This window comes from Chroicocephalus ridibundus, chromosome 3, assembly GCF_963924245.1.
Source record: "Chroicocephalus ridibundus chromosome 3, bChrRid1.1, whole genome shotgun sequence".
Taxonomy (NCBI): Eukaryota; Metazoa; Chordata; class Aves; order Charadriiformes; family Laridae; genus Chroicocephalus; species Chroicocephalus ridibundus.
In genome coordinates, this window is record NC_086286.1 from 100,356,401 (window position 1) to 101,450,875 (window position 1,094,475).

General features: G+C 42.9%; 2 protein-coding genes across 7 annotated transcripts; one reads left to right on the forward strand and one right to left on the reverse strand.

Annotated features, from left to right (window-relative positions):
• Positions 1–99,311: 99,311 nt before the first annotated feature.
• KHDRBS2 (KH RNA binding domain containing, signal transduction associated 2) lies at positions 99,312–736,064 on the forward strand. Of its 4 annotated transcripts, XR_010070438.1 has the most exons (14): positions 99,312–99,746; positions 418,334–418,461; positions 473,356–473,472; positions 526,384–526,530; positions 585,263–585,390; positions 587,943–588,138; positions 667,254–667,336; positions 683,532–683,590; positions 702,220–702,393; positions 704,352–704,403; positions 715,195–715,399; positions 721,498–721,602; positions 731,377–731,545; positions 735,098–736,064. XR_010070438.1 is itself a non-coding variant. In XM_063330276.1 (9 exons), exons 1-9 carry the CDS (start codon positions 99,656–99,658, stop codon positions 702,315–702,317), a joined length of 1,047 nt encoding a protein of 348 aa, XP_063186346.1. In that variant the 5' UTR covers positions 99,312–99,655; the 3' UTR covers positions 702,318–703,240. The 4 variants fall into 4 exon arrangements, 1 of the variants encoding a protein (XP_063186346.1); XR_010070437.1 differs by lacking the exon at positions 731,377–731,545 and having other exon boundaries at positions 735,098–736,062; XR_010070439.1 differs by lacking the exons at positions 721,498–721,602; positions 731,377–731,545 and having other exon boundaries at positions 735,098–736,062.
• Positions 736,065–973,151: 237,087 nt separating this feature from the next.
• Positions 973,152–1,091,027, reverse strand: PRIM2 (DNA primase subunit 2). 3 transcript variants are annotated; one of them, XM_063330277.1, is made up of 14 exons: positions 1,090,976–1,091,027; positions 1,090,628–1,090,801; positions 1,089,825–1,089,928; positions 1,089,459–1,089,538; positions 1,083,047–1,083,167; positions 1,066,585–1,066,680; positions 1,066,065–1,066,202; positions 1,026,692–1,026,759; positions 1,019,021–1,019,093; positions 1,017,695–1,017,880; positions 994,863–994,989; positions 993,928–994,010; positions 978,756–978,824; positions 973,152–974,100 (listed from the first exon to the last, which is right to left on the reverse strand). In XM_063330277.1, the coding sequence occupies exons 2-14, from the start codon at positions 1,090,782–1,090,784 to the stop codon at positions 973,873–973,875; spliced, it is 1,530 nt and encodes a 509-aa protein (XP_063186347.1). In that variant the 5' UTR covers positions 1,090,785–1,090,801; positions 1,090,976–1,091,027; the 3' UTR covers positions 973,152–973,872. The 3 variants fall into 3 exon arrangements, with proteins under 3 accessions (XP_063186347.1, XP_063186348.1, XP_063186349.1); XM_063330278.1 differs by having other exon boundaries at positions 1,090,628–1,090,849; XM_063330279.1 differs by lacking the exons at positions 973,152–974,100; positions 978,756–978,824; positions 993,928–994,010; ... (3 more) ...; positions 1,026,692–1,026,759; positions 1,090,976–1,091,027 and adding an exon at positions 1,060,175–1,060,369 and having other exon boundaries at positions 1,090,628–1,090,939.
• Positions 1,091,028–1,094,475: the final 3,448 nt, after the last annotated feature.

Consider the following 1,094,475-nt stretch of genomic DNA (forward strand, 5'->3'; position numbering starts at 1 on the left):
GTCTTCTGCCAATTTTAGCAAGCATGCTGTCCTGCCATTTACACTTGCAACTGCTGTCTAAGCTCTGTGGCAAGTCAGAGCTGGGGCCAGGGCGGGGGGGGGTGGGGCGGTGTGGTTGAGCATTAACCTTCTAGGTCTTTAAAGTAATTCTTAAATGAAACAGAGAAACAGGAGTCATTTCAACACACAGCACAGAGGTTATTTTGCAAAATAGGGAGGGAGGGGCACAAAGGAGGTCTCAAGGAGGAAGAAAGTATTGGAAGAAAGTATTTTGCACAATAACTTACACTGTGGCCAGCGCACTCGTGCGGGGACCAGGAGCCTGGGATTCCAGATTCACTAGTTTTATCCTTCAGGTACCGAAAGTACTTGAATGCCCATCTCCCAGGGGGTTGATCCTGTCATTAGATGAGTGGTAAAGGGCAAAGGGTACATTAACCTTAACCAACTTCTATACATGGAGCAAAGACTGCTTTGCTCAGATCTAGGCTATGGTTGGTTGGTTGAGACATGATAATTCAAATCCACTCTGGACAAGCAGGAAGACATAGAAACTCTACCTCCTACTTTTCAAGTGCCTTTAGATAGCTGTGCAAGAAGAATCGTGCTATTTCTTTCTCTAGGTGCTCTACCACAATAGAGTGTTCTGACTGCAAATAGGCAGCTGATTTTAAGATTTGAGTTAGATAGGTAGACATAGCCCTGAGCTTCAAATTTCCTTTTAGACGGTTCCAAGTGTCAGTGCATGGGTACCAAACCGCAAATTGCCCTTCAAAGCTGCCTGCAGTCCCCGTGCAGCCAATGAACGAGATAGGGCACCCTATGTGGACATTCCCCATTTGCTTACCATTAATATATGCTCTCCATGGGCAATTGAGGCTTCTGCCTTAATTGCTCTGAATCTGAATTGCTCTGCTGGTGATTCACCCAAGTTTACCTGTGAATCTAGCTCATCACGTTGAAATATCCACATTTTAATTGGATTAAAGTCCTGTAGATTTGGATCTTGTTGTCTAATTGAAAGATCACTGCTGAAATAGCTGAAGTCCCTGCATAGCATCCGTATTTAAACTTCTGGAGACTTGCAGTAGTTTAACCTATAGGTTATCCTTGACTTTAGTATTGTTAAAGGGTGTTAAAATCCACTCTGCTGTGGAAAGGAAACTATGTAATTCTCAGTCATTTATTTGGATGACAATATTTGTAATAAAGACATTACCTCTGTGATAACATGGTTAGACCAAAGGCCTATTTTTCCTCTTCAGATTAGTATTATACAAAATTGATTCTAAGCAAAGATGGTTTTTAGGGACTAACAAGAGGAAGGAATTCTCATTCTTCATTTAGCACAAAATTTTAAGGCAACAGAAATTTTAATAAGGAAGAAATCTAATAAGGAAGGTAATATCCACAGTTTTCAACACAGCTTTTACTGCATCGTGATGCATATAACATCTGAAATGAAAGAGGAATCAACCTCTATTGTCATGTTTGGTGAAAGTCTGTCACAGCTTGATTTTCCAAAAGCTAGAAGTAAAAGTGTTAACACCGTTTTTCTGAATCTTTGAAAGACAAGCAGATGAACCAAGACAAACAAAGAGGTTTGTTCTCTAGGTTTCCAAAATGTAAAGATTTAACAGAAACTTTAGTCATCAAAACTATAAAACAGTAAAGAAATAGAAATCATGGGTAAGTACTACTACAAAGAAGTGTGAGAGAGACATAAATCCTAAAATATTCCTAGTTAATTAAATACTCTAATTATTAAGGAATCTGTAGTTAAAGTGGTTTTATACTTTGATTATTCACCATAAATTCCATTTGTGGTTTCACAAATATTATTTTATAAAAAAGAAATTTCTAATGGTGACAGGAATTTGTAAGGAAAAAATCACATACTTGGAATCTGACTTTTATTTTGTCTTCTTCCAACTTTGCTCCTCATACTTTACTTTACTTTCTCATTTAAGTAACTTGAAAGAAAATATGAATTTCAGAAACCGAGTCTTAAATGCCCCCATTCCAGCAGTACGTATGCCTGTTCAGAACAAGTTTCATATTCTACAATCTTTTTGTGGAAAGGTAATTTTCCCATAGTGAAATTCCATACATATTAAGGAATTAAGGAGTGTTAGGATGTGGACTTGAATGCTCTCAGATCAGCTCTCCAAGTAGGAGATCCCACTAGGACAAGAAGAAATAATTGGTATCAGCACACAGTAATATTTTTTAGTGGTTTGGTTTTGGTTTGTTGTTTTTTTTCAAAGGAAGGAAGAGATTCAAGACTTCCTGATACACTTCCCGGTACACTTCCCGATGATTAAAGATGTTTGAGAAAGAGGCATCATCTACAGAAATTAGGAAGGAGGCTTGTGCTAAGGAATGCAAAGTGGTCTAGAAGTGCCAAAATAATAGGAGGGCATTTGCTCTGTTTGACTCGAAGCAGCCTAGGGATATTCAAGCATTTTAAATAGCAGGTCTTTCCCACAGAGCCCATTCTGACCAAAGTGAATGACAGCTTGGAAGGCACAACTCTGACTATGGAGCAGCAATGAGTGGGTGGGGAAGAGATCACCTCATTTGAGGCAATTGCAGCCAGAAGATGTATAATTTCATCGTCATTTGACCTGATTTTTGAGTTAGAATCCATTTACTCTTCATAACAAGTTTCAAAGGAAAGTTTATCTTTCCTTGTGAGTTCCCCACTTCTCAGCAAAGTTACTTTGTTAGTGTAGAGGAGAGGGGGAGAGGCTTGCCCTTTCTGGAAGGTTTCTCACATATTTTTTCTTTTCTTTCATATATTTTTCAGAAGCACCTGCTCTTTTCAAACTGCATGTTGGACATGTTTTTTTCCACCTTTACTAAAAATAATGTTCTCTGGGTCACTGCAACATGTAAACCTACACCCAGCAAGGATATCTTTGCTTTTGCAGTGCACTATGTCTCTCCCACTCTTATCCGTTCTGTTAAGACTCATCCCTCTACAGCTGTGGCAAGTGGCTGTGGTGGAAATAACATGTGGCTCTGCCTGACTCTGTGTGAAGGCAAAGTAGACAACAACGACACATCCCTGCATTGGTCTCCATTCTGTCCCTTTCACAACTGCCTCCTCTGGCCAACTTTTGCTGCAGAGATGCAGTCATGTGGATGGCCTTTCCAAAATTATCTGTCGAGCTGTATATTTCTATCTTCACATGCCCCTCCAGCCTACAAGCACAGGGCTGGGGCATGACTCTCAGAACTGTGACTTCCTGCAATAGGTGAAAGCAATACCCTCCCCATCTGTGGTGACTGGGAAGGCTCATACCCCATGTGTCGGTGTCAGGTTATGAGTAGAGGCCAGTCAATCTGGTCTTGCAGAGGACGTGTCGGAGCAAGGAGTGGGGAGCGCTGGGTGCAGGTCACCCAAGTGGCAGGCTTCCTCTGCACTGCCATGTCGCTCTGATTTCCACCTCGGTGCTCCAGGAGGACCAAGCTCCATAGGGCTCATCAGGGTCTCCAGGGATGCTCAGGTGAGTTGTCATGCAAGGTCTGTAGCAAGGTCACATTAAACACTGTAGGAGCACTGGTTATAAGGAAATATTTTCTGTGGATGTTATTGACCCAAAAGCAAGATGGTGTATTTTTGTCAGCAGTATCCTTTGTATTCAACATTGTAGTACCTAGAATAAAATTTTCCAACATTTACTTCTTTTTTCTCATGTATGGATGGGGAGAAAGTCAAAGGACTTACTTACATTTCTTTAGCCTGTGCATCTTTACCTTGTGCCTTTGTACATAGGTTTATGTAGGAACGTGCTCCCTAGTTAACACAACACTAGAGCAGCACAGGATCTTTGCACAAATGCTGGCAAAAAGCTCCATTAAAGATTACACAGGAACACACTTTCCCTGCAAATCTTACTTCAGCCATATAGCTAATTATACAAATGTAGGAATCTTTGATAAGATCAAATATCAACTACTGCGACTTCAGAGCATGACTGGTTATACAACTTTAACAAACATTATTTCAAACATGCATTTAAGCTTGACTGTTCTCTCTGCCTCTAATATCTGCGACATTAAAAACAGCAATGAATGCATATGATATTCAAACTCCTACTGATTTTATGTACAGGGCAATGTCAAACAAAAACAACTAGTGCATTCAGGCTTCCTTAGGAACACCACGCTGAATCAAAAATAGGCTAATGCAGCAAAGAGCATGAATGGCAGTTCGTCTCTGTCTTCCACACACTGATCATGCATAGCAGCACACTGACAGTTCTGGTTGCTGATGGCCATGAGCTATAGCCCGGTACCCATAAACAAAAGACAAATGTATTAATTCTTCATGTTAGATCAGCTCACTAATGAGCACCAAGCTGCATAGTTTTTCATTTTTTGCGATGTTTTTAACTTTGTATTGGATTATAAAAAGGAAAATATAAAGGAGAATGAGAAAGTAGCACAATGTGCTTGACAGGCAGTATTCTTCTCCAGCAGCCTTCTCAGACCGGGGGGATGCACACTTTCACCTCCAGGCTAATGGAACAGATGAAGGGCAGAGAAACAATAGCAACAAAGCACCAGTTTAGTGTCCCAAGCATTTCCAGAGAGTGACAGTGCAGCCGCTCTGCACCTATTTGACCGCACTTGTATTCTTCCAAACATGGGAGTAAATAGTCACATAATGAATCCCTTAGTTACAGAGAGAGCACAACTTTTGGCACTAAACAGTCCACTCCCTTTTCTGTCTTGTTGATGCTGTTCTCTCCTATCTTATCTAACAGGCTAGAAAAACTTACATTGTCATTAAGCTAGGTTTTTGTGTTTGCCCAAGTAGCTCAAGAAGGAAAGTTTACTGAGGATTTAGTTGCAGAAGCAGTTGACAGTGGTCAAAGCTGAGGGAACTCAGACAGACATCTATGATTCAAACATAAAACCCTTCCTCTGCTTTATTGAACCCTAATGCATTCATGCTTAGCAGAGTGATGGTTTACTATCAGAGTATTGGTGTGTTATTTGTTAATACCATGCAATTATTTTCCTTTGGGTTTTTTTTGCACAAAATTATATTCCTAGAGGAGTGGAGAAAGAGACAAAATCTGGTTGTGTTGTTCTCTGTACCATGATTCAGCATAAATGGGTAAAATACATTCAGTTAATACAATGTTCTGCTGTTCATCATTATTGTTGTAGTGATTGTGCTTGTTCCTAGAGAACATTGCATAGCACCGCTTTGTATTATAGTACCTCTTGTTCTCTGTGGGCAAACATATCACTTTGCGGCAGGTTGCCATGTGTTTGCGAACTGCCCTGTGCAGGTCAGAAAAATGAGAACTTTTAACCACAGTAAAATGCCCACACGCTTAACACAAAAATAGATTGTTGAATTTGGGGCCACACACCTGAGTTTGTAGAAACTGCCGATGTTTATTTCTAAAAAAAATTTATATATTAAAAAGTAGTAATAACACGCTATATGATTATTTGCCTTCTTTATGCCTTTGCTGACAAACATAATTTATCACTTTTTCTTACCCTTCACAGGCCTGAGAATTTTGTAGGTTAAGAGGAAATTCTTCAAGTAAAAGCAAAATGTTTCCCCATGTTATTTTCCTGTTCATAAACATCACTGACAGCTGTCATCTTCTGTTAATAGGAGAACTAGTTTAGGCTTAGAGTTTCTGTTTGTGTGTGCCAAGATTTCTTTATAAACAGAATAGGTTCATTTTTAATGACAACCGAATTAGGAAGATGTAGACATGCTTTCAGCAGGTGTTGATTTTTTCTATCATCTGTGTCAGATGTATCTTCAAATTTATGAAGATTGTTAAATAATTTTTTTGTTTAGCTGCAATATACTTGGGCAATTTGGCAGAGTAAGGAATATAGCTACATGATCTCTACAAGGATGCAATTGCCGATCCACCAACCAAAGAGTAAAGACTTGCTCATGTTTATGGTTGTGTAAGGAGCCAGACCCTTCAGAAAATGCACCTTGTTCTGCACCCAGTTTTCACCATAAATATGCAATAGGTCTCAGCTCAATAGCAAGGTAGATGCATCTTTCTAGATCTTAAACCTTTTTCATCTTTTTCCAGTGACTGTCTCCACCATAAAGAATAATTGCATAACACCACTTCTTACTTTAGTGTATATGCAGTCATTTTGGATCCTCCTGTGCATATACAAAATTTAAGTGCAGTTGCACACGATGCAAATGTTCTTTTGTGGGGAATCTGCTGCAAAATGATAATTTTATCAATAGCATTGCATTTACAATAATACAGGAAGAATCTTCACTTTCTCTTTAAAAGCAGAGGCAGAGAAAAAGGAAGAGGAAGTTTCTTGCTCTTCTTGTAAATTTAGGCTTCCCTAGATTCAGAGTTCAAGAGGAGCCCAGGCAACGTGAATGAAGCAGCACAACAAAGTCCTGCACAGTCCATGCCTGTTGTTCATGCTGTGCACATCCCTGAGATTATAAAGTAATGTAAAGATATCTCAAGAGTAATTGTTATTATTAGCTACAAAAAAAGGAATTAAGTGTCATTTTATTTTGGTCAGAAGCAGATGTTTAGAAAAAAACCCTCTTTTGAGCTTAGAGATTTATCTTTTTGACTTTTTGCAAGTACCTATTCTTTTTTTTTTTCCCAGACTATAATTTCTTTATCCTTACTCAGAGAAGACACATCTATAGAACATAAAAGTGAAGATATTTTTGTTTTTTTATTTTTCCTAGATTCTTAGCCATATGGAGAGTCTGTTTTATTGATTGTTACAAAGTATTCACTCTTTCTAAATCTAAATTTTTATTTTGACACATACTATGCATAAATTACCAGTAAGTTGACTTCAAAAAGAGCTATGTCTTAATCAATGGCTGTAAATCTATGCTAAGGTCTTTATAGCACTTTAAACTTATTCACTAAATTTCTCTTCTTTGAATTATAGAAAAGCCTCCAAGCACTTTCTAAACACTGACAGTAAATTTTTTTTGCTTTGCAAGTCAGTGCTCCCTTGTCATTGATTCTTGCTACTGTGTTGATGCCATCAAGTTACACCAGTGTTATATACCATTCTATTGTTAATATGTTTTTTGTACATTGAGTCCTTGAAATTTTATTATGGTTTTGTCCAGAGTTACTGAAAGGCAGAAAATTGACTCAGGAGTAATTGCATTATTCTGAAGGTTCCATAGCTAAGGTAGCCTTTTACCTCTAGTGTTAAAATGTTTCCCCAATCTGTCAAAAGAATGATAAAAAATAGACTGTCAGACATTACTTGATTTCCACCTAATGATGTACTACATCAATAAGATGCTCCAGGGCTTGCATTGCTGTTCTATGTGTGCACTCGTAGGTAGACTGGGAGGTCAGAGACTGAAGGCCAAGTGCTTTCATCCATGCAGGAAGTGCAAATTAGACAACACTACTGCACACACAAACTAGAATTCAGTTTTTGTGGTGCTAGAATATACAACTTCCTTGTCCTACAGCAACTAGATCATATGCTGGCTGAAGCTTTTAAAAATTCCAGTGTCAGTATTCTCCCAGCAAGGGTTACAATGGGGTCATAACTGTGGGAAGCAGTACTGTAACCATATGACAATAATTCACTAAAAAGCAAATTACAATACTGACTTCCTTGTTCCATTCACTAATGAGCTGTAATGGCACAGTTTTCTAATGCATGTCTTGGGTACACTGCAAGCAATTCTGCGCATTCAAACAGGAGAGGTGTTGCCTCAGCGGACAAAAAAAGTTTTCTTGATGTCCTTATCTCCCTACATTTTAAAGAATCTTAGCAAGCAACTTTCTATATAGTGATTTAGGACTCATCAGGGGGTGTTCACCCTTCAAATGCCATTAACAGTTCAGTAGTGTGACAAGTACAGTTCTCATTTACTTTGAAATAATAAAACACTGCCAAGCAAATTAAAAAACTCTGCAAAGTGCTCACTCTTTCTCTAATTTTGTGCTAGTGACGGATATAGTGTTCCACGGGGGTGTCTGTCCATCAGCTCTACTTTTCACAACCACAGTCCCACAAATTCCAGTGTGGCATAAAACCAAAAAGTTTCTTACGGTCCGTTTGCATCATTAGTTTCAGACAAAATCTAGTTTGCACTTCTCATAATTTGAGCTGGCTGGATGGTAGCAAGCACTGCTGCGGACACCGTTTACATGTATTAGTAGAGAATGGTGATTCAGCTAAGAAAGCCTAATTTCTCAGCAGACATTTTTAGTTCAGCACAATGTCAGGCCAAAATAGATAAATGGCTTTGGTTTCAGAGCTGTTATGCATCAAGCCATGTCGCAGCACAAAGTCACCCTTTTGGGCCTATCACTGAGTACAGACAAATATTCCTGGCTTTGAAAATCCTTTAAACACTGTTTGAATAGCCTTGCCTGCTTCCGAGAGTTTACCTTTAAATACAATCATACTTCTACACATATATCTTTACCTAATGATTTCAAGAGACATTTGATCCAACCAGTGTCAGACAGAATGGATTTGTGCCGGAAGTCATAGCTAAGGCATTAACTGAGTAACACGATAAAAATGGTTCTTTATGAAGTTACTGCATTCATGTTCTGGGATTCCTTTTCTGGAAGGCACTTAAAAACACTTACAAGTAGTTTGCTGTAAATATTTAAATCATAGAATAATTGAATCATTTTGGTTGGAATAGACCGTTAAGATCATCAAGTCCAACCATTAACTTAATACTGCCAAATCCATCATTAAACCATGTCCCTAAGCACCACATCTACATGTCTTTTAAATACCACCAGGAATGGTCACTCAACTATTTCCCTGGGCAGCCTTTTCCAATGCTTGACAACCCTTTTGGTGAAGAAATTTTTCCTAATATCCAATCTAAAACTCCCCTGGCACAACCTGAGGCCGCTTCCTCTTGTCCTATCACTTGTTACTTGGGACAAGAGACCGAAATTTACCCATTACAACCTCCTTTCACATAGTTGTAGAGAGTGATAAGGTCTCCCCTCAGCCTCCTTTCCTCCAGACTAAACAATCCGAATTCTCTCAGCTGCTCCTCATAAGACTTGTTCTCCAGACCCCTCACCAGTTTCATTGCCCTTCTCTGGACCAGCTCCAGCACCTCAATGTCTTTCTTGTAGTGAGGGGCCCGAAACTGGGCACAGTACTTGAGGTGCAGCCTCACCAGTGTTGAGTACATGGGGACGATCACTTCCCTAGTCCTGCTGGCCACACTATTTCTGATACAAGCCAGGAAGCTGTTTGCCTTCTTGGCCACCTGGGCACACTGCTGGCTCATATTCAACTAGCTGTTGACCAACACCCCCAGGTCCTTTTCTGCCAGGCAGCTCACCAGCCACTCTTCCCCAAGCTTGTAATGCTGCATGGGGTTGTTGTGATCCGGGTATAGGACCTGCCACTTGGCCTTGTTGAACCTCATGCAATTGGCTTCAGCCCATTGATCCAGTCTGTCCAGATCCCCCTGTAGAGTCTTCCTACCCTCACCAGGTCAACAATCCCACCCAACTTGGTGTCACCTGCAAACTTACTGAGGGTGCACTTAAACCTCATCCAGATCATTGATAAAGACATTAAACAGAACTGGCCCCAATACTGAGTCCTGGGAACACCACTGGTGACTGGCTGCCAACTGAATTTAACTCCATTCACCACAACTCTTTAGGCCCAGCCATCCAGCCACTTTTTAACCCAGTGAAGAGTACTCCTGTCCAAGCCATGAGCAGCCATTTACTCCAGGGGAATGCTGTGGGAAACAGTGTCAAAGGCTTTACTAAAGTCTAGGTAGACAGCCTTTCCCTTGTCCACTAGTCGTGTCACCTTGTCATAGAAGGAGATCAGGTTGGTCAAGCAGGACCTGCCTTAGATAATCCCATGCTGACTGGGCCTGATCACCTGGTTGTCCTCTACGTACTGTGTGATGGCACTCAGGATTATCTGCTCCATAGCATTCCTTGGCATCAGTGTCAGACTGACAGGCCCGTAGTTCCCCATATCCTCATTGCATCCCTTCTTGTGAACAGGGTCACATTTGCTAACCTCCAGTCAACTGGGACCTCCCTGTTAAGCCAGGACTGCTGATAAATGATGGGAAGTGGCTTCGTGAGCACTTCTACAAACTCCCTCTGTCACTAATCACTTCCCCTTGGATTATGGGGGTTTCATTCTGCTCCCCATCCCGGTCTTCCAGCTCAGGGGGCTGGGTACCAGGAGAACAACTGGTCTTACTATTAAAGGCTGAGGCAAAGAAGGCATTAAGTACCTCAGCCTTTTCCTCATCCTTTGTCACTGTGTTTCCTCCCACATCCAACAGAGGACAAGATTCTCCTTAGCCCTCCTTTTGTTGCTAATGTATTTAAAGAAACATTTTTTGTTGTCTTCTTTGTGAGTAGCCAGATTAAGTTCTAGTTGGGCTTTGGTCCTAATTTTCTCCCTGCCTAACCCTACAACATCCCTGTAGTCCTCCTGAGTTGCCTGCCCTCTCTTCCAAAGGTCATAAACTCTCTTTTTTCCCCTGAGTTTCAGCCAAAGCTCTCTGTTCAGCCAGGCTGGTCTTCTTCCCCACCAGCTTGTCTTCCAGCACATGGGGATAGCCTGCTCCTGCGCCTTTAGCATTTCTTTCTTGAAGAATGTCCAGCCTTCCTGGACTCTGTTGCCCTTCAGGACTGGCTCCCAAGGGACTGTTGTGAACCAGGCCCCTAAACAGGCCAAAATCTGCCCCCAGGAAGTCCAAGGTGACAGTTCTGCTGCTCCAAGAATCAAAAACTTGTTTTGTGATCACTATGCCCAAGACAGTCTCCAACCATCACATCATCCGCAAGTCCTTCTCTGTTCACAAACAACAGGTCCATGAGGGCAGCTTTCCTATTTGGCTCACTCACCAGCTGTGAATCCTCTGAATCCCTGACTGCCTCAGAAATCATAGCTGTGATAAAATGGGGGATGAAAAAAAAAAGCACAAGTTTTCAAAAAGCATTTTTTGTGGTTTCGTTTTCATTGAGCTGCAAGATTTTTGCTTAACTTTATCATTAAAATATTATATTCAAAAATACTACTAGAATAGGAAAGAATTTTCCAGCTTCATGAATATCAGCTTTAATTTCCTATTTCTCCTTATTAACTGAGTCATTTGGAGGTTAAGATTCCAGAAAACTGATTAGCAGTTGTCACAGTGGTTTCCAGGCTTGAACATCAAGGGACATCTTCTGGAAGCTGTATCTTCTTCTGGTGCTGCTGGTGAGGGATAGCTTCTGGAGGCTAAACTTTTTAATCTGACAGGTTGGAATTTTGTTTTTTTACCATGAGGCTAGATAAACCCTGGAACAGATTGTCCATCTGTCCATTGTCTCCATCTTTGGAAACATTCAAAGTTTTACTGGACAAGACTCTGGCCAACCTTACTTAACTGGGCCTGCTCTGAGTGTGGATTTGATCAGATGACCTCCAAAAGCTCTTTCCAACTTTTTTCTGTGAGCTAACATACCTTTATTCAAGACATGTTGTACCTTTGGAGAGAGACCTTTGTGTGAAGGTACAGATCTTGTCTAAAATCCTGGCACTCCTGAGTTTAATGGAAAGTACCTACTGAATGTTCAGCACCTAAAAAGTCACCATCATAGTCTATAATGTTGGTGCTCTATGGCTGAACACAATCCACTACAACTTTAACTCAGGGTTGTTTAGTGCTGCTTTGCTGTTACTAGTTGCATTTCAGTTAGATTGCTGCACTGTCGTTTCAGAGCATGATTGAAGTTCCTTATCGCCAGAATCAATGACAAAAAAGTAAACAACAGTTTGTTAACATAATCACTCCCTGTTATAAATTTTCTTGATTAGGCATAGAAAACTGTTGGACGTGTAAATCTCTGGTGTCTACTGTTGGCGTATATTAGGAAAAAAGATTATGCTTTGCATTTATGCAGCTGCTGAGGACAGAATCCTCCAGCAGATATGGGTTTTATGGCTCTGCACTTTTTGCAGAACAGCTGCAACTCAGATCTTTCCCTGTTTCTCTGGTTCCTCATGGGTATTAAAAGAGAAAATATCCTCTTCCCTCCCCTTTTTCCCCTTTTTCCCCTTTTCCAAGGTGAGAAAGTAACTTGCACAACAAAAGTATATGCATGGAGGAATACTATGTTGCTTAGGTTTTGGAAGCTATAATTTTGCATCACAGAGCATGCAAAGAACATGACTTTTATTCTAACAGAATTCAACTTCATATATTCAAAAGAGTGTAGGCACTAGTCCCAGAGGCTTCACTGAATCAATATTCATTATTGCTTTTCTTTGCATATGAGCTACACAGACAGGTATGAAATGATGTAAGACTCACTGTAGCGTGGAATACTGTTTCTGTAGCTGGTATGACTGAACTCTGATATGGTTCCACACCCGTCACAGGCTTTGACACCAAAATAGGGCTGCTCTTATTTCCATCCAAACACCTTCTCACTCCAGCTATTTTCTCAGAGACATCTTTGGTATATTTAGTAAATCTTTTAAATGTTTGTCTCCCCCTCTGACATCTGACTGGAAGATAAGAGGTGCAAGGAGGTAAGCTATAAGTCAGTGGAAGAATAACCTGTTTTTACACCCTTATTTAATATTTTTGAAAGAACTTCTTAACTTCTCTGAAACCTCTGTGTCTGTTTCAAGCTTGAAGACACTGTAGAATATATTGTCTTCACCTAGCAGACCAGGATACACAGTGCTGTCAAAACACAGTCTTAGCAGAGCTCATTTTCCTTTTTATTTCTTCAGGTTTAATTAAAAATGCAAATACTACTGATACTAGGTTGCTAATTGGCACGCTGTTTTCATGAAGGTGTGAAATGCTCTTATGGAAGAAAAAATATGGAATATATAAAAGATTTGCCTGTCATTCACAGCAGATTCACCACTGTGTAAAGGGCTTGAGAACCTAACTTGGACTGAGGGAATTCTTCAAGTATGAGAGATTTCAATTTCAAGAAGTCTTTGTGCACCTAGCCTGCAGTGCCTTCAAAAGTCAAGAAATGTTTTCCACTCCTTAAGGTAGTGGGTAAGGAAACGTTTAAAGTCCGGTACAGCATTTTTTAATTTTTTTTTATTTTTTTTTTTAATGAGGAATTAGCAACAAATAATCACTGGTATATTCTTCAGGCAAACCTCTTTACCCAAAACCCAGCAAAGATGAGACAATGCTGCAAACAATGATTTCTTGTGTGAAAGTGGGTTATGATCAAGTTCTATGGAATTTGTATTCTAAGAATATTTGCTTAAGTATACTCCAGGTACGATTACAGGTAAAAAAATATCTGTGGATTTGTGAATCCAACAGAGTTGAAGCATAAATAGTAGCAACACAACTGAACTGCTTCTAGGGCAAACTTGAAGCAAGTCTGTGTTAGGTGATGGCTAAATGGGACTTATGCATTTAAGTTTAAGATACAGAAGTCTGTGTTCAGGTCCCTTCTCCCAAGTGATGTAGAGGACAGGGGTTCTTCCAATAAGAGTTGAAAGGTACTGAGTACCTTGACAAGACATTAATCAAGGTCCTGCACTGCTAGAGGTATTCAAGTATGTGTTGGAGACCCCATCTCTGATCTTTGTATAATAGCACAAAGCTCTGGCATTCAATTATCATTCATCTGTGGTTATAGATAGGCTTGTACTGTGATGAAACAGACCAATATTTCACCAATGGTTAGGCTTCATTTGCCTTGAGTTGTTTTGACAAGTTAAGCAGCAATCCATAACTAACTGTGTTTTTTCAAGATCATAACTTACTCTAAAGTCATTATTTTGTAAAGGACACAAAAGGGGCAAAATAAATCTCTTGCTACAAGGTGGTGAATGGGTGAGAGGACACAGAGCTTAACTCCCTGGCATGCTAATGTTCCAACCCACTGTTCTGCTAGGTTCTGCATTTGTAGTGGGTCAGCCGTATTCAAGTTACAGAATTACATTAATTTAATGATAGTTAGCTTATTACAACAGGAGAAAAAATTATAAAATAGCATTCCTGTCCTTATGAGAATTTTGTGCTTGTAAAGATTAGGCATTTGTAGACTGCTTAGGGATCTGTGGCAACTGCTGGAAGTATTTGACAGTTACCAATTGCATCCCATCTATTACTTTTTTCTTTTTCACTAGTACTTTCAAAAGACAAAAAAATCATCTTTGCTTTTATAAAATAATGATTTCTCATTATTTTCCCTGTGAAAAACTGCTAAGCTATTTTCTCTTTTCATATCAACTCATCTTCCAATTTCTATCTTATATGTATTAGAGAAGTAACTTAAATGAGGCAAGTCTAGAGAGATCAGAAAGAAGGCAGTTCTAACAAGGCCAACAGAGTTAGTTCAGGAGAGTGTTTCTCAGAAAGAGATAAATTAAGAGACTTTAAAAACAAAATAAGCCTCTGGAAACACAAGTGTAAGTTTGGAAGGAAAGGTAGGAGAAACCTGGAATATCTTTACTAGTTAGTGAATGGCTAATAGACTCTTCTTAGAACAAAGAAATGACGAAGGTAACAGTAATTTGAGGCTATATATGCAAAGACAAAGTTAAATTGAACATTATATCATAATCTGGTACATTTTAAAAAATGCCATATTTAATGTTGAGCTCAAGAATTTGTTTCTGGACCATCACCATTCAACATACTAAGTGATGAGTAAAACACTAAATAAGATAAACAATAAGTAACCTTATAGTGGAATACATAGGCAGTATGAATGTCAATGTGACTGCACACAAGAAAGCAAAAATTCTTGAAGCATAGGTAAAGGTATTAGGGAAGTTGCACTTTATAACTAAAATGAGACCAATTTTAGAAATATGCCGATTCTTACAATGAAAAAACCCCTCTGAAACAATGATAATCTATGGAATGAAAAACTCAGACTATAAAATACAAAAAAGGTAGGACTATAGGAATGTAATATAGCCAAAAAAAAAAAAAAGAAAAAAGGAAGTAAGTGGCATTTCGGCCTTTATATCAGAAGGAGTAGTGAGTTCAAGGATTTTTTTTTTCAAAATCTATAGTTATATCTTGTTGTTTCCCTAGGCAAATTAAACCGGTCGGTCAGCATGGAGGTAAAACACCTTTTCATTCAGTTGTGATGAAATCAAAGTTGGTCATCTTCCTCCTGTTCAAACTGAAGTTCAGCCTTTGAAACATTATAATCTGAGAATAGTTTGGAGAAAAGAATAAGAAAGGTCAGAGAACAGAATAAATTAAAACATTTGTTAGTGTCCTATCTAACAGCAATTCCCTAACTTAGTAAGAAATACTAAATTTTTAATTTATCAAATACTTCACTTTATACTTGCTTTTAAACCTTGTGTATGTTGAAACTGTTGATGTCCCAGAACACAAAGATTAAAAACACCTGCAAGTCTTTGCTAGGAAATCTCCATTTATCTAAAAGTATAATATTTGGCTGAGGGTGCTGAAAGAGTATACAATGGGGCCTGTGTAATTTCAGTGGTATAGATATCTACAAGGGAAGAAATAATTTAGGGCAGCATAAAGAGTCAACAGGTAGCAATATTGTAAAATGAGCTTTAAAATGAGGTATATTAGGTCTTCTCTTGCATTACCCATTACCCATTACATTGGATAATCTCCTAATATTGTGATTTATTTAGCCGTGTAAGTTTCCCAAGGGAATCATAGAAACCCCATCATTTAGGAGAGAAATCTAGACTGGACCAGGATAAATGGGTGCATATCTTGGGGACAATGATCCTGTCCCAGAAGGGAAATCATCAGGCCTTGTTGGCTCTGCACTTCTCACTGTTTCTCTCAGTCACTATAGAGGTGCCTCGGTATTACGGAGTACTGTCAGCAATCTCTCTTCTTAGTTAAAAGCACAAATCTTTGTACTTATTGCTGTTGTTAACATTCTTGTCTAATTATTTAAATTAAAAATTAGACCAACACGTAAAAATAGAAGTGTATACTATCAACTCCTCCACTTTTTTCTGCACTAGTGATTCAGTTTTCAACTCCATAAGCAGAAAGTGATAAAGTAGTATCTAAGGATGCATTTAAGATAATTAATTAATTTTTAATAAATTGCCTAAATGCAGATTTATCTCCATGTTAACTACCTAGAGACTTTTCTGTAATGAACAAGTTTATCTGGCTGATGATCTTCAGGGATTTATTTGACCATTCAGGAGATGTTGAGTATTTCTTCATTTTTATGTGGAACATCAGCATTCTGCAATATTTACAAATTACTTGAAATAAGGTGGAAAGTAAATCAGCTCACACAGAGAAACTAAGCTTTTTTCATTGATGTGTCCTGTTAGAATTTTTATAGGGCTACTGAGAGAGTTTTTAGACTTTCTTTAGCAAACATATCTGGCTAATTGCTCCAAATAAAAGGTGCAGAAGTGCTCTATTTGGAGAGGATTCAAGCTAGGTTCCGTAGTGAAGCTACGAAAATAATTTAGATTAAGGCTTATTGTGGAATGACTTGCTCTCTTACTGCCATAAAGGTAATATGGCTCTTGGTTACAGGCACAGCCTAGGTACCTTAACATGGCTCGGTGCATAGGCACAACCATCGTCTGGAATGCTATTTTTAGGCATAGTCGTATAGTTTAACTTGCCAGCCATAAGCCTAAATGCATATGTTCCTTTTTAAATACAGAATACCAAGAACAGTGTTTCCCGAAGAGATAATTTTTACTGATTTAGAGGCTGTACTCCATCTAAACATTAGCCTTAACTTGCCAGCCTTGCCAGCTGAATACATGGCGGAAAAATGTTTTAAATCCTTTCTTTTCTTTTTCTAGGGTTTCAGAGCTTTACAAAATGCTCTGAGCAGGTAATTTTCTCCACTCGGGTTTTAAAGGTCTTAATCTTCTCTTCAAGGCTTTTCTTTCAAAATGTGTGGGTGGCTGGAAGGCTAAAATAGTGCCTGTGTGACTTGGACTGTTTTTATATTTTTCACTTTGAACAAGTGTAGGATACAGGGTGTATGATACCGGAATAGACCATACATCAAGGACAAAAAGTTGTGACTTTCTCTGAAGCCAGTTGACAGTCCCCACCTGCAAGGCTGTCGTTCTTTTTCTGTGGTCTCTTATTCAAATTGTATCCACAAAAATCTTGCAGTTTTAGTCTGGGAAGTCTGATGTACAGTTCATGCCCCTTGATCACATGAAGTCCCTACAACAGGGACTCCAGGCTCCAGGTCCTTTCCTTCTCCAAGAATTTTTAGGTAAAGTAGCAGCAAACATTCTTTTGATTCTAAAGAAGCATTATTAAGTCCCTCATTCAGTACACATTGAGGAACTCAAGTTTCCTGGTCCTAATGGAGTTTAGGCTTGAGATAGCCCTGAGCTACCCAGTCCAGTCAAGCTGACACACGCATGCCCATCAATCATGGCACAAACGGGCAGTTGCAGGTGGCTGGGAAATATTACTGTCTTAATGGCAAATATACGGCAACACAATCCCAAATTAGAAAGGCAATCCTTTTTTAAAGCTTGTTCTCCCTTCAAGGTTGCAGAAAGTTACGACTTTGTGAGAGTTTGAAGCTGACGACTCTTGCTGCTCACTCCAGTTTATTTAAGACCTTGCTGCTGCTTGTTACTTGAAGGTCTGATGCAACACTGACAGTCTCTACTTTTACAAATAATATCGGTGTTTGCAATACAAAACAAATATTTGTCAACAGGCGGAACTGATAGTTAGCCAAGAGCTTTCAGGTGATTGTTTCCTGGCTTACCCTCTTGGCCATGTTACCATTGGCTAGTGGCTACCGTTCATGTGCACGATGAGCCCAGTTAGGAACACACTGATATTAATTCGCCCACTGTCAGTGCTGAGCGATGGAAGGGATTGAATCTTCTGATGTGCAAAGTTTTCTGACCCTCATCCTACAGAATACTTTACATCCTTATGTGCAAACCCACAGATAGATACGCTAACTTCAATAGTAAGATATATTTTCCTAAATTCAATTTCTACTTGAGTTTTTTTCCTAAAATACTCCTTATTCTTTGTGATCAAGGAAAAAATCCAAGATGCAGAAGGTGACACTCTTCCCATAAATGTGTACTGAATTGTTTATACACTGAAAAATAAAACAAACAGCCCAAAGGGTATGCCTTTCAGTGTTGCATATTAATTTTGTGTGCTGTCCCATAAGAAGCTACTTCAGTGCAACAGCCTGTTATATCCAAAGATCTCAAAGTGGTGAACAAACATATAAATCCCCAAAACATTCTACTAGGCATACCTTACAGGTGGGGAAACTGACATACAGGCAGTTAAATAACCTGCCTACCATTATACAGTAAGTTAAATGCAGAAACAGAAATCAGCGCTTTTAGTGCCACAGTTAATGCAAAGATGGCCTCTGCTCGTACTGTAATGCCGTTGTAGATGTCAATTTCCCTTTTTTCCTTTCTCTTTTTATTTGTATCTGGTTGAGGTTTTTTTAATGCAATTTGAAATTAGCACCAGTTTTGTAGCTATTGAACATGGTTATTTGGGGAAGAAAATTAAGCTGTTTAAGGTTTGGGTGTTGTTTTTTTTTTCTGAAAAAAAAAAAAAGGAGGACCAGCAAATTTCAACAATAAAAAGGAAAACAAAAGCTTATTTTTCCTTCAGACCACTTCCGAACTGTGTCATTTTAAGAATTGACTCCGATTCTTAGCCAAAGGTATTCTTGGAGGAGAGAGAGGCTCCGGTACACAGTAACATCCCGTCATTGATTAATATTTCAAGTTTATGGAAGCATGATTTCAATTTTCCCTTAAAAATGCAGATCAAGCAATTTTGCCAACACCTATTCTTCTCTGTCAAACATTTAACTTACTCTCAGCTTTGCAGACAGCTTGTGAGTCATGTCTATTGCCCACGCTTCTGCAGCTGTATGTGCCTTTGATCATCAAATCGAGCTTGGATTTTCTCCAACACAACACCTAAAACTGTGTACTTTACCCTATGGGTAGTAGTGTCTACAGCAAAGGTACATCCCATGGGGCACATGGGTGAGACCAGGACCAGTAAGGACAGCAGGAATCTGACATCCTGATTATTTTGACATCCTTCCCATCTACTGTTTATAATAGTATCTGCCTTGGTATCACGAGAGCAGTTAGGCATAAAAAGATATAACATTGAGCCAAAACAATTAAATGAAAATAAAAGTGTAACAAGAGCTGCAAGGAGAAGAAAGTGCAAAGAGGGAACTGACTGTTCTCCATAATTTTTTTTTTAAATGAACGCTGCCAACAGTGAAAATAGCCAGCCTTCCTTTCCTGTAACAAGTGAGAATTCCTTCCTGTGCCAGGGAACAGAGAAGAGAGTTCAAATAGAGGTTGTTGCATTACTGACAATATTTGGAATATTACTTCTGTAAAAGAAAAGGTTTTCAAAGACCTTGAGGACTGGCATGAAGGGGAGAGAGAAAGGCAGGGCAATTTGTCCTATTGACAAGCAACTTGGAAATGGCACAAGCAGAATCAAAGGGGGCATTTTCTTTCCCTGTGAGCAGGACAGAAGAAAAGCAATTTGTGCCTTGAGAGTGAATATCTGTAAAGAGAGTACACAAAAGAACATCTGCTCTTAGAAGGCACTTGACAAAATAACCCTGCACTTCTGTGAAGAAATACCTGTGTAGCCAACAGACCGTAGGTAGCTCACCATGAGAAAGCCATTGGAATTTCATGGAATGGTTGAGGTTGGAAGATGTCTCTGGAGGTCATCTTGTCCAATCCCCCTGCTCAAGCAGGGCTGCCTAAAGCCAGTTGCCCAGTACCATTTGGGAATATTCAATTAACAAAAATAATAACTTAATACACTGGGTCCCATAACCAAGTCTCCTTTTCTAATAACCGCAATTTAGTGACAGGCAGGCAAAATTCCTAAACAAGAATTATCCTGTGTAGTTGCGTGCAACCAGCCATTGCAAAAGCACTCAAAAGAGATGCGTTGAACAAGCAGAAATATTCCTGCATCTCTTGATCATTTTTCTTCTGAAATTTATTTGTTTTTAATTCATTTATTCATTTATAGCAGAGGATCTTTCAGACTGAAGGAAATGCAGTTTTCATACCTGTGGCCACAGATGGTGAGAAGTGAGTTTAGAGACGCATCCGGCAATAGTGTTTGAGCCAATGTATGCATATGCTGCAGAGTGGTGTATCTCATTTCCATTCATGTCATTATATGTTCCATGCCTATTGACTATCATTTGTTGATATTTGGGAGGTACGCTTAATCCCTAGCTGAGCAATGCCAAGGAAAACTGAAGCAGCAATACAACGTTGTAAAATGTCTTAGTGGTCATACATAGTGTATTTTGTAGAAATCTCACGTGTCTGTTACTAAATGGCTTGATTTTTTGCCAAGATTCTCATCTCTTGGGGTTTGGGGAAGTTGAGAGATAAGAGATAAAGGAGGAAAGAAGCACAGTGCTTTTCTCCACATCTGCTTTCAGAGGAATAACCAGGTTTGTACGAACCTAGCTTGTGGCTTTTGTTGACTGTGCAGTGTGTCAGCTCGCCTCACTGGCTAGACACCTGCTTGGCCATTTAGCTGGCTACATTACAACCCCACTTATATGGTAGCTTATATGAAACAGACACACATGAATGAAACCATAAGCGCACAACTGGACTTTCTCTTAAGAGGCCCCTGGTGGGCAACATCCTCAACAGACTTGTGGATGAACACCATGTAAAAGAAATGGTTTAGTACTAGGAATGTCTCTTCCTGAGTGTCCACCAACAGGTACCGCCTAGAGGACTTTATTTGATTTACATGATGACAAGCACCATCACTCTAAATGTCCACCACCTCCTCCTTCTTCTCTCAGCTTTATGTATTGAGCATGATGTCATAAGGTATGGGAGATCCTTTTGGTCAGTTGGGGTCAGCTGTCCTAACTGTGTCCCTTCACAACTTCTTGTGCATCCCCAGCCTACTCACTGGTGGGGTGGTGTGAGAAACAGAAAAGACCTTGACTCTGTGTAAGCATTGCTCAGCAATAACAAAAAAACCCCTGTATTATATCAACACTGTTTTCAGCACAAATCCAAAACGTAGCCCATACTAGCTGCTATGGAAAAAATTAACTTTATCCCAGTGACAACCAGCACACCATTTCAATCCAGTAAACTGCTGCTGTGGGCCTGAATCTCAACCAAGATGTTTTGTGGAATTTTGCTTCATTTTACAGCACAAATTCCATCATTTGTCTCCATAATAAAAACAATACTTTCTTCAACAAAACTATTTTCTTCTGCTATAAAACAACGAAACACCTGCTGAGACATGCTCTGAACTTTGATCAAATAGGTCTTACTAATAAGTAACCTTTGCTAGTTTGTAGGCGTAGGTCAGAAGAAAATTTAGAGTCAGAAAGAAGAATTAACTGAAAAATCACTCATGCACACAGGTAGTAGCATAGAATAAAGAAATCCTCCCATGGCCTAGATGCAGCTAAAACAAGCTGCAGAATAGCGACTGTTCATATCTCATTGAAGCAGTCCTTCTCAAGAAACTGCAAATACAGTATTTAATTTTTGCCCCTGTTGTTTCCTTCATCTGCTGATTGCTCAGTTGTACTATGTCTGAGACATGTTCAGATGAGTCTTACGAGGCCTTTTCAACAGTGTGCAGAACATGAGAATGCTGACCTTAGCTCATGCTCCTCATTTTCTGGCTTTGTTGAAAGGTCAGTTCAGTAACCCGGGTAACTTCTCAGAATTAGGTCATCACAGGGACTTGTTAGATTTTAAATAAAAAACACACTTTGCTCTACTGTGAAATGAGGTGTTATGCTAGGGGTGAAAAGATAGCGCTTGAAATAGTATTTTGATGTGACTTATAATGATATTGAGGTGCACTTGGTTGTTTTGAGATGTGTGTAAGTCCAGCATGGACTACTCATCTTTTGCAGTGCTTTAAACTATAGGAAGTTCATATCCAGTGTGTACTTTTACGAATAAATACTGTAGCAGTTATTTATTTATACAAAGGATTTAATGTCTCTAATTGACTAAAGGGTCCAATGAGCTTTAAATCAGAGTCTGGGTTATTACATACCCCAATGTATGAGAGAATAACTTAACATGATAGACATTTGTAAAGAATCATAGCCATCACTTATCTTTGTTTTTAAATTCTAGAATCATAGTCACTGAAGCCTGTGTTTAGACCACAGTCTAATTCTTTCAGAATTTTTTATATTGGAGGTTATTTACAAGGTGGATCATGATACTTCACCTAGCAGGGGTTGCTACTGTTTATTGTTTCCCCAGCCTTGTTCACGTTCTCATAAACAGAGGAAAACCAAGTAGGTCTATTTTGGGACAAAGATCTATAGAAGACTGAAATGCAGAAAAATTAAAAACTATTGTGCTCTGCAGTTTTATATTAGACGGAGTTTATCATTTGAGTAATTAATCCGCTGAAATGAAGATACATTCAGAAATTATGAGTTGGTGAGGAAAGCCAGATTAATTTCCTTATGATAATCACTCACTCCTAATTCTTTTACCATTTTTCCCTCCCCCACCCTCTTTCATGATGAGAGATAAAATAAATGTATAATATATGTTAAATGGTAAAACAAAGATTTGGATTTCAGCCTGAACATTCCCCAGCCATCCTAAATTTGGCAGGAAAAGGGGTTTGAAATGCCAGAGCTTTAAGTTATCTGATACCAGTCAAACTGAGTTCAGAATGTGTCCATGATTGTTTTCATGTGTAAATTTCTTGTTGAGAGGAAAATCTCCTTGTTACTCTCTGTGTGACTTATCTGATGGATAGTATTAATCATCAGGAAGTGTACTGAAAATGGGGTTGCATATAAGTTTTAATTCTAATCTTTATTCTACTCACAGTTGTTCAAACTTCTTCAGATTTACTTTCTGTACTTGAAGAAGACAGAATTAATTAACACTTATACATTTTAGTCATTTTTCATTTAAGGATATTAGAAACGCTTACCCCTATTATGCAGGAAGACTGGAAGGAAACCAGACTTTTCTGAACCTTTTTAACATTGACATTTTGGGATAAAGGACTCTTGCCAAATTGTCAGAGGTGTCAATCCTATAATGGTTTAGCTAACTGGACACATAACTATACCTGATGTATTTTGTACTTGGTGAATGTATTTTTAATACTTGCAGAAGGCTCCATCTGAACATAAGGAAACCCGTTCTTGCTGCGAGGTTGACCAAGCGCTGGCACAGGTTGCCCAAAGAGGCTGTGGAGTCTCCCTCCTTGGAGATATTAAAAAGCGGTCTGGACGTAGTCCTGGACAACCTGTTTAGGGTGAAACTGCTTGAGCAGGGTGATTGGACCAGGTGACCTCCAGTGATCCCTTCCAACCTCAACCACTCTGTGATTCTATTATTCTACATACTGCTCTGTAGTGAATTTTGTATTCCCTACAGGGTAATGTACCACACTTTAGAAACAGTTTATAGCTGGACACTGTCACAAACCTGCTCTTTATCTAGGGACTGGTGAACATACATACACAGAGATTCTTAGTAGCAGGGACTAGAACGCCGGGCTGCCACTTTGACCATGAACACCTTTCTTACTGGGCAGCAAGTGGCTCTTCTTGGCTGTTGTCCTTTGGCTCCAGTGTTGGCTGGATTAGTAAGACTCCCTCCCTCCTTCCTTGTACTCCACTGAAAGAGCCAAAGGTTAAAGCACTGTCACAGTATGTGAATTCTGAGCAGACTACGAGAGGAATTTAATCCAGGTTGTCCATTTTGGGGATAATTCTCTAGGCAAAAAGGCTACTTGATGTGTCTTCTGACCTTTGAAAAGCTTCATCTCTGCTTAGTTGGATAATTATCCTTGTAGAAAGGCGCAGCTGCCTGGATCCAGATTGCAAGAAATGCAGCCTGACTCATAAAACACAAGCTCTTGGAAGGGTCACAATTAAATATATTCTGTGCTTAGCACTTTCTTCTCATTTACACCAGTTCACTCTCCTTTCATCATGAAGATTTTCCTCATTTCCACTTGGAAGAATCTAATTCAGCCCAGTGTCTCCACAAGGAGCCTCGGAATCTAATTTAGGTTTTCTGAGGAGTTTTCTGACCTTACACAGGAGGTACGCTCCATTTATCTTCTGTTCTGGAAAGTTACGTTAGAATTTGAATGCCGGTGTTTGGGCCACCGGGTCACTGCAACTGCATATATCTTACTGTTGTGATGGCAACAAGACTGCTTAAGGGATAGCTGTTACAATATATAGGGTGGCAAACCTCCCACTGAATGTATATGACAATGCCCAATGCGCGGAAGTGGTATCATTGCGTAAAACACTTCTTTTTCCTATGTCTGACCCAGGGGAAAATATTTCATTGTTTATGCCCTGCTACAGACAATAAAGAATTGATCAGGCTGATGGACAACTTTGATTGGGAGAAGTTGGGGATGTCCTCTATGGTTTGACAAAACATAATTGTGTAATGGGGTGTTCCCCACACTGTTGCGGCTTTTGCAGCAATTGGAAAGGCAAGAGTTACTTGGGCTAATAGTTCTGCTTTGTGGGCCATCCGTTGATCTCAAAGACTCTATAGAAGTCTGGTTTTTCATTTTTGGCTTGTAGCAAATGGAGATAGAATGGTGAAGATGCTAAATAGGTAAATCAACCATGTGCCTTTTGCTTTCATTAAGATCCGTCCTTCAGCAAAAACACAGACAACACAATTGCTTTTTATTATTCTCTACCTGGGATCTATCCTTTTGAATAAATTTTAGTGTTTTTAATTCCTTTCCTATTTATGACTTACAAAAATCTTGCCTTGTTAGGTACCACCTAGCCCATTCTCTCCAACAGGTAACAAATATATAAGTATGAATTAATTTCTCATCAAAGAGGCAAAGTAATTCTGACTACAGGATTTGAGCCACACTCCACAAATGATGAGTGCTACTTTTCTGTTCTGTTGTCTCTCCATGGACAAGAAAATCTGAACATTTTCCCTCACCCAGTCGTCTCTATTCACTTTGTGTCTTGGACTGAGAGTTGGCACAATATTGTAAATAACAAGAGACCATGATGGGGGCAGGGAAAGCTGTGGCTTTCTAAATGCTGGAGGACTGCATTTCTTGGAGTTAAAAGTGCCGAATCCTCTCTGAACTGTTGCAAACATACAAGGAAGTCCTCTAAGCCAATGAAGGTCCAATCCATTTTCAACACACTCTTGTCAAGATCTCTAAGCCTATGCTTCACAGAAGTAGAAATGGATTATGCTGATATAAATACCTTGCCTACCATTTGATGTTTCTTATGCTTCCTGTGCATTGGTGTCCTATGGGTTGAATGAATGCCCAACCCCTGTGAAAATAATGGGTTTATCTCTAGTTTGCTCTCTGGAACAGGTACATACATAAAATCTATTCCCTTGTTTTTGAAACAAACATACCTTAAATTAAAGAGCGGTCTGTTATGCTGGAAAAAAAAACAACAAATGACAAACAGAAGCTCTCTATACCTAGAGAAGGTTCTTATGAAGAAATTTCAGAAGTGAAGAAACAAACAAATAAAACACTACTGTAAGTTTATACATTCTTATTTCAAGGGAGATTTATTTATCAATTTGTTTGCTAATCCTATGAGCAAAGCAGCACAGCCCATAAACAAGAAACTATTTGCTTTAGAATACGATTCATCCAACCCATACCAATGAGTACTCTTGCCATACAATTTTATAGGCCGTGTTCATCTACTTTTAATGCTAAACTTTGAAAGTAATCTTGTGATGTCTAATTTGGGAATAATGGGACATGAGTTACTCAGCAAAATACGAGCCAGCAGGATTCTAAACCCAGAAAAACTATTCATTTGTATGAAACAGCATAAAAGAGGTTTATATAATCCTACAGTAAACATCTAAAATGGAATACAGGAAATAAGAAATCCTAAATTACTTGTCAGCTGTCAGAATTCATAGTTGAGCAACTGTATTTCTAAGGCTGTAAATCTCTTTGGCTAGTATATGACAGTTTTGTGAAGGGTAGTTAAAGACTAAGTCCACCTGTAAGCAAGGAGTTAAGTCCAAACAATCACCTTTTTGCACTTTAGTCTTTCAGCTAACACAGCTCAGACAACTCCATCAGAAAGTAAACAGAAATTCTCTGACATCCAGTTACTCATGTAATCATAATCCAACAGGAATAACAAATCTTTCTTAAATTGTACATACAGTTTTTAGATGATCTAGCAAATCTATCATAAGACAGAAATTTGTTAAAACAAATTTTAACCATATTCTTGACATTGAAAATTGTGTCTGAGTAAGACAGTATTCCAAGGTAGAGCCTACTGAAAGTTGGAAGCAAAAAAAGCTGAAGGTCTTATATTAGCTATAGATAATCATACATGCACCTAGATGTTATTAGAGCAAGAAAGAACAATGTGGGCCTTGCAAAATGATTTTTATTTTACAGATCCCTATCTCAACCTGCTGCTTTTTAAGGACAGTGATACTAGACTTAAAGATCAGCTGCCTTTTGTGTGCTTTGTATTATTTGTTACAAGTGAAGCTTGCAAACGTGGTCTCTGACATCCATTGAAATGACCTTAAGAGAACGTCATAAATAGTTGAGCACTTGCAATTGATTAAACGCGAAATACCAATTTCTGTTGCTGTTTCTTTCTCTGAAGGACAATAGTTGTCCCTCATTAATCTTTCATTAAAATACTAATCCTTCATTAAAAGGGCAATACTCCTTAATTCAGTTGAAGAACAATGGCTTGGACAAGAAAGGTTTCTTACCTGGTTAATCAGAATGCTCTAAGTATATACACTCCAGAGCTTAACTATCATGGATTTTCTAATTTTGTTGATGTTGGCTTGTTTTAACAGCAGAGGAAATGAGCAGCTCAATGAAATTTAAAAAAATCTGACTAGTTTCATGGCTGCACAGAAAATATCTGATTAACTCTTCTCATGATAATACTAACTCATACCCTACAGGTTTGTCCAACTATGGCTCCTAATTATGCACAAAAAATCTTCCTTATTCCAGAAACACAGTTTTTCAAGCATATCTTGTGTTTTATATAACTTTTAATTTTGGTGCATGCCTGTGAGCTTTGCCTTCTGATCTAAAATCAGCTCCTGTGACTGATACATCAAAACTCTAGTAAATATTACAGGTCTCTTCTCCTGAACAACTGTAGGGTGGAAGGGTGCTACAGGGCACAGATGTTCTGAATATTTCTGTTTTCTACTGACCTGTTTTTCTGTGATTTTTTTTCCAGGTTTTTTTTCCCCAGTATTTCTGTCCTCATTATGTGAAGTCTTTGGTTTTTTTCCTGCAGCCAGAATGACTCCCTGACTCCACAACCTGCCTGGAGGTTTGTGACTGCATGTTCCTGTCTCTTCTCACTTACTCAGCCAGCAAGTTTCTAGCTTCTTTGATTAAGGGATGAACAATTTATTCTCTGTGCATACCACTCATAACGGCACTTTTCTTTCTTAGTCTTCTTTCAGGGAGTCCTAAGAGATAGTCCAAGAAACTTCAATCACACATTGAATAAGCACAGTACTAGAAGTTCTTTGCAAAAAAAATAGGATTACAGAATTTCATTTTGCTTCCCCTCTGCTTGTAAGCAAATCCTTTTTGATTCTGTTTTTTTCTTGTGTTTTTCAATGCAAATATATACCCAGAATGGATGTTGGTGAATGGTTTCAGTGAGACCAGAGATTCAGTAACTGCTGGAAGGACTACTTCTGAATTTCACAGGTGGCAGTTCATTCTTAACACTTGAAAAGGAAAAAAATAAAGGCATAGAGAACTCACTTCTCTCTTATCATTTCTTTATATAAGAAAAGGTCATGTTGGTGTTCTGCTTTAACCTGTGTCTTATATCTATGTGTGTATGAATGAATACTTAATAAATTAGTACATTTTTCTTTTTAAATCACAAAGTTCCATATCATTTAAAGGTTATTACCAACAGAAGTTTTCAGAAAGCCAACTCACTTTTACTATATTAAATATTCACTGTTTCTTCCAAATGCTTTCTTTGTGTGGGCAACAAGATACCGGTGGACAAGATGAAAAGGGTATTGAATTGAACAAGTTCAGTACAGCTTCCTGAAATTGCCTTCTCCTACTTTGGTTTATATTACTCAAAAGTGCAGTGTTAAATTTTTAATTATTCCCCCCTAAGTCATTAGTAAGGTGGCTGCTTATACGAAATTTTTCACAATTAAGAAGTCAAGAAATTCTCATTCCAATCAACTCCCTTTAGACTTCAGTAAAAGTGTGCCTGAACAGAACTTTAGGATGTAACTTTCTTAATTACAGAAACAAATCTGTAAGTCTGATCCTTTTCTCCGTGTTGCTACTGCACATTTTTGCTTTAAAATACAGCAAAGTACCCCAAATGCTTACTAGCTTACTAGTAAATTCCTTATGACACGGAGAAGTATAAAAATGAGGAAAAAAAAGTCATATGACTGATGTAGAAATCAAACAGTAACAATAACCCACAATGATTTGGGTAGGCTGTAACTTTCTTCATTCTGGAGCACATAATTTTGGTGTAATTTTGTCATTGGCAAGGGCGAGAGAGAAGGCACATTACAAAAACAGTGACAGTACTGCCAGCATTGCATTACCTGAGAATCGTGGCTCACAGTAGAAAAATAGCAATGTATCACACCAAACGTGCTGGCCTGGCACCCCTTTGACAGGTAAGATGTAGGAATATAACCAGTACTCAAAATACCGGCTTGCAGCTAGTGGCAAATCACCATAGCAACGACCGCATTAAAAAAAAATAAAAATGAGTGAACCGCTAGCAGTTCAAACTAACTTGGGAGGATTTCTCCTTTTTTTAAGAGAAACGCATTTTATAAACAACAATCGTTCGTAAGAACAGGTAGTGGTATGTCTCACTATATATTTTCTTACAAAGGTGTTTAAAGAAACTGGTCACAAACTGGGAAATGGGATTTCCTAGTGCTGCTCTGTATTCCACGCGTTAGATGTAGGCTGCGTTCATTGATAGCCGTCTATACTTCAGTTCGACTTGGCTCGCAGCACCGGCCGCTGCTATGCTTAGTACTTTTTGCTGCAATGGAATAATTCAGATTCATTGTTTTAGCTGGAATACATGGCCTGTCATCCCACGGATATTCAATTTTTGGTAAATGCCAAGAGTCAAAATCAAATGAAGTCATTAACTGAACTTTAAGAAACTATACAACACTAGAGGCATGAGAAGTATCTTTTATTTCTAATGGCTTTAAAATTTCAGAAGTGTTATATCATTGGCATCAGCACTGAGGGTTTTTTCCTTATAACAAGGAGTTATCTAAGCCCTCATTTCTCTTTTCTGAACAAATGGCTGCCCAAGGTGAATGCATTAGCAATGTGTAGCACTGAAATGAGTGATAATATTGCAATCAACTGTCTGATTATTCAACCAAGGAAATACTCTTGGTTGAAAATGAAGGAAAAGCATGTTGAACTTTGACAGCCTGTATTTCATAGAAGCTCTGCACCTAGCCGAAAGCTGCCACTAGTACGTTGCCTGAGGAGGTTATCAGCTTTGATATTCTGGGACACTGAAGTTCTGTATAATAGGGATAAACCTCTTCAGGGCAGGAGAGAAGATCTTTCTAAGGGCTCACCCACAAGTGTGGAATGGACTCACATAGGAACCAATGATGATGGAAAATAAATTAGAAAATAGATGACTGTATCTTTCATCCTGTTGCCTTTAATGTCCACAGTGAGTTACAATCAATTAAAAATGCTGATAATTATTGAAAATTCTTATAGACTATCCTGTATTGAATATATTTCCCCAGCCCATATAAATTCGTGAGCTAATGTTGCGAATAATGTTACCACCAGATTTAAGATACTGTCTCACGTGGGATGTGAAAATGAGTTGTATTGATAAAAGATCTTTTACACCTCTCTAATATATGTCATATGCTTTCCCTAATGCACTTATTTGGGAACTATCCTTTGTGGGTGAATGGCAATTCTCAACTAAGAACAACTCTGGTAAGATCTTTTTCACACAAATCACATGCCTGGAAAACATTGTGCCCTGCCTCTTGCGTGTGTGTACAGTCAAGAGTGGAACAAAATGTTGCTGCTGTTCCTAGTTCCTCACCATCCTCTTTGTTGTACTTTTGTGCCTTATTTTAGCAGCACACCGAAGCAGAGGTATTTTGGGAGAGTCAAGAACAGCACCACAGAAATGAGTTTTACAGGCTGTTTTGTTCTTTTGGTGGGTTTTACCTGTCCAAAGTCTGCTTTTAAATATAGCAAACTCATCAAAACCACTAGTGCTTTATATGCTTAAGGTGATACCTCACAACTGCAATGGTGTGTTATACATTGCTTGTAAAATTTACAGAATAAAAAAAAAAAAAAGAAAGAAAAGTACAACACAGAGCGACACAGTATAAGAAACACTAACATATTTTAAGGGTGCTAAAGGGTAAAGTCAGCCTGGTATAGTTCACGTACTTTCTCATAGAAGTAGTAAATTATATTTAAGGTTTATTATTTCATTTTTTTCCCCTTTAAAATAAAACTGTTCTTTTGAAAAATGCACTAGGATATCTGTTTGCTGTGTGTGTGACTGGCTGGATAAATGAGCTCTTTTTAGCATCAGAATAATTTATGTTTTGGCATTTAAAATGCAGGGGTTTAAAAAAGTGAAAGCTGAAAGCAGGAGAGAAATGGGGGCATTTTAAAAAGACTTACAGCAATTAGTGGTCTGTTATTTAGTGAACAGTATCTCAGTGGAATTACAGTGAATTACATACTTGTGATAATTATTATTTATTGACTCGGGCACCTTCTGCACAACCAAAAGGAAATGTAAGGAAGCCAAACAATCTTAGGTTTTGGTGTCTTAGCCATTTATTGATAAAGGAAATAAATCACATTCTTAATTTTCCCCAAAAAGAAAGATTTTGCAACAAACCTGACCCATGGTACTGATGTGTAAAATTTTTATTTTGGTTTTCATTCCTTTAAGAACACTTTAAAGTGCATATTTCACTAAAATATCTTTCATATTGTTGCATTTGTCAGCTACAATTTAATCAGTATGCATGAGATCATTACATTTCTTGTCACAATGGATACTGTGCATGTCCCCTAATATTTTTAGAAAGAATCCCTTCAATTAAAATTGGCAGATTTCGAAAGAAATTTTCAAACACATGTCTTGTTTAAAAGGTGTGGGTTTCTATTCAGTCATCATTTTGATATGGAAATGAGTACAGAATTCACACAACGTTCTTCCATTAGAAACAGAAAGGCATAGCATTGGAAGTGTCCAAATTTTTTCCATGGGTGATAAGACTCCCTAAACCTTTTCTTTCTTGTGCACTGCACTAAGACGACAAGTACAGGCAGAGAAGGGTAAATGTGCCTTGTAAGTCATTTACCATTTTTTCCCCCCGTCTGAAATCATGCAAGCATTGTTACCTTTCAGGCAAAAAATAACTCTGAAATTTTTGCAGTACTTCAGGATAAATTGATACTGAGCTTCCAGATGTATTCTGGTAGTTTCCATTAGTTCTGTTGACACTATGGGACTAAAAAGTAAGCTACACGCTTCTTCTGAGACACTATGTTTTATTAAAACAGCTATGTTAACTGACGGATGTGAAAGCCACAGCTATCTCTGACAGCATATTACATTTTGGAACTCTGGTCTCATTAAGGCAGTTATTCTGGAAAACAGTATGAGTATTTAGTGACAATAATGACACTGGACCTGGTAGATGATTGTGGCACACGCACCATCTCTTTCTGTGGCTGACTGTGTCTGCATTAAATAACAGTATCATTACTGTACACTTCGACTGCTAAGTGAAAAATATTTTTCTAATTGGCACATAAGCACTAAACCCATGATACTCTCCTGTCAAGGAACTAGGAGAAGGAAGCGAGACTGATATTTTTCTGCTTTCACAGAAACTCAGTTGAACAGCAAAACATATTTGTAGAACATCACTCATGTATTAACTATGAGAGTGTGACCATGACAAACGACTCACTGCGTACGCCATCCACCCTGGGTTGGTGTGAGACTGTGAGAGTTCCTAGCTCTTTACACACCAATTTTTCAATTTTTAAGTGTTAGGTTTCTAGCAGAGTGTGGGAGAGTCTTGTTCCTTTGACAAACAAAGTCTTTTATGCCAATACTAGGCTCATCATTTCGGCAGAAGTTTTGTAATACTTTTGGTAAATCTTAAACACAGTGCTATGAATTCCTCTGCCTTCTAAATATCACACCACTGTAATACGCAGCCAAATCTAAACAAGAAGAAGCTCAGCCAAACTCGTGCAAAATTTAAAACTTCCAGCTGGTGAACTTACACACTGGTTTGATCTGGTTGGGACTTAATAATTTAGAAAAATGCTATGATGTAGCTTGCACTCAATTATGCTAATTTATACGTGGAATATGTTTTGTAAAAAACGAAACCATCTAGGGATTTATATTTTACAATATTTTCCAGTCTTGTGTCTTCCTTCTGGGTTATTTTTGTTTTTGTATTTCCAGCAAGCAGCAAAACAAAACCAAACCACAACTGCCCTGGGAGTAGAGACTGGAACTGGCTTCTCTGACTTCTCAGGTGAACCTCCTGACTCGTAAACCAGAGAGGTGTCTTTAGGCCAATTCATCTTTGTTTTTCAGAGACAGGGTGATACAACTTCCACATAAGGGATTAAGATTTTGTGCCCTTTTTCTAACAGATAAAAAAACCACCTGTGTGAGGATGTAAAGAAAAAGTTTCTGTTTTTAAAACACCTTTACTAGAGACTTGTATTATTATTGTTGTTGTCTCTATTTCTGACTGTACTAAGTATCATAGATGAGTACCTTACATCCGACTACTACTGTTTGTGATCTGAAAGTTTGGTGTGAAGTATCAGCATAAAGAACATTCAGGAAGGAGTAGAGCTGTAAGGAATTTTTTTATCTTATTTATGGCTGCAAGGATTTTTCACCTTAAAAGGGAGCATCTCCTTCCTCTCTCTTCTCCTGGAATTTGCACATAAACAGGCTGCTATCCTGCTGGCTCCTCCCAATTAAAAGCCTTTTCTCACCATCCTTTTTCACTAAACAAATGGCATGAAACGTTAATAATTTATCGAGCAGGGAATACATAAAATCTCCAAAGGTGGAATCAGTTCTACAATATACATGGGCTCTATGTTTGCCACAGAAAGGGTGCATTCTGTGATCTCAATGGGGAAAAAAGTGCTTTTTTTTAACCCCTTTTAAACATTAAGCATCTTTAAAGTATCCAGTGAAATTGCTTCCACTCTAGCTCCAGAGGAAACCAGGCACGTTACATCTGGGCGCAATCTGAAGATAATAGCAAGACCCTCTCAAGGGTTGATGGTTATTATCTCTTACGTTTTAGGAACAGAACAAAGAAGAAGGTGGAGTCACTAAGTTTATGTTGTCAGGGGCTGAGTTATCTGGTAGAATAGTCCTGATCATGCTGTTTTTCCTGGTCATACTGACTATAAGGAGATTGGCTGCCAAGGCTAATGCTGATGGGACACTAAGAAGGGATCCACACTAAAGCCCATTGAAACCCACGAGAAGGCATCCATGGGCTTTGATTCTGTGCTGCAGTTAATCAAAAACGAAAGCAATCACCTGCTTTGTTAAGGTGTTTTTAAAAACACTTAAGATGTCTTTCTCGCGAATATACAAGGGTTGATAATGTGAACTTTGATTTTTACTTTTATTGTTATAAAGTTTGACTCCATTTACATCATGCCTTCAGACTGGAGAATGACTGAGTGTGTATTTCCTAAGATATGGCAGAAAAAAAACTAGTTAACATGCAAACCATTACAAAGTAGGACGGCACAATGCAAATGCCTGAAGCTATTAAAGGGAAATGTCTGCTTTGTTCTGATCTCTTAAGCCCCTGGCACTTTCTAGCAGGTGACAGTGTAAGAATATATTTAGCATTGCTCTTTGTTCCTGCATTAATGTTTCCACTACTGTATTTGTTCCATAATAACACTCTGGAACATTTTGCACATGAACAACAATGAGGAGAAAATGGAGTATATTATTTGACTGTTGAAATGGTAAGAATATACATCAATCGGACAACGTTGTGCTGTAATGGAGGACCTTGAGGTGGCTGGTACAAGTGGGTAGTACCTGCAATAGTGTGGTGAAGTGCCTCCCTCATAGAGCAGAATAACAAGGGACATCAGAGTAATTGCTTCTTTGCAAATATATTAGGATATAATTTTATAGCTCTTGAGAATTGCATATACCTACAGCTGCGCCGGAAGTTGCATTCTAAAAATCTGTGAAGTCAGAGTATGCTGGTCTTAGAATGGTAAATTGATAAAAACATTAACTTTTATCAACAGTTAGTCTAAACTTGCAATATACCAATGTACATATTCATCTCAAGCTTTTTCTTGTCTTGTACATTTCACTATGCAAATTAGTCTAAATTAAGTCGTTAACCCTTTGTTGAGGATTTCTTCTACAATATTTATATAAATATTTATATTAAAAAAATTACAAAAACTCAAACCCAGATATTTTGGAGGTATCGGTATGTTTGTTATAGAGTAATAGTGTAGAATTATCTTGTTAATGGCATCTTGCAATTAATTATCTGAAATCATCTTGAAGGAACTGAATGAAATTCAGGGGAAGTAAATTCAGGATACCACATATAAACAGGAATACTTAATTATGCACACTCATGATGGGACCCAGCAGGTTCTCAAGCGGTTCTTAAGAAAAAGGTGAGAGTTGTATATTGTCATGCTGCAAAGAGGCAATCCTCATCGGCATTTATACATAACCCATAGGAGCTATGAAATACACTCTTTGTATTGCTGATAAGGCCTCAGCTATGTTACAAATGAACATAAATGAAAATACATGTATGTATAAGGGAATTTGAGATTGCTTTGACTGGATTGTTCAGAAGTCTGACAAATTCAAAACAATTTTGAAACAAAACTTTATCAGGCTGACACTGATTAACAACACATTTTGTGCTAACAGTTCTTTTATGTTATTAGTACTTATGTCTGCCTATGTGAAACTTCTAGTTGCTGACACCTGTATCCTACATTCGCTGTGAGTATACAGCACCCGGGTGCCGATGCTGCGTATTGAGCAGTGACAGCTGTGGATCTGGGTGGTTCTCAGCCTCCAGGCTTATTTGCGGAGCCTGCTTCTTTTATTGTTTTTTTGTTATCTAACAAAATCCATTGCTTGGGTCACTGTCTACACCTTTTCCATTGCCTGCTGCGTACAACTGCATAGATCTCTGTTTGATAGGTCAAGGTGCTCATGCTCTTCAGTAAAGCAGCCATACTTTGGGTATGCCAGCACAATGGTACAAAATATTTAGAAACTGCTCTTGTTTACATTATTTTAGTACGTGTACATTTCAATTTGAGACAAGCTAATACTAATTATATCCTAATTAAGATTCTTTTAATTTATAGATGTCACAAGCCTCTCCTTTGATCACAGCCAGAAATCCCTGTCTGGTTTTGGGCATGACATTTAAAGAGAGATGTGGATTAACAGGGAAAATCAAGAAAAGAGCAATGGAAATGAACAGAGGTTTAGGAAATGTGGCTTACGAGGAAGCTTTAGTAGACGAGGGGTTGTTTAGCCTAGGATTTTATCATGGTACCTTTGTGCATTCTCTACGAGTGTTATCAAACATGGGCAGGGCACTTACTAGCACCAAGCCTGGCACCGCAGCACCTGGGAGCCAAAGGCACTGCTGCCGAAAGCACACCACGCTGGGGCAGCAGTCCTTGGAGGGGACGTCACAGGATTTATAGCAAACATAAAGGTTATAGGCTAAAGTTTATTCTTCACACACAGACACACAGGTGCGTGTATGACAACTCAGCTGGAGGACGAAATCATGGGAGGTAGGAGAACGCTGGAAGGTTCATAAATCCCGGCTCTTTGGAGATTTCCCTTGTGATTTGACTGACATCACTCTAATTGTGTGCTTCAGCTCTCCTTTCTGTGTTGAAGTTGAACAAAATAGGCTTCTTTGTGAAGAAAAGCATTTTCAGTAAATGAGTTACGGAACTCTTATTCACCTGCGCTGAAGCCCTCTGTGGACTTTGCTGACTGTCCTCTTGCTGGGAGGGGTGGGTGCGTGTCAAAACGAGCTTAGCAGAAAGGAGGGCACACAGAAGGGAAACACTGACGAGGCCTTCGCAAGGTTATGGCTACTTATTTTCTATTTTCTCATGTGCAACAACTACGTATTCTCATTTTGTTAATTATTTAATTATTAATTAACTTGTTAATTATTTTATTATTGTAGGTTATTTATTATGTTGACAATAAATAGCCAATTCTCTTCTTGTTTGGTATAATACTTCACTTATAACCCTCTGCTGTGTTCTGTGCATGCGTGCATGCACATACACATCTACTACGACATTTCTTTGTTAAAATACCCACAAGCTAAAAAAGCATTAGAGTTTTCATTTTTTCTAGTAATTAAGATCATGAGTTAAATGCCTAGGCTGAGGAACCTCCATCATTGTGGTGTACGAAGCTGGACTTTCATGCTGTAAGAGTTTATAAGGATAGGGGGAAGAAAAAACCTGTTAAACATAAAAATCAGTATCGTTGTTCATGATGAGCAAGTGTTTCCATGTCTCATCTTCCTACAATTCAATGTTTATAATCCACAGTCTTCAATGAGACTTCTGTACACTTACCTGAGGTTAAAACATGACTTAAAATCTTCAAGTTATGACATAAATAAAATAGTTTTGAGGACAGCTATACAATTCTTTCTTCTGTAGGAAATGGCTGAGTTGTTGTTGAAATAAGACAGTTTGAGAATATTGTCTTTCTGCACATCACCTGGACATTTCTTTTTGGAAAACTTTAAAATGTCTTTTACATGACACTAAATGACGCAAACCTGCTCTTTTCAGTAATCTGTCCTACCTAAAATATACCCTGGAGTTGGCAGATTATAGTCGTGTATAGATCTAATACTATTTTTCAAGAGACTGAAACAAAAAATGTTTTTATAGTCTATCCTCACATAGGACAGGCACTTTAGATGGGAAAGGCTATGCTTCAGCCTGTAACCTTTATATCGGCTATAAGCCACTTACAGATCTTGGATGGATGCATATGAATATACCATTGCCAGCAATTGTTGAACTGATCTCTACTGTACTTCTACCAAAGCTATATGAAGCCCTGAGAATTTGTTTAGTTTAAATCATATAAACCTTTTCATCTGCACAGTTTGCAATACTATTCTAAAGCTTTTGTCTTGGAAATCATTGCAGTAGATGGAAACGTAACTGCCCCAGTAGTGAAACCTGGGTAATACGTTCTGACCTCACTCCCCAAGACAAGCTTTTAAAAGCCTTTGCAATATAAGGAAACCCATGTCACCTGTTAGGAATATAAATATTTTTCCTTCTTCCTCTCTATGGAAAATCTGACACAAAGAGGTGGAATGCTGTGTATATACAGCAGTTATCCTACACTAATTTTTAATGAGAACTTTCCACAGACTTTTGATCCTTTTGCCATTGCATGTTTCCTTCTCTGACAGTTACCTGTTGCTGCTTTCCCCCTTTTTTCCTCAGCAATATTACAGCTCTTTCTGAACATCCTTCTCAGTTGAACAGGGTTTTTTTTGGTTTTTTACTTGTTTGTTTTTCCATTATGGCTATGAAATCTTCTGTGTTTTGTCAATAATATTTAAGAAAGACTCACGTTTGAAAGCAAAGTCTAAACCAAATGTAGTAAGTACATTTTTATACACTATCTTATGCCCTCTCTTGGCAGTAAAAGTCAATTCTAGATTGCTTTAGCAAGAGCTATAAAAATGTAAATTACTAAGATCTGATTTGGTCTTATTGCCTTAGCTGAGTTCTAACAGTTAAATCTAGAATATATAGCTGCTGAAGCTTATTAATAGAGGGTAATTTACATATTCAGAAGGATCCCGTTGTACTGTCTCTCTCTCAGTTAATGTAAGATGAATGAGAAAAAGCTCCAGAGGACATTTAAATAAGGTTCTGAATTTGAAATTTTTGCCTTCATTTAAATTTCTAGAATTCCTTTAGAATGGTATCAGCTAGTGTGGTGTTTCATTCCCCCTCTTTTATTTTTGGCAGAGGGTTACCAAGAATGAAGCATGTTATATTTTGGAAAAAATCTGTATATAAAGGCTATTGTTTTGTCTTTTGATCTTTTAAGATTTGATTAAAATGTAATAAAACTTGCAAATCATATCTCTATGATGTCACAAGGGACAGGTATATGTACACAAAGAGTAACAGTCTGTATTTTTGCAGGGCTTTTGCAAAATGATTACAGCTTATGCTGCAATTTAGCAAAGTAGAGAAAATTATGGGGTTTTTTCTATATTAACTGTTTGATATTAGATTCTGATCCAACCAGTTACATAAGTGTATACTCTCTGCACATGAGTAGCCATTAGCAAAAGAAATGTGCAAGTATGCATAAAGAAGATAAGATTATACATTTCACATATTGTATATAGTAGTTGTATCAGTAGTGATATTTTCTTCCCAAGTGGGCTTTCTTTTAATTTAAGCAAGCTGCTTAAATCCTGTATATCTTTCAGTAGAAAAGGCTTGTCTTGTCAGTAATAATCTGATTGATTTCAATGTGGAGAAGATAGTCTCTACAAAAAGCTCAAGATGTTAGACAAATTTCATGGTCCAATAAACATAAATTTGACAGATGGAACTTGCTGGCAGGGGATCTTTTCAATCTTATGACTCAAAATAGATCAGACTTTTGTGTAGATGCTATCACCAGTCCAGCTACCTAGAATGGAATTAACAAATACAGTGAAATCCCATAAACTGTTTACCAGCTGTAGTCAATGATATGGTTTTGATATTGTTGGATATTTGTGGATAGTGCAGCCAGAAGGCAGAATTGCATGCAGCTAATCTAATACTACCTGGGTCACAGATCACATTGAATGATTCCAGTAACAGGCTCACAGCTTCAGCAGAGCTGCCCAATATTTTTCAGAGATACCACTTCTAATGACATTGGTGATAAAGAACCTATCAGACCTCTAGGCATCCTCAAGAGGAGAGAAACAGATTGGTATTGGAGAGAATATACTTTCATTTAAACCATTTGGTGATCTTTCCAATATCTTCTTTAGATAAACTTAACTTTTACCATAATAATTGCTCAGTGAGCTTCAAGTTAAGAAAATGACTGCAGGTGTAACAAGTATGATCAAGCTGCAGATTAAAATCTGAATTCTGTGATTACTTCTGTGGTTATTGGAATTTTTGTGCAAGGAAAGACTGTATGATTGGCCTTCATCCTGAAGTAATTTGTTACCAGTACACAAAGATGAACAAAATTCAAGCTAAGCCATCTGTACATACATTATGAAAAAAATTAGATAGATGTGAAGTCTAGTAAGGCCATGGATATTTAGATTTGCCAGGGTGTGCAACAGTACTTTCTAAATGCCATGGAATAAGTTAGCCTAAACTTATTGACCTAATTTGTCATTTCTCATAATATTAACACTGAAGAGAATTCTGGTTAATATACCCTGAAAATTTTCCAGAAAACAAAGATAATCATCTTTTCCAAATTGTCACTAAAACTGCAAAAACTATTCATACTTGGAAAAGAAAGGACCTACATTAAAATATTTGGCAAATTTAAATAAAATCTTAATTACTTTTAGAAGGTATAATACAATATGTAACTATTGTAAGACCAACTTGAAATATCAAATTATTCTTCCTCTTAATTCACATTTATACTACTTAATTAATTTTGTCATCTGTCTACTATGCCATAAAGCTAGCTGTTGGCTGTTAAGAAAATTGATATAGCAGGAGCAAAAAAACAATGGTGGTGATATAAAGCATTTGTGTTATATATTGCACCCCCACTCTATGGGTATGTCATATTTCTACAGATCCACTAGCTGATATCAGGTAACATATATTTTGTACTGTAAATTACACCAAAGGGATCTTTTGTAATGCCTTCAAATTTTTGTTCACAGAGAAACAAGCAATCAGAGACTCTGTCAGAATTGCAAAAAACCTCAGCATCCCACAAGTCACTCAGAAAACTGCATACTACCAGCAACAAGATGTCTCAGGTCCTTTAACTTGACCATGTTTAATCAAAGATCCAGCATCTGTGTCTCATATTAAAAAAACCCACACTTGACCCAGGAGTTTTGGTTAGAGGAGCATTCTTTGCTACTGGAGTTTATGGTATCTTGGTTATATCTCTTTCTGACACTTTAATTAGAAACTTAGACTTAGTGTTTTTATCTTTTCTATTCTGTGATAAATGCAAGTATTAGTTCACTCAAGGTTTCTAAAGGTATTCAGATACTTCAAAATGCAGACAGTACTGTAGCAGGATTTACAAAAGCTCATAGAAACTAATCAGGAATTTAATAGCCAGGTGCTTTCGAAAAATCTCACTGGGTGGATATTTGCATTTTTAGCAGCCTCAAAACCCAAAATCTGAGCTTTATAGGCTCTAGAAGAAAAATAAGGATATTTATTTAATCTTCTAAATTCAATAAAATTGAATACCCCTTGAAACTTTATTTATTTTGTTGTTTATATCACTGATTCAGATTGCTCTGCTGTTTATGTAGCAGTGCAGTGAGGATCTTCACATGCGTTAATGCAATTCAGTGCAATTTATTTTTCATAGTGGCTTTTATATCATGTACTCTGAAACCATCAATTTTCTGAATGATAGACTGTATGACATTGAACAACACATGATAAAGAAAACATGTTTTCTTTTGGGAATAGATAATTTGTGACATTTTGAGAGGAAAGGCAGCATACTGTATTTCTAGCGTAGTAATGCATTCTTTTGATGTTCCCAAAGCAAAGTGAAAAAAAGTAATAAAGACATATGTAATAAGATTAAAATATGAAAATCATGTAATAGATTTGGTTATATGGGTGCATATAACCATATAACAAAAATCAGGAAAGATTTTTTGACCATTAAATTAAAATCTCCTTGTTCTAAAAATGTAGTTTAAAAGTAGGAAAATAAGTTTGGTGTTTGGTAGAGGGGTAGTTTGCCTTTTTGTGAACAGTTAAGTGAAATTTCCTGGCAACATTAAGAATAGATCCGGTGGATAAATTTTCAGCAAAATGACCTCAACTGGAAAATTATTTTTTGTGATCACATTGTTAATGGGAAAATATCTATCTGTGAAGAGATACCTATGGATAAGGGTGAACTATTGGTGAATATGAAAGAGAGAAATGTCTCAAGATTTAAAATTAGGCCCTGGAAAGCAGTGATGGATGTTCAAATCCACTAGTACGGTCAGCGCAGTATGTTCTACATTGATTATCTGATTACAGGACTATTGAATGTCATAGGAGGATTTTCTCTCAGTCTCTTCTCTTGACTTGTTCCATTCTACACATTCTACATAGAAGATGCACTATTCCTTTGGATCAGGTTAGTGTAATCAACAGAGATTTGAAAGAATCTAGCAGAGACAGATCTTGAATTAGAAAATATCACACCCACTAATAGTGCTTTTAATCATTTCGTTGTAGGATGTTTCAGCTTTTTAGTGAAAAATAGCAAGCTGGTGAGTTTTGGTTTTCTTTCTTTTTTTTTTTTCTTTTGTAGTTTTGATCAGTGGTGAGAGATTTTAATAACACTTTATGTCAATAAAGTAGAAATGTTGTCTTCTGAAAGCTCTCATTAACAGCCCCTTAATTCCCAAAAATGTTCACTTAGTCTCAAAAAACAATGGCTATGAGGAGATATTTCATTTATTATTAAATCTGGGCGTTCTGTAGTCTCTGACATTTCATGTAATGTGAAATTGCATTTTCAAGGTTACAAGAGCTGGAACATCTAGAATCCAATAGGAATAACTTCTCTTTGCTGCTTTGTTTCTATCTCAGATGAGAATTACTGAGCGTTCTTTCTTCTTCTAAAATCAGAGAGTGGGAAGGAGGGAAATGGAAACGTACTTCAGACAAATGGGGAAACCTGGTACAAGTATGCAAAAGTAAGAAGTTTGACTGCCTCCATCCGTCACAAGACTAGATATGTTTAACTCTTCAAGTGCTCAAGAAAAGTAAAGAAATGGTATCTTAATTTCTCATGGGCAGATATGTCTATTCTTAAAATAAAAAATAAAAGCTACCTTTACAAAGTTATCAAAATGCTACTTTCCCAAGGAGAATTTTGACCACTTAGTTCCTGAGGTTCACAGATGTGAAATTGGATTTGTTTGTTTTCCAAAACTGTTAAAGAAGATCATTGCTCTGGACTGATCGGCTGATGTATCCAACAATCATGACACCACTGATAAAAAAAAATAATAATAAAATTCTTGAGACAAACTAGGTAAACAGACTTCAGCAATGAAGTAAAACTCGTTAATTGCAGCTGAAAACTGAAACAGATGCCTCCATGACAGTGTGACTTCTAAATTTTGCTAAGCTTGTCTAGGGCTGTATTTAACTTGTGGGATTTGATCCAACACTCTGTTCACAGCCTATGGTATTATTATCTTCCACATATTCCAATATACATTTGAGACCCAACATGGCTGACCAGAAAAAACAGCTGGAAATACCTGTTATAAAACAGGCATTCTGGTAACACGCATCTTGAATTTTGATGGTATGATACTGATTCCGCTGATTGAAGGTGTGCATTATTACAGACTAAGGAAAAACTTCTATAAAAGCAGCCCAAAAATGGAGAGTTTGCCCAGAGAGCAGGTTGTGCATCCTCCATCCTTGGAGGTTTCCAAGACACATCTGCGCAACCTGGTCTGACCCTGTAGTTGTCCCTGCTTTGAGAAGGGGTTGCATTGGAGACCTCCTCAGGTCCCACCTGAATTATCCTGTGATCTTGTGGGTATCATCAAATCTATTTGCACTTTGCAATGGTGCAAATTTCTCCATTGGGGTTGGTTCCCAGCATTTTTGGTCTTATTGCACAGACACGCACATACAGATCGCTTGAAAAAAATTATAAGTCATGGGATTTTGAATGGGGTGATGCTCAGTGCCTGAAATCAGTCCACTGGCTCATCTATGCAGAGTCTAGCTGGGGAATTACCAGTGCGCAGGGTGGGTATGCACAGTGCCACAAACCCCTAAAAACTGGCTGCGCTATAGTTGCAATTTTTAAAAAATCTCGGCTTTCATCCTTATATCACAATTATAAATTCCATATATGTTGCCACAGTCTTTTTGAAGAATGCATCTTTTATCTTCAAGTAGTTAGGATACATACCTTAGGTAGTTAGGATACATACCTTAGTAGTTAGGATACATATCATATCTTAGAATTGAAAGCATACATGCTTTTAGGACAGATCATTGCAATCCGATACATTTAGGCTTGAAATTATCAGCTCTGAAAAGCAAGATGATCTTTTATGGAGTGCAGCAGTTTACCTCCACTGTAACACAGGGACAAAGAGCACTTACTCCACTGTTTCCATAAGGAATGCTGCATCCATCATAAACAGTTTTAATCTGAGAAACCCCTCTTCAGTCCATCCACCGAGAAGAAAGTTCTTTGGAGATATTTTAATATTTTTATCCATATATAACAAATCCGGTGTAATATACGCTCAAAATGAGTTAGTGATATTTAGCAGAAAAAAAAAATAATCAAGATATTTTTCTATTTGCGCCAGGGAGATAAGTCTCTCAAGCTTGTTCAACAAAGAGCACAGCTTTGTCTCTCTACGTGTCCACTCTCAGAAATAGAGAACTGTAAGAACAGACTATGGTATAGCCTACGTTTGACCTGACTGGCACGAAGAAAGCTGCAATTAGGAGAATGCATTCTAACTCCATTTTTAGATCATCATGTAATACACATTATTTTACAAGGAAGATTAAAATATCACTTTCTTGCTTATTTTAAAAATTAAGTGGATAAAATGCAGTCTTTTATATAACCTGTGGGATGTGTATAGTCTTTGGGACTATGGACTCTCAAGGTATCGGATGTAGCTAAAGACAGGCTGATTGAATGCATTTTGAAGCTTAGTTCAGCCTTCTAAATAGCTGAATACAGGGTGTGAAGGTTATTGTAGAAAATATTGTGTGCTTGCAAGAGTTGAGTAATACTCTTCATTACTAATATTGCATCAGAACCAAATCCTAACAGTCATTTTAGTCACAGCCCTTTATATTACTAAAATAATATAATTAATAGGTTTTAGAAATCTTTCATAAATATGCATGTGAACATGAAATTCCAATTTATACTGTTATTTCTGAACTATTTCTCTTGGTGTACACCTTATATCTTATTTAATGCAACGTCCTCTATTAGTTAACATTACACCTACATTACTCATACTATAATACCACTCTCACACTGGACGGATTTATTCCTCAGGCTTTATATATGTGTGTGTGTGAGCCATTCACCCTTGACTCTATTATAACAGTGGAGACAAGTCAGCACTTTTAGGGTGCCAGTCATCTTGATCTGTTTTCAGTGACTGCTTTAGTAGGAGATGAATTACACTGAAAAAGTACTCATTTGCCCAGTTCATTTTAAGCATGCAAAAGGTGACTGGCTCAGATGTAGATGTTCTCACTGTAAATGCTGATATTTGATTAGAAGTACACCCCCCCCCAAACCCCAACTGTACCTGTATAAATCATTTCCAACAATCAGGAGGCATACTTGCAGCCCAGTTATATCTGGTTGTCATTCAAAGTAAAAAGAGAATAAATTATCTATCAATAAATAATAAAATGAAATAAATAAAACTCCTACTAATTATCAAGTAAAGTCAATCAAGTATTTTTGTCCTGTAATATATTATGCATGTATTTAATGATTAAATTAATGTAATTCTAAAAGTGCTTATTTCCTTCCATTACAGGGAGTTTAGGAACGTATAGGACATCTACTCTCTCGAGCTTTATGTTTAATTAGATTAATCTCAACCATAACCTTGCAAGTATCTTGAAAAACCCTTCTTGATACTTGATTGCAATTCATTATTACTTCATTATTAACAAACTTTTTACAAATATAATTGTCTTGTGTTATTTTCATTAATGATATCAATCTCTTCATTCCTATATAAAAATATCCCATTATCTATTTAACTTTTATGACCAAGACCAATACTTTATATAGGAAGGTCTATGTCAACTTTAGCAATGAACATAACATTTAAGCAAACCTCTCAAAAACTTAATTAACTTCTGTTTGAATGCCTCTATTAACGATTGCTGAAATCTTTGATGAAACGATAAACACTTCAATGTAGTTGCCAAACTTAAAGTGACCAGGGTTTTAGGATGATAGATGTAGTAGGTCATGTTCCAGTCTTTTTTTTCTCCCTTTGACAAGAGCTAGTTAGCATTTCCATCAACTAGGAATTAGGAACTTTGAGGACCATGGACATGCATCAGTACTAACCACTGACTTTGCCAACACTGTAGCTAAATTTCTGAAGCTCTCTGTCTATAGAACATCTCCGTCAGCTCTGCAGCAAATGTCAGTCTCCATCTCTGCATTGAAAATAGACTGTAAGGAAAAGGATTCATTGCAACCAACTTTCCATCTGAACTGGTGGCTGTAGTACCTTAAACAGTATGTATTTTGCTCACTTAAAATATATCATTAAAAAAAAAAAAAAACAAAAGCAAAAAACTTAAACGCTGGACAACAAATTGCATTTTGTTTCATATATACCAGATTTCTTAGAGCAGTAAGCTTGGTCAGCAAGCTGCAGTCTTTAGGTTTTGTGGTAACAGAGGAAACTTCAAGTTTGAAGCCTGCTGTGAAATGGGTGTTGTGGATTTACTGTCATCTGATAGTTCTGCTGGGTAGAGACTTGAGCCTTAGCAGAAAATACCTGTCTTAAATTCAGATCTATTTATAGTTCTCAAATTTAAAAAAAAAAAGTAGAGCTCAATTTAAAAAAAAAGTCATATGACCATCGGTATTCCTTTCTTCTCATCCTGCAATACAGTAGTCTGAGGTGTTATTTTGAGAATAAGTGGTAAGACCAGAGACTCCCTGAGTTAAGTTGTCTCCACGCTCCCTCTGCAAAAGGTCACTTACTCACATGCCTCCTGTCACCCCATGAACCTCTGGGGTGGTGGAGCATGTGCTGGGCACGGATGGCGTGGGACAAGGGGAGGCAACATCCCAGCTTGTCACCTACTGATCTCATTGGCACCTTCTGCAGCCCTGTGGACGCGGGAATGGAAATTGCAGAAGTGCCCAGAGAAATGAGCTATGCTTTAGCTCAGATAATGCATTCAACAAGCCATGTGGCTTGTGCCACGTGGCAGATCTGTAGATAGGAATGAAAAGTTAAAGCTCTCCAGGCACCCTGTGGATTAGTTCAGAAAAGAAGCCTTTGTAAAATGGGGAAAAATCTTTCTGATAATCAGACTGTACTTTGGACATGATTACCTCTGTAGAAATACACTGTGGCATGAGATCTGCATTGGGTTTTTTGGTGGGATTAAATTCCCGTACAAGGTGAGTAATACAGCATTTTTTCTTCTTGTAGAAATTACAGCCCAAAAAATTACTACCCCTGAATGAACAGAACCAAAATTTATGAGACAAGATATAACCCAAGAGAAAAAATACATTTCAGGAGCATGCCTTCCTTCTACAGAGGCATGAAATACTGGTACGGATCTAGCTCGTATTGCACTTCCTGCCATTACAGAGAAAGTTTATACTTTGGGGATTTTTCAAAGACAAATAGCAATAACATGTAAATAAAATATAACCTATTTACTTTTGTACCATGTTTTTCCTTGGTAGGTCCTGTCTTCTGCTTCAACAAAATGACAGGCTGACACACAATAATTTTCTATTTTTCAGAGTTTCTTTTGTTCCTTCTTTCATATCTGATATGTCATTTTAAATGGTGGAAACCTTTTTCTTTGTTATTGATCTCAAAGATTTTTCTTTTTTTTTTAAGTAGAGAGATTTGTAACAAAACGTGTTAGAAGGGCCTATGCAGCAGTGGTCTTTTCCGAGCTCTTTGCTTGCTGTGGAAAGAGAGGACAGTGACACAATGGGTACAGGTGAGATATCCCTGTTGTGAAGATGTAAGAAAGCTGACTTCTGCAAGTTCCAATGATCCTAAAGTGCATTCCCGGCCATCAGCCTTTCCTCTACCTGCTAAAAATTGAAGAAATCCCTCTTTGTTCTTCCCTCTCATCCTGGCTGCCACCAGAGTAGTGGCAGAGGCTCTTTGCTCGTGTGTGCTTGCCTGGCAGGCGGCGGAGTTTGTGTGCTGCTCCCAGGAGGGACGGCTTTCTCTGCCTGCATACACAATGCTCAGCACCTCCCAGGCAGCGGCGGAGGGGAAATGACCTGATCCAGCTCAGTTTCAGGGCTGACCGGAGGGTCTGCAGCAGCAGCAGCAGCAAAAGCTGACACATCCAAGCAACCGCAGAGGCTGGGGAGTTGTTTGTCTGAGCTCTCAGGAAGACAGTTTTCTTCCCACTTAATTCGCATTTAGACAGTTATCCTCACAACTGGAAGGGGTGAAAAGTATGTTTTGAATTGAAAGCCTGACCTTTGCAGAGGTGATGACATTTGCCAAGGGGAAGATGCCTTTTTTCTTAATGTGTGAGTATTTTTCAAGCCCTGATTACAGTGTACTTAATATTGTCCATAGTTTGTAGGAGAGAGAGAGAGAGAGAGAAAGGAAAGGAAAACGGAAGGGCGCAGCAAGTGTGGTTTTAAACATGCACACAAATTTGAACACTAGTGCTGCATCTATAGCTGGATTTAGGAATTACAGTTTGAGAGGGTCTCTGAAGTCATTAAGATAAATCCCCTCCTGTCAGACACATTTTATTTTGCATTAGCACGGTAGCACCTTGCTTACAAATAAGCAGTAGCACATTCACATGCAGTAACTCTCTGTTGATTAGAGATGTATATTATACATTCTTCTCATCATGTATTTATTGACTAATGGAGATTCACTGTGTTGTAGAACTTTATTAAAGGTTTATTTTTCAAATAAAATTATTATTCATTAGACATCCAAATTGACAGAAAAGTATTGAATGAATAAAGAGGTACCTGTGAAAATATCCTTTCTTCAGATGATATAAACAGATTTAAGTCCATCAAAGCCAAAGGGTCTAAGCTGATATTCACCGATGTACATCTCAAACAATTTTAAAATTCTAGAAATTTAGTTAAACCCTGACCATTGCCAATTTCTTTGGCTTTCTTTCTGCTTACCCCTCCACAGTCTTTTGAATGACATGTGACATTACCTTGTATGCCGTAATGACAGATAAATAAATTTACTGTTGATTAGAAGAACCATACTTAAACTGGACTCCTTCTCCTGCCTACTGTCTTACTTTCCCTCTTGTCCTCTCTGTTCATACATTCTTGGCCAGCTGCAATAGTCCCACCTGTACCTTGACCTCAGACTGTGCTGCTGAAGTCTCTGTGGCTACGCTTGGTGAGAGACCCAGTGGTGTTCATACAGTTTTACAGAAGAAGAGAAAATTAGTTGCATTTGTCAGTTGAAGTATTAAGAACTTCATCCCAATCAGATCCATTTTTAAAATATTTCTAGTGAGAAATTAAACTCCATTATTCTTATTCATCATTACATCCAGGTACAATTGTGCAGGTAAGTTTTGGTCAAAAGGTAGAGCACTTGTGAAAGAGATTAGCTGGTATTGTTTAGTTATATATATGAATAAACATCATCTAACTCTGCCAATATTTGACCTTCACCAGTTTCCTGGATGTGTTTGCTTTAGGCTTCAGCCACAGAGAAGGAATTCATTGTTCTGGTGTTAGATTTCCTCAGCTGTAGGTCATGGACAGACAACTGTGATCACCCCATTTGATCACCAATGCTTTCAGCACACTTGCCGTTAAAGGTTGAGCTCCTGGCCCATCCTTGCAATACGATACAGTTTTCCTGTTTGTTTTGGAAAATGCCCAGACCATCATGATGAGCAACTGCTCCTTTGTTCTGATAAAGCTTACACAAAAACTTAGAGCTTTGATACTGTTTTCTCTTCTACCTAACATATGGTTGGCAACCATGGAAAAAAGAAAAATGTTATTGATATGAATGCATTTCATATGATTCCTCATACTTATTTGAGGCAATGTCCTGACTATCTAACTTACACCTATTCAAAATCTCAGCTCCTATTCAACCACACTGCTAAAAGCCTCTGTTTGATAATGTTTATCTTAAGGTATCCTCATGTTCTGTCCTTGCAACTGTTAGTGGGATTGAACCCGTCCATCCAAGCCAAGTATTTTCCCTGCCCAGCTCTGTTGCTGCAGCTTCAGTGGCGGCACTGTGATGGGAATATGGGATCAACAACTAAGCTAGTATGCTGCTGAAATAACGGTATATGGAAACACAACTTCCGTTCCTCAAATAACCGGTGAAGCGGAGGAGGAAGCTTTGAATATCTCCAGAGTGAGTGCTTCCATTTTAGTTAGGAGTTAAAGTATGTCACTTGGGCAAACAGGATCTTTCTTTGGGAACTTAAAGTCACTGTGTCTGGTCCTTGACTATATGTAAATACTGTGGATGCTTCCTTGAGAAGGACAGCTTCAGTGAAGGTAGATGGATCCTAATTTTGTTTCTTTCTGTTATTAAAGCACTGTCCTCTCTGCAATCTCCCATACTGTCTGAAAAGAATCACAGCTGAATGAAAGCAGATACTAAGTTGGAAAGTCTGAGCAAAGCTTGTCCATGGAGGGAAGCAAAGATCCCTCCAATTACCATTCTGAATCATGAAAGTGCCGGAAAATCTCAGAAGTCTGATTTACTTCTTTCCTTCTGAAATACCAAAGATCGATGGTGGCCACATATCCCTGAGGCTTTCAATAGCAAAGAAGTTGTGCCTTCTGTTCCTGGGGCAAACATACACATCATAATAGCTCTTTGTTTCATCACATGGAATCGTTGCAGTTATTCATAGAATCATTTAGAATTGTTTAGGTTGGAAAAGAACTTTAAGATCATCAAGTCAAACAGGATATTTTGGGAAATGTTAATGTTCTAGCATCTATTATCTCTCCACTTGCTGTGAGAGAATACAGCAGTAGTATATGCCCTATTCCTCATCTTTGTGCTCAAGACCCCCTCAAAACCCAACTCCATTATCCTTGACTTCATAATTTCTTAACATTTATTTCTTTTCTTCTCATTCTAATTAATTAAGGTCCTTCTCATGTCTGGCATTTTGGTATTTGATGTTTCTCCTGACGCAGAATTACTAACACATTTTTATTTACAACCTTTCTTGAAAAAAGAATCATATGAATAAAATATCCGCACATGCTTTTCCTTATCCTAGATAAGTTCCAGCTAGTAAAACACATATAAATATGATGAAAGTTGAAATAACATGCCAATATTAATTATTGTATTTGATACTTAGACACTCTTGTGAAAGGAACCATATGAATATGCATATAGGAAATCATTTACTATTTATCATCACTTTGGCAGTCACAGCTTCTTGTAGAGAACTTCCATGCTTCCCCATTTTGCAGTTTCTGGCTCCTAATTAAACAAATGAGGTGAATAATGTAGTAACACAAGCTGAATATTCAAGTAAAACAAGTAAAAATCCTTTTTCTCATAGAGAGATGTATTAGTTTTTGTATTACTCTCCCATAATAAAAGATGTAAAATCTATTACTTCAGGCACTGAAAATAGACATCCCACAATGATAGAAAAAGCATTACAAGGAAAAAAAAATCTTTCTTTTTAGAAAAGACGCGATAAGGACTAGAGAGAGTCTTTTTCCCCATTTATATTGCATATTATTTCCCTCCTGCAGTCAGTGAGATGAAGCAAAAGTGAGATATATAAAGCTCCCAGTAATTAAGTTGTCTTGAACTGGTGAGCTAGTACATCAAAAGATAAAATGACCATAAACTATAATGCAGTCCACTCCAAACTACTTTCATTATACTTGTAATGCAGAGAAAGAATGCTGTTAAATTAAAACGGGTTTGCTTGAATAAATTTAATCAGTGTGCACACAGTATGTTATTGCTCATTTTCAGAGCTTTCATGTCTAACTCTGTAGCCATTTAATTTTTGTTGTTAGGGTTTTTTTCCTTTAAATCTCTACTGTCCAAAACAATTTCCAGCTTTTGATATTGCATTTATGAAGAATGGCCACTAGAGTGCTGCAGGTACCCATTGAAGCCGCATTTGTGTATATTTACAATCAGTATTTCAGTTTCAGATGTATTTTTAATATATATATCACACATATGTTTTTTAAAAAGTAGCTTTTGATGCTAACTATATACCTAAAATCCTTTAGGATGGCTTTGAGTATAAGCAAACTCAGATCTGATATTTTTGTATGTATAGAAAAGAAAGGTATCACTGCTTACCAGGCTGTCTACAATTGGAAAATGGTTTAGAGGATGTAGAGTCACATTATTTGTCATTGTCTTTTAAAGGGCTACCAAGTAAAAACTGTTACATACCTGTAAGCTGTCTATAACATTATTGATGTAACTACAATGTATATGTTTGTATAACTAATTAGTTATCCTCAGGTCTAGTGTCCATTTCTGAATTAATATAAGTAGAAGATACAGACAAAACTTGTTTCTGAAACCTGTTTGAGCGCTGATATGAAACTCATCCTAGAGATCTGAGTCCGTACTCAAAGATTTGGCTGAATGTGTCAAGCAGAACCAGTCCAACAAGGAGCCACAGCTTTCTGTGCCAAAAGGGATATACTCACACTCCCTGAAACAAGCCCTGAATCCAGTAAGAGGCACTCACCCCTAACACAGCACCGTACTTGTTCCTCCCTCCCAGTGATTAGTCCCTTTTACGGCAGCAGTTGTAAGAGTAGGGGCCTGACCGGGAGAGATGGTACGAGACCCTCTGCTAGAGCCTATTAAGTGTTGAGGAGAAGCCACGTGCCATCTCATGTTCATGTGGTTTCAAGGTTGACCTTGGCCCTGTCTAGTACAGCAAAAGTCTCTTGGTCAGACTCCTTCACAGCCACAAGTCAGAGGATGGGAGTGAAGTGAAAAAAACTGGCAAAAGCAGTTTAAGATACTGCAGTTCTGACTGTCTGGTTTAACTCAGTCTAAAAGAGCTGTAAAAATAACACTTTAAAGCTACACGAAGACAAGGCCAAAATATTACTCAAAGGTTAGGAAAGGAAAGATTAAAGTCGGGAAGTCTTGTCAGAAAGAAATAGATACCGGGGTGAAGATGAAAACTGAGCACTTCCAGCCTGCTCGGAGGAGTCTGTCAGGACACAGCACAGGAAAGGGGGACTGCTGGAACAAATAGATTAAGAAATGCAATAACAGTTAAAGAATTGGACAAGCGGGATTGCAAAGCACTGTTACAAGAGAAAGCTTAAAAAAATCCTTGTAAGACCCTGAAAGATGAGGAAGACTGAGGTCACTGTAACTATGACGACCAGCAAAATGGACAGAGGAAAAGAACAGGCAAAGAAAACCGAAACCAGAATGATTTGACACACACACATGCTCTTTCTGATCACTCAGGGGAAAAGGAGAGTGGAAGGAAGGAGGAAAAGCATTTCAATGATAAGCAGAGAAGGGCAGGGTTTCTTTTACCTTCCTCCTTTGGCTCGTATTAAATTCCTTTCCATTTCACACTCTCCGTCCTAAATTGGCAGTGTCAAACTCTGCTGTAAAGCTAATGAAGGATGTAGTTTTAAAGTGTTTGATGTTTAATATATCTTCTAAATGTCATCATGTGCCAGGAATTTCTAAGCATACTGCTAAGTCTTTTATCAACCTTGCAATCTTCTTTTTCCACTTTTATACTGATCTTGCATGGTAAACTCAAAGACCAAGCATGGAAATTTCTGAAAATCCACAGATGTCAGGCTATCTCAAACACAAGGATTAATAAGGATTTACCTAATCACCAGTGTGGAATTAATCCATGGAAACCTATGAGAACAGGTTGGCTCAGAAAGTGTAACCAGTATGCCAAATTCTTCTTTCATTCAAGTGCATGCCAGCTCATTGACTGATGTCATACTATCAATTTATCCATTCAAGACATTTGTACTTAAAGTGGTTTGATATTTTAGTGAAGAATATAATCACCTGTAATTGTGGTGAGGTAGGGGAAAGTGAAATAGGACATAGACATGCTCTATGTCCTAAAGAGGGAGAAGGGGGACTCTATGACCCAGATCTTGACATAGAGACAGGGAGCTCTTTATGGCCACATGAACACCTGTGAAGTCAAAGATGTCTTGTCTGGGCAAAACACCCTTGGTCTGTGGAGTACTCTGAAGAAACAGAGCTCAAAAGGGCCCATCAGCCTTGTTGCCACAATGGCTCATGTTCTGTGCAGTGTGGCACGCCAAAATACTTGGTGTCAAATGTTTCTGGTTTAGGTTGGCTAGGAAAACCTCTTAGCACAAGGCACTGTCAGGCTATCACAAAATAAGAGGACTTCATAGTTTTTAAGGAGCAAGATAGCTGTTCAACCACAATGGAGTTTTTAACCTTTGCAAAGTCTACATTGGTGCCAAAAGGTACTCAATGACTTAGTTTCACAGAAGTTTTCTTCTGGGGCTTGGCAAAGTCCGATTCTCAGAAATTCGTGAAAAACATTTTTCTGTTGTAAGACTTCATAAAACAACAATATATGGCTTTGCTTAGCTGCAGCTCTAACTGCCAGTTTGATCTCTCTCAAGACAACCAGTACTGAGATACATCTATCAGTCAAACTTCTCCAGTGTTTGTGCTAAGCCTCTGCTCAGACAAAAGTGGTCAGTTTACCTTACTCAGCTGCATCTGTTGCTAGGAGTGGGGTTAACTTTGATTTCTTCTTTACTTTTTTTTACAGATAATGGAGAATCCAGAATGTGAAGGAGTAGTGACATGAAAAACTATAATTAGGCCTACAGAGGTCTTCTCACAGGTTATTATGTGCTTGGAATCGTGTACTGATAAAATCACTTTTAAAAATTCTATGAGACTTTGACTTCCATGACAAAGAGTGACAAGCTCTTGTCTATATGCATTCAGGACCTTATGTATATCCCTCTGAATAACATAAATTGCTGCATCTGTTGCATTTCACAAAATAGCAGAAGGGATGGTTTGTTCAGAATAAAAAGAAATATTTTTTTTCCTTTTAATTTAGGGCTAGTTGAAAGTCCAAGCACTCTGTAAGTTCCTCTCTAATTCCCCCAGGTGGCTTAAATTTTCTGACATTTTACACATAGCTGGATTTCACTCCAGGTGCAGTAGTAGGTGATTGCTGAAGGAGCTCTAAGCAAACTGCATTGCTGTACTTAAGAGACTCTTTGGTGGAGAGGGAGAAGCAACAAGAACCAAGGATCAGCAAAGGTGTGCTGAGAATTTTTGGTGATCTGCAACTAAGTGCAGACAAAACTTTAGGGCCAAAGTTGTATTTGTTAGCACTCATATTCAGTTGGCATCTATACATGTGTAATTCTCAAAATTGGTTCTATTCTAAACATCTCCCTGCATGCCAAGATTTTAATTGACATGTTTCTTCCGCAGGATGTTTAGTCAGAGATTAGCAGTGATATAACAGGTTTTCCTTTCCCCCTACTTGTCTGTGTTATCTTCTTTTTTGTTCTTGGTAGAACTCCTGGGTCTGTAACATGGGGATCATTGCTTTAAAAAAAATTCTTTAGATTTCCTTGTGTATGTTGCACTGAACAAATCTGCAAGGTTTAGCGACTAAGCAAAATCTTTAGAAATCTCAAGTCCCTCTGATTTGCTAGAAGCCCAACAAATATTTTTCATATCTATCCAGGACAGTGATGCAAAGACTATTGTTACTCCTCCTTTTGACCATATCACCTCTTACAGCGTATTGCTTCTCTCATTCTTTCTGCTTTATAATGTAAAACATAATAGGCTTTTTCATTTTCAGGGTCTTCCATGATCTCTTCTATCCTATCTATCATTTTACATTTACCATGAAGATGTCAGTCCTGTCCCTGAGTCTCTCTCCCATCTCATTTTTCAAGTAATTTTCTTTCAAAATATCTTCCTTCCTCTTTCCCCAGTGTTTCAAAGGAACTCCCTGACAACGCCTACAGGAAAACTTTGCTGATCTCCTTTAAAAGTCCCTTAAGCTTCTCTTTTTGGCATAATGCCTGCAGGATTTTTGCAATGGCTGTGTACCACTACTACTACGTAAAGTTACGAAGTTTCTTAGTTTCCTCAGATTTTCCTTCTTTCTGCCTCTGTAAACTATTTTTTATGTTCAAATTCATAATTCCTGATCTGTGGGGCAAAGATCACCTCTTTGTTTGGTGTTTGCACTAGGCTTAGAACGATGCACTTCTGGATGCAATGCTGATTTGTGACTAGTAAAAATAAAAAAGCTCACAAAGAATGGTAGGAAGAGTATCTTTGAAGAAAGAGCTGGTTATGTCCCAAATTCATTTGCTTTAGCTTGTATGAGCGCACATAGCTGTTGAACAGCCATTCCAGGAAGCCCAACTAAATAACTACTTCAGCAAAAGTAGTTGTGTGGTCTAGAAATTGTGCCAGAGGTTCGACAGTTCATTATTACAATAACATAAATTTTAATGGAGTTTTTTAGAAGCTCCAGAGAAAACAAGGGCTCTATAGTGCAGTCAATTAAATCTCTACTTGTGATACAGTAATCTCAGAGAAGACCCGTTGGGTCTGTTGACGACTGCTTAGACTTCAGTTCTCAGTAGTATTTGTTGAATCAGAATATGTTATTTTTCTAAGAAGTAGAAACAAAATGAGGTATATTCTATTTTTATTGCACAGATGCCCTCACATAATACAAAATAGGAAATTTGTAAGATGAACAATATGTAAATAAAACATCAAATCGCTAATTGGGACATCCTGAACAAAAACTAAGGACAGATAGCAAAGGAAACACTAAATGGGAAATCAGCTAGAAGAATTCAGTAACCATTGAACATTTGCAGACAAAAGGTAATCTTTTTTTAAAGTACCTTTTTCAGACAGGATAAAAACAGATTAAAGTATATTAGTATCACAAATCCAGTCAAAAAAAAAAGTAAAATCACGTTGTTTTATAAACAAGGGTAGTATTTCTGTCTGAATGTGCAAGTTATTTTACAATTACTCTAATCTAGTCTTGCAAGCAAAATTATGAAAATGACTCATTATTATGTTCTACATTGTGTAACATTTTATTAATGAGGTTTTAGTTTAAGTCCCATGCCATCAAAACCAGAGCCGACTTTTTACAGAAAAGGTGTTTGATCCTGTAAATATTTCCTTCATGCACAGCCCACTGAATTCCAGCAAAATGTTCAGGACCAGATTAAAATACAGTTTTTTAAAACTGTAGAGAAACAAAAACAAAAGCCTAATTAAAAGATAGGTAAACCACAAACTTTGGTTTGAGGTGATATTAATTAACACAGAAATGCAGTTTAACTCATTTTCTCAATATAGGTGTAATTTTAGCGGCTCATACTATTAAAATGTCATTAAAATCCCTCTTGTTAATGCCTCATAATATTTTAGAGTTATGTTTTCCTGTAAAGCTTGGTAAAAGACAATGGAGGAATTTATTTTGCAGTCATAATGTTGAATTTAAATAAAATATAGGTTCGAATACACAATTGTAACCTAGCCAGTGAAATGTTTGCTGTCTCAGTCATGAATTTCTTATTTAGGATTTGCAGTGATGAGACTGAACAAGAGTTTCTTGATTGAATGCAAATTAGTCTTGGTCCTTTTTGTGGCCACCCTGTCTTTCAGAATATGTCTGAACTGCAGTGAAGGAATTACTTCAGCAGGGTGCTACGATATCCAAACCTGTGCTGGCCTTAGACTGGTCATCTTGACTACTGGTAGGTGTCTGTCCCCAACACCACACAGGTACTAGAGAAACTGCATTTAAAGCCAGTGGTTCTTACAACCCTGCTGAATGCCAGATCTCAAACCGGGTGAATGTGCATTGCTCTTTCCTTCCCCAACGTGCTTCTGGGCTGAGGCTTGGAAAGGCACTCTCACCTCTCTGTAGACAGACTTAATTATTCCATTATTTCATGCTATTGAATCAGTATAATGGAGGAAAAAAATCAGTCTCCAAGTCACTAAATTAGAATGAACAGCTTTTTTTACTTGAGAAATTAGCACAACAGAACTTGAGTAAATATGATATATTCATAATTACTTTCCACAAGAATGATAACAGCTACAAAAAGCTAAGAAACTGCTTACATATAAAGCCCAGTTTGGGCAAGACTTCCTGAAAAAGAGGGTAGCCAGGACTTAGTTCAGCATAGCGTTTAATCACATGTGTACCATTTAATGTTGACCTCATGCAGAGATGCTTTGTGGTTTTGGGATCTAAATGGGAAAAAAAAAAAGTAACAAATAAATGAAATATTTTTCTTTGACATTTCTCTTTTCTATTTGGAGATATGTTAAGCAGCCTTTTATTATGGAGTAGAATGTTTTTGACAAAGTCTGTCAAACTAAGCAAACAGAAACAAGCACTTTCAACTACTTCACATAGAAGAGACTGGACTGCATGATTTATTTGAAGGTAACCACTGAGTCACCCTCACAGAGGATTTGACTGTTCACAAAAAAATCCTCTGTCTTTTTTTTTCATTCTGGACATCTGAGGGCTTCTCTGGTGTCACCAGATGATTCCTTTTCATCAGCTTGTTGGGAGATGTGACTCTCCTCCCAAAAGCAGTGCTTCCAGCAGTCAGGAAAGCAGCTTGATGCCACCACTGCCTGCTTGGTGGTCCAGAGAGAGGGATGCCTTGGGAACAAAGAAGGGTAGAAAGGTGCCAGAAGGGAGAGCAGCCACTGATGACAACAAGGCATGTCAAAGACTGTAAATTGTGGTAAGAAGCAGACCCCACAGGGGGTGAGAAGATCTGTGTGCTGTCCCTGAGCCCACACCAGAGCAGGGACAATTATGGCTCTCAGCCTCGTAATTCCATTGCCACAGACTTCACTAACGTGCAAATGCAGCGAAGGGTGGCCAAATATGCTCAGAGAAAATACCAGTGAGCAGATAAAAACAAGTCTGAATTAGCTGCCAGGCCCAGAGAAATTGTTCTCCTGTGTCTATTAGCTGGGAAATATTTAGATGCTTGAAAGGCCATTACTGGCTTGGGAATAATTAATTAGCTTAATTTCATGGTGCTGCCTTCCTGAATTTTTGTCAAAATAAATATTGATTTATAAAGTTTTAAATGCCTAAAAATGCCTCTTCTGTTTCATATCTTAGACTTCATCATTAGCTTAGTTCTAAGTTTGAATACTCTTTGAACACCTGGATTATAGGCAATAACAAGTAGTGGAAAATTTTTTCCTGAAACGTACACACCTGTGCCTCTTGCACCCTTACTGAATTACTGTTTCCCTTCTGTCTATGACAAGAATCTGAACTGTACTTGATCACTCAAATGTGCAGTAGTTCTGATGATGTTTCTCAAATACATAAAATTAAATATATACACAAATCTTTCCACGTTTAAGATCCTAATTAAAAGCGAAATCAGCAGACCAAAAGAAAGAAGAGAGTGAGGAACGGGAAGAAGCTTTAGTTTAAAAATTAAGAGTAAAACCGTTAAATAATTGACTACCAAACCAAAGAGTACTGTTATAGAAATTTTTACTGTAACTTGCCTGGGTACAGGACGGATGTTTTTTAACAGAACACTGATACTGCTTTCTAGTCATGGCATAGATATTCTGCTTTTGATTTGTTCCTGGTGACCTCAAATTATAAATTTAGCAGTGTGTCCTGGCCTGGAGTAAAAGAATACTGACATTGTGTGGAAGAAACAAAACACCCAGTAAATGAAACCCACCTGAAGACTGCAGTAGTGGTGGGTCATAGCCCGTGTGTCTGTTCTGTTGATTGCTACCTTAATCACTGCAGATTTTAACTGATTATATGCTGGATAGAAAGCAACAAGTAGAAATGGGTGTTCAGAGGTGATCTGAGTGGAAAAGGACATCAAGAGAGTTGTCGACGTGTATCATATAATAGGACAACTCTTAGAAAGAAGTGAATTAGAAAGAAATGAATCACAAGATTTTGTAGCCCTAACAAGAGTAACAGAACATCTACTAACAGCAAAATCCTGAAGGTGATAAAACATTGATTTGCAGAGCAAAAGAGCAAAGCTTTTTTGAAACTGAGTTATTAGAAATTAAACAATATATCTTCTGTTTAAGAAATTCACACATATTACCTGTGACAGTCATTCTGATGAATAATGTGAAGGTAACTTGCTATCTTCAAGCATCAGGTTTTTCCCTTTTAAGTTCTCAGAAGTTCTATGAGGTTTCCCTTGAATTTTCTCTCTTCCTGGTGAGCACTGCTGTTCTGTATTGTCTGGACTAAAAGGTCTTGAATAGTATCTTACAGTTCTAATTCTTGCAGTTGAAAAGATTGTAAAATGAATCACTGAATGTTGTTCAAAGAGCTGACCTCAGAATTGTACTGTTTTTCAAGAAGCAAAGTGAGGTATGAAGCCAATCTTTAACAAAATAAATTCATTTAAAAAAAAATAAAATTTGAAGAAACAGAACATTCTTATAATTGAATCCAGAGTATTGGTAGCCCTGGACTGTGACAATGTTAGGACCAACACATGGAACTCAATCCTGTTTTATTTTCATGGGTTTGAACAAAAAAATCAACAGGGTTCTATGATGTGGCTGAATTCACTAAAGTCAGTAGTATTGACTGTGAAAGCCGATGTTGAGCGCCCAGTGAACATTTTTCTGTAAGGGTCAATTTAGTTATTGGCTTTCTGATAGCTCTAACTGTGGTATCATTTTGACATGACAGTGCCCCATCTTTACAATTTAACATTATAATGTAGCATTTTGAAACGCTCTCGTAGCATCAACTGTCAGGAAACTTGCCTATGGAAATGTCTTTGAGAAGAGGCATGGAAATGTGCACGGTGATCATAAATTATGCTGGTCCAATGCCTACGCTGTGAATCTAGTAGACTATAAAGACAGCTTAAAGCTATTTTAACTCCCTCAATTATTTCTGTGCCAAAGAATAGGATGGCAGATTTGAGAAGAAGCCTGCATAGACATAGATTGTGATAATATGGGAAAAATTCAAAGTTGTATGTTAGGGTTTTTCACCAGTAATAACAAGTTTCATGTACTTTCAATATCTTAAACAGTTTTATTTTCTGAAATGCTCACTCAGTGTGTTGACTTCAGTGATGACTATGAGCAGCCATTATCTTTGATGACCCCTGGTCTTGACAACTAGCATTGAAAATATTCATTTAGATTGATGTAGAGGCATACACAACAGATTTTTAAGATTTCTTAAGAATTAAAAAATAAGTCACCTTTGCAGGAGCTGCTAAATCTGTTGATTTTCTGTTTGTTTCTTTTTGGCTTTTTGCTAAACACATTTTGTCTTGCTATAGTGCTCTCCTCAGACTTTTGGTAAAAAGCCTATAGGTCCAATGGAGGCCTCTGTGTTTTATGAATAGCTGGCTCATTTCTATTCCATAGCCTACAACTGCAGGATTGAAGGATTCCTTGAAACTACTGGGAAAGTAGTAGAAAGGGCAGAAAAGCCCCATCAGGAGGAATAAAGAGCTGCCTACTTCAAGTATTCAACAACTCGGGCACCAGGGAAGACTGGTCCATTATTGTAGACACTGGTGCAGTTTATCTGCATGGCAGAGTGCGGCATTGGCAGTACCAAAGGTATCCTGGGAAACAGGGAAGAGCTGAACTCTGCTGAAAAGATGCTCTGACCTAGGCTACAAAAATCTGCTGAGAAGCACAGTGTATTAATTTAGGTGAAGTATCTACACCTGTGCTAACGCACTCCATGTTAGAATAGTCATCCTCACTGTGCAATGTCTTGTGGTGTGTAGGTGCAAAGAAAGTGATTTGCTTGCCAATTGAAAATTAGAGGAGGAAGACAGCCAGGTTTCCTAGGCACTGAGCTAATGGCCTGACATCTAGACCACCTCTCACTTTCCTTGTAGAACAAGAGGTAGAGAACATGTGTAAAAGTGAAACATATCTTTCAGCACACTTGCCATCTATTGCTTTCATTTCACAGTTCAGTCTGGTTTTGAGGTGCTTTTTGGGGTTTTTGTGATGTGTGAACCTTAAGCTGCTGTTCTAGATGAAATTTCACTTACGCTTCCTGGTCTTACCAAGGCTGCACCATGCCATAGTATCTCAGGGTTTATCATTGTATTTTGCCTTCCATATCATTATGACTGGTTCTGAAATGCATGCTTGATATTATCTTCTGCTGCTACTGAGCACAGAGGAATAAAAATATGTAATCTAATGGAGCAGCCTTTGAGCATTACAAATGTATCTCACTGGTATGTATCTGGTAGCTCAAACCTCTGAATCCCTGGTACAACACACCATACTTGTTTACAGTAGTTTCTGTATGATGCTCACTAATTGGTATTACCAGCAGGGCATGTAACAATTATTTCTGGTTTCTGTCTGTTGATTTCAATAAAAACAAGAGTTGTTCATGCTGAGGTTTTACTGTTTGGTTGTCAAAACATAACACAATGTTATTAAAAGAGTTAAGGTTAATTATGCATCCTTTTGAACCAAGTATTTACAGCAGTCAAATTTTAGCTTCCAGATACAGTCCAGGAGAGTAATATTAAAGTAATAAATTTCCTTGTAAAACTCTAAAGCTCCATTAGTTTTGATTTTTTTTAAATAACTGGCACCAGCCTAAGAAATTTCTGAGACCAAAGATGTAAAAGAAAAAAACACTCTGGACTTTCATTCCCCAGCCACCCCCCCCCCCCCGCCCCCCCGCCACACACACGCACGTTTCAAAGACCGGACTGAAATTTTTAGAAGAAAAAAAATTTATGGATGCCTTTTCTTACATAGTATGGACTCAGAATCATACCAATCTGGCACAAACAGGAACTCTCTTTGCTTTTCTGTCAAACCAATTTGGAGGACACTGCATATCAGCATACCAGGAAATGTCCACAAGATATAGAGAATTCAAAGGAAAAAAACCCCACAAAACAAACCAAAAAAGAAATATTTAATGGGACAATATTTTAAAAATAGACTGATGGATTAATACAGCAATTCTTTTTCCTGGGTTTCTTCTCTTGTTAATGATTGTCAAGATCAGATACAAAGATTATTTCTGGGGAAAAACTGATTAGTTCTCTGAAAATCACAGGGGTAAAGTAGCGTTTTGTAGGATGAATGATTAGAAGATCAGGTTTACAGTTGGACTCGATGATCTTAAAGGTCTTTTCCAAGCTAAATGATTCTATGATTGTATGATTTGAGAAAAAAAAGGCAAAAGCCAAATCATCAGTTTAAAGTCATCCATAAAATAATAATTTTTAGGTCTTTCTTTGCTGTGTAAAATTTTTGGATATTTATATCCCTGTTCTACTGTTTTACCAAACAATTCTTACACAAGTCTGCTTCCTTGTTTACCAGGTTGTTTATTTGTAGATGGCTGTTCTTTATTCACTGATGTCCAAATGGCTGAACCTCTTTAGGGCAGCAGCTGTCTTTCATACTGACAGTTTTCTGATCTTTTTGTCTCTACTGTTAAATTAGCAGTGGCCCACAAGCAACATCCTGTAGCCTGCAAAGAGTACGATTACGCAGATAGCTATTTACAGCTAAAACAGATGTTTTGTTTGTTTGCTTGTTTATATTTATGGATATTTCATCTTTTCTCCATATTGTCTTCAGGTTGGCCAGGCCAACCCTACCCTTTACCTTTCTCGTAATCATGAGAAAAACATGTGTTGAACATGTTTTTCACTTCCTGACACAACTATTTCGATGTTTGTGCAATTTTCATCATTGACTTGTTCTAGAGGGAGAATAAGCCTGCTTTTGCAGTCTGGATACTGCAAATTGATGTCGTCAGCCTGTTACTTCTCTGCTAGATTCTGCATTACTGTCAGTCATTCTTTCACGGTGAATCAGAAAGGTGTTGTGAAGTAATCCATCATTCAAGTGACTAGCAGAAAAGTGTTGAAGTTCTAGCTAGACCGGGATGGGGCATACAATTTTATGCTGAACTCCTCTTCATATTTCTCAAATAATTACTAGACTTGAGGAAATTAGAATATTGAAAAAATGTTGCTGAAAATAGGCTTCCACTTCTTTGCTGTTACCACCTTATGTGACTAAGAGTAGCCCAGACACTTAAGTGTGAAGGATGAAACCCTGTCAGTGGGAGTTTTGTCACTGACTTCAATTGAAAATGGAATTTGCTGGCGGTTGTGTCTCAAAATGTCAGTGTAGGAAATAAGCATGGCATGTGCTATTTATCTTAGAGGGATTAGAATGTCACCCTCTTGCCACAGATCCACCAAAAATATGTAGCGTCACAGGTGTCTCTCCTGTATGGCAATTCATTGTTGCAAAACGTCAGACATCTGATAAATCTATTACCCTATTTATCTAAAATACCCCATATTTTAGTTTTGGACTTCTGTTACTGAATAGTAGTGTGAAAATTTAATTCAGCAAGTCTCATATTTATTTTGAAACAAAGCTTTCAAAATCCAAAATTCTTTATATGTATTAAATTCAGTACTAAAAATAAGATTTTTTTAAAAAATTTATTATTGAAAGAATAGAACCTCTCTTCTTTCCATTTCTGTTCTGTTCACAACTAGCTTCGAGAGTTTCATGTGATGAAGTTTCCTATATTATGCAAAAAGCCTGGGAGAAGATGGTAAGTCTTTCATTCATAAACTAATTCAAAGCAGGCAGTTCACTGTGAGAAGTTAATCTTGCAAGGAACAGATTAATCCTGATTTTGTGACCCACCTGGGAGTATAATATGACTACTATCTATATTCCTACTTGAATTGTAGGAGTATATTCATATTGATTTGTAACAGTCAAAACCATGGTAACATATCAGTGTTCACTCTTTTGTATCAAACAATTACTTTTAGAAATAATCTTTTGAAAAAACTAGAAGGTATTCAGTTGAATGCATCAGAATCTAATGTTCTGTAAATGTAAATTTAATGTAAAAAGTAAGTGACCAGTACTTAGGAGCATCATATATATTTTCTATGTAGTAAAATTATGAAAATGTCCCTCCAGGTTCTGAGTTTTAATACTGATTACAGGAAAACATCACTTGCATTTAGAATCATAGAATCATTTAGGTTGGAAAAGACCCTTGGGATCATCAAGTCCAACCATCGGCTCCACTCTTCTTTGGCATAAATTAGGTATGTTTGAAAGATTACTGTTTCGTATACAAATGCCAGCAAGGTGATGTATTCAGTATAAGTCTCTATTTATGCAGGAATTTCAAGCTCATTTTAGGGACATAAGTAAAGCAGTTGAAGTGGAATCATTTTATGCAAAGTAAAACTATAAAGATAAGGAGTCAGGATTAAATAGAGCAAATGAATAAACTAAGTGGGAAATAAGCACTGGCCAGAATAACTCCTCTACACAAAATAGTTTTTCCACCATTCAGTGTTTTACTTTGGAGAATATTAAGAACTACTTTAGTGTCCTCCATTAGTAAGCATGAAATAATACTGGCAGGTATTATAAAAAGTAAAATTTATAATGGTATATTTAATAATATAAATTGGCAGCATAATCAACAAGTGTCTGATTCAAAATAGTTGTTCCCATCAGTAAATTCAATGAATCACAGATGCCATTCTTTCATATACAGAATAGGATCTAAACACTATAGGCATCTGAACGTAGATAGAACCCAGACAAGAAAATCGTTTATAATTATGTATTCATTTATACCTTCTACAACACTGAAATCTTCAGGTTAGAAACAATTTGTTTTATCTTCTTGAGAACTTGCCACTCATAAAGCAGACATAAAGCTAAATCTACTTTAGGACATAGCCACCACTTATGCACCTGCAATAAAATCCAAAATAACATTTAACAGTCCCTAATGCCAATCTTTATAATGAAATTTCCTCAGATGTTTAAAACTCTGTTCCATGTATGCCAAGGGCATAAGTTTTAATTCCTATCTGCCTTCTAAGGCCATCTGAGATTCACAAACTCTGGGTCTTGGTGTCTCTAAGGAATTTGGTAGACATGTTTTGAGTATAGTTAGGAAATGGCTTTGAGTTACAGATAGTACAACCTACTTTTCAGTGAAAATTCATTCAGTGATGCCTAAGGTTTGGCATAACAATCTATCCATTGAAATGCTTACCCTTACTTAGGAAATAACTGAATTTAGTTCTAGAACTGTTTCAACGTGAGACTACAATTCCTGTTTTCCATGGTGTGTCCCAATAGCTACGCTATTTGTTGACTGCTAATTCTATGAAATGCAACTCTGTCAAAACTCCATGGAATCAGCAGTGCGAACCACTGGGGTGGAAGGCAATCAGCAGCCTGTCTTTTTTTCCTAATTCTCAGTCTGGAGACCCTCTTCTGGGGTGAGATTGTAAAATCACAATTTTAAGATTAAGTTTGAGGGCATTTTTATTTCCAAAGAACTGCTTGATGGTTTCTCAAATTGCCTGGGAAAGTTACTTCATTTCCCAGCTCAGAATTCAAATTCTGTTTTTGAATGCTTGTCTGCTAGACATTTCAATGTGAAGAATTACAGCGCTTACTGCCTTTTTCTGTCTGCCTCTGATCTCCTGAGTGGAATACGGAAAACAGGAACAAGGGATATGAGTGTTGGTGTCTTATTTGAACCACAAGAAAACCATATGTTTCCAAATGTGTCATCCTATGAAAGTTCTTCAGTGGCTAGTATGAGAAGAGAAATGAGAACACCAGTTTATAGCGTAATGGACATATTACCTGGGAAGTCTCTGGTCTCTGTTTCCAATACTACTTCTGCATTTTACTTAAAAATTTCTTAGGAAAAGATGTGAGCAGGGTCTTATCTCTCAGGCATGGACTTTTGTTAACAGTTCCAGCAATACTTCCTTTCACTTTGTCATCTTCTCCAGTAAACCTTGAATTCCTTGCCACACATCAGGCAAATTTTAGCAGCAGTGAACAATTTCCTTTACAACAAAACTGCTTATAAACTAGTACGTCGCTAAGAAATAGCAGACATGGGCTGAATGCTTTTATAAGGCTGAATCTCTTTTAGATGTGCGTAAGCCACTAAATTATTAAAGTTTTTAAAATTGGGATGTTGCCATAGAGTACAGAATCTGCTCCTGTGAATTGTGTTAAGAAGGGTCTGAGAAAATCTACTAAGTAGAGCAGATCTGTTTTCTGAATCTTAAATGGGTTTAGGTGCTGAGATGTGCAGAAGCAGAACACACAGTTGCCTTTCAGTTCAAACTTTATATTCAAAACCTGAGACGCATGTGAAATTAAGGCAGCAGGCATTCTTTATTTCTGAAAAAAACTTTCATTTAAATGCCATTTAAAGTCCTTTTATTGGATTTAATTCATAAAGATTAACCTTGAGGATTATTAGGTTGGATTGGGATCTTTAAACTGTAAGGTAGTAAAGGTAAGTCATATCAAGCACATCTGAAGACCTTAAAACAAATTATGTGTTAGCAGTTATACTCACCAGAAATCACATTTTCTTTCTATTGATTTTTCAATTTAATTATAAAAAATGTATACTAAGAAAAATAGGCTAAGGAAAAAATTAAATCTAAAACCCCAAAGGTTGATTCAAATAAGAGATGCAAAGAAAAAGACTGTGAATGATGCGTGATGGAGAGTTCCCAAATGAACATACACAACTTGCCATGAAAAGTCAAATTGTGTGAGCAATAGGATTTCCACTCCTATGATGAGCGACTCAGCTGATGAGACCTAAGTGACTCTTAATTGGAGTCCACCTTAGAATTTTCTTTGAGGCTTCCAAGTAATCATCCTTATGTCTACAGTTTGGGGATATTAATAAACTGAAATGCACTAATTCTCTTCAACGGCACAGGTAGGTCATCTGAAGAGATAGTTAAAAGCTACTTTTTTGCAGTTGTTTGTATATGTGCACAAAACCAGAAATTTGTTGCAAATCATTATTTTCATCACTGCCCTTTACAACATCTTACCATGATTTTCAGTTGTGAATGTGTATGCGTGCATGATTATCTCAGACTTTTAAAGACTATGTTTCTCAAAACGTGCAGTGGATGTGTTTACGTATTTGCGTTTCTTTAATTCTTCAAGTTGTCACTGAAACTCACTCTTGCACCACACAACTGAAGTAGCCATATTACCATGTTAGGAAATACCCATGAAGTTTGCAAGTACTGCTGAACTTTGATGTACAATATGTCAAATACTTTATTTTACAGAATGGCACAGACACTTAAGAGTCTAAGAAACATGTGCTTGGAGATTATAGAGAAATTTCATTTTATATTTCCAGAGAGCTACTTGTTTCCAGTATTTTTCCTGTGAATCCAACAAAACCTACTCAGCACAGAAAGTGACCTTTAATAAATACCTTCTAAACCTTTACAAATATCACAACTGAATTTCAAAATCAGGAAATCCAATTTTTCCACATAATAAAGCTTTTGATGGCTGTATCTGAATGCTTTGAAGCCTTTCAAGAAGTTAGAAGTTGGGAGATAAAATTTCTCTTTCCTTATAAGCCATTTTCTTTCTGTGTGACTGCACTGTCTCTTCTTCCTACAATAAATCTGTTTTATTAATGGCTAATAGTACTCCATGAATTTGTCATTAGATGTCAATTCAACAGTGACCAATTTCTGGCTCAGCCATTACAGGTTTGTCATGATACTTGAACTCCCTTTATTCCCTCACTTTCAGAAAGAGAAACCCATGTTCTCTGTTGACTTATGCTTTCAGGAAATGTGTTGGTGCGTACCTAAGGATCTGTCGGATTTTCTGTATTGGGGAAAATTACAATGCAAGTTGTTTATTCCCTTGCTTAGGATCACAGAGATGTCTGGGCCACTCAAGCTAAAAGGGAAGTAAATGACAAAGTATAGCACTAGCAATCTTCTAAGTCATTTGTTTCCCCCTTCCCATTTAATTCCACTGTCTCTGGCAAAATGAAACACTGTGTTATCACAATTTGGAATTAGAATTCTGTAAATAATAAATTAATAAAAGGCTATTTCTTTCCTTAGAAATCTCTTGAGTGGAAATATGTAACACAAACACAATGAGTTGACTCTCACTTAAAAAAAAAAAAAACAAAACCAAAATGATCGCACTGATCCTTTCTGATTTTAAAGTTCATTAATCAATCTTTCATTATCAAGTGGAGTGCAGTTAGATATGCATTGTGGGTCTTCCCATTTTCTGCTTAGACAATGCTGCTCAGTATTTTCCCTCATAAGACCTTTTCTTTCACCCTGGTAATCAGTGAATTAAGGGTTAAATATTTGAGCTAGTGCTACCACATGAGGTAACAAATTCTAATGATGCTTTTTTAAAAGCATTTATGCAGATTTTGTTTATAAATGATAACCTTTGATAAATTGTAGTGGTAACACAGTAATAATAATTATGTTCTTAATGATAATACCTCCCGTATATTTTCGTGTTATGGCATTTGAGCTTTGCATATCTGTTGATAAGAAGAGATCTTTAACACATACTAGGAATCAATATATATATTCATTATGTAAGTGTACCGTTAACAAATAGCTCATTATCTTCCCTTGATTAAATTATGTTATGTAGGGCCTTAAGATCTCCTTATAATTGGAAAACTATGTAACAAGAAGTAATCCATCTGACCTATCTTACAGAGTCCCTTTGGATAAGATGCTTTAGATGCTGTTGTTCCAGTCATCTACTGAATGTCCATGGCATTAGATGCAAATCTGTAACTTACTGGATAATACACGGTAGAGATCATCTCCATATGCCTTGTTGAAATGGAAAGACTTTGCCTGGCAGAAACTTGCTAAAGTCACTTTCGTGTCATTTGGCCCAGAAGAGTTCACTGACTCATACGTTGGCATCAGCTCACTTTGAGAGACATGCAGATGACGAGTGTATTCCTGCAATTTTCTAAAAGAGCTAATGAAAGCTTCCATGACACATAGAAAACACACAGTAATAACAGTGCTCCCTTCTCATCCGCTTTTAACCTTCAGCTTTTTCTTGGGTATGATAGAAATAGCAATGTTACATTCCAAAAAGTCCTCTTTATGACTTTTTAAAGCCTGATTTTGTGGTTGGAATGACATTTATAAGACCACCTTCAATTCACCTTGGAAAAAATACTAATCTGGGGAGATTATCGCTTGATTAAACTATGCAAATGAATGTGAATGGTTCAAATTTAACTGATTTAGATTATATTGTCTCCAACTGATGAACTGATGGAGTTCTGGAATCATCTGGTTATCAGCCAATTGTCAGTCATGTGTACATGAAAGACAGCCAAGTTCTGAAATCTGCTTGTGGGTTCAGGTGGATCTGTTATTTTTCCACTAAAAAAAAAAAAAAGAAAAAGAAAAAAGATTCTTTTTGAGATTTATTTCCCCCAAAGTTATTACATTATTTTTATTTACAGTTGCACTTCACATCTTTTTCTGTTCAGCCATGAATAGCTGACAAAACAAAAAATAAAGAATTATTATTAAAAGTTTTGCTTAAAATTCCACTTACTTTATAAAAAACTTAACTTGAAGATCTATTCTTCAGCTAAACTATGACTGATGATTTACATCTGATTCATGCAGGAGAATGTCCAGGTTTATAAATTTTTAAATCAAAGTAATAATTGGGAGAAATGCAGTAGATACATTTCATATTTCATCTTCTTAATGGACAATGTTTCTCTTTTATACTGGATCATAACGTCTCAGTAGACAACAAAACAGACACAGTTGTTTTTTTCTTCAGAATCTATGAAATAGAACTTCCTTTGCTTCTATGTACTGTGCATATCAAATTTCCAATTTTGCATACTTATTTTAAAAATGTGACTTGCTGTATTTCTGACTAGTATTGCAGAGATGGATGTTTTGTATCTGCTGATGTTTTGATTGTAAATTACTCTAAACATCTAAGCAAAGTAAATCAACTTAGTCTTATGGAGACAGGCCACAGGACCTCTTCTGGGCTACAATGAGCTTTTGGATATTGCCACTCTTCTAATGGTTAAAACTTTTCTTGTGATTTCCAGCACAAAGGGAATGTATCATTAATGCTCTTTTCTTGAGTTACTGTTGTCTAGTTCCTAGAGTAATGCTGTATTTTATTTTTAATGACTCATTTTTTACCCTTATGTTAACGGCATATGTTATTTATTAAGAGTGATCGGCTTAGTAAGGTCTTTCAGCTGTCATGTTAAATTCAACAAGCCAGGTTTTTTGATCATTTTTCTCTGGGTGGATTCTCTATTCCTATCACTATTCCAGTAATTCTTTCATTTTTTAGTTTAACTTTTTTAAACTCTATAGGAAAGATAAAATTGCAGGGTAGCAGGATATGTGCTGAAACATTATTCTAAGTTTTAAAGTTTGGGGTTTTTTTTGGTCGGGAACCTTTTGGTATTTAAAGAAATAAGATGATGAATGCAAAATGATATTGTTTCTGTATACTTTTCCGCTGTACTTCAATGTGACTGATTTCAGTTTCACCTTAATCACATTTTATGGAACTGCTGCTGTTTAGCTGAGCTGTCTTTTCTAAAGTGATCTATATTATGCTCCACATAGAAAAAAATGAATCTTTTCTTTCGACAAAAAAATTCCAAAAAGAAATTTTAATATATTTTATAAGTGTTTCGTTCCTAACAAATCAGAGCAAAGCAAAGCACAGAATTGTGAAACTTTGTTTAGTTTGTCCTCCTATGAGAGAGGATTAACTCTACCTAGCTCATTCTGGTAGATGTTGGTTTAACCTTCTTTTAAAGAGCTTAAATGAGATTGCCAAAGCCTCCCTGGGCATTCCCTTTCACCATTTTCACTCTTGCGCTAGATGAAGTTTGTTTAGTCATTCTTGTGGTGGATTAACCTTGCATAACAGCAAAATGTCCACCCAGCTGCTCACTCACTCAGCGTGATAGAGGGAGAAAATAAGGTGAGAAAGGTCATGGGTTGAGGTAAGACAGGGAGATCACTTGCCAATTACTGTCATGGGCAAACCAGACTTGACCTGGGCAAAATTAATTTATTTTATTGCCAATTAAAATAGATTTGGGTAGTGAGAAACAGAAAGACAAACATTGTAACAACACCTTTTCTCACCCTTTTCCAAGGCTCGCCTTCACTCCTTCACTCCAGACTCCTAAACAACCCCCAACCTACTGAGTGGCGCAGCAGGATGGGGGGCTATGGTCAGTACACAGTGGTTTCTCTCTGCCACTTCTTCCTCCTCACACTTCTCTACTCAGGCATGGGCTCTCCACAAGCTGCAGTTCCTTCAGGAGATAATTACCTGCTCCAGTGAGAATCTCTGCTCTGGTGTCTGAAGCACCTCCTCCACTTCCTCCTCTGACTTTCTTGTTCCCTATGCTGCTTCTCATATTTGTTGTTCCCTCCTCCTCTGCCTGTGGGCTATTTTTGCCCTTTCTTAAGGACTTTTTCCCCAAGGCGCCACCACCTTGGCTGTGGGCCTCAGCCATGCCCTGCAGTGGGTCGGTTGGAGCTGGCTGGAACCATCTGTTTCCAGCACAGTTCCTCCTCTCAGAGGGGCTGCCCTGTAACGCTCTGCTAGGAAAACATGGAAATCTACAACCAATACAGTTTATTTTTTCAATTTCAAATTAAAATCTTTGTGATGAAAATTTTGAATCTATTAGTTCTGGTACTTTTCTCCACAAATAAGGTTGATAAGTTTTTTCCTAGTCTTGTTTCCTAGACTTAAAAAATTCTACTCACTTTGTTTTCCCCAGAAATCATGTTTTATAAATCACAGTGCTCTCTAGATTCTTCAATTAATCCATGTCTTTCTCAAAGTACAGCACACCACAGTCCACTTGAGGCCTAAACTGAGCGAGAAAATTTTTATGGACTACAGAAAAGGCATTTTTAGCAGCTAGCCCGCTGCCCACCCTCTCGCTTACCTCCTGATTGCCCCTTCTGGGAAAGCATGATATCAGCTTGAGCTCAGGATACAATACAACTGCCAGAATTGCCCTGAAGAAAACAAAATTGTTTCCTCAGATTTTATCCATGCAATTGATTATTCCCATATAATTAAGATGCTTGGCTGAATCTTGTACTTGGGGCTCCAAAAAGGGAAGAAAGCACTGTGTCTGACTTATGTCTGTGCTCTGGAAACATCAGAATTACCTCTGTAGGTCAGCCTGTTAAGAGGCTGAATACTATCTGATTTCATTGTAGCAAGCCTAAAACTAAAAATATCTACTGTTTAAAAACTAACATTCTTGGAGATGTTTATATTTTCTGATGTCTGAATGCGCTCTATGAAACAATTCAATTTTGTATTCGTGTGAAGGAAAGGTTTTCTGAAGAAAAGGACATATTTAGAAGTAAATGACTCAACAATTTAAGCTAACAATAAAATAAATACCTTCAATGTTTTGATTGAAATGATAGTGATAGAAGAACTAACAGCATGTTGAAACAGTTCATCAAAAACATGTATAACATTACCAAACTCAATATAAGAAATGTACTTGATTAACCCCATGAAGAAAAACATTGTGTTATGTATCCTGTTACTCACTGAAGACGTTTGTCTTGTGTTGCCTAGACAGGCTGTCACCATGTTCTCATCCATCTTGGTTACTCATAGGATACAACAGAACTATTGATTTGTATTCATTCTTATACAAATTGGGAAGAGATTTCAGCACTGATAGACAGTTCTGTTGTATTCCTGTGCGTAATAATTGCTAAGGAAGGTAAAATTACTTATCAGGCAGCTGCAGTATATTTTACTGTGTCTGTTGTTCACCACGCATTCAAATAAGAAAATATCAAGTTCTGGTATACTGATTCCTTAATGCGATTATTCCATTTTGTACACATTTGTGATTAGTGTTCACAGTACCTCATTTGAAAGAAACACGCATGCAGAAACTTCTGACACTATTATATACGTCACTCCTAATTTAGCTCAACTGATTAATTGAGATTTTTTACACTGTACCTTAAGTTAATAAAACCAATTTATTTGTCTCTAAAGCACAAGTTTAAGCAACTTGGAAAACAGAAGAGTCAGGCTGTGCGTTTGACTACTTACTTTAACTTTGTAACTTAAAAATACCTTTTTGATATTTAAGTAGATCTATGTATTTTCCTGTCGTATTCAGTGCAAGTGCATACTCAAGCCACACTAAGTGAACAATTTACAAATTCTAACATTAAGCAGCCCACAGGGTGAGCCACTATTAAGTCTTTAAAGTTCAGACTCAATGACCTGTATGTGCGGCAGGTACATATTTTCTCAAATGAAAACACAATGGAAACTAATTCATGCTTATTAACAATACCCTTCATTTCATGTCTTACAGCAAAGAAGAGTCACTTTCTTGGACACTTTTAACAGAACTTCAACAACTACACAGCGGTTTCAAAGCTACCCCTTCTGAGCCTACACATTCTGCCTCAAATAGGCAAAGAAAGCATTACAGACAATGCTGCTTGAGCATCACACAAATTACAGAATCACACACAGAATCACAGAATGGTTCGGGTTGGAAGGGACCCTAAAGATCACCCAGTTCCAACCCCTCTGCCGTGGGCAGGGACACCTCCCACTAGACCAGGCTGCTCAAAGCCCCATCCAGCCTGGCCTTGAACACTTCCAGGGACGGGGCATTGTCAACTTCCCTGGGCAACCTGTTCCAGTGCCTCACCATCCTTACAGTGAAGAATTTCTTCCTGACATCCAATTCTTAAAGTTGACCAATTTTAACTTCATTAACACTTGAAAATACCAAATGTTTGATGAGCTGCATTTATGTGAAGGAAATAAGAGCTCATAGTTTAGAGAGAGGGAGATAAATATGTTGCACAGACTGCACAGCTAGAACTCTACCAGTACAGGGAAGCAGCCTAGGCCATTCTTTGGCCCTGGGAGCAGCCAGCATTGTACCGCCTGCACTCACAGCAGTAAAGATGCTCTCTCCAGATGTCAGTCTCATGCTATGGAGCAATTAGCACCAGCCTCCACCCCTGCCGAGGGCTGATCCCTGTCTGGCTGGGAGAGGGCTTGCTGCCCCAAAACCTTCACATGGTCTAATACGGCCAAAAAACGCCTAGCAGTGCAGCATGCCAGTAACATATAGATTTCCAAATGCACTGTTTACCTTGTCATAAAATAGTTATGATACTAACAGGCTTTTTCAGCAGACACAGATAATATTCAGGGTGCGTAAGCAGTGACTCAGGACATTTATACTGATCAGTCTCTGCCAAGTCAAACAAATGAGAGTGTTTTCACTGTTGTTTCAGATCAATATGTATTTCATTTCTGGAAACTGTTGGCCTACATCTCAGCAGAAGTTATCTATGAGGCATGTGTAATCCCAGTAAGGAAGCCATAAGAATTTTCAGGAATAAATCCTATAGCTGTGAATTGCTGCTTCTTCCCTAGCTGTACTTTGGGGTCCCCAAGTACAGCCCTGACTGTCACGGCCTGCTCCCTGCCAGGGCTCCCCCCACCTGCCCACGGCCCAGGACCCCATGTCACCCCCTGGGGACCATCAACCCCTGCCCCAGTCAGGCTGCAGCAAGCGCTGCTCTGCAGCTCCCCACGGCCCAGCCCTGCCCAGCCATGGGCCCACGTGGAGGCCGACATCCCAGCCTGGCCTCAGCCTGTCCCCATCCCCAGGGAGGTGCCTGATGACCCGAGCTGGGGCTGCCCCGGTGCCCCCGGCCGCCCCGGTGCCCCCGGCCGCCCTGCTCCTGTGTGGGGCGGTGGGACGGGCCCTGGCTGCCAGGCCCTGCCCTGACGGACCCTCCATGGGGAGACCCCGCCGCCCCCAGCTCCCAGCCTGGGGAGCCAGCAGACCCCGCTGTGCCTGTACGTATAAAATCTTCTGCAGAAACCCACTAATCCCATCATTTTATGGCATTTCAGATCACTCCAAAATATTAGATCCACTTCCAAAATCCTCTTCCCCATCTCGAAGACACAAGATCTGAACGTGCATGAAAGGAACAGTTTACTTCCCACATGCAGAAAAATCATCTATAATGCCAAAGATATAAAAACTATTCTGACATCAGATGAGGCGTTACTGAAGTTTTCGTTAAATAATCTGAGTGAACAAGGTATGTGTGCATGTGTATGAATATACACTTATATAAAAATATATATGTGCACATGCTGCATTTATATGCACAGTAAGCTATGCATCTCCTGCAGCATAATTATTGACTTGTTATACTGATGGACTTCTAAAGAAAAATAACATTTGTTAAACAACAATTAAGTGAACCCTAATAAGAATCCAGTATATTCAACATAAGCCACAGATGTAACAAGTAGGGACAGTATTGTGTTAGAACTTATGCTTCAAGCTGAGGTTAATAATGAGATTTTTCTAAAAAGGAAAGTGCATAACATTAAAATGGAACTATCATCTGGTCTGTTCCTCGCAGACTGCAGTCCTCTAAGGTTTTCAGTATCCTCAGCATGCATTGATCATCACAGCCGGTAAGAGCTGTGTTGGTTTACTGCTTTGTAAGGGATTCTCAGCAATTTGCCTTTTAGGTGAGAGTGCTTGAAATTTTTGGCTGAGGTTTTCATCCAAACAATGACTCATCATAACACAGAATGAGAAGAAAAAGGTTCATTATTAGATACAAGGAATCAATCATTGATGGGTAACACGCTGCAGTACTGTTATCACACTTAACAACGAAAGTCAAGCCAAAGTGTTATTTATAAATGTCTTGCAATATATAGCATTCAGACGTAGATGAGGTTTCTTTTATGTATACACAAGTCTAAGTGCTGTTGCAGTTCTGCATGTTGAATATACATGAGCATCAGCAAATACTTCTTTGCATGTATTATTAGCAGAATCAAAACTGTGTCTTTTTAAGTCTTCAAGTAAACATTTCTTGATTTGCCACATATGCTTTTAAAACCTTAATATTCCCTATAATGGAATACATATATTCTGTAGTTACAGTGCAGTTAGACATGTCTTTATCTTTCACAAGTAGTTTTCAGTGGCCCATCATCACCATATAGGCTTTTTGTGTGACATCAACAGTGTTTCCCATACATGCTAACAAGGTATGTCTAAATGTTAACAGTTAATATCCCTTGTTTGTCCCTGTCTCAGTACACACATACTTGAGACAAGAAATTGAACTGCTCCAACTACTTGGCATTCCAACATTCACATTTGAAATTACAATGTGACTGGGCATGCACTGTCTTGACACTGAAGGAGATTTGGTCTTCTTTTCATCCCAGTCTTCCCTGATGCTTAAAATGAGTTCAAACTATTTCCCCCAAGGGCAGTTTTAACATGATCATTTTTAGACACTCTGTTCTTCCTGTCACGCCCACAGCCTCTCCAGCCCTTTCATTCTAACAAAGCCCTATGCATTCATTTGCATGTAAGAGAGTATTAAATTACTCTACAATTCAAATATTTCAGAACAGGGGATGAGAGACACAAGTCATATTAAATACAGAAGGCAACTGTATCACATATAGTATGCGTGTCCATGGCTTTTTTTTGTTATTCCAATCAAAACAAAAAAATCCTTCTCTTTTGTTATCTTCTAATTTAATCAATCATACCAGTTTGTTTTTTTTAATTTTTCCGTTTAAATTGAATTATCTTTCTGAAGAATTTACTTTAATCAGATGTAGTGCAACACAGCATAATTTCTTCTCAATATAGCTTTGGTTGAACCCTGTTTCTAACATTTCAGATCTGCCTATCAGTTGTTATAAACTGATCAGCTTGAATTAGGAGGATTTGTACCAGCTGTTTTTTCCTACTTTTTGCATACATTACATAGATAAATAGTATAACTTAGAGACAAAAAACCATAATGTTGATACTAACCCATTAAAAATAAAATGAAAGTTAATAATTCACACTACTAACATAAGCAGTGGATTCCCTAACATTAGATATCCTAACCCAAAACTCACTGATTTTCTGAAATTCATCCACAATGACTGGACTTTGTAAAGGAACAGATGAGTAAAAATATTGCACTTTTTTACCTTGACAATCAAACTATCTCTTTAAATGTTCTGTCTGGTCTTCATAACAGTCTATGACAACTGGTTCATAAAAACTGCTTGTTTTATGTTTGCAACTTTTTTTGAGAAAGGAAATGAATGATATTTCAGTTTGGAGTTGCCATTTTATATAGTTTCTCCTTACAAAAAAAGAGGGGAGGTAAATAGTGGAAATAACTTAGATCTCTGAAATAGATCCATTCTAAAATACAAAACAGTGAAATGCTACAATACCAGCTCTACCAATTTGTCCCACTACTCCACACGTAGACTTCAATTTGCAAAAGGTCAGCCAGCACAAAGTAAACCTCTGTATCTTGCAATTAAAAATCACAGGGGGGACAAGCTAAAATACAGAATTTGTTTCAGGTCACAACACTTTTCAAACAAACGTAATAAATGCAAACTGCTTGAATATTTGAAAGCTCCGAACACTGACCTCAATGGGACTGGATCAATAGCAGTCAAGGAGAGGCCACTATTCTGTTCCCTGCTGGGCCAGATGTTTCATTTCCTGCCAAGCCTGCTACTGCTAATCACTACTGAGTCTGGCCTTATTATAACTAGCTCAATGAAAGACTACAGAGAAAAATAATGACATTACAAAAAATGTAAGAAGCATTCCTATGTCCTTTCCGTGATAACGGTGCTTTATCCATAGATATTTTACAAACTTTTGAATGAATGACTACATAGGATCTCAGCAGCACATGCTAATACACAGAAGTAAGAATTAGTAACCATGACAGATTTTGTCATGTGCAACCGTAATAATTCCCCCTTCTTTCATATGCAACATCAATTCAGATTTAGATTTGACACTTGCCACTGACCTTGATCGCTACTACTGATGATATAGGATTAGCTGTGCTAAAAAGTAGGGAGAAAAGATTGGCATCTGATATACATCAGTCACTACAAAAGGGTTTTGGAAAAGTAAGTAGCTCTTTTGTAAAAGGTGGCACAAACAGAAATTGTATTCTCTTCAAGAAATAATGAAATAATATAAAATCATAAGTATAGTTTGAATTTCAGCTTGGGAAAATTCAGTGGAATATGAAATGCCTTTTGGAAACCATGTTTATTCCTGTCAGTTGTCCAATGTAATGAACTGTAATTCATGCTTTCCTTCCTATTATATGTATTTGTCTATATCTGAGTCGTGATCCTCCTAATCTTCAGAAGTGAAGAGGCTGCAAGTAAGAGATTCTAGATATCCCTCCCAGATCTCTATAATTATGCCCATATCTCCTTTTCTTATAACTACCTTCTGGATATCCCACCCAGATTTCTATAATCATGCTCATACCTCTTAGAACTACCTTTGCCCTGGGAAGCGAAGGGTTGAGGTTTTGCTTCCAGTGCTTCTCACTGCAGTGGACGTTAATGTGGCTGCAGGAGGAGCAGGGTTTCATGCTTAGATCGTCTGTGGCTTTGGTATGCTGCCAGTCAAAAAGCAATAATGGAAACCCCAACAGGAAAACAGCAATTCTTTGTAGTTTATTGCCCAGTCAAATCCGAAGATAATTTCCTGGCATCATCCATTGGTATTTCCCTGGCGCCAGAACTTTTCCCCTGTCAGAGTTACTACAAATAATGTAGGCATACGAGCTACCCCAAAAAAAGACTCCAATGTTGTTTCATGATGAAAAATGTTTCTTAGTTAACCAAAACAAAAGATCACTATACATATGGTAAAAATGAGATCTTACTACTAGTTCTGTAATACTGAGCCATCTTGGAACTGGAAAGCTGTCCTGGTTTGAGGTAAAACAGAACCAATTTTCTGCTCAGTAGTCTTACTTTGCAGTTAAGTCTCTTCTTACTAACTTCACTCTCTGAAATTAGTGGTATATTTTTCAGACAGTGTCTGCTTCCAGAGTGATAAGACCTGATGTTTATAGTTAATACCAAGGAATGGTATGCAGAGAGGTTTTGCTTATACCTATTGCTATAACAACCAAGGTCAGATAAGTTTGTTATTCTTCTCATTGGAGGGTTGGAAACAGAAGAACATAGAGAGGTTGCACCTGCGGGGAGGAGCAGACAGGACAGGTGACCCAAAACTGACCAACAGGGTATTCCATCCCATCTGCATCATGCTCAGCATAAAAGCTGAGGGATCAAAAGGGTCAGTTTCTTTCTTCAGTGGCCAGCATCCAAGGAGGACTCTGTCTGTTCTTCTGCCTTTGATCCCAATCCATGCATTCCTGAATCCAGTTCCTAAGTTCAGCTCCTGTCTGTTGCTGAGTCCAGCCTGGGACTTTCCCAGTGCTTGCCAGTGACAGGATCATCATCCTAGGAGTTTGTGTATATTGTATACCTTTCATTATTTTCTTCTTTGATATCATTATCTTTTCTTTTTATTATCAATATTTCATTAAAGTAGTTTAGTTTATTTTCAGCTCGTAAGTCCCTCTCTCATTTTCTCTCCCCTACTCTGAAGGGAGATGCTCTCCCTTCTCTGAAGGGGATAGAAGTAAAAGAGAGCTTCTGTCATTCATTTCAGTGGCCAGTCAAGCCCACACCATGACAAAGACTAAGCAATTTTAATTTATTTCTGTTCCCTTTAGGATAGAACTACTATTTGTAAAAAGGGTTTGTGATATTATGTATGCAAAGTACCATACAATCACATACAAAAACAATGAGAAATCTTTCTGTTATTTCTCCAAAAATCTGAAAACATATTGCATTAAAAATGACGAAATACACTAACATGTTATAAAAAAATTTTTCGGTACATTAGCTACTATGTCATGTAGATTGTTAAGATGGTTATATACATTTTATTTTTTGGTCTGTTTTAAGTGTTAAAAGCCCACTGCTTGTTAGCTGCAACTGGTACAGGCTTGCTGTAAACTCTGACAATATCTGGACTAGAAAAAAATGGCACATCCTAAATCCTTTAGTTTGTAGAGACATAACACAGAACCACCAGTCAGGAGGCTGATCATGCATTTTGTTTCTGTACATACACTTTTTAGATTGGGAAAACTGGGTGCTTGGCATTTCAGAAAGAAGAGTTGGTGTTGAAAATTAGATTCATGAAAAGAGGTGGTCTCAGAAAGAGGAACGGGTCCAGGAAAGAAGAAGGTGAAGAAGTACAAGCAGCATCACAACACAAACTGGCACAACTTTCTGCCTGAGCTTCCCAGACCAGCAGTGATCTGCCTGCTGGGATGGAAAGTGGAGACCCAGTGAACAAAGCAAGTTAGTGAGTAGGTGCATGAGATAGCCAAGTAGGGTAAAAGCTCTAATTTTGTTGGTTCTCAAGTAAATCACAGTATCCAGAACCAATATGGGCTGTTGTTTATTCTACTTGTGTAACAATATTTTTAAGGATTAGTTTGGCTTCAGAATATAACATTGAACAATATAATGAAAGGGTGAAGAAAAGAAAGAAAACTAAATTTAAAAAAACACTCTACTTTTACAGTAAAAGGCTTGATATGGGCTTTGGGGCCTCTGAAGTAAGGGACACTCTTTATTTTGCTTGGAAAAAATCCAGGTATAAAATACTGAAGTGGATAGGGGATCAATACCACTGGAACCTCTTAAGCAATCTCCCTCTCAAACTCTAAAGGAATAGTAAAAGAGAATGATAAAAGAGCTGTGAATTTCAAGAGCAGGTCCACAGAGTAATTCTTCCTCGAGCTACTATATCTATTAGCATAGTTCTTTTGTTTCATAGGTTGAAATCTCTATTTGTGGGATTTGTGGAGGAAGAAGAGGAAGCTGTGCTGAAGTTCCCAGGGTAAGATATACTCAGGACAGGTGTGTCTGTAAAATGGCCTATGGCTGAATCATCAGTGGTCAGCCTCAGCTCTTCCTAAAGTTACCTGAACTGTAGTTTACAGTGACCTGAAAAGGTCTCTCTGTGAATATGAATCACATATGATCTGAAGAAGCTTTACTGAATTTAGACACAGAGGCTGGTATTCATCTAACCTCAGGTAGTATCTGAAAATTTGTCACCTAAATCTGCTTTAATAACCTGAAGCTCACTTTGCAGTCAATGCAGATAAATATATATCTAAGGTAAATGAGATGAATCCCCTTCTAGAGGTGCTTATTTCTCTCCATTAACTATAAAGGAACGTAGCACTAACTAGCTTAAAGTCAGGTAGCTGGCTTTGAGACATATAATTTCTGTTGAAATGAATCCCAGAATCTTAAAACACAATCTAGTTCTACAAAAGCTATTTTCTGTATTGTCTAATCTGTATTTTGACAGCAGAGTCTTCAGGTCTCATCAGTATACCCAGATTTTTTATACAATCCATGAGTAAGGACTTCATGAGTGGACCCAAGTCAACTAATATGATGATTGGAAAGCAAACCAATATTAAAGGCTGTAGGTTATACTTTAAATCCTACCCCCTTCTCAAGTACTTTTATAGGACTGAACTAAACAGAAGTGTTCATTTCACAAATATTTTCCTGGTGCTTGGCACCTAAAAATGAACACAGAGATCAGACCTTTTAAATGGCAACTGGAAGACATGACAGTGTTGCCTTTTTTTCTGTAGTTGAGTGGCTAATATATTAAATCAGTACATGTCTTTATTTTATTCTTTATTTGAGGAACATGCATCTTGCACCTTCCATAGTCACTAGACTGTAAAGTCTTATAGATAAATAAAAGCTTTGTTAAAAATTCCAGAACAATAAAGTATCTTCAGTATTTCCCAGCCCAAGGGAAAACGAGACTCTAGTCAGGCAGTTTAGGGCATTCATTTGAAAGAAGAGACTGGGGTTACAGTCCCTCTTTCAGTTATAGTCTCTGTATTAGACGTTTAGCATTTGCTCAAGTGAGAGTTGGAACTGTACTATCTTATTCTCTGGAAAGTGCCCTAATCATGAGGCTACAGTCACACACCCTGGCTGATAGATATGTAATTGCTCCAAACAGTGAAAAAGCTTCAGCAGAAGGGATTCTAAGGAAGCTTTACCACGGAAGGCAATGAAAAGACGAAGATAGACTTGGCAAGCGTTTTCAAGTCTAGACTAGTGTTTGCAGGACTTTCCTGAAAATAAGTGTATATAGGGAAGAGGAGGTGGACCCCATATTCCACGTTATGGAGGATGGATAGCTGCAACTAACATGGAAGTGACTAAGCAGTGCTGCCACCACTAACGCTCTATGGGAAAGGGACACTGTTCAAGGAAAGGGTTTTTAAGACTTTGGAGAGGCTTCCCTGCACCATGGGAACTAACCACCAAAGACGATAAGGAGACAAGGGATAAGAGACAGCCTTGCAGTCAGCTCTCACTCAGACTGCTAGTCCTTGGGCATGCCATTCTCAGATGCTTTATCCTTCACGTATTGCATAGGAAACCTGCGTACCTCATGACTGGCTCCTGCTCCGAAGCAGCAACACGGTTTGTGCAGTTCCAGGCACTTTCCTGAAATTGTGACAGAATCAAAAAAATACTGGAAGCTAAGGGATTACTTTCTGAAACTGTCTTGAACTGACTACTAATTAGTGTTTTGTTTGATAGCCCTTTCATAGCTGGATGCAGCTGGATGAAAATAAACCACAAAGGGAGCATATTTATGCTTATCATTAATTTTTACTTAGTTTTGTAGACACTTGTGAGACACTGCAGTAATCTTCTTAATTTGTCATATGTTGTAAACTGATTTACTAAGTTTATTCATTTCAATAGTCTTTTTTTGTTGCTTCTCAAAAGTCTATTCAAATGAATACATTTTATAATGAGTTGGATCATGTGATATTGCTCAAACTAATCTGGTGAACTTCTGCTTTTTTACAATATCAGATATCATTAAAGTTTACTATTAAATTTTCCAATGCCCTGAGGGCATTTTCCATATTGTAGAGAAGCAGGGCTCTGAGGTGACTCATTTAGATTTTGAAAATCAGGCTCATCTTCCTGCAACATTTACATGAAAAAATAATGACTACAGTTTGCAAAGTAAATGACCAGAAATATATAGCTTTTCACACTCTTGCTTTAATACCTACACTCATAAACTGTAACTAGACTATGGCACATGTGAGTGCTTCGCAGTTCCAGGGTCCAGTTATCTGCCCTTGCTGCATCCTGCATCTGTATCAGGTCCAAATGCACTACTGCACTACTACAATGCACTACTGCACCTACTGAATGATGGTTTCCAGACCCAGGAAACTAGGCTGTATAGGCCAGATGGAAGTGTAGGTGCAAACCATCCTAAAGGGCAGGAACCCAGGAAAGTTCTATATTTTAGGAAGCAAATTTTGATTGTTCTAAAGATGCGTCCTTTTAGCCAGCAGTAGGATTATTTTTTTTGTGACAAACCCCATGCAGCCTTTGCTTCTCTCCTAGTGCTCACAGGCTTAAAGCCTGTTTTGTTCTTAACAGATGTTTGAGACATCTCTCCTCTCAGCAGCTTAAAGAATTGATGTTTTGGCAGTATCCCTTGCAGACAGTTTAGCTACTATCTTGGTTTCAAGTTCAGGCACTTAAAAGGGTACTTAAAAATGTGTCACTACTGACATATTAAATAAAAAAAATTGCTTTTACCTATAAGCTGATCTCCTTAATTATGTTTTAGTGACTGAAGTATGGCTTTCTCCTAGGCTTTAACTCACCTCCAGCAACAAAATATTTTTCAGGAAAAGCTTGCTTTTGCCTTCACAAGGATCTTAGGACATGTTAATGCTAGTGCTCTGACAGGATCTAACAATAACACTTCTGAGTGAAGCAGTTCCACTCTGCAGGGTAGACTCTTATCATCTTGAATGTGTGATCAACCATGACTCCAGAATTTCAATGAGAAAATAGACTTTTACAGAGCTGTGTGAGGGGCTAGCCCACATACGTGGGATGAAAATCTTCAGTTCGAAGAACCTGTGCTTGTACAGAAATGGGTCATTCTTCTCAACTGTACTGCAGCGTTAGCAGTACAGTCAGACATCAAATTGCTGTGGTACTAGGTTTGCAGCACGACTCTTTAAATGTTTTTTTACATAGATACTTACATTAGGAGCATTCTTGGGACTACAGCTTGCTTTCAGAAAATGGGGGCTCTCAAATCACGTTGAGGTCACTGACAGCACGTATGTATTTAGTTTCCCTCTCTTAAATGGAAGCCTGTCTGCCAAGTAATAGGGATAGCTCTCACTGCTACCACAAGCATTGGCAGATGGAAAGGTCTTACAAAACTATTTGAATACAAATGCAGTAAATAGCATATGAATAACTTGGGCCTGCGGCACCCAGTGGAAGGATAAAGAAAAATATATTTAGAAGGACAGACCCGGGGCAGTTTTTGCTAGGCTTCAAAGACACTGCATATCTATCAGTGATGCATTTAAGCATACAAGGAACATGAGGCATCCTGTGTAGGCATATGTCTTAGTAGCATATATAAGGTTCCTAGGTGACCCATTGAAAAATATACAATAACAGAACACAAGGTAGAGCTTAACCAGGAAAGCAATACACATATTTTTAAAGTATTTTGTACACAGCCTAGACCTGAATGCCTATAGAATACCTGTGAAGAAGGGACTGTTTTAGTTTCTGAGGAGTGTAATTTTATGGCCTACACCACTGGTCTTTTTTTTGGCATGTTTTTAACTACAAACCTGTGTTTATCTGTTTTGACTCATGAGGTACCAGTTAATTCCTTTTTATTTTCAATTGAATTGTTTTTATCTGATGCTGCAATAAATTATTTTGGCATAAATACAGTTATTGAGTTCCTTTTTAGCTTGGCATCAACTTCATATAGTAATTCACTAAACTAACAGTATCTGAGGAAGTCAAAAGAATAGCACAGTCAGACCAGCTGCTTCTTAAATAAAAACAATTTCTTCTTAAGCCTAAATCAAAGCATAGAACTGTAGGGAAAAAAAGTCACGCATTCAAAAAAAAGGTCCACAAAAACCAGGATGACATCTATTATTTGCTAGGCTCTTATTTATTTTCCTTTTCCCTAATATGTACATAGAGATTTTGGGTAAGGTCTATTTCCTACCCCTCCCACTCTGGAATTGCTTACTCTTTATCCCAAAGCTGAATTTCCTGTCCCTGAGAAGCCTTTAGCAGGTACATGCACAGAGTAGGAGAATACTGGTACGTGAAGGGTTCATATGGACCTGTGGTGAACAACTTACATGAGTACCAGATCTTCTCCTTTCACCCTGGCCTGGACCTCCCTAATTCTCTTCCTTAATTTACATGCAGGTGATGTGCCTTTATCAATCTTACAGGGACTCTTTAAAAATGAGTCTGATAACAGCACAACATATGACTTTGCCTCAGTTCTTCACCAGCAAGGACTCTAACCACATCATCCAAGTCGCAGAAGGCAGTGGGGCTATGAGAATGAAGAGCTGCCCGCTGTAGGTTAAGATCAAGTATAAGACAATCTAAGGAACCTGAAGGTATGCAAGTCCATGGGACCTGATGAAATCCATCCGCAGGTCCTGAGGGAACTGGCTGATGAGGTTGCTAAGCCACTTTCCATTATATTTGAAAAGTCATGTCAGTCTGGTGAAGTTCCTGTGGACTGGAAAAGGGGAAACATAACCCCCATTTTAAAAAAGGGAAAAAGGAAGACCTGGGGAACTACAGGCCAGTCAGTCCCACCTCTGTGCCCAGCAAGATCATGGAGCAGATCCTCCTAGAATCTCTGCTAGGGTACATGAAAAAGAAGAACAGGATCAGTGACAGCCAACATGGCTTCAGTAAGAGCAAGTCATGTCTGACAAATTTGGTGACCTTCTGTGACAGGGTTACAGTGTTGGCGGATAAGGGGAGAACAGCAGACGTTGCCTACCTGCACTTGTCCTGCATGACATCCTGGTCTCTCAATGGGAAAGACATGGGTTTGATGGATGGACCACTTGGTGGATGAGGAATTGGCTGAATGGCTGCACTCAAAGGGTTGTGGTCAATGGCTTGATGTCCAAGTGGAAACAAGTGATGAGTAGTGTTCCTCAGGGGTCAGTGCTGGGACCAGTGCTGTTTAACATCTTTGTCGTTGACAGGGACAGTAGGATTGAGCGCACCCTCAGCAAGTTTGCGGATCACACAAAGCTCCATGGCGCAGTCAACACGCTGGAGGGAGGGATGCTATCCAGAGGGACCTGTACAGGCTTGAAACATGGGCCCAATCCAACCTCATGAAGATCAACAAGGACAAGTGCAAGGTCCTACAGGTGGTCGGGACAATTCAAGCACAAATACAGGCTGAGTAGAGAACGGATTGAGAACAGCCTGAGGAGAAGGACTTGGTCGTGCTGGTGGATGAGAAGCTCAACATGAGCCGGCAGCCTGCACTTGCCCCAGAAAGCCAACTGCAATCTGGGCTGCATCAAAAGAAGCGTGGCCAGCAGGTCGAAGGAGGTAATTTTAGCCCTCTACTCCACTCTGGTGAGACCCCACCTGGAGTGCTGTGTCCAGCTTTGGATTCAGAACAGGAAGGACATGGTCCTGTTGGAGTGGGTCCAGAGTGAGGCCACAAAGACGATCTGAGGGCTGGAGCACCTATGCTATGAAGACAGGCTGAGAGAATTGGGGTTGTTCAGCTTGAAGAAGAGAAGGCTCCGGGAAGACCTTATCGAGGCCTTACAGTATCTGAAGGGGGCCTACAAGAAAGCTGGAGAGGATGAAGGGTAATGGCATCAAACCGGAAGAGGGTAGATTTAGATTAGGTATCAGGAAGAAATTTTTCACAATGAGGGTGGTGAGGCACTGGAACAGGTTGCCCAGAGAAGTTGTGGATGCCCCATCCCTGGAGGTGTTCAAGACCAACCTGGATGAGGCTTTGAGCAACCTGGTGTGGAATAATTACTAAATTGGCCAAAAATACAAAAGTACAGCATTGTTCACACATTAAGGAAAAGTATAAAGTCAAGAGGCTTCCGAGGTAGAAAACAGCTGCGGCTGGCATGCGAAAAAACGCAACATCTGCCGTTCTCTGTACGATGTTTGCAAAGTTACATGAGATACGGGATGGAAGATAATTATTCTGTGGCTTTGTCTTATGCAGATACAGGAACGGGATGGTACCATGAAACAGATAAGCTGCCAATTAGCTGCCCGGTCGCTACCCTGAGCCAACACTTTGTCAAATTTTGATGAAATGCTATCCTTTGTGCGAACTTTGCTCATTATAATGTCATTATAATACCAAAACACACCTCCATCCCAAAGGCTACCCAACTCCAAGGTGCGACCACTCCTTCTTGAGTCTGCAGCCTGAATTTCTCGTAAACTATACCTTTAAGAACCTATATATCTGTTGTTTAAATAAACTGCACTGTTTAAGTAGCTAGTCATTTTGGTTTCTCACTGAATGCAACCAAAGACTCGAGAGTGGCCATGCTAGTTCATGAGCATGACTAGACTGAAGGTGCAGTCCACTACTAGTGTATCCAAATCGTAATAGTTTAATATATATTAAACGCAATTGGACTGATAGTGGTGAATTGGGCATCACTCAGAATTTAAACCTAGCCACATCTAGCCTCCCACCTCGGTGAGGGGTGTTAGAATGCAAGGGGGTTTATTTTCTGCCAAAACCGCTTTGCCCCTTTCACGCAACACCTGCTCTAGTGGGAGGTGTCCCTGCCCATGGCAGGGGGTTGGAACTAAACGATCTTTGAGGTCCTTTCCAACCTAAACCATTCTACAATTCTGTATCTCAAACCTAACTTTTAGCAAGTTACTGATGTAAACCACAGACTTTTCCCATCATCTAGTTTGATCAACCTGAATTCCTGCAATACTGAAAAGACCCCCTCAGAGTGTGGGAAAATTACAAAGAACTTTGATGAACAGATGAAGCCAGTGTTGGGTAATTGATAGTTACAATTGCTACTTATCCTTTCCCGTTGTGTCAAAGCAGAATAAATTTCTTGTGAAAGGTCAGAAGGCAACCAGATAAAATCAATTTACAGGAAGGGGGAACTTGATAAGGTTAAGAGGACTTGAAAAAATCCACTGTTTTCCAAGTGAGAAATCTCTTTGAAATTGCCTAAGAAAGGTAACAACAATTTCATGACTGTAGCACGAAATTGTTTCTTGAGAAGGGAGGAAGTGTTATCCCTTTTTGGTTTTGTGATAAGTATAATTTGGGGAGAAGAGGGGAAGTAAACAATTGGAAGCCTCTTCCTTAAGTAATTAAAATCTTATTTATAAAATTATAACATGGTTTCTAATCAGAACATAGCCTACAGTCCTAAATAAGAAATGCAGACAACTTTTCCTATTACTATCAAAGGATTTTCTCTCTATCTAACCAGATGCAGCCATCTGATTCGTATGTCCAAAGTCATGCACCTTGGGGGAACAGGGAGCAAAGGTAAGCTAGCTGATGCAGAATTCCATAGTTGGCACCTGGTCTTTCTCGAAGTTGCCTACTTCCAACCTTATGAAGTATTCCTTATTGTAAATACAGTGTACTTAAGCCAGCACAACTCTCTCTGCTTAAACGAGGAAATTTATAAACCAGAAACAAATGTGGCAGGCAAAATTGACAGATTTTATGGGGATATGTGCAGTTTTTCTGCTAAATGAGTGGCTGTTTCCAGCTATATGTGATCAGGTACTAGGCTTTGTAGGGTAAGGTATCCACATCTGCGTTCAGCAGAAATACATAACCTCAGTATAGAAGTTGGATTAATTACTTTTTCCATCATATAGTTTAATGACTCCAGAAAACTGTACTATCAACCAAGAGAGATTACTTTCTCTGAGTCTTACAGAGAACAATTTCTTAGTTTGGTAAGACATCTACCCTCTCATGAAGAGTAACTGCCAATACATTATTTAGTACAGCTTGTGCACCTATCTAAGTACTGAGTTTGTTAAGGAGCCCTTCTTGTCCCTTCCTGTCCCCTGCCTTCTTCCTGTTTATTTTTTCTTGTAACTAAATGTAAAATCTGCTATTCATGGTACAAAAATATATAAGCAGAAATGAACTGAAAAGTAGAAGCAAAGATATATTGCCGTTATGCATTCAACATTCAGCGGTCTCTTTCCCTCAGCTACACACGTGCTCTTTGTAAATTTCTCTGAATACAGATTTATACAAGAGGGTAAAAATCAGTGCAGTTTAGGAGAAGACAGATGTTCAGCAGAAGACAGACAGCAATGCAGAGACTAAGCATAAGAAGTCCAGTTATTTAATTCATAGGGGGAAAAAAAAAAAAAAGAAAAGAAAAGAAAGCAAAGTAAGACTTTGTAATTCTGCAGAGTTAGAAGAGACATGGAATTATTTTTAAGAGTCACTGGTCAAGATGACCCCAGTCATCTGATATACAAATTGAATGGTATATAATGGAGAAGGGAAAAGGGTGGATGGAATGGAAATTGTTCTGAATTACTTGGAAAACAATAAATTAGATGACCAATCTAACATAGTCTGATCCAACAACATTTTCTTTTGAGAAAGGCTGAAGGTCCCAAAAGAAAGTGTCTAAATAAGCTTATCCTCAGGAGAAAAAAAAAAAAAAAGTCTACTTTATTTTCTATGTCAGAGAAATACTCCTCCTACAGTTTTAAACACCATCACAAAACTAGGTATTTACCTAGAGTCAGTGGAAGGTAGTGCTGGTAGACAGCATGATAGCATTTCCACCAGATTGGAGAGCATCTTCTGCAGTGTCCTTGTGCCTGATTGAAAGTCCATTGACAATCACAATACTCATATTAAAACCAATGGTCATTCAGGTAAGAAAGCCAAAAAAAAAAAATTAAAAGAGGAAAAAAAATCAATTTTTTGATATTTTAAAAACTGCATTCATGACAATTTGTTTATTTTTCTCTTTTTAGTGGGCTTATCAGAAAACTTTTGGAAACATTAAAGGATTCAATTAACATTTTAAATTCTATATTCATTTTGTGCTTGCACAGGTCTTTTATAGTGTGGGCAGTCTGTTCTGGGAAATGATTCCAAAGGTCCTCAATAGATGTCCATTTTGTATTTAAAATATTAATGTTTTGTTGTATTGTTATAAGCAAGTTATGTTTAAAATAAGGTGTACAAGGATGAAAAACTAAATTGCAAATACAGGAGGAGAGAAAATTAGCTTTGCATAATTCATCAAAAATATTATTTTTAAATAAGTCTCTTCAAATCCATCAGGCTTTGTAATTTTGATATTCCTAAAAAATTAATTTAATTATGGCTTAGGTACTTTTAGGTAGCTGAAATTTACATAGTTTAGGAAGTATCGTTGCATTATAGATTTCTCACAAGTTTTTATTTTAACAGCTGCTGTTTCACATTTGTACACGGTACACTAAATTTATAGAAATGCAGAGTAATTATTAAAAATGCTTTGTAAATCTGTAAGTTTGAATTGCCCCTGAGACACCAAAGCTTAAAATAATAAAATAAAATCCTATAAAATTAAGATCAGAAGGCAATATTATTATTCAGTGATTACATAAAATTAATATGATACCGACTGAACTGACACAGTGCTTGAACACAGGTAACAGTGGTATAACCTGTCCTTAAATTTCTTCCTCTCCTGAAAAAAATATATAATCATGGAGTTCATAGAGCTTTGGAATGACTTATTTGGAAAATTAAATAATTGCGAGATGAGACTGCACTTAATGCTCTATCCAGAAAAAGAATGACTCATCATCCATTTGCTCCATGGGTGAACTGAGCTTTGCAATAGTTGAGACTAATACAGCACAGTTCCTGAAATAAAGCAAATCCATTTGCTCTGGCACAAATGGCAAATAAACTCCATCATTATGAGCAGATTTAACAACATTTGCTGAGCTTTTAACATTTTCATTCTTATTACTTTGGAGCTGGTCAGACACTGAAAACATTTTTTTTCACAGACTTGCTGAGTGTTTGCCTGCTTTTTAAATTATTTCCTCACTTTTAAGTTTCCTGGCCTTGTCCATTTATTTTGCACATGTCTAAGAGACCTATTATGAATACAGCTAAATACTGACGACTTCTCCAAAAAGAAACTGCTGGGAACATTAAATGGCTTTGCTACTGTTAAGAAGTAAGGAGAAGGGAAAACTTGCTAAAAGTTTTGAAACTATTCATGATCTGAAGGTTTTAAAATTTGGGTACATACTGATTTTTCTAAATCTTATCAATGAGAATGGTCAGTGTGCACTAAGTATATTTGAGGAATCAGAATGCTTTTACCTAAAAAGAGAAACTGGGAATTCAAAAGCATTTTCATAGAGGACTTTTTCTCTAAGGAAAACTGACTCACAAAGCTGGTATAGTTTGTTTGTTGCAAATGTCTGTATTTCCTAACACCCATTAAAAAATTGCATTCAGATATGCTCAGTTTTGATCAAATAAATTGTGAAATTATTTATAACATTTTTGCATGGTTTACAGTTAATAAAATGCTAACTTCATTTTCAAATAATTTTCTGTCTCTACACACATTTTTTGTATACTGCTAAGAGCTTTAAAATCATTCAGTGACTTTTCCAGAAAATGTTTGTGCTTTGATCCAGTAAGATTGAAATAGATGTGAAGTATTGATTCTATGATTTCTTTAAATACAGACAAATCTTTACGAGTGGGATGAGTACCACTTCACAGCCATCTGCTGAACTAGAATATACATTGTCAAAAGAAGATATTTTCTGTGGGGTTTTTGTTTCATACTGGTGATAATACCTGCATTTAATCCTAAATTCGACACCTAACTGGTTTCTAAGTTTTAGGTTCCTACTGAAATGTTTTGCCTAGAATAGTTCTCTACATAGAAAGTGGAGAGATTTATGTTCTTCTAAAGCTCCAAAGCTTCTCTCTTTCAAGGTCCTGGAGGACGGTTATTTCCAAAAGTATATTTAACAAGTAGTATTTTTCTTGAACTGTTGAGTTACTGGTATTATATGCTTTAAATGCGTTTATAATAAACAATTATATAAGTTCATACTTAAGAGTATTTAAATTGATAAAGATGCTGTACAGTGTCAAACCCTTCCCCATGTCATGCTTCATTTTGAACAAAATTTCTGTAATGTTTGACTATGGTTTGGAGAGTTAGTTGAACTCCTTCTGACCTTTTAATATTGTGAAGTATCTTGAAACTTGTTTAGTGAAGAATTTTCTTTTCTGTTCCAGTTTGTTGATGATTTGTATGTCTTGTAGTTTTATATATTTGGATTTAAGATTGCCAGGTGGACACCATCCATAGGTGATCTGTCTGGGAATATCTTTGTGTCCTTCTACACTTCTGGTAAGTAACTGGGGACTGGACGAATTCTGTAGAGCTATATATTGTAAATGCATAGGTATATGTTAAATCATATGCTGAATGTGCTCCATTTCAGTTGTTGGAACATTGCAATAGACCAATGGATTAACAAAGTATAATTTCATCTTGTTGTCTGGCTATGGGCTTTGTGTACCCGATCAATAAACTAATGGAGCTCAGACAGTTGTCTCCATTGTATCCTTCTTAAGGAAGCAAAGTTAACAAAATCAAGCTGCTAATTAATCTATTACAGATAAATATTCTCTGAACAAAACTTGAACTAAAACCAAACTGGATAAAAAGCTACAAATGCATCACAAAAGACAAACAAAACAACCAACCACAAAACCCCACCATATCCCCAAAACAAAAAAAAATCCACAAAAAAGAGCAGAATTAGATCGTATTATCAGATTTCTTGTATCCATACCTATAAGCTTCTCTTTCTTTGCTTTCTACATCTGATGAAAGTTCACTTCCTAAATTAAATGGCAAATGTATCTTGTTACATTCAGTCTACATTTTCCCATATGTAATTTAATCTCCTTATTTCTAGTTTATATCCTTTGCATCCTCTAAACAATTCTGTTCTCACTTGGGTATAATACCTTTTTGGGTATTTGGAGATTTACTTACATCTTAAATAAACAATATAGACATATATATACGCATGTCTCATCTTTTTTACTCAAAAAAACCCCACAACTATCATTTTATTTTGGGCACGGTCTGCCTTTCTACCTCTGTAAGCCTGAAGCAGACTACATTTTGTCATGCAAATCACATGCACTTTTTGGAAGACTTATTTTTCTGTTCCATCGTCTGTTACATAACAACCAACTCCTCTGGCCTCTTTATTGTTTTACACTCCTGAAATCTGTTGGAATTCATTTGTATTAATGTTGTTCCATACAAGCTAGATTTTTACATCTATTCTAGCTACTGACTTCATATCCAGTGGAGAGAAATCAGATTTTGCATAGGATGACTCCTAAACCAAAGATAGGTGCCTGCAGGTCATATGAATAAACTGCTGGAAGAGCCTATTTCAACCTAGTGACTATAAAGGGTGTCTGTGGTGACTGGAGCAGACTTGGACGTTGGACTTTTACATGCCTAAAGGTAGGTGAGACTGCCAACTTCTGTAACTTGTTGTGCTGAATAACCGGTGCTTAGCTATAAACGGAAGGATTAGCTCAAATAAGAGTCCTAGGAGTCTGGAAACTGTAGCTGAATTATTTAATAAATCATGTATCACTTTCTTTGTACCTCAGTTTCTCCATCAGTTTTTATTATTGTTTTTGTTATCCTTCAAGGGATAAATTCACATTAAAGGGAGATACTGGAAAAGGATGGCAGAAACAATCAGCAGAAAGGGAGAAAGTAAATGAAGGGTACAAAAGGAATAATTTTGCGTCATGTGTAAAGGAAATTTAGAAAGCAAAGTAATCCGAGGTTTTGTATGAAAAGGAGCAGTTCTAAACCTTGGAGGTCAGTACGGAACAGAAATTCATACGTCTGTTACTTATTGGCTGTAGTAAGGTTAGAGGAAATGGGTGAAGAGGAGACTGTGCTGTGATCATGGAGAAGATTTTTGTGAAAGTGCTTGAGCTACCTGCAACAGATAAGCTGTTATATAAAGGTCAGAAGGAACAGCAGAGGTGGAACTTCAAACATGGGGAAGTAAAATGTAAGATCTGGTGTTTACCTACATGTGGAGAGCAGAAATGATAGACTCACAACTTCTCTGTCAGTTTTGGTAGTATCTGGTAGGCTTGGTAGTATCTTGGTAGTATTTGGTAGGCTGAAGGAAGAGAACAGACATTCTAAACTGTTACTCTTTGCTGTTCATTTCTATCTAAGCATTTTTTCTGTCTTCAACTGCTGTTTTATAGTTTATTAGAGGTTATGCTTCCTTCCACGGCATTTATCCTGTGTCACCTTTCCAGTTACTTCTTCTTTACATCTTGAGAATGCTAAATACAAAATAGAGCTGTCATACACATAATTTTATTTGATGTGTGTTTTGATGAACTAAGAACTTGTAATGGGGGCATTGTAAGGCAAGTTATAGCATAAGCCAGCATTTGTTGTATACCTGAAACTCATACCGAACCCTTCTAGAGTCCTAGGCTCACCAAGTATATGAAACCATTTAATGTCATGGAAGGAAATAAGTAACATAAGATGTATGTAATTTATGTAGATTAAAGTCCAATCTGTATGATTTATCTCTGTTTAAGAACACCAGTGTTTATTCAGTTGTATAAGTGGAGAGGTCAAAACTCTTCTGAAATCAGGACTTGCCACAGAGATCAATCAGCTGTGGGTTGAACTGTACGGCTGAGACTTTTGCTGTGCTCGGGGTAGTCCGAAGTTGATCTACAGTGACTTGTGTACTTGCTGATGCACTCTTCCATTCTGGATAATGTGGCAAGGTGTCAGCAGTGGGGGGGGCTGCTGGGGTGACCTCTATGAGGAGAGGGCACAGCCAGTTCCAGCCAGACCCACTGCTGGCCAAAGCCCAATGCGTCACCCCAGTGTTGTTACATGGAAACAAGCTTTGCATCAACAGCTTGCACGTGTTCACATGCCCCATTATCAGTGAAGACACATGGTCCAAGAACTAGTATCCACAGTCCAGGGTGCAGAGATTAGATGGAGTCTGGATATAGACAGTATCCCAAGAAGGAATTAAATAAACTAAAGTCAAGGAGGTGGGGACATTTCCAATTTCTTGCACAGGTATTGCTGCTTCTTTATTCCTTATATCATCCATTATAATTACACTTTAAGGGAAGGACACAGTTAACATAGATGGTAGGGGAAACTCCCTAGTTTTTTTGTCCTGATCTGTAGTCAGTTCAGGAACCAGATAACCCTTACCCATAGCTAAAGCTAGTGAAACAGTGAAGAAATATGAAAGCAAATGGAATTTCTGAAATTTAAAACTCTTGAAAAATCTTGTCTTTAGCATATGAGGTCCTCACACATGTGTACTCACACATACATAGATAACTGTATTGATTTAAATTATGATATTGACTTTAATGTGATGCATCAGAAGGGTAATTCATTGTCTTTGTGGTCACACTGACCATTTATTCCACTGCATATTCTCAAAAGATTTCATTATTTTTAAATAAGCATTTGGAAAGTCTGGAGATTTTCCTGCAATTTTTTGCATCCACTGCCTTTTGACTTCAGTTCTACATGACAATACACCTATATTTAGTTGGCACTGGCAAAACCAGATAATGATTGGTACCTGTTCTATCTTCAAATAAGCTATAATGTGGTATGCTGTGATACACTTCAGTATCAGACTCAGTAATAAAATATAGTACAGATAAACTTTAATTTGGCATGACACTTCAAACTAAAAAGTTGTAAAATGTGTCTTTGGTTTTTAGTAGCTATGAAAAAAAATTGATCTCCAACTAGCAATGAAGTCGTGTTCAATGTCATTAGAGGTCTATATTTCCAGTCTGACAGATTTTAATGCTTTTATTTTTTATTTTTTTTTTAATGAGGTATAAGGCAAAATTCAGAAAAGCATCTCAATGGCTTTGCAGCCAAATTATCACTGAAAGTCAATTTAACTTTATAACTTTCGAAAAATGAACTTACAGGAAACTTGTCTCTGTCTACTTTGCTGTAAAAAGATGTGCAAGCAAACCTGCTCTCTGCTCCTTTGACCAGACAAAATGAGTTTGATGAATGTAGCACTTCCCACTGTTTAATAAACTTAAAGGTGTTTAACTCAAAGCTTCCTACGATCTAAGTAGGTTAAGTCCAATTAAACATACTAAAGTAACACTATTCTTCTAACACCACAGATGGAAGGCCCCCGAAACTCATTTTCCGTATACATGACCATATGGTATGTTTTGAAAGCTACCAGACCAGGATTGCTTCTGAATGAGGATGGCTTAGGTTCATCTTGAAGGTGCTTTAGGAGAATACACCTATCACAAGTCCTGTCTCTTTCTGAACTGCAGGGCACCTGAATTATTCTGATGAAGAGAAATATGATCTGAAGACACACGTGATCTCTCCAGCAAGACAGTCCTGAGCTATGTTGCAAACAGTATGCCATTTATCTCCTGCTACACTGTTAACTGGGAAAGAAGAACTATTCATGCGGTAAATTGAATCAGGGTAAATTATTAATAAAATATCTTAGTTCTATGCTTCTCTTTGTTTTATTTGTTTTTTTAAAAGGAGGACTTATGCCTTCCCTTTATCCCGACACAAAATTTGTAGTAAAAGCTGACTGCCAATTAAACCTTTAGATTCTTTTATCAGTCTTCACAAGTTTGCTGAAATCAACTGTTTTCCTGCTACTACTCTTTCCCAGCAGGGAAGTTAGTTCTCAGGTTCTTTATTCTCCACCCCTGGAAATACTATAGAATAATAACACATTGGTCACTGTACATTTTCTACATATTCTTGTAATCACGTGTAGTACTTCAATTGTCTGCATGCTGAGTGGAAATTGCATAAAGGTTGCCTGCACATACAAACACCACAACAAAAAAAATCTTAGGAACGGTAGTAGGTGATTTACAAGTGTATTATTGCAGCATCCACCTATTTCATTACACTAAATACTAAGTTAGTAGTCTTTGTGCTAAGTACTAAGAAAGAGTCTCTCATAGGGGTGTTGTGTGGTAGACTGTTGCTCTTGAGGTCCCACAAATAGAGTTTTAATGGCTTGAGATGTACTCTCAAAATCAAAACCATGTTACTAAATTGTCTGTTGGGGGAAAATCCAGAATAAATATAATCTATAGTAAATGTATACTTAAAGCTAAATTCTAATTAAAATCAGTTTTATTTACTCCAGCTGTAGACATGTTAATTGCATAATAGCTTTAATTCTGCAATGTGGGGCCGTAGGAGCTGCAGAGAGCTGCTCCTGGAAGTGCAGTTTGGCGTTCCTCGGCAGAGATGTCCCCGTCCGCTCAGGACCGCCAGGCACCTCCTGCGCTCTCTCCAGCTGCGCGCACCCGCCACCGGGCAGACATTTTTCGCGCACCGTGCGATCAGCCGTGCGTGATTGCTGATGCTCTGATCCCATCCTCAGGGGAGACGCTGCCTCGCAGCTCCAACACAGGCACCCCTTTAGCAGGGCACCTCCCCGGACCCCGAGAAGAGCTGGCGGGCCGAGGAGCACGGCGGAGCTGGGGGAAGGCCCTCCGTGCTCCGCGAGAACGCCGGGGCGGGAGCGGGGCGGGAATCGGCGGGCAGCGCCATCGCCCTGGCCCGGCCCGCTGTTTCAGCACAGCGGACAGCGCCTGGCGCCCGGGAGGGGCGGGGAGCAGCGGGCCGGAGCGGGGGCGGGCAGACGGACGGACAGACACGGAGCAGCAGCGGGCACACAGCCACAGACACACACTAAGACACGGCCACGGCCACAGCCGGCCACAGTGTAGGAGCAGTTACAACCCGCCGGCACAGGCACCGAGGCCCACGCAGAGACACGGGCGCGCCCACGCATAGATGCACACTGGGACACGCGTGAACATGCAGGCACCGGGGGCACAAACCCATGTCTGGGACACAGACACACATGTGTGCACACACACACACATAGACACAGACACACAGAGGCACACAGACACCTACAGGCGCACACACACGTGTGCGTCCACACACACACATAGACACAGACACACAGACAGCCCACAAGCCCCCACACCCCACCTTCACATGCATGGCAACACATATGCTTGCAGTCCCACAGACACCCCTCACGGGCACACACGCAGTCAGGCAGACAGTGACAAGCTGGCACAGGCACACATGCACGCACCTGCACACGCACACACACCACGGAGGTGTATGCACACACATATCACACATGCTCACACTGCCACTGACAGGAACAGACACACAGAGACACACACGCGCAGAGTTGCACATGGATACACACACAGACACACACACGTGTGCACAGACACACACAGAGAGAGACACACACATGCACACACGCACATAGACACACGCCGTAGCCTGGAGAAGGGAAGGCTCCAGGGAGACCTTATAGCAGCCTTCCAGTACCTAAAGGGGGACTACAGGAAAGATGGAGAGGGAATCTTTATCAGGGAGTGGTGTAATAAGACAAGGGGTAATGGTTTTAAAATGAAAAAGGGGAGATTTAGATTGGATATTAGGAAGAAATTATTCACTATGAGGGTGGTGAGGCGCTGGAACAGGTTGCCCAGAGAAGTTGTCAATGTCCCATCCCTGGAGGTGTTCAAGGCCAGGCTGGATGGGGCTGTGAGCAGCCTGGTCTAGCGGGAGGTGTCCCTGCCCATGGCAGGGGGGTTGGAACTGGGTGATTTTTAAGATCTCTTCCAACCCAAACCATTCTATGACTCTATGACATAGACACACACAGACACACGCACACACAGGCACACATATAAACACAGACATGCAGATACACACGCAGAGACGCAGACACACACATAAACATACAGGCACACAGACACAGACACACAGGCACACACAGACACCTGCGCATGCAGATGTGCACAGACACATACACACAGAGACACACACACCTGTGCGTGCACACACACACACACACAGACACACACACGTGTGCGCACACACACACATAGAGACAGACAGACACACACACACACACACACACACACACGATCCTTCACGCGCGCCCCCCGCCCCGCTCCCGCCGCCCGGCCCCGCCGCCCGGCCCCGCCCCCCTGGCGACAGCCAATGGCGCGGCGACTCTCCCGCCCGGGCCCCCCCCTAGCGGGGCGCATCTACCAATGGGAGCGGCGGGGGGGCGGGGCGCGCCTGGCCCCGCCTCCCTAGTTAGGGCGGCCGGTGGGAGCGGGTCGCTGCCTGGCGGGAGGGGAGGGGAGGGGAAGGGGGGGAGAAAGCAGGCAGCGGGAGGCGGGCGGGCGGCAGCACGCGCTGACTCGCGCGCGCCCCCGGCCCCCTCCCCGTGAGGGCAAGGCGGAGGCGGTGCCGGTGCCTTCCCGCCGCGGGCAGGGCAGGGCAGGGCCGGGCCGGGCAGCGCCGCGCCCCGCCCCGCCGCGGGAGTGGCGGCCGGCGCGAGGCGAGGCGAGGCGCGGCGGCGCACCGCACCGCTCCACATCGCACCTGCCAGCCGCGGGGCGCTGAGGGGAGGCGGGCGGAGGAGCCAGCCGGCGGCCGCGCAGCCCGCCCCGGCGTGCCCAAGGCGCGGCGGCCCCGAGGCAATGGAGCAAGAGAAGTACCTGCCCGAGCTGATGGCGGAGAAGGACAGCCTGGATCCCTCCTTTGTTCACGCCATGCGTCTCCTGGCCGACGGTAAGCTTCCGATCCCCCCCAACTCCCCTCCTCGCCGCGGCCCAACGGTCGCCCCGGGGCGCTTGGCGGGGCGGGGGCCACCCTCTGGGTCGGCCGTCCTGTGGGAAGAACTGGAGGTCTCCGGGCAGGCGCGGAGCCGAGGGGCCGGGCAGCGGCAGTTGCGCGCCCCGGAGCCCGCGGCGGGAGCCTGTCTGACAGGACGGAGCCCGGCTGCGGCCGCTGGTGCTCCCCGCGCTGGGAAATGCCCTTCGGTGGCTCTCGGTGGGCGACGCGTCGCCACTGCCGCGGGTGGTTGGGCTCTGCGGGAAGGGCTTCCATGGTTCCCGGTTTTATTTGCACACAGACAGATGCTGGTTTCTCGTTAAAGTCGCTGTATCTTGTTTCCCGTGCTTAAGTAATACGGTTTGTATGGTAATACTATTACGCCGTTTAATGTGGCACTATTTTAGTTGACTACGCAATGTCAAGCATTGATTGGATATGGCTTATCAGTTTCATGACACTATTTCATCTAGGACGTGATGGTTTTCTCTTTGTTTTCTACGGTGATCCTGAAAACACTGCTTGTAACATTATTCATTGTAATTCACCCTGCTTTCCTTTCTCCAGTTGAACTAGTTCCACTGCAGATTCTTTAAAAAGTTTATAATTTAGTCTCTCTTAATAACTGCTCAGTATAGTTATTGAGTGCAGGTCTTGTGGTACGGCATTTCAACTTTTGCTGAAGTGTAATCCAGTAAGTTCCCCTCGTACTTCTGTCTCTTCTGAGGCATATAACATTAATTTTAAAAATGTTAAACTTGGAACCTGATGTCAAAAAGAAGTAGCAAAGAATGATGCATAAATCAAAACAACCTATCAAGCCCTTAAATAAGACTAAGGCAAAGAAATGTATGGTTAGGCCCTTGAGAGACTCACAAATTCAAATAAGCTCACATTCAAAGGTGGTGAATAATTTCCAAAGTTCTGTTATGTTGTAAGGAAAATCATAGCAAATTAAAACTTAAAATCATAGCAGTAAGTGTCTTTCTCTTTAGCAGTCTTTGTATTGTCTTTCCTTAATATATGTTCTATTGATTTGAATGAAGATACTGAGTTCAGGTTTTGTTAGAGTGCTGCTGTTTGATAGCTGGGAAACTTAGTATGAATACTGACACATTTAGTACACTTTTGTCATAGCTACCTGCTGAAAAGGCAGCCATGCTACTTTTTGTGTTTGTTTTTCTAATAAACATTCGATAAACAAAGTCAGTATTTTTTAGAGGGATGTATTTTTTGCACCTTGCAGTTCGATCTTTTCCCAGAGGGGGGAGGTATCTACTGAGAGTGTGCGCCTATGCATGGGAAAGAAAGAAAATGCGTGAAGGGCAAAATCGAAAGCGTGCAAAGTAAAGTTAAAAAAAGGAGAATAAAATAGGTGATTCTAGGCGTCAAGTCCATGCAGAAGTTGCATTTTGGGGAACCGTGAGACTGAATAAATGATTAGTTTTCTCATTCCTTCTCAGCATAACTAGGACTCTGTATATTTTAGTGGATTTTTAAAAGATGAAGGTGAGTTGTCTGTAGGGAATGCTAATGTCAGATTCACACCAGATACCTGGCATTATCCTTCAAAACACCATCTGTCAAGCTTTCTAGAGATTCATTTTAGAGTCTAACATATGATGACTGTTAAAACACTTTCATCAAGGTAACAGTATAACTACTTAAGGAAACAAGAAATAATGCACTGGTTGCTGCTGTGTATAAATAGAAACAAAATATATAGAGCTGGCAGAATTTTGGGTGCCCACAGAACACGGGACAGTGGTGCAAGGATCTCTGTAATACTGTATTTCTAGGATATGTCCGCGATGAAGCATGCTTCCAGACTGAATTTCTATTCTTTAAAATATAATGTATGATCAGCTACAAACATAATAATTGCAGCCAGGTGTTATTTTTATGGTATACTAAGCTTTTTTGATTGCCAGTAGATTTTGTATAAAATGCATAAGTGTAGATTCGAAGGGTTTTGCTTCAGAGTTGAGAGCCTCAAGCATTCACTCTGACTTGAAAGTGCTGTGATTTTTCATGTCAGTTGCGAGAATCTGAGGTTGAGAAGAGACATGCTGCTGTGTGAAACTGCAGAAGGACACACAAGTGATAAGCATTCCGGAAATATGGTTTCAATTTATGACACCAGATTTACTTGTAAAGATAAGACGCCGTGTTTTTCCCTGTTAAAGTGGGGGGGTGTGTTTGTTTGCTTGAAGGTTTTTTGTTGTTTTTTTTTTTTTGTGTGTGTGTTTGTGTGTGTTTTGGTGTACTTAAGTAATTTGTTGTTTTTAAAATAAGTTATGTTTTTAATATGTAGATCTGTGTCCTACAACTTGACCTGTGTCAGGTGTGTACTTGAATCAGTAGCTCTTTAGCCCTCACCAATGGGGGATGAATAGAAATTATTTACTTTAGTCCTTATTTGGGTAAGAGCCTCCGTGGTGCAATGTGTGGTGAAACCCACAGAAAAGGGACATTTCCTGTGGCAGAGAATTTGCATACTTACCAAAAAAAAACACAAAGAAAGGTGAGGAAAAAAGGTACTAGCGCTTCTTAGATACCAAGTGTGAAGGTATAAACCAAATAATTTCTCTAAAAATCACCAAGGGAATCTGTGGTTGGTTCTGAAAATGAACCCAGTCTCTAAATGACTAATCTAGTACCTTAATCAGAAGATACTTTATTTCCCTATGGGTCATTACCTGTTTTATACAGAAGTAGCTCCTATATGATTATTACTGTATTAGAAATGGAAAAGCCATTTGTAAGTCATCTGTTAGAAGAACTTGTGAAGTGTGAATGGTTGGTGATATTTACCTCAGTCTGGTTTATCCAAACTTTTGCAAAATATATTGAACACGTTTATTCTGACAATATAATCTAGTCAGCAACGAAAACAAAAGACCTCTTTTAATTGTAATAGGTAGCCAAACCACTAGAAAATGGGCAAATCTGTATCTGTTGGAGAGGGCTTTTCTGTATTAATTGAAGTATTTTGAGGGCTTTTCTGTATTAATTGAAGTATTTTGTGTACCACGCTGTTATAACATCGATGGTTTTAAATGATTTTATTGTATACTGGTTACAGGTAGTTATTTTCTTAGGTAAGATTGTACTGCTTCTAGTAAGGAGATAGCCTGATCAATGTATGAAGTTAGATAATGCTTGGTCAGTTGAAAAATGTGAAAAATGAAAAGCGTATTGTTGAGCAGTACCTTTTGTACCTAACTTGTGCTTCTGCCACGGCACGCTCTAAAGCTCCAGTAGGAACTGACATCCTTTCTGTTCTACCACTGCCTTCCATGGTAGCTAATGAGCTGCTTATGTGTGCTGTTTTTGCATGTATGTAAATATTTATTGCTTTGTGTCAGATGTCTATGATTATGAATATAAAAAGTGTGTGGCTTTATCTGTGGAGGTGTGGGTGACATAGAGAGCTGCAACTGGCTGGAATGGTTTGGTAGTTGAAAACTTGTTTTTATATCAACGTTATTTTTAATCAGCTAAAGTGTCAGCTAATTGTCTATATACTTTTTGGGACCAGCAAATTTTATATATATATGTGTGTGTGTATTTATAGGTATGTAGCTTTAGAATATCTTGCATAGTATATTATTCAAACCAGCTATGTGTGTTGTAATATAAACATAAAGGAAAAAGACCTATTGGAAAGAGCTGGCCAAAGTAAGAGCATCTCTCCCCATGGAAATATCAGCATTACTTGGGTAATGAGGTAGCTAATTTCTCTCTATGTAATGACAGTACAATTGACCTCAGACTTTCAATTGGCATTCCAAAGGCAATGAGAATCAGGCCTTTAACTTTAATCTTGAGTTAAGTCTCTAGATTATTCCACGTGGCATAGCATGAGTTTGTTAAACCTCCAGTCGTGTCAATTAGACTCATATAGCTCAGCGTCATAAAGCTCCTTGTAGGACAGGGCATGATTATTCAAAAGGTATATAATTGCTTAGCCTTTACACTCAGTGAGCATTAGTACAGTCTTTCATACAAGCCTGCAATACTTGTTCTAGCTAGTCTGAAAACTGTTGATGTAATGCAAATTCATTTTGTCTTATGTTCAGGATTTCAACTAATTTATTGGCTTACGTGGGTTTTGGATTTCTTTGGACTCTTGGACATTCAGTTTCTTTTCATATAGAAAGGCAGATTTAGTTCATAAGTATATGTTTCTATTAAAAACCTAGGGCAATAATGAAGTCGCTATATGAAAATTATTTGTCTTGTCAATACAGAATATGACAGTCACATCCTTAGTCCAAAGTGTGAAAGGCTGTTGGTCAAGCCTGTGACCTGCTAAAGTAAGGCCTCTGACACTTTTTAATTTTTATCAAATTTTCCATTGAAAACTACTTGTGAAAATACACTTGCAAATTTATTACTTTAGTCTGTCTAAACAAGCCTTTGGATTAAAATTAGATTAATGTAAAATTTTAAGTAAATTCATACATTAATATTAATCTGTGAGCAGTCACTTTTCTGCTTATTGTTTCTTTTTTTTCTTGAGGTTTACATCAGATGAGAAGAAAAAAAATAGTGTTCACAAAATAGTTTGTATTAATCATTGTTTACTTTGCTGTCCCAAGAAATGCAGTGTAAATAACTGGAAGATTGACTCAGGAAACATGCTAATGTTTACAGCATGTATTTTAGGTATCTTGCTTTCATTAGAAACTAGATTTGTATATGTATCATTTGGTTCTTTTTCAATAAAAAAGGAGTAATATCAGGGCGAACTCCAGATGAATACAAACTACTTATGATTTCTATAAAGAAGTTAATGGGAATCTTTCTATTGCCATTAGTAGGCTATCAGGCAGTCCTTATACAAATATAATATATTGGCTGATGCAGCCAATATCTTTGCAATCATGAAAATCAGTAAAATATATTGCAGGTTTAAGAACTGACTGAGTTTTGCTTTGTTAAAGTTTTTTTTAAAGGTGAATAGGTTTGTTTTTTATCATGGTGTGATAACATGTTATGTTCATATGTGTTCATAATCTTAGGAAGTGCTTTTGCCTTGCAGAATGTAACACAGATGAATCTCAGGCAATAACCAGATTTAGGGAAAACAAAATGCTGTAAAGTGTTAGAATGAGTATAACAAAGCAACCTTTGTGTTTATATTGACCCTAAGTTGTTAGTCATAAAAGGTGGACTTGCTTAAAAGCAGAAAAAAAGATAGATGGGATTAAAAAAAGCCACAATAAAATGTCTGCCTTTTAAATACATCTGAAGCAGCTTAGGACCATTTGATCTGTGATCTTAGAAAATATGTACTTTGAAACACAGTAAATACTCTTGCAAAGAGGGAACAATATAAATGCAATAACTGAAGGTTAGATTCTGATACCCTTGTGGTAAGAAAAAAAAAATAAACAGGGCTTCGTTCTTTAATTCAGTGCGAATGGCAGAATTTAGTACCAACTGTTTAAGGGAAGGTCAAAGGCATTTGTTGAGGCTTATCTGGATGACCATAGCCTCATCAGCAGAGTGCACTGGTTTTTGGCAATATGTGTTTTCCCTGGAAGGAAAAGAGTGTTTTTTTATTTGTCCTGGGAATTCTTTTAGTAAATTCCTTTCATACTGAGTCTCCTTGATGTATTCGTTCAGGGAACACCTACTGTAATTGTCCATCTCTCTTCCTTTATGCCTCAAAGTAGATATTTTTAAGCTCAAGAATTTGGAAAACTGATAATATTGCAGTCAGTACCAAGAGAAGGCAGAATAGCTGGGTAGCTGAGTAGAAAATCCCAGTCAACTATTAACTTCCCAGGTACGGAACACCTGTGTAATGTGTAGAATAGAGTGGCCATTCCTAACCAGGAGGTGGCATGATTGGGCTCCACATGCCAGAATAAAGCTTCATATCCTAGTACCTTCTGGGAAAAGGCTAGTCTGGCCCAACACGTGTATCAAATTTTTGTGCATTGGATGCATGTTTTTCTCCCATAAGCAATATGCAGACAATATATACTGACTGCCATATTTTCTCGGCTATTTCATATTCTATAATATCTGATATGATCAGTAGTGACCAATGCATAAGACTCCTAAGAAAGGCTGAATGTTCACCTAGCCCACCAAAGCCATGCCATAACAATAAACCTGATCCTCCATGACAACCAAGGACACAGGTTTCAAGCTCGACGTATGCGATGTGTTGGCATTTACGTGTTTAGAACACATAAATGTAGCTGTTGTTTGGTAGTTCCTCTCCAAGCTTTATTAAAATAGGAATATGCTACGCCTCTCTGTGCCTTGCAGCTGTACCGTAAGCTAAACGTACTACCTAGATGAGACTGTTTTCTTGACCTGCAGAGTCACTGCAGTTATCCAGCATTTCAGTTCAGGGTAAGAGTGCCTTTTCAAAAACAAGCAGGTTTTAACTGTTCCAATTTAAATCTCTTTTCTCCAACAAACTGCTGAATTTGAAGTAAAATTCAGTGTTCTCACAGCTGACCTCAGAATATATGTTTTTCTTTTAAAAATTTCGAGAATAAATAAGGAGAGTGTTTTCCTTAAGAATTTGAGGTCTTAATAAACATGCATGACAGAAAAAAAAATAATGCTGGTTTGCATGCTGATCCTGCCTAAGCAATGTGAATGTATGCATTCATCTTTTGTTCACCTTGCACTTTTCAGTTCTTGGATGGGTATCATGGCACAGGGTTAGGAATATCAGCGCACCATATCAGAATAAGTGAGGAAGCAGACAGTTTTTAAAATGAAGTGTGTAAAATAGGGACCTTTAATGATGCTACAGTGTAGTCTTTGGCTGTATAAACAAATAAGGACTATGCAGTCTGAGCAGAGAAATGGAAAACCTTGACACTCGGGTGAAGGTCTGAGGTGCATAGTAGATGGAGTTTTGACTTGTTTCTTCCTTGTACGCTATACTTTCAATGAATAACTTCTAAAATCACCATCTGTAAGATATAGACTAATGCTGATTATAATTCTTTGAGATCTCTAAGTGAAAAGAGCTTTATAAGAAAATGTGTGTTATTACTTTTAATATGAAGTTATTATTTTTAAATTTGCAGGCAAAAATAATCCTGGTTATTACAGTCCTCTGTAAATCCTGTCATGTTGTAATTAGAATCCTGCTGGAAATGAGGACAACTATTTCCTTATCCTATAAGGGACTGGAACTAATAAAAACTATGAAGAAAAAATATCTAAGACTTTCAGCAGATTAAAAATCTCCAACCCCCCAAAAAAACCTCCTGGAATAATTTATGCCTGTTCCTGATTTCACAAGTTTTGCTGATAAAATGGAGTTTTTTAGTTTGAATACCGAAAAATTTATCAAGTGAAACTCATAATAATGCTAGTATGGTAATATTGAGGATCATCCTCATTTGAATAAGACGATACAAATTTTTGATGCTCTTATATGGCTGCGTGTGATATAACCAAAGGTATCTTTAACATTTCGCACGCTCTGCTGTCAATGGGCATTCGTGTTTGTTCTTCTTGGATTAGCTTGATCCAAAGCCTAAAAGAAGACACGGGGCAGGTCACTCCTGCCTTTGAATTTCTCTGCACCTGCTGAAGTGTTCATCAGATACTCTAGCATCTATTTCTTGTTGTAAAGGTTACACGAAAAGTTGTAAACCTCAAAAGTTTTTGATTTATAAAATACTTTGAATTCTGTGAATTGATGTAGCTATTGGAGAAAGTAATACTTCATGCTAGTCTATAAAATATTTGTTAAAATGTGCATTCCTCCTTTTAGCTCTGCTTTGGTTCTGGAATGAAAAGAATTCTACTATTATAGTAGAAGCAGTTTAGATTTGCTAACTGAAGGCAGGTATGTCTTCAGGAAAAACAAAGGTAGGGATCAAAGCCCATGGCTCATAATAAGTCAACTTCCGAAGAGCAGCACTTTGAATTAGAAGAAAAAATAGTTTTCCTAGGAGGTGTGAGCACTGGAGAAAGAAAACAAATCCCCTCTTGGCATATTCCCCTAGTTTAATGCTCCCTAGGATTCAAATGTACATTTCAAAGCTCTTTCAAATGCTTGAAGTTAAAGGACTTGCTGTGAAATCAAGGACTACGTGTATGTTTTGAAAATGTTTTTTTGGTGTGGAAAGATTTAGAGTTACCTTCCTACCTCTCATGGTGTAAATTTTTATGCTCTGTATTTCTGATAATGTCGGCTCATATTGCTGATTTTTCTGAATATTTCTAAGCAAATTTGTTTCATGCTCTTTATCTTTTTCAGATTGTGTGAAGAACTTGTTGGTGTTGTCTGGGGGTTATATCATGTATCCTCTGGGGTCAGAGCTCTAGCTGGGGAAAGAGTGAGACTTTATTTTTCCTAAATATTTAGGACTATGCTGATTTGCTGCAGCTATGAAGCTAGCTCCTTGACTTTCCAATTTGCAACTTAAACATTTTTTCCCAGTTCTGCTGAAATGAGCAGCACCAAACTCTCAAGTGACTTACTGACTTCTATGTTGATGTTTGAAGGGTAAATTAAGGAATGATAAAGTGAAGGAGAATTCCAAGAGACCTTTCTCCCTTCTTGTATTCAGACAGCTGTTCAACAGGAAAATGGAGAGTTAATTTTGGTAAATGATGCTTATTATCCTGCTGTATCCGTAGGACTGTAGAGTTATCTAATAGCTTTAGCTTACACACAGATACATATTTGCAATTATTTCACTAATATTTGTATGCAAACTAGTGTGCTTTACTCTAGCCCATTGTAAAATTTGAAAGAACTTCCCCCTCATACTCGTAGATCAAGGTAAATATGTGAATTACAAATCCATTTATTGTTATGTTCAAAAGCCATTGGCGCATAATTTGCCATGCTCAAATCTTACATTGCATGGATTCTTTTTCCTGATCCTACACACTCCTATTTAACAAGAAGATTGTCCTGTCTCTGTAAATACACTATTGCACAATGTCCTGTAAGTTATTCTAATTCAGTTTTGTTTGTTGGGGTCTTCCAGATGCTGTGTTGCTGCTGTTACTGGGATGAATCATAGAATCATAGAATCATAGATGGTTGATTTGTTCTTTGCTTGCTGCAAATGGTTTAGTATAAACACCAACAGATCAGGTTGTGCAAAATCCTGTATTTTAGTGACCAGTGGAAAAGCAAAGGGGTCTGTAGATCAGCAGGGGATGTGAGAAAACAGATGCTCATGTTACCTATTTTGTTACTTTTCTTTTTCTGGAAAATTAAACTGCAAGATAACATTGATATACAATAGTTTAAGTTGAATCGTGCATGACAAAAAGCTGTTCATGCCGTATCAGTGTGTTAGAATACAAAACCCATCTATTCCAGCATGAAAATACTCTTCCTACCCCAAAGTGTGTCAGTAATCTGAAATACGCCTGGTGCAAGGGAGAAGACTAAGTTTGTACTGTCAACCATCCAAGTGCTTCTTGTGGTGGAAGTGGGAGATGTCTTCATCAGAAAGTGGAAATGGACCAGCTCAGTTTAGACAGAAAGCATGAGCTTGATGTGATTCTGCATCCGTCCAAATACTAGGAAGTCCTCAGTTGGAGATAGAAAATAATTAGAAGTTAATACCAGCTTTCCAGTTCTTGACAGTTCACCTCTGTCCCTTCTCACAGCCTTTAAAGGTTTTTTATAAATAATGAAAAAGTAGGATGGAGAGAGGGAAGAATGGGGAAAAAGGAACAGAAAATGCAGGAAAGGTGGAAAAAGGAGAGAAAAAATAATGGGAGATTGTAAGCAAAGTGGAGAAGGGGGTAGCAGTACAGAAAAGGATATAGAGAAGAAAATTAAAACAATAAAGGTAAGAATTAAATTCTGGTTTAACAGGTGTAAAAGTGTTCAGTTACTTTATCCCTAAGAAACTGATGAAAGCTAGAAATATTGAAAATTATGCAGTAATTAAACACAACAATCTATTTTGCAGAGATCCTCCTAATTTTATACTAAACAGCAACTGGGACCTTCCTTGTAGTAACATTTACAGTCTTTTTGGAATACTATGGTTAGCTTGTTAATAGTTTATTTATGGTTTTTGTTTTAAAAGGTAGTATTGTAACATTGAACGGATTGAAGTTTTAGAAATGGAATTTCCTTTCTTTACATAATGGAGCCTTCAAACTTTGGATTGGAGTGTGTTAGTGCTACAAGCTGTGAACTTGGACTTTTATTTATTTATATCAGTGGTTTTCTCATTACAGATGAGAAGGATTGTCCAGATTCTGCCTTTTCAGTGCTGCTCTCCCAGCTTGTTCCTTTGCATTGCCTTCCCCTGGTAACTGATGCCTTCCCCAGCCTTCCTCTGAGCAGCAAATATAATTAGTGAACTTCCCACCCTTGGCCACTTTCATTTTGTTTTATATTATTCTCCTGTCCTCAGAAGCTCCGTGAAGAGGAGGAGGTGGTTTATTTTTTTCCATAGAGACTTGAGCTGGAAGTAAAGCTGGCAGCTTTACTGGAGAAGGATGTCAGAAACGATGAGCAGAAGGCGTTATGGTGAGGAAAAAGGCAGGTGACCGCATAGTGTATCTTTAGGAGAGAGGAGGGTTAGTTGCGGGGGAACTCAGAAAGACAGAGCAAAGCACATGGAAGATGTTGGAATGAAAATTAAATTGGATACTTTTTTCCCCCCTTTAAAGGAGGGAATAATGTTTATCTAAGTAATATACTTCACTTGCTACATACTCTAGTTATCCATATAAGCAGATAAATAGTTACTGGGTGTATATATTTTTTCCTACCGAAAAAAGTGATGTATATAATATAATAGCAGTAGCATAGTGCACTATTTTATGGAAAAATCTGCGCTTCCACCATTTGATTATTCATGTTTTAGGCCATAACCCTTTGTCCATACCTCAGCGCATGCATAATTCAGTGTAACACTGCTAATGCTGCTTTGAGAAGAAGACGGTATTCTCATGGTGATGCATGCTTCAAGGATGACTGTTCCAGAAATAGTGACTCTGTATGTCTTACATCCATAGAGATAAACTTTCTCAGGTGTTGGAATTTCCAAAAATTCTGATGTATCCCCCAAATTAAATGTAATACATCTTCTCATGGAAATGTGGTTCAGAGTACCTGAGTATTGCCACACCTGGAATTACTTAGAAACTCCTCAGGCCAAGGATGAGATGATGGTGAACATTTTATCCAGCCTTACGGGGTTTCACAGAAGAAAGGTTAGATATGCTGAGATTATACTGTTCAGTTGTGGAGTTCGCAACTGATTAGAGCGCAGCAACCTTCACAAAACCATGGCACACAAGCAGCAAACTGTCCCATGTCTTTAAAACTAACTCTGTGCTATCCATAAACTGAAATAAAAATTTTGGAGATGTTAAAACCAGCTTCAAACTGCAAACAGTAAAAAGATTGCATAAAGCAGATTAGAAAAAGGGGACTTGATTGGCAATTCTGAGGTAAGACTGTTTCGCTATAATATGAGGTTTTGCTTCTTTCTGGCTTGCATGGCAGAACAAAACAACTGAAGGACTGTAATTGGGTCATTTAATTTTCAGTTAACATTAATTTTATCTTATGTAATAAATGTCATTTAAAAATATACATACACATTTCATAACACATTGGAAGGTTGTGTTACAATTTATTGTAAGGCTTTTCTGGTTAACTTTAGCACTAGCAGTATTACTCAGTAAAGGATAATTCAGGTTCATTCACTAGTTTAAAACAGAGAAGTGAACTGAAAATTAGGAAAAGTTCCAATGCAATAAGACTATTTCCCCCCTCTCCCCTACCCCTCGTTGCTTAGCAGACTCTACTGTGGTTGTCAGAGACGCGAAACGTGTGACCTAACGGAGATTTCAGGTAAAATGTTTGTCTCCCTGTTGCTGGCATTGACACATGTAGATACGTGCTGCTTGCGTCTCATTTGTGAGGCAGGTGTATTGCAGTGTAAGCACTGCAGTCTTATTTCCCCTGGTTGTGTAAGTCAGCCTACCTCTTGGAATATAGTGTTAGTCTCTTCCCTCTCACACGCTTTTGTTTGTTTCTCAAGAAAGCAAGGATTTACCATAGTGAGAAGTGATGGTGCATGTTGTAGTCTTGTCCCAGCATTGAGCTGGGTGAAGACCAAAGCTGGGACTTAAGGACAGATTTAATGAGTTAGACTTAAATGAAGTATTGACCACATCTAGCATTCCAAGTCAAATTGTGGTGTTTGTTCACTTTTCTTTCCTTTTATAAATTAAAATCCCGAGGAATAGATTCCTGCATTAGTTTCTGGCAGTGTGAGCCTTACTGCTAACAATTTTTGTTCAACTGTTACCTGCTCAAGTTTTCTTCACCATTTGTACCATTTTTTAACAGTATTGAATGTGGATCAGAGTCAAACTCCAGAATCATTTTAAGAGGCATATTTTTATTTTAACATTATTTTTTTCACTTTTTGAAGTTGGAGATATTGACTATTTGAGAACTATCTTGAACCATACTTCGCTATACATTACTTAAACAAAACCACTGAACAATGGCTTACTACAGAACACCCTATGTCAGATACAACAGATTAATAAACTAATGGAGTTGATCTGCAAGATCATATTATGCATAATAGCATCTTCTCAGGAGGTTATTTCAGGAAAGGGAGAACAATCATCTAGGAAAAAAACCTTAAACCTTATGGTTTGATTTCTCCTGCCCCCTTGCCGCCCTCCCCAATCATCTTAATCAAAATTTTGCCTGTGGCACTGGGAGATGGCCTGTGGCAGGGAGATGATTTTTCATATGACAACAATAAGGGTGTTTTCCTTTCATTTGATGTTATTTTTGACATGGGCTATAAACCTTAGTGCTTTCCTCAATAAAAACAGTTTGATAAATTTCAATGGATGTTTCATAACCGGTAATCATGGTGATGTTCCTGTATATCTTTTAGCATATATTTTTAAGAAATCATGATCTTGGCAACTTGGACCAAAATTTTCTTTTGTACCAAGGGCTTTACCTGAAGTCCTTAAAGTGCTTGGCCTTAATGCTTTACTTTAATATAGCAGGTGAAAATCTATTCTGACAGACATCTTGTGATAAGCATTCTTCTCTTCAGTGACGCTGGCAATAGGAGTCCCTGTTTTACATGGAACCACATTATTTATGGATTTCACTCCACTGTGTTTTTCCTCAAATTCTGAAGAATTGTAACTGTCAGATCTTTCCAGACTGATTTATTGTGACTTTTAGCTCAGATTGCCATGAGAACATGTAGTTTGATATTTGTGTCTCCTATTGAATCCTGCTTATGTATAGTAATAGTTTGTTTTCATTACACCCAAAATACAGATACTGTTGTCCCTTAAACTGTTGTAGGCGGGCTATTTCAGTACTCTCCAATATGTCACATGGCTATTTTAGTCACTTTTATTCCACAAGACTTAGAAAATGGAGATTGTTTCACTACATAATTTCTCTTCTTGTTACTCTGCATTTAGATTTGCTCTGTATTTTGGACAGGAGTGGTCATCATTGGTTGCTTCAGATAGCTGGAGGAGGTGGGATTTTGTTACACAGTTCACTACCCCAAGGCACCTTTGTACCTTTCTATGTGTCTTGTGGGGCACACAGATTAGTTATTGTCTCTTTCTTACAGTGATCTCTGTTCAATTTACTGTGTTGATTTTTCTCCTGAACAACCTACAGTTGCTTTTTGAGTCCCTTCTTTTCCAGGGATGTTCCAAATCTGTGGGGATTTGTATAGTTTATCTAAATTTTATTGTCCTCAGCCTCATAAAAATGGATCATCTAGTCCAACCCCCCTGCAGTAAGCAGGGACTTCAACTAGATCAGGTTGCTCAGAGCCTCATCAAGCCTGGCCTTGAATGTCTTCAGGGATGAGGTTTCTGCCACCTCTCTGAGCAACCTGTTCCAGTGTCTCACCACCCTCATTTAAAGAACTTCTTCCTAATGTCTAATCTAAACCCACTCTGCTCTAGTTTAAAACCACTGCCCCTTGTCTTATCGCTACATTTCCTTGCAAACAGCCCCTTCCCAGCTTTCCTGTAGGCCCCCTTCAGGTACTGGTAGGCCACTATAAGGTCTCCTCAGAGCCTTCTCTTCTCCAGGCTGAACAACCCCAACTCTCTCAGCCTGTCCTCAAAGGAGAGGTGCTCCAGCCCTCTGATCATCTTCGTGGCCCTCCTTCTTGTAGCTAAATCCAAAGTGGATGGATTTATGTGCCAAATTCAAGCTGTTCCGTTGAAACCTAATACTAGCTCTTCAAACAGTCTTTTTCTGAGCATCTTTCCTCAGATTTGAATTTCAGTTTCTCTTACTGTACCGTGGTTAGTCTTCCTACTGTTGAAAAACAGGTTCTTCGTTCTTAGGTAATATTCACATTGTTCTACATTGTCAATCTTCTTTTAAACTGTAAAGAAAAATATAATTAGGGTTTGGTATTCTTCATTTTTTTTAGCAGCCTCATGTTTTCTTTCCGTTGCTTGAGTTAAATGAAAACTGTTAAAAATGTCAAGAGCTTATGAAGATGGGTTTTGGGGGATATGACCTCACTGACATTTTATGGGGGGGAAAAAGCCAACTTCAAAATTTTTTTTTTATATTCTTCTTATGCTAGAAAGCACTGAGTTCTATCAGATTCTAGGAGTGGTGGAAATTAAGTTTGGCAGTATTTAAGAAGATAATAAATGTCAAATAAAAATAATGAGTTCGGATGTTTCTCAGCTCAGAACAGAAGGCACAGATAAGAAAACCTGAAGCTTTTTGGTAAAACGAATAGGAAAAAACTTAACCTTTTCTAAAAGATGCCTCTAAAATTCTGGAGGAGGAAAGTCAGTGAAATGCTGGTTATCAAGTGTTTGTTGCATCAAACTTGTCAGATGTCACTCCAGTGCAGTAAGAAAGAAGCTTACAATGGGACATTTCATCAGCATACATAGGGTTTGTGCATGAAGAAAGACTATGCTAAAAACTGAATTAGGACTTAGAGTTAAATGGCTAATATATGCCAAATTGCTGTCCCAAGTAGCTCTTCTCATAGCTGACAGCTTTCTGGGAGGATTCTGTTCAGGTTGACCATTCACTGGGAATAGAATTTAACAGTACTTTTTTTTTTAAAGAAAAATTGATCTGTAGAGCAAAATGCTAAATTTCGGTCACACTGTTAAGAGTGATTTAACTGCTTTGCTAATGCTAGTTTTCTGTTTGAATTTGAATTTTTGAACTGTTTTCCATTTTTCACATTGCAGTATTTAATACTAGTGTTTGTTCTTTTTAAAGTCAGAATAACAAAAGGTAGATTTAATCTGTACTTTTTAAGTGGGATATTATACTTTGCTAGTCCACAATACAGGGAAAATAAATTGAGCCACACTTGAATGTTGTGAGTTTTTTGCTTTGAGGGTGTTTTGTTACTTTCCTGAGCTTAAGCATAACTGTGAATATCTTACAGATATTATTGTGGTATTCATGTCATCTGAGACAAAATCTTATTTTGAATGAATTTTGATTACAGCTACTTTAAATATTTTCACCTCCTCTGCCAAAGTCTAACTTTAAAAATACAAAACTCTCAGAGAAGAGAAGGCTCCGTGGAAACCTTATTGTGGCCTTTCCATATATAAAGGGGGATCTTAAGAAAGATGGAGAGAGAGCCTTTTTACCAGGGCCTGTAGTGCCAGGACAAGGGGCAATATTTTAAAACTGAAAGAGCCTACATTCAGATTGGACAGAAGGAACACATTGTTTACAATGAGACAGGCGAGACAGTGGAACAGGTTGCCCAGAGATGATGTGGATGCTGCATCAATGGAAGTGTTCACGGTCAGGTTGGACGTGGCTTTGAGAAACCTGATCTGGTGAAAGGTGTCTCTGCCTATGGCAGAGGGGTTGGACTAGATGATCTTTGAAGGTCCCTTCCAACCCAAGTCATTCTATGATTATTACACCATTTGCTTTGGGTCAATTTAACTAACAGCGAAACAGAGAAAAATGTTTACACATTCAAATACAAAAAAGAAGGCATCTGCTCCTAATGAGTAGTATTAGACACCAGGAGAGAAGAATTGCATAGAATGATCAGAGTAACCTATAGGATGTAGCTTTTTTCTTTTATGCATAGTTAATAATTTAATTTGGATATTGGAAAGAGTAAGGCTTTTCTAAATCAGGCTATTCTAAATCTAACACCACTGTTACTGATTCAGAATAAGGGGATTGCGCTGTACAATATACAGTCATCTGAATATTGTGGATTGCAGTACAAATTCACCACACAATTTAAATTTGCAATATCTGTCTGGTCCTTGATTCTTCAGTGTTAAGTGCATTATTTTATTGCCTGTTTTAAACTGCACTGTGATATGGGCTACCTCAAATAGCTGTCCATCAAGAAACACTTCATTGAGTAGTGGAATTCGGGTAGAAGATACAGGGTGTTAATGAGAAGTAAATAAAGTATTTTGGGCATGGTTTTTTTTTTTCTATTTGCTACTTACTTGAAAATGACATTTTTTTTTCAGTGGGGTCTCTACCCATAGGTAGAGACGAGGACAACAACATTTTAACTCTCCCTTTTTTTTTTTAATATAACAAAGCCTTTCCCAAAGATTAACAAAAATGGTATTAAATAATGATATCATATACCTAAGTTGGAAAATTAAATCATTATTCTATTATGGCTTATCACTTATAAAACTTTGCTAAATAGCACAATATTTCTCAGTAAAAGCAAGTTCTCTTAACTCTGAAACTACTGAATATCTACGTTATATTGCTTTTGCCTTCAACGACAGTTTGTGTGGCACGCTGACAGTGATATCAAAGTGAATTTAGGTTTTGAAAGACTAAAGTGTTTTTGAGCTGATCACATGCCAAAACGTGAAGTTTTGGGTACTCTTTTTTTTTTTTCAACACCAGCTTTTCTCATTAATTCATTATTGGGGGTTGTAATTTCAACCATTAAACGTTTCAGTGTTATTGTGTGTTTTTCCTAGAAGCTTTCAGTCCAGGCAGCAGCTCACTGTCCATCTCTTTCCATGGAAAAAGTGAGTGAATTAAGGTAAAATTGTCTCACAACCTGTGAGGTATCTCTGTTTTTTATGGTATTCCATAAGGAACTTTTTGATCTGGCTGATAGAAGGTCCCCTGGAATTTAGTCCCTCATTTGAAAAAATGCTGAGTAGTGTAAATGCCATTACAAGCTCATGACCTGTGAATTCTAAAACTTCCCCATCTCTCATGATTTAAATGTTTATAGCTTGAGGTGCATGGACTGGGAAATGATGTTTGGTCCAGAGGCATTTCACAGTACTGCCAAGATAAGAGTTATTCTGAAAGAAAAACAGTACCATTTTGCTGTAACAATTTATTGGAGACCTTTAAAAAATAATTTTCAGGTGCTAGCTGAAATGGAGTTAAATGAGCTTAGATGCCTAGAATTAGGAGTCTTGTAGGATGAGAGTATGTCTCAGTACTTAAGCAGGCAGAAATCCAAAGATAACTTACCATAAAAATATTACCATCCTTTTAAGAAAACCTGACAGGGGAAAAAGAAATAGTCTTTGATGTCCACTTGGGTTCATTCCTGAAGAGATATATTTCAGATGTTTTGTACAACTTTACAAGCAAACCAGTTGTTAGAAAACATAGGTACTGATGATTTGGCAGTTCAAAGTTTAAAGTTATTTTTTAAGATTTTTCTTTTGTGCCTGAACATGAGTCATAACTCATGTTCAAGTCTATTATTTCTAGCCTCATGGAAGTATAGAATTAACCTTATGCTGTAAGTAAATTGCATGAACATCAGACTGAGAGATGATGCAGCACGTGCCTTATTGAGAAAACCTGGGAAGACATGTTTGAGGAATGTAATTACTGCTCGTGAACAAAAGAAGTATTCTTCAGAGGCTGAAATATATAGTCTCTTTGATTGTTGGTATTGTTTCATTGGAAATGGCTGAATAGCCCATGCCCACTAACCATCTTTTCTGGGTGCCGTCTTTTCTGGGTGCCGTCTTTTCTGGGTGCCGTCTTTTCTGGGTGCCGTCTTTTCTGGGTGCCGTCTTTCTAAGGGTGCCTCACTCAATGGGCCTGTTGGGTGCAAAAGCCCTGTAGTGCTTTCTTCCCGTGAACTGGATGTATGGAAGCCTGTTACTTAGGCTGTATAGTGGATAGAGGAGGGGGGAAAAAAGAGTCCTAGTATCTGCTGCTTACTATGTATGTATATTTGCACAATAAGTCACTCAGTCTTTTCTACCTTTTTGTGAGGGTCTTGCACCTAATAGTTCTTAATATTTACTTTGTTTTTCTTAATTCTTGCACTTTCCCTTTCCTGAATTGCTGTCCTATGCCATGTGATGCCCTTGTCTACTTAAATAACAAACTCTAGGAGGCAGGTGTGAGGTGCTATGTAAATATAGTATGACAGTACATATAAATGTTTTTTATCACTTGTTTGTCAGGAAACTGATCACTGCAAAATAGATTTGACTGTAAAAGCCATCATCAATTTTGGAGCCTGTTCTGGAGTGCCCCCTGACCAAGTGCCACTCAGTTCATATTACCTGCTCATTCAAAGTTTTAATTCGGTTGAGCTCTTTCCTATGGGCATGTCCATTAAGATCCTTTCCACTGACATCTGTAATAGGCCTGTTTGCTTTGGTAACCTTTGATCTTTTCCAGTTAAGTATTGACACATCATCTTTCTAACTGTTCTCTCCATTAATATATTTGGAAGTTGTTCTTGATTATCTCTGCAAGTGTACCAACCAATAACAAGTGGATCCTGGTCTGGGTAGGAAGGGCTTCCTGCCCTCACAATAGGGTCTAGACCACACTGCCTTTTGTTTTTTTCTTCAAAATAATATAATCCAGTCATTCTTAACGTACCTCTTGCAACACAGTCATGTTTTTCTAGGCTTTTCTTTGTTTCTTCAATAGCAAGCTGCTTCTGCCCACTTCTGACTTAATTCTCCCTTTTGTGCACCCACACATTGTATTTTGACTTCAACAAATGTCAAACACATTAAGTTGTAAAACACGTATCTTAATCACTCTTCTATCACTCTTCTTGCTTTTATTTTTGGAGATGAGGTACTAATTTCACAATCTCATAGAATTAAGCAAAGCTACAGTAGCAGCCTGCATGCTTATCAAATGTGCTTCTTTTAATACCAGTATCCTGGTTTTTTTCAAGTTAAATAAACACTGATGTATTCAAATTATTAATTTACAGGGTTTCAGCAAAAAAAAATGATAATGGATTGGCAAAACAGTGGTAAAAGAAGAGAGAATGCTGGGCTGGAGAATATTGGTTTCCTTGTGAGGAAATAAAAGTTTTTGAGCAGAGAAAACCAGCATGTGTCTAAGGCACCAGAGATTACTTGAATAAATGGCCCAAAGCGCAAGTAAACCCATGTGAATTGAATTGTATGAATAAACAATATTTAAAGAAAAATCTACAAAATCTCAAACTGCTAGATTCGTCGTCAAAGATGGAGAATGGCAGTAGAAGGATAGGCTGAGTTATCATTGAAGAGCTACCACAGCTTGGGATAATAGAGGAGAGTTGACATAGGAGACAAGCTAGAGAATTAAGCTTGAAATAATTGTAAAGGAAGCTAGCCTAAGAGTACAAGCATGTAGGAAGTAAATACAAGACAGCATATAGCTGAAATGAATTAAAAGAGAAAAAAAAGTGAGAACAGGTGAGAAAATTGAGGAATAAGGGAGGAGTGATACTCATATTGCTGTTTGCAATCATGAAAAGATTACAAAAATAAGATAGTAGCAGCAGCAAAGTCTAAGGGCAAAAACAGGCTTTCAGTAAGGTCACAGAAGCAGGAATTTTTTTACACATATGTTATTAGTGTTATGTGATGGAAGCTGCAAGGGAAAAATTACTTGCATCAACTGCAGGAGGAAGTTCTGAAAATGCGTTCTTATCGTGCTGAGAAAATGTTAACAGTGGTATGCAGGAGCATGCCACACAAATGTACACCTGACATGGCTTTTGGCTGCTTGACAAAAGCCAGAACTATACTTTTCTTGAAAAATGTTACTTTGCTGCCATTAAATCCTCTCCATGATAAGTTAAATGATTTAGCTAGAGATGGTGTCAAGTTGTTATATGTTACCTTATTGGCTGTTAATCACACCTTAATATTCCAGCTTTCTCCATAATAGAAGATACTCTTTTTTATTAACTGTGATTTGTCAGGCATTTGTTTTATAACATATATTCCTGATGCTCTTATCTTGCTACTGCTACTTGCTCTTTTAGTGGGAAAGGGCAATTCAGGGAAGATTTACCAAGGACCCAGCTGTGAACGTTTTAGCACCAGACTGCCATGAGCATTTCTCTGTCATTGACATGGTATGGTCGCTACACAGCTCCCTTTGAAAAAAGTCTTTGTCTGCCTCTGTAGAATTTTTGCTTTGACATTAGGCAATGCATTTTTTTTTTCCCTTGGTGTCTGAAAACTTCTGAGCTTTGCGTTGTTTTATTAGAACATTCGCTGTTGATGCTCAAGCTAGGAGCATGGTCATGGTGACAATGTTCTAGCTCTAAACATCTGGTGCAGAGCGTGCACGGAAGAGTGGAAGCTGAGTGTATACACAGAAAACAAGTGTTTTTCACTCTTGGGAGTCCTCAGTTTCCATTACATTTCATATCACTTTTCTTCTAGAACTGTATAAAATGTGAAATAGGGAGAAGTCTTCAGCCATATAATGCAATGCAAAGGCAAGTACCAAATTATACTTTAGAAACCAAACTCCATCACTAAGGAATGCAGTTCATTGCTGTACTATAGTGGTAGAGTCATAATGGTAATGATAAAATGATACTGTTAGGGCAAGTGGAGTTAACTCTGTACAACTAGTTGGTTTCAGGTGGTCTTTGCAAGTTCTGGAGGTTGTGGGGAGGAGAGAAAGATCTTCTTTGGTGTTCCCTTTTTTATCATTTAACAGACTCACACAGAATGGCAAAATGTACATAAAACACAAAACTCCATGTGAAGACCACCTGATTCAAAAGAATGAAAGGCAAAATACTTTAATGGAGCAGGCAGAAAAAACAATTGTAGCATTTTTTTACATTTAAGTGGAATTTCCTGTATGTGGATTTGTCCTCACTGCTTCTTGTCCTGTCTGTCACTGGGTACCACTGAGTCTAGATCCATATTCTTTACACCCTTCCTTCAGCTTTTTATAGACATTGATGAGAATCCCCCCTGAACTTTCTCTTCTCCAGGATAAAAAGCCTTTCCTCATATGTGAGGTCCTCCAGTCCCTTAATCATCCTTGTGGCCCTCTGGTGGACTCTCCTGTATATCCACGGCTCTTCTGCTGGGTAGCCCAGAACAGGACATAGCACTCCAAGTATGGCCTTGCCAGTGATGAGTAGAGGGGAAGGATCACCTCCCTCGACCTGCTGGCAATGCGCCTCCTAATGCAACCCAGGAGGCTGTTGGCCTTTTTTGCAGCAAAGGCATGGACTGGCTCAGGGTCATCTTGGTGTCTGCTAGAACTGGTAGCAGTTTTGCAAAGCTTGTTTTGCAAAGCTGCTTTCCAGCTCTTTGCCTCCTACCTTGTACTGGTGCATGGGGTAATTCCAGATGCGGGACTTGGCATTTCCCGTTGTGAGGTTCGTGTTGATGCATGTCTCTAGGCTGTTGAGGCCCCTCTGAATGGCAGCACAACCCTCTGGTGTATTAGTCACTCCTCCTACTTGTGTGTCATTTGCAAGCTTGCTGAGGGAGCACTCTGTTCCGTCATCCAGGTGAAGATGTTAAATGGTATTGGACCCAATATTTGAGTCTTAATTATTTGCCTTAGTCTTGAATTGAATGCTACCCTTACATAGATTCCAAATGTGAATATATTAAGTAGGAAGAATATGGAGAACATATGCAAATATTGTCAAGATAAGCGAGTAGACACTTTTTCCTTTTTTATAATCTCTGTATGGTTAATGGAGTTAGGAAGATTAGTATGACAAGTAGAACAGCAGGAGTCTGCCTGCACTTAATTTGACACAACTTGTTCTTCGCGAGTTGTTCGTAATACATCTTTGTCTAATAGTTAAAAAGCTACTTTCACAGGAAACATTTAATTTCCTGTAATTTTTTTTGTATTTTCCTAGTAGTTTCTCCTTTTGCTATGAGTTTTTTTTTCTGGATTTTCCTAAGTACTCATCTCTTTCAGTCCAGTAGTCTGGATTCAGCTAGTAGCCTCATTTTGAACTTATTATTTTGTTATGACTTAATTTTCTGTATTAGAATGTCTTCTTTTTTTTTTGATAGTTTTGTCAGTGATGTCACCATATGGTTGTTGTTTTTTTTTTTTTTGTAGTTCATCTGATCTTACCTTGAAATTTAACCTGCAAATCACTCGCTTTTTGTTTAAGTAAAAATACTTTTCATAACTGTGTTTATATCAGCTAAAGGCTGTCTGGTTACCATGAATTGTGTAAGGTATACAGTTTTCTTTGTACCTGGGAGCAAGGCTACAATATTACACAGATTCAAGAGTTTTTGTGGGTACCAGAGAGCTAATTTTGAAGAACTGATGTTTTCGTGGAATGAAGAATTAATAGTAAGCAAAAGATAAGCAGAACATTAGCCCTTTGGAATAATAAGAAGGTATAGAAGATTTATAGGAAATATACTCACTCAAGGAATAGGCAGATCAAAATGGGATACCCTCTAATAAAATTCTGTTATTGCAGTACTGTGAAGCTGTTTCTTTTTTCTCTCCTTCACAGGAAATGGTAAATAAGAGTGTGCAGAAATGTTGGGCAGCTGTCATGGTTTCAGCTGGGATAGAATTGACTTTCTTACTGGCAGCTGGTATAGTGCTATGTTTTGCATTTGGGATGAAAATAGCGTTGTTAAAACAGTGATATTTTTGATTGTTGCTAAGTAGTCTCTGCTTCTCACACCACCCTGTCAGCAAGTAGGCTTGGAGTGCACAAGAAGTTGGGAGGGGACACAGCCGGGACACCTGACCCCTGCTGACCAAAGGGATATTCCATGCCATATGACATCACGGTCAGTGTATAAAGCTGTGGAAGAAAGAAGGAAGGGGGGAATGTTTGGAGTTACGGCATTTTGTCTTCCCAAGTAACTGTTATGTGTGGTGGAGCCCTGCTTTCCTGGAGATAGCTGAACACCTGCCTGCTGATGGGAAGCAGTGAACAAATTTCTTGTTTTGCTTTTCTTGCATTGCATGGCTTTTGCTTAACCTGTTAAACTGTCTTTATCTCAGCCCATGAATTTTTTCCCTTTTACCCTTCTGATTTTCTCCTCCACCCCACCAGAGTGGGGGGGATTGGGTGAGTGGCTGTGGGGTCCTAGCTGCCGGCCAGGGTTAAACCATGACAGCGCATGAGTTTGGGACTCACTGAGCAACACAAAAGGGAAAGAAGGGAAATGAAAGGACAGAAGCTGTAATGCTATTCTGGGTCAAAGTCTTGAGTATTAAATTCCAAGGGAGTTCTGCACCACTGTGTGCACCATTAAGAGGGTGTCCTGCCCAGGGAGGTGGTTGAGTCACCATCCCTAGAGGTGTTTAAGAAACGTCTAGATGTGGCACTTCAGGGCATGCTGTAATGGCAGAGATTGTAGGTTGCTTGGTTGGACTCGATGATCTTAAAGGTCCTTTCCAACCATGAAGACTCTATGTGGGATGAAAGTGGACTACTCCTGCAAGTCTGCAGACTGAATAAAGCAGTACTGCCTCTAATACATGCCATTTGAGACTCTCATGCTACTATATATGGATGGATGCAGAAAGGGAATGGTCTAATTTTACCAAGAACTGTAACACGGTGACTGCAGCTGTTTTTCCTGCTCACGTAATGGTGCTGCAGAAGTGAGGAGCACCCCAATTTGACTCCGCATTGTGGATGCCTCTTCTGTGGGCTATCTGCTCTCTTCCCACATATCTTTTTTTGCTTAAAATGAGATCAGTGTTGTTTAATTCTATTCATTTGACACTGGAACTCTGTCTTCAGGTTCAGCTAAGCCGAATGTTAACCTAGTGCAGAATCTTGAAAAATAGTTTCATATTAAATATAATATATTTAATATAATATAATATACTTAGCATAATATATTAATCTCTAGTGATGATTGTATTTGCCAGCTGGGTGCCTGTTCTTGTTTGGCATAAGAGCCTTCATATGCAGTATCTTGTTATTTTTTTTCCTTACAATATCTTGACTTCTTTATGCTGGAGTTCTTTTCTGCAGGAAGGCAGCCTGCATTTCATCTATATAGTTTTATTTAAAAAAAAGTATTATGTCTTTTAAGGCATGATGGGCTGCAGGCAGTGTTTAAACTGCCACTTGCCAAGTCACATTTTGCTAATCATTTATACATTTAGGTCAGATAATAAAATTGCTACTGGAAGTTCTTACAGCTAGCAAAGAAAATCAAATGCAATTATCTCAATGACACCAATAAATATGCGCTCCTTAACCTGAGCTCTTAAAGGATACTGACTATAAGCCCATATTCATAGCAGTCTAGAAGATAATTGCATTTTGAATAAGTCAAATGTCTGTTTTATGTTTTACAAACTGCAGTAGTAAAGCTTTGTTTGATCATCAGCCTGAAGAGTCTCCATCAGATCATCTCTAAGGTAGTGGAGAGACTACCTTTTGCACCAAGGCAGTGGAAAACTACAATGCAGAGATTAAATTATGAGGAATTAAGAGAAAAAATAGGATTGGAAAGGATGAAACTTTTATATTATTTTTTTTATACTGTACAGTCACCTTTCAAATTTAAGTGTGGTACTGGAAGCTCGACAGAGTGCCCAGAAGGTCTGGATATCTTCTGTGCATGCAGTTTCAGCTTAAATCTGTGTATATTACTGACAGAACCCTTATTCAAGTAAAATAAAACTAATTCCTAGCTGTTGTATGCATTTCGTCTCACTTTTAGTGCATTGTTCCAAGTTCTTCATAATGTTTACAAATATTTTGATAGTTTCTACTACTAATCTATTATTTCACTTTAATTTATTATCTCCTTTTCTCCTTTTGAAGATTGGTAGTATTCTAGCTTTTTTAGTCTTTTGAAATCTCATCTTGAATTTTCAAAAATACTTGCTAGCAGCATTAGTGTTATCTCAGCTGGTTTTCCAGTCCTTTTCAGTGGTGTCTTCTAAACCTTTGATGTGTGCTCCATGTCCCATTAGGTGCAGTCCCTTTCCTTCTTTTTCTTCCCCAGAGACTTCTGTCAGTGTTCCTTGCCTCCCTCTTCCATTGTTACCAGCTGCCACAAAGCTGTTGCAATCTCTTTGGCCCCATTTGCAGTGGCCGTGCTGACAGCTGAAGAAGGGATATAAAGATGCTCATCCTTACTAGAAAGATTTGATGTTACTGATACACAGTTCCTGGACCGTGCAGCAGACAGAGAACTGCCTTATGTGGAGCAAGTACAACTTTAGTTGGGATTGTGTGCTTAAGCTTTGTCCCACGTCTTACGAACTTAGTATAAATTTCATGAGGTTCAACCAATCTGAAAACATCTGATTGATCTAAGTAGACTTTGACGCAAAACTATCCCAAGATCTTTCACTTCTTAAGATAATCTTACTGTTTTAATCATGTAATCAAAGCAACTTTTTTTCTTTAACAAAAGCTGAAATAAAAAAGGAACTCACTAGCTCTGGGTGTCTTAATGTCATCTGTTACTAGCTTTAAAGTCCCTTTTTGCTAATAAGGAATGTGCTTAGTAGTGTTAGTAGTTAAATTTCAGCTTAATCTAAATGTGTGACTTGGTTTATGGTGCCAAGAATTTTAGAAGAAATGAATACTACCATTTCTAAGCCACATTGCTAGTAAATCTAGATTTCTTCCATAAGGACAAAAATATACCTATGAATTTTTGGGGTTTGATAATTATATCTTTTTAAGGTATCATCTTTCATATATTTTAGAGCACCAAATTACATTATAAAGTAGATGAATACGAAAAATTACAACATTGAACTAACATAGATGAAGTAGTCATTTTAGACGATTTTTCTACTCTAATGCAACTACTTTATTCTACAAACTCATTTGTTTGTAATTTTGAGAATTAAATTCACAATGGGTTTTTATGTTCTGAATTAAAATGAAAACAATTTTGCTGTTCTGCAGATGCCGTTAGCTCCCTGCTTCCTCTACAACTTCCTTCTCCAGAGTTGACTCTCCACACATTTACATTCTTTTACAAGTATCAGTGATGGGGAAACTGAGTCATATGTATATTTGAGATATATTTCTGTCTTGTACTTCTAGTCAGTAAGTGAGAATGCCAACAGAGAGTTCAGATTTGACAGAAGAGTTGCAAAGACATGTCAAGCAATCAAGAAACTTGGAACACCGTCTTTATTTAGAAGCAAGTAAGTGTTAGTGTAGCTCAGAGACCAGAGTTTACATAGAAATATGCTCATAGATAACTGCAAACAGAAATCAATGTCATTAGCAAGCTGTTTTCTTTGTTCCTTGTCACAACCTACCGAAAAAATCATGGAATAGTGAATGCTGTTAGCCACAGTAGTGGTGATAAAAATAAATATAATAAAACCAACCCAATGAGATAAAACGGATACTTCCATCCTATCCACCTGCTCCCCAACCCCAAATTTCCCTTCCTATTTCTAACTCCGTTACTAAAGCTTTACTAAATTACGCAGGGATTCAGTTTTACACTGCTTTGAACACAGGAGGGGGCTGTCAGTGTGCATTCTCCATGTGGTCAACTATTGCTAGTTTTCCTATGCCTAATATTTTTTTATAAAGCAAGCCAATTGTTTTCTTTTTCACTTTAATTTTTCCCCATTCATTCTGGAAATAAAGTGTGTGTACGCACATATATGTATTTTTATGTATGTATGTACATATGGAAAAAGCAATGGAGAAACAGTAGTTAGCCAAAGAACTCCTAAAAAGCCCACAACAAATCAGTTCTGTATAAAGGTGGCATAGCAGATAGTATAAACTGGGGTAGTATAGTTCAGCAGTCAGTTACCAGCAAAAAATGTAGAATCTGTTTCCAACGAGCAGTAACGTCTTGGCATAACTATGCAGATATTGTAGCTTTTTGCTCCCAAACAATTCCTCCCCAGTAATCACATATATATTATTTTACTTGGAGGTAAAACTGCCAGCTTATTTCTCTTCTGTGCTGCTTCAGCTCATTTTCCCCCAGCTAGCGTTTTCAAGAATGACTGCCAGAGAAGGCTGCTATTCCCTAATCTGCTAGGATCTGCAGAGGCATTTTGCCTCTGCTCCAAGCCACTTTCTCTTATGTCAATAGGCCAGAGAGATGCCGGTAAGGAAAAAGAGAGAAGGGGGAAAAAAAAAATCTACCTCTAAGTATAATGTGTACCTTAGCCCATCAAGTACTAAGGAAAAATAAGGTTTGAGCATGAGCTTCATGTTTTCTAACAAGGAATCAATTCCAGTTTCAAGCCTGATATTTGAATTACACCATTGAGAACTGCCATGACATTGTAGTGAACAAACTGGTTTGGGAATGTATTTTGACATGGATGGTCTCATTTTGAATACAATAGTTTAACATCAGCTATTGTTATATATGATTTTATTTTTGTTTTAAATAATTCCCTAATCTTCTAGAAAGTAATTATCAGTCATTCATGTTATGGGAGATTGTATTGGTGATATAACTATATATATGTGTGTGTGCATATATATATATATACACACACATATACACACACACATATAATACAGCTTTCTAGTTGTATACTTTAATTGTTTCACTTCCACTGTCTGTGGTTCCCTGAAGTGAGAATCAAAATTACTATTTCATAAAACATCTGATTGAGTAATGTATTATTTCTCTCTATAGAAATACTCATATGAAATAAAGCAGAAATGAATTAGATCTAGATAATGTTTCTTTAAATAGCTTTATGAACTAGGTTATAAATTTCACAGGACAGAGACTTTGCCTTTTTTTTTTAATGTATTTATGAAGTGTCATATATACTTTAGAGCATTATACAAATTTTAAATTTTCTGAACAAAGCCACTTTTGAAAATGGAGAATTGGTAGAGCACACTATGTTTCTTAACCAGTAATCATTGCAGAAGACTGCAGCTCCACTACTGTGATACTGTCCGTATCAGAACAGGCAGGAGATTGTGGGTTGCAGGTTTCTTGAGAATTTTAGGTAAACTGAAGATTATAAAGACAGAATAGTACATTTATGTAGTATGATGGGGTGAAAGTATCAGATTCCCTCTAAGGAAGATTATGCTTTTTCAGCCGGCTGGAATTCGGGGGGGGGGATGCGGGGGGGAAGTAGGTAAAGTACCTAAAGGTTACCCGTCAGATATAATGTTCTAGGATTTTCACAAAGCCTTTGATAAGATTCTTCGTGGTAGACTGCAAAGAAAATGAATAATGACTGAGGAAGGAACATAACTTAGGTATGGTTTAAAAACTGATCATGCTGAAAACAATTGTAGAAGTAGTCTGCTTCTGAAACAGCAGTAGGACCAGAATTAACGACCACTACTGATTCTGATGAAGCAGGGGGCTGCACGAGGGTGAAATTTCCTTTTATGTGTAACTTCTGATGAGGAACAGCTGTTCAGAACTATATGAAATGCCAGACTATAAATGTGACACAGTCAGATGCACCTACATTTGGGTAACTAGCTTAATGGGTAAGGCTTTTTGGACAGGATGCCATCATTTGCTGTGGATATTTAGTGTGGGATGAAGTACTAAGGGACCAACTGTGTTTATGCAACTAATTGCTAACAGAAAATAATTATAACATATTGTCTGAATATTTTACTTGGTAAGGATGAGATATGAAAACACATTAATTCTACCAGAAGCAATGGTGCATTTAAAGATTTTATTTTAAAGAACCAGTGAAGTACGAAATGCAGTTAGCCATGACATGACTGACTTTCAATGAATTATGAAAAAACAACTTCATTTTACAGGAAGGTTAAAGAGTTATAGAACAGCCCATGTTGGAAGGCACCTCAAAGGCATCTGGTCCAACCTTTCGTGGGGAAAGGGAGCCTATATGAGACTATCTGGCACCCTGTCCAATCACATATTGAACACTCCCAGTGATGGGGACTCTACCACGTCCCTGGGAGGTTGTTCCAGTGGTTGAAGTGTGAATACCTTTAGTGAGGTATTCAGGAAAATTGATTGATTGTATCTTTTTACCCTTTCAAAAAAATAATAAAGCAAGCAGACAGCTGTAAAATTAAGGAGTGTATTAAAAACCTATAAAATGAGATAATTATGCACTATAGTCATCCCGTAAAACTAATTAACTCTACAGGGCATTTAATCAAAAACTGAGGCTTGACTTTAATTTTCTGTAAGTACTGCATACCTAGCAACAAATAAATCAAGATGACTCTCCATTACAGAGTGCTTTATATTTTCTTTTAAATCTGTATAAGGTTGCTGGAAAACAATGGTATCAGATCAGGAAAACAGTATTTTACTGTTCCCTTTCTCAGGTGGTAATGACTAAGCAAGTTCATGATCAGTGGAACTTCAGGCTGCATCTGTTCATAAGTTTGAGTAGTCTAAACTGCTAGTCTTTCAGTGTGTCGTAGCTTCTGAGAATTGTTGGGTTCATTCGGGAATCTCACTGGGAACAATTGGATGTGTGAATGCTTCTAAAAGTTGACTCTGTATGTCCCTCTTTATGTTGTCCCTCTTGATCATGAAATGATCCTGGTCATTTCGTAATCTACAAGTCCCACATTGTTACTGTGAAGGAATGTGAAGAGATGGTTATATCCCTATATCTGTACATATATAAAAATATTAACACCAAGTTTAATTCCGAACTGAATTCACATAGTTTGAGTGCAGTGTTGTGGATTTTGTGGAACAGACTCAATGTAACACTTAATGACCACCACCATGCACTGGATCACGTTTGCCTGATGTACTGTCAGAAGAATGAGGCTTGGATGGAGGGAGCTGAAACCTCCTCACTTTAAAGTGAATGCATCTGTGCTAGGGAGCCTGCAAGGATGTGCAAAAGTGGTGAGGGAATCGAAGAGTGCACATACTTCTGCAATACCCTGCCCATTCTTCCTGCCATACACTGTATCTATAGTAGTAAATGAAATGGGTCCGGGACTGAGGCACAAGGACTGGAACTTTTACCCACTCTGTTAAATTTGTGGGATGTTTCCTGACATGGTTTTGGGCTACTCCAGCTGGAATTCTCCCAGACAAGGCTTGGGCATGGTTCAGAGTTTAGCACAAGCTAGAAACTATTCAGGATAGACATTTACCTTGGTTAGAAGAGTTTAAGTGAACAGATGTAAGTTGTGTATGACAGCTCTGGACCAGAGAAAGGTTGTTAGCCCTATAGTATTTAGTTAGTAGGTGTAAATTGAGATGTTGATAATGTCAAATCCATTTCATTTGCCCTTTCTCCCGCTGTCAGGTTTGTACAGCTCCACATCATGAGACTACATCCATCATCATACACTTTCCCTCTCCATTCTCCACAAAACAGTTTTCATACTACAGTTATTACTTTATCCTGCTTTTGCTCTTGAGTGCATTTTAGGTGATTCTTTCCACCCTATTTCCCTAAGCTGCTGTGTTTGCTGCTCCCTCCTTAAAACCTCAGTTATTCTATGTTATTTAATAAATGATTCAGAACTGTTACAATTTGAAAGAACAATTTAAAAAGCAAAGCACATACAACGTCTTTCCTGGTTTCCTAATTTTCTCTGTTCTTCCCTTACATACAAACACTCCAACATGGTTTTACTTTTGCTATATTTTAGGTTCTAATTTCCTTAGGCAGGAAACATCTGTGCCTTGTTCTGGACTTTATTAATGAGTAATGGGAAATGGTGATAGGAGCATCTTGCTTTTCAGAAGTTTCTGATAATCTTTCTAAAGACATAATGCTACTAATGGCCACAGAGTTGTCCATACATATTATTTATAACTAGGATGAGCTAAGGTCAGTTTTGTGTTGGAAGGAGATAACAGAGAAACAGGATGTTAGAGAAGAGCTTCAAATGGTATTACATGCAAAAACCAGCCTTGCTGCTTCCAATTTACTCTTCCTTGCAGAAAATAAAAATAAAGGTTGAAGATATTGGAAAAGAAAATAAATTCAAGGTAACTTTGGTTTTTAAATTATGAATTACTGATTCTGAAGATGAAGAGTAGGCTGCTTGTAAGAGTACAGTTGTTTCCATTGACTGCCTGCAAACCATTAACACAAGTAAAAGCCACTCAAACTTCCTTGCAGACAATAGCTGAAGGGAAAGCGTGTTTTGTTGGGTGTAATCACAGTGGCTGTAGAATACACACACAAAAGGAAAGTGAAGGAACCTTGCTGTTTTACATTGGTTTTGGATTTCCTGGATTGTGAACACAGGGTTAATCTCAGTGTTTGCACATCAAAGGAATGGTCCAGAAGCTGTGGAGTTTATGCTTGCTTAAAGCTGCTGATGTTGTACTGGAGATATAAAATTTCAAACTGTTAAATTTGACAACGGACAATATGTGCAAGATAGAATGCTGTCCACAGCATATTTTTTTAGCAGTGCTTGTCCATGTGCAAGAAAGGCTGGGATGACAGGCTTTAAGAGTTAAGGGCCTCTGAAATATAAGCAAACCAGGAGACTACGCATGGCAGCACAAGACAACAGAAAATCCGCTAAACTTAGCTATTGAAATACATGCTTTTTTCTTAATCTTTTTAGATCTCTTGAAATGTACATATATAACATATATTTATATAACTAGTTTTCAACATTGCATCTGCCCATGCAGATTCTTAAAAATTATTCCTTCTAAAGTCATTTCAGGGCTCAGTACCAGCAACTGCTCAATTCTGAATAGATGTGGTGTCCATACACCCTTCTCTGCGTAGTTACCAATTTCTACATTAACTTTCTGCCAAAGTCATGCTCTAAGGAGACTTTCTGATTCAAAACAAATTGCTAGGGCACCCTGAGTAGACTGAGAACTGAAGCTTTGAATAAAATCTTCTTTATGATAGTACCTGAAAGATAGAAAATTAAGTCCTAAAAATTGTCAAAGAATTTGAACAGGCTGCTGTAAAAGCTTTCAATAATCTGTATTGCTCTAAGAAGACAAAAAGGAGTTAAATGGAAATAGATTTTGCCAAGGACTGTTAATTCTTTAGTTAATACATTTCTTTTTGTTTAGGATGAGAAAATAGATTTTTAAAAAGTTTTATTGTGAACTATAAATATACTTGGTTTTGTTTTCTGTAATCACTGTGAACTTGCTGTTTTCTTGGGGTAGGGATGGGAAGAAAATTCTATTTCACTTGCTGTGTGTTGCTAAAATTAAGAACAAACGTATTATGTAAGTCTTGCATTGATTGGCCAATCTGTCTTTTAGTATATTAAAACAGATTGGTGTTTATAATTTTTGTTCAAGTCAAGGTAATAGACTAGAAGAAAATGCAGTACATTGTTATTTTTGTTGTTATGTTATGTTTTGTTATGTTGTTATGTTATAACATTGCTATGTTATGATTAATGATTGAAAAATACATAAAGAGGTATTTCCCACCTGTAAAAATGTCTGTCTGACAGTTGGCTGTCTTGGATGTTTTGCAACCCACTTGAAGTCAGACTGTGCTTTGTATCTGTTGCTTGTGTCTTGTGGTGGCTTCCTTCTTTCAAGAACAGTAAAGGCAGTACAGACAGATAACTCAGTCCCTGTGCTACCATGGTCCTATTAACATTTCATGAATTTTGAGTATCTAGGAGACCACGGAATGGCAATGCAGGTATTCCGAGGCATTAAGTTAGCCTGAAGAACACCCTGCTGCTAGAAACATGGTTTTCCTTAGAAGAAAATGGTGTGGTGTTTCTTTGTAGTGCAAAGGTAAAGTAAGGTTCTTTTCTCTGTAAGTTGAACAGGGAAATGTATGTTTTTGCCTCTTCTATTACAAAGACTATGAAGACTGTATTAAAACTGCTTTATCTTGGCATATGAAACAATTCAGAGCACTGGAAGGAAATAGACTTAACTGGGAAGAGTTCATCTTGAGTGTCTAGCCCCAGAAACAGAGATAAGAAATTTCTGAATCTAATGGTTGCCATCTAAGGATTGGAGCTGACGTGCCTCCACAGTTATCATCTTGTATACAAAGAGGCTGTTGTTCTCTAATGTAATTTGAGAATGAAAAATGAACTGAAATCATCACGTTCACAGGGACAGTGTTGCTTTACAAAGAGTGCTTAGAAGGACTGCCCTGCAATGTATCTTAAGATTAATTGAAATATTAGGAAGCTGAGTGGGAATTTGTTGATGGGTATTAATATCCCAAAGTAAATGTTACTACTCAAAAACTTCGGCTTGGTTATGAGTGCTTTCTAGATGAGATAATTTTGAAACGCTGGGCAGAAATTGGGCTGAAAATAGTAATGTCAGAATGACATCTTCCTTCTGAAATATATTTTACTTTATATCACAAAAGAAATGTGATACTACTTTTTGAATCCATAAAATATTTAAAAAAACTGGGAAACCCACAAATTGTTAAAACTTTTAAAAAAACCTGACAACTCAAAGAGGTAACTAACAGCCAATTGTTTTCTTCAAATTCTGAACCATGCCACTAGATACATGTGCCATAACCCCCTCTCATTTAAAATTGCCATTTCCTGCTGAATTAGGTGCCAGGCAGTGTCTGTCAATCCAGCATGGCCTGTCCAGACCCTGCCTACCTCTAACTGGGGTAACTGTAATTCTCTGTCACTGTTCTCAGATTTGCACTTCTAAGACAATATTTCATTACGTTTTGTAAGTCACAAGATGTGTTCAACCTGTTTGTTTTTTTTTTTTTTTTTTCTTCTGGTTAGTGGGGCCTGGAAATAATTTAGGGTCAAAAAGCCCACCAGGAGAATACTTTCAGATGCTGGGACAATCTGCAAAGTGGGGATGACACATTCACATTCTACCTTGCAAAATGAGTTGTTTGGGAGGATATTTTCCTGGCTGTGTGTAGTATTTGGGTTCTGTTTAGTTCTTTACTAAGGCACCTACATTTATGCATCTACGTGTACCTACATTTATCTATCTAAGCTCTAGGCTCTCGTTACAGTTATGGAGAGCTAGTTAATGCAGTCTGGAAATGGGGAGAGGTTCAGCTCAATGACCACTTCACTATGATGAGCTATTTTCTTGGCTTCATTATCTCTGTTGATAAGATGTCTCAGGTGGGATTGGTTCATTTATCTGAACATGGTCCAGTGCCATTTTAGATGTCCTGTCGTATCGGAGGCATCGCTAGATCTGACAGGTAGCGGTATGACCCAGGGCCTATGGGAGACCTGTACCTTTCCAGAGTGGCAGCTGGAGGCTAGAGAAGGTATCTGACACCTTGCATTAATAATAAATTGCTGTATTTAGTTAACTGAATAAAATCCTTACATTTTCAGTAGACATCAAAATTTAGGTATCTTAATCTGAAGCTGAATTCCACTCAGGCCTGAGATATCCATGAAAGGCTTGTAAGACAGACATGGAAACCTACAGGAGATTTGCATTCTGATGCATTGGCAGCTTCAGGGCAGATAGGGTGTCCCTTGATATCTCAAATTGTGCTAGGGGCTTAAGTTTAAGCGACTGAAGGAAGGATAGAGTATGTACTATAGTGTAACTTTCTCAGAGTTTTAATAAAAGTAAAAAATGATAATAATATAAAGACAATTGGTAAAATCAGTTAAATATTATGTGGTTATTCCAGTCCAGGCAAGTCTTTGCGATGAAACTATTTGAAATCTGAACAAGAGTGGTGTTGCTATTTTGTATTCCAGAATTATATAATTCTGCCCTCAAATAAAATGTTTATACAGTGCAATTTACTTTTAAATTTTATCTTACAACTGAGACTGAATTTCTAACTGTGGTTACCAGGACTTTTAAGCTTTATTTCATGTAAAATCTACTTTAAAACCTATATTGTGATATGTGTATCAATTTTTTTTTAAAATGTTTGATTTGAATATTGAATAATATATGAACCTTTGTTTCAAAAATTATCCCATATACTTGCTAATAATGTATGTCAGTATAAGGAACTATGGGTTGTTATTTTTTTTAACAAATACTATGTGCGGCTTGAGTTCCTATTTGATATTGACACGCCCGATAATCAGTAAGTATTAAGTGAGAAACTAGCAGGAAAGTAAAAAGTGGAAATGATAAAATTCCCCTGATAAACAACTTCAAATGAATTAAGATGGCACTGTCTGCAGTATCATTTTGGAAGTAATTACTCACTTGGCTCTGTCCAGGCTGGCATATTTTATTATTCCCAGGGCTGGCAGCCTAGGAACTAAGGGGATCCTAAACCTTAAAGTGATATGTTAGGTAAACAGAAGAGTTGGTGTATTAAAACAGTCAAAGTAACTGGCTTGTATAAACAGAGTGTGTTGGCAGGACTGGGTGGCCATCCTTACGGTAATAGTCAACTGCTTTGAACTCTTTGTAGGAAGCTTAAGAATAAGAAAGGGATCATGGATTGAATTGTTTTGTTGCCCTATTTTTTCAGTCTTTGCTTTGTAGATGTTCAGTCTTTGGGTAAAAGAATATTTTCTCCTTTGTTGTTGTTGAAGACTCTATAGATAAGTTCTAATGAAAGGTAGTAATTTTAGCTAGTAATTTTATTAATTAGTCAAACTATTAAAATTAGTTCCAGAAAAAGCAAATTTATGGCACTATGAAGTAATTAGGTGCAGGATAACCACAAGCCTTTTAACATTCACGTACAAGAACAAAATGATCTAACTGTGGATGCTTTTGTAGTCTAATAGATTCAACTTGAATTTCTGTGTTGGAAGATTTGTTTTTTAAAATGCTGCATAGAACTAAGCATATTCATCCATGTATTCAAACTGTGCATAATATCTGTCCATTTAATAAAATGTTTCATTTTTGGAGGCTCTGAAAGTTTTCAAATTGGCCATCGAAGGGTAATGGGGCCATCTGTAGTGCTAGACTGAAGCTTTATAATTATGATCTACGTTAAAGAGGACATAAACATTTGAAGTTATCTCTTCACAGCATCCATGGGATTTGCAAAGGGTGAAATAAAAAAAAAGCCAATACATATCAAAAAGAGTTGTGGAGAAGTGCAGAATGATTACAGTTAATTTGGTATTCTGATATTGTGGACAGGTATTTTCTTTGTCATTGATGTAATATAAAGCAGTATTAAGCTTTTCAATAAGATTAAAAGTAGCCATGGATAAGCCTTATTGAAATTCATAGCTGGATCTAATTATTTTTTTTTAATTAAAAATGAGAATGGAGATTAAATTCAGATTTTAAGTTCTGCAGGCAAAACAGTTAAGGAGTCTAAATTAGATTTCATTGCTATTTGGACAAAAAAGAGGCCTAGCGTCTTCATAAGATTGTGCTTATGTTTTGAGCTCACTTTCATATACTCAGAAATCCACAGAAATACTAGAAAGGAGAGACGTGATAAATAGCCATACTTCATCTGCCATTCTGTTATTACAGGGCTAAGAATCAACAGACTAATGCAATTGCAAAACTAATGTTTTCATTGAGATCAAATTATGGAAATCTTCTTTGTCTTTGTGTTTGATGTCAAAAAATAGTCCAGAAAACCTTATGGCAGGCTTTTATCTCAAAATACAGGGGATTCATTGCTGCTATTTTGGCAAACTTTTCTAATGGCATCAAAGGGCCATTGTAATGAACGTAGGACAGTCTTTAGAGAAGTATATGTCATTATTAAAACTCGTTAGGTTGAAAGATAATATAAATGGAATATATTCCAGTAAATAAAATGTGGTTGTAATTGGCAAATGTTTAGTAATGGTCACGATAGAAGTGAAAATTGCTTTATAATCCTACATTAATTAACTTATTGGGAATGAAGAAGTTTGTTTGTATTTAATCCATAAGGGAAAGTATTCATGAGTTTTTCTAAAATATTGAGCCGGTCACTGACTCTTTGGGTAAAGGTGCTCAGCCTCTGCTTCTGTTAGCTCGTGTTTTCTAAAAGGGTGGATTGTACGCACTGCTGAGACCTATTGCTTGTTGTTGACACGTTTAACAAATGTATCAATATATGTAATTCAGTGTTTCCAAATACCTCTAAATATACCATAATTTGTCTTTTGACTACTTGATACCACTGATACACTGAAATAGTGCTCAGATTTAACTTCAATATGTTGTGCAAGACTGCTTTATATTATTTAAATCTCTTAAATCCTATTAGTGCCAAGAGGAAATGCCTCAGAGCCAATTTGGTTTTCAATGCAAACAAAATGCAGGCATCCTACTCGGAACAAATTACTCTGTGAATCTTTATCATTGTAAAGATCGATTACAAGAAAGATGTAATTTTTCAGAGTTTTATGGGAAAGAATGGGAAGGAACTGAGCTAGCCATAAGATGAGAGCAACTGCATATCAGTCTTCTGCTTCCTAAGAGTTACTGTTTTGGGAGAAATATTAGTGCCTTGGTCACGGACCCTTAAAAATTTACAGTTGAATTAAAGAAATTATAATAACAACTGTGGGTTTTTCTGGGAAAAAAAAGAATGCTTCTTAAATAGTAATCTGTAAACATCTTGATGTTACTCACTTTGCTCTCTTGTGACCTACATAGAAAAACAGTACAATTATTACCAACACATTTATCTTTATACCAAGAATATTGGACCTTAAATCAGTTACCAAATCTAGAAGTAGTGTAACATGAATGTTAACACATAATATACATAAACATCTCTCTGACATATCCTCTTCCCAATTCACCTGGACTTACCCGTTGAAATAAATTTCATTTTCAGATCAGTAATGCTTTTAACATACTGTGAGGCTGTTGTATTTCCATGGGACTGTGGCATCTAAATGTAGGATTGTGCAGTCTTATTGTCTTCAACAAGAAGGAGAAACAGAATAGAACAAAAAGGGGAACCTGAAGTTTCAGTCCTTTTTTTTTATTTCAGATGAGGGGGGAGGGGAAAGAGATACATTGCGTCAGGGGAAGTTTAGGTTGGATATTAGAAAAAAAATCTTCACTGAAAGGGTTATCAAGCACTGGAACAGGTTGCCTAAGGAAGTGGTTTTCCAGCCTAAATGATTCTATGATTAGGGCAACTTGCATTTTTTTTTTTTTTGTATGTCCTTAATCACAGGTATCTTGCCCCTCTAGGCTTTACATTTTAAAAGACATAGATGTCAATAGTTTAAACTATATCAGTCACCATCATCAGCCTGTCTGCACTGTGCATCTCATTACATGTATATGTATCAATTACTATTAATTCAGAAGGCTTACAGCATTCCCTTCACTCAACTTCAGTGATTCTATTAGCTTTCCAATCTCTTTAAGACTTCTGTTGGTGGTGTTTAAATGGTAATTCTTCATTATGGAATGCAATTTGGAAAAATTACATTAACTTACTTAAATATTTTTATTAGTCTGATTAGGTAAAGAGGTTGATCTATAGGCCTTAGTCTGATGAGGCTGTGTACATGCTTAAGTTCATGAATTGTAATAGTGAGTCAGTTATGAAAAAGAATCTAAAAGGTGCTATTTGTCCCTAAATTGTGACAACTCAGTTATAAAACTTAATCTAGTAAGAGAAAGGTGCCTGCCAGGCTGAAGGTGATGGGAAATCTTGGGCAATTAGTCATTTCTGTGATGGAAGGATGCCAAATGTACACTTTAGATTAGGCAGTCTGTTCATTCCTTTCTTGATTACCTGATGTAGAAACTAGTTGTCCCAGTTCATCAGTGTGAAAAGGTGAGCTCTCCATTTTTTTTTTCCCCCAAGAGATTTAATATTTTTTTAACACAGAAAACAGATTTTGTTGATGTAGTAATCTTGTTTCTTTCAATCAACCTGTTGTTCAGCCAGCTGCAATTTTGGGGAATTACTTAGTGCTGAAAAAGCCACAAATATTTGCTTTCCTTCTGGCTAAGAGGATACGAATCTCTCAGGGAAGGTTTAATATGAAATATTTTTTGACATTTCATTAAATCTGTAATCCATGCAGAGCAATCTAGTTTAACATATTTTAGGTAATTCATATAGATACCAATTAATGATAGGTATCATAGCCTTTTGACAATCATTTAAATTTGGAGACTGAGAAATCAACCTGTGTTAGAACTGTAGCATTGTCTTTTTATTACTGTGACTGCTTTCCATTTTCTGTCTTGTCTCAATGTCAATGCACAGTGTGAAAAGGAACTGTAAATTGTCACACTGTGGAAAGATGAAAGATATTCTATAATCAACTTTCTCATTGGGCTGAGGGTATTGCTTATCTGGACTTTAACTTCAGTTACGGTCTTGGAATCCATTGTCAAACCCTACTTTTATCATGCAGCATGCGGTGGTGCTCTAGTACAACAGTGTATGCATGCTGTGGTTGCAGTAGCCTGGGTTTTGACTATTATTCCTACATATGTTGGGCGAATTGTTTGGCCTTTACTGCTTTATTTACTGTAGATAACACTGACCAGTTATGTCAAAGGCTTTTTGTGTCAACAGAATCACAAGGAAATCCTTTTTTAATGAGGCCGCGGCGCATATATGTATGAGTTAAACATGAGTAGTATGTGATTGAGCTGTCATCTAACATTCCTTGCAAACTTAAAGTAAAATAAACATACAGAAAACTTAGACTAGATTTGGGAGTAATTTCTTTGAAAAAACTTCTGTGGTCAAGTGTGAATCTGAACAATTTCAAAAGAAAATATTTGGGGTTTTTTTTCACTTTATTGAATATGTTGCTGTTTTTACAGAAATTTCTTTCTGTGCCCTAGCTCTAACTGACTTGCACGTTCACAGTTAGAGGAGAGATGTTTAAAAAACAGTGCCTACTAGGTCTGTGTTGTTTTTTGAATTATTTCAGATTGACTATTGCCAGAGGACATGTTTAAATTAGAGCTACATTTATTAAAACTTCAAAATTACCTGTGTACAGTCTATAGTAATACAATAGTTCTAGTAGTAGTATAGTTCTAGTAATACAATAGATACAAGATTTATTTTTATTTTGACATTTGATGACATGAGTTTGAGGTACCTGGATGTCTAATATACAAAGAATCTAATTTAATAATTTAAATATAGGGAGAATAGCTCTTTATAATGGCATGATTATGTAGCGCTATTCAAGAAAACTCTCTAGTCCTTATTATCTTTACTGATGTCTTTGTTTTTCCTTATACATTCATTATAGTGGCAGGGTTTTTTTAGTAAAAAAGCTTTTAAGGGAAACAACTACTAATTTTCAAGAGTTTTAGAAAGGATTCACCATTTTGCCTCTTCCACAAAATGCATTTCATACCATATTCTTTGTGTAATCACCATAAGCAATCCCTATGCAGTCGACCAGACTATAAAAAACAGTGAGTGCTTCTCTACCTTCATTTAGAGGGAAATTATATAATGCTGTGCACTGATTTCAGCAGAAGACATTAAGAAATGCCTTCTGCAGTTCCAAAGTAGCCTCCTCTTAGAATTCGTAGATGTATATTTGTATCCCTTCAGACTGAAGAGATAGTTAATCAATGAATGAGGCTGTCTGCCTGAAAACCTCCTAAGTCTCAAATGGCAGTTTAGTTCACCTCCTTTCCTTTAGCACGAGGTGCTTCCCTGCTAAGTCTGAAAGCTTTCTGCCAACGTTACTGCACTCATCTGTAAAAGCTCAGAAAAATTACATTTGAGATGGTTAACACTGCTATCATACCCCGGAATTATATCCTGTGGGTATGCATGTAGTTAACAGTTTCTTGGATGGTCAGTAGGGAGCAGTGGGCCCTGAAATTCAGTGGATCAGACTCTTGTCTTGCTCTAGGCAGTGTATGAATAGAAAATGAGGGTTGTCTCACTTGTGTGGACTGCCCATCTTTGCAAGTATTCCATCACATCTGCTGCTTTCCACTGACTGGAGAGGAGATTTAGATGCCAATTCCAGGACATTCACTTCACGACCTATTTACCTAAAGCTTAGACAAAGCAAGGCAGCCTACATTTAAACAAGTGGATCCTATTCCATGGTTTCTACATCTTATGCGAGTGGTGTAATTATTGAGATGTTGAACTAGAAGAACAGTAATTGCTTTTACTGCATGCGTTTCTTTTGCCCATCTAGCCCTCATCAGCTATGAAGATTTAATCCACACCCATATTTCAGTCTCAGTTTTGAAATCAAGATCTTTGACTTTTACTTACTATGTAGTTAGCGAGTGCTTTAATGTCTTCAGACTGAAAAGGCCACTACTTTCTCTAAGATGGACAGCTTGAGAAGAAGTGTTGACTTCTGGGCATTGGTTTGTGCTAGTTTTCCATTCATAATAGTGCAGTAATTAGTAAAGCTGCTAATGCCTGCAGAGCCAATGGCAGATCTCTGTTCTAGGTTTGGTAATAACATTATCAGAGCCTGAAACGCGTAACCAGGCTACCTCACAATTTTATCTAACACAGCCAGAGAGTGCTGCATAGTGCATGCTTCATCTGATTAAGTACAAAATAATAATAACCACAGAAAACATAGGAAAATAAATAAATACTACTTTTAGGTCTTCGCAAGAAAAGTTAACTTCTAAACCTTTCATAACTATATTGCTATTAGTCATTTATGCTTAAATTCATTCACCTTTATTAAATTTCCATGGCCACTTTAAATTATATGTATTAGTTGTGCACAGTGAGAAATACTTTTGTTTCTTGATTGCCTTTCTTCCGCTGTTACTTACTCTGCCCCTCTCTAGATTCATTATATTTTAACAATTTTTCTTTGGAAAGTATTTTTTTATGTTGTAAATACACGTTTTTGATTTTTAAAGAAATGCTAGGAAACACTGCAGGCAGAACTCCTGGAGGAGAAGCTGTGGCGTTGGGGGCAGCTGGGGCTTAGCAGCCAGGGATGTGACAGGGTCAGGTGACTGATGCAGTGTGTTGCTTCAGAATATTTGGGAGGTACTATTACTGCAGCTTATTAATCTGTTAAAGCTACTTTGCCTCTCTAAATAAGCACCCAAAGATGCTACTTTATTGCTGAGTTTGTTTTTACTGCATTCCTAGATGTTCCAAATTTCTACCAAGTTCTGCATTCTTTCCCTGTGGAACATCTCACCTCTGTCTTCGTACACATTAATGTTTCAAGTTGATATTTCTCAAGTGCATATTTTATGAATGTGCTGATTTATCAAAGATATGTAAACTAGTGTTAACTTATTTTCAGACCGATGATGGTACATGCAATATCTTATATTACAGCAAACCCCATGCAAATTTTGGCTTAATAGAAATGTCTCAGCAGCCTAAAATACTAAAAATATGTTGAATTACAGAAAAATAAGCTCTTTGGAAAGCTGCATCCTCTGTATCACCATGCCCTAGACTGAATCAGCTATGTTGTTATAAGATTTCTGTCCAGATTGATCTTGAAAATGCCAGGTGATGGAAATTGCCTGACCTGTTTCCCTGGATACTCTATGCCACTGCTGTTTTGGGGAAATACTTGTTCTCCAGTGGTAGCTTTTGCGGATATCTTTTCTATAGTTTAAACTACTGTCATTTCTTCATTCAGTTATTCCTTCTTAGCTCTGCACCTTTGATTCCTTACGTTGAGCCCCCTCAGTGCAGATTGGAGAGCAGTTCAGTAAATTAATTCTGCAAACGCTGGGTGTGTACTGGTCAGCTTAGTAGTCAGTTTTTCCAGCTTTATATGGGATAATGGGTATGTACTCTCTGTATGTATTGTACTCTCTGACTGTGAACTCATTAAAAAGGTGGTCAGGCACGTGTATTTTCATTTGAATATCTGCTGATGAAAAAATTCTATTGCAAACATCAGTCAAAAATTATGTGGATTAGGGACACTCTTGGGAGGATTATATGTCCATAAAATAAATTGGTGCTTTGTGATATATATGATCTTTCGCCCATAAGTTTTAAGTAATTCTAAATGAATTTCCAATTAATTGCAGCATGATGAAATTCCAATGTAGTGTATATAAAAATTAACTTGACAGCATCCTTGAAATTTCGGTCCAATACTGTTCCTGATCAGTGATAGTGCAAATGCTTTTTAGCTGATGAGAATCTCAACAGGAGCTGGTGCAGTAGGGATGTGGATGTGTGCATCTGCATGAGTGCAACACAGCAGAAAGAAGAAAGACTATGCAGAACAAGAACACCATAGTTTCTTTTATTGTCCAGATAATACTAATAAAGTTAGAATATTTAGTTTTAATAAATTAGAAGACAGAAAATGTCCGTCACCTTGTAGATGACTCTGTACCCGTCTCCCATATGTTCCTTTTGACACTTAGCCTTAGACTGGCAGTGTACACAATGCTGCGGTCGTCGGGGTGGCAAGGGAAGGACAGCGTGAGCTCCCGTGCAGGTGCTGGGCATCCTTTGCTGCAGTGGGTCATCACTGGTCTGGTAGGAACTCCAGCTCCAGTGTGCTGTGGTGCCAGCCTTGGTGCTGGCATGTGCACTCTCTGCGCCTTGTGAAAGAGGGGAACAACACTTGAAAGGGTTTTATTGGGGGCTGCAAAGTTGTGAAGGTGGGCTGTCCACGCAATAAAAACTGACCCTGCTTCTGACCGTCATGCAGCAAACTCGGCATACATAAAAGCTGTTAATAATTTCTGTTTCCCACCATATATTTTGACGTTATTCCACTATCATAACAGTAGCATGTTCTTTCAAACATCTAAAAAGCAGCTATTTAGAATTTCTTCTTGTTTTGTCCATGCAGTGTTCCGTCACATGTTTTAACACTTGTCATTTTGTTCTCAATCTCCAGGAGGAAACACAGATCCTCTCCTGTTTACATAATTTCACATGGGTAATCAAAAATAACACAATGTGTAGGAAGATCCAAGAATTAGAATCTATTGTTGCTTTAATTAGTGCTTTAACAATCTAATCAAAATATAACAACCCCTTATTTTTACTCCAGTTGTAACAATGCTAACACAATCAAAATAATACCGTTTGTATTAAGATTAGTTAGTAATACAATGAAATCAATAGCTGCAAATATCTGTTCCTTTATTCTGATTTCTCACCTCTGATCATCCATAGCCCTAGGTCAAGGGCAGGATGGTTTAGTGGGTTGTCAGCATCCCAGTTCTTCATCAGGAATAGAGTATCAGTGGTGGTGGAGGATTTCCCCTGATACTGAATTTGCTCAGGGTTATTTTTATCTTTTTCAACACCATATTCGGTAATGGATTATACTTTTTACTTTTCTGTTGATCTGTAGGGCTTCTTATTGCATGATTGCTGAGGTTTGTTAGTCTTTTTCCTATATGGTATTATTTCTTTTGGCAAAGGAGAACCATGCATGTGGAAAGCTAAGGAATAGTTAAGCTTAAAAAAACGTTAGGTGATAACCAGCACAGCTTATACAAACTCAAAAGCACAGAGTACATGCCTGATTTTTGGGTACTCTTGCTGTTTTAGCTAGGAGAAGCTAGACAAGATTTACCTGATCTTAGAGCGAGGCACAGCAAAAGTTTCTCAAATAATTTGTGTGGATACAGCTAAAATCAAACTAAAGTAAGTTCAAGATGAGACAAGGGCAGTTAAGGCTTGCACCCTGGTATGACTAGTCATTGTTATAAAATTGAAAGCTTATTGCTGCCACTTGGCAAAACCAAATTTCGTGATCCACAGGGCGACACCACTACTGATCTGTGATGTTAAAGCAGATCTGTCCAGGAGTTTACCATTGGAATGGACAAATTTAACCTTGGGTTACCGTAATAGTGGCATTTCAGAGATGCTTTACTCTTTTTCTGTAGTTAAAATTAATAGAGCTGCCAGTAAAATACATGCTTATTTCCTAGATATATAATTCTACAAATTTTCTGTTATAATTTATTTTAATAATTAACAATTCATGAAACAGTATGTTTTTAGCAACTATCATACATTGTTACATACCATTGATATGATTGCACAGAGTGTAAATCATCCTGGGGAAGCAGAATAACTCCTTCTTCCTTAGTACCAATAAAACATCACTTCAAAGTCTTCCATCGTATTCATACATGCTTGTGACTTTTTCCACAGTCCAGCTCTCCCTTTGGCTCCCCACCTGTATTTTCAGTGTCAGACAAGCCAAAGAGTGAAAAACGAGGGGGAAGCATTGTGCAAGTCAGAAGAGAGTGGGGACAACTTGAGTTGGATACTCTGCTGGTATCCAGTGACAAGACATGTGGGAATGGTTCAAAGCTGCACCAGGGAAGGTTTGGACTGGACAATAGGAAGCATTTTTTTACGGAGAGGGTGGTCAAACACTGGAACAGGATTCCTAGAAAGGTGGTCAATGCCACAAGCCTGTCAGTGTTTGAGGCATTTGGACAATGCCCTTAACGACATGCTTTAGCTTTTGGTCAGCCCTGAATTGGTCAGGCAGTTGGACTAGATGATCATTGTAGGTCCCTTCAGTCGATTCTGTTCTATAGCCTATTCCATAGGAATGTGAAAGGAGCCAAAAGCACGTGTCAGTTGAAGCTGGATGACGAGTGCTGTATATAGCTGGCCAGGAGACTTGTTCTAGGGGACTTTCAGGGCTCTCTTCTCCAGTCTTGCCAGCCAGCTCCTGGTCTGTGCCATTCGATCACTGTATTGTCCTCCCTCTCAGGCCCTTCTGCTGCCTCATCTGCCTCCTGGCTTTTGCAGCAAGCGGACTTGTAACTGTGCCCTTTGAGCCACAATAAGCATGTAATGAGTAACGTGAAAATAAATGTCTTCAAAAATGTTTTCCACGTGAGGTGTTAGATGCTTTTTTCATTAATTGTGGTAGTGTTTCATGATGTCATTAAAAGGTGGAAAACCTCAATAGTGTATTTCCGTAATTCGGATTAAAGGGATTACATCTAAGACTGGCTTTAGAAGTATTCCTCTAAGCCTGTTTGAGTGCTGATGTTTGTTAATAATGACCATATGGCTGTCATCTCTATTATCCTTATTTTACTGAGAAGTCCTAGGATTTTCCTGTCTCCCATTGTTCTGTTTTGATATCTTTTTATCTTTATTGTGGCATGTGTCTGCATTTAATTCACTTTCTTCTTCAAATATTTTTTTCCCCTTGTTAGTAAATGTCCTACTAGTTATTCTGCTCATTTTACTTTGACATTTACTTAAAGGTCCTGTATTTTTTCACATTAATTTCTTCAGAACTCTTGCTATCAGTGAAAGATATGCTCAAACAAATTAAGGTGATTTTGGTTGTATATTTAAGCAGTATGTGTAAAGATTTGCTGATAGACCCTGAAGAACTGATTTAAAATCAGTGAGATTACATATTTCTATGACTTATATAATGTTATACACATCTGAGATGATCAAATTCATTTTTCAAGGAGCAATAAACATCATATTCAAGTTTTAGTAACCTAACATTATGTTTCAGCATTAGGTTGCATCAGACAGTCAAAAGATATCAAAATACATTCATGTATTCAACAGTGCATATATTCATTATGAAAAATGGCATATTGATGTTTATAAGAAATATTTATAACATCACACTATAAAGAATTCATCATCAGGTAATCAAGACAGATTAGTAGCTGAGGAGTACATAAAAATAGCAATGCAATTTATTTTAACCTTATCACAATAAACATAAGTAAATGCTTTTTCAGTAAAGCATAGATCTACTGTCATTGGGAAAGAGAAAACATACAGTAGAGAAATTATGTTCATTGTATTTGTTTTGCCTGACCGTGAGAATTGAAAAGAAATCTGTGTGACAAAAGGTGTAAATTGCACGGACAGGTGCTGTATTACTGTCTGTTATTATTCTGCTGATTACACCATGACATGCTTGCTAGGTATACGTACACAGATGTAGTGGACTTTAACCTACTTACTCAACACTTTTTGCTTGTACTTTGATAGTCAATGCTTCGTGTTGTTTTTTTAATTATTTTTTTTATTTATTTGAAGAATCATATGATTTTATGAAAGTGTATTAAAACATTGCTTTTTTTCCATGGTATGGTTTAGACTTGTTGGAAGATACGTGGGTAGGATTATATGTTACTGATTGTATGCATACTCATTTTTGAAATAAATTTACTTACCTTCACGTATCTGCTGAGGTCCTAGACACTGTGAGAAACCATCTTCTGGGTGTTGTTAGACATCTTCTAAGCATAGTCTCTGCCAGAAACTGCTGCTAAAATTCACTTTTCCAAATGTTACTCTCACATTGGTGTACAAAGGCCAAGATGATGCGATCTTTAGTCATTTGACTCTTCTTTGAAGATTGGGGTATTGTGGGGTTTATTTACATACACCTGTGTTATGATGTGAGGTGTAAGTTGTCATAATTCTAGTGAAAGCATAGTAATTATACTGCCTGAAAGTGCAGCTTCTAGTATCTATCAAATGATCTGTGACGCTCTGGACATAAACGGGTGTTTGAAAATCTAGATCTTTTTTATCGAAATATCTCTATATCAGCTTTTTCATAAAGCCAAATTATACGTAAAATAGACAATGAATGTTTTCTGTCTCCTTCGACAAATGAATTTGTAAATACTGAGATTTTTTTGAGGCAAAAGTGTAGATAAAAATAGTGTACTTTATAACAGAAGGCTATAAAGGCAGTGAAGAGACAACAGATCTACTATTCTGAGCCTCATATGAAGTAGCAAACCTTGCCATTTTTCACCTTTATTTCATGTGATGTCTTCACATTTTGCATCGGTTTGCATTCCAGCCTTCTTTGCTATCTTCAGTGACACTAAGATAGAGTGATTTATCTGTATGGTATCACAGAATCACAGAAAGAAGTTTTTCCGTGTATTTGAATGGAACTTCCTATGTTCTAACTTGTGCCTGTTGCCCCTCGTCCTGTCACTGGGAACGATTGAAAAGAGTCTGGCACCATCCTCCTTCAGCCCACCCTTTAGATACTTGTATGCCATAATAAGGTCTCCCCTCAGCCTTCTCTTCTCCAGGCTAAAGAGTCCCGGCTCTCTCAGCCTTTCCTCATAAGGGAGGTGCTCCAGTCCCTCAGTCATCTTAGTTGCCCTACGCTGGACCTGCTCCAGTAGTTCCCTTTCCCTCTTGAACTGGGGAGCCCAAAACTGGATGCAGTATTCCAGTTGTGGCCTCACCAGTGCAGAGTAGAGGGGGAGAATGACCTCCTTTGACCTACTGGCCACATTCTTCCCTATGCAGCCCAGGATGCCATTGGCCTTTCTGGCAACAAGGGCACATTGTTGGCTCATGGATAATTTACTGTCTACCAGGACCCCCAGATCCTTCTCCTCAGAACTACTTCCCAGCAGGTCCACCCCTAACCTATACTGGTGCTTAGCATTCTTCCTCCCCAGGTGCAGGACCTTGCACTTGCTTTTGTTGAACCTCATTAAGTTCTTCTCTGCCCAGCTCTCCAGCCTGTCCAGGTCACGCTGGATGGCAGCACGGCCCTCTGGAGTGTCAGCCACCCCTCCCAGTTTGGTATCATCAGCGAACTTGCTGAGGATACACTCTGTCCCATCATCCAGGTCATTAATGAATATACTGAACAAAATTGGACCGAGTATTGACCCCTGGGGGACACCACCGGTTACAGGCCTCCAACTAGACTCTATGCCGCTGATCACAACCCTCTGAGTTCTGTCACACAGCCAGCTCTCGATCCACCTCACCGTCACCTCATCTAGCCCATACTTCCTCAGCTTCCTAATGAGGATGTTATGGGAGACAGTGTCAAAAGCCTTGCTAAAGTCAAGGTAGATGACATCTACGGCTCTCCCCTCATCTAGCCAACCCATTATAACATCATAGAAAGCGATCAGATTGGTCAAGCATGATTTACCCTTGGTAAATCCATGTTGGCCACTTCCAATAACTTCCTGTTCCTCTATGTGTTTGGAGATGACATCCAGAATGAGTCGCTCCATTACCTTCCCAGGGACAGAGGTGAGACTAACCGGTCTGTAGTTCCCTGCGTCCTCCTTCTTGCCTTTTTTAAAGATTGGAGTGATGTCAGCCTTCCTCCAGTCCTCAGGCACCTCTCCTGTTCCCCATGACCTTTCAAAGACGATGGAGAGCGGTCTAGCAATAACATCTGCCAGCTCTCTCAGCACTCGCGGCTGCATCCCATCAGGGCTCATGGACTTATGAATGTCCAGATTGGCCAAGTAGTCTCTGACCCGGTCCTCCTCAACTGAAGGAAAATCTTCCTCTCTCCAGACCTTCCCCCTTGCCTCCAGGGTATGGGATTTGTGAGAGGCAGCTTTAGCAGTGAAGACCGAAGAAAAGAAGGCATACAGTAGCTCTGCCTTCTCTGTGTCTTCCACCACTAGGGCACCCGTCTCATTCATCAGTGGGCCTACATTTTCCCTAGTCTTTCTTTTTCTATTGATATACTGAAAGAATCTGTTCTTATTGTCTTTAACTGCAGTGGCCAAGCTGAGTTCTGATTGAGCTTTGGCCCTTCTAATTTTCCCCCTACATAGCTTTGTTATATCTTGATAATCCTCATAAGTTGCCAATCCCTTTTTCCAGAGAATGTAAGCTTTCCTTTTTTTCCTGAGGTCCAGCCAAAGCTCTCTATTTAGCCAGGCTGGTCTTCTTCCCTGTCGGCTTGTTTTTCGAGACATGGGGATGGCCTTCTCCTGTGCTTCTAAGAGCACCTGCTTGAAGTATGACCAGCCTTCCTGGGCACCTTTGCTCTTCAACGCTGCCTCCCAAGGGATACTCTCGACCATGCTCCTAAACAGGCTAAAGTCTGCCCTTCGGAAATCCAAGGTGGCAGTTCTGCTGGCTCCCTGCCTTGCCTCACCAAGAATTGAAAATTCTACCATTTCATGGTCACTCTGCCCAAGACGACCTCCAACCTTTACATCCCCTGCAAGACCTTCTCTGTTAACAAACAGTAGGTCCAGTAGGGCACTTCCCCTAGTAGGTTCCTTCACCAGCTGTGTTAGGAAGTTGTCTTCCACACACTCCAGGAACCTCTGGGACTGTTCCCTCTCTGTTGTGTTATATTTCCAGCAGACGTCTGGGAAGTTCAAGTCTCCCACAAGGACAAGGGCAAATGATTGTGAGACCTCTGCCAGCTGCTTATAGAATACTTCATCAGATTCTACATCCTGATTAGGGGGTCTATAACAAACTCCCATCACGATGTCTGCCTTGTTGGCCTTCCCCTTAATTCTTATCCATACACACTCAACACTGTTATTCACACTGTTAAGTTCCAGACATTCAAAACTGTCCCTAACATAGAGGGCCACCCTGCCACCTCTCCTTCCGTGCCTATCCCTTCTGAAAAGTTGGTAGCCATCGATTACCGCACTCCACTTGTGTGTGTCTTCCCACCACGTTTCTGTGATGGCAACCACATCATAGTTTCCTTGCTGAACAATGGCCTCCAGCTCCTCCTGTTTATTCCCCATGCTGCGTGCATTAGTGTAGATGCACTTCAGATGGGCTAACTGTCCTGCTACGTCCCTGGGGGGACAAGCCCTAATGCTAACACTTTTACCCAGAAGCACTGGTATGCTGCTCCCGGGCACCACTTTTGTAGTCCTGGTTTCATCCCCATCCCCCTTCAAACCTAGTTTAAAGCCCTATGAATGAGTCCTGCTAATTCTTGTCCCAGGATCTTTCTTCCCCTTCAGTTAGGCTTCCCCCACCTGTTGCCAGCATGCCTGGTTTCCTGTAGATCAGCCCATGATCAAAAAAGCCAAAGTCCTGCCGGATACACCAGTCTCGGAGCCAGGAGTTAATTTGCTGACTCCTCCTATTTATTACCTCATCTACCCCTACAAATAGTGGTATAGAGGAGAACACTATTTGTGCTCCCAATCCCTTAACCAGCCGTCCCAGGGCCCTAAAGTCATTCTTCATTGCCCTTAGACTTCTGGTACCTACCTCATCACCACCTACCTGAAATATCAGTAGTGGGTAGTAATCTGATGTCTGAACCAGGGAAGGGAGTTTTCTCCGTATGTCCTTAATTCTGGCCCCAGGGAGACAGCTGACTTCCCTGTGGGATGGGTCCGGTCTACAAATAGGGCCCTCTGTTCCCCTCAGAAGGGAGTCACCTACTACAATTACCTTTCTTTCTTTCTTGGTTGAGGAAGTCCTAAGGCGTGGGGGTGAGTCACTAGCACTGGGCATTTCACTGGATGGATCATCCTCTCCATCCTCAATCGCCTGGTCCTCGATTTCCAAAGCCCCATACCTATTATGCAAGGGCACTTGGGGTGGTGAGGGGGGCCGTGAGGGGTTGCGCTTGCCTCTCCAAGGAGGGATCTGACTCCACTCCCCCTTATCCCTTAAGTCCTCTTCTTCTGCCTGGTGACAGGAGGGAAGGGGATCATTCACTTCCAATAGAGTCTCTTCCTCCTGCCTTTGCCTCAGGGTATGGCTCCACCAATCTATTAAATTTTCAGTCTCTAATACTTCTTAACCTTTCTACCTCTTCCCTCAGTTCAGCCACCTGCCTGAGCAAATCATTTATTTGATCACACCGTATACAGGCAGTGTCTCCGGCTCCCTGTGAGAGCAGTGCCAGGCTCAGGCATTCATTGCAGCCCGAGACCTGCACAGACACATGCTTGCACAGGGACTCAGTCTGAGTTCCCACATTCTTTCTTGCGGCGGCCATGTTCTTCTCTTGTGCCGGGAGGTGATCAATCTCTGCCGTCAGCTTCCCGCATGCCGTGAGCCCGTGCCCCTGCACGCCGATGCTCCTCTGCTTGCGCTTGCCCAGCTTGTGCTCAGCTTAGATGCAAGGCTTTCAGTGGCCCACCGTGCGAACTGCTGCGCCCCGTTCGTTCGTTCGCTCGCTCGCTCCCGCCGCGGTGACGCCCACTGGCTGCCCGCGTGCTGGGTGCGCAGCCGGCCGCTGCGCTCCGGGACCGCGCGTTTAGAACTGCCGCGTGTGACGTTGTCTCCGCCCCTGCCGCGTCACAGCCCGCCCCCGAACTGCCGCTTCCGGCACGAGGCAGCCGCTTTTCCCGGCTACGAAAGCCCTCAAAAGAGCCCTTTTGCCGGCCTTACCCGCCGCGATCCCCTTCCCCAGTGAGGCCTTACCTGCACTGGAGCTGGTCTCCTCGGCGACTGTATCAATATAATTGCAGACTGTACAGAAAGCATATAACACTTGGAATATTTGGAATAATTCTGATTTTGCTTAGGGACTTCTGGAAGTATATATTGTAGTATAGAGATGGCTGCCAAATGTCAGCCTTCAACAAGTACGTCATGTTTTTCACTGAAAATAAGGTAGCATCGAGAATGCAAACACCTCATATCTTTTTAGAGTATCTGGTAATCGGTGGAGTAGAAAATCAGATGTCATCATTCTTATCACGATTTAAGTGATTTATGTGGAGCCATTCAGCTGAAGTGAGCTTGTTTTGAGGGTGGTGACAGAAAGTAACTGGAATCTAATGTGTGTGAATGAGACATTGATGGTGAAACTTGGGACCCAGGGAGAGCAACCAGAAGGCTCTGCACAGTGCGAATCCAGTGCGGTCCTCGGCAGTGCTGCTCTTAGGGTACGAGTAATAGGAGCAAAGCAAGGATATAATAATCTCTCTAAGAATTAGACTGATCTTTTGAAGATTCAGAAGTAGTACTGTGTTCAAGACCCCAGATCTTTAGATTTTTATTATTCACTACCATTGCAGCAAATGAAAATAAAAATTAAAAAGCATATTTAAATTAGAAAAATAACCAAAATATGGAAGATACTTTTGTGTAGGTGGGTAGCCAGTTTTTGCCATGCTGATTTTGGCTTTGTTGGGAAGTGACTACCGTTATGGTCAGGTTACTTTTTGCTTCCTATCATTGCAGAATCACCACTCTGATTAAGGGATTAACATCTGCTGTGAGGTCTTTTTCTTCTTTCTACGTTACCCATGACTTAATCAATTTTGGACTATGATAAACACAAAACAGTGCAGACTAATTCATAACATTGGCTATATTTGACAGCTATAATGTTTACATTATTGTTTTTGTAATTTATTTATGCATCTTGCCTAGCTAATAGCAAGACTGGACTATTAAAATGTTTACTAATGCTTCCTTCAGCTTACTTCTTTAAAATTACAATTCTAACACAATTACTATAAATAAATATGTCTCTAAATGAAAAAAATAGTGATCATTACCCTATTAGTTTATTTTCCAGTTGAATCTAGAATTCAAAATTAATTTAACTTGAACACATAGTACTCATATTTCCTGCCTCAGTTCAGTATGAATTCATACACAATGAGTAGCGGAATTTACTCAGCAATCTTGATGCAAAATTACTGGCATTATTTAAGGCCACCCTAGGACAAAGATTTGATGGCCCAGTAAAAATATTTCAGAAAATTGAATGATTTGCTAAAGAACGGTTACTTTTATTTATGAAACCAAAATTCTATTGTGCTTGATGAACTTTTGCATCTAGAAATAATTTTAGAAAGTGCAGTAGAAAGCGTGTCCCAGAAGCATACAGAATGATGTAATTCACTTCAGAATTTCACTGATACTGCACCCACAATACCTTATGTTCTATAAAATAATTTGAGAACTATAATCATCATTAAGAATGTAGAGTTGTAACTGCAGTACTAGCTTTTCACAGAGAACCATGGAGATTTAAAAGAAAGGAAAAAAAAAAAAAAGAAAAGAAAAAGAATGATTTCATCTTCATTTTTGCTTGCCTTTATTAGGTATATGGAAGCTACTCATCTGCTAGCAGGAAAAGGAGTAAAGCATTATAAAATGTGCCTGAACTATAAATAAAATCAGTGACTATTAATAGAATACGGTTATTAACATTCTGTTATGAAACAGTTTAATTTTTAACCATCTGTATTTATGACAATTCATATACAGGAGAAACTTTGTAAAATTAGGAATAGCTTTTGCTTGCACTGCATAATGCAATGCAAGATGAATATTTAAGGGTATGTGAGTATGATCTCAGGTTCTGACTCAGGAATATCACGTTGCCTTCAGTGCCAAATACATACAGGACAATTCAGGGTGCTACCCAAACCCAGGGGTGTCAGGAGAGAATGCGGGTTCACTTCCTTCTTTCCTGCCATAGGTCTTCCGTGTTAACACCTGTAAACTGCATCTCAATCCCTATGCCTCTGGTTATTACAAAACATTCTCCTCGCTCACTATAGGAACAAAATTACTGAGAAGCAGTGGCTGAATTGTTATATTTAAAACCTGTTATTTCTCTGGTGATATATACTGTTCTATTATTGTAAATTGAGGAGCTTCCCATTTACCTTTTTACATAATTTAATGTATTGTTATAAACAGATTGGTTCATCAGTTTCTTATCAGAAAACATTTCTTAAATTTTAAACAAATGGTTGTATTTGTTTTCTAATGTCTTTCCTAATATTTAATAATGAAGATTTAATAGGAAAAATAATATATAAACTGGCATTGAAATAAAAGCTGATAATGTTTACTAGAGGCAACCGCATTTTACAAATCCTGAAAAAATGCTGGAAATAGACAAGCAAAGAAATTATTTTTATTGTGCATGTAATAATAGTAGTATTACTTTTTTGTATTAGTTTGTGTATTAGTAGTTATTATTATTAGTTTGTGTATTAGTATTTATATTTATATAGATAGTGAGTCTGTAAATACTCAGAGTGTTACATAATGGCTCCTTTTTAAAGGATGTGTGCGGCAGCGTGGATTTTAATTCTTGATCCTTATGTTTGAATAGCATCCAGGTTAATGTGAATGCCTAAGGGAAATTATATTTTAAGTAGAAATTTTAAGACAACTCCTGATTGTCACTTTGCTAATGATCTCCTTTTTGTTTGTCTGTGTTGCGCTTTTCATGTAGTCCTTCATACGTGGGATGAAATTCCTTTAAAAGTTATGATGCCATTACCTCATCCTTCTGCCAATGCTTTCTGAAGTATCACCTCCACCTCATCCCCCCAGAACGCTGCGGCATGACATTCTGTAGGCAGGTGGCAAACAGATTTCCCCTGCCATGCAAAATAGGCCGGTTTTGATGTAACTGCAAATTCCCATTCCTCCATCAGCATCTTCGGTTTTGTTCTCCTCATATGTCTTATTTGATAACTTGATTAGGAACTAACAGGAACAGGTTCAGTCTGTTGTGGGTTTTTTTTCCTTGCTGTAATGGAGACCGGATTTATGCCTGTACTCAAACTTGTAGTCTTAAGAACATTATTATCAAACAGCTTTACTTTAATATTGTCCTATGAGATTAACACTATTTAGAATAGTTAAACCCTTTCAGACGTTTATTATACTTTGTAAATATTTAGTCTAAGTCCAGGATTCATGGAGTTGAATTGGGTGCTCACCTTATTAGATACTTGAATTCCTTAAAAAATCTGGCTACTAGAAGTCAATAGCCAGTCATTTGAGCTTAAGGTAAGCATTAGGTGCCTTTTCTTGAGTGTTGAGGATAGGAACTACGCTCCTAAATAATGGCATGGTTTTGAAAGTGTCGCCCTTCCTGTTTAGCACCAACATAAAAAAGGTTCTGATTTGGAAAACATTTTGTGCATTTTTTTCCCAGTAAAAGAAAACCAAAAAAGATCTGGTTCTGACCACTGCAGAGAGACTTCTGCTCCAACATGACGAGTGTATTTAGAATCCAGACATGGGTTTATCCTTTGGTTGTTAGGAAATAAGCAGATATCCATAAGGGTTTCCTTCTTCCATAAGTACAAAAATAAATTGTAAATTAATAATAAAGATAATAACAATAAAAATTAAGGTTTTCAGTATAAACGCAGCAGTTCTTTGTGTTTAGACATCAACAGTAGAAGAAAAAAGTATTGTTACTATGTGTGGAAGATTTTTTACCTCAACAATTTCTTACTGTGATTACAATATAAACAAAATTTAAGATGAGTCCTTTCCTTTCTTTAAACAATAGATTGAAGAGTGTATTAGGTGTATGTTCATTGCTCAAATACCATTGTTTGTGTTGAATTTTGCATACTGGGAAAAACAGACAAGCAAAACCAAGAAATGGATTATCTCATATTCACTGAAAACAAGTCATGTATTTTTCCTGTCTTATTCCCATTGGTTTCCTAATGGCGTATTGCTTGATCTGAGCGTATGTGGTAGAATCTGAGTCTCAAAAGAGCCCTTTCATCCTACAAATGAGACCGTGTGGGCACAACGCAGGGGATCATATGCAAGTTTCACAGTGCTGGATCTAGTGCTTTACTTGTCTGTAGGGATCTCCATGATCCAGCATTAAGGATGAGGCTTCAAAAGATATTTAGTCATCTGACTCCTCTTAATTTCAGGATGAATTAAGATCTTAAATATCTTTGAAATCCAGGGCTAAATTAATTTTTCTTTAAACATGACAGTTTTAGAACGTATCTATTAGCACTAGTGTTTTTATATTTCTCTTTTATTTAGGGTTTTCACAACATGTTTTATGCTGATCCCCATGGCATACAGTTGTTAGAGGTGCTGTCACATGAGCAAAAGATTCTACTCCAGTTTCATGCTGTCTTTTGTTTGCCCCATTCTGCCCTGCTTATGATTTGATTGTGACAGTTAAGTGTTTCTTCGGACTCTTACACATAGCTTTCTCAGATGCTTCCCCTTTAAAAAAAACAGCATCGTTTCTTCTGAAACATTTATTTTCAAATCCATAGAATTTGTCTTTATGAAATGTTTTCCATATGGTATGAGGGAGAGAAGATTAAGAGAGGACAATAGACAATACCCAAAATATAGTGTACATCACAAAGGTAAATCTGCATATTTTCCATTTCTTCTTGGCAGATAGCCAGGCAACCACTTATGAAAAGTTACATTATTCCAAGATTTTCAGTTAACTACATGAATAATTACACCGTTTTTGTTTGCACATCATAACAATAGCCTAGACTTTAATTTCTGTGCTGCAGTTTTAATTGTAGCAGCATACATCTTCTGAAATAGAGCAGCATACACCTTTTGATTAATGAAGGCTGTCACTGGAGTGTTCATGTTAGCAGCATCAGTTTCTAGGCAGAAAAGCTAGAAAAGAATGCAGAAAGAATTACAGGCCTGTTATTATTCCATGTCACTTTAGTTATATGTTGATGTTCCAAAATTTGAATTTTTACCTGACAATGTGCCATTCAAAGAATATTTTCTATTAGCAAGTTGTTGATATTTTTTGGTTTGATTACAGAATGATGTTTTTTCCTGCATTGTTCTAAACTACTGGTAGATAGATGCGTGGACTCAAATGTAGCATTTTTATTTCTTTCTCTCCAAAAGCTGAAATTAATAAATTATATGGAAAATTCCTTTAATGACCATCTGTGTAATTTCAATGTAGGCTCCCTTTAGGTACTGGAAGGCTGCTATAAGGTCTCCTCGGAGCCTTCTCTTCTCCAGGCTGAACAACCCCAACTCTCTCAGCTAGTCCTCCTAGCAGAGGTGCTCCAGCCCTCGGATCATCTTCGTGGCCCTCCACTGGACCTGCTCCAATAGTTCCATGTCCTTCTTGTGTTGAGGACTCCAGAGCTGGACGCATTACTCCAGGTGGGGTCTCACCAGAGCAGAGTAGAGGGGCAGAAGCACCTCCCTTGACCTGCTGGCCACGCTTCTTTTGATGTAGCCCAGGATGTGGTTGGCTTTCTGGGCTGCAGGTTCTCATTACCTGCTCATGTTGAGCTTCTCGTCTACCAGCACCCCCAAGTCCTTCTCCTCAGGGCTGCTCTCAATCCATTCTCTGCCCAGCCTGTGTTTGTGCTTGGGATTGCTGTGACCCAGGTACAGGACCTGGCTGAACTTCATGAGATTTGTGTGGGCCCACGTCTCAAGCCTGTCCAGGTCCCTCTGGATGGCATCCCTTCCCTCCAGTGATGAGGGTAATATGTAGCCATGCTTAAATTGGATTTATATGAAGAATATAACCTGATGTAATGGCTTGTTTTTGTTTAGTTTCACGCTTGGTAGGTTCCTTGCAGGACCTGATCTTTACACCCTCATTTCTTTCATCTGCTACAGCGTCCTTTACCAGGTATTGCTTCTTTGCAGTAACGCTAACTATATTGTGTACTGCAGGGTTTCTTCTCCAAAGCTTTGCTGCGTTGCCCTTTCATTTTTTTCCCCCCATCTCTGAGATATTAGAGCTATTTTTGAAAATTTGCAAAGACTAGCAGAAAGAATAGATATGACATTATCTTTCAGGTTTTACTTTTTGTTTTTAAACCTTCTTGTATAAAGCCCCTAAGAAGAGAGGCTCTTAAGGAAATGACATGGCCATAGGGAAAAGGCAAAATGACCTAATCTCAGAGTGAACCCCACCCATTATATTCTATGGAATCGTCAAACTGTCTAGGTTGGAAGGGACTTTTCAGATCATCGAGTCCAACCACCATATTTAATCTCAAAAAAACTGAAACGACCTTCAGAATCACTTAACTGGAATTCTCAATGCATCAGGCTCTGATCTATGCAGACATAACCTATGCCTATGTAAGGATATTAAGAATACCCAGGACCATTCTTTCGTACTGAAACTAACTGGCATGAAAGTGGCTGTATCCATGCTATTAACGTCTCCTACCCTCCAAAACAGAGGGTGCATGCAGACTTTTTATCGTGAATGGTCCCAGGTCTTCGATAGTGTTGCTCCTCAGCTGTGCCCCAATATTGTCTAGGAGAATGCTAGTGAGTCTAAGTCCTGCCAGGTCCATTCTGGCCATTGGGTCGTATAGTTGGTCAAGCTGCAGTTCACAGAGAGGCTCCCTGTCACTCAAGGATTTTGTGATTTGAAGAAAGCACTGGCTAGCTAGTAATATAAAACCATCACCCACTCTTCTGCCTTTTTTGCAGTAGTTTGGGCTCCAGTGGAAGAAGATAGACTCTTCAGTGACCTTTAATGTCCCCTGCACCTCACTCCCATTTATTGACATGCCTGAGTATATGCTCCTAGTCATCATTGTTCTGTATGTTCCCACCCTTCCAAGAGGCGGGAAGAATTGCCAGGCTGTGGAGCGTTTGGCAGTTTCCACTTTGATGCCTGAGAATCACCAGCCTCAGCTTTTCTCCATGGTGGCATATTTAGATTGAAAGGCACCATCTAAACCTAAGAATATTCAACAAGGAGGAAGGTTTGCTAGCAAGTTTGGTTTAGTTCACAGAGACAAAAATTAATGTGTATTAACGTTTCATATATATATATAAATCCATATGTATTTTTATATGGATAGATAGCATAAATTAATATTTAACATCAAGAGTTCAAAGTGTGCTTAATCAGTGAGAGGGTCTACATTTGCGCTTTTCTCTTTTAGCTCCCGTTCAGAACAATTCTGTGTCTCCTCTCCATTTGAAATCCCTGCTTGTTCTCCACCTGAGGCACAGTCTTCAGATTTGTTCCCTTGATTTCTCATGTCCTGCCTGATAACTAGCTGTCTTCTTCAAGCAGAAGATTGGCAAAATATGAAATGAACTTTTGCCTTTCCTCTCCTTTTTTTTTTTTTGGGGGGGGTGGGGGGGTACCTTGATTGATCCTGTCATCTCTTTTCTTGTTTTTCTGCTTCTTATTTCCTTGAGTGTCTCTGTGTCTCTTGGCCATCTCCTGACACCTTTCTCTCTAGATCCACAGATTTCTTACCTTCAGGCTTTATCGCTGGGTTCCTTTTTTTCCAGAAAAATTTTATAATGAAAATGAAGCTGTATCTATAGACTGTCTAATGCCATCTTTTGTACAATTCTTTGCAAGCTGTCAGAGTGCTTCATTTTACTTTCTAGAATGAAAGAAAGTCTTTTCGGCCAAGAAAGAGTTTCAAGCCATTGGAGGTTTCTGAGAAACCAGAAGAAAATCTAAGTGCATGTCTTGTCTATCCTACCCCCCTCTCTTTTTTTTTTTTTTAATATTTTAATTATTTAGTTATTTTTCTTTTAAAATTGCTTGCACAATTTTGTATTTTTGTAGGTGCATTAAAAGACCCATATTTCTTTCTTGGAATAAGTACTTTTAAAAGGGACATTAATATTCTCAGTCATCCATCTGGGCATCCGTGAAGCTGTGTGTGTGTAAGAACGGACATGCTCGCAATGATTATCAACAGTTCTACCTCCCCAGTACTAAGACTGCTGGATATTTTCTGACTGAAAAAGAAAATCTGTCTTCAATTTTCATTATTTCATACAATCGAAATGATGAATCTGTGGGTGCTGTCAGCTGTTGCTGTTGGTGGCATCCATCCTAAAACAAAGGGAAACTGAATGATTTTTATCAGCATTAGAAAACCTCAACAATATACATACCAAGTCCTGAGGGAAAGTTTTTTGTGTAAAAAGGTTATAATTTGTTTAGAAAAGAAACACTTCCACAAAAATATTGAATTCCTTATTAGCTTAGCATCAAATTGCAGTTCTTCTGTTGGTCTGGGCCTGAGCAGACCTGTTTTGCAATAGAACAGATTGTCTTGCAACACGGTGTGCTCCTGGAAATTTTCTCCTTCTTCGAGCCTGTGGCATTTTCTGAACTCAGGAGGCTGTTTCCTGTGCTAATCAAGGCAGCTGACAAACTCTTCAGCATGCTTGAATCAATGCTGGTTTGCCCAAGTTCTTTCTCTGCCCTGTACATCCTTAGGAACAGATTGACAGATGTTTCTTTTTACCAGCTGCTGAGATCGTCAGTGACAGACGTGTAACCAGATGAAAGGCTTGTTAGTCTGAGACCTAAAATGCTGGCAAACCGAGCAAGTTCCTTTAACATTTTCATTGTGAATTGCATTTTTCCCTGTTTGTTTAACATTTCATAATACGTAAGCCGCAGCAGCGTAAGCCTTTTCGTCTGGGCATGGTTAATGAGGATGTTTGTTGTGAAGCAGGACAGTTCTCAAATCTGGCCAGCCTTAGAGAGCTCACTACTCTTTCACCAGTGTGCTGGGAAAAAAAGAGATTTCAGCAGAAGGACTTCTTTGTATGCCTGTTAATGAACAGTAATAGTGAGGTAATTCACAAAGGTGACATAAAGTAGAAGAGACAGGAAAGAAGAACAGATGTTACCAGATACACAGAAGTATAACGAGCATTTTCGCTAGCTTGACAATTCCAAGTATAGCAGTTGTTCTTTTTCAACACTTACAATCTAAGGCTTACCTGTCAGCTACCTTTACTGGAGGAAAGAATTGCTTTTAAATAAAAGCAGGACATGCGCCAGATTTGTACGGCCAGCTTCTGGATAATAAAAATAAAACATTATTCAAATTGGTGAAAAAAACAAGCTGAAAAGTACTTCTGCTTTTTCAATGAAATTTAATGTCTCTATTTACTTAATTTCCTGAATTCTATTCTAGTTCTTTATCTTGTTCTGTGCACGTATTCATATTGGGCTCATAGTGCCTTATCAGGCTGCTGTAGATTATTCAATAAACAGTTTAATTATAGATACACTAGGAAGGAGAAAGGTAATGAAGAGCCTGCATAGTGGCAGCCTATGGGCTTGTACATCAAATGTCATTTCACTACATTTCCCTCCCATTCATGTAACCTGTGCTTCTACATTTTTCAGGTATTTAGTGTTCTCAAGTCCTAGGGAAAAACAAGAGTATTGAATTGTCTTTTATGGGAATTTTAAGGAAAACGTTCCAAGGAGATACACTTAGTTTGTACAATTAAGTGGTCTATTTGTCTGCCAGGCTCTTTTTCCCAAATAAGTTTTTAACATGTTGGCTAATTTCAGCCGTATTTGCTGTAAGGATAAAAATCCACACATGTGAAGTTCCTATGTGTTGTTAAGAAGAAAGACTGGTCATTGTGTCTTAGAGGAGGTATTCCAAATAATGTTGAGGGAAACCATGGTAGCTCAGCCCCACATCCATTCTGAAAGGCAGCAAACAGATGATTTAAACTAACCTCTGAGTCAGACAGAATATCTGTTGCCTCCTTATCCACCTAAGTAGATGAGAGATCTGGGAGTAACGTGAGATGAAAAGGACACAGGGAACAAATAAGGATATTGTGTGCAAGAACAGGTGATGAAAGATACTGTTCACAAATCTATAGGAAACAAAAATTCATTACTTGTTGTCTTTTACCATATATTTGTGGTAGTGACAACAAGGTAAAAGCAATGCATGAGGTCAGGTATTTGGAAAAGAGTCATAACACACCTTAGTCTTCTGGAAAAGCTGTTATCTCCCATAGAGCCAAACCCAATCTTTTCCACAGTGATAATATAGTGAGATGCACTGTGCTTGAGGAGTGAACTAACTTCTCACAGAGTCTGGCATAGGCTTTTAGGCATAGACTTTTATATAGCCTGAGCCACAGGCTAGGAAGTGCTTTGAAAATGGGTGCCGTTGCTTTGAACTTGACTTGAAACAATGAAAAGCCACACTTGGGAGCTGGGAATATATTTGGGTTTATGCTATGTTGTTGCTATAGCTGCAGCACTTTGAAGTGGAGTTGAGAACAAGAAACGCATCTTTTTTACAGGGTGAAAAAATGATACCTGGCCATTTGATGCCAGCGTGGGGTCTTCCAGCCAGCTGGACTTAGGAGTATAATGCCTAGGTATCACTTATGGATATCCACTTGTGTAAGGGCTCAGCAAGGATTTAAATTTACTGCTAGACTGTAACAAATTAGGCATCTGTGTAGATTCATCACAAGCAGGTTTCACTGCCATTGGGAGCTTCTCAGGTTGTTCACTGAGTTTCCTGACTGTCAGCACTCCTACTTACTCTAGATTCAGTTTCATCTACTGGTCTTTGTTAGTGAGCTTGTCTGTGATATGTGTATTCTTAGCGTGTGAATCCACACTGTCTGTTTAGTACAGCTGCTGACATGGATCTTAACTCACAATGGTTTTGTGGTGGTGGTTTGGTTTTTTTTGTGTTTGTTTTGTTTTCTGGGTTTTTTTTTTTATTGAATAAGAAGCAAAGGAGGTAGTGTAAAAAAAAAAAAAGGAGGCTTCCCACCATTGATTTTTGGATATATGCCAGGAGCACACACTGTTCTCATATTATTTGAAAACATTATCCTGGGCCCCTTTTTTCCCTTGACAAGATAACAGGCTTTCATGTTTAGCAGTGATAAAGTGGGTTGTAGACAGGTTCAAACAGGTCTTCTTCACCTTTTAAAATTAATTCCTAGAAACATAGTTGGAGGAATTGAAGGATATTTGCAGGAAATGAAACAAGTCTCCTTGACATCTGTACATTTTCATTGTAGAGGCCCCAGCAATAAATTAAGACAAGTACTCTTAAGGCAAGGTCACAAGCCTGTGAAAAACATGCATCTTGTTTGTTGCAATGTGAGGCTGTAATGCCACTCTAGGCTGAGTTTTAATTCCCTATGTCAAGTAACCTAGTGTAACGAAATCACGTTACCTGGTGCTAACGTGTTTTCTTTCCTATGAGTACAAGTTCCCTTGCTTAAAATTTTCTTTTCTAAAGTTGCCATAGAGAATCCTATTTCCAGACAGGACTCAGGTTTCTTGCTTTTTGATGAATAGTTTGTAGATACTTGGTTTATATTCAGTCATAACAATGGCCATAATCTTGCCTTAGTAGCTCTTTCCTGCATAGATAATGGTAGCCATTGGTAGCCAAGAACACTTGGGGTGACTTAACTAAAACTAATATGTTCCTGCATAAACCATGTATTTTTAGATTTTGCTGACAATTTCTCCTGAAGAGGCAGTACAGGAAGGTTGGTCATCTTTTAGCGTACGTTACTGATCCTCTGGAGCAAGGATCTGTTTGTACAGACTTCAAAGCGGAGGTTCAGAGCAAAGATAAGCTCTCCACTGCATTTGTGAGTGAAGGCTTACATACGTTTCTGCTGTTAGATATCACTAGCTTAGTCCTTCAATTAAAATATTAATTTACCCAAAAGGTATTATTTGTAATTGTTGCTCTCAGTTTGAAATAAGGTAAATTAAAATGTACCACAATGGAATCAGATCGGTTATCTTCCATTGTGATAGGAAACAGTGTTCTTTTGGATGAATTATGAAATCCTGGTAACATATAGCGAATCTTTGAACATCATTAAACTTGACATTTGCCAGAAACAAACTTGAGTGTATGTTAGCTATATAGTATTAGTGAGCATCTGGATGCAACTTTTCTGTAAATGAACTCTTTTGTGATGAAACAATGAATGTTTAAGAGATAATGTCACTGTGGGGAGGTAGATATGACATATATTATCATATATACCAGCACTGAATCTTTGTTTTCCTTCTTTCATGCTTTTTTAACAGTTATGAATAAAAAGTATATTTATTTTATATATAACTATTCATTTTATAGATGAGTATATGTATACACACAGAGTATTTTGCTGTTTGTATAGCAGTCAGAGCCAATCTTTTCTATTTGCTGACAGAAACACAGTAGGAAGCAAAGGCTATATTCTGAGACACTTTACATCTTTTCCACCTCTCAGCAATTCTTCACATTTACTTGGGGTTTCATCGTCTCTTCCCCAGTGAACTTCAGTTTTCCTGTCCCTCTTTCAGATACAGCAAACTTTCTGAGCCCAAGATCTGAAATCACATCCTAAATGGAAACTACCATTTTGAAGGTTTGTAGACTCCTTTTGGATACTTTGATAATGGCATGAGCAGAGGTTATTAGCTCATTAGCCGCATTGCTAACTGGAAAACCAAAAGAGGTCAGTGAAAAGCCTGAACTCCAAGCAAAATTTTAAACCAGTTCTCAGCTTCAGTAAGTGGCATCTTTTCATAATTTTCAATACCGTGTACTTCCAGATGTCGGTCTTATTCTGTAGCTGTTCTACCTCACAGTACTGGAAAACCCTAAAAAGGCAAAGTAAGAGCAGAAAAAAAAAAAAAAAATTGCCTGCTGTTCATCTTTCCCTGAGGACAGACATTCTTATCACTAATAAGTTCTTGGACTGAAGAGAGAAAAAGAAAGTATTTCCTCCTTTTACAGAAACTGTGACGAGACAGAAAAGCTTCCTTTTTGCTAGTTGCTCCAGCTAGGCAGAGCCACCCGCTCAAGAGCTTTCAGATAGGCAGGGATAGGTAATGAATATCTCACTGGGGGACTTACGGGTGACTTCACTGATTGATCCATCTTTCACCCCTACTTACCTGTTCCGCACCATACAATATGTAGCACAGCATTGATGTTTTCTCTTTAGATTAATCCAGGAGAGCACTTCAGCCTGTCTTTAAGTGCCTTGTTGAATGGACTTTAACACAGTAGAAGCTACAAAAATCTTTGTTGACAAAGAACTACTTTCTTTTTCTTACATATGATAGCAACACAGTTTTCTAGGATGTTAAATTCAAGGACACCTAGAGATACGTTCAGAAATAAATACACTCTTGATATTTTTGGTGGGTTTTGCTTTCTTTTTTTTTTCTGGTCTGAGTAAATCTTCATGCTCTCTACTTCCTCTTTTTATGAGTAGTTTCATTCTCAGATGAAAGAAAACCAGATTTAAATAAAAAATATATCAGCAACTTTCAAGTTTGCCTTTCATCTGACTGGTAGCATATTCATAATACTGCCTAAGCTGCTCTGAAGGTAAGAGGTAAGATGTGAGATCTGTGCTGAGTTCAGATACTTAGTGAACTGCACACCGTAGTTCTAGCAATACAACAGCTGCCAACACCAAACTTTCATCACAGCCTATGCAGGCTAACTCCCCAAAGATATGTTGGACTTCAGAGACACTTTTGAAAGAGCCTTAGTCTTTAAAATCTTACCCAGTGGCTTGCTGCCTTTTTAACAATTTGATAAAAAATATATTTAATCACTGTTATAATTGCTCAGTTCTTTTAATAGCAATGTTTTCACAAATGCAATAAAAGAACCTCATAGAAGAATCACACATTGCTGTGACTCTTTAATTTTATCAACAACTGTATTTAGTAGGCCATTGCACTCAAAACGCATCTCAGATCTTTTCAGCACGTGCTGATCTGACCTTGAATGATTGCTGTTTTTCTTTTTACTGAGGAAAGAAAGACTCCACCAATTTGCTACTGTAAATTTAATCATAAATACTAATTCATTGTGATTACAGTTGGTATGTATCTAGAATTACACGCAACAGTGTATTAAGGAACTGCTTGGCAATCAGGCTTAAAATTCTCACTCAAAAGCTATGTGTCTGAGCAGATGGTGTTCATAAATTTAACAAGAACTGATATTTCCACTTAATAACTTTTCTAGTTCTTTAACAGTATTAATATTCTTTTGATAGCTTTCCTAATCTATACTGATATAGCTATAGATCAGTAGTTAGATACATTAGGTAATTTTATTTCTACCAATACTATAATTTCAAGAGGAAAGAACCCCTTTGGCATACCTTTGCAAGTTGCTGAGAGCTCTATGGGTACAGTCAAAATAGTAACCAGGCAGTAAAAATCAGTTAAATATATACAGAGGAGGATAGGAAATCTAAGTTCAGTTTTATTCAGTCTGTGCTCACTTTCATTTTCTCCTTTGTTTTCTTGTTAATTCTTTTTGGGTTTTAGTCAATTAGAAATATGAAGTTCTTTAGATCTTTAATTTCTTTTCTACCTATATTATTACGTATTCTTAAAAAACTTTCCTAAGGATACAGGGCTTATGTAATCATGCTGTTTCTATGTCCTTTTCTAACTTTATCTGCAATAACACTTAAATCTTTTGGATAAGTTCAAGCAAATTTGATAGACAATTATAGGTCTGAAAGGTATTGCATTTATAGGGTCTAGGATAGTTCATGCGTGAAGGGAACTCAGGAGGTCTCTAGTCCAACCTCCTGCTCAAAGCAGGGCCAGCTATGGGGTCAAACTGGGTCATTCAGGGATTTATCCAAGTGGGTCTTGAAAGCCTCCAAAGGAAGAGATGACACATCATCTCTGGGCAACCTGCAGCATTGCTGGGCTGTCCTCATGGTGAGAAAGTTTTTCCTTATGCCCAGTTGAAACTTTTTTTGTTTCACCTTTTTCCTGTTGTCTCTCATCCCTGTTACACACTGCTATGAAGAGCCCAACCCTGTCTTCCCATAGGCACTGGGGAGCTGCTGTTAGGTCCCCCAAAGCTGTCTCTTTTCCACATAAACAGGTCCAGTTCCCTCAGCCTTTCCTCACAAGGCTTGTGCTGCAGCCCCAACCACCTTCGGTGGCCTCTGCTGAGCTCACTGCACTTTGTCAATGTCTTTCCTGTTGTGGGAAAGAGGGGGGCAAATCTGGACCCAACATTCTAGATATGGTCTAATGAGTACTGACTAAAGGATATGGTCCCTTCCCTACATTTCCTCTATATTTTGTAAAATAGACAACTTGGTAGATATGGTCATTAGGACCAAAAGTGACAAAAGTCTGCAGTATGAATGAAACTTTTAATGGACTGCATTTTCAGATGTGCCCAACTTGGACATCTTGCTTTATGGGACACGATGGAATCTAATCATAAGAGAAAAATGTGTAAAAGACTTGATTTTATCAGTATGGATGCTTTCAGTAGTTCCACAATGGAGTTACTTGTTGTACATAAAAGTAATTTTTTTGTTTGTTTTCAATCTGTAACATGACAAATTGATGCTTTCCCCTCCTGAGAAACAGTGAATACCCATTTTCTGTTCCTTCTTATACCATTCATGATTTTACAGGTCTCTGTCATTCCTCTTTGACTTGCATTTTAGAACTCTTTCCCAAATTATTTTAATAGCCACTTCTCTTGTCTGAGAGCCAAGGTATTTCAGCTTGAGTTAATACAATTACAAAGCTTCTGATGATTTTGGGTGTAGACAAATTCAGTTATTATCTGTCTACAATAGAGAACATAAACATGTAGATTTGACCCACAGTTTTCTTACAGGTAATTAAATTCATCACTGGTAGTGGTATTGCCTTACTTGTGTCTGTTGTAATAGGAATTACTCCTTTATCCTCCCTGAACCATCCCAACTAGCTGTGTGAGTTAATAAGTATGTGCACATATAGTGGAGGAATGTTGTTAACAGATGCCTGTGTTTCTGAGTGAATGTAGTGAGCCACTGGCAAATTTTTCAGAACTTGTGGTAGATTGTGCTGTCCTCATAACCCCTCCCAACTCCTATTAGACACTGAGTGTTTTTACTTTTAAATTACTTATCCTTAGGGGTTTGGATATCGTTTTCATGACTGTAAACCTCGTAGGATGTTCCCTTCTCATGTACTGACTTCACTTGAATTTGTCCAATTGTTATTATAGAGCCATCTGCTTATTCTTCTTTTTTCTCTCTCAAAATCCAATAGCCCTGCTTTCAATTAAAACTCAAACACCTTAGACTGAAAATAAGCCTTCAGGTATCTTTTTAGTATTTGCTGTTTTAAAAATATGCTGAGATTTTATGTGATTTACAATATCATTGTAGGCATTCAGAGTTACAACTGCATAATTTTTTAATGATCTTTAATTTAAAAAGTTCTTTTTAAAATAGAGATGTCAGTGATTTACCAATTTTTGTTTTCTACTGGCATTGTCTCATTTTTTCTCTTTCAGTTCAAACATTCTTCCATTCACCTGCAAAAAAAGTGTACCTCTCAGAGTACTACATAACCTTGCTATGCATAATACTACATACAGGCTAGAGGCTGGTGATATTCCCATTCTGGATATCACTCCCATTAATGGAAATCTATCATCCTTTGAAAGAGCCTGACTTTGTAACAGCAGCTCATGTTTCATTAATGAAGTAATGCTAGTACTGCAAAAAAAAGAATGAGAAAAGTCAGATGGCTGAGGTGCAAGGTAGGCTTGTGGAATTCCTTTAAGTGGGAAGCAAATGCTGACAGTGGAAGGGGATGTGTGGATTTCATTTTTGTAGGTTGGACGGGCTGGGAAGAACATCATTATTTTTTGATGAGTTTTGACATGACTCTAAGTGTAGCAAAAGGATGGTTTTGCTGTGAGATGCCTAATTTTAATGGAAAAACTAAATTAATGACAGAAGTTTTGTAATAGCTGTCAAGTACTCTGAAGTGAACTATAATTAAAATCATTTTATTGGCACTGTAAGCATAAAGCAGATAGTTTTGAAAAAGTAAGAGCTACTCACTCAGCTATTCCATTTTATGTTAAATAAGTGAAGAGAAGGAAGAAGAAGCTATTGCCCTCAAAAAAATCGTAAATGAGCTGACAGTGTTTCCAGAATTTTACAGCTCCAAGTTGTAAGAGAGATGAAGATCAATTTTACATAGGTAAGAGTATCTATAAAAATATGTTAGAAATGCTTTTAGGCTCTGACACTTCTCTAGTGGTGACATTGTTTGTGTGACTGTGATATGCATGTTCTCTTCCAATTAAAAGGGATGAGATACAAGTGTATTATACAGAAGCAAGTCTGAGAGTACGGTGTTTCTGATGAAAGACAAGAATGAAGCGTGCTTGGGGACTGACAGGTACTACAGGAGCTAATTGAATAGCTGTGTCTCACTGCCTTAATTCAGTTAGCTAAGAGTAAAAGTGAGTGCAAAATGTATGAAGTTTCTTCTCAGGGAATGCTTTCTTTTCTCTTTTTGCCTAAGGTGAGTGCTGTTCAAAATGTACTGTTGGGTTCCTTGTATTTGTCTCACTGGAAGAATGCTGCACATCACAGACCGTGTTTTTTGATTGTTCCCCAAATCCTGTACTAACTCTGGCTTATAGTAAAAACAAAATGTGTAATGGTTGCAATCATAAAAATACTCATGTACTTTTAAAAGCAAAAGGTACCAGTTATGTTTCTATAGTGTGTATTAGATGTGACCATAGTTTTCCCAGTTGGTTGGCAGATTAAGCTTTGCAGGTAATACCACTTGCTCCAAGTCAGGGCCAAGGGACAGAAAGTCAGCAATTTGATCCTAATCTAAATTCCTTCATGGCAGCATCCTGCTCCTTTTGATCTGTGTTGAAGCTAGTCATGGAGCAACACGAGAAGCGTAGAGAATAGAGGGCGACTTCAGTTAAACAAAAGCATTTACTACACCATTTACTCCATTTTGTTGGGGTCTGGTAATTGATTTATTGTGTCACCTCTGTCTTTTGAGAAAGCTCCTCTTGCCACCAGTCTTACTAGAAAGTCAGAATGTTCTTGGTGCGCCGTTGTTTTCTAATGACGTTGGTAGTCTTTGGAGGTGGTCTTAAGGGTCTGTAACATGTCTTCCCACTGCGGGCATTCAACGTGAGGCTCTGTACGGGGGCAAATTTCTCCATAAGGCTTTGGGGGTTACTTTTCAAGTCTCTGAGGAGGAGGGAGAAGAAAGTAAGCATTTCAAAGGCTTGCTACCGGCCCTTAAACTTGGACTGGCATTGTGCGCGGTCCCTTTGCCATAGAGCAGAGCAATCGTAAATTGACTTCACTTCTCAGTGCCGCCTTGTGAGAAGAGTGGTAACAGGAAAAGATCTTCTGGGGAGTATTTGGGGTGAACTGTGAGAAAAGGGGTGATGTAGAAGGACAAGAGGTTTTCTACTACGCCGCTGGCGTCATTGGTAGCAGGGCAGACTGGAGAAAAAGCGCTAACATCTTCCCTTGATGGTACTGTGGAAACGCAACAGAAGGAGAAAAAGCACACCTCTATGAAATGTTCACTCCAACTTTTAATAGACAAGTGTAAGATAGAACAGTATGAGAAAACCAACACCCAAGTTCCTATCCTATTATCATCCTACCCCTAAAAGGCCTTGTAAGAGTCCCTGTAGATTTTCAGCTGCGGGACCTCCGCCGCGATTGGCTCCTGGTGGCCCGCCGTTCTGTGGAGGGAAGGCGACTTCGTCGCTGTCGGCGGTCGCTCCTTCCGGGAGAAGCTGAGACTCGCCGTTCAGGGCTGAGAGCTCGGCCCTCGTCGCGATCCCTTCTCCTTTGGTGCCCCGGCTGTGTTTGGCGGTGAGTGCTGCGGGATCTCCTCTGGGACGGGCTCCGTGTGGCCTGGCGGTCCCTGGAGGAAACCCGGCCTCCCCGCTGACGGTGCTCGCCCCTCCGCGAGGAGGCCGGGGCGTCCCGTTCAGCCCTTGGAGCTCGGCCCTCGTCACGAGCAGTGTCCTGAGCCCTGCTCTGCTGCCGTCTCCTGGTGCTCGAGGGGTCGTGCTGAGCCCTGCTGTGGCCACCACGGTGTCGCCTCGGGGTCCCGCTTCGGCCTCTGTCTGAGGCCCCGGCATGGCCCCTGCCACGGGCTCTGCTGGAGGAGCTGCGGCGCTGGCGGCCTGAGGAGTGGCGCCGCCTCCTTTCCGCAGGTCGGGCCCGAGATCTCCTCCTTCTTGCTGCCCGGCTGGCGGAGGCGTTCTCCTGCGCGATGTGGTAGACCTCGTAGTTACTGGGTCCCACCTTGCGGTAGATGTGGTGGAAAGGCTCCTGACAGATGGGGCACACAGATCTTATGCGCGCCCAGTTGAATATGCAGGGAAAACAGAAAACGTGTCTGCAGCAGGCCATGGAGCCTTGGTCGCTAATCCTGTCCAAGCATATTGGGCATTGTAGGTCCTCCGCAGCATCCGTTGCCGTGGCCTGGGGCACCTGAGTGTTGCTGGCAGCAGGGGAGGAGGTGTTGTCTTCTGGCACGTCCTCTTCCAACGCCATCTCGCACTGCAAGCAAAAGAGGTACAAAACTCATGACCTGCCCTGGAGATGCAACCTGCACGAAGCGGCAAAGCTGTGGAAGTGGAGCGCTCAAGAGTTGCCCCCTCTGCCTCGGGGCTGTGCTTGTGCTGCCGCAAACAGCAGGGACTGTCCCCGGGCAGAGGAGTGACACCAGAGGCATCTTTGGATGTTGCTGCTGTCAGGGCAGGGTGGTGTCTCACCTCTACGCCAGGTGCAGAGAGGAACTGGGAAGGCCGGGAAGCGGTTGCTGGCCTCTCATCAACAGCAGTCCGAGCCTGGGGTGGTGGCAGGTGAGGCCCAACACCCTGGGCCCTGCCGGTGTCCCTGTCCGGCAGATCCTCTCTGTGGCTTCAGAAGGGAGCCTGCAGGACTAGGGGTTCTTCGTCCCCTCAGCTGCAGACGTCTATCCCCGGCGGACGAGGACAGCACTGTGGGCCTTCGGGGCTGCCCCAAGCCCCAAAAGGATTGATGTCGCGGGCGTCACGACGACTCCCTGGTGACATCCCAGAGCTTTTGGGGACCACACCCAGGAGACACAAGCCGTGGCCTCGGGGAACAACAATTTCCCCGACAGCTCTCATCTCCCGCGACCGCCCCCCTGTCCAGCAGAACCCCGTTGCCGTATTTTTCATAGCAATTTGGACACCAGGTCTCAGTGTTCAGATGCAGCACTACGTTCTGTTTTAGAAATAAAGCAGCTCAAGGCATTTCTTACTCGTTGTCCGTCCTTGCAGGTGGAGGGAGGTGGTCCTTCCCCCTCTGCTTAGCACCGGTGAGGCCACAGCTGGAGTACTGTGTCCGGTGCTGGGCTGCCCACCCAGCACAAAAGAGAGATGGACATAGTGGGGAGAGTCCTCTAAAGGTCCATCAGGATGATGAGGGGACTGGAGCACCTCTCCTGTGAGGGAGGGCTGAGAAAGCTGCCTGCAGGCAGTTCAGCCTGGAGAAGAGAAGACTTTGGGGGAAATAATTTTCAAAGCATATCAGTAGCCAAAGAGTGAGCGCAAAGAAGAGAGAGCCAGGCTCTTTTCAGGGGCGCGCAGTGGCATTGGGCACAAACCGAAACCCAGGAGGTTGCCTCTGACCATCAGGAACCCCTTTTTTACCGTGAGGGTGACTGAGCACTGGCACAGATATGCCACGCCAGGCAGCTTGTGGAGTCTCCCTCCTTGGAGATACTCGAAAGCTGTCTGGCTGCGGTCCTGGGCCACCGTCCGTAGGCGACTCTGCTTGAGCAGGGGAGCTTGGGCGAGATGACCTCCGGAGGTCCCTTCCCACCTCAACCATTGTGTGAATCTGTGCCTCAAAGCACACTTTGTGCAAGTCGAGAAAGCATAGTCGTGGAGTGACACACGGAGCGTGGGGAAGGAGGGCGACTTCAGTTAAACACAGCCATTTACTCCATTTTGTTGGGGTCTGGTAATTGATTTATTGTGTCACCTCTGTCTTTTGAGAAAGCTCCTCTTGCCACCAGTCTTACTAGAAAGTCAGAATGTTCTTGGTGCGCCGTTGTTTTCTAATGACGTTGGTAGTCTTTGGAGGTGGTCTTAAGGGTCTGTAACATGTCTTCCCACTGCGGGCATTCAACGTGAGGCTCTGTACGGGGGCAAATTTCTCCATAAGGCTTTGGGGGTTACTTTTCAAGTCTCTGAGGAGGAGGGAGAAGAAAGTAAGCATTTCAAAGGCTTGCTACCGGCCCTTAAACTTGGACTGGCATTGTGCGCGGTCCCTTTGCCATAGAGCAGAGCAATCGTAAATTGACTTCACTTCTCAGTGCCGCCTTGTGAGAAGAGTGGTAACAGGAAAAGATCTTCTGGGGAGTATTTGGGGTGAACTGTGAGAAAAGGGGTGATGTAGAAGGACAAGAGGTTTTCTACTACGCCGCTGGCGTCATTGGTAGCAGGGCAGACTGGAGAAAAAGCGCTAACATCTTCCCTTGATGGTACTGTGGAAACGCAACAGAAGGAGAAAAAGCACACCTCTATGAAATGTTCACTCCAACTTTTAATAGACAAGTGTAAGATAGAACAGTATGAGAAAACCAACACCCAAGTTCCTATCCTATTATCATCCTACCCCTAAAAGGCCTTGTAAGAGTCCCTGTAGATTTTCAGCTGCGGGACCTCCGCCGCGATTGGCTCCTGGTGGCCCGCCGTTCTGTGGAGGGAAGGCGACTTCGTCGCTGTCGGCGGTCGCTCCTTCCGGGAGAAGCTGAGACTCGCCGTTCAGGGCTGAGAGCTCGGCCCTCGTCGCGATCCCTTCTCCTTTGGTGCCCCGGCTGTGTTTGGCGGTGAGTGCTGCGGGATCTCCTCTGGGACGGGCTCCGTGTGGCCTGGCGGTCCCTGGAGGAAACCCGGCCTCCCCGCTGACGGTGCTCGCCCCTCCGCGAGGAGGCCGGGGCGTCCCGTTCAGCCCTTGGAGCTCGGCCCTCGTCACGAGCAGTGTCCTGAGCCCTGCTCTGCTGCCGTCTCCTGGTGCTCGAGGGGTCGTGCTGAGCCCTGCTGTGGCCACCACGGTGTCGCCTCGGGGTCCCGCTTCGGCCTCTGTCTGAGGCCCCGGCATGGCCCCTGCCACGGGCTCTGCTGGAGGAGCTGCGGCGCTGGCGGCCTGAGGAGTGGCGCCGCCTCCTTTCCGCAGGTCGGGCCCGAGATCTCCTCCTTCTTGCTGCCCGGCTGGCGGAGGCGTTCTCCTGCGCGATGTGGTAGACCTCGTAGTTACTGGGTCCCACCTTGCGGTAGATGTGGTGGAAAGGCTCCTGACAGATGGGGCACACAGATCTTATGCGCGCCCAGTTGAATATGCAGGGAAAACAGAAAACGTGTCTGCAGCAGGCCATGGAGCCTTGGTCGCTAATCCTGTCCAAGCATATTGGGCATTGTAGGTCCTCCGCAGCATCCGTTGCCGTGGCCTGGGGCACCTGAGTGTTGCTGGCAGCAGGGGAGGAGGTGTTGTCTTCTGGCACGTCCTCTTCCAACGCCATCTCGCACTGCAAGCAAAAGAGGTACAAAACTCATGACCTGCCCTGGAGATGCAACCTGCACGAAGCGGCAAAGCTGTGGAAGTGGAGCGCTCAAGAGTTGCCCCCTCTGCCTCGGGGCTGTGCTTGTGCTGCCGCAAACAGCAGGGACTGTCCCCGGGCAGAGGAGTGACACCAGAGGCATCTTTGGATGTTGCTGCTGTCAGGGCAGGGTGGTGTCTCACCTCTACGCCAGGTGCAGAGAGGAACTGGGAAGGCCGGGAAGCGGTTGCTGGCCTCTCATCAACAGCAGTCCGAGCCTGGGGTGGCGGCAGGTGAGGCCCAACACCCTGGGCCCTGCCGGTGTCCCTGTCCGGCAGATCCTCTCTGTGGCTTCAGAAGGGAGCCTGCAGGACTAGGGGTTCTTCATCCCCTCAGCTGCAGACGTCTATCCCCGGCGGACAAGGACAGCACTGTGGGCCTTCGGGGCTGCCCCAAGCCCCAAAAGGATTGATGTCGCGGGCGTCACGACGACTCCCTGGTGACATCACAGAGCTTTTGGGGACCACACCCAGGAGACACAAGCCGTGGCCTCGGGGAACAACAATTTCCCCGACAGCTCTCATCTCCCGCGACCGCCCCCCTGTCCAGCAGAACCCCGTTGCCGTATTTTTCATAGCAATTTGGACACCAGGTCTCAGTGTTCAGATGCAGCACTACGTTCTGTTTTAGAAATAAAGCAGCTCAAGGCATTTCTTACTCGTTGTCCGTCCTTGCAGGTGGAGGGAGGTGGTCCTTCCCCCTCTGCTTAGCACCGGTGAGGCCACAGCTGGAGTACTGTGTCCGGTGCTGGGCTGCCCACCCAGCACAAAAGAGAGATGGACATAGTGGGGAGAGTCCTCTAAAGGTCCATCAGGATGATGAGGGGACTGGAGCACCTCTCCTGTGAGGGAGGGCTGAGAAAGCTGCCTGCAGGCAGTTCATCCTGGAGAAGAGAAGACTTTGGGGGAAATAATTTTCAAAGCATATCAGTAGCCAAAGAGTGAGCGCAAAGAAGAGAGAGCCAGGCTCTTTTCAGGGGCGCGCAGTGGCATTGGGCACAAACCGAAACCCAGGAGGTTGCCTCTGACCATCAGGAACCCCTTTTTTACCGTGAGGGTGACTGAGCACTGGCACAGATATGCCACGCCAGGCAGCTTGTGGAGTCTCCCTCCTTGGAGATACTCGAAAGCTGTCTGGCTGCGGTCCTGGGCCACCGTCCGTAGGCGACTCTGCTTGAGCAGGGGAGCTTGGGCGAGATGACCTCCGGAGGTCCCTTCCCACCTCAACCATTGTGTGAATCTGTGCCTCAAAGCACACTTTGTGCAAGTCGAGAAAGCATAGTCGTGGAGTGACACACGGAGCGTGGGGAAGGAGGGCGACTTCAGTTAAACACAGCCATTTACTCCATTTTGTTGGGGTCTGGTAATTGATTTATTGTATCACCTCTGTCTTTTGAGAAAGCTCCTCTTGCCACCAGTCTTACTAGAAAGTCAGAATGTTCTTGGTGCGCCGTTGTTTTCTAATGACGTTGGTAGTCTTTGGAGGTGGTCTTAAGGGTCTGTAACATGTCTTCCCACTGCGGGCATTCAACGTGAGGCTCTGTACGGGGGCAAATTTCTCCGTAAGGCTTTGGGGGTTACTTTTCAAGTCTCTGAGGAGGAGGGAGAAGAAAGTAAGCATTTCAAAGGCTTGCTACCGGCCCTTAAACTTGGACTGGCATTGTGCGCGGTCCCTTTGCCATAGAGCAGAGCAATCGTAAATTGACTTCACTTCTCAGTGCCGCCTTGTGAGAAGAGTGGTAACAGGAAAAGTTCTTCTGGGGAGTATTTGGGGTGAACTGTGAGAAAAGGGGTGATGTGGAAGGACAAGAGGTTTTCTACTACGCCGCTGGCGTCATTGGTAGCAGGGCAGACTGGAGAAAAAGCGCTAACATCTTCCCTTGATGGTACTGTGGAAACGCAACAGAAGGAGAAAAAGCACACCTCTATGAAATGTTCACTCCAACTTTTAATAGACAAGTGTAAGATAGAACAGTATGAGAAAAGCAACACCCAAGTTTCTATCCTATTATCATCCTACCCCTAAAAGGCCTTGTAAGAGTCCCTGTAGATTTTCAGCTGCGGGACCTCCGCCGCGATTGGCTCCTGGTGGCCCGCCGTTCTGTGGAGGGAAGGCGACTTCGTCGCTGTCGGCGGTCGCTCCTTCCGGGAGAAGCTGAGACTCGCCGTTCAGGGCTGAGAGCTCGGCCCTCGTCGCGATCCCTTCTCCTTTGGTGCCCCGGCTGTGTTCGGCGGTGAGTGCTGCGGGATCTCCTCTGGGACGGGCTCCGTGTGGCCTGGCGGTCCCTGGAGGAAACCCGGCCTCCCCGCTGACGGTGCTCGCCCCTCCGCGAGGAGGCCGGGGCGTCCCGTTCAGCCCTTGGAGCTCGGCCCTCGTCACGAGCAGTGTCCTGAGCCCTGCTCTGCTGCCGTCTCCTGGTGCTCGAGGGGTCGTGCTGAGCCCTGCTGTGGCCACCACGGTGTCGCCTCGGGGTCCCGCTTCGGCCTCTGTCTGAGGCCCCGGCATGGCCCCTGCCACGGGCTCTGCTGGAGGAGCTGCGGCGCTGGCGGCCTGAGGAGTGGCGCCGCCTCCTTTCCGCAGGTCGGGCCCGAGATCTCCTCCTTCTTGCTGCCCGGCTGGCGGAGGCGTTCTCCTGCGCGATGTGGTAGACCTCGTAGTTACTGGGTCCCACCTTGCGGTAGATGTGGTGGAAAGGCTCCTGACAGATGGGGCACACAGATCTTATGCGCGCCCAGTTGAATATGCAGGGAAAACAGAAAACGTGTCTGCAGCAGGCCATGGAGCCTTGGTCGCTAATCCTGTCCAAGCATATTGGGCATTGTAGGTCCTCCGCAGCATCCGTTGCCGTGGCCTGGGGCACCTGAGTGTTGCTGGCAGCAGGGGAGGAGGTGTTGTCTTCTGGCACGTCCTCTTCCAACGCCATCTCGCACTGCAAGCAAAAGAGATACAAAACTCATGACCTGCCCTGGAGATGCAACCTGCACGAAGCGGCAAAGCTGTGGAAGTGGAGCGCTCAAGAGTTGTCCCCTCTGCCTCGGGGCTGTGCTTGTGCTGCCGCAAACAGCAGGGACTGTCCCCGGGCAGAGGAGTAACACCAGAGGCATCTTTGGATGTTGCTGCTGTCAGGGCAGGGTGGTGTCTCACCTCTACGCCAGGTGCAGAGAGGAACTGGGAAGGCCGGGAAGCGGTTGCTGGCCTCTCGTCAACAGCAGTCCGAGCCTGGGGTGGTGGCAGGTGAGGCCCAACACCCTGGGCCCTGCCGGTGTCCCTGTCCGGCAGATCCTCTCTGTGGCTTCAGAAGGGAGCCTGCAGGACTAGGGGTTCTTCGTCCCCTCAGCTGCAGACGTCTATCCCCGGCGGACGAGGACAGCACTGTGGGCCTTCGGGGCTGCCCCAAGCCCCAAAAGGATTGATGTCGTGGGCGTCACGACGACTCCCTGGTGACATCCCAGAGCTTTTGGGGACCACACCCAGGAGACACAAGCCGTGGCCTCGGGGAACAACAATTTCCCCGACAGCTCTCATCTCCCGCGACCGCCCCCCTGTCCAGCAGAACCCCATTGCCGTATTTTTCATAGCAATTTGGACACCAGGTCTCAGTGTTCAGATGCAGCACTACGTTCTGTTTTAGAAATAAAGCAGCTCAAGGCATTTCTTACTCGTTGTCCGTCCTTGCAGGTGGAGGGAGGTGGTCGTTCCCCCTCTGCTTAGCACCGGTGAGGCCACAGCTGGAGTACTGTGTCCGGTGCTGGGCTGCCCGCCCAGCACAAGAGAGAGATGGACATAGTGGGGAGAGTCCTCTAAAGGTCCATCAGGATGATGAGGGGACTGGAGCACCTCTCCTGTGAGGGAGGGCTGAGAAAGCTGCCTGCAGGCAGTTCAGCCTGGAGAAGAGAAGACTTTGGGGGAAATAATTTTCAAAGCATATCAGTAGCCAAAGAGTGAGCGCAAAGAAGAGAGAGCCAGGCTCTTTTCAGGGGCGCGCAGTGGCATTGGGCACAAACCGAAACCCAGGAGGTTGCCTCTGACCATCAGGAACCCCTTTTTTACCGTGAGGGTGACTGAGCACTGGCACAGATATGCCACGCCAGGCAGCTTGTGGAGTCTCCCTCCTTGGAGATACTCGAAAGCTGTCTGGCTGCGGTCCTGGGCCACCGTCCGTAGGCGACTCTGCTTGAGCAGGGGAGCTTGGGCGAGATGACCTCCGGAGGTCCCTTCCCACCTCAACCATTGTGTGAATCTGTGCCTCAAAGCACACTTTGTGCAAGTCGAGAAAGCATAGTCGTGGAGTGACACACGGAGCGTGGGGAAGGAGGGCGACTTCAGTTAAACACAGCCATTTACTCCATTTTGTTGGGGTCTGGTAATTGATTTATTGTATCACCTCTGTCTTTTGAGAAAGCTCCTCTTGCCACCAGTCTTACTAGAAAGTCAGAATGTTCTTGGTGCGCCGTTGTTTTCTAATGACGTTGGTAGTCTTTGGAGGTGGTCTTAAGGGTCTGTAACATGTCTTCCCACTGCGGGCATTCAACGTGAGGCTCTGTACGGGGGCAAATTTCTCCATAAGGCTTTGGGGGTTACTTTTCAAGTCTCTGAGGAGGAGGGAGAAGAAAGTAAGCATTTCAAAGGCTTGCTACCGGCCCTTAAACTTGGACTGGCATTGTGCGCGGTCCCTTTGCCATAGAGCAGAGCAATCGTAAATTGACTTCACTTCTCAGTGCCGCCTTGTGAGAAGAGTGGTAACAGGAAAAGTTCTTCTGGGGAGTATTTGGGGTGAACTGTGAGAAAAGGGGTGATGTGGAAGGACAAGAGGTTTTCTACTACGCCGCTGGCGTCATTGGTAGCAGGGCAGACTGGAGAAAAAGCGCTAACATCTTCCCTTGATGGTACTGTGGAAACGCAACAGAAGGAGAAAAAGCACACCTCTATGAAATGTTCACTCCAACTTTTAATAGACAAGTGTAAGATAGAACAGTATGAGAAAACCAACACCCAAGTTCCTATCCTATTATCATCCTACCCCTAAAAGGCCTTGTAAGAGTCCCTGTAGATTTTCAGCTGCGGGACCTCCGCCGCGATTGGCTCCTGGTGGCCCGCCGTTCTGTGGAGGGAAGGCGACTTCGTCGCTGTCGGCGGTCGCTCCTTCCGGGAGAAGCTGAGACTCGCCGTTCAGGGCTGAGAGCTCGGCCCTCATCGCGATCCCTTCTCCTTTGGTGCCCCGGCTGTGTTTGGCGGTGAGTGCTGCGGGATCTCCTCTGGGACGGGCTCCGTGTGGCCTGGCGGTCCCTGGAGGAAACCCGGCCTCCCCGCTGACGGTGCTCGCCCCTCCGCGAGGAGGCCGGGGCGTCCCGTTCAGCCCTTGGAGCTCGGCCCTCGTCACGAGCAGTGTCCTGAGCCCTGCTCTGCTGCCGTCTCCTGGTGCTCGAGGGGTCGTGCTGAGCCCTGCTGTGGCCACCACGGTGTCGCCTTGGGGTCCCGCTTCGGCCTCTGTCTGAGGCCCCGGCATGGCCCCTGCCACGGGCTCTGCTGGAGGAGCTGCGGCGCTGGCGGCCTGAGGAGTGGCGCCGCCTCCTTTCCGCAGGTCGGGCCCGAGATCTCCTCCTTCTTGCTGCCCGGCTGGCGGAGGCGTTCTCCTGCGCGATGTGGTAGACCTCGTAGTTACTGGGTCCCACCTTGCGGTAGATGTGGTGGAAAGGCTCCTGACAGATGGGGCACACAGATCTTATGCGCGCCCAGTTGAATATGCAGGGAAAACAGAAAACGTGTCTGCAGCAGGCCATGGAGCCTTGGTCGCTAATCCTGTCCAAGCATATTGGGCATTGTAGGTCCTCCGCAGCATCCGTTGCCGTGGCCTGGGGCACCTGAGTGTTGCTGGCAGCAGGGGAGGAGGTGTTGTCTTCTGGCACGTCCTCTTCCAACGCCATCTCGCACTGCAAGCAAAAGAGGTACAAAACTCATGACCTGCCCTGGAGATGCAACCTGCACGAAGCGGCAAAGCTGTGGAAGTGGAGCGCTCAAGAGTTGCCCCCTCTGCCTCGGGGCTGTGCTTGTGCTGCCGCAAACAGCAGGGACTGTCCCCGGGCAGAGGAGTGACACCAGAGGCATCTTTGGATGTTGCTGCTGTCAGGGCAGGGTGGTGTCTCACCTCTACGCCAGGTGCAGAGAGGAACTGGGAAGGCCGGGAAGCGGTTGCTGGCCTCTCATCAACAGCAGTCCGAGCCTGGGGTGGCGGCAGGTGAGGCCCAACACCCTGGGCCCTGCCGGTGTCCCTGTCCGGCAGATCCTCTCTGTGGCTTCAGAAGGGAGCCTGCAGGACTAGGGGTTCTTCATCCCCTCAGCTGCAGACGTCTATCCCCGGCGGACAAGGACAGCACTGTGGGCCTTCGGGGCTGCCCCAAGCCCCAAAAGGATTGATGTCGCGGGCGTCACGACGACTCCCTGGTGACATCACAGAGCTTTTGGGGACCACACCCAGGAGACACAAGCCGTGGCCTCGGGGAACAACAATTTCCCCGACAGCTCTCATCTCCCGCGACCGCCCCCCTGTCCAGCAGAACCCCGTTGCCGTATTTTTCATAGCAATTTGGACACCAGGTCTCAGTGTTCAGATGCAGCACTACGTTCTGTTTTAGAAATAAAGCAGCTCAAGGCATTTCTTACTCGTTGTCCGTCCTTGCAGGTGGAGGGAGGTGGTCCTTCCCCCTCTGCTTAGCACCGGTGAGGCCACAGCTGGAGTACTGTGTCCGGTGCTGGGCTGCCCACCCAGCACAAAAGAGAGATGGACATAGTGGGGAGAGTCCTCTAAAGGTCCATCAGGATGATGAGGGGACTGGAGCACCTCTCCTGTGAGGGAGGGCTGAGAAAGCTGCCTGCAGGCAGTTCAGCCTGGAGAAGAGAAGACTTTGGGGGAAATAATTTTCAAAGCATATCAGTAGCCAAAGAGTGAGCGCAAAGAAGAGAGAGCCAGGCTCTTTTCAGGGGCGCGCAGTGGCATTGGGCACAAACCGAAACCCAGGAGGTTGCCTCTGACCATCAGGAACCCCTTTTTTACCGTGAGGGTGACTGAGCACTGGCACAGATATGCCACGCCAGGCAGCTTGTGGAGTCTCCCTCCTTGGAGATACTCGAAAGCTGTCTGGCTGCGGTCCTGGGCCACCGTCCGTAGGCGACTCTGCTTGAGCAGGGGAGCTTGGGCGAGATGACCTCCGGAGGTCCCTTCCCACCTCAACCATTGTGTGAATCTGTGCCTCAAAGCACACTTTGTGCAAGTCGAGAAAGCATAGTCGTGGAGTGACACACGGAGCGTGGGGAAGGAGGGCGACTTCAGTTAAACACAGCCATTTACTCCATTTTGTTGGGGTCTGGTAATTGATTTATTGTATCACCTCTGTCTTTTGAGAAAGCTCCTCTTGCCACCAGTCTTACTAGAAAGTCAGAATGTTCTTGGTGCGCCGTTGTTTTCTAATGACGTTGGTAGTCTTTGGAGGTGGTCTTAAGGGTCTGTAACATGTCTTCCCACTGCGGGCATTCAACGTGAGGCTCTGTACGGGGGCAAATTTCTCCGTAAGGCTTTGGGGGTTACTTTTCAAGTCTCTGAGGAGGAGGGAGAAGAAAGTAAGCATTTCAAAGGCTTGCTACCGGCCCTTAAACTTGGACTGGCATTGTGCGCGGTCCCTTTGCCATAGAGCAGAGCAATCGTAAATTGACTTCACTTCTCAGTGCCGCCTTGTGAGAAGAGTGGTAACAGGAAAAGTTCTTCTGGGGAGTATTTGGGGTGAACTGTGAGAAAAGGGGTGATGTGGAAGGACAAGAGGTTTTCTACTACGCCGCTGGCGTCATTGGTAGCAGGGCAGACTGGAGAAAAAGCGCTAACATCTTCCCTTGATGGTACTGTGGAAACGCAACAGAAGGAGAAAAAGCACACCTCTATGAAATGTTCACTCCAACTTTTAATAGACAAGTGTAAGATAGAACAGTATGAGAAAAGCAACACCCAAGTTTCTATCCTATTATCATCCTACCCCTAAAAGGCCTTGTAAGAGTCCCTGTAGATTTTCAGCTGCGGGACCTCCGCCGCGATTGGCTCCTGGTGGCCCGCCGTTCTGTGGAGGGAAGGCGACTTCGTCGCTGTCGGCGGTCGCTCCTTCCGGGAGAAGCTGAGACTCGCCGTTCAGGGCTGAGAGCTCGGCCCTCGTCGCGATCCCTTCTCCTTTGGTGCCCCGGCTGTGTTCGGCGGTGAGTGCTGCGGGATCTCCTCTGGGACGGGCTCCGTGTGGCCTGGCGGTCCCTGGAGGAAACCCGGCCTCCCCGCTGACGGTGCTCGCCCCTCCGCGAGGAGGCCGGGGCGTCCCGTTCAGCCCTTGGAGCTCGGCCCTCGTCACGAGCAGTGTCCTGAGCCCTGCTCTGCTGCCGTCTCCTGGTGCTCGAGGGGTCGTGCTGAGCCCTGCTGTGGCCACCACGGTGTCGCCTCGGGGTCCCGCTTCGGCCTCTGTCTGAGGCCCCGGCATGGCCCCTGCCACGGGCTCTGCTGGAGGAGCTGCGGCGCTGGCGGCCTGAGGAGTGGCGCCGCCTCCTTTCCGCAGGTCGGGCCCGAGATCTCCTCCTTCTTGCTGCCCGGCTGGCGGAGGCGTTCTCCTGCGCGATGTGGTAGACCTCGTAGTTACTGGGTCCCACCTTGCGGTAGATGTGGTGGAAAGGCTCCTGACAGATGGGGCACACAGATCTTATGCGCGCCCAGTTGAATATGCAGGGAAAACAGAAAACGTGTCTGCAGCAGGCCATGGAGCCTTGGTCGCTAATCCTGTCCAAGCATATTGGGCATTGTAGGTCCTCCGCAGCATCCGTTGCCGTGGCCTGGGGCACCTGAGTGTTGCTGGCAGCAGGGGAGGAGGTGTTGTCTTCTGGCACGTCCTCTTCCAACGCCATCTCGCACTGCAAGCAAAAGAGATACAAAACTCATGACCTGCCCTGGAGATGCAACCTGCACGAAGCGGCAAAGCTGTGGAAGTGGAGCGCTCAAGAGTTGTCCCCTCTGCCTCGGGGCTGTGCTTGTGCTGCCGCAAACAGCAGGGACTGTCCCCGGGCAGAGGAGTAACACCAGAGGCATCTTTGGATGTTGCTGCTGTCAGGGCAGGGTGGTGTCTCACCTCTACGCCAGGTGCAGAGAGGAACTGGGAAGGCCGGGAAGCGGTTGCTGGCCTCTCGTCAACAGCAGTCCGAGCCTGGGGTGGTGGCAGGTGAGGCCCAACACCCTGGGCCCTGCCGGTGTCCCTGTCCGGCAGATCCTCTCTGTGGCTTCAGAAGGGAGCCTGCAGGACTAGGGGTTCTTCGTCCCCTCAGCTGCAGACGTCTATCCCCGGCGGACGAGGACAGCACTGTGGGCCTTCGGGGCTGCCCCAAGCCCCAAAAGGATTGATGTCGCGGGCGTCACGACGACTCCCTGGTGACATCCCAGAGCTTTTGGGGACCACACCCAGGAGACACAAGCCGTGGCCTCGGGGAACAACAATTTCCCCGACAGCTCTCATCTCCCGCGACCGCCCCCCTGTCCAGCAGAACCCCGTTGCCGTATTTTTCATAGCAATTTGGACACCAGGTCTCAGTGTTCAGATGCAGCACTACGTTCTGTTTTAGAAATAAAGCAGCTCAAGGCATTTCTTACTCGTTGTCCGTCCTTGCAGGTGGAGGGAGGTGGTCGTTCCCCCTCTGCTTAGCACCGGTGAGGCCACAGCTGGAGTACTGTGTCCGGTGCTGGGCTGCCCGCCCAGCACAAGAGAGAGATGGACATAGTGGGGAGAGTCCTCTAAAGGTCCATCAGGATGATGAGGGGACTGGAGCACCTCTCCTGTGAGGGAGGGCTGAGAAAGCTGCCTGCAGGCAGTTCAGCCTGGAGAAGAGAAGACTTTGGGGGAAATAATTTTCAAAGCATATCAGTAGCCAAAGAGTGAGCGCAAAGAAGAGAGAGCCAGGCTCTTTTCAGGGGCGCGCAGTGGCATTGGGCACAAACCGAAACCCAGGAGGTTGCCTCTGACCATCAGGAACCCCTTTTTTACCGTGAGGGTGACTGAGCACTGGCACAGATATGCCACGCCAGGCAGCTTGTGGAGTCTCCCTCCTTGGAGATACTCCAAAGCTGTCTGGCTGCGGTCCTGGGCCACCGTCCGTAGGCGACTCTGCTTGAGCAGGGGAGCTTGGGCGAGATGACCTCCGGAGGTCCCTTCCCACCTCAACCATTGTGTGAATCTGTGCCTCAAAGCACACTTTGTGCAAGTCGAGAAAGCATAGTCGTGGAGTGACACACGGAGCGTGGGGAAGGAGGGCGACTTCAGTTAAACACAGCCATTTACTCCATTTTGTTGGGGTCTGGTAATTGATTTATTGTATCACCTCTGTCTTTTGAGAAAGCTCCTCTTGCCACCAGTCTTACTAGAAAGTCAGAATGTTCTTGGTGCGCCGTTGTTTTCTAATGACGTTGGTAGTCTTTGGAGGTGGTCTTAAGGGTCTGTAACATGTCTTCCCACTGCGGGCATTCAACGTGAGGCTCTGTACGGGGGCAAATTTCTCCATAAGGCTTTGGGGGTTACTTTTCAAGTCTCTGAGGAGGAGGGAGAAGAAAGTAAGCATTTCAAAGGCTTGCTACCGGCCCTTAAACTTGGACTGGCATTGTGCGCGGTCCCTTTGCCATAGAGCAGAGCAATCGTAAATTGACTTCACTTCTCAGTGCCGCCTTGTGAGAAGAGTGGTAACAGGAAAAGTTCTTCTGGGGAGTATTTGGGGTGAACTGTGAGAAAAGGGGTGATGTGGAAGGACAAGAGGTTTTCTACTACGCCGCTGGCGTCATTGGTAGCAGGGCAGACTGGAGAAAAAGCGCTAACATCTTCCCTTGATGGTACTGTGGAAACGCAACAGAAGGAGAAAAAGCACACCTCTATGAAATGTTCACTCCAACTTTTAATAGACAAGTGTAAGATAGAACAGTATGAGAAAACCAACACCCAAGTTCCTATCCTATTATCATCCTACCCCTAAAAGGCCTTGTAAGAGTCCCTGTAGATTTTCAGCTGCGGGACCTCCGCCGCGATTGGCTCCTGGTGGCCCGCCGTTCTGTGGAGGGAAGGCGACTTCGTCGCTGTCGGCGGTCGCTCCTTCCGGGAGAAGCTGAGACTCGCCGTTCAGGGCTGAGAGCTCGGCCCTCATCGCGATCCCTTCTCCTTTGGTGCCCCGGCTGTGTTTGGCGGTGAGTGCTGCGGGATCTCCTCTGGGACGGGCTCCGTGTGGCCTGGCGGTCCCTGGAGGAAACCCGGCCTCCCCGCTGACGGTGCTCGCCCCTCCGCGAGGAGGCCGGGGCGTCCCGTTCAGCCCTTGGAGCTCGGCCCTCGTCACGAGCAGTGTCCTGAGCCCTGCTCTGCTGCCGTCTCCTGGTGCTCGAGGGGTCGTGCTGAGCCCTGCTGTGGCCACCACGGTGTCGCCTCGGGGTCCCGCTTCGGCCTCTGTCTGAGGCCCCGGCATGGCCCCTGCCACGGGCTCTGCTGGAGGAGCTGCGGCGCTGGCGGCCTGAGGAGTGGCGCCGCCTCCTTTCCGCAGGTCGGGCCCGAGATCTCCTCCTTCTTGCTGCCCGGCTGGCGGAGGCGTTCTCCTGCGCGATGTGGTAGACCTCGTAGTTACTGGGTCCCACCTTGCGGTAGATGTGGTGGAAAGGCTCCTGACAGATGGGGCACACAGATCTTATGCGCGCCCAGTTGAATATGCAGGGAAAACAGAAAACGTGTCTGCAGCAGGCCATGGAGCCTTGGTCGCTAATCCTGTCCAAGCATATTGGGCATTGTAGGTCCTCCGCAGCATCCGTTGCCGTGGCCTGGGGCACCTGAGTGTTGCTGGCAGCAGGGGAGGAGGTGTTGTCTTCTGGCACGTCCTCTTCCAACGCCATCTCGCACTGCAAGCAAAAGAGATACAAAACTCATGACCTGCCCTGGAGATGCAACCTGCACGAAGCGGCAAAGCTGTGGAAGTGGAGCGCTCAAGAGTTGTCCCCTCTGCCTCGGGGCTGTGCTTGTGCTGCCGCAAACAGCAGGGACTGTCCCCGGGCAGAGGAGTAACACCAGAGGCATCTTTGGATGTTGCTGCTGTCAGGGCAGGGTGGTGTCTCACCTCTACGCCAGGTGCAGAGAGGAACTGGGAAGGCCGGGAAGCGGTTGCTGGCCTCTCGTCAACAGCAGTCCGAGCCTGGGGTGGTGGCAGGTGAGGCCCAACACCCTGGGCCCTGCCGGTGTCCCTGTCCGGCAGATCCTCTCTGTGGCTTCAGAAGGGAGCCTGCAGGACTAGGGGTTCTTCGTCCCCTCAGCTGCAGACGTCTATCCCCGGCGGACGAGGACAGCACTGTGGGCCTTCGGGGCTGCCCCAAGCCCCAAAAGGATTGATGTCGCGGGCGTCACGACGACTCCCTGGTGACATCCCAGAGCTTTTGGGGACCACACCCAGGAGACACAAGCCGTGGCCTCGGGGAACAACAATTTCCCCGACAGCTCTCATCTCCCGCGACCGCCCCCCTGTCCAGCAGAACCCCGTTGCCGTATTTTTCATAGCAATTTGGACACCAGGTCTCAGTGTTCAGATGCAGCACTACGTTCTGTTTTAGAAATAAAGCAGCTCAAGGCATTTCTTACTCGTTGTCCGTCCTTGCAGGTGGAGGGAGGTGGTCGTTCCCCCTCTGCTTAGCACCGGTGAGGCCACAGCTGGAGTACTGTGTCCGGTGCTGGGCTGCCCGCCCAGCACAAGAGAGAGATGGACATAGTGGGGAGAGTCCTCTAAAGGTCCATCAGGATGATGAGGGGACTGGAGCACCTCTCCTGTGAGGGAGGGCTGAGAAAGCTGCCTGCAGGCAGTTCAGCCTGGAGAAGAGAAGACTTTGGGGGAAATAATTTTCAAAGCATATCAGTAGCCAAAGAGTGAGCGCAAAGAAGAGAGAGCCAGGCTCTTTTCAGGGGCGCGCAGTGGCATTGGGCACAAACCGAAACCCAGGAGGTTGCCTCTGACCATCAGGAACCCCTTTTTTACCGTGAGGGTGACTGAGCACTGGCACAGATATGCCACGCCAGGCAGCTTGTGGAGTCTCCCTCCTTGGAGATACTCCAAAGCTGTCTGGCTGCGGTCCTGGGCCACCGTCCGTAGGCGACTCTGCTTGAGCAGGGGAGCTTGGGCGAGATGACCTCCGGAGGTCCCTTCCCACCTCAACCATTGTGTGAATCTGTGCCTCAAAGCACACTTTGTGCAAGTCGAGAAAGCATAGTCGTGGAGTGACACACGGAGCGTGGGGAAGGAGGGCGACTTCAGTTAAACACAGCCATTTACTCCATTTTGTTGGGGTCTGGTAATTGATTTATTGTGTCACCTCTGTCTTTTGAGAAAGCTCCTCTTGCCACCAGTCTTACTAGAAAGTCAGAATGTTCTTGGTGCGCCGTTGTTTTCTAATGACGTTGGTAGTCTTTGGAGGTGGTCTTAAGGGTCTGTAACATGTCTTCCCACTGCGGGCATTCAACGTGAGGCTCTGTACGGGGGCAAATTTCTCCATAAGGCTTTGGGGGTTACTTTTCAAGTCTCTGAGGAGGAGGGAGAAGAAAGTAAGCATTTCAAAGGCTTGCTACCGGCCCTTAAACTTGGACTGGCATTGTGCGCGGTCCCTTTGCCATAGAGCAGAGCAATCGTAAATTGACTTCACTTCTCAGTGCCGCCTTGTGAGAAGAGTGGTAACAGGAAAAGTTCTTCTGGGGAGTATTTGGGGTGAACTGTGAGAAAAGGGGTGATGTGGAAGGACAAGAGGTTTTCTACTACGCCGCTGGCGTCATTGGTAGCAGGGCAGACTGGAGAAAAAGCGCTAACATCTTCCCTTGATGGTACTGTGGAAACGCAACAGAAGGAGAAAAAGCACACCTCTATGAAATGTTCACTCCAACTTTTAATAGACAAGTGTAAGATAGAACAGTATGAGAAAACCAACACCCAAGTTCCTATCCTATTATCATCCTACCCCTAAAAGGCCTTGTAAGAGTCCCTGTAGATTTTCAGCTGCGGGACCTCCGCCGCGATTGGCTCCTGGTGGCCCGCCGTTCTGTGGAGGGAAGGCGACTTCGTCGCTGTCGGCGGTCGCTCCTTCCGGGAGAAGCTGAGACTCGCCGTTCAGGGCTGAGAGCTCGGCCCTCATCGCGATCCCTTCTCCTTTGGTGCCCCGGCTGTGTTTGGCGGTGAGTGCTGCGGGATCTCCTCTGGGACGGGCTCCGTGTGGCCTGGCGGTCCCTGGAGGAAACCCGGCCTCCCCGCTGACGGTGCTCGCCCCTCCGCGAGGAGGCCGGGGCGTCCCGTTCAGCCCTTGGAGCTCGGCCCTCGTCACGAGCAGTGTCCTGAGCCCTGCTCTGCTGCCGTCTCCTGGTGCTCGAGGGGTCGTGCTGAGCCCTGCTGTGGCCACCACGGTGTCGCCTCGGGGTCCCGCTTCGGCCTCTGTCTGAGGCCCCGGCATGGCCCCTGCCACGGGCTCTGCTGGAGGAGCTGCGGCGCTGGCGGCCTGAGGAGTGGCGCCGCCTCCTTTCCGCAGGTCGGGCCCGAGATCTCCTCCTTCTTGCTGCCCGGCTGGCGGAGGCGTTCTCCTGCGCGATGTGGTAGACCTCGTAGTTACTGGGTCCCACCTTGCGGTAGATGTGGTGGAAAGGCTCCTGACAGATGGGGCACACAGATCTTATGCGCGCCCAGTTGAATATGCAGGGAAAACAGAAAACGTGTCTGCAGCAGGCCATGGAGCCTTGGTCGCTAATCCTGTCCAAGCATATTGGGCATTGTAGGTCCTCCGCAGCATCCGTTGCCGTGGCCTGGGGCACCTGAGTGTTGCTGGCAGCAGGGGAGGAGGTGTTGTCTTCTGGCACGTCCTCTTCCAACGCCATCTCGCACTGCAAGCAAAAGAGGTACAAAACTCATGACCTGCCCTGGAGATGCAACCTGCACGAAGCGGCAAAGCTGTGGAAGTGGAGCGCTCAAGAGTTGCCCCCTCTGCCTCGGGGCTGTGCTTGTGCTGCCGCAAACAGCAGGGACTGTCCCCGGGCAGAGGAGTGACACCAGAGGCATCTTTGGATGTTGCTGCTGTCAGGGCAGGGTGGTGTCTCACCTCTACGCCAGGTGCAGAGAGGAACTGGGAAGGCCGGGAAGCGGTTGCTGGCCTCTCGTCAACAGCAGTCCGAGCCTGGGGTGGTGGCAGGTGAGGCCCAACACCCTGGGCCCTGCCGGTGTCCCTGTCCGGCAGATCCTCTCTGTGGCTTCAGAAGGGAGCCTGCAGGACTAGGGGTTCTTCGTCCCCTCAGCTGCAGACGTCTATCCCCGGCGGACGAGGACAGCACTGTGGGCCTTCGGGGCTGCCCCAAGCCCCAAAAGGATTGATGTCGCGGGCGTCACGACGACTCCCTGGTGACATCACAGAGCTTTTGGGGACCACACCCAGGAGACACAAGCCGTGGCCTCGGGGAACAACAATTTCCCCGACAGCTCTCATCTCCCGCGACCGCCCCCCTGTCCAGCAGAACCCCATTGCCGTATTTTTCATAGCAATTTGGACACCAGGTCTCAGTGTTCAGATGCAGCACTACGTTCTGTTTTAGAAATAAAGCAGCTCAAGGCATTTCTTACTCGTTGTCCGTCCTTGCAGGTGGAGGGAGGTGGTCGTTCCCCCTCTGCTTAGCACCGGTGAGGCCACAGCTGGTGTACTGTGTCCGGTGCTGGGCTGCCCGCCCAGCACAAGAGAGAGATGGACATAGTGGGGAGAGTCCTCTAAAGGTCCATCAGGATGATGAGGGGACTGGAGCACCTCTCCTGTGAGGGAGGGCTGAGAAAGCTGCCTGCAGGCAGTTCATCCTGGAGAAGAGAAGACTTTGGGGGAAATAATTTTCAAAGCATATCAGTAGCCAAAGAGTGAGCGCAAAGAAGAGAGAGCCAGGCTCTTTTCAGGGGCGCGCAGTGGCATTGGGCACAAACCGAAACCCAGGAGGTTCCCTCTGACCATCAGGAACCCCTTTTTTACCGTGAGGGTGACTGAGCACTGGCACAGATATGCCACGCCAGGCAGCTTGTGGAGTCTCCCTCCTTGGAGATACTCCAAAGCTGTCTGGCTGCGGTCCTGGGCCACCGTCCGTAGGCGACTCTGCTTGAGCAGGGGAGCTTGGGCGAGATGACCTCCGGAGGTCCCTTCCCACCTCAACCATTGTGTGAATCTGTGCCTCAAAGCACACTTTGTGCAAGTCGAGAAAGCATAGTCGTGGAGTGACACACGGAGCGTGGGGAAGGAGGGCGACTTCAGTTAAACACAGCCATTTACTCCATTTTGTTGGGGTCTGGTAATTGATTTATTGTATCACCTCTGTCTTTTGAGAAAGCTCCTCTTGCCACCAGTCTTACTAGAAAGTCAGAATGTTCTTGGTGCGCCGTTGTTTTCTAATGACGTTGGTAGTCTTTGGAGGTGGTCTTAAGGGTCTGTAACATGTCTTCCCACTGCGGGCATTCAACGTGAGGCTCTGTACGGGGGCAAATTTCTCCATAAGGCTTTGGGGGTTACTTTTCAAGTCTCTGAGGAGGAGGGAGAAGAAAGTAAGCATTTCAAAGGCTTGCTACCGGCCCTTAAACTTGGACTGGCATTGTGCGCGGTCCCTTTGCCATAGAGCAGAGCAATCGTAAATTGACTTCACTTCTCAGTGCCGCCTTGTGAGAAGAGTGGTAACAGGAAAAGTTCTTCTGGGGAGTATTTGGGGTGAACTGTGAGAAAAGGGGTGATGTGGAAGGACAAGAGGTTTTCTACTACGCCGCTGGCGTCATTGGTAGCAGGGCAGACTGGAGAAAAAGCGCTAACATCTTCCCTTGATGGTACTGTGGAAACGCAACAGAAGGAGAAAAAGCACACCTCTATGAAATGTTCACTCCAACTTTTAATAGACAAGTGTAAGATAGAACAGTATGAGAAAACCAACACCCAAGTTTCTATCCTATTATCATCCTACCCCTAAAAGGCCTTGTAAGAGTCCCTGTAGATTTTCAGCTGCGGGACCTCCGCCGCGATTGGCTCCTGGTGGCCCGCCGTTCTGTGGAGGGAAGGCGACTTCGTCGCTGTCGGCGGTCGCTCCTTCCGGGAGAAGCTGAGACTCGCCGTTCAGGGCTGAGAGCTCGGCCCTCGTCGCGATCCCTTCTCCTTTGGTGCCCCGGCTGTGTTCGGCGGTGAGTGCTGCGGGATCTCCTCTGGGACGGGCTCCGTGTGGCCTGGCGGTCCCTGGAGGAAACCCGGCCTCCCCGCTGACGGTGCTCGCCCCTCCGCGAGGAGGCCGGGGCGTCCCGTTCAGCCCTTGGAGCTCGGCCCTCGTCACGAGCAGTGTCCTGAGCCCTGCTCTGCTGCCGTCTCCTGGTGCTCGAGGGGTCGTGCTGAGCCCTGCTGTGGCCACCACGGTGTCGCCTCGGGGTCCCGCTTCGGCCTCTGTCTGAGGCCCCGGCATGGCCCCTGCCACGGGCTCTGCTGGAGGAGCTGCGGCGCTGGCGGCCTGAGGAGTGGCGCCGCCTCCTTTCCGCAGGTCGGGCCCGAGATCTCCTCCTTCTTGCTGCCCGGCTGGCGGAGGTGTTCTCCTGCGCGATGTGGTAGACCTCGTAGTTACTGGGTCCCACCTTGCGGTAGATGTGGTGGAAAGGCTCCTGACAGATGGGGCACACAGATCTTATGCGCGCCCAGTTGAATATGCAGGGAAAACAGAAAACGTGTCTGCAGCAGGCCATGGAGCCTTGGTCGCTAATCCTGTCCAAGCATATTGGGCATTGTAGGTCCTCCGCAGCATCCGTTGCCGTGGCCTGGGGCACCTGAGTGTTGCTGGCAGCAGGGGAGGAGGTGTTGTCTTCTGGCACGTCCTCTTCCAACGCCATCTCGCACTGCAAGCAAAAGAGATACAAAACTCATGACCTGCCCTGGAGATGCAACCTGCACGAAGCGGCAAAGCTGTGGAAGTGGAGCGCTCAAGAGTTGTCCCCTCTGCCTCGGGGCTGTGCTTGTGCTGCCGCAAACAGCAGGGACTGTCCCCGGGCAGAGGAGTAACACCAGAGGCATCTTTGGATGTTGCTGCTGTCAGGGCAGGGTGGTGTCTCACCTCTACGCCAGGTGCAGAGAGGAACTGGGAAGGCCGGGAAGCGGTTGCTGGCCTCTCGTCAACAGCAGTCCGAGCCTGGGGTGGTGGCAGGTGAGGCCCAACACCCTGGGCCCTGCCGGTGTCCCTGTCCGGCAGATCCTCTCTGTGGCTTCAGAAGGGAGCCTGCAGGACTAGGGGTTCTTCGTCCCCTCAGCTGCAGACGTCTATCCCCGGCGGACGAGGACAGCACTGTGGGCCTTCGGGGCTGCCCCAAGCCCCAAAAGGATTGATGTCGCGGGCGTCACGACGACTCCCTGGTGACATCCCAGAGCTTTTGGGGACCACACCCAGGAGACACAAGCCGTGGCCTCGGGGAACAACAATTTCCCCGACAGCTCTCATCTCCCGCGACCGCCCCCCTGTCCAGCAGAACCCCGTTGCCGTATTTTTCATAGCAATTTGGACACCAGGTCTCAGTGTTCAGATGCAGCACTACGTTCTGTTTTAGAAATAAAGCAGCTCAAGGCATTTCTTACTCGTTGTCCGTCCTTGCAGGTGGAGGGAGGTGGTCGTTCCCCCTCTGCTTAGCACCGGTGAGGCCACAGCTGGAGTACTGTGTCCGGTGCTGGGCTGCCCGCCCAGCACAAGAGAGAGATGGACATAGTGGGGAGAGTCCTCTAAAGGTCCATCAGGATGATGAGGGGACTGGAGCACCTCTCCTGTGAGGGAGGGCTGAGAAAGCTGCCTGCAGGCAGTTCATCCTGGAGAAGAGAAGACTTTGGGGGAAATAATTTTCAAAGCATATCAGTAGCCAAAGAGTGAGCGCAAAGAAGAGAGAGCCAGGCTCTTTTCAGGGGCGCGCAGTGGCATTGGGCACAAACCGAAACCCAGGAGGTTGCCTCTGACCATCAGGAACCCCTTTTTTACCGTGAGGGTGACTGAGCACTGGCACAGATATGCCACGCCAGGCAGCTTGTGGAGTCTCCCTCCTTGGAGATACTCGAAAGCTGTCTGGCTGCGGTCCTGGGCCACCGTCCGTAGGCGACTCTGCTTGAGCAGGGGAGCTTGGGCGAGATGACCTCCGGAGGTCCCTTCCCACCTCAACCATTGTGTGAATCTGTGCCTCAAAGCACACTTTGTGCAAGTCGAGAAAGCATAGTCGTGGAGTGACACACGGAGCGTGGGGAAGGAGGGCGACTTCAGTTAAACACAGCCATTTACTCCATTTTGTTGGGGTCTGGTAATTGATTTATTGTATCACCTCTGTCTTTTGAGAAAGCTCCTCTTGCCACCAGTCTTACTAGAAAGTCAGAATGTTCTTGGTGCGCCGTTGTTTTCTAATGACGTTGGTAGTCTTTGGAGGTGGTCTTAAGGGTCTGTAACATGTCTTCCCACTGCGGGCATTCAACGTGAGGCTCTGTACGGGGGCAAATTTCTCCATAAGGCTTTGGGGGTTACTTTTCAAGTCTCTGAGGAGGAGGGAGAAGAAAGTAAGCATTTCAAAGGCTTGCTACCGGCCCTTAAACTTGGACTGGCATTGTGCGCGGTCCCTTTGCCATAGAGCAGAGCAATCGTAAATTGACTTCACTTCTCAGTGCCGCCTTGTGAGAAGAGTGGTAACAGGAAAAGTTCTTCTGGGGAGTATTTGGGGTGAACTGTGAGAAAAGGGGTGATGTGGAAGGACAAGAGGTTTTCTACTACGCCGCTGGCGTCATTGGTAGCAGGGCAGACTGGAGAAAAAGCGCTAACATCTTCCCTTGATGGTACTGTGGAAACGCAACAGAAGGAGAAAAAGCACACCTCTATGAAATGTTCACTCCAACTTTTAATAGACAAGTGTAAGATAGAACAGTATGAGAAAACCAACACCCAAGTTTCTATCCTATTATCATCCTACCCCTAAAAGGCCTTGTAAGAGTCCCTGTAGATTTTCAGCTGCGGGACCTCCGCCGCGATTGGCTCCTGGTGGCCCGCCGTTCTGTGGAGGGAAGGCGACTTCGTCGCTGTCGGCGGTCGCTCCTTCCGGGAGAAGCTGAGACTCGCCGTTCAGGGCTGAGAGCTCGGCCCTCGTCGCGATCCCTTCTCCTTTGGTGCCCCGGCTGTGTTCGGCGGTGAGTGCTGCGGGATCTCCTCTGGGACGGGCTCCGTGTGGCCTGGCGGTCCCTGGAGGAAACCCGGCCTCCCCGCTGACGGTGCTCGCCCCTCCGCGAGGAGGCCGGGGCGTCCCGTTCAGCCCTTGGAGCTCGGCCCTCGTCACGAGCAGTGTCCTGAGCCCTGCTCTGCTGCCGTCTCCTGGTGCTCGAGGGGTCGTGCTGAGCCCTGCTGTGGCCACCACGGTGTCGCCTTGGGGTCCCGCTTCGGCCTCTGTCTGAGGCCCCGGCATGGCCCCTGCCACGGGCTCTGCTGGAGGAGCTGCGGCGCTGGCGGCCTGAGGAGTGGCGCCGCCTCCTTTCCGCAGGTCGGGCCCGAGATCTCCTCCTTCTTGCTGCCCGGCTGGCGGAGGCGTTCTCCTGCGCGATGTGGTAGACCTCGTAGTTACTGGGTCCCACCTTGCGGTAGATGTGGTGGAAAGGCTCCTGACAGATGGGGCACACAGATCTTATGCGCGCCCAGTTGAATATGCAGGGAAAACAGAAAACGTGTCTGCAGCAGGCCATGGAGCCTTGGTCGCTAATCCTGTCCAAGCATATTGGGCATTGTAGGTCCTCCGCAGCATCCGTTGCCGTGGCCTGGGGCACCTGAGTGTTGCTGGCAGCAGGGGAGGAGGTGTTGTCTTCTGGCACGTCCTCTTCCAACACCATCTCGCACTGCAAGCAAAAGAGGTACAAAACTCATGACCTGCCCTGGAGATGCAACCTGCACGAAGCGGCAAAGCTGTGGAAGTGGAGCGCTCAAGAGTTGTCCCCTCTGCCTCGGGGCTGTGCTTGTGCTGCCGCAAACAGCAGGGACTGTCCCCGGGCAGAGGAGTGACACCAGAGGCATCTTTGGATGTTGCTGCTGTCAGGGCAGGGTGGTGTCTCACCTCTACGCCAGGTGCAGAGAGGAACTGGGAAGGCCGGGAAGCGGTTGCTGGCCTCTCGTCAACAGCAGTCCGAGCCTGGGGTGGTGGCAGGTGAGGCCCAACACCCTGGGCCCTGCCGGTGTCCCTGTCCGGCAGATCCTCTCTGTGGCTTCAGAAGGGAGCCTGCAGGACTAGGGGTTCTTCGTCCCCTCAGCTGCAGACGTCTATCCCCGGCGGACGAGGACAGCACTGTGGGCCTTCGGGGCTGCCCCAAGCCCCAAAAGGATTGATGTCGCGGGCGTCACGACGACTCCCTGGTGACATCCCAGAGCTTTTGGGGACCACACCCAGGAGACACAAGCCGTGGCCTCGGGGAACAACAATTTCCCCGACAGCTCTCATCTCCCGCGACCGCCCCCCTGTCCAGCAGAACCCCGTTGCCGTATTTTTCATAGCAATTTGGACACCAGGTCTCAGTGTTCAGATGCAGCACTACGTTCTGTTTTAGAAATAAAGCAGCTCAAGGCATTTCTTACTCGTTGTCCGTCCTTGCAGGTGGAGGGAGGTGGTCGTTCCCCCTCTGCTTAGCACCGGTGAGGCCACAGCTGGAGTACTGTGTCCGGTGCTGGGCTGCCCGCCCAGCACAAGAGAGAGATGGACATAGTGGGGAGAGTCCTCTAAAGGTCCATCAGGATGATGAGGGGACTGGAGCACCTCTCCTGTGAGGGAGGGCTGAGAAAGCTGCCTGCAGGCAGTTCATCCTGGAGAAGAGAAGACTTTGGGGGAAATAATTTTCAAAGCATATCAGTAGCCAAAGAGTGAGCGCAAAGAAGAGAGAGCCAGGCTCTTTTCAGGGGCGCGCAGTGGCATTGGGCACAAACCGAAACCCAGGAGGTTGCCTCTGACCATCAGGAACCCCTTTTTTACCGTGAGGGTGACTGAGCACTGGCACAGATATGCCACGCCAGGCAGCTTGTGGAGTCTCCCTCCTTGGAGATACTCCAAAGCTGTCTGGCTGCGGTCCTGGGCCACCGTCCGTAGGCGACTCTGCTTGAGCAGGGGAGCTTGGGCGAGATGACCTCCGGAGGTCCCTTCCCACCTCAACCATTGTGTGAATCTGTGCCTCAAAGCACACTTTGTGCAAGTCGAGAAAGCATAGTCGTGGAGTGACACACGGAGCGTGGGGAAGGAGGGCGACTTCAGTTAAACACAGCCATTTACTCCATTTTGTTGGGGTCTGGTAATTGATTTATTGTATCACCTCTGTCTTTTGAGAAAGCTCCTCTTGCCACCAGTCTTACTAGAAAGTCAGAATGTTCTTGGTGCGCCGTTGTTTTCTAATGACGTTGGTAGTCTTTGGAGGTGGTCTTAAGGGTCTGTAACATGTCTTCCCACTGCGGGCATTCAACGTGAGGCTCTGTACGGGGGCAAATTTCTCCATAAGGCTTTGGGGGTTACTTTTCAAGTCTCTGAGGAGGAGGGAGAAGAAAGTAAGCATTTCAAAGGCTTGCTACCGGCCCTTAAACTTGGACTGGCATTGTGCGCGGTCCCTTTGCCATAGAGCAGAGCAATCGTAAATTGACTTCACTTCTCAGTGCCGCCTTGTGAGAAGAGTGGTAACAGGAAAAGTTCTTCCGGGGAGTATTTGGGGTGAACTGTGAGAAAAGGGGTGATGTGGAAGGACAAGAGGTTTTCTACTACGCCGCTGGCGTCATTGGTAGCAGGGCAGACTGGAGAAAAAGCGCTAACATCTTCCCTTGATGGTACTGTGGAAACGCAACAGAAGGAGAAAAAGCACACCTCTATGAAATGTTCACTCCAACTTTTAATAGACAAGTGTAAGATAGAACAGTATGAGAAAACCAACACCCAAGTTTCTATCCTATTATCATCCTACCCCTAAAAGGCCTTGTAAGAGTCCCTGTAGATTTTCAGCTGCGGGACCTCCGCCGCGATTGGCTCCTGGTGGCCCGCCGTTCTGTGGAGGGAAGGCGACTTCGTCGCTGTCGGCGGTCGCTCCTTCCGGGAGAAGCTGAGACTCGCCGTTCAGGGCTGAGAGCTCGGCCCTCGTCGCGATCCCTTCTCCTTTGGTGCCCCGGCTGTGTTCGGCGGTGAGTGCTGCGGGATCTCCTCTGGGACGGGCTCCGTGTGGCCTGGCGGTCCCTGGAGGAAACCCGGCCTCCCCGCTGACGGTGCTCGCCCCTCCGCGAGGAGGCCGGGGCGTCCCGTTCAGCCCTTGGAGCTCGGCCCTCGTCACGAGCAGTGTCCTGAGCCCTGCTCTGCTGCCGTCTCCTGGTGCTCGAGGGGTCGTGCTGAGCCCTGCTGTGGCCACCACGGTGTCGCCTTGGGGTCCCGCTTCGGCCTCTGTCTGAGGCCCCGGCATGGCCCCTGCCACGGGCTCTGCTGGAGGAGCTGCGGCGCTGGCGGCCTGAGGAGTGGCGCCGCCTCCTTTCCGCAGGTCGGGCCCGAGATCTCCTCCTTCTTGCTGCCCGGCTGGCGGAGGTGTTCTCCTGCGCGATGTGGTAGACCTCGTAGTTACTGGGTCCCACCTTGCGGTAGATGTGGTGGAAAGGCTCCTGACAGATGGGGCACACAGATCTTATGCGCGCCCAGTTGAATATGCAGGGAAAACAGAAAACGTGTCTGCAGCAGGCCATGGAGCCTTGGTCGCTAATCCTGTCCAAGCATATTGGGCATTGTAGGTCCTCCGCAGCATCCGTTGCCGTGGCCTGGGGCACCTGAGTGTTGCTGGCAGCAGGGGAGGAGGTGTTGTCTTCTGGCACGTCCTCTTCCAACACCATCTCGCACTGCAAGCAAAAGAGGTACAAAACTCATGACCTGCCCTGGAGATGCAACCTGCACGAAGCGGCAAAGCTGTGGAAGTGGAGCGCTCAAGAGTTGTCCCCTCTGCCTCGGGGCTGTGCTTGTGCTGCCGCAAACAGCAGGGACTGTCCCCGGGCAGAGGAGTGACACCAGAGGCATCTTTGGATGTTGCTGCTGTCAGGGCAGGGTGGTGTCTCACCTCTACGCCAGGTGCAGAGAGGAACTGGGAAGGCCGGGAAGCGGTTGCTGGCCTCTCGTCAACAGCAGTCCGAGCCTGGGGTGGCGGCAGGTGAGGCCCAACATCCTGGGCCCTGCCGGTGTCCCTGTCCGGCAGATCCTCTCTGTGGCTTCAGAAGGGAGCCTGCAGGACTAGGGGTTCTTTGTCCCCTCAGCTGCAGACGTCTATCCCCGGCGGACGAGGACAGCACTGTGGGCCTTCGGGGCTGCCCCAAGCCCCAAAAGGATTGATGTCGCGGGCGTCACGACGACTCCCTGGTGACATCCCAGAGCTTTTGGGGACCACACCCAGGAGACACAAGCCGTGGCCTCGGGGAACAACAATTTCCCCGACAGCTCTCATCTCCCGCGACCGCCCCCCTGTCCAGCAGAACCCCGTTGCCGTATTTTTCATAGCAATTTGGACACCAGGTCTCAGTGTTCAGATGCAGCACTACGTTCTGTTTTAGAAATAAAGCAGCTCAAGGCATTTCTTACTCCTTGTCCGTCCTTGCAGGTGGAGGGAGGTGGTCGTTCCCCCTCTGCTTAGCACCGGTGAGGCCACAGCTGGAGTACTGTGTCCGGTGCTGGGCTGCCCGCCCAGCACAAGAGAGAGATGGACATAGTGGGGAGAGTCCTCTAAAGGTCCATCAGGATGATGAGGGGACTGGAGCACCTCTCCTGTGAGGGAGGGCTGAGAAAGCTGCCTGCAGGCAGTTCATCCTGGAGAAGAGAAGACTTTGGGGGAAATAATTTTCAAAGCATATCAGTAGCCAAAGAGTGAGCGCAAAGAAGAGAGAGCCAGGCTCTTTTCAGGGGCGCGCAGTGGCATTGGGCACAAACCGAAACCCAGGAGGTTGCCTCTGACCATCAGGAACCCCTTTTTTACCGTGAGGGTGACTGAGCACTGGCACAGATATGCCACGCCAGGCAGCTTGTGGAGTCTCCCTCCTTGGAGATACTCGAAAGCTGTCTGGCTGCGGTCCTGGGCCACCGTCCGTAGGCGACTCTGCTTGAGCAGGGGAGCTTGGGCGAGATGACCTCCGGAGGTCCCTTCCCACCTCAACCATTGTGTGAATCTGTGCCTCAAAGCACACTTTGTGCAAGTCGAGAAAGCATAGTCGTGGAGTGACACACGGAGCGTGGGGAAGGAGGGCGACTTCAGTTAAACACAGCCATTTACTCCATTTTGTTGGGGTCTGGTAATTGATTTATTGTATCACCTCTGTCTTTTGAGAAAGCTCCTCTTGCCACCAGTCTTACTAGAAAGTCAGAATGTTCTTGGTGCGCCGTTGTTTTCTAATGACGTTGGTAGTCTTTGGAGGTGGTCTTAAGGGTCTGTAACATGTCTTCCCACTGCGGGCATTCAACGTGAGGCTCTGTACGGGGGCAAATTTCTCCATAAGGCTTTGGGGGTTACTTTTCAAGTCTCTGAGGAGGAGGGAGAAGAAAGTAAGCATTTCAAAGGCTTGCTACCGGCCCTTAAACTTGGACTGGCATTGTGCGCGGTCCCTTTGCCATAGAGCAGAGCAATCGTAAATTGACTTCACTTCTCAGTGCCGCCTTGTGAGAAGAGTGGTAACAGGAAAAGTTCTTCCGGGGAGTATTTGGGGTGAACTGTGAGAAAAGGGGTGATGTGGAAGGACAAGAGGTTTTCTACTACGCCGCTGGCGTCATTGGTAGCAGGGCAGACTGGAGAAAAAGCGCTAACATCTTCCCTTGATGGTACTGTGGAAACGCAACAGAAGGAGAAAAAGCACACCTCTATGAAATGTTCACTCCAACTTTTAATAGACAAGTGTAAGATAGAACAGTATGAGAAAACCAACACCCAAGTTTCTATCCTATTATCATCCTACCCCTAAAAGGCCTTGTAAGAGTCCCTGTAGATTTTCAGCTGCGGGACCTCCGCCGCGATTGGCTCCTGGTGGCCCGCCGTTCTGTGGAGGGAAGGCGACTTCGTCGCTGTCGGCGGTCGCTCCTTCCGGGAGAAGCTGAGACTCGCCGTTCAGGGCTGAGAGCTCGGCCCTCGTCGCGATCCCTTCTCCTTTGGTGCCCCGGCTGTGTTCGGCGGTGAGTGCTGCGGGATCTCCTCTGGGACGGGCTCCGTGTGGCCTGGCGGTCCCTGGAGGAAACCCGGCCTCCCCGCTGACGGTGCTCGCCCCTCCGCGAGGAGGCCGGGGCGTCCCGTTCAGCCCTTGGAGCTCGGCCCTCGTCACGAGCAGTGTCCTGAGCCCTGCTCTGCTGCCGTCTCCTGGTGCTCGAGGGGTCGTGCTGAGCCCTGCTGTGGCCACCACGGTGTCGCCTTGGGGTCCCGCTTCGGCCTCTGTCTGAGGCCCCGGCATGGCCCCTGCCACGGGCTCTGCTGGAGGAGCTGCGGCGCTGGCGGCCTGAGGAGTGGCGCCGCCTCCTTTCCGCAGGTCGGGCCCGAGATCTCCTCCTTCTTGCTGCCCGGCTGGCGGAGGTGTTCTCCTGCGCGATGTGGTAGACCTCGTAGTTACTGGGTCCCACCTTGCGGTAGATGTGGTGGAAAGGCTCCTGACAGATGGGGCACACAGATCTTATGCGCGCCCAGTTGAATATGCAGGGAAAACAGAAAACGTGTCTGCAGCAGGCCATGGAGCCTTGGTCGCTAATCCTGTCCAAGCATATTGGGCATTGTAGGTCCTCCGCAGCATCCGTTGCCGTGGCCTGGGGCACCTGAGTGTTGCTGGCAGCAGGGGAGGAGGTGTTGTCTTCTGGCACGTCCTCTTCCAACACCATCTCGCACTGCAAGCAAAAGAGGTACAAAACTCATGACCTGCCCTGGAGATGCAACCTGCACGAAGCGGCAAAGCTGTGGAAGTGGAGCGCTCAAGAGTTGTCCCCTCTGCCTCGGGGCTGTGCTTGTGCTGCCGCAAACAGCAGGGACTGTCCCCGGGCAGAGGAGTGACACCAGAGGCATCTTTGGATGTTGCTGCTGTCAGGGCAGGGTGGTGTCTCACCTCTACGCCAGGTGCAGAGAGGAACTGGGAAGGCCGGGAAGCGGTTGCTGGCCTCTCGTCAACAGCAGTCCGAGCCTGGGGTGGCGGCAGGTGAGGCCCAACATCCTGGGCCCTGCCGGTGTCCCTGTCCGGCAGATCCTCTCTGTGGCTTCAGAAGGGAGCCTGCAGGACTAGGGGTTCTTTGTCCCCTCAGCTGCAGACGTCTATCCCCGGCGGACGAGGACAGCACTGTGGGCCTTCGGGGCTGCCCCAAGCCCCAAAAGGATTGATGTCGCGGGCGTCACGACGACTCCCTGGTGACATCCCAGAGCTTTTGGGGACCACACCCAGGAGACACAAGCCGTGGCCTCGGGGAACAACAATTTCCCCGACAGCTCTCATCTCCCGCGACCGCCCCCCTGTCCAGCAGAACCCCGTTGCCGTATTTTTCATAGCAATTTGGACACCAGGTCTCAGCGTTCAGATGCAGCACTACGTTCTGTTTTAGAAATAAAGCAGCTCAAGGCATTTCTTACTCGTTGTCCGTCCTTGCAGGTGGAGGGAGGTGGTCGTTCCCCCTCTGCTTAGCACCGGTGAGGCCACAGCTGGAGTACTGTGTCCGGTGCTGGGCTGCCCGCCCAGCACAAGAGAGAGATGGACATAGTGGGGAGAGTCCTCTAAAGGTCCATCAGGATGATGAGGGGACTGGAGCACCTCTCCTGTGAGGGAGGGCTGAGAAAGCTGCCTGCAGGCAGTTCATCCTGGAGAAGAGAAGACTTTGGGGGAAATAATTTTCAAAGCATATCAGTAGCCAAAGAGTGAGCGCAAAGAAGAGAGAGCCAGGCTCTTTTCAGGGGCGCGCAGTGGCATTGGGCACAAACCGAAACCCAGGAGGTTGCCTCTGACCATCAGGAACCCCTTTTTTACCGTGAGGGTGACTGAGCACTGGCACAGATATGCCACGCCAGGCAGCTTGTGGAGTCTCCCTCCTTGGAGATACTCGAAAGCTGTCTGGCTGCGGTCCTGGGCCACCGTCCGTAGGCGACTCTGCTTGAGCAGGGGAGCTTGGGCGAGATGACCTCCGGAGGTCCCTTCCCACCTCAACCATTGTGTGAATCTGTGCCTCAAAGCACACTTTGTGCAAGTCGAGAAAGCATAGTCGTGGAGTGACACACGGAGCGTGGGGAAGGAGGGCGACTTCAGTTAAACACAGCCATTTACTCCATTTTGTTGGGGTCTGGTAATTGATTTATTGTATCACCTCTGTCTTTTGAGAAAGCTCCTCTTGCCACCAGTCTTACTAGAAAGTCAGAATGTTCTTGGTGCGCCGTTGTTTTCTAATGACGTTGGTAGTCTTTGGAGGTGGTCTTAAGGGTCTGTAACATGTCTTCCCACTGCGGGCATTCAACGTGAGGCTCTGTACGGGGGCAAATTTCTCCATAAGGCTTTGGGGGTTACTTTTCAAGTCTCTGAGGAGGAGGGAGAAGAAAGTAAGCATTTCAAAGGCTTGCTACCGGCCCTTAAACTTGGACTGGCATTGTGCGCGGTCCCTTTGCCATAGAGCAGAGCAATCGTAAATTGACTTCACTTCTCAGTGCCGCCTTGTGAGAAGAGTGGTAACAGGAAAAGTTCTTCTGGGGAGTATTTGGGGTGAACTGTGAGAAAAGGGGTGATGTGGAAGGACAAGAGGTTTTCTACTACGCCGCTGGCGTCATTGGTAGCAGGGCAGACTGGAGAAAAAGCGCTAACATCTTCCCTTGATGGTACTGTGGAAACGCAACAGAAGGAGAAAAAGCACACCTCTATGAAATGTTCACTCCAACTTTTAATAGACAAGTGTAAGATAGAACAGTATGAGAAAAGCAACACCCAAGTTTCTATCCTATTATCATCCTACCCCTAAAAGGCCTTGTAAGAGTCCCTGTAGATTTTCAGCTGCGGGACCTCCGCCGCGATTGGCTCCTGGTGGCCCGCCGTTCTGTGGAGGGAAGGCGACTTCGTCGCTGTCGGCGGTCGCTCCTTCCGGGAGAAGCTGAGACTCGCCGTTCAGGGCTGAGAGCTCGGCCCTCGTCGCGATCCCTTCTCCTTTGGTGCCCCGGCTGTGTTCGGCGGTGAGTGCTGCGGGATCTCCTCTGGGACGGGCTCCGTGTGGCCTGGCGGTCCCTGGAGGAAACCCGGCCTCCCCGCTGACGGTGCTCGCCCCTCCGCGAGGAGGCCGGGGCGTCCCGTTCAGCCCTTGGAGCTCGGCCCTCGTCACGAGCAGTGTCCTGAGCCCTGCTCTGCTGCCGTCTCCTGGTGCTCGAGGGGTCGTGCTGAGCCCTGCTGTGGCCACCACGGTGTCGCCTCGGGGTCCCGCTTCGGCCTCTGTCTGAGGCCCCGGCATGGCCCCTGCCACGGGCTCTGCTGGAGGAGCTGCGGCGCTGGCGGCCTGAGGAGTGGCGCCGCCTCCTTTCCGCAGGTCGGGCCCGAGATCTCCTCCTTCTTGCTGCCCGGCTGGCGGAGGCGTTCTCCTGCGCGATGTGGTAGACCTCGTAGTTACTGGGTCCCACCTTGCGGTAGATGTGGTGGAAAGGCTCCTGACAGATGGGGCACACAGATCTTATGCGCGCCCAGTTGAATATGCAGGGAAAACAGAAAACGTGTCTGCAGCAGGCCATGGAGCCTTGGTCGCTAATCCTGTCCAAGCATATTGGGCATTGTAGGTCCTCCGCAGCATCCGTTGCCGTGGCCTGGGGCACCTGAGTGTTGCTGGCAGCAGGGGAGGAGGTGTTGTCTTCTGGCACGTCCTCTTCCAACGCCATCTCGCACTGCAAGCAAAAGAGATACAAAACTCATGACCTGCCCTGGAGATGCAACCTGCACGAAGCGGCAAAGCTGTGGAAGTGGAGCGCTCAAGAGTTGTCCCCTCTGCCTCGGGGCTGTGCTTGTGCTGCCGCAAACAGCAGGGACTGTCCCCGGGCAGAGGAGTAACACCAGAGGCATCTTTGGATGTTGCTGCTGTCAGGGCAGGGTGGTGTCTCACCTCTACGCCAGGTGCAGAGAGGAACTGGGAAGGCCGGGAAGCGGTTGCTGGCCTCTCGTCAACAGCAGTCCGAGCCTGGGGTGGTGGCAGGTGAGGCCCAACACCCTGGGCCCTGCCGGTGTCCCTGTCCGGCAGATCCTCTCTGTGGCTTCAGAAGGGAGCCTGCAGGACTAGGGGTTCTTCGTCCCCTCAGCTGCAGACGTCTATCCCCGGCGGACGAGGACAGCACTGTGGGCCTTCGGGGCTGCCCCAAGCCCCAAAAGGATTGATGTCGCGGGCGTCACGACGACTCCCTGGTGACATCCCAGAGCTTTTGGGGACCACACCCAGGAGACACAAGCCGTGGCCTCGGGGAACAACAATTTCCCCGACAGCTCTCATCTCCCGCGACCGCCCCCCTGTCCAGCAGAACCCCGTTGCCGTATTTTTCATAGCAATTTGGACACCAGGTCTCAGTGTTCAGATGCAGCACTACGTTCTGTTTTAGAAATAAAGCAGCTCAAGGCATTTCTTACCCGTTGTCCGTCCTTGCAGGTGGAGGGAGGTGGTCGTTCCCCCTCTGCTTAGCACCGGTGAGGCCACAGCTGGAGTACTGTGTCCGGTGCTGGGCTGCCCGCCCAGCACAAGAGAGAGATGGACATAGTGGGGAGAGTCCTCTAAAGGTCCATCAGGATGATGAGGGGACTGGAGCACCTCTCCTGTGAGGGAGGGCTGAGAAAGCTGCCTGCAGGCAGTTCATCCTGGAGAAGAGAAGACTTTGGGGGAAATAATTTTCAAAGCATATCAGTAGCCAAAGAGTGAGCGCAAAGAAGAGAGAGCCAGGCTCTTTTCAGGGGCGCGCAGTGGCATTGGGCACAAACCGAAACCCAGGAGGTTCCCTCTGACCATCAGGAACCCCTTTTTTACCGTGAGGGTGACTGAGCACTGGCACAGATATGCCACGCCAGGCAGCTTGTGGAGTCTCCCTCCTTGGAGATACTCCAAAGCTGTCTGGCTGCGGTCCTGGGCCACCGTCCGTAGGCGACTCTGCTTGAGCAGGGGAGCTTGGGCGAGATGACCTCCGGAGGTCCCTTCCCACCTCAACCATTGTGTGAATCTGTGCCTCAAAGCACACTTTGTGCAAGTCGAGAAAGCATAGTCGTGGAGTGACACACGGAGCGTGGGGAAGGAGGGCGACTTCAGTTAAACACAGCCATTTACTCCATTTTGTTGGGGTCTGGTAATTGATTTATTGTATCACCTCTGTCTTTTGAGAAAGCTCCTCTTGCCACCAGTCTTACTAGAAAGTCAGAATGTTCTTGGTGCGCCGTTGTTTTCTAATGACGTTGGTAGTCTTTGGAGGTGGTCTTAAGGGTCTGTAACATGTCTTCCCACTGCGGGCATTCAACGTGAGGCTCTGTACGGGGGCAAATTTCTCCATAAGGCTTTGGGGGTTACTTTTCAAGTCTCTGAGGAGGAGGGAGAAGAAAGTAAGCATTTCAAAGGCTTGCTACCGGCCCTTAAACTTGGACTGGCATTGTGCGCGGTCCCTTTGCCATAGAGCAGAGCAATCGTAAATTGACTTCACTTCTCAGTGCCGCCTTGTGAGAAGAGTGGTAACAGGAAAAGTTCTTCTGGGGAGTATTTGGGGTGAACTGTGAGAAAAGGGGTGATGTGGAAGGACAAGAGGTTTTCTACTACGCCGCTGGCGTCATTGGTAGCAGGGCAGACTGGAGAAAAAGCGCTAACATCTTCCCTTGATGGTACTGTGGAAACGCAACAGAAGGAGAAAAAGCACACCTCTATGAAATGTTCACTCCAACTTTTAATAGACAAGTGTAAGATAGAACAGTATGAGAAAACCAACACCCAAGTTTCTATCCTATTATCATCCTACCCCTAAAAGGCCTTGTAAGAGTCCCTGTAGATTTTCAGCTGCGGGACCTCCGCCGCGATTGGCTCCTGGTGGCCCGCCGTTCTGTGGAGGGAAGGCGACTTCGTCGCTGTCGGCGGTCGCTCCTTCCGGGAGAAGCTGAGACTCGCCGTTCAGGGCTGAGAGCTCGGCCCTCGTCGCGATCCCTTCTCCTTTGGTGCCCCGGCTGTGTTTGGCGGTGAGTGCTGCGGGATCTCCTCTGGGACGGGCTCCGTGTGGCCTGGCGGTCCCTGGAGGAAACCCGGCCTCCCCGCTGACGGTGCTCGCCCCTCCGCGAGGAGGCCGGGGCGTCCCGTTCAGCCCTTGGAGCTCGGCCCTCGTCACGAGCAGTGTCCTGAGCCCTGCTCTGCTGCCGTCTCCTGGTGCTCGAGGGGTCGTGCTGAGCCCTGCTGTGGCCACCACGGTGTCGCCTCGGGGTCCCGCTTCGGCCTCTGTCTGAGGCCCCGGCATGGCCCCTGCCACGGGCTCTGCTGGAGGAGCTGCGGCGCTGGCGGCCTGAGGAGTGGCGCCGCCTCCTTTCCGCAGGTCGGGCCCGAGATCTCCTCCTTCTTGCTGCCCGGCTGGCGGAGGCGTTCTCCTGCGCGATGTGGTAGACCTCGTAGTTACTGGGTCCCACCTTGCGGTAGATGTGGTGGAAAGGCTCCTGACAGATGGGGCACACAGATCTTATGCGCGCCCAGTTGAATATGCAGGGAAAACAGAAAACGTGTCTGCAGCAGGCCATGGAGCCTTGGTCGCTAATCCTGTCCAAGCATATTGGGCATTGTAGGTCCTCCGCAGCATCCGTTGCCGTGGCCTGGGGCACCTGAGTGTTGCTGGCAGCAGGGGAGGAGGTGTTGTCTTCTGGCACGTCCTCTTCCAACGCCATCTCGCACTGCAAGCAAAAGAGATACAAAACTCATGACCTGCCCTGGAGATGCAACCTGCACGAAGCGGCAAAGCTGTGGAAGTGGAGCGCTCAAGAGTTGTCCCCTCTGCCTCGGGGCTGTGCTTGTGCTGCCGCAAACAGCAGGGACTGTCCCCGGGCAGAGGAGTGACACCAGAGGCATCTTTGGATGTTGCTGCTGTCAGGGCAGGGTGGTGTCTCACCTCTACGCCAGGTGCAGAGAGGAACTGGGAAGGCCGGGAAGCGGTTGCTGGCCTCTCGTCAACAGCAGTCCGAGCCTGGGGTGGCGGCAGGTGAGGCCCAACACCCTGGGCCCTGCCGGTGTCCCTGTCCGGCAGATCCTCTCTGTGGCTTCAGAAGGGAGCCTGCAGGACTAGGGGTTCTTCGTCCCCTCAGCGGCAGACGTCTATCCCCGGCGGACGAGGACAGCACTGTGGGCCTTCGGGGCTGCCCCAAGCCCCAAAAGGATTGATGTCGCGGGCGTCACGACGACTCCCTGGTGACATCCCAGAGCTTTTGGGGACCACACCCAGGAGACACAAGCCGTGGCCTCGGGGAACAACAATTTCCCCGACAGCTCTCATCTCCCGCGACCGCCCCCCTGTCCAGCAGAACCCCGTTGCCGTATTTTTCATAGCAATTTGGACACCAGGTCTCAGTGTTCAGATGCAGCACTACGTTCTGTTTTAGAAATAAAGCAGCTCAAGGCATTTCTTACTCCTTGTCCGTCCTTGCAGGTGGAGGGAGGTGGTCGTTCCCCCTCTGCTTAGCACCGGTGAGGCCACAGCTGGAGTACTGTGTCCGGTGCTGGGCTGCCCGCCCAGCACAAGAGAGAGATGGACATAGTGGGGAGAGTCCTCTAAAGGTCCATCAGGATGATGAGGGGACTGGAGCACCTCTCCTGTGAGGGAGGGCTGAGAAAGCTGCCTGCAGGCAGTTCATCCTGGAGAAGAGAAGACTTTGGGGGAAATAATTTTCAAAGCATATCAGTAGCCAAAGAGTGAGCGCAGAGAAGAGAGAGCCAGGCTCTTTTCAGGGGCGCGCAGTGGCATTGGGCACAAACCGAAACCCAGGAGGTTCCCTCTGACCATCAGGAACCCCTTTTTTACCGTGAGGGTGACTGAGCACTGGCACAGATATGCCACACCAGGCAGCTTGTGGAGTCTCCCTCCTTGGAGATACTCCAAAGCTGTCTGGCTGCGGTCCTGGGCCACCGTCCGTAAGCGACTCTGCTTGAGCAGGGGAGCTTGGGCGAGATGACCTCCGGAGGTCCCTTCCCACCTCAACCATTGTGTGAATCTGTGCCTCAAAGCACACTTTGTGCAAGTCGAGAAAGCATAGTCGTGGAGTGACACACGGAGCGTGGGGAAGGAGGGCGACTTCAGTTAAACACAGCCATTTACTCCATTTTGTTGGGGTCTGGTAATTGATTTATTGTATCACCTCTGTCTTTTGAGAAAGCTCCTCTTGCCACCAGTCTTACTAGAAAGTCAGAATGTTCTTGGTGCGCCGTTGTTTTCTAATGACGTTGGTAGTCTTTGGAGGTGGTCTTAAGGGTCTGTAACATGTCTTCCCACTGCGGGCATTCAACGTGAGGCTCTGTACGGGGGCAAATTTCTCCATAAGGCTTTGGGGGTTACTTTTCAAGTCTCTGAGGAGGAGGGAGAAGAAAGTAAGCATTTCAAAGGCTTGCTACCGGCCCTTAAACTTGGACTGGCATTGTGCGCGGTCCCTTTGCCATAGAGCAGAGCAATCGTAAATTGACTTCACTTCTCAGTGCCGCCTTGTGAGAAGAGTGGTAACAGGAAAAGTTCTTCTGGGGAGTATTTGGGGTGAACTGTGAGAAAAGGGGTGATGTGGAAGGACAAGAGGTTTTCTACTACGCCGCTGGCGTCATTGGTAGCAGGGCAGACTGGAGAAAAAGCGCTAACATCTTCCCTTGATGGTACTGTGGAAACGCAACAGAAGGAGAAAAAGCACACCTCTATGAAATGTTCACTCCAACTTTTAATAGACAAGTGTAAGATAGAACAGTATGAGAAAACCAACACCCAAGTTTCTATCCTATTATCATCCTACCCCTAAAAGGCCTTGTAAGAGTCCCTGTAGATTTTCAGCTGCGGGACCTCCGCCGCGATTGGCTCCTGGTGGCCCGCCGTTCTGTGGAGGGAAGGCGACTTCGTCGCTGTCGGCGGTCGCTCCTTCCGGGAGAAGCTGAGACTCGCCGTTCAGGGCTGAGAGCTCGGCCCTCGTCGCGATCCCTTCTCCTTTGGTGCCCCGGCTGTGTTCGGCGGTGAGTGCTGCGGGATCTCCTCTGGGACGGGCTCCGTGTGGCCTGGCGGTCCCTGGAGGAAACCCGGCCTCCCCGCTGACGGTGCTCGCCCCTCCGCGAGGAGGCCGGGGCGTCCCGTTCAGCCCTTGGAGCTCGGCCCTCGTCACGAGCAGTGTCCTGAGCCCTGCTCTGCTGCCGTCTCCTGGTGCTCGAGGGGTCGTGCTGAGCCCTGCTGTGGCCACCACGGTGTCGCCTCGGGGTCCCGCTTCGGCCTCTGTCTGAGGCCCCGGCATGGCCCCTGCCACGGGCTCTGCTGGAGGAGCTGCGGCGCTGGCGGCCTGAGGAGTGGCGCCGCCTCCTTTCCGCAGGTCGGGCCCGAGATCTCCTCCTTCTTGCTGCCCGGCTGGCGGAGGTGTTCTCCTGCGCGATGTGGTAGACCTCGTAGTTACTGGGTCCCACCTTGCGGTAGATGTGGTGGAAAGGCTCCTGACAGATGGGGCACACAGATCTTATGCGCGCCCAGTTGAATATGCAGGGAAAACAGAAAACGTGTCTGCAGCAGGCCATGGAGCCTTGGTCGCTAATCCTGTCCAAGCATATTGGGCATTGTAGGTCCTCCGCAGCATCCGTTGCCGTGGCCTGGGGCACCTGAGTGTTGCTGGCAGCAGGGGAGGAGGTGTTGTCTTCTGGCACGTCCTCTTCCAACGCCATCTCGCACTGCAAGCAAAAGAGATACAAAACTCATGACCTGCCCTGGAGATGCAACCTGCACGAAGCGGCAAAGCTGTGGAAGTGGAGCGCTCAAGAGTTGTCCCCTCTGCCTCGGGGCTGTGCTTGTGCTGCCGCAAACAGCAGGGACTGTCCCCGGGCAGAGGAGTGACACCAGAGGCATCTTTGGATGTTGCTGCTGTCAGGGCAGGGTGGTGTCTCACCTCTACGCCAGGTGCAGAGAGGAACTGGGAAGGCCGGGAAGCGGTTGCTGGCTTCTCGTCAACAGCAGTCCGAGCCTGGGGTGGCGGCAGGTGAGGCCCAACACCCTGGGCCCTGCCGGTGTCCCTGTCCGGCAGATCCTCTCTGTGGCTTCAGAAGGGAGCCTGCAGGACTAGGGGTTCTTCGTCCCCTCAGCGGCAGACGTCTATCCCCGGCGGACGAGGACAGCACTGTGGGCCTTCGGGGCTGCCCCAAGCCCCAAAAGGATTGATGTCGCGGGCGTCACGACGACTCCCTGGTGACATCCCAGAGCTTTTGGGGACCACACCCAGGAGACACAAGCCGTGGCCTCGGGGAACAACAATTTCCCCGACAGCTCTCATCTCCCGCGACCGCCCCCCTGTCCAGCAGAACCCCGTTGCCGTATTTTTCATAGCAATTTGGACACCAGGTCTCAGTGTTCAGATGCAGCACTACGTTCTGTTTTAGAAATAAAGCAGCTCAAGGCATTTCTTACTCCTTGTCCGTCCTTGCAGGTGGAGGGAGGTGGTCGTTCCCCCTCTGCTTAGCACCGGTGAGGCCACAGCTGGAGTACTGTGTCCGGTGCTGGGCTGCCCGCCCAGCACAAGAGAGAGATGGACATAGTGGGGAGAGTCCTCTAAAGGTCCATCAGGATGATGAGGGGACTGGAGCACCTCTCCTGTGAGGGAGGGCTGAGAAAGCTGCCTGCAGGCAGTTCAGCCTGGAGAAGAGAAGACTTTGGGGGAAATAATTTTCAAAGCATATCAGTAGCCAAAGAGTGAGCGCAGAGAAGAGAGAGCCAGGCTCTTTTCAGGGGCGCGCAGTGGCATTGGGCACAAACCGAAACCCAGGAGGTTCCCTCTGACCATCAGGAACCCCTTTTTTACCGTGAGGGTGACTGAGCACTGGCACAGATATGCCACGCCAGGCAGCTTGTGGAGTCTCCCTCCTTGGAGATACTCCAAAGGTGTCTGGCTGCGGTCCTGGGCCACCGTCCGTAAGCGACTCTGCTTGAGCAGGGGAGCTTGGGCGAGATGACCTCCGGAGGTCCCTTCCCACCTCAACCATTGTGTGAATCTGTGCCTCAAAGCACACTTTGTGCAAGTCGAGAAAGCATAGTCGTGGAGTGACACACGGAGCGTGGGGAAGGAGGGCGACTTCAGTTAAACACAGCCATTTACTCCATTTTGTTGGGGTCTGGTAATTGATTTATTGTATCACCTCTGTCTTTTGAGAAAGCTCCTCTTGCCACCAGTCTTACTAGAAAGTCAGAATGTTCTTGGTGCGCCGTTGTTTTCTAATGACGTTGGTAGTCTTTGGAGGTGGTCTTAAGGGTCTGTAACATGTCTTCCCACTGCGGGCATTCAACGTGAGGCTCTGTACGGGGGCAAATTTCTCCATAAGGCTTTGGGGGTTACTTTTCAAGTCTCTGAGGAGGAGGGAGAAGAAAGTAAGCATTTCAAAGGCTTGCTACCGGCCCTTAAACTTGGACTGGCATTGTGCGCGGTCCCTTTGCCATAGAGCAGAGCAATCGTAAATTGACTTCACTTCTCAGTGCCGCCTTGTGAGAAGAGTGGTAACAGGAAAAGTTCTTCTGGGGAGTATTTGGGGTGAACTGTGAGAAAAGGGGTGATGTGGAAGGACAAGAGGTTTTCTACTACGCCGCTGGCGTCATTGGTAGCAGGGCAGACTGGAGAAAAAGCGCTAACATCTTCCCTTGATGGTACTGTGGAAACGCAACAGAAGGAGAAAAAGCACACCTCTATGAAATGTTCACTCCAACTTTTAATAGACAAGTGTAAGATAGAACAGTATGAGAAAACCAACACCCAAGTTTCTATCCTATTATCATCCTACCCCTAAAAGGCCTTGTAAGAGTCCCTGTAGATTTTCAGCTGCGGGACCTCCGCCGCGATTGGCTCCTGGTGGCCCGCCGTTCTGTGGAGGGAAGGCGACTTCGTCGCTGTCGGCGGTCGCTCCTTCCGGGAGAAGCTGAGACTCGCCGTTCAGGGCTGAGAGCTCGGCCCTCGTCGCGATCCCTTCTCCTTTGGTGCCCCGGCTGTGTTCGGCGGTGAGTGCTGCGGGATCTCCTCTGGGACGGGCTCCGTGTGGCCTGGCGGTCCCTGGAGGAAACCCGGCCTCCCCGCTGACGGTGCTCGCCCCTCCGCGAGGAGGCCGGGGCGTCCCGTTCAGCCCTTGGAGCTCGGCCCTCGTCACGAGCAGTGTCCTGAGCCCTGCTCTGCTGCCGTCTCCTGGTGCTCGAGGGGTCGTGCTGAGCCCTGCTGTGGCCACCACGGTGTCGCCTCGGGGTCCCGCTTCGGCCTCTGTCTGAGGCCCCGGCATGGCCCCTGCCACGGGCTCTGCTGGAGGAGCTGCGGCGCTGGCGGCCTGAGGAGTGGCGCCGCCTCCTTTCCGCAGGTCGGGCCCGAGATCTCCTCCTTCTTGCTGCCCGGCTGGCGGAGGTGTTCTCCTGCGCGATGTGGTAGACCTCGTAGTTACTGGGTCCCACCTTGCGGTAGATGTGGTGGAAAGGCTCCTGACAGATGGGGCACACAGATCTTATGCGCGCCCAGTTGAATATGCAGGGAAAACAGAAAACGTGTCTGCAGCAGGCCATGGAGCCTTGGTCGCTAATCCTGTCCAAGCATATTGGGCATTGTAGGTCCTCCGCAGCATCGGTTGCCGTGGCCTGGGGCACCTGAGTGTTGCTGGCAGCAGGGGAGGAGGTGTTGTCTTCTGGCACGTCCTCTTCCAACGCCATCTCGCACTGCAAGCAAAAGAGATACAAAACTCATGACCTGCCCTGGAGATGCAACCTGCACGAAGCGGCAAAGCTGTTGAAGTGGAGCGCTCAAGAGTTGCCCCCTCTGCCTCGGGGCTGTGCTTGTGCTGCCGCAAACAGCAGGGACTGTCCCCGGGCAGAGGAGTGACACCAGAGGCATCTTTGGATGGTGCTGCTGTCAGGGCAGGGTGGTGTCTCACCTCTACGCCAGGTGCAGAGAGGAACTGGGAAGGCCGGGAAGCGGTTGCTGGCCTCTCGTCAACAGCAGTCCGAGCCTGGGGTGGCGGCAGGTGAGGCCCAACACCCTGGGCCCTGCCGGTGTCCCTGTCCGGCAGATCCTCTCTGTGGCTTCAGAAGGGAGCCTGCAGGACTAGGGCTTCTTCGTCCCCTCAGCGGCAGACGTCTATCCCCGGCGGACGAGGACAGCACTGTGGGCCTTCGGGGCTGCCCCAAGCCCCAAAAGGATTGATGTCGCGGGCGTCACGACGACTCCCTGGTGACATCACAGAGCTTTTGGGGACCACACCCAGGAGACACAAGCCGTGGCCTCGGGGAACAACAATTTCCCCGACAGCTCTCATCTCCCGCGACCGCCCCCCTGTCCAGCAGAACCCCGTTGCCGTATTTTTCATAGCAATTTGGACACCAGGTCTCAGTGTTCAGATGCAGCACTACGTTCTGTTTTAGAAATAAAGCAGCTCAAGGCATTTCTTACTCCTTGTCCGTCCTTGCAGGTGGAGGGAGGTGGTCGTTCCCCCTCTGCTTAGCACCGGTGAGGCCACAGCTGGAGTACTGTGTCCGGTGCTGGGCTGCCCGCCCAGCACAAGAGAGAGATGGACATAGTGGGGAGAGTCCTCTAAAGGTCCATCAGGATGATGAGGGGACTGGAGCACCTCTCCTGTGAGGGAGGGCTGAGAAAGCTGCCTGCAGGCAGTTCAGCCTGGAGAAGAGAAGACTTTGGGGGAAATAATTTTCAAAGCATATCAGTAGCCAAAGAGTGAGTGCAAAGAAGAGAGAGCCAGGCTCTTTTCAGGGGCGCGCAGTGGCATTGGGCACAAACCGAAACCCAGGAGGTTGCCTCTGACCATCAGGAACCCCTTTTTTACCGTGAGGGTGACTGAGCACTGGCACAGATATGCCACGCCAGGCAGCTTGTGGAGTCTCCCTCCTTGGAGATACTCCAAAGCTGTCTGGCTGCGGTCCTGGGCCACCGTCCGTAGGCGACTCTGCTTGAGCAGGGGAGCTTGGGCGAGATGACCTCCGGAGGTCCCTTCCCACCTCAACCATTGTGTGAATCTGTGCCTCAAAGCACACTTTGTGCAAGTCGAGAAAGCATAGTCGTGGAGTGACACACGGAGCGTGGGGAAGGAGGGCGACTTCAGTTAAACACAGCCATTTACTCCATTTTGTTGGGGTCTGGTAATTGATTTATTGTATCACCTCTGTCTTTTGAGAAAGCTCCTCTTGCCACCAGTCTTACTAGAAAGTCAGAATGTTCTTGGTGCGCCGTTGTTTTCTAATGACGTTGGTAGTCTTTGGAGGTGGTCTTAAGGGTCCGTAACATGTCTTCCCACTGCGGGCATTCAACGTGAGGCTCTGTACGGGGGCAAATTTCTCCATAAGGCTTTGGGGGTTACTTTTCAAGTCTCTGAGGAGGAGGGAGAAGAAAGTAAGCATTTCAAAGGCTTGCTACCGGCCCTTAAACTTGGACTGGCATTGTGCGCGGTCCCTTTGCCATAGAGCAGAGCAATCGTAAATTGACTTCACTTCTCAGTGCCGCCTTGTGAGAAGAGTGGTAACAGGAAAAGTTCTTCTGGGGAGTATTTGGGGTGAACTGTGAGAAAAGGGGTGATGTGGAAGGACAAGAGGTTTTCTACTACGCCGCTGGCGTCATTGGTAGCAGGGCAGACTGGAGAAAAAGCGCTAACATCTTCCCTTGATGGTACTGTGGAAACGCAACAGAAGGAGAAAAAGCACACCTCTATGAAATGTTCACTCCAACTTTTAATAGACAAGTGTAAGATAGAACAGTATGAGAAAACCAACACCCAAGTTTCTATCCTATTATCATCCTACCCCTAAAAGGCCTTGTAAGAGTCCCTGTAGATTTTCAGCTGCGGGACCTCCGCCGCGATTGGCTCCTGGTGGCCCGCCGTTCTGTGGAGGGAAGGCGACTTCGTCGCTGTCGGCGGTCGCTCCTTCCGGGAGAAGCTGAGACTCGCCGTTCAGGGCTGAGAGCTCGGCCCTCGTCGCGATCCCTTCTCCTTTGGTGCCCCGGCTGTGTTTGGCGGTGAGTGCTGCGGGATCTCCTCTGGGACGGGCTCCGTGTGGCCTGGCGGTCCCTGGAGGAAACCCGGCCTCCCCGCTGACGGTGCTCGCCCCTCCGCGAGGAGGCCGGGGCGTCCCGTTCAGCCCTTGGAGCTCGGCCCTCGTCACGAGCAGTGTCCTGAGCCCTGCTCTGCTGCCGTCTCCTGGTGCTCGAGGGGTCGTGCTGAGCCCTGCTGTGGCCACCACGGTGTCGCCTCGGGGTCCCGCTTCGGCCTCTGTCTGAGGCCCCGGCATGGCCCCTGCCACGGGCTCTGCTGGAGGAGCTGCGGCGCTGGCGGCCTGAGGAGTGGCGCCGCCTCCTTTCCGCAGGTCGGGCCCGAGATCTCCTCCTTCTTGCTGCCCGGCTGGCGGAGGTGTTCTCCTGCGCGATGTGGTAGACCTCGTAGTTACTGGGTCCCACCTTGCGGTAGATGTGGTGGAAAGGCTCCTGACAGATGGGGCACACAGATCTTATGCGCGCCCAGTTGAATATGCAGGGAAAACAGAAAACGTGTCTGCAGCAGGCCATGGAGCCTTGGTCGCTAATCCTGTCCAAGCATATTGGGCATTGTAGGTCCTCCGCAGCATCCGTTGCCGTGGCCTGGGGCACCTGAGTGTTGCTGGCAGCAGGGGAGGAGGTGTTGTCTTCTGGCACGTCCTCTTCCAACGCCATCTCGCACTGCAAGCAAAAGAGATACAAAACTCATGACCTGCCCTGGAGATGCAACCTGCACGAAGCAGCAAAGCTGTGGAAGTGGAGCGCTCAAGAGTTGTCCCCTCTGCCTCGGGGCTGTGCTTGTGCTGCCGCAAACAGCAGGGACTGTCCCCGGGCAGAGGAGTGACACCAGAGGCATCTTTGGATGTTGCTGCTGTCAGGGCAGGGTGGTGTCTCACCTCTACGCCAGGTGCAGAGAGGAACTGGGAAGGCCGGGAAGCGGTTGCTGGCCTCTCGTCAACAGCAGTCCGAGCCTGGGGTGGCGGCAGGTGAGGCCCAACACCCTGGGCCCTGCCGGTGTCCCTGTCCGGCAGATCCTCTCTGTGGCTTCAGAAGGGAGCCTGCAGGACTAGGGGTTCTTCGTCCCCTCAGCTGCAGACGTCTATCCCCGGCGGACGAGGACAGCACTGTGGGCCTTCGGGGCTGCCCCAAGCCCCAAAAGGATTGATGTCGCGGGCGTCACGACGACTCCCTGGTGACATCCCAGAGCTTTTGGGGACCACACCCAGGAGACACAAGCCGTGGCCTCGGGGAACAACAATTTCCCCGACAGCTCTCATCTCCCGCGACCGCCCCCCTGTCCAGCAGAACCCCGTTGCCGTATTTTTCATAGCAATTTGGACACCAGGTCTCAGTGTTCAGATGCAGCACTACGTTCTGTTTTAGAAATAAAGCAGCTCAAGGCATTTCTTACTCGTTGTCCGTCCTTGCAGGTGGAGGGAGGTGGTCGTTCCCCCTCTGCTTAGCACCGGTGAGGCCACAGCTGGAGTACTGTGTCCGGTGCTGGGCTGCCCGCCCAGCACAAGAGAGAGATGGACATAGTGGGGAGAGTCCTCTAAAGGTCCATCAGGATGATGAGGGGACTGGAGCACCTCTCCTGTGAGGGAGGGCTGAGAAAGCTGCCTGCAGGCAGTTCATCCTGGAGAAGAGAAGACTTTGGGGGAAATAATTTTCAAAGCATATCAGTAGCCAAAGAGTGAGCGCAAAGAAGAGAGAGCCAGGCTCTTTTCAGGGGCGCGCAGTGGCATTGGGCACAAACCGAAACCCAGGAGGTTCCCTCTGACCATCAGGAACCCCTTTTTTACCGTGAGGGTGACTGAGCACTGGCACAGATATGCCACGCCAGGCAGCTTGTGGAGTCTCCCTCCTTGGAGATACTCCAAAGGTGTCTGGCTGCGGTCCTGGGCCACCGTCCGTAGGCGACTCTGCTTGAGCAGGGGAGCTTGGGCGAGATGACCTCCGGAGGTCCCTTCCCACCTCAACCATTGTGTGAATCTGTGCCTCAAAGCACACTTTGTGCAAGTCGAGAAAGCATAGTCGTGGAGTGACACACGGAGCGTGGGGAAGGAGGGCGACTTCAGTTAAACACAGCCATTTACTCCATTTTGTTGGGGTCTGGTAATTGATTTATTGTATCACCTCTGTCTTTTGAGAAAGCTCCTCTTGCCACCAGTCTTACTAGAAAGTCAGAATGTTCTTGGTGCGCCGTTGTTTTCTAATGACGTTGGTAGTCTTTGGAGGTGGTCTTAAGGGTCTGTAACATGTCTTCCCACTGCGGGCATTCAACGTGAGGCTCTGTACGGGGGCAAATTTCTCCATAAGGCTTTGGGGGTTACTTTTCAAGTCTCTGAGGAGGAGGGAGAAGAAAGTAAGCATTTCAAAGGCTTGCTACCGGCCCTTAAACTTGGACTGGCATTGTGCGCGGTCCCTTTGCCATAGAGCAGAGCAATCGTAAATTGACTTCACTTCTCAGTGCCGCCTTGTGAGAAGAGTGGTAACAGGAAAAGTTCTTCTGGGGAGTATTTGGGGTGAACTGTGAGAAAAGGGGTGATGTGGAAGGACAAGAGGTTTTCTACTACGCCGCTGGCGTCATTGGTAGCAGGGCAGACTGGAGAAAAAGCGCTAACATCTTCCCTTGATGGTACTGTGGAAACGCAACAGAAGGAGAAAAAGCACACCTCTATGAAATGTTCACTCCAACTTTTAATAGACAAGTGTAAGATAGAACAGTATGAGAAAAGCAACACCCAAGTTTCTATCCTATTATCATCCTACCCCTAAAAGGCCTTGTAAGAGTCCCTGTAGATTTTCAGCTGCGGGACCTCCGCCGCGATTGGCTCCTGGTGGCCCGCCGTTCTGTGGAGGGAAGGCGACTTCGTCGCTGTCGGCGGTCGCTCCTTCCGGGAGAAGCTGAGACTCGCCGTTCAGGGCTGAGAGCTCGGCCCTCGTCGCGATCCCTTCTCCTTTGGTGCCCCGGCTGTGTTCGGCGGTGAGTGCTGCGGGATCTCCTCTGGGACGGGCTCCGTGTGGCCTGGCGGTCCCTGGAGGAAACCCGGCCTCCCCGCTGACGGTGCTCGCCCCTCCGCGAGGAGGCCGGGGCGTCCCGTTCAGCCCTTGGAGCTCGGCCCTCGTCACGAGCAGTGTCCTGAGCCCTGCTCTGCTGCCATCTCCTGGTGCTCGAGGGGTCGTGCTGAGCCCTGCTGTGGCCACCACGGTGTCGCCTCGGGGTCCCGCTTCGGCCTCTGTCTGAGGCCCCGGCATGGCCCCTGCCACGGGCTCTGCTGGAGGAGCTGCGGCGCTGGCGGCCTGAGGAGTGGCGCCGCCTCCTTTCCGCAGGTCGGGCCCGAGATCTCCTCCTTCTTGCTGCCCGGCTGGCGGAGGTGTTCTCCTGCGCGATGTGGTAGACCTCGTAGTTACTGGGTCCCACCTTGCGGTAGATGTGGTGGAAAGGCTCCTGACAGATGGGGCACACAGATCTTATGCGCGCCCAGTTGAATATGCAGGGAAAACAGAAAACGTGTCTGCAGCAGGCCATGGAGCCTTGGTCGCTAATCCTGTCCAAGCATATTGGGCATTGTAGGTCCTCCGCAGCATCCGTTGCCGTGGCCTGGGGCACCTGAGTGTTGCTGGCAGCAGGGGAGGAGGTGTTGTCTTCTGGCACGTCCTCTTCCAACGCCATCTCGCACTGCAAGCAAAAGAGATACAAAACTCATGACCTGCCCTGGAGATGCAACCTGCACGAAGCAGCAAAGCTGTGGAAGTGGAGCGCTCAAGAGTTGTCCCCTCTGCCTCGGGGCTGTGCTTGTGCTGCCGCAAACAGCAGGGACTGTCCCCGGGCAGAGGAGTGACACCAGAGGCATCTTTGGATGTTGCTGCTGTCAGGGCAGGGTGGTGTCTCACCTCTACGCCAGGTGCAGAGAGGAACTGGGAAGGCCGGGAAGCGGTTGCTGGCCTCTCGTCAACAGCAGTCCGAGCCTGGGGTGGCGGCAGGTGAGGCCCAACACCCTGGGCCCTGCCGGTGTCCCTGTCCGGCAGATCCTCTCTGTGGCTTCAGAAGGGAGCCTGCAGGACTAGGGGTTCTTCGTCCCCTCAGCGGCAGACGTCTATCCCCGGCGGACGAGGACAGCACTGTGGGCCTTCGGGGCTGCCCCAAGCCCCAAAAGGATTGATGTCGCGGGCGTCACGATGACTCCCTGGTGACATCCCAGAGCTTTTGGGGACCACACCCAGGAGACAGAAGCTGTGGCCTCGGGGAACAACAATTTCCCCGACAGCTCTCATCTCACGCGACCGCCCCCCTGTCCAGCAGAACCCCGTTGCCGTATTTTTCATAGCAATTTGGACACCAGGTCTCAGTGTTCAGATGCAGCACTACGTTCTGTTTTAGAAATAAAGCAGCTCAAGGCATTTCTTACTCGTTGTCCGTCCTTGCAGGTGGAGGGAGGTGGTCGTTCCCCCTCTGCTTAGCACCGGTGAGGCCACAGCTGGAGTACTGTGTCCGGTGCTGGGCTGCCCGCCCAGCACAAGAGAGAGATGGACATAGTGGGGAGAGTCCTCTAAAGGTCCATCAGGATGATGAGGGGACTGGAGCACCTCTCCTGTGAGGGAGGGCTGAGAAAGCTGCCTGCAGGCAGTTCAGCCTGGAGAAGAGAAGACTTTGGGGGAAATAATTTTCAAAGCATATCAGTAGCCAAAGAGTGAGCGCAGAGAAGAGAGAGCCAGGCTCTTTTCAGGGGCGCGCAGTGGCATTGGGCACAAACCGAAACCCAGGAGGTTCCCTCTGACCATCAGGAACCCCTTTTTTACCGTGAGGGTGACTGAGCACTGGCACAGATATGCCACGCCAGGCAGCTTGTGGAGTCTCCCTCCTTGGAGATACTCCAAAGCTGTCTGGCTGCGGTCCTGGGCCACCGTCCGTAAGCGACTCTGCTTGAGCAGGGGAGCTTGGGCGAGATGACCTCCGGAGGTCCCTTCCCACCTCAACCATTGTGTGAATCTGTGCCTCAAAGCACACTTTGTGCAAGTCGAGAAAGCATAGTCGTGGAGTGACACACGGAGCGTGGGGAAGGAGGGCGACTTCAGTTAAACACAGCCATTTACTCCATTTTGTTGGGGTCTGGTAATTGATTTATTGTATCACCTCTGTCTTTTGAGAAAGCTCCTCTTGCCACCAGTCTTACTAGAAAGTCAGAATGTTCTTGGTGCGCCGTTGTTTTCTAATGACGTTGGTAGTCTTTGGAGGTGGTCTTAAGGGTCTGTAACATGTCTTCCCACTGCGGGCATTCAACGTGAGGCTCTGTACGGGGGCAAATTTCTCCATAAGGCTTTGGGGGTTACTTTTCAAGTCTCTGAGGAGGAGGGAGAAGAAAGTAAGCATTTCAAAGGCTTGCTACCGGCCCTTAAACTTGGACTGGCATTGTGCGCGGTCCCTTTGCCATAGAGCAGAGCAATCGTAAATTGACTTCACTTCTCAGTGCCGCCTTGTGAGAAGAGTGGTAACAGGAAAAGTTCTTCTGGGGAGTATTTGGGGTGAACTGTGAGAAAAGGGGTGATGTGGAAGGACAAGAGGTTTTCTACTACGCCGCTGGCGTCATTGGTAGCAGGGCAGACTGGCGAAAAAGCGCTAACATCTTCCCTTGATGGTACTGTGGAAACGCAACAGAAGGAGAAAAAGCACACCTCTATGAAATGTTCACTCCAACTTTTAATAGACAAGTGTAAGATAGAACAGTATGAGAAAACCAACACCCAAGTTTCTATCCTATTATCATCCTACCCCTAAAAGGCCTTGTAAGAGTCCCTGTAGATTTTCAGCTGCGGGACCTCCGCCGCGATTGGCTCCTGGTGGCCCGCCGTTCTGTGGAGGGAAGGCGACTTCGTTGCTGTCGGCGGTCGCTCCTTCCGGGAGAAGCTGAGACTCGCCGTTCAGGGCTGAGAGCTCGGCCCTCGTCGCGATCCCTTCTCCTTTGGTGCCCCGGCTGTGTTCGGCGGTGAGTGCTGCGGGATCTCCTCTGGGACGGGCTCCGTGTGGCCTGGCGGTCCCTGGAGGAAACCCGGCCTCCCCGCTGACGGTGCTCGCCCCTCCGCGAGGAGGCCGGGGCGTCCCGTTCAGCCCTTGGAGCTCGGCCCTCGTCACGAGCAGTGTCCTGAGCCCTGCTCTGCTGCCGTCTCCTGGTGCTCGAGGGGTCGTGCTGAGCCCTGCTGTGGCCACCACGGTGTCGCCTCGGGGTCCCGCTTCGGCCTCTGTCTGAGGCCCCGGCATGGCCCCTGCCACGGGCTCTGCTGGAGGAGCTGCGGCGCTGGCGGCCTGAGGAGTGGCGCCGCCTCCTTTCCGCAGGTCGGGCCCGAGATCTCCTCCTTCTTGCTGCCCGGCTGGCGGAGGTGTTCTCCTGCGCGATGTGGTAGACCTCGTAGTTACTGGGTCCCACCTTGCGGTAGATGTGGTGGAAAGGCTCCTGACAGATGGGGCACACAGATCTTATGCGCGCCCAGTTGAATATGCAGGGAAAACAGAAAACGTGTCTGCAGCAGGCCATGGAGCCTTGGTCGCTAATCCTGTCCAAGCATATTGGGCATTGTAGGTCCTCCGCAGCATCGGTTGCCGTGGCCTGGGGCACCTGAGTGTTGCTGGCAGCAGGGGAGGAGGTGTTGTCTTCTGGCACGTCCTCTTCCAACGCCATCTCGCACTGCAAGCAAAAGAGATACAAAACTCATGACCTGCCCTGGAGATGCAACCTGCACGAAGCAGCAAAGCTGTGGAAGTGGAGCGCTCAAGAGTTGTCCCCTCTGCCTCGGGGCTGTGCTTGTGCTGCCGCAAACAGCAGGGACTGTCCCCGGGCAGAGGAGTGACACCAGAGGCATCTTTGGATGTTGCTGCTGTCAGGGCAGGGTGGTGTCTCACCTCTACGCCAGGTGCAGAGAGGAACTGGGAAGGCCGGGAAGCGGTTGCTGGCCTCTCGTCAACAGCAGTCCGAGCCTGGGGTGGCGGCAGGTGAGGCCCAACACCCTGGGCCCTGCCGGTGTCCCTGTCCGGCAGATCCTCTCTGTGGCTTCAGAAGGGAGCCTGCAGGACTAGGGGTTCTTCGTCCCCTCAGCGGCAGACGTCTATCCCCGGCAGACGAGGACAGCACTGTGGGCCTTCGGGGCTGCCCCAAGCCCCAAAAGGATTGATGTCGCGGGCGTCACGACGACTCCCTGGTGACATCCCAGAGCTTTTGGGGACCACACCCAGGAGACACAAGCCGTGGCCTCGGGGAACAACAATTTCCCCGACAGCTCTCATCTCCCGCGACCGCCCCCCTGTCCAGCAGAACCCCGTTGCCGTATTTTTCATAGCAATTTGGACACCAGGTCTCAGTGTTCAGATGCAGCACTACGTTCTGTTTTAGAAATAAAGCAGCTCAAGGCATTTCTTACTCCTTGTCCGTCCTTGCAGGTGGAGGGAGGTGGTCCTTCCCCCTCTGCTTAGCACCGGTGAGGCCACAGCTGGAGTACTGTGTCCGGTGCTGGGCTGCCCGCCCAGCACAAGAGAGAGATGGACATAGTGGGGAGAGTCCTCTAAAGGTCCATCAGGATGATGAGGGGACTGGAGCACCTCTCCTGTGAGGGAGGGCTGAGAAAGCTGCCTGCAGGCAGTTCAGCCTGGAGAAGAGAAGACTTTGGGGGAAATAATTTTCAAAGCATATCAGTAGCCAAAGAGTGAGCGCAGAGAAGAGAGAGCCAGGCTCTTTTCAGGGGCGCGCAGTGGCATTGGGCACAAACCGAAACCCAGGAGGTTCCCTCTGACCATCAGGAACCCCTTTTTTACCGTGAGGGTGACTGAGCACTGGCACAGATATGCCACGCCAGGCAGCTTGTGGAGTCTCCCTCCTTGGAGATACTCCAAAGCTGTCTGGCTGCGGTCCTGGGCCACCGTCCGTAAGCGACTCTGCTTGAGCAGGGGAGCTTGGGCGAGATGACCTCCGGAGGTCCCTTCCCACCTCAACCATTGTGTGAATCTGTGCCTCAAAGCACACTTTGTGCAAGTCGAGAAAGCATAGTCGTGGAGTGACACACGGAGCGTGGGGAAGGAGGGCGACTTCAGTTAAACACAGCCATTTACTCCATTTTGTTGGGGTCTGGTAATTGATTTATTGTATCACCTCTGTCTTTTGAGAAAGCTCCTCTTGCCACCAGTCTTACTAGAAAGTCAGAATGTTCTTGGTGCGCCGTTGTTTTCTAATGACGTTGGTAGTCTTTGGAGGTGGTCTTAAGGGTCTGTAACATGTCTTCCCACTGCGGGCATTCAACGTGAGGCTCTGTACGGGGGCAAATTTCTCCATAAGGCTTTGGGGGTTACTTTTCAAGTCTCTGAGGAGGAGGGAGAAGAAAGTAAGCATTTCAAAGGCTTGCTACCGGCCCTTAAACTTGGACTGGCATTGTGCGCGGTCCCTTTGCCATAGAGCAGAGCAATCGTAAATTGACTTCACTTCTCAGTGCCGCCTTGTGAGAAGAGTGGTAACAGGAAAAGTTCTTCTGGGGAGTATTTGGGGTGAACTGTGAGAAAAGGGGTGATGTGGAAGGACAAGAGGTTTTCTACTACGCCGCTGGCGTCATTGGTAGCAGGGCAGACTGGAGAAAAAGCGCTAACATCTTCCCTTGATGGTACTGTGGAAACGCAACAGAAGGAGAAAAAGCACACCTCTATGAAATGTTCACTCCAACTTTTAATAGACAAGTGTAAGATAGAACAGTATGAGAAAAGCAACACCCAAGTTTCTATCCTATTATCATCCTACCCCTAAAAGGCCTTGTAAGAGTCCCTGTAGATTTTCAGCTGCGGGACCTCCGCCGCGATTGGCTCCTGGTGGCCCGCCGTTCTGTGGAGGGAAGGCGACTTCGTCGCTGTCGGCGGTCGCTCCTTCCGGGAGAAGCTGAGACTCGCCGTTCAGGGCTGAGAGCTCGGCCCTCGTCGCGATCCCTTCTCCTTTGGTGCCCCGGCTGTGTTCGGCGGTGAGTGCTGCGGGATCTCCTCTGGGACGGGCTCCGTGTGGCCTGGCGGTCCCTGGAGGAAACCCGGCCTCCCCGCTGACGGTGCCCGCCCCTCCGCGAGGAGGCCGGGGCGTCCCGTTCAGCCCTTGGAGCTCGGCCCTCGTCACGAGCAGTGTCCTGAGCCCTGCTCTGCTGCCGTCTCCTGGTGCTCGAGGGGTCGTGCTGAGCCCTGCTGTGGCCACCACGGTGTCGCCTCGGGGTCCCGCTTCGGCCTCTGTCTGAGGCCCCGGCATGGCCCCTGCCACGGGCTCTGCTGGAGGAGCTGCGGCGCTGGCGGCCTGAGGAGTGGCGCCGCCTCCTTTCCGCAGGTCGGGCCCGAGATCTCCTCCTTCTTGCTGCCCGGCTGGCGGAGGCGTTCTCCTGCGCGATGTGGTAGACCTCGTAGTTACTGGGTCCCACCTTGCGGTAGATGTGGTGGAAAGGCTCCTGACAGATGGGGCACACAGATCTTATGCGCGCCCAGTTGAATATGCAGGGAAAACAGAAAACGTGTCTGCAGCAGGCCATGGAGCCTTGGTCGCTAATCCTGTCCAAGCATATTGGGCATTGTAGGTCCTCCGCAGCATCGGTTGCCGTGGCCTGGGGCACCTGAGTGTTGCTGGCAGCAGGGGAGGAGGTGTTGTCTTCTGGCACGTCCTCTTCCAACGCCATCTCGCACTGCAAGCAAAAGAGATACAAAACTCATGACCTGCCCTGGAGATGCAACCTGCACGAAGCAGCAAAGCTGTGGAAGTAGAGCGCTCAAGAGTTGTCCCCTCTGCCTCGGGGCTGTGCTTGTGCTGCCGCAAACAGCAGGGACTGTCCCCGGGCAGAGGAGTGACACCAGAGGCATCTTTGGATGTTGCTGCTGTCAGGGCAGGGTGGTGTCTCACCTCTACGCCAGGTGCAGAGAGGAACTGGGAAGGCCGGGAAGCGGTTGCTGGCCTCTCGTCAACAGCAGTCCGAGCCTGGGGTGGCGGCAGGTGAGGCCCAACACCCTGGGCCCTGCCGGTGTCCCTGTCCGGCAGATCCTCTCTGTGGCTTCAGAAGGGAGCCTGCAGGACTAGGGGTTCTTCGTCCCCTCAGCGGCAGACGTCTATCCCCGGCGGACGAGGACAGCACTGTGGGCCTTCGGGGCTGCCCCAAGCCCCAAAAGGATTGATGTCGCGGGCGTCACGATGACTCCCTGGTGACATCCCAGAGCTTTTGGGGACCACACCCAGGAGACAGAAGCTGTGGCCTCGGGGAACAACAATTTCCCCGACAGCTCTCATCTCACGCGACCGCCCCCCTGTCCAGCAGAACCCCGTTGCCGTATTTTTCATAGCAATTTGGACACCAGGTCTCAGTGTTCAGATGCAGCACTACGTTCTGTTTTAGAAATAAAGCAGCTCAAGGCATTTCTTACTCGTTGTCCGTCCTTGCAGGTGGAGGGAGGTGGTCGTTCCCCCTCTGCTTAGCACCGGTGAGGCCACAGCTGGAGTACTGTGTCCGGTGCTGGGCTGCCCGCCCAGCACAAGAGAGAGATGGACATAGTGGGGAGAGTCCTCTAAAGGTCCATCAGGATGATGAGGGGACTGGAGCACCTCTCCTGTGAGGGAGGGCTGAGAAAGCTGCCTGCAGGCAGTTCAGCCTGGAGAAGAGAAGACTTTGGGGGAAATAATTTTCAAAGCATATCAGTAGCCAAAGAGTGAGCGCAAAGAAGAGAGAGCCAGGCTCTTTTCAGGGGCGCGCAGTGGCATTGGGCACAAACCGAAACCCAGGAGGTTCCCTCTGACCATCAGGAACCCCTTTTTTACCGTGAGGGTGACTGAGCACTGGCACAGATATGCCACGCCAGGCAGCTTGTGGAGTCTCCCTCCTTGGAGATACTCCAAAGCTGTCTGGCTGCGGTCCTGGGCCACCGTCCGTAAGCGACTCTGCTTGAGCAGGGGAGCTTGGGCGAGATGACCTCCGGAGGTCCCTTCCCACCTCAACCATTGTGTGAATCTGTGCCTCAAAGCACACTTTGTGCAAGTCGAGAAAGCATAGTCGTGGAGTGACACACGGAGCGTGGGGAAGGAGGGCGACTTCAGTTAAACACAGCCATTTACTCCATTTTGTTGGGGTCTGGTAATTGATTTATTGTATCACCTCTGTCTTTTGAGAAAGCTCCTCTTGCCACCAGTCTTACTAGAAAGTCAGAATGTTCTTGGTGCGCCGTTGTTTTCTAATGACGTTGGTAGTCTTTGGAGGTGGTCTTAAGGGTCTGTAACATGTCTTCCCACTGCGGGCATTCAACGTGAGGCTCTGTACGGGGGCAAATTTCTCCATAAGGCTTTGGGGGTTACTTTTCAAGTCTCTGAGGAGGAGGGAGAAGAAAGTAAGCATTTCAAAGGCTTGCTACCGGCCCTTAAACTTGGACTGGCATTGTGCGCGGTCCCTTTGCCATAGAGCAGAGCAATCGTAAATTGACTTCACTTCTCAGTGCCGCCTTGTGAGAAGAGTGGTAACAGGAAAAGTTCTTCTGGGGAGTATTTGGGGTGAACTGTGAGAAAAGGGGTGATGTGGAAGGACAAGAGGTTTTCTACTACGCCGCTGGCGTCATTGGTAGCAGGGCAGACTGGCGAAAAAGCGCTAACATCTTCCCTTGATGGTACTGTGGAAACGCAACAGAAGGAGAAAAAGCACACCTCTATGAAATGTTCACTCCAACTTTTAATAGACAAGTGTAAGATAGAACAGTATGAGAAAAGCAACACCCAAGTTTCTATCCTATTATCATCCTACCCCTAAAAGGCCTTGTAAGAGTCCCTGTAGATTTTCAGCTGCGGGACCTCCGCCGCGATTGGCTCCTGGTGGCCCGCCGTTCTGTGGAGGGAAGGCGACTTCGTCGCTGTCGGCGGTCGCTCCTTCCGGGAGAAGCTGAGACTCGCCGTTCAGGGCTGAGAGCTCGGCCCTCGTCGCGATCCCTTCTCCTTTGGTGCCCCGGCTGTGTTCGGCGGTGAGTGCTGCGGGATCTCCTCTGGGACGGGCTCCGTGTGGCCTGGCGGTCCCTGGAGGAAACCCGGCCTCCCCGCTGACGGTGCTCGCCCCTCCGCGAGGAGGCCGGGGCGTCCCGTTCAGCCCTTGGAGCTCGGCCCTCGTCACGAGCAGTGTCCTGAGCCCTGCTCTGCTGCCGTCTCCTGGTGCTCGAGGGGTCGTGCTGAGCCCTGCTGTGGCCACCACGGTGTCGCCTCGGGGTCCCGCTTCGGCCTCTGTCTGAGGCCCCGGCATGGCCCCTGCCACGGGCTCTGCTGGAGGAGCTGCGGCGCTGGCGGCCTGAGGAGTGGCGCCGCCTCCTTTCCGCAGGTCGGGCCCGAGATCTCCTCCTTCTTGCTGCCCGGCTGGCGGAGGTGTTCTCCTGCGCGATGTGGTAGACCTCGTAGTTACTGGGTCCCACCTTGCGGTAGATGTGGTGGAAAGGCTCCTGACAGATGGGGCACACAGATCTTATGCGCGCCCAGTTGAATATGCAGGGAAAACAGAAAACGTGTCTGCAGCAGGCCATGGAGCCTTGGTCGCTAATCCTGTCCAAGCATATTGGGCATTGTAGGTCCTCCGCAGCATCGGTTGCCGTGGCCTGGGGCACCTGAGTGTTGCTGGCAGCAGGGGAGGAGGTGTTGTCTTCTGGCACGTCCTCTTCCAACGCCATCTCGCACTGCAAGCAAAAGAGATACAAAACTCATGACCTGCCCTGGAGATGCAACCTGCACGAAGCAGCAAAGCTGTGGAAGTGGAGCGCTCAAGAGTTGTCCCCTCTGCCTCGGGGCTGTGCTTGTGCTGCCGCAAACAGCAGGGACTGTCCCCGGGCAGAGGAGTGACACCAGAGGCATCTTTGGATGTTGCTGCTGTCAGGGCAGGGTGGTGTCTCACCTCTACGCCAGGTGCAGAGAGGAACTGGGAAGGCCGGGAAGCGGTTGCTGGCCTCTCGTCAACAGCAGTCCGAGCCTGGGGTGGCGGCAGGTGAGGCCCAACACCCTGGGCCCTGCCGGTGTCCCTGTCCGGCAGATCCTCTCTGTGGCTTCAGAAGGGAGCCTGCAGGACTAGGGGTTCTTCGTCCCCTCAGCGGCAGACGTCTATCCCCGGCGGACGAGGACAGCACTGTGGGCCTTCGGGGCTGCCCCAAGCCCCAAAAGGATTGATGTCGCGGGCGTCACGACGACTCCCTGGTGACATCCCAGAGCTTTTGGGGACCACACCCAGGAGACACAAGCCGTGGCCTCGGGGAACAACAATTTCCCCGACAGCTCTCATCTCCCGCGACCGCCCCCCTGTCCAGCAGAACCCCGTTGCCGTATTTTTCATAGCAATTTGGACACCAGGTCTCAGTGTTCAGATGCAGCACTACGTTCTGTTTTAGAAATAAAGCAGCTCAAGGCATTTCTTACTCGTTGTCCGTCCTTGCAGGTGGAGGGAGGTGGTCCTTCCCCCTCTGCTTAGCACCGGTGAGGCCACAGCTGGAGTACTGTGTCCGGTGCTGGGCTGCCCGCCCAGCACAAGAGAGAGATGGACATAGTGGGGAGAGTCCTCTAAAGGTCCATCAGGATGATGAGGGGACTGGAGCACCTCTCCTGTGAGGGAGGGCTGAGAAAGCTGCCTGCAGGCAGTTCAGCCTGGAGAAGAGAAGACTTTGGGGGAAATAATTTTCAAAGCATATCAGTAGCCAAAGAGTGAGCGCAGAGAAGAGAGAGCCAGGCTCTTTTCAGGGGCGCGCAGTGGCATTGGGCACAAACCGAAACCCAGGAGGTTCCCTCTGACCATCAGGAACCCCTTTTTTACCGTGAGGGTGACTGAGCACTGGCACAGATATGCCACGCCAGGCAGCTTGTGGAGTCTCCCTCCTTGGAGATACTCGAAAGCTGTCTGGCTGCGGTCCTGGGCCACCGTCCGTAGGCGACTCTGCTTGAGCAGGGGAGCTTGGGCGAGATGACCTCCGGAGGTCCCTTCCCACCTCAACCATTGTGTGAATCTGTGCCTCAAAGCACACTTTGTGCAAGTCGAGAAAGCATAGTCGTGGAGTGACACACGGAGCGTGGGGAAGGAGGGCGACTTCAGTTAAACACAGCCATTTACTCCATTTTGTTGGGGTCTGGTAATTGATTTGTTGTATCACCTCTGTCTTTTGAGAAAGCTCCTCTTGCCACCAGTCTTACTAGAAAGTCAGAATGTTCTTGGTGCGCCGTTGTTTTCTAATGACGTTGGTAGTCTTTGGAGGTGGTCTTAAGGGTCTGTAACATGTCTTCCCACTGCGGGCATTCAACGTGAGGCTCTGTACGGGGGCAAATTTCTCCATAAGGCTTTGGGGGTTACTTTTCAAGTCTCTGAGGAGGAGGGAGAAGAAAGTAAGCATTTCAAAGGCTTGCTACCGGCCCTTAAACTTGGACTGGCATTGTGCGCGGTCCCTTTGCCATAGAGCAGAGCAATCGTAAATTGACTTCACTTCTCAGTGCCGCCTTGTGAGAAGAGTGGTAACAGGAAAAGTTCTTCTGGGGAGTATTTGGGGTGAACTGTGAGAAAAGGGGTGATGTGGAAGGACAAGAGGTTTTCTACTACGCCGCTGGCGTCATTGGTAGCAGGGCAGACTGGAGAAAAAGCGCTAACATCTTCCCTTGATGGTACTGTGGAAACGCAACAGAAGGAGAAAAAGCACACCTCTATGAAATGTTCACTCCAACTTTTAATAGACAAGTGTAAGATAGAACAGTATGAGAAAAGCAACACCCAAGTTTCTATCCTATTATCATCCTACCCCTAAAAGGCCTTGTAAGAGTCCCTGTAGATTTTCAGCTGCGGGACCTCCGCCGCGATTGGCTCCTGGTGGCCCGCCGTTCTGTGGAGGGAAGGCGACTTCGTCGCTGTCGGCGGTCGCTCCTTCCGGGAGAAGCTGAGACTCGCCGTTCAGGGCTGAGAGCTCGGCCCTCGTCGTGATCCCTTCTCCTTTGGTGCCCCGGCTGTGTTCGGCGGTGAGTGCTGCGGGATCTCCTCTGGGACGGGCTCCGTGTGGCCTGGCGGTCCCTGGAGGAAACCCGGCCTCCCCGCTGACGGTGCTCGCCCCTCCGCGAGGAGGCCGGGGCGTCCCGTTCAGCCCTTGGAGCTCGGCCCTCGTCACGAGCAGTGTCCTGAGCCCTGCTCTGCTGCCGTCTCCTGGTGCTCGAGGGGTCGTGCTGAGCCCTGCTGTGGCCACCATGGTGTCGCCTCGGGGTCCCGCTTCGGCCTCTGTCTGAGGCCCCGGCATGGCCCCTGCCACGGGCTCTGCTGGAGGAGCTGCGGCGCTGGCGGCCTGAGGAGTGGCGCCGCCTCCTTTCCGCAGGTCGGGCCCGAGATCTCCTCCTTCTTGCTGCCCGGCTGGCGGAGGTGTTCTCCTGCGCGATGTGGTAGACCTCGTAGTTACTGGGTCCCACCTTGCGGTAGATGTGGTGGAAAGGCTCCTGACAGATGGGGCACACAGATCTTATGCGCGCCCAGTTGAATATGCAGGGAAAACAGAAAACGTGTCTGCAGCAGGCCATGGAGCCTTGGTCGCTAATCCTGTCCAAGCATATTGGGCATTGTAGGTCCTCTGCAGCATCGGTTGCCGTGGCCTGGGGCACCTGAGTGTTGCTGGCAGCAGGGGTGGAGGTGTTGTCTTCTGGCACGTCCTCTTCCAACGCCATCTCGCACTGCAAGCAAAAGAGATACAAAACTCATGACCTGCCCTGGAGATGCAACCTGCACGAAGCAGCAAAGCTGTGGAAGTGGAGCGCTCAAGAGTTGTCCCCTCTGCCTCGGGGCTGTGCTTGTGCTGCCGCAAACAGCAGGGACTGTCCCCGGGCAGAGGAGTGACACCAGAGGCATCTTTGGATGTTGCTGCTGTCAGGGCAGGGTGGTGTCTCACCTCTACGCCAGGTGCAGAGAGGAACTGGGAAGGCCGGGAAGCGGTTGCTGGCCTCTCGTCAACAGCAGTCCGAGCCTGGGGTGGCGGCAGGTGAGGCCCAACACCCTGGGCCCTGCCGGTGTCCCTGTCCGGCAGATCCTCTCTGTGGCTTCAGAAGGGAGCCTGCAGGACTAGGGGTTCTTCGTCCCCTCAGCGGCAGACGTCTATCCCCGGCGGACGAGGACAGCACTGTGGGCCTTCGGGGCTGCCCCAAGCCCCAAAAGGATTGATGTCGCGGGCGTCACGACGACTCCCTGGTGACATCACAGAGCTTTTGGGGACCACACCCAGGAGACACAAGCCGTGGCCTCGGGGAACAACAATTTCCCCGACAGCTCTCATCTCCCGCGACCGCCCCCCTGTCCAGCAGAACCCCGTTGCCGTATTTTTCATAGCAATTTGGACACCAGGTCTCAGTGTTCAGATGCAGCACTACGTTCTGTTTTAGAAATAAAGCAGCTCAAGGCATTTCTTACTCGTTGTCCGTCCTTGCAGGTGGAGGGAGGTGGTCGTTCCCCCTCTGCTTAGCACCGGTGAGGCCACAGCTGGAGTACTGTGTCCGGTGCTGGGCTGCCCGCCCAGCACAAGAGAGAGATGGACATAGTGGGGAGAGTCCTCTAAAGGTCCATCAGGATGATGAGGGGACTGGAGCACCTCTCCTGTGAGGGAGGGCTGAGAAAGCTGCCTGCAGGCAGTTCAGCCTGGAGAAGAGAAGACTTTGGGGGAAATAATTTTCAAAGCATATCAGTAGCCAAAGAGTGAGCGCAGAGAAGAGAGAGCCAGGCTCTTTTCAGGGGCGCGCAGTGGCATTGGGCACAAACCGAAACCCAGGAGGTTCCCTCTGACCATCAGGAACCCCTTTTTTACCGTGAGGGTGACTGAGCACTGGCACAGATATGCCACGCCAGGCAGCTTGTGGAGTCTCCCTCCTTGGAGATACTCCAAAGCTGTCTGGCTGCGGTCCTGGGCCACCGTCCGTAAGCGACTCTGCTTGAGCAGGGGAGCTTGGGCGAGATGACCTCCGGAGGTCCCTTCCCACCTCAACCATTGTGTGAATCTGTGCCTCAAAGCACACTTTGTGCAAGTCGAGAAAGCATAGTCGTGGAGTGACACACGGAGCGTGGGGAAGGAGGGCGACTTCAGTTAAACACAGCCATTTACTCCATTTTGTTGGGGTCTGGTAATTGATTTATTGTATCACCTCTGTCTTTTGAGAAAGCTCCTCTTGCCACCAGTCTTACTAGAAAGTCAGAATGTTCTTGGTGCGCCGTTGTTTTCTAATGACGTTGGTAGTCTTTGGAGGTGGTCTTAAGGGTCTGTAACATGTCTTCCCATTGCGGGCATTCAACGTGAGGCTCTGTACGGGGGCAAATTTCTCCATAAGGCTTTGGGGGTTACTTTTCAAGTCTCTGAGGAGGAGGGAGAAGAAAGTAAGCATTTCAAAGGCTTGCTACCGGCCCTTAAACTTGGACTGGCATTGTGCGCGGTCCCTTTGCCATAGAGCAGAGCAATCGTAAATTGACTTCACTTCTCAGTGCCGCCTTGTGAGAAGAGTGGTAACAGGAAAAGTTCTTCTGGGGAGTATTTGGGGTGAACTGTGAGAAAAGGGGTGATGTGGAAGGACAAGAGGTTTTCTACTACGCCGCTGGCGTCATTGGTAGCAGGGCAGACTGGAGAAAAAGCGCTAACATCTTCCCTTGATGGTACTGTGGAAACGCAACAGAAGGAGAAAAAGCACACCTCTATGAAATGTTCACTCCAACTTTTAATAGACAAGTGTAAGATAGAACAGTATGAGAAAACCAACACCCAAGTTTCTATCCTATTATCATCCTACCCCTAAAAGGCCTTGTAAGAGTCCCTGTAGATTTTCAGCTGCGGGACCTCCGCCGCGATTGGCTCCTGGTGGCCCGCCGTTCTGTGGAGGGAAGGCGACTTCGTCGCTGTCGGCGGTCGCTCCTTCCGGGAGAAGCTGAGACTCGCCGTTCAGGGCTGAGAGCTCGGCCCTCGTCGCGATCCCTTCTCCTTTGGTGCCCCGGCTGTGTTCGGCGGTGAGTGCTGCGGGATCTCCTCTGGGACGGGCTCCGTGTGGCCTGGCGGTCCCTGGAGGAAACCCGGCCTCCCCGCTGACGGTGCTCGCCCCTCCGCGAGGAGGCCGGGGCGTCCCGTTCAGCCCTTGGAGCTCGGCCCTCGTCATGAGCAGTGTCCTGAGCCCTGCTCTGCTGCCGTCTCCTGGTGCTCGAGGGGTCGTGCTGAGCCCTGCTGTGGCCACCACGGTGTCGCCTCGGGGTCCCGCTTCGGCCTCTGTCTGAGGCCCCGGCATGGCCCCTGCCACGGGCTCTGCTGGAGGAGCTGCGGCGCTGGCGGCCTGAGGAGTGGCGCCGCCTCCTTTCCGCAGGTCGGGCCCGAGATCTCCTCCTTCTTGCTGCCCGGCTGGCGGAGGTGTTCTCCTGCGCGATGTGGTAGACCTCGTAGTTACTGGGTCCCACCTTGCGGTAGATGTGGTGGAAAGGCTCCTGACAGATGGGGCACACAGATCTTATGCGCGCCCAGTTGAATATGCAGGGAAAACAGAAAACGTGTCTGCAGCAGGCCATGGAGCCTTGGTCGCTAATCCTGTCCAAGCATATTGGGCATTGTAGGTCCTCCGCAGCATCGGTTGCCGTGGCCTGGGGCACCTGAGTGTTGCTGGCAGCAGGGGAGGAGGTGTTGTCTTCTGGCACGTCCTCTTCCAACGCCATCTCGCACTGCAAGCAAAAGAGATACAAAACTCATGACCTGCCCTGGAGATGCAACCTGCACGAAGCGGCAAAGCTGTGGAAGTGGAGCGCTCAAGAGTTGTCCCCTCTGCCTCGGGGCTGTGCTTGTGCTGCCGCAAACAGCAGGGACTGTCCCCGGGCAGAGGAGTGACACCAGAGGCATCTTTGGATGTTGCTGCTGTCAGGGCAGGGTGGTGTCTCACCTCTACGCCAGGTGCAGAGAGGAACTGGGAAGGCCGGGAAGCGGTTGCTGGCCTCTCGTCAACAGCAGTCCGAGCCTGGGGTGGCGGCAGGTGAGGCCCAACGCCCTGGGCCCTGCCGGTGTCCCTGTCCGGCAGATCCTCTCTGTGGCTTCAGAAGGGAGCCTGCAGGACTAGGGGTTCTTCGTCCCCTCAGCTGCAGACGTCTATCCCCGGCGGACGAGGACAGCACTGTGGGCCTTCGGGGCTGCCCCAAGCCCCAAAAGGATTGATGTCGCGGGCGTCACGACGACTCCCTGGTGACATCACAGAGCTTTTGGGGACCACACCCAGGAGACACAAGCCGTGGCCTCGGGGAACAACAATTTCCCCGACAGCTCTCATCTCCCGCGACCGCCCCCCTGTCCAGCAGAACCCCGTTGCCGTATTTTTCATAGCAATTTGGACACCAGGTCTCAGTGTTCAGATGCAGCACTACGTTCTGTTTTAGAAATAAAGCAGCTCAAGGCATTTCTTACTCCTTGTCCGTCCTTGCAGGTGGAGGGAGGTGGTCGTTCCCCCTCTGCTTAGCACCGGTGAGGCCACAGCTGGAGTACTGTGTCCGGTGCTGGGCTGCCCGCCCAGCACAAGAGAGAGATGGACATAGTGGGGAGAGTCCTCTAAAGGTCCATCAGGATGATGAGGGGACTGGAGCACCTCTCCTGTGAGGGAGGGCTGAGAAAGCTGCCTGCAGGCAGTTCAGCCTGGAGAAGAGAAGACTTTGGGGGAAATAATTTTCAAAGCATATCAGTAGCCAAAGAGTGAGCGCAGAGAAGAGAGAGCCAGGCTCTTTTCAGGGGCGCGCAGTGGCATTGGGCACAAACCGAAACCCAGGAGGTTCCCTCTGACCATCAGGAACCCCTTTTTTACCGTGAGGGTGACTGAGCACTGGCACAGATATGCCACGCCAGGCAGCTTGTGGAGTCTCCCTCCTTGGAGATACTCCAAAGCTGTCTGGCTGCGGTCCTGGGCCACCGTCCGTAAGCGACTCTGCTTGAGCAGGGGAGCTTGGGCGAGATGACCTCCGGAGGTCCCTTCCCACCTCAACCATTGTGTGAATCTGTGCCTCAAAGCACACTTTGTGCAAGTCGAGAAAGCATAGTCGTGGAGTGACACACGGAGCGTGGGGAAGGAGGGCGACTTCAGTTAAACACAGCCATTTACTCCATTTTGTTGGGGTCTGGTAATTGATTTATTGTATCACCTCTGTCTTTTGAGAAAGCTCCTCTTGCCACCAGTCTTACTAGAAAGTCAGAATGTTCTTGGTGCGCCGTTGTTTTCTAATGACGTTGGTAGTCTTTGGAGGTGGTCTTAAGGGTCTGTAACATGTCTTCCCACTGCGGGCATTCAACGTGAGGCTCTGTACGGGGGCAAATTTCTCCATAAGGCTTTGGGGGTTACTTTTCAAGTCTCTGAGGAGGAGGGAGAAGAAAGTAAGCATTTCAAAGGCTTGCTACCGGCCCTTAAACTTGGACTGGCATTGTGCGCGGTCCCTTTGCCATAGAGCAGAGCAATCGTAAATTGACTTCACTTCTCAGTGCCGCCTTGTGAGAAGAGTGGTAACAGGAAAAGTTCTTCTGGGGAGTATTTGGGGTGAACTGTGAGAAAAGGGGTGATGTGGAAGGACAAGAGGTTTTCTACTACGCCGCTGGCGTCATTGGTAGCAGGGCAGACTGGAGAAAAAGCGCTAACATCTTCCCTTGATGGTACTGTGGAAACGCAACAGAAGGAGAAAAAGCACACCTCTATGAAATGTTCACTCCAACTTTTAATAGACAAGTGTAAGATAGAACAGTATGAGAAAAGCAACACCCAAGTTTCTATCCTATTATCATCCTACCCCTAAAAGGCCTTGTAAGAGTCCCTGTAGATTTTCAGCTGCGGGACCTCCGCCGCGATTGGCTCCTGGTGGCCCGCCGTTCTGTGGAGGGAAGGCGACTTCGTCGCTGTCGGCGGTCGCTCCTTCCGGGAGAAGCTGAGACTCGCCGTTCAGGGCTGAGAGCTCGGCCCTCGTCGCGATCCCTTCTCCTTTGGTGCCCCGGCTGTGTTCGGCGGTGAGTGCTGCGGGATCTCCTCTGGGACGGGCTCCGTGTGGCCTGGCGGTCCCTGGAGGAAACCCGGCCTCCCCGCTGACGGTGCTCGCCCCTCCGCGAGGAGGCCGGGGCGTCCCGTTCAGCCCTTGGAGCTCGGCCCTCATCACGAGCAGTGTCCTGAGCCCTGCTCTGCTGCCGTCTCCTGGTGCTCGAGGGGTCGTGCTGAGCCCTGCTGTGGCCACCACGGTGTCGCCTCGGGGTCCCGCTTCGGCCTCTGTCTGAGGCCCCGGCATGGCCCCTGCCACGGGCTCTGCTGGAGGAGCTGCGGCGCTGGCGGCCTGAGGAGTGGCGCCGCCTCCTTTCCGCAGGTCGGGCCCGAGATCTCCTCCTTCTTGCTGCCCGGCTGGCGGAGGTGTTCTCCTGCGCGATGTGGTAGACCTCGTAGTTACTGGGTCCCACCTTGCGGTAGATGTGGTGGAAAGGCTCCTGACAGATGGGGCACACAGATCTTATGCGCGCCCAGTTGAATATGCAGGGAAAACAGAAAACGTGTCTGCAGCAGGCCATGGAGCCTTGGTCGCTAATCCTGTCCAAGCATATTGGGCATTGTAGGTCCTCCGCAGCATCGGTTGCCGTGGCCTGGGGCACCTGAGTGTTGCTGGCAGCAGGGGAGGAGGTGTTGTCTTCTGGCACGTCCTCTTCCAACGCCATCTCGCACTGCAAGCAAAAGAGATACAAAACTCATGACCTGCCCTGGAGATGCAACCTGCACGAAGCAGCAAAGCTGTGGAAGTGGAGCGCTCAAGAGTTGTCCCCTCTGCCTCGGGGCTGTGCTTGTGCTGCCGCAAACAGCAGGGACTGTCCCCGGGCAGAGGAGTGACACCAGAGGCATCTTTGGATGTTGCTGCTGTCAGGGCAGGGTGGTGTCTCACCTCTACGCCAGGTGCAGAGAGGAACTGGGAAGGCCGGGAAGCGGTTGCTGGCCTCTCGTCAACAGCAGTCCGAGCCTGGGGTGGCGGCAGGTGAGGCCCAACACCCTGGGCCCTGCCGGTGTCCCTGTCCGGCAGATCCTCTCTGTGGCTTCAGAAGGGAGCCTGCAGGACTAGGGGTTCTTCGTCCCCTCAGCTGCAGACGTCTATCCCCGGCGGACGAGGACAGCACTGTGGGCCTTCGGGGCTGCCCCAAGCCCCAAAAGGATTGATGTCGCGGGCGTCACGACGACTCCCTGGTGACATCCCAGAGCTTTTGGGGACCACACCCAGGAGACACAAGCCGTGGCCTCGGGGAACAACAATTTCCCCGACAGCTCTCATCTCCCGCGACCGCCCCCCTGTCCAGCAGAACCCCGTTGCCGTATTTTTCATAGCAATTTGGACACCAGGTCTCAGTGTTCAGATGCAGCACTACGTTCTGTTTTAGAAATAAAGCAGCTCAAGGCATTTCTTACTCGTTGTCCGTCCTTGCAGGTGGAGGGAGGTGGTCGTTCCCCCTCTGCTTAGCACCGGTGAGGCCACAGCTGGAGTACTGTGTCCGGTGCTGGGCTGCCCGCCCAGCACAAGAGAGAGATGGACATAGTGGGGAGAGTCCTCTAAAGGTCCATCAGGATGATGAGGGGACTGGAGCACCTCTCCTGTGAGGGAGGGCTGAGAAAGCTGCCTGCAGGCAGTTCAGCCTGGAGAAGAGAAGACTTTGGGGGAAATAATTTTCAAAGCATATCAGTAGCCAAAGAGTGAGCGCAGAGAAGAGAGAGCCAGGCTCTTTTCAGGGGCGCGCAGTGGCATTGGGCACAAACCGAAACCCAGGAGGTTGCCTCTGACCATCAGGAACCCCTTTTTTACCGTGAGGGTGACTGAGCACTGGCACAGATATGCCACGCCAGGCAGCTTGTGGAGTCTCCCTCCTTGGAGATACTCCAAAGCTGTCTGGCTGCGGTCCTGGGCCACCGTCCGTAAGCGACTCTGCTTGAGCAGGGGAGCTTGGGCGAGATGACCTCCGGAGGTCCCTTCCCACCTCAACCATTGTGTGAATCTGTGCCTCAAAGCACACTTTGTGCAAGTCGAGAAAGCATAGTCGTGGAGTGACACACGGAGCGTGGGGAAGGAGGGCGACTTCAGTTAAACACAGCCATTTACTCCATTTTGTTGGGGTCTGGTAATTGATTTATTGTATCACCTCTGTCTTTTGAGAAAGCTCCTCTTGCCACCAGTCTTACTAGAAAGTCAGAATGTTCTTGGTGCGCCGTTGTTTTCTAATGACGTTGGTAGTCTTTGGAGGTGGTCTTAAGGGTCTGTAACATGTCTTCCCACTGCGGGCATTCAACGTGAGGCTCTGTACGGGGGCAAATTTCTCCATAAGGCTTTGGGGGTTACTTTTCAAGTCTCTGAGGAGGAGGGAGAAGAAAGTAAGCATTTCAAAGGCTTGCTACCGGCCCTTAAACTTGGACTGGCATTGTGCGCGGTCCCTTTGCCATAGAGCAGAGCAATCGTAAATTGACTTCACTTCTCAGTGCCGCCTTGTGAGAAGAGTGGTAACAGGAAAAGTTCTTCCGGGGAGTATTTGGGGTGAACTGTGAGAAAAGGGGTGATGTGGAAGGACAAGAGGTTTTCTACTACGCTGCTGGCGTCATTGGTAGCAGGGCAGACTGGAGAAAAAGCGCTAACATCTTCCCTTGATGGTACTGTGGAAACGCAACAGAAGGAGAAAAAGCACACCTCTATGAAATGTTCACTCCAACTTTTAATAGACAAGTGTAAGATAGAACAGTATGAGAAAAGCAACACCCAAGTTTCTATCCTATTATCATCCTACCCCTAAAAGGCCTTGTAAGAGTCCCTGTAGATTTTCAGCTGCGGGACCTCCGCCGCGATTGGCTCCTGGTGGCCCGCCGTTCTGTGGAGGGAAGGCGACTTCGTCGCTGTCGGCGGTCGCTCCTTCCGGGAGAAGCTGAGACTCGCCGTTCAGGGCTGAGAGCTCGGCCCTCGTCGCGATCCCTTCTCCTTTGGTGCCCCGGCTGTGTTCGGCGGTGAGTGCTGCGGGATCTCCTCTGGGACGGGCTCCGTGTGGCCTGGCGGTCCCTGGAGGAAACCCGGCCTCCCCGCTGACGGTGCTCGCCCCTCCGCGAGGAGGCCGGGGCGTCCCGTTCAGCCCTTCGAGCTCGGCCCTCGTCACGAGCAGTGTCCTGAGCCCTGCTCTGCTGCCGTCTCCTGGTGCTCGAGGGGTCGTGCTGAGCCCTGCTGTGGCCACCACGGTGTCGCCTCGGGGTCCCGCTTCGGCCTCTGTCTGAGGCCCCGGCATGGCCCCTGCCACGGGCTCTGCTGGAGGAGCTGCGGCGCTGGCGGCCTGAGGAGTGGCGCCGCCTCCTTTCCGCAGGTCGGGCCCGAGATCTCCTCCTTCTTGCTGCCCGGCTGGCGGAGGTGTTCTCCTGCGCGATGTGGTAGACCTCGTAGTTACTGGGTCCCACCTTGCGGTAGATGTGGTGGAAAGGCTCCTGACAGATGGGGCACACAGATCTTATGCGCGCCCAGTTGAATATGCAGGGAAAACAGAAAACGTGTCTGCAGCAGGCCATGGAGCCTTGGTCGCTAATCCTGTCCAAGCATATTGGGCATTGTAGGTCCTCCGCAGCATCGGTTGCCGTGGCCTGGGGCACCTGAGTGTTGCTGGCAGCAGGGGAGGAGGTGTTGTCTTCTGGCACGTCCTCTTCCAACGCCATCTCGCACTGCAAGCAAAAGAGATACAAAACTCATGACCTGCCCTGGAGATGCAACCTGCACGAAGCGGCAAAGCTGTGGAAGTGGAGCGCTCAAGAGTTGTCCCCTCTGCCTCGGGGCTGTGCTTGTGCTGCTGCAAACAGCAGGGACTGTCCCCGGGCAGAGGAGTGACACCAGAGGCATCTTTGGATGTTGCTGCTGTCAGGGCAGGGTGGTGTCTCACCTCTACGCCAGGTGCAGAGAGGAACTGGGAAGGCCGGGAAGCGGTTGCTGGCCTCTCGTCAACAGCAGTCCGAGCCTGGGGTGGCGGCAGGTGAGGCCCAACACCCTGGGCCCTGCCGGTGTCCCTGTCCGGCAGATCCTCTCTGTGGCTTCAGAAGGGAGCCTGCAGGACTAGGGGTTCTTCGTCCCCTCAGCTGCAGACGTCTATCCCCGGCGGACGAGGACAGCACTGTGGGCCTTCGGGGCTGCCCCAAGCCCCAAAAGGATTGATGTCGCGGGCGTCACGATGACTCCCTGGTGACATCCCAGAGCTTTTGGGGACCACACCCAGGAGACAGAAGCTGTGGCCTCGGGGAACAACAATTTCCCCGACAGCTCTCATCTCCCGCGACCGCCCCCCTGTCCAGCAGAACCCCGTTGCCGTATTTTTCATAGCAATTTGGACACCAGGTCTCAGTGTTCAGATGCAGCACTACGTTCTGTTTTAGAAATAAAGCAGCTCAAGGCATTTCTTACTCGTTGTCCGTCCTTGCAGGTGGAGGGAGGTGGTCCTTCCCCCTCTGCTTAGCACCGGTGAGGCCACAGCTGGAGTACTGTGTCCGGTGCTGGGCTGCCCGCCCAGCACAAGAGAGAGATGGACATAGTGGGGAGAGTCCTCTAAAGGTCCATCAGGATGATGAGGGGACTGGAGCACCTCTCCTGTGAGGGAGGGCTGAGAAAGCTGCCTGCAGGCAGTTCAGCCTGGAGAAGAGAAGACTTTGGGGGAAATAATTTTCAAAGCATATCAGTAGCCAAAGAGTGAGCGCAAAGAAGAGAGAGCCAGGCTCTTTTCAGGGGCGCGCAGTGGCATTGGGCACAAACCGAAACCCAGGAGGTTCCCTCTGACCATCAGGAACCCCTTTTTTACCGTGAGGGTGACTGAGCACTGGCACAGATATGCCACGCCAGGCAGCTTGTGGAGTCTCCCTCCTTGGAGATACTCCAAAGCTGTCTGGCTGCGGTCCTGGGCCACCGTCCGTAAGCGACTCTGCTTGAGCAGGGGAGCTTGGGCGAGATGACCTCCGGAGGTCCCTTCCCACCTCAACCATTGTGTGAATCTGTGCCTCAAAGCACACTTTGTGCAAGTCGAGAAAGCATAGTCGTGGAGTGACACACGGAGCGTGGGGAAGGAGGGCGACTTCAGTTAAACACAGCCATTTACTCCATTTTGTTGGGGTCTGGTAATTGATTTATTGTATCACCTCTGTCTTTTGAGAAAGCTCCTCTTGCCACCAGTCTTACTAGAAAGTCAGAATGTTCTTGGTGCGCCGTTGTTTTCTAATGACGTTGGTAGTCTTTGGAGGTGGTCTTAAGGGTCTGTAACATGTCTTCCCACTGCGGGCATTCAACGTGAGGCTCTGTACGGGGGCAAATTTCTCCATAAGGCTTTGGGGGTTACTTTTCAAGTCTCTGAGGAGGAGGGAGAAGAAAGTAAGCATTTCAAAGGCTTGCTACCGGCCCTTAAACTTGGACTGGCATTGTGCGCGGTCCCTTTGCCATAGAGCAGAGCAATCGTAAATTGACTTCACTTCTCAGTGCCGCCTTGTGAGAAGAGTGGTAACAGGAAAAGTTCTTCTGGGGAGTATTTGGGGTGAACTGTGAGAAAAGGGGTGATGTGGAAGGACAAGAGGTTTTCTACTACGCCGCTGGCGTCATTGGTAGCAGGGCAGACTGGAGAAAAAGCGCTAACATCTTCCCTTGATGGTACTGTGGAAACGCAACAGAAGGAGAAAAAGCACACCTCTATGAAATGTTCACTCCAACTTTTAATAGACAAGTGTAAGATAGAACAGTATGAGAAAAGCAACACCCAAGTTTCTATCCTATTATCATCCTACCCCTAAAAGGCCTTGTAAGAGTCCCTGTAGATTTTCAGCTGCGGGACCTCCGCCGCGATTGGCTCCTGGTGGCCCGCCGTTCTGTGGAGGGAAGGCGACTTCGTCGCTGTCGGCGGTCGCTCCTTCCGGGAGAAGCTGAGACTCGCCGTTCAGGGCTGAGAGCTCGGCCCTCGTCGCGATCCCTTCTCCTTTGGTGCCCCGGCTGTGTTCGGCGGTGAGTGCTGCGGGATCTCCTCTGGGACGGGCTCCGTGTGGCCTGGCGGTCCCTGGAGGAAACCCGGCCTCCCCGCTGACGGTGCTCGCCCCTCCGCGAGGAGGCCGGGGCGTCCCGTTCAGCCCTTGGAGCTCGGCCCTCGTCACGAGCAGTGTCCTGAGCCCTGCTCTGCTGCCGTCTCCTGGTGCTCGAGGGGTCGTGCTGAGCCCTGCTGTGGCCACCACGGTGTCGCCTCGGGGTCCCGCTTCGGCCTCTGTCTGAGGCCCCGGCATGGCCCCTGCCACGGGCTCTGCTGGAGGAGCTGCGGCGCTGGCGGCCTGAGGAGTGGCGCCGCCTCCTTTCCGCAGGTCGGGCCCGAGATCTCCTCCTTCTTGCTGCCCGGCTGGCGGAGGTGTTCTCCTGCGCGATGTGGTAGACCTCGTAGTTACTGGGTCCCACCTTGCGGTAGATGTGGTGGAAAGGCTCCTGACAGATGGGGCACACAGATCTTATGCGCGCCCAGTTGAATATGCAGGGAAAACAGAAAACGTGTCTGCAGCAGGCCATGGAGCCTTGGTCGCTAATCCTGTCCAAGCATATTGGGCATTGTAGGTCCTCCGCAGCATCGGTTGCCGTGGCCTGGGGCACCTGAGTGTTGCTGGCAGCAGGGGAGGAGGTGTTGTCTTCTGGCACGTCCTCTTCCAACGCCATCTCGCACTGCAAGCAAAAGAGATACAAAACTCATGACCTGCCCTGGAGATGCAACCTGCACGAAGCGGCAAAGCTGTGGAAGTGGAGCGCTCAAGAGTTGTCCCCTCTGCCTCGGGGCTGTGCTTGTGCTGCCGCAAACAGCAGGGACTGTCCCCGGGCAGAGGAGTGACACCAGAGGCATCTTTGGATGTTGCTGCTGTCAGGGCAGGGTGGTGTCTCACCTCTACGCCAGGTGCAGAGAGGAACTGGGAAGGCCGGGAAGCGGTTGCTGGCCTCTCGTCAACAGCAGTCCGAGCCTGGGGTGGCGGCAGGTGAGGCCCAACACCCTGGGCCCTGCCGGTGTCCCTGTCCGGCAGATCCTCTCTGTGGCTTCAGAAGGGAGCCTGCAGGACTAGGGGTTCTTCGTCCCCTCAGCTGCAGACGTCTATCCCCGGCGGACGAGGACAGCACTGTGGGCCTTCGGGGCTGCCCCAAGCCCCAAAAGGATTGATGTCGCGGGCGTCACGACGACTCCCTGGTGACATCCCAGAGCTTTTGGGGACCACACCCAGGAGACACAAGCCGTGGCCTCGGGGAACAACAATTTCCCCGACAGCTCTCATCTCCCGCGACCGCCCCCCTGTCCAGCAGAACCCCGTTGCCGTATTTTTCATAGCAATTTGGACACCAGGTCTCAGTGTTCAGATGCAGCACTACGTTCTGTTTTAGAAATAAAGCAGCTCAAGGCATTTCTTACTCGTTGTCCGTCCTTGCAGGTGGAGGGAGGTGGTCCTTCCCCCTCTGCTTAGCACCGGTGAGGCCACAGCTGGAGTACTGTGTCCGGTGCTGGGCTGCCCGCCCAGCACAAGAGAGAGATGGACATAGTGGGGAGAGTCCTCTAAAGGTCCATCAGGATGATGAGGGGACTGGAGCACCTCTCCTGTGAGGGAGGGCTGAGAAAGCTGCCTGCAGGCAGTTCAGCCTGGAGAAGAGAAGACTTTGGGGGAAATAATTTTCAAAGCATATCAGTAGCCAAAGAGTGAGCGCAGAGAAGAGAGAGCCAGGCTCTTTTCAGGGGCGCGCAGTGGCATTGGGCACAAACCGAAACCCAGGAGGTTCCCTCTGACCATCAGGAACCCCTTTTTTACCGTGAGGGTGACTGAGCACTGGCACAGATATGCCACGCCAGGCAGCTTGTGGAGTCTCCCTCCTTGGAGATACTCCAAAGCTGTCTGGCTGCGGTCCTGGGCCACCGTCCGTAAGCGACTCTGCTTGAGCAGGGGAGCTTGGGCGAGATGACCTCCGGAGGTCCCTTCCCACCTCAACCATTGTGTGAATCTGTGCCTCAAAGCACACTTTGTGCAAGTCGAGAAAGCATAGTCGTGGAGTGACACACGGAGCGTGGGGAAGGAGGGCGACTTCAGTTAAACACAGCCATTTACTCCATTTTGTTGGGGTCTGGTAATTGATTTATTGTATCACCTCTGTCTTTTGAGAAAGCTCCTCTTGCCACCAGTCTTACTAGAAAGTCAGAATGTTCTTGGTGCGCCGTTGTTTTCTAATGACGTTGGTAGTCTTTGGAGGTGGTCTTAAGGGTCTGTAACATGTCTTCCCACTGCGGGCATTCAACGTGAGGCTCTGTACGGGGGCAAATTTCTCCATAAGGCTTTGGGGGTTACTTTTCAAGTCTCTGAGGAGGAGGGAGAAGAAAGTAAGCATTTCAAAGGCTTGCTACCGGCCCTTAAACTTGGACTGGCATTGTGCGCGGTCCCTTTGCCATAGAGCAGAGCAATCGTAAATTGACTTCACTTCTCAGTGCCGCCTTGTGAGAAGAGTGGTAACAGGAAAAGTTCTTCTGGGGAGTATTTGGGGTGAACTGTGAGAAAAGGGGTGATGTGGAAGGACAAGAGGTTTTCTACTACGCCGCTGGCGTCATTGGTAGCAGGGCAGACTGGAGAAAAAGCGCTAACATCTTCCCTTGATGGTACTGTGGAAACGCAACAGAAGGAGAAAAAGCACACCTCTATGAAATGTTCACTCCAACTTTTAATAGACAAGTGTAAGATAGAACAGTATGAGAAAAGCAACACCCAAGTTTCTATCCTATTATCATCCTACCCCTAAAAGGCCTTGTAAGAGTCCCTGTAGATTTTCAGCTGCGGGACCTCCGCCGCGATTGGCTCCTGGTGGCCCGCCGTTCTGTGGAGGGAAGGCGACTTCGTCGCTGTCGGCGGTCGCTCCTTCCGGGAGAAGCTGAGACTCGCCGTTCAGGGCTGAGAGCTCGGCCCTCGTCGCGATCCCTTCTCCTTTGGTGCCCCGGCTGTGTTCGGCGGTGAGTGCTGCGGGATCTCCTCTGGGACGGGCTCCGTGTGGCCTGGCGGTCCCTGGAGGAAACCCGGCCTCCCCGCTGACGGTGCTCGCCCCTCCGCGAGGAGGCCGGGGCGTCCCGTTCAGCCCTTGGAGCTCGGCCCTCGTCACGAGCAGTGTCCTGAGCCCTGCTCTGCTGCCGTCTCCTGGTGCTCGAGGGGTCGTGCTGAGCCCTGCTGTGGCCACCACGGTGTCGCCTCGGGGTCCCGCTTCGGCCTCTGTCTGAGGCCCCGGCATGGCCCCTGCCACGGGCTCTGCTGGAGGAGCTGCGGCGCTGGCGGCCTGAGGAGTGGCGCCGCCTCCTTTCCGCAGGTCGGGCCCGAGATCTCCTCCTTCTTGCTGCCCGGCTGGCGGAGGCGTTCTCCTGCGCGATGTGGTAGACCTCGTAGTTACTGGGTCCCACCTTGCGGTAGATGTGGTGGAAAGGCTCCTGACAGATGGGGCACACAGATCTTATGCGCGCCCAGTTGAATATGCAGGGAAAACAGAAAACGTGTCTGCAGCAGGCCATGGAGCCTTGGTCGCTAATCCTGTCCAAGCATATTGGGCATTGTAGGTCCTCCGCAGCATCCGTTGCCGTGGCCTGGGGCACCTGAGTGTTGCTGGCAGCAGGGGAGGAGGTGTTGTCTTCTGGCACGTCCTCTTCCAACGCCATCTCGCACTGCAAGCAAAAGAGATACAAAACTCATGACCTGCCCTGGAGATGCAACCTGCACGAAGCGGCAAAGCTGTGGAAGTGGAGCACTCAAGAGTTGTCCCCTCTGCCTCGGGGCTGTGCTTGTGCTGCCGCAAACAGCAGGGACTGTCCCCGGGCAGAGGAGTGACACCAGAGGCATCTTTGGATGTTGCTGCTGTCAGGGCAGGGTGGTGTCTCACCTCTACGCCAGGTGCAGAGAGGAACTGGGAAGGCCGGGAAGCGGTTGCTGGCCTCTCGTCAACAGCAGTCCGAGCCTGGGGTGGCGGCAGGTGAGGCCCAACACCCTGGGCCCTGCCGGTGTCCCTGTCCGGCAGATCCTCTCTGTGGCTTCAGAAGGGAGCCTGCAGGACTAGGGGTTCTTCGTCCCCTCAGCTGCAGACGTCTATCCCCGGCGGACGAGGACAGCACTGTGGGCCTTCGGGGCTGCCCCAAGCCCCAAAAGGATTGATGTCGCGGGCGTCACGACGACTCCCTGGTGACATCCCAGAGCTTTTGGGGACCACACCCAGGAGACACAAGCCGTGGCCTCGGGGAACAACAATTTCCCCGACAGCTCTCATCTCCCGCGACCGCCCCCCTGTCCAGCAGAACCCCGTTGCCGTATTTTTCATAGCAATTTGGACACCAGGTCTCAGTGTTCAGATGCAGCACTACGTTCTGTTTTAGAAATAAAGCAGCTCAAGGCATTTCTTACTCGTTGTCCGTCCTTGCAGGTGGAGGGAGGTGGTCCTTCCCCCTCTGCTTAGCACCGGTGAGGCCACAGCTGGTGTACTGTGTCCGGTGCTGGGCTGCCCGCCCAGCACAAGAGAGAGATGGACATAGTGGGGAGAGTCCTCTAAAGGTCCATCAGGATGATGAGGGGACTGGAGCACCTCTCCTGTGAGGGAGGGCTGAGAAAGCTGCCTGCAGGCAGTTCATCCTGGAGAAGAGAAGACTTTGGGGGAAATAATTTTCAAAGCATATCAGTAGCCAAAGAGTGAGCGCAAAGAAGAGAGAGCCAGGCTCTTTTCAGGGGCGCGCAGTGGCATTGGGCACAAACCGAAACCCAGGAGGTTGCCTCTGACCATCAGGAACCCCTTTTTTACCGTGAGGGTGACTGAGCACTGGCACAGATATGCCACGCCAGGCAGCTTGTGGAGTCTCCCTCCTTGGAGATACTCCAAAGCTGTCTGGCTGCGGTCCTGGGCCACCGTCCGTAGGCGACTCTGCTTGAGCAGGGGAGCTTGGGCGAGATGACCTCCGGAGGTCCCTTCCCACCTCAACCATTGTGTGAATCTGTGCCTCAAAGCACACTTTGTGCAAGTCGAGAAAGCATAGTCGTGGAGTGACACACGGAGCGTGGGGAAGGAGGGCGACTTCAGTTAAACACAGCCATTTACTCCATTTTGTTGGGGTCTGGTAATTGATTTATTGTATCACCTCTGTCTTTTGAGAAAGCTCCTCTTGCCACCAGTCTTACTAGAAAGTCAGAATGTTCTTGGTGCGCCGTTGTTTTCTAATGACGTTGGTAGTCTTTGGAGGTGGTCTTAAGGGTCTGTAACATGTCTTCCCACTGCGGGCATTCAACGTGAGGCTCTGTACGGGGGCAAATTTCTCCATAAGGCTTTGGGGGTTACTTTTCAAGTCTCTGAGGAGGAGGGAGAAGAAAGTAAGCATTTCAAAGGCTTGCTACCGGCCCTTAAACTTGGACTGGCATTGTGCGCGGTCCCTTTGCCATAGAGCAGAGCAATCGTAAATTGACTTCACTTCTCAGTGCCGCCTTGTGAGAAGAGTGGTAACAGGAAAAGTTCTTCTGGGGAGTATTTGGGGTGAACTGTGAGAAAAGGGGTGATGTGGAAGGACAAGAGGTTTTCTACTACGCCGCTGGCGTCATTGGTAGCAGGGCAGACTGGAGAAAAAGCGCTAACATCTTCCCTTGATGGTACTGTGGAAACACAACAGAAGGAGAAAAAGCACACCTCTATGAAATGTTCACTCCAACTTTTAATAGACAAGTGTAAGATAGAACAGTATGAGAAAAGCAACACCCAAGTTTCTATCCTATTATCATCCTACCCCTAAAAGGCCTTGTAAGAGTCCCTGTAGATTTTCAGCTGCGGGACCTCCGCCGCGATTGGCTCCTGGTGGCCCGCCGTTCTGTGGAGGGAAGGCGACTTCGTCGCTGTCGGCGGTCGCTCCTTCCGGGAGAAGCTGAGGCTCGCCGTTCAGGGCTGAGAGCTCGGCCCTCGTCGCGATCCCTTCTCCTTTGGTGCCCCGGCTGTGTTTGGCGGTGAGTGCTGCGGGATCTCCTCTGGGACGGGCTCCGTGTGGCCTGGCGGTCCCTGGAGGAAACCCGGCCTCCCCGCTGACGGTGCTCGCCCCTCCGCGAGGAGGCCGGGGCGTCCCGTTCAGCCCTTGGAGCTCGGCCCTCGTCACGAGCAGTGTCCTGAGCCCTGCTCTGCTGCCGTCTCCTGGTGCTCGAGGGGTCGTGCTGAGCCCTGCTGTGGCCACCACGGTGTCGCCTCGGGGTCCCGCTTCGGCCTCTGTCTGAGGCCCCGGCATGGCCCCTGCCACGGGCTCTGCTGGAGGAGCTGCGGCGCTGGCGGCCTGAGGAGTGGCGCCGCCTCCTTTCCGCAGGTCGGGCCCGAGATCTCCTCCTTCTTGCTGCCCGGCTGGCGGAGGTGTTCTCCTGCGCGATGTGGTAGACCTCGTAGTTACTGGGTCCCACCTTGCGGTAGATGTGGTGGAAAGGCTCCTGACAGATGGGGCACACAGATCTTATGCGCGCCCAGTTGAATATGCAGGGAAAACAGAAAACGTGTCTGCAGCAGGCCATGGAGCCTTGGTCGCTAATCCTGTCCAAGCATATTGGGCATTGTAGGTCCTCCGCAGCATCGGTTGCCGTGGCCTGGGGCACCTGAGTGTTGCTGGCAGCAGGGGAGGAGGTGTTGTCTTCTGCCACGTCCTCTTCCAACGCCATCTCGCACTGCAAGCAAAAGAGATACAAAACTCATGACCTGCCCTGGAGATGCAACCTGCACGAAGCGGCAAAGCTGTGGAAGTGGAGCGCTCAAGAGTTGCCCCCTCTGCCTCGGGGCTGTGCTTGTGCTGCCGCAAACAGCAGGGACTGTCCCCGGGCAGAGGAGTGACACCAGAGGCATCTTTGGATGTTGCTGCTGTCAGGGCAGGGTGGTGTCTCACCTCTACGCCAGGTGCAGAGAGGAACTGGGAAGGCCGGGAAGCGGTTGCTGGCCTCTCGTCAACAGCAGTCCGAGCCTGGGGTGGCGGCAGGTGAGGCCCAACACCCTGGGCCCTGCCGGTGTCCCTGTCCGGCAGATCCTCTCTGTGGCTTCAGAAGGGAGCCTGCAGGACTAGGGGTTCTTCGTCCCCTCAGCTGCAGACGTCTATCCCCGGCGGACGAGGACAGCACTGTGGGCCTTCGGGGCTGCCCCAAGCCCCAAAAGGATTGATGTCGCGGGCGTCACGACGACTCCCTGGTGACATCACAGAGCTTTTGGGGACCACACCCAGGAGACACAAGCCGTGGCCTCGGGGAACAACAATTTCCCCGACAGCTCTCATCTCCCGCGACCGCCCCCCTGTCCAGCAGAACCCCGTTGCCGTATTTTTCATAGCAATTTGGACACCAGGTCTCAGTGTTCAGATGCAGCACTACGTTCTGTTTTAGAAATAAAGCAGCTCAAGGCATTTCTTACTCGTTGTCCGTCCTTGCAGGTGGAGGGAGGTGGTCCTTCCCCCTCTGCTTAGCACCGGTGAGGCCACAGCTGGAGTACTGTGTCCGGTGCTGGGCTGCCCGCCCAGCACAAGAGAGAGATGGACATAGTGGGGAGAGTCCTCTAAAGGTCCATCAGGATGATGAGGGGACTGGAGCACCTCTCCTGTGAGGGAGGGCTGAGAAAGCTGCCTGCAGGCAGTTCAGCCTGGAGAAGAGAAGACTTTGGGGGAAATCATTTTCAAAGCATATCAGTAGCCAAAGAGAGAGCGCAAAGAAGAGAGAGCCAGGCTCTTTTCAGGGGCGCGCAGTGGCATTGGGCACAAACCGAAACCCAGGAGGTTCCCTCTGACCATCAGGAACCCCTTTTTTACCGTGAGGGTGACTGAGCACTGGCACAGATATGCCACGCCAGGCAGCTTGTGGAGTCTCCCTCCTTGGAGATACTCCAAAGCTGTCTGGCTGCGGTCCTGGGCCACCGTCCGTAAGCGACTCTGCTTGAGCAGGGGAGCTTGGGCGAGATGACCTCCGGAGGTCCCTTCCCACCTCAACCATTGTGTGAATCTGTGCCTCAAAGCACACTTTGTGCAAGTCGAGAAAGCATAGTCGTGGAGTGACACACGGAGCGTGGGGAAGGAGGGCGACTTCAGTTAAACACAGCCATTTACTCCATTTTGTTGGGGTCTGGTAATTGATTTGTTGTATCACCTCTGTCTTTTGAGAAAGCTCCTCTTGCCACCAGTCTTACTAGAAAGTCAGAATGTTCTTGGTGCGCCGTTGTTTTCTAATGACGTTGGTAGTCTTTGGAGGTGGTCTTAAGGGTCTGTAACATGTCTTCCCACTGCGGGCATTCAACGTGAGGCTCTGTACGGGGGCAAATTTCTCCATAAGGCTTTGGGGGTTACTTTTCAAGTCTCTGAGGAGGAGGGAGAAGAAAGTAAGCATTTCAAAGGCTTGCTACCGGCCCTTAAACTTGGACTGGCATTGTGCGCGGTCCCTTTGCCATAGAGCAGAGCAATCGTAAATTGACTTCACTTCTCAGTGCCGCCTTGTGAGAAGAGTGGTAACAGGAAAAGTTCTTCTGGGGAGTATTTGGGGTGAACTGTGAGAAAAGGGGTGATGTGGAAGGACAAGAGGTTTTCTACTACGCCGCTGGCGTCATTGGTAGCAGGGCAGACTGGAGAAAAAGCGCTAACATCTTCCCTTGATGGTACTGTGGAAACACAACAGAAGGAGAAAAAGCACACCTCTATGAAATGTTCACTCCAACTTTTAATAGACAAGTGTAAGATAGAACAGTATGAGAAAAGCAACACCCAAGTTTCTATCCTATTATCATCCTACCCCTAAAAGGCCTTGTAAGAGTCCCTGTAGATTTTCAGCTGCGGGACCTCCGCCGCGATTGGCTCCTGGTGGCCCGCCGTTCTGTGGAGGGAAGGCGACTTCGTCGCTGTCGGCGGTCGCTCCTTCCGGGAGAAGCTGAGGCTCGCCGTTCAGGGCTGAGAGCTCGGCCCTCGTCGCGATCCCTTCTCCTTTGGTGCCCCGGCTGTGTTTGGCGGTGAGTGCTGCGGGATCTCCTCTGGGACGGGCTCCGTGTGGCCTGGCGGTCCCTGGAGGAAACCCGGCCTCCCCGCTGACGGTGCTCGCCCCTCCGCGAGGAGGCCGGGGCGTCCCGTTCAGCCCTTGGAGCTCGGCCCTCGTCACGAGCAGTGTCCTGAGCCCTGCTCTGCTGCCGTCTCCTGGTGCTCGAGGGGTCGTGCTGAGCCCTGCTGTGGCCACCACGGTGTCGCCTCGGGGTCCCGCTTCGGCCTCTGTCTGAGGCCCCGGCATGGCCCCTGCCACGGGCTCTGCTGGAGGAGCTGCGGCGCTGGCGGCCTGAGGAGTGGCGCCGCCTCCTTTCCGCAGGTCGGGCCCGAGATCTCCTCCTTCTTGCTGCCCGGCTGGCGGAGGTGTTCTCCTGCGCGATGTGGTAGACCTCGTAGTTACTGGGTCCCACCTTGCGGTAGATGTGGTGGAAAGGCTCCTGACAGATGGGGCACACAGATCTTATGCGCGCCCAGTTGAATATGCAGGGAAAACAGAAAACGTGTCTGCAGCAGGCCATGGAGCCTTGGTCGCTAATCCTGTCCAAGCATATTGGGCATTGTAGGTCCTCCGCAGCATCCGTTGCCGTGGCCTGGGGCACCTGAGTGTTGCTGGCAGCAGGGGAGGAGGTGTTGTCTTCTGGCACGTCCTCTTCCAACGCCATCTCGCACTGCAAGCAAAAGAGATACAAAACTCATGACCTGCCCTGGAGATGCAACCTGCACGAAGCGGCAAAGCTGTGGAAGTGGAGCGCTCAAGAGTTGCCCCCTCTGCCTCGGGGCTGTGCTTGTGCTGCCGCAAACAGCAGGGACTGTCCCCGGGCAGAGGAGTGACACCAGAGGCATCTTTGGATGTTGCTGCTGTCAGGGCAGGGTGGTGTCTCACCTCTACGCCAGGTGCAGAGAGGAACTGGGAAGGCCGGGAAGCGGTTGCTGGCCTCTCGTCAACAGCAGTCCGAGCCTGGGGTGGCGGCAGGTGAGGCCCAACACCCTGGGCCCTGCCGGTGTCCCTGTCCGGCAGATCCTCTCTGTGGCTTCAGAAGGGAGCCTGCAGGACTAGGGGTTCTTCGTCCCCTCAGCTGCAGACGTCTATCCCCGGCGGACGAGGACAGCACTGTGGGCCTTCGGGGCTGCCCCAAGCCCCAAAAGGATTGATGTCGCGGGCGTCACGACGACTCCCTGGTGACATCCCAGAGCTTTTGGGGACCACACCCAGGAGACACAAGCCGTGGCCTCGGGGAACAACAATTTCCCCGACAGCTCTCATCTCCCGCGACCGCCCCCCTGTCCAGCAGAACCCCGTTGCCGTATTTTTCATAGCAATTTGGACACCAGGTCTCAGTGTTCAGATGCAGCACTACGTTCTGTTTTAGAAATAAAGCAGCTCAAGGCATTTCTTACTCGTTGTCCGTCCTTGCAGGTGGAGGGAGGTGGTCCTTCCCCCTCTGCTTAGCACCGGTGAGGCCACAGCTGGAGTACTGTGTCCGGTGCTGGGCTGCCCGCCCAGCACAAGAGAGAGATGGACATAGTGGGGAGAGTCCTCTAAAGGTCCATCAGGATGATGAGGGGACTGGAGCACCTCTCCTGTGAGGGAGGGCTGAGAAAGCTGCCTGCAGGCAGTTCAGCCTGGAGAAGAGAAGACTTTGGGGGAAATCATTTTCAAAGCATATCAGTAGCCAAAGAGAGAGCGCAAAGAAGAGAGAGCCAGGCTCTTTTCAGGGGCGCGCAGTGGCATTGGGCACAAACCGAAACCCAGGAGGTTCCCTCTGACCATCAGGAACCCCTTTTTTACCGTGAGGGTGACTGAGCACTGGCACAGATATGCCACGCCAGGCAGCTTGTGGAGTCTCCCTCCTTGGAGATACTCCAAAGCTGTCTGGCTGCGGTCCTGGGCCACCGTCCGTAAGCGACTCTGCTTGAGCAGGGGAGCTTGGGCGAGATGACCTCCGGAGGTCCCTTCCCACCTCAACCATTGTGTGAATCTGTGCCTCAAAGCACACTTTGTGCAAGTCGAGAAAGCATAGTCGTGGAGTGACACACGGAGCGTGGGGAAGGAGGGCGACTTCAGTTAAACACAGCCATTTACTCCATTTTGTTGGGGTCTGGTAATTGATTTGTTGTATCACCTCTGTCTTTTGAGAAAGCTCCTCTTGCCACCAGTCTTACTAGAAAGTCAGAATGTTCTTGGTGCGCCATTGTTTTCTAATGACGTTGGTAGTCTTTGGAGGTGGTCTTAAGGGTCTGTAACATGTCTTCCCACTGCGGGCATTCAACGTGAGGCTCTGTACGGGGGCAAATTTCTCCATAAGGCTTTGGGGGTTACTTTTCAAGTCTCTGAGGAGGAGGGAGAAGAAAGTAAGCATTTCAAAGGCTTGCTACCGGCCCTTAAACTTGGACTGGCATTGTGCGCGGTCCCTTTGCCATAGAGCAGAGCAATCGTAAATTGACTTCACTTCTCAGTGCCGCCTTGTGAGAAGAGTGGTAACAGGAAAAGTTCTTCTGGGGAGTATTTGGGGTGAACTGTGAGAAAAGGGGTGATGTGGAAGGACAAGAGGTTTTCTACTACGCCGCTGGCGTCATTGGTAGCAGGGCAGACTGGAGAAAAAGCGCTAACATCTTCCCTTGATGGTACTGTGGAAACGCAACAGAAGGAGAAAAAGCACACCTCTATGAAATGTTCACTCCAACTTTTAATAGACAAGTGTAAGATAGAACAGTATGAGAAAAGCAACACCCAAGTTTCTATCCTATTATCATCCTACCCCTAAAAGGCCTTGTAAGAGTCCCTGTAGATTTTCAGCTGCGGGACCTCCGCCGCGATTGGCTCCTGGTGGCCCGCCGTTCTGTGGAGGGAAGGCGACTTCGTCGCTGTCGGCGGTCGCTCCTTCCGGGAGAAGCTGAGACTCGCCGTTCAGGGCTGAGAGCTCGGCCCTCGTCGCGATCCCTTCTCCTTTGGTGCCCCGGCTGTGTTCGGCGGTGAGTGCTGCGGGATCTCCTCTGGGACGGGCTCCGTGTGGCCTGGCGGTCCCTGGAGGAAACCCGGCCTCCCCGCTGACGGTGCTCGCCCCTCCGCGAGGAGGCCGGGGCGTCCCGTTCAGCCCTTGGAGCTCGGCCCTCGTCACGAGCAGTGTCCTGAGCCCTGCTCTGCTGCCGTCTCCTGGTGCTCGAGGGGTCGTGCTGAGCCCTGCTGTGGCCACCACGGTGTCGCCTCAGGGTCCCGCTTCGGCCTCTGTCTGAGGCCCCGGCATGGCCCCTGCCACGGGCTCTGCTGGAGGAGCTGCGGCGCTGGCGGCCTGAGGAGTGGCGCCGCCTCCTTTCCGCAGGTCGGGCCCGAGATCTCCTCCTTCTTGCTGCCCGGCTGGCGGAGGTGTTCTCCTGCGCGATGTGGTAGACCTCGTAGTTACTGGGTCCCACCTTGCGGTAGATGTGGTGGAAAGGCTCCTGACAGATGGGGCACACAGATCTTATGCGCGCCCAGTTGAATATGCAGGGAAAACAGAAAACGTGTCTGCAGCAGGCCATGGAGCCTTGGTCGCTAATCCTGTCCAAGCATATTGGGCATTGTAGGTCCTCCGCAGCATCGGTTGCCGTGGCCTGGGGCACCTGAGTGTTGCTGGCAGCAGGGGAGGAGGTGTTGTCTTCTGGCACGTCCTCTTCCAACGCCATCTCGCACTGCAAGCAAAAGAGATACAAAACTCATGACCTGCCCTGGAGATGCAACCTGCACGAAGCGGCAAAGCTGTGGAAGTGGAGCGCTCAAGAGTTGTCCCCTCTGCCTCGGGGCTGTGCTTGTGCTGCCGCAAACAGCAGGGACTGTCCCCGGGCAGAGGAGTGACACCAGAGGCATCTTTGGATGTTGCTGCTGTCAGGGCAGGGTGGTGTCTCACCTCTACGCCAGGTGCAGAGAGGAACTGGGAAGGCCGGGAAGCGGTTGCTGGCCTCTCGTCAACAGCAGTCCGAGCCTGGGGTGGCGGCAGGTGAGGCCCAACACCCTGGGCCCTGCCGGTGTCCCTGTCCGGCAGATCCTCTCTGTGGCTTCAGAAGGGAGCCTGCAGGACTAGGGGTTCTTCGTCCCCTCAGCTGCAGACGTCTATCCCCGGCGGACGAGGACAGCACTGTGGGCCTTCGGGGCTGCCCCAAGCCCCAAAAGGATTGATGTCGCGGGCGTCACGACGACTCCCTGGTGACATCACAGAGCTTTTGGGGACCACACCCAGGAGACACAAGCCGTGGCCTCGGGGAACAACAATTTCCCCGACAGCTCTCATCTCCCGCGACCGCCCCCCTGTCCAGCAGAACCCCGTTGCCGTATTTTTCATAGCAATTTGGACACCAGGTCTCAGTGTTCAGATGCAGCACTACGTTCTGTTTTAGAAATAAAGCAGCTCAAGGCATTTCTTACTCGTTGTCCGTCCTTGCAGGTGGAGGGAGGTGGTCGTTCCCCCTCTGCTTAGCACCGGTGAGGCCACAGCTGGAGTACTGTGTCCGGTGCTGGGCTGCCCGCCCAGCACAAGAGAGAGATGGACATAGTGGGGAGAGTCCTCTAAAGGTCCATCAGGATGATGAGGGGACTGGAGCACCTCTCCTGTGAGGGAGGGCTGAGAAAGCTGCCTGCAGGCAGTTCAGCCTGGAGAAGAGAAGACTTTGGGGGAAATAATTTTCAAAGCATATCAGTAGCCAAAGAGTGAGCGAAGAGAAGAGAGAGCCAGGCTCTTTTCAGGGGCGCGCAGTGGCATTGGGCACAAACCGAAACCCAGGAGGTTCCCTCTGACCATCAGGAACCCCTTTTTTACCGTGAGGGTGACTGAGCACTGGCACAGATATGCCACGCCAGGCAGCTTGTGGAGTCTCCCTCCTTGGAGATACTCCAAAGCTGTCTGGCTGCGGTCCTGGGCCACCGTCCGTAAGCGACTCTGCTTGAGCAGGGGAGCTTGGGCGAGATGACCTCCGGAGGTCCCTTCCCACCTCAACCATTGTGTGAATCTGTGCCTCAAAGCACACTTTGTGCAAGTCGAGAAAGCATAGTCGTGGAGTGACACACGGAGCGTGGGGAAGGAGGGCGACTTCAGTTAAACACAGCCATTTACTCCATTTTGTTGGGGTCTGGTAATTGATTTATTGTATCACCTCTGTCTTTTGAGAAAGCTCCTCTTGCCACCAGTCTTACTAGAAAGTCAGAATGTTCTTGGTGCGCCGTTGTTTTCTAATGACGTTGGTAGTCTTTGGAGGTGGTCTTAAGGGTCTGTAACATGTCTTCCCACTGCGGGCATTCAACGTGAGGCTCTGTACGGGGGCAAATTTCTCCATAAGGCTTTGGGGGTTACTTTTCAAGTCTCTGAGGAGGAGGGAGAAGAAAGTAAGCATTTCAAAGGCTTGCTACCGGCCCTTAAACTTGGACTGGCATTGTGCGCGGTCCCTTTGCCATAGAGCAGAGCAATCGTAAATTGACTTCACTTCTCAGTGCCGCCTTGTGAGAAGAGTGGTAACAGGAAAAGTTCTTCTGGGGAGTATTTGGGGTGAACTGTGAGAAAAGGGGTGATGTGGAAGGACAAGAGGTTTTCTACTACGCCGCTGGCGTCATTGGTAGCAGGGCAGACTGGAGAAAAAGCGCTAACATCTTCCCTTGATGGTACTGTGGAAACGCAACAGAAGGAGAAAAAGCACACCTCTATGAAATGTTCACTCCAACTTTTAATAGACAAGTGTAAGATAGAACAGTATGAGAAAAGCAACACCCAAGTTTCTATCCTATTATCATCCTACCCCTAAAAGGCCTTGTAAGAGTCCCTGTAGATTTTCAGCTGCGGGACCTCCGCCGCGATTGGCTCCTGGTGGCCCGCCGTTCTGTGGAGGGAAGGCGACTTCGTCGCTGTCGGCGGTCGCTCCTTCCGGGAGAAGCTGAGACTCGCCGTTCAGGGCTGAGAGCTCGGCCCTCGTCGCGATCCCTTCTCCTTTGGTGCCCCGGCTGTGTTCGGCGGTGAGTGCTGCGGGATCTCCTCTGGGACGGGCTCCGTGTGGCCTGGCGGTCCCTGGAGGAAACCCGGCCTCCCCGCTGACGGTGCTCGCCCCTCCGCGAGGAGGCCGGGGCGTCCCGTTCAGCCCTTGGAGCTCGGCCCTCGTCACGAGCAGTGTCCTGAGCCCTGCTCTGCTGCCGTCTCCTGGTGCTCGAGGGGTCGTGCTGAGCCCTGCTGTGGCCACCATGGTGTCGCCTCGGGGTCCCGCTTCGGCCTCTGTCTGAGGCCCCGGCATGGCCCCTGCCACGGGCTCTGCTGGAGGAGCTGCGGCGCTGGCGGCCTGAGGAGTGGCGCCGCCTCCTTTCCGCAGGTCGGGCCCGAGATCTCCTCCTTCTTGCTGCCCGGCTGGCGGAGGTGTTCTCCTGCGCGATGTGGTAGACCTCGTAGTTACTGGGTCCCACCTTGCGGTAGATGTGGTGGAAAGGCTCCTGACAGATGGGGCACACAGATCTTATGCGCGCCCAGTTGAATATGCAGGGAAAACAGAAAACGTGTCTGCAGCAGGCCATGGAGCCTTGGTCGCTAATCCTGTCCAAGCATATTGGGCATTGTAGGTCCTCCGCAGCATCCGTTGCCGTGGCCTGGGGCACCTGAGTGTTGCTGGCAGCAGGGGAGGAGGTGTTGTCTTCTGGCACGTCCTCTTCCAACGCCATCTCGCACTGCAAGCAAAAGAGATACAAAACTCATGACCTGCCCTGGAGATGCAACCTGCACGAAGCGGCAAAGCTGTGGAAGTGGAGCACTCAAGAGTTGTCCCCTCTGCCTCGGGGCTGTGCTTGTGCTGCCGCAAACAGCAGGGACTGTCCCCGGGCAGAGGAGTGACACCAGAGGCATCTTTGGATGTTGCTGCTGTCAGGGCAGGGTGGTGTCTCACCTCTACGCCAGGTGCAGAGAGGAACTGGGAAGGCCGGGAAGCGGTTGCTGGCCTCTCGTCAACAGCAGTCCGAGCCTGGGGTGGCGGCAGGTGAGGCCCAACACCCTGGGCCCTGCCGGTGTCCCTGTCCGGCAGATCCTCTCTGTGGCTTCAGAAGGGAGCCTGCAGGACTAGGGGTTCTTCGTCCCCTCAGCTGCAGACGTCTATCCCCGGCGGACGAGGACAGCACTGTGGGCCTTCGGGGCTGCCCCAAGCCCCAAAAGGATTGATGTCGCGGGCGTCACGACGACTCCCTGGTGACATCACAGAGCTTTTGGGGACCACACCCAGGAGACACAAGCCGTGGCCTCGGGGAACAACAATTTCCCCGACAGCTCTCATCTCCCGCGACCGCCCCCCTGTCCAGCAGAACCCCGTTGCCGTATTTTTCATAGCAATTTGGACACCAGGTCTCAGTGTTCAGATGCAGCACTACGTTCTGTTTTAGAAATAAAGCAGCTCAAGGCATTTCTTACTCGTTGTCCGTCCTTGCAGGTGGAGGGAGGTGGTCGTTCCCCCTCTGCTTAGCACCGGTGAGGCCACAGCTGGAGTACTGTGTCCGGTGCTGGGCTGCCCGCCCAGCACAAGAGAGAGATGGACATAGTGGGGAGAGTCCTCTAAAGGTCCATCAGGATGATGAGGGGACTGGAGCACCTCTCCTGTGAGGGAGGGCTGAGAAAGCTGCCTGCAGGCAGTTCAGCCTGGAGAAGAGAAGACTTTGGGGGAAATCATTTTCAAAGCATATCAGTAGCCAAAGAGTGAGCGCAAAGAAGAGAGAGCCAGGCTCTTTTCAGGGGCGCGCAGTGGCATTGGGCACAAACCGAAACCCAGGAGGTTGCCTCTGACCATCAGGAACCCCTTTTTTACCGTGAGGGTGACTGAGCACTGGCACAGATATGCCACGCCAGGCAGCTTGTGGAGTCTCCCTCCTTGGAGATACTCCAAAGCTGTCTGGCTGCGGTCCTGGGCCACCGTCCGTAGGCGACTCTGCTTGAGCAGGGGAGCTTGGGCGAGATGACCTCCGGAGGTCCCTTCCCACCTCAACCATTGTGTGAATCTGTGCCTCAAAGCACACTTTGTGCAAGTCGAGAAAGCATAGTTGTGGAGTGACACACGGAGCGTGGGGAAGGAGGGCGACTTCAGTTAAACACAGCCATTTACTCCATTTTGTTGGGGTCTGGTAATTGATTTGTTGTATCACCTCTGTCTTTTGAGAAAGCTCCTCTTGCCACCAGTCTTACTAGAAAGTCAGAATGTTCTTGGTGCGCCGTTGTTTTCTAATGACGTTGGTAGTCTTTGGAGGTGGTCTTAAGGGTCTGTAACGTGTCTTCCCACTGCGGGCATTCAACGTGAGGCTCTGTACGGGGGCAAATTTCTCCATAAGGCTTTGGGGGTTACTTTTCAAGTCTCTGAGGAGGAGGGAGAAGAAAGTAAGCATTTCAAAGGCTTGCTACCGGCCCTTAAACTTGGACTGGCATTGTGCGCGGTCCCTTTGCCATAGAGCAGAGCAATCGTAAATTGACTTCACTTCTCAGTGCCGCCTTGTGAGAAGAGTGGTAACAGGAAAAGTTCTTCTGGGGAGTATTTGGGGTGAACTGTGAGAAAAGGGGTGATGTGGAAGGACAAGAGGTTTTCTACTACGCCGCTGGTGTCATTGGTAGCAGGGCAGACTGGAGAAAAAGCGCTAACATCTTCCCTTGATGGTACTGTGGAAACGCAACAGAAGGAGAAAAAGCACACCTCTATGAAATGTTCACTCCAACTTTTAATAGACAAGTGTAAGATAGAACAGTATGAGAAAAGCAACACCCAAGTTTCTATCCTATTATCATCCTACCCCTAAAAAGCCTTGTAAGAGTCCCTGTAGATTTTCAGCTGCGGGACCTCCGCCGCGATTGGCTCCTGGTGGCCCGCCGTTCTGTGGAGGGAAGGCGACTTCGTCGCTGTCGGCGGTCGCTCCTTCCGGGAGAAGCTGAGACTCGCCGTTCAGGGCTGAGAGCTCGGCCCTCGTCGCGATCCCTTCTCCTTTGGTGCCCCGGCTGTGTTCGGCGGTGAGTGCTGCGGGATCTCCTCTGGGACGGGCTCCGTGTGGCCTGGCGGTCCCTGGAGGAAACCCGGCCTCCCCGCTGACGGTGCCCGCCCCTCCGCGAGGAGGCCGGGGCGTCCCGTTCAGCCCTTGGAGCTCGGCCCTCGTCACGAGCAGTGTCCTGAGCCCTGCTCTGCTGCCGTCTCCTGGTGCTCGAGGGGTCGTGCTGAGCCCTGCTGTGGCCACCACGGTGTCGCCTCGGGGTCCCGCTTCGGCCTCTGTCTGAGGCCCCGGCATGGCCCCTGCCACGGGCTCTGCTGGAGGAGCTGCGGCGCTGGCGGCCTGAGGAGTGGCGCCGCCTCCTTTCCGCAGGTCGGGCCCGAGATCTCCTCCTTCTTGCTGCCCGGCTGGCGGAGGTGTTCTCCTGCGCGATGTGGTAGACCTCGTAGTTACTGGGTCCCACCTTGCGGTAGATGTGGTGGAAAGGCTCCTGACAGATGGGGCACACAGATCTTATGCGCGCCCAGTTGAATATGCAGGGAAAACAGAAAACGTGTCTGCAGCAGGCCATGGAGCCTTGGTCGCTAATCCTGTCCAAGCATATTGGGCATTGTAGGTCCTCCGCAGCATCCGTTGCCGTGGCCTGGGGCACCTGAGTGTTGCTGGCAGCAGGGGAGGAGGTGTTGTCTTCTGGCACGTCCTCTTCCAACGCCATCTCGCACTGCAAGCAAAAGAGATACAAAACTCATGACCTGCCCTGGAGATGCAACCTGCACGAAGCGGCAAAGCTGTGGAAGTGGAGCGCTCAAGAGTTGTCCCCTCTGCCTCGGGGCTGTGCTTGTGCTGCCGCAAACAGCAGGGACTGTCCCCGGGCAGAGGAGTGACACCAGAGGCATCTTTGGATGTTGCTGCTGTCAGGGCAGGGTGGTGTCTCACCTCTACGCCAGGTGCAGAGAGGAACTGGGAAGGCCAGGAAGCGGTTGCTGGCCTCTCGTCAACAGCAGTCCGAGCCTGGGGTGGCGGCAGGTGAGGCCCAACACCCTGGGCCCTGCCGGTGTCCCTGTCCGGCAGATCCTCTCTGTGGCTTCAGAAGGGAGCCTGCAGGACTAGGGGTTCTTCGTCCCCTCAGCGGCAGACGTCTATCCCCGGCGGACGAGGACAGCACTGTGGGCCTTCGGGGCTGCCCCAAGCCCCAAAAGGATTGATGTCGCGGGCGTCACGATGACTCCCTGGTGACATCACAGAGCTTTTGGGGACCACACCCAGGAGACACAAGCCGTGGCCTCGGGGAACAACAATTTCCCCGACAGCTCTCATCTCCCGCGACCGCCCCCCTGTCCAGCAGAACCCCGTTGCCGTATTTTTCATAGCAATTTGGACACCAGGTCTCAGTGTTCAGATGCAGCACCATGTTCTGTTTTAGAAATAAAGCAGCTCAAGGCATTTCTTACTCGTTGTCCGTCCTTGCAGGTGGAGGGAGGTGGTCCTTCCCCCTCTGCTTAGCACCGGTGAGGCCACAGCTGGAGTACTGTGTCCGGTGCTGGGCTGCCCGCCCAGCACAAGAGAGAGATGGACATAGTGGGGAGAGTCCTCTAAAGGTCCATCAGGATGATGAGGGGACTGGAGCACCTCTCCTGTGAGGGAGGGCTGAGAAAGCTGCCTGCAGGCAGTTCAGCCTGGAGAAGAGAAGACTTTGGGGGAAATAATTTTCAAAGCATATCAGTAGCCAAAGAGTGAGCGCAAAGAAGAGAGAGTCAGGCTCTTTTCAGGGGCGCGCAGTGGCATTGGGCACAAACCGAAACCCAGGAGGTTCCCTCTGACCATCAGGAACCCCTTTTTTACCGTGAGGGTGACTGAGCACTGGCACAGATATGCCACGCCAGGCAGCTTGTGGAGTCTCCCTCCTTGGAGATACTCCAAAGCTGTCTGGCTGCGGTCCTGGGCCACCGTCCGTAGGCGACTCTGCTTGAGCAGGGGAGCTTGGGCGAGATGACCTCCGGAGGTCCCTTCCCACCTCAACCATTGTGTGAATCTGTGCCTCAAAGCACACTTTGTGCAAGTCGAGAAAGCATAGTCGTGGAGTGACACACGGAGCGTGGGGAAGGAGGGCGACTTCAGTTAAACACAGCCATTTACTCCATTTTGTTGGGGTCTGGTAATTGATTTATTGTATCACCTCTGTCTTTTGAGAAAGCTCCTCTTGCCACCAGTCTTACTAGAAAGTCAGAATGTTCTTGGTGCGCCGTTGTTTTCTAATGACGTTGGTAGTCTTTGGAGGTGGTCTTAAGGGTCTGTAACATGTCTTCCCACTGCGGGCATTCAACGTGAGGCTCTGTACGGGGGCAAATTTCTCCATAAGGCTTTGGGGGTTACTTTTCAAGTCTCTGAGGAGGAGGGAGAAGAAAGTAAGCATTTCAAAGGCTTGCTACTGGCCCTTAAACTTGGACTGGCATTGTGCGCGGTCCCTTTGCCATAGAGCAGAGCAATCATAAATTGACTTCACTTCTCAGTGCCGCCTTGTGAGAAGAGTGGTAACAGGAAAAGTTCTTCTGGGGAGTATTTGGGGTGAACTGTGAGAAAAGGGGTGATGTGGAAGGACAAGAGGTTTTCTACTACGCCGCTGGCGTCATTGGTAGCAGGGCAGACTGGAGAAAAAGCGCTAACATCTTCCCTTGATGGTACTGTGGAAACGCAACAGAAGGAGAAAAAGCACACCTCTATGAAATGTTCACTCCAACTTTTAATAGACAAGTGTAAGATAGAACAGTATGAGAAAAGCAACACCCAAGTTTCTATCCTATTATCATCCTACCCCTAAAAGGCCTTGTAAGAGTCCCTGTAGATTTTCAGCTGCGGGACCTCCGCCGCGATTGGCTCCTGGTGGCCCGCCGTTCTGTGGAGGGAAGGCGACTTCGTCGCTGTCGGCGGTTGCTCCTTCCGGGAGAAGCTGAGACTCGCCGTTCAGGGCTGAGAGCTCGGCCCTCGTCGCGATCCCTTCTCCTTTGGTGCCCCGGCTGTGTTCGGCGGTGAGTGCTGCGGGATCTCCTCTGGGACGGGCTCCGTGTGGCCTGGCGGTCCCTGGAGGAAACCCGGCCTCCCCGCTGACGGTGCCCGCCCCTCCGCGAGGAGGCCGGGGCGTCCCGTTCAGCCCTTGGAGCTCGGCCCTCGTCACGAGCAGTGTCCTGAGCCCTGCTCTGCTGCCGTCTCCTGGTGCTCGAGGGGTCGTGCTGAGCCCTGCTGTGGCCACCACGGTGTCGCCTCGGGGTCCCGCTTCGGCCTCTGTCTGAGGCCCCGGCATGGCCCCTGCCACGGGCTCTGCTGGAGGAGCTGCGGCGCTGGCGGCCTGAGGAGTGGCGCCGCCTCCTTTCCGCAGGTCGGGCCCGAGATCTCCTCCTTCTTGCTGCCCGGCTGGCGGAGGTGTTCTCCTGCGCGATGTGGTAGACCTCGTAGTTACTGGGTCCCACCTTGCGGTAGATGTGGTGGAAAGGCTCCTGACAGATGGGGCACACAGATCTTATGCGCGCCCAGTTGAATATGCAGGGAAAACAGAAAACGTGTCTGCAGCAGGCCATGGAGCCTTGGTCGCTAATCCTGTCCAAGCATATTGGGCATTGTAGGTCCTCCGCAGCATCCGTTGCCGTGGCCTGGGGCACCTGAGTGTTGCTGGCAGCAGGGGAGGAGGTGTTGTCTTCTGGCACGTCCTCTTCCAACGCCATCTCGCACTGCAAGCAAAAGAGATACAAAACTCATGACCTGCCCTGGAGATGCAATCTGCACGAAGCGGCAAAGCTGTGGAAGTGGAGCGCTCAAGAGTTGTCCCCTCTGCCTCGGGGCTGTGCTTGTGCTGCCGCAAACAGCAGGGACTGTCCCCGGGCAGAGGAGTGACACCAGAGGCATCTTTGGATGTTGCTGCTGTCAGGGCAGGGTGGTGTCTCACCTCTACGCCAGGTGCAGAGAGGAACTGGGAAGGCCAGGAAGCGGTTGCTGGCCTCTCGTCAACAGCAGTCCGAGCCTGGGGTGGCGGCAGGTGAGGCCCAACACCCTGGGCCCTGCCGGTGTCCCTGTCCGGCAGATCCTCTCTGTGGCTTCAGAAGGGAGCCTGCAGGACTAGGGGTTCTTCGTCCCCTCAGCGGCAGACGTCTATCCCCGGCGGACGAGGACAGCACTGTGGGCCTTCGGGGCTGCCCCAAGCCCCAAAAGGATTGATGTCGCGGGCGTCACGACGACTCCCTGGTGACATCACAGAGCTTTTGGGGACCACACCCAGGAGACACAAGCCGTGGCCTCGGGGAACAACAATTTCCCCGACAGCTCTCATCTCACGCGACCGCCCCCCTGTCCAGCAGAACCCCGTTGCCGTATTTTTCATAGCAATTTGGACACCAGGTCTCAGTGTTCAGATGCAGCACCATGTTCTGTTTTAGAAATAAAGCAGCTCAAGGCATTTCTTACTCGTTGTCCGTCCTTGCAGGTGGAGGGAGGTGGTCCTTCCCCCTCTGCTTAGCACCGGTGAGGCCACAGCTGGAGTACTGTGTCCGGTGCTGGGCTGCCCGCCCAGCACAAGAGAGAGATGGACATAGTGGGGAGAGTCCTCTAAAGGTCCATCAGGATGATGAGGGGACTGGAGCACCTCTCCTGTGAGGGAGGGCTGAGAAAGCTGCCTGCAGGCAGTTCAGCCTGGAGAAGAGAAGACTTTGGGGGAAATAATTTTCAAAGCATATCAGTAGCCAAAGAGTGAGCGCAAAGAAGAGAGAGCCAGGCTCTTTTCAGGGGCGCGCAGTGGCATTGGGCACAAACCGAAACCCAGGAGGTTCCCTCTGACCATCAGGAACCCCTTTTTTACCGTGAGGGTGACTGAGCACTGGCACAGATATGCCACGCCAGGCAGCTTGTGGAGTCTCCCTCCTTGGAGATACTCCAAAGCTGTCTGGCTGCGGTCCTGGGCCACCGTCCGTAGGCGACTCTGCTTGAGCAGGGGAGCTTGGGCGAGATGACCTCCGGAGGTCCCTTCCCACCTCAACCATTGTGTGAATCTGTGCCTCAAAGCACACTTTGTGCAAGTCGAGAAAGCATAGTCGTGGAGTGACACACGGAGCGTGGGGAAGGAGGGCGACTTCAGTTAAACACAGCCATTTACTCCATTTTGTTGGGGTCTGGTAATTGATTTATTGTATCACCTCTGTCTTTTGAGAAAGCTCCTCTTGCCACCAGTCTTACTAGAAAGTCAGAATGTTCTTGGTGCGCCGTTGTTTTCTAATGACGTTGGTAGTCTTTGGAGGTGGTCTTAAGGGTCTGTAACATGTCTTCCCACTGCGGGCATTCAACGTGAGGCTCTGTACGGGGGCAAATTTCTCCATAAGGCTTTGGGGGTTACTTTTCAAGTCTCTGAGGAGGAGGGAGAAGAAAGTAAGCATTTCAAAGGCTTGCTACTGGCCCTTAAACTTGGACTGGCATTGTGCGCGGTCCCTTTGCCATAGAGCAGAGCAATCGTAAATTGACTTCACTTCTCAGTGCCGCCTTGTGAGAAGAGTGGTAACAGGAAAAGTTCTTCTGGGGAGTATTTGGGGTGAACTGTGAGAAAAGGGGTGATGTGGAAGGACAAGAGGTTTTCTACTACGCCGCTGGCGTCATTGGTAGCAGGGCAGACTGGAGAAAAAGCGCTAACATCTTCCCTTGATGGTACTGTGGAAACGCAACAGAAGGAGAAAAAGCACACCTCTATGAAATGTTCACTCCAACTTTTAATAGACAAGTGTAAGATAGAACAGTATGAGAAAAGCAACACCCAAGTTTCTATCCTATTATCATCCTACCCCTAAAAGGCCTTGTAAGAGTCCCTGTAGATTTTCAGCTGCGGGACCTCCGCCGCGATTGGCTCCTGGTGGCCCGCCGTTCTGTGGAGGGAAGGCGACTTCGTCGCTGTCGGCGGTCGCTCCTTCCGGGAGAAGCTGAGACTCGCCGTTCAGGGCTGAGAGCTCGGCCCTCGTCGCGATCCCTTCTCCTTTGGTGCCCCGGCTGTGTTCGGCGGTGAGTGCTGCGGGATCTCCTCTGGGACGGGCTCCGTGTGGCCTGGCGGTCCCTGGAGGAAACCCGGCCTCCCCGCTGACGGTGCCCGCCCCTCCGCGAGGAGGCCGGGGCGTCCCGTTCAGCCCTTGGAGCTCGGCCCTCGTCACGAGCAGTGTCCTGAGCCCTGCTCTGCTGCCGTCTCCTGGTGCTCGAGGGGTCGTGCTGAGCCCTGCTGTGGCCACCACGGTGTCGCCTCGGGGTCCCGCTTCGGCCTCTGTCTGAGGCCCCGGCATGGCCCCTGCCACGGGCTCTGCTGGAGGAGCTGCGGCGCTGGCGGCCTGAGGAGTGGCGCCGCCTCCTTTCCGCAGGTCGGGCCCGAGATCTCCTCCTTCTTGCTGCCCGGCTGGCGGAGGTGTTCTCCTGCGCGATGTGGTAGACCTCGTAGTTACTGGGTCCCACCTTGCGGTAGATGTGGTGGAAAGGCTCCTGACAGATGGGGCACACAGATCTTATGCGCGCCCAGTTGAATATGCAGGGAAAACAGAAAACGTGTCTGCAGCAGGCCATGGAGCCTTGGTCGCTAATCCTGTCCAAGCATATTGGGCATTGTAGGTCCTCCGCAGCATCGGTTGCCGTGGCCTGGGGCACCTGAGTGTTGCTGGCAGCAGGGGAGGAGGTGTTGTCTTCTGCCACGTCCTCTTCCAACGCCATCTCGCACTGCAAGCAAAAGAGATACAAAACTCATGACCTGCCCTGGAGATGCAACCTGCACGAAGCGGCAAAGCTGTGGAAGTGGAGCGCTCAAGAGTTGTCCCCTCTGCCTCGGGGCTGTGCTTGTGCTGCCGCAAACAGCAGGGACTGTCCCCGGGCAGAGGAGTGACACCAGAGGCATCTTTGGATGTTGCTGCTGTCAGGGCAGGGTGGTGTCTCACCTCTACGCCAGGTGCAGAGAGGAACTGGGAAGGCCAGGAAGCGGTTGCTGGCCTCTCGTCAACAGCAGTCCGAGCCTGGGGTGGCGGCAGGTGAGGCCCAACACCCTGGGCCCTGCCGGTGTCCCTGTCCGGCAGATCCTCTCTGTGGCTTCAGAAGGGAGCCTGCAGGACTAGGGGTTCTTCGTCCCCTCAGCGGCAGACGTCTATCCCCGGCGGACGAGGACAGCACTGTGGGCCTTCGGGGCTGCCCCAAGCCCCAAAAGGATTGATGTCGCGGGCGTCACGACGACTCCCTGGTGACATCACAGAGCTTTTGGGGACCACACCCAGGAGACACAAGCCGTGGCCTCGGGGAACAACAATTTCCCCGACAGCTCTCATCTCACGCGACCGCCCCCCTGTCCAGCAGAACCCCGTTGCCGTATTTTTCATAGCAATTTGGACACCAGGTCTCAGTGTTCAGATGCAGCACCATGTTCTGTTTTAGAAATAAAGCAGCTCAAGGCATTTCTTACTCGTTGTCCGTCCTTGCAGGTGGAGGGAGGTGGTCCTTCCCCCTCTGCTTAGCACCGGTGAGGCCACAGCTGGAGTACTGTGTCCGGTGCTGGACTGCCCGCCCAGCACAAGAGAGAGATGGACATAGTGGGGAGAGTCCTCTAAAGGTCCATCAGGATGATGAGGGGACTGGAGCACCTCTCCTGTGAGGGAGGGCTGAGAAAGCTGCCTGCAGGCAGTTCAGCCTGGAGAAGAGAAGACTTTGGGGGAAATAATTTTCAAAGCATATCAGTAGCCAAAGAGTGAGCGCAAAGAAGAGAGAGCCAGGCTCTTTTCAGGGGCGCGCAGTGGCATTGGGCACAAACCGAAACCCAGGAGGTTCCCTCTGACCATCAGGAACCCCTTTTTTACCGTGAGGGTGACTGAGCACTGGCACAGATATGCCACGCCAGGCAGCTTGTGGAGTCTCCCTCCTTGGAGATACTCCAAAGCTGTCTGGCTGCGGTCCTGGGCCACCGTCCGTAGGCGACTCTGCTTGAGCAGGGGAGCTTGGGCGAGATGACCTCCGGAGGTCCCTTCCCACCTCAACCATTGTGTGAATCTGTGCCTCAAAGCACACTTTGTGCAAGTCGAGAAAGCATAGTCGTGGAGTGACACACGGAGCGTGGGGAAGGAGGGCGACTTCAGTTAAACACAGCCATTTACTCCATTTTGTTGGGGTCTGGTAATTGATTTATTGTATCACCTCTGTCTTTTGAGAAAGCTCCTCTTGCCACCAGTCTTACTAGAAAGTCAGAATGTTCTTGGTGCGCCGTTGTTTTCTAATGACGTTGGTAGTCTTTGGAGGTGGTCTTAAGGGTCTGTAACATGTCTTCCCACTGCGGGCATTCAACGTGAGGCTCTGTACGGGGGCAAATTTCTCCATAAGGCTTTGGGGGTTACTTTTCAAGTCTCTGAGGAGGAGGGAGAAGAAAGTAAGCATTTCAAAGGCTTGCTACTGGCCCTTAAACTTGGACTGGCATTGTGCGCGGTCCCTTTGCCATAGAGCAGAGCAATCGTAAATTGACTTCACTTCTCAGTGCCGCCTTGTGAGAAGAGTGGTAACAGGAAAAGTTCTTCTGGGGAGTATTTGGGGTGAACTGTGAGAAAAGGGGTGATGTGGAAGGACAAGAGGTTTTCTACTACGCCGCTGGCGTCATTGGTAGCAGGGCAGACTGGAGAAAAAGCGCTAACATCTTCCCTTGATGGTACTGTGGAAACGCAACAGAAGGAGAAAAAGCACACCTCTATGAAATGTTCACTCCAACTTTTAATAGACAAGTGTAAGATAGAACAGTATGAGAAAAGCAACACCCAAGTTTCTATCCTATTATCATCCTACCCCTAAAAGGCCTTGTAAGAGTCCCTGTAGATTTTCAGCTGCGGGACCTCCGCCGCGATTGGCTCCTGGTGGCCCGCCGTTCTGTGGAGGGAAGGCGACTTCGTCGCTGTCGGCGGTCGCTCCTTCCGGGAGAAGCTGAGACTCGCCGTTCAGGGCTGAGAGCTCGGCCCTCGTCGCGATCCCTTCTCCTTTGGTGCCCCGGCTGTGTTCGGCGGTGAGTGCTGCGGGATCTCCTCTGGGACGGGCTCCGTGTGGCCTGGCGGTCCCTGGAGGAAACCCGGCCTCCCCGCTGACGGTGCTCGCCCCTCCGCGAGGAGGCCGGGGCGTCCCGTTCAGCCCTTGGAGCTCGGCCCTCGTCACGAGCAGTGTCCTGAGCCCTGCTCTGCTGCCGTCTCCTGGTGCTCGAGGGGTCGTGCTGAGCCCTGCTGTGGCCACCACGGTGTCGCCTCGGGGTCCCGCTTCGGCCTCTGTCTGAGGCCCCGGCATGGCCCCTGCCACGGGCTCTGCTGGAGGAGCTGCGGCGCTGGCGGCCTGAGGAGTGGCGCCGCCTCCTTTCCGCAGGTCGGGCCCGAGATCTCCTCCTTCTTGCTGCCCGGCTGGCGGAGGTGTTCTCCTGCGCGATGTGGTAGACCTCGTAGTTACTGGGTCCCACCTTGCGGTAGATGTGGTGGAAAGGCTCCTGACAGATGGGGCACACAGATCTTATGCGCGCCCAGTTGAATATGCAGGGAAAACAGAAAACGTGTCTGCAGCAGGCCATGGAGCCTTGGTCGCTAATCCTGTCCAAGCATATTGGGCATTGTAGGTCCTCCGCAGCATCCGTTGCCGTGGCCTGGGGCACCTGAGTGTTGCTGGCAGCAGGGGAGGAGGTGTTGTCTTCTGGCACGTCCTCTTCCAACGCCATCTCGCACTGCAAGCAAAAGAGATACAAAACTCATGACCTGCCCTGGAGATGCAACCTGCACGAAGCGGCAAAGCTGTGGAAGTGGAGCGCTCAAGAGTTGTCCCCTCTGCCTCGGGGCTGTGCTTGTGCTGCCGCAAACAGCAGGGACTGTCCCCGGGCAGAGGAATGACACCAGAGGCATCTTTGGATGTTGCTGCTGTCAGGGCAGGGTGGTGTCTCACCTCTACGCCAGGTGCAGAGAGGAACTGGGAAGGCCGGGAAGCGGTTGCTGGCCTCTCGTCAACAGCAGTCCGAGCCTGGGGTGGCGGCAGGTGAGGCCCAACACCCTGGGCCCTGCCGGTGTCCCTGTCCGGCAGATCCTCTCTGTGGCTTCAGAAGGGAGCCTGCAGGACTAGGGGTTCTTCGTCCCCTCAGCGGCAGACGTCTATCCCCGGCGGACGAGGACAGCACTGTGGGCCTTCGGGGCTGCCCCAAGCCCCAAAAGGATTGATGTCGCGGGCGTCACGACGACTCCCTGGTGACATCCCAGAGCTTTTGGGGACCACACCCAGGAGACACAAGCCGTGGCCTCGGGGAACAACAATTTCCCCGACAGCTCTCATCTCCCGCGACCGCCCCCCTGTCCAGCAGAACCCCGTTGCTGTATTTTTCATAGCAATTTGGACACCAGGTCTCAGTGTTCAGATGCAGCACTACGTTCTGTTTTAGAAATAAAGCAGCTCAAGGCACTTCTTACTCCTTGTCCGTCCTTGCAGGTGGAGGGAGGTGGTCCTTCCCCCTCTGCTTAGCACCGGTGAGGCCACAGCTGGTGTACTGTGTCCGGTGCTGGGCTGCCCGCCCAGCACAAGAGAGAGATGGACATAGTGGGGAGAGTCCTCTAAAGGTCCATCAGGATGATGAGGGGACTGGAGCACCTCTCCTGTGAGGGAGGGCTGAGAAAGCTGCCTGCAGGCAGTTCAGCCTGGAGAAGAGAAGACTTTGGGGGAAATAATTTTCAAAGCATATCAGTAGCCAAAGAGTGAGCGCAGAGAAGAGAGAGCCAGGCTCTTTTCAGGGGCGCGCAGTGGCATTGGGCACAAACCGAAACCCAGGAGGTTCCCTCTGACCATCAGGAACCCCTTTTTTACCGTGAGGGTGACTGAGCACTGGCACAGATATGCCACGCCAGGCAGCTTGTGGAGTCTCCCTCCTTGGAGATACTCCAAAGCTGTCTGGCTGCGGTCCTGGGCCACCGTCCGTAGGCGACTCTGCTTGAGCAGGGGAGCTTGGGTGAGATGACCTCCGGAGGTCCCTTCCCACCTCAACCATTGTGTGAATCTGTGCCTCAAAGCACACTTTGTGCAAGTCGAGAAAGCATAGTCGTGGAGTGACACACGGAGCGTGGGGAAGGAGGGCGACTTCAGTTAAACACAGCCATTTACTCCATTTTGTTGGGGTCTGGTAATTGATTTGTTGTATCACCTCTGTCTTTTGAGAAAGCTCCTCTTGCCACCAGTCTTACTAGAAAGTCAGAATGTTCTTGGTGCGCCGTTGTTTTCTAATGACGTTGGTAGTCTTTGGAGGTGGTCTTAAGGGTCTGTAACATGTCTTCCCACTGCGGGCATTCAACGTGAGGCTCTGTACGGGGGCAAATTTCTCCATAAGGCTTTGGGGGTTACTTTTCAAGTCTCTGAGGAGGAGGGAGAAGAAAGTAAGCATTTCAAAGGCTTGCTACCGGCCCTTAAACTTGGACTGGCATTGTGCGCGGTCCCTTTGCCATAGAGCAGAGCAATCGTAAATTGACTTCACTTCTCAGTGCCGCCTTGTGAGAAGAGTGGTAACAGGAAAAGTTATTCTGGGGAGTATTTGGGGTGAACTGTGAGAAAAGGGGTGATGTGGAAGGACAAGAGGTTTTCTACTACGCCGCTGGCGTCATTGGTAGCAGGGCAGACTGGAGAAAAAGCGCTAACATCTTCCCTTGATGGTACTGTGGAAACGCAACAGAAGGAGAAAAAGCACACCTCTATGAAATGTTCACTCCAACTTTTAATAGACAAGTGTAAGATAGAACAGTATGAGAAAAGCAACACCCAAGTTTCTATCCTATTATCATCCTACCCCTAAAAGGCCTTGTAAGAGTCCCTGTAGATTTTCAGCTGCGGGACCTCCGCCGCGATTGGCTCCTGGTGGCCCGCCGTTCTGTGGAGGGAAGGCGACTTCGTCGCTGTCGGCGGTCGCTCCTTCCGGGAGAAGCTGAGACTCGCCGTTCAGGGCTGAGAGCTCGGCCCTCGTCGCGATCCCTTCTCCTTTGGTGCCCCGGCTGTGTTCGGCGGTGAGTGCTGCGGGATCTCCTCTGGGACGGGCTCCGTGTGGCCTGGCGGTCCCTGGAGGAAACCCGGCCTCCCCGCTGACGGTGCTCGCCCCTCCGCGAGGAGGCCGGGGCGTCCCGTTCAGCCCTTGGAGCTCGGCCCTCGTCACGAGCAGTGTCCTGAGCCCTGCTCTGCTGCCGTCTCCTGGTGCTCGAGGGGTCGTGCTGAGCCCTGCTGTGGCCACCACGGTGTCGCCTCGGGGTCCCGCTTCGGCCTCTGTCTGAGGCCCCGGCATGGCCCCTGCCACGGGCTCTGCTGGAGGAGCTGCGGCGCTGGCGGCCTGAGGAGTGGCGCCGCCTCCTTTCCGCAGGTCGGGCCCGAGATCTCCTCCTTCTTGCTGCCCGGCTGGCGGAGGTGTTCTCCTGCGCGATGTGGTAGACCTCGTAGTTACTGGGTCCCACCTTGCGGTAGATGTGGTGGAAAGGCTCCTGACAGATGGGGCACACAGATCTTATGCGCGCCCAGTTGAATATGCAGGGAAAACAGAAAACGTGTCTGCAGCAGGCCATGGAGCCTTGGTCGCTAATCCTGTCCAAGCATATTGGGCATTGTAGGTCCTCCGCAGCATCCGTTGCCGTGGCCTGGGGCACCTGAGTGTTGCTGGCAGCAGGGGAGGAGGTGTTGTCTTCTGGCACGTCCTCTTCCAACGCCATCTCGCACTGCAAGCAAAAGAGATACAAAACTCATGACCTGCCCTGGAGATGCAACCTGCACGAAGCGGCAAAGCTGTGGAAGTGGAGCGCTCAAGAGTTGTCCCCTCTGCCTCGGGGCTGTGCTTGTGCTGCCGCAAACAGCAGGGACTGTCCCCGGGCAGAGGAGTGACACCAGAGGCATCTTTGGATGTTGCTGCTGTCAGGGCAGGGTGGTGTCTCACCTCTACGCCAGGTGCAGAGAGGAACTGGGAAAGCCGGGAAGCGGTTGCTGGCCTCTCGTCAACAGCAGTCCGAGCCTGGGGTGGCGGCAGGTGAGGCCCAACACCCTGGGCCCTGCCGGTGTCCCTGTCCGGCAGATCCTCTCTGTGGCTTCAGAAGGGAGCCTGCAGGACTAGGGGTTCTTCGTCCCCTCAGCGGCAGACGTCTATCCCCGGCGGACGAGGACAGCACTGTGGGCCTTCGGGGCTGCCCCAAGCCCCAAAAGGATTGATGTCGCGGGCGTCACGACGACTCCCTGGTGACATCCCAGAGCTTTTGGGGACCACACCCAGGAGACACAAGCCGTGGCCTCGGGGAACAACAATTTCCCCGACAGCTCTCATCTCCCGCGACCGCCCCCCTGTCCAGCAGAACCCCGTTGCCGTATTTTTCATAGCAATTTGGACACCAGGTCTCAGTGTTCAGATGCAGCACTACGTTCTGTTTTAGAAATAAAGCAGCTCAAGGCATTTCTTACTCGTTGTCCGTCCTTGCAGGTGGAGGGAGGTGGTCCTTCCCCCTCTGCTTAGCACCGGTGAGGCCACAGCTGGTGTACTGTGTCCGGTGCTGGGCTGCCCGCCCAGCACAAGAGAGAGATGGACATAGTGGGGAGAGTCCTCTAAAGGTCCATCAGGATGATGAGGGGACTGGAGCACCTCTCCTGTGAGGGAGGGCTGAGAAAGCTGCCTGCAGGCAGTTCAGCCTGGAGAAGAGAAGACTTTGGGGGAAATAATTTTCAAAGCATATCAGTAGCCAAAGAGTGAGCGCAGAGAAGAGAGAGCCAGGCTCTTTTCAGGGGCGCGCAGTGGCATTGGGCACAAACCGAAACCCAGGAGGTTCCCTCTGACCATCAGGAACCCCTTTTTTACCGTGAGGGTGACTGAGCACTGGCACAGATATGCCACGCCAGGCAGCTTGTGGAGTCTCCCTCCTTGGAGATACTCCAAAGCTGTCTGGCTGCGGTCCTGGGCCACCGTCCGTAGGCGACTCTGCTTGAGCAGGGGAGCTTGGGCGAGATGACCTCCGGAGGTCCCTTCCCACCTCAACCATTGTGTGAATCTGTGCCTCAAAGCACACTTTGTGCAAGTCGAGAAAGCATAGTCGTGGAGTGACACACGGAGCGTGGGGAAGGAGGGCGACTTCAGTTAAACACAGCCATTTACTCCATTTTGTTGGGGTCTGGTAATTGATTTGTTGTATCACCTCTGTCTTTTGAGAAAGCTCCTCTTGCCACCAGTCTTACTAGAAAGTCAGAATGTTCTTGGTGCGCCGTTGTTTTCTAATGACGTTGGTAGTCTTTGGAGGTGGTCTTAAGGGTCTGTAACATGTCTTCCCACTGCGGGCATTCAACGTGAGGCTCTGTACGGGGGCAAATTTCTCCATAAGGCTTTGGGGGTTACTTTTCAAGTCTCTGAGGAGGAGGGAGAAGAAAGTAAGCATTTCAAAGGCTTGCTACCGGCCCTTAAACTTGGACTGGCATTGTGCGCGGTCCCTTTGCCATAGAGCAGAGCAATCGTAAATTGACTTCACTTCTCAGTGCCGCCTTGTGAGAAGAGTGGTAACAGGAAAAGTTCTTCTGGGGAGTATTTGGGGTGAACTGTGAGAAAAGGGGTGATGTGGAAGGACAAGAGGTTTTCTACTACGCCGCTGGCGTCATTGGTAGCAGGGCAGACTGGAGAAAAAGCGCTAACATCTTCCCTTGATGGTACTGTGGAAACGCAACAGAAGGAGAAAAAGCACACCTCTATGAAATGTTCACTCCAACTTTTAATAGACAAGTGTAAGATAGAACAGTATGAGAAAAGCAACACCCAAGTTTCTATCCTATTATCATCCTACCCCTAAAAGGCCTTGTAAGAGTCCCTGTAGATTTTCAGCTGCGGGACCTCCGCCGCGATTGGCTCCTGGTGGCCCGCCGTTCTGTGGAGGGAAGGCGACTTCGTCGCTGTCGGCGGTCGCTCCTTCCGGGAGAAGCTGAGACTCGCCGTTCAGGGCTGAGAGCTCGGCCCTCGTCGCGATCCCTTCTCCTTTGGTGCCCCGGCTGTGTTCGGCGGTGAGTGCTGCGGGATCTCCTCTGGGACGGGCTCCGTGTGGCCTGGCGGTCCCTGGAGGAAACCCGGCCTCCCCGCTGACGGTGCCCGCCCCTCCGCGAGGAGGCCGGGGCGTCCCGTTCAGCCCTTGGAGCTCGGCCCTCGTCACGAGCAGTGTCCTGAGCCCTGCTCTGCTACCGTCTCCTGGTGCTCGAGGGGTCGTGCTGAGCCCTGCTGTGGCCACCACGGTGTCGCCTCGGGGTCCCGCTTCGGCCTCTGTCTGAGGCCCCGGCATGGCCCCTGCCACGGGCTCTGCTGGAGGAGCTGCGGCGCTGGCGGCCTGAGGAGTGGCGCCGCCTCCTTTCCGCAGGTCGGGCCCGAGATCTCCTCCTTCTTGCTGCCCGGCTGGCGGAGGTGTTCTCCTGCGCGATGTGGTAGACCTCGTAGTTACTGGGTCCCACCTTGCGGTAGATGTGGTGGAAAGGCTCCTGACAGATGGGGCACACAGATCTTATGCGCGCCCAGTTGAATATGCAGGGAAAACAGAAAACGTGTCTGCAGCAGGCCATGGAGCCTTGGTCGCTAATCCTGTCCAAGCATATTGGGCATTGTAGGTCCTCCGCAGCATCCGTTGCCGTGGCCTGGGGCACCTGAGTGTTGCTGGCAGCAGGGGAGGAGGTGTTGTCTTCTGGCACGTCCTCTTCCAACGCCATCTCGCACTGCAAGCAAAAGAGATACAAAACTCATGACCTGCCCTGGAGATGCAATCTGCACGAAGCGGCAAAGCTGTGGAAGTGGAGCGCTCAAGAGTTGTCCCCTCTGCCTCGGGGCTGTGCTTGTGCTGCCGCAAACAGCAGGGACTGTCCCCGGGCAGAGGAGTGACACCAGAGGCATCTTTGGATGTTGCTGCTGTCAGGGCAGGGTGGTGTCTCACCTCTACGCCAGGTGCAGAGAGGAACTGGGAAGGCCGGGAAGCGGTTGCTGGCCTCTCGTCAACAGCAGTCCGAGCCTGGGGTGGCGGCAGGTGAGGCCCAACACCCTGGGCCCTGCCGGTGTCCCTGTCCGGCAGATCCTCTCTGTGGCTTCAGAAGGGAGCCTGCAGGACTAGGGGTTCTTCGTCCCCTCAGCTGCAGACGTCTATCCCCGGCGGACGAGGACAGCACTGTGGGCCTTCGGGGCTGCCCCACGCCCCAAAAGGATTGATGTCGCGGGCGTCACGACGACTCCCTGGTGACATCCCAGAGCTTTTGGGGACCACACCCAGGAGACACAAGCCGTGGCCTCGGGGAACAACAATTTCCCCGACAGCTCTCATCTCCCGCGACCGCCCCCCTGTCCAGCAGAACCCCGTTGCCGTATTTTTCATAGCAATTTGGACACCAGGTCTCAGTGTTCAGATGCAGCACCATGTTCTGTTTTAGAAATAAAGCAGCTCAAGGCATTTCTTACTCGTTGTCCGTCCTTGCAGGTGGAGGGAGGTGGTCCTTCCCCCTCTGCTTAGCACCGGTGAGGCCACAGCTGGAGTACTGTGTCCGGTGCTGGACTGCCCGCCCAGCACAAGAGAGAGATGGACATAGTGGGGAGAGTCCTCTAAAGGTCCATCAGGATGATGAGGGGACTGGAGCACCTCTCCTGTGAGGGAGGGCTGAGAAAGCTGCCTGCAGGCAGTTCAGCCTGGAGAAGAGAAGACTTTGGGGGAAATCATTTTCAAAGCATATCAGTAGCCAAAGAGTGAGCGCAAAGAAGAGAGAGCCAGGCTCTTTTCAGGGGCGCGCAGTGGCATTGGGCACAAACCGAAACCCAGGAGGTTGCCTCTGACCATCAGGAACCCCTTTTTTACCGTGAGGGTGACTGAGCACTGGCACAGATATGCCACGCCAGGCAGCTTGTGGAGTCTCCCTCCTTGGAGATACTCCAAAGCTGTCTGGCTGCGGTCCTGGGCCACCGTCCGTAGGCGACTCTGCTTGAGCAGGGGAGCTTGGGCGAGATGACCTCCGGAGGTCCCTTCCCACCTCAACCATTGTGTGAATCTGTGCCTCAAAGCACACTTTGTGCAAGTCGAGAAAGCATAGTCGTGGAGTGACACACGGAGCGTGGGGAAGGAGGGCGACTTCAGTTAAACACAGCCATTTACTCCATTTTGTTGGGGTCTGGTAATTGATTTATTGTATCACCTCTGTCTTTTGAGAAAGCTCCTCTTGCCACCAGTCTTACTAGAAAGTCAGAATGTTCTTGGTGCGCCGTTGTTTTCTAATGACGTTGGTAGTCTTTGGAGGTGGTCTTAAGGGTCTGTAACATGTCTTCCCACTGCGGGCATTCAACGTGAGGCTCTGTACGGGGGCAAATTTCTCCATAAGGCTTTGGGGGTTACTTTTCAAGTCTCTGAGGAGGAGGGAGAAGAAAGTAAGCATTTCAAAGGCTTGCTACTGGCCCTTAAACTTGGACTGGCATTGTGCGCGGTCCCTTTGCCATAGAGCAGAGCAATCGTAAATTGACTTCACTTCTCAGTGCCGCCTTGTGAGAAGAGTGGTAACAGGAAAAGTTCTTCTGGGGAGTATTTGGGGTGAACTGTGAGAAAAGGGGTGATGTGGAAGGACAAGAGGTTTTCTACTACGCCGCTGGTGTCATTGGTAGCAGGGCAGACTGGAGAAAAAGCGCTAACATCTTCCCTTGATGGTACTGTGGAAACGCAACAGAAGGAGAAAAAGCACACCTCTATGAAATGTTCACTCCAACTTTTAATAGACAAGTGTAAGATAGAACAGTATGAGAAAAGCAACACCCAAGTTTCTATCCTATTATCATCCTACCCCTAAAAGGCCTTGTAAGAGTCCCTGTAGATTTTCAGCTGCGGGACCTCCGCCGCGATTGGCTCCTGGTGGCCCGCCGTTCTGTGGAGGGAAGGCGACTTCGTCGCTGTCGGCGGTCGCTCCTTCCGGGAGAAGCTGAGACTCGCCGTTCAGGGCTGAGAGCTCGGCCCTCGTCGCGATCCCTTCTCCTTTGGTGCCCTGGCTGTGTTCGGCGGTGAGTGCTGCGGGATCTCCTCTGGGACGGGCTCCGTGTGGCCTGGCGGTCCCTGGAGGAAACCCGGCCTCCCCGCTGACGGTGCTCGCCCCTCCGCGAGGAGGCCGGGGCGTCCCGTTCAGCCCTTGGAGCTCGGCCCTCGTCACGAGCAGTGTCCTGAGCCCTGCTCTGCTGCCGTCTCCTGGTGCTCGAGGGGTCGTGCTGAGCCCTGCTGTGGCCACCACGGTGTCGCCTCGGGGTCCCGCTTCGGCCTCTGTCTGAGGCCCCGGCATGGCCCCTGCCACGGCCTCTGCTGGAGGAGCTGCGGCGCTGGCGGCCTGAGGAGTGGCGGCGCCTCCTTTCCGCAGGTCGGGCCCGAGATCTCCTCCTTCTTGCTGCCCGGCTGGCGGAGGCGTTCTCCTGCGCGATGTGGTAGACCTCGTAGTTACTGGGTCCCACCTTGCGGTAGATGTGGTGGAAAGGCTCCTGACAGATGGGGCACACAGATCTTATGCGCGCCCAGTTGAATATGCAGGGAAAACAGAAAACGTGTCTGCAGCAGGCCATGGAGCCTTGGTCGCTAATCCTGTCCAAGCATATTGGGCATTGTAGGTCCTCCGCAGCATCCGTTGCCATGGCCTGGGGCACCTGAGTGTTGCTGGCAGCAGGGGAGGAGGTGTTGTCTTCTGCCACGTCCTCTTCCAACGCCATCTCGCACTGCAAGCAAAAGAGATACAAAACTCATGACCTGCCCTGGAGATGCAACCTGCACGAAGCGGCAAAGCTGTGGAAGTGGAGCGCTCAAGAGTTGTCCCCTCTGCCTCGGGGCTGTGCTTGTGCTGCCGCAAACAGCAGGGACTGTCCCCGGGCAGAGGAGTGACACCAGAGGCATCTTTGGATGTTGCTGCTGTCAGGGCAGGGTGGTGTCTCACCTCTACGCCAGGTGCAGAGAGGAACTGGGAAAGCCGGGAAGCGGTTGCTGGCCTCTCGTCAACAGCAGTCCGAGCCTGGGGTGGCGGCAGGTGAGGCCCAACACCCTGGGCCCTGCCGGTGTCCCTGTCCGGCAGATCCTCTCTGTGGCTTCAGAAGGGAGCCTGCAGGACTAGGGGTTCTTCGTCCCCTCAGCGGCAGACGTCTATCCCCGGCGGACGAGGACAGCACTGTGGGCCTTCGGGGCTGCCCCAAGCCCCAAAAGGATTGATGTCGCGGGCGTCACGACGACTCCCTGGTGACATCACAGAGCTTTTGGGGACCACACCCAGGAGACACAAGCCGTGGCCTCGGGGAACAACAATTTCCCCGACAGCTCTCATCTCCCGCGACCGCCCCCCTGTCCAGCAGAACCCCGTTGCCGTATTTTTCATAGCAATTTGGACACCAGGTCTCAGTGTTCAGATGCAGCACTACGTTCTGTTTTAGAAATAAAGCAGCTCAAGGCATTTCTTACTCGTTGTCCGTCCTTGCAGGTGGAGGGAGGTGGTCCTTCCCCCTCTGCTTAGCACCGGTGAGGCCACAGCTGGAGTACTGTGTCCGGTGCTGGGCTGCCCGCCCAGCACAAGAGAGAGATGGACATAGTGGGGAGAGTCCTCTAAAGGTCCATCAGGATGATGAGGGGACTGGAGCACCTCTCCTGTGAGGGAGGGCTGAGAAAGCTGCCTGCAGGCAGTTCAGCCTGGAGAAGAGAAGACTCTGGGGGAAATAATTTTCAAAGCATATCAGTAGCCAAAGAGTGAGCGCAAAGAAGAGAGAGCCAGGCTCTTTTCAGGGGCGCGCAGTGGCATTGGGCACAAACCGAAACCCAGGAGGTTCCCTCTGACCATCAGGAACCCCTTTTTTACCGTGAGGGTGACTGAGCACTGGCACAGATATGCCACGCCAGGCAGCTTGTGGAGTCTCCCTCCTTGGAGATACTCCAAAGCTGTCTGGCTGCGGTCCTGGGCCACCGTCCGTAGGCGACTCTGCTTGAGCAGGGGAGCTTGGGCGAGATGACCTCCGGAGGTCCCTTCCCACCTCAACCATTGTGTGAATCTGTGCCTCAAAGCACACTTTGTGCAAGTCGAGAAAGCATAGTCGTGGAGTGACACACGGAGCGTGGGGAAGGAGGGCGACTTCAGTTAAACACAGCCATTTACTCCATTTTGTTGGGGTCTGGTAATTGATTTATTGTATCACCTCTGTCTTTTGAGAAAGCTCCTCTTGCCACCAGTCTTACTAGAAAGTCAGAATGTTCTTGGTGCGCCGTTGTTTTCTAATGACGTTGGTAGTCTTTGGAGGTGGTCTTAAGGGTCTGTAACATGTCTTCCCACTGCGGGCATTCAACGTGAGGCTCTGTACGGGGGCAAATTTCTCCATAAGGCTTTGGGGGTTACTTTTCAAGTCTCTGAGGAGGAGGGAGAAGAAAGTAAGCATTTCAAAGGCTTGCTACCGGCCCTTAAACTTGGACTGGCATTGTGCGCGGTCCCTTTGCCATAGAGCAGAGCAATCGTAAATTGACTTCACTTCTCAGTGCCGCCTTGTGAGAAGAGTGGTAACAGGAAAAGTTCTTCTGGGGAGTATTTGGGGTGAACTGTGAGAAAAGGGGTGATGTGGAAGGACAAGAGGTTTTCTACTACGCCGCTGGCGTCATTGGTAGCAGGGCAGACTGGAGAAAAAGCGCTAACATCTTCCCTTGATGGTACTGTGGAAACGCAACAGAAGGAGAAAAAGCACACCTCTATGAAATGTTCACTCCAACTTTTAATAGACAAGTGTAAGATAGAACAGTATGAGAAAAGCAACACCCAAGTTTCTATCCTATTATCATCCTACCCCTAAAAGGCCTTGTAAGAGTCCCTGTAGATTTTCAGCTGCGGGACCTCCGCCGCGATTGGCTCCTGGTGGCCCGCCGTTCTGTGGAGGGAAGGCGACTTCGTCGCTGTCGGCGGTCGCTCCTTCCGGGAGAAGCTGAGACTCGCCGTTCAGGGCTGAGAGCTCGGCCCTCGTCGCGATCCCTTCTCCTTTGGTGCCCCGGCTGTGTTCGGCGGTGAGTGCTGCGGGATCTCCTCTGGGACGGGCTCCGTGTGGCCTGGCGGTCCCTGGAGGAAACCCGGCCTCCCCGCTGACGGTGCTCGCCCCTCCGCGAGGAGGCCGGGGCGTCCCGTTCAGCCCTTGGAGCTCGGCCCTCGTCACGAGCAGTGTCCTGAGCCCTGCTCTGCTGCCGTCTCCTGGTGCTCGAGGGGTCGTGCTGAGCCCTGCTGTGGCCACCACGGTGTCGCCTCGGGGTCCCGCTTCGGCCTCTGTCTGAGGCCCCGGCATGGCCCCTGCCACGGGCTCTGCTGGAGGAGCTGCGGCGCTGGCGGCCTGAGGAGTGGCGCCGCCTCCTTTCCGCAGGTCGGGCCCGAGATCTCGTCCTTCTTGCTGCCCGGCTGGCGGAGGTGTTCTCCTGCGCGATGTGGTAGACCTCGTAGTTACTGGGTCCCACCTTGCGGTAGATGTGGTGGAAAGGCTCCTGACAGATGGGGCACACAGATCTTATGCGCGCCCAGTTGAATATGCAGGGAAAACAGAAAACGTGTCTGCAGCAGGCCATGGAGCCTTGGTCGCTAATCCTGTCCAAGCATATTGGGCATTGTAGGTCCTCCGCAGCATCCGTTGCCGTGGCCTGGGGCACCTGAGTGTTGCTGGCAGCAGGGGAGGAGGTGTTGTCTTCTGGCACGTCCTCTTCCAACGCCATCTCGCACTGCAAGCAAAAGAGATACAAAACTCATGACCTGCCCTGGAGATGCAACCTGCACGAAGCGGCAAAGCTGTGGAAGTGGAGCGCTCAAGAGTTGTCCCCTCTGCCTCGGGGCTGTGCTTGTGCTGCTGCAAACAGCAGGGACTGTCCCCGGGCAGAGGAGTGACACCAGAGGCATCTTTGGATGTTGCTGCTGTCAGGGCAGGGTGGTGTCTCACCTCTACGCCAGGTGCAGAGAGGAACTGGGAAGGCCGGGAAGCGGTTGCTGGCCTCTCGTCAACAGCAGTCCGAGCCTGGGGTGGCGGCAGGTGAGGCCCAACACCCTGGGCCCTGCCGGTGTCCCTGTCCGGCAGATCCTCTCTGTGGCTTCAGAAGGGAGCCTGCAGGACTAGGGGTTCTTCGTCCCCTCAGCTGCAGACGTCTATCCCCGGCGGACGAGGACAGCACTGTGGGCCTTCGGGGCTGCCCCAAGCCCCAAAAGGATTGATGTCGCGGGCGTCACGACGACTCCCTGGTGACATCCCAGAGCTTTTGGGGACCACACCCAGGAGACACAAGCCGTGGCCTCGGGGAACAACAATTTCCCCGACAGCTCTCATCTCCCGCGACCGCCCCCCTGTCCAGCAGAACCCCGTTGCCGTATTTTTCATAGCAATTTGGACACCAGGTCTCAGTGTTCAGATGCAGCACTACGTTCTGTTTTAGAAATAAAGCAGCTCAAGGCATTTCTTACTCGTTGTCCGTCCTTGCAGGTGGAGGGAGGTGGTCGTTCCCCCTCTGCTTAGCACCGGTGAGGCCACAGCTGGAGTACTGTGTCCGGTGCTGGGCTGCCCGCCCAGCACAAGAGAGAGATGGACATAGTGGGGAGAGTCCTCTAAAGGTCCATCAGGATGATGAGGGGACTGGAGCACCTCTCCTGTGAGGGAGGGCTGAGAAAGCTGCCTGCAGGCAGTTCAGCCTGGAGAAGAGAAGACTTTGGGGGAAATAATTTTCAAAGCATATCAGTAGCCAAAGAGTGAGCGCAAAGAAGAGAGAGCCAGGCTCTTTTCAGGGGCGCGCAGTGGCATTGGGCACAAACCGAAACCCAGGAGGTTCCCTCTGACCATCAGGAACCCCTTTTTTACCGTGAGGGTGACTGAGCACTGGCACAGATATGCCACGCCAGGCAGCTTGTGGAGTCTCCCTCCTTGGAGATACTCCAAAGCTGTCTGGCTGCGGTCCTGGGCCACCGTCCGTAGGCGACTCTGCTTGAGCAGGGGAGCTTGGGCGAGATGACCTCCGGAGGTCCCTTCCCACCTCAACCATTGTGTGAATCTGTGCCTCAAAGCACACTTTGTGCAAGTCGAGAAAGCATAGTCGTGGAGTGACACACGGAGCGTGGGGAAGGAGGGCGACTTCAGTTAAACACAGCCATTTACTCCATTTTGTTGGGGTCTGGTAATTGATTTATTGTATCACCTCTGTCTTTTGAGAAAGCTCCTCTTGCCACCAGTCTTACTAGAAAGTCAGAATGTTCTTGGTGCGCCGTTGTTTTCTAATGACGTTGGTAGTCTTTGGAGGTGGTCTTAAGGGTCTGTAACATGTCTTCCCACTGCGGGCATTCAACGTGAGGCTCTGTACGGGGGCAAATTTCTCCATAAGGCTTTGGGGGTTACTTTTCAAGTCTCTGAGGAGGAGGGAGAAGAAAGTAAGCATTTCAAAGGCTTGCTACCGGCCCTTAAACTTGGACTGGCATTGTGCGCGGTCCCTTTGCCATAGAGCGGAGCAATCGTAAATTGACTTCACTTCTCAGTGCCGCCTTGTGAGAAGAGTGGTAACAGGAAAAGTTCTTCTGGGGAGTATTTGGGGTGAACTGTGAGAAAAGGGGTGATGTGGAAGGACAAGAGGTTTTCTACTACGCCGCTGGCGTCATTGGTAGCAGGGCAGACTGGAGAAAAAGCGCTAACATCTTCCCTTGATGGTACTGTGGAAACGCAACAGAAGGAGAAAAAGCACACCTCTATGAAATGTTCACTCCAACTTTTAATAGACAAGTGTAAGATAGAACAGTATGAGAAAAGCAACACCCAAGTTTCTATCCTATTATCATCCTACCCCTAAAAGGCCTTGTAAGAGTCCCTGTAGATTTTCAGCTGCGGGACCTCCGCCGCGATTGGCTCCTGGTGGCCCGCCGTTCTGTGGAGGGAAGGCGACTTCGTCGCTGTCGGCGGTCGCTCCTTCCGGGAGAAGCTGAGACTCGCCGTTCAGGGCTGAGAGCTCGGCCCTCGTCGCGATCCCTTCTCCTTTGGTGCCCCGGCTGTGTTCGGCGGTGAGTGCTGCGGGATCTCCTCTGGGACGGGCTCCGTGTGGCCTGGCGGTCCCTGGAGGAAACCCGGCCTCCCCGCTGACGGTGCTCGCCCCTCCGCGAGGAGGCCGGGGCGTCCCGTTCAGCCCTTGGAGCTCGGCCCTCGTCACGAGCAGTGTCCTGAGCCCTGCTCTGCTGCCGTCTCCTGGTGCTCGAGGGGTCGTGCTGAGCCCTGCTGTGGCCACCACGGTGTCGCCTCGGGGTCCCGCTTCGGCCTCTGTCTGAGGCCCCGGCATGGCCCCTGCCACGGGCTCTGCTGGAGGAGCTGCGGCGCTGGCGGCCTGAGGAGTGGCGCCGCCTCCTTTCCGCAGGTCGGGCCCGAGATCTCCTCCTTCTTGCTGCCCGGCTGGCGGAGGTGTTCTCCTGCGCGATGTGGTAGACCTCGTAGTTACTGGGTCCCACCTTGCGGTAGATGTGGTGGAAAGGCTCCTGACAGATGGGGCACACAGATCTTATGCGCGCCCAGTTGAATATGCAGGGAAAACAGAAAACGTGTCTGCAGCAGGCCATGGAGCCTTGGTCGCTAATCCTGTCCAAGCATATTGGGCATTGTAGGTCCTCCGCAGCATCCGTTGCCGTGGCCTGGGGCACCTGAGTGTTGCTGGCAGCAGGGGAGGAGGTGTTGTCTTCTGGCACGTCCTCTTCCAATGCCATCTCGCACTGCAAGCAAAAGAGATACAAAACTCATGACCTGCCCTGGAGATGCAACCTGCACGAAGCGGCAAAGCTGTGGAAGTGGAGCGCTCAAGAGTTGTCCCCTCTGCCTCGGGGCTGTGCTTGTGCTGCCGCAAACAGCAGGGACTGTCCCCGGGCAGAGGAGTGACACCAGAGGCATCTTTGGATGTTGCTGCTGTCAGGGCAGGGTGGTGTCTCACCTCTACGCCAGGTGCAGAGAGGAACTGGGAAGGCCGGGAAGCGGTTGCTGGCCTCTCGTCAACAGCAGTCCGAGCCTGGGGTGGCGGCAGGTGAGGCCCAACACCCTGGGCCCTGCCGGTGTCCCTGTCCGGCAGATCCTCTCTGTGGCTTCAGAAGGGAGCCTGCAGGACTAGGGGTTCTTCGTCCCCTCAGCTGCAGACGTCTATCCCCGGCGGACGAGGACAGCACTGTGGGCCTTCGGGGCTGCCCCAAGCCCCAAAAGGATTGATGTCGCGGGCGTCACGACGACTCCCTGGTGACATCCCAGAGCTTTTGGGGACCACACCCAGGAGACACAAGCCGTGGCCTCGGGGAACAACAATTTCCCCGACAGCTCTCATCTCCCGCGACCGCCCCCCTGTCCAGCAGAACCCCGTTGCCGTATTTTTCATAGCAATTTGGACACCAGGTCTCAGTGTTCAGATGCAGCACTACGTTCTGTTTTAGAAATAAAGCAGCTCAAGGCATTTCTTACTCGTTGTCCGTCCTTGCAGGTGGAGGGAGGTGGTCCTTCCCCCTCTGCTTAGCACCGGTGAGGCCACAGCTGGAGTACTGTGTCCGGTGCTGGGCTGCCCGCCCAGCACAAGAGAGAGATGGACATAGTGGGGAGAGTCCTCTAAAGGTCCATCAGGATGATGAGGGGACTGGAGCACCTCTCCTGTGAGGGAGGGCTGAGAAAGCTGCCTGCAGGCAGTTCAGCCTGGAGAAGAGAAGACTTTGGGGGAAATAATTTTCAAAGCATATCAGTAGCCAAAGAGTGAGCGCAAAGAAGAGAGAGCCAGGCTCTTTTCAGGGGCGCGCAGTGGCATTGGGCACAAACCGAAACCCAGGAGGTTCCCTCTGACCATCAGGAACCCCTTTTTTACCGTGAGGGTGACTGAGCACTGGCACAGATATGCCACGCCAGGCAGCTTGTGGAGTCTCCCTCCTTGGAGATACTCCAAAGCTGTCTGGCTGCGGTCCTGGGCCATCGTCCGTAGGCGACTCTGCTTGAGCAGGGGAGCTTGGGTGAGATGACCTCCGGAGGTCCCTTCCCACCTCAACCATTGTGTGAATCTGTGCCTCAAAGCACACTTTGTGCAAGTCGAGAAAGCATAGTCGTGGAGTGACACACGGAGCGTGGGGAAGGAGGGCGACTTCAGTTAAACACAGCCATTTACTCCATTTTGTTGGGGTCTGGTAATTGATTTATTGTATCACCTCTGTCTTTTGAGAAAGCTCCTCTTGCCACCAGTCTTACTAGAAAGTCAGAATGTTCTTGGTGCGCCGTTGTTTTCTAATGACGTTGGTAGTCTTTGGAGGTGGTCTTAAGGGTCTGTAACATGTCTTCCCACTGCGGGCATTCAACGTGAGGCTCTGTACGGGGGCAAATTTCTCCATAAGGCTTTGGGGGTTACTTTTCAAGTCTCTGAGGAGGAGGGAGAAGAAAGTAAGCATTTCAAAGGCTTGCTACCGGCCCTTAAACTTGGACTGGCATTGTGCGCGGTCCCTTTGCCATAGAGCAGAGCAATCGTAAATTGACTTCACTTCTCAGTGCCGCCTTGTGAGAAGAGTGGTAACAGGAAAAGTTCTTCTGGGGAGTATTTGGGGTGAACTGTGAGAAAAGGGGTGATGTGGAAGGACAAGAGGTTTTCTACTACGCCGCTGGCGTCATTGGTAGCAGGGCAGACTGGAGAAAAAGCGCTAACATCTTCCCTTGATGGTACTGTGGAAACGCAACAGAAGGAGAAAAAGCACACCTCTATGAAATGTTCACTCCAACTTTTAATAGACAAGTGTAAGATAGAACAGTATGAGAAAAGCAACACCCAAGTTTCTATCCTATTATCATCCTACCCCTAAAAGGCCTTGTAAGAGTCCCTGTAGATTTTCAGCTGCGGGACCTCCGCCGCGATTGGCTCCTGGTGGCCCGCCGTTCTGTGGAGGGAAGGCGACTTCGTCGCTGTCGGCGGTCGCTCCTTCCGGGAGAAGCTGAGACTCGCCGTTCAGGGCTGAGAGCTCGGCCCTCGTCGCGATCCCTTCTCCTTTGGTGCCCCGGCTGTGTTCGGCGGTGAGTGCTGCGGGATCTCCTCTGGGACGGGCTCCGTGTGGCCTGGCGGTCCCTGGAGGAAACCCGGCCTCCCCGCTGACGGTGCTTGCCCCTCCGCGAGGAGGCCGGGGCGTCCCGTTCAGCCCTTGGAGCTCGGCCCTCGTCACGAGCAGTGTCCTGAGCCCTGCTCTGCTGCCGTCTCCTGGTGCTCGAGGGGTCGTGCTGAGCCCTGCTGTGGCCACCACGGTGTCGCCTCGGGGTCCCGCTTCGGCCTCTGTCTGAGGCCCCGGCATGGCCCCTGCCACGGGCTCTGCTGGAGGAGCTGCGGCGCTGGCGGCCTGAGGAGTGGCGCCGCCTCCTTTCCGCAGGTCGGGCCCGAGATCTCCTCCTTCTTGCTGCCCGGCTGGCGGAGGTGTTCTCCTGCGCGATGTGGTAGACCTCGTAGTTACTGGGTCCCACCTTGCGGTAGATGTGGTGGAAAGGCTCCTGACAGATGGGGCACACAGATCTTATGCGCGCCCAGTTGAATATGCAGGGAAAACAGAAAACGTGTCTGCAGCAGGCCATGGAGCCTTGGTCGCTAATCCTGTCCAAGCATATTGGGCATTGTAGGTCCTCCGCAGCATCCGTTGCCGTGGCCTGGGGCACCTGAGTGTTGCTGGCAGCAGGGGAGGAGGTGTTGTCTTCTGGCACGTCCTCTTCCAACGCCATCTCGCACTGCAAGCAAAAGAGATACAAAACTCATGACCTGCCCTGGAGATGCAACCTGCACGAAGCGGCAAAGCTGTGGAAGTGGAGCGCTCAAGAGTTGCCCCCTCTGCCTCGGGGCTGTGCTTGTGCTGCCGCAAACAGCAGGGACTGTCCCCGGGCAGAGGAGTGACACCAGAGGCATCTTTGGATGTTGCTGCTGTCAGGGCAGGGTGGTGTCTCACCTCTACGCCAGGTGCAGAGAGGAACTGGGAAGGCCGGGAAGCGGTTGCTGGCCTCTCGTCAACAGCAGTCCGAGCCTGGGGTGGCGGCAGGTGAGGCCCAACACCCTGGGCCCTGCCGGTGTCCCTGTCCGGCAGATCCTCTCTGTGGCTTCAGAAGGGAGCCTGCAGGACTAGGGGTTCTTCGTCCCCTCAGCTGCAGACGTCTATCCCCGGCGGACGAGGACAGCACTGTGGGCCTTCGGGGCTGCCCCAAGCCCCAAAAGGATTGATGTCGCGGGCGTCACGACGACTCCCTGGTAACATCACAGAGCTTTTGGGGACCACACCCAGGAGACACAAGCCGTGGCCTCGGGGAACAACAATTTCCCCGACAGCTCTCATCTCCCGCGACCGCCCCCCTGTCCAGCAGAACCCCGTTGCCGTATTTTTCATAGCAATTTGGACACCAGGTCTCAGTGTTCAGATGCAGCACTACGTTCTGTTTTAGAAATAAAGCAGCTCAAGGCATTTCTTACTCGTTGTCCGTCCTTGCAGGTGGAGGGAGGTGGTCGTTCCCCCTCTGCTTAGCACCGGTGAGGCCACAGCTGGAGTACTGTGTCCGGTGCTGGGCTGCCCGCCCAGCACAAGAGAGAGATGGACATAGTGGGGAGAGTCCTCTAAAGGTCCATCAGGATGATGAGGGGACTGGAGCACCTCTCCTGTGAGGGAGGGCTGAGAAAGCTGCCTGCAGGCAGTTCAGCCTGGAGAAGAGAAGACTTTGGGGGAAATAATTTTCAAAGCATATCAGTAGCCAAAGAGTGAGCGCAAAGAAGAGAGAGCCAGGCTCTTTTCAGGGGCGCGCAGTGGCATTGGGCACAAACCGAAACCCAGGAGGTTCCCTCTGACCATCAGGAACCCCTTTTTTACCGTGAGGGTGACTGAGCACTGGCACAGATATGCCACGCCAGGCAGCTTGTGGAGTCTCCCTCCTTGGAGATACTCCAAAGCTGTCTGGCTGCGGTCCTGGGCCACCGTCCGTAGGCGACTCTGCTTGAGCAGGGGAGCTTGGGCGAGATGACCTCCGGAGGTCCCTTCCCACCTCAACCATTGTGTGAATCTGTGCCTCAAAGCACACTTTGTGCAAGTCGAGAAAGCATAGTCGTGGAGTGACACACGGAGCGTGGGGAAGGAGGGCGACTTCAGTTAAACACAGCCATTTACTCCATTTTGTTGGGGTCTGGTAATTGATTTATTGTATCACCTCTGTCTTTTGAGAAAGCTCCTCTTGCCACCAGTCTTACTAGAAAGTCAGAATGTTCTTGGTGCGCCGTTGTTTTCTAATGACGTTGGTAGTCTTTGGAGGTGGTCTTAAGGGTCTGTAACATGTCTTCCCACTGCGGGCATTCAACGTGAGGCTCTGTACGGGGGCAAATTTCTCCATAAGGCTTTGGGGGTTACTTTTCAAGTCTCTGAGGAGGAGGGAGAAGAAAGTAAGCATTTCAAAGGCTTGCTACCGGCCCTTAAACTTGGACTGGCATTGTGCGCGGTCCCTTTGCCATAGAGCGGAGCAATCGTAAATTGACTTCACTTCTCAGTGCCGCCTTGTGAGAAGAGTGGTAACAGGAAAAGTTCTTCTGGGGAGTATTTGGGGTGAACTGTGAGAAAAGGGGTGATGTGGAAGGACAAGAGGTTTTCTACTACGCCGCTGGCGTCATTGGTAGCAGGGCAGACTGGAGAAAAAGCGCTAACATCTTCCCTTGATGGTACTGTGGAAACGCAACAGAAGGAGAAAAAGCACACCTCTATGAAATGTTCACTCCAACTTTTAATAGACAAGTGTAAGATAGAACAGTATGAGAAAAGCAACACCCAAGTTTCTATCCTATTATCATCCTACCCCTAAAAGGCCTTGTAAGAGTCCCTGTAGATTTTCAGCTGCGGGACCTCCGCCGCGATTGGCTCCTGGTGGCCCGCCGTTCTGTGGAGGGAAGGCGACTTCGTCGCTGTCGGCGGTCGCTCCTTCCGGGAGAAGCTGAGACTCGCCGTTCAGGGCTGAGAGCTCGGCCCTCGTCGCGATCCCTTCTCCTTTGGTGCCCCGGCTGTGTTCGGCGGTGAGTGCTGCGGGATCTCCTCTGGGACGGGCTCCGTGTGGCCTGGCGGTCCCTGGAGGAAACCCGGCCTCCCCGCTGACGGTGCTCGCCCCTCCGCGAGGAGGCCGGGGCGTCCCGTTCAGCCCTTGGAGCTCGGCCCTCGTCACGAGCAGTGTCCTGAGCCCTGCTCTGCTGCCGTCTCCTGGTGCTCGAGGGGTCGTGCTGAGCCCTGCTGTGGCCACCACGGTGTCGCCTCGGGGTCCCGCTTCGGCCTCTGTCTGAGGCCCCGGCATGGCCCCTGCCACGGGCTCTGCTGGAGGAGCTGCGGCGCTGGCGGCCTGAGGAGTGGCGCCGCCTCCTTTCCGCAGGTCGGGCCCGAGATCTCCTCCTTCTTGCTGCCCGGCTGGCGGAGGCGTTCTCCTGCGCGATGTGGTAGACCTCGTAGTTACTGGGTCCCACCTTGCGGTAGATGTGGTGGAAAGGCTCCTGACAGATGGGGCACACAGATCTTATGCGCGCCCAGTTGAATATGCAGGGAAAACAGAAAACGTGTCTGCAGCAGGCCATGGAGCCTTGGTCGCTAATCCTGTCCAAGCATATTGGGCATTGTAGGTCCTCCGCAGCATCCGTTGCCGTGGCCTGGGGCACCTGAGTGTTGCTGGCAGCAGGGGAGGAGGTGTTGTCTTCTGGCACGTCCTCTTCCAACGCCATCTCGCACTGCAAGCAAAAGAGATACAAAACTCATGACCTGCCCTGGAGATGCAACCTGCACGAAGCGGCAAAGCTGTGGAAGTGGAGCGCTCAAGAGTTGTCCCCTCTGCCTCGGGGCTGTGCTTGTGCTGCCGCAAACAGCAGGGACTGTCCCCGGGCAGAGGAGTGACACCAGAGGCATCTTTGGATGTTGCTGCTGTCAGGGCAGGGTGGTGTCTCACCTCTACGCCAGGTGCAGAGAGGAACTGGGAAGGCCGGGAAGCGGTTGCTGGCCTCTCGTCAACAGCAGTCCGAGCCTGGGGTGGCGGCAGGTGAGGCCCAACACCCTGGGCCCTGCCGGTGTCCCTGTCCGGCAGATCCTCTCTGTGGCTTCAGAAGGGAGCCTGCAGGACTAGGGGTTCTTCGTCCCCTCAGCTGCAGACGTCTATCCCCGGCGGACGAGGACAGCACTGTGGGCCTTCGGGGCTGCCCCACGCCCCAAAAGGATTGATGTCGCGGGCGTCACGACGACTCCCTGGTGACATCACAGAGCTTTTGGGGACCACACCCAGGAGACACAAGCCGTGGCCTCGGGGAACAACAATTTCCCCGACAGCTCTCATCTCCCGCGACCGCCCCCCTGTCCAGCAGAACCCCGTTGCCGTATTTTTCATAGCAATTTGGACACCAGGTCTCAGTGTTCAGATGCAGCACTACGTTCTGTTTTAGAAATAAAGCAGCTCAAGGCATTTCTTACTCGTTGTCCGTCCTTGCAGGTGGAGGGAGGTGGTCGTTCCCCCTCTGCTTAGCACCGGTGAGGCCACAGCTGGAGTACTGTGTCCGGTGCTGGGCTGCCCGCCCAGCACAAGAGAGAGATGGACATAGTGGGGAGAGTCCTCTAAAGGTCCATCAGGATGATGAGGGGACTGGAGCACCTCTCCTGTGAGGGAGGGCTGAGAAAGCTGCCTGCAGGCAGTTCAGCCTGGAGAAGAGAAGACTCTGGGGGAAATAATTTTCAAAGCATATCAGTAGCCAAAGAGTGAGCGCAAAGAAGAGAGAGCCAGGCTCTTTTCAGGGGCGCGCAGTGGCATTGGGCACAAACCGAAACCCAGGAGGTTCCCTCTGACCATCAGGAACCCCTTTTTTACCGTGAGGGTGACTGAGCACTGGCACAGATATGCCACGCCAGGCAGCTTGTGGAGTCTCCCTCCTTGGAGATACTCCAAAGCTGTCTGGCTGCGGTCCTGGGCCACCGTCCGTAGGCGACTCTGCTTGAGCAGGGGAGCTTGGGCGAGATGACCTCCGGAGGTCCCTTCCCACCTCAACCATTGTGTGAATCTGTGCCTCAAAGCACACTTTGTGCAAGTCGAGAAAGCATAGTCGTGGAGTGACACACGGAGCGTGGGGAAGGAGGGCGACTTCAGTTAAACACAGCCATTTACTCCATTTTGTTGGGGTCTGGTAATTGATTTATTGTATCACCTCTGTCTTTTGAGAAAGCTCCTCTTGCCACCAGTCTTACTAGAAAGTCAGAATGTTCTTGGTGCGCCGTTGTTTTCTAATGACGTTGGTAGTCTTTGGAGGTGGTCTTAAGGGTCTGTAACATGTCTTCCCACTGCGGGCATTCAACGTGAGGCTCTGTACGGGGGCAAATTTCTCCATAAGGCTTTGGGGGTTACTTTTCAAGTCTCTGAGGAGGAGGGAGAAGAAAGTAAGCATTTCAAAGGCTTGCTACCGGCCCTTAAACTTGGACTGGCATTGTGCGCGGTCCCTTTGCCATAGAGCAGAGCAATCGTAAATTGACTTCACTTCTCAGTGCCGCCTTGTGAGAAGAGTGGTAACAGGAAAAGTTCTTCTGGGGAGTATTTGGGGTGAACTGTGAGAAAAGGGGTGATGTGGAAGGACAAGAGGTTTTCTACTACGCCGCTGGCGTCATTGGTAGCAGGGCAGACTGGAGAAAAAGCGCTAACATCTTCCCTTGATGGTACTGTGGAAACGCAACAGAAGGAGAAAAAGCACACCTCTATGAAATGTTCACTCCAACTTTTAATAGACAAGTGTAAGATAGAACAGTATGAGAAAAGCAACACCCAAGTTTCTATCCTATTATCATCCTACCCCTAAAAGGCCTTGTAAGAGTCCCTGTAGATTTTCAGCTGCGGGACCTCCGCCGCGATTGGCTCCTGGTGGCCCGCCGTTCTGTGGAGGGAAGGCGACTTCGTCGCTGTCGGCGGTCGCTCCTTCCGGGAGAAGCTGAGACTCGCCGTTCAGGGCTGAGAGCTCGGCCCTCGTCGCGATCCCTTCTCCTTTGGTGCCCCGGCTGTGTTCGGCGGTGAGTGCTGCGGGATCTCCTCTGGGACGGGCTCCGTGTGGCCTGGCGGTCCCTGGAGGAAACCCGGCCTCCCCGCTGACGGTGCTCGCCCCTCCGCGAGGAGGCCGGGGCGTCCCGTTCAGCCCTTGGAGCTCGGCCCTCGTCACGAGCAGTGTCCTGAGCCCTGCTCTGCTGCCGTCTCCTGGTGCTCGAGGGGTCGTGCTGAGCCCTGCTGTGGCCACCACGGTGTCGCCTCGGGGTCCCGCTTCGGCCTCTGTCTGAGGCCCCGGCATGGCCCCTGCCACGGCCTCTGCTGGAGGAGCTGCGGCGCTGGCGGCCTGAGGAGTGGCGCCGCCTCCTTTCCGCAGGTCGGGCCCGAGATCTCCTCCTTCTTGCTGCTCGGCTGGCGGAGGTGTTCTCCTGCGCGATGTGGTAGACCTCGTAGTTACTGGGTCCCACCTTGCGGTAGATGTGGTGGAAAGGCTCCTGACAGATGGGGCACACAGATCTTATGCGCGCCCAGTTGAATATGCAGGGAAAACAGAAAACGTGTCTGCAGCAGGCCATGGAGCCTTGGTCGCTAATCCTGTCCAAGCATATTGGGCATTGTAGGTCCTCCGCAGCATCCGTTGCCGTGGCCTGGGGCACCTGAGTGTTGCTGGCAGCAGGGGAGGAGGTGTTGTCTTCTGGCACGTCCTCTTCCAACGCCATCTCGCACTGCAAGCAAAAGAGATACAAAACTCATGACCTGCCCTGGAGATGCAACCTGCACGAAGCAGCAAAGCTGTGGAAGTGGAGCGCTCAAGAGTTGTCCCCTCTGCCTCGGGGCTGTGCTTGTGCTGCCGCAAACAGCAGGGACTGTCCCCGGGCAGAGGAGTGACACCAGAGGCATCTTTGGATGTTGCTGCTGTCAGGGCAGGGTGGTGTCTCACCTCTACGCCAGGTGCAGAGAGGAACTGGGAAGGCCGGGAAGCGGTTGCTGGCCTCTCGTCAACAGCAGTCCGAGCCTGGGGTGGCGGCAGGTGAGGCCCAACACCCTGGGCCCTGCCGGTGTCCCTGTCCGGCAGATCCTCTCTGTGGCTTCAGAAGGGAGCCTGCAGGACTAGGGGTTCTTCGTCCCCTCAGCTGCAGACGTCTATCCCCGGCGGACGAGGACAGCACTGTGGGCCTTCGGGGCTGCCCCAAGCCCCAAAAGGATTGATGTCGCGGGCGTCACGACGACTCCCTGGTGACATCACAGAGCTTTTGGGGACCACACCCAGGAGACACAAGCCGTGGCCTCGGGGAACAACAATTTCCCCGACAGCTCTCATCTCCCGCGACCGCCCCCCTGTCCAGCAGAACCCCGTTGCCGTATTTTTCATAGCAATTTGGACACCAGGTCTCAGTGTTCAGATGCAGCACTACGTTCTGTTTTAGAAATAAAGCAGCTCAAGGCATTTCTTACTCGTTGTCCGTCCTTGCAGGTGGAGGGAGGTGGTCGTTCCCCCTCTGCTTAGCACCGGTGAGGCCACAGCTGGAGTACTGTGTCCGGTGCTGGGCTGCCCGCCCAGCACAAGAGAGAGATGGACATAGTGGGGAGAGTCCTCTAAAGGTCCATCAGGATGATGAGGGGACTGGAGCACCTCTCCTGTGAGGGAGGGCTGAGAAAGCTGCCTGCAGGCAGTTCAGCCTGGAGAAGAGAAGACTTTGGGGGAAATAATTTTCAAAGCATATCAGTAGCCAAAGAGTGAGCGCAAAGAAGAGAGAGCCAGGCTCTTTTCAGGGGCGCGCAGTGGCATTGGGCACAAACCGAAACCCAGGAGGTTCCCTCTGACCATCAGGAACCCCTTTTTTACCGTGAGGGTGACTGAGCACTGGCACAGATATGCCACGCCAGGCAGCTTGTGGAGTCTCCCTCCTTGGAGATACTCCAAAGCTGTCTGGCTGCGGTCCTGGGCCACCGTCCGTAGGCGACTCTGCTTGAGCAGGGGAGCTTGGGCGAGATGACCTCCGGAGGTCCCTTCCCACCTCAACCATTGTGTGAATCTGTGCCTCAAAGCACACTTTGTGCAAGTCGAGAAAGCATAGTCGTGGAGTGACACACGGAGCGTGGGGAAGGAGGGCGACTTCAGTTAAACACAGCCATTTACTCCATTTTGTTGGGGTCTGGTAATTGATTTATTGTATCACCTCTGTCTTTTGAGAAAGCTCCTCTTGCCACCAGTCTTACTAGAAAGTCAGAATGTTCTTGGTGCGCCGTTGTTTTCTAATGACGTTGGTAGTCTTTGGAGGTGGTCTTAAGGGTCTGTAACATGTCTTCCCACTGCGGGCATTCAACGTGAGGCTCTGTACGGGGGCAAATTTCTCCATAAGGCTTTGGGGGTTACTTTTCAAGTCTCTGAGGAGGAGGGAGAAGAAAGTAAGCATTTCAAAGGCTTGCTACCGGCCCTTAAACTTGGACTGGCATTGTGCGCGGTCCCTTTGCCATAGAGCAGAGCAATCGTAAATTGACTTCACTTCTCAGTGCCGCCTTGTGAGAAGAGTGGTAACAGGAAAAGTTCTTCTGGGGAGTATTTGGGGTGAACTGTGAGAAAAGGGGTGATGTGGAAGGACAAGAGGTTTTCTACTACGCCGCTGGCGTCATTGGTAGCAGGGCAGACTGGAGAAAAAGCGCTAACATCTTCCCTTGATGGTACTGTGGAAACGCAACAGAAGGAGAAAAAGCACACCTCTATGAAATGTTCACTCCAACTTTTAATAGACAAGTGTAAGATAGAACAGTATGAGAAAACCAACACCCAAGTTTCTATCCTATTATCATCCTACCCCTAAAAGGCCTTGTAAGAGTCCCTGTAGATTTTCAGCTGTGGGACCTCCGCCGCGATTGGCTCCTGGTGGCCCGCCGTTCTGTGGAGGGAAGGCGACTTCGTCGCTGTCGGCGGTCGCTCCTTCCGGGAGAAGCTGAGACTCGCCGTTCAGGGCTGAGAGCTCGGCCCTCGTCGCGATCCCTTCTCCTTTGGTGCCCCGGCTGTGTTCGGCGGTGAGTGCTGCGGGATCTCCTCTGGGACGGGCTCCGTGTGGCCTGGCGGTCCCTGGAGGAAACCCGGCCTCCCCGCTGACGGTGCTCGCCCCTCCGCGAGGAGGCCGGGGCGTCCCGTTCAGCCCTTGGAGCTCGGCCCTCGTCACGAGCAGTGTCCTGAGCCCTGCTCTGCTGCCGTCTCCTGGTGCTCGAGGGGTCGTGCTGAGCCCTGCTGTGGCCACCACGGTGTCGCCTCGGGGTCCCGCTTCGGCCTCTGTCTGAGGCCCCGGCATGGCCCCTGCCACGGGCTCTGCTGGAGGAGCTGCGGCGCTGGCGGCCTGAGGAGTGGCGCCGCCTCCTTTCCGCAGGTCGGGCCCGAGATCTCCTCCTTCTTGCTGCCCGGCTGGCGGAGGCGTTCTCCTGCGCGATGTGGTAGACCTCGTAGTTACTGGGTCCCACCTTGCGGTAGATGTGGTGGAAAGGCTCCTGACAGATGGGGCACACAGATCTTATGCGCGCCCAGTTGAATATGCAGGGAAAACAGAAAACGTGTCTGCAGCAGGCCATGGAGCCTTGGTCGCTAATCCTGTCCAAGCATATTGGGCATTGTAGGTCCTCCGCAGCATCCGTTGCCGTGGCCTGGGGCACCTGAGTGTTGCTGGCAGCAGGGGAGGAGGTGTTGTCTTCTGGCACGTCCTCTTCCAACGCCATCTCGCACTGCAAGCAAAAGAGATACAAAACTCATGACCTGCCCTGGAGATGCAACCTGCACGAAGCGGCAAAGCTGTGGAAGTGGAGCGCTCAAGAGTTGTCCCCTCTGCCTCGGGGCTGTGCTTGTGCTGCCGCAAACAGCAGGGACTGTCCCCGGGCAGAGGAGTGACACCAGAGGCATCTTTGGATGTTGCTGCTGTCAGGGCAGGGTGGTGTCTCACCTCTACGCCAGGTGCAGAGAGGAACTGGGAAGGCCGGGAAGCGGTTGCTGGCCTCTCGTCAACAGCAGTCCGAGCCTGGGGTGGCGGCAGGTGAGGCCCAACACCCTGGGCCCTGCCGGTGTCCCTGTCCGGCAGATCCTCTCTGTGGCTTCAGAAGGGAGCCTGCAGGACTAGGGGTTCTTCGTCCCCTCAGCGGCAGACGTCTATCCCCGGCGGACGAGGACAGCACTGTGGGCCTTCGGGGCTGCCCCAAGCCCCAAAAGGATTGATGTCGCGGGCGTCACGACGACTCCCTGGTGACATCCCAGAGCTTTTGGGGACCACACCCAGGAGACACAAGCCGTGGCCTCGGGGAACAACAATTTCCCCGACAGCTCTCATCTCCCGCGACCGCCCCCCTGTCCAGCAGAACCCCGTTGCCGTATTTTTCATAGCAATTTGGACACCAGGTCTCAGTGTTCAGATGCAGCACTACGTTCTGTTTTAGAAATAAAGCAGCTCAAGGCATTTCTTACTCGTTGTCCGTCCTTGCAGGTGGAGGGAGGTGGTCGTTCCCCCTCTGCTTAGCACCGGTGAGGCCACAGCTGGAGTACTGTGTCCGGTGCTGGGCTGCCCGCCCAGCACAAGAGAGAGATGGACATAGTGGGGAGAGTCCTCTAAAGGTCCATCAGGATGATGAGGGGACTGGAGCACCTCTCCTGTGAGGGAGGGCTGAGAAAGCTGCCTGCCGGCAGTTCAGCCTGGAGAAGAGAAGACTTTGGGGGAAATAATTTTCAAAGCATATCAGTAGCCAAAGAGTGAGCGCAAAGAAGAGAGAGCCAGGCTCTTTTCAGGGGCGCGCAGTGGCATTGGGCACAAACCGAAACCCAGGAGGTTCCCTCTGACCATCAGGAACCCCTTTTTTACCGTGAGGGTGACTGAGCACTGGCACAGATATGCCACGCCAGGCAGCTTGTGGAGTCTCCCTCCTTGGAGATACTCCAAAGCTGTCTGGCTGCGGTCCTGGGCCACCGTCCGTAGGCGACTCTGCTTGAGCAGGGGAGCTTGGGCGAGATGACCTCCGGAGGTCCCTTCCCACCTCAACCATTGTGTGAATCTGTGCCTCAAAGCACACTTTGTGCAAGTCGAGAAAGCATAGTCGTGGAGTGACACACGGAGCGTGGGGAAGGAGGGCGACTTCAGTTAAACACAGCCATTTACTCCATTTTGTTGGGGTCTGGTAATTGATTTGTTGTATCACCTCTGTCTTTTGAGAAAGCTCCTCTTGCCACCAGTCTTACTAGAAAGTCAGAATGTTCTTGGTGCGCCGTTGTTTTCTAATGACGTTGGTAGTCTTTGGAGGTGGTCTTAAGGGTCTGTAACATGTCTTCCCACTGCGGGCATTCAACGTGAGGCTCTGTACGGGGGCAAATTTCTCCATAAGGCTTTGGGGGTTACTTTTCAAGTCTCTGAGGAGGAGGGAGAAGAAAGTAAGCATTTCAAAGGCTTGCTACCGGCCCTTAAACTTGGACTGGCATTGTGCGCGGTCCCTTTGCCATAGAGCAGAGCAATCGTAAATTGACTTCACTTCTCAGTGCCGCCTTGTGAGAAGAGTGGTAACAGGAAAAGTTCTTCCGGGGAGTATTTGGGGTGAACTGTGAGAAAAGGGGTGATGTGGAAGGACAAGAGGTTTTCTACTACGCCGCTGGCGTCATTGGTAGCAGGGCAGACTGGAGAAAAAGCGCTAACATCTTCCCTTGATGGTACTGTGGAAACGCAACAGAAGGAGAAAAAGCACACCTCTATGAAATGTTCACTCCAACTTTTAATAGACAAGTGTAAGATAGAACAGTATGAGAAAAGCAACACCCAAGTTTCTATCCTATTATCATCCTACCCCTAAAAGGCCTTGTAAGAGTCCCTGTAGATTTTCAGCTGCGGGACCTCCGCCGCGATTGGCTCCTGGTGGCCCGCCGTTCTGTGGAGGGAAGGCGACTTCGTCGCTGTCGGCGGTCGCTCCTTCCGGGAGAAGCTGAGACTCGCCGTTCAGGGCTGAGAGCTCGGCCCTCGTCGCGATCCCTTCTCCTTTGGTGCCCCGGCTGTGTTCGGCGGTGAGTGCTGCGGGATCTCCTCTGGGACGGGCTCCGTGTGGCCTGGCGGTCCCTGGAGGAAACCCGGCCTCCCCGCTGACGGTGCTCGCCCCTCCGCGAGGAGGCCGGGGCGTCCCGTTCAGCCCTTGGAGCTCGGCCCTCGTCACGAGCAGTGTCCTGAGCCCTGCTCTGCTGCCGTCTCCTGGTGCTCGAGGGGTCGTGCTGAGCCCTGCTGTGGCCACCACGGTGTCGCCTCGGGGTCCCGCTTCGGCCTCTGTCTGAGGCCCCGGCATGGCCCCTGCCACGGGCTCTGCTGGAGGAGCTGCGGCGCTGGCGGCCTGAGGAGTGGCGCCGCCTCCTTTCCGCAGGTCGGGCCCGAGATCTCCTCCTTCTTGCTGCCCGGCTGGCGGAGGTGTTCTCCTGCGCGATGTGGTAGACCTCGTAGTTACTGGGTCCCACCTTGCGGTAGATGTGGTGGAAAGGCTCCTGACAGATGGGGCACACAGATCTTATGCGCGCCCAGTTGAATATGCAGGGAAAACAGAAAACGTGTCTGCAGCAGGCCATGGAGCCTTGGTCGCTAATCCTGTCCAAGCATATTGGGCATTGTAGGTCCTCCGCAGCATCCGTTGCCGTGGCCTGGGGCACCTGAGTGTTGCTGGCAGCAGGGGAGGAGGTGTTGTCTTCTGGCACGTCCTCTTCCAACGCCATCTCGCACTGCAAGCAAAAGAGATACAAAACTCATGACCTGCCCTGGAGATGCAACCTGCACGAAGCGGCAAAGCTGTGGAAGTGGAGCGCTCAAGAGTTGTCCCCTCTGCCTCGGGGCTGTGCTTGTGCTGCCGCAAACAGCAGGGACTGTCCCCGGGCAGAGGAGTGACACCAGAGGCATCTTTGGATGTTGCTGCTGTCAGGGCAGGGTGGTGTCTCACCTCTACGCCAGGTGCAGAGAGGAACTGGGAAGGCCGGGAAGCGGTTGCTGGCCTCTCGTCAACAGCAGTCCGAGCCTGGGGTGGCGGCAGGTGAGGCCCAACACCCTGGGCCCTGCCGGTGTCCCTGTCCGGCAGATCCTCTCTGTGGCTTCAGAAGGGAGCCTGCAGGACTAGGGGTTCTTCGTCCCCTCAGCTGCAGACGTCTATCCCCGGCGGACGAGGACAGCACTGTGGGCCTTCGGGGCTGCCCCAAGCCCCAAAAGGATTGATGTCGCGGGCGTCACGACGACTCCCTGGTGACATCCCAGAGCTTTTGGGGACCACACCCAGGAGACACAAGCCGTGGCCTCGGGGAACAACAATTTCCCCGACAGCTCTCATCTCCCGCGACCGCCCCCCTGTCCAGCAGAACCCCGTTGCCGTATTTTTCATAGCAATTTGGACACCAGGTCTCAGTGTTCAGATGCAGCACTACGTTCTGTTTTAGAAATAAAGCAGCTCAAGGCATTTCTTACTCGTTGTCCGTCCTTGCAGGTGGAGGGAGGTGGTCGTTCCCCCTCTGCTTAGCACCGGTGAGGCCACAGCTGGAGTACTGTGTCCGGTGCTGGGCTGCCCGCCCAGCACAAGAGAGAGATGGACATAGTGGGGAGAGTCCTCTAAAGGTCCATCAGGATGATGAGGGGACTGGAGCACCTCTCCTGTGAGGGAGGGCTGAGAAAGCTGCCTGCAGGCAGTTCAGCCTGGAGAAGAGAAGACTTTGGGGGAAATAATTTTCAAAGCATATCAGTAGCCAAAGAGTGAGCGCAAAGAAGAGAGAGCCAGGCTCTTTTCAGGGGCGCGCAGTGGCATTGGGCACAAACCGAAACCCAGGAGGTTCCCTCTGACCATCAGGAACCCCTTTTTTACCGTGAGGGTGACTGAGCACTGGCACAGATATGCCACGCCAGGCAGCTTGTGGAGTCTCCCTCCTTGGAGATACTCCAAAGCTGTCTGGCTGCGGTCCTGGGCCACCGTCCGTAGGCGACTCTGCTTGAGCAGGGGAGCTTGGGCGAGATGACCTCCGGAGGTCCCTTCCCACCTCAACCATTGTGTGAATCTGTGCCTCAAAGCACACTTTGTGCAAGTCGAGAAAGCATAGTCGTGGAGTGACACACGGAGCGTGGGGAAGGAGGGCGACTTCAGTTAAACACAGCCATTTACTCCATTTTGTTGGGGTCTGGTAATTGATTTATTGTATCACCTCTGTCTTTTGAGAAAGCTCCTCTTGCCACCAGTCTTACTAGAAAGTCAGAATGTTCTTGGTGCGCCGTTGTTTTCTAATGACGTTGGTAGTCTTTGGAGGTGGTCTTAAGGGTCTGTAACATGTCTTCCCACTGCGGGCATTCAACGTGAGGCTCTGTACGGGGGCAAATTTCTCCATAAGGCTTTGGGGGTTACTTTTCAAGTCTCTGAGGAGGAGGGAGAAGAAAGTAAGCATTTCAAAGGCTTGCTACCGGCCCTTAAACTTGGACTGGCATTGTGCGCGGTCCCTTTGCCATAGAGCAGAGCAATCGTAAATTGACTTCACTTCTCAGTGCCGCCTTGTGAGAAGAGTGGTAACAGGAAAAGTTCTTCTGGGGAGTATTTGGGGTGAACTGTGAGAAAAGGGGTGATGTGGAAGGACAAGAGGTTTTCTACTACGCCGCTGGCGTCATTGGTAGCAGGGCAGACTGGAGAAAAAGCGCTAACATCTTCCCTTGATGGTACTGTGGAAACGCAACAGAAGGAGAAAAAGCACACCTCTATGAAATGTTCACTCCAACTTTTAATAGACAAGTGTAAGATAGAACAGTATGAGAAAAGCAACACCCAAGTTTCTATCCTATTATCATCCTACCCCTAAAAGGCCTTGTAAGAGTCCCTGTAGATTTTCAGCTGCGGGACCTCCGCCGCGATTGGCTCCTGGTGGCCCGCCGTTCTGTGGAGGGAAGGCGACTTCGTCGCTGTCGGCGGTCGCTCCTTCCGGGAGAAGCTGAGACTCGCCGTTCAGGGCTGAGAGCTCGGCCCTCGTCGCGATCCCTTCTCCTTTGGTGCCCCGGCTGTGTTCGGCAGTGAGTGCTGCGGGATCTCCTCTGGGACGGGCTCCGTGTGGCCTGGCGGTCCCTGGAGGAAACCCGGCCTCCCCGCTGACGGTGCTCGCCCCTCCGCGAGGAGGCCGGGGCGTCCCGTTCAGCCCTTGGAGCTCGGCCCTCGTCACGAGCAGTGTCCTGAGCCCTGCTCTGCTGCCGTCTCCTGGTGCTCGAGGGGTCGTGCTGAGCCCTGCTGTGGCCACCACGGTGTCGCCTCGGGGTCCCGCTTCGGCCTCTGTCTGAGGCCCCGGCATGGCCCCTGCCACGGGCTCTGCTGGAGGAGCTGCGGCGCTGGCGGCCTGAGGAGTGGCGCCGCCTCCTTTCCGCAGGTCGGGCCCGAGATCTCCTCCTTCTTGCTGCCCGGCTGGCGGAGGTGTTCTCCTGCGCGATGTGGTAGACCTCGTAGTTACTGGGTCCCACCTTGCGGTAGATGTGGTGGAAAGGCTCCTGACAGATGGGGCACACAGATCTTATGCGCGCCCAGTTGAATATGCAGGGAAAACAGAAAACGTGTCTGCAGCAGGCCATGGAGCCTTGGTCGCTAATCCTGTCCAAGCATATTGGGCATTGTAGGTCCTCCGCAGCATCCGTTGCCGTGGCCTGGGGCACCTGAGTGTTGCTGGCAGCAGGGGAGGAGGTGTTGTCTTCTGGCACGTCCTCTTCCAACGCCATCTCGCACTGCAAGCAAAAGAGATACAAAACTCATGACCTGCCCTGGAGATGCAACCTGCACGAAGCGGCAAAGCTGTGGAAGTGGAGCGCTCAAGAGTTGTCCCCTCTGCCTCGGGGCTGTGCTTGTGCTGCCGCAAACAGCAGGGACTGTCCCCGGGCAGAGGAGTGACACCAGAGGCATCTTTGGATGTTGCTGCTGTCAGGGCAGGGTGGTGTCTCACCTCTACGCCAGGTGCAGAGAGGAACTGGGAAGGCCGGGAAGCGGTTGCTGGCCTCTCGTCAACAGCAGTCCGAGCCTGGGGTGGCGGCAGGTGAGGCCCAACACCCTGGGCCCTGCCGGTGTCCCTGTCCGGCAGATCCTCTCTGTGGCTTCAGAAGGGAGCCTGCAGGACTAGGGGTTCTTCGTCCCCTCAGCTGCAGACGTCTATCCCCGGCGGACGAGGACAGCACTGTGGGCCTTCGGGGCTGCCCCACGCCCCAAAAGGATTGATGTCGCGGGCGTCACGACGACTCCCTGGTGACATCCCAGAGCTTTTGGGGACCACACCCAGGAGACACAAGCCGTGGCCTCGGGGAACAACAATTTCCCCGACAGCTCTCATCTCCCGCGACCGCCCCCCTGTCCAGCAGAACCCCGTTGCCGTATTTTTCATAGCAATTTGGACACCAGGTCTCAGTGTTCAGATGCAGCACTACGTTCTGTTTTAGAAATAAAGCAGCTCAAGGCATTTCTTACTCGTTGTCCGTCCTTGCAGGTGGAGGGAGGTGGTCGTTCCCCCTCTGCTTAGCACCGGTGAGGCCACAGCTGGAGTACTGTGTCCGGTGCTGGGCTGCCCGCCCAGCACAAGAGAGAGATGGACATAGTGGGGAGAGTCCTCTAAAGGTCCATCAGGATGATGAGGGGACTGGAGCACCTCTCCTGTGAGGGAGGGCTGAGAAAGCTGCCTGCAGGCAGTTCAGCCTGGAGAAGAGAAGACTTTGGGGGAAATAATTTTCAAAGCATATCAGTAGCCAAAGAGTGAGCGCAAAGAAGAGAGAGCCAGGCTCTTTTCAGGGGCGCGCAGTGGCATTGGGCACAAACCGAAACCCAGGAGGTTCCCTCTGACCATCAGGAACCCCTTTTTTACCGTGAGGGTGACTGAGCACTGGCACAGATATGCCACGCCAGGCAGCTTGTGGAGTCTCCCTCCTTGGAGATACTCCAAAGCTGTCTGGCTGCGGTCCTGGGCCACCGTCCGTAGGCGACTCTGCTTGAGCAGGGGAGCTTGGGCGAGATGACCTCCGGAGGTCCCTTCCCACCTCAACCATTGTGTGAATCTGTGCCTCAAAGCACACTTTGTGCAAGTCGAGAAAGCATAGTCGTGGAGTGACACACGGAGCGTGGGGAAGGAGGGCGACTTCAGTTAAACACAGCCATTTACTCCATTTTGTTGGGGTCTGGTAATTGATTTATTGTATCACCTCTGTCTTTTGAGAAAGCTCCTCTTGCCACCAGTCTTACTAGAAAGTCAGAATGTTCTTGGTGCGCCGTTGTTTTCTAATGACGTTGGTAGTCTTTGGAGGTGGTCTTAAGGGTCTGTAACATGTCTTCCCACTGCGGGCATTCAACGTGAGGCTCTGTACGGGGGCAAATTTCTCCATAAGGCTTTGGGGGTTACTTTTCAAGTCTCTGAGGAGGAGGGAGAAGAAAGTAAGCATTTCAAAGGCTTGCTACCGGCCCTTAAACTTGGACTGGCATTGTGCGCGGTCCCTTTGCCATAGAGCAGAGCAATCGTAAATTGACTTCACTTCTCAGTGCCGCCTTGTGAGAAGAGTGGTAACAGGAAAAGTTCTTCCGGGGAGTATTTGGGGTGAACTGTGAGAAAAGGGGTGATGTGGAAGGACAAGAGGTTTTCTACTACGCCGCTGGCGTCATTGGTAGCAGGGCAGACTGGAGAAAAAGCGCTAACATCTTCCCTTGATGGTACTGTGGAAACGCAACAGAAGGAGAAAAAGCACACCTCTATGAAATGTTCACTCCAACTTTTAATAGACAAGTGTAAGATAGAACAGTATGAGAAAACCAACACCCAAGTTTCTATCCTATTATCATCCTACCCCTAAAAGGCCTTGTAAGAGTCCCTGTAGATTTTCAGCTGCGGGACCTCCGCCGCGATTGGCTCCTGGTGGCCCGCTGTTCTGTGGAGGGAAGGCGACTTCGTCGCTGTCGGCGGTCGCTCCTTCCGGGAGAAGCTGAGACTCGCCGTTCAGGGCTGAGAGCTCGGCCCTCGTCGCGATCCCTTCTCCTTTGGTGCCCCGGCTGTGTTCGGCGGTGAGTGCTGCGGGATCTCCTCTGGGACGGGCTCCGTGTGGCCTGGCGGTCCCTGGAGGAAACCCGGCCTCCCCGCTGACGGTGCTCGCCCCTCCGCGAGGAGGCCGGGGCGTCCCGTTCAGCCCTTGGAGCTCGGCCCTCGTCACGAGCAGTGTCCTGAGCCCTGCTCTGCTGCCGTCTCCTGGTGCTCGAGGGGTCGTGCTGAGCCCTGCTGTGGCCACCACGGTGTCGCCTCGGGGTCCCGCTTCGGCCTCTGTCTGAGGCCCCGGCATGGCCCCTGCCACGGGCTCTGCTGGAGGAGCTGCGGCGCTGGCGGCCTGAGGAGTGGCGCCGCCTCCTTTCCGCAGGTCGGGCCCGAGATCTCCTCCTTCTTGCTGCCCGGCTGGCGGAGGTGTTCTCCTGCGCGATGTGGTAGACCTCGTAGTTACTGGGTCCCACCTTGCGGTAGATGTGGTGGAAAGGCTCCTGACAGATGGGGCACACAGATCTTATGCGCGCCCAGTTGAATATGCAGGGAAAACAGAAAATGTGTCTGCAGCAGGCCATGGAGCCTTGGTCGCTAATCCTGTCCAAGCATATTGGGCATTGTAGGTCCTCCGCAGCATCCGTTGCCGTGGCCTGGGGCACCTGAGTGTTGCTGGCAGCAGGGGAGGAGGTGTTGTCTTCTGGCACGTCCTCTTCCAACGCCATCTCGCACTGCAAGCAAAAGAGATACAAAACTCATGACCTGCCCTGGAGATGCAACCTGCACGAAGCGGCAAAGCTGTGGAAGTGGAGCGCTCAAGAGTTGTCCCCTCTGCCTCGGGGCTGTGCTTGTGCTGCCGCAAACAGCAGGGACTGTCCCCGGGCAGAGGAGTGACACCAGAGGCATCTTTGGATGTTGCTGCTGTCAGGGCAGGGTGGTGTCTCACCTCTACGCCAGGTGCAGAGAGGAACTGGGAAGGCCGGGAAGCGGTTGCTGGCCTCTCGTCAACAGCAGTCCGAGCCTGGGGTGGCGGCAGGTGAGGCCCAACGCCCTGGGCCCTGCCGGTGTCCCTGTCTGGCAGATCCTCTCTGTGGCTTCAGAAGGGAGCCTGCAGGACTAGGGGTTCTTCGTCCCCTCAGCGGCAGACGTCTATCCCCGGCGGACGAGGACAGCACTGTGGGCCTTCGGGGCTGCCCCAAGCCCCAAAAGGATTGATGTCGCGGGCGTCACGACGACTCCCTGGTGACATCCCAGAGCTTTTGGGGACCACACCCAGGAGACACAAGCCGTGGCCTCGGGGAACAACAATTTCCCCGACAGCTCTCATCTCCCGCGACCGCCCCCCTGTCCAGCAGAACCCCGTTGCCGTATTTTTCATAGCAATTTGGACACCAGGTCTCAGTGTTCAGATGCAGCACTACGTTCTGTTTTAGAAATAAAGCAGCTCAAGGCATTTCTTACTCGTTGTCCGTCCTTGCAGGTGGAGGGAGGTGGTCCTTCCCCCTCTGCTTAGCACCGGTGAGGCCACAGCTGGAGTACTGTGTCCGGTGCTGGGCTGCCCGCCCAGCACAAGAGAGAGATGGACATAGTGGGGAGAGTCCTCTAAAGGTCCATCAGGATGATGAGGGGACTGGAGCACCTCTCCTGTGAGGGAGGGCTGAGAAAGCTGCCTGCAGGCAGTTCATCCTGGAGAAGAGAAGACTTTGGGGGAAATAATTTTCAAAGCATATCAGTAGCCAAAGAGTGAGCGCAAAGAAGAGAGAGCCAGGCTCTTTTCAGGGGCGCGCAGTGGCATTGGGCACAAACCGAAACCCAGGAGGTTCCCTCTGACCATCAGGAACCCCTTTTTTACCGTGAGGGTGACTGAGCACTGGCACAGATATGCCACGCCAGGCAGCTTGTGGAGTCTCCCTCCTTGGAGATACTCCAAAGCTGTCTGGCTGCGGTCCTGGGCCACCGTCCGTAGGCGACTCTGCTTGAGCAGGGGAGCTTGGGCGAGATGACCTCCGGAGGTCCCTTCCCACCTCAACCATTGTGTGAATCTGTGCCTCAAAGCACACTTTGTGCAAGTCGAGAAAGCATAGTCGTGGAGTGACACACGGAGCGTGGGGAAGGAGGGCGACTTCAGTTAAACACAGCCATTTACTCCATTTTGTTGGGGTCTGGTAATTGATTTATTGTATCACCTCTGTCTTTTGAGAAAGCTCCTCTTGCCACCAGTCTTACTAGAAAGTCAGAATGTTCTTGGTGCGCCGTTGTTTTCTAATGACGTTGGTAGTCTTTGGAGGTGGTCTTAAGGGTCTGTAACATGTCTTCCCACTGCGGGCATTCAACGTGAGGCTCTGTACGGGGGCAAATTTCTCCATAAGGCTTTGGGGGTTACTTTTCAAGTCTCTGAGGAGGAGGGAGAAGAAAGTAAGCATTTCAAAGGCTTGCTACCGGCCCTTAAACTTGGACTGGCATTGTGCGCGGTCCCTTTGCCATAGAGCAGAGCAATCGTAAATTGACTTCACTTCTCAGTGCCGCCTTGTGAGAAGAGTGGTAACAGGAAAAGTTCTTCCGGGGAGTATTTGGGGTGAACTGTGAGAAAAGGGGTGATGTGGAAGGACAAGAGGTTTTCTACTACGCCGCTGGCGTCATTGGTAGCAGGGCAGACTGGAGAAAAAGCGCTAACATCTTCCCTTGATGGTACTGTGGAAACGCAACAGAAGGAGAAAAAGCACACCTCTATGAAATGTTCACTCCAACTTTTAATAGACAAGTGTAAGATAGAACAGTATGAGAAAAGCAACACCCAAGTTTCTATCCTATTATCATCCTACCCCTAAAAGGCCTTGTAAGAGTCCCTGTAGATTTTCAGCTGCGGGACCTCCGCCGCGATTGGCTCCTGGTGGCCCGCCGTTCTGTGGAGGGAAGGCGACTTCGTCGCTGTCGGCGGTCGCTCCTTCCGGGAGAAGCTGAGACTCGCCGTTCAGGGCTGAGAGCTCGGCCCTCGTCGCGATCCCTTCTCCTTTGGTGCCCCGGCTGTGTTCGGCGGTGAGTGCTGCGGGATCTCCTCTGGGACGGGCTCCGTGTGGCCTGGCGGTCCCTGGAGGAAACCCGGCCTCCCCGCTGACGGTGCTTGCCCCTCCGCGAGGAGGCCGGGGCGTCCCGTTCAGCCCTTGGAGCTCGGCCCTCGTCACGAGCAGTGTCCTGAGCCCTGCTCTGCTGCCGTCTCCTGGTGCTCGAGGGGTCGTGCTGAGCCCTGCTGTGGCCACCACGGTGTCGCCTCGGGGTCCCGCTTCGGCCTCTGTCTGAGGCCCCGGCATGGCCCCTGCCACGGGCTCTGCTGGAGGAGCTGCGGCGCTGGCGGCCTGAGGAGTGGCGCCGCCTCCTTTCCGCAGGTCGGGCCCGAGATCTCCTCCTTCTTGCTGCCCGGCTGGCGGAGGTGTTCTCCTGCGCGATGTGGTAGACCTCGTAGTTACTGGGTCCCACCTTGCGGTAGATGTGGTGGAAAGGCTCCTGACAGATGGGGCACACAGATCTTATGCACGCCCAGTTGAATATGCAGGGAAAACAGAAAACGTGTCTGCAGCAGGCCATGGAGCCTTGGTCGCTAATCCTGTCCAAGCATATTGGGCATTGTAGGTCCTCCGCAGCATCCGTTGCCGTGGCCTGGGGCACCTGAGTGTTGCTGGCAGCAGGGGAGGAGGTGTTGTCTTCTGGCACGTCCTCTTCCAACGCCATCTCGCACTGCAAGCAAAAGAGATACAAAACTCATGACCTGCCCTGGAGATGCAACCTGCACGAAGCGGCAAAGCTGTGGAAGTGGAGCGCTCAAGAGTTGTCCCCTCTGCCTCGGGGCTGTGCTTGTGCTGCCGCAAACAGCAGGGACTGTCCCCGGGCAGAGGAGTGACACCAGAGGCATCTTTGGATGTTGCTGCTGTCAGGGCAGGGTGGTGTCTCACCTCTACGCCAGGTGCAGAGAGGAACTGGGAAGGCCGGGAAGCGGTTGCTGGCCTCTCGTCAACAGCAGTCCGAGCCTGGGGTGGCGGCAGGTGAGGCCCAACACCCTGGGCCCTGCCGGTGTCCCTGTCCGGCAGATCCTCTCTGTGGCTTCAGAAGGGAGCCTGCAGGACTAGGGGTTCTTCGTCCCCTCAGCTGCAGACGTCTATCCCCGGCGGACGAGGACAGCACTGTGGGCCTTCGGGGCTGCCCCAAGCCCCAAAAGGATTGATGTCGCGGGCGTCACGACGACTCCCTGGTGACATCCCAGAGCTTTTGGGGACCACACCCAGGAGACACAAGCCGTGGCCTCGGGGAACAACAATTTCCCCGACAGCTCTCATCTCCCGCGACCGCCCCCCTGTCCAGCAGAACCCCGTTGCCGTATTTTTCATAGCAATTTGGACACCCGGTCTCAGTGTTCAGATGCAGCACTACGTTCTGTTTTAGAAATAAAGCAGCTCAAGGCATTTCTTACTCGTTGTCCGTCCTTGCAGGTGGAGGGAGGTGGTCCTTCCCCCTCTGCTTAGCACCGGTGAGGCCACAGCTGGAGTACTGTGTCCGGTGCTGGGCTGCCCGCCCAGCACAAGAGAGAGATGGACATAGTGGGGAGAGTCCTCTAAAGGTCCATCAGGATGATGAGGGGACTGGAGCACCTCTCCTGTGAGGGAGGGCTGAGAAAGCTGCCTGCAGGCAGTTCAGCCTGGAGAAGAGAAGACTTTGGGGGAAATAATTTTCAAAGCATATCAGTAGCCAAAGAGTGAGCGCAAAGAAGAGAGAGCCAGGCTCTTTTCAGGGGCGCGCAGTGGCATTGGGCACAAACCGAAACCCAGGAGGTTCCCTCTGACCATCAGGAACCCCTTTTTTACCGTGAGGGTGACTGAGCACTGGCACAGATATGCCACGCCAGGCAGCTTGTGGAGTCTCCCTCCTTGGAGATACTCCAAAGCTGTCTGGCTGCGGTCCTGGGCCACCGTCCGTAGGCGACTCTGCTTGAGCAGGGGAGCTTGGGCGAGATGACCTCCGGAGGTCCCTTCCCACCTCACCCATTGTGTGAATCTGTGCCTCAAAGCACACTTTGTGCAAGTCGAGAAAGCATAGTCGTGGAGTGACACACGGAGCGTGGGGAAGGAGGGCGACTTCAGTTAAACACAGCCATTTACTCCATTTTGTTGGGGTCTGGTAATTGATTTATTGTATCACCTCTGTCTTTTGAGAAAGCTCCTCTTGCCACCAGTCTTACTAGAAAGTCAGAATGTTCTTGGTGCGCCGTTGTTTTCTAATGACGTTGGTAGTCTTTGGAGGTGGTCTTAAGGGTCTGTAACATGTCTTCCCACTGCGGGCATTCAACGTGAGGCTCTGTACGGGGGCAAATTTCTCCATAAGGCTTTGGGGGTTACTTTTCAAGTCTCTGAGGAGGAGGGAGAAGAAAGTAAGCATTTCAAAGGCTTGCTACCGGCCCTTAAACTTGGACTGGCATTGTGCGCGGTCCCTTTGCCATAGAGCAGAGCAATCGTAAATTGACTTCACTTCTCAGTGCCGCCTTGTGAGAAGAGTGGTAACAGGAAAAGTTCTTCCGGGGAGTATTTGGGGTGAACTGTGAGAAAAGGGGTGATGTGGAAGGACAAGAGGTTTTCTACTACGCCGCTGGCGTCATTGGTAGCAGGGCAGACTGGAGAAAAAGCGCTAACATCTTCCCTTGATGGTACTGTGGAAACGCAACAGAAGGAGAAAAAGCACACCTCTATGAAATGTTCACTCCAACTTTTAATAGACAAGTGTAAGATAGAACAGTATGAGAAAAGCAACACCCAAGTTTCTATCCTATTATCATCCTACCCCTAAAAGGCCTTGTAAGAGTCCCTGTAGATTTTCAGCTGCGGGACCTCCGCCGCGATTGGCTCCTGGTGGCCCGCCGTTCTGTGGAGGGAAGGCGACTTCGTCGCTGTCGGCGGTCGCTCCTTCCGGGAGAAGCTGAGACTCGCCGTTCAGGGCTGAGAGCTCGGCCCTCGTCGCGATCCCTTCTCCTTTGGTGCCCCGGCTGTGTTCGGCGGTGAGTGCTGCGGGATCTCCTCTGGGACGGGCTCCGTGTGGCCTGGCGGTCCCTGGAGGAAACCCGGCCTCCCCGCTGACGGTGCCCGCCCCTCCGCGAGGAGGCCGGGGCGTCCCGTTCAGCCCTTGGAGCTCGGCCCTCGTCACGAGCAGTGTCCTGAGCCCTGCTCTGCTGCCGTCTCCTGGTGCTCGAGGGGTCGTGCTGAGCCCTGCTGTGGCCACCACGGTGTCGCCTCGGGGTCCCGCTTCGGCCTCTGTCTGAGGCCCCGGCATGGCCCCTGCCACGGGCTCTGCTGGAGGAGCTGCGGCGCTGGCGGCCTGAGGAGTGGCGCCGCCTCCTTTCCGCAGGTCGGGCCCGAGATCTCCTCCTTCTTGCTGCCCGGCTGGCGGAGGTGTTCTCCTGCGCGATGTGGTAGACCTCGTAGTTACTGGGTCCCACCTTGCGGTAGATGTGGTGGAAAGGCTCCTGACAGATGGGGCACACAGATCTTATGCGCGCCCAGTTGAATATGCAGGGAAAACAGAAAACGTGTCTGCAGCAGGCCATGGAGCCTTGGTCGCTAATCCTGTCCAAGCATATTGGGCATTGTAGGTCCTCCGCAGCATCCGTTGCCGTGGCCTGGGGCACCTGAGTGTTGCTGGCAGCAGGGGAGGAGGTGTTGTCTTCTGGCACGTCCTCTTCCAACGCCATCTCGCACTGCAAGCAAAAGAGATACAAAACTCATGACCTGCCCTGGAGATGCAACCTGCACGAAGCGGCAAAGCTGTGGAAGTGGAGCGCTCAAGAGTTGTCCCCTCTGCCTCGGGGCTGTGCTTGTGCTGCCGCAAACAGCAGGGACTGTCCCCGGGCAGAGGAGTGACACCAGAGGCATCTTTGGATGTTGCTGCTGTCAGGGCAGGGTGGTGTCTCACCTCTACGCCAGGTGCAGAGAGGAACTGGGAAGGCCGGGAAGCGGTTGCTGGCCTCTCGTCAACAGCAGTCCGAGCCTGGGGTGGCGGCAGGTGAGGCCCAACGCCCTGGGCCCTGCCGGTGTCCCTGTCCGGCAGATCCTCTCTGTGGCTTCAGAAGGGAGCCTGCAGGACTAGGGGTTCTTCGTCCCCTCAGCTGCAGACGCCTATCCCCGGCGGACGAGGACAGCACTGTGGGCCTTCGGGGCTGCCCCAAGCCCCAAAAGGATTGATGTCGCGGGCGTCACGATGACTCCCTGGTGACATCACAGAGCTTTTGGGGACCACACCCAGGAGACACAAGCCGTGGCCTCGGGGAACAACAATTTCCCCGACAGCTCTCATCTCACGCGACCGCCCCCCTGTCCAGCAGAACCCCGTTGCCGTATTTTTCATAGCAATTTGGACACCAGGTCCCAGTGTTCAGATGCAGCACTACGTTCTGTTTTAGAAATAAAGCAGCTCAAGGCATTTCTTACTCCTTGTCCGTCCTTGCAGGTGGAGGGAGATGGTCGTTCCCCCTCTGCTTAGCACCGGTGAGGCCACAGCTGGAGTACTGTGTCCGGTGCTGGGCTGCCCGCCCAGCACAAGAGAGAGATGGACATAGTGGGGAGAGTCCTCTAAAGGTCCATCAGGATGATGAGGGGACTGGAGCACCTCTCCTGTGAGGGAGGGCTGAGAAAGCTGCCTGCAGGCAGTTCAGCCTGGAGAAGAGAAGACTTTGGGGGAAATAATTTTCAAAGCATATCAGTAGCCAAAGAGTGAGCGCAAAGAAGAGAGAGCCAGGCTCTTTTCAGGGGCGCGCAGTGGCATTGGGCACAAACCGAAACCCAGGAGGTTCCCTCTGACCATCAGGAACCCCTTTTTTACCGTGAGGGTGACTGAGCACTGGCACAGATATGCCACGCCAGGCAGCTTGTGGAGTCTCCCTCCTTGGAGATACTCCAAAGCTGTCTGGCTGCGGTCCTGGGCCACCGTCCGTAGGCGACTCTGCTTGAGCAGGGGAGCTTGGGCGAGATGACCTCCGGAGGTCCCTTCCCACCTCAACCATTGTGTGAATCTGTGCCTCAAAGCACACTTTGTGCAAGTCGAGAAAGCATAGTCGTGGAGTGACACACGGAGCGTGGGGAAGGAGGGCGACTTCAGTTAAACACAGCCATTTACTCCATTTTGTTGGGGTCTGGTAATTGATTTATTGTATCACCTCTGTCTTTTGAGAAAGCTCCTCTTGCCACCAGTCTTACTAGAAAGTCAGAATGTTCTTGGTGCGCCGTTGTTTTCTAATGACGTTGGTAGTCTTTGGAGGTGGTCTTAAGGGTCTGTAACATGTCTTCCCACTGCGGGCATTCAACGTGAGGCTCTGTACGGGGGCAAATTTCTCCATAAGGCTTTGGGGGTTACTTTTCAAGTCTCTGAGGAGGAGGGAGAAGAAAGTAAGCATTTCAAAGGCTTGCTACCGGCCCTTAAACTTGGACTGGCATTGTGCGCGGTCCCTTTGCCATAGAGCAGAGCAATCGTAAATTGACTTCACTTCTCAGTGCCGCCTTGTGAGAAGAGTGGTAACAGGAAAAGTTCTTCCGGGGAGTATTTGGGGTGAACTGTGAGAAAAGGGGTGATGTGGAAGGACAAGAGGTTTTCTACTACGCCGCTGGCGTCATTGGTAGCAGGGCAGACTGGAGAAAAAGCGCTAACATCTTCCCTTGATGGTACTGTGGAAACGCAACAGAAGGAGAAAAAGCACACCTCTATGAAATGTTCACTCCAACTTTTAATAGACAAGTGTAAGATAGAACAGTATGAGAAAAGCAACACCCAAGTTTCTATCCTATTATCATCCTACCCCTAAAAGGCCTTGTAAGAGTCCCTGTAGATTTTCAGCTGCGGGACCTCCGCCGCGATTGGCTCCTGGTGGCCCGCCGTTCTGTGGAGGGAAGGCGACTTCGTCGCTGTCGGCGGTCGCTCCTTCCGGGAGAAGCTGAGACTCGCCGTTCAGGGCTGAGAGCTCGGCCCTCGTCGCGATCCCTTCTCCTTTGGTGCCCCGGCTGTGTTCGGCGGTGAGTGCTGCGGGATCTCCTCTGGGACGGGCTCCGTGTGGCCTGGCGGTCCCTGGAGGAAACCCGGCCTCCCCGCTGACGGTGCTCGCCCCTCCGCGAGGAGGCCGGGGCGTCCCGTTCAGCCCTTGGAGCTCGGCCCTCGTCACGAGCAGTGTCCTGAGCCCTGCTCTGCTGCCGTCTCCTGGTGCTCGAGGGGTCGTGCTGAGCCCTGCTGTGGCCACCACGGTGTCGCCTCGGGGTCCCGCTTCGGCCTCTGTCTGAGGCCCCGGCATGGCCCCTGCCACGGGCTCTGCTGGAGGAGCTGCGGCGCTGGCGGCCTGAGGAGTGGCGCCGCCTCCTTTCCGCAGGTCGGGCCCGAGATCTCCTCCTTCTTGCTGCCCGGCTGGCGGAGGTGTTCTCCTGCGCGATGTGGTAGACCTCGTAGTTACTGGGTCCCACCTTGCGGTAGATGTGGTGGAAAGGCTCCTGACAGATGGGGCACACAGATCTTATGCGCGCCCAGTTGAATATGCAGGGAAAACAGAAAACGTGTCTGCAGCAGGCCATGGAGCCTTGGTCGCTAATCCTGTCCAAGCATATTGGGCATTGTAGGTCCTCCGCAGCATCCGTTGCCGTGGCCTGGGGCACCTGAGTGTTGCTGGCAGCAGGGGAGGAGGTGTTGTCTTCTGGCACGTCCTCTTCCAACGCCATCTCGCACTGCAAGCAAAAGAGATACAAAACTCATGACCTGCCCTGGAGATGCAACCTGCACGAAGCGGCAAAGCTGTGGAAGTGGAGCGCTCAAGAGTTGTCCCCTCTGCCTCGGGGCTGTGCTTGTGCTGCCGCAAACAGCAGGGACTGTCCCCGGGCAGAGGAGTGACACCAGAGGCATCTTTGGATGTTGCTGCTGTCAGGGCAGGGTGGTGTCTCACCTCTACGCCAGGTGCAGAGAGGAACTGGGAAGGCCGGGAAGCGGTTGCTGGCCTCTCGTCAACAGCAGTCCGAGCCTGGGGTGGCGGCAGGTGAGGCCCAACACCCTGGGCCCTGCCGGTGTCCCTGTCCGGCAGATCCTCTCTGTGGCTTCAGAAGGGAGCCTGCAGGACTAGGGGTTCTTCGTCCCCTCAGCTGCAGACGTCTATCCCCGGCGGACGAGGACAGCACTGTGGGCCTTCGGGGCTGCCCCAAGCCCCAAAAGGATTGATGTCGCGGGCGTCACGACGACTCCCTGGTGACATCCCAGAGCTTTTGGGGACCACACCCAGGAGACACAAGCCGTGGCCTCGGGGAACAACAATTTCCCCGACAGCTCTCATCTCCCGCGACCGCCCCCCTGTCCAGCAGAACCCCGTTGCCGTATTTTTCATAGCAATTTGGACACCAGGTCTCAGTGTTCAGATGCAGCACTACGTTCTGTTTTAGAAATAAAGCAGCTCAAGGCATTTCTTACTCGTTGTCCGTCCTTGCAGGTGGAGGGAGGTGGTCGTTCCCCCTCTGCTTAGCACCGGTGAGGCCACAGCTGGAGTACTGTGTCCGGTGCTGGGCTGCCCGCCCAGCACAAGAGAGAGATGGACATAGTGGGGAGAGTCCTCTAAAGGTCCATCAGGATGATGAGGGGACTGGAGCACCTCTCCTGTGAGGGAGGGCTGAGAAAGCTGCCTGCAGGCAGTTCAGCCTGGAGAAGAGAAGACTTTGGGGGAAATAATTTTCAAAGCATATCAGTAGCCAAAGAGTGAGCGCAAAGAAGAGAGAGCCAGGCTCTTTTCAGGGGCGCGCAGTGGCATTGGGCACAAACCGAAACCCAGGAGGTTCCCTCTGACCATCAGGAACCCCTTTTTTACCGTGAGGGTGACTGAGCACTGGCACAGATATGCCACGCCAGGCAGCTTGTGGAGTCTCCCTCCTTGGAGATACTCCAAAGCTGTCTGGCTGCGGTCCTGGGCCACCGTCCGTAGGCGACTCTGCTTGAGCAGGGGAGCTTGGGCGAGATGACCTCCGGAGGTCCCTTCCCACCTCACCCATTGTGTGAATCTGTGCCTCAAAGCACACTTTGTGCAAGTCGAGAAAGCATAGTCGTGGAGTGACACACGGAGCGTGGGGAAGGAGGGCGACTTCAGTTAAACACAGCCATTTACTCCATTTTGTTGGGGTCTGGTAATTGATTTATTGTATCACCTCTGTCTTTTGAGAAAGCTCCTCTTGCCACCAGTCTTACTAGAAAGTCAGAATGTTCTTGGTGCGCCGTTGTTTTCTAATGACGTTGGTAGTCTTTGGAGGTGGTCTTAAGGGTCTGTAACATGTCTTCCCACTGCGGGCATTCAACGTGAGGCTCTGTACGGGGGCAAATTTCTCCATAAGGCTTTGGGGGTTACTTTTCAAGTCTCTGAGGAGGAGGGAGAAGAAAGTAAGCATTTCAAAGGCTTGCTACCGGCCCTTAAACTTGGACTGGCATTGTGCGCGGTCCCTTTGCCATAGAGCAGAGCAATCGTAAATTGACTTCACTTCTCAGTGCCGCCTTGTGAGAAGAGTGGTAACAGGAAAAGTTCTTCCGGGGAGTATTTGGGGTGAACTGTGAGAAAAGGGGTGATGTGGAAGGACAAGAGGTTTTCTACTACGCCGCTGGCGTCATTGGTAGCAGGGCAGACTGGAGAAAAAGCGCTAACATCTTCCCTTGATGGTACTGTGGAAACGCAACAGAAGGAGAAAAAGCACACCTCTATGAAATGTTCACTCCAACTTTTAATAGACAAGTGTAAGATAGAACAGTATGAGAAAAGCAACACCCAAGTTTCTATCCTATTATCATCCTACCCCTAAAAGGCCTTGTAAGAGTCCCTGTAGATTTTCAGCTGCGGGACCTCCGCCGCGATTGGCTCCTGGTGGCCCGCCGTTCTGTGGAGGGAAGGCGACTTCGTCGCTGTCGGCGGTCGCTCCTTCCGGGAGAAGCTGAGACTCGCCGTTCAGGGCTGAGAGCTCGGCCCTCGTCGCGATCCCTTCTCCTTTGGTGCCCCGGCTGTGTTCGGCGGTGAGTGCTGCGGGATCTCCTCTGGGACGGGCTCCGTGTGGCCTGGCGGTCCCTGGAGGAAACCCGGCCTCCCCGCTGACGGTGCTCGCCCCTCCGCGAGGAGGCCGGGGCGTCCCGTTCAGCCCTTGGAGCTCGGCCCTCGTCACGAGCAGTATCCTGAGCCCTGCTCTGCTGCCGTCTCCTGGTGCTCGAGGGGTCGTGCTGAGCCCTGCTGTGGCCACCACGGTGTCGCCTCGGGGTCCCGCTTCGGCCTCTGTCTGAGGCCCCGGCATGGCCCCTGCCACGGGCTCTGCTGGAGGAGCTGCGGCGCTGGCGGCCTGAGGAGTGGCGCCGCCTCCTTTCCGCAGGTCGGGCCCGAGATCTCCTCCTTCTTGCTGCCCGGCTGGCGGAGGTGTTCTCCTGCGCGATGTGGTAGACCTCGTAGTTACTGGGTCCCACCTTGCGGTAGATGTGGTGGAAAGGCTCCTGACAGATGGGGCACACAGATCTTATGCGCGCCCAGTTGAATATGCAGGGAAAACAGAAAACGTGTCTGCAGCAGGCCATGGAGCCTTGGTCGCTAATCCTGTCCAAGCATATTGGGCATTGTAGGTCCTCCGCAGCATCCGTTGCCGTGGCCTGGGGCACCTGAGTGTTGCTGGCAGCAGGGGAGGAGGTGTTGTCTTCTGGCACGTCCTCTTCCAACGCCATCTCGCACTGCAAGCAAAAGAGATACAAAACTCATGACCTGCCCTGGAGATGCAACCTGCACGAAGCGGCAAAGCTGTGGAAGTGGAGCGCTCAAGAGTTGTCCCCTCTGCCTCGGGGCTGTGCTTGTGCTGCCGCAAACAGCAGGGACTGTCCCCGGGCAGAGGAGTGACACCAGAGGCATCTTTGGATGTTGCTGCTGTCAGGGCAGGGTGGTGTCTCACCTCTACGCCAGGTGCAGAGAGGAACTGGGAAGGCCGGGAAGCGGTTGCTGGCCTCTCGTCAACAGCAGTCCGAGCCTGGGGTGGCGGCAGGTGAGGCCCAACACCCTGGGCCCTGCCGGTGTCCCTGTCCGGCAGATCCTCTCTGTGGCTTCAGAAGGGAGCCTGCAGGACTAGGGGTTCTTCGTCCCCTCAGCTGCAGACGTCTATCCCCGGCGGACGAGGACAGCACTGTGGGCCTTCGGGGCTGCCCCAAGCCCCAAAAGGATTGATGTCGCGGGCGTCACGACGACTCCCTGGTGACATCACAGAGCTTTTGGGGACCACACCCAGGAGACACAAGCCGTGGCCTCGGGGAACAACAATTTCCCCGACAGCTCTCATCTCCCGCGACCGCCCCCCTGTCCAGCAGAACCCCGTTGCCGTATTTTTCATAGCAATTTGGACACCAGGTCTCAGTGTTCAGATGCAGCACTACGTTCTGTTTTAGAAATAAAGCAGCTCAAGGCATTTCTTACTCGTTGTCCGTCCTTGCAGGTGGAGGGAGGTGGTCGTTCCCCCTCTGCTTAGCACCGGTGAGGCCACAGCTGGAGTACTGTGTCCGGTGCTGGGCTGCCCGCCCAGCACAAGAGAGAGATGGACATAGTGGGGAGAGTCCTCTAAAGGTCCATCAGGATGATGAGGGGACTGGAGCACCTCTCCTGTGAGGGAGGGCTGAGAAAGCTGCCTGCAGGCAGTTCAGCCTGGAGAAGAGAAGACTTTGGGGGAAATCATTTTCAAAGCATATCAGTAGCCAAAGAGTGAGCGCAAAGAAGAGAGAGCCAGGCTCTTTTCAGGGGCGCGCAGTGGCATTGGGCACAAACCGAAACCCAGGAGGTTCCCTCTGACCATCAGGAACCCCTTTTTTACCGTGAGGGTGACTGAGCACTGGCACAGATATGCCACGCCAGGCAGCTTGTGGAGTCTCCCTCCTTGGAGATACTCCAAAGCTGTCTGGCTGCGGTCCTGGGCCACCGTCCGTAGGCGACTCTGCTTGAGCAGGGGAGCTTGGGCGAGATGACCTCCGGAGGTCCCTTCCCACCTCAACCATTGTGTGAATCTGTGCCTCAAAGCACACTTTGTGCAAGTCGAGAAAGCATAGTCGTGGAGTGACACACGGAGCGTGGGGAAGGAGGGCGACTTCAGTTAAACACAGCCATTTACTCCATTTTGTTGGGGTCTGGTAATTGATTTATTGTATCACCTCTGTCTTTTGAGAAAGCTCCTCTTGCCACCAGTCTTACTAGAAAGTCAGAATGTTCTTGGTGCGCCGTTGTTTTCTAATGACGTTGGTAGTCTTTGGAGGTGGTCTTAAGGGTCTGTAACATGTCTTCCCACTGCGGGCATTCAACGTGAGGCTCTGTACGGGGGCAAATTTCTCCATAAGGCTTTGGGGGTTACTTTTCAAGTCTCTGAGGAGGAGGGAGAAGAAAGTAAGCATTTCAAAGGCTTGCTACCGGCCCTTAAACTTGGACTGGCATTGTGCGCGGTCCCTTTGCCATAGAGCAGAGCAATCGTAAATTGACTTCACTTCTCAGTGCCGCCTTGTGAGAAGAGTGGTAACAGGAAAAGTTCTTCTGGGGAGTATTTGGGGTGAACTGTGAGAAAAGGGGTGATGTGGAAGGACAAGAGGTTTTCTACTACGCCGCTGGCGTCATTGGTAGCAGGGCAGACTGGAGAAAAAGCGCTAACATCTTCCCTTGATGGTACTGTGGAAACGCAACAGAAGGAGAAAAAGCACACCTCTATGAAATGTTCACTCCAACTTTTAATAGACAAGTGTAAGATAGAACAGTATGAGAAAAGCAACACCCAAGTTTCTATCCTATTATCATCCTACCCCTAAAAGGCCTTGTAAGAGTCCCTGTAGATTTTCAGCTGCGGGACCTCCGCCGCGATTGGCTCCTGGTGGCCCGCCGTTCTGTGGAGGGAAGGCGACTTCGTCGCTGTCGGCGGTCGCTCCTTCCGGGAGAAGCTGAGACTCGCCGTTCAGGGCTGAGAGCTCGGCCCTCGTCGCGATCCCTTCTCCTTTGGTGCCCCGGCTGTGTTCGGCGGTGAGTGCTGCGGGATCTCCTCTGGGACGGGCTCCGTGTGGCCTGGCGGTCCCTGGAGGAAACCCGGCCTCCCCGCTGACGGTGCTCGCCCCTCCGCGAGGAGGCCGGGGCGTCCCGTTCAGCCCTTGGAGCTCGGCCCTCGTCACGAGCAGTGTCCTGAGCCCTGCTCTGCTGCCGTCTCCTGGTGCTCGAGGGGTCGTGCTGAGCCCTGCTGTGGCCACCACGGTGTCGCCTTGGGGTCCCGCTTCGGCCTCTGTCTGAGGCCCCGGCATGGCCCCTGCCACGGCCTCTGCTGGAGGAGCTGCGGCGCTGGCGGCCTGAGGAGTGGCGCCGCCTCCTTTCCGCAGGTCGGGCCCGAGATCTCCTCCTTCTTGCTGCCCGGCTGGCGGAGGTGTTCTCCTGCGCGATGTGGTAGACCTCGTAGTTACTGGGTCCCACCTTGCGGTAGATGTGGTGGAAAGGCTCCTGACAGATGGGGCACACAGATCTTATGCGCGCCCAGTTGAATATGCAGGGAAAACAGAAAACGTGTCTGCAGCAGGCCATGGAGCCTTGGTCGCTAATCCTGTCCAAGCATATTGGGCATTGTAGGTCCTCCGCAGCATCCGTTGCCGTGGCCTGGGGCACCTGAGTGTTGCTGGCAGCAGGGGAGGAGGTGTTGTCTTCTGCCACGTCCTCTTCCAACGCCATCTCGCACTGCAAGCAAAAGAGATACAAAACTCATGACCTGCCCTGGAGATGCAACCTGCACGAAGCGGCAAAGCTGTGGAAGTGGAGCGCTCAAGAGTTGTCCCCTCTGCCTCGGGGCTGTGCTTGTGCTGCCGCAAACAGCAGGGACTGTCCCCGGGCAGAGGAGTGACACCAGAGGCATCTTTGGATGTTGCTGCTGTCAGGGCAGGGTGGTGTCTCACCTCTACGCCAGGTGCAGAGAGGAACTGGGAAGGCCGGGAAGCGGTTGCTGGCCTCTCGTCAACAGCAGTCCGAGCCTGGGGTGGCGGCAGGTGAGGCCCAACACCCTGGGCCCTGCCGGTGTCCCTGTCCGGCAGATCCTCTCTGTGGCTTCAGAAGGGAGCCTGCAGGACTAGGGGTTCTTCGTCCCCTCAGCTGCAGACGTCTATCCCCGGCGGACGAGGACAGCACTGTGGGCCTTCGGGGCTGCCCCAAGCCCCAAAAGGATTGATGTCGCGGGCGTCACGACGACTCCCTGGTGACATCACAGAGCTTTTGGGGACCACACCCAGGAGACACAAGCCGTGGCCTCGGGGAACAACAATTTCCCCGACAGCTCTCATCTCCCGCGACCGCCCCCCTGTCCAGCAGAACCCCGTTGCCGTATTTTTCATAGCAATTTGGACACCAGGTCTCAGTGTTCAGATGCAGCACTACGTTCTGTTTTAGAAATAAAGCAGCTCAAGGCATTTCTTACTCGTTGTCCGTCCTTGCAGGTGGAGGGAGGTGGTCGTTCCCCCTCTGCTTAGCACCGGTGAGGCCACAGCTGGAGTACTGTGTCCGGTGCTGGGCTGCCCGCCCAGCACAAGAGAGAGATGGACATAGTGGGGAGAGTCCTCTAAAGGTCCATCAGGATGATGAGGGGACTGGAGCACCTCTCCTGTGAGGGAGGGCTGAGAAAGCTGCCTGCAGGCAGTTCAGCCTGGAGAAGAGAAGACTTTGGGGGAAATCATTTTCAAAGCATATCAGTAGCCAAAGAGTGAGCGCAAAGAAGAGAGAGCCAGGCTCTTTTCAGGGGCGCGCAGTGGCATTGGGCACAAACCGAAACCCAGGAGGTTCCCTCTGACCATCAGGAACCCCTTTTTTACCGTGAGGGTGACTGAGCACTGGCACAGATATGCCACGCCAGGCAGCTTGTGGAGTCTCCCTCCTTGGAGATACTCCAAAGCTGTCTGGCTGCGGTCCTGGGCCACCGTCCGTAGGCGACTCTGCTTGAGCAGGGGAGCTTGGGCGAGATGACCTCCGGAGGTCCCTTCCCACCTCAACCATTGTGTGAATCTGTGCCTCAAAGCACACTTTGTGCAAGTCGAGAAAGCATAGTCGTGGAGTGACACACGGAGCGTGGGGAAGGAGGGCGACTTCAGTTAAACACAGCCATTTACTCCATTTTGTTGGGGTCTGGTAATTGATTTATTGTATCACCTCTGTCTTTTGAGAAAGCTCCTCTTGCCACCAGTCTTACTAGAAAGTCAGAATGTTCTTGGTGCGCCGTTGTTTTCTAATGACGTTGGTAGTCTTTGGAGGTGGTCTTAAGGGTCTGTAACATGTCTTCCCACTGCGGGCATTCAACGTGAGGCTCTGTACGGGGGCAAATTTCTCCATAAGGCTTTGGGGGTTACTTTTCAAGTCTCTGAGGAGGAGGGAGAAGAAAGTAAGCATTTCAAAGGCTTGCTACCGGCCCTTAAACTTGGACTGGCATTGTGCGCGGTCCCTTTGCCATAGAGCAGAGCAATCGTAAATTGACTTCACTTCTCAGTGCCGCCTTGTGAGAAGAGTGGTAACAGGAAAAGTTCTTCCGGGGAGTATTTGGGGTGAACTGTGAGAAAAGGGGTGATGTGGAAGGACAAGAGGTTTTCTACTACGCCGCTGGCGTCATTGGTAGCAGGGCAGACTGGAGAAAAAGCGCTAACATCTTCCCTTGATGGTACTGTGGAAACGCAACAGAAGGAGAAAAAGCACACCTCTATGAAATGTTCACTCCAACTTTTAATAGACAAGTGTAAGATAGAACAGTATGAGAAAAGCAACACCCAAGTTTCTATCCTATTATCATCCTACCCCTAAAAGGCCTTGTAAGAGTCCCTGTAGATTTTCAGCTGCGGGACCTCCGCCGCGATTGGCTCCTGGTGGCCCGCCGTTCTGTGGAGGGAAGGCGACTTCGTCGCTGTCGGCGGTCGCTCCTTCCGGGAGAAGCTGAGACTCGCCGTTCAGGGCTGAGAGCTCGGCCCTCGTCGCGATCCCTTCTCCTTTGGTGCCCCGGCTGTGTTCGGCGGTGAGTGCTGCGGGATCTCCTCTGGGACGGGCTCCGTGTGGCCTGGCGGTCCCTGGAGGAAACCCGGCCTCCCCGCTGACGGTGCTCGCCCCTCCGCGAGGAGGCCGGGGCGTCCCGTTCAGCCCTTGGAGCTCGGCCCTCGTCACGAGCAGTGTCCTGAGCCCTGCTCTGCTGCCGTCTCCTGGTGCTCGAGGGGTCGTGCTGAGCCCTGCTGTGGCCACCACGGTGTCGCCTCGGGGTCCCGCTTCGGCCTCTGTCTGAGGCCCCGGCATGGCCCCTGCCACGGCCTCTGCTGGAGGAGCTGCGGCGCTGGCGGCCTGAGGAGTGGCGCCGCCTCCTTTCCGCAGGTCGGGCCCGAGATCTCCTCCTTCTTGCTGCCCGGCTGGCGGAGGTGTTCTCCTGCGCGATGTGGTAGACCTCGTAGTTACTGGGTCCCACCTTGCGGTAGATGTGGTGGAAAGGCTCCTGACAGATGGGGCACACAGATCTTATGCGCGCCCAGTTGAATATGCAGGGAAAACAGAAAACGTGTCTGCAGCAGGCCATGGAGCCTTGGTCGCTAATCCTGTCCAAGCATATTGGGCATTGTAGGTCCTCCGCAGCATCCGTTGCCGTGGCCTGGGGCACCTGAGTGTTGCTGGCAGCAGGGGAGGAGGTGTTGTCTTCTGGCACGTCCTCTTCCAACGCCATCTCGCACTGCAAGCAAAAGAGATACAAAACTCATGACCTGCCCTGGAGATGCAACCTGCACGAAGCGGCAAAGCTGTGGAAGTGGAGCGCTCAAGAGTTGTCCCCTCTGCCTCGGGGCTGTGCTTGTGCTGCCGCAAACAGCAGGGACTGTCCCCGGGCAGAGGAGTGACACCAGAGGCATCTTTGGATGTTGCTGCTGTCAGGGCAGGGTGGTGTCTCACCTCTACGCCAGGTGCAGAGAGGAACTGGGAAGGCCGGGAAGCGGTTGCTGGCCTCTCGTCAACAGCAGTCCGAGCCTGGGGTGGCGGCAGGTGAGGCCCAACACCCTGGGCCCTGCCGGTGTCCCTGTCCGGCAGATCCTCTCTGTGGCTTCAGAAGGGAGCCTGCAGGACTAGGGGTTCTTCGTCCCCTCAGCTGCAGACGTCTATCCCCGGCGGACGAGGACAGCACTGTGGGCCTTCGGGGCTGCCCCAAGCCCCAAAAGGATTGATGTCGCGGGCGTCACGACGACTCCCTGGTGACATCCCAGAGCTTTTGGGGACCACACCCAGGAGACACAAGCCGTGGCCTCGGGGAACAACAATTTCCCCGACAGCTCTCATCTCCCGCGACCGCCCCCCTGTCCAGCAGAACCCCGTTGCCGTATTTTTCATAGCAATTTGGACACCAGGTCTCAGTGTTCAGATGCAGCACTACGTTCTGTTTTAGAAATAAAGCAGCTCAAGGCATTTCTTACTCGTTGTCCGTCCTTGCAGGTGGAGGGAGGTGGTCGTTCCCCCTCTGCTTAGCACCGGTGAGGCCACAGCTGGAGTACTGTGTCCGGTGCTGGGCTGCCCGCCCAGCACAAGAGAGAGATGGACATAGTGGGGAGAGTCCTCTAAAGGTCCATCAGGATGATGAGGGGACTGGAGCACCTCTCCTGTGAGGGAGGGCTGAGAAAGCTGCCTGCAGGCAGTTCAGCCTGGAGAAGAAAAGACTTTGGGGGAAATAATTTTCAAAGCATATCAGTAGCCAAAGAGTGAGCGCAAAGAAGAGAGAGCCAGGCTCTTTTCAGGGGCGCGCAGTGGCATTGGGCACAAACCGAAACCCAGGAGGTTCCCTCTGACCATCAGGAACCCCTTTTTTACCGTGAGGGTGACTGAGCACTGGCACAGATATGCCACGCCAGGCAGCTTGTGGAGTCTCCCTCCTTGGAGATACTCCAAAGCTGTCTGGCTGCGGTCCTGGGCCACCGTCCGTAGGCGACTCTGCTTGAGCAGGGGAGCTTGGGCGAGATGACCTCCGGAGGTCCCTTCCCACCTCACCCATTGTGTGAATCTGTGCCTCAAAGCACACTTTGTGCAAGTCGAGAAAGCATAGTCGTGGAGTGACACACGGAGCGTGGGGAAGGAGGGCGACTTCAGTTAAACACAGCCATTTACTCCATTTTGTTGGGGTCTGGTAATTGATTTATTGTATCACCTCTGTCTTTTGAGAAAGCTCCTCTTGCCACCAGTCTTACTAGAAAGTCAGAATGTTCTTGGTGCGCCGTTGTTTTCTAATGACGTTGGTAGTCTTTGGAGGTGGTCTTAAGGGTCTGTAACATGTCTTCCCACTGCGGGCATTCAACGTGAGGCTCTGTACGGGGGCAAATTTCTCCATAAGGCTTTGGGGGTTACTTTTCAAGTCTCTGAGGAGGAGGGAGAAGAAAGTAAGCATTTCAAAGGCTTGCTACCGGCCCTTAAACTTGGACTGGCATTGTGCGCGGTCCCTTTGCCATAGAGCAGAGCAATCGTAAATTGACTTCACTTCTCAGTGCCGCCTTGTGAGAAGAGTGGTAACAGGAAAAGTTCTTCTGGGGAGTATTTGGGGTGAACTGTGAGAAAAGGGGTGATGTGGAAGGACAAGAGGTTTTCTACTACGCCGCTGGCGTCATTGGTAGCAGGGCAGACTGGAGAAAAAGCGCTAACATCTTCCCTTGATGGTACTGTGGAAACGCAACAGAAGGAGAAAAAGCACACCTCTATGAAATGTTCACTCCAACTTTTAATAGACAAGTGTAAGATAGAACAGTATGAGAAAAGCAACACCCAAGTTTCTATCCTATTATCATCCTACCCCTAAAAGGCCTTGTAAGAGTCCCTGTAGATTTTCAGCTGCGGGACCTCCGCCGCGATTGGCTCCTGGTGGCCCGCCGTTCTGTGGAGGGAAGGCGACTTCGTCGCTGTCGGCGGTCGCTCCTTCCGGGAGAAGCTGAGACTCGCCGTTCAGGGCTGAGAGCTCGGCCCTCGTCGCGATCCCTTCTCCTTTGGTGCCCCGGCTGTGTTCGGCGGTGAGTGCTGCAGGATCTCCTCTGGGACGGGCTCCGTGTGGCCTGGCGGTCCCTGGAGGAAACCCGGCCTCCCCGCTGACGGTGCTCGCCCCTCCGCGAGGAGGCCGGGGCGTCCCGTTCAGCCCTTGGAGCTCGGCCCTCGTCACGAGCAGTGTCCTGAGCCCTGCTCTGCTGCCGTCTCCTGGTGCTCGAGGGGTCGTGCTGAGCCCTGCTGTGGCCACCACGGTGTCGCCTTGGGGTCCCGCTTCGGCCTCTGTCTGAGGCCCCGGCATGGCCCCTGCCACGGCCTCTGCTGGAGGAGCTGCGGCGCTGGCGGCCTGAGGAGTGGCGCCGCCTCCTTTCCGCAGGTCGGGCCCGAGATCTCCTCCTTCTTGCTGCCCGGCTGGCGGAGGTGTTCTCCTGCGCGATGTGGTAGACCTCGTAGTTACTGGGTCCCACCTTGCGGTAGATGTGGTGGAAAGGCTCCTGACAGATGGGGCACACAGATCTTATGCGCGCCCAGTTGAATATGCAGGGAAAACAGAAAACGTGTCTGCAGCAGGCCATGGAGCCTTGGTCGCTAATCCTGTCCAAGCATATTGGGCATTGTAGGTCCTCCGCAGCATCCGTTGCCGTGGCCTGGGGCACCTGAGTGTTGCTGGCAGCAGGGGAGGAGGTGTTGTCTTCTGCCACGTCCTCTTCCAACGCCATCTCGCACTGCAAGCAAAAGAGATACAAAACTCATGACCTGCCCTGGAGATGCAACCTGCACGAAGCGGCAAAGCTGTGGAAGTGGAGCGCTCAAGAGTTGTCCCCTCTGCCTCGGGGCTGTGCTTGTGCTGCCGCAAACAGCAGGGACTGTCCCCGGGCAGAGGAGTGACACCAGAGGCATCTTTGGATGTTGCTGCTGTCAGGGCAGGGTGGTGTCTCACCTCTACGCCAGGTGCAGAGAGGAACTGGGAAGGCCGGGAAGCGGTTGCTGGCCTCTCGTCAACAGCAGTCCGAGCCTGGGGTGGCGGCAGGTGAGGCCCAACACCCTGGGCCCTGCCGGTGTCCCTGTCCGGCAGATCCTCTCTGTGGCTTCAGAAGGGAGCCTGCAGGACTAGGGGTTCTTCGTCCCCTCAGCTGCAGACGTCTATCCCCGGCGGACGAGGACAGCACTGTGGGCCTTCGGGGCTGCCCCAAGCCCCAAAAGGATTGATGTCGCGGGCGTCACGACGACTCCCTGGTGACATCCCAGAGCTTTTGGGGACCACACCCAGGAGACACAAGCCGTGGCCTCGGGGAACAACAATTTCCCCGACAGCTCTCATCTCCCGCGACCGCCCCCCTGTCCAGCAGAACCCCGTTGCCGTATTTTTCATAGCAATTTGGACACCAGGTCTCAGTGTTCAGATGCAGCACTACGTTCTGTTTTAGAAATAAAGCAGCTCAAGGCATTTCTTACTCGTTGTCCGTCCTTGCAGGTGGAGGGAGGTGGTCGTTCCCCCTCTGCTTAGCACCGGTGAGGCCACAGCTGGAGTACTGTGTCCGGTGCTGGGCTGCCCGCCCAGCACAAGAGAGAGATGGACATAGTGGGGAGAGTCCTCTAAAGGTCCATCAGGATGATGAGGGGACTGGAGCACCTCTCCTGTGAGGGAGGGCTGAGAAAGCTGCCTGCAGGCAGTTCAGCCTGGAGAAGAGAAGACTTTGGGGGAAATAATTTTCAAAGCATATCAGTAGCCAAAGAGTGAGCGCAAAGAAGAGAGAGCCAGGCTCTTTTCAGGGGCGCGCAGTGGCATTGGGCACAAACCGAAACCCAGGAGGTTCCCTCTGACCATCAGGAACCCCTTTTTTACCGTGAGGGTGACTGAGCACTGGCACAGATATGCCACGCCAGGCAGCTTGTGGAGTCTCCCTCCTTGGAGATACTCCAAAGCTGTCTGGCTGCGGTCCTGGGCCACCGTCCGTAGGCGACTCTGCTTGAGCAGGGGAGCTTGGGCGAGATGACCTCCGGAGGTCCCTTCCCACCTCAACCATTGTGTGAATCTGTGCCTCAAAGCACACTTTGTGCAAGTCGAGAAAGCATAGTCGTGGAGTGACACACGGAGCGTGGGGAAGGAGGGCGACTTCAGTTAAACACAGCCATTTACTCCATTTTGTTGGGGTCTGGTAATTGATTTATTGTATCACCTCTGTCTTTTGAGAAAGCTCCTCTTGCCACCAGTCTTACTAGAAAGTCAGAATGTTCTTGGTGCGCCGTTGTTTTCTAATGACGTTGGTAGTCTTTGGAGGTGGTCTTAAGGGTCTGTAACATGTCTTCCCACTGCGGGCATTCAACGTGAGGCTCTGTACGGGGGCAAATTTCTCCATAAGGCTTTGGGGGTTACTTTTCAAGTCTCTGAGGAGGAGGGAGAAGAAAGTAAGCATTTCAAAGGCTTGCTACCGGCCCTTAAACTTGGACTGGCATTGTGCGCGGTCCCTTTGCCATAGAGCAGAGCAATCGTAAATTGACTTCACTTCTCAGTGCCGCCTTGTGAGAAGAGTGGTAACAGGAAAAGTTCTTCCGGGGAGTATTTGGGGTGAACTGTGAGAAAAGGGGTGATGTGGAAGGACAAGAGGTTTTCTACTACGCCGCTGGCGTCATTGGTAGCAGGGCAGACTGGAGAAAAAGCGCTAACATCTTCCCTTGATGGTACTGTGGAAACGCAACAGAAGGAGAAAAAGCACACCTCTATGAAATGTTCACTCCAACTTTTAATAGACAAGTGTAAGATAGAACAGTATGAGAAAAGCAACACCCAAGTTTCTATCCTATTATCATCCTACCCCTAAAAGGCCTTGTAAGAGTCCCTGTAGATTTTCAGCTGCGGGACCTCCGCCGCGATTGGCTCCTGGTGGCCCGCCGTTCTGTGGAGGGAAGGCGACTTCGTCGCTGTCGGCGGTCGCTCCTTCCGGGAGAAGCTGAGACTCGCCGTTCAGGGCTGAGAGCTCGGCCCTCGTCGCGATCCCTTCTCCTTTGGTGCCCCGGCTGTGTTCGGCAGTGAGTGCTGCGGGATCTCCTCTGGGACGGGCTCCGTGTGGCCTGGCGGTCCCTGGAGGAAACCCGGCCTCCCCGCTGACGGTGCTCGCCCCTCCGCGAGGAGGCCGGGGCGTCCCGTTCAGCCCTTGGAGCTCGGCCCTCGTCACGAGCAGTGTCCTGAGCCCTGCTCTGCTGCCGTCTCCTGGTGCTCGAGGGGTCGTGCTGAGCCCTGCTGTGGCCACCACGGTGTCGCCTCGGGGTCCCGCTTCGGCCTCTGTCTGAGGCCCCGGCATGGCCCCTGCCACGGGCTCTGCTGGAGGAGCTGCGGCGCTGGCGGCCTGAGGAGTGGCGCCGCCTCCTTTCCGCAGGTCGGGCCCGAGATCTCCTCCTTCTTGCTGCCCGGCTGGCGGAGGTGTTCTCCTGCGCGATGTGGTAGACCTCGTAGTTACTGGGTCCCACCTTGCGGTAGATGTGGTGGAAAGGCTCCTGACAGATGGGGCACACAGATCTTATGCGCGCCCAGTTGAATATGCAGGGAAAACAGAAAACGTGTCTGCAGCAGGCCATGGAGCCTTGGTCGCTAATCCTGTCCAAGCATATTGGGCATTGTAGGTCCTCCGCAGCATCCGTTGCCGTGGCCTGGGGCACCTGAGTGTTGCTGGCAGCAGGGGAGGAGGTGTTGTCTTCTGGCACGTCCTCTTCCAACGCCATCTCGCACTGCAAGCAAAAGAGATACAAAACTCATGACCTGCCCTGGAGATGCAACCTGCACGAAGCGGCAAAGCTGTGGAAGTGGAGCGCTCAAGAGTTGTCCCCTCTGCCTCGGGGCTGTGCTTGTGCTGCCGCAAACAGCAGGGACTGTCCCCGGGCAGAGGAGTGACACCAGAGGCATCTTTGGATGTTGCTGCTGTCAGGGCAGGGTGGTGTCTCACCTCTACGCCAGGTGCAGAGAGGAACTGGGAAGGCCGGGAAGCGGTTGCTGGCCTCTCGTCAACAGCAGTCCGAGCCTGGGGTGGCGGCAGGTGAGGCCCAACACCCTGGGCCCTGCCGGTGTCCCTGTCCGGCAGATCCTCTCTGTGGCTTCAGAAGGGAGCCTGCAGGACTAGGGGTTCTTCGTCCCCTCAGCTGCAGACGTCTATCCCCGGCGGACGAGGACAGCACTGTGGGCCTTCGGGGCTGCCCCAAGCCCCAAAAGGATTGATGTCGCGGGCGTCACGACGACTCCCTGGTGACATCACAGAGCTTTTGGGGACCACACCCAGGAGACACAAGCCGTGGCCTCGGGGAACAACAATTTCCCCGACAGCTCTCATCTCCCGCGACCGCCCCCCTGTCCAGCAGAACCCCGTTGCCGTATTTTTCATAGCAATTTGGACACCAGGTCTCAGTGTTCAGATGCAGCACTACGTTCTGTTTTAGAAATAAAGCAGCTCAAGGCATTTCTTACTCGTTGTCCGTCCTTGCAGGTGGAGGGAGGTGGTCGTTCCCCCTCTGCTTAGCACCGGTGAGGCCACAGCTGGAGTACTGTGTCCGGTGCTGGGCTGCCCGCCCAGCACAAGAGAGAGATGGACATAGTGGGGAGAGTCCTCTAAAGGTCCATCAGGATGATGAGGGGACTGGAGCACCTCTCCTGTGAGGGAGGGCTGAGAAAGCTGCCTGCAGGCAGTTCAGCCTGGAGAAGAGAAGACTTTGGGGGAAATAATTTTCAAAGCATATCAGTAGCCAAAGAGTGAGCGCAAAGAAGAGAGAGCCAGGCTCTTTTCAGGGGCGCGCAGTGGCATTGGGCACAAACCGAAACCCAGGAGGTTCCCTCTGACCATCAGGAACCCCTTTTTTACCGTGAGGGTGACTGAGCACTGGCACAGATATGCCACGCCAGGCAGCTTGTGGAGTCTCCCTCCTTGGAGATACTCCAAAGCTGTCTGGCTGCGGTCCTGGGCCACCGTCCGTAGGCGACTCTGCTTGAGCAGGGGAGCTTGGGCGAGATGACCTCCGGAGGTCCCTTCCCACCTCAACCATTGTGTGAATCTGTGCCTCAAAGCACACTTTGTGCAAGTCGAGAAAGCATAGTCGTGGAGTGACACACGGAGCGTGGGGAAGGAGGGCGACTTCAGTTAAACACAGCCATTTACTCCATTTTGTTGGGGTCTGGTAATTGATTTATTGTATCACCTCTGTCTTTTGAGAAAGCTCCTCTTGCCACCAGTCTTACTAGAAAGTCAGAATGTTCTTGGTGCGCCGTTGTTTTCTAATGACGTTGGTAGTCTTTGGAGGTGGTCTTAAGGGTCTGTAACATGTCTTCCCACTGCGGGCATTCAACGTGAGGCTCTGTACGGGGGCAAATTTCTCCATAAGGCTTTGGGGGTTACTTTTCAAGTCTCTGAGGAGGAGGGAGAAGAAAGTAAGCATTTCAAAGGCTTGCTACCGGCCCTTAAACTTGGACTGGCATTGTGCGCGGTCCCTTTGCCATAGAGCAGAGCAATCGTAAATTGACTTCACTTCTCAGTGCCGCCTTGTGAGAAGAGTGGTAACAGGAAAAGTTCTTCTGGGGAGTATTTGGGGTGAACTGTGAGAAAAGGGGTGATGTGGAAGGACAAGAGGTTTTCTACTACGCCGCTGGCGTCATTGGTAGCAGGGCAGACTGGAGAAAAAGCGCTAACATCTTCCCTTGATGGTACTGTGGAAACGCAACAGAAGGAGAAAAAGCACACCTCTATGAAATGTTCACTCCAACTTTTAATAGACAAGTGTAAGATAGAACAGTATGAGAAAAGCAACACCCAAGTTTCTATCCTATTATCATCCTACCCCTAAAAGGCCTTGTAAGAGTCCCTGTAGATTTTCAGCTGCGGGACCTCCGCCGCGATTGGCTCCTGGTGGCCCGCCGTTCTGTGGAGGGAAGGCGACTTCGTCGCTGTCGGCGGTCGCTCCTTCCGGGAGAAGCTGAGACTCGCCGTTCAGGGCTGAGAGCTCGGCCCTCGTCGCGATCCCTTCTCCTTTGGTGCCCCGGCTGTGTTCGGCGGTGAGTGCTGCGGGATCTCCTCTGGGACGGGCTCCGTGTGGCCTGGCGGTCCCTGGAGGAAACCCGGCCTCCCCGCTGACGGTGCCCGCCCCTCCGCGAGGAGGCCGGGGCGTCCCGTTCAGCCCTTGGAGCTCGGCCCTCGTCACGAGCAGTGTCCTGAGCCCTGCTCTGCTGCCGTCTCCTGGTGCTCGAGGGGTCGTGCTGAGCCCTGCTGTGGCCACCACGGTGTCGCCTCGGGGTCCCGCTTCGGCCTCTGTCTGAGGCCCCGGCATGGCCCCTGCCACGGGCTCTGCTGGAGGAGCTGCGGCGCTGGCGGCCTGAGGAGTGGCGCCGCCTCCTTTCCGCAGGTCGGGCCCGAGATCTCCTCCTTCTTGCTGCCCGGCTGGCGGAGGTGTTCTCCTGCGCGATGTGGTAGACCTCGTAGTTACTGGGTCCCACCTTGCGGTAGATGTGGTGGAAAGGCTCCTGACAGATGGGGCACACAGATCTTATGCGCGCCCAGTTGAATATGCAGGGAAAACAGAAAACGTGTCTGCAGCAGGCCATGGAGCCTTGGTCGCTAATCCTGTCCAAGCATATTGGGCATTGTAGGTCCTCCGCAGCATCCGTTGCCGTGGCCTGGGGCACCTGAGTGTTGCTGGCAGCAGGGGAGGAGGTGTTGTCTTCTGCCACGTCCTCTTCCAACGCCATCTCGCACTGCAAGCAAAAGAGATACAAAACTCATGACCTGCCCTGGAGATGCAACCTGCACGAAGCGGCAAAGCTGTGGAAGTGGAGCGCTCAAGAGTTGTCCCCTCTGCCTCGGGGCTGTGCTTGTGCTGCCGCAAACAGCAGGGACTGTCCCCGGGCAGAGGAGTGACACCAGAGGCATCTTTGGATGTTGCTGCTGTCAGGGCAGGGTGGTGTCTCACCTCTACGCCAGGTGCAGAGAGGAACTGGGAAGGCCGGGAAGCGGTTGCTGGCCTCTCGTCAACAGCAGTCCGAGCCTGGGGTGGCGGCAGGTGAGGCCCAACGCCCTGGGCCCTGCCGGTGTCCCTGTCCGGCAGATCCTCTCTGTGGCTTCAGAAGGGAGCCTGCAGGACTAGGGGTTCTTCGTCCCCTCAGCTGCAGACGCCTATCCCCGGCGGACGAGGACAGCACTGTGGGCCTTCGGGGCTGCCCCAAGCCCCAAAAGGATTGATGTCGCGGGCGTCACGATGACTCCCTGGTGACATCACAGAGCTTTTGGGGACCACACCCAGGAGACACAAGCCGTGGCCTCGGGGAACAACAATTTCCCCGACAGCTCTCATCTCACGCGACCGCCCCCCTGTCCAGCAGAACCCCGTTGCCGTATTTTTCATAGCAATTTGGACACCAGGTCTCAGTGTTCAGATGCAGCACTACGTTCTGTTTTAGAAATAAAGCAGCTCAAGGCATTTCTTACTCCTTGTCCGTCCTTGCAGGTGGAGGGAGGTGGTCGTTCCCCCTCTGCTTAGCACCGGTGAGGCCACAGCTGGAGTACTGTGTCCGGTGCTGGGCTGCCCGCCCAGCACAAGAGAGAGATGGACATAGTGGGGAGAGTCCTCTAAAGGTCCATCAGGATGATGAGGGGACTGGAGCACCTCTCCTGTGAGGGAGGGCTGAGAAAGCTGCCTGCAGGCAGTTCAGCCTGGAGAAGAGAAGACTTTGGGGGAAATAATTTTCAAAGCATATCAGTAGCCAAAGAGTGAGCGCAAAGAAGAGAGAGCCAGGCTCTTTTCAGGGGCGCGCAGTGGCATTGGGCACAAACCGAAACCCAGGAGGTTCCCTCTGACCATCAGGAACCCCTTTTTTACCGTGAGGGTGACTGAGCACTGGCACAGATATGCCACGCCAGGCAGCTTGTGGAGTCTCCCTCCTTGGAGATACTCGAAAGCTGTCTGGCTGCGGTCCTGGGCCACCGTCCGTAGGCGACTCTGCTTGAGCAGGGGAGCTTGGGCGAGATGACCTCCGGAGGTCCCTTCCCACCTCAACCATTGTGTGAATCTGTGCCTCAAAGCACACTTTGTGCAAGTCGAGAAAGCATAGTCGTGGAGTGACACACGGAGCGTGGGGAAGGAGGGCGACTTCAGTTAAACACAGCCATTTACTCCATTTTGTTGGGGTCTGGTAATTGATTTATTGTATCACCTCTGTCTTTTGAGAAAGCTCCTCTTGCCACCAGTCTTACTAGAAAGTCAGAATGTTCTTGGTGCGCCGTTGTTTTCTAATGACGTTGGTAGTCTTTGGAGGTGGTCTTAAGGGTCTGTAACATGTCTTCCCACTGCGGGCATTCAACGTGAGGCTCTGTACGGGGGCAAATTTCTCCATAAGGCTTTGGGGGTTACTTTTCAAGTCTCTGAGGAGGAGGGAGAAGAAAGTAAGCATTTCAAAGGCTTGCTACCGGCCCTTAAACTTGGACTGGCATTGTGCGCGGTCCCTTTGCCATAGAGCAGAGCAATCGTAAATTGACTTCACTTCTCAGTGCCGCCTTGTGAGAAGAGTGGTAACAGGAAAAGTTCTTCCGGGGAGTATTTGGGGTGAACTGTGAGAAAAGGGGTGATGTGGAAGGACAAGAGGTTTTCTACTACGCCGCTGGCGTCATTGGTAGCAGGGCAGACTGGAGAAAAAGCGCTAACATCTTCCCTTGATGGTACTGTGGAAACGCAACAGAAGGAGAAAAAGCACACCTCTATGAAATGTTCACTCCAACTTTTAATAGACAAGTGTAAGATAGAACAGTATGAGAAAAGCAACACCCAAGTTTCTATCCTATTATCATCCTACCCCTAAAAGGCCTTGTAAGAGTCCCTGTAGATTTTCAGCTGCGGGACCTCCGCCGCGATTGGCTCCTGGTGGCCCGCCGTTCTGTGGAGGGAAGGCGACTTCGTCGCTGTCGGCGGTCGCTCCTTCCGGGAGAAGCTGAGACTCGCCGTTCAGGGCTGAGAGCTCGGCCCTCGTCGCGATCCCTTCTCCTTTGGTGCCCCGGCTGTGTTCGGCGGTGAGTGCTGCGGGATCTCCTCTGGGACGGGCTCCGTGTGGCCTGGCGGTCCCTGGAGGAAACCCGGCCTCCCCGCTGACGGTGCTCGCCCCTCCGCGAGGAGGCCGGGGCGTCCCGTTCAGCCCTTGGAGCTCGGCCCTCGTCACGAGCAGTGTCCTGAGCCCTGCTCTGCTGCCGTCTCCTGGTGCTCGAGGGGTCGTGCTGAGCCCTGCTGTGGCCACCACGGTGTCGCCTCGGGGTCCCGCTTCGGCCTCTGTCTGAGGCCCCGGCATGGCCCCTGCCACGGGCTCTGCTGGAGGAGCTGCGGCGCTGGCGGCCTGAGGAGTGGCGCCGCCTCCTTTCCGCAGGTCGGGCCCGAGATCTCCTCCTTCTTGCTGCCCGGCTGGCGGAGGTGTTCTCCTGCGCGATGTGGTAGACCTCGTAGTTACTGGGTCCCACCTTGCGGTAGATGTGGTGGAAAGGCTCCTGACAGATGGGGCACACAGATCTTATGCGCGCCCAGTTGAATATGCAGGGAAAACAGAAAACGTGTCTGCAGCAGGCCATGGAGCCTTGGTCGCTAATCCTGTCCAAGCATATTGGGCATTGTAGGTCCTCCGCAGCATCCGTTGCCGTGGCCTGGGGCACCTGAGTGTTGCTGGCAGCAGGGGAGGAGGTGTTGTCTTCTGGCACGTCCTCTTCCAACGCCATCTCGCACTGCAAGCAAAAGAGATACAAAACTCATGACCTGCCCTGGAGATGCAACCTGCACGAAGCGGCAAAGCTGTGGAAGTGGAGCGCTCAAGAGTTGTCCCCTCTGCCTCGGGGCTGTGCTTGTGCTGCCGCAAACAGCAGGGACTGTCCCCGGGCAGAGGAGTGACACCAGAGGCATCTTTGGATGTTGCTGCTGTCAGGGCAGGGTGGTGTCTCACCTCTACGCCAGGTGCAGAGAGGAACTGGGAAGGCCGGGAAGCGGTTGCTGGCCTCTCGTCAACAGCAGTCCGAGCCTGGGGTGGCGGCAGGTGAGGCCCAACACCCTGGGCCCTGCCGGTGTCCCTGTCCGGCAGATCCTCTCTGTGGCTTCAGAAGGGAGCCTGCAGGACTAGGGGTTCTTCGTCCCCTCAGCTGCAGACGTCTATCCCCGGCGGACGAGGACAGCACTGTGGGCCTTCGGGGCTGCCCCAAGCCCCAAAAGGATTGATGTCGCGGGCGTCACGACGACTCCCTGGTGACATCACAGAGCTTTTGGGGACCACACCCAGGAGACACAAGCCGTGGCCTCGGGGAACAACAATTTCCCCGACAGCTCTCATCTCCCGCGACCGCCCCCCTGTCCAGCAGAACCCCGTTGCCGTATTTTTCATAGCAATTTGGACACCAGGTCTCAGTGTTCAGATGCAGCACTACGTTCTGTTTTAGAAATAAAGCAGCTCAAGGCATTTCTTACTCGTTGTCCGTCCTTGCAGGTGGAGGGAGGTGGTCGTTCCCCCTCTGCTTAGCACCGGTGAGGCCACAGCTGGAGTACTGTGTCCGGTGCTGGGCTGCCCGCCCAGCACAAGAGAGAGATGGACATAGTGGGGAGAGTCCTCTAAAGGTCCATCAGGATGATGAGGGGACTGGAGCACCTCTCCTGTGAGGGAGGGCTGAGAAAGCTGCCTGCAGGCAGTTCATCCTGGAGAAGAGAAGACTTTGGGGGAAATAATTTTCAAAGCATATCAGTAGCCAAAGAGTGAGCGCAAAGAAGAGAGAGCCAGGCTCTTTTCAGGGGCGCGCAGTGGCATTGGGCACAAACCGAAACCCAGGAGGTTCCCTCTGACCATCAGGAACCCCTTTTTTACCGTGAGGGTGACTGAGCACTGGCACAGATATGCCACGCCAGGCAGCTTGTGGAGTCTCCCTCCTTGGAGATACTCCAAAGCTGTCTGGCTGCGGTCCTGGGCCACCGTCCGTAGGCGACTCTGCTTGAGCAGGGGAGCTTGGGCGAGATGACCTCCGGAGGTCCCTTCCCACCTCACCCATTGTGTGAATCTGTGCCTCAAAGCACACTTTGTGCAAGTCGAGAAAGCATAGTCGTGGAGTGACACACGGAGCGTGGGGAAGGAGGGCGACTTCAGTTAAACACAGCCATTTACTCCATTTTGTTGGGGTCTGGTAATTGATTTATTGTATCACCTCTGTCTTTTGAGAAAGCTCCTCTTGCCACCAGTCTTACTAGAAAGTCAGAATGTTCTTGGTGCGCCGTTGTTTTCTAATGACGTTGGTAGTCTTTGGAGGTGGTCTTAAGGGTCTGTAACATGTCTTCCCACTGCGGGCATTCAACGTGAGGCTCTGTACGGGGGCAAATTTCTCCATAAGGCTTTGGGGGTTACTTTTCAAGTCTCTGAGGAGGAGGGAGAAGAAAGTAAGCATTTCAAAGGCTTGCTACCGGCCCTTAAACTTGGACTGGCATTGTGCGCGGTCCCTTTGCCATAGAGCAGAGCAATCGTAAATTGACTTCACTTCTCAGTGCCGCCTTGTGAGAAGAGTGGTAACAGGAAAAGTTCTTCCGGGGAGTATTTGGGGTGAACTGTGAGAAAAGGGGTGATGTGGAAGGACAAGAGGTTTTCTACTACGCCGCTGGCGTCATTGGTAGCAGGGCAGACTGGAGAAAAAGCGCTAACATCTTCCCTTGATGGTACTGTGGAAACGCAACAGAAGGAGAAAAAGCACACCTCTATGAAATGTTCACTCCAACTTTTAATAGACAAGTGTAAGATAGAACAGTATGAGAAAACCAACACCCAAGTTTCTATCCTATTATCATCCTACCCCTAAAAGGCCTTGTAAGAGTCCCTGTAGATTTTCAGCTGCGGGACCTCCGCCGCGATTGGCTCCTGGTGGCCCGCCGTTCTGTGGAGGGAAGGCGACTTCGTCGCTGTCGGCGGTCGCTCCTTCCGGGAGAAGCTGAGACTCGCCGTTCAGGGCTGAGAGCTCGGCCCTCGTCGCGATCCCTTCTCCTTTGGTGCCCCGGCTGTGTTCGGCGGTGAGTGCTGCGGGATCTCCTCTGGGACGGGCTCCGTGTGGCCTGGCGGTCCCTGGAGGAAACCCGGCCTCCCCGCTGACGGTGCTCGCCCCTCCGCGAGGAGGCCGGGGCGTCCCGTTCAGCCCTTGGAGCTCGGCCCTCGTCACGAGCAGTATCCTGAGCCCTGCTCTGCTGCCGTCTCCTGGTGCTCGAGGGGTCGTGCTGAGCCCTGCTGTGGCCACCACGGTGTCGCCTCGGGGTCCCGCTTCGGCCTCTGTCTGAGGCCCCGGCATGGCCCCTGCCACGGCCTCTGCTGGAGGAGCTGCGGCGCTGGCGGCCTGAGGAGTGGCGCCGCCTCCTTTCCGCAGGTCGGGCCCGAGATCTCCTCCTTCTTGCTGCCCGGCTGGCGGAGGTGTTCTCCTGCGCGATGTGGTAGACCTCGTAGTTACTGGGTCCCACCTTGCGGTAGATGTGGTGGAAAGGCTCCTGACAGATGGGGCACACAGATCTTATGCGCGCCCAGTTGAATATGCAGGGAAAACAGAAAACGTGTCTGCAGCAGGCCATGGAGCCTTGGTCGCTAATCCTGTCCAAGCATATTGGGCATTGTAGGTCCTCCGCAGCATCCGTTGCCGTGGCCTGGGGCACCTGAGTGTTGCTGGCAGCAGGGGAGGAGGTGTTGTCTTCTGGCACGTCCTCTTCCAACGCCATCTCGCACTGCAAGCAAAAGAGATACAAAACTCATGACCTGCCCTGGAGATGCAACCTGCACGAAGCGGCAAAGCTGTGGAAGTGGAGCGCTCAAGAGTTGTCCCCTCTGCCTCGGGGCTGTGCTTGTGCTGCCGCAAACAGCAGGGACTGTCCCCGGGCAGAGGAGTGACACCAGAGGCATCTTTGGATGTTGCTGCTGTCAGGGCAGGGTGGTGTCTCACCTCTACGCCAGGTGCAGAGAGGAACTGGGAAGGCCGGGAAGCGGTTGCTGGCCTCTCGTCAACAGCAGTCCGAGCCTGGGGTGGCGGCAGGTGAGGCCCAACACCCTGGGCCCTGCCGGTGTCCCTGTCCGGCAGATCCTCTCTGTGGCTTCAGAAGGGAGCCTGCAGGACTAGGGGTTCTTCGTCCCCTCAGCTGCAGACGTCTATCCCCGGCGGACGAGGACAGCACTGTGGGCCTTCGGGGCTGCCCCAAGCCCCAAAAGGATTGATGTCGCGGGCGTCACGACGACTCCCTGGTGACATCCCAGAGCTTTTGGGGACCACACCCAGGAGACACAAGCCGTGGCCTCGGGGAACAACAATTTCCCCGACAGCTCTCATCTCCCGCGACCGCCCCCCTGTCCAGCAGAACCCCGTTGCCGTATTTTTCATAGCAATTTGGACACCAGGTCTCAGTGTTCAGATGCAGCACTACGTTCTGTTTTAGAAATAAAGCAGCTCAAGGCATTTCTTACTCGTTGTCCGTCCTTGCAGGTGGAGGGAGGTGGTCCTTCCCCCTCTGCTTAGCACCGGTGAGGCCACAGCTGGAGTACTGTGTCCGGTGCTGGGCTGCCCGCCCAGCACAAGAGAGAGATGGACATAGTGGGGAGAGTCCTCTAAAGGTCCATCAGGATGATGAGGGGACTGGAGCACCTCTCCTGTGAGGGAGGGCTGAGAAAGCTGCCTGCAGGCAGTTCAGCCTGGAGAAGAGAAGACTTTGGGGGAAATAATTTTCAAAGCATATCAGTAGCCAAAGAGTGAGCGCAAAGAAGAGAGAGCCAGGCTCTTTTCAGGGGCGCGCAGTGGCATTGGGCACAAACCGAAACCCAGGAGGTTCCCTCTGACCATCAGGAACCCCTTTTTTACCGTGAGGGTGACTGAGCACTGGCACAGATATGCCACGCCAGGCAGCTTGTGGAGTCTCCCTCCTTGGAGATACTCCAAAGCTGTCTGGCTGCGGTCCTGGGCCACCGTCCGTAGGCGACTCTGCTTGAGCAGGGGAGCTTGGGCGAGATGACCTCCGGAGGTCCCTTCCCACCTCACCCATTGTGTGAATCTGTGCCTCAAAGCACACTTTGTGCAAGTCGAGAAAGCATAGTCGTGGAGTGACACACGGAGCGTGGGGAAGGAGGGCGACTTCAGTTAAACACAGCCATTTACTCCATTTTGTTGGGGTCTGGTAATTGATTTATTGTATCACCTCTGTCTTTTGAGAAAGCTCCTCTTGCCACCAGTCTTACTAGAAAGTCAGAATGTTCTTGGTGCGCCGTTGTTTTCTAATGACGTTGGTAGTCTTTGGAGGTGGTCTTAAGGGTCTGTAACATGTCTTCCCACTGCAGGCATTCAACGTGAGGCTCTGTACGGGGGCAAATTTCTCCATAAGGCTTTGGGGGTTACTTTTCAAGTCTCTGAGGAGGAGGGAGAAGAAAGTAAGCATTTCAAAGGCTTGCTACCGGCCCTTAAACTTGGACTGGCATTGTGCGCGGTCCCTTTGCCATAGAGCAGAGCAATCGTAAATTGACTTCACTTCTCAGTGCCGCCTTGTGAGAAGAGTGGTAACAGGAAAAGTTCTTCCGGGGAGTATTTGGGGTGAACTGTGAGAAAAGGGGTGATGTGGAAGGACAAGAGGTTTTCTACTACGCCGCTGGCGTCATTGGTAGCAGGGCAGACTGGAGAAAAAGCGCTAACATCTTCCCTTGATGGTACTGTGGAAACGCAACAGAAGGAGAAAAAGCACACCTCTATGAAATGTTCACTCCAACTTTTAATAGACAAGTGTAAGATAGAACAGTATGAGAAAACCAACACCCAAGTTTCTATCCTATTATCATCCTACCCCTAAAAGGCCTTGTAAGAGTCCCTGTAGATTTTCAGCTGCGGGACCTCCGCCGCGATTGGCTCCTGGTGGCCCGCCGTTCTGTGGAGGGAAGGCGACTTCGTCGCTGTCGGCGGTCGCTCCTTCCGGGAGAAGCTGAGACTCGCCGTTCAGGGCTGAGAGCTCGGCCCTCGTCGCGATCCCTTTTCCTTTGGTGCCCCGGCTGTGTTCGGCGGTGAGTGCTGCGGGATCTCCTCTGGGACGGGCTCCGTGTGGCCTGGCGGTCCCTGGAGGAAACCCGGCCTCCCCGCTGACGGTGCTCGCCCCTCCGCGAGGAGGCCGGGGCGTCCCGTTCAGCCCTTGGAGCTCGGCCCTCGTCACGAGCAGTGTCCTGAGCCCTGCTCTGCTGCCGTCTCCTGGTGCTCGAGGGGTCGTGCTGAGCCCTGCTGTGGCCACCACGGTGTCGCCTCGGGGTCCCGCTTCGGCCTCTGTCTGAGGCCCCGGCATGGCCCCTGCCACGGGCTCTGCTGGAGGAGCTGCGGCGCTGGCGGCCTGAGGAGTGGCGCCGCCTCCTTTCCGCAGGTCGGGCCCGAGATCTCCTCCTTCTTGCTGCCCGGCTGGCGGAGGTGTTCTCCTGCGCGATGTGGTAGACCTCGTAGTTACTGGGTCCCACCTTGCGGTAGATGTGGTGGAAAGGCTCCTGACAGATGGGGCACACAGATCTTATGCGCGCCCAGTTGAATATGCAGGGAAAACAGAAAACGTGTCTGCAGCAGGCCATGGAGCCTTGGTCGCTAATCCTGTCCAAGCATATTGGGCATTGTAGGTCCTCCGCAGCATCCGTTGCCGTGGCCTGGGGCACCTGAGTGTTGCTGGCAGCAGGGGAGGAGGTGTTGTCTTCTGCCACGTCCTCTTCCAACGCCATCTCGCACTGCAAGCAAAAGAGATACAAAACTCATGACCTGCCCTGGAGATGCAACCTGCACGAAGCGGCAAAGCTGTGGAAGTGGAGCGCTCAAGAGTTGTCCCCTCTGCCTCGGGGCTGTGCTTGTGCTGCCGCAAACAGCAGGGACTGTCCCCGGGCAGAGGAGTGACACCAGAGGCATCTTTGGATGTTGCTGCTGTCAGGGCAGGGTGGTGTCTCACCTCTACGCCAGGTGCAGAGAGGAACTGGGAAGGCCGGGAAGCGGTTGCTGGCCTCTCGTCAACAGCAGTCCGAGCCTGGGGTGGCGGCAGGTGAGGCCCAACACCCTGGGCCCTGCCGGTGTCCCTGTCCGGCAGATCCTCTCTGTGGCTTCAGAAGGGAGCCTGCAGGACTAGGGGTTCTTCGTCCCCTCAGCTGCAGACGTCTATCCCCGGCGGACGAGGACAGCACTGTGGGCCTTCGGGGCTGCCCCAAGCCCCAAAAGGATTGATGTCGCGGGCGTCACGACGACTCCCTGGTGACATCCCAGAGCTTTTGGGGACCACACCCAGGAGACACAAGCCGTGGCCTCGGGGAACAACAATTTCCCCGACAGCTCTCATCTCCCGCGACCGCCCCCCTGTCCAGCAGAACCCCGTTGCCGTATTTTTCATAGCAATTTGGACACCAGGTCTCAGTGTTCAGATGCAGCACTACGTTCTGTTTTAGAAATAAAGCAGCTCAAGGCATTTCTTACTCGTTGTCCGTCCTTGCAGGTGGAGGGAGGTGGTCGTTCCCCCTCTGCTTAGCACCGGTGAGGCCACAGCTGGAGTACTGTGTCCGGTGCTGGGCTGCCCGCCCAGCACAAGAGAGAGATGGACATAGTGGGGAGAGTCCTCTAAAGGTCCATCAGGATGATGAGGGGACTGGAGCACCTCTCCTGTGAGGGAGGGCTGAGAAAGCTGCCTGCAGGCAGTTCATCCTGGAGAAGAGAAGACTTTGGGGGAAATAATTTTCAAAGCATATCAGTAGCCAAAGAGTGAGCGCAAAGAAGAGAGAGCCAGGCTCTTTTCAGGGGCGCGCAGTGGCATTGGGCACAAACCGAAACCCAGGAGGTTCCCTCTGACCATCAGGAACCCCTTTTTTACCGTGAGGGTGACTGAGCACTGGCACAGATATGCCACGCCAGGCAGCTTGTGGAGTCTCCCTCCTTGGAGATACTCCAAAGCTGTCTGGCTGCGGTCCTGGGCCACCGTCCGTAGGCGACTCTGCTTGAGCAGGGGAGCTTGGGCGAGATGACCTCCGGAGGTCCCTTCCCACCTCAACCATTGTGTGAATCTGTGCCTCAAAGCACACTTTGTGCAAGTCGAGAAAGCATAGTCGTGGAGTGACACACGGAGCGTGGGGAAGGAGGGCGACTTCAGTTAAACACAGCCATTTACTCCATTTTGTTGGGGTCTGGTAATTGATTTATTGTATCACCTCTGTCTTTTGAGAAAGCTCCTCTTGCCACCAGTCTTACTAGAAAGTCAGAATGTTCTTGGTGCGCCGTTGTTTTCTAATGACGTTGGTAGTCTTTGGAGGTGGTCTTAAGGGTCTGTAACATGTCTTCCCACTGCGGGCATTCAACGTGAGGCTCTGTACGGGGGCAAATTTCTCCATAAGGCTTTGGGGGTTACTTTTCAAGTCTCTGAGGAGGAGGGAGAAGAAAGTAAGCATTTCAAAGGCTTGCTACCGGCCCTTAAACTTGGACTGGCATTGTGCGCGGTCCCTTTGCCATAGAGCAGAGCAATCGTAAATTGACTTCACTTCTCAGTGCCGCCTTGTGAGAAGAGTGGTAACAGGAAAAGTTCTTCTGGGGAGTATTTGGGGTGAACTGTGAGAAAAGGGGTGATGTGGAAGGACAAGAGGTTTTCTACTACGCCGCTGGCGTCATTGGTAGCAGGGCAGACTGGAGAAAAAGCGCTAACATCTTCCCTTGATGGTACTGTGGAAACGCAACAGAAGGAGAAAAAGCACACCTCTATGAAATGTTCACTCCAACTTTTAATAGACAAGTGTAAGATAGAACAGTATGAGAAAAGCAACACCCAAGTTTCTATCCTATTATCATCCTACCCCTAAAAGGCCTTGTAAGAGTCCCTGTAGATTTTCAGCTGCGGGACCTCCGCCGCGATTGGCTCCTGGTGGCCCGCCGTTCTGTGGAGGGAAGGCGACTTCGTCGCTGTCGGCGGTCGCTCCTTCCGGGAGAAGCTGAGACTCGCCGTTCAGGGCTGAGAGCTCGGCCCTCGTCGCGATCCCTTCTCCTTTGGTGCCCCGGCTGTGTTCGGCGGTGAGTGCTGCGGGATCTCCTCTGGGACGGGCTCCATGTGGCCTGGCGGTCCCTGGAGGAAACCCGGCCTCCCCGCTGACGGTGCCCGCCCCTCCGCGAGGAGGCCGGGGCGTCCCGTTCAGCCCTTGGAGCTCGGCCCTCGTCACGAGCAGTGTCCTGAGCCCTGCTCTGCTGCCGTCTCCTGGTGCTCGAGGGGTCGTGCTGAGCCCTGCTGTGGCCACCACGGTGTCGCCTCGGGGTCCCGCTTCGGCCTCTGTCTGAGGCCCCGGCATGGCCCCTGCCACGGGCTCTGCTGGAGGAGCTGCGGCGCTGGCGGCCTGAGGAGTGGCGCCGCCTCCTTTCCGCAGGTCGGGCCCGAGATCTCCTCCTTCTTGCTGCCCGGCTGGCGGAGGTGTTCTCCTGCGCGATGTGGTAGACCTCGTAGTTACTGGGTCCCACCTTGCGGTAGATGTGGTGGAAAGGCTCCTGACAGATGGGGCACACAGATCTTATGCGCGCCCAGTTGAATATGCAGGGAAAACAGAAAACGTGTCTGCAGCAGGCCATGGAGCCTTGGTCGCTAATCCTGTCCAAGCATATTGGGCATTGTAGGTCCTCCGCAGCATCCGTTGCCGTGGCCTGGGGCACCTGAGTGTTGCTGGCAGCAGGGGAGGAGGTGTTGTCTTCTGGCACGTCCTCTTCCAACGCCATCTCGCACTGCAAGCAAAAGAGATACAAAACTCATGACCTGCCCTGGAGATGCAACCTGCACGAAGCGGCAAAGCTGTGGAAGTGGAGCGCTCAAGAGTTGTCCCCTCTGCCTCGGGGCTGTGCTTGTGCTGCCGCAAACAGCAGGGACTGTCCCCGGGCAGAGGAGTGACACCAGAGGCATCTTTGGATGTTGCTGCTGTCAGGGCAGGGTGGTGTCTCACCTCTACGCCAGGTGCAGAGAGGAACTGGGAAGGCCGGGAAGCGGTTGCTGGCCTCTCGTCAACAGCAGTCCGAGCCTGGGGTGGCGGCAGGTGAGGCCCAACACCCTGGGCCCTGCCGGTGTCCCTGTCCGGCAGATCCTCTCTGTGGCTTCAGAAGGGAGCCTGCAGGACTAGGGGTTCTTCGTCCCCTCAGCTGCAGACGTCTATCCCCGGCGGACGAGGACAGCACTGTGGGCCTTCGGGGCTGCCCCACGCCCCAAAAGGATTGATGTCGCGGGCGTCACGACGACTCCCTGGTGACATCACAGAGCTTTTGGGGACCACACCCAGGAGACACAAGCCGTGGCCTCGGGGAACAACAATTTCCCCGACAGCTCTCATCTCCCGCGACCGCCCCCCTGTCCAGCAGAACCCCGTTGCCGTATTTTTCATAGCAATTTGGACACCAGGTCTCAGTGTTCAGATGCAGCACTACGTTCTGTTTTAGAAATAAAGCAGCTCAAGGCATTTCTTACTCGTTGTCCGTCCTTGCAGGTGGAGGGAGGTGGTCGTTCCCCCTCTGCTTAGCACCGGTGAGGCCACAGCTGGAGTACTGTGTCCGGTGCTGGGCTGCCCGCCCAGCACAAGAGAGAGATGGACATAGTGGGGAGAGTCCTCTAAAGGTCCATCAGGATGATGAGGGGACTGGAGCACCTCTCCTGTGAGGGAGGGCTGAGAAAGCTGCCTGCAGGCAGTTCAGCCTGGAGAAGAGAAGACTTTGGGGGAAATAATTTTCAAAGCATATCAGTAGCCAAAGAGTGAGCGCAAAGAAGAGAGAGCCAGGCTCTTTTCAGGGGCGCGCAGTGGCATTGGGCACAAACCGAAACCCAGGAGGTTCCCTCTGACCATCAGGAACCCCTTTTTTACCGTGAGGGTGACTGAGCACTGGCACAGATATGCCACGCCAGGCAGCTTGTGGAGTCTCCCTCCTTGGAGATACTCCAAAGCTGTCTGGCTGCGGTCCTGGGCCACCGTCCGTAGGCGACTCTGCTTGAGCAGGGGAGCTTGGGCGAGATGACCTCCGGAGGTCCCTTCCCACCTCACCCATTGTGTGAATCTGTGCCTCAAAGCACACTTTGTGCAAGTCGAGAAAGCATAGTCGTGGAGTGACACACGGAGCGTGGGGAAGGAGGGCGACTTCAGTTAAACACAGCCATTTACTCCATTTTGTTGGGGTCTGGTAATTGATTTATTGTATCACCTCTGTCTTTTGAGAAAGCTCCTCTTGCCACCAGTCTTACTAGAAAGTCAGAATGTTCTTGGTGCGCCGTTGTTTTCTAATGACGTTGGTAGTCTTTGGAGGTGGTCTTAAGGGTCTGTAACATGTCTTCCCACTGCGGGCATTCAACGTGAGGCTCTGTACGGGGGCAAATTTCTCCATAAGGCTTTGGGGGTTACTTTTCAAGTCTCTGAGGAGGAGGGAGAAGAAAGTAAGCATTTCAAAGGCTTGCTACCGGCCCTTAAACTTGGACTGGCATTGTGCGCGGTCCCTTTGCCATAGAGCAGAGCAATCGTAAATTGACTTCACTTCTCAGTGCCGCCTTGTGAGAAGAGTGGTAACAGGAAAAGTTCTTCTGGGGAGTATTTGGGGTGAACTGTGAGAAAAGGGGTGATGTGGAAGGACAAGAGGTTTTCTACTACGCCGCTGGCGTCATTGGTAGCAGGGCAGACTGGAGAAAAAGCGCTAACATCTTCCCTTGATGGTACTGTGGAAACGCAACAGAAGGAGAAAAAGCACACCTCTATGAAATGTTCACTCCAACTTTTAATAGACAAGTGTAAGATAGAACAGTATGAGAAAAGCAACACCCAAGTTTCTATCCTATTATCATCCTACCCCTAAAAGGCCTTGTAAGAGTCCCTGTAGATTTTCAGCTGCGGGACCTCCGCCGCGATTGGCTCCTGGTGGCCCGCCGTTCTGTGGAGGGAAGGCGACTTCGTCGCTGTCGGCGGTCGCTCCTTCCGGGAGAAGCTGAGACTCGCCGTTCAGGGCTGAGAGCTCGGCCCTCGTCGCGATCCCTTCTCCTTTGGTGCCCCGGCTGTGTTCGGCGGTGAGTGCTGCGGGATCTCCTCTGGGACGGGCTCCGTGTGGCCTGGCGGTCCCTGGAGGAAACCCGGCCTCCCCGCTGACGGTGCCCGCCCCTCCGCGAGGAGGCCGGGGCGTCCCGTTCAGCCCTTGGAGCTCGGCCCTCGTCACGAGCAGTGTCCTGAGCCCTGCTCTGCTGCCGTCTCCTGGTGCTCGAGGGGTCGTGCTGAGCCCTGCTGTGGCCACCACGGTGTCGCCTCGGGGTCCCGCTTCGGCCTCTGTCTGAGGCCCCGGCATGGCCCCTGCCACGGGCTCTGCTGGAGGAGCTGCGGCGCTGGCGGCCTGAGGAGTGGCGCCGCCTCCTTTCCGCAGGTCGGGCCCGAGATCTCCTCCTTCTTGCTGCCCGGCTGGCGGAGGTGTTCTCCTGCGCGATGTGGTAGACCTCGTAGTTACTGGGTCCCACCTTGCGGTAGATGTGGTGGAAAGGCTCCTGACAGATGGGGCACACAGATCTTATGCGCGCCCAGTTGAATATGCAGGGAAAACAGAAAACGTGTCTGCAGCAGGCCATGGAGCCTTGGTCGCTAATCCTGTCCAAGCATATTGGGCATTGTAGGTCCTCCGCAGCATCCGTTGCCGTGGCCTGGGGCACCTGAGTGTTGCTGGCAGCAGGGGAGGAGGTGTTGTCTTCTGGCACGTCCTCTTCCAACGCCATCTCGCACTGCAAGCAAAAGAGATACAAAACTCATGACCTGCCCTGGAGATGCAACCTGCACGAAGCGGCAAAGCTGTGGAAGTGGAGCGCTCAAGAGTTGTCCCCTCTGCCTCGGGGCTGTGCTTGTGCTGCCGCAAACAGCAGGGACTGTCCCCGGGCAGAGGAGTGACACCAGAGGCATCTTTGGATGTTGCTGCTGTCAGGGCAGGGTGGTGTCTCACCTCTACGCCAGGTGCAGAGAGGAACTGGGAAGGCCGGGAAGCGGTTGCTGGCCTCTCGTCAACAGCAGTCCGAGCCTGGGGTGGCGGCAGGTGAGGCCCAACACCCTGGGCCCTGCCGGTGTCCCTGTCCGGCAGATCCTCTCTGTGGCTTCAGAAGGGAGCCTGCAGGACTAGGGGTTCTTCGTCCCCTCAGCTGCAGACGTCTATCCCCGGCGGACGAGGACAGCACTGTGGGCCTTCGGGGCTGCCCCACGCCCCAAAAGGATTGATGTCGCGGGCGTCACGACGACTCCCTGGTGACATCACAGAGCTTTTGGGGACCACACCCAGGAGACACAAGCCGTGGCCTCGGGGAACAACAATTTCCCCGACAGCTCTCATCTCCCGCGACCGCCCCCCTGTCCAGCAGAACCCCGTTGCCGTATTTTTCATAGCAATTTGGACACCAGGTCTCAGTGTTCAGATGCAGCACTACGTTCTGTTTTAGAAATAAAGCAGCTCAAGGCATTTCTTACTCGTTGTCCGTCCTTGCAGGTGGAGGGAGGTGGTCGTTCCCCCTCTGCTTAGCACCGGTGAGGCCACAGCTGGAGTACTGTGTCCGGTGCTGGGCTGCCCGCCCAGCACAAGAGAGAGATGGACATAGTGGGGAGAGTCCTCTAAAGGTCCATCAGGATGATGAGGGGACTGGAGCACCTCTCCTGTGAGGGAGGGCTGAGAAAGCTGCCTGCAGGCAGTTCAGCCTGGAGAAGAGAAGACTTTGGGGGAAATAATTTTCAAAGCATATCAGTAGCCAAAGAGTGAGCGCAAAGAAGAGAGAGCCAGGCTCTTTTCAGGGGCGCGCAGTGGCATTGGGCACAAACCGAAACCCAGGAGGTTCCCTCTGACCATCAGGAACCCCTTTTTTACCGTGAGGGTGACTGAGCACTGGCACAGATATGCCACGCCAGGCAGCTTGTGGAGTCTCCCTCCTTGGAGATACTCCAAAGCTGTCTGGCTGCGGTCCTGGGCCACCGTCCGTAGGCGACTCTGCTTGAGCAGGGGAGCTTGGGCGAGATGACCTCCGGAGGTCCCTTCCCACCTCAACCATTGTGTGAATCTGTGCCTCAAAGCACACTTTGTGCAAGTCGAGAAAGCATAGTCGTGGAGTGACACACGGAGCGTGGGGAAGGAGGGCGACTTCAGTTAAACACAGCCATTTACTCCATTTTGTTGGGGTCTGGTAATTGATTTATTGTATCACCTCTGTCTTTTGAGAAAGCTCCTCTTGCCACCAGTCTTACTAGAAAGTCAGAATGTTCTTGGTGCGCCGTTGTTTTCTAATGACGTTGGTAGTCTTTGGAGGTGGTCTTAAGGGTCTGTAACATGTCTTCCCACTGCGGGCATTCAACGTGAGGCTCTGTACGGGGGCAAATTTCTCCATAAGGCTTTGGGGGTTACTTTTCAAGTCTCTGAGGAGGAGGGAGAAGAAAGTAAGCATTTCAAAGGCTTGCTACCGGCCCTTAAACTTGGACTGGCATTGTGCGCGGTCCCTTTGCCATAGAGCAGAGCAATCGTAAATTGACTTCACTTCTCAGTGCCGCCTTGTGAGAAGAGTGGTAACAGGAAAAGTTCTTCTGGGGAGTATTTGGGGTGAACTGTGAGAAAAGGGGTGATGTGGAAGGACAAGAGGTTTTCTACTACGCCGCTGGCGTCATTGGTAGCAGGGCAGACTGGAGAAAAAGCGCTAACATCTTCCCTTGATGGTACTGTGGAAACGCAACAGAAGGAGAAAAAGCACACCTCTATGAAATGTTCACTCCAACTTTTAATAGACAAGTGTAAGATAGAACAGTATGAGAAAAGCAACACCCAAGTTTCTATCCTATTATCATCCTACCCCTAAAAGGCCTTGTAAGAGTCCCTGTAGATTTTCAGCTGCGGGACCTCCGCCGCGATTGGCTCCTGGTGGCCCGCCGTTCTGTGGAGGGAAGGCGACTTCGTCGCTGTCGGCGGTCGCTCCTTCCGGGAGAAGCTGAGACTCGCCGTTCAGGGCTGAGAGCTCGGCCCTCGTCGCGATCCCTTCTCCTTTGGTGCCCCGGCTGTGTTCGGCGGTGAGTGCTGCGGGATCTCCTCTGGGACGGGCTCCATGTGGCCTGGCGGTCCCTGGAGGAAACCCGGCCTCCCCGCTGACGGTGCCCGCCCCTCCGCGAGGAGGCCGGGGCGTCCCGTTCAGCCCTTGGAGCTCGGCCCTCGTCACGAGCAGTGTCCTGAGCCCTGCTCTGCTGCCGTCTCCTGGTGCTCGAGGGGTCGTGCTGAGCCCTGCTGTGGCCACCACGGTGTCGCCTCGGGGTCCCGCTTCGGCCTCTGTCTGAGGCCCCGGCATGGCCCCTGCCACGGGCTCTGCTGGAGGAGCTGCGGCGCTGGCGGCCTGAGGAGTGGCGCCGCCTCCTTTCCGCAGGTCGGGCCCGAGATCTCCTCCTTCTTGCTGCCCGGCTGGCGGAGGTGTTCTCCTGCGCGATGTGGTAGACCTCGTAGTTACTGGGTCCCACCTTGCGGTAGATGTGGTGGAAAGGCTCCTGACAGATGGGGCACACAGATCTTATGCGCGCCCAGTTGAATATGCAGGGAAAACAGAAAACGTGTCTGCAGCAGGCCATGGAGCCTTGGTCGCTAATCCTGTCCAAGCATATTGGGCATTGTAGGTCCTCCGCAGCATCCGTTGCCGTGGCCTGGGGCACCTGAGTGTTGCTGGCAGCAGGGGAGGAGGTGTTGTCTTCTGGCACGTCCTCTTCCAACGCCATCTCGCACTGCAAGCAAAAGAGATACAAAACTCATGACCTGCCCTGGAGATGCAACCTGCACGAAGCGGCAAAGCTGTGGAAGTGGAGCGCTCAAGAGTTGTCCCCTCTGCCTCGGGGCTGTGCTTGTGCTGCCGCAAACAGCAGGGACTGTCCCCGGGCAGAGGAGTGACACCAGAGGCATCTTTGGATGTTGCTGCTGTCAGGGCAGGGTGGTGTCTCACCTCTACGCCAGGTGCAGAGAGGAACTGGGAAGGCCGGGAAGCGGTTGCTGGCCTCTCGTCAACAGCAGTCCGAGCCTGGGGTGGCGGCAGGTGAGGCCCAACACCCTGGGCCCTGCCGGTGTCCCTGTCCGGCAGATCCTCTCTGTGGCTTCAGAAGGGAGCCTGCAGGACTAGGGGTTCTTCGTCCCCTCAGCTGCAGACGTCTATCCCCGGCGGACGAGGACAGCACTGTGGGCCTTCGGGGCTGCCCCACGCCCCAAAAGGATTGATGTCGCGGGCGTCACGACGACTCCCTGGTGACATCACAGAGCTTTTGGGGACCACACCCAGGAGACACAAGCCGTGGCCTCGGGGAACAACAATTTCCCCGACAGCTCTCATCTCCCGCGACCGCCCCCCTGTCCAGCAGAACCCCGTTGCCGTATTTTTCATAGCAATTTGGACACCAGGTCTCAGTGTTCAGATGCAGCACTACGTTCTGTTTTAGAAATAAAGCAGCTCAAGGCATTTCTTACTCGTTGTCCGTCCTTGCAGGTGGAGGGAGGTGGTCGTTCCCCCTCTGCTTAGCACCGGTGAGGCCACAGCTGGAGTACTGTGTCCGGTGCTGGGCTGCCCGCCCAGCACAAGAGAGAGATGGACATAGTGGGGAGAGTCCTCTAAAGGTCCATCAGGATGATGAGGGGACTGGAGCACCTCTCCTGTGAGGGAGGGCTGAGAAAGCTGCCTGCAGGCAGTTCAGCCTGGAGAAGAGAAGACTTTGGGGGAAATAATTTTCAAAGCATATCAGTAGCCAAAGAGTGAGCGCAAAGAAGAGAGAGCCAGGCTCTTTTCAGGGGCGCGCAGTGGCATTGGGCACAAACCGAAACCCAGGAGGTTCCCTCTGACCATCAGGAACCCCTTTTTTACCGTGAGGGTGACTGAGCACTGGCACAGATATGCCACGCCAGGCAGCTTGTGGAGTCTCCCTCCTTGGAGATACTCCAAAGCTGTCTGGCTGCGGTCCTGGGCCACCGTCCGTAGGCGACTCTGCTTGAGCAGGGGAGCTTGGGCGAGATGACCTCCGGAGGTCCCTTCCCACCTCACCCATTGTGTGAATCTGTGCCTCAAAGCACACTTTGTGCAAGTCGAGAAAGCATAGTCGTGGAGTGACACACGGAGCGTGGGGAAGGAGGGCGACTTCAGTTAAACACAGCCATTTACTCCATTTTGTTGGGGTCTGGTAATTGATTTATTGTATCACCTCTGTCTTTTGAGAAAGCTCCTCTTGCCACCAGTCTTACTAGAAAGTCAGAATGTTCTTGGTGCGCCGTTGTTTTCTAATGACGTTGGTAGTCTTTGGAGGTGGTCTTAAGGGTCTGTAACATGTCTTCCCACTGCGGGCATTCAACGTGAGGCTCTGTACGGGGGCAAATTTCTCCATAAGGCTTTGGGGGTTACTTTTCAAGTCTCTGAGGAGGAGGGAGAAGAAAGTAAGCATTTCAAAGGCTTGCTACCGGCCCTTAAACTTGGACTGGCATTGTGCGCGGTCCCTTTGCCATAGAGCAGAGCAATCGTAAATTGACTTCACTTCTCAGTGCCGCCTTGTGAGAAGAGTGGTAACAGGAAAAGTTCTTCTGGGGAGTATTTGGGGTGAACTGTGAGAAAAGGGGTGATGTGGAAGGACAAGAGGTTTTCTACTACGCCGCTGGCGTCATTGGTAGCAGGGCAGACTGGAGAAAAAGCGCTAACATCTTCCCTTGATGGTACTGTGGAAACGCAACAGAAGGAGAAAAAGCACACCTCTATGAAATGTTCACTCCAACTTTTAATAGACAAGTGTAAGATAGAACAGTATGAGAAAAGCAACACCCAAGTTTCTATCCTATTATCATCCTACCCCTAAAAGGCCTTGTAAGAGTCCCTGTAGATTTTCAGCTGCGGGACCTCCGCCGCGATTGGCTCCTGGTGGCCCGCCGTTCTGTGGAGGGAAGGCGACTTCGTCGCTGTCGGCGGTCGCTCCTTCCGGGAGAAGCTGAGACTCGCCGTTCAGGGCTGAGAGCTCGGCCCTCGTCGCGATCCCTTCTCCTTTGGTGCCCCGGCTGTGTTCGGCGGTGAGTGCTGCGGGATCTCCTCTGGGACGGGCTCCGTGTGGCCTGGCGGTCCCTGGAGGAAACCCGGCCTCCCCGCTGACGGTGCCCGCCCCTCCGCGAGGAGGCCGGGGCGTCCCGTTCAGCCCTTGGAGCTCGGCCCTCGTCACGAGCAGTGTCCTGAGCCCTGCTCTGCTGCCGTCTCCTGGTGCTCGAGGGGTCGTGCTGAGCCCTGCTGTGGCCACCACGGTGTCGCCTCGGGGTCCCGCTTCGGCCTCTGTCTGAGGCCCCGGCATGGCCCCTGCCACGGGCTCTGCTGGAGGAGCTGCGGCGCTGGCGGCCTGAGGAGTGGCGCCGCCTCCTTTCCGCAGGTCGGGCCCGAGATCTCCTCCTTCTTGCTGCCCGGCTGGCGGAGGTGTTCTCCTGCGCGATGTGGTAGACCTCGTAGTTACTGGGTCCCACCTTGCGGTAGATGTGGTGGAAAGGCTCCTGACAGATGGGGCACACAGATCTTATGCGCGCCCAGTTGAATATGCAGGGAAAACAGAAAACGTGTCTGCAGCAGGCCATGGAGCCTTGGTCGCTAATCCTGTCCAAGCATATTGGGCATTGTAGGTCCTCCGCAGCATCCGTTGCCGTGGCCTGGGGCACCTGAGTGTTGCTGGCAGCAGGGGAGGAGGTGTTGTCTTCTGCCACGTCCTCTTCCAACGCCATCTCGCACTGCAAGCAAAAGAGATACAAAACTCATGACCTGCCCTGGAGATGCAACCTGCACGAAGCGGCAAAGCTGTGGAAGTGGAGCGCTCAAGAGTTGTCCCCTCTGCCTCGGGGCTGTGCTTGTGCTGCCGCAAACAGCAGGGACTGTCCCCGGGCAGAGGAGTGACACCAGAGGCATCTTTGGATGTTGCTGCTGTCAGGGCAGGGTGGTGTCTCACCTCTACGCCAGGTGCAGAGAGGAACTGGGAAGGCCGGGAAGCGGTTGCTGGCCTCTCGTCAACAGCAGTCCGAGCCTGGGGTGGCGGCAGGTGAGGCCCAACACCCTGGGCCCTGCCGGTGTCCCTGTCCGGCAGATCCTCTCTGTGGCTTCAGAAGGGAGCCTGCAGGACTAGGGGTTCTTCGTCCCCTCAGCTGCAGACGTCTATCCCCGGCGGACGAGGACAGCACTGTGGGCCTTCGGGGCTGCCCCAAGCCCCAAAAGGATTGATGTCGCGGGCGTCACGACGACTCCCTGGTGACATCACAGAGCTTTTGGGGACCACACCCAGGAGACACAAGCTGTGGCCTCGGGGAACAACAATTTCCCCGACAGCTCTCATCTCCCGCGACCGCCCCCCTGTCCAGCAGAACCCCGTTGCCGTATTTTTCATAGCAATTTGGACACCAGGTCTCAGTGTTCAGATGCAGCACTACATTCTGTTTTAGAAATAAAGCAGCTCAAGGCATTTCTTACTCGTTGTCCGTCCTTGCAGGTGGAGGGAGGTGGTCGTTCCCCCTCTGCTTAGCACCGGTGAGGCCACAGCTGGAGTACTGTGTCCGGTGCTGGGCTGCCCGCCCAGCACAAGAGAGAGATGGACATAGTGGGGAGAGTCCTCTAAAGGTCCATCAGGATGATGAGGGGACTGGAGCACCTCTCCTGTGAGGGAGGGCTGAGAAAGCTGCCTGCAGGCAGTTCAGCCTGGAGAAGAGAAGACTTTGGGGGAAATAATTTTCAAAGCATATCAGTAGCCAAAGAGTGAGCGCAAAGAAGAGAGAGCCAGGCTCTTTTCAGGGGCGCGCAGTGGCATTGGGCACAAACCGAAACCCAGGAGGTTCCCTCTGACCATCAGGAACCCCTTTTTTACCGTGAGGGTGACTGAGCACTGGCACAGATATGCCACGCCAGGCAGCTTGTGGAGTCTCCCTCCTTGGAGATACTCCAAAGCTGTCTGGCTGCGGTCCTGGGCCACCGTCCGTAGGCGACTCTGCTTGAGCAGGGGAGCTTGGGCGAGATGACCTCCGGAGGTCCCTTCCCACCTCAACCATTGTGTGAATCTGTGCCTCAAAGCACACTTTGTGCAAGTCGAGAAAGCATAGTCGTGGAGTGACACACGGAGCGTGGGGAAGGAGGGCGACTTCAGTTAAACACAGCCATTTACTCCATTTTGTTGGGGTCTGGTAATTGATTTATTGTATCACCTCTGTCTTTTGAGAAAGCTCCTCTTGCCACCAGTCTTACTAGAAAGTCAGAATGTTCTTGGTGCGCCGTTGTTTTCTAATGACGTTGGTAGTCTTTGGAGGTGGTCTTAAGGGTCTGTAACATGTCTTCCCACTGCGGGCATTCAACGTGAGGCTCTGTACGGGGGCAAATTTCTCCATAAGGCTTTGGGGGTTACTTTTCAAGTCTCTGAGGAGGAGGGAGAAGAAAGTAAGCATTTCAAAGGCTTGCTACCGGCCCTTAAACTTGGACTGGCATTGTGCGCGGTCCCTTTGCCATAGAGCAGAGCAATCGTAAATTGACTTCACTTCTCAGTGCCGCCTTGTGAGAAGAGTGGTAACAGGAAAAGTTCTTCTGGGGAGTATTTGGGGTGAACTGTGAGAAAAGGGGTGATGTGGAAGGACAAGAGGTTTTCTACTACGCCGCTGGCGTCATTGGTAGCAGGGCAGACTGGAGAAAAAGCGCTAACATCTTCCCTTGATGGTACTGTGGAAACGCAACAGAAGGAGAAAAAGCACACCTCTATGAAATGTTCACTCCAACTTTTAATAGACAAGTGTAAGATAGAACAGTATGAGAAAAGCAACACCCAAGTTTCTATCCTATTATCATCCTACCCCTAAAAGGCCTTGTAAGAGTCCCTGTAGATTTTCAGCTGCGGGACCTCCGCCGCGATTGGCTCCTGGTGGCCCGCCGTTCTGTGGAGGGAAGGCGACTTCGTCGCTGTCGGCGGTCGCTCCTTCCGGGAGAAGCTGAGACTCGCCGTTCAGGGCTGAGAGCTCGGCCCTCGTCGCGATCCCTTCTCCTTTGGTGCCCCGGCTGTGTTCGGCGGTGAGTGCTGCGGGATCTCCTCTGGGACGGGCTCCATGTGGCCTGGCGGTCCCTGGAGGAAACCCGGCCTCCCCGCTGACGGTGCCCGCCCCTCCGCGAGGAGGCCGGGGCGTCCCGTTCAGCCCTTGGAGCTCGGCCCTCGTCACGAGCAGTGTCCTGAGCCCTGCTCTGCTGCCGTCTCCTGGTGCTCGAGGGGTCGTGCTGAGCCCTGCTGTGGCCACCACGGTGTCGCCTCGGGGTCCCGCTTCGGCCTCTGTCTGAGGCCCCGGCATGGCCCCTGCCACGGGCTCTGCTGGAGGAGCTGCGGCGCTGGCGGCCTGAGGAGTGGCGCCGCCTCCTTTCCGCAGGTCGGGCCCGAGATCTCCTCCTTCTTGCTGCCCGGCTGGCGGAGGTGTTCTCCTGCGCGATGTGGTAGACCTCGTAGTTACTGGGTCCCACCTTGCGGTAGATGTGGTGGAAAGGCTCCTGACAGATGGGGCACACAGATCTTATGCGCGCCCAGTTGAATATGCAGGGAAAACAGAAAACGTGTCTGCAGCAGGCCATGGAGCCTTGGTCGCTAATCCTGTCCAAGCATATTGGGCATTGTAGGTCCTCCGCAGCATCCGTTGCCGTGGCCTGGGGCACCTGAGTGTTGCTGGCAGCAGGGGAGGAGGTGTTGTCTTCTGGCACGTCCTCTTCCAACGCCATCTCGCACTGCAAGCAAAAGAGATACAAAACTCATGACCTGCCCTGGAGATGCAACCTGCACGAAGCGGCAAAGCTGTGGAAGTGGAGCGCTCAAGAGTTGTCCCCTCTGCCTCGGGGCTGTGCTTGTGCTGCCGCAAACAGCAGGGACTGTCCCCGGGCAGAGGAGTGACACCAGAGGCATCTTTGGATGTTGCTGCTGTCAGGGCAGGGTGGTGTCTCACCTCTACGCCAGGTGCAGAGAGGAACTGGGAAGGCCGGGAAGCGGTTGCTGGCCTCTCGTCAACAGCAGTCCGAGCCTGGGGTGGCGGCAGGTGAGGCCCAACACCCTGGGCCCTGCCGGTGTCCCTGTCCGGCAGATCCTCTCTGTGGCTTCAGAAGGGAGCCTGCAGGACTAGGGGTTCTTCGTCCCCTCAGCTGCAGACGTCTATCCCCGGCGGACGAGGACAGCACTGTGGGCCTTCGGGGCTGCCCCACGCCCCAAAAGGATTGATGTCGCGGGCGTCACGACGACTCCCTGGTGACATCACAGAGCTTTTGGGGACCACACCCAGGAGACACAAGCCGTGGCCTCGGGGAACAACAATTTCCCCGACAGCTCTCATCTCCCGCGACCGCCCCCCTGTCCAGCAGAACCCCGTTGCCGTATTTTTCATAGCAATTTGGACACCAGGTCTCAGTGTTCAGATGCAGCACTACGTTCTGTTTTAGAAATAAAGCAGCTCAAGGCATTTCTTACTCGTTGTCCGTCCTTGCAGGTGGAGGGAGGTGGTCGTTCCCCCTCTGCTTAGCACCGGTGAGGCCACAGCTGGAGTACTGTGTCCGGTGCTGGGCTGCCCGCCCAGCACAAGAGAGAGATGGACATAGTGGGGAGAGTCCTCTAAAGGTCCATCAGGATGATGAGGGGACTGGAGCACCTCTCCTGTGAGGGAGGGCTGAGAAAGCTGCCTGCAGGCAGTTCAGCCTGGAGAAGAGAAGACTTTGGGGGAAATCATTTTCAAAGCATATCAGTAGCCAAAGAGTGAGCGCAAAGAAGAGAGAGCCAGGCTCTTTTCAGGGGCGCGCAGTGGCATTGGGCACAAACCGAAACCCAGGAGGTTGCCTCTGACCATCAGGAACCCCTTTTTTACCGTGAGGGTGACTGAGCACTGGCACAGATATGCCACGCCAGGCAGCTTGTGGAGTCTCCCTCCTTGGAGATACTCCAAAGCTGTCTGGCTGCGGTCCTGGGCCACCGTCCGTAGGCGACTCTGCTTGAGCAGGGGAGCTTGGGCGAGATGACCTCCGGAGGTCCCTTCCCACCTCACCCATTGTGTGAATCTGTGCCTCAAAGCACACTTTGTGCAAGTCGAGAAAGCATAGTCGTGGAGTGACACACGGAGCGTGGGGAAGGAGGGCGACTTCAGTTAAACACAGCCATTTACTCCATTTTGTTGGGGTCTGGTAATTGATTTATTGTATCACCTCTGTCTTTTGAGAAAGCTCCTCTTGCCACCAGTCTTACTAGAAAGTCAGAATGTTCTTGGTGCGCCGTTGTTTTCTAATGACGTTGGTAGTCTTTGGAGGTGGTCTTAAGGGTCTGTAACATGTCTTCCCACTGCGGGCATTCAACGTGAGGCTCTGTACGGGGGCAAATTTCTCCATAAGGCTTTGGGGGTTACTTTTCAAGTCTCTGAGGAGGAGGGAGAAGAAAGTAAGCATTTCAAAGGCTTGCTACCGGCCCTTAAACTTGGACTGGCATTGTGCGCGGTCCCTTTGCCATAGAGCAGAGCAATCGTAAATTGACTTCACTTCTCAGTGCCGCCTTGTGAGAAGAGTGGTAACAGGAAAAGTTCTTCTGGGGAGTATTTGGGGTGAACTGTGAGAAAAGGGGTGATGTGGAAGGACAAGAGGTTTTCTACTACGCCGCTGGCGTCATTGGTAGCAGGGCAGACTGGAGAAAAAGCGCTAACATCTTCCCTTGATGGTACTGTGGAAACGCAACAGAAGGAGAAAAAGCACACCTCTATGAAATGTTCACTCCAACTTTTAATAGACAAGTGTAAGATAGAACAGTATGAGAAAAGCAACACCCAAGTTTCTATCCTATTATCATCCTACCCCTAAAAGGCCTTGTAAGAGTCCCTGTAGATTTTCAGCTGCGGGACCTCCGCCGCGATTGGCTCCTGGTGGCCCGCCGTTCTGTGGAGGGAAGGCGACTTCGTCGCTGTCGGCGGTCGCTCCTTCCGGGAGAAGCTGAGACTCGCCGTTCAGGGCTGAGAGCTCGGCCCTCGTCGCGATCCCTTCTCCTTTGGTGCCCCGGCTGTGTTCGGCGGTGAGTGCTGCGGGATCTCCTCTGGGACGGGCTCCGTGTGGCCTGGCGGTCCCTGGAGGAAACCCGGCCTCCCCGCTGACGGTGCCCGCCCCTCCGCGAGGAGGCCGGGGCGTCCCGTTCAGCCCTTGGAGCTCGGCCCTCGTCACGAGCAGTGTCCTGAGCCCTGCTCTGCTGCCGTCTCCTGGTGCTCGAGGGGTCGTGCTGAGCCCTGCTGTGGCCACCACGGTGTCGCCTCGGGGTCCCGCTTCGGCCTCTGTCTGAGGCCCCGGCATGGCCCCTGCCACGGGCTCTGCTGGAGGAGCTGCGGCGCTGGCGGCCTGAGGAGTGGCGCCGCCTCCTTTCCGCAGGTCGGGCCCGAGATCTCCTCCTTCTTGCTGCCCGGCTGGCGGAGGTGTTCTCCTGCGCGATGTGGTAGACCTCGTAGTTACTGGGTCCCACCTTGCGGTAGATGTGGTGGAAAGGCTCCTGACAGATGGGGCACACAGATCTTATGCGCGCCCAGTTGAATATGCAGGGAAAACAGAAAACGTGTCTGCAGCAGGCCATGGAGCCTTGGTCGCTAATCCTGTCCAAGCATATTGGGCATTGTAGGTCCTCCGCAGCATCCGTTGCCGTGGCCTGGGGCACCTGAGTGTTGCTGGCAGCAGGGGAGGAGGTGTTGTCTTCTGGCACGTCCTCTTCCAACGCCATCTCGCACTGCAAGCAAAAGAGATACAAAACTCATGACCTGCCCTGGAGATGCAACCTGCACGAAGCGGCAAAGCTGTGGAAGTGGAGCGCTCAAGAGTTGTCCCCTCTGCCTCGGGGCTGTGCTTGTGCTGCCGCAAACAGCAGGGACTGTCCCCGGGCAGAGGAGTGACACCAGAGGCATCTTTGGATGTTGCTGCTGTCAGGGCAGGGTGGTGTCTCACCTCTACGCCAGGTGCAGAGAGGAACTGGGAAGGCCGGGAAGCGGTTGCTGGCCTCTCGTCAACAGCAGTCCGAGCCTGGGGTGGCGGCAGGTGAGGCCCAACACCCTGGGCCCTGCCGGTGTCCCTGTCCGGCAGATCCTCTCTGTGGCTTCAGAAGGGAGCCTGCAGGACTAGGGGTTCTTCGTCCCCTCAGCTGCAGACGTCTATCCCCGGCGGACGAGGACAGCACTGTGGGCCTTCGGGGCTGCCCCAAGCCCCAAAAGGATTGATGTCGCGGGCGTCACGACGACTCCCTGGTGACATCACAGAGCTTTTGGGGACCACACCCAGGAGACACAAGCTGTGGCCTCGGGGAACAACAATTTCCCCGACAGCTCTCATCTCCCGCGACCGCCCCCCTGTCCAGCAGAACCCCGTTGCCGTATTTTTCATAGCAATTTGGACACCAGGTCTCAGTGTTCAGATGCAGCACTACGTTCTGTTTTAGAAATAAAGCAGCTCAAGGCATTTCTTACTCGTTGTCCGTCCTTGCAGGTGGAGGGAGGTGGTCGTTCCCCCTCTGCTTAGCACCGGTGAGGCCACAGCTGGAGTACTGTGTCCGGTGCTGGGCTGCCCGCCCAGCACAAGAGAGAGATGGACATAGTGGGGAGAGTCCTCTAAAGGTCCATCAGGATGATGAGGGGACTGGAGCACCTCTCCTGTGAGGGAGGGCTGAGAAAGCTGCCTGCAGGCAGTTCAGCCTGGAGAAGAGAAGACTTTGGGGGAAATAATTTTCAAAGCATATCAGTAGCCAAAGAGTGAGCGCAAAGAAGAGAGAGCCAGGCTCTTTTCAGGGGCGCGCAGTGGCATTGGGCACAAACCGAAACCCAGGAGGTTCCCTCTGACCATCAGGAACCCCTTTTTTACCGTGAGGGTGACTGAGCACTGGCACAGATATGCCACGCCAGGCAGCTTGTGGAGTCTCCCTCCTTGGAGATACTCCAAAGCTGTCTGGCTGCGGTCCTGGGCCACCGTCCGTAGGCGACTCTGCTTGAGCAGGGGAGCTTGGGCGAGATGACCTCCGGAGGTCCCTTCCCACCTCAACCATTGTGTGAATCTGTGCCTCAAAGCACACTTTGTGCAAGTCGAGAAAGCATAGTCGTGGAGTGACACACGGAGCGTGGGGAAGGAGGGCGACTTCAGTTAAACACAGCCATTTACTCCATTTTGTTGGGGTCTGGTAATTGATTTATTGTATCACCTCTGTCTTTTGAGAAAGCTCCTCTTGCCACCAGTCTTACTAGAAAGTCAGAATGTTCTTGGTGCGCCGTTGTTTTCTAATGACGTTGGTAGTCTTTGGAGGTGGTCTTAAGGGTCTGTAACATGTCTTCCCACTGCGGGCATTCAACGTGAGGCTCTGTACGGGGGCAAATTTCTCCATAAGGCTTTGGGGGTTACTTTTCAAGTCTCTGAGGAGGAGGGAGAAGAAAGTAAGCATTTCAAAGGCTTGCTACCGGCCCTTAAACTTGGACTGGCATTGTGCGCGGTCCCTTTGCCATAGAGCAGAGCAATCGTAAATTGACTTCACTTCTCAGTGCCGCCTTGTGAGAAGAGTGGTAACAGGAAAAGTTCTTCTGGGGAGTATTTGGGGTGAACTGTGAGAAAAGGGGTGATGTGGAAGGACAAGAGGTTTTCTACTACGCCGCTGGCGTCATTGGTAGCAGGGCAGACTGGAGAAAAAGCGCTAACATCTTCCCTTGATGGTACTGTGGAAACGCAACAGAAGGAGAAAAAGCACACCTCTATGAAATGTTCACTCCAACTTTTAATAGACAAGTGTAAGATAGAACAGTATGAGAAAAGCAACACCCAAGTTTCTATCCTATTATCATCCTACCCCTAAAAGGCCTTGTAAGAGTCCCTGTAGATTTTCAGCTGCGGGACCTCCGCCGCGATTGGCTCCTGGTGGCCCGCCGTTCTGTGGAGGGAAGGCGACTTCGTCGCTGTCGGCGGTCGCTCCTTCCGGGAGAAGCTGAGACTCGCCGTTCAGGGCTGAGAGCTCGGCCCTCGTCGCGATCCCTTCTCCTTTGGTGCCCCGGCTGTGTTCGGCGGTGAGTGCTGCGGGATCTCCTCTGGGACGGGCTCCGTGTGGCCTGGCGGTCCCTGGAGGAAACCCGGCCTCCCCGCTGACGGTGCCCGCCCCTCCGCGAGGAGGCCGGGGCGTCCCGTTCAGCCCTTGGAGCTCGGCCCTCGTCACGAGCAGTGTCCTGAGCCCTGCTCTGCTGCCGTCTCCTGGTGCTCGAGGGGTCGTGCTGAGCCCTGCTGTGGCCACCACGGTGTCGCCTCGGGGTCCCGCTTCGGCCTCTGTCTGAGGCCCCGGCATGGCCCCTGCCACGGGCTCTGCTGGAGGAGCTGCGGCGCTGGCGGCCTGAGGAGTGGCGCCGCCTCCTTTCCGCAGGTCGGGCCCGAGATCTCCTCCTTCTTGCTGCCCGGCTGGCGGAGGTGTTCTCCTGCGCGATGTGGTAGACCTCGTAGTTACTGGGTCCCACCTTGCGGTAGATGTGGTGGAAAGGCTCCTGACAGATGGGGCACACAGATCTTATGCGCGCCCAGTTGAATATGCAGGGAAAACAGAAAACGTGTCTGCAGCAGGCCATGGAGCCTTGGTCGCTAATCCTGTCCAAGCATATTGGGCATTGTAGGTCCTCCGCAGCATCCGTTGCCGTGGCCTGGGGCACCTGAGTGTTGCTGGCAGCAGGGGAGGAGGGAGGAGGTGTTGTCTTCTGGCACGTCCTCTTCCAACGCCATCTCGCACTGCAAGCAAAAGAGATACAAAACTCATGACCTGCCCTGGAGATGCAACCTGCACGAAGCGGCAAAGCTGTGGAAGTGGAGCGCTCAAGAGTTGTCCCCTCTGCCTCGGGGCTGTGCTTGTGCTGCCGCAAACAGCAGGGACTGTCCCCGGGCAGAGGAGTGACACCAGAGGCATCTTTGGATGTTGCTGCTGTCAGGGCAGGGTGGTGTCTCACCTCTACGCCAGGTGCAGAGAGGAACTGGGAAGGCCGGGAAGCGGTTGCTGGCCTCTCGTCAACAGCAGTCCGAGCCTGGGGTGGCGGCAGGTGAGGCCCAACACCCTGGGCCCTGCCGGTGTCCCTGTCCGGCAGATCCTCTCTGTGGCTTCAGAAGGGAGCCTGCAGGACTAGGGGTTCTTCGTCCCCTCAGCTGCAGACGTCTATCCCCGGCGGACGAGGACAGCACTGTGGGCCTTCGGGGCTGCCCCACGCCCCAAAAGGATTGATGTCGCGGGCGTCACGACGACTCCCTGGTGACATCCCAGAGCTTTTGGGGACCACACCCAGGAGACACAAGCCGTGGCCTCGGGGAACAACAATTTCCCCGACAGCTCTCATCTCCCGCGACCGCCCCCCTGTCCAGCAGAACCCCGTTGCCGTATTTTTCATAGCAATTTGGACACCAGGTCTCAGTGTTCAGATGCAGCACTACGTTCTGTTTTAGAAATAAAGCAGCTCAAGGCATTTCTTACTCGTTGTCCGTCCTTGCAGGTGGAGGGAGGTGGTCGTTCCCCCTCTGCTTAGCACCGGTGAGGCCACAGCTGGAGTACTGTGTCCGGTGCTGGGCTGCCCGCCCAGCACAAGAGAGAGATGGACATAGTGGGGAGAGTCCTCTAAAGGTCCATCAGGATGATGAGGGGACTGGAGCACCTCTCCTGTGAGGGAGGGCTGAGAAAGCTGCCTGCAGGCAGTTCAGCCTGGAGAAGAGAAGACTTTGGGGGAAATCATTTTCAAAGCATATCAGTAGCCAAAGAGTGAGCGCAAAGAAGAGAGAGCCAGGCTCTTTTCAGGGGCGCGCAGTGGCATTGGGCACAAACCGAAACCCAGGAGGTTCCCTCTGACCATCAGGAACCCCTTTTTTACCGTGAGGGTGACTGAGCACTGGCACAGATATGCCACGCCAGGCAGCTTGTGGAGTCTCCCTCCTTGGAGATACTCCAAAGCTGTCTGGCTGCGGTCCTGGGCCACCGTCCGTAGGCGACTCTGCTTGAGCAGGGGAGCTTGGGCGAGATGACCTCCGGAGGTCCCTTCCCACCTCACCCATTGTGTGAATCTGTGCCTCAAAGCACACTTTGTGCAAGTCGAGAAAGCATAGTCGTGGAGTGACACACGGAGCGTGGGGAAGGAGGGCGACTTCAGTTAAACACAGCCATTTACTCCATTTTGTTGGGGTCTGGTAATTGATTTATTGTATCACCTCTGTCTTTTGAGAAAGCTCCTCTTGCCACCAGTCTTACTAGAAAGTCAGAATGTTCTTGGTGCGCCGTTGTTTTCTAATGACGTTGGTAGTCTTTGGAGGTGGTCTTAAGGGTCTGTAACATGTCTTCCCACTGCGGGCATTCAACGTGAGGCTCTGTACGGGGGCAAATTTCTCCATAAGGCTTTGGGGGTTACTTTTCAAGTCTCTGAGGAGGAGGGAGAAGAAAGTAAGCATTTCAAAGGCTTGCTACCGGCCCTTAAACTTGGACTGGCATTGTGCGCGGTCCCTTTGCCATAGAGCAGAGCAATCGTAAATTGACTTCACTTCTCAGTGCCGCCTTGTGAGAAGAGTGGTAACAGGAAAAGTTCTTCTGGGGAGTATTTGGGGTGAACTGTGAGAAAAGGGGTGATGTGGAAGGACAAGAGGTTTTCTACTACGCCGCTGGCGTCATTGGTAGCAGGGCAGACTGGAGAAAAAGCGCTAACATCTTCCCTTGATGGTACTGTGGAAACGCAACAGAAGGAGAAAAAGCACACCTCTATGAAATGTTCACTCCAACTTTTAATAGACAAGTGTAAGATAGAACAGTATGAGAAAAGCAACACCCAAGTTTCTATCCTATTATCATCCTACCCCTAAAAGGCCTTGTAAGAGTCCCTGTAGATTTTCAGCTGCGGGACCTCCGCCGCGATTGGCTCCTGGTGGCCCGCCGTTCTGTGGAGGGAAGGCGACTTCGTCGCTGTCGGCGGTCGCTCCTTCCGGGAGAAGCTGAGACTCGCCGTTCAGGGCTGAGAGCTCGGCCCTCGTCGCGATCCCTTCTCCTTTGGTGCCCCGGCTGTGTTCGGCGGTGAGTGCTGCGGGATCTCCTCTGGGACGGGCTCCGTGTGGCCTGGCGGTCCCTGGAGGAAACCCGGCCTCCCCGCTGACGGTGCCCGCCCCTCCGCGAGGAGGCCGGGGCGTCCCGTTCAGCCCTTGGAGCTCGGCCCTCGTCACGAGCAGTGTCCTGAGCCCTGCTCTGCTGCCGTCTCCTGGTGCTCGAGGGGTCGTGCTGAGCCCTGCTGTGGCCACCACGGTGTCGCCTCGGGGTCCCGCTTCGGCCTCTGTCTGAGGCCCCGGCATGGCCCCTGCCACGGGCTCTGCTGGAGGAGCTGCGGCGCTGGCGGCCTGAGGAGTGGCGCCGCCTCCTTTCCGCAGGTCGGGCCCGAGATCTCCTCCTTCTTGCTGCCCGGCTGGCGGAGGTGTTCTCCTGCGCGATGTGGTAGACCTCGTAGTTACTGGGTCCCACCTTGCGGTAGATGTGGTGGAAAGGCTCCTGACAGATGGGGCACACAGATCTTATGCGCGCCCAGTTGAATATGCAGGGAAAACAGAAAACGTGTCTGCAGCAGGCCATGGAGCCTTGGTCGCTAATCCTGTCCAAGCATATTGGGCATTGTAGGTCCTCCGCAGCATCCGTTGCCGTGGCCTGGGGCACCTGAGTGTTGCTGGCAGCAGGGGAGGAGGGAGGAGGTGTTGTCTTCTGGCACGTCCTCTTCCAACGCCATCTCGCACTGCAAGCAAAAGAGATACAAAACTCATGACCTGCCCTGGAGATGCAACCTGCACGAAGCGGCAAAGCTGTGGAAGTGGAGCGCTCAAGAGTTGTCCCCTCTGCCTCGGGGCTGTGCTTGTGCTGCCGCAAACAGCAGGGACTGTCCCCGGGCAGAGGAGTGACACCAGAGGCATCTTTGGATGTTGCTGCTGTCAGGGCAGGGTGGTGTCTCACCTCTACGCCAGGTGCAGAGAGGAACTGGGAAGGCCGGGAAGCGGTTGCTGGCCTCTCGTCAACAGCAGTCCGAGCCTGGGGTGGCGGCAGGTGAGGCCCAACACCCTGGGCCCTGCCGGTGTCCCTGTCCGGCAGATCCTCTCTGTGGCTTCAGAAGGGAGCCTGCAGGACTAGGGGTTCTTCGTCCCCTCAGCTGCAGACGTCTATCCCCGGCGGACGAGGACAGCACTGTGGGCCTTCGGGGCTGCCCCACGCCCCAAAAGGATTGATGTCGCGGGCGTCACGACGACTCCCTGGTGACATCCCAGAGCTTTTGGGGACCACACCCAGGAGACACAAGCCGTGGCCTCGGGGAACAACAATTTCCCCGACAGCTCTCATCTCCCGCGACCGCCCCCCTGTCCAGCAGAACCCCGTTGCCGTATTTTTCATAGCAATTTGGACACCAGGTCTCAGTGTTCAGATGCAGCACTACGTTCTGTTTTAGAAATAAAGCAGCTCAAGGCATTTCTTACTCGTTGTCCGTCCTTGCAGGTGGAGGGAGGTGGTCGTTCCCCCTCTGCTTAGCACCGGTGAGGCCACAGCTGGAGTACTGTGTCCGGTGCTGGGCTGCCCGCCCAGCACAAGAGAGAGATGGACATAGTGGGGAGAGTCCTCTAAAGGTCCATCAGGATGATGAGGGGACTGGAGCACCTCTCCTGTGAGGGAGGGCTGAGAAAGCTGCCTGCAGGCAGTTCAGCCTGGAGAAGAGAAGACTTTGGGGGAAATCATTTTCAAAGCATATCAGTAGCCAAAGAGTGAGCGCAAAGAAGAGAGAGCCAGGCTCTTTTCAGGGGCGCGCAGTGGCATTGGGCACAAACCGAAACCCAGGAGGTTCCCTCTGACCATCAGGAACCCCTTTTTTACCGTGAGGGTGACTGAGCACTGGCACAGATATGCCACGCCAGGCAGCTTGTGGAGTCTCCCTCCTTGGAGATACTCCAAAGCTGTCTGGCTGCGGTCCTGGGCCACCGTCCGTAGGCGACTCTGCTTGAGCAGGGGAGCTTGGGCGAGATGACCTCCGGAGGTCCCTTCCCACCTCAACCATTGTGTGAATCTGTGCCTCAAAGCACACTTTGTGCAAGTCGAGAAAGCATAGTCGTGGAGTGACACACGGAGCGTGGGGAAGGAGGGCGACTTCAGTTAAACACAGCCATTTACTCCATTTTGTTGGGGTCTGGTAATTGATTTATTGTATCACCTCTGTCTTTTGAGAAAGCTCCTCTTGCCACCAGTCTTACTAGAAAGTCAGAATGTTCTTGGTGCGCCGTTGTTTTCTAATGACGTTGGTAGTCTTTGGAGGTGGTCTTAAGGGTCTGTAACATGTCTTCCCACTGCGGGCATTCAACGTGAGGCTCTGTACGGGGGCAAATTTCTCCATAAGGCTTTGGGGGTTACTTTTCAAGTCTCTGAGGAGGAGGGAGAAGAAAGTAAGCATTTCAAAGGCTTGCTACCGGCCCTTAAACTTGGACTGGCATTGTGCGCGGTCCCTTTGCCATAGAGCAGAGCAATCGTAAATTGACTTCACTTCTCAGTGCCGCCTTGTGAGAAGAGTGGTAACAGGAAAAGTTCTTCTGGGGAGTATTTGGGGTGAACTGTGAGAAAAGGGGTGATGTGGAAGGACAAGAGGTTTTCTACTACGCCGCTGGCGTCATTGGTAGCAGGGCAGACTGGAGAAAAAGCGCTAACATCTTCCCTTGATGGTACTGTGGAAACGCAACAGAAGGAGAAAAAGCACACCTCTATGAAATGTTCACTCCAACTTTTAATAGACAAGTGTAAGATAGAACAGTATGAGAAAACCAACACCCAAGTTTCTATCCTATTATCATCCTACCCCTAAAAGGCCTTGTAAGAGTCCCTGTAGATTTTCAGCTGCGGGACCTCCGCCGCGATTGGCTCCTGGTGGCCCGCCGTTCTGTGGAGGGAAGGCGACTTCGTCGCTGTCGGCGGTCGCTCCTTCCGGGAGAAGCTGAGACTCGCCGTTCAGGGCTGAGAGCTCGGCCCTCGTCGCGATCCCTTCTCCTTTGGTGCCCCGGCTGTGTTCGGCGGTGAGTGCTGCGGGATCTCCTCTGGGACGGGCTCCGTGTGGCCTGGCGGTCCCTGGAGGAAACCCGGCCTCCCCGCTGACGGTGCCCGCCCCTCCGCGAGGAGGCCGGGGCGTCCCGTTCAGCCCTTGGAGCTCGGCCCTCGTCACGAGCAGTGTCCTGAGCCCTGCTCTGCTGCCGTCTCCTGGTGCTCGAGGGGTCGTGCTGAGCCCTGCTGTGGCCACCACGGTGTCGCCTCGGGGTCCCGCTTCGGCCTCTGTCTGAGGCCCCGGCATGGCCCCTGCCACGGGCTCTGCTGGAGGAGCTGCGGCGCTGGCGGCCTGAGGAGTGGCGCCGCCTCCTTTCCGCAGGTCGGGCCCGAGATCTCCTCCTTCTTGCTGCCCGGCTGGCGGAGGTGTTCTCCTGCGCGATGTGGTAGACCTCGTAGTTACTGGGTCCCACCTTGCGGTAGATGTGGTGGAAAGGCTCCTGACAGATGGGGCACACAGATCTTATGCGCGCCCAGTTGAATATGCAGGGAAAACAGAAAACGTGTCTGCAGCAGGCCATGGAGCCTTGGTCGCTAATCCTGTCCAAGCATATTGGGCATTGTAGGTCCTCCGCAGCATCCGTTGCCGTGGCCTGGGGCACCTGAGTGTTGCTGGCAGCAGGGGAGGAGGTGTTGTCTTCTGGCACGTCCTCTTCCAACGCCATCTCGCACTGCAAGCAAAAGAGATACAAAACTCATGACCTGCCCTGGAGATGCAACCTGCACGAAGCGGCAAAGCTGTGGAAGTGGAGCGCTCAAGAGTTGTCCCCTCTGCCTCGGGGCTGTGCTTGTGCTGCCGCAAACAGCAGGGACTGTCCCCGGGCAGAGGAGTGACACCAGAGGCATCTTTGGATGTTGCTGCTGTCAGGGCAGGGTGGTGTCTCACCTCTACGCCAGGTGCAGAGAGGAACTGGGAAGGCCGGGAAGCGGTTGCTGGCCTCTCGTCAACAGCAGTCCGAGCCTGGGGTGGCGGCAGGTGAGGCCCAACGCCCTGGGCCCTGCCGGTGTCCCTGTCCGGCAGATCCTCTCTGTGGCTTCAGAAGGGAGCCTGCAGGACTAGGGGTTCTTCGTCCCCTCAGCTGCAGACGCCTATCCCCGGCGGACGAGGACAGCACTGTGGGCCTTCGGGGCTGCCCCAAGCCCCAAAAGGATTGATGTCGCGGGCGTCACGACGACTCCCTGGTGACATCACAGAGCTTTTGGGGACCACACCCAGGAGACACAAGCCGTGGCCTCGGGGAACAACAATTTCCCCGACAGCTCTCATCTCACGCGACCGCCCCCCTGTCCAGCAGAACCCCGTTGCCGTATTTTTCATAGCAATTTGGACACCAGGTCTCAGTGTTCAGATGCAGCACTACGTTCTGTTTTAGAAATAAAGCAGCTCAAGGCATTTCTTACTCGTTGTCCGTCCTTGCAGGTGGAGGGAGGTGGTCGTTCCCCCTCTGCTTAGCACCGGTGAGGCCACAGCTGGAGTACTGTGTCCGGTGCTGGGCTGCCCGCCCAGCACAAGAGAGAGATGGACATAGTGGGGAGAGTCCTCTAAAGGTCCATCAGGATGATGAGGGGACTGGAGCACCTCTCCTGTGAGGGAGGGCTGAGAAAGCTGCCTGCAGGCAGTTCAGCCTGGAGAAGAGAAGACTTTGGGGGAAATAATTTTCAAAGCATATCAGTAGCCAAAGAGTGAGCGCAAAGAAGAGAGAGCCAGGCTCTTTTCAGGGGCGCGCAGTGGCATTGGGCACAAACCGAAACCCAGGAGGTTCCCTCTGACCATCAGGAACCCCTTTTTTACCGTGAGGGTGACTGAGCACTGGCACAGATATGCCACGCCAGGCAGCTTGTGGAGTCTCCCTCCTTGGAGATACTCGAAAGCTGTCTGGCTGCGGTCCTGGGCCACCGTCCGTAGGCGACTCTGCTTGAGCAGGGGAGCTTGGGCGAGATGACCTCCGGAGGTCCCTTCCCACCTCAACCATTGTGTGAATCTGTGCCTCAAAGCACACTTTGTGCAAGTCGAGAAAGCATAGTCGTGGAGTGACACACGGAGCGTGGGGAAGGAGGGCGACTTCAGTTAAACACAGCCATTTACTCCATTTTGTTGGGGTCTGGTAATTGATTTATTGTATCACCTCTGTCTTTTGAGAAAGCTCCTCTTGCCACCAGTCTTACTAGAAAGTCAGAATGTTCTTGGTGCGCCGTTGTTTTCTAATGACGTTGGTAGTCTTTGGAGGTGGTCTTAAGGGTCTGTAACATGTCTTCCCACTGCGGGCATTCAACGTGAGGCTCTGTACGGGGGCAAATTTCTCCATAAGGCTTTGGGGGTTACTTTTCAAGTCTCTGAGGAGGAGGGAGAAGAAAGTAAGCATTTCAAAGGCTTGCTACCGGCCCTTAAACTTGGACTGGCATTGTGCGCGGTCCCTTTGCCATAGAGCAGAGCAATCGTAAATTGACTTCACTTCTCAGTGCCGCCTTGTGAGAAGAGTGGTAACAGGAAAAGTTCTTCTGGGGAGTATTTGGGGTGAACTGTGAGAAAAGGGGTGATGTGGAAGGACAAGAGGTTTTCTACTACGCCGCTGGCGTCATTGGTAGCAGGGCAGACTGGAGAAAAAGCGCTAACATCTTCCCTTGATGGTACTGTGGAAACGCAACAGAAGGAGAAAAAGCACACCTCTATGAAATGTTCACTCCAACTTTTAATAGACAAGTGTAAGATAGAACAGTATGAGAAAAGCAACACCCAAGTTTCTATCCTATTATCATCCTACCCCTAAAAGGCCTTGTAAGAGTCCCTGTAGATTTTCAGCTGCGGGACCTCCGCCGCGATTGGCTCCTGGTGGCCCGCCGTTCTGTGGAGGGAAGGCGACTTCGTCGCTGTCGGCGGTCGCTCCTTCCGGGAGAAGCTGAGACTCGCCGTTCAGGGCTGAGAGCTCGGCCCTCGTCGCGATCCCTTCTCCTTTGGTGCCCCGGCTGTGTTCGGCGGTGAGTGCTGCGGGATCTCCTCTGGGACGGGCTCCGTGTGGCCTGGCGGTCCCTGGAGGAAACCCGGCCTCCCCGCTGACGGTGCCCGCCCCTCCGCGAGGAGGCCGGGGCGTCCCGTTCAGCCCTTGGAGCTCGGCCCTCGTCACGAGCAGTGTCCTGAGCCCTGCTCTGCTGCCGTCTCCTGGTGCTCGAGGGGTCGTGCTGAGCCCTGCTGTGGCCACCACGGTGTCGCCTCGGGGTCCCGCTTCGGCCTCTGTCTGAGGCCCCGGCATGGCCCCTGCCACGGGCTCTGCTGGAGGAGCTGCGGCGCTGGCGGCCTGAGGAGTGGCGCCGCCTCCTTTCCGCAGGTCGGGCCCGAGATCTCCTCCTTCTTGCTGCCCGGCTGGCGGAGGTGTTCTCCTGCGCGATGTGGTAGACCTCGTAGTTACTGGGTCCCACCTTGCGGTAGATGTGGTGGAAAGGCTCCTGACAGATGGGGCACACAGATCTTATGCGCGCCCAGTTGAATATGCAGGGAAAACAGAAAACGTGTCTGCAGCAGGCCATGGAGCCTTGGTCGCTAATCCTGTCCAAGCATATTGGGCATTGTAGGTCCTCCGCAGCATCCGTTGCCGTGGCCTGGGGCACCTGAGTGTTGCTGGCAGCAGGGGAGGAGGTGTTGTCTTCTGGCACGTCCTCTTCCAACGCCATCTCGCACTGCAAGCAAAAGAGATACAAAACTCATGACCTGCCCTGGAGATGCAACCTGCACGAAGCGGCAAAGCTGTGGAAGTGGAGCGCTCAAGAGTTGTCCCCTCTGCCTCGGGGCTGTGCTTGTGCTGCCGCAAACAGCAGGGACTGTCCCCGGGCAGAGGAGTGACACCAGAGGCATCTTTGGATGTTGCTGCTGTCAGGGCAGGGTGGTGTCTCACCTCTACGCCAGGTGCAGAGAGGAACTGGGAAGGCCGGGAAGCGGTTGCTGGCCTCTCGTCAACAGCAGTCCGAGCCTGGGGTGGCGGCAGGTGAGGCCCAACACCCTGGGCCCTGCCGGTGTCCCTGTCCGGCAGATCCTCTCTGTGGCTTCAGAAGGGAGCCTGCAGGACTAGGGGTTCTTCGTCCCCTCAGCTGCAGACGTCTATCCCCGGCGGACGAGGACAGCACTGTGGGCCTTCGGGGCTGCCCCACGCCCCAAAAGGATTGATGTCGCGGGCGTCACGACGACTCCCTGGTGACATCCCAGAGCTTTTGGGGACCACACCCAGGAGACACAAGCCGTGGCCTCGGGGAACAACAATTTCCCCGACAGCTCTCATCTCACGCGACCGCCCCCCTGTCCAGCAGAACCCCGTTGCCGTATTTTTCATAGCAATTTGGACACCAGGTCTCAGTGTTCAGATGCAGCACTACGTTCTGTTTTAGAAATAAAGCAGCTCAAGGCATTTCTTACTCGTTGTCCGTCCTTGCAGGTGGAGGGAGGTGGTCGTTCCCCCTCTGCTTAGCACCGGTGAGGCCACAGCTGGAGTACTGTGTCCGGTGCTGGGCTGCCCGCCCAGCACAAGAGAGAGATGGACATAGTGGGGAGAGTCCTCTAAAGGTCCATCAGGATGATGAGGGGACTGGAGCACCTCTCCTGTGAGGGAGGGCTGAGAAAGCTGCCTGCAGGCAGTTCAGCCTGGAGAAGAGAAGACTTTGGGGGAAATCATTTTCAAAGCATATCAGTAGCCAAAGAGTGAGCGCAAAGAAGAGAGAGCCAGGCTCTTTTCAGGGGCGCGCAGTGGCATTGGGCACAAACCGAAACCCAGGAGGTTCCCTCTGACCATCAGGAACCCCTTTTTTACCGTGAGGGTGACTGAGCACTGGCACAGATATGCCACGCCAGGCAGCTTGTGGAGTCTCCCTCCTTGGAGATACTCCAAAGCTGTCTGGCTGCGGTCCTGGGCCACCGTCCGTAGGCGACTCTGCTTGAGCAGGGGAGCTTGGGCGAGATGACCTCCGGAGGTCCCTTCCCACCTCAACCATTGTGTGAATCTGTGCCTCAAAGCACACTTTGTGCAAGTCGAGAAAGCATAGTCGTGGAGTGACACACGGAGCGTGGGGAAGGAGGGCGACTTCAGTTAAACACAGCCATTTACTCCATTTTGTTGGGGTCTGGTAATTGATTTATTGTATCACCTCTGTCTTTTGAGAAAGCTCCTCTTGCCACCAGTCTTACTAGAAAGTCAGAATGTTCTTGGTGCGCCGTTGTTTTCTAATGACGTTGGTAGTCTTTGGAGGTGGTCTTAAGGGTCTGTAACATGTCTTCCCACTGCGGGCATTCAACGTGAGGCTCTGTACGGGGGCAAATTTCTCCATAAGGCTTTGGGGGTTACTTTTCAAGTCTCTGAGGAGGAGGGAGAAGAAAGTAAGCATTTCAAAGGCTTGCTACCGGCCCTTAAACTTGGACTGGCATTGTGCGCGGTCCCTTTGCCATAGAGCAGAGCAATCGTAAATTGACTTCACTTCTCAGTGCCGCCTTGTGAGAAGAGTGGTAACAGGAAAAGTTCTTCCGGGGAGTATTTGGGGTGAACTGTGAGAAAAGGGGTGATGTGGAAGGACAAGAGGTTTTCTACTACGCCGCTGGCGTCATTGGTAGCAGGGCAGACTGGAGAAAAAGCGCTAACATCTTCCCTTGATGGTACTGTGGAAACGCAACAGAAGGAGAAAAAGCACACCTCTATGAAATGTTCACTCCAACTTTTAATAGACAAGTGTAAGATAGAACAGTATGAGAAAAGCAACACCCAAGTTTCTATCCTATTATCATCCTACCCCTAAAAGGCCTTGTAAGAGTCCCTGTAGATTTTCAGCTGCGGGACCTCCGCCGCGATTGGCTCCTGGTGGCCCGCCGTTCTGTGGAGGGAAGGCGACTTCGTCGCTGTCGGCGGTCGCTCCTTCCGGGAGAAGCTGAGACTCGCCGTTCAGGGCTGAGAGCTCGGCCCTCGTCGCGATCCCTTCTCCTTTGGTGCCCCGGCTGTGTTCGGCGGTGAGTGCTGCGGGATCTCCTCTGGGACGGGCTCCGTGTGGCCTGGCGGTCCCTGGAGGAAACCCGGCCTCCCCGCTGACGGTGCCCGCCCCTCCGCGAGGAGGCCGGGGCGTCCCGTTCAGCCCTTGGAGCTCGGCCCTCGTCACGAGCAGTGTCCTGAGCCCTGCTCTGCTGCCGTCTCCTGGTGCTCGAGGGGTCGTGCTGAGCCCTGCTGTGGCCACCACGGTGTCGCCTCGGGGTCCCGCTTCGGCCTCTGTCTGAGGCCCCGGCATGGCCCCTGCCACGGGCTCTGCTGGAGGAGCTGCGGCGCTGGCGGCCTGAGGAGTGGCGCCGCCTCCTTTCCGCAGGTCGGGCCCGAGATCTCCTCCTTCTTGCTGCCCGGCTGGCGGAGGTGTTCTCCTGCGCGATGTGGTAGACCTCGTAGTTACTGGGTCCCACCTTGCGGTAGATGTGGTGGAAAGGCTCCTGACAGATGGGGCACACAGATCTTATGCGCGCCCAGTTGAATATGCAGGGAAAACAGAAAACGTGTCTGCAGCAGGCCATGGAGCCTTGGTCGCTAATCCTGTCCAAGCATATTGGGCATTGTAGGTCCTCCGCAGCATCCGTTGCCGTGGCCTGGGGCACCTGAGTGTTGCTGGCAGCAGGGGAGGAGGTGTTGTCTTCTGCCACGTCCTCTTCCAACGCCATCTCGCACTGCAAGCAAAAGAGATACAAAACTCATGACCTGCCCTGGAGATGCAACCTGCACGAAGCGGCAAAGCTGTGGAAGTGGAGCGCTCAAGAGTTGTCCCCTCTGCCTCGGGGCTGTGCTTGTGCTGCCGCAAACAGCAGGGACTGTCCCCGGGCAGAGGAGTGACACCAGAGGCATCTTTGGATGTTGCTGCTGTCAGGGCAGGGTGGTGTCTCACCTCTACGCCAGGTGCAGAGAGGAACTGGGAAGGCCGGGAAGCGGTTGCTGGCCTCTCGTCAACAGCAGTCCGAGCCTGGGGTGGCGGCAGGTGAGGCCCAACACCCTGGGCCCTGCCGGTGTCCCTGTCCGGCAGATCCTCTCTGTGGCTTCAGAAGGGAGCCTGCAGGACTAGGGGTTCTTCGTCCCCTCAGCTGCAGACGTCTATCCCCGGCGGACGAGGACAGCACTGTGGGCCTTCGGGGCTGCCCCACGCCCCAAAAGGATTGATGTCGCGGGCGTCACGACGACTCCCTGGTGACATCACAGAGCTTTTGGGGACCACACCCAGGAGACACAAGCCGTGGCCTCGGGGAACAACAATTTCCCCGACAGCTCTCATCTCACGCGACCGCCCCCCTGTCCAGCAGAACCCCGTTGCCGTATTTTTCATAGCAATTTGGACACCAGGTCTCAGTGTTCAGATGCAGCACTACGTTCTGTTTTAGAAATAAAGCAGCTCAAGGCATTTCTTACTCGTTGTCCGTCCTTGCAGGTGGAGGGAGGTGGTCGTTCCCCCTCTGCTTAGCACCGGTGAGGCCACAGCTGGAGTACTGTGTCCGGTGCTGGGCTGCCCGCCCAGCACAAGAGAGAGATGGACATAGTGGGGAGAGTCCTCTAAAGGTCCATCAGGATGATGAGGGGACTGGAGCACCTCTCCTGTGAGGGAGGGCTGAGAAAGCTGCCTGCAGGCAGTTCATCCTGGAGAAGAGAAGACTTTGGGGGAAATAATTTTCAAAGCATATCAGTAGCCAAAGAGTGAGCGCAAAGAAGAGAGAGCCAGGCTCTTTTCAGGGGCGCGCAGTGGCATTGGGCACAAACCGAAACCCAGGAGGTTCCCTCTGACCATCAGGAACCCCTTTTTTACCGTGAGGGTGACTGAGCACTGGCACAGATATGCCACGCCAGGCAGCTTGTGGAGTCTCCCTCCTTGGAGATACTCCAAAGCTGTCTGGCTGCGGTCCTGGGCCACCGTCCGTAGGCGACTCTGCTTGAGCAGGGGAGCTTGGGCGAGATGACCTCCGGAGGTCCCTTCCCACCTCACCCATTGTGTGAATCTGTGCCTCAAAGCACACTTTGTGCAAGTCGAGAAAGCATAGTCGTGGAGTGACACACGGAGCGTGGGGAAGGAGGGCGACTTCAGTTAAACACAGCCATTTACTCCATTTTGTTGGGGTCTGGTAATTGATTTATTGTATCACCTCTGTCTTTTGAGAAAGCTCCTCTTGCCACCAGTCTTACTAGAAAGTCAGAATGTTCTTGGTGCGCCGTTGTTTTCTAATGACGTTGGTAGTCTTTGGAGGTGGTCTTAAGGGTCTGTAACATGTCTTCCCACTGCGGGCATTCAACGTGAGGCTCTGTACGGGGGCAAATTTCTCCATAAGGCTTTGGGGGTTACTTTTCAAGTCTCTGAGGAGGAGGGAGAAGAAAGTAAGCATTTCAAAGGCTTGCTACCGGCCCTTAAACTTGGACTGGCATTGTGCGCGGTCCCTTTGCCATAGAGCAGAGCAATCGTAAATTGACTTCACTTCTCAGTGCCGCCTTGTGAGAAGAGTGGTAACAGGAAAAGTTCTTCTGGGGAGTATTTGGGGTGAACTGTGAGAAAAGGGGTGATGTGGAAGGACAAGAGGTTTTCTACTACGCCGCTGGCGTCATTGGTAGCAGGGCAGACTGGAGAAAAAGCGCTAACATCTTCCCTTGATGGTACTGTGGAAACGCAACAGAAGGAGAAAAAGCACACCTCTATGAAATGTTCACTCCAACTTTTAATAGACAAGTGTAAGATAGAACAGTATGAGAAAAGCAACACCCAAGTTTCTATCCTATTATCATCCTACCCCTAAAAGGCCTTGTAAGAGTCCCTGTAGATTTTCAGCTGCGGGACCTCCGCCGCGATTGGCTCCTGGTGGCCCGCCGTTCTGTGGAGGGAAGGCGACTTCGTCGCTGTCGGCGGTCGCTCCTTCCGGGAGAAGCTGAGACTCGCCGTTCAGGGCTGAGAGCTCGGCCCTCGTCGCGATCCCTTCTCCTTTGGTGCCCCGGCTGTGTTCGGCGGTGAGTGCTGCGGGATCTCCTCTGGGACGGGCTCCGTGTGGCCTGGCGGTCCCTGGAGGAAACCCGGCCTCCCCGCTGACGGTGCCCGCCCCTCCGCGAGGAGGCCGGGGCGTCCCGTTCAGCCCTTGGAGCTCGGCCCTCGTCACGAGCAGTGTCCTGAGCCCTGCTCTGCTGCCGTCTCCTGGTGCTCGAGGGGTCGTGCTGAGCCCTGCTGTGGCCACCACGGTGTCGCCTCGGGGTCCCGCTTCGGCCTCTGTCTGAGGCCCCGGCATGGCCCCTGCCACGGGCTCTGCTGGAGGAGCTGCGGCGCTGGCGGCCTGAGGAGTGGCGCCGCCTCCTTTCCGCAGGTCGGGCCCGAGATCTCCTCCTTCTTGCTGCCCGGCTGGCGGAGGTGTTCTCCTGCGCGATGTGGTAGACCTCGTAGTTACTGGGTCCCACCTTGCGGTAGATGTGGTGGAAAGGCTCCTGACAGATGGGGCACACAGATCTTATGCGCGCCCAGTTGAATATGCAGGGAAAACAGAAAACGTGTCTGCAGCAGGCCATGGAGCCTTGGTCGCTAATCCTGTCCAAGCATATTGGGCATTGTAGGTCCTCCGCAGCATCCGTTGCCGTGGCCTGGGGCACCTGAGTGTTGCTGGCAGCAGGGGAGGAGGTGTTGTCTTCTGCCACGTCCTCTTCCAACGCCATCTCGCACTGCAAGCAAAAGAGATACAAAACTCATGACCTGCCCTGGAGATGCAACCTGCACGAAGCGGCAAAGCTGTGGAAGTGGAGCGCTCAAGAGTTGTCCCCTCTGCCTCGGGGCTGTGCTTGTGCTGCCGCAAACAGCAGGGACTGTCCCCGGGCAGAGGAGTGACACCAGAGGCATCTTTGGATGTTGCTGCTGTCAGGGCAGGGTGGTGTCTCACCTCTACGCCAGGTGCAGAGAGGAACTGGGAAGGCCGGGAAGCGGTTGCTGGCCTCTCGTCAACAGCAGTCCGAGCCTGGGGTGGCGGCAGGTGAGGCCCAACACCCTGGGCCCTGCCGGTGTCCCTGTCCGGCAGATCCTCTCTGTGGCTTCAGAAGGGAGCCTGCAGGACTAGGGGTTCTTCGTCCCCTCAGCTGCAGACGTCTATCCCCGGCGGACGAGGACAGCACTGTGGGCCTTCGGGGCTGCCCCACGCCCCAAAAGGATTGATGTCGCGGGCGTCACGACGACTCCCTGGTGACATCCCAGAGCTTTTGGGGACCACACCCAGGAGACACAAGCCGTGGCCTCGGGGAACAACAATTTCCCCGACAGCTCTCATCTCCCGCGACCGCCCCCCTGTCCAGCAGAACCCCGTTGCCGTATTTTTCATAGCAATTTGGACACCAGGTCTCAGTGTTCAGATGCAGCACTACGTTCTGTTTTAGAAATAAAGCAGCTCAAGGCATTTCTTACTCGTTGTCCGTCCTTGCAGGTGGAGGGAGGTGGTCGTTCCCCCTCTGCTTAGCACCGGTGAGGCCACAGCTGGAGTACTGTGTCCGGTGCTGGGCTGCCCGCCCAGCACAAGAGAGAGATGGACATAGTGGGGAGAGTCCTCTAAAGGTCCATCAGGATGATGAGGGGACTGGAGCACCTCTCCTGTGAGGGAGGGCTGAGAAAGCTGCCTGCAGGCAGTTCAGCCTGGAGAAGAGAAGACTTTGGGGGAAATAATTTTCAAAGCATATCAGTAGCCAAAGAGTGAGCGCAAAGAAGAGAGAGCCAGGCTCTTTTCAGGGGCGCGCAGTGGCATTGGGCACAAACCGAAACCCAGGAGGTTCCCTCTGACCATCAGGAACCCCTTTTTTACCGTGAGGGTGACTGAGCACTGGCACAGATATGCCACGCCAGGCAGCTTGTGGAGTCTCCCTCCTTGGAGATACTCCAAAGCTGTCTGGCTGCGGTCCTGGGCCACCGTCCGTAGGCGACTCTGCTTGAGCAGGGGAGCTTGGGCGAGATGACCTCCGGAGGTCCCTTCCCACCTCACCCATTGTGTGAATCTGTGCCTCAAAGCACACTTTGTGCAAGTCGAGAAAGCATAGTCGTGGAGTGACACACGGAGCGTGGGGAAGGAGGGCGACTTCAGTTAAACACAGCCATTTACTCCATTTTGTTGGGGTCTGGTAATTGATTTATTGTATCACCTCTGTCTTTTGAGAAAGCTCCTCTTGCCACCAGTCTTACTAGAAAGTCAGAATGTTCTTGGTGCGCCGTTGTTTTCTAATGACGTTGGTAGTCTTTGGAGGTGGTCTTAAGGGTCTGTAACATGTCTTCCCACTGCGGGCATTCAACGTGAGGCTCTGTACGGGGGCAAATTTCTCCATAAGGCTTTGGGGGTTACTTTTCAAGTCTCTGAGGAGGAGGGAGAAGAAAGTAAGCATTTCAAAGGCTTGCTACCGGCCCTTAAACTTGGACTGGCATTGTGCGCGGTCCCTTTGCCATAGAGCAGAGCAATCGTAAATTGACTTCACTTCTCAGTGCCGCCTTGTGAGAAGAGTGGTAACAGGAAAAGTTCTTCTGGGGAGTATTTGGGGTGAACTGTGAGAAAAGGGGTGATGTGGAAGGACAAGAGGTTTTCTACTACGCCGCTGGCGTCATTGGTAGCAGGGCAGACTGGAGAAAAAGCGCTAACATCTTCCCTTGATGGTACTGTGGAAACGCAACAGAAGGAGAAAAAGCACACCTCTATGAAATGTTCACTCCAACTTTTAATAGACAAGTGTAAGATAGAACAGTATGAGAAAACCAACACCCAAGTTTCTATCCTATTATCATCCTACCCCTAAAAGGCCTTGTAAGAGTCCCTGTAGATTTTCAGCTGCGGGACCTCCGCCGCGATTGGCTCCTGGTGGCCCGCCGTTCTGTGGAGGGAAGGCGACTTCGTCGCTGTCGGCGGTCGCTCCTTCCGGGAGAAGCTGAGACTCGCCGTTCAGGGCTGAGAGCTCGGCCCTCGTCGCGATCCCTTCTCCTTTGGTGCCCCGGCTGTGTTCGGCGGTGAGTGCTGCGGGATCTCCTCTGGGACGGGCTCCGTGTGGCCTGGCGGTCCCTGGAGGAAACCCGGCCTCCCCGCTGACGGTGCCCGCCCCTCCGCGAGGAGGCCGGGGCGTCCCGTTCAGCCCTTGGAGCTCGGCCCTCGTCACGAGCAGTGTCCTGAGCCCTGCTCTGCTGCCGTCTCCTGGTGCTCGAGGGGTCGTGCTGAGCCCTGCTGTGGCCACCACGGTGTCGCCTCGGGGTCCCGCTTCGGCCTCTGTCTGAGGCCCCGGCATGGCCCCTGCCACGGGCTCTGCTGGAGGAGCTGCGGCGCTGGCGGCCTGAGGAGTGGCGCCGCCTCCTTTCCGCAGGTCGGGCCCGAGATCTCCTCCTTCTTGCTGCCCGGCTGGCGGAGGTGTTCTCCTGCGCGATGTGGTAGACCTCGTAGTTACTGGGTCCCACCTTGCGGTAGATGTGGTGGAAAGGCTCCTGACAGATGGGGCACACAGATCTTATGCGCGCCCAGTTGAATATGCAGGGAAAACAGAAAACGTGTCTGCAGCAGGCCATGGAGCCTTGGTCGCTAATCCTGTCCAAGCATATTGGGCATTGTAGGTCCTCCGCAGCATCCGTTGCCGTGGCCTGGGGCACCTGAGTGTTGCTGGCAGCAGGGGAGGAGGTGTTGTCTTCTGGCACGTCCTCTTCCAACGCCATCTCGCACTGCAAGCAAAAGAGATACAAAACTCATGACCTGCCCTGGAGGTGCAACCTGCACGAAGCGGCAAAGCTGTGGAAGTGGAGCGCTCAAGAGTTGTCCCCTCTGCCTCGGGGCTGTGCTTGTGCTGCCGCAAACAGCAGGGACTGTCCCCGGGCAGAGGAGTGACACCAGAGGCATCTTTGGATGTTGCTGCTGTCAGGGCAGGGTGGTGTCTCACCTCTACGCCAGGTGCAGAGAGGAACTGGGAAGGCCGGGAAGCGGTTGCTGGCCTCTCGTCAACAGCAGTCCGAGCCTGGGGTGGCGGCAGGTGAGGCCCAACGCCCTGGGCCCTGCCGGTGTCCCTGTCCGGCAGATCCTCTCTGTGGCTTCAGAAGGGAGCCTGCAGGACTAGGGGTTCTTCGTCCCCTCAGCTGCAGACGTCTATCCCCGGCGGACGAGGACAGCACTGTGGGCCTTCGGGGCTGCCCCAAGCCCCAAAAGGATTGATGTCGCGGGCGTCACGATGACTCCCTGGTGACATCACAGAGCTTTTGGGGACCACACCCAGGAGACACAAGCCGTGGCCTCGGGGAACAACAATTTCCCCGACAGCTCTCATCTCACGCGACCGCCCCCCTGTCCAGCAGAACCCCGTTGCCGTATTTTTCATAGCAATTTGGACACCAGGTCTCAGTGTTCAGATGCAGCACTACGTTCTGTTTTAGAAATAAAGCAGCTCAAGGCATTTCTTACTCGTTGTCCGTCCTTGCAGGTGGAGGGAGGTGGTCGTTCCCCCTCTGCTTAGCACCGGTGAGGCCACAGCTGGAGTACTGTGTCCGGTGCTGGGCTGCCCGCCCAGCACAAGAGAGAGATGGACATAGTGGGGAGAGTCCTCTAAAGGTCCATCAGGATGATGAGGGGACTGGAGCACCTCTCCTGTGAGGGAGGGCTGAGAAAGCTGCCTGCAGGCAGTTCATCCTGGAGAAGAGAAGACTTTGGGGGAAATAATTTTCAAAGCATATCAGTAGCCAAAGAGTGAGCGCAAAGAAGAGAGAGCCAGGCTCTTTTCAGGGGCGCGCAGTGGCATTGGGCACAAACCGAAACCCAGGAGGTTGCCTCTGACCATCAGGAACCCCTTTTTTACCGTGAGGGTGACTGAGCACTGGCACAGATATGCCACGCCAGGCAGCTTGTGGAGTCTCCCTCCTTGGAGATACTCGAAAGCTGTCTGGCTGCGGTCCTGGGCCACCGTCCGTAGGCGACTCTGCTTGAGCAGGGGAGCTTGGGCGAGATGACCTCCGGAGGTCCCTTCCCACCTCAACCATTGTGTGAATCTGTGCCTCAAAGCACACTTTGTGCAAGTCGAGAAAGCATAGTCGTGGAGTGACACACGGAGCGTGGGGAAGGAGGGCGACTTCAGTTAAACACAGCCATTTACTCCATTTTGTTGGGGTCTGGTAATTGATTTATTGTATCACCTCTGTCTTTTGAGAAAGCTCCTCTTGCCACCAGTCTTACTAGAAAGTCAGAATGTTCTTGGTGCGCCGTTGTTTTCTAATGACGTTGGTAGTCTTTGGAGGTGGTCTTAAGGGTCTGTAACATGTCTTCCCACTGCGGGCATTCAACGTGAGGCTCTGTACGGGGGCAAATTTCTCCATAAGGCTTTGGGGGTTACTTTTCAAGTCTCTGAGGAGGAGGGAGAAGAAAGTAAGCATTTCAAAGGCTTGCTACCGGCCCTTAAACTTGGACTGGCATTGTGCGCGGTCCCTTTGCCATAGAGCAGAGCAATCGTAAATTGACTTCACTTCTCAGTGCCGCCTTGTGAGAAGAGTGGTAACAGGAAAAGTTCTTCTGGGGAGTATTTGGGGTGAACTGTGAGAAAAGGGGTGATGTGGAAGGACAAGAGGTTTTCTACTACGCCGCTGGCGTCATTGGTAGCAGGGCAGACTGGAGAAAAAGCGCTAACATCTTCCCTTGATGGTACTGTGGAAACGCAACAGAAGGAGAAAAAGCACACCTCTATGAAATGTTCACTCCAACTTTTAATAGACAAGTGTAAGATAGAACAGTATGAGAAAACCAACACCCAAGTTTCTATCCTATTATCATCCTACCCCTAAAAGGCCTTGTAAGAGTCCCTGTAGATTTTCAGCTGCGGGACCTCCGCCGCGATTGGCTCCTGGTGGCCCGCCGTTCTGTGGAGGGAAGGCGACTTCGTCGCTGTCGGCGGTCGCTCCTTCCGGGAGAAGCTGAGACTCGCCGTTCAGGGCTGAGAGCTCGGCCCTCGTCGCGATCCCTTATCCTTTGGTGCCCCGGCTGTGTTCGGCGGCGAGTGCTGCGGGATCTCCGCTGGGACGGGCTCCGTGTGGCCTGGCGGTCCCTGGAGGAAACCCGGCCTCCCCGCTGACGGTGCTCGCCCCTCCGCGAGGAGGCCGGGGCGTCCCGTTCAGCCCTTGGAGCTCGGCCCTCGTCACGAGCAGTGTCCTGAGCCCTGCTCTGCTGCCGTCTCCTGGTGCTCGAGGGGTCGTGCTGAGCCCTGCTGTGGCCACCACGGTGTCGCCTCGGGGTCCCGCTTCGGCCTCTGTCTGAGGCCCCGGCATGGCCCCTGCCACGGCCTCTGCTGGAGGAGCTGCGGCGCTGGCGGCCTGAGGAGTGGCGCCGCCTCCTTTCCGCAGGTCGGGCCCGAGATCTCCTCCTTCTTGCTGCCCGGCTGGCGGAGGTGTTCTCCTGCGCGATGTGGTAGACCTCGTAGTTACTGGGTCCCACCTTGCGGTAGATGTGGTGGAAAGGCTCCTGACAGATGGGGCACACAGATCTTATGCGCGCCCAGTTGAATATGCAGGGAAAACAGAAAACGTGTCTGCAGCAGGCCATGGAGCCTTGGTCGCTAATCCTGTCCAAGCATATTGGGCATTGTAGGTCCTCCGCAGCATCCGTTGCTGTGGCCTGGGGCACCTGAGTGTTGCTGGCAGCAGGGGAGGAGGTGTTGTCTTCTGCCACGTCCTCTTCCAACGCCATCTCGCACTGCAAGCAAAAGAGATACAAAACTCATGACCTGCCCTGGAGGTGCAACCTGCACGAAGCGGCAAAGCTGTGGAAGTGGAGCGCTCAAGAGTTGTCCCCTCTGCCTCGGGGCTGTGCTTGTGCTGCCGCAAACAGCAGGGACTGTCCCCGGGCAGAGGAGTGACACCAGAGGCATCTTTGGATGTTGCTGCTGTCAGGGCAGGGTGGTGTCTCACCTCTACGCCAGGTGCAGAGAGGAACTGGGAAGGCCGGGAAGCGGTTGCTGGCCTCTCGTCAACAGCAGTCCGAGCCTGGGGTGGCGGCAGGTGAGGCCCAACGCCCTGGGCCCTGCCGGTGTCCCTGTCCGGCAGATCCTCTCTGTGGCTTCAGAAGGGAGCCTGCAGGACTAGGGGTTCTTCGTCCCCTCAGCTGCAGACGCCTATCCCCGGCGGACGAGGACAGCACTGTGGGCCTTCGGGGCTGCCCCAAGCCCCAAAAGGATTGATGTCGCGGGCGTCACGACGACTCCCTGGTGACATCACAGAGCTTTTGGGGACCACACCCAGGAGACACAAGCCGTGGCCTCGGGGAACAACAATTTCCCCGACAGCTCTCATCTCACGCGACCGCCCCCCTGTCCAGCAGAACCCCGTTGCCGTATTTTTCATAGCAATTTGGACACCAGGTCTCAGTGTTCAGATGCAGCACTACGTTCTGTTTTAGAAATAAAGCAGCTCAAGGCATTTCTTACTCGTTGTCCGTCCTTGCAGGTGGAGGGAGGTGGTCCTTCCCCCTCTGCTTAGCACCGGTGAGGCCACAGCTGGAGTACTGTGTCCGGTGCTGGGCTGCCCGCCCAGCACAAGAGAGAGATGGACATAGTGGGGAGAGTCCTGTAAAGGTCCATCAGGATGATGAGGGGACTGGAGCACCTCTCCTGTGAGGGAGGGCTGAGAAAGCTGCCTGCAGGCAGTTCAGCCTGGAGAAGAGAAGACTTTGGGGGAAATCATTTTCAAAGCATATCAGTAGCCAAAGAGTGAGCGCAAAGAAGAGAGAGCCAGGCTCTTTTCAGGGGCGCGCAGTGGCATTGGGCACAAACCGAAACCCAGGAGGTTCCCTCTGACCATCAGGAACCCCTTTTTTACCGTGAGGGTGACTGAGCACTGGCACAGATATGCCACGCCAGGCAGCTTGTGGAGTCTCCCTCCTTGGAGATACTCCAAAGCTGTCTGGCTGCGGTCCTGGGCCACCGTCCGTAGGCGACTCTGCTTGAGCAGGGGAGCTTGGGCGAGATGACCTCCGGAGGTCCCTTCCCACCTCACCCATTGTGTGAATCTGTGCCTCAAAGCACACTTTGTGCAAGTCGAGAAAGCATAGTCGTGGAGTGACACACGGAGCGTGGGGAAGGAGGGCGACTTCAGTTAAACACAGCCATTTACTCCATTTTGTTGGGGTCTGGTAATTGATTTATTGTATCACCTCTGTCTTTTGAGAAAGCTCCTCTTGCCACCAGTCTTACTAGAAAGTCAGAATGTTCTTGGTGCGCCGTTGTTTTCTAATGACGTTGGTAGTCTTTGGAGGTGGTCTTAAGGGTCTGTAACATGTCTTCCCACTGCGGGCATTCAACGTGAGGCTCTGTACGGGGGCAAATTTCTCCATAAGGCTTTGGGGGTTACTTTTCAAGTCTCTGAGGAGGAGGGAGAAGAAAGTAAGCATTTCAAAGGCTTGCTACCGGCCCTTAAACTTGGACTGGCATTGTGCGCGGTCCCTTTGCCATAGAGCAGAGCAATCGTAAATTGACTTCACTTCTCAGTGCCGCCTTGTGAGAAGAGTGGTAACAGGAAAAGTTCTTCTGGGGAGTATTTGGGGTGAACTGTGAGAAAAGGGGTGATGTGGAAGGACAAGAGGTTTTCTACTACGCCGCTGGCGTCATTGGTAGCAGGGCAGACTGGAGAAAAAGCGCTAACATCTTCCCTTGATGGTACTGTGGAAACGCAACAGAAGGAGAAAAAGCACACCTCTATGAAATGTTCACTCCAACTTTTAATAGACAAGTGTAAGATAGAACAGTATGAGAAAACCAACACCCAAGTTTCTATCCTATTATCATCCTACCCCTAAAAGGCCTTGTAAGAGTCCCTGTAGATTTTCAGCTGCGGGACCTCCGCCGCGATTGGCTCCTGGTGGCCCGCCGTTCTGTGGAGGGAAGGCGACTTCGTCGCTGTCGGCGGTCGCTCCTTCCGGGAGAAGCTGAGACTCGCCGTTCAGGGCTGAGAGCTCGGCCCTCGTCGCGATCCCTTATCCTTTGGTGCCCCGGCTGTGTTCGGCGGCGAGTGCTGCGGGATCTCCGCTGGGACGGGCTCCGTGTGGCCTGGCGGTCCCTGGAGGAAACCCGGCCTCCCCGCTGACGGTGCTCGCCCCTCCGCGAGGAGGCCGGGGCGTCCCGTTCAGCCCTTGGAGCTCGGCCCTCGTCACGAGCAGTGTCCTGAGCCCTGCTCTGCTGCCGTCTCCTGGTGCTCGAGGGGTCGTGCTGAGCCCTGCTGTGGCCACCACGGTGTCGCCTCGGGGTCCCGCTTCGGCCTCTGTCTGAGGCCCCGGCATGGCCCCTGCCACGGCCTCTGCTGGAGGAGCTGCGGCGCTGGCGGCCTGAGGAGTGGCGCCGCCTCCTTTCCGCAGGTCGGGCCCGAGATCTCCTCCTTCTTGCTGCCCGGCTGGCGGAGGTGTTCTCCTGCGCGATGTGGTAGACCTCGTAGTTACTGGGTCCCACCTTGCGGTAGATGTGGTGGAAAGGCTCCTGACAGATGGGGCACACAGATCTTATGCGCGCCCAGTTGAATATGCAGGGAAAACAGAAAACGTGTCTGCAGCAGGCCATGGAGCCTTGGTCGCTAATCCTGTCCAAGCATATTGGGCATTGTAGGTCCTCCGCAGCATCCGTTGCTGTGGCCTGGGGCACCTGAGTGTTGCTGGCAGCAGGGGAGGAGGTGTTGTCTTCTGCCACGTCCTCTTCCAACGCCATCTCGCACTGCAAGCAAAAGAGATACAAAACTCATGACCTGCCCTGGAGGTGCAACCTGCACGAAGCGGCAAAGCTGTGGAAGTGGAGCGCTCAAGAGTTGTCCCCTCTGCCTCGGGGCTGTGCTTGTGCTGCCGCAAACAGCAGGGACTGTCCCCGGGCAGAGGAGTGACACCAGAGGCATCTTTGGATGTTGCTGCTGTCAGGGCAGGGTGGTGTCTCACCTCTACGCCAGGTGCAGAGAGGAACTGGGAAGGCCGGGAAGCGGTTGCTGGCCTCTCGTCAACAGCAGTCCGAGCCTGGGGTGGCGGCAGGTGAGGCCCAACGCCCTGGGCCCTGCCGGTGTCCCTGTCCGGCAGATCCTCTCTGTGGCTTCAGAAGGGAGCCTGCAGGACTAGGGGTTCTTCGTCCCCTCAGCTGCAGACGCCTATCCCCGGCGGACGAGGACAGCACTGTGGGCCTTCGGGGCTGCCCCAAGCCCCAAAAGGATTGATGTCGCGGGCGTCACGACGACTCCCTGGTGACATCACAGAGCTTTTGGGGACCACACCCAGGAGACACAAGCCGTGGCCTCGGGGAACAACAATTTCCCCGACAGCTCTCATCTCACGCGACCGCCCCCCTGTCCAGCAGAACCCCGTTGCCGTATTTTTCATAGCAATTTGGACACCAGGTCTCAGTGTTCAGATGCAGCACTACGTTCTGTTTTAGAAATAAAGCAGCTCAAGGCATTTCTTACTCGTTGTCCGTCCTTGCAGGTGGAGGGAGGTGGTCCTTCCCCCTCTGCTTAGCACCGGTGAGGCCACAGCTGGAGTACTGTGTCCGGTGCTGGGCTGCCCGCCCAGCACAAGAGAGAGATGGACATAGTGGGGAGAGTCCTGTAAAGGTCCATCAGGATGATGAGGGGACTGGAGCACCTCTCCTGTGAGGGAGGGCTGAGAAAGCTGCCTGCAGGCAGTTCAGCCTGGAGAAGAGAAGACTTTGGGGGAAATCATTTTCAAAGCATATCAGTAGCCAAAGAGTGAGCGCAAAGAAGAGAGAGCCAGGCTCTTTTCAGGGGCGCGCAGTGGCATTGGGCACAAACCGAAACCCAGGAGGTTCCCTCTGACCATCAGGAACCCCTTTTTTACCGTGAGGGTGACTGAGCACTGGCACAGATATGCCACGCCAGGCAGCTTGTGGAGTCTCCCTCCTTGGAGATACTCCAAAGCTGTCTGGCTGCGGTCCTGGGCCACCGTCCGTAGGCGACTCTGCTTGAGCAGGGGAGCTTGGGCGAGATGACCTCCGGAGGTCCCTTCCCACCTCACCCATTGTGTGAATCTGTGCCTCAAAGCACACTTTGTGCAAGTCGAGAAAGCATAGTCGTGGAGTGACACACGGAGCGTGGGGAAGGAGGGCGACTTCAGTTAAACACAGCCATTTACTCCATTTTGTTGGGGTCTGGTAATTGATTTATTGTATCACCTCTGTCTTTTGAGAAAGCTCCTCTTGCCACCAGTCTTACTAGAAAGTCAGAATGTTCTTGGTGCGCCGTTGTTTTCTAATGACGTTGGTAGTCTTTGGAGGTGGTCTTAAGGGTCTGTAACATGTCTTCCCACTGCGGGCATTCAACGTGAGGCTCTGTACGGGGGCAAATTTCTCCATAAGGCTTTGGGGGTTACTTTTCAAGTCTCTGAGGAGGAGGGAGAAGAAAGTAAGCATTTCAAAGGCTTGCTACCGGCCCTTAAACTTGGACTGGCATTGTGCGCGGTCCCTTTGCCATAGAGCAGAGCAATCGTAAATTGACTTCACTTCTCAGTGCCGCCTTGTGAGAAGAGTGGTAACAGGAAAAGTTCTTCTGGGGAGTATTTGGGGTGAACTGTGAGAAAAGGGGTGATGTGGAAGGACAAGAGGTTTTCTACTACGCCGCTGGCGTCATTGGTAGCAGGGCAGACTGGAGAAAAAGCGCTAACATCTTCCCTTGATGGTACTGTGGAAACGCAACAGAAGGAGAAAAAGCACACCTCTATGAAATGTTCACTCCAACTTTTAATAGACAAGTGTAAGATAGAACAGTATGAGAAAAGCAACACCCAAGTTTCTATCCTATTATCATCCTACCCCTAAAAGGCCTTGTAAGAGTCCCTGTAGATTTTCAGCTGCGGGACCTCCGCCGCGATTGGCTCCTGGTGGCCCGCCGTTCTGTGGAGGGAAGGCGACTTCGTCGCTGTCGGCGGTCGCTCCTTCCGGGAGAAGCTGAGACTCGCCGTTCAGGGCTGAGAGCTCGGCCCTCGTCGCGATCCCTTCTCCTTTGGTGCCCCGGCTGTGTTCGGCGGTGAGTGCTGCGGGATCTCCTCTGGGACGGGCTCCGTGTGGCCTGGCGGTCCCTGGAGGAAACCCGGCCTCCCCGCTGACGGTGCCCGCCCCTCCGCGAGGAGGCCGGGGCGTCCCGTTCAGCCCTTGGAGCTCGGCCCTCGTCACGAGCAGTGTCCTGAGCCCTGCTCTGCTGCCGTCTCCTGGTGCTCGAGGGGTCGTGCTGAGCCCTGCTGTGGCCACCACGGTGTCGCCTCGGGGTCCCGCTTCGGCCTCTGTCTGAGGCCCCGGCATGGCCCCTGCCACGGGCTCTGCTGGAGGAGCTGCGGCGCTGGCGGCCTGAGGAGTGGCGCCGCCTCCTTTCCGCAGGTCGGGCCCGAGATCTCCTCCTTCTTGCTGCCCGGCTGGCGGAGGTGTTCTCCTGCGCGATGTGGTAGACCTCGTAGTTACTGGGTCCCACCTTGCGGTAGATGTGGTGGAAAGGCTCCTGACAGATGGGGCACACAGATCTTATGCGCGCCCAGTTGAATATGCAGGGAAAACAGAAAACGTGTCTGCAGCAGGCCATGGAGCCTTGGTCGCTAATCCTGTCCAAGCATATTGGGCATTGTAGGTCCTCCGCAGCATCCGTTGCCGTGGCCTGGGGCACCTGAGTGTTGCTGGCAGCAGGGGAGGAGGTGTTGTCTTCTGGCACGTCCTCTTCCAACGCCATCTCGCACTGCAAGCAAAAGAGATACAAAACTCATGACCTGCCCTGGAGATGCAACCTGCACGAAGCGGCAAAGCTGTGGAAGTGGAGCGCTCAAGAGTTGTCCCCTCTGCCTCGGGGCTGTGCTTGTGCTGCCGCAAACAGCAGGGACTGTCCCCGGGCAGAGGAGTGACACCAGAGGCATCTTTGGATGTTGCTGCTGTCAGGGCAGGGTGGTGTCTCACCTCTACGCCAGGTGCAGAGAGGAACTGGGAAGGCCGGGAAGCGGTTGCTGGCCTCTCGTCAACAGCAGTCCGAGCCTGGGGTGGCGGCAGGTGAGGCCCAACACCCTGGGCCCTGCCGGTGTCCCTGTCCGGCAGATCCTCTCTGTGGCTTCAGAAGGGAGCCTGCAGGACTAGGGGTTCTTCGTCCCCTCAGCTGCAGACGTCTATCCCCGGCGGACGAGGACAGCACTGTGGGCCTTCGGGGCTGCCCCACGCCCCAAAAGGATTGATGTCGCGGGCGTCACGACGACTCCCTGGTGACATCCCAGAGCTTTTGGGGACCACACCCAGGAGACACAAGCCGTGGCCTCGGGGAACAACAATTTCCCCGACAGCTCTCATCTCCCGCGACCGCCCCCCTGTCCAGCAGAACCCCGTTGCCGTATTTTTCATAGCAATTTGGACACCAGGTCTCAGTGTTCAGATGCAGCACTACGTTCTGTTTTAGAAATAAAGCAGCTCAAGGCATTTCTTACTCGTTGTCCGTCCTTGCAGGTGGAGGGAGGTGGTCGTTCCCCCTCTGCTTAGCACCGGTGAGGCCACAGCTGGAGTACTGTGTCCGGTGCTGGGCTGCCCGCCCAGCACAAGAGAGAGATGGACATAGTGGGGAGAGTCCTGTAAAGGTCCATCAGGATGATGAGGGGACTGGAGCACCTCTCCTGTGAGGGAGGGCTGAGAAAGCTGCCTGCAGGCAGTTCAGCCTGGAGAAGAGAAGACTTTGGGGGAAATCATTTTCAAAGCATATCAGTAGCCAAAGAGTGAGCGCAAAGAAGAGAGAGCCAGGCTCTTTTCAGGGGCGCGCAGTGGCATTGGGCACAAACCGAAACCCAGGAGGTTCCCTCTGACCATCAGGAACCCCTTTTTTACCGTGAGGGTGACTGAGCACTGGCACAGATATGCCACGCCAGGCAGCTTGTGGAGTCTCCCTCCTTGGAGATACTCCAAAGCTGTCTGGCTGCGGTCCTGGGCCACCGTCCGTAGGCGACTCTGCTTGAGCAGGGGAGCTTGGGCGAGATGACCTCCGGAGGTCCCTTCCCACCTCACCCATTGTGTGAATCTGTGCCTCAAAGCACACTTTGTGCAAGTCGAGAAAGCATAGTCGTGGAGTGACACACGGAGCGTGGGGAAGGAGGGCGACTTCAGTTAAACACAGCCATTTACTCCATTTTGTTGAGGTCTGGTAATTGATTTGTTGTATCACCTCTGTCTTTTGAGAAAGCTCCTCTTGCCACCAGTCTTACTAGAAAGTCAGAATGTTCTTGGTGCGCCGTTGTTTTCTAATGACGTTGGTAGTCTTTGGAGGTGGTCTTAAGGGTCTGTAACATGTCTTCCCACTGCGGGCATTCAACGTGAGGCTCTGTACGGGGGCAAATTTCTCCATAAGGCTTTGGGGGTTACTTTTCAAGTCTCTGAGGAGGAGGGAGAAGAAAGTAAGCATTTCAAAGGCTTGCTACCGGCCCTTAAACTTGGACTGGCATTGTGCGCGGTCCCTTTGCCATAGAGCAGAGCAATCGTAAATTGACTTCACTTCTCAGTGCCGCCTTGTGAGAAGAGTGGTAACAGGAAAAGTTCTTCTGGGGAGTATTTGGGGTGAACTGTGAGAAAAGGGGTGATGTGGAAGGACAAGAGGTTTTCTACTACGCCGCTGGCGTCATTGGTAGCAGGGCAGACTGGAGAAAAAGCGCTAACATCTTCCCTTGATGGTACTGTGGAAACGCAACAGAAGGAGAAAAAGCACACCTCTATGAAATGTTCACTCCAACTTTTAATAGACAAGTGTAAGATAGAACAGTATGAGAAAACCAACACCCAAGTTTCTATCCTATTATCATCCTACCCCTAAAAGGCCTTGTAAGAGTCCCTGTAGATTTTCAGCTGCGGGACCTCCGCCACGATTGGCTCCTGGTGGCCCGCCGTTCTGTGGAGGGAAGGCGACTTCGTCGCTGTCGGCGGTCGCTCCTTCCGGGAGAAGCTGAGACTCGCCGTTCAGGGCTGAGAGCTCGGCCCTCGTCGCGATCCCTTCTCCTTTGGTGCCCCGGCTGTGTTCGGCGGCGAGTGCTGCGGGATCTCCGCTGGGACGGGCTCCGTGTGGCCTGGCGGTCCCTGGAGGAAACCCGGCCTCCCCGCTGACGGTGCTCGCCCCTCCGCGAGGAGGCCGGGGCGTCCCGTTCAGCCCTTGGAGCTCGGCCCTCGTCACGAGCAGTGTCCTGAGCCCTGCTCTGCTGCCGTCTCCTGGTGCTCGAGGGGTCGTGCTGAGCCCTGCTGTGGCCACCACGGTGTCGCCTCGGGGTCCCGCTTCGGCCTCTGTCTGAGGCCCCGGCATGGCCCCTGCCACGGGCTCTGCTGGAGGAGCTGCGGCGCTGGCGGCCTGAGGAGTGGCGCCGCCTCCTTTCCGCAGGTCGGGCCCGAGATCTCCTCCTTCTTGCTGCCCGGCTGGTGGAGGTGTTCTCCTGCGCGATGTGGTAGACCTCGTAGTTACTGGGTCCCACCTTGCGGTAGATGTGGTGGAAAGGCTCCTGACAGATGGGGCACACAGATCTTATGCGCGCCCAGTTGAATATGCAGGGAAAACAGAAAACGTGTCTGCAGCAGGCCATGGAGCCTTGGTCGCTAATCCTGTCCAAGCATATTGGGCATTGTAGGTCCTCCGCAGCATCCGTTGCCGTGGCCTGGGGCACCTGAGTGTTGCTGGCAGCAGGGGAGGAGGTGTTGTCTTCTGCCACGTCCTCTTCCAACGCCATCTCGCACTGCAAGCAAAAGAGATACAAAACTCATGACCTGCCCTGGAGATGCAACCTGCACGAAGCGGCAAAGCTGTGGAAGTGGAGCGCTCAAGAGTTGTCCCCTCTGCCTCGGGGCTGTGCTTGTGCTGCCGCAAACAGCAGGGACTGTCCCCGGGCAGAGGAGTGACACCAGAGGCATCTTTGGATGTTGCTGCTGTCAGGGCAGGGTGGTGTCTCACCTCTACGCCAGGTGCAGAGAGGAACTGGGAAGGCCGGGAAGCGGTTGCTGGCCTCTCGTCAACAGCAGTCCGAGCCTGGGGTGGCGGCAGGTGAGGCCCAACGCCCTGGGCCCTGCCGGTGTCCCTGTCCGGCAGATCCTCTCTGTGGCTTCAGAAGGGAGCCTGCAGGACTAGGGGTTCTTCGTCCCCTCAGCTGCAGACGCCTATCCCCGGCGGACGAGGACAGCACTGTGGGCCTTCGGGGCTGCCCCAAGCCCCAAAAGGATTGATGTCGCGGGCGTCACGATGACTCCCTGGTGACATCCCAGAGCTTTTGGGGACCACACCCAGGAGACACAAGCCGTGGCCTCGGGGAACAACAATTTCCCCGACAGCTCTCATCTCACGCGACCGCCCCCCTGTCCAGCAGAACCCCGTTGCCGTATTTTTCATAGCAATTTGGACACCAGGTCTCAGTGTTCAGATGCAGCACTACGTTCTGTTTTAGAAATAAAGCAGCTCAAGGCATTTCTTACTCGTTGTCCGTCCTTGCAGGTGGAGGGAGGTGGTCGTTCCCCCTCTGCTTAGCACCGGTGAGGCCACAGCTGGAGTACTGTGTCCGGTGCTGGGCTGCCCGCCCAGCACAAGAGAGAGATGGACATAGTGGGGAGAGTCCTGTAAAGGTCCATCAGGATGATGAGGGGACTGGAGCACCTCTCCTGTGAGGGAGGGCTGAGAAAGCTGCCTGCAGGCAGTTCAGCCTGGAGAAGAGAAGACTTTGGGGGAAATCATTTTCAAAGCATATCAGTAGCCAAAGAGTGAGCGCAAAGAAGAGAGAGCCAGGCTCTTTTCAGGGGCGCGCAGTGGCATTGGGCACAAACCGAAACCCAGGAGGTTGCCTCTGACCATCAGGAACCCCTTTTTTACCGTGAGGGTGACTGAGCACTGGCACAGATATGCCACGCCAGGCAGCTTGTGGAGTCTCCCTCCTTGGAGATACTCGAAAGCTGTCTGGCTGCGGTCCTGGGCCACCGTCCGTAGGCGACTCTGCTTGAGCAGGGGAGCTTGGGCGAGATGACCTCCGGAGGTCCCTTCCCACCTCAACCATTGTGTGAATCTGTGCCTCAAAGCACACTTTGTGCAAGTCAAGAAAGCATAGTCGTGGAGTGACACACGGAGCGTGGGGAAGGAGGGCGACTTCAGTTAAACACAGCCATTTACTCCATTTTGTTGGGGTCTGGTAATTGATTTGTTGTATCACCTCTGTCTTTTGAGAAAGCTCCTCTTGCCACCAGTCTTACTAGAAAGTCAGAATGTTCTTGGTGCGCCGTTGTTTTCTAATGACGTTGGTAGTCTTTGGAGGTGGTCTTAAGGGTCTGTAACATGTCTTCCCACTGCGGGCATTCAACGTGAGGCTCTGTACGGGGGCAAATTTCTCCATAAGGCTTTGGGGGTTACTTTTCAAGTCTCTGAGGAGGAGGGAGAAGAAAGTAAGCATTTCAAAGGCTTGCTACCGGCCCTTAAACTTGGACTGGCATTGTGCGCGGTCCCTTTGCCATAGAGCAGAGCAATCGTAAATTGACTTCACTTCTCAGTGCCGCCTTGTGAGAAGAGTGGTAACAGGAAAAGTTCTTCTGGGGAGTATTTGGGGTGAACTGTGAGAAAAGGGGTGATGTGGAAGGACAAGAGGTTTTCTACTACGCCGCTGGCGTCATTGGTAGCAGGGCAGACTGGAGAAAAAGCGCTAACATCTTCCCTTGATGGTACTGTGGAAACGCAACAGAAGGAGAAAAAGCACACCTCTATGAAATGTTCACTCCAACTTTTAATAGACAAGTGTAAGATAGAACAGTATGAGAAAAGCAACACCCAAGTTTCTATCCTATTATCATCCTACCCCTAAAAGGCCTTGTAAGAGTCCCTGTAGATTTTCAGCTGCGGGACCTCCGCCGCGATTGGCTCCTGGTGGCCCGCCGTTCTGTGGAGGGAAGGCGACTTCGTCGCTGTCGGCGGTCGCTCCTTCCGGGAGAAGCTGAGACTCGCCGTTCAGGGCTGAGAGCTCGGCCCTCGTCGCGATCCCTTCTCCTTTGGTGCCCCGGCTGTGTTCGGCGGCGAGTGCTGCGGGATCTCCGCTGGGACGGGCTCCGTGTGGCCTGGCGGTCCCTGGAGGAAACCCGGCCTCCCCGCTGACGGTGCTCGCCCCTCCGCGAGGAGGCCGGGGCGTCCCGTTCAGCCCTTGGAGCTCGGCCCTCGTCACGAGCAGTGTCCTGAGCCCTGCTCTGCTGCCGTCTCCTGGTGCTCGAGGGGTCGTGCTGAGCCCTGCTGTGGCCACCACGGTGTCGCCTCGGGGTCCCGCTTCGGCCTCTGTCTGAGGCCCCGGCATGGCCCCTGCCACGGGCTCTGCTGGAGGAGCTGCGGCGCTGGCGGCCTGAGGAGTGGCGCCGCCTCCTTTCCGCAGGTCGGGCCCGAGATCTCCTCCTTCTTGCTGCCCGGCTGGCGGAGGTGTTTTCCTGCGCGATGTGGTAGACCTCGTAGTTACTGGGTCCCACCTTGCGGTAGATGTGGTGGAAAGGCTCCTGACAGATGGGGCACACAGATCTTATGCGCGCCCAGTTGAATATGCAGGGAAAACAGAAAACGTGTCTGCAGCAGGCCATGGAGCCTTGGTCGCTAATCCTGTCCAAGCATATTGGGCATTGTAGGTCCTCCGCAGCATCCGTTGCCGTGGCCTGGGGCACCTGAGTGTTGCTGGCAGCAGGGGAGGAGGTGTTGTCTTCTGCCACGTCCTCTTCCAACGCCATCTCGCACTGCAAGCAAAAGAGATACAAAACTCATGACCTGCCCTGGAGATGCAACCTGCACGAAGCGGCAAAGCTGTGGAAGTGGAGCGCTCAAGAGTTGTCCCCTCTGCCTCGGGGCTGTGCTTGTGCTGCCGCAAACAGCAGGGACTGTCCCCGGGCAGAGGAGTGACACCAGAGGCATCTTTGGATGTTGCTGCTGTCAGGGCAGGGTGGTGTCTCACCTCTACGCCAGGTGCAGAGAGGAACTGGGAAGGCCGGGAAGCGGTTGCTGGCCTCTCGTCAACAGCAGTCCGAGCCTGGGGTGGCGGCAGGTGAGGCCCAACGCCCTGGGCCCTGCCGGTGTCCCTGTCCAGCAGATCCTCTCTGTGGCTTCAGAAGGGAGCCTGCAGGACTAGGGGTTCTTCGTCCCCTCAGCTGCAGACGCCTATCCCCGGCGGACGAGGACAGCACTGTGGGCCTTCGGGGCTGCCCCAAGCCCCAAAAGGATTGATGTCGCGGGCGTCACGATGACTCCCTGGTGACATCACAGAGCTTTTGGGGACCACACCCAGGAGACACAAGCCGTGGCCTCGGGGAACAACAATTTCCCCGACAGCTCTCATCTCACGCAACCGCCCCCCTGTCCAGCAGAACCCCGTTGCCGTATTTTTCATAGTAATTTGGACACCAGGTCTCAGTGTTCAGATGCAGCACTACGTTCTGTTTTAGAAATAAAGCAGCTCAAGGCATTTCTTACTCGTTGTCCGTCCTTGCAGGTGGAGGGAGGTGGTCGTTCCCCCTCTGCTTAGCACCGGTGAGGCCACAGCTGGAGTACTGTGTCCGGTGCTGGGCTGCCCGCCCAGCACAAGAGAGAGATGGACATAGTGGGGAGAGTCCTGTAAAGGTCCATCAGGATGATGAGGGGACTGGAGCACCTCTCCTGTGAGGGAGGGCTGAGAAAGCTGCCTGCAGGCAGTTCAGCCTGGAGAAGAGAAGACTTTGGGGGAAATAATTTTCAAAGCATATCAGTAGCCAAAGAGTGAGCGCAAAGAAGAGAGAGCCAGGCTCTTTTCAGGGGCGCGCAGTGGCATTGGGCACAAACCGAAACCCAGGAGGTTCCCTCTGACCATCAGGAACCCCTTTTTTACCGTGAGGGTGACTGAGCACTGGCACAGATATGCCACGCCAGGCAGCTTGTGGAGTCTCCCTCCTTGGAGATACTCCAAAGCTGTCTGGCTGCGGTCCTGGGCCACCGTCCGTAGGCGACTCTGCTTGAGCAGGGGAGCTTGGGCGAGATGACCTCCGGAGGTCCCTTCCCACCTCAACCGTTGTGTGAATCTGTGCCTCAAAGCACACTTTGTGCAAGTCGAGAAAGCATAGTCGTGGAGTGACACACGGAGCGTGGGGAAGGAGGGCGACTTCAGTTAAACACAGCCATTTACTCCATTTTGTTGGGGTCTGGTAATTGATTTGTTGTATCACCTCTGTCTTTTGAGAAAGCTCCTCTTGCCACCAGTCTTACTAGAAAGTCAGAATGTTCTTGGTGCGCCGTTGTTTTCTAATGACGTTGGTAGTCTTTGGAGGTGGTCTTAAGGGTCTGTAACATGTCTTCCCACTGCGGGCATTCAACGTGAGGCTCTGTACGGGGGCAAATTTCTCCATAAGGCTTTGGGGGTTACTTTTCAAGTCTCTGAGGAGGAGGGAGAAGAAAGTAAGCATTTCAAAGGCTTGCTACCGGCCCTTAAACTTGGACTGGCATTGTGCGCGGTCCCTTTGCCATAGAGCAGAGCAATCGTAAATTGACTTCACTTCTCAGTGCCGCCTTGTGAGAAGAGTGGTAACAGGAAAAGTTCTTCTGGGGAGTATTTGGGGTGAACTGTGAGAAAAGGGGTGATGTGGAAGGACAAGAGGTTTTCTACTACGCCGCTGGCGTCATTGGTAGCAGGGCAGACTGGAGAAAAAGCGCTAACATCTTCCCTTGATGGTACTGTGGAAACGCAACAGAAGGAGAAAAAGCACACCTCTATGAAATGTTCACTCCAACTTTTAATAGACAAGTGTAAGATAGAACAGTATGAGAAAAGCAACACCCAAGTTTCTATCCTATTATCATCCTACCCCTAAAAGGCCTTGTAAGAGTCCCTGTAGATTTTCAGCTGCGGGACCTCCGCCGCGATTGGCTCCTGGTGGCCCGCCGTTCTGTGGAGGGAAGGCGACTTCGTCGCTGTCGGCGGTCGCTCCTTCCGGGAGAAGCTGAGACTCGCCGTTCAGGGCTGAGAGCTCGGCCCTCGTCACGATCCCTTCTCCTTTGGTGCCCCGGCTGTGTTCGGCGGTGAGTGCTGCGGGATCTCCTCTGGGACGGGCTCCGTGTGGCCTGGCGGTCCCTGGAGGAAACCCGGCCTCCCCGCTGACGGTGCTCGCCCCTCCGCGAGGAGGCCGGGGCGTCCCGTTCAGCCCTTGGAGCTCGGCCCTCGTCACGAGCAGTGTCCTGAGCCCTGCTCTGCTGCCGTCTCCTGGTGCTCGAGGGGTCGTGCTGAGCCCTGCTGTGGCCACCACGGTGTCGCCTCGGGGTCCCGCTTCGGCCTCTGTCTGAGGCCCCGGCATGGCCCCTGCCACGGGCTCTGCTGGAGGAGCTGCGGCGCTGGCGGCCTGAGGAGTGGCGCCGCCTCCTTTCCGCAGGTCGGGCCCGAGATCTCCTCCTTCTTGCTGCCCGGCTGGCGGAGGTGTTCTCCTGCGCGATGTGGTAGACCTCGTAGTTACTGGGTCCCACCTTGCGGTAGATGTGGTGGAAAGGCTCCTGACAGATGGGGCACACAGATCTTATGCGCGCCCAGTTGAATATGCAGGGAAAACAGAAAACGTGTCTGCAGCAGGCCATGGAGCCTTGGTCGCTAATCCTGTCCAAGCATATTGGGCATTGTAGGTCCTCCGCAGCATCCGTTGCCGTGGCCTGGGGCACCTGAGTGTTGCTGGCAGCAGGGGAGGAGGTGTTGTCTTCTGCCACGTCCTCTTCCAACGCCATCTCGCACTGCAAGCAAAAGAGATACAAAACTCACGACCTGCCCTGGAGATGCAACCTGCACGAAGCGGCAAAGCTGTGGAAGTGGAGCGCTCAAGAGTTGCCCCCTCTGCCTCGGGGCTGTGCTTGTGCTGCCGCAAACAGCAGGGACTGTCCCCGGGCAGAGGAGTGACACCAGAGGCATCTTTGGATGTTGCTGCTGTCAGGGCAGGGTGGTGTCTCACCTCTACGCCAGGTGCAGAGAGGAACTGGGAAGGCCGGGAAGCGGTTGCTGGCCTCTCGTCAACAGCAGTCCGAGCCTGGGGTGGCGGCAGGTGAGGCCCAACACCCTGGGCCCTGCCGGTGTCCCTGTCCGGCAGATCCTCTCTGTGGCTTCAGAAGGGAGCCTGCAGGACTAGGGGTTCTTCGTCCCCTCAGCTGCAGACGTCTATCCCCGGCGGACGAGGACAGCACTGTGGGCCTTCGGGGCTGCCCCAAGCCCCAAAAGGATTGATGTCGCGGGCGTCACGATGACTCCCTGGTGACATCCCAGAGCTTTTGGGGACCACACCCAGGAGACACAAGCCGTGGCCTCAGGGAACAACAATTTCCCCGACAGCTCTCATCTCACGCGACCGCCCCCCTGTCCAGCAGAACCCCGTTGCCGTATTTTTCATAGCAATTTGGACACCAGGTCTCAGTGTTCAGATGCAGCACCACGTTCTGTTTTAGAAATAAAGCAGCTCAAGGCATTTCTTACTCGTTGTCCGTCCTTGCAGGTGGAGGGAGGTGGTCGTTCCCCCTCTGCTTAGCACCGGTGAGGCCACAGCTGGAGTACTGTGTCCGGTGCTGGGCTGCCCGCCCAGCACAAGAGAGAGATGGACATAGTGGGGAGAGTCCTGTAAAGGTCCATCAGGATGATGAGGGGACTGGAGCACCTCTCCTGTGAGGGAGGGCTGAGAAAGCTGCCTGCAGGCAGTTCAGCCTGGAGAAGAGAAGACTTTGGGGGAAATAATTTTCAAAGCATATCAGTAGCCAAAGAGTGAGCGCAAAGAAGAGAGAGCCAGGCTCTTTTCAGGGGCGCGCAGTGGCATTGGGCACAAACCGAAACCCAGGAGGTTCCCTCTGACCATCAGGAACCCCTTTTTTACCGTGAGGGTGACTGAGCACTGGCACAGATATGCCACGCCAGGCAGCTTGTGGAGTCTCCCTCCTTGGAGATACTCCAAAGCTGTCTGGCTGCGGTCCTGGGCCACCGTCCGTAGGCGACTCTGCTTGAGCAGGGGAGCTTGGGCGAGATGACCTCCGGAGGTCCCTTCCCACCTCAACCATTGTGTGAATCTGTGCCTCAAAGCACACTTTGTGCAAGTCGAGAAAGCATAGTCGTGGAGTGACACACGGAGCGTGGGGAAGGAGGGCGACTTCAGTTAAACACAGCCATTTACTCCATTTTGTTGGGGTCTGGTAATTGGTTTATTGTATCACCTCTGTCTTTTGAGAAAGCTCCTCTTGCCACCAGTCTTACTAGAAAGTCAGAATGTTCTTGGTGCGCCGTTGTTTTCTAATGACGTTGGTAGTCTTTGGAGGTGGTCTTAAGGGTCTGTAACATGTCTTCCCACTGCGGGCATTCAACGTGAGGCTCTGTACGGGGGCAAATTTCTCCATAAGGCTTTGGGGGTTACTTTTCAAGTCTCTGAGGAGGAGGGAGAAGAAAGTAAGCATTTCAAAGGCTTGCTACCGGCCCTTAAACTTGGACTGGCATTGTGCGCGGTCCCTTTGCCATAGAGCAGAGCAATCGTAAATTGACTTCACTTCTCAGTGCCGCCTTGTGAGAAGAGTGGTAACAGGAAAAGTTCTTCTGGGGAGTATTTGGGGTGAACTGTGAGAAAAGGGGTGATGTGGAAGGACAAGAGGTTTTCTACTACGCCGCTGGCGTCATTGGTAGCAGGGCAGACTGGAGAAAAAGCGCTAACATCTTCCCTTGATGGTACTGTGGAAACGCAACAGAAGGAGAAAAAGCACACCTCTATGAAATGTTCACTCCAACTTTTAATAGACAAGTGTAAGATAGAACAGTATGAGAAAAGCAACACCCAAGTTTCTATCCTATTATCATCCTACCCCTAAAAGGCCTTGTAAGAGTCCCTGTAGATTTTCAGCTGCGGGACCTCCGCCGCGATTGGCTCCTGGTGGCCCGCCGTTCTGTGGAGGGAAGGCGACTTCGTCGCTGTCGGCGGTCGCTCCTTCCGGGAGAAGCTGAGACTCGCCGTTCAGGGCTGAGAGCTCGGCCCTCGTCGCGATCCCTTCTCCTTTGGTGCCCCGGCTGTGTTCGGCGGTGAGTGCTGCGGGATCTCCTCTGGGACGGGCTCCGTGTGGCCTGGCGGTCCCTGGAGGAAACCCGGCCTCCCCGCTGACGGTGCTCGCCCCTCCGCGAGGAGGCCGGGGCGTCCCGTTCAGCCCTTGGAGCTCGGCCCTCGTCACGAGCAGTGTCCTGAGCCCTGCTCTGCTGCCGTCTCCTGGTGCTCGAGGGGTCGTGCTGAGCCCTGCTGTGGCCACCACGGTGTCGCCTCGGGGTCCCGCTTCGGCCTCTGTCTGAGGCCCCGGCATGGCCCCTGCCACGGGCTCTGCTGGAGGAGCTGCGGCGCTGGCGGCCTGAGGAGTGGCGCCGCCTCCTTTCCGCAGGTCGGGCCCGAGATCTCCTCCTTCTTGCTGCCCGGCTGGCGGAGGTGTTTTCCTGCGCGATGTGGTAGACCTCGTAGTTACTGGGTCCCACCTTGCGGTAGATGTGGTGGAAAGGCTCCTGACAGATGGGGCACACAGATCTTATGCGCGCCCAGTTGAATATGCAGGGAAAACAGAAAACGTGTCTGCAGCAGGCCATGGAGCCTTGGTCGCTAATCCTGTCCCAGCATATTGGGCATTGTAGGTCCTCCGCAGCATCCGTTGCCGTGGCCTGGGGCACCTGAGTGTTGCTGGCAGCAGGGGAGGAGGTGTTGTCTTCTGCCACGTCCTCTTCCAACGCCATCTCGCACTGCAAGCAAAAGAGATACAAAACTCATGACCTGCCCTGGAGATGCAACCTGCACGAAGCGGCAAAGCTGTGGAAGTGGAGCGCTCAAGAGTTGTCCCCTCTGCCTCGGGGCTGTGCTTGTGCTGCCGCAAACAGCAGGGACTGTCCCCGGGCAGAGGAGTGACACCAGAGGCATCTTTGGATGTTGCTGCTGTCAGGGCAGGGTGGTGTCTCACCTCTACGCCAGGTGCAGAGAGGAACTGGGAAGGCCGGGAAGCGGTTGCTGGCCTCTCGTCAACAGCAGTCCGAGCCTGGGGTGGCGGCAGGTGAGGCCCAACACCCTGGGCCCTGCCGGTGTCCCTGTCCGGCAGATCCTCTCTGTGGCTTCAGAAGGGAGCCTGCAGGACTAGGGGTTCTTCGTCCCCTCAGCTGCAGACGTCTATCCCCGGCGGACGAGGACAGCACTGTGGGCCTTCGGGGCTGCCCCAAGCCCCAAAAGGATTGATGTCGCGGGCGTCACGATGACTCCCTGGTGACATCACAGAGCTTTTGGGGACCACACCCAGGAGACACAAGCCGTGGCCTCGGGGAACAACAATTTCCCCGACAGCTCTCATCTCACGCGACCGCCCCCCTGTCCAGCAGAACCCCGTTGCCGTATTTTTCATAGCAATTTGGACACCAGGTCTCAGTGTTCAGATGCAGCACTACGTTCTGTTTTAGAAATAAAGCAGCTCAAGGCATTTCTTACTCGTTGTCCGTCCTTGCAGGTGGAGGGAGGTGGTCGTTCCCCCTCTGCTTAGCACCGGTGAGGCCACAGCTGGAGTACTGTGTCCGGTGCTGGGCTGCCCGCCCAGCACAAGAGAGAGATGGACATAGTGGGGAGAGTCCTCTAAAGGTCCATCAGGATGATGAGGGGACTGGAGCACCTCTCCTGTGAGGGAGGGCTGAGAAAGCTGCCTGCAGGCAGTTCAGCCTGGAGAAGAGAAGACTTTGGGGGAAATAATTTTCAAAGCATATCAGTAGCCAAAGAGTGAGCGCAAAGAAGAGAGAGCCAGGCTCTTTTCAGGGGCGCGCAGTGGCATTGGGCACAAACCGAAACCCAGGAGGTTCCCTCTGACCATCAGGAACCCCTTTTTTACCGTGAGGGTGACTGAGCACTGGCACAGATATGCCACGCCAGGCAGCTTGTGGAGTCTCCCTCCTTGGAGATACTCCAAAGCTGTCTGGCTGCGGTCCTGGGCCACCGTCCGTAGGCGACTCTGCTTGAGCAGGGGAGCTTGGGCGAGATGACCTCCGGAGGTCCCTTCCCACCTCAACCATTGTGTGAATCTGTGCCTCAAAGCACACTTTGTGCAAGTCGAGAAAGCATAGTCGTGGAGTGACACACGGAGCGTGGGGAAGGAGGGCGACTTCAGTTAAACACAGCCATTTACTCCATTTTGTTGGGGTCTGGTAATTGGTTTATTGTATCACCTCTGTCTTTTGAGAAAGCTCCTCTTGCCACCAGTCTTACTAGAAAGTCAGAATGTTCTTGGTGCGCCGTTGTTTTCTAATGACGTTGGTAGTCTTTGGAGGTGGTCTTAAGGGTCTGTAACATGTCTTCCCACTGCGGGCATTCAACGTGAGGCTCTGTACGGGGGCAAATTTCTCCATAAGGCTTTGGGGGTTACTTTTCAAGTCTCTGAGGAGGAGGGAGAAGAAAGTAAGCATTTCAAAGGCTTGCTACCGGCCCTTAAACTTGGACTGGCATTGTGCGCGGTCCCTTTGCCATAGAGCAGAGCAATCGTAAATTGACTTCACTTCTCAGTGCCGCCTTGTGAGAAGAGTGGTAACAGGAAAAGTTCTTCTGGGGAGTATTTGGGGTGAACTGTGAGAAAAGGGGTGATGTGGAAGGACAAGAGGTTTTCTACTACGCCGCTGGCGTCATTGGTAGCAGGGCAGACTGGAGAAAAAGCGCTAACATCTTCCCTTGATGGTACTGTGGAAACGCAACAGAAGGAGAAAAAGCACACCTCTATGAAATGTTCACTCCAACTTTTAATAGACAAGTGTAAGATAGAACAGTATGAGAAAAGCAACACCCAAGTTTCTATCCTATTATCATCCTACCCCTAAAAGGCCTTGTAAGAGTCCCTGTAGATTTTCAGCTGCGGGACCTCCGCCGCGATTGGCTCCTGGTGGCCCGCCGTTCTGTGGAGGGAAGGCGACTTCGTCGCTGTCGGCGGTCGCTCCTTCCGGGAGAAGCTGAGACTCGCCGTTCAGGGCTGAGAGCTCGGCCCTCGTCGCGATCCCTTCTCCTTTGGTGCCCCGGCTGTGTTCGGCGGCGAGTGCTGCGGGATCTCCGCTGGGACGGGCTCCGTGTGGCCTGGCGGTCCCTGGAGGAAACCCGGCCTCCCCGCTGACGGTGCTCGCCCCTCCGCGAGGAGGCCGGGGCGTCCCGTTCAGCCCTTGGAGCTCGGCCCTCGTCACGAGCAGTGTCCTGAGCCCTGCTCTGCTGCCGTCTCCTGGTGCTCGAGGGGTCGTGCTGAGCCCTGCTGTGGCCACCACGGTGTCGCCTCGGGGTCCCGCTTCGGCCTCTGTCTGAGGCCCCGGCATGGCCCCTGCCACGGGCTCTGCTGGAGGAGCTGCGGCGCTGGCGGCCTGAGGAGTGGCGCCGCCTCCTTTCCGCAGGTCGGGCCCGAGATCTCCTCCTTCTTGCTGCCCGGCTGGCGGAGGTGTTTTCCTGCGCGATGTGGTAGACCTCGTAGTTACTGGGTCCCACCTTGCGGTAGATGTGGTGGAAAGGCTCCTGACAGATGGGGCACACAGATCTTATGCGCGCCCAGTTGAATATGCAGGGAAAACAGAAAACGTGTCTGCAGCAGGCCATGGAGCCTTGGTCGCTAATCCTGTCCAAGCATATTGGGCATTGTAGGTCCTCCGCAGCATCCGTTGCCGTGGCCTGGGGCACCTGAGTGTTGCTGGCAGCAGGGGAGGAGGTGTTGTCTTCTGGCACGTCCTCTTCCAACGCCATCTCGCACTGCAAGCAAAAGAGATACAAAACTCATGACCTGCCCTGGAGATGCAACCTGCACGAAGCGGCAAAGCTGTGGAAGTGGAGCGCTCAAGAGTTGTCCCCTCTGCCTCGGGGCTGTGCTTGTGCTGCCGCAAACAGCAGGGACTGTCCCCGGGCAGAGGAGTGACACCAGAGGCATCTTTGGATGTTGCTGCTGTCAGGGCAGGGTGGTGTCTCACCTCTACGCCAGGTGCAGAGAGGAACTGGGAAGGCCGGGAAGCGGTTGCTGGCCTCTCGTCAACAGCAGTCCGAGCCTGGGGTGGCGGCAGGTGAGGCCCAACACCCTGGGCCCTGCCGGTGTCCCTGTCCGGCAGATCCTCTCTGTGGCTTCAGAAGGGAGCCTGCAGGACTAGGGGTTCTTCGTCCCCTCAGCTGCAGACGTCTATCCCCGGCGGACGAGGACAGCACTGTGGGCCTTCGGGGCTGCCCCAAGCCCCAAAAGGATTGATGTCGCGGGCGTCACGACGACTCCCTGGTGACATCCCAGAGCTTTTGGGGACCACACCCAGGAGACACAAGCCGTGGCCTCGGGGAACAACAATTTCCCCGACAGCTCTCATCTCCCGCGACCGCCCCCCTGTCCAGCAGAACCCCGTTGCCGTATTTTTCATAGCAATTTGGACACCAGGTCTCAGTGTTCAGATGCAGCACTACGTTCTGTTTTAGAAATAAAGCAGCTCAAGGCATTTCTTACTCCTTGTCCGTCCTTGCAGGTGGAGGGAGATGGTCGTTCCCCCTCTGCTTAGCACCGGTGAGGCCACAGCTGGAGTACTGTGTCCGGTGCTGGGCTGCCCACCCAGCACAAGAGAGAGATGGACATAGTGGGGAGAGTCCTCTAAAGGTCCATCAGGATGATGAGGGGACTGGAGCACCTCTCCTGTGAGGGAGGGCTGAGAAAGCTGCCTGCAGGCAGTTCAGCCTGGAGAAGAGAAGACTTTGGGGGAAATAATTTTCAAAGCATATCAGTAGCCAAAGAGTGAGCGCAAAGAAGAGAGAGCCAGGCTCTTTTCAGGGGCGCGCAGTGGCATTGGGCACAAACCGAAACCCAGGAGGTTGCCTCTGACCATCAGGAACCCCTTTTTTACCGTGAGGGTGACTGAGCACTGGCACAGATATGCCACGCCAGGCAGCTTGTGGAGTCTCCCTCCTTGGAGATACTCCAAAGCTGTCTGGCTGCGGTCCTGGGCCACCGTCCGTAGGCGACTCTGCTTGAGCAGGGGAGCTTGGGCGAGATGACCTCCGGAGGTCCCTTCCCACCTCAACCATTGTGTGAATCTGTGCCTCAAAGCACACTTTGTGCAAGTCGAGAAAGCATAGTCGTGGAGTGACACACGGAGCGTGGGGAAGGAGGGCGACTTCAGTTAAACACAGCCATTTACTCCATTTTGTTGGGGTCTGGTAATTGATTTATTGTATCACCTCTGTCTTTTGAGAAAGCTCCTCTTGCCACCAGTCTTACTAGAAAGTCAGAATGTTCTTGGTGCGCCGTTGTTTTCTAATGACGTTGGTAGTCTTTGGAGGTGGTCTTAAGGGTCTGTAACATGTCTTCCCACTGCGGGCATTCAACGTGAGGCTCTGTACGGGGGCAAATTTCTCCATAAGGCTTTGGGGGTTACTTTTCAAGTCTCTGAGGAGGAGGGAGAAGAAAGTAAGCATTTCAAAGGCTTGCTACCGGCCCTTAAACTTGGACTGGCATTGTGCGCGGTCCCTTTGCCATAGAGCAGAGCAATCGTAAATTGACTTCACTTCTCAGTGCCGCCTTGTGAGAAGAGTGGTAACAGGAAAAGTTCTTCTGGGGAGTATTTGGGGTGAACTGTGAGAAAAGGGGTGATGTGGAAGGACAAGAGGTTTTCTACTACGCCGCTGGCGTCATTGGTAGCAGGGCAGACTGGAGAAAAAGCGCTAACATCTTCCCTTGATGGTACTGTGGAAACGCAACAGAAGGAGAAAAAGCACACCTCTATGAAATGTTCACTCCAACTTTTAATAGACAAGTGTAAGATAGAACAGTATGAGAAAAGCAACACCCAAGTTTCTATCCTATTATCATCCTACCCCTAAAAGGCCTTGTAAGAGTCCCTGTAGATTTTCAGCTGCGGGACCTCCGCCGCGATTGGCTCCTGGTGGCCCGCCGTTCTGTGGAGGGAAGGCGACTTCGTCGCTGTCGGCGGTCGCTCCTTCCGGGAGAAGCTGAGACTCGCCGTTCAGGGCTGAGAGCTCGGCCCTCGTCGCGATCCCTTCTCCTTTGGTGCCCCGGCTGTGTTCGGCGGTGAGTGCTGCGGGATCTCCTCTGGGACGGGCTCCGTGTGGCCTGGCGGTCCCTGGAGGAAACCCGGCCTCCCCGCTGACGGTGCTCGCCCCTCCGCGAGGAGGCCGGGGCGTCCCGTTCAGCCCTTGGAGCTCGGCCCTCGTCACGAGCAGTGTCCTGAGCCCTGCTCTGCTGCCGTCTCCTGGTGCTCGAGGGGTCGTGCTGAGCCCTGCTGTGGCCACCACGGTGTCGCCTCGGGGTCCCGCTTCGGCCTCTGTCTGAGGCCCCGGCATGGCCCCTGCCACGGGCTCTGCTGGAGGAGCTGCGGCGCTGGCGGCCTGAGGAGTGGCGCCGCCTCCTTTCCGCAGGTCGGGCCCGAGATCTCCTCCTTCTTGCTGCCCGGCTGGCGGAGGTGTTCTCCTGCGCGATGTGGTAGACCTCGTAGTTACTGGGTCCCACCTTGCGGTAGATGTGGTGGAAAGGCTCCTGACAGATGGGGCACACAGATCTTATGCGCGCCCAGTTGAATATGCAGGGAAAACAGAAAACGTGTCTGCAGCAGGCCATGGAGCCTTGGTCGCTAATCCTGTCCAAGCATATTGGGCATTGTAGGTCCTCCGCAGCATCCGTTGCCGTGGCCTGGGGCACCTGAGTGTTGCTGGCAGCAGGGGAGGAGGTGTTGTCTTCTGGCACGTCCTCTTCCAACGCCATCTCGCACTGCAAGCAAAAGAGATACAAAACTCATGACCTGCCCTGGAGATGCAACCTGCACGAAGCGGCAAAGCTGTGGAAGTGGAGCGCTCAAGAGTTGCCCCCTCTGCCTCGGGGCTGTGCTTGTGCTGCCGCAAACAGCAGGGACTGTCCCCGGGCAGAGGAGTGACACCAGAGGCATCTTTGGATGTTGCTGCTGTCAGGGCAGGGTGGTGTCTCACCTCTACACCAGGTGCAGAGAGGAACTGGGAAGGCCGGGAAGCGGTTGCTGGCCTCTCGTCAACAGCAGTCCGAGCCTGGGGTGGCGGCAGGTGAGGCCCAACACCCTGGGCCCTGCCGGTGTCCCTGTCCGGCAGATCCTCTCTGTGGCTTCAGAAGGGAGCCTGCAGGACTAGGGGTTCTTCGTCCCCTCAGCTGCAGACGTCTATCCCCGGCGGACGAGGACAGCACTGTGGGCCTTCGGGGCTGCCCCAAGCCCCAAAAGGATTGATGTCGCGGGCGTCACGACGACTCCCTGGTGACATCCCAGAGCTTTTGGGGACCACACCCAGGAGACACAAGCCGTGGCCTCGGGGAACAACAATTTCCCCGACAGCTCTCATCTCCCGCGACCGCCCCCCTGTCCAGCAGAACCCCGTTGCCGTATTTTTCATAGCAATTTGGACACCAGGTCTCAGTGTTCAGATGCAGCACCATGTTCTGTTTTAGAAATAAAGCAGCTCAAGGCATTTCTTACTCCTTGTCCGTCCTTGCAGGTGGAGGGAGGTGGTCGTTCCCCCTCTGCTTAGCACCGGTGAGGCCACAGCTGGAGTACTGTGTCCGGTGCTGGGCTGCCCGCCCAGCACAAGAGAGAGATGGACATAGTGGGGAGAGTCCTGTAAAGGTCCATCAGGATGATGAGGGGACTGGAGCACCTCTCCTGTGAGGGAGGGCTGAGAAAGCTGCCTGCAGGCAGTTCAGCCTGGAGAAGAGAAGACTTTGGGGGAAATAATTTTCAAAGCATATCAGTAGCCAAAGAGTGAGCGCAAAGAAGAGAGAGCCAGGCTCTTTTCAGGGGCGCGCAGTGGCATTGGGCACAAACCGAAACCCAGGAGGTTCCCTCTGACCATCAGGAACCCCTTTTTTACCGTGAGGGTGACTGAGCACTGGCACAGATATGCCACGCCAGGCAGCTTGTGGAGTCTCCCTCCTTGGAGATACTCCAAAGCTGTCTGGCTGCGGTCCTGGGCCACCGTCCGTAGGCGACTCTGCTTGAGCAGGGGAGCTTGGGCGAGATGACCTCCGGAGGTCCCTTCCCACCTCAACCATTGTGTGAATCTGTGCCTCAAAGCACACTTTGTGCAAGTCGAGAAAGCATAGTCGTGGAGTGACACACGGAGCGTGGGGAAGGAGGGCGACTTCAGTTAAACACAGCCATTTACTCCATTTTGTTGGGGTCTGGTAATTGGTTTATTGTATCACCTCTGTCTTTTGAGAAAGCTCCTCTTGCCACCAGTCTTACTAGAAAGTCAGAATGTTCTTGGTGCGCCGTTGTTTTCTAATGACGTTGGTAGTCTTTGGAGGTGGTCTTAAGGGTCTGTAACATGTCTTCCCACTGCGGGCATTCAACGTGAGGCTCTGTACGGGGGCAAATTTCTCCATAAGGCTTTGGGGGTTACTTTTCAAGTCTCTGAGGAGGAGGGAGAAGAAAGTAAGCATTTCAAAGGCTTGCTACCGGCCCTTAAACTTGGACTGGCATTGTGCGCGGTCCCTTTGCCATAGAGCAGAGCAATCGTAAATTGACTTCACTTCTCAGTGCCGCCTTGTGAGAAGAGTGGTAACAGGAAAAGTTCTTCTGGGGAGTATTTGGGGTGAACTGTGAGAAAAGGGGTGATGTGGAAGGACAAGAGGTTTTCTACTACGCCGCTGGCATCATTGGTAGCAGGGCAGACTGGCGAAAAAGCGCTAACATCTTCCCTTGATGGTACTGTGGAAACGCAACAGAAGGAGAAAAAGCACACCTCTATGAAATGTTCACTCCAACTTTTAATAGACAAGTGTAAGATAGAACAGTATGAGAAAACCAACACCCAAGTTTCTATCCTATTATCATCCTACCCCTAAAAGGCCTTGTAAGAGTCCCTGTAGATTTTCAGCTGCGGGACCTCCGCCGCGATTGGCTCCTGGTGGCCCGCCGTTCTGTGGAGGGAAGGCGACTTCGTCGCTGTCGGCGGTCGCTCCTTCCGGGAGAAGCTGAGACTCGCCGTTCAGGGCTGAGAGCTCGGCCCTCGTCGCGATCCCTTCTCCTTTGGTGCCCCGGCTGTGTTCGGCGGTGAGTGCTGCGGGATCTCCTCTGGGACGGGCTCCGTGTGGCCTGGCGGTCCCTGGAGGAAACCCGGCCTCCCCGCTGACGGTGCTCGCCCCTCCGCGAGGAGGCCGGGGCGTCCCGTTCAGCCCTTGGAGCTCGGCCCTCGTCACGAGCAGTGTCCTGAGCCCTGCTCTGCTGCCGTCTCCTGGTGCTCGAGGGGTCGTGCTGAGCCCTGCTGTGGCCACCACGGTGTCGCCTCGGGGTCCCGCTTCGGCCTCTGTCTGAGGCCCCGGCATGGCCCCTGCCACGGGCTCTGCTGGAGGAGCTGCGTCGCTGGCGGCCTGAGGAGTGGCGCCGCCTCCTTTCCGCAGGTCGGGCCCGAGATCTCCTCCTTCTTCCTGCCCGGCAGGCGGAGGCGTTCTCCTGCGCGATGTGGTAGACCTCGTAGTTACTGGGTCCCACCTTGCGGTAGATGTGGTGGAAAGGCTCCTGACAGATGGGGCACACAGATCTTATGCGCGCCCAGTTGAATATGCAGGGAAAACAGAAAACGTGTCTGCAGCAGGCCATGGAGCCTTGGTCGCTAATCCTGTCCAAGCATATTGGGCATTGTAGGTCCTCCGCAGCATCCGTTGCCGTGGCCTGGGGCACCTGAGTGTTGCTGGCAGCAGGGGAGGAGGTGTTGTCTTCTGGCACGTCCTCTTCCAACGCCATCTCGCACTGCAAGCAAAAGAGATACAAAACTCATGACCTGCCCTGGAGATGCAACCTGCACGAAGCGGCAAAGCTGTGGAAGTGGAGCGCTCAAGAGTTGTCCCCTCTGCCTCGGGGCTGTGCTTGTGCTGCCGCAAACAGCAGGGACTGTCCCCGGGCAGAGGAGTGACACCAGAGGCATCTTTGGATGTTGCTGCTGTCAGGGCAGGGTGGTGTCTCACCTCTACGCCAGGTGCAGAGAGGAACTGGGAAGGCCGGGAAGCGGTTGCTGGCCTCTCGTCAACAGCAGTCCGAGCCTGGGGTGGCGGCAGGTGAGGCCCAACGCCCTGGGCCCTGCCGGTGTCCCTGTCCGGCAGATCCTCTCTGTGGCTTCAGAAGGGAGCCTGCAGGACTAGGGGTTCTTCGTCCCCTCAGCTGCAGACGCCTATCCCCGGCGGACGAGGACAGCACTGTGGGCCTTCGGGGCTGCCCCACGCCCCAAAAAGATTGATGTCGCGGGCGTCACGATGACTCCCTGGTGACATCACAGAGCTTTTGGGGACCACACCCAGGAGACACAAGCCGTGGCCTCGGGGAACAACAATTTCCCCGACAGCTCTCATCTCACGCGACCGCCCCCCTGTCCAGCAGAACCCCGTTGCCGTATTTTTCATAGCAATTTGGACACCAGGTCTCAGTGTTCAGATGCAGCACTACGTTCTGTTTTAGAAATAAAGCAGCTCAAGGCATTTCTTACTCCTTGTCCGTCCTTGCAGGTGGAGGGAGGTGGTCCTTCCCCCTCTGCTTAGCACCGGTGAGGCCACAGCTGGAGTACTGTGTCCGGTGCTGGGCTGCCCGCCCAGCACAAGAGAGAGATGGACATAGTGGGGAGAGTCCTCTAAAGGTCCATCAGGATGATGAGGGGACTGGAGCACCTCTCCTGTGAGGGAGGGCTGAGAAAGCTGCCTGCAGGCAGTTCAGCCTGGAGAAGAGAAGACTTTGGGGGAAATCATTTTCAAAGCATATCAGTAGCCAAAGAGTGAGCGCAAAGAAGAGAGAGCCAGGCTCTTTTCAGGGGCGCGCAGTGGCATTGGGCACAAACCGAAACCCAGGAGGTTCCCTCTGACCATCAGGAACCCCTTTTTTACCGTGAGGGTGACTGAGCACTGGCACAGATATGCCACGCCAGGCAGCTTGTGGAGTCTCCCTCCTTGGAGATACTCCAAAGCTGTCTGGCTGCGGTCCTGGGCCACCGTCCGTAGGCGACTCTGCTTGAGCAGGGGAGCTTGGGCGAGATGACCTCCGGAGGTCCCTTCCCACCTCAACCATTGTGTGAATCTGTGCCTCAAAGCACACTTTGTGCAAGTCGAGAAAGCATAGTCGTGGAGTGACACACGGAGCGTGGGGAAGGAGGGCGACTTCAGTTAAACACAGCCATTTACTCCATTTTGTTGGGGTCTGGTAATTGGTTTATTGTATCACCTCTGTCTTTTGAGAAAGCTCCTCTTGCCACCAGTCTTACTAGAAAGTCAGAATGTTCTTGGTGCGCCGTTGTTTTCTAATGACGTTGGTAGTCTTTGGAGGTGGTCTTAAGGGTCTGTAACATGTCTTCCCACTGCGGGCATTCAACGTGAGGCTCTGTACGGGGGCAAATTTCTCCATAAGGCTTTGGGGGTTACTTTTCAAGTCTCTGAGGAGGAGGGAGAAGAAAGTAAGCATTTCAAAGGCTTGCTACCGGCCCTTAAACTTGGACTGGCATTGTGCGCGGTCCCTTTGCCATAGAGCAGAGCAATCGTAAATTGACTTCACTTCTCAGTGCCGCCTTGTGAGAAGAGTGGTAACAGGAAAAGTTCTTCTGGGGAGTATTTGGGGTGAACTGTGAGAAAAGGGGTGATGTGGAAGGACAAGAGGTTTTCTACTACGCCGCTGGCATCATTGGTAGCAGGGCAGACTGGCGAAAAAGCGCTAACATCTTCCCTTGATGGTACTGTGGAAACGCAACAGAAGGAGAAAAAGCACACCTCTATGAAATGTTCACTCCAACTTTTAATAGACAAGTGTAAGATAGAACAGTATGAGAAAACCAACACCCAAGTTTCTATCCTATTATCATCCTACCCCTAAAAGGCCTTGTAAGAGTCCCTGTAGATTTTCAGCTGCGGGACCTCCGCCGCGATTGGCTCCTGGTGGCCCGCCGTTCTGTGGAGGGAAGGCGACTTCGTCGCTGTCGGCGGTCGCTCCTTCCGGGAGAAGCTGAGACTCGCCGTTCAGGGCTGAGAGCTCGGCCCTCGTCGCGATCCCTTCTCCTTTGGTGCCCCGGCTGTGTTCGGCGGTGAGTGCTGCGGGATCTCCTCTGGGACGGGCTCCGTGTGGCCTGGCGGTCCCTGGAGGAAACCCGGCCTCCCCGCTGACGGTGCTCGCCCCTCCGCGAGGAGGCCGGGGCGTCCCGTTCAGCCCTTGGAGCTCGGCCCTCGTCACGAGCAGTGTCCTGAGCCCTGCTCTGCTGCCGTCTCCTGGTGCTCGAGGGGTCGTGCTGAGCCCTGCTGTGGCCACCACGGTGTCGCCTCGGGGTCCCGCTTCGGCCTCTGTCTGAGGCCCCGGCATGGCCCCTGCCACGGGCTCTGCTGGAGGAGCTGCGTCGCTGGCGGCCTGAGGAGTGGCGCCGCCTCCTTTCCGCAGGTCGGGCCCGAGATCTCCTCCTTCTTGCTGCCCGGCTGGCGGAGGCGTTCTCCTGCGCGATGTGGTAGACCTCGTAGTTACTGGGTCCCACCTTGCGGTAGATGTGGTGGAAAGGCTCCTGACAGATGGGGCACACAGATCTTATGCGCGCCCAGTTGAATATGCAGGGAAAACAGAAAACGTGTCTGCAGCAGGCCATGGAGCCTTGGTCGCTAATCCTGTCCAAGCATATTGGGCATTGTAGGTCCTCCGCAGCATCCGTTGCCGTGGCCTGGGGCACCTGAGTGTTGCTGGCAGCAGGGGAGGAGGTGTTGTCTTCTGCCACGTCCTCTTCCAACGCCATCTCGCACTGCAAGCAAAAGAGATACAAAACTCATGACCTGCCCTGGAGATGCAACCTGCACGAAGCGGCAAAGCTGTGGAAGTGGAGCGCTCAAGAGTTGCCCCCTCTGCCTCGGGGCTGTGCTTGTGCTGCCGCAAACAGCAGGGACTGTCCCCGGGCAGAGGAGTGACACCAGAGGCATCTTTGGATGTTGCTGCTGTCAGGGCAGGGTGGTGTCTCACCTCTACGCCAGGTGCAGAGAGGAACTGGGAAGGCCGGGAAGCGGTTGCTGGCCTCTCGTCAACAGCAGTCCGAGCCTGGGGTGGCGGCAGGTGAGGCCCAACGCCCTGGGCCCTGCCGGTGTCCCTGTCCGGCAGATCCTCTCTGTGGCTTCAGAAGGGAGCCTGCAGGACTAGGGGTTCTTCGTCCCCTCAGCTGCAGACGCCTATCCCCGGCGGACGAGGACAGCACTGTGGGCCTTCGGGGCTGCCCCACGCCCCAAAAAGATTGATGTCGCGGGCGTCACGACGACTCCCTGGTGACATCACAGAGCTTTTGGGGACCACACCCAGGAGACACAAGCCGTGGCCTCGGGGAACAACAATTTCCCCGACAGCTCTCATCTCCCGCGACTGCCCCCCTGTCCAGCAGAACCCCGTTGCCGTATTTTTCATAGCAATTTGGACACCAGGTCTCAGTGTTCAGATGCAGCACTACGTTCTGTTTTAGAAATAAAGCAGCTCAAGGCATTTCTTACTCCTTGTCCGTCCTTGCAGGTGGAGGGAGGTGGTCCTTCCCCCTCTGCTTAGCACCGGTGAGGCCACAGCTGGAGTACTGTGTCCGGTGCTGGGCTGCCCGCCCAGCACAAGAGAGAGATGGACATAGTGGGGAGAGTCCTGTAAAGGTCCATCAGGATGATGAGGGGACTGGAGCACCTCTCCTGTGAGGGAGGGCTGAGAAAGCTGCCTGCAGGCAGTTCAGCCTGGAGAAGAGAAGACTTTGGGGGAAATAATTTTCAAAGCATATCAGTAGCCAAAGAGTGAGCGCAAAGAAGAGAGAGCCAGGCTCTTTTCAGGGGCGCGCAGTGGCATGGGGCACAAACCGAAACCCAGGAGGTTCCCTCTGACCATCAGGAACCCCTTTTTTACCGTGAGGGTGACTGAGCACTGGCACAGATATGCCACGCCAGGCAGCTTGTGGAGTCTCCCTCCTTGGAGATACTCCAAAGCTGTCTGGCTGCGGTCCTGGGCCACCGTCCGTAGGCGACTCTGCTTGAGCAGGGGAGCTTGGGCGAGATGACCTCCGGAGGTCCCTTCCCACCTCAACCGTTGTGTGAATCTGTGCCTCAAAGCACACTTTGTGCAAGTCGAGAAAGCATAGTCGTGGAGTGACACACGGAGCGTGGGGAAGGAGGGCGACTTCAGTTAAACACAGCCATTTACTCCATTTTGTTGGGGTCTGGTAATTGATTTATTGTATCACCTCTGTCTTTTGAGAAAGCTCCTCTTGCCACCAGTCTTACTAGAAAGTCAGAATGTTCTTGGTGCGCCGTTGTTTTCTAATGACGTTGGTAGTCTTTGGAGGTGGTCTTAAGGGTCTGTAACATGTCTTCCCACTGCGGGCATTCAACGTGAGGCTCTGGGCATCACAGTGACTCCCTGGTGATATCTCAAACCCTTTGGGACTGAAGTGGCGCCAGGAGAGGTTTAATTTGAAAGTTTCTTTCCCAGAAGTTTTGTCAAGGATTGGAACAGGCTTCCCAAGAAAGTGGTTGAATCATCATCCGTAGAGATATTTTAAAAAAATGAGGCCGTGGTGTTTAGGTACATGGTTTAATGGTGGACCTGCCAGTGTTATCTTAACGGTTGATCTTGATCTTAAGGGTGTTTTTCGATTGAAATGATTCTAGGATCCTATGATTCTGATTTAATATATACATACAGATAGATTCACACTTTTTTCACTTGCCTTTGAGAATTACTCACTTATTAGTGTTCACAATGGATCTGTGAAATTCATTCCTTCATTTCATTACATTCCAACACAACACGTTTCCTTCCATCGTTCACCTTTGTCTCTTCCCTCTGTACCCCAAAAGCAGAAACCTTTGTATAATTGTGTCGGAGCTATCTTAAAAGAACTTCACATCTGTTTAACCTGCTTTAACTGTGTATTTTACTACAGAATATTGCTTTTTAAGCTCATGCTTAATTGATGGTTTCTCCCACTGGATGCAACATACCACATATTTTCCAGACATATTAAGATATTTTATAGAAATGAAACTTCTCTTCCTTATGCTTTTAGTTACTATTAAAATAAGTTTTTAATGTTAAATTAGGGAAGGTGTATCCCATGTGAGTTCCTTTAGGTGTGTTCTCTGAGTTGTTTCAGAAGAGCTTATAACAGTGGCGTTTGAGATCTGTCTGCTCTTGCAGGCTTTAAATAAATTATTTGATCTAGAAGATGCTGCATAAACATTTATTAACAAATTGTGATGCGGGCTGTTTCCTTACGTACATTTTTCATAATGCTTGTTTTAAGTCAAAGTGATTTGTATATGTGTTAGAGATTTCTGTCACTGTGTTACTTTTTTCCATGCTTGTTTTCTGTGCCTTGAAACTGCATGTTTCTCATAGCCACAGCTGTCCCTTTACAGCTATGATTCAATTATAATTAACTCTTTATAAGCATTGCCATTTTCTTTGCTGTTAATAATGACACTGCTGCAAATGCAGCTTTTTCAATAGTACCTGTAGTATCAGGGAGCTCTCTGGCACTGCATTAGGTATTCTTTGCAGGGTAATAAATTCAATCATTCGTTATTATCTGTTGCTTATAGAGCTGTAGGGAACAAAGAGCAAAAACCTACTCAACCTTGTCGACGCGGAAGGCTCGGACAATAACATAACGACCAATGTGATCAGGTTAATGCCAGTTTATTGCACAGATAGCTCAGTTATTATAGACGTTCTGATTCCGCATCACGTACCGACAATTTGCTGATTGGTTGCACGAGCTGTGCATGCGGTAAGCAACATATTATAATTGGCTTAAAGCATCTGTCCACGCAGACAATCACCCCTCCTATATCCTGGCTGAAGTTCTACATTTCGCAGGCTGAATTCAGCACACTTTCTCATATCTTGTTGTTCTCAGCATTTCTAACATCGCTACAATGTTTTCACATAGCCTTCAAACTAACAAAGCCTACATAGTTGTTAGCAATTCTTCGGTGCTTGGAGTGTTCACAGGATGACCCCTTTGTACTAAAAATCCTCCAACACAACCTGAATTTATTTTGGGGTTGTTTTTGTAAATTCTATCAGATGTTACACATAGCATCATTATTATGTATATTATAATTACTTACTGCATTTCTTTGATGAAGCACCTTTTTGTGCAAGTTAACTTTATTTCTTCTATTATTTTGTACAACCTTTAAATAATTCTGATGCATTTGAAATGAAACTCAGTAACAACAAGAAGTTTCTTCAGTTTTTTACTATTTTTACTGAAAGTTAGCCATTGCAATTAGAATCTGACTTAATTCTCGCAGGTCACGTGTACAAAATAGCATCAGGCTGTGATGATGTGATCCTCTCTAAAAGACTGATAGACCGATTCATAAGCCTCATCTGTTCCATCTCCCACTGAATTCATTCGGCTTCAGTTTCAGGTGGGGAAGAATTAGTGGAGGAGAACCTGTGGACTGTCGCCAGCGCTGAGAGGCAGAGGTGACAGTCCACATTTCTTCAAAGATGACAGTACATGTCACATGAGTGCGAACAGCACAGGTGTTCAGTGCACAGTCTGTATTACAGTGTGTAAGTTTAAAGTTTCTGAGGATGACAAATATGGTGTCACTGATTGCTCTCTTTTTTAATGTTTTTCAGAAATTGAAAAATTTCAGGGTTCTGAAGGCAAGAAGGAAGATGAAGAAAAGAAATACCTTGATGTGATCAGCAACAAAAACATAAAGCTGTCAGAAAGAGTTCTGATTCCTGTCAAACAGTATCCAAAGGTACTGTAACTATAGTCTAACGCTTGTTTAATCTTTCTTAATGGCATGATGAAAAAGTCATACACTTAAACATTTTTTATTGACTCTTCGTATACAGGCTTCACGTTATTAAAAAAAGCCAAACAAACTAAAAATGAAGCTCCTATTTGAATTTACCTGTTACTAGCTATTATATGTTCTAACTCCTGTCTTGGGGCTTTTCAGAAAAACTATTGAAGTGAATGAGTTGTTTGTTTTTTTTTTTACTTCAAGTAGGTTTTGTAGCTGATCCTTTGGCAAACTGTTGAGGTGTTTTCTTATAGTTGTTTTTTTCACATGTACTATCTTTTTAGAAAGTAAAAGACCAGTTAACAAAAAAATATATTCTATCAGAATAAAGAAAAAAAGTTTCAGTAACTCTGAAAAGCCAACTTAAGTGTGCTGCAGCTTCTTCGTGTAGGAGTTGGGGGATTTTCTCGAGTGTAGTAAGTTTTAAAAGATAAAGCAGCAGGGCTACTGCAGGCTATGACTTTGACAACGTTTGTCCCTGTTTATAAAATACAGATGTCTTTCTGCCACATACTTTGTTCATATTGTGTATTGTTCTCCACACTGCTACATACTATGATTAAAAAAGCATTTTTTTTTTCTTGCAAAAGAGCCCTAAATTCAGCAGCTTGGGTGAAGTTTTAGTTTTTATTTTGCATGAAAGAAGAGAATGTTTTGGGGGTTTTTTTTGTGTGTGTACAGTGTTGTATTTTATATAAACAGTTGTTCTAATAGTATTCAAATTGAAATAGTAAACATCTCCTTTTATATCTATTTTTTTTCTTGCTGATTTATTATTACATGGTATTTGGTTCACCATTAGCCTTGATTACACTCTCAGCTTTTTGCTTTATACTTTCATCAGTAAGAGCACTAAATTACAGTGAGTAAAAAGCCTGTCAAACAAAATGAGAGGTGTAAAAAAAAATAAAATTGAGATTCTATGATTCCAGCTGACATTTACCTCCTGACTAGTGAATATAAAACTGAGATAATGTAATCATCTAAATGGTAAAGACCTGAGAAATGCACATAGTGCTATAGGGAATTACTTTCTTGCTACATAGCCTGAGGTGCTTTGACTAGATTTGTGGTATTTTGTGTAAAAGCTATAGGTGACCTGAAGTTCTTAATAAGAATGTAACAGTGCTGTAACTTTATAACGGCAATGTGATAATTATTCAGAATACTATTTGATGAAGATAGTAGAATGAAAGACAAACTATTTAAAAGACAAATGTAATCTATCCAATATAGTGCATGAATATGATTAAATTAACCTTCATTTACTTTAATGAGCTTGTTATATTAATGAGTAGTAAAAAATATAAAGCATTTCTACAGGTGTTGAGCAGTGAAATAAAAAAAATCAGTGTTGTGGAAATGAAATACATATTCAGTAATGCAAAATATACTCTTGGAAAGTTTCAGTAGTTGATTTGCTAGCAATATTCCGTGCTTAGCATGGAATTATTCCCAGGACTGCAGGTAGTAACAATCCTTCAAGGACTGCATTTGCCATTTGTGTCAAACCACTGATTGCTGGGTTCTACTGTCTTATCTTTTCTTGATGAATAGTAGACACTAGGTTAATCAAAATTAGTACACAAAGTTTGCTTCAAATTGCTTTATAAATACGAAAAAAATCTAGAAATCGCATAAAAAGACCCCACGGTAATTTTATATATTTAGCTGAATATGGTAATAAGAGCAGTTGATCAGACCTGTACTTATTAACAGCTAGGGACATTGCCATATGATTTCATCTGAGAGGCATTCATATTTTAAAGAACGTTATTTTAAATTATTCATTCAGTGTTTGCTGATAAGCTTTTTTGGGAAGTGCTGGGTGTGCAGGGTTCTGTAAATCTGAATAAAGTGTCTATGAGTAATGAGTATAAAATTTTGGGAAAAAAAATCTGACTAATTAAAAAAAAAATTATGTGGTTTACAGACTCTCTATTTAGGAATGAGATCAATCCTTTAAAGACATTTGCTCTTATTTTAACTACATGTAGAAATATAAATTGCTTCAAGGGAACCCTTGGCCTAAAGGTTTACTACGGTCAGTAGGTTTAGCTGCAGTGAGGGTAGATCCCTTCAGTGACAGCTGTAGAGTCAAATGCTGCTGCATTTTAGCTTTAAGCAAAAGTTAACTGAACACAAAAGGCTTCTAGTGGCTAAAGAGCTCTTGAAGTTGCAGAATACGTATTATAAAATTGTCTCTACTCAAGTGTCTGTGGTCTGATTTCTGAAATTGCTGGTGCAGACAACAGGAAAATAAAATCAAAGACTGTGATTAGCAACAGCTGTCTTATGTTACCGGCTCTGTTAAAGATACAGGCCTCTCTCCTCTTCTGTTAAACAAGGATCTAAAAAAGAGATAAGGGTGTTACTTGATAGTTCAGCGGTGATCTTTTCTGAGATTAATTATTTTAAATCTCAGCAGCCCAAGTAAAAACAGCGTCTCATTTACACATACTCCTCTATGCAGCAGATATGGTTAATGCCCTCAAAATTTCTTCTGAAACAGTGATGCAGTGTCCTGTGTTCGTTGATCCTTTTCCCCGTCCCATACTGCCATTTTTTTTACGTTCATGATACGTGAATTACAGCTAAGGCAGACTAACAAAAATACTCAGAAGACTATTTGTTCCTGACTTTCCATTTTCCAGCTTTTGTAGCTGTTCAACTTAAAACTTGCATGAAAATACCTAGGGCTTGTATATAAAAACTTCGACATTTATCAGTTGAATGTTGTATTTTGAATATATCAAATAAGGGAAAAGAGTGGGTTATTTAAAAAAAAAAAAGAAAGAAGCTAACAGACTCTGAAATGATCTTGTTGCTGAAAATCAAAAGCCACAATTTAGAGGCTTGATGGGCAACTTTGTCATTTGCATTCCAATACCTAGTGATCAGAGAGTCTGTGTTACTGTATGGGCTTAGGGTCAAAACACCGAAACAAATGTAACTTGCACCTTCACTCATTGTCGTGAAATTTTTTCCGGAAAACCTCTGATTTTTAGTAAGCGTTTTCTCTTCATTTGAATTTAAAAAAAAGAGTTACTTTGGTTCGAGTTACTACCTCATCAACTCCCCAAACCACTATTGTATGTTCAAGATGAAGGAACTCAGTTGAAATAAATAGATTTTATGATTTCTTTCCAGTTGTTCATTCTAGAAATTAAGTATTTATTTGGTTAAATCTGCTTTTGGGTATTTCTTTTCCTTCTGATCTAGCAACAGGTAAATTAGTCTAAATTTAATGGAGTTGAAATAACATGCACAAATTTAGATCCAAAATGCAGTTGTTTAGCTGTATGACAGTTCACTTTCAAGTTAAATAATTTCCAGTTTTATCAAATTTCAGTTACATTGAAATTGCACATTCTGGAAAAAACCCAAACAACAGTTAAGTAAGGAAGAAATTTTCCAAGTTACTTAGTTACTGAAGATGGGGAGGTGCAGTGAAGTTGGAGGTGATGACACCTGGAAATAATGAACACTCCTTTTTTTCAGTGAGGGACAGAAATCAGTACAATGTCTGTCTTCTGAAGAAAATACTGTGTTTAATAATTTTCTAATGATATGATTATTGAAATTAGACAGATTTGTCTATAAATGAGAACAGGATATATTACATAAATATAATTATATATGTATAATACTAAATGAAATTAATTACAATTTGCTCTGATGCTAGAGTGAGTCATAAAGTTAGAAAGTTTTTTAAAAAAATCTCAGTTTAAGTACAGAATTACATTTCGATTTTCCCTCTGCTGGTTTCTTAGATAATGAAAACTATTGAAATATAAGATACTGGAAGCATGTCCTGCTAACTACCAGGATCTGGTAGGGGTGACAAAGATGACAAGCAGGTTGATTCTTCTGAATGACTTCTGTGATGTAGAGTTATAAACTTTGAGGCGCTGTCTCCAGAGGATGCAGTGTAATAAAGCCTCCTCCCTGCACAAAGGGTTTAGCTGATGGTCAGTAATGGTCTCATTCAGAAATATGGTCTGGCTTCAGCTGAGCTTCCTAACTCCTGCTGGCTTTCTCCTGGATGTTTAACTACATTTTTTTTGGGGAAAAAAAAGAATAGAATCCAGCCCCTTCCTTTGATAGGCTGGCACCCTGCTTTAGAGTCTGTGTTTCTGGGGAAGAGACTTAAGCTAGTGCTGGTGAATACTGTAAATTAAGTTAAATTCCAGATTCTTGATATTCTTTGTTTTGCCTGTCTCAAGACAGTTCTTTGAAAAATGAAAGAATTGAATGAATTCACCTTTCTCATTCTTGGTCATTTTTTAAACTGGTTATGTTGTATATAACATGCCAGGTTGAATACAATGCTCTTGAAATGAAATTTATTTGTTCAACTAAATTCTTGTAAGGTATTTTAATCTCTGTGATGTATTAAAACAGAATTCACAGGTGATTTGAATGACAAAGTACTGTATTTCTTTTGTATATTTTACACCTCAGAGTGAATCTCTCCACTAAAAACTTTCTTAGAGGACATTTTCAACAATTTTTGGATTATATAAACATTTGCAGGAGAAGAATTTGTTTTGTACTTTTCTTCTTTCTACTAAATGTAGCATAAATCAATGGGATTATTTTATTTGTTTTACATACTCCCCTATGGAATTACAAATAATTCCAATGGGTTTGAACACAGAGGTTGTATTAATGAAAGGCACGGTATAAGTAGAAAAAGACTCTCATTAATGAGGAGAGAGTGAAAAAGGATAGTCATGCCTCAGACACAGGGAAGACAGAAAGTTCAATGCACAAAAAGGAAATACTGTATGTGCAGTGATGTTTCATTACTTGGGGAAATAATTAGAAAGAGGAACATAAAAGAGGTAAAAGGAAGTGTAAGAGAAATTAAATGATTGAACTCAAAGGCAAGGCAAATGAGCCATTCATAAATGCTTTAAAAGAATGTTCAGGAGTGGGTGTGGAGGCAGGGGCCAGTCTGAACTGGTGGATATGCTGGTTCTCTGTCAAGCAGTTATCTATTGATTGATATCTGTTGCTAAAGAAAATGCTATTTTCCAACATATTGGACCTCCTTTGTTTTTTGTTTTTAGTTCCTTGTACAAAGCCTTTTGAGAAATAAGTGAACTACTTTTCTCTTGGCATGAATTTGTGAATTATTTTTAAGTATGAAAACAAAATTTATTACATACATAGTTCTTGATGCAAGTGGGTGAGCAAATTAATAAGATCTAGAGTAGAGGCAGTTCAGTTGCCTGTTAGTATTTTCAAGTGTGTATGTTTCTCTGTATATATTAAGAATTTATTTGGTCTGATCATTTACTTCTCTCATGTAAGATAAATTCATCCAAGCGTGCTGGTTGTAAAAACAGTATATGACTTAAGCAGCTTTATATACCTAAGCCTCTGCCATTTGCTAACTGATAGTTGAGCTTTCATTATTTTGTAGAGTCATCGCCTTGTTTTGTGATAACACGCTTAAGGAGCTTATAAACCTGGCTTTGCAAATTTGTTCCTTTGTACTATTTAAGAATATGAGACCTTGTTTAAAACCTTAGCTTTATGTAGCACATAATATAGAAATTGTTTGCAAGCTCGTCTGGTGCACAGTGTAAATTAAAATGGTGTTGACTTTCATGAAATTCTGCCCCCTTTGTGCTTAGCTTCAGTTTAGCTGGATTTCAGCCTTTAACGCGTGGCTCGTTTTGTTCATTACTTTTGCTTTCGATAAGGGTAGTACATAAAGCGTCTGACAAGTCAGAAAAATAAACAGTAAGGATATAAAAAACATCTTTAAATTGCAGTGCATCTCTTACTATTTTTAAGATTCAAATAAAAATACAAAAAAATTCACAGCTCTGAATAATCTTTGTTTACATCATTTTATACTTCATAAACCCGTGACTTCAAGCAAGTAACTCATACAAACTCACCAGTGCTAAAGAATTCATTGTGAAGAGTGAGCTTTTCTGATTTTGTTCTGTCTTTAACGTTGGGCTCAGACAATTAATATGGTGATTTTTATTTTTATTTAGCATCCACCTTCTTTTATGTTTTGTTTCTCTCAAACCTGACAGTTGCTATTCTGCTTTCAAAGCAATTGTCATATTAATCATCTCCAGGTGATTTGTGTGTTTAGTTCCCGTTTAAGTAAGACAGGAGGAAACAGTTACAGTGATAGTCCATTAGATGGATGGACAAGAAAATATAAAATTTCTAGGGAAAATGGGACCTGGTCTCTCAGTTCCGTGAGTAGCCAGGACTTCAAACTGTGATTTATATTGGTGTAATGAAATGAGTACCTTGTTGATGCATAAGGCGAAAGGAAAATTTGATCTGTCACTCAGTCGTGGAGATGTTTCAGGAGACTGGAAAAAAACCTCCAATATTTTTAATAAAAAAGAAACAGAGCTAAGTGTCTAACTATAGAATAGCAATTTTTTACCTTCCCGACGAGCGTTTTTTTCTCCTGTGTAAGACAAGAAAAGCCTTTATACTTGGAAGGATACTAGAACTTAGACTGATGCCAAATTAAATCTAAAGGTTATGCTTGTTCTGTCTTTCAACTGAATTCTTTAAAGAGAAGCCTGAACAATGGGAGGCAGAAAATTAATAATTTAGATAAAGTGTAGCACACTGAAATTGCTGCTGTGAACAGTTGTTTAAATAAATTCTTTCTCATATATCTTGAAAGACTTCTACCCCTACCAGGTCTTGATGAAGTAACTGAATGTGCATCTTTGTAACAAAATACCACTTTTTATTTTATAAATTTATGGAGGGAGATTCAAACTTCCTTTTAAATTAAAGCCATTTTCATTTTCATATTCAAGTGTAATTGTTGCCCATAATCTTTCATCCACACACCACCAGGAATAACAGGGGCAAAAAATTGCTTACATTCTGTGTTTAATCTGGAATTTAATAGTATTTGATACTTTCATTAAACCTCTGGTTCTTAGAGTCACTGATATACAGAAAAGTATTAAAGAAAATTTACATTTTATAATCAAATAAAGTGTTTAGTACTTAAGGTTCAGAAAAATCTCTTGAAAACATACCTGAATAAAAATGATTCAGTGATGAAAGACCAGGCCCTAATTAAGTTGCTCAGATATTAGAAAAAGCATCTTTGAGTTGTACACTATTTCGTTTCTGTTTCCATACCAAATTTCCTATTAATCTATATTTTCCATCCTGAGCAATAATTTCATTTCAAATACAGTAGCAGAAGTATTTCAAAATTCAAATTATAGTTTTTCGGTATTGTTGACTTCTTTGCTACAAACAAATAGCTGTTTGTAACCAAGGTATTTGCTTTAAATCACTTCTGTATGAACTGTCCAATTAATTCTGAAAAATGAAATCAAGTGTGTGAACACTTGACTAGAGAAAAAGCAGTATCTTTATTTTTCTTTTTCTCGATATCTTCCTGCATTCCAGCTGAAAAGACAAAACCTCTCAAACCTCAAAACCTCATTCCACCTCTCCAAAATTTTATTACAAGTGATGTAATTCTGCTATTCAGTACCGTTTTTCATTATTTCCAACTGTACTCAAAAACCAAAAGACACATGAATCTTCTGTCCTGCATTTAATGACAACAGGTATTTGGAAAATTTGGACAAATACTTTAGGTGTATTTTAAGTAAAATACACAAATAAAGCATCACACGCATTTTTCTTTTCTGCCTTATTTAGGACCTGACCTTTCATCCGTCTCTCTGTACTTATCTTCTCCATCAGGGGATGAACCCGGACTCCAGTGTTTCCAGGGCCTATGCCAATCTTGCAGAACTCTTCAGTGGATACAGAAAGTAGCTTGATTTTAATAGTCCCCCATTTTTGTTAATGATTTATTTGTTTTCATAACACTGATGTTGAAATCAGCTCCCACAACATCAGCTAATCTCTTTGTCATGCTGAGAAATTTTGCTCTGTAGAAATTGCGTCATAAAATAGTTCCTGAATGCAGAGAATAACATGTATTCCAGAAGACATCATAGAGATTAGTCTCTCTGTGTCATTTAACCATCCATGGCTGTATAAATCTTTAGGAAGGTAATTAATACAGCAGCGACATAATTAAAAACAAATGGCACAAAAGATATTCCCAACATTAAACATTTTTTCTGCTTTGATTATGTGATTTTTGAAGGATTTTTCGCAGGATATCTTTCCTTTATTTATACATTCAGATATATAGTTCAGCCTCCAGCTTTTACTGTTTTCTTCCTTGAACTCATCCTTAAAATTATGAACAGGGGAACTAAATTGCCGCTTTGTGATTTACAAGAACTTAACTCTGTGCTATTATAGTGGAACGCAGTATTGCTTTCCATATTTCAAGGTAGGCTTTTAGAGTAGTTATAATTTAACATTTTGTATTGCAGGGCACTCAAAGCCCAACACTGAGTTGGAGACACCCTTTGTACTCAACATGTTCAATAAGTAAACTAGCCTTGCTCCAAGGAGTTGTCAGGCTGGAAAATTCAACATAACTAGGAAATGAGACAAATAAAAAAATCGTCAAGTAGCAGCAGGGTGGAACACAGACAAGTCCTAGCCACTCGCCAGTGGGAACATTGGTCATGTTTCTTGTTTTCTAAGCCACCAAAACTCTTGCGTTCCTCTCTATTCTTCTGTTATTCCTATTTGGGGGCAGGGGGGGAAGAGGCAAAATATACTTCTTAACACGACTTTTATAAATAAGTTTGAGAGCAGACAGGAATTCAGCCTGCATTAACAGACAATTGTAATCAGGAGCCTGACTTTGTGTTAATGGTACACGGATTGTGTATGATTGATTGCAGAGGTGTGCTCCACTTACACCAAAAGATATTTGGGGTTTTGTTTACAATTACAGCAGCGTTGTTTGTTCCTCTGCTATTTGTATTAATTGAGGATTTGGGGACTAAAATCTGCCTTCAGTATCACGAGTGCAAGTTCAACATTTTCAGAGGCCCTGGCTTTTCGAATCTGAGGAGTGTTCCACAAGCAAGTCTGTTGGTGGTTTGTGAAAAGAAATAGAATCTAGCTCGCTTCCACTTACCTGTGTTGCTGCTTAAGGACTAAAAAGGGTAGTGAACAGTAAAAATTGAATTTTGTCTCTAAATACACCGTGAGTCAGATCTAGTAAAACTTTCAAATTGGACCTATGTTTCATGAGAAAAATAAAGCAAACGGTTAGTTAGGGTGGGATTTATCAAAGTACTGTTGACCTCAGTCAGAGCAGAACTAAGACAATGATGTGCCCTGATTAAAAAGCTCATCTACTCTGTGATCAGTTTTGGATGACTTGTTATTTCCTTTTTTCCTTCTAGCTTTTAAGAGAATGAGTTAGCAGTTATGTTAGCATTTAGAATCATAGAATCATAGAATTGTTAGGGTTGGAAGAGACCTTACAGATCATCTAGTCCAACCCCCCTGCCGTGGGCAGGGACACCTCCCACTAGACCAGGTTGCTCAGAGCCCCATCCAGCCTGGCCTTGAACACTTCCAGGGATGGGGCTTCCACCACCTCTCTGGGCAACCTGTTCCTGGGTCTCACCACCCTCATGGTGAAGAACTTCTTCCTAACGTCCAGTCTGAATCGTCCCATCTCTATTTTAATCCGTTCCCTCTAGTCCTGCCATTACCCGACATCGTCCCTCGCCAACTTTCTTGCAGGCCCCCTTAAGGTACTGGTAGGCCACTACAAGGTCTCCTCAGAGCCTTCTTTTCCCCAGACTGAACAACCCCAACTCTCTCAGTCTGTCCTCATAGGAGAGATGCTCCAGCCCTCTGATCATCCTTGTGACCCTTCTCTGGACACGTTCCAGCACGTCTGTATCTTTCTTGTGGTAGGGGCTCCAGAACTGGATGCAGTACTCCAGGTGGGGTCGCAGTACTCCAGGTATATTTATAACATTAATATCTTAAAGTTGCAGGGGAATAGAAGAAAATACTTTATGATAAACTGGTTCTTTTGCATGTTTTTTTTTTATAATGTTAAAAATGGCAAGTTTAAAAAAAATACACAGAAGTCTATTCTCTTTTCATGGGCAATGAGAAAGAAATGTATCCTGTGGAAGACAGTTTGTATAATATGGTAAGTTAGGTAAGAACAGAATGTATACGATATATATTATGCTACACCTTGATGAAAGAGAAAGATGCTTTTCCTAGGAGTGCAAAACAAAATACTTGTTGCAAGAAGGTTAAAGCAGATGAAAAGGCTGTTGTGGTGGGTTAACCCTGGTAGGCACCTAAGCCACATGCTCACTCCCCCACAGTGGGATGGGGGAGAGAATCGGGAGGGTAAAAGAGCAATCCTGTGGGTTGAGGTAAAGACAGTTTAACAGGTAAAGCAAAAGCTGCATGCGGAAGCAAACACGGAGTTAATTTGCACAAACCAAAAAAGGAATTCATTCACTGCTTCCCATCGGCAGCCAGGTGTTCAGCCATCTCCAGGAAAGCAGGGCTCTGTCACGCATAATAGCTACTTGGGAAGACAAACACCATCACTCCAAAATTTCCTCCTCTTTTCCTCCAGCTTTTTTTGCATGGTGTCACATGGTATGGGATATCCCTTTGGTCAGTTGGGGTCAGCTGTCCCACGTGTGTCCCCTCCCAGCTTCTTGCTCACCGCCAGCCTACTTGCTGGCAGGGCAGAGTTACAAACACAGATGGCCTTGAAGCTGTGCAAGCAATAGCTAGGACATTGGTGTGTTATCAGCACTGGTTTGGTCACAAATCCAAAACACAGCACCATACCGTCTGCTATGAAGAAAATTAACTCCAGCCAGCAAGATCCAATACAGCTTTTCACTTTGAAATGGTACTATCATATAGGATATGAGATTTACTTTCTTTTATGTGGTACTGTTTCATATAGATATTGTTAGTAATACTAGTAATGTTTTTAATAGGGGAATCTACTGCAGTATGAATATCATATGCTGAATTTTTTTCTCTTATAGACAGTCTACTTGGGTGTTAGCAGAGAAATAAAGAACAATGAACTGGTAATTTTAAGTTCAGTAGTAGAGTTTAAGGAGTGTCTTAGCAACTTGCTAAAGCTATTAAAATAAATATTTACTTTCTTACAAACAATGAAAAAAAATATATTTAAGGGAAAAAATTCACAAGGGGCACTTGAGAATTAATGCAACAGGTAGTTGCATGTCATTTTTTATATGCCTCTGCTGTTCTAGTCTAAACTGGTCAAATGTGCTGTAACTGCAGAATCTGCAGTTCTTGAAATCAAATGTACTCTTTTGTCTTACACAAACACTCCTGAAGAATGTTTCTGCCTCTTGAAGCTGAAGATGAAATCTGTTTTATGTCTCTTTGGGCTTTTTTCCTCTGCTCAAGTGGGTTATGAGGTCACTTCAAAATAGTTATTAATGTAATTTATAATAACTCTCAGCTAAAGTTAGCTAAAAATTTTGAAAATTCCTTATGAAATTTGTTAACACAAAAGCTAATACTCTGCTTTGATCCCTTTGCAATAGACCTAATCATTAGTCAAGAGGTAACACAGCTCCCCATGGAACAATTCAAGTTTCAGCAGTACCTAAAGACACAAGCAGTTCGTTGAACACCAGAGCTAAGGAACCTCTTTCTGCACATCTATGCCATGTGGTTAGCTGTGAGCTCTGATTTGACATTATTCCCATGGCTATATGGTGACAAAAGCTTTCTCTTCTTTGGAACTTCAGACCTCCTATGATGTGAGCTTATGGCACAGGCTTCCTTTTAGTTTGGATGTGTCCTTCTATCCAGCTCCATGCTCTCCCCAAACTTCAAAGATCTTACCTGTCTTCAAAATAGTTACTTGGGAAAAAGACTACACAAGACACATGGTTACCTTGCCTTGGTTTCCTATGAAAGGCTTGGAAGGGACATGGGCTGAAAATCTGCAGGTCATTTCTCTCCTCGCACAGGGCACGGAGAAAGCCTAGGACAAGTACGGTGACAGAGACATACAAGCAACCTTCTCCAGAGTCAGTCACCCCCAAGCAATGTGAATGTGAGTCTATCTGGGCCAGTTAGTTCGGCGACAAGTGTTTTCTCACATTTTAAGATTGTCATTTGAATGGTTTTGTAACTCCATTGCAATTTGCCATTGATTTTGGTGGCTTCTTCCCTATTTCTCAAGCTTCCCACATATCATCAGAGATCTTTAAAATATAATTCTGTGTTGCTATATAGAGGGCTATGATGATGAAAGGAATTTAGGTTCAGAACGCCCTCTTACTTGCTGAATTGCAGCTGTTTAGCCTGGAGTCTGTTTGACCTCAACCTACTACTTTCCTATTTTGTTTTTATTTACGTTGAGCAAACAAAATAAACAGGTGATGCTTTCATATGATAAGCATGCAAAGGATGTGTGCTAATTTTGAAGAATTCGGTTTCATAAATACAGCTTTCAAGGGTTTATTAGAATATATATTTTATTGTATTTTATTAAGACTTACTAAAAATATGTCTCCTATTTTCAGCCTTTATAGCCCAGTAGTAGCATCAGTATATAAAAATTCTCAGGAATTCAAAGAATGACTTGCAAGCCTGTTCAGTTGATAGTTTTATATTTTCAATTAATAGGAGAACCACAGGTTTATTCAGAAACTATTATGTTTCCACGGTTTGGGATTGTGAGTCAGAAGGAAAATACCACAAACTGTGAGGAAAACATGTTCTCCCTCTTTTATTTGAAGAAATGTAGCAATTCACAGTGCTGTCACTCATACATTCTTAAGAAGGCAAGGGGGAGGGGAGAATTCTTCCGTCACTTTTCCTAGATATGAAATCATAGTTTTGTTCCAACAGAATGGATTTAGAATGAGTGACGAATATAGCAAAGATATGTTTCCATTTACTTAGTGAGATTATAGTCCTTTTATTTAGGTAAGGAGTAAGTAGCACTAAGGTAAATACTATCCCATATGAATTACTCTGATGCAGGAAATGTACCCCATGGCATATATAGCGTGATTGCACACCATTTGCTCACTAATCACAGGTTTCCAAGCTGATAGACCATCTACTGTCTGATGAAAGAAACTGTTTATTGTTTATGTCAACTCAGCAAGAGAGAATTAAATCTTCTTCAGCTGGTTATTTTTAACCAAGGAAAATTCACTGGAGCAATACTTAATGAAATATTAAAAGAAAAGTGATACAGGGTCTAGAGAATCCTTCAATAATGATAGTAATAATGAACCTGTTTCTTAGAAATTAAAGAAATTTAGTTTTAGTTTGGAACAAGGTATTTCTCCACCATTTATTGAGAAACAAACTGGTGAATAGCAGAGAGCCAGAAAAAAAGTTCTTTCTGAAAGAGAACAATTTGTTACTGCTTTTACTGGCCAGGAATTCTTTCTGGCTTTTTGTCTTTTTTCTTTTCCTGATATTCTGTCAATATTATTTCAGATTGGGTAAAAGAGAACCCTGTCTTAGGCTACTCCTTATCTCTTGCTTTAAATAGTGATTTTTTGATTGAGTGAAAGCAGCCTTTGGAAGAAATAGAAATTTTTTTGTGTAAGCTATAAAACTTTAGCTCAATTACTCATATAGGTACTAGATACTGTAAATACATAGCTTTATATATCAATCAAAATGTGGCTATAGTGTAAGACCACATTCTATGTCACGTCTCAGCATGATGCAAGACAGCACTTTTTTATTTTGCTGGTTTTCAGACCTCAGAGTCTGGATTCTCAAGAGTGTCCAGTGAATTTGTCATGTTGCCTAAAATAATCAACATACTTAAGTAGGTAGATTATCTGCAGATTTCCGGGGTCTGTAAGTACTTTTACAGGTACCAGAAAGCACACCAGATATTTGCTGAATGACTGTGTTCACATTTGGAACTTATAACACTGAAGTATGATGATTATATTGCCAAAACTTTGTTTGACATCTAGTGTTTATAAAAATCCCTTCTTACTCATGATTGTATTAAGGTTTTTTTCATGAGAACCTCACTTCTTTTTCCAGAAATCCCCAATATCATGTCTGAGGGTGAAGATACTGAAGGTGGTTAGTATATACAGCAACTCTTGTCTCCAAACTTTTCAAAATATACATTTTAAGATTCAAGCTTAGAAATCACATTTCGCATGGGTTTTGTCTTACTGCATTGTCGTACTGCGTTGTCTTACTTTAGTCACAAGTTGCTTGTGATTTGCACCATGTAAAAGACAAGGGAGTTACAAAATTTCAAACTGAAATTTAAGGCATTTTTAGGAAAATGTCACTAATAAAGCCATTAACTACCGTGTTGTGCATTCCCATAAGAGCAGCTAGCTCATGCAAAACAGAGTTATAAACCCCTGAAATGAGGGGTTCATAATGTAAGCACTGACACTAACAGAATTCTAGAGGCATGAGTGGTGTCACTGTAATTAGCTTACTGCTAGTACAGATCATGTTTTAGTATTCTTTTCAGCCTCTGCAAGAAGAGATGGTTTATTTCTTTTCAGGCATAATTACATTTGTCACATTTTTTGAGATTGCAAAAATCATACTAGCGTAAAAAGGCAAGATGACTTTCAGAGCACTTAACATCACATTGTTCATAATATCATTAGAGTGAAGAGATGATAGGTGGAAAACAGAGCTTTCTACTTTTCAGATAATTCCTCTGTCTTCTGCCCCTTTTCTTTAAGGATTTCTTTTCTGAAGAGTTTATAGGATAGTGGGAACAGAAAATGTTTTCTCCCTTGGATATGCCTGAAGGATGAGATATAGGGAAGAGGGAATCTCTATGAATACTCTAATGATTGTTCCCTCAATGAAGGGAGAAAATTCTGTTTTTTTCCTGGGAGATGGTTCCCAGAGCTTGCCATGTCTCGTCAACGATGTGTTTTGGTAGTAGGCTTAGGATCAAGCTCCAAGTACATGGAGTCAGTTATATCTGCAGGCGCAGAGCTAGGCGCACATCAGCGCTCCACAATGATGAGTTTGTCTGCTTAGTAAGCACGTTGACTCAATCTGCTCCAGAGCGAGAGTACCAAGATTTTCTTCACATTCAAAGTAAGGGATATGTAGGCTGGGAAGGGAACGATGATGGGGCAATCAACATGTCCATCTGCTGGCAATACAAAATGTTTACCTACGTGCCTATGTCCAGCTTTAGTTCTCAAATGCAAGAAAGACATGAACAAACTGGAGGAAGTTCAGCGGAGGGGTCACCAAAATCATCAGGGAATGGAGCACTTTCCCTGTGTGGAAAGGCTGAGGGAGCTGGGTCTGAACAAGTCAGGAGAAGAGTTGGCTCCAGGAAACCTAAGAGCAGCCTTGCTAGTGTCTGCGGGGAGGATGTTGCAGACGTTCTTCACAGTGGTGCATAGTGGGAGGATAAGAGACAGTAGGCATAGCTTGAAACAAGAAATGTTCAGACTGGATAAAAGGAGAAACTTCATCAGCATGAGGACCATGAAGCTGCGGAGCAGGTTGCCTAGAGGGGTTGTACAGATAGAAGACATTCAGATGGTATTTGACTGCAGCTCATTGAAACGTACAAACTATCTTTAAATTAGCTTGTTGGATTTTTTTTCAGTACGTTTTCCTTTTTGTTCGCCCTAGTAATCTAGTTGCAATACCTCAGAGTTCAGTAGGGGATTGCCAACTGCAGACCGAGACTTCTGAGTGGGCTGAGTAGTTCAGGTCACCTTCAGTGCTCCTGTATCTTCGTGAATTTAAAGGTAATTTAGGTATGGCCAAAAGTGCCCATAGCTGTTGCATACTTAGAAATACTCTTAATTCCGTCCGGGATAATGTTACTGTGGTTTTAGTGTATACAAGAGGCTCAGCATATGATCCAAAGAAATGAAGAAAAGAAAAAAAAAATCTTTTCTTCCACTGTCAAAAAGTAGCATTCAGAATACGGAGAGAAACTAATGAAAGAGATACCAGTATAAGAAGAGCCTTATTACATATGCAGTTGCAGAGACTTGGTTACTTTCATATAACAGCTGGCAAGAGAAAACTGGCAAACAAATCACTTTTCATGGTAGATGTTCAGTGGAATGAAGAAACAAGACTATTTTTAAATAATATATGACTTTTTTATTTGCATTTCTGATGTATTAGGAGTACTGTAATCTCAAACCGCCTATTTAGTCAGACAAGAAAATGAATGCTAATAACATGAGGCATCTATGCATGTGAGCTTTCTACTGCAAATGGGATCATAAGGGATGAATTAACTAGTACCACAGAGGAAGATAGTTATGTTCTGGGGAAGGAGATTCAGAAGTCATTTTTGAGATAACAGTTTGACTTTGAATTTATCACGGAACAAAGTGATCAATCATTAAAGTGCTTTGGAAACTGTAAAAGATTCTGTGAATGCATTGCCTTTTCATGCTTGTCAAGTTTGGCTAAAGGTAATGCTGGAATAACAGTGGGACAAGTCCCTTCACTCCAATCAGAGAGGGAAGGAAAAGCAGAGAAGGGATCTTCCTAGAAAGGATTCCATCTCAACTATGTCCCCTGCATCTGCCGAAACGCACATGTCTGCAGACTGTATGATGTACAATTTTAGAGGGAGCCACTCAGTAAAAGAGCACTTTTTTTTTTACTGAGAACACTTGCATTGGTTGTAGATGATTGGGGTTAAAATGCTACCTCATCCTCATAAGACTACTTAGAGAAAGAGAAAAACAGGCTCTTCCAGGGCGATTAATCTAATCATAGAATCATAGAATCATAGAATTGTTGAGGTTGGAAGGGACCTTTAAGATCATCGAGTCCAACCTTTAGCCTACCCTGACAAGAGCCACTTCTAAACCATGTCCCTCAGTGCCCCATCTACCCTTTTTTTAAACACCTCCAGAGATGGTGAATCCACCACCTCCCTGGGCAGCCTATTCCAATGTTTAATAACCCTTTCAGTGTAAAAATGTCTCCTAATATCCAATCTAAACCTCCCCTGACGTAACTTGAACCCGTTTCCCCTCGTCCTATCACTTGTCACCAGGGAGAAGAGGTCAGCCCCCATCTCTCTACAACCTCCTTTCAGGTAGTTGTAGAGGGTGATAAGGTCTCCCCTCAGCCTCCTCTTCTCCAGGCTAAACAACCCCAGCTCCCTCAGTCGTTCCTCATAAGGTTTGTCCTCCAGGCCCCTCACCAGCTTTGTAGCCCTTCTCTGGACACGCTCCAACACCTCAATGTCCCTCCTGTAGCGAGGGGCCCAAAACTGAACGCAGTACTCGAGGTGGGGCCTCACCAGTGCCGAGTACAGGGGGATGATCACTTCCCTAGTCCGGCTCACCACACTATTCCTGATACAGGCTAGGATGCTGTTGGCCTTCTTGGCCACCTGGGCACACTGCTGGCTCATATTCAGCCGGCTGTCAACCAACACTCCCAAGTCCTTTTCTGTCGAGCTGCTTTCAAGCCATTCTGCCCCAATCCTGTAGCACTGCATGGGGTTGTTGTGACCCAAGTGCAGGACCCGGCACATGTAAATAGGTTTCCTAAAAGCACCATTTGGTCTTTTTTGGCTAGAAAGCAGACAACCTGATCCAGTGGGAGGTCTCCCTGCCCGTGGCAGGGGGTTGGAACTAGATGATCTTTAAGCTTCCTTACACCTCTAACAATTCTATGATTCTATGATAACTTCAACTCTAAAGTTAGTGAAATGAAGCCACCTAAGAAAAAGTAGTTACTGCACTCTTGGAAGTACCACCAAAATATAGAACCTGATCAAAAACATTGAAAGCCATTGGAAAAGTCTCTCCAGTTCAGTTGTTTCTCTAAAGGTGTTCTTTTGAAGATGCTAGCTCTCTTGACCCATGTATCTTCTTACACCTTAGAAGAAGAGGTTTTATTCCCTGGTATTTGCACATCTTCTGAAGGCAACACCTCATAGGTCCGCTTTTCTTTCCAAATTTCTACGTAACGTTAAAGAAAGTTACTATGGGATAAAAGATACTGAAAACCAAATGTTTGTTGTATAAAGCAAGCACATGGGCGCACACACATACAACCACCTTTTAAGATGAGCAATTCACATGACAGATCAACTGACAAAATATGGCTAATTTTACCAGCATCAGCCTGGGAAAGATTTGAGTTGCACAGAGACAGTAGGCAAAGGCTGCACAAACTACCAAAGAGATTATCATAAGAAAACTGGCTTATTCATGTCTAGTGCTATCCTGTACCAAAAAAAAAAAAGAATTCACGCTAAACCGTACATTACATTAGGCTTTTATGACAAGATAGATTGTATTTTCTAAAAGAAATATGCTCCAAAGTTTTTACTGTAAAACCAAATATCCTTATATCTAGAAAGCTGGATCACTTTCAGCTCCCCTGTCTTACCCCCAAAAAGGCATATATATATGGCTTTTTCTTGTGACAGTGAGAAAATAAAAGTCAGTTTTGCTTATAGGCTAATTTCCTGATCTAGAATGATGGGGATATGCTGATGGGGTGTAGAACAAGCTAGTTCATGCATTTAAGAAAGGCGCATGAGTCATATTACAACTGCTACAACCAAGGCTCAGAACAGACTAAAGAGTTGTGGAGATCTTTAACTCATGTTACTGTGTTGTTGCACCAGCAGCACTCATACTTGGTCTGATCTTTTCCAGTAGTCACTGTTAGCTTCAGCTGTTAAGTGAAATATTTTTTAGTACTCTGGCAGTAGTGACTTTGATGTGGGTAAAGGTCAAGTGTCATATTTTAGGTTTTTACATACTCTGTTTAGTTTTACTGAAGACAGTGAACGTTTTCTTAGGATGCATTAAAATAGAAATTTCTTTTTAGAATAAAGACTTCACTTATAGCAAGGAAAGTAAAAAAAGAAAAAGAGTTATATTGTAGAGTCTGTGCCTGAAAAAATATCTACACAAACCTTCTTTCCTAAAATCATACACATTAAGGTACTGTTCAAGCTTATCATGAACATATTCTCTTCAACAGTTAATTTCAGCCTGGAAATAAATGACTGTAGCAGCGAGGCCTTCAAGTTACCTCAAGTAACTTGAAATCTGTTGAAAAATACAGTCTCTAACGCGATTATTTTTATTTTTTTCAGTTAGTATGCTGTTTCTCATTTTCTGAATAATTGACTTCCACATACTTTTATAACTAGGAAAATAAAAAGAAAACATGGGCTATTTCAGTCTGGTACAATAGCTGCATATAGTATGTTATGGTAGTTAATGTTATTGTATGTATATAGTAGTTAATGTTATGGTTGGACTCAATGATCTTAAAGGTCCCTTCCCACCTAGACAATTCTATGATTCTGTAACAGGTGTGTCAGAAATATCAAATGTTCCTTTCAGGGCTTGAATGGTGAAAATATATAGGATTTGATTCACTAATGTACAACTTCACTTTTTTTCACTTTTACATTACTTGATTTCGTGGCCTCTGGAGTCTATTAATTATTCAAGAAATGAGCTTAGGTAAAGCTGGAGGTTTATCATCCAACGCAATGGCTTACAATGAAAACTAGCAAGCATAGGACTCAGGAGATACTGTAATATACCTATTAACTGTCCCTTTTGATTTTTAGGGAATTTTCAATTAAAATCTTCCCATAACACTCATTATTACACTGTTATATAACTTACAGGGGGAATGAGGTACTCTGTTTTGGTGGGGTGCTGCCCATGGACACATCTTAATTCTTTTTTCTGTATGAAAGGAGGAGTATTCTCTGAAACTTACAGAAGAATAGCAGTAACAGTACTTCCAACAATTACTATCGACTAACTTTGCAGTAAGTCTTAAAGGAAAAGAGTATCCTGGTCTTAAATTAAAAGTAAATTTCTCGTCTAGTGAGAGGAGGACTGAAAAGATGATGAGAAAACAAAAAAGGTATCATACAGTTTTTCTTTCCAGGGTACCGAAGGCCAATGGTTATTTTGAAGCGTCAAGGATTATTTTTTTAGGAGTGTGGTTAGAAGATGTAGTAGATTTCATGGGAATTGTTATTACTCTGTTATTTTGGCATCCAGTGTATTTGTCAAGTTTTAAATGAAATTTCCAACGCAGGAAGTTTAAGGTCATCATTTGACATACATCTTGTGTTAATTCGAAAAACAATGAAAAGTGGTTGTTATTGTATCCATCTGTAGCAGTGTAAAGCAATTTTACTAGGCTTTGGAATAAATACATATATGATGATACACATTTTTCAGCTGAGTCTGACATCTAACTTCATGAATAAAAAATACCCTATTAATCATGAGGTGATAGAGTCACATACATCGTATTTATCACTCTAGTAAGAGAGTTGTCTCTTGTTAATGTTCTGAGGAAATGCATAGTAATTATACAGAACAAACAAGTCAAGAAAGTAAAAAATACAGTTAACTTGTACAGAAGCTTAAATGTTGGTCTCTAACTTTTGTTGATACTCTGTGCATACCTGGGTTTGCCATTCTCAGACCCCAGAGAGATGAATGTCTTCTTTCATTCTTAATAATTCCTCACTTCCCTCATCCTTCTCTTCACGTAGAGGCTTGTCACCAATTAGTTATTCAAAAATCTGCCCCCCCCCCATATACAATGTAAACTGTATAAATTGGCAATGAAAGTGAAGTATTCCCTGCCAGAATGTCTTTTTGACACAATTTTCTTCAAAATTTAATTTTAAAAAGATACTAAAACTATTTTGCGAACATAACCCTTGCAAATTTGGCATTTTGAGGGCGTCTGGTCAAACTGTGTGTAGGATAGTGCATTAGGTCCTGCAGACAGAAGCCACTGTGACCATTAGGGTTGTATCCTGTGCGTTACATCCTTGGCGTTAAAATCCTGTATGTTCAGAAACTGCTCTTTTCTTCCCAAGAAATCCTACTTTCTTCTTGGCCTATTCCTGCTGTGTCAGATAACACATCAAGAACTAGTTATTCTTTCAGCCAAGCATATGGGTGTCCTGAGGATGCCTTCCTCCAAGCATTGTTCTGTTGCTTGTAGACAATAACTGTGTATCTTCACTACCTATGTCAATACTAACAGGCTCCTTAAAACAACACTAACTTCATAAATTCATTAGAAGAGGATCTGCATTACCAGTACATTACCAGTTTAACTGACGTTCATTCACTTAAAACACAGGAAATTAAATAAATGCAATGGAAAAAACCTCACATGCACTTAACCATGCAAATAATTAGTGTAATTAAATATGTCTTTTTGGGATTATTAGTGGAAAATTGTTGCAGAAAAATCTATGAAAAGCATTATAAAATGTAAGGCTATGCATTATGCTCGTGGGATTGGTATTTTATTTTATTTTATTTTATTTTATTTTATTTTATTTTATTTTATTATTTATAATTGTTTTGATTTGTATCTTTAATTTTATATTAATTTAGATGGTACAGTACATGCAATGAGTCTGTGTTTGTCTTTATATCAGTCTCTCTAATGCACTTTTGGTCTTAAATTGTTACAAGAATGCTTTTATACTGCAGAATGATATACTATAGCTGCATCTTTTCATGTTGAGCTCAGAGGATTTTTTGTCTGTCTTCCCTACACTTACTGTGCAAGTGAGTTAAACACACACAGGAGGGAAGTACCAGACATCTGTGTTGTCACTGCAGGATACTCCTCAGCGTCCATTAGATGACTTAAGAACTGTTTTTTTGCAACGTGACTAGATCAGTTTGTGTAGGGAAATACGGATAAAAAATGGATCTATTTAGCATTACCAGAAGGCATCTTAACACCTGGCAGTGGTCAGGGTGAGGGGGATGTGACATGGAGCTGTTCGCTCTACCCACTTCTCCATTTTTTAATCAGTCTGGATTTTTTTTATTCTTTCTCTCCTTAGTTTTTTCCCTTTTAATTCCGTAATGATTAAACAAGTGTTCTTAGGCAGATAAACTATGCTCTCCCAGGGAGGGGGAACGACATTTGGTATTGTTTCTTTTTGGATTAGAAAGAAGGGGGAAAAAAGTGTTCAAATTTCTGTATAAGATTTTGATACGCTTTATTCTTCGTAAGGGAACAGAAATCACTATATTGCTTCAATGGGAAGTAATTTGTGGGCTGGAGATTAGAGCAATGGTGTATTTCATTCAATCAAACCCTATGGATTTATAAACAATCGATACATTTAAGACCTCAAACAGAGTTAGCGACTTATTGTTGCAGCAGCAGCATATTTGTGGAGATAATAAGGGGCCATATGCCACTTCTGAACTGCACCTGCAATTTGCACTGATGTCTGCTCAAGGTGCACCCGAATGGGTTTAGTCTATATGCCCTCTGAAACTGAGGTCAGCCAAAAAATTATCTGTGCAGTTCAGTGCCCCATAAAGATTTTGTGACTTGAAAAGTCCCTGCCTTTCTAAGCAGGGCAGATCAAAGAGAAAATGACGATGTGGCTATAGAGATATTATACTTGGTTGAGAGAAGCCATTAACATGAATTCCCCATCCTCTGAGCAGTTTCGTGACTCTTGGCCACACAGCTTGCGATTCCTGCTTTTTAAGCCTACTAAAATAATTCATTTTCTCCCAAGCAGACTAATCCACTGAGCAGTTACTAACCTTGAAAGTCGTATCTTTTTTAATATATTTTTAGGAACCTCTTCTTGACATACTTCTTATTCCCTTCTTGGTTATACCAAATGCATTATAGTTTCATTTTGTAGAAATAAAGATACAATTTTCTGCACTTGATAAGCTCAACTGATAGAACAAGAATAAACTGTCCTCATTCACTTTTGAACCTAGAAAGATTTGTTGACAAGTAGTCCGTCACATTCTGTCATTTCATAGAAATTTCCATCTTGTATAACGATCCCTTGTTAATACAGGAGGATGAATGCAGAAGCAGTACATTCCTACATAATATATAGTACATCTGTAGAAAGTTCAGATGTCTTTTCCACTAAGATTATTTTTCCGTTGTTCCATTTGAATTCCTCATGCCTTCATTGCTTTCTTAAAAGGGTTTTCTGTTTCAGTGGATGTTGTAATTGAGAGAAACTAAATGAACCCCCGCTATCCCCATTTGTCTTTAAGGCAAGATTATGCAACTTATGCAACTTTCTGTCCAATTTTGGTCACTGAAGCATTTTACTGATTCTGATTAGTCCCACAGAGTGGGAGCATCCTCATCTTGTCAGTTCAGAAGAGTCATTAAAACTTGTGTAAGCTGTGGTGATGCATGAGCTTGGGGTATGTAAATTCCCTGTTAGCAAATGCATTCTTCATCTTGTCAATTTTTTGCTACCTGCTGTTAACTCTGTAGGTAACCCAGTGCAGCTGATAGAGGAAAAAATATGGAAAGCAGATTGCTTGAAAAGAAATAGCAGAGGTGATCCTTACACATTCATAATCAAGCTTCTTTGGAAGACCATGTATTAAAACTGATTTTCTCGTAATTTGTACAGAACAACAATGCAATGTAGCTTCTGTAAAAGTATGTTATAACAAATCTGAATTTTTCCCTGGGTATAGAAGGAAAAAAAACAGAGGAATTAGCACAGCAATTGAGTAACACCACTTACTAAACCAACATATTTTAAGAGGAAGGGTTCGAGTAGTATCTTTCTTTTGAGCTGTTTTCACTTGTTCTGCTAGCACTCCGTGCATGAGGTTGTTCATCTCAGCTGACACCAGTTCAGAGTTACAGGGGTGATGTACATTTGAGCTGACCTTGAAGAATATCTCCATCGCAACTGAACAAAGCAAAATACTTACGGTCTGTTTTTGTTGTTTGTTGGTTGATTGGTTGGTTGGTTGGTTGGTTTTTTAAATTTGCAGTGATTTTGAACAGTTGGGGTTTTTTATAGTAAATGCAAGGTCAAGTAATAATATTCAAGCACTTCTCATTTCTCCAATGACTACCCATCAGCTTGGCAGGACTGTGATACTATATAATAAAATTCAGTACGGAACCCTACCAGAGTTTGATTTAATGTAAAAATTTTTGACAATACTTAAACTTGAGTGTCAGTGCAATCCACATTATAAAAAGGAACAATTGTATTTAAACTGATCAGTATTACCAGTATACAAAAATTAACTGTGATATTTTTTCTCAGTCCAAATCACTTTCCAAAAGCAATCCACTTAGCGAGTACCTGCCAATTTTCATATAAATTTGTTCATTGGTCTTGTAATGCACATACCAGCTGCATTGTAATGTGCTTTCAATAATATTTGAGTGAGTACAAATCTTAAATCAAGGCTTCTAATTCTGTTTCAAAAAAGTAAAGGCTAACTTTTTTTAGTTATTTCAAATCAGAAATTGTGGGAGTATGTGACTTAAATGCCATTAACAATATGAACAACAAAACTTGACATTTTGAATTTATTCACCAATATATATATAATAGTGGGTTTGCATTGAATTGGACTTCTTGCATTGAAAATTACATTTGGTACTGTAGGAAAACAAAGAGTAATATACTAATGCCACACCATGTTCCCGTATTTTTCTTTGTCATTGTGCACATATCTAAGAAGAGGCAAACGGACTACATAGGTTACTGGGTTAGATTCTATGCAAAATACTGAAGACGGGGGATAGTGGTGGTGTGTGTTTAGAAGTGTTACTGTCGAAAACGTTTGTCACGTTGTTCTTGTACATGAGCTCAGAGAGCTGGGGTAATCTACCTCTGTTGACAGCGTGAAATAGGGCTGGCATTCCTTCAGTGTCACCGGTTACTTCTATAAGCAAGGACCTAAGTGGAATTGGTTTGCCTCACCACAGGCATTTGACACCATAGCAGATGCTTTAGGCATTTTTCAGATCTGACAAACAAAATTGAATCAATGGTAAAGATGCCTGCCAAGACCCAGTTTTAAGTATCTGTAGATATCGGTGCTCAGGCATGTCAATCCCATGTCCTCACCAAGTCCCATAGTCGAGATTCCCATGGCTTACCTATTTGTTAGCTAATAACTGCTACTTGTTTTTGAATGATGATGTGTTTGTATGTGTCAATGTTATTTTTTTCAGAATCTGGCAGTGGTATACAAGACCACTAGAAATTGTCATTCAGCATAACCGAAGTAGAATCAGACCCTTACTTGTAAGTCTCTGTGTAAAAGGGCTATACTTTCCTGTAATAGACACACACCAAGGCACTGCTGAGTCAGACAAAGAATTTAACTACCTAAATTGACTTGGTACCTCAAAGAGTGGGAATGGCCACACTTGCTTCTTTTCAAATCTTGCTTTGTTATCTGACTGTCGCCAGTGGACACCTCAGTACCCTGCTGGGCTTTCCAAAGTGTATGTGTGTTTAGAGATTCCTGATGTTGGAAACGGTAAACTAGTATATCCTAAGGTATACTTTGTTGATCTGCTAGAAGCTGATGGCTATGTAGAAGACTTCTAAGTCTTAACGACTCACAGATGTTTTCCTTTAGTAAGGCGGGCTCTTACCTAACTGCCATTTTAACTCTTTATTTCATCATTTGCAGGTCAAAACAGCAAAACAATAGCTAATAATCTGTTCAGAAATTTTGTGTCATCTTTAATGTACATCTTTATTTAAAAGCTGTTAACAGCAAAGTTTTCTCAGTGCATTCACTTTCAATCCAATTTGTGTTTGCACGTTTTATAAGTTATTATGCAGAGCAGAATTCCTTCTTCCAGGTGGATTTTGGTCTACAGACTCTTTGATTCTGAGAAATAAGAATTCATGTCAGGAGCAATATCTGAATGAGCAAATAGAAATCAAACAAACAAGGAAATCTTTACCAAACAGCCTGGGACATAATGCTTTCTTTTTGTTTTCTCATCAGCTTTTCCTTGTATCATAATCACCCATTTAGAACAAAAGTTAGTTTTTCCTTTGTGGGTCAGTACACTGAGAATGAGATATTTGGCTATTGCAGCTAAAACGTAAGAATGAAAGAAATTAATGCTTTCCTTATTCAAGGGGTTTCTCTTTTACTTTTTAATGTCTGAGCAATGAGCTCAGATATTTTGTAGTGCTTTATTGAAGGCTATAGGCAGCTTTTTTGTAGCAACATCATACTTTAAGCTTTCTATCTCTCTATCTCGCCACAGAAAATCTATGATGCTACTTAATAGACTGTTTTAAAATAGAATAAATAGTATAGAACTGGCAAGCTTGAGATGCGCATTATATGTGATCGTATTGCTGTATATTTAAAAAAGATTTTCAGAGTAATATAATGTATTCAGATATTGTGAAGTATTGCTCACAATTTCTTGTATGTTATTAATTCACAATATAGCAGTTCCTCACTGGAACTGTGTTGGTTTCTTTTTAGAAGTTCCAACAGCATAAACCTATTCCTACTGTCGTTTGGAGTGACCTGCTGTATCGGTAATTTGTTTTCTAGACAATGAAAATTGGGTTTCCTCTTATCTGTAATGATCCTTATACACACAATGAGTGTACAGTGGTACTACTAGAGCGGAGCCATGCAATCAGCACTTTTTTTGAGCATCACCAAAATGACAGCATTGTGAAGGGGTTTGCCTGGCAGTATTATACTTTTTATGTTCAATTTAGCAGGACAATTGAGGGTGGCTTTTTTGTTTTCATTACTGAAGATTCTTTTCCATTTTGCTTGTTTTGGATTCCTAATAAAGTTAAAATTTTATGAGCATTTTTTAAACATTTTGTGTGTGTGTGTGTGTTCAAAAAAAATACAGTACATAATTCTGATGATTATCATTTGCTTACTGGTCTCTCAGATTGTTTCCTGTAAAGACAACTTTTGTGAAAGCCATGATGATTAGCAAGTGAAAGTAAACAAAGGGCTATTTTAGTTTCAAAGAGCATGTTTTGCAGGGTTCTGCCTCTGCTTCAATACTTTTTGATTATTACTCTTTTTTTTTAACTTATTTTAAAATAATAATAATATGTGGTGATTTTTTTAATTTCAAATAATTATCATTATTGGTTTGTTTCTCCCAATCACTCTGTCTTTCAGGTATTCCCTTTTCTAAAATGCTTTTTTAAGGTCATGAACCTTCAGTCTTAATCAACTGGGCTATAAATGCACCCATAAAAAGCTTCATCCACTTCATTGTGACTTCACACTGGAAGTGTATTACATTCTAGTATTGAGTTTGATTCAGAAACAAGTAGAATTCAGAAACAGGACACATTATTCCAGTATTTTCAGAAACAGCAATATAGAATCTGCAAGAAGTTATAAAGAAAACAAAAAGAACATTCAAAAATCAGTCTTTGTGTGTTCTCCCAGCTGTCTTTCCTCACAGAGAGGAGGGGCAAGAAAACACATATTTGGAAAACATGAATAAGAAAAGGCATTAGGTTGACCTAGTATATCTATTTATATACTGGTAACATCAGTAGACACTCTTTGCGCTACTTTTCTTGTGCCCTTATTCTAAGGCAGCATCAGCGATATCTTAATCTGTACTGACAGATTTTGCCTAATATGATCTTAAAAATAGTTTTGTTTTACTGAATCCTTAATGCATGGGATGTAAACTTGTTGTTGCTTTTTTATGGATATTCTAATTATTTTATAATTTCTTTCTCTTTGCATTATCCAGTACAAATGGATATGGTCAGAGCTTCCACGTTGTGCCCTGTTCTCACAGCTTCTCATGTTGCTTCTTCTTCAGTCCTGCTGCATGATTTATAAGCATTGGGGTAGCTCGAAGTCAGGGATGGGGAGTAATTCTTTTACTTTTTCATAACTGGCAAGAAGGAATAGTCTTTCACTCATGATCACCCAGCTTCATATCCAGCCAGTCACTTCACGAGCTTTATTCCCCATCTGCTGTTCCAGCACCTCTAGAGATCAGTTTTCAAATCCTCATTTCCACTGTGGTAACTTGAAGATGCTCTCAGACATCTTTAATCATATATCCTAACTTTGCTACTTAGACAGGCCTCTGAATAAGATGTTTCTAAACTATGTAAGTAAAAGGGAAGTAAATAAGACAGAAAAAAACAGAGTGTGCAGTTAGAAAAATATGACTGAAATTTATTGCATTTCTCATTAGCAACAATATATGCTTTTAGCAGTCATTCAATTATCAGTATATTACATTTAATGAAATCCACATTATTGTTTTATTCAGCCTGAACTGAGAGACACTCTGCACACAGTTACCTGGTTGGTTGTAGAAGAGCCTCAAATAGTGGGTGAATATTTTACAAGTACTCTTTATAGTTCCTGAGGCATTACCATACAATCATTCATGAATCAGAGCAGAACTATTTCCATCTGCATGGCACAACAAATCGTTTTGAGAAGGTTTTCATAGAATGGTTATTTTCTGTAGAGATTGTTGCAGTTATTAGTGTGAGGTTTTTTGCACAGCCAATGAACTTTTCTAGGGGTATGTATGGGTGACTATCCATCACTCGCTTGATTGGCAGAGACAATACTTTAATGGAAAAAGCAAACTTTTGTTAAAAATCATTGAAATGAAAATCTGCCCAACTACATTCTTTCTTTTTGTTGATTACTATAAATTAATAAAAATAACAGTGCACTTGCAGATTTTTCTCTCAAAACATTGACGTCAGTATTGCCTGAAGAGGTGCCAACTGCTTTGTTTTATTCTATACTTTTGCAGTTGTGGAGTACTTAATTAGTTATGTTAAAAATATGTCTATTGGACAGTAAATATCTAATGTTTATTTTTTTGAAAAAGGTGTTCTGTGTGTGAAGTTGTTAGTTCCCATGTTTTCTGGTTAATTTCTTTTGGAAGAAGTGTCTTATTTTTGAACCAAGCTTTGCCTCATGGCAACATGAGATCCACTAACCATATATGTTAAGATTAGTACATAGGTCGGTCAGAAGAAGGGGCAATGAGATATTTTTAGATTTTAAGAAAAGCTAAAATCAGTTCATAATAGGCATGATACTAGACAGTCACTTATCAGAATCTGCAAAATGGGTTTTTAATGCATACCGTGACGCATGTATTTTGAGATGATATTAACAGACTTGGGTTGTGCAGTACTTCAGACCTTAAATTAATCTCTTTGTGAATGTGTCAAAAAAACATGGCTTGAAAATAGAGGCATGAAGTTTGCCTGGGTGTTTCTTGATGAAATACGCAAAGAGCTACTGAACCCATATTAAAGAAAGCTCTGCTATTCTTCGATTTCAAAAAGATTAATAGTTTCTCCTAGTATTTACTATCAGCTGTTCAGTTCTTTTTGAGTGAAAGATCTTAGGATATGTGCATGTTCGAGCATGAGATTATGCTGAAATTCTTTGGTGTCATTTGCAGACTCTCACTTAAAATTACCTAGTATCTCTTCCATTTTTAACTATGTTTACATCGGTGTCTTTTCTGAAGGTGACACCTTTTGGCTATGAGGAGAAAATTATTGAACGCTATCACGAGGTTCTGTTGCGTATTATACATATTGCTCTTGCTGGAGAAGAATTTTGAACTGCCCAATTTAGGAATAATAGAATTTTGCAGGCGAAGATTATTGCCAAAACTCACAGTGTTATGTGTCTGTATGTTTATATAATAAGCTTGTACTGTAATTAAAATCTTCTGTAAAAATAAGTAAATAAATAAATCACTTCTAAACAATGATCTAGATTCTTAGCGGTATTTTGATTAATTTCAGCTAAGGTTAAGCGGGAAATTTTTGAAGTATTGAGCTTCAACTTCTTCATCCTGAATTTGTTCCTTCATTCTCCCTAGCCAGTGGACACTGGAATAACTTAAAAATTCATTTAAGCCACAATAGTAGGAATTGTCCCCTAGGCCAGAACTAGTCTGTTAAATGAATAAGTGCTAGAGGATACTGCCAGGCACTTGAGCCAAATTGGACGTACTGTTACACTGTAAAATGCTCCCCAACTTGTTTTTGGCCTGGACACCTTTCACTCTCCCAAATAGGACAATATTTCACTGAAATTCGAATTCTATCAGATTTCAATTCAACAAGATTTCTTGAGTTTGCATTGTGTGCAAATTCCAGAAAACTGATTAGTTTTTATCAGATTAAATGCCTTCTGTGACAAGGCTTTATCTTCTAGTCTCATCTTACATGAAAAATGAAACTGCTTCCTCAGTGTAAAAACAGGAAATTAATGGTTTCAAACTGTTTATGAAATTATTTCTAATAACTTTTGTTATGTGAAAATTCATCATTGATCTATAGGTTTTCCAATATTTACATATCATTGCTAACTTATTTTTAGGTTATATATTTAAAGCAGCACATTTAAAAAATAAATTAATTTCTACAATTATTACCTCTGTGTGTGTATATGTGTGCATATATGCTTTTTTACAGCATAGAATTGTAAGTAATTTTCTTTCTATGTGAGTCCATTTATAATAGTAGTGCATTAGACTAGGAACCCGTTGATTGAATTGTTTGCTCTCCACGCAGTTTTCATGTTGTACTCTGATAATTGCTGGTTCTTTTTGTTAGTGATACTGTTGCTCTTGAGCAGCAAATGAAAGAGAAGTGGAAGAATATACAGAAGTTAATATACAGTGTTGAAGTCATCTAGGCTACAGAACAGCGCTCTAGGTGCGTGCCTTGCTCCAGGGAGCCCAGCATGAATGAGGCATCAAACCTCTGAAGCACTGAGTGGCAGGTGCTCAACAGCAGCTGGATATTAGCCGGCTCAGTGCCCTTCTTGTGATGACTGTAGAAATGCAGTTGTCACATGATTTAGTATTGGAGCCACTTAATTTTCTAACTGTATGAAATGGAGCAGATAGCATGGCTGTACTGAAGGACAGCAAATACTCTACAAACAGGACATCCAGACTCTTGTTCTGCCAGGACTCTCGTTGCTGAGGACTAGTTGGAGGATACACAAAGGTTACTGCTCAGTCGTTTCCTACCACTGTGGTGGCTTTGTAATGTATGGTGGATTTCACCAGTGACGATTACCCAGAGGTCACTGAGGTAGTGGAGAGCAGGTGTAGAATGAACCAGATTGTGCTGTGTAAATCTGCAACGCCATTTAATGGCATCACCCCAGGACTGATTAGTAGCAACCAGCTGGCGTTCATAGATAGCACAGGTTTAAGTGTAGCGTTGGGCCGAACGACAAGACGAAATGTTGACGAGAAGAGCAGATAAACATCTACTGTTCTTTTTAAAAGGCTCCTGGTGTATTATTGCAGAAATCCTCTTGTTTTCAAGGTCTGCTATGAAAGATCTTTGCTTAACATGAATTCATTTTAATGGCCATGAGTAGCTGAATGTCTGTTTTATGTGCATTTAGATGATGGAACTTTATCTTGTAATGCTGTATTAACATAATTGGCATAACAGGAAAGGAATTCCTTGACAAATTATTTGCCTTTATATTGTCTGCTATTTGCTTAACCAGCTTTTCAAGAATACTAAAAAAGTTATTGCAAAATATTCCTTCATACAAAGAAGGGTAGCATTACTGAATGGCAAGACCAGCTGTTCTGGACAGTTTTCAAAGGAAGAATCTAATGCTTTGAGGCACCAAGCTTCTGCAGCATCTTTTAACTTTGCTTTGTTTGAGGGCATTAAACACATTGCTGTAAGAGAGATAATTTTGTTTTGATTTTTTTTAATTATAAAAATAAGTTTATAGCCTACACTGTGATGTTAGTTTTCTTCTGTCATTTGGCTAGCTGAATTATTCCAGATATTAGTGACCCTTTCTCTGCCCTACATTTTAATCTTCGCTTCATTCTCCAATGCTTTATTTGAAAACATGCAGAGGAAATGATCTTACAGAAACGGCTTAGTACTTCTGAGCAATCATCTGAAAGAGCACTGATTTCTCTGAACACTCATTGCTAAAACTTGTCGCTACCTTTCTCTCAAACAGCTTTTTATTCAGAAAAAAATATTTTTTCTACTCAAAAGAAAAATCTGTTTCAATGAAACCACTTTTTTCCTCTTAAAGTTGTATCAAGATTGTTCCAGGTTGCCTGAAACTGTGCAATGATAGGCAGGGACTTGAAGCTGCAAAGGCTCAGAAGTCAAAGAATGGCAAAAGGTCAAGAAATGTCCACGTTGGCAATTTCCCCCATAAGGTGTCCTTGACACTTTCCTTGGGATCCAATTTCTTTTGCCATGCTCTGAATGAAGCCAATTGTCAGAAATGGTTTTGAGATACAGGAATTTGTTAAGGGCTAGAGATTTGTGCAGGGTTTACCAAACATGGAAATCAAAGCTAAATGTTATTCTCACAGAACCTGCCTAGGTTAAAAAAAAATTGCCCTCCTTTTGTAATAGCAAGAAAACTGTGACTGCAAATAGGAGAGAGTAGTATTGGAAGGATTTTTTGTCATTTTTTCCCAGCCAGGTCTTTAACGGAGGAAAACTTGTCTACATTCATTATCTTTCAGCTTGTACTCCCACTCAAATTAATGGTTTGTTTTGGTTTGGGTTTTTTTTTGTATTTACTAATTTCAGCTGCATCTTAAAGGGGGCAGTCAGCTAAATTCTTGCAAATTCTGTGGACAGTGGAGATGGGATGGAGACCCCATTCGGAGAACACGTGCAAGTTCTTTCCATAACGAGGACCACAGTTAGGAACTGAGGCTGTTACAGTGCAGACTGCAGGGAACCAGGGTACAACAGCAACGCAAATATGATGTTATTCTTCATCAGCTTTGTGGAACAACTTTCTCTGAAACACCAAGCTTAAAATAAAATTATAACTATGCAAATTAGATCTGACTCATAAGAATCATACCATGACTTGAATGAGAAAAGATAAATTCCAAAGTTAATAATGTAGTTATTTCTTCATATTGAGTAGACCATTACCTAAGCTCTGACTACAAAGCATAAAACACCATCACATTGGTGCTGTTAAGACAAAAAGTTCATGAGCCTAAGAGATTTTACAGCAATTATGTGTTGGAATGGAATGGAATGGAATGGAATGGAATGGAATAGAATAGAATAGAATAGAATAGAATAGAATAGAATAGAATAGAATAGAATAGAATAGAATAGAATAGAATATTTCAGTTGGATGAGACCTACAGTGATCATCTAGTCCAACTCCCAGACCCAACAGGGCTGACCAAAAGATAAAGCATATTTTTAAGGGCATTGTCCAAATGCTTCTTAAACACTAGCAGGCTTGGGGCATCAACCACCTCTCTAGGAATCCTGGTGCACTGTTTGACTGCCCTCTCGGTAAAGAAATGCTTCCTAATGTCCAGTCTAAACCTCCCCTGGTGCAGCTTTCAACCATTCCTATGCGTCCAGTCACTGGATACCAGGGAGTAGATATCGGCACCTCCCTCTCCACTTCCCCTCCTCAGGAAGCTGTAGAGAGCAATGAGGTCACCCCTCAGCCTCCTTTTCTCCGAGCTAGACAAACCCAAGGTCCTTAGCTGCTCTTCGTAGGACATTCCTTCTATCCCTTTCACCAGCTTTGTTGCCCTCCTCTGGACGCATTCAAGGACCTTCACATCCTTCTTAAATTGTGGGGCCCAGAACTGCACACAGTACTCAAGGTGAGTCTGCACCAGCGCTGAATACAGCGTGATAATCCCCTCTCTTGACCGGCTGGTGGTGCTGTGTTTGATGTACCCCAGGATGCGGTTTGCTCTCTTGGCTGCCAGGGCACGCGGCTGACTCATATTGAGCCTGCTGTTGACCAGCACCCGCAGATCCCTTTCTGCAGGGCCGTTCTCCAGCCGCTCCTCTCCCAATTTATACTTATGCCTGGCATTACTCCGTCCTAGGGTGCAGAATCCAGCATTTTGACTTGTTAAATTTCATCCCATTAATCACAGCCCAATGCTCCAATCTATCTAGGTCCCTCTGCAAGGCCACCTGTCCCCCAAGAGAGTCAACAGCACTTCCTACTTTGGTATCATCAGAAAACTTGCTAATGGTGCATTTGATAATTGCTAAAAAGTAATTCTGTTGGTCTGGAGACTATTTAGATTACTTTTTTTAAAAATTGAGAAATCTGTTTCTAATTTGTTTTATAATTGCATTTTGAATGTATTAAACCATTCATGGCAGTGCATTAATACTGTCTGAGAATATGAATCAAAACCATAGTTGAAATACTTTTTTTAAATATTTAAGTTGTGACCGCTTCTAATGAATATTGGTTGAAACATCTCCAATGTGAAATAATAAAAATATAAACCTGAAACAAAAAAGTCAGATTTCAAATAATTTTTGGGAAAAAACAAACAAACAAACAACTCTTATTGAGAAAAAAGGTAGAAAGAAAGGTGGGAACACAATTGAAACAAAAACTAAATCCCCAAAAGTGGTGTAGAATGCAGTTAAAAAGGAACAAGAAAAAAAACTTTGTAGATATTTTGATTTTCAAAACATTTTTATGTTAAGCATTCTGAATGGCTTATTGGTAGGTGTTGTTTCTATTTCTATATGGGGACATCTCTTCCTACTTCCAGTTTAACGTTTTTTCTCTAACTCTTACGAGACCCCTATCAGAAAAGAAATCAAACATTTATAATAATTTGCCTGGTAATGAGAATCATGCTCTTTAAGACGTGCAGTGCAGGTAATCAGATTCTTAGTAGGGTATGTGCTGTTTGAAATAGGGATGGTGTATTTCTTAAGCCTAAGGTATCACAGCTGTAAATCTCTATGCTTCCTCATTAAGACTGTTTATTGAAAATAATTTTTTCTTCCTAAAAATTGCATTGATGTTGTTTGGTATCCTCACCGCGTGTTTGCCTTCTGTTGAAGTGCCTTCGTTTCAATAATTATGTTGTTTCAATGAAGTAAGAAGTATTTGTTATTTAAACAAATTATTTGATGCTTCCAAATTGAGGAGAGGTTAATACGATGAATATGAAATAAATGTTAAAGAATCTGACTAATACTACAGTTGATGCAGCAGTGATTGCTGTAATTAATTTTTTTCAAATATTCTCTGTTACACAGCATAACTTTCCAAAACCTATACCATCTGGCTGAAAAATTTCCCATTTAGCTGTGGTGGGAATGTGGTATTTTGTCTTTGACATAACACTGTTAATTTATCAGTACTGCAAATTAATCAATCTCAATAGAGATATAAGACAGCTTTAACTTCAGTGTCAGAAAGGGTTTATAAGGTATTTGGTGTCCCTGTGGCCAAAAAAAAAAAAAAAGGCATAAGATTTAGACTTCTACCCTTTTTGACATGAAAGGGGCATGTTTGCTCTGTGATTCTTAGGAAAATTAAGTGCAATGAATTTTGTTGTCCTAATTAGTTCTATATTTATTTGGTTCAGAAATTAATTCAAATTAAGACCACATCAATTTTGAATAAATGTGTCCAAACAAGAGCTAAAGGCAGTTTAAATGGTCCACTTTGTAATTTGTTTTAAATACATTTTTTAATACCACCATGTAAACAAAGCCTCAATCTTTTAACTAGCACCTTCTTCCACAGGGGCATCTAGCAGTTGTTTATATTGGGTTTTCTTTGCTGTTTTAAATATAGAGAAGATGTGATTGCAATGCATGATCTTGAGTTGTGAGGTGTCCCCAGGCTGGGTAGCACTGTCTGCAGTGAAGGCTGGCATCCCTTGGATGAGACCGGGAGCAGACTGAGTAGCTACCAAGCCTGTATGGGTGCTGGGTTAAGCCTTCCACCTGCTAGTGGTACGTTTTGCAGCTGCTGTTCCCAAGGGTCTTCTTTCTGTATCATTTGCCTCTTGCTTTCAGCCTTCCCATTGACCCGTATTGTGGGTTTATAACAGCAGAACTCATAACCTCCATAGCTGCAGCACTCCCCACAGGTATTCTGACGCTGGCAGAACTTCTCTGTGTTCCATTGGAAGTCCGGACCAAAGTAAAGCTCTGTTCCTTGCCTAAGTGTACAAATGCCTTCTACAACAGAAAATCTGTAGTGGAAAAACTCAGTATTAGCATGGGACAGTCCATCTCTTCCAGTTACCTTCTTCCTTAACTCTTGCCCTGTGTAGTCCACAACAAGAAACTTCACCTCCCGTCTTGTGGTTTCTAAGCTTCTTCATTAGCATCTTGAGAGACCCTAAGCCCAGCACATCCAGGAAGACAAAATATACTTATCCACAGTTTTCCCGAGTCATCTAAATATTTCTAATAGGTTAAATATGTTCCTATGAAGCATCAGTCAGACACTGTGAAATATTACTTCATTTTTTTTTCCAAAATACATGAATTAACATTCACTTGATCCATAGAATTCTTGGTCTTCACCTTGATTTGTGGTTTGTACTGAATGCATGTTTTTCATTTCACATAATGTTTTTAATGAGATAGTCTACTTTATTACCAAGGTGTTGCAAAATGTGGTTTAACAAAAGTCCTTAGGTTTGGTGATGCGCTCCAAATTGTTTTTTCAGTCTGCTGCTACAGCTCACAGTAACATCGTGGTTGACTTAGCTGGGTAGAAAGAGGGAAATCATATTTTGTTGTTCTTCTTTTAAAACGCTTTAATTACATTTATTTGGAATGTTATGCTTCCTCTCTTACGGTTTTTAAAAAGTGCTTTAGGATAAGGAGTGAGTTCATGCCTTCTCTCTCATAAGGATATAATAGTAATCGATAATCTTGTCCCAGCCTTAGAGGGAAAGAAATTTAATTGATTAATATTTATGTGTAATACTTTAAACACTGAATGATCTTGTATATAGGAAATTCTATTTTAATGCAAACATTTCAAAGGGTTTTAAGATCGTATAACATTAATCTAATCAAAATGAAACTTTAGTACAGCAGAGACAATAAATATTTTGCTGTTGGATTTCTACTGTAACCACAGTGCACGTGGCTGCATCTACACTAGGAAATTATGCCGTGCCAATCCCATTATGCTGTGCGGCCAGCTGTTGTGGTCTAGCCACATCCGTAGCATTAAATCTCCTATCCTCTGTAACAAGACGGCTTCATAAAATATGCATCTTGGAAGTCATTCCTGGCCCAGTTAATTCCCAATGGCTGCTTGGAGGTTGCTTGGGAGAGGGCTCGTTGACTGGTCCAAAGCCTTCCCTGGACAGCCGTAACGATGTTAGCAGGACCGATGCCCAAGTACAGTGCTGAGTTTGTCTCCTGGCATGTGTACGTGCATATATGCAGCCTGTGCATCCTCGTCTGCTCAGGGCTTTAATAATTTCAGAAGTCTATCTAAGGCGGAAGCAAGTGCTGCTTGACCGCGGAACCGAGAGCGGTGCTCTGCCTGCTTGCTTCAGTGTGGAGAAATGGGAACACGTGTTTTGCACGTCTGCGCAGACACATAATCCAAATCACAGTATGGTCATTACATTGCAATTATTTTGAATGAAATTAGCTGGAACTCATCAACAGGAGTCTTTCGAACATAGAAAACTGTTTTGTGTTGCATATGATATACTGTGTAATGTATGTTTTAGCTTAAAGTTGAAATTCTTCAGTGTATGGTTCTTACACAATTTCCTTTGGGACACTGCTCCCCAGTGTAATATAGCCCACTAGCTTTTGGCAATTTTTAGCTTCCTCGTATACATCTATATGAGCTAATTTGGACTGGGCCAAAATGGAATTAATGAAATGAAACAGAAATCAATTATTTGGCAAAGCTAGAACAGAGTCTTTATTCCCGAAGTTTGTCCTGAATAGCGTTCTATTTTAATAATTTTAATATGTAGTGGGTTTTATTTTTAATGGGATAATGGGGTTTGAAATTGCAGTTGCAACTAAAAGGAAACCGATCTGATTAGCTGTGTACAGTCACTTTAACTAAGTAAGGATTCATAGTAATTAGCTAAATATGTTAGAATTGCTAATGATACAGGCTAAGACAAAGAGCTAAGGAAGAAACTGCTTAAAAGGGGAAATATGCCCAATATGTTTTTAACTGGTACTTTTTTTTTCTGGCTTGCATTTTCCAGTAGAGGGAAATCTCAGTTATAAGGAACCATTTTGTATAGAATGGGGAGATATTTATAGCTTCTAATAAATTATTGTTTCTGTTTAGTGCTTGATTTAAAGTATTTGTTTTCAGATACGCTGTACTAAATTTTGCTTGGAGACACTGGCACATTGATTACCTCTAGCTTTCAGGTCAATGGGGACTGTGCTCTGCTTACAAAGAAACGAGAGATTACAGTAATAGAATTTTGATGGAGTTCATTTAAGGTACACATACTTATCTGTATACATGCAGGTCTACTGACAATGGCATTTAAAAAATTCCTTTTAGTATAAAACAAAAAATATTGATTAGCTCTGAAAGCTGTCATTTAGCAGTTTACATCAGAGCACTTTAAAACTATTTACATGAAAATAAGGAAAAACTGAGTACATTGAATGTTTCATTAATTTTCTTTAATGACATATTTTTCTTCAAAGTATACAGTAGACTCAGATTGTGCAAATTAAGAGTAATTGTGATAGTGACAGGATATTTTGGTCGTGTTTCTTTAAGATTTGCCAAAAATCCCATGCTGTAAACATCACTGAATCACTTTCTTTTTGACTCATTGCTCATCTTCTCCATATCCTGTAATTTTATATAAACCAGCTTGATTGCTGTTATGTTAATAATAACCAGTTCTTCATCACATTGTAGCTACCTCTCAAAAATAATTACTAGGGAGTTTGCCAGCTACATCATAGCTACAGTTTATAATTGTCTCAAAACATTGTAAAGATAAAATAAATATTAAAAAATACATATTTTACAGATAAACCTTGATGTTTACATCCAATATCAAAAACATTTTCACTTCTTCACTCTGTCATGGTGAATTATGTTATATAATAAATAAATCTGATGTTTTGCAATGACAAAGTAGAAGTAAGGAATTTTAATTAATGTTCCTACTTGAAAAGGCTATTTCACAAATATATTTCTTTCACTTTAGTTATTAATCTTTGTCTACATGGCAAGGCTATAAACTTCTATCTTTGAAAATCATATTTACAAGAGATGAATAATAGCTTTGTTTAAGATTTATTCTATAAAGTATACATCGGACCAATTAATCATTGTAGTTTTAGAAAATCAATAAGAAGAAACAGAGAGGGACCCATACTGCACTGTCTTTGTTTTTTCCATCTGAAGCAGACCAATACGAGTGTGAGAGTTTTGTAAGAATCTGAGTGTTCAGCTATAATTGGTGCCCAGCAACAGGACAAGAGGTAATGGGCACAAACTTGAGCATAGGAAGTTCCACCTGAACATGAGGAGGAACTTCTTTCTTTTGAGGGTGGCAGAGCACTGGCACAGGCTGCCCAGAGATGTGGTGGAGTCTCTGTCTCTGGAGACATTCCAAACCCGCCTGGACACGTTCCTGTGCAACCTGCTCTAGGTGACCCTGCTCTGGCAGGGGGGTTGGACTAGATGATCTCCAGAGGTCCCTTCCAACCCCTACCATTCTGTGACTCTGTAATTTTGTGACAGGGTTACTTCCATATTAGTTACATTACTTCCATTTATTATTCATAAAAATATGGTCATTCATGAACAAATAGGGAAGTAAGATTAGGTCTTCAGCCTAGTTATATGTATTGCATCTGAAGAAACACAAGGAATTAATTTATTCATCGTATTCTGTCTGCATGAAATAAAAAATACACGCTGACAGCTCCTACTGAATAGCATAAGGAAACATGCTACCATAGATGGATGTAATACATGTTTTGGGGATGATAATTTATTTAACCTAAGAAAGTAGTTTATTTAATTGCCATCACTGTTGTAAATTGCTGGTTTTGCATGTGAACAAAATCTTGGAGGTCCAACTCCAGAGGACTGTCAAAAATTGTATCTTTAAAGATTAATATTTGTATCAAAGACTACTGCAAATGTGTGTTTTTTACTGTATCTGTTTAAGACAATTCTGTTTGGACTAAAATAGAACAATTCTGTATATATGCCTTACATACGAAAGGAGACGAGTTAGAATGAGCACAACATTTTATTTATAAAGGCAGGATGCTTTTCAATGTGTTTTATGCTTATTTACATTGAATTTCAGCTGTTGTTTTATCACCAAGAATCATAACGTGTTTTTTTATAGCCAGTCTTGCCTTCAGAGCCCTGACATACTTTACATCATCAGTAAAGTTTCATTTCTCACTGTTCCCTGCTTTTTCCAGCTTGGGTCTCCCACTGTATCCCTGAAGGACTCAACTAATGACTTCCTCCCACTCTGAATACAGACCATGTACTACAAATTTTTCCTATCATTTAAACATTTTTTTTTTTTGATCCGTGAGTGGGCCTTCCTTCAAATCCCATGTCAGGCTGGTTTCATCAAGAGTCTTTGGTAAAGGACCTTGTGAAAATTAATGTCTTTTGGAAATCAGGTCTATGGTATCAGATTACTTTCTTTTCTGTGTTTGTTTTTTTGGAGAACACCGGTATATTGCTGAGAAATCATTTCCCTTTAAAATAGCCACATAAGCTCTTCACCTCTCTAATGCATGCATTTTCCTGTTCACTAATTTTATCGTTTATTTAGATTTTTGGTAATTTAATTGGAAAATCCTAGAAAATTTTTCTTGCACTACCTTCCTCTTAACCACCTGTCACAGTTTCCTCCATTATGAACCCAGATGGAGAAAAAGCATTTTATTTTTCTGTTCTGACCTCATCTTTCTTGAGTACTCATTTTATAGCCTGAACAGCTGTTATCCCTACCAGCTCACTGTCTGGCTTCCAAATCTTTGAAAAATATTTTATTTTCATTTTTTATACTTTCTCCAAGCTTTTCCTCAAACTTCGTCTCTTACCTGCTTTTTGTGGATTTGGTTTTTTGGGTTTTTTTAGGCTGGTGGTTTATGGTCATTATTTTTTTCCTTATTTTATTACAACTTCAGAATTTTAAAAGATCTTTTTCTTGATTTTAATATTCAAGTGAGTTAAATATTATTCCATATCCTGCACATATAATCTCTTTGAATTTTAGGCATATCCACAGCTGGATACTTTATACTTCAGATGAGGTCTTTTCCGCTTGTACAGATTCTCCCTATCCAAGATGTGTCCTTAGTTCCAGGTGAATCTCAATTTTTCCTGCTAACACCATTATTTCAGCCCATGACTGCAGCTTTGCTTTGGCACGTCCCCTTCTCTCTGCATATGTACATGGTGTAATAAGAATGTTGCAGAGTGCTGCTATGCAGGTCCCAGCTTTCAGCTCCCAAACAACCTGCATTTGGTCTCCAGAAGTTCTCTCCAGCATTCCTCACTTTTTGTTTTATGTAAGGACTGCAAATTGCTACAGCTAGTATGTCTTTGGAGTCTGCACAGACTTCTTGTGAGGTCTACAGGATGCACGTTCCCTTCAGAGCCACCAGTACAGGTCTCTGTCCCTCTCATGGTAGCTGGGACATGGCATGTTGTCACTCCATGTGTTCCACATGGCCTCTCTTGAGAACATGGAAGAACTAAATTGGCTGGGGCTAGCAATTTCCCTATACATGTCCTCTTTCCCATTGTAGTCTGCAGACTGACATCCAAGATAGAGTATTTCAGTTCTTTTTTTCTCCCCCCTTTTTTTCCCCATAATTCTATGATTTGGAAATAGGACTTCCATAGAACATTCCTTTGCCTAATTTATTACTGTTGTTTTTCACAGTAATTTTTCCTGTCATTTCATTTTTTTTTTTCATAGTACTTTTTTTGTGTGGATGAACTAAATCAGAAACTTTGATGTGATAAATATTCTCTGGTATTTCTTAGAGAATAGTAAAGTTTGAGGCTCACTAGGCTCAACTGCTGTGAAACTGGAATTCACCAGCTGAAAACTGTTCTAGGATTTGGGCATCTGTGTTTGCTTGCACACTTGCAGTTCATTTGTTTTGTGTTTGTCAAAGATTAACGAGAAGGCTATTTTCTGTTATTCTAAGTGTGGGATGGGCAAGCCTAAGAATAAATAAACAACATGTAATGTCCATACTCTCCATCTACAAGCATTTGACAAACCTTAAGTCTGGAAATTATACTGTTAAAATACATTCAGAAATATCCATTTGCTGATGGACTATAAACAAAGCAGGATGCTACATGTCATAAAAAAAGACCTGGCAAAGATGGAAGTTGTCATCTGAGGCAAATATCTATGAACTTAGGTGCTTCAAATGAAACTTACAGTTATGTGCTGGCTTTTAAATTAAATAAGCTTTTCATAAGGCAGTTTTAGATCTGAATCTAGTGATGAGAACGTACAGTTTTAATTGTGGGTTTGTGGATGGTACTTAAATGTGTGAGTACATTAGCTAGGTTGTCAACATCATTGTATAGCACTTTAAATGGAGAAGATTACCTCAATCAGTAGTTCCCTACTGATTTCATTGTTGTTTCACGTTGAAGTGCACTGGCATGTTCTTATTTTGGTGCAATATTATTTACAGATGTTTTCAATTTTAAGGGGAATAGGACTATTTTTGTAAATAAACTTGCAGTGGGAAAACATTCCCAGAAACTTACATGTGTGGAACAAATCCTTAGTTTTTATCTTTAAGAATGTAGCAGTTTGTTTCCTCTACTTTGCTATGATCTAAATGATTTAAGAGAGATACGGTGTTTATTAAATTAAGAATGTTGAAGGACTTTTGAGATTTCCACAGAATGTAATGTTCCACGAGGAGTTACACTTACATTTTCCCCAGTGTCTGTTGAAAGTTAATTTTGCTTACTGTTTCACATATTTTTTTGTCACAGCAGTTGTGGGTTTTCTTTAGTTTGTTTCAGTGGCTACAGAATTTGCAGAGAGACAAATATAAGGGATCCATTAGGGTATAAATGCTTGAGGGCTGGAAATCAAAACACTTCATCATTTATAACTCCACGAAGGAACTTGAATGCTGTGATTTCCTAGAGGAACATAAAAGCATACTGTAAGATGCCGGTTCCCAAGAGGACTAGATATTGCTCTTCTGTCCATGCAGGACCTAGGCATTGAATACCTAGCTCCAGACCTGGAATTTATGGATTTCATAAATTTGTGTGAGATATCAAAGTTCATGCAGTTAATGCAATGAATGAGGCAGCTCAGCTGGGCATTTACAGCAGTCTCCACTGAGTGACTGAGGCTCAAGGCAGACAGCAGCAATGAATGGGCTGATAATGCACTTGAAATTCTGCAGATGTAGACACCAGCCACCCAGCTGGGTCAGATGCCAATGCGAAAGTGAGTTTTAAAGGCTGTAACATCTACCTAGATACCAAGGTAATTACTTTGGTATGGTTAACCCTTCCAGGAGAGATCTCCTGGCTCCCTTAAACATCTGGAGCTGTGGATGTAATGATTTGACAACATGAATGGAAAATATTCAGTGCCCTTTTTTTTTGCATTGATTGATTTCTTTAATATGTATTTTGGAAACACATTCATCATTCTTGAAGACTGTAGATGTGCTGTAGCACAGTAATTACAATGGAATAAATATTAGATAAACTAGATAGTTATTAAAACTAGGTAGTTATTAAATATACCTGAGGCATTTCTTAATCTTGTGTTAGAGGAGAATTCAGTATTACTTCTATAATATTCTTTTAAGTGAGAATCAGATCTTAGCCTGGGTTGCGGGGATAAGAAAAAAGGTGCAAGTGAAAAAAGTTATCAGATTATTTAATATTTTATCAGGTAGGAGCATGTTAGCCACAGTTTTGTTCACAGTTGCTGTACTGCAATGTCGAGACTTCCTTCTTGGGTACAGTTAGATATTGCAGTCTGTGTTATTCAAAGCCATTGGGGCCCTCCAGCTCATGCTTGCCAGCTCATTTGTCACGTACAGTATGTGGTGGTGTTCTTTCAAGGTGTTGCCCTGAAAGTACTTTTTTCTGTTTTACATTAACTAAGTCTGAAGCACAGTTATGCTGCTTGCAAAGGGATGCCATCAGCAAAGCAGTCTCAGGTTTTTAGTTGCTTTTGTCACTCAAGTGTTATAAAACTGTAATTTCTAGTTTTGTGATGAGACTGAGGAGGTATTCTAAATCGCAATTAGTGCGTACTATAGGCTATCAACTTGGCAAATTAGAAGCATTGACAAATACTGATAATGGAAAAAAATCGCATTCCTTGTATGCATATCTAGCACAGTGATTGATTCTTCACGGTTAAGAAATCTGTTACGTTTATATCAAATTACAGAGTGATTACTCTCTCTATATATATATGTTAAGCTTGTTTTTATAATCAGCAGTGTTAAATGAAATGTAAATTCAGGGATCCGCTGCATTGGTGACTACTGTTGCAATTAGCCCTGTATACTGTGGAGGAGGAGGCTCTGCAGACCCTCTGGTTTACATGCTACAGCGCAAGCCAGGACAGTTTCAGTTTGGTAAATGGAAAAGATCTTTATGAGCCCAGTATGTTTGCGATGTAAACCAATGGAAAGCCGTCTGTGCCAGATATCAAGTTAACGCTGGTTATTTTCCTTCCATAACCTCATCACAGTGAGCAAAAAAACTAAGAAAAAGTCTATTCGGTTAACGTGCAATCTGCTCATGGAACGTAGTGCTGCCGTATGCGGCTTTTGAGAATAAGCTCCTGAACAGTGGCAATATATCCAATAGTATTTATTCTGCATTGTCTGAGTTTGTATTCTGTCCTGCCATATTTGATCAAATGGACAAGTAGAGGACAGTATTGGTTGTCTTAGATTTGTACAATTTTCACTTGAAACACAGTTGAAATTTAAGTATGAGTTGGACAGAAGTCCTACCTGAACACCTTGGGCACACAATTCAGCACCAGTTCAGGTCTTTGAGTTAACACAGTATTACTTAACTGTTTTCACCTTGTCCATGTTGTTTTGGAACACTTTGCTCCTCTTAAAATATTTTATTGCATTACCATTTCAGATCAGCCAAGTCCTCCTTAAAAAATCTTGAAAGATACTTGGTTTTCCTCTCTAAGTGTAGAAAAAGTAGAAAGTAATGAGGTCTAAGGAAGAAAGATTGTATTTTCTTGCATTTTTCCTTAGTAATAAAGAAAAAAAAAAAAACAGTATAGAAAATGGGGGGGGGGGGGAGGAGGAAGAACCAAAATTTTGTAAAATGTTTTTGAGTGCTTTTGCAGACTGGCTTAATTTCCATAGAGCTACGTGAGTTTGCATATGTCAATCAACATAAAGTAATGCTTTGCTTTGATTATGAACATGACTTGAGAATAAAATTAATGTTTGCGTAGTGCTCAGTATATGTAAATTGATATATAAATGCTGCTGTAAGTATAATTACTTTAATAATGCAAGGCAAAATCAAGTTGACTAACAGAGTTTTTAATTAGATTAACATAAACCATTTGTGATTTAATACAATGCTGTCTACAAAATTAGATACTATATGCATGTATTTTAAATCAGTTCATTTACATGCTGGGTCCAAACTAACTGTTGTTATAATTTCCGTGACTGAAGAGAAATTTGAGTTTTATGCTACATTTTCACTAGTCCAGTATCACTAACATATGTATGGAAAGATGGAACATGTATGGAAAGATACATTAGTTTTATGGTTGGGTATTCAACACTAACTTATCCTGGTTCATGTTGACTTAGAACTTAACTTTGCAAATATAGCATCTGGCAAAGAGAAATCTTTCACCTAATATGAAATCATATTCAGCTCAGTAAGAGTAAGACGATGTGCTTGGAAATCCTGCTGTATTACAATTCCTTTAGATCTTCCTTCTATGCTCCAAACTCTTCAAGATAGAAAAGAATTGGTAGGTTGCTGCCAGTTAGCAAAGAGCAGATGGTGTTTATTAGTGTGACCAGTAAATTGTGTATCTGTGGGGGTAATAAGCCCAATTAGCCAAATGTTGATTGTGCTTTTCAGTGTTGTATTCTTAGTACCTATATCCATACCTGTGCATATGCTCTATATAAACTTATTTAATTGTGCACTTTGGAAAAAGATTAGTGGTGCATTTCTGCAGTCTGAACTGTTAGCATTCATAGAAATATCATTTTAGATAATGTCCTTCAAATGAGCCGGTCTTCGATACACAGTTCCAATAACTCCTTAGTACTTACCTTGTATTTTATTTATTTCCTAATAGTGAAATAGTGAAAGTTGACTACTTCAGGCTTGGCTAGGATGAATGTTAAAAGGCAGGTGACTTTTTGTCCTAAAGAGGCCCCTTGCCCTTGATTCAATAGAAAATGACTTAAATAGAAGAGCAAAATCATTGCTAGCTCAGCATACTCTGCAGTTTTTAAAAACATTGGTCTTCTTGAATAGCTTTCCATTAAGGAGCAGTCAACCCTCAAAAAACTTCCCGATTCTTTTCTAGACATGGGTTGGGATCGGTCATGACCTCTGACTGGCGACTAGTTTGCTAACAGTTCTGACCTCCCCAACAAAAAAAGCAAAAAAGCCTGAGAGCCGTTCCTCAGCCCCCCACCACCACCCCATCTGGGCTGGCCAAATAGGGATAAGCCTTGGAAAAAGCAGTTTATTCCAAGTTGCAGAAGAATTATAAAAAATGCAAAAGCCAAAGATGAAAAGTGACATTAGGATCCTCTTTTACATTTCTGTGTGGAAAAAGTATGCTCCAGCATGGTCCTCCTGTCAGCAGAACCTGGTCCTGTCGCACTTGCTTCGAGCAATACCAACTTTCATAACTGAGCCCAGGGATTTTCCTGGCAGTAGTTTCTGCAGTCACTCCCTGTCCATCCAAATAAACAGTAGCAGCCACATATATTCAACATGGTTTGTTTAATTTTTTTAACATACTTGACCACTCTTCAGGGTCAGGATCACGTCTCCCTGCGTGTCTGTGCAGTGCCTGGTACGCTGAGTCTCTCTGGATATCTCTGCAATTAAAATAATAAACACCTTGGACTTGTTAATTGCAGATTTAATATAGATCTGCAGCTTCAGCTGGTTTCTCGGCTTTTCCTCAATTACCTCACGTCAGAGTTAAAAACAGAATCACACAAAATAAAATGTTTGGGCGTCTGACAGATTAGCAGAATATAGTAAATCGTACTGCTAATGCATATGTTAGAGAAATAGCTATTCAGATTTTCCTGAGTTAAGAAAGTTTAACTGAGTAAAGATACATCAGACCAAACTTTTTTTTTTTTCATCAGAAAATTAATTTTAATTTTAAGGCTCATTTAAATTGCTCTATTTAAATGACACAACTTGTTACCAAATTCTGACAGAAAACTGCTAAAAAAGTGAGGGAATATTTTTGCTATCTCAATGTGGACTTGTATCTGGAAGATGTTTGTCTGGAGTCACTGACCATCTGTTTCATGGAGTTATGCCAAAAGTATATTTTCACTGTAGATTTAGATGCTTGCTATAAGCTAGTAAATAGCCAGACAAATATTGCGGCATCTTCTTCAAGCACACCGTAAATATGAACTCCCGGCACTTTTCAAGATAAAAAAAATGTGTAATAAAAAATGTTTATTTCTTAGGTAAATCCTCTAGTCACAGTAGCTTTAATGATTCTAACTTTGTTACTCGGATTTAATTTATTCTTGAGGTAATTCTATTGATTTAAACCAGAAATTAATTTGGCTGGGAGTTTTCAAGAAGCTGTATTTTCCCTTTGAGCATTTAATTTTGAGTCCATTTTTCTCCCCACAGCCTGGCATCGGGTTATTTTTTAAAGTGTAATGAAGAGATGAGACCCAGTGAGCTCTGTAGGAAAGGGCAGCCTTCTCCTTTGGTTCTGGGACCGCTGCAGTGAAGTTTCAGTGGTGCAATACTTTAAGAAAGCATTAGCACGTATCCTTTGAAGTAGATCTCCAGAGCCCCAGTGAAGCAGTACATTCATTTTCTGCTTCTGCTGTTTGCTGTCTCCTGACATGCCTTGCTAAAGTAGAGCCTTCCAAAGTTCAGTCCTACCAAACAGGTTTCTTGGAAGCTCCTCTCCAGAGACAGCAAACATCACATCGCTGTAATAAAAAATAATGTTGCATCCTTATCGGGAACATTAAGTTCATTTCAGAAAAGGCAAAAAGTACTAGATATTGAAGAGGTATTGAGGAAAGCAGCTACATACAGTGTGAGGCAAATCTGAACTCCGCAGAACCTGCTGAGGAATGGAATGGAATGGAATGGAATGGAATGGAATGGAATGGAATGGAATAGAATAGAATAGAATAGAATAGAATAGAATAGAATAGAATAGAATAGAATAGAATAGAATAGTTCCAGCTGGAAGGGACCTGCAAAAATCTAACCAATCAGTCCAACTGCCTGACCATTCCAGGGCTGACCAAAAGTTAAAGCATATTATTACAGGCATTGTCATGCTTACAAAGTGTTGAGAAAAATAAAATTTGCCTTCGTAATCATCCAGTACTACATGAAGGGAATTCCCTTGTGCGTATCAAAAGGTGAGATAAATGCTATTCTAAAATAAATTAACAATCAGAAGTCCTAGAATAGGACCAGAAGAAAACTAATTTATAAGCAGGTCTCAATCAGTAAGGTTTTATTCAGAAGTGAATAATATCTTTGTCTCCTCCCCTTTTCTTTAGCACAGGACTGCATTTAGGATTTTTTTTTCCCCCATGAATAAGGAAAGGTTTTTGTGAGGATAAGTAGCTCTGAAAATGGAAAGATACTTTATCTCCCCACAAAGGAGCTGATAGCAATGGTGAACAGAACACACTAAGAAATAACAATCCCATTTCATGTTGCCAAGCCTGTGCTATTTCTGTTTTGCTGTTTCTAGAAGAAATTAATTTATTCTCCCAGTTCAGGGCTTTGTGCTGCTTTATCTTACAGCTGGAAACATTTGTCTGTCCCATTCCTGATTTATCTAGGTTTTGTTACTATTCTGAACACTGATCTGTGTATAAAACAGAAAGTCACTGACACAAACACTTTTTCTGAATGGCAAGCATATTCCTTGTTTCTGCTTATAAAACCCTATTAAAATAGTGTTTATAAAATAAGAAATGTTACAGTTCTCGTAGGGATGTATTTGGGCTATATCAAACAGGGAAACAAATATTCTTCTAAATGTAAGCATGCATTTTCAATCAATCATTGTATTTAGTTTGCGGCTTGAATGCTAATGCTGTAAACTATGTGTTAGATTTGTTATACCTACGGTATGCTGTCCTGAGGTAGTCAAAATCCTTACTCATAGTAAATGGAGTTTATAATCTTGAAAGAACTGCAGGTTAGAGCTTCAAGTTGCAACATAACAGCTAATTATATGACTTTTTGCTTAATTGGTTACCAGCATTCTTGCCCCCATGTGCAGAAGGGAGTTGGGGAGGAAGATAGGTGTGGTTTTAAATGGGATAGGTTTTATGGGGAGCACTTAGTGCTGCTGTATGGTGGAGTAGCTTCTCATCTACTTCTGATGGTGCCACATGGCCAGGCAGGTGAGACAGTGTCCCAAGTGCGCGTGACTGTTCTCAGCCTGAATCTGCTGCTGTCTTTGGGGACCCCCCTATCAGACACCCCTGGTGACCCTGCCAGACCTTGCAGCCTGTGTCCCAGCTCTTGGGAGGCTCACAGTACACCTTGGCACCCGTAAGCAGAGCAGGAATGCCAGCCCACCAGTGTGATGAGTCTCAAGAGAACTGACCATTCTATGGCTGTCCACTTATTGAAAGGCCAGTTATCACATACTGAGAATAAAGTGAGTCCCACGTATACAATCGAGGTAAGGATCAATGGTTGATACAGTCTTCAGCATTAAAAAATGAGGTAGTGATGAAAGTCAACAGCTTCTGTCTGCCTAGCTCCGTTAGCCCTGTTTGCCACTGTCAGCGTGGGCTCCTCCCCAGGGAGAGGACTCTGATGCAAAGAGCCAAGGACATTTAAAATGCTAGTATTAGCTACAGATTCTCTACAGCACAAATTCACTATCTTTCTTTTCCCCGCCTTTTATGCAACACAGACACAATAATGGAACCGTGTCTATTTGCCTTTGATGCCCACTTCAAAGTTCCAGCTCCCATTGCGCTCATCTCCTGGACAGTTTGGTTTAACGTGCCATACTGAAGAAACTTTCCTCTGAGTTTGCAATATTATATCAATCAGATGTTATGTAAATAACAACTTATAAATGTGTGTATGTGTTTAATTTAAATTCTGTGATAATTCTGCTGATATTATGACTTCTGAGAAAAAGACTTGGCATGTCCATATTAAAGGAGGTAAGTTCAAGCATGGCAATGAGAATAAATACAAATGGCGATCTTCTTGAGATGCTGCAGGACAGTTAAGACTATCACGACATTATGAGTAAACTGAAGGATATATTTTAAGAACTAGTTATTGTACACATTTTATTTACAGAACAGCTTACAATTAACCTCTGGCCTTTCATAGAAACCATCTATGATATATTATCGCACTAAATGCTGACACTGGGAGACAGACTGCCTGTGCTGTGATTCAGCTTGACAACACTTGGTTAGTTTTAGGGATTTTCTTCTCAGTGTCTTAGCCTGAAGCAAGTGAGGTGTGTTGATGTGCAGCATGTTTTACTGCAAGCGGTTTTGGAGGCAAGCAAGTCTGTGATTATATATGTATTCATGCATGTAGCACAACCCTAAGCTTCTCATTAACGTAGGCAGTTTTTTGGTAAGAAATTTCACGTAATTAGTTTTTAAGAATTCTTCATTTTCTGTGTACTTGTTGGGTATCTAATCTTTGGATTTGGATTCAGTCCTAGCATATAGACTTAAGCAGAACGTCTCACACTGTCAGTAAGTATTCTCTGCGAGTAAGCACAAAGCTTTGTAGATGGATGGGAGCAGCACAGTTTGGGGAAAGAGAATAATTTCTGTGTGTCCACATGTGCAGTATCATTTTTGATTATTCCCAGGTGAGCATATGACCCGATTATTGGACGAGGGAAAGGCTGTGGATATTGTCTACCTAGACTTTCGAAATGAATTTGATACTGTTCCCCATAGAATTCTTATGGAAAAACTGGCTGCTCATGGCCTGGATGAGCATACAATCTCCTGGATCAAGCACTGGTTGGATGGACAGTCCCAAAGAGTGGTGGTCAATGGAGTTAAATCCAGCTGGCGGCTGGCCACAAGTGGTGTCCCTCAGGGCTTAGTGTTGGGACCATTTCTGTTTAACATCTTTACTGATGATCTTGAGGGCAGGCTGAGGGGAGACCTCATCACTCTCTACAACTACTTGAAAGGACATTATAGAGAGTTTGGTGCTGGTCTCTTTTCACAGGTCATTAGCGATAGAAGAGGGAATGGCTTCAGGCTGCAACAGGTTAGGTTTAGACTGGACACTAGGAAAAAATTCTTCACAGAAAGAGTGGTCAGACACTGGAATATGCTGCCCAGGGAGGTGGTGGAGTCACCATCCCTGGATGTGTTTAAGAGTCATTTAGATGCGGTGTTGGGGGATATGGTGTAAGGGAGAACTTTGTAGAGTGGGGTTGATGGTTGGACTCGATGATCTCAAGGGTCTTTTCCAACCTGAATGATTCTATGATTCTATTAAAAAAAGGTTTATGAACAAAAACTTTGGTGGAGACCGAGAAGCCAGAGTGTTGGCTTTGCGCACTTTACAGTCAGATTGCTTGTGCGGAGTGGAGTGTGAAAGTAATGGAGATGCAGATAAACCTGGTAAAACTGGGTGTATATTGGCTGGGGAAGACGTTGGGGAGACTGGCAGTGCATACTTGAAAGATCTGTCAAGCTATATTCTCTGTCAGGTTTTATTCTGCACAGGAGAAAGTTTATTGCCCAGCTGTTGACACACAAAGCATCATGTGCATTTGATTATAAGTAAAGCATCCCCGGCTATCAGCTGATCATTTTTCTCTGAAGACATGCATCTGTCTTTCCCCAGGCAAATCATAAAAAATCTAAGAAAATGGTATGCAAAATCTTTGTCATAATCCAGGAGGGGTTTCTACAAGCACACAGAAAGCCTAGTTCACATTCATAAATATGATCGAGAAGTTGAGCCACCTATAAAAACATCCAGTAACACAACAATAACCATATTTTTCAAGTGGAAGTCTGTTTTCTGCCCAGCAATGAAAGCTTTCTGTTAAAACTTTCTCTTTTGTATGTCATAATTTCTCAGCTATCTGCTCCTAATATGACCAGATATTATCCCAGAGACTTAGACCTACTATTATTTGGAGAAAAATTGTACACATGGCGGGACTGCATCAGAACTAAGGTTGCCAAATGAGATCTGCAGTTACAGTAGCTGTACCAGGAATGTGTGTTTGAGGGCAAGGGTTGTCATTATGTGCAGTCAAACTCCCTGAGTTTTCACATTTTCCTTCACTGTAGCTGTATGCTTTGGCTGTGTCTGTGACCGTAACTGGAGCTTAATCTTTCCAGTATTAAAAGTAGTTCTGCTCAGGTTCTTATCCAGCATAGCTTAATAAAATAAATAAGATGAATAAAGTTGTGATTCAAATTTCTTACAATTTATGCTGTTCACTGAAACTTTCTCGTACTTGTCTGCTGTTTTTACCCACATGTGAACATAAAGGATTTAATTTTTCATAAGTTACTGAGCCGAAGTTACTCTATCAGTATTTTCAGACTTTTAGGAGTTTATTATAGACTGGTTCTGGGCATAGACAGTGGCCCTAGAGCTTACTGATACTGGGAAGACCCAGAACAACAGTTGAATCTCTGATATAGTGCACTGGCTTTTCTGCAACTTTAGACAAAACTGAATTAAGAGCAATTCAGTTATTCAGTTGTAAGTAACTGCTTGCTTCCTGATTTGTGTTTTTTAAGAAGTGGATAAAATGTGTGTCTGTCTGCTACATAATCAATAGAATTAAAATCCCCAACCACTTATTTCCTCTGAAGTGATTAAAATCCACTTTGTACATAGTTTATGCTGGCCATACCGCTCCTTTGCAGCCATATGTCAAGGTAATTATTAGACAGTTTATGAAGTGCTTAAATCTAAATGGTCAGCATAAATCTTCATAGTGTGTATTTTAATAGTTTTATTCCATTCAGAGAACAAATGAAGTCGAGCTTTGGCTGGCCTTCTTGTAGTCTCCTCCAAACTTATGTAGTGGTATAGTGCTTTCAGCTTTCGAGGGGCAGCTTTTCTTAATATTAAGAAACACTGAAAGAATGTAGCAGTAAGTGGTTCTTCTCTGATTGGTGATGTATACGTGGCACAAAGGATTTGGTGTTGTAACTTGTGAACAGCCATTCTGCACGTAAGGGGGTCCCTGCAGAGGAGCAAGAGCTCTGCTGTTCGCTCAGTCGTCTCTTATAAACCTTCACATACACAAGATGTGTATTTTTTGAAATCTTATTTCTATCAATAGATTAAGTCAAAGTTTTAGGATTAACATTGAAATTCAGTCTTTGCCATTCCTTCCTCACTATTTGGTTTATTTTCATATGAAGTGTAATAACCAATTTGAAGCCAGCAACAACTTCTATCCTAGGTTGTCCCAGGAAGGAGCATAGCTACAGTTTCAGGACACAGGGTTGTTGATGCCATGATTGGCCATCATCTCTAGATCCTACCCCCAAAATGGGGTAGGATTTATTGAAGGGGTGATAACTTTTGTTAAATCAACAGATAGAGTTGGAAAAAAATACATGCGTACAAGCTTGGAAAATCTTTTTTTGGAGCTTCAAAGATTGATGTATCTTTCTGCAACATTGTCACTTACCACTTGCCCCTAGACATGTTATCTTGCTGAAATCAGTTATGTTCGTTTATGTGGCATTAGATGTCACCTTACCCATTTATTTTTCCTGTGATTTCATATTATTTTCTTTGATGGTTTAACCAATATTTGAAGGAAGTTACAAGTGACTTGTTATTAAGACGCTGGACTGAAAGCCAGCTTGGGTTCTGGGGTATCTGGCTCAATTCCGAGTTTGGGTGTTACTAACATGGCTGATGCGTTTGTGTTTTTATATCCTTGCCGGCTAAAGTGGAAAAAAGAATATTTCCCCATTTTTTACATTTTTAAAATAGAAGGTAATGCAAAACAAAGCATGTTATAACATCTTTCTGGACATTCAGGTGTATTTTTGACAGCAGCATATTCTTTTCCTATTTCTTATTGTTATGTTCTTTATCTCTGAAATAAAAGAAAAGGAAGTGTTGATACAGTTACACACCTTTTTCCTTGGCTAAGCTTATTCTTTGTTGAAAGCTAGGCCAGGTCTGTTCAGACTTGAACATAATTTAGAACTGTCCTAAGCAAGCGCTGATGGTTCTCAGATAACTTACAAAGACAGCATGCCATAGAGTTTTTAAAAGCCTTTGGAATTCATAAAAAATAATAAAATGAAAGACTATTGACTACAGAATAAACAAATTACTTAATAGACTCCCCCTTTTTTGCTATTTGTGTTGACGTAATATTAACACCTCCTTTATTTATTGTTCTGTCCTCTGATTTTCATGTAGACATCTGTCCTCTTCATACAGAAAAAACAATATTGCATGTCTCACATGAACTGTGCAGTGTTTAAGAATATTAGCAGCATGTCAGACAAAGCCCAGCATTCTTCAGAAACCTCTCAGAAAATAGCCTTGAATATCTACAGTAATCTATTGTTTGTGATTTGTTCTGTTGCTGGTGAAACAGATATTTGAAGCTGATACACAAAATAGCACTTATTTTAAAATCAATGTGTAAAACATCAATTCCTGAAAATCCATCTAAAGCTCCAACTTTGCAGAATATATTACTTTGCCAATAAAGCTGGCAAACTCAGAAAAGAATGTATGCATTCTCTGGGTTTCACCTATACCTTCTGATAAGCAAAGATTTTGTTGAGCAGTTAGCTAAACCTGAGCAGCCACTGGCCATTTTTTGTCCTTGAGAGAAGTCTCCTGGGGTTCAGATAAACCGTGAATGCTTTTACTGCATTTTGTGCTGAATGAGAAGGTACCTCGGTTCTCCAGGCTTGTATCCAATGAATTAGGCTCAGAACAAAGTAGGAGTGCTTTTTTGAAAGGAAAGTAAACTTTTCTCTTTTAAGCAGCTTGTTTATAAAGATTTATTAAGTTTTTGGAAAAGTACCTCTTGGTCTAAATAGTTATTTTATTTGCTTTCTAGTTCAATTTTGTTGGGAAATTGCTTGGACCAAGAGGAAACTCCTTGAAGAGGTTACAAGAAGAAACAGGTGCAAAAATGTCCATCCTGGGGAAAGGATCCATGAGGGATAAAGCTAAGGTACTGTGTCTGGATTCCAATAGCAGTTATTGTCAAAACAATTGTGCTTCAGCTGTTATGCATAGACTGCCTGTCTACTTATTAATGACTCAGTTAATACTCGTAATAGACTCCGGCTCCAAGGCAACTGTATTTTTTTCAAGTTACATCAAATACTTAAATGCAAGTTTTCTCTTGCTACGCAAACCTTGCTTCCCATGTAATTGCAGACCTCCACAGTTACTATATTACCACTGTTATTTAAATAATTCATCTAAAAGAGAAACCACCTCAAAGTTCATTTCTTCTGAGAGAAGTGCGTTTCTCCTGAGAAAGTATAGCTTGTATAGATTACTGCTGTAATATTAGTGTACGTGAATAGGTTTTCTCTTTTATTTAGTGTTTCTTTAGAGATGGGACTTTTTTAAAACATTGTATATTTATTCAGGGCAAAGTTCTAAAAAAGATAACAGCGTGGATGTTTTGCTTAAATGTGTGTAAAAACGCAGTATAGATAAAAGAAAAAAAAAAGTTTTTGGAATCACTGCCTGGTCAATGCACCTAAGGTAATTATTTGTAAGCTAAGGCAGCTTCATATATACGGTACCCAAAGAATAAGTACTGATTGCATAGTTGAGTCTTACTTTACAGCCTGTAAAACAGCAGTATTATGGTCAATACAGAAATAACGACTGCTAATTTCACTGAACTGTATATTGCTTTTAGTAATGTTGTGCATTATTCTGCTTTCCTTTCTGTCACCTCTGTCATTCAGCTCAGTGGCTAAAATAATGAAAGCAGTAATATGCCAAAATCAAGGAAAGACTAACCAGGATTTTATGGTTGGCATTATTCAGTGTTGGTAATGCGTATCAGCAGTCATACTTGCGTTATGAGGTCTCCAATTGCAATATTGAAAAAAAAAACAACCCACAAAACAGACAAATTAGGCACATAGAACATATTTCATTTTTTTCAGAGATTTCTTTATGACATTGGGCATACTGACACTTCAATTATCTATTTAACATTATATTTTATGGTAATAAATGTTGAATACACTACAGATTTTATTCCTAGGTATTGACAAGTAAAATATTTTATGACTTTCGGCTTACTTCTGGAATGATAGAAAATGACTCCCTGGATGAATGAATGCATGTGCTGCTAAGTAGCAGTAATTTGCATCAGTACTGCATCTGCCAGCTCCATCCTCAGCCACCCACTCAGATTATTATTGCCAAGAGCAGCAATTGCCGAGACAGGGGAGAGTGAAGGGCTTGTCACCACCTAAACACGTTCAAACACACACAAATAGGTAGACTAAGTCCTCTGATTTTGAGACTGGTCACTCTTCTTATCATATCATTTGAATTTCATCTGATCATAATGAGCAGTGCCAGCATGCCAGTTATTACATTCACTCATGAGTATGTCAAAAAACGCAAAATTCAGCGTATTTTTTTTCCTCTTCATAAAGTATTTGGTCTTTAATCTGAAGTTAAGTATGAACTTCGTAGAAACTCATTCATATGAGAATGGTGTAAAGGAAGTTCTAGAGTAAAACAGCATTAAATATAGCAGCGATGAAAGCAACTTCTGTAGAGAAGGCCTTGTAAGTGACTGTTACCTTAATCCAATTTAGACATTACCAACTCAAAAGAAAACAAAGCCCCTGTGCAATTACAGTGATAGAAAGAAATTATCTGACCCATGTACGTCACTGTTACCAGTTCCAAGCAAAAGAGGCTGAGAATGATCACGGGATGGGTAATAGTTACAATTACCACGTCAGAGAGGATATTCTAGGCTGAGATGCTGGTATAACCTAAAGAAAATATATTTGACTGTGAGCATAAATAATACAGTGAAGTGCTACATCACTAGGGAAAATCCAGCTTGCTCTGATTAACACAGGTTTCTTGCCATAAACCAAGCTGACTAGTCTCATTTACGTAGGGTTTTTTTTTTTTTTTACTGATTTAAATATGAATTACCAAAGTCTGGGGGATTGTTGTGGTTATTTTTTACCATACAAGAAATCAGTTTATGTATATTACCGAATGAGTCTTCCTTCTGGAGGAGTTTTCTAAGAAAAATCCATGTAATTTCTCTCTGTAAACTAGAATTTCCTTAAAGCTGTCTGTATTATGCCATGAACCATAATAGTCCCTAGACAGACTGCAGGCACGTGTGCTTTTCTCCTCCAGTCCAGTGCAGCTGGATGCTGAGCTGCATCAGAGCAGCAGAAACAGAATTTCTGCTGGAAAATATTAAATACATTTACACCCTAAATCCTTAGGTACTTAGTGCTTGAAAAGAACTGATCCACTGATTTAGGTGGGTTTTAGTGCCAAAATGACAGTAGGCAGTAGGCAAATGCTTGGCTCTACAGTGAACCACTCTGATCGTACTCTATAATTTTGGGCATATGGAAGGGCAGTTACCACTTCTGGGAAGCGCAGTCTGTCAAGTGAGGTATTTCTGCTTTTCAGAATTTCCTTATGTCGTGGTTTAACCCTAGCTGGCAACTAGTACCACGCAGCCGCTCACTCACCGCCCTCCCCCCAGAGGGCAGGAAGAAGAGGGAGAAAAGGAGGGGAAAGGAAAAAGGAAAAAAAAAACTCACGGGCTGAGATGAAGACAGATTAATAGAACAATACTGGAAAAGGAAAATGACAATAATAACAATAATAATAATGACAGAAGTCACTCTCGCCACCCAGTGAATTGTCACTGTGTGGAGCAGTGATTGCTGACCCCCTCACACACTCCTCTGGCCAACCCCTGTTTATATACTGAGCATGACGCCTATGGTATGGAATATTCCACTGGATATTCTGTTGTTCTGTCTGTGCTCTTTCTCAGCTTCTATGGGAAGCTGAGAAGAGTCCTTGAAAAGTATAAACATTGTCTAGCAACAATTAAAACAATATGTGTTGTTGACATTCCTGTCACTGCAATCACTAGAAAGAAAATTAACTCTTTCCTGACTGAAACCAGGACACCTTATCTTTAAGAAAAGAAATGTGTGGATAAATTTCAGAGACTAAAGAATTTGGGCTGTTCCTTTCCAGAGCCTCAGGGGAAACTTGTTAAGAATGACTTGAGATTTTTGAGTGTCCGCTGTGCCTACAGTGTGGGAACAGGGTAGATTAATTTGAAAAGGCAATGAAACTTACTTAAAATAAATAGTATGAGCAACTCCAGCTGTGCACTAAATACCACAGAGCTTATATATGTGTCACAGAAAGTTGTGTTAGAAACTGTTGAAGAGATGCCCAGGTGTAACTGCAGCAGTTTTGCAGAATGTTATTTGGGGTGTAAGGCAAACCTATGATTCTTCCAGAGCAGCGTGGCTAATGTGAGTACTTAAATCTCTATGCTTAAGCTAATGCCACTGGCTCAGCAGAAGTTTAGTTTTCGGTAACAGGAGAAAGATCCTACAGTGTGCTGACAGGAAAAATAAGCACGGACATGGACAGTCCACTAGACACAACAGAAGATGATGCTGGCTTTTAGATACTTCTTCCTTTTGATTTGGAATGCAAAACTGTAGCTAAAATGTGAAATATTTATTAGCTGACTAAGTCCCATTTATTTTTAAATCATAGAGAAGGTGTTGTTCCACATGTTGAGCATAGCCATGACCATTGACAATTGCGCCCACCATAAGAGCACATCTAGTTTCCAGTGAGTTCTTCGAACAGGTTGAGCTCTTACTATCTTGCTGGCTTACATACCGCCACTAAAGGTTGTCATTCCTGCAGTAATATAGTATTATAAATATGCAAATGCATTCTTCAGAGCAGGTAGTGATGAAATTAAACATAGTCATGTTGAGCTGCTTAGCTTTTGATTCTTTCCCATTTCTTTTTCTTCTTTTTCCAAACAGCATGGGAGGCGATTGTAAAGGTAAACAATCAAACTAAAGTGACAGGAAAAATCTCATTACAAGTGGAATGAATTGATTGCTTTCATACATAGATGCAGATTTTCTCCTTTTCAACCATGCAATGAATGCTTTTCACTGTGCCATTAAAAAAAAAAGGTATGCAGTGAGCTGGAATAGCTTTTTTTTTACATAAAATGTAGCAGTAAGAGCATGAATTCTGCTTTAAAAGAAGCAAAAAAATATGTAGCAATGTTTCTTAAACACTTCTATTTCTTGGGCTAGTTACCTGCCAGAGTTTTGTAGGAGAGAGGACATTCTTGGGACTTGCACGATTTCCCCATACTCCCTTGTTTTAAATTATTTATGTGAGCAGCATTTTTTTTATTCAGATAAATTATACACCAATGTGCAAAAAACATGCTCTAGATAGTATATGTAACTTGGTCTTTGTGTTTTGTGGAACTTCAGAACATCATATGTGAGAAAGCAAAATGGCAATGATTTCATGCAAATGGGAGCGAAAGGAAAATTTCTGTAGGAAAACCAAGAACATTTAGGACCAGAGATAAAATAACCCCACTGGTATCATTAGAATTGCCTTTAAAGACTGCACGACCTGACTGTAGATTGCTGGAGCTTGGGGAGAGTATGTGAGAAGAGTCAGAAACATACTCCTCCCCTTCCACATTTCCCTAAGAACCCTCTACTGACTGGAGACAAAATCTAAGGGACGCTTGTCTGAGGTGGGACCTCAGGCTTAATAACAAGAATGAGAGCAGATTAACATCAATAATTATAGTCCAGCCACGTTACTTCTCTACAACATGACTTCATCTCTTTTTTTATTTTTTTTTCATAGATGAATTATACCAGAGTAGATGAGACTGTATATGGTGAGGCTTGCCTGGAACGACTATATGTAGCACGATACCAGTAATTAATTGGTATGGATAATGCTGGTAAAAGAGAGCAAATGAAGGCGATGATCCCAGATTAATAACTGAAATGGTGAACAAGGCATAGAAAAGACAAAAACATAGTGAGAAAGGGAAAAGGACTGGCTTGAAAATAAAAGAAAATGGCAGGTATAAATCTTTTGCAAAAGAAAAACTCCATCTTGTACAGAATTTCATCTTTTGTCTTTTGTCTTTCCCATTGCATGTGTAACTTTATGGTGGGAAACATTCAAAGAAAGATGATAGAAGTTTTCCAGTGAACACAAAATTAATAGAAAAGAGACATGTAGAGGCTCCAAAATTCTGAAACAAAGCATTGTGAGAGAAATCTTGAAAACGTGCAGGTGTTGTAGTTGAAAATTTTTCAGGGTAAAATGTTTATGTTTTTTTTCTTTTAAAATTACTTTTTTATTTAAAATTTAACCTAAGTGAGCATGTTTGGAAGAGCTGAATAAGCTGAGAACAACAAAATGTTTTGATTTTGCTTTAATAACATTTTGAGTGTTACCCAAAGGAAGATTTTGATTGCTTTTCATTGTATTAAAAAAATGAAAAATGGATTTTTAACCTGATTATTTTTTCCTGGAAACCCATTGTTCATCACCTTCAAGACACTTCTTGCAAGACAGATTAACTGAAGAGGCTCAGATTGTCTTTGCAGAAGTCACAGACACTCCAAACATCTTTTTGAACCACTCTTTGCTTACATAAAGTAGAATTTGGAAATTAATTTATAGCCTGATAACAAGGCTATATATTAGATAAAAGAAAGCTAAAACATCAATTGCTATAGTAGCACATGGGCTGTCAGCCACATGTGAAGGAAAATAGAAGTCATCGTACTCGAGTTAAATCTCCTGAATGCTAATGTATAATTGCAACCCCAATTTTAAATCTTACTTTTCACCTAGAGAAATCCTGTCATCACCAATTCCCCTTTTGCACAATTTCTGTTTATTACCCATTTCTTTCATTTTTTGAACTTTCATGTACTTAGGTCTTTTGTCCTGGCTATTTGGAGGATGCTGTTATTAAAGATTCCTGTTTCTTTCTTATAAAATGTGAGAAATTAAATAACAAACTGCGGTCTGAAAAAATCACATAAACTATTTGTCCATGACTCAGTGTTTTGTCAGCTACTGAGTGAACTTTTAACTTCTTTCTTCTTCAAGGTTCAGTTGTTTTAAAATAGTTATTAAAAAAAGAAAGTTTAATCACAGAAGAGTTAATTGCAGTAGAACTATCTGCCTTTCATTAATTTGTGGTTTAAGTACTTTACAAAGAAGCTCCACTGCCACTGGACTGGCTTGTCACGTTAAATGTGATTTTTTGCGTTAGTGTTTCTTTTTAAAAAACACAGGTCTTAAGAACTTGTTGGCAACCATAAAGATCTGAAGTCGACACGCAGAGAACCTACCCAGATTCAGTGATTAACATATCAGCTTTAGTGTGGTTTTTAACAGCCATATTATGCAAGTAGTTTATAAACGTTTTTGAAAGTACGGGAGAGTTGCGGTGCACACCGGTCTGTGGTGTCAGTGGCCTGACTTCAGGGCAAATGCTAAGTGCCCTGGCTTCAGTCTCGCAACCTTTAAATATATGCTTAAGTATCTTACAGGATGAAATCCATATATCTGTAATGTGAATAGTGCCAAATAATTTTTTTGGTTTGAAGCATAATACATTTTTTCTTTAGGTCATGTCTACCACGAGCATAGTGTCCTAATAGTGGAGAGTTAATTTTCTGATAGCATTCTCTTGACTTCGTTGATTTTTCAAGATAGCTCAGATAGCCCAAAAGGGAAGAGAACAGTTGCAAGTTTTGTCTATAGAAGATGATCCAAGTATTGCATTATATTATTTCCCAATCCTGTTGCTTTACTGAAACATGAGAACAAAAGCATCTTCTTTGGTGTCCTGAGTTTCAAAAGCCTTTGAGTGTCGTTGCCTGTTATAATGATTTAAGCTTATGCAGTATGGTTACGTATGTAGTATTTCCTTCCAAATGAGAGTGGCAGCATTCTGAACAAGAATAAGAAATTATGAAAGACACGGAAAGTAAAAATCAATCAATCAATCAATCAATCACCTAGTGGTCTGTTGCACCAGGTTTTACAATGGTGCCACTCCACTCATGCCGTTGAGGTTACTCGCTCTCACTTACGGCTATGGATGCTCATCTTTTCATTGCTTCTCTTAGGTGTCTCATCATGTCCACACATGCTGTCTGACCCCTCTTATGTTTCACCAGCTCCTCAGAGCTGTACAAATCAACTTGTTCCCAGAAGGATGTTCCTTCTCTTTCCTTCCAGAAGACTTCATGTTACCCAGAGTGCAACAACTAGGAAAAACATGTCATCTTCTCTGCTTCCCAGACACATCCTTTTAACTAAGTTTGTATATTTTAAAGTCACAGTAAACTGAGGGCTTTCAGTTATATATCTTCCCTCTGGCACAAAACACTGCTTATTCAGTAAAGATATTTTTAGCTGGGGAATCAATAAGCTCTTAATTTTTTTGACATATCCTTGCATATTTTGGGTTATTTTCCTCTTGCCTCTATACTCTGTGGGAAAACTGTCCTTCCCCAGATCATTTGTTAGCACCACAATCCTGGCAGATGGGAGTATCTTTTGCTTGGTAGTTTTTGCAGTTTCCATTGGTTACTTCTCTGACTCGCTAGCTGAGGTGGGAACAAACTCAAAAATATGAGGCCATTGAACCAAGACACAGTCAACTGGCCCTACTGGGATAGATTCATCCCTTCCTGATATTCAGATGTTCCTCTCTGCATACCTAATCAACAAAATGCCTTCTGATAGATAGTCCCTTATCTATCGGAAAGCTCATCTTTGTTAACATGCATCTCCTTAATATCATTGACCAGTAACTTTGGATTTGGAACCTGGCGAGAAAGATAAATGGCCTGTTATCCTTCAATTTATGCGGTTTCAAATAATCTGCAACACAGTAACTCCTGGCTGTTTCAGTTTGTGCCATAAAATTTTGGGAAAGTCCATTTATTTCCATTTCTGTCAAGTTTATTTGTTTTCTTGCAGTATGGGTTTTTCCTTCTGAAGTTAGTTTGTCATATATATGTCAAAGACTTAAGATGTTTTCTCTGACTTCTCTCTGAGTTTCAGAACCCATTTAAGTACATAGCCCATATTGCTGCAGAGAAAACAGTCTTCTCCCTTGTCCCTCTTGGGTTAAGAACAGGTCTCCTTTGTTTTGGCTGGATGGCTTAACCACTCTGACCTTGCTTAGAGGAGTCAGGCTTGAGGAAGGCTTTTTATCTGTACGTATATGTGGAGAGAGAGAGAGAAAGAGAGAGAGAATGAGGGGGGTGCGTGTGATATATAGCTGCAATTCATGGTTGAGCATAAGTCAGTCTGTGTTACTCAGTTCTTCCTGGCGTCTTCTACACATTGAGTAGGGATGTCTGTCTTTTACCGACAATTTAAAAGTCCCATGCTATTTAACGTTGAACTCTTCTATCCACAAAAGATGCATAATTGCTTCCAAAGTTTCAAGATTATTTCATAAACCATTTCCTAAATTTTTCTACAGATTGGTAGGAAATTACTGGTAGATGACACCACTTGCACTTTAAGAGGAGTATAGCTAAAGTAGCATTACTCTCCCATCATCGCCAAATTATTCAACAGTGTTCCTTTCATCTTGTTATGAAACTTACTGTCTTCTCAAGCCATACTTGAAGTAGCCTCTGTGCCATTCTATGTCCTAAATGTGGATGATGTGTCACCTTTTTTTCCATTCTGAGTTTCATGCAGCAGGTAAAGAAAAAGCGTCAATACCAAACCACCCTTTATACCACAGAAACATATCCGTATCACTCAAGGTCCTCAAACCCCCCAAATTACAGTTTCCTGCCTGTGTATGAGACACTGCGGCTGCTTCTCTCTGCCACAGTGAGTTCCACCTTTCTTCAGTCTCCCGAGTTCTAGAAAATTCTCTTCTCTAGAGATGTGGTTTGTGGCTTATGCTGCTTGTCAGCTTTGACCTGGATTTCAGGATCTAGGTCTGAAGATCGGGCAGTGGGGGACATCTCTTGAATTCTCTAGTGTAGGTTCCAGTTCTTCTCTGCATCTTCTGCCTGGCCACTGCAGGAGTATATGAACAGTTCTTTGTTGTCCCATTAGAGAAGTTATTTATGTCTCAGTAAGCAGCCTGTTCCTATCTTCACGGCAGCTGGAAAGTTTTCAGTTGCACTTTTGTAAAAAATGTTATTTGTGCATGAGGACATCAAATTTGTGTCAGTAGGCTTTCACAATTTGCTTATGAAAACAAGTATTACAATATTATAGATAGAGAGCAATTTACTGCAGCTTATTTTCATATAATTAGATACTTACCTGTATGCAGTGTCCCCTCTTGAAAAGGGACACAGGTCACAAGGGAGCTGTTGTTCCTCAGTATTGGAGCTTATTTTCACTGGTGAAAGATCTGGCCTACCATCAGAGTCAAGAATTAGCCATAAGGAATTGCTGGATCGCAGAAGCACCATATTTGTCTCCTGACCATCTCTCAGCCAGTCCCTCCCTGAAGCAACAGTAACAAAAAGACCTCGGTGAAGACTGCTATACTGGCATTTTGCTCATTTCTCTCCCCAGGAGAGAAAAATCCTAAATTGAGCAAATGAAGAAACCACAACTTTATGGCCTTTTTGTCTCTCAGAGTCAAATTTTGGACTATAAATTTTGGGCTGTAGATATTGGAAGCAGTCTGCCTCATTGATTCTATAACTTATTCACCCGTGATTTGTTTGAAAAAGCTATAAATACCAAACAATTTGTGCAAACTTGTGTGCTTATTAAAGGAAACTGAACTGAAGCCTCTGACCTTGTTGATATGCTGGGTTTTATGGAATTATTTGGTGTTATATAACAAAGATTTATGCTTCTGCATACACACGGAAAATTGGAACACAAGGTTTTATTTTAAATTGGAAAGATGGCAGAAAAATCGAGATTACCATGTCTTCCTAATCTTGACCTATATTAATTATTGATGAAAAATTAAAGTTCATAGGTTGGTTACGTGCAAAGGTAGATTAAAACAATGTTTGTGATTTAAATAGCATTTGAAAGTTGTTGGAATGATCTCCTGTGATTCCTAGGGAAATCTATAAGATCTCCTCTAATACTCTCAAGTATCCCAGAAGTGCAGTTCCTGTATTGCTGAAGCCAGTGACAGTTTTGCTAATGACCAGTGAGAGGAATACATCACTCTTAGCATTTTGCTGATTGGGCAAATGAAATTCAAATGCAATCTCCAAACATTTCTCTTAGTTTTTAGACTAAAGTCCCAGTCTGAAGAGTGAGATGTTAGAACAGTTGCAGAGATTCAACCAGATATATCACTTTAAGTATTTCCTGCTAACTTGATTCATGGAGTGATATGATACCTCCATGTAATTAGCGATGGCATTTTCAAAACGGAATAACCAAGAGGGCAAGTTAACTCTGTGTTAAAAATTTCATGGTCTAAGGCTGATAGTTAAGAAAATTACATTGTCCTCACAAAAGAATTATATCAGACCTCAAACAGATGCTGAAAAATCCCTCTTTTATTACTGATACAACACAGTTGTGGTATTAAAAGACTCCATCGCCTCCCTCGCATCCAATGTTAAAACAGATTTACATATTTCTTAGCTCTGACAGGACATTTGTAAGACACATAGTGCTGTTTTTAAAAAGGTGGGACACATTCTTCTTTTTCTGCTAAATGCCAAGTGGCGAAACATTCACATAGCGCTTCAGGTTTATTCTTTCTCTTATGAGTTAAAAGTGATGGAGGACCATGGAACTTCAAAGGAGGCAAAGTAAATGAATAGCAAAAGAGAGGAATGTGGGAAAGGTAAAGATGGCCCGTAGTGAAGAAAAACTATGTATTATTTGAAGTAGTGAAAGATTACATGCTTTCTGTTTTTTCAACTTGTAAATGTTTAGTAAATTTTTGAGCTGAAAACAGTTTAATTTTTTTGTTTGTGGAATATTGCAAGGTTTTCTAAATACCCCAGCGAAGTACGCAAAGCTGTGTACACATGTATTATGTATTAGAAACAAGCTGCCAAGTGACTCAGCTGCGATCCCTCGGTACGTAATAGTGCCAATTTGACACCCAAAAGTCTGAGTTTGTCATCCAGATCTGTGCCAAACTCTTCTTGATCTCAGGTCATTCAGATTTCATTGGCCAGATAATCATTTGGTGCTTGTTGGTGCCATTCAGTTGCTGCCACTGTCCTTGGGGGGACTCTGGTGCCTCATCTTGCCAAACACAGTTTGATTGTGAGACTGTACTGCCAACTGGGAGACTCCCTGCTCCGCCCCATGGCATTTGCAAACCTGGACGACATAGTCAGTCTGAGTCCTGACACTAATGTCTGTGCCCTTGGAGCAGGCAAGAAGTTTTCTTAAAAAAAAAAAGCTTGGGAAGAAAAAAAGCAGCACATTCATGTGTGAGAGAGAGGAAGATAAAAAAGAGACAAGGAAATTATACGTAAATGAACTCAATGGCTTACAGCAATTTGAGGGACTGCAGATCTTTCCAAACTCATGTTTTTTCCCATCTGTACTTTTTCAGAACAGTGATTTATATTCCAAAGTATTTTATTTGTCTGCATGCAGCTTCATAAAGACCAGGTTTGATCTTGCTGAGTTTTGTTTTACGATTATTTTTCTTGCTGCTTTGCATATAGATAAATGCAGAAAGAACTGCTTTAAATTATTTGTAGCAATTACGTTAAATCCCAGTTTTCTGTGCATAATGTTATCTGTACTCTTGAGGATCATGATAAATACTTTTAATACACTTTAATGGGTTACTGTTACAAGGAATTTTGCATTGCCACAATAGAGGCAGCATTACAGTAAATTAAATTACAGTGCACACAATTAAATAGAATAATGAAAAAAATCAAACTCGGAGCAACAACTCTTTGGAGTCCTCTGAAATTCAATTCCACAATAAACATAATAGGAGAAGGTGGTGAGTGGAATTTAGATAGCTAAGCTAGATACTATTTTGTTTGTAATATCTCCATCAGGGATTAATGTTCTCTTATTCAGAGACATTGATTAGTCTCTGGTTTATTTTTCTGATTGATTACTGTTGTAATGTAGCATTTCTTTTTCATTTATCTACCCAACATCAATATAACTTTAGAGCTATAACTTCATCGTGGTACAGTTGTTATGCAATCTGCAATAATTTGTGGCTTCTCAATAACAACTTTAAGGAAATCTGTACAGATTTAACTTGAGCTCATAGCCATATACTAAAAAAAAAAAAAAAAAAGCCCCACGCCTTCCTTTCATCTTCCCTGAAAAAGAGAAATATTGATTTTATCTATTCTCTGAAAACAGCTCCTTTCCAAGAACACTTGAGCATGAGATACGTTTCTGTTTTATCAAACATAGCTAAAGCAACGTGTGTAGCTCTGGACAGTCATTATTTTGAATGTGCAATGCAATCAGAAGGTATGATATTAACATTGCAAATTTTATTATTGGTTTTTTCCTTATTTTTCTTATTTCTGTTATTTTTATTGGAGATGAACATTCATTCAATCCAATATGGAGCTGGCATTTGAAGTCAGGAGGAATATAAGTTTTGCATTTAGTTCCCATCACTGCGTGGCTCTGGCTTTCTTTCCTAGATTCTTCTTTTCCCCACAATAAAGGATAACAGTCCTTACACATCTAGTTTAGAGGTGTCTACAGAGAATTAATTCATTGATAATTATAAATCTCTTTACAAACACTGCATATTATTGAACTAAGTTCAGATGAGTGGGCTGTTGTCCCTGCAGAATACTTCCCACTTCTAAGGACACCTGCAGTTGTGCTCAAGTCTTTCAGGTTCTTTTCCCTTTTTTGTACTGGTATGATATTTTACCTATTTATAAAGTCAGATATTCCATTGTTTTAAATCAGATCATTTATAATCCAAAAAAGAATGACTTTTTTTTTTTTTTTACAGAATTTTGGGAGGAAGTGGGAGGGGTAGCAGTTTGCAGTTAAAATACGCACACAAAGCGTTACCCTGATCCCCTTTTGCCTTTCACGCTATTTGAGAAGCTTCTTTGAAAACAAGCCTTTAGAAGTAGCCCTGGCACTTAACGCCAGACCCTGCTCTCATAAGCTGTGTTCAGAAGACATAGAAACATGGTCAGGATTTTTTTAGCTTATGGATGTGCAAATGCTTTGCTGAATTTAGGCCTTACAGGCAAGTCCTCCTTTCCTGTGATTACAAACCCTTGCTGTGAAAGTCAATCGCTGCCTGTTGTGTGTTTGTTCTTTGGTGCTCCAGCAGATGAATGATTTAGGGGATATCTATAAACTTGGAAGAATTCACTTAAGAGTAATTTTTTGAAGTGGTAAAAAAAACCAAACAAAAAAAAAAAAAACAACCCTTTTGTCTCTTCAGCTACAGGTCCCACTTCATCTCCTGTTATATTAAAGAAGTCTGTTACCAAATGTTTTTTATCTGGCATGAGAGGGAAAGAAAAAGGATGTTTACTTTGTATTATGTTGTTAATCCTTCTCTGGAGGTCAGTAGGGAGATATAGGGAATGGCCAGCAAGCCTTACTCCCTTAATTAAAAACATAATTAACCATGCATATAACTCTCTCAACTCTAAGGTAACACTGGTAATATTGAGTCTCTGGCTACTAAGAGACTTGATTCACAGGTACATATGTAAGTCCAAAAATAATGTTTCACATTCCTTTAAATTGATGTAGCAAACATGTACTCCTGAATAGTTTAACAATAAATTATTCAGTTTTACTGTTTCAAGGCCAAACTGTTGGTGTCAACTGTTGCAAACAGAATTAATATTTTAGTTTGTTCTTTCAAAGATTTAGCTGTAATTGCTAAAATACGGAAATGGATCTCTCCCAATCATCACACAATGAAATATAGGAAGTTTTTTTTTAAACTGTTTTTAAGTAGAAGGCTCAATCATGGTGCTAAAGGGTCCACGGTAAAAAAATTATGTGATATTGAACCTCTCAATCAAAATCTCTTTTTTGTCCCCCTGATGGTCCAGACCCCAGATTATTTGTAATGAGGATCATATGAGTCTCTATCTTGTACGGTTCCTGTACTGGCAATAGCTACCTTTAGTTTTGTCTGGTTTGTGCCATCTTCTCTTTCTTATTACATAAGCAGGGCAACGTAATGAGTCTGCAGATTTACTTTCTCCTCCCATGACGGCAGGCAGCTATCACAGGGAATGACACAGTGGTGTCATTCTCACACTGCTAGCTAGATTATATACAGTGTTTGATTGATAATATAGATGGATAATGCCTATTATATACAGCAGATATTTTGGGGAGAGATGTCTTATCACGAGTTTTCCACTATTCCAGTTTTGAGTGGTCTGTGACTACTGCCTAGCACTGCCACCCGCTCGAAAAGATGGATAAATTCTCACTTGTGAACTCTTTTGAACATCACAGAACGTACATGGGGAGAGAGATTGCTCCTTTTGCTCTCTAATGCAAGCTACTCCGTAGGCCCGCTGTATAGTGAATGTCAGCCACTTCCATAACACAGTCTATTCCCTCTTTGGACATCTACATCTCTTAGATAGATGGGATGAATCCCACTGTCTTCACTGAATTACACAACTAGATTAGCCTCCACACCTGACTTTTGGGGAGCTAGGAGCAGGTGAGATGGATACGGGCTGTTCCTGATCCCACAGTCACTAAGGGATTGAGACTGTTCAGAATTCCTGTTTTGGTTTGAGGAATCCAATTCTGTTCCAAGTTCTAGAAATAAGAAAGGAAAGCGTATGTCAAAACTTTTCTCTTGAGAATCCACTTTTCTTCAGGTTTTTAGGGCAGAACTAGTCATTCAGCTTTTATGTGTGAATGGGAATTTTATTAATTTCACCCACCTGTATGTATTTCTTACATATTTGTTACATCCCTACAGCTTGAGAACTTAAGCCTCCTCCTGTGTTTAACTCTGAATTCATAGAAAATATTTAATGGGTGTTTCAATCCAAATAGGTGTATGAAACAGAATTTGCAAACTGTTCCTTCACACTAGAGGACACATACCCTACTGTGAACTTTGGTCAAAATTAAAAAAAAAAACAAAACAAACAAGCCAAAAAACCCACAATGCCCACAATGTGACTCCCAAAGGAAGTAGGAGAGATTGAGGGCAACAGTCTGTTCTAAATTCATTAAATAATTCCAACAGAATTGAAGAACATGTATTGAAACAGAAGAACATTTACTGAATATGATGAATATATAATGCCATATGATTAAGTACACGGTGCAAATTTTTTTCTCAGGAATACAAAACCAGCTATTTCAAATGCCAGCTTAGCTGTTCTTCGAAATTGTAATTGTTCTGTGAGTTGTAGTGAAAATATTGAGAATTTTGCAGATCTCAGCTGGTTGAGGCACTCAACTCATTATCCATAGATAATGTGCAATACGAAGGAAATTTCACATACATTCAGAGTACATTATGCATATAAGCGTCCACGAATTTCAAGGTAGCTTTTTGATGTGTTGAAGAAAACTGCAGCTAATATAATCTTCTGCATGTGGAAGTAAAATTAATATTTCTCATTAACACACACCCCTATCTTTTTCAGATTTTGTTTGGTAAGGGAACTAGAAACATTGGTGTCATTGAAAAAATTACCTAACATACTGCATACGTAGTGAGGAATTTGTGGTATCCCAAATACTATTCATATGCAGTTGTTGCTGTTGACTTTATGGTGGTGGCTATATTCATTGGAATAACACTTGTAATAATATTGCTGGCTTCTTATTTTGAAGTATTTAGGTGAAACATTGCTATTGTATATTCTTCATCATATTTAAAATAATGTAGAGAATGAACTTCTAAGTTATGTATTTTTTAAATGAGATTCACATAGCGTAGCTGCTAACTTTTTTTTCCTTTGGGGTTTACCATTTATTACTTTCCTGCCTTAGTCTACCAGATATACAATATATATTATTATCTATAGATACATATTCAAATACAGTAATTTTAGTGCAAATTCACAATTAAATGAAAATGTTTACATTTTTTGCATTGAAGTATATCAGTATTAAGAATTGCTAGAATATTTTATAAATAAGATTCCGAAATCTATTCACAAATAGATTTAAACTGTTCACACATGACTGGGAGCTCATATCCAGTACTTCAAGTATAGTTAATAAGATGTCATTTATCATCAGGACTATATGGAATTTTGGCCTTATACATATACAGAAGTATATTTCAAATGTATCCTGGAATCTATTAATGAAGGGAATAGTCTAGAATCATAAATAGATGGAAGGATTTTACATATATAGCTTAATAATAAAGCAATAAACCCTTCTACGTAAACTTAGTTACTTTTTTCATGTGGGCTTCAGTGAGAAAGGGCTTATGATAGATCATAGACCATGTTATTTGTTGTGGGGGATTTTGTTTCCAAACTGGTCTTCTCCATGTCTCAACTGTAAAATTTGCTCATATTATACAGCAATAAGGGCAAATCTTCACATTTTCTATTATATTATTTGTAGAATGTAGTACAGCACTGAAATCCAGGAGTTTTCATTCTACACTGAATTATTAACTCATCTGGTGTTATTTCCTGTCTCTGGAAATAGTATTCAGTGTTTTAGAAAATTATGAGGGGGGAAATAGGGACAAATAATATTTCTGGATAATTGAAAAAGCTAATATGATTGAGGGGAGAATTCCTTTCTATCACACCTTATACCATGATATAAAAGATCAAATGAGCCTTCATAATACGCTAGCTAGCATAGAAGTATATGTTATGCTTTTCCATTCAGCATGCCTAATTAAATCTTGCAAAGCTATTTGTGCAAAGATTTCTTGTTGTGTTGTATCAAGAAATGTCATTAGAAAAAAAATATATTTTGTGTCTTTGGAATCGATTGTATATATGGGACTGAAAGTATGGCAACAGTATTGCAGGCAAATATTAGAAGAGATTCCTGATACTTGAAAGAAAATCTAAGAAAGAATATGTTTAGGTAAGAGTTGCAACAAAGTTCTGACAGGTGATACCAGCCTTAACGGGTTTCAGTATCTTGAGTTTGATTTATTTCTTTCATTTTCTGTAAGTTAAAGAAAAGGGTTTGTAGACTTCAAGGAAGTGTCACTGCTTTAAGACTCAAATATTATGGGGCATGAAAAACTGGGACTTCTTCCGTGTACCGTGATATATTTGTGATAGTTTGTTCCTTTATTTCTGTGAATGATTCATGATGTATGCTCTCATTTTAATTTTAAATATAGAAAAGTCATTCATTATATGTTGAATAGGCCACAGTTGAGTGTCATTAAGGAGATGAATGTGCTTCTGGACTGATAGGAGTGTATCTGAGTGATTTGAAATGTTAGAAATTATCTTGTCAGCTTTTGGCATCTCGGGATAAAAACAAAAATGCTGAGACTACACATAAAGTGATACTTTTATATTGTTTATTCTTTTCTACTTTCTTTAGATGCCTTTGGTGTCTGGATGGCTGTAGTCATTAGTTGGATCTTTGAGCTGCTTGTAGTTATTTACGTGTATTTGTGGATTTTTTTAATGTAGGATTTTATTTCTCTCCTTGGTTCATGTAGGTTGTGTTATTAAATCTGTGCAATTTCTAACCCTTTGGATGTTTATTCTTTCTGTACCTGCACAGCCCCTGACGTGGGTCTGACGTGGAGACACTAAATTCTGCAAGAGTCGAAGGATATGTGTGTCTGAAGTTTGAGGAAGCTCAGGGATAAAAGCAGGGGAAACTTCACTTTGTTCCATGCATTGCAATTCACATCACCACAGGTGAACTCCTGCATTGTGCCGTCCTCCAGGAGTCTCCACTGGCTATAGCCCAGGGGACATCTGTCTTCTCATTTAGCTGGCTAAGATCCATGCTTGAAATTGGGTGGTGTAAATACTACTTCAATGTACACAACATAAAATTTTCATAAGAAGGAGCTCAAACTGCTGCTGTTTGAGCAATGGTTATATGGCAACGATTATATGATCTTGCTGCAGGGTATAGTGAAATATAAGGATGAAAAATTGGACATGAGCTGGAAGTGTGCAGTTGCAGGCCAGAAAACCAATCATACCCTGGGCTGCATAACAAGAAGTGTGTCGAGCAGGTTGAGGGAGGTGATTCTCTCCATCTACTCCACTCTCATGAGACCCCCCCTGGAGTACTGCATCCAGCTCTGGAGCCCTCAGCACAAGAAGGACATGGACCTGTTGGAGCGGGTCCAGAGGAGGGCGATGAAAATGGTCAGAGGTCTGGAGCACCTCTGCTATGAAGAAAGGCTGAGAGAGTTGGGATTGGTCAGCTTGCAGAAGAGAAGGCTCCAGGGAGACCTTTTTGTGGCCTTTCAATATAAAAAGGGAGTTCACAAGAAAGACAAATAAATACTTTTTACCAGGGTCTGTAGTGACAGGGCACAGGACAACAGCTTTAAACTAAAAGAAGGTAGGTTTAGATTGGACATAAAGAAGAAATTTTTCACTATGAGGGTGGTGAGGCACTGGAACAGGTTGCCCAGAGAAGTTGTGGATGCCCCATCCCTGGAAGTGTTCAAGGTTAAGTTGGATGGAGCTTTGAGCAGCCTGATGTAGTGGGAGATGTCCCTGCCCATGGCAAAGGGGTTGGACTAAATGATCTTTAGGGTCCCTCCCAATCCAAACCATTCTATGATTCTGTGATTCTATGATATAAATGCAGACTTAATTTGAGCTGGCATAAAGATATCTAGGTTTGCAACATCCAACCTGAATGTTTATGTCTGTCTTAAAGGATAGCATGACCATAAAGTGTTCAGTTTCTTAAGATCCAAAGACTTCACAGGTATATGCTGGAGCTTGAGTTTGAATTTGAGTCCATATTTAAATAAAATCTAGATATAGATAGCTTCTTCAGTGACTTTGGATGGGATTGAGTAGATCTCAAAATTCACTTACTTGTATTCCACTGTTACTGCTCAAATAGATACAGATGTGGGAAATCTCCGTTGTCTCAGATTTTGTGTCTGAAAAAAAAATCAGTAGCATAGTTTTTAGTTTTGCACACAATTCTTATATAATTAGATTATTATGCTTTCCAGAATATTTTCCCACTTCTTTGTCCTGTTACATAGTTTTTAATGTATGCATAGGCATACTGAAATCTCATTAAGAAGTTTGGGTGGGATGAATTTTTGACAGGCTATAATGTCATCATGGTAGAAAACTTCTTTATTGAGTCTGAGAAAGACATGGGTTTTCTGAAAAAAAAAAAAAAAAAAAAGTAAGTTTTTTCTTACATTAATGAAACATTTAGATCAGAGTTACCAAGATGAGTAAGAGTAATAGTTCCTAAATACTAGATTGCTGTTTATAGTTTTCTAAATTTTCATCTAAAAATAAAAAATAGGCTACTTGGCTGTTATCGATTATGTTCCTGTTTAAAAGAACATAATGTCGCATTGCAGTTACTACATAATTATATCTTACTATCTTATTATGTCTTGTTTTAACTTTCACTGTCTTACACGACGAAATATGTTTTTATTGTCTCACCATTCCTAATTGCTTCACTGGCCTTTATTTTTCTATTCTTCCAAAATCTTATGAATATGAATATAACTTCAAAAGTGGTTCTTTTTAAGCATTTCATAAACATGTTTCTAGCAGACTATTGGTTCAGGTGAACAACTTTTAAATGCTGCATTTCAGTTTAGTTTTGATATAGATGAGAAAGATTTATCAAGTAGGTTTTGTAAAAATGACACCACCAAGTATTTTATGCAACATTATATAAATGGAATACTGAAACACAAAGTAAGGTGACATTTTTCTAGAGGGTATGCAGATTGCAATGTGGTATAAAATATTCTGCAGAACAGCATGTAATTGTCTTTTGAATTTATATGTAAGCTCTGAAACAAAAAGTGTTCATGAAAATGGAAAATAATCAGCTTCTTAATAACATAATTCATCAAAGATAATCTTTTGAAAGAAGTATCATGACCAACATATTTAGCCACAGTTAAAAGAAGTAAGTTAGTTAATATAGGTACAGTTTTATCTCTGACATAGCGTAACAGAGAACAAAGATTTAAACAAAATTTAAAAATTTCCTCCTAGAAGCTAGAAAATGCATGCGGATTTCATCCAAGAAAAATAATACTGTTTACTAGACATTGAATAGTGTATAATTTGGGAAAAGATAAACATCCCTCTTCCTGCCAAGGCCGCACAAGCCTTGGCAATGATGTTTATATCATTTTCCTGCTTCACCAGTCCATCTTCTGCATTGCCATTGACCACACAAAACTTCATCCATCTCATCTAAATCCATGCTATGGGTGAGTACAGCACATGATTCAGATGCATAAATGTACGTGGCTACATGGAAACAAAGTGCGTAAACTCCTATTGGAATCGGTGGAGATTTAATGAGCACCGCCACTGGGGTGCAATGATCTCTTCACCTGACTGAATCCAGGTGTCTTACTTAAAGCAAGCTGAATTGCTCCCTAGACAGTGCTGAGTATTGATTTGCTTAAACATGGGTGTCTAGTGCCATTTAAAGTCCCCTAGGGTATCTCACCTGCCCTGTACTGTGAACTTAGACCTTAGCACATGCTTGCCTCCCACCATTTATATTTGTGAAACTTCAGGTATCCACTGGTGTGACCTGTCACACTCTGTGTTACATGCCTTGTACTGCCTGGACGATTACCATCCAGGTAGTTGTGAGTAACATGGCTTTTGGCATATGGGTATGGTTGTGGACCAAGTATTTCTTCAAAGTTGAGGGGTTTAATGTTACTCCTGTGACTACGCCTAATTTCTTAAATTCTTCTGTATTTCTTCTGGCTAGATTTTTTGCCTGGTTACTCTTTACTGGGCATACCTTTGTTCCATATAATGTTCTGTTTCAGAAGCAGTTTAGCTGGAATATAGTGTGGAATTTCTAAATCCTTCTTGTGCCTCTGGTATCTATCTGCTATGAATGCCAGTTTCGTCACATGTGGATGTTTAAAACAGAGCTGCTTTAATATCTGGTTCTGTAGTTTCTCAGTGTTTTCAGTCCCCAGTTTTGCTGCTAGACTGAACTTCTGAGTCTTCTTAAACATTTTGCCAACTGTTCAGTAGTATCCATTTCAGGTCACCAGTGGCTGCTACTGTGTACACAGCAGTTGTCTTACTTGCTATGTCCTTTCTTGTTGTGCTTGAGAGCTCTTTTCTCTTCTCTAATTGCTGGGCTTTGGCAGCCTGGGGCTCTGAAGAGCAGGCATGGTGCCAAGCTCTCACAAGCTGTCGGTCTTGATTTCCAGAGTAAGCACCATAACGAGGGCGCTATGGATAACACTGCCAGCGTTAGGAAGCATGGCTCAATGCTTTTTCACATGCATACAGTATTCTCATTAGCAAAACCTGGCATCGGTAAGCGTGATGTCAATTAAAGCAGACACAGCAGTCATTGGGGATTGGCAGCAGCCCCTGCATCATTCTTCTGACGTCTCTCCTCTCCCTGGCCTGAGGGGGTTGTCTCCAAAGCGTGTGCAAGAAGAGATGGCTCCGTCTAGTTCACAGAGCTTGTACTTTCATTGAGAAAGTTGATGCATGTGAAATTGTCTTTTAAAGCATAATATTCCCCATGGGAATACAGATTTTCCTCCAAGAATTTGGTGCTTCAGAAAAGAGGTACAGAGTGGCGGTGGCTTGCTTGGTGAGGAAGGGGTAGCCAGTCCGACAGTTGCCTGCAGCCTCGCAGCCAGTCTGCAGTGCCATAAAAATCACACAGGGAAATTCAGGAAGTTCTGGAAAGATGAAGTGGCAGATGATGGCTTGAAATCACATAATTCATTAGCTATGAGGCACCGTTTCACAAAACCAGAATATACAAATAAACTTCCAAGCCCTGTCAGAAGTGTTGTCTTCTGACCTGGGCCTGTCCCACTGATGAGCTTTTCCATATTTTGAGTTTCAGTTTCTCAATAGACAGAAAGCAGGCGCCGCTTCCTGGCCACACACACTCATTCTAGAAACTTCTAAGTTGTTATAAAATACTTAATTCTTTTCTTTTTTTCTTTTTTTTTCCTAAATAGAATAACAGGGAAGGGATATTAAAGAATACCCAGTAGTGCTGTAGTGAGGAAAATCTTCATAACATTTGCTTGGGAGCATAGCTGATAAACCATTCTCGTGAATTAAACATTTTTCTGCTTGCTTTAGTTTTGAACAATTCTTCTCCTCAAGCATGCATCAGATGTTAATGCTATCTTTCCAGTCTGGGTGATAAAGATAAAATCATATTTTTCTCCTAAGTCAGAGTATTCACCTGAGTAATCATCCATACCGATTTTTTCCATTCCCTCTAAACAGGAGGTGAGGAAAGAGATTTTTAATGTCTGTTGGTATACACTGAGATGTATTTCTGTCTGAGGAAAAATTTCATGCCACAATATCCAGTATTTATATTGGAAGTGGTTTGACATGCTGCGTCTTCACAACCATGGTGTAAGGCCATAGGAAAGACTCAGGCATGCTCTCCTGACTCTCCTTTTCTGGTCGTTTGAAACATGTTGTAATAAAGGGATAACTTCAGAGAAAGCTCCTCTCAAACCTCAGGCATGCTTAGATCAGAAGGTATTGTTCTTTGTTTTCCCTCCGCACATCAATTTTCTACTAATGCAAATCTGCCAGGTGGACTTCAGCCCCATCATCTCCTCCTATCCCACAGATCGTCCAAGAGGCTCATTCACCTGTCCATTGGAATGCTGCGCCTGTTCTATCATTGCCCTTGTGTTTTCTGTAATGTTTCGCATTAGATCTTCAAGTCAATTTTGGATTCATTAAGAACAGAAAGAAAGTGTGGGGCATGAGACATAGGGCTTCATGAGCCTGGAAGGGAGTATGATAAGAATGCTTGCATGATGTAAAAAGAGGGATTTGCCTTTTAAAAGTAACTAGTTAGAGCATAATTTAAAAATAAACTGAGAAGAATTAATGACCTTGGGCCACGTTCACTTAACTTCCAGAAAGCTGCTGTCACTCCAGTAGCGTCAAGGGGAACTCAGAGTTTTGATGTCTCCCTGAGAGCAGGTGGATTTAGAGAACCACGGTACAAGGCAGGGTGCTGGGGAAAGGTAGGCTGGATATTTATTTAAACAGTGAACCAGGGGGACAGGCACAGGTTGAGTTAATCAGTCTCCTGTATTCATTCCTTTTCTATTAACTTCTTTAGTATTTGAACAATCAAGTTTTGCAAGAAAATTTTAGAATCACATCCGGAAATATTCTTGGTAGTCCACGTTTTCTAATTCCCTGTGCCCAAAATGCTTATCCACTCAGGGAAGTGAAATAACCTTGTGGTCAATAAAGACTAGGGAAATTCAGCTCACTGGCTAATCTCATGTAAAAGGCATTGACATCAAAAAGAGTGCTGCTACGTACTTTGGGAGGAAAAAGCAAAGGTCAAAATTCAGTAAATTAAATACTCATTGCAGATTATTTACATATCTCTACTTCATTCCCATAAATTAGAGACCTTTCAAAACAAAATCTGTGCCATTGCTGACATGTTATCATATTTGTGTATGCAACTTAATATAAGCAGTAAGGTCAAATTTTATTGTTTTTTATTTTACTTCAGACAAGACTAGTGATATTTTCCTTTTCTTTAGAATGCTCCTAGAAATCTGAAAGGTGTTAAGCCCTGTGGTGTCTAAAGGAGGCTTTACTTTGTCTGGCCTGCTCTCAGTGAACCCAGGAACATAGTATTTGTGTTGAAAATTGCTGCACGTTGGATTTCATTAATTATTGCTTGTGCAGCTTGATATGTTGTTTCCGTTTTCCTTGCACTTCTACTGATCAGATAAATTTCAGGCAATTTAAGAAACCACTTAAGAAAGGTTAGCCATTTAAGAAGAGTTTTGTTATCCTTTAAGTATTTAAATTGCTATGACCTTCTCAGCAGTTAACATATCAGACTTTCCTAAGTGCTTAGAAGGTAACTGGGTTTTACCTTTAAGAAAAAAAGAAATATTAATTTCAAAACCTTTCAAGTGTGGATCCATTCACTTCTGAAAATGAAGAAAAACTTCTCAACAAAAATTTAATGGCATTTATCCTCTGGAAAATAGCATAATGAAATGAAGTCTCAGGTGGCAGAGCCCAGAGTCTATAAGCCCAGCCAGCCTGCTGTGACACGGAGACTTTTCCTGTTTGTATTTGTACGCTGTCCAGTTTTGGCAGCGTGGCATTGACTAGATCCAGACTTACACCAGCCAAGTCTGCACTTCACCAAGATGTCCCATGAAGTGTTACCAATTTGTCTTGTCATTTTGAAGTTCCTTGGTCCAGGGAACTTATTTCCACAGTACGTATATTCTCTTGGATCTAAGGTAAAAAGAAAAAGGAGAGGAGAGGAGAGGAGAGGAGAGGAGAGGAGAGGAGAGGAGAGGAGAGGAGAGGAGAGGAGAGGAGAGGAGAGGAGAGGAGAGGAGAGGAGAGGAGAGGAGAGGAGAGGGGAGGAGAGGAGAGGAGAGGAGAGGAGAGGGGAGGGGAGGGGAGGGGAGGGGAGGGAAGGGGAGGGGAGGGGAGGGGAGGGGAGGAGAGAAATTGGACTGGGGCAGCTTCCTTTCACATCCATTTCATAGGGAGGATTTTTGAGATACTGTGGGACACAGCAGCTGTGCAAAGTCCAGGGTACTTCCCCTCAGTGGCACTTCCCTCCCGTGACCCCAAGGCAAAATTCAGTTGCATGCAGATGAGAAGAAGAATGGAGGATGACAGGCAGACGTGGTCAATGGGGTGTTTATAAAGTCCACAGAGGATCAATGCTATGGCGGATAATCCTATGGTCGTACGGATGCTTATTTTCCTAACCGCCGCTTCCATTTTTTCTCCCCAAAGGACTGTAGGGCATAATGCAGGAGTAAAGATAACATACAGGGTTGTTTGAGTGGGCAGTTGTCCATCCCCTGCAGCTTCAGGCTGCACCTTATGTGCCCTCAGAGCAGGCAGGGCCTTCATTGCCAGACCTCCAGCCAGCGGGCTCTGGAGGCTGTGCTGGTGTCTGTGCCGGACCCTGAGAAAACTCAGCTCCCTGCTGGTTCAGAAGAAGTTATAATTGAACGTATGACTAATTGTTACAGGATCAATAACCAACCTATTTAGGATTCTTCTATTTCATTAATTTTCAATGCAGATGTTTGGCTGCGTTCAGCAGTTCTGTGAACCTGTTTTACCTTTCAAATAAGCTGTCAATGGTAACCTTTTCTCCTAATAACCTCTGGAAAAAGAGGGTCCCTTAGCCAGGCTATACCCCGTACTACCCAAGTTCTACACTGGTGTAGGGAAACCTGCATGTTTTCATTACCAAAAGCAGATTTTCTTAAACAAACCACGTACACTTTTGCTATTAAAATACTTTGTAGGAAATGCTTTTTAAAAGAAGCAAGCATGTATCATCTTAATGCGCATAACCTAAAGAATAATTGTAGTCTTTTGGAAAGCACTCAGTATTGTAGCCTCTCTTCGATGCTTCACTATATAGGAAATAACTCTGTGACAAAAGATGCTACCAGTTATTCCTTGTCACTCTGTATTTCTGGTGCTTTCCTAGTCTGCCGTTGGCCACTCTTCTTGCTGGCTTTCGCCACACGGACAGTTCTCAGACCATCCCCAAGCAAACCTGAAAGCTCTCCTGAGATGGAGATGGGTCCTTACCAGAGGCAGTCTCATCCTAGAGCAGTGCTCTGATTCATTTTGCATTGTTTAAAGATGGAATGTGTAAGCATTATGTGCTACATGGTATTTTCTTAGGCCTTGTGTGCTTTTAAGGATTACCTATGTTTTATTTCTCCACGTACAAGCGGAAAATTTTCCCATTACCTTTCAAGAAAAAACAGACTGTGGAACTGCAATTTTCTTTCCCCTAAGGATGGTAGCCTGTCATCTCTCTTAATCTTCCACGCATTATTGTCACCTGCATGCTTTGTTCCAGTATTATGAATTTTTACACCAAATACAGAAAATATTTGAGATACAGTGATATTTGAGAGAAATTAATCCCCCTGATAGAAGGTTGTGGACAGAAAGATGGAAGTGGACAGGGTTAAATTTTTGCCATATGGTGAGTCCTATGGCCTGTTTTGTTTTTCTTATCTATTTTGGTTGCTGAGGGACTTCTGAATCTCAGTAGCAAAGTACCTGGGAATGTTCCCCTGTTTCTTTCTTTTTGTTGGAGGTGATTTTATATACTTTGTAAATGCAAGTCATCCTATGGACTTCCAAGGGATGCTTGTCCATTTGAAGTTGTACATATTTGTTAGAGTCCACATTAATGAGGCCATTTGTAGCACAGCACCCAATGCATCTAATCCAAATGAGAGCTCTGAGAATCATCAGAATAGAAAAGGATAAATAGTGACTGTTCCCATCCATGTTGCTGTTTTTCTTTCACAGTTTTTTTTTCCAATTACTTTCATAGAATCATAAATTGTCATGGCAGTTATTTTAGTACTGCCTCTAGCTGAAAGCAGTGTTAATTTTCAAAATTAAGAGACGGAGATGTTAATGCTTCTTCTCCCACTAAGTTGTTTATTATTAAATGTAATTAATAGCTGCATTAAGTATTCTAGTTCAAAATATTCTCCTGTTTGTTTTTTTTTTCTTAGTCTTCTATCTGTCAGTATTAAAAATGTGTTTTGATTAGGATCATTTTTGCCGAGGTTTCAGTTATAGTGCCCTACTGACTTGTTTTTTGTTGCTGAAATTGAGTTTAATACCTGTATTCCAAATTAGTGCACAGGTATTCCTTAAAAGTGTCATTGTCTATAAAAATGCAATATTTTCTTACGTATTTTGCAGTTTACTGTTTTACTAGCAAGTTACAGAATTATTGCTCCAAGTTGAAAGAACCCTGTGTTGAAAACAGTGAAATATAAATGGCCAATTACATCTCCTCGTGGTACTGCAAACTTGAAAACTTTGGAACCAATTTGTTCCTTTCAAAGAAGTACAGTTTTTTGTACCAGTCCTGCCAGCGTTACAGAACCAGGTACAGAGAACAATAGAGTATTCCTGGGGAAGAAAACCTTAAAATGGCAAGCAAAAGGAAAATGTTTAGCTTTGATATGAATTAAACACTTAAAATTTTCTTTGTAAATATATGGATATAAAATTACCCTCCATACCCCTCATTTTCCTTTGACACCATTTAGTATTATCCCATTGGGATTAGAAATATGACTAAAAACAATGAGAAAAAAAAAAAACACATTAGCAAACTCATCATCTCGTACGTTCTCGTTCAGGAGATGGAGAACTGTCCTAGCCCTGGAGCAGGTGACTCAGCCGGGTCCCCTTGGCTGGGAGGGGGCGTTCCCCAGCGTGATGCTCTGCTGTATCAAAGCCAGAGATGTCACAGTTTGCTGTTCCTGGAGGGTGGCGTGAAAGCATTTCCTTCTTGGGATGGGAAATAAGGAAGGAAATCGGGTCTCAGAAGTAGTCTCTGAAATGGAGTACTTTTTGGGGTTCTTCCTATTTCTGAAGCAGCTTGTGGTGCGTGCTGTGTTCAGGTTGACTAAATCCATCACCCCTTGCTAGATGACTAGTGCAGGACCACAAAAAGAGTTCAAGTCACAGCAGAGCTTAGAGTACACATGCTCTTAGGTCTTTGTCCTTCCCTCTAGGTCTGAAAAATGGTGAATTTCTAAAAAGAAAATCAACATACACCTACATTCACCTCTGTAATAAATGAATTGAAATTAAGTCAAGCAAGCAAGAGAGTAGCACATTTCTTTTCAGATAAAATTCATTAGAACATATAAGGAAATGAAGAAAGTGGAATACATCCATGTATAACTAGAATGGAATGTGTTTTTTTAAATGTAATACAAAATAATGTTATGAATAGAAGATATTTCACTATCGGCTGAGGAAACACACCATGCATGAACTTACTGTAAGTACAGAATTATTTTGCTAGTTAAACGTGATTAAATAAGCAAATTAAAGTAGGAGAAAGTGTTTCAAATTCAGTGTTCTAAAATTCCTGCCCTATTTTTCTGATCTTGTCATGCAAATCAAAATGAAACTTAGAGACACTTGATTCTTTCGGTTCCTGCCAATTTCAACTGCTGGCAGCCAGAGCCTATTTTTTGGCCTCTTCATTGGAGAAAGATTCACTAAAACAAGTAGCAAATTTAAATGGTTGGATTATTTCTTTTCTAAAACTAACATAGCCTCAATTTTAAGACTGAGATTTCACCCTAGAGTCTAGGGTGAAGAGTCCTAGAGGAGTCTAGATTTTTGAATCATTCCTTACAAAGCTAAGCTAAGATGAAATGCATGCTATAATACGTATATATATGTAACTCCTCTAAATGAACAAGGTCGTTTTACACAAACCATATTCTGGCTGTCATTATCTTTCTTTTCTCACTATAAGTATCTTTACGTATGTAAAAATACAATGAAAACATGAAGCATGCAATGTAAGTCGTATCCTATATAACAGCATAACATTGTGATGTCCTGATATAATGTACTTGAAAATCAGATCATTTTCTGTTGTTTTATTTCATGTTGGAAACAGAAAAGTGTATACAACATAGGTCTAACCATAAGCTACTCCATTCTGCAAAAGAAGCAAATACTCCGGTTTTAGTTATCCATCATACCACGATAGCCATCCTTATTCCTGCCACGGAGTTTTGTTGGTCTAAATGGTTATGAAGGATAATGACCTCAAATAAGTTTGCGGGTTACAGAAGTGGTCTCACAGTTGATTAATTCATTTTTATTTCATACGTACTGGCATGCTACATAAAAAGTGAGCATTATAGTTCATCTTGATAATATAGTAATTACTGTGATTGTCTTAATTGAAAGAGTCATTCTTTAATGCCAGAAAGCTGTCAGCTTTGCCTAACGAGAAATATAGAAAAAACACGATGGCCATTTGAAAAATTCAGTAGCAAAATAATCGGTGTAAAATTGCAATTCAGCAAAGCACTAATCAGCATGCGCATAATCTGTTGAAATGCCTATTATGCCCCCTTTATGTTCAGTGCATGGGCTTTACAGATTCACTGGGGGTCAGACGTGAGAATAAGCTGTACGGCGTGTGCACAGGGGTTTGGTCGTTGGGGCACGGTTTAAATCACAGCACACCTCTAATCACTGATAGGGGTAAAAAGAGTAAACCACCGCAGTGTCTGTCCCTTACGGTGAAGTCAGTTTTATTCTGGATGTGTCGTGACGTTGATCTGCATGGGCTCTCAAATGCAGGCATTGTTTTTGGTGTCACTGGGAAGTTGGCCCAGTAAAACTCCCGGGCAGGACGGATTCAGTTACAGGGGGAGGAGAGGGTGACCAGGGGAACCCAGGCACTCAGTGATCCTGTAATGAACACGGTTGTATCTGTGTGGGCATGTTAAGTATGCTTTGATGAAATACCTAGAGAGAATTTGCTTCTAATATTAGCATTAAATTTAAAAATTATATGCATCAAACGTAAGGTCCTACTACAGTTTCTTATTCTCCATTTAACTCCATTGTTATGGAGCAATATTATTGCTGCAGTACCATCCATTTTTCTTTCCTTGGAGCTCATGGGAAATTGCATGGTAAAAACAAATTTAGAAATGCGTATATTTCATGTATTTTGGAAAAAATACAAATACAGGAGGATGTAAAAATACTGATATTTTGGAAAAACGCAAAACAAATCAGTATGTCTGGCCTTTATTTTTTCCCTAACAAAAGCATTCTATATTTAAGCAGTTCACATGTCAGTAATAATAATCTGGCAATGTACTGCTGCTAAAAAAAAGGATACAGCAACTATCTCTTACATTAGCCTGAAGCTCCAAATGCTCTCTGACTGGCTGTCTTGGTAGGAAACAGAGATTGTGAATGTTCCAGGAAATCAGTGAAGCTTCAAGCATATGTTTAATGCTGAAGTACTAACCCAAAGAAGGATGAAGTTAAGGCTGAGCATAACAACTCTGTGTCAGAAGATCACACTTCCTTGCTCTAGAAGGGGCCTTGCTGATCCTGCTCTGTCTGTAATCATATTACATGGCCATTTTAATGACCTGATTAAACTCATTGTAAGAGTTTTGCTGCCATTACTGGCATCTGAAGGCTCTCTCCAGACAAAAATAGCCTCTGGTAGTTAGAAAAGTAGTCCTTCGATTTTATTTATTTTCCTTCCTCAATGTTAACCTTTTTTTTCTTCTTTTTTTTTTCTTTTTTGTTTTATAGAGAGAACATATGTCCCTTCTAAGTCTTGGCTTTGGCTAAACAAAAAGCCCGAGCTATTTTAATTTCCTTTCCTAAAATAGAGTCCCAATACTCCTGAACATCCTAGTCATTTTTCTTTGTACCTTTTCCAGCTTGAATACTAAGCTCATCCATGCTGCATTGGCTGCAGTAGCTATTTTCAAGGAATGATTTTTGTTCAATATGTCTTGCTTTGCAACAAACAGACTTCAGTACAAAGAGTCCAGTGAACGACTCATTTAATTTATGATTTGGTTTAGAAACATAAAGCCAGATTATACTAGCACTTACATAGAACATTGTCCAAGGATATAAGGAAAAGACTAAGTGGTTGTGCCACCAGAAATACAAACAAGGATCTAAATAAAAATGGTTATTTTTCAATACAGTATAATTTAGATAGTGCACAGTAATACATATTTAGAAATAAAGGATAAAATAGAAAATATTAGAATTAATAATGTATAGTGCTGGAGGGAGTTCCGGTATTTTGAAGCTATAAATTTATTAATTCAATATATACAGAAAAATATTATGTACCTTTACCAGAATTGAGTATTGACGTTTGTATTTTCTGAGGCCACTTGCAGTTTTACTTTTGTGTTGGGTTCATTTTGTAGATATGCTTTCAGAGATACAGTGCCTAAAGAGGGATTAGGGTGAGAAAAAGTGTGTACTTATCTTACCTACGTAAGCCTAGTAAAGCATTGCATAAGTCCTTTTAGTCCTGTGATAGAGTATGCGGATGCTTTCAGGGACTGGCCAGGAGAACATTAATACATTAAGCTCTGTGATCCCAAGCCCTGCGGCTGCTGTGTTGGTGAATAATGCAGAAGATATAGCACATTTTGCTTCTGGCCTTCGTGATTTCTTTCTGTTGCTTCTGTATTTAGATCTTTTTGGTTTACAAATCTTTTTTCATTTAATTAAACCTTAGCATAAGCAGCGCATTCAAAGAGAAATCAATTTGAGCTGTGGTAGAACCTGAAGTGTAACTCTTTTATCACTCACTATCTTAAATATTTTTACTAATTCGTATCCAATTCACAGCTGTGGAGTAGACATTACCAATTATCTGGATGGTTCTAATGGAGCTACTTTCTTCTCACTCCTCAATCTCACTCTCTTCTCCAGACAGGCTAAATCCAACACTGTAAGTCCATTTTCCAACTGTGTGCTCTAAGGAACATATTATAGTTTATTTTTTGAGAAGTAGCCATCTGGTCACAGCAAGAGGATTATGGGTACTTAATTCAGGAGACTGAGTTTTATATATAATTAATGGAGAAGGCAGGACAGCCCTCCAAAGGAAAATAATCTTCTTTGTATTGTTCTGTTCTCAGTACAGAGTGGATGGGCCGTGGTACTGTGCCTAAAGCCAGGCAGAAGGCCGGGTACACTGGAATGTCTGAAGTCATGTCAGATGTGGGGTTTCACAACTTCTCTCCAGTTGAGATTTAGATACTGCGCTGTCTTTGGAAGAATAAGTATCCCCCTGAATGAAAAGAGTAGTGGCCTTTGGGGAAGTATGGATGTGATCTGACTTTGGTAGACAAACTTGCAGTTGTGCATTTTTAGAATAGTTGTGTACCCATGAACTGGAAGAAGGACATGCTTGAGGAGCTTTGCAAAGTCAGGGGGAAAAGGATTTTTTCTGCTTATTTTGGGTCACTCTGAAAGAAGGGGTGCTCTACTTGTGCCATGAGAGAGACAAAATAAGAGAGAGCAACACTGATGGTGGCTGTGGGGACTTTTTTTTCCCCCCAGAAAAGCAGCATGCCAGCTCTGCTCAGTCAGTGGAAGTGAACTCCGAATAGAAAACATCAGCCCTGTGCTGAGCCTGAGCTAATGCATCTGCTTCCCAATAGACGGCGTGAGCATGGGGTCTCTGCTGTGCTTATTGCAGCTGTTCGGCGCCTGGCTTTCAGCTGATGTGCGTGTGTTCATCTTGTACTGTGGGCAGGGCACACCATTTAAACACGTTCACCTTGGCCAAACGAAAAGGTGACTCCTGGGAGGATGAGTTGTGCCTCCTGGTCACTCTGCAAAGAAGTTCCTGTTTTTTTCTAGCAATTTCAGGTTTCTTCAGAAGTCAGCTGGTGCAGCCCGTACTGCTCTTTGAGACCTTGGGCATACAACAAAGCTCATCATGTCCTTGCCTTTCATTTTCGAGTAATGACGACGTTAATGACACAGGAGCTCAAAACATGATTTTTCAGATGGAAAGCACAAAGGCAAATCTACGAGTATAGCTGTCAAACATAGTTACAGATTTATGAAGATCCATGGCATCATATTCAGTGGAATTATCCTAGACTACAAAGGGCAGGAAAGCTTATTCAAATAGAAAATCATTCTTAAAAGCCATTTAAACTTTTTGAAGTCATGAGAGAGTCAAATTTTTGAAGTGAGACTGTAACTCTTTATCGATATTCCGTGGCTATTTCTTAAACTTATCTAGCCAGAATGAGAAGTACTTCTAGACATTGTTACTGGTGCTCCTTTGTTAGATAATATCAGGCCTCCCTCTCTGCTTCTTTTAGAGGAAGAAATAACTAGCATTTCCCCAGTTTGTTCACGCATAATTTGTGCCACACCCCCTTTACCTGAACATAATAGGAAATAGCAGAAAACAGACAGTTTTCTTGTTCAGAAACTCAAGCTTTCCTTTAAAGATCCTACCTCCAAACGGGACCTTTTTCTTGCTTCCTCCTATGAACCTATTCAAATGCCTGCTTTGTCTCTTGGCTCTGTTTTTCTTTTGCTGGGAGGCAAACAGAGCTCTAGCTGCAGCCCAATGTGTATACTACCTCCTGCTTTCTCCGATGGTTTGCAGGAAAAAAAACCACACTTGATTTGATTGTTTCATTTTCTGTTCAGGATGCTTGTATGTCTGCTGGTTGTAACCTTTCATTAATCAATGTCGTAATTGCATGTTCGCTCATGTAGGCCAAATGAGTGATGCCGAGCATGCCCACCAGATCTGATAGCCATTGGTGAAAGTTACAAGCACTGGCAAGCATAAGCTGTATCCAGCATCCAGCACAGACTATATTTTGTTGAATAACTCTCATAGCTATTCTACCAGGGGTTTGTTGGCAGTACTACTGATGGCACATGTATGTCCGTCCATGTTTTTGTCTCCAGCTAGCTCTCCACGGCTGCCACAGAGGCTCTGCCAGGCTGCTTCTGCGGACCCGGAGCTGCCTGAAGGACAGCAGACGACTGTCAGCAAAACAGCGTCGCACAGCTGATGGCTGTGCCTGGTCTGTGTCTTACCGTTTTCAATTTGTCAGAAACCAGAGCAGAACAGAATTAATTCTCATACCGAGCAACAGTGAAGTAGCTGCAGTTATCTCCTCAAAAGACAAAAAAAGGTGTGAGAAAATCTAGTGCTGTCCTCTAAAACCACCATTGTCCATTACACAGAGCACAGTCACATCCCTTTGCCAATCTACTAGTAGCAGAATATCAGCAACGAAGATCTTACGGGCCTTCAGGTAGCTTACACAAACCTGAGTAAAAAATGTACCAAAAAAAGAGAAATGTATTATTTTCTGCCTTCGTTACTGCGTACTGTTTTATGTACCCTTTCCTTCTAGCCCTCTGTCTCTTTTTCTCCTGAGAATGCAAGCTAAATTTCCGTAAGCAGGGAACAGAAGGATTCTGTTTCTAAGTCACTTGTTTCTTGATGAACACACTAGGGAAGCAGCTAAAAAGATTCCCCAAAGTGTATGTTTGCAAATATGTTTGACCCATCTGGATAGAAGGAATGAGTGGAAATAAGAGAAATAAAATACAAAGCAGTCTACTGAAAATAAGCAAGACAAAACCCACACTATTTAGATGAACATTGTAATGAATTCTACTGGAAACACTAAAGGAGACTGCTGTGCATAAACCATTCATTGATCATTCAGATTGCATAATGTTGACAAAAAAGCATTGTAAACATAGAGGATGCAGGTTTTCAAATCCAAAACCAGAATATTTTGATTTTCCAGTGCAGAAGACCAAGTCTGAATTAAAGCACTTGCATGCTGTGCTTAGATTCAAAAAATGATAGAAACAGTGGGTGGCTGGCTCAAAAGTTATGTCATGAATAGATTATAAAACTAGTCAACAGTCACAGGCCTCATGATGATTTATTTCATCTTGGACCTTGTTTCTGCACTGACTCTTTGTGCTCTGGCCTGGAAGTAAATGACACTCAAAACCATGCTTTCATTTTTTTTTTGACAGTATTTGTGGTTTGTAGTCGTCTATTTTGTGTATTGGTGGGGATGCTATAAGACAAAGGAAAATCCTTCAGATTTAAGATTAATGCATAGCACTTTATAGGAACACATTCCCCTAAGTCCTGTACGTTCAGAAATTAAAATTAAACTTACAGCTAAACCAGCACATTACATCAGCATGTACTCCAAAGGCTTCCTTTGGCTCAGCAGAACCTCAGGGAGCCCTGGCTGTTGAACTCATGTTGGACTGGCTAGGTCTGGCAGGCAGCCTGTCTGCTCCTCCCCTTCGATCTGCTGGGAGTATTTCCAACTCAGCATCAATTTTTTTAATTATTTTTCTCAGAAACATGTTATGCAACAGTGTGCAATATATTGTGTAGCAATAGCAATAACATTTTCTTGGTTCTACGTTCATTTAAAGAAATATATCCTCTATCATCAGAGTTTCTTAACCTCTTAAATCTTTCTGTATTGTTACTACTATGGCTAGTTACTACTATGACTACTACTAGTACGGCTTCATAAGGTAAGCAAGAATCAAACATGCTGGGCCTCCTCAAAGTTAGAAGTATTTGTCACATGTGCTGACTTAGGGAAAAAGACTCTTTCGGAACTTTGAAGGTAAACACCCTGCATTCCTATAGCTGCGAACATCTGTCCAGCTACTGATCTCTTGATACTCTTGATAATCTGAAAAAAAAAACGGTAGCCTTTTCTGTTTTCTGTGGAAAGGAAAACTGGGGCACCTCAGTTAGAAAAGTCCATTTTATTAACCTCATCTTCCTACACGTGGTCTGGAATCCTATACCATCCTGTGTGATAGAAGGTGCAAGCAACACTTACCATAGAATCAAAGAATTGTTAGGGTTGGAAGGGACCTTAAAGATCATCTAGTTCCCACCACCCTGCCATGGGCAGGGACACCTCCCACTAGACCAGGTTGCTCAGAGCCCCATCCAGCCTGGCCTTAAAAACTTCCAGGGATGGGGCTTCCAGAACCTCTCTGGGCAACCTGTTCCAGTGCCTCACCACCCTCATGGTGAAGAACTTCTTCCTAACGTCCAGTCTGAATCGTCCTATCTCTAGTTTTAATCCATTCCCTCTAGTCCTGCCATTACCCAACATCCTAAAAAGTCCCTCGCCAGCTTTCTTGCAGGCCCCCTTAAGATACTGGTAGGCCACTACAAGGTCTCCTCAGAGCCTTCTTTTCTCCAGACTGAACAACCCCAACTCTCTCAGTCTGTCCTCATAGGAGAGATGCTCCAGCCCTCTGATCATCCTCGTGGCCCTTCTCTGGACACGTTCCAGCACGTCCATATCTCTCTTGTAGTAGGGGCTCCAGAATTGGACGCAGTACTCCAGGTGGGGTCCCACGAGAGTGGAGTAGAGGGGCAGAATCACCTCCCTTGACCTGCTGGCCATGCTTCTTCTGATGCAGCCCAGGATACGATTGGCATTCTGGGCTGCTAGTGCACGCTGACGGCTCACGTTGAGCCTCTCGCCTATCAGCACTCCCAAGTCCTTTTCTTCAGGACTGCTCTCAAGCCAGTCACTGCCCAGCCTATATCGGTGCTTGGGATGGCCGTGACCCAGATGGAGGACCTTGCACTTGATCTTGTTGAACTTCATGAGGTTGGCATGGGCCCACCACTCCAGCCTGTCAAGGTCCTTCTGGATGGCATCCCTTCCCCCCTGCGTGTCAGCCGCCCCACACAGCTTGGTGTCGTCGGTAAACTTGCTGAGGGTGCACTCAATGCCACTGTCCATGTCACTGACAAAGACGTTAAACAAGACCGGTCCCAGTACTGATCCTTGAGGGACTTCACTTGTCACTGGTCTCCACTTGGACATGGACCCATTGACAGCCACTCTTTGGGTGCGGCTGTCAAGCCAGTTCTTTATCCACTGAATTGTCAGTCCATCAAAGCCATATTTTATCAGCTTGGAGACCAGGATGTCATGTGGGACAGTGTCAAAGGCTTTGCTTACGTCCAGATAAATGACATCAGTTGCTCTCCCCTTGTCTATTGATGTTGTGACCTTCTCATAGAAGGCCAGCAGCTTTGTCAGGCATGATTTACCCTTGGTGAAGCCGTATTGATTGTACCCAATCACCTCTTCGTTATTCGTCTGCCTCAGCAGTGCCTCCAGGAGGATCGGCTCCATAATCTTACCAGGCACAGAGGTGAGACTGACTCGCCTATAGTTCCCTGGTTCATCCCTCTTCCTCTTTTTGAAAATGGGGACTATGTTTCCCCTTTTCCAGTCTGTGGGGACCTCATCAGACTGCCACGACTTTTGGAATATAATAGAGAGCGGTTTAGCAAGCTCATCCGCCAGTTCCCTCAGTACCCGTGGGTGTATCCCATCGGCCATATACCAAATATATTCACACCGTAGGAATGGCAGAACAGCAATTCCTAAGCACAGAACTGAGCACAGAACCAATGTTTTGGGGGGTTTAATTCAGACAACAGTCTGAAGCTGTGGTTTAAATAGTCCAGGATCATTGCTGCATTATATGCAGATGGTTGGTTACATTTATTTTCCATATTATCCACCTGAAAATGGCATTTAATTTCTCTTCCTGCACAGCAGGCAGCAGCCTGCTGCTACAGTTGCTGATCTGCATTTCCACAGATACGGAAGGATCGTCTCTCCTGGCTCTATGGCGAACATGACAGTGTGTCTCATTTGTCACCCTCCATGTGTCTGAGGAGACGGTGGCAGAAAGATTGAAAACCAGCATGAGAGGGAATTAGAAGAGTTGTGGGAAGTGGACTCTCAGGGCCACCGTGCCCCAGGGGCAGATGCTCCATCACCCCTTGTGCCTTTCTCACCGGGTGCTTACCAGCCTTGCTGACGGTGTGGTTCCAACACCAGGGGCAGGCAAAGGCAGGCAGCACTGGCAAAGGCAGGCACTGGTGAAGGCAATCTGCCAAAACAGCAGCAGCAAGGAATGGTCAACAGGAGGACTTCTTTGCCGCTGCACATTTGTAGCTGAAAACAGAAACAGCCTTTGGCAGAATGGGGTTCAGAGAGCTACTGTGAGATAGCATGCTAATAGCAACATTTAATTAAAAACACAAAAAGAAAGAAACAAACAAAAAAGCCGTTACCCTTTTCCCTACAAAGGAAGGAAGGAAGGAAGGAGGGAAGGAAGGAGGGAGGGAAGGAGGGAAGGAAGGAAGGGAGGGAGGAAGGAAGGAAGGGAGGGAGGGAGGAAGGGAGGGAGGAAGGGAGGGAGGGAGGGAGGGAGGGAGGAAGGAAGGAAGGAAGGAAGGAAGGAAGGAAGGAAGGAAGGAAGGAAGGAAGGAAGGAAGGAAGGAAGGAAGGAAGGAAGGAAGGAAGGAAGGAAGGAAGGAAGGAAGGGAGGGAGGGAGGGAGGGAGGAGGGAAGGAAGGAAGGAAGGGAGGAAGGAAGGAAGGAAGGAAGGGAGGGAGGGAGGGAGGGAGGGAGGGAGGGAGGGAGGAAGGGAGGAAGGGAGGGAGGGAGGGAGGGAGGAAGGGAGGGAGGAAGGGAGGAAGGGAGGAAGGGAGGAAGGAAGGAAGGAAGGAAGGAAGGAAGGAAGGAAGGAAGGAAGGAAGGAAGGAAGGAAGGAAGGAAGGAAGGAAGGAAGGAAGGAAGGAAGGAAGGAAGGAAGGAAGGAAGGAAGGAAGGAAGGAAGGAAGGGAGGGAGGGAGGGAGGGAGGGAGGGAGGGAGGAAAGCCTCTTTCCTTCCTGTTAGTCATGTTACACGTATGTCCCCAGGTGGTGGAGTGCTCTCTGTGAGGGTATGGCGGAAGGACATGCCAAGGAAACACATGTGCAGTGTGGTGCTGGAGGAGGCGCAGACCCAAGGGTAGGTGGCAAGGACCCAGGGAGGGACAGTACAGGACCTGGAGGCGAGTGACCAAGCCAGCAGCAGTTCCCAGTCAGGGCCGAAAGTCGAGGAAGACTGTTAATGGAAAAGACGTCACGCTCTGGTTATCGGAGAGGCATCTCAAGCGCTTTCCCAAACTGCTCAGTGCATCTTAGGTCTCTCAGTAATATAATGTGATAGCCACGATGCCGTTATTCAGACTGCAGAGGGGCAGAACCTGTCCTTGTGTGATGGATTTACTGGTGGTGAAAGTATATAGCTGGTAAACCACAGCGGAGAGCGGTTTAATTAATCAGCTGTTGTTGCGTAGCAGCATTCCCACATGTCCCAGCAGAAAGGTTAAAGCCCGAACACCACATGGCTTTTCTGCTGGGAAACTCTATCACTGTCAAACCCCTTTGTAACCTACGTAAAATGGAAATAAAACAAATGGAGTTTCTCATAATTAGATACATCATCCCTCTTAAATCATACCAGGATCTGTTCCTCAGTGTTGCTTTTGCAAACACTGACTGTTTCTGAGTGGAATAAAAATTACACCATGCAGCAGAAAAAATATGTTTGAAGCTGGTATTAGTAGCATCTCAACCAGCGCTTCCCTGATTGCTTACGTTTCCACCTCCTTGTTTGCCCTCTGTGGCACCAGCAGCGAAAGATCTAGGTTACTTGTAAAATAGTGCAATTTTCAGCCAGCTTACCCAGTAAAAACAGGTAATGCTTAAATGTGTGTTTGAAGGAGAAAATTGACATATACAATGTTTCAGATTCATGCTGGTTCTGTTAAGCTTTTTCCAGAACAGTTAAAATGATGTCTATAATCCTTCAGCCAGTTTCAAAAGTGATGCCTAGCAGCCTTTAAATTTGTCTAGCATGGCTCCAGTACATTTTTTTCCCCTCACGCTAATAATTTTTATAAAAGAAACCAACAGATGCTAGGCCTGTTTTTAACATTTTTAGAGTTGCCAATTGTACTTTGTTTACTTCTTTATTAGCATAGTTTGGGCAGATCTAAAAAGATATCTAGAGTCTTAAACTGATTTATTCACCTAAACTTCCAAATCATCTTGAACACAACCCTCAGCTTGAGATGAGTCACCCTGTGAAGTGATTGTTTCTTTCCATTGAGAGTTATGCCTGACTAGTTTAGGCTTAAATACCTAGCTTCTGGACACCTAAGTCAAGTCAAATGAATCCTACTCAGGGAACTCAACTAATTGTCCAGCTCCAGCTGTCCTTTGACTACCTTTTCAGAATGGGACCTTTGTCTGGGGTTCAGCACCTCAGAAAAGATTTGGGGTTGAGCACAGCCCAGGGAGCGTAATTATGTCCTCAAAGAACTCGAGTTGTTCTTTGCACACTTTCAATGACAAAAAAAAAACATTCAGATGGAAAATGTAGCACAAGGAGCTAAGTCTGTTAGGAGCTGAAGCTCTGCTGAATTTCTGTGGTGCACGTATTCCTGATTTAGGATTTTTTTTTTTTTTATTTTACCCGCTTTTCAATTTAGGAGGGAAGAGAAGAAATGAAAGGAAAACGTGTTTTTTTCAGCATTTAATATCAGTCTGAACATTTGAGGATGCTCATACAACAATAAAAATACCTTCATCTTTTGACTCAAAGCTATGGAAAAAGTCTGCTGTTCAATTTTATTTTATGTTCATTTGTACTGGTATTGAAAATGAGCAACAAGGGAGACCACAGGTGTTCAAGCACTAAAGAACTGGAAAAGAAATGCAATGCTTCATTTTCAGCCAGAGGCAGGTTACAATGTTTCCTGGGAAAAGGCTTTTAATAGGAGGAAAATATGTGGTAAACTGATGGTGACATTAAGCAGAATTGGCTATAATTGATTAATGTAATCTGCATATTTTATGATTATCTGAGATATGGCTACCGCACAATGAAAATTTTGCAACACTCAAAGCCTGTGCACAAGGTTATGTCTTCTTGCATAAATCTGAGAGCGTAAAGGGGGGTGGAGGAGTGCTTTAAATTGCCAAGGATGATCTGGATGATAAAACTTAAGTGCAAATGAATATTAATTTTTAGTGCAGTAAAATTAGCTGACTCTTTGAAGATTGCTGGTACTTAACCTTTTCTGGAGTACAATGATCTGCTTTAAACTGAATTTTTAAATTATTTTACTCTTGCAATTTTATGTTGATTTGGTGTGTTTGTGATAGTCCGCTCTGGTTTGGACCCCATAAGAGCACTCGTGGGAGATGGGGAGTTCTGGGGAGGGGAGCAGGAGCTGCATGCTGTGAGATTTTGGAAGAAATGCCCTCTTTGCACTTAGTCACTGACATCTTGGCCAGGCCAATTTAGTACCATTGACCTCTTCAGCTGGGGGTAAGCTCCCCTGAAATGAACGCATACCTGATGTTCCCTTTGGGGCAGTACAAGGAACGACATGAAATTTTGAACACTGGACTTCTCAGAGGAAAGCCCTTGTTGTCCTCCAGGCTGCTTTCTCTATTGATACTAGGATTTTGTGTACCTTGCCAAAGGGGTCACTCTGCCCTCCAGTGAGGATACATCATTGTTCTTCTTGGGTAAATAACATATTCCAAAAATTTGCAATGAGAAACACTGGAGTTTCTGTTGGAGTCACAGACTAAGCTACCCCAACCAAAAATTACCGTCATCCTCCCCACCCCCAGGCCAAGTTATCTTAAGATAAACAAACTTGTCAGAACTCATTTTGACTTCCTTTACTTTTCCTTTAGGAGTGGTAACTTCTTAAGTCACTCTCTTGTGGTTCAGAGTTCAGGTCAGGTCTAGACTGCACAGTCAAGGAGCCAGATGTTACCTGAATTGTCCATGGTTCAAGTACTCTGCACATTTCATGAGCCTTCTCGTAAATTGCTATTAGAATTGCCATAATCACGACTCATTAAAAAATTTGGGGTTTTTAGTCGGACTCATTTACAGATTATATTGGACTAATATCCTTATAGCTTTCCATTATGAGATGATTAGAAAATGTGTTCTTCCATCGTGGCAGAGCAAATCACCATCATAGCTGAGATGACTGAGAATCTTTTTGCAAGCGATTTTATTTGTGTTCAGTAAATCTGTCAGACATAAAATCATGATATATGTAATGTAGCTATAACATATTCATCTTTTAACTACTTCTGACACTTGTGTGAGAAATTGTCCAAGAACTTGCACTCTCAGTAAAATTTATTTATCTAGATTAATATGATGTGAGTAGTTAGATTTTCTGGATAGAGGAAAAAGTAATTTTGCCATCGAAATGCCTGTTTGTGTTCTTTGTCATGATACAAACCCTAATCCTACAAGAAAAGAAAAAGCAAGCCATGTGTGACTCTCATATGTGAAAGGAAATGTCTCATTTGTGAGACATTAAAATTCCAGCTCAGAAAAAGAATGTTATTGAAAAACAGCTTGACACACTGGCTGTTTTTTCAGGTATTTGATTTATCTGTTATTTGAAATACTTTTTCAGAAGATAGTGCATTAAGTCATTTCAGATATTGAAACATTTTAGTCTGTGTAAATGCCATTAGAGCTACAGTGTTTGCCAATTATTTATGAACTTCCTTTTCCTCTTATGTTCCCCAGCGTTCAGTTTGCCTTCGTCAATGTGGCTTCCCTCCACCATTGTGGTTTCCACATCAGTGCATGAGAATCAAGGGGATATAGAAAATAGTTGTCTCTTTCTATATTCGGTGGTGGGATCCTCAATTCCATTTGCTGCTTTCATTTGCAATGTTGTGGTTAATCAAGGGACAGCCTTTAGGAAATAATTATTGGCAATCAGCCCAGTTGCAAGAAAATGAACTTTATAATACAGTTTATCAGCCAGGTCTTTAAACTGCTGGAAGCCAAACCATCCTGTTCACCTGCCCAGGCATATACGGCCATCAAGGAGAAGTCCCTTCCCTTATCCCAGGTGTTTAGGGAAGGACCTTTCCTGAATCATGGTACCGTTGCATTTCAGGGTACAAACGGTTAAACATGGAAACCTTCTCAATGGTGGGGACTCAATAGAAAAAGCAATGAGGAGTTAAATGGAGTGATCATTTCTAGCTTTTAAACCTTTCACTTATTTGCACGGGCTTCCCAGTTGAACTTCAAAGGGTTGGTCAGAGCCTGCAACAACATTATCCTTCAAAAATTCCCTCTGCTCTGCGTGGGAGGGTCGGGGGAGGCTGCCGCCACAGGAGGTGAGGAGGGGAAGGCAGCAGTCGCTTCTCCACACATCTTGTGGCAGGCATGATTCCTGAATTTGCAGCCGAAAGTGGCTGTAAATCTCTTTCCTCTGCACTCTCTCAGCTCTGATTATAATGAGCAACCAGAGCGGCTGAAGTGTTGCCTTGCTTTCTAGATGAAGCACTTGTAATACTACATTGAGCACATTTGAATACTAATTAGAGTAACAGGATCTTTTAAACAAAATGTGCAGCCTAGAGAGAAATATTATTAGAAGTGAGTTCCATATTTGACACATAACTTAAACGCACGCATCTATGTTATAGGTGTTTTTTAATAAAAAAGATGCACCTAACACATCAGCAAGCAATTACAAATATCATAGCACAAAATCATGTTAGATTTGCATGTTGTTTTACTCTGTATGTATACAACATGTCATGCCCCACTAGATGCGTTCACGTTTCCAAATGAGACAGAATAACGTAAGAATGGGCTCAGCCTCCAGCTCCTGCAAGTTGCAGGACTGAAAGCTTGGCTAAGAACATAAGAACTAGTGAAAGCTGAGAGGTCTTCCAATAATTTGTTGTTTAAGGGCATCCTGAACTGCAGGAACATCAAGATGTCCAAGACTTTCATGTTCGGCTTCTCATATGGAAATATTTCCGTACTCATAATCATCCTTTTCATCTTGATCTGGTTTTGGTTCTAATACTTTTTCAAATTGGGGCACCAGAACAGTCTTCAGTATTGAATGTGGGGGAATAGTACAGGTTTTGCAGCATCATAATTCTGTTTGATGTTTCATTTCTTTTGCTTTCTTAAAAATACCTGATCGAGGATGTCCTTTTTATTGTTATTGGACACTGAGCAAATTCTTTCTGTAGAACTGAGTGTAATGCCTCCAAGATCTTTCTCCTGAAATAACATCTAGAGTCTTTCATTGTGCACACAGATAGAGCTGGTTTTTGTCACTGGAGAATTTTTATTACTGTTCAACTCATTTTCTGGATCACTTATGAATAGTTTAACAGAACATGTCCCCACATGGTTCTTGTGGGATTCATCTAGCAACTTCCCTAAAATGAACACCTATTTCCTAACTTTTGTAATGCGTAACTTGATGAGCGCTCCAACTGCTACCTCATTATGGAAAAGGGCAGCAGTGCTGCTCTTTTATTCAGCAGGAGTGTGTTCAGAACATCTATCTTATTTAGTCCCTTGCTAGTTTTTATGGATACCAAAGAAGCTTAAGCCTGAAATAACTATGAGATCTCCTTCACCCTAATGCGGCGCTGCTGGTCAGATGCTTCAGTGTCTGGGGAGTATTACTGTGGACAACTCTGGTGTCTATGGATTTCAGGAATAGGAAGCAAATAAACAGGAGTTTAGATGGCCACAATCTGGTGTTTAGGATCAAAATCATGCCTAAATCCTGGGTGTTTTAGTTCTTTTGCAGCTATAAGCTGAGTAAGTAGGCTACACAGTTAGATCAGTAAAGGTTTGGAAATGTCTTTATGTAGGCACCAACAATAGCAATTAGGGACTGGAGCAAATCAGTGGATTTATTCTCTAGGCTGGTATTTGGGGAAGCATCCTTCATCAAATGGGTGGTTAAGCAAGTAGTTACCTTTAAGTGTGTACTTGGAACTTTCATCATGAAATTGGTTTTATATATACAAATAAATGAATTCCCAAAGTGAAACTTCAGTTTCTTTCATAGTCAAAGGTAAGTGCACAAATTAGCCCTCTGCTGCTTGACCCTTTGGAAATACAAGTTTTTCATTCTGCTTATACATAAAATACCTTAGGCGTGGATTTTTCCCTCCAGAATTTTCTCTGTGATAGAAATACTCTTTCTACTATTTCCTTCAGGTGACCAAAACCAAACTCTTTAAAGTACTTGACTACAATGCAACTGGAATTGACTTATATTTCAACTCCATATATATTTCCATATAGTTGACTTATGTTTCAACTCCATATATATTTCCATAGTGCATAGCAAAAGAATTCATTCAGAACCTTGAGAATTTCAAAACATTTCTTGTCATACAAGCCTCTATACTTAGAATCATAGAATCATAGAATCGTAGAATCATTTAGGTTGGAAAAGACCCTTGGGATTGAGTCCAACCATCAACCCCACTCTACAAAGTTCTCCCTTACACCATATCCCCTAACACCACATCTAAACAAGTCTTAAACACATCCAGGGATGGTGACTCCACCACCTCCCTGGGCAGCCTATTCCAGTGTCAAAATAAAAACTTAAAGAGTGTCAAAAACTTAAAAGACAGAATGCCCTTTGCAAATCTTATGATACAAATATTCTGTCTATTTACTTATTGGAGAAAATGCTGCGTTCTCATAGGACCAATAATAATAATAAATGTAATGACAGAGAAGGAAAAAAAAAAAGAGAAAAAGAGGATATAGATATTGAATTTAACTTTTCCTGTTTGTATATTTTTAATGGCAAATATTCTTTTTGATTAAACACAGCTTTTGCGAACACTCTTTATACTTCACAGATATCAAGATGAATGTTTCCTGAAGAATAATTGACCCTGAAGAATAAGAATTGTAGATAAATAAATATCCTACTATTATTGTCAGTGTACAGAGTTCTTAGCATAAATACAGTTCTTTTCAAGATGTCTGATAATTTGTCATCAGCTAGCTTTTTGAATTACCTAAATAATTAGCAGAGCTTTTTAGTGTTTATAACATTTGTATCTCTGTCTCTGAAAAAAAGAGATTAAAATTTATAAAACCAAGATAACTTGGTTACACAATTCAAACACAGTGAAATAAATAGATCTAGAAAGATGTAATAGAACAACTGAAATGATTTCCAGACAGTAAGAATGACAGCAGAGGAAAAGAAAGTACGTTTTCCTCTGACCAGTGTAAACAAAGCTATGACTGCTTTGCTCAAAGGGTCTTTCTTCCTTGTGCCACAGGCTTTATTTTTGACACAGTAAGCTCTTAAAGTTCTTACAATGTCATCAGCCATTATAAAATCTCTCTAGTCTTACTTTTTTTAATCATTAAATAACTGTATTTATCCTTTTGAATGTGTAGATTTGGCACTTGACTGTCAGCAGCCTGGTGTAGTTGAACAAAGCCCTGTATCATAGCGAGGAGCTCTTCCTAAAGTGATGGTGAGGTTTGGGAACGTGGTCTGTGCTCATTAGTGTTGGTCGCTTTGTGCAGAGACTCATCCTCAGCAGTAGCCCTAGCAGCCACAGCTCACACTGTGGCAGAGCCCAGATGATTGTTTTTAAACCTTGAGGTAGTCACGTGTATCACCTAGCGTTCAAATCTGGTCATTGAACTAGGGAATGCATTGAAAGCAGCAGGCCTCATCCAGGTATGTATTTCAGATGAAAATTAGACATTTATAGCTGAAAAAACAATCTCTGTATCCCAGGAGTGTTTTTCAGACCTGTTCAGCAAAGGCAGTAATTTATGTTTTCTTTTACTGACACTTGTACCCCTGTGTCCCAGAAAATGGTGGTGTTGCCATCACTTGTCGCAGGCAGCAGGCTTTGTGCAGAGGCAGCAGCACAGGGCTTGGGACCTGACTGGCGTCCTCTGGACTGGCCTTGGTCTGCCCCTGGCTCCCTTGGAGCTTGCTTACTTCTAGCAGCAGTCGCCTAATACTTGAGTGATTCTTACCTATGTTGGTTTAGCTTTTGCCTAGATTTGTACTATATTTTTAACTAATAGATAGCGATAATAAGTCATTATTCTGTGTAGAGGGTGCTGCTATGGCCCTAGAATAAAACTGCAGCATAGGGGAGTACAGGGGTGGGATGGAGGTGGAGGCCTTGAAAGCAAAGGCACGGGATGATGAGGAGGGCTCGAGTGCTGTTTATAAGAACATGGCGTCAAGGCCAGTTACTGGTCATTAAAGGAGTGCAACCTCGGGAGCTGGGCAAAATCGTAGAATCATGGAATGGTTTGTGTTGGAAGGGACCTTGAAGATCACCTAGTTCCAATCCCCCTGCCATGGGTAGGGACACCTTCAACTAGACCAGGTTACTCCATCTGACCTGGTCTAAATAACTTTATGAGTAACATAAATCACTTCATGAGTAACAAAGAAGGCAAAGAAAAAGTACATAGCATATGTAAAACTTAAAATATATCGTGAATTTGGATGGGGATTGGAGTTGCAAAATGATGGAGAAAGAGCAATTTATGTAGCAGGTTTACAAACCTAAGAATCACTCCAAATGCTTCCTGGAGAGAGGTTGAAGAAATTACCACCATTGGTATTACACATCCTGCAGCAAAGGACTCAAGGTGCTGCCAGGTCCCAGCAATGACCCCCCGCAGCTAGCTGAAGCCATTCACCTTAGGACCCCCCAGGACAGTGGAAGAGCGAATGTAACACCAGGGAAAGGGTCAGACACTGGAATGTTTGTGTATATGTCATTTTACCTGCATGGAATTTGAGCTGCAAGTGTTAGTATGGAACTAGACTACTAATAATTCTTTGATTAGACTTCTAAAACTTCATTAAGAAAAAAAAAAGACTTCGTCTAAGATATGGTTTTGCCCATAGTAAGAGTGTAACAGCTTGATGTGAGTTCAAACAACCTACTTTGTAACTTGGTTGCAACAAATTGGTAATTACCCTCTCATAAAAAATGACATGACATTTTGTACTCACTAATTATGGCAAAGTCGTCTTGCTGAATCTGAAGGCACCCTGAACGCAGTGATCCCTAGTTGTGATCATAAGTTTTAAGATGAACATAATATTCTTAGGGAGACTCCTTAGATAAGGTAATTTCTTGAGGATCTTTAATTTCCTACATTAGCTTTGCAAACTTGCAATTCATTGTTTATATTCATTGAACATCTTTGGCTTGTTTATTTCTAGCAGCAGTTGTCTAATGACCCTCTTACCTATTCTGGTTTAGATTTATACAAGAGTAGGAAAATTTCTAGGTTCGTGAACTCTATCTCTGCTTTCTGGTAGGTCATTTATACATAGATCATTAGTCATTGGTCACAGCGGTCACTGGTCGTAGCCTCAGTTTTGGCACACACCACTTTAATGTGTTAACCTTTCTCCTAAACATTTATTTTCTTTTACAGAATTTGTATTTTTTGTTCATTTGACATTCACCCCAGGTATTCAGGCTCTGTCGATAGTGATTCAATGGTTGTGTTATCATCACCTTCTTCCACTGATTTGTCTTTGTTTTTTTTCTCACCTATCTAAACAAAAATATGATGTAGGTACAGCTTAGTACCTCTTTGCCATTAAGATGTTGATGTATTTCATTATGAAAAGCATCAGGGAATAAAGCACCCTTGAATTGAAGGGCCTGTTTGCCCAAGGCGGTACTGAACGTACACAAATCTCTGCTCCGTTTCACCAAAGTAACTACGAGAATTTTAATGATGCATCGACTATAGAAAAATAATTGCTGTCACCTGTGTCTCCAAAAATTTCCTCTGTTGTAAGCAGTGTTCTTTCTATGTGCCTGTGTTTCATTATGGGGTCTCTGTGACTGACCGCAGGTGTTGCACACCCACTCTTAGCGCTGCTGTGGGGGCTCTCCTCATGTACTCACCATCTCCATCTTCTTTATTCTTCTTCCTGGAGCGAGAATAACTGATTTGAAAGCAAGAGTCAAGGGATGCTAAGCTCTTTTAGCTTCACTCTGTACTCTGCTGAAAACTGTTCCATTCCACCTCATCCATTCTCAGATTGTTCCTCTTTTTTTTTTTTTCTTTTTGTTCTCTGTTTCTCCACTGACTTAGGACCTGAAAGCTTTTTAACCCCAAAACAGGTACCACCAAGAAATTACTTCTATTCTGATTTACTTGTTACGGTACGGTTCACTTGTTACTTTTACTATAACCAATGTTGCAGACAACATCTTCATTTTTGCATTTATGTCCAGATTAAAAATTAATAGGTTTGCATTTGCCAAACTGCATGCTCATTGTTTTTCTCCTGTAGAATTGTCCATTGATCTTATTAATAATGCGTCTGCAGCAATAGCACTGTGATTATCATCTTTGCCTAGTCTCTGTTTTTTGGTTTTATTTGCCAATTCTTGCAAGATATGAAATCCACTGCAATTCTCATATTCTTTTTCAAGTACTCATTGTTTCTTTTCATAGCTGTATTTGTTACTTTATAGGAAGTTCTATGTAATTGCATTGACGAAATCTATCTCCGAGATCTCCGCAATTCCTGCTGCAGGTTTCTTTTCTATTATTCTCGGATATTCTGTTATTTCAATTTTATGAGGACACTTTTTATTCATCAATCTGGATTGTGTAATTTTGTTTGCTATGCAAACTCCATTTGTTCTTTCAAGTTCCTTCCAGTAGTTTTATTCAAGCCTTTTGGCCGGGGTTACAGACAGAAATCAGTTCTCTGTCAGCAGACATCCTTTTAAAATGGTAAGGCTGCTTTGTCCTCCAGAGATAATTTCATTGCTTTTCTTGGCCTTTATGTTCTTTCTTATCACTCACATGCTTCACTTTTGGGGGGGTCAGTATTCCTCAAATTTCTGCTATAGAGTTTTATAATTCATTTTCCCTGCTTTGGTCAACTGTAAATTATAAAGTGTTTGAAAATATCTGTTATCTTTCATGAGGGAGTGGGTTATGGAGCTACGCATCAGGTTAAGGGCGGGTGGGCTTCAGCACCATGTGGCAGACATGCTGTAAGGCAGCAGAGGAGGATGACGGAGGCCTGAAGCACATAGCGTGAGAGGAGCTGGGTTTGGGTATGGAATATAGTACCGTCAGTCTTGAGAGATGAAAGGAATTGGCATGCAGAAGGGAGTGTAAAAGGATCAGGACAAGGGGACAGTCGTCTCTGGAGGACGGTGTGTGTTTCCTCTGCTGTGCTCAACCCACAGCGGAGTTAAACATCATCACCATGCAGTAAATAAGAAGCATATTATTAACCTGAGGGTCAGTACTAAGAGAGATTGCCATCACTGACCCAGAACCCCATGGAATCTATTCCATTCATTTTATAAATCAGAACTGATCAGGTCCCAGGTCTGGGGTTTCCTCCTCAGATCCAGCGCCTAAGACTTACCTGCATTTTGATTGTTTTCAGAGTAGTTGTCTACAGTGAATCCATCAGGCTTTCAATGCACATTGTTTTTCACTGCGATGTGGTTCATGTCTACGGGAGTAGGCTTAAGCAGTTACAGTTCCCGTGCTAGGGCTGTGGGCGAATGACTGGACTGCTGTGTATACCCAGGCCAAGGCTGTGCGAGCTCAATAGGGTCTGGAAAACTGCTGGACGTGACACGGGAAATCATAGACCATATAAAGCTGTGAGAATCTGACAAAAGTTCCAGACAGCACCATGGGGAATAGCTGGACAACACAGGTGGTTAAGGCAGAATTGTATGAGAAACAGACAAAGTCCGCAGGTAATTGGACTGGTGCGTTAGAGACCTTTGGGGGTACAGAGTCTTGCAAGGCCAACAGCACCTAGATAACTTTATAAATAATACCATATAAGATGGATTTATGATACTGTCACTCATTTTGCCACTCATGTAACAGATGCTAGGAAGACTCATAATCCGTCTCGGTTCTTACGAGTATGTCATGAGGTGTTTGTTCATTAGTGTTTCAGTTTGAATCAGAAGCGCAGTTTAGAGGAGAGGCTCTAAACTAAACCAAAATTTGGCTCCAGAAAGGTTCTCTGTCTTCTAACGGGAACTCAGCTTTGTGCAACCATGCTACAGCTACAACTAGCAGGAAGCAAAACCCACTGAAGTGCTAGAGAAGGAGTCGTGCTGTCATCCTAAATGCAGATGTGGATGTTGGGTCTGCGGCACTGACCGTTTTGCTCTGCAGTTGGGCTGTGCTTCTTGCTAATGAAGACTTACAAAGGTGTTGTCCAACTTCACGTGCTCCTGGGAGAGCCCGTTCATCCTTCCTGCACTTGGAAAGCTGTATTACCTGCCAGTGGGTGTAAACTTCCTTATCAACGAGTGTCTCCTCGACAGTGTGAGTTATGTCTGTTGTTTTGTTTGTTAGCAGCCCGATACCTGACATACAATTAAATGCAAGGCTACATACGGTCTTAAAATACTCAGTCATATTCACTGGTTTTGGAAAGCAAAGCTTGGTACAGTGCTCACGTGGTCTATTAGTTCTTACTCTTCCATATTTTTCCTGAAGTGATTTAAGTTTCTCTGTATCAACACACACACTTGCAATAAAAGAAGCATTTCTCTGACATTTTACCCTGCTGTGGGAAGAGGTAAATGTGAAAATTTAGTCTTTTATCCTATGCGTTCTACAAGACAAAACGTCATTAGACATCCTCAGAAAGAAATGCTGAGGATCTCGCGGTCCTAGCTGGCTGTTTCCAACAGCTATAGAAATGACTGCTGAGTAGTGACAGAAAGCATGTGCTGAACTGAGAAGGAAGGTTATAAAATCATGTGGTTTAGGAATTCCTGAGTTTGTCAAGAAAATAAAAGAGAAACATTGTCACTGTTGTTACCACCATAAAAGCATATACTTAAATTTCTGTAAGACGGGTCTGCATTATAAAATCTTGTGGCTGATGTCCTATCTGTGCAAAATTCTCATCAAAATAATGAGCCAAACATTATTTGTTACTCTTTCTACATTTGAAAAGAAGATTCAGTTTATATTTTTTTCCATAGTTCGTTGGTAGTCTTCTCCCAAAAGACAACTTAAATCTTAGAATCTTAAAAATCTTAAGAAAAAAAATCTTAAGAATCTTAAAAAAGTAATATTGTAAAAAATAAACTTTCTGCAATTGCTAGGATGTCTCTTTATAACTATTAAAACTTAATTCTTTTGAAATACTTCCTGTCAAATTATTCCAGAAGCTGCAATCAAATGTTTATTTCCATAAGACTAAAAAGTACTGTAACATCTCACGATAGACTGTCATATTATGCTCTGGTTCTAATGGATATTTCAATGAGATTTCAAAGATAAGCTAAAATGCCAAAGATACTTTAACAGTAAAGATAAAAATATTCTACCATCTGTGCTGCTAATCTTAATTTTTAGTTTTTAGTTGAAAACAATTATGTAAATTTTCAACTTTTTAAAATAAAATGATGGATCATAATTTATTGAGTTATGATTTTATCATCATCTGCAGAACCTTGACTTATCATGGAGTCAGATCGAGCGCTCTGGAGCTAAAGGATGTAACCGTTGTGTATTCTGTGAAAAATCAGAAAGTCCTTGGGTCTGGATCTTCTACTGTAGATAAAATTAATTGTATGCATAATGTTTGAAGAATGGCATTGTGCAGACATTTTTGGCGTCAAGCAATGGTGTAAATCAGGCAAGGCTAAAATAAGTGAAGTTAATGCGGAATTAAATAAGCTAAGTAAATAAGAATTGTAATCTGTTGTTACAATTTTTATCTTAGATATCTAAATGTTCACAAAGTATTATTTTAGTATATACTACTAAAAAGCTATAATTTCTTAGCCAATTTTAAGCAAATTAGTTTACTTCTTTTTCTGTGATTATGTTTTCCATCTATAAAATGCAGATATACGTACATATTTTCTTCAAAATTACATTTCTCAAAATATTTTTGAGAACTGAGTTTTCAACTCATCATTTCTTCAGCATTACTTATTGCTGTCTTGTGTAGTAATGACATAAAATTTTCATTATGTTGTCATAGCCAATGCCATTAACATGATCAGTATTTTATATCTTTGCTCTTTATGCAGAGGTAACTACTATGAATGTGTGTTACAATTTACATTCACTATCTCAAAGCCTTGTATAAGAAAGCGGATTGACGTTTCAGAGCATTACTCTAACATAAAGCAGGATTATTAGGCTTATTTTATAGCTGGAAAACTGGGACCCAAAGATTGTCAAGATAAATCTAGGTGAGGTGAATCACCATCTTAACCAGTGTACACTAGATTGCATAGGTACCATACATCAGAACTGGGACTGAAACTCAGGCCTCAAGTACTAGGGCATACTCTCCTTCAGCGATACTAAAATGTACAGCCTTCAGATTTTCATTAAGTAACTTAAAGACTTTAATAAACAAGAGCATTTGTTAAGGTGCTCCAAAATGGTTAAATGGATCTTAATATTTTAATGTTTTTTTTGTGAAGAGCTAAAATTCAGACAGATTAATGCAGCTTTTCCATTATGGATTTAATATTTCAGTACTAGCTTCTGGAGTGTTTCACATTTTTCACTGTGCTGATTAAAATCTGTTGTAGATGATAATTATGCTGGTTTAATCATTCAAACACTCAAAATTGATTTTTAAATCTTTAAGTGGCTTGTACTAGACTTTTATTTCTCAAAGGGTTTAGAAGTCTGCTTGTATTATGTCCTTCCGTCATGTTCTCTGTAAATGCTAAATCAATGCAAAATTAGTAGATTCCCAGTTCTAAAAAAAAAAAACCACCCTTTTTTCGTAGGAGGAAGAACTAAGGAAAAGTGGAGAAGCCAAATACGCACACTTGAGTGATGAGCTTCACGTATTAATTGAAGTGTTTGCTCCACCTGGGGAAGCATATTCTCGTATGAGTCATGCCTTGGAAGAAATAAAAAAATTCCTCGTTCCCGTAAGTGGCTTATAGCATTCTTCTGTGACTGGTTATGGTTTTGCTGCATTGAATTTGTGCCTTCTTTAAGGATTTTTATCTAACGGGGAAAAAAAAAAAGTTCTGTTGAACATTCATCTTTTGTTGTTTCATCTCATGGAGATGCCAAACAGGCCATTAATTGTCATAGTTGATCGCCTGATATATTTTCTAGATGTTTTATTATTTCCATTTGTCATTGTTTTTTGCTTTTCTTTCTTGGTTTTTGGAGGGAAGGGTGGATTACTTTTTCTCTGGTTGCAGACATTAGTCATTAGTATGGGAGTACACTTTCAAGTTTTTTGAATATTCAAGTCTAAAAAAATTTTTGTATATGTAGTGACTTACCTAAATAGCTTGCTAATGAACTTAATGAATTTCTTGTGGGACAAACAGCATGAGCAAAACATTCCTCAGGCATTTCTGTTCAGGCAGCTCGTCATGACTCAGACCACAGTTTAGCAATCCTCCATCAGCTAGGAGAGCACAGAAACATATCCTGAAGTGGGGAACTTTTCCATTTGATTTATAATATACTAATATACTATATCACTTTCTGAAATACTTACCTTTTTTTCTATTGATTTTCCATCAGACTCTCTGAAATTTATTTTCTCCACGTCTATACAGTATTCCATTATATTTTCATACTTAAAATTTGCCCTAGAATTTAAGCATATGCATACTAAATGCTACGTAATGGTTGCTTTGTGTAGTACTAGAATTATGTGAGTTATCGTCTGAGGTCTATCCTGAGACTATTTAGCCCTCTAAAAATGTTCATAACTTGCATTCCTAAAAAAAAATGTAATGGGAGCTTGTTTCTATTTGTGATAAAAAAATGAAGTGCAATAACTGTTCATATCTCTTGATAATAATGGAAGGATTCAATGAATGCCTTTTTATTATGAGGAATATGAAGCCAAGGTAAGAGATGTTCAGGTGAGGCATGTGCATATTTGCATGGCAGAACTTTAACTTAAAATTAACTTAAGTAAAAGTAACTTAAAATTGTTAAAAATAAACAGCTGGATATTTGTTTTAAATAATAAAGTTTATTGGCACCAAGTGAGTGCCCATAAATGAGCTACATTTTAAACAAGTTGACTCCTTCTGATTCTTCCTTTCCATCCCCTTATGCTTCCAGTTTGGGAACACTGGTAATAAAATGCTATTTCAAATTCTGGGAAGTAACCATGAGAGAATAGAGCATTTTTTTCATTATTTCTGACTCTGTGTTGAACATACAGTACAAGGGACAAATAAGGTCAGTGTCATAATCCTGGCAACATAATGTGGAATGACATTTTGGGTACAAGTTAAGGGCAAAGATCCACCAACCCATAACACTGGAAGAAAATTTATAGTTAAGTGTCATGTTCCTGAAAAGTCTGGAGTGTTACACCTGGATATGGTAACCGGGCTAATTACAAAGATTGCCAGTCTCTCTCCTTTGGATAACTCTCATTTCCAGTTGTTAGTGAATTTGCCGAACTTCAATTTGTTTCTGTAAGAGGTTCCTGTTTAAAGTTATCTTTGTACATCCTTTTTATTCTGGAAGAGAGCTCCTGCATTATAGCATTACGCAGTGATGAGGGTACCGATTCCTATGCCCCCTGGTTTTTTAACAGCCATTGCGTATTCTGTCCAGCTGGAGAAATCTGCTCTGGGTGGTAAGGGAGAGAGAGCAGCGCGTGATGACACTGGTGTTAAAATTTGTGGCATGTTGCTGTTGTAAATATTCAGCATCTGCGCAAGCACATATTTTGTGTGACACATTATTTATTGATAAGGATTATATGTATTTTCCAGCACAAGTATAATAGCTACACTGGAGGATATATAAAACCAGGTTCTTTGTTACAAGATTTTGAACTTGGTTGGCAGCGGCAATAATCACTCCAAACAAGTAAGAATTGTACTTTATGACTTGTGTGTTAGTTTTATCCCCTCTGCTTCATTTCAGATTTACAACAATTTACAAAGCAATTATTAACTGGCTGGTTATAACATGTGTCAAGGGGTTTACACTCAAAAAGCTTGCACCGGATAATTTCCTTTTTGTTCCCTATTTACAGCATATCTTGAATTTGTTTTATGATGTTTTGTTGTTTATAAGACCTAATTTATTGCCGCAGTGAATACTAGAATTGCATGACAGGGATGAAAGCAGTAGAATCTAACAGTTTTATTTATACCAAATCAAGGATGTAATAAACTATTCAAATGAGTTTTCACATTGCTTATGAATTTTGTGAAGTTTAAGTGAAATATTGCCCTCAGAAATTACACTGGTTGTGTCAGTAAGATGGAAGAATGTTTTTATACTTTATGCATAAGTTTTAATGAGACTGAATTTTTAAATAAATGTCTAGAGAACATAATAATAGAAAAAGAGAAACATGTAGAATAGGACTGAGAAAAAAAATGTTCATTAATTGAAGCAAATTTTGGTGAACAAAGACTTTTGATTTAAATGCAATTACTTAATTACCACCTTTGACCTTGCCCAATAGTATAAAAATTTTCACTAGTGAAGATTTTGCCTCCAAGGCAGAGGCGGAGACTAAGTACGGCTATTTACAGTGGCTGTTCCACATGTTAGCAGGTTTCAAAGCTGCAGTGGGCTCGGCCTCAGGGGGTGCGTTGGGATCCCTCCAACAGGCATTTCAGGGAATGACTGAACGCCCAATGTCTGCAGCCTTCGGCAGTTTGCCGGCCGACACACTTTTAAAGCCAAGCCGCTTCATTTACTGTCTGCTGCTTCCATTTTGCAAACGGCTTGAGGTCTCCGTGGGAGCTGCCATCGGGGCGTTGCTGACTGGTGGATAAGATTTGTTTTGCAGCAGACTTTGCAAGATCTTTTGTGAGATTTATGCAAAACTTTGGCTTTTGGGGGGTTCTTATATCCAATTACTAGTTAGATACTATGCTCCGTTTTATTTTGATGTTTACTTTCAATATGAAAATTTGAATATAGTGGAAATATGATCAAAAGACCTATGAATAAGAAAAAAGGATTAATACCTCAGGGTTTTGAAACACAACTACCAGCTCCACTATTCTTTTTCTTTTTTTTGGCAACCTAGTAAAAATAAAAACCGAAATGTGCTCCCCCAAGTCAAGGTTTTAGGGTAAAAATCAAATTTGAAACTGACTTTAATGTAATATAAGTTATCCAGTATTAGCTATGTGGAAAGAACAAACAGTAGGATTACATAGGAGGAGGACATGTGTTTTGCAGATTCACCTCTGTGGCCAACACAGATTCAATAGAATTCATAGGAATCTGCCTGCCAAATACTTCTGACCCCATCTGCCGGGGACCTAGGTCTGGTTGAGGAACCTAAGGCTGATGTTATATCTCAGTGCCTCAGAGTGGCATGTAGGGTTAGTGAACTGGAAGGGGAGATGTTTAAAATGGCCAATATGGGGGGGAAATAGCTTATTTTAAAAGGTTCATATGTATTAAATGCTTGAAACTTTCTTCACCATTAATGAGTAATGAAATGCTATATCATTCTTATCAGATATGATTTACATCCAAACATACAAATATATTTTCTGACCAAGCTATTATTTCCATATAGTAAGGGGCTATGCCATCTTTAGGAGTCTGTGCTGCCTAACACATGCTACATCTTTTTCTGATAACCATTTTTATCCCTTTAAGCAGAGCATTTTTATTTGACATGGTTAGCATCCCTTGGGACGAGGCGGGAAGCAGATACTGATCATTCATTTTATGTGTGAGTGCTCTGTATTAGGGAGCTATTATGTAGAGGGCAGGTTGCAGCTGCAGTGACACAACCGCTTTAAAAAGATTGTTTACAACTGTGCGGTCAGATGATCAGAAATCGAACCAATTACCACTTTAAGAGCTGTTGTTCAACTTATTTGCATACATTTTGCTAACCACTTGTGTCTGCTTTAAATTGAGGCATATTGGCACCACTCAAGGGCTGGGAGTAAACACGTGGTCGTTTAATGCAGTCCAGTTGATGAGCGATTGCTCATGATTATCTGCCGGTACCCTTCGGAATTTTCTGAGGCTGTTTACCAGATTGGATCAAATCAGATCAGATTCCTTTATTAGGAAATAGCCTGATATCAAATCAGATCAGATTCCTTTATTAGGAAATAGCATGATAAGGCAGCAGGTGAATGCACGTTTTTATGTTGTTGTTGTTGTTGTGAATTCAGGGTACAGTGTCTTCCAGAGTTTCTTGTAGGTGCCTAAATCTCATCTTGCTCCATACCATTGATTAAAATAATCTTCTTACCAATCATTTAAGAATAGTAAGTGTTATCACTGATCCAGCTTCCAGCATGAGTTCTTCAGTCTTCCTAACTAGAGATGGAAAATTAATGAGGAAAACGAGCCTTTCAGTGAAATAAAACATTACTAACGTCATACTGTAAGTTATTCATACCAGAAGTATGTATGAAAAAATTGAGATTTGGGGGGAATTGAAAACAAACTTTCCCAGTTTCTTTCATTGGAACAATTACATAATCTTACAGTAGAGTTTAATCCCTTGAAGGTCTTTCTCTAGCTAGTGTTTCAAAATGAATTTTTTTACTTCAACCATACATTTATATACATATAAATATATACGTATAACAACTCGTATATACTACAGACCAAAGTTACTAATGATGACTTATGCCATGTTGTGCTGGCTATATTGTAGTATATACAACACACGGTGGCAATTTTTTGTCACAACATGGCTTTGACTGGTTTATAACAAGTATGGGTAGGTATATGACATTTATTTTGACATTTTTTTATTAGCCATCTGAATTTCTTCTGTGCTACAGTATAATATGAAATCTCTATTTACATACCATTTCACACTCCGTGGTTTTGTAATCTTACTTTTGTTTCTAAATAAGATATACTGTTGGGGGGGGGAGGATTCAGTCTTTTTGTCTTTTTTCAAAGAACCTCAACAGGCAAAATATTTCCCTGACTAAGATGGTGAGCAGTGGCACAGCTCCATCTCTAAAAGAGACATCTTTTATACCTGTCAAAGTAAATAATAATTTATACTTGCACATTCTGCAAAGGTACTTGCGATAATAAATAATTACTACCGTAATTATTTAAAAACTGTGATAAGAAAATTATTTGAGCAGCTGTTTCAGTTGTTCTGTGTTCTGGTTTTCCCAGTGTGCAACGTCTCCTGCAATTTCACACACAAGTTTTGACAATCAAGAAAAAAAATTCAGAGATTCCATCAAGGCCCAAAATGTCATAGAGTTTTACCTGTTCACAGCTTTTTTTTCCCTAAATTTTACTTATCAAATCAAATTATTATAACTATGTTAAAACACAAGTGTACTCAAGAGAGTTATCATAGCTTGTGGACAGTGGTTCTTGACTCTTGACAGACTCTGGAGTTTTTCTTAACCATGATATTTGCCGATTGAGCAGCAGCACGTGCATAGTTTAAATTTTAAGTTTGATGGAAATAACCCTAGAGCTATGCCTCAAAGTGAAGGTTTGGCAGGGGAGATGTACACTAAAATGGCCTTTTTAATTGAAAATTAAACTCCGCTATTTCTCAACTGACTGAATTTTTATGTAGCTACTGATACACAGTATAGACTACTGTTTCTTTCTGCAGCGAAGCTATGAAATGGATAGCAATACGAAGAGCACATAATTCCTCAAATATCTTTAAAATTGTGTCGTGATGAGCAGGTCGCCTGTTGGTATGCCAGACCAACAAGTATCTTCTGCCTAGGCTTAGCTGCCCAGCTGCTTCCAGGCGGTATAGCTACTTCGTCGCCTCACCTGTGCTTTAAGGGTTGATACTCCCACTCTGAGTGGATTAAGACCTTTTTAGATATGCCAGAGACATATTTAGTCTGTGAAAGCAATCCCTTGCTGATCTTTCTCTGACACACAAAGGAATCAATATAAAAGGCACAGCCTTATTGCCAGAGCCAGCCCTTTGTTTTGCCTTTCAGATTAACTGGAGACATTAACCTGATCAGGGATTTTACACTGATGATTAATCTGAATATACTATGGAGACATTGCTGTAGTTTAAAGAAATATTTACAACTTGCTCGGTGAGTCTGTATTCATCAGCAATTTTATAGGCTTGTCTTGCTGCTTCCTCTTGCTAGGGTGTAGGATTTTCACCAGTGTCAGATCAGAAGCAATGATTTGGGTGTAGGTGATAAAATTCATGCCGAGAAATTTGAATTCTACAGTATCGCTCCTGGTTTCATAATAGCAGGTCTGTAATATGTAGCAAGAAGTGGGCTGTGGTATTGTGCATTCGGCTCTACAAACCCCTTCACCTCAGAGGGACCACCAGACCCTCCTACACATCTGGCATTTCATTTAAGAGCTGCGTGTGTGAGTACGGATTTGGCCAATCGTCTCATCAACAAAGGCTGGGTATTTGGCCCAGTGAAGCAGCTGCAACTTCATGGTCTGAAAACAAAATTCCACGTGGTTCTATATAAAAGTAGGCATGAAAAGTGTATCTAAAACAATTGTTGTTCATGCAAATAATTACTTTGTAGTGGAAAAAAAAAATGTGCAAGATATTTTTATGTGTTTCCATCATATATAGTAGTCTCTTTTTCAGCCATCAATACGAGGAAAGAAAAGACAATATTTGGATAATAATTATAAGACTGAAAGCAAGGAGATTAGTTATTATTAATTATTATTTATTTATTTTGACTCTTTCAAAGAATTGGTTTGTGGCTTAGCCAGGTTACTTTATTGTGTTTTGCTTATGTCAGCAAAATGCCAATGGGATTTTTAAGGTTTAATTCACTTGTGGAGGTAGACTCAAAGAAAAAATTTATTTTCCTGCTTTAATTCAAATTGAAAAGCAGATAATACCCAGGCAGTGTATTGGGGTTTGGGATTTGTTTTGGGTTTTTGTTTCGTTGTTTGCTTTTAAAAAAGGGGGAAGAGAGAAGGTTTTGGTGGCATTTGTAAACTTTTTATCCTTTTTTTTTTTTTTTTTAATGCTGCAAAGGTCAGTGTAGCCAATTTTGAGGATGCCGAGTTATGCTTGCTTAGGAAAGCATGAAAGAAAAAGCACAAATACAGAGTAATCTTTTCTCTGTTGTGTTCTTTCAGCTTCCAGCAATCAAAAATTGAATCTCGTCAAGGCCATATCCAGACCATCTTGCCTTATGCCCTGTGGTAGATTGTTCTTCTCTTCCCTGAACTTGTCAAATTCTTTTTTGAACCTTAGTTAAGTTTTTGGCCTCAGAAAACCATCAGACGGCAATGAGTTTCACGGTTAATTTTATGCACTGGGTGTAAATCAAAAACCCAAAAGCCCACTTACTCTTGTTTGTTTGAGGGCAGCTGCGTAACACTTTATGAGTGCCCTCATCTTCTTGCATGGCTCAAAGCAATGGATAATCTCACAGCAATCCTCACTCTTACATTGTTCTGGATTTGTTTCTTTTCTAAGCTCTCCATGTTTTCTTGTACAGAAGCAGACGTAGCTCTGATTATCCATGTGACATACCTCTGACTATCCTTCCCCCGTCTTTCTGTGTTCTCCTTAGCACACCCCTTTGGTTTTCTGTTGGGATGGGGCGGCCGGGATGGCACACAGTAGCCTCATCTCGGTAACCAGGAAGCAGTGCATCAATTACATGGATCTTCTGTTGTGTTATGGCTTAGTGTCATGTTTTTTCCTAATACTATCTACCATTCTTCCCACTTGCACTGTTTTGATGTTTTCCAACTGGCATTTGTAAAAAATCCAGGGCATCTTTCTTGAATCTTAATAACTAATTTAGAGCTATTTACTTTCAGTATTTTAATCTTTAGCAATACTTAGGTTTAATTATTTTCATGTGCATTATTTTGCTTTTATCAACACTCAATTTTTTCTGCCAGTTTTGTTTCTAGTAATTGAGTATAATGAGATATTTCAGCAATTCTTTGCAGTAACTTTAGATATTATTGTCCTGCATAACTTTAAATGAAATGCTGTCACATCACTATTCATTTTTTAATATATATAATTTATAACTAGGATGGGCAAAACAGATTTTTTTTATCACTTAACAAACTCTTCCCCTCAGAAAATAGAAAATTATAAAAACAGCCCAGCTATTCTTAATATTCTTTTTCCTTTAATCAAAGCAAGAATTATTAATCAAAAAGCTGCTTTCTCTTACCTTTTGACAACTTTTGGTGCAGCTGATGAGAGTTTTGATCTGCATCTATGGAGATCTTTAAAAATGGATGTCTCATTTGTTCTGTGCCATGCTATATGACATAAACCTGTTCAGAAATAACCTGTATGAAGGATAACGGTACATTCATCCACAGAATGGATGTCTACAAGACCAGGGAAAACAACCTGAGCACATTCGGCATGTGCAAACATGAGAAGGTTTCAGTAAGTGAAGGGTATCTATTTGTATATATTCCTGATGTTTTGAAAGGTTTAAAGTGTCCTAATGGCAAGGAATAATATGACAAAACTGCACTGGCATGAGAGATTTTTTTAAAGAAAAAATACCTTCAAATATCAAGTTGAAAAGATTGTTAATTGGCTATGAAAACAGCTTTCTACAGAAAAACCAACACCTTTAGCTTAATATGGTTTTGGTGCATCCTCAGTGATGAAGGGATGGCAAGAAATTATAAAGAATCACTGTATAAAAATCAGGAAAAGATGCAGAAGGCAGATTAATAGCAATTCAATTTATAAAATAAAAAGTCCATATTTAATTGAATAGTTGTGAAGGAAATATGTGGCCAACAATGCAATGATAATACAAATGATTTCAAGGAACATTAGAAATAAAAGGAATCCTGAAAAAGATATAGACTTCAATCCCTGGAGATATTAACTTTATGAATAACTTTAATGATGCAGAAAAAGCAGAATGTTTCCTTAAATATCAGCTGTTTAGCTGGAAAAATATCGGATGGAGTAGTTGTATCTTACCGAAATGATGCAATACTTTGCAGTTACTAGTCGAGTAATGTTAATTTCAAGAAAACTTGTTTAGAAAAAAGGCAGGAAACCGGAGAAGAGATCATAGTGTGCTGGTCTGAGAGCAGTTCTGCGAGCGGCAGAGCTAACGAAGGCTGGTTTCTAATGACTTCATGTCTCGTATTTAGATTTGGGGGGGGCAGGTAGGAGATGTGTTCTCTGTCTGAAACTTTCATGCATTCCAGACATTCACGACTTCATTCATTTGTGGAGTTTTTTGTTTGACCTTATGTGAGCATTTGCTCTTCAGTAAGGGCACTAACTTTTTCTTCCTCACCCTTCTGGGTGAGCACTTTCATGAAACTGGGAAGGATTGACTGTTTTAGGACTAGGGGACATCTGTCAGATACAGCGGGAGTTGACCAGTGAGTCAAAAGTTAATTGGGTTGGAATGACAAGCAGTGGAATAGAAACATGGCCAGTGAAAGAAAAACTTGGGGTAGCAGCGTGACTGTGTGGTGATATTGCTGTGACCTGACACCAGTCCTTCACTGAATAGTTGGGAAAGATTGCAACTTATAAAAAAATTACGCAAGGAATCTAACCACTGCTTTGAAGTTTTTATGGTTTGACAAAAATAAATTTGTCAACAAATCTGATTTCATATTCGATGTGAAGGTTTGTTGATAAAATTAATTGTGTTCGTGACAGCTGACATTTCTGTAAAAATCTATCACTTGTATGATGTAAGTGACAGGGGTCAAAACTTCTCAATAAGAAAATTTCCCTAAGTAGGTGTGTCTGTAGCAATTTTCTTAAGGAGCTGGTATGTGAAATTTCTTTTTCTGTCAAAGCTGGTTTGTGTATCAAATTTCGAAGATCAAGATTTGCATCTTGATATTAGATTATTTCATTTGAACATATTCCTCTCTCAACACAGCATGTTCCTTTGGGTGAGACCTACAGAGGGGCACAGGTGGTGCAATACTTAGACCCGTAGCAAAATCCGTAGCCATTAAGCAGGTGAAGAGGTGTCTTGCGTGACAGGGGTGCCTCAAACTGCATCCTCAGCCTTCAGCCCTCTTACACTAACGTGAAAAATGCTGAGCACTAGGATGCATCTTATATCCTGCCTCCCTGCTAGGTTTAGGCACTTAACTTTGGAAACACCAAGGTGAGAGACATACCTCCAGGTCAAGTAAGAATGAAACTAGAAAAGGACTTTAATGAGAGGAATCATTCTCTGGAGCTGCCCATATTTCATTGACTACAAAGGGAAACCGTTGGTGACTTAGGTTAAAATAAAATGAAACTCTCATAAGTATATAAGCCTTTTTTAAAAAGGCAGTGTATATGAAACATACTCTTTCTGAAGAGTCACATGATGACACACTATACCCTAGCGATCAATTTTGTTCAGAGCTAACCGGAGACCTTATGGATAAATAGGAGAGAGGAGTCTGGTACCCGAAGCTGTAAATGGGAGTCAGTTGGGAATGATGGGGCAGAATTTCACTACCGAATGGAGGCAGGACCTTGTTCAGAGAGGAGGGCTGAGGACGAATGCAGAAGTCAACAAAAGCATGCTCAAGAAGAAGTATCTCATTTTTCCTATTTAAATGACTTGAGTACAATTGCTGTCTACCTACTTGCTTGCCATTTTCTCTCAGCTGTTTGAAAACTCTGTGGTGCGTGCGGTTTATTTTTACACTTATTACAAACGAAACAGAAAAAAAATTGGAACTATCTCCCTTAGACATGCTAGAACAAGATTTGTGTCTGTTGGACAATAACTCAACTTCAGCCTAATTTTCATGGCTGCATAACTTGTGAATGACCTGGTGAGTTAACAACTCAGTTACAGCACCGTTGAAAATCCGAGTTTTTAGGGACAGATTGGAGGAAGTGAGTAATTTTTGGAAGCAAGCAGTGTGACAAGCTGGGCAGGATCTGTAGCTATTTCTGGTTAAGGTACATACTTATATTTATGTTTATATTGAATGCTTACCACAGTGTTAGCCTGAGAAGGACAGTACAAGAAGGAACTGAAAACAATGTAAAGTCCTTATTTTTCAGAATTTTCCTTTTGATTGTTTCTTCACTTTTATAAACTGTGTTAAAATTCAAAAGTAAGATTTTCAACAGTAGCGGACCCCAGGCTCTTAATTAGGCTCTAAGATTAGGGTTAAATGAATAGACACATACTGTCCAGGAATTGTCAGTGGGAAAACTGGCAGGGAAACACAGGCAGAAGGTGATTTTTTCCAACCAGTGAGGGCTTCAAAAGGTCATGGAAAACTTTGCAGAGAAAAAAAAACAAACTACTTTTAGAGTCACAATTAATAGCTTTACATCATTGTTACTTTTGAGGAAGTGAATAAATAGTGCTTTTTTCTAAAGAGACCATTTCTGAGTTGTTTTAATATACTCACAAGTCCCTAGCCTGTAGAATTTCTTTAGGTGCCAAACACACGTGGGCCACAAAGTTACAACAGACAGGGAAAAGCAATCAAGAGGTGTAAAATAACAGTCGTTATAGTAGGTTCAGCAAACCAGAGCTATTACCTCAGAGGGCTAAGAAAATCCCCTCAATGTCAAAAAGAGCAATTACATATGTAACACAGTGCTACGAGAGGCCGGTATAGTCTTTGCCCAGTCATTATCCTTAAACTGATCAGTTGAAAATCGGTGAAAGGAACCAATGCTTAATTAAACAAAGATTTAGCTTTGATTTTAATTGAGATTTCTTTTCTGCCTATAAACACATCAGAAAGACAGATTGTGCCTTGGGTATCGGCTGGTCTACACTTTTCTGTGTATCTTGCTTTGAAAAGCACTTAATAGATTTACATCAATCTGTAAAACAAACTGCATCCAGGGTAGGAGCTTGCATACTAAACTGAAAGCAGGTGCAGTTAAAAACAGAGGTGATATAAAGCTCTGAAAAATATTTGTGAAATGGGAATCCTGACAGTCTGCTTCACTACAGCATCTTCAGTGTGCTACAGTGATTCATGTCATAAAATGGTATGAGTCCCAGATATGTTATTGCATACCTGCATGAGAATGGGGTTTTACCATCTCCATCTGTCTCCCGAACAGTGTGAATATGTTGCAGTATGCCTAAAGAGATCTCTGTTTTAATTTGGTTAATCAGTCTTCACTCTGAGCTCAACTTTTTGCATGGTCAGAAATCATATTTTCTGCTGGAATGCAAAAGCCCATTTTGTTTTGTAGTGCAATAATACATTGCAATATCACTTAAAAAAATAATTTCTGCTGTGTCACGTCAAACAAAACAGCTATCTGAGTCATATCCTTATTATTAAAATGGCAAACTAACAAAATCTGAATGTATTCCATTTTCTGCTAAACCCTAGCCTGTTTTTATGTAAATTACTGTATGCAGGGGCCATAGTCAAAGTCTATTTATACAGTATATCAATTAAATCTTGACTTGTACTTCAGCCCTTTAGTTCTGAGCTAGAAGTGATTTTACATAGTTTAAAGGCAGAGGCAACAGAGAATCTGTATTGAGTTTGTGTATATTATTATATACTATTATAGTATATGTATTGTTTTCTGTATAATGATATATATCGCTATGCTTACTAGAAAGTATATTACTATAATATAGTGTAGTCTATTATTGTATAATGTTCGGCTGTTAGACTTCGTCCGGCTACCCATAAACCAGATTTTGTTGCACATCCTGCTCTCAGGTCACCCTGCGTGACAAGTCCTCTGCTACTGCCCTGCACCCGCAGCAGGTGAGGGAAAAGTACCTGAATGAGCAGCTGAGGACTTTTATTTATGGAAAAAACGAATCTTTCCAACCAGTCTGATCAGAAACCGAGAATCAGGAAGGGAGGGAGAATCCCTTTTTGTTACTAAATCTGGCAGTTTTTCTTCTGCGTGCAAGAGAAGCATTATGCGATGCACCTGAGAGATTTCTCTCTACTAGCATAAACTGACTGATGTCCTGTCTCTAAGGGTGGCAGAGTTCTTGTGGCTCACAAGTATTTCTAGAGAAAATAGTTATAAGGATAGGAAAGAATGCGTCTGTACTGGGGTCAGAAAAGCTTCTTGACCCTTCCAAGCAACTTACACATACCTTCTTTAGGCATGTATTGAGCACAGTGGGAATAATCTAGGCAGTTCTGTGTCCCCAGAACTTGTGAAGAGGAAATCGAGAGAGAATGTATAGATTCACGGGTTCTGAAACTGGAAAGCACAACTTCGCTTCAAGCCCCAGCCCACACAGGCAGTAGAATTTCTCCTAAAAACTGTACTAAATATATGCTTCAGAAAGATACCAAGTCTCACTTTATGTGCTTCGGATGATCTGGAGTTCATCATCTTCCTCCTAAGCTTTAATTACCCTTAGTGATAGGAAACTATGTCTGTTTTCAATGTTGGTTGTTTTTAGCCCCTAAATTCAGTTTCCAGTCAGTAGTTCTGTGTCTTTGCCACATTAAAAGCACGTCCTCCTCTTTCCAGCTATCGGTTCTCCCGTTGGGTCTTCAGAGAGAGACGGTGTAAAAGAAATCAGGTGTTTCCTCAAACCAGTTCTTCAGTAAAGAGAATATTGTTGTTAAGCCTCATTTCATAAGGCTTTTTTTTTCTATTTGACTGCTCTCTCATGTCAACTCTTGAATCCTGACCCTGTAGTCAGAAGAGCCATGTAGATTTGTGATAGTAATTTAGCCGCATCAGGTGGGATAAATAAAACCTCAATTTTCATTGCAAGTACAGAACTGAAACATGAGTTAAATGTGTCTGTGTTCTGTAACAGTCTTTATAACTTCATCTAGAAACATAACTCTTTTTGACCTACTTTTTGGAGTGGGGTGGGGGAGAACTGAAGGGAGTAATCATATTTTATTTCCAGATGCCTGTATTTGCCCTTAATCATACTGCTCGCTCTCATTTCACTGATATATTTGCTTCCATTATTAGTCACCAACATTAAAAAAATACTTGTCCATCCTTCTTACTGTCATTTTTATGTTGTTTTTGTTCTGACATAGGCATTTAACCTAAATAGCTTATTGCCCAGTGCCGCCGTTTTAATACCTGTGGCTTTTGGGTTATGTGGGCAGCCTGCTAGATGCTCTTCAACAGCTCCCAGCTTTCAATAACATTTCTGTCTGCAGACTCACATTCCCAGACAGGTATGCCAAGAACAACTCAAGTTTCAAAAAGATGACCCTTTAAAAATATTGAATGTATTCCTGATACAAAATCACAAAAAACCATATCGAGATCAGTGTGTACCAAGGCATCAACTAATTCTGAAGTTGAGGCTACGCTGTCAGGGTAGTTTCACTACTTACTTGCTTTACACTGAACTGAGACTTTTCTTTAAGCAATTACAACCAAGCATGTTTTAGCAGCATTATAATTTCATTTCAGTTGCATGTTATGATGTCTAGCAGATATCCCCAGGATGAAGTCAGTCCCATCATACATTTTTTTCTTCCTGCATAGTGAGAGCAGAAGTTTAAGGGACATTTTGTTTTCTGGCACAGATGAAGTGGTCTGTAACACATGCACACCTATACTCCATTCTTTGCCTGAAGAAAGCTCTAACTTCTACTATCTGAGGGCCTGAATCTTCTCTTGTGAACATTGTCCTTGAAGTAAAGTACCATCTTCCTGTCTCCCCTTTTCCCACTAGACAGTGCTTAAAAAAGGGATCTTCTCTGCGCTTTGGTTTGGGTACCATTACATACTGTGGTAGGTCCCACCAGTATGCTTCTCATTGGAATCCTCTAAACTGATGTTTGTCCCACCTCTCCCATCTTAAGATGGGACCACATATAAGGCATAGGAGAATGGAGAAAGTAAAAATAACAGGATGGGAAAGCGAAAGGAAAACCAAGGCGAATAAAGAAAAGTCAATTAAATTTAATTAATTAAAAAAAAAAATATGAATAGCAGTCGAAAGATACTATCTGTGGTTCCAGCATCTATGAAAAATTTAGGTGCCTTAAATTTTATTTAAATTTTCAGGAAAAGTAAGCTTCTAAGTCAACTGTGGCATAAATATTTCTAATTCTCTTAGTTATGAAAAATTAATTCCAAAGTCTATAAGAAAACAATACTTGTTTATATATTTTTTTATTTTTATATTTTTCATTTAAGTGTGATGGAAGCATTTCATAGGAGGGCATATGCAACAACTGGTAAACTCCACATAAAAATTACACATTGCCATTAATATATTAAGCATTGCATGTTCTTTCTTTCAAAGAGAAATTATGATCAATTATTACAGCATGCTCACACTTTTGATGGAATATTAATAGCTTTAATTTCATTAAGATTGACAGACCAACTAGAGTCCAATTTTCCATTTGAACTTTTGCTCATTGCTATTAAACTATTTAAAATGTCACAATACCTGCAGAGATGTTGTGAGAAGGCCAGCATGACATCAACTTTTCATGCATGTTGGTTGAGAAATAGCTGACCCTAACTGTAAAATTTCCAAACTTAAAAAAAACCCCAAAAACACACACAGCAGTTGCCATATTTTCTTGAGCAAGGCCAGGGGTATGGGGGGAGGGTTAGAACAGTGGGGGTGGTGAAAAGTCAGGAATAAGCACAGCTGGCAGGAAAGATCAAACACACAACAGAAAATATCAGACAACTCAGAGAAAAAGGCACTAAATGGCATTTTTTTATTTATTTCCATAGATATCAATATTAAATGGAATCAGATCAGTTTTACTATAAAGAAAATTCTGTACTGAAGTCACAGAGTACTTAATCAGAAATAATTTGGGTGTTTAGTCATTAACAAAGCTTTCAGGGAGACCAAAGTCAGTCATGTGTACAAATACTTTATAGTTGGTACAACCTAGGAAATAAATCCAAATTTTGTTCACCACAATGCTGGTATCTAATTCTTTTTTTTCACCAATTTGTTTCATAATATGTTAACTGTCCGAAAAAAATAACATTTATTCCTCTTGTAGTTAACTTTTTAAACAGTATCGCTAGAAGACTTGGGTAAGGGACTGCTAATGGTTGTCCAAAAGTAGAAAACCATAAAACTTCTGATGAAAATATTTCTTTCTTGAGGAATGGTATTAGCCTTGTGGGCCCACATTTATATGCAGAGCTGCACACACTCACACACCCAAATGCATTGGCTCCTACAAAACACAGTCACATGAGCTAGTCTGGACTCCTCCCACTGTTTTATGCTCCAGGACAAAAACGTGAAGGGCCTGCAAACTCAGCCATTACAAATGCATTGATTCTTCTGACTTAACTCATCATCAACTCTCCACTCCAGAATACTTCTATCGATAATCTGTGTGTACCTACATGAGATAAGTACATACAATTATGCACTTAAATATCATCATTGTAATTATCTCAGCAGAATAACAACAGAAAAATAATTTAAAAAAATATTCACCAAGTCCATGGACAAAATTGGCCCCAGGAGACAATAATGGTGGATCTGGTATGCAAGTAGTTGTATGAGGATGGTAGGAAATAACACGTAACAATTTTGGCAGATTTAGCCACTGAGAAAGACTAGATCGTTTCTTCTAGAGTGATGGAAGGTTTGCAAGTTGGAAAGTAGAATGTGGGGCTCTCACAGCTATCGGGTTTTCATGCCTGATCATAGCCACCATCCTGCAGGAAAGACTGAAATTTAAGCTGTTCCCCTTCTGTCCTGTTCAAACTAAAGAGCAATATGACTGGAAGCAAGATCTGAGAGGGCAAAGGAAAAATTATGCCAAAGGTGCTGATGCTGTAACTTGGTAAAAGAGCACATTGCTGCAGGAAGAATTCCTAGCTGAGAGTCCCTCTTCCCAGGGCTGTTGCTGGTGGCTGGTTCTGCTTTTTCTGGTGACACTTCAGTAGAAGCTCTATATGCAGTCCTCTTAATGAGGAGCAGAGCGGGTGGCTTTCCTCTCACAGCGATGCACTTTCATAATTTGGAGTTCTATGACTTTGATGATCCACAACAAAAGATCTTACTATGCAAGCTGGCAGTTTTATAACATCTGTCTTATGGTAAGATATATTTGTTTAATTCTAGCCACTAAAAGAGTAGAAAAAAATCCCCAAACCCTAATGCTAATGAAATCTGCTTGCCTCCGGGATGTCACAGGATTACAGCGCGTTCAGAGGCTCTATCATCAGGGAGGACAGGGGGTGGCAAGCCGGTAGTCAGTTGCCCAGGTATTTGTTTGCAAAAGGTTGTTCAATACTTGGGCACAAGCTAGAGCATTCTCTGATCATGGCTTGGTCTAAGTCAAACTCAAGGAGCAGGAACTTTTGACAAAGGCTATTGGAAATGAAATACCTGTTTACTAAGTCATTAGTTTGCAATCCCGAACTCTTAAAGGCTATGCAATGGAACAAGAAGTAGCTCAGAAGTTCTGTGCACCCCAGGTGGAAGGTGGGTGTTGGCAAGAGATTTTGGAGAATGAGAGATGCATCTTTTTTATGAGTTAGCGTGGCCTGCTTTATCAGTCTCCTGGGACTGCTTCAGCTGGGACTCCTCCTCCGCCTGGGAACGGCAGTTTGACTACAAGCTCTTTTCAGAAGTTCACCGATAATCTGTGTATAATCTGTGTTGTGTTTTCGTATATATTTATTCATATCCATGTCTTCCATAGAGGTCTTTAGCTTTTTAGAAGAAAAAGAGAAGACTTCAAAGGCTTCTCAAACTAGGGTCTGACTGCATTTTTTTTGAACAGTAATTCTGACTTCCTTTGTTAAGTCTGGGGAAATAGTAAGAAAATTATTCAATTCCAAGCAGCGTAATGCAGTTTAAAGCTACCTGGTGATACATGTGGTTTGTGGAAAATGATTGAAACTGGACAAGAAGGAGAATAACTAAATTACATTTTCACCTAGGATCAGACCAAAGTTTTTGTTGCAATTGATCAGTATGGAGTTCCACTGAGTACAAGTTCCTCTGGTACGAGTGTCAACAGAGTGAGACCCTGGGATTATGACTTGCTTTTGTGTTGGATTTTTACTGTGGGCTGTGTACAGCAGGAAAGGATTTCCAGATTTATGTGTATGAATAAGGGATAAAGGTGACTACATTGTATTCGTAGACAGATGTCATAGCACTGATAAACAACCCAGAAGTCAGGGATCTATTACAATATTTTTTTCATGCTTTGGAGAGCACTCGTTGTGCTCAGAGAAGCAGTCAACATTACAAAGAACGGATCTGCAGATGGAGACAAGGTCCCCTGCAAGGCTTTACATATTTTGGGGCTGAGATATTTTAGTGGAGAGTAACTAGTTGAATTAAAATCAGAGAAGCAATTTATTTTCTTCAAGGTTAAGTTAGAAAAGATGGAGCCTGATATTGCCATGGAGTGTTGATGTTAACAAAAAGCACTTGTCTTGTCTCATTACTTTAATAGAGTTTTCTTAGGTATATTCTTCTTTTGTAAAATTGCTAGTTAAATTTATACATTGATAGGCCATAAATACAAATTAGCGAACAACTGAACAGTCTCTTTTCCAGTTAAAAAACCATGATTTGGAGATTATATCCTCAGGAGATTTCTGGGAGTGCTGCTAATGACGTTTCATTTTCATGAAGTTTGTGTTACTGGGGTTAGGAACAGGCTCCTATTTCCTCCCTTCCCAAAAATGTCCCTGCAAATAAATAGGGTACTTTATAGGAAAGGAAGTATAAACCCCTCCCCACACAGACTTACCCCAACTCCCTAATAGTCTGTATAATTCCTTTTTAAAAAGAATTAGATCTTGAACTGGCAGAGACAGACAGTGGCATACTGATGCACTAGCTCAAGTTGTAGGACTACACTTACCAAAGGGATGTAGGAAACATCTTCTAGATGATGATTGGCCAATACAGAATTGTCCAAATTATACAAATGTCCCAAATAAATTAATAATGTAAAAATAGTATTTCTCTTCATATACATGGATGTTTATGGTAATCGGTATTTTAAAATTGTGTATCAGCAGCCAGTTATTAGTGAATCAAATAAGAGGTAACGATTGTCTTTTTAGTTAGATTCTAACATCGATGAAATATTGAATGTTTACTCTTAATAATTTCATTATTTGCTTTAGTGTGATAAATACACATTGTAGTGTATTAATTTTCAGATACGTGGTGATTGCTTTACCATTTTTCTCTCTGACTTTCCATTGTTAGTTCACACACTCCAGGAAAAGATGGAGTTTATGCGAAAGCTTGCCTAACTTACCATTAAGTCTTTATCTTCTTTATAATTTTTTTTTTTTAATTTTAAATGAAGCATTCTGCTATAATACAGGAAGGGCAAAAAATAATAAGAAATGTATTTTTCACCTATTTCCTAATGCAGCTGTGGCATTATGTATCAAAACATTTGAAATCAAAAAATTTCAAACAAATTAGAGGAGTACAGGCTGTAAAGATGTTGTGTCAAGCTATGTGAAAACTAGTTTCTTGGTCAAGAGGAGCCTCAAAATAGTATCTTCATCAAGGAAAAGGAAAAATTTAACTTTTTGAGATAAACATTCCAGTTTCTGCATTTTAGCTTTCCCAAACAACATCACATAGTGGTAGTAAATCCATCACGCTGCCTTATGAGCCAAATAGTGAAGGCACTTGGGTGACGCCTGCAGTACAGAAGCGAGCTGAGTAGGACATGGGCTGATGGCCTGGGAGGGATCCGAGGCGATGCAGGCAGTGTGTTGGGGAAGGGTGGGGAACAGGAGGCTCTGGGGCCAAGGATGTGGGAGTGCTCCCTTGGGGCTTTTATGGTGAAGTTTCAGGTGGAAGTCAGCAATGCTGGATTTAGTTCAGCAAAACTCCATGGGGAGCAAAGGAAACCGAGTTTTACGTTTCTTCTGCTAGAGGAAATAACGAAGATTCCTTTTAATTATCTCAAGGCAAGATGACTGTGAACGGCAAATGCAATTTTTTACTAGAAGTACAAGATTTTGTTTTATTTTTTTTTAATTTTCCAATATTAGAATCTGATGGCTGAGGAGAAACTTCAGCAGTAAAATATTCCACCACCAGGGAAAAATCTTGGTCATTTATTTCCTTACTCTGAGATGAAACATACTTGGAAAAATGTGGCACTACTAAGTTCCTTAAAAGTCTTACGATGATGACCTCTGCAAGAGAGTGAACTTCTGAGCAATGCTTAATGTGTACATGGGGGCATTAAAACCATTTTGTTTTACTGATTTTGGACAGGCACAGGTCTGTTGAGGAAAGAAAGGCCACTATTAGCCTCTGAGCCTCACAGACCACTTAACTGCCTGCAGGCATACCAATTAAGTGGAATTATCATCCCAATTAACCATTGTCCCTTGCCAGTCAAAACTCATTTGGTTTAATTCAGCTCCCTAGGAAACGTCCCAATTAACCAGATTTCCTAATTATCTGCGTCCTGATTAAGTGAAGTGTACTACTACAGCCTGCATTAATAAAGGAGCGTTTTCACATTGTTGCTTAAATCATTTTCCAAAATTTTGGTTTATGGGCAATGTTCTCAGAAAATGAATGTCCCAGTTTGGGATTTTGTTCTAGTAGTTGCAGACTGAAAAGACCATTGGGCCACCAACATCAGTAATTTCAGCAGGACGTGCCAAGAAAGTGTTATTTCTAAACAAAGGCAACAGAGGTGGTGGTGTATGTCCTGTTTTAGGCTGAAGATTTCATTCAGGTGTGAGGCAGCCATGAGGTTAGCACTTTGGCTGGTGAAAACTGCCATTGCTTCTTGATCGCAGAAGTTCTTTGCAGACTCACATGAGCTGAGATACAGGGCCAAATTTTTTAATATATTTGGACACAGAATTAGGCACAGAATGTATCTGAAGGTGTGGTCTCTGCCCCACAAACCACATTCAGGTTATATTCAGTGCATTGTCGTTACAATGTTTGCTTCAATGTACGATTTAGTTTGTGGACAGAGAACTTCTCGGATGCTCCCTGGGTCTGTGACATGTGAATAAACGTGAAGCTGAGCTGCCTCCCGGTAATGTGTGACCCTGATACTTCACATCACATACATGAAACAAGACAACAGAAGTTGTTGGAAGGTGGGGGAGCACTTGAAGAAATTAAAAGCCTCATTCATTTGATTAGATTATATTTTGAGTAGAATGTATTGCCTTTGTAATATTATGTAGTTGAGTCTACTCATTATAATGTTATAATGATTTTCGTTCAAGAATTTCAAAACTTGACTATCCAGGAATATTTAGGGGAGGAGGCAGAGGTGAATCAGTTACAGGTATAGAGCAAAGTTCCTCTATGTATTTCTTCTAAATCAGGAATAAAAGAGCTGAACACAATTCTGCATCCAGGCATTTTCTGTGACTTGTCATGACATCTTAATTGATTTGCCTGAACTTTCCTGCGCTTCCTCGTCAAAAAACCCCCGAGACCCTTTCTGAAGCCTTATATGACCGCAGTTACCCTCACTGACTTGCTCGACACGGGCTTAAAATCAAGCAAACTTTGTCTTCAGTTCTGAACAGGTGATCGCAGGCTGGGGAGAATCCATCACTGTCCCTATTTTGGCAGAGGTATGACCTAAAACTGCCAGCATGTGATATATATGCATAGACGGAGCTTTTCAGCGATACAGAGGTTTTCATAGTGGCTATTTGTAATCCCATACGTCACTCATTTGTCATTCACCAAAAACAGGTTTCCAAAATAGTCTCAGGACCTAGCACATAAACCCACAACCACTTTCATTCTCAGATGGGTGCGATGGGTACCAGGAGGCCTCGGCTGGTGGAAAGGAGCTCTCCTGGATGCCTGAGGGAGCTCAGCTACTTTCAGCATCTCTAATTGTTCCACTTTTTGCCTGAACGTTTTTTTAGCATCTTCTTTTAAGGCAATCTGACCATGACCAAACTGAGTCAAGTCAGCATGAGGAGCTCCATGTACAAGAATTAGGCCCTGCACTAACCCAGAAAAAGGCAATCTATCAATCCTAAAATATTAAAAGTGTAGCATATAGCAAAGGGACATTATTGTGCAAAAATGATAACCAAAACAATCAGGAAGTAAGCAGGCTCACAAAAAAGATAAAAGCCTGTTTTATCTTTTCTGGGTGGCTTAGGTATCTCTATTTATGTTTTAATCAGATAAAAGCAGTAGTGAAAGAGGAAAGAAAATGTCAGTGGCTTGATTGCTTTCACAGTTTTTACTGTGTGAGATATTAAAAACATTAACAATAGATGGTATCATAAGAGGTTTCTGATAACTTGTAATTCTCTCCAGCCAGCTGGGAATGAAAAAGCTTGAAAATGTTTCCCAAGTGAAAAATTTCTCTGTCACAATGAAATTTTCATTTTCTGTCTTTTATGCTGTGACTTTTCTGTCAGACCCTCTTGGGATGTATTGAGTAAGGCAATATTAAAAAAATAATAATTCTCTAGAGCACTCCTTCAGCACTGTCACATAATTTGAAAACAGCTGAACCGTATTCTCATCACTCTCTCCAAGCTGAGATGAAATATTTTTATTCATGTTTGTTCTTGAGGTTTCTCAGTTCTAAAAATTTACTTAAATTTTTAAGTTTCTGAAACCCTAGATAACGTGCAAAATCCAAATTGGGAATCAGCACACTTTGATTAAAGATTATGGATTGTACATACATCATCCTCGGAAGTGAGGGATCAATGTTCAACTGTTATGTACATTTTTATTTTTTGAAGATGAAGCAAAATAGGATTTACTTAATTTTCTGTTTACTGGATGTGTTGTATAGTTATATTGAAGACAATGATTGAAGGTGTGATACCAAAAGATAAAATTACCAAAGCCAGAATCTCAGGAATTAACCTGCCAGGTACCCATATCCTTACGGAAATAGCCTCTGCAAGTAAACTGTGCAAGGCAATTTAAAACGGAAATGTTTCTTTTAGCTGTATGCACGTAATTTATCACTGAGTATAAAAAAATCCCACCCCCTTTCACTTTTTTGATTGTGTTGTTTGTGTCCAGGGCCACTGCAAATTTAATGACTGTTTGTATGGGAAAAGTGAAGAAATGTGGTATTTTGCAATTTTTTCTTTCTTCCCACTGCTATATTGGTTGTTAGAGCACATCAGTGCTCAAAAGTCCTGGCTCTTCCAAGCTTTCTAGCTGCCAAGTTCTGTACTAATTGCAAAAACTCATGGGAAATAGCAGAAAAGCCTTTGAAAGATAAAGCATAATGGTTGAAATGGAAACTTCTGAAGGCATGACAGAGGAGTACCAGTGCTCTAGAAGGAAAGCCTCATAGAAACCTGCAGTTTTTCCTCATTTGAATTACTTTCAATTTTTTTGTTTGAGTAATACCATCAATAGGAAAACACTCATCATGAAAACTAACTTTCTAATTATAACTTTGTGGGATTTAGAAATGGAAGAGAGTAATGCAGGTAATCTGTATCCCCCTGCCAATGTTGACTTGTTCTTGTGAAAACAATCTGTGTGCCTTGTAAAAGGATCATTAAAAATAGTATACAGAAAAATCAGAACTATAAGCATTAACTTTGTTTTACTGTTTTTGGCTGTAGCTTGTGAAAATGTTGTTGCATGTAAGTAATAAAAGAAACTCAAGTTAAAAAATATTGCTATGTTCAGTTACAAGCTGAATTGCTTTGAATTTTCATCAGCATCCTGAAAGAAATAAGCCAGTCTGGATTTCAGCAAAGAGTTATTAATGACAACTCCAAATTGTAGCAGTTGAACATGGTCTTACCCCATTTTTAATCCGCTGGTACCATGTGCCTCTGCATGTTCCTGTGAAAACAAGTTCTAGAAGTTCCCTACCTGTTGTGTGAAGTATTTCCTTTCACTTGTTTAAACCTTGCTCCTGCTAGCTCAATGGGCTGCCCTCCACTGCTTGGGGTGGGGGGTGGGGGCAGGGGCAGAGGGAGGAGAGGGATTTGATGTATTACAGTTCCTTGTTCAGTTTATCCATGGTCAAATTATTTCATGAGTTTGTAAACCTCAGTCTTACCCCCTTCAATATTTACCGTGTCCAGTTCTGGGCTCCTCCATACAAGAGAGAGATGGACATACTGGAGAGAGACCAGCAAAGGGTCATGATGATGATGAAGGGACTGGAGCATCTCTCCTATGAGAAGAGGCTGAGAGACCTGGGACTGTTCAGCCTGGAGAAGAGAAGGCACAGGGGGATCTCATCAGGGCATACAAATACCTGAAGGGAGGGTGCAAAGAGGACAGAGCCAGACTCTTTTCAGGGGTGCCCAGTGACAGGGCCAGAGTCAATGGACACAAACTGAAACGCAGGAGATTCCCTCTGAACTTAAGGAAACGCTTTTTCACTGTGAGGGTGACTGAGCACTGGCACACGTTGTCCAGGGAGTTTGTGGAGTCTCTATCCTTGGAGATATTCAAAAGCCATCTTTTGGCTGCCTTTTGACACAGTCCTGGGCAACCATCTCTAGATGGCCCTGCTTGAGCAGGGGGGTTGGACCAGATGACCTCACGAAGTCTCTTTCATCTTCAACCATTCTGTGATTCTGTGAACATTCACCTCTCTAAACAGAAGAGTCCAGGGGTCTGAAATCTCATCTCATAAGATATCTGCTCCATCCCCTGGTTCATTTTAGTTACCTTCCTTTGTGCCATCTCTCCATTACATCCTCCATTACATAGTTCTCCATCCTCCATGTAACTCCATTGCATCCATCCTGAGATAGGCAGACCAGAATTTTACTTGGTACTCAGGATTTTACATAAGTAAAATGAGCTGTCTTGTTCTCAGTACCCTTTTTGATGATTCCTAAAGCTTTTCTGGCTTTTTAACTGTCACTTCATATTGAGCTGTTTGGGATATTAGGGTTGATTTTTTCACTTTTGTGGAGCACTTAATCTGAGGTACTTTTAACCTCATTGACCACAGAATTCAACACGAAGTGTTTTGAGAAAACTCTGTTCATTGTAGCAAGGGTCTCATTGACTTTGATTGCAGTTCTGATTACTGCATGACATTAAGTCAAGTTCCGGGAATCACAGTTTGGAAACTGAAACCGCTAAGAACAAAAGTTGGCAAAGCTGACTTGCCCAGTCCAACTGATCTGTCTCTCCCATACTCTCCTGTCTCATTCACTGTATAGTTTCTAACTTTTGTAGTTGACAAAACAACTGTTCTACAAGCAATGTTTTTCAGTACACAATGTACTTTGAGCACTATTAAAACCTTACAGTGACTGACAAGGGCTCTTCTTGAAAAGTCATTTCTTCCACCCTATCTATAGACATATTAAAATTATTTATAAATTAGAATTATTTATAAAAGCATATATTTTCAGAGTATTGCAGGAAATCAAAGATAATGCGTAGGAATATAGGCCAGTACTTTTCCTGTCTTTCAATTGTAACTGAAAATGCATGTAGAAATTAAATCAAACTGCTAGTTAATTAATATAGAGCTTTTGTCTGCAGATTTTCCAGAATGCATTAGCAGCCAATTTTTACTTTTGTGATTAAATATTGTACTTTATTGAATATATATTAATATTTGTTTTAGCAATTTTAGACTCCTGTAAAATTCTTATATCTACCATTTAAGACTATAGAGAACATGCAGAAGTCACTCCATACTTTTTTATTTACGATGTTGTCAAAACATTGCTGGCAGCTCTGAAATCCCTTGGGGAGCACTGAATCAAGTAATTGTCAGAATGAACTGTAGGGGTATGCAGTTCTTTGTGTCAGTGGGTCACTGTTCTCCACTTGTTATTCTCTGGAATTCTTAAATAAATTTTAAATCATTGAAAATATTCATAGTTATTAAACTATTTAGAGAAAATGAAAACAAACCCAACTTTTATCAGTTTAGTATGACTGATATTAACTCATGCTTGTATACTGTAAACCTGCCGTGTTTGGAGACCTTCACCCCCAGTTGCTTGTGGAGAAGCTATGAGTGTTGTATAGCAGTCCAGAAATACAAATAGGTATTTCATTATTCTACTTGCTATATTTCAAGCTTAGGGAAATTGAAAATATTCCCCGAATGAAGAGAAAAGGATGCTCTAACAGGACCATGAAGTCTGGAGTGTTGGTAGGATGCTCCTTCCACTCTGGGCTCATTGTTGAATATATAAAAAATCCTGAAAGCATAAGCCAGAGTATAGGAATTCTCTTGTCAAAGGAATTTTAATAAATTCTAACTGACAAGGACAAGATTTAACTTTTAGCTAATGTTGCTCCGTAAGTACTAAGGTTAAAACACATATCCAGAGAGTAGTCCTCAGTTTAGGGGATATTAAATTCTTACCTGCAGGTTGTCCTAGTGCAACAGAAAGAGTAGGATGTGTCTACTCTCCTCCATACTGTTCTGCTCATTTCCTAGTGTATGGGTTGATGATTCACATGCCCTTCTGGGAAACGACAAAATGTGGTTCTGAACTCAGTCAAGCAAAGCTGATCTCAGACTCCCAGTGCCGAAGCTCCAACAGGGAAGCTGTTGCTTCAGCTGCGGTGTTTTATCTTGCTGCTTTTTGCAGTTTAAAGAGAGCAATGCTGAAGGCACATTTCGTGAGACACCTGATGCTGTTACGTGTGTACTGGGCATGCATTGATATATACTAGACCGAGCCTCTCGAAGCACTGCAATGAAGGTAGACCTGGTGTTCAGAAATTAAGCTGAAGAGCTCATATGTTTTAAGCCTGCATTGTCTGTGAATGGTTGTCAGAAGAAAAATCTCTGCTCTGGCAAACTTTTGAAAAAAAATATAGGGAACCTATGAAGTTTTTTTGCCTTCAAAATCAGATAAATCTGACCAGGAAAAAGTTCAGGATTGTATTTACAACTTTAGAGCTAACTCTGCCTTACTCTCGATTTCAGTGTCTATGGCTTTAAGTATTTAAGAATACTGAATAAGAAAAAGGCAGACCTGACCTTACATGTAGAAAACTCTGTCATCTACAATTCATAAAGAGAAGGCAGACATCGTAATGTCCAAGTGTAGGTAACAACGCTACTATTAAATTTTACAGTTTTGCAAAGAAACCATTTTGATCAATATTTTAATCTCACTTGGGCAGGATGGGGAAGAGATCTCAGCAGATGGTTGTCATAAACTCCATACCTCATTTTAGAATTAGCGTACAAAGCTATCCAGCTTGGCACTAACTACACAGCATAATTTTCCTGCATGTTCATGCCAAAAGAAATCTGGCATGGAGAATATTTTTTCTAATTATTTTCAGATTTTATTAACCAACATAAAACCTGCTTAACCTGTGGTTGCTCTATCCATAAATCTGTATGTTTCATAGCTTTATGGGAAAAAAAAAAACAGTCAGTTATCATACAGCAGTGACCTAAATCACTAATTGCTAGCATTAATGGATAACTTAATTAGAATGATCAGTAAGTTTTCTTGCTACTGCTATTGCCTGATGGTGAGTTTGAGTAAAATGGTTGTGCCTAAATTACAAGTAAGTTTTTTGAGAAGAGGTTTAGAAGACATACTAATACTCATAAGGACAAAGTTGTCATTGTTAAGATTATTTAAATAAAACTCATGTTATTTTTGTAATATTTTTCATTTTTTTTTAATGGGGAAACAATTCCTCACTGTATATTTATGTGAAGGTAGAAAGGTAGTGTCAACAGCAGAAACTTTTCCCCATCCATTGTCCCTCTCATCCATTGACTCAGTACACATAGTATCCTAACAAATATTTTCACTTCATCCTAACTCTGAAATAAATAAAAAACCAAACCACTATGCAAGTGGAGGCCATCCGCTATTGGGCAGTCTGAAAGCATATGGGCCGCAGGAAAAGTTTCCGAAAATCCATGCCTGCTTGTGTAATTAGTCCATTCCAAAGCTAACAACATGTTGTGTTCAGAAGTACCTCTGAAGGATAAAAATTACCTCTGAAAGAGATTACATAGGTGTAGAAAAGGATTGAGCACCAACAAAAGCCAGGAGCTTCTTGCTTACTCTGTTTTATCTGTGAACAAAGGTTTTTCACATGAGACAAAGGATATGCATAACATTTCAATATCAAAGACAGATGCTAAAAGTAACGAATAGAACCTCAACAGAGAAACTGGGTTGTCTATGTTTTAGACCTTAAAAACAAAGATCATTGACAAGCTCTTCTACATCATAACAGTATCAAAACAGGTGGAGCTGATTCCTCAGAATGCCCTAGCACCAAACTCTGGTTTTCTTTTCCACAGTTCATTATAGATAGCTAATGAGCAGCAAAGGTAAACACTTTCTTTCTCTGCATACTGGGACACTGGCACCCAGTGGCAAGAGCTGTGTGGCAGCACTCCCACCACCACCAAACCTCCTGTGTCAGAAGAGGAGGTGAAGCCCAAGGGAGTTCTCCCGCCACCAGCTGATACCCATTCTGCTGTTAGAAACTCTTCCTCCTCCAAGATTTTGGTGTTTAATAGTGTATATCCTCAGCTGCTTTGGCCTCTGAATGGTGTGGCTTAATAGAGGAAGCTGATGTCATCATAGAGGTGAGACTATCAATAATGCTGTCAAACTTGAATTTTTTTCATCATTTATTGTGTCATACAGAGACATAACTGGAATCGTTTGTCTAGGATATGCCATTAAAAGGAGAACTCTACTTTGAATTTGTCTCTTGTACTCAGCTTTGTAACTCAGTCACTCACCTCTCTTTGGAATAGTTCGAAATATTTGATGTAACAAATTTGGATCCAAATGTCTCAAAACTTTTTTCCCCATTGTTCGCTCCTTTGACAAGTGGCTAAAATGTAACTTTTTTAAAAATGAAAACACAGAACTGTAGAAAAGAGGATGGCCATTTCCTCTATGAAAAATCATTTTTCATGTCTTCATGTCTGCACTTTACTGAGATGTTAGATATGCTCTTTTTCCTATTCTTGAAAAATAAAGTTTGGTGTGTTCATCTTTGTGATACATGTGACCGATGTGTGATGTGTGAGTCAGCCCACAACCTCCCAGAATTCAGCAATAGGAGAAATAGAAGAGTTTCCCTGTAAAGCTTGAGTCTGGAAACACAGGTTGCCACTAAGACCTACTAATGGGATAATGGGAACCAGGGAGTAAAAGTCCAAGAGAGCAAGCACTGCTTGCTATTTTCTGTTGTATCCAAATGAAATTTTATGTGCTTTGTAAACTGATATTTTAACTGATATGATTGAATGAAGAAGAGGAAAAATGAGCCCTTTATGATTATTATCTTTTTATTCAGGGCCAGGGGAAATTAATTTATAAATAATGTACCTGCCCTTTACACTGTTATTCACATTTATGAAAGCTCCACTAGCTGTTCTGCAATTATGTTAATGATATCTTTGACCCAATGTTCAAGGCAGGAAGTCTGATGCTTAAACTGTGCTTCCGCAAGAAGAGTCCTCTGTTTCTCGCCTTTTAGTATTTACTTTTATAAGTATGCTAAAAATAATTAAAAAGAAAAACTGAAGTGATAATTAGTAGGAAAAAATGTATTTTGCATAGTGGTTTATACATATGTTTCAGCTTCTCCTTGTATATGTACATGTGTATATGCATTTGTACATATGTTTCAACTTTTTAGTGCATGATTTATGTTTTTCTTCGGGAATAGACAGGACAGATACTTTGGATGCGGGAAAGAGTGGGACAGTCCCATAGGGGTTCTGTATCACACGACGAGCAATTTTTGGCATATTTAGGGGGTACTAATGGTGATGTTGGTTTAACTTTTTTAGTCCTGATGACTAAATATGTCCTTCATAAAGAAAACTCAGCTCCCTGTGAACTTGTAGGTGAGATCCCCGATACCCATGAACTTGTAGTCAAGCAGTGGGGAAGGGTAAGAATTCCTGCTTTTGATTCCCTGTACAACCTTGTGGAAGATATTTAGCATTGATGCAACTTGATACCTAATTAGGAAAATGAGTATAATCATACTTAATTATTGTGCCTATCTCATAGGGGAATATGAAGATAAATTAGATATAAGAGCTTAAAATACAAAAAGCTTTGTAAGTGGATAATATGATCCACTTGTTCAGTCTGTTGACCTTAACCAGTAGTGAAGAAGCTGCAACAAATAAAGGTATGAGAAAGATTTGTATTAACTAGTGATTTTTCTGCTATAATGGGGCTTAACATATATACATTAGAGCCTTCACAAATTGTGAAAAAAGAATCTGTGGCAGTAACTCAGAAAACGGCATCAAAAGAGAAAAAAAAAAGTAAGAAACTGAAAATTACACAAAATTCCTTTCTTTGTTATGACTTACCATTCTCTTGTCAGTGTTACAGAAATAGTTATCAACAGCAAAGGCAGGGATGACTGTTGACCATAATATTTGTGCCTGAGATGCTAAAATAAGCAATGCCTCTTGGAACGTTGCATCATGTAGCAATATGCTACAGTATATGTACAGATATGTAGATTATTATAACCTTCTGTTGCTGAAGTGCAGCAAAGATTCATTGCTAGGAAACAGTGGGCATGGACAGACTAGATCAAACAAGCACAGCAAGTGATGATGATGATGATACAAGTGACCCAGTTAGGCAGAGAAAAAAGAAGAGTGGTAACTATGAGAAACAACAGACAGATGGTTATACTAAACATAACAGACTTCTGGAAATGTCTGTAGCCCAAGGGTATAGACTTAGCTACAAGTTGACTATTGACAGGTCATTCATCCAGCATGTTGGGGAAAAAAGGCTGGTTTTTAGTAAAGAGGAAAAAGAAGTACTGGGCAGAAACTGAATGTATTATCCTTATGGTGCCCACTGTTTCCCCAGGCAACAAAAATGGATGAATCTTGCGCGGAAGCTTTAGGAAAAGGAGCCTTTAGAAAGACTGTTGAATTACGACTATCCTCACATACCCTTATTCTGTTACATTCCCTTTCACTTGTCCTTACCTACAAGCATGATGACTGGTCCCTGCTAAAACAGCTGGATGCCGTGTTTCTAGCCCATAGTCATGCGGTGTAGCGCCCCATCCTAGACTAGAAGTGGGACTCCATGGATCTCAGATAGCGATGCTCTTCTGTTGCCATTGTAGGTGCCATGAAGTGGAAAAGATGCTTGATTCTTTCCTTTAGCAAACTCTTCCTGATTTTCAACTGAGAAAAATCATGTCTCCTTGGAAAAAGAAGTGAGGCTGATGGTGATGGCAAGACTAGAGTAATGGGTGGAACTGGAATAACAACAGTGAAAGCTGACTGATGTTTAAAATGACAAGAAGGTATAAATAGACCAGAAGGAAAAGATGGGACTGAGGAAGGAGAAACGATTAATGATCACAGGATGAGCAATGACTGGAGAAAGAAGGGGAAATTCTTCCCACACAGCAGGTTTCACCTGTGGCCTTGCAAAACCCATGGCCCGATTTACGGCAGACAGACAGGATAGAGGATGGCAGTGGCAGTGAGCAGCGTCTGGGGAGGGTGCAGGTATTCTAGCAGGTGCTGCTGGAGTCACTGTAACGCAGTGACATCCTGACAAAGCCTGTGTCTCGGTAATGTGCCCCGTGGCACCGCGTGATGCCTATGGAGCCTGTGCCTGCCCGAGTGTGTCTTTGCTGTGGTCAGTACTTGTTTGACAGTTCTTGATTTTGTGGTGACTTTGTTCCTTATGTCTTGTTTATTTGCTCGGGATGTTTTGTACACCATCTGTTTCTTCCCTCACTGCTTTTTCTTCTGTTCATAAGATCATAAGTCGCGTTCAGTGTAAATATGTATGTATACTCTTCATCTAGTATTTTAAATAGCTGGGCTTTTTGATTAGCACAGAGCTTAAGTGCCTGCCCTTACTTTGACCTTCAGACAAATGGCCAGATTTCACTTTTGTTTACACGTATTGTAAATCCTAAATAACTCTATTGGATGTAATGCAATTCCACCATACGCGGCTATAAATGGCAAGGTAATTTAACTGAGATGCAGGCCACACACCCTTTCCATCTGGCCGCAGGAAAGATGAATGCGTGGCAGTTCAGGAAGAGCTCTAATTCTCTTCTGCGCTGCACAGGGCTCCCAGCCCCAGCGCTGGTCCCTGTCACGGACACCACCATGCCAGTGTCGTTGCAGGGGGCTGCAGGTGAGCTGTCAAAACAGGCGTTGCAGCAACCTCCTCCATTTTGCTGCAGAGCTGTTTGTTTGAAAATTCATCCTCACTTTCAGCTTTAAGTCTACCATACGATGGCTCAACATGATGGGCACAAACTCCAGTATTTCATGTAGCACCCCATCCTTTTGCCATCCTTGTAGCCTGGCTTCTTGGACCCTCCTGCCTCCATCTCCTAGTGCATTTGCATACTTGTTAGCAATACTGTTGCCACCAGTCCCTTTAATGTCTTTTAGTGGGGGTATTCTAAATGAGAACTCCAAGATATCACTGGCCTCGTTTTCCTGCAGCTTTTATAAGTGAAACAGGAGGCTGTACTTGTGTCCTCTAAGTAGTCAGACCATCACAACGCATGCAACTTTACAAGCAACGTCAGCAAGTTATTTCTTTGCTGCTCCATGCCTGGGTCATGCAGGCTCCTGTCGTTGTCAGGAGAAGTGATGTGCTCTACAGAACAGGGAAAGAACAGTGAGTCTCCTCAAATTTGTGCTGAGATGAGCGTTTAAAGAATAGCTTGTTTCTTAAGATGTCAGGAACGCTGAAGGACAGCAGTATCGGTGGGAGGGTGGGGAAGCAGAAAAAAATCCCTGTATGTCAGAGATCAACAGCTGTAACAGCACATTTTTGCACTAGAAAATAAACTTGTAGGTTACCTTGTTTAGTCACAGGGAAGGGTGAGGGAGGCGCTCGAGAAGTTCTGGGAAGACAACTGGCATTTGGGAGCCTGCTCTTGGAGGCCAGCGGGGCTTTCTCATCAACCACAGCAACTGCAGCACCCCAGCATCGCCGCTTTTTCCTCTTTTATTAATGTGAATAAAAAGTGAGAGGCAGATTATAGCAGTTATAACTGACAGTCTCTAGGTTTAATGACAAGTTTAATAATAATAATTTTGCTCTTCATCTGATGCATTCAACGATTCTTTCTAACATTCGTAATACTTTTCAAAACAGTGATATGGCTAAACAAAAGAGTTTTTTCAATATATAAAATTTCTTAGCAATGTAATTCAAAAATCTTTCACATAAACATGGGTTAAATAGAATAATTCAAGTAAACAGATATTAAATATAATATATTTGACATCAAGCAGGAACTGTTCGTGCACACAGTCAATGAAGGAACTCATTAAACAATATTGTTACTTGCTATTCTGCTTATGATTCAAGTTAATCAACTAGCAGAAACATTTGAAACAAAAAATGCACTGTGTCCATGAGTTAAACTGGAGTTTGTGCTTAGTGATTCTAGCGCTCCATGAAGCGTCAACATCTATCTTCTAATACTGTGTTCCTATATGAGGAGGGCACCTGAGCACATACACTGCTTCCACGGGCTTTGTGCTAGCTGTCAAAGACCTCTACCACATAATAAATGGGAAGCAGGAGATTGGAGGAGAGTGTCACCAGAGCTATTGCGAGGTTATTCACTGACAATTGTAAATGCATTACCCATAGTTACGCATACATAGTCCCTGGATAATGGGAGGAATCAGAGCAAACAAACTGTCAGTGCAGATGATTGCATGTGTTGTTAATACAAGGAGCAGCTTACCCTGGAATCCTCTCTTTCTGATTTCCATAAATCTTCTCCATCCCTCCAGATAATCCCCACCATTTTTTTTATCTCTCCTTTCCCCAGTGAATAATCTCCAGTGGCTCCCAGCTATATTCCTTTCCTCTGTTCATACAAGTGCAAATTTTTTCTGCCCTGAGTATGGTGAACAGATTTTAGTTGCCCAGGACTAAGAAGTGGGAGATAACTCAAGGAAGAAACTCAAGTCCTAGAAAGGTAGCGGTTTCAGGGTTCCCCACAAACAGAACCAAAGAAGACTGAGTTAAAGGAAGACATAATGCCCTTTTTCCTCTGGATTTTCTTGACTGTATTTCTCATGAGCCTTTTGATGAGGATGGGAAGGAAATCCTTGAAGGGCACGCTCTTCTCCACTGACATGCCTCTGCAGCAGTCAGATTACACTGTGAGCTCTATCTTTACAGGGGAAAAAGCCTGGAAATGTTACCTTTTCATTTCAAATAAGGAGTTAGGACTCTGGGATTTCTTTGATATTCCAGACAATGATTACTGGAACTGGCACAGCCTGGCTTAGTTACTAAAAGAAATTTTAATAATTTCTGATAGGTTATTCTCCAAACTTGTGTTAAAGACATTCAGCTTGATTTTTGTTAGAAGAATTCACTTAAGTCAGACATCTCTTTTCCCTGATTTTACCTTCCTCAGATTTTTCTGTTAGGTAGAAAAATAAATGTTATTTGTAATGAAAACCAATCTTCAGCCTTTACTGTAGTACTGAATAGAAGTATTTTCCTGACAAATAGCACATGATGTTGCTTACTATAGACTACATAAGCAGCTTCTTTCCCTGCCGTGTTTAATACAGTGATGAATATTCCATCAGCCTCCGAGTAAAAACCAAGAAACTTGTAGTTTCGGCTGGCTTTAGGTGAGTGGGCTTGTTCAGGTGTTTAAATAAGCAAAGGGAGGGCGTTATACTACTGCAGGACATAAATGTGTTGCAGCTCTATCATGCTAATAACAGTTCTCGTTCTATCACATGCCACATATTGTGGCAGCCTTCCTAAAGCAATTATGAAATCTTTGTAGTAAAGAGTGTATTTTGTCAGCTGATTAGGACATTGCCATGAATGCAGACATAACATTTTACTTCATTGTAACAAGCCCGGTTGAGCAGCAGAAACTGTGATTATGGGACCTTTGTGATGGTTTTGTGATCTTTACTGAGTGGGTGCCAAAGTCCAAGAACAAGAGGGATTACTTATGCAGACTCTGATGTGATAAATGCATTTTTATTTGCTCCAGGTTAAATTGTGCATCTAAAACGTTGCTGTAAATAGCTCTGCCAAGGTCACTTTATGGCCAGTGCCCAGCAGACTTGTACATCACATGAAAGTGTTCAGTAATTTAGACTTTATTTGAATTTTAGTAATTTGGCCTTTGAAAGCCTTCAAGTACCTTTCCTGTCAGGCTAATAGATTTAAAAGATTGAAAGATCTGGATGAACGAGCAATCTAGTTGTGTTAGATGGCTAGCATGCTGTATAGCTGACGCTTTTATACTGTTAGAGAAGAAACCACTAATTTTTGCTGTACTGAAGGAAAGCAAAAAGCAAAAAAAAAAAAAACAACAAACAGCAAAACCACCACAGATGATTTACCACTAAATACAAGACAAATTGAGCTATTTTAAATAAGCTTGCGATACTATAAAGAACCAGACATATATCAAAACCAAAAACAAAATAAAAATTAGTTGATAGGTCATGTACTGCATATCTGTCCTCATGTAAGGACATTCTGTCCTAAGGTCTCCAATCTGCCCAAGGCTTTCTTGTCCAGTTCAGTTATAGACTGTCTTAGGTGATCCTTAAAAGACTTCGCTCTATTTATTATTTCCTTGTCTTCCTTATAGAAAATTCCTGCAAATTCAGGTTAACATCCCTACCAAGGAACATATCTCAAAACCATTCCTGTATTTTCATATTTTATGTGTATTCTTTTCTGCAGGCACTTATAATTTACACTTTTAGTCAGAGACAGGCATTGCATAGTGCAATCCATACAACGCTTAGCTAGTTGTTTACTTTGTATACAGGGTCAGAGAGATTTTTAATACCTGCAAAACTGGAAGCAATTTTAAACAGAAACTTTTAACAGAATGGATCAGTCATCAAGTCCTAACTGTGTTTCTTCCGTAGTTTTGAATTGCATAGATGTGTTCATTACCTGGTGAGGAATGAATTCAAAGAACAAACTCCAATCATAGTACCAGCTTTACATAGTGCTAACGGGAATGTGCATGGAGCCATTCACTTGCTGTGGGGCAGAGCAGTGCCAGCAGGAAAATACTCAGAAAAAAACTAACTGAGAAAATAAAGACTAAAATAAAACTCATGAGGAAGAATGTGAGCATTTTAGGTGAGATATATATATATATTTTATATATATATATATAAAAATAAACACACAACAGATGATTGAAATAAGTTACAGTGATCATCACAAAAAGTCACGATTTCTAGATTCCTCCCCCATTTTGGCCATTCTGATAGAATAATTGTATTCGATACAGAATGGTGATCTTTTAACGCTGACCTTCAAATAACTGATGACTGAATACGCGTAATATAATTGCAAAAACTCCTTTAAGTTGGTAAAATAAGTATAAAATTACCAGCAGAGAGCTAGAACAAAATGCTTTGTGGCTTTAAAAAAGAAACTAACCATGGAGTCATTAGCATTCTCTCTTAAAAACAACAGATAAGAGAAAATTGATTCTTATTTTTCAGTTTCCTTATTTGCACTATGAATACAAGATAAGTTATTTAAAAGAGCACATATCTGTAATAACACACAAATCATCTGGAAGTCTTTTAATACATTGGAGTATTTTTCTATATACATACACACATCCATATATGCGTAGGCATATGTATGCATGTATACGTACAGACACATGCATATGTATATATCCATAGCAATCTTGGCCTAGAGGGAAGACATGTAATATTTAATACTTTAGACAAACATAATTGCTAGGAAATGTCCTTATGCTAAGCTGGCATCAATCAGTACAACAGCGTAATCATGTGTGCTTAATCATACGTAGAAAATGCTAAAACAGTGAAGAAAATATCTTCCTTAAGCATTTTATTATCTGAAGGCCTAAGTGGACATAAAGCGATGCAGGGTAAGAGGATAAAACATCATTATCATGTTATTATATTCAGGCTTGAGTGACACTGTAAAAGCTGGATTTGTCTGATAAGAAACACATGTTGTTAAATTCTTTATGTTTTAAAATAAGTACCATATTATCCATCATATAGCACTTAATCTTTTATTTAATGAAATGAAAAAAAAATTGGTTTATTTCAGAATGGTTCACACAAATAAAAAACCCTTCCTTCTAGTGTGATTATGACAGAAAGAAAAATCTGAGTATGTGATCCAGATGGAAGCCTTTCCAATGAAGTTTTCATTTTGGATGGCAGTGTGTTTGAGATCTATTTTCCTTACACCCTATTACCTTGGTAAATCCTCAGCACAGGTGTATACCATGCTTAGAATGAAACAGTGCACCTGGGCAAAAAACCGTGTGATATCGTGAAAATTGCATTAGTTGTTTCTGTCTCAGCCTCTGTGGAGCTGGACTGTGCTAGTACTCAACCCTAAATACATATGAATAATTTCAAATTAGGAACTAGTGAACTGGTTTGTTACTGCATCTTCTTGGTCTGTGCCAGATGAATGTGAAATACATAAACTGTGATTTTATATCAGGCTTGGTACTCGTGTTAAAATGGGAAGTACTCATAACATATGATGATTTATATCTTACTTCTACTTCAAAAACCTGTTTAATCACATCAGGGTCTTAAATGGATGAGCATCTTTCCATAAGTTACACATCTGGTGTATCAGCTTTAAGTGAGTATTGCAGTACTCTGCTATCTTAATCCAAGAAATTCATTATCCAACATCTGTTTTAAAAGGCAGCTTGCAGTATCACTGGTGACAGCTAGTTTCCATAGTTTCCACTGGAGTAATGTATTGTATGTTCCATATCAGCACTCACTGTTGAATAGCAAACAAGTCAAATCATGGAGCTATACAATAACCAAAGAAGAGGAACTACAAATACAACTACAATCTACAATTACAACTACAAAAAACTGCAGATAATTAAGCTATTGTATCAGATTTCAGCAATGAAAGATAAAACTGTTGTCATTATGGGAGAAGAAAGAATCTAACATTTCTCATAGGTTACTGTGAAAATAAGGCTCTCAGTGCTAGATTTACTTTTGACCTAGTTATACTCGCCTACAGGCTCAGATCATTGACTTTACACTTAGATAGCAAGCTATTTGTTGCATTTTATACAGAAAATGTCACACATTTTTCTTCTGTTCTACTTTTACACCCCAAAGTTTTCCTGTAAAGCAGGATTATAACCCTTAATTGCTGTAGAACAACTCCATTCTATGTTAATAAAAACACAAAATATTTGGCAGTACAGAGGATCAATAAACACATTTATATATTAGCTGTCAGAGTAGAAATAGTTGCAGTTAGAATACATATCACTTGGGGAATGAAAAAAACAAAATCCATGGATTTTACTCCCAGGAAACAAATTGCATAATAATATTTTTATTGTCTGATTTTTAAATTTAAATGCATTCATTAAGCATGTGAGTTCACTTACACTTTCTTAGATTTTGTATGCCACGGGACAGAATTGGTCAAGTATGCTACTGCAATTCAATTATAAGCTGTAAAAAGCAAAAAGTGAAACTAAGTTCCCCTTTAAAATCTTGCCTTTAACTGTAGACAGACATGCTTCTCTGTGCCGATGTTTCCCTGACAGTCAGCAGTGTATGCCAAGCATCGCTTTCAAAAAATTCCTATGCTCGTAACAAGACTCATCGACATTTCTGCATTTTGAAATGGCACTTTGAACTGGAAAGAAAAAAGCTTCAGAGAGACTTTTTCCTTTCATTGGTATAGTTTAGGTAACCAGAAAAAATCCTGCAGTAAGTCAAAAAGTTTGATACTTTGTTAACTTATGACTGTGTATAAAAACAGTTAGGAAAAGAAACGTGTACCATGATGAAAAATGCAAATGCATTTTCAGGGCAATGAACAGTAGTTCCTTGCAAAATCTGTGTTTGGGAATGCAAGATGAGTACAAATACAGGCACACGCAATGGCACATAGAACTAGTAGATTTGCAACTCTGTGCCAATACAGTTTTTTGTGATTCCAATTTTTTATGGCTGCACAACCCCATGCTTTGAAAACGTGGCTGTAAATGCATGCTGTCTTAAGGAAATACAAGGTGGAGATAAACTCTAGCTAGCCTTAGCTGGGCATGTTGAACTGTGATGATCTGAAACTTGCATAGAAAGAAAATCTCAGACCTAAAAGAAACAGAACTACTATGAAGATTAAATTATATATTATAAGAGGTGGCAGTGATGCTGTGAATAAGGATTAATTTACATTTGCAGGAGAGTGTGATGACAGTTGAACAGATCCTTTTTCAAAATTACTTCAGCCCACATTCTGGGAGTCTTTAATTCAGCATAAGAAATGAGTCATTCAGCTGCAGTGTTTTGTATGGGTTACTAGTATGAACCTGAAACTTGTTTTTAAGCTGCCAAATAATTTATAACATCGGGTTTCCTTTCACAGAATCACAGAGTGGTTGAGGTTGGAAGGGACCTCCAGAGGTCATCTGCTCCAACCCTCCTGCTCAAGCAGAGCCACCTAGAGCCAGGACCATGTCCAGATGGCTTTTGAGTATCTCCAAGGATGGAGACTCTACAACCTCTTCAGGCAACTTTTGCCAGTGCTCAGTCATCCTCACAGAAAAAGGTTTTTTGTGTGTTCAGATTGAATTTCTCATGTTTTAATTTGCACCTGTTTTCCTCTTGTCCTGTCAGTGGGCGCTACTGAAGAGAATCTGGCTCCCTCTCTTTCATTCCTTCGCACATCATAAATAGAAATGTTGTACAGTATTGGACACAGCACCAGCCCCTGGAGTACACCACTAGTGACTGGCCTCCAACTGGACTTTGGGCCACTGATCACAACCCCTGGCCCCAGTCATCCAGACAGTTTTCAGTCATAGAATCATAGAATTGCTGAGGTTGGAAGGGACCTTTAAGATCATCAAGTCCAACCATTAACCTACCCTGACAAAAACCACTTCTAAACCATGTCCCTAAGTACCACATCTACCCTTTTTTTAAACACCTCCAGGGATGGTGAATCCACCACCTCCCTGGGCAGCCTATTCCAATGTTTAATAACCCTTTCAGTGAAAAAATGTTTCCTAATATCCAATCTAAACCTCCCCTGATGTAACTTGAACCCGTTTCCTCTCGTCCTATCACTTGTCACCAGGGAGAAGAGGTCAGCCCCCATCTCTCTGCAACCTCCTTTCAGGTAGTTGTAGAGGGTAATAAGGTCTCCCCTCGGCCTCCTCTTCTCCAGGCTAAACAACCCCAGCTCCCTCAGTCGTTCCTCATAAGGTTTGTCCTCCAGACCCCTCACCAGCTTTGTAGCCCTTCTCTGGACACACTCCAACGCCTTGATGTCCTTCTTGTAGTGAGGGGCCCAAAACTGAACGCAGTACTCGAGGTGGGGCCTCACCAGTGCCGAGTACAGGGGGATGATCACTTCCCTAGTCCGGCTCACCACACTATTCCTGATACAGGCTAGGATGCTGTTGGCCTTCTTGGCCACCTGGGCACACTGCTGGCTCATATTCAGCCGGCTGTCAACCAACACCCCCAGGTCCTTTTCTGCTGGGCAGCTTTCCAGCCACTCTGCCCCAAGCCTGTAGCGCTGCATGGGGTTGTTGTGACCCAAGTGCAGGACCCGGCACTTGGCCTTGTTGAACCTCACACCATTGGCCTCAGCCCATCGGTCCAGCCTGTCCAGATCCCTCTGCAGAGCCAACCTACCCTCAAGCAGATCAACACGCCCACCCAGTTTAGTGTCATCTGCAAACTTACTGAGGGTGCACTCGATCCCCTCATCCAGATCATTGATAAAGATATTAAAGAGAACCGGCCCCAGCACCGAGCCCTGGGGGACACCACTTGTGGCCGGACACCAACTGGATTTAACTCCATTCACCACCACTCTCTGGGCACGGCCATCCAGCCAGTTTTTTACCCAGTGAAGAGTACACCTGTCCAGGCCATGAACAGCCAGCTTCTCCAGGAGAATGCTGTGGGAAACAGTGTCAAAAGCTTTGCAAAAATCCAGGTAGATAACATCCACAGCTTTTCCCTCATCCACTAAGTGGGTCACCTTATCATAGAAGGAGATCAGTTTTGACAGGCATGACCTGCCTTTCACAAACCCATGCGGACTGGGCCTGATCACCCTGTTCTCCTGCATGTGCCGTGTAATGGCACTGAGGAGGATCTGTTCCATGACCTTCCCAGGCACCAAGGTCAGACTGACTGGCCTGTAGTTCCCTGGATCCTCCTTCCGGCCCTTCTTGTGGATGGGTGTCACATTTGCCAACCTCCAGTCAGCTGGGACCTCCCCGGTTGTCCAGGACTGCTCATAAATGATACCAAGTGGCCTGGTGAGCACTTCCACCAGCTCCTTCAGTACTCTTGGGTGGATCCCATCCGGCCCCATAGATTTGTGCACCTCCAGGTGCTGAAGCAGGTCCCTCACCGTTTCCCTTTGGATTACAGGGGCTTCAGTCTGCTCCCCATCCCTGTCTTCTAGCTCAGGGGTCTGGGTACTCAGGGAACAACTGGTCCTACTGCTGAAGACTGAGGCAAAGACTTCATTAAGTACCTCAGCCTTTTCCTCATCCTTGGTCACTATGTTGCCGGCCCCATCTACTAGAGGACAGAGAGAATCTTTAGTCCTCTTTTTATTGCTAATATATTTATAGAAACTTTTTTTGTTGCCCTTGACAACAGAAACCAGGTTTAGTTCTAGCTGGGCTTTGGCCCTCCTGATACGTAGCTTCACTACCTCTTTGTAGTCCTCTTGAGTGGCCTGCCCTTCCTTCCAAAGGCCATAAATCCTCTTTTTTTCCCTAAGTTGCAACACTAGCTCCCTGTTTAGCCAGGCCGGTCTTTTTCCCTGATGGCTTGTCTTCCGGCACATGGGGACAGCCTGCTCCTGCGCCTTTAAGACTTCCTTCTTGAAAATCATCCAGGCTTCCTGGGCTCCTTTGCCCTGGAGGAGTGCCTCCCAGGGGACTTTGTCAACCAGGCTCCTGAAAAGCCCAAAGTCCGCCCTCCGGAAGTCCAAGGTAGCAGTTCTGCTGACCCCTCTCCTTGCTTCTCGCAGAATCGAAAACTCTATCATTTCATGGTCACTGTTCCCGAGACAGCCTCCAACCGTCACATCCCCCACAAGACCTTCCCTGTTTACAAACAACAGATCCAGCAGGGCACCTTCCCTAGTTGGCTCTCTCACCAGCTGTGTCAGGAAGTTATCCCCAGTACATTCCAGGAACTTTCTAGACTGTTCCCTCCCTGCTGTATTGTATTCCCAGCAGATGTCCGGCAAATTGAAGTCCCCCACAAGGACAAGAGCTCGCAATCTTGAGACTTCTCCCAGCCATTTAGAGAATATTTCATCTGCCTCCTCATCCTGATTGGGCGGTCTATAACAGACTCCTACTACGATATCTGCCTTGTTAGCCCTGCTCCTGATTCTTACCCATAAACACTCAACCCCATTATCACCATCATTTAGTTCAAAGCATTCATAACACTCCCTGACATACAGGGCCACACCCCCGCCTCTCCTTGCCTGCCTATCCTTCCTGAAGAGCCTATAGGCATCCATGGCAGCACTATAGCTACGTGAGTCATCCCACCACGTTTCTGTGATGGTGACTACATCATAGTCTTCCTCATTGTCCTCTAATCTAACCTGTACTTTATCAGCTTGTCTATGATGATGCCGTGGGAGATTGTGTCGAAGACTTTAAGGTTGAGGTAATCAACATCCACGGTTCTCCCCTCATCCAGCGAGCCATTCTTTTTATTGTAGAAGGCAATGGCATTGGCCAAACATGATTTCCCCTTTGTAAGTCCATGCTGGCAACTCCCAGTCTTGTCCTTCATGTGTTAGGAAATGCTTTCCAGGGGAATTTTCTCCATCACATTCCCAGGGACTGAGGTGAGGCTGAGCAGCCTGTAGTTGTCCAGATCTTTCTTCTTGCCCTTTTTGAAAATAGGAGTGATATCTGCTATCTTCCAGAGTTCAGGAACCGTTGCCAATTGCCATGACTGTTCAAGGATATTTGTGCGTGGCCTCATGATGCTATCAGACAGCTCCCTCAGCACTCATGGGTGCAGCCTGTCAGGCCCCATGGACTTACGTATCTCGTAAAAAACCCCGAGTTTGTTTAAGCGCTCCCTAACCTGGTTCTCCTCCAGTGAGGGAAAGTCCTCCTTGTTCCAGACTTTCCTCGTGGTCTCAGGGGCCTGGGTTTCCTAAAGGCAGGTGAGACACCTATTCATGCTATAGGAGGACACCTATTCGCACTATCGAGTATGCTTTAGATGCTACTCACAGTATTGTGAGCAATTCCCTCCGCAGCACATTTTTGTGGGAAATGTCAGGAACTGGGAACTGCAGAAGTATGGACAGCTGGATGGTGCACAGGTCCTCAGAGCATCAAGAAGGGATGTGATGGGAAAGGCTTCTGTGTCCTTATGATTTATTTTAGTTATGGAAGTGTATTTACTTAATAGATTAGTTTAAATAATCATAGAATCATAGAATGTGTTGGGTTGGAAGGGACCTTTAAAGGTCATCTAGACCAACCTCCCTGCAGTAAGCAGGGACATCTTCAACTAGATCAGGTTGCTCAGAGCCTCATCAAGCCTGGCCTTGAATGTCTCCAGGGATGGGGCCTCCACCACCTCCCTGGGCAACGTGTTCTAGTGTCTCACCACCTTCATTGTAAAGAACTTCTTCCTAAGAAGTAATAATAAATGAGTAATAATAAGAATAATAAATGGACTGTAGGTGGAAAAGGACTAATCCTGACAACAAATTTAACAGCAGACAGTCACACACTGAGGAGCCAAGATAGCATCTGCTACCAGTAATAACATCTAGTGAATGTATCAACACTGATTTTGTGACTTTTCAGTCACATTTTTTTTCTCTACTTCAAACAGTGGCGTATTCTGTTTGTTTGAAGACTTTGTCCATCCATCAAGACAGAACTTGTTTGTTAATTGTCAAGTAAGTACCCATGAAAAGTAATAAATCATGGACAAATGACTTTTTGAATCAGGTAGTCAGTTCATCTTGATCAAAGCACTAGCTTTTTTCTAGAAGCCTAACAAAAATAGAGCAGATTCAAGCTGAACAGTTATGATTTCCATCTTTAACCTTTCTTGCAAGCTTAAGGAAGAGTTGCAAGTACTGGCCTTAAACGGCCATGGAGTGCTTTTCCACAACGACGGTTGTGTTCCCAGACAAAATCTTATTCCTATTTTAGACGCTTGAAAATATAAGTTCATCTGCTGGCATCTTTCCAAAAATTATTTTCTACTTACAAATACTCATCAGTGCTTAAGAACCTGGTGTCTTGGGATTTTTTTTTTTTTTTTTTTGTGATCTGTCAAAATTCTCTTTTCCAGATCTTCTAATATGTGGCCCGATGGGGAAAAAAAAGGTTAGTGGGAGTTAGTTAGGAAGGAACAAGTGGTATTCCAAAGTCAGAAAACAAAATGATCATTAAATAACAACTGATTCTAGTAAAGTCAGGAAAAGGAAAGATCCCCTCTTGTAAATCCTTTCAAATTTAGGAAATCTTAGCCACCAGAACTTGTGTGGATTTGAATCAAGATAGATTCATGTTCATCTGATGAATGTTTCTGAGACCGTGACCTCTCGCAAAATAAGAACAAGAACATCCAGTAAGATGGGGATCTAGAAAAAAATCATAAAAGAGAAAGAATGAAAGTGAGTTTTTCTAGTACACTGCTGGAAAAACCTGAAGGATTTTCTGGTTGGAAGCTCTCAAGTGAATAGTTGCTCCTAACTGAATTATGTTTGGGGAAATAGAAAATTCAAAAATTACAAGAAGCAAAGAGACGCAATAGGATACAAAAGAGATATTCTAAGAAGTCAGGCTTGAGTCTTTAACCAGTCCCTGAGCTCCCCTCAGATGGTTTGGTTTAAAAAAACATAGGGAAAATATTGTGCTGGCTGTATAAAACTGAGTTGATGGTGCATTGCATTGCATTCAGTCGCACATACAGCCTTTATCCTTCATTCTGGATATTTTAAGTTGGTGCTGGGAAATGGCTTTAGAGAGGTGCGGGGAAGATTGCTTTGCCAATAGGACAAAACACAGAGAAATTTGAAGTGCTCCTGGTTTATGCAGTGCACCTGGCAGTGTTTGAAAAGCTGCTGGATAGGTGTCTATGGTGTATCTTTAATTTCTTTATATCTAGGTTTATGCTTAAATGTTTAACAAGAGCTGATATATTTACAAATACTCTCTGAGGTGCTTAATCTCTGCCAATCTGAAATGAACCCAGATGAAGGCAATCAATAAGGTGAAATTCCCACTTAAAAGAAGACCTGGTGCACTCCCCAGACAGTTGCAGAAATGTGGCACTTGTAAGGCTTGGCTTATGTTAAGAAAGGCTTGTTGGAGGTTTCCCAGTATTGAAAAAACTATGGGATAGGCTCAGTAAGAGAGGAAAACTAATTTATTTGTCAGTAATATGTATTGTAATATTTCAAAAAGATTCTTCTAACAGTGGTCTTGTCCTATTCTTGCTTCAAAACCTTTTTCATAAGCATACGGATGGTAGTCCTTGCCAGTCTGGAGTCAGTATATACTCAAGAGCACAAATGCCATTCGAGGGGAGCAGTTTATTACAGCAGAGTACGGAGTCTCCAGAGAAAAGGTAGAACCACTTGAAAGTAAATAAATTAATTACAGGTTTACTTTCGTTTTGCTCCTCTTCTTTATACAGAAGGAAGTATAGGATTGGGATGGGCTTGCTTTCGGGGTTCTTGAGATTGAGGAATCCTGGGGTGCAGCTTGCCAAATATTTCAAAATAAAAATAAATTCACAGTCAACCAGCTGGTACGCACATGGTGATGGCGGTTTTCCAGAGAGCATTTTTGGGAAGTTAGTTGCAAACTCTTCCTTTAGCAGAGACAAGGAAGTGGATGCTCAGTGGAAAGAGCACAGGCAAGAAGAGGTGTCTGGTATCCGTCTTCTCATCTGCACCATGTGCAGAAAAATAAAGCTAATGGTTTAGCTGCTGGTGAACGGGTCTACAGGAGCAGACTTGAGAGCAGTTAAAATTTTCTAGTTTAGGTACTCTGAAATCACCGAGCTGAGTGATGAAAAATATCTGGATTTTTAACAGCTATATCAGGTATGGTAATTCTCAGAATGCCTCAGTGAGGCTCTGGGATGACAGCAGGAAAGCCTGGACTTCAAAATTTCAGGTTAAGACAGAAATTTTCAACTCAAGTTATTTATAGGAGGTTTTAGGAATCTGGGAGAATCAGGAGACTTTTACCCAAGCCACTTAGCATGAGCAGTGGTGAGTGGAAATAACAGTATGAGTTAGTCAGACCTGCCCGGGAGAGAGCTGGAACGGAGAATTTAATCTCACAAACCCCAGGGCTGGAAGGCTTAAATTCAATAAAATAATCTACCTTTGCTGCTAAGTAGGATTAGTTGCAGCCACCAGAAGCTGAGAGCACTCAGCACCTTGAGGTGTGATGAAGTCCTATGTGTTCGCCCTGGCTTGCTATGCTGAACTTCAATGCATAATGAGACATTGATATCCAGTACCTGTCCAGATTTGGCACTAAAACAAATGGCAGACATTGACAATTTAATTAAATTAAAAATATTTCAGTTTTAATTAAATGCATTTCAGTTAAAATAATTGATCATTTGAATGATGAAAAAAAGAAATGAACTAGTCTCCATTAATTCCATTTAGAGCACTCTCTCCTTCAACAAAACAACAGTGTTGAAGTTACTGTTATTTCTTTAGTGTCCACTTATATTTTCCACGATGAGATGAATTATTATATTGAAAGATGAGGTACTTAGTTGTCCTAAATTCGACACATTTAATTAAATTTAGGGCATTTTAATTAAATTGAATGGGAAAGTAGAAGGAATGTCTAGCACGGATTTCCATGCTTCTCAAAATCAATAATGCAGAACTGGGTTAATTACGGTTAAATAATAAGTTGGAACTAATGGGTTCACAATCACTTTTATTCCGTTCCAAATACTTACACTGTAAGTCTATGTAATTTTTTAGTTGGAAAACATGTAATGCAATGATGGCTATTTATTCCATTGATGTTAAGATAGCTCACCATAGGTTTTCTAGCAGAATAAAAGATACGTGAGGAACCAATAGTCAGCGCATCGTTCAGCTAATAATTTTCTGTTCACAGCTGAGGCTTACTAGCACTAGCTATTATTTTTAGATAAAAATGAAGTTATGGTTTTAGTTATATCAATAACACCCCTGAATTTCCACAACTTGCCACCTGCCCCAGCTTTTTGTCACAGAAAAGCACTGAAATAAGTGTGATCTTTTTCTTAGTCAAGAATATAGGGCTGATTTCAAACCCCAGTGGTGATTCTAGAGCAAAATCGGGGGTGGGATTTGAGACCATCAGGGTTGCCCTAACAGCCAGCAAGGCTCTGGGTGCCTGGTTTGGATGTGTTTGTGGGGTTTGTAGGTGGGGGGTAACTGTTCTGAACACAGGTGGAGTCAGTGTCTCTCACGCGTGGGCTCTGCATCGATGTATCACATTTGTGCTGAATGGGAAATCTGCTTGGCAAATTCAGCTTAGGTGGCACTTGGCTAACACCTGCTGGGATCCTCTTTCCAGCTGGAATTAGTGAGTTCAGTTTTAAGGTGGCACTGAGCTCAGCAAGGTGCTTCAGTGCATACGAGTCGTGCTCACTCATATGTTAAAACACCTCCGCAATCTGACCTTGTGTTTCTAGGATTAAAAAAAAAAAAAAAGAGAGAGAGAGAGAGAGAGAGAGAGATCGCTCTTTTAAGTCTCAATTCCTAATTACTTAACTGCATTTTCACTATCCCAATTCAGACTGCGACTTTAGGAAAAGGAGAATTATGGCCAGGATAATGTTAGCCGTATTACTAATTAATAATATTCCCTTAGGAGCCAGTCTACAATATATGCTATATTTTAAATACCTATACTTGTTTTCATACAAATTTAGTAAACAATTACAGAGTCTTTTTGCTTTAGCTATTTAGGAAAAACTGAAGAATTAGTTCTAATATAAAAGAGCAGTTAACGTTTGGCTCGGAAAAAGTTCTATGAGCGTTCCTTTCACCCAGTTCTCACGTGTGCATTATCTGCTATGACCTAAGAAAAACAAACCAATATTTCATCTCTGTGAATAAAAAAGAGAGTAACCTAACATTCTTTTTTTGTGAATTTCTGACTGATAGCACAGAATTACATTTATTCAGTTTTTTCTTTGATAAAGGGACAGGTTAATAGCTTCAAAGAGACCTAGACATTTCAACACAATTTAGTGATGGGCATTCATAATAAGCAGGGAGGACCACCGTACATGCACTTATATACCTTTATTTGAATATTATAAAAAATGAAAACAAATGTAAAAAAAAAAGTCTGCAAGTGCAGAACTGTATGCATTGTAGTAGTTAAAAAACTAGGTAGAGTCACTCTTTTAAAATACTTTTAAATACTTTTAAAATTCTTCGGTATGTCTATAACAGTATAATAACATGAAATGGAAAGAAATTGAACATGTGTTTTCCAAGTCCATTTTATCTCCTTCCCCTCTTTTCCCTTTTCAGTGCCATGTATAGTTACTGACTGTGTTGCTCGGAAATGATGGAGCAGTATTGAATGCTATTTGTTTCTTTTATTACAGGAAATATGTTCAGATATTAGGAAGTTGGAGTTTAATCTTCAATGATAAGATTATAATCATGAAACTTTTTAAAAGCTTATTTTAAAGTCTATCATGTTGCGTTTTATAAAAATAAACCAGTTTATAAGAAAATGCACTGGTGGGCTTGCAAGTCAGAAATGAAGCTGAAGTTACATGCTAATGAATCTAGTATAATATAGGGAATATGATTGCTAAATCTGACTTTTTTTATCGCATTTGCATCTCTCCAGTGTACCCGAGGTTTTCCTCTTGAGAATACAGTTTGCTCCTATGGCCAGTGCATGTCATGAAGATAATTACCTCATGCAGGAATATACCATATTTGGAGCAACATTTGAGTGTATGCAGAAGCTGGGCTGAAGTACAGAAGATCATATACTAAATGGAATATCTTGCTATAAATGCATCTGTTTAAAAGCTGTTTTTCCACTTCTGTATGCTGTTTATAAATACATTTTTTGCCTGTAGGTTTTTTTGGCACCGTTCTACCTGATCGCCTACATCCTTCCCTCCACTACACAGCCGCTCCCTGGGTTAATAGTTGTGCTTGATCTGGATCTTCAGTCGCTTCTGATCAGTGGTTCTCAGTGTGAGGGTCCTTCAGCTCTGGAGCTGATTTCACTTTTCCCCTCCAGCCTGGATTGTCTGTATTTGACCTAAAGCCGTTCTTCTTGTGCAGCCACCTGGGGAGGGATGGGTTAGATGCGCCGGCCATGAAGCAACACAAGAAGCTAAAAGATTTTGAGAGGCAGAATTTTTTGCCACCTGGTAATGCGCAGGAATTAGCTGATATTTTTTTAAAAGAGGGGGGAAAAAAAAAAAAGCAGCAGTAATTGTGTTAAAGTACCTGAAACCTTCTTTAATGCATGCTGTAGAGCAGAAAAGGAGACAAAAGTACAGATGTCATATCTCCTGGTGGATAATCTTATTTACAAGGGTTTACACAATAACAAAATAACAGATATTCAAATTAAATAATAACTAATATAGAACTGATAACATTTTTATTGTGTTATATATTAAATTGTTGATCTTGAAACTCTGACAATACTTTCACCTGTATCTGGCTGCATGAATTATAGCACTCACTCAGTTTTATACACTTCATTCCTGATGTTTCGTACACTGTGTACTTTAAAAAGAGTGGAGAGATACTTGGGAATGCGTATATCTCTACTTGGTACATGGTCTAAGCTTTTCTTTGTGAATTATTTTCTACCTCCTGTTACTGCTTGTCATTTCCTTAATCATCTTTCCTTTTTTCTCAAATCTTATTCTGAAAAGATGAAACCTACAACATGTTATATCTGATGCATACCTGCGTAATGGAATTATTAAGTCAGCTTTTTTAAACTTACATACGTGAGAAAGTATTTTTTGTTTATTTATTGAGCTTGCAATTTATTTTGTTTTTCCAATGGCATGATTTCAGCTTTTCGTATTTAATGTGTTTCTTCCCTTTCCTTTCAATATTTTTTGTTTATTTATTGCTATATTTGCACTCTTTCTCACTTGAAGTTTGGTGTAAACTTCAGAAAGTTGAGTCTAAACTGTTTTAATATTTTTAGTTTCTGTGACAGTTCAGACGGTGACCCTGAGCCTCAATAGCAGCATCTTTTCACTGTCTTTTCCTCATGCTTATTGGATTTAGTGTGGAAAGGGGGACTCCTCGCATACCTGATTGCTGTCCTGTGGTTGTCCTCTGTATCATTATAGTGGCTATCCATAAATCTCTCAATACTGAAACTAATTTAGATTATAGCAGTTCAAACCAAGCAGATTTAAAATATCTTTGATTCCAGCAGTGAAAATCACTTCTGTATTTTTACTGTGCTATTACAGACCATCTTCCCAGCATGTTTTATTTTTTTCCTTAGTATGCAAAAAGTCTTGGCTCTGGGGAGGATGTGCTATGCTGTTTAGTTTGGGTTAGTCAGATTTCTGTCTAGAAGGAGCGCATGAGAAATGCAGATACTGATTTCTGCCTCGACCTCTGACTAGGGAGGACGCCTGAGGCACTGCTGCCTCTCCGAAGCCAAACCCTGATGGCAGCCTGAGGTTTCTGGAAGGAGTTCCATGCCTGCTGCTACGACTGACAAAGGAAGGAAAGTCTTCATCCTTTTTCTTGCTGTCAGACCAGCTTTGCCACAGTCTGTGCCACCAGTTTCTTCACTGCCAAGCAGCTTTGCCAGGCAGCGGTGCTGCTGGGGCTGGTGCAGTGCCATCAGGAGGGGAGACAACACTGCTCTGGTCAGAGTATCAGCGATACAGGTCATTTATTCTGAGCCTACAAAAACTTTCCTTGACACAGGTTATGGCTAAACTGGATGATCATAGAGAGATTCAGGGTTCCTGGAGGGATCCACACACAGGATCTAGACCAGAACCCAGGTTAGTCTGGAGAAAACCTTACTCTGGAAAACCAGAGGACCAAACACACAGGCCATGCTACCATCCCCACAGCTCCTCTGTCCAGACGCAGCGCTGCTGTGATGAATCACCCTTCCACCAGCTCCTGCTCCCAGGATGTTTCAACTGGGTCTGTGGTGCCTGAATTTAAGATATCTCTATCTTCTGACTTAGAATCAGATCACGGTTATTAATAGATTTCAGTATATGTTAGTAGCATTATTAAGAACATTTCTGCTCTGCGTTTGTAATAGATTTAGTGCTTGCCAAGAGAGTCCTTACTCCAAGGACAGCTCATGTTATCTTAACCCTATATTGCAATAAGTCAAAAAAATACTAATGTTGCTTTAAAAACTAATTCATGCATCAAGTTCAGTCCCAATGTACTTTGTGTGATCAACTTGTACAGACTATCACCTAATGGGATTTTTTAAAAGTTCTAAAATGATTCAGAAGCCATAAAAGAAAGGGCACTCAACAAACCCATAGGAAGATATTTTCTTGCCCAGACTTCTCATCCTTCATTGCTCTTTCCAGTCTCCTCAGGTCGAGCAGCATCTTTTGTTTACTGTGCCACACGGGACCGAGAGCGCGTAGCTGCAGCCAGGCTGGATGAGACAGGCACACTAAACAAGAGTAAACGTGTCTGAATTTTGCTGGCTGCTGTTGCCATCCCTGTTGTCCTTGACAAGGGGGCTGCAAACCTACAGCAGGGGGTTAGCAGGAGGCGATATGGGTCCCACCTGGCATAGTTGGAGGAAAAAAAGATGCATAGGTGGTATGTATAGCTTGTAACTTTTGTTGGCTTTAATGTAGACTATGGTAGACATTTAAGAGCAATTAGTGATCTTGTTAGTGGTGGAGCTCCAACAAACAGCTGGGGAAGAGCAGTGGCAGTCCTACTCCGCTCCCCGCCTCCTTTGAAGCAACTGGGTTTTACCAGAGGAAGAACAGCCATATCACGTCCCCTCCTTCCTAGGGGCCAGTGTAAACATCCAGTGCACATCCATATCGATTTCTTCGGGACCAGGTGGCTACACCACCCTTCCTGCAGCCTGCTAGGTGCCCTCTCTTCATATTACCAATTCCCTTATATATCCCCTTCAAGTGACAGCTGTAAATAAGCACAAGTCTCTGGCAGCCAGGATTCACTCGGAATTAAATTCAGGGGTAGGGAGCTGTCAGCTAACTGACTTCTGTGGCATCACAGCTGTGTTCGAATGAATTGCAGACCACAGTATGCATTTGTCTGGGGGCCTGTGAGCAAGAGGGGTGGAACAAATTGGGGCAAATGGCTGAAATTTAATACAGGTTTCTGCAAGTTTTTCAAACATTGTGCACCCCTTTTCAGTGTGGTTATTTTGTGTGGCTAACAGCATTTCCATGTAAGCTGGAATAATCTTCTGTTGAAAACTCTCTTTAGTATGAAAAAAAATATATTAAATTGATTACACAATTAGATGAGGCTTATTTTGCTCTGTTTTAGCAAAGACTAAAATATCTGGGTTAAAGTTTCATAGCAGCTGCCTATGCACAATTTACACTCTGGGATTGGCAGCTTCTCTTCAGATGCTGAGGAGCAAGACATCCCCCCCTCCCTTCCACTCTGCTTGTAGAGTGCGGTGCCCCATGCTGATGATGCCAGGCAGATTTAATTGTGCATGCTCAAAGAGAAAAATGACATCCACGCTTGGGTTAGTGCTCTCTGTGGCAGGCTGACAAATCCCCCAGCTGTCAACTAACCTCAAAGGCAAGTGTACGTGGCTCCAGCTTATGTCTGCTCGCATTCTGCCCATAGGCATTTATAAGCTGAAACTCATATTGGCTGCAACACATTCAGACTGCTACTGAGAGAAATGTATGGTCTGTTTTATGTGTTTCAATCTCTAAGGGTGACCCACTCAATTAAGGTTTATTTTTCAGACAGACTATAAGCAGGTAAAGACAGCGATTTTTTGCATATGTGGCAAGTGAAAGGGCATAATGTTTATGGCTACAGATCTGGCTAAGTTGCTGACTGCTTAGAGAAAATCGTTTCTTCCTTGGGCTCAGATGGATTATATTTATATTTTTATGTATTTATTGGGACTACTGGCTGCCAGAGAACTGCATGCACACAAAATGTCCTTACGTAAGTGCCAACATATATGGGCAAATGCAAAGAGGCATGTAGTGCTAATGCAATATTGCAGTCACAGAGGAGGACTTCTGGCAGAAGCGTTGTCACTTGTGGTGCACTGCAGGCTGTCCATCTAAACCTATCATTACCTGGCACCTATGCTGTAGTGAAATAATCAGACCAATCCGCGAGTGGGCAAAAAGCCCATCTTAACAGATGGCTTTGACTGTAGGTAACCAGGAAACCACGCATATACATTAAACATGGGTTCAGAGAGTATGGGTCTTATCTAGGAACATCTAAACAGCTGTCGGTTTCGAGCTCCTCCGTATACTTTTGAGAACATATGCCATACCCATCAGACACCCACGTAGGGTGGGCTAAAGCCAGCTCCTACGGTTCTGATGAACTCTGTAGGAATTGCTTGGTTGGGCACGGTCTCAGCTCCAGATTTATCTCGTGTTTTGTAATGAACTTTGAATTTGTAGTAGAAAGACAAAGACTGAAGTTTGAGGATGCAGTTGCATCCACCTAATTTGGATGCCCAGCTGAGGCACTGTCTCAAGCAAATTTTAGGTGATGGAGAGGGCTATCCAGCCTACCTGGCACAATTGTCTAAGTTTCCTAAGTAAACAGTGATAAAGAGAGGCTTTGGATATGTGCAGGGAAAAGTCCAATACACTTACATTTTGAATGCATTACGGTCTTAGAACAGGATCTTAAAATATAAAGAAATAACAGGACATGCCAAATATCTCTATTGACTCAGGATTTAGTTCACAAAGCTCTTCTGGTACTTTGCAGCCAGTGCTGCTATTCTTTTTTTGTAACAGTCTGATATTAAAGGACTCAGCTAGAAAGTGAGAATTCCTGGGTTCTTGGCCTCTTCAGTATAATAAACTGCGCATCCTGACCCCATGAGTCCAGGCGAGTGCTTCCCACCCATACTTTGAAGCTGAATCATAGCACAGCTCACTGTTGTGAGGCCACAGAGAACACAAAGAAACAGCGACTCCAGGAACTCCTCACCACCAGTTATTTTCACAAGCTTAGTGCTTCCCCATATACACAAGGGAGCATGTGGACAGTGTCTCTTTTAGTGTCCAAAATTAGTATGCATCTAAAACCAACCAAACAAACAAAAAGGGCCATATTCATATCACGTAGCTCCACCTAAAAATTCAATAGGTCTTCTGTGTCCTTTTGCCTGGCTATGGGTTTTCTGAAGCATGTACTCAATGGAAATTTTAGGCTAATTGGAATTTAAACTGCCTGAAAATAGCCTCAAGGCAGCAACATCAGGATTTAGGGGAAAATGCTTTAGCTTCAGTGAATCTGTGCAAATACACGGAGCCCTGGAGCTCTTTTGCTGATGCTGGGGGCTGGGCGGGATGCAGAAGTGCTGTGGGAGTTCAAATCCATCTCCTGCTTCCTTACTGCTACCTGAGCGCAGGAAGAGAGGATCACGGGATGGGGTGTACCTATGTCCATGAATGTGGTGGTCTCTGTTGGCAACAAACAGCTTCAGAGAATATTACGTGCCTGAGAGAGAAAGGCTGTTTCATAGTTCAGGCAGAGCAGACTGGGATTTCCAGACTGCAGGATTTCTGCATGGGCCAGCTGTAAATTTGAGTTATTGATGCCTCAGGACCTTTGGGGAACACTCTTTGGGGAACACTTCAAGAACGATAGAGAAAATAACCACAAGAAAACCATTTATTTTTGTGACTACTTCTTCACTCAGTTAAAAACAAGGAATTTGATTACTTAAATGCAAAGTGTTAGTCTGTAGTTATTTTTCTGTAGAATTAAGATACCTGTAAATCTGTCCTAATGGTAGTAATGCTACGTGGAGGATAGTCTGCTCTTTGCATGATACATGGCTAGCTTAACTGTGTAAGCAATGTGTGTATGCTATGAAATATCATCTGTATAAGGGACCCGATTCATACTTCAAAACTGTCAATGTGAAGAATTGTGATTATCGCTTTAAGTTTAATTTCCATAACTCTGCATTCTTAAGGTAGTTTGCGTTTAACCTAAATCACTCTCCCCTTAACTATGGAGTTAGAATGAAATTCAGCTGTTGCAGATAAGAGTAATGATATTTATTAATAGTGAAATCATTCCTACACGTGGAAAGAACTTAAATGTGCAAAGCAGATCAGGACAGGAGATCACAGTCCTTAAGGGACTGATTTATCCTTGACTTCTAGGAGCCTTTGTTATGCTAATGATAGATATATATTCCCGAAATCCATTGCCTCTGTCTGTGCCTTACCCTTTGATTTCTTTATTAACTCTCCTCCCTTGTCACTACGTGTTGTTGTTAATTCAGATCAGGTTTTGCAACTTGCGTCATACTTTGCTATTTTTGACCAAAATGGTTTATTGAGTTCTGTAGCAGTTTACGTGCGTTCCCCTCTTTGACGCACCTCTCTGCCACCGCTGCCAGAAGGGCCCCGGAATGAGCTGCCACCAGTCGGACTCTGATACTACTACTGAGCTGCCTTTGTTCCTAGAGCAGTCAAGGCAACCGACCTAATTAATCATTCCCAACTCTCATTAATAAACATGATTTTGGTCATTTGGGGTAAACATGTTCACGTACTCTACAATACTGCATGCTTTATCCAAATATGTAATTTGTTTTTTAGGCACTTCCGTAAACATTATGATTTACGGTGGCCCTGGGTGCTACTGACCTTGCTAAGGTTGTAAATCCTTGGTATTTCTAAAGTCAAAATGCATGTTTAGGTGAATAGTTGTGCGCGTGGGTGGTCAGCTCGCCCACAGTGGTTGTTTACAAACATTGACCACCATGATACAAGTAGATAGACACCTTAGTATCATCAGTAAATGGAAAAGCTGTTTAGAGGTGATAATGTCTTTATGGATATAAACAAGAGCAAAACATATAGGTTAACGTAGATTATCAGCTGTAAGAATAGCTGTAAGACTATTAGAGAGCTATAGGAAAAGCTAAGAAGTACAGAACATTTCTCACGAGCTTATTTTAACACGAGGAGTGGGGTTCTTTTCTGAAACGCGATATACTACTGCAGTGTGTAGCTACTTCATTATACTTTCTTCAGTACAGGTATTTCTTGCAGCATCTTGTACTCTCCCTTGGGACTAGATATATATGAAACATGAGCAGCATAATTTTGCTCATGTGCTAGGCTCTGAACTCAGCTACAATTAAATATTCAGCAGGATACTCTCTCCCTAGCTAGACTCATGTAGCAGTTATGAAAGATTAATTCAGTGTTATGTTTCTGTTTAATGAAAGAGTTGAAGTGAGCATTTCTGTTGAAAATTTCAGATTTCAAAATTAGAAATTATGATCTTTATTATGCTTTTTAAAGAGCACATAAGATAAATGATCTATATAGAGTTATATTTTTTTAATTGAAATATTTCTTTTTCAGGATACCCATCCCAGCATCTTAATTACAGCCTTCTGTGTAGTTACATTGTACATATTTCTTAACGGGACATGCAGTAAATAACCTGTAGAAAAACTAAACTAAAGGCATTGCATAACAAAACGGTGCAGATTTGCAGATCTTGCAGTATATTATAAACTTAATTTGGATTTTCTGTTTCATCAATACTAAGATTTTAAAAAATACGTGTTTCTGAGGAAGGAATAGCAGCTTTGAGGCAATTTCTGGTAGAATTCATTTATATGGCAATGTTCCAAAGGAGAAAGATTAAAGCAGCAACACAGAAAGTTCCGGTTTCTGTCCCTTGCAGGTTCTTTTGCCTTTTTTTTTTTTTTCCCCACACCATATCTTTCTCTAACAAAATTTTCTTGCATCATTAATGAAGTTCAGTCCCAGCACTGGTGTGGAATCTGAAAGGTAAACTCAATCAGCAAGTTTGAGGTCCTAATTCTTGTAAAACCAGTGTGAATAACAGATGATATTAAGCAAGGCACAGTAGATGGTACCTATTCAGCAATTGCTATAAATGTGACCTCATTGATTCCATCTGTGTTTTTCCCTCTGTGTTTTAGAGAGCACATTGATGTAGGAAGATGTCTTTGGCTTATTGCCATTAGTGTTAGAATGATAGAAAAATGTGCAAAAAGATTTGGGGATTGGTGTGAACTCAAAGCCATTATCTGGTTTATTAGCAAATTAGGGAGTGGGTTTTAGTTATGATTCTGATGCAAATATCATGCACTGTATTGCATAAATGGTGTTCTTTTCTGAATTTCATTAATAGGTCCCTGGAAATATTCAAGGTCAGGTTGGATGGGGCTCTGAGCGACCTGATGTAGTTGAAGCTGTCCATGTTCGTTGCAGGAGGGTTGAACTAGATGACCTTCAGAAGTCCCTTCCAACTCAAACTATTCTATGATTCTGTCATTCTATGATTTTACTCCAGCTGCACTGCCTGGAAATATAGGAGGGAAATTGTGACCAGGCCCACACTCTCTTAGAGCACAACAGGATATCTTTCTTAGTTTGTTGTGTCTTTAAACAGTTTTCCTGGACCTCTTCAGGAAGGGGAAGGAACGAGCAAGGCCCTGGTTCCATCTCACTCTTTCCTTGGTGTTTAACTTGGCTAAAAAGTGGTGTCACTTGTAATGCGTCCTGGCCAGTCACCCGCTCGACAAGCAGCAGGCACTGTAGCATTTTCAGACTCGTGCACGACAGTCAATGGCAGTTGCCTGTGGGAGGATGGAAAGACTGAAGGGTTGAAATTCAGTAATCCTTTCTGTTTTGAAACAGTAATTAGCTGTCGCACAGTTCAGCTGCCAGTGAGCCAGCTACTGCAGTGGGCTCTTATTACCATGATCAGCAGGCAAAGAGCTGAATACAAAAGGAAGAAAGCTAAAGAAAAAGGAATTTCTGACGGAGACAAAGGTTGCAAAATAAGTAAAAATTGCCCAATATTAAGCATTTTGTATCAGTAAGAAAAGGAAATTCATCCGATATTCTGTTTACTGAGCCAGCAGAGGCTTGCAGCACTAGAGTCGATACCCTGCAGTCTTAGAATGGGCCTATTTTATACCATTTAACAATTTTATATAGTAAACATAGCTTTGTTACTTATGAGTCCTAAAGAGACAGCTCCTTTCAGCAGTTGTTTAGTGGATATACAGAATAACTGAAGGCTGCATTCAATGATGCTAAATGGTATCGGATTAAATCATTCAATCAAATTACTCTAGTGTAAATTTTGCATGCTAAGGTGCAATGTAGGGTGGAATTTGATTTGTGCCTTAAGTGCGTAAAGATAAGCAGGGATGTCTGCCAAAAATGAAAAATATTTATAAAATGCTTTTTTTGATATAATTGCAAGTTGTTTCAGATTAGTACCTTTTGTATGTGAAAAGTCCATTTGCATCTTGTATACAGATATGTTCTTGGTGTCTGCTTTGTGTTAATGCCTTATGTGCCTTGTGTGTTTTATTTTGTGTGTCTTTATGGCCACCTTATCTACCTGTATAAATTTGTCTGTCCACATATTATAGGTAGTTGTCCACTCCCATTGTGTGGTTTTTCAGCGTGCAGGTGACAGCGCAGAGCAATTCACCCAAATACCATCCATGTGGCATCCTGTTTGGTATGGTTTGGCAGCTCAGCCAAAATGCAAAGTCTCAGCAAGTTTCACCTTTTGCATTTCAGGATTATAATGATGAAATTCGCCAGGAGCAGCTGAGAGAACTGTCTTATTTAAACGGTTCTGAGGATTCAGCACGTGGACGGGGCATTCGAGGAAGAGGAATCCGTGTGCCACCTGCAGCTCCTTCAAGGTGTGGTAACCTGAGCTATTACGCTAATAGCTTTAGAAAGTGAAAACAATGGTAAATCAAGCACAGTTAAAAAAAAAAAAAAATCACATATACGTCATGGTCAGTAAACCAAAATGTTTTTCTTCTGATAACCTGTGTGGTCTGTCTTGTACCCGGTTCTCTGGTCTACAATTCACAGGCTATAGTGGGTGATATAGAAGTATCAAACAACAAATCAGAGCAGATTATGAAGGCAGTGAAAGGATATTTCTAGGAAAGAATATGGTCAGCATGGTCATTAGCATAAAATCGTTGGTCAATAAAATAGTATAGTCAGAAAAGACTGCATAGTCTGGATGGAACTTTATTTGCCAAATAACTATGCGGTTTGGGTATGCATATTATATCTATAATGTATTATTTGTTGTATGCGTTATCAGTTTTATATGAATTTCATTGTCATCATCTAAAAACACTGGTGTATGAATGTTTCCTAAATTCTTACAAGTATTTTTTCATATATAGGTAACAGATAGCTCTGCTTGTTCATAAGGCCAGTGTATAATGTTAATGCACTCTTTCAGACTTATTTTTCACTGTGAACCCTTAAGAAATTTGTTGCCTCAGGCATCTAAGTTACCTAGCTACTTCTAGGTGTCCATACAGATTATTTCAGGATAGGTCCTAAGAAATCCACTTTTATTTGGGAGGAAATAGGACATGGAGGTGCCTTATTTTGTGCTGACAGAGGAGTTGTTCTTTCATAATTGAACTGGCTGATTTTGCCTATGACCTTTTTTTTTTTCCTCGGGAGGTGTCTGTCATAGTTTCCCTCAGTTCTTCTTGAATGGAATCTTTTATCCATAGTACGTTACACATACACAGGATTTTTTACACTTGTCATTCATCAACATCTTTCACTCAAACTCTTCTTGGGCTGAGAAATCAGTCTTCCTTACGCCTAAGATCTCTGAAGGGCTTGACTTAATAATGGTGTTCAGAACACCACTGCAACAGACTGGCACCTTTTAAATTAGGTTCAAAGCATAATCAGTGGAGTGCTGGCCCCCACTTCCTGCAAAATACCCAAATGATTGGATCAATTGGACAGATACAGGATCTTGAGTGCTTTCCCTATTTACCAGTCAGCTCTGGGGTTCGGGGCACAAGAAAGGCATGGACCTGTCAGAGCGGGTCCAGAGGAGGGCCAGGAAAATGATCAGAGGGATTGAACACCTCTGCTATGAGGACAGGCCAAGAGAGTTGGGGTTGTTCAGCCTGGAGAAGAGAAGGCTCCAGGGAGTTCTTCATTTCCAGATATAAAGGGGGCTTATAGGAAAGATGGAGAGAGCCTTTTTACCAGGGCCTGTAGTGGCAGGACAGGGGACAATGGTTTTAAACTGCAAGACGGTAGGTCTAGTTTGGACATAGGGAAGAAATCTTTCTCGATAAGGGTGATGAGACACTGAAACAGATTTCCCAAAGAAGTTGTGGATGCCTCGTCATTGGAAGTGTTCAAGGTCAGGTCAGACAGGGCTTTGAGCCTCTTGATCTAGTGAAAGATGTCCCTGCCCAAGGTAGAGGGTTTGGACTAGATGGCCTTTAAAGGTCCCTTCCAACCCAAACCATTCTGTGGTTCTAAAATCGGCTACTGAAACTTGTAGTAAAGTAGTGAACACCTCAGGCTAGCGCTATGGGTTTGGTGGTCTCAGCAGGTAACAAGCCACAGTTCATACTGCTCTGGGAGACCTGAGTTCTATTCACAGCTCTGGATCTGGGTGTCACACATGGTTATGCCCGGCACTCACAGTCTTAGGGCAGCACACTCAGGAGCATTCTGCTCTGAAACAAAACTCACAGATTGCTTCCCTGATATATCCCCCTTCTGATTTGTTATATGGTATAGTTACAAGAACCTCTTTTTAACTAGTAACAGCTTCTTCTGACTTACCAATTAGAACAGCAAGGTGGATATAGCATAAACAAACGAGAGGACGCTGAACCTCTCTGTGCTTGTCTGTATGTGCTTTTCTCTCTGCATAGTGGGGAAAAGCAGAATCGCATGCTACCTTGTGCTGAACTAAATGAGGCAGGAAGAAAAGTTCTTACTCTCCTTTTATACTCTTGCTCTACTTTGCCTTGCAAGTTTCTGCCATCCTGCATCACCTTCTGCCAATCAGTTTCTCCCACCCACCAATAAACAGAAGAATGAGAGAGATGACTGCTCTTCTAAAGTAATTTGAGAGCAACAGAAAAAGTTCCACACTTTCCTGTAGAACTACTTTGGAGTAACTGCAACTCTGTGAATTACAATGATCCAGAATTTCATTAGTACAAGCAACAAGAGGATCAGGTGTAAAAGGCACTGGATGGCTTAAAAATAATGCCTTTCCATAATATGAGTTCTGCCTGAGATATTGCGTAAGTGCTTGACATTGTAGTTGCCAAAATGCCAGAGTTATACGATACTTCAAATAGTAGTAAAAATGTAAGAGCCTTTAAAATGGGGTAGCACTTGCATGTCCCCCCTTGCAGTACGTGCCAAAGTGATCCCTTCTTTTTGCTCCCCCCAGGGGACGTGGGGGTGCGATTCCTCCGCCCCCGCCCGGACGAGGTGCCCAAGCACCCCGAGGAGCGCCGGTCACCCGTGGAGCCCTCCCCGTCCCACCAGTGGCGAGAGGAGTGCCCACCCCTCGAGCAAGGGGCGCCCCAGCTGTCCCGGGCTACAGACCACCCCCGCCACCTGCACACGAGGCCTATGAAGAATATGTAAGTACCCACGTGCATTCATAACATATGCGAGCCAAACCCTGTAGCTCAAGTACCTCTAGGTTGGAAGACTCCAGGCCAATAATTCCTCTGTCTCCACTGCTTACCCGCTGCTGGTGAATTACAGTCTGGGTGATACGGTGTGTCTGCAGATGTGTGTTTTGGGTCATGTGCCTTCATAGAATTGTTCTCAGCTTAGTTTTGGATATGAGAAGGTCATGCTGGTTAGCTCTCAGGGTATCAGGGTAGAGCAACACAGGTATTCTAAAGACTATTGTAACTGAAGGTCACTCGTTACAGTAGGCAAGTTCTTAGGAATAACAGATTATATCCTATGTGAGAAAATAAACATTTTTTTTGTGTTTCTGAATCCCTTTTTATTACAAATAAATATGTCTATGTATATTTCTATTCAACATTGTGTTACAGATACATAATAAATAGAAATTCAGGTAATTTTCATGAAAGCTGATATAATGACGCATATTTAGCAAGGAGCAGTACCAACTGTCACCTTTTCTTGCGAGGCGTTAAAAATAATTGTACTGTAAACATCAAAGCTTTCAAGTATCCTCATTAATGTTCCCTCCTGGAACTATCACCATAACAACAGATCTCAAGGTATAGGAGAAAATACCATCGAATATGATGTCTGACTTTTTCCAGCTGTGGCAAATCCAAGGGTAAGATGAACATCCCATCCACTCCATAATCCTGTCACTACTCCTAGTGACATTGAGAGATAGAGTATAATTGAGAAGATGCAGTTTTATTCAATTAATGGTCTTCCTAGGGCAGAAGAAAGGCAATTTAAATAGAAATTAATCTTTTTTGGTAAAGCTTTACTCAACCATCTGTATTTATAGAGTAGAGATTAGATCATGGCCACTTCAAACCAGGGACACACATTCTGTTGATGTCAAGAGTCACAACTGAACAACAGCTGCAAAAAAGGAGGGGAAGAAAGTCACTCCATTACTGCACAGTTTCCATCTTTAAATGAGATAAAAGACCTGCTAAAAAAGGAATTCAAAAAGTCTACCCCTCCTTGATAGATCGTATATTGTCTGTTAATATCAAAATGTATGAGACCTTCCTTTCTGTGCAGAACTGCGTCTTTTCCTAATCCCTGAATGACAAATTTCAAAACAGAACTCTTGTAATGTAAGATTAAATAAATGGTTTTGTTGTTTTATTTTTTTTAATCTGCAGTACTGATAAATGTCCTAGGGTATTAAGCAGTATTTAGGGAACATTTCTTATGCTTTTTCTGGATGGTAAATGCACAGAAAGCGGGAGTAGAAGTTGAGGCAGCTGTATTATTAATGTTAGGGAAGCATTCCGCCAGTTCCACATTATTTTGAAATGCTTACACTCTCAGGAACACAAAATATACATACAATTAAAAGAGTCATTTTAGTTTGTAATAGATAATTCCAGTAAAAACAAACAAATGTGTTTGTGTTTCTAGTTTGCCTACTTAGGTAGTAGCAAGGAACATATTGCCTCATAGGGCAAATTCAGATGTTTTGGAGATCCTTCCATCTCCTATGTCCTTTCAACATCTATATTCCACAGCTGGGAATATATGGGCTTCCCCTGCCTTGCTTTCATTCAACAGTTTGCAATGAAAATCTCTTGCCATTTTGAAAAGGCTTGTAAGTGCAATCTAAATCATCTTGGTACCTTACAGACTGAGATAATAGTTAAAACACTGTTGGTGTGCAGGTAGAAGGAAAATTTTGCTGTCATGTATCCATAGATGAATTTGTAAAGGATATTTTAGGGGAAAATATTTTAAATTTTGCAGGAAATAATCAATACGGTTTTCCTTTCTAAATAAACCACTAGATCACATATCTGGCTGGATACTAAAAGCAAGTGGCTCTATTTGTTGACCAGCAACAAATGTCATGTGTAATTGTTGTTCTTTCACACTGAATCCTAGAGATGAAAAACTAATTTATAATGAATAATTTATCCAATTTACTTTGTCTCATTTTCTGCTTGTAGGCAACCCACAAGCATATTACAATTTCTTTATATGTTTATGTTTTTCATTTTTGACTACAGTCTTTCACTCCAATTTTTGCCTATATGCAAGCACCATTGGTTTGATTAATTGTGCACATGAATGCAATGTCATTGATTGTGAGTATCCATATTTTTGATTTTTCTTTGTTCTAATAGAATATAGTCATTTGAACACTGAGCTGAAAGTGAACTCAAGAAGTAGAATAGGATGACTGCAGCAGATTTTTTTTAAAGGTTTAAACACCGCTTCCTGAAAAAAAAATCTTTAGATATTTACTCAGCAATACTAATCAAAGATTGCATTGACTGTTTGACCTTGAAACATCTAACTATTCAAATCCGTTTGGATAAGCATTTAAAAGTTTGGATCATTCCTTTGTAACTATCCAATATCTAAATATTTTGAGGTTTTCTGATGGCCTTTGTGAGAGTCCATAAAAGCAAATGTCTAAAGGTTTCTCAAGAAAAGTGAAGTTTTGTCATTGTGGTGAATATATTCATATTCAACATTTTGAATGTCAAGACCAACTAAAGGGAAAATAATTTGGAACAAGTTTCAGAAAAGAAGAGGGCTAGAGAGGGAAGGGGGAGTGACACACCTCACGTCTTTTTCTTTACTTGCTTTTGAAACAGATATGTAGCTTTTATTGGGTGCAGCATAGATAGTAACTCAGAGGAACTTCAGAAGACTACCTGTAGGAAGAGGAGGTACAGACATCAGAAAATATACGCCAAAAGGAAAGAAATAGTTACCACATCAAATTTCCTCACTTTAAAAGCAGCTCATTGTGTGTGAATTTGGATGGAGAGCTTAACTAACAGCTGCTGTGCAGCTTCTGAGATCAGAGGGGTTGTCCTGGGTGAGTAAGGGTACTGTGCAAAGTGACAAACCTTAGTTCAGTGTGACCAATCTGTAATTCACCTCTTCTGCTGAAGGAGAAGTCCAACAGAGTGCAGTTCAGAGCAAAAGCTTGAACTGGTCATTGTGAACTTCCCTAAGACAAAGCTTCTTTCACAAAGCTGAACTTGGCCCTTTGTCGTTGCTATCTGAGATACAATTTTACACCTGTAATCCACAAGCACTGCCATACTGAAGATGTCCCTAGCTGCTGGAAGGAATTCAAAACTTATTAAAAAACAGCCTTCTGGACCTCAGGTTCCGGTGGGGGATTTTTACTGAAAAACACACAATGTGGTTCCCTGATAAATGCATTATGGATCATACTCCTGCTGCTTCCACAAATGCAGTACACGAATTAATTTGAATTATTGCTTAATTCTTCTTTCCATGTATAGCAATACATGCCACAACCAGTTGGCAGCAGTGGGTCAGTCTTGAACTTTCCAGGAGTACCGGGTCCTGCATTTCGGTCACAACCCCAAGCAACGCTACAGGCTTGGGGAAGAGTGGCTGGAAAGCTGCCCAACAGAAAAGGACCTGGGGGTGCTGGTGGACGGCCAGCTTAACATGAGCCAGCAGTGTGCCCAGGTGGCCAAGGCGGCCAACAGCATTCTGGCTTGTATCAGGACTAGCGTGGCCAGCAGGAGCAGGGAAGTGTTCGTGCCTCTGTACTCGGCACTGGTGAGGCCTCACCTCGAGTCCTGTGTTCAGTTCTGGGCCCCTCTGTACAAGAGGGACATTGAAGTGCTGGAGCGTGTCCAGAGGAGAGCTACCAGGCTGGTGAGGGGTCTGGAGACCAGGTCATATGAGGAGAGGCTGAGGGAGCTGGGCATGTTTAGCTTGGAGAAGAGGAGGCTGAGGGGAGACCTCATTGCCCTCTACAACTACCTGAAAGGAGGTTGGAGAGAGGTGGGTGTTGGCCTCTTCTCCCAGGTGAATAAGGACAGGACCAGAGGAAATGGTCTGAAGTTGCGGCAGGGGAGGTTTAGATTAGATATTAGGAAGAATTCCTTTACTGAAAGAGTGGTCAGGCACTGGAACAGCCTGCCCAGGGAGGTGATTGAGTCACCATCCCTAGAGGTATTTAAGAAACATCTAGATGCGGCACTTCAGGGCATGCTCTAGTGGCAGAGATTGTAGGCGTTTGGTTTTGGGGTTTTTGTGTGTGTGTATGGTTGGACTCGATGATCTCAAAGGTCCTTTCCAACCATGAAGATTCTGTGATGCTATGATTTACCACAGAGCTGTGTTGTTTCTCAAAGGATGCTGAAAAGCTTGAAGTGGATGGTAGGGAGAGCAGCAATGCCAGCAGGCTCCTCAGGTAGACCTAGTGAAAAGATGTCTGTTTGGCTTTTATCAAACAAATTTTGTAAATTAGGTTCATACTGGACATTAGATTGGGCAGAGATGTTTTGAGTAGAGAGAAAGGTACTGGAATTGCATTTTAATTGCTTTTTTTTAACTTACATCTTATGCAGTTGGGTCTGAAGTATTAGTCTTGTCTGTTAGACAGCTGATGTGCTATCTACAAATCTTAGAGTTCCTATATCAGTGCACCAAGATAGAAAATGGTAAATGAAAATGAGTTCAAACATTGTTTCAGTCCTGCATGATCAACTTTATTTGCAGGGCCAATGGGAAGAATGCTTTTGTGCCATTTTTTCATTACAAAGGTTAAGATTTCTTTGGTTGGACATCTACTGTTATCATCTACTCAAAATATAGTAAGGTATCATCTGGTATAATATTTACAAATTGAGAGGAGACTTCTGGAGTCTTTACTCAACAAGAATAAGCAATTCTAAAGGCTAAGATCTTGACAATTTATGAAACAGCAAAAAGACGATAAATGTGACTGATTGAGGTTCATGATTTATACAGAAGTGAGAGCGAGAATGCTTGAATAGATCTGCTGGAAGGAACATCCCACTGAGCCAATAAAGCCAATGTTCAGCCCATTATATTTTAATCTCAGCATCCAGACTTTTTCACTCAAGATTAAAGATAAACATTTGAAGGTGCTTAGCCCAAATATAAACCAAAAATACCGTGTTTTTCAGACCTTGTTTTGGAAGGCATTTGACTCTGGAGCTGTATTTCTGCTAGTAATGAGCTGTGCAGTGATATTTTTCTTTACATTTTTTAAGAACTATGGTGAGCCTTCCTAAGAGGTCTAATGTGAGTCTAGAAGTGACTTAGCACTTGTTTGCTTACCCCAGATGCAAAGAATTACCGAAACAGAATAAATTTGGAACTAAAATGCACATTGCTTTTATATTTTACTTGCACTTGCATTTTTACTTCTGAATAAGAAAGGAGGCTTTTTACTCCTGGATAAGAAACGGGACTTTTGCAGAGAAAGGCACTCATCTTAGTATGAATACTTAGATGAGCTTCTTGTATTTACGAAGAGATACGTAATTCGTTTGCAAGAAAGAGGCCGGTCTGTCGAGACACTGAGAAATTGGTACAGCTCCTAGGTCTAGGACAGCCAGATTAAAGAGCAATTTTAAATGCAAATATTCTTTCTCGCTTCTCATTTCACTGATCAAACCAGCCAAATGCAGCTTTTAGAAAGTCACTGGAAAAGAACCACGCAGTAAGATAGATTGTGCTTTTAATGTCATGCTGTTCTTCCTCTCATTTCAAGCTATTTAAAAGGAAAGCAAATGCCACATTCAACTGTTTATTCTAAGCTCAATGATTATTTACATTTTTCAATAGTTTTCAAACAAACTGAAACAACTACGCTCATCTTTATTCAGTGCCAACATAGACAATGAAAAGAGTGACAATAAGAGGCATTTTGTCACACTTTAACATTTTAAAAAGAATAATCAACATTTACATGCGACTGCGATCCCCAAAATTGTGGCTGTGGAGGCTTTGTTTAATATTTTAAACTGGAAATCAGGGCTTTTAAATTCATTCTATCTGCCACTTCTGAATGTAGATGGAAACTGTGTATAAAGACCTGCACTTCCTTTTCATGGCACGTTTGCATCTGTGTTAGTGCTTTAACAAATATGTGAAAGTGAGCAATTGGTACTTGATTCTGCTACATTTGAAGTCCATTCCTGTAATCCCAGTAGGACATTCTCAGTGAGAGTGAAGCCCGGACAACTAAGAAAACTTGTTGCAAACCTTAAAATAGTGAAATATATTGGATATAATGGGTATAATGAAATATAAATTGGATATAATGACAGATATAATTGGATATAATGGATATAATGATAGTCAAAGGGGATAACTGTAATTTTTTTTCCAAAATTGATATTTCCAAGTTTTAAGATGTACCACGTATTTATTTCTGTGCCTCTTTTGAATGAAAAAAAAAAATCAATGAAGAATGTACTGAGACTAAAGAGCATTTGAATAAAGCTGGAATTATAGACATGGGAATCTGCATGGCTGAACAACATATTGATTAAATATGATTGATTATCTATTTATGCCCAAGGCATTTAGAAAAAGAGCTAAGCTATACTCAACTTACATCTGCTGTGACTTGAAAAATCAAATTTTATTTTTACCATAGTGGCGATAAACAGGATAATGTTTATATTATCTGAAAGACCCTATTAGCCTTAGAAAAATACTGTGAATGATGGTTTGGCGAAGGTGGAGTGGATTTTTCTGTTGCTTATTCAGACTTTGGAGAATTTGGTCTGTCAATAGTATAAATATATTTATTGCAAAAAAAAACCCCAGCAACATAAATAAAAAATTAAAGTAGTAGCAACTTTTTTGTGTTTTTCTAAGAGCAAAACCCACAGTCAGCATTAAACCTTCAGTGTCTGGGAACCTACAGTTCTGGAGTTTTTTGCTTACCTGTGCAACTGTAGTTTGGGTCTTATAGGTGATATCTGAATAAATCTGGCTTGCCCCATGAAACCAAGGGAACTGTCCTGGGAACAATGCCTCAATAAATGTGAATACTGTTTTCATCAGATTTATCACTGCTATGAATTTCTTACGAATTAACAATGTGCTTTAAAGCAGACTTTATTATATCGTTTTCCTGATTTGTTTTGATTTGATTGTAATAATCATAGTTATTCAACTTTACTCATAAAATACATAAAACTCTTAACACCTACTTAGAAATGCCACAGAAAGATTTTGTGGACGATAAGGTTTTCTGCTGTCCTCTTCATGTTCTCCTTACTTGGCAAAAATAATTCTCTCCTTGACATTGGTTACCAAGTTTTCAGTTCAAAATTATTTTCTATGCCAGACAGAGTATGAAAGAAAATGCTGATGCAGCTGTACATGTTTTAGTATTATACATGCTGTTAATGCAGCTACAACCTAATAAATATTTATATTTGTTATATAGAGATCTAAGTAAAGGGCATCTCTCAACTGATCATCCAGCCTTCATATGGTCCTTAAATATTCATAGTGCGTGCAGTTATATTCATAAGATCCCACATAAAAAATATATGGAGTATTCTCCACAGAGACAGAATTTGTCTGCATCATGCAATGCACCATTTGATCATTAAACAGTGTGATTGTTCATGAGCTTGTTGCCAAAAATACTTGTCTACCCTCACTTGGATCTGTCAAAACTTGTCACTTGGCTATTTATCTGATGGAGAACAGTCTTGGTTGGTACAAAATGACTCTATAGGCATTTGCTTGCTAAACATGTTCACGTGACTGTATCTCCACCCGTGTTAGGCTTTTCATGACAGATTGCAAAGTGAGTTATAAACTTATTTTTTTCGTAAAAACTCATGCAGACCTTGAGAATTGCTGTTAAAGACTTGGGACAAGTCCAATTTAATTAGAGTTGTTGAGAGTTTGTTTACTGTATGAATTCAGCTCAGATGGAAGGCTTGCGTTTTCTCTTTCAGTACTCAAAAGTTTCTTATACAGATTTAGTCCACCGAGGTACTAAAAAAGTTAAATAATTTTGGACTGCAAGGTTTATCGTGACTGGTGAGTTCCCGGGGAGCCAGGCATATATAAACTCGGTGGTAATGAGAAAAGCTCAGTGCAGGCTGCTATTTCTTGCGGACTGGTAAGCGCGGAGACTTCAGCTGTGCCAGGCAATTACAGAAGCCGTGAGCTCTGGTTTCAGGAAAGGCTCTGGGTGATGAGATGCCACAGTACTTAACATTATCACACCCGCCTTGCCTCCAGAATACCAGTCTTACTCATGTGTTTTTCACTCTACCCTTTTGGTAAACTCAGGTTAGTGACTTTTTGTTATAGTAGATAAACAGAGGGCTCTTTATATCAGTAGATTTCCTGCAGCTGAGTACTTCTGTTTTCTGTATTACCTTTATTTATTAGGAATTTTCACTGTAGCTAAAACATGAGCTTTATTAATATAGTAAAATGCACAGTTTAGGAACCGTTTTATATTAATTGCAAACTTTTATGGATTGTTCCAAAATAGTATTTTAGTTTTACTGGAATTTTAAGGGGACGTATTTAAAAAAAAATACTTCCTGTTGCAGGAAGCTTTCATCAGAGTTCATTTATGTTCTTCATACATCTGTGACATTGTCCTCTTGCAAAACATACTTCTGCATGAAACTGCAGAGATACATATTTAGCGACTTCACTTAAAGACAAACATTGCAGAGCGCAGTTCCGTTTCATTCTCTGGCTGATGGGCCTTTTAGCCGGTTGCCTCTATCCATACACTTAACACTTACTCAAGATAATTGAAAAAGAGGATTTGTATTTGGTACAATAAAAGGCCTGAAAAAGTAGTCTTACATACCTATAATCTTTTTTCCCTCATTATGTTCAGTGTATTTGCAACTCTGAATTTCAGTTATACACAGGAAGAAAAAGGGTTGTGCTAGGTGAATTATCTCATGTATTTGGGTGCTGCGGAAGCACCTGTCCAGCAATATGCCTGTTCTTTCTGGGTATTGAAGGGAAGCTCAAATATATATGTAAGCCTAGATTCTCATACACATAGGAATTCAGATATATATACCCCGTGCGCATATTGTTACAGAGAAAGCTGGCTCAAGCTGTGCCTTGGATGCCAGCCATCTGCAGACACACAGCAGCAATTGCTTCCCCAGAGGCAGCGTGTGAATGTCCCGTTATCTGCTGCTTTTGGAAGGAGGAGGGTTTACGACTCTCCAGCTGCCTTAGCATTTACATTAAATCTTTGCTTGCGTATAGAGATACATGCTTACATTCTGATACGGATACGCGTATATGTTATCTATAGCTGCAGCACAGAAAAACGTGATCCATTTCTTCCAGCACATCTGTTTATAAGGACTTTATATTGCACAGAGCTCCTCTGCAGCCAGCAACGTGCATGAGTAACTGTGCAAGGAATCAGTCCAAAGGATCAAAGAAATAAAATTTAAAGCATATATTTTCTGTTTTAATAATAACAATTTTGGGAAAAAATCTAGATATAGAAAATAAATGCAGAAAGGAAAAAGATACTAGCAAATATTTAAAAGAATCGTTTACTTGTATAATCAGATGGACTGGATGAAGTACACATCTTTCTTTCCATCTCTAACTCCTTCAGCAACTGGTATTTAGTGGTATTGAAGTGACTGGGAAATTCATACAAATCCCTCTTTGTCAGATAAATAGGTCAATGTTGTCTCAAATATTCTCATTTTTAAAACAGTGAGATCAGTTACATTTTATCAAAGGTGCAGGCTTAGTGTAACTCTTTAAACTGTAGCAAAACTGTTGAGAAAATTGATCTTGTTCTGAAAGACAGTACCTTGAGTTTGACCTATAGGGCTCTTAAGAGGGTGTAGCAGTCACTAGAAGAGGGAGATGCGGTATAATGGCTCCGGGACAATAAACTAGAAGACTAGAGATGAAAAATGTTATTTCTCCATACAGACCTTTTTTTTTTTTTTTCTGATGAAATTATGGTTGCCTGAATTTTAATAGCTTCTACAATAGTTATAAGTGCTGTTACTCATAGACAGCTAATAGTTCTCTTTGGCTACCTGCTGTTGTTTTGTAGCTCTTGGTATGGTGTAAATATCTGTGGAGTGCAACATCTGAAATCATAAAGAGTGCAGTGTTTGTTAAGTGAAATTAGATAAGTAAATAATTCTTATATATCAGTATCATAAGAATACATTAGTATCCCAAGGACACTCTTGCAATCATACCCCCGTACTACATTATGCAATACAGTAAAAGCGCAGTTAAGTATTTATCAAAATCAGTGTATCCGTCCAAGTGGAGGGCATAACATTATATATCAGTTCCTAACAAGGTGCTTTAGCTGCAGCCTTGGTGTTCATACTCTCCTCCAATTCTTCTGGGCCAATTAGTGAGTTTCTGTAATGAAAATATTAATAATCCTTTAGATAATTTACTACCACCAATATCACCAAATGTCTGTCAGATGCAAATTATTTCAGTCTGAATGGGGACAGAGCAACTTTGTTAGAAACCCCATATCATGTGATAGTTTATTTGGACTTTCCAGTCCCCCGATTGTTGCCTCTTACCGTACACCCTTGAAACTTCAGACATCCAGATTTTTAGAAAGCTGAAGTTAAAAAAAACCCAACCAGATATACTAAAAGTGAGTCTTATTTTGGGGCAGTATATAAATTCATGGAGTGTTCTGAAGTATTTTAATATTTTAGTTTCTCTTTCCCAGTGTTAGAAACACACAGCTTTTTCCAGTTTCCTTTTTTAGTTGTTTTTTTTTTTCAAAAAAAACTTAAAATAATAAGTTATTAACACAATTTATTAATCTTTCTGAGGACTGAACTGTAAAACAGGCAAGCATACATTTGAACGGTGCACATTTGGGTATTTTAAAAATAGATTATCAAATTCTGATGCTGCACTATTTTACTCGACACTGGATTTCCTGTAGCTCGACACTGGATTTTCACATGTAGCTCCTGCACTTGTCTTTATCGAGACTCTACATGCATATACCAGTCCTCACATATGCTGCAGTTGGGAGTTTTCTGGGGGGTGGGGGGGAAATTAAAAAAAAAAACAACCCAAACATTTAAAAGAAGAGACATTGAAATTCAAACTGTATTTCTTTCTATTTTACCAACCACTTATCATCAATCATTCTACTTCGTGGATAAACACTGCCTGTACTATTTAACTGACATGCCGAATAAAAATGTGTGCTTGTTTCTTTTAAAATAAATCTTATTTTATGACTAGATAATTCCATTTTTATTACCTGTTTGCACATTCTTGCAAAAAATGGCTTCAGACCCAGGTTTGGTTTGCCTTGGTTTGCTTTTTCCTATGGTATGTAACAGCTTACCGTGTTGTTTTAATTTTATTTAATTATCAATAATAATAAAAGAATAAGTGCTTTTAAACTGAAACAGAATTTTGGAAAATGTGATTTCCAGTTATTTTGACAGAACTGCATCAGTTAACTAGATGGTACGCAAATAAAGAAAAAGGATTATAAACAAATAAAAGTAAGTCGAGGCTGTATAAATAGGGCTGTAGGGGAGATGCAGAAGAGACGTGTGCTTCATTGCAAGTTAAATTTTGCCAAATTTAAATGTGGACACTGTAGCTGGGAGAAAAAGAAAAGAAAAAATGCAGTTGTTGAGTTTCAGTGCATCTATCAAATAAATTAGAAGGCACAATACTTTGGTCATTTTTCACTTTCCCTGAACAGCTGTTTCACTTTCTTGCAAGGCCACCCTTCATGCAAACACCCTAAACAAATAAATCCAAAAATTCATTTGGAGCTCTTCTAACTTATTTCTCTTGAGGTACCTATTATAAGTTGCCATCTTGGAAAAAGCAGCAGAAGTGGCTTGTATGTGGTAAACATAACACAGAGCAAGAAGAGAAAAAAAAAAAAGTCATTTTCATTGTGTTTTATTCATTTCACTCAGGTTTCAGTTGTTTATTTTCTAAGGCATAAAAAAGTGATTTGTCTCATATTTGCATAGTCTTACTGGGTGTAGTAGTGGAGTATAATTACAAGTGAGGTTACTACATCAGTTGCAGCTGTAGTCAATAACTGTGTGGCTGAATCAGTGGTTCGTATGTGTACCATTTCTACTCCCATGCACAGTGCTATATGAAGGGAAGTGACAGTGTTCTCCTCCTACAGAAACTGTTGCAGCCCGGTGTTGTGGTATCCACTTGAGTAGGGAGCATCGGCAAGGATACTTTAAATTGCTAAAGGCAGAGGAAAAACTGAAAGTCAGTGTCTCACATCTTGGATGAATGAAATGCTGGATAGAAAGACAGTGAAAGGACTGCTTTTACTCTACGCTTCCAGATTTCTTTTTAAAAGAAAGACTTGACCTCTTGCATAATTCCTACATAAATAACGTGCACACTTCGCCACCAGAAAGGTCTCAGTGCTTGGAGCAGGACTTGCCATCCTGCAACCCAATGACACCTAAATCTTGTCGAGGATCAAGGTTTATGCAAGGCTCTCTTTTCACCCTTTCCAAGGGGGCAGCTAAAGGGTACTAAAGGGTTACAGCACTGTGGGTACCATTCTTGGGTACCATTCTTAGTTATCTAATTTTTCTGGTACATCATACGAGAAAGTGCATCCATCTTGGATGTCATTAATTCCAGTGTGGTTATTTTGCTTACCCAGGATCCAGAAATTTAAGATCCTAAATCACACAAAGTTTGCAAACAAAGCAGGCTTCTAAGTCCATAAACTGCTTCTGAAAATAGGACTTAAATTCTAAATAACTTAGCTTATTTGTTTTTTTACCCACCATGCACTTTGTAGAAAACTTACCGGGAAAAAATGACCCTGGCTTTTTTAAAAAAAATGTGTTATCTATCTGCTTTGATGAGTCTGTCACCTTCCTAGGAGGAAGGCAGACTACAATGTGGCAAGGAGGCAATACTGTTTTGATAGTCTCTGACTGAATGAGGTGAAATTCAATTTTGAAAGAAAAGACTTTTAAAGGATTTGCTTTCTTTCGTCAGGACCTCAGTTGAGCTGTGTACAGAGCACACAGTCATTTGTTGTTTGTGTTGGAGGAAGGGAATTGTTATGAAGAACTAAGCTTCCACTCTGTTTGGAAACTACCAACTCATCCATACTTGATCAGAATTTATCTCTTTGGGGATAAGCAAACAGGTCACTGGATTCAGTCTGAGAAGCTGTTTAACATTCTGTAGAGCAGAAGTAATTAATGAAAGCTGAAAGATGTTAAAATAAACTTTCCAGCTTCAGTAAAATGAGGCTTTTCCTTCCCTACTTGGGGGATATTCTTGTTGTTGAACATTTGCTTTAAAGCTGTGTACCCGTGTTGCCTTGGTACATATGAGTGTACAAATTTGTATGACTTAGATGTTGAGTAGCTATGATATAAATCTAGAACATTATTTTGGGGAGGAAATTAGCTTTAGTTATTATTCATGTATTTCCTGTCCTCTCAGAATGATGCATACTGACATTATAATTTCTTTGTATAATTTGCTCTGCTAAAAGTGCTGGTTAATTTTACGCTGTAAGTTTTATTGCTGGAGGTTGTCTTCTTGAACTGTCCTGAGATTTGCTGACCTTTGTAGAAAAAGAAAATAAAAAATCCAAGGATATACTTTGTTTCTAAGTTCAAAGCATTATGAACCTAATGTTTATTTATATCCTGAAGCCTGCTTGATGCATCCTAGAATTTTATGACTGCTTTATCATTTCCTTATTAAGTAAAAAAAAATTCTGTAAGTCAACATAAAAAATGCTGTAAAAAAGACCAAGTGTTGCTGTAGCCTGCTTCATCTGCTGAGAGGAAGAGAATATAGAGGCAAAGAAAATGAACACCAAATTAACAAAACCAGCAGGATTCTTAGGATGCAGACAGGTTTGCATAAATGATCTATAAGTTGTCTCATCACCATGGTCCTCAAGCCTGCATATTAAAAAAAAAAAAAAAAAACAAACCCAACAAACCAACAAATACATTGGTCTTTTGGAGATAAGGATACTCAGCATTTTGTGTCGGCGGGGGGTCATGCAAGTCTGTATTCCATCTTCTGAGCAGAGTTCAGAAGTATAAGCAATGTAATAAGTCAAAAATCCGTGAATGCATCACCGTAAATCCAGAGTGGCTCTTCTGAAAAATCAGATGGAGATCAAAGCGAGCACAGTTGTATTTCTAGGTAGAAAATTAGATATTCCAAGAAAATTACTGCTGGATTGGCTGAAGCAAGCTTTGGTCCCCTGAGATACTTTTGGTTGGGCCGCCCAGCAAATTGTCAAAAATGTTACTATGTCTTATTCTTCTCAGCGGTATGCTTAAAAATCTCTTCCATCTGAGAGCAGCACTAACAATTTTCAGACCTTACGCAATCAATAAGGAATTAATGTAAAGCAGAGGCAGTTTTTCATGGATGGAGTTGGAAGGACAGTGGGCTGAAGCTCGCAGGTGTTGCTGTCCTTACTCTCGTAGGTAGCTAGAGGTCAAGAGAAGGGGGAATCTGAAATGCGTGCAGTTATCTTTTATTGTGCATAGGCTGAGGCCGCAATAGAAGCCATAAACTTCAAAGTAACATTTCAGTATGTGCCAAGCAGGAAAGGACTTCCCCTGGGACTGTGGTGCAACCTGCTCCTTCAGTGTGATTCCTGGACAGACCCAGTTAGCAGGAGCAGGGTGTGTCTCTCAGACAAAGCACAAAATGTAATAGATTGCTTAAATATTAGTACAATCCAGCTGTAACGGCTTTATTTATTTATTTATTTTAATTGATATAGTGCTTCCAGGTTTTTAGATCAGCAGTTTAGCTTTAAATACGCCTAAAGCAAATCACAAAAGACAAATTGACTCTTTGGATTAGAGTTCTTTGTCCTTTATAGTCCTCGGAGGGGTACAAGTACAGATAAATGCCCAACAAAAAGCCTTGTTTAAATTTCAGTAAGCAGCTGTCAAAGATACAGGAGCTATCCTTTACCAGTCTTGGAGAAAAAAAACTCATCATGCGTAATCTTTCAACTAAGAGGCTTATTGAACACAACAGGAATATAAAGATTATTTCGAAGGGTGCCGGCCACTGTATGAGTTGCCCTTGTGATTTACAGCCACAATACCGTGCCCTGCATGAATTTCATGACATAACAATCTGTCAGTTCTCGAAGCTATAAAGTCATCTCTTGGGGATAACTGAGTCGGCCTCACATTGATGGTCATTTCAGGACACGACTATCATTTCATTACTTATAACAATAAAATGGTGATGTGATTTAAAATGTCATGCTTTAGGTATAAGACTAACCATCCTATTAAACTATAATACAGATGATAGATATTGTAAGATACTGTAAGTACTAACCTAGTCTGAAGTAATGTATCGGATCCATTTCAAAGTGGATAGATAGGAACTGACAAGGGCCTATAAGCAGCTTGGAAAAGAAATGGGATGTTATAACCAAGTTATTTAGTGAGATGTTAAAAATATTCACAATAATTTTCACTCAGATATGGAGAACGAAAGAGTTCAATCATCTTCATCTGTGAAGTGCTATGATTTTATTTATTCGTGTTTATTTGATGACTAGAGGGTGGCTAATGTGACGCCCATCTACAAGAAGGGTCGGAAGAAGGATCCGGTGAACTACAGGCCTGTCAGCCTGACCTTGGTACAGGGAAAGATCATGGAGAGGATCATCTTGAGTGAGCTCTCACGGCAAGTGCAGGGCAGCCAAGGGATCAGGGCCAGCTAGCATGGGTTTAGGAAAAGGAGGTCCTGCTTAACCAACCTGATCTCTTTCTATGACCATGTGACCCGCCTTCTGGATGTGGGGAAGGCTGTGGACGTTGTCTGTCTGGACTTTGGTAAGGCCTTTGACACCGTTCCCCACAGCATTCTCCTGGAGAAGCTGGCGAATCATGGCATAGACAAGTGTGCTCTTCGCTGGGTTAAAAACTGTCTGGATGGCTGTGCCGAGAGAGTTGTGATTAATGGGGTGAAATCCTCTTGGTGGCCGGTCACCAGTGGTGTCCCTCAGGGCTCAGTTTTGGGGCCGGTTTTGTTTAATATCTTTATCGATGATCTGGATGAGGGGATTGAGTGCACCCTCAGTAAGTTTGCAGACGACACCAAACTAGGTGGGAGTGTTGATCTGCTTGAGGGTAGGAAGGCTCTACAGAGGGACCTGGACAGGCTGGATCGATGGGCCAAGGCCAACTGTATGAGGTTTAACAAGGCCAAGTGCCGGGTCCTGCATTTCGGTCACAACAACCCCAAGCAACGCTACAGGCTTGGGGAAGAGTGGCTGGAAAGCTGCCCAGCAGAAAAGGACCTGGGGGTGCTGGTGGACGGCCAGCTTAACATGAGCCAGTAGTGTGCCCAGGTGGCCAAGGCGGCTAACAGCATTCTGGCTTGTATCAGGAATAACGTGGCCAGCAGGAGCAGGGAAGTGATCGTGCCTCTGTACTCGGCACTGGTGAGGCCTCACCTCGAGTCCTGTGTTCAGTTCTGGGCCCCTCTGTACAAGAGGGACATTGAAGTGCTGGAGCGTGTCCAGAGGAGAGCTACCAGGCTGGTGAGGGGTCTGGAGACCAGGTCATATGAGGAGAGGCTGAGGGAGCTGGGCATGTTTAGCTTGGAGAAGAGGAGGCTGAGGGGAGACCTCATTGCCCTCTACAACTCCCTGAAAGGAGGTTGGAGAGAGGTGGGTGTTGGCCTCTTCTCCCAGGTGAATAAGGACAGGACCAGAGGAAATGGTCTGAAGCTGCGGCAGGGGAGGTTTAGATTAGATATTAGGAAGAATTCCTTTACTGAAAGAGTGGTCAGGCACTGGAACAGCCTGCCCAGGGAGGTGGTTGAGTCACCATCCCTAGAGGTATTTAAGAAATGTCTAGATGTGGCACTTCAGGGCATGCTCTAGTGGCAGAGATTGCAGGTTGTTTGGTTGGACTCGATGATCTCAAAGGTCCTTTCCAACCATGAAGATTCTGTGATTCTGTGATTTAAGATTCCAAAGTTGTTTAGATAGTGTACAAATATGAGACACAAACATGCGTCATTCTCTAAAAAGTTTCTATTATGCGTAAGAATTTCCTGTAGCGATATTCTGGTCCTTAATGTCATCAGCAAGGGGACTGAGTGCCTTACAGGAGCACGTTAATGAGGCTGATTCTTTTAGATACAAATCCTTCCTCACATTGAAGTCTACTTAAGGATGAACATCATTTAAACTAGTTGTATCTGATTGAGAACTTGTATATGTTTAGAGAAGTTATTAAGTTTTCTTTGCAGTTAGAGAGCAGGAGAGAATGCTTGTGATAGCTTCATGTTGGAGCTCACTCCATCATCTCTGACTGGTCCCTGAGGAGTTTATGTCTCGGGAACAGGGCAAGCTTCACCTTGTGATTTACAGCTGCAATACCAGACTCTGCATGAAAGTCATGACATAATTGTGCGTTGGTGCTAGGAGCTGCAAAGTTTTAACTCCTTGCAGAAAGTTCAGTTCTTCCTGATAATGGAAACTTTCAGCTAGCCTTCAATTGGCATAAGATCTTTGAGATTTTTCAGCCCAGTCAGTATCTGGAATATGAAAATCAACAGCTTTGATGCTCTCTAGAGAGAAAGAGAGATATAATGTGTGTGTGTAGATGTTACATGTGGTAGTAGTTGAGATTTCACTAAGAACTGATGCTTTTATGCAGATATGCCATGCTGTGGCATCATATACCAGTGCTCAGGCCTGTGCTCTCACCCTGTTTAGATTAATAGTGAATAGTGAATTAATAGTGAATAGTGAATTAATAGTGGTGGAGCTTAGAAACTATGAAGTTCTCAATTATACCTACTCCGAGTGTACTGATGGCTATGAACAGGACGTGTTAGACTGTCAGATACACTTGTAATAGTCTTTAACAAAGCCACAAGAAGTTCTTACAGAAGCATAAATTCTATTGAACTTTTCATTTTGAGACAGGTTTTAATAAAAGTTATTATACAAGAAGTAGTTGGGAATGCGATGAAAATATACTCAGGTCTCTATTCGCAAATTGTCTTAATATTTTCTAATCATTGAGGTGCTTCCTGCACACCTGCACTTTCTGTGAGTCATATACTCTGCACGTGGGGGTTATTAGCATAATGACTGACTATTTTAAAAATATGTTTATATTAAGTGCACAGATTTTCTTTTTTGGGCAAATAACCACAATATGGATAATGAACAATTTGTATCTGTAATTAATTTTTTAAAAGGCAAAAGAGAAACTGATAGTTATACGCTTCACATTTTCCCCTGCAAGCTTACTGCTACCATACAACTTTTCCTTCACCGTAGATTTCTGACAGCGAAAATACAAGGGTATATTTGTTTCAGTCATCCCCTAGTAATATTGCTGATTCATGCCGATCCTCTTGATCTGCTTGGCCTGGATTTATTCTTGGTACTGCTGACTTTACTAAAAAGCCATTTCATGTTGGGTGTGAGAGAAAATTCAGTTGTGCCGCAACCCTCCGTTTTGTATTCTTCAGATTTTTGTTTCCTCTCCTCTGTTCTCACCCAGAAGCTTTCTACTCCAAATTATAGATGGTGCCTCTTTCAGCTTATCTGGTTTTCAGTATCTTTGATCTAAGCTTTGAGAAGTGGAATATAAGATACAGAAGTCTCTTCTGAATCCCTGACTTACGTCTGCGAGTTGCAGTTTATAGGCAGTATGTCGTCACTGTCATAATGAATGTGGTATTAAAAAGCACATTCATCTTGCCAGAGGAGACTTTTTCAGCAAGGTATGTAAGAGATTCTACAAATAGCTCTTGGTATCAAAGGAGCTTACAGTGAGAAGAAAAATAGCCCCCAAAACAAATAGACCTTTCATATTTGTTTTTCTTGATTATTTATCCAAACCCGTAGAATTAACATTGTAGTTATCACGCATTATTTATACGGCATAATAGGCACTTTGCAAACATATATTAAAGCAAAGCCTGGGCCAAGATACGTACATTCTAACAAAGTGTGGACTGGTGGCTGAGGGCGGGAAGGGCAAGTGAAAGCTCACTGCTATTGATATGTATCAGGGTCCAGTCCTTAAGCAGTTCATTTTCGAAGGATGGGTGGTTGAAAAGTTGATACAAAAGAGCCAAGAAATTTCAAACATCTTGCAACAAGTAAATCCAACTTATGCATGTGACTTTTAGTCTTCAGTTTTTAAAAAGTCTCTTAGGAATTAACGTTTTTAAAAAGTCTCTTCCAGAAATCTGTTCATCAAACACTGGGCCCAAAGTTGCTTTATTCCTGTATTTTAAATTGTGGTTTTGCTTTGAATTAAAGACAACTCTCCCTATCCCCTGAACTTTCACAGATCTTAAATCTAAATTGAACAGAAGCTTTTTCTGGTTCCAAAAGTCTCTGATTATAGTCAAAATCATTAATAAGGAAAGCTAGCTGTAGTGAATTAATAATGGTCCTAACTTCTGAATATTCCTGTAGAATTTTCTCTTCTTGCACTGAAATGAAAGAAATGATGTAGGTTAATGTCAACACCGAAGTTATTTCACAAACTGTTTTCCCCCAGTTGCACTTTAGCTAGATGCAAAAAGTCGTACTTTTCTGTATGAAAATACACAAAGGTAAACTCATTAAGCAGCAGAAACCTAACAGAAAAGTTAGTCATCTTTAATCTGTACAACACTTAATGTTTTCAGTTTACTTGAAAGTCAGGTCTTTAGCTAAAATTGCATAACAGAGTAGAAAACAAATGAAAGGAAAGGAACATTGAAAATATTGCTCAAAATATTAAAAAGCAGATTGAGAATTTGGGCTTGGATCTTGGGGAGTGAAATCTTCAACGAAGAATAAGATTTAGAATTCGAAATCAGGATGTCCCAGTCTTCAGTATTTGCCCCGGACTTCAGCCTCCTCATATTTCAGTCAATACCACAACAGCCCACGAAATGAGTCATTAAAAGGAAAACCGTACAGAAGAAGGTGGTTTGTTCATCAGTCGTTTTGGTGTGTTTCTGTAATACTGGCAGAGAATAAATATCATTTATATGAGAAACACTTGCTCCCAGATCACTTAGTATTCTGTACAGATTTATTATGCAGTATTATCAAATCACATTAGATTGCATAAACTTTTCTGCAGTGTAATCAAATGGAAAAAAATGACAGATGCAGTGCATCAGATTAGTTTCACAAGAGCAGTATTTATATCTTGCAAGCAATGACATATGCTGAAAGCGATACTGTTTCCGGCTTGGGAGGCAGCACTGTTTTTTCCTGAGAAATATTCTGTTCCCTAAAACTGTAGCAAACAGATATTTCAAGAAGTGTACAGTTGCAAGACTATCTCAGACTGGTTTTGCATACATAAAAATTATGCATTCATTGAAAATTAAAGTGTTTTGAAAGAGAATCGGCAAGATTAAAATAAACCTCCAGACTGTACAATTTTCTAGCATCTAAAAGGAAATTGCTAGAATACATCTTGAGTAGTCAGTGGACCAGCTTTTTTATTCTGGATTTGAGTTGGTATGTGTGTACCGAATCGGATTTAGATGACACGAAGAACCTGAAGGAGAACTTGCAGCAAGAAGGGAAGAGATAAGAGGGAGCAATAAAAGTACGATAAACATAGCAGATGATGAAGTCAAGAAAAGGCAGCAAACTTGAATTTTCAGAGAAAAATGTAGAGATGGTGCTGAAACAAAGGAATGAAGTCCTTTCCAATGGAACAGTGGAAAGCGACAAACCCTGTTATGCTTATATTGAGGAAGAAGGGTGGCTCATAAAGAGGAGAAAAGAGAACGAAAGTAATGGAGTGGAGGAGAAACCGGAGAGGAGAAGTTCATGGTAGAGGATGCTGTGAGTATAGAAAAATAAGAAACAGTAGACACTGAAATACTGAGAATGCTTTCAATACCAAATAAAATTCAGTGGGTGCCAAAGGACTTAGGATGTTGGAGAATCATGCCTGAAGAGAGGTGATTTTATTATTGTAACTGATTTTCCCTTTTCACTCTGCATGTTTCTGGTAGCGTCTTCTTGCATTTTTGCCTTGTCAGTCTAGGCCAACGCGGGACTGGCCAGCTTCTCCTCTCTTTCTGTTGTCTGCAAAGTCCAGCAGTTTCTCACGTCATTGTCCCATTAACTTAACCTCAGGACAGGGCTGGCCATCTGCACGCATGCCGTAAAACATGCTTATATTTGAACAAGACTGGTCCGTTGTTCATAATGGATGATAGCTAGCACAATTCCTCTGAAAGTGTATTTCTGAAATACATAAAGTTGAATGGTTCAATCAATGTGATGCATTGCGGAACATTTCCTAACAGCTGATGCCTTGCAGGATCAGGTCTTACACAACTAAAAAATTGAAACCATGATGTATGGTGAGATTGTACATCTTTTTATCCATTTTTCTCTACAAATTTTATTTTTCTCAAAAATTTAAAAATTAAACAGACAGACCTTCACACTATGTGTGATATGAATTTGTAATGTTAGAAATACAGTTAAATTCTTCCTCTGGAGATATGTATCTTTTGGACGGAGGACAGTATTTTGTCCAGGATCTATACATTCACATTATTAGTACGTAACTGTTCATTGAGCTTCGGAACGTATGGATTATTTCCTTGGAATATTTTTTTCCCAAAAATCCCATGTCCCAGCAAATTTTGAAAATACATTCTTTTATGAGATTGTAATTTATGATGTTGGCATGAATGAGATGTTCACCTTCTGTCACCAGGCAACAGTTCAGACTAACCATTCCCGTATACTTATCTGGGTATGACTATTTCAGATAGCCACCCCTAGTTCCTTCTCAAAACACACCGGTTTAATCAAAAACTGATTTCTGTTGGGCTCAAACTGTAGTACCATCTATAACCTCTATCTTTTGAATTTTTAGGCCTGGCTAAAGAAAGGTTTATGAAAAACTGGCTTAGTAATACAGGTTGACCTTCAAATATTTTTCTGTGGTACAAGGAAGTGCAGCGAATGAATCTGCTTCCTTGTTGTTGTTTTCAACTCTCTGAAGGTTGTTGGTGTGAAAAGTATCCATTGTTGCTTGTCACACAAATTGACCATATTTCCTGGCCTTTGTGCTTAATGTCCCAAATGTATGCATTATGTACTAACCATTCACGTGGAATTTATTGGTCTATTATAGCATTTTGAAAACTTCATGTGCAGTCTCTGATCAAGCATGTCATCCTCCCACTTCCAACGCTAAGCATCTTGGTGTTAAATGTTTTTTGCCTTCTTCTTCAAACTAATATCCAAGTTCAATTTTGACTCTACTGTGGGAGGCAACTGGCAGAAACTTACTGGATTTTATGACATTTTTATTTATGTCTTTTAACAAAGCGGCGTGACTGTTATCTGGACTACTTCAATTTCTTCTACAAAGCTATAACACAGACACAAAAATGCAAATGGAAGCATCTAAAGGATACCACAAAGCTAGTTTAATAAGAATCAAGATATGACAAGAAAGGTTGTGAGCATCTTCCTCCTTCCTAAACGGTTGTAGTATTAGTGATCACATAAAATCCCTAGGCGTGCAAGCAACCAAAAAAACCACCTTTGAAATGCTTTGAACGAGTACAATTTTATTCAGTTCTTTTATGTGCAATTTAGCCCTTTGAACATCATTTAATTCAAGGAGCACTTTACTCCCACTGGTATCTCCCTGTTTTCCAATGACTTATACCAACCAGCCGTGGGAGCAGCAGAATAAAGTAGCACTTGAGAACGAGAAGTGGGAACTTACCTGCTGTTCTGCTGGGCTCACTTTTAACACTGACTTGCAATACTAAATATTTTGAGCTGAACTTGCAAATCCTATTTGGATGTGATGTGTTTGCATGTATTTAAATTCTGGAGCCTTTGAGCCTGTTGAATATTCTTCCTGCGCTTTGAGTCATCTGAAGCCCCGTGGCAGTGTTGGAGTAGCATTGCCCTAGACCTCATCTGAATGTATGCTACTGAGTCAGATACAGGCATCCTCACACTTTTTACTGACTTCACATTTACTTTCAAAATACCATCTAATCACAGGCAGAGGAGGGAATAAATAACTTAGCTTTAACAAAATCCTTCACAACAAAGTTCTGCATTTTCCCCTGCAGGATTTAAGGAAGGTAGTGACTCATACTCCAAAATATGTATGTGTGCACATGGAGGTGTTTAGTCATTGAAGTAACATCGGGCAGTCCACCACATTTTTGATAGTGGTCTAGTATGTGTTAAACTGGTGCCAGTAATGTGTTGCAAGTACCAACTGCTAGAATGTGCTGGGATGAAGGCTAGTTTGTGCATATATCATCAGTGCTATAGTAATCTGCAAGAGTATGTCTTAGGGAGTACATTTTTATTGTTGGAGAAAAGAGGATTATATTCAAAACTGGCCTTAGAAGAATTTCAGGAGGAGGTGGACTGAGGAATTGGTGGTTCTTGTTATGTGTTTTGTGTAGGTGTAAGGATGAAGGTAAAACTTTTGCAGAAGGGAGGGAACACTTATAAATGGTGAGGGAAGTCCACAGTCCATTTCTTGTGCAACAAATTAACTACATTTCAAGTGATTATTTAAACTAGCAGGTGAAGAAAAGGTGACACATTCTTAGGATCGTACACAGAGACTGAATCATGACACCAGTAATATCAGAGTAATTCCTGAGAAAGTCTGGCACTAACAAGGAAACAAATAAGGTCACAGGGGCGTGTTCCAGAAAACGTGAGAGCTGTTTGATACAGGGGATAACCAGAAGAGGATCCTGGCCAGTAATAACAGTGACCAAAGCAATACTTCACACTCCTATGATTTTTTTTCTTCTGAAAAAATGTCAAATAATGTCATCTTTAAAAAGGTTGTTAGTTTTCAAATAGTTATGCCTAACTCAATGTCCAGGGAATTTTTTTTTAAATGTAAGACCAAAATGTAAAAGCCTCAAAATAACTCTCTGCCTTAGATGAAATGTCATTCTACGAATTATCGTTAAATTAATTACACGTTGCTGTCCCAGAAAGGTGCCATTTTTCAGGATTATCCAAAAATGAAACTAGGCAAGCTGTGGCAGTATGCTTTGTTATTGCTAATTTAAGTAAAAGTTTGCACTGGCTTAAATTATTTCCTTTACTACAGTATCTCATCATCAATAGGACAGATTTACAGGTGGTTGTTTTCCCTTCTCCAGAGCATTTGCATTCTTTCCTTAAGTTCTGTAAGACAGTTGGAAGATGTCCAGACCGTAGTTTAAATTGCATTTCCATTCATTTTATTTTACCTCTTAATTTTTCAACTCAAGTCCCTAAATTTTATACCAAATGCCTTTAAATGAAGGAAGTGCAATGAAAAATCCCCCTTATTCAAAACACATCCACTGTATCTGCATAAGACCAAGCTTTCTATCGAGTACCTACTACTTTTTCATCAGTGATCAAAAGAAATAAGCGTGTGCCCATGTTTTATTAGAGGACTGTGCATGATTGTAGGAGTGTCCTACAGTGGTTTAGATCTGGCTTGCAGTGGTTTAAATAAGGCTTTGGAGGCTGGACCTCTAGGGGAACTTTTCATGTCTTTAAGCCTTTAGATTTTTCCTCTGTTTTGTAAAAGTGGTTGCAAAGAACACCACCGTCTGTCTGGGGCTGAAACCCTGGGTTTTGGGTTGATTTAGGCAGCGCATTTCAGTGCCCACTGAATCTGTGCAGATCATCAAGGATCACGTTAAAACAGAGCACATGGAGCTCAGCACCTGTTAAGTAACTAAGGACAGATCACCTGGTACAGATGATCAGAGGGTTAATTTGGGATTATTTAGGGACTTCTCACACACGCGACAAGGGTCCAGCAGGTCTTATATGGGCACTGTGCTTTATCACATGATGCAGAGCAATATTTAGTTAGAGCGGGAGTAATATTTAGCATGCTGCAACGAAAATATGCAACTACTTGGTCAAAGCAAAGGAATATTTACACTGATGTGAGTCAAAGGAGAACTTATTACATATGTTAAAATTCACAAGTTCATAGATAGGGATCATTACAAACATCTTGTCTGACCTCTTGTGTAATCACGACCACTTTTCCATGTGCTTTTTGAAACATGGATATAAGAACTGAATATAGTGATCCAGCAGCAGTGGAACAGATCTTTGTCTGGTTTATGAAGAGGTAAGACCCGTATCTTAACTGGTCCTCCAGTAAAGTAGAAACACAGAACACACTCCCTCACACCCCAGCAGCAACGGTAGCTGGGGTTTCCTGGCTGTTACCCGCCTACTAAAAAGTATGGTAAAGTCATCTGAGTTCAGCCCAACCCTTCTTCTGCTGCTCAGTGGTTGCTTGGGGTCAAAGGCCAGCGCAGAGCACTTTTAAAATGAACTGCAGTTGCATTGACATTCGGTGCTTTTGTTGGGATTGAGATTCTTAAACACCTTATATTTCTCTGCAGATTTAATCTGTTATTTTTTCACTGTTTCTGCTAAAATACATGTAACTGTAAGATGTTAGCTAGGCAGAGGTTGATCATATGTAATTTAGTGTAAAATTCAGCTGTCTGATGGTACAGCTTCATGACACATGCCTAAGACTTTTTTTTTAGATTATAAACAAAAATTCCAATTTCGGTTTTTCAAATCGCACCAGAAGCTTGTGGCAACAGATGCTTTTTTCTTGTTTGATTGTTTCTCTGTTTCCAGAACTTCAGTTCACTCAGATGTTTTTGAGAAAAACCTGTATCTCACTAAACTTTAAATTAGGTTTAAGAGACTTTTAAGTCATTTCAACAGAAAGGCTTGGTAACTTTATCAGAATCCCTAATCCCTTATTCATTCTTAGGTCTTTCTAGAGGCAATACATGGAAATGTTGAAGACAATAGGCTTTAATTTTAACCAGAGTGCCTTGTCCACAGAATGATCTCCTTTCTGTAGCACCACTTGTCAGCCAGAGACTCTGTTCTGCCCCACGGCATATTTACAGAAAACAGGTTGGAATCACCAGGATTCGAAGACAGACTAATTGTGAGGCTGAGCATGTATTCCCGGGAGGCACACATACAAACACCTGTATGCAGTGCATGTATGCACATACACATGGCCAGCCATAAAGAACAGGCCGAGAGGCACACTCAGCGCTCACACAAACCAGTGAGCAGCACCAGTGGCCTCATCCTGCTCCCTTCTCTGGATGAGAAGGATGAAGGTCTGCTGGTGGGAAGTATGTACAAGGTGGATCCCCCAGCGCTGTCCTCAGACACACAGCCTGCCCAGTACCTGCCCCTGGATCCCAGTCTCCCCAGTTACTGGCACCCAGGCATAAAAGCCCCTGCTCCAGCTCCAGATGCTGAGCATCTCCAGATGCTCAGAGCCCTTTGCACACACCTACACAGACACACACAGAGACACACACACAGAGTCCCTCCAGTAACAAACACACAGTCCACCAAGAGCTGGTGATGGATGCTCCTTCCTGTGATGGGAGGAGCTGGGCAGGGTGGTATCTGGCCTGCCCCCCCTGCCATCACCTCCCTGCTCTCCTCTGCTAGCATGCAGAGGAGCATTTTTTCACCTTACCTATCAGTACTCATTAGGGCAATTAAACAGACATGCTAAACTTTAATTCATTTGCTTGCATTTTAAAATATGCTAAAAAAAGATGTCTCGGGCAGCTAAGGGAAACCCAACCAAAATAAGCAGCAGTAACTTTTTGACATGGGTTTCACTAGGAAACTGGGTAAGCAATAGCTGTTACTTCCTTTGATAAACTCATTTTGCATCTTTGCATTGTGACAGGTGGCAAAGGATTCTCTGCAGTTTAGGAGGAAGACGCAAACTAAACACCATTTAGGGTTAATTCTAGCAAGGAAGGCAATATAATAACAGTTTTAGATGTGAGAGAAGCCAAGAAGCACATAGATTGAGAGACTTTTTTATGCAGCTTAGAGTAAAGGGACAGTTATTTTCCTCTCATAGCACTAAGAATGGAACCATAATGGCCTAGCATTGTTTAAAGCTCATAAACTGCAACCGTAAATCAGCAAATTAGCTAATGATTGCCTCTGGGTAGCGATACATGATGAAAAACAAATGAGGAAAGGTACTCATGCATTACACTTTGTAGCTACTGGAAAAATTAAACTTCTATCTTCATAAAAAAACTGTTAAAGGGATGTTATGAAGGGTTGTGCCCTGGTAGCAGAACAATTACTGCTCCAAATGAGCATGTTTTTTAATAAATGCTACTATAGTAAGTCTGCAATTTAGTGCTAGGAGTTTTAAATGATTCATGCTGTAACTGAAAGGTTGTATCTGCAGTGGGAAACTGTGAAGCAGAATACTGTATGTCCAGCCTGTTCTAGATAGATAGTGCCAACCTTTAGTACTACAAATACAGACAACGAAATAACCAAATAATATCGCACATTGATATCACTATACCAGTAATCTTCAGTGCAGAGACAGCGATGGTAAGGAAGACGTCAGGCCTTTCAAACCATAAAGGATTTGCTTTGTAGGTAGGGCCTGGAGTTCATCATATTAGGAAGGTAACATTAAGACAGTTCTGGTTACACCCGGCAACTGATTTTCAGATATCCGAAGAATTTTATTGATTAAAAACTTACATATTTCTGGCTTAGGTGGTATGTGATAAAGGCAATTTCGAGAATTTGAATTTTAGACTTGAGTATCTAAAGAGGCAGTTGTGCAGACTTGTGCTTCAAAGCAGGCATCATCCTAAATGTTTTCAAAGTGTTAGTAACCGAAGGCATTTACAAATGCGATGAGTCGTGTTTTCAAAAAACCTTAAACTACATCAGGAAGCTGATGGAACAGGTCTGTTGCTATAAAAGAAAAAATAAAGACATTTACAGGCTAGGGAACAGTAATCTCATGTCAGGGGCACTTGAAAGTGGTGATGAAGGACCATGTACACTTGTCATTTTGTACAAAGACTATGCAAGATCTTTTGATCAAAAACTTACGTTTTTCCATTCCCTGATATTTAGAGGTCAGTATTATTAGTCAAAGCACCCTATTTTTTGCAGCAGATAGCCCTTCTACTACATCTTTTCTGGCAAAAATCTCGCTTATGTACGTAGATATTTGTAAAAGCCAAGTTGTCATCGACATTGATTAAAAATAGTTTTATGTTTTAGTAGTATGCAAGGACTACAGAAATCCCTTGTGATACACTTAGAGTATAGTTATGTATAATGTAAGACTCTTCATCTCAGAACATTTACAGTCTTGAAGCCTCCATGCCAAAAAATGAGCAGGCTAAAATAAGGGAAGGACTTCTTCTGTGGGGAAAGCACCATCAAAGAAGCATACAAAGCATGTTTTTTGGTCCAAACATGTTTTTGTGGAGGCCACTGTGTGATCTTATATATATTATATTTTCTTATTAAAAGAGAAATTGCTGCCTTTTGACATTTCATGGCAGCAGACATGCCCTACAGACAATGCATCTGTAACGATTCATAGATATACGGAAACAATTGTTTGTAGTGACCTAAGCTTACCAGTTATCACAGCTGATAGTTATATTGACTTTTACTGAACATAGTGTGATAGAGCATAGAGCAGTGATGGAGGATTCTTTGTCAATGAAATAAACATCTGGAGTCTGAACTCTGTTCTTACAGTGTTGTAAATGTGGAGTAAATCCAGTGAAGGCATGGATTTATCACAGCAAAATTCAGGAAAGAGAACTGAGACTGTTTGTGACAGTTGCATAAAATTAATCTTTTTCAGAGGTGAAAACAGTCTCATGCTGCATATATTTTTTTTTCATAATGCTCATCTGGATGTGGTTTTGAAACAAATAACCAAAACCAATCCTCAAAACCACTGTCTCTCTTGATTGACTATATATGGATTCTAGATTTCTTATTAGGCATGTAAGTAAATTAAATTCTCTCGTGTGTTTATTAATTGTCCAAATGGCCTACTTCTCAGGAAGGGGAACTCTCTTATATGCTACAGCATTATGGAGGACCATCCCCAGTCCTTGGGGACAGTAACAACTACTGAAAGTTGACGCTTTTTGCAACATTTAGTAGTTTTAAGCAGACTGTATTTTCTTGGCAGTATATTAATTGCCACACATAAGTAAATAGTGTTATATTCTAGTTCTTATTAGATATTTGTTTGGGCTTTTGTTGTTTTTTTTTTAAAGGAAAGTCATCTTCTGTTGGAAAAATGATGTGAAGAAAATGTTAAACTGTGGGTTTTCTCCACAAAGAATACACTTTCTACAGGGACCACTTTTGTCTGTACATACAAGGTACTTTATAGTTAAAAGAGAAATTGCTGGTATTTTAACATTTTAATAAAATACAACCCCAAAGCTGTCAACTGAGGTAATGTATAGTGTGATATAGTACAGTCCTGGGAAATATGCCCTGAGATGTTGCCAGTAATGAAACTAAATCACTGCTTTATATTAGTCTGTTTTACAAGATCAAGAGCTGCAATACTGAAATATGTTAAAAATAAGAACCCATGTAGAAAGGTACTGGTCAAATAATGGCCGCTGCAAATTAAAACAATAATATTGGCATAGGCAAGAAGTCAAAGTGTTGATGTTTGTATATTCAGAACTACTTTTCTCCGCATATGTAACTATGAACTCCAGTTAGTAACAAAGTATTAGTGTCTTTGAAATGACATTTCCAGATTTAAAGTTCCAAGGAGGCTGGTAAAAATTAGTTTCTGTTTGCAGACCTACTCATCTTCTTCCCCTTGAGCTTGCTGAGACCAAGTACACAGACAGTGATGAGTAAAGGTTAAATAGTTCTCTTCCTTACCTTTGGAAAGAAGGTTTTCACGTCAGCATCAATTTAGGTCAGCTGCATAGCAGATGATAATACGATGACTCCTTATCACTGAATCTGATGCAAAGAACAAAAGATAAACCATGAGTTAGGCTTAGATGGTACCTAACAAAACTGTAATGAGCCTGAAACACGTGTGCCTAGTCCTGCCACTTGGTCTAGCCTTCCTAAAAATATAAACCCTTTATAAAGTCATCTAAGAAGAGTAGGCATCTCTGAAGAACACGAAAGAGCAGCTGTGTGAATGGAGAAGCTTCCCACTGACCCGACTGGGCTAGAAGAAGACTTTCTGGGATATTCAATCTCAAAAGTGATACAAATCAAAGTATGAATATGATCTTTTACAGATTTACTACAAGGGTGAATTAATTCACGTTGTATCCTTGTTAGAAAAAAAAAATATATATATATATGAGAGTGACATTTTACTGAAGAAAAAATAAACAAAAACGTCATATTCTGCAGTAACTTGCTCTAACAAAGCAGGAGCACAAAATAAACTTGCCACAATGAGCATGTCTACATTACTGCTTCAGTAACACCAGACGACACTGAATATAGAGGCAAGGTAAATTCACACCTAAGAAGAACCACCCAGGCACTTTAGATCACTAATGTAGATATACCCAAGCTGCACACAAGATCTGTTTCTTGTCACTGAGCAAAACAGGGACCATGATGGACGAGGTCCTTTACTTTAACAGACCCAGCACAGAGCTGAAATCGAGCTCTGCTGTAGTGAGGAGACTGGAGCAGAGTATCCAGTTTTATGCTCTGTAAAGATTACATCTAAGGGCCGTCTTCTGCTGCCTCTTGAGTCCTGAGGAACCCTTGGGGACCACCTGGGTGCTGATGGAGTAGAGCAAAGAACATAGCTGAGAGCGGTCCATACAGTCATTGCAAACTGTCAGAAGTCAGAAGGGGACAATTCTGCAGTAAAATGTTATCATCACTGAAGGCAATATGCTCTTTTTTCTCTGTGTTATCATTTTAACACTGTCTTGGTTGTTTGTACTTAGGTAGCTGTTACAGGATAGGGGAGGAAAAAGCGGTGAATGAGTCTCAGTTATAACACAAGCTACTGACGAACATTTTACAAATATAAAAATAGAAAATTAATGTATTTCCAGGACAATCTCGACAATTACTATGAACTAATGTAAAGATTCTACTGAATGTTCAACCCATCCTACTTGAAATCTCTGTCAAAAAAATCTTTCTTTCATTAAAGTGGTCTTTCTCATTATCGTGGTCTCTGTATCTCCCAGCATCTTCATTACTGACATAGATGATGTCTGTCTGCAGTATTTGTATGCATATTTCACACCTTGTTTATATGTTTGGCAAAGCATTGTTAGCACTAGACATACTACATGCTGAACAGTATATTTTAAAAGGAATAACTATTACATCTGAAACTACTTATGGGGTTTATTTTACACTGAATTACTCATATATAAGAATCTTTCTAAACAGGAGATGTAGTTTAGCATTTGTTCCTTTTCCTTGTAATAACTATGATCTTTACAGTGCAACAGATGATTAAGCATTAAGTTCACTATGAGATGAGTCTAAACTAAAGTTATTTTGGGGTTGTGTATTTTTTATAATGAAACAAGCTAAAAAAAAAAACAGATTGTAATTTTTAACTACTAGTCTAAGATGAATACAACTATCATAAGTCCAAGTTGGAGTCCAAATTATGACAATGGTATAATCTATAATAAATGTATCTTATTATACAATACACAAAAATCTATGCCTCCGTACCATCTTATTTAAATGTACATATGTAGGAGCTTGATTTGAACTACAAGAATTTGCTGCATTTCTTTCAAGCTGAACATATATTAATACTTACATATTAGGAAAAATAGGCTTCAACTTCATTAGCAATTCTCCTTTGTTTTATACTAAAGCCAAAAAAGCCAGACTGAAATCAAAGTCATGTATCATTTTAATAGAGGTAGGAAAAGAAGCACCTATGGATTTTATTAACAGATAAAATACGAAAATTATTTCATGCATTAAAAAACAATACTAGTACAAAATAGATTAGTAAAATCACAGGATTCATTTTTTCCTGCTGAGTTTGGTTTTAAGGGGTTACTCCATACTAAAAACCTATGGGCCAAATGCTGATGTTCTCATAATGTTACTTCATGCACGATGTCACTAACATCTGTGGAAATAATCCTGAAGTAAAGCTTTAGTAAGGTATTAAGTTTGGCAAGATAAGGCATTTTCATCAATAAATGACACAATCAAAATTATTGTGAGAAAAGTAATGAAAAGGGCCATAAACGAATTATAAGAGGTTACTGTTGGCATCACCTTTTTCTCTACAATGCCTAGATTTCCTTGAAGGTTTTCCATTCTGTTAAAACCTCAACCTATCTATCTTAGAAAGGACACGATGCCACTGGGTACTTTGTGATATATTTATAATCTGAAGATCCGTCTTGAAAGGACATCAAAAGCTAATGTTGAGATGCAGAAGCAGTTGTGCAGAAGAAGCATTAGGAAGGGCTTGGAGAAGTGGCCACAGAGATGGCAGGTGGTGCTTGCTTTTAATCCTTTGTGCACCAGCGTGAAGTGAAGGAAACTCCATGGAAAGGAACAGGATTGCATCAGTGTGACTGGCTTTGGGTAACTGATAGGGCTGGAGCACCTCTGCTATGAGGACAGGCTGAGAGAGTTGGGGTTGTTCAGCCTGGAGAAGAGAAGGCTCCGGGGAGACCTTATAGTGGCCTTCCAGTACCTGAAGGGGGCCTACAGGAAGGATGGGGAGGGACTCTTTATCAGGGAGTGTAGTGATAGGACAAGGGGTAACAATTTTAAACTGAAAAAGGGGAGATTTAGATTAGATATTAGGAAGAAGTTCTTTACTGTGAGGGTGGTGAGGCACTGGAGCCAGTTGCCCAGAGAAGTTGTGGATGCCCCATCCCTGGAAGTGTTCAAGGCCAGGCTGGATGGGGCTTTGAGCAGCCTGGTCTAGTGGGAGGTGTCCCTGCCCATGGCAGGGGATTTGGAACTATATGATCTTTAAGGTCCCTTCCAACCCACACCATTCTATGATTCTAGATATACTAATGTTGATCAAGCTCTTACACTCACGATCAGAAGTGAGTTCGCTGCCCACAAGAAAAATAAGAACATGTTGCATTGCATAGTGTATGGCTATGCAACTATGGAAAAATTAGTACTTCTGAAACAGCAACGACACACCTCAGGAAAGTGCATGTAGGTGGGTGAATATGTGCATGGTAGCCGGGCTCCACAGACTATTCCTTAAGGAACGGCAAAGTCTGGGATGTACGCAGCTACAATGCAGGCTGTATTACATCAAAGGGATTTCTAGGATACAGGGCGATTTCAGACCAAAATGGCCGGTGTTGCACCTGCCCTTGTAGCAGCTTTCTGTATCGTTAATAGCTGCCTTGTCCAAGAATCCTGAATGATTACTGTTAGAAGACTGTATGCTTGTGTTTAGTTTGATTTGTATTTCGATGGTATCTTACAGCTAGTGACCATGTGCTGTGCAAATAAGCAGCCCTTTGATTGCTGTGCAACATTATTAGTCACAGTGATTTGTGAACAGAGGGGCGGAAGGTAAAGAGTGGAGCATACAGTATATAGAAAAGAATGTGCCAGAATATTTGAATGACACAGCATTATCAAAGCTATTTCAAAAGTATATTTTAGAGGCTGCAGCAACTGGCTGTCCTAGAATTTAATCAGAAACCAAAGCTTTGAAAAGACCAGGACGAAAAATGGAGGTAATATAAAAGTGTCACTCAGGCCAGCAGGCAATGCTAACAAATTGTCATGTCTTTGTCAAATGCTCATCACTCATTCTAGGGTCAGGTAACGACCATACAAATTGTAATTGTATAGATCGGGCAAGATGTTTAATCCAAGCAATCATCCTTGCTATTTTATTACATGAATGTCTAGTACTCAGAAAATGTTGGAAGGACCATAGTATTTAATAGAAAAAAACCTCAGAAATAAATGCACTGTAAAATAGGATTAATGGTATAAATTTGTGGATTAGCATAAATCCTATTTACCCCTACTTAATAAGGCATTATAAAGCAAGCAAGGTTTATGTAATGGGATTTAATCTTATTTAATTTCCTTTTTTAAGCAAATATCCAGTTGACCCTAACATATATAATACAAAAGCCAATTTGTGAAATATTCTGTAGATCCACAAAATCTTTCGTGATTAAGGGTCATGAATATACTTGACACGGTTGCGTGCAGGCCCCAAGTTGCCATGCAGGAAAACCTGTCACCAAAAGCAAAGGTAATTGTGTTTTTTCTATGATCTTAATAGTCTATTCCTTACACCCTCTCCCCCATTTTTGTTTAATTTATGTTATTTGGAAAGACTTGGAAATGTATGCTCTCCGGTTGATTATACACACATTAACATGATAAAATTTAGTTTAATAAATGTACTGCATTTCTGTGTATTTAATCATTTGATATGTTTATGCGTTTCTGAAAATAGTTTTCCATCCAGTAGTTTTCCATTCTGACTATAACTCATGAAATTAGCTTCAACACTGAATGATAACAGGCTTGATTTTATGTGGATGGTAGACTTAATTAGCAGCTTTCTTACAAATATCTTTGTGATTTTTATATTACTGAATAATAAAAATGATCTTGTTTGCATTTGGATAATACTTTTTTCTCAAGATAGAGGTTAATCATGAGGTTAAGGATATGTAGAGCTGAAAATGTTTTATTTATTACTGGACAGAGTTTCTCCTCCAGGCTGTAAATTTGTTTATTTTTATCCAATGTCTTTGAGCAGTGTAGATAAACAACAATATTTGAAAGTCAGCTAAGTCATAAAATTACCACGATTTCAAAGCTGACAGCAAGATATTAATACTCAGAAGTAAGTAATCTCAATTTAGCTACTTGCAATGAAGTTAACATCTTTCACATGTTTTTAGATGTCTCTCCACCATTCCTGCTGTCATTTTCATTGGTCAGAATTAATTCTAAGACTTTAGGAACATTGGAAAAGCTTGTGTTTGCTTGTGAAATTATTAAGTGTCTTTCACCAGGATAGTCCTGTAGAAAGAGCTATTAGTGTTTATGACTGCACCTATACACCCTTGAACTCTCCATGACCGTGCTAATCATTTTCATGACTTTACGTTTGTAGTGATACATTCTAAATACCATCTATCAGGTCTATTTAGTGGCTGGAATTCCTTTCACCATGGGCACATTTTAGTTATTAATTGTACTGCCCATGTGCCAACTATCTTGATAACCCTTCTTTTAATTAGCAATAGGCTATTTTGGAAAATCAGGCTTTGAATGTACTACTTCTGGTTGCTTATGAAAAAGCAACATTAGTCTTCTTCGTAAAAGATGACTACAGAGGAGAGCTGTGGCTCCTCGGGCGCATAAATGACCTCCTTGCCTCAGAGGACCTGAGTGCTACAATGACCGAGGAAGGTGCCAGCACATGCGTCCTCAAGGACAGTGTATTCAATGTAAGGGCTACAAGGATGATTAGGGGACTGGAACACCTCCCTTATGAAGAAAGGCTGAGGGATTTGGGTCTCTTCAGTCTGGAAAAAAGACAACTGAGGGGGGGACCTTATCAATGCTTATAAATACTTAAAGGGTGGGTGTCAGGAGGATGGGGCCAGGCTCTTTTCAGTGGTGCCCAGTGACAGGACAAGAGGTAACAGGCACAAACTTGAACATAAGAAGTTCCACCTAGAGATCCCTTCTAAGCCCTACCATTCTGTGATTCTGTGATTCTGTAAGCAGAATTCCTCCAGTTCAGAGGATCTAGGTTTTCAAGGAAACTCCTCCCTAGTAGCTATTTTTTTTCCCTCACCACTTTCAGAGAATTTTTTTCTTTTCCTTCAAGAAATGTTTTTTGATGTTTTTCACCTTAGTTCTGTTTCTCAGGCAACACAGACTACAGGAATTGTTCCTAATGTGTTGTTAACTACAGCATCCGAAGTAATTTCCGTGGTATCAGACACAAACTTCCTAACCCCACCTTCCATATGTTCTGTGACACAATCCTGAAGCTGTCTGGTGCAGTTCTCTGGGAATGCTTTCATTTTTTCAAATGCGTTTCAGTGGATTTTTAAAAATCCACTTAAAGTGTAACAAATGAATATTCAGAAGACATTAAAATAACTTATCAGTAAATAACTCAACAAAGGGTCATTGTTTGTGAAAGGCACTTTTACAGAACATCATGTCAGCATTGTGAATGGTAGTGCTGCTACAACCTTGAGAAATAGGGCCGTCACTAATTTGGTAATGAAATATAATTACTAAATATAATCATGAATTCTTAGTGTATTTGTGGTAAAGAGATGTGGTAAAGAAAAGGTGATTCATTTTAAAAAACACGTATTGGCCTAAGTCTGTGAAAGAAATTGCCTTTTGATATAAACCCCTCAGTTGACATCTGATATTGTTTATTTTAAATGATGTATGACTCTGGAATTCAGTGGAAGAGTTTGAAAAATCACTACAAATACATCCTTTGTGCTCCTTATTGATAATGCATATTTAGGAATGACCTTCCATGTCTTTTTTGTTTGCAGAAGCTCTCTTGACACCATTAATGCTGCGCAGGGATGGTTAGGGACAGATGACTCGTGGGCAGGCTCTTGCGATCAGATCTGAGTTGCTGAACAAGCCCTCAGAGGCCCTTCTGCCTGCAGACACACGCTCGTTCCACCTCCCTGGTCTCCACAAGGCGCTGGAGGGAGAGGGTAGGGATGTCCCAATCCATCCCTATGCCTTTATCCGCTTGGCGTAGTCCAAAAGTTGATTCTCTTCAGTGACTCTAACAAGCGTTAATGTATTTTCACAGAGCGGTGCCGTGGGTAGGGTGAACAATCTAGATATATAAACCAAAATCCTATCCATTACCACTATTGAATAAAATTTAAGAAAGCTTTTTTTTAGTCATTTGCTCTAGGCCTCCCCATTCAGACAAAATTATAATCTACTTCAGTAGCTCAAGTGCTGTATCTGATTAGCTCTTTAAAATACCACTAAGTGATGGGGCTTCATTTATTTCCCTTGATACATCAACCTATTGCCTGATGGCCCTCATGGAGAGGAAATATTGTCTGTTCTTCAACTTACATACTTCTGGTTTCATATTAAAGAAAAAAATACTTCTTTTTAGTGCCATTCTCTTGGGTAGGAAGAAGGTCATGCTCTAATTTCTGTTGCACTGTATATTATAAGGTTTGAGCTATCCCAGGTATACCAAATATGAATCTGAAGTTCTAGAAGAGTAAAAGTAAATATTAATTATATCATTTGTTCATTCATTCTCTTCTTTTCTACTGACACTTCTTTATACTTCCCCTTCTTTCCTTTTCCTTGCCTATCTCATCTTTCAAATTTTACTTGCTCCCTTTCTTCTTTAGTATGTTACAGCCATTTTTGTGAAATCTAACCATCTCATAAAAATGTGTTGAAATTGCTTCAGCTGAGATTTATGTATCTTTCCCACGCCTTCCGTTGTAATTTCAAATGTATCTACAGTTTTGTAGAAGAGCAAAGGGGGATTTTTTATATATATTTTTGTAGTTCTTCACGTTTTTGATCATGAAGAGAGAGGTGCAAATTCTGATAGAAGTTCCAGTCATTTCACGTACACTGAAGAAAGATGGCAAAACCTGACTTAAAACATGGATTCATAAGTTATTCTTTATTTTAAATCGGCTTTCCCCACTAGTATACTAAATCTGAATTGAATTAATAATTTTCTGCATCAGATGTTATGGCTAGTGTATTTTTGCTACATGGTTTTAATTCATTCAGCAATATGGTATGAGCTGAAATTGGATTTGCTGTGCTAATCCTTTTAATAAATATTCCAGCATCTTCAACAATATCATTCCACTCCTTGAATCCTTTCCCTCTCTCTGTGTACTTTCATGTTAATTGGAAATGTCTCATCTTTACTTCTAAGAGCATAATTTTTATATTGAATCTTTCATGACACATCTACTTCTCTTTCTTACTCCTTTCCCTCCTTTTCTTTCTCTGAGTCATACTATTTGTAGTGGTGTTCTCCACATCTGACATTACAGCCATTTTCAAGAGTTTGCTTCTCTTCTTTAAAAAGACAGTAAAGTAGTGCGTACATGTACGATAGGAGGGAAGATAAAAATAGTAACTGTGATAAAAGACTTCTGAGAGAAATGAAGTTTGAACTGGTTAAGATGGCAGCTAACGTTTGTAATCTTTTATTTAACCAAATATTATTACAGAAACCTGAAGTGCACAGGTATGCTTTAGAAAACAAATTTTAAACATTATGCCCAATATATCAAGATGTCTTTCAAGTTATAAATGTGAATTTCCAACATATTTGCTTTACCATTTCATCTTGAATTATCTATGCAACTATATATTTAATAACTCCACTCAAGTAATCAAAATAATGTGAAATAGCACTGGGCCAAGGATAAAGCCCTGGGGCTTTTATTGCTTCTTTCTATTTTGATAGTGATTGTTGATAATTGTTCTTGTGAGTATGATTTTTCCAACATTTCTGAACCCATCTTGTAGATGAATAGATGTTGTTTTATCAGATGTGTTTCCCTAGCAACTCTGCCAAAGGGCACTTCAGATCTTACACAGGCCAAATTATCTATGAAAATGCCATTTATTTTTTTTTCAGTTAACAGTATAAGAAATGTAAAGCAACAGTCCTGTCAAACTAAGTACCTCAGTCACATACCGAAAACTAAGTGGAAAGATTCTGGGCTTTTGTCAAAAGTAAAATCTATGAATTTCAATAACCAAGAATGAAAAGTTAAAAAATAAGAATAGGGGAACTGAAATGTCTTTCAGTGGAACAGAGATCTTGATTAAAGATATAATGAGTCAGAGTCTAAAAAAAAATATTTTAGTGTTAATGATCGCCGCTTGAAATTGTTGAGTCCAAGGGCATACAAAATAAGTTGATCTTTCAGTTATTTCTTGGTAATGTACAGGCACTAATTCAAATTGTGACCATACATGAGCTACTAAATAATAATGAACATCTAATAATTATTTTTGCTGTCTCAGAACGGATACTGCACTGAAGGGTGAAAATGAGGTACATATTTTTTATTTTTTAATTATTTCAATAAATGCAAAAATGCAGTCCAAAGGATAATTTTTAAATTTGTGTTAAATTTAGGAATGAAGCAAATAAAATCCTCAGAGATTATATAGTTGCTCCTTAAGAAAATAACACCTGAGCTTAGCCTGCAACAGAACTTAAAGATTAAACCAGTATGAATATCAGATACAAAAAGTCTGTGAAATTGTCAGTTTTATTTGCATCAGTGGGAATGTTAGCCAAATTATCACAATTAACTTTTTTTTTATTTACTTGCAGAGAGTTGAGATATTTTGGGAGACTGACTTTTTGAATATTGAGAAAGCAAGTGATACTCGGAACTTAAATAATTTAAGTTGAGACTGTCAGAAGCTGACACTGTCAGAAAATGTATATAGTCTCTTACTAAAGCAAAATTTCATAAGAGAGTGCCAAAAATATTTACGCCTGTATGCTGTAATCATTTAGCATGCAGAGAACGTGGAGAAAACTCAATTATAAAAGCCAGCGAGAGAATAAAAAATATGTCTACAATGAATTAAAAAAAAAACAGTGCCACATTGTTCCTGGAACAACGATTTTTCTGTGCTTAGAAAAAAAATGATTGAAATAAAAGAAATTATAAACAGAATGAAAAAAGATTCTGATGCCCATAGTCAAAACAGCTATTTATGGAACAGCTATGTCATGTATGTATGTGTATGATGTTCAGCTATAGACTGTGAAATGTGGAATCAAACCTTGCTTCTTTGATCGTTTCAGTAAAGTACTAGAAATACTTGAAATACTAGGAATACTTGAAATACTTTATTTATGCCTGCAAAAAGGCTTTTTGCATATACGGCTACTTTTGCCTGATCTCTTAATTATCTATATTTGTTCAGTCTTGTCACAAATAAATTCTTATTCTGTTATACAAGTTTCTTAGCTTCTATTAATAGTTTTTAGTGTTCATAATTGCAGTGTTGAAGCTTCTGTTTCCATTTCTGGTGGATTTCTGATTTTGTCCTCTATTCACCAACAACTAATACAGTATTTTCAGCTTTCAATAGGTATGTGTGATGTGTGGTCAGAAGGAGGGTTTTCTGTTTAGGACTCAGTTGAATTTATTCATGTGAGGTGCACCTAGCTATAAGACAGAGAAGATTTAATCATGTACTGAAAAGTCTTTACCTTTCAATGCTAGATCTTAAATATATAGCAGTGCCTTCAATAGATTTGATATGAGATTGACTATATTTACCCACACAAGCATCGTAGCAGGCTCTAAAAAATAATTTGATACCTTGGTCTGTTGAGCGTCTCCCAGCAAGTGTCCCTAGACCATCTGGCTTCTTCAACCCCTGAGGGAGGATATAAGCAGGGAAACAGCCTTGTTCATTCATTTTCAGTAATGAAAGTTAAGACTATTTCAAAGCTGCTCTGCATTGTGCCAGATCTATTAAAAACAAACAAACATAAGCTTTGGTAGGCGTATAGCACCAGTAATTGCTCAGAAACTATTGAGAATGTGAAGCAGATGTAACTGGTACATTTAGTTGCTTATACCTGAAACATTGCAGTGGAAGGGGTGTCTTAGTTGACCTACTCTAGATCTTTACTCCGGCAGTGTAGTATATCTGTCGTAAACCTTTGTTGTGTTTATCCTTCTTCTGCTCATTTTCAAAACTTTAATTATGTTTTCATTTGCAATGTACTCCGAAGCTTACTGAGGTTGCATCAAATGGTCTTCTAATTACATTTCTTTAATGTAAGTGCTCTGTTTATTATCTTCCTGGCATAGAGTACCATCTCTGATAAATTTATCAGAAGTGCTTGGAACCACTCTTTAAAGAACCCATTTTCCAGGTTAGGGTTGGGTTTTTTTCAAAATTCTGGTGTAGAGTTTGGCCAAGAATTCTGGAGAACGAATTAGACAGAAATCTCGGGAATGATCCACATGTATTTCAATCCAGCCTCGGTCTAGGGGCAGGGATTTATCCTCCATTTCCACAGTTCATTGCTAAGGCTTATGCGTAACTTGACTTTTTCCCTTGGAAACTCTACTGGTTGGAACACAGCCACCCAGCTCCTCAGAGTCCAACAGCATCATAATGGCCCTTGAGTTGGAGCTTCTTGCTATCAAGTACTCACACACCATGTATAGACCCACAGATTTCTCACAAATTTTTATCTCAAATCATAGCACTCTCTGCAAGCCTGAACCGGAATTTGTAAGGAATTTTATTTATAATGGATCCTTCAGTTGCTTATGAAATTTATTTCTCTGCTTTTAACTCCAGTGCTTGAAATATTTTGTGGAAGTACTGTATTGTCATTGTGAGATGTTCCTCTAGAACAGAACTTGAAGGTCATGTGGCTTTTTACTTAGAATTTATTAACAGAAATTACCCGTTTTTTCTTTAACTAAAATTTCTAGCTAGTATTAAGGATGAAATATGTGAACACTAAGAAACACTGTTGGGGATGTAGTATGTAAGTTATGGTAACTGTTTCATGTTTAAATTATTAAGGTTTGTAGAAGGATTGTATTTAGACCCCTGTCATTATAGACACTTATCTTATTCATATATCTATTTTTGTCTAAGATCCAGGAACAGATGAATGACTCAGACTACCAACTAAGCCAAATCAGAATCCCTGACAGTCAATGGGAACAGATAGTCATGATAAGAGTAGGTGTTCTACTTTATTCCCACACCTGCTTTTTTTTTTTTTTAGGCAGGAACAGGACAAGTAATGAAACTCTAGAGGTAATACTAAACATCTGGAGAAACACTGAATGCTATGTCTGATTTTGATTCCTGAGACTGAATAAAGTCCTTTCCTTTATACATGCAAGTAATATGGAAAAGCAAAGAAAGTCATAGCAAATATATTGTAAGGCTTGCCATAATAAATTCCAAATTCTTTGAAAATGTTGCATGTGATCAGTGAACCTGTTAATGTTGTCTAGGTAATTTATGTGGTGTCCCACCTAACAGACTGTACATCTCCTACAGAATAATCAAGTTGAATGTAGTTCAAAACCAAAGAACTGCTTTAGCTTTCTAGATTGAAGAAGGGATATTATGCTTCTTAGAAATCATAAAAAACTTGAACCCAAATTTGAAGGATAAATATGACACACTGGTTTTGCTGGATGCTAGTATGTGTAACAAGGGTAACATATACAATTTTAATTGCTTTGGACAGTTGAAGTTGTCAGTCTATAATGCTGCACACCACATAGTCAGCCTTGGGCACATCAGTACTCTAATTACAGAAGGTCTGGCTCTTCACCAATGTTTTAACACTTGATTTATTTCCCGTTCAAGTTGTTCAATAGAGCCAGAGTTAATTGGTTTTCCAAATGAGTGTTAAAAATATAAAGATCCAGCTTCATTAAGTGGAGGCTGTACTTATTATGCACCACTGAGTTGTAAATCCATGTAAAGGTTAGAGGGTGAGATTTGAGAGCCCTGTGTACAAAACCACAACTTGAATTGGTTTGTTTTGCTTACAAATTATAGTTAATATCTGATAATTGACCCTAGCTGCCTTTTCTTTTTTAAAGAGGAATTTAAGCTGCTGAAAAAAAAAATCAAGCTAAATATATTAAAAGTAGGCTAATCCATTTTATTTATTTCGTGTGATGTTCACCATTTATCTAAAAGAATCACAGAATTTCTTTGCAATCCCAGTGTAATTTCTTTATTCGTAAAAGGGAACAAACATTTTACTGAGTCCTTTCCTTCTGTTTAAAAGATTCCTCCTAAGCACCTTGCAAACCAGCAAGGTATCACAAAGAAATCATAATTTCCGCTTCTTGTGACCTACATGCTGTTGGTGTGCAGCTAATAGCAAAATTGCAATTCAAGGAGCAAAGAAACTTGGCAGGCATTTTGAACATTTTTAAAATCCTATCAAGCCTTACCGGGGTTTTTCTCAGGAGCAACTAAAGTTTATTTGCTCTTTTGTTCTGTATGGGTGCATATGTGTGTTTCTGTTTTGCTAGGGGTTTTTCAGGGGGCCGGGGGGGAAGGATTGCACTGTTCCCTTGCATTGCTTTATTTCTTAAAATATAATTTCCTTAAATTAATTTTCCTGAAATTTCCTTAAACATATTCCATAAAAAAAGAAACCCAAAATATACTTTTTCTGTGTCATATAGTTCACACCCAAGCTATAGATTATTCATAGCCAATAATATTTGGGTTTAATCTTCAAATTAGGAGATACAGTGAGATGTAAACCTGTTTAAACTACGATGTGCCAAGTAAGTTCCATTCTATTTTGTCAGAGAAATATTTAGAAACTGACACTTTCTCCAGCCAACACTTTGACTTGACATTGAGTTTGCTGGAGATAATCAAAGAGCTTATCAAAATGCATTGGCTTAACTATCAATAAAACACTGGCTTTGGATCTTATTACTGATCAGTTTTATCCAAAGTAGAGCCAGATTTCAAAGGTTATCTTTATGTGAGACTACTACAAATATCTTAGGAAAGTTTTCAAGGTTTGGTAGCCATCAGAAATTCGTCTTTGCTAAATTCTCTGATGTGGAAAAATGTTTTAGGGAAACCAAATTGCAGACTATATACTTGGTCAGCAGACTAATTGTGATAGTATGTCTCATTAACGACTATATACTTGGTCAGCAGACTAATTGTGATAGTATGTCTCATTAACAATGCTGAATGCTGTAATAGCTTTTCCTCAATTGCTGCTGCCTTTAATGAAAAGCAGCACAACACAAGCCACATTACAGGCCTGACAATTTGTTCTATTGATTTATCATGCCTGTTTTACTGCTGCCTACCCAAAATGACTGCAAAACATTTGTCAGATATTTGTGGGTTTTGACTTCTTAGCTCCACAAACGTACAATGAGACTATCTCTTTCAAGCATTGCCACATAACTTGGTGTGTAGTCTTAACTGGATTTTTCTTTTTTCCCTTTCCCAAATGCCAGCTACAGTCTTCACTTCAGTAAGGCAGAGTGAAGAATCAATTGTAAAGTATCTGAAAAAAATGCTGTTGAAATTTAAAAAACACTAGTAATGTCATAAAAGATGCCTCTTCCATTTTATAAAACTTAGTTCTGCCAGCATTTTACATTATTACACTCTTTGTCGTAATAGTCTAAATATTTCTCTGGCACTGTGTGTAAAACATAACAGAAGAGACATTTAGAGAAAGCAATGTTAAACATTCATAGATTTTTCTTGGGACATAACAAGGACAAGACCGTACTTCCAAGCACTGAGTCATATGCAAGTGTCGTAAATGCCTAGTTGCAATAGCTCACATATAATAAATATTCCTTGAGAAATTACTCAAGTGAGATGAAATATCACAGAAGTATTTCTACTAGAAGATGCTCATAAAAGCCCTGGACAGGAAAATGAAGACACAATTAAAATTTTACAAGGACTGAGTGCAAATTGTAATTAGAAATATGCACAAAAAACTGCATTATAAATGCATGATTATCCATTGGCTGATGAAATCAATAGAAAAATTCCCTTGTGAGGTGTGCCTCTAGAAGCTTCTGCTTACATATTGTTACCCACCATTTTGGCAAAGAGCACCCAGACAGGTAAGACGGTCTGTGATTTATTTAGCTGCAACGGCGTCTTTGTGCACATTTAAGATGAATTGAAAAAGAAAGCTGAATTGAGTCAAAGAACATGCTAGGTAGTACAGAACCCAGCCCTATGCCGTAAGAGGATGTTTAGGTGTCAGTATCACACACTAGAGGGTACCCATTTGACATAGAAATCATAGAATCATAGAATCATAGAATCATAGGGTTGGAAGGGACCTCTGGAGATCATCTAGTCCAACCCCCCTGCCAGAGCAGGGTCACCTAGAGCAGGTTACACAGGAACATGTCCAGGTGGGTTTTGAATGTCTCCAGAGTTGGAGACTCCACCACCTCTCTGGGCAGCCTGTTCCAGTGCTCTGCCACCCTTAGAGTAAAAAAGTTCCTCCTCATGTTTAGGTGGAACTTCCTATGTTCAAGTTTGTGCCCATTGCCTCAAATAGTAGGAAGAATTACATAGAATGTGGAAAGTTTGAGAAAATTTATGCTATTTCTCCATTAACTAGTACGAGCATAGGTGGGAGTGAAAAAAAAAAACTTTTTGGAAAAACACAGGGATAACCACTTCATTATATAAACTAGTTACCTTTGCCTAATTAGAAGACTTTCTAAAGTTCAGAGCAGGTGTGGGTCCTGGATTCTTGGCACTGCCTACTGGAGTCATGCTCCTCACCAGAGAATGCAGCTTTCAAAGCAATGAGAAAATCTGTTTTGCCACTATGCTGTACTGTACAGTATCTGAATCATCTCCTGGCTGTATTGGAAAGGGATCTGAGGCAGCTGCCACAGCTCTTTCTCAGAAAATCTCATTTGGCAAGAGAATTTAAGATCAGGGAACTAACTAGGCATCTGGGTGAGTAGTAGCTTACAATTTCCTCTGAAAGTTCAGATGCCTTCCTTGCCTATGAAAATTAACTCAGTGCTTCTTTTTTCTTTTAAGTGCTCGTAACTTAAAAATATGGCAGAAACTGGTTCTGAAACTTGCAAAAGAAAATGTCAGTCATATCAAAACATCAAATCCATCAGAAAACTAACTTATGGCATCTTGAAAATGAGATATCTGGAGCCTGGGAGACCTCCTCCCCAAATCCATGACATTGTTCTAGCAGGTTGTATTTCACACAGCAGAGCCCAAAGAAGTGGATCATAGCCACCTGAGGAGCTGGAGATGGATGACAGACATGGAAGGTCGCCCTGATCGTGACTCAAGCTAACTCATGCCAATGCCTTGGGCCTACATGCAACATTCTTTAATGACTCTTGGAAAGTTATGATAGGGTACCCTAGTATAAGGACGTCGTTGCCATCTCTTCTGGTGAGTCTCAGAAAAAGATTAGCACAGCTGTTCATAGCAAATCTCTTTTTTTCCATCAGACACGGTCCCTGTTTGCTACAGAGTGACAGTCGTTTGAGGCGATGTGTTCCGCACACTCATGTTTGTGCTGCTGACAATTGCTGTATCTGTGTAGGATTACCCGTTCCTGATATATACAGATGTACTGCTCAGTTTGTCATTAACTGGGAATGGGTTTTCATTCCTAAGATCGAGAGAAAAGCTGCAAAGATACACAAAGAGCTATGAATGGCTGTTGACATACTACAACAGCCCTAATTTCATCCATGTCTTCTGAATTCTGAAGCGCAAGGCTGTGTTTTCAAGCAGCCTTCCTCAATCTTAAAAATGGTATATAATAAACTTCTCTGTATTGTATACTAAATGTTTCTTACTATGATGTCAAAATCTTTAAGGTCAGTGATCTGTAGTGGAACAATGTCCTGATTGTCTGTTTTCTCTCTTTACTTATCATGGTCATACAGTCTTTGCAGTTATCACTGTGTGGAAAATAGAGCAAATCGTATTTTTGCTTCAGAGTTGGCTGGATAAACCACTACATCATTGGCATACATTGCTTGCATGCGCTAGTCAGACACAGGGGTATGAATTATTTTAACCAAATATTTGACAAATTAAGATTGCAGTTTATTTTGGATATTGTAGCATTCCTGATCTGCCTTGATCCAACAAAGCAGGCATGTAGTCGGACAAATTCCTGACTGTAACAGCAACTAAATGACAGTAGCTTCAGCAAAAATTCATTTGCACTTTGAAGAGGTATTTAGATCAGAATCTTCTCTCATGAGCCTTAGATTTGGCTGAGTCAGTTAATGAGGAAATTAGCCTGTGCATCCAATTTGCCTAAATCAGTAAAGAAGGCACCACTATCAACTGCAATTGATTAAACTCCTTCACTCCTTATCAGTCAACTATATAAATAAGAAACTGCTAACTGCCTCTTTTCTACTATGTGTATCAACTGTATTGAAGAGAAGAAAGAAGATACTTCAGTCAGGTGAATGGTTGAACACGTTAGTTTGCATTGGTGTTTGCATTTTTAGTTCTCAAAGGTGATCAAGGATCTTGTTGAGCAAATGATATCTGCAAGTTGTAAGAAATTCTGCAGAAACTGAGCTGCTTATCAGACTCCAACCATGTCTAAATTAGAAGGTTTGTGAAATCCAATATTACTTCAAAGAAGCAGTCTAGCTCTTTCTTTCATGAGTCAATACTCAGTACCTTTCTTTTAGGACTTTTGTATTATATATTTAATCAGAAAGTCTCATACTATTACTAATAATAATTATATGTGGTCCATGTAAGGATTAGTGATGTGTAGTGGTGGCTCAATTTGCTAAGGAAACAAGCTGTACGTAAGGTAACAATGGGGGAGATAAATGAGTGTTTCTAATGTATATCTACTTTTGTTTGTGTAAGCAAAAAAAAAAATGTTTCTTCAGCTGCTTACGACATGTTGGCATATCTGTGTAGGTTCTGTGGTAGAAGTATAGAAATGAATTTCAGTCCTCCATGAATTTCAGTCCTCCATAGGCCTGTTGGTAAACGTGCACACAAAGTTTATTTGCTCATATATCCATGCAGTCATGGTCAAGGAAATAATACAAGACGAACTGTAACATTCAGACCTCCCAGCCCTTTGCAATTTTTATGGTAGTTCACTAACCTCAAGTTTACAGATCTGGAGAGTTGGGGTATTTGGACACTTTTAATTACTTTTAGAGGAAGATTATCAGTTGATAGTTTTCTTCTCCAGTTTCTTTGGTATCTGGCACTACATCCTTCTAATTGGCAGTGAAAGGAAGATATTCTCTGGACAAAAATTTTGTCAGCATGCGGCAGTCAGAGATGCTTTTGTGGTTCTTATCTCCATTTTCTAAATTTATTCTTCCTCCATAAGCTGTGAATCATTGACTGTCAACAATGCATAATACAAAGTTCACAGATTTTATTTTTTTTTTTTAACAGCAGCCCTACCATTACTACCTTCTGCTTAACTTGTTTTTGTGCACTTAACTTGGTTGTACTTAACTTGGTTTTATGTGTTTTAACATTAGGTGTTCTATTGTTTTCAGTATGTCTGCCTTTCTCCATTAAACATAGTGTTGCAACCATGAACTCACTGTGACAAAACAAAAAACTTACACTTTGAAAATGATCACTTCAGAAGAGCTATATATCACAAAATGAATAAAAGGTTCTAGTTATTGATCTAACATGCTGGTTGGAAAAAAGATACGTTTCAGAGATAGAGGAAGTGACCAAACTATATTTTTTCTTTCACCATTTTGCTCCCTCTTATATTTACTGAGCACATATCTTAGCGGTTGCATATTTGGAATGACTCCTTTGCTACCTTTTATATAGCTCGATATTTATTAATAAGTGGTTCATGTCATAAAAGAAAGATTACACTTTTACTTTGGTCAATAGTGTTTCTGAAACTGGCCGCTGAGATGGAATTTCATTGTAATTAATCTGAGTCCAGGCAAAAATCAGACTTAAAATACTACTGAGATTGAATTTAGGACAGCTTGGAATTTTCTGATTTATGAATTGTAAATTTTTACAAAAGTTTCCAGCTTATGGCATTGTCTTTGTCTTTACTATATTCTCTAGTTCTTGGTTTTTGTTTGTTTCCTTTTTAAGCTTATGTGTGCTCAGTGGAAGCGAGAAGTTTGCTAGCTGTGTGAATATCACCTGAAAATCATTGAATGTTTAAGAACCTAAAACTAGTTGGTCGTTGAATGTCAGCTATTAAATCATTATTTCTTTTTTTCAAGCAAAAAAATGAGAAAATTAGCTACTTGAGACCAAATTCTCTTTGATTGAGCTGCCCACTGAGCTGAGCACTCCCTCAATAGGCATTATATCAAGTGAGAGCATTTTTTTTAGAGACCAGATTGGAGTTTAATTTGTTCTTTGCATCCCTACTACAAGAAAGATTCCTTTAATTACATCAAACAATATGTAGACGGTTTAACACAAACTGCATTAGATATTTGAAAGTGCTGCATAATGAATATAAATACCTGAAGGCAGAGATATCTAAAGAAGGAATATGTGTGTGTTATATACTACTTACAGAGCTGTATCTTGTGATGTTCTTCCAGTTTACATGTGCATTCACTATTTCAACTCCATTGAATCAATTCATGGAGCGCAAAGGTAACATTTCTACAAAATCTAATGTCAAGTCCCACCTTGAAACCTGACTTGCCTCCCCTTCTAGCTGTATTCTCCCACCTCCATTTCGCAGTGCCTGTAGGTCAATTCTGTAAAGCTGCATGAGCTTTTCCACCCTTGTGTGACCCAACCCAAGCTATTGATGGAAAATCCAACTAGCTGCTGCGTAGCTGAGATCAGAATTTGCTGCCAGAGAGGGCAGCAATGACATTTCAGGTCAGGCTCCCATTTTGTGTTAGTAACTTACCACGTTTCTGAACACCTGTGAGTCGGGTACACTTGACCAAAACTGAGAATTGTAGCCCACTAGCTAGTTTGGAGCACACTGTAAGCATTGCCCAAATACTGCTTGAATGTTCAAAATAGGAAGAAAAGTTGGACTTCAGTGGCATGGTAATTAGGCCTCTTGGTAGGATGAAAGTGGAATCAGAATGTAGACAAAAAAGCTTTCTCATCTCCCCTAAATGTAATTACATATGCCAGGTGTGGACTTTATTTAAGGTCTACCATGCAGTTTGATCAGGTCAATGTAGTCAGTGTCACGTCCGTGGTCAGTACAGCTAACAGAGGTGGACAGCAGACACAGTTGCTCACAGGTTGCACAGACACATGCTCAGTCGGGGTAGTGATGCACCACGGGACACAGTCCCACCACTTGCTGGTACAACTTTTCCTGATGCATCAGAGGCCTTGACTTGATAGGAGTTCCCAAGGGAAGATGCAGCTCTGCAGATGTCAACATTTAAATAGATTGGACATATGGGACCTGTTAGGATGCACCCATGTCTGCTGAGGGAGCTGGTGCTATCTGGTGAAGCCACTCTTTATAGTCCTTGAACCATTGCAATCAGGACAGGTTACTGAGGAATGGAGAAAGAAAATGTGAATCCTTTCTTCAGTTAAGGCCATGATGGACAATCTGAGGAATCAGGGGCTTGTCATCCTCACCTCGATCCTGGGAATGTGATGGAGAAAATCCTGGAAATGCTCTCCTAACATCTTACATGAAAGTGACTGGGAGTTGTCTACAAGGATTTAAAAAGGGGAAATTGTGCCTGACCAACCTGATAGCCTATGATGAAATGACTAGCCCAGTGAAAAAGTGAGCATTGGTTATCTTGACCTTAATAAGGCTTTGGGCACTGTCTCATATAAAATCTTCATACACAAACTGACAGGCTAGATCAACAGACAGTGAAGTGGAAAACTGGCTGAATGGCTGTCTGCCTCCGTTAGCTGTATTGACCATGGAGTACAACCTCAAAGGGTTGCAATTGGTAACACAAAGCCCAGCTAGAAGCTCGTTGCTAGTGGGTACCCCAGGAGTAGATATGGGGGCCAATACTGTTTAACATCTTCATTAATGACCTGAATGGGACAGAGAGCTCCCTCCCCAGCTTTGTATCAACTGCAAGCTTGGTAAGAGTGGTCTGTGCACCAGAGGGCTGTGCTGCTACTCAGAGGGACCTCAACAACCTGAAGAAATGGGCCTGTAGGAACTTGGTGAATTTTCAGAAAGGGAAATGCCAAGGCCTAAAACTGGTGAGGAATAATGTCATGAACCAGAACAAGCTGGGGCCAGCTGTTTGGAAAGAAGTTTTCAGGAAAAAGGACCTGGGTATCTTGGTGAACACCAAGTTGACTATGAGCCAAAAATATGCCCTCACAGCAAAGAATGCTAATGGCATCCTGGGCAGCAAGTGAAGGGATGAGATACTCTCTCTTTACTCAGCACTGGTGAGACACATCTGGAGTACTGGGTCCAGGTCTGGGCTCCCCAGTGCAAGAGAAATGGACATACTGGAGTGAGTCCAGCAAAGGGCTATGGAGGTGATTAAGGTGCTGGAGCAGTGACATACATGTGAGGAAAGGCTGAGTGAGCCTGGGTACTGTTCAGCCTGGAGGAAAGAAGATCCAGAGAGATCTTACCAATGCTTATCAATACCTGATGAGGAGGAATAAATAAAACAAATTCTTTTCAGTGGCACCCAGTGGGTGTTGCAAGTGGAAATACAGTGTCAAGAGCAGCAAGGTCTGGCTGGAGCCAGGAATCAAGGCCGATATCATGGCCAGCAGGGCAGGGGCCTTGCCACCCAGAGCACTGTCCTACAGTGTCCCAGCAAGGCAGACCCAGACATGGTACCCTGGTTCAACCTAGACTCAAGATCAGCAGATCTGAGGTCAAACCAGGAAGTCAATCCCGAGGTCGCGATCAGGTCTGGTGTGGATGAACAGGGTCAGACACAGTCCAGTGACTGTCAGGCAGGTCCATGGTGACAATCCAGGCCCAAGGTCAGGCTGGGAAGCCAGCTGACCGGTTGGGATCCAGATCAACAGGGTCCATGGCCAGGCACAGCTGTGGCTGAGCTGAAGACTGGCACTCCTATGCTGTCACTGGGGCAAGGCATGAAGGCCAAGCTGAAATGGGGCTTGTGGGCCCGTGGGCAGGAGGTGTGGATGGAGGCTCCAAGTGTGGAGGCAGTAAAGTTTATAAGTGCTCCCTGACATACAGGCAATTCCACTTAAATATAGGACACTTACACTATGGAAGTGGTCAAACAGTGTAACAGTTTGCACAGAGAGGTTGTAGAGTCCCTGTCCTTGACAATATTCAAAAACAGACTGGTCCTGAGAAAATTGCTGTGGGCAAGAGGGTGTTGGACTAGACAATCTCAAGACCCACCTTTCCAATGTCCAGGCTTTTGTAATTCTCTGATAGCTAGAAACGAACATGAAATGATATTTAGGGTGAGCGTGTGCCTATAGGTAACTGGTGTGGAACAGCTATCTTTCAATTCACATTCTGTCTTACCCGTAGTAACTTACCATTTTTCCAAGCCCTCAATTCTTAAATGTCTCTTTCTGTTGCATAAATCAACAGCAGAGATTCATATCCAAGCACATTTATTTAAGCTATTTCATAAAATTTATGATTCCTAAATGCGTTAATTGGGCATTTAAATGTGTAATTAATTTAAAGGATGGCTATATATGTACGTACATTCTGGAAGTTAAAAATTTTCACTCCACAAATATTTTTCTCCAGATTCATATGCATGTACAAACACAACACAGATACACTCTTCTTTACATCTCCTTTACATAATATATTGATGCTCGGAGAATCTCAATTGGGTCACAAGAAATCTTGACTCTGCTATTGTGCTCCTGCTGACTCCATGGACCTCCTGTTGATATCCGTGTGAGTTCTGCATACTGAGAGAATGTAGAATATCTGAACTAAGATCAGTCATGTAGATCTAAGAGAATTTTCCCTGACTATACAGTATTGCATATTGTGGGCTGTTTTGTTTATACATTAGAGATGACCCGTTTTCTGATAACTAAACTTTCATCCTAAAGTTAAAACTCAGTACTTTTCATATTTATATTTTTATACTAAATTCAGATTTCCATTTGCTCTTCCCTCAACAGTATTTATGCAAGACATATCTGTCTCCTTTTTGGAAGGGGGGGGGGGGGAACCAAACAACAAAGGAACTATATAAAAACAGTTAGTTTTCTTTGTATAGGATTCCTGCTGTGCTGATTTGATGCATGTCTGGGCACCAATTTAGCAATCGTGCAGTATACTAGATGTCTTATACTAAGAATGAATTTACTTAATGCTACAAAACATACTTTCCACAATTTTTGGTACAGCTCCAGTCCAACTTGTGTTAGATTAAAGTTTTAACTCTCCTCATGCTCCTAAGGACCTAATTTTACCCCTCTTAGGTACAAATTTTCTACTCTACCAAAGTTCATTAGTAGCCAGATATGCTTGAGAAATTTGGCCTCAAAGCATAATCCTAATAAAACTAGTCTAAAGTACACCAAATGATACAGGAATAACTGAAGATTTTAATATCTTTTCTTTTATGTTCTCATCTTTCTAGATAGCATTTGTTTGAATATACAGGTGAAAGACTGAGATACAGTCAGCACTATTAGATAGAAAAATACAGGTTTTTCCCTATGTGGAAAGTACTGTGAGGACAAGAAGGGCAAGACTGCCACCATGATCACCGTAATTTCTCCATCTTTATTGAGTGATCTATTTTTGCATTCAATAAACTTAGTTTAGATCCTTTTGCTGCAAGAAAGATATTTAACTCGTAGGACCCTCAGTCAAAAAGATGCAGTTTTCTTAATGTTGTTGTTGCAAACTCCTTGACTCTGCTTCCTTTATATTGCTAACTTCCCTGTAGTGTCCATCTGTTTTTGTTTAGACTCATCTACAGAACTGGAGAAAATATTGATTTTTATTTTTTTTAGGAGAGCAACAATCTTTAGTTTTTATTTAAAAAAAAATAAAGAATAAGCATTTGTTATAGACATGAAAGCTGACTTATGATCAATAGAAAAGATACTAATGGGCTGTTTTCCTGTCACTTAACTTTTGATGTAATTCTAGTCTCAGCACTTACAGTAGTGCTGTGCTCCGAAGAAGCCAAAAAGAGCAGAGCGAAGCCCTTGCTAGGTCATGCTAGAATCACAGACTCAGATAAAAGGACCTCTTTCCTGTGCACCACTGTGGACTTTTACTTTTTTCTTAGAAATATACTAGCATGAATTTTGGCCATTTGAAATAAAGTTCAGCAGAACTTAATACGAGACTATTGGACGATTAATGTCATTGAATAGTTAGCCATAAACTGCTGATGTAGGTTGGCCAGGAAAAATAGCTTTATGCTCTCAGGGTTATAACTCTTCTAAACAAACAGCTGAAACCTTTTCTAAACCAAAAATTTTTCACTGAATTCAAGACAAAATTTGGTGTGTGACAGACTGCCTGATACCATCCAGACTCTTTTCAACATACTCTGCAAGTTCAGCTTTCCACACAGGGCTCTGTCTTCAACTGCCTTGAATTTTGCTATGCAAAAACTGCACCCAGCTTTGCAGACTAAGTCATATGGACTCTCTGCAGAGAAAATCACAAATACACAGTTTTAGAGTTTTACAGTCAGGATTTTGCTGCTAGATTCATCATTTTCTTGTTAAATGCTTTCTTATATGCTTATCATGTTAGTGGTGGCAGTCACTTATGGGTCTAGATAGACAAGCAAGCACAGTCCAAATGGAATCAGACTATATTATGCACACAGAAATATTCCCATATTCCCTGCATTTTATATTAGAGAATATGTTTCTCACTCTTGAAAGGAGTTTATTTATAGTTAGTTCCTTCATTCGCTGTCTTTACAACATTCAGTCTCTGTGCATTTCATGAATTATGATCACAAGTTACATTTATGCATTTAAATTTGATGTGGTTTGTACTCCTGTCTGAAGATAAAGTTTGTGGGGTGTGCCTTGGGGAGAGAAATACTGTGAGGCAGTTATAGCACAGTCAAATGGCTTGAGGCAATGCTACATTTTGCTGTGCTGCAGTTTTCCTTGGCTAGGATTGCCGGCTTCCCGGCTTCCATTGAGCCAACTCTAGGGGAAAATGCAGAACTGGAACTGAATCAGCAACCTGCCTGCTTTCTCCCATGCCAGGATAATGAGCATGCCTGTCAGGAGGAGATAGCGGGTCTGCTATCCCCCAGGAACAAGTTTCGCTATTGCATCTGAGTTTTTTACAACTCCTTCACAGGTAATTTCCTCAACCCCAGCACATAGGTTAGGCACAAATATACCTTCATCAAGAGTCAGGAATCGAGTTACCTTTGCTAGAGAAAAGATTTCTGTAGTTAGAAATCCCTTGCAACACACAGAAACACACTTTTAGAACAAGGAAGAAACATACATTGAAGCTTAATGTAAAATTGTTTCATTTTGTTATGCAAGATGATTTGACTTAATTATATCTCAAGCTTTCTATCCGTGAGAACAAGAGGATATCAAATTAGAATAAAATATGTAAGATGCAGTTACAGAAAGAAGACTGGGATGTTTTTGAGGCACTACATAAATATCTCATAGTTGGACATCCATGACACTCAAACATACACGTGCACACATACTTTCCTTGGGCTTTAAGGCATTGTCATGATCCATGCTGAACAGGAAGGACGGGCATTGTCTGAAAATGGATACCATAGGATAAGCTTAAAGAGCTTCTAACTGTAACTAACAATAAGTCTGGAAAGGGGCATCCACCTGCTTGCGTGAAAGATAAGTTGTGCAAAATTGTGTTGAGGAGGTCAGGGAGAAAGAGACTGAACAGACCAGAAAGTTCAGTGCTAAAGATGGACTGAAGACAATGTCATCCTCTTCCCCTCACACACCCCTGGTAAATAAAATTTCTTTTAAAAATAGATTTGGAATAACCCGGAGAACTATAGGTCAGCAAACTGGGCTTTTCTACTGGGAAACTGATAGAAATTATGAAGAACCAAACTGACAGATGAAGCTAACACATGAAGAAAAAGCTTTGACACAAACATATGCATGGGGTACTCGGGGAGAATCGGTGCAGCCTATATAGAGGCTGGGGTTTTTTTTGAAAATACCTGAGCTCTTTGCATGAGGCAGCAAAAAAGTTAATGGGACAAAGGTTATTCCACTCATATTTCTAAGACCACTGTATTATGTTCTTTAAAAAAAAAAAAAGCTCTTAAAGGTATTAAGACATCATGTTATATGAGGAATAGTTTTCTCACGGATTTAATTATTGAATAAAATATAACAAAGTGTGCACAAATCGCATAGTTTGCCCGTATATGGAATGGTGTAACTCCAACTTAGAAGACTGAAAATTAAGCTTTATTTTCCACACAGGAAGTAACTTTTGGAATCTGTGTCACAGGATGTTACAGGTGCAGAAATGAGTTCAAAATTAATTAAAAAAATTATTGAAAATATTCATGGGAAGTAGGTCCACCACAATGGACACTTGCAACCACTGACGCAGGAAGTCCTTACATTACTGTTGGTTTAAAGTCAACAGGCTACTTCTTAGACTATCACTCCTTATTTATTCTACATGGTACTTCTGTCTGATTGTCTATAGTGTTTATACTTCTCAAAATATTTGCTACCTTTTGCAAGATAGTGCACTAGGCTAGTTGGAGCTTTGGTGTGGTCCCTGATGTCTGATCTTATATAGGGTGGACAGACAGTTTTATGTCACACAAGCATTAATTGGTATAACCACAGCTGTTATACCTCAGTTGTTTTCCTACATTATAATAAATTGCAGTCGCAAAGATACGTTCAAGTAAGCACTTCCACTACATGCTTTGCCTGTGGGCATGATGGAAATGGCTGGTATCAAAATCTCTTCAGCCTGGAGAAGAGAAGGCTCTGAGGAGACCTTATAGCGGCCTTCCAGTATCTGAAGGGGGCCTAGAGGAAAGGTGTGGAGGGACTCTTTATCAGGGAGTGTAATGATAGGATGAGGGGTAACGGCTTCAAACTGAAAGAGGGTAGATTTAGATTGGATATCAAGAAGAAATTCTTTACTGTGAGGGTGGTGAGACACTGGAACAGGTTGCCCAGAGAAGTTGTGGATGCCCCATCCCTGGAAGTGTTCAAGGCCAGGCTGGATGGGTCTTTGAGCAGCCTGGTCTAGTGGGAGGTGTCCCTGCCCATGGCAGGGGGGTTGGAACTACATGATCTTTAAGGTCCCTTCCAACCCAAACCATTCTGTGATTCTGTGTGAAAATGGGAATGTGAACGGCATATGCGACCACTATGCACCTAGCAGCACCTTGGCTTGGCACACAGGAATTGGGAAAGAATATTCTCTGTCTTTGGTGGATGTTATTACTGCTGAAACCTAAATACATTGTTTCCCTACCACAAAATATCATTGCTTAGATATTGCTTTTGAAGATATTTTTTCTCAAGTAGATGGCTTTTTCAGAATTGTTGTTTTTTAACATTTTATGTTAAGCCTGACATCCACAGAAACACTTGAATGTCTAACACCCCTTGTTTTCATAGTAATTAGTATTAATCAGTAGTGTTAGTGCCTAAATATCTTTTCAAATCTAGCTCTAAGGCATTTGGGGGGAGATGTATGTAGTCCTTGTTTTTTCTTTGTTTGTGGGATTTTGCTTTTCCCCAAGGTTTTCTTAACATCACTTTCACTACATCAGTATAAGGCTAGAAAATGTGTTTTTTGTTTTAAGTTTCCAGATATTTTAATTTTTGTTTTATGATGATCTGAAAGGTCTTTTCCAACATAAAAGATTCTATGATTCTACTTCAGAAACTTAAATCCTACGGACTTCTGCTTGCTCCAGACTCAGGTTGTTACCTTCATCTCTACTCCTAAACTCTCGGTCTTCAAATGGGAATCAGTATTTTAAGCTTTTGACAGCCTCGTTCAGCACAGATCTTAAATTAAATTTGTGATGAAAGCCAGAATGAAATAATATTTTAATGGAAATGGAAATAAAGTGTTAGGAAATCATCTTAACTTTCAATAATACTGACCAAAGACAAGTGTTAGCGTAAGAAACAAGCTGGAAGTTCTGCACAGGCTGTTTCTGAGGGGGGGGACCATTTGAATTTCTGGGTCACATTTAATATGACTACCCTCTGAAATTTAACATTAAAGTGTATGCATAAATAAGTGTTTAGAGCAAGCAAATTCCAGATGTATATACATGACTGCTCCTGTCTCAATCCTGGATGTAGTCATGCAGTAATGGAAGAGAATGAATATGATGTGATGTGAGATTAATTTAAAAAATAAACTACAGATAAAATGTGACAGTAATCACAGCATTGGCAGAGAACTCTTCACTATCATTGCCTTTGGATGAAATAAAAAAAAAAAAGCCAGCTATTTTCAAACACCAGATATACTTATGTAAATCATAATTTTCTCAAAAACAGAAAAGTTAACTTTTTCCTTCAAATAATTATTGTGAGATATTCTCACCTTTCAGACACGCTGATTGGCATCACTAAGTGTGCATACTTTTTTGATCATCTTGCAATCTTACTCATTTTTTTTGTTGTGCTGTTATTATAAATGTGTGAACAAAGAACGTTAAATGAAGGTCTGAAGGTGTTAGTGAAATCAGATGAGGAAGTGTTTTGACAAAGCAAAAGAATACTGTGTCTGTCAAGTTAGCTTAAAACTGTTCAAAGCCTAAAGAATAAGTTTGAAAAGTCATCCAGTGTTATGACGGGAAAGTCGTATGAGGGTAGACTGTAATGAACAAAGCTGCACCCTTAAGCTCATCGAGATAGGTACGTATTTCAGTGCAATTTTAAAAAAATCTTTTTGCAGCAATAGGTTGCATGTTCTAAGGTGGTATAAACCTCTTATTGTTGGCTGTGGACTTCTAATCATGGATCTTAAAGTGTTTGAGTTGGTGAAGCTGTTTGAGAAGATATTCAAAAAAGCTTTATAAAACAGCCTCTCCAATAGCATCAATATCTAATCTGCTCTTAAAGCTGATGGGAGCGAGAAATGACTCATACCATTCAGGAAGGTGGTGATGTGCTCCAAGTAATTCTGAGGTTTTTTTCCTTGCTCTGGCACAGGTTTTCACTTTGAGTTTGAGCATGTTAATTACATAAACACTTCTAAAATCTGGTTTCTGCATCTATATAACAGGGATAGTGATAATTAGTTATATCACAGCTTTGCTTGAAAGCTGAATTCTTTAATGCATTAAACAGAATCAGTATAATTATTGATATTATTAATAGGATATTTTTGTTATAAATAACGGCAACTAGAGTATAACACATTTTTTAATTTCTGAATTAATACGTACAGTTACATTTTCCAGATTTAAAAATGCATAAAAATCCCACTTAGTTGTTTTTCTGATTTTGATGCCACTGAAGTTCCATGAGAGTTTTCCCATTGTTTTAAGGAGGAACCACTCCTCCTTAGCTCCTAGCTCAGTGCATAACTTGTTGTTCACATGCTGTAACTTTATAAAAATATACAGATCAAAATGCCAATGAGGTTTCTGCCACATGGACTGAACAATCCAGGAGACAGATTAATCATGCAGAAAAATATTTTTCTTTTCCACTTGTCGTTTCTGTGATCAATGCTAGTTTCTATGAAAAGCAGAGAAACAGATTCAGGAAACAGAAATATCCAGGGGTTTTTGCTTTTGCTTTCTCATTAAAAGGGAACAGAAAAGCTGAACATGAAGTATTGCTTCTCTTTGTGAAATTAACATTCCAAAAGACAATCAGAAGACTATCTGTAAACAAACCAAGCCTTTACAGAGATATTAAATACTTCAACATTTACATCTTAATTCAAAGGTATTTTGAGGATGGAAATGAACTTTAAAAGATTGCTATTTTCAAATTTTTTCCATGTTAGAATACTGTGATTAACATCCCAATTACAATGTTATAGAAACTTTATATAACATGCTTGAATTTTGCTCAGTTATGAGTAAAATAGGTGTAAGTATCTATTTATGAAGTCCATTGGGGATAATTACGATTTACAGCCCTGAATCTTCTTCTGCAGCTAGAAAACTAAGGAATAAAGAGCTATATCTTTCTTACAAAATGCTAATTGAGGAGAGCAGGTAACTTTATGTCAGTGTTCTGTTTCTGCTTTAAGGATGTTAACATGTTGTAAAAGAACTAAATACAACTCAGAGTAATTACTAGACCATGGATTGCAATCTAAAACTTCCTTCTCCAAAAGTATGTCCCAAAACCAAATTTGGATATTTGTGCTTCCTTTGGCAACCTCTTTTCCTGAATTAATCTTTAAAATTGGAAAAAAGTCAATTAGGTAAGAGTAGTAATATCACAGAATAGCTTAAAGCCTAGTTGTTGCAGTAGCAATTCTCATTAGAAATGTAGCTTCAGGCTGAAATAAGTATCAAACCACATTTGGCACTCCAGTGGAGTGTTGTGGTGTTGTGCTCTTTTGGAAAGAAAGAAGTGGTATCAGCTGTTTTTTGTGGGTAGACTGATCATGGGTGTCTGTATTAGATATTCTTGGGGCATGCCAACTGGCTCAAAACCTTCCTGGATGATAAGTGGAGAACTTCTATTTAGTGGATACTAATTAGGCATTAGTAGTATACAGTTGTTGAGCTGTTCAGTCCTGCCAAGATTGAAGCAGCTGCAAGCTTGCCCAGAAGAAAAGTTTTAGGAATATAAATCTCAAAATCTTAGGTGCTTCGCGAGTTCAGACATATTGGTAGTTAGCCTCAGTTTTGGAGGATCAGTGCTTAAGACAGCTCCCAGCTCAAAACACTAATGTAGCTACACCCTTCATCTCCAAGGGCATCTCTTGTTGGGCTGCCTGAGCACAGGTTCTAATGTCATTTGAGGACCCTACAGCCTTCAAGATACCCACAGAGGACCAACAATGTCACACAGGACCCAGGAGAGACCTCTGCCTTATGGTCAGATGTGAGGCACCTAGTTTTCACACTGGCACCAAAATGAGTTAGTCTTAAACTAAACTCCACAAAACTGTGCTTTTGACCTCCAGCAGGCTCTGATGAGAAAGACCTCTTTCAAAGAAGAAAATTGTGTTGCTTATCCAAATGGACCTCAATTTAAATTTTTTCATAACAAATTTTTTTCTTATGTAAGCCTACCGATATTAGCAAGTCACTTTTATGTTGTCCATTACGCTCAACTTCTCCACCCCACATCTTGAAATACAAGAACCCCTTGGATCCTCAGACACTACAGATGGCAAAATGGACAAGAAGAATGTTGCTTTTAATTTCTACTACGAATGTTTGCAGTTATGTCTGGCTGCTCTGATTTTCACTGCTGTGCTGACTGCAAATACATTCATCAACTTGCCTCAAGGTCAAAACTGAGATACAGCTTTCTTCAACTGGCAAGAAGACTACAATTTAAAAGCTGAAGGCTGGCTTTGGATCACCAGTAATGCAATTCTTAATGTTTATTTGAATGCTAATAATCTAGTATTATTTAGTGATGCTTTCAATTAAGTCCTATAAGTGTCCTTGCTGCATTTTATGATTCTGAGACAGATTCTAGGCTTCTCAGTTGTTCAGGGTGATGCTCAGGAGTTTACCAATCACTCTTTGCTGACACATCTCCAAACATTTTACTGAGGGAATAAATACTGCTAGCTCCGATGACTTAGTTTCTATTTAGCATTAATGCTAAATATACAAGTCAGTATTCAGTACACCTGATTGAAATCTATGTTCTTGGCTGGCCACCAGTTTGTATATAAATATGGAAATCAGGAGGAGAGCCTAATTTTTTATATTTTCAGAGGGATACATTGTGAGAAATCGGCATCAGACTTAACTTCTTTTGCATCTTAGATTCATTAACAGAGTGAGATTCTTAGTTTTAAGACATTGAACTTCCAGCTGTTGCTTTGCTAATCTATTCCCACCTCTTGCAAGTAGAGTTCTTGGACTCAGTGTGATGGGACTCAGAGGCGTCAAATATTTTCATAAGCCTGGCATGGATATTTCTTATGATAAAATTTGAATACAGAGAATCACTAGTGACAAAAAGAGTCAGCTTCCTTTAAATCCATATCCCCTTAAGTGAGTAATTTGTTGTAGTTAGCAAGTATATTTTTAGGTATTTATTTCCTTCGGTGTTTTACTATCTTCAACGTTTAGTATTGAGTTTTACAAACTTATGCAACAGACAGCTTATTAAATGGAAAAAGTAGAAGTTAAAGAAATTTATTTTTTTTATTTTAAGTAATGTTTTGATGTTTTGTGTAACCATGTATACATTTTTACACTACACTAATTCCTAGTCTTGGGTAGGAGGAAAAAAAAAAAAAAACACACTCTGTCCCATAGATTTTCTGTTTCAAAACCCAACTGAATACTCTAATGAAGCGCTATATAAAGCGCTGACACCGCCTCTGTGAATCACTGAGATTATTTTTTTTTCCCATGGATTCCTGAGTCATTGACCATTACAATCACAGCTCAATCGATGTCTTCATTTTCTCCAGTGCAGTAACAGAACAAGGACATGACAATGAGGAGATAATACTGCCATTGTAGAAGAGTGGTCTACCAGCTGAATAGTTAGTGATGAAACATTACCAGCATGAACCATCCCTTTTTAGAAAATGTTGAGACTTAAGAGTAGTGACAGTATCTTCAATCTCTGTCATTAGAGCTTGTAAGATGACAGTAACCTTCTGCTCATTTTTTAAATATTCAATCAGAATCTAAGAGTTAGTTGGCCTCTTCTCTGAACTGACAGTGAAAAAATGTATCCGTATGCTTCTCCTTTTCTATTTGAACAAATGCCGACTTCTCCTCTTCGACTTCGTTCTTTAGCTATGAACCTCTTTAGCTCCATCCTTCATAACTTCCAAAACTGACATAGTGGCTTTTTGAACTCTCTGCCTAAGACCTGATATAAATTTCAAATAATTCAATCTTAAAATTCCTTTTAACATTCTTGCCCTTTAAAATGAAGAAGATCTGAGACACAGGTAGATTTTTATCTTATCCAGGGCAAGGTATCATCACGACATAAACAAGATAAAGCTGAGCGTGTAAAGTGCTGAAACAATGTTTAAAAGGAAATAGTAATTAACACATTATATCTTTGCTTTCCATTGCCCTACTTTCTCTTCCTGAAGTACAATTGTTTAAGATATATTGCAATCTGTATTTCATATCATAAAGAATATCTCTGTATAAAAATAAAAAGAAACAAACAAACAAACAAAAAAAGCTGAAGGTTGCCTCCATAAAAATAAGCAAAAGTTAAAGCTAAGAGTCTTTTACGGCACATAGGAAAATATAGTACTGAGGATATGGTCTGAGTGGTAGGTCGTGATGGCAAGCTCCTTTGTATAAAAATTTTGGGTTTTTTTCTATAAAGCTGGAGAGACAACAGAAATGTTTTGTGTAGGAATTGCTTTCATAAGTTTCTGCTCGTGTGTGTATGTTTGTATGTGTCGCAGGCCAAGGATGGGCTGACGCATAGCTCTCCCTAGAAGAGTAATGCAAATTGCTTTGGCATGCAAGCTTTAAAATTTAAACTGTTGAAGAACTAAAATCACACAGAACAATTCTCAATGCCAAATATGGAGCTAAAACGGTTCTGAGCTTAGTGAGAAATTCTAAGGAATGACAGCAAAATTTATTCATTCAAAAAAACCAGCAACAACACAAGATTTCAAGTACATCAGTCAAATGTTCCCTTCAATCCATATTGTGCTTCCATTTCTACGGCCAGAGAATAATCTCTTCAAACATATTTTTGTTTCCTTTTAGAAGGTAGCCTGTCACTTTTGACACTATTTATCTAACGTGGTCATTAAAAAAAAGAACTAGAAATTACTTCTCACTAAAGATTTAAGTTATAGTGAACGTAACTTTTTGCCTTCCATCCTATTTAGTGAGCGTCAAAACCGTGTACGCTCACACAATGTAACTCAATGAAACGAATGCTAATATTGCTGTTACCCAAGAGCAAGATAGGTGCTATGTATATATATGAATTTATATGTATATATTCTGTAATGTATTTATATACAGTCTACAACAGAAAACTTAGATTTATACAGTGCAAAGCATTTTTATAACTATATCAGATGTTAGGATTGACATGGTCAGCTAGAAACCTTGCTCTTGGTTTATAGGAGCTCATCAAAGTCTAGAATAGCCCTTTTCCAAAACATTGGTGAGCATAAAGTAGAACGATGAAGTTGGTATTATCATGCTTTCTATGAATCAGTGCATGCTAAAATGTTTCTATATTCAATATCTTGTTAATTTTTGATTGGTAAATATACTAAAGTAAATAGTTGAAAACAAATGGAGATGTATGACTAAAAATTAAATTGTGAGCTAAAGAGGTGGACTAAAGAAACGCTGAGGTCTCAAAATCCATTTTCAATTACAGTGTTGGACACCATCAGTAGACTGCACAGTGACTGGAGCAGTCATGGCCCAGGATGGTCTGTACAGCTTTGGGAATCCAGCCCTAGACAGGCTTGAGAAGATTGTTGAACTCTGCTTTTAGTGTCTCTGTTGCAGTGTTTAGAGTAGAAGAAGTATTATCAGATGTGAACTGCTACTTCTATATGGTAAATGAAATCCATTACTAGTATTAACTGGACTGATTGGCAGTCCATCAATATATTTAATCATTTTTTGTTCTTCATTTGTTGACAGACTGTGTCAGGAAAGGTCAGAATCACTATTCTGAGATGAACAGTCTCACAATGAAAAGGGCTGTTGGCCTTTTTTATCTTTTATGCTTTTTATTTCTTTTTATTCCTTGGTGAGCATTAGAAGAATTAGCATAGAGATACAACTTCTTGTTTTCAGTATGCCGATTTTACCTGATTCTCTATCTTTAATGCACTTCACTCAGTAAATGTATCAAATATCTGGTCCATTTTCTGAGTTTTCAACCCTGAATGATAGCTGACTGATAAAGACTAAGCTGGACTAAAGCGATTACAGCTGCGTGATAGAAAGAGTGTAGCATTCAATAAGGGAAAGTGTTCTTACTATTCCTCCTTCCTTCTTATGCTTTCCTACATTCTGGAATCACAACGCAGCCAGTCAGGCTGCACCGAAGTCTAGGAATATACCATACAGAATAACAGGATTTTCATTCTCTATTTAATATGGATTTTGTTACTGTGATCCATATCTGCATCACTTCAATCACCTTAAAAAAAAAAAAATGTGCAAATTCAATCTGGTGGACAGCACAAAGGCTTGCCAAGCTAAGTGTCTTGCTATGAAAGCCATATTCTGAGGTCTGTGCGGGTTTTCTGTGACTCTGGGTAGATCTTAATGCAATAAAATTCCCTCAGACTTAAGGATTTAATTCAGGCAGGTCATCTATTGCCACCTGGGAGCCACTTGTGTTAGAAGGCTTTCACTTCAGGGAGCTAGTCATAGTGTTTGACACTCTTCGTCTGGTACAGTCAAAGAAGACTGGACATCTTTTTCAGCATATTGGGTTTGCTGGACCCAAGGAAAAGGAAGGAATTTGTGGAGGTAGTGATCTGTATAAGATTTTTATGAAGATTTGGAGGTTATGGCTTGTTACTGTGCTATCTGCTGATAAGTATATCTTTGTCTGTGTCAAGGTTGCATTTGACTTTCAATCTTTATATTCGAGTTATTTTCAAAAGAAAACAGAAGAATATAACACAGGCATTGGAGAATACTGAGAATACTGAGGAGTTGGGAGAATACATCTCACGGGTACAGTGAGATATATTTAGTCGTATGGGATAAAGTTAGCACAGGTGTCTGACACAAAGATCTATTAGGCTGTCAGACAGTCTCCTAAGAGAAATGGTGGAATCCCTACTACTGGCAATATTTAGAATTTGATTAGAGAAAGCACTAGAAAATGTGCTGAAAGGAGCAATCATATTTGACAGGAGCTCCTAACAGATGATCTGTTCTTTTCCATCCCTAATTTCTCTAATTGCGTGCTTGAACTTGAGGGAATAACAATTTAAAGACTACCTCTAAGTATCTCAATAAGTATTAACCACCTTTTACTGTTTTGCTCATTCTTATATTCACAAATGAGAAGTCTTGTCACATTCTACATGTTTGCTTTTAATTATACCTGGCCTTTCTGCAATAATTCCTGTACAAGATTGTGCTAGTTCACTCTTCTTACATATCTTTTAAAATCAGGAAGAAAATTCCACACTACCTCTAATCCTTGAGGTTTATCCTGCATTTATTATGTATTTTATATAAATATATTTATTTTATATATATATATATAAAATATTTATATAAGATGTCCCTGCTTACTGCAGGGGGGCTGGACTAGATGACCTTTAAAGGTCCCTTCCAACCCAACGCATTCTATGATTCTATATGCTAAACTGTATTTCCTAGTCTGACGATATCTGTTAGAAAATTGAATGCTACAGTTAAGAAGATGCTGTGAGTAGGTATTTTCCTTTTTATTCCTGCACAGTATTCAGGACCAAGAATTTCCAGGAACACTTTCATTCAAATGTGATTAGCAGCAGTGCAAGCATTGCTGCATTCACTGTAAGCAGCACTTGTGTATGAGGTTTCATTGTTGTCATTAGTAGAAAAAAAAGTTAATCTCTTCTGCAACTGATAACAACTGAACATTTAGCGTCCCTAGTACTACATTAATTTTCATAGCTTTAAAAATCCAGTTATATTTTTTCAAAGCCAGTTTCATTATGTCAACTCTTCGAAATTTAAGTTTGAATCAATTCAATTCAAATATATAAACTGATGAGACACTATTCAGGTTGCAACTTCAAAAGTTAAATCAAAGTTATCATGGAACTAGTGAAATACTATTATCTGTATGGCTTAAAATAACGCCAATTAAAAATTACCATTGTTATGTCTTCTAAATACTGCTCTATAGACTTTTATAAGGTAAGAAAAATAAATGTAAGAGTTAAAATGTTTATGCGAAGAATCAAAAATTATGCAAAATGCATAAATTATATAAACAAGACAATTTAATTTTCATTGTCCAATTTTTTTTCAGGATATTTTTCTATAAAATTAGGTTCTAGGAAATGTGTGATAAACTATCTTTGTAACAATCTAGGACATTCGGAATTTGATTCAGCAAGAGATGCAATCTATGAAAAAGGTGTGGGGTGTCTGGCAACGATTAGGATATAAGGATTCCAACACTAAGAATGCCTGAACTCTCATCTAGACTTGCGTCAGGATTAATAGATAAATAAATCTTTATTTGCCCTGTGTTTTGAACACTTTAAACAATTTTGTCTCTAATTGCACTCTGAAGTTTTGCTACTGTTATGTATTACTAATTCATGTAATTTAATGGTTAAATATATTTAAATGGAGGATAAAAATGGATCAAAACTAATGGGATTGCACATAGAATTAACCTATGTATTTTCTTTTCTTGACATAGAAAATATGAGGCTATTTTTGTGAAGCGTTTTTATTTTAATGCTGCAGTAAAATTGGACAGATGTCCTAGCTGTTAATCATGATGACTCCTACAAGTCTTTTCCTGAGGGAATTCTGTAAATTCAGACACGTGCGGTTTATAGAATTTGAGGATGTATTTACTAGAGCTCATTATCTTGCATTTGGCCAAGTTGTATTTAATCTGCCTACTTCCAGCATTCATAATACATGAGAGTAAAATTTGATTTAAAATGAAATGCAATTCAAGGCCCTGTAAATCACCTATCAAAGCATTTCTGCTTTTTGCTAGTACCTGAGCATTTACTTGCACGTTTGCAAGCTCTAAGAATCTTGTGGTCCAGTTTTCAAACACTGGAAAATAAAAAGGAGAATTCCTTGGAATTCCCAACCATTCAAGACCTGGAAATTTCATTTCCCGGATTATTACAAAGGTTATTTAAGGTTGAAATTATTTACTTTTAAGGCATTTTGTCTAGGAAGCCAAGCCATTGTGAAATGCTTTAAACCATCAATAAGTTGCTAAAAGCAGACAAAAGAGTTGTCAGTCTATAATAGATACTTGTAATGATTTCTGCACCTGCAATACAAAAAGCCTTACTCCTCTGTGGACAGATTTTATGTCAGCTCCATCTATCGATTATACAGCTGAGGAAGCATCAGGATGTGCAAGAAGCTCACCATCTGCTTTACTTGAGATTTTGGAAAGAGAAATATTAGATATTATAATGAGATTAAAACTAATAGTGGGTGTATTACAGCCCATCCTCCCTTGGCAGCCCAAGGCTGCTTTCTACTCTATTCATTTCAGTTCACAGGAAAAATAAATCTTTCATTTAAATGCCATTTATGTGATCTATTGTCACCAGTGCAACTTGCTACTGTAATATATTATCACTCAAGTACTATGTAAAGCAGTACAAGTCATCAGTAAAAATAACAATTAAAGCATCCTTTCTTCAGGGATCTGAGAATCATAGACAAGTGCAAAAATGCAACTTACTGCAGATACACAAAGATACCTTTCATCTCCACCCGCTGCTTATTAGTAAAATAAGTCATTTTATTGATATTGGAAGAAAGAGACGTTTCTGCGAGACATTCCTCTGCAAATAGGAACTGAGTAAAGGATTGACACTGAGGTTAGGATGCTATTCCATAAGGAGAGGCAATATGAAAAAAAGCACAAGTAAAATGGGAGAGGAAATGGTTTCAGTGTTGATGGTAGCAAGGTTAGGGGACAGGGAAAACGCAACAAGTTAAATGGATATAAGCAGCAGCTGATTATACAGAGCTTTGACACACGAATTAGAAGTTTTAATGCAACTTCATGAGCATAGGAGAGCTAAGAAAAGGATTTGAAGAAATAAAGATGTTAGTTAGATGAATGTTGTAGTATAATAATTGCAGCAGCATATTATGCTGTAGGCTACAGTCTTGCAAATATGGAAAAGTAAGAAAAGTCTCATTTCCATTCAATTTTCTTTCACGTTTTCATTCAGCTCCAATTTTCTTTTTCAGTACACCAAAATGTATTTTAAGTGTTGTTCATTCATTTTGCATTTAGTTGAAAAATTGCAGAAAAATATAGGAAAAAAAAAAAAGAAACTTACATTTAGGAGAGTACAAGAGTACACAGCAATTTCTTGATGTATCTGAGACTCTGTTTTACTGTGGCTGCTTTGGCACTGCACAGCTATTTGCTTCTGAGGCTCGTGCCCTATCTTTATCTTGCATACAATTAATTTTAGGACTTATGGGTAGTAAACTTGTTTAGTTTGACTCATTACCATAATTGTTCAACATGTGGTTTAGTTAAACCATTGAAATATGAGGACATGAATAGCTCATTTATGTTTTCTCCTTTTAATTTGCAAAATCTCTGTGACTGTGAGTATACTAGAGTTTCAGTTATATTTCCATGACTATGTGAAAAATGTTCACCTTATAACAATTCAGTTATAAAGGTGTTTCCCATTCCTGGTATGTGAAGAATAAGACTGATTTCGTTAAGAGGTTGAATGTGTTGAGATTACTTCATTGCCTCTGGCAAGCACACCTACTCTGGGTTGTCTCAGCACTGTAGACTCTCGTTTGTATATTGCATTTATGAAGTCTGTAACATAGCGCTCTAATTTTTCAATTGATTATTATTCCCATTTTAATTTCAGCATTATTACTATTATTACTACTATTTATCATTTTGATGGATATAGTGCCACTCGTCTTTGAGTTCATCTTCAAAACGCTTGGTAGATCCCACTAGTGCAGGGAATATATTTCATCTTCAACAAACTGGTAATACCTAGTTTCTCTTTTTTCTGACACTGGAGGTGTAGCTGAGGAATCCAAGTCCAGCTATGATACCAGGCTTACGTACTTATGAAATACTTTAGTCAGAATTTAAATTTCTAAGCATAAAATACGATTCTGGGAATCCTTGCTCAGCAACAGACTAACTTCCCAGGTACTTCAGTGAGATGCATCTGCTCTGAGTGCAGGTTTTCAACACTGAATAATCCAAATCTAAAGTAATTACAGTTTTTACCCTTCTTTGTAGTAGGTAGAGAGAAATTGCCATTTGTCTAAAATACATAAAATTAATATGCTGAGATGTGTTCCTCTACATCTACTCTGAGCTGCCCCCACCTTAGAACGACTTGGGGACTGAGCACCAAACTCATGAGTGTGACAGTGATGGAAGGCAAGTCCTTCCCCTTACAGCACTCTAGAGAAGCTCAAGCGGCGCAGCACTTCTGAATCATTGCGAACACATGATGGTGACACTATCTGCCACTTTTTTAAAGAGAACAAGTAGAGAAGGAAGTGGCAGTAGTACAGGTGCAAGTGTGATCTGTTTTAACTTTGGTTAAAACTGTCATTTCTCTGTGACATGATTCAATCACCTTAAGTGCTGTTTGTAGGAAAAAATTTAAGGTCCATTCAGCCAAACAGGCAGTATGGCTAGCCAAGGGCCTGAGTCACACATCTGGAAGAGAAGGCTTCCCAGATGTATTTATCTGTTTTCTCTCCAGCATTTCATAAAAGGAATGGGATTTAAGATTTCCCATAGCTGTTATCATTTCCTGGCTCGTAGGTGTGTAGTTGGTTGCATGCCAGGCTATCTAACTCGAGATCTCTGAACAGAGTGCTGTCTGTTTGAGATGCTATTCCAACATGCCCACCCATCCCCATGCATCATTCATAGCATTCTGATGGTATTCTGGGTCTCCGGTCACTTCAAAATTAATCTTAGCAGCTCTGATTTTTACAAGCTCAGCTTTCTCTGAGTAATAAATTCCTTCAAATGATGAACTAACTTACATACCTAAAGGTTAGTTATCTAAATCTAACACATCTGTTCTGGGCTCCCTTTACAGTCATTGGAAAGAAAGTTCTCATTTAGAGAGCAGTTCAGCTTGTCTTCAAATAGGTGTCAATGTATGCGGGATGAATTACCCTCTAAAAATGTTTTATTTCTACCCTGTGATTCTTGTGGGAATCTACCGCTAGATTAGTGGTAGACGACTAGCTTTTAGCCTTTTAAGCTAAGGTGATATGGATGTGTGAGAGAATATGGATGTGGCCAAGTCACAACAGAAAAGAGAGGGAGAGAGCATTTGTAGATTTATAGAAGCAAGGAGAAGAAAAGAGTGGAAACTATGCAAAGGCCCTTTTACTGGGAAACAACTGGTTTTACTTGGAGTTACAATTAGATGTTGATTTTTTTATACCCTCACCTTCTTTGAGGTACAGTATGAATTTTTGTCTACTGCTGGGTGCAGCTACTGAGAAGGCGACCCTGGTTCTCCGGCTGCAGACATTTTTCTTGTTCACCTATTTGCCAAGTGAAGTGCAGCGTTGCATAACTCACTTTACTTTGACTTATTGTTATTTGTGGTTGCTTGTTTTTTTGTTTTTTTTTTTTAAAAAAAAGCCTAGGTATTTTTCAGTTTAATTCTTTAGAAAGATTTGGGCTATCTTCTGTAAAAAACTAATTAGTTTTGACTTCCTTAGAATCTATTTTATCATGTATTACCAGGACATACCTAAAATACTGTGAGTAGGGCAGTTTTCATTAGAAGTATTAGAGTTATTTTCCTTCTTGGTTTCCCAGAGTTGAAACCTACAATTTTTCAGAGCATGCTGTGAAAATCCTATTTTCTAAGGCTGTTCAGAGAAGAGGTGATTTAAACTTGGTGCATTTCAGTGTGAGCTGTTATTGTTTGAAACAGAGTTTTAACATTAAGTAGGAAATTCATGTTTAAAGAGATCGGCTTGCGTTAGGTTATGATACCCTTATTAGTGATAATACTTAGTATTTTGTTTGTATTTCTAATATTTGCTTCAGCATCTGAGATTTGCAGAGGATTTGAGTAAATCTACATAAATAAAATAAATCTTTCTCAATGATATCTTGGTTGTTGAATCAAATTGATACTTTTTTTTTTCCTCAGGTAGTAAAAAAAGCCTTTTTTCCAATTATGTCCCTTTTTTCTTCTACGCCCCTTTTTCCTCTGACTATAATTTTCTTTATCAGTGATAGTGTGCATTTGCTCCTGAAGCAACTGTTCCCAATGCTAATTTCATGTGTTATTCTGAGATTCTTCTAAGAGTTTTTCCTACCTTAACTTTGTGGGAAAAGACTGGTAAATATTTAAATATACTCATTTTCAAATTATTCTGTTCTTGAACTGAGCTGTATTTTAAAATTTTCCTTAATTTTTCTTTTTTTGGGTTGTTATTATTATTTTTTAACTCTAAACTGTACTGAAATTCCTCAAAATCATCCATAATTGTTTGTAAACTTTGTTAGCCCCACTGCAGCTCCAGATGTGTATTTTTTGATGACTTGATGACTGCTTTGTCTCCGGTTCAGGATGTATCATTGTAAGGCCAGAGCAGATCCTGCTCATTGAAAGACTCTCTTCGCTTTTCCATGACACAAAATAGAGAGGTCTTTTCCTTGTGTTTTGGAAAGATGTTTTATTAAGAATTACCTGAGATAAAGATACCCTGGCATAAAAACCTAGCCTAGAAATGGCTGTCTGTTTGACTTGGAGTATTTCTAATAGTACCCCTGATTCACATTTTTCAGTTCGTTCCAGTAAGCTTTTTCTTCTGAATGGTGGTGGAAGCTACCGTGGGGAAAAAGGCTCTTCACAAAGGAGAAGTCTTCCCAGGCAACCAACTCCAATCCCTTGGATAGCCTTGAGAATCAAGCCTCATCAGTAACTTCTTAGAGTTCAAAGCAACACGTTTCCCTTGGGTCCTGCTTCTCTGTGCCCTCATTAACCTCTTCAAAGAACTCTGAAGATTTAGGGAAGGACTTTCTTCCCCTTCACTGAAACTGGGTGGCTTGACCCTATCAACTTTTCATACAAGTTTTCTAATATTCTGGTGAGCATGGAGATGGCTTCTCCAGTGGCGGGACATTGATCAGATCAGGCCCAAAGTCACTGTATCTGAGATATTTCTGCTTGAAAAGCACAGACCTCAATTAAGAGGCATGAGAACTTACATACAGGGTGGAAGATCTAAGTGTTTTACACATATGTGAAGATTTCTGGTGAAACAAATGAAATTGTAGAAATTATAGACGAAAAAAATGTCATATTCAAAGTACTGACAGCATGGCTAATCAAACCTTTTGCCATCAATGAGGTGAGGATACAACACCAGTAACTTAGATTCTCTAAGAAGACAGCTCTGTTCTTATCAGCATACATATACAGAACGTTTATCAAATCAATATAGTTGGTTTGTTTGTTTTTAATACAAGGACTAATAGACCTAGAGAGTGCGTGGAGTCTGACTCTGTTGCTGAGTAGAAGATTGCACTGCATTTGGAGAGGGCATCCTGGGTTCTGGTCTCTGGATTTATACAGAACTGCTCTTGGGAGCACCATTCTCATCACAGACAGAGAGGGATACGTGAATTTCAATGTCCTCAGACTCATAGCTTCTGGATCTTAACAGGGTCTACATAGGAGCTGGGTGTCTCATCTCTTAAAATGTGTATGCAAGAAATACTTTCAAACGTTAAAGCTGTATGTTCTGGGGAGGTGAAGGTTAAAGAGAAGAAAACTACTCAGTGAGTTTGAGGCACTTTAAGGATGTAAAAGGAACTACTTTGGATCTCGATTCTAGATGCCTAAAGGCTTCTTCAGGACAGGGGTGTTGCGTGAAACGGGGCCAAGCGGTTTTGGCAGAAGATAAACCCCCTTGCGTTCTAACACTCCTCACCGAGGTGGGAGGCTAGGTGCGGCTAGGTTTAAATTCTGAGTGATGCTCAATTCAGCACTATCAGTCCAATCGCGTTTAATATGTGTTAAACTATTACGATTTGGATACGCTAATAGTGGGCTGCACCTTCAGTCTAGTCGTGCTCATGAACTAGCACGGCCACTCTCGAGTCTTTGGTCGCGTTCAGTGAGAAACCAAAATGACTAGCTACTTTAAAAAAGTGCAGTTTATTTAAACAACAGATCTATAGGGTCTTAGGATTGCCGGTGATAAATACACTGTCTGCAAAGCACGTGCAAATGAAAGTATTGTTACATATACGAAACGCGCGACAAAGTTATAAACGATACAGCCTGGCTCTAAATGTAGAAAAAAGAGTCTCTAGAGAAATTTCTAAGTTTTCCGAGGAAGCACACGGTATAATCTAAGTCTTACCCAAAGGCGTCCCTATGGGGGGAAAGAGAGGCTCAGCCCGTCAACTGATCCCAGAAGTCAGTGATGTAATTCTTTATGATGGTGTCTTCCCTGGTATCCCCCCTCTCTCGGGCTATTTTTATACTATTTGTTATCTTCAAGATGGAGTTCGAGTGACTTTAGTCATACATACTTTTATCATGATTGGTGTAAATTTTTCTCGCTTCACAATTAAAGGTATAGTTTACGAGAAATTCAGGGCGCAGACTCAAGAAGGAGTGGTCGCACCTTGGAGTTGGGTAGCCTTCGGGATGGAGGTGTGTTTTTGGTATTATAATGACATTATAATGAGCACAGTTCGCACAAAGGACAGCATTTCATCAAAATTTGACAAAAAGTTGGCTCTGAGCATCGAGCGGGCAGCTAATTGGCAGCTTATCTGTTTCATGGTATCATCCCATTCCTGTATCCGCTATACATCTTAAGGTAAAGCCACGGAATAATTGCATCCCGTCCCGTACCTCATGTAGCTTATCAGGGAACCACAGATGTTGTGTCCTTCATGCCAGCTGCGGCTATTTTCTACCTTAGAAGCCTCTTGATTTTATACTTTTCCTTAAGGTGCGAACAATGCTGTACTTTTGTAATTTTTAGCCAATTTAGTATTTATTCCACAAGGGGTGTCTGGGTATGATACACCATATTGAACTTTGAAAAAATGCTAGTATGTACCTTACATAAATAGTTCACCTGTAGGATTAGAAGATAATTCTCATACAGATTGACACAAATAAGAGAACACTATCCAGAAAATACTTTATCTTCATTAAAGATGCATTGGGCTTTTTTTATTTTTTTATTCTGTCTCTGTTTTCCAACCATTCCACTTGAACCATTTGCACTGTGTTGACCTGCTCTTAGCCTTTAGGAAGGCTGTTAAAATCTGTAACGTGAACCCACAGAAGTGTCAAGTATTAACAAGGATTCTCTGCCCTGCTGGTGCTGAACGTTGATCCACCTCAGGCGTCAAGAAACAGAGAGCGCTCGTTTGTAATTGTTGCTTTTCCCATTCTCTCATACGGTGGGTAAGCACGCTGAAATGTCTTTCCTCTAGCTATTTGGCTTTATATAGGAAGTTGCATCACCCTCATCTTCACAGTAGCAGGATCCCTCTCAGTAGCATACTAGTTGATGTGACTAAGATCTGTCTCCTGTGGTTCGTTGTTTCTCTCATCCTGTTGCCATATAATGGTGGAGAGACCCACCAGGAGCTGGCAGGTCTCACGGGAGACTCTGATGAGGCCTGGACATTGCCAGAGCAACTATGACCACCCCACGCCTATAAAAAGCAGCCTGGGGAGCACGAGTGACCAGGAGTGCTGCCACCAGAGCGGGGAAAAAACAGGGCATGGTGCAGCAGTTTGTGCGGAAGGGCACGCAGGAAGATGATGATCACCCTACCACCTCAAGAGGTGAGTTCAGTCAGTGGTCATCACCCTCTCAGAAGGAGCATGGCTATGGTCTCCACCCAGCGGAAAGCAATGTCCTCTGCACTCGGCAGAAGGGATGTGGCAACCCAGAGGGAGCTGCCACAAAAACATGCAGCCCTCCAAGTCTGGGGCTGCAGGGAGTGCCCAAGCCTTTCACTGGTGATGGATGTGTGAGATAGTGAGAACTGCTGTGTGAGGTGTGACCAGGTGGATGATCTGCACAGACTCGCAGCAGAGCTACGAGAGGAAGTAGAAAGGCTAAGGAGCATCAGGGAGTGCGAGAAAGAGATAGACTGGTGGAACTGTGTTCTGCCCTCACTGAGAGAGAAATGGGAACAACCACCAGGAAAAACCCAAAATCAAGGGATTCTGTGTCCTTGCCCCAACAGGCTGAAGGCAGTAACTTTAAAGGAGAGGAGTGAATAGAGGCAAGTCCATGCTTGAGGTGGCAGGTGAACCCCCTCCTTGCCCAGCCTGCCTTCCCAGGTGCTTCTGTACAACAGGTATGAGGCTCTGGATGTGGAAGGTCAGTCAATGGATCATGATGTGGATGACAGTCCATCTTCACCAAAGGTGCTGCCAAGGTCAGAAAGGCCTACCCCACATATCATGACCATCTCCACGAGGAAGAAAAGATGGGTTACAGTTGTAGGTGACTGCCTTCTGAGGGGAACAGAGGGTCCAATATGCCAGACAGATCCTCCTCTTAGGGAAGTCTGCTGCCTCCCTGGGGCCCAGGTTAAGGACATCACTTGGAAACTTCATAGTCGTGTATGGCCCTTGGACTATTACCCATTGCTACTCTTCCACATGGGTGGCCATGAAGCAGCAACTCATAGTCCAAGGGGAATCAGAAGAGACTTCAGGGCTTTGGGATGGTTGGTAAGGGCATCTGGACCACAGGTTATTTTTTCCTCTCTCCTCCCAGTTGCAGGCAGCAACGCTGGAAGAAACAGTTGGGCCCCATATTAATACATTGCTCTGTGGCTGGTGTCACTAGTGCAATTTGGGGTTTTTCCATAATGAGATGGCCTACACAGCACCAGGCTTGCTGGCATCAGATGGGGTTCATCTTTCTGAAAGGGACAAGAGGGTCTTTGTTCACAAGCTAGCAGGGCTCATTGACAGAGCTTTAAACTAGGCTTGAGCAGGGAGGGGGACAATATCAGGTTTGCCTGTGACAAGCTGCAGGACAACAAGCCACAGTTAGAGGGACAGGGTGCTAGCAGGGGCCTGCAGCCTGTTGCTCTGAGATGTGCTGGCTACACTGCAGCACACTTGAAGTCTTACGGACATGAGCCAGGGGCTCCTGAGATAATAGGTAATCTCAAGAGGGAAACACCAGTGAAATACCCCAAAGGAATTAAGGGGTGCTCCTCTAAGAAGGTGACACAGCTGACAGCCCAGATGGTGTGCCTCTACATCAATGCAGGCAGCATGGGCAGCAAACAGGAGGAGCTGAACTTGGCAGGGGACGCAAAGAATAAGAGGGGCTTCTAAACTATGTCAGCCAGAAAAGGAAGGCCTAAGAAAGCATACCCCCCATGATGAGTGAGACTGGAAAACTGCTAACAACAGACAAAGAGAAAGCTAAGGTATTCAACAACTTTTTCACTGGCAGCCTCTCTCCCCAAACCTCTCAAGTGAATGGACTGCAAGGCAGGGACTAGTGGAGGACAGTCGCTCCCACTGTAAGAAAAGATCAGGTTCGTGACCACCTAAGGAACCTGAAGTCTATGGGACCTGAAGAGAAGCATCTCAGAGTCGTAAGGGAATTGGCTGATGTAGTTGCCAAGCCACACTCCATGATATTTGAAATGTCACGGCAGTCAGGTGAAGTCCCTGGTGACTAAAAAGGGAAACGTTGCATCCATTTTTTTAAAAGGGTGGAAAAGAGGACCCTGGGAACTACCAGCCTCTCAGCCTCACCTCTGTGCCTGGGAAAATCATGGAACAGGTCCTCCTAGAAGCTATACTAAGGCACATGGAGGTGATTTGAGAGAGCCAACATGGCTTCACCAAGGGCTAGTCTTGTCTGACCAACCTAGTGGCCTTCTATGAGGGAGTGACTTCATTGGTGGACAAAGGAAGAGCTATGGATGTTGTCTATCTGGACTTCTGTAAGGCCTTTGACATGGTCCCTCACAACATACTTCTCTCTAAATTGGACAGGTATAGATTTAATGAGTGGGCTGTTCAGTGGATGAGAAATTGGTTAGATGGTCATGTCCAGAGGGTAGTGCTCAATGTCTCAATGTCCAGATGGAGATCAGTGACAAGTAGTGTCCCTCAGGGGTCCGTATTGGGACCAGTACTGTTCAGTATCTTCATCAATGACATAGACAGTGGGATCGAGTGCACCCTCATCAAGTTTGCAGATGATACCAAGCTGACCAGTGCAGTTGACACGTCTAAGGGACAGGATGCCATCCAGAGGGACCTGGACAAGCTCAAGAAGTGGACCTGTGTGAAGCTCATGAGGTTCAACAAGACCAAGTGCAGGGTCCTGCACCTGGGTTGGGCCAACTCTCATTATCAATACAGGCTGGGGGATGAAGGGATTGAAAGCAGCCCTGCCACGAAGGACTTGGGGGTACTGGTGGATGAAAAGCCTAGATGAGCCGAGAATGTGCGCTTGCAACCTTGAAAGCCAACCGTACCCTGGGCTGCCTGAAAAGAAGCATGGCCAGTAGGTCAAGGGAGGTGATTCTGCCCCTCTACTCCGCTCTGGTGAGACCCCACCTGCATCGAGCTCTGGAGCCCTCAGCACAGGAAAGACATGGACCCATTGGAGCAGGTCCAGAGGAGGGACACAAAAATGATCAGAGGAATGGAACACCTCTCCTATGAAGACAGGCTGAGAGAGTTGGTGTTGTTCAGCCTGGAGAAGAGAAGGCTCTGGGGAGACATTATTGTGGCCTTTAAGTACTTAAAGGGGGCCTGCAGGAAAGATGGGGACAAACATTTTAGCAGGGCCTGTTGCAGTAGGACAAGGGGTAATGGCTTTAAATTAAAAGAGGGAAGATTCTGACTAGAAAGAAGGAAGAAATATTTTAGAGGGAGGTGGTGAAACACTGGAAGAGGTTGTCCAGAGAGGTGATAGATGCCCCATCCCTGGAAACATTCAAGGTCAGGTTGGACGGGGCTCTAAGCAACCTGATCTAGTTGAAGATGTCCCTGCTTATTGCAGGGTGGTTGGACTAGGTGATCTTTAAAGGTCCCTTCCAACCCAAACTGTTCTATGATTCTGTTTAACTAAAACTATTGACTCCCAAAACTCATAGAGGGGAAAAAAAAAAGGCTTTCTTTACAGCATTTCTTGCCTACTCTGTCGTCCTGTCGTATGAAAAGAGCATATCAAAAGTCATCCCCTAGATTGTCTCTTTATTTATTGTCTCATTCCTGAGCACTCTTTGGTTCAGAGGCAGCTATAATGGATCATAATTGCCCATGGCTCCCTCAGTGGAAGATTCAGGCATTAGATGAGCTGAACCACCTTCTGAAGTTGCTTGTGTCTCTCTAGCTTAGGTAGACTGAGCATTTGTCTGAGCCCTCCAGTTAGGACCCTTAAGTTAGGTGGGAGGAACCTGTATTAGTGTTCATTAACTTGTCACAGAAAAGCATGCCTTTAAAAAGAGTGGGATGATCAATGAAGGAAAAGGTGCTTACTGTAAGTTATTTATAAAAATCATAACCCATTATTTCCTTCACAAACATGTAGAGATATTGTTTCTCATAGGCTGTTTGTTTTTGTTGTGGTTTTTTTAATAGACCGAATATTATGATCTTATCACAGTAACACTCTTAATAATGTTGTATCGTCAATACATTTTCCCTGCCATTTATTCATTTCACCTCTAGGTATTTATGGAACCATTTATATAACAAATTGCTGGGAAATGATTGTTTTCATTATCATTCATCGGTATTCTACATAGATCCCACTGAAGCACTGTGGTTTGGACAATACACCACGGTTTATCAATGAATGAGCCGAGTTTTTAAATGAGCAACTCATTTTCTTTACCCTTGCAATGTACACATTGTTCTTCACAATTCACAATACTCATCAGTAGGCTGCGCGTTTTACTTAATACTGGGCAAACATATGTATACGTTGATGCAAGTTACTTTTACAGCTTGATAATACGCTTTGATTTATCACTCTTCCAAGCTGTCGTGTTCTGTTTTTCCCTTAGGGATACGATGATGGCTATGGGGGTGAATATGATGATCCAAGCTACGAGGCATATGATAACAGTTATGCCACCCAAACACAAAGGTAAGCATTTGTACTTTTACATTAATTTTTCAAAGAACACTTTTTTTCTCTCGTAGCTTTTCATGTAAATTTACTGGTTTATTTTCCAGATTAAATTCTACAAAATCTCACAGTACTTTAAAAAGCTGTCCAAAAGTAGCAATGGCAGTCAGAGTTTATAGACCGAATTATTCAGATGAAGTAAAAATGCAAGCAGCCATGCTTCTAAAATTGGTGCAAATTAAGTGTTTGGTTTTTTTAAAAAATAAAGTGATTACATCATTTTCCTATCTGATGTCATTCTGAATTTGTTTGTGCTTTTTTTTTTTTTTCCTTTACTGGTGCAAAGTTGTCAAGGGCATTTCATAATTACGGCTTTTACAATGTTTTGGGTGCAACCAGAAGGAAATGAAAAAAAAAGGTTACGATGGTAAATACATGCCAGTGGTTGGCATCCATCATCAAGGTAAACTATAGAAGGGGAAGCACACCTGAAGTTAAGGCTGAAACTATCAGTTTTCAGCCAGTTATTTTGTCAGCAACTCTCAGAATTGGTAAAAAAAAAACTTCTCAGTTATTTTTCCCAGCAACTCTCAGAACTGGTAAAAAAAAACCCCTCTCAGTTATTTTTCCCAGCAACTCTCAGAATCAGTAAAAACACCCAGGTTTGGAAATTTATTTTATATCCTCACTGTGTGCAATACTGGGGAAAACTACATTCACATCTTTTATGATTTGTGTCATTAGAACGAGATAACAAAAATGATTGCTTTTTACATACTTATACACCATATGCACTCATATATTAATTTGATGGTTTGTCCATGTTTATTAAATATGGAATGACATCTTTTTCACAGATAAGCTGAAGAATAAAGGGGTGCTTCAGCCAATTGTTCAGAAAATGTTCTTATGGGTTGCTAAGAGTACATGTAAGATTGTGGAAAAGTGAGCGAAATTTTAACAAGAAAGGACATAGATTTGAACTAAGCGTGATTCTCACTGGGCAAGAAAGTGGTGTATATGTACAGATTTCTGCACTGTAAAGACCTGAGGACCTTAAATTTGGTTTTTCTTTAACCATCTCTTTTGTTGAATGCTTTGCTGGTGACAATGCCTGTCAGAATTACGTTCAGCTCCAGAACTGCTGTAGTGACTGGCGCTTGAGCTGATAAAAAAATTACTTTGTGAGTATATTTATAACCAGCGAAGAATATTTAAAGGGAGTTGTCACACCTAAATGTGAACCCCACCAAGTATACTTTAACTGCACTTTTAAGTAATTACTGGCTGCACCCAGCATGTCATTGTGTAGGTAGATATTCTTGTTGTCAAATGTATTGCAACTTCTTTGAAAAGAATTCAGCCCATCTTTTGCTATAATAGAGAATTGTCACAGTAGATATTGCCTCTGGTGTGAAAATAATAATTAGCTGGAAATCTCTCTGCTATGACATTGCTTTGTATCATCTGAATTAACCTGTAATTTCTTTGCAAGTTGATGTCTCAGGCAACTGAATGACAAATATATCAAGTTCATAAGGAATGTATTATAATCAAGCTAGAACTGGCAGTGATAATTTGACTCAAGAAAGAAAACTTATAGAGAGTCACATAATTTTGTCAATTAAACAGCTATTAAGTTTAGTCATCAGATATGTTTTCTATAAATGTGAGCTACCTCCAGCATACCTAATCTATTTAAAATCTGCAACTAAAACATTTTCTTTTGTAATATATGGCAGGTTGTGAAGTCATATTTATCCATGTTGAGTGGCACTGAATGCCAGAAGTAGTCTATTGATTTCAAAGAGAGCACTTTTGGAACAACGCACTATTTATTTCAAAGATTTACAGAACAAATGTACCATTAGATACGTAGTTTGGATTTCTGTACCTTATTGGCCATTTAGCTTCACAGAAATGCCTCCCTAATGAGCCAAAATAATACAATAAAAAAGTATGACCGAAATATTTCGTTAGGTGTATATACCACAAAGTTCTCTCCCTGTCTCAGATCTTGTTATTAGTATACTCCAATCATATAAGCCAGACATATCATGCACACACCTAACAAAGAAGATAAGTTTTACTGGTTCAGAGTACTTATTCCTCTCATCCAGTGTCTGATCTACGAGGAAAAAAAATCAACAAAAACTAGTAGACAATGTCTGTGCTCAGACAGAAAAATATCATTACTGCCCTCTGCAGGGATTGACTGAAATTCTAAAGCATGAGATGAGAAAAAAATTTTAGCCAGTAGCTTCATGCAGACCTCCAAGATTTCTGTTTGTGTTAAGGGCAGAGTTCTTAGAAAGGGTACAAACTCTTGTCTGCCTGCCTCACCACACATGTTCACCAAGCCTTACTCTCATCATTGCTTCACATTGAAGAATGTGTTGGGGGGGAAGGATGGGACAGGGATGGGGATGGATGGGATACGATGGATGAACTGAGTGCAAGCTGAGTTCAGTGTGCTTTAGAGCAGGGCACACACCAAGTTGTGCCTTGTTCAGCTACTCACCCAATGCACAGAGTGAAGATAGTGCTTGGGTAGCCTTCCACCACCACGCCTGTTACCTATACCTTTGTCTTCCAGACCTTATATCTACTTCCCATTTGCTCACCAGCGGCTTTCTGACCATATATATTCCTTCTGGGGCCCCTTAGTCCTCATTGCCCAAGAGGTCTGGTTTAAACTTTTTATAAATTAGGGTCTGCCAACAGCAGAGAAAATGAGCATGCCATCAACATGCACCACTGTGCTACAGCACAGGATTATGATTTAGTAGAAGGAGCAACAAAAATACCCAGTCCCAGGAACATCCAGATGCAGATGGAGATAAACACTGTCCTTCTGTGCACAATTGTCTGAAGATTTGTACTAAAGATCAGGAATAGCATTGCAGGCCCAGCAATATACTTCGTATAGGTCCTTCTCTAACAAATTCTGCCACTGCCACCCTTCCCAACAAAGATCTCTGTCCTTCATGACAGCAGTCTGATTTTTAGACTGAAAATGGGGGGATGGGGTCACTTGGCAGAAGAAACCATGACAGCGTCTCACGATCAGACTTGAATGAAACCCACAATAAGTCTGCATGGCTGAATGAGCTAAGAGGCACCTCAAGAGCACTATGGAATGGACACAATAAGCAACTTGAAGAAAGAACAGCAGGACCCTCACTATGGTAAGTGCCACCTCTAACTTATTATGTTTGGGAAGACTTATTTTAGGAAGGAGAGAATAAACAATTATTGCTGCAGTCTATATTGCATGATGTTTCTTCCTTTAGCTAAGAGAAGCTGTATTTCTAAAGCTACCTTTTTTCCTTCTCACCTTGCTGTCCCATAATGACTACCCAGAACACAAGGTGGAACCTCAGGACAAAGACTTAAATGAACAACTGGCTGCCCTTCCCAAATGTGTCTATAATCATTATTCACAAAATTACATAGAAGCTACAGGTTTAGCAAGGAATTTAGGAATTCCTGCTCATTTTAGGAATTTGTTCATACTGATGTCAAAATATAGTTTTTAATGTTATTAGAGTGAAAGAATTGCCTGATGCCAAAGAGAACAAGGAGACAACCATTTCAATGGGCAGGGGAAGACATAGATCTGATATACTTCTCATAGGCAATGTTGCACTGCACTTTGAAATTGTTGATGAAACCTCTTTTTCCTCTCTTCCTCTCCTTTCCGTGCAGTGTGAAGATGGCTTTCAGTGATAAGTACCTCTGCCTGCCCAGACACATGAAGAGATATTCCGTAGTTGTTTATACATTATTCCCTAGGCACATGGGAAGGCAGGCAGAGAACACTCAAACCCTTTCTGGCAGCTAGATTTACCTCCTGAACCTGACATGCTATTTAGAAGTAAAAATCCCTTTCTGAATGTGATTGCCATCCTTGCTCCTCACTGTTGCCCATTCACATGTGTCAATGGTGAGGCACAGAAGGAAGTTCAGGGAAATAATTCTTTCTGATGTTTTCAAACCACAGTGTCTCATCTGAGCAACCAGTTAATGTCCATCTAAGTTTTCCACTAGCCTTGCACTTGGTACTTAAAAACTTGTAAGTCTATTCTGGTTGTCTAGCAGAATTCTGTTATTACATAAAATTACTCTCACTGCACAGGTGTTTAGCTAGACTCAACCCTCACCTGTCAGCCATTCTATCAGATGCTGCCTCATCTCCAGTGCTAGGTAGATGTCATTCCTGTGTAGGCCTGTAAAGGTATGCTGCTTGTCCACTTTTTGCGTGATTCTTAGTAGTTCAAGCACAGTGATATTCTCAATGGCTTCTTACCTTCAAACCATGTTGGAACATGTGGTTTCAACCATTCTTCCTATCCATTCCCACTCAGATACTGATTTAAAGAAATAAATACAATTTTTACAGGGCAACAAGCAAGCTCATAAAACTCAAAAATGTTAGAAGTATCAATTTCCAACTTAGATGTAACACAGAAGATGTAGGAGAATCCTATTAGTTTTCAAAATATAATACATTTTTTTATTTTCTTAGCAGGAACTTTTAAGTCTGTTGAACCACCACCACTGTCCAGGATTCATGGACTAAGAACACTAGATCACCAGGAGAAAAGGATGAACAGTTTTGTGAGAGGATCTGCAAGATCTGCCTCTTTGGTTACTCAGAGGTCAGTAGGGAATCAGACTGTACCACATGCGAAGTGTGGCCAAACTCCTCAGCCAAGACCAACAGAATAATTTTGTGGAAGTCGATCAGTTGCTGATGAATCAGCTGAGAACCCTGATGGCCAGCAGAGCCATCTTCAGCTCTGCTACCACATCTATGTCATCTCCACTCACCTCCACTGATCTTTGTGTCTCTGCCAGCACCAGCAGTTTCATTTCAAAGGTACCATGTCTCACAGACAAAAGAGATACTGAGGAAATCTGTGACTGACTGGCCAGTCACGGGACAAACTAGGAAGGGTATGTTCTGTTTAATCCATTTATGCATAACTTATCCAACCATGTGCAGTTTAAACAATGGTGCCTGACAGGGAAAAGCAAAGGAAGTCAGTGATTGTCTGTTGAAGCTTAAAATTTGGAGTTTATATAATTTCCCTGTTCCACAGCACGTGGCATGAACACTCACACATCAATCAGTTCTGGCTTTTGTGAACAGGTAGTTGGTATATTGGCAACAGCTTCCAGGGCTGGTTGGCTGGCTTGTTCTTCTGTCTTTTGTTCTGTCTGGCTTTTGTTAAAAACATAGTTCAGATGCAAAATAAGTTGCTGAGTGGGTGCTAACTAAAGAAAGAAGAGTCTGTGACTGCCATCCTAGGCTGGAAATAGACTTGCAAATATCAGAAAACCCGTAACATACTGACAAGAAGAATAAATAATTCAGTGATAAAAGATAGATGAAAATAGCGCAAAACATTACTGTTACAGATGTCATTCCACAGTGGCACAGGCCTTCTCATGGCACATCTTCATCTATGCTGTGACTGCAAGAGGACATAGGTAAAGGGCATTTCTCTTGCTTGCCTGCACACAGCCTCACTAGAGACAGTAGCCCAATTTTAGGACCTTGAAGCGATTCCTGGCAAAATATTGACTGTTAATCTTGCAAATATTTTATGTAATGCTATAGGCAGCAGTCCTCTGGACACATATTCCATGCTGGTATGCAGATTGCTTTGGGACAATGACTTCTGTTTAGTCTGTCAAATGCACACTGCAAACCCACCCTGCATCGGCTAAGCAAACAACTTCTGTTTCTGATGCAGAAATGCATGTTATAGAGAGAAAGTTCAGAGATGACATGACCTAAGTTAATGGTAATACAGAATCTAAATCTTAACATAAAGATGTCATTAATACATCTGAAATAAATTCTAAGTTTTTACATGATCTAAAGACTTACACAGATTAAGTTAGATAACTGCCAAAATGAAATTATCTTAGAGGACTGAAGAAGAGAGAAAGGCAAGGTGCAGTATCAGAGAATTTCAAGTTGACTGGCATAGCTTTCATATAACTCAATTATATTTAATTCAAAAGCTATAATTATCTGTGGTTCATACCTATAGCTGTGCTGTCATGTGCAAAGTCCCATTTGGCTTCTATTTCTCAGTGCTAGTAACAAAAACATAATGAGAAAATCATGTTTCAGGACATATATGCTGCCTATGTCCTCTTTGCTGCTGTGGCAGATAGTTGCTGTGGCAGTTATCAGTGTAGTGGTATCTGAGTAACCATATGTTCATAGCAATAGCTATCAATTCAACATGTAATAGGCTCTGCGATTCTGGTTCATGTTCTTATAATGACTCAGACCCACTGAAAATTTCAAAAGCACATTCAGACATCGAGATTGAATATATGACAAGTCATTGACTTTGAGAAGAAACTTTGTTTTTCCAGTTATTCTTGTTTCTATTGTGAAGTTCATGCTATCTACTGTATAGCTTGTGTTTACAGCTCCTTTTTCTGTGTGGGCTGCTAGTACAGAAGATTTAGGGATCGCTTACTTATTTCTGATCTGATATGCAGGAATATAACATGGACCACAGTTCAACCCGTGTCACTTGTGTGGCTTAAGGTACAATTGCTTCAGTGCAGAGACATGCTGAAAAATTATTTAGGAAGTAAAGCAAAGACTGTTTTATCCAGCTGAATCTCCAGGAATTACTTACATCAGCAGTGTATATTTTTGCCTGAGCTCCAGTTCATCCTGGTTACCCTTGCTTGACCTCCAGATATCAAGACTTTGTATGTACAACTGTTTCCAAAGATGATTTTTTCACAAAAAGGCAAGTAAAATAACACTTTCAGACTAGTACACTTGTAAAGACAAGCAGTCTTTACAAAGCAGTACATAGTTCTGCTGGGCATACATGTTCTTCGATGGACCTACCCAATGGACTGTTCTTCTCTCCAAGCTCCTTTTGGATTCAGCAAAAAACTATGGCTCTAGGTTTCAGTGACAGAAATTTAGTATTAACATTAGCAGAGGGTGAAGAATAGTAAGGCAGGACTAGAGCACTCGGAAGTCTCCATCACCATAGCTTTTAAAACCAGAATAGATAAATTTCAGTGAAGAATCATGTAAATAAATTCATGTGCTTATAGGTAGATGAAATGATCTAGGTGACGTCTTGAGGTCCCTTCTAGCTCTATTTTCTGTTATTTTTCCCCTTTTTGTTCATGCATGACTAGGTTGACTTCAAGATAACAACACAGGATAATCTAATTGGACTAAGGAAGATGTTTTGTTACAAATAAAAAGAAAGTAACCCCATTTTCCAACTTCATTTTGATTTGTGCGGTTTTTATGACTGATAGAAATCATTTTAGGAACAATTAAAGTAAATCTGATGTTTCAAGCACTAAAGTAAATGTGTTTTTAATAGAGTAGGATACTGACTTTCATATTTTTTCCATGTTGTGTTAAATTACAGTAAGTAATTCTAGTCCATTCCTTCAGAATGACCTCATAATAAAGATATCAGATCTTAATTTTTCACAAGTAGCATTTTCATCTAGATACACAAACGTACATAAACTGAACACTATAATACATCTCATAATATAGTACAATGCATCACTGGATGAACTTTCTGGTTTAGACTGTCTCCTTACTTTTGTTGAAAAGGGGCAAAATTCATTAGGGGGAAAAAAAAATCTTAGATACAAAAGTATCAAGAGATTAAAGAGTTATATTAATTTTATTTGTCACTACAAAAGAAATGAATATCATGGCCAGCTCATGTAAAGCATAAACTTTCTTACATGCTCCTTTTAGTTTCAAGTACTGACATAGACTTCATACAACAGTGCCAGAGTACATGCAACAATAGTTAGTGCAAATACAACACAAAACTTGTTTTGTCAGTCTTCTCACTGACATCTGTAGTCATGAGAAGATTAAATAAGTCTGCCATGATTCTGCAAGACTGTATTGCTCAAAACCTTCTGCTGTGGATCAAAGGGACAGATAGAAGCAGCATTCAGATTGTTCATAGCTTTTACTGATGTGGTAGTTGTCTTGGAGCCACCCATTTTAGATGCCACCTTTGTTCTTGTGTGTGATGTAACAGCATTAATTCATTAGCATCACTGTAAAGTCTAGAAACGCAAGTAGATGATCATCACGTTACTGTGCTAGAGTTGTACGACTGAAAAGCTTATGCGTTCTTCAAAGATCTTTGAGTAAAAATTCCTGAAATCTTCTACCTGCATGACAGAAATGACTCTTATATTCCATTTTGCGCAGAACCTTTTCTGATAAATTTTTGAAAACTTCTCAAAATCTAATCTCAAAATTAAAACAGTTACTTCAGAAAAACATTGCCAGTAACAACTGGCTGCTGTACAGCAGATAAGCGCTGATCCCTATTTCTGGATTCAGTCTTCAAATGGCAACTATCAGTTTCCTTACCTGCTGATAGAAATTTGGGGAGGGGGGAGAAGCCTGGCAGACTTCTAGTAAGTTCCTGTCTCTTGCCAGTGTCCCTAGTGTGTTTGTACTTACCACTTGTAGTATGGTTTAATGTTCCCTGAGGTGTCCAAACATCTACCCTCCCTCCAATGGAATCCCCGCTATAATTCTGTGGAGGGATTTCCAAGCAAAAGATGGCAGAAATACTCAGGGTAAAAATAAGATCTTTGGCTGTTTAATTGAATACCAAAGAACTAGAGAGCAAATATTTCTGAACGGTCTTAAGACAAAGACTTAGAGTAGCCCTTGAGAAGCTCACAATCATATTCACATACTCTCTTTCCTGATGTCTTCCTGAGGAGCTTTAGTAAACAGCATTTTTCAGATTCATATGTTCTGATGCATTCAGAAAGAAAACACTGAGAGATGTCAATGATCTTCCTCAAATGTAGAATGAGTCTAGGAAATGCTTAAAGCAATGATCAGATACCTTTATTTAATCAACCAGTCCTATTGTTTTGGACTACTTCCTTTGTAAAACATCCCTGCAGACTAGTTGTGGAGAAAACTATCTGTAGTTAAATGAAACAATTTTGTCCTTAGTTTAAAAATGATGGCTGGACAGGACTGTGAATAATCATTAATTTATTAGGAGATTATCACATGGTTAAATCTTTTGGTGATATGATCAGATGTTTACTCACTTCTCTTTCAGTATCAAAATATTACTATATAGTAGAATATATTGACACATAAATATAAACCAAACTGCAATAGGTATAGTGGTTACACTGGTTCTTTGTAAAATGGGATACTCAGTATTATTTTCTCTACTGTGCACTCTTTCACCTTTTAACCAGTATGCATTGTATTTATACTTTGTCATATTTCATTTTGGTTTTGTGCTTATACCCACCTGTTCATAAATAAAGATTTCCCTGTATTTTATTTCCAACCTGTTGAAATCAATCAAGACAGGAAGCCTAGAATATGACATTTTATGTATCTTCACAGCAATCCACTTACGGCATTCATCATCAGAAACTGTTTTCAAATGCCACTTCTCATTTATTTGATTCAATGAGCAAAATGGAATCAAATTCCGTTGCTCTGAAATAGAGAAAAGTTTTTCCTCTAAAACTGGGTAGAATTTCTAAAATTCTGCATCATTCCCTTTGCAAATACTGTGTCTGCAGACATTTTGTATTATATTCTGAAATGCTTGGTCATAATTCTGTGTCTGTGAGAAAAGTACAGCAGAATGCAGAATATTTGAATAGAAATCCCCATGTGTCTGTGGTTGTAGCGAATAAATGGCAAATTGGTTTCTATTTCAGATATTGCAAAAAGTTCAGAACCCAAAGTCATCTTGCAATTGTGATGGCTCTCCACTCCTATGCTTGTATAGCTCTACTGACTCCCTTATTTATTTTAATTTTTTAATTCAGATTTGCTGTAGCATGAAAATCAAATGTAGGAAAACGCTGCAGACAGATGAGATCTAGTTTAACTTCAGGCATGTTGTAAGCTACTAAATAAAGCCAGGGAGTATTGTAATGGAGACATACTTCTCTCTTAAAAATATTGGATACAACCAAACTTGAGCTTTCAGAAAAAGGGAGACTTTATCCACTAAAATGTTCACCGTATTATTCCATTAGTTCTAAAGATCTATTCACTAAAGGACTATATTTGTGATTTAAGGCGTAATCCTACAAGAAGTTCCTTTATTCAAAAGAATTCTCATCTTTCCTATAGATGTAATGCTCTGTTAAGTAGAGATGTTCCAGTAAGTTTCAGATTCCTAGGAGGATTATTTCTTTATTCACACATTTCCACTATGAAGTATTATGAAATATTTTACAGAAATTACATATGCTGCAGTTCATGTGAATGCAAATGTTGCTCACCTGTCTTCCGAGCAGAAGCATACTCTTTTGTGTAAATAGCTTTTCTTTCATGGCCAACTATGTGTTAAGTCCCGCTTGCTCCCTCCCTCGCGTAGGAGGGAGAAGCATTACAAATGAAGTCTTAACATGAATCGACTGCAGTAGCGTTAGACAGGATCCTGTTAGCATAGGAGCTGAGTGTTTGATTGTATCAATTATCGATGCTGGAAGTTGTAAACTCCAAGGATTACTCAACAGAAATGAGACTGAGAAAGAGGAAGATAACAGGAGATAGGAGTCCAAGACCTCAAAGGATCCATTTGAGGAAGTGAAAAAGAATGAGAGTTGTCTAAAATATTGAATCCCAACCACCTCTAGACATCCTTGTGAATTATCCTGGGTATTAGCTTAACTTGAAAATCTGTTATCTGAATCTAACCCAGACTGGGATATATCTATAAGGAGTGCTAAAGTTTCATTAACCTCTGTCTATAGGTGTATATATGTCTAAATATCTATATGTATATATATACACACATACATACACACACACATGTATGTGTATATATATGTCTAAATGTATATATATGTCTAAAGTATAGGTGCTGATTGCAAGCTGGCAAAGGACGGCAATCTCTCTTCAAAGAGTGCCAATCCTAAAGCACAATATTGGTTCACTCTGACATTGTTGAGTGCCATAACACAAAGAGGGAAGTATCTCAAGAGTTATTTTTACGTCTTCAAAGACAACTGTGGAACTTTTTCATCTGTTTGATTATGAATCTGAACTGTAGAACTTCACTGGCATCAGCTGAATCTCTAGTTTGGACCAATTCAAGTATTTCACAAAAGAAGCCTGATTATTACCTAATGGCCGAGTTATCCCTCCAAGGTTGATCAAAAGCCTCTTTTCTAAATTGACTAGCTCTTTCCCAGACATTTTCTAATAAAAGATTCCTATAGTATTCTAGAATGTACTCTCCTGGTTAAAAAGTACAACCATTAAGAAAGAAAAATAATGTATAATAATGTCTTAATGTCTTTACAGGAAAAAAAATCTGTTAAAGTTCTAGGCCAACAGGTCTTAGTCATAGGCTTTCAGTTTCTTAGGATGTTTTAGGACAGACTACAGAACACACTTCACCTATGTGGAACCACATGTTAGCAGTGTTTAAAGCAGATGAACCCTTTCATGTACCTTTCAGCTTTGGCTGTTAGTGTGCCCATTGTATGCCTGCAGCCACATTTTGTGCTCCACAATTTGAGAAAAAAAGAGTCAGATGCATCACGCAGAAGTAAAAGCAAAGAACAAAAAAGAGAGAAAGGAAAAACAAACAAAAAAACCAACCAAACAAAAAACAAAACCATGAGGGAACAAGAAGGACTCAAGTTCTTCAGTTCTTGCAATGTTCTGCTGCCTTGTATTACAGAAGCTGTAAGAGCAGGCAGAGAAACAGATGGTAAAGTTGCTAACGATGGGTCTCTTGTCAGCAGCTTCCTGCAGGTGCAGGAGGAGGTTGGTCAAAGGCTAATGCAGTCTATTCGTTAGTATTGTGATTTCCTGTACCTGACACCATTGATCTCTGAGTGGTGAACAACACCCTTCCCCAAGGTGGCTTGTTGACCCAAAAGTCAGGGGTTTGTGGCTTCAGTCTTAACTCTTTTGTTTGCGGTTCTTTGCTTAAACCACCTTACAGCACCATTCTCCACAGCCTTTTGGATAACAAGCCGTGTGGTTTCCCATGGGTGTTGACACAGTCAGAATGGAATTCAGTTTTACTTAGCTAATGTCAATTTGAAAAAGTCCCAGTTAACGAGAGGTTAAAAACCTCTGTTAGCTTTAAAGATTGCTGTCTAGATTCAGAGCCTCTGTATGTGAGCCCTTCTTATACCATAGGAGGACCAGATAATTCAGGTTGGAAGGCAGCTCAGGGGGCCCTTGTCTTTCAAATAAGGAACATCTTTTGTGTTCCTTTTTTGGAACTGGTCTGGCTTTATCTGCACGAAAAGAAGACACCACAAGTTTATGGAAAATCTGATCTCAAATCTTTAAAAGGAACAGGTTCAAAAGTACTAACCAAAACCAGCAGTTATGTTAAAATAAGCATAAATAGGTTATGATAATGAAAATTAACAATATATGTATTATTAATCTTCTTGCCCACAGAATAGGAATGAGGACAGAATCATACATCTTTGTTGCAGAAGTTTCCTCTAGATAGACAAAAATTACATCAGAGGTTGTCAGATTGGAAACCATTTGACATATAAAAATAACTAAACTACTTGTAAGATTCATAGTCCCATGTATACCAATTCTTCCACAAATGGTACATCTAGAAGGTGACAAGAGTCTAAGTCATGGCACTTCAAGACCTCTGTGTGTCAGAAGTCTGGTGTTTAAGTATAGTGCAATGCTTTGAAAATTTAGGAGTGAAAGTTGAGAAGTTGTTAATGAGCTAATCTTATCTGCTTTATAAAATGTATTGCATCCTGCTTTCAGGTGGGTGCATGTACTTAAGTAAATTACACTTCATGTTGCTTGAAAGTAATGAATGCTAATGACAGATAATGGTGTCTTGTTTCCAATTAGCACTGCCAAGAGAGCCTGAGGTTTCTAGAGCTCATGATCACCAAATTTTCCAGGAACAGTCTGAGAACTTTAAAATTACATAAACAAGTTTTAATTATGCTGAATGCGTTTGCTGATTGTTTCCTTCCACAGTTGGGCATAATGCGAAAGAACTAAATCTTTATGTAGTTCAATAGTTTTAAAAAGACCTTATGTGTGTAAAGCCGTATTTTATCACCCATTTTTATAAACATCATTCATTGTTCACTTTAATAAAAAACAGAGGAAAATGTTTACAAATAAATGCATGTAACAGTTTGTAGTGAAGATTCAGAAAGGTTTAAAATCGAGCAGTCTAATAGATAAGCAGTCGGCTCACAAAATGTGAGTTTAAATCAGGTGTTTCACATTAAAAAATACTTTTCCTTCACTTAGGTATTGTTCAAAACACTGTCTAATAAGAGTTAGCAAGGAATTTGAAATACCATTTTGGCTCATAATGAAAAAAGGTATATTATTCAGGGAAATAAATTTGTAGAACTTAGATCACAATCATGTATTGTGCCATGAATTATGCGTTTTCAGAAACGTGTTAAGTATTGTGCTCACAGACATCAAATATGCAGTATATAACAAATCACTTCCTTTCTATAGTTGCAATATGGCTTGTTTCTTATTTTAACGGTTTGTGTATTAACTTTGTATTCTGTTTATACTGTATTTCACTTCTGAATGTTCACTGTGCAGGACTTTTATCTCACATCCTTATTGCCTGTATGATTGTGTGGGTTTTGTCCAATAAAAAAGTACAACAACAAGAGGGTAGCAATGAATTTTTACCTGCTCTTGCAAGTCTTGCATTTTGACGGATGTTATATCGATGGTAATAGCTCAAGGCCCTACTCAGTGACCACTGAAAGCAGAACTGATGTTGGTAACTTATTGGCCTGTGGACTGGGTCCCAAACGCACTCCTTTTAAAGCTGACCTTTGGATGCAGCCGCTTTGGTTTTTAAAATGTGTGAGGAAGAAATACTAGCATTTTATCCACTGACAGAAGATGAGAATTGCGGGGTTTCTTCTCCTGTAACCCCACTCACTAGTCCAACGCTCTCCTCTACCCAGAAAAGCAGGCAGTACGCCAAAATGCTGCTGCTTAAATTGGATTACACAAGATTTTTTACATACTGCTGTCTGCCAGGTCTAAGTGGTATGTCATCTGTCTGTTCTGTACATTTCAAGTAATTTCTTAGGTCTCAACCATGAGCTCTGTAGATATAATTTGTTACGTGACCTAACCCTGGCGTTGCCAGTTCTGTAGTTTACCTTACATAATCCTGTAATTTTATTTAACTGGCTACTAGAATCATTGCAAAATAGTACACAATGCTTAGTATGTTCAAATAAAATTTATATTCTTGCTGTTGATTTCTTGCACCGATTTAAAAGGAGGGTGTGTATGTTTAGATAATTAATTTTCAGGCAACTGGATGGCTCCCATTATCCTGGAAGGTAATGCTTTGCAGTGATTATGTCCTATAGAGCTTGGATAGCATTGGGAAAAATATTTAAAAGTATTAACTTCATTTTCATTCATGTCACTTGTATATCCACTTTCTGAAACTGCTTTAGCAAATGAATTTCATCTGTCTGAGCTGTTGACGTCAGTGTACTATCCACTCACATGAATGACTTCTGGCTAAATTACTAAATTAATGCACAACAATTATAGCTGCGTTTTCAGTTAAAAAAAAAAAAAAAAAAAAAAAAAACACAAGATATTTGTAGCTGAAAACTGCCTGTGAGAGCTGTGCCTAGCCAGTCAGGGGATGACGTGTCCCAAATCAAAACAAGTTGACTGTCGGTTATCAGACACATGCAATCAGTGCTCTCAAGTGAGATACATTACATGAATTATTCTCAGAAATTGTTCCAAGAATAGTTACGAATAGCTATTAAGTTCGAGAAATTAAAAATCTGATTACAGGCAGCTTGTGAACAAAGAAATCAAAATTAGTTTAAGAAAATAATTGTTACAGATTGCTTGTTTATCTCTGTTGTATTTGTGAAATATTTTTACGTACACTGCACTGTCAACTAAGCTTCTCTTTCAAGTGTAAATTAATATTTTTAAAATTATAATCTAATATGGAAAATTGCCTGAGCAATAATGTTATAAATAGTGCAATATCGAGCTGATTGCCTGCTTCTGTTCATTTTACAAGAATCCGTCTCGCACAGTGTCCAAGGAAAAAGAAGAAAATGTGACAATAACAAAAGATTAACAGGGAAAGTGTTACATTTTCTGTTTGATTCACTACAAACAGAAGTACAATATAATAGAGTTCGTGGAGTTGTAAGTTTTTCTGGGCAGAGACTGATTCTTGTTATATCTACCTGGTACCTGATAACACCAGTTGTCTGATCTTGAATTTGGTACCAGGTACCAAATACATAGCGCAAACTGTAAATAATAATGGCATTCAATCAAAAGTATGAAAAATTCCATTTCCATTTCATTATGTCTTAGAGGTCAGATTTTCTGGGTAATAGCTGGGGATTTCTGATTATCAGGGTGTCACTGTGATCTGAAATGTTTTGGTAACACGTTAATATGACCATACATAATTTTTGTTAATGAACACAAAGCAGTGAAAAAGTGGGTTTGAGACTCTTAAGTCTGATTTTCCACTCCTTGAACCTCACTGCTTTCAATACGCATTTTATTGATTACTGTATAAAACTTTCCATGGGTGTCCAATAACTGCATAAGGACAAAGGCTGTGGAGAATCAGGTTTCTCTTTACAAGCAGTGGAGACACACTTTCTTCTTCAGGAGCAAAGCTGAAATCCTGTCAGTGTTTTTGGTAAAGATAAGTAGTTTACAGGTTCCCCACAATACAATGCAGTTAGCTTTGGGGGGAAACAAACTACGCTGAGTTTGATGCCGCATAAATGTTTGGAATTACAGATAAATGAGATTAACACGTCTTTTGGTGGGTTAACAATAGTGAATAATAAAGTGAATGGTCTTTTTTCGAACCTTATTTTTGCAAATAGAATTTCTGGCAGTGTTTGTCACAACTCCTAGGTTTACATATTTAGAACCAATTTTGGTTTATGCTCAGTAGATAAGAAATGTGATGTGCTCTATAATAGCTGTTATTGTCACCGATACATTTTCCTTCGTATTTTTTAAATTCTCACTACCCCTGAAACTAGATGGACTGTGCTATCATGTAGAAGTGTTAAAATGTGTTTCATTTTCTATGCTCTGTTTTCATTTTGAGTTGGTTACCTATGGTAATAGTGACATGGCTATCTGAATCTGTTACAGTGTGCCTGAATATTATGACTACGGTCACGGAACAAGCGAAGAGGCTTATGACAGCTACGGTAAGGTCTATTCTATCTTCAGCAAAAGTGTGAAATCAAAAGAAAAAACCTGTCACTGACAACTCAGAAATTACTTCCACATACTTTTCTTTCTTTTGCCACTTTTACAAAGACCAAACAAAATGGATTTCTGCAACTTTAGGATGAGGTTTGACTTACTGAAGTGGGACCAGAAAATGGGACAGATCAATTTTGATCAAAATTACAAAGCCAATTAATCACAGTCACAGATCAGCTTTAAGAGCAACACTGAAGTTTCTGATTAAGTGCCTGAATATATTTCACAGTGTTAAGTGTCCGTCTGCTTGATGTGCCAACAATACTATGCATCTGCTGCTGTCATACGCATTGCTTCAAGCAGCAAGTTTTGTAAGATTTTTAAATACAGACTATTGAAAGTGGAAAGAGAGGGTGCTGTGCCACCATGGGAACCCCCACTGCACCAAGGGGGGAAAGGAGTATCTCGTGGCACACCAGGCAGCGCTGTACCCTTTGCACCTCTCCCCGCCGAGTCTGTGTCTGAGCTATTCCAGTTCCACTTCACAGGAACAGAGGGCATGAGAGGAAAATAAAGTGTTGCTCCAGCGTGTGCAGCCCATTTTCTAGGTGTGTGGTTTGATATTAGTGATGTGTTTCAATAACAGAATGTATTCCGTCCTTTCCTATCAGGTTTTTTCCCAGCACATTTTACCATCAGATGGCACAGTGAATCTGACATTTTCACTGAAATAATAGAGCGGTGCTGACTATTGTCAGCTTAAAGACTGACCCCTGTATACTCAGCAGAGATGTCATGCTTGATTTACTACTACTAATAAAGTATCCTAAGTTTACATGGTGACTTCCAAAGCGTTGTGAGAATGTGAGCTGCGGGAAATGATGCTGCAAGTAAAAGTTACAGCGAGGGGTTATATAAGGATCGCTGCTTGAAAGAAATTTATTCATGCAGCTGTGAAGCAAATGTCACTGTAATGCAAAGTTGCAGTTTCCTTTATATTTGTACAGAAATCACGAGACATTACTGAGACGTTGTCCAAATGATTGCATTGCATAATCAGAAATAATTTTTTGTATAATCCATACTTACAGTATATTTGGATAATACAATGTGCAGTCAAGCAGATTTTCAGTGCTAAACAAGTAATAATAATAATAACAACTTATCCATATGAATGTGTGTGGTTTGGTTACCTTTCCTTTTGTTTCCTTTTTGTACCTACTTTTTTTAATACCTGCAGTGAAAGACTTTTCCTCCCCTCTCCAGCTCCCCTCTCCATCTCTCCTCCCAGATGTATTGCTAAGGTTTTGGGCGATGCAGAAAAGCAGAAAAGTCTGAGCTCAGCAGTAAGAATTACCCACTGCTTAACTTTTAACTAGACTTCCCAACGCTGAATCTCTGTGTGTTTGGGCAAGACATTTAAAGTAATGTCACTCTTCCTCCAATCCCTCATTTGTAAAACTAGAAGAATATTACTTGTTTTCCCAGCAGGGCTTTTGAATGGAGCAGTTAGCTAAGGCTTACAAAGTGCTCAAAGAGTGGGATCATGCCTAAATTTTTGCTCTGCATGAAGCAAACTTTTTTTGCCATTTAGCAACCAAAGCAAACTCAAAAAGCTTGAGTTTGCTTTGCTAGACTTCTCTTAAAATATGTGGTTGAAAACTGTGGACATTTTTTTTGCTTAAACAATTTTGTGACCTGACCTTTGAATACAAAATTCTGGAATAGTTTTACCAGTAACCTGGAATAAACTTTAAAATGGAATAATATTCCAAATTGCTATTTTTCTACTTTCTGAAATCAGATACATTTCTATGTGAGTCTTTGTACTCTTGTTGGTTCACTTACTTTACCAGATTAGTAAATTCACTAGTTCTGTGCTCTGGAAACCTGTGCGTGAACTTCCTTCATCCCAAAGTCACCACCATTTATCTGAAGAGGTAATCTGAGTATATGGAGATATATAATATATTCTTAACTTCCTCATTTTCTAAATTCTTGGTACATACACTGATGTTCTCTATGTATGTGACTTTTTCAGTGCTTCCCACCCAGATAACAAGCAACCTGGTGCCACCCCTTCTCATCCTCATGTAACTTTTACTCTAATTCTCTGTTCCCAGAGAACTGTTCCCAGTTCCCTACTTTTTTTTTCAGGATGTTTTGCAATGCATTGTGAGTCTTCTGAATCCACCCCACTGTATGAAATCAGCCGTCCCTTCACATTTCACTGTCCTGCAGAAATCAACACAGTCTTTCTTTCACCCCAGTTCAGTTTCACACCTTGTTTTATCTTCCACAACAAGGCTGTGTTCCTCCTTTACAATCCTTTCTGGCACACCTCTGTAATTCAGAATTCCTCCAAACTCGGAATAAGACCACACACAAATGGTACATGAACATAGAACTGGTGTCTTCTTGTTGTTGTCTTTTAGATGTTTCTTGTAATGAATTGTCTTTTCACACTTATCCCTTCCAAGAACCGTATATGAATTCTCAGAAATTGACTAGCTTGGCGTCTCTTTATTTTTTCCCATGCATCCTATTTCTTCCAACTTATATTTAGGGAGGACGGTTCTCAATCCCAAGAAGGTTTCCTTTTATTCTTTTTCATGAAGTAGATTCGACCAAATAACAATGCTACTTCCTTCTTAATTTTTTTTAAGTATAATATAGAGCTTTCTGTAGTCTGTTAACTATTATACAGCACCATAGTACTCCCATATGAGCTGCCTGCTATGACTTTTCTTTCTATCTGGGCAGGTAGCAGGTGGTTTTTGTCTCATATGTTCTTCTATGCTCCTTTTAAAAGGCCTTGTGGAGAACTCTGACTGGGGTCACTGTTTCCTCAGAAGTTCTTAAGATTTATGCCTTTATGGATTATTCATTATAGGGTTGCAAAAATCACAGCAGTGTTTCAGAGCAGAGCTCACCTGAACACCATGTCATTCTCAAGAAGTTCATCTCCCTTTTAATTAGATGGAAGTACCAAACAAGAAATGCCCTAAGTCACTTATCTGAGGCTGGGCAAGGTGAACTCTTGCTCACTATTCCCTGCTGTAGAATCCACAACTTGGGTTAATTGCCTTGACTCCTTGTTCAGTTTCTGCTGTGAAGGTTCCTGAGAATTCAGTCCCTTCCAAATCCAACCAAGCAACCTCCCAAGACAATGACAAAGGCAGCTGAGAGGGATATATGTAAAATCCCACTATTTCCCATGACTTAGGGATGTTTCATGAATGAAAGTTCATAGCATAGGACCCTGTCATGCAATTAGATACTCAAATTCTATTGCGATTTGATATGCTTGCCACCCAGTCTCTCAGAAGCATCAAAGCAGAGACACTTCAAAGCATTCCCTGTAGCAGCCTCTGGGCACCTGGAAATACTTTACTAAGGAATTATGAGATTCCTACAATTTTTTATAGGATCTAGATTATGCAGCTACTGCTAGAGAATTTTGAAGATCACTGTTCCGGGCTGAGGAACATAAATTTGGGGCGCATGCCGTCTTCTTGTGGACATAGGCCTTATAGGCTTCCTCATATGAATGGTAAAGAAGTATCTTCAGCAGGCACTTTAAAACTAAAAGGCTAGTCACTTAAAGTACCGCACAATTTTCAAAAATGTAAAGCATCCTCACCTCTAATCACACTCAATAAACATTTTATGATACTTGTGTCACTGAAGGTCTTGATATCTACAGATATGAATTTAAATCTAGGAGTCTACACTAGGGTGACAGTGTCATTTTAACTTGATGATGATGCTTATGTTATAAAACAGAAGGCATGAAATGGGATTAATTTATGAACACAAACTTTATAACCATTGCTCTGACTATATTTTAATAATTTTGTGTTTTCCCTTCTGGCACTGTTGTCATCTGAGGAAGTATCTAGTGAAAACATGAATTTAATGATTTGTCTTATAAATTGATTAGGATAAAATGTACAACTGAAAATTTGGTAACTGAGAACCTTTCCTGCCCGTATATAATGTCGTGCCCAAGTCCAAAAAGCACCTTCACTGGACAGGAACACTGTAAAGGAAAAAGCCTTTGTAAACCGTTCACGTTCTCATTTCTCTCTCCTTTTCCCTGTTTTTCAGAGGAACCAGCATTCTCAATACAAGTGTTGTGCTGTGTTAGGTCACTCTAGACTTGCTAGCAAGGTACTCCAATGTCTTATAAGCTTTATTAATTTTATCTGATCTGCCTCATGGTTGTTTCATCTGAATCCTTTTTCTCCCTTGCACTGATGGGAGCGCACAAGTTTTTATTTATCAGATACAGTTTCTGTCTTAGTTATTCCACGGTCTGGGGACTCTAGCAAAGGAGCTCTGCCACTTCTCCCTGCAGAAGGCTGAAGAGGCTCCTGCCTCTGCTTCCAAAGGTGGATACTGCCATAGCGAGGATGGAGGAAAGTAAGAGTGTGCCTGTTGTCAGATGCTATAGTTCACAGCCTGGTGCATATTCTGTCGCGTGCATGACCTGAAAATGATGGTGATTTATGTCTTTATGCCAGGTCATGAACCGCAGTATCTGAGAGGACAGTACACGTGGACTTCTGTTTCTACTACCAAAAATGCAGAAACCTTAGGTAGAGGGTAAAAGGAGAGGGTTAAAGTCTATAACCTCCTAAACCACCACAATTAAATTAGAATAACACCATCTGCCAAAGGCCTTAGGCAAGAGTTAGGAAGGTTAATCTGTACCTTGTCTTTTACACAAAGAGGGAAGACATAAGTGAACTCCACTAACATTCCTGTTGCTATACAGGAAAAGCCTGCAAGGCTGTTTACTGCATGTGCTGCCATTGTGGCGAGGAGACAGCATTATTTAAGTGTGCTCTATCTTCACCATAATTTTTTTAATGTGCACATTTTCTCTAATTACCACATTTTGTAGTGTGTATTCTACTTCAGTTTAGCATTAAGTGCTCACTTGTAAACAGCTGATATTTGGGTTTAGGATAATTCCATCTTTAATTAAAATTGGAGAGTGTAACTGTTTAGCAAAATTTCTTTTAACGTAAGACAACCTCTAAGTTGTAAAATGCTGCCACGATGATTTAACTGACTATTTCACAAATAATTCCTTGACAGTCACTCAATATGAGATCTTTGCAGTTGTGATGACAATTACTTTACTAAGTAATGTTCTACACAGACAGTGCTTTATACACAAATTCTTTATAGGGCTTTATACGACTAACAACTAAAAATGTACAGGAATGTTCCACTACTTTTTTATTATCTTGTTTATTTTTTAATTTTGTGTTTGGCCTGAAGAGCATATTACCTAGGTTGGTTTGTTGTTTGGCTTTTTTTTGGAGTAACAATGATAGTTTTTGCTGAAGAAGTAAAAGTAAAAATAAATATATAGTGATGAAGTTGGGGGAGGAAAGAGTGTACGGAGCATTCAAACTTCAGGAATTATGATAAATAGGTTGATTGAAGAGATGTTGCCTTAGGAGACATAAATTCTCATATTTCATGATAAGACATAAGCATGCTCATTTCGTGGAGAAACTCAAGTAGCTACCATCCTGATGTGAAATAAAACCTGTGTTGGTGAATCTATGGCAGTGATAAAACCAGATGAAGCCATGCTGCAATGTATACAGAAAAATATTGTTAAAATTTGAAAAAGCACTTCTTAGCAATTGCTCTGCAGGTGAAGAGGTTTGTTTGCCGGTCAAGTCCAAGTTCCAAACAATAGCTTTGCTATAGTAGGTCATTGGTCCTAATATTCATTATGCTCAAGTTGCTAAGGGTTTCTTACCCTATTTTTTTTCTAGCCTAGCCCCATTTAAGTTTTCAAATGTAGGAAATCAAGTGCTCAAATAAGGTAGTGACTGATATGCAGATGTAAGAGACATAGGTCTGATTCTCCTCATTGCAGTGTTTGATTTCCCATAGCTTGTGATTACAGGCAAGATTTTTTCTAACACTAATTAATAAAGCCTTACTAATGTGCACTGATAGTACATTTGTATCATCTGAGCATATACATTTGGTATCTGATAGGAAATATCACTGGCAACATACCAAAGAAAACTTTCTTTGGTTTCTAGGCCTTGGCACATCTTAGCATTGATTAAGCATCTCAGAGGCAACAGGACACAGATGCTCCAGCGTGGTGGAGTTTTTCTGCTGTGTCTCTACAGAGCACCTGGCCAGCAGGTTAGCACATGCTGGGCGCTTCTACACTAGCATAGGACCAGAAGTGCCCTTTCAAAGCAGATTTCCCAGTTGTCTCCATTTGTCACTCTTCTTTTCACATCACTGAGTTGGCTCAAAGTACATGACTTTTACTTTGAAACTAAACCAGAATGTGCACTCACCTTCTTGTGAGAATTCAGTTCAGAGGCTCAAACTATGTCCAGTCTGGAATGGAAAAAAATCTCTAGAAGCCGTATAGTGTGAACATGAGGTCCTCAGCGTCAGCTGTTTCACTCTGCAGATCATTCCTATTTGTATGCACCATGTGCTAATACTGATATAGCACCTGAGTCCTGATGTTTCCTCAGCTGTCCAGGCTGATGACCTTGCTGCATGTGCTGTGGTTCTGTCCCAAAAAATGCTGGAGTGGGCCATGGACCTGCATGACCGCCTTTATTTTGAGGGAGTAGAGGCATCTGGTCTCTCCCTGAGCATGAGGCAGGTGTAACCCAGCCCTGGGAACTCAGAAGTGCTCCTGAGTCTTCCTGTACAGCGCTCTGTTTTTCTTCCACCAAAACCAGGAGTCATTGGAGACTTCTACTGCATATGGACAGAAGATATACCAAATAAATTGTCCTCCTTTAATCTTCTATTTCATTCATTCCTATACTTACTAGGGTATCAGAGATCCAGTTCCTACTCTGTGGGACAGAATGAACTGTCAAAAGCATTTCCTCGATTTTCTGCAAAATTTTATCAATTCTTTTGCTGGAGGAATCACCTTAGCTGTCTCCCAAATAGTATTCATTCCCTCAGAAGAGATTTATGATTTTCATAAGAGCATGATTTTGAAAGTCTGCAGAAAAGGGAGCACATTTTGAATTCAGCTATGATGGCTACTGTGGGGATGATGCTAAAGTTATTGCTGTTTTGTCAAATCATTGTTTAAATTAGGCTATAATTCTTTAGAAAGTTCCATATTTAAACCCGTCACATTCTTCTAACTGACTGTATATCCTAAAACATTTGTACTTCAGTTATTATGCTGCAACACTGAAAAAAAATCCACATGCAGCACAAGAAAAGGGAGTGCTTTTAATTTATAGCGACTTGTTGTGCTTCCTCTATTACTCCTGAATTATAAATCATTTTCTATGACAGAATAAGAATAAGTAAATCATGCAAAACTTTCCTATGTAGTATTTCAAGTGGTAATTTCACTGCCTTTCACTATGGGAACAGTAGATTTGGAGAATCTAAGAAAAAAGTCCTGTAATACTGATGCGCATGTAGTGCTGACCATCTGTGTAATTCGAGGCAGAGTATATCGCTGCACGTTTCATAAAGTAATAGAAAATTCATTTTTCCTGAAAATAAAAATAAATAAACAATTAAAAACTAGAACTCCCTCCACACTGTCATGTTCACGATCACCTCACAGCAACACTGGTAGCAGCCCGGTTCCTCCCTGTGTTGCAGGTTCCCAAACTAGTTACCTGGGAACCCTGGTGCTTCTCCTCTCCTGCCTGAGGCAGATGTTTGCTGCAAAAGTGGCTGAAGCCTTGGAAGAAATTATTTTCTCCAGTCGTTCATTGCTGCTCTGCATGCTGGCATTACTCAACCTACAAGCGCACGAGCAGTCCTCCTCTGCTCCGGTGCTAGGTCAGCTGGAGGATTTCTGTGATTCTCCACTACCAGTTTAAGCCAGGGCAGCTCACAACACTAAAGTAGATTTGGAATATCTAATTTATTATCCCTCCTGAAGAGAAGGTACTCTCATAGGGACAGTAGCTTTTTAAAGCTAAGGACAGCTAAGTCCAGAAAATGGACTACTGAACCATGAGGTTTACCTAACATTTCTAATTTTTAAGCCATATATATTGCATATGCAGTATGTTTACTAAAGTAAGTGGTATTTAGCACGGTATAAATGAGCATAGTGGTTTTGAGTCTACGTTTCACAAACACCTTTTGTCTTCTGACAAGATTCCACATTTCAAATAAAAAAGGTTCCATTTGTGATTTGAAAGATAGCCATTTCAGCTATTCTCACAAAATTATAAAATGCATAGTAGCAAGTCAGGAAATCCTGTCTATGTTGCAGGGTTTGCAGATAAGCAAAAAGAGAGCAGAAGAGTGAAGAAATAAGTGCATGCTCTCTTTAAAAAAAAAAAAAAAAAAAAAAGACAAAGCCTGTTCTTGAATTTTTTGTCTAAAATAATATATACTTGTCCAATTATGACACGAGAAAAGTGCAACTGTCTTTTTTTGTGTGGATTTATGGGGTAAAATCCTGGCTTTGTCAATGTTAGCTGAACTTTAGTCATTAGCTCGTGTAGGGCAAAGTTTCCAACTGTTGCTTAGTACTTTGTCTCCACCCATCTTTTCACATAGGGAGAAGTTTGGAGGCTTGTTAGAAAGACAGCACAAATTGAATTACCCAAAGAAAATAATTCTAATTTTCAGTGGTCTCATTTTAAAGTTAAATGTCTGGTTTCTATTGGGTCTTCTGCTCAGCACGTCCATAGCACTTCTCTCTCACTGCTCAGGCAATTAATTACACCTCAGAACACCTCAGGGAAGCAGGTATTCCTGTCTCATTCTGCCGGTGAAGAAGCCATACCACAAAATATTAAACAATTATCCAAGGTCACTGAGCAAACAAGGAGTAGAGCCAGTAATCACAATTCCTGACTGCCACTTATGCTCCATCTCTAGTGCGGTGTGCTCCCCCCAAATCTATGCAGTGTAACGACCTTGCAAAGAAGGTAGAGATTTTTTTCCTCATAGGAAAGAAAACCATTTTATTCTGAATTAAGGCAGCTTCTGTGTTTCTAATAGCACTGAAAGCTAAATGGCAGATCAAATTAAACCATTATCTTAATTGGTGTTATATACGTCTTGACTATCTAAGCAGAATAGCTCTTTCTATCTCTTCCTGGCCACCTGTCCCAATATAATTGACCAGAGATGAATGAAGTTGTGCCCAAAAATTGTGGGCAATATTCAGATGTTAAATAAGTTACCAGGAAGAAGAAGTGATCAGGTCTTTATTATTACAGGGAATAAGCAATGAATATTAATGTAAAATTATTAGGAAATAACATATTCATATGCAAATCACATGGTGTTAATATGTATTTTTTAATTTTAAAGCATCTGTTAATGTGATCTGCCTTTTAATTACTTGTATTGTTGCCCTCTTTGCATTTGTGAAAGAGTGTTATTCAATGCTGGAAAATTCCATGACAAGGTTGCAGAATGCCGACTAAAGAGTACGAAAAAAGCGCTCTGAGTATGTGCTTTTCTTGAATCTTGTACCAGAATATATTTAAGCATGTGATGATAGCCACTGTTTGGGGTAGAATTTTGGGGTAGGTGGAACACTGTGAATTTTTCTGTGCCTTTAATACTACATAGGTAAAAAATAAGACAGGACCAACTTCATATGTATCTCTGTTATAAATGATACCATTTAGTGATCCCACATTCAAAGGAAGTTCACAGGTTAACAATACTGTGACCTGTTTTCATTCTAGCTCTCCAGTAAGAAAAAAATCTAACTTAAATTCTGTATTTAAACAGTAGATCAGACCTACTGAGTCTACCAGCAATTGATCAAACAATAATCTTTAAAGATAGTCTCAGCTAATATATCAATAATGTCTGCAATCGATATTAGAAATATTTATATAACAGCAAACACAGCACCTAAGAGTCAATGTGAATTGTAAAAAGCAGTGCTAAAATACTGATATATAATTTCAATCAATCATAAACCAAGGGTGCTGATTGCCTGTGATAACAGCAATTAATTTGTGTGTCCTAAATGTGAGCTTCAAATATTGATTCACAGGGAGCATACAGCAAATGGAAAGAAATATCCAGTGTAATTAAAAGAGCCATGCCCATGACTTCACATTTCCTATCAGAGTAGCCACCAAAAAATTTACGATGACATTTGTTACCCCACCCAAAGCAATCCTCAAGCCCAAGCACACTCAGATTCCTCAGCTATAAACTCTCTTAGGTTTCCATCATGCCACGTAACCTGTACTTCTAGTTTCTGAAAGCGAAGCACACAACATTTCTCCTTAGCTATGAATGACAACATCAGAGAGATTTTGCACGTTGGCAATAACACCAAATTCCTGGAAAAAAATAGGTCTTCAGCCTTCAGTTATTAAACAGCCTCTGTGGATTTCTTTTCAATCACAGTCTTTGACACCTGATAGCACTGAGGACAGTCAGAAGTGAAAAGGACAGTGGGAGAGAGGAGCGCGCTAGAGCAGAAGGACTGGATGGCAGGTGGACCCCACCGAGGGAGCGGGGAGGTCGGACTCCGCAGGGTTTCTTTGCGCGTGAGTCAGAAGGAGGAAAAGGAATCAGCATTAAAACACAATGACGGCCCTGCACATCCCTTCAGCTCTTGGGCACACTGATTCACAGACTCAGTAGCAATTCTCCCAACTACTTTTCTGCAAGGCTACAGCTCTTACCTGCTCTTCACCTGAAATCTCTGTCAGTTTCCACTTCATTAACATGTCACTTCATTAAGATCGAATATGTTCCAAGCTCTCTTTCCTTTCCATTGTGGTGCAGTCTCTCAGAGAAAGAGCAGACACCACTGTTCTCACCAGCAATTTGTCTCCTTCACAGCGTGTTTTGAGCTTTTTTCCCTGATCTTCTGCGAGATCTGCACCCCTGATTTATTCCATTTTTTATATATCCTGCACAACTTTTAATACTTTTTGGGGGGAGTGGTAGATCAAGTATACAGGATCACTTTCTCTGCTAAGTAATACAGGGCACTGTGCCAAATTGCCCTCTCCTGTCTCCCTCCTGACCAGTACTGTATCCCAGAGGGGATCAGACCATCTGTGACGCTTCTGGAATCAACATCCTAGGTCTGAAGACTGGGCCTAGAGTCACATCTGGTTTTATGTCATTGAGTAGCAAATGTAACTTGTTCCTTTCAAAGCAGCACCTATGAGCTCCCATACAAAAGAAAGTGTAAGAAAAGTTAGCAAGGGACATAGGCAGATAAACATATGAAAACATGGGTGAAAAGACATCACAGTCTGTATTCTACTCTACAGACTTTTTACTCTACAGTTATTTCATGAAGTAATTTTGCCTGCCTTCTTTTTAAACAGATGTAGTAATTATATTAACTAGAGAATGTATTCTCAAAGATAAGGGTTTTTATTAATAAGGAAATTGCAAAAAGGGCCTTCCACTATATATTCAGCTACACAATTTTAATAGCAAAAATAGTCTTTCTAGCCTATTATTTCTGGAATCATTGCTTCTGCTGGTGAGTGGGAACTTGGAAACTGTGATTCAGAGGAAACCGTCGTTCCGAGGAGTTGCATTCCCCAGGTACTGGCAATGACGTATTCTTGTGTTTCAGTTAGCATTAGAAGCAAATACACTCCCAAGGAGAGTGGGAGGCTTGGGTTCACCATTCAGTGGGTCAGTGGTCCTATTCCACAGACTCTGGGTCTTTAGGGGCACAATCCCTGTCAAAACTAGATACTGAAGGTGTCTTGTTCTGAAAGCCTCGTTGTTTTGCTCGGTGGGTTTCTGATATTTTGTGAAATCTGAAATGGCACCTGTGGTTGGTAAGGATTCTTTCTGCCTTTTTAGTTCTAGAAGTGTCAGAGGAATACAAGTAGAGCAGTAGAGACTTGTTGCAGAAGTGTTTTCAGACATTTTTACACAGTCTGCAAATTTTTCTGGTGTCATCCTGGCATAATTTTAATGATTTTTAAAGAAATCTATTACTTACGTCTGGGTTTTTTTCACTGAAATCTCTGGAAACATGATCGGTTCATTTTCCTGAAAACTCAAAATTACTTTAAAATTATTTAATATTCAAAAAGTAGGAAACAAAAATTGTTTCATTTTTACAGACAGAAGAAAAGTGATATCCATCTCTTCTGAGCAGGTTAAAATGCATGATCTCAACCTGGTCCACAAAACAGATCACATATAGTAAAATGAAATGCTTTTGCTGAGTTTTCATTAATAGAGGTGCAGGGTAGTCAGCAAGCAATTTGGAGATGGTTTAGTGGTCCAAGAGGTTTCAAAACTACTCGACTGTTAAAAAAAAAATTTAAAAACCCCAAGAAGATTACATTGCAAACCTAAATTATACTAAACAATAACATTAACAAATGATTACTGCAGAAACAAGGACATAACCTCACACTATCTGAGAAGAGTGGGTCAGAAAGGAGCCCAGACCTGGAATTTAAGTGACAGTTTTAACTGGAAGGATTAAATTCCAACTGAAATGGTAGTATGGTCACAGCTTCCTTAAATGCTGTAGGAAACTAAATATGGACACAATCTAGTAGTTCGGTCTTGTCCATGCTCAGCTTTTCACATGACCTCTGCAGTCTGCTGTGTTTCCCATGCAGAATGTGCCAGAGTAGCTTTGATTTTACCAGTGACTTGCACAAAAGGGCACTGCGTGCTCCCTTGCCAACTAATTGGTGTCTCAGCTTCTGGATGATTGCCAGATACCTATGCCAGGCAGTCAAATAAGATCATTGGCTGTGTCATTTAGGAGGAGACCGCTCCCCTTGTACCAATGCTCTGCCATTATTATGTCTGTTGAGCACCCTTAAGACTGCTAACTGCAATATATTTTGTTGATACAAGACTGAAACAGTTTTGCATTATTGCCTTCCCAAATGGAAAATGCAAAACTACCACCTGAAATCGGCAGAAATTCTATCAAGAAAGAAATTTTAGCTTTTGTTCTGTTTCTGCCGCACATGAAATGCTCATATTCATTAGAAATGAAAACGCAGTCGACATTTAATACAGCGTGTAGGCAGCAGCGGGAGGAGAACCATGGTCTAGGAGATAAGCAGTCGGGAATCAGGAATTACTCAATTCTTACCTGTCTTGCATGCAACAAAATCTAATGATGAGAAGCTCCTGTTGAAACACAGTGAAACTCAGCCTGGGAACCAAAATGGCTGAAGGATCTTTTGACCCTTCTGTTACCCAAAGAACTACCCAAATCTCTGTGTGACTACTGAGGTGGTCTATATGGCTTCCATCCTTTAAGACTATTCCTGAAGACCGAGCTTTCCATTCTCAGGGCCCCGCCTTGATGCTGGAAAACAAAGGTTACCTTGGAGTACTGGAATTGAGACATGAAAGAGCAACTTTGCACATCAAGGAACCTTTAATTACTAGCATTCAGCTATATTGTTCTTCATTAAAATTCTCTGTATGAAAAAACACTAATAATCTGATTTTCTTTTATCAGTGTGGCTGCATCTTGTAATTTATTGGCGTTGTGTGGGTCAGAGACTCTTTATAGTGTTGCTTCATATGATCATGCTTTCTCCACAATAAACATATAATCCTTTACTGCTGTATGAGTGGTAGAGGCCAGCAGTTTTCCAGTTGAAGACTCTATTCCCAAAACTTTCATCTATGTTTTGGCTACAGGTTCACCTGTTAATGCAGTAGAGTCTATCATGCAATATCAACAAGAGCTGTTAGCTGTCAACCATCCTCTCATATTTTGATGATAGTGTTACCAAATAGATATAAATCAGCTGTGTTCTTGTTAAAGTTTGAAATCAAGCAAACAGGTCCACCATGCTACTGGAAAAAAGAGCATAATGGACTTGTACTGCAAATTAGCTTTCTGTTCCTGTTCTGTATCAGAAGCTGGTACAGCCACAGCAGCAATTTACTTTAAGAACACTCTCAGTCAAGGAAAAACAGCTTCTTCCAATGCGTAATATAAAGTCATTTTTTACTATATGAGTACTGTATATTTCACCTTTATATGAAGGTGTTTCAGTCCAGGGGTGGTGGGGGGGGGGATGACTCGAAGGGAACAAGGAATTGGTTTGTCTTTGTGTTGTACATTTAGTGAATATTTTTACTACTTTAGTCGTTTTCATTTATATAAATCAAGTTTCTGCCTTTTTATCTAAATCTTACTTCTCCCCAAGGCCTCTCTGCAAATGCAGTGACACTTCAGCAAAGGGTAATTGAAGCTGCAGCACGTTTACAGCAAAATGCCATTTTTAAAGGGTGCAATGAAACATACTGCAGAGGCAGGATTTTTAAATTCACTATATGGAAACTGATTCCCTGTAGGAATGAGAGACCTGAGGATTTAGAACTATATCATATTGGCTGCCACTTCTTCAACCCTCTAGGCAATAGCTTTCCACAGTAAACTTTTGTTTCGTGTGACCATAAAACCCCTGATATTCAACAAGAGAACATCTTGAGCAGCTCAAAGAAAAAGAAAATAAATTGAATGCACCAAAACCATCACAACAGGAATGTTTCTTGTTCCATAGCAAGAGCAGCCGCTACCAAATCTTCTCCAGAGTTGTCCACTCCTAATACATGGTAGCCTGAGCCTTACTTCGGCTCTGCAGCTGATATTCCCCCTCCTCAGGCTTTCCCCTCACACCCCAAGGCAATGAGATAATGAAATGTAGTTGCAGAGAAAACATCTTGCAGAGAAGAAATAGCTTTTGGAATTTTAACAGGCTTTTTATGCTTTATATTTTTTTTTCTGTTTTATAGAGCATTATCTTGTGTATTTCCTTTTTTACAAAAGCAATCTTTGATACCTGTTTTAACCCTTTAGTATTTTAGTCTAGAGTCAGCTAATTATTTTCTTACTGGCCACAAAAGTCAGCATTGATTAGCAAAAGCAAGATACCAGGAATTAAGCCATGTCCATTAAAACACATCAGGCTCATTAACTAAAATGCTTCAGCTCGTTCAAACTTTTTTTCTGTTACTTCTGCGCACTCCTGGAGTTTTTGGAATATAGGTCATTTTTTGCAGTTGTAGATCTGTAGCAAGATTAGATACTCCAATTAGTCAGGTAAGAAAATGACAGGTATTCTGATTTTCTAAGGGGGCTATTGTGTTTTTTTCCTAGTAAATGAAAGTGCATATGTAATGAATTTCATTTATTATTCAGGGAGAATTTTTAAAGTCTTATATAAGTCTTTAAATGTTATAAAAAAAAGATAAATAGGCAGCAGCAACTTTTAAACTTCAAAGGTGAATGGCAAGGTGGAATTAATTCTTTTCTTAACATCAACGATGGTTTTATTCCTTTAAAAAATGAAGTTTGGACAATAAGGGAGTCAGTAGATACATAATACTTCATTTACACTAGGAGAATAGCCTTTACACTACTAATGTTGACTATCTTAAACCAAAATTGGAAAGAAATCTGCATCAAAAAAACTTTAAACAGTCTTTGACAGTACTGATGTGATTGGAAGGGCAAATTCATCCCTTGGTTTTGGGAAATACAGTTAATTTCAGTGAAGGAGTATATGAGATGAGGAAGGTAGTGGGCCAGTGACACCTGTATCCAGAGGACCAGGAAAAGGTGATAAAAGGATGGAAATAAGCATCCTCTCCAGCCTGCATTTGGGTCTATTCACAATTCAATGTGATGCCAACGTGTGATAACAGTGTGTGTGCCTGCACTGCTGGTCGGGTCGTGGGCCTGGATCTGGTCTATGATCTAATGGCCTGACTGACCATTCACATTTAAAATTCACTCTGCACCCACTTTAATAAATAATCTGACTCCAAGCAATCTGTGGTATAAATCATGCTCTGCCCTGTGATAATCTGGGGGGCAAAAATTGATGCTTCATCATCAGCAATATCTCCAGTCACCAGTGTATCCCTTGGTGACTAGCAGGGTAAAGTATTTGCTGGAGTTTATATTATTCCATAAGCTTTCAAGTGTTGTTTACTGTCTCTCAACTAAAACATGGTGTCTGATCCTGTGAGCACTGTTTCAAGTGAATGTGGCTTACTTTGCATTAAAAAGCAGACTATTTGCACTAGTGCAGTTACTGACTGTGTTTCAACTGAAAAGATGTTTTGTGAATCCCGCTCCTGGCCATAACCAAAGATGTGAGTGTTCTCTCAGTTTCAGTGCAAGGTGAAACGATAATTTACACTCAGTGTTGATTTGAACTAACCCATTTCGCTTTGCCCTGAAATGGAGCGCACACAAAACATTAGCACCTTTCCATTCATGGTGTGGCTTCTTCAACTATGGAGCTCCTCAACTATTCTGCAAGAGATTCTCTATACTAAATACTGGTATCTTGGTACTTTTCCACCCATGCAACATTTAGAGTTCAGTTCCCCTCCCATGCCCAGGAGACCTCATCCTCTTTTACCCAGGAGGGCTTCCTGACCTGCCAGAGAAAGAAATTGTGACCTCAATTTCCCATGTGGGTGGACAGTATGTGGTCCTATCCATGTTGGGGAAGACTTTAATTTCGCAAAGTAAATAATATACATATAAAATAGTATACCAAACATATAACATCAGCACACCATTCAATACATGTAGCTAATATGTCACCATATCGCTTAAAAAATTTGTTTGGAACTCAGACTCTAACACATGCATAGAAAAAGAAAAATCTAAACAATTTTTTCTCTGCTTGTACTATGCAACAATATCACTATCATGTATTTGGAATTCTATATTATTATCAATAAACATATTAATCCAGATGCAGAAGAGAAACAAAGGCCTCTGTATGTATTGGTTTCACTGGTGAGTTGTCATTTTAAGCTCATCATAATTAAACAATATGAATAAACTATTTAAGGAGAGACTAGTGAAGATTGAAGTAAGTTATAGAATCTTAGAATCATAGAATGGTTTGGGTTGGAAGGGACCTTAAATATCATGTAGTTCCAACCCCCCTGCCATGGGCAGGGACACCTCCCACTAGACCAGGCTGCTCAAAGACCCATCCAACATGACCTTGAACACCTCCAGGGATGGGGCATCCACAACTTCTCTGGGCAATCTGTTCCAGTGCCTCACCACCCTCACAGTAAAGAATTTTTTCCTAATATATAATCTAAATCTACCCTCTTACAGTTTAAAACCATTACCCTCGTCCTATTGCTAGAGTCCCTCAAAAAGAGTCCCTCTCCACCTTTCCTCTAGGCCCCCTTCAGGTACTGGAAGGCCACTATAAGGTCTCCCCGAAGCCTTCTCTTCTCCAGGCTGAACAACCCCAACTCTCTCAGTCTGTCTTCATAGGAGAGGTGCTCCAAATAGTTCTGTTTTGATAGTGACTGCAAACATAATGTTTCATCATCAGTTTGAATCTTCCTTTTCCTTTCTCTCTGGCTTCAGTTCACCTTCCAATCTTCTAAACTCCTCACTTTTCAGACCCTGTTTTTTATTCGCCTTAAAAATTGTTCTTTATTCCCCCCTATTCATCGAAAGGCTTGACCTTTACTTTTATATTTTACAGACATTAATCTTCTATTCATACCTGTAATACAAACAAGCTGATCACTAATAAAATAAAGGAATATGGAAAATAACTAACATTTGTTACACTGATTTCTGAATACCTTCTGTATTTCAGTACAAAAACGTAGACAGATTATGATATAACTTGGGGGGGGGTATGTAGGGATTTTGAACTTTCTGGTGGACATGAATCAGTTGTATTCTACACTATTGTAACAGGAGTAACATTGCCCTATGATGTGATATGACAGATGATATACTGTGATTTCCGCATTTCCATTTTAATCACCATGTGTACGATCAGTTGAAGTCAGTGGAAGAAAAAAACAGAAATCATTGATGATCCACTAGCTGATTGAGGAGAGAGTTCAAGTTTGGGGTTCAACTGCTGGACCTCAACTGTAGGTAGCTTCCCATTTGCTCCTTTGGAAGGCTTAACTTCCAGAAATACATTGTCTGGGGGTGGGGGGGGGAAGAAGCTTTGCAGAAGCCTCATAAAAACTGAACTAGCCTTAAAGTTTTTAACATATTCTTCCCAGGCATATTTCATTAACACAAATTTTAAAAAGTATTCTAAAGATAATGTAAAGTAAAAACTCTTTGGCAAAACTCTTGTGCTTAATGTAGTAGCTTCATTTCTACACATTATTTTTCTTCCATTATTTTCTTTCTTTTGGTCTCAAATGGAAGAAAAAAATCAAATGTATTTCTATTATCTTTTCATGATAAAGATTTCTCATCTTACTAACATACCAACTGCATTAAATGTTATTCACATTGGTGCTTTAGCTTAAAAGCTAGAAGCTCAAAACATCAAATATATTCTGAGCTGACAGAGTAGCGCAGTGATTTTTCCAGAGCTGACTGTACTGCCACCACACTAGGTATTCATTCTCTGCTGAAAGTGAAGGAGTAAGGTTTTTTTCATCCTGAGACAGACAGGTTGCCTGTGTAGAGAAGCAGAAGGTTAGTTTTCTGTAAATTTTTGTGGGAGGATAAAGAAATGGATCCTAACACCATCCTCATTTTATTTTTTATAAAGCTTTCACCCAAAACCCTGGAGAATTCTGACAGCCGTTAGCAGTAGCAGCTCTTTGTTCTTTCAAGTTTAGATATTTACAAAACATATCTTTTCTCTTCTGTTTTTAGCACAAGAAGAATGGGCCACAACCCGTTCCAGCCTAAAGGCACCACCTCCAAGGTCAGCCAGAGGGGGTTACAGGGAACACCCCTATGGTAGATATTGAAGGTCCTCCTCATCTGTGACCTCATCTCAAAGACAATTAATAGCCTGTGGTCTCCACATAAACAGCAACAAGACAAGTAATAGTCCATTTCTTTTCTATCCTAGGGATTACTGCTCATTATTATCCTATGTACTACTTGTATTTCCTATAACATTGGAGTGACATTGGCATTAGTATTATTTTATAACACGGACTTAAAAAAAACAGAGACAAAAAAACTTTGGCAAGCATTGTCTATAAACCATTCAAAGATGATGTTCTGTTGGTTGTATTCATTGCTGTGTGTAACTTAAAAAGCATGACGCTGTTACAGATCTTGAGTCTCTCTACATACTAGCTAAGGCTGAGTTTTTGTTTAGGGTTGCTGAAAGACTGTAATATGATTCTTTTTTTTCCTTTTTTTTTTTTTTTGAACCGGACAATAATCAAGCTGTAGATAAGATGTTTTAACCTGTCTTTTTTAATATATGTTAGTTTAGATTAAGATGTTCGATATTAAGTTTGTAAATTTAATTTTAAATGCTGTTTTAATGGGGTTGAAAACAAGCGGCTACTGTATGTATGTAGCTAACTGAATTTGTTCAGTGTTTTAACCTGTATTTGTTAAAAAAAATCACATAAAGTTCCATGTGTAAGCTTCTCTAAATAGGAAACCATAATTTTGTCAAATATGTTTGCCATAATTTGTCAATAAAGCTGAAACCTTTTGTAACAAACTAAATTTGGAATTACTTGTTTTCTAGCTTTAAATGCCTGCTTTATTTCTTTTTCAAGAGATGCCTAAAATGTTTTTTATATAAAAATTACAAAAATGAACCCAAGCCTGTTTTAAGATTTTTTGTGTAAGACTTTAAAAGTTGTATTAATAACTTCTGGTTGTTAAATAATTTAAAAGTTAACAAACTAAACTGTTACATGAATCATGGTTAGTATCCACTAATGTATAACATGTTAATGGAAAAAAATGCTTTAGAACAATAAATGGATTTTAAACTATCCTCTAAGCTTGATCTTGCTAAACACAAACTCTGATTGACTTGTTTGTATTAGCATGTCTCTCGTGAGAATGTAATGGAGTTTAAAGAGGTAAGATTACCACTTACCACTGTTAGACTGTCTAAATGCTAGTTCTTCAACCTTTGAGTTTCCCCGCACATTAAATATCCCATTCAACATGTAAGCATTGCATAGATTCACCTATTTGTTTTCACTCAGAAGAGTGCGTTGACTGCATTTTTCGTAGTTTACAACAATTTGTCTTGATAAACAAATCATCAGTGTCACTGCCCAGTTGTTGGTACTCAACTTCAAAAACTTTATTTGTAATTTTCAGTGCTAAATATCATCGCCCTTGAAGGCAGTTTAGAGGGCTGATATTTCTTTTGAGACTATCAGACTTGATGGCTGATGATTATTAAGGAAATATGTCGCAGGACTCAAAGGATGACTAAACGTTAAACAGGTAACACTAATAGTAACTCTGTAATTTTGAGTATGCAACAGTAATGTTAAATATTCTCAGTTATTAAGTTACTGATAGTTAAAAAAGTAAACCTACCAAAAGATAACAAATAGGTATATAGGCTATTAAAACAACTAATTAACATTAACTAGTGACAACAAAATTATTCTACAATATATAACCCTCAAGGTAATAAACAGAACTAAAATTAACAATAATAGTAATGCAACTCTTGCTAACAACAAATATATAACCTAAATTTTGATGAAAAAAAAGAAAAAAAAAAAGAACAGAAGACTTGATGGTAGGGATGCCAAAACTGTTAATCCTTTAAATACAGTCTTTTTGTTTACGGTGGCTTTTTGTCAATGTGATTGGTTTACTTTTTTGATGAGAATAAAGTACAGGCCTATTGCTGTTCAGTTTGTGAACAAAACCTTTTGCAGCTGGAGTTGCATGCTAACTCTTTTTGAGTAGTTTCTGAAGCGTATGTTTTGTCGTTTGAAGTGTTAAAGTGAACCGAGTAGGCTACATGGTGGTTACATTGAGTTTATTCTGTCTCACTGTTTCAGGGACTCACAGGCACTGGACAGCAAAGCAGCAGATCTGCTGAGAAGTGGTCAGGTAAGCTCTGCCGTGATTCAGGGTATTTTTTTTTCCTATTTCCTATTTTATCTGTGCATTTGTGTTTGCTAACACAGAGAAACACATGTTGTTTTAAAATAGGGGTTTTAAAATAGGCTTTTAAAATAAAGAATTCTTTCCAGCAGCGTTTCCCTGCATAGTAGAACAGTGATCATGGTATAATGGCAATCAAAGCATTTGCTTTTATATGGTATGAAACCTTTCCTTTAAATAAAACAAGTCTTGTCATCTAGGCCTTATAACGGTAAATATTAAGATGGTATACTTTATAACTGCTCCTGCAAAGGAGGATTATTATTATTAAAAGCATACCTACATTTGGGAAACAAACAAGTCACATGACGTAGAAAAATACAATACTGTCTTACCTTTGCTTCTCAAAATATTTATCATTTCTTCATATGACGAAAGTATATAGAAAGAGACAGGAAGTTTGTTATCTATCCTTTTTCTTGGTAGGTTTTTCCGTTTTATGCTTTAGAATGGCAGAGACGTTCATTGTATTAGCATGTAATGGAACAGATCGAGGCATAACTTTTCATATTTCTCTGTTAAATACATTTAAAGGTGTATCTTGGATAACCTTCTTATATAGACTTCAGATTATGTGTGAGATTTTTGATAGAAGACAAATGTCATTGCTTGAAGCATAAAAAAAAAATCAGCTCAGATACAACTTCTTCACTCACCCACAAGTGCCAACCTAGTCACAATACAAAAAGTACAAATTCTCTTCCTCTCTCAGGATTGTTAAACTAGATAAGAGTTAATAAACAAAACTGATGATGTTGCGCACCAAATACGCAATCCTAGACACGTTTATTACTCTGGCATCTTTTCCCATGATTGTGGTCTGGCTGATTTAACGTTTTCCAGCTATCGGTGTATTCAGTAGTTACTTACAAGCCACAAGTTGTGTTGTGTAACAAGATATAAAGGGATTAATTTTCCTCTCCAAAGGGTTGCCTCAGGATCTTTAAAAATGGGTTTGATTTATGTGCTAGAACCACTCTACAAGCCAAAACGATATAACACGGCATTAAGGTTTGTCTGCATATTACAGTCACATCGTCGTGAGTGTACCACCATAGTAAAAAGCTTCCATCCACCCACCTTGCATATAGTTATACAAATGTGCTTCAGTCAGTATATTTTATATCTATGCAGACAAGAAAAACATACTGCACTGCTATAAATAGTTTTGTACTGGTATAACTGTGATTATAGATTATTACACATTATAGATTTTACTATAAAAGTATTCCAGGAAATGCTCATATGCCTTACTGAAATTATTAATTACACAAAACTGTGAGCAGAGCAAACCTGATGTAAGTGAGATCGTGGCAAAGTACATAAAATTAATTTCTCACTTGTGCATCAGATTTTTATGTGAGGGTAAATAGTGTGAACTCCTTGAGGATGAACTCCAATAAATACAGCTTTATAGCAGAGCAGAGGCCTTTAATATTATTGTCTCAAAGTTCACATCCATTATTTGTGTAGGTTAAAGAAAATGCAGAATATGTCAGTAAAATCATACATTGTGAAATATTCTTATATAAGAATTACTTAGAAAAAGTAGGTTAATAAGTCAGTGCAAGTAACTGTTTATGCGAACATTTGTTCTAGTGATTTTCAGGAAATTAGTACGAAAAATTACCCATGACTGACGTGCTGTTCTGTGCTAACTACAAGGTATATTTCTCATCAGTTTCTGAAGAAGTCTTACAGCTAATCAGCTATGTCTTACTAAAGTAATCCACCTTCTGAATTTGTGAAGGAGTAACAAGTGAGTCTGGTTATTCTAATTGACAATCATCTTCACCTCTTCCATGAAAAGCTGTGGTGTATTCCACACATCCACCAGTCAGGTCAGCCGTCATTCTGAGGTCCTGAAAACTTACATGCATCATCAGAAAACCTAGAACTTCACTTGTTCTACAGATTACTCCGAGACACTAGTCACCAACCAAGCATTTTCTTTGGATAAATTCACATACCAAGTAGTGTTGTTTGTAAGAGGAAGAAAAACTAGCATCAAATATTAAAAGAATGAGGAAAAAATGCTGGAAAAGAGAAGAGCTGAAAAAGTAAAATTTCCATTAAAAGATTTCTAAGATTGTTTTTTTGTTCAGTTTGATATCCAAAAGAAAGTAATGCATTATAATTTTCAGTATTTACAATCGACAAATATATTATTTTACATAATTACACTAAAATATTCATAATTCTACCTCTGCAGCATCAAGCTAAATGTTCTTTGCATCGTTTTCTGTTTAAAATGGAGTTGTCTATGTTTGAAAAACTCTTTGCTTTCTTGAGATAGTAGATAGTATGTGCACTCCTGGGTGAAAACCCTTATTACCCTAAATAGGTAAGCTATTGCATTATAAATGCACATTCCAAAATTATTTGTTATGAATAGTATCAATGAGACAGTTTCGAAACTGATGGTTTCTGGAGGTGAGTTATGCAACATTCGAGAGTCCGCGTTGTTGAAGTGGTGATCGGACAGTGGAGTGGAATGCACACGGATAGAATCTGTAGCTTTGCGTGTCATACTGACACAGCTCCACTTGCTGGAAATGTAGTCTGAGAGGAGGGAGCGATTTTCAAGTCCAGCTACAAACAGAGCAGGAAGAAAGCGCCAAGGGGCTGAGAGCATTGTCACCTGCTGGAGCAGCACCCACGGAGCTGCATCACCGGGGACAAAGTCCTGGAAAAGTAACAGATGAGGAAAAATTGCACTACTGGACTGTTTTGTCTAGCAGAGTTGTTGCATGTATTCAAGAGCCATCCTAACTGAAGAAATTAGATATCCCTAGAGAAGCAACCTTCGTCAGAAAATGAAGTAGCACCATGTAACTCTTTCTTTCCTATACAGCTTATCTTATGCTCATTAAACACGAAGATCTTAAATCTTCGTATGAATAAATGAAGAACCTTAGGAAGTACAGCATACCTGACCTCACCTCAAAGGACACTGACAATGTTTTTCTAGCTCAATGAGGTCCTCAACCTCCATTCAGAATAACAGAGCTATAGCCATGAAGCGAGGAGATATTCCTTACTGCACATGCCCCATTTGGTCTATAACCCAGCAATAATTACTCCATTACACCTGAACATGTGCTGACTTCTAAACTGAGTAACACCAATGTTAGTGGAAGTGAGCAAGCGCATGCAAAACAGATCGCGGTGTCTACGGTAGCTCTGAAGGAAGGGACGTGAAGAGCTGGTCACTAAACACGGCAGTCTGGAAGAGTCTGTGCCTCCCAATTGCGAGGGAGCTGCCAGGCTGCACCCAGGACTAAGGGACTGAGCTGAGTATCTGTAATTTAGTAAAGCAACCAAATTACCATTAGAATCACAATAATGAACATATATGAGTGTGTAAATTAAAAGGCTTAACATTTTATCATGAGAATATGGATTTATGGTGGTCCTCGTGAAATATCATCCAGGTTTATTATCTGAAGATTAAAATCAAGGACAAGTAAACAATTTATTTTGTTCAAATAAAAACCAATTTGGTCTATATTAGTGGTGTATTTCCTTCATGTTTACCAGTAGGAGTGTTGTTTCGTGCACTGTCTTTCTAGAAGTCCAAAGTTTTGTGAGAGTCAAATAATGCAGTTGCAAAATTATAAATGGTGATGAAGGAGAGTCATAGAATACACTAGAAAAAGTCTTTATTAACGTCTGAAAGAGAAATATGGTCCTTTAAGGAAGCAAAGTCCTAGAAAGTATTCCATATTGTATTATATTAACTTGCCAAAGCAAGTTAAGTCAAGAACATATAAAAAGTAAATAGGGACGTCACTGGATATCAATGTTCTCCTACTTAGAGATACCTCATGCTCTGTAAAGCTTACTGGTACCTTTTCTTTCTTTTATGGAAAAATACTATCTCAAATGAAAAGATAGCTGAGAAACTCTACCTGAATTTCTTAAGCAGCTACATATTTGGACAGAAAAATTGTTTTCCTGTAATATTGTGAAACAAATACCAAATCTAAACAAAATTATTATCTCCCTACAGAATCTATTTGCTAACAACTTTCTAGCAGAGATATTAAAGAAAATAGTATTTTTTTTTCCATGAGGATTTCTGAATTACTTTATAATGCTGTAGAACTTCAGAAAATGGATCAAGATTACAAGAAGATAAAGTAGTTTGGGAAAAATAGTCACACGGTCAAAATCATAGAACAGGTTATAAATGTATCCTATGTGACAAAGAACCCACTTATCCCTACATCAGAACATTTGTATTTTTAGGGTTCAGGAGGGCAGAGTTCATTTGTAGCAGCATTTTATCAAGGTAGGAATCAAAAAATATTTAATTTTACTAAGAAATTACAAAGTTTTTACAAAAAAAACCCCAGTAATTTGAGTTTACAATAATTGAGAAGGCTGTCTGTAATTAAAGATATGTCAAAAGAATGAAGATCATATTTGTTATTGTTTCAAGTCACCCTCTGATGTCAACAGACTAACCAAGGTACAAAAAGAACCCTAACTGATAAGTAAAATCACAAGAAAATTGGAAAAATATTTGCTAAACAGATAAAAAAGGCTAACATCTTCTTAAGTTCCTTGTCCTCCGTTAAAAACTTCAATGCACTGTGTGACCTCCATCAGTTATTAGAATCCAAGAGTTACCAAAAAAAGTATCATATGTTGCTGATTAGACTGCATTAGTCTATGGAGGCTGAAAAGGCACACAGGTAACTTCCTCAGACCAAATATGCCTTCAAAGATGATCACCATCTTCCACTCTGTTGTTAGCTAATTACGTTTTTCTAGTCATTATTATTGCTCATTGGGACCTGACTGACGGAAACCTTTGAAATCATTAAGCCTTTCCTTTTTCTTCAGTTGGTTTTGTTTCTGGTCCTCTAGGTTAGATGCTAACATTCATTTGGAGACATTAAGGAAAATGATTCCCACTGAAAGATTTGCTGATCTACGTAGTTATTAGACAAATTATGAGCTTTGCTCATGAATATGCTGATAACTTCCAGCGAAGACATGCTGCATACAGGATTTATTTTCTGAAACAGTGGAATCTGAAGGTGAACTGTAGCTCCCAGTATGAGTAAAGGAAAGATTTTCTGTTTTTTCACTATCTCTGGTTGACTAAGTAATTTATATTATAACTCATTTTAAAAATGTTGAAATACATCTCTAAATCACGCGCATCTGGAACAAAGTCTCATTCTCAAACAGACGCAATCTGTCATCTTAAGTATAAGAAATGCAGATTTCTAAACTTCTACTAAAAACGTGTCACTGTTTTGAAGGTTTGTTTTCCTTATAGAAATCCTAATAAAGGGCTGTGTTTAGTACTTAGTGAAAGACATAAATGCCTCCTTTCCTAAAATAATTGAATTAATTTTGAAATCTAGCATGCTTTACCAGAGAATAGCAAGATTTATTGAGAAAGCAATTTCAGGCTTTCATGTTTCAAATCTGTAAATCAGAAAGAAGGTTTGGTGAAGGAGGAACGCACCCATGCTGTAATGGTATAGGTCATCATTCACATATTCAAAGGGTAAAAAAAAAATGAAAGAAAAGGCTGTGTAGTTGATTTTATAAACCCTGTGTATGCCCATAGAATTTTTCAAAATGCGGTTTAGAAACAATGAGAACTTTCTGATATCTTTTAGCAACATTTGGGTGTACAAGTAGGATAGTGGAAGTGCTTGAGTGCCCTGATAAGAGTAGGATTAATTCTGAAAACAATGTTTCTTGATTCTTCATGTTGCTGGTGTACCCTATGGATGTAACTGAGGTATAGTTTCCTGTTATACAGTGTTATTATGAAGTGTGAGAATACCTGCTTATATCATGTCTGCCACTGTTCTTGCCACGCGGGATGCAGTAGCTGATGGCGGATGGCTTACTCGCAGGAAAACAGTGAATACCTTCGTTATATGCCTTTGCGTTACAGGACCTTCACACTGTGTTACCACTAACAAGGCAGAGGTGCAAACTGCTGAGCTGCTCATTTATAGAATCATAGCATCACAGAATCATAGAATTCTATTATTCTAATTATATTCTTATAACTTCTTAGCATTCTAGGTGGGGTTTTTTTCCTTTACTTCTGCACAGTAAACAGACCAAAATGTGCAGCTATTTTGTATCATGGTTTACTATATTCACTTATGACTCCATATTCATTGCTCAGCTAATAACTCATTGCATTTCTTCTTGAACTTTATAACAATCCTGTACAACCATTGGCAAAATTCAGTGGAAAGGGCTTGCCCATTCTTTCTTTTTATTTTTTTTTCCTTTTGGTTCCTCTTCTTCACAGAAGAACATAATTGTTCATATATCTACTTTAGCTGAAAAGATAATCAAGAACACTCTCATTCAAACGAAATGCTGCTATTCTCTGATAATATATGACTTCAGCTTAGTATTCTCAGAGAATTTAAAATTGATAAGGTTCTTTTTTTTATTCTGCATCGTATTTTGAGCATCACATACCTTTTTAATGCCTGTATTAGAATCCATGATGTAAAGATACAAACAACTGACAGGAATGCTCTATTATGTTGGATTGACATTAAGTAAAGTAGCTTTTTGACAGAGAATTCAGTCCTGCAGATTTTACTCAGATTTCATTCACTAAAAATACATGCTGACATCAAGTAATGAAAAGGGAATATGAAATTCAGAGTTTAATCTGCGGTCATTTTTATAATTTAATTAAAGTCAAACAGAACACGTATCTGTTAAGGACTGGATTGTGTCATTCTAGCTGATGTCCTGCTTAGCAGATAGTGTGAAATAACCTTGACCCAGGAAGAGTACTTCAGTTACAGTACCAACATCATGATTCTACTTTTTATATCACCAAAACTAATTGTCCTATGTGCAAGAAGAATAATTAGTTGAAAGTGCTTGCTTGGGACTGTCACTGACTCCAAATCTCAACTTGGCAACCAAGTTCATCCATTTATGGTAGTCATCACTTAATTTTCATGGAGTGAGAACTAACAAATAGCTTTCTGAAGGAGACACAATACTTTACACAGTCTTTAATGACAGTGTTACTGAACCTAGTTGCAGATTTAAGGCAAAAGTGGGCTGCCCACTAGACTGTGAAGGCCTGTGGGATACATGCTTCGGGGAATCCAGTGCTCATTCAAAAGAAAGGAAGACAGCTATCTGTTAGTGTAACACCAGGAATACTGCAAAGCTCTTATAAAGCTTGAATAGCACCCACAGAACTTTAAAAAAAAATTGCTGCATAGAACTCAAAATGCTTACTGAAGGAAGCAGGTGTTTTAATCTCTGCCTTGTAATGGAGAATTAAAAAAACAGTGAAGCTGAATGATTTTGCTAAGGTCACTCAGCAGGTCAAAAAGATGTAATAAAGTGTAATTAGCAAAGCAACAGGCGAGGGTAAGAAGTTGCATCAGGAAATGAAACACGGGATTTATGCAGAGCTGATTTGTTTTGAGAACTGAACTCGATTGTCCACGGTGCAGATATATTATCATCACCTGAGGCCTGCTGGGCTTTACAAGGCAAGTGGTTGAAGCAGCTGGCAGAATTTGTGCATGTAGTGAGCATACATACATATGCAAAATTTACATTGAAGAAGCCTGTTATTATCTTTTTCCATTTGCATTATAGCTGTATTTTTCTGTATCTGCATCACCTGTTGCCATGGTCAGTTTCTCATGCTGTATGTCTTTGATGAACAGGAAATACGTCTCTAAACACTGATAAGGGCTTGAGACTCCTGATAATACCCGATGCCTCCCCTGTAGCGCTCAGCCCAATAAGATTGGACCTAAAAACCTATATATTGTTAAACTTTATAGTGCTTACAGTTCTAGAATTAACAGTTCTATTTTAGACCATTTTAGGGATAATTTTAGACACAGAGTTGGGGTTTTTTTCTGCTTTGGAGACTACTTAGCTAGATTAATGGAAATAAGATACCTGGCTTTGTGATCCATAGTCAACCAAAAATAACCCTCATGTATTTAAGTATCTAGAAATCAGTTTTGTTTTTATAATATAAAATAATTTTTATATCAGGTTCTTCATCTGGACTTATTTGGATGACTCATTTTCATTCTCAGCTCTCTCAGATAAAATACAGAACATGAGCTACACAACTTCAATCTGTCATGTCTCCATTTGTTTCGTTATTTTGTAAATGTACTATTGGCAGGGCTGGTAATACTATCTAGCATTAAGATCACCAGTACTTTCTATAAATGCAACTGTGTCTACTTCAAATTAAATTTTCCATGATGGGTGGTGTCTGCTCAATCCAAGGATTTCGGACAAAATGCCAAGAAGTTCAGGAAAATACAAGACGTTGGTCATTTACAAAATAAGAAAAGTTCCTCTTTTATCAGCAAATGTCTATGAAAGTATATTGCAAAATACGTGTCACAGTACACTCTAGTGCTGTTTTCTCATGCATGAGAGTGTAAGAACAGCTTTCTTTTTTCAGACCATGAATCTCTCCTGACCAGTAGCTTATTTCTATCAGATACAGAAATGGGTGCTTGGGGTGCATGGTGGAGGGGCATAGGAGAGGTAGGAGCTCTATCTGTATTAGCAAAATAAGCAACACCAGAACGACCCTATCTCAGACTTGTCTTCCCAGTGCCCATATTTTTAACTCTTGCCTAACGTACGAATAGACAGCTGTGATAATGTATATGGGTTGTGCGCCCAAGTAGGCTCTTATTTGTAGAACTACTGGCTGACATTCCCAGGTGCTGGGGTCTGTGCAATGAATTGGGTTACAAGAAAAGAGGTTATAAAAGGAATGGACTATATTCTCCTTCGGCATCTCAAGCAGCAGAGTTTTGTGTGAGGGTGGGCAAATTGCTCAAAGTAAAAGCCCGCTAATGCTGTATTTTTTGTGATCTTGGGGTCTTATAGAAAATCCTGGGATCTGATTTTCATCAGAATTGCAAGTGGCAGCATCAGGAGTTGTGCTTGACTATGCAAAGGGTTATTTAAGGTTAGGTATTTAAAAAATCAAGCCTTGGATTTCCCAGGTTATGTAACTGTGATCTACGGTTAGTTTTAACTCAGAAATATAATAATAAAAATTAATCACACTGATGAGGTATTCACATACTATAGCCACAAGTGGCAAAGAAAGCCAACGTCGAAATTCACATTTTGTCAAGAAAAATTAACGATTTACATAGAGTTAAGCGAATTAATAAAGGAACAACACATTGAATAATGAGGATAAAAGAAATACTGAATAGACGTTCTTTCAGTGCCCTTTCTTATGCATTAAATCAAGCAGAGAGAAAAAATTAACTCAACCATTGTAAAGACTACATCAAATGTATATGTGAAAGGAACTGAATTAGGGTTTCACTGGCTGATAATTTATATTTCTCTAACTTCAGAGCACTTGGCTTAATTTAACCATTTCTTTTGTCTCCAAGTTTATGGAAGGGTTTACACAGTTTGCAAATTGAAGGTTCCTGCAATTTGTAACAGGAACTTGCTTTTTCTGGGGGGAATTCCCCTGAGGGTCCCAGAAATGACTTTTTGATGCTTTCATGAAAATCTATTTGTTTTGGAGAATATCATGAGATATCCAAAAAGTTGCCTTTTGCCAACTCAGTAAACTTGCTAAAAGCTATACAAAAATGTCTATATTCCCCTACCCTACTGATCAGATTTTTTTTTTCTTTTATGGGAAGTTACCCTAGTGTTGCATTTGGGGAAATATTGAGCATATTCATCACCTAGCTTCAAATACCTAGCTTTTGACACTATAGGCAGATAGGGTACATGCAGTGGAGTGGTTTTTGCTTACAGAAAATAATTCAGAGTACCTAAACCAGGTACTCTAAAACACTATCTGGGTGTACCTTCTCTCCATTGGCTGCTTGAAGAGACTAACTAATACTGTTTAAAAAATACCTCACTCTTCAGCCTTCAAATTATCTCTCAATCCATTGACTTCAGTGAGAACTGATTTTAATTAATCTCTCTCATAGACCTGATTATGTTAATATCAAGGAACGAAACACAACTTCAACCCAACCTGTTCTCGCAAGTTCCCATTCTCATCCATGCCAGCACTCAGAAGTAATTTGCTCAGGATGAATATAATTACTCTGCTGTATTATCTGCATAAAGAATGTTGGTGTTCATAAAATTCACTGCCACAAACCTCCTATGTATGGACCATGAGCCTTCATCTCAAGTAGATGATTGCCCGTGGAAAAAAGGTATTGAAGGCAGGCCTTCTTAAATTTGTAGCATTATAAAAAGTAAGAAGTGAGAAAGCTAGGCTAAAATGATGTCATTGAAATTCCATACAGTAACTTTACCTAAAAAAGTTCAAAAAGTTAAAAAAAACAAACTAGAAATGCCAGTATCTAGATTGTTTCCTTTCCTCATTTTTGCTCTGTTGTGTACATTTATTATTTTAGAGACCCTAAGCAGATGATCACATGCTCTTCCATTCTACTTTTATGTCTTGCAGGGAATGGGAATGTGTCAGAACTGTGTAGCAAATTACGTTGTTATTTTTTTGTAACTGCTTTGTCTCATGGCTTGCAGAATTTGGAAGGTGATGTCTTCCAAGAGATTTCTGTCATCCAGACTAATCTCGTGTCACAGAGATGCTGTGTGAATCTATATAAGCTAAAATTATTTAAGCTAAAATTTTAAGCTAAAATATTAGTGTGACAACTAATTTTGTGCTCTTCATTGAATATGTCTGCCCAACTTTATCTTGATTTTCAGATTTTTGGAGCCCTTAGGGAAGTACTGTACCTTTTGAACGGCATTCGGGAAATTGAGAGGGTTCAACGTTATTTGCAATAAATCAGGGGGATCTGAAGGACGGAGACTCAGGTTGGGACCCTCCACAGCCCTGAGTTCTGGACCTGCCATTACCTCTTTAGGACATGTCGGCACTCAAACTCACAGTGATCTTACAATGTATCAGGTGAGATGTGGTATTTGTCTATATGTTTTTAGTTTATGTCAAGTGTGAGATAATTACAGCTTACCTCAGTCTGCAAAAAATGGGATTGTTTTAAGCTAGATGACCCTATTTTTGCCATTGGAAGAAAGCTCATACACAAATACCCATGACACATGTTACTTTGTGACAGGATAGTTTGAGAATGTATCTATGTTCTTATGCTCTCTTTCTGTGGTAAAGAAATATAATATTTAATCATCTTTCTCACTGAAATAACATAAAAATAATCAAAATGTATTTGTGCAGTGTGTTGAGCATAGAAATATTCTTATAAAATGCCCGATATTTGGAGAAATCATCTCCCCTTAGGATGATCTAACTCATTGTGATGGTCATGTTGAAAGCAAATTTTGCAGATTCTGCAGTTTTTTGCTCTGTTATCCAATTGTTCACGTAGAAAAATCTTCATGAGCGGTTGTGAACATACACTTAATAATGTTTGTAAGGTTCAGTTACTGTAGCATTGTTGCTACAAACTATGGACAGTGAAAACCTGTAAGAAAGCAAATAAATCTACACCAGTGGACGTTTGGATGGAGGACAGTAAACAAAAAAGTCGTTAGTGTTTAAGAAAGATACAAATGTTTAATTCAGTCTCATATCCAGAATGAGTTAGGTCTTGCGGAGAGAAGGGTAGCAAGGGGTCATCTAAATAAAGTCTACGTCCTGTTGTATATACTAAAGGACATCATCTAGTCATATTGGAAAGTATAAATCTAATTTTTCCTAAAACTTCCAAGCTAAATACTTATGTGGAAGTTGTATTTTTCTTTAATAAGCTTATTTATAGCAATATGTCATATAAAAAGACAGTTATTGCATGTAGTTATTAGAAACGAACTTGTTTCTTCAGCAAACAGCATGTAAAACATTTTCAGCCTTTGTTGACGGTAGCTAGCAACATCCAGAAGGTTTCAGGTAACCAGCAAAAGTTGTATCAATTGCTAATGTGTGGTTACTCTACGGCTGCTCTGGCACATTACATACAGTGGCAGTAGAAATACCTGCCTCAATCCTGGACACACCATCACTTCCCTTACCTCTGGTGCAACCCCAGTCCTTCCCTTGCTCCTTCTGACTCTACATCAGAAAACAGACCTGAAGCTTAGTCTCCTGTACTGCAGAACAGCATGAAGTCCTCTTACAGGACTCCATTCCTTTTCATCACGTGTTCTGAAAGTGCTGACACTTTTTTGCCCATGACATTTTTGGATCTGCTCTCTGAAAAAAAAAAAAAAAAAAAAAAAATCATGGCGATAAAACTATGCCTTGCTTTAGATTTAGATTTTTCTCTACAGAGAAAGAGCTAAAAGAATATGGCCAAAAGCTATTCAAATCTAACACGCCTCTAGACTTGAGAAAAAAATCAGTGTATTTTCCAAGATTCCTCCTCCTAGCTAGAGCTGGAAATAAACACTAGGTCATAGTACTCACACTCGAGTTCTAGTAGGCTGTGAGTGAGATAAAGAAATGGGTGAAGATATGCAGGTTTCTTCGGGGTTTACTTAGATTATAGTTAAGTGTGTTACCACTTTGTAAATAGTAATCTAGGGCTTTTAGAAATGTTTTTCACATTACAACAATGTGGAATAAGAATATTGATGCCTCTATTATTATTTGTGCTTTGCACATAGCAAATTGAAGGAGAAGGGGGAAGTTGTTCGCTCTGTATCACACAGAATGCTATTCATCACAAACAAAATACCTTTACTTATAACCCAATCTCCTAACCGTTGGACTACGTTTCCTAAAATGGCTTAAAAGTGACACTTGGAAGTAGGTGATCATTTTCCTTCTTTGCCCAAAGAAAATGACTTAATGTTCTTGGAAACTCAAACTAGTGATTCCTTTTGGCTTGATAACTTCAGGTTTTAATAAGTGAAAAAGTGTTTCAAGAGGGTGGAAGACCCCACTTGTATTTCTAGGTGGTGAACAGAAATCTGTGGAGGAAGAAAAGGAAGTCTGACTTTTCCCCATCCTGAGCAAGCCACAACTTCATAGTAAAATACTAAGGGTCATCTGCTTCCATGCCTTCCTTTGCATTTTTTGACTTTCTTGGCTTTCAGCTGCGTGTCTATGTGCATATATAATCAATTCAAGTCCAAAGGGCAATGTAGCCCTTCTTCATGTGTGTCAAAACCAAGTGGGATGAAATGCCCTCTGTTGAGAAAATGAGACCAGCTGCCTAGCGTAGATTATGTAGCTGTCTTTTAGATAATTAAAGTTGGGTGAAATTAATCCCAACCTCAATAATTAAACTTTTAAGGAACAGAATTTTAAATTTCAGTTGTGGGACATACTTACACTAAAAGCTACAGATTGTGTATATCATATCATATCATTAATTAAATTGTGTAGAGCCGCGGGAACACAAGGCTTGACACATATTCTTGTCCTTGGAGTTTGGGGTAAGCCTGTTCTGTGCCCAAGGCGCTGCTGTGGAGCAAGAGGTTGAAAAGTAGGCATACAGAAGCACAGCCCAGGGCACAAGAGCTTTGCTGTAACAGAACAGACATTCCGTGCCTTCCCTTTGAGCTCCCTTTGAGCAGCATTCACCCCATGGAAACTGGCCTGTGGAGATTCCCCGAAGTGGATTTCCTGTGCTATAAACTTTGCTAGTTCTTTCCTCTGGTAACTTTGTTGTTGAATTGCTTGTTTATTAAAGAAATAGGATTTGCTTAGGAGAAGGCACTTCTGTTGATAACCCTCAACATTTTCAAAAGATAGATTAGGAACTTCCATTTGTATCTGAGCAATGAAGATATACGTTTGTTCTCATAAGTGCTGAAAGCCCTCATCGTTCACTAGCCTCAGCTTCAGGTTCTCCAAGATCAGAACCCATCACTGGCACACAAGATCTAAATATCATCACCCAAACCACTTTTTTGTAACTACTTATCTTGCACCTTTATACAGATACTGTGGAAATTAATATATTGCAGATTTTGAGACAGCCAGCTGGTATTAATGAAAGCCAGAGAGGTACTGAAGATGCATATATTACACTGATATTTCACTAGTAGCTTGAATTGCAGCTGGAGTGAGCCTACTTTATTTTTCTAAAAGCATCCCTAGTGACTGAGATGTGTTGCTGTACTCATGCAACATAGTGATGATCTATGAAAACAGGTAAGCAAAAAAGAAGATAAATTCTGTAAGTATACACATTTTTCTAAAGGCAGGTAGAATTAAATGTTGGAGAATATTCAGCCTGAATATAAGACACTGTGGTCCATACTAGTAATAAGTACATTAAGTTGTTAGTTAATCATAGATCTTACTGGTGAGCTCTCTAGCTATATCTGGTACCACTCTGCAGCATGTAGGTTTGGGTGACGAAGCACTCCTTGTAACACTGATACAGAGACAAATGTTCAGTGAGGGCTGAATCTAGCCTTTAGGCTGTGCCCTGAACTCTCTTTCCTATCAAAGTCAAATATTATTTTTAGCTTTTATTGACCTGACCAGCTGCCTCCACTCAGCATTAGTTTCTGGTCAAATGCACTTCTCCCCTTCTATGTCTACGCTGACCGGCCAAAGAAGCTGTGTTCTTCAGACATGAAATGGATTTTTATTACTGAGGTCCACAGTGCAGATCATTGGAAGTTACGTAATAATGTGAAAGGACATATAATTGAAAGGCTGTCAGAAGATAAAAGCGTATCAAGCTTCCCAGAGCGCTCGCATTGCAACTCATGGAGTCGGATGACATTGAAAGAGCAATTCAGTGTTTAATGCATGCACCTCTGGTGGCTGTGCTCTTCCACAGTGCTGGCTGATGAAGTATCAATCACAAAGTCTGTAGCATAGAATTTAATACAGGAGTTTTCCATTAAAGAAGTTAGCTGTTGCAGTTCACAGTAACTTTCTTTCTAGCTCAACTTACCTGCCGAGGACACGGTACTTTGTCCTTAAGTAGGCAGGATTGCTGTCATCTTATTCCCACTGGAGCAGAGAGGAAGTAGAGTGTGAGTACATATGGGGCAACGCACAAGTGAGTGACTGCAACAGAGGCAGGTATTATTATTGTGTTGGGTTTTTTAAATGTCAAGCAATAATACATGAAAAATAAAAGGAAGTCTGTAACCATCCTGAAATTCTCCTAAATGTGCAGTAACACCATAAAAGATGCCTGTACTCACTACAAATAATAAAACTGTAGCATTACACTAATCAGATTCAAATCGGTTCAACTGCGTAATTTTCAGTGAAGAGGTGCTTAGGAACCACAAAATGAACTCCAGAATGAAAGGTTCATTGCTTCCTAATCAAAAGCAGTCAACTTTAAACACCAGACAGTCAGGTGGTAAGTTTGACATTTCTCAGCTGCGCTCTTGAAGGGAAGTTGCCAAGAAGCCTTGACAGCCTTTAAACTTCGCAGAACATTTTTTGCCTGTTTCTGAACGTGATGTTGATCTACAAAAAATCCTGGGAGGCTGGGAGGAGAGGCAGAGTAACAGCAGTTCGATTAAAATATATTTGCAGCAATGAATGTCAAGCAGAGTTTATGGTGTGAAAACAATGTGTAGTTCCTGAAAAGAAATTTTCACCATCCGTCGTCTGGCTCTTTCTTGTCTAATTGTGTCCAGCTACTTTGGGGGACTGAGGAGTGTCAATGATTAATTGCCTAGGTGTCAGAGAAGTACAGGCTTGTAATTCATCATTAAAAGCCAGAGATCAGGGTGTCTGAATTAAAATGGGAAGCTCTGAATGAATATATTACTGCTATATACAATTAGCAGCACAAGCCAGAAATCCTTTACTTTCATAATTCAGAACAATGGCAGCTCTCCAGTGAAAACATATTTATAGTAGTTTTACATTGCTCTCTACAGGCTTAGTACAAAAGGGAGAGACACAAATAAATATGCACCAAGGCAGTAACGGACAAACCTGTCTTTGAACTGTTCTTTCCTTTTAATCAGCATGAACTCTGCTAAATAGGGGAAAATTATGAGTAGGGGGCGAGCATCTAAGTTACTGAGGGCAAATCACTCTTGGGGGAATAGCTTTGCAAATTGAGCCGCACAGTCTGACCTTTATGTGACTTGGGATGAACAGGTCTTCTCTGTTTTAGCCCAGCATGAACAGCAATTGCAAGGCAGCCAACCTGAAGTCACTCAACCATCTTTTCCTCCATGAAGGTCTGATTTCCCCTCCTTTGGCGATTATACCATTGTCCTGGACGAGTTCTCTAACGCTGACTAATGTCTTCTATTTCACACCCTCAAGTGTGAGACCCTATAGGTATTTTAGTAATTTTTGGTATTGGTTGAAGTCCTGTTAAGCTTCTGAGGTTCTTAAATTGCTTCTTGGAGTTTATTTGTCTTGTAACTTAGGTTATAAAAGTAGCACCATAAACATTAATTGAACACCCATTAAGCAGTATGGCTGTTTGTTTTGGGTTGATAGAGGACATAAAGCTTCATACCCTGTGGTGGAAAACAATTAGATCTGATGATGAACACGCTATTAAATATACCATTTCCAGACTTCTATCAGTTTAACTTTAGAAAATAGCAACCAGCTGTAGCCAAAGCATGCAAAAGTGATAGGAAGTCATATTTTAATTGTCATGTCATAGCCTGTTATAAATATTGTCGTTTCTAATGTTTTATGCTAATGACAGTGACTAATGGTAGTCATTATCTCCATTCATTCTCATAAAAAATTTCCTCAAGAGAGGACGATCATAACTAGAATGCTGTTTAAAATTAAACTGTGTTTTTCTAAAATAGAGAACATAAAAAACATTTAAATACCAAGAGGTTGGCTAGCTAATTTATTTTGTTTTGAGTGTGCTTGACAACTACAGCTGTTGTTAATTGTGCCATGAGTTGAACGGATATTCCTTTTAGAAATGTTTTTGGGATACTAATGTGTATACATGTCATGTCTTCGTATGGTCTCTGCAGAGTGGGGTAAAAGGTGAACCTCACAGCAGGATACCTGTGGCCAAAAAAAAAAAGTGACGCTGCCCCTGTAAAGCCTTAATATTAAGAACATTGAATTTCCTCATCCATTTCTTATTTCAGTTATGAATTCTGCTTACTTGACAGGTACAGAGTACTTCATTATGTGCACGAACAGAAATGCTTAAATGGATGAAGCAGCTATTTACGTCTGATAGGAGCTAAGTGGGACACTAAATTAATGCCAAACAAGTGAGTGCTCATTTTAGTTTCATTATAAATGGCTGCAGCACAGCAGTAATGTGTTGACTCTCATGTGCTGACAAGTTCTATATTTCTTACAAACTTCCTTTAGAGCTCAATGTGGAAAGACAAATTCACACTCTGCATGATGAAATTAGCAGCAGATGCATTAATAATTGAATAAGGATCTCTGGAGACACACCATAGTTCAGCAGGAGAGTTGGTGACTGGCTGGTTTTAACTAGAGGCTTTTGCCATATACATATATATATATAAAAAAATAAAAAAAAATATATGTGCACTTACATAAGCCCCGAGTTAAAAGCTGGTGCCTGCACATAGCCTTTGGTATCAAATCCGCTTCCTGCTTTTAGAAGACCTTGCATAGTTACATTTGGCAGGTCCATGAGCAGATTGCCGACCATTAATCTGAGCAGTGTATGGCCTTGCTCATCCCTCCTTCCCCCGTGACTGTTCTCAGACTTACAGCCAAATTCAAGTCCCTTCTGAATTTGTCTCCAGACGATGATTGGAGTATGAGTGACTGAAAGATTTTCATTGTATTCAAGACTCTTGCCAGAGACCTCCGCATCTGAAGTTCCAATTGAGTTGAAACATTTTCCTGAAGTGCAAAACCCAGCTTCTCTCAGAGCAGTATCAACACACTGTACTGCCACCTTCGTTTCCATGCCAGGTTTGGGAAATAAAGGAGCTTGTGTATTTTGGACAATAGCAAAGAAAACAAGAGGATTGCTAGAAAAAATACTCGTTCTTTAAAGATACCACCAAGCCCATGATGCAAGTCCTAATACTTAACTTATGATCATTTCTCCCACCAAGTAATATTATGCTCAGAAGACACTGACAAAACAGTGTGACATCTCATAGACAGCAATACTACTGGGGTAAATTCTTATGGGTTTAAAATCAGCACTTTATTGCACGAGTGCCAAGAAAGTGGTAGCAATTTGAATAATCTGAGAATTTGTCCCAGGTAGAAGAAGAGTAGCAAAATTTAGCACACTGTAGCTAGATTAGCTCCACGTAGTTCTGAGCTCGACTGACTGTCCCTGCAGACTTCAGTCAGTAGTTTCCAGTTGCACGGGTTGAACTGACCTCTGTGTTTTGCTTTCCTCCAGTTACAGGTTATTTTATAAATCTCAGGATCTGGAAGACAGAAAAACTTAACACCAAAATATCTGTCAGTATATTTTCTGGACTTCCATCAGCTAAAGGAAAGCTAATTCTAATCTTAGTTTTTTTAATATATTGCAATATTTTGAATAAGCTATAATATGATTTAATGAAGTGGTACTGTCTTGAAAGCAGTGCTCATTAATATCAGTATGGAGTTCAATTCCTTCTCTTTAGATATGCAACTCTTTTTATTCAATAACAGTGGATATGTTATTTATTCAGTGAGAGTTTGGTATCAATCTTGTCCTAATCGAAATACTGGACTTGAAATCTTTTTAGTTTAAGAAACATTTAAACAGTTTCTGTTGTCACTTGAAATAGTGACAATAGATAAGTCCCAGAGATTCATATTTGTATAATGAAATAATGTCTCGCTCTATTAGACACCCTTAAAATATCCTGCAAGTGACTCAGCTGAGGAAAGAAAAGTACATTTTTTGCTTTGTGGTGTTGGACTATGATGCAGATGTTAGAGATCAGAGAATATCAGATGAAGGAGTAAACATCCTAAAAGAATACCCTGGTTTCAGCATCACCTCTTCTTTTGAGGTGCTTGAAACAAAGACATGAAAAGTAAAGCAGATTTACAGATACCTTTTTAGTGAACGCATATATAATACATTTCATTGCTGTTTAAAAAAAAGGTAATGTTATCATCATCTGAATTTTTAAGGAAAAGACTGAATACGTAAACAAGGTCATGTAGTGCTGGATGAGAAGAATATACCTGAATTACACAGACCAAAGAGGAATAATGAAGCTGTATTGATGGGGATGGGGGGAGAGAGATCACAAGTCATTAACTATGGCTTTATGCTTCACGTCTCTGTACAGTGCGTTTAATCCTATTAACTGCTTTCCATTCGTCCTGTTATTCCCATGGAATAGGATTCTAAGTCTGCTCCAGGTTAGTCATGAATATTATGCAGTCTGATAACTTCTGTGTCTCTTGTTAGCATATACAGGGCACATCAGAGGTGCCACTGTTTATTCTTAGCATCTGAAGTAATCACCAAATTTCACTACTTCTGTAAAGCAAAGAGATTTTTCTAAAGCCTTCTAGTGAATGAAGATAACAATGGCTTCTATCCAGGTTTTGCAGGTCACGGGATGTTCAAAACAGCACAGCAAATTAAAAGAACCTCTTCTCATTTGCTATCATGGCAATTTTGCACTTGAGTATATGGGGATTTGCTAATATAAAAGCTATTAAGGAAGATACGGAGTGATTTTCTTCTAGCACTGCCTTGAAAAGTAGCAATAAATGCTGCATTTCAAATTACAGCTTTCCTTGAAATGTAACTTCACTTAAAATAAAAAAAAAAGAAAATATCTTGGACACGAGGTTTTTGTTCTCTGGTGACTTCCAATCAGAGGTTATCCACTTTGAGGTAAAAAGATAATTTTCTAATTGCCAGGCCAGTAAACTCAGCAGGAAATCAAGTGGCTACTTTTTGATTTATGCCCCATCACTAATATTGGTGCTTCACCAGGCCAGGTGGTTTTTTTTTTCCCTTGTACATTGACAGCCTTCTAGTCTTCATGCTTTTCCTCAGTTGCCCCTTTCTCTTATTATTATTATGTCTCTTCTGAAATGTACAGATAGGGTTTAGATGCGCCAATGGAATAAGTCGGCAAGCCTGTTGGTAATCACTTCATGTATTTGTATGTTAGTACAGATTTCCCAAAAGAATAAATCAGACCTTAAAATAGATATGTGAGCAGGTAAATGAAGAAAAAAAAAAAAACAAAACAGTTTTTTCTACAATTTTTTTCTGAACTTGAACCCAGTTGTGGAGAAACTGGGAAATGCTGCAGTCTCCATAATGTCTCTGATGGGCATGAGCTCTAGGAATGGCCAACACACCTGAAGCAGAGCAAGATGTTGCAGCAGCAAATTATTGCTGCTAGAAACAGGGCAGAATAGCAGTTCTTTCCTTGGGAGCTCTTGGGATGACAGACTAAGTACGGACAGTGTCCATAGAGAGTCCTAGCCTACTGCATTCAAGCAAAACAAGTGTGTATAGATAGGGTCACTGTGCATGTCCAAATTATCCCCTGAGGGCTGTGATAGCTGTGCTGTGCTGGCAAGGCTAAAAATTCAAACAGTCCCAACAGAATGCATTTGTTTTCTTTCTAGTCCACCCTGAGAAGAGGCAAGTGCAAAGGCAAGGGCACTTGCAAGGGCAAGTCTTTCCATGTATTCTCTGTAAACCATCTTTGAGTTTAACAAATCAGATAGGATACCAATTACATGGAGTGATCCAAGCTTTTGCTTAAAATGATACCCCTTCATTTATCCAAGAAAGTAATACCATAATTCTACTTTTCCTTCTTCCGCTGTTTGAGAAAGTAGAACTTATTTTTCCGTCTCATATGAGAAGTGCAGCCTCTTCTGATCACAGAAAAAGGTGTGTATTTTTACCAGCTTTTTCCTTCTAATTTTGAGTCTACTGAAAGAGATTTCCTCTCCCGTCATGGTCTTCATCAGTTCCCTAACATTTCTTAATCCAGCTACTGCTGTCACCTTTCTTGCTTCCCTTCTGTCTTTCTGATAATGCATGGATAATGCATGAGATGTCGGCTGACTTTGGAATTAAATATCTGTTTTGAACTTCAATATGCAGAAATGTCTAAAATTTGGCACTAGCTTAACACATGCAGTTCCAAAATCCAAGTATTGCACATTGGACCAGCCATTAAAGAAGCAGACTTTTTCAAGGTCTCTTTTAGGAGCTAACCTTTGCAGTGCTACAACAGTGAACCCAGTTTTGTCTTTCAGATGCTCTTCTGAAATTCCTATCTCCCACACAGTGTAGGACTATCAGCTGCAGTTTCCTGTTCTTTCTCTTACCCTACCTCTGCTGATCACTGCTCCTGTGGAGCTGATAAGAGATTTGCACGCAGATGTATTAAAGCAATTTTGGTGAAGGTAGGCTTTTGCAACTTAAAAATGGCAGTCTTCATGGGGAATAGGATGAATAGGTATGAATAGACAGTGGTTTCAATCCTAATCGAAGCTGGAGGTCTGTTCCCTGTACTTTCATCCTCTTGTAAAGAAATATTCAGTACACATCGCCACAGATGCATTTGCGTGCTCTAAGTGTCTCCCCTAACGTACTTCTATACCTGGCATTTTAAGAAATTGAGCATTCTTTGAACATAGATGGTGCAGTAAAGGACTTTTCACAAGATAATTACAAGTTCAAAGACTTCAGTTAGGAAGCAATTCCTGAGTACAAGCAACAGGAATTTTACTTAGTCCCTGATGAATGTGCTAAGAAAGTGAAGGGAATGTTAGAAGGGCGGGAATCTCAGGATTCCTGAAGTGGAAGGTAGAAACAGAAAGCAAGAGAAGATTGAAGATTTTTTTCTCTGAAAAATAAAAATCTATGAATCTCAGATGTTGCCTAGCATGGCGGACTGAAACTCAGGCAAGGGACAAGGGATACAGTGTGGATCTTAACAGTGCTTGCACAGAAACTACCCATAAAGGCCCTAGGAGTAACAGTTGCTGCAAAATCAGGTGACAATGCAGACATAAATGGATGACTTGGAGCAGCTCCTGAAAACTCCTATGCCCAGACCTGAGCAGAAAGGCAGATGTTAACGCAGGATGTTTCCTTGCCAGGGCAAGATATTTTACACAGCTTTAACATCATGCCTACATGAAGTTAAAGCCTTCAGACTGAAGCTAGCTTCTGGCTTGTTTGTTTCTTTTTAAGCAATGGTCAAGTAGGGGCTGGTAATATATGCATAATTTTTCAGAATATTAAAACAGGCAAGAAATTACTAGCATTTATGTAAATAAGAAATAACCCAGGTCATAATCATACTGTCATAAGGGTTAAAAACTAAAAAACATCATCATGAACCACCCCTGTCTCTTAGGAAATGGAGCACGGGTTAAATACTGAGTATTGTGAGTGCGCTGCAGCTTCATGTTCCACTTCAGCCCAGTATTTTTGGCAAAAAGAGCGATTACACTGACAAACACAGAACCGCATCCAGGTGGAGGATATACGCAGAAAGAGATGACTTGTTGGATAGCCTGTGCCCAAACCTGAGCTAGGTGAAAACTTAGGAATGTCAGAGATTTGTAACAGTGGCCCAGTAGTGATGGGTTCCCATGAGGAATAACTGTGCCAACAGAGGGAATTCCTCCCCAGTCTCAGGAATTTGATGGCTTGGTTTTGCCTTAAAGGATAAGGATTTACATTCTGTATTTTTTTGAAATAAAATGCCACATTGCTTTATAATTTTTCTCTATGATAAATGTACAGAAGAGAGTTCAACACTAGGGTTCCTCGAGAAGATGAAAGTGTGTTTGGTGTGTTCATTCTTTTTAGGGGGGGTAAAGAGATGTGCTTTCAGAAGAAAACAGAAATGGCTGTTCCCATTGCCCACAAGCACATAATTATGATATATATTAAAAGAGTTTTAGTTCAATTCTTACGAATTATGTATCTTAGTGACTTGTTCAAGTTCATTTTACATTAAAAAAAAATTGTTTCTCTCTGAACCCTTCTGGTTTTGCTTGTTTCTAAATTAAATGAATAGTAAGATTTTCATCAATAGGAAGCACTGACATATTACCCACTAGAATTTTTCAAGCACACTTTTGGGCTATAAAATAATCTAATATTCTAAGTGCACTTCACATTCAACTATTTGCTGTTACTTGGACATCTGTTATGCATTGAGCAGCTGTTGCTATTGGGATGGGCACAATGACTAATACATATTTTCCATGAATGCAATGAATTTAAAATCAAGGAATATATATTAGTATTCAGGTTTCTGAAGTACATCATTCTGCATTTTGTCAAAATACATGTTGGCATACCAGTGTATTTCTCAGTGGCTTACTTTAACGTCATCTCTGAAATTTCTTAAGTGTCTTTTCAGATCTATCCTATGTATATTTTTATGTACTTCCTATTTTGACATTTCCCTTTCAGCCATATTCATATATTTTAATCAAAGTACATTCGGCATCAATCTTTATATATATATATATATGTATATGAATACCAAGGTGACACTATATTAGTCTAATACAGCTTTCCAGGGATTCCTATTGCTTGTTATCAGAATCTCATCCAGCTTATTATCTTCTCGCAATTGATCTTTGTCCAGAGAGATTTTTAAAGTGTGACAATAATGGCATAGTCAGAGAGCAAGTTTTTTGGTAGCGACTGGTTGTTTAGTTGGTAGTTGAGTGGAAAGCATTTTCACTGCTTACGTACTGTAAGGTTTGTCTATGAAATCAGAAAGAAGTCTGCACAGCACCACAGAACAGAGTCCAAGGATTGTGAGACTTTCGCAGCCTCTTCTAATGCATTTTATAATGACAACACTAGAAAAAGGATCCTGAATTAGGGAGAAAAATGTTATCTTTGTCTACTGTTCTTGTGCTCCAGGTCTCCTTCTCAGCATTTCTACTCTCCCTGTACCCCAGAAATATTTTCTGTAATATTGTAATATTTTTGGCATTCTCATAAATATGTTTTTGAGTAAAACCCAGTTATTTTGTCAATATTTGTGAACTGTAGGCAAGCATTCAGCTGATCCCAGTGTCTGTGCATTCAGCTGTGGAATGAGCTAAGTGTTACAATACAGTGACAAACAATTCACTTAAAGAATGCAATGTATATGCTTCAGAGGTACACATACACCAGTAGAATACTGCAAATGCCTGTCCTATCAACAAAAGAGCAGTTATTTCCATCACCTAGAAACTGGTTGGCACAACTAGTTCTTTGTGAGAATCTGGAAAAGGGACAACAAAACTGATTTTGTCAAGGACGAAAGGAGAGTAAAGGGCAACACAAGAGTAAATAATAATATATTTAGGCATTTACTTTAAAAGATTTGAATGATCCTGATCCAAGCATAGGACACTTAAGAGTGATAAATGTAATAACCCTGAAAAATAAATATGAGAACTCATTTAGGCTTTTTACTAAAACCGCAAAGGGTTGGCTTACCATACGCTATAAAAGATGTCATTAAATCATCAGCCACTATGAAAAATTGCCTGTTGTGGTTTCTGAGATGCTCCTTTCTCTCCCAGTACTCTGTGCAACTATGTACAACTCCAAGAATTGATACCTGTAAGGAAGTTCCAGTGTCAAACTGACAAAGTAAAATTAAAAAAAAAACAAACAGTCATATCTTACTACAGTAATAAGAAATCCTGTTCACCTCAGTGGCTCTAATCACAGGTGTATAGGTTGTAAGATCTGCCTTTCAAATTATACTGTGCTAAATATAAGAGCACAGAAGACAGCTAAATAAATGGGCGACATCGGTGGTGTTCTGTGGAGTGTAGTCTGTGTACCAATAAAAATCTTCATGATTTTTATTAATTCCATTAAAGTAGCACACCAGCTCCAAATATTTATAGAGATCAAGCAGACTCACTTCAGGATGAGCCCTTCACACATACCAGAGGTACCATTTCCTGAAATGTAAACAATTGGCATCTGCTGAGCCATAATCCCTAAATCAGAAACACAAATGTTTGGATTAACAAAAAACAGAAAGCCTCATTCTTTCTTGTTGACCTCCCAATGCATACTTTTTCACTTTCAATGTTACGTGCATGACTGGCATTCTTTATCCAGGACTAGAAATGCAGTGGCTATTTGCCACTGTGACCACAAAGGACAAATTCATGATCAAATTCAAGCCAATCCAAGCCCTCACTGAAGCTTGCTGACTTCAGGAGATTTGAAATCAAGCCTTCGATTCAATGCTACACATATGATGCAGTATGAAACAACTGAGATTTGATATTCTTAAAAATCAGAGAAATAAAAGGATATTTATTTTACCCCTTTGAAAGGGTACATAGATTTGATGAGAAAAGGTTGAGGAAATACAAAGTGTAAGCTTATGTGTACTGTCATTGAAATCTATGTGGTTTTTGTATACATAAGGTATTAGCATTTCACTGCACCAGAGATTAAGTTTTCAATAACTTTTAGGTATTCTAACATAGACCTGGAACTGCTGTCTGTCATATGTGCAGTCTGTATATATGGAATACACAATGCAGATATACAGAATAATCCATTGTGCCAACTAAAGCTGTAACAATGAGCAAACTGCTTAAAGTCTAATGCTGAGAGAGTGAAATTTGAAATTCTTTTCCAGAGTAGTTTATTTTTGGACCGGGTTTTTTCTTTAAGAGGTTAAATACAGAGCTAGTGGAGAGAACTGAGAAGTTGGAGAAAGGTGAAGGGAATACTGTCCCAGTTTCAGGTGTTGGTGCTCAGGACCTGGGATACAAGGGGTGATCTTGGAAGTCCTGCCTGTTCTGCTTTGTGCTGTGGTTTTTAGGCTGTATGGATCCCAGTAGGACAATCCATAATCATAATGAGGTTTCAGGGTTTCCAGTCTTCATATTCCCAAGCCATGATCCAGTCACTACTCCCAGCCTCACGCCAGGGGCTCTAGAAGTTGTTGGAGCTCCTACAGCTCCATAGCAGGAGGACAAGGAACCAAGTGCTCCAGGTCAACCTGCCTGGTGAGAGGGTTTCCTGCACCCCCTGCTTCTAAAAGTAGTGGACTGTTAACTGCAGATTGGAGCTGGCAGTGACCTCACTGAACCAGCAACTCTTTGCAACCAGGAATTGCCTTTGGCAAGACAACAGGGAAATAGTCACATTTCCACTGGATTCTGCCTGGCTTTACACATGTTCGTCACAGGTACTCAGTGTCCACTCAATTTTTTTTTGACTTCACAAATCTATTTGGCTGGGAAGTAACTCTAGGTAAGTTTCAGGGAGGACTGGGATTGTCCACATATAAAAGACTGATGCTTTCAAACTGCTACAAAACAATAAAAACGAAAATCAGTAAAATACCCCTAAGTGCAATTTTAATTGTTTTAATAAGTCCTTTTCATGCTCTATTTCATGATCTATTAAATTTCTGGACACATTAGATTTCATTGTACTCTGTAAGAAGAAAGTACATTTTTAAAATTTGTTGTTAGGTTACATATTAAATTTTAGGTCTCTGCATTAGAATCTCGATGTGACTTCAAAATTATCAAATTAATTACTTTTTTCCTATGCAAATATGCAGCTTTTTCTTTCATTCCTACCCTGGCATAAGAAATCCAAAATTCTGGGCGGTATAAAAAATGTGCCCTCAGTCAATATTCACCTATTTCCCTTTTCAAAATAGAGTGTAATTTTACCAGACATCACTTTAACCCCAGGGTAAAGGAAAGTAGCTCTTGCCATGTTAAATAATAAGCTGTGTAAATTTCAGCTGTTGGGGATCTATTCTGTGCCTCCAACAGGAGAAAAAGCGATTTCCAGTGGTTATGACTTTTAATGTTCATAATTTGAAATAAGCCATATACTGATATTCAGGGGAAATCTAGTTTTTCTGCACCCTTATGGTTACCAAAAAGGTCTTAGAAAACAATATAAAATCATATTATATTATGGCTGCTGCCTTGACACTAGAATTGACATAGTACAGTGCGTTTGTATTTATAGTTTATACAACAGTACATTTGATCCTTGATTTTATTATTCAATTGCCATACAATTCATGTCTTTCCAGATATTTTTGCACTGAGTTACTTATTCACCTGGAGTAAGGCCAGAAAAATAAGACCTGAACCTCTTTAATCGTATCCATGAAACAAATCTAAGAGCTGAGAACACTGCTCCGGCTGTGGGTGTCTGTGTGTGCCATCCACTGGACTGTGATAGGCAAGCAGGACACAAAAGTGGGTGAAAAAAATAACCTTTGAGTTCTGATATGAGAGATTCTCTGTGCCAGTAACACTACTGCCAAAGAGCATCCCAAACTTTGGGTTAGTCTCTGTTGTAGAATGATATTTGTACTTGCACAGAAAGGCTTGTCTTTTTTCAAAATGGGTTAGTGATTATGGACTGCTTCATTACTTACAAAAAATAAAGAACATTGGCATGAAATAAAAGTAAAAATTTGCATGAAATAAAAGTAAATACAAGGATCTAATGGTTTGACAAGCAAGCATAAAGTGGTATTTGGAGAACTGAGTCTGAAGAAACTTGTTTGACATCTAACTTCAACCAAAAATGTATTATGGAAAAATCTTTCTGTTACCAGGAAATCTATCCAGCTACCAGGGAAGCTGATTCCTATAGGACAGATATATAGCTCCTGTCTTAAGAGAAGAGGCCGAGCTACTTAATTCTTTGAGAAAATTGTGTGACTTTCCTAAAAAAAAAAAAGAAAAAAAAATTAAAAAGAATAAAAGAAAAGAAAGCAGAAGGGGAAAAAAAAAAAAAAAAAAGAAGACAAACCTTAACATTACAATCCATTGATAAAATTAAATTAGTTTTCTTTGTTTTGCCTTACTGGTTAAATATTTGGGAGCACACAAAAACGTTTCATAAACACAATGAGTTCTCTTGTTATGTAAAATCCCTGTCCTTTCATCAAGGGCCTGGCAAGAAAACTGAGTTTTCTACCTAAATTGTATTTTTCTGACTAAAAGCCAGAATGCCCTGAAAAATTAAGCTGTCACTAGTTAATGCTGTCAAAATACCGTATCTCAACTATTCATGCTTCTTTAATTACACTTCACTCTTTCTTCCCCCTTTTTTTGAATGGTATTTGTGTATTTGTTATTCTCCATGTTCTTTTGTCACAGTCCCTTGAAAACAAAATATAAAATCAATGATGCTAAAGTTTATGTAGGCTTAATATTAGGCAAAAATGAAAGTCCCTAATCCCACTGTCAGTAGGATGCATTTGTGGAGTTCTCCATGTAGCACATTAAAGAAGGGCAATATCATTCTGAGAAGAGGAAGAGCCATATGGCTCCATTTTATGTGTGGGTGGTTTTATAATACCTCAGAACAAAATATTCATGGTCCTTAAACAGATTCAGATTACTCATGTAGATGGGCAAAGTAGCCATGCACAGCGCGATGGAGTTACAGTCCTTTCCATGTGGTGCCCTGTTAGGAAATCATGCCCAGGCTTGCAGTTGATCAAGAAAGAGGAGAACTGTTTCCTCCAAAGAATCTATAGATTCAGCAGGAGGTTCTCATGGTTTGTGTGGTCATTTGAGGTCAGACTACAGTAATTAGTTCATACCTGTAGTCTTTAGTGCCTCTGAGAAGAAAGCTTTTGCGAGCACCCGCAGGAAAAGCAGGACGGCCTATGGTGGTACCCCATTCTGCTATTTCAAATATGTAGACACTAGGAAAGATTCTAAGTTCACATTTTGGTCACCAGATGTGTGTGTGCATGTGCTTGGCTACCCACACGTGCACCCATTTGAATACTAGATCTCCGAAAGGATCTTGAATTGCTTGCGTTGGCTTTTCTCCTTCCTTTTGATACGGAGCTGTCTGTATGAATTGAAAGTGAGAAAAATAGTTAACAAAGTATCTAGTTTCATTGTAAACCCTTCCTGATTGATGACTTGCTTTCTCCTGGGACCCAGCATTATAGCACAAACCAATTGGTATAACTTGCAGCTAAAACTACTTCTTGGAGTTCTGCTGCTTTTCTAGGGAAATGTGTTTTTCATTAATACTGATGTTCAGACTCAGGAAAAAAACATATCTGAGGAAGAGTGTGTTATACACAGAACCTTAAGCTATTGCTCTTCTTGATGATACTAATCTGTTTTCCTACAGAGAATCATGTGAATTGTTACCTGTCATTGCATCTCCATGTTCATCTCTTAATACTTGTGGGTGCGATACAAACCACTTAACAGAAATTCACCGCCCAGACTAGGAGGTTTCCTCTGTTACACCAATATATTTTTCCTGTTGTATCTTTTGGTTTGATAAGTGCTAATACAAAGATTCTTACCTAGTGCTTTTAAAATGCTTACTGATCTACAGAGACAGGAAAAGTAACCAACGGTTAACAAATGGCTCTGATAGATAGCGCGGTCCCTCAGGAGGCATTCATAACAGCGACACCAACGCTGAGTTGTTCTCTCTCAGGAGCACCATTAACAGTCATTTTATCGCCGATTGCCTATGTAATTCTGTAACATCAGTCCCAATGCTGGGCAGTTTTCCCGGTCAGAGGTTAAATATAGGCAAAACCACTATTGAAAAGAAGGTGGAAACCAGCCTAAAGTGTTAAACTTCCCGTTTACAGTTCCACTAATACAAGCGTTAGCAGAGAGCAGAACCAAACTGTCAACAGAAGTGAGCGGTGTACTGACTTTTTTTTAATTGTATACAAAGGGACAGCTTGTGTCTTATTTTTCATTTTGATTAATAGTTTATTTTCATTTTAGTCTGTTTTAATCCCAAATTAGCCAGAAAAATAATAATTTGGAGAAGGACACAGTGTCACTATATATAATAAGTTGGATATGAACTATGGGTGGGGTGTTATTTGAAGACAAATGTAATTCTTGTAAGACTAAATAGGTAAATACTATTCAGAAACCGGCACAGAATTATTTATTCGCAACAACATTTGGGAAACTTTTACTGGAACGCCATGTGCCACTATGGTTTGTTGAAAAGGGTGTTGAAAATCAAAAAAAAAAAAAAGTAGAGAAAAGAGTTCTGACATGAACAAAATTTAGAGAAAATACACCAACAGCAAGACACAAAAAATTTCTATTAATGCAGTCAAGACTGAGAAGTAGCTTGACTACAGCCTTCAGATACCTACAGGCAAAAAGGATTTCTGACAATTAAGAGCTCTCTAATTTAAGAGGATAGAGTGTATAATTAGCTGGAGCCAAGAATTACATTCTGTCCCCCTTCCACCAAATTAACAATGGGAGCTTTTAACCATTGGAGCAATCCGTCCTTCTGAAAGAGAGAAATTTTTGGGACCATACAGGAGGTTAGACTAGACAATAATGAACAATTTCTTCTGCCCTTAATACTCATTTCTGAATTTAAGAATCTGTAAATCAGCCAAGATAAATAAGGTTAACAGAATCTGGCCCTCATTCATATATATTTTATCATTTAATTACATTTTCATTTGAGGATTATAATTCAGTTCTCTTACAATTTCATCTCGGAAACTTTTCTGCAGATCCCAGAAATGGAGTCTTTCTTATTCTAATTAAACTTTGAACCAAATAGAAGCTCTTCAGCTTGAGACTCTGAATTGTCATGAGGAAAATTTAAATAAACATCATTTTAGCTTCTTTGTTACGAGTGAGCACGGCAGTGATACAGCACAAAAAGTGTTGGTGTCAGTTGCAGTCCTTGAGCTAGACAAATGTGTGGTTCTGTTTTGATCATGCTTGATATGCTATGTCTTGACTAGGTCTTATTCCATTTTGTTTCTACAGGTTAGTGAGACTTTAATCAAGAAAAAAAAATCTAATGAACAGCAATTTGAAACACAGCATTTGGAAAGGTCAAAATGGTACATTACATCCTTATTATCCAAAAGAACAGATGAGTTTAATATCCTGGCAGCATTTTCCTGTGAAGAAGATATTAAACAAGAACTGAAAATGGCACAAGGTTCCCTCTTCCTTTCTTATGACAAAGATTGTAACAAGGTGATGAAACTACACAGAATAAATCTTTCTGCTTTAATGTTCAGGCTGTGGATCCTGCCTAGATTTCAAAAGCCTAAGCTAACCAAAGACCCAACACACAGCTATTTGTTTCAGGTCCTTTACAACACATTTTCCTGCTTATATGACTCAGTTTCCATTAATATTTTCTAGCCTTAGAGATGTTAACAGAAGGTACACAGTGCGGTGGGTTTTGGCAAATGCTAACTGTGTTGAACTGCAACAAATAATGCACTGCATCAGTACTGCTTAAAGTTTAGATTTTTCAGCTTCTGTTTGAATAGACCTAAGAATAGAGATAATGTATTCCAACAGACAACGCATTGCATGTGTCCTGCTTTGGAGAGTCCCTGAAGGTATGGAACTGTTTGAAGGCAAAGGAATTTGTAGTACATCCCATAGGTTGTTAACAATTTGATTACTACAAGGAACTGTCGCAATTTGCTTCCGTAAGTCGTTGACTGCATGAAGACTCTTCCTTTTACTTTATAGGTCTAAGGGGAGAAGAAAACCTTCTGGAACTTGATGTTGTATTTTAACCTAAAATACACCATCAGGGTCCTCATGTTTAAATCTTATTATGGCAACTGAACAAACGCTATGCTTAAAAATCAAAAAATGAGTATATGGTGTGCACTTTTATTAGTTACTTGTATTCATTCCACATGAGATATGAGAAGTCTGGTATTATGTAAGAATGTAACAAGTTATATATTAAAGACATTCATAATTATTAAAGAGAACACTTTATATTATTCACAAAGATATCTGTCTTGAAGTATTGCTGGCTGAAGTAGACATACACAGAATTGCACAAGCTCAAAAGTAGGAATCATTTCGAACCTTTTTTTTTCCACACCATTTAGGGAACAGATTTGAAAAAAAAAATTCTCCGTGGTACATTACATGCAACATCTTGCTGAGAAAAGCCATTCTGCTTTGGTCAAGAGAGATAAAATGAACACATCCAAAATATGTTTTCTATGTCTCAAGTGAATATATATATGTGTGTGTGTGTGTGTGTGTGTATACACACTTGCTTTTTCTTCTCCTTAGGTGATTTTATTTTCCACTGGAGATTGTAAATGTATTTTTCATCCTTTGTTTTGCAACTATAAAGTAGGATAGCTTTTTCAATGCATTGGAAATGTGCAACCTATTTTGAAACTTCAAAGGTTTTGCAAAAAACTACAGAAAAAAATCCCTAATGGGTGTTCATTTCATAAATGCCTACAGAAATTAATGTTTTCCACGTGTCCAGAAAAAATCCACTAGATACAAGTTTCTATCAAGTTCCTTGTGATTTAGCTAATAGTCCTTGAAACTGAAATAGCTACAAATAGCTCTTTTCTGCTTCCCAACCAGATATATCAGCCTGCAAGTATGCAGTCTACAGAAAGTAATAAACAAAACTATTTTTTCAGTTTCTGATTATTATTCACAGTAGAAATCCATGATTTTTTAATAATTTGAATTACTAAGAACACTGACCATAGGTACTCTTGCTATGAAAAAATAAAACATATGCTGTTGTATCCATTGTTTAAAGGATCCTGTTTAGGGAACGACTGAGTAGAGAATTCAGCGTATTGAGGGGAGACTCAATGTGTAGTCACACAAACAACTGCAGGATTTCTCAGAGAATGAGTCCAATATATCAGAGGAAGACAGTTACACTCTTTTCAGTTTGCTCATGATTATGCAAAATGCTGTTACTGCGTCACACACTATTTAACATGGGGAACACCTTGAACACATTATGCAGCCTAATTTAGTTATTTCATGAAATTGATTTTTTTCCACTAGGTGATCACAGTCATTCTTTTTTGAAAAATTCCCAAAGTAATCAAGTACATCTCATGAACCGATACACCAGTTTGAAGTTAAATGTTAAGAGGGACCTACTTTCGTCACTTACGGTCAACAAATCATGTGGTGGTTGGGCACTTCCATGAAGTCTTTCTTTAATGAGGAAGATAAAGAGTGAAAGTTGAATGTAAAATGTTGGACCTGTGAACCCACGAGAGTCACATCTCAAAGCAAAGGATCCTGTAATCCTCTGTGAAGTATATTTATTAAATTAACAGCAGGTGAAAAAAGGACGTGGCTGTTGGGAAAGGTGTCATGCTGAAGCAAAATCACAAGAGAGAGACATGAAAACACAACCGACCATGTGCAGTACACGCATTTCCACACACACGATTTTGCACCAGGAGGTGCTGGTTCATTGTAATCCCAGTAAGAAGGGCACTCAGGCTCTGTGAAGTATTGCTTAAAATACCATTTATTGCAGCTGACACCATAAAGCAAAGAGGTCAGTACAGATAGTCTTATGTCCCTTCAGATGCTGGGAACCCCGGGTTATGCACCATCGAATGGGCCTCCAAGCAGGGCACAGCATCCTCTGCAGGTCCTGTCCATGAAAAGGTTACCCAATATTTCAGTCTTCTGAGCTCTTGTCAGGTTTTCCTAAAAGATAATAACTCCATTTATCATTTTCACTGTCAAGCAAAAAAAAAAAGAAGTGCACGTGAGAATTTGTTGCTGCTGTTTTAGACGAACGCAAGGACCCACAGGTCGTACAACCGGAGGGACCAAGCGGCAGCTGCCCACAGCCTGCTTCATTACAATTAGTCAGCAACATTTATCCTGCGGCCAGAGGATGCGCACAGCACAACATGGACCTGAAGGTCATGGCGTGTGCCCAGCACAGTGCAGGCCTGCGCCTGCTCACGGTAATTGCTGTGTGGGTCACTAACTCCTCCACGTACACTGGTTTGCTGGTCAGGATCTCTGCACATGTGCACATACGCACCTATTTCGCATCTGCCTATAAAAAGCTCCTTTTGCGCTGCAAAGTGAAACGATGCATTGTATTCAAAACCGCACACATTAAAAATCTGTTCCTGTCTATTGCAAACACACCTTTGGACAGGTCTGTGTGTCCATCAAGCTAGGATTGTGCAGGAAGTCAGATAGGTTTATAATTACACGATTTATACCTCCAAACACTGTTAAAAGGCTATGTAAGTACATTTTTGGAAGTGTGCTTTTTGTGCCTGTAGCTGAAAATCTGGTTATACTTGCATTTGAATTTGTTTTGTTTTGTCACACACTGTTACTTGATATTATATGAATAAATAATCCATGAGCTAGAAAATGATCTAAAATCAAAGGAACAAAGTCAGTTGCATTATTAAAGAGAGATTAAAATAATTTGACGTGAAAGGCATTTTAGAGACAATACAGGCTGTCTGATTTACTGATGTGCACGCATAGAAGCTAATACATCATTCAGCCCTGCTACCACCTGACAGCTGTTCAACATCTAATGGGAAATGTGATGGTGGTCACAGTCCAGTTCGTAGTGGACAGGTGTCGGCATCATGAGAATCATCATTACAACTGGCACTAATTGGCACCTTTGTTGATAGTCTCAGCAGAGAGGGCCAGTGATTGAATCACCATGGAGGCTGCCTTGGGAGCTCTGCTGGCACAGGACGCTGGGCTTAGCTCTTCCTTCACCGAAAACATCCTTAGCTTTGCACATGTTTCAAAGGAACACAGTCAGGTCCCTGCCTGTAAATTCTATGAGCAGACGCATTGCTGTGGCATAGCTCTGGAAGTGATGCTTCTGTACAGAGGGTGAGACGCATCTCAGGGACACTGAAGCCTGCCCACTGACACTGGCCAACAGAAGAGTCTGGGGACTAAGGCTTGGGGTGGAAGAAGACCAAAGGGGATGAAAACAAAGGCTGATGTAAAGGACACATGACCCGCATGGGGTTCCAGTCTCATCCAAGCTTTTGTCAGTTCGAGTTTATTTCAGATACAAATGTGATTCTGTGGCCTTCTAGGAGCCACTTTACTCCTCCGTGCCTCAGTTTCTTCTTTTATCTGGAGGTCCTAATATTTGTCTCGAGGCTATCCTAAGTAACCAATGCCTTAAAGTATTTAAATACCTCTGATGGACGTCAATAGACACATTAAAACTTAGGCTTCAAATTTATAGGAACTTTGGTTTCTTAATAATCCTGTTAAATGAGTTGTTGGCAATGACTGTCGAATGTATCCATTTTGCATTTACCTATCTTTCCATTCACTCTGTTGAATATTAAATACAGCTTCTTCTTCCACTCAGCCTGCCTTGTGCAAATCAGCAATTAAAACTAATTTTCCTTCAGCATACAGAAACCTCTACTGTTTGTGGGTTAATTATCACTTTTTTTTTTTTTTTAGCTCTATAGACAAATGTAATACAGGTCAATAACGCGACTGTAGAATTTGAGAATGTTTTTATGGTAGTAAAAAGAAGCAAAAATGGGTGATAAGTTTGATTGCAATTAGCAGCAGTAACTGAAGTATAGAGAGGTTATTAGAGCTCATTAAGTACCTTTTTCCGAAGTGAAGAAAGAAAGGCAGGCAGGAAAGCAGGCAAGCAGGAAGGAAGGAAAGAAAGAAGGATGGACAAAAAGCAAATGAAGCAAAGAAAAAGTAAGGAGTTTGGGAAAAAGGAAAGAAAGAACAGTTCTACTTTCATGTGTATGGAAAAAATGTTGAATTTGTTGCACATGGCTTCATCAGTATATAGATAAAAGTGAGAAAACCAGACTGGAAAATTGGCACACAAAGTCAGGTAAAATATATCATAAAGGACTGTAAAAATAAATTATGTAAAAATTATGTAAAAAGTTTATCTGTTTATATCATTGCACCTGAGGTCTACCTTCGTTAGAATCAATAAGGGTATAAGATATCATGAACACTTACAGAGGCTCAAAACATCACCGAGCCAGATTCTGATCTCTCCCCGTTGATTTTTCACTGCTGTATTACATCTGATTTCAAGGAAATGTCTACTCATTTACATGCATCTACATAAATTCAGGATCAAGCCACCAGCATTTGCTTCCTCCAGTGTTAATAATGAGCAGTGGCTGCTATAGTGTGCTCCTAAAGACATGCTGGAAAAAGAATATGTCATCGTTAGCCTAATGAGGGGAGAGAGGGAGAGAGATTGCTAAATGTTTTCTCTCTAGCCCAATTAAAGAAGAGAGAGCAAGACAAAGAGAGGGGGAAGGCGTGCTAGAGGGAGAGCTGTGTATGTGATGGATTTCTTCCTGCCTTTAGCTACAAGAACATTCTCGTTAAGTAGAGCTGAAAAAGGCAGGAGGACGTGGGAATACAAAGGATAAATCCTTCGACTGAAATCAGGCTGTGGCAGCATGGGCCATCAGTCTGAGCTGCACATTAACTTCCAAAAATAACTTGCTTGGGAAGGAAAGGATATGATAACAAGTACTCTGTTATAATTGCTGTTCTTAAGACAAATTATTCATGCAAATATGAAGGAGCAAGGCTCGTCTGCCTGCTGAGAGCCCCCTTGGCCGTCCGTGGTCACCTTTCTCTGGAGGAAAAGAACTGCTTGAGTATGGAGGACTTTGCCAGTCTGGACGTTGCGGATCTCACTGAGAAGAGCCAACTCGCTGTTTATAAAACAAGCAGAACTTGAGCCCATGACATTTTTGTGCCAGCAACATCAGGCCTGCCAGAAACAGTGCCTACATCTCAAACCTCATGCTGGGTCCCAAACTCACGCTGTCCCACAGGCTGGGCCTGCGCACTGTCAGGAGGGGTGGTAGCTCACCTGGCCCAGACCTATGCCAGCTACCACGCCAAAAATTTCACATTACAGATGTTTGCAAGCCAGTGCTTGGGGCCATATGCCAGGCCAGTTTAATTTTTTTCGTGACTCAGAAGTCTCTGGGGTTGAGTGTGCTGTTTAGGACTCCAGGTCCTATGCAGGGAGTCAGGGCTCCTAGCCCACGCTAAAAACTGGTGAGAAGGTTCACGTTTACATCACTGAAGCCCAGGAGACTGTTTTCTTTCCAAACACAGAAAAAAAGAGCATTGCATCCAGTCGTACAGCATGACAAGGTATATACATTATCTCATATGACAGAAGAATAATACCTGCTTCTTTAGGTTGCAGCAGAGATACAAATGGGCTTGCTAGAAAGATTTCTTTGCACCCACAGCTCTGCTGCTGACTCCACACACGGCTCAGGGCACCATTCTGCCATGCTGTGACCACCTATTAAAGATACACCCAGCCCATGGGCCTCAATCTGCACGCTTCTGATGGACCATATGCCACCCATGGTCCATGGGCAGGTCCGCGGTGTCTGCAACAGCACAAACACACGAGCAGGCGGATGATGGGTGAGAGTCAAATGAATATTCCTTGTGTCCAGACCCTGAAATTTAACAGGACTGCACGGCTACATGAAGAGGCAAGATTTTTTCTGTAGGTTATAGAGACCTATGACCAAAGGTAACTAGGAAGGTGGGAGTTTCCTTGGCATCATGTCAGACAGCAGTCGCCGATGGGATTCCAGGATTATATCCCACACTGTTCTCATTACCTGCACAATGGCCTGAGCCATGCAGAGAGCAGAAGAAATCACCTTGCATCCCTATTTATATGTAACGCTCAGACACTGAGCTGAGCGATAAAAAGCAGGCTTGATGTGCCTGGTATAATCCAGTCCCCAAATGTTGAATTCCCATTACTTATTTTAAATCTCTCCATATTTCCTTGCCTTCTGACTAAAATGTAGCAGCTTTGTGAGCTAAGCTATAGCTGCCCTTTCACTGTTTCAAGTCCCAGAAGCTTTAGCTAGGGAAAATGATTTTTTAAAGGCTTTCTGTGCTCTGCTAGTCTTATATTGCAGTTTCTCCCAATAACTAAAAAGAAGTTGAGAAAGTTCCCAAGAAAGACTTGCATTACCAGTCCCTTGTTGTAATTATTTTTTGATCTGTGACTCCTGAGCCCCCATCCTGGGAGACCTTTTGGCTTGTTCCATCATCAAGCCATGACTGGATTAGATTTTTTCCCTGCAATGAGACCTGCTTTCTTTATTCACCACTTACCTGAGCACAGACAGCAGAGAGGGAATATTGGGTTTGGCTTCAGGTTGTCCAGCCTTCCAGTGAGGAACACAGGACAGGAATGGCTTTGTGAACTCTCCTGTCAGCACAACAGAAGACGGTGGAAAAAACAGCCTGTGCTGCTCTGGGGAGAAGGGTAAATCTGCCAGGAAGACTGGCGGTAGCCCAGACTTGTGCAAGCAAGCCCAGCTCAGCCTTGTTTGTATAATGGCAAACAAACAGGAGGTGAGGGAAGGCTGCAGTTAGGGTCCCAATGCTTTCAGTCTCCTTACAACATTTTTAGATTATTCCAGATTTCTTCCTGGGTATTTATATATTATAAATATTCTAGTTAACAATGACAATGTCATAAGTTTTCCATTCAAAACTCTGAAAGTTTTTGTGTCTCTGAGGGCTTTTCACCTGTTAGATTCCTTTAGTCTCTTTTGTGGTTTGTTTAAGTACTAAGCTCCCCAGTAAAAAGCTGCCCGACTCACATTTGTAATACTCAGGTTTTCCCTGTTTTTTAATCAAAAATACTGGCCCACTTAATTCTGACATTCTAGCACTGCACTCTGTGCTCGGTGCTAGCAAAATCAGTGACTACGTGACTCAGTACTTTCAGCTCCTCTGTCCTGAACTGCAAATATCACAAGATCTGAAATAGAAACATTATCCCTGATGTCTAAGAACAAGATACTAAATTCAGTTTGATTTAGTGATAAAGGCTGCCACTTTGGGAGATATAATGGCTAGCTAATGAAATGGTATCATATTTGCTTACAAATGCCACCTTCTGAAATCTCATACTTAAAAGGAAATTAATCATTTATTGTTTCTGTTGGGAGTGTAGCAAAATGGTAACACTTCATGGTCAAATGTCATTTCAGTTAAATCCAGCTCATGTACAAGGGGCGGAAAACCCATCACATAACTGGATCCCTCTAAAGTTTATAAATGGCAGGTCTTTGTGCCCCAGCCTGGAAATAAGGTCCTTACATTACTCAGGAATGGTCTAAGGTGGTGTAATGAGGAAGGAGATGAGTACAGTCAACGTTAGCATGATGCAGATACTACTCACGCATTTTCTGGTCACTTTGCCCTTCCTGTCGTATCTCAACCACTGCAAAGTCTGCCTCACATTAAGGAGGCTGAGGTCATTAATTTCAACACACAGCGATTTAATTTTTATATTAAAATACTGTATTAAATAGGAGAGTTTTCTGCAAAAGCTACCAGTAAAAATTCAATCTCAATCAGCAAGACCAACACAAAAGGCCAATCGAGTCTGAATTATCAGTCAGCACTTCAGCAACATTCCAATTATTTTCATCATTCAGAATGACCCTAGCAGTATTTTGAAATTATATTTAAAACTGTAGTGGTTATTAATCAGGGAGCTATGGCAAGCCAGCATCAAGATCAGCAGAAGGGTGGAGACAGATACTACATCATTTTGATCCTACTGAATAAATTGCTTTTAAGCACAAAACTTCTTGCAACTGTATCTTCTCATCACTTGGATGTCCAGAATAACAAGCAGAGTATCTTCTGGTGGCTTAGAAGGCTTTTACTACATGTCACAAGAAGAAAAATGAAAATAAATTGCACTTATCTCTCCCCAAAACAGCAAGAATTTTTTATTCTTATAGACCTAATCTTCATTAAATCTCAATTTCTTAGCCATTAGGACACACAGTACGACCTGCAGTATCTCTGACTGTAGCAGAGCAGAGCTGGAATGAGTAGTTAACATCACTTGTTTTGGGCTGACATTTCCTTACAGGAAATAAGAAGAATTTATTTTTTTTTATTTAATTTATGAAACTCCCTGGCTACAATTTTTGTTTGCAGCATTCATTCACATTTTCACTATGTAAAAAGCAATACTGTTAAAATTTTCTTGATAATATTAGTTAAATACTTGTGCTTTTAAGAAGAAAAACAACATTTTTTTTTTGCTTTTAAGAAATTTTGGGACTATTGTATTCATCTGCTTCAACAGGCCTCTTCCTCTCAGGTATAGCTAAGTTATGTCCCAAGCATCATCATGTGTGTGTTATTAAAAAAGTGATGTAATTTTGCTTCATCTTATTTCTTATTCAAAGCAAAATTAATGGCTAATGGTGGCATCAGTGGTTTCTCTACTCCTTTAAAGTTCTATTTTCCGTGGATCAGCAAAATTCTATTACGATGCTCAGTAAAATCTGGCCAAATTTACTTTTATTATCATAAAAAAAGGAAGGTCAATAAGGCTATTTTTTCAAGTAATGCTTGCATTTTTTGGTGATCTTAAACATCAAACAAAACAATTTCTTTTTATATATTAAAAATGGGAGCTGTCAAGCACTGGGTTTACATAATCCTATCTCTGATTAAAGCATCTCATTTAGAGAAGCTAAAACTGCCAAAAGCTGCAGACAATAAAGTGTTATCTGAGGAGTATTTTATTTCTCTGAAACACAGTTCAGACAAACCTGCTCCATGTAATTACCCGCACGAAGAGCTGCTGGATTCTGTTTTAGTTTAAAAAATCGAAAAAATCTTTAAAGCTTTTCTCTGTATTAAAGCCGCTTCAACGCCAACTGTACACACTGGATAAAACCTTTCAAACGTCTCCTAGAAGATCCATAATTCGGTTAGTTTCTGGAGAATGAGGAAGAGAGCTACACATAGGATTTCCTTGGCTATTACAGTACTAGCCTAAAGAGCCTGTGTCGTCTTTGGTATCAGTCGAATAAAACTGAAGCAATCCAACTTGTTAATTTTATTTGACTCTGGCCACCACCCCTAGATAAGAAGAGCAAAGAAGGCTGCAAGCCTGGGTAAACATTGAACCTGAAGCATCACCCTTAGCTCTGGCATTGAGAAGGTATTGACCAGAATTTCCCCGTGGCTATCAGAAAGACACTTCACTCAGCTATCATCAAGCATTCCTTCTGTGAGGTAAAGATAGTTGCTCTCTGCTTCGCCAAAAGCAAGTGAACTAAGGGAAAGATCCTTCTGTATCTGCCATCTTTTACATACCCTCCTTATGCATCTGCTACCGGCCACTGACAGAGCTGCACCTTTGGCCTGAACTTGGTGTGACCTGTTCTATGGGTCACTCTTACACCCTTTCTACTCAGCTGCTTTGAACCAGAAAATCTGCTCTTCTTCTTTCCACACTGCTTCTTTTGCAGATACCCTTGATCTATTTTATATAGGCACAACCCACAGAAATATTCTTGCCAGATGGTTACCTAGCATCCTTATTAATTGCTACTTGAGTGTGTACTTCAGTTATCATGACAGGAGGTCTAAAGGTGTAAAAGAGACTTCAAAAAATTCTCTCAAATATTACAGACAGAAAAATCCCTTAAAGCTCAGTTACAGCATCTTCTGTCAAAGCAGAGACTTTGGGAATATTCAGTCTGAATAACAACACATTCACGCTTCAGGAATTTCCAATGAAAAAGTACAGAATTCTCATTGAAAAGGAAAGAGGATTGTTGTGGCTTTTTATGATTTCCCAATGATTTTCCATAAGACTTGGCTCTTCCTAATATGGAATAGCATGCCACTGAATTACAAGAAAATAGTGTGCCTATATGTGATGTTTAAACAGCAAAACAAAACAACAAAAACCCCAATCCAGGCAATTTTAGCAACACAGCAAACAGATGAGGAGAGGATATTTAGGGCTATGAAAACCAATCCAACCATGTGTCTGGACAGATAATATAACACATAGAAGAGAATGACGTTATTTACTGGCTGCAGCTCCCGTATGATACCAAGTTATAGCTCTCCTCTCGTACTCTGACATGTTCATTTGATGATATTTCATCCACTGAAAACAGGTGGATGAAGAAAAAAGTGTCTCACTTATAAACACCTATGAGAAGCTTGGGGTATAAGCTATAAAAAAAAAGGGCTTATGCATACATTGTTGTTAATTAAAGCTCATTTGGTAAGTGTATGACTATACACCACCAGGTAAACAGCACCTTCTTTCTCTAACTTTCTTCACAATTGTATGAAGCTCCATTTACGTGGCTATTCAAGAGCCATAAAATATAACAAGCACAAACTGAAAAGAAAACATGTGAAGGAAAAGTGTAACTTTTCAGAGATATGACACATTTACAAAGTACAATATACTTGACTTTGAAATATTGCCACAGTTCCTTACACTCATTACACTGATGATTTCATCCTCCTTATATACCTGGGTGGTTTTTATGTTCTACCTTACTAAGTGAAATAGGTAGGTGACAACTCTGAAATTCATCCCGTCAAACAGACGCTTTGTGTCTAAACTTAAGGATGCACTTTGAAATTTTTACATGAAGTTTTACATTTTAAAAGTATCTGGAATGGCTATGCTTCTATTTTTTCCCCATATGAAAACACTGAAATTGATTTTAAAATGTACTGCATTTAGAATGAGAATTAACTTCGCTAAGTCTTATCTCAGTAGGTCGCCTAATACCCCCTAGAAAATAAACTGGAAATTATTACTGACACAGACGAAGAAGATGAAAGAAAAAGCATATTTAAAACATTCAACCCATAATAACAGTCAAGAACTAATGTATTAGAGTAGTCACAGCCATAACACATTCATGTGGTATATTGAGGACTCTGAAAAGCAGTTTTAAATAAGCAGTTATAGACACTTAGTTTGTTCAAGGAATTCTAACAATAAGAGACTGCATGAATGATAAATACCTAAGCAGAAAGCAAATGATTCGCTTTATCCCCAAAGCCAACAGAGTCTTTCAACATCAGAAACTCTACGAAATTGGAATATATGGGTACACGCTTCTGAAATACCACCTTTTCATCCGATCGAAGTAAACAAACATCTTGCACACTCCAACAATGAATTGAAGAGTTTCCTTTTACCCCTGAGATGCAAAATGAGAGCAAAAATAAGCACTTCATTCATGCTTTGTGGTTCAGAAGCGAGCAATTCTCTGCCTTGTTTTCTCTGAAGAGCATACAGCAGCTTGCCTGTGTAGTTTGTGGAATGAAATCCAGAAAGCAACTATAGTTAAAATATTTCTGAAAGTGTAACAATTCCACATGTTCTGCCTGATTTCTGCTGCTGGAATAGCTGTTAAAATATAATGTCACTCTTCTTTTCGGGAAGGGATAAATCTTGAGTAGAATAACAAACATTATTATAACACTAACGGGCAAGATGTGGTAGTATTTGAAGTGCATGGTTTGAGTAAATAAATGTGTGACTTTTATGCACAGGTGACGGACTGGAAATTTTGAGGAGCAAGGCTGACAAACCAACCAGAATAAGCAAACTACACAAGCTTTCTCCTTCAAACCTGGAAATATCTGACCCTTCTTGAGTGAAAGTCTGGGCTGTAGTCTGTTTCTGCGTAATAGTTGGGCTTTCTGGTGATGCTGCAAATGGGTGTGCTGCTTCTGCGCTACCAACCACTAACCAGAGCCGAGGCTCCAGGTGGTAACAGCCCTGCCCACACAGGCATCTGTCTCTGAATTGGACAACGCACCATCAATACCATCTACAATCTCTGATACTTTAGCTGGGTTACAGCACACTGTTCTCTAGTTCTATGCAGGAGAACGTAATCTGGGAGGAAAAAAACCCCTAGCTCTGGGATGGCTGTGGGATTCCACACCCACTCATGAGAAGTGCTAACTTCCTTCCACTTTCAGTGACATGCAGAAAAGGGGTTTTTCTGTTGGTATGTTGTACTACACAAGTAATCTGAGATAGTTTATGTCTTTGATACTTCTGCTTCTCACATTAGGAAGAGATGCATTGTTTTTCTCTTTACTGCACCCTAAATACAGTAAGTAATGACTATGAGTCTGCTTTTCATTGCTTTTAATCTTTCACCTCTCCTTTTTATCTGGATCCTTTAAAAAAAAAAAAGCCGTTTTGGTTGGGTTTGTTTTTTTTTTTTTAAGCTGGAAATATACTGAGCTATGTAAATAATTGTTTCCAAAGTGCCTTCTGTAAAGAGTTAGATTTTATGGCCGCCAAGATGCATCCTCAGCCATATGTAGCAGGCCAATGGTGACATTGCAATGTCAGGATAATCAGAGAAGTGCTCAGCACTCCATACAGCTAACGCACAGAGTCCTGGGGTCATTTCCTCATCCAGGATGATTCTCTAAATGTGTCGGTTTGAATTCATATTGGATGTAAACTATTTTACATTGCATGCCTAGCAGAATTTAAATGTGACGTGACATTAATAAAGCACAAAGGAAAAATGCTAATGCAAAAAGTCTTTCACATCACATCTCTGCTGGGCACCCATTCTTCTCTATTAAGGATCAATTTTAGCAATGCCTGTAGTTTTGCTTGCCTCATTTTTTCTCCCACTGCCCATAGGAGTTTTTAGCGTACTAAGTGGGCTCAGGTCTTAGGCTATCAGATAGCCCTGTTCATTCAGTTATCCTGATGAACCAGAAAAGGAACAGGCAGAGTTTTTAACACCCAGTGAAGTGGTGAATTATTCCTTTCTTTGTGAGTATGTTTCATGAACCTTCTTCCGAGAATAGGAACTTACACACTACTTTTACGATGCTGGTAGCATATGAGATTTGTTTGTGTCAGATTTTACACCTTTGCCCTCTTCCTAAACATCATTAAAATAAAATTACTTTAAAATCTCATGACTTCACCCACTTTTTAGACCCATGAAGGACAGAATGTTGCTTATTTCAGTTGAAGGGCTTTTTGTAATTGCCAGCAAAAATATAAAAGTCTTGAAAGACAAAGCGCTTTCTCTGAAGCCTGTTTTGAAAAAAATCACATTTCCAAGGGCATATGTGCAAACCCGGTACAGAATCATGGAGCGTGACAGTAAAAGCAAGCACCGCGGGGCAGTCGTCCCTGATTCCGCCACCCGTGCTGCTCTGGGGCTGCAGCGTGTGGTTATCAGCAGAACACCACCTTGTCACCCCCAAAGCAAGCACACCAGCAGGTGATTGCTCCCCACAGCCCCTTGCCACTCTTCCTTTGCTCAGAGACAGCCACTGTTTACTACTACCCTGTGCCCATTAGCAGTTGTTGTATCTGCCCATCACTAGCTCACTCTGCACATCCAGAGCAGATCACCCACATTTGCAAGGACCTCCGCTCATCCTCCGGCCCCATGGATGAACAGTTTGAGCAGGAGATGAAGGAGAAGGGAGAGGAGGCTCTACTTCCTCTCTCTTCAGATCATTACCTGTGCAACACAGGCTGGAGCGGCTTTCATCTCATAGAGATTAATCAAATGGCTTGCAAACAGGACGTCCTCATCAGCCTCCCCGCAGATGCTGCCTGGGGTGGGCAACGAGCCAAAAGTCTCCAAAATACAGCCCTCACCCCTGCACCCCAGAAGTTTAGATCAGCACAGGCTGTTCATGAAATTGCTCTCAAATACTCCTCCTCCTCTTTTAGATCCATACCACTCCTCTCCGGCTGTGTCTGGCCTGGCTGTATTTGAACAAGCGGTGGGTGAAAGGGCTTTCTGACAGCCCAATCTCATACAAATTGAATCTGTTGTGCAACCATGCTGCAACTGCATTTTTCAAAGCTATTCTTTTTTAAAGGTTATTTTTAAATACCTTTTTTTATTCCCCTGCTTGATCTCCCCTACTTTTAAAAGGCCACACAGAAAGATTTGTCGGCAATTTACTGTATAGATAGTAGGAGGGTGGGAAAAAAAAATTTCACTTGCCACCTGGATGGGCAGTAATTCATAAGTCCTGGTCACAAAGTGTGTGATGCTTGATCTCACGCCAAGGCAGAGAGTCATTTCAGTCCGTTTCTGCCGTCACGACTGATGCAAACCTTGCTTTTGCACTGGTCCTCAAAGACAAAATGCTGCTCTCTGTGAGAGGAAAACAAAGTGACAGAAATGTGATATGGGGTCCAAGAGACTGTCGGGACCAGTGTCTTGCTTAGTGAAATTGGTTCCAGGATAAACCCTGGCATAATCTGGGGGGAAAGGGCTGACCTTTTTGTCAAAATACTAGGTCCCCTTTTTTGGCTTCTTTTTTAGATGCTTTTCCTAAAAGCTTTCAGCGAGAAAGGTACCCCAGAGTCATCTCTTTCAAGAAAGACACAGCTTTAGTGTATGAAGCCTTACAGCCTGCAAGTATTCCAGCCATATCTGATGTTATGCACATAGGTCTTTTCAGAACTATGTGTCCTGTCAGGGCGTATAAATTCAACAGCCTTGGTAAACAAGCAGCCCAAAGGGAGCTGCTACCCGCTGCGTTATAAATATTCAAGACTCAGTCAGCCATAATTAGTGTATTCCTTTATGTTGACTTTAATACTTCCCCCTCCTTCCAGTCTGTATATTTTGTTAAACCTCCTCTTTTAGAACAAAAGCTTGCCCAGGCCGTTTTATCCTCCAAGTACAAAGAAAATCTTCTGGCTGTGCAATAACACTGTAAGTGTATCCCACACATACAGGAGGGAAAAAATCTTTCCTCCTTTCTGATGAGTACACCAGAGTTTTATTATCCTCCATGTTCCTTCTGAAAGGTGACATCACATTTTATATGCTTTATTCCTCCAAACCTTGTATTCTTCTGCGCTTTTCTTGGTTATTAAATTTTTAAACATGAAAGACTGTAACTTACAGTTTCATCACTATTAATGGTAAAAGTGGCTTTACTGCTGTATGACCCAGAAATTCTGTGAAGTGCCTCTGTTGCTATCAGAAGCATTGCACAAAGCTGGAAAATAGAGCGTTGGGGTTTGCCTATCACAAAACATATTTTATTGCATATTTGCAAAAGGAAGCATAAACATATTAAAAATTAACCAGTGATACAAAGGCAGAACACTCCACAGAAAACCTAGCCAGTCGAAGAGGCCAGGGATAAATGAATTGAAGAAGTAATTACCTCTTCAAATAGTGATTTCTAGTGTTTAGTGCTTGACGGAAAGTAAACTGGAATATTTCTGAGTTTAAAGAGATTGAGTTCAGATAAAGCGTTCCCTGTCTGTTTTAAATACTGGCACGGCAGCTCAGCAAGCTCACTGCGCAGTGCCACCCCTGGCTTGGTCAGAGTCCCGTCTCAGAGGCTGGCAGGCGGGGACATGGCAAGCTGAGTGGAGGGCAGTGAACATATCTGGTTGTATTAGACATCCGCTGCCATCTGTGTTGCCTTCCTGTTCTACAGCCTTTTCTACCATAGAATGAAGGTTTTCAAAGTCAAACACCGAAACGGTCATGACATAGAATCCCGTTGCTGGAGAGGAATGCAGAGGAGGCTCCTTTGTGGTGCACATAGTATATAACAGTACAGTAGCTGTAACAGCTGGATTTTATGACTAATCCACATTTAAACCCCATTTTAAAACGGAGTTACGTTACTGGCAAGAGGAAATGGCCTCAAGTTATGACAGGGAATATTAGGAAAAATTTTTACATTGAAAGGGTTATTAAGCATTGGAACAGGCTGCCCAGGGAAGTGGCTGAGGCACCATCCTGGAGGTATTTAGAAGATGGGTAGACATAGTGCTTAGAGATATAGTTTAGTGATGGTTTCTGTCAGTGTTGGGTTGATAGTTGGACTAGATGATCTGAAAGGTCCCTTCCAACCTAGGTGATTCTATGATTATAGAAATATCATTAGGATTATCATACAATTTAACGACAAAGAGGAATGCTATTAAATGCAGGACTTGGAGCCATATGTAACTTTCTTCAAAGCTCAAGAAAGTTCAGTTCAAATGTTTGGTATTAGCTCATCTCCATTATTAGTAAGAAAATGTAATCACTTTTGCAGATAGAAATATTCATAGAATAAACACTGAGAATCTCTTAGATACAATCAAAACAGAACTTGGAGATTTGGTAATGGAGTGAGGTGATGTTTAGTCTAGCTGTCAGGGCCTCGAGGGTGCTACCATCCCTCTCTGTCCCTGTCTGGCCGCCCACGGCCTTCAGCCACCTTGTCCAAAGCCCAACCCCTTTTCAGCCCAGCCCAGGGCTGTCAGTCCCTGCACCAGAGATGCCGTGTCAGGGCTGGTCCCTGCTCCTACCTCCCAGATGGTCCTCGGACCTGTGCTGTAGCCACATTTCCAGTCTTGTCTCCAGATTTTCCTGGATGGACCCTGGATACAACTCATTACCTCACCTTGTCTAGGACCGCGGATGGACCTTTTCCCATTACCACGCTAGTCCTGCTGAGTTTTGATCTGTTCAGTAAAGTCACATTCCCTGCTTGTGCCAGGGTTGCCCTCGTTTGGCTCCTGGCACAGCCTCCCCTGAGGAACACCTCTGCTATTGCTTCCCCCCAACAAAAGCAGGGAGAGAGTATGACACAGATGATTGCTTCAATCAGAGAAAAACTTTGATTGGAGTAAATGTTACTGACGAGATTATGTGATGGCTGGTAAGTTAAGTGATTTTATTTAAAAGGCAATAGCTGAAGTTCCAGACCTGTGGCATCACAGAACAAGCAGTGTCAAAGAGCAGTGTTGGGATTAAGTCCTCTTACCCCAGACCAACAAGCTGCTTCCTCTGGAATTGGTGTCTGGCTAGTCATCTCAGTACAAGCTACATGCCTGCACAGCTTCACAAGCACAGTTTCATTAGCCTAACTGATCTCTCTCCCTGCCTTGAAGCTGAGTCATTAGGTAATAAAACAACCTCGCTTCTAAAGTTTAGCGATTTTAGAATTGCTTGAATCTTTACACTTTAACTCCAATTTTATCTTGCGTATCCATCAGATGCTAGCAAAACAATGGAATTAAACTGCACATATATACATATATACATATATATACATACACACTGAACTGAATGCACATGGGATTCATCTAAATTCTGTTTAAATAGAAAGTCTTTCAAATGACCAAGCAACTTCACAGGTTGTCTAGTTTCTTAAGGCTCCAGTTAACCTGTTTCCTGCTGTCCTCAAGACACCTTTGTTTACACAGATTTTTTGATAGGCCTTACTCTGATTTTTGCTACTAACAAGTGGATAAAGACCCTAAAGACCCTTCAGTGTCATCTCCCTGCTCCCCACTCTTACAGGACACCTCTCCAGATCCTGTCTAATGCCTACTTTCTCCTTTGTAGCTCTCATAGTCCTGCTGTATCAGGACCTACCCCCCATATAAGCATTCAGTTCAACGTATCTCGTTTCTGCTGTTAGTGGAAAGCAATGTGTTTGGCTGTCCTGTTTGAACTTCACGGTGCTTTATCATAACAGTATTTGGCTTGTTGTTGCTGCTGTTTAACTTGGCCTCTCACCTTTCACACCTCGTCTGTGTCTGGTATTTTTGGTGCCTAAAACTATATAGTCTCAGATTAGTTTGTAAATAAGTCATTGGCACTTGAGGCTAACTGGTGCAGACTGACTGTAAATTTGGTCTATATACTTTCCATTTAATTTTGATCAAACTGAGGACGTCTCTCTGAGACTGTGTTTCTCTAAAGAACTGTGGAATTAAACAAATTAAATATAAATGCTGAAGGCAATGATGATTCAAGTTGTCAGAGAATCAGGGTGTTATTTGATGGCTTCAGTGTATTCCAGAATTCACAGCTACATTCATGATGGGACATGGCTATTGCAGTGGAAGATTCCAACCTCAGATATTAGGAGCCTGGTGAAATTCCACTTCCTGTTAGACAGCTATCCTCTACATCATATCTGGAGAATTAGACATCAAAGAGTGGCAGCCCCAAAGAGTATGAAACCACCTCCATTAAAAGGAGGAATACCGAGGAGCTGTGTTTCTTACATCTCATTCCCCACTGGAGCTTTCATGCAAACTGCAATACAAATGGAGGACCCATTTCCCTCACTTCAGGATCCATTCATAGTCATATCTTTATATACTAGAAGGGAATACATAACTCTGTTCTCAAAAAAAAACCCCAAAAAAACCCCAAAAAAGCCAAAACCAAAACCAAAACCCAACACCAAACCAAAAAACACACAGTTGGATGTTGACAGTTGGACTTGATCATCTTAAAGGTCTTCCACAACCTAAATGATTCTTTGATTCTAAATATTATCACTCTCACCTTTTCATCCAGAGGATCACAGCACTAAGTCTGGGTACAGAAGACGTAAGCTCATCTCACTCATTAGCCAAAGCTATCAGGGTATTTGCCATGCACAATCAAATTTTAACTAGTTTCATAACTCCCACAACAGTTTATCTGTTCTTGTGAACTATCCACTGGTAACTTATCTATTTTCTATTAATTTAGATATAGAAGAAATTTGGGAGGGGCTGTCCCCCATTGGAGTGTCTCCCATTACACTGTCTTTTTCCGTGGATGCTGCTTGTTTTTCAAAACTGGCATGTTGCATGGGAATATAGTGAATGGAGCCAAAAAACCTCAAAATTTCTATGCCTGAGCATAAATGAAGCAGATCTGGATGCTAAGCTATCTGCCTCTGCCTATCATGGCAATACAGAAACATGGTTAAAAGCATTCAGTCCATAGGACCAGACTAAAGCCAGTCTAAAGTGAAAATCCCCAAAACACCTGTGGAGCATCAGATCTTCATCCCCAACTTTGTCATTCTTCAAATTTGCGATACTGCATGCTAATGTAGACATATCCCTCTTTGCCATAATTCCCCTTCAGACCAGCTTTTTTCTGATAATAGGAGAACAAAAACACACAGCAACCCCAATATAAGAATTCAGCTAATATAATCTAAAAATTCCACCTTTTTTTCATCCCTTACACCTAACTATTATGCATTAGAAATCTGGCAGAGAGCTCTGTCAAATTGAACTATTGAACTCAGAGTGGCAAAAGTCCCTCCCCAGGCAAGACATTTAAATCATTTTCAAAGTTAATTTCCTGCTCCCAGACGGAGAACAAATCTAATCGGGTTTACTTCATTCTTCTGACGAACAGGGAAGTGTTGCCTGCATACTCAACAAGGGAAAGTGTCCTAGAAGGCAGCCGGAGCACCCGCTTCGCAGCACCGAAGAAGCCTCTTCTGCAAAGCACTGCGCGCGGATCAGCATGTGAATGGGGATTCGGATTTAACCTGGCAGATCTTCCTGGTCTCCTGCTAACCCCGTTTTATAATGAAATTATGAACTGTTTACAAGGTAACAGTGCACATGGGAAACTGAAAATAGGCAAAAAATATAGTATGGCTGCAGAGGTATGTTTCAGAAAACTGGCTATGCATTTAAAAAGACCCTCCACTGGTCCCTCTGGATTCCTGGTGACTAAGGCTTTTCCCAGGTTTTAAGGATATTTCCATGAAAACTTCTGATAACAGAACTTCAACGAGCATTGGAAATAACTGAATGAGGTTACTAGATGACTAAAGAGAGTTTGTAGAAGAGTGAACAAAAGTGTACGTACACATGGGAACAAAAGTGTATATACATGTCTACGTGATACAGCTTAAGATAAAACAGGGTTAATTAACATCTAAGTCACTGTATTATCGAAGGCAGAGGACAACTAGTATTAACTTTCTAAACAAAAAAGTTGACAGATTCTATTTCTGCATGCATTTTTACAATTCCAGGGGAAAAAAAGGTATATAACAACACCCAAGCTCCTAAGCACTTCTTGTTTCTTCAGAATGAATTAGCAAATTACATATTAAGTCTTTTTGGAGCAGTTTAACCTTAACTAAAATTTTACCAATTTCAGCATATGATATATGGCTTTTTATTACTCTATAGAGCCAAATGCTTTACTTTGAAAGAACTGAAAATACTGTTATGGTCAATTTAAGTTTACTTAGCAGTAATACGCTTTCAGTGCATGCAAGGAAATCAGATGTTCATTGCTAAAAGCATAAATCCTCATTTATATTTAATTTTAACGTTTGTGCTTTTATTTGTGCATTGCATGTAAGTACAAAGTTGAATTACTTGAATGGATATGGAGTTCTTAAGTACAGTATTTCTGTAAACGAGGGTAAAAAGTAAACTTCATCAAGCTAATGCTGTAGGGATGAACAATCATTAAAAAAATAATTAGTTCAAGTCACTGAAAACTATTTTTTTAAGTCATTGAAAACTACCATTAAAAACTTGGGCATTTCCAAGTAACTCATTCATATTAGTTTATTCAGCATTCATATTGCTTTACTTAGAATGTGCCTCAGTTGCTTTACTCCTCACTCCTGTCTGCCCAGAAATTCTTCTTTCTGTACCCAAATTTATCCCCAGTGATTGATGGAAATTTCTATTCCTGCTGAGCAATAATATAACTTACCACACAGCACAATTAGTCCTGCCACAAAACACAGTTAATGCCATTGCTTACTTCCTTAATTTTACTTTCTCTGACAAGCCCACATAAACTTTTGCATAACCAAAAGATGCACCAAACTGCTCCTCAGTGAACCTAAAATTGTCCACTGAGCTAAAATTGACCCTTCCTGGTACTTGAAGAAAAGGAAATATTTCTTCAAATATGCTGATACAAACTTGGCATGAACAAACTAGCATGCTAAATTTTCAAGGATCACTTTTAGAACTCTACTATAACAAACTGCATTACCAAAGGGTAATGGGTAGGAGAGAGAAACCAGCAGCCTAACTGAAAATTGTAGGGTACCTTTCTCCCATATTGACAATCAGGGGCCTAATTCCTGTATCTTCAGACTTTCTCTATTCCCTACTTTTTAAGGTAGGTACTACTAAGCCTATCTTCCTACAAATCCTAGACTATGCTCTGGGTTTAATATGTGTTATCTACAATAAAATAAGTAGGTTTTATTTAGTTAGTAAAAACATTACAATTAGCATTTCCTTGCCCAGTAGTAAAAAAATTCTCATTTAAGGTCTTTTTTTTTGTATGTGTGAACTTCCTCCTTATTGCAAATGTTTCACTAGCTTAGACTGTATTTTGAGCAATATGCTCTGAAAACACTCCATTTATCTGTCTGCTATGTTGTTATTAATACAATATTATATTGCAGTGGAAGAAGAGCTCTAAGTTTAAAAGCCAGGGTTGAATTATTTTTATTAGTGTTGTCTATTGTCCAGCAGATGTTTACAGGATCCTTCTGCATTCAGCTTGTTCTGGGCGTCATCTCAAGGCATGTGGAGGAAAAGAAAGCTATCAGAAGTACTCAACATGGATTCACCAAGGGGAAATCATGTCTGACTAATCTGATAGCCTTCTATGATGGCATGACTGGATGGATAGATGAGGGGAGGGCAGTGGATGTTGTCTACCTTGACTTAAGCAAGGCGTTCGACACGGTCTCCCACAGCATCCTCATAGGGAAGCTTAGGAAGAGTGGGCTTGATGAATGGACAGTAAGGTGGATAGGTAACTGGTTGAAAGACATTGCTCAGAGGGTAGTGATTAGGGGCACAGAGTCTAGTTGGAGGTCAGTGACGAGTGGTGTTCCCCAGGGGTCAGTACTGGGTCCAGTCCTCTTCCATATATTCATCAGTGACCTGGATGAGGGGATAGAGTGCACCCTCAGCAAGTTTGCTGATGACACAAAGCTGGGGGGGGTGGCTGACACACCGGAAGGCTGTGCCACCATACAGAGAGACCTGGACAGGCTGGAGAGTTGGGCAAAGAGGAACCTTATGAAATTCAACAAGGGCCAGTGTAGGGTGCTGCACCTGGGGAGGAATAACCCCATGCACCAGTACAGGTTGGGGGCTGACCTGCTGGAGAGCAGCTCAGCTGAAAGAGACCTGGGAGTCCTGGTGGACAACAGGATGACCATGAGCCAGCAATGTGCCCTTGTGGCCAAGAAGGCCAGTGGCATCCTGGGGTGCATCAAGAAGAGTGTGGTCAGCAGGTCGAGGGAGGTCATCCTCCCCCTCTACTCTGCCCTGGTGAGGCCGCACCTGGAGTACTGTGTCCAGTTCTGGGCTCCCCGGTTCAAGAAGGACAGGGAACCGCTGGAGAGGGTGCAGCAGAGAGCTACCAAGATGATTAGGGGACTGGAACACCTCTCTTGTGAAGAAAGCCTGAGGGATTTGGGTCTCTTCAGTCTGGAAAAAAGAAGAGTGAGGGGGGACCTTATCAACACTTATAAATACTTAAAGGGTGGGTGTCAGGAGGATGGGGCCAGGCTCTTTTCAGTGGTGCCCAGGGACAGGACAAGAGGTAATGGGCACAAACTTGAGCATAGGAAGTTCCACCTAAACATGAGGAGGAACTTCTTTACTCTGAGGGTGGCAGAGCCCTGGAACAGGCTGCCCAGAGAGGTGGTGGAGTCTCTGTCTCTGGAGACATTGAAAACCCGCCTGGACGTGTTCCTGTGCAACCTGCTCTAGGTGACCCTGCTCTGGCAGGGGGGTTGGACTAGATGATCTCCAGAAGTCTCTGCCAACCCTATGATTCTATGATTCTATGATTCCATCACTTAACATTTTGGATGCTCAGCAAAATAATCTTTAGATCAAGTTACAAAATTAATACAGTGTAATAACTGATTTTTTTTTGTTTAGGAAACTTTGGTGGCTCTGATTTTAAACATGCTCATTTATGCAACAGTGTAACAAAATGTGTGGAGAAAAATCCCATAAATGCCACCTTTATTGTGCATCATCAGCAAGGTGATTGTTCCACTGGATATTATCACCCTCTAACTTCAAAGCACAGATAGTTAAAAATTAAAATCAGGATGTAAAAGAAGGAATTAGTTGACTGCTTCAGGTAATCTGAAGAGAGCCCACAGTGTTTAAAGCACATAAGAACAATGGATCCATGTAAACTATTTAAATAACTGCATGAGAGTGAATATATTTTTTAACAACTTTTAGCAAATGCTAACTTCTCCATACAATGAACTTTACTGCTTCTTCTACGTCATTACAGTACATTTCTTGGCAAAATTTTTGCTCTAAGTATCTAACTGTCTTGCTTTTGGAAACTGCAGTTTCATCCAATTATTTCATAGGATGCAACGAAAAAAAACCCAGAAACCTCATTGCTTTATATGTGATCATTCTTCCAGACAGATGGTACCCACTAAATGCCCAAGAGCATCATTGAGATGACTGTATTAGAAAAATTCAGGAAAGATTAATATGTAATTCTTACCAAATGGTACATAGCTACGCCATCATTCCACGTCAGGCTTTAAGATACGAATAACATGAAAATATGTATGGCATATTCGCTTAGGTGAAGGGGCTGAAGAGAGAGAAGAAAAAAATTCCAAGTATTAGTTTCTTAACTGGAAAATGGTACAAGTCATTCACTCATAGAAAACAATGCTTTCGTCTTGAAAATCATTAATGCAATTATCATTGTTTTCAGCGGCACAAGATCCAACCCAAGACATTTTAAAATAAGTCTCAGTTGTCATAGACAGGCCCATGAAGAAATATGAAAGTATATTAGGAATATTATTTCCAAACATGAATGAGTTAGACATTGGTAGTAGAGATTACAAACATGAGTGAATATGAGAATTACATAGTAAAATTCAGCTGTTAATTTTCTCCATTGTACCCCAACTTTAGAAACGTTGGCACCAGTGACCAGTTTTTGATCCTTATGAGGGAATTTCAATTATACCTTTGAAAGACTGTACCAAATTTTATTTCTTGGAGAAAGGAAGGAGTCAAGTAAGGAAAGCAAAATATTATGTAGAAGTCCTAGAGCCTCAGATATAGTAATTGCTCTGGAAACACCGGCAACTTGGTTTTATTTTGCATTGATCACATTTAATGCTACCCGTTCAGATAACTGGATGAGATACAAATCTGTATTTAGATGAGGGCTTCATCGGTTATGCTTAGGAGCAAATAATGTTCAGCCTACACTTCTGGCAGACAGGCATGCAGTCAATCTGGTGAATGAAACTATTAGAGAGTGTAGAACATAAATTGGCAAACTGCTGAGAAAAACATGAACAATAACTCCCAGAAGCTTCATTCCAAGTCGTAAGAACAGAGTCTAAGAACTGTAAATACACAACAAGTTACTAAAAAAAAATATTTCTTAGTCACAGTATAGAAATCTGGCAAGTCATCAGGGAACTAAACCTGAGATCTTTACTTTCTCAATTAAATTATCATTATAATGGACTGAGGGAATGCATCTGTCAAAGTGACAGTTTGCATATGGTCTCTGAATTGTACAGTTGTTCCATACAGTGCTATAATCCTTTTTCTATTTTAAGCTTTCAGTCAGTGCCAGTGATTCATTGAAACTTGTGTCATATTTTAATTTAGCAAAAAAGACTATGAACTCATCTGAATTCAAAATATCCCATACTGCTGCTTCATGTGTTTACAATAGTGCTTACATTGTCTATGGGTACATCAAGCAAATTTCATGAGCAGTCTGATATAATTAATGCAACAGGGCACTGCAGATTAGTAACTGAATATCAGCAATCATCAGAAAGGCTGATTTCTAAATAAATCCACTTACAGTGCAGGCAGGGTGGCATCTGGTCTTAAGCGTGTAAAACATGGAAAGAACAAACATGCAAGTAGAATCTCAATAGTAAATGTGTGATTCCACTTTAGTGCATGAACAGAGATCCACCAGGTCATTCTTCAAATAATAAATTGTCACTTCTTTGAGTGTATCTAAGAGTTATCCACAAAAAGATGTTATCTGTTGGATAGCATCTGCACAAGACAGTGGGAAAGGCAAAAATATGTTCTATCTGGAGACATGAGAGCTACCATACCAAAGAAGGCAAAGAAGCATACAGCTAATGTGTGGTGATTGGGAACTTAAACTCTGCACATTTTTTATCCCTTCTCAGTTAAGATTGCTATTATGAGCTTTTCTATTTTTCCTGCTCCACATGAATGGGCCTTTACTCACATGTACAACACAAGGATAGCTGAGGAAGAACTATTATGGGTATAAATAACGCCAGTTAGTTTGAAACAGGTACTACAGCAAGTGCACAAGCAAAATCACTGGAAAGAAGTTCAGCTACCTGTGGTCTTTTGGACACAGATCTCTATCTTGCAAGTCCGAATATAAAATGCTGCCCAAAAGCTCATTCCTCTTCCTGGAGTCCAGAAACTCCCACGACAGTCACAGAATGAATTTGGGTATGGAAATAATTTTCTCCTACCTAACTTGATTCAATCATAGTTGCTTTGTAAAATAAAAGCTAGGACTATTTCAGACCAACGCTTCTGAAACTAAAAGGAAAAAGGTATTTCTAAACATAAATCCTACAAGAAATATTCTGCTCATAGTGGTTATTTTACCACTTTTTATTCTATAATGGTTCAGACTGAAGTAGTTCTATTTAATAACTTCAGAAAACCTGAAATAAAGAAACATAAACAAGGCTAAAAGGCTTATTGAAAATATGATATAAGATGGCAGTATTTTATGGTATTCCTTTAGTAACGTCGCTTCATATATTTGTTTTCCTTAAGCTGCAGCAGAACATTCAAGCCATTCTCTGCCATAAGCAGCCATCTGTCACATCACTGTCCTTCTTTTTTTTTTTTCATTTCTGTGCAATAGTATGCACTGACTGAACATATGGCCTAGAAGGTGGACAAATGTCCCTCCTGGCTAATATAAACTCTTAAGAGATGTTTGCTGGTGGAAATCATTACACTTCTCATTAACAGAGTGAGAAAACTCCTTCCTTCAAGCAATCAGCTGTTAGCTCAGGAAACCATCACAGGGGCTCCAATTCTCCAATATCTCCTTCCTCACTCTGTGTAGGCCAGACTGCTGGCCAAAGCATTGTACAGCACCGGTTGATCTGACCAGTCTTAATCTTCTCCCAGATAAAGACAAAGGTCATTCTTCTCAGCTAAGTACAACTATTAAATACTACGGCCCTACTGAACTGGATGTATCCAGAAAGGAGGTGGGGATGTATAAAAAGTCATTAAAGATTTTCAATGTTTTACCATGTGCCTCAAGTGTTCTGCAATAGTCTTAATTAGGGAGTACATTGAGGAGAGATTGGTAAATAGCACTGGTATAGCTAGATGCTCTAAAGTACAATGCCAAAAACAAGCAGAGGAAATTCAGCCTGGTGCCATATTTTCATTAACCCAGATGATGCTGGGTTAGACGAACCTATAGCGTTTTAAAAAACACCCAGATCTGGTGGTGACCATGATAAGCTGGAGAAAGAATATTAGGCAAGAAGGCGGTAGCAAATCATCCCTTGCAGAGAGGGGGGGCATCCCATCTTGCACTACAAATGTTTCAGAAGAGTGTGTCCTGTCCTGAACTTCTATTGGTGCAGAACAGTGAAGGCTACTACGAGTGAAAACGCACATTACAGCCTTTCCTGTCCAAGGCATATCTGACCGCATTCTTTATGACTTCATCATATTAGATTATGCCCATCTTTGAAGTCTTTGTGAAAATTCAGCAAATGCAGAAAGTAACTTGGAAAGGAAGCAGAAAGTACCTCTGCTCGAGAACGGCCATTTTTATCAGTTTGTTTCCAGGGTTTCTTGAACACCACCACTTTCCATTAGCATTATCATGAGCATTCATATTAGCGGAAAATGGGTTTATTGATCTTCAAGTCAAGGTCATCAACGGATTGTGAAGGTCATCAATTTGTCTGAGATGTTCTGTAAGAAAAATAGATGCTCTGTAAGAAAAATTATTCAGATCTCTTGGAGAGGTGCTTTGCAGTTTTATGATGGTTTTTTTGTCATGAACACAAATATGTAATGGCATAATTTTAACATTCCTATATGAAAACAACATGGTTAGATTAAAATTGATACGATCACAAGGCACATGAACAGGCTATGGTTTTTTCACTTTAGGAATAGGCTTGCTATATATATGCCAATAGAGAAAACATCACTTCCTATAGGTTTACTGTATTACTAGGATATATCTGGTGCTGGGAACTTGCCTGGTCAGCTGTTATTATGCTTTGTGGCATCACTTGTCCAAGTTTTTTAAATTGCAAGTAACAAAAGCTATGATGATTCAATAATTATCTAACCAAAGACAACCTAACAAATATTGTCTTGGTCCCTGTCAGTTGTAGGTGGCAGTTTTCTTGACATAATATATACAGAACCAGACTTAACTAATGATACTGTAGTTTTATCACATTTAGGTGATTTCAGTAGCGATCATCCTTTCTGGGTCTTTAAGCCTCTAAATTGCAGTAAAGAAATGACGGAGGACCTTGTTATATCCTGAACAAACTAAGAGGGCAGCCCCAAAATATGACTACAACCTCTGAAGGACTACGGATAGTTACAGATACAGGGTACGTTTATTGCCTGAGTGAATTGCTCCAGATTCTTCCCTGTACTCCAGTTTAGTAGGTTGCTAAGGGCCTTTCAGGACGCTAATGATATTTGCCTTATCTTCTACAACGTTCTGGCCTTCAGGACAGGTTAAGCAAGCCAGAGCTCTGTCTCAGTTGTGCCAGGAGCAAGTTCATTCGTTGTCCGAATGGAGCTTAGCAGTCCCTGATCATACCTGCATACAGGGAACACAACTTCCCACACCTAAATCATTTTGCCAAAATAGTGGACCAGTTTGTAATGTTAATTAACCTTTTTGACCTGTGTGCTCATAACAAGGCAATTAGAAGCAAAAGTTAGTGGTTGATTAATTTTGATTTATTTGATGCATTCTGCTGCTTTTACAAAGAATGTGCAAAGTCCCTGGATGCAAGAGTCAGCTTCCAGAGAAAAATAAACCTGACATTCCAAGGTTTTCACTCATGACAGTCACCTTACTTTTTGTGCTTCTTCTTAGGGCCATGTTGTAGTTAAGACAGGACGTGTCCTTCAGCCTCTCCCTTAAAGCTCTTTTTAAGCTTTGCTTTTTTTTTTTAAGCTGCTTCTCTTCTCACCAGCCCAAAGTCGAAAAAGCAGAATCTTCCTCCTATAACTGTCTGCATTCACCTTCATGTTCAGTCATGACATATGTCTGCATTTTAATGTGGAGGTTTACACTGCCTTCTAGAACAGCAGTCTTCTCAAACTTACAAATGCTGATACCGTACATATGCTGATACCATAATGTGTGCCCTTTGCCATGTTACCCCCCTGCTTTTAAGCATATTTAATCCATAAATAATAGCAAGAAACCAACAGATTTAGACAAAATGGAATTATTTTTTAAAGTGGGAATTTCCAAGTTGCTTGCAGGACTCAAAATAATTCTTATGCCCTTTCACCTCTGAGCCCAACAGAGCTGCTTCCTAGGCTCAGAATAAGATGTATCTAAGGTGATTGCATGGCAGTAATTAGAAAATGAATTCTACTTTCCTACTGCTGTTTTGCAATTTTCCTGCTGGTCTTATTTTCTTTACATTGTGGCAGATATAGTTTAAGGTATTCCTGTTAATATTCATGACAAGAGGAAACCGTTTTCCCTAGTAAATGGCTTGATTGCTTTGCCCATAGGGAAAAGTACAGCACATGGATGGAGCGCACTTTGGCTGATACCTATATTTGTGAATGGGTCATCTTTTCTGCACCAGTTTTTCTCAGTGCTTGGTTGAAAGTAGAGGTATGGTGAAGATACAGTGCTGGGGAGAGGTAGTGTGATTTATTTCTTTTTTCTAGTTCAAGAGTTCTGCAGGATTAGGAAGCTGACTTCCTTCTTACCAGCTGCTTCTTTTACCAGATGAGCACAGGAGAACTGCCATAGGTGCATTAAAATATCATAGAATAATAGAACGGTGAGAGTTGGAAAGGACTTTAAAGATCATCTAGTTCGTTTTAAAAAAAAAATTGCTTCTTCACCTAGCAAAGAAGGGAGGGACCTTAGTCCAAATTCCTCAAACCTGTCTAAATGCCTGTTTCCCTTAGAAATCAGTGGAAATTAGGCACTGGAATCACTGGACAGTATACCTGCCTGTCCCTAGAAGTCACTTTAATGCTTTCCAGAGTGAGAGGCATAATAGAACAACCTACAGAGATTCAATAAAATGTACCAAAGCTTAAAAAACTGGCATTCTCACTACAATTTCTCTATTAGAATCATGGACTCATAGAGTAATTCAGGTATGAAAGGACATGAGGAGGACTCATTTTGGTGGCCTCAGCTAACTCATCCGAATTTATTGAGATCTCCCTTGTACTGGGGGTCTAAAACTGGATGCTGTATTCTGGATGAGGTCTAGGAAGTGACAAGTAAAGGAGAATAATCTCTTCCCTCTGTCTACTGACCATGATTCTCTTAATATAGTCCATGACACTGTTGGATGTCTTGGCTGCCAGGGTGGCTCACGTGCACCTCGCCGTCCATCAAGAGCTCCCAATCCTTTCAAGCAGAGCTGCTCCCCAAGCAGGCCCAGCCCGTATCATTGCAAAAGGTTCTTCCTTCCCAGGTGCAGTGCTTTCCATTTTAATTTTAATCATATGAGGTTACTGTGGGCCACTGCTCCACCCTGTCTGGGACCCACTATCTTCCTTGCCAATCTTTCCTGAAGAGTTTGTACCTGACCATTGTGGGTCTCCCACTGCAAGCTGCCCCACTATGTCTCAGTCCTCCCCTGCATTGTGGCTCTTGACACATTTTGTCAGGTGGATCCCATTACTCTCATTCTCAGCTTTTAAAGAGGTTCCTGTGTTTGTAAAAAACAAATCCCCATCTATGACATAACTTCTGTATAAGGTATCGGCCTACAGGATTGGCCTAGCCCTCCCCAAACCTTTCCATTATACCAAGGAAACACTACCAGACCTTCCATTGCCCATAGGTTCAGCCCAGGGTCCTGCAGCCCCTCCTGATGTCCTCATGGTCTCCTCTGGCCAGATCATTGGTGCCCACATGGATGAGCAGCAGGGGGATCAGCTAGCAACAGTGTGTAAAAGGTGATATTAAGAAGCAGTTGGATGTGTTTTTCTGGTTATATCTTAAAATGCTTTGTTTGGGGATTCATTATTAAGTGGCTAGATTTCACTTTCAGAAGAGAATTGCCTGTTGGAAAAAAATAGCTGCAGGCTTCTTTCCATCTTCATAAGGAAAGAATTAAGAGTATTTAAGAGATTCTGTATCTGGCCCAGATTCTGTTTCCAAGTTCACAGGTTGTAAATGCACAGAAACCTCATCTAGGAAATGCGCTTTAATCAAGCTGAAGGTTCTTCTCTGCTAAGCATTTTTATTTAAAATGTAGCTCTTCTGGCTTTATATCAGTGTTACTGAGAGCAGAATGTGATTCATTACAGTCATCCCCACCTTTTTTAAATGCCATTATTTTTAATCCTCAGTTTTATCAAGGCCTTTCACATGCCGTGCTGATGTTTACAGGATGGCCAAGGAACATCTTTATTTTTAGTCAAGGTTCTCCTTTAAAACACCTTGCTGGTATAATGTGTCTGTGTTTGATTATCTAATCTATGAACAGATCAGCCCTCTCAGGAAAAAATGTTAACTTGCTCCCAGGAGGGCAGAATAGCTGTTATACAGACGTATATCTGCATCCATCTCTCTCTTGCATCTTTGTGGTTCTGGTAAAATATATTTGTTAGCAGCAGAAAATACTTTGTACTTGTATCCTAGTTTCTATCCGTGGATCTTACAGCACCTTTCCAATGTTAACAGAGATAAATAAATGCTAATTAAGATAAATAAGTCATCCACACAAGTATGACTATCAATATTTTGTGGACGGGGAAGTCAAAGCACAGGAAGCTTAGATGACTTGCCCAAGGTCATATTGCAAACAAACAAGAAGATCAAGGGGAAAAAAAAAAAAAAAGGTGTATTTTAACTGTTAGGTCATTTTTAATTCCAAGCCATAAGCTTGAAAAACTATTTGTATTGCTAGGGATAATTTGACATTTTAATTAAAATAAGCAAACAATTAATCAGTTATTATTTAACCCATTAAATATTTTTGGGGAAAAAATTAAAGTATATGAAGGTACAAAATGACATTTTGAAAATGTTGTGTAAAGCTCTACAAAAGCATTGCTCAAGGATGTGTCCTTAGAGACACATCGTATAAGGAGACTAAGAAGCTGTTACCACAGTTTATGTCCCAGTATCATCTTCACCATCACTAGCATATGCAACCTGTGTGCTGTAAATGTTTATGTACCTACTGGTAGACAAATATGAAGCAACTGAAACATCAATATTAGCACACAAAACTAGGAGCTGTAACTCGAACCATGAGAGGGAGGTTTTTAAATTAGATATTTGCTGCCAGCTACATGGTGAGGCCTGAGGTCTCAAGGGAAACTCATAAAGGAAACACTCTGAAAAAAAGAGGACAAAATGAGAGAGAGTGTGATTTATTTGCCTACACATGGCCACTTCAGGCATGGTGGGATGTTTCATTTGTCCTCCAGCTGCAACTGTAACAGGGTAGAATTGTCTCATTGGTCCACTGCCATGTTTGCCAGCCTTGTGTAGCGATTCTAGGTATTCCAGACCATCTCAAACAGGAGTACATACTTGTATTTAGGCAATCCTACCCCATGTGTCCAGGTGTACTCTTCTCCCATGAATGTAGTAAATGTAGTTCTAAGTCCCCTCACCTTTGTCTCCAAGCTAAGGGGTCTTCGCTGTTACAGCAGCCCTACTTTGTATAGATTGCTGTTACAACTGTCTTGAATCTTATTTTCCCACAATCTAGGGTGTCCTTTGGCAACTGAGCCAAAGATCGAGACTTCTTTTATTTAGCTCAATGCATATTTATTGTTCCTGGAAAATGAGACAATTCTAAAAAGAAAGACTGACTCAAGTTGATCCCTTAGTGCATTACAGCTCTCAGTAGCATGAGAGAGAGCTGAGCTCTTGGCTGTTCTCCAAGTCACACAGAAACAGGTCCTCCTCTATCCTGAACTTCCCAAAGTGACAGTGTAACCACAGTTATTTAGGGATAACACACCTGCTTTCTCATGATTTCTTAATGAAAGTGGGATGAACTCCAGAGCACAGTCCATAAGTCATGGCTGAGGAGCCCACCGTGTGTCAGGAGCGTATAGGTGCCTTTAACAATGTAGACATTAATATAAATAGCTGTTAAAGCAGATGCTTCACATTTAGCAAGAGCACGTTCTTTATCAGGTACACAGTGAAAAAATTTAAATCCACTGCTAGAAGTCTCTGTGAAATGAAAATATCCAAACTGTATTTCATGATGGTTATTGAAACACTAGAAGCAGTTTTATGATGTTCTTTTAGTCTGTGTCAACCACATAATTACTCTTTAATTCAGACAAGAAAAGCTAAACATGATTTATGTGGGCCTTGTATCTGATACACGCAGAAAAATCCCTAACTTGAATCAATATACTGTCTGTTATTATAACCAGCACACTGAGGTCACAGAAGAAAAAAATGCCTTCTGTTTTTGACTGGCCTTGTTCATGCGGTAGCCTGTCCACTGATTAGAAAGCAGATCATGCTTTCCTTGGCATTTATCCAGTTGCTGTCTGGACTGAAAGGTTACAGAAGCACACGTACCATGGCTCTGCAAAAAGTAGAAAGGCCAGCGAGTCACGTATCCTCACTGCCTGAGGCAGAGAAAATACTGTTCCCTTCTCGGAGTTTCTTTCCACCTTCAGTCTTCTAAGGGAGTGTCAGACTTAAGGAATCAACCTGCATTACCGAGTTTGGAGACTGACAGTTTTATTCATTTTTTTGTCAGATTCTTAAATCCAATGTATCAGACAGCATATGAGATTTACTTCTCACCTATTACGCATACCAGAATTTCCATCCCGAAAACTAGCACCCCCCTTCCCATTTGATTTTCATAAACTGTAAAAAAGAATAAAGGTTGAGACAAGAGCTAAAATTTAATTCAAGCTGATAAAGATAATTGTTTGCATTATTGGTTTTTCAGTAAGACCATCTATTCTTTAGCCACGCATCGATCAGAAATGTTCTGATTTACAGGAACTTCCCTGATTAAATAACACAACAATCAGGTAACAAATGTGCTGAAAGTTTCGGTTTGTTACAGGGTTCTTCTACGCTGCCCTTTTCTTGGAAAAAAAAAAAAAATCCCAGCAAATCTTCTATTTTAGTGAGAGACAAAATTCCATAAGTCTGAATGCTCAAACTAGTCCTTTGGCTCAAACTAGTGCCAAGAAATATGTACATCAACGTGTATCTGCTCGACACAGCGTTGCTCCGTGCAGTTGCGCCCAAGTTATCCTCTGGTGAATTAGCTCAGCTATCACAATGGTACAGTCAGATTAGACCAGCAGAATCCCTACCCCTACAGGCCCCACAAGAGCGCTAAACCAACAAGCTAATATGGCCATGTCTGACACGGCACTGGAGATATTCACAGGACTGAATCCAGACCGAATGGCTGCCTGGAAACAGTAGAGTGGCATTGACTTCAGAGGTTTTACACAGCATGATACTCGTTGTGAGCTATGTCCTTACTAAACCCAGACTAGTCAGTCTTCCTCTGACTAGCAGGCAAATGGTGACTAACCTGTGGAGCTTTCAACTCTCTTTCCCTTTTCGTGGCCTCCCTTCCTGCGCAACATCCATCATAGTCAGAATTTCTGCATGTCATCTACAGCTTCCTTCCCAAGCCAGGTTCGAAGTCTAACGGTGAGGTTAGCCATATCCTCCCAAAACTTCCACCCTTAAAAATACCTTTTAACCCCCTGAATTTGCTCCAAACCACATTGGTATTTCTATATAGCTCCCTAATGTCTCCTCTGTATGTATAAGGTCTGCTTCTGATTTGATCAATCAAGCATTTGATTTACATCTGGGCACTGCCAGAATTCATAGTCTAAGGACTGTTTTGTCTGCCTTACCTGTAGCATCAGATTTGGAGGGTATATATTCTGAAAACATCCCCTTTCTTCACAACTTGTCCAAATACAAGGCATGAAAATCTTGGTCCAAGTGGTCATAAGTGCTAAAGTGTGTAACCTTTGTGTTTGCTGTATTAAAACCTATGCAGGGACTGAAGAGTGATCCCAGAAACTTTGAATGTTCACCACATCAGTGGTAGATAATTACTTCCCAGAAAGAAATTTAGAAATGTTTGGTCCCTGTACTAACACAAACTTAGTAAAAGTTTAATTTCTTTATACTGTGAGCATAACAAAGAAAATCTAATGCATCTTCTTGGATGACCTTAATATATTTTCCTTATCACTTTTTAACTTGGCTTAAAATATGATACAGCAATTTTCAGGTAGAAAAGGAAAGACTAAAAAGCATGTAATTCAGTTCACAATGGATTTTACAGGCCTCAATGGAATTAATTACTGAGAACTTGCACATGCAGTAATTAATTTCATGCAATTCAGCACCATCTGCAGATGCATTATTTCCTTTCAAAGCTACTATAATTTGATGTAAAATAGAAATTGTTAGGAGTTTTTAGACAGCAAAAGCTTTTGTATCTTGTTTATGCCAAAGCAATTAGATAAGGAAATTAAATATTATTTGAAAAACATAACCTCTTTTTCCACTGAAGAGAAAACGACTTCCAGTTGTTGGTAAGCGAACTGCTTGCAATTACAGAGATTTGAGAAAAAGAAACTTTGATTTAGGACCAGTTTTCTGCTTTAAAAAAAAATAATCTTGTGGTTTTGGAAGGAATCACTTACCATTTGCGGATGAAGTGTATTACTGCATCAAACTTTGTACCAATCACAAGCAAAACCTACTGAATAGTCCAAAACTACCTTATACTATTTACAAGTAATATACATAAAAATACTACTTTAACTACTTTTCCCTTCATCAGCTTATATATACCTTCTCCTGGAACAGAAAACAACTGACCACAACAAATGAGATGAGCTGCTTCTCTTATATTAAAGGGGGGTTTTTTAATACTTCTTGACCCCTTTTCAGGGTTCATCTGTACTGAAGTATCAATTCCATAAACCAGAATTCATTTAAATTAAGCACTTAAGCAGTGTCCTGAAGTATTCAAGAGCATTCCTCAGTTGCATCTTTAAAGTCTATACAATTTAAAGCCAGAAATATTGTTAAAGAACAGACTAGAACAATGTACTAGAGTTTACTCTATGCATCAGCTGAACTATCAGTTTTGTGGGAAAACTTCTGGAAAATCGATCCTAATTTTTTCCAGACATTCATGCAGCTCCTAACACAAGGGCTGATTCTGCTGTAATACCTTGACTGGAAGAGATCATGTGTTTGGGAGGGAGACGATATTCACATAGCACAGGTTTTTTGGTTTGGTTTTTTTTTTTTTTTCTGTGATATGTTAGGCAGCACGCATTGTTCCTCAGCAGTAATAATGAAGGGGTTACAGCTTCATCAATCTATGCCCATTTAGCACGGAGTCACATTATCATGGAATGGTTCCTGTTTTGAAAAAAAACCCATGTAATTATTATTTGCATTTGTTAGCACTTACAGTATTCACCTTCGACTGAGAGCTCATTGTCCTCTGTAAAAACGCTGTGGCACTACATTGCTGAAACAGCCAAAGAGCACAAGCCTTAGCACTGCAAGAAGAGGTGCAAGACCAGTCAGGCTGTATATATTTTCCACTTGCTGATCAAAGTCTGCACATGTTTTTCCTTTCTGTCAAATAGCCACTGAAGTGTCGTGTCTAACAAGCAAACTAGATAACAGCATTAAAATTACATTTGGAGCTAAAGGAGATGCCATCACAACAGTCACGTATGAGAATGGTACAGAGCAATACAGATGATTGATTTTAGTGCAATCACTTATCAAACCAAGAAGCAGTGAGGAAGCAAAAACTCTTCCCAATGCATTTTACAGTGAAAACATGAAGACTTGCAGGCAACGAGTCTATAGTGTTCCCACAACAACTACTTTTAAACATGCAGGACATCTTTACCTAGGTAAGTGAAGCTGGTGAAACATGGTACAATTATTGAGGTGTCCTTAGTTTTGAAGAGGAGTACAAATACAGCTTTTTCAGATGAATATGTACTAAAATGGAGCTGGTGATCAGATCTGTAAAATCCCCAGTTCAATCCTAAGAAAGAAAAAATAAAAATAACATAAATAAATAAAAACCAAAAACAACCAAAAAAACCCAAGACAACTGAGAGAACATTAATGTCATTTTGAGGGCCTGAATAGGGCAATAAGGTTTTTTGAAAAGGACCTTGAAATCACACTTCTAAAAATGCCAGAGGAGTTGGTTATTTTTGTACTGTTCTCACTGTCATTACGTTCACTGACAAGAGAAGAGATGAATAGGGTGAGGGAGGGGAGGCTAGCAAGAATCACTCACTCCGCAGCCTTAAAATTTCCTCACGCCTGGATTGACTGCCGTTTCCTGATCCTTCTGCAACGTTTATCACAATAGGTTATCACCAGCCTTTAATGTTTTATGTATTCTTAATGACTATTGTCAGCCTCCTTATTATGACAAAAGGGCAGAGTCATATAGTAAATGCAGAAAATATAATTCATTTAATGCATTCGCATAAAGAGATCTTCATGCTATGACAAAAAAGGCTCAGAATGTATGCAGTCTGATGATTAAACTGGGAATTGGTAAAACAAGCAAACAAAAAAATCATGCAAATCGTTGTTCCTCCAGACAGCTTCAAGATTATGATCTCCCAGTTCTTGGTGCTGCTGTACATGTACAAGCAACTCAGCCTCACGGAAGTTTTACTTTAGAGGGCTCAAGTTCAACTCATTATTCCCTTTTTTGACTGAAAAGAAATTATTTGGTCTAGTGAAATGTTATCATTATTTCTGGACAACCTTAAATCAACAAACAATGTGATAAATTCATAGCCATCTGGTAAAACCTTCCACTTTTAGTTACATACAGTGTTCAACGGGCTTATTTTTGTGTTAGCCCTTCATGGACTGTGTTGATTCTGTTCTATGATGTAATGAATTACCCATTATTAACATTATGAAGCTGTTTCTTATGTAACTGTTGCTTTGGAATAGTTCAGGTGACAATGTTATAAACATAGACCCATGACACGATGACAAACGTCCTGCGTTGTAATGAACGACATCAGTCTTTTTCCATTTACTAAATACCTGTCTCATAAAGACCCCCCTAACCCTTGAGCAAACATTGTGTGGAGATTACACGGTTTGCTACTATAAATGTTGGTACAACAGTTATTTGCACTGTAATTGAGGCAGACAAACCTTTGACTGCAGTACATACTGAAAGACTGATTCCTTTGATTTCTGGATACCGTAAATGGTCGTATTTTGTTCCGCATGTAGCCTTATTACATATTAAATCTGTCTGTAATGCCTACTTTATGTAGCCAGAGCTTCTCCCTCTGTCAGATATAATTTAGAACTGTGAAGCTAGAAGGTTTTATCAGTCTAATGGTATATAAAAATACATAAAAGAAACAAACACACATAAACAAGTATGTGAGAAGACTGGCCATGCATAAAGGAACTGAAATATATTAAGAGGCTTATGAGGTATGCTTGCTTTTCTTATTACATGAGCCTTTGAACTGTACCCCTTCAGGTACACTTCTGATTTGATAATTCAAGCTTCTAAGTGCCTGCAAGTCTCCATAAAGCCTTCCTTTCTACTCTCCTAAAGTAACAGTTGCAAGAAGATGAAATAAATAAAGCTGGATTGAATGATTTCCTGTTTTCACCTTCTTCTTCTCTTCATTAAAAATTCTCACGTGTCACTTTACACTGTAAATGCAGTCACAGCGGAGCACAAAAAACTCTGTGTTTCAGGGTGGTTGCAGTAGCAAAGAAGTAAGTCAAATACAAATATTTATATGTGGTAGACTTTGACTTCTTCCCTGGAAAATTTTCAAATGTTAAGTAAGTGAAACATTTTGCATTAAATGAAATAGCATCTTTTTTTTGAGTGTTCAGGCTTCAGAAAAGATATACATTTACACAACAGCACAGGAATATCACATTTTAGTGAACAAAAGAAAATAACAATTGCTGATTCAAAAACCCAGCTGTCTAGAACATAGAAATTTAGGCAATGTGATGTGCCACAAAGCTTGCAAAGCATTTAAAAACAAGCACCTTACAGCACTCATCTATGGCTCCTACAAGCCTGTAAGCTAGCAATTTTTTAGCATGAAATTCCTAACAGACCCTCTTACCTTTTCCTGTCCTAATACAAATACCGAGAATTAATATGCACAGATCACAGTCATTTGCTCAATGATCACCAACCTCCATTTAATTCTGTTTTAGATAATGCAAACACAATAATGTCTACGTCATCTCTATTCTCCTTATTGCTGAAATTCTATTTTCTAGACTGCATCTGCTTGGAAAAAAATAGTGTTCAATATCAGGTATTAATACCACCAAGACTTACTTTACTGACAATAAGGACATAACACATTGCTGCTCCACACTCTGGTTTTTGAAAGTATTCCCAGTGACAAAAAGCATACGCTTATTTTTAATCTATCTCGATTTCACAGAATCACAGAATGGTTCAGATTGGAAGGGACCTTAAAGATCACCCAGTTCCAACTCCCCTGCCATGGGCAGGGACACCTCCCACTAGACCAGGTTGCTCAAAGCCCCATCCGGCCTGGCCTTGAACACTTCCAGGGATGGGGCATCCACAGCTTCTCCGGGCAACCTGTTCCAGTGTCTCACCACCCCCACAGTAAAGAATTTCTTCCTGATATCCAATCTAAATCTACCCTCTTTCAGTTTGAGGCCGTTACCGCGTGTCCTATTTGTAAACATAAAATTTTTTGTCATTTTAGTGGTTTGTGTGCCCAGATTAAAGTTATAGGTAGATAAATAAGCAAACAGAAGCTAGTTTATCTGTAGTCAACACTATAACCTTAAGAAAGTAAGATAATAAAATATCCTTCTGTCCATGAAATTTAAGAAAAAATTGAGCTAAACCCCAAAGCAATAAACAATTATTCTTTTGACTGGTAGATTTTGACTCAAACTTCACCATGTTCATGATCTTGAAATAATCTTCCAATCTAGTCCCACTGCTTCAATGGGCATACAGATAGCAGAACAGATGCCTGCAAGATGTTTACGATAGTGAAGTGACCCGTGAATGTTTGTAAACCAGAAGAACATACTTTGATTTGTCTGATGGTTTGACCATTGCTCTGGCAATTCGTGACATTGGTGTTGTACCTAAGTTAAGGGTAGCAGCAAAAGGAAATAAAAACTTTTCATTGCCATAGAAAAATAGCCAATAGCTAGCAATTCTCCCGTGAAACAGGAGCCCTGCAGTTCTCAAATTTACCCAAAAGTCTGTTTCAAGCCTTCTCAGATAATCACATAAAGGTAGTTAGTGCAAACAAAATATAGTACCCTTTACCAACAGCACACAAGAACAATGTGGCCAGCAGAACATCCCCAGTGGTTGTTGATTCTCATAACCCATGGGAATTCACAAGTAACTCCAGTGAACAAAGTCATCACGCTTGCCATGTTGACAAAAGAATATACTAATGACCCTAGAACCTGAAAGGAATAGTTTACAAACTATTGGATTAATTTAGATTCTTTGAAATAATCTTAACTTAAAAAAAAATTATATCAAACTGAACTTCATCCAAGGATAAAGACACAGTAAAAGCAATGTCAGATTTACAGCAGTTATCTTTAAGAATTTGTGTATGGCAGACGAAGGACAGAAGACAGAAAGGGAGCAAACAGAGAATAGGGAGTTTTAGGTCAATTAGCATACTGTGAATTCTCAGGTGAAAAAAAAAATCAACTGGAAATATAAGCTTACTACTTATAAAAACCAAGTCAAGTCAAAGCAACCTTATACTCTTGTAAATCAATGAAACATGTTGTGGATTCAAGAGAAGTAGCTTATCCTGTATATGATGACTCTCACATGAGACTTTTTAAGCAAGCTAAGAAAACATGAGCAAGATTAAATCATTCTGGAATAGGTCTGCTGTCGGAATGACACATGAAGAGGAGTTCCTCAGACTTCTGCTCTGCATCCAGCCTTATTCAACAATTCCATTCGTGACCAGACTAGACTAGGGTTTTTTTAAATGCCTACTGTCAACAGGAGGCTGGTGGGACTGCATGTATTTCGGAGGTTAGGGTTCAATTCAAAATGATCTTGACAGAGTAGATAAATAGCCCAAAAAATAATCTAGCATGTGGAAGTGGGAATAGCTGACCACAGGCTACACAACAATTTACTGGTTCTTTGGAAAAGGATCTGGAAGTTACAGTATATCGAATATTGAATGCGAAACTACACCATGCTGTCATGAAAAAGACAAACATCAGGACGAAAGAAATGTGATATCTTCCCCCCATTCCATTCGGGAAGCACTTCCTTCACTATATTGTACCTGCTGTCTTCAGCAAGAGCATGAGTTCAGTTTTAGGAAACATACATACAAAATAATTAGAAAAATAATTCAGAGGATCAGGTGCATAACAAACAATCTGGTTGGAAAAAAAAAAAGGATCGGGGTTGTTTAGCATGAAGAAGGATGTCAGATATCTGAGAGAATTCTGAAAATAGTCTCCAGATCCCTAAAGACTGCTGCAATTAGGAAGAAAATCTCTACACCACATGCATAGTTGATATGAGAAGAAAATACCTTAAGCTACAAGGAACAATAATTCAGGTGAGACATTAGGATTTTTTTTTAATGGCCAGAAGTGAGACACTGGAATAGATCCCCTTGAGGCTGTGGCATCTTCATTGCTTGTGGTCTTTAAGAAAAAGTTGAGTAGACCTTAGATGACAGGAGACAGAGAAGGAATAGGTTACCTTAGAGTAAGGCAGTTGATTAGGTGACTTCCTACAGTCTCTTTCCAATTAATTTTTCAAGGCAGTGCAAAACTTAAAATTATGCTCCTACATGTGTACACTAAACCCTGTGCTCATTCCGTCACCTCGCTCCTACATATTTTCATCTTACATATTTTCAAGGAAACTTTGGCTCTGCAGCAACCACTTTCATCTTAGACATCTCTTCAGTGATGAGGCATGCAAACAAAATTTAACTTTTCTTGCACAGCAACAGAAAAAGTAGTTTTCTCTGTATTTCAAAGCCACTCTACCAAGTAGCAAGAAGATGCTATTTATTTTTACACCGGGCATGTGATTTTTGCGCCTTTCTGAGGCGCTGTTATGCCTGACAAACACTACTCCAGAGGCAGACGCCAGGGACTTCCTCCCTGCGGAGCAAAGCACTCACCAAAGGCCTCGAGGGATACTTAAGGACTTTCTCACCTTCCCTGTGGAAGCGATGGCAACTGAAGCAGGGCTAGGATTGGAAAAGCCTACATTGCAAATACTTTTTCTGTGCCAGCTGCAGCTTGCCAGCTCATGGAGAAAAGCGGTGACCCCAGTTGCACCTCCCACGTATCAGTGCTGCTGGCTGCGCCGGCCAAGCACGCCTCCCAGCCCAGCACTCTGGGAGCTCAGTGATTAGGAACTCAGTTGCCCCGAATTTACACACCTTCACATCCTTATACCTAGCTGCAGTCTGGCCCCGTGGCATTAAAAGAACCCAGATGAGACATAGAAAATTCAAATACTGCCTCTTTATGACAGAGTATGAATAAATAAGAGTGAAAGATTTATAGTACATCAACCATTGGAGAATTCAGCCACTATAAATACAGTGTACTCTTGAAATTATAGTGACAATTTGGAAGTAATTGAGGGATACTATGTGTAAATGTGTCTCCATATACAGGCAGGTCCATTCACCCAAAATTGTAGAGAATAAATAACATGCAATACAATTTCTTTTATACCAAAATGACACTCTAGAGAAAATGGAGAGCAGAAGCAGAATAATGTGACAGAAAAAGGCGGACAAAGGACACTGCAAAAATGCTCAGGGGGCAGCAAAGGAGAAACAGGAAAAATAGGACAATGCGCTAAGGAAAAAACCTAGGCTGCAAAAAGGAGAAATAAAGGTTGGTTGACATGATAAGCTGAAACGAAGAGATCAAATGAAAGGAATAGGTGAAATGGAGAAGAAAAAATAAAAAGACATACGACAAAAGAGAAAAAAGCTAACAGAGTAGTATACAGAAAAAAAAAAAAAAAAAACAAAAAACAAAAAACCAGATAATATGATGCAGATAAATATAAAGGTAGTTCGGTGCCAAAAGAGAAGAATCGTTTCCTCCAGTGATTTGTCATATACCCATTTCATACTAGTGACTCAAGGTAACATGTACACAGAGGATTAGATGCAGGAGGCCACAGAGCATCCAGAACACTGACGTGGGATTGGAAAACGTGACACAGGGTCTACAAGAAACTGTTGCTTTTTAAAAAGTAGCACCTGGAGTCCAGGCATATCCTAATCTTGCAGGGCATGTAAAATAGCACTAGATACCTAGGCAGCCAAGTCCAACCCATGACCTAGTTCTTAAGGGGACAGTGCTTGACTCTGTTGGACGTAGTATCTGCTGTAAAGGTTTTACAACTGTGTGAATAGAGCCGTATAAGGTCATTTCACAGATGTGCTCTTAGCAACCACTAACGGGCAGAGAGAACACTACCTCGCTACCTAATAACCTGCCTGTATGTGATGTGACTGGGAAGTTGCTGGTAGGAAATTACTGTGACTTTCACCTTCTCCACTACTTCTCCAGAAAACTGAAAACCTAAGTCAAGCTCAAAAGTTCTTCATAAACAAACAGCCAAGAAATAGTTCATAACCAGGTCACCTTGTAAAATCGCCACTCTTTCTCTAAGGGAGAAATTTGTATGCTCTTCAGATATTGGAGCAAGGTGCTTAAAGACATCATCTTTTCACACAGGAGTTACATATAACTATGTCTATTTCTCACCCTCTTCACTGTGCCATGTGACAGGGATTTCAGATGGCATGAACTTGAGCTGGAAAAGCAAAGACTACTTCATGTTCAGAGAAATTGATTCTTACTGCAAATTACTTTAAACAGGTTAATATTTAGATTTTGCCATGTCTTCAGTAACCAAGAAGGCAAATTGTTGGGGAAAGTAGTAGAAAACATAATGCTTTATACTAAAAGGTGAGCTGCAAACCTGGGACTGACATCCCACATGGGCAGTAACACTTTGGTCAGCCTTTGAGGATGAGAAAACACCATCTGATCATTAGCAGGGCACGAGGACAATTCCATTCACCTTAGTCAAGCATAAGTACAACTTGCTCTTTGTCAGCCCTAGACAGCAGGAGAATTTATGGATGCCTTGGATGGTATTAGAGGCTTTACACTGAACCAGAACCAAAAAAAAATATATATAAAAAAAAGTCCTCTACTTTACTAGGTATTCCTGCCATATACCCAGTTTTCTCAGGCCTTTCAGGAATTGTGCGCTTGGGGAAAGTGAGAAAAATCTGGGAATCACTGAGAACAATCCAGAAATCACTGAGAACAATCCATCATCCAGGATTCAAAGAGAAGAGAGTTAAGGTCCTTGTAAGACTGTTATTTCTTATTCCTAGCACACCAGGTCTGGAGATCAAGACAAGTCTTTAAAAAGAAGGGATGAGAGAAGTAAAACTTCTAGGAATAAGAAAAGTACATAGGAAATAGCAGTTTTAAGTTGTTTCACAAATAATAACCTTCCTCAGCAAATCCAGGACAGACATACTGTGATCATCCCATTGAACACCTGGCCCTTGAGACTTGCTTCTCCTGGCTGATGTCTCTCAAATTAGCAACAGGACATAGGAGAACAGAACGCACTTCATCTTCCTCACTTGGACTTTCCAGAAGAAGAAATTGACCTCACTTACATCTTCAGTGGAGACTATTGACTTTCAACATTCTTTTCAGTTCTGCTTTATTTGCCTTGTGGGCATCTTTTTCATCAGATTAGCAGCTACAGTGCCTATTTAGCATTTTTGCATTTACCCCTTTGTTGTTTCTGTGAAAAAAGCTGGAGCAACACTTGTCTAACTAGTACCAGATACACAATACAAGAGCAAAATATAGGGAAACGCTGTCATTATACATTAAAGCTCTTAGAATGCTGTATTTGTGTCAGAGATATATATACTCTACATGAGATGATGCATTCTGCTTTCAGTTTTTAAAAATCTAAGAGATTTTTATTTAATTCAGAAACGTCTCTAAAACATCCAGCCTGGTGAAAATCCTTGAGAAAAAGCCCTCCTTACAAGCAAAAGTAAACTTGGATTTGTGAGTTATTAATCATAGGATAAGTACAATATGCAGTTGAAAGAAGAGGAAAATGTCTTTATAGATTTTCAGTAATTTCACATCTCCTTTTGAATAAAATTGGCAAACAGCAAAGAGTTGTTAAATACTTCAAAATTAACAGTTCCTGGCATTGAAGCGTACTGATGATTATGATGTGCAGCTTTCATAAACAAGCAACAAACATACACACCTTCTAGCTAGTAATTAGGGTAGATTTCTAGAATATCATTCTAAATGTGTGTATTTGTCTTGAGTAGTACCTTCTCCCCTGAGTTGCATCTCACTGAAATCATGGCATATTCAACAAGACAAATCAGTGAATAAACTGCAATTAGCATGAATGCCAAGCCTGGCTATTTTGTTATATGGTTTTAGGGCGTATTTCTATTTTCCTCATCAGTCAGCAGCTCCAAACTCAATTGTATTTCAGAATTATTCCCAAATCACTTATCAGTAAAATCTTATTAGTTGTATGTAAAATGTATTGCTGTGTTTGGGATCTAAGCGTGGAAGCGGAACCCTGCACCCTTTCTTGCTTACTACAACAGAAATTGAAGGTGTGCATAGAAATTGTTCCTTTAATGCATGTCCTTCAACTGTCAGCTGCAAGATTAGGACTTTCTTTGAAAAGACTGCTTCCCTGAAGATGCTCTTCTACACTGTATTGAATCAAAAACCTGTAGCTTAAGCTCGAAAAAATGCATCAAACTGGAACTTGTGAACAGGTTCTGTTTGCTGTCTGTAGAAATAAATATTTGAGCCAAGGGGGAAAGAGTTTAATTTCAGTGTGCGGTAAGCATGGTTCCACAAACAGCTGAGATTCATGCGATCAGACCTAGGGGATAAAAACACAAAGCCAGTAAAGGCATTCTCGTGTTCATGTGTATGCTTCTCAAGGAACATTAGAGACCAGAAAAAGCATGACTGGTTGCCCTGATTTCCTCTGTGAAAAGCATTAAAACTGTCACTACAGCAAGGAAAAGATCACTATTGTGAGAGCCTTTACCTTTCTCACCTCTGCTTTTGAAAAGTCTTCTCAATACTAGATTTAAGAAACCCTGCATAATATTGCATTTTAAAGCAGTTCATTAGAAGACTACAAACGGTTCCCGTGGAGACAGAGTAAGATACCTGTTGTCAGGAGGCAGTTCAGTGATTGGGGTCATATGAATCTGCTATTGTAAACTGAGACTTTTTGAATGCAACAAAAATCTTGTGTGCATTTAGAAATGTAGTTTTTATATTTAGAAATTCCCATTTTGTTTTGAAATTCCTTCCGAGTTTATGTTTTCTGGCAACTCTGTTCTTAACTATGTTTGCCTCTTGATGGAGGATATTATAGCCCGAGAAAGCTTGAAAGTGACCAAACTATCCAGAAATTCAGGCATCATAAATGGCAACACAGATGTACAGCTGAGGTCCTCTTTGAAAGAGACCTAAATGATATGGAAGGTATCCTTGAAAAGCAGCTGGGGTAAATATTGTTAAGAAAAATCCCATAAAACAAAACCAAAAATTCTTTCATTTGTTTTTCTGCATTTTTTAATTAAAATCCGATTGTTTCTGTGGTAATACTTTTATTACCAATATATTAAAATATATAGCATTTTGCAGTGTAATAACACTATAATAGTCGAAAATTTGTAGAGGAAAAATTAACAACGTAATGAATGGTAGAAATTTGGAGTAACCAAACTGCAAAACAGTAATGCAGTAATCCTTATGGAACAATAATAGTTCTAATCACAGGAAAAGAAGGAAAGGCAAGGAATATTAGTGGAAGACAATAAGGAATTTTATTAATTTGCTTTAAAAGTATTACAGATCAGAATGTACTTGTTGGTAAATAACATGCTACTGGATAAAATACTTCAGTCAATTTCTCTGATATTTTCCATGAGTTACAGTGCAGTCTTTCAAGTTGATGAATGTCTTTGAGATTTATAATGCATTTGTCATTTGTTGGAGGGAATTCTACTCTCCAGTTTATTTGCTTTTTGGCAATCAATAAAGCTATTTGTAAAAAAGTCCTTTTAAATTTGTCTAGTCTGGTATTTTCATTTCTGTGAAGTAAACAAACATGGGATAAATAGGAACTTTTATTTTAGCTATTCTATTTGTGACTTGAATCACTTGAGACTAATACTTTCACAATTTAGAAGAAGGTCAAAACATGTGCATAGGGTCACTTTCATTTCTTAGATCTTGGACAGCAAAAACTAGTAACCTTTATTGTAAAAACGTACTAATATAACTACTGACATTTAATGGAATTTAATACTTTAAAACTGATTTGCATTTTTCATTTGGTTGTGAGCGAGCTTCTGCAGACTTCATTGTTTCCTGTACTTCATGTTTTGTGATGAATTTGTAAGACCAGCGTAAACTTGAGCTTGAAAAATTGTCATCTACCTCTGTACCGGTACTCTTTAGCTCATAATATGTCTAAGAAACACTTCTGCTGAAAAATGGATTTTCTGACCATTCAAGGATACATCCACTTTATACATCAACACTGAGGCAGGCTCTGCCATCATATTTCTTCTTCCTGCCTCCTCTGAAGTGTTCTGTATGCCAGTGACAAAAGTCAGCATCTAGACACCATACACATGATAATTCCTTCTCATTCTAGTCATTACTTTCTACTCAGTTACCTCTATCTATTATGTGTTACTCATTTTTCATTTTAGGCGTTACAAGGGTGCTTCATGCAGAGATGCTGGAAGCACGTAAAGGCAGAAAGCCTTGTTGGCTTTTCCCATCTGACACTTGGTATATATAGTTTGCATTATGTGTCAATATAGCCTTTCTAGGTTATGTTTGCTCTCCAGCAATCCCAAAGGCTTCACCAGTGGCTTTTCTTTTAGTTTGAGGCTTAGGCAATCACATTTGTACATGGCCTAGTATGTGTGAATTTATGTACATGCTTCTGTGTCTGTCAGTAACTTCTGAATATGCAGCCAATTTCAACTTAACATGACAGAGCGATAGGAATTTTGAAGTATACGAGGTTCCTAGAAGTCCCATGAAAATAAGCAGCCAGGTGAAAAATAGAGAATGGAAAAGGCAGGAATACTTCTGTTCTTATCCCTTTTCCTTTTTCAGCTGTCTGACCATTTCACACTTACTAGCTGCCCAGTTACCCTGCAAACTAGCCATGGCATACACTGCCTCTTACCTCGGCAGAAGAGGTAGGAGGGGTCCATGTGCAGATGTAAGAGGTAGGGAGGAGAAGTAAAGAGGCAGAATGAGGGGAGGGCTATGAGATGGCAACACCAGCCAGGGGGACGCAAGACAAAAAAATGCTCCCAGGACCAACTTCATGGAGAAACGGAGTGCCTTCCTATTATAGTGTCTTTTTTTTCTTCTCTGCTTGAGGAGCCATCTTCTTGAAGAGATCATAATTAGTTAGCTGACACCAGGTAATTGGATGGAAAAAGAACACGTAGTCTGAACTACTTCATAACCCAGATTTTTCTAGGTGGCAAGAGATATTTTGATTCTTGAACAATTAGGCCCCTTATTGATAATGGCTTATTGATAAGAACAGCAACAGAAGAAAAGGCTGGGATGACTTTAATGAATGTACATAGTTAACTAGAATAAAGTGCTTTGATGGCTGGTATTCTCAAATAATTGGCTCATTAACCTTAACTATATCAACCTTTTCTCATTATCAAGGTTAAATAATTGGATAGACTTCTGGGAAGCTTGCAGTCTTACACAGAGGACAGCCATTTACCCACATGGTAGAAACTCGCTGTTTAAAGAAGCTGTTTGTGAGGGAGGGGGTATATTCATACACATACACACAAATTATTAAATACTTACATTTTAATTGTGAGAAAACACAGCAGAAGAAAAAATTGCACAGTCCTGAACGATTTTCAAGCAGCAGTCATGTATTTTATGAGATATTTATTTACCAGTGATAGTACTTGTCAAATTCTGCTTTCCTGTAGATGACCAGCAAAGACTATTTCACGTGCAGGCCTCCTCATTCCCTAGCTATGGTTCTCAAAATTTTTTCAATGTCAGAAGCACCTGAAGCCCCCCAGTCAGCAAAGACGAAAAACACCATAGAGATTTTTATGGAAAAGAAAAAAATCTTACTCCAAATGAAAGAGAACCAAGAAGATGCTGTCCGGTAGTCATTACAGATGAGTGATACAGAAGAACCAGTTTTGTAGCCTATGTATCATCTACATGTCACAAACAAGGCTTAAAATAGACTGCTGTAAGACCAGCATGCACCAACATGGTGACATTACAAGAAATCAGGTTCTTGTGCTGTTCCTGTTCTTTGAATAATGGAAAGACATCATTGTAAATGTTGGCGTTGAAGGGACAGTGCATGAGGGTAACCACCATGCACTGCTCTTCTCAGGGTAAGGAGCTAAGCACTACCTGTTGCTATCACCACTACCACATTCACCTCACCAATGGGCTAAAACCATTTCTTCCCCACTTTTGAAGACATCCTCTGCTACTGAGAGCCACTGTGGGATTATGAGTGAGGGAGTAGTTTGCAAACACCCTTGGGCTGGCAGCAGAAAATCGTGGTCTGGGCAGCTGGAAGGGGCTTGAAACCTGAGAAGTGACAGCAGGAGGAGGAGCAGCGCTCGAGCTGCAACTTTCAGACAGATTATGAATTTATCGTTTCCTTAGGTCTAAGGTGAGAAGGACGGTTGAATTATTCATTGCACACCAGGCTCAGCAGCAATACAAGGACAAATGATCCAGACAAGGGCGGATTAGAGAAGTCCCCTAGGAACAGCGGGAATCTCCTAGGTAAACCAGTGTATTCAAATACACAAAAGGACCTGAGATATTACTGAGAGATCAGTCCAAACAGACACTTATAAACTACTTATACAGGATAAATACGGAAATTTAACTAAGAAGTGACACATCTATCATCTGGAGACCCCACGTGATACTCCAAATAAAGCTATTAAATAGGAGAAGCCTCAATAAAAAAATTCCAATCCTCAGCTCATTTTTGTCTTTCCCAGGATGCTACAAAACAGTTCTTTTTCTTTTTTTTTTTTTTTTAAATTGTTTTTGACTCTTAGTACATCTACAATGTAAACAATATGAAATCAACACCACACTTAAGGTGCTGTGGTTTTGGACATCTATACTGTATAAATAATCAAATAAAAATGCAAAGGTCAGAATAGTGTCTTGCTAAAAAGACTGGCAGCTAATTGGAAAAATCTGTCGACTCTGAGCTCAACTAAACTCCCTGTTGTATTTCTTCAGAACCTGTCTGGTGTTTTATTTATGTGTTGTGTGTTGTGATTTTGCCTACTATGATTTGTGTTTGTTTTTCAGCCTGTTCTTGCAGACATTTGGCATGGAACTAATCCTCTCTCCAGCTCATCCTCCTCCACTTCTAACCTAACTTGAGTTATAGCTTGACACTTGAAAGATTTCCTACAAATAATTTTGTCTTGAGTGGGAGGATTATAATAATGTTCAGAACATTGAGCTCAGTGAAACTTATAGGGCAAAAAATTGCACAGAGAATCATGAGTTCACCCACAGGCATAAAACATTAAATTAGTCAGACAGTTGATAAATATGTATTGAGGGATGTATAATATTGAACTGGCTGATGCAGTTAAATGGTTAACAGACAAGGTTCAAGGAATAGCTATACAATGCATTGCATTTCTAAGTGCTCTATTATAAATCTCATACTTTTGAAATGACCTATAAGTACTCTTATTTTATGGATGAACGGTAACTAATCTGAGTGTTCTCTAACCACTTGTTTTTAGACAGAACTAGGCTCTGAATATCTCAGTACTGAAGGCCTTTAAATTATCTTCAGATAAGCTGTTAAAATACCAATGTGCCCAAAATATTTTGTCACTTCATTTATTTAGTCTTGACTTGAAAATGCTCTAAAGAAAGAATTTCTTATAGTAGAAAGCGATGAAGAAACAGATACTGTCTACATCACACAGTTAATACCACACATTGGCACTACAACTATCAAGGAAACCTTGTATGATTTCCCTCTAAAAACACACTTCGGCTGGAACAATAAAGAAAGCACCTTCCTATCCTAGGCAATCAATATCATTTTCTGTGAAATCAGGGGAAATCTTTAATCATTATTAAACTTCTCTGAGCAGAGGCTACATAGGAGCTTATGATTTGCTCACAATTGCAATTTTCTACATAAAACTTACTTTATCATTGTATGGAACAGCCAAGGTCATGTAAAAACAGGGTTTTCTCCTGTAATCTATTCATTTTAGAAGCAATGATGATTATAAAGCCATCAGACATCTAAACCTCCAAAAAGTTAACTCTTCAAGGACACAACTGGAGATGCACAATAGCCAATCTGAGCTGCCCCTATGGATCTTGTGCACTATAAAGGAAGCGATGACTTGCAAGTGTCTACTGTATGTACCACTTCTTTGTATATAATACAAAATATATGCACATATTTTGTGTACAATATAAACACACACAAAATATTTTTAAAGGAGATTTCCAGAAGGTAATGGGTGAGAAGAGGTGATCCATTATTTAGATGTTCTTAAAACAGTAGAAATTGTCTAAGCTGAAGACTGTCTGTGGCAGAGGTTTGACTGCTAGTATGACTTTGGGGATATTTATTCTATCTGTCTTAGGGTCTCTGTTCCAGGAAGCACTGCAGCTGCTGGGTCTTTCACATGGCACCTCCAACCCAGAACTCCATATCCAGTATGAAACCAGGTTTGCTGAATTTGGTAACCAAAGAAACAAATAAAACATTGTTGCGTGAAACGGGGCCAAGCGGTTTTGGCAGAAGATAAACCCCCTTGCGTTCTAACACTCCTCACCGAGGTGGGAGGCTAGGTGCGGCTGGGTTTAAATTCTGAGTGATGCCCAATTCACCACTATCAGTCCAATCGCGTTTAATATGTATTAAACTATTACGATTTGGATACACTAATAGTGGGCTGCACCTTCAGTCTAGTCATGCTCCTGAACTAGCACGGCCTCTCTCAAGTTTTGGTCGCGTTCAGTGAGAAAGCGAAACGACTAGCTACTGAAACAGTGCAGTTTATTTAAACAACAGATATACAGGTTCTTTAGGATTGCCGGTGATAAATACACTGTCTGCAAAGCACGTGCAAATAAAGATATTGTTAAGTATACAAACGCGCGACAAAATTATAAACGATACAGCCTGGCTCTAAATGTAGGGTAGAGATTCTCTAGAGAAATTTCTAAGTCCCTGAGAAAGCGCTCGGTGTAATCGAAGTCTTACCCAAAGGCGTCCCTATGGGGGGGAAGAGAGGCTCAGCCCGTCGACTGATCCTGGAAATCAGCGGTGGAATTCTTCGCGATGGTGTCTTCCCTGACATCCCCTTTCTCTTGGGCTATTTTTATATTATTTTTTTATCTTCAAAGTGGAGTTTGAGTGACTTTAGTCATACGTACTTTTATTATGATTAATGTATTCAAGGAGGAGTGTTCACACCTCGGGGCGGATAGCCTCCGGGATGGAGGTGTGTTTTGGTACATCGTGGTGAGCAAAGTTCGCACAAAAAGACAGCATTTCATCAACATTTGACGAAATGTTGGCTCGGGTAGCGTGTAGGCCGCTTATCAGTTCCGTAGTACCATCTCGTCCCCATATCTGCTATTCGTCACAAGGGAAGGCCACAGAACAAGCGCGTTCCGTTCCATCCCTCGTGTAGTTTCGCAAACAACCTTGTACAGGGAATCACAGATGTTGCATTCTTCGTGTGCTAGCTGCGGCTGTATTCTACCTCAGAAGCCTCTTGATTTTATGACTTTCCTTAATGTGTGAACAATGCTGTATTTTTGTATTCTTGGCCAATTTAGTAATTATTCCACAAACATTAACACATAGAATGAGCCAACAGGACTGCAGAAGTCTCCCCTGTCTATGTCTGTCTTCACTTAGGCCCACAGCAAAAGCATTGTTGTACAAAAGTTCATGCTCCAGGAAAGGATTGCCATAGCAGGTGTAAGGAAACCTCCACCACCATAGCAGAACCCCAAAGTGCTGTTAACAGAGAAGAGGTAGCTTTGGAAAATGTCTGTAAAAAACATCTTTTCATCAAAAATATGTCTCCCAACTTAACTGTAAAGATAAATACGCAGGTAGGCAGTCACACAGACGGGCAGATGTGAACTATAAGTTAGGGATCATGAAAATCAGTTTCTTAAAACTAGAAGCTTTCAAAGTAGTGGAATAAGTTTAAGGTCAAAAGGAGTCATTCTAATCTAAGCTAGTGTTCTGCCTAAAACAGGTCAAAAGTGTTTCCTGACACTGTTAATTCTTGCCAACACTACAGAAATACCTTTCAAAATTTGAGGCAGGATAATTTTCATAATTATCACCTGTGGTGGCAAGGTATGACACTATTCAGTGAACTTGTTCCACTAGCTACATATTGTAACACCTACAAAAGTTCATCTGAACAAGTTCAGCATCAAGCTTCGGTTTCCCTGTCTAAACACATTTTTGAGTTGGAGCAGCGGAGTAACCAGTTCCTTTTACCTCTCTCATGACCATCCCTCAAAGCCTGTGCAGAAGGAGAGATGACAGGGTAGGACTGGATTGGATGTGAGTCACCAGCTTTGCGTGCGCTGAGTACTCCCACTTGTGCACCAGAGCTGCAGGACACCAGGTTTTCTCCCATCTGAAAAACAAATGCCGGTGCCCGAGACCTCAACACACTCACAGTGAGGTTGCAGTGAACAATGATGCGTGAGGGTCCTGTAGCTGCCTGCTTTTGGTATCAGCAGAGATCATAAGAGCCCAAAGGCTCTCATACATGCTACCATAGACAGTGAACTGACCTTTTCTTTTACTGCCCTCAAGGTATTCAACCAATATTGTAGACAGACAAATTGACTAGCTATTATCTTTCTAATATTGTTTTACTTACATGGATATTTTTACTTTACGGATATTGTTAGTTATCTCTCATTCTCCTGGTTCAAGTCATTTCTTTGTGTTACACTGGTCAGCTACTGATCTTGATCACATTGTTACCGTGCTCTGTTACTCTACACATTTCTTTGGCAAAGTGCTGTGCCTTTTTCCCCTCTCATTGTCACAGACTGCAGCAATTTTTATTCTCAATGAAGTTGTTTCAACTTACCTCTGTGTTTATGACTCTTTTTCTTCAGATGAAGTGTACCTACTCTCTCAGCACATTTGCCAAGCAGCAGTGCACAAGAGATTAACCATTTCTGGAATTCATTCAGTTACACAGCTCAAGAAGGTCTTTGTACTTTGGACAAAGACAGTGTCTCCCACTAGTTATTTATACTCTGACATAAGACTTATTGATGCCAGGAGACAATAATTGCAGGTGTCACCAGTGTGTAGAAACAGTGCAGGTCATGGATTCTCAGATGTCTTTTCTTGTTCCATTAGGAAAAGGTTTTACAAGAGAATTCAGAGCCTTTCATACTTGTAATTAGATTGCCGGAGAGAGGGAAAAATAGATTCAAATAGTTCATGCAAATCACTTACAGTAGATACCTCCTACAAAGATTGCTGTTCCACAAAGCAATGGTTGCATTATAATACCGTATCCTTTTGAGAAATGATAGCTATATCAACACACAAACACTTTATGTGTCATTCTGCCTACTGTGCACCTATCCGTGAACTAAAGCATGCATGCATCGATTTCAAACCAATTTCCTTTGGTCAAGTAGAAAATGCCCAACACAAATGCAAAATGAGAATTTCACCTAGGAAATGTTCAAGATTTCTTAATCAATTTTCCCTTTGTGAAAAGGATTCAACAGTTATGGGAAATCACTTAATAAATTTTTCTTTAAAGGCACTTGCCCAATTGAAAATGTGTTCAACAAAGTTGATTCATAATTGCTGAACAGCATAAACACTTAGTAAACACATAGTTGACCATTTAGATATAGTCTTAATAGATCACATTTAGCAATGACTGCATACTTTTGCACAAAAAAAAAAACAAAACACAAAACCTGGAGATCTTTAGAGAGATCTCTAAAGAAAGAACTAGATTGATAAGAAGGTTGCTTGTTGCACGTTGCTGTTCAAATCATTGCTCTTTCAGACTTCAAGGTCATGAATTCTCTGCAGATCACAGCAGGATATTAACCAATCCATTCTGGAGATCAGTTTTGGGAGAGCGTTTGAAGAATAAGCACTCCTACTATATTGAGTTTACTTCTTTCTTTCATAAGTTGAGTAATGCATACTTCAGATATGCCTGTGAGCTCCAAGAGCTACAGATAAAAACTCAAGGAAAGATGATGATGTGGATATTTTTCTCTGTTCTTGAAATCACGCAGTGAACAAAGAGCATTGAAAGCAAAGAATTAAATAGACAAGAAACAAAATGTGTTCAACAGGTGGCAAAGTTTACAAGAGAATTTAGGCAGTAGCCTGGACTTAGTGTCTCAAGGGCAAGTGAACTCAGGCTTCCCTTTATTCAGATAACATGACAATATATGCAGTCTTTGATATTCATACACTATTACTTCTACAGCAAGGCTTACGGGCCATGTAGAGCAGTGTAAGTAATTGGCCTTTGCCCTGATAAAATGAGAAAGAGCAGGGAGAAGTTCTGACTTTAGGTGATCTTTCTGAGGAATGGTAGTATTTCAGAAGGGATATTTGGAAGGACATTTTTCTTCTTTTTTAAGGCTCCATAATCCTAAGGACAGCTTTTCTGAGCAGTTTTCCAAAATCATTGCTGTTCATTTGTTTTGTTTCACAAATTATTTGGGACCACGCTGTCAAGCTGCTACACATTAGCATCAGATCCATGTGAATGTCCTGCAGAACTTGCTATGGAAGCAATTGCATGTTGAGTGATAACTGCTCCTGTGCACGTGCCAAATGTTAAAAAAACTAAAGCCAGCTACTGTGGCTTAGGTTGCCTCCCATTAGCGTAAGACTGAGTGTGTGCACGTGAAGAGTTGCCACAGAGCAGCTGACACTTGGTAGTGTGCACGTATTCTAAGCCTTTAAACTAATTTGGCTCTTTAAAAAGCCTGTTCATGTAATGCGCTCAAAGTGCTTATAATTTCTCTCTCTCTTATTACTTTAATAGCTTAATATAGACTTCTCTAGCATGTGCATTAAAAGGCAGAACAGGTAATAAAAGCAGAATTTTAAATACCTTGTCTACTTTAGGAAATTATACTGGTTTAATTTTGCCATCCTCATTCAAGGAACATGAGACCCTTGAGTAAACAAGGATGACAACAGCAAAATGTGTTCAGCAGTATTGGTCAAACCAGCTAAACTTGTGATTTAACTATTTTCATCCAAGCTACACACTAAATGGTATCAGCAAGTTAACCACCTTTCATAAGAAGCTTCATTTCTCAAAAGTTGTCAGACCATCACCTGTCTATGCAAAATATTAGCGTAAGCCAGGATGGCTTCACCACCATGCCACAGATCACCAAAAGGCTTTCTAATGATTTTTTTGAATGGAGAGATAAGAGAAAGTACATCAGAAAAGTTGATAGCTTGAATATTTTTTAAAAGTACCTGTTGACACCAATGAAGACTGAATACGGGACAGCCTCAGAGACTGTATACAAAGCTGACATAGAAATTTGCAGGCTGTGGTCACTCAGCACCATGCTGTGTCGGGTTAAGAGGTACCGATGAAGCTCCTACCCAGCAAGGGCAGAGGGAACAGGAGAGAAATTTGCAAATTCATTAATTCCAATTTTCCTCTCCTAGCAGATCTCAGGGTTCCTCACTGAGAGTTCCTACTTCTAGTTGGTGTTTGTTAAAGACTACCTTTGGAGGCTGTAATCCAAACAATCCTTTATTCTCTCACTGTAGAGAAAGTCGGGGTAGTCCATCCTGATCGCTCTGTCTGGTGCAGATTCCCACTGTGCACACTTAAAGATATACAGCTTTGTGGATTTCCCAAATTTCCAATGCATGTTTTTTAAAAGATTAATGATTTTTATTTGAGAAACTGTCCTGGTTTGGGGTAGAGCAGAGCCAACTTTCTCTTCATTGAGAGGCTCTTCACCCACACTTGCTGCTGTGGCAGCCAGGCTCACTGACAGGGTTGTTTACCCCATGGAGGTGTTGCACTTGTGGGGAGGGGTGGACAGGTCAGATGACCCCAAACTGACCAATTGGGTGTTCTATCCCATCTGCCATGCTCAGTAGAAAAGCTGAGGGATCAAAGGGAACAGGCTGGCTCTTCTCTGATGGACTGCTTCTTCAGTTGCTCTCTTTCTTCAATGCCTGATGTCTGAGGAGGATCCCGTCAGCTCATCTGCCTTTTGACCCTGGTCAGTGTGTTCCAGTTCCCATTTGTCACTGAGTCCAGTCTGGAAGTTCCCCAGTGCCTGCCAGTGACATCTCCCTGGGAGCTTGATACAGTTTTGTGTATATTTGTATTTTTTGTGTGTGTATGGTTGGACTCAAGATCTCAAATGTCCTTTCCAACCATGAAGATTCTGTGATTCTATGATTCTGTATATTGTATTGATTTCATTATTTCCTTTGTTATTATTAATATTTCATTAAAGTAGTTTAGTTTTTTCTAAACTCATAAACCTGTTTATCTCTGTTCTTCCTCTCCTTGGAGCAAGAGGTGGGGAAAAGCATCTGTAGTCTTGTCATTGGCCAACCCGGCCCAAACTATGATGGAAACGTTGCTCATGTAAATTCTCATCACTGTAAATTGAACCCAATTATTTCTTGTCCGCTTCTCAGCAGATATAGAGGCCAATAGCTACTGTATTTTTATAAGAAAATTTTTATACGTGATCCCATCTATCTTTTCCAGAAAGTCTTTTTTTGTGTGAGACTAATGAAACCCAGTGTTTTCCATCTTTTCTTTGTAGTCATATTTTTTAAATTAAACTGCTCTCTCAACTCTTTCCAGCTTGCATACATCCTTTGCAGAATATGGTGTATAAAACTGGCATAGAACTTTAGCTGAGACTAAAATGTGACTGAGTGTCAATGTATATGTAACAATAACAATGGCAGATTTATTTCTGACATGATTCATTTACAGATTGAATATATTAGAAATTATTTTTTCTAGTATGCAAGTGGTCTTTCACTGCTAAAGCAGAATAATTGTCTTCCTGCATATCATACTTGATTAATACTTTAGAATATCATCTGCCTGCTATTTGGAAAAGTACCTACCATGTCTGTTGACTTGTTTTCACTTTCTGATCCATCATAACATACAGACCCGGTCCTGCTGCTTAGCAGGACCTTCCCCACTTATTCATTTGATTTCCACCTCCACTTTGGACTTTGCAGTTGGATTTCATCTTCCTGATTTTAATTCACCTATTAAATGAATCCAAAGCTAGAGCAAAGCAATGGCAGAAGGGGAAAAGAACTTGCTCCAGGTTTGCCTCTGAAAGGAGGACTAAATGGACTCAAATGCACAGAACTAGTGAAACCTATTTCTTGAGAAAGAGAGTGTGAACGCTGAAAAATATCACTAGATAAAGAACTTAGTTTTCAATATCCCTTGCTATCACAAGTGCTGAATAGCAAAGGACGTGGGGGAAAGTTGGAGGAGGAGGTGGCATCATTCATACTGCTCAGCCCAGCTAACTTCAACTCATGCCTTTGAATGTGTTTAAGGCCCTTCAGGATGCTGAAAACAAATGGTTTCTCTTTATTCTGGCGCACAAAACTACTACTGAAAATGACTCACACTGAACTCAGATTAGGATTTTGTCATACTGCATGCGATAAACCTTTACAGTTTGACAGGCAGCAATTGATAACTACTATCCCATTACAGTTTTTCAACCACTTCTGCATCAGCATTACTATAATTTCATCACCCATAATTTCACTGTATTTCCCTGAGAGTGTCATAGGGGATATCATCAAAAGACTTACTCAAGTCAAGAACTATCACATCTTCTGCTTCTCTTTTTGTCCTCTAAACCAGTTATCCTGTCAAAGAAGGAAATAGGGCTGGTTTGTCATTATATGCTGTTAGCAAATCCATATTAGCTGGCTGTTATCACCTTATTATTCTCCAGGTACTTTCAAATTGATTGCTTAACAAATTGTTCCAATAACTTTTGAGTATTGAATTTAGGCTGCCTGCTCTATAATTCTCTGGATTCTCCTTCTCTGCGGCTAGGTACTACTATATCTGCCCTTTTCCAGTCCCCTGGAGATCTTAACAGTCTCACGCTAGATCGTGGAGATAAATGCTGATAGTGTATTCAACTCTGATGATTTATTACTCGAAGCAGATATTTGTTTACAAGAAGAATCTTAAGTTAAAATCAGTATTTCAAAGCAGAATATTTACAATACTGTATAATTTTAGCTGCAAGTTAAGACCTTGCATAAACCCACTATATGGAAATATCAGTGCCCCCGGGAGATGTTTGTGTCCATTCCTTGCAAAAGTATTACTTCACTTAAAAATAACCACCTAAAAGATTATAGGTGGATTTATAGGAAAATATGGAAGGAAGGAAGAAAAGAATGGAGGGAAGGAGGGAGTGAGATAGGAAGGGGGAAAGGAAAATAGATTTCCAAGAAGGTAAATACAGGCAGGTAAGAAGAAGTATCACAGAATGACTCTGAGGATGGTTTCTGGCTAAACTTCCAACAACAGAGTACCCTAAAATAACAATAAATAAAAAATAAACAGAGGTCTTTTGAAGCAGAACACACGAAAATACTAAAACTAGTATTTGTCTGTCTGTCCTTGCTTCGACTTACATATGCGAATGACTTTCAGGGCTGCCTCAGGGAGGCTCATTTGGAAAAACTAAACTACAGCTTCCTCCAAAATGTAGTTCTACCTACACAGGTGTTTCTTACCAGTTTAACTTAAAGTATTTCAGGCTTTGTGTGTGTTCCTGGAAACACTCGTGAAGTACATGGTTGCCCAGATTAAAAGAAAAAAAATGCAGCTTGAAGCTAAAAGACTGTTGGCTGATTTTTCAGACACCTTTGTCATTATTTAAAGCTGCCATTCTTTTTTAGGTGAGAATGAAGTACTCTGCATGGAAATGTTTCCTGATTTAAAGAACCTTGCGTACATTTTTATTTTTGAACATAATCACTGGTGAAAATTACTTAATTGGTGCATATTCCTAACTCACACATAATTTTATGCACAAAGTATTAACTGTAGTTTATTCCTGTCAATGATGTTATTTGCATTCATGACTGCAAGACCACGGTCTGCTATTATCTTCACTGGTCTGTGAAAATAGGATTCTTGCAGAGAAAGCCTTCAGTTTATCAAATCCCACTTTCACTCTGGTAGCAACTGGCCATAGAAATATCTAAAGGACAATAGAGGTAATATTTCAGCAACGTAATAGAGTCCATGCTGAAATTCTCTATTGGTATTTAATTGAATATACTCAATAATACTAGCAAGTGAATACTGGCTGTACTTCAAAAACTGTCTTAGGTAGGTAGAAGCAGTAGCACATAGGGAAGAGTTACTCTGTAAACAGAAGGTAAACATTAAGGTCATTTATCCAGTTTAAGAGATAAAAAAAAAGGAAACATTGCAGACACAGCTGGCTTTCAACATTTCCTTCTCCTTAGAACAAATTTGTCTTTCTACAGATTACAGTAAGCTGTAAGGAGAGTGAGATGTCAGGGAACTGCAAGAAATCCTTTATGAAACAGGACAGGGAGACAGTGACGACTGGCAAGAAGTGAAGACAACTAAAGTGAGGGGGATATTTCTAAGAGACATCTCTGCTCACAGTGTGTCTCTTGTGGATGGAAAGAATGGCTTGATAATGAGTAAGGCTCGGGTTTGAAACGTCCAAACCTGATGAAAGGAGGCAAATTCTGTTTCTGTCCCCTATTGTTCCATTTACCGGAATGTGCTCCCATGTCTCATTGCAAGCAGCCTGCACATACAAACACCCCCAAGGCCCTGGCTCTGTCAACAGCAGCGTTCTCTTCTTGCTTTAAAATATTCCATGTGAAGCACATTAAACATGTCCCTCTCAGTTTTCTCTATCGAGAAGAAGCAGAAGACTACATTTCAGGGGTCGTCTTTTGTTCCATTTACTGCTAATTATGAATATAGCCTGTCCAGCATTTCTTCACAAAAATTTTCATTCATTCACAAAACATTTCATTCTGTGTCATAGCACATCACTTCTTGTTTTCTAAAAGACTGCTACATTCTCTGAAATATTCTCTGTTTCCGAGCTGCATCCATTTTAGCTCTCTCCAGTGTCTTTCCCTCCCCCACGAAATATTACTCGTTGGAATTTCAATCAGACCAGTCTATTACCTATTTAGATGTTCAAATCATCATCAAGGTGCCTTGAGATTCAGGATTGCCTCCAAAACCTGGAAATTGTCTGATTGCCTGACTGCCTGAGTGTGAAAATGAGTGGAAATGTGAACCTTACTTGTGGCTTTGCAGCCAGTCATGGAAATAATAACTGGGAAAGTTAAAAGACTGTGGTGACATTATTGGTCATTATGCAAAACTTATCAGACGATCTAACCAAAACCCAGACAAGGCAGTGCCACAGACGTTAACCCTTAAATGTCAGTGTCCGTAGAATCACTTAATGTGGCAAAGATTGTATGCTACCTATGGAAAAATACTAAATTCATATTAAACTCCAACAAAAAGTGAATGTAACAAGGGGTTAACTTGATTCCGACAAGTAGTACGAGAACTGTTCCAACAGTTCCAGGCAGGGAGAGAGGCAAGCAAGATGATGCCTTGCAGGATGCCTCAGACCAATCTCCTTACAGAAATCTCTCTAGAGATAAGGAGCAATTTCCCCAGAAATAAGGAAGAAATACAGTCGAGTTGCAGATGGTTCTAACAAGACACAAACAGGGCAAATAATGAAAGAAGCACCTTACTGGGGGAAAATGGGACAAGACAAGCACTAAAAAAATCATTAAAAAATAGGCAGAATGTTTTGGCAAAATAAAAGGCTCAGTTAAAAACAAGAAAAGAAAGCAAACTATGAAAATTATATGCATAAGATTAAGTTATTTGGAAACACAGTCAAACCAAGGGCACAGTTGGTGAAAAAGGGCTAACTGTAAAGTGACAACAAATGCCAAACAAAAGCCAGCAGGATGGAAGGAACATCTGACAAAGTGCTAATCCCTGCTGACCATGCAGACCCAAACGGTCCAGGCATGCTGGAAGGACAGCGCAGCTTTCGAGGCAGAAGGGATGCGAGCATGATGCTGCCAGCAGAAAGAGGAGGCAGAAGGAGCACTGATGTAGATCAGAAGAGGAGAGATGATGGTGCAGACGGCATAACTGCTGAGCTGTAAATAGCTAGAAGGACAAGTGTGAACAAAGCATCAGAAGTACAATCTTCTAAGCTTTTGAGCAGAGGTGATACTCACTGAGTGGCAAAACACAGGGGCTGTATCAATCTATAAGGCCACCTACCTAATTCAGGCAATGACAGATACAAATCTGATTGTCAGTTTCTGAAAAAAAAAAAAAAACAACAACAAAAAAACACCTACACATGAAGAATGAGACTTTTAATAGATTGAGACCAGTTATAAAAAAAGTTGTAGAGGAAAAGTATAGTTTCAGATGAGTTGCTGTTTGGATGTACTCACCCTGACCTGACCAAGGACAAAAATGTGAATAGGGATTGTGGTGGTTGCTCTTTCAAATTCTTAGAAATGATCCAGAAACACCAGGAACTGGAAGACAATGCAATTTTAGAAGGAAAATAAGAAACTGCTCCAAAAAAAAAAAAAAGCTTCTGCAATGACAGTGCCCCGTCTATCCTTCTTTTATGGAAAAGATACTTCAGTATAAAGACTAAAAGGCTGAAATTTGACCAGATCACCAGTATTTGCTTCAACTTCTGTTTACTTTGGTACCCTGTAGCACACTAAGTACTACAAGTTCCCCTGCTCTCTCCTGTAAAGATGGTATGAATTTCACCAGCTCAGGTGCTGGAGGAAGGAGCCCGAGCCAAGGGTAATGCAGATGCCTAGCGCTGCGCCAGCTGCTAGGCTCTCCTCCATTTAAGACAGTACCTCGTAGACCTACTCCAAGTAGGAGCAGGAGTACTATGTTTCTTCTTGATGTAGCTCTCCAGTTACCTCTGTACCTCAACTTGTAGCTGACCTCCTCGCTTTTTTAATCTGAAAATGTACATAGCAGACATCCTCATAGCCCCTCTCAGAGTGCTTATTCAATTTTGCCACGAGCCACCCAAAGAAATTTCCATTTCAATTTCAAAATATATAGATGCATCTGGCGAATAAAATTATCAAAGTTATCCTATTACTTTGGGACCCAAAGCTAAAATTGAAGCTTCTAGTGAAACTAAAGATCCACTACCTCCAAAACTTCAGAAGTATTCTTCAGCAGGAGTGAATGAACACCTTGGGCTTCATGCCTGATTTCCTTGAATGGCCTGACTCAAGCTGCTATTCAAGTTGTCAGGCTAAGAATCTAGCAAAATTAGACATTTCACTAATTTCCGCAGCGAAATTTCAGTGCGTATGAATTGTCAACAACGCGAAGTGACGCATAAAGGCCTGACTACTGCACAGCTTTATGAACAATTGGGACAGAGGGTAAATAGTGCAGTGCCATTTGAATGTCAACACTGTTTCAATATTCTATAGCATGATTGCTTTACGGTCACAACTTCTGGAGAAATTAAATATGTGAAAACCTTCATGGTTTTCCCCATAGTTTCTACCTGACAGTGTTTGAATACAAATCAGCTGTAGAAGCCCCTCTTGATTTATTCTCAGAACAACCTTCTTTATGTGTTTCCTCTGAATGTAAATGTCAGCCTGATCACTAAGCAGGCCATGCAGCAGCTTGGTCTGGAAACAGTACCCTCTTGATCATGAACCAGGATCAGAGCTCTAAGTGCCAGGAGGTGGAGGTCAACACGTGCACCAGACCCTGCCAACACAGTCTAAATTAAAGGTTTGCACTGGACATTTCTGTGCTGTCCCAGTAGTCAGGATAGAGAAGAAATTGTAATTCAGCTTCATAGTCTCTTCACAAGTTTCCATGGTGATGCAGGGAAAAAAAACCTGCAGTAACTCCTCCCTGCTACCAGTGTCTTGGGAGACAGATGTGGAAGTTTATGGTAAGGAGCAGGAGACTCCCAAACATTTCTCTGCTTACCCGTGCTGCAGATACGAATGCATGCACCAGGTGGTATGGTACAACCAACATGATCCAGTAATGCCAGAGGAGCTGTTGCTATCACTCATCTGTACTGCGATACCACTTTTGGCAGTATAACAATAAGGCTGTATAAGACTTATAGTTATATGTGTACATTCATTTCAGAATTTATTTGTCTCTAAAATGGAAGCCTAGCTAGCAGCAGCTTCAAAAATTAAACTAGAATATTATCTTCAGCCTATTTCTCATCCGTTCAGCCACCTGTGTTAGTCAATAGGAATGAGACTAGCTTTGGGAATATTTATTACTTAGAAAAGCACCAGAGGCAGATCACATACCAAGGTCTTACACCTTTCTTTTTCAAGCCATGATTATGCCAGACAGAATGCCTCTGTAGGACAATATAATGGGATATAATGGGTTAAATAATATTTTAAAATATGGATGATATTCCACTGTAAATTGAGGGAAGTCAGGAGTCTGACCAGCTACTAGTCTCAGCTGAATTCTACGAGCTACACCTGCCAGGACGCTCAGCACCCTGGAGGACTGGAGAATTTGGCTTAAGTATTTTAAGACAGAGTTTTCAGAGGGTTTTTTTTAATCTAATCTGAAAGTTTATGACCCCATGCTAAGGACTGTTGACCATTTGCCATTCTCACTAATAGCTTAGCTATTAGACACATTTTGTAATTTGGTTATGAAGCAATCAAATAGATACTCCTTGAAGAAAGGGTCACTTATAGCTCTTTGAGACAGTATTATGGTTTTCATGTTATGATGAATATAATCTGCATCCCTTGGGTGCTATTTCCTACTTGTCCTTGCCTAACAGAAAACATAAATATCACTAAATCTTTCAGAGAGGTGGAGAGGAGCTGGAGAAGCAAATAAATGTTGCTTATCCCCCAATTCAAGATCATCGGAACCATCCACAAAGGAAAGCTTTTTAACAGGAGACTGGTGACTGACACTTCAGCTGCAATAAGGTATATACATTGATGCTTGCACCCACTCAAAAACATAAAAATAGCAAATTTGGCATTCAAGCTTATATTGTTAACAGCATAATAATGCAATCAAAACTCTGCTACAGAGAAGGAAGTAATTCCCCAAAGCCTTTGCATCATTGCAAATCAACACCCACACCATAAGGTTTTTTATGAAGGACAAACTACTCATAAATATGATTGGAAGGTAACCTCCAAGAATTTCCTAATGTAAATACTCCATCAATTTCATCCAAATAAATTATAAAGTGCAATTAAACAAAAACCATTTTTTTAAAAATTAACTACTTTGTAATAAAACATTAACTTTGTAATAGCCACCGCACATAACTATTTCTTCAATAAACATCAGCTGTAGAATTCAGAATAATTTTATCACCAGATCACAGACCAAAGAGGACAACACTGAAATATGGCAAATATTTCTACCCAAAAAAAAGGTGCATGCAATGTTCTTTGAAATATTTAAGAGCCATCCACGTATAACACAGTGATCACAAAATCAAACCAACCATTTCAGTTCCCTAGAAATTGTGACTTCAGGGAGAACTTGGCTCATATTCACACCTGATCTAGTTACATGGCTGCAGCAAGAGACAGTTTAGACACTCAAACCAGAAATTGGGCCCCCAGTGACTATATTTTACGAACACAGCTCTGTTGGAGAAATATGTGGTGAAAATCAGAAACCTCTGTTACTAAAACCTGTTTTCTTATTTCCCAGAAAGAATGCTTCTGTTGGTAAAGTTTAGGTCAATTGGATAGATGAGACTTATGAGCCAGAGAAACATGCACTGAGCCAGAGCAGAGCACATGGTGTTCCCACTCAGGATGCTGCTGACCCCTTGTATCAGCACAATATGGTGGAACCAACCCTCCAGCACCAGTCAGGACAAAACTGTGTCCCAGAGGGAAATAAGGGAAATACAGGTGCAACTGGCAGAACTGTGACATTTATTTTCCTTTTTTTGAGAGAGAGGAAGAAAGCATTTTTTTGGCACTGATTTTGAACAAAAATCACAAAGACAATTTTCAAACCTGGCACCTTATGCCAAGGAAAAACATGTGCAAACAATGAAATCACTCTTCTTTTGTTCAATACAGAATATTTTATTATCCTGAAATTGAAATGTGGCTGTCCTTCTTCCTAACTTGGCCCAGAACACCATTTTGTTGTTCCACAAGATAGTCCCATATTGCTCTGAAAAGAAAAAAAAAAAAAAACCTCTTAGTTTTACATGTATACAATAGTAAAGATCTTAACAACCCCGTGCGTCACAAATTATGAAACACTGCTGTTTCTGAGGGATAAGAATTGCATTTGACTCTCAGCTTTTTCAGCCCTTCGTTGGCCATTTTCTTGTAGTACTACAGACAGGTTGGCCGCTGCTGCAGCAGACTGCATCGGTGCTATTAAGGAACCATCTGCTACGCAAACATGGGTTTAATCCCAACCTATTCCACTGCCTGCCTCTGAATGACAGCATTTGTAGTGGAGCTCGTGAATGGCTGAACATCCAGGGTGTTTGTGGCCTGCCTGCTCCCTTCTCTAGTAGCGCTGGTTACTAAGCCAACACGGGCGAAAATAATGGAACGCAACCGTTGCTCACTCTGTAGCACCTTGACAATACCACTTAACCACGTAGAAAAAACAAGTTCCCACCATGTTGTAATTCGAATCTTGGATCTACCTTTAATGGGCTTGCTGCTCCCATGCACTGTTTCTTCATGTAAAACAACCTGTTTAGTACTCCTGGGCTCCCGAGAGCCTGTGAATCACGAATTCTTCCCCCCCGCCCCCAACCCACCTCTGTATTGCATTTCTCCCCTGTCAATTTATGTTCCCCTAAGAAGTGCTGCTAAAGCTACACATGTAGAGATTAAAGGCAGGGTCTACTGTGGTTTACAGACATCAAAAGCCAAGAGCTGTACGAGACTGGAGTAAATTGCATGGTACTGGCTTTTGTTAGCCTCCAAAAGCCTCTCATTATCATTCTTCTTGTAAGTGCTCTCTATGGCTTCTCTAGTGGTTGTAGATGCCCATCAGAGGTGATAAATAGTGCCTCCGGAGAGGGCACAGGTGATTTAATTGACATGCGAGCGGAGGAACTGAGGCGGGTGGGTGTAGTGACCTGCAAAAGCTCTTACTCGTGACACATTGCACGTTGCATTTCCACATTAATTTATTGTTTGCAGAAACGGTTGCGGTTTGTCTAAAACCAGATAGCAAACACACAAAAAAAGAAAACTCTTTTGGTGTTAGTTTAAGTACACTGTAAAGCCGTGCTCTCACCACTACCCCATCACGTGATGCAGTTATACTGGTGTAAAGGAGCTATATGTGCATACCTTTAGAGATACATATATACACCTCTCTCCCTCTGGAGAGGCAAGCACCTATTCCAGTAGTAACCTACCGTCAGACTAGCATAACACAATGTGCATTGTCATAAAATCACACCCTTTGAATGCACGAAAATGAGTATATTGGGTTTTTTAAGGCCCATCCATCCCAGTACCCCATCTCCAGCACCGGCCGTTAGCGGATCTGGATGAAGTGCGAGACCAGAACAAGAGCATATGGTATTCCCCTGAGTGCTGTCCCGTCTCACTGATCCCTGCTGGAGGGATTTTCTGAGCCTGGTTTTGTTTCTATATTTAGAAATTTAGGTTAGAAACCATAACATAATTTTACGTAATAACTCATAAACTTAGACCAGATATATGTCTTTTTTTTACCATTTCTCTGCACAATTTACTGCATTTTACAGAAAGCCATTTACCTGCAGTTCTAATTCCAGGTTTCCCTGCTGGTATTCAGGATGGCTTATGGGTTCTTTCCATTGCCCTCATATTTAGCTCATCACTCTCCCAATATTTCATTTCTTTCTGTCCATTTCCTGCAAATTTCAGAGGGATTGCTCCATTATTTGTTCTGTCATGGTGATCTCATTTTGCTCACTCATCTTAAATCTTCCTTCTTTTGTTCTTTAGTGTATAAGTGACTTGCAGCATAAAACTCTTGCAATACCCTGTATGAAAACACCAGAATACCTTTTTCTGTATGAACAAATCAGCAATGTTTCTTTCATTCTTAGTCTAATTGTGGGCTTTCCACTGAAATACAAAAGCATTACATATTTTTGTATCTTTCAAATGGGCTTCTACACAGGCAATATTTTTGAATTTATTGTAGAAATGTCCCTAAAAGACAGAGCATTGTTTCATTTTTACAGGTAAATTGAAAATAAATGCATGTTTGGATGTTTTTAGGGACTGGTTTTGTGGGTTTTTCTTTTTAGTTCTGACTTTGGGGCAGTGGTAAAATTAAATATACCTAATTGCAAAAAACTGGTTTAAATATCTTCTTCAGCAAAAAAATATGTTTGATTGAAACTTGCAATTTAACACAGACTTTTTCAAAAATTTTAGGTATGTAGAGGAATTTAGTTAATTTTAACTAGGTATTATGCTCTAGATAAGGCTATATGGCAAAATATGTAGAAAAAAGTAAATAAAGAGTGACAAGAACAGCATTGAATGTCGGAAGATGATGGCAACAGAAAGAAAGGGTCTAGGGAATGATAAGTTACAAAAAAATGTGAAAAATTCAGGGGTTTTTTATTATCTTTGTATGAGCTGTTGTTAGTTCACATAAAATATTCTCTCTCCTCACCTCTTCATTTATTTGTGCTGGATGCAATGCCTCTGTTTACACACATGAAGGCACTTGCTCTGATTTTCAGTATAGTAGGTGGTAGGAAACACACCTCTTGCCCATCCCCAAACTCCATTCTGAATTTTTCCCATTTTGCTCCTCTTACATGACTTGGAGAATATATTAATCCTAAAAAATGTAGTGGAAGAGCAAAACAGTTATCTAAATAGTCCTGTCTGGCAAATTCCTTTGTCTGTGAGGAGCAAGGCACAGGAAATGAAAATTCAGTAATTACCCATTAGAAACATGAAAGACAAAATAAAAGGCAAATATAAATTATTCTTTAAAAAAACCACAACTACTCTAATTGATGGTCTCTGCTATTTGACAAACCTCTATGCTATTAATGAAGAGTTTAGACAAGCATTATTCATCATCACAGGATTTCAGGGTGGTAAACCAAGAAAGCATGATAATATTTGGTTGACTTGACAAAGCAGTCTAATATTTTGAGAACAATTATTTACTCCAGAATATTTTATAAAAGGGTGGGATTGCAGAATATTAAGGAATTTCTTTTACTAGTTTTCTATTTACTTCATATGCCTCCATAAATATGAGAGGCTTTAATGTTTTATTTCTTTTCGAATCACCTCTTTTTTAGAGCTTACTTTTTTTGCTTAATTTAATATGAAAGTGCAGTTATCCAAATTTAACAAGTACATTTCTGGACATAAGATCTCTCTAGGTGATAAAGCCAAGAAACTCCCTTATCACAGTGAATAGCCGAATTATCATTTTGTAAGTTTATCTGTAGAAATATGAAGTACAAAGAATCCTATAGATTTTAAGGAAGTTTTGTTTTGGAAAAAATACTTTGAAAAATCAGATTCCTCATATTTGGAATCCAACTCTATTAGCTTAGATTTACATTTTAAATGAGAAATGAGAAATCAGGAAGATTAATTTTTCTCATTGTAGTATTTGTTAGACCTTAATGTAGGACTCAAACTGAGCTGCACCTGCGTCTTCTTTTGGAGATACTCAGGATGATTTCTGGGTCGGCCCAGGAGAAAAATATGATTTTTAGCAGACATTGTCTGTCTTGCTGCTAGTAGTAGCAAAGTCCTGCCACCTCTCTAAAGCATTTATTTTTAAAACCTTCTTTCGTCTATTCAAAAGGTATTATAATTAGCACTTATCTGTCATTTTGAAGTCTAATTAGTTAGCCTTGCATTCTCATTAAATTATGAAGCACTGAAGGTCATGTCATACATCATTTCAAAAGTAAATGTCCCCTAAGTTTTTAATACAGTCTTGAAATTTACCACTTTTACAGATATGACATTTGGCATTAAAGATTTCAACATTGTCAGAACGCAGGTTAAAAAGAAAATTCCAGGTTTTATAATGTGCATTGATTTTCTTGTTTTGTAAGGAGAAATTTGATTTAGTATACTCATTTTCTAAAACCACTGAATAGCATGTTTCACCATTTGTAGAGGTTTTATAGCAGCTTATTGCTTCACTGGAGTTACTCCTGTGTATTTTGAAATGATCCAACACAGAACTAGGTCCAATTACCTATACGTGTTTGTCAACATGGTCATATCCAACATGGTCATATGCAACATGGTCATATCCAACTTAGCAAATCTGTTACACAGTCTTTACTTCCTGCCAACGCCCCGCCAATTACAGAAGTAGGATCCTCCGATGGCAAAGGAAAGCTGAAGTGGTTTTTTGCGATGGAGGAAGATACGGAGCTGAGAAAAGGTCTGGAGACCGGGCGGTCTCTGGCGGGGGAAAAAAGCAGAGGTATGGGGAGAAGTTTCCAAGTCTCCTGCAAAGGGGACATGGGGAGAGGGCTCTGCGTCACGGGAGAGAGGTGGGAGGCTGCAGGGTGCAGGTCTCACTTGTGGGTGCCCCAGACAAGACAGTGTGTTGTGGAAGGAAGGGATTGAAGTTCACAGACCTTGCCTTCAGCTTTTCTACCCCATGGCTTTGCTCAGCTGGTACCAGGTCCTTTAAGGCCTCAGCTGGAGAGTCCTGGCTGTTCAGCATCTCCTGGGTGCTTCTCAGCCCAAAAGGCAGCCCACTGCACCTTCTCCCTGCTGTGGACGGACTACTGGGTATGAGCAAACCTTCACATCAGCCTGCAAAGGCATAGGCTGCTTCTGTGTGTCTATTTCTGGTTTTCACGTCTGTGCTCACATAACTGTACCTGCAGTTTTGGTACAGGCTGCTAAGAGAAGACTTTACACCTGGAAGAAACAGTACATTTGAGACTCAGCAGTGTATGTTTCAGCAACTTTTGTTGTTTTGCTTATTACAGTTCCCACAACTGAACTCTCAACATTTGTTATACCTAATGCAACAGAATTGTTTCTGTGCAGTAGAATTGTTTCATTTTTCAAAATAATTTAGAAATAAAATCCATCTGTGTTGTGATGTATATTTATTCAGTGCTTTAGGCATTACATTTGGGTCTCTATTGGTACAAATAAAACCAATAGATTTAACAGGATAAAAAGAAATTTGGGGTTTTTTTCTGTGGTTTCTTGTTTTTGCAATGCCTGGCTCTCTGATGGCGTTTTATTTTTAAGGCTTCACTATGTGTTTTGCTGCCAAGTTAATGAAACAACTGGTAAAAGCATGTGCACCTGCACCACTCTTGCCTTCATTGCAGTGTGCTCAGTGAGAATGGAGAGAGGCGAGAAAGAAGTCAACAAACCAAGTTGCAAAGCGTGAAATCCAACTGCATCTCAATGTCGTGAAACCCTGGAAGCTGTTCAGAAGGATGTTGGCAGGTCTGTCCTTTCTATCATAACAAACTGACAAATGTCTTGATTGGCTTGAGAAGATCCTTCAGTAACTATTCCAGAGTTATGCTCCATGGTGGGTAATCCATTTTGGGGGGTCACCCACTTCTTTGATGGTTACAGCTACAGAGTAGCCATCAGCAGCCACTGAAGATTATTAACTGGTTCTAAGCTTATAGTTTATGATGGAAAATAGGCCACACATCGAAGAATATTGGTATTATATTTTTGCCAAACTGACGTACACGGAAGTAGAAAGTAGAAGAAAGGAAAGCTTAAAATTGGGGCACCTGGTGGGAAACATGAACTTCTTCCTAACACAGAGGAAATTCTAATTCTTCTAATAGGCCATTACGGTGACTTGGAAAAGAAAAAAAGACAGCACCCACCTTTCAACTCCATAAACCTTACATTTAGGGCTCTGAGATGTCCATCTGAAACCCAGAATCTGATAGCACATGCTCCTGAAACACCCAGGAGTATATTCATCTGATGCAGCTTCATTGCTTTGTAAATACAAGCCTGCCTTTTCACTTGCAGTACTGCTATTAAAAAGGAAAAAAATAATAGATGAATACATCATTCACAATCTCAGCTAAATCTCAGTTCAATCTCAAGGTCAGCCTCAGGTCTTACACTGTTGACTTCAACATCTCATCTTTAGGCCAAAAAAAGGAATATTAGGTAAAAGTATAAGAGCACAAATTTTTGCCTGTGGCTTGTCCATAAAAGTTTTGTTTCTCACTATGCCAAATGTTGTTGCAAGATAAATGATGTAGGCCACCCAAGAAGCATGGAAATCTAAGTCCCTGCACATCTCTCTTTAAAAAAGAAAACTGGATTCTGCAAAGCCAGTTGTAGCCCTCCATCTGCTCAGCTGAGAGGCTGACGATGCCGCGAATGTGCTGAGTCTCCTTTTTCCTCATATGATAAATTTGAACTAAATAGTTTTCGACATCTTTTAGGACAAGTCAGAGTCAAAGTAAACCAATTGCCTGGTTTACACCTTAGGCCTAGCCAAGCAGGATAACCAGAGGACAGCCATTAATCATCAACAAATTACAAAGCAATCACCGTGCCAAGTCAAAGGTAAAATCAATTACAGTGACAATTAAAGAGGTGAGATATCAGACCTGAAAGGTTTGCAGTTAACAGATGTTCTAATACAAGGTAGCAGAGACTGTAGGATTCTGAATCTTCAACTAACAAACTAGATGCTCCCTAGAAGGCACAAAGCTATTAGTTAATAACAATTATTTGTATTAAGCTAAACACAAAACTACATATAGAAATTAAAACAAGGAACTAATCTCCTCCCTTACAAAGAATAACTGATAGTTGAAGCAACGATAACATGGAGTGTTACAAAGCTTGTAATAATCACACTTGCTTTTAGCTTCAATTATATCACTGGGTAGATAAGAACAGAAGAAATCAGCACCTTCCTTTTCTTTAAATTGAGTGATAAAAGGCAAAGGAAAGTGTGGATTACTTAGTGGTCAAGGCCAGAAGGAACACAAATTGTGCCATCTACTCCTATTACTGGAATGAAGCCTAAAAAGTCTAACAAGACTTTTCCAGTCTTCAACTCTGCAGCTAAACGTGTACTTCCATTGACATACTATAGCATGAATGTTTTTAAGTTGGGTTGAAAATGTTCAAAAGAGCTGAACTGAAATGAGAATTCCAGATACAAAGAAAAGCAATGATCAATAAGAAGAGAAAATGAAGATTCTATCATGTGAGAAGGATCTGAAAGTCCAGAAAAACAAAGAGAATTCACATATGAGTCTCCCAGCCAAAGTTCAGGCAAACCATCGTGCTGCTATAAATACACAGTGTATGGTTTGAAGATAAGTTTTCATCTATTGGGCTTCCTGACATGAAAGCAGAAAGCAGATCCCTCCTGAGACCATGCAGGTAGATTGGAACACTGCTGCTAGACCCAGACTCCTGAATGCAGTTTCTCAGTTGAGAGAGGTACCTCCTTCAGAGCCCTCCCTCAGGCACCTAGACTTCAGATAGGGTCTGGATTTCTGAAAAACAGCAGCCCTAAATCAGTCTACATTTACGTCGCTTCTAAGGGACAGCCACCGAACAACGCTTTTCTGTCAACAAGGATCCTTGGCAAGTAGCCCATAGTTAACATGAGTTGAAAATTGCTTCCTGCTCTATGAATTAGAAACCTGTGCACACAATAAAATCAGTTTTCTAACAAAGTTCAACAACAACAAAAAAAAACCAGCCAACCAAAAACTCACTCCCATCAGGTTGTAAGTACGAAATACAATGCCATTGAGTGTTTCATCTGGGTTCTATTTCTTATTTCATTCGTAGGATCTCTTGCTCTCAGAATTTCTCTAAACTACGGATCAAAATTCCTAGGTTTACAGACTTGAAAATTCACTGTGGTTATGCCCCATTATTCCCCAACTGGGCAGGGTCATTTCATACCAGGAAGCTGATGGCTAATGCTTTCAAGTAGAAGGTATTAATTGCAGACTCATCCTTATTGTCAATTAGAACTAAATCCTCATATTACTCTTTTGGGTTTTAAAAACAATTATTCACAACATTTAAAAAATTAAATATTCATATAAAGATGCATTTAAAATGCAACTGCCAATAATGAAATTCGAAAAAATCTAGTAGGCAAAATGGAATGCAAAAGCGTACAAAAATGCATGGAAATTGCTCTCATGCTCATACTTTCTGACACAGAGTCAGCACAAGCAGGTCCATTTCTTCCAAACCTCTGGGTTTTTTTTCATAAAGTAATTATGGAATGGCATCCGTTTATCTCTATGTAAATGGATGTGCTCAGTAACTGAATCCAACATACAGAATAACTAACTACGTGCATAACTATTCTTTAAAAGTGAAATGACCTGAAGCCTAGCTTATCTTTGCTGACAAGTTTCACTGTGGGCCAAAGCTCATATGGTTATTATTCAATTTTTAATAGGAAACTTTTCAAAATACATATTTATTTCACTTATAGCTGTGGAATTTCAGTTTAACAATCTACAGAAAGTAGGGGCAGGAGCTTTTATTATTTTTTTTTACCATGAAATAGGCTTTTTCTTTCTAATTTTTCTAAGAATAAAATGGGAGCTATACTGAGCACTATTAACTGTCTCAAACTATAGGCAGCGCAGTGATGTATTTTTCTCTAGATACAGATACTATATGTTTTTAATCTGTTCAGTTCAATAAATGTTTCAGAGCTTGGACTAAAAATATTAGTTTAATGCTTTAATCATAGAGAGCATTTAGCTAAGATGATCTATAATGTTTTAAAATATATACAGGTTAATATTAACACCTTGAACTTAGGCAACTCGTTTATCTACAAATACTAATCAATTCGTGTGTTGATGACTAGTCAAAATTATTAGTGTTTACAAGGTCTTAATCTGTCTTTCCAATCAGATATGGACATCTTCTTCAGGTTGAGGGGTTATTTTTATTCCTAGATGGATACCAAGGGTTGAAACAGCTACATGTGTGAGGCACTGTACCTGGCTCAATAAACTGTGAAAGATTTGGCCTCACTCTACATCACATAAGTGTCCTTGTCTCCTTTCCTCTTCCATGCAGTAATACCTCCATCTAGGTGGGTTTCTGCTTGTCCTCTTGACTGACTATATTCCAGAGGCCAAATACATCTCCTGTGCATGTGAAGTCTAATACCTCGACCACCAGCTGACCTTCCCTGTTTTAGATATGCTTTACATTTTCCTGTTTCTGTAATTTACTTCAGTAGTTAGTTTATTCAAAGTTATTTCTTCCTGGCACTCTTATCATTAACCTTTAATAACTTTTTCTGTACATAAGCCAAGAAAGTAAAATGACCAGTTCAACATAACAGTACAAGATGTCTTTGAAACATAAGAAATTACATTAAGACTGGGGAAATACGAATATTGTTTCTTTACTTTGTCACTAACTTCCTGTGTGTCCTTGAGCTTTCTGTATTTCTAGATTCTTTCTTTAAAATGGTAAAAATAATAATTAAATATATTCTATATATTCCATATTATATATAAAAGCCATTCTCTTTCAACATTTTTCAGCCTTTAGTATAGGGCTGTCTCAAGCTTTCAGTGTTAAAGCTAGATTGCATTAAACACAAATGGCTACTCTTAAAAAGCGAAGACACCAATCTGCTGGGTGAGACAAACGCAGATACAGAATCGTCCTTCCGACTGGTGGAGTTCCTCAGGATAAACTCTTTCCTCCAGCCTTTCTTTCTAGTACAGCAAATTTCAGCATTTTCCTAAGTCCCAACAAATTCTGAAGAAACCCTTGTGCATTCCGAAGAAAACCACTCACAACTACAGTCAAGTTCGCTCCTCTGCTTCCCACATTGTCCATCATGCTTGCATCTCCAGGGACATCCTCTTGTAGTGCATGTTCAGGCTTTGCCTGGCAATGAAGAATAAATACCTCTTCCAGCTGAAAGAGTGGGCAACAGCCAGAATAGCAGGTTGTTCTCTGCTTCAGAGCCCAAGATTTTTTACCCACAAAATACTAACACGTCAATCTATGTACAAACACGATGAGAATAAATGCACCCATATGCTCTGCCAGTGCTCCTAACCCAAGTTTGTGAAGTCCTCTGCATGACAGGGAACTATACAGGGAAGTGGTTATTCACAGGTCTCTGTCCACAGGCAACTTTGTCCTTGCGCTGCAGCCTGGAGACCCTGTAGTTCCAAAACTAATTTGCTTGCTTTAGTCTTGCACCTCCATTACTCTAAAAATGAAAGCTTTTCAAATCACCGATTTCTTAGCCGGACTGTGCAAGTTCTATGACAATCCCCCAAAGACCAGCTTGCCACATAAAAATAAATTGTCCTGCCATAAGTGTTATGAAAAACCTACTACCTAGCAGAGTATCTCCTCGTTATAATGAAAAATATCAGTTGCATTACAGCTTGGATTTTTTTTTCCCTGTCTGAATTATAAAGGCTCAGGAGACTGATTGCTTCCTGTACAGCAAGAAGGTCATTCTATGAACTGAAAGTTGTGAGGATTGGACAGGCTAGGGCTACGTCAGATTTTGTTTACTGGAAATAGTAAATAGATACTTAATGACCCAGAAGTGGTTTCACAACTTTTATAGCAATTGCAAAGGAGTTGCATGAAATATTTGATATCTTTATCATGAAATATTTGGATACATTTCTAAGAAATTTTGTGATGATGCTGTAGACGTCACAGAGGCGATGACAGAGGGGTAAAAAATAAATTCAGTTTAGTCTATTAGAGAAAGATGTCAGTCTAGGACCTCCAGAGACTGCAGGGTTGATAAACAGTTGTTGATTCAGCAGTGTTTGGATTACAAGACAGAATAAAAAGAGGAGAGTGAGATAAGCACTGGTGATTGTGGCGGCAGTGGGGGGAGAACCTATAAATAAGTCATAGACTCCAACATGACTAAAATCTCTGTAGATTTATTATTGAAATAGAACACTGGAGAAAGGATGTCATGCTGTAGAGTGTGGTCAAACCCAATTGACATAAGAAATGCCAACAAAACTTGATGAAATTATGCAACAGGTGGTTGGAACCTGCCTAGAAAGTTTATTGAGGATCAACAACACTGTCTGCAAAACAGTTTAAACTGCAGAGTGGAAGAAGAGCTATTCAGCAGCTAAAAAGATCAGAAAGCCCAGTGAGATACTCATCCTGAAAAAAAAAATGCCCAGCCAGCAGAGTCCGTGTTATATGTTGATATAGATAAAGACATATGTTTTCTCTCTAGGTTGCAGTGTAATGTTGGAACAACTTGACCTCATTTAAAATGAGCTAGCTCAGGTATTGGAAGCAGTGTAAATGCTATGTTATGGTATTTGTTCTGCAAAGGCAATTAGAGGTCTCTGCTTCTATGGCTGGCTTCCTTCTAATGAGTTTGTTTGCTACTTGCTTATCAAAGCAGTCTAGCTCACTGAAAGCTATTTCCAATATCTCCACAGCCTTTAAAAGGTACATGTACCCAGATGTCACAATAATGTTAGACTGAAACAAATGTTACTGGGACTATACTGCCAGTTTTCTATCTGGTAAGGAAAAGGATGCTGAACAAATTCTACTGAGATAGCTATAATAAGCAAAAAAGTCTGAAAAACAGATGTGAGGGCAATGTCAGCTACCCAAATAAATGATTGCCTTCATTAAAGGCTGGAAATCACACAGGCAAATCCATGGCTTAGTCACATTCCAGAAATCTTTCCTGGGAGAAAATGGTCTTTGGCCTGAATTCAGTTCTCACTACCAACCCCCGTAACGCAGGTGAACTTCAAGTAATTTCAGCTTCCCCAGAGTACTTTCAGCTTTACCCGGATTAACTCTGAAGTAAACTTAAAATGCAGATTCAGAAGTTGAGGGACCACTTCTCTTTGCCAGGACGAGGCACCGCTGGCATTAAAGGCAGGCCTGTACTCTGTCCCGCTAGAGAGAAGCAAAAGAAGATAAAAGATTAGGACAGCCTGCTAACTGTTCTTGCACCTTACCTTCATATCAAAACATGGCAAGGGAACCCCTTCCTTCCTTATTCCTAGGTCCCTGGTCTGTATAGTAGCTCTGCTAATTGAATCTGATTTTATATGTGATAGATCAATTTTCTCCTTAATACACAACACCAAGACAGCTACTTTGTAGATATATGTTGTTTGTCAAAGGCTTATACTAATCAAATCTGCAGAAATCTGGTTCACTTTTAGGACCCTTTTATGTTCATCTTCTACTGAGTTTAAGCATTTTTTTTACTTGACTGTTAAATAATTTCTTCTTCAGATTAAAGTTAAAAAATGTCCAATTTCAATTGCCTTTAAGAGTCTTGCAATGTTTTATCTTAACTAGACCTTTAAACAAATCCCTCTTTAACTATTTTATTTTCCTTAGTAGTGGGAAATCTAAGCTGCTACAGCAAAAATCGACTTTTCTAGTGCAGCTCAATTTTGACTTGTAATGAAATTCTCTGCTACTGCTGAAATTGGCATCTCCTAAAACATCTTTTAAGATTTTGTCCATGACAAATGTTCTTGGAACTGCCTTCACAGCAAGGTTTATATTGATGACACGAACAAGTAAATAAAAGAAAGGATCAACACGAATTTCGCCTATTGCCTTCAGTATTTCCAGGAGAGAGAGCTCAGTTCATTGATTATTTTGGAAGTACCGGTCCCATTCACCTACTTCAAGGTCCCTTGGCTGGGAATGCACCTGGGTAAGGTACTTATGCCATAAAGGCAGGAAGACTACAAATTCAGCATACTATAGTTTAATAACTGAATTTCTCCTCAGCAAGAAGTTATTTCTCCATGAAATATGTGAACACAATCTTCCTCAATGCAAAATAAAATATTTTAATTTTAAAAAATACTTATGATGCAGTCCGTTATTTTGGCAGAGGAAAGTCTTACTTGTGATTCCAACATGGCAAAATTCAGTCTAAATAGCTAAAATTCAGGAAAGACAAAAGCAACTGAAAATCAGATCTTATAATGGAAATTGTCAGAGGCATTGATTTTTGTCACACAAAGAGGCATACAGATACACATACATGATATAATCAGTCTCTGTATTTTTTTATTCTTTCCAACAACACATAAAATCACACAATTTTTACTTTTAAGCAACCATGGGAACAGTAGACATGATATTATTTCATGCGTAGCCACCTTGCACACAAACGGGGTCAAAACCCTAGGTAAATTTCAGCCCTAGCTATAACTTCTTGATGCATTAAAATGCAATTAGAAAACAAAAGGAAGAAAAAGGGCTAACCTAAATCCAAATAGTAGATCTGATCACATTCCTAGAATCAAATGAACGGATCTTCCAAGCTTATATCAGTGTCATACAAGCTTGCATCATGGTGAAAATGACACCATTCAAGAGGCTCTCCCAAGCCTCTAGCAAAGAAAAGGAAGTTAAAATGTTGGTTGTTGTATAGATCAATACATTTATTTGGATAAGATTGGTTGTGTGTCCTAATTCAGCTACAGTTGCATTTGAATGTCTCTGATAAGATCCCAACCTTCAAACGCATTTACAGTTACGCATGCAGTCTTTGCAATGGTTTCCAGCTGCACAAGAGTCTCCACAGATATGTCTCGAGTAAAACTAGGAAGGATAGTGCTTTGTTGTCAGAATGACTAAAAAAAGCAAGTGGGTAAGCACTACAGAAAGATAACGATACTTACCTCAGTAATAGCATTAGGTACTTTCAAGTTGCCTTTGCAGACACCTTCATTTGAGTATACTGTGGGGCACAAAGCATGAAAAGGAAAACTTAGGAATAAAAACAACAGAGGGGAATAAAAGAGAGTGAGGATGAGAGAAATAAGAGAGATGATCAGTAAAACGGAGAAGGAGAAATTAAGGAAGGAGATGGAAAACAAAAACCAGAAAGGCTCAGGAAAGGGATGAGAAAGAAGATGCAATTACTCCATGTATTACAATTAATCCAATTGATTTAAAAGCTATGAAGAGCTATATGAACATCCTAGTTTTTAGTAATCATACTCACTCATAATTCAGCCTTGCTTTTGCAAATTTTTAAGGGAAAAACCCAATATGATTATAAAAGGAGTAGAAAACTACAATAGCCTACAGGTTGATAACATTAGTATCCCATTCTTGTGAAAGCTAAATAAATTCAGCTTGTCCATGGGAAAAAACATGAAACCAAAGGTATTTCTTTAAATAGCGATGTCAACTAGTTAAATTTTGCAAAACTGTGTCAGCAAAAAGATATCATGCCTTAACACCCAGCTGCAATATAACATGAAAATGAGTCAACAGAAGAAAAATACTCTCATTTGAGTTCCTGTTGTTTACACTGTTTCTATTAAATCACCTTCCTAGATAGTTGAAGTAAAATCCATGTCAGCATGGGAGCATTAATGCCTGCAATCTGAACAGAAGAAATCCTGGTGCTTTAGTCTGAATGAAATGTGGCAATATCCGTTTCATCCAAAGGCCACCTTCTCGTTTGCGGTTCCTTAGTCTTAACCTATTACAGATTCTCTAGAATTACTTTATGTAGAAGGAAAAAAAAAAGAGCTGTGAAAGGTTGTCAGTTTATAAACTATTTGCTGAAGAATAACATAAAATGGGCCTGCTGAGTATACCTTATTTCTGTACTTCGTGCCTGAAGTGATGTAAGAAGACAGTTTATAACTAAACAAGGTATGTCCTTCTTGCCAATCATATGCTGCCATAATCCAATTTACTGGGGTAAAATCCATTTTACAGGGAGACAAAGAATATATAGGCTGGAACACTGATAGGGTATAAAACCTCCTAATACACAATATACTGCTCAAATCAAGTTGCCACTTCAAGTTTATTGCTTACTCACTAGTATTCGCTTTACATTTTTCTGTGAGACACTATGCAAATTCAAAATGAGTTTATTTCACACAGTGTTTGTGAGAAGTAAGATCCAGAATTGCCAACAGGAGACAAGCCAACTATATTTCAAAATGTGATCAAATTCACCAGTAGCAAGGATTACAAGTCAACACAGTATTGAAAAAATAGGGATTTCTAATCTTAGTTATTGTGCTAGCTGTGGACAAGGACCTGCAAGACCTTGCGTTGAACATCAGATACTGATACTTAAATAATAGGCTCATGTTTATAATCTTTTTTCTATTTCAGCTTTCCAGAATGCTGTGCTTCACAGCACTTTAGCAAGATACAGTTCCATGTTAGAAGGAACTGTTTCAATACACTGTCGGGATTACAGTTCTAAGAAAGCGGAGAAGTGTATATTCTGGTGTATTTCATAGTGCAAGGGAATTATTCACAGGAAATTTGGGGGACTGTCACCTTCTTCTTATGTCTGTCTAGCTGTACTTTTACTATATAAAAAAATAATCACATAACCATGGAGCTAGTGGACGGAGCAGCCGTTGTGCTGCCGGAGCGGTCTTCTGCTGAACTCCAGAGTGTCCCTTGTGAATTTCCTGACATTTGACCACCAGGATGACAAACCAGCTTATCCTACTCAGGATTACTTTAGCCCCACCAAACTGCAGGACAGATGGGTCCGATCTTGAAGGAGTACATCGCCATAGTCATCTCACATAGATTGCTGAGTGGTGACAGCTTATGATCTCTAACAACCAGGTCTCATTTCAAGCTTACAGAAGACTCATAAGAGGCTCTGGATCACTTAACAAGCCCTGTGTCATCTAGTTCCCTAGAAGATGGTGTTTCACCTTTTGTTAATGAAAATAAGATATATTCTTAATTTTTTTATTTCTTTCAAGTATTTTACTGGTAAATTCCCACTGAGATAAAACAGCTAATATAAAAGTGTGTTTGAAGAAAGAAATGCAGAATGTGAATTCAGATTGATATAAAAACTTAAAAAAAAAAATATTAACACTTAAAACATCCATTAATAATTATTTGGTTTAGATTGTAGAGGGCAGAATCTTGTAAGAAAACTCTCAGAATAAGATAGTTAAAGGCATGAGATCAGCAGGTTACTTGCATTCCTGAAAGCAGCAGAAAAATGTGATTCTGATGCAGTTCAACAGAAAACCACAACAGAAACTAACAGAAATTTCATCTCAGTCAATGACTTCGTATTTCTAACATTAAATCTGAGATGATTATGGTTCACTAATTGAAGTTGCTGTAGAAAAGTTTACAGAATGAATTATTTGGGAGGATTATTTTAGCTAGTGCAAAGAAAATCTTGTTAGACTGTCAAGTCCATCTGCCTTCAAAAGCAGCATACTTCCTAATGACCAGGGGTCAGATCAGATATTAAACTAATAGCTTGCTCTTAGCCAAAAGGCAGAAAAAAACCCATATGTATTAACATATCATTTTCTGTAATGGAGAAACCACAATCTAGTTCTAAGAGAACAAAACATTCCTTTCAACTTCATTTTGTCTTTTGTGAATCTTTCTTGTTTGCTTGTTTGTTGTTTTTAAAAAAACACATAGATGCACTGTGGATATTAGCCTCACCTTTTTTTAACTAGTAACCTTGATAGTTATTCATGGAACTGCACTGAAAAGAGGCTCTGAAATTAAAAGACACTCTGGGCTATAACAACATATTGGTGTTTTAAGTGCCGTGCTGAATGACACTCCCATCATATGGCTAAAGCCATGCATTGAGCCACATCTCTGTCTACATGAATACACCCCAGCACTTCTCATTTTTCTTATGTATAAAAACCATGTATCTTATAATCTGTATCTTGTAGGTATCCATCGTGAATCAGACAGCATACAGCCTGTCTAACCACAACCATAATAATTTACTGTTTTCCTTTCCCAATTATATCCAGGCCATGGATTCTTCACTCTCCTTCAAATTAATTTCCTTCCTGTTCCTAAACTCTAAGCTTTGTTCCTTCCCCGGGCAGATCGCTCAGAAACTTGTGTTCATAATGGGCACTTAGCTTTGCTCATGTTTTTCCTCTTCCCCTGCATAATCTGCCTCGTTCGATTCTTTTTCTCTCAGATTTTCCCTGTTCTGAGTGCTATCACTTTTGCACAGTTTCTCTTTGCCTGACGAAGGTACTCAGTGCTACCCCTTTTGCCACATGGCTATGCTAACACTTCCAGTTATTCTGGAATCAACTCCTGAGTTTATTTTCCATGTCATAGAAGAATTGATGTTGACAACAATGGATTTCCCTTTGATAGTCTTCACAGGTACATACTTGTCTTCATTTACTGTGTACGTTATGTCACAGGATCTCTTTCTCCAGTAGATGCTACTGGGAGTCTCACATCTAAGATTTTGATGAGAAATTTAAACCAGTCCCAATCTCAGTAGGAATGAACATACATTAATCTACCAAAAACAGAGCCTATCTGTGAGGTTTGTTGACAATCTGGAGTCTGGTTAGTTAAAGTTTAAGCTTGTTTTACCAAACAAGGGGATTTGTCCCTCTTGTTGCAAACTTGTCCCCCAAGAATCATAAGTTCTTGGGCTGAAGTAAAGAAGAATCATTCTCTTCCTTCTTCTACCTTTTTGGCTTCTTCCTCTTTCTGGTCACCAGAAAGCTCCTACCATAGCTTCCACTGGGCCAGAGCTACCCTGTAATTTTTGTATGGGTAAGACAGGAGCAACTAACTTAGTTCTTTTAGTTCTTAAAAGTTCTAATCAAAGTCCCTGATGAAAGCCACTGGCCTGAAAAACAGAGATCCTGACCCACTAATGAAATGTCTTGAAGGACTCTTACTGAAGATGAAACATTCCTACAAAATTGCAGAGAAAAACCTTTACATTTTATTTTACATTTTAAATAAAATGAACAAGAAATTATATCTAAAACATATATATATCCCAGTGATCAACAGGACCAGATATAGAGAAATGATAATCACATAATTTCTCTTAGCTCATTGACGCTAATTGTTTCCTGGGATATGACAGCCTGCCAGCCCTAGTTTCAGTATAGCCTGGCCATGCACACTGATGTTCATTTGGACACTGTGACTGAAGAATGAATATGATTTGGGTCTTTGACTGCTTTATAGTTTTCCCTGGCAAAAGAGGGAAGTCTACTCTCTGTCAGAGACATCCAGGTAGGATGGACAAACGGATGTATTGTTGCCTTTTCCTGGTGGCATGTCACTCTCTATTCCACTGACAGCAACCCTCCATCCACGCGTGACTACCATCCAGTGTAACTTCTTTCCTTGTGTATTGCTCGTGATTTCACGGTCTTCCTAACTGTATTCAGAACTGAATTTGAGATTTTATTCCCACCGTCTGTCTAATTAGAGCAGATTCACTATCTTGTATCACTTATGGCTGCGGAGAGACTGTCATTTAAAATGGCTCCAATTTACTTTACTCTGGTTGTCAAGCCACTTTCTTTCAGGTACTAATGATAATAGCCAAAGTAACAATTTCTATTAGCTGCTGAAGCTTGATCAGCAGGTAGTTCTACTCCACCCACACCTCTCCATAGCTAACAATACCAAAAGTAGGGATTGATTGGTACTCTGACACTTTTTCAACTCCAGGGCACAGGACTGCTTTTTAAAAATAAGAAAAAACAAACTTGTTATGTTTTTTGTTCTTTTGGTTGGATTTTAATGTTAGCTCTCAGTAAAAGTAATATTTATCTGACTAAAAATAGCAAAGAGTCAGGGCAGACCTAGCTTAGATTATGATTGGCATAAAGAACAACTGACGTGGTGACCATGACGGGAGGTATTTCATACTCTGGAGGAGGCTTTCCTAACAGAATAGTGATTGAGTCTGCACTCCTTGCTTCTCGCTTCTTATTTATAGTCTCTTATGTTACTTGATGGCTTAGACAAAGTAAAAGGATTTCATTTAATGCATGGTACTTTTTAGAGATGAGGTTTGAAACCCTTTCTCTTTTTCCATTTCTTTGCTCCTGACATATATCCGAACAGTGATCCAAATTTGAAAACTGGCTCATTTTAACCCAGATGCTATAACTCAGTAATTGACAGAAGGCTGCTGCCTCTAACTCTGCTACAATTAAAAGCACTGTTTTGTGAAGAACTTTCTCCTAAGAAAGTAAAGCTACTACCTTAATTGATTTTATCAATGACACCAATGACAATTTATTTTTACTTTGAAGTCAGGCTATAAGATCTGCTTCAGGGAGAGCTGTGAGACTTGTTAGTGCTAGAAAGCACTCTTTGCATATATATGAAACTCTTCTTCCACTTTCAATCTCTCTATTTAATGACTCTGCTATCACCACACCACACTGACCAGTGTTCTTAGGGAAGTTTTTTATGCACTTTCTCATCTCCAAGACTTCCAAAGTTTTCCTTCTCAAAGTCATAGAGTCATAGAATCATAGACTCCTTGTGGTTGGAACAGACCTTTAAGATCATCAAGTCCAACCGTTAACCTAGCACTAGCAAGTTACCACTAAACCATGTCCCTCAGCGCTACATCTACACGTCTTTTAAATACCTCCAAGGATGGTGACTCCACCATTTCCCTGGGCAGCCTGTTCCAATGCTTGATAACCCTTTCAGTGAAGAAATTTTTCTTAATATCCAACGTGAACCTCTCCTGGTGCAACTTGAGGCCGTTTCCTCTTGTCCTATTGCCTACTACTTGGGAAAATATTGAGCCAAAATTTTCTCTTCCTCTGTACGTACTTAAAATTTTCTTAGGCATCTGCGTTAGCTGGTCTTCCTTCATCCTCCCATCACCAGTACTCTTATCATACAGCCCTGCCCACTTTGAATTTCCACCTACGCTGTACCTCTGTTCCAAAATACATTTTAGTAACATTTCTAAAGATCATAAACAATGGAATACTACAGAGTGCAAGGCTCCCCAGGCTGAGATGGGCAAGACTGCCAATTCCCAATGTCCCAGAGAAAAGAACAAAACATGACTTTATCAATACAAAATGTAGCATTCTCTGCTTAGAATGAATAAGGACATCAACAGACATTAACACTGAAATACTTAAAAAGTACAGACCGAGTCCAAACTCCATTGAACTTAATGGCTAAGCTCTTGACTGACTTCAATGAATTTTGACACAACTGCAGCAATTAACTTCGACGTGTCCAGCATGGAGGAAAAAGAGCTCATACAAAGTTATTCAGCATAAAGATTTTTAGCAAGCATCTCTGACTTCTTGGCAGTAGGCCGGAATATTTCCAGGCATAGTTATTAAATTGTTCTGGATTTATGCCATGATTAGTCTTTTATGAGTATGTTTGTGACTTCTGCTGAAGACCTGCTTTCTTACAATTACCTCAAGTCTGAGTAGGATATGCATGCTATTTAATAGTCCCTCATCTACTGAAACACTCATGCTTACATATGGGCACACTGATCAAAAGCAGATAAATCAAGGTAAAGATTATATCTTCAATTAGTCTTCTCTATGACGTGTAAAAGGCGATGTGCATTTCCTGGTATAGTCAAATGCATATTTTATTTTGTAAACTGGACAAACAATGCTATTAACAACGAATGAATTATTGTGCATTATGAGAACAATCTAAAGGAAAAAAATGGATATTCATTTTAATTCTTCCAATCATCTTCTATATTTCAAGATACAAAATGCAGTTTCATTTTGAAAACTATTTTTAGCAAATGGTTTATGTGGCGTAAACATGAATCCATAGCAATACCATATTTAATCTCTAATATGTCTTAAGTGTCACTTTAAAAACATTCTGAACACATTCTCTCTAAAAATATTCTGAACACATTCTCTCTAACTTTTGATACACCAGCAAACAAATACCTCATAGAGTATAAAAAATAGCACTGACACTTCCTATGTGAAAGCACAGTAAGATCTTCTATATCCTGTTCAACAGAACCTTTGCAGATTTCAGAAGATATTTTAAGAAATCGTATTGCTATAGAAACTAAAAATCAGCAATTTATACTATTTCTGTTACTTTGTACATCTCAGAACTTAAAGACTGTCCTGAGTAGTTTCAAAAGCACAATGCCTTGATATTTTTCTGTACCTTTTGTCCTTTTGGTATACAGAGAAAAGACCCAGGGGAGGTTATTTCATCTTTCACTTCTCACAAGCTAGGGATACAAATGTATCTAGTCCAGTTTTATTAATCATATGCTCTTAAATTTTGATATTACTTTGGACAGAAGCAGATTGAAAATAACAAAAGCAATGGCAAATATTTCATAAACATAGCACTACTTTCACAAATTTAGCAAAAGTGCTCTGTCCTAAGGTAGCAGAGAGAATAAATTTCTGTGTCTACATTTTTCCCCAAACACATTCAAATCCTACCACAAGAATATCTTCCCAGAGCTCTTGATCAAAATTAGCAACCCATCGAGTCTAATAGTCATATATTTATAGCTCATACTTTCCAAGCTTATGCTCAGCAGGTCACATCAGTCTGTGATGTAACTCCAAAGAAGACAAGATTTGCACCAGTAGTGATATGGAAACAAGTTCTCAGGACTGGTGCAAGCTGCACATCATCAGTTTTCATTTGCTGTTCTTGTGTAAAACATACTGAAGCACTGAGCTGCTCAACTGCCAGACAGGTATATTTACAGCAGCTCTTAATTCCTTCTTCAGATTCCTACCTCAGATATTTTGTTCATGAACCTTTTTGTTCCTACTTCTTTGATATTTTTATTATGTGGTGTCGGTTATGACTAAGCGCTGCTTGTCTCAGTGTATCACTGCACTTACAACATAGAGCAGACCAATCACAAACACAGTGAAGCCAGCAAATTTTCCTATAATGTTAATTTCTGTCTGTAATGTAAGTATGTATATTCACATGCATTATTTTCACACGTCAATCTATAGGATAGCTATAAACATTACCAAAGAAGATATTGAAGTCAGGATCTTACCTTAAATTTAAAAAGAAATTTTCTTACAAATCCATTTATATGTTTCCACATAAAGGATGACATATTTTTGCCTTTGTTTGTAAATTAAAAATTAAATTACGGAATGACTTGACTGTATAGCCACATTTATACTGCATAAAAAATCTACACACACATTCAGAAAATCAAAATGTACAAGGGTACAGTAAAAATGAGGGATTTTTATTTCATTTTGCATGGAATAGCATTTGGTATGTTTTTCTTTGAAGTTTGTGATGAAACCTGTTCGAGCCTTATTAACATATGTCATGTTTTGCCTGAATTCAGGAATAAAAATATGCACAGACTAAATCTGACAGACTTGTCTTGATAGCTGAAATCTGCTCATTTCCAAGTGATTTGAAATTTTCTTATGAGTATTTCACATAATGTTATTATGCATCAAATAAAATTTCCAAAGTCTAGTTACACAGGACACATGCCTCAAGAGGGACCATGATTTATTCCTACCCTTCAAATATTAGGGAAAATGGTGTGCTGTCAACTAACCCCTGTGTTCATTCAGAAACAAGAAGCAGTCTGCAGTGCAGAGAGCTTCAGCAGAAAATTATGTAAATGGAGCTCCTGGTTTAAGATCTCTTTAGAGCGAATTTGACTTTCAGATTCTCTCAGGAAACAGAACATCACGCAGCAGTGATACACAAGCAACTTTTACTGTGGTAGCTATATATTTAAACTTCATGAAGTAACATTGCATAACGCGTTGCTTCTAACTGTATAATACACTTCAAAGCCTGCCTGTGTACTTTTTTCACATACAAAAGCCCTTTTTCAAGCAAAGGGATTTTTTTCCTTCAATTTTTTTTCCTTTGTATTTATGCCATGTTTCCTTTTATCTAATAACATATTTCCTTCAATGTAACCACAAAACTTTTCTATAATCCCTTCAAAACTTGCCTCTAAAATTTTAGTAGTCATTCACACTAGTAAGGAAACAGAAGATGAAATGCCGTCTCTTAAAAAATGAATAGAAAGTGTTTGTCTCCTTGCTAAGATGACATTTTTCAGCAAATTGATTTTTAACTTATCCTCAGAAGGCTAAGTTTTTTATTAGGTGTTTAAAATGATACTGGCTTACTGCAAATGCGAGTGGGTTTTTGAGGACTTCGGGAGGTCCTTTATATGGTAACTCACATATCAAGTATTATACTCTAATGTTTCAGCCAGAGCAAATGATATTGAAAGACTATTTATTTCAACTATGAAAAGCAAGTTATGCTGCTACTAATATTTTCTTTCATCAGTGTCATAAGATACACTATAAGTAAATATCTTGTATATAACAAGTAACCAATTATTAACAAAATATAGATTAACATGACAACTAGATCACACATAAAGACAATTGTCTGTGCTGTGAATTAGCTCCAGGCCAGGGTCACACTCCTGATTAACATACTGTCAGTGTATGAACTGTGAGGTTTTTTCCCAGTTTCTGCTTTCAAAGACAGAGATTTAAACCCAATGCATTTTAAATTTTGAGCACAGGTTGCTCCCCTTAACAACGAGGCTGAAGGGCACATCTTCAAGCTGAAGGAAAGGTCATTCTTTAAGGAGAGGTTTCCCACCGCAGAAGCTGTCTTCCTTGCCTTTCCCTCTCTCTGCCTGTATCCATGCTCTCCCTGATCTCTTGGCCCAGCAGTGGAAATCATCTGACTCCGCACTTAACTAGCACAATGAAAAAAGTGAACAGTTTTCTGAATTGCCTCACTCTGAGGTATTATAAATAGCAGAGCTAACACGAGAAAAGAGGTGGGGGCATGTGACCAATTGCAAGGGCAGAGAAGGATTGTCCCCTTTCAGCAGCAGCTAGCATGTCCATCAGCCTGCCCAGCACCCTCCATATCCTTTCAGGATGAAGCAACACAATACACAAGAAAAGTAACTGTGAGACAGCAGGGAATATATGAAAGCTATTTATTTTTACTTCTCTCTAACTGAGAGACATCAACTATGTGAAGACATGTGAATACTATCCTGAGAATATTTTCTTGCCCTGTTTAATGGCAGGTAAATAGATGTAGCGATGGTGCTGTCAGCATCACCCAATGGGATACCACTTCTGTTAGGCTTACTTGGGTTTGGCTCTTTGTGAGAATTTATGAGATCGTTGGATGTAAAAAAGCAACCCCCAGCACACATCTTAAAGAAACAATGATGTTGGCAAAGAAGGTTGTCATGAACTCCCACGTAGTGGCCTAGCAGCTCCACTGGAAGAGGCGTTACAGACATCTCTAGTTTGCCATGCTATTCTGAGAAATCTTTGGCAAAACCAACTCAATTAATCCTGTTATAACAGCTATCAGGGTCCTGTTACAAAGTAAACTTACACAATTGAGTTATCTAATGAACACACGATTGTTCTCCGATATGATGCTTTGGTGACAATTATGGCTGTAAATACTACTGTAGATGTAAATATGAAGCAGCCATCAGGAGAGAAGCTACAATTATAATGTACAATCCTGGGTTTGTAGGTTAGCATGATTTCTGCTAAGATATAGAACATGTTTAAGGAGACAGTTTCTCTTTTTTCTTTTTCAAAGACGTCTGTACTTTTGGTGTCCTTGTGTTGATCTCCAACAGAAAAGAAAATTACATAGCCCAGAATATAATTTTATGAGCAGCATTATACAAGTGTTCATCCTGTATTGGGCTACACTGCCTTTCACACTTCATGCATCAAGTTTAGGTACAAATTTACCCTATTTTCTCTAATACGGCAAAAGATTTATTTTGCTACCTGTTTTCATGTACAGTACCCTAATTTGCAAAAGCAACGAGCTGCAGAGTAACTGATTGCTTTAAGTAATACAGGGATGGAAATGGAATTTTCCATTAGGACTTTAATTGTTCATTTGTTCAAGACATAAGCTAGTGAATTGTGAAATAAAAACCTCAGAAATGATTGACCATAAGGCTGATACTGAATTCTAAAACCTGGACTCAAAGTCTGAGACTTCATAATGTAAATAGGTTCTTTCAGGTTCAGTAAATAATTTGGCTATTACCAAGGCTAGGCTGCTGCTCTGATGAGTAAAGTGTGAACAGCCTAAAGAATCATTGCTCTCCATGTGAGGGTAACACCTACTCAAGCACACTTTAATATTTTTATGGTTTATTGCAGGAGTGCTTCCCACAAGAATAAATTACAGACCATACCCCTAGTGCAGTGATAGTAATCACTCATCAGTTGAATATCTCCTCTGCATCCAACAAAACTTTAAGTAACACAGATCAATCTGTGCTAGCATTGGCTAAATTAGAGAACATTGGCCAGCGGGACAACAGGTCACAGCATCAGGGATATTATTTAAAGGCTACAGGATGTCTAACAATTTTTGCAAATTTGGCCTCACTTTAATGATGACTCAAAAGGCTGCACATTCAAGTTAACTGTAATTGCTCCTCAGTGTTATGCTAATTATTGACATGCTGGCAGTGAAACTTTGATTTGTTATCGTGTTTTTCGAATGCGGGAGGCATAGGCGTTCCCAGTACTATTAATCCTGTGAGATGCTCAGGTAGAACACTCTGTGGATTATCAGGAAGAGTTCTGGCAAGTATTTATGATATGGAGTTTGCAAATCATTGAAACTGATACAGAAAATAGAGAGTTATCCATGCCTATCAGAGCTTACTGTACTGCTCAGGCTGCAGATCCTTCGGCATTTGGTTTAGAGCAATTGTAGGATTCGAATTGAAGCATTCACTTATTGCTCACCATCCACGCTTACCACATTGAATGGTTCACTTCACGGAACAGATGTGGTGCTCGCAGACAAGATTCACTTTGGAAGCCTCTGCTCTAGGTACGCAACAAATGTACTTCATCACCTCCTGGGAGTGGAAAACATAATGGTCCAAACCAGTGTTTGTCCTTTGGGCAATTTTGAACTGCATCCATGATAAGGACATCCAATCGAGGTGACTAGACTAAATCCAAAATAAAGCCTCTGAATATGGCTGATGTAGGGGCCCAGCACCAGTGGATTCAATCTGTGATCTGCTCCTACTCTGCCAAATTCCCTGCTGATGTAGATACAGCCCTAGCCTTATGCAGGGGGTTGTGGAACTCTATGACGAGACATGTTATATTGCCAATCAAAAAAGTTATATTCTCAGCTCTTAATGATGATGCCTATAGTCCTCTCAGGCTATTGTAGCCCATACTCCAGAGAATGGATCCATTCTTAGATTCCTATCCAAATATCTAAATATAATTACGAATGAATTTTCTTTACAATCATTGATAAAGACTTAATTAGTGCTTAGCCACTGTTTTAGGAGAAACCAATATGGGATTTCTATACCTAATCCAACGCGGAAATGAACTCAATGTAGATTTCTTGGCATCTGAGTTTTCATTCTAATTAAGGTTAATTCATAATTAAGAGAAAATGCCTTTTTTATAATAGTGCAGTACTGAACCAGTAAAATCAATGCAACAGGCAGGAAATCACATTTCCAGGGGGAAAAAAGACAAAGCTATTCTTTTCAGAACTACATATTTAATTTTTTATTGATGTCTGCACATTTATAATCCCCATATCGAGTACTTTCCAAAATATTGCTCGACAATTACATTACGTAAAATAGAATTAATCATAACATAGACCTGTATACAAAATTCATCAGTAAACTTATGTAAGAAGAAATTTTCGGGTACATTATGCATGGATTAGCTGTATAAAGAAAATTTTTAAATCAGCCCTATTACGTGTGCTACAAAAGGAAATGTATCCCATCCCCTTTTATCATGTCTCCCGTTATTTTCTGTGAGTCTAATATCTTCATTGGCAGCTGCTTCTCACCAGGGACCTCTCAACAACATGACTGCCCACATCATGATCTGTCTGTCACAATATCTGTCCTGCCTCTTGCTCACTTACCTCTTATCCTGAGTTTGTGTAGGTTATCTGATTATGTATGTTATCTTGAGTGTATATATCACAAAAGGATGCTAATAGTTATCAGACTTTGGATATGCAAGTTTTCAGCTGGGTCACCAGCCACCTCATGCCTACTTAATGCTGTGGTAATGTTTTATTTCGTGCCATTTTTCTAGTTTCTATGTATTACAATAGTTGCTACTTCTTTGTGTGAGACTTATGAACAACTGAAGTTTTGGCAATAAATTAGAGGGTGATTAATTGTTTTGATAACATTTATAACAAAAGGCCAACCCTCAGCAGGTCAATTGTCTTTAGTGTAAATTAGGTTATAATCTATCAAACAGATGTCAGAACCCCATAAAGATAGGGGCATATGTGTACAGTGACAAATTCATTATGTGAAAATTGTACAGATAATGGCATGAGAATATTTTGTTGTTCCCTTAGGCACCATGTATGAAACATATTTTTTGAATTGCAGTTTGCCATATTTTACTGAACTTGTGATAATAAATAACAGTCATCTGGAAGCGGCATACCACTGGCAATGGAAGCACAGTACGTTCACTCACTGCGATAATAACAGGATTTGCCAAGGCAAGGCAAAGGCAAAGGCAAGACAAGGATCAGCTGAAGAAATCAGCTTTCAAACTTTGAGTCTTATATAAGCTGCATCCCTTCGTGCACTCCCGGAGAGAGATCCAAGCACACCAAAGTTCTCTGCCCGATTCCCACACAAAGGGGATCCAAGTCACAGGTTGTAAAGGAACTGTGGCGTGTCCTGGCCAGGACTCTGTGCAAATAACTGAAAGACCAGGATTTTGGGTTGTACCATGGCACTCATCCAGACTCTATGTAGTTTTGGCCTGATCCTCAGCCTCCCAAAAGTCCTTTGTTTAGTATTAGACAGAAAGAACCAACAGAGCACCCAGCCACCAGACGAGGGGTCCACTGAACACACGTAGTACTTGAAAACACCAGGTAGAGTAATTCCATTGAGTAGCCCCAGACAAGCCCCAAAAAACTGAAGCTACTCACAAAGGGACTTTAGAAGTAAGCAGTCCCTGTCTGGAGTCTGTCAACCACTTGGCATTGGTCTTATCTAAGACATAACTAAAAATTCAGTTCACATACCCGTGTAGCCACATTGACATGACCTAACACAGGTGCCTAACTTAGGTACCAAGACTGCGGCAGCATTGACATTCAAGATAGCAATGAGCAATCACACTGTTAGGCCTACCATGCTCTGGCTGCCTGTGCAGTCAATGTAGAGATCTAGTCATGGTGCTCCAGTCAGGCACTTCTAGTAGGTGTTCTTCCTATTTTGGGCATCGTAATGAATTTCATCTGCATAGGGAATGAGAGTCCAGCACCTCCGGTTAGCAAATGGTCCAAATCATATGTTAAGCATCATGGTAAGGTGGCTGGAAGGCAGGCCATTGCAGTTATCTGCACCGGTTGCAACGGGACAAAACCAAGAGTGTCACTAGTTCTTCCCATTTACCCTGCAAACTGTGAATGGATTGCATTAAAGGGAGTCTAAACTACACAGGTAATTTTCAGCAGTTTGCTTCAATTAGTGCCCAGCTTACTTTTCCTTTACAAAATTCATAAAAGTGCATGAAAATAATCGCATGAAAAGATTATACAACTGGCAGCTGCAAAGAAGCATTTTAATTCTTCAGTAATTTTTATACAGTTCATTTCACTGACTTGAACCAGTTAGAGCAAATGTTTTTCTGGAAAATCAGGCAACACCATAGAGAAACATAATAGTTAATAGGAAACAGAGACTCAGGCACTCAGGTGGGGTTCTAGATAATTGGCACTCAGCTGTAATTCAAAATTATATTGTCGCTAAAATGTGAACATTTCCCAGAAATCTAATAACTATTTTTAGCTTTCTGTTTAGCTGCAATAATGTCACCTATGAATGTTGTCTTCTAGCAAATTAGGTTTCAGTTATTAGGAGACATTAAATCCATTTTACATGAAACCGTTAACTAGGGTTTTTTAACTTGTTTCTTTCTTGGGTGCCTTTTGAGATCTTTTGTTTGTTCCATCAGAGTCATTTTGAATTAAAACCCATGTGGTACTCCTTGAAATGCGTGATAAAAAGCACCTGACAATTTCAAGAGGTTAAGTGGCCATGATCTATGTGCTGTCCGTACTGCAGCTGACAAGAAGATGCAGTTTGACACAATATCTAATTTGCTGTGACATTCAAGTTTTAAGTGATGTTCAAGGAGATGGAAGTGCTGGCTCTGAACATATCCCAACGTGTGCTAGTCTTCTGTCTGTTAACTTGCTAATGAACCATGATTGAGTAAAGTAATGAAGAGTTTACAGAGAGCCCCAGGAAACCAATTTCCAATTTTGCAGCCAGCAGGCTTTAACTTCACTGCAGCCTTTGCTAATTTTGTCTAGAAGGGGACTTGGATACTAAATGCCATTTCTGCTTTGTGAATCAGACAGACTTTTCTAATCCCTGAATACCTACTCACTAATGAATGTCTCTTCTTCAGATCCATTTTATTTCCATCTGTAGTTGTTAAAAATAGGCTGAATAACTAAAAAATGGTTACTGAGAGAAATGAAATTATAATCACTGAAAATCAGAGGAACTGTTAGGCTTGTGGAGAGAGGAGATTTTAATCTTCAGTCTGACCTGGGATGAACCTTGAAAATAAGTGTAAGAGAAATACAGAAGGTTAATTTTGAGGGGAAAAAAATAAAAATCAGTATGAAAGTCTTTCATACATGATGTCTGTATATGACCATAAGGAACCGGTGCTTCTACCCACCCTTCATACACACAGCTCCATATGCAGTCCACAGAATGACATTTGCTACAAAACTGTTTCTCTGGAGCCAGCATCCTCAATGTTTGTCAGATAGGGCAACTGAAGGCAGTTGGAAAGAAAATAGGAGAGAAATCAAATGTCAAGAGGAAAGATAGATTTCTAAAGACGAGATTGCTACATATGTCTCTGCTGAACAGAAGGGTTTCTATACCCAGGCCCCTGTAAATTGCAAATACCACATTTGCTTTGTTTCTTTTCTTTTCTTTTCAAAAAAACATCATTTTAAAAACACAATTTCTAAGGAAGATAATGTTAGTACAACATTTCAACAGGTATGTCTGTAAAGAATAACGCAGATATGCTTCCGTACTGTGTCTGTGAAGACAACTACAAAAGCAGTCATCTCAGTATTTCAGCAAATCTTTTAATTGAATTAATGTACTTCATATAAATTGCAACCTAAAATTTTACTTATCATGCAGAAGGGATTTTTTCCCCCCTGTTTTCTCCTGATACCGAACTTGTAATTTAGACAGCTTGCAACTTTGTCAGCAGATGTAATCTTGCAATCCTTAAAACAGCTTTGTCTATGTTATTCATGCTTGCATGGATGCAGGTTGAGATATAGAGTATTATCAACGATTTTCTTAGTGAATGACACTGTTGTATTGACAGAGGAATAATTTGTGATATAATGATTAAAACAGGCAGAAAAGTGAAATTATGTATTCCATGGACAACGGAGTGAGGAGAAAGCTATAATCTAAAAGTCATAAAGAAGTACGTGTCAGTAACTATACAGCTTGTATGGCTGAATATGGCTAGTACAGTTCTTATGAATTCTGGGTGCTGCTTTCTATTCTCTGTTCTAAAAGGCACTTACATGGGGGGTGTATTGTAACATTTCAGAGCATCTCCAGATTAAGTATTTGAGATAATGGCAAACTGTCTGCAACTGATCATTGAAAGAGTCATACTTCATAATTATCAACAAGAAAAAAACCTTTTTTCTTCTTATTTTTGTTATGGGAAAAGCAAAAAAAGCATTATCAGGAAAACATCAGTCTGGATTTCAGCCTCCAGTGCTATTATCTCAGTCAACCTTCTACTTATCTTAGCTGAGAAGAATTCTGAGTTATTTTAGGTCCTGTTGGCAGTGAAGTGCACTGTTCCATTTATTAGCTACATGTACTTAACATGCATTCCAGTTTCACAACAAATCTTGATGGATCCATAATGTACATACAGTATTATTTGTATAATAAATCAGATTTCTGCTTTCCCAGGTTAAAATATAACCAATATCTTTGGTAAAGAACAGGAGCTGATTAGAGTCTCAATAATCAGAAGCTGTTAAGAGAAACACTGTTAGAAATTATAGACATTTTCTTCAGAAATTTTAAAATCTCAGGAAAACAGCTACAACCTAGGAAGAGAATACTACCAGCAAAATCCAGATTCCACAAATCTTGGCATATGTTGTCTCAAATGAAATCTTTTTTTTTTTTAATGTGAGTTTTATGAATGTCTTTCTATCACTTAATCTCCAAGCACACGTATAGCATAGATAACAAGGAAATTTGATATATTGAGAAATGCTAATGAGTATAGGTGTGCTCCATAGAACAAGCACTATAAATCCTTCAGAATGACATCTTCAGGCAAAAACCTGAATAAGTTTCATAGTAAGCCTTGAAGGTCAATAAACATAGTCTTGATCTAAGCTGTGGAATTAAAATCAAGATACAGGGCTACTACATCAGTTAAACTCTGCCAAAAGCTTTTGGAGGTCCATTTAAGGACAGTGGGTAGCCATAGTTGCAATAGGACTATATAAGAAATGGCACATCCAGCATCAAGTCTTGAATTTGCACAAGAAAATAAAATTCCATCAAAGAATTTATGGAAATAGCTCAGTTATACTGCTGATGAGAGCAAAGACTGCATTTTAGATTCATGATTAGGTGGACATGAGGAAGACATTTCCTACAATGAGGGTGAAGAGACACTGGAACAGATTGCACAGAGAAGTTGTGGATGCCCCATCATTAGAAATGTTCAAGGTCAGGTTGGGTGGGCCTTTGAGCAACCTGATCTCGTGAAAGATGTTCCTGCCCATGGCAGGGGGTTAGACTACATGATCTTGGGAGCTGTGCAAGTTCTGAAGCTCTCTGCCCAAGCATGGCAATTGCCACAGGTTGGACTTTGTTGATAATGATATCAGCAAAGCCCTACCTGATTGAAAAGAGGAGGCAGATCAGAACAAATTGCAGCAGTAACCCATTAAACAGAAAAAGATACAAAAGATAGATGAAAACTGACCCCATCTGAAAGAATTTTGGAGGTGACTGCAAGATCCTGGGAAAGAAATGGAGAAGCGGCACAAAAGCCCAACTGTCAAGCTACCAGTATAAGCCAAAGAGTTAAGTGAGAGATCAAGAGCAGCTGAAAGCAGAGCAGCTGCCAAAGCAAGCTGTGAGCCTACCTCCAGTTCAAGCAAATCCTACAAACAACTGCTTAGCAAGTTGTGTGAAATCAGCTCCTGCAACGAGTGCCCTGCCTCTAGTCAGGCAGGGGGTGGCGAGGGGGGGGAAGGTATTTATTGAATATTTAGGGTACAGGGACCCTGTATAACCAATCCCATCAAGCACCAAGCCCTCACAGGCACCAGTGCACCATGCACCCTGTTACCCTCATACCAAACAGAAGAGATGCCTACTGCTACCACTGGAGAGGCTGGAGGCATGATCCTGCTAGCTGTGCTGCAGGGACCAATTAGTCTTAATAGTGATGGGTGGGAACACATGACTTCTATGGGAGGTCCGATTAGGACTAGATTATCAGAGGGGTGGAGACCACAAAGACCCATGGGGACAATCAGAGGTGGTGAGCCTTTTGCAAGTCCCTGAACAATGCATAAGTTTTAAAGCTTCTTGGGACATGTTTTTCCAAATGATTAAAACACTGAGCTACATGCATAGGCTGTAAAAGAACAGAGATAGAAGAAAGAAGATTGAAACAAGGGAAACCTGAATCCCTCCGATTATATCTGTTATCTTTCAGATGAGCAAAGTTAATCCGTCTGTTTTAAAAGCATGTAGAAGACAAGTCCTTAAAGGAATAAACTTCTTCAGTAAACAGACTTGTGCAATAATTTTCTTTGGCCAAATGAAATTGATTCATGTTATTAATACTTACATAATGAAAGTCTTGCTATTTCTTTTGAGAATTCAATGTACACAATTATTTAAAAAAAAAAAAACCTACCAAAAACAACAAATGGAGAGTGAGTCTATATTGTATAGAATTCCAAAGCCGCTAATTGAAAATATATTATGAAAAGGGATGCATGGCTGAGGTACTTTATTCAGTCCAGTAACAGATTCAATGACATTTGCAGCAATAGCTCTCTATTATCTACATTGTATTACTTGGTAAATTTAGCAGAAAGAAGGGGATGGGAAAATATGAACACAAGAAATATGAAAATAATGAAACTTTAATGTAGCACAAAAAGTGTGACAGATGTAATACCACAAAGAGTCATTAAATACTTCCTAGTCCATCTCTTTTTATCTCTCTCATCCTGTCACTATCAATTATTCCTAATGTTTCTCCTTGTTCCTGCTAGACTTAAGGAAGCAAAATTAATTTATGTTTTTTGCTTGTTATCTCTCCATCTAAACTGGCTACTGGCATTTCAAGATGCTGAACCACATGATGCAAAATCTCTTTTAGCAGAGGGAAAGATAAGCATTTTATGAGGTAAGCCACAAATGATTTTAGTATTTGTTTCTAGTGTTCACATCTTAAAAAAAACATGTCTGAACAATAGCAATGGTTACAGTTCTTAGCTAATCTCCTTATCTTACATTTACTTCTTGGTTTTAGGCCCACAACATATTCCAGTAGAACTTATATTAGTCTTTTTAGCATGGATCAATGCAGATGAAAGAGTGCCCTGAGCAGAACTCATTTGTCCTTGTCAGCTGTGGATAACCAACTAATACACTTAAAATAAAATTACACTGAAATAGGCTGATCTTATTAGGTTTATTTAAGTAATAAGTACTATTAAGTCTTTAAGACTTAATTTAAAGTTGCAATAGCCTACAAAGGTGTACTGAATTCACCTAAAGCAATATTTTATATGGTAAACTGAAGTAGTCTCGCATATAGAGCGAAACCATTATTTTTCCATAAAAATAAGATGCTCATTCTGCAGAGAAAATAATGCCAAAACTAAATTAATTATTACTTAATTCTACTCATTCTTCTCAGTTCAAAATATTTCTAATAAACATAACTCATGAAAAAATATACAGTAATTAGTAAAACATTAACATAGCCATTTTCATTATAGAGGTCCAGGCTATTCCACGATAATTTATTTGAATATTTAGAGGGATGCATTACATATTGGGGTTACATAAGTGCAAGATTAGTGTTAGTCTTATTTCTGCAGTGGGACAGAAGGGTTACTTTTTACAGCTTGGCAGGCTCAGTTGTGGACATTAGGGCCTTGTTTCTATTTACATTTAAATACATTACAATAGCCATTAAAATCAGATTCAAGAGTGCATTGCCAAATAATGAGGAACACTTTATTAGGTAATCTTAAAAAAAAAAATCCCATCATATACAAATGAGTATTTTTTTCATTTGCTTCACACTCTGGATGCACGTGTCTTTTTTTTTTCAATTACTCATATAATTAGATGGGATTATTTTTATGTTAAGTAAATATTAAAATATTGGGAAATATATATAGGAAATATAACTTTCATTAATTCAGCCAGGGGCACTGGGGATCTAAGAATTATGTTAGCCTGCTGATCACATGCTGTCCCCCCATCTATGGGAAACCTAGTACACAAGGAGTAAAACAGAAATCACAGATGTATTTTACATCCTGGGCCACTGATCTAAATGCTTAGCTCAATGATAGCTCTGAGAACCAAGATAGGAGGAATGATGATTAAAAAGATCCTAGTGCTTTTTATATACAGGACAGATACGTAAAAGCTGACTAATTCCTAACAAGCCAGAAGCAATTCCAAAGCAAAGATATGGTCAGTTGCAGAACTTCATGGTGAAAAATGGAAGTGACTACAGACCTGGGATGCCTTCGAGGATTCAATTTCAGCCTGGAGAGAGAAGGCTCTGGGGAGACCTTATAGAAGCCTTCCAGTACCTAAAGGGGGCCTACAGGAAAGCTGGGGAGGGACTCTTTATGAGGGAGTGGAGCAATAGGATGAGGTGTAATGGCTTTAAACTGAAAGAAGGTAGATTTAGATTAGATATTAGGAATAAATTCTTTACTGTGAGGATGGTGAGACACTGGAACAAGTTGCCCAGAGAAGTTGTGGCTGCCCCATCCCTGGAAGTGTTCAAGGCCAAGTTGGATGGAGCTTTGAGCAGCCTGGTTTAGTGGAAGCTGTCCCTGCCCATAGCAGGGGGGTAGAAAGGTAGAACTATATGATCTTTAAGGTCCCTTCCAACCCAAACCATTCTATGATTCTATGATGATAAGCTGTATACTCCCCAGAGTAACAGATACGGACGTCCTAGAGCAAATCCAGTGAAGGGCTATGAAGACGATCGAGTGTAAGACAGCTACAGTTGTTTAACCTTGAGAAGGCTCGGGAGGAGATTTTATAAACATGTATAAATATCTGAAGGAAGCAGTAAGGCAAGCACAGCCAGATTCTTCTCAGTGGTATCCATTGAAGGACAAGAGGAAACAGGCAGAAACTGCAATACAGGAAATTTCATTTAAACTTAAGAAAAAAATGTTTTTCTGTAAGGATGGTTGAACACTGGAAAAGTTGCCCAGAGCGGCTGTGGAATCTGGGTCCTTGGAGATATTCAAAATCTAACTCAACATGTCCCTGAGCAATGTGCTCTACTTGACCCCACTCTAGGTTGGACTAGACAATTTCCAGGTCTCTTCCAACCTCAACAATAGTGTGATTCTATGAGGTTCTCAATTTTCTGGGCAGCGGCCTTAAATTAGTCCTTTTTTTAAGATGTGGCATAAGTATGTCTGTGCTATTCAGTATGATGATTTTTACATTAATTCCTTTTCATATATATTATTTGATTTTCCAATTCTGTAGATAACGTTATTTAGCATTCCTCTAGATAAGTTATACATCAGAGAATCATAGAATCACAGAATCTTCATGGTTGGAAAGGACCTTTGAAATCATCGAGTCCAACCAAACAACCTACAATCTCTGCCACTAGAGCATGCCCTGAAGTGCCACATCTAGACATTTCTTAAATATCTCTAGGGATGGTGACTCAACCACCTCCCTGGGCAGGCTGTTCCAGTGCCTGACCACTCTTTCAGTAAAGTAATTCTTCCTAATATCTAATCTAAACCTCCCCTGCCGCAACTTCAGACCATTTCCTCTGGTCCTGTCCTTATTCACCTGGGAGAACAGGCCAACACCCACCTCTCTCCAACCTCCTTTCAGGGAGTTGTAGAGGGCAATGAGGTCTCCCCTCAGCCTCCTCTTCTCCAAGCTAAACATGCCCAGCTCCCTCAGCCTCTCCTCATATGACCTCGTCTCCAGACCCCTCACCAGCCTGGTAGCTCTCCTCTGGACACGCTCCAGCACTTCAATGTCCCTCTTGTACAGAGGGGCCCAGAACTGAACACAGCACTCGAGGTGAGGCCTCACCAGTGCCGAGTACAGAGGCACGATCACTTCCCTACTCCTGCTAGCCACATCACTCACCTGAATTCTTAAACAATAGAAAAGAGGATCATTCCACCTGAGATTTTAACAGTTAATATTTCAACAGTGCCTAGCTGTTCTTGAACCATACAGAATGTAATTTAATATTTCTGACTAGAACCACTCTTTGTCTTCCTTCTATGAAGAATGAAGCTTCATAGACTATGTCTGTAACATGTACTATAAAATAAGTTTGGTGGATGCCTAATATCTGTGTTCTTGGCTTGTGAGGGGGACAATTTATAGCAACATCCTTACAAGTCGATTTTTAATTAGGTAATTAGAATTAATAATATTGCATTCACAGTCATGCCCTGGGCAGAAATTATGAAGTTAAACATCCCTTTTGTTGATCTTGTCAAGTTGTGTGAGATTCAGTTTGAGCTTACCACACATAAACTTAGGTTAAAGTTACCATGCATAAATTTAAGGGTTCTGCAGCTGACCAGAAACACAAAGAGTAAGTTTCAGTTGCATAAAAAAAAGCTGCATCTATGTTAGCAAGTACTGGGATATGATAGAAGTGGACATTTAGAGAACAACAGTTAGTGCTGAGGACCGGACTTTTCAGGGGATTTATTTCAGGCTAGCTCTAATTTAATTCCACGGACTAAGCTCCTGATGGCAGCTAGAACGCAATAAGTGCACTCTGGAAGCAAACTTTCTAGTTTAATTTCATCTGAGAAAAGTCATGTTGATGTGATCCAAGATAGTTCTGTGACATGAACCAAAGCTTTGATCTTCAAATTATTGGGGATTTTCTTCAAAAGAGCACTCCTTATCTAGAGTAAAATGCTAATGTAGAGAGATTCCTACCTTTGTTTGAAATGTACTATGTCCCACCTTGCCTTCAACTGTTGTTTCAGAAGGACCTGGGACTCTCACAGGCCCTGTGTTACACACAGCAGCCCCATTTGAGTGTCCTAGACACCCACAGACATCAAGGGAACATCCAGATGCACCCTTCTAGGAAACTGATCACCTCTTAGGTTCCTACAGTGGACAACTGAATCATTCTTGGGACCCCCAAGTCCAGCCTCCACTGACTGAAATGTTATTTTAAAACACTGGAAACTGCTACCAAAACCTTGCAACACACACTGAAATGTAGACCAGATGACTGTGGGTCCTCCTGAGAGCTGACTTTACTCCTGTCAAGGCAAAAGCAATATCCAGCTCAGCTCTCCAGGATGTCTCTTTTTGAAAGGCTTGAGCTGTCCCTGTCTCTGATGATGTGGTAGGAGCACATAGGTTTGAGGCAACTCTGCACGGACTTTTTGCTTACAGTGATATCCTGTAAGATCAGAATGGCTTTTAAATTCAAAAATGACCAGGTTATGTTTTTACAATATAAACTAGCATATTCCTTTACAATATAAACTAGCATATTTCACTCAAGTAAAAAATACTCAAAATATTCCTGTCAGGTAAAATCTGAGCTTGTGATTTTATACCATGCTGCTTTTGGATAATATATGCTTGTCCAATGGACTTCTTCCTGACTTGGTTTGAGCCTCCTAACTCAAAGATTTTCTGAGATGCAGCAAAATCTGTATGATCTGCTCTAAACCATGGGATTCTTTTTTCCCCCTCCATTGTTCCCAAAGCCTTTCTGTCCCCTCCCTTCTTCTTCCAGCAATCTGTCAGTGCCTATACTAACTGCAAGCCCTTCTCCTCATGTCATACAGTTCCTGCAACCTTCTCTCCTTGAGCAGCTGCTGAAGGAAAGAACAACCACCCCTCTCCAGGCTTCTGCCCTACCTGGTCCTGCTTCTTACAGGACCAGTACATGAAAGCTGAGAACAAGGTACATATGTTTTTCACCAGATATTTCTTCGAGGATTTTTTTCTTCCTTTCTGATCTTCCTTACTATTTTGAACCTTTCTGTCAGTGTGGACATCTAGCAGCTTCTAACCTCTGCGGCACTACAGTTTGAGTCAGTTTTCCCTGTTCATCTCAGAAACTAACACAGAATGATGTTTTGTGCCACAAAACAATGAACATCTATCACTGGATGGCTGGCATTTGGGGTTTTTTATTAGCTGGAAATGTGAAATGAGTTTTAGTACCAACTCCAGACAGATAACTAAAGAACAGAGATGACATACAAATACTAGCTTTCTCAACGTTACAAATGATCTCTAAATAAAGCCAGCAAAGTGACATGCTGCATTGAAGCAAAAATTGGTGAACGATTTGCTGAATGCTATCTACCTGATACACTAGCCAGTTAGTGGTTTTATTCCAGAAATCTGGATTTGTAGGCGGAAAATGTTTTCTAGTCCTTTATGCAAAAAGAGGCACTTAAAACTAAACTACCAATATGGTTCATTAAAAAAGAAATGTCAGCATGTTTAAAACACTATCATAAGTATGGATAAGTATGAAATACATTTACGAAAATACCAAAAACTTGTGTCATTTATTTTTCTCTTTGAAGATGTTGTAAGCTAATGATTTGATTTGAAATCCAGATTCTAAAAAAAACCTGTAGACTTCTTTTCTGTAAGATCCTGAGACAGCATTGGGGGTTTGGTTATGGCCTCAGCAAAGAACTAGTTTGATTTGCAGAAAGAAGTGCATGCTCCCAGGGCATAGCGGGAGCCATCAGCTCCCTTGGGTCTGGTGCCAGGAGCAGCAGGGCCTCCCCACGGAGGGTCCATCAGGGCAGGGCCTGGCAGCCAGGGCCTGTCCCACCGCCCCTGCCAGGAGCAGGGCGGCCGGGGGCACCGGGGCACCCCCAACGCGGGTCATCGGGCACCTCCCTGGGGACGGGGACAGGACGAGGCCAGGCTGGGATGTCGGCCTCCAGGTGGGCCCATGGCCGGGCAGGGCTGGGCTGTGGGGAACTGGAGAGAGGCCCTGCTGCAGGGCCGCAGGGGCAGGGGCTGATGGCCCCAGGGGGTGACATGGGGTCCTGGGCCGTGGGCAGGTGGGGGGAGCCCCAGGGGCCAGTCAGGGCTGGTGGTGCCCTCAGGACCCCAATACAAATGGAGTAACAGCATCACGTTCCCTGACCCTTCTGGCTGGTCAGGAAAGCTAAACAAAATAAAGCAGAGACTTAACATTTAGAAGTTCAAGGCAAAATTAGAAAAAGACACTTATTAGTCAAAAGATTAATGGGAGAAGCTGTGTTCAAGGACCTAACTGCTTATTATGACAGCTGTGAAAAACAAACGCTTTGCAAGTGCGGTAAGGTTTGGTATACATGCCAATTCACCAGAAGTTGTAAAAAAAAGACCCCTGAAGGTTTCTAAAGGGAAACAATCTGAAACAGATTGCAGTTGTTTGCAAATTTATGTTAGGCCAGTAAATGTTAGATATGAACGGTAGCAGGCAATCCATAAAGTTTAAGAATGCAGATTAATGTGAAAACAGGACCCAAAGGGAATAGTCTGTAAAGTCCTATATGATTTCATTTCCCCGTGTTAGTAAGGGACACAGAAAAACAGTCTTGGTACAGAAAGAGTTAATTATTGTGGACATTTTCTCTGCTTGACCCCTGGAGATTTCACCTGAGTTAGAAAGTTGAATTAAGTAAAGCATTTACGCTTAACTTTGTCAAAGAAGTCAGAAGAGAGCAGTAGGTTCATCCCATCCTGACTGTAAAATTTGCCAGTTAATAAGAAACTGTAAAAAAGAGACTTTCCATCAACTCCTAAACATTGAAATTGTCAAAAGATCGATAACAATACCAAAGGGTCATAAGACTTGACAGAGAAAAATCACTACCCCTAAGACCTTCTCTGCTTAGGAAGCAGTTAAGCACATGCTTAAATCTACGCAAAAGGTTTGGTGCAAAAAATTCTACATTTTGTCCATGATTGTGTACATACTCTGGGCACACTCTGAGCTGATGACTGTTACCAAAAATGGATGAGACCAATGTCAAGGCTTCTGTTAATTCAATGAGTTTGAATCAGCCAAGTTAGAAACTGTGTGAATATCTACATACTACCAGAGAAACTCAACAAAAAATTATCTTTTCTGGTCTTTTTCCCTTTTGCTCAATTTCTCACATCAAGTATTTACTCTAAAAGGTCCACTGATATGAGTAATATTATTGTATAGCAGGCTGACTAACGCATAATGCAGTTTTTTCTATCAATATTCGTATTTTTCCCATGGCAACTGCTGTATGGGTACAGTGCCCTGTGCTACTAAACTGTATATCAAGTAGTTCAATATCCCAAGATTTTCTTTACCTGTAACTCAAACATCATTTCAATGTTACTGAGGATGTACCTTATACTAGTGAATATAACCTTTTAAACAACAAAAAAAAGTGCAATAAATCTCAGTTTAAGTATGATCAAAGACATGACACCCTAAGGACCCTGAAAAAAAAAAATTCTGAGGATTGAAGGTATAAGGTTTTTTCCAGAAGCCTCCTGACCTCACAAATCTAGGTCTTGCTGCCTTCAGTTTTAAAATATATTTTAATCCTTGTCCAGTGTAAGATGTACGAAAGACATGTAAGAAGAGCTACAATTTCAGCTGTGTACAAAGCAACGACAAATGCTGTGTTAGCATAAAAGACTGAGATACTAAAGCCAAGATCTTAAAAATACTTCAGCATTAAGGGTATGACCCACTTTCCCTAATTTGTAGATGCTTTGTGAGCCAGTATCTATACTGTAAATTCCTAACTCCTCTGTGCATTCAGTGAAGGAGGAGGGTATCCTTCACTGTCATCAGAGCAAGATTGGATTGCAGATGTCCATTGGAAATTAAGCAATATTTTTAACAGCACTGTGTCCTATTGTATAGTTATTTCAGTCTTAGTCTGAGAGATGGTAAAGAATGGAATGGACTACAGAATATTTGTTCATGTTTTGAAGGCACCCAACATGATGACTAATGACAGCTAAAAGATTAGTAAAAACATACTGAGATTTCACAGAGAATCAGAACAGAGAGACCTGTTTCGAATCAGAGATATTGCCTCACAAAATAAGGTGAGTTATTTGAGCTGACCAAGAGCAGTGAAGTGCAACCCCACCTGAGATGACATTTTACTCCTACAAAGAGCATAGGTGGGAATTTGGCCATCAGGAAAATAGTATCAGAAGGCTTGTATTAAAAACAAAAAAAAACCAACAACAACAACAAAAAAAAAAATAAAGAAAAAGAAAGAAAGAGACTACAGTGAGCAAGAACTACCCTAGGATTCAAACTGGTTTTGCCTTTAGTCAGGGCCTGTGTGTGCTGGAAGGCTTTGCATGTGGAGGAAATTATTTGACAAGCATGAAAAATGAGAAAAGAATCCAGAAATCCCTGTGTTAAATAGAAACTGACAGCATTCCTCAGATGGTAGGTTTGAATTAACCTTTAGTCCCTAATGAAAATGCACCAATTTTCATATGCTGTTCTGAAACTGAATGTTTACAGATCTTAGTTCACCCGTCATCAGAGTAAGAGGGTAGAGAATAACTGGCAGAACAGCTATAATTCAAAAGTATGCATCTTGGTCCGTGAACCAGTTTGGTATTTGTAACCTGGGTTTTCACTGTAGTAAACTAACAGTTAAGTGGCTGTCAAGCACATTTGTAAGTGACAGGAAGAAGCTGCTGTGTGGAAAGCTGAGATATGTACCAAGTAAATTATTCCATTGTTAACAATTCTATTTACTCCTGCGTCCTTATTACTGTCAATAATTTTTGTTACATTCTGAGGCCTTAAAATTCTGCACTTTGTTTCTGTGCTGACTTCTGCGGAAAAGGGAAGAGATTTTTGGCAGCTGTGGCTATATACTGTAGGGAAAAAAGATGATGAGAAACCTGAAAGTCTGGAAGATACTTTAAAACTTCAGAGGATGTGAAACCCTTTTACTTCCTTTCTGTATGTGTGTATGTCATTCACTAAAGCTGTAGGAACTGCTTTGGCTGAAACATCCTCAGCTCAGCAAATCCCCACCAAATCTAAGGAAGAAGTCCAAGAGAGTCCGGGATGGATTGCATCCAAATTTCCCCAGGATCCACAGCCCTAATGCAGTTTACCAAATCCACCCCTGTGGCATGGTGGTCTTCGTGGTGTAGCATATGGTCTTCATCCCTAATACAATTTATCTGGTAGGATTCAAGACTGTGACTGGGGCAGGTGCAAGAGTTGGAATCGCTCAAGACCAGCAAATGTGCCAAATCCTCTTGGCTGAGACAAGTTGCACAGCCTAAAAAAAAATGTAGAGGAGGAATGTCGTTTGCGTTCATTTATTAGCAAGAGCATGTGAGCCTGAACTAGTCTATCTGGCAAGCAGAGAAATCAGAGCAGCAGCAGAGTTTGATCTTCTCTGTCTTAGATACCCGCGTGTCCTGGTTTCAGCTGGGAACGAGTTAATTTTCTTTCTAGCGATTGCTGTGAAAGGAATGTCAATAATGTGTATTGTTTTAGTTGTTACTAGGCGATGTTTATACCTTTCAGGGACTGTTTTCAGCTTCCCATAGAAGCTGAGAAGGAGCACAAACAACAACAGAATGGCCAGTGGAATATTCTGTACCATAGTCATTATGCTCAGTATATAAATGGGGGTTTGCTGGGGGTAGGGAATCCATTATAACAGCTCTGGAAGATGCTAATTCACTGGGTGGTGAGAGTGATTTGTGAACAGGCTGCCCAGGGAAGTGGTGGGATTGTCATCCCTGGAGGTATTTAAAAGACGGGTAGACATAGAGCTTAGTGACATGGTCTGGTGATGGTTTTTATCAGTGTTAGGTTGATGGTTGGAGTCAATGATCTGAAAGGTCCCTTCCAACCTAGACAATTCTATGATTGTATCACTATTATTGTTGTTATTGTTGTTGCTGTTGTTATTTTCCTTTTCTGTTATTGTTCTATTTAGCTGTCTTTATCTCAACACAGAGGTTTTTTCTTTTCCCTTTCCCCCCGTTTTCTTCCTCTTCTCCCTGGCCTTCAAGGGGGAAGGGGGAGAACTGTGTGAGCGGCTGCTGCCGCTGCTGCCCCCCTAGCTGCTGCCTGGGGTTAAACCATGACACTGTTTTAGAAGAAATGTTTCTTCTCTCTTTTGACTGCACAGGAAGGCACGAATATGTATAATCAGATTGCAACATCTATCTTGTGACACACAATCTCAGGTAAGATTAATTCTACTTCTGCTTACCCTATTTGGTGCCTAGAAAATTGGCTGTAAAGCAAGCTTGGCTCCTACCTGTTGGCATGGCTTTTGGATTAAGGTGTAAGACCCACAGAAGAGTAGTGCCAAAGAGCTGAAATCCTGAGGATACCCCAGCCCAGAAATTGCTTACTGAAATGCTTGGCAGGGAAGCTCACACTTATCAATAATGGTAATTTACCTGATTAAGGATCAATGGGATCAATGACATTGTTTTCGAATTAATTGGGCCAGAACAAAGTTTTGAAAAGCAAGATTTTTCACTAGAAGGAAACCCCCAGTTGTAGTCACTTCTAATAATGGACATCACTTCCGATGCATTCACCAAGCACTGGGAAAAAAAAAAAAAAAACCAAAACCTCACTAGTTTATATCTTCTGCTTCTCTTACCATCTGTGTCCATCAAAGCAGTGTGATTTGTTTTTTAGAAAATGAATATGTTCATAGTTTTCATAACGCTTAGAGATTTCCGTTGGTAATTTTTCATAGTGATCAAGTCAGAGTGACTCAGGAACTGAAATAGAACAAGATCATCAGCCAGCGTCAGTCAGTGGCTCACTGACTTCACTAGAATTGCTTGTTTATCACTAGCTGAAATACAGAATTTTATTCATTTTCTGTTTCTTGGTTTAATATAAGTTTAATGCAGGGTTACCCTTGGCCAGCAGCCTGCTGCCCACCCAGCTGCTCTGTCCCCTCAAAAGGACAGAGGGAGAAAATAGGATGAAAACGCTCATGACTTGAGATAAAGACAGGGAGACTGCTTACCAGTTACCGTCAAGGACAGAACAGACTCAACTTGGGGGAAGGTAATTTAATTTATTGACAGTTAAGACAGATTTGTGTAGTGAGAAACAAAGACAAATTTTAAAACACCACCTTCCCCCTTCTTCATATTTGACATTATTGTTCACACTAATGTTTCTCGCTATTTTTTTTCCCTCCTCCCATAACTGTGAGGTATTTTCTACCCTTTCTTAGATATATTATCACAGAGGCACCACCACCATCTTGGCTGAGGGACTTAGCTTTGTCCTGCGGTGGCCCCATTGGAGCCTGCTGGAACTGGTTGTGTCCAGCATGGGCAGCCCCAACCTCTCCTCACAGAGGCAACCCCTGCAGTCCTCTGCTACCAAAACCTTGCCACCTACACACAAGGCACTTATGCACAAAGTTTTTCTTTCCTTTTGATGGTAGTTCCATCATCTGCAGTTATCTTACCATGTCTTCACTTAACTGACCAAAGTTCTTCTGAGAGCAAAGTTAGCCATTTGCATCCATTCAGACTTTAAAGAGTATATCATTTTCTAAGATGTGGTCCAAAGATGGTCAGGGACCTGGAGCATATGGCCTTTGAAGAGATGTGAAAACAGATCAGCTTATTTGGTCTCGTGAAGACAATATTAAGGGATGATCTGATACCTGCCTGCAACTATTTGAAAAGCGGTGCAAAACATGAGTCAACCACTTCTCAGTACTCTCAGGTGACAGGGACATAAACTTGTGGCTTGAAAGGTACTGGTTGGACTTAAGGGAGCAAATTTTCACCATAAGGATCGAAACATGTTGCCTAGAGAGTCTGTGAAACTGCCAAGTTCATTACTTGGCTAGACAAAGCCAAACCTGACCTCATCTAATGTTGATGACACTGCCTCATGAGGGAGGCTGGACTACTTGACATACAGAGGTCCCTTCCAACAAACACTTCTATATTTTGTCATTTTCATTTTTCATCCCTTTGTTGATCCAAATAATTAGCATTGAATCATGCAGATCCATGAATACATTCAAAGACTGAGTGAAAAAGCAATGATTTACTTAGTTCATTTTACTCAAGTAGACCTCTGCCTGCTCTGTACTATGGAGCCTTCAATTTTCTTTTTAAAATACATTAACTTGGGAAAGACTACAGAAATACGTACTCATGGATGAAGAGCGTTCTGTAACTGTTATTCTCCACTGCTTACTATTAAAAATATCTCAGATATATTTATACTAGGAGGATTTTCCTGAGGTGGGAAGACATCAGATTTCTGACTGTAACTATCCACATACCAAATATTCCACTTCCAACAAGTACTCCTCCCTGGACAGAGCTTCTGTATCTGTCTTCAGAAACCTCACTGATGAACTATAAGTAATGTTTCTCATTTGGTTTGCTATAATACGGACTATTTAACATTTAAGAAGTCTTTCAACTGGTATGATTTTTTCAGAATACAACAATCAAATAAGTATATATTCAATACTTTTCATCATCTAACCCTGATTTGGAAAGAATATGTGACAGAGATATATGAACAGGTATATGCTACTAAATTAAGAAAAATTTACCCACAAGAAGTGCTGTGAAAAGCACGACTAAAATAGATTCTTTCTCTCCACTATTTTTTGTGAGTTTTGTCTGCTGTAATACTTTCTTCACTGGCAAGTCTCAGGTGTGTTATCCTCTACAGCACTTCAGAAACCACTTTGTAGAATATAAATGTGACAAATCTTCCATTCTGTCACATTTGAATAAACTCCAAACACCTTTGAAGTTGTCATGACCTCCTTTTGCAAACTTTTTGAGATCTACAGATGAAAAACACTATATAATACTATATAGATATTATCATCTATTTATTTATACACTTAGGGACAACTGCCATTTATTTTCAGCTATTTGTCACATCACAAGCAATGTTTAAATTCCAGATTTGCTAAATGTTCAAAAATGGTTTCCATCTGCATCATTAAATGTCACTCTTTGTCTTGGGGCAATATTCTGGAGAATTTCCAGAGACATGTGGTGAAATGGACAGTTTCAACATCTAATTATATTTTGGAATTGCTTGTGTATAAAATCTTTGTATATATAAATTTATAGAGAGAGAATATTTTGGTAAACTAATTCATGTTTTAACAGCAGTTGCTTTTCAGTTACCTGCCCGTAATATTCTTTCAATGATATTCACTCTCTAAGAACTATGTCAATAGTACAGTCTGTCCAGAATAGGACTTGATATGAGGGTCCATACAGTATCAGAAGCATGTTCTGCCTACACATCAAACAAAAAAATGCAGATAGATTGTCATACGCAATGCCAAGTGCAGGTGTATTATCTTTGACTCATTATGGCACTAATTTCTAATTAAAGTTACACCTCTCTTGATTGAGGAAGGCTAGTATCCTGTTGTTTTGGCAAATGAGCAAAGCAAGCTTGTGATGTTTGTGCACAATAATCCTTGTAGATGTACCCTAAATGCAATGTTTGTTTGGTTTTTTTTAAATGGCCATGAAAGAGCAAGGAGCTGATTTCCCAATTTGCAAGACAGAACATACAACAGAGAAAATGGCTGTCATGCCCTACCCTTTAGCTATAAGTTAGCAGCACCAACTAATAACTAACTGGTTAGTAGCTAATTAACCAGAATGTAATTTGCCAGCAATTTTTTATGCTACGTGAGCTTTAAGTAGGTCATTCTCAGTTCTTTTACCCTGAAGAAAGAAACAGTCTCTGAAGTCCTAGTGCTCTGCAGAGTGTATGTAGCCATATCCAACATGGGAGTAAGTTGCAACATTCTGCCTAGCCTCCAGTTTTGGCCTACATGGCAAGATGTAGGGATGGCAAATCAGGTCAGGACAGAAGCTTTCTGGGTCCAGCCTGGACAAAGCACTATATTCTATCTCTCTTGTACTCAATACGGCCAAAGTCTGACTCTCAGGCATGTGATGTGGGCAAACTCACTATGTGCAGGGTGCAAAGCATGGTGCAAATTCTCCTCTCCTCTCTGGGCTTTCTCATCCCAAGGCAGTAACTGGGAATAAACTGATATATATTTGGAGTATGGATAGCCATAGTACTAGCACTAGTATGGATCAAAACAGGGAGAGGATCTTTTGGGGAACATAGACACCAGTAAACATAGTTACACCACTTCTTGTGGCTTAATAAGTGTATTTAGGACGGTGTTCCAGGTTCCTGTGAAACACTGCACTGCACTCTGTAGATATTTCTGTTTCAGGGTACCTTTATTTAGAGAGGTCTATGAAGTTTATACTCTTCTGCTCAAACTCTAAAAAAGAAGAGTCACTTACTGTCAGGAACTGTGTATTCTGCTGTATTTGCTACCATTATTTGTTACCATACTTTTGCTAGGTTAAATCTCTGTTATTAAAGAGAAGACATTATCTTAGGCCTTCACTGAATGATATGGAAGTGTCATTGCTAAAGAGAACTACATTAGGAAAATGGATATTTCTAAAATTGTTTGCAGAGTGGCAGACAGCAAACAAGAAAATGTTCTGCCTTTATTTTGCATATAGTACACTGTATTTCCAAAAGGAGGATTATGAGATCGCTCATAATTTTCTTATGAAAAAATAATGGAACCTTTAATGAACTCTAAATGTAAGATCATCCTTTTTTTTTGCCAGAGGAAACTTCAGATGTCTTGGCACTCTTCTAAAATCTATTGGGGAACAAAGGCAAATGCTCGGCTAGTTCTGCCATGCATTATTTAGTAGAGAAAACAAAATCTGTTTGTAGGAAATTAAGCTACAATTTAGAAAATAAAATCAGATGAGGCAATTCAATTGCCTAAAGTCAAAAAAATGCTGCAATAAATGTAAACAACTACCGGTACATTAGTTTAAGCATTATCAATGTCATTTTTTATTTTGCAGCCCAGGTATAACATCTGCTTTTGAATAATATACCCGTTCCTTTCTTGAATTTCAAGCCAGTAGTGATCTGAATTTTATTGTTCAGGACACCAGATGACAAGAGGTAATTTTTTGTTAATACTGTGATCCCCTTTACCATAAGCACTGTAGAACTTCTTGCATGACATATCTTGAGCCTTCAGGTGCTTCCACACCATGTCTACATAGACCAAGGACATAGGTCATGAAGGAAGAAAAGTAAGCTGAAAGGCAGACCCTGTGCAAGCCCAAAGAGGGGTAAGCTGGTGATGAATAAATCTAAATTAGAAAATAACAAAAGAAATCAATAACTAAGGAAATTCTTTTTCTCTTTTGTTTGCACAGGTGAATGTACAGTTCAGTCTGTTTAGATAATAAAATGTAAGATCCTGTGGAGATTGGCTTTAAAACTACAGCTGGTAGTAAATACCAAGTGGGAAACAGGGAATTATATGAGCTAACAAACACTGCAAGCATGTGAGCAAATAACTAAGAGAAATTCTGGCTTTGCGTCAGAATGTTTTAATGGTCAGAAAGGGAAATCCTGTGGCAGTCTTCCTCTTGGAGCAGTGAGGACACTAACTGATTTAATAACAATTGCCAGCTTGAATTACACAAATACTTGTCTGTGATTGCTTTGTGATCTCCTTGGTGAACTAAGGGATCCCATCTACTACATGTGTGTCCTGTGCGTGCTTCCAGCTTCTAAAAGGTAACAGACTGACACTAAATTAAATGAGCCTTTTTTTTTTTTCAGTAGATACATCCAGTCCAAAAAAAACTTACATTTTAACTTGACACTATAAATTAAGTGTGGGAGAATGTAATGGTTATAGTTCACAAGTTGTGGATAAGAAACTGAGACAGGGAGAGAGGCATAGCCTGACACACACAAGAATTTAGACATCTCGTCCTGGGTCTACACAGCACAGTGGGGCTTGAGAAAATAATACCTGAAGGATTAGAACCATATAGTGTGGGAAAGAGCCACTTTGGGCACCAAAAGCAGAACAGCCATAGTTGGGACTCACCACCTACGTCTATACTGGGAAATGAAACAGTCCAGATCCACCCTCTAGCTTTTGAGCCAAATGGTACACCATGGATTGCATCCATAGAGCTAGAATCTCTTATCCACCAGAACATGGTAGCTTGTCCAGACTTCCTGTAGAGAATGCTCCCTCACCTGTACAAAAGCTCAGACATATTTTGGGGGTTATCTGGACGAGTGCTAGCTGTCCTAAGGCCAAAACCAAGCCAGGGACTGCACGCTGCAAAGGTGGGTATATGTGCTCAGTCTTATTCCCTAACTCTTCTCGGCTTAATATTATAGGTGCAGCCACTGGGAATAATTGAGCTAGGCACTGTGCTGTATTGGTGTAGCTGTAACGCTCCCCTCTGAAGTTCCTATAGATTAAGAAAAACTTCATAACTCTTATAATTCTGACAGACTTTCTGAACTTACTCATTGTATTTAGAAACTGTACTTTTCAGAGCATAAAACACTTTTCCTACTAGGTAGGGTGGGGACATTTTTTGATAATGAAATAAGCCCAAAGTTTGCAATTTCTTTTATCATTATCTCAGTTTTTATTTCTCATATCTTTCTAATAGACTTAGACTTATCTTTCTGATAGACTGATAGACTTCTGATATCTTAGCATGTGGAGAAATGAAATATTAAGTGCAGAAAAGCCTTTGTATTTTTATTCAATTAGAATCTATTTCACAGAAATATTCACTGTTTCATTTCTGGATTGTGGATATCCCAAAATTAAAGCTATACAGTTATAGCAAGACAGTCTTCAGGATACTGTAAGGGAATGCTCATGGACTGTCTGCACTGTTATGAAATAGACTCTGAAGGTTGATAGAAGATTTCAGCTAATCGCCATCTGAACCGTATTTAAACAGGTGGTGTGGATACGTTCCAGATTTCTGCATCTGGGCAATAGTGGATACATAGGCCCTTAAAGTTAAGAAAGAAGTGTTTCTTGTTTAATGCACAGCTTACAGTTTGTTAGATATCTAAAGTAAACTGAACTTGTGTAGATGTAGCCTGTATTTCCTTTGAACTGTTATCACTTCCCCAGTGCCTGCAATTCCTGTTGTGTAACACCTGAATAGCCGCAACATAGAGGCACAGTTCTCAGTTTGTTCTGTGCTTCATTTCAGTGACTTAAACATGTGACTTTGTAATATCACTTCTTCTAAGACTCATGAAATTCTGGTGCTTTTGATGGCTTGCCACAGCCACTGGCCCCATTAAGATGTCTCTGTAAGAAATACGTTGTTACTTAACTTTGCTTTGAAAAAGCCAGAGATCAACAGAAGAGCTCTGACAATCTGAAAAATATGATTTAGAGACAAATATCTTAGTTTAATTTAGATCCCTTTGTACGAGTACCAGCATGAGATTTTTCAACTGATACAAGCAGAAACCAAATAACAATGCATTTGCTTCTGAAGCTTATGGAGTAAGGTGAATTTTGGTTGACAAAGCAGAATAAAAGCATGTTATACTATGAATAACTGTTAATTGTTTCAGTAAATTGCTCTATCTCTAAATTTCATTATAGCTAATCCTGATTTAGAAAGACAGATATTTAATTATTTATGTTTTACCTCTCTGAGCTTATTGCAGAATTTACTTGACCTCTACTGATAAATATGTAGAATATACATATAAAAAGGTATAATATATTTTTGATACTAATTCAACATGGCCAATTTTGACTAAAAAAGTAGGCTGGAAGAGTGTTGCCTTTTGAGTTTGTCATTTTAATGAAAATGTGCTCATCTTTAAATTTCATTAAAATTAAGCCAGTACTAAGAAGATAGATCTTAAATTATTGATGTTTTCTCTCTTCTAACTTAACAAAAGTATTTTTACCTCTGCTGATAAAGTGAAGAATGGAATTTCATCACTTCACAATGCATAGGCACCTGAAAATGTGCAGCACTGAATTACAATGACATACAGTCTCCTCTGAGTCATTATATGGTATATCATCAAATGTCATGCAGTAACTCCTTTTTGCTTCAGGGGAGAATTGCTCACCCTTGTAATTAAAGGGACCAGTGAAGCTGGTGTTTCAGGACTGGAATGGGAAAAGTTAAACTTATTCATGATAATTGACTGGTTTAGTGAAAGTTGGGTTTCCTTATAAACAGATAGTCATTTGTAGAAGAAATATGAAAATATTGTTTGGCTCCTGGAATATATCTGTATTTTCTACAGCCAAGTGTTGGGGCAGGAAAAGCTAAAACTTTCTTATGAATTACTGTATTTTTTGTAATACCCTTTAGCAAACTCAGCACAGCAGATCCACTGCAATGGACATTTCAGACCACCTATAGAACAGGTTAATGCCTTGCTCTGTGAAGTTCACAGTGGCCTTTGATTCCCATAAGGACTGTCAGACTTCCCCAGTGCACAGATTCTGTAGGAATTTAGGTTTAGCAGGTATATCTTGACTGTGAGGTCAAATACAGGTAAGCAGGTATAAGTTCGTAACATGTTCTGGAAAATCGGAACCATTAATGAAAATGGTAATTGACACAGCACCATAAAAGAAAGAGCTGAAGAGGATACGCTTTGCTAGTAAGCCTTGTGAGCTACCAGAATTGCAGCAAGCATGTTACCATCACCACTGAACTACTGAGGACTCTAGAGGGAACTGATGTAACAAATGAGACTGCTGCCTAGTTGAACTCACCTGAAAAAAAGGATTAGAGACAAGACTAACGAGATGATACTAGATGCGTAAATTCAGTCTACATCCAGAGAAACTATTTTGGCTGACTGTCAATCCGGAGTCTGGATGGCTGACAGAAAGATTAATCCTTTCAAGTCTTGCAAATGTCAACAAAAAGCCGTATTTTCCAGATTGCCTCTTTTCCTCTATTTCTCTTTGTATCTATCTGTTTTGTTAAAGCAAGATAGCAGCAGAACTTAAAGGTGAGTTAAACATCCTCCATTAAGAGCTGTATGACAAATCAGAGAACTCTAATGGAGATGTCTTACACAAAGGCTTTTTCCTTTCCAATAAATGGGAAATTGAAAGTAGCTTTTACACTGGGATTTATCATCCAAACTTCAATTTATTGAGAGTAATACACTAATACTGCTAAATTTAAAAGCAAGAAAGCAATTCAATTTCACTTGCTGGGAACAGCAGGCAATATTACTGTTATCTGTTGGAGAGAGCTCAAGGTACTCTCAGCCTTTCAGTTTTCCTCTTATCTCCCCTGGATTCTAAGCATACTTTTGCTTGTAAAACTCTCCAACTCTCCCAGAGGTGGACTGAATTTTTCCTGGCCTGCCCTTCTTCTAAGTTAGGTCAAGTTTCTCTTTTTTTCTCTAATTGGCTGTATTTAATTTGTTTCTGGGGATTTTGGGACAAACCAGGGAAAATGGTTCTTCCAATTTCTAGACCAACAGGATGCAAAGCCTTGATCATATTTTCCTTCTGGACTAAAGAGAATTGAGGCAAAGGAAAGGTATTGCTTACCAGTCTCATATCTTTATTGTGTCTCCTACATTATTGATTTGATTTCTAGGCTATTGCTGCAGTCTACCCACTTACTTATATTTGCATCATCTGCTTTGCCTGGAATCTCATAAAAGCACAGATATCTTTAACAATATTTAGGTTATTTTCTTTTGGAGAAGCTTTGAAGGAATGCCTAACCCGGAGATATGATAACAGTAAATAACGGTACACAGAATTACATCATACACTAACACTTGCATATGGTACTGATATATACATATAGCTACAATTTCTATAAGCAATTAGACTCTAAGATCACCCTTTCTGAGACACTTCTATCTTTTGCCAGAAGTACGTTTCATCTAAAAATGATGGGACTTTGAGATGATTGACTAACTAACTTCTTTTACACTGCCTGTTTCATTTTCAAAATACTTTGTACTCGTTTGGGATAGTTTCATCTGTAAATCATGGTCAAATCAGGTAAATGGGTGAATAATAAGTAACATAAAATCTTTATAGGCATAGAAATTCATGGCGCAAAAAGGAAAAGTATACTATCAAGATTTCTCAGCTAGGACAGTGATGGTGACTGTGAAAGGCTGAAAGTGATTAGAAGCTAAGGAGAAAAAAGTAATAGTGGGATTCCACCTGCTTTTCTATAGACTGGATAAAAATCACTTTTCAGGTGTGAAACCAAGACAGTTTTTCAGGCAAAATGAAAAAAACAGGCTTTGCAGACCTGGTTTAAAATTTACTTACAAAGACCCTGATGCATAAATATCAATTGTCTTTTCAGGAGTAAGAAAACCAATACAGCCACTGTAGCAGTTCTTAATTTTGAAAAGAAGAATTACATTAAAAATGAGAAAAACTTCCAGAAAGAAATGAAAAGAGGAAGCCAAAACTGCAAAATGTTGGCAGACAGCACATTAGAAATTCAAAACAAATGTGCACTATTTGCCAACATGCTTTTAGAAACATCACAAAGAAGAAAGCCAGCATGGCTAAGCTAAACAATAATGGAGGCTATTTAGAATAAGAAGGCACATTTCAAAAACTTGAATACTGAAATTTTATTAAAAGAATAAAAGAAAGGAGAAGAGGAAAAAAGAAATAAGAAAAAGAAAAAAAACAGACAAAAGTTTATGTACAGCATATCGAAAGGCATAAACACCTGTACTACATCCTTGTTCAAATATGTATTTGGTGAGGGAATCCTCTCCAGGGATGCCTTTGAAGAGATGGCCAATGTATAAAAACATAGCTCAGAGAAGACAAGACCACAGCAGACATATGAAATGATTCTTTCCACCCAAGTTTCCATCCAAGTTACCAGCAAGCAAGGTAAAGCTTAGAGAGGCATCTGTATGACAACCCTTTTTACCAAAAAAAAAAATGTTAGAGGATTTATCTAGAACTGACAGCAGAAGGTATGAGCAGTCTTTAGCATGTTTGGTCTGTGTTATTCTTCTTCGTTTTTGTGGATACACTCATTCCACCAACATTAATTGAACTGAAGTTTCCAGGGTGGGGAAATGCAAGATTAATTTCTTATTTCTAAAACTTCCATTTTTAAGAATTTACTATCTGAACAATGACCATTGTTGTCTTTTTGGCGATGCTTTTACAGCTATCACTCATTAAAGAATGTGGTAAATGTTGTCTTTATAGCTGTTTGAGGAGAAAATGAGGTTGCCAGGGCTATAAACCAAAAAATGTGTCACTTGCAAATGTTAAACATCCTTACAGCCCTATTTACCAGAGATACATTGAATCATAGCTAAGCTAATATTTCTTTGAAGCAGAGGACGGTTCAAAAATAAGCTAAAGAAGCGTAGTGAACTGTTGTTTTACAAGGTTTGGGAATCATTTGCAGCTACTTGTGTTGTGGCTCATCATAAATAATGATGATCATTTAGAAACCAGACACTAAGTGCAGCTGATCCCAGCCATGCTTCCCGAGGGCTGAATTGATCTCACCTGCTATTACTCTTCTAAACATCAGGCATCATGTCTAAACTACCAGTTTAGACTCTGTCTGTACTCAGAGATATGTTTGCTCAAAGCATGATTCATCCTACCAGCTTTAATATGAATGATTGGGGAAGCACCCATCTTGCCCCTCTTCAGAGCCAGGAGTTAACCCCAACGTCTACGCTTCTAACTTTTAGTTGGCAAAAATTAAGCTGGGTAAATATAGGCCTAAATAAGCACCTTAAAAAGGATTTTTTCCTTCTTAATATAGGAGGGACAGCTGTCTAAACCAGATAGCGAATCAGAAGTAAGGTATTTTTTAGAAGTGTAAATCATGTCAATATACAGTTTTCACAAAAATTTACACTAACTAAATCCTAGTTTCTCCTGGTCTTTTTAAAGTCCATTTAAAGCAAATGAAAAAAAGAAAGTAGTCAACAGCTTATTGAACATATCAGATTAGACTTGATACATCAGTTTGCATGTAAAGGCAAAGTTCAGGAAGAAAGTGTAATGCAGTATAATCCTGTTTGTCTAGGTATATAATGTGCATGTATGTATAAACAGATCCATATATTATATCTTTAAAAGCAGTAAAGATAAAGGGTAAACAACTGCCTTCATTCACTGGATATTATTTAAAAGTTGTTCTCTGGACTATTAAACACTAAATGTTTTGCTTCCTTGTATGAGAAGGCACACATCCTAAAAAGCTGTACTAATATTACAGATTCATTTTGAAAATTGGCATATGTGATTACACTTTCAGTTTTCAGTTCCATTAAAAAAAATGGGCAATTAGAACTATCCTTACTATGGAGGAGAAATAATGCTTTCCCTTAATTGAAGGAACTTGTGTATACCCAGGCCTTTTTCTTGCAGTAAGATTGTCTTCATATAAAACTGATGGTTTTATACACCAGCTCTATAGATGGGGCCAAGGCTTTCCCCTGAGCTAAGGTTAGCAATGTAGAAATCATTCAACCTGACAGCTTGAACCAACTTAAACACAAAAGAAGAGAAACACACTCTTCTTCATCTCTGCTGATACACTTATGTCAGAGCTGAGACCAGTAAATTTGCTGTTCAAGAAGCTCGTCAAAAAGATGAGTTTACCTTTTTTTTAATATGTCACAAAAGCCTAGTAAGAAGTGTGACAGAAGGGAAGAAAAGGAATAAATAAACAGATGTAAGTCATGTGTTATACTGAAATTAATGTCCCCATGCATGAATTCAGAAGTAATGCGATAAAGAACCATGCAAAGACATGATTCAATTACAAGAATACAGCTCTCACAAACATCTGGAAACAATACTGCTATTTTCACACCTTTTAACCAATCAGTTCTACTTTCACACAGAAGTCTCAAGCGGACCTTAATTCCTTAATGCCTTTTTTTTTAAAGTCTAAAATCAAAATATGCTAGGATTAGAGAGGTGTATTATTACATTTTTACTTAAACTAATTCCACAATGTAGTGATGAAGACTTTGCAACTCCCTCTTGTTAGTCTTTTGCTGGAAGATGTGGCAATTAGGAAGTAAGAACCAATAAATCAAATAAAATCCTCCTTTTAAGTTCACATGCATTTAAGAGAACTGGCTGGAACAATGGTCCATCTTACCAGGTTGCTCCCTGCCAAGTAGGGATTTACACCAGCCACAAAGCAAATGAAGTCCAGTCAAGAATTGTTACTATTTGTAAGCAAGATGCTTCTGAAGGACTGACTGATTTCACATTAGCTATCACATTTCAAATGCCTTGTCTAAAGCAGAGAGATTTCTTGGAACTGCACCACAGGAGGATGCTGGCCAGGTTTCCCCTCAGAATTTCCAGGGCTTCATACTTTTGGTTGTAGCACAAAATAAGCTTGTAGTGGGCACAAATGAGCAAAGAAGCACGGTACCGGGGTGTGCGGGGAGGAGGGGAGTAGCTGTAGGTTTCATAACATATTCAGGTTTTACTAATATTTTGTAAGAAGATTGGGCACCAAAAGATCAATTTTTATTTTACCTAAACCAGTATTACCAGTTAAAACCTTGGGAAAACTTTCTAAAAGTAAGAGTAATCAAGCACTGGTATAATTTGTCATTTCGGTAGGGACATTTCAATAACAGAAATTGGAGAGGGTGGCGGGTTGTTTAGTTTTGTATTTTTGAGGAACAGGTGAAACATAAGTGTGTCAGGAATCATTTAAAAAGAGTTGATTCAGCTGTGGACCGTAAGAAGAAATTGTAACTTTCCTTTCAACCCTGTTTCCTAAATGAAATTCATTCCAGAAGTAGTTTTTCTTAATGTAAAGCAGTTATTTAAGGATAGTAATAGAAAAAGTGATTCTTCAGCATCTTATAATTGTTAAAATTGGTTTCATTGATGATGAGAGGTGAAATGGATTTCTGTTGCAAAGATGGTTTTACTAATCTAATTATTGTACTCTACCATAGATACATGTATAAAGTAAGAGAATTGTGGTAGCCTGTAGTCAAGAATACTTTGTTCACCTCCTTGCTGCTAATATATATCCCTTTTCAATTTTATTTACTTTTCTATGTTTTTCATTTTTGTTTAATTTTCAGTTTGGTTTAGCAAAACCTGCAACACAACAATACCAGCTGCAGATGATTCTGAAGCCTTTTAAAAGCAGTATGTGTTTCAGGGAAATGTTCCAAATTTAAATTCTGGCATTACCAAATAAGATTGTGCAATACTTTCATTGGTTTTGAAATTAAATTTCCCATGTAAATAAAAACCATTAGATAAATATGCTGTTCAACAAAACAGATGTCATGTAGCCCCTTTAAGGCATAGATTTACACATTTCTTCTGGACAGATGAGATATTGATCCAAACACTTTGTTGTTATTATTATCATTATTATTTCTCCTAGCGAGTGGCAAACATGCCCCATTTCACGAGACAAAAATATGGCTGCAGATGCACAGTGACAGGGAAAAGAATTAAGTTGAAGATGGGGATTTTGATTTATGAAAGTAAAAGAGTACAACAGATAGACAAAATGAAATAGAGGATTACAAAAGGGAAGAAATAAAAGCTTAAAGGGGAGCGGGTGGTGTGGAGCACAGAACACCAGCCAAAAACAACCCTTACTTGTCATACTGGGAGGTAGAGAATCAGCCTCAGCCAGCTCAGCTGCCTCTCTGACTGCACAGTACTGGGCACGTATCCTTAAAATTCAATACCATGGAAAATGTCCGAGGAAGACTGAAAAAATCTGTTCCAAATCAACAAGGTTTTCTTGTTTTCTTTAGCCCAGTGGCACTAGGAGTTCCTATCAAAGCAGAGAAGACAAAGAGAAAGGTAATTAATTTCTTAGAAAAGCATGTCAAGGAAGAACATTAAACAGCTACGGAGCATGTATCTTACTACTTTTCTTGTCTTCTATACTATTCTCAACAAACTTCCGCAACTCTTTTTAAATAATTTTCTTTCTTTTCTTTCTTTCTTTGTTTCTTTTTTTTCCTTTTTTTTTTTTTTTTCTGCAGCATGGTTAATTTTTCAATTTGAAGAGCTATTGGTATAAACCATGCCTCATTAGCTTTGGGAGGTAGCTAGTCTTCATTAATTCAGTTCTCACTTCATTTGCTTTGCATACAGTCATAATTAGCTTCAGAATAACTTTGGTAACTTCAGCAGATTTATAGCTTCAGTTTTATTCTGCATTTGGATTTTTCCTCTTGTTTCAATATGTTATATGAATTTTAAAAAATCAAGAACAGCGATTGCTTTAGGGAATAATTTATTGTTGCAGTTTTTAGAGTGACAGTCTCTCTACCTCCTTCTGTCTGCTGAGCTACATAAACAGTTAAAACACTAAACCTTACGTAATCTCAGATGATGTTTTCTTACAAATAGGCAGAAATTCCCACTTTCTCTGGCATGCATTTTCTGGAGAAGCAATCCTTTCCCATGTATGCCAACCCCTCACCATAGTGTATATGGCAGTAGAGGAACCTGCTCATACTGTTCAGAGCTGAGGAAGGAATCCCGTCAGTCTTTTATTAATGCCCTACAGCCAAAAGAAGATTTGGTTTATTCATTGGGGATGTACTGTTGTAGTAAGGATACACGCACAGCACCACACAGTTCAAACTGTTTTACGTGGGCTGGCAAGGCAGCACCCCTATTAAACGCAACAGAGCCACAACATCTCCTGATGCCTCTGTAAGGTTGATAGGAAATGTGTCAGTGCATTCAGTCCATCAGCCCACCCCTGGCTGAGCTGGTGATTTCTTTCTTCTTGAGGCAAAAGCACAATGCTTTACTGCACTACATGGGGCCACATTGAGTAAGAGGAAGGGAAATAAGCCCTTCAGAGAAGTCCCAGAAATTTTATATAGATTGTCATTGCCTTAGCACACGTGCCAAGGTACCACAACCAGAAAGATGAAACACTTCCAGGAAGAAGCCACAGCCACTACTCGAGATATTCCCCAGGAGTTTCTGATGCTGTAAAGTGAAAAACGTCTGTGGTAGAAATAAGGTGTCCAGTTCCCCACAGGCAACATTTGAGAAGTGAGGCGGTCAGAGTACAAGGCAAGGGCAGGAGTTATAAATGCAATGCTAAAAGCATTGCTGCAAAGGCTGCTGCTTTACTGGCTTAAAGAGAAGTCACTCGCAAAGCTCTGGAATCTCTGTGCCTTCACTGTGTGCTCAGCCAGCATGAACTGTTGCACTGTCTGCAAATCCCACAGAGAACTCCTCACTCCAGTATTTCCCACAGAAACCCAGGGACGTATGAGTTCATGCTCTGTAGCTATTATACTTTTCCCTTACCTGAAAAGCCAGTTGACAGAGTCTGAAAAAAAATGAGGTTCTGAGGAGGTTTTATCAATACGCTGCAAGTGTTTCAGTTCATGGTAGGAGAGAAGTAAAGTGATATTGTAAATATTAATAGCCTGCCAAAGTCCTATTAATTGCTCTGCATGGACTGCTAAGTAGTGGCTTCTTTGTAGCAGTCCATATGCTGACTTGGAGATACACGATCTTGGAGAAGAAGTCTCCCCCACGGTTAGCCAATGTGTGAGCAGACCACCGAGCCAGGCTGATGGTGTTCCTGGCACGCTCCACACGTCTCTAAGAAATATGTTTTATTTGCTCCGCAGTACCATCTTCATTTTAGCTCAAGAGGTAGACTCTCAGGGATGTGATCAGTCCATACCACTGCCACCAGACAAGTACCTGGCAAGCCCAAGCTCAGCACTTAGTAATATCCTTACATCTCTCATAAAACCCGTAGGTAATTTCACCCTGCATGCTCATAAGAATGATTAAACAACAACAGCAGGCCGTCTTGCAGAGCAAATTGTTGACTGGGATCCAAACATGCAGCAAATTGAGCTGACTTAGTACATGGAGGACTAACACTCCTGGCAGAGCCTCATGAGCAGAAAGTGTGTTTGAGCAGCTTGTTGTGCTGATCAGATTTCAGACAACTCCTGGCACCTGCAGGGAAACAAGGGCAGCCTGTTTTCAGCAAACCTGGTGTCACCTGTCCCAGATGGCTGACTCTGTGATATCATCTCTCCCATGGAAGAGTCTTCCCCGAGAAGCTCGGTAAAAGAATTGTGTATCATATCGGACCTGCTACACTGCGAGCACAAAAGAGCATCAAGCTGTATCATTGAGGAGATGGGTACAAAATCATTTGTGATCAGCTTTGATGCAGAAATCTCAAATTGTGCTCATATGCCTGGGCAAATGCAAGAGATTTTCTTTCTATCAGCACATATTATTTTCTTATTTGTCAGATTCTTCTGGAAGTAGTTGGTGTTCAGATTCTTCTATCTACATCACACTGTAGAATTCATTCTGATTTTGTTCTCATTTTGCTATAACCTTTTGTGCTACAGTCTTTCTGTGCCACCAGGCTTGACTCCTATTACCCCAGCATAAGCTGTGGGTTCCTTCAGCCAGCAGGTATCAGGGTGCCCAGTCAGCTTTTGGAGTGGTCCCGTCGCTCTGGAACGTGGCTGGTGGTGATGCTCCTCAGACTTCCAAGAGCTCATCACCACCAAATATTCAGAAGGAAGGCAAGGTAGCCTTTTTAACCTCTAAAAACTCCACATGATGTGCCTATTCACATGAAACCCCTATAAAAGCTACAAAAGTGTAAATGAAAGAAGATTAGAGGGGTGAATTTAAGGGTACGTGCTGACATACCACAGTGTACAACATCAGGTTGCAGTCCTGCCTTGACATATGCATAAGAACAGCAGAACACTAAAGTCGTTATGAAAAATACTGCTCAGTACCTAATAATGTCTATTTAATATATGTTCATAACTACTGTGTACACTATCAATAATTTTTCTCCATCTGTTTAAATTACAGGCATTTCAGGGTTATAATTTTTTGGAGTCTGAGAACTGTTACTCAAGGTCTATAAAGGGAAAGCTGTAGGGTAGCTGTTCTGGAATATCAAGAGAGTTCACCACAGGGACAGTGCTGTTTTCCAAAATAAATGTATTGTTCTGCCCCAGGCAGGGTGGAGGGGAGAGAGAAAGAGAGAAAGAGAGTGCAGGGCTCTTTCAGCGTGTCAGTAACAAAGGCCTGATAATGAATGGAATATTAAAATACCTGCTTTAAGAAAGTAGAATAAAAAGAGAACTATAGATAAAAGAGTAAATCTTATGCCCCTTCAAATGCCGGTAACCTCTGCACGGTTGGTATCTGCGCAACATACCATGGGAAAGTCCGTCTGGGGTCCATCTGATGCTGCATGAAATTGGGGTTCCCAGCACCTGAAAGGATGTAAGATTTACTCGCTATCTATATTCCTCTTTTTATTCTGTCTTCCTGAAGCAACTATTTTAATATGCCATTTGTTGTCAGGCCTTTCTTACTGACGTCAAGAAACAGCCCTGGACCATCACTCCCCCACACACCTCCTCCTGCCCTCCATGCAGAATATGTATCTAGACAACAGTTACTACCGAATAGCTGTGATGCTTTCAATTCATACCCTACATTAATGATTTCCCTATACAGTAAGACCCTTCTCACTGAGACAGTTGGCACACAGTCAGAGGCTGCTACTTGCAGCAGAGCAGAAATGCCTGAAACCAATTTGAGAAACTTTAATTCCTGGGCCTGCAGAAGACAGAAAAGCTATTTGTCAATTTTCAGGGTGGTGATCTTGCTTTTATCATCCCAATTATCCACCACACAAATGGAGAGGTCTTAGGTGAAGTATCTAAGGTTGCCCATGCCTCAGTCTGGTGTGGAACCTTTCTTCTACAAACACTAAAATAGATCTTGACAGACCTGGCAGGATATGGGGACTAATTGCTGAAAGAATCCATACTTTAAACTGGGGAAAGTTTTGCAAAGTTTTTATTAATATTTGAAAAATACCATTTCTCCCTGCCTAATGCATCAATACTGTCTCTGCCTCACACGCTTTCTAGTTAGAACACAGCAGTGAGATGCACAAAGCTATCAGCAAATGTTTTTAGCTGAATTTTCTTCACCTCTCCTTTCCTAATTGTTTGCCATTTAAGAATTCCATCAAAAGACTTTAAAAGTTTGCTATAATAAGGCAAAGACTGCTGAAACGGAACATAGGTTCAGCAGTAAGACTGCCTCTGAGTTTTTGAGAGATGCAACAAATTGCCTTAAAAAAAAATTACAAGCAATGCTGTGAAATTTCCAACATCTGGAAAAGGATTTGTGTTGCTAGCTGCCATGAATAGTCTCTAATTATGCTGAGCATCTTTACACCAAGAAACAGGGTTTATCAGCACCAGACACTAGGCTGCAATCAAATGCGCACAGTGAATTCTAGCTCCAAGAAGTTAAAGACGCATTGAAAAGTTGTAATGAAGTGTACAATTGGAAACATTTATCGGTGATTCTGTCCCAGTATGAGCCAAGCAATTGTCTGAAATCACTGGAAGCTGGTCTGTTGGCTATTCAAAGTCTAGACTGAAGAGCTGATTGAGCTTGCATATATTTTTTTGAACAACCTAAGCTTTCTGACTTCAAACTAATGTTATGCATGCTGTATGACTGAGAGAAACTTTGACTAAGTACATTGAAAATCTGCCTTTATATCTTGACATAGTCCAGCTTTTGAACACTACAGTCCTGATTTCCTATTCTAAGCGGAAGACAGCAACACGACTGGAGGGCCTGGGGCCATTTTTCCTGTTCTTTTTTGTAATCCAGCATGAAGCAGAGAAATTTCAGCAAGAAATTTGGACCCAGATCCCCATGGCATCTCAAATCTTCTGTAGTCAGGCTTTGTCAGCAGAAAGACTCCAACCTCATTCTCACATGTATTTTGCAAAAGTGTTGTCAAGATTCTAAAATCATCTTTTGCCAATTGAATATACAATTCCCTGATCGTCATATCCACTTCATGTGTCCCTGTTTCGCTGTTATAAAGATCTGTTATATGATGAAGTGTTGTGGTTTCAGCTGGAATAGAGTTAATGTTTTTATTAGCAGCCAGCATAGTGCTGTTTTGGATTTGGGATGAGAAATATTTTTGATAGCACACTAATGTTTTCAGTTGTTGCTAAGCTCTCAAGGTCCTTTTTGCTCCTCACACCTCCCTGCCAACGAGCAGGCTGGGAGGGTACATGAAGTTGGGAGAGGACACGGCCAGGACAGCTGACCCCAACTGACCAAAGGGATATTCCATACCTTGTAATGTCATGCTCAGCATATAAAGCTGGAGGAAGAAGGAAGGAGAGGATATTCAGGGTTATGGCGTTTGTCTTCCCAAGTAACCATTATGGAGCCCTGCTTTCCTGGAGATGGGTGAACACCTGCCTGCTGATGGGAAGCATGAATTAATTTGTTTTGCTTTGCTTGTATGCTCAGTTTTTGCTCTACCTATTAAACTGTCTTTCTCTCATCCCGCAAGTTTTTTTCTCACTTTTGTTCTTCCAATTCTCTCCCTCATGCAGACTTGGGGGAGTGAGCAAGAGGCCATGTGGTTCTAGCTGCTGGCTGGGGTTAAACCATGACATGAAGAAGTGCAATATTATTGCGATTCATCTATCAATTGAAAGCATCAATCTAAATGAAGTTACTTCATAACAAATCACTTTTAAGATTAAAAAGTGGTCTCTTCTCATTAATAAAGACGCTTTCACGTAAGAGAAAGACAGAGGTAATATTTGACATACCATCAACCGAGTGTATCTATCTCTTAACTGAGAAAAATCTAGCAATTTTGCTTGAATACCAAAAAGCAACAGATATATGGGAATAGAGGTTACCCAATATTGTTCATCGTTTAATGGAAAAAGGTGTGGAGTGATCATCAAGGATTATGATCTAAAAGGTGATTCAATTTCTAGATTTTTTAAGCTTGAAAGAAGAAGGTTTACCTGTGCTGTCAGAAAGCTTTCATTTCTGCCTAGCCAGCTAATGGAGAGGCCTTCTAGTATGCAACTTTCCAGCTGTGATGAGTTCTTTGAGCTAAGTGAATTGAAACAAAGAATAGTGTACAGAGAGCTTGAAACGGGCTCTCAGGGAGCCATCCATTGACCTGAAAATCTTTCCTTCCTTCTGACCCTTTCCAGATGCAGCTGAACCTATCTTGTGGCTATGAAGAGCTGAGGTGTCCTTAGACATGCACTTTTAGCAGGTGTCTGTAGGTCCCAGTTCGGCACCAAAGCCACCTATCACTTTTTCCAAAAGGTTTGCAAGTGATCCCCCTCCTTCAAGGCCAGGCAGAACATAGCCGTTATAAAAGCACCATGAAAAGCCAAATGATAAATCGATGTTCTTTCAGTCTGAAATTAAAACCTATGTCAATTGTAATGGCAGAAATATATGTTTTAAATTGGACTCAAATTGCTTTCAGCAAAAAGGCATTTGAAAGCATCATGAGCAGATTGAAGGTTCCAAAAAAATAGCAGCTGACAACATCAGTAATCCCTGGAGTGCCGCAGAGAACAAAAGAGCCTCTCCCATTGAATTTCGCCTGCAGAAAGCCACTGCAGCCTGAAGAGGCTGGATGTGTGGAAAGCACACATTTTTAAATGAGCGTTAGGACCTGAGTAGGTCAAAATACAAACATGAAAAGAAGCTTGATATTTCAAGGAATATGGAAGTCTACCAGTGCAACGGAATGCAGCCTGAACTACAAAGCAGCAGATTTTTGCCCTGCCAGGATTCAGCTCTACGAATGCTTAATCGGTCACCCTAACAATAGGATGAGGCTGTGAATTGCTTTGCTTGCCCTCCGGAGTGTGTTGCTGGCATTATCCCATAATGACACAACACTTTCTACAAACAAATTTTGCTGAAAAAGCAATTTCTCTCATTTTCATCTTAAAAAAAACCTGCACAGTAATTAACTTCACAGTAGTTTCATTTGGCAAAGTAATACAGTACATTGAATTAAATATTCATTAATAATTGACTATGAAAACTGTAGTTAAACTATGTTCAACTAATGTAATAGCTAACACCTATAAGAATACAGAAGGCATGGTTCTTCTCAAAAACAAAATATTTCAATCCAAAAGTGTTTGAAAATTAATAACTGTAGTAAAACTGTGAAGGGCCCACTACAGAAAGAGGATTGCTGGGGGTACAGGGAGCACTTTGTACAAAATTTTGTCCCCTAATACAGAATACAGATTATTGATAACTTCTCCAAACCCAAGTAATGTATTTCTTCTCAAGATTTACAAGGGACAGCCAATGGCTTCTTTCCTGAGAGAATTTAAACTGCAAGGAGACAAAACTGCATTACAAATAACAAAACCTGATAGCAACATGTGATAACATATGGTGGAATATAGAAAGAAATCACTGATAACTGCATTGAATCAAGCCTTCTGTTTCCACATTAAAGATCTAGTCTTATCCTTTTACATTGTCTTTCCACGGTCCCCTTAATTTCAATTTGCTATTCCTTAATGGGAAACCAAACATAGACCTACTTACCACGTCTGGCTGTGATGTGGTGCATTTTCTTTCTCTCTCTTCTTTCTTTGCATGTCTCAAAATTTACTAAGTAACTTTTCTGCCTGAAAGAGAGCTTGAAGCTCAATGGAAGTCCTGTCTAATGCTTTAGCTTTCATACGTTAAGTGTGCGCAAAACCTTTTAGGCAGAAAAGAAAACAAAGGCAAACAAACCAAATTTTTTCACAAGCTGTTTTTTTCCACTGTGTAGCTCACCTTTTATAATTATTCTGCACATGCAGCCTGACTTATGCTGGAAAATAAACCAGAAGCAGAGAATTTATATCTTTTCCAAAATGAGGTGTTAGAAATGAGCATATGAAAACTCCAGAATGCAGAAATACATTTGATAAGAAGGATAAAAACACACTTTTGAGATTTTTATGTATTTCCTCCCAAGAGATCAGATTTTCCAAGACATGAGTCTGAATCCAAAGTCAAGCTTTCTTTGAAGCTACAGTGTATTAGAAACTATGGTCCAGATTCTGGCCTTTCAACAAATGGAATGGCCAGGATTCTGTTCAACCTTAATTATGGATGCCTAACATAGGTGTCTATAGGAATCCTTGCTGTCTGTACTCCCCCTTGTAGTCCATGGAAAGAGCCGATACAATCAAAATTGCCTGGCGAGATCCTGAGCTGACCAGCCACAAGAGCATCAGTGCAGTTGCCCATGCACACAGATCCTTCCTACCATGTCCAAAATCTGCACAGACTCACAATATTATGCAAGGCCTGTAAGAGAGACATGAAATTAAATGGTGGCCTTCATGTCCACTTTTAGATGAGGTGAATGACTCCCTTGTCTGGGAGCAGAATCCAGCTGCCAACATCACAGTGTGTCCAAGATGCCACAGGACACCTGAGACTCTTGCACAGGGTGAAGGGACAGGATGCAGGACTCAAAAGAGATATTTATCTCCTGGAGAGGCAGCTCGAGCCCAGGCAATAAACCTCACATTGTTAAGTAGCACCAGCTGCTACATCAAGGTAGCTGAATCCCAGACTAGATCTCCACACAGAAGTTTAGACAACTGGAGGGCTTGTAGACCCTTGAGTAGATCCTCAACTTACATTTCTTATATTGAATTAAATCCCACCCTAGAGGTGTGCATGTGAAACCCAACTTCCCCAAGTTTCAGACAAGCTCAAAGTGTTCTGATTCACACTGTACACTTCTCACCAGAGTACCAAATAAGCAACCAACCTGTTCATACTGAATAAATTTAAACCCTAAAACCCAAACTTCTCTCTTTCCTTCATGCCAAGTGTGTATCCTATCAAAGAGAATCATCTCTGTCCCCATCTGTGCATCTAGCATTTCTCAAATGGAGATATATGAAATCTTTTCCTTTTTTTTACTGTGAAAAAAGCAGTGACGTTTATCTCATTACAACCAAACACATGCTTTTTTTTTTCCCTAGTTGTTTCAAACTTCCAATTGCAAAAAGAGAAAAAGAGGAAAAATAATTTCTACAATCATGCATTAAGAAAATAGATTTTTTTTTTACTGAAACCAAAAGTTTCATAACTGGCATTGAAAGGACAAAGTCTATTCAAATTCTTCTTCAGACAGAATTTCCAACTGCAAGGGCAGAGACTACTATATGTAGACATCATAACTGTTACATATGACCGTTACAATCACATTTCTCCCTTAGAACTTGAACGCTGAAGGAGGTGGGAATTACAAAACTTACTAAAGGAAACACAAATATGTACTTGTTATTTGGGATTTCTAGGAACTCACATAATCATCTTTCATCACATACACAGTCTAGTTACATTTTCAGACATAAATAAAAAGTGCTAGAGGTGAGTATTGTCTAGGTCAGAGTCACTTTTAATAGCAGAAGAACAGAAACTCTTTAATACTACACACAATATACAACTATTTTGGATAGTAAGGGAGAGCTAAATTTCCAACTGGGAACATGGGATGGATGTAGACAAGCTGTTTCATCATTACAATGACTATTAACTGGAATCCTTATTCTCAGAAACTATTTACTGTCTTTTAAAGGCTATAAGTAGCCAGGACATCTGTCACTTTCAAAAGAAAATTAAAGTTTCATAATGATAGCAGAATAGAGGAATAATTTGCATTTTTAATATATCCAAGTAGCATTATTTTGCCGTGCAAAGAAAAGCAGACTGGATTTACTCTAAAGGGGGTTAATTTCAACAGTTCTGTCTACTGATAACTAACAGGGCAAGCCCCCATCCAGGAGGCACAAACATAGATAGCTCACACTGGCGACTCTGCTAGAAATTAGCAACTGGACATCAAAGGAGAATTTCTAAGTGCTGAGATGAGATCATAATTCCTGCTTAGATTTGACCAGGATGCAGTGCGGCCTTTTCTAATAAAATAATACACCTAAAAAAGCAGATTGAGATTTATTTCTTTGTCATTGTGTTGCCTGACCTTCTTTTTGGCTGGGTTCTCCTTGTTCATACCCAAAACGATGTACCACGCTAATTGCATTAAAGGAAAAATATCTAATGGATTGCTAATGAAAAGAGAACAGGATAAAAGCCTATTGCATAGCCAAGGCAGACAACCTGTTTAGCAGCAGGAGGTGATTCTACTAAGTGCAAAGATAACATTTATTCAGTCTTATCTAAAGACAGCTTTCATTTATTTTCAAACTCCCAAAATGAAATCATTCACCATTTAAACAAGAGAGCTGATCAAGAGATTCCCAACTTCAAAATGTGATGGACTAGCAAAGATCTGACATTTGAAACTGCCAACTACACAAGGCTTTTTGTAGCATTTCAAAAGTTTCTGTGACACTTTATACACAGATTTTTTTTTTTTTTGGTAGATTTTAAACTTCCAGTCTCAAATGCAGCAAATTTTCTATGAGCTTCACATGAAAGAAAATCACATTCGTAACTTGAGTGAGGGTCTTGGGATTCAGTGTTTCCAGGTACTATTCCTCTCCAAAAATCAGGTCACCCACCTCAGTATTTAGATACACCTTCCGGTTCCTTTCCCTATACTTTCCAATAACACCAATTTTAATCCTCTCTATTAAGCAACACAGTCTATAAATAATTAAGTCTATGAAATGCATTATGATCTCAGCTTGAAATGTATCATCAGTATCACTTTCACTTGTGCACACTCTCTCTCTTCATAGATATGGATTTATGTAATTATTTTGCCTGAGAAAAGAACAGTTGGCCTTCAGGTGTTTGGCTCTCTTGAAAATGTATTTCCATACTTCATAAGCATGTAAAGTAGTTTCGTTTGCATATTCTCCCTCACGATTTGATTTTACTTAAACCAAGGGAATAAAACATGCAATACTAAGCTCCCTTCCTGTTCTTTTTCCCTCTTAAAAAGAAGGGCTTGTTTCTTCCATTGCTATAGCTATTCAGCACAGTACATAAGCCCTTTCAATTTTGAGTGTTACTAAACTCTGAACAGAAGATGATGGGGTTTTAGCTTATCAAATGTCATTAAAAAATAGCTCAGTACACAATTAACCTGTTACTGTGTATCTACATAATTGGAAAGTCTGTGTGTTATGCAGATGGAGAGATTTAAACCAAACAAGCTAAAGCTAGCATCTTCAAAGCTAAGTGAGTAATCATCATTCAAAGCTATTTGACGCTCAGATCATCCGTGAGCTTCTGTGTGTACCCGGTGTGCCGCACAGAAACTAGAGAAGCCCACTGTGCAAGGAGGTGAACAACCACATACACAAACATAACACCTCTTTCTGTTCTAAACAGATCCCCTCCTGATGCTCTTGAGACCAGATTTCTTGATTGATCAAAGGCAAGGCAGGATAAAAGAAACCATGTTGGATTGCTCACCACCTGTATGCAAACACACAGAATTCAATCAACAGAGGTATTTACCGGGATACAGAATATTCCTTCGGCTGAATGGATCCACACGCTAATTTAATACTCCATGCCAGCTCTCTGCTTCCTGACTAAACCATTTCTCTCACTGCAGGTCTCAGGGCTGGCAGGCTTCTTAGGCATAAGATGATGCCCAGTCCTGCACAGAAATATCTGACTTCTGGGCAGGCAGTGGCTAGCCATAAGCATTTGGCAGAAACACGGTTCAGAGTAATTTGGGTTTCTTGTTGGAGGTGGACAGCACTGGACCTTCTCGATCCATTTTGCTCCCCCAATTCTGCTATACGTAGAGCTGATTCCCTCCCCAGCCTGATGTCTATAGGCATCTCAGCATATGCAGTACATCAATTCTCTAAAAGGCTGTAAGCAATGTCCTTTTCAGAAGTGGGTCTTTCAGGGAAAAGGGGATGGACAGTGCCACTGAGGTACTGCCGGGGTGGTAAGGTGAACTGGCTCAACACTGAGCTCATACTGGAAACATGTTCCTGCCTACTCCATAGCCAATGCCACTTGGTGGAGTTGTGACCAGCTGTGTGACACCTTGCTACGAGTATCCTAGGGGCAGTCCAGAAAAATAGCACAAGCCAAAACAAGAGGGCATGCCCCAAATAGTCCACCATTCCTGTGTGCATGTGTTGGTGGGAGATTGGTCTAAGGTATTGAGGACTTTTTAAAACACATAGGTCTGCCCAGACCTGGAGTTGCTCTGAAAAGAACAAGATCATTTAACGTAGAATATTTAGAATATATAGAATATGTAGAATATTACGCAATACTGTGCATGTAACAAACAAGATTGCGCTTACCCACACACTTCAAATTTGCATTTCGAGGCATGCACAGACAAACGGGTGCCAGGAACAATTACTGCTAAGTAGCAGGTTTCCAGGCACAAACTTGAACTCTTAAGAAAGTTTTTGACACCCTAAGGACAGCCTGGATTTTGTCTTTTAACATTTCTCAACATGTGATTTAGATATTTTTTAATAACATGCTCCAAATCTTCACTGAAATTCTTGGAAGTCCATGTATGAACCAGGAACGCATCATCACAATTGATATGTTGGGTATCAACATCTGCAAGCTACCTGAAAGAGTGTGCTCTGAGCTCCCTGTCATCTCTGTGCAACAGGAATGACATCTCCCCTGGGGGAGTGGAAAACATTATAAAATGCCTCTGCTGAAGATGTGATCAATACATTTTTAAAATCCTCAAAGGCATGCTTATGCGATTTATCCCAGATGGACACAAAGTCTGTTTTATGTAGCTCATAAAGAACTTGGCCTTCTGAGGAAACAGAAGGTCTGAATTTGCTACACAATATTATCTTATCAAAGATCCACAGAAATTCTGATGTGCTAGTAAACAGCAGCATTTCATCTATGTGTTTTGTCTTATTTTGTCTCTGCTATCACATTTATCAATCACATGTCCTAACGAGCATGACAAGATTTCTCACAGCACATATTTTGCTGCCTTTAATTTTAGATTTGTAGCTGCACTTGTTTCAAAGCTTCTTTTAATATTGCATTACATTTTTTCAATCTCCTGTGTTTGTAAAATATAAATATGTGGTGGATGAAAAGCTGGACATGAGCTGGAAATGTGCACTCAGAGCCCAGAAAGCCAGCTGCATCCCGGGCTGCATCAAAAGAAGCGTGGCCAGCAGGTTGAGGGAGGTGATTCTGCCCCTCTACTCTGCTCTGGTGAGACCCCACCTGGAGTACTGTGTCCAGCTCTGGGGCCCTCAGCACAAGAAAGACATGGACCTGTTGGAGCAGGTCCAGAGGAGGGCCACAAAAATGACCAGAGGAATGGAACACCTGTCCTATGAGGACAAGCTGAGAGAGTTGGTGTTGTTCAGTCTGGAGAAGAGAAGACTCCAGGGACACCATATATCAGCTTTCCAGTACTTAAAGGGGGCCTACAGGAAAGATGGGAAGAGACATTTTAGCAGGGCCTGTAGCAATAGGACAGGGGGTAATGGTTTTGAACTAAAAGCGGGTAGATTTAGACTAGATATAAGGAAGAAAATTTTTACTGTGAGGGTGGTGAAACAGTGGAACAGGTGAAGGTCAAGTTCGACAGGCCTCTGAGCAACCTGATGTAGTTGAAGATGTCCCTGGTCCTTGAAGGGGGGTTGGACTAGATGACCTTTAAAGGTGCCTTCCCACCCAAACAATGCTATGATTCTATGTTTCCATGAAATATCACGGGTACTGAATTGCAGTCCTACCAGAATTTCAGAAGTCTCATACATTTTATGTTAACCACTTCTGTTCTTGTGATGACAAATGGAAAGTAACAAAGAAATCACTGGATTAAAAACTTGTTACTTTGATGTGATCAGGGCAGGGTAAAATTTGGAAGAATATGCCATGTGCATCTATTCAGGAACTATCTATTGTCAACCTACTCACTTACCATCTATCATCCAGATGATGTCTCCTCCCCTGAGATGCAAGCTTTCCCGCTTTCTTATTTTCATTGCACACTACCACACAACATTCAAACACTGGTTTGTCAGGTCTTATTCATCTTATGCCATGCTTGGTCTCCACAGCAGTAGGGTTTTCCTTGCTTTTGAAAATCTTTGACTGTGACCCCTTGGCATACTTTTTCCAACAAAATCTTTGTTAGCTATACTTGAAAAGGGCATTTGTGATTGTCATCCTCTCATCCCCTTCTTGCATTTTGGGAGGTTTCATTTCTGCATCTCTCTTTCTCTTCTGTCCTTGTTAATAGTTTCCATATAAGTCTAAACCTCTTTGTAGGACAAAGGATGTGGAGCAGATTTCAAGACACCTCCTTTCAGATGAGGTTTTGATCTAGGTTATTTGCATTTGGTATTACAAATCACACAGAACTGAATAAACATTTGATACATGAATTGGTTCATAAAAACAATGACAAAGCATTATCAGGATTTTTGCTTTCTCTCCTGTTGTCTGAAGAAGACAGGTATGCACCCTATATATAATGTTTCAGGTTTATGCATCCTCAGAAGTCATAAAAATAATCTGCTGGCTAGTCACTTACAGATCTTGTCTGCCCATTCCAGGAATGAGACTGTCTATGCTAACAGCGTTAAAGCAAAAATGACAACAGCATCATTAAAATGGATTGGGGAAAAACAAAAGAGTAAAATTTCACAAAAAAATTTCCTCTCTGACGCTCTCATTTTTTACTCTCCAGTATTGAATCTAATATAATTTTATTCTTCCATCTGTCTACATACACAGTATGTGAAGCTGGGGAGAACTTACACCAAGTCAGTCAGTGTTGAGTAGCACAGATGCATCTGTTGGTGACAGAGCACTAACGTTTTCACCTATCTAAGGCCTCCCAAGAAGTGGGTTTCTTACTTTATCCATGCTTCAAGAGCCCTTATTGAATATGGGGTGGTATTCCAAAATCCTGGCACCAAAAATGTTTTATTCTACTTCAGAAAACCGCAAACATGAAAAGGCTATTTGAAAGACATAAAGATTTCAAAGCCTGGTACTATTTCATGTTGTCAGCAAAATTAAGCTAAACATTTCTTTTATAAAGTCCTTACCTCAGTTAAGACGGCAGCTTATAATTGTGGGGGTTTGACACAGAAAAGACAAAACATGACCCAGCTCATTTAACAATAAAAGCACAACATACAGAGGTAAAATGACTGCTATATTGAATGTATTTGTCCGTCACTGTTCATTCAATAAGGTTTGATTCATTTTCCTGGCTATAAAAGGGACTTATTATTCCTCTGTTATGTGCAAATGTTATAATTTGGAGGATAACATATTGCAAACCTCAGTATCTCAGTGTTCCCTTGGAGACATCCCAGGCAAACTAATGATTTTCATTTCAGGCTCTCATTTCACTCTGCACTTTTCATTGCTATGAGGGCTTTGTGGCGATCACAAAATGCTTACCCAAGCAAAATAAAACTAAAATTCATCTAAGGTACCCAGAAGCCTACTATACAACCCTTGGAAAATGTGCGTTATTCTTTTCAGTATTGTTGGCTTAATGAACTGTGAAGGTATAACCCTTTTTTCTTTTTTTTTTTTCTTTTTTGCTTTCATCCAAGTTCACATTACCAATAGCAACACAAAAGCAACATATTTTCAGGTCCAGAAGCAAAACATTCCTCTTTCTCTAGGTAGTCAAAGTCAGCTTAATGTCCCTTTTTAAGCCAAAATCTGTAATATGATGTCCTGTAGAGCAAAATTTTTCATATGTTTCATTATACATACCTGCCATTCGTATTTCATCTCAAAATGGGAATTAGTGTAAAATTTCTAATTTTTGCTTTATTTACCAAATGATGACTTCTGATTTCCTAATGCTTTTGAGGCAAAGCTTTCTTTTACATTTTAACATTTTTACCAGCCTCTTCTCATTCAAATCCTTCCATAAATTCATTTTATACCTGCATATTTAATTTTTTCTCTTTTTTAAATTGTTTTAAATTTTTTAATTTTAACGTTAAAAAAGGTTGTCTCTTATGCATTACAATCAATGGAGACAAGTATACATTTCTTAACCCTGAAAGTGTTTTTTCATATGACTTCAAGTTTAGATCAGGAGTAAATCACACAGAACTGAATAAACCTTTGATACATGAATTGGTTCATAAAAACAATGACAAAGAAGTAATCTAAGTCAAAAAAATTAACCTGCTCAAGACATAAGGGACCATCCTCTCATCCTCTGAACCTTTAAAGAAACCTGTTAGCATAGCAGTTAATGACTGCTCAGTTAAAAAAAAAAACAACTCAGTTAATGAGTTTCTTAGGTATGTATTATTTCCAGGTTTGTTACTTAAAGCGATAGCAATAATTCACAGACAAGCGATACCTGAAAAGGTATTTCAGTTGTTAGACTAAATTGCTTCCAGTCCTTATCAGAGGCAATTCAACACATGCTCAATACAAAAATGGGTATCAGACCCTAATACTGTTATAAAGTTAAGGTCCATAACCAGAAAATTACTTACAAACGTGTTGCAAAAACTGGTTTAATGAGTGTTGCCCCAGTATAGAAAAGCCAAATTAAGCCATTGAATATTGCACAGCAAATGTTTATGAAGATGTCAGTGACAAAAGATGAGGCCGTAATTTAAGTGTCCAAGCTATCTCTGCACGTATCACAAATAAAGATATGAAAATAAGCATAAGGAAGAGTAATTCCCTTATATGGCATATGTGAATATTCCTTTCTAGAAAGCAATTTATCTGTATTCTTTTTAGTGTTGATAACTTCAGAAATAAAATTTATAGTTGAAAAATAATATAAGAATAGTAATAAAATGGTCTTCTTACTAACTTCACCATGTATATGGCAGAAGGGAGAGTCACTTAAGTGAATACTGAGCAAAGGAAGGAGAGAGCAGCAAGTAAGTATTCTGAACAAAATCAGCCATTAAAACCACTACAGAAAATGCTGTTGTATTGTTTTTCCTCCAGTGTAAAATTTCACTCCTGAAATATGCTGTCTTCTGGTAGCACAATTTGTAAAGCCCATACACAATAATTTGCTTGGCAGTCACAATTTAGTGATCCATTAAAGACTTATCTTTAGGCTCCAGTTCCCTGAACCCATCAATCAGAGCTAAAGCAATAAAAGCTTGCTGAGGGCAGAAGCTTTGGGGCTTATTTTCAGAACAGCTGAACACCCTCAGCTGTCAAAGTCATAGCTACAGGTACCCAGCACAATAAAAAAAAAAAAAAAAAAAAAAAGACGACCTATATTCTGTCTGTTGGTTTCTTTCACCTGCACTGCCACTGAGCAGGGAAAAACTGCTTTTCTGTGTTTCCCAGTAAATCAACTTTCACTTTTCCACAAGTAATCTGCATGCCAGCTTATTAAGATCAGAATCAGTCATTCAGCAGAAGCAACATATTTTGCTTGCTCACAGTAAAGAACTTGTAAAAACTAAAGTAGACAAAGAAACAGCTAGGAGTAGACAATAAAGTTGTGCCAACATGAACAGGAGAGTTCAGGAGGAGCTGGACAGTCACCTTGTCTTGCCGCCGAACCAACATCCTTCTACGGGAATAGTTGCTGATGATTCATGAAGAAACTGTCTTCCTCAGCACTGAAACTTTGGGTTTTTACTGCAGGGGCTGAATTTGCATTAGGGGGAGTTAGAATGACAGTATTTGCATTTGCATTTCAAATATGTCTTTCTCTTCCCCATAGATTTAGAATTGTTTATTCCTAGGATTATGACTTAAACAAGTTTGGACATACGAATCATGCCTGAAATTCAGATTCAGAACTAAGAACTGCAGTTCAGAGTTTGAAAATGTCTGGATTTAGTATTTTCATTTGGAGCACATGCATGGTTCCAGACCATCCCAGCTAAGAACTTACCCCGCTGGATACATTTTGCCAGGCCACGAGGTGCTACGCTGAGGTTGAAGATCTGTTCTGGTCTACCAGTAAACTTCTCTGAACAAGGAGTTGTGATGTGAATGACAAAACTCCTAAAATGCACACAAGATCACAGTGTTGCCAGCTCCCCCATTGTCACGATTTTTCTCATCTTCAACTTCCAGCTCCTGTAAGGAGAGTCTCAGTTTTTGTTACATAAAAACCAGATTTCTAGCTCTTTCTGTTGCAAAGGAAAGATTGAAAATGAGACATCAGAACACTCAAACATTTTAGAAACCCCAAAGCAAATATTATTATTACTAGGGGCTTTTTTTATTGTGATTTTTTAAACTTATTAAAAATTAACCTGGAGAATCCAATTCACTGTTTGTTAATGCACAAGAATGGTAATTATGAGAAATATATAGAGCGTCCTTCATGCAGGTGTATGGGACACCAGGAGAGATACAGAAGATATTTATAGAAGGCATTTTGGTCTTTTCTCTGCAAGGGTAGCTCTAAACTAGTCAGTATAAATTGCCACTGGGGCAATGTGACCTGCCTCCTCTATGTTTTATTTCAGAGCAGAAAAGAAACCCCACACAATAGACCCGTATGAACGACACAGCTTGCATCATATATGTGAGCAGTCCAGTCCTAGCTGGAGGAGAGCGGGAAGAGAGCTAACACACAGGCAAAGGGCTGCAAAGGGACATAAACTCCTTTTTGGTAGGTAAGCAAATTGGCTTTCACCAATTTTACCAAACCAAACAAATTTGGATTGGTAACAACAATCAATTTGTTACCAACCAACAGAACCATAAGGACAACAAAGTCAAACAAGAAATTGTTCAGTCTCTTAGATACCAAATACCAGGGTAACAAGAAGGGTGAAGTGGAAATTCCTGTGGATAAGAGGAAATGTGACTTAATTGGCAACACTAAATCCAAGAAGAATAATTCATATGATTGGAATGCTTAAATCACTGGGGTAGGCCTGGAAAAAGAGAGAGGAGTGGATGGAATAGTGTGCCACATCGAAGAGAAAACATTTCTCATGGAGAAATTTCTCTGAGCAGAAGGTTCTGCACGTGTCAGTACACAGATCTACATGATAATGAAGGTCAAGAGAGTCTAATAACAGGGTGTGCTAAGACCACTAGAACAACCTGGTGCAGAGTATAAGTCAATCCTCTGTAACGAGAAAAAATAACAGCTGTATATAGAGGAGCTTTGGTTGGGCAGGAGGCCATGAGCAGCTAGTGGCAAACGAGATTAGAGCTGCTGACAGGTACAGATGATAATAGCCTGGCACAAACTCCACCACCGAAGTTACACAAGTTGGGTTTGTTTTGGGTGAAGTGGTGGGATAAAAGGGTGAATGAATCAGTAGTCTGTGACAGGGGCAGTCGCCTATTGCTAGCTGTCAAACTGAATTAAGATTACTTAGGGCCCCACTGTCGCTTTGCTAGATGCTACACCGAGTCCTGAAATTTTTACAGAAGATCATCAGTTTGTTTCAACAGTAATCAAGAGGCAGTACATTCACTTTTGGTGAAATCAAAGCAGTTCCTTATTTTATCTTTACCCACTGTGGCAAAAGATTGTTGCCTTTCAGGAACATGGTCTTTAAAGAATCACTTCATAAAGTGCGTACTATGTGCCCCGACGTGAGTTGTGTCCTTGCTAAAATTTTTCAATATCACATGGAGCACGTGGGCGGTACGCATGCCCCCACACAAAGCATGTGAAGACAGAAATATAAAAAACTCTATTTAAAAAATGTAATTGCTTATGATGAAGCCAGACAAAAGACAAAAGAAAAGAAAGAAGAAAAAGAGGCAGAGGCAGAGTGCAAAAATTCTCAGCATCGGATAACACCCAGGGATACTCCTGGGAGAAATACTTTGATGATGATAGATCTGACAAACCTGTGACACTTCCCAAAATCCATATATGCTGTTGCTGTCAATGTGAGGTGAACAGGACTTGAATCTCACCCCATCACCCCCATACGCTCCTTCCTGGTACCGGCGTGAGAGCCTGAGAGAGGCTGTTGGGACATGGCTCTTTGTCAATAAGACAAGAAGGACCCACACAAAATCACCAGCAGTCACACTTTGTTGGGATGAGCGCATAGTTCTCAGTTGTTTTGGTTTATGCAAAGTTAAAAGCATCATTCCCAAACATTTTTAAGGGGATAATTACATGAACTGGATTTTTCTGGGTATATATAGTTCTATAATAGCTGCACATGGCAATTTTTTTCTGCTATTCAGATTGCAATAAGAAATGGCTATGCAAACTGTAGAAGCCATAAACCAGATAGTCCTAAACCATTTGGTGTTTTATTTTGCCAATTTGTACTCTTCAGAACCACCTCCAGGCAGGAATTTGAGAAGAATTCTCTATGTTTGGTTTATTCTGTCACAAGGTAGATATGGCCTGAGTTTTGAAAACATACTTAGCTTATTTTCATAATGCCTTTTCCTTTAACGTACCCAAGCCGGAGTGGCACCATATGAAGTATGAAAGTCAAAACCCACCAGTAAACAGGCAGAGATGGGGAAAAAAAATCATCTACCCATTGCGAGGTTCTGGAGGACACTGGAGAATTCACACAATGAGTCACAGTCATTAACTCCTTCCTCTTGCGATGAGTGCATTTGAGGAAGCTGCAAGAAGTATGTCAAGGTCACGTTTATCCAATTCTAATGAAGCAAAGCATAAATCACAATTTGTTAACCATCCACTGGGAATAAAATTGTGATTTTTTTTTTAACAGCTAAGTAATTAAAAAGGCAAATGTGCTCCAGATTGAATGAATGTTACTATATTAGATAAGGGAATGGTTCATGACCATGTGACACTATTAATATGACCAAAAATGATCTGGTCTCTTAAATTACTTTATTTCCCTTAGCAGAATGTTAATTTCAGGTTAGTCATTTTAATTGCATTAGTATCTGACTGCTTAAAAGTGGCATTTCATTTCATTTTCTAAGTTGCTCCACTTTTAATTTCTTCTCCTCCTACCCACAGGGTTCTGTTTATTTTAATTGGGAGTTACTTATGCCAGATTGTGTACTGACTACCCGTGATATTTTTTTTAAATAAGCAGTTCTTTTCAAACCCACCATACTGTGGAAAGAAACACTATAAATAACAGAGAATTTAAAATCCGATCTCACTCGAATGGAGAGTCACTCTCTTCAAGATGCAAAATGACCTAATAGTTACATGGGTACTATAGGTTTTTGCTTGATTCTGTCACCCTCTCTCACACTGATTAGCAATGGTTTTTGTAAGCAGTGCCACTGAAATCAGTGCGGGAGGCAAATAATCCATATTACTTAAAGTCATCTATTTTACAGAAAAGAAGAAACATAACATGGCCACTTTCTCCAATGTGGAAATACAATATCAGACAATAATTAATAATATATTAAAATAAATAAATAAGTATCTGCTCCTATTCTATTAGCTTCATCACAAAATTAGAAAATAGCTTTACCTCTTCCCCGGTAAAGGCAATATTTGCATTTTAATTTAATTTTTCCTTTGCCACAGTGTGTTTCCTTGGTAACCAAAAACTTCACCACAAACTTCAATGAATGACCAGTGAAGCAACCAATTAGTTTACAGTGATGTTTGCTCAACAAGCAGCACTTACCAGCAGTAGCCACACAATGGTATCTAAGATACCATAGAATTTCTTAATCAAGTGGTACGTGCTGATCAGGTAAAAAATAGGGTGGAGGGGTAGAGAAAGAGAGGAAACTGACAGGGAGTTGTAATTAGTGACAAATGGGAAAAAATTTGCTACCGTATGGCTAAAACAAAATGTGTCTTGAATGCCTAGGAAAGCTGAACTGGAAGGGGAAAATATCGAGGAGTTTTTGCCAAAGAGGTTACTTTATCTCTTATTTATTGTTGTATAATGAGGTGCTTACTTGGTACCCAACAGGTGTGTGTGCATGGGTGGGAAACAGCACAAGTGACAGCAATGTACCTTTCTAGCTGGTGAAATGGGACCTGCAGTTTTGTACGCTTAGCATTTTGACATCTCAGTTAACTGAGTATTGCCAGCCTGCCTTAATAAAACAGAAAGCCGAAGGGTTAGCACCCACTGTAACCACCTCCTTGCCTTGCTATAGCATGCTCTAATGCATGCTGTACAAAGTGCTTTACCAATCACAAGAAGCGGTTGAGATGGCCCCCTTCATCTATGTCAATGTCTTCTGACAGAGATTTCCTCAGGGTATAAGATCTCACTTCAGTAAAGATGAATTAAAATCACTGAAGACAGAAGTCCATAGGTAAATGGTCATAAATTGATCTTGTGTGTTTCACCAGGAGCAGTAATGACTGAAATCCCATGTATGATGTCTTTGTTACTCAGACCTTGGTTTCAACAGGCACAAGAAGTGAGAATGCAAGTTAGAGCCAAGATGGAGAAAAAATTGTTCTCTTCCAGGAGGAAGATGACAGATGACTTTTCATTGTGGTTGAACCCTTATGGATTCGTAAGAGTATCCAGGCCAGGAGCAAAGAGGATTCTTTAACTTTAAAGTATTTGCATTTTGAGTTTGTTCGTTTGCTTGTTTTCAAGACAAAATACATAAGAGCTCTTTAAAAATAATAAAGATAAACTTTACAAAATAGCACTTTGATACCTCTTTGTTATTCAATTCTAATTCATAGAGGAAACCGATGAATTCAAAGATTTTGTTGAAACTTAACGTGTTCAAATACTCTCAGTTTAGTACGTGAGCTGAATAGCTCCATACTTCCAGCTAATTTTGTCAGTCATTCTGATACCAGTAACTGAAATAGCTAAGGGCAATTGCAGTATAACCCCTACTAGGCTTTGTTAGGTTCCATAGAACCAAGGAAAAGATAAAGGTGTTGCATTTTCAACAGGACACCAGGTGTAGTGTTTCCAGTTAGATGATAGTCTCAGTGACACTTGTCTTATTGCAGCGTTACTTAAAAAAAATTAATGAAAATTTTTACTGGCATATAATAGAATAGGTAATAAAGAATATATACTGATTTTAAAAATTAGAAGACGCAGGTGAAATCAATTCTCCTCGTGAATGGCAGGATCTGCCAGTGCAGCTTTTGTTAGAGTTCTGAGAGGCAGTGATAATGGCAAGATGTAGCTAACTGGAAAAGACAGAAAAGAATCCCATAATCAGCTTACCATGATTAAGTACCCGTATAAGAAGTAAACAAATTCTCCTCTTTAAGAACAACTTTAAATTGGATACACTACAGAACTCACATCATCTGGAATTCTTCATTGATAAATGAAGCACTAAGCATACCCATAAAACATGCTCTTTTGATTAATTCAGATGCACTTAATGCATCTCAGTACTCTGCTTTTATTTGAAGGAACAGACTGGCAGAAACCTGTCGCTATATCATGTGCACATTACACAGCCCTGAACAGACTTAAAATAGAATATACAGAACTGCAGAACAAACCACCCAACACATCACATCTGGGCAACTTGTACAAAGACTATGAGCAAGAATAAATTTGCTTTGCAGCCCCATATGTGAGGAAGCTACAATACCTCCAGCGCTACCTACCTACGTTTTCCTACTTCACTAGAAAAAGAAAGGTCTGATATTATGGCAAGGACAGGATTGTGAGGACTTTTTTTCGTTTTAGCTGCTGTTAAAAATGTGAATGAACCAGTAGGTGAAACATGGTGCTGAATGGTCAGATCTGGAGGCTCCATGAAGTATTTGCATGTTTAAAATTTTTCCTTCTAACAATGGATGGGGAACTGATGCAGTAACCCTTCATAGGCTTTGAATATCACGCATTATGGAGCTTTTGAAGACACAGCTCTATTTTCTAGCTGGTTTGTTGCAAGACAGATCCTAGCATCTTAAAGGAAGTGTCTTTGGTATTTTGTCCACACAAAATTACACAGAGCTCTTGATTGGGTGCTTTTAAAGGCCCCTGAAAAAGTGGTTAATCTTAGTCAAAGCTCTCAAGCATTAGTGGCTATTAGAGGCTGGTGCGTATTGCGGAGAGTAGTTATTAGTTTCCTTGTGATCCAGTAACAAGTTTTTCACAGTGGCTGGCTTCTTTTAGTGAGTACTTCTGTGAGAAAGTGTATTATTTATAGGCAGAAACTCTACAAAGCATCTGAAGGCTGGAGTGGACCGGCATCATCCGGTCCTGACGACTGACAAGGAGAATTCCAACACCATATGCTTTCATCTGCAAAACACCTACTTCTGAGTACAAGTGCTCCATAAAATTAAAATTATCTTCCTGCTGAATTCAAAGTCATTTGCAAATCTGCTTCTGTTAAACAAGCTCAGAAATGAGATTAATGGAGTAATGAAATTAATTCTGCATCAAACCAGTTTTATTTTCTGATTCTTTCTGAATTTCTGTGACTCCTTTGCAAGCATATATTCACGGGGCTCTAGTCAAAACTGTTTATTGTCTTTCCTGTAGCAAACACAAGTTCTTTCTTGCTATAGCAGCATCGTTCTTTTTGTGACATCTGGAGATTAGACAAAGTCAAACATCATTTTAAAAAACCATACAATGCTTAGCTTCATTCTTTTTCCACTGCTTCTTTAATTACTTCATGACAACCAGTTTGAAGATTTGAAACACGTCCTAAAAAATTTGCAATACCTTGGAAAAGTGATGCTTTCAGGTTGTATCACCAGGTTTTGCTATTAGCATCATTCTTGTTCTAATTACCAAATGTACATGGTGCAGACAGGTTGAGATCCTCTGCGGTGTCTAGAGGTGATACTACAGCTCGCTTGTACAGTGTACTCACGTGATCTTTTATCGCTCCTCTGGTAATGAAGAGTCAGTGGTAAATCAATTAAAAGTGTTAAAGCTATTGGCAGGCTAACAAGTAAATACTGACAGCGTGGCAAATTGAGAACCTCGTTCCAGTACCAAAGCAAGAAGGGTGGTTTAATGGAGGCGTAACAGAGGGCTGGGAGCTACCGTGGAGATAGCCAAGGACAAAGCCACCCTGGGAGTGCAGCCCACGGGGGTGTTAATTCTCACCGTTGTGAGAATCCAAAAAGGGAAGCACACCGAGAATGTGCTGCATTTCTTTAGCTGAGGAATGAACAGTGCAAATGCAGAATTCTGAATGTGTCATTTTTATATATAAATATGTGTATATATATATGTTTCTTACTGTATTTTTCATTGCAGGGAGGTTAGAACATCAATTACATAGTTGGTTTTTTTTAAAAAAGTAGGTTTGGATTAAAAGATCACAGTATCTGGAAAAGCTATGAAAACTTTTCTTTCAAGCTGTACTCAAGCTACATTTTGTTGCTCTCCAAAATGGTCTAAACAGGACAATACAAACCCAGGGATAGATTGCTATTCCTTTTCTCTGACTGACACGAAAGACTTACATTGAGAAAGAAATTGTGCTGTGACTCACCCACCATCAAATGACTGTTTGGGGCACACAATGGGCTCAATATATCACCAGGGGAAAAAAAAGAATTGCAGTATTTAAAACAAACAAATTTCATGGCATTATCAGCCCATTAAGAAGTGATTCAACTTCAGAAAGTCTTCATTTTTGTTTTGAAATCATAATTCCTCTCTGCCAAAGCCTGGTCAGGTTCCTCTTTCTTTTCCGTTGCAGCAGACTCAGATGCCTGCAATGTGTTACACAAGTCTTTACCTTAAACCCAACGGCTGAGCTTTGTTATCACAGCTATATTCAGAAACACTACTTCAGCCTAAAATTGAATGAAAATCTATTTTCACCTTTTATATTGAGTACATTTGCTTCTCCACTCGGGTAAGAATACTATCCGAGGCACATAGTGCTTAAAAGTATTATTGATTTTTAGAAATTAAAGCCAGTTTCACACAGCTCTGGGCTTCAATGAGTCATAAAACCCCATCAACAGTTAGTTCAGATGTTTTTTGTTCCTGGAAGACAGTGATAGGTTCCTGTGAACTGACAGGTGCAAATGTATTCAGTGTGAAAACTTCAGAAGGAATTTTTGAAGTGGGACTCTTAGCAGAAAGAGGCTGATTTTAACTAACCCACAACGAGCTGAGTACAGAGACCAATTTGTAGTGAAATGGGGTCATCGCATTAGGGAAGTCTGAGATTCAAACCTGCGGATGTTCGTGCTGGATGCTTATCTGAACTTCTGGAGTCTTCAAAGCTGTGCTTTAAAAAATGTATTTCATGAGAACAGGGATTTTTCTTTTCTTATGACACTTCCACCTCGTAGTAATGCAAAAAATTCCCAGAGCACAGTCTCCACGTCAGCACTTTTTCATCTTGCTTGTTTCAGGATATGTAAAGATGGCTAAGGCAGAAACATGGTTTAAAAATGAAAGAAAAACTGACTTAGAGAAATAAAACCATACATTTCTTAAGAACTAAAATCACAAATTTCTTAAAAAGAGATATCTTAAATTTTCTCATGCTATTTCTATCACATGATGACTCAGTGCCTTCCTTTAGCAGATATTCCACTACATACAACTATCTAGAAAAAAAAACATTAGTTTTCTCACCGAAAACATGTATCAGACCCTGCTTGAACTCAGACACATTCAGATATGGAAAATGTTTTCATAATATATCATCAGTAAGCAAAATGCTATAATTACTACCACCAAAATAATGACGTTATTACTCAGACATGGGCCACCGATTCTCAGTGTCGCACTGTATAACAGCTGTACAAACATTCTGAAAACCGTGAAATGCACAAAGCTACCCAGCAAAGAGTGAGGAAGAACCCCACAAATATTTCCTTCTAGAATTCCTTATGGATGTTTACCTCCTGCCACCAACAGGCAGTACGCCACGTGGCGTCTCACGAGAGCGGAGTAGAGGGATAGAATCACCTCCCTCAACCTGCTGGCCACGATCTAGGATCTAGGATCCTAGGATCTAGGATCATCTATAAAATGGTACTCAAGGCACAGCAGATCCAGGTTACACACGCTCTTCTCAAAAGGTCTCTTTCAAACCATATGAGTGATTTAAACACCAGTGTAAATCATTGCTTTCTCAGCAAGTGCATTCCTGTAAACTGGTATTAATGTCAAATTTATACTCATAAAAGAATGCAGACTGAAAGAATAAGTGACAGGCATTGATTTAATTTCTTGCCATGCATATATTTGCATAGGATTTACAGATTAATAAATGAGACATACCTTGTGTAAATCAATAGCTACCCGCCCCGTATAGTGTAAACTTCATTATTCATGGTCTTACACTATGTTGAATGAAACATTAAAGATACAAGTAAAATGACTATGGATTTCTTTGAAGGACATAGGGAAGGTCATTGTCTTAGAAAGATAGAACAGGGACGTACAGGCTTTCACAAATCTCACTCTCTGTCCTTTGCTCCATTCTTTCATATTCTCTTACCTGTTCCCCATTCTGTCAAACACAGATGAAAGCATCACAAAGAGTCATTGTGAGGTGTTTATAAATGTCTGAGAAAAGGATAATTATTTTACAGGCATGGATGGCTTCTAGTTTACAGTGTCATTAGGCCATTTCCTAACCTTGTAGATCCATATGAAGTTAGGAGAGGTCATAGAACCTTTCGGGAACTCGTCTTTCACCTGAAAACGTGAGCTGGGAAACAAAAGAAGGATGCTGAAAGGGTAGGCTGGTCTGCTCCTGGAGAGAATGAAATGGAAGCTGTGAGTCCTTATTGTTCAAGCCAAGCACAGAAAGCTGATACTATGAATTTATGAAGATAAAATGTGACCAGAAAAACCCTCACCATGCCCTGCCTGATCCTATAAACCCTGGCATATTGCACCACAAGATCTAATCTTTTATAGTTGACAGCGCTATTGGTGCTTCATAATATGAAAGAAAATAAATCCGCAAGGAAAAAAAATAAAGCTCACATAAAAGCATGGTTTAACTTTTGTTTTACTTCTCAAACACCTTTTTCTCACCCTGACTGATCTTAGCCTGATCAAATGGAAAACAAATCTCCACAGAAATAACACAGCTGTCTTTCTGGGCTCTCAGATCCTTTGGAGGGGTGGAGAGGGCACTCAGAATTTAAAAGTGTTGTTTTCTGCTTCTCTCTTCCTTCCTTCTCAATATCCAAAAGGACACAGCGTTGAAATGAGGTTGAAACCCTTAAAGCTGGGAAGGGCAAAACTTCCAAGTTTCTTAGCAAAACAGAGAAGAAAAAGGAAGGTTAAAGAATACTATGGTAATGACAGCAGGAAAATTCAAACACAGAGCTTTCTAAAAGGGCTTAAATATAAACTTGCAAGCATGCCCAGTCTTAATATTCTGTCCTCAAAGGAGATTCTGAGGACATGAGAGGGGGAATAAACAATAAGAGAGTTCGGAGGAGAGAAACAAGGATGAAAAATGAATGGAATGGGATAGGCTGTCTGGCAACCGTAAGCATCTACAGCTGCACTAATGTAGGAGGTTGCGCAAGGGATGGGGAATCAGGATGGCAAGACTCCTCCCACTGGATCTGACTGCATTTGTCACACAGTGTGAATGAAAACAGCAAAAGCAAATGGAAAATCTCTCTTCTGGGGGAAATGCTAGATTGTGCATTGACAGAAACCTAATACAAGAACTTGAAAACATATCGCTAGAAAACAAGGAGTTAAGAGGACAATCGTACAGCACTGCAGGTGCCAAACTAAAAGCAAAATCAGAACCTAGGCATCGGAAGGAATAAAAAACATTAACTCACTACTGCCTATATACATGCAAAACCACTCTTGCAGGAACCCACCAGCACTCAAATAAACCATAATTGCAACAGAGAGATGAATAGTCAGGTCCACAGCCTGGCTGATCCTATTCCAGGTGAGGCATGATAAGGCTCTCGGGGTGGGGGGGAAGATTTCTTTTCATCCGGTGTTTCTAATGCCTATTTTTGTTATTGTTCTTCAGCTACAACAACAAAAACACTGGAAAACTGTACTGAACAGCAAACTAAAACATGCCTAAGGCAAGAGACAGCTTTTTAAACTTCCATCTCGCTAGTGTCTGTCTATATGAATAATGTCACCATGTCACTGCCTTTCCTGCATTCTATTACAGTATATTCTTCCTCCACTTTTATTATGCTATTCTATTTCAACCTGATGAATTATCTATATTACATTTTTTGAGAAACATTCCCTCTAGGGATGGACACACTTAGTTTAGAAAGTTTCCAACAGAAAGAGGAAAAGGGAAAGAGAAAAAGGAACTTCCATGGCTCCACTTTTTTTAAGCTACCCTTGGGAGTGGAACATAATTATCCACATTCTGTGGTTGCCAGCTAACTCTTAGCAGAAGTAATGTATTTAGGGCAATGGAAATGAGTGGTACTAAGAAGCAATGCTCAGGGAAGACCAGACAGAAGGAAAAAGGAGTCTGTTAGCAGAGAGAAAGAATGGAAAGTTGAAGACACAAGATGGGTGAATAGTATCATAGATACTGAGTTTGTTTTTCTACTCTTTTCTCCACTGTGCCACGAGTGATACGCTTACTCATTCAACCAAAGATAACAGGCTCAGTAACGTTCTCTTTGATAGCGGCACAAAATATCAAAATAACTTGCCGTATAGCAGCCATTAGCAGGAAAATAGGTGAGTATGCTCTGGGTTATGTAGTAAAGCAGATTTCATGTCTGATAGACACCAATTTCAGGAGAAAATCTGTGACCCTATGGATATAGTTTTCACTTTGTCTTCTTCAACATGAGACAAAAAGGAAGAAAAAAAGCCACACCAAGTCCTTTTCTCTTTGTGGGCATAACTATTAATAGATTTTGCTACATTTCTGTGTTCCAGTGGACTTTAACGAGCATTGGTGGTAAGACCTTTTCTCCCTTCTGCCACACTAAGGACTGAGGACTCCACAGGCCAGGCATGAATGGTTTAGCTTGTTTACTGCTCTTACAGCAGCCTATACTTTCCTGTGAATACGGAAATTCATTCCCATATTGTCAGTCTTCAATAGAAATTCAATGCTGAACACGTAAGCTTCTGTTCTGTTGGGTTACTGAAGACATGCTTTTGTGCTCAGAGACCTGTTTTGTCACCGTAGTAATTTTGGGCAAGGAGACCCTATAGACATTTTTTATTAATAAAAAAAAATAATCATTTTGGGAAAATAAGTTCCACCAGCTGAGCTGAGTCAAATAAATCTGTAACTAATAATATGTGTGTTCTGCTACTGTGAAAAACTTTATAGGACTAATCAGTCCTTGAGGAACCGTAAGCCAACTTTGTCATGTAGGATGATTGCAGTACAAAACCTCCTACTTACCCTTTCTTCACACTTGCTTGTTTTAATTCAGTTTACCACTAACGGTTTTTAATAATTGTTAATACTTAAAATTCAGGAGTGGCTATTTGTTTAGAATTAGAAAATGCCTTCCTATGCATTCAGATAGAATGTAAAACATTCTGCAAACATTCTTCAAAATTCAGCATATATCACATAATCTTTACTTGTTTAGTGTCTTTTTTTTTTTTTTCCTATTCAAAGATATGTCTCATTGCTATGTTTCCTTACCTAAAGGGAACGATCCACCTAGAGAGCCTGGTAGCTTCCCATTTCTAAACAAGTGTCTGAGGTTTAAACTGGAATGAGGCACTATGAATGGTCCTGCATGCTGCAACAACAGTCCTTACTGAAGACCCAATATGGCAAGTTCTAGACTCATAGTTTAGCTATAATTTTGTCTCATCATTTGCTTTAGGCCTGTGCACCTTTCTGTTATAGGGAAATTGTATGGGTCTGAGTTGTCCACGGATTTGGGACATTCACAGCTGTGTTTCTGCAGTGGCCTTATGTTCTTGTTGGCCAGTTGCAACTTTGCTGCAATAAGGCTGAGACAAACACCATTTCTCCAATGATTTTTCCCTAAAAAGCAGGGACCATGGAGGTTTACTATTGCCTCATTGAGAAAAGTTGCATGTGAGTTTCTAAGCTGCATATATTGCTTCTCTAAAATTATAGATGTAGATCACTTGTAGGACATTATCATGGACACCAGAGAGGTCTAAGAGTGGGGGAAAATAGTCTTCGTCTTCCAAAGCTTCCTCTCCAGGAGACATGACCTCAATTTTCACTGCCCAGCATGCTACATTTCAACATGGGACAGCAGAATGATGCTCATCAGCAATTTGACCCTTGTCTTCCAAGGCTCCAAAAATTGATACTCTCTCATGATCAGAAAACAAGATTTAGAAGTTAATTTAGCAAAAGTGTCTCTTTAGTCTATGCTATTTATCAACACTCATGACCTTGAAAAGCCATTTGCATTTAAAAGGACTTCACAGTTTGACGCGGTAATTTCTTTGATGTAAATCCATTCATTTCACACTCTACTCCTACATCCCCCCCAAACATTTCTGTTTTTCTTTTCCGTTTCTTTAGAGAAGCCTTGATTTTATCTCAACACTGAGTTCATTGCCTCCAAATCTCTGTCTCCTTTCTTTCAAAGTCACATTTTTAACTCCTTTTTCTGGTCTTTATCTACATCAGCTAGACACAGGACATCAAGGCACAGGAGCCCTTTTGCCCACACAAGAACTCTGCTCAGGGCTCTCCGCAAAATTCAGTAAACGGTGCAGTAATCCCCACTATGTACAGCCGTCTCACTGCGAAAAGGAGCTCAGTCACTTTAGTTAAATTCAACAGGAGTCCTTACTGTATTCATTACTCTTAATAAGATGTCTCATAGTTTGAGAGCCAAGACCTATTTGATAGTGGCCATTAGCACCTTCCAGCTTAAAACAGTATGAAATACCATCCTTAGTGGTATTTCACAGTCACTGGAGGATGTCCCACTATTCTTTGCACCATGTTACTTAGTCCTTGTTTAAAAGTGGTTTCTATTAAACAACAATTTTTGCCATTACCTTGAACAGTAGTTTCAGACAGACTTTTCCAATATATTGAAAAAAAACCCAAAAAACATCACGATGTATATAAGCAAAGACAAAGCAGTTAACCAAATTAAAGAAACATGTTATTGCCGAGGCTCACATCTGTTTCATGAACATGTAATATTAACTAGTTTCTGTGCATGGCAGGGGAGGAGATTATACATTTTGGAAGAGGTACATACATCATCGTCATCAGAATCCATTATCATATTTCCATGAGTTTTCATACACATTCTTTTGGGATGACAAATTATTAGACCATTTAATGTACTTATTCTTTGCTGCATTAAAAGGATTATCATATTCTTAGCTGAGAGTTTCATTACATATAATGTTGACTCTTTTGGTCTAAGTGCCCTTATGTTTCACACAGGGGAAAAAGAAAGTTTCTTTTGGTTCTTTGGAGGTCCTTTGTAACTTGGTTGGGGTTTTTTCCGGCTGGATGTCTTGTTACAGATTAGAAGTCAAACTTTGACTGGAAACGGGTCTGTTCTTCAGTGGAAGGATACTCACTTGAGTACTGACAGTCTTTACATTTCCACCATTCCCCTCAAAAGGAGAGACACATCGTCTGGCAACTATTGGGAAAGAATCCTAAAGGATTGCTACACACAGAGTCATTCTTCTAATTACACCTAACAAAAGAAAACACAGTGGCGGTGGAATAGCCTAGAGGTAGAGCTTTACATTTGGCTAGGTTAAGTTAGGTACTCAAATTAATTGACAACTGTAGGCTTACTTGAGGAGACTATTCTCTGAAGCCACCTTTGCTCACTTAGAATTGGTAGGAGGATTCAGCCTGGAGCTTTATAGACTGAAACTCAAGGAGGATGCTGCAGCCCATTCTTAGTGGGGGCTCCACGCCTTTGAAATTCATACTTTCCTCTTTGCTTGAAACTGCCCAGTTCTGATGACCTCCAGATTACATTGCACAACCCTATTTTTTCCAGAACTTTGTACATATTAGGATAGAGGACACTAGAATTGTTCAAAGGAATGATTTTTCAGCAGGGGTGACTTTCAGTGCTGCGCTTAGGATAAGTTTTGTATTATGTCAGAAGTTCTGGGTGCATATACAGAAAATGCCTTTTTAGTGTTCCAGAAAGCTAAATAAATACATCAATTCAGACAGTATAATCAACTGCAGCTTTCGAAATAAATGTTACATTTATATTTCAAGTAATGACCATCTCACTAAAATCTGAGTAATGGTCAGGTAATGACTGTTTCACAATAGTGTGTTGAAACAGCAGAAACTGAAAAATCCAGAAGCTGTATTTACAGGTTCCTAGAAAATATTTTTTTAAACGCATTATCATCTTAACAAGAAATTTCAGCCACAGCAAACAAGAAAATGGGAAAATAAATAGCTTTGTATACAGGGCACTTTTCTGTAGTCTGATTTCTCAACAGTTCCTTGATCAAAAGAAATTAGAGGCACTAAACTTTATTAATTTCTTGAGAGCCTTTAACATGTAGTTCCAATAATTAAAGGGGCCAGGCCAAAATAATGTGGATTATTTCTGTCCTTTAAAGGTCCCTGAATAACGTTCAAGTATCCGGTACAGTCTTGAAGAAGCTAAAGTATGACTGTCTTCTGTAACCAAATCTGTCCCCTCTCGACCCTATATTCAGTAGCTACATCTGTTCTCTTTTGACCCATGGCAAGGTAATAAACTTCCAGATCTCAGTGTGGCCTGTGCTGGCTGAAATGATCACAGCTTTGTGGAAAAGTAATTTTTCTAGAGAGACAACGCTGCAGACTTAAAACACGCAGAGCATATAAACTAAAATTAATTGGGCACATAATGATTCTTGAGCCATAAGGTTAAGTATTGAAAAACAAGGAGATAAACAAATCCCATACACCAGACTACAGTGCATGCCATGTTGTAATTGATGTAATACACTGCTTACTTAGCTTTCCTTCAGAGAGAAAGAAGTGTTAGGGAGTGAAGTGAAGCAAATAATGCAATACGTTAACTGAAACAATAGTCACTGTATTAATTTGATAAAGTATTGTATCACAGTAGTCCCTCTAATCTTGGAAGAATTTATCGCAGAACTATTTCACTGGATTTAGCTCCTAACAAGAAGAGATATTAAGCCTTGTGAAAAAGCCTGACCAAGCTGTCTACCGAAATAACACATTTTGCAACTATGATACTGCGCTGCCGACTTTGATTTTTAAGAGATTAGTGCTAACAGAGGTTCTTTCTGCATATAACAATATTTCCAGAACCAGCTATTCTGAATGCAGGACCACACTCTATTGCTAGTAGGTCAGGGTCTCACGGTTTTGAAGGTCTTTTATCTGTCAGTAGTTGTTTCCTTGCAAAGTTAGGTCTTTATACGCTACCCGAACAGTCAAACAAGTCCAATCTATTTCATTCGTTTTACTTATTTTTCCAAGGCATTTCTAGTTTCCCTTTCTTCTGCTGTAGCTATTCTTTTGATTTAAACCTGAGAGCTGTTCTTTAAGCACAGAAAACTTTCACTGCTTCTTAGTAATACATATTTAGATTCCCCATTCGTTTCATTTAGGACTTATTGTAGATATACATTTTCTAAACATCTAAAGATCTAAAATCTGCTTTCAGAGATTCAGGCAACTGGTTCGCAGATATCTCATTTCACCCACCTGTCATCTAGGACTGAACTCTCTTTTCAGTTTGAAACAGAAAACAGCTCCTTATAATATTAATGGATTTTCCTGTCAATTAAAACAATATAGTAATTGTTATAAACTGAACCACAACAACAATAGTGAACATTCCTGCAGCACAATCAAAACGAGAAATTTTGCAGTAACATGAGATAAAATCATAGCTTTAGTCATTCTGAGATTAAAATAATTATTTCAAGCCACATACAAGTGATGCTTATGAAACTCTCACTAATCTTGAAAATTGAAGCAAAGCTAGGAGTGCTTTCTAGAGCTCTAAGACAGGCCATTTAAGGCTATAGACCAAGTATGTTATACTTTAGTACAAAAAGGCTGCTTGTAACTGTCACCTTACCTTCACTGCAAAATAGACTTGACACAGGGTGATGTAAGTAGTGTATTCTAGAAATATGAGTGTATGCATGCTACTACATAAATGTGAGAAAATGGGAAATCCAAACAGCCCTTAGCGAAGAGAGGAGAGGGGAGGGGAGGGGAGGGGAGGAGAGGAGAGGAGAGGAGGGGAGAGGAGAGGAGAGGAGAGGAGAGGAGAGGAGAGGAGAGGAGAGGAGAGGAGAGGAGAGGAGAGGAGAGGAGAGGAGAGGAGAGGAGAGGAGAGGAGACAAAGAGCTGAGAAATAATATGGAGAGTGGGGGAGAGGAATTCTGATTCTGGAGGACGCACAGGGGAAGTGATGCTGCTTTCAACCCCTGCTCCCAGAACTATTCATCCTGGCATGAAAAAGAGGAATCATCCAGCTGGAGAGGACTGAAGCTGTTTTTCTCAAAAATAAATTGGGGCCCTAAAGAGCTCATCCAATGCTGAGATGGTCAGTCTTACACTATCAGATGCAGTGGAGTCTTTTTGTAAGTTATTTGATATAATTTTCTCCTTTTAAAGTTACATATTGTAACTATAGAAAGTAGACACAGTAAAATTCGGAAGAACGGAGGGCTGGAAAGCACCTAAGCCAGTGGGATACTTTGAAGCATTCCTAGGCCATCCCTGGCAAGTGTTTGTTTCAGCTGTTCTTTAAAACCTCTGATGCCACCAGCTCCTTAACGCAGCCTCTTATGGACTTTCACAATTTTAATAATTAGAAAGTTTTTCTTAATATTCACCTTAAGCCGTCTTTCCTTCAAGTTCCATTGCTTTCTTCTTTTCTTTTCCCCAGTGACCATGTGGAATAGTTGATCACAGGTATCTTTATAAAAACCTTTAATGTCTTAAAAAATTACTCCAGTCCTTCCTTAGTTTTCCATACTGTTGAAAAAAACAGCTGCAGTTCTTGCAACTTTTTTTGATGCTTGGGCCTCATAAATCTCTCATAATTACTAATGCTCGGTCCTGGATGCTCTCCAAAGTATTTACATCTTTCCTGAGGTTCTGTATGCAACACTGGTCACAGTTCTCCAGATAATCTCGCTAACACCAAGTGGAGTGAAATGATTACCTCCCCCGGCCGACTTAACCTCTTCCTTATAATAATAATTCCAGAATGAGATTAGGTTCCTGGTAACAGCATTGTTTCTTGGCCTTATTTATATGCATCTCACATTACAGTCCCCTGCCATTATCAGAAGTACTGTTGTCTACTTATTTCCACCTTTCAGTATTTGTGTTTGATAATTGCCTCTGAAGAACAGTACATTGTGTTTGCCCTTATTTCATATTGTTGATATCAGAGCATTTCTTCACACCATGGGCTGAAACGAAGGATTTTGTTGATGTTGTTTTGATCCCTTTTTCTCATAACACTTTGGGTGAAGATTACATAAATTTCTGTGATTTCCTGTATACTCTTGGCATGCTCAAGATCTAATCAGCACCATATTTTCTTACTCCCTTCACACCTTTCATCCAGCCACCTGCATTTTCTTTCTCTCAGCATTTTTTTTTTTTAATTCTTGTTCTCTTTTACTTGGAAGAAATCAGAGAATCATTAATAATTTTTCTTTCCATGGTAGAATAAAGGTCACCCTTGACATCATGAAAGTATTATGAAATGTACCTGAACTAAGAAAGAAAATAATAATTTTCACCAAAAATGGAAAGACATACAAATTGGGACTCATGCCTATTCCATTGACATCTATCATTTAACTTCAATAAGAGATTTTGTGGGTTAATTCATATCACAGGATACTTAATATACTGTTAATACCAGTTAATATAATGTTAAGCAGTTAGGATGTTATCTTGTCATTGAGGAAGATGTCAAGGAGCCTATGTTAGCTCTCTAGTCCACTAACAAAACCGACCTGTTGGAAAGCGTCCTTCAAAGGGGAAAAGACCACAGATGCTGTAACAGTGGAGCTTTCCGTAGAGAGCCAAGCCAAGAGGACCTGACAGATAATTTCTTTTGAAAATTTACATTATGATTATTCTTTTGACAATTGTTTTGAGATTAAATAGCACAGAAAAGCATTAGGAGTTTCCAACCAACAGGGGAAAATTGTTGTGAATACCAAGGGAAAAGGCATCTAGAAAAAAGAAAGAGTGAAATGACATGTTTAGAAGAAAGGAGAACAGGCATATAACACCAGCAATACTTAGGAAGACAGATTTCAACATATTGAGGAAATTTCAAGATACAGACTCCTAGAAGGCTAATCAAGGTGGAAACCTGTTAAAGAGACTGAGACTGACAAAACTGAATTAAGGATAAATAGTGCAGAAGAAAGAGAAGAAGTACAGCCAACAGACTGATGTGGCTAAATTACGAGCGCTTTATGGACTTCTAATGCAAGGAGGTATACTGGAATGGCGACAAGGTCAGCTTAAAAAAGGAAAAACCAAAATTTTAGTATGACAAGTAGAGAGAAAAAACAAGGTAGAAACTGGGATGAAACTAGCAAAGAACATGGAGAGTGGGAGTCTGCATAACCCCCATGTTTGTGTTTTAAGGTTTTCCTCACCTGGAAGTTATCCATACCGGTCTTGATCTCCCTTGCTCCATTTTTGTATGTTTTTCTTGTTGTGTCATCCCAACATTGAGAACAGTAATTTATAACAGTCTTTTACGTATCTAAAAGCCTTTAGCATGCTCCCCTTTGATCTTCTCTGTAATACTTAATTACACTATCACTTTGCATTTTCTCCATGGGATCACAACTTCATTCAGTACAGGAGCTGTTATTCAGTATTTTGTTTTAACCTTCTTGTTCAGGTTGTGATTCAGGTTTTTTGTTCTTTAGCCTTTTTTTATTAAATATATATACAAAAGCTTTGCACAGATCACAAACTTATTTATTTGCTTCTGTGTTTTTCCTTTGAGATGCACTGCATTTGAGCATTTCAGAAGCATTAATTAATTTTTCTTCACGATACGGTTGCTGTGAGAAAGATGCTATTCTTTTTTCACAGAATAGTTGGGAACCTGAGGCACAGATATTAAAGTTAAAATTGTTAAAAGCATTCATTAATTGCTCATTCCCAAGTTTAACCAAATAGGAGGGCAATCCTTCATATTTTATGCAAGCTCAAAGCACAGTTCCAGCAGGCGTAGCTGGAGATGTTAAGCGTTATCCACTTTAGCAAATTTGTCCCTTGGTGTTACATGCTGGGAACACATTCATGGCTTAACGATTTAACTGACTTTACCCAGTACCATGCAGCAGCTTTCTGGTAGAGGCAGAAATAAAACCCAGTTTTCCACAACAGCACTCTACTCCCTTAAGCGTTAATCAATGGTTATGTCATTAAAGATCATATCACTGTCTACAGAAGGAGATCAAAAGTTGTATGGGTAACCATATCCCTGGTAGTCTGTATCCTGATTTTGTAACTTTAACAGTGTTCTAAACAGCAGTCAGACGTTCTCAGGAGAGAAGCGGGGAGCATGGAGGAAAACGTCTTGCTCTGCGCACTTCTGATATTTGACATTACAGTAACCCCTAGAAAAAGGACAACCTCAAGGGAAAACCCCAGCAATTTCAGACTGGATTGTATCCTGTCCAAAACTGCCAATTGACACAAAACACTAATTAGCTTTGGACTGTATGAATAGATTCTTACTTTCATGAAAATTTTCACCAGCCCTTGGATCTGCTCACCAAGTACCTTAGCAAATGTCAAGACTTCCCATAAAAGCAGGGAATTCATAGTCTTTTTGAAAAAAAACTAATAAAATAAACAAATGGTACACAAATTACAACTAAAAAAAACTGAGGAACAAGCAGATTATAGCTTGAATTTACGTTTCTGATTTTGGCTTAAATGTAAGGCATCCTGAAAAATCTGTCAGCAACAGATTAAATTCCCAAGCTCCCCCTTTGTATTGTGTCCAGACCAGATAGGATTCAGTGTTGGCCTGGTGTCAGATTTTTCTTGATGTAAAATTTCCATGCTGTTCATATACCACAGTGCCAGACACAGCCAGCTTAGTAATAGAAACAGTATGCCACTGGAAAGCAGATTCCTGACTCCGGAGTCAGAAAAATAATTTACTCGTAGCTATGGAAGGGCACATTTCTCCCTACCAGGAAATTTTCACATCGCCACATGGATTCACAAAACCTGCTTACCACATGCAGTTTGCAGCCCGTCCAATACACTCATCTGCCTGCTTGTCTTTCCCCACACCATCATAGATGGCAAAAACCAAACCAAAATGGATTTAGCAAACCCGTCCCAACTATGCAGCACAACAGAGGAGGAAACTATACAGGATGGGTAGGCATGCTATAGGGGACAGCCCATGGTCCCCCCTGCTGGCTGGTTACCCCACCTGAAGGCAGATGCTGTGGCCAGGAGCCCAGACTCTGTCAGCAGCCCAGGAGCCACAACACATGGCAGGTCAAAGCAAGGGAATCATCAAAGGTTTGGCCAAAGCTTGAGTTTGTCTACAGTAAGCAAAGGTGGACAGGCAGGAGCAAGTGTTCACAGGCAGGTCAGGAATCACAGCCAACATAAAGTGAGTTTTGAAGCTGGAAGAGGAGCAAAGCTTAGGGAGCTGGGCTGGAGATGAAGTCAACAGCAGGACTCAAGGCAGCGCGCATAGTGCGAGGGTATCTCCTTCATACAAACGCATCTACCTGCCGTCCGCGTGCAGACTACAGCAGCACACAACAACACGGAGCCAGGAGTCACACCCAGAGGACATCTTTCCCTGAGGCAAGCTGCGACTCCTGATGGGCAGGAGCTTCATGGGAATCCAGCCTCTGAAACCACCCACGGTTGATGGTTTCCATCTCATGACATCCCAAGTACCCAGCATAACACGGAGAGGAAAATACGTATTTGATGAGTCCAAATACAAAAATGATCCACTGGAGGTGATGCATGCATACCTCAAACACTTCAAAAGTGAAAAAAATCATAAACATTAGAAGAATAGTTATTTCAGTAGTTATGGGATTTACAATACTTTTTGGCTTTAAAGAAAGATTAATTCCCTCATCCCTTTACCCTTTTAATGTCAAAACTGACACAGTAAAAGTGTTATTGAATCCTGACCAAAGATATTAGAAAAAGAATGAAAAATGAGTAGAACTTTGATAGTAGTTGTGTCTGATCCCCAACATCACAAGAGACTCAGGAAAGTAGCTACAGCCCTAGAAAGATATTTTATGTGAAAAGAATATTATTTTTTTTAAATCTAAGACTTGCAACATCACACAGAAGGAAATAATTTGTGTATGGCAAGGAAGCCCGTGTGGATGACAGAAAAATGTCTTCACGCATATTCCCAGCTAAATTCCAGCCGGAGCAGACAAACTGAGTGTAAAGCATTAACAGGGTACAAACAAGCAGTCTAGGACCACAGCAAGCAAAATGCTTAAACTAAACTCAGTGCTAAGGTCAGGACTTGAGTTCTTTACTCAGATTTGGCACTTTTTTTGTGGTGGTGGTGGTGTTTGCACAGTTTGACTGCTCCTCTGTAAAACAGACACCTCAAAGGGGAACTGTGTAATCCTTTGCAATATAGTTATGCAAGTTAACCTAACTGTCACAGAAAATACAGCCGGGCACTCCGTTATCTCTGCGGGGAAGTGTTGGAACTGGCACAGTCTGGCCTCTGCTCCCAGACGATTTCTGGTCTTAATCGGGAATTAGCACAGACCAAAAATGATGCTCACTGGGCACGCTGGGCAGTGAAGAAAAGATTTTGATGGTGAATTATTAGGAGGTTATTTCAAGTCAGTGAGTCTCAGTGCCAGACAACAGTCTAGAACACATTTCATTTACTAGTACAGACAAAGCCCAAGTGCCTGTAAACTGCTTGGATCTAGAGTTGAGACTCCAGAATCTAGAACAGAGAGTGACAAAATTGAATGTTCCTGTATTTTTGTGCTGTAGTTGCAGAGTGAGTAAGGTAAGTAGAAGAGAAACAAAAATAGAAATTATCAGATTGCCTTGGGTAAAGTAAATGACCTTCATCTTCCCTTCCAGCTTGATCATATCTACCAGGAGATTTGAAAAAAAACATTTAAATATTTTTGCTAATTATTTGTTCCTTGCCATGATGGTATAAGCCAGCTGGTATAAGCCAGCAGTAACTGAAAATAACAGAAATCCAAGATACATTATTTTTAAGTTATGTACCTATATCATCCAGAACAATGAATACAGAAAGCTTTGCAGGTTTTCTTACACTGATTCTATTTCAATCCTCTTGGCATACCGCCGAAAAATAAAATCTCCTGTCATCACAAAATGAGTGTGCAAATCTATTGACCTCATCTAGATTCCTTTTGCAAATGCTAGAGGAAAATCAGACACATGGTCTGGTTTCTCCAGCATCATTTTAAGTTAGAGGTTTTCAACCTGTAAATCCCTAAAAGCTTCAGGGAAATGTGGAGACCCCTGCAGAGCAAATTTAAGCCTATTCCAGCTTGGTTTTTGTGACTATCTTTTTCAGACCCTTTGAGATATAGGCAATTGACCATCTAATTTTGAGTTGCAAATCAGTGCTCAAATGGAAACAAAAATATGTCACCTTTCCATTTTACTATGAAAGAAAATTGTTCAGGAAAATTACAGCTGCCAAAATAGCGGTGACTTTTGTCTCCGTGTTGTCAAGTCTGTTCACTGCTTCACAGTGCTTCTGAAGGACCAAAAACTTGAGATGTTCATGTGGCATACTATAGATTTATGTCAATGAGGACCCCCGTACAGAAGCAAATATGCAGGACACTCCTGTCCACCCTAGTAAGGTGACACCTTAGGGTTTACTCAGCAGAGCTGGGAAGGAAGCATTGGTATTGCCCTTAAGCCTTGTGCTGTTTCAACTTTGTGAATCAGATACTGATATTTCTATAACACAATCTGTGTATGGGTCATTGTTTCATATTACACCCAATCCTACAACCAGTTTCTCCATTAAAAGATGACTTCCCCCTCCATTCATGTCTTCTGCAAAGAAATGATCATTCTTTCAGTTGTCTTTAATTGTCCTGGATGATTTTCTTGGGACTGGAGAAGTTATTACGTCTCCTTCTGTTCATATATGTGTCCTATCCACTCCTAACCCAAACCAAGGGAAGTTTATTTCACAGAACCACAGAAAAGACATTCTGAAAAGCTGTCTGATCTCCTCTTTTCTCCAAGCCATGCTATCTCATCCAGTTCAGACCATTTCATCCTTTTCGGTCATTCCTGACATGTATCCTCCTGTCCCTCCTCTATAGAGTGAAATACTACCTCCCCTACAAGTGTGGTATATTCTTACCATCCCTTGGACAAACAGTTCTCTGCGTGGTCTTCCCCATCGTTAACCCAGACACACTCTGTGTCACTCCTTGACAGCCAGCCATAACTGACTCTGCACCTTCTTCCTACCCCTCCTGTTCTTCAGGTTGCTGTCTGCCCCTTGTACCTTTGTACTGAAGAGTATTGCCATCATCTTCCACAAACAGATGTATTTGATTCACCTCCTACAGGATCCACCCACACTCGTTATGACTTCTTCCAAAGTTCTCTATAAATACAATACAAAATTTGAAAAGTACACTGCACATTTACTGCAATATATAATTTGCAAGAAGAGGCACGATAAGTGCATTGTTTTAAATATAGAGCCTGATTTTCTCCTCATCTACAGAATACATTAATCCCGCAGAACAGCAGGCAACACTGCAGGAAATAATGTCGCAATATTGTAGCAGCCACATAGGAAATCACAACGCGGGACCTTACAGGAGGAGGAGGTGATTTTATTTTTAAACAAAACCAATGTCATTTGTTCATACTCACCTTCTCATACCAACATACTCACAACACTAAAATGCGTGAGCCCAAGTCATCTGTCCAGCATCCAGGCAGGAGGCCAGGTATATGCAAGCGCTGTGTCTAGGAGTCCTTGTAGTAATGTGGGAGACGAGGCACACCAGCTGCTGAGTCCTTCTCACATCTAGGTTCCTCTTATGCTGGGGACCATGTGCTGGCTTTAGATGTACCTTTTTGTATCGTTAGGAACTGTCATTTTCTCCATCCCCATCTCCATCTCCATCAGGATTTGCTCATTGCCCTTTGTCTCCCAGTCTTGGTGGGAAGCTGCAGGTAGATGTGTGCTACGATCTTGGAGGCCAACAACACACATCGTTCTCACAGCCCTTCTCCTGACTTTGCCTCGGTGTTTCCACACCCAGAGATCCCCAGGCCTAACGTTTGTGTAATAACTCTCTCTAGCACCATCTACACAAGAAGGTTTCCAGGGCTTGTTGTTGCACTACATATTTGGAATAAGGCTGAGAGTTCAATAATGGTTATTTCTTCAGAAAAGGGTGCCAGAAATGACTGTTGGGCATGTAAGGCAATTTCAGCATGTGCCCAAAGACTGTGTCCCAAAGATTTGGAACTCTCTTCTATGACTTGGATGTGGTTATTGCAGCAGTGCAAAAACGCCACTACAAGTAGCGGGAAATTGCAGGACTGCAAATTGAGTTTTTTCACTTGCTGCTCTCAAAGTTCATTTGTATCTCTCAGAGCCTGAGTAAAATCACATCAAGGGTAATGCATTACTTCTACATAAATCGTTAGGAAGTTTCCAGAAATAATCATAATTACTTTAGTAATGAATAAGACAAAAGCATTCCTATAAAAACACTCTCAAGCAATTATTTCCACAGATCACACACATTGGCAAATAAAAAACTACTGATAAGAAACAGTTATACTTACAAGTTTGTCTATGTCCTTACAACATTCAACCTAACACATATAAACTGTGAACAGAATAGGAAGTAGTGTTACGCATTAACCATACAAAATCTAGAAATAAATGGTACAAGACAACAGATGACTCACTTTACATATTTCTTGCTTGCCCCAGATCTCTTGCATTTTCCCACTCTCAGAACTCAGTGCCTCTGACTATGAAGGCACCTGATACTGCCTCAACACTACCATGGGATGCCTTCCACTCAGTACCTCCTGCTTCTTAACGTCTGACTTTCTCTTCCAAATATTAGCATAGCTGCGCCATAAAATTAAAGTTTACTTACTGGGCATTACTTTTCCCATATTACTCAGCTCAGACCCTGCATCTTACAAGAAACAGCTCCAGACAATAACTTTCCCCTTCAGCAGCCCACCAAATTCACGTCATATTTCCAAAGCTCAAAAAACAAAATTACTTCTCTGCAACAGAGTGGCTAGAGCTCAGGCTTCTTATAATTGCAAGCTACCATGGCTGAGCACAATATCAACGTAGCAACAATATTATTAAAAAAAAATAAAATTAAAAAAATAATTGAGAGTATAGGTACTAGTATGCATGTCCTTTCAGGTGAATATGGTATTAAAACAATATGTGGGTCATGTTCACTCTCTGTTTCTATTCTATTCTATTCTATTCTATTCTATTCTATTCTATTCTATTCTATTCTATTCTATTCTATCGAACCCTATCCTATTCTACTCTTTTCTATTCTATTCCATTCTGTTCTTTTCTTGTTCTTTTCACTTTAGCTTGTCTGTGCAATTTTAACACCTGCTTCATTCCATCTACAAAAATTATTCCTTTTCTCCTTTACTTCGTTAATTCAGTATGTCCAGTATTCAAAACTGATTGACTGCAGCTTGTTCACCACCACGAGGACAATTATATCGACAGAAGTGCCTCTGACAAAAAAAAGTATTAAGGCTTCTGAAAGTACAGCACTGATTGCATTGGTATGTACCTCAGGGTCTGCTGCTGCTAATAACAATAACAACGGAGAGATGTGTGATGCTCCCACGAATGTAAGGGCTTCTCTGGGCTTTGAGACATTTCATTTGTTCAGCTGCTTTTCTGACTCCCTGCTTTGTCACCATGAAACAGCAGCCCAGCAGTGAGCTACTGTGGCAAAACACAGTACTTTCTGGAAGTAAGTGAAAGACCGTGCTGCATCCCTGAAGAAAACAAAAGGGATTAATCTAAACATGTCAGTAGCCCAGTGCATGGCCAGAGGGCTGCCCGCATTCAACCCTCAACATGAATTTCATGTTGAGACTTGGCAATGAGAGTGGTTCATAGCACCGTATTTTACAAAGCCGTGGTCACTTTGGGGCTAGAAGGTGGCCTCTGACCAAATTCTGATTTCAGACTTTTACAAAAGAAGGAATAGTGAAGAAACTTTTTTTTTTTTTTTTTTCAAAAAAAGCGTAAAAACCACACAATGGGTTCCCTAGAAATTCCTACCAAAGAATAAATACCGCTATCTGAAACAGGCATTGTGCTAAAATAGTGCTCCACGTATAAATTGAATTGGTGCACAGCAAATTAACACCATTTTGTAAAAATGTCTCAGATGCAATATAGAGATAATAATATATAATGGAAAATATATCTAATCAATGGAATTTTGAAATCATCCTGACTTTTTTACAGTAAAGTTCTAAGGATTGGATGACTTTTAACATAACAGTGCAATAATTACATTATTTCCAAACACTGCATTTCATAGCTGCCTGTACATACACACATATATATACACACTTGCACTTGTGTATGATGTGCAGATTTATACAATAGAAAGCACTTTACTCAGATTTGTGCCAGTAAATCTCGTCTATTTAACGGCAGCAGATCTTCTGCTGAAGAAGTCACGTCTCCAGATTACAAGCTGAGAATCTGTCCCATGGAAGTGGCTGTGGTTTACAGCTTGCGCTGTGTTGGGGCAGTGGCCCCCAACAGTATGTTGCAGTCCAGCTACGCAAAATTGGAAGGACATGGAGGGAGACTGGAAGAAACAGCCCTCCAATCCCCTTTTGAATAAATAACTTGCATTAATGTGCAGCTAATCATACACCGCAATGCAAAAAGGAAAACATCTGCATTGTTCGCTTTATAAACACTGTGTACATGAAGTTTTCATCTAGTTGGTTGGTTTGTGCTTTTTTCATGTTTCATAAGAGCACGGTAATGGAAATGAAGACTTTTTTTGTTTCTGCATAAAACAGGACTGCAGAGCAAGATTACACCTGCCAGGGATGACGTATCTTTGCCTCCATGCAATGCACTGACTGCTTGACAAACAAAAACCTTCCTGATGGTGTCACAAGTCCACACAGGTGTGATGGAGTGCTGCTCTTCATGCAGAGCTCGGATTTCTCTCACTGCTATGAAAAAAGCCACATGGAGCAAGGCAACTTCAGGGTGACCACTCGTCTGCACACACGGGGGAATACACACCATTCCAGCTGGGAGCAACATAAATGAAATTTCTGCATGTGGCAGTGACACTCCTCTGGCTATTCTAGGGCTCAATCCTACCCTCCCTGCTCACATTGCACTGGCTGAAACGGAGGCGAGGAAGAGCCCTGAAAGGAAACAGATTTCACTCTTTATGGATGTAGGTGAACATTTCATCTTTTATATCCTGGATACAAAATCGTCATGCAGTCTGAGTAGTTGTGCTTTTCATATATAATAAGCAATAATAAGCATTTGTATGGACCCGCAGATGAGCACTTTTAAAGAAAGGTGTTTTACCAGAGAATCACAGAATCATAGAATTTTTAGGGTTGGAAGGGACCTTAAAGATCATGTAGTTCCAACCCCCCTGCCATGGGCAGGGACATCTCCCACTAGATCAGGTTGCTCTCCTTACTACGGAGAGAATACTACTGAAGCCATATTTTAATAATGTCATTCTTAGAGAGCAAAACGTTATAGAGCTGACATTACTATGTGGGCAAGCCAGAAACAGGGTTTCAGGGATGGAAAATTCTCTCATATTATTCACTGAGGCAATAATAGTGACAGCAGCAAAAGTCACCTTTTTTGCTGTAGACTCCAGGATGAGCTTTGTCAGAACACATGATCAGAGAGATATAACAATTTAGCATTGCAAAGATCAGATGAAAAAAAAACGTGCAGTGGATCTGCTCACATCAGGCTGCTCGCAGTGAAATGGCAGTAACTATAAGAAGGAAGTTTCAGAAGCACTTAAGACACTTCAAACTTGACATAGACATGACTGCAGGATTTTTCCTTCTTCCCCTGAACTCAGTGGGCATTAAGGTTGCTCAGCACCTTGCAGAAGCAAATCCTTTCCTTCCTGTGCTTGCCAAGCATCTCTGCCTTTCAGATATTCTCTGCTGCCTCTATGGCTGCTTGCTGCTACCCCCTTATTCCTGAAACGTGCCCTGTTTTGATAGGTGTTCCTGTGCATGTCATAGGCAGCTCTGCTCATGCTCTAGCGATTGGTTTTCTTGTCAAAATTTGTACACTTCACATTTTGTGTTGCTTTTGTCTACGCACAGCAGTGCACCCTTGTTCAAGTGCCTGGATGTACCCTTTCCTGCAACCCTCCCCAGCTGCTAGAGCAAACATGCAGCTGTCCTGGTGGAGACAGAAGAACTTGGGAGCACCATGCTTCAAACACTCCCTCCTGGCTGTACTATTTACTGCTCTTTGTCAGCCCACCAAAGACCAAGAAGTGGGCACATATCCAGGAGGAGGCATTTGTAGGATGGTTGCCCTGCTCTGTGTCAGTCCTCTTCAGTAAAGTTACATTATATGATTAACTATTCCATGCTGTGGGCTCCCCGGTTCAAGAGGGACACGGAACTGCTGGAGAGGGTACAGCAAAGGGCTACCAAGATGATTAGGGGACTGGAACACCTCTCTTATGAAGAATGGCTGAGGGATCTGGCTCTTTTTAGTCTGGAAAAAAGATGACTGAGGGGGGATCTTATCAACGCTTATAAATACTTAAAGGGTGGGTGTCAGGAGGATGGGGCCAGGCTCTTTTCAGTGGTGCCCAGGGACAGGACAAGAAGTAATGGGCACAAACTCGGGCATAGGAAGTTCCACCTAAACATGAGAAGGAACTTTTTTCCTTTGAGGGTGGCAGAGCACTGGCACAGGCTGCCCAGAGAGGTGGTGGAGTCTCCGTCTTTGGAGACATTCAAAACCCACCTGGACGCATTCCTGTGCAACCTGCTCTAGGTGACCCTGCTCTGGCAGGGGGGTGGACTAGATGATCTCCAGAGGTCCCTTCCAACCCCTACCATTCTGTGATTCTGTGATTCTGTGTGTATGATGGGCAGGTCTACTTTTACCCTAGCTTTTGGTTTGTGTGTCAAGACAAGTGCACTTCTATTTTTTGTGTCTGAATAAAGAATATGGAAAGAAATCTAGACTTACGTGGCTTAACCTAGCACATTTTTGTCAACCTATATAATATTATCAGAAAAATGCCATTAAGATTTTAAAACCTCTGTGCAATGACACAAAGTTCACGGTGTCAAGAACCATGCAAGCAGACACCGTTTGCTCCAGAGCTGCCACCTTGCATTCAGAGAGCAAAATCTCTTAAAACAATTTGCAGCAGGATTATTTTTGGTCTTGAGTAAGGCCGCCTGTATGTCCTCTATGCTAGTAGGGCAAAAACGACCCTGTGTCTCCCCGTGGCACTGGAAACAGCGCAGAATGCTGGAGCGAGAGCAGGGTTGGCAGCAGGGAAGTCCTGAGCCGTAACTAATCCAATACAAGCAACTGATGCATTCCGTGGCCTTAGGCAAATCCCTTCACCCCCCTGCTTTCGTTTCCCCATCTGTAAAGTGAGAACAGCAATATGCACTTCGCAGGGATGCTGCCGTGATGTCAGTGCCTCCCAGCCACGCTTTCCAAGGAAACTTCAGCCTGCCCGCGCAGAAAGCAAAGCCAGTTCATTCCCATGGTGCAGGCTCAGTCGAGCAAAAACAGAACTATGTAGAGGAAATTGCCAAATTAGAAAGTAGAAAGCAGAGCCTGGAAAAGAGAGGCTGGAAAGGCATTGCATTCAAAGAGGCACCGTCTCCTTTGGGATTTACTGAGCCTCCTCTGGCGGATCATAAATTCTGCTTTTTCTACCCCTCTTTAAAAGTTTTGGCAAAGTCCAGGAGGTGAATAATTTACCTGAGGTAGAACTTAAAAGCCACTTGATTCTGAAAAAAATCAAAAGGGAACTTTTTATGCAGACATTTGAGCCAGTATTATCAAATCCATAAACAATATCAATTTTCTGTGTGTGTCATGTTTCTCTTCTGACTGGATCTTACTATCAGCAAGCAGCATTCATTTTTTACACAATACTGCAAAATGCAATAGGTATTATCAAGGAAAGAAAAAAAAACAATTGAGGCAGTCTATCAAAACCTGTCATGTTTTAACTGAGTCTCAACCACAACAAACAACAAAATGTGCCGACACCAGCAACTGAAGGAAGATGCATTTACAAGATAAAGCTCAGTCTTCTCCATGCTAAAGCACCCACTTGGGCAGATGAAGGGTGTACACGCTCATTGCTTGGAGCGTGCGGCTGGTGAGAAGGTATTCCTACAGCTGTGATATTGGGCAGTAATTGGACACGTCTGTCCCATTCTCCGTCCCTATGCGACAGGACACCTGTGATACGTCTTCTGACTCTGCCATTCTCTGCCAAGTCAATCCTCTCATTAGCTTCCTTAAACACCACCTGTCCGTCTTGAGGAATCGTTCTGAAACAGCAACAGCAGCGTGTTACACCCTGCTCTTTTAGGAAACTCGCTGCAAGCATCACTGATCTAAGAGCAAAGTGCGCAGCCTGAGCATTGCCACCTGTTTTGGCCATTCCCCTGTCTTTAGTGGCCTGATCTTATCAAATTAAAAACTAACAGGCCACTTATTTTTCTGCTGGTTACTGACATGCCTTGTGGTGAACTATTCCAAGGAGCTAGTCTGCAGCTTATAGAGCCACCGGATTTAATCAGGGGAGGAAGGAAGATTTTCAGACAAATATTTTACACAGAACTGTGCACTTAATTGAGTGTAATTATACTGAAACTTCTCTTTGATCCAATCCATTTTCCTCCTTTTTGGACAATTCTTTACAGGTTACTTGGATCCCTGTCAATGGCTTAGGAATGATCTTCTGCACTTTTCTGACATATACTGTCATTACTCAACCGATTCCCATAGAATTATGATAATTGCACCTATTAATCTGCCAGTACCTCTACAGCCCGTGTTCCTGCCTTCAGTATAATTCATCCCATCTATTTACAGAGTCATCATCTTTCTTTCCCCGTAGCTGAGTCACCAGTCCCAATACAGTGACACTTTATGTTTCTTTGAACTCTCCCAATGACATCTGTACCTGTTGTATGAATTTCAAGAGGTCTGTTGTGACTTTCTCTGGAGATCTACGGAAAACCCTCTCATTCTTCTTTCATCCGACACCAATCCATTGGGAGGGTGAGGTGGAGGGCATGCTCCTCATATGCCTGGTTAGATCATTGCATAGAATAAGCCTTTGCAGGAACCCTAGCAAATTAAAATTATTTTCTTGCAGCAGAGAACAGCATAGTAAGTGTCCCAAATGCCACAGCTCTCTGACTGGGCATTGCAGCCACCTAGCAACATTAGAAGATAATTGCCATGCAAAGTGGGGAAATACAATCTGACAGCATAAAGGTTTAAGCAGAGACAGAACTGTCTGGGTTACAGCGGATCGCACTGCATCACACACTGGGGTGTTTGTGCACACAGACCCCTGTCTAGGTTAGATAGTCCTCCTGCTGTAATTTTCTGTGCAGTGGTAACTCCAGATCAGATTGTGACAGGAATAATAGAGAAAGTGTGGGGGAAGGAGACAGCTGTTTTCATTCTGTTTTGTTTGATGCATTAAGTGTAGGTTTTCCTATTCTGTGTCAATAATTTATAGTAATTGTAAGCAGCGCCTTCAAGGTGCATTTCAGGACGTTTGGCCCAGATTGCTTCCTTTCAGCAGCACATCAAATCCTCCTTAGAGTCCTCAACCCTGACTTTCCAATCCCTACAAGGAGGGCTAAGGATGAACCAGCAGGTCTCCAGAACACCAGCCACAAGGAGGGCCCAGAGGGATTTGGGAATATCACAGAAGAGGATAAGAATGAATCATTGGAGGTGTTTGTGCGCAGCCATTGCAAACCCAGCAGGCTCAGACCATGGGAAGGGCTCCGTCAGCTGCAACTGGGGTCTGAAGCAAGCCACTGCAGCACACAAGGCTCTTCTAAAAGGTTAAGCAATTTATTTTTCATGTCCATGAAAGTACATAGGCCTTGGGAATAATTTCCATCCCCTTTTCCACACGTTCAGCCCTGATACACGTCAAATTACGTAATGCACAGCAAAAGCCATTGCCAGTCTGGCTTACAGCTCTCTGCCTGTTTTTTTCCAGTTTCAAAGCATTAACCGTCTTGGAAAAATGTGCAGAAGAAGTATTTGACACATATTCAAAAATAAACAGCTGGAGGAATAAAGGGGAGGGTGTGCAGGGACTACTCATTACAGTACTTCCTACAAAAAAAAAAAAAAAAACAACTAGAAAACAAAGAAGATTAAGTTGTTGAGTAATTATTTGAAAACTAAGATGCAAAAGGAGGTGAGGAAACCAGTGCATTCATTAAAACTATGCAGGTAGCAGCAGGCTATTGTCAGCACCTTAATCACAATCTCTTGTACAGCCACAACTAATGCCTTCGTTTTGTCACAAGGACAGTCAGTACCAACGCGCTGTTGTACCAGCATGAATACTGTGGGATGGATGCTGTGTGTCAGGAGTCCATTGTTCCTTCCTAGCTCCCAGAGGAAAGGGATTCACTGCTGGAGTGTATTTGTGCTAAATCATCACACCCACATTGGCCGGTGGGAGAGAAGTGTGATTCTACCCATTCCTCTTCCCTTCCCCATTTGCTCCCAAACGATAACAACAAGCAAAATATTTTCCCATTTATTCCTGCCTGACCAGACCAAATTTCCTAAAAAAGACCATATGAAGGCTGCAAGGCAGGTATCCCATAGGCACAAAACCCAGATCTCTCCGATGCCTGAGCTGTCTGACACTGTTCTGAAAGAGGAGCCTTGCAACTCAGGTATGATGCTGATGAAATATTGCCATCATTCCTCCTGAAAGTGAATCAATTTATCACAATGTTGTTGGCTTTTATTCCAGAAATTCCAGACACAAAGTGAAAAATACCATGGTACTAAATATTTTGCAGTAATAAATTAATATAATTACAGATTTAATACTATCTATAAAATGTGCTTCCTCAGGAGAAAACAGGTATTTTTCTACTGTTGTGATACTCCTGGCAGTTGATAGAAATGCAGAGTTAAACAACGGAACCTCCTTTAATTTCACAGTCTGTGATTCTTTCATAAAACTTTTAAAGATCAATTATGTCCCATCAATGCAGAAGTCAGGCTGAACTAAGTGATTTATGCATAAATAGCCTTATACAGTCAACTACCGTAGAACGAGCAACTCATCTGTTAAACGTATATTCAAAGAACTGTTATTTTTGGCACTGTATTATACTTTACCATTACATTAATCTTTCTGATTCTTAATATTTTCTGTCATGGAGGCATCTTGTTGTACACGTAGTTCTGTGAGACTTTCATAAAACTTGTGCAGTTGAACAAAATAGAAATTGAAATCAGAGTGCAATAGTTTACTGATGGTCCTGTGCAATATCCTAAACACAAAATGAAAACGATGAATTAATGCTTTTCAAAGCTACCCTCATTTTTCAGGTTTATCTCACAGTCACTTTGTTTAAACACAAAAAAAAAAAAAAAAGGATTTGCTTTCCTTTCCACTGGAAAATAGAGGAAGTGTTTGTACTCCAGTAGAAGCTGGAAGCATGGCTGGATGTTACTTTTGAAGAAGTGACATTGCAATAGCTTGTTGGACCTATCATGTTAAACTGAAGGCTTGCCTAAAAACTGAATGCACTCTCATGTGAAGCAGAGATAGCGACACTCAGACAAGCCTTTGAAAACTCATTCTCCAACTCGGAGAGGCTGGAAATATCGAGTAGCCAACATCTGGTAGTAGAGTTTGCACGCGTCGGTGAGAGATGAAGAAAATTGTGTCTGCCTTATTTTTAGCTCCACAGTCCACAGTAATCAGCAACTTTATCACCGGGTACCTCTCAACGCCACTGCAACACAGCAGGCAGCGCCCACGGCTGATGCTGAGCGGGGAGGAGCCGGGAGCCCTTCTGGACCCAGCATCTCCCTGCTGCTGCAGGGCATCTACCAAGCTCTCACGCTGCAAAGGTGAGGTCAGAAGAAGAACTGAGGGGCAGGATACACCCCAGCGGGTGGCACGGCAGAGCCCTGACCTGGTACAACAAAAGGCTGTTTGTTGTCTATTCAAAGAAGCCAAAAACTGTAAGAGCAACATGTTGGTGTATACTGGTACTGTTGTGAGTCTGAGAAATAGTCTACAAAGTCAGTATTGAACCAGAGATCTTCAGAAGTATTTTTGGAGTAGCTTGTAAAAGATACTTGCATACTAGGGGAAATCCAGGCTCATAAATAGTTTCATTCCACATTTTTAACTAAAGAATTAGAATTATAGCATGGCGGCTCTTTAATCAGGCAGAAGAGCCACACATTTTGAGTTTGCTGTTGAAGAGTCCTGCAAGTCCAAACTCAAAACAGTACATGATCCAACTGCTAAAGTAACAAAGAAATCCTATGACAGAGGATAAGAAACAAGTAGTATCTATTCACTTGATATCTAGTAGAGCAAAGCATCAACATTCGGAAATTCTTTTCGTATTCTTAAGTCTATGATCATCCAGTTGGAGTAAACGAGTTGACGTGCATCTTTAAAAATCTCCCTGTAAAACAAAAACCTGGAGCACATCGCAGCAATGCAAAGCTTATGGCACATCTAAACCTATTATCCACAAGACGCAGTTACAAGCACCGTCATACCCAAAAAAACCTCCCTAGAAAACCAAGAAAGAGTAGGTTTTTCTGCCAGCATTAGGGTGAGCATGTGGGAGAGCATGAGAGAGTCTAGAAAATATGTTTCCCTTTGTGCCTGCTTTATTGTTATTTGTCCAAGAGCAGTGTGGTTGGGCCCCTCAGCAGTGCAGAAAGAGACCCTCCGGGATGCTTTGTGCTGTGCTGGTCGATGGTGGATGGATCACTCTGCTCTCAGTCCAGCTCAGCCCCCGCTCTCTTTCGTAACGATGCTGTGAGAATGTGACTTTACCAGTGCATTGCAAGAAGTTATGACCAAAAACCATGAAGTCTTACAGCCCTGTATCTAGCGGTCACCAGCTCTTAGAAGGAGAATGAAGGCCTTGGGAAAGGAAAGAATTGGAAAACTCCCATCATAAGAACACAGTCTTTTATCAGAGGCACTTCCTCTGCTATGTCCTTACATGCTCTGAGCACGAGGTACTTACAGAGTTTCATGTTTTATTGATCAAGCCATACTTAAGTTCAGCTAATGGACGGTACCAGTTATTCAACCAGTTGGTGGAGGAGAGATTTTAAATCATGCTGAAACACAAATATGACTCACAAGACCATACTCTTTGCAGATTTTATGCAAGTGCTAGAGCATCATAACTTACAGTTCAAGCACAGAAAAGGTTTTGGAAAACAAAGTAGAATGGTTCTGACTCCACACTACTCTGCATCCTGCAACCTTTCACATATGTACAAAATGTAGCGCAGCCAAACAGAAGTGGTGGTTTTCATCCACGTTGCAGTGACACCAGTGAGGTACCTCTCCAGGTACTTAGGAGCGCTTATAACAACACTCAAGCAGTGTAATGCTACTTCTGCTTTCTCAACGGGGTAGCAAGAGCTCCTGCTTTGCTGGATTGGGTCCTAAATAACGACTTGCCATACGAGGCAAAGGAAAATACAGTATTTTCTATTAGATAACCATTTTAACCTCTTCTTTAAGTAAACAGAGTGCAAAATAAAAGTTTAGTCTATCTGGCTGGAAAGCTCATTTCATTAGTAACGGGAATTTAACCTGTAGGAAATGAGGGGGAGGCAAATTAATTTCGAACATGCCTATCTGAAAACGGGATCACAGCACTTGGAGAGGCACCTCACTGAGAGGTCCCTGGCGATGATGACAAAGGTGTTATTAATTTCCCATGAAGAACATCAGATGCAGGAAAGAAACGAATCCCTGCTGCTCTCCAGTCTGAAAGGGGCTGCAACACACAGATATGGGCAGCAACAGCAGAGTAACCCTTAACAGAGGTTGCTTCTTTCCAAAAAGCAGCCTGGAGGTGGAAATAAGTTTCTGCGATGCTGCCTTGATGGGCTGCTCCCTCCTGCCCCCATATGAAGGTGAGGTTCTCCTCAAGGACTTCTCCTACAGAGAGGTACCCGCCCTTCCTCAGCCACAGGGGCACTAAACACGCGTCTGAGGGCAGAGATGGCAGGGATTAACACTCTTTCTTCCTGGAAGGGCTCAGGTAGGATCATGTGTGAGGATGGCCAGTAACTCCCCTATGATAAAGAAAGGGTGAGAGTCTCCATGACTGTCATATCACCTGTGTTACTATATAGTAATATAACAGGCAAGCTTTTTGTCCTCAAATCTCTGCTATGCTGAGCTTCTTCCTGAGCCGTTCTTCCCACAATTTTGTGTTGCTGCAGTTCAGCTTGTCTTTGCAAAGCAGAAGAGCACCAGCATCTCCTGTGGCTTGGGAAGAACTGTAAAAACCCTGATTTGAAAGGACCTCTGGGCCTGCTGCCTGGCTGCTTCAGGCAGCAAAGGATTCACATGCTATTGAATTACAGTCTTCTGTGGCTGAGGGGAGCAGCAAGGGAATGCCACACTCGCTGGCTGATAGCGCAGCTGCTGAAGCATCTTTTTACAGATTTTAAACATCAGCTCTCTCTCCTATAGTGTCTGTGTTGCATAAAGAGCACATGCAGTGCCTCAGCTTTCAAAGTAGCTTCCAACTGCTGAGAGCAACTTAGCCTGATGTCTGGTGGGCTTAGTCAAGAAGTATAGATAAATGTAAATATACTCCTGCATTACAGAATTACATCATACACACGTACAACAATGCAATCATGCCTTATATAAGGTAAGCATTTTTACATGAGGCATCTCAACACACATACCTCTAAAGTCCTATGGAATCATCCATATCAACATTTTATACTATAGAACAAAAGTAGGTTTTGTATTATTTAAATACAAAACATTTATAGTTTTTGATTTTAAAATTTTATGTGTCCAGTCTTTAGAAAATTATGTGGGTATGCACACAAATATGAGTCCATCTGCATATGTCTAAAAGATTACGTATGTATATATACTGTACACATAAAATCACACACTGTGTGTGTGTGTGTGTGTATATACATTCTCTGTGATGTGATTGTGTTATTATGTGAGAAGAGAACATAACAGCTTGTTTCCAGGGAAATTACAGCTAAGGTCCTTAAGCACATCTCTCCTCTGCCCACATGAAGAAAGCTTGAGGTAGTGGGGGGAAAAAAACAAGATTGTGGTATGATCTCACACTTGCATGCAAGATCGAAGTTTGCAAGGCTGTGAAGGAGTCAAGGCTATACTTTCTCCTCCAGTTGCCAGTGACTGCTGAGCTCAGATACTGTGAGCCAGGAGACATTCCCTCTCAATGAGACCAGACACCACCAACCTGCTGGTGACTCCCATCTTGCTCCTCAGCAAAGTCTTACAGCAACTGGAAGACCTGGCAGCATTTTGAAGGGAGCAATGAAAATGTTTCAAAAGCAGCAGTAAAGTGGCACTGAATCTATTTTCTCTCCTCTTCCTTTGACAACCTTACATACCACACAGTCATACACACATGCAAATTATCTACCCTTATATTTATGAATGCATTTCTCTAATGCATAGGTACATATGTGCCCAACATAGAGTGGTTCTACAGGAGTTTAGGACAAAGGATTAAAGGCATGTAAAAACACAGGCACTTCTACATGTGCACAGATTATCTAGGACTCTGCTACTCACAAGCAGAACAAATGCAAATGAACAGAAAAAACTGCACAAAGCTGTGTCTTTTACCTATTTTATTTATTTATAACATTTACGGAGGATTTTGCAAAGCTAATTCTCAATGGTTACTTGCCATTTTACAAGCATGTTTAACATCTGCCGTGTCAGGTAAATGTGTAGCTATTTGCTCTTCTGTAGAGATGGTGCTGATTACATAAAGGAGCAGGTGTATTTCTTGGGTAATGCAGCTGAAACAGAAATATTTTGTCCCAGGGGAAACCAGCCATGATGTATGAAATGTGCTGAGGATACAGGACGCAGGGCTTACTAGGAAAGTCTCAACAAATTCCCTTGCAAGGTGTGCACCCTCTGAACATGGGGAGCATCACCACCAGGTACCTGAACATGCTGTAATGAAATTATTGCACCGACAGTTGCAGACTCTGTTCTTTCAACAATTTCCTTCTCAGCGGGAGAGACTAACTGAGCCCTTTTTTTCTCCCTCTCTGCCTCACACAAACACACACACACACTTTGCATACAACAGCCCTTTATAAGCTCTTCTTCCCTTTGGGGACCATAGACGTCCTGACTCCACAAGCGCGTGCGGCTGGCCAGGATGCTGCTGTGCAGCTTCATTACTGCAATGGTTATGAACTGTGCCAAAACCTATCACTTTCTGCTCCTGTGCCAGTACCATCATTTGCTCTAGGTGTTCTCCGTGTTTACCCTCGGATTACAGCCCAGACCCATCACTGTCTGCCGTGATGTTGTTCTCCTCCCCTGTGATCAGCATTCAGCTCCCCGGTCGTCCTCACAGCCGCCTTCTGCGCCTTTCCCCTTTCCATCTTCGTTTAGATTTCCTTTCATCCAGCCAAAATATAGCACCTCCAAGCCATATCACACATAGACAGCCTGTCTTTGGACGAAGTTACCTCACAATATTTACTACATAATTTGGTAGCTCACTCCTTAATGGGCTCTACTCTGGCTGCAGGCAGATCTAGTCAAGGTATGTTAATTAGCAAGCAGTCAGACCTATGAAATATTGGCCTGGTAATTATCCACTGAAAATTTTCATCTCACTGAACCAGTTTTGAGCCCATCTAAATTGCTTCCTCTCAGCCCAGCAGGGTTGATTCAGAGGTAGTGACTGGTACAGTACAAAGAGGGTGAACCTCACTGATGAAAAACTCTCCCGGAGAGTAGTATGCAAGCGGGATTTGTTTCATCCTTTATAGTCAGCAACTCCAAATGCTGTGTGGCTGCCCCACTTGTTAAAACAAAGGCATCGCGCTGGATATACACGCTGCCCTCTATCCCTTTTGCTTCGTTCCTTCATAAAATACACACTTGGAAGAACTGAGCAGTCAATATAGTTCACTGAGCGACATGGCACAGAAGAACGAGGCTCTTGCAGAGAATATAGAGTCACGCTGCACCCTCACACCCCTCCTAACCCTAACACCCCTTCTCACTTCTGAAAGCCCAAGTTGTTTCCAAACATTGTGCCTTTCCTTGTATGCTCTGCGCACAATCTGGAAATTCATAAAAGGGTTTTAGTTCAGAATTGCACAGAAAGGTCAATGAAATACTGCCCTGCTGGCACAGATCAGTGTTAGGTGCTGCTCCGACTTAATAAATTGTGAGAGACCACAGGGTCTTGCCTGATGGAGAGCTTCCTTAGTGGATCTTTAAGAGCTCTTTGATCTGAGGCTTCACACTGTGATGCACAGATTGACCGAAAGACACAATGATGTTACTGAACTTTGAGTGTTGTTTGATTGGTACAGAATGGTACTAGCTCCCCTTGTCTCCCGTGTCATTTAATTTGATCTTCTTGAGCCTCTTCCCTGACATTTCTAATCATACAGCAGATATTTGTAAAGGCCAGGGGGGCGGAGGAGGATGCAGGACACTGGATTGTTCTCAACCTTTTGCAAACGCAGTGGCCTACCATGGTATTTCTCTCTTTTGCAGTGTTGCTTTCCTGGAGTTTTCCTCCATTCTTCCATCACATCTGTACAAGTACATTCAGAGATGAGAATTCAGAAAAAAAATAAATATATGAGCACAGACCTTGCAGGAGGTGAGTTTGTCATTATTCTCTTTAATGGCATTGATTTCCTTTTCATTTTCACTGCTGAAGAGAAAGGAAGAACTGTAAATAAAAGAATAATGCTACTGTCACACTGACATACTGTAATGAACAGCACAATACGCCTTGAATGAAAAACACAGGAAAGCAGTTCTGCAAAACTACCATTTCCAGGGTCATAGGTGATGTATTTATGGAGTTTTATTTTTTTCCTGGCTTATTGTGTAATGGAACTATTGAAATGCAGAAGCAGAAGGTGCTCAAGGGGTCACGTAGGACAGCCCGCAGTGAGACACTTAGCTTCATTCTCCGAGGATGGGGGACTTCGACACCCCAATGCACCTCCCCTGGCATCTGGGGACCGAGGCTGCAGGTGCAGAAATCCCAGTTTACCGGAGCACGGGATGAGCTGCACCTACCCAGAGTGTTCTTTCTGCCCCTACAGCAGCCCTAGACCCGCGTGATAAGGGCAAGCTGAGGAAGGCGCTGGCCCAGAGCAGACCACTGCTGCACCAGAACAAGTCACCCTAGCACCCTCACGAATGAGCTTTTGGGCAAGCCAGAGACAGACACCAGGCTGAAAACTTCATATCCCTCCTTGTACCAAGACACGGTCCCCTGTCTCTAGTCCCCCACGTACCCAATTCGCTTGCATGAAATTAACCCAAGACGCTTTATAACTGTGCATGCTGCATGTACCCGAGAGAGAAAGCTTTTACTAATACCTAAACTAAATATTCTCTTGATGTAAATTAGACTAATTTATTCTGGTCTCTCAGCAGAAAGTAAACCACAGCATAAATTAGTAGTTCCAGAGAGATCCTGTTTCGTGCTCCTGTCATACTCCAAGATAAAGCCTGACTGTAAGCAATTTGAGACTTATACTTTTCAAATAGGACTGTCACAAACATAATCCAACAAGAAGGCAAGGTTAGAAAGCTTTGCCATTTCTTAATGAGAAAGATGCCTGGAAACACCTCTTTTTAGGTTGATACTGACATACAAGTAATGATCTTGTAGCAATCTTACACAGGAGGGTCAGAGACAACCTGAGAAGATGACTTGGAAAACTTGGTCTGGTGATGATCTGTGACAAGACAAAGTAAGTCTTTTTTAATGAAAATATTTCCTGGCATAACTATTTGCAGGTATTTGAGTTCATCAGTGAGTCAGACCCAAAAGAAATGAAGTTATTTGCACTTATTCAACCAAATCTCATTGAAAATTGCCTTTATGAAAAAAAAAACCTTTACTATTACTGGAGAAAGGAGGCTGGAGGAGGGGCAGGGGGGGACAACCAGGTTAAGCTAATTAATAGGGTTGAAAAAAAAACAACACAAAAAGGCATTTGTTCGGATATTGCAACAGAAGCAGAGAGGATATTGTGAATCTTCTAGACTTCAGCAGAATACCAGTCATAGCGATTTTGCCCCTCTCCTATCTAGCAATCATGCTCACATTTTACTTGATCCTGGTCACAGTTCTTTAATCCTTCTTATAGAGCAGACTTTACTGAAACAGATTATTGCGCAGCAAGGTCTTTGCTATTTCCCTTGCTGTATTTATCTCTCTAGAGACTTGTGTAGGTAACCAATCAGAGCATCAGCTTCTTTCTGTCCGTGCAGAAACATGAAAGGTTATGAGTTTCAGTGCTCAAAACTGCCTTATAGTCTAGTATTTTAAATGAGGCCATTTGAAAGAGAGCTAAACCTTAGAAAATGCCATAAGATTCCTTGAAGAGTATGTATTCTTCTGCAAGTTATACTTAGTTTCAAGACTGAATTTACAGTTAACTTCAGTATAGACTTGCAATAGAGGGAAGGAGTAAATGCCGTGATGTCATGCTGAGACAGACCTTTACGTGAAAGAGAAAAACACAAATGTGAAATTCTGAAGTATTTGGAAGCGGTGAATCTGAGCATTAGCGTCCAGAGAGGGAATTTATATGATACGCAGATTTATCTGTCCTTATGGGGTCAGTCTTTTATACTACTGGCTTAACAGGTAGGGTTTTCGTTTTCGTGCTCACAAGAGTTTTATGACACTGGCTTCCTGAATATTTCTTTGCCTATCAAGCATTCTCAGACAGAGTAGGAATAAAGATCAATGTATTTTTAACCTACTTACACGGTACATTTGTTACAGATTATGCCATTTTGAAGACAGACAACAAGTCTCAGAGCATGACTGTGAAGCAGACCTTCCCCCAGAAGATGAGGTCTGCCTATAGGAAAAGATGCACAAAAAAACCCCCATACTTAGATGAAGAATTTTTGTATGTCAGACATTAAAAAACAGACAGAAGGAAAGCCCCAGGGAGAAACAATAATGATTTAACTGTACACTAATAAATGCAAGCTGGGTCTACTCAAAGATCGTCTTAGGAGATTCTGAAGAGCTGATACACCAGGCAGTCGCTGGCTCTTCAATATCAGGTCTCCTCAGCCTGTACCTGCCAGTATGACCGTAGGTTCTTGGCCAGATTTCTGTAGAATAAGCCCTACAAGTAGTTGGGGGGTGAGGGGGGTGGGGGGTGGATATATGTATATTAGTTAGCAAAGAAAGAAAAGGGCAGACGAGAGGAGAGCATCAGGAAAGATGTTCAGAGTTGTAGGGCAAGCAGGAGCTCATGGGAGCCACGGGGGTGGGAGGCTGGTGCTCTGGGCCATGCTGACCGTGCAAGAACATGAATGAGAAGAGCTTCAAAAGCCTGATCATCACCCAGAAGTCTGAGGTGAGACAGATATTGTCTGAAGCCACAGCAGCAAACTAAGGGGCTAGAGCAGACTAGTCACCCACGCATGGCGACAGGGCCCAGTGAGGGCCAAGGACCTATGAGATGGCCATGGAGAAAATGGGCTTTAACTCTTTCAGGGCAAGCCTGTAACAGAGGTATGTTTGGACTATTGAAGGTGAGTAAAAGATCATGCTGGTCCTGATTAAGAAGCATGGCTGACCTGTCAAGGGAGGTGATTCTGCCCCTCTACTCCCCTCTTGTGAGACTCCACCTGGAGTACTGTGTCCAGCTCTGGGGACCCCCAACATAAGAAGGACATGGACCTGTTGGAGTTAGTCCAGAGGAGGGCAACTAAGATGGCTGGAGGATCAGAGGGCTGGAGCACCTCTCCTATGAAGACAGGCTGAGAGAGTTGGGGTTGCTCAATCTGGAGAAGAGAAGGCTCCAGGGAGACCTTATAGAGGCCTTGCAGTACCTGAAGGGGGCCTACAGGAAAGATGGGAAAAGACTCTTTATCAGGCAGTGGAGCGATAGGATGAGAGGCAATGGTTTTAAACTGAAAGAGGGTAGATTTAGGTTGGATATTAGGAAGAAATTCTTTACTGTGAGGGTGGTGAGGCACTGGAACAGGTTGCCCAGAGAAGTTGTGGATGCCCCATCCCTGGAAGTGTTCAAGGCCAGGCTGGATGGGGTTTTGAGCAACCTGGTCTAGTGCAAGTGTCCCTGCCCATGGATGATCTTTAAGGTCCCTTCCAACTCTAACCATTCTATGATTACATCGACTTGAGACACTGTCTCCTTCACCAGGTGAAATGGGCTCCACAGAGCGTCTAGGTCCTGTGGGAACATGTCAATGCAGGGAGGTACAAAGGAAATATCACCACCTTTCCCAGGCAATGCAGCTCAAACTGATGCATATCACTCTGACCCCCTCTCCCAAACCATTTGCATTTACAAAATGAGCAACCCACACTTGCAGTTCGTATTGCCTCATCTGAACATTGGTTGCTTAATCTCTAATGCTTTTCTTAGGGAATTTCTAGATATCAATACTGCCATCCTGCAGATGAGGAACCTGGTAACTGGAAGGCTGTGCAATTTGTTTCATAAGCTGAAGACAGACCATCGTCCAGCTCTCCCTCACAGCACAGTCAATACAGCAGCACAATATTTGCAGGTAGCTTCAGTGACACGAAATTTAACTGACGTAAAAATGTAACCGAATACTGTTAGCCTGTGCGTGCCTGCCAAAATCGAACTGTCTCTCACTCCAGTGTGCTCGGAGGCGTCACGCAGCTCCTGAACAAGAGGAATACATCAGCACCACCTCCTGGCAGCTGCCTAACTCCAGAGATTTTATGAAATAAGGAACAGCAGGAAAGAAAAAATCTGATCTACATGTGGGAAAAAGAGCAAAATCATCTGTCCGTGCACTAATGATAATATTTCCAATTCCTATAAAAGTCATTTGGTACCAGGACATGTCCCTGCTATTTGGGAGTGACTAAACAGTAGTCGATGCCTTGAATGAATGCAGGGCACTATGTTAGGGAGCAGGATGAGACATGAACACACCAAGACACACATCCTTGACACAAAAGGACTAGGGTGAAGTAAGCCCAAAAGCCCTCCCCACATCACATGTTGTCATCTGAAAATCAAAACACTCTGAAACTTTAGTACAGTGGCCTGAGAGATGTTTTGAAATGTGTATGAGCAGTCTTTGCAGTAAGAAAGTACCTCCATGCTTTGCTTGCTCCTTAGATCAGTTTAGCCAAGACTGTGGTCTCCTTACAAAAGCCAGAAAAGCAATGTCAACATTTGTCTGGAGCAGAGAGAAAAAGCAATTCAAAGGTAAGTGCTGGCAGTTTCCTTCAGAAGGTGTTGGATCCTGTACTTGAACATGACGGCCTCGCAAAGGGCAGCACTTTGATTATCAGCAGTACGAAAAGGACCAAGATAGCTTCCTAGCTCTTTCTTTGCACACTTGACAGTGCAAAATGAACACGTAGGAGGGAAATCACTGAGCACAAAATGCCCCCTGACTCTGAAAACTTCCCAGGAGGAAAAAAAAAGAAAGAAACTCTTGCAATACCAAATGAAATTACATTATACTTACATCAGTTTTTCAAGCTCTGAGGTTACTCAAGCAGAACCGATAGTAACCAGGAGGAGGGACAACTGGCAAACTGAAACCTGTTTATGTCTGTGGGAAAGATTAAGGTCCTAAAACAGAGGGAAAATAAACCTTATCATTTTTAACTGAAACTAAAAAAAAAAAAAAGAGAAAAGGAATCTGGAAGAAATTCTGACTTTAATGTCTCAGAAAGAAGCTGCAAACTTCAGCATTTCATGAAAGCTCAACAGAGAACTCCCAGGATCTGCACAGAGGGCTTTTAATTTGAAGGTTAGAAAATTAATTTCCTCACTCCTAAACTTCAGTGAATAGGTCTTCAAGAGCCCTCTTCTTTTTCTGGTTCATATAGCTCCCCTCACTTTCTTGTGGCCAAATACAACTTCTAATATGCATCCATAGAAGAGCTATTTGCAGGTATTAGCGAGGACTGGCACCTTTCTTTCCTGACACAGATGCAAGGCCTTTATTTTTATAATTACTTCATTTATTAGCAATTTTTAAAGGTAATTTAAGGATAAATTCTGCTGATTTACTAAAAAAAGTGTCATGAGTGAACTTGGCTTCTGTGGAAGTATAGAATGACACTCCAAGGACAGACTCAGTCCCTCTGCTCTACAGCCTTTTGAAGAGTCACCCGGCCAAATCTCACTGTGGTGCTTTGACAGGAAAGCACTTTATGTTTCATTACACCTGGGGAGAGAAACATTTTTCCCTGGTTCAAAGATAAATCTCGCAGATCATATTCCAAAAGTTAAGCTTATCGGGGAATAAAACAATTTCTAAATCTGCTTGGAATCAAGAGGAGGGAATATTAGTAAATGAGAGGTATCAGAAGTTCATTTTTCACCTACCACTTCCCAAGCATACTAAATATGAGGTATACTATCTTTATCCAAAAATCAACTGAACAAGCCTCTTTTACTGGTCTGGAAGAACCACAGGGGCAGGCTACACAGTGCACATACATTAAAAAAAGCCAGATAAATAGGTCAACCTCTGCTTAAGTACAATATTTTTTTACCTTCCATTAAAGCATATCTCAAAGCAATATCAAGTCGATTTTCTGATTGGACATCCAACCCCTATTTCATGCCCCGGACTTTCCTGAGTTGTTGATACTGAACCTTAAAATTAAGGAGAAGGGGATGGATCATTCCCAGAGCTGTTGATGGGTCCATCCCAGGTGGATACATGTTGTTGGTAGCAGTGAAGACTGTAAGGTAGAAAACCTTTGTCGTTACCGTTCATACCCAACTTTCTCTCCGATTGCCCAATGCTTTCAAAAATCTGGTAATGCAGTTTTGCTTCGGTCTGTGCAGCAAGCTCTTGTGCGAGATCAATACTTTTAAGGAACAGAGGTGAGAGAGCATTTTTCACTAATATGCGCAAAGGAAGCAACCACCTGAAGACACCAGGCACTTGCATCGTAGCAGATGCATCTTTTCTATGTGTGTATTTAAACATATGATAACGTATAGCGTATGTTTGAAGAGTGGAACAGTAAGCATTCATGTTTCCAAGCTAGGGGAGAGTTATTCAAGTCTGTTATAAAAAACAGGACGCAAGTATAGGTTTTATTTATCAGTCCTATAAAGAAGAATAATTGTCATTGCTAAAAGGCCTGGGCAGCTGGAAATGAATTCAGGGAAAACACTGATGAACAAAAGCACATCCCCCAAATACTGTTCTTACACCACTTTGGTAAATTATTAAATAAACAAACAATTTCTTAATGACAAAAAGACAGATATAAACGTAATAGCTGTTATCTGTTATCTCTTAAAAGGGGCCTAAAGATCAACCGAGAATTTTGGCTTACTAAAACATACCCATGTTTTGCAACCAAATGAAATAATTCAAGTTAGAAACTTTTAATTAAAATTGCTTTATAAATTGCATTCATTATGTATGTTTGCAGTGATATATTTCTTTGCTCTCTGGAGCAATCTGTTTTCCCTGGTTTCTTTTTTTTTTTTCCACTTAATAAATTATCCTCATTTACACAAAATGTTAATGCCAAACTCTTTATTAATAGGATAAATATGGACTTCAGTAACAACAAATTATGTGGTGTCACTATCAAATGATCTGCCCCTTCCCAGCTTAAGTTCACTTTTCAACACCAAGCCTGCCAATGGTTTGGCAGCTGATTTTTGCAGCAGAGCACAAGAAACATTGAAAGCAAAGCTTTCAGGAATTACTCCTTTAGGGTGGTCTAGCACAATCAGAAGTTTCCTGTGCCTTATTTTGAAACAGGACTGTGAGCACTTCCCCTCGCTGCCCTGACCTTCCTCCCACTGTGCTGCAGGGGATTAGGAAGCTCAACAGGAGCCGGTAATGCGCGCTCACAGCCCAGAAAACCAACCGCATCCCGGGCTGCATCAAAAGAAGTGTGGCCACCAGGTCGAGGGAGGTGATTCTGCCCCTCTGCTCTGGTGAAACCCCACCTGGAGTACTGCATCCAGCTCTGGAGCCCTCAGCACAAGAAGGACATGGACCTGTTGGAACGGGTCCAGAGGAGGGCCACGAAGAGGATCCGAGGGCTGGAGCACCTCTCCTATGAAGACAGGCTGAGAGAGTTGGCGTTGTTCAGCCTGGAGAAGAGAAGGCTCTGAGGAGACCTTGTAGCGGCCTTCCAGTACCTGAAGGGGGCCTAGAGGAAAGATGGGGAGGGACTCTTTATCAGGCAGTGGAGCAATAGGATGAGGAGTAACGGTTTTAAACTGAAAAAGGGTAGATTTAGGTTGGATATTAGGAAGAAATTCTTTACTGTGAGGGTGGTGAGGCACTGGAACAGGTTGCCCAGAGAAGTTGTGGATGCCCCATCCCTGGAAGTGTTCAAGGCCAGGCTGGATGGGGCTTTGAGCAGCCTGGTCTAGTGGGAGGTGTCCCTGCCCATGGCAGGAGGGTTGGAACAAGATGATCTTTAAGGTCTCTTCTAACCTGAATGATTCTATGATTCTATGATGCTCAGGAAAGCTGGTGGCAGGGTGAACCAACTCTATTTCTTAGCTGATTTGAACAGTTTGACATTTAAATGCATTTAAGACATGAGTCCCCAAATATATTATGCTTTCTCACTGATTTTGGCCACTATGCCAGATGTCCCATCCTTACAGAGACCACACTGTGATGCTCAAGAGATAGCTCGATGAAAAGGGGCAAAGACTGCTTCCATGGTAGCATTAACAAGCTGCAAGGCATGTGCAAAACTAGCAGAGTATCTTGCTTTTCTCATATAATCTCAATGATTTTTTTTTTTTTTTTTTTTTTTTTTTGCTGTTAAGTATATCATGGCTCTAGTCCTAATTCTAGTCCAGCTACTAAGTCACGTAGTTTCAAATCGGTGTGCTCCAAGGGAGATACCTAAGTCTGTATGTGGGTGCCTAAACACTGCTGGCTTGGTTTGATGCTATGCAGGATGACTCAGAAAGTTAAGGGAAATTAACTGCTTGGCAGAGGGGTGCACGTGTCTGTAGTTAGGGAAGCACAGAACCTTCCTGGATAAGTCTATGTGAAATACTGTAGTTCTAAAGGAATTTTTTACCTGAAACCAGTATATTAAACAAAAATAAGTTTGAATTTTTCAGACATCATTTCTGCCTCGTCTTTTATTATGCCACTGATAATTTGATCACCATAAAGACCCACACTGTGACACAGGACAGAAACCACCCTTAAGCAACAGCCCAGTGCAGTCTTTTCAAGACTAATTCAGGGTTTCACATGTCTTCAGCCATTGACAGGACCGATCTCAAGGCAGCTGGTGGCAATGTCCATGCATTTTCCCCTTACCATCATTGAACCTTGCACACCTTGTTCCTATTTGTGGGACCATGACAGAGGAGATCCTGCAAACAACCGCAAGTTAAACCTGCCAAGCAGACACTTGTTGAAAACTGGGAATAACTTCTACAAGGCTTCCCTTTCCCTGCACAGCCACTGATTTTCACAAAACAACTGTAGGCAGCCTGCCTATAGCTATCACGTTTTTTATACAGCGGATGAGAATGATCTTTTCCAAACCTGCACCTTCCCCCACCACTGCTCCTCCCAGCTATCAGTTGCACATTGTGAAACATGATAACAAAACCTCAGGCATGGCCTTCAATTGTCACAAACACTCCCAGCTCTGGCACCCGGGCGGCAAAGACAGTACCACTACCTGACGTAAAAAATATGGGGCAAGGAGGAAACAATGGAAGGACTAGGTTAGGACAAGAAATGGCTAAAGACCTGATAAGAAGCCAGAAGACAAGAAATGGCTCAAGACCTGATAAGAAGCCAGAAGAAGCCAATAAGATTGAGATTAGATGAGAAAGAGGACTGACTTCGGAGGACTGAGGAAGAGACCGTAATAGATGTAGTCAAGAAGGTTCTCTAACCACCAAAGGAACTTCTCCTTAAAAATGCAGGGCATAATTCCAGCTTCCTAGACTTCACCACTCCCCTGAAATCAGCCATGGGCTGTGAAGTACCTTGGAAAGGATGCTTTTCATTCTCCTTTACTTCTGGGAAATGCAGGTGATGACAACCTGCTATCAGGTATTCCGCTGATGAAGTGACAAAGGTCTGTGCAATAGAAGGCTCCAGTTCTGTTATCAGACAATTTCTCATGTGAAAATTTCTGGGGTTTCTCAGTTTGACTTCTAAAAACCCTAGAATACATAGGCATTTCTTTTGAAGAATCAGTAAGGCTGCAAAGTCAAGCATTTAAATGTTAAAAAATGGTAGAATTAAGGTTTTACGGACAGCATCGCTTTGTGCAAACTCACTATGATACTGTCAATAACTACAGCGTCATACGACATCATATCCTTTAGAGTGTCTACTACATCATTTAGTGAATAAAATAAACAGTACTCAACTAAATGAACACATATTGTTTCAATTGTTCAGTGCGATGCCCCAGGCCTCGCATGCTGCCGTATTGTTTAACAACAGACACCAAGGTGCTGGGACTCATCTCGGCTTTGATGCACTCAGTGTAGGCATCCATTGTGGAGCTGGCTGTCTACCTTCTCTTTAAGGCAATGAAGAGGAAATAGGCAGTTTCAAGAAGCAATTCCTGAGACCCAACTGAAATGGATAATTTGATTTGGATGCATCCAGTCAGGCACTAAAAACTGATATCTTTACAGCTAGTGTCCATCTGAGAAAAGTCAGTGGACAAGCAACGGCCAGGAGTTTTGTGGCAGAGGCCAGGAAAGACTCTTTCCCTCCAAGGTGATATTATTCCCTCACCTAAGAGTCTGTCCTCTCCCTAATTTACAGTTCTCTCAGCTTCACTTTTGGCATTTGCTATTTTCAGGTGATTTTGTAACTCGATGACCCTTCGGATGTCGGCTGTGTGTGTGCATAACAAAGGTATGAGAGCGGAAGACGAAGGCAACTTGACTGTTGTTACATGCAAAGGCGCTCCCGATTGATTTGGGACTGCTGCAGCTGACCTCCGGAGGGTCATCAAACAGCCAAAGCTTATTTGCTCTGCAAATTTGCTCTGGACAGCGGAGGTTTTATAGCAATTTCAAAGATGTTTACTGTCTTCATCCTAACAGAGAAAAAGCAGGGTGGAGAGCTGATCAAATGGTAGCCTGAGAAAATACGGAGAGAGACAAAGCTGTCAAGAGCAGGGTCAAGATCTGCAAAAAATCACATGCTTAGTTTCCTTCAGGAATGGGAAGTCTACCTCTTGGCAGGACTGTATTTTTCTGTCCCTGACCTGTCCCACAGCAAAAAAGCAGTTTTTTTCCCCCTTTACAGACATTCATTTTAATGTAACATATATTTCACTCCATTAGCACCCTGAAGTTCCCTCCTGTAACCCCCTGCCGTCTGCCACCCTGCAGGCAGGAGCCCTGGCAAAGGCTGATGTTCGTGATGTCTGAGTGTGAAGAAATCATGGATTGCAGGAAGCATCCAGAAAATGGGAGCTGCCCAGCTTGGAAAAGTCTTTTATCAAAACTCCAGTGTCTTCAGACGGAAGGTGAGTTCAGTCACACACCTCAGCAGAGCCAGCTACACGTGCCTGAAAATGAGGTACACAAGTGGGCACACCTGGATACGGAAAACAAACTGCCTTAAGAGGAAAACTTAATGTAACCACAAAGCTAATGGGTACTATCACCATATGTTTGTTCTTATTTCCTTATGACATTTTTGACATAAATCTTAGCCCGGAATGGAAAATACATAAATATATATTTCATTTGGCAGCCTGACCCAGATAAACAGTACATCACTTTCATGGATACAGGATTTACAAATGTCTCTGGGGACTAGAAACTCTTGACAGTCCTCAACGCTGTAATTGATCTTACTTGCTGGCCTTTTGCATTCATATCACTTTGGTCTGTCGAATGTTAAATAATTCAACCATCTTATTTTCTGATTGCAAAGAGTAAGGATTTTTTCAGCAGCATGAGCCTGCAGAGTAAAGAAACGCTAACAGCAGGCTCCTGTGTGGTAGATCTCTTTTGTGACAGCATTTTGTTCTTGCTGTGAGTGTGTGCTACACTAGCACCTATTTATATTTTATTGACTAAGTCAAAGTGTGAATTCCAAAAATAAAAGCACAAATGTTTCTTTTATGGGGAAAAATAGTGGTTGTCAAATACATGTACTTATTTTTGAGGACATGAGTGAGTTAACAGCGTGTCTAACCTTTACTAAGGAAGGGTACCCATGCTATTCAAATACTTTTTTCTTTTCTTTTCCTCTAATAAATTAGAGGATGGAAGGGCAGGTCTCTCTTCTTACGCGAGAGCTTGATGCAACACAAAAAGAATTTAACCATTAAACATGGACTCCTTGACTGTTTTCCCAGGAGAAATTGTACTTGCAGTATGGTTTACATCTGGTGTACGTTAGCCCCCATCAAACAAAATATTCCTCATAACCATGTGGAAGTGTCGTTTTAATTCCCCTTAAGTAGATTGACTTGAAAGTACTTGGTGGAGGAATGCTGGTGACAACCCATCAGCACTAACCACGTTTTCAGGATTTCTCTGATTAGCCTTTCAAATCCACTTGAGCTATGCTAGGATAAATCTGCAGAAAAGGCAACTGGAAGAGATCCTAAGACATCTCTCAGCTTGCACTAAATGGGAGGTTCTCTGGCTCTCACCCCTGCAGGACAGGAATTACTGTACAGAATTATACCCACCCTGGTTGCAGACTTTCTACATTCTTCCTACTCACCAAGGAGAGCTGTGGGGCCACCACACCGGACATGATGGTGGTAGCCGTGGAGCATGTGCCCCCTTCCTGCTGCTCTCGTCCATCCTGGTCACCGGCGGCCATGTGCCACCACTGCCTGCCCATGTTTCTCAAGGGTCTCCTCACCTCTCCACACCCTAAGGGAGTTTCATGCCCCAAACCAGTACCAGTGGCTGTGTACACTGGAGTTAAAATCAAACAAGCAATGATCACTTGTGGCCTAACAAATACTTCATAGCCCATTACAAACTAATGAAAATTCCTAATGCTGACCCTACATTTCTAGACAGCCTTAAATCATAGAATCATAGGGTTGGAAGGGACCTCTGGAGATCATCTGTCCAACCCCCCTGCCAGAGCAGGGTCACCTACAGCAGGTTGCACAGGAATGTGTCCAGGCGGGTTTTGAATGTCTCCAGAGATGGAGACTCCACCACCTCTCTGGGCAGTCTGTGCAAGGGCTCTGCCACCCTCAAAGGAAAGAAGTTGCTCCTCATGTTTAGGTGGAACTTCCTATGCCCAAGTTTGTGCCCATTACCTCTTGTCCTGTCCCCGGGCACCACTGAAAAGAGCCTGGCCCCATCCTCCTGACACCCACCCTTTAAGTATTTATAAGTGTTGATAAGATCCCCCCTCACTCTTCTTTTTTCCAGACTGAAGAGACCCAAATCCCTCAGTCTTTCTTCATAAGAGAGGTGTTCCAGTCCCCTAATCATCTTGGTAGCCCTTTGCTGTACCCTCTCCAGCAGTTGCCTGTCCTTCTTGAACTGGGGAGCCCAGAACTGGACACAGTACTCCAGGTGCGGCCTCACCAAGGCAGAGTAGAGGGGGAGGATGGCCTCCCTCGACCTGCTGGCCACACTCTTCTTGATGCACCCCAGGATGCCACTGGCCTTTTTGGCCACAAGGGCACGTTGCTGGCTCATGGTCATCCTGTTGTCCACCAGGACTCCCAGGTCTCTTTCAGCTGAGCTGCTCTGCAGCAGGTCAGCCCCCAACCTGTACTGGTGCATGGGGTTATTCCTCCCCAGGTGCAGCACCCTACACTTGCCCTTGTTAATTTCATAAGGTTCCTCTTTGCCCAACTCTCCAGCCTGTCCAGGTCTCTCCGTATGGCAGCACAGCCTTCCGGTGTGTCAGCCACCCCCCACAGCTTGCTGACATAAGTAAGCTAACCTTCACATTTTTCAAACTATGGCTATTCTAAACATTCGGCATACAAAAACACAACAGAAAGCATTATTTTTAGCATTTTTATAGGGGGCTGGGTTTTTTTGATAGCACAAGTATGTTTAAGATGTAGAGTACAATATATGCTACAGTGTTCAAAGGGCACGTTCAGCTTGTGGTTTGGCAAAAGCCCTGCTTGGAGACATACTCAAGGTTTTCTGCCTTTGACAGCTTTATGCTCTTGTTATCAGCATGTTCATCTTCTCTTGGGGTTTTAGCATTCTGAATGTTCCTGCTACGGCGTCTTCAAATCAAAATAATGAGACACAAGAAGCCACTATCTTACATATGTCATTGTCGATAATTGACAGGGACTGCTTACTTGCAGACCCTCGTGGCTGTAACCCAGGCAAAGAGCTTAAACTCTATATTGAACTATAACTCTAAATTTAGAACGATTATGGTCCTTTATTAATAATAGCAATACTCAGCACTTGCGTATAGCAGTGCCTTTTATAGGAGAATCTTGAACGTGCAGTGAAAGCACTAAATAAGCCACAAAACACCCTTGGGTAGTTCAGAATTATTATTATCCCTTCATTTTACAAAGGAGCTTCAAGAGGTCTTTTTATTATTTTTTTTTTCCCCCAATAACAGCCATTACTGCTTCATCTAAATGTTTGCAAGGAAAACGAGGTCTGCTTAGCTAAGTTGTTAGTAGGTTTTGAGGACCACTCTGCTTTTACTCGCAAATTTTAAGGCCATGAGGAATGACTGTGAGTATCCAGTCTAACCTCATGGATAGTACAAGGCTGTCCTTCCTGGCTGGAATATGGAAATTTTCCAGTTCTGTAGCGCAATATTATATCCATACCCTTACTACATACATTATACACTCTATAAACATCTGCCATACACACAGTCCAAGTAAATCAGTCCTGTTAGAATCTAATCGGAGTATTTGTGACCTGTCAATCTCTCTTCTACATTCGTTTCACAGTTGACCTTCCTCAGCTGAGCATGTGTCATTGCCAGCACCCACACTGCAGCACAGTGGTTTATCGAGAGTGGACTCTATGCAGGCACCACCACGGCTAAACCCTGCAGAGGTTTGTTGCAATTAGAGTAGCATGAAGCTTGGTGTCTTATTGCCCAGAGTGAATTACATCCTTACTGTGAGCAGAATATTTAGTGTTCGACAATAAAAGATGATAGATGTCTGCACGGAGTATTTTGTAACAATTACCCTGTGCCACGTGCTCCCCATTAGCATAGCAATGAACTACTCTCTTCTGAGATAATCTGAAGGAAAATCTACCACAGAGGTTTTTCTCTCTCCTTTTATATTTAACTCATTTCAAACATACAAGATGTGAGAACAAAACAGAGTGGGCAAAACAAAGCCGTTATGACAATGCACGAGTACATGCATAAATTCACTGGAGAACAATAGGATGAGGAAAAAAAAAACCAAAGATAAACAGTGGAGGTACAGGTACGCTAGAAGGATATATATATACACACCACAGAAAACTGGAACTGTTCTTTTCATACTCGCTTTAAGGGAGATATGCCATGTGTAAATCACCAGGCGCTGTATTTTTACTATTCAAAAGTGTTTTCTATTAGACATATATACAGGATTTTTCCTATTCAAACACCTTTTCCTGGAAGCCTTTTTGTCCATTGTCAAACCAGTGGCGGATGACATATCCATGCAAAGACCCACTGTGGTTCCCAGACTGTGCTTCTAAACGTATCTCTTTTTCATAAGAACCTGGTGATTTCTAAAAGGAGCGGTGAAACAACAATATTCCAGGTTTGGGGAGAAAGTACCATCAAACTGCTTGCAAATAAAACCCAGGAAATGAAAAGAGAAAATATGAAGAAATGATCGGGGGGGGGGGGGGGGGAGGATGCTTCATACTCACAGCATCTCACCAACAAATAGAAATGCTGGAGGAAGGTTATTGTACTCAGTGGTAGAGATATAACTGGAACATGACTTGGTAACATTTTTTTGTTCTGTTTTCAGTAGAAAAGGAGCAGTTGTTTATGTGTCCTATCAGGGTCTCACATACAGAGAACAGAAAAAAATGCATGTCTTAACTACCAATCTGCCTTACAATAAACCCTGGAACAAGAGAAGCAACACACACAGGGGACGTTTTAAATCAATACTTTCAATGTCCTGCAGAAAGGAAAGATGTTAAAAATTTTGTTGTTGTTGAACCAGCGGTAATTACAATAACAAAGAAAGGGAGAGGACAGGGAAAAGATGGTACCAAATTAAAAGGATGTAGAAACTGGGGACTTAAAAAATAATTTTAAAAAAAAACCAATGCAACAGTGGAACTCTGTTAGGCTCACGATGCATCTACATTGCACTGGCAGCCTGAGTACTCAGCTTATAGATCCATGCGAGGCGGCTTGCTCTTACACAAACAGCTGTTCCCACAGCAAAATCATCCTCTTGCTACTGAATTCCTCCTGCTCAGTATGTGAAAATGTTTGTTTTGCGGGGAATAGTCTAGTAGACCTCTCAGTCAATGGTGCTAGTTGCAGAACTTCTCTGTCCCTCAAGAAGAGGGTAAAAAAGATATTGGAAGACTGAAGGCATTTATGGGTTCTCTGAAAGCAGCTAGTGCGCAGTGTGGTTTTAATCACACCATCTGCCACGTGAGGAATCCTGGGTTAAACATACGTGCTTGACAACTGTGAACAGAAGGGTTCAGGCAACAGGACTTGCCAAATGAAAGGCTAAGACTACAAATTATTCCACTCTGCGAAATCAAAGCCTTGACAGTTATTTGTCAGAACTGCTGAGTGCCTTTTCTGACAGGTCTCTTTAGGAGAGACCGTCTCTTGAGAGTAATGGAGATTGCACTAACTTTTGAGGAAGGCAGAAGTGCGAGTACAAGAATACAAGGGGCTTCTACAGAGACAGCGCTGCAATAAAATTGGCGTAAGTGAGCAAAGGAAAGGGGAAAAATTAATTGTACAAAGGATCATGGACTTTGATGCTTCAGTTCTATGCTTTTCTGCATAGAAGCACGTAGGGGTTTCTTTTTCTTTTTGATGCATTTTCAGTTAAAATGCCACTGCTTTTTTCAGGTAGAGAAAACACTGGTTTTCATGCTCTTTAGAAGTATCTGCCCAAAAAGCAAATCATCTGTAGTACAAGACACACTTCTTATTACCTCTGACACACATGCACACAATTCTTACTCTCATATATAGAAGACCTTGTCATTGATTTGTTACTTAGAGCTCCCACGAGGTCAATGAAAGTCTGGAAGTTGTGACCATATGTTTCAGTCTTGCCCTTGGTTGAGTAGTTACGGACACCTTCCTTATCCAAGATCAAAGCTTCTTTATCACATTTTATGTTCCAAAGATATAAGTTATCTTAAAGTAATTGACTGAGATAGTGATCTCTGGAATTAAGATAGGTGTAATTTGCATGCACATCTGCTTTGCTATAAATTGTCGGCAAGGAAATGCAGTATCTCAACTTCAGCTGCTTTGATCATCCCTGTGTTATATTTAATATGCTCACAGTGAGAAATATGTGAATAATAAACTAATTTAACCGGAAGGAAGGGAGGAAGGAAAGAAGGAAGGAAGAGAGGGAGGAAGACAGGCTTGCCCAGCCTCTAAATCAAAGACAGAATGACACTACCAAAACTTGTGCAGAGACCCTTACTGATTTTTCTGTCCTGAAAAGAAAGGTTTGATTTTTTGGATGATAATAACAGTGCAACTGCAGCAGCGTTTCCACACATCTAAGGGTGATTCTAAGACATAATTTTTGGTTGTAGTTAGGGTGTTGCTGAGGTAGAAGTTAAAGCAAGGGAGAAAAAGAAGCCCTCACGTTTCTATTATTTCACATACATACACCTTTGACTTAGCCAAAACATATTGCCTGAACTGCATGGCATGAATCCTTTAAGTGTTGCTTGTGTAAGACTCACTCAAGGTGAATTAAATTCAACATTCAGAAAACTTTCAGGCCAGTTCTACTTTTATCAATGCAATTCAAATTGGAATGCACCATCCTTAGGACTTTTGTATTGTAAATTAGGCTAAAATTATTGATCAAGTTTTTGCATAGTCAAACATAGCACAACGGTTTACAATAATGGGGAAAACTCTCTAAAAATCTATCCAACATCAAGAAAAATCAGAACATTTCTTTTGCTTCTCCCCCAATAAAACCCCATATTTTTTTTCAGTTGGCTTTCAGACAGTTTGATTTTTGTGTACTTAAAACCAAAAGCTTCCTAGTGATTCTATTTTTAATATCATTTGACAAAGGACTATAACAGGCATCTAGGTGCCAACAGATTTAAATCCTATTTTAGCAGGTGCTACAAAAAAATCCCAATCTCTGCCATAAGAATCATAACCTTAAAGAGATAACAGGCAGCCAAGGAAAACAAGCCAAGTTACAAACAAAAAAAGAGAGGGTACACAGTGAAAGGTTAGTAGTGAATATTTCCTATAACTGCTGTTTGAAACGTAAGGTATTTTACTTTGTCAAATCAAAACTAGGGTTATGAATACCAGAGTTAAAATAGTAAAAAGGCTGCGGGGAGGTATGAAGAAGATTTAAGAAGAAATTGAAAGGTCCAGAAAGGAAATTAAAGGCTCTGAAGATGCCTCTGAAGAAAGGAGAAGGACTGAAGGGTAAGAAAAACTGAGACCCGTTGTTAAAAGCAGCCGTAACCCACAGTTAAGCAGAAGCTGAGAGGGCAAAAGATGTTCTGTGACCACCGCTGTCAGGCTAATTGCACATAATCATCTGTGGTACACTGCCCACCACCTGCTTGTCAAGTCCTTTCACTGGCTTAAAACACAGATTATAATCCCTTCAGAAAAGAGACAATCTTTTACATGAAGCTTTGGTAATTTTGTAGTTATCAGAATGAAACGATGATTCCTGATTCGGGTCTCTGGCAACACAAGGACCACTACAAATTGCAGAAACTGTATAGCACTCCACAGTCGTCATTTACCCTGAATGGTTAATGCAGTGGTTTTCCTCCTATGGCCTACGGAATCTCAAGAAATTAATATTTCTAGGTCCACAAAAAGTAACTAAACCCAGCATTCTGTTACAAGCAGACTAATAACTAGACTACACAGGTATCCATAGCTCTCCTGGAAAGCACTGAAACAGAAATACATTGAAAAAAGATGAAAGCTACCAGTCTTGTGTCATTTTGCACTAATCAGCTAATGAGAAAGACAGGCTGTGCCTTTATGGCCAGCGCATGGTCCGTGCCTCGTGAGGCAGCTGAGGAGCAGAGGACGTCCTATGAGCTCCAGCCACCTCGTGCCAGGATGCTGCCTGCTGCCACTTTCTCCCTGCAGGTAGCAAAGGTGGGTCCCCGCAGGTGACAGCATACAGATTGGATTAAGAAGTCTGCCCCAGGTCTTCAGAATTTGCATAATGTCTATATTTATGTTTTTTTTACACACCTGTCATTGGAGACCATATGCCATTTGTCTAATTGAACGTACACTGAAGATAGTTGGGCGTTTTGACTAGCACTTAGGATGTATCAAGGGCTTACAAAAGGGGAACAAGAAGAGATGGTTGTGCAACCCATTATATCTGGCTGGTTTTCTCTCCTTTTAAGAAATGAAGCCCTTGGAAAGTTGTTGAGCAGAGCCGGTCAAGGTGTTACCAGCTTGTCCTTCCTGACACATGGTGCATTCATACTATCCGTGTTCATTATGCAAACTCAAGCAGAGACACTACACTAGGTAAAAGTGCCAGATACATATTTATTGAAAACATCCTTTTGATTGTTGGCCTGCTTTCACCACTGATTGTTCTTATTTCTACCTGTTTTGTAAACCCCTTCTGCCTAGTAACGCTCATCTATGGTGTTTTTCACCCCTACAATGAAGAAGTTTTGGGTACTTCTTCATGGATTTTTTTTTAAATATATTGCTTATTTTTAGTCATTCAGCTGCAAGAATTTCTGTATATTGGTAAATAAGAGAAGATACAGAAACACTCAAAATTTTTAATAATGACATTATAAAAAAACAGGCTTCTAACCTAAAAGGATTCTTGAGAGACAAAATAATACATTTCTTACCTTTAAGCAGGATCAAACGTACCTACACTATTCCTGGCAGATGTTTTTCTAACCTAATCTTAACAATGCACCATGACGGTGCTCTCAAAACCTCTCTAAGCAACCTGTTTCCACGAATAAGTATCCCTTTAACGTTAGAAAGGTTTCGAGGATTTTTTTATGTTTTAGTGTCTCATCCAAACTTGCCTTGCTGCACTGAAAATACATTTCTTTTTGTCTTATCCAGAGAGAACAAAAATTAATATTTGGAGGGATTAGTTTTCTATTATTCAGAATAAAGAATAAAAACCTTCCCTCCCTAAGAAGATAAAGGTAGGTACCAAGTTTTCATTCCTTCAGAATTTTGCTTACCCTCCACAAATTCCCAAAGGTTAATAATGACTCATGATTGATTCAGCCAGTCCTTCCAATATCCTGGCACAGATGTCATGATCCAGATAATTTGTTAAACCACTCTAAGTGTTCTCCCATCTGCCTTTCCACCGATCTAACCTGAGCTTTCATCCACTTATTGCCAGTCTAAATAGCAGTCAGTCAAGTGATAATCTGAGGAATGAATCTGAGAAAGCTTTAAATATTTCTTTATTTCACGTTTCATCTGTCCACAACTATCCCTCTTCACTGGGTGGAAGTTTTTTTTTTCCTGCTGTTGTACTTGCATAATGTTGTATTTTATCCTGCATATTCTTGGTTTGCTTATCTTTGTATGTCTTGGATTTTTTTCTCTCATTCCTATTTCGTTCCTTACAGTTCATCCTTAGTAACTCGATCAAATCTCCACATCCACTCTTTTTAGACTTAGAATTTGCTTTTAGCTAACCTTTTTCTTACAGCACTTCGTATTCTTCCTCCTCATTGAAATGATTCATACCTGAACATTTAATATAGCTTTCTCAGGGAACTGCCAACTATTCCTAACTCCTTTTTCCATCACAGACGTGCCTCCTGTGATTAGCAATACCACTGCAGCCATAAATCTGAAATCACATGCAGAAACCTAACACAACCTTTGCACATAGCAGGGAATGAATTTCAGAAGTGAGAAACGACTTGCAGAACAAATATGAACTCCTTCTATATATATTAACTGGGAAAAGTCTCCTTTCAAACGGTACGTGAATTTGTCAGGTTTTGAAACGTGTAATGATGGGTTAATGTTACTGCATTGAATCGCAGCAGTCAATGGTGAAGAAAACAGACTTTCATGAAATATGTTACTACAATTCAGGAAGCTGCGTGGGGAATTAGGACCAATTTAAAAGTTTAAGACATCTTTTCTGAATGGTAAGAGCTTAATAAAAGGTTCTGTTGTTAGGACATAGTATTCACTAGATGTCAGGATGACATGCTTTCACTTTAAATAATAACTGCTAATTATGAAATTACTTAACAGATAATAGACAAAGGTATTTCCAACTTATATTTGTCTTATAAAAGTGGGTGTTCCCATGGGGACAGAAATGAGGCTCACTAAAGCCAGTGCAAAGCCTCAGATTTACCCGAATGGTCTCTAGATCCACCTTTAATGTGTAGGATAAGATGATGTGAAGTGAAAAACTTGAACAAAAACATAATCAAAGCATGACTGAAGAGCTCTGCAGTCACATGGACTTGCTAACCGAGTAGAGGTACATGGCATCACTGCTCAGATATAGAGAAATAAATAAAGTCTATCCCATAAGTCAAGTCCGAGAAAAGAATAAATAGGTGGTAATGTAGAAAGATCTATGGAGCTGTTTATCCTGTTGGTGTTGAGCCAAGTTATGACTATTGGAGAACATATCGTTCAAGTGACTTTTATACTGCTGTATAATGGACTGATTAAATAGGCTTATAAAACATTAAAGAACATAGAAAAACTACTATAGATTAACAAAAAGGGTTTGACAAAGGTTCAGGAAAGGAGAAAAAGATCTGAAAAGATATAGAGAACTCTGCAGGCATTCAATAATTTCTCAAGTCACTGACACCCTCGTGACAAGAGACTTACAAGTCTGTACACATCAGTTGCTCAAAAAATTGAAAATCCAGAAAAGTAAGCTGAAATTTGTCGGGAATCTTCATAAAAGCACGGACATTTGCGGGCTGCATGGTAGGATGTGAATATGCATTTTTCCAAAATTAAATGGTAATATCTTTTCTACTTGAACTGTAAAAGGTCACATTCAGCACACATTTTGTCTTCTGGGGACCATCACAGTTCCAGACAGCAATGGATTTTGTATTTCATAGCATTACATCTATTTTCAGTCAACTTACTTAGTCAACTTTCAGTCAACTTATTTAGTCAACTACTCATTCCAGCTGAACAAAGAGTTTAGTGCCGTTAACAAATAACTCAATGCAACCCAAAAAGTAAATAGTAACAAGACAACACTACCCTGAATGAACAGAAAATGCATAGTTTTATCCAACAGCATCTCCCATTAAAGTAACTGCCAAAATGTATTATTCTTCTCTTAAAAGACAACATATTGTGAAGTGCCAAACTGAACCAGACAACTGAGCCACATACAGATTTTCTCTTCTGCAAAAACGTTCATAAACTGCTATCTCTTACCTAAGGGAGCACTAGATTATTCTAAGCTTGAAGAGAACACAACGCTAGAAAAAGTCGGTGAGAAACAAGTAGGCATTTCTTGGCATTATTGTGATTCCCAAATTTTGTCCTTAGGTACTCAGAAATAATTGAATCAATATTAAAGATATTGAAAGAGAACTGGGATTTTACAAAAGTTCAGGACATAAAGGTAACTTCAAAGGAAAACACCCAAAGAATAATAACAGCTTAAAGGTTTCAACTTTTTTTTTTTCCCAATGTTACACAGGTTTTTAGCTTTTGAAGAAAAAATCATTTTAAAGCCATTTCTGCGTCACCGGAGGATTGCAGTGTGAGGCTTGAGCCCAACAGCTTCGGGAAATTCCTACCCCGTGGCAGGATGAAGGTCAAGCTCCTTTTACTGTCATAGAGTCTGAACTTACATCGAACGATCAACACCTTATAAACCTATATAAAACATCCACATTTCAACCCGGGCATTGTTTGAGCTTTGCTATAGATACTTCTGAAACAGAGACATGATCTTTAGGGCACGGAGAATCATTTGGCCCGACAGGTTTAATTAGCACTTGTACAAGAAAAATGAAAGGACTGGAACTGTCTTTTCTTTTTCAAGGCCGTTCTCTATTATCCTGTCTGTACACACAGAAGTCATGGTCTACTTCTTATCCTTCTTTTAGATCTATTCCTTCTGAAACAGACACATTTGAATTCTGCTGTACAAAATGCCTATGTTCAGCCCTTGGTCTATAAGTAAGTGCCAGAGGCAATACCACCAGATGCATGACCCCAGAGCTTGGTCATATACTACTGCAAATACTTACAGTACAAAGAGTTATGCTACAGGATCTGGAAAGATGAGATATTCTGATGGTTTGGTGATACTTACACAACCAGATGTTTACGATCACATTAGAAAAAAGGTTATACATCCTGTGGGAATGAGTCAAGAGGAGCCCAAGGTACTCCCAGAGCACAAAAAGCTGCAGGTTACCTCTTCCCAGCTGACATTTGGCAACCGACCACGCACACTTCCAGTCATTTGCATTGCAAAGTGAACAACAGGCATATAAATCACCTAAAATCTCAGACGTTCACCTGACAATGCTACAAAGAGTAGATGATTAACAGCACTTAGCTATGACTAAGCGAGAAGTGACATGAGACTTACGCCGTGTTTTACAGTTGGTATTTCGATATTTTTTTTTTTCATCTCTGCTTTGCTTTTGCATTATACTTCGTTAATTGCTTCAGGAAATGGTTAGAGTTTACAGGCTGCCTGGAAATTGGGATGTTTTTAGAGAATGTACTGAGGCGCATTGATCTGAATGATATCAAATCTATTCTTTCCCGACGGTGCATAGCAAGTGACCTTACCTGATTGCACAAGCCTACTGCTCTTCCATAATAGTTTACAATTCATGGTTCCAGATTTCACCTGTATTAAATATATTATAAATCTTTAACTTGAGAAGCAGCTGGCCAATATGCAGGACTCTGTGATGTATTGAAACTCCTCCGTTGTTTGAAATCGCGGTTGGCTCCCAGGAATGGGCTTTGCTCTGGGCAGGCAAGGGCTCTCTGCTGGAATACGCTGTTAGAGAAAGCAGTGACAGGTAGACTTCTTACTTAAAAAACAAACAAACAGTCAAACACCCAATAACACCTTTATGTAAGTCATCATGAATATATGAACACATGCACCCAGCAGTAGCATTTATTGAACACGAACTATCCCCCTAAATATAGCGCAGGTACTGGACACTCTCAGCACCTAGCTCTGTCTTTTATCACTCGGTGAGTGACATTATATCATGTTCAGCTGCTTCAAAGAGTATATACAACATTTTAACTAAAAATTACATTACTTTTATTATTTGTTCCTTTCCTGATGGTCTCAAACTCCTCCGCAACCTAGTGCTTGATAGAACGCCTCTGCATGCTTTGCAACAAGACCTGGAACAGAGACCCCAAACTCAGAATTGTCCTTTAGCGCAGCACTTTTGTCTGAGAAAAATATATTTAATGATTTGGTGGGGTTTCATCTGTCATATCCATCATTATTGTGCCACTATAACTAGCATTTTCAGAAGATCCAATAAACTAAGTAGCAAAAGTTCTGCTAATCATTTGATGCAACCACCGTCCAGAGCATAAGGGCAATTTTTGTCCTTGCCATTTCAATCGCTGGAAATAGATACGCATTGAGATTTTAGCTTCTCATTTTGTTTCTGAAGCAGCAAACTGTCAGCCATCATTAACTATGTGCAATGTACCTGAATACAAATGAGAAAGGAAATGTCAAGAAAATCTTATCTATAGCATCGCTACCAGATAGTGCAGTACTGCAATATCCATATGGACAAGAATAACCAGAACGGTGTCTACCACTTCTTTTCAACAAGGTAAAGTCCATGCAGTTTAAACTTTAAAAAATAAATCTTTTTCTAATGAATTTGTAGTGGCAATTGTTGCTAATTTGAAGTTGTAGCCAATTTGTAGTTAATACAGATAAATATAGATAAATATAGCTGGATTCAAGAGAAAACGTGCTGCCCCCTGTGTTTCCTCTTACTGATGGATGCTATTCACAACATAGTTAAAAACATTTAAAACTGACCCTAACTTCTACAATTAAATATTATTTCATTCTGCGGAGGAAATGGTCGTACATGCCTGAAAGTTTCATTCATCTTCAAGGTGGGGTCTCAATGGTATGTCTCTAACAAAACCTTGTTTCAAAAGCAACTCAACTTTGCAAACCAATTCTGCACAAACAGCATCAAAGGTTTTTTTTGATGATTTACACGAGAGTTGTTTGTTTCACAAATAAGAAGGTGGGTATTTCTGACTCTAGCTAACGCAGAGCTCCTTCTGTGTTGCTCCTGAATTATACACAAGCTCCATCACTGAAGTTTTGACAAGCTTTCTCTGTGCCTTTGGTGTCCTCCCAGAGATGTAAGTGTGGGTTCAACTTGGCACCACAAACCAGAACTTACTTAATGGTTCTCTTGTGTTGGGAAAGTCAGAAGGAAATTCATTTCAGTCCTTTCCAGGTGCATCTGCAGGGCCAAGAGCAAGAGAAAAAATTTAGGAAATTAATCTGCAATGAGCAGAACTAAATCCACGCCTGTATCCACACAGGAAATGAAATTGCTCCATAAGAATGTACCACTTTTATTTATTAGCTCTCCAGAGATAAACTGCCCTTTAAGACGTGAATTCTGGACATCTCAGGTAAGCAATGAGATAATGAAATTCCAATTACTCACCTTGGGCACTAAGAGAAAAACTCAGAAAATAAACACACCGCTTCTACCGTGCCTAGCAGCCCTACTCATACACAAGGGGCAGAGAGAGTTTGTGATAAAGGGGAACCCCTTCAAGGTCATGTCACAATAATAGGGATGTTTTGTGGTTTTGTTTTCCTTTATTCTGAGGCTATTCCACCTCCAGTCACCGCGAAAAAGGGCATGTTACTACTTACAAATGAAGAGTAACCTAACACAGTTTTATTACCAGCCTCTGGGAAACAGATAAACAATGACTCAAGAAAAAGATCTCTTTTCTGCTTCATGTAGACAAGTGAGCATATGAACAAGAGGCCAAGGGGAGTCTCTGGTGGAAAGCAATCAACTCCGAACTTTCATCCAATGCAATGGTCACAAGAGACTTTTGTGGGGGCTGCAGCATGCTGGAGGACAAAGAAAAAAGGGGACGTTACATGGGAGAAAAGTGTATAGGAAGAAATGTTTGCCTGTTTGATATAAATGCATTAATGGAGGAAAAAAAGTAGTTTGATTCCTCAGAGTATAAAGTCAGGACACCATAAAAACTACCAGAGTAAATGTTAAACTGTAAAAAGCATATCTGATAAGAAAGTTGTATGCTTAACTAGATTAGAGGTTGCTATACGTTTTTAGGCAACCTTCCTCTCATCTCACATATTGTCACACAGCTTTATGAGCACACTCACCTGGGGAAAGTACGGGTTTGACCACTTACAATGACTCCAAGGATCAGCTGCAGATCATCTGACACCGCCAAACAGGTCCCCAGGGGTCCCCGTTGGCTGGAGAACGTCTGACGCCGGGGTCACTCAGCACAGCAGCTCTGGTGACGCTGGCATGTGAAGGCCATCCCTTCTCTCCATTGCTCCTGCCCCTCCACCTGTGCAGCACAGCCGCTCATGGAACTGCGCTAGGAAATGGACGACCGAAATGATCCGGACGGAAATAACTCTCCCAGAGGAACTACCTGACAGGCCACAAGATTTACTTCCAATTGTCTGTTAAAAACATCCTAAAAACATCCTTCTTTTTGTTTCTTTCCTCCAACTAAAGCTGCAATGGCTGCTTAGGTGTGATAGAATTTGAAAACAAACTTTGTGGATTTTATGCTTTTTATGTGGCTTTGCAGATTTTTTTCTGGACCTGCTGGGAATTCTGCTATGGCCATTTTGAACTGAGCCCATACCAGGCAGGACCATAAAGCAGTGTCTGAAGGAATCAGCTATGAAGAACAAGCTAGAGGAGTATATAAAGTGCTGATCACCCCAAGACTGAAAAAAAATAACTTTATGTGCAAATTAGAAACATTCCTGGAAGTATGTTTGCTCTGCAATGCTAGAAGGTTAATTCATTTGATGTCTTTGAATAAGAACAAGCAGAACTGTTATCATTTTTCAATACAAAAGATACAACTGCATTGCATTATCATCCAGTTTGTAACGCTGGCTGAATAATTATAGTTTATTGTACCTCATTTTTTTAATATCCTTTTTCTGGAGAAATAAGGAGCGTGCATGATTGTAGGCAAGTAACCATATCTGCTCCAGTGTATTCCATAAAGAAGCATAATTTATAATCACCATTTATTATTTACTAGATTATTTACTGGGCAGTAAAAGCAGAGCTCCTCCGTTTCCTTCCTCAGTGGCAGAGGATGAAGAAAGGAGGAGTGGCAAGTGTTAGAGGTGTTAGAGCAGCATCGCTGAGCAAGATCCCCGTCTGCGTGGCGTGAGAGAAACTCCAGCATCGCCCTGCAGAGTCTGCAGTCCAACACCAGAACCCTTCTAAAACATTTTTGGTATTTTACCTGTAATCACACAATGTTTTTTAGCAATAGGAAGCCGGGAAAGGGACAAGGAAGAGGTTTCTGCCTGGCATGAGACAGAGATGACTGGAGGGCCACCATGCCAGGCCCAGTCAGAAGAGGACACCTCCATCATTGACAGAAATCGTTTACAGCTCGTTTGCTTCTTCCCTTCCCTTATAAACAAGAAAATAGGCACATCATTGCTGGGACACTCCCAGTCTTCTTGAAAACTGCTGGCTTTTCATAGCTAAAGACAGGAATCCCGTGATGAAATGGGTCATTAAATAAAGCAGCTGCTTTTATTGTAGCACATTAACTTCTGTGTTACCCTGGAAAAAATGCTTATGCTTGGGCTGAGTGCATGCTCCATTCCTCCAAAGCCAGCCACTGAGCTTAAACCATTTGTCAAGCATTAAGGGAGTGAGATCCACACTATCAGAGGTCACCGACTGCCTCATACATTCATTTGCTTTACTTTTTTTTTTTTTTTTTAAGCATCCAAGGCACTTCTTTACAGTAGCCCACACGTGGTGCCTGGCTCCACGTCTTGCAATGTCCTATGGCACTTATGGCATCTGTCAACATTTGTAGCTATTCCCATGGTAATCTGGGAGGTGACCCTCAAGGAATAATAGTCCTGCTGAGGGAGCAGCTTCTTCAGTTTGGGGCTTTGGGTTTTAGGTTTAAGGTAAACATACTGCACTTGTACCTGTCAGCCCAACCAATTTTTCCAACACACATAGAAACACCTTGTGGGATTCACACAGCAGGTGTTGCACATGGGGGTCTGGGAAATGAGACTAGGAAGTTTATTTTCCAGAAAAGACAGAGAACACATCATAAGGAAGGACAACAGAGCACAACAGAGAAAGTATAAAGCAGGGAGGAAGAGGGGAACAGCTTGGAAGTCCACCTCACAGCATACTCAGTGGTAAAATCGGATCCTTTCAGCTTCTAATCAGATGGACACTTGAAGCTTACCTTTTAGTTTCTGCTTGAGGAAACTCCATGTTGATGCTCAGATGAATAGTCTCCCATCTAACATACACTTTCAGTTTATGGAAATACAACTTTTAACATTTCAACTGCTTGTATCAAATGGCATTTTGATGCCAGATGAGAGTTGCTCAAGATTGTTTCACTGGAAGGGTTTTTTCCCACAATTGCAATACAATTTTCCTACCAAAGGAAAAAATAATGCAACAAAGGTAGAAAGAGAGTAACTCTGCAAGAAGGGCTGTGCAGTGGAATTCATCAGACTAATGCCATTAAAAGGGTTTTGTACTTGGATGTCCTCCCTCTTCTTTGTCAGCTTTTTTTTGGCTGCGCCTCTAGATAATGGCATTGCAATGTGACAGGCACCCATCGCACCTACTGTCTACAGGAGCAAGTCCCAGATGTGCCCCAGTCCAGGGAGGAGACTTCTAAAGATAAAGGTGCAGCAGTTTCATACACCACAGCATTGCCCTTCAGCCTAGGGTGCCCTCATCAGGTGTTTTCAGGGCCACATACATATCTCCACCTCCCTTGGCACAGCCACTACAGACACAGGTTGGAAAAGCCACTGCCGGGTCAGAACGTAACTCCCCACAGCATCCTCCCTGCACTGGGGAGGTCTGAGTACTGAGGGAAAGCTTCCCCGGTGAAAGGGAAGATGCAAAGAAAAAAGGATCTGCAGAAACAAGCAGTCCATCTTCTTTTAAGCATCAGTAAGCCAGGAACAGGTTTCCTTCCCCATTATAGTAGCTTGGTTTTTTACTCTGTCCAACAGATGCATTTCCGGGCACTGACAATGTGCACTCACAGCCCAGAAAGCCAACCACATCCTGGGCTGCATCAAAAGAAGCGTGGCCAGCAGGTCAAGGGAGGTGATTCTGCCCCTCTACTCCACTCTGGTGAGACTCCACGTGGAGTACTATGTCCAGCTCTGGAGTCCTCAGCACAAGAAGGACATGGACCTGTTGGAACAGGTCCAGAGGAGGGCCACAAAAATGATCAGAGGGGTGGAGCACCTCTGCTATGAAGACAGGCTGAGAGAGCTGGGGTTGTTCAGCCTGGAGAAGAGGAGGCTCTGAGGAGACCTTATAACGGCCTTCCAGTACTTAAAGGGGCCTATAGGAAAGATGGGGAGGGACTCTTTATCAGGCAGTGGAACAATAGGATGAGGGGTAACGGTTTTAAAGTGAAAGAGGGTAGATTTAGATTAGATATTAGGAAGAAATTCTTTACTGTGAGGGTGGTGAGGCACTGGAACAGGTTGCCCAGGGAAGCTGTGGATGCCCCATCCCTGGAAGTGTTCAAGACCAGGGTGGATGGGGCTTTGAGCAGCCTGGGCTAGTGGGAGGTGTCCCTGGCCATGGCAGGGGGGTTGGAACTAGATGGTCTTTGAGGTCCCTTCCAAATGTAACCATTCTGTATTTCTAGGATTCCTCGCCCCAGTACTGCCTCTTGCAGCTGTCCGGGCAGTGGGCAGGACAGGATGCCTTGTGCCACCCATGCTGTGAACACATGTCAGCACTGCCCACCAACTGCTACATCATTTGCACTAACCTCAGCATAAAACGCACGGTTTAAGGTTGTTCGCATCATCAAAAGCATGGAGCTGTCTTGCTGCCTCTTTGCGATGTGGGCAAACCAGTCCTGTAGGACAGAGGACTAACCAGGGACTGGGCAGGAGGAGGGAAAGGGACTGGTGATGAGATGGCCAGCACAGCAGCCTTGGTGAGCTTCCTCTGCTCTCAGTAGAGGGACACAGGTTGAGGGAGTCACAGGGAGCGGAAGGAGCGACCAGGGCTGCCTCTCTCACAGACAGCCCAGGAGCTGCTGCTGCAGCTCTCCAGGGCTCTCCCAGGGACAGACTTTGTCAACAGGGTCATGGTCGTATCCCTGATTTCCTCGGCGCCTGCCTCCTCTGTCTATGCATGAAACTACACTTCTTGACATTATTTGTCCCCCCTCTTTTGGCTCCAGTGAGTTAATAAATCCCAGGAGGTAGGGTAGGGATTGGAGGGGAGGTGGGACTGCAGTGCTGCTCCGCACACAGGCTGAGCAGCGTTGGTCTGCACAAGTCTGCTCCTCCTGTGCCACCCCTCAGCTGAGGTTGCAGTAATTAAAAGCTGTGGGTTGATACTTTTTAAACCCCTCTATCAGGGGCAGAGTTCCTGTGCTCATACGCTTCCACACCAAAGGAAATTATACCTTAACCCTCAAAGTTACACATCTATTCCTCCCCAATATCAAAAACTTTAGTGATTAACCAGAACCTGAAGCTTACTCCAACAAAGAGATTTACTAACTGCTACTTTGGGCTATTGAAATGTAAATTAAAATCTCTTAGGGCTGCCTTCTAGCAATTTAATTTTAGGCTGTGCAGAGCTGTGGAGGAATGCCAGGAAACAATCTACCTCCCCTTGTAGAAAAGCCAAATTAAAATATGGAACTTGATTTACAGTTGTTTGTGCTGTCATTATCATAGAGTCACAGAATGGTTTGGGTTGGAAGGGACCTTAAAGATCATCTAGTTCCATCCCCCCTGCCATTCACCCCACACTACCTGTGTCAAACAAATGCCTGGGAATCAGGTGGTCACCAATAAGTGTCAGAAACATTAATGAACTTTATATGCAGACTTCATACTTCATACCAGCTACCAAAAGCGCCTCTCCACATGAATCCTCCGAGGTGGATCTGAAGAGAACCGGTGCTTTACACCTGTGAAGCACCAGCCATCTTAGTATCCACACTGGAACAAAATGGGTGCAGCTTCCTGTAGGAAAGGTGGGTAGGAAGGGAATGTATTTCATCTAAAGCTGCTGAAGTTGCCAGATCTGGGGTCTGTGGACTGTGTGGTGGGAATTTGGGTGCTGAGGTAAATGTCCCTCTGGTAAACACCATGATATGAGATGAGAGAAGTAACACTACACTGTAACAAAGTTATTTCCCTTTGTAAATCAGAAAAAAAAAGAAAAAAAATCAGTCTTTTCCTCTCATCACAATAGAATTGAAGCAAGGGAAGAAGACCGGAGGGAGCAACTGCTTTTCAGAAGCCATTACAGTTAAATATAGAACAATATCAAAGACCAAACATTCATTCCCTCTTCCGCCTAACCTATGTCTTGCCAGTGTGCAGGATCATTTCTATGGAGTCAGAGTGAGCACATGGGGCAAAAACATGATCCCGTTGGTCTACAGCAGCTCTGCACATCAGGTTGTCCTGGTCTCTTTTCCCAAAATCGCTGCCAAGTAAATACTCCCCAAATGCAGCGTTCTGAGTGAGAGGCTGTTCCCAGCACACCCAGCTCTGGTGTCCCACTAGCCTAGAAACATGGGAGACACAATCATTCACCATTAGCACAGTCTGTGGCAAAATTAATACCTAAGGCTACAAATCAGCCTACATGCTGGTCCACTCTGGACAAAAAACAAGGCAGTCAGCACCTAGGTTTCTTACTCATGTATGGGGACCCCACCATCGCCAGTGTAACAGAGACACCAGAGCTATTTTATCACTCTCCATGCAAGTGGGATTTGCCAACCACAACCACCAGAGGCTTTGCTATGTGAATGCCTTGTACAATGCCCTGTGCAAATTCCCTCCAGACCAGATTAGGGAATGCCATAAAAAGGCCATCACCGAAGGGAGAAAGCAAACCCATATATCCTGACTGCCATTAAAGAAATTCATCCAGCCTACATTAGCAAAAATAGAAAAAGGTGCCATATTACATCCCAAAAAGAAAAAGCTGTGCAACAAAATGCTCATTTAACACTACTGACTGTACCAGAGCAATAACCCTTCCTCACAAATTAGGACAAGAGACACAGAATTGCTCGGGAGCCTCAGTTTTGTCAGTCCTCAAACCCACTCCATCCCTCCGTGACCATGAACCTGCTCCAATGCCCACCTTTCTCCATTGCAAATCTCTCGTCATTGCTTTCTGGGTCCCAAAGGCCATCATTCAGGGAGAAAGCTCCAAAATCAGGAGCGCAACCTATTGCTTTACATAGTGCAAGGGACGTACCCATGCAAGGCGAGAGATTCATTCATTGGCTGTAATAATAATTTGTCCGTCCTTCCACACCAGTGGGTATGTTGTTACTGAGGACAGCAGGGCTGTGCCCATGGCGTGCTGGCCAATGGGCTTCTCCTGGGACGGCTGGGAGAAATTTTGGAGGGTTTTGAAAGCAAGATCATTAGAGGTCCGTTTCACCACTGCCACCTTCAATCGCAAAAATAAGTCTGTAATCACAACTGGTTCATCTGATTGTGGGCATAAATTAAAGCTGGAAGTACAGGGAGCAACAAATACTCTGATTTATTGCAACAGGCGATGGTCTTCCTTTATAAAAACTTGAATTTGTGCTGTACAGTGGTTCGACAAAAAGCCTCGGTAAGTCATTCGCTATCCAATAGTTACATTGAGTTATCACATGAGCAGCCATTACTCAAGGTGACAGTCTCAGCACAACAAGCCCCTGTTGAGAGCACTTGAGTTTATGTCAACATGAAACAGATGAACCTAATGGATATCCGCCTGGATGAATCCAATGCCTGCACGTAGCCACAAGCCCGACTGTACACAGTGGGACAAATCGACCGAGCAGTGCATCCCTCCAACATTACTCACTGCACAGTAAGACTGGCATTTTTCTGCTTTTCTTTAGATAAGCCTGGGGTTTTGTTGATTTTTTTTGGAGGGGGTGAAAAGTAAAAATAACTCCTAATTAACAGCCACCAGCCACATCTGGCAACGCCTCTAGTGTTGGAGAGGGCAGCAACCTTTCAAAAGTGATGGGAGAAAGCTTGGCTTTGATTTTCTCCATCAGGCCTGATCTGCCTGGCATACTGGGGCATGAAGATACCCAAAGGCCTCACTATGCATCCCACTTTGGGGAAGGAGGAGTCTGTGACCAGTTCTGCTGCAGGTTAGACCACTCTTGGAGGCTATTCTAACCCAAAATCTATAATCTTCCTTAGCTAATTCCATAGACTCGCCCATTTTATCAAACATCTTGAAAGGCAAGTCGTCTAAAGCTACTAGCTGAGAAAGATCAGGGTTTCCTCCATGGCTCTCTTTCTTGATTGGGAGATATTTCCTTACTGCAAACAGACATTGCCATTCCTGACCTGATCCCAAACTATTTTTGTTAAAAACTGTAGCTGAGCCTCACGGTGCAAAGAGAAGATTCATTCCCTAACCAAGAATAGTAGAGAGCAAATAAAAAGCACATCAGTTATTTTTCTACTGCCAAAGTTACTTCGTTGTCATTTTATATTATACAATTCTCTAAATTACATACAGAATTTTTCCTCCTTCTTCTAAAAAAAAGTAATGAAAATCAGTGTCTGAAAGAAGAATATTCATCTTCTGACTTTTTTTACCACAGTTTTGGGGTTTTATATCTTCACTGCATATTAGAAGGGGGAGAAAAAACACAATAAGTAGCTAGTGAGATTGATTCCTGGAGCTGTTATTTAATCTCTGGGGTTTTTTCAGCGCTTAATGCAACATAGCCAGTAGGGAACAGTCACATTTTGTGTTCATTCATCTGAGTAAGGAGAAAAAGCCACTTCCTACTGCCACGCAATCAGCGGGGGATTAGCCAAATTACCACAGTCTGAGTCACCAGGCCCATAACCGCCCTCCATCCCTCTCTGCACAGCCCTTCAAGTGGGGGGATGCTTGGCACGGCTCTGCGTCCCCAGCCTCCACGGTGCCACCACCCCCAGAGCAGGGTTGGGCCAGGGCCAGCCCCGGCCACTGCCAGCTCCCCCGACCCCACCTCCCGCAGAGCCAGGAGGTGGCACAGGGCTGAGAAAGCCCTCCTCACCACGGGCACCGAGGAAACGTCGCCACAGACAAGCCAGAGGAAAATTGCATCTATCTGGGGTCGTTTATTTGGATTTTTGTTTAAAAGGAATGTGAGGCAGATGGGGAGGGAATAAATCCAACGTGAGAAGCGAACTGGGATAACAAATAAGAAGACAATACTGAGTTCTGTTCTTCAGGCAGCACGTTAATATTCTTATCTAACAATATGTCCCTTTAGTGATAATACACTGGAAACAATTCAAAATCATATTAATATAAATAAGGGGTAGCTGTTACTAGAGCTCAGTTTAAATGACAAAGCTCTCTATTGACGTGAATTCATTAGTATCTTCCTCCCTGGATGTGTATATCTAATTTGCAACTAAATTATTTGGGGAGTTTAAGCTATACATGACCCTGACCCTGACGCTGCAGTACTTTTACCCCCAGAGAGCCAAGGGTGGGAGGGTTGAGGAGCAGGCTGTCTTCTGAACCATTGCCAAACACGGCGGTACAGCAACTTCAGCGCTTGATCAGGCAAAACTCCTTTAAAAGGCAACGGTCGTTTGCAGAGAGAGTAAAGAGGGGGAGATCAGAGCTCCGCTGTGCGGCACAGCCACGAAAAATTACACCATGTCTCCCTGGCCAAAGATGGAGAACGCCACTTACACAGACCACAGCAAAATTGGTCGAGTCACCTTCCATCCGTCACAACGTCTGCAGCTTCCTTCTCAGGGCGGGCAAGATGATGATAAATTCGGCGTGAGCGTACTACACTATGTCTTTTTCCTGAGCCGCAAATAAAGCTGCCTGCGGGATCAGCCTCCCCAGGAGCAAACGCCAAGGAGAAATCCAGGGAAAACAAAGGGAGCTGGTTAATTGAGTGGCGCCCACGTCCCTCAACAGAAATGATCCTACAGAATGGAGCGTGCAGTCCCAATCTGGCACTGTTTACAAACACAGTGCAACTGGCATCCCTTCAATAACACCGTAACAGGTGAGCACATGGGTGGGCTGGGGAGGAAATAGCATTTTTATGGACTGACAGATTGCCGTACTACATTACATTTAACATCCCATTAAAAACGGAGTGAGCCCTACCTTAAATATGGCACTGTGCAAAGGTTAGCAGTGCAACGGTCATTTTATCAAGGTTAAGGCTACCCTGTAAAGCTTTGCTGGAACAGTTATCAATGTTAAATAAATAAATACAAAACATATCTCTAAGCCAGCTTAGCTCTGCCAGGGGAACCCCTACAGTTGGTACAGATAGGCTTTTATCAGCTTGATCGGGCTGTTTGAGGAAATAGCGTAACAAAAGGGGCATCTGTATCCGCACCTTTACCGCGGGGCTCAGCAGACACGGAGGCCAGCACAGCTGCTGCAGCAGCCCCGCTCCCAGGGTGAATCACCCCCGACGCGAGCTGTATGATCACGCGTGTCCGGATGTACAGGTCCTGGCTCTCAAGCCACAGTTCCAGCCGTGGCCACAGCCTTTGACCAGTTCTGGGGCACCCGCCGCCCCCAGCAGCTCCTGACAGTGGTGACAGTCACCCCACTGCCCCCTGCCACCTCCCCCCACTCCTCTGCACTTCTGGCCTGCCCAAAATCAGATTGATAAAGTACAAAATGGATAAAAAGTTATTATGCGTGTAAAAGTTTGACACTTCAGCACTGATGATTTTGCAGGGATCTGAATTACATCTCTGCTAATCATGCATTTAGTTTTCCTCACTCTGACAATTTCATGACTGGCATTTCTCTGTCCCTGGTTTCTGCACTGAGCTGCCATCTCTAAAGCAACCAGTGCTCAAGTACTCATAGAATACCAAGTACTCATCAAATACCATAGAAAGTAACTGTTCTGTGTTGCCAAAAACAAGGTCTGAAAACAACCCCACGAAAGATTATATCACTTAAAGACCTTCAAGGGATATTGTGGAAAGAGCAGGCTGGATGGGGCTTTGAGCAGCTTGGTCTAGTGGGAGGTGTCCCTGCCCACGGCAGGGGGATGGGATCTAGATGATCTTTAAGGTCCCTTCCAACCCAAACCATTCTATGATTCTATGAATAGCCAGGTAAGTCTGGATGGGATGACCTTCCTGACTCGCAAAAATTTTTCACAGGTTTTGGGTATGGTTTTCTTTTTCCTTGCATCCTGTGAAAAGGGATTTGGGAAAAAAAAATAGTAGATAATATATTTCTCAAAAATATCTACTATACCAATACCATGTATCCCAAATGAGAAAGATGGGAGTTGAGTTAAATCCCCCCTGTGCCTCTTTCAGACTGGGAACTTCCCTTCGAAAACCCATTCCCTCTGAGAAACACATTTCATAAATAAGTCCAAAAAAAAAATTCATCAGGCACTTTAACTTACCTCTGACATAAAATTTCTACTCTGGACTATCAGACAAGGAGCAAAATGATAACAACTCACATTTAGGTTAGAAACACGTATATTTAAGATAATCTTTTGTTGAAAGCAGAGCCAGCCCTGAGTGCAGACAGCCCCGACCATTTCATCACCTGCCTGTCCTCACGCCTGTGCGAAGGGGGATATCCTAAACCTGCCTGTTCCCATCCCCCAAACAACAGCACAAGAATGAAGCTCTTAGGATTTCTTGAGTCTCAACCTCCCCTCCCATGTCACCTGTGCCTTCCCTGGAGTCAGGATCGGGCCGTTCCTCCCCAGACCAACAACGCTGGGGTCAGCTTCTGGTGCTGAGCGGCTCCGAGCCAGCTCTGCGGTTACGTTGGCTCAGTCTTAACTGACCAGGTGGAGCTCAAATCTCCCAAGGAGACTCACTGAAACAGTAATTAATGAGAAACTGGAGACATTTCTCCTACTTGTTACACCAGCAGCATGTGCACAGGCCCTGCATATGCTGAAAAGCGACGAGGAAACATCTGCAGAGTATTCACACATATGTCACTCCACCTTTTTAGACACCACAAGCTACCAGTGCTAGCAAAAGCTTTACAATCTCCCCAGGGTGCATAAATCTGAGGCCCTATATAACTCTCAGTATCCCTTAAATTCTGCTGTACGTGAGGACAGACCCAGCACAGTGTTTCTTTCATTGACTACATGTTACAGAGTGCCATAAGACTCCTTGGATGGAGCACAGTTGGGAATGCATTTTGGAGAAGCAAATATATTACCACTAATTATGACACTGGTCATGAACAAGGGCAGAGAATGCCAATGTTTGGATGACTAACAAAAACATATTTACTACACATGGACACCCTTGTTCAGTTATAGCCAGTTGTTTCCCAAGTACTTCTGAGCTTGGGGCTTTGATAGCGAATGGACGAATGGAGAGTGGGACTGGAAAATAGCCCACCACCTGGGAAGCTGCAGAATGCACTGATATTTCTTACAGGGGAGAGAAATGCTTTCTTGGCTTCTCCTTCAACAGAGCTAAATCTGGTGGGAGGAAACAGCAGAAGGACCCTGCCCCAGGTGTTGTGCTGTGCCGTGCAGCTCACCCTCCATCCACGGTCACGGTCGCTGTTGGTTTTTAGAAGCCTGCTCACTCTTGCAGAAATAGGCTGCTCCCATCAAAAAAAAAAAAAAAAAAACCAAAAAAAACCTCTAATGCATAGAACAGATGGAAAGCATGAAATTATGCATGGAAAAGTGATAGGAGGATAACCAAAAAGTGGCTTTCCGGTTATTAATTTCTTCCAAAGTCTGAAGAAAAGTTAACCTATAATATTCCTGCAGTCGCTTCACCCAGATCACACTCTTAAAATTCCTGGAAATTATAATTTTCAAAACAGCTTTTAAAGGCTACACGGGATTCCAGACTTTTTTTTAGTCATGAGACAGAATAATCAGCAGATCACAACAGAAAAGGCTAGAAGGAGCCAAAACCCACTGAAGTTGAAAGATACCTCCAAAAGCTCCAGTAGGATTTGGTCCAGCGTGTGCCTCATACTTTTACCGTCCTAAAGTCTGCTGGCAACGGCATAGTACAATTTCTCTTTTTTCATAGTGAGAGTCACATAAATTGATAAATGCTGCCTCATTTGATAGCCGGGTGCTTAGTCCCGGGCTCTAATAACACTCTGCAAACCGATGACTGATTAATTGACAGGCATTTTGGGGATATCTAGTGATGACTATCAACAACAAAGTGAAATGTCAGCAAGCGAGTGAAATATATTGCAAGGCTTACATGGATTATGAGTAGTTGTATTATCAAACAAGAGAACAAAGTCAAGGGATAAGCAAGTGTAGAATCAGAGCATCCAGCAGGAGAGTGATAATTAAGTCCAGGGAGATAATTTTATAAACGTAGATTTAACAGCTTTACTCAGTTTCTCATCTTTTCTTGTATAACCAGTAGGTTTATTCCGAGATCGTGTTAGTAATCAACTCGAGTCGAAGTGGCAACGTGAGTAGAAAAGGGGCTGCACAGAGGAATCGTTAGGTTGAAGAAAAGCAAAATTACAATTTCCCTGCTGCCTGCTAATGACTTAACGACCTCAAATGTGATCCATAGGGGGCTGGGAAAGGAAGCTGTCTTTTGAAATTCAAGCAGGAGTTTCGTATCTGTTATGCTAATTTCCAGACACTAATGTGACCAATTTTATATATAAACAACAATTTCATCTGTCATTTTTGGCTCAAGTTGCAATCCTTTTCAGTAAAAAAATACCAGCAAGCAAGTAATAATTTCCCTTAGGCTAGAATTGTGACCTTGGTGCCATCCAGAGAACAAGCCGTGTTAATCTCACAGCTGCAATGCCATGAAAACAAACACATCTGTTTATGAAGTCGCCTGTTCTTACGTACCCGTTACTGGGTGCATCATATGCACCATCTTACATTTATAATGTGGCTGGCCAGAAAAGAGAAAAATTTGCTTAACAAAATGGTTCATATTTCACCCCCGAGTTTTGCCCGTTGTAAAGATGAGCTGGAACAACTGTGCATGGCTTTGGGAAGGGACAGGAGAAAAACTCGGTGTTAAGATAATTGCTGGGGATATCCACTGTTAAATCACCGTTCCCCGAGATGCCTGGTTTCCCAGCAGTTCCCCAGCCATGACACTGTGCGATCAATATCCCCCTCTGCACATATAAATAAAATGAGTGGCTTCCAATTTGCAGCCTCTGGAGCAGCTTAAGGAGGACAAAGAGTGATTTTCATAGAATCATAGAATGGTTTGGGTTAGAAGAGACCTTAAAGATCATCTAGTTCCAACCCCCCTGCCATGGGCTGGGACACCTCCCACTAGACCAGGCTGCTCAAAGCCCCATCCAGCCTGGCCTTGAACACTTCCAGGGATGGGGCATCCACAGCTTCTCTGGGCAACCTGTTCCAGTGCCTCACCACCCTCACAGTAAAGAATTTCTTCCTAATATATAATCTAAATCTTCCTTTTTTCAGTTTAAAACTGTCACCCCTCATCCTATTGTTCCACTGCCTGATAAAGAGTCCCTCCCCATCTCTCCTGTAGGCCCCCTTTAGGTACTGGAAGGCCGCTATAAGGTCTCCCCAGAGTTGCCTCTTCTCCAGGCTGAATGACCCCAGCTCTCTCAGCCTGTCCTCATAGCAGAGGTGCTCCAGCCCATTTTAAGTTGTCTAAGAAAGGAGATTACAAAAGCAAGCTCCTACACTCCACATACGGTGGGTGTGGTGTTTTTTGATGTCCACAAACTGAAATTCTCTAAATGAAGTCTTAAACAGGCTAATGGGAGTGGTAATCACCAAAATCATGAGGCTTGACCTGTGGTTTCATAACACCAGCGCAAGTGCCACCGCCATCAAGGCTCTCAAGCTTTTTGCTGCACACACAAAGCCAGAACCTGAGGAGCCTTTCTAACAGGCACCTCCTTGAAACATTTGCCTAAAACTTTTCATTTCAACAGATTTGAGAACTTCCCTATATGAAAAACTTTCTAATCACCTGTAATAAACACACGCATACACAGTTTGCAAAGCACTTCAATCCTTGCATTTTGTAAGCTTAGAATCAACAATTCAACCAGAAAATTGAAAAAAGCTTCAGTATAGTGAGAGATTATAACCGAACTGTCATAAATTATTATGAGAAAAATACATATATTCTTTTTAAACATTGTAAAGTCTGATTTCACATTTAAGCAATTGTTTCATTGTAACAGCACTTAAATACCTATAATTACATGTTGGTTTCTATTGTTCAGAACATTTTATATGCACACGCAAGGCAAACACTCAGATATAAATCCCAGGCGGTGATTATTCTTAATAGTGCAATTATTTTCTCATCGTAATCGCTGGGGTACAATTCCTGTTAAACTATTCAGCATTCCTTGAGAAAGTTAAGTAAAAATCAATCTGACTTACTTTAAGGTAAGGGCTTCCCAGCTCTGCTCTCTCCCCCTTCTCTGCTCAAATAAATATAAACGTGTATTAGCCATGGGGAGAATCAATGAAATTATATTAAAGTTGCAATTCAGCCAAGTGTCTGCAAATCCAACTAATTATTTATATTTTGAGTCTTGTTGATGCTGTTGTTACTGAAAAGCTCAGCAGCCCATCTCTCCAACGTAAACAATATCTGAGGCTTTTACACCTCCATTTCATTAAATTGAAACATTTTGTGGCCTAGTTAAGTGGTTTACGTAGTTTCCTAATTATTTACTGGAAACTGTGAAAACAGGTTTGGTCTCCTGAAATGCCATTTATAAAGTAGCCCGTTTTCAATAGGTGCCAATAGCCCAGTACACGTGCTGTATAAAAAGATTTGGATGTTTGGACCTTATAAAATCGTAACTGACTGTTTACGGCCTGTAGAGCTTCTCTGAAGAGCGGGTCCCTACAGACCCCACACAGCTCGTCGCGCTCCAGGGAGCTGCGTCAAAGAACACCAAAAAACATCCTTCTCCCTTTCCAGGAGTAAGAAAGCAATTAGCCCAATGTTGTTAAACCCTGACAGGAATGAGGAAAGCCTGCCCGAAGACTGTAGGGCAATGAATTTCAACCCGTAATATGACAAACACTGTTGCAAATATTTCAAAATCGATTTGAATCCACAAGGATGAATTCGCCACAAAGACCTGCCCTCCCACGGTCGCTGAACACCCTGCGACATTTATCAGAGGAGTGCAGGTAGCGACCTCACTTCTGCTTGGCAGATTACATTCTGCCTCCACGAACTCACCTTTAAAATTTCAAATGGATTGCACATTATTCATTTCCTGTTTCAAAATGTCCGTTATTAGCAAAAATGACATTTCGGCAGAGAGAGAGAAACGATTTCAATGTAATCTGCAAATCAATTTGTAAGGATTTCAGCAAAGCAATTAGGGGAAATTCGGGACTACAAACACTGTGTAATGTGAGATTTCATCTTGACTGATAGACCTGTCAGGATTTCCATCCAAAAATACAGCTGCGTTTCCCTCCTCTCCACCCCACCCTTCCATGAGTTATATCTGAAAGTTTTGTTCTTCCCCGTATTTATTACTGGCGCCTTGGCACTTTATCCAATTTTAATCCATTTTAAACCTCCTGTTGTCCCACTGAGCAGAACAGATGCCAGGCAGGACTGGAGAAAAAGGACAAATTGATGCCATATCTACAGTGCTCAGGAACCACTAAAGAGAAATGCAAACCCAATTAAACCTCTAAAATGTACTGGGTGCTCGTTGGACAGGAGAAAGCAAGACTGACCGAAGCTGAGCTTGGGTACACCATGCGGTCTGCAAGATGACAACCAGTCTCAACATTTCCTAACAAAATAGGCAAAATGCAGGATCACAAGTTACAAGGTCTATCAGAAGGCTCCGGGGCGTCATTTTAGGAAGTTATATGTCTGCTTTTTTTTTTTTTTTTGAGCTTTTTTTCCCTCTCTTTCCCTCTAAATGCAGTGAATTCATAGCTGTGTTCCAGTTTCTTTTGAACTACGCACCAGAGACATCATAAATAACAACCTTGCTGCCATCTCATTAAGAACCAGAAATTTTCCAGCCATTAAGAAACTGAATTCCCTTCACATTTGCAGGTTGTGCTGTCTCACTGGCAGCTCTCTCTGTAAGGTTCCCTGACATCGCAAGCTTAGTGCAAATCAAATCAAAACCTTAATTCCTCCTCTGTCTTCTCCCCCAGTTCTTTTAGAAGTGTCACATCCACAACGCTCTATTTTTCACCTCATGTCTCAAGGGTCATCTCCAGTTCCTCCTTCCCTCTCTTTCCATGTCAGTCAAACCTGTTACCTGTTAAGATCTATTGTTTTTCTTTTCCTCCTTGGAGGCAGTCATGTCCCAGTTTGATTACTGCACTTTTCCTTCTGGGCCCCTTCTTCACTATATTTTTTTCTAGTCCATACAAAACCAGTCTTCCTTTCTGCCTTGCAAATCCCCTCAAACCTAACTGGTGGGCTAGTTTAGTTAGTTAAACTAAACTTAGTTTAAGTAATTAAATCTTTCGTATATATATATATAAAAAATGTCTTAGGAGAAGCTGGCATCCACACACCAATCCTAGCTCTTGTTGTGATCTGCTTGTCCTTGCGCCGTCTCGCTAGGGTGGGAAAGAAATTCATATTTAACCAACTTTCAGTGCTTTTGTGTTGGAAACATTAAAAACCAAACAGCTGAGCTGGTCAAAAGCAACCAGCTGGGACTCTCTTCTCTAAGCTTCAGACACCGTCATGCCGGCTGCGCTGGGAGGGAACACAAGCACGGATAAACAGAACCTTCAAAATAATTAGATACCCACAACACTACAAATAACGTAAATAGGGAGTGGGATGGAGCTGCTCATGACAGATTTTTTCATGGCTGGTCTGAACTGACTATTAGAACAAACAACAGAGCAGAAGAGTGAACTCAAGGCAAGAGCAGCCTGCACCACCCGTGCAGTCAGATGGAAGTTTTCGTTTCTTACTTTACGTACACCATGTTGCTGTCCTTCCACAAGGGCAGTACACGGCCCCTAGCAGACAAGCAGAGGATACGCCGTGATAGGGGAGTGGGAACCGTTCCGGGTGAGCTGCCAGAAAGTAAAACCAAATGGCAGGTGGAAATCCAGCATCCCGGAAATCCAAAACATTACAGAATTAGCAACTAGGATTGCCCCAGACATCCAGAACGTTTAGCATCAGGATGCTAAAGAAGCCACCTGGAGTATTTGTTATAATCCAAAGTTATTGCTCATAACTTTCCACATCCAGTACCTAGAAAGAGAACTTTTATCATTACTCATCGTCATTGCAGGCAAGCTTGGAGAATCCAGCTGAGACAATCCTCTCAATATACACTACACAAATTAGGAGATACAATCCACATGGTATAGACTGATATAAATGGGATAGAGCTGGGGTTAAGGAGGCTGAAGCAGGTAGGCAATTTGCCACAGATCACCAGAGAAAACCATGGCCACATCTCAAACTGAACATAAACTCTCCCAGGCTTTGCAGCATGGTCTTTGAGTGGCAAGAAAGGTAACGTTCAGTGGGGCAGAGCTAATGGCAGCGACAGGGTTGTGCCTGCTAAGCCAGCATGAATCTGGTAAGTTTATTAAGAAGGGAAAATGAATGCATTTCACTCACTCTTGTCCCAACATTTCCAGCATGTCCCCGCACCAGGGCTTCTCTGCCCACCGCTGGCACACAGGAGGTCATGGCTCCGTTAGTCACTTCCCGTTCCCCCACCTCGTAGGAAGGTGGTCTCATGGAATCATAGAATTGTCTAGGTTAGAAGGGACATTTAGGATCGAGTCCAATCATTGACCTAACACTGCCAACACCACCACTAAACCACGTCCCTAAGCACCATGTCTACACGTCTTTTAAATACCTCCAGGGATGGTGCCTCAACCACTTCCCTGGGCAGCCTGTTCCAATGCTTGACAACCCTTTCGGTGCAAAAATTTTTCCTAATATCTGATCTAAACCTCTCCTGCTGCAACTTGAGGCCATTTCCTCTTGTCCTATCGCCTGTTACTTGGGAGAAGAGACCGACCCCCACCTCCCTACAACCTCCTTTCAGGCAGTTGTAGAGAGCGATAAGGTCTCCCCTCAGCCTCCTTTTCTCCAGACTAAACAACCCCAGCTCCCTCAGCCGCTCCTCATAAGACTTGTTCTCCAGATCCCTCACCAGCTTCGTTGCCCTTCTCTGGACCTGCTCCAGCACCTCAATGTCTTTCTTTTAGTGAAGGGCCCAAAATTGGACACAGTACTTGAGGTGCAACCTCACTAGTGCTGAGTATTCTCTTCTCCCTTTGGACAGACCTGCAAGCAACGCTCCTTTATTTGTAATAATGTCAAGCTCTTCCTAAAATTTGTCACTTCAGAGGAAAAACAGGCATATGAAAAACATTGTAAAATTAGCAGCTTTCCCTACACAACCAAACCCATGATCTCCAGCAAGCAGAGGCCTTCATTTTTCGCTTGCTCCTGTTATGCAGAAAATATCATGTAATTCAAGTTTGGGAGGAAATAAGAGCAAAACACGGCTGCTTGCATCAGAAGCTGTCCCCTGCCCACCACCAACATGATGTGGGCAGTTGTGTAGCCCTGCCTTCATGCGTCCACCTCCCTCCGAGGTCAAGCTCATCAAGAAGAGGGCTGTGAGTTTTCTCAAAGCATCATAGGGACATGAAGAGATTAATGGATCAGGAAAAGCCAGTGTCAGCAGTGAAATCTGTTACTGCACCTGCATCATTTCAGAGCTTTTAGACAGCAAATTGTATTTGCACCCTTCCCCACAACTTCCCAGGGAGAACACACTATTTTAGAGGTCAATTGTGGATGCCCCATCCCTGGAAGTGTTCAAGGCCAGGCTGGATGGGGCTTTGAGCAGCCTGGTCTAGTGGGAGGTGTCCCTGCCCATGGCAGGGGGGTTGGAACTAGATGATCTTTAAGGTCCCTTCCAAACCAAACCATTCTACGACCAGAGAAGTGTAGATATAGGCTCAGACCAACAAAACTTCACTGTAAATGGATAGAGGGGTTTGCAATCAGGTCGAAATTCTGGAACTATTTGGCCTTAGGCTCACATCTGGCTTTAAACTCTGGCAGTTTCTCGTAAGCAGGCAAGACAACGTTTTTCTCGTCATATCTTAACGGTCTTCCCATCATCTCCCAGGCAAAACCCTATTCCACCTACCTCTGACGATATTCCACCTAGCTCTGATGGGATGTGAGCCCTCTTTACTTGGCAGGATTACCCACCTAGCCCCCATTTACCATGCCTCACCATGCAAGCTGAATGCTGTGCCTGCTTACACAGCCTGAAGACGTGACTCCACAGATTTTCATTATTCTCTTTGCAAGCCATTCTGTATCCTTTTGTAACGGAGGTAGGTGAAACTGTTTTCCCCCTCCAAGCCCCAGAGTATTTTAATTTTTTAAAAATTGAGTAAAACAAATTTAAAAAAATCATGTTTAGTGACTGCTTTTACCTATACTTATGCCTAAGTAGCAGATTAATGAGAAATTTGTATGTCAGAACACAGAAGTAGAAGGTTTTGCTCGCAATCTGTTGTGAAAAAGCATTTATTTCTGACTGTATTGAGCCACATCTGTGGCTCACCGTGCAACCTGACAGCTGCCACTAGTGGTGTGACCTCCTGAGCGATCCTCGTTAGTACAGCTTCTTACCCTATCATTTAAGAAAAAGAAATGTCTACAGAATAGCTCCCAAATGTGCGCCTCTGCCTACAACTAAAATTCAAGGGATGAGGCAAAAGACAGAACATCTGGCAGAGAATGGTATATTTTGTGTGCTCATCAGCGGTGAAGAGCAAATAAAACATGTTCTGGAAATAGAAAAATGACTTCTTCCAAATCAGGCGAGACGATAAGAATATACGCCTGCTCTGAAAAGGAAAAGCAAGTGACTGGCTGCATGCAAAGTCAAATTGCTCCAGTCAAAGGCAAGGTACCTCCCCAGGCTGGATGCTGCTCAGCAGGCAGAGGAAGCGCTCCCTCTGCCACAACGGCTGGGGGTCCTGGAGAAGGGAAACGCCTTCCCTCCAGGATAGACTTCGGGCGTTATTTAAGGGAGTAAGGCCAAAAAAATATTTTGCCTTTTTGACTTTCTTGTTGCGTAACTTTTTAGGCTCTTCGATGCTGTGTCCTTGAACTGAAAGCTCAGAAAGCAACTGCAGGAAACTGAATTTTTACTCTTCTCCAGTCTTTTGTCAGGAACAAAAGCATTTGCTTACTGAAATACCTGTGGAGAAACACAAAGCAACACTTCAATCACCCATTCCAAATCAGAAACACAAGGTAAAGACCAAACAACTGGGAGCCTGCTCAAGGATCATAAATTTCCTTATGAAACTCCATTCCTCTAAAAAGTTTCTGTTCCTGAAAGTACTATTAAAAAAATGAAAAAAATTAAATGGTCCCCCCTTTGAAGCAAACTCTGCAATGGCAGAAAGAAATTAATTAAAGTGACCAGAGTACTGTTTTGAGCGTGTTTTCAGTGGTCATGAAATGTATTGAACTTATTCAACTGACAGCTCTGAAAAGTAAAACCTTCTATTGCTAGGAAGAGCTGAACGGGAGACAGAAAATGCTTCTTGCTTAGCTCCAGGCATGTCTCTTTAACCCTAACATGTTCGGGGAACATACTTAGAGGGGAGAAGACAGTTCAGTCATCACGTCAGAAATTAATCAAGTATCCAAGCATCCATTTTGGATATCCAAGTATCCCAAAATCATTTGCCATAAATGATTAGGTTGCGTTTAAACTGTTAACAGGAACAGGAGTTTTCTCATTCTGTAGTCAACCAAATCTGCCAAGCAAAAGAAATTTCTGTCGCTTTGTTTGGCTGTATAATAAATTGCATATTACAATTTGTGAATAGTTACTTATGATTATAAAATAATAATTAAAATATGAAATAGACCAGTTTTATGGCATCAATCCAAAATCATTTGCTGCAGCACATAAGCTAGGGTATGAAAATTGCTGAAGCCAGAGTTTTGCTCCGGCTGTAAAATCACAAGACTAGAATACAAAACACAGCGTTCAAATACAAAGATGTTTATGAACCTTAAATACCTGTGTTTAGAGACTATGAGATCTGTGATGCTCAGAACAAGAGAAAGGGCTTACAAAGTATACACAATCTTATTCTTTGGTTGATTAGAAATTATAAACATAGTTTGTATTTGGAGCATTTCATCTCATCTTCAAGATCTCTCATAGAGGAGTATGGAGATAAAACATGGGGCTTGCTTTGGCTTTCACAACACGGAAATCAATCAAGTATCTATACACAGTCCAAAGGGACGATAAATCGTGTTTGTCACAGCTACAACCAATTTTCTGCAAACAAGAGATGTAACAATTTACAGAACCTCAGATGCCCTATATTTATCCTTTCTCTGAGAGCTAGAAGTGAAGACAGAATCCACCCCTCTTTTTTTTTTTTTTTTTTTAATGAGCATCTTTTTTAATAGATCTCTTTTTTTTTAGTGGTAGATTTCTTACTGCAGCTGAACCTTTTGCTTGAGGCAGAAGATGTTTGAAACATTTGAAACAGAGCACTCTGCGCTCCATGGAGTGACCTAGATTATACTTCATATAAATGAAGTTATTATATTAATCTCAACATTCATCACGAGGTATGACAAAGTTTAAAATGGCTTAGATTTGTTATGAAAAACAATATTATGAAAAATCCTTCCTATTATACGTGTTTAATTTACTACCTCCTTCTACATATATATTCTAGTTACAAGACATGTTTTCTTTGTTGGTAAATATTAGAACAATATGAGAGAATAAATTAGAAAAAAATGTGTGCTGCTGTTAACTCTTAGTTGCAGAATTAACTTGCTTCCACTGCATTGCCTAGATAATTCACTCATCTATATACCCTAATAAATATTCACGCAGGTCAGTCTCAAGCACAGATCCGTATGGGGCCGATGTTTCTGGAGCCGAGAAAACATGAGAGTCATTTTCCCTGCATCGTGTCCCGCCACCTTTGGTTACGCCCGGCCGAAATTACCCGGTACCCAATTAGAGCCCAGTTAGCTGGCAGCAGCCTTCGTTGCAGGTTCGAGGAGAGACGTGAACTCCTGCTTCTGTGTGCGTAGGGAGACTCATTAGCCGCATTGCAACAGTGACCGAGCAAGTCTCTGGAGCACCGGGACTGAAAACACGACTTGAAGGCTGAGCTAGAAATAAACCACATACAAAAAAGACCTAGGAAGAAGAAATACCAGAGGGGTAGAAGAACATCCATGCGCAGGAATATTGAACACAGGAGGACTCTCCAGTTTAGGAAAGCAATAACTGAAGAAGGACAGCTAGGACCTGGTATATTGAGAAGGTGAAAACAACAGTTAGTTGCTGTTTCTCATCATACAACATAATGATACGATCAGGCATCGAGCTTAAAATAACAGAAAGGAAGTGGTTTTTTTCCCATAATACATAATCACATCATGGGAACTACTGTTACACAAGCAAGTGAAGGTGAAAAACATAAATTACTTCAAAAACTGTTTTAAAAATTCATGGACTGCCCAGAGAAGGATCATTGCCCGCTTGTTCTCTTCCTTTTCCTGAGCATCCGGCCAGTTACAGCTGCCAGGGATGAGATATGGACTAGGAAGCTACAGGACTCACTCACTCAGCTTCATTAGGTAGAAAGCACTCATCTCAATTCAAAATGCCTAGGGAGCTCAAAGCAGCAGCAATAACAATGAGAATTTAAGATTTGCCTATCAGAACAAATAATATACTGAATAGGCAATAAGTATGTATCAAGCTTGTTATTGCCGTTCTATGCTCTGAGAATTAGAGCTGGGATTGAGACATGGCAAACAGCTCCAGTATTTCTCACCTGAATTACAGAGCTTCTTTCAAACAGAAGGTCTTTCAAAACAGAAGGAATCATCATTAGTTTGCGTGCCTAATATTTAGTTATTTTTATTTGGATTGAAACAAGCAAAGAAATCCAGGCTCCAGATGCCCTTGTGATGCCCATAAATGCAATTTAGTGCACCGAAACCCAATACATTGAAATAATCTTTATAAATAATTATGAACTGACACTTAAGAGCTAACATAGCTGAAATGACAAATTAGGAATGTCATCTCATGATATGCGTTAGCCCAGTGTCACTCGAAGCCAATGTATTTTTACTCATATCAAATTAGAATTGCCAGCTACTGTGGATGTTTTTCCCTGAACAAGGCAGAGCTGAGAGTTCTGCAAAGAGAAACATGACGCTAAAGCATTTCTTTTGGAGTAATGCACAAGCCATCCGCGTGTGCCAGTAATGTTGGATATGGCAGAAGGGCTGCTGTATGTCAAAATCCTTACATGACAGAAGCTTATCTTTGGGAAACAAAAACATAAAGGCTAATAAAAAGGTCTTTCATAAGCTGGCAAAAAGATGACAAGGGTGACTGCAGGAGACTTGGACGACAACAAAAGAAATAACCGTGCTGTTCTTCAGAAGTCCCAGGGACTGGGGTAGAGCTTTCTGGACTCTTGAGAAGAGCAACACGACGAATTAGAGGTCTTGTCAGACACCAAAGCATCCTTCTCATGTAGGTGTATGTGAAACAGAAATGCAGTACATGGAGCAGTAGGTATGGAATGATCCTTTGGGGGAAAAAAAAAAATAAAATAATTCTCACCTGGTTCTACTTTTTGTTCCATCAGTGGTCAATATTTGCTGCTGGCTCTGCCTCCTTCTCAGCTAATCATCTTAAACGCCTCCTTTCTCCTTTCTTCAGGCAGGCCTCACCGAATCTGCCTTGGTTTTGCAGATGCAGAAACGTTCGTGCAGCTTTCCCAGGCAGTGGGTTTTGAACTGCTGTCACTCGTGGGCTTCTAATTCAACATAAGGAGTGACCGGATCAGCAACAGGGACAACAGTTACTCTCCTTTAGCCACGGCTCGGACATTGCTAATTGAAATCAAGTCTATGAAATGATACCATGCCCGACAGACCCAAGCTGTTGGATCTATTTTCATTTACGTGCATCAGTGAAACCTTAAAATGAATGTCCTTAAGGTTGTTATCACCAGCTGGAAAGGTGCAAACAGTTTGCATTTCAGCCCACTCGCCTGCAGCCCACTCACCTGCCTAAAACCCAGAAGCATCCAGCTGGTTTCAAGGAACAGCCGGGATTCCCCTGCCTTTTGTTATGGCTGCAATGGCACATCATCAACGCAAAAGGAAGAGCCAGCAAGTGAGGGCCCCTATTCAAACAGGAGCTTCTGCATCGTCAAAGATCCTGAAAAGTTTGTGGACAGCAAGAGAACTCAGACAGTAAGGGAGGCACAGACCAGCTCAGGGTTATTTAGCATGTAATTTGATTTCATGTGTTTTCCTGCTTTGTATTCATTGATTTCAAATCCTTCCCCAGTGCCCATTTCTGCCACAATAGCGATGGTAAATTGCCAGCTCATATTGGATAGGCAAGTGGCCAGCTGAGACTACGGACATAATTAACGTGTCTATTTTAACATACACCCCCCAAACCTTCAATTTATACAACAACATATCTATGTAAGAACACCTTCTGGTCACAGTCCTTTCCTTTTTTTTTTTTTTTTATCATCTGCCCCTCATATTTGTTACATTCACTCATCACAACATCTCATAATTTAAAATTGTAAGCTGCTGAGGGGAAAAAGCCCACATTCTGTCTTGCTCTATTCTTGTGCAATGAGACCATGAACAATGAGACCCTGCCACAATAGCTCCTCTGGAAATTATTACACAAAATAATATTGTTATAACCTTCCAACCATTTCCTTATCATTTCGAAGTTTTGGGTTTTTTGCCGGGACTTTTTAAGCTGAGCTATGGCCGCTCCTGTCTGATTTGCATTCAGACGTGAATAAGATGCCAAGCGCTGCACCTCTGTACACTTTGCACCGTGTGCTCCTTACAGCCTGCATCTTCCATCAAGAAAAGCGTGCTGTAGCAGCAGCAGATTGAATGAATCGGGACAGTTTTTGTCCTTCAGGGAAAGACGCCTTGTTTTTGTCATGCTCCCAGTCTGTCGATGCTCCAAAGTTAGCATCATACGGCATCTCAGTATAGCGGTGATCAGAAATGGAGATTGTGTTCTTCTTTGGGGAAAAACAATCTTTGATGCAACATCTATGGATCAAAATGTTGCAACTCTGGTGAGCAGTTGTCATTTAATCAACCTTCAGCTTCTCGCAGACCAATGAAGGAAGCAGATGGGTCTCCACATGTTCCTGGTGCATATTTTCCCTCTTCCCGATTCCCTGAAGACAGAACATGCAAAATGAGACAATGACAACATGAAGTTCATATGAATGTTTCCACTCAGCCAAACCTATCTTTAAGAGCAAACCTGACATCAAAAACCCGTCCAGGGAGTGTTTTCCACTGAAACCCTGCTCAGAGAGAACACGCACAAATGGAAAGTCCTGCTGCCTGCCAAGGAAAAAAGCTTTTGGGGTTGAATCACCCCTCCATTAGTAGCTGTGAATAGCCTGTAATCATGAATGCTATGCCCTGAAACGATCACTTTGTACTATTTTGATTATGGCCAATGATATTTTTAATATTTTTTTTTTAAGCTAAACAACCAGGTTTAACGTCACAATTCTTTTGATAGTGTGATTCTGGGCATTAATAGAATTGAAAATCTGTACAGGAATTTTTTTTTTTTTTTTTTTTTTTTGAGATATTTGTCTTCTAATAAACTTGAGCTATAAACGAAGTCGCTCAGACGTCACCCACAAGACCTCTTGTTTTTCTAGGGCTCTGATGGCTCTTTCTGATGCATGCAGCCGACAGCCCTCTTTCTTAGCTCACTACTCCGCAACAGTTCACCCATGCAGAAAATAAACATATTGATGCTTTTATCCCTCCCTTCCCTCTTCCAAAGCCATTCTGTGACCCCAAGGACCAGGCTGGGCTCCTTTCAGTGCTGCCAACTGCTCTGAATGGTGACCAACAGCAGAAGCGACTGCCAACAGAAACCTCACGTTCCTTTCTTCGCCCTTGGGAAGTTAAGATTTTACCACTCACTTACAAACATCCCACAGAGGCTGGTCTGGAAGTATATGTTGATTAGACTTCAGTCTTCACCTGGCAGAACAAACAGATTCAGAGTAACCCAAGGCTTTAATCGTTTTCCCTCTGCAGGCACAATCTGGCTGTAGAGCTAATTCATGCGGTAGATTCTGCTCAGTGAAGCACTGCAAATTACTCACACAAGCAAAAAACCGCTTCCAGAGAGTAGATTCAGGTTAAGCATCATTCAAGGGTTTGCATGCAAGGCTCTCACCACACTGAACCACAAAGACATTAACACCACGATACATTGAAAAGATACACCAAAGGCATTTATTTATTTAGAGAAGAGACAATTTTTCATTCCCAAAACAATCATTCAGCGACAGTTGAAAATTAAAACTCTTCAAAAGCACCCCAGAATAGCACGTGGTGGTGATGTCTGTTTAAATATTAAATTACATTTAATATTTAATTAAAATATTTAGACATCCAGAATTGAAGGGAATGCCAACAACCTTCAACTTACTGGTAGAGAGGAAGTAAGATACTTCTAGTATATTCCTACCATTTAATTTTAGTTCAAACAATTAAAAACATTAGTCCCAATCAACTTATCTCCTTGTGCAGCTATACACTGAGAATTCCACTTCATGCAAGATCTCTGAGCTTTCTAAGCAGCTGGTCAAGGTACCCTGCACAGTCCTCCTGCCTGGCAGAGCGGAATTCATAACCCTCATCTGAAAGAAGTCACAAAGAACAAAGACTTTAGGCTGCTACTATGAATCGCAGCTCTGTGAAAACATCAGTTGGTGCCAATTGCAGTATAAATCTTGCTCAGTAAAGTAGAAAAGGTCTATTCACTTCTGTATAATGTCAGCTTAACAATGTCTGACAAAAATGGTCTTTCCTAAAGCTTGGGATGCACTCATTTAGACGTCTTCTTCCAGGTTTATGGACAACATCAGGTCTTAGCAATTAAATGTTCTTTGTAGTTACGATGATTAAGAAGGTGACAACTGAACAAATAACACTATATATAAGGGTACTGCTTTCTTTTCTGTTTTAAGATATTGTTCTTGCAGGCTACAGAAACACTCCTCAGGTAATTTTTGTTAGAGAAAATGGTTCTTGCACCCATCCTCAATGAGGAAGAATAGTGACTTGGACAGGTTTAGGTCTACTAACATGAAGGGAATAAAAGTAACTTATTGGGAACAAACTTCATCGCTGGCAGTAAGCTCCAACTGACTTTAAGAAATTTTAATAAGAGACTATCATTACAAAATGCAGCATTTTCCCAAACAGTTTAAATGTGATTAAAAGCATTTTAAAAAAATTCCTTTTTTTTTTTTTTTTAACGTTACCCAGAAATACTGGATCGCTACAGCTGAAGAGTGGAAGTAAAATTTCTGACACAGCACTAAATTCTAATAAGGAGAAAGGATTTCTGGAGTTTGTTACATGTTGAAAAATTAGATCAAGTAGTAACTAGCCTTTAGAGAAACTAGATCCGAACTGAGAACCGAGAGTGTTGGTGGCTGGGATTACTGCAGAGATTTGAGCAGCTTTCCTGGAGAAATGGGCTTAGTGTGTTTCAAATTCTACACAACAGAAAATGTAATAAGTATTGAACCTACCATGTAATGAAATCATCATGTGGGAAGAACATTGCTTGCAAAAATAGGCAAGGTCTGTTACCACTACAGCTATTGTTTTTTCAGACATAAAAACCATTTATCAAAAGCACTTTAGCAGAAGCAGTTTTACAGCTGTCTTACATACTTAAGTAGTGTTGGACAGGTGAACTTCTTTAAAATAATTTTCAGCTACCTACAGGAAACAAGTGGCTCCTCTCTCCTCTGCCATCAAACTTGATACACCTTAAACATCAGATAAAACAAAATGCAGGCCTTTCAAATCCCCAGGAGAATACCCTAACGGTGTGATATAAAATACCAGCTCTACTGAAGAGCTGCCACCCACCACACAGTGGCTGCTGCTCAACTGAATGCCATTCATGTGTTAGGTGACTTGAGCTTTAGAGGAATGGATGGGATCTAGGTGACCCAAACCTGCATTCAGACAGCTGTTTAGCTCAGCGGGACACAGGAGGCTCCAGCCACGCTCAGACATTGAGGAAACTTTAAAACTGAAAAGGAACATACACTTATGTCAAGCACCAAAACCATCTGTCTAAATTTAGTGTCAAGGTACACAAATAGGAAGCTGATTTCCCTCAGCTCCTCATAGAATCATAGAATCTTCATGGTTGGAAAGGACCTTTGAGATCATCGAGTCCAACCAAACAACCTGCAATCTCTGCCACTAGAGCATGCCCTGAGGTGCCACATCTCGACGTTTCTTAAATACCTCTAGGGATGGTGACTCAACCACCTCCCTGGGCAGGCTGTTCCAGTGCCTGACCACTCTTTCAGCAAAGTAATTCTTCCTAATATCTAATCTAAACCTCCCCTGCCGCAACTTCAGACCATTTCCTCTGGTCCTGTCCTTATTCACCTGGGAGAAGAGGCCAACACCCACCTCTCTCCAACCTCCTTTCAGGCAGTTGTAGAGGGCAATGAGGTCTCCCCTCAGCCTCCTCTTCTCCAAGCTAAACATGCCCAGCTCCCTCAGCCTCTCCTCATATGACCTGGTCTCCAGACCCCTCACCAGCCTGGTAGCTCTCCTCTGGACACGCTCCAGCACTTCAATGTCCCTCTTGTACAGAGGGGCCCAGAACTGAACACAGCACTCGAGGTGAGGCCTCACCAGTGCCGAGTACAGAGGCACCATCACTTCCCTGCTCCTGCTGGCCACTCTAGTCCTGATACAAGCCAGAATGCTGTTGGCCGCCTTGGCCACCTGGGCACAATGCTGGCTCATGTTAAGCTGGCTGTCCACCAGCACCCCCAGGTCCTTTTCTGCTGGGCAGCTTTCCAGCCACTCTTCCCCAAGCCTGTAGCGTTGCTTGGGGTTGTTGTGACCGAAATGCAGGACCCGGCCCTTGGCCTTGTTAAACCTCATACAGTTGGCCTTGGCCCATCGATCCAGCCTGCCCAGGTCCCTCTGTAGAGCCTTCCTACCCTCAAGCAGATCAACACTCCCACCTAGTTTGGTGTCGTCTGCAAACTTAGTGAGGGTGCACTCAATCCCCTCATCCAGATCATCGATAAAGATATTAAACAAAACTGGCCCCAAAACTGAGCCCTGAGGGACACCACTGGTGACCGGCCGCCAAGAGGATTTCACCCCATTAATCACAACTCTCTGGGCATGGCCAACCAGCCAGTTTTTAACCCAGCGAAGAGCACACTTGTCTATGCCATGATTCGCCAGCTTCTCCAGGAGAATGCTGTGGGGGACGGTGTCAAAGGCCTTACCAAAGTCCAGACAGACAACGTCCACAGCCTTCCCCACGTCCAGAAGGGGGGTCACATGGTCATAGAAAGAGATCATGTTGGTTAAGCAGGAAAGGGACAGACAGACTCCTCCAGAGGGCAATTTTGATCCTAAGAGCTCCTACTTAATTACCACCCAAATACAGGTAAAAATAAAATACCACAAACTTTTGCTTTGCAATTTATTTATTAAGAAGAAACATATAAAAGTGACCACAAAATGGGATAAAAATATTTAAACATTTTGAAGGAAAACAAGTAAGGTAAGTTAAACAAAAATTACCTCACAATTGGGAAGGAACTTTCAACATGTCATATAAAACAGTATCCTAAAGCAGCGAGAATAAGTATTGGATGCAATTACAGCCTCAGTATCTATCTTTCTTTTCTTCAGCCCTATTCAAAGCACTAAACGCCTGCGTCTTCCAGGTAGTAAAGTGCATATTTCTTACAATAGGGACAAATTCAGCTAACGAAGGGAAAGAAACAGAAAAAACAACAAAAACAAAAAAAACCCAAAAGAACCAACCAAAACCCACAAACAGCTGCTTAGTCTTCAGTGAAGTATGCCTCCAGTCCCTCCAGTTCTGCATCAGCTGTTGTATTTGAAGAGGTGGGAGTAGAACTTGAATTCATGCTTTCCTGACTATTACTTTTTTGTTGAGAGTTTCCTGAATTACTCAGTTCCTTCTTCAGTTCTCTACCACCACTTAATAGCCTTTGACTCTCTGCAAAATACTGATTAGGATGATTCAAAGAAAACCCAATGTCATCAACCTGCACAGAAAAGGAAAGGAACAGCGAGTTATTACATTTATTTCAAAAAACAGAATTTTTCACATTAAAGAACAAATTAATTAGCAATTTAGTAAGTTCCAGTTTTGCTGAAGAAAAAGGCATCGGTTTGTAAATGCTGTCCTAGTAAATATAAGCATGACACAGATTTACTTTCATCACAAAATTTCTTCCTTCATGTTAGAAATAAAATGACTGCTTTGGCATATTCAAACAATATTTCACACTGTCTTTGCTGTAGTAAAGAAAAAAACCACCCCAAAACACATAAAACAACATAAGTAAAATGTCATACCTTTACAAATGTAGGACGATTGAACCTACACCTTAAAACAGGATTTCCCTACACAAAAGAGGGATGGAGACAAGTCTAGAGCGTAAATGGCAGTAGAGAATACTACTAAAAGTTGTTAACAACTGCACAATATAAATCTAGATCTTAAGCATCAGTGTGAAACTGTGAATGGAAATGGGTAGCTTCACCTCTTTCCTTGTTTTTTTCAGTAGCCACAAATGCAACACTCACAAGGCAGCAGGCTAAGACAGAAGCACAATATATCAAGCTTATCTCTGCTCCATCAGTGCCAACTGCAGCATCCTGACACTAGATGCACAACCAATACCAAATAATGTTTAGTCTTCAGTGGAAAACAACACAGAAAACTAGCATAAAGGTACAGCATATTTTTATTGCTCCATTCTACTAAGCAGGCACATTCTTTTAGCTCTGTAATTATTTGATAAATGAACTTTCAATTGATGCTTATCAAATATTTCAAATCAACAAAGCTTTTCGTTTCAAAAGGAAGCTGTTTTGACATATTCACCACAAATCTCAGTTATAACCTTTCTATCTCTTTTGGGGGACTCAGAAGTTGGAAATGCTTACTTTAAAAGGTGCTTCCACCTCATATTCAGGCAATCTGCACCTTATATCTGCCTGTCAGATAATGTGAATACCAGGAACATTTTGAGAAAAATATTGTTCTTTCATAACATCGGAAAATTTCCCAAACCTGGCATACAATAAACCAAGGAAGACGAAGAGCCTTACACTGGTAATTTTCTGCTCCCGCTATCTTCCCTTTTTCCCAGAGAGGTGGGGCCAATTCAAGCATAACAGGCAACTTTGCACACACGCAGTGTTTCATGAGGACGTATACCGTGGCTGATTTAATATGCCAAAACCCATCAGTTTAAATTTCATTCATTTGTGAAAAATCATAAAGCAGAGAATCAATGTGCATTTTAAAGGGAACCCTGATCCAATGCATTACCACCGCCTAGCTTAGCTCCATCAGAAAACGGCGACACCTATAACAAAATCTAATTCAGTCTAATTCAGACACGAAGACGACATTAGCAACTGTAGTATGCGACACTGCTTGCAAAATCTAAAAAAATAAGTGAAAACAAGTAACAAATACCGCAACATTCATGCAAACAACATTAGCATCGTGAGTTCATTTGGAATATAACTTATTAACACAGGCACTAGCCAGTTAGGCTTTCTTATTTATTCTTAACACTCAGGCCCTTAAAAGAGTAGCTTTATACAGTGGATTTATACACAATCAGATTTCAAAGCACTAATTATTTCTACAGGCAAGCTGTCACGAGAACACTTATTTAACCTACTTGTAGTTCATATCCGATATCATCAATCTCTTTTACTTGACTGCATATATGTAGCCAAGATCTCCAAAACTGTTGGTCTGGAAATATTTTTCTCTATTTTGAGTTGCCATTCAATTCTATCAACTGAAGTAAAACAAAACCTTGACATTATTGTGACTGTGGAAGGCATTCCTCATTCCTTTGACTATTTTCTTTGGGTTATGGCTACACTGCTTACGTTTTCAGGGTGTGTTACTTCCACGTTTGCCTTCCACATTGCCCTCACTTTAGTAAAATATAAAACTTATCTAAAAGGGATAATCAACATGAAATAGCCTATTATGAACCCAAGTACAAATATCAGAACTCCAAACAGTTATGATGCTTTTCATATGGCTTAAAATCCAAATTTGACCATCAAGAAAAATACTTAGTATTCTGGTAGTGTTTGATTGAATGCTTACTCTAGTTACTATATGAAGGTAGTTTATTCTTGATTCTTATTAAAATATGATAAAGTTTGAAAATATCCACCCCACAGGCCATTCAGTCACGATTCTATCAAGTCAAAAGACCTTATTTTCTTCACGTATATAGGACAGCTTATCTTTATCAAATTATGGTGTTATTATTTAGAAAATAACCTTCCCAAAAAGGAGTATGCCCTAATATCCCAGAATTTGAAAAATATGGTAAAACCATTCACACACTACATGTAGTGCTTTCCTTTCCCACACTTACTGAAAGACTTAATAAATTGCATATGTGCACATTTCCTTAACAGATTAGTTCCTGCCTGAAGACAATATGCTGGACCACACAAATGATGGTTGCTTTTGTTCTGTGGTTGTGAGATAGTAAAATGAAAGTTTGGGAGGGGCATAGCATTAAAGCTAATAAGCCCCGCTTACACGGAATATGCAGAGAAGCAGCTTTTAGGTAAGCTGTGCTATTTGAACCAGTAGCACTGAGGTGCAGAGACACACACCCCACCTCCCCAGAAAAACAGATCTAAACATTCTCACTCTAGTGCAGCTGGATTTATCAGCATAGTCTTAATGCCAAGCACTAGACTACCGAAGCCAACAGCAAAGCTGCTGCCAGTATAAGACGGAGTAGAAACTCGAGAGAGGATGATGGAGGGGAAATGCAAAGACATAGTGTGCAAATGCCCCTGTGAACTTAGAAAAATACCATAATCTTAAACAAGTCTCCACTACAAAGTCATTCAGAGGAGATCTAACCCACATATGCACTGTAACTTTCAAGAATTATAGGTAACACTAACAACTCTGCCCAATGCATATCAAACACTTTCTCAATAGAATTTTTACATAATTGAAGCTGAAATTCTCCATGTGAGACAGTCCATTATTTCTAGGAAAATTTTACTTAAGATTGTTCACCTATTTGAAGGAACAACAACAATCACTGTTATGCTGATTGATTCTTCAGAAATTTCCTTCACTGAAGAGCTCTGCTAATGATATACAGGAAAGCAAAGGTTTGATTGCGTGACTCAGTGTCACCAGCTCCAGAGACATATCTTTTGACCAACCCATGAAAAAAAAAAAATAAAATTACTAAAACATATAGTTGTAGGGACAGAAAAATCATTCCAAGCAGGCTGGTAAGAAGTTTAGCAGCTAAATGCTCTAAAAAATATTGCCCTTATAAGTATGTTTCATTAAAACTACAGAAAGCACCCTTCTGTGCATTCTGCTTTCTCTCACTGAAGTAAAAGACTTATCAACAGCAGAGGAGAAAGACGACTCTTAGCACAAGCAGCAAAGACAAATATTTATATTAAGAAAAGACTGAAAAAAAATAATGCTCTTCTGGAATTTGCCATAGAAGAATGGAAAGACAGATTTCCTAAAAATGCCAAATCTTTGGCACTGTGCTCATTTATCCTTTGACGAATGTTGACTTTAGGGTCTATAGTCATCTTGGGAAAATATTATTTCTACTGACTTAGCTTTACATAAGGCATGTGTTATTTAAATTTTTAATTATATATAATTTTCAATTTCCTGTTTTATTATTTTCTAAGACTGCAAGACAGTGTTACTCTTAAATTACAGCTGCCAAAACAACACTGGATACAGGTTCAAGTACGTCTTTACTATACATTCACACATATGATTGCTGGAAATTTAGGGAGACAAACACATCCATTTAAATCAAATATGAAAAACAGTGAGAACAAAAAAGTCAATGTTAAATGTCTCTGCGTGGGTCATCTAATCCTCATCCATATCTTTAGGAAGCCTGTTCTATTTTCTGATGTTTGAAAGCGATGTTTCAATTTTTTGAGTTGTGGAGAGAACAAAGCTATAAGATGGGCCGCACTCCGCTGTTTTTTCTTGACAACAAAGAATCTAGAACCACGGAGTAAACTGGTTCTTTGAATCAAGAAATCACGCAGGAGATGGACTGCAGCCATTTGTTATCTTACAATTTTGCGAAGGATCTTACTTCAATATGTCACAGAAGCTTACAATTAAGCAAATGGGAAAGCTTCGAGAATGTTCATCTCGATTTAAAAACTAATCACGCATGAACAAAGACATGAAAAAAAAACAAGTGAAAACTAATGATATTAACTATGTAAGTGCTGGAAGAGTAGTTTTAGCTAAACTTCTTGGACCCATTTTTTTAAGATACATGTCAAAATACCAAACGTGGATGGGTTAAAAAGCACAACTTGTTTAAAAACGGGATATTGAAAAAGTTAAATGGCTTGAAATAGACAGAATTCAACAATATTGACATTTTCAAGAAGAAAGCATAACCTTTTACTGCATCTTGTAACATTCAGGGGATTAATAACATCAACACATAAATGAAGAAAATTACAAAAGAAGATGTGAAGTAGATTTTAAATTATTGAAATGAAAACTAACAAGGCAAGACAGCTAACGATAGATGTGAAAACTGCAAATAGTCTCCAGACTTCATGCATGATTTCCAAGGCAACGATGGCGACTATAGTTTAAGAAAAATTAGTAGCTACTTACATCGTGCGTCAACTCGAAGTACTTCTGACAGGCCAGCTGGTAATGCATGCCCTTCACCAGTTCCAGGATCTGTACAGAGGGAGAAAACCATAAGGGATTCAGAAGCAGCACACGTACATCTTTTTGATACTTACCATGACAAGGCGTTTCACAACAGCCTTGTATATACCTCATGGAACTTTGCAGCCCATGACATCTTTGACATGCGTGTCCCTTACTAATAACTGACAACGCTTACACATACTATCATTTTTTAAAAATACCCTGGCTATATTAAAAACAAGATAAAACCACAGGAAGATACACCCAGTCCTTAAAATGTAATTTCAGCACTCTTAACTTCAAGAATAAGTTGAATCTATATTTTGGTACTATAATTGTGACAGTTATTGTCAAACTATCATATTGCAACATCTCTTCCATAATTGCAGACATAAATTTAGTAATTCAAGTGGTTGAAGCATGAAGCAATCAAGGACACAATTTGTATTTTATTTTCCACGTTACCAGTTCATGCAGATGCAGAGTAAAATACTATTGTGCTCCCATCAGGAAAATTTAATGCAAATCCTTTAGACAAGTATCTGTGAGAGGGGAATGCTTTTACCTTCAATCAGATTGGTCCTTTTTAAAATGAAGTTATTTCTAGTCAAGCTCAGCAGAATATGTGTGTGAATAGCCTGTTTTGAACACCTATTAGGAAAATCATGCCATCTTTTGTAAATACAATTTGCTTCCCAATTCTGCTTCAGGTAATCTCTTCTGTGCCGCATAAAGTCCCATTCTTATCACCAGAATGCAGTGCCAGTTGAAATTTTTTAAAGTTTCATCACCTCCTCCCTCCTTTATACAATCAAAATGTATGCTCTCTCTGCTTATCAAACAGAGAAAATTGCTGGAATTAAGAGATAGCCTCAGTGGAAGGAAAAATAGTTTTCAAGAAATGTTAATATCAAGCCCCTTTCCCAAGGTTGACCTTTATGTCAAACATGGCAATACGCTCCAGCTTAAGTCCCTGCTGTACTCATTATTGGATGCCACCTTGTATTTATTGACAGATGTATAAATAAATTACATCTGCTGAATGGATAAAAACAGCAACACATTGCCAGGAAAGTACTTGGCCGCGTTGTTTCTCTGTAATAGCCCAACTGATTACATTTCTCTCTCTCCTTCCACCTCCTGTTACATCTTCTGTAAAAGATCAAGGCCAGGGCCAACTGAACAATTAAGTCTGAAATCTGGCACTGTCTCTCTCTTTCTGTATATTTCCTCTTCCCTTTGAAATTGACCGAAAACAGTATCATGTTAAGTAGGTAAGGACTGAAGAAAACTCATTTATTCTAAACATTTCCATTACATATTACCTTATTTTTCCTCTATTCCTTACTACAAAATCTATACCATGCAAAAGAGCTATCTCTGCTTTTAAGTAAATGGTAACCGTGTTGTATGTAAGTACTTTTTTTTAAAAGTACCTTTCACGTAATTTGGAGTAATAATCAGAAGACGTATATGCCTGTTGTGAGTTGAAAGAAATATTCGTAATGTTCTTTAGCATTCAGACTTTTCTAACATGAACTTTCCAGCTGAAATAAGTAATTTAATCTAGTTCATAAATAGTTTAGGTTTTCACAAAATTACTCTTCATTTAATCAAGATTATACCTAATATAAATAAAAAGTTGTCTAAATTCAGGTGTAAAAATACTTTAAGTCTCAGAAGCTTAAGTGAGCAAACAAAAAACTTAAGTATGGACAAATTCTGAGTATAAACCCCAAAAGTTTAAAAGCATTGAGGTTCCCCAGTAATTTAAGAGAACTTTTTGAAACAGGTGATCAGTTAGAAGACTAGTCATTCTGTGATTTAACTTTTCAATCACAGACCACAAAGTTACAGCTGCTTTTTGTAACAATGATGCCATTATCCAACTATCCTGCAGAGTGGAAAAGACAAGGATTATCAAATCTAGATTTTGATTTATTAAATCACAATGATTCACAGGTTGCGAGACGAAGCTGCTGCTGTCTTCTCTGACAGTTCAGCATAAAAACGGTAACTTCAAGTGACACGTATCAGAAGAGGGATCACTGACCGACACAACACAGATGATGACAGAATAAAGGGGCACTTATAAATAAATTCCAATTTTGTAAGAGAGATTATTCTGAGCAAACTATTCTGAAACTGTGCCCATTTAAGCCCTTGATCCACCCTTGGGAAAACCTTCACCCACCTGTAAGGTCGAGAAGAGAACTTTATTGAAGCGATACCGCTGACATATGAAAGCTATAATGGTCATGTTATCAGAGGTGGCTTTGAGGGACTTTGAATTCTTAAAGAGCCACCATGTTATTTTGCAGCAGCTTGATCTTTATTGCCCAGCTACACTGCAGTTTCACCAAGGAACTACTGTCCCACTCCCTCTAGACTCCTTCTCAGACCTCTCACGAAGGTTGCTGTTAGGTCACCACACAGATTTTTCTGCTGTACTACTATGAAGACATGAGTATTTTGGAGAACAGCTGTTAGAGGAACTTCTACCAGCATTCTCCAGTGAGGTTTGGTAACTAGGTCTTCACAACACTTCTTTTCCTCTACATTGATAGGGCGCTCCAAAGAACAGAATGCCCACCAGAACAGACCGAGGACTTTCATCCAGTTTGTTAAATTTATTAATGTACACGATGCTACTGGCGGACATCAACTTACTCCTGCTCCTTTACCCTCTCCACCACATCACCTCTCCAACTTTGACTGGTTTTCCAAGTTCAGCCAAATTTGACAGGTAGAGATGCCAAAGCTATACAATTCCTACACATTGATTACAAATTGTGGTTGGGTGGAAAAAGCCAGACCAACATTTGTGGCTCATTCAGGGAAAAGCAGTTGTAATTCGGCTCCTACCCATTCTGAGAGGCAGCCAGAAGGCAGCCAAAATAGCACATATATAACTTTGAACTGGCCACATCACAGGGGACCAGATTCACCTTCCGCATATCTGATGGGGTTGAGGAATAAGGGACACATTAAACATATCCAAAGAAGAACAGATTTAGTAGATTAACTGGCTTCAATATGGAACAAGTTGCTAAGAGAAGAAACAAAAAAAGGTTAAAAATTGCAATAGAATGGAGTCCAGCTAGAAAGGAGTTCCCTATGTGAGAGAAACTAACAATCCTGTATTTAAATAAAACAGAATTATAATTCATAATAAACATTACCTTTCCTATTGCATTTGTGCACATAATGAAAGGAAGCTTGCAGCTGTTTTTTACTAGTGCTACCCAGAAACAGACCTCCACTCAAAACTAAGCTAATTCACAGCAGCAATCTTTTGCCTCTACGTATATTAAGACATTTACACTAAATTGCTTTATTTTGCAAGTAAAGGGACATAGTCAAGGACTCTTTTTGTTAGTTCTTATGTGCCTTTTCTTTCACTGCCATCTGCAACTTGCTTTTCTGATGTTGCTTTACTGACTACTAATGAGGTTAAGATGATGTTTGGCAGCTGTGCACAGCCACCTGCTTTATAGATCCTCACATTCAAAGCTAAGATGTTGCACAGCATGATAGTTTGGGCTCTGTAATTATCCATTGTTATTTTTACTTACTCAAAGTTAGTTTGTTTTATTTGAAAATTGCAGAATTACCTTATATTTTCAAAATGAAAAACTTTCTACTCTAGATTCAGTTAAGTATGACTCATTTCTAACTTTCTTTTTATTTCAGAGGTGACTAAAGATATGACTGGGTGCAACTGCTGGAGTCTATCTGAACACATTTCATTGTTCTCCTGTTTCAAGTCAGCTTTTGACCACCCCAGCATTAAGTCCTACACCAGGACTCCCCAATGCCCTTTGCTTCTTGGTCAGTACAGGCATCTGTCCTTTTTGCTGCTTTTGGGGATTCCCTTTATATTTTAAACTGAAGGTTTCATGTTTATAACGTGATTGTACAGTAGAATTCTCTCAGATTTAAGCTGTTTTCCCTCAGGGACTCACAGGCCAGAAAATCATTGTTACAGCTTTGCCAGAGCTCCTGTTCTTTTTATACTCCTTGACTTCTTTTGTAGTGAAGAGTACTTGATCGCACCGTGTTCAGCATTGCACGTGGTAATAGTTAGGGCACCATTAACAGATCAGTTTCTCCCCTGCGCTTTGCATCACAACTGTCAAAACCCAAAACCTACTTGTATTACATTACACTTTATAAAGGTAGAAGGAAGAGGCAGTCATGATCCAGAAGAAGGTATTTTATTAATGTCTCTTAAAAATACCTATATTTTCTCCTCCATTTTTAATGTGTAGGTTTTCAAGCTTGAAGTTCTTATTTAATGTATGTCAGTAAGGAACTCATTAAATACTTAGCAAAAGACTAAGTGAATGTCTGCATGAAAAGAGTATGTCAATATGTGCCTAGATTTGCTGCAGCAACCCCTGGGCAGCGTATTAAATGAAGACAAACATTAATTTAAGCCGCGTTAATTTTAAAAGGAAACAGCTCTAATGCTTGTTGGTTTTGTTTGCTTGGTTGTGGGCTATTTTTCAAAGATTTATACCATCTACAGCTGAAAGTCAACGGTGTGAACGTCGAAGGCAAGAAGGTTTAATTCACCTAAGTATTCCACTTCTCTGATTTCACATAGTTCTAAAATAGCACTATAAAAATGTACATTTTATGATTACTAAATTTTTTGGCTATTTTTCAGTGATGCTTTTTCATTTAACTGACAAATCCTGCATGAGTTTACAGCCACCTATTTTAAAAGGCAGTCGTGTCTGGTTTTAGATATGATAGATAACCCACATTCATCTGTTGCAAAGAAATGCTGAGTCAAAGCCTGGACTGTTATCAAGTATGAAAGCAAGCATCTGAAACGCTTTAAAATAAAAAAAAAAAAGTTAGAAAAGAAATAAAATTGACGTATTTGCTTCATGTACATTCTAAGTTTGCAACATAACAGTTTCTGCAACAATGAGCTGCAACATTTTTATTTTGTGTGTTTGTTCTTTGTTTTCCTGATTTCTCACCCTGAACTGTGTGCTTAATCCCTTTGACTTTTTTGGTGTGCTTCTTTTTTCCTTCTTTCTCTTCTATATAAAAATTTCATGAGTAGCTTAATACACCATAAATTGAAGCTGCTGAAGTGTGAAGACACAGCCCCTGATTCTGTCCCCTCATTTGTGCCATCTGAATACAAACCTCATTCCTCCTCACCTTCCCCAGGTAAACCTACAATTGGGTAAATTTTTAATTTATTTTACCATGTATAAGGAAAGAAATGGAAACTCAACAGGCAGGGATGAACAGACAGTAGAAGTGCCTTCCACACCAGCAGGGTCCATTTAGGTTAATTAACTGCTCCTGGAACTGAAGTCTAAGATTTGACTAATGAATTTAAGTACTTCTAAACTGGATGCACTGGATTAATGCCATTCATCTCTCTAACAGCAGAAAAAAATATGCTTTTTAACTCTACTTTTCATATTATTTCTTCTAAAAGGCACATTTGACTAAGCAGCAGCACAAGTTGCCCAGAGAGGCTGTGGAGTCTCCATCCTTGATGATATTGAAAACCCACCTGGACACAGTCCAGGGCAACAGGCTCTAGATGACCCTTCTCGAGCAGGGGCATCGGACAAGATGACTTCCAGACGCATCTTCCAAACTCAGCTAATCTGTGATTCAGCTGTATGGACAGGTGCTATCGAGAATTGAATTACATCCTTTCGGTGGTTAGAATGTCAAATCCAAATTTTAAGAGATATATATTCTAGTTCAACTTTGAATAAGTTTCTAAACTAATAAAACATCTACCTTATGTACTTTGAAATGTATTCTATATATAATAAAATCGATCCACATACTCTAAAAGTCTTCCATATTCTTATAGCCTTTTATTATCGAACAGGTTAGCTGTGCTTCTCACCAAGTTTCTGCATCTCTCAACATTCTCTCAAGTTGTTTTCCTATGCTGTTTTTTTGGTTTACTGTCACAAGTCCATCCAGCAATTCAACCTTTACACGTTTTTTCCTTACCATTACTTATACCAGATTTTTTAACAGACCACTCTTATTTAATCACATACATAACATAACATTACAATCTCACTTGACAATAGCCAGATATACCTCCTTATTTCTAATATTTGTTTCAACTTTTCAGCAATAAACCTAAGATTGGGAAAATTTAGTAGTCTGAAATACTGTAACTCAATTTTTTAAAAATAATTAGTTTTAAACCATGTCATGTTAAGATGTTGCATGTCATCTTAAGACGTGAGGCCATGTCATGTTAATACTCTACGATATTCTACCCACTGACGGTGTCAGTAATACTAACACCACAGCACCAATAAACTCACACTAAAAGAGTCACTGGAATTGATCAAGAGACATATCACAGAGTGATCAGAACAGGTGGGAGCTTTAACACCAGAAAAGAAGCTGTTCAGCTTATGTGTGAAAGCAGTCCTAGAGAAATCAATAAGCATGTTCATACTTGAAAAACAAACCAAATACAAGACAATTAAACAAGGCACACATTTTAGCTGAGAAAATAGAGGGTCTAGAGAGTACGTCAGAGAAAGTATAATCTCAGATAAAATGAGGGAGACAGACATACTCCTAACACACAACTATTATTGATAAATGTTCCCCGTCTATAGAAAAATATATGGAAACTTTAGGCATTCATATTGACACAAATCTACACCAGACTGCCATCTTTGTGGCAAAGATTTCCCTTAATAATCTTACTTTCAAGACTTTTACACTGCCCACTTTGAAAGATTTAATAATTTCAAAGCATTTACAGGTTTTGATATAGTAATGACAATTAATGGGGTGAAATCCTCTTGGCGGCCGGTCACCAGTGGTGTCCCTCGGGGCTCAGTTTTGGGGCTAGTTTTGTTTAATATCTTTATCACTGATCTGGATGAGGGGATGGAGTGCACCCTCAGTAAGTTTGCAGACGACACCAAACTAGGTGGGAGTGTTGATCTGCTTGAGGGTAGGAAGGCTCTACAGAGGGACCTGGACAGGCTGGATCGATGGGCCAAGGCCAACTGTATGAGGTTTAATAAGGCCAAGTGCCGGGTCCTGCATTTTGGTCACAACAACCCCAAGCAACGCTACAGGCTTGGGGAAGAGTGGCTGGAAAGCTGCCCAGCAGAAAAGGACCTGGGGGTGCTGGTGGACGGCCAGCTTAACATGAGCCAGCAGTGTGCCCAGGTGGCCAAGGCGGCCAACAGCATTCTGGCTTGTATCAGGACTAGCGTGGCCAGCAGGAGCAGGGAAGTGATGGCGCCTCTGTACTCGGCACTGGTGAGGCCTCGCCTCGAGTGCTGTGTTCAGTTCTGGGCCCCTCTGTACAAGAGGGACATTGAAGTGCTGGAGCGTGTCCAGAGGAGAGCTACCAGGCTGGTGAGGGGTCTGGAGACCAGGTCACATGAGGAGAGGCTGAGGGAGCTGGGCATGTTTAGCTTGGAGAAGAGGAGGCTGAGGGGAGACCTCATTGCCCTCTACAACTACCTGAAAGGAGGTTGGAGAGAGGTGGGTGTTGGCCTCTTCTCCCAGGTGAATAAGGACAGGACCAGAGGAAATGGTCTGAAGTTGCGGCAGGGGAGGTTTAGATTAGACATTAGGAAGAATTCCTTTGCTGAAAGGGTGGTCAGGCACTGGAACAGCCTGCCCAGGGAGGTGGTTGAGTCACCATCCCTAGAGATATTTAAGAAATGTCTAGATGTGGCACCTCAGGGCATGCTCTAGTGGCAGAGATTGCAGGTTGTTTGGTTGGACTCGATGATCTCAAAGGTCCTTTCCAACCATGAAGATTCTATGATTCTATGACAATAACTATCGGAGAGATTCTGGACAGTGAACAAGGAGTCTTAACCTACCACTTGAGAAACCTGAATGATGTACAATTTCTAGATCAAAGGTATAATGCTTTTTTAAAATTTCTTGGCAGCAAATGTGTAAGGGTACCATGTTTTAAGATTTGAGTTTAATTGTTTATTTATATAAATATTTAAATATTTATAAATATAAAATAAACAAACATATAATAAAATTTAAATAAAGACAAATTTAATTAATTTATTGGGGAAAGAATCCCACCACAAAAATCCAGAAAATCAGCATTCTAAGTAAAAATATGAATTTTGTGAAAAGAGGTAAATTAATAAATACGAAGTGCCACACAATATCATCATAAATTAAATATTTATTATAGCCACAAGTCAAAAAAAGACAAGAGTTGAAAGTAGAATCGCTGAAAGAAATTTTAAGGAAATTTGATGTACCAAATTTCACTGTAATAATAAAATGGGTATCACATGAGGTTTGTCCATATCAAGAGTATCAACTGTTCTTGTATTTTTGTTTCCATTTTATACATTTCCACAAAAAATACCAACCTAATAAAATCTCTTATTTAATCTCTTAACTAATAAAAGATCTCTTATTTAAACATTAGTTGCTCTTATTTAATCCGAACTTACAGAAGCACTACCATGAAAATGACTGACATTAGGGCAAAATTCTTCAGCTGAAAGCGAAAATATTTTTAGTGCCACCAAGTGATATAAAATTTCTAATATTAGATCATCAGAAGGGAGGGGGTGTTTACCCTGTGGTGCGTTCAGTTTTTTATTCATGGAAACACGTAGCCATATCAGGGGCCTAGGCACAGTCTGGCTTATTTATTTCCATCTCTGTGAAGACTCTCCAGTCGCCCCAAACACTGAATTTGTTAGAGAACATTGGCTAAAGTTCAATGACTCAATCAAAATCTTTAATTTAATCCAATTATGGGAAAAGGCAGCTTTTTAAATTAAGAGAACAATTCTACTAGAAAGAGCATTCTTCTTAAGTTATCTACTGCTCATTTACATAAGCATTTTTCCCTAAAGAAAAAACGGTAATTGGAGCAAAACCATAAAGGATGAGGCTAGACCCTCTGTTTCTCGTGACTGTAGAATCCTCGACTAGAGAAGGTGCAGTTTACCACAGAGAATCATCTACCATCTACACTGGAAAACAAGGAGCCTCAAGGACAACTGAAGCACTCAATCTAAGTCCTAGCAATAAATTGCAGGAACAGGCAAAAGCTTCAGGTCTTGAAAGGACAGACAGGGAAAGCCCTGGAATCAGAACTGAAATCAATGTGCAGCACAGGTGATTTGGAAAGAACAGACAGCATAAACACCAAACACAGCAAGGGAAACACGTCCAAACCAACAGGTTGCTGTTTGTGATTTTTTCCTGAAACAACCAAACCCACCTTAAGCAATTGCCAATCAACTTGTGTCGTGGTTTAACCCCACCTGGCAGCTAGGACCATGCAGCCGCTTGCACAGTTCTCCCCCCTCCTCCCAGAACGTTGAAGAGAAGAGAGAGAAAGGAGGGTAAAGGAAAAAAAAAAAAAGAGAACAAAAAAAAAGCAAAAAAGCAAAAAAAGCAAACCAGCAAACCCTCATGGGTTGAAATAAAGACAGTTTAATAGAAAAATAACAGAAAAATGAAAACAACAATAATAATAATGCTAAAAGAATATACAAGATAAAATAATACAACAAAAGTCACTCTCACCACCCAGTGAGCTGGTTACCCAGCCCGTCCCGAGCAGTGATCCTGGTTTTCCCCCACCCCAGCCAACCCCCATTTATATACCAAGCATGACCTCCATGGTACAGAATATTCCATTGGCCATTCCATTGTTCTGTCTATGCTCCTTCTCAGCTTCTATGGGAAGCTGAAAAAAGTCCTTGATTTGTATAAACATCACCTAGCAACAACTAAAACAACATGCATTATTGACATTCCTTTTATACCAAATCTGAAACACAGCAACCACTAAAACTAAAATTAACTCTATCCCAGTTGAAACCAGGACAACTAAGACAGTGGCCTGGACTTCATGATTCAAGGACGTCCTGAGATAACCTGTGAAAGTTATGGGAGAACCAGGAAAACGAATGGCATATGTGGTTGCTGATGTACTACAAACCCAAACCTTCTGATGGTCTAAAGCACTGTGAACTAACTTAATGGAAGATAAACCACCACTCAGGAATCTGTATTCCCTTGATGAGCACAATCTATTCAGGAATAAGCCATGTTTTTTGTGCTGATAGATAGCACAAAGATCATTGAAGAGAAACACATAAAACATCAAGAGAACCGCCCTATGACAACCCCAAGGACTATCATCAGAAAAAAACCAAAAACAAGTCCTCAAGATTAGTTCGTCATCAGGACCTTGATGAATATTTAAAAATGTTGTGAACAAATAGAAAGGAAACACCCTCAAACAGTAAAAGATCTGATCCAGACCACTGCATATGAACTGGAGATAGTAAGCGTTCAAGAGACAGCTATGAAACATAAGAGTTCCCAAAAAAAGAAACGCAAGCCTCCAGGCACTGCTGATAACAGTATGTGCTAAATCTCTGTCAAGCTCAGACTTGAATATCTGTATTCACACTTGCACAAATTAAGGTTAAGACACTGGCTCTGTTTTATTTTGGGTACAAAGTATCCACCAATAAAAGCCTTTTCAATGGTGTGAGGTGCCATGTCTTCTCCAGCCCCTCTGGCCAGGACAGCATCAACATCCTGACTGATGCTTCTGGAAGGCTTGATGAGTTTCCAGTCAATCTCTGTTTCAGAATGAGAATTTAATCTCAGTAGGGAACAGAAATTGTTGAGCTTTCAACCCCTGAAAATGAACTTAGCTTAGGAGAGAAACATTTATTACTCCTCACCTGAAGAAAGAAGCATGATGTACTCCTCTCACAAATACTAGAAAAGTGCCCTGGAGTATCTAGTTCAACAAAAACTATGGGACTGTACAGAACTTTCAACAAAAGCAAAACATTTGGTGAACGGAACTGTTGGTGGAAGTTCTGAAGATCTCATGACCTTGCAAACAGAGATGCTCCTTGAGACCTAGCATGATGATGCCTGTTAAAAAGCTCATCTGTTTCTGTGACAACGACTATGTAACAAATTTGCACACTGTCAGAGAAACATATTATATTTTAGGGCAGAAACCATCCACTCAAGGTCTCCTGGGTAGATATAGGGACATTCTTGAAAAGAAGCATGCCTTACGCTTATAGCATGTAAGGAATCTGTAGGCCTGAAAACATTTAGTTTAGGTGAAAAATATATTACTAAATAAAACAAAGATTAACCTCCTAAAATTTAGACACCACTATAAGCAAAAACCCACAGTTCATTTTAAGGATTAATATTATCTCAAAATGGAGAGAATTCGTGAAGTAAAAAAAATAAGGATTCTATTGTTCTGTTGCAACTACCATCAGGCGAAGGTCATATTCCTAGAAAGGCAAAAAAGGAAGCAAGTGCCCGTTAGTTCAAAAAAATAATGAACAGCTAAGTTAAGATGCTGCTGTGAGACTGGGTTCTCACAGAGGAAATGCCATAGCTAAACATTGGAAAAAAAAACAATAAAACCAAACATTTATGTCTGAAGGTAATGGATTTCCATGTAGCCAGTTGTTGGTTGAGTCAGTTCAGTAAGTCATATCTTCTCCAGTCCAGTAAATGACTACAAATTATAGGTAAAAATCATCTATTAGGAGGACAGTAACCTTGACATACACCAAGTAAAAAAGCGGTACCCCAGGCCGCAAGTTATGACCAGCAGAATATTTCCTGATGTTAATCAAAGATACCTTCTTAAGAAACTTTTAAAAGTCAAACATGAGGTAGTTCAATAAGGATTGGGATTTGGACAGCAAACTTGACCATATTATAGAATTAGGAGGTCTCGGCGTAGTGATCAAATCCCAGGTTTCCACACTGAAGCAGCCTGATACCACAACTGTCTTGGATTATTTTTGTGCAGCAGGATTGTTCTTGCTGAAGAGAAATATCAGAGGAAAAGCTTAGAACAGCTTCCCCAATTAGGGAAGCTCACAGCAGTCCCACAACCTGTCCAAACCAGGAACAGAAATACTGGCATTTCTTGTTAGATTCCAAGATGGACGGCTCAATTCCAGAGTGCCCCATTCATAAAAGGTGACCATTCCACACTGCCTGCAATCCATTAAATATATAAGTCTATATACTCATATATATATGTTTGGTTTCAGTGACCAGTATGTTACTTTCACAGATCTTGTAGTATTTTATTTTGCTGATACAGATCATGGTAGTGATATTATACATGCTGTAAACGGGGAGGCTGAAAGGATGAATTGATTCGGGAACGGCAGGCCTGCTGTGTTACCTTTCACCATGATTTCTAGAATGGTGTCATTTGCACTCAACAGGGACTGCAAGTCTTGACCTTTCATCTGAAATCCTTAAAGCAACTCCTTAGCTGCAGAGAGAACCATGCATCACTACTAACCTGGAAAGCAGAAGCCTAGTATTCACATGACCACTGCAGGGAGTATCGTAACTCCCTCAGTAATACCATCAAGAAGTATACTGGGAATCAGATGAGCAAATAATAGTAGGTTCAAAGTATTTTTGCAAAGATTTCACACAGAGGCTTGCAGAACAACAACAAACGGAGTTTTCAAAAACCATCAAGCCTGAACCTGGCTAGCTACCTGCAACCAGTATGGGTTGTCTGTAAGTTTTCATAACATTTGGACTAAACCAGAGGGACATGTTCTGATCTTCCAGTTAATAAAGAGACATGATACAAAACTACCAGTTCGGAAGCTGATCACCGGTTTTGCAGATAAACTGTTTAGAGGAAGAAAAGTGGAGGCTTGGGAGCCCAGAAAGAAGAGGGTGAAGATCCTGGAAGCTGAGGATGATCCTGGAGATCAGAGATGCATGGAGATGAATGCAGAGGAACACTCTGAGACCACAGCTTGTAATGTCTGGGACTGTTAACCGCATGCAGCCACAAAGGAGGTATTGACGTGACTTTCTGCTCCATTCTCCCAGACAAGCAGCGGTTCCCGTGCTGGGAAGGAAAGTTGAAACCTCAGTAAATACAACAACAGGGTGGGGAGCAAGTGAGGGACTGTGTGAGATAATCAAGCAGGGGTATAGTTCTAATCTCCCTGACCCTTAAAAAAAACACAAACAGAAAAAGCCCTCAAACCAAACCAGTACCCAGATCCGCTACAGGCTGTCATTTACTCTCACCTGTGACACCATCACACATATTTGTTAATGATGCAACTGCTCCGTACGCTGTCTTTCATTAAGCGGACGTGAGACTTCCACTCATTGTCAGAGTCCTCATTTGATCTGGGGTTAACAGGAGGTCTAACAGACTTGAAGTGTACCATTTGAGTGAATGTCAACTGGGAAAGCAACTGCATCAGGCTTTGAAAGACTGACAAACCATCCACCCCTACTAACCATTCACTGAACTAAAGGAAAAACAACAATTCTGACACTCAGCAACTATCCCCAGCATCAGAGAAGACTCTAAAAAGCCACAGTTTGGACTGAAGGATCCTGAACTGTAATTAGTCATGCAAATGTTACTGGAACATGCAAATGTAGCAACAAGGAGTGGTAGCAATAAAATCTGTTTGAGATCTTGGAGACAGATGTGAACCAATCAATCTTCCTCCTCCTACTGAATATCTCAAAGACAGTCTGCTGTAAATGGTTCTGAAAATCCAGCCACAGCCAATTTCTTTATTTGTTTTCATTATTATTAGTTTTCGGGTGGAGGGTGGCTTGTTTTGAGTTTGTTTTGGTTTAACACTAGGAGTGGCCTCTGCAGAGCCCTATACCCCAACTGCACTTAAACAGTCAGCACAAAATTTGTGAACAGCAGTGTCCATTTCCAGGGAAGGCAAACACTGATGGAGACAGTTTTTCTTAAGTCACTTTTGATTAGAAAATTTAAGACTCCTAATAAGTCCCAATCCTACTTTACAAGGGGAAAAAAAGAACAAAACACACACACACACAAAACCTAAAACCCAATTAAAATCAAGTAAGGAACTGTTAAATGCAGACACTGCCCCACTGTGCAAATTCACCGAAGAAATAACCTCTACTAAATCCCACCCACACAGAGCAAGGCAGCTAAAAGAGTAAATCCCCACCAATCTTTCCAATGATTAGCAGGATAAAAATCTCAGAGCAGCATCAATTTTTTTATGCATATAAAAAGGAAAAAAGCCAAAGTAAAGTACCTCTGGTGCCTGACAGATATATGGAAGACAGTCAAATGCTTATTTATATGAACCAGGAGAAAAGAAGAAAAAAAAAAAACACACAAAATGTAAAAAACATTCCTAGGAATAAGTCTGAGTATTTCAAGAATTTGTCAAGAAGGACTATGACTAAACAATAAACATTTTAAAACTATTCTCCTTTAATTTGTATCTTAATTATTCCTTCCAAGAGAGACTCCTTTAAGTGGAATTTTCACATTCTTTTTTATCTAGTGCAACACTCTGTTGATGCCTGACAAGCAATGGTGACACTCCACATGAACTGAAGATGACAACTTAAAGCAGGTTTTTTTCTATTGACCTAAAGCAGGTTTCAGGCACTTAATATACACAACTTTTTGCTGAACTGTCTCAGCTTAACCCTAACCCCTACGTCTTCCTCCACTGAAGATGCTGGCATCCTTTTATAGTCTTAACCTCTTGCTAGAGCAAGCAATGGGAGTCACAGTGCTTCCGTATACATGTATTTCTGTGTTGTCCTTGCTACGTAAGATAGGTTTTCAATTTAATGTTACCTTTTAAAAAACTGCTGAAAATCTCTGCTTAATTTCACTAGGCATTTCGTGTCTTTTCGTTGTTTACGGGAAGTTAGCATAATGGATGATCAAGAATGTATGTTTTTTAGAAGTTACTGCAAGAATAAAAATAAATTTCCTAAAATATTGCTAGATTCATTTAAACATTTTTTATCCCAGTGCAGTAAAATTAAGTAAAACAAAATTCTGCATTGTACCTGCGTTACATATAGTAATAAACCAACTCATAATATTAAACAATAAAAGGCAATGACAATAATCAACACATCAGTGGGAGCACTGGAGCCAGAAAGCCAAGATTCTGATTTAAACCTTTTGCAAGAAGAAATACTTCACAATACATACTGACAAATGGCACACAGCATTCCTACACAAAGAGAAAATAAAATTGAAAAGCAGCGCCTTATAAATGAAAGCACCAAACAAAATACTCCTTACCTGGGTTATTCCACTGGGAGGGATCTTGTATGACTGAAGCTTCTGCTTCAATAGCTCAGGATCACTGTGGCGGAATGGGCAACCTGACAGTAAAAAACAAGCAAGCTCACAAACAAGGCTGTTTACCCAGGAGTTAGCGTAGTAAGGCACTCAAGAGACCAGCTAAGCTGTTCCTAATTGTCTAACTGCTTATTAATAAGAAAGTTAATTGCCCATGTGTACAATTGCTTTTTTCATTCTTTAATTTTTTTTTTTTAATAATTACTCCACTGCACAGTTATCAGGGCACCACAGGCTCAAGAGTTACATAAAATATCCCAACATGAACAGGCCACAATTCTCATTCACTGACAGGAAAAGAGTTTTATTTAGTTCCTTACTAGAAATGATAGCGCTAGTACACTTAATAGCTGTGAAAAAGACAACAGGAAAAGACAAGTAATGAGAGCCAAATGGTCTTTAAAGCATAGTCCTTTATAAAAATATTACTTCAGAAATACCTTAGAAAGTTCCACCACCTTAAGTAAGAGTGTGGGGGTTTTGTCCCAGAATTAGTTTTGACACAACTGAATGAACGACTTAGTACTAGAATAACAATGGTGAAGCCAGTGCATGTTTTCCATGGTTTGTTGCACAGAGGTAGGAGGTTTTAAAGTAGCTTAGCAAACTTCAGAACTTGTACAACTGAATTCATATTTCAAAACACCTCTAATCAGTCACTTTTTAAAGCATCTATACATTTACAGTCTCCTTGCAGTGCATGACACAACGTATATAAAACCAGAAGCTATCAAATGCAATCTAAAGAGGACACTGCAAGATCACTGTGGCCTTAAAACTGAATACATAATTTAAGAGACTACAGGAGGAAGTAACTTCTCTAGCTAAAGGTTTCCACTGTTTTTAAACTTTTTTTTTTTTTTGAAGGAACTCACCATGATAATCCCCTTGGCTTGGTGGATTGGACATGATAATCTTCATGCAGCTGTATGGGGTATAATCAGTTCTCTTTCCTTCTTTCCCATAGCTGTGGCGAATGCTGTAAGCATATCCTTTGTCAAACTAAATAAAAACAAAAGAATAAATTGTTACATACTATGCCAGTGATTCTATCTGCTCTGCGAATAGAAAATATTGGATAACAAAATAAATCTTTCAAACATATTCAAACTGAGAAAAACAAAAATGGAGTTGCTTGCTGTCAGCTTTGACTTTTACATTACATGAACTTGTACATGCACATATACGTGTTTTACAGACACATCACAAGAGAAGCGTGTAACTGCATTGATTTAAGGTCTTTTCAGATGATGCAGTAATCACTTTAAAGATAAGATGATTTAAAGATCAAAATTTTGAACCCCATCATGTTAGTAAATGGAAAAAAAAATAGTAATTTAAAATCTTTCATAAATTTCCATGAACTGATTGCTTTATCAGGGCAAAAAATAGAAATATAGATTTCTTTACTCAGGTTCACGTTCTTGTTCTCCCAAAGGATAATGCTTCACCTACAGTTTGTTTCGGCAGTGAAGTTCAATTCATTAGATTCTAAAATGGAGTATACTTTGCTTGTACAGAAGAGAAAGATTTTAGCAAATCTCTTTTGTCTACTGATAGACTACCAACACCCCCAATAAAATGAAATCTTCTAAAGTAATATAGACGTAAACATTTATCTTGGCAGCCAAATACAGCACTATCAACGTATCATTTTAGATAAATCCTGTGGAGAATATTCAAAGACGTGAGTTCACGCTGTTTTATATGTGGCAATAGGTGACAAAATCTGTAGTAGAATCAGATAATTTAACATACAGATTCTGTTAAGTTGCATTAGCTACTCCAAGACATGAAGGAACATTTGTTCAAATTTGTTCAAATACCATACTTCAACCAAATAAGAATGAAGCACTGTATTTATAATTACACATCCTCAATCTCTCTTCTGCTCAGAAAAGCTATGACAATACATAAAAGAAATGCTCTTGCTCAATTCAAAATTTTAGCATTAACCTTATGTAAAGTTCTGCGTCTGAATATAAACAACTCACTTAAGAATTTATGTTTCCTTCTCAAAAACCACTTTAAAATATTTTTTACTCTGGCATTTTACTAATATAAGACAATATAATATACTGAGAAAAATCATTCAAGCATATAACTGCTAACTCTACTACTTCAAGGATACTCTCATTTCTACAGATAAAAGTAGTTCCCTGTTTGGCCTGTGGACTTCCAAATAGTAATTCAGAATATTCATATACCTATGAAATACCTTGGCCTGCTAAAATATGTCTAAAATGAAATATAAAAATAAGTATATTTTTCTTCATATAAAACACTTTAACATTTTTTGAAATATATAAATAATTGAAAATCTATAACATAATATGCACATACGTAATAAGTGTGTATAACAATATACACAACCCTTGAGAACAAAATCTTAAATTGCACCTAATTCTAGAAGAGTGAAAAAGAAACTTCTCTATCAAGATGCTGATCATAATCAAGTCAATGTATCAAGAAGAGTAATATTCAGCTCTCCTTCCAAATGAGTTTTAAGACATCCAAAGCTCTGAGCAAACATTGACTAATTAATCCTTATTGTGCATTTGACAAAGTGACTTTACTCTATTTTAAAAGGTTGAAAAAAGGGGGGCAGGAGGGGGAGAAAAGAGAGCAAAACCACACAGCACTGTGTTTGCCAGCATAGCCACAGGCAGGATGCAGCACGTAGGTATACTTCTATCTAGTCAACCCTTTTGCCCAACCGAGAAAAGAATTAGGCGGTTCAATAGTAAATGAATGCTATTTTTGCCACCACCAGAGTTGGGCTTACCAACTCTTCATTAGAAAGCAGAGTAAGTCTGTATGAGGATCTGCTCTAGGTGTGTGCAGGTACTCAGGAAGGGCCGGGGGAACAGGTTACCTCCCCTGAGCAGGGCAAACAGCAGCTGCTGGCCGAGTCCTGCTGCTGCTCCTGCAGCAGTGTATGTACTCCTGAAAAACAGCAAACATAAAACAAAGATGTGCCCAACCTCTGAGTGAACCTATTAAACTGAAGAGGGAGTCTGTGATCCTATAGCCACCTATTCTTCCACCCAGCTCTGGAACCTTTCATCCTTTTTTGCAAAAGATGAACGAAAGCATATTTCATTTGCTTAACAAAGGATACTTGAGCAAGCGGTTAAATTAGATTCAATTAGTTTTTTGTAAGGGAAAAGCAAATCTTGAATGCTTCAGGATGTATTGCTTAGTTTGCCAGAAAATTAACACCCCTCTTTAACAGTTCTGTATATGAAAATCTTGAGCGGTACTTTTCACATCACTTGCCTTAATTCCCACAGAAATTACTTTTACTACCTAACTCATTATTTTATGCTGAGAAGCAGCTCTTGCAGTAAATAGAAACAACAGCTACATAATAACACAGCATGGCCTTGGGACAGGTTGGATATTTTCTCTTTGCTTTCCTGTAATCCTGTTTGGATCTCAGAGTTTTCGCAGTGGCAGATGGCAGAGAACACAGCTACATGGTGCAAGTTGGCACGCGCGCAGTTGCACGCTTCACTAACAGCTCTCTCATCCTTGTGATTCAGCATTTCTTATCATTGATCAAGGAAACGGGATTTTAGCAGGGCCAATATCCAACAGGCTCCATGGTCATCCTCAGTGGGAAGAAACCATGAATTGTGACACTTGATTTCAGAAAACACATCCTGCAGAAGAGCCATCTCTGTACCTGGGGGATGAACTCAATGATCAGACTCGCTTGTTCCCAATACTGTAACTCTAGGATGTGCCCAAAGAAAAATCCCCCTCAGGAGCAATCCCTTTTGCCAGCAAAAGCACCAAGGTATAATTAGACATGTTTGAAATGTGCAGAAATGAGAAGGCAGAGGTAGAGAACTGTCCCCTCTGATTTATTCTAACCCCCAAAACTGAAGTGGTAGGATTTTCACAGTTCCTTGAACAAAATAAAACTAATTATGCGCAGCACACATCATGCATGTAGGTGTTTGCAGGGTCATTCTAACTGCTTATAAATTGCTTGGCTTTAAACTATTCCAGCCTGTAAAACTACTATTACAGTATATTGTAACTGCAATCTCCCATAAGGTCATTATGGCAAAACACTGTAAAAGGTGAAAACTCAAATGAATTGATTTGAAAAAACGCTTTTTTGGTGATGGCCCTGTAAGAACCTTCAAGGTTTTTACTGAAGCCTGGTATGAACTTGCTCAACAATAAAGATGCTGCACGAGTGGGTGCGTTTACCTTGTATTCTGCCTGACAGCTTCCATTGAGACAAAGGCAACTCAGGAATACAAAGGCAAAAAAATTATTCTATTCCCATGGAAAAACATCCCACCATAGTCTGTGCTAACTGTCAATGGAAACTTGGTGCCAAAGTTACCATAGAACAGCAATGTTAAAGCAACACCATTATACTATTGGGAATCTACATCTACTGGGTCCCCTACTGTTGGTAATACTTGAGAGCAGGAATTCTCTGCAACTTTTTAACAGTATGGCCCACATCTCAACTAGCTCAGCTATTTTCCTCTATTTAGCTCTCTGAGCTTTCCAAAATCTGCAAGGCATTTGTAATTTGTGTGCTGGATGGACGGGCCATGGCTTTAGTGAGGGAGAACGGGATCAAGAAATATGTCTCGTTTAAGCAATGAACTGGTTCATGCTGAAGGCAAGAAGCTGAGGCAAAGACAACCCTTCAACAACATTTCTGTGAAAATTTGTCACTTTCATGTTGGAATGTGCAAATCTTGGGATTAGCAGCAGTGTGAATTTTTGTTTTAAAAGACTGCAAGTCAACTGTCTGAGCTTTAACTTGATCCCCGAAGATATAAAGTTTTTTGAGGACTTCTCTTTCCTCTGGGCATGGCTGCAGGATGCACGTGATGCCCGGTTTTAAGGGCACTGCTGATGACAAGTGGGTAGTTTTGAGTTTTTATGCATCAGTATTTGCTGTAATGAACCAAGGTGTCCAATGTATGGTACTGACTGTACTAATGATGATCCTGGGCATCCCAGAACAGGTGACACTGAGGCTTTCTTAGACGACTTCCCCCTATAAGAAGCTAAGCTCTTAGCACTGATTAGTGGGACTAAAACAATAGAGTCCAAAGCCAGAATCAAAGAGGTTGCGGGACAATTGACTGGGTATAGATAAGTGTACATTAACAAGGAACTTGTATTTCGCTTTTATGTGGTATATTCACATGAGTATCAGACTAATGCAGATTAACCCGCCTTATAACTGTTAGTTGACACACATACCATATTAAACGGCCTTCACGAGAAGACAGGCAAGTTGTACATTAAGGTGTAAGTAAGGTATATATAAAAAGGTATAAAAAAAAAAGCTATAAATTTGCAACTGCTATTGCCCAATACCAGGCTACTCTGTTCCAGATAGGAATTTAAGGAAATGCTATTTTCAATAAATCCTGATCACATAAATGCACACAAGATCTTTGGATATGGAATGAGGATGTACATCACATGGACCGCTTGGCAGGTATATGCTCTTCTTTGAAGAAAAGCTTTCATCAAACAAAGCAGGGAAGGATGGGTTATGTGTGCCAAATAATTATCACTTCAATACAACTGAATACACTCTCAAAAGAGAACAATAACAAACGGCATACCCAACCCATTCCAGCCACCGCAGAATAAGTAACATGTCATCACTGAGAAGTTACTTTCCTTATATCGCTTGTCATATTTGCAGATTAGTATCTAGAAATAGAACTAGGTCGTCCCTAAATTTTGTTACCAATTCTGATATTCAGCATGCATATTAGGATGGAAAATAATTTGCTGACAGGTCTTCCAAGCCCTGCGTGCTCAGGTTTAAACTTCCGTAAAACTTTCATGTTTCAGTTTAACTACTTTTAAATACTCATGTAAGCTTTTATGCATCTGTTCCTTACAGCACTGTGAGATTTATTTATTTAAAGTCTAACAACTAAGCAAAACGACTGCAGTAATTTTGTCTAGCTTCTTGGCTGACCACCAGATTAATTCCAACTCTGCAGAATTCAAAGTAGTAATGGTTTAACACCTTTTTTTAAACAGACATTGGTTAGTTTCCTGTCTAAAATTGTTGAGCCTGTATAGATAACAGCTTCAAATTCAAAATTTATCGCACAAACTTGTGTATCTTCTGAAATAATTGGTTCACTTTTTCATCCATTTCCTAGGCAGTCGCTCGTATCATTACTGTTGATACTGCTTAGTTGGCATACCTGTTTCCAAGCAACTTTTTTTTTTTTATTTTTTTAAACTGCTTCTCCATCTGCCAACGACAAAAAGTTTCAACTTATTCTAGATTCTCAACCTGTAGCATGATTTCCATGCCTTAAGATACAGATCAGAGACATCAGCTAAAATTGAGCTGGAAAATTCTAACATGTTGTGCAGCAGTCGTTACAGACCAATTCACATCAAGTACAAAAAACTTCTTCCCCTCCAATTTCAGGTTTTCCAAACCACATGAGGCAAGGACTCTTTTGCCATGGAGATGGCTCCATCTACCACAAGGAAATAAGAAAAATTTTGATCGGTCGAATTCCTTGTATACGACCCACACGAGTGTAGACTATGTGGCTGATGAACTAGCTTGGGCTACCCCAGACCACTCATGCAAAAATATGACAAAGTAGGTTTTTATTTGCAGTAGTCTAAGCTTGTCTTAACATAACTTACCCAAATATACAATTTATGTACACTATTTCTCCACACGTTTACATGGACCGAGACTTTGAACCGGGAAAAGTACAAAATAAACCATAGCAGGCTGTCTTCTGCTTTAAGACACTGCATCAAATTATCAGCAAAACACATCTAAAAGCCATCTCCTATAACAACATGATTTTTCTTAGGCACACGCTTGGTCACCTCTGAAAGATTTCAATAGCGACTTCAAGACATTGCAATATTTCTTTAGGTATCTAAGTTAGCAATACTTTTTTTTTAGTCTGTTAATGTTTCACATATATTGTATTAAAAAAAATCAGATACAGAAGATGCATTTCAAAACATATGGTTAAAGAAGAGAAATTTCAATTCAGATCTGATTGTTTGGAGCAAACAATGAAGGAGTTGCTTTCAAACAAACTGAAGCTTCTGAACAAGCAACTGGCACAAGGAAGACTGTTCTTTTGAAGAGTGCCACTAAAACAAACTTTCCATGGGTATAACAGCTTGTGGAGGTCATACAGGCAAACACTACTTTGAAAACTACTTTAAACAACAATTAAGAGCATGTAAAATTGTGACTTCATTTTAATGCTCACCAGTAAGAGAAGGAAAAAAACTCCTAAGTTATTTTTATTCTACTTGATTCATTTCTACTTTTGGTAAACTGAAATGTCTTCGTGATTACAGAATTATACAGCAGTCTTTGTTTAAAGATTGTTTTTACAAAACATGGTATTATTCCCTTAGCACAATATCCTATCTTCTTGGTATAATATCGCCTATACAGAGCATTTTTCTTTGATAAAAAGATAGATATATCTGAAAGAAATAAATCCTTTCCATATTACACTGCACCGAATTCCTAATTCTTTATGGGATTACAATGCCTAAGTCATTTCACGTAGTACTCCACTAATTATATTAGTCATTTTCACTAATATTGTTAATATTTCTAAAAATTAAAACTTAGTGAAAGATGAAAATGCTATGCATCTGTGAATATTGCTGCTCTGATATCCCAAAGAGTCATTAATTCTCCTAAATATTTGCCTAACCTACTGCAAAATTTTCGGTGGTGACACTACCAAAAAAAGAAAAGTCTGAGAGAAAGAATAGCTCTTTAAGGCAAAAATCAGTTTGTGGGCCACAATTTCACCCATATCAGAATTCCACTAACTAATACCCAATGTTATTGAAAATATTGAAAGCTTCATGACGGAAGTTCAGAGTGTTACCGAACACAGAGGTGTAAATTCCTTGATATTTGAAATGAAGCAACTATACAAACAAATAATCATGTTTATAACTCTTGATCAGAATTTATAAGGAAATTGGAAATTATTGCAAGAAAATAAATATTTTAGATGTAATTAACACTAAGCAGGTGATGAGAACTTCTGCTGTTTTAAATACAAAAAAATATTAAATCTTATTTTAAACAAGAATTAAAGAGCTGCATTAAAACGGCAATATTTGACAGCACCATGAGTGATACCATGCTTTTCTTAAGTATCTACAAAAATACGTTGGCACTTTCCTCCAAGTAACAAATGAACACTCAACAAACCTGACTACTGTAAACATGCTTTATTTTCAACAGATTTCTGCAGACCATTCTCTACAGTTTTAAGGAACTCTTAAAAAAAGTCTTTCTAATATCAGAGAACAATCTTGAATCCTTTACTAAATATATGTTCCATAACAAACTCATTTAGAAAGTTTAATATGAGATTAAAAAAAAAATAATTATCCAATAATCAATTTCTAAACCAAGGAATCTCACTCAGTTAGGAAAAGACCCCACACCACACTTCTGGTACTCCGTGAACTACAAGCACACCAAGGCCTTTCAGATTCTTCTGCTCTGTTTTTCAATCAGTGTTCCTCACATTTCAAAATCCAGAGAAGTTAACTGATATAACTTGGAAGTGTATCTTTCAGCAGAAGGTAAGCAGTAAATTAACAGGGTTATTCATTTCATCAGAAGTGGCAGAGAATAAGAGTCCCCAAAACATTCAATGTCAAAGAAGGACACAGAAAACACTATCACTGAAAGAGATCCAAGAGTGTTAACAGACTGCAAAGGAGACAGAAATTTGGCACGTGGCACAATAAAAAACTAGTAAGGAAGTTAAACAGAAGTAGAATAGTAACTAACTGTGTGCATTCATAGGAATAAGATTTAGGTCCAGACATCTAAATCCAGACGTCTCCCAATATTGTCAGTGGAGGTCAATGCAATCAGAGGAGCCTGGGGAGCAATTCAATTTACCCTAATGTAGGCACCTAGAGGCTCATTAAATAAATCATTCTCTAGACACTATTGACTGTATAGGCTAGATCTCTATTGATCATAATGGCAGCTTAGGATCCCAGTTGAAAAAATACGTGTACCAAGGAGAAAAAAATTCAGTAAGTCTGTATGAGAATTGGGAGAAATCCATATTTTTATATATATATATATACACACACACACACACCCCTGCAGCACATATTACAGGTTTTCAGATAAGGTGGATGAGGACTGGCCAGGTACCCCTGCAAAGTCCAAAAACTAAACTCCTACTGCTTTTCCAAGCTCTATCAATACTCTAAACAAGAGTGCTCTCATACGAGGCTCTATAGTTTTGTTTGAGCACAGTGAACATGTAATGGATTTGCAGCCTCACGTAGCTCACGATCGATTATACTGTAGCATGTACTGTAACCTAGATCAGCATGTACAATAAAAAAAATAAACATTAGGGAAGAAATAGAAAAGAAAACTGATGCCAGCATGGAGACACGTCACTTTGTGAAGAATCCTGAAATGTATCTAACTGGACTCTGGTTATAAGACAAATCAGCAATAAAATGCAGGACTGGGATGCACACCGACAGAGGGTTTATTCTCACTAGCCCATCACAGCATCTTAAAGCCGTGAATGAGAAGACAGAGGCATTCTCCAGACTAGATCATCCAACAGGCCAAAGTGGCAGCCAAATGGACTTCAGAAGAGTTAGAGAGGAGAGCCTCTCGGCTCCAGCTTGTACTCTAGATATTTGTGACATCTTTTGCTTCATGGAAAATAGTCCCACGTGGATATTAGACAGAAAATTGTTATCATTTAACTCAATGGTCTAGCATGGCAGGCTCCTTCATTCTAGTAATAATAATTTTCCTTACAAGGAAGGAGAAAGAACATACCAGAAAGCAAAGCTATCCAAGCAGCTATACTACAAATTGGAAATTTAGCAGAGTACGACAACTCCCAGGTCACCGGGATAGCAGAAGAGAAACTCACAAATGAGAGAAGGTCTGAGGAAAAATTGTCTCAGGCGTTTCAGGCAATCAAAATCAGCAGGTTCTGCCTCATTTTGAACAGGACTCTTGGCATTAAAACAACAGACATGCGTTCAGCCACAGCACCAGAAATGAGTCCAGAGGAACTGTGCAATTGACCTGTTCTTGAAGAGTGCCGCTGCTGGCACAGCAACTGGCTGCAACTCACCCATGCTAGGGTGTTCCCAGTTTCAAAGACCTCTACAGGATAGTGGAATTAATCCAAGAAAGTCTGGTTCATTATCCAGTATTCCAACTCTACTTAGTACATCTTCCAGAAAATGATCTGAGCAAGTTCACCGCAACAGTTGCAAGTTCTCTGTCTACCCATTGTTTCCAAAGAGCAACCATCTCCTGACACAGCGGAAGATGTCCTGTGCTCACCGAATTGTTCATATTTTACAATCTGGTTGAACTATGCAGCATTCCCTAAGCATGCAATCTTTGAAGCAAGAACTGTAAGGTTTTGCACACCTTTTGGACTACTTAAACCACAGAAGTATTCTTCCCTTTTAAAAGCATGTATCTTGCATAGGGAGTTCACCTGAGTAAGCTCCCCACCTTGAGTGATTAGATATCATTGAATTACTTCATTAATTTATTACTGCATCCCCTCACAAGCACCCCCGCGGTGTAGCAACATTATTAGGAATCCTTTATAGATTGCTATTCCTCAATCTATGCACTGATCAGAATGACATCGGAAGCCAAGTTCAGCATTAGATGACAAAAGGCACACGAGAAGCAAGGCAAGCTAAAAAAACCAAAGGCAGGCCTTCTTCATTGATCATGAGATGAGACCAAGTGGTAAATTGCTGTTACCATCAGGTTATAACAGTTGACCAGCAAAGCAGTCCCCATTCATTAGAAATTTATGACCGGCCCAATCTTATCTGTAATGAGAGACAGTAAAGTCCAAGAGACTCCATTTTACCCTAAGCCTCAGATTTGGAGAAGCAGCAGCATCTCCCAAAGAGATCCAGTGACTTGGGCTGGAGAATATCCCTTCAACCAAGCCAAGTGACAAAGCTACCAAAATGTGACAAATCTATGGCAAAAATCTTGCCTTTTACTGAGATATGGTCATAACAGAAGGATATTAAGTGCACCATCACATATGTCTAAAGATACCAGCAAATCCACAGTATAAGTGCAGATTTAAAAAAAAAAATTCTAGATAAATTGATCATTGGAAAAAAAAATCAAATAATTCTTAAAATAAAACTACAAGGAGCCTGAATATCCTCAGAGTGATAAGTATTCTTTATGTCCGCTGATTGATAAGTATTCCTTACGTCTGCTCTTGAAATGCGTAGACTTAACTGTTTTGATACAGTCATAGAAGAATAACAAAAACAAGGGATTAAAACACAAAGCCATACATGGAGATTTGGTGTTCATCAACCCTTTTGAACAGAGTAAACTAGATATCGGAGATCTCCAAACACCACAGTTTGGCTTAAAAATGATGGCATTCTCTCTGCAAAAACTCTGCTGTAAGAACAGGTATTTTCCTTATTAACAGCATTATAAAAGACAAAATCACATTTCAAGATGATGATCAAAGGAAAGAGAAGTGCAGAAAAACAGATATTTGCCCTTGCTGTCATAATAAGGAGAACTGCTTATATATAAAGATCCTTTTATATTGTACCTTATGCACAGACTGCCCTGTACTCAAGACGTTTTTGAACTGTAGACTGCAAGTATGACACTAGTCTATGCGCAATCAACGACAGGAGAAAGCTTTTTTGAAAACACTAAAAGAGTAAACACTAAACCTAGAAGACTATTTTCCCATCTTTATTTTTTTATTATTATTTTTGTTTTGTTTTACTTTGTTAATTCATCATTGATTAAAAGATGACTCGATTGCGGGGAAAACACAAACAGAAAAATAAAGCAGCTCTACTGCCAGACTGGCCTGAACTGTCTCAGGTGAGTAACATACACCCCAGGTTTTTTGCGCCTGCTGTAAGGTTCTAAAAAGAGGGAAATAACTCTGGGAACAAAACACAAGAAAGAGTCTAACTACTGTAACTCATCTCAAAAAAACCAATCTTTCTTTTCTTGCCAGTTTCACTGGCATTGCCCAGTTCTCATGCCCCAAACCCAACTCCATTAAAGAGATAAATTAGAAAAAGAAACAAAAATTGGAATGTAAACAACACAACTTGCCATAAAGACCACTAGCTTCTGCCACCCCTCAAGGTGGGGGGTGGGAGGTATTTGATGGACATATTGCGTTTTGTTTTTCTCCTTGTGTGAGTGGACTTAAGAGACACAAGAAACAGGAAAAGCTCAGAGCACACCACATTATGCAAAATTCAGTTTCACAGCTAAATAGCACTGTATGTTTCAATATAAAATCACAACTTAACCTTCTTTCAATAAGTAGTAACCTCTATAATGTTGAAATAGTTAAGCCCCATCATAGTAATTTAACTTTCCTAAATCAATATATTAAATTTCTGAAACATAAATTGTACATAGCACAAATAATGTATAAAAGAGCTGTCCTGTCTTTATTCATGAGATTCAATAGATTTCAAAGACATGCAGCAGAATGTTAAATCAATTCCGAAAGTAAAAACATATTTTTCTTTACATCGTGCCTATGTGGTATATCAGCAGCGCGCACATTTGATACAACATGCTGCTTTTCTGGATGACTGAATATGAAATATAGCCACAATTTGCTGTCTGAATATAGACAGATGGAATATGACAGCTATATGATGTTACAACAATTACATGAACATTATCAAAAGAGAAGGCACAGTATACAGGATTCTGGGTTTTGTTTTGGAACTCAGTTTATACGATCAGAGGAAATCTGAACATTTAATAAAATAATTTTAAATTATTCTTTCAAACAATTATATCAAAATTACTAAACTATTCTATCAAAACTTTCCTGTTCAAAAACCACAGGAACACAACTGGAAGAGACCTGCTGTGTCATTGTTTGTCCTGGAAGCTAATAAAAAGATACAGATGAATAGACTTGTATCACAAAAACTGTTAAACTCTGCCTCAGAAGGGGTTACCCTTATTGGGGTAAATAGCCAAAGAGCTTAAATACGTTACTGGTGGTGTCTTTTTCAGCAAATGGCTATAAAGAGAGAGCTGTATGGTTAGAAGGTATTCGACAGAGTCTGCTAAAGACCGTATTTAGTGACTCTCAGATACTTCACAATTGCTGAACTTAGAAATCCGGCAAACATAGACAAATCCATCTATAACTTTTCTTAAAATGTCACGGACTTACTTGCTGCTGCTGTGATGGCTAATAAAACAAAAACCTCTTCTGACAAGTACACAGACTTTCTACAGAGATAGTAAAGTGCAAGTCTGACAAGTGGTTCAAGACTACAATAAGAATCTTAGAAAATCAAAGGTCTGGCTTTAACAGCCCCTTTTTTTTTTTTTCCCCACACAATTCTAAAAAGATACTACAGCATGGAAAGAAAACGTGTCTTGCTGAGAATAAAACACGTCATAAGAGACCAGATTCGGATCTAAATTATTTTAGTACTGGAAAGATATTTATTGCTTTCATTCTTGTCAGTACAAGAACCTTATCACTAACCTGCTCCTACACTATATTACTAAATACAGACTTCAGTGCCTAATATGTAATAACTACGAAAACTGATCTTATTTCTTTTTATGGTAGCTAGTACAGTTAAAAACCTAAAATTAAGCCAGCACTGTAATTAAAGTCCTGGAAGAGAGATTCTGTAGCTAGAGCTCTTCTCTAAGACATGCCGCGGGCTGAAAGCCCATCCAAAATTTTCCAGTATAATCTAAGTCAGATGATGAAAACTGAAAATCAAAAGTAAGGACAGATACATTATTAACAGGTTAAAAAAAAAAAGGGTGAACAAATTAAAGTACTTTAAAGTGAATAATTATAGGAAAATGCCACCGTAACTTTGGCTTCACAACAAAGACTTGAAAATTCCAGTTTTAAAAGAACATAATTGAGAAATCTGGTAGCAACTGAAAAAAGGATTGTGTTTGGAGTGAAAGAGCACACATTTTTACCACAGCACTTATTACTGTGATTCCTAAAATATTTATGTGCCCACACAATAACGTCCAAGTACATCACAGTCTAAAATTATTTTATGTTTTCTAGTACATCATCATCAGTTGTGGTCTATTAGAATAACACACATGAAACAAAAAATATGGTGAAAAATAGTGTTTTTAGACCAACTCCATTTCATACAAGAAATACTGCTTTAAGATTTCGAATCTTATTACATAAAAAATAGCACTTTTTTTGATTTTACGCATTTTTTAAGAAATTAAGTTTCTGTAACAATAATACTGTCTTATGAAAAACAAAAGTTAAAATATAAAATGAAAAATAGTGAAACAGATGCTTGTCAATATTCAATAAGCTTAGATAACTGTAAGATGCACTGATGTATGCTGATTAGTGATTTAAAGCCTGAGAAAAGAAAGTTTCAGAGAGAAATACACAGAAACATGACTGAGTTTAATATGCATCTACCTTAGCTACGAGGCATAATTAAAACTACATCACTCTCTTAAATCTACATAATTATGTCCCAAAGACACTTTCTCAATTGTATCCTTGACTTCACTGATAAACCTGTAAGGAGCTTGTGTTTAAAAGGTCAGGCAATATTGTTTTAAAGTAAAGTACATCCCTACAAGTAAAAGGGTATAAAAGTAAGGTTTTCTTTTGGTTTTATTCCTTCTAGTGCTCAGAACTCCAGACATGGCAGGCAAAACAAAATTCTAACACACACTGAAAGAAAACAGTACCAAGTGAAGTTGCAGCTTATTCCCCCGCCAAAGGTATGGGGAATTGATGCAGCATCTACCACTGGGGGGGGAAAAGTGATCGCGGCTAATTTTGGAAATGCCAATAACTCCATTAATTGATACTAAAAAGCATCATTAATTTGGGGTGAAGGTTTGTGTGTGTGATCTTTTTACCAGTGAATTTACCTGTAAATTTCAATACCATTTAACTAGTTGAATTCAATATCACAACATTACGCACCATTTACCATCTGTTACTATTCTTACTCCAATTTTTAACACTTATGAATATAGTTAAATCACGTGCAGGCTATATATAAATCTATACACACTATATATATATTCATTTATTTTTATTTATATAAAGTTGTAAGTTAATATTACCTTTTCAGTGATGATTACTGTCACGGTTCTGTTTTACCTCAAACCGGGACAATTACATACATTGCATATGGGCAGAAACGGTGAAAGAGTGATCAGTTTCATCTTATTTTGCTAAATAAGTGGTAGGACATCTCTACCATGTATCACAAAGAATATCTAATCTTATATTCACATCTGATTTCTCATCATCTGACTTCTTATATGCCAACTGGAGCTATGACGTGCTTCATTAACTTGCTTAATTTGGAAAAAAAAAAAGTAAAATGGACTATGAGAGAGTGAGCCACAGAACACATATCTATACTCTTCATTTAACAAAGAGGTCAGAGCAGCAACACCTACAAATTTGCGCACATTTATATGAGCATTGTGAACAATGTAGATGTTGCTGCAAGTTTGCAGCAAACTCAGGATTTCCTGTTTGTCAGGAAAGTAGAAATAATGTCAACTGCTTTGCAAAACTTGTATTATTAATTATATCATGCAGTAAAGTCCATAAATACAACATGGCATGTTATTTTCATCACAGCAATTCCATACTACTATTTTAACTAAGCCGTAATAAAAACCATCATCTGATGCAAACAACTTAAAACTATTTTGATTTGATCTCATGATGCTTAATTAAACAGGAAGCAAACAGCTACCTCTAGCTCCAACTAGATGAGCTAATTTTCTGCAGTCTTTCCAGAATGATTGTGTCCACAACACTAAACAAAAGTAACATTAACAACACTGACAGTGACATCCCTCTAGCCATGGGCCAGGGTTGTATATTTATAAGCATTGCTGATATTCTTTATATTTGATAGAGTCAGTGAGGAATCTTATCCCAGCTCCTTCCAATGACTTATCAGAATTTAACAGGACCCCGCACAAGTTATTCACATTTGATCATACTTCTTGGAATACAATCAAATGCAACCCCTGTGAGTGTGCTTTCTCAGTCCTCTCACTTCCAGAATCCATTACAGATCTCTTTCCTACTCCTTTGGTCAACAGGTATACAAAAACTGAAGAAAATAAACCATGTGTCAGTAACATGCCAAGTGTACTCATCTGGGTGTTTCAAAATTCTGAAGTGCTCCACAAGAGAAGAGAACAGAATGCTAGCAAGCGTAAAGGAATATGCACAGGACACGAAGGACACAAAGGACAAACTCCCATCTATAAAACACAACTTTAAATAAAAATGATAATATATGATAGTAACAATCTTGCATGGACTTAACATACTTACTGTGATACGCTTGTTACCAAAAATAACCCAATTTTAACAGCAATTGAAGCTTGCTTCCATTCAGCTAAGGAAGGATACTATGATTCCTTGGACTAAATTCCATGGCCAGACCACATTTTGCAAGAAATTCCTACTTTTCAAGCTCAGCTCTAACTGTTCTTATGGAACCAAATGGGGAATAATAATAGCTGTTCACAACATAAGCCCTCGGGGTTCTCCATTATTTGGGTCCAGCTCCTCACTCCTTCTTATTAGCAAATTGCCATAGCCAAAGGAAAGAAAACAAAATCCTTTTCCAGCTACAACCAGCAAGAAAGTTGAACTAATTCATCTTAACTCAGTTGCAACAACGATAATCCATGCATTTATGGTTTCAAGTCATGCTTTTAATTCTCATGCCTAGTTGTGTAAATTTTAACTATAGAACAAATTCATTCAAAAACCCTCTTCTGCATATTGTTTATTAAAATATAAAGCAAACTCCAGACCATCCTCTTCAGCCAAGATCTCGCAGCGATCTCTCTTCACATGAGTATCACCTTCAACAACAGTTACGTCCCATTTGAACAATGCACCTGTTAACCTCTCGCCTTCAATTTACATGCAAAAAAAAAAAACCCTAAGGAAGCTATATGAAAGGAGTAGATCTCCTGATGATTGATTCACTGCCATAAAGCTGATTTCTGGAAACTAACACGACTATGGAGTTCAGATCACTGTGGCAAAGGCTGTTCAGCTCCTAACAACTGGCATCTTGGTTGAGTCACTTCAAAGTTTTGCACAAATACTCTGATTTCATAGACCCAGCTGTTCAGAGGAATGGCGCAAAGGACTATACTATACTAAAAAAAAAAACACACACAAAAACAACCACCCACCACACCCCAAACCAAAACCACATAAAAACTCAGGAATAGCGAAATCTGAAAGTCTTTTTCTTCAGCCTTTAGGGTTGAAATTCAGATTAAGTATTAATTTTTACTTCAAGCCTATATGCCTAGGATGCACTTGGACCACCTACTGTCTTGAAACTCCCATAACAATTGCACATAACTGTTTTTTTCTTCAAACTTGCATTTAAAGAAAGGTTTAACGTAAATCCAATAGTAAGTTTGGGAATCAGAGTCATGTAAATGAAAATGCATTTTCATATTTCTTCTGACAATTAAATCACTTTTAGCTTGCTATTAAAGCAACTTCAAGAGCTAACTTTGTAGAACACAAAGAAGATTTGGAAACATATCATAGAAGTATTTTGACTTTCTTTATGCTCAGTTACACTAGGTAAGCATAGCCATTCAACATATAATAACGTTATGAATAGAATGTGATTTTGCCAATACAGAGTAAAAATTATTCACTCAAAATCTTTAAAATTCACTTGTTCTATCTCACTACAATCAGAACATGAAATGATAATTTCCAAATAATTAAAGAGAAATACAGATAGTAAGTGGTTCCACTGAAGCTAATTTTTACAATCACTGGTGGAAGGAAAAAAAATTCTATTTCATTTTATGATGTTTAACACAAAAGTACAATTTAATCAAGGACTTGACTGTCTAGTCCCCTGATAACCAATGAAAGCAAGGGCAATACACTTTACTCCATTAATGCTTTGTTACCATGACATACTCTTCCACTTCCACAGATTTCAGGGGGATAAGATTTTACAGGTAATATATGCTGCACTTTTATTACATTTTTTTTATATCCTAGAAGAGAGCAAACATTTTCTTAAAGTTCTATAGTAGCCTTTATACATCTCAGGAGAATTCAAGCCTAGCCATCTATTTGCATTACAGTACTACTGATGTACAATTAAAACAAGATCAGATTTTAATCTGTATAGAAGAATTTCAATTATATTTATATCTTTATCTCTTAGATGTTAAGTATTGTGGCTTGCTGTTCAACATGTCACTCTAGGCTGCAGATATGGAAAGTTTAAATAATTCAAGAATAAAAGTAGAATGACATTCAATTAGAGAATTATATTTAAAAATGTGACAGAATAAAGATCATTTTCTGATTTATGAATCAAACTATGTTTCCAAAACAGTAGGGATTATTACCGAGTACATATAAGGGGGCAAGTAAAAAAAGAATGTAGCTGCAACTCAACCCCCAGATCTCAAACAAATGAGAAAGTAAAATATCAAAACCAAATGTAACAAACTGAGCAATAAAGAAAATATTCCTGGGGATTTAAGGAGGTGTTAAAGAACTACCACATCATCCATGCATTATAAATTGAACTGGGGATAGCTGTGCATGCTTAAAAGCAGATTATCAAGTGCCTATTTCTATCTTCATTTAAATACACTGGAGTTTTTTTATAATAGAATTGTATAGACCTACAACGCATTATAGCATAAGGACTTCTAATTTACCTCTATCCTTTTTATTTGTTTATTCATTATGCTCTTGTCTCCCTCTAGTGGCTGGCCCTCACAAAAATTTACTTCTACCTGTATTCAGACCTGGATGGAGAATCACAGGAAAATTCAGGCTGGAAAGGACCTCAGGAGGTCTCTAGTCCAAGCTCCCCCTCACAGAATTTCTCTTTGGCCCTGGAAGAAACAGTCACCGCCAGCTGTTTGCAATCAAGGTAAAGCATCACTCCTGGATCCGGATTCAAGGACCTCCTAAGATCATCTAGAAAACAGGTGGAAGAGCCAGGAAAATCAAATCACTGGAACTATCTCATTGGGATGTATCTTCATCGAAAATTTCATCGCTTCATATAACAGAGTAGGAGATGTATTCCTTTGAATATTGATGCAGATGGCAAGTTGTCTGTCCTCAGTTTCATACATGATCATCATGTGTGGAAGAAACATCTAGATTATATTAATCAACTGAAGCTCAAAAGCTTTACTGTGAAAGGTTTTCTTCTTTACCAATCACAGACTCTGAGCAAGGTTAAGTCTGAGTAAACTTCCCTCTTCCTTCTCCCAGGAAAATGTCTCTCATGAGGACCTTCACTAGTGGAAAGGGATGAAGAGACATACCTCGGACAGGAGACTTTGACAACTAGAAAACGACCTGCTCGTTGCCACTTGTGACCAACTTCTACAGAAAACAAAAACCCATATGAGACTGCAGTAAAATAATCTGTAAAATTAAGTCAGGAAGAACAAGAGGCTTCACTAGCCTGAATGCCACCACATCGCCCAGGAAAGTCCTAGAGCGCAGGGCTAAAGACCATGTCTCATTCTCAGTAAGTCACAAGGACAAGAAAGCTGTTCTGACATTGGGATAATCTTGTAAATATAGTAATACTTAAGTTTTGGAGGTTTATTGAACAAGCAAATAAATAAAAACCCAAACTATTGCACAATTTTCAGATGTATTTCAGTGGCATATGCAACAATAATAAAAATCAGTGCAATATCAGATAGCATTATCAACGGAATTACTATTCAACACAGAAGCTTGCAACTAGCAACTGTTTCTTCTGTAAAAAGTGGTAAATAATCAGAGTACTAGAAGAGAGCACTTCGTACCACTGTGCACCAAATACTGCTAAGAAAAAGAATCTATATCACAAGCATATATGTAGCAAAGGAAAGCAAAATGTGACAGGTTGCCTTAAAGTCATCCATCTGTACCAAAACCTTGATTCCAGGCTATTAGCTAAAGAAGTAACTGAATAATGCCTTAAAGAAACTGATCCAGCTTTCATCTTTCTTTTGTTCTCAACACTGCATTATCTTTCAAGTCTCCGATTTCACATTCACAGATTAACCACACAAATAGATCTGAAAACAGTAACAGCCAAGTAACATTCTCCACTAAAAGAGGATTTGCTTTGTAACTATCAGAGGATTTTTACAACTGAACTGTAATTATTTAATTGATCTCGACTCATCTTATTACTTCCTTTTTTCAAGTATTTTAAAAGCATACTGGAGTTACTCCCCTCTTTTTGGAGCCGGGGGGGGATGTGTGTGTGTATTCCATAAGAACAGGATGTGCAAGTATCTATGGGAATATCTGTTTAGAGTAAGATTGCATTTTATAGAAAAAACAAACCAGCTTTAAAATAACACTGAGGTTATGAAGCCAACTGGCATAACTATTCAGTCAGAAGTAACACATCTACCACCATTTGACAGTTGATCCTATCATCTGAACAACAATAATTTACCATTAGGCACTCTTAGCCTACCAATTTGCAGAGTAATTTTAATTACCGTGCCTAAAGAAAAAAAATGTTTGATTTTGCACTCTGCATTTTTCTCTGTTGTAAACATGCCAGCACTTGATCATTCCCCTCTCCCAACAGAGCATCTCTACCGGTTTCAGTGCTTTCTTGCTAGGCACTACTAAATTATTTTTTTTTTCCACGGAATTCATGGTTTCACACTTCATTTACAATATACTTTACAGATTCCTCTCTGAAGGTAAAATATTGTGTCTTACAAACTCTTCTACTGTATTTTTATCCGTGAGCCCTGGGGTATATCCACATCAGTGATTCAGAGCACAGAAGGAGTTCTTTTTGCTGCAAATTTTCCTCGTGCCTATGCTTAGCTTGGTGGTAGGCACTCCAGTACGCTGCTGCTCTGTTACAGGTAACTTCCTTCCTGCTGAACACCGAAGTTGTGTGCCAAGAATTCTTAGGATTGAGAATGGGCATAAATGTTACAGCCATTAAAGACCCAAGGGTCTTTTCCAACCTGAACAAGTCTATGATTCTTCACAAACTGCTCCAACATGGGTCCTTTCAACAGGGTGAAGTTCTTCAGGAATATACTGCTCCAGCATAGGTCCACCACAGGGTCAAAAGTCCTGCCAACAAATGCGCTCCAGCATGGGCTCCTCTCTCCAGAGGTCCTGCCAGGAGCCTGCTCCAGCACAGACTTCCCACAGGGTCACAGCCTCCTTTTGGCATCCATCTGCTCTGGCGTGGGGTCCTCTACAAGCTGCAGGTGGCTCTCTGCTCCAACACCAACCTCCATGGGCTGCAGGGGGACAGCCTGCCTCACAATGGTCTTCACCACGGGCTGCAGGGGAATCTCTGCTCCGGCACCTGGAGCACCTCCTCCCCTCCTTCTTCACTAACTTCAGTGTCTGCAGGGTTGTTGCTCTCACATACTCTCACTCCTCTCTCCAGTTGTTGTTGCACAGCAGGTTTTTTCCCCTTAAATTTATGTTATCACAGAGGAGCTACCACCATTGCTGATGGGCTTGGCCTTGGCCAGCAGTGGGCCCATCTTGGAGCCGGCTGGCATTGCCTCTATCGGACATAGGGGAAGCTTCTAGCAGCTTCACAAAGAAGCCACCCCTGTACCCCCCCGCTACCAAAACCTGGCCACACAAACCCAATACACATAACCATTTGCAGCAAATTGAACACTCCCTCTTTGCAATACACCAGTCAGTAACAAATAATTAATCTTAGTCTTTAGCAAGAACCATGCATGTATTTTCACAATGCTCCAGTTAAGACAAAACAGTATAATTACCCCTACTCTACAGGAAAGGAAGAATGGCACGAGTGTCAGAAAATAAAAATGTCAAAAGAAGAAAGTACCAATAAGAATTGTATCAATCTTCATTCTTTCAGGACATTAAACATTACACAACATTTTAGTGTAAAAAACCCACAGGCCACTGACTTCAGTTACAGGTGTGAAAAATCAGCTTTTTTTTTTTACCCCAGGCTGAAGTTGGTTATCTAGAACTTGAGAATAATGACAATTACACAGAAATAGCAGCCTGCTTGTGAAAACTGCAGTACCTACAACTCCTTGCTTCATTCACAATATGCTTTCTAACTTTCAAACCTAAACATAGGATCATAAAACTACATTTATTTATAGGACCTATCAAAAGACATGCTATAATAGAAAATCATGACCCTATGTTTGAAAACAGGATCCAAGGTGTACACGTCTTCATAGATATGCATACACCCAGGGTCAAAGCACAAGTAGGTGGAATCAGACCTATTCACACAATATTTTTTTAAAACAGAAATAATAAATATATATATTTACATTGTTATTGTTTCTGATAGCTTGTTTTTATTCTTTCAATTTCCTTTAAGCACAGGAAATTGCAACTGAAAAGCCTGTATTTTCCTCAATTCAACTAGTGATTAATTGGCATTCAACCACAAAATTTAAGTTATTACCTCTCTTCAAATCCTTTCTTGAAACTTTTGTAAGAGAATGCATTTTGTATTTCTTTTTTAACAAAATACATATCTCCTCTTAAATCATATCCCTCATTTAAGGAGACAGATTTACAGAGGTTTAGGTACTCACTCAAATCATATCATCAAATCCCTTTCCCCTTCCCAAAAAATCTGCAGACCAGTTGATCTGTCTTCCACAACTTGAGAGAGACATAAGTACCATAATTCACAGCACTACTTTTTGCCTCATACCTTGTTATAAACAGACATGCCTCAGAGAGCCTAAGCTAACCTAAGACTGTCTACCAAACACTCCAAAATACTTCATAATACTCTGGAAGCTGAGATCTCACAATATTAAATGCAAAGTATCACAGTCCAAACAAAACTGACATAAGGTCTGAAACTTCTGCTCTAACACATACCACAGGCCAGGCAGAGACGGATGAGAGAGGAACCCTGCTTGATTCTACCTAGGCTGTTTAAGGTAGGGAGCAGGTCACAAACCTTCAAAAATTAGCATACGTTTTTCATGTTCTCAAAGAGACAGCACAGGTATGTTATACCTTCCTCACTCATGATACTCTCGAAAATATAAGCAAGGGTTAGCTCAATGACTAATATGTCAATAATACCGCTCATTGCACTGAACAGCATTTACTATTTCCTTTAAGATATTCTTCTGTCTTCGTTCACCTCCGGTTTCTTCTTTTATTCTTAGACTTTAAGTTTGGTAAAGCAAGCTCACCTCACACACAGCTGTGCAATTAATATTTTTTTCTGTACTGTTTGTGATCACTTACCTGCTTGGTGAATTAATGTAGTCATGTAGCGCCTGTATTTCATAAAGGACATTTGGTTTCCTAGTGATTTAGTAGTAAAGTAAGACTTTTCTAGTCCTCATCTATCAAAAGCCTCTTTGTGGCTTGCCTTTTTTCCCCATGCTTCAAGAGAATGACCAACAAAATGAATAAAATCATAAGCAAAGAGAGAAAAAAACAACGCACCCTTAAAAGACATTACAGTGCCTTTTGCCCAATTATCTACTTTAACAAGCATCTATTCAAATATGTAGCACAATGGACACATAAACCACATCCTCACATTCACATATTTAGATATTTTTCATTTGTTGAATTACCTTGTCTGCATCCACTTTTCCTCTGATAAATTCTTTCTTCCAAAATTCCAGTGCCTGTTCCAGAGTCAAGCCGATGCCTTTTAAGAACAGTCCATACTGCATACGGCCTCCGTGACGGAGATGATGGTTATCACGTAGGGCTTTGTGCAACTGACGCATGCAAAGAGGGTATGATTTCACAGAAAGCTGTCAAGAGAAAAATTTGTGTTCAAGGCATACTGACCATTTAATTTGTAGGATATATGCTTATTGTGATTATTAATTAGCTCCACTTGAAAACGCCAACGGCTGGAAGAAAAAGATATGCATGTGCAGAGTGCTTTGGGACTGACAATAACACAAGTGCGTCCGTTAGCCATCAAATCCAATAACCATCTCAAGAACAAAATTGAAAGGACAGAGTAATACAGGTGGTGGTATCAGACCATCTTCAGTTACGAAGTAACACAGGTTTAGTTGCTGTCAGGAAAAATATATCTACAGTTCCATTACAGTGTTTCTTGCCTCTTCCTTATTTTAGCCTCTGTAATGTCAAGGTGACCTTTGTTAAGAGTTTTTGGGGGTTGGGGGAAGGGATAGGTACTTTTTAAACACCTTTGAAAAACTACAAGCAGGAGTAAAATCCATTGCAACTCATCTGCAAGCTTTTCCCCTGAGGAATACTATTTCTTATAAACCAAGATCTCAGAGATAAAAAAAATGTAATATTCGAGTTTACTTGGGCTTTGCATTTTTATTTTTAACAGCTGAGTCATGCCACAGAATTCACTACCAAAGGAACACTGTCATGGTTAAGATGGACACTGAAAACATAAACAATTTCTAAAGTTTAGATAAAGGAGTTGTAATGTGGTTTTAATTGTCTCGGCACCCTTGATGTGGTTTTACAATCCATTTTATTTACTTCCTAGTTTTGAAAAACCCTTCTTAAGTCAAAAGTATAAAAAAAAGCAGCATTGAAAAGACTAATATTGCCAGGCAATAATCATAAACTAAACATCACAACTTGCAAAATTATTAAACAAGAAAATTTTGTTAAACTCTGTTTATAATTATGTTAGGTATTTGTGAAAGTACACAAAATTATGCAGCAAATTAAGCAATTCATTATAACTCCGGTCTAAATCCTGATTAGATGCATTTTCAGTTAATTCTGCTCCATTTTAAACTTTATCACAATTTCATTCAAGTAGTTCTCAAGAGTTACAAAGCAAACAGGAATCAAAAAAAGATAAAGGCTCTATATGTTGTCTGTACATAGAGTACTTGAATTTAACAAGTTATGTATCAGCATACAATGTAACTCAATAAACACAGAGTACTTACAGCATCAATCTGTTCTAGAGAAATTTTTCCAGTGTTCTTTTGCACGCTGTAATCTGGGCCAACATAAGAATGGCTGCGAACAAAGCAAACAGTACAGCACCATTTAAAAGTGTTCAAAAATATATTTTTTTAAAGTTTAGAAAATTCAGAAAGAAATTATTTTACCAATTAAGGGCTGCAAATATTTTATACGAGGCAAACCCAAGACAACAGTATTTGACAGCTACGTAAGTTATGTACGAATTCAGATGACAGGACCACACTACTGCTGAGGTTGAGAGGGACCTCTGAAGATCACGTAGTCCAGCCCCCTGCTCAAAACAGACTTAACTACAGCAGGTTGCTTAACATCTCATCCATCTGGGTTTTGAGCATCTCTAAGGACAGAGACTTCATGACCTTCTGAGCAACCCATTCCTGTGTTTGACCACCCTAGCAGTAAAAAAAGTGTTTTCTTATGTTTAAGTGGAACTTCCTGTGAATCAGTTTGTGCCCACTGCCTCCTGGTCTATCACTGAATACTACCGAGAAGAGTCTTGCTCTGTCTTTTTTACTCCCGCTTACAGACATCTATTTATACATGCTGATAAGATACACACACACGCCCTCCTGAAATTTATCTCCTCCAGGCTGAAAAGTCTCAGCTGTCTCAGCCTCTCCTCATATGTACTGGGGAGACCGAGACTGGACGCAGACCTCCAGATGTGGCCTCACCAGTGCTGAGTAGTGCTTTCCTCAACCTGCTGGCAGTGCTCTCCCTAGCGCCACCCAAGAGGCTGTTAACTGTCTTTGCTTCATGGGTACACTGGTGGCTCATAGTCAGGTTGTTGTCCACCAGGATCCCAAGGTCCTCTCGTGCAACCCTGTTTCACACCCATTGAGCCCTCAGTCAATACTAGTACATGTGGTTTCTCCTCCCCAGATGCAGGGCTTGGTATTTCCCGTTGTTGAACTTCACAGGGTTCCTGTCAGCCCATTTCTCCGGCCTGTCCAAGTCCACCCAAAAGGCAGCACACCCATCTGGTGTAAACCGTTCCTTCCAGTTTTGTATCCCATGAAACTTGCTGAGTGCACACTCTGTTCCATCACCAGCAGCAGCTAAACAATATAGGAGCCATGATCCTGAGGTTCCTCCACTAGTGACTGCCCTCCAGCTGGTCTTAATGCCTCTGATCACAAACCTTTGAGCACAGCACTTCAGCCAGCTCTCAGTCCACCTCACTGTCCCTTTACCTAGCCCATACTTCATCAGTTGTCAATGAGGACGTTACAAGAGACAGTGTCAAAAACCTTGCTAAAGACAAGATAAAAAACATCCACTGCTTTCCCCACACCATCCATTGATCCTTTTATGATAAAACGACCAGCTATGAGATTGGTCAAGAATAATTTCCCATTCACAAATCCATGCTGACCACTTTTGATCACCTTCTTGTTCTTCATATGTCTGGAACTGAGATGAGACTGACCAGTCTACAGTTCCACAGATCCTTCTCCTTACTCTTTGTGAAAGCAGAGTCCACTTTTGCTTTCTTCCAGTAATCAAGAACCCCTTGTACTTTGCTACTTATGCAGCATTTAAAAAACAAAAACCGAATAAACTGATGTATCACTATGAACATCTACTGCGAGGGAAAAGTGAAAACTCAAAAACGACTTAAGTGTACCAAATAAAAAGCTGGAAGGCTTTTACTGCAGTACTGACAAACAAACGCATGTTTACTCCTGACAGTAGCTGTCTAACCAAAGTAGCACAAGACTTTGCACGTGCTCCCTTATCTTTCATTCATACTGCAATGAAGGAACAAAGCTACTTCTGATACCTGAGCTAAATTCAGGTAATCCTATACTATAGCAGAGACAGTTATGTAGACATTGTCACCAAAGTTAATTTCAAATAAAACACAAGCATCTAATACCCAGCTTTTAAATATATAGGCTTCTTGAATGAGGATATATGCAGGGCTGCAGAATAGGCCAAGAGAAATGCTTACAGCAGAACCCAACTGAACTCAAGAGTGGACAATACAGAAGGCAATAAAGCAAACAGGAGCTTTGGATACAGCATATTGGTCCAAAATCAGGTTGCAAAGTCTGGGAAAGAGCAAACTGCTTTGTGAAAGAGGGATTTTGCAAGTAACTTGCAAAGATAATTTCTTAAATCTTCTGAAGACACATAGAGGTTAACTCCAGAAAAAATGAATTTCGCTAAATGACGATACTCGGTGCTGCAGATTATTTTGTTACATTTCAATACTGTAAAGTGTGAAAAGCACATAGCTAAGAGTGGATTTTACTACAGCACAAATCATTTGTTTAATTATACATGCATTCATTTGTTCTTTAGTCTTATTTCTGGCACACACAGGAGCACTATGCAAGCTTACTGCACTTAATGGATTTTTTTTCATTACACAACAATGGATAAATAATTAAAAGTATTTGAGCTGTGTGTGTCTATTACTACTGATTCTACTAAAGAAGTATCTAAATTGCCTTGTAGAATCAGATCTGCATCAGATCACTTAGGCGAACTACAAACAGAACCCTGAAAATATTACAATGGAAGCACTGAACAACAGAAAACAGCTGTTGCTTAAGCAACTTCATTTTATTTTGTAAACAACCAATTAGGAAAATGACCATTCAGTCAGTCATCACATCCCAGGATGAGTGCTGGTAACTTCTTAAGCTGCTCTACCATAATCACTTCAGATCATCTGATTGTACCCTATAGTATGTACTAGAATCGTACCAATGCCGAAAAAAATTGCTAAGCTAAAGAAAGCTACTGCTTCCCAGCATCCATAGAAAGGATTGGCCTTGGAAGAGGGGGTCCAAAGAGAAGACACAAAAGTTTTCCTATACAATAAGTGAACAAAATAAGACTTCACAAATTACTGCTAAAAAGAGGACATACTCTCTGAATCTTGCAGATCATTATAAGTATGCTTATAAATACTTAAAGGGTGGGTGTCAGAAGGATGGGGCCAGGATCTTTTCAGTGGTGCCCGGGGACAGGACAAGAGGTAATGGGCACAAACTTGAGCACAGGAAGTTCCACCTAAACATGAGAAGGAACTTCTTTCCTTTGAGGGTGGCAGAGCCCTGGCACAGGCTGCCCAGAAAGGTGGTGGAGTCTCCAACTCTGGAGACATTCCAAACCCTCCTGGACGCGTTCCTGTGCAACCTGCTCTAGGTGACCCTGCTCTGGCAGGGGGGTTGGACTAGATGATCTCCAGAGGTCCCTTCCAACCCCTACCATTCTGTGATTACGTCTGGAGTTGGTAGAAAACTTTATTGCAAGGACAGAAAACCCAATGCCAAGGCAGGGGCAGGGAAGAAGAAAAAATTATACTTTTCAGACTCTGAAAAGTGCAAATAATCTCATCATGGTAAGCAAATAGGAAAAGTTTTTCATAAATGTTTCCCTATTTTTACATTGACAAGCAGCATATGACCTTTGCAAGGTCAAAGTTTCTTGATACCTAACACCACTCACCAAAGAGCTGAACCCTATAAAGTGCCATCAAAGGTGGTGCTCTGAAAAAGAGTATGCTTTATCCATCCAGAATGTGTGGTAGATTGGAGCTGGGCATAAAGAGACTAAACTCTTTGGCAGCTAAACTGTTGGATTCCCGTCCCAAGGAGCTCAAGGGACTAGAGCTTTTGGGTTTGCAGTTTTAGGTATCAGGTCTTCTGATTTTCTACTGTAGAGATTCCCCAGGTCCCTTGATTTCATCACAAGAAAAATCACACTGCTTTCTCCATGGATTGCCATTATTTTCTCTACATTTCTATTAAAATTCTCAAAAATAATTAAGACTATCCTTTGTTCTATGAACAATGGTCTTCATTTTTTTCATGTCATTAAACATTGCCAAACAGCTTCCTACTGCTGGTTTGAAAACACATTACAACACAAATCAACGGGGCTTGTGATCACCCTCACTTTCTTCTCCTATTTTTTGCTTCCAGTTTTAGCTCTTATTTTGGACTCATCCTTTCTGTTATTCCACCTAGCTTCTGAGATTACTTCTTACTCACGTAGAAATATCTATAGTTCATAATTTTTTTTTGTGATTTACTGGAATGCAAGCAGCAATGTCTTCACTTTTCACTTAAAAAACACTTTTATTTTACCTCCATATATAAATTCCTGTCTCTCTCCATTCAGCCTGACTCAATCACTCAAAACCCATTTTTCTAAAATCCAAGTCTCAGTTACCAGAAGTTTTTTAAGCATACCTCACAACTAAAGATCAACACGTACATTTGCACTGCTGTTGACCAAGAACACTACATCAACATTTCCAAGAACGGTATCTATGTCCTTGTAGCTCTAGGATTGTTCTGGTAAATACTGTATCATTCGCAGAGGTATATCATGAGATTTAGCAAGGATATGAAGGGCACTTTGTAGATGTTGAGGACAGTAAATGACACTAAGGCATGCAGTCTTTACTTGCTTGCGAGATGAGCATAAGTGAAAAAGAGGGTGAACATGTCTGCATGAGTATTGTGTTATCCATTAAAAAAAAATCCAGTCTTGCAAAACACATGGTTTCTGTATGAACCTTATGAACTATGATTTGAAGATAGATTTAACACAATCATATACACGTTGGTTGTAAAGGATGTTAGAAGACCATTTAATCCCACACCCCACTTTAAGCGGGACCATGGCCAATAGTAGTCAGGTGAGCCACGGCTTTTTCTAGCTGAATCCTAAAAATCTCCACAAACTAAGAGTCCATATCTCTGGGCAACGTGCTGCACTATCATCCTAGAATATGTTTCCTAATGTCCGATCTAAACCTCCCAAGCTACTGTATGTGACCAGTGTCATTTGTTACATCCTCTGGCACCATCAAGAATTCCAATACCATGATGTTTGTCCTTCAAAGAGTTGCAGGCTGCTCTTTGATCATCCCTAAGCCTCCTCTTCACCAGACTGAACAAAGTCAGCTCAGCTTCTCCTTTTAATTCATGTACAGGCACAGTCTTACGGTATTTTGATGGGATTACATACAACAGTTTTTGTCTATCTTTGAAATTATTCCTGCTGAAGATTTTAAACAGTAGAGTGTTATGACCCTGTAATTTCATCACAAAACCCATATAAACTCCTTTGAAAGCAGCAGTTGCAGAAGCATTCTTCTCATGCATCTAGACATAAAGTTTTCATTTCTATTAAATTGCTACAGTTTTAGCAATTTAAACCTCCTTGTAGCCTACTGTGAGCCTGTGAAATCCCTAAGCATAACCGTGCATCCAATATTTTAACATTTTAACTAAAAATGTTCTCTCTTTTTTTTGTCTAGTACAATTAATATTAGAAAGCACCAATGAAACAGAATAGGTCAAAAAGAGGACCAAAGTCACAGATAAAATACATACTTAGTCCAGAACAGTACAACTACAAAATACATGTTATGTCCATTGAAAAAAATGGGCATTGATTTAAATATCTATGCAGACACAATCCACAGAAGAATGACCTTTTCTGAGGACTAGCTGATTTAAAAGTCACACGCAGATATGAATAGCTGCCAAAAAATGTGTTGGGCATTAACAACCAAACAATGCTCCATAACCTTCAATTGTATGCTCTTTTCACGTGTTTCTGTCTAAGCTTTTGCTCCCCTGAGATAAAACTCTATTGACATATGCCAAAAATAAAATACTGCTGTAAGAATTCACACAATGAAGGTAGAGAAAAGCCTACAACTAACTAATCGTCTCCTTTCTTATGAGTGAGAAGAAGGAAAAACGAATCACGTATTCACAGAAAAAAAAAAAAAAAAAACTGAGAAGACCTGTTTGGTCATCTGTCTGTTCACTGCCAGAGATTGTTTTTCAAGTTGTAAGGTTTTGTCTATTTTAAAGGAACTTCCAAAAACGCAACTGAGAAGCATTTGTGTGTTTTTTTCAATTCGTGACAAAATGTAGTGGGAACAGCCCCTCCATTTTCAGAAAAGCAAAATGGAAGTAACTTACCAGTCGTTAAACATACATACTTAAGTTAACGTAAGAATGTGCAAAAAACACCTTATTGCATAAATGTAGGATATAGTATCCTTGTTAAAGTAGCTGATGTGAAACTAGCTTTTTTTGCAACCTTTCCTTTTCCCAGCTTAAAAAAAAAAAGCACCCAGGGAGGACTGTGATTCTTGTGATACCGAAGGCTGTTCCACTTACATAGATGCATAGCATATATCAAAAGAAATTCCAAATTTCTCAGTAATTACTTCTAGAGAGCACGATTTATAAAAAGCTAACCTAATTGCTCATTGGCTTCAAGTGGAGAAAGGTATGCCACTGAGGCATACTTTTAAAAATTCTAGTAAGATGTATGGTAATAAAAACATGGAAGGTTTTTGGCATTCAGAAGTATCCCCTAACCAGCTATGTAACAGTTACAGCACAATATTTATTTCATTCATTGCTCTTGAACAAAGTTCAATCATGTGTTAATAAGCGGAGACACAATGAAAGCTATTTTTCCTATTCTGATTTACACTAAAAGCAGTAAGATAGGAAGCTGTTCTATGTAATAAAAATTATGAGAATTTTTAAAGAAATCAAAATAAAGTGTCAAATTTTTGGGTACAGATACCTGAAGCAGTGGCACACCATAGGAAATAAAGAGCATGCTAACTAGGTCTGCATCCTCATTCCAGTGCAGTGCTGTCATGATGGAGCCTCACCACTTCCATTTCTAATTCATTCAACATAATTTCAGTGATCTTAATGCAAAGCTGTACGTGTTCAAAAACAGAGCTCTCATTACTGACATTCAGTAGTTAAGTAAATTTCTACTCTTAGAGATATTAAAAATTCAACTGAATAAATACCTGAGCAACCCGATCTAACCAGATCTGCATTGAGCAGGGGCTAGATTAAATCATCTCCAGAGGTTCACTCCATGCTAAATTATTCAATGATTCTAAGCCAATGCATCTCCCTCTAATTGCATGGTCTTTGTCCTCCTGCATACTACGGTAGTAAGAAAACTGTCACAAACAATATAAAGTGGTAAAAAGCAATCACGTATATAAAAAAATGAGACCAGGTCTATGCTTAACCTAAAGAACATCAGGAAAGTATGTTTTCTCACTCTTCATCTCCAAACGCATTCAAAGAAAGTAGAAAGCTTCTATATACTGTAATCTACTAAGAGAGAGGCAGATTATTTCAGTTTTATTGTAGAGCACTCTTAATGGTTCACATTTTCAGCTCTCTCCTTAGGTCCATTAAAAGAAGAAAAGAGGACTCCATTCATCAATGACAGTGATGTAGAAATCTTCCAGAAAGATGATAGAGCATAAAATATTTGGAACAGGAAGGCACATACTCTGGGCAGTGTAATTTGGAATTTGTTTTGTTCATGAAGAAGCTTAACAACTTTGCACTTACTATAAAAAAAAGCTTTTATAAAAGCTACAAATATTTTCTTGTTACTTAGAAGTAATGCCAGTTCTGTAAATTATGTTTCATGTCATTTATAAAGCTTTTGTTAAATTGAAAGGATACTTTCAGGGCTTTTTTTCCAAATCAAAGCCAATTGCACTGTCAGAATGTCTGAAAAACAAATTGTAACTAAAACATTCTAATATAATTATTTTAATCTATATGAAAGAATACACTCGTGCTTTCAGTTTATGCTACCTGAGATGATTAAGCAGAGGTTGTAGTCTCTCGTCAGACTGTACAGAAGGCAGCGATCGTGCTGTCAGCTGGAAGAAAACAGAAGTTCAATTAATAAAATATTAGCTTCAAAAAAATTGATAGTACGAAGCAGGAATGATGTAACAAATCACCCTGCGTTGCTACAACTTCACACAACATTGAGTAAGACATATTTTCTCCTATTTAAAATAACTAAGCACAGCCTTCCAGAATCTGAAGTTAGTAGAAGTATTTACAAGTTAACAAAGTCAAGCAGTGAGAAATATTTTTTCTAAGATTACAATGTTATTTGAATTAAATAGCAAGACATCACTGAAAGTAATATACTTTTTTTCGAAACATATTTGACCTAAAAGTCATATTCTACCTAGACAGCCTTCTAGCAGACACATAATGTAAATATAGTCCATTAAGCTATATTATATTCGGTTTACATTTGTATAGAAAAACTTACGTAATATTTAACACTAGATGACTTTTATATAGACATGCATCTGTGTACGCTGTTTTTTTATTTAATGGGCATAACCTGTATTTTGTAATTTGACTGTTCTAAACCAAATACATACTTTTTTCTTGTAACTGTTTCATATGACTCATTAAAATATTAAACAACTTCTGAAAAAGTAAACCTAGTAGTCTATAAATCAATAAATACATGTCACACTACTGCAGAATACTTGTTAATTAAACTAAATTTAGTATTATTTATAATAATAAATTAATAATTATTATTAAACTAAATTAACTTGTTAATTAAACTATTTAGTATTAACTAAAATAGTTGGAAAAAATGTGTTAAATTTGATTAATACCAGTACATAGGTGTCTACCTTTGCCTATAAAAGTTAGAACCGTAGCAGTTCTGAAACTGCTGACAAACATCTAATACAAAATATGTAATATAACATGCATTTCATGATTCTGTTGCTGCCACATTAGGCTGTATTTTGAAAACTACCTTAGTACAAATTTAAAAGGTCAACATATTTCACGTTGTATAAATCAGCATCAACTTATTTAGTATTTTACAGGTAACTTAAAATGCATGCATACAGTTATACATACTCTTTAAAAAAAATCTTATTAAAAAATAAAAATCCCTAAACAAACTTTTAGCACTGACTGTGTAGCTTTACCTTGCTGGTTCCAACACACCAGTAAAGGCAAGGACTGAAGTAGGTTGCAACTTCTATTTATAACCCATAAAGAAATTTACCCCAGAAAAAGCTGCACTCAGTGAGCCACACTGTAAATAAAATTAGCTTTTACAAAGATGGTGGTAAATTAATGCTAGTGTTTTCAAACAGCTAAGAATTTTATGTCCTTTTCTCTACAAGAAAAGAATAATCCCAATTACAGAATCCAAACTGGGATTCTGCAGACGTTTTCCAATCACTCTGAAATGAAATTTAGACAAATTCCTGCAAGCACAGCCTTCCCTCCTCCATATACAGTACTAACACAAAGATCATCTTACCAGGAAAAAAAAGCAAAAGCATACTATTCGATATTTTAGATACATGAAAGACATCACAATGTTGTCAAGTACGGAACATAGCTCCAAACTCTAATCAAGCTGAAGCAGTTTAATTTACAGAGAACACTGCAGACTTAAGATATTTCCAGTCCCAAGGCCCAGATGATCAGAGGAACAGGCAGAGGGAGCCGCAGACAGAACCTGTGGACACCTCAGCTTTGAGCTGAGATGGTGAAAGTTGGGGTGAGTGAGTAGATATAATGCAAATTAAGGACCATGTTATCAATATCACACAACATTTAAAATTGAGAAAGGGGGAAGAATATTTAACAACATGAGGGAAAGGAATTAATAAACTGAAATCTGAGATGACAACGCTGGTCCAACTTCATACTAGCTTCATTACTAGAGTCACCAGCTGTCTTTGCTGCAATTCAGATTGCCAATGGGAGGGGAATGGGGGGATGGCACAAGCATAGGAGGGGAAAATCAATTTGAAGTAACCAGAACTTCCAAAAGCAAGCTTTCTAAAGTTTTGTCAAAATTCAGTACTATTTTTATGCAATCTTGTAGAAGAATAGCAATAAAATGAGTTCTTCTTTTCTGCTGAGCTCTACTCAACAATCACATCTCTAGTGTTCACTACGCTGAATTCATGACAAATAAACAGAACAATCTGTCAGTGCTACATCAAGTAATAATGAAGGTAAAAGGATGACGACTTATAGGTTGATGTCTAAGAATTGGTCTGTTTTTCTTCCCCCCATCCAAACATGAGACCAGCACATGAAATTGCAAGTTACCAAAGATTTACTATGAATCTTAAAAAAAAAAAAGTTAACTTGACACAAAGCCCAAAGTTAAGTGGCAGCTCCACATGCTATCAGGAAGGCAATGACATTTTTTACACATGGCAATTAAGAACAAGATTATCATGGCTCAATTAACTCGTCTCAATTTTTAGGAGTGAGTGAATTTCTTGATTTTGAGGTTATCATCTAAGAGCTATTTTCTCTCTAAGTGTTTCTCTGCACAAAAAAGATAAGAGAATTTTTATTTTCACAGGTTGCTTTCTAAATGAGATGTCCTAATTAGCTGTATTGCACAAGAAAATTTTAATATAACGTCAGACCTTTTGATGAATACATTTAAAAAAAAAAATCACATTAAGTTGGATGTCATTGAGAAAAGCACAGAAAGCAGGGTTTTGTAGCAAAGGTTTATTTTAGCTGAGGCAGGCTACTGAATTACTCCAGGCTCTTTCTACAATTTACCAGGAAAAAAAAAAGTTCCTGTCGGATGGTGCATAAGAGAACCTAAAATGTTAATTGTTACCAAGAGTATTTCCTTACCAACTGCTAGGTGCTCCCAGAACAACAAGGAGCGTCTGAAGGCATGCTGTCCACATGCACATCCACAGCCTGTGATTTGCCTCTACACAATTTGTCAAGCCCAACTTTTGTTTTTTTGATATCCTAGAACTACCTGTGCTGGCATTCATGCGATTTCTTTCATATTTTAATGAACGCTGTACAAGCAGGCTTCACATGCTTTTGCTTCCTCAGCTCTTTTAATACACAGACAGGCAGGATTACATCATACGGGACTCTCATTTAAAAGGGAGGGTGACTGCACTGTGAATAAGTCTTCTGTCCTCCCCCCAAGAAAATCTTCCTTCATAACTCCAAGCTTTATAACAAGATTTACCAAAAGGCAGCTTGCAGAGACTTTGAATGGAAGACTGCTCTATCAAGTGCTGAACACACCTCCAAAATACGTAATACTTTTAAAGGTGAGCGCACGGTTCCCAGCAGGCACTCTGCAGTTCTTGGAAATACAGGCACTTCTCTACAGGGGCTAGCTAAATTATTTAACCTGTATTTCCACTGGCAGGTCCAGAACAAACATCACCTCTGCACATGCTCCACTACTCAGTGAAACAAAGTCTGGGTTAAGACCAGGCATAGGTTTGGGAGCCGTCTGCGGCATAGATGAAAAAATTTTCCTAGAATGTTTTTCTATGTTTATTTCTGCTATGAGAGTTACACCACTAACAAAGGGTACGAAGGAACAGCTCTAATCCAAATGCAAAGATGAAATAAGGTTAAAGTAGGGATTGATGAAGGCAGCCGTAAAAACAAAAGAAAAGGCTTTAACGAAAACACCCAAAACCAACAAACAGAAAAAAGACAGTTACCTTCGCCACATGTGAAAGTCCACCATCACTTGTGACCACGTAACATCATGCTCAGCAATAAAACTGAGGGGCAGGTTCTCCATTTTCCAGTAGCCATTGCTCAGGGCCTGGCTGGGCATCGATCTGCTGGTGGTGGGCATCACTTGTGGTTTTTTCTCTTTCCCCCTTCACTTAATAAACTGTCTTTACCTCAATCCATTAGTTTTCTTATTTTTGCCTTTCCTGAATCTCTCCCCAATCCCTTGGGGAAGGTTTGCTGGAGTAGGGGAGAGGCTTTCCTGACAGCCAGGGTCAGTCCACCACATATATTTATAATCTCATTTCACAGCAATAAGCAGCTGGTAAATTTCGTCTTAAGCATATATTTCACAGTATTTTGAAAGCTCAGTTGACCATCTTACAGAAATCCAAAAAGAGCTGCTACGGGTTCATACAAAAGCTACTGAAGGTGGTTCTATACCACCTCCTTTTACACTCAACAGCAAGTCTTCCCTATCAATGGAGACAAATAAAAAAATAAAATATAAAAAAAATTATATGCCAAACTTGGGAAAAAAATTAAAAGTAAAAATAAAAGAGAGACTACGTATGTAACCAGAAACTAAGACACAGAGGGTCAAAATCTACTAATAAATCAGGTCTTCCATATCTATTTACAAAACAGAAAGTTGATCCCATCTAGACAAAAAAAATTGAACTTCAACCCCCACTCCTGTTTCCCCAGTAATCTAGACACCTGACTGGAAGAAGCCACTTCCAAAAGTAACAAGTATAGTCACCAAATCCATTTGAAATGGTATTAACAAACTATTAACATACTATTTTTAATTATCAAATCTAATATAGCAATTTAGAGAACATTTTTTTAAACCCTCCCAAAAAGGTAAAAAAAAAATACAGGAAAACTTTGTGCTTATAATATATATATTATTCCACATTAGCTAATTTTTCCCTACAATTGCACATCTCCCTACAATTTTCCTGTACGACCATTTAACACTTCACTACTCCATTACTGGGCTTCAATTTTTAAGCTGGAGAGGTCACATCCAGGTTAGTTGCTTTTCCATTTTATTTTTAATTGCTCTAATTAAACAAATTTGTGTCAAAACTAGTTTTAAATGCTACTACAGACAACACTGACAAGATAATTATGTGTCTTTAATACTATCCACAAATATTTTATACCATTAGTATAATAGTTTCTAAGTCTTGGTGAAAAATCAGTCAACAAAGGTTCATAAGACCTGTTCTCCACTCACAGAAATTAAAAAAAAAAAAAAGAAGTAGACTTGAAGCAAATATACTATTAACAGTAGCAAGAAATCAAGAAATAACAGGACACTGCAACAACAAAGCACATGGATGAAAAAAGAAAAGCAGAAAAGTATGGGAAGTGGGAGGTGTTTACCTTATAAAATTTCATTGCTCAATTCCAATTCTTTCCATCTTTGTAGCAACAGTAACAAAACCAGTAGATTAAGCTAAGTAAAATCCTCTATGACAAGTGTATTGTATGCTGACTTCAAGAATTTAGAAATAACACTCCTATATTCCCTGCTCTGACTCTTGAACTAAAAGTCATTAATGCATTAGTGAAAAACACCTACAGCAAACTTCTTTAACAGTGATTTTGATGCAGCATAGAATAACTAAAGTCGTTAGGCTTTTGTTAGGTTTCAATTAGAAAACTAGCAAGCAAATTTTAGAAAGCAATAAGAACACAGAAAATAGAAATGAGAGTATTAGAAGGGAAACAAAACCCTATGTGCTTTGACTCTTACACTACACTAATCCTTTTATAAGGATTAAATTTACATGGTGAAGGCTCTTGCGTCTTCCCTTTATATGTATTGATGAACCGGGAAAAATGAAGGATTAGGTAGCTAAAAGGTTACGTATAGAGAGAAAATTTCTATTCAGAAAGCGAAGAAACAAACCATGGTTTATTGTACTCTTTTACTGCATTCTGTACTCTTCAGTCTGTTCTCCAACCAACCATTCGTTCCTATGATCCACTTCAATGCCTTTAGGGCTACAGACAACCCCTTCCTGCATTTCTGTTTCCCAGTTGTTACAATAAGAAAGGAGAGAGCATAAAGCAAACCAAAATGAGTTTGGACATCAGAACTTCCATTTCAGCCTTCCAAATGAAAGCTCTAGATGGTTATCTATTGCTTTGATGCATATTAATGCAAAAAAATACTTTTATGAAGCAAAGAAAGAAACATTGTCTGTGTAACATCAACAATTTGACATATTCAGAGTGAACACATCACTAAAATGCTTCCTTAATAATGCTGTATGGATTTAAAAAAGAAAAAAACCCAACAACTTAGGTCAGACATTGAATTATTACAGTTAAGACTTCAAAAGTTTAAAGAGAGAATCTATTTCAGTCTCTCACTGCTGCCTAAGGAATAAGCCATACCTTATATGTTTTCTATTTCATTGGTTTTGTAATATGCCACTTGACAGAATGTGCCCTTCTTGTTAAAATATCTTAATTGTTTAAAATATCTTTCCTTTTTTGTTAAGCTCATCTTAAAAAACCTTTAAAAAAGTTTCCTATTCACTGTTACCCTGAAACAGTTAGTTAGATAATTCTTTCCTTTCTGCTCTGAAAAGGATGCAATACATACACGATGGTTCAGAAAAGCATTCTTTATTAGCCGGAAGGGTTATAGTGGCCTGGTGTGTTGTCTAAAAGGCAAACAAAGGAATGAAAGTTTAGATTGTTTGCTAGAACTGGTTTCAACTGGCGTGAACTGCAGTGTTACAAACTTATTGCCAAAGTTATACAAAAGAGATTTTTCGACTGAGGTTGGAGCAGACAGGGAAAAAGATATTAAACTTGTGGGCTATTTCTAAATGGCCTGTAAAGAACATATTAAAAAAACAAAACAAAACACAGCTATTATCCATCAGGCTTAAACATACCAGTAACTTACACCACTACTGGATTTTCCCCAAGAGATCCGCGAAACAAAATAGATAAGTGGAAACCTATGGAAACATAAACCTGACAACTTTGTGTAGAAGCAATTATACCCTAGCTTAATCAGCATTAACAAGCGAGTAGAAAATGAATACGTGAACTAGACAAAAATAAAAGACATGGTTCTATGGATATAGACTTCACAGGAGCTTTCTCAAGGTGACTCTATGCCACCACGTTTCTGTAAGGTCACGTTAAGATTGCCCTCATTTTAACAGTGAAAGGTGCTAACACTGCATGCAGCTGGAAGTTTTAATAAAACAGTGACTTTTTGCAAGAATCCTTCTGTGATCAGGCAGAAAGAAACTTAGCTTAGATTTGAGCTAAAGCAGGATCTGACCTGGTGACCAGTAAGACAGAGGAAGGGGAAGCTCCTTTCATTTGTGGCACACAATTGCTTTGCTCCTCAAACCATTTAGTTCTTAGATTACGATTAAAAATCATTATGCCGTACATCTACTAGAAACAGAAAGTCTCCCTTCTTACACCTCTGACTGCGATCCCCTTGTTCCTGTTAAATTCTTCACCCAACTGAGTACGAGCCTGCACAGCAGTGAAGAGCAAGAGGGAGATAAAGTAAAAGATAAACGGAAACAAAGATATGGGTAAAATATAAAATTGTAGTAGTACCTGCAGCAGTAACACATCCGCAGTAACTGTATGCAATTAGAAATAATGTGGAAGGAAATTAAATTCTGTTTTAGTCTGGTGGTCCATCACTACTTTACCTATTCACCTACTTCTCTTTAATTTTTTGTAAGGAAGACTACATTTAGAGATACCTATTTAGTACTACGAGGCACTACGCTTGTTCCAACTAACTCGCAAGTTTTATTCAAAGATGTGTTTTGCCAGCAATGTTGTAAGTTGCTTCCCAGATGTAACCACTCTTACAGAGTATCAGCTTTTATGTGACCAAAACCGGACATGCACCATTTCTTGTTGACAGTACAGTAGGCACAACAGATCTGAGAGTTAGAAATACAGACTCCAGCTTTCCCCCACTTCACCAGGGATATCTGAAAAATGAGAGGACCGTAAGATGTTCTCTGTGAAAGTTTCTTACCTTAATTCAGAATTTTTCTCCTTATCCCTAGTCTATCTAGATTAGCTATCTGGACTCTCTGCTTGATCAAAAGAAAAAACAATCTCTAGGAGATGCCACAAAAGCACGTGGGAGGCTTTACTCCTCTCACCCCCATTTTAAGATACAGAACAGGTCAAAAATAATGCTGTAGAAACATCTTAGTTATACTTACTTAAGGACTGTGTCATAATATTCACTGTATTATTATAGACACGACACACCTGCAAGTGCTCTTTACGTATTTATAGTATTTAGGATCAACATGAACCATGCACATACCCAGCATGATTACAGTAAATAACAGGCTTTTAAGTCTCAGTTCCTCTTATACTGAGTCCAACTGCAAGTGTTTCTCAATGCATATAATCAAGATTATGCTTTTATTTAAAAAGGGTGACTCTACTATATACTGACATCTTATTTCAAACATAAATCACTCGGTAAAATCTTTTTCCCACTGCAATCTGATTGTCTTCAGAGATGAGCATTAGTTTTGATGTACCTTTTATTTCAGAATGCAGCCTAAATGGGGGAACTATTAGTCACAAAAGGCTTCTTAATACATTTCTCTCTCATTAGAAGTATTGTTGATGAATAGGAATTCTAAGACTTTAAAAAAACCTTCATTTTCAAAAAAACCTGAATTTTAGTTAGCAATTCTCTAAAAAGTAGTTTTAAAGAATATGAACTCTCCAGTAAGGCAGCTTATTTTTCTATCTTGCATTTCAGTGCACCAGGCATCAAAACACTTGCCTTAACTTAAATTTTAAATATAATGTCTAGAAAAGTTTTGTACTTCTGGGAAAATCTTAATATTGCTTTCTTTTGCCCCCCCCCCCTTTATTTTTTTTTTTTTTAAGATATTTCAGAATGATAACCTTACATGGTCTTCAAAACCGTACAATTTTGCAGCCACCACTTGGAAGTCATGAGATGCAGATATTGCCAGAACCCAAGAATGTAATTACATTTCAGAGACATCCAACTAAGTCGCAGGCTGCCTCATACCAACAAAAACTGATTGATTTTGAAACATCAGCTATCTTGCTAATGTTGTAACAAAATGTCACAATGCAAATGCTATGCAGCTGGGGAACCTGAAATAAGAGCATAGTGTTTGCATGCCGGTATGCTGCTGTACCTAGACAGTTGACATTTTAGCGCTGATCAATTTTCTTTTGAAAAAAGTTGGGGTTTAACCTTTCACAGCATGTTACAAATCTCAAGTGTTGTACAAAATTAATCAGTAATTTTTGCTGAGGCTTTTTCAGCTATTAAAAGTTATTTCAGCAGCACTTACACTGAAACACGCTCAATAAAAAAAAATAAAGCACGCAATTAATATTATGTTTATTCAACATGAATTGTTCACACACAGGAGACAACTTTTTCAAAACTAACAAAACTATTCAAGCAAAATTTTTTTTGACACTACCAACTGTTTTTGTTTGTGTGTGGGGGGTTTTTTGGGGGTTTTTTTTGTTTTTTTTTTTTTTTTTTTTTTTTTACAGTGGGCCAATATAATTTAATACATAAAGCATTCAGATTATTTTCATATAGCAACACCAAACGTGTGGAAGAAAGAAAATAAATAATACAGATTGGCATTACTGGGCTCCTACTACAAATGTAACAACGCTGACATTTTCAAAGGACAAGAAAAAATTTTCTTCATGAATCTCTAGCGGTTGATACAGGCATCAGTATAAGGCTAAAGTTCGTTTTGTGGGTTTGTTTTTTGGTTTTGTTTTGTTTTTTTTAATTAAATAAAACTCCCCCCCACTCTCTTCTCACACACACCCTTCACAATAACACAAACCAGCCTGAAGAATGAAAAGTTTTAAGGATGTTTTAAGGAAAGCAAATCAAAGACAACAGCTAACTTATTGCTTTTTAAAAAAAAAAAAAAAGAATTCAAGTTATATTCTTAGCACTGTAATTTTCTTTTTTTTTTTTACTCTAAAAGGGGTAGAGGGGCACCATAGTTATTATCGATGTTGCTTAAATGCTATATCTAACAATTTTAAAGCTATATATAAATATAAATTATAGTATAAAATATATATTCTAAATTATAAATATTACATATATAAAATTAATGTCTTTTTATATTAGTCAGTTAATTTAAGCTGCCAAAGGACAAATCTTCCGCGGCAGAAGAAACAAATTAACAGTTGTGAGGAACTTCCTTGCTGGTGTGTCCTAGGTATTTACCTAATACTTTTAAGAACTTTGAAGAAACCAAACTCCACTAATTTCAGCTCAGCATTTGTCAAATGCATTCTGAATAATAATTACTGTTTTCCTGAGGCATTTGCTTCTGAAAGTAATTGATTTCTTTTTTCCATTTGGAAATGCCTCACTTTCATATTCACACTGAGGTATAAATAACATCTGGGTTGAAGATTAATATTTAGTCCTTAAAGCAAAATTTTTCAATAATTAAACCTTGTTTAATTGGTAAGTGAACTGTTGCCGGTTTTTCCATCATTATTACTTGTGCATATACTCATTTCACTTGCATGTTAGGGTGAAAGTATGTAAATGAACTCATCTCTTGTACTTTTTTTGCATTCAAACATAAAGCTAAAGTTGACAGTTACCAAGATGCTCATTAGATATTTTTCCCCAAAACCAGATTATTAATTCCTTCTTTCTTACAATAGCATATAGTGTCTTTAAGGCTTTAATTATATGTAGATTGAAGTAGCCACTAAGAAAGCTACCTTGTCAGCAAAATCCAAATCTTCCGTTAAATAATACTGCTTCCCATAATTGTGAAGGTTGTTCAGTGATTTTATCAACTGTTTCACCATTGACTTGCCCTTTACTTTACTAAGTTGCTTTCTCAACTTTTTATTTAGTCCGGTTTTGTATCTAGTTCCAGATAGCTAGTAATTTTAAAACTAATGTAACGGAACACTTGTTTTCACAGCAAGCCTGGAAAATGAAATAATTTACTTTATTTCACTACCAACTTCTAATAAATGCAAATATTTCTTCATCTCTTCAATATTGCTTACTGTTCGTTGGCTGCATGCAGATCTTATCTCAGATCTCAGACTATATAAAAATCAGTTATTGTAAATCAGTTTTACTGTAGAACTTCAGAGGACAGATTTAATTTTCTGAACGGGATTTTACTACTGAGAATCAATTACTCAGTCCAGTTCAGGGCTCCCCAGTACAACAGAGAGACGGACATACTGGAGAGAGACCAACATAGCACCACAAAGATGATGAAGGGACTGGAGCATCTCTCCTATGAGAAGAGGCTGAGAGACCTGGGACTGTTCAGCCTGGAGAAGAGAAGGCGCAGGGGGATCTTACCAGTGCATATAAATACCTGAAGGGAGGGTGCAAAGAGGACAGAGCCAGACTCTTTTCAGAGGTGCCCAATGACAGGACCAGAGGAAACGTGGGCACGAACTGAAATCCAGGAAGTGCCACCTGAACATCAGGAAATGCCTTTTCCTTGTGAGGGTGAGCACTGGGACAGGTTGCCCAGAGAGGCTGTGGAGTCTACATCCTTGGAGATACTCCAAACCTGCCTGGACAGTCCTGGGAAACCAGCTCTAGATGTCCCTGCCTGATCTGGGAGGTTGGACCAGATAATGTCCAGAGATCCCTTCCAACCTCAGCCATTCTGTGATTCTACAAAAAAAACCACAGATCAGACAAGTTCCGCCAGTCTTCTAATTTCAACAGCCCAAGTAGCAAAGATTGCCAAAAAGAATCACAATTGTTTAAAGCCAAATTCACAACACGTAACACAGACCTCCAGTACCAAGTATTTCTGAACAACTACCAGCATTCCTGTTTTCCGTACAAGAACTTCCATTCCCTAAGCATCCTCAAGAGTTCATGTTTTCATCTGCAATGTAATGAAATTTTCAAAATTACTAGTGATTAGCAACTACACACAAATTCTAACAAGGTTGTAACTCCTGAAAAAGGATTTGACGACAATGAAATAAAGTGACTTTTTAGAAATGAAATCATTTTACTCTCAGATTGTTTTAAGAGAAAAATAATTAATAAAAAATCTTAAAAAGACTTGTCGTTAGGGACCAGGATTATTTACCATGATCAGCACTGCCAAAGACTATGTTCCTATTCAGTCTTTAAACACTAGGGTAAAGACATATATGTCTAAGGAAAAAGGATCCAATTGCAAAGCATTTTCTCTGTTTAATGAGCTTGCCAAGTGTTCATATAGTGACTTTTCTTCCTTGAGAAAGATGCCATACAACTTCAAATAAATTTCAGTAATCCTTAAGAACTCCATACTTGATCTTTAGTAACAGCAAACACAGAAGAGATTTTTTTTTTTTTTTACAGCAGTTTGTGTGATGACAACCCCTTTCAAATCTCAAACAAAGGCATTTGAATTTTAGTGTTTTATTCTCTCAAGATCTGGTACTGCTTGGAAATAATTGTTCTGTTGCTAAGACTTAGAAACTATCCATCTTCTAAAAGTAAAAAGGTATTTGGAATACTTCCGCTCAGTTATGCACATTTTACAATATTGGGGGTTTTATTTTTTTTTAAGAAGCAAAATCAAATCTTGCCAACCTTCGGAAGAGTTTTAAGCCCTAGCTTCCCATATGTTCAAGTACCAGTGATTACATTCTTATCTTTAGTGAATAGAGCTAAAGACATGACAGGCGCTCATATTTCATGCTGCTAAAAACCAGCATTAATCTGAGCCTACTTATCAACATTTTCAAATATTTTATTTAATCTCAACTCTCAATTGCCAGCAACAGCAATGACATTTCCCAAATATGAGTAAGAGTTAATGTTTAAGTATTTTCTTTCCAAAACAGAAAAGAACATTCGCATTAAAGAAAACCACTAGCAACTTCAACAACGTGTAATTTTTTTATTCCCTTTTTTAAAATGTTGATTATTTAAGTTTGCAATTACCACAAATGTTTTACTTCTGAACAAACATACACTCTGACACAAGAGCGCTTCCCCTAGGACTCAAGTTCAAGAAGCAGAAAACCAAGCCTTCAAAAAACTACTTAATTATAAAACATAACATTGTTGCCTTAGAACTTAACTATGCAGCAGGACCTCCATTTGACCTCCTATTAAAGGCCTGTGGCTTGGTGCTTTTAAGTAAAAGCAGAAATGCACACAGCAAGCTGCTGAAGTGAAGCCAAAGCTGGTGGGTTTCAAGGCACAGGGATGTTCTCCTTCCCAGCCCACCACTGCCAGGCTGCAGCCACTGCAAGGCTGACCATGTGCCCCTCATACACACACACACCCCCCGTGCAGACACCGCTGGCCACCAGAACATCACAAACACAAGAACAGGCACCACACGCACACAAAAAGCACATGCATAAACAAACTATACAAATGATCTGATCTGTTCATACGTGCTGGCACGAGCCTCTTGTAGCTGGACACAAACTGTGGTCTCCCCAGAGGCTGCCTCTCAAAGCGCTGACCCTCCCTCTAGAAGCTGGCTTGGACATCAGCCCCTGCCTCCCAAACCCTCTGCTCCCTCCAGTATTCTGCCCCCAGACCTATGGGCTCTGGCTCTCAAACCTCTGAAGCTACCCACCAGTTACTCTGGATTGAAGTTCACTAACACCATACACACAGAGAACAGAGAGAACCCTCAACCAGGAAAATAATTAGGAATACTGTTTAATAAGATAGATTTCCTTACTAAGTTATTACTGCGGTGATAAGGCACTGGGCACAAGCCTAACTACCAGCAGATTTCTTACGCTCCCTTTTCCTGCCTTTGGCTCTTCCATTAGATGCTCCATAACTTTTAAACAATGACATAAGCTCCCCCAAATATCCCATAATAAGTTTGCTCTTTTCCATGAGACACATGATAATCTTGTTTCCCTCAAGGCTTTGAGCTGCTCCTTCACTGGTCCATCAACCAAGAGTCTGATAGTTTTGGTCTTTGGTATCTTCTTAATTATCACCCATTCTTCAGAGTGTGTATCTGGGCATTTAATTTATTACTTGTCCTGTCTTTTGTCCTATTTTTTCAGAATGAATAGCCATAACCAGATATGTTTGCACAAGGATATGTGGAATGTAAGACTACTCCCCATGTTCAGCCATTAGATGTGTTTTATTCTTTGATATTAACCAATAACAATAGCACTATATTCTACAGAACCAGTAAGAAAGATGACCATTAACAGATGAGGAAAAGGAGAGAACACAATAGAAAGAAACAACAGCACAGCTCAGTCCAGACTTCTTAATAAGCCTCCTACTAGATTCAAATACATATTTAACAGAAAACACCCTGGACCTGAAAGTCAATGACTCTTCAAGAAAAAGGGCAATTGCATAGAGAAGTATACAGAATGACCTCCCTTAACAGAATCTTATATACAGGCTAGCAAATCCATTCCTAACTAGAGTATAAAGGCAATTCAACCTTTCCTGAAGGTGAACTGTATGAAAAGCATTACATCCAATATCAGCAAGACACTGTGTCTTTCAGTTTGCATATCCCCTCTGGGCAATAACTAATACAGTTTCACTGACAGAGACAGACTCATTTTCAACCAACCAACGTAGGTCCAGCAAGTCAAAAGGTAAGTAAATATCATGACAACTACTTTGCACATTTTTCCTAGAGAAAATGAGGCTAGAGTGATCCTGCTATCAACACTCATCTTTCAATGTTAGAATTAACAGCTTTTGTGCATCTTAACCCATATCTCCACATCCGATAGAGAAAAGAATCTGAAAGACACTAAGTCCTAACAAGTTTCACAGGAAAATATTAGGTGAAAGACACTATTGTATCTCAGAAAGCAAAACACTACAAAAAAAGAACATAAACTGTACACAACAGCAGACTTTACAAGGAAAATATGTTATATGTCAATTACAAGAGAATTTTCTGAGTTTTTAGTTTGTTAAATTCTAAAGTATCCAAACAACGAAATAATAACAGGAAAATAGTCCCCTGCTCAGATAACAATGTAATTGAAAAGATCAGCAGAAAAACAAAGAACAGTTTACTAGCAACTGAGGTGCGTCTACTACTCGTCAAGGACAGATTTCAAGAACAGGACACTTGCAAAATATCAGAGGGTGCCATGAGGACCATGACTCTCACCAGCCTGTATTTTTTTCTTTCACCTGGAAGAAAGTCTGAAAGCTGCTCCTATTAGCTAATGCATCTGACTTACTGTGAGATGACTAATGAAATAATTATACACTGAACAAATAAATGCACATAATGACTGCAGCACAAGGGCTGAAAAAAGACTAAAAACAGTCTAAAAGACTTGAAAAAGAGTCCAGCAACCAAAAGTGTAGAGGACTGAAAGACAGAAGTGGCTGTCTGAAGCCAGCTGAATGTGCAAAAGAAGAACAGCCAACCTAAAGAAGTGCCACACCAGGTATTACCATTGCATTTCAGGAGAGAAGACACTTTAGAGTAACGTCCTCAAATAAAGGGGGCATTAAAAAAAAAAAGTATTTATGAAGAACATATTCCCCAAGAATTAGTCTTTGAACAGATCCAGTATCCATTTTCAATCATATCCAGCCAAAATCTGTGAGTAAATATCCTTTGTATTCTTGGTATGATTCTAGCATTCTTCAAACCACAGTTTATGATCCATTGGGAGCCAGGAAAATATGCAATGGGTATTGGCCAAGTGTCTGATAGCAACAGACAGCAGAAGTTTGGTTCTTCCTGAATTACAGCAGTTTACCACCCTTGAGGCAGAGGAAGAGAGGATGTAATTCCTATTGGCAGAGGATCAGAGGCTGTAATTACTAGTTCAAGTATTTATATTAGCCAAGGAACTCCTGCTGCTAGCATCAAATCTGTTTCGCCATGGCAGCTGACTAATTGTAAAGCCCTAAAGGATCTAAGCCGCTCACAACTACTTGTAGCATGCTCTCATGACAGAAAATAACCTGTGTGGGGGAAGACTACATAAAGTACATGAAAAGCTACTTTCTACATAGTCCTGTAAAGCCATTGTTAAATATAGCATAAAAAAAAATAAGGTCTATATGCAATTTGGAAGTGACTAGATGCAAATATGGATCGGTTTTGTTCTGGGTAGTTGATCAACACAACAATAGCAAATAATAACAAATAATCACTTGTCAATAAGAGCCAACTTATTAATTCTTTTGCAGATTGGTGTGGCAAAATACTTGGACACCAAAAAGGCTCCAGTGATCTTCTCACTAAACTGTGACCAGATGTGTTGAGTGACACTTTTTTTTTTTAAATACTCATTAAAGGCCTTATTTCCTGAAACACAGCAATGACAAGTCCTACTAAGCACACCTCCTATAGCAGTCAACACATTGCATCGTCCCTATGACCACAAAAACCCAGACTCCAAATCTGCATAGTTCTTAAACTTTAATTTTGCTTTTTACAACATTTTCTTTAATGGTTACTGAAATCATGTGAAATGCCACTCTCCATCTCTCCATTTTGCATAAGAAAACTAGCTTCTCTTCACACGAACTTGTGATCTCACTAAGACTAAGTCTGTGCAGAACACTAGAACACTCAAACAGGAGAAAAAAAAAATTATCTGGGACAAGGACAATACGGTTACTGAGGTTGGGGAAAAAAAAAAGTTTTCAAATATGTGCAAGAGACAATGGAAGAGATAAGGAGAAAACAGAAAACAGCTCTGATAAAATGCCAAAGCAATGACAGTCACCCCACAGGCCCATAAATGACACTGTTTTACGAAGCAAGGATTAATGGGAAATTATTTGTCTAAAAGATTATCTCTGCTCTTTAAGGTCAGCTCAATAAGTCAAAATGAAAGAGCACATGCAATGAAACGCTATTTTGTTTCACCCTCAAACTCAAACTTTCTGCACCTAATGCCTTTAATAAATGACAGATGAAAACAACTCCATATTGTCCAAACCTGCTTGGAAGCGTCACTCAAAAAAATAAGATTTTGACTACACTTGTCCGTCTCTAACTCATTAGATGATTCCAAGAAATCATCTGGGAAAACGAGGAAAGCACAGAAAATTTTTATGGTGCTACGCTTTCCCAAAAGACTCCGTTTGCCTTGCTCTAAGCGTTTAGGTATGCACAGGACAAAACCAAAGAAGCATGGATGAACTCGTAACAGCTTTGCATTCTTACAATACATTTGGGCCAGAAAGCCAAACAATATCACCTCAGGTAACAACAGCAAATGGGTCTTAGATACAGAGAAGGTCAAAGAGATACCATCACCAACGAGGCCACTGACAGTTTATGCTAAGAGTCTAAATTAGAAAACAATAAATATGTGAAAAATAGTAGTCCTGGGCAGGAGGAGGTGACACATCCATGAACATCCAACACTGCAAAAAAGTTGAGCCCAAGGGGGAAGTACTACGCACAGAAGCCACCAACCAAGACCTGAACCCGTGATCAGCTGGAGCACCCTGTTCAGAGTCCATGGCACCAGTCACAGTTTGACAAGAGAAGACAGCTTGTTTGGTGTGACTCTCTATTCTTCACAGAATGCGTGAGCAGGGCATAAAATAGAAACCCTAAAACAGTTTGGTGGGTGGACCTTGGCTAAGGGTCAAACTCCAACCAAGCCATTCACATACCCCTCCCTCCTCAACAGGAGGCTGTAAGAAAACAGATCAAAAAGCTTATGGGTCACTTACCAACTACTGTTATAGGCAAAGCAGACTCAACTTGGGGAAAAGTAATTAAATGTATTGACAATTAAAATAGACCTGCATGGTAAGAAACAAAGACAAAAACCAGAACACCACCTTCCCGCAACCTCCCTCATCTTCCCAGGCTCAACTTCACTCCTGTATTCCCAGTTTCTTTACCCACCCCTGACAAGTGGTGTAAGGTGGATGGGAAAAGAAGAAAGTAAATCATAATCGGTGTGCAGTGTTTTATTTAAGAAATTGCTTTTTAACTATGTGCTCAAAAATGCATATTAATCATATGCTGTCATGCAGGGTTTTTTTTTGTTTGTTTTGTTTTTTTACTATTTTACCAATTAATTTCTATTTTACTATACTCTTCAATGAAATAATCTACATCTAAACACAAAGTGCAAAAACCTTACTACCAGTGAAGTAGTATTAAAAATGGGCAGCTCTTTTGTATCATCTAGCAAGAGATAGTTTTCTGCCATGTAAGGCAATATCTTTTCTTTTCAGGGAAGGAAAAAAAAAAAGCTTCAGATGACAGCCATTATGCTCAAAATTAACTGGAATCTCTATCAAAACCCCATGAACTTTAAGTCATTTACAATATTCTGTTTGTGTTTTTAATCTTCCTTATGTGTTCCAGGTAATTTTGAATTACTTAGTTGATATAAAGAAGACACGGTAAGTCCTCACCTTTTTGAGAAAAATACTCAGGACTGATAAGTAAGTTGAAAAGGTATAATAAGCAAACAGAAATTTAAACCATTCTCACCACTCACCTTGTTCATTAGCGAGGCAAATCCTGTTTTAGGAATGACACATTCAAAACTTCACTATTCAAACACTAAATGGATCTGCCTCCTCCACAAAGACTGTCTGACCACAGCAGTGATACGTAGTCTCAATTTTAATTAAATTAATAGTAAATTCACTGACTGCACTGACAGGTCTGTTTCATTTTCCTAAACAAACATATTCTTTTGATTCAAGTTTTAGATAATAAAAAAATACCTGAACGTAGACAATTAATATAGATATATAATTTATAGTACTCTCTTAGTTAATGACTACAAGCATTTAAATGCACTGTAAGGTACATCAAAAAACAGTGATTAACATTTTTTTTGTAAGCAAAAAAAGTATTTCATTAGGACTAGCTTGCAAAATGTGGAATACCTTTGCTTTAACTCACAGAATGCAGTTCTAGGGCTGGTTTAGAATCACTTTGTATGCCAAAGACCTTTCACTTCATCTTGCAGATAAATAACATTTATCTTTCTAATAACAAATAATTAAGCAAGCATACCTGACACTGCCCTTCTTCAATACAGACTTGCAATTTAATGGGTCTACGGCCAGCAAGAGACATGAAAAAAAAATCCTTTCGAGTGCTCAAACTATCTTCAGATACCTTTTTTTTACAAACAGACATCTGTTTCTAAACAGATGCCACCTGTGGGGCCTTTAATCTAATGCTGCATAACTGGATCATAACAGAGTTGATTAAACTATATTTTCAGTTCTATGCAGTACACAAGTATATATAGCACACTGCTATTCTAACACAGACTTCACAAACGTGGGTTATAAATGCAAGTAGCTAACTGAAAAACACAGGAAAGACAACTTTTATCACTAACACATTACGGTTAGGATTTGTAAGTCAGATCTGTAATACTGACAAAGTACCACTATTACCTTTATTATGTTGAGAAAGACTGTTGCAAACTGTAGGAGAAAACTCTGTTACACGAGGAAAACAGCAAAAATGAGCTTACAGACAAATTATGTCAGGAGACGTGTCAAATATTTTTCAAGGCTATTTTATTGCTTTATCTTGCCACAAGAGCAGATCACTGCAAAAGCAGATAAGCACATTCCAAACGGATGTGTTTTGTCACTCACGCCTCTACTTCTTCATTGGCTTACCAGCTAGAACATCAGCAGTAACAGGGTTTCAGGCTGCTCCTGATGTGCAAGACAACCTGAGTTTACAGTGCCATTTAAATCAGGTAGACCCAAGCCAAATTAGAAGCAAATCTTAACTTTATGCTTATGTTCAAGTTCACATGCAGTAAAGCTGCAATGTGTAGAATCACGTTCAGAACACACTTGCCTCCGTGTGTGCTAGATATGCACAGCCTTTACTAGAGCTATCACCATAAATCCCAAGGATAAAATCATTATGTTAGCATGGAACTGCATCTGTTACTACTTTCATCCACTTCTCAGAGTTATCATCAGTCACAGCATAATATAGCAGAGATACGGAGCTGAAGGTAAGAGAGCCACATGTAGCTAACTCTGTTAACACTGAAGTAAGCTGCACAGTTACCACCTAAGCATAACTTTTTTTTTTTTTTAAGGCTGTGGCTCTACCAACAGTAAGCACTGTGTTTCATTTATTTATTTATTTTTGAGATCTCTGTAATAGAGCTGTTTTGGATTTTTAAGCTTGCTGCAGAATTGGATTTGTTCCCAGGCAGGGAACACACAACACAACAGAAGACAGATCTGACAAGGAACAGAATTCAAATAGAACACAAGTCTGTGGGAAATAAGATTGTCATTTAACACTTTATTTGTAAACTGCCTTGGGTAAGCTGATTCCAAATCTTACTATTAGCCCAATGAAAGAAAATAGACCTGGCTTCACTAATAGATTGAGAGTAGGTGATAAGAGTATTTAGAACAGTAGAAGGCTTAGTTAAAGATGCAGGACATCAAACTGACTGCAGCAATGACTTGGAAAAATTGAGGATGAGGAAAGCCACTGCAACAAGTAATCTGGCACCTCGGGTTTTCTCCTATGCCAGCTACTAAGAAGATACGGAAGCTCCATGAAGCAATTGAACAAGGCAAGGTTAATAGAAAAAACAAAGAAATAAAATTAAGTGAATTCAAGTAAAACTTCTAACATTGCTCTTGAGTACTATGTAGAGATAGTTATGTCATATTCTTGCATGTGTGTCCAGGTACCAGAGCAAGGAATGGTGACCATATCAGCATGCAATCATTTTGAACACTGAAACATATGGTTGCATACAGGTATGTACGTCCATATTAAATACTGAAATACATAAACAGATCAGCTTAAACACTGAACTCTTTAAAAAAATAAAGAAATGAAGTTGAGGGTCATTAAGTGCATTAAGGACACTTGAATTTAATAGACACGTTTAAGGTATCGACTGCAATGTGTTCAAGTGACAAGGCTTGACTGAAGTCAACTTCCACTGGCACGGCCACATTCATGACTTGAACTGACCCGTGACTGCTGAGCTTCCTGACAAGTTTGTTCTGTTCTACATTAAGATGAGACCATACAGGACCCCTCTCCAGACTTATCTGTAAGGACACATGTGGTTGATGGGGATGAGAAGGACGCATGAACACCTCTCAGTTGCTGGTTCTAAAGACATGGATAGATTTGCACTTGGTAATGAGGATTCCTGCTCCATCAAAATACCAAAACCAAAAATCAGTATGAAAAAGTAAAGCATCTCCACAGAATATCTAGCCTTGAGAGATCCAGATAAGGAGCAAGATTTGTAAATTTCTTTTTCCCTTCAATGGAAACACAGAGCTTGAGGCCATCCCAGGCTCTTATAAAACTTCCCAGTTGCCAGCATGACCCAGTATAATACAGTTAAAATTGAAGACCTTTTGCAAACTCTATATGTAAAATCCTTTCCTCCTTCCCCCATGATGGGTTGAAGACAGGGGTCTGTGGAGGTCAGGTCAGTGAAAAAAAAAAAAAAAACCCACCTGAACAGCTCAGAACTGAGGGTATGAATGCTACATCCTCTCCTTGAAAAGGTTTAGACATAACTTTGTGATATTAGCTAAAACTTGAAATATGTCTTTTCTATAAGAAACCAGACATGCAATTTCATAGCTGTGCTGACAAAGAATAAAAATCTGGGACTGGAAACAGTACCCACATGACTCCAGAGCATCAGGAACAGTCTGTGCTATTCATACAGTATCAAATGCAGGACATCCCTCTAAATATCCAACTGGTAAAATGGTATCTGCAGAGATCAAATAAGCTACATTTGCAGGGAAAAAAAAAATAAAAATCAAACACACACACACAGATCTTAAACCATACAAAGAATGTTTAGAATACCAGTCACATTAAGGTTAGGGGTAACAAATATAGTCATATCAAGGCCAAAACCAAAGCTCTAGACACAGGATGACTCTTACAGCCAGATGTCCACTGATGAGGATGCATCTACAGTATTTCAGTTTATAGAAGACTTGAGGGAACCTGAAGGGATGCTGAAAGAAAATGCCCAAGTAATAATCATAGAAAGCTGAAAAGACATGAAAACAGAAGCAGAGTTTTTGAAAGGGATGAGTAGCTAGTTGATTAATAACACAGTTTTTCATTTTATGGGTAAGTCCAAACAGCATTATTTTCCAGTATTAGTATTTTTTCCAGTATTTTCCAGTATTTTACCGACATTAGTCGGTAAAAAAATATTCCGAGAGAAATAATCACTTATCTTCTAAAGATGATACAAAACTTTTAACGTAGAGTATTAAAAAAAGGAACGAGAAGTGTCCATTTAATAAGAATACAATGACATTAGGAACAAAATCAACTAAGAGACTAAGAAAAGAAAACAAGAACAGGAATTGCCCATAAAAAAATAAATATCAACACTAAGCAGTCTTAGCAATAATTAAGAAAAAAATATAGAAAAATATAATTGTTCATTTATGTTTAGATACTCAGTTTAGTTGACGCTAAACCTTATGGAATGAAGTCTAATGACTCAAAGATTAACCTCTATAGTCATAACATCATGGACAAAACATAATATTACCTGAGGCACCGAAAACTTCAAATGCACCAGATGATATCTGCTACACCAGATTAAAAACCAGAACGAGCTACACACCACAAATACATAAAAGCCTAGTAACTATGAATGGCATATGCAAGCAGATTCATGAAGGTACTGTTAAGACCTCATCAGAATTTTTAAGTGTTGATCATTTCTTAATTTTTGCTTATGAGTTCATACTGACAGATACAGGGAAATTAATCACAGAACTAAAAATTAATGACATTTCGTGAAATGCTTATTTGCATTTGGCGTATACCAAGAGAATAAAATCAACCTGATTTACATACATTCCGCATTAGACCAAATACAACACATTTTTCTTTAGAATTAAGAACTCAAACCCGTGTCTTCATCTCCTCCTTAAAGGCGCACCATTGCTACGCAAAAGGCTGCATTTCAGGCACAATGTTCCTGCCTTACGGCGTTTGGCACTCTTGCGCTGCTCTCTGATGGCCAAGGCCAGAAGGTGCAGCTACGACCTCTCAAAGCAATTCCGCACCCGGACACGCATACCTTGGAAGCGTCACGTGTCGCTCAAGAACGGCAAGAAAAATGCATTGACAGTTTGATCGCAAGCGAGACTAGATGCGATAGCAAGCCAGAATTTTCTCCCAATTTGAAAACCTCATTAACTGTCTGCTGACCAGAACTAAAACTGCCACCACAGCTTACAGAGTCAGCTTATAAAACACGAAACTGATAAAGTTGCTCCAAACTCCACGCTCAGTAGGCAGAACGTCCAGTTAGACTGCATGATATAAGATGTGGAACTGCGGCAACATGGAGAGAAGGCTGATCCATAGCGTTTAGTTTTTAGCATTTCGTCTGGATTTGCTCTTCTGAATGTGAAAGGTTCCTTGAATTCAAGCCCAATGCAGAAAAAGCTTTCACAGAGCTCACTTTAAAAAGCTGAATAAAGACTTCAGACACAAAAAAAAACTAACAAAATTTTAAAAGCTAGCTCATAAATTGGCAATTACCTTGAAGTATTTTCCAATTTTGACACTTTGCAGTTTGAATCCTGCAAATACAGAAAACTTTTGTTTGAGTCCAATTATGCAGTCAATGAAGTATAATTGCTGTACCATTTCCAAGTAATACTAAAAGTGCATAGTATAATTATGTTTGCTAAGTGACAGGACACAGTAAACAGAAAAGGAATATTACATATTGCCTCTTCAAATTTCCAAAAGTAAACAGAAATAAATTAGATCTTAAGTATTTTAGCTTCAAAGAATACTGCTACATATTAAGAGACAAATGCAAGTTAAAGAGCAACTCTACCCTCTACATTTTCTGCTCATCTTTACTGACGAAGTTTCCAGGCATTTATGCCTTATAAAGATTATTCAAGGAAGCAAAGAACTGCTAAGTAGTCAAAAAGGATTGAGTAAGGGATCTACCAAGAAATATCCCCTCGTGCAAGTGCATGGAACCTGATGGGATGTACCTGAGGGTGCTGAGAGAGTTGACATTATAAGCCTGCTCTCTATCGTTGCTGAAAGGCTACTGCAATCAGGAGAGACTCCTGGTGACTTGAAGACAAGTCTTGCACCCATCTTCTGATAGAGCAATAAGGATGACTGGGGAACCACAGGACAGTCAGCTGCATTTCAGACCCTACAAAATTCACAGAGCAGGTCTTCTTGGAACGTACTTCTGGGCACACAACAGAGAAGGTCATCGGGAACAGCAAACACGGGTTCACCAAGTGTAAATAATTTTTATTATTAAAAATCTATTTTTAAGCAACCTGGCTGCCTTCTGAGGCAAAAAGAGGAGATCCATGGCTAAAGAGCTCTGGCTTTAACAAAATGCTTTAGATACAGCGTTCTACAGTATCCCTTTATCTAAGCTGCAATTTTATAGTCCAGATAAGCTGACTACTAGATGGGTGAAAACCTGTTTGGATTACTGTAGTAACCCCAACTGGGTCACTACATCAAGGAGTTAGGGATTCCCTTAACAGTAAACCTGAGCAGGTGGAGGCCTGGACTGTGCCCTACGGCGTGTGTAACTTGGCCTTCTGGCCTGTGTTGTGCCACACGACAAAAACTTAGGTGGCTAATTATAATGAACCAGCCCGTGGGCAACTCCTACCAGCTGCTCCACCACGTGCATGTTCTTGTTTTTATTTAAAAGTGTCACAACAAATTGTTACATGAACATGTAGAAACGATGAACAAAACATCCTGTAAGAGGTCAAAAGACCAAAATGGGGTAACCTTTCACAGACAGGATGTGCACAGTGAGATGTGCCCTGGTTGGTGGTTCATTTGAGACCCCACAACTCTTGAGTTCCCAGAACCCAAAGGGAATAAGATTATCAGCACTATCCTCTTTTTATCATATTACCTCCAATAAATGGCATTTTAAGCAACACTTTACTGAGCCTGACTGCTTTTATTACTGAGATCAAAACAAACCAGCAGCTCCTGACGAACAACAGTTATCAGGCTCAAAGGGTAGCGGTTGATGTTTTGTACACTACCTGGAGGCCAGTTACAAGTGGAGTTCCTCAAGTGCCTATCCCGAGAGCTACGCTGTTGAATAACTTTACCAATTACCTTGAGGAGACAAAACGCATCATTCATCAAGTTCATGAACACCAGTTCAGTTAAAGCAGTCAATGCACCGAAGAGCAGTGCTGCCATTCAGGTGGATCTAAACAAGGTGGAGGATTGAGCTAACAAGAACCTCATGAAATTCACCAAGAGCTAACAAGAACCTCATGAAACTCACCAAGCACAACTGAAAAGTCCTATACCTATGACAAAACAAATCCCTGCATTGGTACAGGATGGTGGTCAATTTGCTGGGGAACTGCTCTTCTGGAAAAGACCTGAAGATCTTGTAAACAGTAGGCTCAACTTAGTCAGTAAAACCGAGAGTAGAATTCCACTAAACTTGCCCCAGTTTATCAACATCTATCTTGTATCAGGAGCCCCAAAACAGGAGATAGTACTGTAGATGTGATCTAATGAGTGTCAAGTAAAGGGGGTTCCCTTCCCTCTGCCCACCTACTCTACTTCTGTTGATACAGCCCAAGATACTGTTGACCTTCTCTGCTGCCAGGGTGCTCTGCTGGCTCTTGTTGAGCCTACTGTTTGCCGAGATGTGAACTACACTAAATCCAAACTGTAATGCTTATACTAAAAGTTTAAGAAACTTTTAGTATATAGAGGTAAGTCATATCATTACACTCAGATACACAATCCCATTGTGACTGCTTTTGCTATGCCATTTAAGTGGATGAAGGAACATGCATCAGTGGCCAGGGAAGTTCTTGGTGACTATCACCATTCTGTGATTCCGTGTGACTGATTTCAATGCTGCTACCCAACATTAACAAGAAAATGTAAGGAAAAAAGCTGAAGAACTAATTCTGAGCTTGGAGCAATCACTTGTTGGATGAGAGTATGTTACCATCTGCTATACAAAGTAGTACATTTCTACAATGAATCATATCTTTAAAAAAAAAAAGCAAACAAAACACACACATCGCCACACACAACATGCACACACACAAGCAAAAGCCGCCTCTTTTCTATTCCTGGGAGGTTTTCTCTGTGGCTTTTAGACACTGTCTCAAAGGCAAAGGAGGTTATGAAAAAGATAAGAAAAGAAAATGGATTTCTTTTTTGCAACTATCTCATATCCTTCTACTACTCCTAACAGTATTCACGCCTAAGGAACAGGAAAGGCTTCCACCTGAAAGAAGCGCTCACAATGACCCTCATACAGCTTCTGCACAGATTTGCTAGCAATGCTGGCAGAGCACCGTATGCAGGGCAGGGCAGGGGTTTTTATTCTCCACTACTCCACAGCTACTTTTTAATCCCTTGCCAGTAGAGCACAGGTTTATGCTTATGCAGTGTCTGATGTATTCTTTTTTGCACCAACTGAATTGCGGTATCCTTGCATCCAATCATGAAACAATCCAACTCTTTAAAGAGCCAGGTACTAGGCTGTGAACTTCACAAGAATTACCCATTATCTTTGAACCATAAAAAATTCCCCAAAGGCACAGATCTAAACACAGTGCTGGTTTTCAAAGCATGCAGCTTGGAAGAATTTTTTATTATTGCCTCTCTAATTACTACCTCAATCACCTCTCTGTTTTCATTGCAGGCTTTACCAGCATTATCCTATGCCATATGAAAAAATATACAGATGGATAGAAGTGCCTAATGGTTTTCCACTAGGCAGCGTACTGACAATGAAAATCAGGGGTTACTTCCCAGCCAAAAATTTAGGCAAATGCACACCATCAGATGATCCACAACACTTCCCTCTTTACTCCTCCCAAAATAGCTTCAGATCAACAGTCCAGCTGGACTTACTATTTAAAACTGGTTACTCTAAAATTGGCTAGTTGTACTATGAGTGATGAAGTACTGTAAGCATGGAAAGAGAAAGTAAATACCAGCATCAAGATGTCTCCTCTCCACTGTCCTTTATTTCTTACGCAGAAGCATCAGAGAACATACCAAATTTAAATACAGATTAACCCCAAGATTTTAATTTGTTCAGTGAAAACAATCTGGAGAAACAATTCCAGTAAAGTCTAGAAGCATGTTTCAAAACAAATAGTGTAATTTGCCTTTGAAATTCCACTTACTAAAATATCTAACAAGGCAAAATGTTATTGTATGTGACAGGTAACAGACTGATTTTAAATTTAAATATATTCTAAACTAATTCATAGCTCTTATTCTTTAGCCTACATCCTGTTACATTTATTTTACTTATTTGTTCATGCGATATGAGGTATCATCAATTTTTATTGAGAAACAGGTATTTGCTTTCTGTCACCAAAGGGTTTTACCCAGCTAGTGTTCTACAATAGCGCCTAGGAGACTCAAGTCTTCCAAAAATTACTTTCAAAGCTTGTCATTTGGAATAAGAACCCATTAATAGTTTTATTCATTCACTTTGACAACTGGTGGGATTCTTCCCACTTTTTAAAGAAGTAATTCAACATTTTCATGTACTCCAAAGAGGATTCTTCTGACTCACAGTTCAGTTTTAAAGGGGGAGGAAGGGGAGAGGGGGGGGACTTCCACATTTAAAATTTTATTTTTATTGTCTATACATCCAAAGGATGGAGCAAAAAGTAACACAAACCCTTTGGGATTAACAAAGCTGGTAACAGAACAACCTTCATCTCATTTTGGCAGCACAACTAGGAAAACAACAGGAAAAACGGATATGGTTTTCTATTACTTAAGAAGCTGTAAGCACAACATCCAAATTTAATCCATTTCTTTCATATGTACATATATAAACAAAGGCTGTAGTCATTAATAAATCATGTCATTTTGCTTAACTCGTGACAGATGATAACAAAAAAAACCCTTTGCTTTCTGCTATTTGTTCAAGACTACACATTATTTAAACATCAATCCTTACAAACAGAAAAATACTAGTATTTACATAAAAAGGAATTTGTTTACATAAATACAGAAAAAAATTATAGCTAAAAAGATCTTTCACAAGCTACATGTAAATTGAAACTGTATGTCTTCATTAGTCTCTTTCCCTGATATTTCATGTTATTTTCTGCATTTCTACAACTCAGACACTGAACAGCTAATTCAGTGTCCTTTCAAAATCTACAGACCACATGCAAGCTGTTACAAAATTTCACTTATACCTGGAGACCTTCCTGTGACCCTGGATGCTGAATAAATCCATCATTGCCTTTCAAAATCCATTTTTACTACAAAACATGTCTATTATAGTACTTTTGTGCCTCCTCCCTCAGACAGATGAGGCATCATCAGACACATGTGACGATACAAAACATTTACGTATATAAGGATCTGCTTCTTCACAAGCCAGAGCTGCAAAATGAAGTCCCAGCTGGGAAGGGAGTGGGCCAGGCAGGGCACTCCAACAGGCCCAGTACTGCTGGAGCCAAGTTTAACTACCCTAGCTCTGTATTTACAGCCCAATTACATCATGTTTCTAATTTTTCAGGAAAACAGTACTTCAGTGATTTCAGTGACAGCCTGTACAGACTGCCCAAAAGACACCAGGGGGTGTTTTTTATTGCAAAAATTCTGCTCAACTATACTACCACTGAAACATACCCTGCTTTCCTATTACCAGGAAAAAAATATTCTGACAAATAAGCTTAATTTACAAGAATACAAAAAATGTCCAGTTCCTCTCTAGCATAAGTATGCAGATTAGCAATTAATTGCAGAAGAAATGCATTAACAGATTAAATTCCCTTTGGGAAATTGCTGTAAAATGGAAAGTCATATAATGAGACCACCCAGAAATCAGCTGCGGTGACAGTGACTAGCATTTCTAAAAATACTCACTTCATCTATATTTAAAGCAGTTTAAAAATAAATATTCAATAAGTTCAAAAAGCATATTGCCACATTTTTTCTTAAAAGAGTTCAAAACACTTGAGTTGTGCAATCAGTAAAATTAGTGTTTTTTTAAAATTAGTCTTACAGTAGAATTTCTTTTAAACACATCTTGGCAAAGGCATTTCTCAGATAAGACTTGAGCATACTTTATTCTTATACTTGCTGCTTAAAGAAGTGCTCCAACCTCCAGAAAGCTTCTACACAGTAATTAATGAAGCGTCATCTGACACAACTATCAGTTGTTCAATTTATTTAATGTCTGACTTTGAGCTACTGAGAGTTGTTTCCCGTTTTTACTTCTGACTGAAAAAAGGATTTAAGATTTAGTCCTTCCCCAATAGTCAGCCAATCTTTATCATTAGTAGGATGGCAAAAACATGTTAACATCACATACACAATGTACCTTCACGGCCTTAGGATACTGTGAAACTTTATTCAGGAGAATAGCCACTCTCAATATTTCACAGAGAAATGTATGGAAAAAAAAAACCCAACCCACATAATTGGAAAGGCAGTCGTCACAATTTTTAGTGATTCAACCTATTGGTTTTTGCCGGTTCCATAAACTTGCATTAAACATTTTAAAACATATCCTCTTCCTATGCTCCTGCATTCTATAATTGTTCCAGCCTTTTTTGCTGTTAATCCAAATTGTTAATTCAAACTGTAATAAAAACTTAAGATACCACAGCTTAATTTAGGTCTCAAAATAGCTTGCGTGACTCCAGTTCTTTTCTTGAATGCTTAATCTGACACTCACTGCTGCACATACTGCTCTCAACAGCTACAAAACCTACTGATTTCTTTGTGACTACTCACAATAGTGAGTCCTACGAGTATCTGTATTTTGCATGCTATAAAATAATTACTTATAAACAAGGCGCAACTTTTTGGATATCTGTAGAGTAGGTTTATAAGAGTATGCAATATGCTAGCCAGGTTTTAACATCTAACGAAGGATCATGCGAAGCAAGGGTTATAGACAATGGAAATAATGAAAAGTCACCATGGTGAATGCAGGTGCATTTACTCTTGCACTGTTTATTATTTTTCCATCACGTAGAATTTTTTAGGATTACATTGCAAAGTTTTTTAAAAGTTCCTCTCCCCTTTACTTCCAAAACAGCTTTTCATAATGGAGCAAAGCAAGAAAAGAATCACTTTGAAAAGCAAATGCAAGCCAGGCACTCTAAAGTGTAATGAAGAAACTGGGCAGGGGAACCCCAAAAAACCCCACATTTCTTTCAACACCCAAGACTTGAGACTAGCAGAAAGGATGAACTAGAGCAGGAAAAAGTCCAATTTTAAGAACTGGGCAAGGGCATGTACTCCACAGAGCTTTCAAATAGAAGAAATTTTAATTTGCCTAACAGAAGTGACAAAATGAGTTACCAGAGCAATTAGACAAAGAGGCAAGCAAGAACAAGCTTATTATTTTTATTCTACAGGAATTGCAAATTCAGCATAAACACAAAGCTTAAAGTCATAAACAATTTGAAAGTTAGGACAAAAGTGGCATGCTCTTTAGAAGTGTTATAAAAACATAACTGTCAGGATTTGACCACGTTTGTTCAAGCAGGCCGCAATGCTGCTTTTCAACAATCATGAATCTAAGAATCCATTTATTAAGCCCAGTGAATAACTGTTGTGTTCTAAAAGCAACTACATCACTTGAAAGAATTGGTTTAGACAAAGCACATCTAAGATTTATGCTGCTTTACAGACTCCTGCAAGTTGTAAGCAAGATTCAGTATATTCATTTCAAGGGAAGTTTATGATTTACTGTACATGGCAGTGGTAGGTAAATTGTGTCTCTTGAACCACACATAAAACTAGTAAGTGGTTGAAACCTGGATCTCAATAATGAACCTCTACTAAAGTACAGACAGGCGAGAAATCCAAGTCCCCACTATCACAGAAGCTCGCATTATTGACATATATGAATCAAGTTTCCCCAGGAAACAATTACACACACAAATCAGTCTCATTCTACAGTGGAACACTGGACAGCCGAGAAACACACTAGGTATATCTTCACTGGCAGTTTGGATGGCTCCCTGTGTCACTCGAGTCCTGCTCCATTGGTGGTTCACTGTAAACATCAGTCAGATCACTTACCAGGTAACTTCCAGAAACTTAACTACTTTTCTCAAAGAAAAACACAGTTGAGGAAATAATTTGTCATTAAGTTCAGCATAAACCAACTCCAGAAAGATACTACTACAGCTATCACTTAGCAACTGTGTCCGGGTCACAGAAGGCCATAAGAAAATAATCAGGAGAAAATTCAAATTTCTAACACAGAGTCATCCTGAAAAGAGTCTTCTGTTCACTTACCAACTGCGTACACCAATAAAATTCTTTCTTACTGACTATAGCCCATCATTGTCAAAGTACTGTTACCAGCATGTTAAGAAATTGTTGTCACATGACATTAAACAGGTACTATATTAACTGACGCATTTCCAGCTTATTGCATCTATAACACACAAGATAGAAATAAAATTGTACTTCCTGCTAATATATCCTATTCCAATAGTTTTTCTGAAGTTTGGGGAACATCTCAACAATTCATGAGCATTCCATATGCTTCAAATCCTGTACATCTTGCTTTGTCAGTTTTACTATCATGAAACACCTTCGTTGATTTGAAGATGGAAGTATTTCCATGTAAATCAAACTGAACAGAATCATGCAGAGACCACAGCAATTGTTTATACTGAAAATGTAGTACTTAATAAAAATCTTGTACTTTGTAGCAGATGCAAGAAGAACATAGAAGAAATAGAAAGACAAAATACTGAATACAGTTGAATTTCATTTAGCCTTCTAATATGATTTATAATTACTTTATGCAATCTATGTAGTCTCTAAAAGAAATACATGTACTTCAATTAGTAGAGGAGATAGAACGCTAAAGTATGGATTTCAGAAAATAGCCAACAATGGGACAGTTAAGGGGCCATGGCAAAAGAAGGTCCACAAAGAAAAGTCCGATGAATTTCCCTGTCTTGCAGGTAACCATTCCGCATACAGGCTTGAGTCCTCTCTGACACAAGAACACACACTCAAAGCCACTTCCCTTGATTTCACTTCACCCACTCAAAACAGCGCCATTTTATTCAGTAGACTTGTGCCTTAGACAATGACCTTACAATGTAACGCTACTCAGAAATGAAGACCACCTGACCTGCTTCTCTGCAAAACTCTCACAGCAGACTCTGATCTGAGAGGTTCAGAGGACAAAGTCACTGTAATCACGTTTTACCGTGCACTGCCAAAGTTATTACCTTACTAACCTTGTATGTGCATATTATAAAAATCATCCATTTATGTTACAGTGATTACTTTAAGTTAACACTGGGAACACAACACCTGAAATGAATTTCAAGTGACAAGACCATCATCAATCATACTTTCTCAACATTAATGCCACTACGTAAAGCCCTCTGCTTCACTGCTTGAAAATGTAGGTGTTTCAGGACGAAAATGTTTTGCAGATGGTGCCATGTATATTGATACTTTTCCCAAACTAGCAGGTTCTTTGAACACATAGCATACATCAACTGAAACAGCATATTTGACTAACATTTAATTTTAAAAGACAAATCATTACAAATATTAGTAAGCTAGGAGCAACTTACTTGATCCACATTCCTAACAGTTTTGAAGATTACATCCCAAATAAGGAAAGGAATAAACAAACAAATGCATACAAATTGCACTAAGGGAAGACCTCACTTGGTGTTTTCTCAGTCCTCAAAACCTAACAATTTGATTTGTAGACATATTATCACGTTACACAAGATCATGCTGCAAAGTAAAAAAGTGAAGGCATAAAATTAATAAGAAACACATGCTATCAAGATTGTACATATTAACATTGGAATCTTGATTTCTTATGGTACCAGTTTGTGTTATTTTCAGTTAATATTTTAATTTGAAGACTGTTAGGTCCTGTGTGATGTTCTGACAAAGTATTTTCACAAAAGCAACTTTTTGCAGTAGAGTTATAATTTACAGAAGAACCAAGTTACTACTTCAGTTGCTAGGCTCAAGATGGTGAAAAAGGGACTGGATTTAAATACAAGTATGACAAATGTACTGAAGAACTGCCACTAGTCTATGAATGGAAAGTTCAGTTACGCTATTATCGATAATTACAGGTCTTTGTAAGATAAATTCTTCAAACCCACAATAAAAGCAGTCATGCTACACAGGAATATTTACACATTTGCTTATAGCTTTAAAATGTAATGTTCAGCAAGCAGTAAAATTTTAGGACAGAACATTTTCTGAACTGTAACATCTGTTAAGATAAGAATGATGTAATGATTCTATCTAGTTGATGCAAACACTAATGGAGGCATCCCAGTCAAGAGTCAGGTTTTTCAGTACCTGTTATCCCCACCTCTGGAATTTATCCAAGAGCTGTTTCAGAGGAGGAGCGCAGGTAACTCACAAGCTAATACAACTGCATGAGCTGGAACCAGAGTGCTGAACCTCCTATTCTCCAGTATCCACCCTCAGCAGATCCACAAGCCTAGCGAACAAAGATTAACAGAACAGCCAAGTTTAACCCACCACAACCCAAGGGCCAAACTCCCACCCATCTGCTTGCTCACTCCCCTTCCTCACAGGGCCGGGGAAATAGGATGAGAAAGCTCATGGTTCATGATAAAGACAGGGAGATTGCTTACCAATTACAACTGCAGGCAAAACTTGGGGAAAATTAATGTAATTTAATGTCAATTAAAATAGAGTCAGGTAGTGAGAACACAAACATAAAACAACACCTTTCCTTCCCTCTCTCCCAAGCCAAACTTTACTCCTTCACTCCAGGCTTCTATACCTCCCACCCCAAGCAGCACACGGGGCAGAGAGCAGGGGCAGCTATGGTCCCTCCATGACAGCTCTTCTCCACAGCTCCTGCTCGCTCCCATATTTCCCCTGCTCTGGCACGGGCTCTATCCCATGGGCTGCAGTCCTTCAGGAAAAAAAAAAAATATAAAATGGTTTCAGTGTGCAGGAACTACCCACCTGCCTCAGTGTGGGGTCCTCACAACTGCCATGAAGATCTGCTCCAGCCTCATGGAGCTGCTCCACTGACCTTGGTGTTCCCTGGCTGCTTCTCGCTCCTTTGGGTTCCCTCCTCCTCTCCCTATGGGGTGTTTTGCCCTTTCTTAAATATATTTTCCTCCCCAAGGCGCCCCCACCATGGCTGCGGGGCTCAGCCCTGCCCTGCCAGGGGTTGGTCAGAGCCGGCTGGAACCGGCTGTATCCAGCACAGGGCAGCCCCAGCCTCCCCTCACAGAGGCTGCCCCACAGCCCCCCCCTCCAGCGCCTGGGTGCCAGCACCCCATACACGGGTTTCGTCAAGACTACTAGAGTTATTTTAATAATGAAAAGAGCACTTTATGTGCTCAACCTAAAACCATAATCTCTATATAAAGGATTTTCTGATCAATCACACAGGAAGACTATCGGACGCAAAGGACTAAGTGGTACTACGAGAAGGGCAGTTCAAAAAACCTAAACGCCTGTTCAGAAGTTAGGTAATTCCTGGGGATCGGCCGTTACAAGGAAGCTCACGCTAAGCGCTGCAGCACTTCCAGCAGGTGGGCGACCTCATCCACCCCTACGCCCGTGGCAGTTCACCACACAGGGCAGGAATCGTCATGGCAAATGGCTGTCCAACAAGTCAGACAACTGGTAGTGTCATTTTCTCGATTATTTAGGGCCACTGCTGATAAAGGCCAGTCCCAGCCGATGATTTGGCCGCTGTCCTTTCCCCCTTCTGTCCCATTCCATATTTCTCTGGAGCGATCCTCCTCTGTGCAGTACCCAGTACAATGCAGCTCTGAGGTGGGTCTGAACCGCGGCACCAAGCCGGATCCTCCGATTTCAAGAAATCAAAAATTAAAACAATTATCCCCTAAAGAAAGGAGATCCAATACTGCCAATAATTTCACAACCCGAGTTCACTACTTGGCTGTAACTCAAATTACCAAGATGCAGCATAGCATTACTGCAGAAATGTTTGTTGTATTAGTGTAAACATAGTGAAGCCCTCATAAATAACGTATAATGCAATTTGAATTAATAAAAGTTTGCTTTAAGTTATAAAACAATTGTAGAGCTAATACTGCAATTTACACGAACTACAGAAAATGTTTAGGCTTCCTACAGTTTAATCATCATTAATGGCACAAAGGAAATTATTTACTACCAAATGGGCCAGAGAATACAGAAGGAAGGTCCTTGCAGTATTGATTTTGCACGTAAAATGAGCTTCTGCAGTTGCATTTGCAATTGTCAAGAAGGCTGGAATACTATTAACTCCTCCTATTATTGAGCCTTAAGGAATAGCCACATAGCTGAGATGTCAAATTTATTTTTAAAGGATGAAACAAAACATATGACTGCTTGGTGGGCTTGACTAGTAAGTGATTAAAGCATAACTCTGAATAAACTGAATTTGTGCCAGTGTCAACATAATTTTTTATTTTTTTTTTTAAACTCAGCACTATGAATTATTTACTGTTCTCTGAAAGCTCAGCATCAACACATCAATTCACTCTTGTTATTTTGCTCCTTTGCAGTCCCATCTAGACTCACCCTGTAACATGCAGGACGGTGGCGACAGGAGCCTGCAATGCAGTGAGCAATGTAACAAGGGTAGGTGACCACCCGAGTCATTCAATGTTTTGGAAGCCTAGGAAAGGTAGCTTTAGCACAAGCACGCTCCCCGTAAAGTGTAACAGCTTCAGAGCACCTTGGAAAAGACAAGGGCAGGCCTTCATCATAAGATTATCCCTGTGTAGGGATAACTCTTTCCAAAGACCTGCACGTGCGATTCCTTGGAGTAGCACCCACCTCCAAGAGGCAAAACATGCATCACAGTACAAATAATCCATGACACCACACAAACAACCCACACTGGAGAACTCTGGTGGTTTAACATTGATGAATTGAACCACTAATGAGAGCCATAAGAAAGATTTCTCAAAACTACATGCCTGAAAGACCATCTTTCCACTATCTATATTCAGGGTATTTTGACGCTTAGAAGCTTATAACTTCTGTCAAAGCCAGAAGTATTGGCTAAAGTCAAACTACCCCCCAGAAGCCTAGTTTTATGACCCTGTGAAACATAACCCCCTTCTTTAGAAATAGCATTCAAGCCTAATTTGGATTATTTTACCATGAAGATCCTTAATTCTCAAATTGTAATAAAACAAGGATTGCCCATTAGAAAGTGCTAAGAACAAAGCATAAATAGCCAGGTGCTGCAAAAACACTAAAACATGCTCCCAAAAGCACACATAAGTAATGCTTACCAAAGTGGTAATGTTATCAAATACATTCATTAAGAGACAAATCAAATAACAAATCAGTGATGCTGTTTAAGGCTCTATTACTTCTTAATTAAGTCTGGCTATGATGCACAACTGTGCAAAGTCATGAAGCCCTCTATGCTATCATAGTGCCTGAAATTCAGCACAGTTCTCTTGATCGATTTCTGCTTTGCAGCAGACAGATACAAACATCCATGTGCTACAAAAGCAGTAGCAAGCAATACTAAACCAACTGTACTTGCAAAACTTAAGCCTAGACCAAATAGTACTTCAACAAGGACTTTTCACACACACAATACTGGAAGTGTGACACTGTGTCATAGCTTCTACTGAAACGTGCCTCTTCACTTCAGATAAGGCTGAGGAAAGAAGGTACTTGGCTAAAGATTATCCTCCTAATTTGCATGTTGTGGAACAGCAACTGTTACCTTCATTAGATTTTTAAAAAAATCACTTATGTACAATCCTTTCTTTAAAAGTGTATTCTTATAGTTTCACTGAAATGTAGTTGATGATTATAGTTTTGTTCCAGTGAAAACTACACTAATTAGCCAGTTACCAAGTGTCATGCTCCACTTATGCCTCCATTTGCTATAACAGACTAACATTAGATTGACCTCTGCAGAACGTGCTGGATTTTTGGCCTTCATTGTCAAAAGGTGTACTCTTCACTGGGTAAAAAACTGGCTGGATGGCCGTGCCCAGAGAGTGGTGGTAAATGGAGTTAAATCCAGTTGGTGTCTGGTCACCAGTGGTGTCCCCCAGAGCTCGGTGCTGGGGCCGGTTCTCTTTAATATCTTTATCAATGATCTGGATGAGGGGATTGAATGCACCCTCACTAAGTTCGCAGATGACACTAAACTGGGTGGGCGTGTTGATCTGCTTGAGGGTAGGTTGGCTCTACAGAGGGATCTGGACAGGCTGGACCGATGGGCCGAGGCCAATGGTGTGAGGTTCAACAAGGCCAAGTGCCGGGTCCTGCACTTGGGTCACAACAAACCCATGCAGCGCTACAGGCTTGGGACAGAGTGGCTGGAAAGCTGCCCAGCAGAAAAGGACCTGGGGGTGCTGGTTGACAGCCGGCTGAATATGAGCCAGCAGTGTGCCCAGGTGGCCAAGGCGGCCAACAGCATCCTAGCCTGTATCAGGAATAGTGTGGTGAGCCGGACTAGGGAAGTGATCATCCCCCTGTACTCGGCACTGGTGAGGCCCCACCTCGAGTACTGCGTTCAGTTTTGGGCCCCTCACTACAAGAAGGACATCGAGGTGTTGGAGCGTGTCCAGGGAAGGGCTACAAAGCTGGTGAGGGGTCTAGAGGACAAACCTTATGAAGAAGGACTGAGGGAGCTGGGGTTGTTTAGCCTGGAGAAGAGGAGGCTGAGGGGAGACCTCATCACCCTCTACAACTACCTGAAAGGAGGTTGTAGAGAGATGGGGGCTGACCTCTTCTCCCTGGTGACAAGTGATAGGACGAGAAGAAATGGGTTCAAGTCACATCAGGGGAGGTTTAGATTGGATATTAGGAAACATTTTTTCACTGAAAGGGTTATTAAACATTGGAATAGCTGCCTAGGGAGGTGGTGGATTCACCATTCCTGGAGGTGTTTAAAAAAAGGGTAGATGTGGCACTTAGGGACACAGTTTAGAAGTGGTTTTTGTCAGGGTAGGTTAATGGTTGGACTTGATGATCTTAAAGGTCCCTTCCAACCTCAGCAATTCTATGATTCTATGAAAAGAGTCAATTTAATAATATTCCTAGCACCTCTCAGCAGTGCACTGTGCTGGCTAAAGTTAGCTGAAACAGCTTATTAAATATGGTTTCACAAACTAAATTAGTAATCATCAGGAGCTTTGGAATAGGACAGAAATCACTAATCTTTTATTCCTTACTCTGAAAATATGGTGAACTTTACAAAACATATGTATTAAAACTAAAAACTAATGCAAACCTGAAATACTGCAATAACTTAAAACATAGCAGTTCTATGGAAGACAGTTTTCCAGCCTCATGAGTATGTTAAAATTTCTAAACCATGATTACAGAGGATAACATAAAGAAGTAGTTCTTTACTATAAAGCAGCCATTAGCTTTACCAAAGTAATCTGGGTTAAATTAATTATATATAAGATAGTGTGCGTTTGTAAGAAAAAGTTGGGAGGTTTTTCCTCAAACTGAAAAGTCAGGTAGTTTACTCATTACTGTTCCTACTGTTTTTCAGACTTCTCCTCAGCTACTCGCACAACAGGCACATTCCAGAAGTCCACGAAGCTTCTCGGAACTATTTTAAACAGATGCAGATAACTGCTGTACTTAGCCACGTTTCTATAGAATACATTCATTGTTTTTAAATCCCACACAAATGTTATCAGCTTTCAGCAAGAACATTATGCATCAAATGAAACAAGGATATCTTCTAGTTGCAGCTGTATTAAAGAGTTCTAATGGAAACGTTCACGAAAGAGTATCACAATTTTCACCGCACATTAAATAATCCCACAGACTCCAGTTATTTTGAAAATTAACAAATTAGAAAATTAGTGTACTGGCAGCTTCTTAAAGGAATGCATTTTTACTTCACACTGTTTGTTCACTAAACACTCATGGTCAACCTTGTTATTAATGTGACATAGCAATACAAGGCTTTGAAAACATTTTTTAAAAAGCAATCCAAACTGCCTTCATGTTAATCAATGCTGTATTTTTCTAGGACTAAAATTCTGTGCATTATACATGATCACCAACTTTTAAATCCTGTGAAGACTCTAATATTGTAAAATTAGCAATTCCTAAATTGATCAATGAATTACTAACAGAGCATTCCCATACAGTATTTACCATCAGTCTCCTAACCAGATTTGATACCATTCATACAATGAAAACTTTATTTTTGCCTGACACATTGTACTTATCCTCATTTCAGTTCCCAGAAAAAAAAACCCAAATCACTATTTTACTTGATTCAAGAAAAAACTCTTGCAAAGTGTTGTGGGAAAAAATATTGATACAAAGAGAAATACCAGTTGTCTGTATGGGGATAACATTTTGAATGAAAAGTCATGTTACACTCTATGCAGTAAACAATTTTAAAATCCTCTAGCAGAAATTTCTTTACAATGCACATCACATGCTAAATTCCATTTAAAATTAATGGACTCCCAGCTCATCATGAACTTCTTTTAAGTGCTGTCAGCACTTTTTACAGGGTTTCTGGTATTCTCCAGATGGAAGCAGATAAATTTAAAAATCCAAAAGGCTACTACTGTCCAAGAGTGTCACTAAACAATGCAACAAAAGTTGTAAAAATTGGACTTTATCAGACTTACCGCCAGTGCTTTAGATAACTTTGTTCTATAATTATTCAAAACAATAGCATCAATCTCCTTAAGTGGCACATATGCAAATCCATCTTTAATAAACACTCTTCTGGCTCTAAATAGATCCACAGCATCTGCTAGTCCAACCTGAGAAAGAAGAAAAACCCACGCTGTGAAACAGCAAAATAATGCATTAACAGATTTTGAGAATGTCTCCACCCTGAGCAGTCTCTCAGCCAGGCAAGTTAAGTCATTTGTCTGGGAAATGTTAAAATTTAAGACCGATTTTGTGGCAAAGACAAGGGATGGCAGAAGAGAACAAAAGACATTAATGGCAGTTTAAAGCTCCCTTTGTTCTCCCACTCCCTCCTTCTACCCTTACACTGACATGAAAAAAGAGGAACTCTCATTAGTGTCAGTTAATTTATAACTGTTAGCAATAGTATTATGTAAACTTAAAATCAGTAACTCCAAGTTTAACTGAAAGAGAATGAATACAAATCTGTGGAATTTACCAATTTCTACTTACCTTATAGAACATTTGCTCTTTTACTTTAATCATGCCGAGGCCAGGGGTTGATGCACACAACTCATTTGCCAATTCGCTTTTCAGGTCTTCGCTAATCTAAAATTAAGAGCTTGTTTTTAAACTGCTGAAATACTTTAGAATAGGGCTTTTTTTTTTTTTAATTAACATGATCTAAAAGATTACTTAATCTGTAAATATATCCTCACTTTAGTTGACAAGGGAAAGAGAATTACATATTCAGCAAGTGATCACTAATAACACTAGCGGTCAATACTGTTAAATAACCTTCCTTCTGAAGCAATAGTGCAGATTTTAAAATATAATAATTTTAAACATTAACACAAGAACTATAAAACATGCTTTCTAAAAGTCAACTTCTTCAAAATAAAACTTGTGACAATCCCTGCTCACACCTAGATTTACTGCATGCACTAAAACAAAGTATGACGACTGAATGGCAAGTAGTAAGGACTAAACCACTTTGTCAGATTTTTAACAAAAACAGAAGTTACAGCTCATTTTTAAATCCAGACTTTTAGAAAAATGACATATATTATATTCACAGATTTATCTCTCTTTTTTTTTTTTTTGAGGAGTGAGAACTAATGATATACTTACTGTTCTCTAAATGTTAGTGCTTTTCCAGTTCTTGGAACAGGTAAGTTAAGCAGCAATGCTCTAATTTAACAACATAAAGTACTGAAGCCAAAATTTCTAGCTTGAAAAATCATGGACAATGTTACACTTCCTAATATAAAAACTTAAATACTGCATAAATATATATATAAAAAAATGCATTTTGACTACTTAATAATGCATGAAATACAGCAGAGAATCCCCTTAAAATTCACACATTGTAATGATTTTACTAGTCAATAAATCATTTTGGGTGTTTATTCAACAGAAAATAATTAACAACAAAATTTGAAATAAAATTGTTCTTTAAATGATGCTTAAGCTCAGGCTTTAAAACCTGCAAAAAGTAATAAATAAAAACCACTAAATCATAAAAATCATGAATAACCCAGTCTGATAAAACAGATCGTACATACTGGTAATCCAGCAATGATACCTAACTACATGCAACAGCAGTCTTAAATATTTGCACAATATGTTCTTGATAAAGTATAACGGGAATAGCCCCTGACTGAAAGGGGTTCAATGTTAAGGAACACAGAACGCCTGCCCAAAACATAGATGGACACAGAGGTCACCAAAGATTAACACACCATGTCACTGCTCTACCTAAACTGGACGCGTGCTCCAATACCTACCGAGAGGTGACATAAGGCTGCAGTCAAGACGGCTGCTAGAGCCCAGGCAGGAGCCAAGCCAAGGCTATTGCGTGCAAGAGATACCCAGCCTCCAAACACAAGATAAAAAAGGCACTCTGTGTCCATCCTCTCCATGGAAAGGGATGTGCAAAAGCAGTTTGGTTTCTTCACCAAATGGCGGGGAATATCTAATTTGTTGACGAACACTTCCATGTGTTTATGTGCATTTAAACAAAACTCTTTTCCTTCTTATCAGCTGAAAAACTGAGAAAATGCAACAAAACAAAACACCTTTCTTGGAAGAAAGGAGCTTCTAATTCAAACCTGAAGGAGTAGCTCAGCAAATCCCCTCTATGAAAGTGATCTGATAGATGCATATGAAATGGCCAAAGCAGCTACATCTAGAAGGCTTATAGTGACCCTGTCTGCACCTTGATGTAATCTGTAGCACCCTCTCAGGAAAACCAGCTTTAAAAATAATAATAAAGCTGCCAGCAAGGCAGAAGAATGTGACTTTGAAGACAGAGGAAATACACAGTGGCATGATATTTCTGCATGTGAAAAATCTAATGCTCAAGGAAAAACAGCCTTTAAGGAAACCATTTTTCTTTAACAAAGTAGCTGTATCAGAACAATTAAATGTGTTTGTGTAAATGATACCAGAAAACACTTTCTATAAAATACTCTCACTAACAATCTTATTGTTGTTAGTCTTTTAAAGATTCACACTTTTCAAACGTGACACCCTGGAACTATATACAAATTTCACACAGTGCGATCAAAACCCTGCTTCTCCTTTCTAGATGATATATTTCTTGTTTAAATAAGTATAAGTCACCGCATCAGCCTGCAAGCTTGCCTTTCACCTAGTATAGACCAAATTTTTAATTTTAATTCCAATATTGACTTCCATTTTTCAAATGTAACAGTTTCATGCTTTCTCAGTAGATATTGCTTAAGAGAGCCCAGTTTACTATGTCATTCCAAACCCTCTGTGAAACTGTTTTCAAATAAAAATAATACAACATATTGTATAGCTATAGTGATTACAATTGTATTATTTCTTCTAGGATATCTCCATGAAAAAACATCAACGGAAACCAAGAATAGTTTGGTTTTGTTAGTGTTGGTTTTGTGGGGTTTTTTTGTTTGTTTGGTTTTTTTTACAGAAAGCCATTAAAACATTCCAGTGACTGTTTTACAGACAGGCTTGCAATACTGGGGGGAGAAGAAAAAGAAGAAAAGGCAAGGCTATTTGTTTTTTGAAAAACAATTAGCTCATTCTCATCAATAAACCCATTTTATTCAGTATTACATTTAATTTTAATGTTTTTCTTATCTTTTAACATACAAATGAAATAATTATACTGACTACAAACTTCCCCAGGTGTCTAGATCCTTCTGTATTAGTAATTTGACTATATCAATCTTGTACAGATGTAGTCATAGTGATTTTTATGTATTCTTGCATCTCGCTAGCAAACAATTTAACACTGTTGGGGTAAAAGTGATCCTGGTGAAACCTCCAGAAAAATAGGTTAGTAGGCCATGACCGAAGATTTGGGTAAGATTGTGGAGAGCGTTACTGAAAATACAATTTCATTACAACTTATATTTTTTAAACAAACACAAATATTATTGCAAAACTTTATTTAACAGCTTTATAAGTATTATTTATTTATATGAGAAATAATTTACTTCTTACAGCCTTGAGTATCTTATAGATTAGGCAAACCTTCCGCAGCCCTACAAACACTTTGCTCCTGACCTTTTCACCAAATTCACATTGCCTTCATCTTTTCAGCTAATGGAGAGAGAGGAAGAAGAAACAAGGATATCCCTAACCTCTAAAGCTAGGAGATGACTCCAGAACACATTTCAAAATAGAACTTGCTTCCCTAAAGACTCAAACATTAAATATAACCTTGCATTGGCATTAAGGATTTCCCCCTTTTCACATAAAATTGTGTAAAATTGCCTGAAGATGCAATGCAATGAAAATCAGCTCCTTATAGTCTAAGCTCAGACTCAAGCTTTCAGTCAGTTCATGCCTATACCTCTGTATACAGAGCGTCATGAAACACGTATCCCAATTTTTCTTGGTCCATAGAAGCTGGAAAAAGCTTTTTTTTTTGCTTTTCTTTTTTTTTATTTTAATAAGAACACTATAGTTTGTACATGTAATAATTTCATCTCTAAAATGGCACCCGCAAGAACACATTCCGGTAATCATTAAAAAATTAGACACAATTAAGTACAGCTTTTAGGATTCTAATCAAGATCGGAAAGATAAACAGACTACTTAACTTTGACAGCACTTCGTGAGCTTCACTAGAGAAAATACTGTGATGTTCAAAAGATGAAAAAAAAAAAAAATATCAGAATTCTTCTGAGGGTGTCATCTGGTGCTGATCTGACCCTCCGCACTGAACTGCTTCAACTCACCCCACAGGAAACAATCTACTAATCTTGCCTCGTTAGTTTGTTGCCAGTTTATTAAAAACAAAGTGCTTACCCCAAGTCAGTCTTTGCTTTGCACAAGCAAAGAACACCACCATCAGGAAAAGGGTCTTCCCTTTTCATTGACAGTGGATCACCTGTCATAGCTTGTAACAATTCAACACTTCATTGTAAGATTTTGAGACTTAGAAAAATTGAGAATTAGAAAAATTAGAAAACTCAAGACATAAAAATGGAAGGCACAAGAGGTAAGGAAGGAGGATGGATTTGGGACAAGGTACATTATTTCCAGTTTTCTTGCTTTCTACATGCAGTTTATTCATTGATTTTTAATCACAGAATTGTCCTGGAAACGCAAAGACACATAAATTTAGATTAAATATGAATAATTGAATATGTAAGGCTTGGTTAAACAAACACTGGCAGTGAGGCAGTCTAAAAACTACAAAATAAATCTGATATCCCTACTCTGGTTTAATGAGGAGATAAAGATGCATGCATACATTATACTACTCTACATGCAAACTATTTAATTTTGCTGTTCTAAGTCTCCCAGTAAGGAACAAGAACTCAATGCACAAGCCCTTTCCTTTCCCAAGACTCAGCTTCAGGTATTTACATGTACATGTCACGGGTGTCCTTAGAAAGTGAACTTTTTAAAACTCGCTTTTAGTCCCTGAGCAGTTGGTACTCAAATGGCACAAACCCCTTACTCAAAAAGAGACGGCATCAGTCTCTCAATACTAATTTGCAATTTTAAGTATGAAACAGACAAAACAATCATTTCCTCAATGAAGTGAAGAAGTCGATCTCCATTGCCACACATCCCAGTACAAACTAATAAAAAAGTATTAACCTTAGATACCATTAAATTTAAGAATATAAAGTGTATTCAGCCAGTTAATGAATACTAGCTTGATTAGGAAAGGCCATCATTCCCAGCTGTCCTACCAAAAGTATGAAGAGCCCTAAATAAAACATTCCAGAGGCTTACGGATCTATTGTTCACAAATCTGATGATAACATTTCTTAAGAGGTATCAATTCCATTTTGGCCAGGCACAAATAAATTCAGATTTTATTTTCCACGGTACTACTACTTACTATTTTAGCTCAAGTTCAGGTTGCTGGCATACCTAAAAATATAAAGGGCTGCACTTAGAATTATTATGTATTCTTATCCATTGACTGAAATGTTGTTTGGACTTCTTTTTGAAGTCAGGAGCAGGCATGGAAAGGACAATTCATGTATCTTCCTCAACTATGCAGCTAATTCATAGTTACCACAATCACACAAAAACTCAGTGCCACAGGCACAGTTAACTGCATTCCTGACAAATATTTCCCTACATCCCTGAAAAGGAAAGCTGAACAAAACAATTACTACAGATTAGTCTAGAGACATCAGCACATACATACTGGAGTTGTGCATGACTGAAGAGCTAACGGAAGATCCTTGTGAGAAATATGGCAACAAGTTTTCCTCCATTTACAAATCAGGATGCTAATGTCAGCCTCAATTTTACAGAAACTTGTTAACAGATGCTTCTCTAGATTCAATCACAAGATTAGCAGGGAAGAGTATTTCAGTGTTTGCAGACCATTTTATGAAGCTTACGTCCAAAACAGTAGCTAGTAAATTAAACTTGCAGTATAATTACATCCTGCACAAACTATCCTATCAGCTTTTATGCTGCTCTACTAACAATATAAACATTTCCAAAGTTACTGCACTCACTGATATGTGAAGAATAAATTCATTTTGGAAACATTCTTAACTTCAACCACTACAAAAGAACTTAACACCTTGATTATCCAAAGAATTTCTTTTCCTCTTGAATAACAGATGGATATAGTTTTTTAAAATACGCTATTGATTTCCCGATTTTCTCTTCCCTTATGCCCCAAAATAATGCCTAAAATATCTATAAAAAAAGAGAGGACACTCAATGACATCATTCTCCTTCTCTATACATTTTCTTGTCTCTATGTTTCTTCCAGTAACCTAAAATCACCGAGTGCTAAGAACTAAGGATCAGGTTAGGACTTTTTTTTTCATCATTTTTTTCTTTCATCATTTCCAAGCCATTAGATAAATGGCAGTCAAGCGTGACCTGGTCAACTACTGAGTGCTAGAGCACATTATCATAAGCTGAAGAACATGGTGTAGAAGGTAACTATTCTCCACTGCGTTTCTGGTACAGCTGCTATTACACATTACTTCAGAAATCAAGGGTTAGAGAAGAACATTTGCCTCGGGATTCAAACTGTATTCCAAACGTTGTCAGGTTGTTTTCAGCTAGATTAGGAGGAATAACGTTTTTATTCATCATCCCATTTTTACTGCAGCCTTTTTTGCAGTTTTAATTTCAAAGCAGGTAATTTTCTTCAAAGCAGGAAGAGAACATACTTAAAACCAGAAAGACTGTGTGTAGTACACAGTACAGAAAGATTCAACCATACATTGGACTCTAAAGGTAATATTCAGCTCAAGTGATGACCCACACAAAGCTATTTAGTAAGAAGCACAGTGCTCTAGTGCACTAAAGGGGGCATAAGTAACTGCTCAGTTTGTGTTTTGGTTTGACTTTAGCTTCACAAGTTGGTTTTAAGCAATAAAAGCTATCTTCCAAGGGTCCATTTAGATTTCCGCGGATAACCAGCATCTGTTTCTAATCAAACTGAGATGATTACCAAATTAAAACTTTTAATTAGCATTTTGCATCATTTACAAACTGTTGTTCATTATGTTTATGAAGGTGAACAAGGACATCCCCAGTAGCTATATATTCTTCAATCACTTTTATTACTGAATTCCACAATTTTATAGAACATCACCAACACCATATGTGCAAATAAATATATGCAACTAGAATTACTGCAACAAAATGCTAGTTTTCTCCATGACTAATAACGAAGTCAAGCTTATAGTTCAAGGATCCATTAGAGAAGGGTAAATAAAGACCCCTCCTCATCCATCCTGCCAGTACACAAAGAAATGGCAAGTGCATATTCTCCCCTCCTTCCAGACAACAATTCTCCCTCTTAGATTTATGGGATGTGTTTATATTCTCCTGTGAATGAAGATTTAAGAAGTCTGTAAGAGAATACTACAATCCACTTTAAGCCTAAATGTTTTAATCAAACCTCACCCCATCTATCCATCCCCCAATATTAGCTCACTAGAATACTCAGGTTGCTTTGCAAACAACCCAATTATTTTGGGTCACAGCCAGTTAGTAAGACTGCTTTGCAAGAGACATCACTTTGCAAACAGGCCTGCCAGTTGGCCTATCAAATCCTCAGGCTGCAGTACAATGGCCTAAAGAGTACTATGTACTGGTTTAACTGGATTCCCACGCTGCTAATACTTCTGAGGAAAGAGGTCTCCCTACGATTTTCTTCCTCTAATATGTAACTGCAATCAACTACAAGAGGTAGCCATAAACTTATATCTAAGTGGGGAGGAGGGTATTTATTTGGAACAAAAAAACATTTCTTAAAAGATGAACAGTCAATTCTGCGACAAAGCCGCCACTTGGTTTCACTTAAATCTATCTTACGAAACTTGAATGATTAAACTGAGAAATCTATTGCTTCCTTTGAAATTAAGTATTTTAGGATGAGAGTAACCTGTTACATTTTTTTGAAGCCATAAACCTAATCAGAAGAACATTTTTGGTTTATACACCCTGTACCAAAATGGATAATTACAGTCACAGCCTTTTAGTGGGTAGACTCGGTATCGAGTATTTTCTTTCACCTATACCTGTCCTTACTAAAGACACAAACTAGTCCCATTCTCATTAATCCAAATCTGACTTTAGGATCTTCCGTACCCAATAAAGGCTGTCCTAAAACATTTTTTTCGAGAAGATAAACTACAAGTATTTATACAACTGCCCCACTACTGAGATAAATATTTTTGAAGAAAGCATGATAGTGGTATCAGAAAGTCTCTCCTAGGAGTGCTCTGATCATAAAAATGGAAATTAAAGAAAGTTTAATTTCTACTGCTTAAAGCTGCTAAAAAAGCACTTCAGCCGCAATATCAAAGAGCTACTGTGGAAAAAAAATAACTCTAATACTAATGCATTTTGCTCTTTCCTTTTATTTTACAGTTCTTATTCTTTACTCTCAAATGCTGGCAGATGCACTACAGAGCATTAGCTCCCCCAGCTGACTATTCCCATCTGCTGTTCCTTCTCCATTATTATGGTACAAAACATTTCATTAAAATAATGTTCTTTATAACAGCATTAAAAAAAATTAAGATGGTTAATTTTGCAACACCTGGCAGTTACCCAAAAACAAGGCATCTAACCTAGAAGTTGTTAAAAAAAACCCACACCATTATTTTTTTTTAAATGTCAAGAGGCTTTTCAGAGGTGAAGAAGTTCTAGGATATTTTTAAAAGGATCTTTTATGCTCTGTGGAGAGGAAATAGCAACACAGAAAGATGTATTCAAGAAGAAATATACTACACTTTGAAGTTTTTTTTTCTTCTGCACACTGCAGAAAGATAGCACAGAAGCATTGCAGAGGATCTAAATTCAATTATACATCATCCTTATACCACTGATAAAGACATGATAATAACTATTAATTTTAATTTCTTGCAGAAGCAACAAAGAGGAAATATGTCATGTCTATTTCAAGGAACAAACTATCTTAAGATAAGATGAAGGAAGGGTCACAGGAAATCAGAAAGTCAAGATGATGACCAAACATCACTGAAAAATAAATTTAGGGTAAAACTTTACATTTTGTTCCCCTCCACATTCAGCATATCAAGTTAAGTTCCTGGAAAGGGACTGCAACAAATCAAAGCATCTGATAGCACTTAGGAAAAAACACAGGAGATGAGTAACAGCCCACGTGGATGTGTCAAAAACCAAATTGTGTTTGTTTTTGTTTGTAACAGCGTTACAGACTTCAGGGATAAGGAAAAAAGCAGGTGTCATATTGTGCCAACAGCCCTTAAAGTCACTTTCATAAGACACTTTCACGAGCAAGTGTCCAAACAGTCCCACTGAATCTCCTATAACTTGGGTGCAAAACCAACTGGAAAAGCCACACATGGAAGAATTTAACTCAAAAACAGAGGACGTATTAAACCAAGTTCCACAATCATTTAATTTTAAACTAAAATTCAATATTTTCGTTACTAATCTGCATATTAAAATAGGAGCAGATTACATTTTAAAATCCCATGAGGCTGGGGACACTGGAAGGGCTCTAGAGAATGGGATCAGAGAAGACAATCTGGTCTAAAACGGACAGCTGTATTTTAGCAGAGACAGTTCAAGTTTCTACCTCTGAGCCAGTTCTGTACAAATAGAGGAAGAGCTGACTAACCAGGCGCGCTGAGAAAAGGAGTTATGTGACCTCCCCATCTCCAGCTTGGGAGTCTCTATATCATTCTACTGAGAGGGGAGAAAAATGCAAAGAATACATTAATTTAATCTCCATGTCATCTTAGAATTGGTAATGATTCATCTGGAATATTCTGACCAGCTGACACTGCACTTAAAAAAAGATGTTGCCCCACTAAAAAATGGCAAATGACACCCACAGAAGTGACAATTATGAACAGACTATGAACAGCTTAAGTGCATTATGAGTTTCACTGAAGCGGACTATGGCATGGAAGAATCTCCCAGAATTTAAGAGCAAAATTAGGCATTGGTTCTGCTGAGATTTGTACACAGGAAGCAGGAATGCAAGATGCTGAGATGGATAAATTACAGAGGGTTACTTTGTGATTGGAGAAGGAGGACTACACTGATTTGAGGAGAGAATAACAAAATGAGTATGGCAGACCTATTCCATAAATTAGAAGTTAAAGGTCCCAGAATACGTGGCAGTTGTCTGAAAATGAATTAGAAAAGTGGCAGTTCCTATATGAAAAGTTCTATGAAAAGGCAATGAAGAGGAAAGTTCTGTTCATTGTCATTTCAGGGGACAGACGGATTGAGAAACAGCTGAGGAAAAAGCCAAACTCATGGAAAGAAAATATGTTAATAAGAAAGTGTTAATAATTACAGAAATTAACATGTAAGTTAAATTCACAAGGAATGAAAAGAAAAATAATTTAGACTTCTGCTAGTAGAGTTTCCTTTTAAGGAAACATCGCTCCAAATACTAATTTACAGTAACTGGCACATTAGTTGCCAATCCAGGGGACTTCACTTCTAACTATTGAGAAAAGCTAAGATAGCAGTATGACAAGGTAACTTTTGACCCAATTTCTCCTTTAATGCTATAAAGCATTAGTTGGCATATATTAGAAGAGGAAAAAAAAGTGTAAATAAAACTCTAAAGAGAATACTCTCATCGCTTTTCCAAAATATCTTAAAACTGCTGAAAGAAACAGAATATATTAGAGATGCCTATTTATATTTCAGAAGCACACAAAAATCCAGCCTAAGATCTAAGAGTTACGGTGCAGTATGACATACGCAGACATAGCCTTGAAGGGCAAGAAAAAGATAAGCAGCATACAGAGTGAAGGAAAGAATAAATTTACACAATTTTTATGGCTTCAGGTGGTCATCAGCATCATGATTAATTACTTCACCAGTGTTAGGTCCTGTAAGACCAAATGTGTGAACAATAAGCTCAATACCTTAATTCAAGAAGTTCCAGGAACACCAGTGTCCCAAGTATCTTGCACTTTTCCTCAAAGTTACAGACGCGTTGAAAGCTTTTCAATAATAACTTGTGGCAGTTGCCATAAATATTCTGATACTGTCAAAAAGGCTATCAAAACATCAAATCGCTAAACTAGGATTTATCTCGCACTACGAAGGTCTAAAATCACTATTATAACTAAAAAGTGTAAGTACAGTCATTTCTCAAGGGCTTCTGATATGGGCATGCATAACCAGGGACAAGAAAAAAGGGAAAAGGACAAGTGAAAAGGTTGTGGTAGGAACAGGGGGAGGAAGGAGGAGGTGCATATGTAGCAGGACACGTGGAAAACCACACAGATGACCAATTCTCACGGATAAAGTTATGTGACAAAATGGGGCTTGGGCATAACGTCAACTGACTGCAAACAGGTCTTGTATCACCATCTAGCAGAAAAAAAATCAGGCACTCCTAACTTAAACAAAGGAAAACATGCCCACAGCTGGTGGCAAGAAAGAAAAACAACTTTCTAGTTAAAGCCCAAGTGTCACTTACCTGTAAAACCATTTACTTAATATATTTCCTTCATATACTGAAGAACTCACTTTGAGATTAAAATATTTTCTTCAATGACTATAATATTTAAAATATTCATTATACTTCCCTTTAAATATCTTAAAAATCGATATTAGAGGCTTTTACTGCCAGAGACTGTCAGTCATTATTGCTGTAATTACTCATTTATAGTAAGATTTTAATGCTTTAATCTCCTAAATTAATGTAAATCTCAACTACACACCTGTGTTTGCATATTCTCTCTGATGGGCTCTGTCACCCTAAATGTCAGCATTTACTTCTCTTGAGTGCTGCTTAAGGATTTCCTGTGCTCCCTATGTGACTGACTTTGCATATAGACTATTTAATGTGCCTTAAGAGCTGAAAATTACATGACGGACATAAAAAGCTTCAGTATTTATCCGGATGATGACAGCACTGTCCCTCAGAAGCCTTTTTTTTTTTTTTAGAAAGTACATAAAGTATAGAATAGACTGTAAACATTCTGAAATACCTTCAGAACCATTATATGATTCTCCTGTTACTGTGATAGAAAAACATTCAACGTATCAGGGGGAAATACTCCTAAAGTATAGATTAAAAATAAGCAAGCTCTAGAAACAGGGAACAAATTAGTAAATATTTCTTGTTCACAAAAAAAAAAAAACCAAACCAAAACCAAAAGCAATTATACAGCAGAATCTTCTTTTCATATTGAATGCCCCATATTAAAGTGTCAAGAAAGGCAATGTAGCACTTCTCTCCTTTCAGGACAAGGAAATATATAAAAGCAGGAAACTCACATTTGAACATACTCAAAGGCTGACAAACCACATAATGCTAAAATAATTTAAACTTATACAATCAATGAAAAGGGAGTGAGTCATGGATCCATGTGTGGTGGGTTTGGTTTTTTAAATAAAAAAAGTAACCTTAGTTTTGAGGCAAGACTATTAACCAGTCTTCCAATCTCTTCCCTCTTCGGCAGTTCCCCAAAATTTGGTGGACACCTGACAGCAAGCCATCAATGAAGTATTACATAAAAGGTTGAGACAGGCAAGATTACAGACTGAGGTCCAGAAATTAAAGTGTCAAGTAAGATAAAAATAAGCTTTACTGAACAAGAGAACTGCAGAATTACTGCATAGAAAGTTTCACAAACGTTAAGTCCAACGCTATGAGCTGAACTACTAGGTCCTTTTTGCAAGATGCAGAATTTTAACTAACATGAAGCAAATGCTATTCAAATTGCCATTTTCCCAGGGAACAGGTAACATCAAGAGAAATACCTCACAACTGGCAACCAATTAGATGACACTGCTGTAAGCAAACTACATTTTAAATGAGATAGTAAATGCCTATAATAATATTTTATCAAAATATTATTGTTATTGTGAAAGTGACACGTAACAAGTTCCGCTCCCAGGCCAAGCCTAACCACCCTCAGGAAAACATGGAAGGGGCTTCTGCCAATTAATACATCATTGAGTGAGTGAGTGTCTGTGTATATAACTATTTAGCTACTGTCAAAGGTAAAGTCCAAAAGTTAAATTTCTTCGGTGTCTTCCTATTTACCAGAAAGGAGTCTATATTGTAAACATCACCTTTGACAATATGGTTCAACTACAGCTTAGGAAACACGGGGTGAATTCTGAATTGTTTAAGTTCTCAATACAATAATTTTGAGGGGGAAGCTATTAATGAAAGGTTTATAAGTGATTGTTAAGACAGAAGTCATCTTCAAAATTGATTGGTTTAACTTTTAAAAAGATACCAAAAAGAAGTGATACATCTAAAAAAAGTTTAAAATTGTCTGAAGAGCACAAACCTTAAATCACTTATTTTCTAATGCAATACCAACTGCTTTAAAGCTGCTTAGTTTATAGCTGTTGGCATTGCATTAGAAAATAAATGATGGAAATGACCCAGACACTATAAAGTACACCAGCCTGTATTATTTTTGTACTATTTGCAAGCAAAACAGCACTTCATCAAAATGCTTTCTTTTGCCAAAAAAAAAAAAAAAAAATTAAGAGCCCAACACTCATTACAGTACACGGAATACTTTAACCAAAACAAATAAAGAAAATAGTTTCACTCCTGACCCAAACCACAGCCAAAAATCAAAAGCTGAAACAATTTATTGTCAGAGATGTCGAATACATCAGAAGTTGAGACCACTGAGTTTTTCAAACCAAGAAGTAACAAGAGTAAAATTCCAAATCATCCTCAGCAGTCTCTACTCTTGGGCAGAACCTCATCCCTTGCCACCAGTGACCTGACAACCTCTTCTTATCCAACCTAACATATCCATGCTTAAAGAAAAGGAAAACACCACTGCCATTTACGTAACTTTTTTCATCTCTACCATTTACGTAACTTTTTTCATCTCTACCATTTACAAGTAACTGGAAGAATATCAGTTGTCAACGGCTCTAGTGGGGTCTCAATCTCAAAAACAGTTGAACATCTATATCAGAGTTTAAAATAATTTAAAGCTTCAAATAAGTGTAAATAATTAAAAATTTACAGAAGTTGCTGCATTAAAAAAAAAGTAAAAATGAGGTCCATCATTCCCACCCCACCCCTGTTATTCCTGCTTTCCTTCTACCCTCTACGTTGCTTGACATTTTATTCAATACCCCATGCTCCACCTCTTCCATACACTGCCATAAATTGGTAGGATAATATAAACACTAATAATTCAGAGCAGTGTAAAATTTTGAGCACTGGACCAGTGTTCCAGCAGGCTGAGCAGCACCAGTCCAGGCATCTTGAACACCGGCCTGAACACAGACTGGCCAAAGCTATTTCCTACAAGTGATTAAAATGCGATCTACCCGTTAGTAGTTCCAAAAAGCGTCTCAAATATAAACTCAAAGCAAAATTTCCATTTTTTCAGAAAGCCCAGGTTCCAGAGGCTTCTCACAGAAATACTAAAGATGGACTAACTCAAAGCAGTGACAGCTTTGTAAAAACATTTCAGGGAAGAACTTACTTAAGCTTCAAATTTGCATAATTTATACTAAGTGTGGCAAAGCCTATTTTCACAAACATTGTAAGAATTTTGAACGATCATAATCCTATGCATGTGCAAACACAAATTCATTATACTGACGTCCTCATCTTTAATCTGAATACTTTGACCAGTTTATAGCTTCACTTTAACAACTAAAGGGCATCTTTATAATTAGGTAGAGCTCCCCAGAGCAAATATTTACTTATTTTAAGAAACCCTTTCCCATGTATTTTGCTCCATTAGGAATATAAACATCAGTCACAGGACACAAGAAATCCTAGTATAAAAGTGAAAACATTCATTTTCATTACATTTCATGTCCATTTTTATTTTCAGAAAGGTCTTGTTCTTTGATAAAAATTATCTTTAATCATGAGATCAGAACTACTATCATTTCAAATTCTTCGCAGCTGACTTGTATAAAACATTCAAAGTCTGATATTTTTTCTTCTAGTTGTTAACAACTTCATTCTTTCTAAAAAGTTGCTAACTAAGATCTTTGGTGCTACATTCTTCTTAAGCTGCTTAAATATTATCCCTGAGGGGGACTGACGACTTCTTGATTCTGCAAAGCAGCAATTCTCAATCTGTAATTCATAAAACCTCAGAAATTACAGTGCAAAACCTCTACAAAAATTATAAGAATACACATCTGACTTTCCCATCCATTTAAGTAAACATGAAAAGGAGAGAAGTGACAGTTACTGAATTCTCAGTGTTTAGTTTCACTTTGTTGTTGCTGTAAATGAAGATAACTGTAACAACACTGTTAAAGATGATCCACTTATTCCTCCTCTCCAAAAAAAGTTGACCGGTTCTTTTGTAAATACCGAGAATCGCCTCTTACAGTGGTTCTTAAAATTGTTAACTGGAGACACAGCTATGCCACACTACACCAAGGCCTGCACTTCAGCAGCTCTGGCCTGTCTCAGATTGCAGTTTGGAGATGCAGAACCATTATCTAGAAAATGCAAGGCGCCTGTCTTCTTAAAGAAGTCTAGCTAACTTTTTTAGGATACCTTAAACAATTAAAATCCCATAGGAGAATACCAATCAGTTTACCAATACAGAAACTGGACTGCAATATCAGAACTTATTTCCTTTTCCTGAAGACCATTCCCTTTTCTAATAGGCAGACACAAAGTTTGATTTCCATCTTGTTTTATGCACAGTAAGGCATGAAAACACTGTAATTTCTAACTGAGAAGCGTGAATAGCACAGTTCATCTTCATTTCCCTTTTAAAGTCTTTTACAAATCCAACAGTGAGAAAAAAATACTGCTTTTACAGTGGCCTTATTTTTTAGTGGCCCCTACATAGCACAATAGAGTTTAGACCTAGTTCAAATACACATGGAATTCCTTAGTAACATTCAAATATTTTTCACAACAGTGCGAGGAGGGATCAGTTTTGCATAAATTTCCACCAGAAGTGGAAGGGGGAAAAACAGAAGCAGGGAAGCAGATTTTCAATGAAATGATACTTTGTTGCCTCAATAGGCGTAAGAAAGTAATTCCTTCTTAAGCATTTTAACATTGAAGGTACATTTTGTGGCACAGACCCAAGCCATACTCCTAGCTTTTTCCAGCGACCTGCAAACATTAATTTATTCTCACAAGCCTGAATGCTGAAACTGTGACAGGGCAATACGAGACTGGGGAACAGGCAGCAGAAATACATCTCCACAAAAACACATCATTCCCTGAAAGGTCTGTTGAACCAAAGAATAACATTTCCAATAGTCTCTCAAAGACCCAAGGAAGTCCATGCATTACTGTTGAGCTAGACAAATTCATTCTCAACACTGCACAAGTCATCTTTAATCATCAACAGGCAGTGGTGCCAGACCTTTCAATCCAGCAACATAAAATGCATGTCAGTCACATGTTTTAGAATATTTAAGCTCTTCTAATTATGCACTATTTTAAGAGAAAGGTTTTTTCAGTAGAGTGATGATCACACGTGAATTTTTATTCATTAAGGTTACTCAAGAGAGCTACAGGCAAAGCTGGAGCTTTCTAACAAAATAGTTCATAGCTGCAATGCAAAATTTTACTGAAATCATTAAAGCAGGAACTGCAATAGATGTTTTCCTTCAATCCACTCAGACAAACAAAGCAGTAGGTAACAGCAGAAACTCTTTTGTAATATCCCTAAAGCATCTCAAAAGCAACAGTTGTTTGTCTATACAGATTTGGTATCTTTAAGGTTTTTCAAAAGTTGGTAAAGAATTAGAATGACATTGTTTGTTAACTCGCTTTTGTAATTACACATTTTCGAGTTAAGTGTTGGTTGACTGAAGCAGACTGAATTTCTCTTGTTGCTGCACAAAATTACATCATTTAGTCCTCATTTCTGTGGCACAACTATTCTCCAAGTCCAAAAGTTCTGTGTGGTTGTTTTTTAAAGCCAAAGTGCACTTTTTATTTTTTTAAATAGAAGTACTAAAACTAGCTTAATGAGAATTTTAAAAACATCAGGCATGTGCTATATAACACAAATTCAGAAAGTACCATACTTACAGCTTCAAAAGATAAGTTAACATGTTCCAGAAATTTCTGCCTTAAACCGTCAGTCAGTTCATTGAAGCGATAGCGTAAGAGATCCATTTCTTGTTGAAGAAACCAACGCCTGAGCTCCTCACTGCAAAGAAAGAATAATTAAAAAAAAAAACTAAGTTTTCTGGTTATGCATTTCCTCTTTCTTTATAAACTAGATGTCAAACCTAGTGAACACAGCATTAAATGTAGTGCTGACTTTGGCATGGGACCCACAAACTGAGGAGCTTGGAAGGTAAGGAGCACTCAACCAAGACTTCTGAAGAGACAGTACACAAAGAAGCATGACTACGGATGTTTTGGAAGAACAGAGACAGTCGATCTCTACACTGATAATTGCTCTGTAGGTATGAAAGTGATTAGTCTCTCTTAAATGGTACTCATCAGTCCTTAGTTAGTTTGGATAATAACCAACTGCAGATAATGTTCTCCTTTGGTACTTAGGGACAGGTTTTTTTTTTTCCTTCAACATGGCACAATATTTCTTCGTTGAACAATTAATGTCACAAATAATCTGATGAGGCAAATACATTATGAAGCCTACTTCTTTTAATTCTCACTTTTGGGGTACCCTCCAGCTAGAAGGAACATGCACGTATCTCGGATACTACAACAACAGTGCTCTATGATAGGCACAAAATACCCTGGAAGCAAGCAAAAGGAAAATATATGACAATGAGCTTGGGTGAGGAACACAAATAGAACACCTAACACTTGACAAAAGAGCAAGAGGGGGTTAGCAACTGCTGTTGTGAGCAAGTAGGAGAATAAACAAGAACACAGGGACAGTGTAGGGAGTCAGTAGACAGCATAAAAGAAAAACAATACTGAAGCCAGTCTCTAAGTACTCATATTCCTCTTTGCATACTGGATTGCTAACATCTCAGCACTCAGATTCCCAGGCATCAGCATGTTACTCAAACTATAGCAAGTAGGTACCAGAATACTAGTAACAAAAGCCACCCTGCACATACAGGCACAGAATGCAGATGATACTGCATCTCACCTGTTACAGGCCATCCTTTAAAACTGTCCCCCAAGAGCTACGCTGTGGGCTACTGCTGTGACAATTCAGAGAGCACAGAAATACTGCAGTCTTACATGTTCTCCTCACAATATTTAAGGATCTTTTCCGAGAGGGAACCAGTGAGTTACAACAGAGTTGTTTGTGGTTTTGTGGACAAAAGCGCTGCTTGAAATATGGCTTCGAGAAAAGTAATTATTATTCAAATTATAATTCCAGATGGAAAGGTTCTGTTAAGGTGCTTTGTAAAGTATAAGTACTTGGGACGTATTAATAATCCATGCAACTTAAAATGGAAGTTAATGCTTTTATGATTGATCTGCTGCAGTTCTTCTGTGATCACCTTGGACAGTAACAAAGTCCTAGAACATGACACTTTGACTCTTTTTCTAATTCATCAGCCTTACACTGCATATGTTTTCCTAAGGGGGAAAAAAAAAAAAATAAGCATATATAGTTACTTTGGAGCCCAGCCAGCCAGTCTCTTGTTCCTCCTTTCCTTCAGGAGAGTAGATCAAAGGCTATAATCCCACCTATCCACTTAAGTTACCAAAACAAGAAAATATTACTGTCATCTCTAATACAATACACACGCCTACCCAGACTCTTCCTACAGTTGACAAACTAGCTGATGAGCAGGCTTACGTTACTCTATGTGTCCAGCCTATACTTAAAAACTGACTTTCTTAGGAACATTATCATTAGGGCATTATTTATGTTCATTTTTTCCTTAAGTCTTCAGAAAATTTTACATCATTTCTAAACTCAAATCACACCTTATACTCATTATTAACATTTTAAGAAGTTGTACACTCTCATTCCAGACACATATTAGTAATAATACTTATCAGAACGACAAGTTTAACTGAAAAGCAATGTCACTGTCATTAGATAACTAACCAAGCTGCTGCTGCTGAAGATGAGACAGTTACAGGTAGTTGAAGCGCAGACATGAGGAACATCTCCTCATTTTTTGCCTCTTAAAACTTTTTTGTGTGCACAATACTCAACAGTTTAAATGAGATCTGTAGATTCCTGACTAGAAAAATAATATGAAAGAACATGTGCTTTCATATCAGGGAACAGCACTCGGGGCAGGGGGAGGTTGGAAATCAATCCTCTTCACCCCCCAAGGAGCAGTAGGACAGACTGGCATATTTGTTAGGAAGCATCAACACAGAAGTACTTTAGAAAGACATGAACATGCTCCTAAATCCAGAGCCTAAGACTAGTAGCTCACACTCCACAATTAAATATGAAAGTTCAGTTACCAACAACTTAACGCTAACTTGTAAATAGCCTAAGCATGGGCCAGAGGTCTATTTTACTAGGCAACCAACACCATAAGATTCCTCAGAGTTTAAGTTCCAAACGGTAGACAGCAAGGGGAGCATGGGTACAGAAAGCACATAAAAGTTAACGCTAATCAATGTAAGAGGCAACAATCTCAGCACACAAGTCTAATTTTTTATCATAAAGCAAAAAAAAAAAAAAGGGCAGTAAGTAGAGAAAAGGTCCTGCGAAGTTTGATAAAGAATTTATGTCTTTGTTATGTGATACAGACAGAAAGAAAAAAAAATACCAAACACAAAAGCACATTTGAAAGTTTCCTGAATAGAAGAGAAAAGGTAGAAGAGGTAAAAACCAAAACAAAACAATCCAATTTTATAAGTGAGGATTGATGCAAAGTAGAAAAAAAAGTTGATGTAAACTTGTACCCCTGGGTGGCACTGTTGGCCAACTAGAGACTTCAAAAGGCAGTGTCACAGGAAAACAAACCTGTAAACACAGCTGTCTGGCAGGCCACAGGGAACTGAATTCAAGCTAGCTTGCAGTTATGTCTGTTTAAGTACACTTTTTCATACGCTCCTACCTTAATAGCTTTCATCAATTGACCTAATGATTTGTGCCAAGCTTACTTTTCTGACCTAGTATGATAAAAACTTAACAGCATATTCTGTTTGCCTCCCAATTTAATCTTTGGGGGAACATGCCAGCTCTAGAGCATAGAAATATCTCATCCCTGAAATATCTGCTTTTCAAGAGAGAAGGAAAAATGCTGGGTACAGGGTCACCTCCCAGTGCTTAAGATGCTATTTTCCATTTTATGAGTAATCACTAAGTCCACCTTTACAAAGGGAAGGAAAAAAAAAAGCTACTTTAAGTGGAAATTGACTATCAAGCTGCTTTATTGAAACACTGCATCAAAGTGCCCGTATATAAACAGGAACACAAAAATACATTTGCAAGGAGTTTAAAAAGAGCGTCCTGGAACCCCATCCAAGGCCTCTCCTCCCTAAGAAGGAGTCTCTCCCCCTAGACTACTAAGCCAGGCTCTTTCCTGATGATCCTGTGGCCCAAAATAGCTTGTATTTATTTCTACACAGTGGTTCACCTTCAACAAGCTGCCCACCTCTGCCCTGCCTATAATATAATTCTTAAAATACTTCCCTGAAACACAGGGTTTGAAATGTGTCTCCCATTTATTTCCTAAGCAAGCACTGCCGTCAAATAAGCTATCACACAAAAGGCAAGGATCTTCTTTTTAAAAGATAACTTGCAGAGAAAAAGAAAGCAGTCCAATTATCTGCATCTATCGCTAATTCCATGAGATTCCAGAGCCATTATGGAGATGCAGGGCAGGGGGGAAGATATCACATCAGTGACAAAAGGCAGGTGTTTAGCCAATTTCTGACTGACCAACTGCAGCCAGCACCCTGAGTGAAAGGCTGCTTCACTTACATATGCCTTCCTCCCTTCTCAGCACAGCAGACAAAGCTTACGGAATTCCACTCCTGAACCAAATACCTAACCTTCAGATTTTGTTTCATGGCTTGTATTGCCTTCTGTGAATTTGATCCAAACCCATTTCTCCTGAAGTCTCAGACTAACCAAAACCAGATGCCTCTTGAATTCCAGATCAGATTCTTATCACCAGACAATTCTACTTCCCAGAAGAGCAGAACTTTCTTCAAATGCATCTGTCACTACAAACACCCTCAAAGCGTCTCATCTCCCACAGAAAAGCAATGGTCCCATCTAAATAGTAACTGAATGCTTAAAGTAAAGTTTTACGAGAGAGGATAACAGAAACCAAATTGACTATTTGAAATGCCACTAGGTGCATAATAAGAAGCATTAAGTTTTCAGGGGCCTTTTAGTCCCAAGCTACTTAGGGATACTACCTTTGTGGGGGAGTGGGAGGAGGTTCATAGAAGCTTACAATATAGGTAAAGCAAGATATTTTCTTGCAAAAATCTGCAGGACCAGTATGTCTAAGGGAATTTATAAAAAAAAAAACCACACAACAAAACACAGCAAACATAAGCACTAGAAAGAAACCAGTATTACATTTGTTACTCATAATTGCAAACAATACATGTAGAATAAAGAAAGGTAGTAGGAATTTCAGTTCTAATTGTGTCATTCAACTTCCTCCCTTCTTTCAGGATTTTAAACTACACTATCAGAGTCACTGCAGTGAAGGCTGCTAGTGACCTTCAGATCCACAACCTGTTCCTCATTGTACAGGCATCACAGATCTAGCCGGCTCATCAACAAACATACATCAACAAACTGCCTTCAGCACAGACCAGACGTCTTTTGAAAGGGCAACATGATGGGATGCGAATAATCCAGATTTCAGGGTGGTTAAAGTCACCCAGGGCCTGTGATGGTGAGGTTTCCTCCATCTGGAGGCTTTGAGGCCTCTGCTACTACCTATTCTGATGAGATGGTGTGTAGCAGGCTCCTACCATGTTGTCATCCATCTTGGTCTGCTCTCCAACACTTGCCCCAAAACTCTCAACTGTCTCATGACCCATTCCAAGGAAAAGCCCCATCCATTCCAGCTCCAAATCTTGGCCTAGAGTACAATCCCTCCTGCTCACCTTCCTGGTCTGTTTTTGCGTATGAATCTGTATCCGTCCATAGCAGCACTTCAGTCGTGTCAGCTATCATGGTATCACAATATGTATTCTACCACACTCATCTAATTTAAACAAACTATATTGCAAATTAAAGTGCAATTGAATTAACAATTCAAAACAGTACACACTTCACTAGTTTTAATTCTAAAAAAGGACTACAATGGCAAGGAGTCAGGAGTTCACACTGATGTGTAACAAAGCTGCTCACAGACATGAAGCACTGACAACCTCTATACTTTCATCCAAAAACTACAGCTGAAGCAAAAGGAATGCACTTCACGAGACCAACCTTGTGCCTGAGATTTCACACAGCAAAAAAATTGCAGTGCAACCATCCACAGCACTGAATTTGGAAGAAAAGCAGACTCAGTAGAGGAAATATCAAACTCAGATGGTATTTTTAGTTTGCCAGAAACCAGGCACTCTCTTTAGACAATAATATAAAGCCTATTTACATAGTCAGGTCTTTAGTCAGTAATCAACAGTTTAAGCACAGCAGTTAATTGAAAGTGAAGTATCAATCACTGAGAATGCCTGACAAACACTTAATACTGGTGTGCTTTAATCTCGAAGAAGATGTCAAAAGGAAGAGACTCGAATCAATGTTCTATTGTTTTGGCTGGGACAGAGTTAATTTTCTTCATGGTAGCTGGTATGGAGCTACGTTTTGCGTTTGTGCTGAAAACAGTGTTTGATAATACAGGGATGTTTTAGTTACTGCTGAGCAGTGCTTACACAGAGTCAAGGCCTTTTCTGCTTCTCACACTACCCCACCAGCGAGGGCTGGGGCTGCACAAGAAGTCGTGAGGGGACACAGCCGGGACAGCTGACCCCAAGGGCCCAAAGCAATATTCTATACCATATGACACCATGCTCAGTAATAAAAAGCTGGGGTAAGAAGGACAGGGGGACATTCGGAGTTATGGCGAAAGTCTCCCCCAGGAACCATTACACATGATGAATCCCTGCTTTCCTGGAGATAGCTGAACATCTGCCTGCTGATGGGAAGAAGGGAACTAATTCCTCGTTTCGCTTTGCTTCCACGCATGGCTTCTGCTTTACTTATTAAACTGTCTTTATTTCAACCCACAAGTTTTCTCACTTTTACTCTTCTGATTCTCTCCCCATCCCACCAGGGGAGAGCGGGCAAGCATCTGTGTGGGATTTAGTTGCTGGCTAGGGTTAAACCATGACATGTGCTTAAAACCCAAACGTTTATCCTTTCTTTTTTTTTTAAACTATTACAAAATCTGTATATTAATTTTGATTCCAAGCATCCCTTTTCATCACAGTTGAAATCATGTTCCTAGCAAAAAAACCCCCACGCAACTCTAAAATATCTGTAATGTCTATAATAAAGCAATGTAGCATCTGTATACATTTAAAATTAATAAAAGTATGGCATAATCCAATAAGTACTTACGACTGACAGTAAGCAAGGCGCAGTATGAAATGAGAGATATGGTCTTTTCTTCTTGCCTCGTAATCATCCTCAGCTAAAGCCTACAGAACATATTATTATTATTTCAGAGAAATAATCTCTCCCAGATTAAAAATCCACAATTAATTTGTGTGGTGTATTAATACTCATCTTTAAGACAATAAATGCAAGGCTATTAAAGAAGTGTGCTGCCCTAAAGAAAGAAACCTATACTCTCAAAAAAACCTACAGCTCTAACAAAATGACAGAATTTAAGTTATAGGACAGTATTACATCCCCTGTACTTTTATTCAGAGTTCTTAAGTGGTGTAAAGTGCAAGAGAATTCCCTTTTTTCATTTTTACTTACTTTGTAGGGAAACTTAAGTTTCCGGAGCTCACTCTCCAGCTTAGTTTTGTATGTATCACTACCTCTTACGTGGCTGACACCAAGGTTTTCAACTACTTTGAGCACTGGGGGGGGTTGGAGAAAAGAGAAGAAAAAGTCCGTGTTAAAGACAACATAATGAAAAGAAATCTAATCATGTCTTGGGAAATGCACAAACTGGGGTAAGGCCATGGGAATTGCTTTTTGTGGTATGAGGAGCAAAGGGGTAACGTGGAGGATGAGGCGTGGACCACCTTACCCTGTAGCCCACAACTCCTGAACAGCTCACCCAGCTCCAAGATCCACACAGTCAATACGGAAAAGGAAAAACCCTAACTGACGGATCAGTCCCTCAACACCGGTTTCCACTGAAATGAAGGAAACCTTGGATTCAGTGGTTTTCTGCAGTTCAGGGGAACCCTTGCGCCCAGCTACAACGATCTGAATTGCTGTATTGAGATGACATAGAACAGGTCGCAACACTTAGAAAGCAAAACATGCTCACAAAACCCACCAAAATAAATCAAAACTATACAGTCCTGGCTGCTGTACACCAAACACTTGTTGTGAAATCAGTCACAGTGCTCTGAAATACTTAAAGCAACAGATTTTCCTTTAAAGGGCGTTCATTTCAGTACGAGCAGGCAGCGAGTTCACATTAATAACCGGCAAAGAGAGTATCTAAGCCCGCCAAAAATACATACAGCCATGACATGAAGAACGAAAAGCTTCGGCGGAGGGAGGGCGGGACAAGGGACACGGGGACGGCCGGGGACGCTACTCACGCTTCAGGCGGTCGATGGCAAAGCTCTCAAACTCCACCAGCGAGATGTTTTCCGTGGGGGGCTCCAGGTAGAACTGCAGGCTGTGAGGGTACAGCTCCCGCCGGTCCCCTGCCAGCCGCCCCTGCTTCAGCCTCGCTCGGCCGCTGGAGAACTCCATCTACCCCGCCGGCGGGCCTGGGGGCGAGAGGCAGCACGGAGGGGAAGGAGGAGGGGAATGGCCGGCTGGAAGAAGAAGGGGAAGGCGGCCCTCGAGTGGGACAGGACCCAGCCGCCCCCTCCCGGAGTGACCAACCCCCCGGTCCCCACGACAACCACCCCCGCCCGCCGCCATAAGGCGCAGGCCCTCACCTGCCGCCGCACCCCGGCTTCCCGCGCACGGCCAGCCCCGCCCACTTCCGCCCCACTGCCCCGCTCTGCCTATCTGGGGCCACGCCTCCCGTGCGGCTATTGGCTGGCGACAGCGAGGCGAGCGGAGGCCCCGGGGACGGTGCCCGGCGCCAACATGGCGGTTGCGGTGGGAGCTGTGCGGGCTGGTCTGTCGTACCCAAACGCCTAAACTGATTAAAATGGTCTTTTTGGCCGGGTTTCCTGGCAGCGCGTGGTACGCTGTAACTAACTTTCTGTCAGTTCCTCGTTTTCATGACTCGTTTTTCATGTTTAAAAATACTTGCCACCAAATGAAACAAATCTTCTCCCTCCTTTTTTTCCCCCTCAGGGATGGCTGTGGGGGTCTGGGTGGAAGTCGCTTCCACCACCTGCCCACCCGCTGGCATCTTATATGTTCAAAATCTTGAATCATAGTGTGGTTCAGGTTGGAAGGGACCTTAAAGATCATCTAGTTCCAACCCCCCTGCCATGGGCAGGGACACCTCCCACTAGACCAGGCTGCTCAAAGCCTCATCCAGCCTGGCCTTGAACACTTCCAGGGATGGGGCATCCACAGCTTCTCTGGGCAACCTGTTCCAGTGCCTCACCACCTTCACAGTAAAGAATTTCTTCCTAATGTCTAAATCTCCCCTCTTCTAGTTTAGAACTGTTACCTCTCATCCTATCGCTACGTTTCCTGATAATGAGTCCCTCCCCATCTTTCCAGGGGGCCCCCTTTAGGTACTGGAAGGCTTAAATACTGCAGTAATGGGGCTCCCAGGGGCCAAAGAGCAGTAAAGTCCATTACTGGCACTGGGCTACATCAGGTGGCCACCATTGCAGAGGGCCTGGCCATGTTTCACGATGCTGTTAAGCTGGTTTGAACATGAAATGTTCAGCACAGTATTCAAACACTGAGGAACTTCCTTCTAATTCCATGATCCCATAAACTCCGCACCATTCTACAGTTGTATAATATCATCATTTTTCCAAGATAACTGCAGGATTTGCCATTTTTGCCACTGGGTTGACCATTTTGCTGCATCTGAGATGGGACGATTCAGACTGGACGTTAGGAAGACGTTCTTCACCATGAGGTTGGTGAGACCCAGGAACAGGTTGCCCAGAGAGGTGGTGGAAGCCCCATCCCTGGAAGTGTTCAAGGCCAGGCTGGATGGGGCTCTGAGCAACCTGGTCTAGTGGGGGGTGTCCCTGCCCATGGCAGGGGCGTTGGAACTAGATGATCTTTAAGGTCCCTTCCAACCCTAACAATTCTATGATTCTATGTTCTGTTTTGTGTCCCTGCCTTAGAATGCCCCTAACTTGCTAATTTTCCCCAACCAGAAAAGCTGTTTAATGATCTTGCAACAAATTCAGAGTGTAAAGGGATGGAAAATCAGAATTGAAATAGTTCATGCCCACCAAGCGAGGAACATCAGCAGCTTAGGCTGGTAAGTTCTTAAGAACAAAGACACAATCATGGACAAGGACACATGCTGGTCTCATGTTCATGGGCAACACCTACAGCATTGCTGAGTAATCTGATTGCAGCATTAACATACACTGCCACTGGAAGCCAGCCTAAAACTGTGTCCTGCCTCTGTACTTGTAGATTAAATGTGACGCTGAGTTCAACTGACATGGGATAACCCACTAAAATTACCCTTCGAAACAAGGTGGCCACCTCCAAATTGCCTAGGGAGAATACTCCTCATGCTAATTCTCAAACTGTGAAACGTGCTCTTTGGTCTGGGCCAAACCTCTGCTAAGGGACCATTTGAAGAGTTTAACAGGATAGAAAAACAAGTTTCACTCTCCAGGGCTGTTCTGTAGTTTTCCAGGGGAAAACATGCTGTCGGTATCTTATTATATATTTTTATATTATTTTTTATGTTTAACCCAAAGCAACTTTATATCTTTATATATATAAAGCAACTTCAACCCAAAGCAACTTTCTTCGAATAGCCAGTGCTCATCCCTGCACAGTTTCTTCCCTTCTCCACCCGGCTGCTACACAAGTTGCTCCAGCATAGGAGTGAATCCACCAAAATCCACCTAGTAGTTGCAAGAAGGCAGAGCTTTTGCCTTTGTCTGACCAGCATGTTAATATCCAAGACATCTTACTGAGACTGGCAGGGCACCGGCCACGGCAGGTCAAGGAGTAAGACAAGAGCTCACACATTTGCTTTGAGTGCTGTACCCGGCCTGGACCGGAGGGGGAGAAATGCGACAAAGCTGAGGAGCACTCCGCAGAAACCAGCAATGCTTTTCTTTTTTTTTTTTTTTTTCATTTCATTTCAATTAATGTTTAGGGTTTGGCATGTAAGCAGTACCACACTATTAGAAACCATGGTATGCAGTTTGCTGTCCATCAGCATTTCTTCTACTGAAACCTGTCCTGCTGATTTTTTACAGGTCAGCAGTTATGTCTACATCTGCTTTTTTAAATTTTTTTTGTTTCACTGATACTAAGTAATGATCCCAAAATTGTCTGAAATTACGTGAAGACCTAACCTGTTTCTTTTTTTTTAATTTCAATTAAACATTAACACTAACATTATTGCAAAAAGTCATACAATTACTTCAGCAGAAATTAAGAAGCATAATTAACATCTATTTTACAAGACTCAACTAAATTTTACAATGCAAAACCTTACGAGGGGTTTATCAGCCCTTTCACAGAAAAATCCTTTTCTTGGGAAAAGAAAACAGACAAAGAAGTGAAAAGATATCATCATAGTGGAAAACTCCCAAAATCACAATTCAAACCATCTCGTAACCCAAACTTTCTTACTGACGTATTTACTGAAACCTATAGACAGTTTCAACAGTATCAATTCCACAGTAACATTACCAATAGGGACTGATTTTTGAAGTATTTTTTTAAGAGAATCATTGATGTTGCAACAACCCACCTCACAAATGTTTTACAACATCCATATGGTCAGCTGTCAAACTGTCACCATCATCCCATCCAAACACAGTCCAATCCATCGTATCAGAACCTGTTCCGCTACCTAATTAACAAAATCCAAATCCCTTATTTGCATTAAATATATATATCATTGCAGTTTCTACTCCCACTTTTGTTATACTAGCTAGCAGAGTGCCCGATGCTAATCCATCAGAACCCAGTATGATTACCACTGCTAATAAGAGGGTAGATATGGTGATGCCAATATCTAGTCCCTTTTTCAAGGTGCCCCATTGATCCATCATGTCTGGGATGTTTGGATCTCTATGGATGGCAGGGATTAGCACAAAATGTCCCTTCTCTCCTTCCAGCTCCTTTTCAGCTGTTAATCTACCACAATCTTATTTACTGTGTGTATCATCAGCCTGATAGAATTCTCATGTAACTCAGTCTTTCTATATATTGTCTTTGTAACTTGCTTACTTTATGTTTTCACCTTTTAAAATAATACTCCTAATTTTTTTTAAACTTTTGCTTATTCACAATCTTTATTTATAGATTTTTCCAT

Bases quoted from the DNA above. Each gene is read 5' to 3' on its own strand.
- KHDRBS2 (XM_063330276.1), top strand. From the start codon at position 99,656: ATGGAGCAAGAGAAGTACCTGCCCGAGCTGATGGCGGAGAAGGACAGC. The intron at 473,473-526,383 runs GTACTGTGTCTG...CTTTTTTCGTAG, and splicing joins CCATGAGGGATAAAGCTAAG to GAGGAAGAACTAAGGAAAAG. The intron at 588,139-667,253 runs GTAAGTACCCAC...TTTTTCCCTTAG, and splicing joins ACGAGGCCTATGAAGAATAT to GGATACGATGATGGCTATGG.
- PRIM2 (XM_063330277.1), bottom strand. From the start codon at position 1,090,784: ATGGAGTTCTCCAGCGGCCGAGCGAGGCTGAAGCAGGGGCGGCTGGCA. The intron at 1,083,168-1,089,458 runs GTAAGTACTTAT...CTTTCTTTGCAG, and splicing joins CGCCTTGCTTACTGTCAGTC to TGAGGAGCTCAGGCGTTGGT. The intron at 1,066,203-1,066,584 runs GTAAGTAGAAAT...CTTCTTTCTCAG, and splicing joins AAGAGCAAATGTTCTATAAG to GTTGGACTAGCAGATGCTGT.